The following is a 1,150,956-nucleotide window of genomic DNA, read 5'->3' as shown; positions in this document are numbered from 1 at the left end:
GGCTGGCCCATCAGTCACTGAGAGGCTGCCGAGTGGTTCTTAGCGGCGCGCAGGCGGCATCCATCCGGAGTGCAGACCCTCCGCCCCCGCCCCAGCTGGTGTCTGGAGAAGGCCGGAGTCTCCTCTCTGCCCACCACCCACGCCACCCCCACGGTTCTGGCCCTGGCCGGCGGGGGCGCAGAAAGGAAATCACTAAGGAGGATTGAGTGTCAATTCACCAACTAATCGGATCAGCGCGAGCGGCTGCCGCACACGCTGTTCCCTCCCCGGCTCCTCCGAGGGCCCATTACAGCAGCTAATCACCCGGGCGGCGGCGGCGGCGGCGGCGGCGGCGTTAACAACCGTCTGCCCACCAGGCTCCTTCCTGGGGCTTGGCGGAGGGGCTGACCCCTTGCAGCTCTCCTCTCGGAGGAGCAGGAGCGGGAAACTGGATCCCAGCAACAAGCCGGTGGCCGCCGTCCAGGGTAACGCCTGGCTCCTCGCGCTGCTGGCTGGCCTCCTGAGTGTTTGCCCGGCTCCTCTTGCCCCGCGGCCGCCGCCAAGGGCCGGCGAGGACGGCGCGGGGACAGCGCATCCCCTGAGCACCCGAGGCCACCGCTCCCTCCCCGCCGCCGGTGCTGCCCGCGCGGCCCGAGCTGGGGAGGCGGCGCTCCCTGCCAGCCAGAGCAAATTAGGTGCCCGGACGTTGAGGTCTGCTTGGCATTTCCTGTGTTGGCTTTGGCTGACGAGGCCAGGCCAGTGGGCAGCCCTCTTGACCCCAAGCCCAGTCCAAGAGGCACGTCCCAGACTCTGCAGCCCACAGACTTCTGCTCTGTGCCCCACAGGGAATCCTGTTCCGGAAAAAAAAGATCACCCCTCCCTGCCTGGGTTCCCACTGAGCTGCCTTCCCTTGCCTTGTAGGGTGCTCTGACAGCAGAGGCCTGGCCAGCCCCCAACCTGGCTCATCTCAATGCATGTTCCTCAGGCTCGGGCACAGAGCCCACAGAATTTGTGGATCTCCGAGGCTCCCAGGGCTTCCTGGATGTGGTGAGCCCCCTCTGCATCCAGGCTCCCAGGCCTGCCGGTCCACAGGGGGCTCTGATCTCCCCTGATCTCTTCTTCCCATCTGTCTGTGGAAGAATTTCCCCAGTCCAGGGCCTGGCCCCCAGGGAGTCATGAGCAAGGAGGTTGCTCCAGACATTGGCACCAGCTTGGGAACCCATGGGAGCTCCCGTCCTCAACCCCGGAAGGGCCGGCTTCACCTGTGGGCTTCGGCATTGCTGGCTCCTGTTCCTCTGTCCATGTTTTCTTTGGCTCGGATTTCTGGGACACCAGATTGTCCAAAACAAGACGACTTCGTGATACTTACTTTCCCAAAGAGCAGAGTCTGTAACACAATTAGGCTCTTTGTGTGCAGTGCAGTCTCCAGCCACCCACTCTCTGGTTGCCCTCGTCTCTGCCCCAGCCAGGTCCCCTTGGGGGCACGAAGCACTCCTCAATCCCAGTGGCCAGGGGTCTCTGGTTTAGGATTTAGCGAGGCTGAGCAGAGAGGGGAGCCAAACCCCTCCCCACAGACCATCCGTCACTGGTCTGCAGCTCTTTCCTTTCTCCTCCCCAGCCCTGGGATGCCAGCATAGCCCCTGTGAGGAAGGAGAAGCAAGAAATAGGAATAGCCTAGGGTTCGAGATGCCCGACTACAAATCCCAGCTCTACTACACACAGCTGTATGCCTCGAGCAAGGTGCCAAATGGCTGTGGAACTCAGTTGCCTTGCCACTAAAGTGGCCACAGTAGAGGAACCTAGCTTTACTGGAACCTTACTAGAGCCTTTGGGGCTAGCCTGCAGTAAGCCCCGGTAAAGCGACCATAAATGCAGCTATCTGTCCGCATGGGGTCGGCTGAGCAGTCACTCAGGAGTCTGCAGAGTTGTCCAGGCCCAGCCTAGACCACACCTAGGATAGAGACTCTGCCCCCCTACCCCACTAGTCACTTCTTTGCTCCCAGGCTGGTTCTGTGCTGCCATCTCCCTGAGGAGACTGAAGCCCAGGCTGGCTCTCTCCCGAGCCACTCTGCCCGTGGCCATCAAGAACTTGCCGCCTCAACGGCATAGGCCAGCCTGCCAGGGCAGAGCAGTCTCAGAAGGCATCTGAAGGTGGTTGGGTACCTAGAACCGCTGTTTGGAGGGCCTCACCTTTCCCCAGGAACACGGAGGCATAGCACACGCATCTTGGTTGCTCAGTGCCGGTACCAGAACGCTCAGAAATCTGAACGTGTGGTGAACGAAGGAAAAGGCTCTGGATTTCCTATATTGTTTGTGGGAGTAGCAACAGGCGTTTTTCTGACAAGTCTGGGGTGAGAGTTGTCAAGAAGACAGGGGAGTGTTGATCACCTTGATGAACAATTCCACGTCTGGGACTCTCCCTTGGGAACTAATCTGAAATGCCAGAACTCAGAGCTGCAGGAGGGTCTATAAAAATCTCTACAGAGGTGGTTTTTCTCAGCGTCATTTATTTTTATTTTTTATTCTTTTAGATTTTTTTTTAATGTTCACTTATTTTTGAGAGAGAGAGAGAGACAGAGACAGCATGAGCGGCAGAGAGAGAGACAGACACACAATCCAAAGCAGGCTCCACGCTCCCAGCTGTCAGCACAGACACTGACGCGGGGCTCGAACTCATGAACCACAAGATCATGACCTGAGCCGAAGGTGGACGCCTACAACCGACTGAGACACCCAGGAACCCCTCTCAGTGTCACTTATAATAGCAAACAAACAAAGAAGATACTTCAGTAGCCAATGGTTGGAGACTGGATAAATCTATTATGCTATACCTATGCACACAGGGAATTAAAGAGTAAGCACTAAAGATTAGGTTTAGGGAAAATTTTTAATGACGTGGCAACATCTGAGTAAAAAAAAAATCAGGATATCTAACTGCTGACAAAGTATAATCTTGGGGCGCCTGGGTGGCGCAGTCAGTTAAGCGTCCGACTTCAGCCAGGTCGCAATCTCGCGGTCCGGGAGTTCGAGCCCCGCGTCAAGCTCTGGGCTGATGGCTCAGAGCCTGGAGCCTGTTTCCGATTCTGTGTCTCCCTCTCTCTCTGCCCCTCCCCCGTTCATGCTCTGTCTCTCTCTGTCCCAAAAATAAATAAACGTTGAAAAAAAAAAAATTAAAAAAAAAGTATAATCTTAATTATGTGAAAAAATATGTTCTGAGTACATACACAAAATTTGATATATATATATATACACATATATAACATATAATTATATGTATAATATATAATAATTACTTATACATATATATAAATTATATATATATATAATATAAAAGGGCATATTATGCTGCCTTAAAAAGGGATGAATTCTGGCACCTGCTACAACATGGACAAGCCCTGAAGACATTATGTTAAGTGAAATATGCCAGACAGAAATGTACAAAGATTGTATGGTTCCACCTTACATGAGGCCCCTAGAAAAGAGTCAAACACCTAGAGACAGAAAGTAGAAGGGTGCTTGCCAGGGCCTGGGGAGGACGGACAGTGATTTTTTAATGTGCACGAAGTTTCAGTTTGGGGAGATAAAAAGTGCTGGAGATGGTGATGGTTGTATAAGAATGAGAATGTACTTAACACTGCTGAACTGTACACTTAAAAATGATAAAAATGATAAATGTTATGTACTTTTTATCACAATAAAAAAAAAGAGGTCATAGAGAAATACATCAAATGTTCTTAATGAGTATTTTTGAGTGAAGGGATTATGGGTGACCTTTGTTCTTTTTAGTTTCCAACATTTGCCCCTAGTAAATGAGATATTTTGTTTTGTTTGTTGTTTGTTTTAAGGAAGCTTGCTTCAGCATCTCCCAGATGTGCGGGGGTGGGGAGGGGGAGAGGTTCGGTCCAGCTGCAGCTGGACACAGGGGAGAAGCACAGCGTGCTGGGGGGAGGGCTGGCTCAGAGAAGGCTTGGGGTCCGCCCAAGTTCTCGCTCCCCTGCTGGCTGGCCTAATTCTCTGTCTCCCGCCCCCCCCCCCACCCCCCACCCCCACCCCTCCAGCCTTGCCTCAGGGCCTCTCCGCAGGCATGGCGCACTGACTAGCCTGAAGGGGCCATCCCAGCTCTAGTGGGAATTCGGGCTCGGGGCTTTCTCAGACGGTCAGTACCCTTGCCGCCTTCCCGCTGCCGCTCCGCCCCAGCCCAGCTGCAAAAACAACAGCCCATACCCCAAGCCCTGTTATTGCAGCCCAGAGTGGAGCCTCAGTGTGCAGCGGAAGGAGTGGGGATGGGGCCTGCCAGTCCCAAAGAGACCTTGGGGCAGGGGTGCTCTCGGGAGGTTGGAGGGTCCCCTCCTGATCCCTGGGGAAACCTGACTCCCAGGTGTGAGGAGAAGGGGCTTGGGGAGGCCTGAGGGCCTGGGGGCCTGAGAGCCAACTCTGCCAGTGGCCTCCCCGGCTCCTTGGGGACTGCGGGGTGGGGAGAGGTAGGGGGGAGGAAGTCAAGCCACTTGGGAACCCGCTGAACCAAGCCGAGCCAAGCCGTGGGCAGGAGGCGGCACCACCGTGGCTCCCAGGCAGGCCAGGGCCAAGGCTTTCCCACGGGGTGCAACTGGCCACTGGGCTCTACGGAGCCATCCACCCAGGCTAGGGACTGGGAGCCCTGGGAGTTTTCCATGCAGTCTTCCCTTCAGGGCAGAGGGACTGGTGGGCATATCCGGAACTTACCAGGGCTCTTCTAGGTATGGGCTGGGCACCCCAGCAAGGCTGGGGTACAGTTCTCAGAGGCCTGCTACTCAGCTTTCTCAGGACCCACTCCAGCCTCATCCATTGGCTCCTTACTCACATGACAGAGCAATGACACAGAGCTCATATCCCTAAGAACCTAAGGGGCCTCAGAGGCTGTTGGAAGCCCAGCGCCTTTTTGACCCCTAAAGGCCACTCCTGCCACTCTAATATGAGGGGTGTGGACGGTGTGGCATTAGGAGGCACTGGGAGGTCTCCAGAGACAGATAAACCCGGGCTAGAACCTCAGCTCTGTCCCACTAGCTGTATAACTGGACATGTTCCTTAACCTCTCCAAGCCTTGGCTTCCTCCACTGTAGTGGTGGAAGGTTTAGATGCAACATATATAGTTTCTGGCACAATGTAAATGCTTATTAAGGGGAAGACACTGTAATGCTCAATACACAAGCCCCCAAAAATGAAATTAGCTGAGACTGGAAAGAACTTTCTGATCTCAATGGTCAACTTAGTTCTTCTGACCCATGGCACTCTGCCCAACGTAGACGGCACACTTGAGGAGTCCCCTTTTCTTTTTCCACTCTGGTTAGGAACCAGTTAAGCAAACTACCCTCTGAAGTTAGACAATGACTGTCTGTTGTTAAGGATGTTGTGGGCCACAGGCATCAAACCAGGGATAGAAACTATTTCAGGCAAGGAGAGGATCCAGATGGAAGAGGGTGAGCCTCTGGCTTCTCAAAGCCACCAGCATCCTCTGTCTGTAGGTTAGTCACTGTGTGTCACTAATCACCAAGAAGCGGCAGGAAGCTGTCAGATTGAGGATCCAGGCTTCCTGACTGGGATGTAGCCTCATATAAGGTCTGTTGCTGTTCTGAAATGCTCTCAGGTAGTTACAATAACTCATTTACTCTTGAAAGAGAGGAGTTATAGAAATAAAAGCTGGTGTTATTTTTATTTGGATTATCTGGCCTTTAAAATACAACCAGATCTGTATTAAGTACATTAGAATCACCTTTTAGGGAGATTTTAAAAAATTCTCTCAAAATTTTTAGGTAATGGTAATCCAGACCTACTACTTTAAAGATCAGTAGTGGCAAAGTGTCTCTAAATCTTTAAGATCACTACCATTCATCAGATGTCATTGTTCTTATCATCTCCACTGACAGACACGATAACCCAGCTTGGGAGGGGCGGACCTGTGATCTGAACTGAGATTCATAGGACTTCCAAGCCCAAACGTGCATGCATTCATTCATTCATTCATTCATTCAGGGAGGGTGGGGGAAGAGCTGAGGGAGGGAGAAAGAGAGAATCTTAAGCAAATTCCACACCCAGCACAGAGCCCAACTTGGGGTTCGATCTCATGACTGTGAGATCATGACCTGAGCCAAAATCAAGAGTTGGATGCTCAACCGACTGAGCCACCAGGCGTCCCCAAGCCCAAGCTTCTAAATGGTTTAACATAACATGAAAGGACAACTAGCCAGTGGGCATTAGTCTCCACATTTTTTTTCCGGAATCACAGACTATTTGTTTTGTCTACCTATGTGCTCAGTACTATTCTCACTAATGACAGACCTATCGATTGTGGTATAACTGATCGCTTGATCAGAACCAGCTCACTTCACAGGGCTCTTTAGAGACCAAAGGGGAGAAGGAGTACGAAAATCTTTAAATTTTTAAAAATGTTTATTTATTTTGAGCGCGAGCAGGGGAGGGGGCAGAAAGTGAAGGAGACACAGAATCTGAAGCAGGCTTCAGGCTCTGGGCTGACAGCACAGAGCCAGACACGGGGCTCGAACCCACGAACCCTGAGATCATGACTTGATTTGAAGTCAGGCACTTAACCGACTGAGCCACCCAAGCACCCCAGGAATATGAAAATCTTAATAGGCAAAACCCTCCTTTTGGGGCGCCTGGGTGACTCAGTCAGTTAAGTGTCTGACTCTTGTCTTTGGCTCAGATCATTATCTCACTGTTTATGGGATGGAGCCCCACATCTGGCACCAAGCTCACAGGACAGAGCCTGCTTGGGATTCTCTCTCTCTCCGCCCCTTCCCCACTCGTGCTCTCTCTCTCTCTCAAAATAAATAAACTTTAAAAAATAAATAAAAGGCACAATCCTCTAAGTTTATAGGATGATGCTGTTTTATTATTGAGTTTCCCCTAGTACAGGGGCTATCTTCCAATATGCAGTCTGGTGTTTGGTATGAAAAGATGTTCAACAAATATTCGTCATATACTGTATATGTTGCCCCATGAAGACCAAGTGTTAATACACGGTCCTAATAACAATAGGGTACTATTTTTTTTTCTAATCACATGCCCTGGTACCATTATCTGTGTTTGTCATTAGAATTTTCCTCTAAATTCCTAGCAACTGACCAGTTCAAGTGGGAGGGAATCTCATGAACACAGCCGGATTCCACTAAAATATAAATCTACATTTAGACCCAGAATAGCTTCTAGTTTAGCGGCATCAATCAAATAATGTCTGAGAATTGGGTTGGGCTCCTTGGAGAACAAAAGAGAAGCTTAGTCAAGCCTCAGGCAACTCAAAAAGTTAAACCAAAGGGGGACTTGCTGAGAAGTCCAAGGATGGCTCTACCTTAAAGCATGGCTAGGCCTACAGGCCTCCATCGGTTCATTTCAAATCATCAGCTCTTTTGCCCTTTCTCTCTCACTCTAGGACTTGCCTCTGTTCACTTCTCTTGGAGCAGTTGCCTGACTTTCTCCTGCAGACAATCCTCCTCCATGAAACAGGAAAGTTGGACACCAACAGTCCTCAGCCAATCTCCTCATAGCGGATGATCTAAAGGATAGAAACCTGCTTTCCTCTGGGGTCCATATAGCAAATCCCAGGGAAGGACTCAAAGGCTTTGTGCAAATAGACGGCATGGAATTGGGGTGACTGCATAGACCTGGGTGGTATGCCTTCTCTGCGGCCAGGAGGCCCTGAGATTGACAGTTCCACCTGAATGACACGAGATGAGGGAGAGTTCCCAAAGGAAAGGGGGTGCAGGGCAGACAAAAACAACAGGTGCCCCTGACAATAGCACTTGTTCTCAGGTTGCGTAGAGACATGACTTATCCACCAGAACAATCAGAAAAGGATAAAAACAGTAGTGCATTCGCATGCCGAAGTGTTGAGTCAAAGCCCTTCAGGAAAAGGAAGTGATCTGATGGCCTAAAGGAGATTCTTTAGAACAGGAGAAAGACACAAATATTTTGGTCAGCCTCCCTCCCTACAGTTGAGAATTATCATCATAATCACCCTATTCTCCAAATTAAGCTCAGAAACTATGATTTGATAATTCTGCAGGCAATTAGCCAGAATATTTGAAATTGGGACACTCTGGGAAAATCTAGAAGATCTGCTGAACACAATCATATTCCTGGTTGAGAGAATGGGCCTGATGAAGGATTTATTTTTCTTACAAATAACTTTTTTTCTGATTACAAATGGGAGGTGTTTACTGTAGAAATTTTGGAAAATACAGAACACAAATGAACATGAAAACCACTCTTGTGTTTGTTAGGATTGGGTGTGACTACGAATGATGGAAACCTCAAGATAACAGTGGCTCAAATAAGACTGAAGTTTATTTTGCTTGCTGCTACATGAAGTTCAAAAGTCCAGGCTGGTATGATAGTTTTGCTCCACAGAGGCCTCAGGGTGCCCAGGCCCCTTCCAGCTCACTACTCTGCCATGCCTGCAGTGTGGCCTGAATCCTCATTATCTAGGCTGACAGAGCAGAAAAGTAGCCAGAAAGAGAACGGGATAAAGAGGCCAAGGGACACATGCCAGCTATCTCCCAGGCAAGGTTCTCAGAAGCAGTGACACAACGCTTCCACACCAGCCCCACGGTAATGACCAGGTTTTGGGGTGATGGTGGGGTTCAGAGCCAATGGCCAAGAAAGAATTCTTGGAGACGTCTTTGGTGCAAGGAGGTGTTCTTATTAAAGCGTGGGGACAGGACCTGTGGGCAGAAAGAGCTGCACTGGGGTTGTAAAGAGTGACTGGTTGTATACTATGGGGTTAGGAGAGGTAAAGTCAAGGGAAAGTTTCTTAAAGGGATTTTCATATGCTAAAGAAGACTCACAGATTACTGAAGGCCTAGCTATTGTCAAACTAAAGTTGTTTTTCCCTCCAGTAAAGTAGCAAAGCATTAATATGAAGACAGTAGGGAGTTCCGGAGATTAGGCTATTGATAAGATTGCTTTTTGTTTTTGTTTTTTTGTAATTTACTAAGATATTTGTAAACTGATGGAGACTCCTGTCCTGGATGACTATGACTTTTATCAGTTAACCATTGGTTTTCTTTCCCTTTCATGTCCGAGGAATATCACACGTATCCCACCTGGGGTGGGGGGTGGGGGGTGTTCTTAGCTTGTGCTTTGTCCTCAGCTTGCCTTATGCTCCCTCATCAGTAAGAATGCGGTCACATGGCCGCATCTACCTGCTGGGGAGACCAGGAGATGTAGTCTTTATTCTGGGTAGTTATTTGCAGAGCCAAAACTCTGCTACTATAGATTGGTGGTTTGTGAGGCAATTAGGGGTCTCTAATAAACCTGTAGTCATACTATCCAGAGAAAGCCACAGTTAATATCTTGGTATATGTCACACATATATCCACACACACACCCATACCTGTATGTATGTATACACATATATGTATATATACAAATATATGATGTACATATGTGTGTATATACAGGTGTGCGTATGTGTGTGTATGTATGTATATATATATATATGAATAACATACAAATATTTAAAAAAATGTTAACAGTTATTAATTTTGAGAGACAGAGAGACAGAGACAGAGCACTAGCGGGGGAGGGGCAGAGAGAGACACACACACACACAAAGAATCTGAAGCAAGCTCCAGGCTCTGAGCTGTCAGCACAGAGCCCCATGTGGGGCTCAAACTCGTGAACCATGAGATCATGACCTGAGCTGGTCAGCCACCCAGGCGCCCCTAACATGTAAATATTTTTAAGTGAAATTGAGAGCCTACCAAATACACTACTTTTGCATCTTGCTTTTTTTGAAAAATTATATTTTAGCACTGAGTCATTTAATAATTAGAGCAATGTAACATAATCCTTTATAATTTTCTTTTAAAGATTTTATTTTTAAACAATCTCTACACCCAATGTAGGGCTAGAACTCACAACCCCAAGATGAAGAGTCGTGTGCTCCACTGAGTCAGCCAGGTGCCCTTATAATTTTTTTTTCTTTTTTTCAAATTTATTTTTATTTATTTATTTTAAAATAGGCTCCATGTCCAATGTGGGCCTTGAACTCACGACCCTGAGATCAAGAGTCACATGCTGTACCAAATGAGTCAGCCAGGCACCACTTTTAGTTATTTTTTGATAATTTTTTATTATAATTTTTCTTTTTTTTAAGTTTATTTATTTTGACAGAAAGAGAGAGGAGCATGAGCAGGGGAGGGGCAGAGACAGAGGAAGAGAGAGAGAGAGAGAGAGAGAGAGAGAGAGAGAGAGCCAGTCCCAAGCAGGTCCTGTACTGTCAGCGCGGAGCCCCATGTGGAGCTCCAACCCACAAACTGTGAAATCATGACCTGAACTGAAATCAAGAGTTGGATGCTCAACTGTGCCACCCAGGTGCCCCATTATTATAATTTTCTTTAAAAAATTCTTTTTTAATGTTTATTTTTGAGAGAGACAGAGACAGAATGTGAGCAGGGGTGGGGCAGAGAGAGAGAGAGACAGAGGGAGACACAGAATCCGAAGCAGGCTCCAGGCTCTGAGCTGTCAGCACAGAGTCAGATGCGGGGCTCAAACCCACGAATGGGGAGATCATGAACCTGAGCTGAAATCAGACATTCAACCGACTGAGCCACCCAGGAACCCCATTATAATCTTTATTTTTTTATTTTTTAACATTTATTCATTTTTGAAAGGCAGAGAGAGACAGAGCACGAACGGGGGAAGGGGCAGAGAGAGAGGGAGACACAGAATCCAAAGCAGGCTCCAGGCTCCGAGCTGTCAGCACAGAGCCCGACGCGGGGCTCGAACTCACGGACCGCGAGATCATGACCTGAGCCGAAGTCGGCCGCTTAACCGACTGAGCCACCCAGGCGCCCCTATAATCTTCTTTTAAACAGATATTTTTATTTTATAAATCCTGGTGTATAAAGTTTTTGTTAAACTATTTATTTGAAGATAATTGGCGATTTCATAGGAGACTGAAAGGAATGTACACCAAAGTCCCATGCACCCTTCCCCCTGCCCTCTCTGATGATAACAACTCACACAACTATGGTACTGGATCAAAACCAAAATATTGACATTGATATAATCCATAGTTTTAGATTTCACCAGTTACACACGCACTCGTGTGTGTGTGTGTGTGTGTGTGTGTAGCTCTATGAAATGTTATCATGTGTAGCCTTGCATAATCGTCCCCACAAGATGAAGAGACTCAACTGTACTATCCTTTGTGTCACTCCTTCATAGCTACCCCCATCCCATGCCCCCACCCAACTCTAACCCCTGGCAATTACTAATCCATTCTTCATCTCTCTATATATGTTATTCCACGAGTGCTACATAAACGGAATTATGCTTTATGTATACTTTTGAGATTGGCTTTTTTTACTCAGCATAAGTTCCTTGAGTTTCATTTAAGTTGTTGGAGATATCAATAGTTTATTCCTTTTTATTGCCAAACCATATCCCATGCTATGGATTTGCCCCAGTTTGTTTAAACACTAACTAATGGAAGGACATTTAGGAAGTTTCTAGTTTTTGGCTATTATGAATAAAGCTACTATGAACATTCATGCTATTTAGATACAAGTGCTCATTTCTCTGGGATGAATGACCAAGAGTGCAATTGCTGGGTTGTATTATAAATCCATTTTTAGTTTTGAAAGGAATTGCCAAACTATCTTCCAGAGTGACTGTAGGAACCCTACTTTTTAAACTTAACAATATGCTGTCAATAATTCTTATCATTAAGTATTTCTTATGTCATTAAATATTCTTCTAAAACATGTATGGCAATACATAATTTCCAAACCAATTTTTAAATTTTGAATATTTAGGAATATTTCTGATTTTATGTTATAAATAATAAAGTAAAAAGTGTTATTGTGGATAAATCTTTGGGCCTATTTCTGATTACCTCCCTACGACAAATTTCTAGACTTAAACATACCAATTTAAAAAGCATGAATGAACATTTTAAAGTCTTTTGCTATGTTTTTTTTTCCCAAATTGTCCTACTGAAAGCTGTTTCAATTTAAAATCCCACAGAAATAGGGGCGCCTGGGTGGCTCAGTCGGTTAAGCGTCCGACTTTGGCTCAGGTCACGATCTCGCGGTCCGTGAGTTCGAGCCCCGCGTCGGGCTCTGTGCTGACAGCACGGAGCCTGGAGCCTGTTTCAGATTCTGTGTCTCCCTCTCTCTCTCTGACCCCCTCTCATTCATGCTCTGTCTCTCTCTGTCTCAAAAATAAATAAACGTTAAAAAAAAAAAGAATAAATAAAATAAAATAAAATCCCACAGAAATATGTGAGAATTGGGCAAAGTTTTTAAAACTACTAATATTGCAACACAAATTACAAATGATTGGAATCTTTAATATATATACACACCTTACAAATTAACCAGAAAAAGATTAAATACCCAATCTCAAGATGCTTTGGGCTGTAAGTGACAGAAAACTCCATTCAAAATTTTATAGAGAAATGTCCCATTTCATATAATAAGAAGTCTAAAGTTAGGGCAACTTCTGGATTTGTCGATTTCACACAACAACTTTAATAAAAGGCACCATAGTACACAGACTAACAGGATAAGCACTGAAGCTATACTGTTGGATTAACATCTCAACTCTTCCACTTACTGGGTGTGTGACACTAAGCAAGTTACTTATCCTAGTTATGCCTCAGATTCCTGTTTTGAAAATGGTTATATTAGTAGTATTTATCTCATAGGACTGCTGAAAGGATGACAAGAGTTTATATATGTAAAATATCCATTAAGTGTTGATATTTTCAAGACCTTAGGTTCTTCCTGTTCTTCTGTTCTGACATCTTGGCATGTTAACTTAATCCTCATTCTTGAGACTTCATGGTCATTTAAGATAGCTGCAGTAATTCTAGGCATCATATTTCAGACAATCAGAGACTAAAGAGACTAAGGAGTCTTCTCCGTTACTTAAAAACAAAGAAACCTTTCCAGGGAGTCCCAAACAGATCTCCCTCATATTCTGCTGGCTAGAAAATGGGTTACCCAGCACCAACCTATAGAAAGAAAGAAAGAAAGAAAGAAAGAAAGAAAGAAAGAAAGAAAGAAAGAAAGGAAGGAAGGAAGGAAGGAAGGAAGGAAGGAAGGAAGGAAGGAAGGAAGGAAGGAAGAAAGAGAAAGAAAGAAAAAGAATGGAATTGCCATGATTGGCTTAGGCCAATCAGGATTTACTCATAAGCTAAAACCACTTTCCCCGTGGGTAGAAACCAAAGAAAATCAGGCCTTTTAACAAAGAAGAAGAAAGAAATGGATGTCAGGTAGACAACCAGAATGTCTGTCATGTATCATATTAGAAAAATGGGCAAATCATATGCATTGAAACATGAAAAAAATGTTCATCTATATTAATGAGCAAAGAAATGCAAACTAAAAGGAGTTATGTATTTTCTCTATCCACTTGACAATGATGAAAAAGAATGATAATCATCTACAACAGTAAAAATTCAATGTACCTAGGAATAATCTTACATAAGATGTGAAAGTCATATATGGAGAAAATTATAAAATTTTACTAAACAACATTAAAGAAGACCTAAATAAATGAAGATATATACCATATCCATAGATAGGAAGACTCAGTATCTTAAAGATGCCAATTCTCCTCAAATTAATTTAGAGATTCAAAGTAATTCCATGCAAAATCTTTAGAGGTTGCTTTTTTTTTTTTTTGAGGAATAGACAAATTGTTTCTAAAATATATATGAAAGAACAAAGACCTAAAACTAGTTAAGAACCTTTTAAAGAAAGAAATATTGCAAGGGAATTTTTCTTACCAGAGAGCAAGACTTTTTTTTTTTTTTACAATTTTTTTTTAATGTTTATTTATTTTTGAGACAGAGAGAGACAGAGCATGAACAGGGGAGGGGCAGAGAGAGAGGGAGACACAGAATCTGAAATGGGCTCCAGGCTCTGAGCTGTCAGCACAGAGCCCGACGCGGGGCTCGAACTCACAGACCGTGAGATCATGACCTGAGCCGAAGTCGGACGCTTAACTGACTGAGCCACCCAGGCACCCCAGGACTTTTTGTAAAATAAGACAAAAATGTGATATTAGGTCAGGGATATGCAAATTTAGCAATGGAACAAAATACAAAGCCCTCAAACAGACTCACACATTATAGATACTTGATATATTAGAGTGGTAGCATTGAAAATCAAGGGAAAAAGAATGGAAAAAGAAAATAAAATTGGTTTCCCACCTTACTCCTTACATAGAAAACTTATGTGTAAATCCTTTTTTTAAATATTTATTTATTTTGAGAGAGAGGCAGAGAGAGAGGGAGAGAGACAGAATCCCAAGCAGGGTCTGTGCTGTCAGTGAAGAGCCTGACGAGGGGCTCTATCTCATGAACTTTGAGATCACGACCTGAGCCAAAATCAAAAGTCAGACCCTCATCTGTCTAAGCCACCTAGGCACTCCCAAAACTTACATGTAAATCTAAAATTTTAACTTATGTAGAAGAAAAAAAGTAACAGATCATCTTCAAGCCTTTAAATCAGGGAAGGGTTTTTGTTTTGTTTTGTTTTTTTGAGAGAGAGAGCAAGCAAGTAGGGGAGGGGGGGGAGCAGGGAATCCCAAGCAGGCTCTGCACTGTCAGCACAGAGCCCAACACGGGGCTTGATCTCACAAACCATGAGATCATGACCTGAGCCAAAATCAAGAGTTGAATGCTTAAGCGACTGAGCCACCCAGGCACCCCAGGGAAGGAGTTTTAAAATAAAATATGAGAAGCATTAACTACCGAAGACAAGGTTGATGCATTTGACCATATTTAAAATTGAGAACTCTGTTGAAAGACATCACAAAGTGAGTGAAACAACAAGCCATGAACTGAGAGAAGATATTTATAAAACAAATAACTGAAAAAGATTAGTATTCAAAATATATAAGAAACTCCTACAAGTCCATTTTAAAAAGATTTTTAAGAAAGTAGGCAAGAGGGGCGCCTGGGTGGCTCAGTCGGTTAAGCATCCGACTTCGGCTCAGGTCACAATCTCACGGTCCGTGAGTTTGAGCCCCGCGTCGGGCTCTGGGCTGATGGCTCAGAGCCTGGAGCCTGCTTCCGATTCTGTGTCTCCTTCTCTCTCTTCCCCTCCCCCATTCATGCTCTGTCTCTCTCTGTCTCAAAAATAAATAAAAACGTTAAAAAAAAATTAAAAAAAAAGAAAAAAAAGAAAGTAGGCAAGAGACACAAACAGGTATTTCACGAAGGGGAAAGAAAAATACACGGCCAAGAAACATATGAAAAAATGAACAACCTCATTGGTAATCAGGAAAACAAATTAAGATCATAATGATGCATCCTTTTATATCCACCTGATTCTCCCCAAATAAAATAACTGGTAGTACCAAGTGTTGCTAATAAGGTAGATCAGTTGGAACTCTTTAAGTCCTACTGGAGAGAGCATTCATTGATTTTTTTTTTTATTAAAAAAAAATTTTTTTTAATGTTTATTTATTTCTGAGACAGCGAGAGACAGACAGAGCATGAGTTGGGGAGGGGCAGACAGAGAGGGAGACACAGAATCTGAAACAGGCTCCAGGCTCTGAGCTGTCAGCACTGAGCCCGAGGCGGGGCTCGAACTCACAAACCATGAGGTCATGACCTGAGCCGAAGTGGGTCGCTCAACCGACTGAGCCACCCAGGCGCCCTGAAGATTTTGTCTTTTAAGCTTTTATTTTTTGGTAATCTCTACACCCAACGTGGGGCTCGAATGTACAACCCCAAGATCAAGAGTTGCATGCTCTACCAACTGAGCCACCCAGGCGTCCTGAGCATTCATTGATTTAACCACTTTGGAAGACTAGCGCTATTTGTAAAGTTGAATATTCACACAGTCTATGCTCTAGCTGTTCCACTTGCAGGCCAAAACATACACAAGAATATTTATAGTTTATAGTCTCTCACTCCCCTAAAAAAGACTGGAAACATCCCAAATATCTGTTGAAAGAAAATGAATACATAGATTATGGCATGGTCACATGATGGGATACTAGGCAGCGTTGCTAATGAAAGAACTGCAGATACACGTAACTACATCCATTTTAGGAATGTCCTATCAAGTGAAAAGAGCAAGTTGTAGAAAATTACATTATAATGTCATCTGCAAAAAAAGTTAAAATCAGGTTGAGCTAAACAATATGTTGTTTAGGGATTATAAATATACATTTTTTTAAGAAAACAAAGCAATACCAGTCAAAATTCAGTGGTTATCCTTGGGTATGGGAGAAGACAGAGTACACACATTGTCGAGATGGTATAGGCAGTGTTTGAGGATTTTTAAAAAATATATGTCAACATACTTTTTAAAATTGTGGTTAAAATACAGGAAACATAAAATTTACCTAAGTCCTTTAAGTGTGCATCTCAGTGGCATTAATGTACATCCATCCTCCACCATCCATCTCTAGAACTGTTTTCCTGTTGTAAAACCAAAATTCTGTACCCATTAAATAATAACTTATGCCCCCATCCCACCCCTGAAAACCACCATTCTACTTATATTTAAGAATTTTAGTTTTGGGGGCGCCTGGGTAGCTCAGTCGGTTAAGTGTCTGACTTCAGCTCAGGTCATGATCTCACACTCCATGAGTTTGAGCCCCGCGTCCGGCTCTGTGCTGACAGCTCGGAGCCTGGAGCCTGCTTTGGATTCTGTGTCTCCCCCTCTCTTTGCCCCTCCCCTGCTCATGCTCTGTCTCTCTCTGTCTCAGAAATAAATAAAAACATTTAAAAAAACTAAAAAAAAAAAGAATTTTAGTTTTTAATTTGGGAGATGAGTTCATGCATGTTCATTTTGTCATGCTTCATAATTGCATATATATATATATATTTAGACATGCTTTATCATGTCTGTGTTGTAGCATGGTAGTTTCATATATACATACATATACACACACACATATATATATAACACGCAACATATATTCTTTTGTATGTATACAATAGTACATGCCTTATTTTTTAATGGCTTGATGCCTGGAAAAATAAAGAACGACAATATCCAAAATTGGCCACATCATGATAAATGATATCATGGTAAGTGATAACAAGCATGTAAATTGGTACAATTTTTAGGACAGTTTAAACTTAACACAAATAGGGGTGCCTGGGTGGCTCAGTCAGTTAAGCGTCCGACTTTGGCTCAGGTCATGATCTTGCGGTCCATGAGTTCAAGCCCCATGTCAGGCTCTGTGCTGACAGCTCAGAGCCTGGAGCCCGTTTCAGATTCTGTGTCTCCCTCTCTCTCTGCCCCTCCCCTGTTCATGCTCTGTCTCTCTGTGTCTCAAAAATAAATAAACATTAAAAAAAATTTTTTTTAACTTAACACAAATAAAATTGACAAATATATTATGGCTTTTGGGAGTTATGGTGTTTCAATTTTGGTTTCTAATTATTCATTGCTAGTATATAGAAACAAGATTCATTTTTGCGTGTTGACCTTACATCCTTGCTAAATTCACTTATTGACTCTTGGGTTTTTTTGGTCATTGTTGATTATTTGGATTTTCTGTGTGGACAATGATGTCTTCTGTGAATAGGAGCAGTTTTCTCTCTTTCTAGTCTGTATGTTATTAAACTTTCTCTTACCTTATTGCACTGCCTAGAACTTTGACTATAATATTAAATAGGAGTTGTGAGAGTGGACATCCTTGCCTTGTTTCTGATCTTAGAAAGAAAGCAGTCTTTCACCTTAAAGTATGATGTTAAGTGCAGGCTCTTGTGGATATTCTTTAGCAAGTTGAAGAAGTTCCCTTCTATTCCTAGTTCTCTGAGAGTTTTTTTTTTTTTAAATTCAATGGCTGTTGAATTTTGTCAAATGCTTCTTGCATCAATAGATCTGATCATGTGGTTTCACTTTTTATATTGTTAATATGGTTGTTAAATAATGATTAATTTTCAAACATTAAAAGAGCTTTGCATCCCGGGTTTAAATTCTATTTGGTAATTATTAATCTTTTTATTCATTGCTGGATTTGATTTGTTAATATTTTGTTACAGATTTTGCATCTGTGTTTGTGAGGGATACTGGTCTGTAGTTTTCTTGTACTCTCTTTGTCTGATTTTGGTATTGATGTATCTTTTTGGATGGCAATATGTCAAATGTAACAAATGTCTTAAGAAAATGAGTTTGCCCAGAGATCCTAAGAACTTATCTTAAGGAAACAGAGATTCTCATGACACACAGACTTTAGATTCAGATAGTTGGTAGATTTGAACACGAATGAGTCCCCTTACCAACTGCTTGAATTTTGTGGCCGTTTTCTATCCTGTAAAATGCGGATAAGAGGACCTACCTCACAGAGTGCAGTAGATAATTCACACACAGTGCCCAACACATAGTAAACTTGAAGTCCAATAATAGCTCTTGGTATTATGTTTTACTCTCTAGCCTATCTGGAAGGACATCATCTTTGCTCCCATATAAAGCTCCCACTTTGAACCTCCTTACTGGTGAGTATTCGTCTCTTCATCCCTGATCCCTGCCTCACAATAAGTGTGTGAGGCGATGGGAATGCAAAGGTAAAAAAGGTATGGTCCCTGCTCTCAGGGAGCTGAATCTATTAGACACAGGTGCAAACGAACCAGTTTTATGCAGTGTAACAGCATTATAATAGAGCGTCTGCCGTAGGTGTAGCGGGTCCCGGACGCGCACTCTCAGCGCGAGTCAGAACAGCTGGTGGTCACTGGAGCTTAGGGATCAAGAGGGAGGGCGGGTGGCAACTTTCACAGCACAGCCTCGGGTCGTTGGGGGGAGTGGGAGCGCCGAGACCAGCTGTTTCCATAGCAACAGAACTAGCCACCCTCGCGGGGCCTCCCAGCTCACCTCTGTCCAACTTCGTAGGAGCTGCGAACGGCCACTTCCGTTCCTCCAGCCTCGGAGGCTCGCGGACGCTCCGCCGTAAATGAGCAACTCGAGTTCCTAGTCTCTGATTGGTTCAGGCAGATGGAAGGGGTGGGCTGTGGCACGGAGGGGCGTGGCCTGCGGACCGTGAAGCCCGAGTTTTCCTCGCGGAGCGGAAGCCGACTTCACCCGCCCCGGAAGTGCAACGACCGAGGTTGTACAGGTGCGGATTTCGCCGGCGAGGCGGCTCTTTTCGAGATGCCGGGAGCCGCAGCCAATGGCTCGGAGTTGTACGAGAGCATCGAGAGTTTCGTGGAGGCCCTGAAGCGGGGCGGCGGGCGGCGCAGCTCCGAGGACATGGCTCGGGAGACCCTGGGGCTGCTGCGCCGGATCATTACGGACCACCGCTGGAGCAATGCAGGTGAGGCAGGTCTATTCTGTCGCGTCCCTCGTCACTATCCGTTCCCGATCCCCAGGTGGAAAGTCGCCCAGGTCTCATCGTGCTCGTGCCCTCTCACGCTCTGTTCCTCGGACTGCAGGGGAGCTGATGGAACTGATTCGCCGAGAGGGCCAGAGGATGACAGCCGCGCAGCCCTCAGAGACCACGGTGGGCAACATGGTGCGGAGAGTGCTCAGGATCATCCGGGAGGAGTATGGCAGGTCAGGACGTGGGCCTTTTTGCACGAGCTCCGCCCTTTGCTTGGAGCCTTTAGTGGTGAGCAGGCCCTGTTGCTTCAAAGAGTACACCTCAGCCCACCTCCCTCTTTGCGTCTTGTTGCCTCCGTAGACTCCATGGACGCAGCGATGAGAGCGATCAGCAGGAGTCCTTGCACAAACTCTTGACATCCGAAGGCCTGAGCGAGGATTTCAGCTTCCATTACGCCCAACTCCAGTCCAACATCATCGAGGCAATTAGTGAGCTGCTTGTGGAACTGGGTAAGAGTCCTGATCCCGGGTGTCAGGACAGGTTACAGGCAGATGAAGGAAGAGAAGACCCTGAAAGTTGTTCATCAGCAGAGATGGGAGATCGCCAGTTATGCTGTTCTCAGCTTTGTCCTCCATCCTGACTAAGAGGAAGGTTTGGAGCAGGAGTAAGATAACCCTCGCTACATTTCTTTACAGACCAGCCCTTTATAGATTGCTGCAGAAGCTGTTAGGACAGAGCTTTATTTTCGTTTTAAAGATGAACTCCCTAAAACCACAGGTGGTAGACTTCACTAAACTTCTTGAATTTTTATGCACACACGCGCCACCTCCATTCCCCTTGTCTTTGTGACCTGAGAGATCTGCAGATATTCATTACAATCAGAATTCCCCAAGGAAGGAAGAAGCTGGGTCTGTGTATCTGGAGCTGCTGCTTCCAAATTCCTCCCCTTTTTTCTTCTGTGGCCTCCTCAGGTGGAGGTGTTGTGGCCACCTTTTGGAGGAGGAGTCCCTTTAGGGGGAAAACTGTTTACCCCACGCTCAGCATTTTATGATTTCCCCAATTGGACCTTTTTTTTTTTTTTTTTGCCTGAATTCAGTGTCTTCAAAATCAATTGTAAGGAGCTGGTGTTGTGGCCGGGCAGGGTTGGGGGGTTAAGTGGGTGAGTTGGGGGTTCTACTGGGAAAGAGGGTAGACTGAGAACTTAGGAGGTAGAAGATCCCAGAGGAATGGGGCTTTGAAGAAGAAGTGACCTTCATATTAAGTCCATTTACCCTGTGTTACCAGGGTCCACTAGGTGGGCACCTGTCTCTTTCATGTTGTAGCACGGTGGTTTCATATTTTCCTTGCAAAACTGACTGTTCTTGCAGAAGGGACAACAGAGAACATTGCAGCCCAGGCTCTGGAGCACATCCACTCCAATGAGGTGATCATGACCATTGGCTTCTCCCGAACAGTAGAAGCCTTCCTCAAAGAGGCGGCCCGAAAGAGGAAATTCCATGTCATTGTGGCAGAATGTGCTCCTTTCTGTCAGGTAGGGGGGGGGCTTCTGGAGTTGCTAAGAAAAATGAAAACTGAGGAGGGAATCAAGAAGTGATAGATGGGCTCCGTGCTATCTTTGAATTGATAAGCAAGACGTTGAGAAGATAAAGTAAAATAAAACATTAAGGGAATTTTCAAGTTGTTCATCCTGTCAACACTCTTCAACATTGGTTTGGGAGGCTTAGGTGAAATGCTGGGTTCAAGAAAAGAAATATATTGGTTCTTTTGGGAATCAAAATAGGGTAAATTACCTTGGGGATGACTGATGCTTGGCCTGACCGCACTCCATCCCTACGTGAATAATAGGTCTTTCAGAAGGAACTAGGTAAGGATGCAGGATGTTGTAAAGGAACGAGCCAGGACCTATCCTGTCAGCTCTGCCCAATTATACACGCGAGCAGTATTTCCAGTTTTGTGGCTGCTCTAATGCTCCTGTGGAGAATTCAACATTTATTAGCTTCTCCTGGGCTTCCCTGCAATGTACCAGAGAATACCGACCACGGGAAGAAAAAGGAGTTATCTGGAGGCAGTTGTGTGTCGGCTGTGCTCAGTATAACAGAATTCTCCAGATCCAGTTCCGTTGGAGATGCCTCCCACTCTCTCTCACTCTCTCTCATAATGTCAGCCTTTCTGTCCTATTGCAGGGTCACGAAATGGCAGTCAATTTGTCCAAAGCAGGTATTGAGACAACTGTCATGACTGATGCCGCCATTTTTGCTGTTATGTCAAGAGTCAACAAGGTGGGTATATTTGGACTTATATTAAATTCATGAAGACTGTACTTCTAAAATACTGATTTTTCCCCCCTCCCTCCTATAATATCTATGAGGAAAGAAAGTTTCTAACACCTTTTGAAAGTACATATTTGGGCCTTTTTAATATATTAACTGAATTTCTTTTTCTTCTATCTGTATCATTGTTCCTCACTTAGAGTAGCTTCTTTTTGTTGTGTTTGTTTGTTTTAAAGATTTTATTTATTTTAATTTTTTTTAATGTTTTTATTTATTTTTGAGACAGAGACAGAGCATGAGCAGGGGTGGGGCAGAGAGAGAGAGGGAGACATAGAATCTAAAGCAGGCTCCAGGCTCTGAGCTGTCAGCACAGAGCCCGACGCAGGGCTTGAACTCATGGACTGTGAGATTATGACCTGAACTGAAGTCGGACGCTCAACCGACTGAGCCACCCAGGCGTCCCAAAAGATTTTATTTTTTAAAGCAGTCTCTACACCCAGTTTGGGGCTCGAACTCACAACCCCAAGATCAAGAGTCATGATCTACATGCTCTACAACTGAGCCAGCCGGACACCTCAGAGTAGTTTCTTTTTGGTGAAAGCATTGAAGAGAATGAAATAGGGCTAAGCTAAGCGTGGCAGCTGCTAGGGATTGGGTAGAGGGTCCCTGCTTTCTGAGCAGAGAGCTTGGCAGTGGTGGATGATGAATAGAAAGGCTTCTGGCTTCTCAGGAGCTGTGACATAGAGATCCTAGAAGACAGGGCTAAGAGCAGGAGGTGGTACAGCTTCCGGTCACAGACTATATTCATTCTTTGGGAAGCCACTTTTGAGCTAGAACTCATGGTCCTTAGTCTAGAATCCCTTTTCCTTTATGGCTGTGTGACCCTCACGATGTCAAGAGGGAGGCCTGGGCATTCAGCCTATTGTGCCCAATGGCCCATTTAAGGTTGTATCTCTAGGATGACTCACATTTTGCTTCCTGTTCCAAAGGTGATCATTGGCACAAAGACCATCCTGGCCAATGGTGCCCTGAGAGCCGTGACAGGAACTCACACTCTAGCACTGGCAGCAAAACACCATTCCACCCCGCTCATCGTTTGTGCTCCCATGTTCAAGCTTTCCCCACAGGTACGTCTGTCTGTCTGTAGCCAACAGAAAGAAGGAAGCCAAAGTGTAGGCTTGATCTCCAGGCCTTCAACCTGCTCACTCTGGGGCTTCTCTTTATCTGTGTTTACTAAATGGATTAGACCCAGTAGAGGCTGGAAAAAGCCACAAAAGTCTTGAACCAGGAAAAAAATTGATAGTTTTTTTTTTTTAATTCTTTTTTTAATGTTCATTTATTTTGAGAGAGAGAGCACGTGTGCGAGCAGGGGAGGGGCAGAGAGAGAGGGAGAGAGAATCCCAGGCTGAAAGTGCAGAGCCAGATGTGGGGCTCAAACTCACCAACTGTGAGATCGTGACCTGAGCTGAAATCAAGAATCGGACACTCAACCGACTGAGTCCCCCAGGCGCCCCTCAAAAATTGATAGTATAACTTGTCAGCTTTGAAAAGTCAAAATTGTAAGGTCAGGGTAGTACATAGTTGGGGAAGGCCCTTTGTTTCCACTGCCACCATTCCCCATCACCCTGACTATTTCTGAAAATGCCAAACAAGTTGAAACTAGGAACATAGAATCGGTTTTATTTGTCATAGTTGGAGGGACGTTCCTCTGTAGCTTGAATACAAACAGTATTACAAAATGAAGAGTTATTTCATTAGCAATAGAAGCTATTTGTAGGTCTCTTTTTTAAATTGAGGTGAATTTCACATAACATACAATTAGCCAGTTTTAAATGTACAGTTCAGGGACACTTACTACATTCACAACATTGTGCAACTACCACTCTCTGGTTTCAGACCTTCATCATCCCGGCAAAACACTCTGTACCCGTTACATAATCACTCCCTGTTGCCTCCTCTCCCCATCTCCTAGGAATCACTAATCTGTTTTCTGTCTCTGTGGCTTTGCCTGTTTTGGATATTTCATATAAAAGAAATCATACAATGTGTGCCTTTTGTTTTTGACATCTTTCACTTCGCATGATGTTTTCAAGGTTCCTAGCTATAGCACAGCTCTTTGTTTCCTTCTGTGGCTGAATGATACTCTCTTGCATGGATATACCACAGTTTATTTATCCATTCACCCCTTGGGTAGTTGGGTTGTTCAGCCTTTGGTTTTAGTGAATAATGGTCCTGGAAGCATTTGTGTGCAAGCTTCTTTGTGGACATAAGATTTTTATTTCCCTTGGGTATGTACCTAGAGGTGGAATTTGCTAGGTCTGTCTCACTCTTTTTTTTTTTTTTTCCTTATCTAGTTCCCCAATGAAGAAGATTCATTTCACAAGTTTGTGGCCCCTGAAGAAGTTCTGCCTTTCACAGAAGGTACAGAAGGGTGTGTGTGTGTGTGTGTGTGTGTGTGTGTGTGTGTGTGTGTGTGTACGTGCACATGTGTGTTTGGGTCCTTTTGCTTTTGTTTTGGTAGTCAGTCAGGGGTGAATGCTGCCAGGTTGTGTTTTTTATCATACTTCTTGTGGAGACTTCTCTTTAGTGTCTTAGAGTGCATGGGGACCTGATCATTTTGTTCTGGGACTAATATATTCAACGGAGTATTGGGGTCATGGTGGGTTGGATCACCCAGCATTGACTTAGTTTGGCTTTGCACGTTGCTTGACAGAGGCAACAACCGAATGGGAAAACAGACTTGTTTTTCAGTTGCTGTAGGGAGTCATTTTGGTGACGTGAATGGCAAAGGAAGTAGGCTCCAAAATGTTCCTACTATAAAACTTGCCTGTAATCTTTGTGCATTGGGGTCCTTTTCTGTGACTTCTGAATGTAGCAGCTGTGGTCAGTGAGCCTGCCACCTTATCAACATCACATGGCCTTAAACACCATCTGAGAGCAAAGCAAGTGCTTGGGCTACAGTTCTTCTTAGAAGTTGAATAACTTCATTTATTCACACATTTGTTCTTTCAAGAATTATTTTATGTATGTATCCACTATGTATCCAGCACTACGCTAGCAACTAGGGATGTAAAAATGAACAACAAATAGGTCCTGCTCCCACAGAGCTTACGTTCTGTTGCAGAAGATAGACAAGGAAATGTCAGGTCATGAGATGTTTTGGGAAGAGAACAAAGAAGGATGATGTGATTGGAAGATGGTTGGAGACTATGTTAGTTTGGGGAGGGTCTTAATGAGGGGACATTTCAGCTGAGTCCAGAATGAATAGACCCCACCGTGTGAAGATCAAGGAAAGAGTCTTCCAGGCATTGGTGCAAAGGGCCTGAGTTAGGTCCCTGCTTAGCCAGTTGGAACCAGATGGCCATTATAGCTGGAGAGGAACGAGCACGAGGGAGAGTGGGGTGAATTATAATTAGTGTAGTGCAGCAGGGAGGGGCTAGATCTTGAGGGCTGCTATCCCAAGCTGGAATACTGTTCTAAGGGCTATGCAAAGGCATTGGAGTGTTTTAAGCAGGGAGTGGTATGGTCTGAAGTCCTCTCTTCTGGTTTGCACTCTGCTGCAGCTTCCCGAGGGGTAGCGAGTATGCCTGCATTATTGAGCCTAGAATCTATATGCTACCTGGTTATTAGAGCAGGATCCTCAGTTTTATCTTTAGCATGTGTGATTGATTGCCTTTCAGGGGACATTCTGGAGAAGGTCAGCGTTCACTGCCCCGTGTTTGACTACGTCCCCCCAGAGCTCATTACCCTCTTTATCTCCAACATTGGTGGGAATGCGCCTTCCTACATCTACCGCTTGATGAGTGAACTCTACCATCCTGATGATCATGTCCTATGACCACCATTCATTCTAAGCAGAAGCTGCTTAGCCAGATACGGAATGGAGAGGGACTTCAGTGCGACTGCTGAAAATCAAGTCCTTGTAATGGGGAGTGAACTGGAGCCAACCTAAAAAACTTAATACTGTTTCCTGCCTTTTTAGGCATCCCATAACAAGGACACACATTCAGGTCTGTCTCTTGCCTTTCTGATCTTAACAGCAGCAGCGGGCCTTCACCTATTAATTTTGTAGCCTCTTGGGGCGCCTGGCTGGCCGTCGGTAGAGCGTGCGACTCTTGCTGCTGGGGTTATGAGCTCTGTTCCCACGCTGGGCACAGAGTTTACTGTAAAAATTTGTTCTTTGGAACCTCTTAGAGACCTGGGGAGTCTGTTTTAGGAACTTAAACTTTCTGGTTCAGTGGGGCGTTAAACATAACACTGAAGACCTTGATGGGATATAGGTTTTTGCCCAGAAATGGCTACCACACCTTTTCCTGGGCTGTGCCAATAAAAGCTGCTTGAAGATTCCTGAGTTGGTTTATTTATTGTTCTGCTCTGAACTGCCTGAAACAGCAGCAGCAGCAGAGCCCTTTTTGTGCTTTGATAGAGGGCTGTAATTAGAGGGAACCGGCTAAGACAGAAATGCAAATGAAAGTATTTACAGTTTCCTTACTAATTCACTGGCAGTGGTCCCAAACAACTTGTTAGTAATCTAAGAGAGTGGCTCCAAAACCTCTCCGAATCATCGGGGAGCTTAAGAAAATGTACCATCTTGGGTTCTATCCCGGGCCTACTACATCTGATCTCCGGGATGGCACCTGGGAATCCGCTTAAAGCTTCCCAGAAAAGGACCCTCTCGTGTACTGTTAATAGGATTGTACGCTGGTACCTTTCGAGAGCAATTTTGAACGTGCATTTCTCAAATTATTTGTACAAGCACACGGAGATATAGAGAAGAATACCTATCACTGTAGCAGCTGTAATGTCACAGCCTAAGTGTCCAGCAATAGCATTTTGTATTCTGTTAATTAAAAACAAGGAAGGTTTTTAAACATGACATACTGTGGAACATTATGTATACACTGCAGTAGAAGTTTCAAAAGAGTGGCTTAAGGGCAGTGTTTGGGTTAAGGACATTTTGGCTGGCTCACCCTGTATTTAATTTGAATTAGTTACCAATAATTAAAAATGTGAAAATAGGGGCTCCTGGGTGGCTCAGTCGGTTAAGTGGCCAACTTAGGCTCAGGGCACGATCTTGCCGTTGGTGACTTCGAGCCCCACATCAGGCTCTGTGCTGACAGCTCAGAGCCTGGAACCTGCTTCAGATTTTGTGTTTCCCTCTCTCTCTGCCCCTCCCCTGCTCATACTCTGTCTCTCAACAATAAATAAATGTTAAAAAATTTTAAAAAAATAAATAAAAATGTGAAAATAGAATAATAAAAATGTGAAGATCACATACTAAAATTCAGAGTTCTTGCTTCTCTTGGAAACTCCGCAGCTTTGGCAATTTTGCGCCCATGTTCCCAAATGGCAGCAGTTGGCTACACTTGAGCAGCTTCTGACTCCATTAAATGGAAAACCTCCTTTTCTGCAGTTCCTCCCCGTCCGTGTAACTCATGTTATCTGCCTGACCCCTAGAGGCATTTGATCCGTGAGCCTTGTGTTAAAAGAATGGGACAGATTCGGAAGGAAGTCCATTTAATGTTGTTAATTAAAGACAAGCTGGGGAAAAGTCAAGCTGCTGAGCAGTATGCATATGACCTTTTACTTCATTAAAACAAAACAATATGTACATGCAATAGGATAAAAGTCTGGAAGAATACTACCAAATAGTGGCAAGCTGGAGGATATCTTCTAATTTTTAGTAGGTTCATATATTATTTCCATTTTTTATGTGTCCTACTTTAGTACTTACCTTTTCAGAAAGTCTCCCCAGGTAATCCAGATGATCCGCCATGTTTGGGAACCACTGGCCCAGAGCAGAGGTCCCGGGCAGACTTGAGCATACCGCGGAACCCCCCGAGATGCTGGTCCCAGGCCAGCTTCCTGTTTCCTGCGGCACTGTCTGTGGGGTGGAGGGAGGGAGCACCAGGAGTCTTCATGTTTAACAAGCACCCTAAGGGATCTGAACAGGTGATTTGATAACCACACTTTGGTAAACACTGGCCAGAGGTAGGTTATGAGGGGAAGGCCTCTGCATCAACTTGAGATAGATCTTTGCCTTAGGGCTCTTGTCTTCCCTGAAAGAGGGAGAAAACAAGATTGAAGAGGTTTAGTCTGAAAGACCGGCCTAAAAGCTCTGACTCAGAAGAGGCTGACTCACTCAGGCCTCAGTCTGTCAATTCTTTTCCTTAAAGCATCTAAGGTCCCGCGCTTTCTCAGTGAAGTGGCTTATAGCTACCAATTACGAGCAATTGTCTCCTCTGAAGGCACCAATTCTAACAGCAATCCACTTGGGTACATACAACTGTGTGGTCTGGAGTAAAAGGAGTGAGTCAAGGAACTTAAATCTGTTTCTGGTCTAAAAATGCTTTATGATACTTGTCCTTTGTGCGTCCTAGTCTCTGGCTCTAAAATTAGCACCCACATTCTTCCCAGGCATAAGTGAGATGGATGAAGGTTCCAAGGGTAGTTTTGGTCAATTTTTAAAGTGCCTGGGACAGAAGAACTGCACCAATGCATGCTCTTCGGGCTCTTTAGGACCTCAATTAAGCAAGTCCCACAAAGCTATTTATATGCCTCATTTTTCTATTTCTCTCTCTCCTCTCTTCGACTGGAGGAGGAGTAAATATTGGAAAGGGGAGAACCTTATCTGAACAGGGAGAGACAAGCCCCATGTCAACTTCCTACCTCTCGGCCTTTGTCTGCCTTTGCCAGCAGGACCCGGAAGCTAAGGACAAAAACTTGTAGCTGTAGCTTGAAAAGAATTAATAGAAAGAGGATTCCATGGATGTGAAAGTCCTCCTGAATATGCCAAATAAACCAAGTTAGATAACTTACTCAATACGGTTTGTAAAGACACTTTTCCCACGGTTTATATCTTCCAATTTAGGCGGAGGGCAGGAGAGGCACAATTCTTGGAACTCAAATCAGGAACAGAAATTCCTAATTTAGCCTCAGAAGTCTCTGAAAAACACTCCACCAAGGAAAACTTAAGTGTAAAGTGATACCTCAAAGAAATAAATGCGGGTATGGGTAGGATCATACGTTTCACAGATGTGCTTCACAACCATTTCTCAAGGCAATCTGTTGGCTCAGTCTCTGGGTTAACGAAGGCTGCCAGTCCTGTGGCTCCATCATCGGGCTACGTGATTCTATAACATATGTAGAACTCAGGACATCAGAACTGTTTTTGCTATGTGGTACCAGATGGTGACGTAATTATCGTAAAGGCCCCATACTATCCACCTGTCCTCGCAAAAACTCCCTCTGCAGACATGCACCTAGTTGACACAAAGGACCTATTCTGAAATGTGGTTTGGAAGTGTTTTCTATCTGGCCTACTTTGCTTTGAATTATTCTTTCATTCACCCAACAGCTGTTCCAGGTTATTGTGCAATGGCTAAGCAATTATTATTAATAAAGAGCTTATAGTCTAAGCTTTCAGTCTTCTGCACAACACTCACACAATGGAGGGCAGCCTTTGAGCCTAACCACACTGGCAACAGTGATTGCTTGATGTTTATATTAAATACCAAGCTAAAGAGGAGACTTTCAGTAGTGTTTTTTCAGGCATGTTACATTTAGAATTAAGACCTGCCTAGAGAAGAAGGAAGCTGCTTAAAAGCTTGACAAGATTCCTAAAATTTGTAACTTCTATGCAAAACTCTGCAGTTTACTATAAAAGAGAGGTGATAAAATACCTTGAATAATAACGATACACTAATATAGCAGTAGCTAACTCCAACTCCAAACCATCTTTTTTTTTTTTTTTTTTGGCCAGGGTAGGGGTGGGTGGCAACCACCACTGCATATGCCTTACTTTTGTGGTAAATAAGAACAAGTTGTTTAGTCAGGCAAGTTGTGAGGGTGAAGTCAGGCCAAATTAGCTTCTTCAGATTGCTACCTGGGGCACGCTGGCTTACGGGCTCCAGTAAGCTCCATAGATTCAGGTATGTAAGATGCTTGGATCCTCCAGATTTTGATCAGGTTGCCTGAACTTTATGTTTCAACGCACAGGGTGCTCTCTGACAAATGGGCACGGGATGACAATGACCCAAGGGTCTGAAAGATCCTAAGCCATAGGATAGCCTCTTTTTTTCTTTATATGCCTGCAACTTCTGATACATTTAGAAGGGACACATACATGGAGTTACTGAGTGATGAATAAATGGAGAAAGAGAAGCAAGGGTTTGTTTGGTGAGATTATCTAGATTTTTGGTTTCCCAGACGTCCTTCTTTTCTGAGTCCACCTTGTTGCTATCTCAGTGCTGATAAGCAACTTCAGTTGAGAAAATGTGACAAGGCAGGACAGGTAACAGCAAACGCAGCAGTCAGTTCTCCTTGGTAGCCTGCTTTCGTAAAGGTTCTGATGGAACCGGGTGGCACTTCAGATGGAAAACAGGTAGAACGAGTCTGACTCTTTGTGCCAGAAACTGCTCTTCCCTTCATTTGGACTTGCTACCACTGGCTCCCACTTAAAGCTTCATCCAAGCACAGTTGTCCGCGCTCTCTAGGAGCTGACCACTGCATCTGTTCTCGCTTGGCATGGCTCCTCAGGCCCCTACACATCTCTAGAACTTGGTCTTGGGCCCCCTCCTGCTCTGCCCCTGTGTTGGCCGCCTTGTTTTTTTCCACTGTTAGGTTCAGATCCCATCTGTTCATTTGTGTCTGACCTTTTCTTTGCCTCACTCTGATGTCTGAGTGCTTGAACCTCTCCATTCTCAGCTGCTCATGGGGTTCCAGATCACCAGCTAGGTTCTGGACCTTTCCCTAGCCCTCTCCCGTCTCTTCCCTCCCTTCTAGCCTACACTCTAAGCTTTGCTTTAAGCTTTTCTGCGTCTAGCCCCTATTATCATCTATAGATTTTATTTCTGACAGAACTGTCATCTCCTCGTATCCCAGTAAAAACGACATAGCTATAACTCAGTGACCTCTAAACTAGAGGAAGTTACCACATTCCATCATCAGTTTCCTTGTCCTGACTAAAGCTAAGCTTCTTAAAGACATGCACCCTTATTTCAAATATAATTGTGATGAACGTTCCCCAAAAAGGCACTCTCTAGAATGGCTTCATCGCACATCGTATCTTTTTTTTTTTACTCTGAAGTTAGTGAAGTTAGTGAAGTCTCCACTAACCAGAATCTAATAAAGTTGAACCACTAAGTTTACAAACTGGTAAGTTCCTAATAAATTAAAAATATATGGCAAGCACAGGGTAACAATGGGAAGGAGTGTGCAACGTGAAGCCACCCAGATCTGGGTCTGAATTCTGGCTCTTTTAGCAAATGGGGTAACATCTCTGAGGCTTAGCAGTCTCACTGTTAAAGAGACATCGGCGGGGCGCCTGGGTGGCTGAGTCAGTTAAGCGTCTTGACTCTTGGTTTGGGCTCAGGTCATGATCTCACAGTTTGGTTCGTGAGTTCATGCCCCACTCTGCTGACTGGACACAGCCTGCTTGGGATTCTCTTTCTCCCTCTCTCTCTGTCCCTCCCCTACTGACGCTCTCGCTGGCTCTCTCTCTCAAATAAATAAGTAAAACTTAAAAAAAAAAGAGACATTAGCTTGCTAACAGAACTGTCGGAAGGCTAGTAATAATGTACACAAAACATTGGGTATATATAGTAGGCCCTTAGTAAATGGTAACATTCATTCTCGTGACTGGAGCCAGAAAACTTGTTTACCATTAGTCTGCCACTTAGTACCTGTGTGATCTTAGACAAATCACTTAATATATTTCAGCCTTTGTAAACTGGGGAGCATAACACCATCTTATCTGGTGGGTTGCCAAGAAAATTCAAGTAAGACATGCAAAAATCATGTTGTAAACCTTAAAGCACCACAAAGGTGTTAATGACTACTCTCATGTGTTAGAAAATTAAGTCTGTTTTTACTCTATGGCAAGTAAAGTTAAAAACAAACAGAATAAAACAAAATCCAAACAGGCAACAAATGTAATGTTAGATATTTTTGGCTAATAGGTTGGTTTTATGTTGATGCATGCAACTGAGTTTATAAATTATGAAAAAGGATAATTATCTCTTCCATTGCTTGAGTCAGGCTAGCCAGGAAGATTATTACATTATTTATGGAGAACTTTTTCTAATCTCTGCTATTCTCAAAAAAACGGTGGTCTGAGATTGTAGCAAAACATTTTGAAACTGCACCTCATCCTAATATAAGAAGTATCATAACACTTTTTTTAATCCCACAAATTGGTCTAACCTGAAAAATATTTTAAACTCCCAGGACAGCTGGCCTCTGTATAGCTCTGGAGAGTGGAGGCAGAGGTCCAGAGGCCACAACACCCCACTGGGTCTGGAGGCAGAGACCCTGACAGCCTTGCAAATCCCCTGAAAACACCCTCCTTTTGAAGGTCATGTCTCCCAGTCTATGAAACCGCTTATATGTATTAAGAAGAATAAAGGCCATTTTTAGACAGTGGTGCCTATTCTTCAGAGTTCCAATTATGTAATTCTACAAGGATCCCCTTGAAAACCAGTGAAGGCTTTTCCTGAACCTTCTCTGAGACACACACTAATGAATGCAATACTTCATTGCTCCTGTAAGATTCACTGCAGGGCTGCTGGCAAACAAAGTTTTCTTCCATGAGTACAAATGTGTTTCCTGTATTAAAAAATGAGAAAAATCATTCCATTGATACAAAGGCCAGTTTCAGCAGGCTGCAAAATACAAAAGTGGAAATTCTCACTGCAACGTCTTTCTCATTGTATGGGATCCCAGTTGCAACAAACATTACCAGCTGGGGTTTTTTGCTTTTCTTTTTGTCTTTCTATAAACCTTTAGTCTATTGAGTCTTATTAACCAGAAATCAAACATTCTAAAAAGGTAGAGGAAATACAGATTAAGGATGGCATAACAAGCATTTGCCACAAAGATCAGTCCTGGTCCCAAATGAAATTATGAGGCCATTAGATAGGCATACTGTAATAAAACTAAGATATAATTTGAAAGGGATCAAAAGAACTGCTGTCTCCTGAAAAACTGTAGAGAACAGGTCTGGTTAGGTTGAAAGAATAAATTCTGCATTTTGATATGAAACTTGCTCTCACATAAAGAGACACTTTTAAAGTACCAAAAAAAATCATAGTTTTACAAGTCCTAGTACTTTCACCATTTTCCCAGTTGGAGTATGAACAATATCAGATGCTGAATGAGATCTTGCAGGGGAAAGAAGACAACCAACCAGGACAGGAGTTTAATTGTCTCTATTCTATCCTTGTCCTTGTTTCTCTCCCTCTCTCTCTTTTTTTAATGTTTTATTTATTTTTGCAACACAGAGACAGAGTGTGAGCAGGGGAGGGGCAGAGAGAGGGGGAGACACAGAATCCGAAGCAGGCTCCAGGCTCTGAGCTGTCAGCACAGAGCCCAACTCGGGGCTCGAACTCACGAACTGAGAGTTCATGACCTGAGCCGAAGTTGGGACGCTTAACCGGCTGAGCCACCAGGTGCCCCTGTCCTTGTTTCTCTTTTATCAACAGTTTTTTAATCCCTAAAATAATCTAACTATAGGCCTGATGGAAGACTACAGGGGACATTTTTTATTGAGTGTAGAGAACTCTTTAAGTCTGAGATTTAGAATGTAAATTACAGCAGCAGCAGTGAGAGATCAAGAAGACGGGGGTGGGAGGGGACCAATGGAGCGGGGCTATGGGCTGTCTAGGAAGGCAGAATGGATCCCAGGGAGTTCAGCATAGGTAAATTACATCAATGCAAACTATGAGGCTGGAAAAAATTGCAAAGCCAAAACCAAGCAACCCCTCCTCCCACCTCCTGCCACCAAAACAAAACAAAATCAAACCCACAAATGAATCAATTAGTCATTAAATTTTATCTCTAAATAAGTTATAAAAAGTAGATATCATAGGGCAACCTCCTGAGTCCACAACTGCAGATGAATGAACTGTCTTTAGCTTGGAGGGATCATCTGCTCAAGACTGATTGATCACGTTGCTTGGAGACACTGGTGGCCTCAGACTCTGCTGGTACCTGCAGCCCATGCTATCTGCTCAGAGGCAGTTAGCATCCCTTTGGCTCCTTACAGATCAATAATTCTGTTCTCACGGTGGCTCACAAGGAGGCATGGATGCCCTCTGGCTTTGCCCTGTTTCACATCCTTCCGCTTTTCCAAAGAGATGCCAGGCCTGGGCCATTTTGCGAAGTTTAGCAAGATTGGGTTTAACCTGTGGGAAGAAAGAGAATAACTCCCATATGCAGCTTGAAAAGCCAAGTACCAAATAAAAATTTCCTAATTACGGCTATTCCAATCTGTTCGGATTTCTAATTTCTGGATTCAGAAAAGATTAGAGATTTCCTTAGGATAAGCGGGACTGCCAACTTTAAGTCTAGACTCCCATCTCTTCAGGAATGAGGGCAAAAGTTTGTTTTCATTGTCCTATGAAACAGTAAGATTTTAACGGAGTAAAGCCTATTGGATGCATCAGAAAACTCCATGCAAGGAAAGACTTTATAGCCCTTACAAGGAAAGGCAAGCAAAAGAAAAGATTTTGGAAAGCAGCAACACGGACATTCCTATTATGCTTTTGTGTTCTGTTTCATTTAAGATTATAACAAGAACAGAAAATGTCTTTAATTTAAACCACTCTGTGTCTTTATTGCATTATCCACATCATTGTTCCTGGACTGCTGAGTAATCAAGGCCAAACCATAATGTGAAAATCTCCTAAGCTTGGTTTCCTGCCGGATGATCCCCAAATCATAACTCTAGAGATCCTTAGAAATGGCTACCATTTCCAGCAAAAGCACCATCAAGAAACTGGCTGTTCAGGTTGTATTTGTTAGCAGTAAATTTGCTGTGTTTCTACCAACTTTCTGTAGCCCCAGAGAGACCTTCTACATCCTATCAAACCTAGAGCTAATAGGCAACAGATGTCCAGGATACATCAGTCTGTACATGTGTTAAGCTTAAAAAATACAAAGGCATCACGTGTGTAATCTGACAGTGCAGCCTGAGCTCCATGGTGAATTTGAGCTAGAAGATGAAGTGGTGAGATTTTATATAAATAAACTTTCAACGCATACTTTTCAAAACTCGGGTATTTTGGAAAGGATTAAGACAGGTTACATTTGGCTGATAGGAGTGGGAGAAGAAAGAGAAGATAAACCTTGCTCCTCTTCTCCTGTTAGTCATTACTGTACCTGCTTTTCCTGCTCCAAGTGGTCTATGTCAGCCAGCGGCAGCATAGAAGGTCTCCCGTGAGCACACTGGAATGGCAGCTGGCACCACGACAGGGCTTCAATAAGGCGATAGCTCTCCTCCGAGCTCAGGCCATCATTAAACTTGATGGCCCCTACACGAAAGACAGAAACAAGGTTATGGTGTGTATAGTAGGAAAACAGTGCTGACCCTGGGCCAGCGCCAGATATCTGGGAAAAGTAAAATGTGTCTTAGGCTTCTTTCATGTGACCAATACTGCTTGAAATGGGCACTTATCGACACGTGGATGAAACTAAGGGTTCATGATGCACCTGTGTCTCAGCTCTTCCTTATGGAGTCATGGTCTTTCTAATCCCTAGGGGAGGCATTCCTTCACTTGTTGGGATTCTGCTTTCAGAGTTTTTCTCAAAGAGACAAGGGCAACATTTTGCTTACTTCTTACAGATTGTAAAATCAAGATCATCTTTTAGCCAGTCTATCACAAAGATCTCTACTTATTGTTTTTCCCACAATGTCCATTTTATTTGCTTTTTTCTATTTCCATAATAATCTTCCTGCTTTTATGCAGACATTGATACATTAATTCACTCGGTCAACAAATATTTGTAAGTATGTACTTTGTGCAGCAGGAGCTATGTCAGGCAGTGAATGAGACAGATGGTCTCTGCCTTTAGGGGGCTTATGATCCAGTGGGTCCAACAGGCGAGACAAACATGAAACAAATAATTATACAATAATTATAAGTTTTTCTTGTAGGCTTCTATTCTTTCTTACCAGCCTAATTTCTTGGTATCCTTTGCTGCTCCTCATATAACTAATTTCTTTCTGCCTTTCGATCTGTGCATAGGCTATTTCTACCCCTTGTGGCAAACCTTCTCTTCCATCCTATGAATCCATGTCCCTCAGTTTGTTCAAGGCTTGACTTACAATGCATCGCCTCTATCAGTTACCGCTCCACTCATCCGTGTCAGTCTGAATTATGGTCAAATGTATGTGTTGGTGTTTTGCTTTGTAAAAGCAATTTTTTAGTGTTCACTCTTAGTGTATTCAGTTTCTTGATCTAAACTGTACCCTCCATGGGGCACCTGGGTGGCTCAGTCAGTCAAGCGTCTGACTCTTGATTTTGGATCAGGTCATGATCTCACGGTTTGTGAGACTGAGCCCCATGTCGGGCTCCACACTGACAGCTCGTGCTCTCTCTCTCTCTCAAAATAAATAAACTTTAAAAAATAAATAATAAACTGTACCCTCCAAGAAGTGAGTAGTAAATGTGCCTTCTATCTCTTTCATAACTTCTGTACTCCTGCCGGGGCTTAGCATACAGAAGCACTCATTATCTGGTGTGCTGAGTCTTACCGTGGCAAGCTTGGGATGCCAACACCTTCTGGACAGTCAGTGGCAAAGTCCCTTGGATGCCTCCTGTGGTCTGGAGTAGCTAATGCATAAACACATTCTTCATTAAGAAAATGAAGGGAAAAGGAAATGCGACAATAGAGCCTTTTGTGAGTGGTGCCTCTGTGTGAAACCCCAAAATAAGAGGCTTACCTCCACTTGTTCTCGAATAAATTCCTACAAAGCAGAAAGGAAAACAGGCATTAATCCATTGTTGTAACTCTTCTTTTATAGTTTAAAAATACACTTCCTGGGGCGCCTGGGTGGCTCAGTCAGTTGAGTGTCTGACTCTTGATTTTGGCTCAGGTCATGATCTTGTGGTAGTGGGATTGAGCCCTGTGTCCGGTTCAGTGCTGACAGCATGGAGCCTGCTTGGGATTCTCTCTCTCCCCCTCTCTCTCAGCCCCTCTTCCTCCTTCTCTCTCTCTCTCTTTCTCTCAAAATAAATAAAGGAATATTAAAAAAAAAAATACACCTCATAAAGGAGAGAGTTCCAGCAATATAGCACTTAGGTGCAAATAATTTATTTGTTGTGAGGCACTCTGAATATGAAATACCAAGACAATTTAATAGAACTCCTACTGAAGAGAGAATATATTTAGCTACTGAAGCTTCCTCCAGAGACAGCTCATAACTCATGAAGTTATGTAACTGCTGAGAGCAGCTTTGATGATTCCAGAGTCTAACTCTCAGGGAGGCTTTTCACTAAGAGGCTGCGTGTATTTATGATGTTAGCCAGAGCAAGTGTAATGCTACACACAAACGGAATAAATACACAACGATCATCAACACAATGGAGCACTGAGTGGGACATTCGCTCAGATATATAGTAAACATAAGTAGTCACTTTAGTTCCCACAGCATTTTTTTTTTTTTTTTGACAATTCCATTCGGGGTCGAAAAGCTTATTTTGGGGGGCATTTTGTTGAGTTTCTCCTCACTAGTATATTTCTGTCCCTCAAGTAGCCTTTTCAATAGTTATCCCTGCAGATGTTAATATTTACAAAAGGACTTCGGAGAAATTTAAAGCAGACACTATTTTTCATGCTACCAATTTGTTTAACCTCTGGAGCTAAAAAAAACTGTTTTGCGATACAGCACATTTAATAATTTCTTTATAAGAAAACCCAAGATTTTTTTACTCCTAGAATTGGCTATGTATAAATCACCTTCCTAAGATTACAAAATGGTAGATCTTCTTGTTAAACCAGACTCAGAAAATTCTCCCCTTTCCTCAAAGACACCCTAGTCCACCATGCTTACAAATGAGCACAGTTACCAAGCACTGGGTGGTAGATACCATATATTTTTTAAAAGCTGCATACGTTCCCAAACAAACCTACACAGAAAGATGTTTCATAATACCTGACCCATTAAAAAGCTTAGTGTGGACAGAGATCAAACCTAACCTCTTTGCCATTCTCTGTTGTGCTTGGTCATCTGGGACTTGTGACACATCATTTTTTAAGCCTGGTGAAGGGGAGAAAGATCGTATCTCTGTTCATGTCACATTTCAATTGTTCAATTAATACCAGACAACTTAATATTAAAAAGGCACACTCATCAGGCTAAAGGACAGAACTTTATAGAAAATATTTGTGATCTTTCAACTGTCAGGATCCAAGCAGCTACTCCTTTTCAAGAGACCAAAACTGTTCCAGCTTCTTCCAGAATTTACAAATCTCTCCTGAGCAGTGTGACTTAACATAGTCAAGATTTTCTGAAGCCATAAGCTGTATTTCAATGTGAAGTAAAATCCTTACCAGCAGTCTTTGAAGTCTCTTTGGGAAAAGTTGTTATTATAATTTTCTGGTTAAATACTTAGGGATTGAATTACAATAAAAGATTCTAACAGATTTTATCTTTTGGATTTAAGACAGTTTGGAGGAGGAGCTCTGGAGAAAAAAGGCTGTGTTGGGAAAAAGAGCACTGCTGAAAGCAAAGCAAAGGCTGTCTGATCAGAGAGCAATTCTGGAAGGGCCAAACTCATGATGGTCCAAGCACTGGCACTATTAACTGCCTTTCCCTCTCAAATGTCTTCTCACCCTTAGCCTACAGACATGCTTAAGTCTCTCCCATCTGAAAACACACCAAAATCTTTCTTCTACCCCGTGTCCTGCCCCACACTGCAGACCACCTTTAGCTCTCACCCTCTCTCTCTTCTTCTGAAAACTCTTGAAAGAGCAGGCCACTTAGCTCTACCTCTTCTCCCTCCACTCCCTCCCTGACCCATAGCAACCCGCGTTGGGCGCCCCCGCCCCCACCCCTAGGAGCAGACGCCACCATGAAACACCGTCCTCATGATAGCCAAATCCAACTTTTCAGGCTTGATGGCTATTGCTGACCATTCCCTTCTTGCTTAAAACTTTCATTGGTTTTAGTAATATTACTTTTTCCTGATTTTCTTCCTCTCTCTGACTAAATATTTTCAATCATCCTTTACAGTTTCTTCTTTTCAGCAGCAGCTTTCCAGACCGCTGCCAAAATATATGCACCCTGAATGCTGGTGTGCCACCAACTCCACCCTTTGCTCTCCTCTCTTTTTATTCTTCATATTCTTCCTCGGCAGTCACACTTCCTCTAGGCTCTTCTCCAGCTTCTGATGTTATAAAAATATATATACTATTAACTACTCAAACATACATACAGCCCAGGTTTCTCTCCCAAGCACAGATGTGTAAGCCTGCCTATCCACTAGACATCCCCATGTGATGGCACATTCAATGCATCTAAACCCAGGCTCATAATCTAACTCCCCAGGCAGGTATACCCCTCCTCCTCTACTTCCTTTTTCTGTTGATGGCATTACCATCCTTCCAGTCATCCACGCTAGAACCTTCAGAATCCTATCTTATCTTTTCTCCTTTAATCCCTTTTATACTTTCTATTATTGTTCACCAAGTCCTCTTAGTTCTACTTTCCAACTTATGTTTCAAGTATGTCTCTCCTTTCAATTCCCAATGCTGTTGACTTAGGTCCTCATCCTTTCCTATTTGAACCAGTGCAATCAATAGCTTCTCAACTGTGCTCCCTGCCTCAAACATTTCCCATATCTATGTAGCATACAATTTATCTACTAAATCTATCTTCTAATTTTTATTTTTAGATATGACTAAAGTAACTCAGACTTCTGGGAAAATTGTAGACTTACTTCATGTGGATTTACCTGTGCTCCAAACAGAAAGAGTTAGAGATGAATAAGGAGTAGAAACCACAATGAATTAAATAGGACACCATGAAAAAAGAACAGACAGATATGAGAAAAAACCTAACCGATATTCTGGATGTAAAACATGTAGTCATGGAAATAAAAAGCTCAGTGGATCAGGTAAACATCTGGTTAAATAGTAGGTGAAGAGAGAATTCAACTCACTGGAAGATAATGTATCACAAAGGGGTAAAACAATGGGAAATACAACAGAGAAGTTAAAAAGGTAGGTCCAGTAGACATCTGACAGGATTTCTAGGAAACGAGAGAGGATGGCAGAAGAGCAGTGCTTGAAGTGACAATAACTGTACATTTTCCAAGTGGAAGAAGCATGATGAATGTGAAGAAGGAAATGAAAACAAAGATACATCATAGGGAAACTGCAGAACACCAAAGACAGAGAAAATCTTAAAAGCCACCAGAGAGAAAATCAGATTACCTACAAAGTAATGATAACTACATTGACAATGGACTTCAATGGCATAGAGAACGTCAAAGTTCTCAAAACACTGAGGGATGACTGACAATGTGGAAATTCCCTGCTTAGCTCGACAATCATGCAATTGTGAAGGCAAAATAAAGACATTTTCAAAGATGGTTTATCATTTACGGACTCTTAATAAAAGAACATTTAAAAGCTTTCAGCAAAAAGAAAGCTGAACACAGAATGAATAATCGGATGAAAGGAGCAACACTGAACAAAGACACTGGTAAATATTTTCATTAATCTAAATAAACATTGACTCTATAAAATTAATGACTACCAGGGAGATTAAAACAGGTCGAGTTGGAGTGCCTGAGTGGCTCAGTCCAACTTAGGTTCAGGTCATGATCTTGTGGTCCGTGAGTTCGAGCCCCGCGTTAGGCTCTGTGCTGAAGCTCAGAGCCTAGAGCCTGGAGCCTGCTTTGGATTCTGTGTCTCCCTCTCTCTCTGCCCCTCCCCTGCCCACACTCTGTCTCTCTCTCTCTTAAAAATAAACATTAATGGGGCGCCTGGGTGGCGCAGTCGGTTAAGCATCCGACTTCAGCCAGGTCACGATCTCGCGGTCCGTGAGTTCGAGCCCCGCGTCGGGCTCTGGGCTGATGGCTCAGAGCCTGGAGCCTGTTTCCGATTCTGTGTCTCCCTCTCTCTCTGCCTCTCGCCCGTTCATGCTCTGTCTCTCTCTGTCCCAAAAATAAATAAACGTTGGAAAAAAAAAATAAAATAAACATTAAAACAAAAAATTTAAAAAAAAAAAGGTCAAGTTAAAATACTGAGCAACAACATGGAAGATGGGAGGGGAATGCTGGAAGATAAAGGGTTGTAAGGCTTTTGTACAGTTTAGGAAGAGAATAGAGAAGCAAATTACCTTAAACTTTGTTAAGGCTAAAATTCAAGGCTAATCTGAAGTAATACAAATGGAATATGTAACAACTTAAAGAAAATTTTTTTTAACATTTATTCATTTTTGAGAGACAGAGACAGAGCACGAGTGGGGAAGGGGCAGTGAGAGAGAGAGACACAGAATCCAAAGCAGGCTCCAGGCTCTGAGCTGTCAGCACAGAGCCCGATGTGGGGCTCGAACTCACAAAGCCATGAGATCATGACCTAAGCCAAAGTTGGATGCTTAACCGACTGAGCCATCCAGGTGACCATGGAATATGTAACTTCTACACTAGCAGAGGAAAACAAGGAGAAATAAAGAAAACTCTAATAGAAAAACAGAAAGGAGCAAAGAAAAGGCAACAAAGACAAAATAAACTGTTTATTGTTAAAAAAAAAAAAAGCAAAACACATAAGTAAAGAAGTTCTAGTTCTCTTCAACACCTCCAATGTCGTATCCCAAAAGCAGTTTTCCAGACATTTACCAAAACACAAATGTAGAGGGTGAAATGAAAACTACTCAGCAGAATATGCTAAATTCCTTTATGATTTTGTATTGATGACCTATCTAGCCTCATCTAGCTCACCACTACGTATATATCTTAATTCGAGCCATATATACTGGTAGTTCCCTAAACACAGGATCTGCTCCAAGTCTCTGATACCTGTTGTTCTGTCTAGAACGCCCTTCTTCTCTCTTCTGCACTCAGCAGGCTCCTACTGTTCTACCAGATTTTTCCTAAGGCAAAAATTAGCTTTTCTGTGACAGTTTCCTTGAACTCCACCCCCCTGGGCATAGTAATCATTTTGTATTTCCATAGCACTTTGAACATCCCTCTAACTGGCCAAATTTCATTGTATTTGTAATTATTTAGATGTCCTTCTTCACCTTGGGCTAATTCATCTTTTAATTTCTAGCACCTGGTACACAGCAGGTATTGATACTTGCTGGATGAAAGATGAACACAGAATTTCTAAAGAAAACAGGAGGTTACCCCCAGTTAGCAATTTCCTCAACATCTGAAGCAGTCTTACCTCCACAATACTCTTGGTCACAGGAGATCTTCCTCTTCGAAGTTCATTGGCTTCTCTTTGTACAAAACAGAGTGGTACTTTTCCTACAAGGACCAGAGAATCACTATTGTCTGGAAATATAATTTCAAGGCCCAGATCTTCCAGATTTTTGTGGTAGCACCTAAAGAGAGAGCCTCAATTACAAAACTATTACTTCATTCGCATTTCAGCACCAGTCCCAAGCACTGGAGGCTTTCTCACAAGATGCCACAAATTTTAAAAATTGTACTGCTTTTCTCATACATTTGTTTAGGATTTTATTATCAAATTTCCTGTTTGAATTACAGTAACTTGCATTTTTTTTCTCTTTTCCATTAAGAGAATCAATTTGTTTCTAAGTCTTGTTCCTAAGTTTTTATTCTTCACCGAGGAACTGCTAACTTCTCGCTGCTGGCACTTCAAGGAGTTTGGCACAAATAGAAGGGCTGAGAATGTTTTGAATCAGCATTAAAGCAGGGAGGTAATTTACAGCCCTAGGAACTGAGAAGTCCTGATTAACTGGATGTAAATAAATGGCTCTGCCTCTACTACACATCATGCCCCAGGGAAAAAGATTTATTGGCAGTAGCATATTCCCAAACCTGACATGAATTCAGAGACAATTCTTTATTTCCAATAATTTGTGCCACCCAAAAGTGGGAAAACGTCCTATCTTATGACTCACCATATGATTTGCCCCTTCCTTGCGGCCCAGTGTTTTACTTTCTTCCCAGTATGATTATGGTAATGAAAACTAAGAATCTAGAATGCACCGAGGCAAAGCAGAATGGAAGCAATTACTGCAGTAACTTTGCTTTCAGAAACAGCACAGCATAAACACGGACTTTTCCAAGAAATGGTAAGAGGATTCTAAGCCAACTGCTGGAAAAAATTATCAAGGAAACTCTATCCTATACTCAACAGCTGTGATATAGTGGAAAGAACAGCATTTGAAGTCAGAAGACCCGCATCTGAAAGCCTGCTACACCATTCAAGAGTTGTTATGACCTTGAACAAGTCATGTAACCTCTCTTGGCCTCAGGGTCTCATCTGAAAAAAGGAACAACAGGTATGCCTGTACTGCACAGAATTACTGTGAGAGTTTATACTATAGATATCACGTCCTCATGGTAGTACTAACCGTAAGAGTCTGCTTTGTTCTTCTGTCACTGTTATCTCTAGTGGAGGGCTTACAATGGAAGACAGTAATTTTTTCCGACCAGAGCCTTGTGGCTGTTGCTTCTCATAGGAATCTATTGGAAAAGAAACGAATGGGTTCAGAGTAGGAAACGAAGTCTTCTAGACTTCAAAAAGAGCATGAGAAGGCACAGCCATGTTAACTATTATTGTGCTCAGCAGTGTGTTCAAACCGGTTTAGGCTTTGAGTTTCCATTATTATAGTCAAACGAGTAAGTATCCAGACCATTTATTCATTTCAGCAGTATTTCCAAAGTAAGATGTATAAGACTTCAGTCTTACATTCAAATGAATAATGCAATGTTCCTGTAGATAGTCAATAAATGTGATTTTAATAATGGGGTGAATAATGTTGATTACTTAAGAAATAAAATTGGTTTACTATACAATCCTGTGGTTCAAGAAAGTTTCCCATTCCTTCAGAAAGGTTTCCCAGTCTCTGAAGAGAATTTGTCAGTACTGTTCTCAAATGAATGGTCTCAAGCCTATAGCCAGTTTTTCTAACACTGCTTTTACCATATCTTTCTCAACAATTAGGTCTTCATTTCATACGGAAAAGTGAACATGGAAGTAATGTCATTGCCATTCTAGCCCATGAACTATCTCCTTAGGTCCTCACCTACCTCTTTGACATAGTTTTCCATTATTTGACCATAGGGGTAAAGATTTTCCTGGGATTTTACCACTTGGAGAACACTGCCTCATGATAAGAAAAGAGCATAGCAAAGATTAAAAAGCACATATTGGCTTTGGAAGGCAGCTCTGCTCACCACTATACCACCAACGCTGCACGGCAAAAAACACATATTGGCTTTGGAAAAGCATATAACAAATTAGTGATACTGGTTGTCTCTGGGGAGAGAAACTAGGTGGGATGGGGAACAAGGGTAAAAAGGAGACTTGATCATATTCCATTTTGTACCTTTCAGACTTGAACTCATACCACCTATTCCAAAACAAATTTTAAAGTACAAACAATATATTGGGCCTTCTGAGCTGGTGGTGGTCTCTGCCTGACGAACTGTGAAGAAGGTATACCAAGATCATATGGGCACACAGAGGGGCGTATCTTTGTGATGGATGTCACGATAAAGTAGCCTAATCCTTAGGTACCCAGCCCTTAGGGTTGATGACAAATGTATGGCAAATATGTCTTTGACCATGTAAGACCACCAAATTCGAATCTGTAAAGTGAATCACTATATTCTTTCAGTTAAACAAGAAGCCAAACCAGAAGGCTTCAGATTACTTTTTTTAAACATACAATTCATCTTTCCTCACGACAGCCACAGTTAGAAAAACTCTTTCAGTATACTAATTGTGCAGGGCAGTTTCACATATTTTCTAGTTCCAAACAGATCCTTACCAACAATCAGCTGCTCTAAACGGACACGCTCATGGGCGGCATGCTGATCCACTAAGACTAGCAGGTTTCCACCTAGAACACGAGCAAGGATTACTGGAGTATCAAATTCTCAGATCAAGATTAAAATAATCATGTTGTGTGGAGGGAAAAAAAGGTTAATTCAAACTAGCTAATGACATAAGCATAAGAAAGACATACATACTTAGTATGTATCTTTCATTTCTTAAAAAATTGAAATTATGGGGAAAACTATAAATTTATCCCTAATGAGAAACTTTTGAATACATTGGTATTTCATTTACAAAACAAGGTTAAAGCCCTATATTCCTAATGTTTAAATACTGATTTTGCTTTATTAATTCAGGTTGATACAATGAAGGCCCTTAAACACATTATCAAAATCTGCTGACTTTGATTTGCAAGCTACTCTGGAGCCCACAGAGAATGTAATTCTAGTACACTTTTTATTTCCAGAGAGTACACTTTTAATAAATGACAGATGTGATTCACTTTAAGAAACATTATAACCAAACATATAAATTCAATTTGTTGATTTACATTATATAATAATTATGTATTTTAAATTTAAGTGTAATTAGAATTTTTTTTAAAGACAGGCTGCTTCTGGCCAATTTAAACTTTTCTCACAAACCATTTACATATTAAAAAGGTGCGGGCCAGATGCAGTCCATTTAAAAAAAATTTTTCTTTTTTTAATATGTATTTATTTTTGAGAGAGAGAAACAAAGTGCAAGTGGGGTAGGAGCAGAGAGAGAGAGGGAGACACAGAATCAGAAACAGAGTCCAGGCTCCCAACTGTCAGCACAGAGCCCAATGCAGGGCTCAACTCGGGAATGGAGAGATCATGGCCTCAGCCGAGGTCGGGTGCTTAATCAACTGAGCCACCCAGGTACCCCAGATCTAGTCTACTTTAGATCAGAGGTCAGCAAATTTTTCTGTGAAGGGCCAGATAGTAAATATTTTAGGCTTTTTAGGACATATAGTTTGTCACAACTACTCACTATTCCTTTTGAACCAAAGCAGCCATAGACAGTATGTGAACATTGTAGCTGTGTTCCAACAAAACTTTATTTATGGATACTGAAATATTAATTTCATATAATTTTAATGTGTCAAGAAATAATATTCTTCTTTTGCTTTTTCAATCATTTAGAACTGTAAAAACCATTCTCACCTCCCTGGGTGCACAAAAGCAGGTGATGGTTGGATTTGACCCACAGCCACAGCTTGCCTTGTTTTAGACCCAGGTTTCTCAAACTTTGATGGGCATACAGATCGCCTGTGGATCTTAGTAAAGTGCAGATTCTGATTCAGTAGGTTACAGATGACACACGAGATTCTGCAATTTTAACAAACTCCCAACTGATGCTATTTACAGACCACGCATTTGAGTAGAAAGGCTTTGGACTCTCAAGTACAAGAAAGAAGGCAGAATGTCCTGACCCAAAAAACCAAACCTACAGGGAAATCCCTTTCTCGTTGACAGGAGGACTGATTCTCAATTACATTAGTACATCTTTTTATCTTGTCATTTTATTAATCTGGTCCAAAGGTTGAGGTCTATTGCTATCAGTTGTTTTGAAATAAAAGCTCTCCTCCTGAATTTGATCAAAATAGATAATACCTGTTTTTTCCATTTCTACTAAAGGATATAATGTTTTTATGACACCATCAAATTCATGGCATGAGAGCTTAAGACTTCAGGAAAAAAAAGGAACTAATTTTTCTGACAGTATGTTCAACCACAGGAATAGGCCCCAAAATACTGAATTTTAAATTCCTTTGAGGATAGGAGGAGTTGCAGCTGGTTGTGATGAATACTGAACATCCTGTATTGGGCAAAACAATGGAATAAATAATAAATTGTGAGGGAGTAACCTCAAACTTGAAATTGGAGTCAGTGTGAATTACCAAGAGTCAGGAACCCTAAGAAATCAATCCTGTACGTGATGGTGGCAGAATGATTCATAGTCTATATAGGGCTCACAACATTTTCTATTCCTTGAATGAAGCAGAATATATGAAAGTAATTTAATCACATCAGAAGCTGTATTTTTGATATTCTAACACAATAGAAGTTTCATAAGGGCAAGGGATTCTTTTTTCCCTTTATTTATTTTCATTTATTTCTTTATTTTAGAGAGACAGTATGAGCAGGGGAGAGGGGCAGAAGACAGAGAGACAAAGAGAGAGACAGAGACAGAGAGAGAGAGGGAGAATCTTAAGCAGGTGCCATGCTCAGTGTGGAGCCCAATGCAGGGCTCAAGCCCACAACCCTGGAATCATGACCTAAGCTGAAATCAAGAGTTGGACGTTCAACCGACTGAGCCACCCAGGTGTCAAGGGCAAGGAATTTTATCTGTTGTACTCCCAGCATGTATAATGGTACCAGGCACATAATAGGTACTCAAATATTTACAGAATAAATGAACGAATCCTTTTCTTTGGGGTATCATAACTGAACAATTGTATTTTATCATAGGTGGAAACATGCAATACAAAATGCCAATATATGGCATTAATGTCACCTTAATTTAAAAACAGTAATAGGGGCTCCTGGGGGGCTCAGTTCTCTAAGTGTCCGGCTGATCTCAGCTCAGGCTTTGATTTCAGGGTCATGAGTTCAAGCCCTGTGTTGGGCGCTGTGCTCAGTGTGAAGCCTACTTAAAAAAAAAAAAAAGTTTTAAAACAATAATATATTTGTCAATTACAAAATTATGTGCACATATTAAAATAAGTCGATTATAGGAACAGGTTGCTTTTAGTACTAATGAGTGACAATAAAAGCACTTACATTTTTATTTAAAAAATGTATTTATCTAAGAGTACTCTTTGGTGGCATCTGACTAAAGTTGACTATTGAACAACATGGGTGTGAATGGCACAGGTCCACTTATGTGTACATTTTTTTCGATAAATACAGTACAGTACTGGGATGCTTGGGTGACTCTGTTGGTTAAGAGTCCAACTTCACCTCAGGTCATGATCTCACAGTTCGTGAGTTCGAGCCCCGCATCGGGCTCTGTGCTGACAGCTCGGAGCTTGGCGCTTGCTTCAGATTCTGTGTCTCCCTCTCTCTCTGCCCCTCCCCACTCATGCTCTGCCTCTGTCTCAAAAATAAATAAAACATTAAAAAAGACCAGTACAGTACTGTAATGTATTTTCTCTTCTTTAGATTTTCTTAGTAACCCCATCCTAGGTGCCATTAGTAGAGATTTTGGTATTAAACAACAAAGAATTCTAGGTCATCAAAACCTTAGAAAAAAAATCTATTCATTTTTCCAAAACAAACTACTAGAATTTGACTTTCACTGAATCCATATTTATGACAATTCTGACCTATTATGACATTTACTAAATAAATCTACAATGTAAGCAAGGTAAAAGGGAATATTTTGAAATACAAAGAGAATAAGCTGCTTTCAAACTTTAGAAGCATTCGCCTGCAGGTCTACTGGTCTGGGCCCAAACCCTCCACTGGTGCTCAGGGCTCTCAGCCACCTGCACTATCACGCATGCCTCATAAATGTGCTCAAGAGTCTTCCGATTGGAAAAAAACAAAAACAAGTCTTCTTTCACCCTCACCCTCCTTCAGTCCTTCTCTTCCATGTCACAGATTTCTAAGGCTCTCCTTGTGATCTCTGTCACCTGGTCCGGGAACATCATCCACTCAGTTACAGAGGTCAGAAAATCAGGAGTCATCTTTGATCTCCCTTCCCATCGCCAATGCATCACTAAACCCTGCTGACTTTCTCTCCTACATATCCTCCCAATGCACTCGCTAGGCTTCACCAACTATCATTTTTAGATACTGAAATATCCTTCCTACCAATCTTTTTGCAGGTACTGGGACTCCACCCCACCCCCAATCCATTCTCCACACTGCAACCAGAGCAATATTTTCAAAGTACAAATGGAATGTGACATGTGCCACTGTAAAAACAATAAAAAAAGAAAACAGAAAGCTTCCCGTTGTTTCCAATTGGTGTCGGGACAAATACAAAGCTTGTAACTGGCACTTAAGATCTGGCTTTGACCTACTTCTCTGGCCTCATCTCTGCACTCTCACTCCAGCTGTACTTGTCCTGCTTCCTCTCACTCAAGGAGAGGAAACACAAATTGTGTATGTCATTCCCTCAGCCCAGAATACTCCTCCCTCCCTTCTTTACTTAGTTAAATGCTCATACTCATCCTCACTTTACCAAAAAAAACCTTTCCAGACCTCCCTAATTCAAATCTCTCTGTACAGTTTCTTACAGCATCTTGTTTCTCCCGTAATGTTAGCTAGAATTAAAACTTTAACGTTCATGTCCTTATCTGTTTCTCTTACATGTGAATTTTTTGCCACCATTATGGGCTAGGGCCTAGTACAGTCTCTGGCATGCAACAGACAGTCAAGCAATGCTTGTTGGATGAGTTAATGTTATTATTTACAAACTATTATTACTTTATTAAAGTAGGTCACCGAGATATTGTATGTAATTCTTGATAAACTTAGCAGGGTTCATTATATGAACTTTCTATTATTACAAAGGGAATACGTGAAACATCAAAAAGTCAAACAATATAACATATTTTAAAGAATAAAAGATGAAATTTCCCCTTTGCCCACTCTCATTGTCACTCCAAAGGCAACTACTATTAATAGTTTGAAATGTATCTTACATACATATGTCTCTGTATATGTACACAAAACTAATGCACATTAAAACTGTTGTTTCAATGCCTGGGTAGCTCAGTCCTTAGGCATCTGACTTTGGCTCAGGTCATAACTTCACGGTTCCTGAGTTCTAGTCTCACATCAGGTGAGTTCATGCCCTACTTCGGGTGAGCTCTGCTTTGGGTGAGCACAAGCCCCACTTTGGGTGAGCACGAGCCCCGCTTATTCGGGTGAGCTTGAGCCCTGCTTCAGGTGAGCATGAGCCCCACTCTGGGTGAGCCCAGCTTTTCTCTTTCTCTCTCTGCCCCTCATGGGATAGTCTCTCTCTCTCTCCGCCCCCTCTCCGTCTGTCCATCACTCACTTGTGACCCCCCCTCAAAAACAAAAAACAAAACAAAAAAACAATGTTCTTTCATATAAATTTAGATTGGTTTTCCCAATTGGCTTTAATCTGTCCAAATCATTGCAACTATATTATATATTAAAAATATCTTAAGAAGTGCTTGCGTGTTTCAGTCGGTTAAGCGTCCCACTCTTGATTTCGGCTCAGGTCATGATCTCATGGTTGTGAGTTCCAGCCCCACACTGGGCTCTGTGCTGTTAGCTTGGGATTCTCTCCCTCTCTCTGCCCCTCCCCTGCTTACACTTGCACACACACATGCTCTCTCTCAAAATAAATAAATAAACACTAAAAAAAAAACCTTAAAAGGAGGCTATTAGGAGACCAGCTGGTTATTAATCAAGGCTAAACTCCATTCTTACCTGCCTCACCATTCTCTTCAGTCTTGGTGCTCATTAAACAGGCAATAAACTTGTTATCCACTTGCTGTAGAACCTGCCATATATTCAAATAAGTGGTACAACACTAAATAAAAGTTAACAAAGCCTCATCTGTATACAAAGAGATAAAACTGCACTTAATTAAGAGTCATTTGCATTATAATCTTCATATCTAAGACTATGGTAAGGGAGTCATTAGGAAGGATTAAAAAAATAAGCAGAGCTATCAGAAGGCATAAAAGGAAGGAGACTACAGGCTAAGGATTCTAAAAAGGACACGCAAGCAACAAAACTCTACAGAGCACACCTGAGATTCTCCCGACAGGACTCTTATTCATAGGCAACTATGACCAGAGGCGCCTGAGTGGCTTGGGGTGCCCGAGTGGCTTGGTCGGTTAAGTATCGGACTTCGGCTCAGGTCATGATCTCATGACTCGTGAGTTCGAGCCCTGCGAGGGGCTCTGTGCTGTCAGCTCAGAACCTGGGGCCTGCTTCAGATTCTGTGTTTCCCTCTCTCTCTGCTCTTCCCCTACTCATGACCAGAGACTGCTAACAAATGGGGCTAAAATAAATTTTGCATTTTGCAAAAGTAAGGAAAACCGTTTCAGAGGAGCTAATCCCTTAAAGTAGTAAGTTAATAGCCACCAGGGGCTTTAACCCTTGGGGACTCCTCTCTGTCCAGGTACAGAAAAGGTTCTCATTGCACTTCCCTGCCTCGGTCCCTATTGTTTAACTAAAACTGTTGTTTCAGCGCCTAAGCAGCTCAGTCATTAAGCATCTGACTTCAGCTCAGGTCATGATCTCACGGTTCGTGACTTCGAGTCCCACATCAGGTGAGCTCATGCCCCACTCTGGGTGATCAAGAGCTTGCTTTGCTCTGGTACCAGGTCAGTGCCATGTGAGGGGTTTACCTAGATCTATCTAACCTCCTAATTTGTTTCCATACTGAAAATAAGGAGATGAAGACAGCCTGAGTGGTGTAGGGAGAGGGCAAACTAGCAAAGCAGATGAGACAAGGGGTCCCTTTTGTTAAGACTGCTCCTCAATCTGGAGTCTCCTAGGCCATGTCATTTGTCGCCTCACACAATAGAGGGTCATTTACAAAGGGGCACTGTTGTACATTTAAGGACAATGTCTGTACAGGATTTAGTTGATTTATAAATTATTGTCAAAATATAAAGTCAATATATAATCCTTGAAACTGAGCCTCAATCCTTAATTCATCCCTCCAACCTGCTCACACTACTGAAGACATTTTTTCCTTTGTCTTCAGGGACAAAAGGACCCTGCTTTTTCTTCTGATAATAAAAGTTCTAGTAAGATTTAAAAAAACACACGTGCCTTGACCAAGGTGGTCTAGATCATTAAATAAATCCAATTTCACAAGAGTTAGTCCAGCTTAGGTCTTATATATATTTTTATGAGATTTCAAAGTCAATCTCTTACCTGCATTGAATGAATCATTTCTTTGGTGAAACGATAAGGATATAAGACATTGTGAATTTTAACCGCGAGGCTTTTGGCCTGGCCACTGCTTACATCAACAGCAACCTAGAAAGCAGCACAAACATCATTTAAATTTTTAATTCTTTATATCTGCAGAACTGTTTTACCAAAGATCCCAAACTGCTTTATCATTTTCATAGAACCTATTAGAAGTGGGTTGAATTCAGGGACCTTAGAGAAATTCAAAAAGCTCTGTGAATTATTAGTCTTAAATAATAATTTTGGGGTATAAACAAAATTACTAACAAAAACCAATGTTGTTTCAGAATAACGATTCGTTTATGTTCCATGATCAAGTCCTTAAACACATCTTAACTGAAAAATCAGTAATCAAGTGCTCATTTATTCTACACCTTTATCACAACACACAAAGTACCTTCTGTGATATAACCCACTGAGAACACATACACTCACGTCCAATGATGAATTGTTCCTCCAGTAGAAGACTCACTATTTTATCTGATGATGTAACAGTGCTTTTTGTTTTGTTTTGTTTTAATTATCACCACCCTAAATACCCTGCCAAAGCTGCAAGATAGGGTTTCTAAGAGTGGTAAACACATTCAACTCATCACTCACTGACTACACATGTTTAATCCAGAATGTCTGAGCTCCCAAATTCTATGGATTCTGATTTCTCCTCTCTATAATAAATAGTATTTCCAAATAAATTATTTGGAAACATGCCCACTTTCCGCTTGTAATTAAAAATTAATACAGCCATTCATGCTCATATCCAGCTTAAATGAAGTACAAATTTTAAAATAACAAGCAAAGAAAATTTGCTACAGACCCACCTCTGGATAACGGGCAAATACTGGATTTTCCCACTCTGAGAACAAAGACTGAAGTGATTCTTTACCAACAGTATCATCCACAGCATCTAAGGCAAAAGGAAACAGATCAAGTTGGCATCGAGAGCCGCAGAAAAAAAGGTGAGTGGCACTCCCGTTTGCTGTGGTGCAGCGGCAAGATCAAAGATCAGACATATTGTCCCAATATTCTACAAAAGTTTAGTGTTTGCTGGATCTCTAAATTGTTCTGATCTGTTACTTTTTAAGTTAGAGTTGATGACTGTATCTTTTGGCATTATAGCTTTTTCTCCAAACTATTTTCAAGAGATATTTCAGAATACAAATCCAGAAGAAGCTGGTTCAAATTAGTAGTCTCACTTCCTTTAGATAAAAATATACCTTACCTATTTTTAGAAACAAAGAATCTGTAGCTTTTTTGAAAATAAGGATTTTGCTTACATAAAACTACTACAATACAGAGTGCAACTCCAATCTTTAAAAATAAGAGATATTCTCTCAATCACAAGACACCACAGACTGTGCATAATCACCCAGTATTGACTTCAAGTCTGGAAAAGTAATTTCTGATCTAAATGCATGCACTGAATTACTTAGTTCTGCTGTTAAATAGGACCGTGGGGAATTACTGGTTCCAGGAAGGCACAGCTGGCCCTGATCAAGCTTAATAACACAACCCTGCTTTTTAAAAAAATTTTTTTTAGTTAGGTGGTACAGTATGTACTAGATGTCCCGGCAACCTCTGTTTTTGCCCCTACCTCTGTTATTCTGTCTCATCACAGTCCTCTCTTCCCGAGCTCTAGGAAGGAAGGGAAGAACAAGGTCGCTTCTAAAAGGATGACACTTGTACTGAGATCCTAAATGTAAAAAAGAAAACCTAGACATTTGAACTCAAAATATAAATTATTAAAAAATCAAGTTACATTAAAATCTTTCTGCACAAATGGAGTTGAGACCTGAGGCAGACTACTAAGCACGAGATTGAGAGTCAGAGTTCTTTAATGAGATATGCTGCTAATTTAGGAACCTACATTAATGCTTAGTCCCGTTATCCATATATACCAGACAGAATGAGCACTAAAACAGATCACTGATTCTCAACGGGCACAATTTTGTATGAGAGACATTTGGCAACATGTGGTTGTCACAACCTGGGTAAGGGGTGCTACTGGTATCTAGCAGAGATAGAGGCTAGGGACTGCCAAATATTCTACATGTATAGGACGAACCCTACGACAAAGAGTTATGAGTCCAAAATGTCAAGTGTCACGGTTGATACAGCTGGTATTTGACATATACTGGTACTTAATTGTTAGCCTTCACTACTTGGTGCAACTTTCACGAGTCCCCAGGTTTATGTCTCTTATACTCAAAATGTGTTGCTATTATAACATTTATCTGATATTACGTTTACATAGCTGTCTTCCCTAATTGATTGTGAACTCCTGAAAGCCAAGCCAGTGAATCTGCAACCTAGCAGTGTGAACAATAAATGAATGAATACATGAACAGATAAATGAATGAGAAGTTCTCAATTTAAACTTCAAAGTCCAGGAGTGCCTGGGTGGCTCAGTCAGTAAGGCATCAGACTTTTGGTTTCAGCTCAGGTTGTGATCTCACGGTTTGTGAGTTCAAGCCCCACATCGGGCTTGGTGCTGATAGCATGGAGCCTGCCTGGGATTCTCTCCTCTTCTCTCTCTCTATCCCTCTCTGCTCTCTCTCTCTCTCTCTCAAATTAAAAAAAACATACATTTAAAAAATAAACTCCAAAGTCCAGTAATATCTGGCCTAAATTCTGCCGTCCTCTCTGAAGGATGATTGAGTTTTAGAAACAGTGCCTGCATTTGACAGTTTTTGAATAGGGGCCAAAACATGATGGAACTATTATTTCAAAACAATAAATCCATTGGACAAGAACTGGAGAGATGAATTCAGAATGATAAAATGAAAGGGTAAGGTGAAATTAGGTTGTGTTACTGGTAATAGAAAGGACAGAATTAGAGGCATTTTAATTTTTTTAAATTAATGTTTCTTCCTTCAAAAAAAATTTTTTTAATGTTTTTATATATTATTTTTGAGAGGCAGAGAGAGACAGAGCACGAGCCGGGGAGGGGCAGAGATAGAAACACTGGATCGGAAGCAGGCTCCAGGCTCTGAGCTGTCAGCACAGAGCCCCACCGGGGGCTCGAACTCAAGAACAGTGAGGTCATGACCTGAGCCCAGGTGAGATGCTTAACCGACTGAGCCACCCAGGCGCCCCAGAATTAAAGGCATTTTGAAGAAAAAAACTGCCAAGGCTTAGAGACTTACACCACTCCTTAAAATTACCTGTGTAGATATTCTCTTGTGTACGATTTAATTTGCCTCTTAACAATTCATCCTAAGTAACGTTTTTCTGTATGGTTCAGCGGTGTCCCAACGTCCTACCACATGTTAGCCCTTTACAGAAGGTGTGACATGCAATGTGAATGGGGGAGCCATCTTTCCATGAAACTCGTTTCTATACCCAACATACTTTTTTATTTTCATTTTTCTTATGGAATTGAGTTAACAGGACACTTCAGAGACTTGTTACAAGACTTGCTAATGCAGAAAGTTAAATAGGTTGAAGTGTTTTAAACATCTAGATCGGCTCAACGGAAGCAGATGTTCATGTTGTGTGCGGCAGCTGACGTTCCCACTTTGGTTCAGCAGCAACCATCTCAGGTTAATGTAATCGCGGCCTTTTTTGTCTCCATTTAAAAGCAGTTGCATTTCAGGAAGATGAGGTGCCAGTGCTTTAGGTTTACTTCCGATAAGCAGTCAGTATAAAACAGGACATAAAACTACGTCAACTGAAAATCACGTATGTCTTTAAGAGCCACCTGAGAGTCTCAGGAGCAGTGCTGAAAGACAGTTCTCCTACTTAAAACTTTGAAAGTTACTACAGTGATTATTTTTTCATGAGGAAAAACTGGAAACCACTGAAAAATAAAGGCCTTATTTAACCTTAGATAAATCAGAGCCTCCTACTAGAGATATTCATGCTAAGGAGCATTACAAGTCAATTTGCAATTACATTCATACAGTTTACATTCTTTTGCAACATTCAAGACTTTTAATATGGATGCACATTTAATGTTTATCCTCCTGATGCGAAACCAAGATTATAGCCAGATGGAAATCAGTTTTACCATCTCCCAACATCTGGCTCTCAACACACTGCCAAAACAATGTCACTTTTAATGTTGACTGAGACATGAGAACTCAAGAGTCCCAATCTAGGCTCTGATGTAGCCTTGTGGTATGATTTCAAAGCCACATTACTGTCTTCCTGAATACCGGCTACTTATAGCATAAACAGATCAAATGGATTAGCATATGTATTATAATAAACCATGTCTGAAAAGTATAGTTGGGAAAATACACACTTAACCTACATTCCAAAAAATTTATGGTCAAGTCCTTTTTTCTAAAAACACAAACAGTTCAAAAATATAGTACTGTACTGAGCCACAGATTTCTGGGGAAACCCAGGATGATTACAGGATCATTCTGGCTTTTCACCTGAGAGCTGCAGAGAGCAACTTCCAGAAAAATATCACACTGGCATTGCAGGTATCTTTAAAGACAAATTTCTAGGAGAGTTTTATGTTTGGGAGAGAGAAGAAAGGAGGCTAGGGAAGCACTGTGGATCTTCTCAACTATTAATAGTGCCATTTTCATGAAAAATGGTCTCACCCTCCTACACATCCACACATCCATATACAAACACTTCCATTCTATTATGTCTTTCATTGTATTTCTAGATGTAAATAGTATTGGACCTAGAGAATCTTTATATACCATAAAACACATGTTTTATAATTAAACTTGAAAATGATCTATCAGCTGAGATAATCTCTTTGGACAATGATTATCTTACTCTTTGGCCATTATTACCACCTTCAAAAGCATTCCATGCCAGTGAGCACTATACATATATATATATATATATATATATATACAGTATACTATACTATACTATAGTATAGTATATAGCACTCACCATTCTCAAGTATGACATCCACAGCTACAGTTGTCAGGTCTTTAGTACAAGCAGTCTGAACATCCTCAGTAGGAGCAATGAATGTACTCAGTCCAGTTATTTTGTTGATGTAAACCATTCTTCCCAGGGCTACATCAAAATGCTGCTGCCAATCCAAAGAACATGTGTTTGACTCTTCATTTTCAGAACAAGTTCTTGCTATAGATTCTTCACTCTGAAAACGAGTTCCTTTTCTGTCAGCTGTGCCATCTTCTATGTGACTCATTAACATTTTACTGGGAGAGTCAGGACTTCCTGTCTGTGGGTCTGAAGCTATAAGAACATCCGTATCTTCACTGATGACTTTAGAATGACTACGGGGTAATACCAAAGGAGTTTCTGGTATCACGGAGTTCCCTGTTGTGTTGTTGTTAGAGTATGTTTTACTATCTTTATTGAAGGGATTATCCTGTGTGACAGAGTCCAACACTGGAATGATGCCACTGTCTGTTTTTTTATACTCATTTTTAAACAACTTGCAAGAATCCAGGATTAACCCACTGCACAAGTCATGGTCTTTCCTACTAGAATCTGATTGTGGAAGTTCATTAAAATGACTCATCATTTCCAATGCTTGAGTCTCTCTTTCGGAACCTTTCATTCTGGATAATTTAGAGGCTAAAGATTTAGGAGACTGCTTGGCATCCAAAGGTTTTCTGTTAAAATCAGATAATTCCTTTAGAGTTACAGGACTTTCTCTTAAGCAAGGAGTCTGTTGTTCCAAACAATCTTCTTCACTAGAGAATGGAAACTTCTTTGAGTAAAAGATGTGACTTACTGGCAGACAATTATTATTTGAATCATTATGTTTCATAGCAGTGATTTTACAAATGCCTGAGTTGTCTAAGTGATTCTTCTCTTTCCATGCAATGTCAGGTTCAACTTGAGGACCGAGATTGGTAGAGATTTCAGAATTATTATTTTCTTCCACCTCTGTATTCAGAGGACTTTTAACCTTCCCATATTGCCTCTTAAACTTCTCTAAAGATCCCAGTTGTGACCTTAAGCTTAGTTTCTTACAGGCTATGGGTTTGGAGAAACCAATCAATTTATCTATTTTCTTACTACCATTTGAAACATATCTACACCAAGGGGAAGAAGAGGATGTGTCAAGTAATAAGCAATCCATGTGTGATTCTTTAGTACCTTCCTGAGAAACAGCAATGTTTTCACAAGTTGCTATAGGTTTGTTCTCTAGCCCATAACTTGTATTTGTTCTGCGCAATTTCTTGTCAGACAGTTGAGCAAAGTCTTTACTTAAAGTGCTGGTTGGATCTTCGATGTTTGGAGTCTCAACTGAATGGCATGCTCTGTTTACAAATGTTTCTCTGGCACTCACGGGACCAGGTTGAATACAGTTTTTAAGTAAATGTTCTCTTTCAGTTGATTTAGTTTGCTCATTTTGTACCACATGAGTTATAAAGCCAGTGGAGCATAATTTAACTTGTCCATAACTAAAAATGTTTACTCTTCCACAATTACTAGGTTGTTTTTCTTTCTCTTCCTCTCTCTGAGCACCACGTACTCTCAATAACGTTGTCTCAAAAGGCAGAGGTTGGGATCCCATTTTGGTAGCGTCTTTAAATCTCTCTAATTGATTCTGAACTCCATTATTTTTCAGGATACTGGCAGCCATGCCATTAACAATAGCACTTGCTTTCTGTATTTCTAGATCTTCTCTATTCTTCTCAAAGCAGTATGATGTCTGAAAAGGGTTTACAAACATTTCTGAACTGGTTCCACATGGACTTTCTGAAGAGTTACATTCTAAGCAAAGTTTTTTATGTTTCCTATTTTCTCCCCATTCTGATGCTTCAGCTGTCTGTTGTTGTAAGATCCTTGATTCTGAGCAAGAGCTATCTTTGTTTTGTAAAGATGACTCTGTCACTTTACCATGGCCTGGGCCATCTGATTCACAAATGTACAAGAATGAATCATTTGTGTTTTTTCTGGTAGCTTCTGAATCTCTAGAATTCTGTGTGTTTCTTCTGTTTTCTACAGTAGCTTTTCTTTTCACAGCTTTTGATTGAAAATTAAACATTTCATAGGAATCCAAAATACTATTACATGCTTCTTGGAAACTGACCTGGTCACCCTTCTCATCAGAAGACACATGCTTCTGAAGAGTAGCACTAAATAAACTAAAATCGTTATCTTCACTAAATTCTTTAATGTCCTCACCTGATAATTCCACAAATAGTTTTTCTTTCTTTAAAAACATTTTCACTCCTTCCTGAATGCAAACCAAAATAGTATCCCAGTTCTGAAATTCAATCAGCGTTTTTGCTGGCTCCAGGCACACATCATATTCACAGAACTGACACTGCACATTGATTACATATATCCCATGGAGTTCTGGGTTAGACCGATGCCGAGGACTTGAATTCATTTGTCTAGTGGCAGAACCATTCTTTGGCTTGCATATAATACTTTCTTTCCTCAATAAAAAGTCAATGAATTTATGCAACTTTGTCCTTAAAACCAGTCTTTTGTTCACAAACAAAAATTGCATATTCTTATTGTAATGTGCTTCAGAGCTGATATAGCCGCTGAGCTCAAACTCCTTGTATTTAAATTTTATTTCTCTTAATTTTTGGGACTTACCCAGTCCATAAATTTGACAAAATCGGGAACATATGTCTTTGGTTTTAGGAAGCTGAAGAACCATGGAACCAGAAACATCATTCCTCAAAGAGAAAGAAATGGAAGGGTGCATGAGCGAAAGAGCTTCTATCCTCTGCCTGACCTTCTCAAACTCCAGTCTAGGATCCATGCATTTCCTCCTTACAGGTAACTGGTAAAATAGGTTATATACTGTTACTGTTGTCCCGGCACTTGGTCTAGTCAGGTCAGCTTCACAAGCTTTCAGGGCTTTTCCATTCTGAAACAGTTTCACAAAAGTTTTCATTGTCTTGTTTTTCTTGGATGAAATTTCCACAGCACTGGCCATGTCAGCTATACTTGCCAAGGCCTCCCCTCGGAAACCATAAAACCTGGGATTCTCCAAGTCCTGTAGCGAGTTGCATTTACTAGTGAAATAACGATTTCCCACCTTGTCTATATCATCCCTCCCCATCCCAAATCCATTGTCTATCACTTGAACTTGGAAAGTCTCCATATTCACCCTGACAGCCACACATTTTGCTTCAGCATCAATGCTATTGAGGGCAAGTTCCTCAACACACTGGCCTAAGGAGCATATAGCCAAACCAGAACGCAATCTGGCTTGTACTTCAACTGACAAGCACTTGATCATGGCAGGTAGAAAGCTGGTTAAGAAGGCCAGGCACTGGCTTCCTTCTCTGACCGGAAATAATTGCCTAAGGAGGAAAACACACACACACAATCAAACCCTCAGAGCTACGGAGCATTATCCATTGCTCTCAAGCATAATGGAGAAATGCCATTTGAGGTAAATTAAATCTCTTATTAAACCACACTGTAAAAAACAAAACAAATTATAGCTTTGATCTCTACACAGATCACACAGCTCATGTTTAGTGCAATGGATTTAATATCCAAAGCAGCATTCGCAATTTCATAATTTTCACTGCTCCTTTCTAAATCCCACATGCCCTAAAGTGAAATCATAATCACGCTTGAAGTTGACCCATAAGACAGTGTTCACAATTCTAATCACTTCACCAAAAACAGATGTCTAAATTAAATTCAGCTAGAAATTCATGAAAAAAAATGTCCAAGCTAGTTTCATAATATTTATACATTACACAATAACCATGACTTTTAGTAAAAACTTGTAATGAATGGTTAAGACAGAAGAAATTTAAAAAATCAAATCTTTGTATCAAGAAGAGATGGGGGTCAAGAGATTATTATTCTTGGTTAAATGTTGTCTCTGGGGAAAAAGACCGGGAATGCAAAACGATAAGGCAGGAATTTTCATTATGAACTTTTCTGTATCATTTAATTTTTAGATCTTGTCCACATATTACTTTCACAAAAGTTTTCAGAAGGTCCCTGTATTACCACTCTTTGGGTATTTACAGATGGCGGCTACAAACTACCTTCACAATAATAGTGATGGTCAGGGGCTATCTGAACTTGATTTTACGTTTTCCCTTCAGGTAAAAAATATGAAGATTATAGTGCCATTAAAGGTCTCCCTTCATAGGGGAGAGAGCAGCATGGGCTGGACCTCTCGAAGGTGGTAGGGCTAGTTCTTCAAGCCCGGACATCACAGTTATAATCGCAGATCTGATGTTTTTTTATATAAGGAACTTTGCAGCCGGCAGCAAATGAGAGGTATTCTGAGACTACTCAACTTCACGATTTCCTTTTACAACCCAGTCTTTTCAGGGCCACAGTCAAAGGGGATGATTCGTCCCGGGTCTCGAGCTGCGAGAGCTCCGGGTCGGGGGCGGGGGGACAGGACAGCCGCCGCTGGCCCCCCAGGCTCAGGCTCCACCCCGTCCCCTCCCCCAACTCGCAGGCCGAACCCCTGCCTCCCGACGCAAGAGGCCTCCCGGAGCCCCTGCACAGCCGGATCCGAGAAACGCTCGCGGCGGTCGCCACGGCCTTTCCGCTATTAGAAGGGCTCCCGGAATCATCCTTTCGACGCGTGCTTTTTCCCCCAAGTCACCTCGAACCGCGCTTCACCAACTCCCAGTTACCCACCGCCTCGGACGCCGGGCACGCGCACGTTCGCTCGCGAGGCTCGCGCACGCGCCACGAGCATGCGCTTCTGGGAACGCGCTTGCGCTTCTGGGAACGCGCTTTCGTCGGTGACACCCAAATGCGCGTGCGTACCGGCTGTTGTCTGACTGGGAGACTAGGCGGGGTCTCTTCACACTGGTACCCCTAGTTCTCAATCCTTATCCCCCTTTCGCATGGTGTGAAAAGCCGTTTCAAGCAGTTTTCTCTGTTTCTGTCGTTTTCCTTCCCCCCTTTCCTCCTTTGCACCTACTACCATTTAATTCAATTATATTTTATTTGTGTTTATGTCTTCTCTCACTATAATGCAAACTATTTGAAGGCAGGGATTTTATCTATTCTGTTTACTGCTGTATCCCGCTGGCCAAAAACAGTGCCTGGACGGTGAGGCACTCGATGGGTGAATAAATCCACACCCTTCCATCTTACAGAATTACAGCATTTCAGAGCTGGAAAACACTGAGAAACTAGCTCCACCCTCTTAATGTACGGATGAGGACCCCGAGACTCCTTTCATTGACTTTTTCGTTGTGTTCCTAATGCCACTGCAGCTTATTTTCAAACTGAATAAGAACGTTAAGAACCCTGTGGGAATAGATGTTTGGGGAATTATTTTTTTTAATGGTGATTTAGTTTTGAGAGAGAGCGAGCCAGCACAAGCGGGGCAGGGGCAGAGAGAGGGGGACAGAAGATCCAAAGCAGGCTATGGGCCAACAGCAGCAAGCCCGATGGCAGGCTCGAACCTGTGAACTGCAAGATCATGACCTTGAGCCTAAGTCTGACACTCAACCTACTGAGCCACCCAGGGATCCCGATATTTGGGGAATGACTAACCAATCCTCAGTTTTTGCTGTCTCGTTTTCAGAGCAATCTAGTATTTCCAAAAATTGTAAATTTATGACAAACATGTTAAACTCAGTAGGCATTTGCGATCCACCTGTTAAATGACTGACCGAGACTAATCGACACATGTGAAGGGCTGGATGATGAGGCAAAATCCTGAGTATTGCTTGTAGGGCTGCCATAACAAAATGCCACACACATCGAGGGGCTTAAACAATAGAAGTTTATTTTGTCTCAGTTCTGGAGGCCAGAAGGCTGAGATCAAGGTGTTGACAGGTTGATTTCTTCTGAGACCTCTCTTCTTGGCTTGTAGGTGGCAGTCTTCTCCCTCTGTCGTCACATGTTCTTTCCTCAGTGCACGTACATGTCTGTGTCCAATTTCCTTTTTTTTTTAAGGACACTGGGGCATATTGGATTGGGGCTTACTCTAATGTCCTCATTTAACCTTGAGTACCTCTTGAAAGACTCTATCTCCAGATAGTCACAGTTTGAGGTTAGGACTTAAACATATGAATTTGGGATAGGGTGACATAATTTATCCCATAACATTGCTTTATATGAAATCCTTGCCCAGAGGAGAGGAATGACAGCAGGAACTCCAGAAAAGTAAAAGTAATTAGTCCAAAATGCCATTTAAACAGCTAACCTTAATAGGTGTACAATTTCCTGAAGAAAACTTCATGAAAACAATTTTTTATTTATTTTTTTTTTTTAAATTTATTTTTTTTTTCAACGTTTATTTATTTTTGGGACAGAGAGAGACAGAGCATGAACGGGGGAGGAGCAGAGAGAGAGGGAGACACAGAATCGGAAACAGGCTCCAGGCTCTGAGCCATCAGCCCAGAGCCCGATGCGGGGCTCGAACTCACGGACCGCGAGATCGTGACCTGGCTGAAGTCGGACGCTTAACCGACTGCGCCACCCAGGCGCCCCGAAAACAATTTTTTAAAATGATTCAAATAATTTCTTTTTCTTTCAGCTCTCTTTAAATTACCTCAAAATTCTCTTCCCATAGATGTTTGCTGAGTAAATACCTCTTATTTTGCCCAAAATGAAGTTCACCAAAGAAAGTACCCTACACAGAAGGTTCTAATGTGTTTTTATTTATTAGAATTATGAATAGTTAGTTGTCATCCTTCTATCATACATATACAGTGATATTCAAATATCTGATACTAACATAACTTACTGACAAATTCTAATACTGAACACAGAATAGTTCTATATTACTAATAAAAACAAAACCAGTGAGTTTATCTTAGAAAATTTAAATTCGGGCCATTATTTCACAATCTGGAAATCTGAGTAATCCAACTTTATGATGACTTTCTCATTCCTGAAGTTTGCTCTATCGATATGCGATTTGGGACTTCCTCTTGTCTCAAGCCATTCCTGCATATGACGCACTTCAGAGATGGGACCTTGCAATTGTCCTTGCACTGTGCCCTGGTCAGTGTTCTGGACCCAGCCAACCAATCCCAGCTTTTTACCCTCAGCCTAAGGGAAAGAAAAATATGAGAGAGAGAAAAATCCAGTGAGATTGAAAACAGTGCGACTACAATCTGTTGCCAGAATCTTGGCCTAGAATCAAGCCACTGAAACTAATTTGATATTGTCCAGAACAGTCAAAACAGAACTACAGCAAGGAGAATCTCATTGACCTTAACATGAAGAGTTGGCCACTTGACGCCATTTCCTTCTTCTACCCTATAAAACCCAGGCACTAGAAATTTTCATTATGTAATCAGTTTGGTCAAGTACTAAAGACTTAAGTACTAAAGCAAATCAGATGCTTTCAAAATGATTCCCTAAGGCTGATTGTTGTTAGGATACTGGGCTGTATCTTGCTCATTTTCCTTTCTCCTAATCAAGAATCTGGTGGGTATATTAAACAGAAAAAGCATGAAGTTATCTGATCCTTCTCTTTGTCTTTAGCCAGGACCACACCTAAACAAATCCAGATGAACGAGTGTCCATTATATCTTTAAAAATCGGGGCGCCTGGGTGGCTCGGTCGGTTAAGCGTCCGACTTCGGCTCAGGTCACGATCTCACGGTCCGTGAGTTCGAGCCCCATGTCAGGCTCTGTGCTGACAGCTCAGAGCCCGGAGCCTGTTTCAGATTCTGTGTCTCCCTCTCTCTCTGCCCCTCCCCTGTTCATGCTCTGTCTCTCTCTGTCTCAAAAATAAATAAACGTTAAAAAAATTTTTTGTTTAAATCATTATTTCCTGGGCAACTCATTCCTGTGTTCTCACTACAGAAAAACTGTCTAACCCAAAGTCTTTACGTTACATCCAAAGCCCACTCTCTCTCCTCCTCCTAGGGCAGGAAAAATCATATAGTGATTAGCCTCTGAACATCAAAGTTTCATGAGACTATATAACTATTAGGTTTTTATTTGATTTTCTTTTCTTTCTGTCTAAATAATCACAGCACCTTTAAATTGAATAAGTTTATGAATACCATCTAATCATCGTAGTTGCTTTTCTCTTAGCCTTTCCAACGTTCTTTCCTTTAAGTCATTAAACTGTGGAATGACTGAAAAACTGGGAAAGGTAGCAATGTTTACAGGTAATTTTTTTTTTTTGGTAAAATTTGCAAGCAGAGATATTATAAAATTTATTGTTAAAGTAACCTATGTAGGGGCGCCTGGGTGGCGCAGTCGGTTAAGCGTCCGACTTCAGCCAGGTCACGATCTCGCGGTCCGGGAGTTCGAGCCCCGCGTCGGGCTCTGGGCTGATGGCTCGGAGCCTGGAGCCTGTTTCCGATTCTGTGTCTCCCTCTCTCTCTGCCCCTCGCCCGTTCATGCTCTGTCTCTCTCTGTCCCAAAAATAAATAAACGTTGAAAAAAAAAATTAAAAAAATAAATAAATAAATAAAGTAACCTATGTAAATGGAAGGAATTGGGTTACAAAAGAAAATGGGAGTTAACATGACTGCGTGCCCAAATGCCAGAGTAGTGACCTAATAAATATGGGAAATTGCTGCAGTAGGCCAAAGAAAATGTAAATTGCTGCAGTAGGCCAAAGAAAATGTTATGCACGGCCAAACCATGTTTGATGAGAAACTAAAGTATCTATCATATCAGTTATGTTCAAAGCAAAGACATGTTTGTATAATGAACAGAGAGGCTGCCGTCAAATAAGTAACCAATTTAAGGGATACAGAGAAAATTAAGGAATGAAGAAAAATAGAAGATACCTACAGCACGCATTAAGTGCCAAAATGGTGGCATTAAAAAAAAAAAAAAAAAAAAGAACAAAAACACAGAGAATGGATTTCAAGGAAGGACTACATCCAATTGACTTTGTATAACAATTGCACTCTTCTGCTTCAAATTAACCTAGGAGGGTCCGATATCCTTACATCTTAGAAGTTACCTTATATGGTAACTAGATATAATAATGATTATATTAAGTTTTGAGCAGGAGTTTATAAAGTCACAATAATCTTTAAATTGCAGTGTGATTTATCTGAACTCCTGAGAGCAGAAAAAAACACTCCCAAGTTTGATTGGTGTTGAGAATGGGAATTTCCTATAGGAGTTTCCTGTAGGTTTTATTTGTGCATTTGATTCTGTTCTTATTTTCTTTTTCTTTTTTCAATTTTTTTTTTTGACGTTTATTTATTTTTGAGACAGAGAGAGACAGAGCATGAACAGGGGAGGGGCAGAGAGAGAGGGAGACACAGAATCGGAAGCAGGCTCCAGGCTCTGAGCTGTCAGCACAGAGCCTGACGCGGGGCTCGAACTCACGGACCGTGAGATCACGACCTGAGCCGAAGTCGGACGCTTAACCGACCAAGCCACCCAGGCGCCCCTATTTTTATTTTTTCAAAAATGTATTTATTTGTTTTGAGAGAGGCACAGACAGCACAAGTGGGGGAGGGGCAGAGAGGGAGGAAGAGAGAGAGAATCCCAAGCAGGCTGTCAGTGCAGAGCCCAACACAGGGCTTGAACCCACAAAAGCCTGAGATCATGACCTGAGCCAAAACCAAGAGTTGGATGCTTAACCAACTGAGCCACCCATGTGCCCCTGTTCTTACTTTTATTTTTAAAGTCTATTTATTTATTTTGAGAGAGAAAACAGGGGAGAGTCAGAGAGAGAGAGGGAGGGGCACCTGGGTGGCTCAGTTGGTTGAGCATCTGACTCTTGATTTCCACTCAAGTTATGATCTCACTGTTTGTGGGATCAAGCCCTGTGTTGGGCTCTGCACTGACAGCTCAGAGCCTGCCTGGGATTTTCTCTTTCTCTCTCCCTGGCTTTTGTGTGTGCTCTTTCTCTCTCTCTCTCAAAATGAATACACTATAAATACATACATACATACATACATACATACTTAAAAACCTTTTTTAAAAAAGAAAAAGAGATGGGGCGCCTGGGTGGCTCAGTCGGTTAAGCGGCTGACTTCAGCTCAGGTCATGATCTCACGGTCCGTGAGTTTGAGCCCCACATCGGGCTCTGTGCTGACAGCTCAGAGCCTGGAGCCTGTTTCAGATTCTGTGTCTCCCTCTCTCTGACCCTCCCCCGTTCATGCTCTGTCTCTCTGTGTCTCAAAAAAATAAAATAAACGTTTTAAAAAAATAAATAAATAAAAATAAAAAAGAGAGAGAGAGGGAGAGAATCCCAAGCAGGCTCTGCTTACCACACAGCCCAACATAGGGCTTGATCTCACAGAAGTAAGATCACAACCTGAGCTGCTATCAAGAGTTGGACGCTTAACCGACTGAGCCACCTAGGTTCCCCTATTCTGTTCTTATTTTTAAATGATAGTATATTTTTAAGTGATAGCATAATGTTGCTGAATCATGTTCAGTTTTGAATATCTATCGAAATAAATGAACAGTGTTTGTTCCTAAGAAAATTACAGGAAGCTAATTCTTCCTCATAACCATATTCTGAAAACATTATTTTAAGGAATATAATCACCAACTCCAGTCTCCATCTAAAAAGAAAGTCCTTGCAGGGGCACCTGGGTGGCTCGGTCAGTTGAGCGTCCGACTTTGGCTCAGGTCATGATCTAGCGGTTTGTGGGTTTGAGCCCTGCGCCAGGCTCTGCTGACAGCTCGGAGCCTGGAGCCTGCTTCCGATTCTGTGTCTCCCTCTCTCTCTGCCCCTCCCCTGCTCATGCTCTGTCTCTCAAAAATAAATAAATGTAAATAAATAAATAAACAGAAAGTCCTTTCAGATCAATAACCTAGACTTCCATCTTAGGAAACTAGAAAACGAAGATCAAGCCAAAATTCAAAACAAGCAGAAAGATAAAAATAATAAAGATTAGAGTAGGGGCTAATAAAACAGAGAATGGAAAAAAAGAGGAAAATCACTGAAACAAAAAGTTGGTTCTTTAGAAAGATCAAAAATTGCCAAACCTTTAGCTAGACTGATAAAGAAAAAGAGAGAGAAGGCTCAAATTACTAAAATCAGTAATTAAAGAGGGGACATCACCATCAAGCTTACAAAAATAAAAAGGACTATAAGGGAATACCATAAACAATTGGGTAGCAACAAATTACATGACTTAGATGAAAAGGGAAGATTCTTAGAAAGACTCAAACTACTGAAACTGGCCCAAGAAGAAATAGACAATGTGAATAGACCTGTACTAAATAAAGAGACTGACTTAGTAATTTAAAACTTCCCACAAAGAAAAGCCCAGGACTAAACGGCTTCAGAGGTGAATTATATCAAATGTTTAAAGAAGACTCTTTCACCAACCCTTCACAAATTCTTCCACAAAACAAAAGAAAACTCTTCCCAAATCATTCTATTAAGCCAGTATTACCCTCACATCAAAACTGGGCAAAGACATCACAAGAAAAAAAAAAAAAAACAAACCCCAAAACTCTAAGCTAATATTAGTTGTGAATATGGATGCAAAACTCAACAAAACATGAACAAACCAAATACAGCAACATATAAAAAGGATGGCACACCAAAGAAAAATTGGGGTTTATCCTAGCAATGCAAGGTTGGTTCAACATAGAAAAATCAATACACTATAGCTTAAAAAATCATATTAATTATAAGCATGATATTAATAAAACAATGTAACATACCATATTAGCAAATAAAACAGAAACCGGATGAAACCAGATGATCATGTCATAGATGAAGGAAAAGCATTTGACAAAATTGAACACTCAAACTCGGAATAGAAGGGAACATCCTCAACCTAATAAAAAGGTATCTGTGAAAAACCCACAGCTAACATCATAACTAATAGTGGAAGGTTGAACACTTTCTCCTGTGATCAGGAACAAGACAAGTGGCCCTTGCCACATCTACTTAATATTATACTGGAGGTTCTAGCCAGGGCAGGGAAGAAGAAATAAAAGGCATTCAAAGTGGAAAGGAAGATGTAAAACTACCTTTACTCACAGATGACATATCTCATATACAGAAAAATCTTAGGGGATAAACTCACACACACAAATTAGAACTAGTAAACAAGTTCACAAGATTGCAGGATATAAGATGAATATGCAAAAATCAATTGTATTTCTATACACTGTCAACGAACAATGAAAAATGAAACTAAGGGAACAGTTCCATTTATAATAGCATTTAATATAATACATTTTTTTATTAAAAAAATTTTTTTTTAACGTTTATTTATTTTTGAGACAGAGAGAGACAGAGCATGAACGGGAAAGGGTCAGAGAGAGGGAGACACAGAATCCGAAACAGGCTCCAGGCTCTGAGCTGTCAGCACAGAGCCCGACGCGGGGCTTGAACTCACGGACTGTGAGATCATGACCTGAGCCGAAGTCGGCCGCTTAACCGACTGAGCCACCCAGGCGCCCCGAATGTAATACATTTCTTAGGACTAAATTTAACAAAAGAAGTACCAGATTTACTTATGGACAACTGTAAAATATTGTTGAAAGAAATTAAAGAAGATGTAAATAAATGGAAAGACATCCCATGCTCAAAAATGGAAGACAATATTGTTAAAATGACAATACTTCCTAAATTGATCTACAGATTTTTAGAAATTTTTTTAAATGCTTATTTATTTTTGAGAGAACGAGAGATAGAGTGCAAGCAGGGTAGGGGCACAGAGAGAGGGAAACACAGAATCTGAAGCAGGTTCTGAGTTGTCAGCACAGAGCCCAATGCAGGGCTTGAACCCACGAACTGAGAGATCATGACCTGAGCCGAAGTCAGACACTTAATCAACTGAGCCACCCAGGGCGCCCCATGATCTACAGATTTTAAGCAGTCTCTATTAAAATCCCAGCTGCCTTCTTGTAGAAATTGACAAATTAATGGTAAGATTCACATGGAAACATAAAGGACCCAGAATAGACAAAAATAATCTTGAAAAGGAAGAACAAATCTGAAGGACTCACACATCCCAATTTCAAAATTTACTTCAAAGCTACAATAATCAAGACGGCATGGCACTGACATAAGGGGTGAGGGGACAGTAGAGAAAGATGGGCTATAATACTGCCGGGTCCTTTCCCTCAACAACTTTAATCTTTGACGCTATCACCTCAATTTACTAAGACACAGGAATTTACACTGCATACTTGGTACCAAAGCTAATTGGAACATAGCTCTTGCTTTAACTTTTCAGCAGTTCTCTTTTTCAACAAGCACTTCATGTATGAGTATGAAACAGGGGGAACTGATTTGCAAGTGATTGGAAAAAGAGGTATGACATATACCATTCATATTTCGAAGATGCAGGATTGAATTTTCTGTCCCACAGTACCAGGACTGTGACACTTCTTGTTCTTCAGTCTTAACTCATTATCTTTGGGGTTGGCAATACAGTGGGAAGGCCTGATATCCTCTTACAGAGACAGAAAGCAAACTGAGATTGCAGCGGTGTGTGCAAGTTGAGGGGAGGTGAGTGACATTAAGGCAGAGGTAGAGTCTGGCTGTCAATGGTTTGTTCATGTCCACAATTACTCTCTATTACTCTAGTAGGAATACTAGACTCCATGTTCAATGTTACCATTACTTACCCTGGGATACGTAAGGTATTTTTATTAGAAAAGCTTTAGCTTGAAAAGGTAACTCTTCTTTCAAAGCCATAATGAGTAGGAAGGAATCAAGTGGGGGAATGGGGTAGATGGAAGAAATAAAAGAGGTCTGAAGAAAATGCAGCAGCTTCAGAGGAAACAATTACATAAATTGCATAATTTATCAATAGTTCATCTAAATGCCATCTGACCAATGTTAGCTTTCCTACAAGAATTGTGATCTCGTTTGATGAGGCCACAACAGGGAGAACTGGGAAAGCCCTCGATTCCCCTGGGGAAGAGAGACGCTCATTAAAAAAAATTTTTTTTTTCCAACGTTTATTTATTTTATTTTTGGGACAGAGAGAGACAGAGCATGAACGGGGGAGGGGCAGAGAGAGAGGGAGACACAGAATCGGAAACAGGCTCCAGGCTCTGAGCCATCAGCCCAGAGCCCGACGCGGGGCTCGAACTCCCGGACCGCGAGATCGTGACCTGGCTGAAGTCGGCCGCTTAACCGACTGCGCCACCCAGGCGCCCCGAGAGACGCTCATTAATAAGTGTTTAGGTACTCTGGTACCATTGTCATGAAAGACCGATAGTAACAGCAGATGATTCTGCCATTTACATTGTATTTCACTCACTACAAAGCATTTTCATACCCATTGCTCTACAAAATACCATGCGGCTACCAGACAGCCAGCATCTCCCAAAACACATTTGTTAGGAACACTGTCTCTTGTTCCCATACACATAGCCTAGCTATGTCCCCAAAGCTTGTAGGCCACATACCTGAGTGTATTTGCGGAAAAACACCCCTTGGACCTTCCCAAAAATCTCATAATCCACTGATATCAGGGTGTCCCCTTCTGCCATGTTCATGCTCATACCTGTCAGGGACCAGAAAAGCAGAAAAGTAAAGAGCTCGGTATCTTATTCCAGGACCCCAAATCCTGAAGAAGAAAGGGCCATACCCACACGTCTCCATCTGTAACCCCTGCGACCTCTCCCTGACATAATGATCCTCGAACTTCAGAGCACAGAAGCGAATACGTGCAAGCGCGGATATTGTAAGTGACAGGAAATCACCCAGGCCAAAGAGCTACGGGTCACAAATGCCCACAGAGGCCCCTGTTGGGGCAATTACCTGCTTATCCAACTACCTTCCTAAACCCATCTCTCACCTGGCTCCCTCTCCATCCCTTCCTCTTCCCACGGACCTGGTCCCCTCGGCCACCAGAATCACCTCCTACCAACATTTTAGGGGTAATCAAACTATGAGCACGCCACGGGGCCCTGTCCCAGGCTCACCCTTCACGTCCTCTTGTCAGGCGCAAGGGACTACACCGGCGACCCGCACCCCAACGGTTCCCACAGTCCTGTAACCTCGGCGCCCGGAAGCCTAGAGAACGGCTCCTCCTTCGCTGTCTCCCATGCCCATCACCTCGTATGACCAATCAGAAACGGCGCCCTCGGTCCAGGTCCCGCCCAGAAGGCGGGATTTCCATCGGGCTAGTCTGGGAGCGCCGGTAAACCTTGGGTCCGGGATCTGTCCAGAGTCTTAGCTCTCATTCTACAGACACAGGCCTCCCCCAACCTCGGTGTCTAAGCGCACCCCTTTTCTCATTTTTCTCGTGGGGAGAAAGACACACGTGAAGAAGCACTTGAGATAAATTTACTCACTCAGTGAATATTTACTGAAAGCGTTCTGTGTCCCAGGCACATTTCTAGGTGGTTGACCTACATTAGCGGACAAAAAGGATCACTGGTCGGGAGGAACTTAAATTTTGGAAGTGGGAGATAGATGATAGACATTAAATACCATAAACAAATAAATTGAATAGGACACATTGGCAATCCTGCATTGATTAAGTCTAACAGCATCATTTTTTTTTTTTTTTTTTTCCAGCAGCATTTGCTCACTTTGTGTCTCTGAGTTATCCTTTGGTAATTCTCACGATACATCAAACTTTTTAATCATTATCATATTTGTTATGGTGATCTATGATCAGTGATTATGATTCACTGAAAGCTCAGATAATGGTTAGCATTTTTTAGCAAAGTATTTTTCAAATTAAGGTATGGGCACTTTTTAAAGACATAATGCAATTGCATACTTAATAGACTACAATATAATACACTGGGAAAGCAATGCATATAAAAGTTATATTTCTATTTGATTCACTTTATCGCAACCTTCACTTTATTGCAGTGATCTGGAACAGAGCCCATGATGTCTCTGAGGTATTCCTGGTAACTTTCTGCCCTTTTTCTTTCAGTTCTCTTCAAATTTTGGGCCATGCCCAAGTCTGGAATTGGTAGCAAGGGAGATAAGTGAATAGAGAGGTCCCAACAGCAGTTATTTTTCCTTCTGTGCTTCTGGAAGCTGCCCATGAAATTCTAGCTTACTATGAAAACTCCAAATAATGCTTATCTAAGTCAACCAATCACAAACACAAGCAAAATAACCCACGGCCCTGGAATCACAATTGAATCAATCAATCTAAGCCAAATGACCACAATGCATGAATTTCTTTCCAGAAAAGGGAATTGTCAAGGGGGTCGTGGCTGACGATTGTTAAAAGTACAGTCATCTTGCAGGCATTTGAATACAGCTATCCTTATGATTAAGAATGTATGTGAAGGAAAACTGTGGTGTTTATTGTTCCTCTTTGGACTGCTTGTATACATTACATCCTTTCATAATATAAGACTCCATATGTGATTATTCCAGGAAGGCAGACTTGGCGAGGTGAGGTGGATTTGCAACAGAAGTCATAAAGATTAACCATTTTGCTTGTTCCCCCACTGAAAAGTGAGGATCCAGATCCTGAGGAATCATATAACCTTAGTGGGGGTGAAGGTGGGGTGGGAAGCAGGATTGAATGTTATACTTGGAAATATTTGAAAATAATGCTAAACAGAGTGCCTGACTGATGTTATTTCTTTCTCTAAAATTCATTTTTAATGTTTTTTTTTTGAGAGAGAGAGAGAGAGAGAGAGAGAGAGAGAGAACAAGCAGGAGAGGGGCAGAGAGAGAGAGGGAGACACAAAATCTGAAGCAGGCTCCAGGCTCTGAGCAGTCAGCACAGAGCCCAATGTGAGGCTCGAACTCATAAACTGCGAGATCATGACCTGAGCTGAAGTTGGACGCTTAACTGATGGAGCCACCCAGGCACCCCTGAAAAATTCATTAAAAAAAAAAAAGACAAAAAAATCCCAAAGCAAAACAAAACAAAAAACTAGTTTCTCTATAGAATTTAAAACAAACAAACAAACAAACAAAAAAAAAACCACAACTATTGTCTACTACATATGGGACATACGTAGAATATACAAAGAAATATACAAAGATGAATGATATATAATTTTGTCCTCAAAGAATTTATTTAGGGGGTGCCTGAGTGGCTCAGTTGGTTGAATGTCTGACATCAGTTCAGGTCATGATCTCACATCTGTGAGTTTGGGCCCCGCATTGGGCTTGCTGCTGTCAGCACAGAGCCCACTTCAGATCTTCTATTCCCCTCTCTCTCTGTCCCTCCCCCTCTCGCACTCTCACTCTCAAAAATAATAAATAAAACACTTAAAAAAATTTTAAAGGGTTTATTTAGTATAAGGGATGACTATGCATGCAAATAAAGTGTACAACATGCTCATCAATTCCACGACCATCCACTGAGAGCTCATCATGAGTCAGCCCTGTCCTGCCACAAGGACAGAAGATATCTGAAAGGGCAAAGGAGCAAAAAGATTCATTTTGACTGGGAAGATTGGGAAAGTGTTCTTGGAGGAAGCAGCACATCATCCAAGGTTACACAACCACGACCAGTAAGTGATAGAGCTGGGATTTACTTCCAGAAGTCTGAGTACAGAGCCCACTCCCAGAAATGTTACGCTCTCCCACCTTCCAGCGCATGGAACTTGAGGCAAGTTAGTACTGCTGAGATAAGAAAGTGGGGGGGGGGGGGGGCGGGGAGTGCAAGTAGTCAGGTGTGGCTGGACCAGGGGTTCTCAACCCTGGCTGAACAATAGAACATTGGGGGAAGCTTCTCAAAATACCAATACCCAGGTCTCACCCCAGAAATCGCTTTCCAGGGAGTCCTAAAGCTCAGCCAGGGGTGCTACCCACTGGGCTAGACTCTGGAGAGGCAGGGCTGGAAAGGTAGACTGGACCTCATCTGGCAGATCCAAAAACCACGTTAAATTATGTGTTCCAACTTGAAGGGGAAAGATAAAGAAGGTATAAGTAAAGATATAGGTAAAGAAGAAGCCACTAGGTAGGAGAATGATGGGGGTCGGAGGTAGTAGGATAACTGCTCTGGCAGCAGCATAAAAAATGAGCTTTGGGAACAGATGTTGCAAGCAAGAATAGCAGTTAGGAGAGTGATGCTGTCTGAATGGAAACTGAGGAAGAACTCACCAAGGGCAGTAGAAATATAAAGGAACAGTCACAGGGGCGCCAGGACGGCTCATTTGGTTTAGCAACCGACTCTAGGTTTCGGCTCAGGTCGCGATCTCATGGTTGGTGAGTTTGAGCCCTGCATTGGGTTCTGCGATGTTTGAGCCTGTTTGGCATTCTTTTGCTCCCCCTCTTTCTCTGCTGTGCACACACACACATACTCTCAAAATAAATAAATAAATGTAAAAAAAAAAAAAAAACAAGAAAGAAACAGTCATGTATGAGACATTGCAGAATAAATTCAACAGAACCTGCTGACTAGTGAAACAGAAGGGGTGACCAAAGGGAAGGAGTGGAAGACGACACGTTATCAGCATGAAGGAGAACCCCGGACAAGAAGTAGATGGGGAAACGGGGAGATGATCATGAGTTTGTTTTCTGTCATACCGAGTTTGAGGTTCCTGAGGAACGCTCATGTGAAGGTGATACACGGGCTGTTGGAAATTTGAGTCTGTAACTAAGGAGAGAGTGTTAAGGTGGATATCATTTAAACATAGGTGAGACCAGAAATGTCAGCATTTGGTTGAAATCATTAAGGAAGAGAATGTCTGGAACTGCATACATATGAGAAACCAGAGGGCTTTGGAGAACACCAAATTTGGGAGGCAGGTGAGGAAAAGACATAAATGTCAGAGACCTGGAAGAAGATGGAGGAAGCACATGAAAGAAGAAACCAAGAAGACATCAGAGCAAGTGAGAAGAGAGTTCCAAGGGAGGGAAAAATCAATGATGGCAGATGAATAGGCTGAAGAAATAGCTTTTGTCTTTGGCTATCGGGAAGTCATTGGCAGCCTGGCAGTTAAAGAAAATGGTAATGGTGGAAGCCAGACCACAACGGACTGGACAATGAGGGCAGATGAGAGAGTGGGGACCGCAAATGTACAGCTATCTATTAAGAAGTCTTGCGGAGAAGAGGAGAAATGAAGGGGAACCTAAGATGAGAAGCAGCAGGTCACGGGAAGTGAGGTTTGTTTTGCAGGGGAAAGTTAAACATATGTTAAAACCAAAGAGAAGGAGTGTGGGGGTAGATACAACTTGAGGTAAACAAGATGGAGGGATACAGTGATGGAGGCAATTCCTGGAGGGTACCGGAAGGGACTAATTCAACAGAACTCATGCGAAGAGAAAGATTCTTTCCCCTCAGAAACAAGAGGAAAGGAATGCAAGATGGAGGGGGGCACCCTGGGAAATTCTGGCAGAGTGGAGGGGAGCTGTAGGAGTTGATGACAGGCAGGCCAGATGCTGAGATAATTGGGACCGTCGGAGTAGCGGGAAACGTCTGAAACTGCATATATAGAGAAAGCAGTAGAATCAGCTAGAAAAGAAAAGAAGGAATCAGAAAGGACTGCCCTGGAGGGCCCACCAAGGAATTTCTCTGAAACATATAAAGCTGTAATATGACATGTTGAAGCATTAACACCGACTACTGCTGTCCATTTTATTTCCCATGTGCATTAATCTTTTGAGTAGTTACAGGAAAAAAGTAAACTGCCTGTTTCAAACAGCTTACACAAATGAACTGAAGCCTGAAGACAAATAAACGCTCTTCTAATGTTAACAAGTTATAGAATACCATTTAGTGTTGAAACCAAGTTATACAGATTATTTTCGATCTGGTAGTTCACTTTATTATCATTACACTTGGCTGAGTCACTGTTGGGCCCCACAAAGAGACGGCCAGAGTTACCACGTGAGAGTAAAACATTATATCAAAATAATTAGCTTGGCTACAAAAACTACCTCGGAGAGATACTGAGTAGCAAAACCTAGCCAAGTTGCTAAAATTTGACCGCAAGTTCCACACTAGTGGGGAAGAAAAGTACAGATGGACAGCCATACCTGGGGCCCGTACAAAGCAGCCGAGCGTGCTAAGAAAGGCTATCAGCAGGCCCACTCCCGCTAAGTGGGCGGACACCGGAATCCTGCGGCAGAACGACTCCAAGGCACATCTAGGGGCTCTGTCTTTTGCCAGAGAAGGGCACACCCCAGGGTCTGGGAGCATCGTTCTCAGAAAAATACAAGTTCTTTGATGGAGCCCCAGAAGAGCCTCTCCCGCCCCCTCTCCCGTTCCCCAAGGGCAGGGCGGGACAGAGCTGCAGAGTTGGCGGGACACCGGGTCAAGTGACACTCAAACTGACCACACCCCCCCTCCCCCCGCGGGCCGCTCCCGACCGCATGCGGACTGCGCCTGCGCGCGCCGGCCGGGCTGCGTTCGCGGCTAGAGAAGGGGCGGGGCGCGCACGCGCTCCCGTCTCCAGGCAACGGGAATAACAGAGGCCACCTGAGAGCGCCTGCGCGGCGGTCGGTTGAGGTGGGGGTCTGGTCTGGAAAACTAAGTCCTGGTGCTTCCCCTGAGCAGGAACGGTCGCCAGTGACTCAGGTACGCGGAAGGGGGGGACAGACATGGGGTCAGCGCCTCGACCCCCCCAAGGGCTCCATGGACAGAAGAGCGAGGGCTTGTTCCCACAGCGGAATCCCCAGTGGGGGCGCCCCGGCTGACCTCGTAGCACAGAGCGTGACTTCGGCATTCCGGATCTAAAAGCTGCAGCGGCCAGGTCAGGTGGCCCCCAGCTCTCAGGTTACAGACCTTCCACCGTCCGCACCGCCGGGACTTCTTGGGTGAGAGTTTGGCAGCCAGGCACCTGCTGCAGGCCCTGAGCGGCCTCTGTGTTTGGAGTCAAGCACGGTGCCAGCAAGAGCCAAGCCCTGAGAGCTCTCTTGTGCCAGTCACTTACCTCTGGGCCTTAGTTTACTCACCTGTGAAATGATAGGGCTGGATTCGGAGTCCTAAGGTCCCTAAATGCCAGTCATGTAACTGAGCGAAACGTTCAGTTTATGGGTGAAGAACCGAGCCAGCAAGGGGAAGCTGCTTGTGCTGTGTCACAGGCCTAAACCTTGACTTTCAATTCGATAGCTCTTGCCATTAAATCTTTCCACCCATCCATACTGCGTATGGCAGGAGCATCACTGTGTATGGCAGAGGCTGGTACTGGAATAAAGCTAGGTGGCAGGAACACCCGTGTCACGTTCGTTTTTCTATTCTCAGGACCTAGTTAAGTACCCACAGGAAATAATAAGCATTCACCAAATGCTTATTGGAGGAAAGCTCTGGCATACCCAACACCACTGTTCCTAAGAAGTTCAAGAGAATATGTAGGTAGGACAAATGTGGAAACAGTTTACTTTAGCAGCTGGGGTGAACCTCAGACAAACTCCTTACAGATATCTGGTTTAAATCTCCCCTAGGCTTCAGTCCAGTCCCTGAATGGCTGGTCTCCAGTTGGCGCCACATCTGCCTGTGGGCGTTATGCTCCCATATAATAAAGCAGAAGCTCCAGGGCTCCTCTCAGCTAAGCAAGAGCCCTGTGAAAAAGGTGACTCTTCTCAGCGGTCCTCAATGGGGCACCCAAGGAACAATTTCCAGCAGAAGCTTTTGAGCAACAAAGAGCTGATGCCGGAGAATCTCTACACTCCCTCCAAATGGAACATGTACAGCAAAGCTTGGAGCTACTCCTATCCCCAGTGTGTTGGAATCAGCCAGCAGGATTCCAGAAGCAGTCCCCAGGGCCAAGCAAAGGGTTTGTTTTACTCATCAGATCCTCAGTCCTGGTATCCCAAAGCAGATAACCAGGAATTCATCCCCTTTACAAAGAAGCGAGTTGGGGTGGACCGGGCATACCCACTGAAACCTGTGTTCCACAGGAAGTCTCATAGTACGAGTGAGGCTGCCATTGATGGGGACCAGAATGTCTCTCCAAGAGCCCCTGAACCAAGAGGGTTTCCATACAGCAGCGTTGGTTCAAGGAACTGGGAGAATTCATCTGGGGTTTGTGCTGTTGCTGCCACACAGGAGGAGAGGGCCGTGGTGGCATATCCCAACAGGACTGAACGGGTGCAGATCCAAAGACTAGAAGCTGCAGGGGAGAGCTTACGGGAGGAAATCCGAAGAAAAGAGACCCTCCTAAGGGAAAAGCTGAAGAAGACAGAGGAGGAACTCAGAAGGATCCAGAAAGAAAAGGAACAGGCTAAGGAAAATGAAAAAAGAGAGCTACAGAGAATGACATTCCCCAGGAGGAGAGTTAAAGGTAATAGCAACACCACATACAAATCTACCTTCTCCCCAGAACTGGGGGCTGAGGAGGTCTTCAGCAGACACAGGGGAGAGGATGAAACTAGAGGATGGCCTCAAGAAAATTCTAGTCCACTCCAGTTCTCTGATTATGGAATACAGAAGCTCAAAAGGGAAAGACTGGTGGCAAGCAATAACAAAATCCGAGACTTAGTCTCAGGGCCACCAAAAGAGTTCTCTCAGTCTTCAGGAGTGCCAGGCCGTGCTTCACGGGGATCCACCAGCAATTCTAGTCTGTCTAGGGCACCAGACTCCTCAGTTTCCAGCTGTTCTACCGAGGAGCCAGAACTTGGCGAATGTAGCCATTGTGGACGCAAGTTCCTGTTGCTCAGACTGGAGAGACACTCCAACGCCTGCAGTAGGATGCAGAGTTCCAAGAGGAAAGTGTTTGACTCCTCCAAGGCCCGGGCCAAGGGCACAGAACTAGAGCAGTACTTGAACTGGAAGGGATCAGCCTCAGTCCAGGTAACAAGGGCAGGGCCTTATGGATTTGACTTTGAGTGGGGATCATTGTAAAGGGACTGTTATATCAGTTTTCTTTAGAAAAAGTTCATGTGTCATATAGGGAGAGAGTGAGAATGAACATTTATTGATTACAACTGCATGCCAGGCACTGTAATGGTAGCTTTTCATAAGACCCCCACCACAACCCTTTGGGGATTTCACTGTCTCTTATTTTATCAATTCAAAAATCAAGTCTCAGAGAATTTTACTTACTTGAGATCACAAAAGGCTTTAAATGGCTGAGTCAGCCTATAAATCTGGGTTGGAATGACTTCAAAATCTAGACTTAAAAAATATTATGTCCTATTGATTATAAAAGTAATAAATGTTTACTACAGAAAATGTAAAAGATGGGAAAAATATAAAGAAAAACCATGCAGCTGTTCAACCCGCCCCCCCCCCCCCCCCCCGCCCCGAGAGAATTCCTTGCTCTTTGCAATGTATGTTCTGCCACCTCCCAAGATTAGGATTTGTTACTAACTCCTATAACCATATCTACTTTTTCAAGATTAGCTCAATTTTGATATACCTTCTTAGTAAGTATATAAAACACAATTAAGTTTGCACTTTTGGTTAACATTCCAACTGCAGAAAAACTAGGTTGTAAAAAAACCATGAGACGCTTCCGTGGTAAGGTTAGGGGTACCTCACAGGCACATCTGGACAGTCAGATCTGGAGAAGATTGTCTGTCTCATGGATCAGTCCACTACGCCGCCAAGGTTATGCCCCTTGGTTTTTCAATGAGTGTTTGCCAAAGTGTGGCCTGCTGGCAAATGCTTTTTATTTTAGTAGTTTTAGTGTGCGTTAGAAAAATATAACATCATATGAAGCCCGTGGTGTCTAGGAATCATGAACTTAAAAGAAAAATATGAAGTAATCTATAGTAAGGGGAATAAAATGAAAGTGGTAGGCAAATGATCAAAGTTTGGGAAAGCCTAGACCACATGACCTCAAAGCTCCATCCAACTCTACTTTTCTAAAAAAAATATGAGAGCATATTCTGTTTTCATTTCTTTTCAACACTCCCTTTGCTGCACTAGCACGTCTTGTCCGTAAGCACTTTACAGCTTCCATGCATATTGCTGGGGCCTTTGACAACTCAAACTTATGTGGTGGCTGTTAGGAGAAGTCATTTGTAGTTATTTCTTTCAGTACTATTTGGAAGATCACCACAAGAAAGTCCCTTCTGGGTTCAGAGATAATCTGCCTGAGGTCCAGTTTCCAAAATTTTGCTCTTGCAGATAATGATATGATCACCAGTTTTCCTGGTCTTTCCTGTTTTCTTTCTGGTCAACCCAATAACCCACTGGGGTCTTCTCTGTCCCACTATAGCGGTTATTTCTGGCCAGCACCTAAAAGAATCTTGTGTTTTTTAAATTCCTAAATACATCAGGAGTGAAGCAAAAGAATTGAGTTTCTGAGATCAGACCCCCTAGCTTTGTGGAAACTCATTTGGGGCAGTATGTTGCACTGAGGACACCAAAGCAGAAAGGGTCTAGATTGAGATGCGCTCCGCTCCTTGGAATGTCCTAAGTCTTATTCGAAAGCTTTATGCCTTTGGAAGCTGAGTGGTTTGTATCTCCCTCTTACTCGTCTGGTGTACTCATGAGAGTAGGTGATTTTCCTTGAGTCCTTTAATGTTCCCATAACTTCTAGTCTCCAGTCTGGAGACTCTCCAGTCTCTCCACTGGACCTTAAGCATTTGAGCACAAGGCCAACATCTTTGTGCTTTGTGATTGATGAGTGTTAACTGAATAAAATTTCAATATGATGAATTCAGTGTAACTATCATATAGTTGAGGAACTTCTCCCTAATTCAATTCTCTTTAAAGTTCCTGGATTCCATCTCTAACACTCAGATTCTCTTGTCTTCTTGTCTGTTTCATTCAGTAAGACTCTCTCCTGAAGGATCCTTTTCCTTTGATAATATCTCTTCCTGTTATTCATCATTAATGATGTCAGATCACCAAGCGGCTACTTGCCTTCTTTCTTCTGAAGAATTAATTTTACACTAATCTAAATCATACTTGAATACATTTTAAAAATCATGTACTGAGTGATGTATAAGGTAGATAAGCAGGATCCTGCTTCACCCCTCCATCCTAACCTGGCCCCCAGCAGCAGCCTCCAGTTCTGAAAGATGACTTCTTCGATATGTATTTCCATATTTCTCAATATGCTTATTTTCTTGATTAACCCATTTTACACATCATCTGTTGACTTCCTCTTATGAGTGCTGTGGGTAAAGCTTTTTCTCACATCTCCTCTCTTTTTACTTTTCTCTTTCCCTTCTCCTTCCATTGTAGTGGAATCACAATTTTGCATTAAACCAGTAATCAGCTTTTCCATTATAATAACCACATAAATGTTGTTCACTCAACAGTGAACAAATTCTGCCTCTGCCCACATGAACCTGGAATTAGTAGTTGACTCATGTTTTCATTTGCTTGGTTTCTTGCATACCGGTCTCTAGTTTTTTCCCCTAAATGATCCATCTGATGTCAGACACCTGTTAATGTTTTTGTAAATATTCAAACACCTCTTATAATCCATCAACTTGATTTTTTTTTTTTTTTTTAATTTTGGAAACCTCCCTCCCACCACTCTTTTTCCTCCTGTACCAGTCTGGACTGGTTATTTTCTAGATCTGGTGCAGACCTATTGTTTTAGGATTTCTATTTGTTCCTCTTATGTGTTGGGTCCCATTTCCAGCTTCTTATGTCTTCCTTCTCTTGCCTTACTTTTTGCGTTGCTGAAGCTTTCAAGAAATGTGCTTGGGAGGCATGTTTTTTTGTCTCGGAATGAATGAAAATATCTATATAATAGCATTATATTTGATGGATGACTTGGCCAGGTATAGAATTCTAGGTAGAAAATGAATTTCTATTTGAACTTCTAAGGCATTTTTTTCCACTAGCTTTTAGCCTCCAATGTTACTTTTGAGAAATCTGATGCTGTTTTGCTTCCACTGCCCAATATGAAACCTCTTTTGGTGTTTCTCTTTTTCCAAAAGCTTACAGGATTCTCTATTCTGAAATTCTGAAATTTTACAATGATTGTGTTGGATACTTGGTAGGCCATTTCAATTTCATGAGCAGTCACCTTAATTCTAGGAATGTTTATTATTTCTTTAATAATTTCCTCCTTGTGCTTTTTCTGTTCTTTTTGAAACTCCTATTGGTCAGGTGTTGGATTTCTTGGATTGGCTTTTTAATTTTGTAATCTTACCTACTTTCTATCTTGATCTTTTTTCTCATTTGGAGTAATTTTCATGACAGTATTTTACATTTCTGTTTTTATTTTTAGCTATCACAGTTTTTAATTTTTTAAAATTTACATCCAAATTAGTTAGCATATAGTGAAACAATGATTTCTGGAGTAGATTCCTTAATGCCCCTTACCCATTTAGCTCCCCCCCCCCACAACCCCTCCAGTAACCCTCAGTTTATTCTCCATATTTATGAGTCTCTTCTGTTTTGTCTCCCTCCCTGTTTTTAGATTATTTTTGTTTCCCTTCCCTTATGTTCATCTGTTTTGTCTCTTAAAGTCCTCATATGAGTGAAGTCATATGATTTTTGTCTTTATCTGACTAATTTCACTTAGCATAATACCCTCCAGTTCCATCCACGTAGTTGCAAATGGCAAGATTTCATTCTTTTTGATTGCCAAGTGATACTCCATTGTATATATATATATCACATCTTCTTTATCCATTCATCCATCGATGGACATTTGGGCTCTTTCCATACTTTGACTATTGTTCATAGTGCCGCTATAAACATGGGGGTGCATGTGTCCCTTCGAAACAGCACACCTGTATCCCCTGGATAAATGCCTAGCAGTGCAATTGCTGGGTCGTAGGGTAGTTCTGTTTTTAGTTTTTTGAGGAACCTCCATACTGTTTTCCAGAGTGGCTGCACCAGCTTGCATTCCCATATCATAGTTTTAATTTATAATAGTTCCTTCTGGTTCTCTGGTTGTAAGTTTTCTTTTACCTGCTTTGTTGCTGTTTCCTGAGGGAGGAGGAACGAGTTCATGTACTTGTTTTTGTTTCTCTCCTGTTAGAGCTTTACTCAAATATCTGGTGATCCTAGGCTGTCCATTCATATTTAAGTGAGGCTTGTTCATATTAGGGTTATCAAATAGTGAACCTTTGCATTGGGGTCACTCAGGGTCAGCATCTAATGGCTTTTCTCTCAACTGCTTGGTGCATCCAGAGAACTCTTGTCTCCTACAAGGGTGCCAATGTGTTTGATATCCTGGGAGCAGAGTGGGGGAAACAGACCGACAGTTCCATAATTTGTCGTGTATACTTGCACTTAATCCCAATTCTCAGTCTCAATATTAACCCTGTTCGCTACTGTGCCTGGACTTCCTGAGTCCGAAACCTGTCTGGTTCAGTTTCTCCAGAGAATAAAGCCCTGTTCTCCTGTGAGGGTGCTGGAAGTGATGGAAACTTGGTTGTGCAAGATGGCAGAGGGGCCCCGGGACCCAGTTTATTCTTGCCATGCACATTCTTGTGAGCACCGAGCCTCCCAGTACTCTCCTCCTTGGCAGGCCCTTAGCTTAAGTGCCTCCCCTCTGGCAAGTCAGCTCTGCTGCCCTTTCCTGTTCTCTTTGACCTTATGGGTGGACACCCTTTACATTTCCTTGCTGTCTTTCTGATGACGACTCAGGAGACGAGGTAAACTCCAAGTTGAATGATCAGCCTTCCTCCTACTTACAGGCTGAACCTCCTCGGAAGAGCAACTGGAGACAGAAGCATGAGTCTTTCATCTGTACCCTCCGTCAGGCTCGAGAAGTCCAGCAGGTAATTGCCAAAGGTGGAAACCCCTCAGACTTGCCTCCTATCCTGCCTGCAGAAAATCCAGATTATATTCAGTGTCCTCACTGTAGTCGCCACTTTGCCCCCAAGGTGGCTGAGCGGCACATTCCCAAGTGTAAGACCATCAAGAACCGGCCTCCACCTCCAAGGAAGCATCCCAGTTGAGCGGACAACAGTGAAAGCCTCCTTGATAATTCAGAAGGCTCTGCTTCTCTTCAGCAGTAAATGGGAGTAGAATAATTTGATGGAAAACAGAACTAAAAGTTTTATACCTCCCCCATCTGCCTGCAGAGCTTCAATCAGTGAGGAGAGACCCTTTGCTAAGCAGCAGGAGGCAAAAGGAAGCCTCAGCTTCCCACTAAATTACCAGCTCAGGCTGGAGTGCCTTGTTATTGCCCTAAGAACGGATGGCTGAAGACACTCGAGAGGCGAGCGGGCTACATTAAAGCTCTGTTCTTGCAAGCCCGACTCGTGATGTGTGCTGGTTAAGTGCCTGCATTTGCTCTGCCTTCTTGCCGCTGCCTCTGCATGTATGTCTGTGGTTCCAGTTAACTCTTCTCTTGCAGGAAGTTGGTTCATTACATTGAGTTGGGTCAGAGGATCATGATCACCCAGGTGGTATCTTATGAAAGATAATACGATTTTGCCGTTAAGGCAAATGGAAATTTATCCTTGACCTCCCTGATGCATGGTCCTGCCAAAAGCTAATACAAGTCGGTAAGGTTAGGGTGCCAGTATATCCTAAATCCTCCTGTGGTTACTGTGTACTAAAGGGAAACTCATCTTTATGTGCTTTACAGGGTAAAGGGTGGGGGGGAGCACCCTGTATGTCTCAGTAGTTGTTCTTTTCTAATGGATTTCATGTCAAAAAAAAAAAAAAATGAAGAAACTTCAGTTTCAGCCACTGCTAGCATTCTGCTTTGAAATCAGTTTGCTTGTATGGCTTTTTAAAATGAGAACAAAATCTGGGGCGCCTGGGTGGCGCAGTCGGTTAAGCGTCCGACTTCAGCCAGGTCATGATCTCGCGGTCTGAGTTCGAGCCCCGCGTCAGGCTCTGGGCGGATGGCTCAGAGCCTGGAGCCTGCTTCCGATTCTGTGTCTCTCTCTCTCTCTGCCCCTCCCCCATTCATGCTCTGTCTCTCTCTGTCCCAAAAATAAATAAACGTTGAAAAAAAAAATTTAAAAATAAAATGAGAACAAAATCTACCATCAAAGCAAGCTGAGACATTCCCGTGGCACACGTCCCTCTCCATTACACCACAGTAAACATCTATCTTAGCAAGTAAACAGATGAAAAAGATACCAGATCTTTTTAATTTTCCCTGTGCAGAATTGTGCATAGTGCAAGTAACCTTCATAATTAGACCTTCAATAAATGGGGTTTGGAGATTAAAATTAAATAATAAAAAGAGGAAGTCCTAGATTGGTCAAATGGGAGAAGTGATAAGGTAATGCCTGTCAGGGGTAGTATCAGTTCAGATAGGATGAAGATTGCACGACAGATCTGAAATAACTGATCTGATTATGGTCCTGAGACCATCACTCAAATTGTTAGTTTCAAATATTAGAGGGGTGCCTCAGTGGCACAGTCAGTTGAGCATCCCACTTTGGCTCAGGTCACGATCTCACGGTTTGCGGGTTCAAGACCCACATCGGGCTCTGTGCTGACAGCTCAGAGCCTGGAGCCTGCTTCGGATCCTCTGTCCGCCTCTCCCTCTGCCCCTTCTCCGCTCGTACTTTCTCAAAAATAAATAAACTTAAAAGAAAAGAAAAAGAATGGGGTGCCTGGGTGGCTCAGTCGGTTAAGCGTCCGACTTCAGCTCGGGTCATGATCTCACGGTCCGTGAGTTTGAGCCTCGCATCGGGCTCTGTGCTGACAGCTCAGAGCCTGGAGCCTGCTTTGGATTCTCTGTCTCCCTCTCTCTCTGCCCCTCCCCCCCCACCTCACTCTCTCTCTCTGTCTCTCAAAAATAAATAAACATTAAAAAAAATACTGGAAAAAAAACACCCAACCTGACCTGGGCCAATGTGACTAGGCAGACAATAAAGCCATATTTTACTAAACAATAAATGGCCACTCACTCTTGTTCCATTTCCTCTGCAGCTTCTGCTGATTGGGCTAACAGATCAGATCAATATGAAATATGAACTTAAAATTTTAGCTGTGAAGCTGAAAAAAATTTATATACTTAAAAAACAGTACATATTAAATTGCTTTATGTTCTTCCTAATTGTTGCAAAGAGGGATCACATAATGGAGCTTTAGGTTGGCCACTCGAAGAACCCTCACACACAGTGGATATTTAAACCGATATATACATTCATTCCCAGGCAGGCCTAGTGAGTTACAAATTGTAAGTTTCACACTTGATGGTAAAAGCAATAGATGGCAAGAATGAGCTGTGGCCAAGGCCACAAAGTGGTAGCTTATGGACTGCTTTGTCCTACAGATGTGTTTTATTTGGCTGGTACGGAACTAAAACTGGATTGACATTTAAAAATTGGGATATGGAGGGGCACCTGGGTGACTCAGTCGGTTCTGTGTCCAACTACGACTTAGGTCATGATCTCATGGTTTGTGGGTTCAAGCCCCATGTCGGGCTCTGTGCTGACAACTCAGAGCCTACAGCCAGCTTCAGATTCTGTCTCCCTCTCTCTGCTCCTCCCCTGCTCGTGCTGTCTCTCTCTCTCTCAAAAATAAATGTTAAAAAAAAAAATTAAAAATAAATAAAAATAAAAATTGGGATATGGAGAATCTCTTGAAAAGCTGGAAGTTCTGGAAACACCAGGCCAGCAACCCTGCATAGCACCACTGAATGTCCTTCAGACAGGCTGGCCACTCAGATAACCACAGCCCCTCCTGGCCTGCTTCACTTATTTGCCTTATCTGCCTGGCTCAACAGGCACTTGGGTTTGGGATCCCTGAATGATGTTATTAAGTTCGCAGATCAGGGTCCTCCGGGGGAACAAATGTATGTGTGAGAAGTGCTGTCTTTAGACACAGGAAGCAGTTATTCATTCTTACATTGCTAGAGAAATAAAATAGTCGATACCTTAGTGTTCCCTCCACTCTCAACATGTTTAGGCCTTGCTTATATTAGGAATATCTATTAGTCTTTTAAATTTAGCTTGATCTATCTTTGGGAAGAGGTCAGAACCCTTTTTCTATCTAAGTCCATTCCTGGATAGCAGAGAATAATAGTGGATAAATAAATGCTGCTTGTTAATGTCCATGTGTTATACTACTTTATCTAAGAAACTTCAGTACATGCAAATGTTACAAATTTTAAAGTTCGAAAGGTTAATAAACAATGGGGAGAAAATCTCATGGTGAAACTCACTTCATACAAAAGTATACGCAGACGTGCTGAGAGAGTATTTCCTAACAGCAGCGTATTTAATGCAGCCTCGTACCTTGTGGCCAACATTTGCTTTTGGTCATTAACTTCTCGTTCTTCCCAACTACAAAGGAGGTAGTGCAGATGTGATAAAGTGTTTTTCTCTCTAATGTTCCTGATTCTGTGAGGTTCAGTGATCAGCATGTTTATTTCCATAGTTAATCATTGAAGTAATAAATGATTTTTGGCTTTGTGGCAGGAAGGAACATGTTTTGTAGTCCTGACTACAGCCCAGCCTGCCTTGACACTAATGAATAATACTACTTTGGAGGCCCAGGGATACTCATCTGAAAGAATTTATTTATAATACATCCTCGCTCCAGAGCTGTTCTTTCTCTTATGAATGTTTCCAAATATATGGCAAATCAAATGAAATTTGAGTTTAAGGCTGCTTTTGCTTTAAACTTTAATGACATGCTCAGCCAAGAGAAGTGATAACTTGGCTATGCCAGGGAGACCAAATACAGTTCACCCTCTTTGACGGAAAACAGCTTTATAAACATAGACACACATTATCACTTGAAAAAGTCCACTGTGACTGAGGGGTAAGTATAAGAAATGATCCTTCCTCTTTCAGTGGCTCATTTTTTCCCTTCCTTCTGCATTTTAAGCACTTGAGAAGTTTGGGGAAAAAAGTTGTAGCAGCAGAAACGATTCTATAAGAAAAAGAAACTGGAAAAAAGCAAAAGATTATTTGTGCAAATGTCCCTTGTGTTGTTTCTATTACAAGGTCATTTATTTATTTATATAAAGACTCATGGAATCAAAGATTCATGAAGGCCTAGAATCTGGGTGTTTCATCCCCAGTGACTAAGGTCCGTGCGCAGGCATAGCACTGATTGAGAGTTTAAATGTTTATTTAAAACAGAAATGCCAAACCACTCCACCCTCAACCTTTCAAACATCTGGCTAACAATAAGCTAGTTCTTCAGCAACAATGTCAGAGCAGCGGAGTAACTCAGGTTATATTGTAACTCAAAAGCAATACTACTAGAAAACTGAAAACACCTAGCGCTGCAGAAAGAACGGCAGGACAAACTCGAAGAGAATTAGCTATAAAAAAACCATTCAAAGGCATTTCTGCTGCCTAACCTTTCACTTTTTATCTAATGCATGGCTGCCACCTTTGAACTGGTTTCTACTTGCATAGCTATTTGGTGGGAAAAATCATACGGCTGTCCCAGGCACAATTTGGGAAAGTGCAAATTGTCTCTAAGGCACAGAACTCAGATTCTCAGCCAGATTACCAGCAAACTAGACTTCCCAAGGGAACATGCTAGAGAAAATGACCAGTGTTCCCCTGCTAGAGAATGGCTCCCCTCTGGAACAAGAGCAGGGCTCTCCCCCTCCCTCTGATGCTTACTTTCATCCCTGTCTCAGCAATGTGCCCCTGTTCCTCCGTTCCACAGCAGAAGCAATACTCAGGATTAACACCCAAACTGAGCCTGCCTCTCAGGCCTGCTGAGACGGTGAGTCTGAGGGATACAGGAACGTGAAAGGCCAGTCAGCCCTTAAAAAAATCAAAGGTGCATTTACATGATGAACCAAAACCCATTGTTAGGGTTTACAGCAAACCCCCAAGTCCCCAGAACTTGTAACTTTAATCTGGGGTTGGCCCCTTCCCTTATTTTAAGAAAAGGCTTCAGTGATTACGTTAGTACCATTGTACTAGGCTTCCCAGAATTGAGAAAACAATGGGAACATCAAACCAAAGAAGATCCCATTGAACAGAGTTGCCCATCCCCAGCCATGGGGTCTTCCCCAAGCATGAGCCTTTACGCCACCAGTTTTAGGGAAATAGCAAAATTTCCATTGCACAGGTCCTTCCAAAATATTATAGAGATATCAAACATTCATTTTTGGGGTTTGGGGAAAATGAAACACAAATTAATTTAGCTGTTTCTAGGAAGGCAGGATGTGAGACTCATCAAGGCAGCCCCTATGACCCCAAACGCTAACGGAACATTGCATAAGGCTAGGTGGAAACCCAAAGCTCATATCCTTAAGTAAAACCATCAAAAGCTTTGAGGACACTTTCTCTCTTTGGGAAAGCTGGTTCGTTCCTGTCCATAAGGACATAATGACTATGGGATTAGAACGGAGCTCTCAGCCAAATTCCTTTCACTTGGCGGCTTCTGCCTGTTTTGTTAGGCTTCAGGGACTACCAGGTTTTGGTGCTGGCTTTGGGCCACTCAAGTAGGAAAGATGATACAGATTCACTGATATGGCTTCATAAAACACCAAAAGGGGAAAATACTGACTAGACATACAGAAAGGGAGTGGTTGGGGCTGCTGAAGTCAAGGTTAGAACCCTAAGAGCCACGAAGGCAGAGGCACTCTAGACCTTCTTAAAGATACCAAGTAGAGGCAGCTACAGGAGGCCCTCTCTCCCTCATGGTTTTCTCTTAAGGCTGTTCTATTGCCCCACTGACTCAATTCTCGATGAAGCACCTCACTTTTTAGAGGCATCTTCCAAAGTTAGGAAATCCTACCTGCATCGGTCACAGACTGAAACTCCAGCTGTGTGATGAGGAGGGACCTAGCCTTCTTTCTTGACTCCTCACTGAAGAAATTTCAATCGACCCTCAGAGGAAAAGCAATCTAAGCCCGCTTTTCCTCCTAAAGCATTTAGCTGCGCAAAGTAACTGAACTTTCTGAAAACAAGCCTAGATTGACTCCACCAGACATATTTTCCCAGACTCAGGGCTCCTGAGAGGGTTTTACCACTTCGCCGCTCTCCAGACGACCCTGGATGGGCCCCACCTGGTTCCAGCCCACTCAAGTTTTACACTTTTCCCTCCTCCACCCAGAGGTGCAATGCCTGGTGTTGAATTCCCAAGGCAGCTTCCAAGTAATGGTGAAATGATAAATGGGATATAAGCTGCTACCAGCAAAATTAAGGTGAGCATTGTGTCTCCTCTTCAAAGGTGGGATCACCAGATGAGGTACAGAGCTGCTGTTGCTATGGCAGTCACTGAGGACAAAGCCAGGGCCATGGGGCCCTTCCATTCTCCAAACAAAACCACTCCTAGATCCTATCTAAGAGGCAATGCCACTCTCCAAGTGTACACGGAAAGTGCTTTGGAGCCTCCGCCTTGCACTCCTTGTCTGCAAGTGAACAAAGCCAGGAAAGCGCTCTCTGCATTCAGTAAGTGTGCTGTGAAGTTCTTTGGATCCCAGTTTCCTGGAGGCCATACGGGCTCAGGAGACTAGAGGCTGGGTCGACAGGAGTCTGTTCCCAGGAGGCACCAGGAATCTGAATCTAAGTCAGGCTTTGGATCCATTTCCATCTCTTCCTTTGCTGTCTGAGTTCCTTTGGAATGCATCCCCTCCTGTCCAAACAAAACACAATTCCACATTAACAATACTGCCACCAGTCACCGCAGTCCAGGACTAGGTTTTCAATGTTGACTTCTAAGGATCTGTGGCCACAGTTTTGTGAGAAGCTCGTAATACTACCCTTAGATAATACCTTAATAATGCTACCTTAAATAAAGCCAACACCTTTACACTTGCTGCAGGCAGGGTGACCAACTGTTTGCCCAGGACTGTAGGATTTTCTGGAATGCAGAACTCTAAGTTTTAAAACTGAGACAACCATGAGGTGCCTGGGTAGCTCAGTCGGTTAAAAGTCTGACTTCAGCTCAGGTCATGATCTTGTGGTTTGTGGGTTTGAGCCCCATACCCGGCTTGCTGCTGTCAGCATGGAGCCCGCTTTGGATCCTCTGTCTCCCTGTCTCTGCCCCTCCACCACGCATGCATGCACGTGTATGCCCTCTCTCTTTCAAAAATAAATAAACATTAACAATAAATAAAAGTGAGACAGCCCTAAGCCAAACAATCCTCCTGCCTGCCACGGCTGCCAATCACCCCATGCTTGCCTCGAGTATATTACTTCCCAAAGTCCTTTCATAGACAAGATTTCATTTAATCCTCAAAACAACCATAACAAAGTACATGGTATTATTTGCCCTTTTTAGGTGAGAAACCAAGACTCACAGAAACAAATTTGTCCAGACACACAAAACTGACAAATGGCAAAGCCAAGGGTTGAACCCTATTTCCCAGTCCTGGTTCACTCTCAATAGAACTAATGGCTAAAAGAGCTATGGCTCTTGATAAACAATGCAAACAGCATTGAAATTATTTTTATCAAAAATGTTTAATATGAACCTAATTAAGTCGTAAGTCTAACTTCTAGTTTATAGAAATGACAGGGTGACAAAAGAACAAGTTAAATAATGTTCTAAGAAGAAAAGACAAATCCAGAATGTAGCACATTTTGTTAAAGAGCCGACCCTGTTTCTTCAACAAATTGATGCCATGAAAATTTAAAAAAGAAAAGTTCATATACTGAAAAAAAAAAAAATCATATATTGAAAAAAAAAGGAAACCAATTTGACAATAAACTTCATATATTGAAAAAAAAAGTGATGGTAGTAGAAAGACGTATTCTAGATTAAAAAAAATAAGAGATATAACAATGTGATAATGTAATGTAGGGCCCTTGACTGGATTCTGGACTCATAAAAAAAAAAAAAGTTATAGAGAACATTTTTGTGGGAAAACTGGGAAAATTCGACTATCAATTGGGTACTGGATGAAAATTGAGAATATCAGTGTTGAGTGTGATAGTAGTTTGGTGGTTAGCTGGGAGAATGAATGTGTTTATTTTTGGATTTGTGTAAGAAAGTATTTAGAGGGGCTATGTTATGACTTTTATAATCTATTTGAAAATGGTTTAGCAAAATAAAAAATATATACACACACATATACCCACATATATTTTAAATACACACAGATATATACCCCCACATATTTTAAATGCACACACACACACACACACACACTTTTGAAACATGTTAACAATTGTTCAATCTAGATGGTGGATTATGAGTATTCGCTGAACTATATGTTTATAAAGTTTTTCATAGTAACAAGTAAAAGAGGGGTGCCTGGGTGGCTCCGTCAATTAAACACCCAACTCTTGATTTCAGCTCATGATCTCATGGTTCGTGGGACTGAGCCCCAAGTCGGGCTTTGTGCTGTCAGCACGGAGCCTTCTTGGGATTCTGTCCTCTCTCTCTGTCCCTCTCCCACTCACACGCGCACTCTCTCAAAATAAATAAGCATTAAAAAAAATAATAAAAGAAAAATATACAATAACAAAAACCAAAGTGATGAAAATGATCTAACCGAGGTGCCTGAACAAGGCCCATGGCTGCTGAAATTAATTACATAAGTTACATCATCAAAAGATAAGTCTCTGCAAAGCAAAAGGTCTATTTCAATTCTTGGGTGTTTTGTTTCTGTGACTCTTCAAAACAGAGTTAGAAATTGAATTATTCCTTTAATGCTCTCACCTGCTGTCCTCCTTCTAATTTCTTGTTCAGCTTCTGTAGTTGGGTAAAAATCTGGAGGTTTTCTTGCTGTAGCTTCTGTTGTTCAGCCAGACACTTTAACACCAGCCCGTGCAATCTCTCAACCTCTCCCTGCAGAGTGCTGCAGGCACAGGTAGGAGTTAATGGCGTTCCCTTCCCAGCACAGGTCTCTGCAGGACTCAGCCGAGGTGGCTAAGGAGAGAAGAAACAGGTCACAGGGGCTTCTGTGTGCTTATCCCAACTCCCCAATCCAACCTTCCTCGAAATACTATCGGACCTTACTTTAAAAGTAATAAGATAAACCACACACACACACACAAAGTAAATGCAAGAGAAACAGAAAGCTGCTGGGATTACAATAGCACCTGGCTCTAACATAACAGCAAGAGAACTCTCAGTGCCTCAGTCTCCATTATGCTAAGGTAAAAAGAACAATCACCTGTTTTGGAGAACTTGGCAATTAAATTTAAAGTGCATGGCTATCATCCCATTTAAAATGCTGAAGTGGGGGATATGGTTTGGAACAAGTCTTTCTGATCACAGTGAGAACACTGTGACCCAACAGGTCAATATTCATGAAATGTAGTGGATCACACTTTAGAAGAGATTTAAAAGGTGTTCAGTAAATAGGACTGCCAAAATAATTCAAGAAAGTTAATTGATAGAGGAATTTAAATGTTCACCTTAAAGTTTCAAAGGTTTTATTACACCTTTTCTAGTCTGGATTTCTCTCCTTTCTTCCACTGTACTTCGTTTATAGGAAGGGTCAGCAAATGATAGCCAAATCCGGCCTATTGCCTGTTTTTGTAAATGAAGTCTTATTGGAACACAGTCATGCTCATTCATTATGTATCATCTACAGCTGCTTTTATGCTACAGCGTTGACTAGTTGCAAAAGGGACTGCATGGTCCATAAGCCTAAAATAGTGACTACGTGGCCCTTTATAGAAAAAGCTTGGTGACCCCTGGTTTACATTTGAGGTACTTACCACAATTTGATTTCTACCAAGGTTAGGCACACGTGTGTGGCTCCCTCACGAGACTACAAGCATTATTTCTTACTCATATTTAGAGCCCCCAACCTACACTAGCAGTGTCAAGAAAAAGTGGATTTGAATTTTGGAACTTTAATTTTGGTACTTCTGAGGCAAAGAGAAAAGAAAGTCCTCTGGTGTGGAGAACTGTTAGTGCATCAGGAATGTGAAAGGATCAATGCTTCTCCAAGGCAACTCAGGTAAGCCTAGGGCAGACGCTTTAAGCACTGCCGAGTAGACAGTATAATGAGTTGATTCAGGGCAGTGGGAGACTGAGGAAGCTGGAGGAGACAGGCCAGGAGAAGTGGAGAGAGCTCTCTGGTTACCTAGTTGTGACTCAAAGGCAAAAAGTTCAGTTACCCAGGCTCCTACTGGGGGCTTGTGTTCCGAAGGAGCTTCAGAGGCCACTTTGAGTCCTTGCAGCTCTTCATAGGGCAGGGTGTCTTTCTCAGACTCTGAAAAAGCTGTACTTAGGGGAGATGGGCTGTCAGGCATGGGGATGAATTCTGCATTTTCCAGCTCCTATGTATAAGACAAAGAATCTCATCAGTTCTGTTTGAGCCATCTATTTTCTTTCTCCCAAATTCCCATCTTGCTATAGCTTTCACTCTGCTGTGACATCAGCACCCCCTAGTGGGGCATGACAGTTGTGAGTACAACTCAGCTCACCGGGCCTGTCAATAGGACATCCCTTCCTCAGAGGAGTAACAGTGATTTGAATTCAAACTCAAATTCAAGAACATGGTTTGGAGTGTGTGGCATATCTCCTTGACACACTTATTCTACACAGTCTGTTCGAGCTGGGAAGCTTGAAGGTGATAGCAGTGAGGCCAATGCCCAGGCTGAAACGTTAGGTACAACAGTGTACTGCCTCTTGCATTCATACTCCTAACTGGCTATCAAGTTTCGTCATCTTACGCGGGAAACTAAATCTCCAGATTTTTTTTTTACTTAAAAATATAAATTTCACAAACTACAATGTAGTTTGACAAAATACAGAAAATGACAAAATCCAGATGGGCAAAAAGACCAGCAATTCCATCACTCATAAATAAGCACTGTTAAAATGAGCAATACTGTGTTCAGTCTTTATAGCAGATACTCTTCTACGCATTACATATTTTCTAAGAGAACGGGATACTGCTGCACAGGTATTCCATCTTTTTCTGCCCAGCCACATGTTGTAGCCAACTTTCCATCTAAATATACTCCAACATTTTTACTATCCGCACTTCAACATTCATAACCTCTCTATTGTAAAACATTCCAACTGCCCCAATAGTCCACTTCTACAAACCACAGTACAAAATCTCTAAGCTTAATCTGCACACATGCATTACAAAGACTACTTCAAGGAAGATTTTATTAATTTAAATTCATTTAATACCGGTATGAGAACATTTTGTATCTCTTCTTGTCAGGAAGAAAAAAGAATTAGAGGTTTGGTAGTTTCGTTCCAGGTGGAAGTCAGAAACCTCGATGCCTACTGCAAAACGCTTGAACAGGGCATGGGACACGGAGAGATTCTGACGGCTCCTTTCTAGTTCCTGTAAAGGGTCTGCTATTTTATCGAAGATACCTCTGCCAAAGGAATTACCTTTCGAAGCCAGCCAGGGCAGGAGCTGCTGGCCCCACTAATGATCCCCATGGCCTCCGTGGGACTGACTAAACCTTCCATTCCTCGGTCTGCTTCCATTGTTCCTCGGAAGCCTCCGCTTGGATCAGGAGTTTCAGATTCCCGCTGACTGTCCTCCTCTTCTCCCCCACCGCCGCCGCCTCCTGGGCTAGCACTCTGAACCACTGACAGATACACAGCACAGAAAGAGAGAGCCTTGCTAGGCAGCAAGAAAGATTTACGATCTCACAGCCCCCCTGACCCCTGGAGAGCTTCCTAGAGTCGCATGAAGTAGTAGCAACAGTGTCAAGATATTTGGGACTAAATTTGTAGTTTTTATACAAGATATTGAATATCAGCGTCTTTATAATGATAATTGACTTCTACATCCCAAACTTACTCATTTCTATGTCCATAGCAGATTATCAATGTTCTAAAGCACTACTGAACAGCCGCCCCAACCACAGCTCATTGAATCTACCACCCGTGCTTTAATAGATACATCCAGGCTCTAGCATTCTCCACCAAGGCTTGTCAAGGTTTCGTATAAATACAAAGCACTTTCACATTTGAGCCAAACAACTCTTAAAATGGCCAAATAAACTCACCACTAACTTCCTTTCTGGAGAAGTCTTCAACCATTAAATTCATTAAGTTCTTTTGATAACGATTTGTAAGAATTTTTAAAATATTATGGCTGGTTTTTTCATATCATGCAGCACATTCCAAGTTATCTTAATGAAGACTAGCTGACGTGTGGTCAAAAAATGGAATGAAATTTTAATATGGGCCAAAAAGATGTATTTGCTAAAGCTAAAAAAGTAAGTGCATGGTATATTCCAAAGTTAAACGTAAAGGACTGTTCATGATCACCAGCTATAGTGGCTTGCAGACTGTGTCACACTGTGATCCTACCGAAGCAGCAGACCTGGAGATGCCAACAAAAGCTCCGAAGCTTGTTTTAAATGGCTTTTGAAAATAACGTTACATTTGAAATCTACAAAAGACTATTTTTTTTTTTTTCCAACGTTTTATTTATTTTTGGGACAGAGAGAGACACAGCATGAACGGGGAGGGGCAGAGAGAGAGGGAGACACAGAATCAGAAACAGGCTCCAGGCTCTGAGCCATCAGCCCAGAGCCCGACGCGGGGCTCGAACTCACGGACCGCGAGATCGTGACCTGGCTGAAGTCGGACGCTTAACCGACTGCGCCACCCAGGCGCCCCTACAAAAGACTATTTTAACACACGTGTAAGTTTTGACGCCTAACAAAACAAAAACGTGAATCTACCACTTGAAGAACTAGAACTGTACTTTCCAATACGGTAGTCACTAGCCATATATGGCTATTTAAATTTAAATAAAAAGTTCAGTTCCTCAGTCACGGTAGCCACTTTTCAAGTGCTGGACAGCAAACATATAGAACATTTCCACTGTTGCAGAACGATTTATGGGACAGTGCTGAACTAAAACATTACCTGTATCATATCTGTCTTGTGAATTCCTTCTCTTTCTCTGGCCTCCTACCTACATGTAACTACTGATTAATTCTGTATTTGTCATTTCTTTATATAGTTTTTAAAGTTTATTTTGAGAGCGAGCGAGCGCCCGTACGTGTGAACAAGGGAGGGGCAGAGACAGAGAGAGAGAATCCTAAATAGACTCTGCATGGTCAGCACAGAGCCCAACGTGGGGCTCGATCCTACAAGTCATGACCCCTGAAGTCATGATCCCCTTCATGATCCCTGAAGTCATGACCTGAGCCAAAATCAGGAGTCGGACACTCCACTGGAAACACCTCATAGAGTGTATGTGTGGTTTCCTTTATTCACAGAGCTATGTGTTAGATCTGTGGGAAAGAACTACAAGACATTTATCTGCTAAAACACTGAAAGACCCTAACGGTCAAATTTTTTAAATCTTATGTATTGGAATATCCCAAGAATCTGTACAGTTCTAGGCTGTGCTAGTTTAGGGGTGAATGGGATTTGAACTCATTCACGTTTAGAGGGTGTTTGAAATTGAGAACCAGGTAGACCCATCTATTCTGACCTTAAACATGACCCAAAGTAAAAAAACTGGATCCCAAAGATTACAGGTGGGGAATTCTTGAAGCATATCCATATTCAAGTGGAGATTAAAGAAGCCCAACGGAAAGAACTCTGTACTAACGGTGCCAACTGTGGACTGAACAAAAGCTCTTTCTAAAAGGGCTATTTTGAAGATTGTGATTCTGACCCAGAGGGAACCACAGTGACTGGGAGAGGAAGGAATCACAGGTTAAAATTCTTAAATAAAAATTTTTGACTTAAAAAAAAAAAAGAGTCTAGATACTGAACCGACTGAGCCATCCAGGCACTTCTATCATTTCTTCTTAAAAAAAAAAAAAAATCAATCACATACTTATATATCCTTAAGCAATATATAAATCTGGCTTGTTTTTCAACTTGATAAAAAGGCACATAGTCTGCTGCAACTTCCTTTTTACATTTCACATTATAGACCTATCTGTAGATGTTCATTTCTACTTTCGTACAGTATTCCACTGGATGGTTAGAACCCATCCAACCAAAAAGTATTTATTGAACATTCACCATTTGCTGGGCACTCTTCTAGGTGATGTGGATAAAACTAATGAATAAAAAACCCCCAAAATCCCTGCCCTTATAGAGTTTACATTTTCCAGCTAATTGATATGTGCTTTTAATCTTATTTTTTCCATTAAATACTGTTCCAGCAAAACAACGCTGTAAGAGAACAGCTGTGATTAGCAAAAAGATATTTTATCATTTGTGACAGATATTAATATGCACAAATAAATGCTGAGCAATAGATTACTAAAAGAAACTAATAAAAGGTATGGTGTGTGTGTGTGTGTGTGTGTGTGTAAACTAGAGTTCAACAAGTCTAGATCAGACTTTCAACTTTCTTTTTCTTGGATTAATTTGCTTTTATTCTGGGTCTTTATCTGTGTTGATTCTACAAACTATCAGAATCCAAGTTCCGAGACATCAAAGAGTACAGGTACTTTAGAGCAAGTGGAAAACCAAAAAGGAACACAGATTTAATTTCCTGGCATAGTCCTAAATAACAGAGAACCATGCAAAAAGCAGCCAGAGGAAAGCTATCAGAGAGCTTTGGGCTGATTCTCCTAACTGCTTTGAAAGTTTAGCCAACTTTTAATTCTGAGGGCCTGTTTGGAAGAACTATTTCTATAGACGGGAATAACCCTGGGAATACGGTGGAAGCAAAGAGTAGATAGAACCATAGCCCCTAGCATGGTAAGGAAAGAAACAATACATAAGCCACATTACAATGTTGGGCAAGCCACTTAATTACTTCCATATGCTTGGTTGGCAAAGATGTACTCTCCCTCTGACCACAATGTAATAAAAGTCATAACTTATTGTGAAATACACCCAAAATATGATCCTCCCTCTTGATCATCGTATTCCTCATTTCCCAAAGATATTTCCTATTTCCTTTTTTTGGAGACTGCATGGAATCTAACCCAAAGACCCATAGCTCAGAAAAACCACTGGTACCTGAGACACTGCTACTTACCAGTTCCAATGGATAAGCCACTGCTATTGGAACGGATGGTCTTAGAATTCAATACTTTCTCTGAGGAAAAATATTCAGTAGGTAAGCATCAGAAACAGCTATAGGCAAGAAAAGTGAGAAGACTAGACTAGGGAAATAATATTCGAGATAACAGCTATCTCTCACTCCAGATAACTTTATAAATACTTACTGTTCTAGATATTAAAGCACCACTAGCTACCCTAACTGTATCCACTATGTAAAGTAGCAATTCTTCTTAACTGCTCTTTGGAATTACCTGAGAAGCTTTAAACAGTAGCAACCTAGGACCCACCCCAGAGATTCTGATTCAATTGGTCAGGACAATGGGATTTCCCAAAGCTCCTTGGGGGATTCTAATGTGCAGCCAAGGTTGTGAACCACTGATCTAATAGAATGGACTTGGAAACCCTCATACAGGCTTTTATAATTTAGTTCCTAACAGAGTAATCCTTATGCAGAAAACAATTGATTTAATTTCCTTTTAAAGGTATACTGAATGTTTTTCTCAAAAGCATGAACACAGGCAACAAATTAATCAGTGGACAACTAGAGATAACGATTCTATGGCAGAGGAAGAGCCCAAAGTTATCATGTTAAAAAAGTCAGAAGGTTGGAAATGACAAATGTCAGGAAATAACAGCGTTCTGTCCCCATCACAAGGCATGGCGTCACTGTTATAAGACTTAAAGGAACAGCCTCTTTTCTTAGAAACACTTCTGTTTCTAAGAATGTGACCATCAGTACCTTCAGTGTGGGTCTACCCTCTGTCAAATCCATCCCAACCCACACATATGAGACACTTACCAACAATGAGAATGGTGTGCCAGCCACGGCAAGATAGGTCTGGGACGTGATGCAGAGATCCAAAAATAGGCCGAGGCCATGAGGTGCAGATGTCAGAGCCATGTGGTCTCTCTGTGGGGGTCATTGCCAGGCGACCATTACCACCATTGCCCCAGGCAAAAATGTGATTATCTAGGGAAAAAAATTAAACAGCAGATAGTTTAACAGAAAAGTGACTTCCCTACTCTTTGGGTTCCCCATCTTTATGCCCGAGAGTTAGAAAGATTTCCCACTATGAACAAAACAAGGGAAAGCTGTTTATTCCCCTAAACAATTCCTGATGCCAACCTGGAAAAAATGACGTGTCTATGTATTGCCTGCCATCCATCTATCCACCCATCCATCCATCCACCCATCCATCCACTCATTCAACAACCTTTTTTGGTCATTCAACTGTTTATTGGGCATTGATTTCATGACATGCACTGCTGGAGGTGTGGGAATACAGCAGTGAATAAAACAAACTCGACTACCCTTGTGGAACTGACATTCTAGTCAGAGGAGACTGAACAGTCAATAAGTATCAAATACTTCTGGTAGTCATAAGTGTTATGAAAGAAGATACATGGCAAAGAAAAGTGGAAATAAAGACTAATAATGGGGTAGCATTATTTCAGATAGGGTAGTCAGAGAAGTACTTGTCCATACTTCAGCAGAGACCTGATTGAAGTGAGAGAGGGCTATGTGGATATGTAGGGGAAGAGCTTCCCTGGCAGAGAAAACAGCAAGTGCAAAGGTCCTATGTGAATAACGGGAGCATCACGAACAAAGAGTAAGAAGGCCCCTGCAGCTAGAGCAAAATAAGCGGGGGGGACAGTGGTCAGTAAAGAGGTCAGGAGGTAGCTGGAGTCCTGGTCATATAGGGCCATGCAGGCCACTATAATGGCTTTAGTTTTTACTGATTGAGATAGGAATCCATTAGAAGTTCTGAGTGTACTAATAGGTATTTAAAGGATTCATCAGGCTACTATGAGAAGAATCAATTGCAAGGGACCAAGGGTGAGCAGGGAGACCAGTTGTAGTAATGAAGATGGTGGGAAGTGGTTGGATATATTGTGAAGATAATCGATAGGACTTGCTGATGAATGGGATGTGGGGAATAGGATGAAGCTGCCATTTCGTGAGACAGGAAGGCTATAGGAGGAACAGATCTGGGCAGAAAATCGAAAGTTTGATTTTGACTATAATACGTTTATCTGAGATGCATGTAGCTTCTTATCCAAATCAGAGCATTTTTTAATGAAAAGGGGGTACTATTAATGATTAAACCTGGACAATAGGGATGAATGAGGACTGACCTGGGAAAACTGGGCTCTAAAGCCACCATATCTTTAGACATCTAAGTCCAGGGGCTGATGAATAACCGAGCCTGGAGTTCAAGGGTGGTGACGATATAAAACTGTCAGTGGATACAGGGAACTTAAGGTAATAAGCTCGCTTAGGGAGTGAAGGGGGACAGAGGAGAGATAGAAGGATTGAGCAGTTCCGGGCATTCTAGGACTTAGAGGGGTCAGATACTGCCATCAATGGCACCTGATCTATCAGCCTGTACGAGTCTGTTTTTTATGTGTCTCCCCTACCCTACTTAGACTGTGAGCTCCTTAAGGATAGGGGCTTTCTGAGACTCACTTTTATATTGCCAAAGCCTAAAGAGGACCTGGAACATAGTAGGCACTCAATTTATGTTGGCTGTGTGAATGAGGCAATAGAGAACAGTCCGGAAAAGTAGAGGAATACTGGGAGGTAATACGCCCAACCATGGAATCCAATTCTACACTCCTCATTCTGAAGTTTACCTTGTGAAGTACACAGATCTACTGAGGAGACATTACTTCCCTGAGGCCCTGTCAGGAAGTGCTGGTAGACTTGCAACACTAAATTTAATCCTCAGCGACATCCTCACTCTTTCTAGGTAACATTTCCATTTATCTAGCCTGACCTGACCTAACCAGTTTGCTCCCTAATATCCCTCATTTGGGGACAAGCAGGGAACATTACCGTGCCCCTCTGAAAGCTGCTTCACTTAAATATGGCAACACATCACTTATCTGACACCGTCCTTGGATCCCTCATGTGTACACAACAGGCACAGACCAAAAGAAAACAAAGGCATCTTAGATCATGAGCAACAAAAAAAGCTGAAATGAGTCAAAAGACAAGATGATAAAATGTGATTTGTTGTTCCCCCAGTCACAAGAAAGAGTGGCTACAATTAGTCCAGAAGGTGATACAGGAAAAAGAGAGAGAGAACAAAGAAAGAATGTGGAAGAGGGAGGGGATAAGGACTAGCAGAACTGGCAGTAAAGAAGAGAAGTGGGTGAGTTGCCCGGGTGGCTCAGTTGGTTAAGCGTCCAACTCTTGATTTCGGTTCAGGTCATAGTTCGTGAGTTTGAGCCCTGAATTGGGCTCTGCAATGAGCGTGGATCCTGCTTAAGATTCTCCCTCTCTCGGGGCGCCTGGGTGGCTCAATTGGTTAAGTGTCCAACTTCGGCTCAGGTCATGATCTCACGGTTTGTGGGTTCGAGCCCCGCATCAGGCTCTGTGCTGACAGCTCAGAGCCTGGAGCCTGCTTCGGATTCTGTGTCTCCCTCTCTCTCTGCCCCTCCCCCACTCACGCTGTATCTCCCTCTGTCTCAAAAATAAACAAACATTAAAAAAAAAATTAAAAAAAAAAAAGATTCTCTCTCTCTCTCTCCCCTTTCCTCCCTTCCTCCCCCACCTCTCCCCAGCTCACACATACACTTGCTTTCTCTCTCTCTAAAATTCAAAAAAAGGTTGGGGTGCTTCGGAGGCTCAGCTGGTTAAGCATCCAACTCTTGACTTCGGCTCAGGTCATAATCTCACAGTTTGTGAGTTTGAGCCCCGCATCAGGCTCTGTGCTGACAGTGTGGAGACTGCTTGGGATTCTCTCTCTCTCCATCTCTCTCTCCCCTCTCATATCTCTCTCTCAAAATCAAAAAGTAAACTTAAAAAAAACAAAGAGAGAAAAGTAGTAAAAGAGGCAAGAAAATGCCACAGAGAGAGCAATGTGAAGAAAGAGAGAAGAAAGTTCAATTAGACCAATTCCAATTCCAATTCCAATGGAAGCTGAGAGACACATAGTATTCAGCCCTTCAATCCTTACCAGTCCCTGAGGACATCACTGCAGTGTGGCTGACAGCAGCCAAGGAGCAAGATTAGATTATGTCGTTCTCCTCTCCAGCCACTTCACCCAACATTTATTGAAACCAACGTAGTCCTGGGCCAGGTATACATAGAAGTGTTTAGGGGTGCCTGGGTGACGCAGTCAGTTAAGAGTCTGACTTCAGCTCAGGTCGTGATCTCACGGTTTGTGAGTTTGAGCCCCACATCAGGCTCTGTGCTGACAGCTCAGAGCCTGGAGCCTGCTTCGGATTCTGTGTCTCCCTCTTTCTCTCCCCCACCCCTGCTCATGCTCTCTCTCTGGCTCTCAAAAACAAATAAAAAATGTTAAATTAAAAAAAATTTACACAGAAGTATTTAATAATTTTTGGGGTGCCTGGGTGGCTGGCTTAGTCAGTTAAATGTCCAACTCTTGATTTTGGTTCAGGTCATGATCTCACAGTTTGTGGGTTCGAGCCTGCTGTGGGCCCCACAATGTAGTGCAGAGCCTCCTTGGGATTCTCTCCTCTCTCTGCCTCTCCCCTGTTCGCATGCCCTCACTCTCGAAATAAATAAATAAACTTAAAAAAAAAAAAAGATTTAGTAATTCTTAAAACATTTAACCAAAAAAGTAAAAAAAAGCAGGGACTTAGAATATTAACTTGGCCATTATTTAGATAACTATTTTTTTTAAACAATCACTATGTTGAACACACAAAAAATTAATGAAGCTCTATGAGCGTAACAATTAGATACCAACTGAACGTATGATCCAGCTATATAACCAGTCTACCTCTTTCCCAGCCAAACCTTAAAATATAGCCATCCATCCAGAAAGCTTGAAATGACGTGTCCAGACTCACTCACCATCGGTGGCAGCAATGGTAAACTCATCACCGCAGGAGACCCTGACCACTTGCTTCCCACCTAGGGGTCCTCCCAGCAGGTTGATTCCTAGACGCTTCTTGTAATTCCCAACGCCCAGCTGTCCACACTTATTGCAGCCAAAGGTCAGCAGCCGGCCTCGTTCTAAAAGAGAAAAACAACCAGGCACACATGGGGCATGGAGTACAAGGGAAAACACGGCCAGAGCAGAGTTCCACGGACTAGCTTCTGGTTGTTGAGAGTATACGAATATAAAGCTTGCCACACAACCTTGCATCTATGGCAGCTAGGGTATCTAAAACTAATTAGACTCTGAAAGTTACTCAATATCGTATTTTCTAATATTGTATTTTAAATGTGAAAAGGGGTACTACCTTAGTAAATGGACAGATGGTACTAATTTAAAGGCAGTCATTTTCTGGAATTATTGGCATGGCACTGTCATTAAGAGATGTACTGACTGCGCATTTATAATGATTATTAAAACAAATTTACTTGAATTCCTGATTTGTTAATGAGATAATACTGGATGCCAGGGGGAAAACAGGAGAATGTATATGTTGTTAAGAAGGGCTACTACTAGGGCTGCCTGGCTGGCTCAGTCAGTAGAGCATTCGACTCTTGGTCTCAGGGTTGTGGGTTTGAGCCCTGTGTTGGGTGCGGAGATGACTTAAAAATGAAATCTTTTTTTTTTTTTTTTTTTTGGTGCCGAAACCTGGGACCATTAAAAATGAAATCTTAAAAAAAAAAAAAAAAAAAAAAAAAAAGGAAGAAGCACTAACACTTGACAGAATAAAAGAGCATGAGCTACTGAGGCCTGTGTAAAAAGTTGTAAACCAACTCACCATCAATAGCAGCTGTGTGAGTCTTGCCTGGGGCAATTGTACGGATCTTATAAAAGGACAGCTGTTTGGCCAAGGTAAAGGAGGTTGTGTAGGGAACTTCGTGGTAAGCCTGAAACAAGATAAAACACAAAGCAAATACTCGTTAGGTAAAAAAAGAAGGGGTAGCAGGCTGAGAATGTTGTCATGGTGACCAAAAGGCCTTTCAAGCAAATTTGTTACTAAGTAGAAGATGCCAGGTAGCTTTTCATCTCCAACAGAATACAAAACGGAATAAGCTCAATATGTCATCAGAGAATTTAATCAGTATATGAGGCAGGGCTTCCCGACAACAAAAATTTTAGATTCCTAATCTAAGAGTATGTAAAACATTAACTCTCCGTCCCAGAAAGTATCTACATGAGGATACAACCAGGGACACTTATGTTGGGTATAAACACTGTATATCTAACAAAAGCAGGGCAAAGAATTAAAATCTTGAAGACTCTCCAGCCCAGAATGCAACCAGTTTACTGTGATCTAATTGCATCTACAAGGCAGTGTTCTCAATGTGTTAAAACCCACGTTCCCTTTAGATTAGTATTAAAAAATTCCTCTCATGTAAGCTTAAAATTTCACAACAAACCCAATGTTATAATAAAACTGAAATCAAGTAATGGTAATTTTGAATATGCCTTTTCAAACTATGCAGACACCCTTCCCAGATTTGTCCCAAATTTGTACTCTCCCATTTGAGAATCAATACTGCAGAGATTACTTAAAAATTCTTATCTCTTTCACTGAGTCAGGAAACTTTCTTCTCTTGATTCTTTAGAACATGACAAAAACTCATTATATTAACACAAAGAGGAGACTTAATGTGAATTTCACAACATCCTTGAAGGAAGTGAACAGTAATTATATTTACTAAGCCTGTACAAGAGCAGTGATTTGGGAACAATAAATCTAAAAAACTCTCCAGGGAGATCATGCATGAAAATGTGTTTCTTTTCATGTCAATTATCTTGTACCTATTTTAGTGATAGGTAGAACCTGAGTTCCGTCACTTGATTCTTTGTAATCAATTTATTTGTTGAGGCATAATAAACTATAAAATATTGTACAGCTTGAAAAATTTTTCTGTATGGGGCGCCTGGGTGGCTCAGTCGGTTAAGCGTCTGACTTCGGCTCAGGTCATGATCTCACGGTCCGTGAGTTCAAGCCCCATGTCGGGCTCTGTGCTGACAGCTCAGAGCCTGGAGCCCGTTTCAGATTCTGTGTCTCCCTCTCTCTCTGACCCTCCCCTGTTCATGCTTGGTCTCTGTCTCAAAAATAAATAAACGTTAGAAAAAAAAATTAAAAAAAGAAAAAATTTTTTGTATGCATATAAATGTAAAACCACCACCCAGATCAAAATATAGACCATTTCCATGATCCTAGGATCCCTTCTCTTTATACCCATACCCCCCACCCAGAAGTTACCACTACTTTGTCTTCTGGTATCTATAAATTAATTTTGCCTGTTCTTAAGCTCCATATAATTGGAATCATATAGTACGGACTCTTTCATGGCTGGCTTCTTTTGTTGAACATAATAATGTCTGTGAAATCTTTTTTCTTATGTACAATTTCATGGTCACTAACCAAAAGCATTCCCAAAGAAATTCCAGCCTAAGAGAAGTTCTGACAGTGTGGTGAGGACACCAAAGAGGGTACTTACTTCATGGTTTATGATTCCAGACATGCACTGATTCAGACCCAGCTTATTGAATTCATTGAGTCCACAGGCCAGCACTTTACCTGACTGGGTCAGCAGAAAAGTCCCATCACAGCCACACTGAACTGCGACAATAATCAAGGCCTTGGGAACATCCACCTGCAAGAAAAAAAAAAATCAGAAAAAAAAAAAAAAATCCCCCAAATGTAACTTGTACTAGGAAAAAACCCTCAAATTTTGTGATGTCCTGCATCTGGCAGAACTGACCACAGTAAAGACTGCTCTATCATCTTCAGATTTTCCCAGCAGCTTATTGTTTTAACAAGGAGCTCAAGTTTTATAATTAAGTAAAAGGCAGCTGTTCCAGGTTGGCTCAGCAGTCCTGTTGAAGTTTGTTTTAGCAATAGGTCTTATTTAGAAAGACTTCTCAGAAAATGTTGGGAAAGGAGAAGCTTCGATCCATTGCTGATTTTTGTTCTCTGAGATGGAAGGCCCCATGACAGTTACAGAAGAAACTCAGTAGCCTTGTAGGGTCCTAGTCTGGTCACATTATAAATGAGGTGACAGAGTACTGAGGAGGCAGCCAGGACTTCCAACTGCTCACATCCCTCTATAACTAAATAAACAGAGCTGGAGAATGGTAGGGGGATAGAATGGATGTCTGTGAAACCTGAAAACTCAAACTTCAGTGCTTCTACTGTGGCTTTTTGAAGAGAAACAACCATGAAATCCACTGAGAATGGTCCCACAAGTGATAGAAGTTAATTTTTAAGATGTTAATGAGCATTGTTAACAGTGAATGGTACAGTCGATTCCTGTCAACCTTCCAGTGGGCAGGCAAGCCTGTGACCCAGGGTGGGTGTGAGAGAGGACCATGTTCTTCCTGCAGCTGCTTTTAGCTCCTGGGCCAGCTCCTGCAGGGCTAGCTCCTACAGTGCAGACAGTAATTAGATATTATGTTTCGTACAACATGACCCCTCAATACAAACACATATTTCATCTGGTGTCCAAATGTGGAAATGGGGAGGGGGGGATGGCTGTGTTGGGTTAAGAAACAATATACTGCTTTCCAGTATCTTCCCAAGGAATTTTCTGGGTTCACTGTACTTGCTGATTTTAGCTGCCATTCCTGAGTAAGATGTGACTCCACAGTGTCCAAAGTGGCCATATCCTCTTTCTCAGCTTTTTATGATTTAGTCAGATGACAAGATCACATAGTGCTAACTCAGGAATTCTGGGTTGTCAGTCTCCCAGAGAGAAAATATTTCAGAAATAAACACCTTGACATGAGGATTCGGAGAAAGAGGAGTCTGTATTATTACTGGAGTCTGTGTGTCCTCTACACAGGCTCTAGGAAGAAGCTGCTTCTGAGTTTACCTTTTGTGGTGTATAATAATCCTCTTCTGAATCCAAACCCAGTCGTCCTGAGACATACATAAGAAAGAAAACAATGAAAATGAGGGTCTTCTTCCCAATGAAAATATTCTACGGCATTCTCTTCCACCAAATCAACACTTCTCAAGTATAGGCTACATGTGTTTAGATGCATACAAGCTTGAAGTCAAGTTGGCTCCTGGGAATAAGTGGACAGAGACAAATCTATACCTACCATATTCACCACAGCCCCAAGAATAGACTTCTTTGTTTCGTGTCAAAACCACCACATGATTATCTCCACAGGAGACCTGCTCCACTGGATTGTTCAGGAAGAAGTTCAGCTGCATGGGTTCTAGTACTTCGGGCCCAGCAACCTTGTCCACCCCCATGCAGCCATAATAATCAGATCCAAAGGCATAGAGCTGACCCTCATCTGCAAAAGAAAGAAAGGCATAACACATCAAAGGAATGACTCTGTCCAGCCGGAAAGCTGGGCAGGGCTGGCATGAGAACTATCCCAGCCACTGATCTTATATGAAATGACTGCATCAGAGAAATCTGAAGGATAGACTGTGCAAGTCTAGAGTTATTTTTATTTAGGAGTCATGTGTACTGTTATAATAATTTTTAAAAATTGGTAGTATTATGCTGAAATTTTATTAGGGCCATCTCTATTTTCTAGAGAAAAGGAAAAGTAAGCAATGGCAAGACAAAAACTAAACTTTAGCTCTTGATTCCTGATTTAGTGTTATTTACACCTGACCAGGTGGTAACGTTATTTTTCCTCCAACTGGGACGTACAACATATTTCTCCTGATCCCATGAGATTTGTTATCTGTGTGCCTCTATGTGCTATTTGCCATAGAAAATTGGGCATGTTATTATTAATGTGTGTATCCGCTCACTGCCTTTGGTTCATGAATATGGTCTTTTGCTGTAAAATCCCAGCTGAAACTGCACAGCATTAAGTACAATACTTCACTTTAAATGCACTTTGGATGCTTTCTGTTGATGGCTTACCTGTCACACAGACAGTGAAATCATCACCACAGGACACCTGACGGATAGCTCTGCCTTGCAACTTTTCCACATGCTTTGGCTGTCGGTAGGAGGCTTTGTCTCCGTGGCCCAGCTGACCATGGAGTTTAGTACCCCCTTGCATGTTCTGTGAAATAAAGAGGTCTTGTAAAGTTTTAGCTTTTCATGCGAAAAGCTAATCTTCAAAAAAACTTCCTATCAAGAAGACCAGGAGCGGGGCACCTGGGTGGCTCAGTTGGTTAAGGGTCTGACTCTTGATTTCAGCTCAGGTCATGATTTCATGGTTTGTGGGATTGAGCCTCACATAAGGTTCTATGCTGACAGCATGGAGCCTGCTTGGGATTCTCTCTCCCTCTCTTTCTGCCCCTCCCCTGCACGTGTGCTCTCTCTCTCTCTCAAAATAAACAAACATTAAAAAAAATAATAAAGAAAAGAAAACCATAGGAAAAAATCAGCTGGAAATTTAGAAACGAAAAAAAAAATGGGTAAGGGGATTAAACCTTTTAATGATAGGTAGTATAAAACCCCTGCCAACAGGTAAAGATTTAAAAGTATCCAGATTGCTATCCATCAAGACTTAAAAGAACACATTCCCAATTCTTTCTCCTTCAAGTCTAAGGTGAACTTTATATTTAATTATGAGTGCTGGTAAAAAAAAAAAAAAAAAAAAATCCGTACATAGTTTAATTAATTTGATTGTTTTCTATAGGAGTATACTCTCTTGGAAATCCTTACTAGGAGTTTTACAAATTTTGGTCACAGTTTCCCTGAAGTATGGAACAATTATAAAGAATCTGGCTATATCAAAGAGGCTGCTATACAGCACTAAGAATAGTCCCAAATGACTTTTCAACAGTTTTATAGGGGCTGTGGCAGCCCCCTAGGGGCTAGTTCCTTAAGGGACAGGGCTTTAGGAAGTAACAGTTAACATGCATGCATGCATTCATTCATTCATTGATTCTTTTAATCAATCAATCATATCAATCAATCAATAATTGTCTACTCTGTCACGCACTGGGGACAAAGCCTGGCCTTGTGGAGAAGCTATCTGAGACTGCTGGAAAAAATGAGCTCTCAGGAAGAAAAGGAAGAGTGAGAAGAATTGACGACCAGAGACAAAGTTAGGTAAAGGAAAAGCACTCTGAAACACATGAGAAGGCACGCTATGGCCAAAAAGACAGGAGAAAAGCCAAGAGAAGATGTTCTCATGGAAGTCAAGGGAAGACACAGCTTCAAGGAGGGAGAGATCAACTATGTCAAATGCTGCTGGAATGTCAAGCAAAGTAAGGACTACAAAGTATATGTATTATTTCCACAATTTATAGGTCATTTTGTTAAGAGTAGTTTCAATCAAGTGGCAGGGACGGAAGCTGCATTGTAGGCGAATGAGGACTGAGTGGCAGATAAAGGAACAGATAGCAAATACACGCAATTTGTTCCAGAAGGTGAGAGATAAAGTGAAATCTAGAGGAGAGCAAAGAAAAATTCTGAAGATATACCTAGCCATCTTCGATCACTGACACAGGTCTTAGAATTTTCCTGATGTGGGAACACTGCTTCATTTGTTTATAAAACTGTTTCACAGATACTAGTTGCTCTGAAATTCATGGTAACAGAACAGAGTAATTAAGGGACTTCCTGAAATCACCCAGCTGTAAATAAGAGTCCAGTCTCCTGAGTCTAAACCTAGGGCTCTTTTAATTCTTTCTTCCCTTCTTTCTTCCTCTCTTTCATTCATTCATTCATTTAAAAAACACTTACAAATGACCTAATATGTACCAGGCATTGGGGACACATCAGTGAACTAGACAGACAAAATCCTTGCTCTCGTTAGAGCCTACATTCCATCACTCCACACTGTCATTCCTGTGCACATGTTCAACTAACAAAATACTTAGACATCCTCAGCCCAGTAAATAATTAGGCTTACATCACTATTCTAAAGTACTTAGCTTTCACTTACCACCCAGGTGTACAGTTCCTTCTCCACTGTGACCACAGCAAAGTGGGTATTCCCTGCACACACCTGCCGGGCACTACAGCCACTCTTGATGACATCCAGTTTCTGGGGAGTGGATTTTCCACCACCCCAAACATAGACTTCACTGGTTCGTGACGTTACCACAGCAATGGGTGCTTCAGTCACAGTGCTTGACCTGTCAACAACCCCCAGAACAAAGGCACATTTAACATAAAAACTGTATCAAAGGAAAATGCTTCCAGTCCGTTCCCAGAGAAGAACCGCCAATTATGGTATGAGAAAGTATGTTCTTTCTCGACAACTTATTTCAACCCTCTATCATAGCAGGCTCTGCAATTTCTGCCTCCGGGCTTCATCACAGCTCAGCCAGATCAGATTCCAGTCTGGTCCATAACACCTACACTTCTCAACTTTTCAACATTCATCATGGTAATCATGACCGCTACAGCACGAGGGTGAAATCACAGCTTTCTTTTTCTCAGAAATAACTATCTGACATTTACGCAGATGTTGGCTTCTGAAAGGATGCCAAAGGCTACTTACTGGGATCAAGCAAGGCATAGACCAAAAGAAAGAAAGACCCCCTGATGGTAATTTAAGATATATCACTTTTCACGAGTCTCTTAGGCATTACCTTGGTCTTTTTGTAGGTGCATTAAGCAGTATGACTTTTTCCTCCATCTCTCTACCAAAAAAAAAAGCAAAGATACGTGAGTGAAAGAATTGGTTCCTACGCTGCACCAATGTCTCTGAAATACACTTCACAGGTTTAGTCCTCTAATAAACCATATGTCTCCAGCAACACGACAATACTTTGGGGAAAGTACCTTGATATGATTGGAACAGTTATACAGGCCTGGCTTTGGACCATTCATTAAATAGGAAGGGGCCAGCAGTTTGGGGACATTTGTTTTCTATCACCAAAAAACATTCCAAACTGGAACAGAGAACCTCGAGAACCTCTGATGCACATTTTAAATACCTGACATCTCCATCTAGTCTGCCCACTGACTTCCCAAACTCACCATCTCTAAACCTCAGTTCATTTTTCTTCTCCCACACAGCTTTTCTTTCTGACTCTCCTATTTCTGTAACTGGCACTCCCCATTCTCTCAGCAGACTACACTTACAACGTTGGTCATCCTGGACTCAGGTGTCTCCCTTTCTTCAATATTTGAGTCCTACAGATTCTACCTATGCAATGCCCTTTATAGTCACTTCTGCTCTCCAGGCTTGCCACATTAGCTCTGGGCAGCTTTGCTTCCTGGAATGTAGTAGCACCTCCTAACAGGTAAGACTTAACACAGTACCAACTGACTTTATTCAGTCCTATACTGATTCAACACCAAGACTAGTTTGCTAAGTAAGTCTTCCTTAGGCATGCCCCTCATCACATGAACTACCCTCTCATAAACATCCATTACTTCTACACTACTGCTTAAATTAAGCACAGATCCCTTTGTCTAGCATTCAAGATTCTTGACCTACCTTTTCAGCCTTTCTTCCTGCTACTTCCTCCCCATATTCTGGTCCAGGGTTCTCATTTTGCCTAAAACACTTATAGATGAATTCCTGGGGTGGTGTTTAGGCATCAGTATTTTTGGAAAGCTCTGGAGAGGTTGCTATTGAGAGTCCCAGGTCTAGAACCACTAACCTACTCAGGTAGAACTTAGTATTTCCTGAATATTTTCCGCAGTTCGCTATGTCTCTGCTTTATCTGGAAAGCTCTTATATTTTTTCATCAAAGTACAAAGTTCTAATGAAGTACTATGTACACATCTACAATTATCTCTATAAAAATTGCAATTAAAAATTATCAGTGGAAATATCTGAAAAGAAATTAAAATAGTGATTATATTGTTGGGAAGTAAGCCAGATAAAAAATTTAAATACGCCTAACCGGCCGCAAAGGATGATATTGCTGGACGATGTATGGGACATAAGTGGAAGGTCGGAGTGCTGTATCTGGAGTATTACACATTCTAGGCACTGAAACACTGGCTAGAGTTCAAGTGGAGAAGAACCAGAAAAGATTAATTAAACGATACCACAAAATAAAGGTACTGACCAAATAGCAAAGATTATGGAATTAAGTATATGCTTAGTGTATCTAAGAGCAAGGCTTGAAAAAGAGCACAGCAAAGGTCTGAATATTGGGAAGATACAGAAACAGAACTGGTAGGGGAGGAGGAAGGACAGTAAGACAAAAATAGTATAACAGGATGAAATATAGACTAGAACATTTAAGAATAATAATGGGGTGCCTGACTGGCTCAGAGGAGCATGTGACTCTTACTCTAGGGGTCGTGAGTTCAAGCCCCTTGTTGGGTGTAGAGATAGGAAGGAAGGAAGGAAGGAAGGAAGGAAGGAAGGAAGGAAGGAAGGAAGGAAGGAAGGAAGGAAGGAAGAAAGAATAATAAAGAACATGTCTTTTTTTAAGTTAGTAACTGTTTGAAGCCTCTTATAAGACGTGAGGGATAAAAGATCTCCTTCCTACCTCTAGAGACCAATGCCACAGAATAAATCTCAGGAAGTAACCTGTCAACAATGAATCAAGTCTGATTTCAGGACATGAGCAAATGTATCTGAAGAATACTCCTCTAACTGAAATCTACCATCTGAACACATGTACTGAAAAACAAAGGCCCACTCTAAATCCACACTACTGTCTGATCATTACTGAGCATCTTGTGCCAAGCCCCGGGCTGAGCACTTTAGATACATTACTTCCTTTAATCCCTACCCTACCTGGCTTTATAGAGGAGGAAATGAAAGAAGAGAGGTGTTAAAGAACTTGACAAAGATAACAGAACTCAGATACAAATCTAAGGATGTCTGAATCCAGAGCTCTCCTCTCTTAATTACTACACTCTAATGCCTCAACTCTAGATTAAAACTCACAGATGGGGGGAGTGCAAGGTTCTAGGGTCTCATCATATAAATTCAGAACAAAATAGCACAAACTAAGGAGGTGAAAGTCAGGAGCTCCTCTCAAGCAACAAAAGAAGCGACGTTAGTAGAAAACAGCACCAGAGTGGCCAAGTCAGGAAACACTGCCCTCTCTTGTGGTCCTTTGATCAGGCCTTCAACAATCAACCATCTATATAGAAAGACAACAGAGTGACTTCTCTGTACTTTACCTCCTGCGTTTCCTGAGAAGGGGACGATCCAGAAGTTCATCTGCTGTGGGTCTCCGCTCAGGATCCTAAAAAGTACAAACTGGGTTAGTTTTAATTTAAAGGAAAAGGGAAAAATGGGATCTAAAGAGGCATTTTACTTCCTCTTAGAAGGCTGTATGCTAAAATTACTCAAAGACCACAGTGTATTATCCTTTTGTATATTATCTTTATGTTTCAAAAAACATAATGCCTTTTTTTTTTAATTTTTTTAATGTCTATTTATTTTTGAGAGAGAGAGAGAGAGAGAGAGAGAGACATGGAATCGGAAGCAGGCTCCAGGCTCTGAGCCATCAGCACAGAGACTGATGCAAGGCTCAAACCCACGAACCGCAAGATCATGACCTGAGCTGAAGTTGGACGCTCAACTGACTGAGCCACCCAGGCGCCCCAAAAAACATAATTTCTTATGTCATATTACATGTTTCACGCATATCATCTCATTATCATCAACACTTGTACATGAGAATGCACCTTCCTTACTTGTTCAGTTAGGGCAGTGACTCTCAAATTACAATATATATAGCACTTAAGAATCTCCCAGAGTGGGGCCCCTGGGTGGCTCAGTCAGTTAAGCATCTGACATTGGCTCAGGTCATGATCGCATGGTTCCTGAGTTTGAGCTCTGCATCAGGCTGTGCTGACAGCTCACCTGGACTCTGCTTCAGATTCCGTGTCTCCCTCTCTCTCTGCCCCTCCCCCACTTTTGCTCTGTCTCTCTCTCTCTCTCAAAAATACATAAACATTAAAAAAAAAAAAACCAATCTCCCAGAGTGCTTGTTATAAAGATTTCTGGGATTTACCTACAGAGATTTGGATCCACTTGGTGTGCGTTGGGTCTCAGGAATCTTCATTTTTTTTTTTTTTTCAACGTTTATTTTTATTTTTGGGACAGAGAGAGACACAGCATGAACGGGGGAGGGGCAGAGAGAGAGGGAAACACAGAATCGGAAACAGGCTCCAGGCTCCGAGCCATCAGCCCAGAGCCTGACGCGGGGCTCGAACTCACGGACCGCGAGATCGTGACCTGGCTGAAGTCGGACGCTTAACCGACTGCGCCACCCAGGCGCCCCTTCATTTTTTTTACTTGTAAAACATCCCCATCCCCTAGTGATTCCAACACCTATGGTCCATGAACCATATTTTGAATAATAGCAACCTAGACGACACTGCAAGGCAACTGTGAAATGGCAGAACTATATTTATTCTGCACATTAGGAACTCTAAATTATCTCTGACTATAATTTTGTAAAATTGATTTACAAAAATTAATCTTGATCATAAAAAATGGAGCACAATGTAGATGGTAAAATCATTCCACAAATTAATTACAAAGTAAGAATTAAGAATCTGCTGCCTGAAGGACATAACTATCATGAATTGCCAATGCCTATTCTTCTAGGTACAGCCACAAATACATCCTACCCTGGGGAAGTGGATGTGGCTTTATACAGGTTCATCTATGCCATACTCCAAACACTACGGTGGGAAGGGAAAACACCAAACTGAAATCAGCATGTAAGTCACACTTACCTGGTCAAGGCATGCATGGACCATTTGAATCAGTTCCAAAGAGTACTGGCTAGAATCAACTTCCATGGCCCGGATTCCTTGTACAATCTTCACACACAAATTGAGTGGATTCTATGGGAAGATGATTATTCTTGGTTATATAAAGATTATAATCCACCAACAGGGGCTCTGAGATATCTGTGACTATTATTTAAAGAAATGGAAATATGATTTCTTTTATAAACTATTAATGTGCATCAGCAAGAAACGGTTAGGGATACACTGTTGCAATCAAGAAGAATGAAGCCAAATGGCCAACATGGAGATATGACTGTGTGGCCAGTGGCATAATACTCAGAGTATATTATAATCTGACCCTTCAGCTGAATCACAAGAAAAAGGAAAACAAGATTAGCCACGCTTCTTAGCTTTAAGCACCTCCTTTTACCAAGTAATCTGCTTCCTAATTCATATATCCTAATAATGGTTATGCAAGGGATACTCTGCCTCAACAGACAACGAGGTAAATAGTAAGATGATAATGATAATATAATAATACCATCAACACCTTAATCAAGAGACCACTCTGTACTAGGTAGGCATGTTACATGTATTATTCTTTTTAACCTGTGCAAACCTCCCTTAAGGAGGTTATTATGATTACCAATTCAGAGATGTAAAGTATCTTGCCCAAGACTCCACAGACAGTAAAAAATGGAGACATAACTCTAACCAAAGTCCATCTGACTCCAAAACTCATTTTCCTTCCACTATATTACTTAGGAGAATTAAATGACAGACCAGAATAAACTTCAGGATTTAGAAAAATAAATAGGTCTCGTGAAAGGCCAATGAATCTGCATTATCTTATATTTGCATTTTTCATATACATTATCGTAGCATCTCTATGAGGATATATATTTTTCCTTGTTATAGATAATGAAACAGAGGATCAAAAAGATGAAACGATTTGCTTAAGTTCTCACACGTGGCTTGCAGAAGATCTGAATCCATTTTTGCTACTCAGATTGGTCCACAGATAGCAGCATCAGCATTGTGCGGGAGTTTGTTAGAAATGCAGAATATCGGGGGAGGGGAGGGAGGCACCTGGGTGGCTCAGTGAGTTGAGCATCGGACTCCGCCTCAGGTCATGATCCCATGGTTTGTGGGTTCAAGCCCTATGTCGGACTCCGTGCTGACAACTCAGAGCCTGGAGCCCACTTCGGATTCTGTATCTCCCTCTCTCTCTGCCCCTCCCCCACGCGCGCGCACGCTCTCTCTCAAAATTAAATAAAACACTAAAAAAAAAAAAAAAAAAAAATTAAAAAAGAAAAAAAGAAATGCATACTATTGGGACCTACCCAGACCTACTAAAAAAAGAGTCTGCATTTTAACAAGGTGCCCAGGTGATTTCCTATGTGTATGAAAGTTGGAGAAGCACTACTTTACATTGGGCTTTAGTTAGGAAGAAAAGAAAAAAAAGACTTAAAGGAATTTGTTGTCAGGAAAGAGGACAACAGCCTTGCTAGGGATGTAGTGTGTAACTTTTTATAAAAAATATCAAAACACTTTAATGAGTATTATATAATTTGCTTTAGCTTTAAAAAAAAAAAAAAAAGTAGCTGAAGCATAAGAAATGAAATGGTTTATCCAGACTACAGTGTCACATAGTGGATCCTAGAGCCAATTTCAAAATTATAAGTCAATAAATTTAAGTACAATGCTTAAAGCACTTGAGTAGGATTATTTCAGTGGGGACTGAATATAAATCTGGCACATAGCAATTTAATAATACACTACTAAACCCTTGCATACTTTTTTTTTTTGTCTACAGCTGATTTCTGTTGAAGAAATCAGAAACTGAGGGATAAATGAATTTGATTCTCTCAACCGAGTTATACCATTTGGAAGGACAAGGTGGGGATAATACAACTTACTGTGGCATCAAATGTTCTCTTTAGTGTAAGCAGTTCAAAAATGACACAGCCTACTGCCCAGATATCAGACTTGAAATTGTATTTTACTCCTTGGCAGAGCTCTGGAGACATGTAATATGGCGTTCCCACAAGCTGAACAACAAAGAAAACAAAGAGTAACTTCATTTTTGAGAGAACTATATTAATATTTCAACAACTAAAGTAAATTTCCCACAAACTAGTGATAACACCTATGAAACGTTCACGAGTATATCCCAAAATGTTTTTTATGAGATGATGCCACTATGGAGAGAAATTTTCTTTCACATCAAATTTCTTGGACCAATGATAAAGGGCAAAGACACTGTGGTATTTGGGAGGTACAACGGTGATTCCTCGATCACAGAGGCTTTAGGCCCACTGAAGACTTCATACAGATAAAGGCACAGTAAAAGCTCACCAATGGAAAAAAATAAAAAGAACTGGCGGTGGGGAGAAGATAACTGAATAAAGGGTCAAAGTCGTAACTAAAATGCATAGTAGTGAAACTCTGTAAATGACTCAATTTGACATCTGCAATACCAACACAGCTAGTGAATTTCTTTCAAATTTAAAAAAGATCTTCTGCCTTGAAGAATGGGTTTGGAGGGGTATCTGGGTGACTCAGTCGGTTGAGCGTCTGACTCTTGATTTTGGCTTGGGTCATGATCCCAGGGTAGTGGGATTGAGCCCTGCCTCAGGCTGTGTTGAGCATAGAGCCTGCTTAAGATATTCTCTCTCTCTCTCCGCCTCTGTCCCTCTATCCTGTTCTCTCTCTAAAAAAGAATGGGTTTGGAAATAAAAATATCCTGAATGGCGGTTGTGCCAATGTACCCCAGAAGTTCTAATAAAACTGATAGCCATGTTTATTTTTCTTAATATGAAATTTATTGTCAAATTGGTTTCCATACAACATCCAGTGCTCATCCCAACAGGTGCCCCCCTCAATGCCCATCAGCTCCTTTCCCCTCCCTCCCACCCCCCATCAACCCTCAGTTTATTCTCAGATTTTAAGAGTCTCTTATGGTTTGCCTCCCTCCCTCCCTAACTTTTCCCCCCTTTCCCTCCCCCATAGTCTTCTGTGAAGTTCCTCAGGATCCATAGAAGAGTGAAAACATATGGAATCTGTCTTTCTGTATGACTTATTTCACTTAGCATAACACTTTCCTGTTCCATCCACGTTGCTACAAAAGGCCATATTTCATTCTTTCTCATTGCCAAGTAGTATTCCATTGTGTATATAAACCACAATTTCTTTATCCATTCATCAGTTGATGGACATTTAGGCTCTTTCCATAGTTTGGCTATTGTTGAAAGTGCTGCTATAAACATGGGGTACAAGTGCCCCTATGCATCAGCAATCCTGTATCCCTTGGGTAAATTCCTAGTAGTGCTATTGCTGGGTCATAGGGTAGATCTATTTAGAATTTTTTGAGGAAGCTCCACACTGTTTTCCAGAGTGTGATAGCCATGTTTAATCAGCAAAGCCAGTAATTTTTAGATGACTTATACGGCATTTATAAATTTTCCTAACATTCTTTCTTTAAACTTGTTAAAAAAAAAGTCAAGTTTTGGTTTTACCAGAATACTGTTGATGAGAAAAACTCATATAAGGACACAATTGCTTCCTATGAAGCAGAGACTCCCAACCTTGGCTATCAGCATCCTTGGATGGCTCTAAATTGCTTATAGGCATATCTTAACATTATCAAAAAAAACATCAACAGGACAAAATTCATTTAATTAACTCACATTTTCAAGTTCAAGGACAGGGCAGTATGAAACCAGAAGAGTAATAACTGGGTCTTATAATTCCTAAAAAAATGAAATCACTGTCCTTAAAAATCAACGTATGTCTACTCTTTACCAATGGTCTTTCTTTAAAAAATTTTTTTTAATGTTTATTTTTGAGACAGAATGTGAGCGGGGGTAGGGCAGAGAGAGAGGGAGATACAGAATCTGAAGCAGGCTCCAGGCTCTGAGCTGTCAGCACTGAGCTCAGCTCTGAGCCGTCTGAGCCGAAGTCGGATGCTTAACTGACTGAGCCGCCCAGGTGCCCTACCAATGGTCTTTCTAAGTAAGGATCAGGGAAGAAGGGAGCCCTGCAGTTCAGACTATGTATGATATTAAGATCAGACTGTTCTCTGGGCATCAGCCTTTATTTGTAATATCAGGCTTCTGCACCAGAAAAATTCAGAGGAAACACAAAAAGAGATGTCTAACATCCTAAGCTCAAATATTAAATAAGAGATAAGCTGAAATCCACTAAAGATCCTAGGCTGGAAAAAATGATAGAGCATTTTCCTGTTTTCAGAAAAGTCTCCTGGTCAGTGTTAGAAAGGGCTATGAGGTCAGAGCTGTGATGTGGACAATGACTCTTGAAAGAACATCTCAGCATGTAAATGCCTGTTAGCAAGCCCAGGAAAAAACACTCCTGAAGACTTGCTTTATAAATATGCAGAACTTGCAAGAATACTGAGAAAAGTGTGTGAGATTTAGAGTGTACACTATCTCATGGTACTGGAAAGGAAAAGAAAAGAAAAATTATGACAAGGGCAACACATACTTACCGTCTCAGCCATGGAATACTCAGAATTAAGTTTCTTTGCTAGGCCATAATCTCCAAGTTTTATCAGGTTTGCCTTGGTCAGAAAAATATTTAATGTCTTTATATCTCTGGAAAAAAAAGATACCATATATTTATTATTTACCATATATTACCATATATTTTGCTTCATCCCCAACTCTGCCCAGAATTAGTACAGAATAAAATGTGTGGTTACCCCTGCTCAGACTGTTACAGGATCCAAAACAGTGGTCCCCACTTTCACACATATTTTAACATTGAAAAGGGAATTTGAGGGGCTAGAGGCAGAGAATTAACTTCATTCTCCGGGGCTTCATAGCACAGGCATGTCTCCCACACCATGGAGGACGTTAGGAAAATGGAGGGCTGGATGGAAAATATAGTGCCCCAGGTAATCCTGTAATTCCTATAAAGTGCACTGCCTCTTCAACTACCATTTATGCCTTGAACTGGTTGGTGTTAAAGTTTCAAATCTGTTAAGGCAAGGGAAGAGGCTGTGCATCTCAGCAGCGACATGATTCGGCTGTAGAGATCACCTAAATAAAGTCACTGGCTATTTTTCTAAAGATGAATTGATCCTATGCAACACAAATAAACTGCCTGGTTCACATTCTGGCTTCCTTAAAAAGGGAAAAAAACAGAAAAATGTTCTTTTTTTTTTTTTTTTTTTTTTTAAGTTTATTTATTTTGAGACAGAGAAAGAGAGAACACACACATGTGCAAACAGGGGAGGGGCAGAGAGAGAGGGAAAGAATCCTAAGCGGGTTCTGTGCCTCCAGGGCAGAGCCCGACACAGGGCATGATCTCACAAATCGTGAGATTATGACCCAAGCCAAAATCAAGAGTCAGTGCATGGCGCCTAGATGGCCCAGTTGGTTAAGTGTCTGACTCTTGGCTCAGGTTCAAGCCCCACACTGGGGGGCTCTGTGCTGACAGTGTAGAGCCTACTTGGGATTCTCCCTCTCCTGTATCTCTGCCTCTTCCCCACTTGTGCATGTACTCTCTCTCAAAATAAATAAACTTAAAAAAAAAAAAAAACTTAAAAAAAAAAAAGTCAGCGCTTAATTGACTAAGCCACCCAGGCACCCCACAACAATACTCTGTGACTTTTGCAAAGAAAATGCAAGTGTAGCCATTCAATAACTATTGAGAAACACATATTAACTGAATGAACAAACCAACAAAAAGAGAAATACAGTACTGGGGAATCAACATTCATCTCTAGCAATGATCAATGACTTACTTCAGAAGGGTATAATGTGGAAATGTTCTTCTAATAGTTCTTTCCTATAGCTAGAAATGAATAGAAAGATGTTTTCCCTCCTCAAATCTGGTAAAACTGTGTAATTATACAAAACAAACAAACAAAATATTTTTGGGGGCGAGGAGGGGCAGAGAGAGAGGGCGACAGAGGATCCAAGGTGGGCTCTGCACTGACAGCAGTGAGCCCAATGCGGGGCTCAAACTCACGAACTGTGAGATTATGATGAGCTACCCAGGCACCCCAACAGCTTTTTATTTAAATTAAGACTCGATTATAAAATTAAAAACACTTGCCAATTATTATTGCTCACCGGGAACATTTACTGGGAATTCCAACCAATCTAATACCACTCCTCTCAGTGGCTTCTAGACTTTACTGATGAATTAATGAATTGAACTCTAAAGTATCTGTTAAAGAAGTGACTGAGTAGTACTTAGCTATTGAAGAGATTCTTCCTAGATCATAAACATAGTTTAACTGCAGGAAGTGAAGGTAACACGCCTCATTACTCACTCTTTCCTTCCTAAATTATATTAACGGAAAAGCCTTGACAGCTTAATCAAGAAAATAATAGTGCTGACGGGAGGCACATCCAAGGTGGGGCTCAGATTGGTGGGGAGGACTTCATCCCGTATTCTTTTACTCATACCTATGAAGGATTCCAGCTTTATGGATACAGCTCACTGCTGAAACAATCTGAAATAGGTACCACACCACCATCTGCAGAAAAAAAATGAATTATATTTGGACTGGAAATAAGAAAAATTCCATAAAGACACACACTAAAACAAAACAAAGGAAGCTACAACCAGAGGTTATGATTCAACATGACCTTACATCTCTTGCTTGGAGGTTGAGTAGACAAAGAAAAGTGGTAGGGGTAAAAATAAAAAACAGGTAATCATAAGACAGTTCCAATGTCATTATAAAATATAATACGGTGAAGCAGAGTTGTGGAAAGAAATCCAAGAAGAATGCAAAGGTATAGAAAACTGGGCATACCAGTATGCAGTAATAGAACCAGGAAAGAAAGCCCATAGAGAATCATGATGTGGAGGTAAACCGTTTAGGAAGCAGCTATAGACAGCTTCCTTGTTAGAGGTTTCCTTTCTCATGAATATCAACCAGGGCCTGGAGGGAGTCTGAACAAAAGGAAAAAAACGCTCTTCATTGTTGGAAGAGGAAATACAGAACTAGAATACAAGAATCACAGCATTACAATTCTAGCTTCCTTCCACAGAAATATGAATTACCTCTTCCTCAAACAACTTGTCCTTCTGGCGAAGGATTTTGTCATACAGGTTCCCTCCTGCAATTAAAGGAGAGGCAGGTTTGAATTGCTTAATAAAGATCAAAGCTTGACTTCTATATCTACCAGGGTTTTAACAGGTGACCCAAAGAAATGAAGGATTCTACTTCCTTTCCAAAGGAAACCCCTTCTTCTCTCTTGGCTCTTTACAAAACTCTTCCATCCCTCAAGTACTGTATCTAAAGTAATTTTAAAAGGTTCCCCTAAAAAATGAGGCTCAATACAAAAATGGGAAGTATGACATTTTTAGAAAAGAATAAAGGCCATTCCTATATTATCCCAATTAGCAAAATACCTTGAATGTCTTCATATCAGAAGACTTTCTTTTTTAGAACTCCTTTTAAAGGAATCTGCAATATTTTTGTAACAACTCTCTGAAGTGTGACTACTAGAACACTGGGTACCTGTGATGCAATGTTTTGTACATACAGGTGTATCTCATCGACAACTTCCTTTTCTATTGCGTACTGAAAAGTTTTCCCATAATTTACGGTACACCTTAGATTGTTTCCAGTCCTTACTCCCTTTGCTAACTCCTTCCTGTGGAATAAGTCTGAATTGGCTTCTCCCTTTCCTTTATCAAGTAACAGACTGCAAATGATCAGGGTTCATTTTACTTCCTACCTGCAACTATAACTTAGGCCTTAGCCCGGGCTCTGTTTCACAACTTCTTTTCCCCTGCAATTTAGTAACTTGTCACTTCAACAAATCTACCACCGTTCTAGTCCCTCCTAACCACAAAGGAAGTTACTACTTGTGGCTTCTGCTACTTTAGAAATATCTAATACAATCTTCTACATTTAGGGTTGATCAGAACCAGGAACAACCGTGGTGCACAAGAGTCAAGACAAAAAGTTAGAATTCTAGGAGCTTTCTCTTTGAGATTTAAGTGAAGAATATGCTGGGACTTCTTTAGCATAGCTAAAGCTTTTTTAGGGTAGCTTAAGAAAGGGCTTTGAGGGTTCTTCTATGTAATAAGGATAAGAGCTAGGACAGCATGTATTAAAGATTTGCTGCACACCAAGTACTATGCTAGGGGCTTTACATATTCGTTTAATACAACACCCTAGGAGACAGGTACTGTTTATTAATAAACTCATATTAAGGTGAGGAAGCTGAGGCACAGAGAAGTTTCTTGTGCAAAGTTACAAAGTTAAGAAGCAGTGGAGCTTGGGAAATGGGTTTAGAGTCTATTTTCTTAGCAAATGAGCTATACATACTGCTATCTTATAAGCAAAATGGTCCAAAGTAATCAAAGACCAGATATATTAAAGCCATCCTTTACTACCTGTCATTTTCATTCACCTATGATCTTTGAATCATTCTTCAAAAGGACAGTTTTGGTTGAGTCAGTATTAATAAATGTCCCTTATAAGATTTCATTAAATATACCAAGGAGTGCCAAGCTACACTATGTTTCTAGTGCCTAATTAGATGTCTAACATTAATGCCTAACTAATGTTAATTCATTAGAAAAAACCTTGAAGAGTGAATGTAAAATTCAACTGAATTAATAATTTGAAAATGGAACTATAAGCATAATAGAGAATTTGAGCATGCAGTATGCAGTATTCCTTCCCTTATTTTGTAAATCACTTCAAAATTCTCCAGGGTCTGAACTTATTTCTCTTAAACTCTCGAAATCCATTTAAAGTTGTTTTTTTGTTTTTGTTTTTGTTTTTCAAAGTAGGCTTCACGCCCAGTGCCAGAGCCCAATGTGAAGCTTAAACTCACAACCCCGAGATCAAGACCTGAGCTGAGATCAAGAGTCAGATGCTCAACTGACCGAATCACCCAGGCAGCCCTCCATGTGAAGTTTTTCACCAATGCATATACCTTATTCTCCTCTCCCCCTCAAGGTAGGTACAAGCACAATAATGTCTTGCCAGAGGAGGTCCCACTGAAGTCTACCTTACCATTACAATATTCCAGCTCAATCAGCAGAGTCGTATTGTCCATGAAATGATTGTAGTAGGCAATAATGTTGTCATGCTGCAGCAGCGCCAGAATAACAATCTCATTCAAGGCATCACGACGTTCCTTCTCTGACAGTCGGGTTAAATCAACTTCCTTCCACACAACCAACGAGTCATCCTACAACACAGTAATAGAGGTATCGTGCTTTCCTCTTGGCTGGCAGAGAATGAATCCACACCTGGATCTCTAAGCCTAGAAATAAAACTTCCTAGATGGGCACAGACGGACTCCTTTTATTTTTTCCTTTAGACAAAACAGGAACAGAATTTTAAGATTCTTCATAAAATTAAGCTTTACAATTTACTGCAGGACTAGGGAAAGCAGAGCACTAAGATGCTATTACATTGTGGCCACATTTAAATTTGCATGATGTCAGTTCCAGATAAAAAATAGGAGATATAGATCTCAAAGATCCTACTGAAGGGCATCATGACAAACTGCTAGTCATAAGCATTGAAGTAGGGCTAGAATACTGGAGAAATGGAGAACTGGAGAGACTGGTTATCTATAGCTGACCAGAGTTTCTTATAAAATGGAAACATTACACTTATCTCTAATTTTATAAATTTAGATTTCTCTAGTGATTTCTGTTTATGTTTTCTGGATAGGAATAAGTCATGCCTAAGGGTTCAGAGTTCACTTTCCTCACCTGCCCTATTTTGCAACTCTGTATCTCCTATAACTTTTATGTATCACATGTTTCCCTCTATCTGTGACAACTCACCTTCAGCTCCCAATACCCACTTCCTTTTATAACACCCACATTCTTTCCGGATACTGCTTCTTAGCCCAGAAGCATCCACACCTACATCACTCTCCCTATCCTTTAGAATGATTCGGCTAAGCCTTTTAAACTTTTGGGGGGGAGATATCCTGATAAACCTTCTACTGTGCATGTATTCAGTGCGACCGTTCCCTTTAGAACTCAGACACTAAAATGATATTTGTCCGTCCTTTTTCATTTATATACACATACAACTTAAATACTATTTGTTTACTAACAGGGCTAACTGAAATATAAGCTTCCCATCAAAATATAAGCTTCTTGGGGGAAACGGCTGCTTCTAATCAAACCTTTGTACATTCAGACCTAATAAACATTTGGCCAAATGGCTAATGTTGTGCCATTTTTTGAGAAGTGTAATCAAATTTAAATAAACCAACCTCAGTAATCAAGTTCAACATGATGGAAAGGCATGGATAAGGAGATGTGAAACGCTGTTCTAGCCCAAGATTTACTTCTAATTTAAGTGTCAAGTCCTTTAAATATACCGTCTTAGTTTCTTTAACTTAGTTTAACTTTAACACAAATAGTAATGCTCATCTCCTCTTTCTCATATTTTGAGTACAAATAAGAAAAGCAGAATACTAACAGTAACCCTAACATCATACATTAATGCGGCATTAGGATAAAAAAGAACACTTGAAAATTTTCTCTTGCAACCACCCCTCTCCTCCATCTTTTAGCCTTAAAACTATGCTAGCTTGGAACACACCCCAGAACTGCAGATGGCGTACTGATGGATGAATCATCATCATCATCATCATCATCATCATCATCATCATCACCTATAGTCTTCAAGTTTAAGACTTTAGTGATCAAATACAATTGATGGTTAGTTTTTGGAAGCAGAGTCACCACTACAGGGTTTTTAATATCACTATACATTTTGAACTTGGTGGTCAGTGATCTAGGAATGTCTTCAAAAGATGTGTATATATGCAATAGGGGAGGGGGGGTGGGTTATGTTCACATTAGGTTCTCAAAGGTCTCTTTGCCTCTCGCCACCCGAGAGGCTTAGAATATACCAAAAAGGTATTTCCCATGCATAAACACTGTGGGATAAACATTGATGAAGACAGCGATGACCCTCTCAGTGACGTTCTAGAAAAATCTCCAATTAAATGTTCATACCTGAACTTAACGGCAAAGACAGCCGGGTTGCCACTGATTGTGGGAATTCTGAAGCTACGCCCCTCCTCTCCACCCCGACCCTGGAGAGCTATACTGCATGAGGAAGTAAGTTTTGACAACACTTCACATTCGTATGCCATTTTTAATTTACAGTTTGCAAAAAGTACCTTCGTTCGATTCTCAAAGTAAGCGTAAAAAAATAAAGATTATTTTTGAAGGTAGTTATCATTAACCCCAATTTACAGATGGGTAAGCTAAGGCTCAGAGAAAGTTCAATGACTTGCTCCCTTCCCCGGGTTCGACAGAAACGCCCAGTTAGCATAAACAGCGATCTGACGGATTCCCGGTGCCGGTGAGCCGGAGACTGGAGAAGACCCCGAGACACACACCCCGCCTGCGGCTGCGCAAACCTAAGCGAGCACAAGGCGCAAGCCGCAGGCAAAGCCGGGAACCGGTCGGGGCTGGGAAGCGGGGCGGCGAAGGAGGGGCTGGGACGGCCGGAGCCAGGGGCCGCTACCTCGGTGCGGCGGTACAGCGTGGCCTCCCCGAAGGCGCCGCGGCCCAGGACGCGGATGGGGATGTAGTGCAGCTCCTCCTGCTCCGCCGCGCCGCCGCCGGCTCGCGGCCCCGGACCAGCACTGGGCCCCGGGCCCGAGTCCCCGCCACCCCCGGACTCGCTCCCGAAGTCCGAGTTGATGGAATCGCAGTGTCGCTCGTACTCGCCCAGCACCGACATGGCGGCGGCCGCGGAACCGGCCTGCGTGTCCCCGGCGGCGCTGACCACGCTGAGCCTCTCTCGCTTCAGACGCCGGCGCGCGGCTCCGTCAGCCCCGCAACCCCGCGAGGCTCCATGGTGGCTCCTTCCCCCCCCCCCCCCCCGACCCGGAAACAGTTCCTGGTGCTTCCGGCCCGGCGGGCTTTCCTCCGCCTGCGCTGGCCCACTTGCTTAGCCCGGCGGCCTCGGCTTCCCTCCGTCCTTCCCGGGCGGCCGGGCTTGGCGGGCGCTGGTGGGGACGCCGTGGGACCGAAGGGCTCCAGACACGGCAGGGGATCACCGACGGGTCTGTAGACCACTTCCCCGATCCCTGACCAGGTCCCCAGACAGCTTCGAGGTCCGGAGGTCGCCCAGTCACCTCTTGGCGCCAGGCCTATCTCAAGGGCAAGTGATTCCACGTTGGACAGTGCTCTTTGTTTAGGGAGATATTAAAGATACTATAGTAAGCGGAAATATTTACTGCCTGTCATCTCAGTAGGTGGGCCCAGTTATTTCTCCCAGAACCCCCACTAGGTTCTCCCTGTTCTGTACTACTCCAAAAATATTTTAAATCAACTCTCCTGACACTCTTTTTCCAGATTTAACATTCTCCTTGCATCTGTCTTTCCAAATCTCTGACCGTCTGATCTCATGCAGCATTCTTCGAGCACTGAGGTGTCAATGTATTTGAGGGTGGGAAATCTACAATAAGATGCTCCTTACCCTTAAGTCACTAGGAGAATTGGAATACAGTTAAAAAAAAAAAAAAAAAAATAGGTCCCAACAGTTATTGACCTTGGGCAACTTTACGTTACCAAAGTTTTTTAAAATCTGTAAAGCTTGTAGGAATATGACCTACCTCACAGAGATAACAGTTAACTTTTTATTGTGTTATGTTCCTGACACTACGCTAAAGGTTTTCTTATGTCATCCCACTTAATCCTTATATTATTCTTATTCTAAATAAAGAACTGAGATACAGAGGTTAAGTAACCTGCTCATTGTTACACAGCTAGTAAGGGGAGCCCAGAGTCAAACCCAGCACTCTGGATCCACATCTTTCAGAGAGCACAATGTTTTGGGTGTTGTGGGTGGAGGCCAGGGTGTGTGTGGGGTAGAAGCAAGAAAAGACCGGGCCTCAACTGTTGAGTTTGGCTTTCCTGTGGGCAATGAAAAATTATGTGAGATTTTTTTAAGCAGGGGAGTATATGATTAGTGACCGTATGTCCTAATTTGCTGGGGAAGTCCCAATTTATGCCTCCTCCCCTCCCCCCCCCCCCCCCAGCATAACAAATAGAGCTTTATTTTGCTCAGGTGCCCAGTTTGGACAATAAACTATAATACGGTCACCTTACATAAGACCAAAGATGTATCTTACAAATAACTCCAATGACAATGTGGAGGACAAAGACTGGAAGGCAGGGAGACTAGATAGGAGGTAATTTAATAGTCTAAGAAAAGAAAAGGCACTGAAGTATTTATCAGTGTGAGTGGAGAGGGTTCCAGATTTGAGAAATCCATTTGAGGAACATTTAGAACTTTGTGATCAATCGAAATGTGGTTGATGGGGTAAATTTGAGTGGAAGAGATTCACTTCCTGATTTTTAATGAGGATGAAGAAAATTGGTAAAATGGGATAGAGGAGTTGTGAAGGATGAGTTCACATTCCTCTGACCTCTCTACAGTTCATCAATGTCCCTTTCATTTATGTATGTATGTATGTATGTATGTATGTATGTATGTATGTATGTGTTTAAGAGAGAGAGCGTGGTTGAGCATATGAGTGGCGGAGGGGCAGAGAGAGAGAGAAAATCCCAAGCCAGCTCGGCACTGTCAGTGCAGAACCCAGTGCGGAGCTCAAATCTACAAAAGTGAGATCATGACCTGAACCAAAGTTAAGAGCTGGGACGCTTAACCAACTGACCCATCCAGGCGCCTACACTGTGTATGATGTCCTACACTCTGCATAACATTCCACATTGGGTCTGAGTAAGAGAGTACAAAGAGACTCCTGTCTCCCTTGATCTGGATCCAATACTTCTTTTTCACATGCTAGTCTTCATAATGATGGTCTGCTTATGTCATACTTGTACTTTAAGCCTCTTTTTCACATCCAAAGCAATCCAGAGTAACACAGCTCTCCCAGTAGATCACATCACTTCTTTGTAAAATACTGATGCTTGTTAGGTTTACTTTATTGTCTATCTCCATTCATTAGAACCTTAGCTCCACAAGAGTCTGGATTTTGTACTCTTGTTTACAGCTGTATATCAACACCCAGAAAAGTGCTTGATATTCTAGGGTTAAAATTTATTTGATAAATGAGTATCAGGTCGTTATTATCTCCTATGTATAGAACATTTTTTTTAACCTAAACGCAGGCCTGGTAACTCCTGTCATGTTTTATTTTGATGGCTTCATTCCAGGATGCCAGATTATAGATATTTTTAAAAATTTCAGTTAATTCATTCAACAAACACGGAGTACCAATTTATGCCAGGTGCTGAGTTACAACAGAAAACAAAATAAACATGGTTCCTACTCTTATGGAGCTTACAGTCCATATAAACAAACAACCAAGCAATTACAACTGTGTAAATGCTGTGGTTAAGTACAAGCTTCCAGAAAGGAATCCAGGAGGGGCATCTTTCCAAGAAAACTTGCTGGGTTAGTGAAGGCTTCCCGGAGGAATATCCAAAATTCAGTGATAGGTGAACAAAGTAGGGAGATTATTCTGGATAGACGCCATTCCATTTACCTTCTATTCATCACAAGGCACTTGGAGGATTACGTATTGCTTCTTATTTGAGTTTACTCCAGAGCTTGGCTCAGCACATTAAACAAAATATGTGTTCAATGTGTTTTTTTTTTAGTGTTTTTATTTTTATTTTTTGGTTAAAGGAATGAAAAAAACAATTACTTAAAAAGCGAATAGGTTTCACCAAAGCTTAAAAATTTATTTTTCTGGGGGCCCCTGGGTGACTTAGTTGGTTAAGCGTCTTGACTCTTGGTTTTGGCTCAGGTCATGATCTCACAGTTTGTGGGTTTGAGAGAGAGAGAGAACCTGTGTTGGGCTTTGCCCCCACAGTGCGGGGCCTGCTCGGGATTCTGTCTCCCTCTCTCTGCCCCTTCCTTGCTTGTGCCCTCTTTCTCAATAAACAAAAGAAATTTATTTTTCTGGCATCTTCGCCATGAGGAATGACAGTTTTCTATAGCTTGGTTAACCTGATAGTGTAATTTGTTCTAGTTATAATGCATAGATTAAGCTTAACAAATGTCTTGTTAGAGAATACAGAACAGAAATACTCATGCTCAGTTGTTCATTACACTGGATATAAATGAAACTAAACATCTTGCCTTTGAATATTCTAAAGTCCAGAAACACTGAACATTGTAAACGTGTAACTGATTTTAAAGTGCCTTTGGTAAAAATGGACATTTCCAGGTTTTATTTTAACAATAGAATGCTATATAGCAGATGTTCCTAGTTGTTAATGGCAGACTCCTGGGGCCACAGAATCACTGTAAAAATTAAAGAATCTACCAAAGTGCCAAGCAAACTCTATACCTTCACTTTCCAGTTTGGTAGACTCTAGCTACATGCAGCTATTGAACACCTGAATTGTGGTTAGTCTGAATGGAGATGTGCTATAGCTGTAAAGTGCACACTGGGTTTCAAAGACTTTATATGGGGGGGATAGAAGTAAAATACTCAATCTTTTTTCTATTGACTACATGTTGAAATGCTATTTTGGATATATTAAATATACTAAAACTAATTTCGCCTGTTTCTTATTGTGGCACTGGAAAATTTAAAACTACACACAGGGTTTATGTTATGTGGGAGACCACTACAACAGACTGAATAGTCTGCACAACACATACTAACTAGCATTTAACAAGTATGTGATACTGTTGAGACTATTAAGTTCATTTAAAAGTTTTGAATTCAGGGGCAACTGGGTAGCTCAGTTGGTTGAGTGCCTGGCTCTTGGTTTTGGCTCAGGTCATGATCTCATGGCTCACGGGTTTGAGCCCCAAATTGGGCTTGTGCTGGCAGTGTGGAGCCTGCTAGGAATTCTCTCTCTCTCTCTCTCTCTCTCTCTCCCCCCTTTGCTCCCGCCCCCCACCCCCAGCTTGCACTCTGTCTCTCAAATTTTAAAAAGTTTCAAATTCATTTATGTTTATGTTCTCCAAAAGTAAATCATCAGTGAAGAATAAGACATTTTTGATATGAAAATAGTTACACTCAAAATTGGGAATCACTACTTTATAGACTACAGATTCACTGACAAATTTATTACCTGTTTTTGGGTGGAATAGAGGCAGAGGGAAACTAAGATGCCAGCTAGTGAATGTGCAAAGCACTTTACGCTGACTTCTTGGAAAGAAGCTTTATGCAAAATGTTCAAATGTAAGTAAAAAGGAGAAAATGGCCTTTACCTCATGGGTTGGGTTTTGCACAGATGTGATGGGCAAAAATGCAAGTCCTAAAAGGTTATAAATTGGAAGGGGTATTTTCAGAATAGAGGGCAAAAGAGAAGACACTCTGTAGGAATAATTCCACTAACAGTTTCCAAAAGAGAGAAGGTACAGAAAATGCTTGACTTAGAGAACCCTATTTTGCCTGTCTGAAGATGTGTATTATCGTTATGTTTATAAATTTTTTTTTAATGTTTATTTTTTTTTGAGACAGAGAGGGACAGAGCATGAGCGGAGGAGGGGCAGAGAGAGAGAGAGAGGGAAACACAGACTCCAAAGCAGGCTCCAGGCTCTGCGCTGTCAGCACAGAGCCCAATGCGGGGCTCGAACTCATGAGCTGTGAGATCATGACCTGAGCCGAAGTCAGACACCCAACCAACTGGGCTGCCCAGGTGCCCCTATTATTGTTATGTTTATATACACATTATATATAGCTTACATATTTATATATAAAATATAATAAAATTTTATTAGCTCAAATAAACTTTTTCCATCTGCAGTAAATTACATGCAATTTTCTTCTCTAATTCATCACACATAATTTCCCATACTTTAAAACTGAAGAATATGGAAGAATTATTGTCAATTCAAAGAGATACTGAACAGAAAAATACACCTAAAATGGTTTCTGCTAGCGTTTATTTGAGAAAATGTACACAAAAATCCCCAATCCAAACTTACAAGTAAATCTGTAGAAATCCCACACACCTTTTTCCATTAAACAAACAGAAAAATGGCTTACGACAGGGGTTTATGACAATGGTATAACAATGCTTAAACTGTATTGTTCCTATGTATATTATATAGACTGTGTTAAATGGGCTCAAAATGGAGGAAAGCAGATAACATCCCCATTTTTAAAGCGGATTTGTTCTTGCACTAGGCTTTTATAAAATTAAGTAATTTTTACTTTTTCAATCAAATCAAAGCGTAATTATCAATGAACTTTAAACTGAAAGCACAATGTCCAAGTTGGTGTTTTTGGCATGAGTAAAAGGGAAGGACATGGAAAAAAAATCCGTTTCACAAAGTCACATTCGGGAACAAAAAGATCAGCAAAATAAAATATTCTCCTCGTCTATCTTTTTGTCATTTTATCAGAGCAAAAGGATAATCAACTGAAGAACTTTCACTGCTTCTGAAAAAGGGGGAAGGCACCAGTCAGAAATACGAGAGTTTATTAGGCTAATGGTATAGAACAGAACTTGACCTTTACATGTCTAAGAATGGATTTGACCCACAAATTCGGTTATTCTCTTCCCTACTTGGATGTATCCTTTGTTGTCTAGTATATGTAATAACACATGTAGACTTTCTCAACATCTGCTCTCCTTATGGCGAAGATTTGGCTGCCAGGTTCTCAGAAGCTGTACCTATCAATTCCTACCAGCAGATGGCAATGTCGCACAAATTAATGAAAGAACCGCTCAGCCACACCAGAGGAATTCATACAGGGAGCCAAGAGAGGGCGGGGAAGGGCTTTGGGTTCACAGTAGCTGGAACATTAATAGAACAGCCTGAGATTTCAACAACATAATTCACTTCCTCTTCTACTTTTCTACTTTATCCTGGTCACCACGGCAGTGTTCTCTGTTAATTCTAGCACTGCTTCTTAACTGCAAGTGCTATGCCCTAAGTCCTGTAATTCTTAACCACTGTGATTAGACAAGCCCTATAACAGTAGGGGTTGAAAAAGAAATTATAGAAAGGACAAACTCCCCAAGGCACCTGGGTAGCTCAGTTGGTTGAGTGACCAGCTTCGGCTCAGGTCATGATCTCACAGCTCGTGAGTTCGAGCCCCACATCAGGCTCTGTGCTGACAAGCTCGGAGCCTGGAGCCTGCTTCGGATTCTGTGTCTCCCTCTCTCTGCCCCTAACCCACTCGCGTTCTGTCTCTGTCTCTCTCAAAAATAAATAAACATTAAAAAAAAAAAAATTAAAAAAAAAAAAAAAAAAGACAAATTCCCACCCACTTTCTAGGGTGGAGTGGAGACATTTTCAAGTGGTAGTATTTTTCGTAACTGTTTACAAACACAGTCATTTGTATCCATGCCTTCACTTACTTATATTAGTATTGGCCTTTAGGCACCTTATATTCCAACAGTGATTCTTGGCTTTGCTTTCACAACATGCATTTTCAAGTATTTACTCTATTCATAATCCTCCCGGGGGGGGGGGGGTGTGTGTGTGTGTGTGTGTGTGTGTGTGTGTGTGTGTGTGTGTGTGTGTGTGTGTGTGTGTGTGTGTGTTTGTACCTCGTATGTCTTAATTTGTTAGATAGAACACATAAGGACAGGAATTAAGTCAGTGACTGGGCATGTAAGAAGAGTTGGTAAATTTTACTTGTATTTTCCTTGGTAGAAGTTAAAAATTCAAGCAACCACGCTCCGTCAGTAGAGCATGCGACTCTTGATCTCGGGGTTGTAAGTTCAAGACCCACCCATGTTGGGTGTAGAGATTACTTGAAAAAAAAACAAAAATCTAAAAAAAAATTCAAGCAACCACATATCTGACAGGATTTGTATCTAGGATGTATAAGGAACTCTCAAAACTTAATGTAGAAAGAACAATCTAATTAGAAAATGGGCAAAAAGGATATGAATAGGTATTTCATTGAGGAAAATAGATGGCAAATAAGCACATGAAAAGATGTTCGACATCATTTGCCGTTAGGAAAATGCAAATCAAAACCATAATGAGGTATTACTACACGCACCTATTAGAATGACTACAATAAAAATAACGGTAATAGCAAATACTGGTGAAGATTTGGAGAAAATGGATTGGTCACACATTGCTGGTGGGAAGGTAAAATGGCAGTCACTCTGGAAAAAGAGTAGGATGGTTTCTTACAAAAATAAACACGTGCTTTCCATATTGCCCTCTTGGGCACTTATCCCAGAGAAATGAGTATGTTCACATGAAATCCCGTACATGAAAGTTCACAGCAGCTTTATTAGAAATGGCCAAAACCTGACAACAACCCCAGTGTCCTTCGGTGGGGGGATGGTTAAACAAACTGTGGTACATCCATACCGTGGAATACTACTGAGCAATAAAAAGGAGCAAGCTACTGGTAACATGCAACAACTTGGATGGATTTCAAGGAAATTATGCTGAGTCCAAAAAGCCAATCTCAGAAGGCTACATGCTATATGACTGCATTTATAAAATGTTCTTGAAATGACAAAATCAGAGATAGAGAACAGATCAGTGGTTGCCAGAAGGTGGGGCTCTGGGGTAAGGAAGGGAGGTGGCCATGGTTATAAAAGGGTAGTAGTACAAAGGATACGAGAGTTGGACTGTTCTGCATCTTGCAGTGGTGATCACACAAATCTCTACCTGACAAAACTGCACAGAACTAAACACACGTAAATACACGAAAAAGGTTCAGGCAGTTAAGCACAAATATTTTAATTCTCTAAAACGATGTCTTCTTTAAGAGTTATCTACAGTTCAAAGCTCCTCTCTATGAGGTGTCCCATTGATCACCCTTTTAAGAGACATAAAATTATTGAAAGGGTATCACCAGAAGCTACCTACACATTTCAGCTAAGGGTCAAGAGAAAGTTAAGTGTGTTTTCACACAGAAATCCAAAGAGGAGGATCAATGAAACAAGTTCAACATGGTCATACATACCTTGGTGAAGGAACTAGAGTGGAAGCTCAAGCTGGTGAGCAAGTAGGAAAAGGAAAGAAAACATGGTTCAAACATAGCACATGAGGAAACCCAGTACAAATGCTGGCTTTGGCATTAGCTAGGTAACCCCTATTTTTTGTCATAGGTGACTCTAATAATAGTCCTATTGTTGCAAAACCAGTCCAAATCCTACGAAGTTAAAAAGAAGTCCCTCATTGACTTATTGGGTGTAGGTGGTAACCCATGTCCTCCCACACCAAAAGAGATCAGTTCTGGCAAGAAAGCTCCAATGTGCCTTGATGGTGCTGTCAGCAGGATGCCTTAGGCGAGGCACGTCCCAGGGATGTTCAGCTGGCTGAGATACAGGTGGGAGGACACTGGGCTTTATTACTCAATCAACTTCTTGGCCTTGAAAAAGCGACGCAGGTAGAAGACCTGCCAGGTGGCTAGTCCAATGAGGCAGAACATTGAAAAGATGCTGAAGTACAGGACCCGAGTATTTGTTGACTCTAAAAAAACAGAAATGTTACAAGTGTAAATGAAGTGAGGTTCAGCAGACTAAACAGTGGCCAGGGGGAAAAGGCAATTAATTAACTCCACTCAGTCCCTAGGCCAGGCAGTAGGATTCTGGATTGTTTTTCTTAAAATTTCACTGTTCTATATAGAAATGTTAAAAATCACAAAGATTAGCACTATCGGTTTGATACACAATAGGCTGAGAATACGGTTAACTGCGTATCACAGAAGAAATTTCTTTCCCCTTGAAAATCGAACCGAGCTCGTTTACCTTAAGAAGCAACAGCTCTGAAGTAAGTGATCATCCCATCAGCCCAGCCCTACCCCCATTTGGCAAAACTGAGAAAAGAGGTCTGGCGCCTTTATGAACAAACAAGAGCTGCCTCTCCCTCACCATTGGTATCTCGCATCTCCTCCTCTCGCTTCTTCATGTAGGCAAAGTCATTAACGATGGATTCTGAGAGGTCTTCTAGGCGTCGGAGCTCCACCTCTAAAGGTTTGAGTTTCTCAACCTTGGCAATCTGGAAAAGAAAGGAATTATGAACCCACTCCTTGAAAAATCCACTCTAGTCTAGAACACAAGGCAACAGGAGTTTTTTAAAAAGTTTCACCAAGGAGCGCCTGGGTGACTCGGCTGGTTGAGCGTCTGACTTCGGCTCAGGTCAGGATGTCATGGTCTGTGAGTTCGAGCCCCACGTAGGGTTCCATGCTGTCAGTGCAGAGCCCACTTCAGATCCTCTGTTCCCCCTCTCTGCCCCTCCCCTGCTCACTCTCTCTCAAAAATAAGCGAACATTAATAAAATGGATTCTGAATTTCCTTTAAACAAATAAACAAACAAAAAGTTTCACCAAACTGGGGGTGCCTGGCTGGCTCACTCAGTCAGTGGAGCATGTGACTCTCGATCTTGAGGTTGTGGGTTTGGACCCCACATTGGGTGTAGAGATTTTAAAAATAAAATCTTCAAAAACAAAAACTTAAAATCCCTTCTGTTATCACTGTAACATATTTCACTTTTTAAAGTTTGTTTACTTTTGAGAGAGAGACAGAGAGAAGAGAGCACCTGCACAAGTGGGGGAGGGGTACAAGACGGAAGAGAGAATCCCAGGCAGGCTCTGTACCATCAGTGCAGAACCCGATGCAGGGCACAAACCCACAAACTGTGAGATCATGACCTGAGCCAAAACCAAAAGTCAGATGCTTAACTGACTAAGCCACCCAGGTGCCCCTAACATATTTTAAAATCTTTTGCCCTTCCCCACGAACTGTTTATGTGTTTCCATTTCAGACTTTTCTTTATACTTTAATTTTGATTAAAACCTCCTTAGAAGTTCTATCATATGGTAGGCTATCAAGTAAAATATATCATTTTCCTGAGATTCCTGATTTTAATAAAGCATTTTACTTTACCCTTCCACTCATGTCCAAGAAACAGTATTATCAGCATAATAAGTGGGAGAGTCATGATATTAGACGTGATTTAATTTAAAAGACAACCATCCAAATTCCCAATAGGGAATGCACAGGAATGAGAGTATGTGTAACTATAACATTAAGATAATAACTCAAACTACAAAATTAGAGAATTCTGGTTTGCTCATTTAAATCCCAAAAGAGCTTTAAGGTTTATATCAGAGCTCCAGAGCCCAGATGACTCCTGGGTCTGCTACAAAAAAAATTACACTGCATCTTTGGTTTTTAGAATTACACAGCCAGTTATCAAAAGAAATCTCCAAGGACTTCCTTGTATGCTAAGAAATGAAGGATGTGAGAAATGAATTGTTTTCCTTTCTCAACCTAGACCACTGTGAAACCTCCAAGAGCATCTAGTAACTAAAGGCAGATACGATAAAAGAAAGGATTTCATTATTTGTTTTTTCCTATCAACCTTAGATTATGAATTGCTTTAAAATGGGGATACATCACCAGAGCTTTCCAGATCTTAAAACTCACATACCAGGCTGTACTTAAAATTTTCCTACGTAGAGAATTCTTCAAAATTTCTTTTCCTTGGGGCACCTGAGTGGCTCAGTCGGTTGGTTAAGTGTCTGATTCTCGATTTAAAATTTTTTTTAATGTTTATTTATTTTTGACAGACAGAGAGAGAGAGAGAGACAGCATGAGCAGGGGAGGGGCAGAGAGAGAGGGAGACACGGAATCCAAAGCAGGCTCCAGGCTCCGAGCTGTCAGCACAGAGCCCGACGCGGGGCTCGAACTTGCAGACCGTGAGATCATGACCTGAGCCAAAGTCGGATGCTCAACCGACAGAGCCACCCAGGTGCCCCTGATTCTCAATTTAGGCTCAGGTCGTGATCTCACAGTCTGTGAGCCCCATGTCGAGCTCTGTGCTGACGGTGCAGCACCTGCTTGGGATTACCGCTCTTCACCCGCCTCTCTCTTACCCTTCCCCGCTTGCGTGTGTGCTCTCTCTACACAAACTTTAAATAAATAAATATTCTTTTCCTATATCTGCTTCTTTACTCTCTATCTACATATGTTCTCTCTACAACTCCCTACTTTTTCTTCTCTTTTGTCCAATTCACCTTCTTTGTTCTTTTCCTGTTAACGTTAACAGCAATTAACATAGGATGAACAGGAAGAGTTTAAGGGTGTTCTTATGTTCTCTGCTCATCTAGGTTCCTCACTGAATATTTTTAAAAATAAAACTAGAAGAGGGGAGGGTGGGTGATGGGTACTGAAGAGGGCATCTTTTGGGATGAGCACTGGGTGTTGTATGGAAACCAGTCTGACAATAAATTTCATATATGAAATAAATAAAAATTAAAAAATAAAACTAGAAACTGCTGTTAAGATAGGGATATAAAAATTAGATTTATATTTAAAGTACATAAAATGCAATGAATTTGTAATGATGCACCTGGATCATTTCTTTCACTGGATTTATGTTTTCTTACATTTGTAAAATGTTGGTTAGTGTGACTGACAGCTACAAAACAGAATAACGCTAACTGACTACAACATTTAACTAAAGGTCAGTTAATGTATTCAGCAAACTCTCCTAGCTGAATGCCCAAATGCCAAGTTTAGCCATTAATCTAGAATATGTATCAGTTGACTGATCTCATATAGAGCCACAGAGCAAAGGAACTGAACTCCCCAGGAAAAAGATACCAGTACAAGAGACATATCATAAGCTGAACTTCAGTCTGTTTACCTCCTGGTCTATACTTTCGCCTCCAAAGCTTCCTGAATGAGACAGAATAAAAGCAATGGCATGAAACTTCTTTACCGATAAATGATATAAGGCTCTCTAAATGGAAACGTGCAAAAAGGAACTGGAAGTGAAACTATGGCTGTGCCTCTGCCAGCTGAAAGTATTATTTTAAAAAATTATTTGGAAGACAACTTCTAACCCTCCCTACCTTTTTTATTAAATGACAATAGGCCAAAAGCCTAAAACCTGAAAGACTATGATGGAATTAAAATACATTTGGTACTGAGGATGGCCTTTGTGCACTGTAGACCAAAAATCCTGCTCCCGATTCATTTCTGGTGTTCTGTTTACTTTTCAGTTGTATAAGCAATACATAAACATGTTCTCCTGCTAAAAATTTCAACCATTCAGAAGCAAAGGGAACAAAAACAAAAAGCCCACCTTCACAGCTAGCTCCCCAATTCCCACATCCACACATTCCTTCTCAGAGGTAACCATGGTTGTGGACTTGGTGTATATCTATCTAGACCTTGTTAGAAGATAACACACTATTTATGCTTTTGCATGCATATAAGTGTACACACAAACATGTAATTAAAAACATACTTATAAATGGGATCATACTGTATACGTTGCTCTATGGCTTGCTTTTTCTCATTTAGTAAGATCTTTCCAAAAACTTCAGCGCTTATATATCAGACAAAGGGCTAGTATCCAAAATCTATAAAGAGCTCACCAAACTCCACACCCAAAAAACAAATAATCCAGTGAAGAAAGGGGCAGAAACCATGAATAGACACTTCTCTAAAGAAGACGTCCAGATGGCCAACAGGCACATGAAAAGATGCTCAACATCACTCCTCATCAGGGAAATACAAATCAAAACCACACTCCGGTATCACCTCACGCCAGTCAGAGTGGCCAAAATGAACAAATCAGGAGACCATAGATGCTGGAGAGGATGTGGAGAAACGGGAACCCTCTTGCACTGTTGGTGGGAATGCAAACTGGTGCAGCCGCTCTGGAAAACAGTGTGGAGGTTCCTCAAAAAATTAAAAATAGACCTACCCTATGACCCAGCAATAGCACTGCTAGGAATTTACCCAAGGGATACAGGAGTGCTGATGCAGAGGGGCACTTGTACCCCAATGTTTATAGCAGCACTCTCAACAATAGCCAAATTGTGGAAAAAGCCTAAATGTCCATCAACTGATGAATGGATAAAGTAATTGTGGTTTATATACACAATGGAGTACTACATGGCAATGAGAAAGAACGAAATATGGCCCTTTGTAGCAACGTGGATGGAACTGGAGAGTGTGATGCTAAGTGAAATAAGCCATACAGAGAAAGACAGATATCGTATGTTTTCACTCTTATGTGGATCCTGAGAAACTTAACAGAAACCCATGGGGGAGGGGAAGGAAAAAAAAAAAAAAAAAGAGGTTAGAGTGGGAGAGAGCCAAAGCATAAGAGACTCTTAAAAACTGAGAACAAACTGAGGGTTGATGGGGGGTGGGAGGGCGGGGAGGGTGGGTGATGGGTATTGAAGAGGGCATCTTTTGGGATGAGCACTGGGTGTTGTATGGAAACCAATTTGACAATAAATTTCATACATTAAAATAAATAAATGAATAAATAAGTCCAAAAACAAAAACAACAAAAAACTTCAGCGCTTACAGATTCACCTCATTCTTCCTAACTGCTGCACAGTATTCCATACTGCATACAGGCCACTGTTTACTTACTCCTTCAATTCCCCAACTCCTCTTCTAGTATAGGTCCTACTCCAGACTCTTTAGCTCTATTCATAACCAAAAAGCCCAACTCCCATTTTCCAAGTTGATATTTCCTCAATGAAATCCCTACTCAACCCTGTCCTTACTTTGGTAAATTAGTTTTGACCTTCTATGAGTAGGATGAAGGTCTCTTTTCCTAAAACACATCCCTGCCTAATAAATACCTTTATTCTTTTTTTTTTTAATACCTTTATTCTTGATACCAATTCTTGATACTTTTAAATCTAGGAAACTTAAAGAATTGCCAAGATATTAAAACAATGTTGAAAACTAATTTGCTATTCCAACCATCTAACACATCATGGATACTCAATGGTAAATAACAATATGAATGGATATATATTTACATTTAATCTAAACTTAGAGATTAAAAAAATGTAAAAAGCTGTTAAAAAAAAAAAAACAACACAGAACATTTTAAGACCCTAACAACAATGCTTACTATGTGCAAGGTACCAAGATAAATGATGATCTCTGTTCCTAAGAAGCTCACGGTCTGGTAGAGAGGCTCATATAAAAAGCTATAACCATAATATAAGGCATTATGTATTAACTTTTACAACAAAAGTACACATTAAAAGTGTAAAGAGGAAAAAAAAAGGGTGTGCCTGGGTTCAGGTCATGATCTCATGGTTTGTGAGATCGAGACCCACGTCAGGCTCTGCACTGACAGTGCAGAGCCTGCTTGGGATTCTCTCTCCCTCTGTCCCTGTCTCTTTCCCAGTCACACTCTCTCAAAATAAAAATAAATCTAAAAAACTTAAAAAAAAAGTGGAAAGGAAAGAAAGTAGCACATGATTAATCATAGTTGGAAGGATAAAGGAAAGGTTAACAGGAAACAAGTGAACCGAGTCTCATGAATTCTGCAGGATTCTGAAAGAGATGAGCTAGAAAGGCATTCAAGGTTACAGGGAAGTTGCACACCAAAACTTGGAGGGAGGAAACTGCAAGCCATGTTTAGGAGACCATGAGTTGTCTAGTCACAGGTAGTCTGATGTGTATGTGTGTGTGCACTCACACATCAACACACATACGTGCCTGGGGGAGGGTGGTGGCTAACAGCAAACATAAAGTTCAAAAGTCAGGCTGGAGTTAAACTGAGGAAGAGGATGAAGAAGGCTGTATAATGAATCAGACCTACTGGTATATATCTAGAATGTGTACATATTTTATACCTTGTAATCTTGCTTAATCCTCCTAACCCTGTATGAGATAACCCTGTATTAGAGATACTATTATATCTAAATTCTTCAGATGAGGAAATTAAGGTTCAGAGTGTTAAATAACTCACCCAAGTTCTCAGAGCTTGGTGGAGCTGAGATTGGAATCCAAGTGTGAGTTTATATTTTTACTCTGTAGGTACTAAAAATCTGATGAAGGAAACTAGCAGACTACACTAAGTTTTTTCTGGATCAAAGGTGAAGTGATCAAGCTATATTAGGCCTCAAGGCTCTGGGTAAGTTGTCCAGTTTATCAGCCAAACTTCCTTGGTTTCATACTGATATTATTCTCATTTTTAGAGACTAAGAGAGTAAAATTTTTAAGCAAATTATCACCATTCTCAGGAAGACCTTCTTTGCTTGCCTAGGATGAAGTATTCAATGAGTATTATCATGACTTTTCTCATAGTTGGCACAAAAAGCTAATAAGAAAACCTCTATCAGGGGCGCCTGGGTGGCGCAGTCGGTTAAGCGTCCGACTTCAGCCAGGTCACGATCTCGCGGTCCGTGAGTTCGAGCCCCGCGTCGGGCTCTGGGCTGATGGCTCAGAGCCTGGAGCCTGTTTCCGATTCTGTGTCTCCCTCTCTCTCTGCCCCTTGCCCGTTCATGCTCTGTCTCTCTCTGTCCCAAAAATAAATAAACGTTGAAAAAAAAAATTAAAAAAAAAAGAAAACCTCTATCAAAATCCCCAGACTGTTGTTCTGCTCTTTTAAACGTCTGATTTGGGGAGCCTGGGGGGCTCAGTCGGTTAAGCGTCCGACTTCAGCCCAGGTCATGATCTCAAGGTTCATGAGTTCAAGCCCCACATCAGGCTCTGTGCTGACAGCTCGGAGCCTGGAGCCTGCTTCAGATTGTCTCCCTCTCTCCCTGCCCCTCCCTAGCTCATGCTCTCTCTCTCTGTCAAAAATAAATAAACTTAAATAAAATAAAAGTCTGATTTAAGGTTCAAAGTGTTTACAAGAATGTGAAATTATAGCAGCACCTGGGTGGCTCAGTCAGTTACGCGTCTGACTTTGGTTCAGGTCATGATGTCAGAGTTCTTGAGTTTGAGCTCTGCATCGAGTTCTGTGCTGACAGCTCTGAGCCTGGAGCCTGCTTCGGATTGTCTCCCCATCCCTGTCTGCCCCTCCCCCGCTCGTGCTGTGTGTGCGTGTGTGTGTGTGTGTGTGTGTGGGGGGGGGGGGGTGTCTCTCTCTCAAAAATAAATATTAAATTTTTTTTAAAAAGAAGAATGTGAAATTATACATGTTTCATGATGGCAGGTCACTATCCTAGTCTACTTCTCTCTTCCTAGGCTGAAAGGATGATGTGTATTTTGTCAACAGCTAGATAAAGGCAAAGCCTATTTGACAATATTGTGTACCATACATTCTCCACTAGAGGGAAGCATTCCCCTTGCAGGCTGCATTTAGCCATTAAATAATCAAAGAGCCACCACAGACAGACGGACCTCATTTTACAAATCAAGAAACTGAAGATTCCATGGTTACTCAGTCTTTTAGATGGAAAACCAAGTCTAACAGAACCATGGTCTCTTGATTCCCTACCCAAGATCACCGAAGCATTTATTCAGCATCAAAATTGCAAAGTTCTGGGGCCCTGAGTGGCTCAGTCGGTCGGGGCTCTGTGCTGACAGCTTGGAGCCTGGGACCTGCTTCAGATTCTGTGTCTCCCTCTCTCTCTGCACCTCCCCCACTCACACTCTTTCTCCCTCTCAAAAATAAACATTAAAAAATTAGAAAAAAAAAAAAAAAAAGACGCAAAGCTCTGCTGTAAACTGCAAGCAAAACCGTATTTTTGACTTCCAAAAGCACATTCATTCAGTGTATCCAAATCGTTTTAAGCCCTAACCACGAAGCTTCCTTTTAACCATTTCTGTCCACACCAATTCCTTCTTTCCTAAAATCCTATAGCACTTAGACTGTGCCACATAATTAACTCAATCATACACTGTCATATTCATAGTTTTGATTTTTATCCTTCTAAAAACTTTTTTAAAGGTTTTATTTATTTTTGAGGAAGACAGAGACAGCGGTGAGCAGGGAAAGGGGAGAGAGAAAGTGTGAGAGAAATAGAGAATCCCAAGCAGGCTCCATGCTGCCAGCACAGAGCCCAATGTGGGCCTCGAACCCACAAAACTGTGAGACATGACCTGAGCTGAAACCAAGAGTCAGATACTTAATAAGACGGCAGCACCACCCAGGCACCTCTCTTTCCTTTGGCCCTTGAACTCAAGGAAATGAATACAATGTATACTTTGCATAGCACGTCCATTCCACGCCTTCTTCAGAGAAGCCAACTTTCTCATAGCAGAAAATAAGTGCGGTTGGTCCCCTGAAGCAAGGGCTTCCTCTAAGGAACATTCTACATCTACTTCCACCCTCTGCCCAGGAGAAGGTCCTCCCTACCACACTTTCACTCTCCTCTGTAGTGGTAGGTAATGCTTGGAAAACTACAAGTTATAAAGCCTTTCCCTGCATACATACACTTTCCAAAACGGCTGAAATTATCCTTCTTAGGCCATGTCCAAATCTTCCCCTCCTCTAATGAGGATTTGAATCTAGAGTTGCGAGTTACATGTAATTGCCCCAAGAAAAGGTGTTAACTCTGAGAAACTGCTTCTTAAAACAGACATGTGAAACAAACCCGCCTCCAGAGAATCCCTGGATTGTTTTCCTGGTGGAGCACAGAGAGTCAAGAGAAGCTTGGTGTGGTAAGCCAAATTCAGTCAAACTGCAGTTACCTCCACAACCCCCCAAATTTTAGAAGCAGAGCAGTAACAGTGGAGACCATCTAATCGAGCACAATTAAGATAAAGAAGGCCGACCTATAACCAAGGACAAGTCTACTTGTGTAGGGAGGTATGTGAATCACAGGCCTCTTCACAGAAGCTCAAAAGGTCAACAATGTGCCAAAATAAGGCCAGATAATACTGCCAATCTTAGGGCTAAGCGAAATTTAGCATGATCCTATTTACTCTGTCATATTCAATTTCCAGAAAGGGCAGGAGAAGGGAGCCAAAATCTGCTGAACTGACCAACTATGTGTCACGTTCCTTACCCATGTTATTTCATTTAACTTATGTCAGAAAGGGATTTTGGATCCAGTATGCAGAACCAGAGTTCCTCCTTCCCGAGGGCATTCAGAAAAGTAGAACTTCTGAAAAGTCTTCAGCTGTTGCTCCAACAAGGGCAATTGTGTTTCTGGTGTACATGTTGATAGCAAATGACATACTAATAGAACCCACATGCAAAACAGGATTTTAGTTGTACTGAAAATGCTGACATCCACATCAAGATAGGACATACACACGCCTGCCTGGCTCAATCATTCGCGCAGGCGACTCTTAACCTCCGGGTCATGAGTTCAAGCCCCATGTTGCATCTGGGGCCCCATTTAAAAAAAAAAAGAAAGAAAGAAGGGACATACACAGCCCCAGAGTTAGAGGATATGTCACATAGCTCCTTCTTTGTGAGACAGTGATTGCCGTCATTTCCACAACTGCAGGATTAGACAATTAAGTCCTCATAAACAGCTGCTCTAGTTCACAGACCACAAACTCAAAAAAAAAAAAAAAAAAAATTGGCTCGGGGCGCCTGGGTGGCTCAGTCAGTTGAACATCAGACTTTGGCTCAGGTCAGAATCTCATACAGTTCATGAGTTCGAGCCCCTTTATTCAGGCTCTCTGCTGTCAGCACAGAGCCCCTTTGCGATCCATTGTCTCCCCGCCCTGCCACCTCCCCCACCCATCGTCCCCTGCTCATGCTCTCTCTCAAAAATAAACACTAAAAAAAAAAAACCAAAACAAAAAAACGGCTCGATTCACATACTGACTCTAAAAAGATGCCCCCTTCATGGGCAAAAGACACTGTGGTGAGAGGTCCTTAAAATTCAACAGAGGGAATCAAAAGTGCTTTATTTTTGAGGAGACAGCATTCCGAACTCTTTAAAGAATTCAAAGTTCAAGACTCTATGCTTCTTTACAATAGGACAACCATTCTAGCTTCCAAATAGCATCACCTTACATTTCTATTATTGACACAGCAATTCCACATACGCTAATTAAGTAAATCCTCTGTACCAATTTAGTAGGTATTGTGGTATTCTGCCCAGCTATCGAACCACTGACTACTATTGAACTTTACAAAACCACGAGGGACTTCAGAGTCATGAAGCCCACAGCTGCGAGGGAAAGATGTTCTGCATGTGAAAAAAAATTAAAGAAATGTGCCACTTCCCCAAAGCTAAACACTTATGCCAACAGGCCCAAATCCTCTGGAGGTAAAAGCTCTCCATTACCTCAAGGGCCTGAAATTAAATGCCTCAAAACCTCTACATATGCTCAATGCTCTCTGGTAATTAACCAGAGAACAAGTGCTTCTATTATTCATGTTCTTGTCACAGGCATTTGCCGAGAGACAAGTAACAGCTATTTCTAAGCAAGATTCAAGGGAACCTAGCCATTGACTGAGAAGGGCTAGTCTTTGGCCTGTGTCATAACCACTTCTCCTCCTCTCAGTTTGGTTTGCTTTTTTTGGTGGTGGGGGGGTGTGGTGGGGAGGTGGTAAGATCGCCGAAGAAAGTAGTAATAAGAGTTACTTGGTTAAGAAACAGAATTTAGAGCTGTGTTGTAACCGTGTGCGTAATGAAATGCTTAGGACATGCCAGGCTTCCATAGCAGGAAGCAGGCAAAGGAAGTGCTGTGGTTTCCTTTCGGGTAGGGATTCCCCTCTTGGGTTAAGCAAAAGGTCAGGAAAGATAAAGGCCCTTCCCCAATGTCAACAAAGTCCAAGGATGGTTGAAATTCCAGGAGGAATAGGAGTTCCAAAATGTCCTGTTACAGTGATATCCACATCATTTTATATATATGTAAACTCACAAATAATAGTCTCTGTTTTAGAGGGGGAAATGATGTCTAACGTCTCCAAATGCCCTATTATTTAATGTATACCACTTAATGACAGCCATCATATTAGGAGGAAAAGTTACAACAGGTCAAATTGTACACAGTAGGAACTTAAAGGAACCTGGCTGAGAGAACGGTCTGAAGTTGAGGATAGTGAGGCAGTAATCAAAAACTGAAAATCACTTTACCTGTTCTTCCACCTCATAATAACTGCAACAGCATTTTTCTCTTTTATACCTTATAACACCATTTTAACATACAGTATCATATTTAAACATAATTAAGATTCTTCTGAACCCTCAAAGTTTAAAAGGATTTTTTCAACTTACTCTTCAGTTCACCAAACAAAGAGGCTCTCTTGCTTTATTTCTTTTAACTAAACTAGGTTAGGGGTGCCTGGGTGGCTCAAGTCGGTTGAGCGTCCGACTTTGGCTCAGGTCATGATCTCACAGTCTGTGAGTTTGAGCCCCGCGTTGGGCTCTGTGCTGACAACTTGGAGCCTGGAGCCTGCTTGGGATTGTGTGTCTCCCTCCCTCACTGCCCCTCCCCCGCTCAAGCTCCATCTCTTAAAAACGAATAAATGTTTAAAAAAAACAACAACATTATGGGGCGCCTGGGTGGCTCAGTCAGTTGAGCGAGTTGAGCGTCCGACTTCAGCTCAGGTCATGATCTCGTAGTCTGTGAGTTCGAGCCCCGAGTCAGGGTCTGTGCTGACAGCTCAGAGCCTGAAGCCTGTTTCAGATTCTGTGTCTCCTTCTCTCTCTGACCACCCCCCATTCATGCTCTGTCTCTGTCTCAAAAATAAATAAACGTTAAAAAAACAAACAAACAACAACAACTTGAAACTAGTTTAGACATGGTAACAAGCAAATTAATGTCTCTACTGGGAACGGTCTTCCATTCACCACTGCATCACTGCTCCCGTTTATCACCTACACATAACTCAGCCTGGTTTTGTTCGATTGGACTCTGAACTAGGAAAAAGAGGAAAAACCTGCTGCAGCTGTTGTACTACTCCTTCCTGTTGCAGAGCCAGCCAGTCACTTCCAACCTGATTCCATTCCAGGATATTTTGCTTCCAGGTCCTAGCCAAAGGCAGAGCAACTTCTCTAGTTCCATCAGTCCTAGAATATTCTCTTAAATACACTTTTCTTTGTTAATATTGAGTCTACAGTCTTTAAAACCAATTTATTTCCTGTACCCCACCTCTTCTTCATGCCCTCAGTAAAAAGACTCTGATTTGGGGGCGCCTGGGTGGCACAGTCGGTTAAGCGTCCGACTTCAGCTCAGGTCACGATCTTGCGGTCCGTGAGTTCGAGCCCCGCATCAGGCTCTGGGCTGATGGCTCGGAGCCTGGAGCCTGCTTCCGATTCTGTGTCTCCTTCTCTCTCTGCCCCTCCCCCCTTCATGCTCTGTCTCTCTCTGTCTCAAAAATAAATAAACGTTAAAGAAAAATTAAAAAAAAAAAAAAAGACTCTGATTTGGGTAAAAATACTCTTAACTTTCTATAAAAGCCAATCCTCCACTCTTATATAGTCCTTGAGATTTTTAAAAGGTGCTCTTCACTTAAAGAACCATTCTGTGCCATCACAATAGATGAAAAAGCTCAGTTCCCTTACCTTTATTCTATGCACACCCCCACCTCCATACCACCCAAATAAATGCCAGTTTTTATTCCCTATAATACTACCTGTCAGCAAAAATATTTATTCGTTATCAAGCTCTCCAGTCTATTGCAGTTTTTCCTACCATCGTGCTCCTTTTCATAAAAGACTGAAATTGTGTTATTAACTATAAGCTACTTTTGATTATGGTGTTTCTCAAAGTCAGCACAGTTGTTCATGTCTAAACAGCACTGAATCCATGTCCTAGATATATATATATATATATATATATATATATATATATATATATACACACACACATATATATATACACACACACACACACACACACACACACACACACACACACATACACATACATAGAGCTGTCCATCTGGAGTAAAATCCTCAGGAATTAAAAACACATTGCTTTTCTTAATCTTGAACATATAAATGAAGTCTGTAATTTTAATAATTACAAATACAGGGGCGCCTGGGTGGTTCAATTGGTTAAGCATCCTGCTCACGTCGGGCCCTGTGCTGACGGCATGGAGTCAGCTTGGGATTCTCTCTCTCCCCCTCCTCTGCTCGCTCTCTCCCAAAATAAAAAATAAATGACAGGGGCACGGTTGGTTAGGTATCTAGCTCTTGGTTTTGGCTCAGGTCATGATCTCACAGGTTTGTGAGTCTGAGCTCCGTGTCAGGGTCTGTACTAACAGCGTGGAGCCCGCTTGGGTCTCGGTCTCTCTCTCCCCGTCTCTCTTGCCCCTCCCCAGCTCTTGCTCTCTCTCTCAAAATAAATAAACTTAAAAAAAAATTACAGATATACATCTGGGTTTCTGTCTCAAGAGTGCTAATGGCATACGCTTGAGTGTTTTATCACGTCAACATTTCTATGGGTAGCTGGTTCAGTCATTTGGCTGATGGCACAGCCAGAATTACTGTTCAAGGCTATTAATACAACTTCTCGCATCAGTAAGACTGTAGCTGGTTGTCACATGATTGATGAGAAAACAAAAGCCTTCTGGGCAAAGCACAGCCGGTCGGCCTGACGAGGTCACAGAAACCTCACAGCCGGCACGCTACTGCCTCCTCTGGCTGTTCCAGCAGGACGTACCTCTTCGTAATTTTTCGCCTCCACTCCGTGCTTCATGTCTAGAATCACGAGCTGATCAGGTATCCGCCCTGTTCCTGAGAGAGAAATCAAAAGCTTCATTGTGTAGAATATTTAAAATTCCGGGAAGTCACCCACCCCCCTCCCTCTCTCTAACCCCTACCCTCTCAATAGAGGGAAACAGCCGCGACTCCTCCCCCTACTCAGCTGCAGAAAATTCCTGGCTGTGGCTAAAATCACAAGCATTCCAGACAAAGCCTCGATCTGTGCGGGGTGGCGGAAAGCAGAGAGAATATGCTGCTGGCAAACATCTCTGAGCAGGCAGGACATAAGCCACTGCAGCTGGCACTACAGAGGAACAGGAGAGCAGAAGGGATGACATACGGACTCTACCAGATTAGGAAATAAAACTCAAGTCAAAAAGTATAAAATTGAGTAGCCAATAGGTAGCGGGCACCAACTCAGACTGAAAAGGTACACTTCCACATCTGAAAAGGCCTGTCAATTTTTGGAAAAAAAAAAAAAAAGATTAATGGGTATACGCTAAGCTTGAATTTACTTAATATAAACATGAGTACTGAAAACAATACAGGATCTAGCTAATATTCCACATTAATTTGAACATTTTGGTCAATGGAAGGCCACTTCAGTAAGCTAATAAAATGTTATATAGGACGCACAAAACACTTAAAAGAGAAGAGCCCAAGAAAAATACTTGTAAATAAGAGTACAATTCTCAGGGATGCTTCTTAGAGAACTGTCTGTTTGGCATAGCAGGGCCAACAGAACTATGCTCGTATTAGAAAAAGTAAACTGATTCAGCTTGATCAAAAAGGAATTTAAACTTAAATCATCAGGTAGGAGAGAGGAAAAGACTCAGAGTCGCAGGCAACTGCTCGGCCCCAATCCCCTGGAATTCATCAATTCACCAAATTATTTATAAAATAAGAAGCTGCCTGCATGAAATTAGGAGTTTAGGGAAACAATGCCACTTAAGCATTGGGGTTCTTGAGACTATAAGCCAGAGAGAATGGTACTGTACCCTCTGCTGCCTGAACACTGGAGGTTTCTGTAACTACTCAGTAAGAACTCACTAGGTGCTAGGACTGTACTGAATTACAATCTCTGCCTTCAAATAATTCCACGGGAATCTAAGACATGTATATGCATAACAACTACAGTGAAAATGCAAAGCAATATAAAACTTTAAGAAAAAAAAAAAAAAAACAGTTCAGGGGCACCTGGGTGGCTTAGTCAGTTAAGCATCTGACTCCTGACTTCAGCTCAGGTCACGATCTCACAGTTTGTGAGATCGAGCCCTGTGTCAGCTCTGCACTGACAGCACAGAGCCTGCTTGGGATTCTCTCTCTCCCTCTCTCTGCACCCCCCCCCCCATGCACACACTCTCTCAATAATAAATACATTAAAAAGCCAAAAAAAACCCAAAAAACCCAGTTCAGATAATCTCAGCCATGAAATAAAGGTTAGAGAAGGGAAGGCAATAGTTGTGGACAGACTTCACTAAAGAGAAAGCACCTGAAGGCAAGGACAGAGTACTCTAGGCAGAGGGCAAAGTACGGGCAAAGGTTCAGATACTGAAATGAGTATGGCAGGTTTAAAAGACAGTAAAGAAGTTCTTTTGGACAGATTAGAAAGATCACTTGAAAGCCACAGAAATAAGACTACACAGGTAGGACTAATAAGAAACTAAGACAAGTCACAGATGCCTTTTGAGCATTAAACCAGTAAGTCTCCAAAACAAAACAAAACAAAAACAGTGGCACCCAGAGAGGTATAGATCTTTCCCCAAATCCCATGTATAATCCTGATCATAACATTGGCCCATAAGAGATGCAGTGCAGATTTTTGATTCTCCTTCCTCATTTAAAAAGTTATGTAACTGAATCAGCTCACAACCCCACCTGGTCCAATGATCAAGATACTCTCTTCCTAATAGACTCTTTCCACCACCTCTCTGTTGCCACAGCACAGCATTAAGCATTATTCAAACACAAGTGAAACCACAAAACCACAGACCTCTGGCTGTTCTCAGTCCAGACCATATAGTCTCTTGTAGAGACCAGCCAACTTATCCCCGTAGCTGACATCGTGGCCCTAAAGGGTCCCCTTTGTAAAAACAAAACAAAATAAAACAAAACAAACGAAGAACAAGAACAAAACCTTCTCTGCATTTCTCTGTCAAATGGACAATCCTTTTTTTTAAACTTACTTTTTTTTTTTAATGTTTATTTATTTCGAGCAAGAGTGCAAGAGAGAGCATGAGTGGAGGAGGGGCGGGGGGGGGGGGGGGGGAGAGAGGATCCCAAGCAGGCTCCAAGCTGTCAGCACAGAACCCGAGGCAGGGCTCGATCCCACAAACCGTGAGATCATGACCTGAGCGGAAACCAAGAGTTGGTTGCCTAACCGACTGAGCCACCCAGGTGCCCCCAAATGAACAATCTTTTAAAAGGGGCTCCAGGGGCGCCTGGGTGGCGCAGTCGGTTAAGCGTCCGACTTCAGCCAGGTCACGATCTCGCGGTCCGGGAGTTCGAGCCCCGCGTCGGGCTCTGGGCTGATGGCTCAGAGCCTGGAGCCTGTTTCCGATTCTGTGTCTCCCTCTCTCTCTGCCCCTCCCCCATTCATGCTCTGTCTCTCTCTGTCCCAAAAAATAAATAAATGTTGAAAAAAAAAATTAAAAAAAGGGGCTCCAAAGACTACAAGTTATCACACTGCCATATCAAAACAAATGAAACTGGAAATTGAGTGGGGACTATACTGTATATATGTATACATTTATGCATATAGATACATAATTTTTATGAAAAAAATGTTTTAATGCTTATTTTTTGAGAGAGGGACAGAGTACAAGTGGGGGAGGGGCAGAGAGAGAGCGAGACAGAGCATCTGAATAGGTTCCAGGCTCTGAGCTGCCAGCACAGAGCATGATGCAGGGCTTGAACTCACAAACCGAACTGTGAGATCATGACCTAAGCTGAAGTTGGGCACTTAACCTACTGAGCCACCCAGGTGCCTCATACATATATATCTTAAAAACTAGTTCCTGGGCATCTATATGCACAGCATCAGCACATAAAACACTCAGAATAAAAGATAAGTTCTACCTTCAAAGAGTTGAAAATTGGAAATGTAAGACAGACATACAGGAGACATTTAAATAACACAAAGCTGTGTGATGTATATATTCATACATATTCAAAAATGCCTAAATGATCTCATCAGTGAGTGATACACTATTTAGAGGAAGCCACATTAACCTCCTTGCTGTTTCTGAGGTATGCTAAGCATCTCAAGGCATTTGGCTCTTTCTCCAAAGTCCTCATTACTACCTGATTTATATTTACTTGTTTACTGTCTATTTGCGTCAATGAAAATGTAAACTCCTTGAGAACAGAAATGGTTTTATTCACTGCTGTATCCCCAACATTTGAAACAGCGCTTGGCATGTAAGGGCACTTAATAAATGATGTGTTATATGAATCAACCGACTGAGAAACTGAGCAGGCTAGAATGGTTGAGGGAGGTAAGCTAAGGTAAACTCATGCTTTTATTGGAAGAGAGCATTCCAGCAAATGAATGTATGTGATGTGTTTAGAGGGTAGAGCAAACTAGACCTGCTGGGACTGATGAGCAGCGGAAGGCAAGGCTAGGGCAAGAATATAAAGACCGTTGAATGCCAGGATGCCTAAAATCTCTTCTAGCTCAAAAATTCTATGATTCTGGGTTTCACTCTATAGCATAGGAACATTACTACCACTACAGAGCAGGAACAGCTTTTGAAAAAGGACTGACATGATGAAATATGTGTTTTAGGAGACAAATCTGGTAGCAGTATTTGGATATATTAAGAGCAGGGATATCTGAAGCCTAATGACACAATCCAGGATTTAAAAGATTAGAGTTCAGATTGTGTGGTGACAGATACAGAAGATATTTTGAAAGAAGTATAAGCAGAACTCAATGATAGGCTGACAAAGGAAAAAATGATTTCCAAATGTGAGCCCAAGTAACTGGAAGGGTAGCGGGAACAGTGGTAAGCGAGAGGAATTCATTTGGAAGAGAGGCTCATGAATACAGCCTCTAGACGTTTTAGACATCTTGGTTTTGAGATAAGAGTGGCAAAACTATGTGGAAATGTCTAGAATACTGTTGAGACATCCTGGAACTGGCACAGCTGGGAGCAGACAGAAGGATATCAGTCATGAAATCACCACTAAAATCCTTTATTTTTTAATTTTTAATCTATTATTCCATTTACTTCAGGCAAACTCCCTTAGCTTTTAGGGTAAACTGACCAACTTTAGATCAAGGGAATCAATTCTTGGTTAATTGTCAAAAGCAGGTGGTTGATCTGCCACTCCCGAGAATCTACTGCCACTCTTGGCAAAGGAGCTTGCTCTTCTAGGATCATTTGTTCTGAATATTCTACAAATGTAAAACTGCCAGGAGTCCTTTTGTTACTATACAGAGAAAGCCTGAGAATAAAATTAAATGGAGGCAAGGAAAGGAAGCACTAAGAGAGAGGTGGAATTCCAATGATACTGTTAAAACCCCAAGAACCAGCTGTGCCTGAGGTGAGCACCACACTGCAGACTTCCCAGTTCAGAGAGTCAAGGCAGCTTGAGTTTTGTTTTTATGTCCTGTCACCCCAAAGGGTCCCAATTAATGTAACAAATACAAATGCATACAGCTTTTAGAATCTAGAGTCCTTGAAGCTAACAAATGCAGAGTGAAAAGGAATCTGCCTTGTATTTTAACCCATTACGGAGCACAGAAGCCATCACGTAATTAGTCTAAAAGGTACTAAGGATAGGATCTTAGCCTTGAGATGCACAGAAGAATCCATAGCAAGATAGAACTAGGGAAATGCTCTTGAGACCAAAAATATTTCTAACTTTGCTATATATTGTCAGACAGACCTTATTTCTAATCCCTTAGAAAATGTGTCACTAGCATATAAATGTACTGTTTTCTAGCATCTCTACGAAATTCAACTCTATCATTCAAACCAAATGTCACATCATTCAAGAAATGCCTACTCCATGACATGAAGAACTCGGCTGATTAGCCAACTTTCACTTATATGTGTGAAAGACACATATAAGCAAATGTAGTTTCCATTTCCTCTTCCTGCTGGCCCAGGAGAGAAAGTTCATGCTCTAATTTGAGAGAAGACACTTAACTCAGGGAAAAACACTCTGATTACTTACCCTTGCTCTCAAAACACACTTCAAACATGTCATAATCTTCAGTGGTAAAGGCAAATTTCCCCTTGGTTGCATCTTCCTTGGAGTACAGAATATGACCAGCAGAATCTGTGATCTAAAAGAAAAAGTAAGTAAGAAGAGGAAGAAAATAACACTGGGGAAGAGAACTTACAGAAACCGGAGAAATGGAAAGAAACACTGTCTATAAAAGACAGTTGATGGGCGCCTGGGTGGCTCAGTCAGTTGAGCGTCCGACTTCAGCTCAGGTCATGATCTCACAGCTCGTGAGTTCGAGCCCCACGTCGGGCTCTGTGCTGACAGCTCAGAGCCTGGAGCCTGCTTCGGATTCTGTGCCTCCCTCTCCCTCTGCCCCAACCCACTCGCATTCTGTCTCTGCTCTCTCAAAAATAAATAAACATTAAAAAAAAAAAAAAAAAAAGACAGTTGCTATTTCCCATTATGATGACTATATTCACTCCATTCCTAAAGACAAGAACTGGATTAGAAGATGAAACCCAGGGGCGCCTAGGTAGCTCAGTGAGCTAAGTGTCCACCTCTTGCTTTTGGCTCAGGTCATGATCTCAACGGTTCATGATATTGAGCCCACATTGGGCTCCTCTCTGTCTACCCCCTACCCCCACTTGCACATTCTCTCTCAAAATAAATAAACTTAAAAAAAAAAAGTCTTACCAAACCTAAAAGCTGATACAGTTGATATAGATTGGGTTTATCAGCAAAAGTTCACCTTATAAAATGTATGCCAGTATCATTATCTAGAAAGAGATATGTCACAAAAACAAAGCAGACAATTACCAAAAGAATACACGACAAAAGACATATAAGAACACATCTCTTCTGTAAAACAAACTCTGATGGAGAGGCGGTAGGAGCAGAGAATGGAAATGGGACACTGATGCAAAAAGAGAAGGAAAAAGGCACACATAGAGAAGAAAACATTAAAAAAAAATTAAAATGAGGGCTGAATAAAAGGTTTTAGGGCACATCTTCTCAATTCCCTAAGAATTAACAGTAGTAATATTAATCAAGTATCTTCTGCCATGAATGATGTTGATCATTAATTTGTCAATGCTTAGATCTGCACTGGTCATTCGGGATACAGGGATGGGATGTGTAAGACAGTTCTTATCTTCAAAGGGCTTAAAAGTCTAAATGAGGAGACGAATAAGAAATGAGACTTCACTATAACGTGAAAACTGCACTACTAGAGGTAAGTACATGTGCCAAAGGATATGGAGGTTCAGGGAATATACTGTAGAGAAGGTGACATGTGAGCTAAGTCCCATAGGATAAGCTGCAATTAAGGGGAAAATGGGGAGGGGGGTGCCTGGGTGGTTCAGTCGGTTAAGCATCCGACTTGGGCTCAGGTCATGATCTCGCAGTTTGTGAGTTCGATCCCTGCGTTAGGCTCTGTGCTGACAGCTCAGAGCCTGGAGCCTGCTTCAGATTCTACATCTCCCTCTCTCTATGCCCCTCCTCTGCTCATGCTATCTTTCTCTCAAAAATAAACAAACATGAAAAAAATTTTCGTTAAAAAGGGAAAAATAGGGGTGTAAGAACATTCAGGGTAGAAGAAATAGCAAATATGAAGACTGAAAAAAAAATATATATATAGTACCATCATAATACTAATAACTAGTATTTACTAAGCACTTATTAAATGTTGAGTACTATGCTAAGTGCTTTATATGCATTTTAAATTTAATCTTTATTATAACACTATAGATAAGAACTATTATTTCTCTCATGTTCAATAGCAGGAAACCAAGGCACAGAGAGGTTAAGTGGCTGGAGAGGTACTGGCCAGATCATGTAGAAATGCAACACCAGGGGCACCGGGGTGGCTCAGGCAGTTAAACGTCGGATTCTTGGTTTTGGCTCAGGTCATGATCTCATGGTTGGTAAGTTTGAGCCATGCAGAGCCCGCCTGGGATTCTCTCTCCCCCTCTCTCTGCCCCTCCCCAACTTGCCCAGATGCACTCTCTCTCTCAAAATAATTATAAACTTAAAAAAAAAAAAAAAAAAGAAATGCAACAGCATGCTAAGGAGTTTAAACTTCATTTGTACAAAGTGGAAAGGCAATGAAGAATTTGAAACAGGAGAGTGATGATTCAGTTTGCAATTTAGAAAGATGAACCTGGTAATACCATGAAGACAGACTCAAGAGGGACAGTGCTAGAGATAAGAAGATGGGTTAGGACACTATTCCAGCACTCCAGGCTAGGAATGATGGGGAGAAGGGGATGGATCTGAGGGATTTTAAGGAGGAAGAGGTCATAGGACAAGACCAAAAGTCAAAGCCTCCCAGGGTCAACTGAGCAACCTAAGTGAATCGCACGGGCCAGCGTCAGTCCACAAGGTGGTAGACAATTTGGCAAGATGAGAAGATACACCGGTCTCAAGGGAGAAACCAATGACTGCCATGTCATGCTGGGTTTTCAGATCATTCAATTTTTCAAAAGAAGCTAGACATTTTAACTTTTAGTTGAAATCTCCTAAGTTTTAGATCCTTACAGCCAATCCCAACATATGAAAAACTATGTCAAGGCCAAACAAAAGAGGTCTAGGGAACCAAGTTCTTCTGGGCCAACAATTTCTGACCTCTGCATTGGACAAGAAAAAAGGTGGCTAAAATCACATGAAAGCATTGCTGGGCAGCATGGAGGTCTCAGCTGAGATCATGGGCCATGGATTTCTAAGTGGCAACACTTAGCAACCAGGATGTAGGAACAAAGAAAAGTAGTAAGTGATCTAGGCTTGAGGTTCTGCAACTGTTTTTGGAAGGATACAGGGATTAAGGAATTATGCTATAAACTTCATACATAATATTTATTAAATCTTCACAACAATCCCAGAGAGGCCCGTCTTATTATCCCCATTTTAATGACAAGGAAACCTAGTAGCCTGTTTATCACAGAGTTAATAAATTCTGTATGTGCATTTGAAGTAGTGGAAAATCCATGTTCTTCCTCCATTCCATGTTGCTTCCCCAAAAAAGGAACATGTGAAAGAATGGAATGCACAGATGATAAGAAAGACTAAGAAACAGAATGTGATAGATTCTCTGGGTCCGTGCAAATCAGAATGCGTAAGAGTCCTCTCAAGTGAGCACTGCACTGTTCAGTCTGCATTCTTCATCTTGGAGGGACTAACAGGCAGCCACAAGGTAGAGGTCCTGAAGCAGCAATAACTATATAATCTGCAAGGAGAAGGGAATACTTAGCCCTGAAGATTCCTAAAGGCCTCCTGTTCACGTGATACTTTTTCTCAATCAGCTAAAAGAAAAGGCTTAAGAAAAGACTACTTTAGAACCTTGAATACACACGTATTATAGGGCAAAAATTGGTCTGGGAACAATTCAACTCCCAAAGTAATGTGTAGTCACCAATGTGACAGCAATGTGTTATTCTCCCTTTCTTCAGGATCTGTCACCCATTAGGCACTCGTATGTCCCTGCTCCCTAGCTCCCAAAGGCACAACGACAATACTTTTAAGAGCAAGGAGGAAGTTCAGAAAGAATGACTGCGGGAATAACAGATTTTCACATTCCAAGCTGATGAAAAAACTCTAACTTAGTTTGGCTCCTATGAATAAAGTTGCAGAAAATGTGGAACTTTTCTAAGGCTTACTTGGATAAAAACAAGCTTCCAGATTTGCTTACACTAGTTTAATTCCTTTTTCTCTTTAAAGATTTTATTTTACAGGGCACCGGAGTGGCTCAGTCGGTTGAGCATCTGACTTCAGCTCAGGTCATGATCTCATGGTTTGTGAGTTCGAGCCCCGCATCAGGCTCCGTGCTGACAGCTGGGAGCCTGGAGCCTGCTTTGGATTCCTGTGCCTCCTTCTCTCTCTGCTCCTCCCTGCTCGTGCTCTCTCTCTCAAAAACAAATAAACATTAAAAAAAAAATTTTTTTTAAGATTTTATTTTTATGTAATCTCCACACCCAACATGGGGCTCGAAATTACAACCCCGGGATCAAGAGTCGTACATTCTACCGACTGAGCCAGGCAAGCACCCCTAATTTAATTCTTAAGGCAGTAGGAAAGGATTACAGGCTACTAGAAATGTTTAATGTAAATGAAACCAGTAGAGGACAGCAAGGAATAAGCATCAAGAACGCAGCACTGGGGCGCCTGGGTGGCTCAGTCAGTTAAGAATCTGACTTTGGCTCAGGTCATGATCTCGTGGTTCGGGAGTTCAAGGCCATGTCAGGCTTGGTACTGACAGCCCAGAGCCTGGAACCTGCTTAAGATTCTGTGTCTCCCTCTCTCTCTGCCCCTCCCTTGCTCACACTCTGTCTCTCTCAAAAAATAAATAAACATTAAAAAAAAAAAATGCAGGACTGAACAGTCACCACAGATGCCATCATCTCCACAGTCAGGCAAGGAAAGAGGCCAGGTCTTTCCTAGGAAAAACCTAGGAAAAACACTGACCTAGGAAAAACAACCCAATTTAATTGTGCTTGGCTTATGATCTCTTTTATCTCTTAAGATATTAAGAAGGTTTGGGGCGCCTGGGTGGCTCAGTCGGTTGAGTGTCCGACTTCAGCTCAGGTCACGATCTCACGGTTCGTGAGTTCGAGCCCCGCGTCGGGCTCTGGGCTGATGGCTCAGAGCCTGGAGCCTGCTTCCGATTCTGTGTCTCCCTCTCTCTCTGCTCCTCTCCCGTTCATGCTCTGTCTCTGTCTCAAAAATAAATAAACTTAAAAAAAAAAAGATATTAAGAAGGATTTTCAAAAAAATTTACTAATTTAAGGACAGGAGCTTGAGCTAGGTGATAAAACGAGTGTAGATTAAGTCACTAGCAAAATCCTTCATCGGGTATTTTGCAAAATGAATTAAGAAGCCTGCCATGTTCTTCTGAAAGACTTTGGTATAATCCATACCTCCAGTTGGTACTCAGAAGGGGTAAACATGGCTTAAGTAGTCCCTTGCTACAATGTGCACTGTACTACAATTATGGTAGAATCACTTGCTTTCATGGTTCTTTCCATGACATCTGAAAATATATTAAAGATTCATCTTCGTGCAAAGACTCAAATGCTTTACAAGAGGCTGAAGGCAAAGGAACCACCACTGCCTACCCCTTTTATCAGTATGAAATGTAATCCCGAAAGTGTGTGATAATGATCACAATTCCCTAAGGGCCTTCACATTCCTATATTCCCTATGACCTTCAGTTGGCACAACTGTAGAAAGGCTGTTTATTCAGATATTTGGAAATCCAAGCAAGCAACATGAGAACTTACCCTCCATGTTAAGCTCTTAAGGACTACTGGGCATTCTGAGATCCTAGAATTTTTCTGAAAATCAGGAGGTTTCCCATGTAGTTCATAACTCTGCAGCTATTTAGGAGCCACACCATCAATATTAGTTAAAAAAAAAAAAAAAAGCAAGCATATGCACTAACCCCAAAATAATTACATAAATCAGTAGGTAGCTAAGAAACAGAAAACTGAGCCAAGCTCAGTGACTAGCCAGAGCTGGCAAAGCCTAAAATCCTGAAATGATGGTTTTAAATTTCCTCAAATTAAAATGTTCTAATTACAGATCACCTTAAAAAGTCATCTGGTGTCTCAAGAATTGAGAGATTCTACTTTTTTTCCTTAAATTCTACTAAAGTACCTTGGTAATACAATAAATAACAGCCACTTTTACCTCCTGTAACAGCAAGCCCTTAAAAGTTTACTTCCTTTATAATATTTATTGTAAGATTCTTAATTAAACAAAGGTCATATCAAACCATAAAATTCACCCATATGACCTCAAGGAATGGGAAGTAATACAGCTGTGTTCTAGATTACACCTTCTGAAGAAAAGCAAACCAAAGTTCACAACTTAGTAAGTAAGGAAAAAGCGTTAATTCTATATGCGGGGTAGCTGATGTCAAGAATATGTAAATGCTCACACTGAAACTGTCAAAATAAGTGAAAATCCAGGTCACCAGGAAAATAAACTCCTTAAGAATTGGATTTTCTTGCACCTTCCCAGGCAGTAGCCGGAAAACAGGTTCTTGAGCAGGTCCTGCTCCTGGAGCCTGCTCCCATTTCTTCTATGAAACGTTCAAGATAATATGCTGCCTACTTGAAAAGGATCTTTAAGAAGCTTAGGCCCACACCTTTTGGGATGAGCACTGGGTGTTGTATGGAAACCAATTTGACAATAAATTTCATATATTGAAAAAATAAACATAAAAAAATAAAAAAATTTTAAAAATTTAAAAAAGAAGCTTAGGCCCATACTCTAGGCAAATAAAGCAATTAGGAATAAAAGAAATTAGAAGTCACCTGCAGGAAGAAACAAATAGGCACTATCAAGAACCTGAATCCAGCAAATGATATGTACACAATAAATTTGGCTCTAAGTTTTCTGGAAGCCAAGATTAAAAGACTATATAAGAGAACCAAGTTAGGTTACACATCATTTGTTTTCTGATGATAGATAATTTTCCTGGAACCAGACATGAAGAACAATTTATCAGGAAGGTCCTTGCAAAAGGACAGGGACCAATATCACTCTCCAATTTCAACCATAAACTTGCTAAAGATACAAATACAGTTCGAATAAGTACTTTTAGTGCTCCTCTATAGTGATGTGCCTGACCTAATGCAAAGGTGGGACCTGAAGGACCTAGACGACAGCTTCTGTGCCAGGGTTCTCTGCCCAGCCCACCCCCCTCTTACTGCTCACAGAATTCCCAGACTTACTCTAAAAGTTGCAAGAAGACTGGAACTACTTTTGGCCACTTGCTGAAACCACAATAGTGTTAAAAAAAAAAAAAAAAAAAAAAAAAAAAGCCAGGAAGAGAGGTCTTAAAAATAATACTACCTACCCAGATCTTGGTTTCTAATACCATTCATTCTCCAATAAAAGGAAGCAGGGATTCTCGTAGAAATGGCTGATCCCGGACGGGGGCAGAAAGTTATACAAGATGAGTCTGTAGCACTTTGTAGTGCCAGAAAGTAAGAAAGTCTCAAAAACAGAACAAAACAAAACAGAAAATAAGAAGGAGGGTATGTTAAAGGGCCACGGGAGCCAAATGAAAGAGCTCCCAACAGCCCAAACTGAAACAATGTGAGCAACAAAATAAAGTAGTATTGGACTGTAACCCAAAGTATAAATATTCATGAATCCATACTGATATAAAGCATTCAACAGAGACAAATCTCCCAGGCAGAAGACTCAATTTATGTAGAAAACAGCACCCTCAAGAAGACTGAGCAGACCTCCCCACTCCTTAAGCGTGGGCTGTGTATAGTGACTTCCTTCCAAACAGCACACCAAGGAACAGGAGAGAAAAAGTAACTTTATAGTAGAGAAACCTGACAATAACACTACCTTAGCCAGATGACCAAGATCAACAGCAACAGTGGTAAATCATGCAGATAGCATGCTCCCTTAATATGATGTAATGAAAATGGTCCTTTACCTCTGTGGGCTTCCTCCCCAAAACCCATACTCCCAGCTTTATCATAAAGAAAACATGATCAGACAAATCCCAAGGGAGGGGGGGGGGGCATCCTGCAAAATACCTGACCAACATTCCTTTAAACTCACAAGATCTTCAAAAACAAAGTCTGAGAAAGTGTCATGATCTAAAGGAGCCCAAAGAGATATGACTAAATGTAAAAGATCTTAGATGGGATCCTGGAACCAAAAAAAGGACATTAGGTGAAAACTAAAGAAATCTGAATGAAGTATGGATGTTAGTCAATAATAACATTTTAATGCTCTAAAACTGTTCTAAAATTAAAAGTTTGTGAAGCACCTGGCTGCCTCAGTCAGAAGAGCATGTGACTCTTGATCGCAGGGTGGTGAGTTCAAGCCCCATGTGGTGTAGAGATTACTTAAATAAATTAATTAAATTAAGTTTGTTTAAGGGGCGTCTTGGTGGCTCAGTTGGTTAAGGGTCTAAGTAGGGTCCGACTCTTGATTTCGGCTCAGGTCATGATCTCACAGATGTAAGTCCGGGCCCTGCTGTGGGTTCTGGGCGGACAGTTCAGAGCCTGCTTGGGATTCTTTCTTTCTTTCTTTCTTTCTCTCTCTCTCTCTCTCTCTCTCTCTCTCTCTCTCTCTCTCTCCCCTCCTCCACTTGCACTCTCTCTCTCAAAATAAATAAGTAATTTTTTTTAAAGTTTGTTTTAAAAAATACTATCCAGAAAGATGAAATCAAATGCATATATACACATGTGTCTGCAGATTCTCAAGAAATTTATAGGCTACTCAGAGCCAAGCAAGCATCAAGCATTTTCACAAACTTTAATGAGGGACATACAAATAGTTATTTTGGACAAAGTCCATATCTACTCCTGTAAAATAACATATGATCCACAGGGAAGGTGGCAAATCTGTCTTTGTATTGACACAGGTTACACATTGCTTTCATTTGCTGAATCAGCTCCATACCCACCAATCCCAAGAAAATGTTTAAAAAACAAAACAAAGCAAAACAAAACAGGGGCACCTGGGTCTGTTGAGCATCTGACTCTTGATTTCGGCTCAGGTCATGATCCCAGGTCGTGGGATCGAGCTGGGTGGGCATCAGGCTCCACGCTTAGCATAGAGCCTGCTTGGGATTCTCCTTCTCTCTCCTTCTGCCCCTCTCCCCTGCTCGTGTACACAATCTCTCTCTCTCAAATTAAACAAACAAACAAACAAACAAACAAAAAAACCCATGCGTCTTTTCCAGGAAGGCTACCATAGCAGCAGAGGTCAATCAGCTTGCAGCTTTGCTGTAGATGGTGAAAATCTGACGATGTAATTTCCTTCAATTAGGCTCCTACTTGGACTCTGTCTTCTTCAGGTTGACAATCAGTCTGTGGTAGAACACTTGACTATACAATGTGTGCATATTATTTTAAAGGTAACTATCATTATAGCTTCTGAATGACTAACTCAGGAATTTAGAAACATCAGGACCCTTGTACAAGTTCTATACACTGATAAGAATGAACTAAAACAGAAACACGTATCCTTTTCTCCCTTTGAAAGACAGTATAGGATAACAGACTGAATGTTCTAGAGTCAGACCTCAGGTCTGTGATCAAATCACAATTGTGCCACTTACTAGCTGTAAAGTTTTGGGTATATTCCTTACTCTCTCTGTTCTTCATATGTAAAATAAGGACAGTAGCACATACTCTGTGAGATTATTGTGAGGATTAAATTTATTTATTTATTTATTTTTAAAGGTTTTTTTTTTTTTTAATTTTTTTAAACGTTTATTTATTTTTTGAGACAGAGAGAGACAGAGCATGAACAGGGGAGGGCCAGAGAGAGAGGGAGACACAGAATCCGAAGCAGGCTCCAGGCTCTGAGCTGTCAGGACAGAGCCTGACGCGGGGCTCGAACCCACAGACCGCGAGATCATGACCTGAGCCGAAGTTGGATGCTTAACCGACTGAGCCACCCAGGCGCCCCTGTGAGGATTAAATTTAATACAGGTATAAAAAATAATAAATAAATAAATTGGTTAATTAATTCATTCAACACATGTAGAGTGCCTAGAAGAGCGTCTGGCATGTGGCAAGCACTCAAGTGTTACTATTACTGTCCTTTTCTCATGATGGTAACTATTGGTTAGTTGTAACGCAGAACTCCATAAACATTTAGGTCACTAACCATACTTTCGACCTAATAGTGTTACTAGATGGCAAACTATATTATAAAGTACACTATCCTGACTAAACTCAGGGACAATTATGGCCCAAATAGTTACCGCGTGGAAAGAGAAAAAGACAAAAGGCAAAATTCTCAAGGAAGCAGCAGCAAGATTTGGAACCTGAAGACAAAATGTCTGACGAAGCAAGGATTCAATGAAACCTTTTAGCTGCTAACAAGTTACAGTAAGAAATACAAGATGACACCAGCATTTCTGGCATGTGGTTGTTTTTTTTTTTTTTTTTTTACCTGCCAAGTAATAACCTACAAGCAGGACCCAACAACCTTAGGTGCAGGGGGAGGGGAGGGGAAGAGAGGACTGTGTGTGCATGATCTGCGGTTGCAGGCCTGCCTCTACCCTTCTTTTGGTAAAAGTTCACAAGTGAATCTTGAGCCATGGGATCTACTACCCTAAGACATAAAAAAGCAGAAAGAACACCAAGTCACTGAAGATGCTGTAGTTTTAGACTGGAAAAACAGTACAGTAGTCTCCCCTCATCCTTGATTTCCCTTTCTGTGGCTCCCTTACCTGTAGCCCGCTGTAGTACGGAAGCAGATGACCCTCCTTCAGATGCACGTTCAGGTCAAGAGTAGCCTGGTGCTACTTCACAATGCCTGTCATTCACCTCACTTCATCTCATCACATAGACACTTCATCATCTCCCATCACCACAGGAAAGGTGAGCTACTACAAGTCACCAATGTTTTCAAACTTGAAGAACACAGGTAACGGATGGCCTAGAAGCTATATATCTAATGGGCATAAAATGAATTTACCCTGATCTTTCAAGCAAGAGCAAGTACCAACCAAGTCTACTGACTGCATCCCTGAAATCCAAGGATCACATGTAGATTCTACCCAGAACAAAGTCAAACTTAGAAAGGCCTCAAGCAGCATTAAACAACACTAGCTTCTTTCAAACTTCCAACACAATTCAACAATGATGCAGTGCGGCATAGTATTGCTTGAGGCAACTTGTAGAAGTGTTGAAAACTAGAAATGAGAAATTTCCAGGGGTGCTTGGGTGGCTCAGTTGGTTAAGCATCTTGATTTCGGCTCAGGTCATTACCTCTTGGTTTGTGGGTTGCGATCTGCACTGTCAGTGTCGAGCCTGCTTGGGATTCTCTCTTCCTCACTCTCTGCACAACCACCCTCAACCCGCCCCCCCGCCCCCCGCCACTTGTGCTATCTGTCTCTCTCAAAAGAAAAAAATAAATAAATAAACTTAAATTAAAAAAAAAAAGAGAGAGAGATGGGAAATTTCCAGGCACTGTATATGATAATGGATAGATGCTCTCTTCCTGCTTCTATCAGCATTTGCTACATTAACTCAACATAGTCATGCGTGACTGGGTGGGGGTGGGGGTAGAGGGATGGGGGGTGGGGGTGATGGGAGGGAGGAGAAGTTGGGGGAAGAAAGTAAGAAAGAGGGAGGAAGGGAGGGGAATGAGAACGAAAGAGCAGTTGCTGCCCTAACAATACTACTGCGGGGGTGAAGCCAGATCAAATGTTTTTTTTCATACTGTTCCAAAGTTATTTACGGTAAAAACCTCCAGCGTGACCCTTTCAGGCACAAACAAAGCCTTGTTCTTTCTTAACAACTAGTCCCTTGATTTCCCACACATTACGTTGAACAATGAGGTTGGGGGCACAGGATAAAGCAGATGACATCAACCTCCCTCAAGTTGGAGGCTTGTTTGGGAGCCCAAATTCTGGTCCGTGGCCAGCTAGCTGATTTCACAGAAGGCTCTACTTGTCCAGGCTGCCAGACTGAGTATGCATATGGGGGCAATGGCTCAGGATCAACCACCAGTCAGCAATTCACACAAGAAACAGCATAGAAGACACTGTACCCGCTAGATTACCTTTATAAATCTTTTCCATTTTCCTAGAAACTAGGCACAGTCTCCAGAAATCATCATAAAGACATGGCATAGCAATTTCGATTTTATTTTTATTTATTTATTTTTATTAGAGAGAGAGAGAAAGAGCACAAGTGGGGGGGTGGGGGCGGGAGGAGGATATCCCAAGCAGGCTCCATGCTCAGTGCTGAGCCGGACATGGGGCTTGATACAACTCTGGAATCATGACCTGAGCTGAAATCAAGTGGGAAGCTCAACAGACTGAGCCACCCAGGCGCCTCACCAATTTCAACATCTAAGCAGCACCTTCTCTAGGTCAGTTCAAAACAGAGAAGGCTGTAGACAACTTTTCACCGAATAAGAGAAATTTAAATGAAGTAACATGATGTTTACCTTTTAGAGAGAAGGAAACACAGGTCAGAAATCAGAATATACTACAAAAAGAAACTAGCTTTTAATACTATTAAATGTTAATGTACCAATTGGCCTTCTGTACCAAACCACCTATTTATTCAATTGTTTCTAACCCACTGGATGATAATCACATCACATGTAAACCTAAAAGAGACAGATTTTTCTTAACAGAAAAAGATCAGTTCTCAGTATAGATTCCAGTAATAATAAACGGAAATAACTGTTCCAAATAAAGTAATCTCAAAACTATATCATATATATACACACACAGACACACACACACACCCAATCTTTTCATACAGCTTCAGTAGGGGGTGGAAACAGTTAAAAGCCATGGTTTCCCAGCTGCCAAGATACTTCTTGATCATTTTCAGGCTTAAATTATGATAGGCCTATGACTCAAGGCTGAACTCAAATGATCAGTTTGGCTTTCTCATCTATAAGCTAGTTGGGAAAGATTGGCACCACAACTGGGTATAACATCAAATAAAAAATAATTACATTTAGCAAAATGAACTATTAATTAGCATTAGCACTCTTGAAAAAATGACAATGAAAAAAAAGTTAGACCAATTAGATTATTTGGAAGAGGCTGAAAAAGTATAAATCATTTCAATTATTACCATTAGGCTTTTCTTTCCTTTTGGGTGATGATTATGACAACTCTTCACAACTGCTTTTTGCACTCTGTAAACTATTTGTAATGTACAAATCACCCTTAGGCAACAACTCATCTCATCACCTAAAACTAATTCATCCTCCAATTTGCACTATTAATAAGCATTCTAAATGATAAATGGTATTGGAGCTTATTAAACTATTATGATATCATCTAGTCTTAATGAAAATGTGGTTTTCAATTCAAAATCAACAGAGTTGAGATTCTGAGTTCCTACAACAGGCTTCTTATTATGGGCCTGAAGCAATGAAAAAATTTCTATATTCACTATAAATGATGAGTCAATACATCCTGCTTCAATTTTGTATAGCAAAGTCTTTAAATCTGATACTGTTCGGCCTGAGTTAGCCTCATTTTGTGGAAAAAAAAAAAAAACAAAAAAAAACAGGGAAAGGTGGTATGGGATAAATTCACTGGAAATCTCAGCACAAAACACATCTTAATATAGGCCTGAAGCAGAAATCTTTAGAGTCCCGCCCATCATTTCAATCCATTTCCATTCAGAGAGGCCTTCCCTGACCACTCAGATGCTCTACCCCTCTGTTACTCCCTACCCCCTAGTGTTTGATTTTTCTTTATAGTACTTGTCACTAGCTGCAACTGTGTGTGTTTTTTTAACCTGTTTTTGTTTCCAACTAGAACTCAAGGGTTTCATCTGCTCTCCATCCCCATTTCCCCAGCTAGGTCTGGCATATATTAAATATTAAAATATTCATTGCATGAATAGGAGAATCACAAACAAAATCCTCAGAATTCTTCTCATTATAACATTCTTTATCAGGTCACTGCAATGACATACGACAGGGGAGTCAGATTGGCAATTTTCATTCAGAAGAGAGGAAACAAAAGAGTAATAATATATATGACCTGAATAATCCGCTGAATAAAGAACCACCTCAATTAGTCCTTCCAACACTTCTATGAGATCTATCATCGCCCTGTTACGTATCAGGGACTCAAGGAGAAGGGTTAAGTAATTCCCTCGAGACCATACACCATTTAAGTGGTGGAGTTGCTGAGATTTGAACTCAAATCTGTCTAACTCCACATCCAGGGTCTTTCCACTCAACTCTTATTTAATAAGGCTAATATACTTGACTCAGTTGTAGAATAATGAGTATACAGTACATTGAACTTAAGACACAGGGATGAATAAGACACGAAAGACTTCACAAAGTAAGCACCATGCTACATCAAAAGTGCCATGTCAAACAGGTTATAAAGAAGGCACACAGAAGGGGTGTGCAGCCAAACACTGGTCCGGATTAAGAGAACACTGCATTCAAGGAACTGCACGAGGTTCAGTACGGTTGGAGTCAGGAGTGGGAGGAAAGACATGAAGAGGAAGGAAGAGGAGAAAAAAAATCAGAGATACGGCTAGGACACTGCCAATTCATTTGTCCATTAATTTCTGATGTTGAAGTCCTACTATGTACTATGTGCCAGGCACTGTATTAGACAGGCATTTCAATGGTGAATGAAATACAATCTCTGCTCAAGGAGTTTAGAGTCTATGTAAGAAAACACAAAACTGTGTATATAAACACAGAACTACAACATACAGTGATACGTGAAAACATTGATATATTCGCTGGACATTAAGGTACTCCCTGCCAGGAAGAAAGTGCATTAGGCCAATCGAGGCACTATATTCACAAAGACCCTTATGAGAGAGACTGCCTTATTCAGAGCAACAACGAAATGCCAAGTCCGGTTAGCTAAATTTTACACTACAGAAAGCCTCCAGCTCCCCTCTTAACCTCAGCCCAAACCATGGCTGCTTGAACCAAGGATGGACAAAACACCCAAGAGAAGACAGTCAGTAGGCTGTGAGAAACCTGAAATGTGGCCTGGCGTATAAAAAAGAGCTGAACCAATCAGATTCTCTCACTCAAGAGGTATACTTCAGAAGCAGAAATGATCCACAGAGAATCCTTGGGCAGAGTGTGGGGCACAAGTGGTCAAAATTTAAAAGAAAGTGAATAGATGCTATGAAAAAAGGTTGCAAACCGTGATAAGGGACTGGATCAAGCCAACAAAAGTGTTCTGTGGCCTGAACAGTATATTACATTTTTTAAAATGACACCCAGCTTGTGGTCTCTAAAATACCATTCCCCACAAAAATGGACAGAACTCCTTGGAGGAACCGCCACTTCCAGGTCAGTGGTTGCGCAGACGAAAGATGAGCCTAGGATACCTTGTTCCGCAAAACAGGGAAGCTATCAAACCCTAATGGGGTTGTGTTAAAATAAAAGGCTACAGGAACCAGAGGGACATGTGAGCCTAAAGAAAGAATGCAAGTGATAAAAACAATGACTCTAAAAATGGAAATAACAAAAAATGATTTCAGTATAATACTTCATTAAAATAACACCTTCTTCAGACTACATTCGAATGACAAAGGCAACTCTCTCTTACTCTGAAAATTGTCAATTAGAAGGAATGAATTCTGCATTTATCCTGCCTTTTCTACATGAATTAAAAATTTTAGGGTAACTAAATGATTTTGAAAGTTGATGAATTCTTTAAGAATAATTCCAGCTAAGGGACACCTGGGTGGCTCAGTCAGTGAAGCGTCTGACTTCAGCTCAGGTCATGATCTCGTGGGTTCATGGGTTCAAGCCCCGCATCAGACTCCATGCTGAGAGCTCAGAGCCTGGAGCCTGCTTTGGATTCTGTGTCTTCCTCTCTCTGCCCCTCCCCTGTTCGCACTCTGTCTCTCTCTTTTAAAAATAAATAAACATTAAAAATTAAAAAAAGAATTCCAGCTAGCAAATATGGAAGGAATAACAAAATTAGAAAATCATCATTACACAACCTTAATGAAACAAGAAATTCGCACAACAGTCAGCAATAGACTCAGAAGTAAAAGAATGATGAGAAGCTTTACAATGGAGACTTTGGGCTGCTACCACCTTAGGTAGGTAGAATAATGCCCACCTCTCCAAAGATGTCTACACCCTAATCCTCAGAACCCATGAATGTTATAGTACATGGCAAAAGGGGGTTTGCAAGTGTGATTAAATTAGGGTCTGTGATAAAGAGATTATCACAAGGGTCCTTATAAGGGAAAGAGAGAAGCAGGAAAATCAGAAGGAGATGATGGATGGAAGCAGAGGAGGGAGGGGGAGAGAGACGGTGGGAAAGAGGGAGAAAAAGCAAGATTTAGAGATACTTATTACAGGCTCTGAGGATGGGGGAAGGGTCACCAACTAAAGAATGCAGGCAGTCTCTAGATGCTGGAAAAGACAAGGAAATGGATTCTCTCACCTAGAGCCTTCAGAAACAACACAGCTTTGTGGACACCTTGATTTTATGACTTCTAACCTCCGAATTGTCAGATAAATAAATGTGTCTCGTTTTAAGCTACTGAGTTTGTGGTGATTTGCTACAGCAGCAGTAGGACGCTAACACAAAGGTGAACCCACTGATCAATCTTAGCACTGAGAGGCACAGAAAGTACTGTGTGCTTTGCTGCGATGCCGCATGAGGCATACAGCACCCACGAAGTACTCTTCACCAAAAAGATAAACCTGAAACTAACTGCAGCAAATCTTAGAGCTGATTCCTTTTACAAGAAACACAGGGAGCAGAAAGAACTGTTTGGATGATACCTCAAGGAAGTAAACAGACAAAGCCGCAGTATAGGACATTTTACGGACAACTGACTGACAATACAACTGCCAAGACTCGATTAAAGAAGACTTGAGAGATCTAAGAAATTAATTTAAAAACATATTTCTGAGACAAGTGGAGAAACCTGAATATGAACTGGGTACTACTGGATAGCATTATTAATTTTGTGAGGAGTGAGTATAGCCACATAACACCGTGACTACGTGCTTAAAGGAATTCATGCTGAAGTGTGCAAGACTGAAATACCATGATATCTAGGATTTACTTTAAAACAATTCGGCATATGGGCACTAGGGCGGGTCAGTCGGTTAAGCATCCGACTTTGGTTAAGCATCCAACTTGCGGCTCAGGTCGAGATCTCTTGGTTCGTGAGTTTGAGTCCCGCGTCGGGCTCTCTGCCATCAGCGCAGGGCCTGCTTCAGATCCTCTGTTCCCCGCCCTCTTTCAGCCCCTCCCCCACTCGTGCTTGCTTTCTCTCTCTCAAAAATAAACATTAAAAAAAATTCAGCATAAAATGAGAAGGAGAGGCAGTTTCGATGAAACAAGTGTGGCAAGACCCTGGTAAGTATTGAGTCTGGGTACTGTATTCATGGCGGACTGACCATACTCTTCTCTATAAAACTGCAAACAAACCATAACCAAACCAATTTGAATCAGTTGATGACATTTAAAAATCAGGAGATTTCACATCAAAACCTGGATTTCTGACTTCATGTGAAAATTAGATGTGGCAACAAGGCCTACATCAAGAGATCGGTACTGGCTACCCCAAATTAACAGTTCCCAGCGTCTCCCAGGTATCATCACTGCCACTGTTTATAATCATATCTGTCCCAATTCATTCATTTATGTTGCCTACCTGGCATTTATTTGGGTTTAGGATCCCAGGAGTAATCCAATTAAGCTGGTTAGAAGCAAGAGAACGAAGCACACGTGGGGAGACCAACTGAGTGATGGCAAAATGTTAGTGTTGTTGAGGTGTCTCCAGCAGTCTTGGAGGCGATATAATTCACATGAGGCCATAAAGCTAAACTATGCTTCCTGTATTTATTAACGGCTTACTAGAAGGCAGGCCAAATGCTTGAGATTCTGGAAAATATGAACATGAAAATAATTCCTGCCCTCAGAATACTAACAATCTAATAAGAAAGACAAGGTATAAAGACAAATAGCTACAATATCAGATGAAAATAAGTTCAGGGTACTGTTCAGGGTGGCTCGTACCTAAAATGCAAAATGGGGACCAAATACATAAAGCTCCAGAAAGAGATCATAAAGAGCGCTACAGAGCAAGCTGGAAAATTTAAACTTTATCAGATGAGCAACAGTGAGCCACTGAAGGGTTTCAAAATATAAATATAAATCAGAGGGGACAACACTGGAGATGAGAGTAACATCTCCTTTATTGCTCAAATTCTCTTATTCTATGCACTACATCCTTCGAGGAGTCAGCAGCATGACTCTCAAAACACTGTATCTAAACCTCTAAAATTATATGATCACAGCTTTCTTGGTCAGACAGAAGTTTGGTATCTGAAGAGAATAATAAAAGAAAAGGTCACTGAGCAAACCCCTAAAAATAGTTTATATCTCCCAAATAAAATATAAATAATTACCACTACTGGGTTCCAATACCTTAAACATAAATTATGGTCTTACTATACCCGAAGCTCTATCAAAAAGTAAAAAGGTTTCTTCCTATTTAGTCTAAGACCCATTTTTCTTAACAAACTGTGCACTTATCCCGAATGAATAAAACAATCAAAGCTTTATGGGTATCATATTATATTAACTTTTCAAAGACAGCGCTGGTCATCCTAATGGCACAAGAGGGCCAAACTGGCATTACAGTAGTAGTTTGTCACCATCAACGAATACTGTTGAAATCTTGCATAAAAATTGACCAAATCCAAACTCTGGGGTACCGTTAAAAAAATACTACAGAGTGACCATTTTGTGACCAACGATCGACTTTAACCAATCACAGGTATGACAAATAAAAAGCAAGGCGAGTGTAAGACTGCAGTCCTTTTCTTTCACCTTACTGAACTCCCAAACCAAGAATTCCAGCTCGGACATCAATTTATTCTACATCGCTCTAAGCCTCAGTCTGCTCACGTGTAAGATGAAACCAACGGTAACGAACTAAATAGTATCATATGTAACGTGGCACAGGACCTGACACACAGCTAATGCTCAACAAATAACGGGTTTTATTATTCACGGTAAGCTTCAGCCCTTCCATGATTTTCCTGCAGGTTTCAGGGGGTCTGATGATGCCAAGCCCGACACATACTCAACACGCAGAGGCCTCTTCGGAGAAACAAGTTCCAGTTCAAGATAACTAGGACCGGAACACTTACAGGACCCCGACCACAACCAAAGTCGAGGCCGCCCCAGCTCAGCGGTCACCACATCCAGCAAGGCCTCGCGGCCCTTGTAAGGGTTCCCTGCAATTGGCGCCCCGCCCCGCCCCGCCAACTCCGACCAGCCGGATGAGGGGGCGGTCTCGACCGCGCACCCATCGCGCTTCAGGGAGGCCAGGCCGCCCTCCAGGCCCCAGGCCGCCCCCCCACCCCATCCTCGGTCGACGCCTACGGTCTTCCCTCCCCGCGCCGCCCACTGCCGCACCTTGAGGTGGGTACGCAGGCCGCCAGCGCCCCCAGACTGGTCGGTGATCTCGTACGCGCCCGTCACCAGCAGGTCCTTGTGGATCTCCTCGCGGAGGCACTTGCGGGAGTTAACGGGGAGATGAAAGGAGATGGCGAGCACCGAGCTGGGGCCCAGCAGGAATAAAACCAGCACCGCCAACGGGGAAGGGCCACGCTGAGCTGGTGGGCCAGACAAACCAGACATGGTGCCGGAGACGGTTCACCTCCTTGGGCCTCTACCGCGCCGGAACCGGGAGGTCCCACGTGACTCACCTCTGACCGAATGCCGTGAGCGCCATTTTGGAGACTGGCAAATAAACGAGGACTATATGATAAATCTCTTGAAAGGGAAAACATGATATGATACCACGTAATATCAACAAATTAAAATGGTTAAATTCGGTTTTCTAGAAGTTTCCCTCAAAAGTTTTATTTTTGTTAACCTTAGTAACCGCTCACTCAGCCGTAACAAGTGTGGGCAGCCCTGGAAGTAATTCTTTTTTAACTTCCGGAAGTAGTGCCCGCGAGTTTTTAAGGTCGGTGATACCATAGCAACCAAGCACCAATAGGAAACGGCCACAAAGGCCCTTGGTTAGTCCCGCCCATCGGCCTCCAAGGCCCGCCGGGCGGGGCGCAGGCAGTTGGGCCTTCCCAGCACCTTGCTGCCTTGGTGACAACTGACACGTTGAGCACTAGAGAAGAAAACTTCGAGAGGCTGAGCGGAAAGATTCTAATTTAGCTATTAGGCGAGCGGAGCCAGTATCTCAGATTAGGTGTATGGGTTACCTGATGAATGTGAGCTGGGCGTAGGCACAGATCGTGCACCTGAGCACAGTAACTGCTGGAGTAACTGCTTTCTGAATGTGTATCTTATTTAGTAAACCTCAGGCACCTACTATGTTAGGTAACATTCAACGAAATTTGGATTTTGTATTTTCTTTTTAAAATTTTATTTTGGGGCGCCTGGGTGGCGCAGTCGGTTAAGCGTCCGACTTCAGCCAGGTCACGATCTCGCGGTCCGTGAGTTCGAGCCCCGCGTCAGGCTCTGGGCTGATGGCTCAGAACCTGGAGCCTGTTTCCGATTCTGTGTCTCCCTCTCTCTCTGCCCCTCCCCCGTTCATGCTCTGTCTCTCTCTGTCCCAAAAATAAATAAACGTTGAAAAAAATTAAAAAAATAAATAAATAAAATAAAATTTTATTTTTAAGTAATCTCTGCACCCAGGGTGGGGGCTGGAACCCACAACCCTGAGATCAAGAGTTGAATGCTCCACCGGACTGAAGCAGTCTGGTGCCCGTGTATTTTCCATTTAAATTGAATAAAACACACTGTTTTAGTTCAGTCTGAAAAATGGAGCCGATGCCATTTACCAGATAAGCGTTGTCAAGTAATTACGTGTTTTTAATGCATAAACACTTTAGGGATCAAATAGGCTACTCTGTAGTAAGTAAATGTACATGGTAATCGCTCATATGTTCTTTTATCAAATATTTATTGAGTACCTACTATGTGATGATGGTACACTATACCGTGCATGAATACTGACATGTTTTGATTTAACCACTATTGCTATCAAATAGTCAGGAATGAAGAAAATATGAAGATGAAAAAGGAATACACAAGAGCCTAAATTTAGAATCATCTACTTTGATTGCTTTTCATTGATCAGCTACAGAAATACCCAGAAGTTGGACTATCTGCTTTTAGCAATTTAAATGATTGTTCTGTATTTATAACTCCTTTCAGTCCATCTAGTTCTTTTCCTGGAACTGAAGTCCCACAAACAAAACAAGAACAAACATAAAGGAGCTGTAAAACATTTTAAAATTTGACAAATGCCATATAATAATTATTTTATGAGGTGTCCATTTAGGAACATTTAGTTTGATTATTTTATCCCCGATCTAGGATAAGATTGCTAGTCTACTCAGCACATCCTCATAATTTGCATTGGCCTTTTCCCTGCCCATGCAGGGAATCAGTATCAAGGAGTTATTCAATTCATTGTTTATTCTCAGCCCTTATGCTCTGCTGACCATCAGCCAAAGATTTGCAACCCATAAAATCCTGTGTGTGTGTGTGTGTGTGTGTGTGTGTGTGTGTGTGTGTGCGCGCGCGCATGCGTGTGTGTATGCATGTATTTTAATTTCTATCTATGCATGTATTTTAATTTCTATCTTACATTTATATAATAGCTTATTTTAAAAAATATTTTCATGTAATTATCTCACTTGACATTTTCAAACACCATATGACATAGGCTGGGCAAGTCTATTCATTTTACAGATGAGGAAACTGAGGTTCTGAGAGGCCAAAGATCTTTCACACTCCAGATCCCATTGTTTAAAAATTTTTTTTTCAACGTTTATTTATTTTTGAGACAGAGAGAGACAGAGCATGAACGGGGGAGGGGCAGAGAGAGAGGGAGACACAGAAGCGGAAACAGGCTCCAGGCTCTGAGCCATCAGCCCAGAGCCCGACGCGGGGCTCGAACTCACGGACCACGAGATCGTGACCTGGCTGAAGTCGGACGCTTAACCGACTGCGCCACCCAGGCGCCCCATAGATCCCATTGTTTAAAAGTGACAAAGTCAGTCTGAGGGCCTGAGCCTTCTTCAGGAAGGTACCATTATTTATTATTTTACAGATGAAGAAACTGAGACCTAGGGAAATTGAGTTACTTTCCCAAGTCACAGCCCACGTGTACTTTCTTGTCCTATGTTCTCACTTATCCTGCCTCCAATTATTTCTTGTCTCCCTTCCCTCCTTCACATTTTTCTTCCTAGCACTCGCCACTATTTTATATACACTGTACATATTTATCTTGTTTATTAGTCTGTCTCCCTAACTAGGGTATCTGTTTTGTGAGGGGCCGAGATTTTTGTCTATTTTTTTCATTGCTTTATCTCCTGAATCTAAAATAGGGCCTGATGCAGCACCTGGGTGGCTCAGTCGTTTGAGCGTCTGACTTGAGATTTTGGCTCGGGTCATGATCTCACAGTTGGTCATGGGAATGTGCCCTGAGCTGCACTTGGGGCTTGCATACATAAACTAAAAATAAGTAGATAGATAGATAGATAGATAGATAGATAGATAGATAGATAGATAAAATAAAATAGGGCCTGGCACTTAGAAGGCACAATAAATAATGGTTCAGTAAATGCAATATTGATCCCTTAGCTCCTAGCAAAAGACCTAACAGCAAATTCCTTCAATTATTCCTTAGCTGTTTTCACACAAATGTATTTAATCCATGATGTATCTAAAGTGTAGATACAATTTCAGTTTTGCCAATAAAATGCAGGGGAAAAAAATTTTCCCCTCTATGCTATGGAACTAGAGGGCAGAGTAGATACTCCTAGGGAACCCAAACTTTTAAACTCTACATCTGCATTAAAGAAGGTACCATTTTTCATTTGTTGCAGGGAAAAGGCCTCATGAATTGGAGAGCAAACAGGAAGAGTGCCACAACCAGAAAAAATGTTTCTTCCTAGCCTAACAGTCTCTGCTATCCTATCATCCTGAAACTTCCCCAGCTGGACCCAGGTTCCCAAGATTCCTGAAGCCCCTGGGGCCTCTGGAGCTGAATAGATGTCACCAGGACATACTCTTTACCCAGACTATCCCTAAGCCACAGGTTTTTCAACCTTTTGTTTATAGAGAGGGAGCATGTTTAAAACACACCTCACCCCAGACAATGATTCAGAACTCTTACTAAGAATCTGCATTTGTGATAAACTTGCTGGGTGTTTCTGTGGTTAGAAGTCCTTGGACAGTCCTTTCTGTGGTTAGAAGGGCTTTAGCCATCTGCCTTCTCGATGCCTCCTTTAACCAGCTGAATCCTCCAGTGTGGCTTGAGGCTCCCCACTCCCATGCAGAAGCAGTCAAGAATTCCTAACTCTGGTGTCTCTGCCCATTCATGTGTACAGGCCCACTCATAGAGTGTATTTAAGCAGCTAAAACAAGGTGGGTTCTGTGAAGATGCAAAAGACCCTTTTGGAAAGCCATTTGGCAATATTTGTCATGTGTCTTTGACCCAGAGAATGATTCCAAGGACTTCTATGGGTTCTCTAAGTTCTAAAGTCTCCCAAGACCTGTTCCTGGAACCTTTGTGCTGCATTTGGGGGATGATCTCATTCACTCCCATGACTTTAAATGCATCCATAGTCTGATAACTCCCCAATTCCCAAATGTGGATTTCCAGCCCTGACCTCTCAGCTCCAGAGTCTATATCAGGCTCCTTACTTGACATCTCCAAATTGGATGACTAATAGGCAACTCATACTTAACTCTTAATTTCCCCTCTCCCCCCACTCCCAAATGTGCTTCTTCCCCATCTCAGTAAATGGCACCACCTTCTACTTCTTCACTGAGGCCATCCTTGTTTCCTCTTTCTCTTACCCCCTCCCCACACAGACCCAGTTCATCAGCATGTCCTACCCATTCTGTGTCCTAAATACATGCCAGTCAGTTTCTACTTCTCTCTAAGCCAGGGGTTTGCAAACTACTGCCCAGCTAGACAGTCCAAATCCAGCATGCAAACTCCTGTTCTTGTATCGCCCAAGACTAATGGTTTTTACATTTTTAGAGGGTTGTCTAAAAAGGAGGAGGAGAAGCAGGAGAGAGAGGAGAAGAATGTATTATGACAGAGATTATATAGCACACAAAACCTAAAATGTTTACTGTGTGATCCTTTACGGAAAGAGTTTGCTTCTCTCACCTAGGTAAGAAAACATCCTCCCTATTGTCATTTCTTCTTCCATTCTTGTCCCACTCCTTAATACACCTTTAATGATTGAAAAAAAAAAGTAAATAAGATCAATCAGAACAAAGCCCATATACCTTATCACAACCCAAAAGGCTACTGTGGTCTGGCTCTTGCCTACCTCTCTAGTCTCATTTCACCCAGTGTCCAATCCCTCCTACCACGCACCCATTCACTCTCCTATCTATAGTCACATGGCCTTCCAGACAGTTTGAACTCCTACCTGCATCAGGGCCTTTGCACTTACTGTCTACCTGGAGTGCTGTCTCCCAGACTTGTCCCATGGACTCTGGACTCTTCAGGCTGCTCTTCATCATTCAAGTCCCAACTCCAATGTCTCCTTCTAGAAAGCCAACCCTGCATAAGTAACCCTGTCCCCAGGTTATTTTCTATCACGTGGTCTAGTTTTATTATCTATATAGTACTCATTAATAATCACAAGTATCTTGATATTTCTTTTCTAGTTAATTTCACACAGCCCTACTTGCATTTTACTTCTAAGAAAGCCAGGCAGGTCTTTGTTTTTTGTGCCTGATACATCCCTAGGCCAGGTACAATATCCTGTACATACTGGGTGCTCAACAAATAGTTGCTGAATGAATGAATGAAAGGATACAACATAAAATAAAGCACTTAGCACATCAACGTAGAGCAGTTGCTCAATAAACACTAGTTCCTTTATGTAGTATTTTAATTGCCATTTTTCATATGGAGAAGCTGAGGTCCAAAGATGTTAAGTGACTTGTCTCAAGCCACACAATGAGTTAGTCTTAGAGTTGAGAAGACCAGTTTTCAGGCATAGTTGTCACTACATTTGATTAAACAGGGCACTTATCATTTAGTTCCCACTCCACTGAGAAGTTTTAGATTCTTTTTCTGTCCTCATTTATATGAATAATACAACTTTTGAGGGGCTTAAGTGAATTTAAGTCTTCCAGAATATCCATGAAGATGTCAATAGTTGATGTGAAACTGGTAGCATCTACTAGCTCACTAGCTCAAGCTCACTTGCTTGAAAAAAACAAGATGTATCTTCCTCTCCAGATTCCCATGATGCTAAATTTTTATCTTCCTAGGTAGGAAACAAGAACTCCTCACCAACTCTCTATGAAAATTAATGCCCTTCTTCAGTGTTGTCTATAGAACATGTCAAGCAAGATAAACTATCAGGACCCTGCCTTTTATGTTACAGCCTGTACATCCTGATTACCAGGATCAAAGTTCTAGTAATATGTGTGAGCTGAGAGCACTAAGAAGTCTGGATTTAACCCAGAAAATTACTGGGAAGAATTTTAGAGACGATGCAAGTAAAGGATATAAAATGTGTCTAGAAAGAACAAGTTTCAGGAAACTTAAGAGCCAACACATGAACCATCACCACTACCCACATGCCTTGAGAGTAACCAAAGTTGAGAAGTCCAACCTTGGGAGTTGAAGATGGGAGGCATTCCCTCTAGCCCATAAGCACTGTTTGTTTACGGAGGACACCAGTCCTAGAGCCCAGTGCAGAGAGATGAGTTCTGGAGGCTTGGAAGGAAGAATCTCAGGGCATGAATGAGATGAAAAGAAATCCACTGGACCAATTGGAATGGAAGAACCAAGGGACAGAGAAGAATAGTTGTGAAGATGGGACTCTAGGAGAGAAGGAAGTAGGGTCAAGGAGGTAAGATGGGGAATGCAGGGTCTCCTGTTTGCCTTATGTCTAGAATCCTATAGACATAGGGATTAAGGATTAAGAAAGAAGGGGGAAATGGGGAAGATTACTCAGTGAAGTAGCCCCAGAGTTGAGACCCTCCAAAGGAGGATTAACAGAGAGCCAAATGCACCTACCCCCCAAAATTAGCTACACTCTGCATCTGGACACAGCCATGACTGAAGCCTGTCCACAGGCAGATCCTCAAAGAGCTTGGGATTACTTCAAAAGTACTCTGAGGCCTTAAAGCTGGGTGACCTAGAGCATAGGACTACACTGTTTTCAGCCTTCACTCTTGATTCTGAGAAAATTTTGGGTTTTCTCTCCAATGTATTTTCTTTGATAGCCCACTAATGAATCAACATCTGGCATCCACCATCACCAGCTGTCTCTGAAATCCACCATAACACGTTCTCCTTCAACAAAAGCTCCATCTTGTGGGACATATGGATCCATACAGATGGGACAAGAGCACCAGTGGCAGGAGCCTTGATAATGCCCATATGACTTGACCTTTATTACTTAACTGGAATCGCCTCTGCACCCTGGAATCACCTGAGCAGCTTTTTAAAAACTGCCGATGCCTAGGACCCAACTAGGACACACCCCAGACCACTGAAAACAGAGTATCTGGGTATAATCCCTAGGAATAGCATATTTCAGTAGTTCCCTAACTTGACTGCCCACTGGAATCATCTGGGGGATATTTAAAACATGCTGATGCCAGACTCCCCTCCACAGACATTCTGATGTAAATGGTATGGGTGCAGTTGGGCATTGGGATTTTTAAAAACATCCTTGGGATCCAATATACCTTCAGGGTTGAAAGCTAATGCTCCACCCTAACCCTTCCTGACCCCATTCAACACCTAACCTTCCAATGCCTTTCAATTAGTGTGCTCTCTATAAATACTTCTTGATTTCTCCTGCTGAAGCTCTGCTGCCCTTTCTCCTAGAACATGACACAAAATTAGTCCTTTGGTAACTAGAGTACCTGGAACACCAGCTTTGGGACAAGGTTCATTCCTTGGCTGGCCACGTGCTACCAGCTCAAGCATTACAGAGAGGGAAGAATGAGAAGCAAGGGCTTCAGATGAGGAGGATGAGGAGGAAGCTCTCTGCAGGCACATGGGGGAATCTTTTTCTTCTCCCTTGCACAAAATCTTTGTGGCACGTGGACAAGGAAGTATTAATAACCTTTCTAAAGAGGTACTTCTCCAAGATTTGGTGTTTCACAGACCACAGCCAGTGCTCTCAGTTCTACAGATGGCCAACTTCCTCATTTCAGATAGCAGTTTCCAAAGATAGCTCAACTTGCATCCCTAAAGCAGAAGACCCAGCTATGGGGAAGGGAACCATCAGAATCTCTAAGCCAGAGGTCAAACACCAGCACCCACATGTCGGTCAGAGGCAAGAAGACCGACCACCAAGGAAAATCGTTGCAGATAATTGACTCTTTCAGAGTGAAATGAAAGCAACAACATGATACCATTATAATAGCCAGGGCTTCATGGCAAGCCCACACTGAGAACCATGGACTGAACGTCCCTTGGGAGATGTATGCTCTGGATAGGGGTCCTGGCTCTGCCCTGCCACCACTCACTGGGTGACCTTGGGCTGGAAATTATGCTTTCTAGGTGTGACTTCCTCCTTTGTAAATTGTGAAGCCAGAGACTGAGCCTTTCTTTTTTTTTTTTTTTTTTTTGACTTCTCACAAGTCTTCATCCAAGGAGAAATGGAGAAGTCACAAGTCTACAAAGGTGATGCCACCATGTTACTAACAGCTGTGCTCCATCACCCTCTTTTAGGGCCTGGTGTCCTGGCTGGGGATCCAGCAAGCACAGCCGAATTGTCTGTAGGATGGGAGCTCCACAGCTCAGTGTCTAATCACAAAGATTTCCCCAGGGTGAATGGTGTGAGTAGGATGAAAGTGTGTGTTAGTTTCTTAGAGCTGCCATAACAAATCACCATGAACTGGATGGTTAAAACAATAGAAATGTATTATATCACAGTCTGGAATCCAGAAGTCTGAAATCAAGGTATCAGTAGGGATGTTCTCCATCTGAAGACCCTAGAGGAGAATCTTTCCTCACCTTTTCCGGTTTCTGGTGACTCCATGCATTCCTGTGCTTGTGGTTGCATAACTTCCATCTCTGTGTCTGTCTTCACGGGGACTTCTCTTTGTGTCTCTCCTTTGTCTCTTATAAGGACACTTGTCATTGGATTTAGGATCTACTCAGATAATCCAGCATGATCTCACGTCAGGATCCTTAATTATATCTGCAAAAACCCTTTTTCCAAATAAGGTCACATTCACAGGTTCCAGGGCTTAGGACTACAGTATATCTTTTGAAGGACACAATTTAACCCAATGTAGCCTCCAAATGGAGAAGGGTGGAAGGGTGTACAAAATCCTACCCATCCTTAAAGCTCAGGTCATCATTTTGCAATCTATATAAATATTGAATCATTATGCTGTGCATCTGAAATTAATATATGTCAATTATACTTCAATTAAAAAAAAATGCCTACATCAAATCCCACCTTATCCGGGCAACTTTGCCTCTTCATGCTACTCAGATATCGTCCCCACTGGGCCATCTAGTTATTCCTGTACTGTTCCTGTGTTCTCTTCCTACCTCTAGCCCTCCAGGCTGCATCAGAATCACCTAAGGAGCTGATTAAAAAATATACATTTCTGACCTCCCTGCCCCAGCCCCTATATTTTATTGTCTCTGCTGCCAGAGGCAGGCTTTCTGGGCACGGGGCCCTGGATTGTGCGTTTTAGATCATTTCCCAGGGGAACCTTATGCCCCAGAGTTTTGAGAAGCCTCATGCTACGCTGTGAACTCTATGACCCATTCTCTCGGCCGCATCTCTAGATGTCTTACATTTACTTAAGCTGATGTGAGGCGGGAGGTGCGCATGTGGGCCTGGCGTCAGAATGCCTGAGTTCTGTCGTCCACCATATGACTCCAGGCTGATTACCAAACCCTCTATATTTCTGCTTCCTGTGTAAATGAGGATAAGTGTAGTGCCTTCTCATAGGGCTGGGGGGGTGGGGGTGGGGGAAGGAGGATCAAATGAAATAAAACATCTGAAACATAGAAAGGAGTCTGGCACATACTCGGCACTCAGGAAATTTAAGTTGTCATGACACAGAACAGGTTGGCAGTGGCTTATTTTTTCACAATATTCCTAGATCCCTCCTTCCCAGGAACAAACCCTAATCTTTCCACCATCGGCAATTACTGCTCATATTTGTTGAGCCTTTCTCCTTTCCAGGCACCATGTTAAGCTCAGTGCACACACTTTATCTCATTTCACCTGCACAATGATGATATAAGGCAGCTGGTATTATTCTCTCCCATTTTATGGCTCAGGAAACTGAGGGTCAGACATGCTAAGAAATTTCCCCAAAGTCCCACATTCAGTAAATGGTGAGGTGGGGATGTGAAGTATCAGCTTGGGTCCCCGGTCCCACTGCTTCCCTGAATTTGCACCCCACCCCACCCCCACAAGGCATTCCCTGTATCCTCATCAGGCCCAGTTACCTCTCCGAACCAGCTTCCTAAACCCCTCCTGCCGTTTCCCCACACCAAATCCCATCTTTTCTGATCCCTCCAAGCCATGCTTCCATGCTTTGCCTTCTTGGTATGGGACTCTTCAAGAAAATGTCCTCTTCTCAGAGGTATTGAATCTAGTCCTCTTTCTCCTCCAACTTCCCGGAAGCTCCTTTAAATCCCACATCTGCCCCCAAGTTCTCCCAAACCTGATGTCCTCCCTCACCTCTCGCGCAGCCACTGACTGGTTTCTCCTACAACCTCCAGGTGGTCCTTGTATCCACTGAGAGCCTGCCTTCCCCTTCCTTCCTTATTTCTGTAGCTTCTTCAGGTGGGGGAAACCTGTAGGCCTGGATGCCAGGGAAGTCAACAACCAGTCAACCCCCCAAATCTTCCTCCCATCCTCCCCTAAATCCCGGGTCTCTCAGCCACCCCTAATTCTTCCCTCAGCCCCTGTAAGGGAGGAGCCTTTCACCCTGCCCCATTCTGCTGCCCACCCTCCCACTTCTTGTCCCTGGTCCAGGGCATGGGGCCACCATGGCACACAGACCTTATCACTGCACAAACACTTCCTCTTTCCCCAATACTGGTTCTCACACAATAGGTAATCAGGGTAAACTTCCTCTGACAATTTGCTGAGCAAACACTCACTACGCCTCTGCCCTGTGCTGAGCCCTGTGGGGAATCCAAACTTGGTCTCCACCCTGAGGAGCCTTGAATCTGGTTGAGCTAAAGCCTAGGAATGAGTATCAGATGCTCTGATGCTTTGTGGCCCAGCACCCCTGGGTTCTAATCCCATTTCTGCTCTATACCAGCTGCATATATCTTGGAACAAGTTACTTCTTACACTTTCTGATCTGGAACGTCCTTAGCTCTGAAACGAGAATAACGCTGCCTGGGTGTGCTGTGAGAGCGAGCTAAGCTAAGATAAGATCCGTAAAGGGCCTGGCAGAGCACCAGAGATAAGACATTAGCTCCAGAGTTCCTGGGGGAGGCGGGGTGGGGAGAGGTCTGCCAGGAGCCCCGGGGTTCCTTCAGGTGGAAGAGGAATGTGGTTTTAGGAGTGGCTTCCTCCAGGGACTGAATTTTGCCTTGAAAGCAAATGCTTGAAGAATGGCTTCTTTCTCTAGGCTCAGCTCTTGTGAGGTCTAAGAGTAGATGTGGGGCCACCTTTAAGGTAGAAATTGAGTGGTCCCTGCATATGACAGGGTCAGCCAATCACTTAGTCAACAAGAACCTTTAGCGACTCCATTGTGTAAAGGAACACAGATGATGTATAAAACGTAACCCTGGGGTGCCTGGGTGGCTCAGGTGGTTACGCGTCCTACTCTTGGTTTCGGCTCAGGTCATAATCTTACAGTTCGTGGGTTCGAGCCCTGCATTGGGCTCTGTGCTGGCGGCTCAGAGTCTGTTTGGGATTCTCTCTCTCCCTCTCTCTCTGCCCCTCTCCCACTTGCACTGTCTCTGTCTCTCTCAAAATAAAATAAATAAACTTAAAAAAAAAAAGTAACCCTGTGGTTAAACAAGGGGCATGGGGGGGTGGGTGGTGGTTAGTCAAAATATGTCCATCTGCAACAACAAGAGAACATGATAGGATTAAGTTGATTTCCTATGTAAGTGCTAACTCTGGGGTCAAGTCCTAAAATGAGAGACCACTGTAGGCCTTGAGTAGTTGGGAAATGTCTCACTGTTAAGTATGTAAAGTCACAGCAAGCCAGGCAAAGCAACCAGCAAGGTGTCAAGGCACAAAAGCAGCTCCTTCTCTCTGCCCCTCCGTCAAAACATGTTGGCAAAATGGACAACCTTTTACCCTCCATATTTTGTTCTTTCTTGCTACTGAAGGGTTGTTTTGTGCTCGGGACCGAGTTTGCAGGAAACATGGAGGAGGGAGAGGACAGAGGGGGGCGAGGGGCTGGGTGCTGGTAGGGGGCACAGAATGCTGGGCAAGGGGGAGTAGCAGGATGTGACAAGCCGGTTCCTAGGTTCAAATGGGGTGACCTGGGGAAAGGGGTGATGCTGATTACCCCTCCACTGAAGGAAGATTCTAGAGAAGGATAACCAAGAGGGAGCACAGTGCGGTGGCAGACGGAGCCCCAGCATTGGTGCAAGGCTGACTCAGTTTTCATCGGGCCCTCAGCACTGGCCAGCTGTGTGACCCTGGCCAAGCTACTCTACCTCTTTGAATCTCAGCTACCGAGTCCCTAAAAGAATGACCACATCTGTTTCATGGAGCTTTTGTGAGAACTGTAAATTATAGAGCACAGGGCCTGCCAGAATGTAGGTGATGGAGTTCCCTCCCCCTCCCCCCGCCCCAAGCTTCTAAGAATGCTCCAGAAATACAAGACTGATTATACTTAGTGTCTGGCTCCCTCCCCCCGCCCCCCTGCCAACCTGTGGTTAATTTTGAATTAAACTACTTATGGGAAAGCCCTTCCGGTGCTCAAATTCTGTGGTGATGCATGTGGACTGGGTTGGGGAGGACAGTCATCAGTTCACCTTCTGGGGACTTGGTCAGACAGAGGCTCTGACAGTCCACACAGTGCTCCTGGATGCAAGGGCCTGTTAGACGGGGCCCCGAAGGGGTTTGGGGGCATGCCCAGAAGCCTGACAACCCCTTTCCTATCCAGAGTTCCCGAAGCATCAGGTTCTTTCCTTCCCTTTGCTTTGGGTGATGGTGGGTGTGGCAGTGGGGGTGGAGGGTGGGGTAACTTTCGTAGGAGGAAGAGTTGCTGGCTGGTCCCATGAGAGTGGGTGTGCAGGGAAGCTCCACTGAAAAAGAGCATTGTAGTAATGGGATGTGTGACACTGGAAAGCGGTCTCGGGCCCTGGAGAGTTCACCCAGACACCGTGATTCTTAACTCTGGATGCCTACAAAATACCCCGGGGGAGTTTTGTAAAGAAAATCCCAAGAGCCGGCCCCCATCTATGAGATTCTGATTCTCTTGGCCCATGGGAGCGGCTGTGTGGATCCTTGGAATTTTAACTGTGCCCTCAGGTGACTGTGAAGTGAGGGTGGGGGATGAGGACCGGTGCTCCCCAGGCTGGTGACCACCCCCAACCCCTGGGAATTCTCACGCCTTCGGCTGGAGCTGTTCTGTGCTCCTTTCTAATTCTGGGAGTCCACATGCCTGGGGTGCACTTGCTTCTATCCTCGCCCCTTGCAATCCACTCTGGGACGCAGCAGCCAGAGAGATGCTTTTTAAACCTAAGTCAGATCCCATTCCTTCCCCACTTCAGCATCGTCAGTGTGTCACATTTAAATCCCAACACCTCACCCTGGCCAACAGGGCCCTGCCATTTCCCCTCACTCTCGTCCTTCCTGGCCCTAGACCCTTTCTGTTTCCAAAAGCACCAAGCTGCGCCCCTCCCCCGCCCCGCCCCCGCCCCTGGGGCTTTGCACAGGCCAAGCTTGTGCTTGGGTCTGGGGTGCTCTGCCCCGGGCTGGCTTGTGGCCGGCTCCTCCCCATCCTCTGTGCCTCAAAGCCCCTCTTTCCAGAGAAGCCTCTCCTGCTTGGTCCCTGCGGCCCTCCTTCTCCACACCCCTGCCTTCCTATCCCAACACAGGGAATACTCTCCAGCTAGAGAGTAAGATCTATGAGAAATGGGAACTTGTCTAACTGGTTTACCACGTGCCTGGCACCAATGGGTTCCCGATAACTATTTGTTGAACAAATGAGTGAATATGTACACAGAATATGTTTACACATTAAAATCATGTGTTTTTGGGGCGCCTGGGTGGCGCAGTCGGTTAAGCGTCCGACTTCAGCCAGGTCACGATCTCACGGTCCGTGAGTTCGAGCCCCGCGTCAGGCTCTGGGCTGATGGCTCGGAGCCTGGAGCCTGTTTCCGCTTCTGTGTCTCCCTCTCTCTCTGCCCCTCCCCCGTTCATGCTCTGTCTCTGTCTGTCCCATAAATAAATAAAAAAAAAATAAAAAGAAAACGTTGAATAAAATCATGTGTTTTTATGCACATGTTACCTGTATATAATGTGATCTGAGGTCCGGAGTGGAAATGAACGGAAGGTATCAGGGAAGAAGTTATCAAAGGAGAAGGGAAAGAAACATTTATTGAGCACTGACTTGGTGCCAGGCACTGTTCTAGGGCTTTTCATTCCTTTGATCCTCATAACAAAATTCCAAGGATCCACAGTCATCCTGGACCAACAGCAGAATCTTGGAGACGGGGGCCAGCATTATTGTCCCCATTGCACAGATAAAGAAACCGAGACCTAGAGAAGGAAAACTACTCCAAGTTAAACTATGAACAAGTGTCAGAGCAGTTTATTAAACCCAAGTTTATTGGACTCCAAGGCGGTCTTGTTCATTGCACCAATCTTGAAGGAGAAATTACCTTAATCATTACCTCTCTTTACTATCAGGGAATAAAAAAGCCTTTGGTGACTGTGGACCCAGATAGCAATGGCTAATCGGTGACTGGAGCTAATTTAGCAGAAGGAGCAAAATAGGTAAAGAAAGGAAAGAGAACTTATTAATAGTCTTGCCACTAGAGCAATTTAAAATCGACCTTGTTTCTTAATTGTATTTGTGATCAGCGAAGCATTTGCACTCCTTCCCTTTTGTTAAAAAAAAAAAATTATAGTTTGCTTGACTTAAGTTCTCGGAACTTACTACTTATGAGTAAGATTTCCTGGGTCATCAGAATGTCCTGAGGGTACTAATAACCTTTCTGAACCTCAAAATGCATAACCCAGAGGGTTTTATGTAAACCCAAAGACATTTGGCCTCATTAATGATTGGTGAGCTAGTTCATTTGGATCCTCTATCTTAAACTTCCAAAGCTAATTTCTAGCCAAAGGAGTGGAATATATCTTTAGAATGTGCTTTAAAAATATCCCCAGGGGGCACCTGGGTGGCTCAGTCGGTTGAGTGTCTGACTCTTGGTTTAGGCTCAGGTCATGATCTCACGGTTTCATGGGTTCAAGCTCTGCACCCGGTTCTGCACTGGCAGCGTGGAGCCTGCTTGGGATTCTCTGTCTTCCTCTCTCTCTGCCCCTCCCCCATTCAGGCTTTCTCTGTCTCTCTCAAAATAAATAAATGAACTTAAAAAAAAAAAAAAATATATATATATATATATATATATATATATATATATATATACCCCCAGAACTTGGTTTATACCCAGATCTTCTAAAATCTTAATCTCTGGGAAACTTTTCTGCCCTGAGCCACAAAATGCCTTTTGTTATTTTTAAATGTCAGAGCTGGTTCTCTCAATGAAATCTGATCAAAATACGTCAAGCCATCTACCACGGTACAGAGATGACTGAGACGCCCTCCTTGTCCATAAAATGCAAACAGTGGAATACCTAGCTCGCAGGGATTGTCACACAGAGGTTTAAGTTTAGTTAGAGAAGGACCATCAAGTGAGATGTAAACACAATGGGGAGAATCCTGTAGCATGGGATGAGAAGTTTGCATGCTTCATTCTGGAGACTATGAAGAGCTGTATTAATTAGGGCTCTTCTGTTTCAACAGGCAGGAACCAATTCTGAGTTAACCGGACAGAAAATGGGGGCAATCCGGGGCGCCTGGGTGGCTCAGTCGGTTAAGCGTGCGACTTCAGCTCAGGTCACGATCTCGCGGTCCGTGAGTTCGAGCCCCGCGTCGGGCTCTGGGCTGATGGCTCGGAGCCTGGAGCCTGCTTCCGATTCTGTGTCTCCCTCTCTCTCTGCCCCTGCCCCGTTCATGCTCTGTCTCTCTCTGTCTCAAAAATAAATAAAACATTAAAAAAAAAAATTAAGAAAATGGGGGCAATCCGTTAGAAGGATATCGGGGAGTTTAGAGAATTGAAGGAAGAACTGATCAGGCAGGAGGAGATCTCCAGAGTATGAACTCATGACTCAATTTCAAACCTCCCCTTCCTGAATCCCCACTGAAAATTCAGACCTCCAGGAGAGTCTGATTGGCATCGCTTGGGTCTTGTGCCCACCTCAGAGGATCTAGGATTGATTGTCCTCCAGAATTTTGCAGAGCAGGGAGAGGGAGATCGTTCCCAAAGGAAGAGATGCCAGCCAGACCACCACTGGATGCTCTAGTAGCCGCTGGATGCTTCTAAGCAGAAATGATGTGACCCAGCAACGTGGGCACGTTTATTAACCCCTATGTTTGAAAACGAGGAAAACCGCAGTTTTGAGAGATAACATGACTTTTCTCAAGAGGGAGATCTCTTTTTGAACACCAAATCCTGTTTCTCTCTCCCATGCGATTTTCCTATTCTCTAGAAGCATTGGTTCGGCTGTCACAAAGTGTTTAAAGAAAGACAGAGGTAGGAGAGGAGTTAGCAAGCTGTTAGAGCCACACAACGTGGACGGAGTGAACCAGGCTGGGCCAGTGGGAACAGGAAGGAAGCAACTAGACTTGAGACACAAGGGCTCAAAGAGTAGTTTGCAAAATAGACTGAGCATTAGAACCATCGGGCACCTTGTTAAAAACACCAATCCCGAGAGTCCATTTCTGGCGTGAACCAGAACGCGCCCTGGGTGGCGACGGAGAGTAAAACACACACCCACCCTGTGGTGGTAATCGTTTTGCAATATATAAGTATATCAAATCAACATATCGTACACCTTAAGCTTACACAATGTTATATGTCAATTATATCTCATAAAGCTGGAAGACATTTAAAAAACACACACCCATCCCCGAGATAGGTGATGATTCTGCAGGCAGCTGGACACCGGTCTGTAGACAGGCATTTGGAAATCACTGACCTATTAGACCTTTTTTTTCTAAATGTCCTCTGGTCCAGTTTCTTGTCTTATCTCCCTGCTGTTGCAGTTAAGAATTATCAAGGTATAGCTTTGGAGTCGTTGCAATTTGTACTCATTACGTTTAGAGTCACATATCTGCAGTATCTCTTCTGAGGTCTGAGGGATGAGAATAAGGACAAAGAGGTAGGGTGGCTCCTGGCTGTCCCCTTATTTTGTCAGTGCGTCTGGGGCTTGTGGCTTTTGACAGGCACCCTTGGGAGATGACTTTGCCAGCTTTCCCTTTGAGGAGAGCAATCCTGGGCTCTTGCCCTCCCTTTCGCTGTAGTAGGTCTCCATAACAAACACACCCAAGTCTGGTATTTCTGAACTTGTGGCTCTGTGCTGAATACATGCTGTTCCTAGATCGAGGCTCATTTTTCAGTTTCTCCTCCCCACCGTACCCTTTGGTCCTGCTGATGGGCTGATTCAGCCTTGATGTGTGATAACCTCCCTGCAGGCTCTGGGAGTTCTCTCTGTGACACTGTGGCGCAGTTTAGACTTCCAGTAATATCTGGAGGCAAAAGGAAAGGTGGTGTTTGGGAGTGGGGCCGGGTATAGGTTGAAGAACAGGATTTTTGATCTCAAGTTGCTCCCCGTCGCTATTTTTACAGTGAGGGGACTCATCAGAACGAGTCACTAGGCTAGAGTTTCCCAAATCTCAGTCATCTGAACACTATCCTCACGGTTTTTGCCAACTCTGTGTGCCATCTTTCTGTTATTAATATTTTTTGTAAGATCAATTGATATGTTCTGCTGGAGTATTTGCTACCACTCTAGCCTCGCCATAAGCAACGCTGTTTATGAATAATTTTTTACAGACAATTTAGGTTATGTCATTCACGAAATCAGGCCTGATATGCTACCTGTAAATTTTCTTCTAATACACATTAAAATAAGTACACATCTGTTAAAATTGCGTAAATGTTCACCCGTGTACTATTCAAAATCCTCCCGTAGAGGGAGGCATATGTATCATTAGGAATATATGTATCACACTGTGGGGATGTTATCCTGGAAAAGCTCATGTGTTATGAGGCATGTGGCTCCATACTCCTCAATTCATCACAGTTTGGATGTCGACTTTGGCTCAGGTCATGATCTCGCGGTTCCTGGGTTCAGGCCCCACATCGGGCTCTGTGCTGACAGCTCAGAGCCTGGAACCTGCTTTGGATTCTGTGTCTCCCTCTCTCTCTGCTCCTCCCCCACTCACGCTCTGTCTCTCTCTCTCTCTCTCTCAAAACATTTTTTTAAAAAAGAATATTTTTTGAGAAGGGTGCCTGTGTGGCTCAGCTGTTAAGCATCTGACTTCGGCACAGGTCATGATCTCATGGTTCATGAGGTCAAGTCCCACATCGGATGAGCTCAAGTCCTGCTTTGGGTAAGCACAAGCCCTGCTTTGGGTGAGCCCCGCTTCTCTCTCTCTCTCTCTCTCTCTCTCTCTCTCTCCTCTCTTTCTCTCTCTACTCTTTGTTCACTTGTGCCCTCTCTCAACACAAAAAAAGAATATTTTGAGAGTCTATTTAGTGAAAAACGATGCTTTTATATCCTCTTGCTGCAGAAGTTAAGTTTTAGAGCAGGAAACAGAAGCCACTCAAGGTATTTTAAACAAGCAATATATTAATAATTTTATAATTATGAGAAGGATTGGAGGACTGAGCACCCTCTTGGAATGAATACAAGAACACCGCAGAACTGGCCTGCCAGGGGAGCTGCAACTCCTCCAGAACCAGGAGGCTACTAATAAGACAGCTTGGTTTAAGAATTCACCACCATGGCTGTAATCCAGGGATCACTTACCACCTGTTCCTCGTCTGTCACAAGTTCCACGTGGCACTTGTGGCTCTGGAAATTGAACACTGGAATGCTGCTGTAGATGTCCAAATGGCCTTGACATTTCTTGTCAGCAGAACATAGCCAAAGCATCAGGAAGGTGACCCCAGACTCTCTTCTGCCTTTTAAATCTCTCATGAGTACCTCTAATTAATGGAACTTAATTTATATCATTCAGAACCCTAGCACAAAGGAGTATGAGAAACATAGTTGATAGCTCTCTAGCTTTTTTTAAGTTTATTTATTTATTTATTTTGAGAGAGAGAGAGAAAAGTGAGTGGGGGAGGGGCAGAGATAGAGGGAGGGAGAGAGAGAACCCCAAGCAGGCTCCACACTGTCAGTCAGTGCAGAGTCTGACGCAGGGCCCCAACTCACAAACCGCAAGATCATGGACTTGAGCCGAAGTCAGACTCTTAACCGAATGAGCCACCAATGCGTGCCTATATATAGCTCTCTAACTTTTAAGAAGACCCAGTGAAAAAGCGGGACTGGATACTGAGAGCCAGCTGATCGTATCCAATACATTGCCTGTCAGTGGCAGTTCTGTGAACTAAGGAATCACTAAGCCAAGGGAAAACACAAGGTCAGTGCAAGTTCTTATATCATCAAAGAGTTGCTCTATTGTGAATTGGAAGTGTGTGTGTGTGTGTGTGTGTGTGTATGTGTGTGTGTGTAAAGGCAGGTGTGTGTAATCTGAAGGTAGACTCGCAAACATACCAGCTAAGTCAATAGAAGTGACCTTGAGCACAAATTGACACGCCACACCCAAAACCTCAATGGCTCCTCACTGCCTGTAGAAGTGAAGTCTAGTAATATCCTTGTGTTCTCTGCCTTTTGCAAGTTGGCCTTAACACCCAGAAGGTTCTGTGACTGCCCTTCACTCTAGGCAGAAAGGTCTAGAAATGGACAAGTTTCAGTCCTTCTCTCTGGTCTTTCCTGTCAACAGGGCCCCACCTGAAAGGCTGTTTCCTCTTCTCCACTTACTAGACCTTAATCTTCTTTCAAGGTCCAATTCTGTACTCCTTCCTCACTTCCTAAAACAGGCTTTGCTCTCTCACTCCCTGCTCCATTAGTACAAACTGCTTGCCTCATTTGGGACCCGGTTTCCCCTCTCCGAAGAGAGAGACCACCCTTGCTGGTCTTCTTGTGACCTGTGACCTGCTTGAGAGGTGCTCCAACCCTGTGTCCCTATTACACCTGCACTCCCATCCACAGCACAGGAAACTGGAAGAAGGAAACAACCTTCATTCACCCTCGCTCCCACAGGAAGACAGAGACTTGGGAGGAGAGCGGTCTTGACTTAAGGACTGAGTCCAGTAGATCCTTATATGTAATGACACCAAAAACTTTAGCCAAATCATGAGCTGTGCGAAGAAAGTCTGGAGCTGGGGAAAATGGAACTTCTGTGCATATGATAAAGGAGGAACAGGTTGGCTTCTGAGAGGTAGGAAGAAGTAAACCAGCGTGAGAAGGGAAGTTGGAGAGAAGAGAGGGCGAGGGGACCAAGAATCATGGAGGACCCTGAAGGAAAGAGGTGTTTAGTGCTACCAGGGGGACTCTGGGGTGCGTGTCTCAAACCTCAGGAAGGCCTGCTGCTTCCACCATAACACAATGAGTGGTTTTTTGTGCATAGGCCAGAATGGGATGGAACTCCAGGTCTGGACTGTTGTGGAACATCACAGGGCCCCTTTATGGGGATGGTGAGAAGATTCACAGACTGATCTAACACAGGGGAAAGAAGAGTTTGGCCCCAGAAGTAGCCAAGACCACCAGAATCCTACAGGAAGTCAGATAGATCATGAGTGGGCATGAGACCTTCTTTGACTTCATGCAATCACCACAGTGCCCAGGCACGCCTCCTGGGGGGGTCATCAGAATGCAGACTCCATTTCTGCCCTTGCTACAAGTCTCCTTTGGAACTTTAGCTGCTGACCCAGCCCTGCCAGTTAGGATTCCAAACCTTCATTTAGATTCCGAGCTCTTGTAGTAGACAGAATTTCTGAAATGGTCCCCCAGTCCACATCCATAGATGTCCCAATCCCCCGAACCTCTGAATAGGATGAGAGATCATTCCTGTGGTTGTGGTATATTGTATGGCACAGTTGACCTTAAATTAAGACAGGGAGATCATCCAGGTGGGCCTGATCGAATCTCATGGCCCCTTAGTAGAGGAGAGCTCTCTGTGGCTGGTAGAGAAGAGGAAGTTGGAGATTCAGAGCACAAGGAGGGTGTGATGCAGTGTTGCTGGTTTTGAAGACGTTAGGGGCCACTTGAGAAGGAGTGTGTGTGCCATCTAGAACAGAGGGCAGACCCTGGCTGGCAGCCAGCAAGGTACATACATACATACTCTACAGCCATAAGGGACTGGGTTTTGCCAACACCTGGATGAGTTTAGAAGTGGGTTCTTCCCGGGGGGCCTCCACGTAAAAGCTCAGCTGGTTGATACCTTGACTTGTGGGAACCCAAGCAGAGAGCCCACCTGTGCCTGCTGGACTTCTGAGCTACAGAACTGTCACCTAATACACGGGTGTCATTTGAAGTTACTAAGTTTTTGGTGATTTGTTATGCAACAAGAGAAAACTAATATATGTACCTCCCATCTCCCACATGGTGTTCACCTTAGCATCATCTCCTGGCTCTATGGGACTCACGCTTTTATCATAGGATGCTTTAGCTGGGACCCCTTCCCTTAACCCCTCAATATTGGTCACACTCTACTGATCCTACCTGAGCACGGGTCCGGCCTCCCTTGGACTGTTCCATCTGGAGGATCCTTGAGCTGTACCCACAAGGCCTCTGATGCATCATGCACCTCTTACCTCCGGTTGTTGGGTAAATACAATATCTAACTGACCCGACCTGGAGTCCCATATCTAATGGGATTGGGACATTTATTACCCATATCCTCAACACCTAGCATGGTGCCTAGCATATAGTTTGCATTCAACAATACGTGTTGATGATGTTGATGAATACAGAGAGAAGGAAATCTCTGGATCGTCACCATCAAACATTCCCAGTGTTGGCACAGGAGGCTGTAGGCATGTTACACTATATGCAATTCTCAGGAGACACCATGGTCTCCTTTGCCTCGGAGTCCTCTACCCCTACCTGTTTTTCCTTCACCCTCACCGCCTGTACTTCCTCCCTCTTTCAAGTGGCTAAATCTTCTTATTCTCCAGGTCTCAGCTCAAATACAATATTCTCTGAAAATACTCTGGTCCCCCAGTTCAAGATTAGGCCCTCTCTTGTTCTCTAGCAGTACCCTATCATCGCGTATGCCTTTGTAACTATAATTGCCATTTTGCTTGACTGGAATCCCTACCAGACTCTATGCTCTATGGTGGCGAGATGAGCTTGCTTTTCTGAGACTCTAGCACCTTACATAGGGTAGGCTCGCAATGGCCATGCTTCTTCATCGCCTGGGGATCTGTTAAAGTACAGATTCTGATCCCTATACCCAGGTGGGGCCTAGAACCTGCATTTCTTCTGCTGCTGGTCCATGAAACACACTTTAAGTAGCAAGGTAATAGGATAGGCACTCCCACCATTACCCCATTCTGGCAAAAAGTTTGCATTTAATAGAGGCCGGACAGGGTTTAGGGTGCAAGTAATGGCCACAGGTCAAAATTTCCCCTGTCATTGCTAAGCCAGCTGACTCACAGAGAGACGTGAAACCAATAACCTTGGCCTTATTAGCAACTGAGCTAACGGCCACCAACCAATAACATTTGGCTAATTTGCATTTCAAAATTGTTTCCTTCCCCTGCTCTCATTCTAGAGCAGGTGCTAATGAACCATGAAATGTCTAAAGCATTGGCAGCAAGGAGGAAAAGAAGCAGAATTGACCCATGCCTGAAGAATAATAATCCTTAAAAATCAAGAGCCACAAAATGCAATGTGGTATCTGGACTGGATCCTGGGACAGAAAAAGGGCATTAGGAGAAAAGCTGCAAAATCACAATAAAGTAGGGAATTTAGTTAATAGTAGCATACCGATGTTTGTTTCTTAGTTTTGACAAATGTGCTATTAAGAGAAACTGGGTGAAGGGTATATGGGAACTTTGTGTATTATCTTTGCAACTTTTCTGTAAATCTAAAATTATTCCAAAATTTAAAGTTTATGAAAAGAATCAAGAGCTAGACTATACAGGATTTCTTTACTCTGTGTACTAATAGTATTGTAAAGTTCTGAAACTGTGGAACAATTGTTGTTGACTTAACAATAAAAAATGGGAAATCTGCACCTGAGTGGCTCAGTTGATTAAGCGTCAGAGTCTTGATTTCGACTCAGGTCACGAGCTCATGGGTTGTGAGACTGAGCCCTACGTCAGGCTCTGCACTAAGTACAGAGCCTGCTTGGGATTCTCTCTCCCCTCTTCTCTCTGCCCTTCCCCTGTTCGTTCTCTTTCCCTCTCTCTCAAGATAAATAAATAAACATTGAAGGGAAATGGGTGTTCATGGGGGAAAAAACCTCCAAGCAAAACTAAGTAGCAATTAGGGAAGGAGACAGAGGGTGGTTGGTCCCAACAGCATACCAGGTAAGGTAGCATACCGCGAAACCTACATCCCAGAAGTGCTTTCACACATCATGAATTTCAAGATATTCTGACTGCTATTTCCTCCTGATTCATACCTTCATTTCTTTAGTATCTCAGGAATTTCTTCACTCTTGAGCAGCTCTTGATTCAGGGTGGCTTTTGTCTATTTGTTTGTGTAACAGTGTTATCTTACAGACTTGGTCACCGTATCACATTTTTGCCTTAACTGTGTTTCCTTACGTGCAGAGACTCTAAGGCTGGTGAGGCCAGGGAACTGGAACGTATCCACCATTGCATGTGCAGCACCTGACTCCAAGCTGGGCACATGGCAGTTGCTTAGTAACTATTTGTTGGAGGGATGAATAAAAGAGGTGCTTCCGCATCTGAAGTAAATTTCTGCCTGAAAAGCATGGGTTTTCCAATGACATTTCATTTTATAAATATATCCCTTTGGTAGAACTTGATGGTTCTTCCTAGGTCTTCAGGTCTTGGAAAAAAAAAAAAAAACAACTTGTCAACAGGCCCTTGCCAACTCTGGTGAATTCACAGGAAGTCATGAAGATACTATCACGTCTTACGGGAACCATGTCTTCTACTTAAGCAGTGCATAACGAGTTGGCTGGTCTCAGGAGGCTGCTTCCCAGGACCTACACTGAGGCTCAGACTCTGGGCTGACCACAGAGGTATAATCCGAGGCTGTGCAGTCAAAGGTTTGTACATTTATTGCTTTCTCTGTTCTGCAGTCCCGGCTTCCTTAAGGAAGCTGCTTCTCTTTCACTCCAATGAAATATCATTGGAAAATGAGGGGAGGAGAGCTCATGGTGGGAAATGGTGGGAGAGGAGCTCATGGCTCATCCACCTCCCTAGTAGACCTGTGACTGCTGCCAGGCCAGCCGGCCAGGCTTCTCTCTGGTTTTTAAAGCTTGGAGCTGGAGAGAAGGGGAGTTGCCTTTTAGAACACGGGACTGGGAGGATGTGATGCAGAGTCAGCGGTCTGCCAGCTTCTCTGCCATGTGGAGAAAATCTGCAGGAGAAGAGAAAGGGGGGTTTGGTCAAGATTGGGAAATGGAGACAGAAAGAGAGACCTAACATCCCTATTTGTGTCTGGATCCAATCGTACCTCAGGCAACTTCAACCCGCTGAACTTCCCAGGCATGAGAGCCCCAGATATTCTTCTTTCTTAGCTGATTTGGGTTTCTGATTTGGAGAGTTCCATGATGCTGGAAAAAAGCGTGCAACTCCCTTCCCACGTCTAATGGGACTAGTACCCGCTCAGCCAGGGAAGTGGCTATCTGGGCCTCTGCTTGGCCTGGGTGCTGGGCAGAGATAGCCAGCCCTCCCTCCCCCCCAACACAGCTCAGGCTCTCCCTTTCATAGCAAGACTGTCACTGGGGGACGGCACCCCACCCACAGACTACAGGTCCTATCCTCTCTTCCATCTGTGTGGTAACGTGACTAGCTCTCACCAATGGAATGTGAGTGGTGGTGACACGTGCTGCTTCCAGGCTGGAAGGCATTTAAGAAACAGTGGTCCCTTGGGGCACCTGGGTGGCTCAGTCCGTTAAGCATCTGTCTTCGGCTCAGGTCATGAGCTCACTGTTTGCGAGTTCAAGCCCCGCATCGGGCTCTCCGCTGTCAGCACGGAGCCTGCTTCCGATCCTCTGTCCCCCTCTCTCTCGCCCCGCCCCCCCGCTCCTGTTCACTCTGTCTCTCTCTCTCCCTCTCTCTCAAAATTAAATAAATATAAAAAGATTAAGAAACAGTGGTTCCTTCATCGCTCTCTCCTTCCTCGCTACCTCCGAGCTGGATAAGGAGGATTCCGAGGCCCTCAAGGATGGGCCAGGAAAACTCCCATTTGACTGTTATATGAGTAAGAAGTAAACTTTTATTAGGTTAAGCCACCGAAATGTTAGGATTTGCTTAAGGGGAGGAGGCCGAGAGACGGAAGAAGGAGAACTGTACTCTAGTCAAGTCCAAGGGACGATTTCAAGGATGGAAACAGGAGCCAAAGCTGAGCAACCAGGGAGGACTGGAGGGCGACAGTAAGTGAGGAATAAAAGCAGAGACAGATGCGAGGGAACAGCAAGCCAAGTGGGGGTGCCTGTGGATGGGCTGGAGGGCTGCCAGCAGCGTGGAACGTGGGTGGGTCTTCTGGGTTGAGAGGGGCAGGGGCGGGGTGGGCAGGAAGCACAGGTAACATGGGGAATAGTGCCAGGTGTTGAGCCAGGGGGATGAGTCGAACCCACAAACAGGAAATCAGTCGATGACAGCAGAACATCCAAGGCTTGGGGACGAGTTGGGATGTAGAACAGGAAACACGTCAAGGCGAGTGGTTCAGAACTAACGACCGAGGTATTTTGGAAGCCTCATTCTCTGCGGAGTCCTAGGATGGAACTGGCAGGTAAACTGAAGGAAGGTGGCAGGCCAGGAGGGGATGAGGCCAAGGCAAGGGCACATGCCTAGCCCAAGGGGGCAGCTGCCACTCAGCTCCTGCGGACTATTGCCATGTGGACATGTAGCCCCGATGTCTTCAGATCTTATCATTTTTTCAAGAAAAGCAGGAAATCCTGATTTGTGTGTGTGTGTGTGTGTGTGTGTGTGTGTGAAGTCTCTTGATTTTTAAATGCTGGCAACTAATAGAAAATTTTTAAAAACACCCTGTGGGCCAAACAAAACACATTCACAGGCTGAATTGGCCCACAGGCTGCCAGCTTTCGGCCTCTGGCTGAAAGGAAATGGGTAGAACCAGAAGCATATAGAAAAACAAAAACAAAAAACATAACAATCATTCAGAGTGTCCCCGGATTTCCAAGCACCACAGGAAACAGAAGAGCTTTGCGACAATCACCCACAAAACACAATACATCTGGTCTTCAGAAAAGCTACGGGCTTCTGGAAGTTGCCAGAGATATACCTCGTAGTCCCCCAAATCTGTTGCAGTTCCCTAAAACTTGAATCCATAGGTCTGATGGAATGGGCTCATTTTCTTTCATCTTTCTCTCGGGTGCGTCAGTTTTTAGGGTTACTTTCTTTTCTGAAAGGCCATCAACTTTATTTTGACAGCTGAGTTTCCAGTAAAAGCAATCACTTGAGTGAAGGCAATTTAGAGAAACAGAACTTGAGCCAAGTAAGAGCTTGGCTAACTAAATTTTATGATAGGAAATGCTTCCAGGCCAAAAACCTCAAGAAGTGTTCAAAGGTTTTCAAAGACTGCATCCAGCTAGTTTAGTTTATTAACCTTGGCCTGTGTCTGAGCCAGGGTCGTGCTCGGAGGATGTGGCAAATGCAGAATCTGATTTTTTTTTTTTTTTTTAATGCGGTGTCTTAGAGGGTATGTATTAACATGACTGGCTGCCGAACTCTTTATTGGTGCCCCAACTTAAACTGTAGTTCAAGGCTTTGCACACCCCCACTGTCCTGTTTGTCCAGGACTGACTAGCTTCCTGAGATGTGGACCCTTCAGTACTAAGACTGGGACAGGCTTGGGCAGACCAGAACACCCTCCATCCATAGGGTCCTTTCCTCAGGGTTCATGCTATAAAGCGTTGACAGTTTCTCACACCTGAAACTAACAGACTATTGTATGTCAATTATACTTAAATAAAAAAAAAAAGTTTTGCCACTTTTTGATTGTCTCTTAAAAAACAAAAACAAAAACCTCTCCCATCTCAACTGCAACGGCCATGTGCTCTCCTGGTTCTCTTCCTATTTCTCTGTTCCTACTCATCTCCTTTTGGCTGCGATCTCTTCCTCCTCCTACCTCTCAACTATGAATCGCACCTCAGGGTCCAGTCCTCGGGCTTCTGTTCTATTTTCTGCCCATCTCAGTGGACTCATCTTAACGTGGACGCTTTCCACATTTAGATCTTGAGCTCACACTCTCACCCGAGATCCAACCCTCCAGCTCCAACGGCTTCACCAACATTTTCCCCTGGGATGTCCTTGATCATCTCAAGCCCTGAGTCATCATTATCTTCCAGCCCCATCCAGCTCCCACTTACTCACCAAGTGTCGTCTTCCATTCGAGGCAACACCACCTTTTCAAGCCTTTAGTCTCAAAATGCTAGAGACGCTAACTCCAAATTAGCACCTGCGCGCTACGCGTGTCCTCAGCAACCACCATACTGCTGGGCACATTGGAAGGGCTCAGTAGATGCTCCGTGAATCAAATCGGATCTTGGGGAATGAGTCCGAGGAGGAAACCTGTAATAGCATGCTATCAGAGGCTCGCAATATCCAAGTCATTACCCAGAATTTGTAGGGAGAAGCAAAGTGAAGGTCTGACCGACCTTCTGCCGACACAGCTAATTTAAATCTTTACCGATGCAACTTCAACCGTAGTGTCATGCACACGCTATGAAGACGCACACAGTTGTGTCTTTCCACAATGTCAGCTTTATTCAGTCATAAAGCAAGGATAAAGGAATTACAAAGGAGGTTTGGAGGAGTGCCTGGGTGGTCAATGGGTCGAGCAATCGACTTTGGTTCAGGTCACAATCTCGCGGTTCATGAGTTCGAGCCCCATGTCGGGCTTTGCGCTGACAGTGTGAAGCCTGCTTGGGATTCTCCGTCCGCCTCTGTCACTCCCCCTCTCTCACTCATGCTCTCTCTCTTTCAAAAATAAATAAACATTGGGGCGCCTGGGTGGCTCAGTCGGTTAAGCGTCCGACTTCAGCTCAGGTCACGATCTCGCGGTCCGTGAGTTCGAGCCCCGCGTCAGGCTCTGGGCTGATGGCTCAGAGCCTGGAGCCTGCTTCCCATTCTGTGTCCCCCTCTCTCTCTGCCCCTCCCCTGTTCATGCTGTGTCTCTCTCTGTCTCAAAAATAAATAAATGTAAAAAAAAAAAAACAAAAATAAATAAACATTAAAAAAAAAAAAAAAGCAGTTTTGGGATCCCAAACTCAATGACATTTCGCCGGGTGATTAACTTGGCTTCTTCCAGGCACACACGGCAGAACACAAGACGAGCCACACAACAAACAAGATAGAACAAGGGGTGGGAAGTTAACAAACCAAGTGTGAGGTCAATCTGTGTGTGGGTGCGGTTGAGATAAAGCATCAGTCCGGTCAGGGTCAGCTCTCAGCACTTACGGCTTATTATGTGCAGGCAGTGAAGGATCTCAGTTCTGTTCCAAGGTCAACTGGGCAGGGCCTTCAGTGGCAGCTGCCTTTTTGAAGTGATCAAAGAGGGGTCATGTCTGAAGAGTCTGACCGTTTGCTGCAAAAATCTTCCCCTTTTTAAAAGGGATTTAATTGATCTTGGGTCCCTGCAGACCTCCTCTGCTTCTGCTCAACAGTTCCAAGTGAGTTGTCAGCTGACTTTGGTCTCGGTGACAATCTGGTAGCTGCAGTACCCTTACCTGCTGTGTCATTGCGCGAAACGGGCCTCTGCTTGACGTGAGTGACTCCATCTTGCTCTCTACACAGAAACATTTGACCACCTATGAGTTAAATAAATTCAAGGGTTATTAAATTTCTAGCTCACTTTTTATGGTGTTGATTTTTTTTTTTTCAGGCAGAGTCAAAGATATTTCCAGGGTTCCAGACAATTATAAGGATTAAGATGAAAAATACGGATTTTACTCTACTGGTTTATTTGCTGGGTTCCTGACAAAAGGAACTTTTAATTACCAAATGCTCAGAATCAGAGCAAAGCTAGTGGCTATAAACCAAGTCTTTCCTCTTCCGTCCTCTACCCTTTCCTAGGTTCTTAGAAGACAATCACTTTATTTTGTATTCTTTTTCAATGTTTATTTATTTTTGAGAGAGAGAGAGAGAGAGAGAGACAGAGTGTGAGCAGGGGAGGGGCAGAGAGGGAGGGAGACACGGAATCCGAAGAAGGCTCCAGGCTCTCAGCACAGAGCCCAATGTGGGGCTCAAACCTACGAGGTGTGAGCTCAGGGCCTGAACCAAAGTCAGAAGCTTAACCGACTGAGCCACCCAGGCTCCCCGAGGACAGTTGCTTTAAAAATACTCCCGAAATAGGGGCACCTGGGTGGCTCAGTCGGTTAAGCTTCCGACTTCAGGTCATGATCTCACAGTTCGTGGGTTTGAGCCTCACCTGGGGCCCTGTGCTGGCAGCTCAGAGCCCAGGCCCTGCTTCGGATTCTGTGTCTCCCTCTCTGCTCCTCCCCTGCTCTCTCTCTCAAAAGAAATAAACATTAAAAAAAATACTTTTGAAATAGATCTATAGCATGTTTTGATGGGGACCAGCAGCTTGGAAATAATGCTGCTTAGGGAAATCCTCCCCCAACAGGTCTTCCTTTTCAGATAACCCCAAGTCTGGGGATTCCTCAGAACCCCTTTTATTTGCATTTGTAAAGTACAAACATAACTTAGACCCAAGTTAGTCAACCTTCGGCACTATTGACATTTGGGGCTGGATGATTCTTTGACAAGGAAGGTGCTTTCCTGGGCATTCTGGGGTGCGTAGCAGCATCCTAGCTTCTACCCACTGGATGCCAGCCTCACACACACACACCCTCCACTTATCACAGCCAAAAATGTCACCAGGGGTTGCCAAATGTCTCCTGAGGGACAACTTGCCCATAGTTAATTCTTTTACTCAGAAACAATAGTGGAACCTGTTTACCTATACTCCTGAAATGTCTCTTTGTTATTTGAATCTCTCTGGCCAAGACCCAGACAGTTGCATTCCCAGGGTTGGGAGAAGAGAATTATCTCCAGGCAGGGCCCAAGGCTGCATCTGACAGGCCCATCCATCAAGGAGGCTCTAATTGGACCCATTACCTTATCTGAGAGCAAATTCTCCTCTGAAAGATCACCCTGCACCACAGTGCCTCTGGGGTAATTTGCTCTGGGGGATGGGACGGAGCTGGGTGCTGGAGAGGGAAGGTCAGCTGGGCTCTAAGACGCCCTCGAATGGGTGGCCTGAGTCAGCGGAGCTGCTCTGGGCCTCGGGGATTTCCAGGGGGAACTGGGTGGACAGAATTCCCCCTGGATGATGGTCTAGACAGGGCTCACCCTTCCCTCTGCTCATCAGGGGTTTCTGCTTCCCCTTTAGGAAGAGGAAACACCCTGGCTGTTTATTTTGGGGCTGCAGATCTGTTGTGAATAAGCCCCAGGACGGGCAGCGGGACAAGTCTTCTGCGTGTGGGGCCCTTGCCAGAGGGCTCCAGGGGGGCCAGTAGATGAATTATGAACAGGAAGATAATGCCTGGGATCAAATCCAGTAAATAAGAAAATGTAACTTAAAAGCAGTTTAGAGTTCTTGCTAACTTTCCAAATCTTAAAAAAGCAATTGTTAGAAAATACATAATCCCATAGCCAACGATGGCCATTTATTGAAATACCTTCCATGTGCAAAACAGCTGGGCTCATATACATACTATTACATAATTTTTCCACTTAAAATATGTCTCCTAAACACGGTTTCATTTTAACAATTATATATGCTCTATCACTTTTTAAAAAGCAATCTCTATGCCCAATGTAGGGCTCGAACTTACGACCCCTGAGATCGAGTCGTGTGCTCTATCGCTGTTAAGGACTAAAAAATTTTTCTTTTTTTTTTCCTTTCAGCTTATTTATTTATTTATTTTGAGAGAGAGACAGAGGGCACCAGCAGAGAGGCAGAGAAAGAGAGAGAGAGAGAGAGAGAGAGAGAGAAGCTCAAGCAGGCACCATGCTTAGGACAGAGCCCGACGCAGGGCTCGAACCCTTGCCATCTCAAGAACCATGAGCTAAAGCTAAAACCAAGAGTTGATGCTTAACCAACTGAGCCACCCAGGCGCCCCTAAAACCTTTTTCTGTGGTACAAATATGCCATAATTATTTCAACTAAAATCTATACCCAAATATTTTAGTTGTTCACATTTTTGCCATTATAAAGGATGCCTGGGAGTCGCCTGGGTGGCTTGGTGGGTTAAGCATCTGACTTCGGCTCAGGTCATGATCTCACAGTTTGGGTCATGAGTTCAAGTCCCGGGTTGGGTTCTGTGCTGACAGCTCAGAGCCTGCAGCCTGCTTCGGATTCTGTGTCTCCCTCTCTCTCTCTGCCCCTCCCCGACTTGCACTCTGTGTCTCTCTCAAAACAATGAATAAACATTGTAAGAAATTAAAAAAAAAAAAAAAAAGGATGCCTGCCACAAACATATTTGTGCAGAAATTCTTTCTTATGCTTTTCCCAATTATGTTCTCTAAAACTTTTCATTCATTTTCTTTCTTCCTTTTTCCACCTCTCTTCTCTCTTGCCTGCGCCCTCCTCCACCCAAATGAATGTCGACACCTAGTACATATATTTGTACGCCTTTCTCTGTGCCCAAGCAACTACGTGCAGCCTATGTACGCACAGGGGGCTGATTTGTTTGGTCACCTGTTTGAGAGTAACGGAGTGCTGCCCCAGATTCTGAGTGATTTGGTTTTCTCTCTTGATGAGAAACCCTCTACCTCTGGCAGTTCCTTTCTTTCTTTCTTTCTTTCTTTCTTTCTTTCTTTCTTTCTTTCTTTCTTTCTTTCGTTTTTTTAAGTTTTTATTTATTTTTGAGACAGAGAGAGACAGAGCATGAACGGGGGAGGGGCAGAGAGAGAGGGAGACGCAGAATCGGAAGCAGGCTCCAGGCTCTGAGCCATCTGCCCAGAGCCTGACGCGGGGCTCGAACCCACGGACCGCGAGATCGTGACCTGAGCTAAAGTCGGACGCTTAACCGACTGAGCCACCCAGGCGCCCCTAGCAGGTTTTTTCCTAATAAGTTATTTATTTCAATTATGTATATATATTTATATTAATTAATTAATTAACTAAAATAAATGAATGAATAAATAAATTAATTAAATAAACCTGTACTTGTTCTGTGGCAGCCAAGAAACATAGCAGACTTTATTTGCTGTTTTCCAAACACCCCGAATACTTTCCTGCTTCTGTGCCTTTGCTTATGCCATTCACCTTGCCTGGAATGCCCTTCCACCCACCTCACTTATCCAAGCTCTACTTACCGCTTAAGGCCCATTTCCAATCCTGCTTCTTGCCTGTAACTACCTCTGAAGCCTCCAGCTGGAAGTCAGCTGGTCCTCAGGACATTTTTATTCTCTGCATTCCTCTCATTCATTTCCTTGCAGTATTCGGCTTTAAGCTTTTAAAATCTGAATTTGAAAAGCTCCTGGGGACAGGGACCGCACCTTATGTGTCTTGTGTTACCACAGGGTTCAGCACCATCACCCATAATGTACTCAAATAGCCAATAGCCATCGAACCCGAGAACGAATGAAATGAATGAATGTGTGAGCGCACGCCCGCTACTCTGTCACCTGAATGCTCCCTACGGAGACAGTTTCAGAAACAGATTCGAATTCGGGAAGATTCGGAACACTTTGAGAGACAGATATTTTAGAGGTTCTTTATAATATTTTGTCCTCGTTGGAAAGCATTGCCTTGTGGAAAATACAAAAAGGCACGAAGAGTAAAATAAAGATCACTCATCCTTCAGTCACGTGGAGAAAATTCACCATTAACATTTTAGTGTATATCTTTTTAGTGTTTCTACGCATATATGAACTTATAAGATATGATATATACATGTATATGTGCATGTATACATGTATGCACACCACACACATAACTTTAAAAATTGGGGGGGTTGGTGTCCGGGTGGCTCAGTCATTTAGGTGTCCAACTTCGGCTCAGGTCATGATCTCACAGCCCGTGGGTTCGAGCCCCGCGTCGGGTTCTGTGCTGACAGCTCAGAGCCTGGAGCTTGTTTTGGATTCTGTGTCTCCCTCTCTGTCTCCGCCCCCTCCCCCACTTGTGCTCTGTCTCTCTCTCAAAAATAAATAAAATTTTTTTAAAAATTGGGGGAGGGGGATAATGGGAGGAGCAACTCTTGGATGCCCTGGCCTCTGCTCCTGGGCTCTTGGTTAAGGGCAACAAATTCCTGGGGCTCTTTGTGCTCAAGGAGTCATTTAGGTGGGGGAGGAACACTTTGCTAAGAGCTGAGGGTCCCTGGGTTCCTGCATCCTTGTGTCCCACGTGGGACAGAGAAATAGTGTCTCCCTCGTTTATCACTCCCTCGCGTTCTTGCCCCTCCACGGGGAAGCCCAGTTACCTCAGGAGTTCTGGGTCTCACTCATCCTAGAAAACCTTAGCCCTCAGGCAACAATTTCCCTGCCGTCCCAGCCTCTTCCTTTTGGACCCGCCAAAAGTACAAGAATTACCCAACAAGTGAGTGGGTGAATGGGTTCTCCCTGGGAATTTTGACACTCCCAGAGGACAGAGGGAAGTCCACCCACTCCCCAGAATGGATCCTCAGACAGACTGTGGCTGACGGGCTGAAGGGTGTTTTTGGGGTGGGGCAGTGGATAAGAACTCACCTTCCTTGTGTGTTGACTCAGTGCGGGACACCGCTAGCCCTTTACACACCTTCTCATTTAACTTTCTTTTTTTTTTTTTAATTTTTTTTTTTCAACGTTTATTTATTTTTGGGACAGAGAGAGACAGAGCATGAACGGGGGAGGGGCAGAGAGAGAGGGAGACACAGAAGCGGAAACAGGCTCCAGGCTCTGAGCCATCAGCCCAGAGCCCGACGCGGGGCTCGAACTCACGGACCGCGAGATCGTGACCTGGCTGAAGTCGGACGCTTAACCGACTGCGCCACCCAGGCGCCCCGTCTGAGATGTGCTTTAAAATAATCTAGAGAAAAAAGAAGGGAGAGTATATAAAACAAGGCTGATCAAATGTCGATGACTGTAGAGGTAGCATGATGGGGAAAGGGGGCTTTATTCTGCTCTTCGCTTGATTTTTGTGTATCTTGGGAAATGTCCAAAATAAAAAGTTTCTTAAAAAAAAAAAATCTCCCGGGGCGCCTACGTGGCTCAGTTGGTTAAGCATCCGACTTCGGCTCAGGTCATGATCTCACAATTTGTGGGTTCGAGACCGGCGTTGGGCTCTGTGCTGACAGCTCAGAGCTTGGCTCTTGCTTCAGATTCTCCCTCTCTCTCTCTGCCTCTTCCCTGCCCATGCTCTGTCTCTCTCTTTCTTTCTCTCAAAAATAAACATTAAAAGAAAAAAAAAAGATTATCACCAGGATGGGGAGAGGTATGCCAACTGGTAATCAAGATACACCCATAACTGCTTTGCTGCAGGCTAGTGAGGAACGCTATAAATGAGGGGGACTGTTAATGAATCAGCATTTATCACACTGATTGAGCATCTAGTGTGTGTCAGGGACTGTGCGAAGTGCCACGGGTATAATGGCACACACAGGGCCTGCTTTCGTGCAATGTACGATCTAGCCTATAGACACAGGGACGGTAGCTGAGGAAGAAGGACAAACACAGGGTGCTGAGAGAGTGTGTAAGAAAGAGCACTCAATTGGTCTGGAGTTCAGGAAAGAGAGGGAGGTGAAGGGCAGACAGGGACGGCTACCCAGGCAGAGGGAACAGCTTGCACAATGGCTCAGTGGCTCAGTTCCTGCATCCCAGGACCCAGAGAAGACTAGCATTCCAGGGCAGACAGAGCAAGGAGGAAAGTGGAAAGAGAGAAAGCTAGACCAGTGAGCAGGACCCAGACCCCACAATGACATGACGGTCTTATTATACATTTGGGACTCCATCCCCCACCGCTGAAGGAGTGCGGAGGGAGGTTTCTGGAAGTGGGTGACCAATGAACTAGGCTTTGGAGTTGGGGAGCATCGCAACCGGGTAGGAAGGGTAGCCCCCCAAGGCGTTCCTAGTGAAGGGAGCATGGTGAACTCTGATCCAGAGGGAGAAGAGTTCAAGGTATTGAGGAAATAGTGGGTGGCCTGGCATGGGAGGGGCACATGGTATTGTGCAGAGGTGTAGCAGGCAATAAGTCTAGATAGGAAGGTCAGAGACAAGCACCAGACAGCAGGCTAAGGAGTTTGGACTTTATTCCTCAGACAATGGGGAGCCACCGAAGATCTTTTTGATCCTTGGACAGATACGATCAGAGCTGCCCTAAGCAAGGATGGATATGATGGGGAAAGCAGGCAGGACATTATTATATATGTGAGAGGCGAAGGGGGTCTGATTTTAACGCTCAACAATGTATTAAGCACATACTATGTGCCAGGCATTGCATTGAAAGCTGAGGATGCAAAGAGGACAAAGGGACTGCCCCTGTCCTGCCCTACAGAGCTCTTAGATGGCCAACATGACAATGAGAACCCAGTGTGATATGACTGACATGACCAGGATGTTATGAAAATTCTTAAGAAAGGGGGCCGCTGGGGGCGCCTGGGTGGCTCAGTCGGTTAAGCCTCCGACTTCGGCTCAGGTCACGAACTCACGGTTCGTGAGTTCGAGCCCTGCGTTGGGCTCTCTGCTGACAGCTCAGGGCCTGGAGCCTGTTTCTGATTCTGTGTCTCCCTCCCCTCAGTTCCTCCCCTGCTCACACTCTGTCTCTCTCTCAAAATAAATAAAGATTAAAAAAAAATTAAAAAAAAAAAAAAAAGAAGAAAGGGGGCCGCTGGACCTCCCTGAAGCAGGGGACGTGGTCAGGAAAGGCTCTCAAAGAGATACAAAGCCTCCTTGAGCCTCTCTTGAGGGATGAATTACCAGAAAAGATTGGAGAGTAGCATTCCATGTCAGGTGGTCACAGCACAGGTAGAAAAGTCTGGAAGTCTGAGAGCAGAATGACTGTAGACTTGACCAGAAGATGGGGAAGGCAGTGCTGTGTCCCGAGGGGAGGCCAGGGAGATAAGTGGGAGACACAGGGAGGGTTTGCATGTCAAACCCATTTGTTTCTCAACATTAATAGCATTAATAGCATTAACAGTAATAGCGTAAGTTATCCCAACCTCTCCCCTTTGTTCTGTCAGCCCTGGGGGTGGTGGTGGTCGTTCCCGTGATACTTCAGATTTTTCTGTGTTTTCAGTGTCCTCCTTGATAACTTTAGACTTCATCAACAATTGATCTGAAAAATTAATCTGAAATCTTAACTGAGCTCTGTTAGAATCGTCCCTGTGGGGACAGCTGGGTGGCTCAGTTAAATGTCTGACTCTTGATTTCAGATCAGGTCAGTTTCGAGTCCTGCGTCGGGCTCCGAGCTGCCAGCGCGGAGCTTGCTTGGGATTCCCTGTCTCCCTCTGGCTCTGCCTCTCTTTCTGTGTGTGTCTGTGTGTGTGTGTGTGTGTGTGTGTGTGTGTGAAAAATAAATAAACATTAAAAAAAAATAGCTGGTGTGATTTCAGTTCCCTGGCAGGGCCCTGACTGACAAAGAGAGCTTGAGGGATTTCAAGAGGAGATCTGCATTTTAGAAAGGTCTCTCTAAGAACGATTATAGAGAATGAAGCGGGGAGGCAGAGCCTGTTCAGGCAGTGGTTGGAGTATTGGAGGGGAAGCGGGGAGACCAAGGACAACAGCCTGCAGGATGGAGGTGGAAAGGAGAGGATCCAGTCAAGAGTGAGTAGGGACATTGAATTGACAGAGGTTGGGGACTGTAATTGGAGGTTTGCTTAGGCTTCTGGCTTTGCATGGAGTGCCATTTACTGGGGCGCAAAATCTAGGAGAATTAGGTGAGTGTTGAGGGGATTGAGCCTGAAGGGCGGTGGAACCACGGGTGGAGATGTTCCAGAGGCAGCCGCACGTCCAAATCTGTGGTCAGAAAAAGAGTGGGAATGGGACGGATGGATTAGGCGATCAAGTACGAATTGTTGGGGGTGATGGCCCTGGGCACGAGCCCCCTGGGAGCATATGGAGGACGAGGAGAAGATGGCCGGGGGTGGAGCCCCGGGAACTGCAACACTTAGGAGTGCCCGGGGAAGAGGAAGCCACGGAGAATCCTGAAGAGAATCATGGAAAGCACGAAAATGGCAGAGGGAGGACCAGGCAGGGCATTTAGAAAGAGGATGGTGTCTGGGCACCTTGTGCTTACCGAGGGGGTGTGCATTACACGCACAAGCATACATGTACATTTTTAAAGTCATTCCTTCCCCTAAGTTTGGAATATCAAGCAGAAACTTGTTCACCTCAGCCCCGGTGTCACCATGAGACCTGGCCCAACCCTTCATCATTGTCCAACTGCGTCAGGAGAAGCCACCTGGCAGGAAGGAGCCAGGTGGAGCAGAGAGCAGCCGGGTCTTGAAGTCAATAGCTGGTGATAAGGCCAGATGTGTAGCCATAGCAAATAATAAAGAACCGACGCCATCCCAGGTAGCAAGAAGTGGTCAACTGTCTTCAGCCAGGAGCAAGGAAGGGGTGGAGGGGTGTCCCAGACACCTGGGAGGGGAAGTGGGAGGGCGAGCACATTTATGGAGTGGGCCAGGCCTCCTGCTAGGCTCTTTGCATGTTATCTCAATTAACCTTCCCCTTTCAAAGATAAGGAAGCTGAGGCTCAGAGAGGTTGTATAATGTGCCCAAGGTCATATAATAAAGGGGTGACTTAAGATTTGAACCCAGGGGCGCCTGTGTGGCTCAGTCGGTTAAGCGACCGACTTCGGCTCGGGTCATGATCTCACGGCTCGTGGGTTCGAGCCCCGCGTCGGGCTCTGTGCTGACAGCTCAGAGCCTGGAGCCTGCTTCCGATTCTGTGTCTCCCTCTCTCCGCACCTCCCCTGCTCATGCTCTGTCTCTCTCTGTCTCTCCAAAAATAAATAAATGCTAATAAAAAAAAATTGAACCCAGGTCAAAGCCTGTGCTCTCTCAGATGAGCCCTTAGTCTCCAACCAGATCTATTTTCTTGGTAACCTGAAGGGCCACGTTCTTTAATTTTTGGGCACTGAGACAAAGCTTCTTGTTGAAGCTTGAGCTGAGTGATGGCTCAGCGCCCAATCAGCGGCCTGAGTTAGATGTTCTCCATGAGTGGCTTCTGATGAAACCAGCCTTCCTGTTTCATCATGCTGCGTATTGTCTCGCTCCTGGGTTTCTTGCCAAATGCCTTCCCTGCCACTCCCGGATGGGGGTGAGGTGATGGGGGAACAGGCTGTAATGAGGTGTCTGTCAAGACCTGCTTACCTTCCAGAGACCCTAAGATCTGAGGAACAGCCAGCAACTCTGGAGGCAGGTCAATTGCCACCCCATGTCTGAGACCCTGAAAGACCCCCTTGGAGCCTAATTACGGGCCAAATGATGATAATAGCTAAAGGGCACTGGATGGCTTTCTGTAAACCGGGCTTTGGGCTGTGCATCTTACATGCATTGTTTCTGTTTCATGTAATCCTTAAAACAATCCCGTGAGCTAAGTGATTATTATGCCCCCTTTGCACGCAAGGGAACCACTCAGAGTAAGGTTGTCTATACCCAGTAAACATCAGGAATGTCTGAAGCAAAGGCATAGAGAGAGGCCTGCCTTGCCACCCTCACTCTCTCTCCTGCCGTTGCCCCAGGGTCCTCAGTTTGGATTCCCTGATCCGTGAGAAACGCCTCCTTCTTTTTTTCTAAGGCCAAAGGAAATTCTGGCCAGGGTTGCAAAATGGTGGCAAAGGAAACGTGTGCATTGGGGGTATCCAGAGTCCCAGTCAGGAGCTTTCATTCCACGGATCTTTTTACATAGAGAGAAATATGAAACTGTGTCCCCTGTTACAGGTATTTCGTATGCCTGTACGAAGGGGCGGGGTATGCCTGTACGTCTGTGTCCGTGTATGTGTTCACATGCGTACATGAGGGCAGGGTAGGAATTAGGCAAATCAACCTCAAAGACCTGTCGCCTGCCTCTATGGCCATACGTGGCTTCCGCGACTGCATTTTCTAAACCAAAGTCAGGACACATGGACCGGCTCGTATAAGTGTCTTTGCAACAATGAAACGGATACCATTCACAGGAGATACAGAGGCTGTTGGCCAACAGTTCAGCAGAGGTGCTCTGGTGTGCTTTGGGGGATGTCCTAGAGGCCCCTGGGAGAGACAAAATTTGGCTAAGAGTTGAGACCGGAGTATTTAAGTGTAAGCTGGCCAGCTGCTCACAGCCCACTAAGGATTAGCATTATGATATGTGATTTTAAAGATGCGGTTACGGGGGATCTGATATTCCCAGAACATCCAAGAGAAACATGATAGCCTAACGCTAGTAGGAAGATCTGAAACAATAGCTTGTTTTAGGGGCTATTATGAGATGCATCACATTAATAATTGAATCTTTATATACTCACAAAATGTCATGGAGAATTGAGCCAGGCTTACACAGGAGGTCAAAAAGATTGCCTCTGCTTAAAATATCCGGTGAGTGGAGATCAAAGTGATTGGCTTTGCATGACGCGAATTTAACAAGCATGTATTGTTTCCTACCACTGCTCCCTACCAGCCTCCAGATCCCGGGTGTCAGGCCCAAAGAGGACTGAGACGCGGTCTGCAGAGGTGACAGGGGTGACAGTTGTGCAGGGCTAATTATGATGCCATGTGACGAGGGTGGCTTATAACAGTGGCAAGAGTGGAGTCCAGGGGTGCCTGGGTGGCTTGGTCGGTTAAGTTGGCTGAGCCGACTTCGGCTCAGGTCATGAGCTCGTGGTATGCGAGTTCAAGCCCCGCGTTGGGCTCTGTGCTGACGGCTGAGAGCCTGGAGCCTGCTTCGGATTCTGTGTCTCCCTCTCTCTCTCTCTCGGCTCCTCCTCCACTCATGCGTGCTCTCTCTCTCTCTCTCTCCCTCAAAAATAAATAAACATTAAAAAAAAAAACAAAACAAGAGTGGAGCCCAGAGGGTGATTAATTCATTCTCAGGAGGGGTCTGGTACTAGCTTTCTCCTCATTTGTCACATAACACATTACCACAAACTTAGTGGCTTAAACAGCAAACATATATTACCTCACAGTTTCTGTGTGTTAAGAGTCCAAGCACTGCTTAGCTGGATCCTCTCATCAGACTGTAGTCAAGGTGTCTCTTGGGCTGCCTGCCTTTCTGGAGCTTGGGTCCTCTTCCAAGCTCACGTGGTTGTGGGAAGAATCTCGTTCCTTGTGCCTGTATGATTAAAGCCCCTCTTTTCTTTCTAGCTGTCGGTGGGGATACCCTCAGCAACCACAGGCTGCTTCAAGCCCTTGTCACGTGACCCGTTCCATAGGCCCTCTCGCAATATGGCAGCTTACTTCTTCAAGGCCAGCAGGAGAATCTCTCTGATTTCAGGGAGGGTCCCAACCCCTCTTTTGAAGAGCTCACCTGATTAGGTCAGACCCACCCAAGATAACCCCCCCTTTGATTACCCTCAAATCAACTGACTGGGGACCTTACTTACATCTGCAAAATCCCTTCTGCCAAAATCAAGGGGGTGATATCACATCATATTCACAGACCCTACCCAAACCACACTCAAGGGTATCCAAGGCATGTACACCAGAGGGCAGGAAACTTGGGGGCTATCTTAGAATTCTGCATACCAAGAGTGGGGGAGGGGGAAGGAAGAGGAAAGTGCCAGGGCACACAACCTTTATGCTGAGTACTGAAGAATGAATTTAAGTGCTTCTAGCACTCCAGGGCTCCAAGGGAGGGAGGCTGTTGGGGAGGGAAGAGAGAAGAGTGGCAAGAACATTACGGAGACAGAAGACCATACATAAAGTTACAAGGGCATGAAGAAATCTGCTTGGTGGCAATCGAATTGTCTAGTGGGGCCATAGACTGCAGGGGCGTGGGGGCCAACATGGAGAAAAAATAGACTATTAAGTCATGAACACCATGCTCTTTCAATGGGTTCTTGGCCTCAATTCCTGAAACCAGACAAGGTGGGCTAGAGACAAAAAAATGTCAGAAAAACAAGTCCTTTCCCTGGAGGTCTCTCTCCAGGGATCCCTGACCTCACCCATCACTGCCTCATAGTCCTGTTGTTCTAACAAGATGCATATCCACACTCTTCCTGAACCCTTATGCCCAGGCTTCTAAGGGGGGATCAGAGTCTTGCTTACTGAGTCAGCTTCTGGATGCTCCTTTGTGTGTGTGTGCGTGTGGAGAAGACAACCAGTGAGCATATTGGAGAGAACTAGAGGAAGCCAGAGATGCTAGGCAGCCTACACAAAAATGAAGAGCTAACTGAGAAGAAGTTGAAAGAGGGAGAGAAAAATCCATGAGGGCTGGGTGTCTGGAAGTTTTAGGGGACTCAGAGCAGCTACAAGGTCTAGAGAGAAGAGTGGGAAGGTTCAGAAGTATGGCTAGGTTTGGGGCTCCTGGGTGGCTCAGTTAAGCGGCTGGCTTCAGCTCAGGTCATGATCTCAAGGCTTGTGAGTTTGAGCCCCGCATCGGGCTCGGAGCCTGGAGCCTGGAGCCTGCTTCTGACTCTGTGTCTCCGGCTCTCTCTGCCCCTCCCCCACTCATGCTCGCTTTCTCCCTCTCTCTCTCTCAAAAATAAACATTAGAAAAAACTTAAAAAAAAAAATCAAGAGGGGCGCCTGGGTGGCTCAGTCGGTTAAGCGTGCGACTTCAGCCTGGGTCACGATCTCGCGGTCTGTGAGTTCGAGCCCCGCGTCGGGCTCTGAGCTGATGGCTCAGAGCCTGGAGCCTGCTTCCGATTCTGTGTCTCCCTCGCTCTCTGCCCCTCCCCCATTCATGCTCTATCTCTCTCTGTCTCAAAAATAAAAATAAAACGTTAAAAAAATAAAAAAATAAATAAAAAAAATAAAGAAACGCGGCTAGGTTTACCGATCAGATCTTTTTTTTCTCTTCTCAATATTTAAATAAAAATGGGAATTCATTTTTAAAACCAGTTGTTTTTTTACGTTTATCGATTTACTTTGAGAGAGAGAAAAAGTGGGGGGGGGGGGGGGGGGGCGGGGCAGAGAACAAGAATCCCAAGCAGGCAGCACTGTCCGCGCAGAGCCTGATGCGGGGCTCGAACCCACGAAACCGTGAGATCATGACCTGAGCCCAAGTTGGCCACTTAACCAACTGAGCCACCCAGGGTCCCCTAAAGCTGGTTTTAAAGCAGTTTAGATTATTTCTCCCGCGTACAAGTGGTTTTGTTTTGGGAGATGATACTGTGCACATCCTGGGCCACCTGAGAGCTCCAGGATATATTCAGGTTACCTTAAAAGGAAAAGAATCTGATACATCTCTGATACCTCAGTGTGAAGTGGTTTAATATGTTACCTCTCTCCGAAGTATTTACTTAAAAGACAGCTCAAAGGTCAGAAACACCCCTACTCCCCAGGAGTGGATGTGCATATGCTTAGCAGAATTTCAGAGGTAATAGGGTAAGATGATGACTTTCTTCAAAAAAAAAAAAAAAAAAAAAAAAAGAAAGAGGGGCGCCTGGGTGGCGCAGTCGGTTAAGCGTCTGACTTCAACCAGGTCACGATCTCACGGTCTGGGAGTTCGAGCCCCGCGTCAGGCTCTGGGCTGATGGCTCAGAGCCTGGAGCCTGTTTCCGATTCTGTGTCTCTCTCTCTCTCTCTCTGCCCCTCCCCCGTTCATGCTCTGTCTCTCTCTGTCCCAAAAATAAACGTTGAAAAAAAAAAAAAAGACAACCCTGTTTGATTCTGTATTATTCTTCCGTACTATTCTTGTAATTTCTCCGGTCTCTGGTTCCGAGGGTCGTCTGCATTTCCTCCTTTGGAATTTATATGTGGTCCTCAGCGATCAAAATGACAAACCTATAAGTATACATTCTGGGGGGGGAGGGGGACGACAAAATCTTTCGCCCTGCCTTTCCTCAAGCAGAAAGAGAAACCAAATCAGCCAGCTGCCTCCGCTGGCCAGCGTTTCTGCCCGTCACACCTGTGAGCAGGGATTATGGCTTCCACATGAGGCCAAGGCCTTGAGGAGGCCTTCAGAATAGTCAGCCAAATTCATCCAGCCTCGTCCCCTTGTCTTGACTTCTTGGCCCAACTTTTGACCTCCGTATTTGGTTGAACTTCAATAGACACCGTGGGGTTTCGTTTTTGTTGTTGTTTGTTTGTTTTGCAGAATGGGGTGCTAAAGGGCGGGGGAGGGTGGCTATCCTTGACCTCAGCCAACCTTGACCCCACGTAGGCCAGAGAGAGGTGGTGTGGAAGGAAGTGGAGAGGAACTGCGAAGGACAAGAGGGTGTGGAAACTGACTCCCCCCCCAACCCCCGCCCCCCCCCCCCCCCACCAGAGGCCTGGAACATCCTTCTCAAAGCCCTATACAGCCAAGCTCCTCGCACCAGCTCCTGGCCATTCCTCTGAAATGTTCTCAGAGCAGGGCTCCACGTGGCGCGCACGTACGGCCCGAGTACACACACCACACACACGCGCGCGCACACACGCACACACCCCCCTCTGTCTGGTGACAGATGGGGCCTGAAGGATCTGGCAGTGTGCGTGGCCGATGGCAGAGAGTCGAGCTGGCTTCTCACTGTCTCCCTGGAGTCCCACTGCAGACGCAGGTGCGCGTCAGTGCCCGCTCTAATTTTGTCCCCGGTTGATGGAGGAGACTAACCGAGCAGCAGGGAGGCTGCTATTTTGGGTCTCTCCCTGGCTCTGGGTTATATAAAGCCTATTGCTGTGACCTGCATTGCTTTGTGGCTGTGCCTCACTCTTGCTCCTTCTGTCACAATATGTCATCAGTTCAGACATTCACACACACACCCCCGGGGCTCTTGGGGAATGAGGAGGGAGGTGTGTGCTGGCAGAGTGTGTGCGTGTGTATGTGTGTGTGTGTATGTGTGTGCACTCTCCTGCCAGCTCACTGCGGGGAGGAGGCCTGCAGATACAACCGGGAGCTGGGGGACTGTGTACGAGGAGGTTTGTTTCTGAAGGAAATGGAAAGCTCTTTCTGATGGAGGAACGTGAGTGCGTGCGCTTTGGGCTTTAGGACGGAGCACGTTTGTGAGATGATGTTATGGGCCCGCGGTTGGCATGGTGATAAGACGAACTTCTATTTCAGTAACTCTTTTTCATTTGGAAGGAGCCCAAGAGTTTCATAAATTATACACAAACAGCTCTGCCTCTGAATGGCAGGAATTAGCGGTGGCAGCAGGACGCACAAATGTGAAAGCGTGCATTTGCGGATGGGTTGATGGCAGGATATGGTATTTCCCACATCTTTGGGGGCAGATTTTACCTGGAAAAATGTCCGTATAGATCCAAAAACCCTTCTTGTGCTAGTATTGCGGCCACTGTGTAAAGACAGGTGCTTGCAAATGTTAGCGACGTGTGACATCTAATTTATCCTTGTACTTCCCAGTATTGAACCTTAATAAATATTTTTAGGGCCATCTGGGTGGCTCTGTCGGTTAAGTGTCTGGCTCTCGATTTTGGCTTAAGTCATGATCTCTCGGCTGTGGGATGGAGCCCCGTGTTGGGCTCCTCACTGACAGTGTGGAGCCTGCTTGAGATTTTCTCTCTCTCTCTCTCTCTCTCTCTCTGCCCCACCCCCTCTCAGAATGGATAAGTAAACTTAAAAAACATTTTTAGATATGTCAATTTTGATAAGGAATAGACAACAAAATCGTAAAATAATATAGGTTATTAGTCTATGAATTTGAAAGAGCCAAGTTTCCCAAGATATAAATTATTCACCCAGGATAAGCCTAACAGAGCTCGATGACCTTATCACACAGGTGTTTATCCCGTCCCCCGATACAAGCCAGGGAAAGGAGATGTTCTGTTCTTGGTGAGCTACGTGTTTCCCATATATAATCTCCAGGGTATATTCTGGCTGACATGATGGAGCTCGTAAGGCATTACCCAAGGGCGTGAAGATTTATTTGGCAGCTCGGCTCTTGGAGCCTGACAGAATGTGAGACCATGGTTCTCATTTGGGCTTTCCCGTCACTGGCAGTTACCATAGCAGGTGGGGCTAGTAACTTGACCATGGCACTGTTTCTCAGCTGCTTTTGAAAGGTGTTGAAGACCCTTCTCTTGCACTGGCCAAAGCACTTCTAAGGGGTTTTGAGGAGAAGCAGCTCAGGAACTTTTCACGTAGACCAGCCTGCTACATGGGACCTGCACCTTAGAGCTTTCCAGTGAAGGGAGTGGCTTAGGAAGCAGGAAAGGGAACCGGACCAGAATCGGAGTGGGGCTGGTGGAGGCCTGATGGGGAAATGAAGCTAAGAAAGGGGAAGGTGTAAATTAATCACTGTGTGTCAATAATTGACTTAAGCCCCTCCTCTCTGCTCCCGGCTGGGGGCAGAAACTCACTCCTCTGGCTCCTTGATGGTGTCCTCACTGCTCCCCATCCTCTCCTACCTGCCCCAACCCCCCACGGTCAAAGTGGCCTTTCTAAAACCCAAATCTGCTCACCTCACTGTGTAAATCTCTTCAAAGGCTCTTCGTTTTTCTCTCCAGAGAAACCACATACGCTTTCCATGAGCTGGGGCCTGCGTATCTCTCTGGCTTAGGTCAGATAACAACCCTTTCAACCCTCCCTGAAGGGGGTCTCCTCTCACCCCCTTCATCCCACCCCCTGACACCTTAAACCTTCTTCGGCTGCTTGCAATCCCCTACATGTGCTAAACTCTCTTGTCTTCCGTGGGTTTGCATGGACTGTTCCATCTACCTGGAATGCATTTCCAGTCCTTTTCTCCGCCCCCTGAGCTTCTTTCAGGCCTCAAATCAAGCATCACCTTCTCCAGGAAGTTGTGTTAACCCCTCCATGCCTGGATCAGACACCAGGCTCTCCTCTGGCATCTTTGCTTCCCTCGGCCAGAGTGCTTAAGTGCCTTGCAGTCTGTCCTGCCCGGACCATGGGCTTCTAGAAGACGAGGACTGGACAGCTCCTGACCCGGCCCACTGCTCAGCCTGCAACAAGTGTCTGCTGAATGAATGACTGAATCCGAGCAGAAGCCACATTTCCGAACTACGAGTTCCCCAAACGTCATGAGGCGTAGGGATAGGGACAGGGTTGGTAGGACATGTCAACGATGTTGAAGAGGAGAGGGAAATCTGGGAAATCTGGCCCCAAGGAAATCTGGTCCTGGGAAATCCGACCACGGACGGCACCAGTGGGCCTGTAGGCGTCTGGCTCTGAAGCCGAAGGCAGAGGGCCCGTCTGGCCTCAGTGCTGCGTCTTGCAAATAGGCCTGTGGCTCGGGGTGGAGCAGTTCGCGTGCTGTCTGCGCTAGCATTTCTCAGCACCCTCCCCACAGTCTGCTCCTGTCTGCCTTTGCTGCGCTCCGCCCCACCGCCCCACCGCGCATCTGTGGTGGGAGAGGGGCGCAACTTGCATTTGGACCTCAGTGTCCTGCCTCCACCCACGCGCGCCCTGTGGTCACACCACGAACCGCCGAGGCAGCGGTGATTCTGGCACGACCCTCAGGATCTACAGCTCCAGCCCACCGGGCCAGCTGCTTCTTCTACCAGGCCGCGCTCTGGAGAATCTGGCCTCGGGCACAGGACAGAAGCCAGCATGCTGAGCGCCTCACACTTGGCCGAATTAGGCCAGGCCAGCTCGGGTCAGGGCATTTCGCTCAGCAGTTCTGCTGGTAGCGGGCACTTAGATATTTCTGAAGAAACGGAGACAGCAGTAGAAGAGGCCTCATACTATAAATCAGATTTCAAATGCTGTGAGGGCGGCTCTTTCATTAAATCCCTGAAACACCTTTCATACAGGAAATACTGTTCATCGCCGCTTAATTCATCCGTCTTAATACTCACATTTTCATTTATTGGGCTTTATTAGAGCCTACTTGTTCTGTGCTCTCAAGGCATCATCGCTGCCCCAAATATTTTCATTTAATTCCGTGTTGGAAGCTACCTACTGATCTTCCAAAGACGACTCTGTGTGTGTGTGCGTATGTGTGTGTGTGTGTGTGTGTGCGTGCACATGCGTTGTCCTGAGTCCTTTGTCCCTGTTCTCAGAATTGTCCCGTGATATTAGAATGATAATGCTATTAACCCAGGAATAAACTGGCTGTGGGGGAGGTGACAACATAACTGGCATTTTCTGGGAAAGCAGAATTTTAAACAGTGCCTTTTTTAGGCCCCTCAATCCTGACAGACACTCACCCTGCTGTGACAGAGAGGGGCGGCAGAGAGCCTGCCTGAATGGGAGCCTGGGGGAACAGAAAGGAAAGGCCATCTGTTGGCAGTTCCACAATTTTAGGACAGCTGCAGGGGTTAAAGGCGCTCCCTCTAAATGAGATGACACTGGGCCACGGAGGGGAAGGGGGAGAAGATTTTGCAGTTGATGATGAGGAGGAGAGGGGACTCAGTTTACACCGTGGGTGGGTAGTAAGGAGATTATCTGTAGTAGGTACTATTACCATCACTGGGAAAGGCATGTGTTTTCCCTGCCAAGAAACCGATAATGAATTAGAACACCTTCCAGGGATCAGAACAAGTTACAACACGATATTCTGTGCTCAGTATATAAGATATTTCAAAATCAGCAGTGCATTCAGGTTTATGGGGCATGATGAGTGAGAAATTGTAGAAGATCTCATACTTGGAATTTATTTTGGTTTCTTTTTAAAAGTCACATGAGGGGTGCCTGGCTGGCTTAGTTGGGAGTGCATGAGACTCTGGATCTCAGGGTTGTGAGTTCGAGCTACGTTGGATGTAGAGGTTACTTAAACATTTTTAAACAACTGAAAAAAATATGAAAAGTCACATAACGGGAGTGGGGCGCCTGGCTGGCTCAGTCCATAGAGCATACGATTCTCAATCTCAGGGTTGTAAGTTTGAGCCCCATGTTGGGTGTAGAGATTACTTAAAAATAAAATCTTTTTAAAAAATGTTTGTTTATTCTTGAGAGAGAGGTGAGGGAGATAGCATGAGTGGGAAAGATGCAGAAAGAGAGGGAGACACAGAATCTGAAGCAGGCTCCAGGCTCTGTGCTGTCAGCAAAGAGCCCGACGCGGGGCTTGAACTCATGACCCGTGAGATCATGACCTGAGCTGCAGTCGGCCGCTTAACCGACTGAGCCACCCGGGAGCCCCCATGATGGGTATCCTTACTACCCAAATTTTACAGATGGGGAAATGAGGCCACAGAGAGATTAGGTACGTGCCCAAGACCACACTGCTAGTAAATGGAAGAGACAAGATTTAGACCTAGGCAGCCTGACTCCGGCTCCCAGACTTGTAACCACTCTTCTGTACCAGCGTGTGCCCTCTTCAAACTGTCTGATGATGGCATACGAGGTGTGCGTTTTACCTCAATGCATAAGAATGAAACTATGTGGAAATCCTGTACGAATGTCAGCATGACCTCATCATTAATAAATGCTTATGGATCCGGGTCAGTCATGTTTCTCAGGGCGTAGCAGCAACTCCACAGAAGACTCAGAGTCAGTCTTATTTCTTGATGCCCTGACCCAGAGTATTCAGCAAGTGATCCCTTTATTTACTCAATATATGATTATTGAGCACTTATTCTATACCAGGCACACCGACTAGGCTCTGGAAATAAAACTGAGACTAAGGCATAGTCCTTCACCCTCAAGGAGCATGTAACGCCTGGACGTCTCTCAGTCAGTGGCCAACAGGTTAAAAGCACGACAGTATCCTAAAGGCTAACGGTCACCTGTTGTCTATTCGCTACCCCCTCAGATGTGGGGGTAATTCCTGTTTGCCGGAGACCTTGGGGGCAACCCAACACCTCAATGGGCCGACACCTCTAAAAGTCACCCACGTCCAGAAGTGTTTTCCCAGCAGTTCTGAGGGCTTGAAGTTCTTATCAGGGGAGTGACATGGAGTGACGGTCGTAAAGACAGACAATTGTGAAAAGAATGTGTAGCCCGAACCTACGGTGGTTTGAATACAAAGAATACATACATGGAAAGGTTTAGGGGCTAGTTTCTAGCGAGCCACTCATGGAACCGGAAAGTCTGAGGGGCGATCCTCTGTCAGGCAAGGCTTCATCTAGGAGCTCTAGGACCCAGCTCTCGAGGGAGAGGGTCAACTCCACAGAGAACACGGGGATTGAGAGCGGGAAGGGGTGATCCCTGGGGTGGCGGGTAGAAGCAAGAATGAGTGTTGGGTGGCAAAACAAGAGGTCTATGCCATCAACTAAGGAAACTGTGCAGTTCAGAGGAAGATCTGATGGGGCCATAGCTCCTCAACTCACTTGCTCCTCCAGAATTTCCTAGTAGGTATCCCTCCCATCCACACTTACCCTTGTGTAAAGCGAAGAAATGGCAAACTTGCCCAGGCTAGGGCAGATTATGAACAACTGTCTATATTGGGAGTAGCAGGGACTAGTGATCAGGAGGCCTGTGCAGGGAGGAGCAGGTGAGAAGGAAAGGCTTGCATATACTGGAGAAGTTCAGGTGTCAGAAACCTACACCTGTCTCCGTGGCAGTGGCAGCTTTGTGACTGTCTTTTAGACACTGGACAGAAGCCTGGAATTTCAAACGCCCCCCAGGGCAGGCAGGGCAGGGAAGGCAGATCAGTGCAGTGGCTGATTCACCAAATCAGAAACGAGTGCCCTAGACCTAAAGGGGGCGGCTGTCACCCCCTATCACCGTCTTCCTCCTAGGGAGGCTGTAAATCCAGACTGTGGGCTGGAACAGAAAAATATGTCTGTGGGTCAGAATCTAGTCTGTGGACCCGTCAGGTTGTGACGTCTGCTAGGAGCCATATTGTCACAGAGCCAGTGAAAGTCCCTTCTCCACTTGTGCAATTTCAAATCTGTGTGCTAATCTATGCGCAAATCAACAAATACCCAGTGACAACCCGTGCCCAAGTTCAGCCCTTTGATCTACACTATCTAACTAAAATCTGAAAAACACCGTGTGGGCCTCGAAAGGAGAGGGAACATCACTGTGAGAACTGTACTTTCATTTCCTGGCGGGGGTGTGGTTAAATTCACAACTTTCGGTGTGACACTAACCGTCGGAGGGTTTTACATTCGATTTCCTGTTTCCTTTTCTCAATAAAGAAAGGAAAAGCACCCCCCTCCCCCGTCGCAGTAAAGGTACGCCGAGTTCCATAGGAAGACACCATGGGGGTTCCGATTTGGCCACAAGCAAAAACAAAACGTAACCCCCGAGACCTGGTAAATAGCAATATGCCAGAAGACTGTGGATCGTGTGGTTGCTTGGGATTGTTTTGATCATCGCCTGCAGCAACTTTCCACGGCACCCTTGGTAGACTAGTGACCCAAGTCCTTTACCTTTGAGTGGCTGGAGCCATTTCCCGTGGAAGGTTTAGAAAACAGTAATGGTGGTAATGTGATCACAGGAGCTGTAGTGTGCCAAGGGCTGTGAGTGAGTGGGCATGCCTCACATGGCTCTGATCTCACATAAACGCTCCAAGAATGTCCCCCATATTTTCCAGAAGGAAACGGAGATTTGGAGGATCTTCGATAATTTGCCCAAGTCACGCCACAGGTGAGGGAGCTGGAGTTTCATTCCTTGTTTTATTCTCGAATATTTATTCGTCACCTATGTATTGGCCAGGCACTCCGAAAAGATTGATAGATGAAAGCAGCTGGGCTCCAAATGACTCTCGCTTGCCGAAAATGATCTCTGTGCAGAGGCACCATTTGGAATATTTATCTTGAGTTTTCTTTCATTTTGTTCAGACACCTAGTGAGTGTCTACTGTGTCCACAGATCTTAGGCTGGGTGCTGGGGGGACTGCAGTGATCCTGACTTTTGGAGGCTTGTAATTTAGTTGGGAGACAGAGCCTGTGCAATACGACACTTGAAGAATCACACAGGATCATGTGTGTTTCAGAGCCAGAAGTTCAGAGGGTGGAGTTCAGAAAAAAGTTCAGAGGGTGGAGAGACTTCCTTGGGCTGGAATGGGTGGGACAGCAGAACATTAAAGAAGGTCTTTGAGGGATGAAAAATTGCCGAATGGCCAGGACACCCTCCGTAGGTGTGCAGAAGAAAAGGGCAACGCACAGCACAAGCCATGGTGTAGATGGGGAAAGGATATGGTGATGCCGTATAATTTGGTGGGTAAGCATGCAATCTGGGCAGTCACATCCTATGGTCTCAGGTGTGAATCCAGGCTTGCACCTTTCTACTTGTATGATCCTGAATTGATTATTTAACTTGTATGAAGCCTCAGTTTCCTAACCTGGGAAGGGGGCATCATGAGTGAAATGAGGCAGATAAAGCAGGCTCTGGCACATGGGAGGCCCCTGTTGTAAACTGGGTCTCTTTGTGGGGCGGGGGGGACCTTGGGGCTGTTCCATCTGAATAGTGGAGACAGATATGTGGCCAACCTGAAACCATAACGTAAGAGCCCCAAAGGGGACTGGAAACTCTACAGCCATGAACTAAAAGCAGCAGGCATCAGCCCCAGAATCGGATAAAGCCACCAAACCACAAATGTGCTGCTCAGGTCTTTAAAGTTCTACGCCAGGGCAAGACCTGCTGTAACTTTGTGTGATGGAGTCAAACCACACCTTTTTTTTTTTTTTTTTTTTTTCATTTTCTCATCAGACTTCACAGGAAATACACTCCTTTGTTCAGATGTGAGCTAAGGTACCCCCTCACCCTGACTCTCCTTTGTGGCATTAACTCACCCACTGGGTCGCTCACTTTCTATCCTAGGCCCGTGTCATCATCAGCTTATATTTAGCAGGCACGTGGGTTTGTACTGCTCTTAGGTTAGAAGTCAAACAGAAGTTAAATCCATTAAGACATGGTTTGTCATCGGACTGAGATGATAGTCTAAGAAGAGGAGGTGAGAGTCTCCGGGGGGACTCAGCCAAGGAGGGGGGGTGTTTTTATTAAAGGGCTATTTGTTTTGCCCTTTAATTTACGATTGAATTAAATTAATTAAATCGTTAGCATTTTAGCTCACAAATAGGATTTAGCGATCCTCTACATTGCTGTTGCTCATTAATTATTTTAGCTTTCATGACTTTCGACCTAACTCCTGTGCCCCACAGAGAGGATCTATACCGAGGTGTTGACAGTGATTTCTCAGCAGCTGTTACAAATTAATAGCTTTGGCCGCCTTCCCAAGTGGACCCATTAAAATCGTCAAGAAAATTGGCTTTAAGGAATTACCCAAAGATCCCTGACCTAATCTAATGGGATTTCTTCCCCATTCTAGGAGCACCCACTCCTGAATCTCTTCAGGAAGGACTATATAAGGATTGACAGTCAGAGGATATGAGAGGAGGAATGCAAACAGTAACCCAGTTGGAGATAGCTTACAGCCAGTTGTCAACAAGATTTTCTCATATCCAGAGAAAAAAGGACGCAAAGAGGGAAGAAACTACTGCAACAATAACAATGCCTAACATGTATTGTGCATTTACCATACCCATCCCATGCATTATCTTTTTGACCTCTTAACAGCGCTGTTAAGGAAGGGACTATTGTCATCCCCGTTTTCAGACAAGGAAACTGAGGTACAGGAAGCTAAGACAATTTGGAAGATAAATACTTTGCAAGTAAGTGGCAGAGCTAGGATTAAAACCCAAGGAGTCTGGCTCCAGGGCCGGTGTTATTAAATAATACCAAGGTGTGTTTACGTGTTATTGGGAGGAGGTGGAGGGAAATGAGGTGCTATAAAAGGGCCAGGAATAGAAAGGTGCCTGGAGGGTTTTGGCTTTGGCCTTGTATGATGCCATCCTAGTCACAGCACAGATCCCAAGCCCAGATGGACAAGTCTCACTTCCAGTCATAGCACAGAACCCAAGCCCTGTCTGCGCAAATACCCAGAAATATGACACTCACAGTTTTGTACTTAGGTAGTCTCTGCCTCCATCCTGCTCTATGCTTGGAGGGTCAGCAAGGTTCCAGCCCAGTTTTAGGCTTTTATATGGGATCTAGTTAGCCTGAGGGAATTATTGGAACCACCTCTGGCCCATGTTGCTCTACAGTGGCCAGTCAGAATCTGGGGGCCAACATCAGATCACACTTCTGGAGGACCCAAGGATCCCCAGTAAACTGGATTTGGGGGACTTGAACCCCCCCAGTCCAATATGGAAATGTCTCAAGACTTCTTCCTGTCCCCATGTCCCCACTGATTCAGAGGACGGGTCCTCACTTTGCTTTAGATAGTTAAGAGAGCACACTCTTGGAAGTCAGCCATTCCTGGGTATGAATCTCAGTTATCGCCCGTCGAGACTTGGAGAAGCTAACTTCTCTGAGCCTCCATTTTTCATCCAGCAAGTGGAGATAATAACAGAACCTACTTCATAGAGTTGTTTTAAGGATTAAATAAATGAATCCATATCAGCCACATAAAGCACGCTAAGAGCTCAATAACTGTGGGCAACGGTAATTATCTACACCTCGTCTCCATTGAAGAAATAATTGTTAAGTGTCTCAAGTCCACAGTGCACATTATCACATCCGGTAGGGAGCGGCCTTGGAGAACAAAGCCTGTGGCCTTGCCAGGCCCTGCAGCCATGTGGTCGGGCCTCTCTGGTAGAGGAAATGGTTTCATCACCTGGCTGTCTAGGTCAGGGCCACTTTCTTCAGGGAAGGGCTCTGTGGCCTTGCCTGCTGGACGTGACTCAGCCCCCTCACCTGGCTCTGCCACCCCTCAGTGTGCAAAGGAGCGGAGAGAGGCACACGCCTGCCTACCTAGTTGAACGCTCTTTCCTGACGGAACCTGAGTGTAGTTGTGCAAGGTTTTGCTCTTGTGCCCGGGGCAGGTAAGGATCCCGTGGAAGCCAGTGCACTTCTGAAGGCGCACTTCCTTTTACTGACCTGGCTGGATGACCATGACTGTCACCTTCACCTAGGAAATGCCTGTCTTTCCTCGAGTAAAGGATGAAGGGCGAGGGTAGTTTCTAGGCTTGATAGAAAGGCCCTTTCGGGGCGCCTGGGTGGCGCAGTCGGTTAAGCGTCCGACTTCAGCCAGGTCACGATCTCGCGGTCCGGGAGTTCGAGCCCCGCATCAGGCTCTGGGCTGATGGCTCGGAGCCTGGAGCCTGTTTCCGATTCTGTGTCTCCCTCTCTGTCTGCCCCTCCCCCGTTCATGCTCTGTCTCTCTCTGTCCCAAAAATAAATAAACGTTGAAAAAAAAAAAAATTAAAAAAAAAAAAAAAAAAAAAAAGAAAGGCCCTTTCAAGTTGACTCGGGAGCCTCCTAAGTGTCAAGCTGACAGGGATAGGGACTGGGGGCTGCGTCTGTGTCTGCTCTCCATGACATCTCTAACCCCTGACACAGTGTGGGCCCTCTGGGAACGTCTCTACCACATAGCGGTTAAGCACATGGGTTCCAGAGCCGGACTACCTGCTGTGGAATCAAGGCACTGTTGCCTATTAGCCGGTGACCTCTGGCAATTTCCTTCTCCTCTCTGTGCCTCTGTGCCTCGTCTGTAAAAGAAGATGATGATAACAGTACTCACCTACTCACCTCTTTAGGTTGTTTTGAAGCCTAAACGAGTTTTCATAAAAACGCTGAGAACAACGCCTGGCGCCTTGTAGCCTAAGTGTTAGCTGCTATTTCCCACGTGCTAGAGATTTCAGTACTAGATAAAGGCTCAGGTAAATAAGTGGGCAAATCCAGAGTTCTAGACTAAGTATTTGACCTTGAAGTCTGGTCTCCTTGAATGTTATCACCTTGTCTGAGAAGAGTCCTTAGTTTGGATGGTTTAGGAGAGTCTAGATTTCAAAGTAGAACCCAATTGTCAGGCTTTGGATTTTTGTTTTAGACCCAGGAGTTATGGTGCCCATGGGTACTAGGTATCCAGGGTAATCCAGCCCAAATGGACATAATCAACCATCCCCTGGTCCTGGATCCCAGGATGATGGGAGTCTGGTAAGCCTGCCCTTTGACCTGAATCTGAATGACGTTAGTAATACAGGAATAGGTAAAATGCCAGCCACACCTGGCTGGCCCATAAAGAGGAAATACTTCCCACACCTTGCTTTTGCACACTGAGGGCCCCAAGGTAAAGGCATCCCCAGTGCAAGCCGCTTGCTTTAATACCTGGGTGTGTCTGCAGGAACCACCCAGTACAAACCGGAGTGAACCTGCTGCCCTTTCCCCTCTGAGCTGCCAAGTCAAACAGAACACAGGGAACACAAATAGAATCATCACAATAAACCGGTTGTTGGAGTCAGACACAGGAGAACCCACTCCCTGGCACCGCCACCCCCTCCACGGGTCCAGACAGGATGAGGTGCTAGGAGGGCTGAGGAAGGTGCGGCCTGTGGGCATTCCTGCCCAGCAAGCAACCCTTTGGCTCCTCTGGACTCAATTGCCACCCACGTGGATCTCTGCAGGAGCTGCTTGCCAAGGCTGGGAGGGAGGAGGGTCTCCCCTTCCTCCGGGGCCCTGGATTGACGGGAAATGCCCTTCCCACCCACTCAACTTGACTAATGCTGCCGCTTGTCAAGGAAGGGAACTCTTCAGACACATTAAAATCCTAAAGGCATCTAAGGTTTGGAGGAATTCGTGCTGGACGTGCCTCTCTGCAGGGTCAGACGTGGGGGAGGAGAGAGGGGAAGGAGGAGGGGCCAGGCCCAAGTGACAGCTTCAGAAGAATCTGGCAGAACTCTCCAGGTAGTGCCCTCCCTAGCCTGGGGCAGGTCAGAGTCTCCCAGAACTCGCCCGAACTTTTCTGCTGCCTGTGCTCTGGGGCATGTCTCTCTTTGTCTCTTGGATCTCAGGCCAATGAGGAAATATAGGTTAATCCCAGGAGGCAGGGATGGGATCCAAGTTCTTGCTTTGTGGTGTCAGCACCTTTTCATGAAGTTCTAGCAGATCTCACAAAAGATCTTCAGTCTCCCCTCGGCCTTTTCTTTTTCGTAGGTTGGGGAAAAAGGGCTAGAGTCTCCCCGGAGAGAAGTAAACTTGCCATGTGATCCCAGTAGAGGTTTTCTGTGTATTCCACTTCGTCCCAGGATGCAGGAAGAGCAAAAGCTCTGAAAACTGACCCCTGGATTGGAAGCCTGGCTCTGTACTCCATCCTCGGGCAAGTTACTTAATTGCTGGAGCCTTGGTTTCTTCAGGTGTCAAAATGGGTATAAAAAGCTCTAGTTCACAGGGAGGTAGCGAGGATAAAATGAGATACCATAGATGAGGACACTCTAGACGCTCCTGGTACATCAAAGGCCTAGATAAATCTTGCCTTTTTCCCATCTCTCACCCTCTCTGTCAGCGGCTTGCTGGGACCTTGATTGGCCAGAAGAATTAGAAGAAAGACCTAGAGGGAGAGAGACAGAGAAAGAGAGAGAGAGAGGATCTCGCAGTAAACAAGACGGTCTCATTCTAACTTAACTCTGAGTTTCCAGTAGGGACATTAGCAACCACTTTTTTTCTAGGTGGTAAGATCGGTCATTTATGTGCCTCGGGGTAAATCATAGCAATGCTTTCCTTTCCCATCTGAAACAAAACACAAGCCACTTCATTACCAGGCCCAAACTGATTCAATCTAATCTACCCTCAAGACAGGACTTCCCATTTACTTGAACTTGAGGTTTCCCTCTTTTCCATTTGCCTTATGCTTTAGGTGCAGTACTAGGGGTGGGGAAAGGGCAACTGAAACTCCCAGGGGCTTTAGCTTGACTATCAGTTGTCAGAAAAAAGTTGAAATTATCATGACTCCCCTGAAAATGTCAGAACTAGTAGGTCGCTCCCTAGCCCATGGTCCCGTAATAAGCAAAATCTGCCTAATGCTTGATACGTGGCACGAATCTCAACTACGGTCTGGGGACTTTTTTTTTGAAGTGCCGATGATGACTTTATTCTGCTCACTGTGCCCTTCTTCCTGCGTTTGGCCTACATTTACAAAAGGCTGCCATCCTCTGCTTAGTAAGGACTAGACAGGAAAAACATTATGGTGGAGACGGGTGGATGGGACAAGGGTTTGGGGAGTGCTGATCAACTGGGTAGACACTTGGGGAGTGGCAACAGAGTGGGAAGGGAATTAAGGGAGAACTGTTTAGAGAAGGGTGTCAGGGAAGTGAGTAATAGGTAGGTCAGAGGATGGAGAAAAGGAATATTGAAAGAGAACGGATATGCTCTGTGGGCAGGTGGTAAAATATCTGAATGGGAGCCCAGGCAGGGCTAGCAAGGAGTAATAGGGAGGGAACTCGGAGGTGCTGATTTGTCAGAGGAAAATGGGACTGGGTATGCTCTGGTGGAGGATTGGAGGGATCCCAGATCAAGCCCAGATGCCATTCATTTTAATGAAATCCTTCTTTATGCTCCTGCCATTGGAAACACACAACATGTGCTCATCCCAATGACCTATTATTTTTTTTAAAGCCCTGCACTTTATGTTTGTGACTTTGCTATGTGCCTTACTGTTTTAGTATATTTTTTAGTAATCTCTGTACTCAATGTGGGGCTCAAACTCACGACCCCGAGATCAAGAGTTGCATGGTCTTCCGAATGAGCCAGCCATTGGAGGCACCCAATGGCTTATCTTTTTTAATGTTTGTTTGTTAAGAGAGAGAGAGCAGGGGAGGGGCAGGGAGCGGGAGAATCCCAAGCAGGCTCTTGCTCAGATCAGAGCAGAGCCGGACACAGGACTCCCATCTCATGACCTGATCATGACCTCAGCCGAAATCGAATTGGGCGCTTAACCTACTGAGCCACCCAGGCGCCCCTGCCATGGCTTATTTTTAATTCAAGAACATAATAGCCCCTCTGCTTTCCCTCAAAAAATGAGACACAATGTAAATGCAGCTAGGCTGGATAAAATTCAAAGTCTCAGACCCTTCAGCTGTGCCTTATCATTCCAGTGTTATGGAGCAGTTGCCTTCATACAGTCATCTTAACCCCTCACTCCTGATACTGAATCTCCTTTTGTTTACAGTTGTTCTGCACTTCCTATAACTTTCGAGAGACTCGTGTGAGGAGAAAGGAGGCTGGCACCCTGAGATTTGTCACACTCCGCTAGCTTGTATACCCAACACAAAACTAAGCAGTACAGAAATCAAAGCTTCACTTCCTATTGGCCTGGGTTCTTCAGGCCTTCCCACTTTTCAGTATCCAGTCCTCCTGGATTTCTAAATTTTCCCTCCCTTTGGGAGGATTGTTCCTTGAACGGGGTTATTAGATCGCCTCCCTCAAGTCTTCAATAAAGCGCCAAGGCACGATAATGTGCTGCTTTTAAAGTACAAACGACATCCTCTGTGCCTCCCTCTCTCTCTCTGCTCCTCCCCCGTTCATGCTCTGTCTCTGTCTCAAAAATAAATAAACGTTAAAAAAAAAAAAATTAAAGTACAAACGACATCCAAACTTCTGATTCCCTTGATTCTGGAGTCGACTGCAAGCAGTGGGAAAGTTTTCTATGCTGGGTTTTGCTCCTGTCCCCTGGGTCAGGCATTTTGGCCAGTGGTTGTTCTGTGGGCTGGAGGAGACTGCGGTCTGGGAGGTCACCCTGACAATTACCGCCAACTGAGCGTGGAGGGAGTGGTCTAGGTTTGGCCCTCAGTCTGGAGTCACAGGCAGCACAGAGATCTTGGCTCAGGACCCGGGGCTGAGGCGTGCTGGGACAGCCTTGGGGGTGTCCTGGCTTTCCAGGGGCTGGGGAACCCTCTCTGGCCCGGGGGCGGGAGACGCTGTTCCAGAATCGGTTCTGGCTCCACTGCAGTCTCAGCACTTTCTAATTCCAGCGCCAAACAACAACAGCCGCCCAGCTGCAGCCATGGCAACAGGCCCCGCCCACCAGACCTCGTTCCGAGCCTGCAGCACGTGACCGCAACGCCTGCGTCGCTCCCTCCGCCCCTGGCGCGGCGGGAGGGCGGGGAAGTGCGGGGATGACGTTTACTCAGTCGTCTCCATGGATATAATGCATAGACGTCAACGTCGCCCAGTGTTTAGTGTGTAACGTTCCTCCGTCTCCATGGGAACGTCAGGCGGCCAAACACCAGGCCCCAGCAACAGGCTTCTGATTGGCCGAGTCTTCCAAAGGCGGAGCTTCGTCGCCCGCGCCAGCTCTACCGTGTTGCTGTTTTGGTTGTTTGTCTCCCATTTGTTTATTTCTCAAACAGATCCTGGAGGCTGAGGTCTGGATCCGTCGCCAAGGATGAGATCCAGGAGAAAACGTGCTCAACGTGCAGCTTGCATTTACCGATTATACAGCCTCAAGATGACATAGGCCCTTTGTGACCAAGTCCATTGTGAGAGTCACGGCCCTCAGGCCTGGCGGCTGTCACGGCCCAATATTTGGAGTTACATCCCCGACCCTCCCCCACTTCACAGCCCAAAAATGCTATTCCCCTCTCAGCCTCATCCCGGAGACTGTGTTGCCTTCACAGTTACACTTGTTCACCCTCCCAGAGCAGTCAGGGCCTTCCGTACCTAATGCCAGGATTCAGTGCTACCCCCTGCAGGATTTGGCTACGGTTTCCCGTCTGGTCCTAATTCTGTTGAATGACATCATTTATCCGTATTCCTACCCAGAGATGCCCAGATTGCTTGTACCTTGAGCAAATACCAAAGGATCCCAAAGGATAGGGGTTGGTACTCGTATTCATGGACTCATCGAATCTCACGCTTTTCTCTTTGCCTATTTTAATTCGAAACGAGGAGGGGGGCACTTGACTTCTCCAAAAGAAATAGAAATAAATTGAGGACAGAGATGGGGGTGGATGGAGTGGGGGAGAATTCTGATCTGAAAATCTCAGATTTCTTCATATATGAAAGTAATACACTGATGGAGTTAAACGTTCGGAGGCACAAATAATGTCTCCAGAAACAGTTTTAACCTTACCCTGAGCTCCCACCAGTGAAGCCAAGTTAATATCTGGCAAGAGATAGGGATCTAGCCTCAGGGGTTTCAGTCAAGTTGTGCTTAAAAGAATGCCTTAAAATCTTTAGTTATGGTGTCAAATATAATAAATCTTCACCAGCTCATGCACATACAAGTCTGAAATGTTGCATAAAAGGTTTAGATGACCCGATAATATGTTTTCAAAACCCAGAAAGGGAGAGAGAGACACTGATGCAAGCCTCAAGTTAAAAATAAGAAAGTAAAATTACTTTCACAGATTGGAATTGATAAGAAGGGCATCTTGTTCTCTCTGCTCTAATCAGCCCACCACCTCCTGTCCCCTTTATCTGCTCTGGGGAATATCCTTGCTAAGTGTCCTCCCTGGCACTCCTTGGCCAGCTTCTAGCCTACAATTTCCTTTGGAGATGTGAATGAAATTGGAAGCCTGCTCAGTACAAATAGGACCAAAGGGCACAGCTACTTATTGTAATGAACTTCATTCTGATTAAGTCACAGAGACTGCAAGTGCTTACTATTTACCCAGTAAATATATTAAATTGCCAGGCAAGTCTCCCTCCTGTCCTGATGCTGCCAAGGCATATCTGAAAGTCTGATATAAGATCATTTTTAGACCATCAAACATCCCTTTTGAATTCTATCATCTGTCTTTACATTTCTAGGAATACAGAGCATCTTGGTCTCCGAGAGCCTATCTATCTGGGTTGCAAAGAAAGAGTAATAATGAGACAATATTTACACTGTACCTTGAAGACGGACCTGAAAAGCTAGGAGGGGTGACTGAGGGCATTTCTCCGTGTGGACAAGGAAGAGGGGAGTATGATGGAAAATGACAGAATTTCTAAGTACCTAGATTTGACTCTAGCACATGAGCTGGATTTTATGATTCTGTTGAAAAGCACCAGTTACAACCTCAAAGCTTCCATGTCCTTCTCCATCCCCCAGACTTAGTTCTGGAACTTTCTTTCTTCCTTTCTTTTATTTATTTATTTATTTATTTATTTATGAAGGAGAGAGAGAGAGAGAGCATGAGTGGGGGAGGAGCAGAGAGAGAGGGAGACACAGAATCCGAAGCAGGCTCCAGGCTCTGAGCCATTAGCACAGAGCCCGATGTGGGGCTCGAACCCACAAACTGTGATATCATGACCCGAGCCGAAGTCTGACGCTTAACCGACTGAGCCACCCAGGCACCCCTTGACTTAGTTCTTTCTTTTCGTTCTTTTGACCATGACCCAAACATGGTTGTGGGCCATAGCATGTGGCAGGGGAGTTTTTAATCCTGGAAATACCAAATAGATGATAGTTTCGATGGTACTCAAAGCAACAGTTGGTTTCCTATGTGTCTACATGCACACACACATGCACAGACCCTCCTGCCCCCGGGGTTTGTCTGAGCTGCTCCGCTTAGCTGACCAAATTCAACCTAAAGACCGCGATGTCCTGCTCTGCTGCTGAGTTCCTCAAACAGCAAGAGGACTAAATTCCTCCAGCATATTTCCTCGCCTGTAACATGGGATCTGGAGAACTTACTGACCCTACATGTTTGCTCAGCCCTAAGAGAATTATAATGATGGAGCGGTTATTAGTTGGTACTGTGGGAATACCAAATGGCATATAAATGCTTGATTATCATTAATGGGCATTATTTCCCCCCAACACCTTCCCATCTTGGTGTTGAGTGGAGCCTGCACCTGCCAGGTTTCCACAGCAGACAGGCTTGTCTCAGGCCCGGAGGAGCAGCGACCCACCTGGCCTTCCAAGACCCAAGTGCACATCATACCTCTTGCACATCCCAGCTGTGACTGAAATTGAGCTCTTCAACTCACACTCCTCCTGTCTTCAGTTGTAGAAGTGAAGATATTGTGGGGCACCTAGGTGGCTCAGTTGGTTGAGCGTCCGACTCTTGATATCAGCTCTGGTCATGATCTCATGGTCATGGGATTGAGCCCCACGTCAGGCTCTGTGCTGAGCGTGGAAGCTGCTTGGGATTTTCTCTCTCCCTCTCTCTCTGCCCCACTCTTGTTCATGCTCTCCCACTCTCTCTCTCTCTAAATAAATAAATGAACATTAAAAAAATTATAAAACGAAACAAAGATGCTGCTACCTTCCCTGCTTACCTCTCAGCCCTGTTATGAGGGTCACACTAGGGAACGTTCAAGAAAGGGCTTTGAAAACCATAAAGCAGAAGGCATTCAAGCTTAAAAATGTTTTACTAGACAAGGTGACCTATAAGTGGAACAGTGTCAAGGTGGGCTTGGGTGTCATTCATAGGCAGGCTGGATGAATGCCTACCTGTGCGATCTGATACATCCCATGTCAGGGCATGCTCCCTCACTCTCCCTAAAATTCCATTATCAGTGGAATATGCCTTTGGAGTCAGCATCTACCACTCTCTTCAAGTCTTAGGTTGAAAATACAAATTCTTTGATGAGTGAGCAGTAAACTCCTAAAGTTTAACATAAATTAGGTTATCAGACATGTTCCACCCTGACAGGTGAGACAGCACCACATGAGAACACTGGGCTCTTAGGTGGGTCTGAAAAACAGGATCCTGGGAGCCTAGGGAACATTATTCATTTTAATCAAAGTTGCCCCTCCAAGTCGTGCCATTTGGTGACAGAGGATACTTGGAGCCCACCCAGCAGATCTGGAGCGCTACTCATACATGAAAAGGAGAGACTCTTCTCCCTGTCCTTACCCAAAGCCTCTGAGGCCACTACAGCAATCCAGGGGTTCCCACACTGCTGGATTTTAGGGGCTGGCAAAGTTTTTAAAAAGTTGGTGAACTGGCGTGGGGGGTGGGTGGGGGCGCCAGTCAGTCGAGCGTCCAACTTGGGCTCAGGTCATGATCTCACAGTCTGTGAGTTTGAGCCCCGTGTGGGGCTCTGCGCTGACAGCTCAGAGCCTGGAGCCTGCTTCAGATTCTGTGTGTGTGTGTCTCTCTCTCTGCCCTTCCCCTGATTGTGCTCTCTCTCTCTCTCTCAAAAATAAATTAAAAAAAAATTTTTTTTTTTTTAAAGTTGGTGAACTTGGATGTCTGGGTGGCTCAGACATCCAGGTGTTGAGTTGAGTGTCTGACTCCTGATTTCGTCTCAGGTCATGGTCCCAGGGTCATGGGATCGAGCTCTGCATTGGGCTCTGATCTGAGTGTGGAGCCTGCTTGAGATTCTCTCTCTCCCTCTGCCCCTCTTCCCCATTCACTCGCTCTCTCTCTCTCTTTCTCTCTCTAAAAGAAAAAAAAAGTTGGTGAACGGACATAGGTTGTCAGCTCTCAATTTTACCAAACAATCACCATTTGTTATCACCATCATTTTATAAATAAGAGGACATTTTAACATTAACAAAAGTCAGAAAGACATAATCTAAGACTTAGGGACAGCTCTTCTAAATTAAATGCATATAGCTCTGTGAAAACTCCTTGCTTTGTCATTTTTTTCCCTATCTTCCTCTGACAGTTCTATTCCTTCTTTAATCTCCATGGCGTATCGTTGACAGTGGTAGAGAGCAGACAGAAGCATCAAGGAGAAGTAAAAATCGAATTCAAGGGTGGATTCATTTTCCTAATCAAACGGACCACTTCTTAAGCCACGTGCCTTTGGATCACCAGTTTCTGTGGCAAAGGGGTGTGACACAATCTCACCAGGATGGGTAAGAGTGCAATACAATGGTGGGAATATAATACTTTGCGTAGTTCCTTTGGAATTACACCCAGTCTGGGTGGGTCAGTTTGTTTCCAGTTGGACTGATCCTTGCTTGGACCAGGCCCCACCCACCCAAACACTTCCAGGTTTACATGAGGAGGTGGGATTTTGACTGCTCTATGCCTGTTCAACAAGATCAGATGGGGCTGAGTGGTGAAGATCGGCATGTTCCCAGGAGGAGGGAACAAGCCTGCCTTCCAACTGGTGTCCCAGGCAGGTGCAGGAGACACTGGCAGAGCCAGTTTAACCAGCATCTCGGGCAAGGTTTGGCCATACTTTTTTCCTGCTTGCAGTTTCCTCTAGCAGAAGTGGAAACGCTCTTCTTGGCAGGTTAGCTCAGTTAGTTAGAAGTGGCAACACTCTACGTGTTCTGCAGCTGTATATGAACCGAATGCAACCAGCATTATAGCACTGTATATATTGCTGATAGAGATATCACTATATATATTATTATATATTATATATGCTTTCCTTCCAAAACCCAGTGTAAACAGAAGCTGAGGCTATCATTTAATTCTAAGCAATTTAAGAATAATTAAAGCCCATGAAACTTTCTCTCTCATCAGTAACTCCCTGCTAGATACCTAGGGAAATAAATTCACTTATTCAGGTCACCAGGGCACTACCTACCTACTATACTGGGGAGAAAACAGCACAATTATCTATTGTGGAGTAGTGAATTATAAGGTCATTATTTAAAGAGATGTATTGAAACTGCTCAGCCAAAATGGCATAATAATGTATCATGGCACTTTGGTGAATATTAAATAACGTAACGATATCTGTAAAACATTCAGCACAATCCCTGAGCGGCACTCAATAAATATTAGCTACTGTTATTTCCATTTACTCGAGAAGTATTTTTTGAGCAGCCGATACATGGCCAGAAACCGTATTATGGGCTTGCGACTCCATCATGGGTGAAATAAGCAGGATTTCTCTCCTTCCGGAGTGGAGAGACAGACACCAAACAAACTCAATCAACAATTAAGGCCTACTCATACGAGGCCTTCTGTGGGCGTTTGGGGGTTCATCAGATCCCAAAGATCCCAACCCTTGTAGAACGGATCTCTTAGATACCAGCCCCATTGTTTTCTAAATAAGTATTCATTATTAGAAACAGTGTTAAGTGCTATACATGCAAAGCCTGGGGTGAGCGAAAGACTTCTAGAGGGTTCCTAATTCAAGCTGGGTGCTCAGGATACAACATTCCAAGTTTGAAACCTGGATAAGAGTAGGTTTAGCTGAGGAGGAGAGCGGGAGATGGGGGCAGAGAACACAGGTTTAACACTAGTAACTCACATTTAATTCGTGCTTTCCGTGGTACAATGCCTTTTCACAAACGTCCTGCAGCAGAGGTTTGCCACCGGAGTGAATTTAGTCCCCAGCTCCAGGATGCATGGCAGCAGCTGCCTACTTTGCTCCTTTCCAGGAGATCACCAACGTTTGACAGTTGCTGCCTCAGTTTTCCTTGCTCTCCATTGCCTGGAATAGTTAGTATCAGCTACAACAAGGATGACTGCTGAGGCCGGAACGCAGCTTCTTTTACTTGTGGTAATGAAAGCCACCCTCGTGCCCCCAGGAATGTGTTAGCAAACATTCGCTGCTGGGTTTAAATAATCAAGTATGGGCTGAATACTAATCAGTCTCTGAGGGCTGAGCTGTCTTCTTTCCCCAAAACATGCATAATCCTTTAGCTCACTGTGCCCTTTGCCTCCTGAATTTTCTCACCTTCAGGTTTCAACGCTCCTCTTATTCCTACTAGCAAGTTCCACAGCCTGGCTCATATTCCAGCTATGAAATAGTTCACATAGTTCTGGGTAGACATAATATTTACGGGAACTGAAGATGGGTGGATTCTGATAATGGCTTGTGGAATAGCCTTCGGTGCAGTCAAAATAACAAAGAATTTAAGAAACTAATGCGTTGAGACTTTTAGTCTCCCATAAACTTCCCAAATGTTCTTACTTAAACCCTGTGTAAGTATCAGCAGAATCCAGGGGAGTGTTGCCCTGCGTGAGAAGGAGTGGTTTGTTCAGCGTTCTGCTGTTTTACAGCACAAATTCTGAGCCGAATTCTGTTTATTGTCAATAGCTCTCTAACAAAGGGCAAAATGGAATGTGCCTGTTTTCAAATTCCTGTGAAAAAGGGTCCTGGAAGACCTCAGATCCTGGTCTAGGGCAATTTGCGTCACTGTTTTTCGGGGCTTTGAATGAAGACTCTAAGCTGTTGAGAGAGATCTTACCAAACATCGTTAGCGTAGAGCCACTTATCAGAAGGATCTATATAGGTTGTTACTGCATAAAAACGAAATAGAACTGTCCATGCCTGGTTTGAAGTACAGTGATGGCTAGGGAGGAAAGTAAACCGGGAAGAGCTGGGACATTTCTAAATTTGGTACCATTGATCCAAAATTTGGTGTTTATCATCCGGGGGAGGGAGAGATGGTTCGGGGGCAACTCAGACACTAGAGCTTGTGGTGCGCATTTTAAGGACAGAGGGTTGCTGGGTTCAGAGGTGAGGAAAAATCAACGGTTATGTTTCCCAGTACTTAACTTTACATTGGGAAGCATTTCCTCTGCCCAGAATGCTCTGCTTCTTGTCTTCCCGTGGCTGGTTCCTTCCTGTCATTTATTTCTCATCACAAAAGTCACCTCCTTCCACCGAATCCAAACACTCACAACATATCTCTCCATTTTAATTACCTGCTCCCTTTTACCTGATATTTTGGTTTGTTTTCTTGTTTATTACTGGACTACGAGCTTTGCTTTAATAGGAAGCTTGTCCGTTTACTATGGATTCCAGCGACTAGCACATAGTAGATACTCAATAAAGATACTGAATGAAGAAGAAGGGATAGGATAATTGTCCCTGTACAATTTGAGTCATGAAAAAATTAACTTTGTAGAGGTCTTACCTAGTATCTGCAGGTGATTTTCTGGTTCTTATGCAAGATAATAATAATTTGAGGTAAATGAAGCCCCTTTCATCCCTGGCAGGGATTCTGAAACCAATGGAAAAGTAGAAGGTAGGATAGAGATTTCTGATAAGACCGCAACTAAATTGGGGCACTTACATGTCTCAAACTCTTGATTTTAGCTCAGGTCATGATCTCACAGTTTGGTTTGTGGGACCAAGCACTGTGATGGGCTCTGTGCTGACAGCACGGATCCTGGTTGGGATTCTCTCTGTTCCTCTCCCGCTCGTGCTCTCTCTCTCTCTCAAAAATGAATAAACAAACACTAAAAACAGAACACCACAACTACATTAATCTCGAACACCGTGGGGCTGCTTTATCTAAACATACAATCTAGAATCACCTCATTTGAAACTCTTCGGTATTCTCCATTGCTAGGGGTTTTGTGTACTTCTCTGGTCATCTTACCACATGGGCCAGAAACGGGTAAGACGTGTTGAAATATTCACTGTGGCTCGGAGCTGCTGTTTGGTAAGCCTGCTGGTCTGACAGGCCAATGAGTGGAGTGCTACTTGAAAACACCAGGTTTTCTCCATTTCCCCAGCCTATTTCACAACGTCTTGCTTCACTCTTTTCCAAGTTCCAAGCTCAGACAGACACCAGCTGGATGAACACTAGACTTGGATGGCAAAGTCATAGTAGCAAATGAACCCCCGAAGTCCCACCTCCTGTGAACTGTCCCATTCACGACAAACAGAGGCCAGGGGAAAATGAAGATTCTTCACCCGCAGACACCCTCTGGGAAGGTTACCCACAGTTGATTCCAAACCACCTGATCAATGTGGAAGAAGGAATAGAATGGTTCAGCCAAACTGTGCAAATGAAGAATCCTGTCGGCTGATCCCATCCACGGAGCTAAGCAATCTGAATGGGGCAGGAGTGCGTGGTCCTCTGTTGTAACCTTGAAGTTCAGCTCCAGCCCAGATAGGGCTGATGTAGGCCCTGCAGCCAGGCCTCAGGTGATCGTGTGGTCTGCGATACTCCAGTCCTGTCCAGTGCAAGTCTTACAATCAACAAATACTGACCGAGCCCTAGCCACATGCCCAGTCATGGCTAGATTGCCCAAGAAGCCAAGTAAGAACATGCTGGGGCCAGGGCAGGGCCAGGGATGGGGGTAAGGGCCATTCAAGAAAGAACTGGGAAAACTGTAGCCATCATTCTGTTTATTGAGTACCTTGCTGTTGTGCAAGGCACTGTTTCTGGCACTGGGGAACCCGCAATTTTTCCCTCCCGCATGAACTTACATCCTGGCCTTATTTCAGCATACTTGTGAGTTTTAGCTTTTGAAATAAAATTTTATTTTGCAATTTAATGTTGTTTTTATTTTGAACCTCTTGGGAGAGTACCATCGTCATTTTAGTATCGGGGCCATAAAAATTTTATTACGGCCTCTTCCCCGTGCTGTTAAACATACAAACAAAAAGTTAGGTTTTTAAACCTTATGCCCAAATATTTTCTAAAAAAGTCACTTGTAGTATTAACTTGAATTTGTGAAAAAGAAAGGATTTGTGGGAGGGGGGCGTGCCGCACGTGGGTGACTCCGTCAATTAAGCATCCAACTCTTGGTTTCGGCTCAGGTGATGATCTCATGGGTCTTGAGTTTGAGCCCCACACCGGGCTCTTGGGATTCTGTCTCCCTCCCTCTGCCCCTCCCCAACCCACTTTCTATCTCTCTCTCTCTCTCTCTCTCTCTCTCATAAATAAATAAATAAACATTCAAAAAGAAAGAAAGAAAGAAAGAAAGAAAGAAAGAAAGAAAGAAAGAAAGAAAGAAAGAAAGAAAGGAGAACCTATCCCAGACAGATTGTCTCATTGTGCTGATCACTGTTTCTGAAGGGGGTGGTTGTGGATTTAAAACCACAGGTAGTGGAAGCATTTAGACAGCAAATATGATGGGTGTATGCAGTTCTAAGAATGGGTGTACCCATGGGCTTTGGAAGCATTTATATTATTATGCTTGATAAAGTAGGTGCTGCTCAGGATTTTGGTTCCCCTCACCTCCGGAGAGTACAGGTAAGAAGTCACCCATCGAGCCCCTTTATCCAAAGAGAGAATCCACGCTGCCTTCTCTGAGCTTTCTGTTTAATGTTCATTCTTTCCTCACACATTTATTGAATGCTTTCTAGTGTCACGAAGCTAGGCACCAAGGGTAGTTTCCTACCGAATGAGACAGATAAGCCCCCTGCTTTTGTGGAAATCATGGCCTAGTAGAGGAAGACAATGAAAAACGACGTAAATAAAACCAATAGGGTACCATGGTGCTAAGTCCTAGACAGAAAATGACAGCAGGTAATGTAACAGAAAGTGACTGAGGGATGCCACATTGGGCGGGGGACGGGACAGGCTTCGTGGAGAATTTGATATCTGAGCAGGCATTGATCATGCGGAAGAGTCAACATGTTAAGATGTGGGGGGAAGAGCGAGCAATGGATAGAAAGTCTCAGCTACAGACCCAGCTTGGCAGGTTTGAGGAACAGGAAGAAGGCCAGCATGGCTGGAGTGGAGGAGATGAGAGAAAGTGTTTCAAGATGAGGTCGGAGGGTTAGGCAGGGGCTGGGTCCTACACTTGGTAGACCTCAGTAAGGAATGTAAATTTTTTTTCTACAGTGTGATTCTGTAAATTGGCCACTAAACAGGTTTGAAGGGATTGATGGTTTAGGGTTTAGTGTTATGATGTAATTCAGAGCCCCACTAAGTGGGAGAGTAGACTTTCAGCGTGCGATCTGTCCCTGTCTTCATTGATTACCTCTCAATCTCTGGCGGGCCAGAGTCTGAAGGTGGAATTCTTCAGTAAAGTCATTTTGGGGATGTTAGCCAGTGATCTCTAACTCACTGACACTCCATGTGAAATAACAGCAGAGAAAATCAGACCTCAGCTGGGAGTTTTCTGGTAGGACACAAGCAGATACTGAGCTAAGACAAAAAGTGTTGGTATCTGAGGATGCAACTCGAATCTATAGATCAGAAGGCAGCATAACTCTGAATGCCTACATACTGGCCAGGATTTTCCTGGTTTAATGTTTACTTGTTTTTGAGAGAGTGAGAGAGAGCGTGCGAGTGAGCGAGTGAGCGAGCACGTGCGTGCCTGAGTGGGGGAAGGGCAGAGAGAGAGGGAGACACAGAATCGGAAGCAGGCTCCAGGCTCCGAGCACCAGCAGAGAGCTCCACACGGGGCTCGAACTCACCCACAGAGAGATCATGACCTGAGCTGAATGAAGTCAGACGCCTAAATCCACTGAGCCGCCCACGCGCCCCTTCCTGGTTTAGATTGGGTTTTTTTTTTTTTTGTCGTCACAATTATTACCGTCTCTTTTAAGGATCTTTCTTGCTGAGCAAGGCTGTAGATAAAATGGTATCAACTATGCTTGAGATGTCTTAACACCTTGGAGCGCGTCACGTGCTAGCCCATTCTGGCCATGCCTGGCCCTACCTGTGCTGACTCTGGGATTTTCCCCGTTGGATGGGAGTCCTGCAGCTGCAGTGTTTAGTCAGGGTGTGTTGTTTTCCTATAGGTTTAGTGACCTAGATGGGCTTCTTCTGAAAGTCCAGCAGCTAAGTCCACCAGAGCTGCAGAAGTTCAGCTCAGGACAGCTGAGGAGCCAATGACCTGGAGAAGACTTGCTGGTCTGCCCGCGGTGAGCTCTGCTTTCTACAGGAAGTGTCAGCACGACTGACAATGAGGGTCCAATGATGCAGGCTGTGGTGAGACAGGCTGCAAGCTTGGGCTGAAATGTCTCCTTCTCAGGCACTATAACTATTCCCCAATGTCCTCAGCTCCAGAGGGAGCGTATCCCAGGGACCACACTGAGCTTTGTTTAAATGCTCGCATTAGCAGAAGGACGGGGATCCCATTGAATCATCATCTCCTGTCAAAAAGCCAAGGGTTGTTCCGAAGGAATGCAGCTTTTCCCAAAGAGGCTAAATCCCTAGTACTGATTAGTCCTCATGGCCACGGCGGGGATGGGGGGGGGAGGGGGGAGGGCAGTGTGTTTATACGTGAGTGTGTGCAGCGATGGTGGTGGTAATCCCGTGCCTCCGCTGTTTTAAAATAGGAGCAGTCTTTTTGCTCACTGTCTGAGCCATAGGGTGAGTAACCTTGACCCCTAAAGCCCTCCACTGGGTGTCATGTGTGTGTGAGTCCTGCCCCTCCTTGGGTCCAGACATTTAGAATGAATAAATTAGAGGGTGGTGGTAACATGGTCATTGTCATTGCAGACAATGTGGCATTTATGTATGGGCACTGGCTGTCTTTATCATGGGGCTCAATAACAAGGGCAAGTTTGATCTTTCATCATGAACCACTGGGGTGTTCTTTAGGCCTAGAGCCTGCAACAGCTGAAAATAGCCCTAGCATCTTGTTATTTTCTCTTTCCCAATTTTTGCCTATTCATACCCAAGAATAAAAGACACAGCCTGTTCAGCCTTTCCAAAGATTTAAAGAACCTTATCTATTGATTTCTAAGTACCCATAAAGGACAATATTTGCCTTGCTTGCATGAGGGTATTCATTCATTCATTCATCCATCCATTCAGGAGATATTCATCGAACACCTGCTACAGGCGAGGCACTGGGCTAGGTACTAAGTGAATATCAGTACATGAAAAAGACAAGGGCCAAAGCATGGGGATGTTGAATAAATCTAAGAAGCGACTTCCCCAAGTCCCTGAAGGGGTTGATTTTGCTATACACATCTTCCTGACTTCTGGTCCCGTGCTCTGACCACAACCCTTCACCGCTAGACCACACTTCCCCAAATAAATAACTACTTCTGCATGCTGGGGACGGATTGTGTGCGGCAGCATTTACGTAGGCAGTGCAGACAGCAGCCTTTCACTTAATGTTGCAATAACACCGGGCTAAACAATGTGCACTGGCTTCCAGAGTTGCTGAACAAATGCTTGATGTGGGTCAGGTCTCTTAATTCAAATGCCAGAGAAGTACAAAATAGGAAAAGTCTCTATCTGATAAGGAGCAACTGTTGAGGAAAGATATATTTGTTGTCAGTTTGGGTTAAAATCAGACACGGGATTCTACCCTCCTCTTCACTTCTGGATCCCCACATAGGAGGAACTCCGCACATAGATAATCACAAACTGCGTAAGTTTTGGTTTTATATGCTTAGACTTGTCCTGAACACAGAACCCCTGCCCTGCTAGAAGGCAGCACTATGTTCACAGAGGCACACACACATCTGTCTCAAAGTCACCCTGACCTTGGCTAATGGCAAAGATAATTTCGTGCATCAGTTCTGATTTCCCTCTATTTTAAGGCTACATCATGTGAGCTCCACATTGAAAATGTGATTTTGTAGTCCTGAAGCGGATACCATGAGCAGATTCAGATGTGAGAGTACGTTAGGGTGATCAGAGATTCAGATGCTCTGGCATTTCAATCTTTATCATGTCACTTCCCAGAGGACAGTGGGTCCAGGTCCCATCTCTGTACCGTAGTCACTTCCTCTGATACTGGTCTCTGAGCCCTCCTCTATGTTCTTACCTCTGTCAAAGCGTTTGCTGCTGCTTTGTAATTCTCTCCTGATTTGCTGATCTTCTCCCCAAAGCTGGAAGGTCTCTGAAGGTAGGGACAGGTCCATTCTGTTCTGTACAGTAAGTGCCAGCCCCCAGAACTCATAGGAGTGCATGGCCATAGGAGGCTGTCAGTAGTTCCTGGATGAATAAATAAAAGAATTATGAATTCATGGTTCTGTCCTTTTCAGAGGATGGGTTTAAATCTCCAACTCTCAGGTCGTAATGGTGCTGGGAAGGAAAGAGTTAAGCTATCTGGAGGGGCTAGGTTCATTCAGAGACCCCTTTCCTTTTATTGGCAAAGACAGGATAAAGTGATATATGAGATAAATCCTGGGATATAAAATCTTGACACATCCTTTAGGTGCTGAGTTGAGCTAATTCAAACTCTGAAGGGGAAATAAATGAAGTCATTCTAGGTTTTCTCTTAAGCGGCCCTGAGATCCAGTTATGAAGGGAAGGCAAGACCAGACCCAGGAATTTAAAGCTTGACCTCCTTTGTCCAAGCTAATAAGAGAAATGGATTGGCCTTCATGACTTTTTTTTTTTTGTAAATAATCAAGAACAGTGAAGTAGCCTGACAGATGATAGAATTAGGAGAACTGAAGGCCGGATAATTGTTTTACGATTCAAGGCAGCTCGGAGAAGTCTGTGTTTATGTATTATGTCTTTCCTTCTCGCTCTCCTTTTTTAAGTGCGGAGGTTGGGGGGCGCCGAAATTCCCACCAACATAAACCAGTGCCATACAATGATGAAATTCTGTTTTCACCTCTGCCTGTGACAGGGAATGCAAAAAATAGCAAGTGGCCCAGTTCCACGAATCCCCGCCTCCCTGCCCTCCCAGCTCCCGCCGGGTTCTCATCTCTAAGAATGGAGGTTAGCGCACCGCGGCGCGCGAGCCGCCCGCAGTCCCAGGACCCGGAGGATGATGTCAGGCGGCGGGAGTGGCCGCAGCCGGGCCGGGGAGGCCGAGGCCCCGGGGGAGCGAGTAGGGAGGGCGGCCTGGCCCGGCCGACGGCGCGCCCGGCCGCGCGGCGTCGCCTGGAGACAGCCCTGGCGGCGCAGTGTTGCTGTAAACAGCCGCTTCCCTGTTACTATCTATAGCAGGATCGCCTGGCTCCGGGGTGCGGCGGCTGGAGGCAGGTCGGCGGTCCGGCTCCCCGCGCTCCCCGAGGGATCCGCCCGCTGCCCTGATCCCGCCTCGCCCCTTTCCGCGAGCCCCTGGCCCGAAGAGTGGGGGAAGGGACACAGAGGCTCTGCTGGGATCTGCGGCTTCGCGTCCCGGAGGTGGCCGGCGCGCTGGGACCCAACCAGGGGCAATGTGACCCCAGCTGTCCTTTGCAGCGGAGCAGGAGGCTGGGGGCGTCAGGGGGCGCAACGCACTCCCGAGCATCTAGGCGCCCCAACCCCGTTTTCCAGGCCACGGGGCCGCGTCTTAGGTCCCAGTGGCCGAGGTCCCCGGCCTGGGCGCTGCTGGCCACGGTCCTTCCAGCGTGCCCGATGCTCCCCCCTCCAAGTCCTCGCTGGAAAATCACCCGCTTGTGGGCTCCCAGTAAGCACAGCTTCCTGGGGGAACCGAACCACATCTGACTCCCCAGCTTGGACTTGCGCTCCCCCAAGAGCTCTCTCCACCCGGTACTCCCAACTGACCACCTTGCCCACATAACATCCCCCCACCCCCACCCCATTCCTCGGGCCCCAGCTCAGAAGGAGGCAAACGAACCCATCAGACATCCTTGCGTGGAGGTTCTGCACAATGTTTACTGGCTAGTGTCTCAGAGATTTGACAGTAACACTAACATCCTTAAGTATGGCCGAGAAAAAAAAATGTTTTTTTTTCCTTAAAAACAAACAAAAAATTAAAATCAAAATGCCCAGCATCGTAGGTAAAGTAGGTTATCGTAGTCCCTTATTTTGGATCTCCGGACTTTCTGCTTCCAAATGCAGTAACAGTCCTAGTATTGCTCGAGAGTGGGGGCTTAAGGGTCTGCTTCCACAGTTTGCACTGAATTAGGGCTAGAATTTGGAATGTCGTGGTGCTCGGGGGGGGGGGGGGGGTGGCGCATTCCTTCGGGGGCCGAGGCTTAAGCCCTCGGGTTCTGTACCTGTTTCTCCTTTACCTTAGCCCCAGCACGTTTCCGGGGTTCCGTATACTGGTAAAAAGTCGCTTCCACCCCATCCCCCAACTCCGCTCCGGGAACAAGGGTCCGCATTGAACCAGGTGCGAATGTTCGCTCGCGTTCCTCGCCTTTCCCGCCTCCCCTCCCCCGACCGCGGCCCCCGCCTCCCCCCGCGCTGCACCCTTGGTGTTGGCTGCAGCCCGCGAGCAGTTCCCGTCAATCCATCCCCCCTCCCCTTACACAGGATGTCCATATTAGGACATCTGCGTCAGCAGGTTTCCACGGCCGTTCCCTGCGGTCGTGGGGGGAGCTATCCCCGGAGTCCCTCATCTTAGGGGGTCCGTGAGACCCCTAAGTCCTAGATTGCTAAGCATTGAGGAGATAAGGAAACGCATCAAGACGGGAGACGGGAGGCTGCGAGGGCGGCGGAGGCGGCAAGGAGGCAGCAGAGGTGTCCAAGTCCGCTCGCCACCCCCCCAGCGCCGCGATGGTCGCGCCCATGACGTGTGGCTGCTCATTCATAGAATGCTGTTATAAAAGCAGTGGCTGCGGCGCCTCGTACTCCAACCGCATCTGCAGCGAGCAGCCCAGAAGTCGAGACAGAGCCGGCGGCGGCGGCGGCGCAGCGAACGAGCAGTGACCGCGCTCCTACCCAGCTCTGCCCCACAGCTCCTACCTGCCTCTGCCCCTCAGCCCCTCGCCCGGGCCTAGACTCACCGCGACCATGATGTTCTCTGGCTTCAACGCCGACTACGAGGCGTCCTCCTCCCGCTGCAGCAGCGCCTCCCCGGCCGGGGACAATCTCTCCTACTACCACTCACCGGCCGACTCCTTCTCCAGCATGGGCTCTCCTGTCAATGCGCAGGTGAGGCTGGCTTCGCGCCGCCGCGGCGCCCGGGGCTCGGGGTCACCGGGGAGGAGACACGGGGGGCGGGACGCTCGGGGAGACGAGTCGGGGACCCCTTGGGCCGGGGAGGAAGGCTGCCCCGGCCGGAGCAGCCCTATCTCGGAGAGCCCCGGACTTGTTCCGAGTGCACGCACGCTTGTCATAGTAAGAATCGGTCCTCCTCTCCCGCGGCAGGCTCATCCTGAGTTGCCCTGGGACCGCGCTCTCTGACTGGTCTCTGACATGAGCTGGGGCAAACAGGTCCCAAGCAAAGATTCGCGAACTCGATCCTGGCTCCTCCGGGAGGCGGCAAAAAGCGGCGATTCCCCCTCCCCTAGCTGCCTGGAGCAGGGAGGAGGGGCGGGGGAGGAGGGCGAAGCAGGCGGGTGTGTAAGGCAGTTTCATTGATAAAAAGCGAGTTCATTCAGGAGACTCCGGAGCGGCGCCTGCGTCAGCGCAGACGTCAGGGATATTTATAACAAACCCCCTTTCAAGCGGGTGATGCCGAAGGGATAACGGGGACGCAGCAGCAGGGTGGAGGAGAAGGGCACTGCGTTGCGGATTTCTTGGGAGGAAACGGGGAGACCTTCCATCCAAGATGAGGGGCATATAAAAAGACGAGAGCAGTCCAGGGCACGCTTCTCCCTCCCTCTCCCTGCTGCATGCGGCACTGGAAACTCGGCTGTCGCCACCGGTGTCCGGAACCTGCTCACTCACGTCAGCTCTCCCCTCCTGTCTTCGTTCTAGGACTTCTGCACGGATCTGGCCGTCTCCAGCGCCAACTTTATCCCAACGGTGACTGCCATCTCCACCAGCCCGGACCTGCAGTGGCTGGTGCAGCCCACCCTGGTCTCCTCCGTGGCTCCTTCTCAGACCAGAGCCCCCCACCCCTATGGAGTCCCCGCCCCCTCCGCCGGGGCTTACTCCAGGGCTGGAGTCGTGAAGACCGTGACCGCAGGAGGCCGAGCTCAGAGCATTGGCAGGAGGGGCAAAGTGGAACAGGTGAGGAGTTCTTCTGCGCCTTCTCTCAGCAGGGGGCATGGGTTGGCGTGGGTGGAGACCCGGAGCACAGTAGATAGGGCGAAGCCACCGATGCAATTCACCGCGCATCCTGAACGGGGACCCCTGGCTCCAAGCCATCTCCACCCCAAGCCAGACTCTGGTAGCCCTGCCCCAAGAAGTGCTGCAATAGTTTCTTCCCTAATAGGTTCCTACCTCCTGCTTTTGAACCGGGCTCTTTGTCCTGATTTTAAATGCCAGTCACACCTAGCCCACAACGGAGGTTGGAAATGGCTTCCCAGCCGAGGTGCCAGGAAGCTGAGAAGCGCCCAGGGCCAGTTTCCCTGGGGAGGCCGAACAGAGCTGATGGCAGACCTTGTCACTGACTGTTGGCCTTTCTGAAAATTATTTTTTTAGTTGTCCCCAGAAGAAGAAGAGAAAAGGAGAATCCGAAGGGAAAGGAATAAGATGGCTGCAGCCAAGTGCCGGAACCGGAGGCGGGAGCTCACGGATACGCTGCAAGCGGTGGGTAGATCCTGGGGGGGCGGGTCACTCCTTTTTCAAACTTTGGGAGCAAGCTGGTGACTGGGTATAGGGGAGCTTGAGTAAGCCTGTGTCTTATGCTTTGCTTTATCCCTCTGTGTGCAGGAGACAGACCAACTAGAAGATGAGAAGTCTGCTTTGCAGACTGAGATTGCCAACCTGCTGAAGGAGAAGGAAAAACTAGAGTTCATCCTGGCAGCTCACCGACCCGCCTGCAAGATCCCCGATGACCTGGGCTTCCCGGAAGAAATGTCTGTGGCTTCCCTAGATCTGAGCGGGGGTCTGCCGGAAGCTGCCACCCCCGAGTCGGAGGAGGCTTTCACCCTGCCCCTCCTCAATGATCCTGAGCCCAAGCCCTCCGTGGAGCCGGTCAAGAGCATCAGCAGCATGGAGCTGAAGGCCGAGCCCTTTGATGACTTCCTGTTCCCAGCATCGTCCAGGCCCAGCGGCTCCGAGACCGCCCGCTCTGTGCCAGACATGGACCTGTCTGGTTCCTTCTATGCAGCAGACTGGGAGCCCCTGCATGGTGGCTCCCTGGGGATGGGGCCCATGGCCACAGAGCTGGAGCCTCTGTGCACCCCAGTGGTCACCTGTACTCCTAGCTGCACTACTTACACGTCTTCCTTCGTCTTCACCTACCCTGAGGCTGACTCCTTCCCCAGCTGTGGGGCTGCTCACCGCAAGGGCAGCAGCAGCAACGAACCCTCCTCTGACTCGCTCAGCTCACCCACGCTGCTGGCCCTGTGAGCAGGCGGGGAGGGGAGGCAGCAGGCGCCCACGAGCGCCGCTGCCCGAGTCGGTGCATTACAGAGAGGAGAAACACGTCTTCCCTCGAGGGTTCCCGTAGACCTAGGGAGGACCTTATCTGTGCGTGAAACACACCAGGCTGTGGGCCTCAAGGACTTGAAAGCATCCACGTGTGGACTCAAGTCCTTACCTCTTCCGGAGATGTAGCAAAACGCATGGAGTGTGTATTGTTCCCAGTGACACATCTGAGAGCTGGTAGTTAGTAGCATGTTGAGCCAGGCCTGGGTCTGTGTCTCTTATCTCTTTCTCTTTAGTCTTCTCATAGCATTAACTAATCTATTGGGTTCATTATTGGATTTAACCTGGTGCTGGATATTTTCGAATTGTATCTAGTGCAGCTGATTTTAACAATAAGTACTGTGTTCCGGCAATAGTGTGTTCTGATTAGCAATGACCAATATTAAACTAAGAAAAGATATGACTTTATTTTCTGGTAGATAGAAATAAATAGCTATATCCATGTACTGTAGTTTTTTCTTCAACATCAATGTTCATCGTAACGTTACTGATCATGCATTGTTGAGGTGGTCTGAATGTTCTGACATTAACAGTTTTCCATGAAAACGTTTTATTGTGTTTTTAATTTATTTATTAAGATGGATTCTCAGATATTTATATTTTTATTTTATTTTTTTCTACCTTGAGGTCTTTTGACATGTGGAAAGTGAATTTGAATGAAAAATTTAAGCATTGTTTGCTTATTGTTCAAAGACATTGTCAATAAAAGCATTTAAGTTGAATGCGACCAAACTTGTGCTCTTTATTCTGGAAGTTTTGTTTAAGATCCTGAAAGGTATCAGAGACCAGTTTGTCAAGAAGGGTAGCTCCTGGAGGGGGACACGCCCCTTCGTTTGATCCCTTATTGAAAAGGAAAGGGAAACTCTAAAGCTGATGTTGGGAATATTTCACAAATATGGGTTCATCTGGGGAGGCTAACATTCCCTAGCAGATTCTGGGGTAGCAACCGACTGTACTATATAGCTTTTGAGGGAACGCGTCTTCCTGCCTCTTTCTCTGTTTTGGAAGTCCAAGGGGGAAATATTTAAATCTAATTGTGCCAATATTAAACCGAAAGGTCTTGATCTTAAAGGAATCCTTTTAAGCAAACAGAATTGAGCTTTGCACAAACCACTTTAACTTTTTATTCCCTCAAAATTACGTGAGGGGTTACTCTCACCTTCAAGGTGAGCAAATTGAAGAAAGTTTAGAATGCATGCCTTTCTCAGTGTTCCACCAGTGAGATCGAATCTTAACTTCCTCATACCTTATCCTATCCCTAAGGCTGAGCTGCCTCTTAATATTTGGTCTAAAAAAAAGAAACAAAACTCAGGCCTTAACTCGAGCATACATTTAGTTGGGCTATTTTTATTCTCACAAGGAAAGGAGGGCTACTGTCCTATCCCTCGGTAATAAATGCATTGTAATTGCTGACATTTCTTTAACATCATAAGCCTGCCATTCTGTTTACACTGGGGGAAGAGAAAACTGGCCCTGAGAATTTGCAAGAGATCTTGAACAGTTCAAATAATGGTTGATCAGTCGGTAAATAAAAAGTTACATAACAGCTCATTAAGGAGAAGTCAACATGACTCTGAATAAGCTTTAACTTAGAATCTTTAAGAAGAACATGACCTTTGTCTGGGACACCTCTAGTAATGGGGCCCTGACACGCACATGCACAAACCACAAAGAAAAGAGCCGGGGCCCTTCCCCACCCTGTTCTCAGATACCAGGCCGGTACCATGTGTGGAAGCCAGAGGCCATGCTTCCCCACACCTGCTCTGTGGAAGGGGAGCTTCGGTGCCAGCCTCCCCATGCTTTGGTGATAATGAAAATCACTGGGTGGTTATGGGGTGTCACACTCAGTCACGTTGAAAGTTTTAATTGAAAATGACAGTTCCATTGAGGTTGATGTTCTCACCTACAGTCTCCCTGTGCCTACAGAATAATTGACATTCGAAACCCACTTGCTTTAGGCTCTTGAGAACACGGATAGATCGCATACGACTGCATATTACTTTTGCCTGTCTTGCAGTGATGAAAGAGGCTTTAGACTCCCTATTTGCTGTTCAGAGGGTAAATTTTCTGTAGCCTTTAAATGCAGCCTAGACTAATTACAAAATTACTGTAATTAACACCCAGATCTGAAATAACAAGGTGAGATACCCTGTAAAGAAGCTAGCCACCCCCCTCCCCTGCTTTCGCATACAGGAATAACAACCCACAGAAGGAGATTTCCCAGGTGGAGAAGGGTGGCTGGACCTCAGCTTTGGACACTGAACTGCTCCCCCAGGACCTGGCTAATGACCCCTGTCAGTCCCACGCTGACTATAGAGAAAGAACATTGCTTTCCCTTTGACAGCCTTATCCTATGCCCAGACACAGACCATTCTTCTATTTCACCATGACCCAGCGAAGAACAGGTTGCTTCATCGACAAGACCGCATTACAGGTCCAGGGAGAGGTACTTGCACACAAGGAATCCCTTACCAGGCTTCTCGGAGGACAGAGTATCCTCCATAGGGTTGACATCTCACCCAGCTCCCTGCAGACTATTCTCATGGGATCAAGAGAAGAAAGGAATTCCCTCTCTTTCAGCCAAAGGGCTCTTTCCAAATCTTCCTTTCCTGACTCAGGATTCAACAATTCCCATGGATGATGGATACTAGGAATGTCGACTTCTTTTTGGGAAAGACTGATCTCTACCCACAAGATACGACCTCACACTGGTCTCAACAAAACAACTATCCCACAATATACAAAAGATACACATATGATAGAAGGGGATGGGAATGAGGATGGGAGGGTCATTTTCTTATGGGGGAACATGTCTGGTTTGGCTCATCAATGGATCCCCAGACCTGTCTCAGTGTCTGGGGTTTAGTACAGGGATAATAAATATCGGCCTGGTGGCTGAATGCAGACATTCTGCACTATTTCCATGAGCAGAAGTACATTCCACACATATTCTCTAAATTCTCCTATTCCAGACCCTTTTACGATATTAAGCAATGGGGATTTCACATCTTTTATGTCTGGCTTCAAACACATACCCCACTTCTATCCTTGGCTCCTCTGACCTCTGCCCAATTCAATTTCAAAGTGAGCACCCTGCCATTGGGTTTCCAGCTCCAAATTAATTTTAGATAAAAAAAGAATAGAAGAAAAAATATTTATCTCTACATAATGGTGGATTATAGATTCTGTACTGTCTTTGCACATCCCTGCATCTTGCTCAATTACTAAAATTAAAAGGTAGCATTTAGCCATTTGTTCTAAGAACAATAATTTCGTATCAACAGCAACTTTCTAGGTGTGAATGAAAGCAAATCAATTATGCCATCTTTAGTTAAAGGACAGAAGCGAGACTGAGGCAAAGTAAAAATTCTCGGATGATTACTCTTAGGAGAGCACCTGAAGTTTCAGTGTTTTTCAAACAAAAAAAAATCTAAAACAAAACAAAAAATCAACCTTTAAACTGTGTCTGAGGCTTCCTCGAAGCACAGAATAGTCAAATAATCAAAAAACAAATGAGAATTGAGGATCATTTGAATGCTGAACATCAGATCGCTTTAAGGTGTGCTGTTTTGCTATTCACATGAAGGAGCTGTCAGTCCCATGCTGACTATAGGGGAAGAACATTTCTCCTCCACATCCCCATCTTGTCCTTTTCCCCTACAACCCCTGCTCACCAGCCTTCCTTCCATTCCAGACACACAGCAGGCTTGATCGTGCTGCAGGGCCTTTGCACTTGCTGTCTCTCTGTCTGGGCCTCTTTCCCCAGGTTGGCTCCTTCCTGTCATTCAGGATTCAGCTCAAAGGATACCTCCTTCAAGAGCCCTTCCCATATCATTCTATCTGAAGTGATTTATGCACACATTTCCTCTCCATGACTCTGTCTTATCATCCTGCTTTGTTTCTCCATAGCACATGTCACCGTCCGCAACATCTAATTTATGTTTTCTTTTCCTTTTTAATGAGTTTCGGCCCTTCTTCACCACTGCATTGTAAGTTCCATGTGAGCAGGGATCTCTTCTGTCTTGATCACTTCTGTTTCCCCAGTATCTATTAGGCACTCGAATGCTTGTTAAATGAATGAAGATGGATGAATAAGTGAAGGCAGGTGAAATTTACAAAATTAATCTAAAGGGAGATAAGTAGAATTTAAAAGTGAAGATAAAGCTGTGTACCTCACGGACTTCTTCCTGGATAGAAAAGCATTTCTTTTGTTTAAAAAAATTCCTGTCAAGGGTTCTACAGTATTAAGGTAGGGCACTAGCTAGAGTAGGAAAGAATTTTAAGAGGTCCCCAAAATACAAGCATACTGCACGTCAGTGACACTTCGAGACAAATTTACAAATTGAGAAATGTTTCAACATCAAATGAAGAATGGACGTATGGTAAATATAGGCATAACCAACTTCAACGCTTTTATTTATTTTTGAGAGACAGAGAGAGACAGAGCACAAGTGAGGAAGGGGCAGAGACAGAGGGAGACACAGAATCCGAAGCAGGCTCCAGGCTCTGATCTGTCAGTACAGAGCCTGATGTGAGGCTCGAACTCACGAACCTAGAGATCATGACCTGAGCCAAAGTCGGACGCTCAACCCACTGAGCCACCCAGGCACCCTGGTATAACCATCTTCAAAGAAACAAACAAAATTATGGTTTTCACCCTTATTCTTACGAAATTTTATTTTATTTTTCAAAGTTTATTTATTTATTTATTTTGAGAGAGAGAGAGAGAAAGAGAGTAGGAGAGAGGCAGAGAGAGAGAGAAAGAGAGAGAGAGAGGGAGAGAGAGAGAATCCCAAGCAGGCTCTGCACTACCAGCACAGAGCCCAAGGTGGGGCTCAAACCCAGGAGCTGTGAGATAATGACCTGAACTGATACCAAGAGTCAGAAGCTTAACCATCTGAGCCACCCAGGCGCCCCCACATGAAATTTTAGACTATCACACAAATCCATTTGGAGTGCCTACAAACTGGTATGCTAAATTATAAAACCTACAATTTAGTTTGCATTAAAATAGAAGACTGGGCACCTGGGTAGCTCAGTTAGTTGAACTTCTGACTTCGGTTCAGGTCATGAGCTGGGGGTTCGTGGGTTCAAGCCCCACGTTGGGCTTACTGCTGTCAGTGCGGAGCCCGCTTTGGGTCCTCTGTCCCCCTCTCTCTGCCCCTCCCCTGCTTGCTCTCTCTCTCCCTCAAAAATAAAGAAAAACATTAAATAAAAAAAAAAAGAATAGAAGAATAAGGGTTAGCTGTTATTACTATCATTACTGATATCAATCTTATCATCATAATCATCATTTATCATATCATCATAATCATCAAGAATATGCCCAGACCTGAGGAAAAGCAGTTGGTAATAGAGTGTATTGAATCCTGATGAATGAGTTCAAAATCCCTGAAGGACACTGGCTGGATAGATGGCTACTTTCTTTGCACACAGGAGAAAGCGACAGAAGCATAAACTGGGTTTAGTTCAAAGCAATTCATTTCAATGACTCCACACACTCATTCACTAAGTTGCCTTTCCTTTGCCCAAGGGCAGAAAGGGTTCTTGGCCACTGTCCCAAGGAGGCTGCCTGGCTTGATGGCCATCGGTTCTTCTTGACTAATAAGCCCTTTTTACTTTCGGCTCACACTGAGAAGGCAGCGCTTTGCCTGATCCAATCAGTTGATTAGAATAAGAATCCGGAGGGGTTTGATCGATGGTTACATTAGGAGCAGGGCCTCAGAAGGAGGTCTTGTCAAAGGATGAGGAGCAGAAGGCCGCCATGTTTACTTTGGGGGAACAGTGTGCAGTCAGATCTACGGAAGCAATGATTGATTTGCAGGCTTTTTGATCAACTACGAGACTCTCATCACAGCTGTAATTACCAAAACAATATAAGTGAATTTGGATTTGAGGAATTGGATCCAATATAGCAGAGTGGTTCAGAGAACGACTCAGGTTTGAATCCTGGCTCCTTGACCTTGGGCCAGTTACTTCACCTTTCTGCACCTTAGTTTAAGTAAAAGGGGGATAATTGTACCTTACCTCTTGGGGTTGTTGCAAGTCTTAAAAAAAGTTAGTATGGGGGTGCCTGGGTGGCGCAGTCGGTTAAGCGTCCGACTTCAGCCAGGTCACGATCTCGCGGTCCGTGGGTTCGAGCCCCGCGTCAGGCTCTGGGCTGATGGCTCAGAGCCTGGAGCCTGTTTCCGATTCTGTGTCTCCCTCTCTCTCTGCCCCTCCCCCGTTCATGCTCTGTCTCTCTCTGTCCCAAAAATAAATAAACGTTGAAAAAAAATTAAAAAAAAAAAAAAAAAAGTTAGTATGTATTGGGTGCCTGTTACAGTATAGAAGTGTTTGCTATTATTTATTATCTCTATAATTAAGGGAGACGGGGGTCAGGGGAGAAAATATTTACCCTCTTGGGCAAGCATGGGCTTCATTTAATTCAATAAAAAGTTTCTGGATGTCTATGATTTATCAGGTGTTGGTTTCAGATATGAGAAAGGCATAGGCCTGTACTCAAAGAGTTCATGGTCTAGTAAGGGAGAAAGACACGTAAACATGTGCATCAATATACACCGTAACGGTGAAAACATCAGATGCAACAGTTGTGCAGAAGAGGGAGTGATGAACTCTATCTGGGGGCATCTCCGAGCCAGTGATTTCTGAGCTGGGCTTTGAAGATGGATGGAGTTTGCCAGATGAGCGAGTGGCCGGTGGAGGGATTTCAGGAAGCAGAGGGATATCCCCGTAAAGGCACACACTCCTGAAACAACACACTTGCTTTTGCTGGACTATAAAATATGGGGGGGGGGGGGGGGGGAAAGAAGGAAAGGAGGGGGATGTGATTATAGAGCATCCCCGAAGTGCATTTGATTTTGTTTACATTAATATTGCAGCATCAAAGTGGAGGGGGCTGGAGATAGGTCAGGAAGAGGTAACTGTGGCCAGATCATGAAGAGCCTGGTATTTACTTGCTTCAGTTGTGTGTAGGCTGGACCGGGGCAGTGGTGGTGGGAATGCAGAGGGAACAAGAGGTAATTAGGGGGTAGGACTGTTGGGACCTGGTGACTGAGTGGATGTGGGAGGTGAGGGAGGGAGAGGAATCCCAGTCACTCCCAGGTTCACCGGGCTCAACATACATGGAGGCTGTGTGACTGTGACCTGAGGAAGAAGAGTAGGTTTGGGGAATAAGAAAGTAGGTTCCATGTTGGACATGTGGAGTTTGCCAAGCCTGTGGGACACCCGGGGGCGGGGGCGGGGGAGGGTGATGTAGGCAGTTCCCTTATACAATAGATGTTCTATGATGTGAGCTTATGGAGCTCATCTGGAGGCACGTGGTTGGGATTGGACCTGGAGCCCTAGGATATAATAGTGATAATGGCTAACATTTCACATGTGCTTGTTATATGCCAGGCTGTGCTATGCACTTCACAGGCAATGCTAAATCAGGGACTGTATTCGCTTCGCTAAGCATTTTACCTCTAGTAACTGGCCCATACTGGGCATACAATATTTTGTTGAATGGATGCTCTCGTTAAGTCCGCACCACAGCCCGATGATGCAGATATTAGGATCTTCATCTTACAGATGAGGAAAATGCGCTAAAAAAATATCACATTGCCCAAGGTCACACACTTATGAAGTAGCAGATCAGAGATTTGAAATGAGCTCTTTGTGACTATGAAGTCTGACGTGCTGAACTGTTTTGCTAGAATGTTAAAATCTGCTCCTAAGTAGGTACTTATGGGGCTCCTGGGTGGCTCAGTCGGTTAAGCGTCTGACTCTTGATTTAGGCTCAGGTCATGATCTCACAGTTTGTGTGCTCGAGCCCCACATTGGGCTCCTGTGCTGGCTGTGCGGAACCTGTGTGGGATTCTCTCTCTCCCTCTCCCTCTGCCCCTCTCCTGCTTGTGCTCTCTCTCTCTACCTCAAGATAAGTAAACTTAAAATAATATGTACTTATGTGACTTAGGGTGAGCCTCTAGCCCCTCTGAGATTACCCCATCAGGAGTGGATTTCAAAAATCTCGGAGCTCCCTTTCCAGCTTCAAAACTCTGACGACATCAGGTGACCACGGTGGAAATGCACTGCAGGGGCCCATACCCCACCATTTAGGATGGAAGGCCTGAGAAGTGTATGTAGTGCTAGGTGCTACACCACAACGGCGAGGTGGGAGCTGTGTGGGCGGGCAAAGCGGGCGGATTAGGGTTCTGCGTCTGCACAACAAATTATCGCAAATTTAGCAGCCAGAAGCCACACGTATTTCTTCGTTTCTGTGGACTGCATGGGTAAGCTCCGTCCTCTGTCCATGGTCTCATAAAGCTGCAGTCAAGCTGTCAGCTGAGCTGAGTTTTCAGCCGGATGGTTGAAGGGAGAAGAGTCTGCTTCTGAACTCATTCTGGTTGTTGCAGACTTTATTTCCTCATGATTTTGTAACTAAGGCCTGACCTTCTGCTGGCTGTTTTGAGCTGGCCTCTGGCCATCCTCAGATCACAGAGGCTGCGTTCTCAACATGGTTGCCCACTTCGGCAAGCCTGCCGGGAGAACCTACTAGTGTGTTCTGGTAAAATGGATGTATATATCTCCTTTATATAGAAATAGATACAGGTGAATATATAAATATTGCAGATTATTTATCACAGGAGTAACATCCCATTGCCTTTGCCATATTCTATTGCTTAGAGGCAAGTCTTGGGTTCCACCTGCACCCAAGGGGAGGGAATTACACAAAGGCATGGACACCAGGAGGTAGGAATTACTGGGGGGGTCAACCAAGGGCCTCTCATCCACAAGAGGTCACATTACGTGCTGAGAATGTAAAACTAATAAAACCAACTAAAGTTGGTCTGCTTTTTTATTAATGCCACGAACTGTCAACTTTAGGTGTGACAAAGTATTTCCTGAAAAGAACGTCTCTTGTTGCTTCGAGTTGTAAACAGTTGCTGGGATTACTGTCAACTTTTCATAATGCGTATGTAAGCTTCATTTTTAAAATCACTGATCCTTTAATGCATTGTATGCCACATGGAAGGAAACTCTCAGTTATACTAATAGTTGGTCCCCAACACGTGGACTTAGCTATATGCCTCCATCTCAAGAGTACGTTTGTAATGGTTCAGAGTCAAACTGTTTTGGGTGCAATGCACATCTCCAACCTATGGTAGTACACAGCACTGTGTTTAAATAGATTTGAAATAAACACGGACAACAGTGAATGAGAAATCGAACTTGAGTGACTTCAGTTCTGTTCTTATTTATGACCGTGTGGAGTTTTTGCGTTTAAAATCTAATACTGTGAGGCGGTGCAAACAGAGGTGTGATATTTTTATTTGGTAAATATACATTTCAGTTAATACAGGCAATACTTCACTAAATTTTAATATTAGCTTTAAAGTGGAAAATTCCTTTACAATTATTCATTTTAAAACCGAAAAACGATCAAGAAAACAAAACATTACAACAATATTGTGATTTAGTAGTTGCCTAATACTTGGTAAGCTACTGTTTTGCTGCTTAGGAATAAAAATAGCTAGCACTGATTTGGCTCACCACGGGCCAGATTCTTCCAAACACACACTCCCACATACTAGTATCTACATTAACTCGTTAATACAACCTTAGCAGGTAAGTCTTGCTATTAATCTTACAGATAAAATAATCTGGGGCACCGAATGACTGCGGTTTCCTCGAGATCATCCGAGTGGAGTGGCAGAGCTGGTACCCGAGCCGGGGAATGTGGCTCCGATCCCTGAATTCTTAGCTGCTAGTAAGAAAAGACAAAACGAAACCAATATCCCCAACAACCTTGCAGGCCAATAGAAGCCCTTCAAAAAGGACAGGAAGCCTTCTTCTGGTCCAGAAGGGCTTCTTTCTATTCTAGACCCACCCCTGCTGGATCCTGGGCTGCGGGATAGCTGGCTTCCCGAGGGGGTGCTCTCTCGGCGTCCCCTCCTCTGCCCGCGTCTGCGAGGCCCACGTTTGTCCCGGCCCGTCCCAGCTTCCGGTCCTTTGCTTTTGGCCAGGTCGCAGGGTCAAGCCGTGCCAGGAGCTCGCGAGTCCTCTATTTACTGTTTGGTTTCCATGGTGACACGTAGGCGCCGTCAGCGCCTCCCGTCACAGGCCCCGCAGCGCGGCCCCCACCCGGCGCCGTGACGTCTGTCCGCCGCTTCCGTTCTGCCCATATTTGGCGCAGCCCGCGAGCCGCCCGTCGGGAGGAGGCTGGGAACCGGACTCCCGCCTCGCCCCGCCCCCTGTTCCCGGCCACGCCCCCGCAGGGTGCTGGCAGCGGCTCTGTGTCACGCGCCCCCCCTCCCGCCCCTTCCCGCAGACCCGAGGTGAGGCAAGGGGCGGAGGCGTTAGGGACCCCTAGAGAGGGCGTGGGTGATCGGATGAGCTCTGAGGTCTGTAAACATTACTTGACTCTTTGAGGCTGCATACAAAATTTGGGGCTGTCTCATCTGTCCCGGGTGGGTGAGCTCGGATCACGATTTTCTCACTCTGTGCCGGAAATCATGGAAACAGCCATCCCTCGCCTAACTCTATTTTATATTTTATAGGGTCGAACTTAAAATTCTCGCCCATGGCGCAGTGGAAAGCTTTGTAGCCAGAGGTTCTGGGTCAGTGTTGCCCCTTGGGGGATAAGTGACCTTGGGAAGGTCGCTTCTCTTTACTCGGCGTGGTAAAATGAACTGTGGGGGTGAGTGGGGGGGGGGGTGATCGTAATATTTGCAGCAGTATCAATCAGGCTTGTGAGGGAATACCGTCCCTCACCTTGGAACTACTCCCTATCCCCATGACATAATTGGAATGTCAGTGAAGCCCGCTGAGGACCCCTGCAATTTTGATCCCAATGGTAACTGGATTTGTGTGGCTCTTTGCGCCTTGCTCGTATGAGGCGCTTAATTAAAATAGTTACCTGATTATTGAATGAATCCTAGGCAAATTACCTTCGGATTTCACCTTCATAAATCCGGATCCCTGCAATTCCTCTTCCAGGCGGAAGGAAGAATATTGCGATGATTAATAATCGCGCAGCAGGGCTGCTGATGTAAAGCGATTTGCAGATGTAAAGGGCAATAAGCATTCCTGGGAGGAATCCAGTGAGATTCCAGAAGTCTCCGAGGGAGCCGTGGGTGTATATCGCCGGGCCCTGCGGGCGGGGGTGGGGCGGGCAGTGCCGCAGAGGCCACTGCTGGGGACTGGACTGCTTGGCAAGGGGCTAACTCTTCAAGCTGCTAAGTCGCGCCCCCCACCCCCCACCAGTCCCCCGGGTTTTCTGACCAGAGGACTGTGTGTTTTCCAGAATTTCAGAGCAGGAAAGCACATCCCACATTCTCCCTGCCCCCCCCCCCCCCCCCCCCCCCCCCCCCCCCGCCATTCAGCCCTTCTATTTCACACATGCGGAAACTCGGGCTCTCGAGAAGTTGGTTCGTCCACCCAAACTTGCACAGCTAGTTAGAGACAGATAAAGGCTAGGATTTCTGGCTTCCATCTCACCTCTAACCGCCTGTGTGCTCTTGTGGCTTCAGGACCCTGTTGCCCGGCTCAGATGAGGGGGTGTGCAGTAAAGCTAAGTACTGACCTCAGGCCTCCTAACGGATAACAGTGGCTGGCACACCTGCTGCTTCACGCAGCCACAGCCTGACACCAGGGCCTGTGGTGGTGGCCGGGACGTGTGTACTTCCCAAGCCACAAGCGTTCCTCCTTACAGTGGTTGGAATGGCTTCTCTTGTCCAGAGAACGTGACTTGGCTGTCCTGAAACCAGGCTTAGACTAGCCGTTAGTTATTTTTTTAATAGTGACCCAAGCCTTGCATTAAACTTTTCTCAGCTAAGACGACAGCAGAAGGCATGTAGCCTGAACCCATGGGAACCCCTTTCAGCCCTTGGAAGGTCTTTTCGTGGTACATAAAGGTTAGATTCTGTAGGGGAATGCCTCTTCAATGTCTCTCTCTCTCTCTCCCCTTTCAATCTCGACCAATTCCTCCTACATTCTACATTCTATTTCTTCCCTCACTTCCAGACTGTGTATGAAGGCAGCTCAGACTAAGAAGATTGGTGCCCACCGCTGGCCTCAGTCATCCTGCTGATTTGAGAAGTCTGGAATCCTTCACCTCTGATTGTACTCGGAGCTATAGCGGCAGAAGCGGCAGCTCTGCCCCCTGGTGGACATATGAGGCACAGCGCCCTTCTCCGATTCCAGAAGCCCTGTCACGGTAGAGGCTAGAGGAGGTATTTGCTCTTTGTTCACTCTGATAGAAATAGAAAAATTTGGCAGGAACAAAAAAATAACCCCAGCCTTTTCTCTTTCTAGTTTATTTCTGAGGATCTGGTGCATTCTTTCTCTTGCCTGGACTGTATTTTTCTTCTTGCTATCCAAACCCTGCCCCTATTTTTTCAATCCCTATTTCAAGTTCCACCTGCTTTCATCGCAACTTCTCTGACTTTCGTCTCCTAGGTATCTTCTGAATGCGGGTGTATACAGACCCAGCGCACTGAGTGCACACTTATATATGATGTCATTAGCGTTGTTTTCTTGAGGGTGGGAGCCATGCTTTGTGTGTCTTTGTGTTCTTAGACTCCGTATTGCCCCGTACAGGGCTGGGGACAGAAACTGCTCCCAATAAGCCCTTGTTGACTAAATGATAAATTAATTGATTAATCTCTGCATTCAAAACAAAACAAAACAAAACCAAAAACCCAAAACAACGCTAAGCCTTTGCTTCGACAAACCTTCTAGAACTGTTAGTTCTTTGGAGGAATCTAGATAGTGACCTAATCAAATAAAGCCTTGCACAATAAGTAGTTCACCAAGCAATTTCACAAGAGAACACCATCACCACCCAGAGAGGGATGAGAAAGTTTGAAGTGGACTCTCAGAGAGAGGAGAGTGGTGATGTGGAAAGGCCAAAGGACGAAGAATTAGGAGGGAAGGGCCTCTGCTCCTGGTTTCACAGAGGCAGCACAGGGGCTCTAGGGCCAGGTTTATACCCAGTCTCTACCATCTGCTGTGCAGCCTTAGGCATACTCCCCTCTCCGTGTGTCAGTTTCCCATCTGTAAAAATAAGTACCCATCTCCTAGCAATACGATGAGGATAAACTGAGTTGATATTTCCAAAGGTCCTGGCACATAAGTGCTAGTTAACAGTTTGTAAATGAATTTTCCATCTTAAATGTCTTGTAAATGGGATGGGGAATATTATATGATCTCTCGGTTCCCCTCTGCATTAGCCTTCCAGGACAGCGCATGAGCTTTGGGGTCAGGCAGGTCTGGGTTGACTCTTGTCTCTGTTAGCAGTTGTGTGACATTGGGCAGATCACTCGACTCTCTTGGAGCCTCAGTTTTCTCATCTGCGAAAATGAGAATAATTGTGTCTACCTCAAAAGACTGCTGCGTGCATTGTATGCTTGCAAGATGCCTATCATAGAAGGAGCTTAGTAAAGAGAAGCTATGGTTATTATTAGAAATTCTTTTAGACGTTTGTTTATTTTTGAGAGAGAGAGAAACAGTGTGCGAGCAGGGGAGGGGCAGAGAGAGGGGGAGACACAGAATCCAAAGCAGGCTCCGGACTCTGAGCTGTCAGCCCAGAGCCCAACGCGGGGCTCGAACTCACGAATCGAGAGATCATGACCTGAGCCAAAGTTGGACGCTTAACCGACTGAGCCACCCAGGCACCCCTATAGTTATTATTGATGAGAGGAGCCATATATATATACATATATACATATGTATATATATATGTATGTGTGTGTATATGTGTGTGTGTGTGTGTGTGTGTGTGTGTGTGTGTGTATGAATAGGGTCTCCAAAATCTCTGAAGTTTCAAGGAAGAGCATATGGAACAGCAGTAGTGACACCAGCTCAATCGTGGAGCTTGGGGTGGGAGGGGAGGCCCTGGGCCTGGGCCATGATTGGCTATCGCAGCCTCTGAAGAATCCAGGAATGGTTTGACTTGCACATCAGCTCTAGGAACACTTTGTGCCCGAGGGCTGCGCCGAGGGTGTGGACCCAGTGGGGCTAGGTGCCAGCAGCTGTAGGGCCATCCTGCTCCCCTTCCCAGGAGGGGGGACTTTAATAAGAGAGGGTGTGGGCAGGGTGGGCCTTAGAAACCTATTGTTGTGGAGTGTGTATGTGTGGGAATGGCCCAGAGACATCCTGCCCTGCGACCTGGGCTCCCCGGCCTGGTGTGGCTTCCCTCGTGGCAGAACCTGTCCGCACAGCTCCTCAGAGCTGTCATTCCCAAACCTGTCCAAAGACACTGGGATTGATCGCCAGCAGTTCTCCAAGGGGGGGGGGGGGGGGGAAGGAGGGCTGTGATAGTCTTAAAGCCAGATTAACCTTACTTCCCTTCAGCTGCATGTGTGGAAAAGTACTAAATGGAATATGCAAATGCTGTTTGTATTCCTTTGAGTTCTCTTCCAAGGGGAAGGATGGTTGCAAAATCCAGTAATGATAGGGTGTTGCAATTGCAAACACGCTGGGAATCACTCTTATGGTCCTCACACTTGATGGCTCTTGTCGCCTGTGACCCACAAGGAATTGTGTGATCCCCAACAGCAGGGTCCGCACTGAGTGAGTTGCTATTCTGGAATCCCAGATGCAGTCTGAGACCTGGACAAATCCACCTTAGGGGCTGTTTGGTATCTCGGAGGAATCTGTAAGCCCCATTCCAAACTCACGCTGGAAACAGGGTGGGCCCCAGGGACTGGCGTCTAGAGCAGAACGGTTTTTTTTGTTTTTGTTTTTGTTTTACTGTCTGCAAAAAACCGGGACTTATGAAGAGTCACGAAGGTGCTGGTATTGGGTGTCTGTGGGGAGGAGGGAATGTGTTTCTCTCCTTTTGCTTGTTTGTTCTCTCTGATTTTTTGTTTTTGTTTTTGTGAGAAGAAAACATGTTTTTTTAAATGTTCCCAGCAGAGCAATATGTTTGTTTTTAAATAGATAATAAATGGGAAGGCTCAAACGCCTCCTGAGTTTTTTCATTTTTATGTTATTGCTTTTCCTCTCTTTCGAAAAGAAATAGATGCTTGTGGCGAAACCTTTAAAAATTCAGGCAATCAAAATAAGGAAAATAAAAAATCACCTGTAGTCTCATCACAGAGATAACAACCGTCATTACTTTTGATCGTACTTTTCCTATACACTCTACTTTTATACCTTGTAGTTTCTATGCTGTGGTTTTTATGAAAATAGGATCACGCTGTAATAATGTTTTGTAATCTGCTTTTTCTACACCATAGATCATGAACATATTTTTCTATGTGATCAAATTAAATAGCTGGTTACATAGGATTCTGGTTATAAACGTCCAGCAATTTAAATAATTCTGCATTGTTGAAATATAACCTTTGGGCTATTTCTTTTTTATTTTTTTTAATGTTTATTTATTTTCGACGGGGAGAGAGAGAGACAGAGCATGAGTGGGGGAGGGGCAGAGAGAGAGAGGGAGACACAGAATCCGAAGCAGGCTCCAGGCTCCGAGCTGTCAGCACAGCACCCTAGGAGGGGCTCGAACCCACGGACCCAGAGATCATGACCTGAGCCGAAGTCGGACACTTAACCGACAGAGCCCCCCAGGACGCCCCACCTTTGGGCGATTTCTACATTTTTTTGCTGTTCTAGACAAGGCTACAAATATCTTTGCAGCTGATTATTTGTACACCTTCAAGATGATTTCTTTTGGGGTGGGCCAAGAGTGTGCTCCTTCTGGAGGCTTTCGAAATGCAGCTGTGCTGTCAGTACAGGGTCACACGGTTTCTAGCTGTGTAATTGTAAAAATTACTTACCCTTCAGAACTGCTCTTTTTTTTTTAATTTTTTTTTTAACGTTTTTATTTATTTTTGAGACAGAGAGAGACAGAGCATGAATGGGGGAGGGGCAGAGAGAGAGGGAGACACAGAATCGGAAGCAGGCTCCAGGCTCTGAGCCGGCAGCCCAGAGCCCGAAGCGGGGCTTGAACTCGCGGACCGCGAGATCATGACCTGAGCTGAAGTCGGACGCTTAACCGACTGAGCCACCCAGGCGCCCCCTTTCAGAACTGCTTTAATGTCCTCAACTGCAAAGCTGGAATGATAGCAGCTATCTAGTGAAGGCGGGTTGTAAGGATCGGATGAAAAAGTGTATAAAATGGTGGCTGGCATGGCACATGATGATCCCTCCATACACGGAGCCTTCAGTGAACTTGTAGCTTCTGATTCAGGGATTGTCTTTCCTTCAGGGGAAGGAGTTGTCCTGAAATTGGGGTCTGGCTGCCCGGGCAAGTTGGGGGAGAACTCAATCAGGTTTAAATGGTAAATGGTGGAGACGCTGGAGCGGGAAGGGTAGAAGCAGACAGGTAACAGAGAGATGGCTGGTGGTGGGGAGGGTGAGGAGAGGTTAGCAGAGGAGAGAGTGAGCCGTCGCGGAGAATGGGACTCAGTGGGCAGGGATGAGTTGTTCGCACGGATGTTTGCAGCAGGGACCCTCCAAAACAGGGCCGTGGGCCAGTCGCTTTGCAGTGTGTGTGTGTGTGTGTGTGTGTGTGTGTGTGTGTGTGTGTGCGCGCGTGCGCGTGTGTGTGTGTGTGTGTGTGTGTGTGTGTGTGGAGCCTGTGTCCTCTGCTTCTGGCCCCATCAGGCTGCTTTCTGCCTCCCTCCCTGTTGCCTCACTCCATGCCAGTTCCTTCTTTCAGTTCCTTGAATGCTCCACGTTCCTCCCTGTTGCGTGACCTCTGTACATTCTCTTCCTCCTGCCAGGAGCTTCTACTCTTTCCCTGGCTTAGGCATCATCAGCTCTCAAGCTTATAGTTCACTTTCTCAGAGAGGCCTTCCCTGACCATTTGGTATAAACCGGCTCCCCTCCCTCCTGTGACTGTCTCATGGCCCTCTGCACCCACGTGGCAGCCACATCAAGGTTTGTAGTCGTGTGTGTGACGATTCATCCTTGGGGTCCCCGCTAGGCTGAGAGCCCCCCAAGGGTAGGAACAGGGTCTGTTTTTTGCTCACTATTGTATCTCGATGCCCAGGACATGGTAGGCACTCAGTAAGTACTTATTGAAATGGAAGAAGATGAAGCGAGTTGCTTTGTGACCTATAGAATGCTTTTACATCCCTCCTGTGGCTTCAGTCCCATCTTGATTGATGCTGGCTGATTGGCTGAAAGAATAGGAGATTTGGGGGCTGCAAGGGATGCCTTGGCCAGTTCCTCTCCCATCCTTCTTTCTGTTGAGGAAGTGGGCTTCCCTTTCTCAGGCTAGAAGCTTTAAATCAGCGCTTCTTAAACCTTAATGTTTGTATATATAATTTTTATAATTTTTTCGAATGTTTATTTTTGAGAGAGCGAGAGAGAGAGAAGGACAGAGCGCGAGTGGGGAGGGGCAGAGAGAGAGGGAGACACAGAATCCGAAGCACGTTTCAGGCTCTGAGCCAGCAGCACAGAACCCCATACGGGGCTCAAACTCACCAACCATAAGATCATGACCTGAGCTGAAGTCAGATGCTTGACCGACTGAGCCACCCAGGCGCCCCTACCCGGGGATCTTCTTAACATGTGAATTTTGATCGCAGGTGTCTAGGATCCTCCCTAGGGTCAGGTCCAAGATACTGAATCTCTAACAATCTCCCATGTCAGGCCCCAATTGTTGAACAGCAAGGCTTTCTATTCCCCTTGCTGGCTGTGATACCCACGCTGAAGATTGAATCGCTGCGCCCTCTGTCGGCTACCGGAGGGCATGGCAATCCTTGACCAAGTAGATAAAGCGCGCATACATGGATTTTATAAGGCACACCAAATTCTTGGGGGACAAGATCTTCTGCTGAAAGTGGATGGACTCACAGATTCTGAAAGCGTTAGGAAATTTACTCTTAAGAATGCACTCTGTACAGGATCCTGCCATGCTGAGGCAAAAGGAATTCTCTGAATTGAAGAATGTTAGGGCTGGAGAGACCCTTACACTCAGCTAGTGAGCGATTTTCTTCTTTTGCCACTGTTTGCTTTTCCCACTTTTTCTTTTTCTTTTTTTTTTTTTTTTAAATAGCAGAGGACTTTCTTCAGAATCAGGGCTGCATAATGACTTTGATGGGCCCTAGACTCTTTGGCCTTTGTGGGCTCCTTCCTCTATAAAAATTAATTGAAAATTATATTTTATGACTGCATTGGTATGAAGACAAATAGGTTAACATATATAACGTAGTGTCATTTTTTGATATAAAAGTTAATTTTTTTCTCCTGAGTTTTAAGGGAAATAAAATCATGTCTATGGATTTGTGAAAATATTGTGGGCCTTAGGCACCATGCCTTCTGTATCAGCCCTGTTCTCCACACAGCACCCAGTTTATATATCTCTCTACACGCGCCCAAGGCTGTAGAAGATGCCTCGAGGGTCATAATGCTTTTTAAGCAGGTGACCAGATTGGACACGTTAAAGGACTTAGACATATAAGCTGAGTGTTTACTATGTGCCAAGTGCTCAAAACATATGTAAGTTTCAGAACAGCCTGGTTGCGTAGGAGAAGGTGACGAAATTTTCCTCACGTCACAGTCTAGTAGGTGGCAGATCTGAACTCCGGGTCTGTCTGATCCCTCCAAAGGCTGTGCTTTCGATGGGACAAGGTATATACATCGAGATGTCTGCCTGGGTGTCTGTTCCTAAATGTATGTTAAAGTAGCGGGGGCACTAAGGGGCAAGATGTCAGGGAGGGCTGGAGGGTCTTTGGGAAGATGGAGACTTGAGGCTGGCTTTGGGGAAACCATAGCAGAGATGAAGTGTCAGGAAAAGGCACCTGAGGCCACAGCGGTGTAGAGGTGGGGTCCCCTGGTTCGGGGACCATGAAGAGATTTCCCAAGCAGGAGGGAACTCAAGACGTAGAGGGTGATGAGGCAGAGTGTGGCTACCGAGCCTGCGGAAATTGGGCTCAATCTAACGTTCGGTGGGAGGTTTGCACCCTTGCAGGGTGCATCCTTGCACCCTAAAATCTAGTCCTAAATCATCAACAGTGTAGCAAAGCTTTATCTGCCGTCCTCGACTCAGTTTCTTATCCAACAAGTAGGCGTTCTGAAGTTTGCCCTACACTCTTCAGAGATGTCAGGAAGTTCAAAAGACTGTCAGCTCCGTAAGGGTGGGGAGCCTGTGTCTGATCAGGCTGTATTCCCAGGGCCTGGGCACTCAGCACACCTTTGAGGAAGGAGTGGACATCATATTCTACAAATCCCTTTAAAAGCAGCGAGTAGGAAGTAGCTGCTTCAGGAGAAAGGGTTCCAGGCCAGAAGAGGGCGCTGTTCAGCAAACAAGTTTTAGTGTAAGGAAACCCCAGGCTCTTTCTGCGGGGTTGGGGGATTGAGCATTTGCATCTCTGGGCTTTGCTTTACACTCTGGGACTTAGGTGATCAAATCATTCTAAATTCTTATGTTAACTCTTGTTTTCTAACTAGGAAAAGTGGCCAAAATGTAGTTTATTTTCTCTATTTCACATTCTCTTAATGCTTTAGGCACTTAATACAGATGTAATTATTTGGGGGGAGAACAGAGCTTAAAACAGCAACCAGTTTATTGTATCTCATGATTTTGTGAGTTAGGAATTAAGACAGGCATTGGCCAGGACATTCTTCTGCTCAATATGGCAAAGACTGATGTCCTCTGTGGTATTCAACTGGGAGATGGGCTGGTCTGGAGTGTCTAAGATGGCTTCACTCACATGACACAGATGTAATTTTACATTTTGTGTGGTTATTTGACTAATGTCTGTCTCCCCCACTAGTCCAGAAGCTACTACCAAGGGGCTGGAGCTGTGTCTGTCTATCATTTTATCGCTAGTGGCTGGCACAGTGCCTGGCCAATTGAGACTTAGTAAATATTTGTTAAATATTTGTTGGATCGATGATGTAATTTTTATAAAGAGTGTCAGGATCCTCAGAAAACAGGCATTGGTGGGAGTTAATGATGACGATAATAGCTCAGTAAGGGGGCGCCTGGGTGGCTCAGTCGGTTAAGCGTCCGACTTCAGCTCAGGTCGTGACCTCACGGTCCGTGAGTTCGAGCCCTGCGTCGGGCTCTGTGCTGACAGCTCGGAGCCTGGAGCCTGTTTCAGATTCCGTGTCTTCCTCTCTCTCTCTGACCCTCCCCCGTTCATGCTCTGTCTCTCCCTGTCTCAAAAATTAATAAATAAAAATGTTAAAAAAAAAAAAATAGCTCAGTAAGTACCAAGACTAAGCCAAGCTAAGTAGCTCTATAGCCTGGCGGGTTGGCATAATTTACTCCCATTTTACAGATGAGGAGCTGAGGTTGCCCTGACACAGCTGCAAAGGGCGACACACGATAAGCACCTTTTATGTCGCAAACCAGAGAATCTGGGAGTAAACTCAGGAGCCCCGGAGGCCAAGCAAGTTATTAAACTGAGTTATTTGGGAGATAAAAACCTGATGAAATGACAAAAAGCTACAGGTGTGTTTTCAAATTAGTCACCAACAATGTTCCAGATTCCTGCTTCTGTAGTTATCCAAATAATAAAAGCAAAGTCACCCCCAAGTGATGATTTGAAAATCCACTTGGATGTCTATTGCCATATTCACTTAAACTGTTCCTCAAAAATCCACCTAAGTGTTTCTTCTTCCTGGTTTTATTTATTTTTGATGTTAATCCACAGCTGGACGGTTCCATCAACATGGTGTATTGCTTCTTTAGTTTTATCAAACAACAGGCTGGCTTTTATTTTATTTATTTATTTTTTTATTAAAAAAATTTTTTTTTAACGTTTTTATTTATTTTTGGGACAGAGAGAGACAGAGCATGAACGGGGGAGGGGCAGAGAGAGAGGGAGACACAGAATCGGAAACAGGCTCCAGGCTCTGAGCCGTCAGCCCAGAGCCTGATGCGGGGCTCGAACTCACGGACCGCGAGATCGTGACCTGGCTGAAGTCGGACGCTTAACCGACTGCGCCACCCAGGCGCCCTAGGCTGGCTTTTAGTCATGAGTGTGGCATCTCAGAGCCAACAGTGGGCTGGCGAGAGTGTCCTTGATTGAAGTCATCAGAGGGATCAGAGCATTAATGGATTATCTGATGCCTCGGCTTCCTATGGGCTCTGTCCTGCCTGAAAGGCTCTTCTAGATCTTGTTACTGTGATGGGGAAATACCCCAGGGTGCCAGGAAATCCCTGCCCAGGCAGGGAGCTGACTTCCCGGTTAGTATCCCAGGGATGCTAAGCCCAGCCCCTGCAGCCAATCAGCAGCGGAGCTGCCTCAAACTGACAAGCAAAACGGAGCCCAACAAAAGCAGCTGGAACTTGAACAAACATATTTGGGTGAGGCTGGGAGGGGAGTCAGGCCTGGCGTCATCCAGGCTCTGGGCCAGGCTGTTGTCATGGTGATAGCCAGCCAGTTTACCAGCCGGCAGCTGAGCCAGTTTTCTGAGGGGGAAGCCTAAGGAGGGGGGCTGGGGTGCCCAAGGGGGCTGCGCTTCTCCAAGTAATGGAAACCCACAGAGAAGGCACGGCCACTTCCAGAGAGTAGTGCCTTGTCACAGGAGCTGGTGGGCGGCCTGGGGAACAGTGGGCTCAGAGAGGCTGGCCAGCCCGGGAGGGAGGGAAGTGGCCACTGAGCGAGCAAAGAGGCCTCTGGAAAGGCTGAAAGGCTGGAAGGCTTTCAGGGCAGAGAGGATTTGCAGCTGTGTTAGCTTTCTTGGCAAAACATGAATTGAAGTAGATCACAGAGTTCTTTAAAACAAGAAAACAAAACAAAACAAAACAACAACAACAACACACAGAGGCCAGTGGATGAGAGGGAGTCTTTGGGAATCTCAGAAGTAGAACATGAAAATGTCTACTCCCTCTCCAGGAGCCCTTTTTCTTTTTCTCTTCTTTTCTTTTCTTTTCTTTTCTTTTCTTTTTTCTTTTCTTTTCTTTCTTTCCTTTTCTCTTCTCTTCTTTTCTTTTCTTTTCCTTTCTTTTTTTTCTTTTCCTTTTCTTCTTTTTTTCTTCTTTTCTTTTCTTTTCTCTTCTCTTCTTTTCTTTTCCTTTCTTTTCTTTTCTTTTCTTTTCCTTTTCTTCTCTTTTTCTTTTCTTTTCTTCTCTTTTCTCTTCTCTCTTTTCTTTTTCCTTCCCTTCCCTTCCCTTCTCTTCCCTTCCCCCCCTTCTCTCCCCTCCTTTCCCCTCCCTTCCCTTCCCCTCCCTCCTCCCTTCTCTCCTCCTCTCTCTCCCCTCTTCTCCCCTCTTTTCTTTTTGCTGATGTCCACAAGTCAAGTAATTTCTTGGAGGCCCAAGAGGAACAAACAGCATTCAGCATAAAACAAAATGTTAGAAAACATGTGCTTTGTAGGGCAGGGCCTACCAGGTGTTTGTGTCCACGAGGGTAGGTTACTTCCAGGTGAGGAATAGACACCCTCCTGCCCTCAGAGCATTGCAAATGTGGCTGATGTGTCACACTTGGGTCATTAGGTGGCAGAAAGAGAGGCTTGTCTCACTCAGTGTTCTGGCCCATGAATGTCTGGATATTAATAGTCTGACACTTGACACACACAAAAAATAGACACTCTGGCTGACGTGCAATATTAGCAAAACAAATACAGTGGGGGAAGGAATCCCAGTGCGTCCTCCAGAGATCTTGCCGCAAAAGTGTCTCCCGCACCAGAGGACAGACACTGTATGAATCCTTTTGCACGCGGTTCCCAGAGCAGTCACGCTTATAGAGACACAAAGTAGAAAGGTGGTTTCAGGGGCTGGAGAAGAGGAGGAGGGTGTTGGTGTTTAATGGGTATGGAGTTTCAGTTTGGGAAAATGAAAAGAGCTCTGGAGATGGACGGTGGCGATGGCTGCACAGCCATGGGAACGTGCTTAATGCTGCTGGACTGTGCATCTGAAAATGATTAAAACGGTGAACTCTGTGTTACGCATATTTTACCGCAGGTTTTTTTTTTATTTTTAATTTTTTTTTTAACATTTATTTATTTTTGAGACAGACAGAGACAGAGCATGAATGGGGGAGGGGCAGAGAGAGAGGGAGACACAGAATCGGAAGCAGGCTCCAGGCTCCGAGCCGTCAGCCCAGAGCCCGACGCGGGGCTCAAACTCGCGGACCGCGAGTTCGTGACCTGATCTGAAGTCGGACGCTTAACCGCCTGAGCCACCCAGGCGCCCCTATTTTACCGCAGTTTTAAGAAAAGTGTCAATTAAAGACTGTCTTCTTGTTGTAGCGGGAGACGGTGGCATTTGAAGGCTGACTCACCTCTCTGAGCCTCAGGGTGTCCTCATAAAGAGGACTTATGTCTTCCTGTAGCCCTTAAGGAAGAATGGATGTGAAAGCACTTGGTGAACTGAAATGCACCACAAGAACGTGAAATACGGTTAAGATATTATTTCAAAACTCATTGTTAAGGCACCCAAGTGTCGGGGGGAAAAGTTGAAGCTGAAATGGGGGAACTTTGGAGGAAACTAAGGAAAGGATTATATTTGGCCATCAGAGGAACTGGAAAATGCCCCAATGCCTTAGGAGAGCAGGAGAGAATTTGGGGCTCCTTCTCAGGGGCCAGAAGGTAGGACCGACTTGGGCTCTCCCAGCGATTTAAAAAATACTTCTCCCTTTTGCTTCGCCTAAATTGAGAAACAAGTTAAGCCCACCCATCGAGAGGAAATGAAAGGCAACAATGTCAAAACATCACCTCTCGAATTTCATGAAGGGAAATGGTACCGTTACGACACGATGCTGGGTCAAAGTTTATGAGACCTGGAACCCAAATGTGCTGGGAGGACTCAAGTCACCGTGGGTCTCCTTTACTGTTATGTTCATGAAAAGCAGCTTAGAGTAATTAAGTCCAAGCAACGTTTTTTTCCGCTTAAAGAAAACGTCATTCACCTGTTAGGTTAGCATAGATCAGCATGTGTGAAGCATGTGTGAAGCACTAAATGAAATGAGGTACACACCTTACCTTTTCATTTCTTATAGCAACCGTGCAAGGTAAATCTTTTTCGTGGATAACATGAGAGTCACGGGCAGCAGTTTGTTCTTTCTGGTTGTTTCCGCCTCCATAAAATGAGAACCGCATCACAGCCAGAGCCGTTTAGCATCTTGTTCCTGGTCACTCAGTTGGTAAGTGGTAATGTCAGGATTTGAACTCATGCCTGACTCCAGAGCACCACACTACGCTGGAGAAGACCCTGTGGCCGAGAAGCTTGTGAGACAAAACTGGAGTATTTTGCTCCGGGAGCAATTAGAACGAGCAATTGGTAAATTGCTTTGTCGTGGCATTCCATGATGTCACGTTGGCCCACCAGGGGGAAGAGCAGCGAGTCTCACGGGCGTGTGTCAGCAGGGATTTGGCTGCAAGGTTGCATGAAACCGCCATGCACGGAGTATGAAAAACGCCTGGCTGTGTTATGTATGCACGCATGTACGTCCTGTGTCTTGTGTGTTTTGTTCTCCTTGTTGTATGTTACAGGTGTTATGGATGCGTTGTGCGTGTTATGTGTGCATTCCGTGTATGTGAGTGGGTTGTGTAAGTGACGGAGGCTTGCCTGGTGACTGATGTCTTCAACATTGCAGCCCAGACGCTCCAACAGCCCACACTTACTCGGTGCCCACAGCGAGCTGGCCACTCGTCCTAGTGCTTCCCACGTGGCAACTCCTTCATTTTCGCAAGAGTCCCGGGCAGTAGCTACCTAGAGTAGCCTCACTTTATGAATGAGAAAGTGGAGGCACAGAAGGATCAATCAACTTGCTCTAGACGACCCAGATAGTAAGAAGTGGGTCTGGGATTGGAAACCGGGGAGGCTGGCCTCAAATTCTCTGGTCTTTTTTTTTTTTTTTTTCTTCTTCTTCTTTTTTAATGTTTATTTTTGAGAGAGACAGAGACCAAGTGTGAGCGGGGCAGGGGCAGAGAGAAAGGGAGACAGAATCCGGAGTAGGCTCCAGGCTCTGAGCAAGCTGTCAGCACAGAGCCTGATGCGGGGCTCGAACTCACAAACCGTGAGATCGTGACCTGAGCCGAAGTTGGACGCTTGACCAACTGAGCCACCCAGGCGCCCCCTTTTTTTTTTTTCCTTTTCTTAATCGGTGCTCCCAGATCACCATGTGAAAGATGATAGAATTGTCCTCGTCCTTCTGTGGGTGAAGAGCCTGTGAACCATGTGACAATCAGCACCTTCCAATTAAACATTAGCCACGGTGAGACAGGTGGCCATTGCTGGCCTTACAGTGCACGTGTGATTTCTTTTGTAAAACATTTTATTTTTAAGTAATCTCCGCACTTAACGTGAGGCTCGAACTCACAACCCCGAGATCAAGAGTCTCATGCTCTACCAACTGAGCCAGCCAGGCTCAATTTAATGATGTGTGATTTCTATCAATTTAATGATGATTAAGAGTTGAAAAGGATTGTTGTCGAAATCTTACATTTCACACTTGTGAAATCTGTACAGACAAAATAGTTTCATTGATTTTTTTCCCTCTAAAACTGGGGACCACTTAGAGAGGCCCCATATCTATGGAGCAGATGTTCTCTGGCTCATAAGGACAGACTGATTTACTTGAGGTAGGATGACATTTCCTCTCGTGTCTTTCTCCAGTTGGTCTTCCTGAGGCCTGGCACTTTGGAGTGGAAGATAAAACGAAAAAGTCTCTGGCGATGCCACTGAAGGTGGAGGAGGAGACTGAGCCCGTTACCGTAGCAACACAGGCCAATGGTTCTCCGTCCGTCTGTCCGTCCCTCCATCCATCCACAAATGAGTTTTGTCGATGACAAAAACTCAGACGTGAACGAAAGAAAGTAGTTGCTTTCGCGGAGCATCTGTTCCAGTGCAGAAAAGGCATCAAACAACTAAATAAACATAGACACAATAGAAGTCCAGACAGAGATAAGGGCTTGGAGGAAAATAAAGCAGGGAAAGCGGGGAGAGAGTAAGGCATATTTTGCCTAGTGTGGCCACAGGGGCTTATCTGAGGCTCTGCAGAGTGGTTAATCTAATTGCATTAGACTCAAAGCTCCCAAGTCTAGACCCCACTCTCAGTGGACTTCTTTCTTCTCGTTCCCCTTCTCCCACAGGATCTGAGGGTAGCCAATGACCCCAAACCCTCAGCTGCAGAGTGGAGGTAGGTGAGGGTCATTTAGGCAGGGGATGAGGAGAAGGTGAAGCTAGACCCCGGGGAAGGGAGCAGAGGGTTCAAGGGCTTGGACGCTCATGGGATGAAGGGTCAGTGGTTGTTCATTGATTACCTACTCGATATCCATTCCTCTTCTCCCCACTTCCTACCAGCACTCATATTTGCTTTCTGGGTTTGGGTGGGATGTCAAGGGGGGTCCTGAATGTCCTAACAATCAGCACAATCTCAGTCCTGTTACCTCAGTGATCGGTTCGTATTGTGAAGTGTGGAGTGTGACACTTTGGGTCTTCTTTTATTCTTTTTCATTAAAAATTTTTTTCTTATTACATTTATTTATTTATTTTTGATAGAGGGAGACAGAGCACAAGTGGGGGAGGGGCAGAGAGAGAAGGAGACCCAGAACCCGAAGCAGGCTCCAGGCTCCGAGCTGTCAGCACCGAGCCCGACGTGGGGCTCGAACTCACAAACCGCGAGGTCATGACCTGAGCCGAAGTTGGACGCTCAACCGACTGAGTTGAGAAGACTTGGGTCTTCTGATGGTTATAATGGTGAAGTTCTCTCTCCTCCTGGTAAAGGCACAGATACAAGTAGCCCTGGGTCCATCTTGGGACCTCGATGGAAGCCATCCCGAGGGCAAAGCCAACCCATGGAAGAGGGCAGAGCACAGACAAGTGGAGCCAGACTCCCAGTTCTTGAAACACGCAGCGCTGGAGTTTTCCCCTTGTGAACCAATTCATTCATTCACAACGTTTTGAGCGCTTGTTATGTGTTAGACGCCGTTCTCCAAATTTGGGAAACATTCAACGCCTGATGTATGATGAGTTGCTATAAAGGCCTGAACCCCTTGCCTCAACTCAGGACAACTCTGGAAGGTCACGCGAGCCCTGGAACGCTCCGTGGGATTGATGGAGGCCTCTGCTGGGTTTCCATCTCGGCTCCGCTTCTCCCTCTGCCCAATCCTGCCCAATCCTTTCTTTCCTCCCTTTCTGTGCGCGTCGATCCAGGCAGCACACGGTGCACGCTGGTCTCAGAGTTTCTTCTCAGGAACCCAACCGATGACTCTGTGAATGTGAGCTGTTATCATCATCGTCGTCGTCCTCCCCATCCAGAAGCCTCCTGAGTGATAGAGCAAAGAAGAGAAAGTGTGTAAAGGGGAGAGGTTTTCCTACTAACTGGGCAAGGGTGGCCCCGTGGGGCAGCTCAGAATGGCTAGAACGAAGACCCCACACCTTTTGCGGAGCTGAAGGTTTGTTCAGTGGAGCGGGGGCGGGGGGTCCTTCTCAAATCCTCGTCTCCAGTCACTTCTGTGTGGATTGGAATTGGTGGCTTGAGCCTCAAGTAGAGCTCTGTGTATGAGCTTGACCGGTCAACAGTAAGATTTTTCTTTCTTAATGGACTGTCCCACCCTCTCCCCTCCAATATTAACAGTGTAGTGCAGGGTTACACTTTTACCTTGTTATTCAATTTCCTGCCACGGCTATTCTGGGAATTTGGCAAGCACTTTTCACATATAAAAGCTCAGCTTTTAGTGCTGTGATGGGTGGACCAGTTGGAAACGGACGGAGGCTCCTGGTTTTATAGTCGCACGGGGGCAGGAGTTTGCTTTCTTGAATCCGGAGAGATATCGGGACACTGGTTATTCGCAGGCTGAATCTGGCCAATGAAAACCAGGGTTTAGCACTTACCCTGTTCATAGCTTTGCTGGAGGGGGCAGCTTGTTTCTGTCCTCTGGCTTTTAACTTTTTTTAAATTTTTATTTAGAAAAAATTTTTTTAAATGTTTATTTTTGAGAGAGACAGAGCATGAGTGGGGGAGGGGCAGAGAGAGAGAGAGAGAGAGAGAGAGAGAGAGAGGGACAGAATCCAAAATAGGCTCCAGGCTCTGAGCTGTCAGAGCCTGACGCAGGGCTCGAACTCATGAACTGTAAGATCATGACCTGAGCTGAAGTCGGATGCTCAACTGACTGAGCCATCCAGGTGCCCCTGTCCTCTGGCTTTTTAAGCACAGTGATCATGACGCAGGAAAGCAAACTGGCTGAGCTGTCTCTAAAATGCTGATGGATTCAGTTGAACCCCACGACATCATTCAAGCACTGGGCAAGCACTGTGTGCATGTGTGTGTGGGGGGGTGGGGGGGCAGGTCCCTACCATCTGTAGGGGAGACAGACTATGTTCCCAAACAACACGTCACCCAGCACAATGGACTTAGAGCCAGTCAGACCAGTGCTCAAAACCTGAGCTGAGTCCTAGTTCCGTTACTAAAGGATGTGGTTTTATATTTGGGGTGACACAAAGCTCTTTAGACCGATGGGTAGGAGATGGTAATTCTGGAAAAGGGAACTGTCTTGTGTTTGCCGTGTTATTTATGAATATTCAGTTTTGCTATAGAAAATGAGAGACATTAAGTATAGAAGCAAGCAGCTTAGGAGATTTTTTAGACACAGAAAGAATAAATAGAACGTATATGGGTGGAATATAGATCAAATGAGAATGTTGCTTACAGACAAGGAATGAGAATACCAAGTAAATCTTAAGGATTTATGAGGCACAGATCATGTCTTCTCCAGGTTGAAGCAATGTCACTCCTGTGTTGGTCACTCACTGGTGACACTTCAGGAAACAGAGAAAACCCACAGCTGCTCAGCAGATGCACTCGGGCGCTGCAGTGTGAACAGGTATACTTGTCCTTGGTCTATCCCCAGTAGAGGCCGTTTGTGTGCTTACTTCGGGCACTGCCTCCAGCTATCGCCCTTGGCCTGCCCTTGGGTCTGACCCCCGTAGCCACACCAGCAGGAGAGAAGGCTGTTGTGGCAGAGAGGACAAGATACATGAATGCTTGTAACCCGGGACTCAGGCAGGGTGATCCTTCCGCCTAAATGTGATCACCTGTCCTGTCTCTTTACCTTCCTCCTGTCCACTGTGTGTTTTAAATTGATTAATAAATGGTGTGATTCAGGGTGCCTGGGTGGCTCGGCTGGTTGAGCCTCTGACTCTGGAATTCCACTCAGGTCACGATCTCGGGGTCGTGGGATCGAGCCCCGTGTCGGACTCCACACCGAACGTGGAGCCTGCTTAAGATTCTCTCACTGCCCCTCCCCCTGCCCTCTCTCTCTGTCCAAAAAAAGTAAAAATAAAATAAATAAATGGCTTAATTTGGGCTGTGAGCCTTTCTGTTCCGTGACCTCTGGTATAGGTTGCCTGGGCATATAGTTCGAAGCCACTGTTGCCTCAAGGTAACTTCTCAAGTGACAGGGGAGTCGTAGCTCAGGCTTCCTGGAAGCAAAGCCCAAGACATAAATTCTCATGCAGGTGATTTATGAGGGCGTTCTGTCTGGAGAAAAAGTCTGTGAAGAAGTGAGAAAAACGGGATGGGAGGAGGGAAGAGACCACACAAAGATGGGGTTCAACTGAAGTATAACCTCGGCCTGGTCCCACGGACAGCTGTGCAGCGTGGAGGCAAGAGGGCGGCCTCCTGTACCTCGTGGCAGGGAATGGCCACACCGGCCTAGGAAAGGGGGTCTGGGTGGGGCACCGGCAGCATCTGCTACAGGTGAGGGGTCTGAACTCCCCTCCCAGGTGGGTTACCGTGGCAAGGGAGGGAAGAGAGAACTTACTAGGCTGGGAACATAGTGGGGGGAAGGACTGAAAGGCATGGTGCGGTATGATGTGGAGGGGTCTGAAAGTCAGAGCAAGAAGTTAACACCCGATTCCATGGGTGGGAAGCCATAGGGAGCCATGGTGTGTTCTTGAGCGTAAGTGTCATTTGGAGCAATGTTTAGGAAGAGAGCCATATGACAGTGGCATGTGTTGGGAGGAAGCTGCTGGCCAGGAGGGCAGCTGGGCCTGGTACTTTAAGCTACTTTAAGCTACTACAGGTAGCTTAAAGCATCTCTCTGCAGCCTTTGGGCAGCTCTCTACCCTCAGAAGCTACTTTACCAGGGTCTAGTTTTGCAGCCCTCTTCCTGGTCTCAGTCTTACATGATTCTCTGAAGAATCGGCCTCGTCCTGAAGGAAAAGGGGCTGGTACCACATCCCCGAGGGTTCAGCCTCCCTGGGCCGGGCTATGGAGGGGGTGCATCCCTGATAGCTCTCCCTCGGAGAAGAACACCTCATAAAAAGCTCAGCACAGATCTGGGCCTCTGCCGCAGAGGGCTGATTAATGCTGGAGTTGTACACACTGCGCTGGCTCCAAGTGACGTTACCTGATCTCTAAGTAATACAGAGCTTTTAAGCCTCTGGCTTTTGTCCGAGGCACTGTGGCCACCTGATCTGCGGCAGTCTGAAGATTCTTGGCCTCAGGCCAAGCCAGCCTCCAAGCAACGATCCTTTCTCGGGGCAGAGGTTTTGACTGTCTATCAAAACTTTAAAGGTCGTGGTTCCTAAACTCCAACACGCAAAAACACTACCCGGAGTGCCTTCTGAAAGCACAGATGGCTGGGCCTGACCTGCAGAGGGTGGGGGGGGGGGTCAGGAATCTGCATTTGGAACAAGTACCTTCGTGACACTTTTGACAAGTGTCAAAACTGGGGAGAGGGAAGATCGAGCATTGATTTACTCAGGAAACACAGCAGCCCTGGGAAGGAGGTAATCTTATTTTCATTATTCTCCAGTTATAGATGGATAAACTTAGGCTCAAAGGATTTAACTAAACTTCCCCAACTCTCAGAACGAGTAAATGATAAAGCTAGGATTCTAATCCACTTATGTACAGCTTGTGCTGCTGTCTGAGATCTGGAGAGAGAATAGGGGATCTAGCTGACCGCATACAGAGGCAGGCTCATCTGACACCCCCCCCCCCCCCCGCCCCGGGATAAACCCTCCGCAGCCAGGCCAATGGTATCAGCTAGGAACAGGCTAGGTTATGCCGTAGTAACAAATGAGCCGTTGAGTTCATTTCTTGCTCACACTACATGGCCATTCAGACCAGCAGGGGGCTCCATTCGTTATAGTGACTCAGGGATCCAGGCTCTGGTAGAAGCTCCATGTTGACGTGTGTTTCCGCGATTGCAGGGGTAGAGAAAGAGGGCCCTGGCTCTTGAACGATGCATTTCTGTCTGGAAATGAATGGTGCCACGTCGGCTCAAATGTCATTGGCCAAGTAAGTCCCATAGCCACGCCTGACTTCATCGGGGTGTAGAAACGTAGACGAGAATCTAGTCCATTGCACCAAAATCCACTCATAAGAGCCTGAATGTGCCTTCTTTTCTCATGTCTTTGCCTGTGCCGTTCCGTCTGTTCCATGCGTCCTACCCGGGCTTCTCAGCCAGGCTAATGCACCTCCGTGTTTAATTCTGGACTCCCCTGCCACCAGCTCTGGGCAGCCTTTCCCAATCTGCCCCAGTCTCCAGGCCACCCTGAGGGCCCCGGGCTGATCTCTGTGAGGACGCATGTCGCGGTGCATGGCAACTGTCAGTTTGTCTGTCCCCCCTGCCCACTGGACCATGGGCTCCCGGGAGACGGGAGCAAGTAGTGGTCACAGGCCTTGTGGCTCTAGCCCCCGGGAGGCAGGAGACGAGCAGGTGCTCGGGGGCAAATAGAGCGACGAAGAGCTGGATTTTGGAGCTTACAGGAGCGGCCCCTCTTCTTTTCCCACAGGAACAGGGTATGTATGGACTTTAGAAAATGGGGAAGAGGAAGGCAAGAATTCTGACTTCAGGATGAGCCAACTGCAGATAGAAGAAACCCCCCCTGAGAAGGGGGCTTTTTCCAAGGCTTCATTGCCCCATCATGGAAAGACTCACCTCAAACCCGGGTTAGTCACTGCCCGGAGCTGCTGTGTCACCGTGGGGTGAGTTTCAAGAGACCAAGAAGAGGACATTCTGCAGCTGGGGGGAAAATCCTTGCTGTCCCCGCTCTGGGGGCCCTGGGACCCGTTAGAGATGATTGTTAGCAAAGGGGCAGGTGTTTGTGGTCCCTTCAGAGGAGCTTTGCCTGAGTCCTGTCACTCCCCCGTCTTTGGGGTCTGGGGAAGGAGATCAAGGCCTCCCCAGCACGGGCATTAGCCTGACGCTGGTGGGGGCCCCCGCAAGGTCTGGGTCACTTGTTGGGTGTCCACGCCGGGAGTGACTGCGGAAGGGAGGCCAAGAGGCCGGGAATAAAACACCTGTAGTGTTGAGCTGCACAATCAGGATCCATCACCGTCAGCTTGAGTTCTGGGGGCTCTATCTTCCCCAACCCCCATTCCCACCTCACACCTTGGGCTCTGGGGGATGAACCATTTTCAGTGCTTGGGATACCCCGAGCTCTCTCACTTCTGGGCTTGTGTGGGCATGAACCCTGACACAAGTTTCAGTCTCTTCACTGCATTTTTCACAAGAACTTAAACTCTTCAAGTGTTTTTCCTCTTTGTGGTGTGGCTTTTCCTGAAGTTTGAGTTTCTAGGGCTGGGTCCCCTTGTGCCATGCCCAGCACTCAACTCAGCTCACTCTTCCTTGCCCTTTGCCTCCCTCTCCACCTGGATCCCCTGGGAGCTCCCAGCTCCTCCCTCCGTCACACACAGTCCTCCCCCTTCCTTTATTTATTTTTTAAAGTTTATTTATTTACTTTGAGAGAATTTGGTTTTTTTTAGTTTTTATTTGTTTTTGAGACAGAGAGAGACATAGCATGAGCAGGGGAGGAGCAGAGAGAAAGGGAGACACAGAATCCGAAGCAGGCTCCAGGCTCCGAGCTATCAGCACAGAGCCCGATGCAGGGCTCGAACTCACGGAGTGTGAGATCATGACCTGAGCCGAAGTCGGACGCCCAACCGACTGAGCCACCCAGGAGCCCCAGTATTTATTTACTTTGAGAAAGACACAGCACAGAGTGACTGGAGCTCATGAACTACCGTGAGATCACAACCTGAGCAGAAATCAAGAGTTGGATGCTTAATGAGCTGAGCCACCCAGGCGCCCCCTCCCCTTTCCTTTAAAGCCTCAGGGCGGGGCGCCTGGGTGGCGCAGTCGGTTGAGCGTCCGACTTCAGCCAGGTCACGATCTCGCGGTCCGTGAGTTCGAGCCCCGCGTCAGGCTCTGGGCTGATGGCTCAGAGCCTGGAGCCTGTTTCCGATTCTGTGTCTCCCTCTCTCTCTGCCCCTCGCTCGTTCATGCTCTGTCTCTCTCTGTCCCAAAAATAAATAAATGTTGAAAAAAAAAATTAAAAAAAAAAAATAAAGCCTCAGGGCTGCAGCATGCCTTGGATTTGGAGGGCTTTTACCCCAGTTCAAGGCCAAATCAATTCCTTGTAAAGAGAATAACTCTCTCTCAATAATACTCTCCCTGCTCAGCTGCTGAGACGACATCTTCCCCTTCTAGGCCTTTCCTTAGCCTGAACACAGGGGCCCACTGGGCCTTGTTAGGCGCCCCCCCCCCCCCCCCCCTTTGGTCTCAGCTGGCCTGACTGCCTACAGTTTGCGCTTTGAAAGAACGGACTGTTCCTTCCATTTTCAGGAATCTTGCGAGCTGGGTTGTTAAACACGGACATTATTAAGAATTCACATATGGTAACACATACTAAACATTCACCATTTCCTAATTGCTTTAGCACCTTTTGCTTTTGCCGATGCTCTTGAAGTTATGTCTCATGCATCTCCATGGTGAAAATACCATATACTTGGTAGGCGACTGGGCACCTCTTCCCGAATCTTCGTTTAGTATATTACACCGGGTCTTAGTCTGTCTGGGCAGCTATAATAAGATCCATCAGACTGGGTCGTTTATAAATAACGGAAATATATTTCTCACAGTTCTGGAGACTGGAAGTCCAAGATCAAGGCACCAACCTGGTTGTCTTCTGGTGAGGGCCCCCTTCCTGGTTTAGAGTCAGTGCCTTCTTACTCCTACGTCCTCACAGGGTAGAGGGGGCAAGGGATCCCTCAGGAGCCTCTGGGTAAAGGCACTAATCCTATTCCTGAGGTTTCCACCTTCATGACCTAACCACCTCCCAAAGCCCCCCCCCCCCCGCCCTAATACAGTCAATTTGGGGCTTAGGATTTCAACATATGAATTTTGGGGGGGACACGAATATTCAGACCAGAGCACACTGACAGCTTGAAATCAGCCTTTGTGTGTATATTTACACCATGAAAAACAGCAAATACTCTAAATGGGGGATTGTTGATTGTCCAAACGTAAGGACGTGATGGAGAAAATGCAGATTAAACTTGAAAGGGTGTTTGTAGCCATTGCACTGCGAGTTGCACAAAAAAATCGAGGAGATATTCATTTGGTACTTATTTATTTTTAAATGTTTATTTATTTTTGAGAGAGAGAGAGACAGCGAGTGAGAACACAAGCAGGGGAGGGGCAGAGAGAGGGAGGCACAGAATCCAGAGCAGGCTCCAGGCTCTGAGCTGTCGGCACAGAGCCCGACGCGGGGCTCCTACTCACGAACCGTGAGATGGTGACCCAAGCCGAGGTCAGACGCTCAACCGACTGAGCCACCCAGGCACCCCAGCATTTGGTAATTTAAAAACTACCATCCAGTTCGGCAAAGAAGTTGTTCCCGTCACTGACAAATAAGTGAAATCCCAACATACCTTTTTATCTCAGTTCTTTCTTATTAGCATAAACAAGAATATCAGCAAATACTCTGTTGGAACCACACCTGTTCCTCAGTTCCAACGATAGATTGGCTCCAGACCCCAGTGTTAGCAAAAATCAACAAAAGCATTCTGCGAAAACCCATTTTGGTTGTATGAAGCTTATAATAAAGAGTACGGTATGTTTTGTTATTATTGGCATATTGTGTGCTGTGCATCCTTTATAGCAGTACAATTCATAAACCCACGCATAGTTTTCCAGAGAGCCAGTCATCAAACATTTGCCAGCACACCCGGCCCAGTGTCTCCTGTTCCGCCCCCATCGCCGAACTTACCTGCTGTGCTCGCGTGGCCCGTTTGCTCGTCTGTATCCCCTCGGGCCTGGGGCTCTGTGGTGGGGATGGTCGTCTCCTTCACGTGTGGCTACTCAAGTCCTAGTCAGGACTCAGTGTTCAGCACGTCACTTAATACATTCCTGTTGCACGAATACGCGACCACAAAAGCATTTCTGGGACCTAATGGAAGGTAATGGTTCTTGTCCCCGTGTCAGCCTGTGAAGTGGGGGTGCGCATTTCACCATGGAGTCTCGCGTGTCCGATCCTACGGTGGGCAGCCAGCACATGCTTTCCCTTCTCGCTGCCTCTCGATCCGGATCCAGAGAGTGGCCCTGTGCTGAGTGGGTTCCCTGAAGCGTCCCTCCTGCAGCCAAATGGCACCGAGGCCAATGGGGATGTGAGGAGAATTCCGGATGCCAGGAATATACAGGTGGATCGGAGCAGGATACAGTGGTCACGGGGTCAAGCTGCAAGCTTTGAGGGCTGAGGGCAGATCTCATTCCTGTCTCATCCCTAGGACCTGTCCTGACGAGAGCCAACGTGGTCCTACATGATGGAGCGCGCTCCTCCCTCTGTTTACCTCCTCCGACCTCGTCTCCTCGTATTCTCCTTTCTGCCCCAGACATACTGACTCAGGGCTCCCTCCTGCATCACATGTCCCCACGCCTCAGGGCTTCGGCACCTACTGTTCCTGGCCTGCTCTTCCCCAGAAACCCACATGGCTTTCGATGAAGTCGGGTCTCTGTCCGTATCTCACCCGATCAAGAAGGCCTTCATGACCAGTGTGGCCTTCATTGTGCTGTGTCTGCCTTAGCTTGCTTAGCTTTTCTTCCTGGGCCTTCCCCCCCCCCCGCCCCGGGGGAGCACGCCCTTGGTTATTTTTGGCCTCCCCTCTCTCAGCTGTAAACTCTATGCCGCAGGATTCTTTCTGTTCTGTTCCTGACTTTATCCCCAGGATCTCGCCCGGTATAAGTTGATGTATCGTCATCCCTGAAGCAATGTCTGCTGACCGGCTCTGCCTACAACAATAAAGGGGCTGTGGGCAGAGAGACCTAGACACCAAATCCAGCTCCCTGCTCTCCTGGCGAATTTGGTCCTAGCCCATCTTCTGGCACCGGTAATCTGAAAACCCGGATATTTTTCTTATTTCTCCGGGGTTACCGGCCCAATGGGAAGTGTCCCCTCTTCTCCAGGGGCGCCTGAAACCCCCTGGTCACAGCGCGCGCGAATGGCACGACTGGGCAGGCTGGGCAACCCAGGCGACCCCCGAGGCCGAGGGTGCAAGTTGGCCGGCCACACCCGGCCTGCAGGAGCGTTCTGGCTGGCACTCAGATGCTTTCATCTAACTAAGATGAAATGAATCCAGCATTCAGAAACCGAGACATTTCACAAAATAGCCAGAAGACGCGGCCGGCCCTGGTGGGTCCCGCATTCAGGCACGGCACAGCTGCCCCCCCCCACCCGCCCCCCACCCGGAGCTGAAAAGCTGGCCCTGTTTTCGCTAACCCTCCCCCTCACCCCCCCACCCCAACCCCCACCATCTGCCACAGCCCTCACCGCTCTTGCAACATTTGCTCCGGTGCCGCCTGAAACAGTGCGTGCGTGCTTCGCTTCACACTAGCTGTGGCACTTGAGCGAGGCTCTGAACTTCCCAACACTCCGCCTGCGAGATCGAGTTCCCAGTTACCCTCCCCCTCCCAACCCCAGTCCATGGGAGATTCCTTGGGGAGCAGAAGCACTCCGGGCTGCAGGACCCCTTCCCTCCCCACCCCGCGCTGCTCTGCCACGTCCTTTTCTCTTAGCTCCCCTTCTCAGAGGCTACCCTTTGGGTCCGTGGAAGCTGCTATCTCGCCGGTCCAGGTGGGTCCTCCCTCAGCAGCTAGACCTGCCTTCCCAGGCGGGGAGAGCTGCAGACGGCCACTCGCTGCTGCTGCTGCTGCTGCTGCTGCACCTGCATCGGTGTGAGAGGTGGCCACCCACCCGAGAAGGATGCACGCGTCAGGGTGAAGGGGTGACAGGATGTAGGAGGGCGCCGGGTCCGGCAGGGCTTGGCCTCAGAACAACTGAAGAGGAGATTTCAGCCACCAGATGCGCGGTTGCCACGGGAGAGCCTTCCTCTTCCCATCCTAAGTGTCTCGTTCTAGAACCAGGGGTCACGGCCAACTGCTGGCGAAGGCAGCTGGGTTTGCTCAGCTTTGTGGGGAAAAGATACTTCTTCCCTCCTGGGGCTTTTAAGCTAGTACACCTTTTAAAATGTTTCAAACTTTCATGGCTTCTTTGACATACGGTGTTCCTCTCACTCCAAAATGAAATGCACTTCCAATGGATTTCCCAAGATTTTCTTTATTTTGATTACAAAAGCAATCCTTTCATGGTTTTTATAGAAAAACTGGGGAAATGTATACAGATGCAGAAGGAAATGAAAACCTCCTATAATTACTGTTACTCTTTTGGTTTATGTCACTCTAGACTGCTCGCCCGTATACTTCCAATCATATACATATATATGTATGTATGTATCTTCCATATATGATGTCAGAATCTTATTTTAAACACTGTTTATAACACACAGCATAAGGCTTGGGAAACAGTAGACAATAAATATCGCCACTGCTAATAAGTATCATTTATCGAGTGCTGGCAATATGCCAGGCATGATGTTAGGCGTTGTATCTTTTTTTTTTTTCTAATCTCTTAAAATCTTTATTTATTTTTGAGAGACAGACAGCGTGTGAGCAAGGGAGGAGCAGAGAGAGAAGGAGACACAGAATAGGAAGCAGGCTCTGGGCTCCGAGCTGTCAGCACAGAGCCCGACGCGGGGCTCGAACTCACAAACCGTGAGATCCTAACCTGAGCCGAAGTCGGACGCTTAACTGACTGAGGCACCCAGGCGCCCCTGATGTTAGGCGTTTTATATGCTATCTCACCTAGTCCGCATAACAGCCTTAGGGTGCGGAAGCCATCTTACCCATGTTTTACAGGGCTTGAGGCCCAGAGAGATTAGGTTACTCATCAAAAATTACAAAGGTTGTCAACGAGATGGACAAATACCCCTTTGTGCGTTTTTGTATCAACAAAGGGCACCTTTGCAGCTTTAAGTTTTTCAAAAATTGAAGAAGAGCCTTACTGTCCACTCAGGTGCAAACCGTCACTGAGAATGATGGAAGCTCAGGTTCTGGCTTCGGGGGGGCAGGAAATCTGGCTCTGCAACTGACCAGTTGCATGATCTGGAGCAAGTCACTTAGCCTCCCTGACCCTCAGTTTCCTCATCCACAAAATGGGATTCGTGGAGAGAAGGGTTGGCACTGTGCCCGGGGATATGGCGGTGTTTGAAACGATCAACCAAAGTTGGTGGCGGTCAGAAAACGTCAAGGAACCACAACAGTGCGTGATACAAAGCGTGCTCTCCAAAGGCTCAGCCGTCATATTTCATGGTGATACTTGCCAGTGTGGACCTGGTGGGAAACGACCTTAGTCATTAGTGAGTCCCCGTGAGGCTGTGCTTCCTTCCCGGGGCGGATTACTGAGCTGCAAAAAGACTGCTTATCAATTCGTATTTGAAAGACAGCTCATCATCCACAGTATCTGAATGTGCCCAACTCCTAAAATGGTACCTTTGTGTTTCTAGAATCTTTGTGGCTCAAATAAAAATCAGGGGTGGGGGTGGGGTGGAGAATGGATATGCACAAGTTATCTGAATTAGCTTGAATGGCATGGCAATTAGGGGTCTCCCGGTTCTCCCCCTTCCCTGGGGCACATTAACTTCTGTGAGCCTCAGTTTTTCTGAGTGTCAGGCGGGAGTGGTAATACCTCCCTCCTCGGGATAGCGTGACGGTGAAAAAAAAAAAACGGTATGTGTGAAGGTGTCAGCTCAGGATCTCAGTCATAATAAACAATACCCTTTATGAGGCCATATATGTGTGGTGGTCAGGAACACAGGCTTTGAGGTTAGAGTTGGAACCCTGGGCCCGCCATTCACCAGCTCTGTCACCTTGGGCAAGTTATTTAGCCTCTCGGAGCCTACTCATGAGGTTTGTAACGACCAAGCGCTAATATATGTGCTACTTGGCCCCGAGCGGGCATCCGACATCAGATACTACAACGAGGCCCTCCTTGCTTTCTCCTGGTCACATTACTCTTTTGCCTTTTTGATTCTCGCAAAGCCTGAACCGCGTAATGTGGCACTTGATGACATGTTGCCTCTGCGTCCCCTGGTTTTTTTCCTCACATGCTTCGCTCTGTATTTTTTCCACGGGGCTCAGCCCCTTGAGGGCACCATCGGGGACATAGACTTCTTTAGTATTCCTTCCAAGGACTCATGTATGTGCATGCCTGATAAATCTTCGCTGCCTTGAATTGCATCTGACGGATGGCTCTTTCCCTGTTGGTTTCTCAAGGTTTCACCCAGATTGAGCCGAAACCCTTGGGAAAAATTGCAGCAGCCTGTCCGGGTCCCCAGAGACCCGAGCATTTGGCTCTGCTGCAAATCACAAATGGAGAAGCTGAAGGGCCTCAGTGCCCCCGCAGGCATCTGACAGCTAAGGAGAGGGGCCCCTCGGCCCCCCTTCGTCGGCCCTCCCAGCCACCTGACTCAACAGCAGCGCCCCGTGGCTTTTGCGGGACAGCTGTGGCCTTAAATGGCACCAGAGCATCAGATGCTTCCCTTATTTACATAGCTTCTGTTTTACAGCCTTCAGCCAGTCTTTCTACGGTCCTGGAAGGTAATAGGGAGGAAAAGTTAAACATGAAGGAAGTGAGGGAGGGGCAGAGTCAGGATCTGGCTTTCGATTTTTCGACATGCGTGTTTAGTTTCCCCAGCAGAGTATGTCACTAAAACGGGGAGCTTTCACCCTCCTAGTGCCTCGGTTATTTCTAATAGTTCACTACGAGAAGAGGGCCTAAAGACTCATTTAAGTAAAAGAGTTGACCTTTGGTGTAGGGCAGCCTTGAGGAGTGGATGTGCTAATTTGTCTGTCTAAAGTTCCCTGGGGGGGGCGCCTGAGTGCACTCAACTTCGGCTCAGGTCACGATCTGGTGGTTTCGTGAGTTCGAGCCCCGAGTCAGGCTCTCTGCTCTCTGTTGCACCTGCAGATCCTCTGTCCCTCTCTCTCTGCCCCTCCCCCACCTGCTCTCTCTCTCTCTGTCTCTCTCAAAAATAAACATTAAAAAAAAAAGTTTCCTGGGAGCATAGTTTCATGATTCAATGCTGTTTATGAGCATTGGGCTGCTTTTTATTCATTTTTTATTTATTTTTACGAAGTGTTTGTTTATTTTTGAGAGAGAGCGTGTGCACGTGCAGGGGAGGGGCAGAGCGAGAGGGAGACAGAGGATCCTAAGCAGGCTCCCAGATATCAGCGCTGTCGGTGTAGAGCCCGACGTGGGGGCTCAAACTCATGAACCATGAGACCATGACCTGAGCTGAAGTCAAGAGTCGGATGCTTAATTGACCGAGCCACTCAGGAGCAGCCACGGGCTGCTTTCTAGAACCCAATTCTTTTGCTTGTTTGATTTTAGGGGCTGTAAAATCATTCATTCATTCATTCATTCGACAAATATTTTTTGAGCTATGTGCTAGGTCCCATGAATACAAAGTTTACTACTGGGTGAATATGGGTTAAATGTCCTACATGCGAGCCCTGCATCAGGTGCTGGGGAGATGGCTGTGGCCAAGACAGGCATGGGCCCTAGCTTCACAGGCCAGTGGGGAAGACGAGGCAACTAACATACGGCGCCAAGTGCCATTTCATAGGGTGGTAAAGAAGTTCTCAGTAAGAGTCCCGTACCTAGACTTGGAGGTTCAAGGAGGAAGTGACGATTAAGCTAAGCCTGATAGAAAAACGGAAGTTGGCCAGGTGTGGAGGTGAAGGGGAGGAGAGGTACAGGGTGAAGTTTAGATGTGTGGGTTCAGTGACTGATGGAGAGTGGCCCCGTCCACCTGCTAGGGATAACAGGAGGAGTAAGTTTTGGGGCAAGAGAACATGTTCAGTTTGGGATTCACTGAATTTTGGGGGCCTAGTACCTCCAAGGGGAGAAGTTCAGGGGGCATCTGGACCTGCATCTATGGCTCTGGTGCTTAAGAGAATCTGGCTCATGAAAATAATTTGGGAGTCATGAGTATACAGATGGTATTTGAAGTCATGATGATGGAACGTCGAATAAAGAATGATCTCTGTTCTTGGAGCGCTTGGGCGCCTCAGTCGGGTAAGTGTCCAACTCTTGATTTTGGCTCAGGTCATGATCTCACAGCTCATGGGATTGACCTCATGTTGGGCCCTTTGGTGATAGCTTGGAGCCTGCTTGGGATTCTCTCTCTCCCTCTCTCTTCCCCCCTCCCCTGCTCACATACTCTCTCTCTCTCTCTCTCTCTCTCTCTCTCTCTCTCAAAATGAATAAATAAGCATAAAAAAAAAATCTCTGCTCTTGAGTACCTAAAAGTCTAAAAGTCTAAGCTAGGCATATAAGCGAATATTGGAATTCAAGGTAAATGGTATAACACAGAGGCATGTACAAGGTTCAGTAGGGGCTCAAAGCCTGGGAACATCATAGAAAGCTTGACAGAAGAGGGGCCAAGGCTAAGTAAGTGGTAGATGGGTCAGGAATGGGTGGTTCAGATGGAAAGAACAGCATGTGCAAAGCCATGGAGATATAAAAGCAGCACTGCCCAGCCAAGGAAGTCCTTGGGGCATTTTCTGGAGCATTTCAGTGTGCTCATCTGAGAGAGAAGGCAGCAGATCCATGAAGCCTTTGAGGAAACACCTGTTGCCAACATGCAGGCAGTGCGTGCTAAGGGCAGGAGGCAGATTTACACAGTTGAAGTGTCCATGATAAGATGACATCTTTTCAAATGTTTAAGATTTTTTTTTTTTATCATGGAAGTTTTCAAATATATCAAAAAAGTAGAGAAAATAATGCTGCGAACCCACATGTATTCATCACCTTGCTTCAAGAATTATTAGCATTCTGCCTTTCTTTATTTACTCATTTCTCTCTCTTTTGATTGCCAGAGCACTATTTTTTTTTTTTTTTAACTTTCTATGAAGGAGAAAGTAGACAATGGGGTATATAACGAACCCTCATGGACCCATCAGTGAATCTCAGGAAACTTCAGCTGGAGGTTATTCCCTCCTATCCGTGCCCTCACCAGCTTGCTCCCCTCCCATCGAACATTTCATCTGCAAATACTTCAACAAAATGAACATTAATTCATAAGGTGACATTTAAAATTTTTTTTTAATGTTTTTATTCATTTTTGAGAGAGAGAGTGAGAGTGAGCGAGTAGGGGAGGGGCAGAGAAAGAGGGGGGCACAGAATCTGAAGCAGGCTCCAGGCTCCAGGCTCTGAGCTGTCAGCACAGAGCCCAGTGAGGGGCTCAAGTCCACGAACTGTGAGATCATGACCTGAGATCATGACCTGAGCCGAAGTCAGATGCTTAATCAACTGAGCCACCAGGTGCCCCATCAGGTGACATTTGAAAACATTGGGGGGGGGGTGTTTGATAAAGCCAGAAAATCCTATGACCATTCAGAGGTGTACTTCAGATAGCAGTTCTGGATGTTCAGGTTGGGATAGGCCAGATTCCTTTACTTTCTAAAAGTTTATTTGTTTATTTTGAGAGAGAGAGAGAGAGGCTGAAAGAGGGAGAGAAAATCCCAAGCAGGCTCTGCGACCTGGATTCCGACTCACAAACCGTGAGATCATGACGTCACTGATCTCAAATCAAGTCTGATGCTTAACCCACCGAGCCACCCAGGCACCCCTAGACCAGATTCCTTAAAAAAGACCACATGGGTTGGGGTGCCTGGGTGGCTCAGTTGGTTAAGCGTCGGACTTCGGCTCAGGTCGTGATCTCACGGTTCATGGGCTCGAGCCCTGCATCGGGCTCTGTGCTGACGGCTCGGAGCCTGGAGCCTGCTTCAGATTCTGTGTCTCCCTCTCTCTCTGCCCCTCCCCTGCTCATGCTCTGTCTCTCTCTGTCTCAAAAATAAATAAAAACATAAAAAAAAAAAAAAAAAGACCACATGGGCCAAACCAAGTGGAGAAGGAGCTAGAGTGAAGGCCGGGAGAAGCTCTGGGGGGACCAAGGGAGCCCTCTCAGCTCTCCTGGGCGTTTCTGGCAGGCAGCAGGCAGCCAGCCAAAGGAGAGCAAGCCAGAAGAAGGGATAGGGCAGGGAACGGAGACCGAAGGAGGTGGGAGCAGAGGGACTGATATTGAGAAAGAAAAAGAGGAAAGGGAGGGCAAAAATGATCGCAGGTTTCCAGGAGAGGGGCGCCCCCAAACCTGCCTGGCCCCCTGCTCATTGAGTTACTGTTGGTGGAGCGAGGGCAGGGGCAGGTATGCAGGCGGCCGTATTTACAAGGAAAGAGGGCGGTACCAAACACAGAGGGGCAGGGCTCCGGCAGTGAGGGTAGGGCAAGCTCCTTCCCGACTTTGGCAGAGTCGGGCAGGTGCGGGGGGGGGGGGGGGGGGGGGGGCGGGGCGCGTCTGCAGGATGGCATCCGCCAAAGCAGGGGAGAAGGAAGGCCGCAGAAACGCAGGGGTTGGTCCCCGCGTGGGAGGGGTACTGCGGGGCACCAGTCTCCCCAGTCTTGGATCTGCGCGGGGCTCCGGCCTGTGCCCAGGGTCGGGTGGGAACCGCGCTCCTGCGCCCTGTAGCGGGCGGGCGGGCGGAGAGCGGCCTCCCCGGTTTTGCCTACCCGCACTCCTGCTGGGCGGCGGGGGCAGCTCGGGGATGACCTGGGGAAGCAGCGGGTCCTGGGGTTCGGTAAATCGGTGAATGGCGGGGAGAGTGGCGGAGCCTCCGGGGTGGGGGCAGGGCCTGGCCCGGGGCGCAGGGCGCAGGGCGCAGGGCGCAGGGCGCAGGGCGCAGGGCGAGGCTGCCGAGGGTGCGGTCCTGCCCGACTTCCTCCCAGCTGGGAGCGCTGCGAGTGAAATCCCCGGTGGGAAGGCGAACGTCGAGGCCCGAGAATGTGTTTCTCGAGGTCTTTGGCGGGAAGGGTGATCGCGATCGGGGCTGGCCAGCCGGTACCCCGACTGCTCTGACCCGCTCCAAGCACCGCCCCCCCCCCCCACCCAAAACCAGCACCCGCAATTCCTGATGAAGTCCTGGGCCCTCCCCATGCTTCCCGAGGGGGCTTTCTAGATCCATCTGCACCCATCCTCCAATCCAGGGGGAAAGCGCCAAGGGCCCCGACCTGCGACTCTGTTCCTCTCCCAGACATCACAGTTGTTTAATGGCCAATCAGCCTGTTGCCGCTGTCCCGAGCGCACATTTGCAGGGCGCTTCCTTCCGGGACGTCGCAGGATAGATTGCAAGAGGGCCTGTGGTCCAGTGAGGACCCTGATGCAGGGAAATCTCTTTCTGCCCTTTCGTACTAGACAAGGCACGGGTTGGAGGTGAGCCGCATTGGTTAGAATCAGCAGGACAGGTGGCCACATGAAGCCAGGGGCGGTCCAGGGCCGTGGGGTCCCATCAGCTAGCTGATGTTGGTGAGCACACAGCAAAAGGGATGTATAGACTGAATAGACCGGATCTGAGGACTTGTCTTCATCAGCGAATAGGAATAATGAACACATTGAATTCTTCTCACGTGACGAGTGGACACTGTTCTTAGCATTGTTCTAATGCTTCTCATGCGTGTTCTAAACATGCATAATCTAATTTCATGACATTATTCCTGATTTTATAGATGAAGAATCTGAGCCACTAAGAGATGACATCACTTGGCCAAGGTCACACAACTTCTGGGGCCAATGTTCTGTTTTGCCTTTGTGAAGAAGAGGGAACACGCATTGCACTTTTCTGCAGGAAAAACAAGCTGATGTCAGGGATTCTTTTAGAAAAGCAACTTTCGGGCCCATTGCTGAGATCACCACCCATTCAGCAAATGTCCCAAACGCTGAATGCACTTCTGTGTCTCAGCCCCGTGGCATTACTGGTGTTCATCACGACCGCCTTCGACTACCCAGGAAAGGTTAATTTATATTTTGTAAGCTCTGCTTGATGAGGCAGGGGGAGCGAGTAACGAGCTTTAAAAAGATCTCTAGGGGCGCCTGGGTGGCGCAGTCGGTTAAGCGTCCGACTTCAGCCAGGTCAAGATCTCGCGGTCCGGGAGTTCGAGCCCCGCGTCGGGCTCTGGGCTGATGGCTCAGAGCCTGGAGCCTGTTTCTGATTCTGTGTCTCCCTCTCTCTCTGCCCCTCCCCCGTTCATGCTCTGTCTCTCTCTGTCCCAAAAATAAAATAAACGTTAAAAAAAAAAAATTAAAAAGATCTCTATCAGAACCAAATTACGGAAGTTAAGCAGTTAAATGAATTAACCCCTCCACCCGAAAAGCTCGGCTAACCCGGTGACACTTTCTGGAGGACCCTCAGCTTCAGACGTTGTCCCTTCTGGACGGACTCTGCTCACGGGCCACCGGTGTTGCCCCTTCATCTGCACGTCAGGAATGAGCAACGTCTCACCGTTCTCTCCCTGGCAAGTACTCCCAGGAGATGGCGGGGATCACGCGGTCAAGTTCTCTTTCTTCCCCTGGCCTCGGTCTGAAATTCCCCAAACGTTTGGGGCCCTGCAATGCTGGGCAGCAGGCAGTTTCCCCAGCAGTTGCCCTGGCATCTTGCCCCCTTCGCACAAAGCAATCACTGTTGCAGAAAATGAGGGTCCTGTGACCGTTTGGCACCAACCCCCGCCTGGCATTCGCGTGGGAGAAGGAAATGTCTGTCTCTCTGACAATAGATTCTGATCACAACCCGGGCCCCTTTCAGAGAAACAGCTTCCCATAGAATGACTGCCTAGAGGTAAGAACGGAAGGAGGGAACACAAGTGGTTTCTTGCAGGAAGCTTGTTAATGTCACTGAGAAATCACTCGGTCTAGGAAGGCCTTAGACAGCTTTCCAGAGCCCACCCTCGTTGGCAGTAGCTTACAGCCAGGCCTCTCTCCCTTTACCTGGGTCCTCTCCCTGAATTGGTTCCAAACGGTGGCGTATCTGGTCCCTGGCCACTGTCACATCTGTGGCACCCTGCAGTTAGTGGTCTAGAATTCCAGCCTTACCTCTAAATGCAGGTGTAATGACCCTTTCTTACAGATAACATTTCCCTGGGTTACTTAACTAAGAAATTAACGAGGGTGTAACACCGTGAACTAAACTACAGACTTTATTTGGATTCCCCCCTGTTTTTCCACTAATGTCCCTTTTCTGTTTCAGGATACCATACCGCACCATGTCTCCTGTGATCCGTGAAGCTTTCTCTGTTGTTCCTTATTTTCCACGACCTTGGCATTTTTAGGTATTTTATTGAGTGTTCCCCGATTTAGGCTTCTCTGAAGTTTTCTCATGATTAGACCCGAGTTATGGATTTTCTGGAGGTATACCACAGAGGCAAAGTGCCCTTGCTTTCCACCCTATATCAGGAAGTATGTGATATCAACATGACTAATCAATGGTGAGGTTAACCTTGATCACGTGGGTGGATGGCTCTGCCAGTTTTCTCCACTGTAAAGTTACTGTTTTCCCCTTTCTAGATGCTACGGATTGGAAGTGAATCACTAAGTCCAGCTTATACTCAGAGGGAGGGAACTGAAACCCCACTCCCTGGAGGGGGGAGAATCTACATCTATAATTTGGAATTCCTCTATAAAGATTTGTCTCTTCCCGGTAATTTACTTATTTATTAAATTATTTGTTTATATCAGGATGGATTCAGGGACATCGATTTTATCATTTGAGTTATAATCCAGTACCTTTTCAAATTGTTGCTCAAATTGTTCTAGCTCTGGTCATTAGGATCTCTTTCGGGTTGGTTCCTGTGTCTTTTTGACATGCTTCCATTTGGTTTCCCATTACCTTACCTTCTGACCCTATACAACGCTTCAGGCTTTTTTCCCCTGCGTTAAAATCAGTTCTTTCTCTCCAGGGAGACCTGATTCCTTTATTGGGAAGATGGTATTTGGAAACCAAGTTCTGAGGGCTGGGTATGTTCTTTGCTACTGGATCATTGCTTTAAGAAGCATATGAATGTAGAGTAGCCGATGTATAGGCACATATCGACATTTCTACACCTGTCTCTCTATATATGTAAATAAAAACGAGTTCCCACCGATACCTCCAACTTGAATCCAGCACCACTGGGTTTGTCCTGGCCTCCTGCCTTTCCTCACTGTCCCTTCTTACTCTGACAATGCCAAATGGGCTCCCATTGTCTACAACTCCTACACTTATTTGTTCCCCTTACTATACACGTAGTTTCAGAATCACTAATCCATATCCCTGCGAAAACAATTTCCAATGAGAATACGGTGTTTTTCGTATAGTTCTTTTTGTCTTTCGCCTTACAGGTCTCTGTCAAAATGCTGTTTTCCAAAACAAAAAGCTGACCTAGGTCAGCTTTTTTTCCCCCTTGTTGATGGGTGCATCTTAATATTTTCAAAGCATTTCCGTATGAGGCTTCACCTTTGATCATGTCTTTATCGCTGTGCAAAGGAAGAAGAAACCATGTCGTGTGAGGAGGAATTGATTGCTTCGTGATCAGTTGGATCCATGATTAGTTACACCTTGGGACTTTGGGCTTTGCTAGACCCCGCTACCTTTCGTGAGGCTGCTGTTTGCTTGGTGGGTCTGGGCTGCAGAGACAGCTGTGACATACGATGTCTGGTCAAAGAAGGTGAAATATGGCTGAGCAGCTTGTCTCTTCCTTGGGCGGGCAGAATTGTCAGATGTCAGGGGAAGGAGGCTTAGCGATCTTGTGACTCAACCTATTTTCCTTATAGATGCGGAAACTGAGGCCTAGAGAGACAATGTGACTTGTCCAAGATGAGCTAGCTGGTTGGAGCCAGAAAGGGGGACAGGATCCAGGACTCTGCATTCCCATGTCTGTGCTCCTCGCTACTCCGTGTGGGCTGCAGGGCCAGAGGTCACAGGTCTGCAGAAAAAAAGCCCCTTTGAAATTGTTCAGACAGGCAGGAGAGAATTCACCACCTTTTCCTGAATAGAGAGGTAGATCCAGGACCACCTCTTCGTACCCTGTGCATTCTGAAATGGGGGAGAGAGTAGATTAAGAAATGATTGATGGGTCTGCAAAGTTGGTCCCTGCATGTCACCGGGCAGTGACTTCACTCAAAAGTGGCAACTTGAGGGATCGTGTGAATCCCAGAGCTACCATTTTTTTAATCAGCGTCATGTTCTCTCTTAACTGTCATCCCCACTAGTACCTAAAAGACTGAGGAGGGGCGCCTGGGTGGCGCAGTCGGTTAAGCGTCCGACTTCAGCCAGGTCACGATCTCGCGGTCCGTGAGTTCGAGCCCCGCGTCGGGCTCTGGGCTGATGGCTCAGAGCCTGGAGCCTGTTTCCGATTCTGTGTCTCCCTCTCTCTCTGCCCCTCCCCCGTTCATGCTCTGTCTCTCTCTCTGTCCCAAAAATAAATAAACGTTGAAAAAAAAAAAAATTAAAAAAAAAAAAAAAAAAAAAAAAAGACTGAGGAGGGTCGTGTCTGTCTTGCCCAGGTCATGGGATTATTTTAAGGCTCCCCACATAACTATAACAAATGAATCAAACCCGTTTTTCCTTTTTCTTTACTAACTGCTGGTTTTCTTTAAAAAAAAAAAAAAAGTCTATTTTTGGGGAGACCGAGAGTGCAAGTGTATAAGGCGTGCACGTGAGCAGGGGAGAGGCAGACAGAAAGAGAGAGAGAATGCGAAGCAGGCTCTGAGCTGATAGCACAGAGCCTGACGTCGGGCTCAAACTCACAAATCATGAGATCGTAACCTGAGATCGTGACCTGAACCCAAACCAAGAGTTGGACACTTATCCGACTGAGCCACCCAGGCCCCGCTAAGTGCCGATTTTCTGATCTCCAGCATAGTACAATGGAACACAGTAGGAATTCAATAAATATTTATTGGGTGAATGAATTAAGGATCATATGAGATGTTTCAGGTAGAAGTACTGTTTCATCTCTGAAGCACTGTGCAGACATAAGGGATTGTTAACGGTGTTAGCATTTAAGCTTGTTAACATTTAAGGTGTTAACTCTAAGCTTGGGCAAGTTGCTTAATCTCTGGACTTCAGTGGCCCACTTTGCCATATAAGATGCTCTAGGCTCATCGTGTCTTTTGAATTAAACTAGATGATCTCTAAGGTCCCTTTCAGATCTGTAATTCTGTAATTTTGGTGTTCACTGTCATTATAAAGAGTACCGTGAGAATTTCCAGACAGATTTAGGATATAAACGTATCATAAACCATCATGGGCTAGAATAAGGATGACAAGTTGATTTCTTTTTCTGTGTGAATTCTAGTTGATTGGTTGTGGCTGCTTGGAATGCGGTGCTGAGAAGGCCTCTAGGTATAGAGTTATAATGATTGATTAGTGATGTCTGTCATGGGCACAGGACGCAAAGCATTAGCAATCATACCAAATATCTACCGTCTCCAACCTAGATGCTCAAAATGGCAGCTGCCCTGGAATTTCTGAGAGCAATGTTATTCTTGATTTTGCATGATAATGTAGAGACCCCTTGGGTGAGGCCAGAGTTTCCTGGAGGTAAACCAAGAGCTCTATAGACTTGTAGTAAATCACTTCTTCCTTTTACTGCTTCTATTTTTTATTTGTCAGGCCCGTGAAGCAAATTAACCTGATTGATTAATTGATTGTTGAGAAGTGAAATCTAGATTCAGAATCTTTCTACCAACCGGAGACTCATAGATGTATGGACCTCTGTTCTCGAGGAAATTGAGAACGTAGACTAACATAAAAATGCTACACGTAAACACGACCCCATTCCTCCAATAAATACGTGTCGAGCACCTACAGTGTTCAGACAAATGCATGAAACTGAAAACATAGCTAGTCTTTCCAGAAGTACAGCCTTTCCCCCTTTTAGTTTCCAAAAGAGTGGTGGCCAAACCACTGACTGGTCATTAGGTGTGGGCCCGTGAACTTTCTGAATATAACCCGTGTTTCCCTCATTCTACCCTAGCGATAAGGAAATGATAAGTTTTGGGTCTAACTCCCAGGATTCCTGAAGAAAATATACCCATAGGGCTTTTTGAGTCTCTCATTGCACACAGGGGACACTAACCAGTCCAGAAGAGACCTTCCCAGCCCTCAGGTGCCAGCCTGCTGCTCCATATGCTTTTGAAACCCAAGGATGTTGTGAGCATGAGGACATTCCCATCCTTTCCTGGACCTAGAAGTGTGGAGAGGCCTCTGCATCTTGGTTTGGGGGTCATGTGTATTGATTCCCACCTGTCGTCACTTCATGGCCCTCCAGAAATGTGTCTCAGCTGAGGAGTGATGTGGCAAGTCTGTCTCCTCTTCTCCCTCCAGGGTGGTCTGCCTTTGCCATAGCAACATTGGCTTCTGGTTACCCTCCCTCAGGACTGGTCTTTCTCCACTGTCCAGGCAGTTCCTGAAAAGGCTGCACTAACTGAGTGAGCGATTACTTCAGGACTTGAAATAGCTTTTTTTCCTGTCCCAGATATGACACAGTCACTTCCCCAATAGAGCCATCACTCCAAGAGGAACAGGACGTCCTTGTAACGAAGCCAAGGGGGGTCACATGATCAGACAGCCAGGGGCCTCCCGAGACCTTGTTTCCCCTTAAGCTGTTGGCCAGGACTTGTCTACAAAAGCCTATCTATGACAGACCCTGGCAAGCCATCCCGGACCTGCCCTCTTTTAGGGTTTCACTCCAGAACAGTTTCTCCAGGGAATAAATGTTAATGAATGAATAACTAGGAGGGCGATGGTGAGCATTTCTGTGGAGCATCTTTGGTGGCCACATGCATGCACATGCTTCTGCAGTAGAAGAATCGAGGAATCCCCATGGCCTGTTACCCTCGTCCCCGGCAGCACCCCTCAAAGAAGCCATAAAGTTTACACAGGCAGCCTATCTTGCCGATTGGGGAATTCTTGACCTCGTCTGGAGCCAGCTGGAGTAGAGAGTGCGAAGCGGGGGGAGGAAAGGTTTTCCTTAGAATTCAGGGTCAGGGAGGAGAGAAAGGGCATTTATGAAGGATGAAGCCCAGCCCAACCCAGCCCCAGACTCCCAGACCTCGCAGACATGGTCAAGTTTTATTGGGAAGTTACCAGGCACTCCAGGGGGAAAATATGATTTAGGCAGCCATGCAGGAGCAGGGGTGAGAGAGCTGAGAAAGGTCTTCAAGAGGCCCAAAGAAGGGGAAAATTAGCTGAGTCAGAAGCCAGCAAGAGGAAACCGAACCAGAGGAACTTGGCGAGTAGAGCCAGAGGCAGCCTCACACTGGGAAAGGGAGGTGGGGTTCCCCCTCCACTTTTTTTTTTTAACTCTTGACTTTCTGATGGCATAAAAACTGTAGGAGACACACAGTGGTCTTACGTTCATTTAGCTAAACCTTCCAGTCAACTAACAGTCATCTTTTGGGTGAGTGGGAGAATCCCCACTCACACTAGGAAAAGCCTCCGGAATGCCAGGAACCTGGGCAGATTTTCCAGGGCCATCTGGTTTCGCTGCTCACCCCCTTTCTCTTCTTTCCAAGAGTGAAATAGCAGATAAATCCAAATGCTCCAGGGATTCTGACCTCTGGAAGAACTGAAGCCGGCCATCGGCCAGACGAGGCCGCATCACTTTGATACGTGCGTGGGATGTGGGGAAAGCCATCGAGGTTGCATCAGCTGGCGTGCACAGTTGCAGGCAACGGAGATCACCGTAGCTGCTCTGGGCAGGGAGGGATGTAGCTGAGGACACTGGGAAGCTCGCAGAATTGTTAGAAGGGCGGGAGGAGCGGGCTCTAGGCTGAACCTCTATGAACACCTCCCAGAGCCACACTGCAGGATTGGGTTGGTAGGAAGCTGCTGCTCTCGGCACCTCCAGCCTGGCAAACCTGTTGGGCCCACAAAATATTTGCTTGCATCCCTCCTGTTCCAAATCGAAGTCCCATGTGTGTGCATCGAAATGGCAAAATGTAAGCCACGTGTCTGTACCCAGCAGCAAGGGAGGCTAAGAAATGCCTACGCACGCGCGCACACACACACATGCACACTCACAGGCAAGCACACGCACAATCAATGTGAATATCCTTAAAACATGGAGAGATTATAACAAAGCCTTTCAAAGAGCGAGGAATGGGAGGGATCGGCTGCAAGGGGTCTGCGAGCTGTGGCCTGGGACACTCAGGAAAAGGCAGCGTGAGAAAAGTGCCCCACAGTGTGGGAGAAGTGGGCCTCCCTCCGTAGAATTATACTCAGTTGGTCTTTGGCAAAATGGAGAAGTAAGAAATGCTTGTGTTCTAGATTCTTCACATAGCCAACTGTCCTCACCATCCATTTATTTTTAAGATACTTCCAAAAAGGGATTTGAATCACCAGGGTGTTGCTTTGCACCCTACAATACTAGTCCATGTCGGGCATTATGAAAGACATAAACAGTTAAACACATGGCTGCTGGTCTTGATGGGGGAGCCAGGAAAAATAGACTCACTTCAACCTTATGGAAATAGCCATGTTATGAAAAGCACCAAACGGATGGTGCAGACAATGGCAATGAAGTTGCTCAGAGGAGAGCTGCGGTTTGGGCAGTCAGGATGGCTTTTTGGAGAGTGCACGACCCTAACTTGGCCTTGAAAACCGGGTAGGATTTAGACAGACAGTCCTGGTGGTGGGGATGAGGTGAACATTGTTCAGAGTGGGTACAAAGTATGTAGGTCAACACGATCCGTGGGAGGAATGGTCAGTTATAAGCCTAGAAGCAGTGCAGGGGTGAGTAGAAGAATTGCGGGAGATATAGCAATAGAAACTTGAACTGGGACCCTGCTTTGGAGAATCTCGATTGCCCCATGTATTAGTCAGGACTACTTTTCATTTCCAGTGGTAGAAATCCAATTCAAATTGACTTAAGGTAAAGGGAATTTGTTGTTTCATCCAGTTAAAAAGCCCAAGGCATGAGTTTGAGACGTGGCTGGATGTTGTCAGGCCTCAGCTCTGGGTTCATTCGTGTTGGTTTCACTTTCCAGCAGGCCTTCTTCATGTGGTGGCTCCTGGCAACTCCAGGCTTACATCATCTTGGTTCAGCAATCTCTTGCCCAACATTTCTAGCAGAATTCTCAGAATTCTCAGGACTGAGTCTTGTGGATTGGCTCTCCTGGGTCATGAGCAACCACTCCCTACCCCCATCAGAACCATAACTAATACCAGGGGAATACAGGGTCTCTCACTGACCAGTGACCACATGGGAAGGATGGTCACTGTCACAGATGCTGTTGGTGCCTCATCCTTATTCCTTTGGCCCTTCCCGTTTCAGTAGATGTTGGTTCAATTTCCAGCTGACATCTGCTTCTCTTTGCCTGAGGGCTTTCTGTGACCACCAGGGTCCACCTTCACACGTTCAAGACTGGCCAGAAGTGCCAGGGAATTAACACCTCTTAGGAGCAGCCCTCAACCAATGAGTGATGGAGTTGGTGTTACACACTCCAGCCCTCTTGTCTCTTGGGTGGGAAAGCCCCGAGGTTCACGTTTTCCGAGGTTCAGAATTCCCCAGTGGGATTAAGTTCCCTTGCCTCCCTCACTTTTTCCTGCTTGCTTGCTGGTGTTTCCTGAGATGGCCTCCTAAGTAAACCACCCACCCTCGAATCTTCTCACCCAGAGTCTGCTCTTGCAGAAACCCAAGCTGAGAGATTCCCCAATGGAAGAACAGAGTGCCGTTGCCAGAGTAAAGGGGAGTGGATACCGGGTAAGCAGAGACAATGGCGTCAACTTCCCTTGGTCAAAAGATTGGGCCTTTTTTGTTTCCTTCTTATAATTTGACTACTTCCTCTTAGGGATGGGAAGTGACTTCCTTCAGGGAAAGGGCATAGCTTGCTCACCGAGGTGGTCCCAGAATCCGGTGCACAGGAGATGCTAAAACAATATTTATTGCACTGAATTGAATTTTATAGGCGGTGAAGAACAGTGAAAGAGTTTCCTGAACCCATGGTTGGCAAAACATGCTTCGTTTTTCCATTAAGATTAAATACCATGGAGGCAGTGTGCATTATACATTGGAGAGAGGGATTCCAAGAAGATATGTTCAGCACCAACCATAGCAGTTGGGGCCGGAGGTGGTAAGGTGAGAGCCTTTACTTTTAGGCTACAGCCGTGTGCTCACCGACCCCACATTCTCTCCTCCTGGCCACACATCTAGGCTATATTCCCATTCTGTCTTGCAATGAGGTGGGGGCCTGAGTGAGCTCTGACCAATGGAATGTGGGACCCTAGGCTTGGCCCCTAAAAGATCTCCTGTGACGAATCCCACTCACTTTTGTCTCTCACTTGCTAGCGGGATGCTGAGAATGCAGTGGAGGACTCCAAGGCCACAGGAGGTGACAGAGCCACTGGGGTGAAGGGGGCTTGGGTCCCTGGGTTGTTGTGTGGGACAGAGTTCCTCACCCTTAGTTTCTCACTGGTCTGGAGCAAGAGTGAGAAATAAGCCGATACCGCGTGAAGTCACTGAGATGTTGGATTGCTACAGAGTGGCCATTGGCTACCCTATTGCAAAACACCTCATCTGAAAACAAAACAAAACAGAAAACAAAACACCTCATTTGAATCTGGGGAGGGAGAGAGAGGAAACCAGCATCACCAGTAAGGGGAGAGTCCTGGCTGTGATTGTCCTCCCATAAGCTGGCAGCAGACAGACATGCCCACAGATGTAGAGGGCTGGAAGAGAGAGAGCTGATCGTCAGGGAGGTTTTGGACCCCTTCTCGGCATGAAGGCTGTGAGGTGACGGGGATATATATCCAAATGGAAGTTCAATGGGAAGTTGAAAAGAGGCGTGAGATTTGGTTAGAACCTGTCCTCACAGAAGTGGTCACTGAGGCAGGAGAGGACTGATTTACTTGAGGAAGAGCCTGTGAAGGGAGAATAGAAGGGGGTCCAGCACAGAATCTTTGTGGTTTTCCAGAATCAGCAGATGACAGGAGGAACAGTGTGGCCAGAACGGTAGGAGCTGCCTAGAGAGACACTCAAGGCCAAGGGTGGAGGAAGATACCAGAGGGATTATACTTCATATACTGAAGAGAGCCAGAAAGCACCTTACTTCTCCATGGACTAAGACGAGCTGAGAGGAAAGTCACAGTGTGAGGGTGAAGCAGGGAGGGGCTGAGAAGAGAAACCAACCATCTCTGAAACCTGGAATCCCTTGGAGTGATTCGCACCAGGAGACAGGGAATGGGGAGTTGCTTTTTCATACAGGTGTCTGGGGTAGGAGAGAGAGAAGGACAAAAGATGGGTAGCGTGAGGTTCCTGTGAGCAGAAAGGGGCCAGGACTCGGCTAACTTTGGGTATAACTGCTAACGTGACCTCATCTTGTACCCAGAATCTGGTCAGGTCTTGGGGGGCTACATGAGTTATATGCTACGGTTCCTCCAGTCAAATGAGTGTGTAACACAAAGCAAAGCTGTTGCACGGTGCCCTGACCGTGTGGGTTTGGGCACATCTGAAATGAATAAGCCTCAGTTTCTTCATCCATCAAATGGGCCTTAAATAATTCCTACCCCAAAGGACCATTGGTGCCATTACATTCCGTAACACCCAGTCATGTATGTGAACCACGTGATGCAGAGGAAGAGAGTCAGTAAATGGTAGCTTAGACTCATCTCACGGCCTGACTTTAGGGGGGTTGGAAATAATAGTATCATTAACTGACGTTTTGCGTCTAACTTTGCTGTGTGCAAAAGGCTTTCACACATATTGTAGCAAATGATCCTTTGGCTCGGGGAGTGTATTCCTTATTTAAAATTACACAGTAGTAGAGTGGTGCCTGGGTGGCTCAGTTGGCTAAGCATCTGACTCTTGTTTTCAGCTCAGGTCACGATCTCACGGCTTGTGAGTTCGAGTCCTAGGTCGGGCTCTGCGATGACAGTATGGAGTCTACTTGGGATTCTCTCCCTGTCCCTCTCTCTCTCCCCTCCTCTGCTCTCTCCCTCCCTCTCTCTCTCTCTCAAAATAAATAAATATGCTTTAAAAAAATAAGATTCAGTAGTTGAGACACACTGATTTTAAGGAAGACGAAACCTACATTGGCTTTAATTCACATCTTCTGAGGTTCGATTCAGCAGGAAAGCAGCAGAAAGAACACATGTTCTCCCACAGGCCAAGGTCTAGGCCTGCACTCACTAGTTCTTGTGCGGCCATGATCAGTCCTTGGAGCAATCCTTGTGATGAAGAGAATGGAATGTGCTGGTTGGTTGAGACCCAGGTCACGTGTCCCACCGTGGAGCCTGGAGGAGTTTCCATCTGAAGTGTTGGGACTGGGAGTGTGGGAGCAGGTTCTCCAGGGGGGAAATCAGGGAGCTATTCTCGAAAATAGCATGAATAGAAGCTAGATGGCAAAACCAGCTGGTGTTCTTGAGGGTCCGTGCCTTTCCAGGAGGGTAAGGGTCTCCGTCTGGTTCTCCAATATGTTTTCCTATTCCTCTAGTACAGGGATGTAGGGCTAGTGGGTCTTCGGATCTCAGCTTCTTGGGTAGGAGCTGGAAAATCTCACAGCTAAAGCCACCTTGGCACCGGAGAGGTTAAAAGCTCCAGGGTCTGGTATACAGTGAGATGAAGGATGGGGCCTGGAGTCGGTAGCAAACATTTTTTTTTAAGTTTATTTATTTATTTTGAGAGAGAGAGAGAGAGAAAGGGAGCACATGCACGAGTGGAGAAGAGGCAGAGAGAGAATCCCAAGCAGGCTTTACGCTGTCAGCGTGGAGCCCAATGTGGGGCTCGAACTCACGACCCCGTGAGATCATAACCTGAGCTGAAGTCAGACGCTTAACCAACTGAGCCACCCAGACGCCCCTGTAGCAAATATTTTGAGGCCGTTATATGCTCCAGGCTCTGTGCCAAGGGCTTTCCTGGATTATCACGTTTCATTATCCTCATGGACACCTCATAGGCACCGGTGCTAATCTCCCCACTGCAGAAGAGAAAACAGGCTCACAGAGATTAAGTAATCTCCCCATTCAAGGACACATGTCAGCAAGTGCCAGATTGAGAACTTGATCTGAATGGTTTCGTTTTTAGACTTCCAAGGACTGATCATCCTGGGGAAACTGAGGCAGCACCTGGGCAATACGGCTGTTGGGGGAGGAGCCTCCTCCCCTCCCTACACATAGGGGATTGCTGTGTTGGTTTAAGGCATCTGGAGACCACCTTTAATAGGAAGCGTTTCAGGACAACCAAGGACTCCTTTGCAGCTGGTGAGGGAAGGGCTTCTGGAAAGTTCATCCGAACTCTACCAAACCCTCTTTCTGTAGAGGAACGGATAACGATCACCCACCTCCTCCTCCCCTCCCCGTCACCTCCCACCTTGCGTTAAGGCACAGCCACTTGTCCTAGAGGGTGTCCTACTCTAGTCTCAGCCCTCTTAACGCTGGGTGCGCTGGTAGTTACCTAGACGGAAGCCTCTCAGCCCCTCTCCCTACTTTATATTTCCCATGGCATGTGACGTATATCGTTTTTGTAGTATCTGCTTCTCTTAGTGAAATGGAACCTCCAGAAGAACAGGGTTTTCCTTGGCCAGAGTTGCATCCCTAGTGCCTAGAACAGTACTTGGCACACGGTAACTGCTAATAAATATTTATTGAATGCATGCCTGTTTCCCAAGAGCTGTGCTGAGTTCTGCCCGTGTATTATCTCATTGAATCCTCAAAGGTCTATGGTTTGCCCACACTGGGCCCTGGAACCCATTTCAGGAGATAGTGAAGTAGATATGTCTCCCCTACACCCTTTCCCGGCAGCCTCCTAGCAGCACTTAGGTGTAAGTAGCCCTAAGGCCGGACCAACCAGCCTTCACAGGCTGTGAGATTCACAAGGCTGGGGGTTCAGCGTGCTTGCTTGCCGTGACCGTGACCGGCACCAGCTGATCCCAGCACCTTCACACCTCTCTCGGTGTGTGAGTCTCTAAGGGTACAGGACAATCACAGCTCCCAGAACCTTCTTTCCAGAAAGTAGCAACGAGCCAAAGAGGAGAGAACCATCCATGGATGAGCTGGGGGGACTTCTGTCCCTGCCCCCTGTTGACCCTGGGGAGGATGTACTCAGGACAGTGGGGTTGGGCGACAGCTTGGAGTGGATAAAGGGAAGTTTTTTTGGGCTTCTCCTCGTCTCCTCCACTCTTGCGGCTGCCCTCCACTGCCTCGGGTTCAGGGAGAATGAGGGCTCAGGCCTGGCCAGAAGTTGCGCCAAGGACAACCGGAGTGAACTGCCCAGCCCTCAGCTGGTGAGGGGCTCCTTTCCTAGGCTGGGCCTTTTCAGAATATGGGAAATTGTCACACCCCAAGAGCTGATAGCTTACATACTATATAATGTATTTAGAGCTCCTGGGGGCCAACAGCAGCCTAAGGTGGCTCGTAAGATTTCTGGGGTGAATGTTTATGGTTCTGGGAGGGCAACACTGACCTGCCATAAAAAGTACTCCTTTTTCCACTTCCTTCTCAACCATGACTGTGGTAGTGTCCTTTGCTCTGGCCCGATGCTCCCCATTCACTGTTCATTTAAAATAGGCTTCCTCTCAGGCAGATGCTACTTGCTTTCTGGTTAATTAACAAACGTACAACAGACACTTATTGAAGACTTCTTGCAGGCGATGCTATGCCCACGACAGTGGGTAAGACAGACCAAACCCTGGCCCTCTTGGGGTTTATAGTCCAGGGCAGAGTAGTTTATTTGGCCTCAGATGTAGGCCTAGTTCTGTGTTTGTTTTTTTTTTTAATTTTTCTAATGTTTATTTATTTTTGAGACAGAGACAGACAGAGCATGAGCAGGGGAGGGGCAGAGAGAGAGGGAGACACAGAACATGAAGCAGGCTCCAGGCTCTGAGCTGTCAGCACAGAGCCCGATGCGGGGCTCGAACCCACGAACCGTGGGATCATGACCTGAGCCAAAGTCGGACGCTTAACCGACTGAGCCACCCCGGCGCCCCTAGTTCTGTGTTCTTAGTCCTGGTGTGGCCTGGTATGCGGCAGAAACACATCCATGGCTTATTAGAATTGTGGAAACGTAACTCAGTTCATCCAGAGGACCCACAACCCCCCATCCACGCCACCTCACACAGCTCCCCTCTCTTCCTATTTAATCCTGGAGGCCGCCTTTTGGTTCCACGAACACCAGTACCTACAAGGGTTTTTTTCTGACTGCTCTGTGGCCAACACCACAGCCAGCAAACCTTCTTAGGGGCCGCCCAGCGCTAGCTGCTCCAGGAGGTGGAAGCTGTCAGGCCTCCAGGAGGACAGCGCTGGCAGGTGAGAAAAGAGAGAATCATCAGTCTCAGTAAATGCCTTCAGCTCGCCCTGCAGTGGGGATCATCACGCCGTGGATTTGCTGTGTGGTTTGGACAAGCTTCCTGAGTTTTCTTCTGCCTTTTGTTATGACACCATCAGCCGATCCTCCAGAGTTTCAGGGTAGCGGCATCACTCTGTTTATCCTCAGCAGCAGGAAACTCTGCGGGTTTGTGGACACAGAAGGCCACCGACGGTCTGGAGCAGGAGGAGTGAGGTGAGAGGGTGCAGGCCTTTGCCTAAGTGGCAGCTGGATTCCCTTCTTGTCTAAGAGACTGGTCCGAGGTGCCCAGCCTTGGACTGAGCTGTCACGACGACAGCTCACAATGGCTCGGGGCCGGCCGAGAGGCCACTCCTGGGCGTTCAGCATGGGGAACTCTTTGACATGAATCTGGCCTCCCCCTGCCCTTTCCCAGAGCAGCAGACTGAGGGTTTCCAAGAGGGTTTCCAACCACCTTAGCCTTGGGTCACACAGCGGGTGGAAGAGCCGGTCTGGAATTGGGGATGCCTGTCCTTTAGTTCCCTGCTTTTCTGCTCCCTTTTGATACTTGACCCATCAATAGTAATTCAATGCCGTGCAGATAAAGGCCTGTATTTTCATGATCAAAAGTACAAGCAATATATATATATATATATTTTTTTTTTTTTTTAATTTTATTTTTTGGTAAGAGGTTTAAATATTCCCAGGAGCCTGGAAAAAAAAAAAAAAAAAGAATACAACTTTCCCCCATGCCTGTGTCACTTCCCTGGAGGGACGTTACAGCCCCTGTACAAATGTCAATATCACAGAACCTGAATCTGTTTTACTTTAACACCTGATCCAACTCCCACATCTCGGAAATCTTTGGCGGTGGGGGGTGGTGTGTGTGCATCCGTGTGGTTGTGTGTGGGCACGTGCATGCACCCTATAAAGAAATTTTTGCGGTAATAGTTTTTGTCGCATCAGATATCTCAAGTGAATTTCTGGAAGAACTCGTTTCTTCTAGAAGTGACCATCTTCTGGAAGAATCATTTACGGAAGAATCTTCCTTAGATGCTCGGGAATAAGTCATTGCCAGTGGTGGTGAGTGTTCCCAAGTCTTGCTTTTTTGCATGTACAGGCGATACTGGATAGAAAGCACCCAAATGTCTATACCAGAAGTTCAATTATAAAGTGGTTATGGGAACTGGGAATATATTTTCTCATTAAAAACAACATTATATATGGCTATGTGGTTTCGTTAATCCTTGAAACTTGTTTAACTTCATATGTAGTTGAAATGCTGCCCGTTTGGAATTAATGTAGGTATGAAACACTACTTTTTCACCATCAGTGCTTAAATAGAAAAACTATAAAACCAAGTAAGAATTCCTTTTTAATTATCATGAATGTTGGTGGTAGGGGTGAGTGGTTTTATTAGACGTGGAGATAGATGAAGACTTTGTGAGGATTCTGGATGGGACCTTTACATATGGGCTTTGGGAGTGATGGTCCTGATTTTTTAATATGGTTAACTTGGCTTTTATTTTTATTTTATTTATTTATTTTTTCAACGTTTATTTATTTTTGGGACAGAGAGAGACAGAGCATGAACGGGGGAGGGGCAGAGAGAGAGGGAGACACAGAATCGGAAACAGGCTCCAGGCTCCGAGCCATCAGCCCAGAGCCCGACGCGGGGCTCGAACCCCCGGACCGCGAGATCGTGACCTGGCCGAAGTCGGACGCTCAACCGACTGCGCCACCCAGGCGCCCCTAACTTGGCTTTTAGACTTTCTCTTCCTTCTCCAAGATATTGTTAGCCCCACTGTTTAAGTTGATCAGGCTGTTTAGGGCATTTTCCCTCTTGAGAGACTAGAGAGGAGATAGAAGAAAGTGGGCAAATGAACTGCCCGTGTATGTGAGCGGGGACACCCTACAGTGCATGGGTCCCCTGGCACTGATTTTTGGGGGGGAAGGGGAGGAGGAGAGAGCTAATGCACAACCCACTCACATGGCTCGAGCCCAAGGTCAGTGGCAGCCCAGGGCCTGAACTCTCCCAGTGTCTAATGGGAATGAGTCACCCCAAATCAGTGCGTCAGCACCATTCTGGCAGCTAAATCCCATGCAGTCCTGCTAGCCAGTAGGAGTGATCCTCTTTCCCCGATGTCTTTCTGAAACCTGAACCCAGCCAGAAGCCCGGAACAACTTGATAGACACGAAGTCCAGAGCCCTTTGGGACATCTGGTCACCACCATACATTTGGGGAGTGGGAGCAGGACAGGGGAGGGGGTAGATAGAGGGATTGGAGAGCATCCAAAAAAGAAGATATAGGGTCCGGGGCAAGAGAGGGGGACTTGGGAGACTTTGAGTGGGGCATGAGTCTCACTTGTCTAAAGGCAGTACTGTGTGAGAAGCTATCCTGAGATGCGCTCAAATAGCCCTTGAATGGCAAAGGTAGAAAAGGGGAGATATTGACACTTCAAGTCTTCCCAGTAAGAGAAGAAAGGGGATGGTGGGATGAGGTGAAGTCACTTCCCTGCACTGTCCACCAGCGACATTGACCCTACGCCTGGCTTGGTTCACGTGAAAGCAGATAGAACGGTGTTTGCCCGGCCTCATGAGTGCTGGTGGGGGAGAAAGCGACCATAAATTCATCGTGCTCACGGTGCTGGCGAATGCTTGGGTTAGAGAAATGAGGTTTGATGAGGATGGCCTGAAGGTCATAAAGTTCGTCGATTCTTTTAGTTCTTAAAATCTATCCAAGAATCACACTAGCTGTGGCTCTGAACCACGTGCTTTCGGTCTCCAGCGGAAATGCTTTTAAAAAATTCAGATTTCTTAAGAAGCTGTCTGCCTACATTGAGGGATGTTTTAAGAGACAAAATTATGGAGCTCTTTGTCCCATTATGGAGCTCCTTATAAGGAATACAACATTCTGTATAAGCAGCTGTGGAAGAAATTTCTCCTAGGTCTTTGTTCTAGGAATGGTTGTTTTTCTCCTGAATACCTGGATTTCATTTTGTGGATGCTAGAGATCATATAACTGACCATGTCTCCTTTTTTATTGCTTATATTAAAATTTCAAGCAATCTTGAGCAAGTGTACAGAACTCACGACCTACAGAGCTAAAAGCTTGCTGTGAGTATCTCCATCTTTTTTTTCTTGTTTCCTTCTTTTCTTTAATTTCCCTACATACCTATTGTTTTGCCTTCATTGTCTTGCATGTATCTTGCGTGTATTCATCTTGAACTATTTTGGGAACAAGATGGTTAAATAAATACAAAGGTGGTGAAGGGGCATTAGCTCACGCGAGTCCATTTGCTGACTGTGGTCGGGTGGCTTGAACAACAGGCTATTCATAAGCACAGGAAATTTGCAAGACTGATGTTAGAAACTCTGGAAGTACCTGCACTATTTATAGTTGCATTTTTAAACAAATTCTTGAATCTGCGCGGTGAATATGTGCCATTCTAACTGGAAAGGTAATTATTAAATTCCTTAGTAGTCATTTGGCCATAGCATGGAAGTACCTCTACACTCAGGGGAGCAAGAGACTGGTGATTTCTTTCATCGAAGCAGTACTCTTTTCTTTTTCAGGTTAATTCCATTCAAAGATCAAAGTCCAAATAGTTAATCAAAACCACGGATTTTGCAAATCCTCAGCCAGTCTTGGACTAGATGTGCAACCACCAAGTAGTGAGGAGAGCAAAGTGAAATGGGACCAGGCCCTTAAAAAATATGTAGTGTGTTGAACATTTTTTTTTTCTTAGTTAGCACTCAACACTGAACCTTGTTACTCTTCAAATTATCTTCCTTCTCCACTGGGAAGAGAAACAAGCTGAAGCTAAACATGGTTTGAATGGGGCAAAGAAGGGTATTTATTTTCTAAATGTAGATGACCCTTGAACAACATAGGTTGGAACTCTACGCGTTCACGTATATGCGTGGGTTTTTTTTTTCCAGATAAATACAGGGCACTACTACAAATGTATTTTCTCTTCCTTATGATTCTCTTAATAATGTTTTCTCTAGCTTGCTTTATTGTAAAGATACAGTATGTAATACGTATAACATACAAAATAATGTGGTATTTGACTGTTCACGTTATCAGTAAGGCGTCCGGTCAACAGTAGGCTATTCGTAGGTAAGTTTTGGGGAATTCAAGGTTATATGCTGATTTTCAACTGTGTGGGGGGTGGTCACCCCTAACACCCACATTGTTCAATGGGTCTCTCTCAGTCTAAATATCCCTTCTGTTTCTCCTTGTGTTGTCTGGTCACAGGAGGGAATGGTAATGAGCCTACCTGTTCACAGATGGTTCAAGTACCGGGTACAGCTCAGTATCCTAGAGGTGAGCAGAACAGCCGTGTCATTTATGGAAGTGATTCAGTCTTCGTGGGCTTGCTTCCCCTCCAGGACCAACTGGAGGCCAAATTGGAAAGAAAGAAAAGATCGGGCCTCATTAGTGTGGCCCCTTTTCCATTGGGACTGATTCTGACTCTTACCTGCTTTGAATTGAAGGTGTCAAGGAGATTTTCTGGTACAAATATTAACAGCGCAAAAAAATTGGTCCAGAGTATGGAGGGGAGTTTGAAAAGGAGAGAATCAAGTCCCCTGTGTCCTTAAAGAAAAGACTTTGAAAAAAAAAAAAATCACAACTTGTAAATTTCAAAAGGCCATCTTCTTTCCCATTTTTTTTTCTTTATGAGATAAGGATATAATAAATACTCATTTGTATACATTTGCCTTAAGAAAAGACCCTCTGAAATGGATAGTGGTGGGATTCCAGAAGATTGTTTTTCTCCTGTTTAGATCTAAGATCCAGTTTCCCCACAACAGATGTGAATGACAATATAGTTGGGTGCCCAGTGGCGGCAGGTGACCACCTGCCTACTGACTAGAGTCAGTATGTAAAGAAGAAAGTCATGCCCAGTAAAATTATTTTGGAAGATAGCTCCCCTATTAAGGTAGGGTATACACGGCTTTGTGCATCACACACTAATGGCTTTGCATTCAGGGGCCAAGATGCATGAAAAGATGCACATATTTACAATCAGAATCCACTTCAGGGGTCGAGTGAGAACCGAAGCCAGTCACTGAGGAAATATCTGTCATCTTGTTCCTCACCTTGTGGAGCCTATACTCACCGAGCGGAATGGGGCCTGAGGAAACATCTGCACTCTTCACTCTCTCGCTCTCTCTCTCTCTTTCTCTTCCCACAATGTGGTGTGAGGGCTTATCTTAAACCCGGGGTTGTAAGGCAATCCATTATATTTACCCAGATTGCATCCTGTAGATCAACAAAATCAGCATTATATTTTAAGGTAGACTTATTTAATAAATTAAATGTCATGTATTAAATTCTAATATGAATTTATTGCCACCGCGCCTAGGATTGAGAAAGCCGGAAGGTATGGGGTGATAGGAATGGGGTGGGTCCGATTACAAAGGCAGGGATTTTTAGGAGGGTGCTGAAGGTTCCTGCCCTCATTTGCTGGGGAGCCCAGCCTAGAAGCTCTGGGATGCTGCAGCAACAGTCTTCTGTGAGGACAACTCTTCAACGTGGGTCACTTTCCTAACTGGGGTCCTGCTCTTATTGGGTTGGGGCGGAGGGCAGGAGGAGAGATAGGTTGGAGGTATGGAACTGAATCCTTTCTAGGTACCCCTCTGGTTCACTCCCTCATCCCCAAATAGAAACAGGTGTCCACAAGACTGGTATGTCACCGAGAGATGTCTGGGGGCCCGGGCAGAGGGAACATTCACCGAACACCCAACACATGGTTATGAAGCATCTGTGAGATGTGGGGCGTGTGGCGTAAGGATCCAGTCTTCTTGGGGGCAGCCCACACACCTTCCGTCTTCCCTGTTCTGGAAGCAGGAACAAGGTGACAGAGAAGACACAGACATGGCTGCTCGGTGCCCTCTCAGCCAGTGACTTTGTCCAGCCTTGCTGATCGTGTGGAGCAGGTCAGTGGAGTTAAGATGTGGGTTCTGGAGTCAGGCAGACCTGGGTTCAAATCTCATTTGTGGCACTCGTAGAGCGCACGATGTTGGACAAGTCATTGGGCCTTTCTGAGCTTCAAGCAAGTTATTGAAATAGTCTGTAAATGGGAATGATACTTATTGAATACTTGCTATGTGTGAGGCACCACGGTGCTCTGCCCAGGAACCTCACAGACTGTGGGAAAGATACCGATGTTTGTTAAGTACAAACCATGGCAGGTGCTCCAAAGGGGAAAAGAAGAAAAAGAAGAATCCTAGGAGACTGTGTAGCCGAGGCCCTAATTTGGGTCATTCTGGGGAGAGGGCTTTAAGGGATGGCTCTCTTAAAAACTGCCATTTGAGTTGAGCTATAGGATGAGAAGACTGCTAGCCAGAATAGTGAGAGAGAGAATGTTCCAGCAGGGAGCAAAGCGTTTGTTCGCACCTCCAGCTGAGGAGACCGCTCGCTCTCCCCCCAGAGCAGAGGGTACCCTTCCTAGCTGAAAGGAAACTTGCCGAGCCTTTGGGGGGAAAAAATCCCATCACTGCCCAGAGTCCCCAGAGAGACGACTCTGTGGCTCTAACCCTCTGGGCCCCACCCCACAGGATGTACGGGGCTGGTGGTCCTCAGATGGGAGCCCCCAACCTTCCCAGCGACTTTCACCTCCCTGAGAGCCTGTCTCCAGCGAGGCTGGGCTCCCAAGCTGGGCGCCCGCCAGTCAGTCTGGCCAGGGAAGGAACTATTTTGGGAATTTTTATGGTGGAACAATATTTTTTTGGTAAACAAATGGAAAGCTGTTAAGCGGGGACGCTCACCCCCTAGCTCCTGGTTCACCTTTCTCCACGTGGAGGTGTCACAGAGGCAGCACTGTCCAGTGCTGGAGAGTCCGGTGGGGAGAGGGCCCCAGGGTCACCCACCTTCAGCATACACCCCATCGCTTCTCTGAGGATAAATATCTGTGGAAACTGGGAGGCTGCCCGCTCCCCATGCCCTGCCTTGGGCACCCTGGAAAAAAAAATAAAGCCTTTGGTGCAGTCAGGGGTAGTAGGGGCCATGTCCAGCCTGATTAACCCCTTCGGGCTCGAGGGCAGCCTGGACTCGGAATGTTAGCTCTCTCAGGGACCTCAGAGAACATCTGCCACCCCTTTCCATCCCCCCCTATAGGGAGGGCACCAAGGCACAGAGAGGGCAGGCCGCTTTCCAAGGTCACAGAGCTCACCAACTGCAAATGAAGTTGGAATCCGGGCACCAGACTCCTAGTTCTATTCTCTTCGGGAACAATAAGCCAGACCGGTGGTCAAGAAGAGGAAAGAAAGCGAAGAAAGCGTGGGCTCCGAGTCTGGGGTTTTGCAGACCACCTACAAACTACACACTCAGAGTCATTCCTGAATACCAAGTTCCTCGGCCCTGACCCCACCCTCGACCTCACCAGCAGAGGACTCTCCTTGATCCTGGCCCTGTCCTGACCTGGCGGGACTTCTCCCTGGCCGGGCACTCGCCTCTGGTCGGCTGCTGTGGTGGCTGGGACTTTGTGACCCAGGACCCCTCTCCTTGGTGCTGGGACCACCCCTGCCTAAGCATCATGTATCTCTTGTTCTAGCCTCAGCTGTCTGGGCCTCTTCCCAGACGGAGCTATCGTCATGTGTTTATGTTTGAGCTGAGAAAGTTAATAAGGTCCCAGCTGAAAACAGGATGAATGTATTACCTCTCCTACTGGCAGAGCTAGGAGGCCACCGTATTATTATGGTAATAATAGGTACCTCTTAACTGAGCCTCTGTGGGACCCTCATGGACAAGTTTTCATACAGCAGCCAGTAGGGGTTATTTGTCCCACTCTGCAGATGAGGATACTGAGGGCCAGAGAAGCCCAAGATCACATGCCTGATGAGTAAGTCAAGAAGGAGAATTCATGCCAGCTCTGTCTGGCTCTAATCTCACAGCTCTCCCCACCAGGCCACCCCAAGGTATGAGACAAAGGGAACCTGTCCGGGACAGTGGGGGAAACACGTAGCAGAAGGGACTTTGGTACAAGCTCTAATAGACCAAATGTTGGGACTTGAAGGACAAATAGAACACACTACCTAACTTTGGAGTCTTGCATTGTTCAGGAACCTTCCATTTTTAAGTGATAGAAACCCAACTCAATGCAGCTTGAGTAAAAGAGAGTTTATCTTTAAAAAAACATTTTTTGAAAATGTTTATTCAGTTTTGAAAGACAGAGAGAGACAAAGCACCAGCAGGGGTGGGGCAAAAGAAAGAGGGGGACACAGAATCCGAGGCAGGCTCCAGGCTCCGAGCTGTCGGCACAGAGCCTGACGTGGGCCTCGAACTCACACACCACAAGAGCGTGACCTGAGCGGAAGTGGGACGCTTAACCGACTGAGTCACCCAGGCGCCCCAAGGAGAGTTTATCTTTATTTGGCTGCCTTGGAAGTCCGGGGATAGAGCTGGCTTTAGGAAGAGCTTGATCTGGGATAGTGTTTCTCTTTCTCCTCCTCTTGATACCACATGATGGGGTGTGTGGCTGCCGGAGCCACAGAATTATACTCTCTCAGCAGAAGGGGACAATTTTCTTTCGTATCTTTAGTGAGAAAAGCCCAGAAGGACTCCAACGAGCGGGCTTAGGTCATGTGCCCGTCTCTGAGCCAAACACTGTGGATGGAGGCCTGCGAGTCCGGAAACGTGTGCCACATAGAACGCACTGCCCACGGGGGAAAGGAGCTGGGGGGTCTGAGGAAGGGGAGAAAAAGTACGGAAAGATAGAAACAACAGCTCTCCTTAGGCTTGGGGACTGGGAGAACGTTGGCACCACGGACGATCAGAGGGAAAAGTAGGAGGAAGTGTTAGACAGGAATAACAATCTTAACTCTAACAGTAATGAGATTTATGGCTTTACAGCTTACGCAGCCCTTTCACATATCTTGTTAGTCCTCATCTAACCCTGAAAGGCAGGCAGAACAGGTGTTGTCCTTGACGTCATTTTACAGATGAGGGACAAGTGTGGAGAGGAGAAACGATACGCTCATGGCGGGCTGGGGCAGGTCCGGGACTCGGGTGGTGGACTCGTACTCACTTTCTCTGAATCCCAGTTCAGGAGAGAAGATACACTGGTGGCCTGAAGGCAGACACTACACTCAGGGTGACAGAAACGCCCGAGCAGGTCACTTTGGGGTCACTCACCTTAGTGTGGTCCCCTGCTAGGCGTTATGTGCCGTGTGGGCAGCGACCTTACCCGTCTAGTTGACTGCTCTACCTTAGTGACAAGCCCTGTGCTTAGCACGCAAGGAGCACCAAATACAAAGCGATCCAGTAATTTCCTGTTGAGGGGCTGAGTCAGTGGACGGAGGCTGGGAACCAGAGTCGAGCCCTGGGAGGGCATATGGTGAGAGAAAAGGGGTGGAAATCCAACGTGCGGTGTGGTTGCCCCCAGCTCATGACAATCTTTGCCAACTGTCCCAGGAGCCTCGCATCTGCCGGGCAGGCCTAGCTGGCCACATGGGATCGACAGACTCTGAAAATCCCATTGGTGTAACGGGACGGGGTTGGCACCAGGTGAGTCATGCCTTCTGGGGCCTGTCTTGGCTGTGCCTGGTTGCACTTCTCTTTAGTTAAGTTCAGGTTAAGTCAGTCAAGCTCCACTCATTGAACACCAACTCTATGCCAGGGTTTGTGCATACATTGGGCACCAGCTGTGTATGGTGATAAGTAAGACGCAAGTCTCCCTTTCTAAGGGTCACTCGTTCATTTAACCCTCATTATTTCCCAGGTACTGTGGTAAGCATGGAGTGTATACAATTTGGCGAAACTGTTACTCTAGGTAGGATGACACATTTATGCCCAACTGATCGTAATACCTGCAATGTACAAGTGATTTGATCTGTATATAAAGAGTGCTTTGGGGTTACAGAGATAAAAGGGACTAATTTTTGTTCGGGGAAATTCAGGGAGCTCTTGATAAAGAGGTACGTGAGCTAGACTAGCGGAACAAAGGAAAGAGGCAGGTGTGTGCCTGGCAGGCTCAGAGGATATGTGGCGAGCTGTCTGGATGGGGGGAGTTGGTGCACGGGGGCAGACGATGGGAAACGGAGGGCGCTTTCCTCTTCAAGAGTTTTTGAGTGGCTCAGTTAAACTGCTGGCCTAACTAATCAGAGCTGGGGTGAGGGGGGGCCCTCCGGGCTCACCATCTGCCCAGAATAATTCTCCCCAACCTCGAAAGTGCTCAGAAAACACAAAGTTTGTCTTGGCTGTAACGGGCCAGACCTAAGGAAGTGATCTGGGTCAAAAAGCTTTTACACAATTGTAAGTAATGGAACGCACTGAACCCAGTGGAACCTCATGAAAATGCCACGGCGCGTTGAGTGTTTATGTTTCGTGCTCATGATGTTTGAATGTTTAAATCCAGACGAAAAGCATAAGCACCGAGATGAAACAACTGGTAGGGTCTGGGCCACTCTTTCAAGACGAAGGGTACTTGATGGTGACAGCGGTGTTGACAGGGCACGCGGACTCCGAAGTACACGGAGGGCGCCGCTCACATGGCCCCGGGGTCCCACTGCGCGACCCACCCGTCAGCACCATCTGCCTTTTCTCACGGAAGCGAGCACGGGGCTCGCTCAGCACGCACCTGGCTGACTTAGGGTATGTGAAGGACCGAGTGATTTGGGAGAGGCAGGCAAAGGGCAGAGTTCAGGGCTTTGGAGGGGAAATTGAATGAACAAGGGAAAAAGGAAGGACGTCCAGGAAAGCAATAAAGACAGCGTGTTTGAAAAACTAGAAACAGATTCCTTAAATACCTCACAGTAGGAGAAAAGTAAAACAAATTACGGCCCAGTCCACCCATTCCGTTCATCGAAAAGATACGTGTACTCATCTTCTACCGTGTGCCAGGGTCCTGTGTGACTTACTAGGTTCTGGGACAAAATCCCTGACCTCAGATCGAGCGGCTATTCAGAATGATAGTCCCGAGGGCGCCTGGGTGGCTCGGTCGGTTAAACGTCTGATTCTTGGTTTCAGCTCAGGTCACGATCTCATGGCTTCGTGGGTTCGAGCCCCGTGTTGGGGTCTGCGCTGGGGCACAGAGCCTGCTTGGGATCCTCTCTCTCACCGTCTCTCTCTGCCCCTCCCCCACTCATGCTCTCTCTCTCTCTCTCTCTCTCTCTCTCTTTCTTTCTCTCAAAATGAATAAATAAATTAAAAAAAAATAAGAAAAGGGGCGCCTGGGTGGCGCAGTCGGTTAAGCGTCCGACTTCAGCTCAGGTCATGATCTCGCGGTCCGAGTTCAAGCCCCACGTCGGGGTCTGTGCTGATGGCTCAGAGCCTGGAGCCTGCTTCCGATTCTGTGTCTCCCTCTCTCTCTGCCCCTCCCCCGTTCATGCTCTGTCTCTCTCTGTCCCCAAAAGAGATAAACGTTAAAAAAAAAAAAAATAAGAAAAAATAAAATGATAGGTCTGGAGCCCAGGCAACAATACAGAAAATGCGTATGATATTTATTTCGCAGAAGACGCAAGGGTCAAAATTTACATACAGTGTGATGACAACCAGGTTAAAAGAAACCAGACGCAGAGAAGGAAGTGAGAGGAAATACAGCGAACAGGCAATGACTGTTAGGGTGGTGGAGTTAGACCAACTTGTCTTTATTCTCCTAACTTTCTGTGCTATACTTGTATTCCATTCATAAATAATTTTTTTTTTTTTAATAAGAAGGGCCATCACCTGGCACACTGACCCTCCTACACGAATCACCGGTTCAGCTAGAATTCGAGGAGTACTTCACTCTGGACAAGCCCATCCTCCTGCGCCAACCTGGCTGCTGGCATTCTCCGGGTGCCGGACTCTGCTGCTTGGATTTTGAATCGAAGATGTTAAAGCTCGGGAGGGGCCCGGATATGCCAAAGGGCACCCCTGTTCTCAGCGATCGCAAACCCAGCGGCTCGCCAGTGGAAACGGAGAGGCTCCCGATCCGGCACAATGCAAGGGCTGGTATTTCCCCTGACTCTGGGACCGGGCGCTTGTCCATTTGGGGCACGAGATGAAGGAGCTGGCCAGCTTCCCGCCCTGGGAATGGATGGACCAGGCATCGCATGCCAAGCCGGGGCCAGGCGCTCACACCTGCGCCTGCCTCCCCTGGAGAAAATGAAGGTTCTGTCTGTCCCCTCTGAATAGGCCTGCTTGGGGCATGACTCTGGGATGTGGCTTTGGAATCAGAGAGACAAGAATTTTTTTAAAACTTTACACATATTTAATCGAAGGACTCCATGCACATGGTTAGAAAAAATAAAAGGGTAGAGAAGGGCCTATAGTTAAAAACAGATTTCCATTCCATTCCTTGAATGCGGTCTTGCCTCTCAGAGGCTATGGCTTTTAACTGCTTTGGTTTTGGGTTCGGCCAGTATACCTTCCTTTCTCTAGGTCATACGCCAATTCTGTGTTCTGGTGGACCCTGTGGGGACATTATGTGCTGTCTCCCTGCTCTGATAAAGCAGGACTTAGCTCGTATGTACACTTGGGGGGACATGGAAAAGCACCGTCCAGACCTCCTTTCAAAAACGGACTTGCTGCCCAGCTGTGGGGAGTGTGGTCAGCAGATGGCCACCAGCTGCCAGCTCATGCAGGGCCAGCCTCAGAGGTACCGAGAGCCACCTGGCCCCGGGTCACACCCTTTCTGGGGCAGCCTGCCTCCAGCGACCGAGCACAGTGAGGGAGCAAGGCCATTCACCCCAAATGGGGGCTCTCACAGCGAATACTCTCACTCCAGTGCTCGGGCCGGGTCGGTCTGCATCACAGTTGACTTCTCCCTCTGTCCATTTTTTTTTCTTTCCCCTTCTTTTTCTTTCCCCTTCTTTTCACGGGCGTCCATCCTCATAAACATCATGCACCCCAAACCAGCCTGATGTCCACTTCCAGGGAAGCCACCCTGCAACAATCACCCGAGTCCCTCTTGGAGTTTTTCAGAGCATATCGATTTGTACTGTGTCAACTTAACTGAATAAGAACTACATCCCCCCACATTCCGTCCCCGAGGTGGCTCCAAGTCAGGGTTAGCTAGGAGGGACGTTTGTGCAAAAACTGGAAGGCAGAAACGAAGCAGTAGCCATTTCTGCTCACGGAGGGTTGGCGTTGGGCCAGATGCGGCCCCGGCTTGCATGCCGTCACCGCCACCCGGCTCACCTCGTTGGCGCGCTGCCCGGGGCTCTTCCAGTGCCTTCTCATTCTCCCCCTTCTGCCCTTCTGTGTCCTGGGCCAGGTGCACACGCAGCGCCATGAGGGGGGCACCTGCTTATCCAGAAGCTCACCCACACCGTGGAGATGGGAGGCACAGAGACAGATGTGGATTTCTGGTTGCCCTTGTGGGTTCCAGGGGGTTCTTCCTCTTCCTCACCTCTATCTCTTCCTCTCCATTGCCAGTGCTACTGACCTCCGGCCCAACACCGGGCACAGAGGCGGTGGGCTCACATATACCACTGAAGCAGCTCCTATAACAGCGTAAGGTCTAGTCACCCTAACAACTCCTTTTTCCTTGAATTCTAATGGATACGGTCGCCATTTCTAGCTCCTCTCCTGATGACTCTGTTTCATCAGCTCTTGGTTGTACTTGACTCCTTACCCCATAAAGCAGGACATCAGCATCACCACCCTGTCCTCCTCCCCTCCCGCCCTCTAAGCTAATTTCTTGCTTTTGTTTTTTAAGTTTACTTATTTTGTGCGAGAGAGAGTCGGGGAAGGGCAGAGAGAGAGAGAGAGAGAACCCCAAGCAGTCTCCACACTGTCAGTACAGAGCCTGATGCAGGGCTCGAACTCACGAACAGCAAGATCGTGCCCTGAGCTGAAACCAAGAGGATGCTTAACCAGCTGAGCCACCCAGGCACCCCTCAGCTAATTTTGACTGAGCTATAATCGACATACACCACTATATTAGTTTCAGGAGTACAAGGTAGTGATCTGATATTTCTACACATTATGAAATGATCACCACAATAGGTCTGGTTACCATCTGTCATTACACAAAGTTATTACGACGTTATTAACTATATTCCCTATGCTGTACTTTTTGTTTCTGCGACGTATTTATTTTATAACTGGAAGTCTGTTCTTCCTAATTCTCTTCACCCATATCGCCCATCCCCTCACCCCTCTCCCCTCTGGCAACCACCAGTTTGTGTGCTGTATCCGTGAGTCTGCTTTTGTTTTGTTTTGTTCGCTCATTTGTTTGTTTTTTAGATTTCATATAAAGTGAAATCATATGGTATTTGTCTTTCTCCGTCTGCCTTATTTCACTTAGCCTAATATCCTCTCGGTCCACCCGTGTTGTCACAAATGGCAAGATTTTATTCCTTTTTATGGCTAATATGCCATTGTGTACCTATCTGCCTCACCTTCTTTATCCATTCATCTACTGATGGACACTTAGGTTGCTAAGTGCTTCTATCAGCTGTTCTCTAGTTTCTACATTGTCAAGCGTAGTCATGTTATGTCCTGTCCAAAAATCATAGTGAAACTTTCCCTTCTTTGTTCGTGGTCCATTTTAAAAAGTGAAGACCTGTGCATGGCAACCAGAGTAATGCATTTGTGTGCGTAAATGTCATAGGGCCTGGTGATGGTCTATGATTGTATTTCTTCTTTCTCCGTGTGTCCAAGGGGAGACAACTGTGTCACTCAAAGGACAGTGTTCTTAGCCCCAAGATCAAATAGATATTCTTGTTTTATGTGCCATCGTCTGCTCAAAGTCATCTTCCCTCTTTTGTTGTTTCATTTTTGGATCGTGACTTTTTTATTTTTTGGTTTGCTTTTCCCAGAGTGTTTTGTTTGTTTGTTTGTTTTTTGTTTTTTCTTTCTTACTTTCTTGTTTCTGCTAGGTCTTTGCCCTCACGTCCCAAATATTATCTAGCTTTTTACTCATTTTATTTGTTTCTTGGGATCCATTATAATCTTCTAAAAGATTTTCTCTTTGAAACCCATTGATATTTTATTGGAGACCAATTTCTTCCGAGGCTTGCTAAACAGCTATCATTCTGGGATTTTTTTTTTCCATCGGACCCTTTGGTTAATTCCACCATTTCTTGTATTTTCACATTGCCCTTTTGTTCTTTTATGTTCATTCTGGTTTCGTTGGAGTACATTTTCACTTCCCTTATCCACAAGGCATGCACAAGAAGGAAATATCAAGTAATTGCATGAGGATTTAGCTGTGTGACTTGGGCAAGTCCCTAACCATTTTGTACTGCAATTTCCTTAACTACAAGATGGGGATTATGTCACCTACATCATGGAATCACCGTGAGGATTATATATGATAACACTGGTCGCGTGCCCTATCTTTGGTGCTGAGCAATTTTTGGTTTATTTTCCTAATTAAGTTACTTTTTTTTTTTTTTTTTTTTTTTTTGCTAAGAGATCTTAAAGGGCTCCCATTGCCTGTGGAAGAAAGTTCAAACTCTTTAGCATGTCCCAAGGCCCTCCATAATTGGATCCCAATTGACCTTTTCAAATTTATTTCCTATTATTCTCTTCCTGTACCTTATGCCCTGCCAAGCTCTACTCCAGCACACCTGTGTCTTGCAGCCATCAGGCCTTGACCCCGCCTGGAAAGGCTTTCTAGGCATAGTGTCTGTGTGCACAAACCCATTTCCCTTCTCAAGGGCTCCCTCTGCCATACATCCTGCCCTGATCTCAGCTCTGCACAATCCCACTCTCTCCTCTGGCTTTTACCCCTTTCCACTGGCTATTAGAGTTGTTGTGGCCACAGACTTGGCCGGCTGCCTACGGACGGACCAAACTCTTTCAATTTCTCTCTGCAGCTGGGGCAGCCACAGTGTTGAATAATCCTCTTTTTGCCGGCTGGGCAGAATCCAGGATGCCTCTAGGCGATGTTTCCAGAGAGCCAAAAACTAACTACTGCTTCCTTCCTCTCTCCTGCCAGTGTAGCTTCCCCCCCAACCCCCGCCCCAAACAGCCCCTCCCCACCCCCACCCCATGGAAGGGCAAATGTTACCTTTAGGGCAGCCACCTATTGGGTGAGGTCTGATGGCCGTGGGAAAGTGTTCTGTCATCAAATGTCTCTTCCGCTGGGATTTAGAGGGACAGAATGCACATACCTCTGGGAGGGGTATCACATTAAGTTTAATTTGGTAACGTTAGCACTCATTCACTCCCTCCCTCACTCAAATGTATTAGATGACTCTGGTGTGCCAGGCATTGTGGAGGGCTTGGCGACGCAGGGGGAAGAGACATGATCCCTGCCCACAGGGAAATCACGACTAGCTTAGTTTGATTTAAAAATGTTTTAAGGTTTATTTATTTTTGACAGTGGGGGGCAGAGAGAGATGGAGACACAGAATCCAAAGCAGGCTCCAGGCACTGAACTGTCAGCACAGAGCCTGATGCGGGGGGCTCGACTTCAGGGACCGGGAGATAATGACCTGAGCCGAAGCTGGATGCTCAACCGACTGAGCCGGCCAGGAGCCCAAGCCCAGTATGATTTAAGATCACTTTCCAACAATGAGCTCTACCTGATAGCAGGATACCGGAGTATCTGAAGGCGAGTAGAGGGTTGGGTACGTGGGCTGGAATGGTGTAAGAGGAGAGTGTGAAGGTCCCGAGGGGCCTGAGGGGAAGAGGATCCGCAGAGTAGGGGGGTGCCTGAGACAGATTTTCTCTATCTCACAGTTTAGCCCTCAGGTATGATGGAGGCTGATTGGTCACCAGGTGAGGCAGGAGGTTGAGAGAGGGTGGAAGAGAAGATGATGCAGCCTCTGAGGACAGGGTTCTACCCATCCCACTCATGCACCATTCTCTCTCCTGACCTGGGCGAGACCCTGGGCAGCTGTTGTAACAGTACCTTCGAGGGAATCACAGAGAAAGGAAAATCCCTCCACTCACCCGGCTGTGTTCCCGGCCATTTCTGTTCATATTCAGGATAAGCATGGGAGGCATGGGATGGATGGCCCAAGCTGGTGTTCATCCCAGGTCCTACCGTTCAGAGCCAGGCCAGACCCGGATTGATGCAGGGGGCTGGAGGTGCAGAAGCTTGGAGTTGTGTGTTTCTGAGCAGACACTGAAGCCTATTAAAGTTGAGTTCTGTCTGGTGGTCACATCCTGGACTGGCTGCCCCACGGCAGACAAAGCTCCTTTTGTAGCCAGTGGGACCAAGGGAAGGGGGAAGCTGAGTTCTTAATGTGACCAACCAACTTCCAGCTTGTATCAATAAATTTCTCCCTGAACCTTTCCAAAACAAAGCTTTGCTAATGTGGAGCTCTGGGGCTGTGGCAGCTGGTGGAGTCCTGGCAGAATCCACAGGCCCACGTTCTCCTTGCCCTTGGCCAGAGCCGGCTTGGCGAAAACTAGGGCTCAGGCGATGGGGAAACTGGTGTGCATGTTGGTTAAATAACTGCCCACAGGTCATAGAGCCGGTAAAGCTATGGCAGAGATGATTTAAACTCAGATCTGTGAAAGTCTTCTGGTTGGGCTTTGGTGCCATCTGCCATTTGGATCTGGGATCCAAAGATCCCAGAGGAAGGCTGTCCAGGGAGCCTACCTGTAATGAAAGACTGCAGGTTCTTGTAGCTGGAAAGGTCCTCAGAGATAGCCAGTCCAACCCTTTTATTTCAGAGGGGAACCGGGGATTGGGGATCTCTGTTATCTACAGAGATAGTGACTGGGATGGGGCTAGACTGCAGGTCTCCCCACTCATATCAAAAGATCTTTTTGCTTACACGACACATGACTTTTCTTTGGGAAATGTGTACACTTCACGACAAGGACAAAAGGCACTTAACTCTAAAGAACCAACAGATGGGGGCGCGTGAGTGGCTCGGTCGGTTAAGCATCTGACTTTTTTTTGGTTGTCAATGTTTATTTTTGAAAGAGGGAGAGAGACAGAGGGCGAGCAGGGGAGGGGCAGAGAGAGAGAGAGGAAGACAAAGAATCTGAAGCAGGCTCCAGGCTCTGAGCTGTCAGCACCGAGGCCAACCGGGGGCTTGAACTCACGAGCCCCGAGATCACGACCTGAGCTGAAGTCGGGCGCTCAACCGACCGAGCCACCCAGGTGCCCCATAAGCATCTGACTCTTGATTTTGGCTCAGGTCATGATCTCACGGTTCGTGGGTTGGAGCTTCACATCAGGCTCTGCACCGACAGTGTGGAGTCTGCTTGGCATTCTGTCTCCCTCTGTCTCTCTGCCTCTCTCCTGCTCACTCTTTCTCTCTCTGTCTCAAAAATAAATAAATAAACTTAAAAAAAAAAAAAAAAAAAGAAAAGGACCAACAGAAGATGGTGGCCGCTAAAACAAAGTGACCTGCAGGCCTGGGGTGTCCTGCTTCTCCCCACATCGTTCTACAAAACCACGATCTGGAGACTCAAGGAAACGGGGTAGAATTCCGGCTGGAGTCAGAAAGTCCCGGGAACGAGGGGAGCCAATGTTGCAAAGCCCAGTTCAAGGGCAGGAGAATACCAGTGTCCCAACTCAGACAGGCAGGAAAAAAAAAGGGCAAATACCTCTTTTCTCCACTTTTTGTTCTGTTCAAGCCCCCACTGGATTCAATGACGGCCACCCGCACCGGAGAGAGCAATCTGTTTTACTGAGCGGGCCGATTTAAATGCTAATCTCATGCAGAAACACTCTCACAGGCACTTCCAGAAATAATGTTTAACCAGCTCTCTGGGCATCCCATGGCCCAGTCAAGTTGACACGTACGATTAACCATGACAATGTCGTTGCCCTGCAAGTGTCGTAAGTCTGCTTTCTCCCCCGATGGATCACAAATTTGAAGAGGAATCAGCTGCAGCTTCTCATCCCCACGATGCCTTCCTTCCACACAGTCCTAGGCCTTCCCAGCGATGCAGGGGCCGCCCGGCTGGGAGCAACACCACGGAGCTCGTTCAGGAGACAGAGCTGCAAACACCCAGCGGAAAGTTAAGCCTCGCCTGTGGTTCTGTGGCTGTGACAGCCAAGAGTAGCTTTCGGGGGACTACGCTGATAAGCCCTTTCAAGGTCTTTCTGTACGTCGCATGGGGCAATGTAGCCAAATCGTTTAGGAGATAGTCAACGGAGCCAGATAAAGATCTGGGTTCAAATCTCAGCTCTGCCATGGTTTACCGGCTCTGTGACCCGGGGACAGATACTTAACCAATTTGTCTGCCAGTATTCCCTAAAGTGGGGGTGACGTTAGGGTTGGCCGGGAGGGGTAAATGAACCAGTCCACGTGAAGTGCCTAGCATATAGTAAAGGCTCTATCCGTGGCAGCTCTTATTATTATTGGAGGAGTAAGTCAAAACAATCAACACTTGTTGAGCGTTTGAGTGAGGTTTGTGGAAGATACAAGAGTCGATAAGAATAAGACACGGGCCCCGTTCTTGCCATGCTTTCAGTCTACGAGAAGAGAGAAGGCACTGATGTCAAAAGGGAGGAACGCCATGCAAATGAGACCAATAAAGAAACCTGCGTTTTGAGAAAGGGAATTGGATCCCAGAAGGGGAAGAGCAGAATCAGGCCAGAACCTGACAACTCTGAGCTCTCAGAGGTGGGAAAATCACCTTGAGTAATTTGGGGCAGTTGGAAGGGAAAGTTTTTTCCAGGTTAGAGGCCTAGGGTGTGTGTGTGGGTGTGTGTGTGTGTGTGTGTGTGTGTGTACTCACTCACAAAAAGCCTTTTTTTTTTTTTTTAAACAGAGAAAGGAACTTTCCCTACACCTCCCTATAACCTCATTCCGCTAGGCGGCTTCGTGAATTCATTAGCACATTAGCTATGGTAACTCTGCTTTAGCAATCCCAGCTCCCAGAGGACGTGAGGGAATTCTGAGAGGCCAGCTTTGCCTGTTAGAGGCAGAAGGACCTGAGCAGATTTCCAGGTCAGAGTAGGAGCCGGGCGCCTATTCCCAAAGTAGGGGACTGAGGCCCAACCTCCTGACACCAGGACGAGTTTGGCCCAGGGGTCATTAACATAGAACATGATTCACGCATACATTTCTAAATTAGAGTTTCTTAAACAATAACTAAGGAAAAGAAAGGAAGCCTTCAACCTGATTTAGAAGCTCTTCACTCAGTTATTTTCAGCCTGTGTAATAAGACCTCAATTATTTGGAACCCCAGAGGGATGAGTTGTTCAGAAGGGTTAAAACTTGGGTGCCCAAACTTAAATTTAAATCATTTTGGAGGGTTTAAAAAACGTACGCGTGCTTCTTCGCTTTGTTTAAGGGAGTATTTAGAACATGACTTAGGGTACCTACCATTGGGCCCTGTTGTCCTTATGATCTTGTATACTGGCTGACTGGAACCCATGCCAAGCAGGCCGGGACTATTATGAATTTTGAATTTAATCCAAAAAAAACCCCACCATGCAATAGAATCCTAGATGCAGCTGTGGCACGTAAAAAGCTTGGGTTCTGTCATTCCTGTCCCTACAACAAGAAAAGGCTGTACAAACTGAAAATCCGTGACTTTTCTTGAACTGGCCAAACTGAAAATCCATGACTTTTCTCCAACTGGCCAGAGAATTGGGGTTGCGGAGCAAATCAGCGCCCTGCAATCTGGAGAGCCAGGCGAATACAGGAAAACACGGCTGGCACCTGCTAACCTGAAGCAGCTACTAGAGTGATAAACTGGTGGGAACATTTAGCCACGTACCGCAGCCTGGATCCCAGAGTCACGTCTTTTAAATTTTCTGATCACCTCCTGTTTTCTCATCTCGTTCCTTCCAGGCCTAGCCATGCTCCGGGCCAAGCTTAACATCTGTTCTCATTGCAGATAAGGGAGTTCAGCAAATGGGGTGATGGGATGCCCTGAGCAGAAGACAGACCGACAGATGACAAAGCCAGCGCAAAGTTAACGTCTGGACCTTGGTGAGGGAGTATGGGCTCAGTTTCTGATCACCTCTCAGCTTTACGTGGTTCAATAGTTTGATATTATCGGTTCAGACAAAGGTGACTAATGCCGGGGAAGCACCATCCCACAGAAACATGGCTGAGCCATACGTGTAATTTAAAATTGTCTAGAGGTAACATTTTAAAAAGTAAAAAGGGTGGATTAACCCAGTATATTTAAAATGTTACCATTTCAGGGGCGCCTGGGTGGCTCAGTCGGTGAAGCGACCGACTTCGGCTCGGGTCATGATCTCGCGGTCTGTGAGTTCGAGCCCCGCGTCGGGCTCCGTGCTGACAGCTCGGAGCCTGGAGCCTGCTTCGGATTCTGTGTCTCTCCCTCTCTCGGGCCCTCCCCTGCTCGTGCTCTGTGTCTCTGTCTCTCAATAATAAATAAACATTAAAAAAAATTTTTTTTTAAATAAAAAAAATGTTACCATTTCAACAAGCACTCGGTATAAAAGTGTTAATGAGATACTTCACATTGTTTTTTTCCGGTATGAGGTCAAAACGCAGTGTGGACTTCTCACTTTGTACTAGCCACATTGCAAGGGCTCGGTAGCCACCTGTACAGGACAGGACAGCTCCAGGGGATGGTATGAGGCTAGAATTCGGGGTGACTGCTAATGTCGAAAGTGACTTAAAACAACACAGGAATGCATCTCTCTTGTATAAATGCTTATGTAGGCGTTAAGGGTAGTCTTCAACCCAGGCTTCTTTCTTGCTGCTTTTATCTCACATCTTGTTGTCCCACCATGCCGGGCTTTGTTTCCAAATTCCTCAACAGGCCAAGATGACTGTTTCAGCTGCAGCCAGGGCATCCACATTCCAGCCAGCAGGAAGGGAAAAAGGAAGGAGAAGAAAACCCTTTATTAATGATACTCTAAGGAGTTTCACATATATTACTTTTCACCTACATGCCTTTGGCCAGAATTTAGTCGGATGGCCCTACTAGCTGCAAGGGATCCTGAGAAGCATAGGCTGTGGTTTAAGTAACCACGTGACCAGCTAAAATTTGAGGATTCTGTGACCAAAGAAGAGACAGAGGGCGTATATCGAGAATCAACTGGTTGTTTTGGTCTCAGATCAATTCACACTAAGGAAATGCAGATTCGGATGGGAAACCGGAAAGCCAATTTATTAAGAGCTAACGAGACTGTAATTGCCAGCCAGATGGGAGTGCCTGGGTCTGCTGACTGTTGCAAACTCTTCCCAGTAGGATAATCTAAGTGGTTGGAAGATTAATGGATCAGGCTCTCATGGCTCTTTCCATTTAAGAACATTCCCGCCAGCCCTGGGGGAGCCCTCTCTCTTGGATGACACTGGAGACCCTTGGACAAACTCCTTCAACGGTCCTTTACCTGAGCTTCTCGGAGGTTCTATCATCTCCTCGTGGTTGCTGTGCATAGTACAACTCTGCTGACGTTCGTTACAATTTAGGCACTGAGAGGGCGAGAGTTTGAAGGCACACCAGTCCCTCGTTGTAGACTTTGGAAATGCTACTGTCCCATCAGCAACACTCAGTCAACAAGCATTTATCGAGCACCTATTGGGTGCCAAGTATTGCATTATGCTGAGAGTGAATAAGAACCTGGATTCTGTCCATAGGGTGATCAGGGTATCTAAAGGTGATGGTGGGCAGGGCTAAAAAACGAGTAGGTGTTCACTGAGCAAGAGGAATGAAAAGGCATCCTGAGTGGAAGGTACAGCATGTGCAGAGGTTTATAGACATTGGAGAACACGACATGTTTGGGAGTAGGACATAGCTGGGTGGGGTTTGAGGGGATTCGAAGGGTGCTGCAGTGGACACTGTGGTGGCCCCCTCAACCTCCATTTCCTCTTGGTAAGTACCCCATTTGCCTTTGGGCATCCACCCTCCCTACACTTCCCACATACTTCTGAGGAAGTTGATTCCATCCTAGCCCTAGAAGTGAGACGAATAGTCCCAGGATAGACTCAGCCACAAAAATCCCTTCTTGCCTAAGGATGAGCCCAATTCTAACCCAAGAGATTGGAGAAGGCTTTGCTGGCAGCTTCAGGGAAAGAAGCTCTCTCTCTCTCTCTCTCTCCTTCTACATGACGTGGAGTGCAGGTGTGAGGCCAGGAACTGTTGCAGCCGTTTTGTCACCGTGAGAGAAGCCTGCCGAAGGATGAAGACAACACCGTGGAGGGCAGAGGGAACATCCAGAAGGAAGCTGGGGTTTTGATGGCATTGTTGAGCCATTGAACTAAACTTACCAAACTCTACTCCTAGGGCTTGGGCTGGTTTAGGCACAGTGTGAGAGACCTTGAGGCTTAGCCTTTATTCTAGGGGCAGGGGGAAAGCATAGAAGATTTTCTTTCTTTCTTTCTTTCTTTCTTTCTTTCTTTCTTTCTTTCTTTCCTTCTTTCTTTTGACATCACGTGCTTATTAAAGACTCACATGGGGGGCGCCTGGGTGGCGCAGTCGGTTGGGCGTCCGACTTCAGCCAGGTCACGATCTCGCGGTCCGTGAGTTCGAGCCCCGCGTCGGGCTCTGGGCTGATGGCTCAGAGCCTGGAGCCTGTTTCCGATTCTGTGTCTCCCTCTCTCTCTGCCCCTCCCCCGTTCATGCTCTGTCTCTCTCTGTCCCAGAAATAAATAAACGTTGAAAAAAAAATTTTTTTTAAATAAAAAAAACTCACATGGGGAGATATTACTATTGTAAGTAATCTTAAATGGTTCCTGCAAACTTTATCTCATATAATTATTTATAAGGGGGAAGAAAACAGGTGTGGGTTTTTTTGGCGGCTTTTTTTGGGCTTCCTTTACGCCTCTCTTTGGTCATTCCTTTCAGGTGCTCATCTCCTGCTGCTTTGTAGCTTCTATTTTCCATTCTTCCACCTGTCAACCGCAGAGACCTGCATATTTCTATGACCATAATTGCATTTCGGTTTCCGGCCCCCTTGCGGCCTCATTTGCTGCCTCTCTTCCCGTAGAAGGCTTTCAAGCAGGGCGTGAGCTGATGAGCCCGCTGTTGTAGGACGTGGTCTTGGGATGCCGAGTGCAGACCCTAGACCAAGGCCAGAAGTGAGGACCTGAGCCAAGACAGGAGAAGAGGGGCAAGTGTGAGGGCCGCTCAGGTGACAGAAGCTGGGCTGACTGGATAAGAGGCCGCGAGGGCAGGCAGACTCGGCCTCTTCACCTGACTGTGGGAATGGAGACACTCCCTCCTTCTGCCTCCATCGACGTACCCCCGTGAAATCGCTTCCACCGCCAGACCCTTCGGTCTCCTCCCTTGTAGGGTTCATGCCTCCGATTCCGGTTCCCTGCGGGCACGCCTGCCCTCTCCCCGTCACGCCTCGCCGCCTCCCCATCTCCAGGATGGGGCACAGGCTTGGCACTTGGTCAGTGCCGAACTGGATCGAGTTGATAGCACACCAGTTCTTGCTGAGTTGGGTGTTTGCTGCGCCGTCCCCCTGCCCCCAGGGCTGAGTCATCTCTTTCATAAGTAGCCTCCAAAGGCTGCAGCCATGATACCCGGCTTCCTTGTTGTTGGCAGGTGCTGGCGGCCCGAGGGCCAGAACGCCGGGGAGGCAGCCACTAGGCACAAGAGTGAGCCAAGGAATCAGGCCTCGTATACATTTACGAGAGGAGTGCGTGTGCTCCCCGGGAGATCAGAAACAACACCCCCTTTCCAGGAAGCAGAAGCCAGGCCTCCTTCCTTTCTCTTTTCTCACCTGTCGAGTCTTGCAGCCAGAAGTACATTCGTTGGCCTGCCGCGCTTCTAAAATAAATCAAGTTCAGGGCCACACTCTCCCAATCCAGCCCGGGTTTCCGTGCCCTGGGAGTGTTAACCCCTTACCGCCCTGCCAGGCCGGTATGCTGGGGTTCCGCTTCCCGGGATCGGAACACGTTAGCTCCTTTCTGAAGAGGGATTTCATTTTTCCTGATGTCTGCGCCCCACCGTGCCTCCCTCGGCTAATAATTCATCCCATAGAGTGTTGACTGTATTTGGGGGTGGTCCTAGGCTGTACGGCCTTTGAGGGAACAAGATTAATTTTTTTTACCAACTTTGCAGGGCACCATCCCTCCCTTTTACATCGACCTCCGCTGGGCTCCTGGGATGTCCCTCATTCCTCCAACCCCCAAGTTTTCCTCATCGCCTCTCCAAGATTCCAAGCTCTTGCCCTGGTGTGTATCCTTATGGAAATTCCTGGTCCCGCTAGCCCACACTTCCTAGCGGGGCTCTGAAATTCGGCTCTCATCTGCCCCACTGTTATGTTGTTTTCCCTGTCGCTATGGCAGGGATTAAGACTCGAGCCAGGGAAGGAGGGTGGAGGGAAGAAAGCGAGCAGGGAAAAGCAGGAGGATGATGGGAGAGAGCCTGATTGGAGGGTGTCAGAGCAGGAGGAAGCAGAGAGAAACAGTCTGAGCGTGTCAAGGGCGGAAGAGGGATTCCTGTTTTGTTCTAATTTGGTTGTGGTGTCTTAGTTTGGGTTTGTCTCCGGAGGTGAGGAGACATACATTTAGTGCCGAATCGTGTCCCCAGTGCAGAGTCACAGCTAAAGAAATCCTCTCCCATGGTCTGTAATCCAGAGGCAATCTCCAGTCCCCAGATCAAACAGGGAAAACTCTCAAAATAACTTTTCGTTATTCTGAATTCACTTTATGGAGAGGCTTGCTGGGCCAGCGCGACTGCATGACTTAGTACAACCCCGAGAGGCAGGGAAGAGAGCCCTGACCTTTGGAGATCCCTGCCTGGCCCCTCTGCATCCCTGGAGTGAGACATCCTCAGGACCAGGGGAGAGGCCCAACCAGACCAAGGCCCAGGCTCACACCCACCCTGGTCTAAACCTCGCTCCTCTGGTCCTCGGGACCCTAGAATCTCTGCCCACAAGGCCCACGCCTGCTTCCAGGGCCCCTGTGGGCCTGTCACCACGATCTGTCCTCCCGAGGGTGGCTTGTGCGGCCAGTAGCCCAGAGGTGGCCGCTTGGGGCACTTGGACAGAGGGCGGAGGTGCGGGCTGGTGTTAGGAACATGCAGGGGGACAGGCCCCTCACCGAGGGTAGGAACAAAAGGGAGACTGGCCCCGATCTGGGACTGCCTGTCCCCGCGCTGCCACATTCTGGCGTGAGCAGTCTGACAATTCTAAATTCGCTCTTGGCCTTCCAGAAGTTGACAAGGGTACATTTGTGAGGGTAGGGTAGGAGGATAAGACATCTTTTATTACACAATTTGCTAGCCTGACTAATAGCTTTTAAATATTTAGATGTACAGTATGTGGGTCTTTATTTGAATTCTTGCCTTGGTCCCACAGACCTGTGAGGAAATAAAAGATTTGCCTGGCACGGATGCCTCTATTTCCAGCTGTGCCTCCAAATGTCTTTCCCTCCACGTCCCAGTCTTCCTCTGGCAAATGACTTCGTTCAAAGGCTGCAATGTGATATGACTCACGTAGCTTCCCATAGTTACAGCAAGGGTAGCGGTAACGGACTGCCGGCCATTTTGTGTTCTCCGTTTATTCCTTTTGGTTGTCTAGCTTCCGAACCCCCTTTCTGTGCTTGGGAAATATCCCCATACTGTGTGGGCACGTGCATGCATGTGCATGTGCATGTGCCTGTGTGTGTATACACACACACACACACACACACTTTTATGAGACTTGGTAGGGAACAGAGCTCACATCCCAGGACAGAGGACGAAAATGCTAAGAATTTGCTATGGCAGATGCTACCAGGCATCTCCTGTGATATCCATTCTCTTCTTTAGTAAGAGAACCCCCAATTTTCACCTGGGGACAATGGCTACCTGGATCAGAGACCACATTTCTCAGACTCTTTTCGGCTACATGTGGCCCAACGATCAAGTGTCAACCATTGAGATGTAAGCCATGCATGTGATTTCCAGGAAGTGGTTGTAAAGGGAGGGGGGGGGGTCATTCTTTCTCTTTCCTGGTAGCTGGAATGTGGACTTGATGGCCGGCGCTCAAGCAGCCACATTTGTCCGTAAGGAAGCATACAAAGGCAGTCAAAGGAGCTTCAACAGTAACCTTGCACTTTTTGCCTTCAAACTATTTACACAGAATGAACTAAATTTCTATTTGGATCAAGCCACAACTATTTCGAGTTTTCTATTATGTAGTGTGGAACCCACGGGTAAATAATGTATTTGTCTTCTCAGCCCATCTTGCAGCTAGGGCACAGCATATACCAGGCTGTACCCAGGAAAGGCTCTCTGGTCAAGGCAGCCTCAGCAGGCAGCTAGAGTTCCTACAGTGAGGCCCTGTGCTTGGTGAGGGCAGGCAGGTCCTCACTAGGCCAGCCCTGCCTTATGACTGTGGGTACTGTTCTTGGCTGCACGGTTTCAGGCCGGCTCTTCCAAGAAATTATCCAATACTCTGTTAATAAATTCCCTCTCTGTTCACCTCTGTCAGCGTTGGTCAGTAACCCACAGTCTTAGCCCTGTCAAAATACTGTTTAGCAGTAAGAGTTCACCAAGAATGTTGGTTTTTGCCATCAAAGGAGTCCATCGATGCGTCTGTAATGTGTTAACTCAGACTCAACGAGAAGCATGAATTTCATTTAAAAGTCAGATTTTTCCAGCACACTTGCTTCTAAAGATGCCTCTGGTGGGGGCAGAATTAGGTTCTTTTGAATATTTGGTGCCTCTTGTCACAAGGATATGTGCCATCTGCGAGTTGAAGCCATGAGCATACCAGCAGCCAAAATTAAATATGAATTTAATTACATTTAATATAAAATTAAATTAGAAGCATATTCAAAGAGCAGTAGCGTTTCACTTTTCCAGAGGAGATTTATACGGCAACCTCAATTATTTGGGACACTTTCAGGAAACAGAAAAGGAGCACAAATAAACAAAAACCAAGAGCTGATGAGGAAACAAACCTTCAAAACGAAACAAAAAAGATCGTTCACAGCCAAAATAAATGTCACTGAATTCGTCCCTCGCAGTTTATGTTATTTACGCAGAAGCAAGCCAGTCAGACCCGCCTTCAGAGTCAGTATTAGTCTCTGTGTAGACACAATTCCCGTGAAAATTTGGGTGAAGAACTTTCCATTCTGGGGCATATTTGAAAAAGCACCTTAGAAGGAGAGGGCGAGGCGGGGGTGCCTGAGCGGCTCCGTCGGTTAAGCATCTGACTCTTGATTTCAGCGCAGGTCATGGTCTCATGGTTCGTGAGTTCGAGCCCTGCATCGGGCTCTGTGCTGACAGCATGGAGCCTGCTTGGGATTTCTCTTCCCTCTGTCTGCCCCCCCCCCCGCCCCGCTTGTGCTATCTCAAAATAAACAAATTTAAAAAAATAAAATAAAAGAAGGGGAGGGGGAGGATGCCCGGAGGTTGACCTTCTGATGAGACATAAGTTTCTTGGTATTCTGTTATGGCAGCCCAAACGGACCAAGACAGTGCTATTCGTGAAAACCCTGAGCACCATGGAAAGTTAGGAAAAATGTAAAAAGCGGGCCAGTATCTGCTGGTGGGAGAATGACCACGTAGGGAACTGGTGTGGCAGCACCAGGTGAAGCCCAGCACGAACAGAATCCTTGACCCCGCAGTTCCTCTCCTACTACAGAGAGGCAGTCCTGACTTACGGTAGTTCAACTTACGGTAGTTCGATGTATGATGGTTTGAAAGCCACATACACTCCGTGGAAATCGTACTTCGAATTTTGAATTGTGATCTCTTCCTGGGCTAGCATCTGTGGCACGATACTCTCTCCTGATACTGGGCAGCGGCTCTCAGTGAGTTGCGCAATCCCAAGGAAAAACAATTGATAACACTTGCAGCCGTTCTGTGTTTCCACTTTGGGTACAGTAGTCAATACATTACTTGAGATAGTCAACACTTTGTTATAAAACAGGCTTTGTGTTAGATAATTCTGCCCAACTAGAAGCTAATGGGAGTGTTCTGAGCACACTTGAGACGAGGCTAAGCTATGATGCTTGGTAGGTTAGGAGGGTTCAGTGCATTTTCCATTTATCATATGTTCGTCTTTATGATGGGCTTATCTGCACACAACCTCTTTGGAAGTTGAGGAAGATCTGTATAGAAAGAACCTTTGTACATGGTCATGGAAGACACAGAGCCAGAAAACTCATGGCAGCACTGTTTGAAATAGTATTCAAAATCCCTCAGCCATCCATCAGGCAGTAGAATGAATCAATGCACTGATATGGTCTGCAATGGAATATTGTACAGCAGAGAAAACGAACAAACTATAGCCACTCACGGCAACATGCACAATACTAAAAAACACAATATTAGATGTTCAACAGAAGGAATGACTCACAACAAAATACATAAGTAGGGTTCAAGTTATAGGAAGCTGAAGAACAGACAAAGCCAATTATATTGTTTGGGGTTACATTCATATGTGGTAAGAAAATAAAGGAAAGCAAGGACAGGGTTAAGGTATAAATTGCTGTCTTGCTTACCTCTGATGTGCTTACCTCCTGAGTTACTACAGTAATATTATTTTTCTTATCTGGGTGGTGGGTCTATTGGTAACTATCTGATTTATATCCTTTAAACTGTATACGCATGTTTTCTTTGTATGTATATGATATATTTCACCAGCAGTTTTTTAAAAGAAGGAAGAAAAGATAGCAAGAGTTAGGTTTTGTCCACTTTACTCGGCTTGAGAAGGCAAGGTAGCATTTAATTACAGTAGAAACAGTTCCATCAATGACAGTTAAGAGAAAAAGAGCTTGGGCACCTGGAGGGCTAAGTTTCAATGATCTGGAAAGTTCATTTATACACGATAGCTGCTCAGCTTCTGCTCTACACAATGGGGATAAGAGGTGGTGACCCGGAGTCCCCTTTCATTTCAAGGGAATTTCTGAGTTTTGCATTGGCTAAAAAGAAAAGAGAGAGGAAGCTTAGCAGGGGGCTCCTTGGGGTGGCACAGAGGACTTTCAAATTTTTTTTTAACGTTTTTAAATTTTATTTTTGAGACAGAGAGAGACAGAGCATGAATGGGGGAGGGTCAGAGAGAGGGAGACACAGAATCTGAAACAGGCTCCAGGCTCCGAGCTGTCGGCACAGAGCCCGACGCGGGGCTCGAACTCACGGACCGCGAGATCACGACCTGAGCCGAAGTCGGATGCTTAACCGACCGAGCCACCCAGGCGCCCCGAGGACTTTCAAACAATCAGTCCCAGGTCTGCGTTTTGGCCTCCTTCCTTCTGGCTGCCTCCCCATGGGCATCACGTGGGAGCCTGTTATAAATGCAAAATCTTGGGGCCCACCCCAAAGCTACTGAATCAGAATCTACTTCCAATGCACACTGAAGTGTGGAGACCACCACTTAAGCCTAAACCGTGACCAGGGACCAGATACTCAGCTCTTTATAACTTCAGGAAAACCCACCCTTGGAACAGGCCCAAGGCGGACCCTCTGAGCACTGAACTCCATGCTGCAGCAAACAGTGCATAGAAAAAATGAAATGTACTCATCCATTCAATTAATATTAGGGTGAATCCTGTGAAGCTGCCATTCTACAGGTCAAAAATGGTTGAATATTGTCCGTTTGATATGGTCTAGCTCCGAATGTTTATTAAGCTCCTACTATGCGCCAGGCACAACGCTAGCATTAGGGAAAGAGCAGTGGGCAAAACCAGCCTCGGCGGCTGCCTCCATAGACCTCACAGTCTACCAGGAGAGACAGCCATTCATTTTTCTCAAAAACCACACAAACGATGTAAAGTCACAACTGTGGTGACTGCTACAAGGCGGAGGTCCCCGGTGCATGGATGGCTCATGAGTTGACGTGTTTCAGAGTGATGGTGGTGGTGGGGTCTGTGGCCAGAACTACAACCTCAAGGGCGAGGAGGGCGTGGGAGAGGGGAGTTCCAGGTGGAGGGCACAGCAGGTGCTAGGACCTCCGGTCAGTGATTCTAGGGAAGGCAGAGCCCCCGCCCTGAATGCAAGACCCGGCTGGCCTGGTGTAGATCAATCCTTTCCCAAAAAACTACACCAGATGAGTAGCCGAGTTTGTCCTCACAGCTCCCCAGGCTTTGTTTGAAGAGGCTGAGGGGCTTTCTCTCCCGGTCAGAAGGGACTGGCGGACCATAGCTTCATGGTCCTGTAGTCAACTCGACTCACTTCGCATCTGTGAGCCTTACTTTTGATGTGTCTTGGTTGAATAAACTTTGGTGGCCTTGGGAAACTTCTTTCGGCTTGCTCCCTGAATGCCCTCGGTGATCTCTCTTGCTGCTGGGACTTTGCACATGCGGATACTTCTGCCTGGATGGAACGCTGCATGGACAGCCTTCCCGCCTCTCTCCTCTCCAAATACCTGGCTTACTCCTAAGCATTGGGAGCACCTGTGCAGGGAGTCCTCTTTACCCCTCCCCACAGATCTGGTGCTCCCACCACTCCCTGCACGTAGTGTTGCCAAACGCTCATCACCCCTTAGCAGCAAATCTGATTTTGCTCACCTCCAGCACCCAGCTCGGGGCACGGTAGATATTCAATAGTCACTTGTTGAATAAGTGCACGAAACATTGTATGTAACCAGATGGCCAGTTGTGGCCGACACTGTGGGTTGGCTTACTCAACTGCCATTTCTTCACTTCTTTCTTTCTTTCTTCCTTGTCTGCCTCCACCGTGAAGGCTGGCTTGCTTTCCCGGCCTCCCAAGTACATAGACGTGACCATACGGCATAGTCATACCCGTGAGGCGTCTGCTGGGGTTTTCTGGGAAAATTTCCCCTTTCTCATAAAAAGAACTCAACAGCTGGTGCTGCCCCCTTCTCTGTTGTTCCTGCCTGGAATTGAGCTGTGATGCTTGGAGCTACAGTAGCCATGTTTTAACCACGAGAGAAAGGCCGACAGAATCAAAGAGACAACAGTCCGGACGTTGTCGAGCCACAGAACCCAAACCAGTGGCTATTTATCTCTGGACTTCTTCTTTAAGGAAAATGAGTGCCTATTTAGTCCTTTGTTAGATAGATTTTTTTTTGTTATTTGCCGTTGGTAGCAGGCCTGATATGTCTCTGTGGCTGTCGGCAAGGGGATAGGGAGGAGAGAATGGCAGAGCGAGTCTATTCTTTGGCTTGTCAAAGAAGGAAATTAGCATTTCCGGATCATCTTTACGTCCCAGGTTATTATACTAGTTCCTCCATGTGCATGACATTTAACCTCACAATCCATTCTGTCATTGCAGAGAGGAGGCAACAAAGGCTCAAGGTCTGTGTGAATCGCCCGGTCACCCAACTGGCGTGGGAGAGCTGGTGGGGTGGGCACTGGTCCCTCTGCTCCAAACCACTGCTGTCCCGAAGAGAAGAGTCAGCCGCGTGCTGCTGAGGTCGGGGCACCGGGGATTTGTCTCCAATCCAGATGTCCCCCGGATTGACTAGGGTCCTTCTAGCTCAGCATCCTTTGGGTCCAGCAGCTACACTAGCTTCATAAAAAGTCAACCTGTCGTAGTTAGAGCAGCAGGTGACCGCTCTGTGGGACAGAGGGCCACCCATCGCTAACATTAAAACCGGCCGCCGCAGAGAAGAACAGGTGCTTTGTCCACAGCTCACGCATTTTGCTCAGCGGTGCTTGTATCTCAGGGGTTCCCCAGGCTAAGCAGTGACCGGGCAGGGGGCCCTCACTGGCTTCCCTCTCTGGGGCCCTTGGGGCATCTTCTCTCTCTCTTCACTGCCCTGAGTGCCTTGTGCCATCGTGTTTTCTCAGTCTCCCCTACTGAGAGGAAAAACTAAATTTATCAACTCAAACTGCATCAGAGCGTTGGTTCATTTGTTCCCTCTTTCCAGTCCCTCTTCCACCGTGTTCTAACCCTGGTAGCTGGATGTATTGCTAGTGGTAAACACCCAGCCCAAACCCACGCTGTCAGAAGCAACCCTATCTTTGGCTGGGGCGGGGGGTGGGGGGGGCAACAGTCTTCTTGGTCCTGCTTGGAGGACTTGAGACATTGTGCCAGGCTCTGTGCTAACAGTAATATGACTTACGCATTATGAGTCCGGTTTACAGATGTGAAAACTGAGGCTCCTACCCAGGGTCCATACGGGGAGAACTTAGACCCAACCCTGTTGGGACTTGCAACCTGAACTTTAGTCTTTTTGGTAAGGGTGATTCACATCCCGTTCTGCAACCATCTCCCTCTTACTTTCTACTCCCCACCGCCTCTCCCAGGGAGCCCAAAGAGTCCCCATTAAAAGACCTGCCCCTTGAGGCCGAAAGCATTTCCATTTTCAAGCGTCTCTGTTAAAAGGCAAAAGGCACCAGGGAAGGATAATCCCCTAAACCTTGATGATACTGGAGTAGGGAGAGTTCAATGGACCAGTCCTGCGAGAGGTCACCGAGGGCGACCAGGGGGCAGGGAGGAGAGGGGCAGAATAAAGAGCGTTTGATTGGCCCAGGACCCCTGTCCCCTGGGGCTCTGATGAGCCCAAGGTTAGCTCTCTACCTGATTCCCAGGGACCTTGGGGCTGGTCATTTCCAGCAAGCTACTTGGGGCAGGTCATTATTCTGAGAGCACTCTCATCCCTGCCAAGTATAGTCTAATAAGGCTTCCAGGAGTCCTGTGCTCCGAGCGATTCGTGGACATGACCATGGGACCCAACTTCTGCGGCTCAGAGAGCCAGGTCCTTCCGAGGTGGGTCTGAGAATGCGGTGTGTGCACATATGTGTGGGGCGGGGGAGGGGGTTCAAGTCTACCAGCCGACCTAGCCCTCCAGGTTGTCATGGCAACCTCTCCCTGAGCCAATCTCACAAGGATCTGGGTGTCTCTGAAGGCAAGCTGATAACTTCCTGGCTGACGGCGTTGATTTAGCCTGAGACCCTCTAGATGAAGGGACCAGAACATTTTTGGCTTTAACACCTTGGGCTTCCAGAACGCAACCTTAAGAATCAATATTTTTGTTTCTGGCTTGGCACCGAAGTCTCTTTGCTGAATGGCAGGCATAAAAGCGCCCGCTCAACATTCTGAGTCAAGGCCTGAAGGCAGGCGACAAATGTCCCCTGATAGGAGGAGGAATGTTCCTTGGACTCCCTTGGCTGGCTCCCTTCCCCGCTGCTTTGGTGCTGGATGCGTGTTGACCACTCTCTTTCTCTGCGTATTTTCCAGGAAATAGGACGCAGGTTATCCTCCCAAGGACGATGCAATAGTTGATCCACACGCCAGGCATTGTGAGAAGCACTTGACATGCCTCATTTACCCTTATCACAGCCACGTGAGAACTCATGCTGCAGGGGAGGGCAGCAATGTTCTGGGTTTGGGGAGGGTAAGTGGCTTGCCTGGGGTCACGGAGCCAGGCCGCGGGGGGACCTGGAATCGAGCCCAGGTTGTGTGACTGTGGATCCCATCCTGGAAGTGTTAGCACACCGCCTCTCAGTCTGAGTCCTGTGAGCAGACATGGCAGGGGAGGGAGCGGATACATATAGGGAGATGGATAAACGTAGCCAGAGGAAATATAAACACGACCCAGGAAGAGGGGCCCTCCGTTTTGCTGCCATCTTGCACGGCATGCCCCGCAGAGAAAATGTGTAAGAGGCACCCTTCCCAGGATTTAATTATCTGGAATAAATATCAACTTGCCTCCTAAAAAGTCCAAATTTGGTTTAAAATAGCAACGCAGCGATTTCCAGTCTTTTTAGATTTGTAATGCTCTGTTGCCTTCGCTTGTGTCTTTGTTTCTTTGTTTCTTTCTTCCTTTTGATTTTGTAAATGTCCCTTTTGTAAAAGGACATTGATCTGTGATATGAAACTCACTTAAAAATCTTCAGTGAAACCCCTCAAGGTAACTGGCGATACCTAAAGCTGCTGTAACCCCAAATAGGTGGAGACGATTCGCAGGCACGTACATCTTGTAAACATGCGTTGAGTTGCACACTTAGGCTCCGTGCATGTTTATGCCTCTCTGTTACACTTCGACGAAAAATTTATTTAACGTGTGGAAAAATACAAGAAAAGAGGACAGAAAAAATAAAATACAGAAAAATAAAAGGTTCTTCTCCGAACAGTGTGCAAACTAGCACGAGGGGATGGGCATCTATGGATCTCAGCTTTTTTGGTGGAGCTGACGCTGGAACTCTGGGCCTCTCATAAGGTGCTCGGGGCTCCTACAAGGGTTTCCTTACAGGCACACGCTTGTGAAGAGTGTCTCATGGCTGCCTGCCGGGGTCCCGTGTCCCTGCCTTATAGCTCTCAGGGGCTCAAAACATATAGTTTGCCCAGGGTTGAGTGTAGAGACCTCAGTGCATGTGTGCACAGGCACACGCATGTGCAAGACAGAGCGGGTGGCTAGCCATTCTGACAGCAGCTAGATGGTTTTTATTTGCACCACAGCTCCAGCATATACTAGCTGTGTGACCCTCAGTGAGTCCCTTAACCTTTCTGATCCATAGTGTCGTCATTTGCAGAGTGAAGACGGTAATAGGGCCCACATCATAGGATTGCAGAAAGAAGGATTAAATAGGATAATTCACATAACGGGCCTAGCTCAGGATCCGGGAGACCGTCAACGCAGATAGAATAATGTATGGAAAACAACATATGTAAGAATAACGTACGGAATCAGAATACCCGGGGATGGGGCTCGGGCATCCAGTTGTTAACAAGCTCTGCAGGTGAGGCTGATACGCGGCCAAGGTTAGGATGACCCTCTGGCCCGGCCTCTGCCCCCACCGCTGCCTGTGGATGATCTAGAATGTTAATTCTCTTCTCTCCCTCTCTGGCCAATGCCAAAGGAAAGCCATTCCTTCCTTCCTCCCACAAACATTCACTGAATGTGTGCCAGGCACCATGTGGAGAACAGACAGCCGGTCAGGTGTGACCGCTGCCCTTGGGGGGCTAAATGCTCACAAAGGAAACTTCCTAGTGGCGCGCTCCTGGGCTCTGGCTCCGTTTTGTCCCAACTGAGCTTCTCTGAGTCGTCACTTTTACACCGTAAAATGAGGAGGATGGACTGGATGATTTCAGGATGGATCCATAAATGCGTCCCTCACATCGTCGTGGTGTAAAACTCAACAAAAAAGAAGGCTGTCAACTCAATTGAAAAATAAGTGGGGCGCCTGGGTGGCTCAGTCGGTTAAGCGTCCGACTTCGGCTCAGGTCATGATCTCGCGGTTCGTGGGTTCGAGCCCCGCATCGGGCTCTGGGGCTGCCGGCTCAGCGCCCGGAGCCTGCTTCGGATTCTGTGTCTCGCTCTCTCTGCCCCTCCCTTGCTCCCACTCTGTCTCTGTCTCAAAAATGAATAAAACATTAAAAAAAAATTAAAAAAAAATAAGCAAAAGACCTGAACAGACAACTCACCAAAGAAGACACATAGATGATAACTAAGCATATGGAAAGATGCCCCACATCACACATGAGTGCAAATTGCAGATTAAAACAACAATGAGATACCACGTTACACCTGTCAGAATGGCCCAGATCCAAAACACCGATGACACCGAACGCTGGCCAGGAGGTGGAGCAGTGGGAACTCTCATTCACGGCCGATGGGGATGTAAAGATGGTAACGCCACTTTGGAAGACAGTTTGGCTGGTTCTTTCCCTTTTTTAAATTTTTAAATTTTTATTTTTTCAACGTTTTTTATTTATTTTTAGGACAGAGAGAGACAGAGCATGAACGGGGGAGGGGCAGAGAGAGAGGGAGACACAGAATCGGAAACAGGCTCCAGGCTCCGAGCCATCAGCCCAGAGCCTGACGCGGGGCTCGAACTCACGGACCGCGAGATCGTGACCTGGCTGAAGTCGGACGCTTAACCGACTGCGCCACCCAGGCGCCCCTTTCCCTTTTTTAAATTGACATCCAAGTTAGTTCGCACAGAGCGCAGTAATGATTTCAGAAATAGAATCCAGGGATTCATCCCCTACCTATAACCCCCAGTGCCGGTTCCAACAAGTGTCCTCCTTGATGCCCCGTGCCCATTTAGCCCATCCCCCCACCCCTACCCCCTCCAGCAACCCGCAGTTTGCTCTCTGTATTTAAGAGTCTCTTCTGTTTTGTCCCCCTCCCTGTTTTTATGTTACTTTTGCGTATGTTCCTCTGTTTTGTCTCTTCAAGTCCTCATATGAGTGAAGTCATATGATACTTGTCTTTCTCGGACTAATTTCACTTAGCATAATACCCTCTAGTTCCATCCACGTAGTTGTAAATGGCAAGATTTCATCCTTTTTGATTGCCGAGTAATACTCCATTGTATATATATACGCCGCATTTTCTTTATCCGTTCATCCATCGACAGACATTTAGGCCCTTTCCATACTTTGGCTGTCGTCGATAGTGCTGCTGTAAACACTGGGGTGCATGTGTAGTTTGGCTGTTTCTTACAAAGGTAAACAAAATCTTACCATACAATCCAACAATTGCAGTCCTCTGCATTTGCCCAAATGAGTTGGAAACTTTTGTCTACACAAAAGCCTGCACGGGAATGTTTATGGGTCAGTGCCTCTGACCCCCGAATTGTTCAAGGGTCAACTGTAAGTGGGAAACCTCTGTACCTTCTGCTCAATTTTGCTGTGAACCTAAACCCATTCTAAAACATAAAGTCTGTAAGAAGTCAGAAACAAAACCAAATCGAATGCCAAATAGTGTATGGTTAAGATCACAGGTTTCAGAGCTCGATTATTGGAGTTTGAGTCCTGGCTCTGCCTAACTAGCTGTGGCCAACAGCAAGTTAGCCAAACATTCTGTGCCTCAGTTTCCTCATCTGTAAAATGGGGGTAATAGTGGGGCCTGCTTCATGGGTTTTTACGAGGATGACCTGAATTAATAAATCGAAAGCATTTAGCATGATGCTTGACATGGGGTAAGTTCTCAATCACTATTAGCTACTGTTAGAAAAGTGAACCAATCAATTGGTTAAAGAGCTGATTCCAATCAATTGGTTGACGCTCACTGCCTTTTGACTGTAGCAATCCCTTGCACTTAGGATAAACAATCAGATGCCTGGTGGGATGACTTCTCTCTGCTGTATATTGGGGTGGAAGATCTATTTCAGAGCCAGAACTTTCAAGCCCACACACGTTCTGAGGCCCAGAGAAAATGCCTCTTGATGGGACCATGCCACTGAATCCATCAGAAAAAGCAGTGATACATCTATGTCTCATTTGCCTAAGTGACCTGGCAGATCCCCCAGTCCCCATTCTTTCCTTCACCAGCCAGGCATTGTCGTTTCTGGTGTCACTCTGGGGAAGAAAGCTTCTGCTGGATTAAACTAAGATTGATGTTCAAGCTTCGGGTGATCTTACCCTTTTGCCTGTAGCACCCAGCCTTGAGCGCCATGGGCTGTGAGAAATGAGTTCCTCAACCAAAGATGAACTTGGACATTTTGTGGCATACTTAAAATGCATTCAATACTTATTGGACATTCTCCCAAATAGTTCTAATGGCATTATTGTGTTTTGAATTTATGCATATACACATCAATACGAGTAGTTTCCATTTCGATTTACGATTGTTTTTAAAAAAAGGACATATTCTTTTTAGGCCCTAACAGTCTTAAATGATATGAATTGCTTACAGATCTAGAATGACCCAGGTATTAATATAATTAAGAACAGTCATTATAGTTGACCTTGGCCAAAAAGGGTCACTTGGTCATGGCCTGTAGAGACCATGGAGTGGGGGTGCCTGGGTGGCTCAGTCGGTTGAGCGTCCGACTTCGGCTCAGGTCATGATCTCACAGTTCGTGAGTTCGAGCCCTGCGTCGGGCTCTGTGCTGACAGCTCAGAGCCTGGAACCTACTTTGGATTCTGTGTCTCCCTCTCTCTCTGCCCCTCCCCCACTCATGCTCTGTCTCTCTTTCTTAAAAATAAACGTTAAAAAAAAAAAGACCAAGGAGTGAGCTCCCCCAATAGGCAACTACACTCTCCCCTCACTAGAAGATTTATTCGTGTCACCCCACTTTCACTAACAATGATACCCATGATACAGGACATTCTACAGTGTTGGATGTTAAAGTCTACCAAGCGCTTACATGAACATTAAACTACCTTATTTGAACTTCACAGCAGCCTTGTTAGGGGAATCTGAGGCTCTCAGAGGCTGAGTCCCACTTAAGGTTTTTCACTTGGTAAGAGGCTTAATTTGAGGCCCAGCTCTTCGGCTTCAAAGCCATATCCAGTCCTCTAAGTTTTAACATTTTCTCCTTTGATGGATGTGAACAGGTGGCTGGAGTAGGAATCACCAGTTCCACCTCTAACAACCCACTTCCCTCATCCCCGGTGCGGGGCAGAGCCCCAATTTATTTTGTTGAGGTAATGAAGCCTTCTCCGAAGGACTAAGCCAATTGTGATCATCCCAGCACCCTGGCCGGAGATTGGTCTAGAGGTAGGCATGTGACTCAGTTTGGCCAATGGGATGTGAGGGGAGGTCTAAGAAACTGACTTGAGTAAACCTTACAAATTGAGTAGGGAAGAAACTATCTTCTTTCTCTGATGGGCAGAGCTCTATATTTCCACTGGACTCATTTTCTTTTGAGTCCTACTTTACTTGCTCATGGTCTCTTTTTAAAGAGCGCCTGACTAACGTCTTTTGGGTCTGGGTCTGTGGGCCTTGGCTCCTCTCTGGATGGCACCAAGGCCGGGGCTGTCCTTTGATAGCCCTCAGCAGCAGTTGCACACAGGCCAGAGGCCGGGAGCCTCTCCACCCTGGGGGAGAAGGTGCAGGTCCGGGCTGGCTGTGCCTGAGTGGCTGGCCCGAGGGGAGCATTGTGGTCACCGCTGCTCTCAGAGGAGGCCGGGAGCCCAGCCCCCCGACCAAGCAGGCACATTACCCTGATGCTTCAGCAACAGCGGGGAAAGGGGTGACAGGTAACGATGCCCTTTTTAAGCGAGCTTTCTCTGTGAGACCATGATTACTAAGCATCGTGGCTTGGAAAAACCCTTTCTTCTTTGAGAGGCCCCATCCCAAATAAGAAACTTCCAATAATCAGAAATTAAGTTTTTCCCCGTGGACACCTACCATAAGCAGACCACGGGTTGGGTGCCCCATTCGTGGCCTCCTTTAGCTCTTCCTCATGGTGACCCTACGCAGTAGAAATTCCTACCTCCACTTTACCTAAGAGTTTAATGAATCTCAGAAAACAGAGTAAATCTTGGGGCCTGGATTCAAATCTAGTCCCTGTTGCCCATGTCACATGATGTTTCTGGGTCTCAATTTCTTTAGATGGAAAATAAGGGGCTTAATAATATGGACTCTCTAAGGTCAGCTTTCCTTTCTTTCTTTCTTTCTTTCTTTCTTTCTTTCTTTCTTTCTTTCTTCTTTCTTTCTTTCTTTCTATGTTTATTCATTTTTGAGGGGAGGAAGGGCCGAGAGAGAGGGAGACACAGAATCCGAAGCAGGCTCCAGGCTCTGAGCTGTCGGCACAGAGCCAACCACAGGGCTCGAACCCACAAACTATGAGATCATGACCTGAGCCGCCCAGGTGCCCCAGGTCAACTTTACTTCAAACTCCATGATTCTACAAATATTGTCCTCTGCCATAAAAAATGGAATGGAAGCATAGAAATTATCTTTGTCTAGGGCCATGTAAGAAGCTAGTAGGGTACGTGAGCCTTCCTCCAAACCAGATCTCTGGGTTTCCTTCTCCTGGCTCCCGCAATGAATGGTTGGAGTGGCTCCTGGTATTAGGGAATCGAGGTGAACGTATTGCACATCCAGTTGGCGTTAGCGCCCTTGTCTATTTAACTTCTGGGCAGTCTTCATTGCTGCCAATATCTTTTCTCTTTAAAAAAGTTCCAGCCTCTCCTCCCAGGCAAGCAGCAGCCTGAGACTCTGATCCAGGCTGGGTTCCAGGAGTCAAGACTGGATACCTTGTCAGGGGAGATCCAAACTCTAGCATTCAAGTGCTCTCTTCCGGAGTCCTTCCTTGTTTTAAGCACTGTTCCAAGAGCTTTCCCGGCAGTAACTCTTTGTATATTTATATATTTAAGCCTTTATAATACCTTTATGAACTAGTCATTATTACATCCACCCTATTTTATTTATTTTATTTTATTTTTTATGTTTTATTTATTCTTGAGAGAGAGACAGAGCATGAGCGAAGAAGGGGCAGAGAGAGAGAGGGACACAGAATCCGAAGCAGGCTCCAGGCTCTGAGCTGTCAGCACAGAGCCCGACACGGGGCTCGAACCCACAAGCAGCGAGATCATGACCGGAGCCAAAGTCAGACACTCAAACGACTGAGCCACCCAGGCGCCCCACATCCACCCTATTTTAATGATGATGAAATTGAACACAGAGAGGTTAAGTAACTTGCCCAAGGCTCCACAGCTAGTATGCTTCAAAGACAGGATGCAAACAGGGAGAATCCGGTTCTGGAGTCCACACTCTTTACCACTATGCTTTATTGCCTCGCATGATGCATTCAACTTTTTTTTTTTTAAGTTTATTTTACTTATTTTGAGACAGAGAGAGAGAGAGAGAGAGAGAGAATGAGAGTGCACAGGAGGGGCAGAGAGAGTGGGAAAGAGAAAGAATCCCAAGCAGGCTCCAAGTTGTCAGCACAGAGCCTGACGTGGGGCTTGAACTCAGGAACCGTGAGACCATGACCTGAGCCAAAATCAAGAGTAGAACGCTTAACCAACTAAGGCACCCAGGCACCCCGCATGATGCATTAACCTTCAAAGACAAGGTAAGTAGCTGAAAACCACACCTATGGCCATGGATGACAAACTGAGACAGTAAGACAGTGAACGCGTCTGAGAGAGTTGGGGCTGGGCAGTGGAGTCTGAGGACATCCCCTGGAGTACTGAATCTTTGGCCTACGGGAAGAAGTAACAAGTCTCCAGGAAGGCTTTTTAAAGGACACTTGCCCCTGTGCCAGTGAGTGGGGCAGGCTGGGGCCACCAACCTGATTGGGATGAATTGCTGACAAGTTGAGGAAAGTTGATTCTGATGTTTCTCTGTCTGTCTCATAACGCCCCTTAATTCCCCCTTGCATACTTGCAATCATTTAGTTAATTATCTAATTATTCATTCACCAAAGAATTGGGCCAGTCTTGTGCATAATTGTATTGCTACGGCCCTGGAGGTATCGATAACCCAGTATTTGTTGAATGAATGAATGAACGAATGAATGAATGGGTGAGTGAAAGTCGGGCCGTGTGGTCTGAAGTGTACTTTCAGCCAGAGCTCTTGGGGAAGGCTCTTGGAGGGGAGGGCACGAAACCAGCAAGCTGGCATTTTGAGGAAGTATTTGAAAGGAAAGGCAGGCTTTAAAAAAGAGGAAGGAGAAGATTAGGGAGGTGTATTTAAGAGATAGAGAAACACTGGTGGAGGCGAGGGGAGGGAAATGTGGGCATAAAACCTGAAAGGGAGCCTGTGAGCCTGGTCAGGGCTACCAAAGAAGCCCTTGTCCAGAGGCTTCCCTCTGCGGGGACACAGCTTGGCCTCCCTCAGAGCCTTGTCCTGAGGCCAGCCCAGAGATTTCTCCCGGTGCAGAAGTAAGTTCTCATTGGAAATGTTTTATCCTGGATGGCCCAAGGCCGGCAGATTCCCCCCTAGGTTCTCGGTGTGGGAAACTTTTTTGGTCCCTGGTGAGTTTCTGTGATTCTGGCCTGGGGACTCCCCCAGCTCAGTACCTGGGCTGGGGGCTTGCTGCTCTCTGGAAAGCACTTTTGGGCTAACTCAGGGCCCTGTGCTTCGAAAGCAGGCATCAAAACGTGGCCCGGATTACCTGGAGCTGGAAGAGCTTTCCTAGAAGTGAAAAATCCCACCCCTCCCCCACTCGCTGGGCCCACACAACAGCCCAGTCATTGGGCCCCCTTGGCTCCTTCCCACACCTCTCTCCACCACACCACCAAATTGTTGAGTGTAAGAGGAAACACCACCTCCCACAGAAAACCTAGGGGACTTTTTTTTTTTTTTTTGCCTTTAATAAACATTTGCTAAAATAACTTTTTCTCGGTGGTTGTTTTAAAACACGTAGCATAAAAAGCGTCCTGAGAATTATTCCCACCATAACTTTTGTTCAGCTACATCTGTGTCTTCGATGTGGGCCTCAGTTTCCTCACCCATAAATTATGGCTCCTCTGTCACTTTACTATTCTACTAGTGTGGGATGCACCAGGAGAGACTGGTCATTGAATTCTGCTCGGCAGGCACCTGTTCAATGACTTTTCTTTAAGGGCCAAGAGCCCTGACAACTTTTGACATTATTGGAGATACAAAAGAAATGATTTCCCAGCCCCTGCCCATCACTGAATGGAGTGCCAACCCATAAGCTCGGTATATGGTAGGTGCTACTGAAGTTTTAAAAATGTAAGGGGCATCTGGGTGACTCAGTCAGTTGAGAGTCCGACTTTGGCTCGGGTCATGATCTCACTGTTCGTGAGTTCAAGCCCCGTTTCGAGCCCCACATCGAGCCCCACATCGGGTTCTGTGCTGACGGTGCAGAGCCTGCTTGAAATTCTCTCTCTCCCTCTCTCTCTCTGCCCCTCCCCTGTTCATGTTCTCTCTCTCTCTCTCTCTCAAAAATAAATAAACATTTAAAAATGTTAGGTGTTGTCGCTAGCTGTAAGGTGACTTTGAGCCCATTGGAATGATAATACATGTATGAAATAGAGAGAATAACTTAAAATAGCATATGATTAACGTTAGATGGGCAGCGAAGTGCTACTTAAGTTTCAAAGGCAGGGCTTGGGTTGGCTAAAATGTGATGGTGATGGTGATAATGGTGATGATGATGAATACAGGCACATTTATTAAACTCTTAGCGTGTGGCCGGTATTGATATGGTGTTTTATAAGTATCACATTAAAAAAATTTTTTTTAATGTTTGTTTACTTTTGAGACAGAGAGTGAAGAGGGGAGGGGCAGAGAGAGAGAGAGGGAGACACAGAATCCGAAACAGGCTCCAGGATCTGAGCTGTCAGCACAGAGCCCGACGCCGCAGGGCTCGAACTCACACACCGCAAGATCATGACCTGAGCCAAAGTCGGCCGCTTAACCGACTGAGCCACCCAGGCGCCCCTGTAAGTATCACATTTAATCTCACACCAACCCTCTGATGTAGGCACCATTATGATCCCCACTTAACAGAGGAGGGAACTGAGGTCCAAATATTTTACTGAGGGTCTGACCAATCCATAGTAACACCTTCTGGGAGCAAAGGGGGCAGGGATTAAGAAGGAAGGAAAGAATGGAGAAGGGTCTTCAATCCTTCTCAAAGCAGTATTATGTGGGTGCTACGTGGAAACATCTTTGTAGCATGTTTACATTTTCAGGTTAAACTCCCTCTTCTATTTTTTTTTTTAATTTATTTATTTATTTTGAGAGAGATAGAGAGGCAGAGAGAGAATCCCAAGCAGTCTCCTCACTGTCCGTGCAGAGCCCGACGCGGGGCTCAAACCCACAAACCGTAAGATCATGATTTGAGCTGAAATCAAGAGTCAGATGCTTAGCCACCGAGTCACTGAGGTGCCCCGAAACTCCCCCTTTTATCTTATTTAAAGAAAATTTTTTTAACGTTTATTTATTATTGAGAGACAGAGAGAGACACAGAGCATGAGCAGGGAAGGGGCCGAGAGATGGAGAGACACAGAATCCGAAGCAGGCTCCAGGCTCCGAGCTGTCAGCACAGAGTCCAACGTGGGGCTCGAACTCACAAACTGCGAGATCATCACCTGAGCCGAAGCTGAATGCTTAACCGACTGAGCCACCCAGGCACCCTGAAACTCCCCCTTTTAAAAATGGCTTGAAGCTTCTTGAATATACATCTCTAAGGTTATAACGTACCTTTCAGATCTGAACAAATGCAACAGACTCATCTCAGATCTGATTTTTCTTTAAAAAAAAGAATTTTTAAAAAATTCTTTTAAAAATTTGACCATACTGACAACACATTTTGGCTTCCCTGGCAGTGGGAAGCCCACCCCTGTTGTTAATGGAGAGGGAATTTGAGGAACCTTGAGGTTTTGTGACTCTATGTCTGTGCCTTCCTTTCTTCTATCTTCCGCAGCACTGTTTGCTAACTTTTTTGCTTCCTCTTATTTCTCTAGTGTGTTCATTATTAGCATCTCCTAAGATGGAGTCATCGGCCAGCTTGTGTTTACTCATTCATTGACTCAAAATTTGTTAATCACCCGCTATTTGAAATTTAATATTTATAACAGTCATCTTTGATCTAAAGAAGTTTGGTGATTCCACCTACAGTCGTGGTGTTAATTTCAGGGAGCACCTAGGTATGAATGACTTTCACGTGACATCCCCCAGTTTGATCTTCCTGGGCCTCTAGCCTGTCATCCCTCTAGGCAGGGATGATACCTTCTTTTTGCTTTGCCTCCTCAAACAGAATGGCAAATGGTGTGTGGCTCATAGCAAACATTCAAACAAGGTTGTCTGACTAAATTATTTAAATGACTAACGGAATCCTGAGCTGTCAGAAGGCAGCTCAGTGCAGTTCTGTATTTAGTCTCAGACAGTTGAGTGGCATTTGATGGATGAGGCAGGAATAGTAAGCAGATAAAATTCTACAGTGTCAGTTCAGCTGTCCTTTACAAGCTTGACTTTGGCCTATTTTATTCACGTATTTTTCAGTTTTTTGTTTTTTGTTTTTTTTTTTTTTTTTTTTTAGTGGCAAGTGTCAGAAAATCCAACTTAAACTATCTTAGCAGGCAAGAGAAAGGAGATGTATTGATTCCATCACTGTGCGGTCCAAAGACTAATTCAGCATGTTCTCATGGCATGTTAGGTTCAGGGACTCAAATGCTGATCTCATAGCTGTTTCTCTCTTTATATGTATTGGCTGTCTTTTCTTCTGTGTTGATTCTATTCTCAGTCAGGTTCTTCTCCCATGACAGGAAAAATGGCCACCAATAGCCACAAACTACCTTCTCACACTGGTGTTTTAAAGGAAGGGAGTGCCCCTTTTCCTTAACGTTTGATATCAAATCTCAGGGAAGACTCTGATTGGCCCTGTTTGGATCATGTGCCCATCTCTGAACCAATCACCATAGCTTTGAAAATGGACTACTCTAATTGGCCAGCTCTGGTCACATACCCACACTTGGTGGGAGGGATGATAGGGCACCAGGATTGAGACCTTTCAAAGGGCCACAGGGAGAAGGACAGTAGTGGGTCTCATAAAATAGGAATGCTGAAGAGAACAGCATACATCCACTACACTTTTCTCCCTAATTCTACCTGGCCCAGCATTTTAACCAGAGAACTTACTATCTCTTCATCTTCCAAAGACTTATTGTGTTAGATTCAAGAGAAAGTTTCCCCGGAGATGGCTGCATTTCTGTGGGTGCCAATTTATTATTAAACCTTTAGACATACCTTTTGTTTTGTAAAATTCTCATTGGTAGTTATTGGAAGGAAAGCCTTCTCATTCTCAACTCAAGTTTTCTTCTCAAGTATTTCAGCCTTAAAAAAAAAAAAAAAAAAAAAAAGGCAGGGGCACCTGGTTTAGTTGATTAAGCCTCCAGCTCTTGACTTTGGCTCAGGTCATGATCTCACGGGTTCATGATTTTGAGCCCCACATCAGGCTCTGCGCTGACAGCATGGAGCCTGCTTGGGATTCTCTCTCTCTCCCTCTCTCTCTTCCCCTTCCCTGCTCATGTGCTCTCTCTCTCTCTCTCTCTCTCTCTCAAAATGAGTAAACAAATTAAAAAAAATTTTAAATACCTGAAAAAATATATATCACATTAAAAATGTCATATATATGATAATATATATTTTAATAATATATAGAAAATGTATATTTTCTATTTTATCATATGTCATATATTTTAATATATCATATGTATCTTTTAAAACTTTATTTTTTATTGTCTTAAATTTATTTATTTATTTTGAGAGAGACAGAGACAGTGCGAGTAGGGGAGGGGCAGAGAGACAGGAAGACAGAGAATCCTAAGCAGGCCCCATACTGTCAACACAGAGCCTGATGCGGGGCTCGAACTCACAAAACCGTAGGATCACAACCTGAGCTGAAATCAAGTCGCTTGACCAGGCTGAGCCACCCAGGTGCCCTTCTTTTAAAACTTGAAACCAAATCACTCCCCCAAATCACTACCATGTAATTTCTTCTCCAACCCTAGGAAGGAGAGTAAGAAGCTCATTCTTCCTGGTCTCTCCTGGTAGGTGTTTGATTAGACAAGGCAAGAGCAGTAGGAAAGAACCATCATAAATCGGTCTCTGTAATTTTCAGAATATACGAATTGTTTGATTTTATAATACCATCCTGCCCTTCACCTAAGAATTTTTGGTGGCATTTCTTTAAGATTAGCAAATTAAAAAAAAAAAAAAAAACTTTTTGAAAAAATTGTGACAATTCCATGGATCACCAGGGACAAAGGAAGATTAATATTGAAATTGGCCTTGTCTATATCAGGAACTGCAAAATCAAATGCCCCTAGGAGCCCAGCAGGTCTTGTAAATGATCTGGCAGGCTGATTGGAGACTATGTCAAAGGAGGGTGTTTAAGTCCCATCTCAAAGGGGCAGCTTCCAGTGGGCTGCAACCCACTGTTGCCATTAAGGAGTGCACGTTGTGGCAGATGACAGATATTCACCAATTCATGGTTCCCTTCTCCATGGTACCTGGGAGGACTGAGCTTCCTTACCTCTTTGAAATTAAAAATGGTCATGTGACTTGCTTTGACCAATGTAAGCTAAAGTGACCTATTTCACTCCAGGAGGAAAGGTTTAACCGCTGGTACATGGCTGGCCCTCTCTACCTCTCTCTCTCTTTCCCTGCCACTGTGGCCATGGATACACTTGTTGATATGGTGGTGTAATACTGAGCCATTACCTATGGGACTTCTGCCCTGGACAGTCACCTTGATCCACAGGTGTCTTGGGTGGGTAAAAAAGAAGCCTTTCTTGTGTGAAGCCACTGAGTTTTGGGGGATGTTTGTTACTGCCGCCTAACCTATTTCATCTTTACTATTAAATGATACGTCACTGGGGCACCTGGGTGGCTCAGTCGGTTAAGCCTCCGACTTCGGCTCAGGTCACGATCTCGTGGTTCATGAGTTCGAGCCCCGTGTCGGGCTCTGTGCTGACAGCTCAGAGCCTGGATCCTGCTTCGGACTCTGGGTCTCCTTCTCTCTCTGCCCCTCCCCCACTTGTGCTCTGTCTCTGTCTATCAACAATAAGAAAATGTAAAAATAAATAAATGATGCCTAATTTTTTTTCAAGAGAAGTTAAAAATCTAGATTTTTGTGTGAAATCTTTGATAGGTTTAAAAAAAAAAAGAATGTATGGTTGAGGCAGCAAAACCAAATTCAGCCTGCCAGGTACTAGTTTGCAATTTTTGGCATGCACAGTTTGAATGGAACAATTAGCGGATGATTTTTCTGTGGAGCAGCGATCCTGTCGGAACTCCTACAGCGCTTACGGCCCTTGTCACATACTGGTCCTTTGTTACTCTCAGTCTTGCTGTTTGTTAGTGTTGAAGACCTTTCTCCTAACTAGGTAGGAGGTGGGGACAAATGAGGAATCACGTCTTAAACTCACTAGTATAAGGAGGCTAGTTGATCGGTTGATTATTCAGAACTATCACATCCTTCTTTAATATTGGAGAAACCGATCTGGGGAAATTCATGATTTTACCTTGCCAATTCACTTTTTCATGTTGGCAAAGAGCTTGGGAGTCATCGATGTCCATTAAGCTTTCAAATGTGGTTAGCTAAATAAGTCAGAGATGCAAAACTCAGGGTGTTAATCAGGATTTTTCTAGTTGCAACTACAGATCTTCGTTGACTTACAGTGGGCTTGCATCCCGAGAACGCCATCATAATTTGACAATTATCAAAAGTTGAAAATGCATTTGACACCCCTAACTCACTGAACAGCATGGCTTAGCCTAGCCTAGCTTAAACGTGTTCAGATCACCTACAGTTGGGCAAAGTTATCTAACACAAAGCCTACTTAATAATGAAGTATCGGATAGCTCAGGTAATCTGTTGAACCCTGTACTGAGAGTGAAAACCAGAATGGTCATGTGGGTACGACAATGGTTGTCGGTGTACTGGCTGCTTACCCTCGTGATTGCGTGGCTGACTTGGAGCTGTTGTCACCTGTCACTGCCCAGCATCACGAAAGGGTACCGCATGCATATCCCTAGCCCCAGAAAAGATCAAAATTCAAACTGCGGATTCTACTGAATACATATATTTGCGCCATTGTAACGCTGAAAAATCCTAAGTTGAACCACTGAAAGTTAAGGACCGTCGTAACAGGAAATGTAAATTCAAACTGCTTTAGGTAGGATGTAATTCACGGATTGTTACAGCTAAAAACTCCAGAGGGAGGGATGGCATCAGGCATGGCTGGGAATGCCGTCTGAGCTTGATAGGTCTCTCCCTCTCTTGCTTGGCTATACTCTACTCTTCTTTGCATTAGCTTCACTCTCAGTAGACCCCCCCCCCCCCGGCAGTTTCAAGTCAAGCTTCTGGCAACTTTTCTTCCCAGAAGGTCCTCAAAATTCCTAGCCTCATCAGACTCACTTAAGATATGTGGCAATCTCAGTCAGCCTGTGTGCCAGGGCTGGGTGTATCAATCAGGCCTTTCTTAGTTGCAAGGGATAGGAAAGCTAAATTCAAACTAAAAATTCTGAGGCTGGGTCTCTTGTCTGTCCCTAAGAGCCAATGGCAGGGCAGGGAGAAGCAGGCCAACGTCTCCATAAATGAGCCAGTCTGTGGCCTCTGCCTCTAGCTCCTTCCAGAGGCAATGACTATGTAGACAGACCGGGGAGGGGGCAATGTGCTGGAAGGGAGGGCTTGAAGCTGTGCTTACATGGCATTCTATATACAGTTGAAAAAATCCAGATAATAATGGAGAGAACCTAATGGATATTAACGGGAGTTGGAGAGGGGCGAAAGACCCCCCTCAGTGCCACCCCTGTAGTATATTTAATTTGTGGGGGGAAGCAAAAGCCCAGCAGGACTGCCGGTGGCCTAGCCATGTCCAAAGCAGGCCCTGGAGAGGACTTGCTCTTACCACACACACTAATTATTAGTCCCCACTCATAGATCAGTTTAGGATTTTCCAAGTCCCAGGCGAAGACGCGTAAAGTAACATTGCCCCTGTTCAATGTTTTCTTCCATATAAACGTCCAGACCTCAGTCTCATGGGGGAAACATCATAAGGCAGTTTCATAGTACCCAGCTTTGATCTTTATGCCCTAGTAAAGGTGTAGTTGGCCTTACTGGGGCTCAGAGTCATGTTCTTCCACAAGACTATCAGATTACTACTTGTTTTCCGTTGTGTGTTCTTTTAGGACCTTACTTTGTTTTTACTTGTTAACTTCAACGTTTTGAGGGAGGGAGCCGATGGTGGAGGTGAAAACTGAAAACGGTCAGTCAATGTCCTGGGCGCTTGATCCGTCTTTCCCTCTCACCCAGAAAGATTTTGCTGCACTGGGAAGTAAGGAGAATAAAATCTTGACTGTACTCCTACTGAAGAGACTCGCTCATTGGGTTTTGCTCCTCTGCTCCCATCTGTCTCGAGTCTTGTTGTTTCTTTCACTCTGAGCATCTCCGCTCCAAGAAGGCATGAACTTTTTCTTTCACTTCCTTTCTTCTCTGGGTGATGGCCTGACATCACTCTGGGAAGGAGGCTGAAGGTTACTGAATATAAACACTGTCACTCCTATCTGGCTTAGGCAGAAAGGTAGGCTGGGCACCCAGGGGGTCTGGAGGTAGGAGATGCCAACCATGGTGCCAAGGCCTCAGGAGCCACACGTGCGCACGAGGGCTCTGTGTCTCTGTGCCTTTACATACTGGAGGGCACCGTGGAGGACGCATTTCCTCTGGAGTCGCCATTAACCATCTACCGCTCTAGGAGGATGAAAGGTGGGAGTGAGTTGGTAGTGGAAGTCGTTATGGGGGAGAGGCCATCTGGGGTCGGCAGAGGGCTGGGTCTGCTCACGGGAGTGGCCCTGAGCCGAAAGAAGCCCGCTGGAGTGGGCCGGAAAGCCCAGGGGTCAGCCGGTGCAGCCCCAGAGAAAGCGGTGGGCTCTCAGCCCCAGAGGAGGGCAGCCTCCCGCAGCGAGCCACGGGGGGGGGGGGGGGGGGGGGCGAAGGGCGCCTGCGGTGGTGGCCCGGTGGGCTAGTAGGTGGGGACGATCCTCTGCCCATCCTTCACCGCAAAATAAAAGTGGCTCGCGAGATCCTTCCCTCACGCCCCCAGTCGTGCAGTGTCCAAGGATGAAAACGTGCTGAAACCCCCCGTGGGTCTGGGGAAAAGCGCTGAGGACCGAGGAAGATGGTTCCACGCAGGCTGCGGGTGCCTCCAGGAGCTTGGGGGCCGGTCCCGCCGCGGCGCCTTCTCGCTTCCCTCTCCCGAGCGGCGGCGTGGGTCGCGGGGTGGAAGCGGCTGTGCACGGGGATGCTCTTACATAACCGCCCGCCGCGTCCTGCTTCCCCGCGGGGTGGGCGCCGGGGGACGCGCGGGAGCCCGGGCCGCCGCTGCCCCCGCGGGGAGAGGAGCGCGAGGAGCGGCGGGAGGAGGGCGCCCGGGGCGGCGGGGGAGGTGAAGGTCAGTGGGTGTGAGGCGCCGGATCCACACCCCCTCCTCCCTGTCCCCTCCTTCCCTTCCTCTCCGTCCCCCTCTGACGTCTGGAGCTGGCAGCTCGGCGGGTTCCGCATTCCCGACCCCTCCCCGCCGCCCAGGGGCCGCTATATAGCCGGGGCTGATGCAACCCGTCCCGCCGCCCGCCACAGCCTGCGGGAGGGACGCTCGGCGGCCGCGACGGGGGGCGCTGGCGGCGGCGGACGCTGCAGCGGCGGCGGGGCTGGCGCCGCGGCGGCTCCCGGGCCGGGACGGGCCTGGGCACCGGGCGGAGCTCGGCGGCCGGGCGGCAGCGGCGCTGCGTGGGCACGGCGCCTGCAGCCGGGCCCCGGCCCCGGGGGCGCCGCCTCCGCCCGCGGCTAGTGCACGGTGGGTGCGAGGGCGCGCGCCGGGGGCGCCGGGCCGGGCGGGGCGGGGCGGGAGGGGCGCGCCGGCCGCGGGCACCTGGGACGGCCGCCCCCACGCGCGGGCCGGGGCGGGGAGGCTCCAGCGGCCCCGGGCCCGCCAGCGGTCCCGGCGGGGGGCGCTGCAGCACGGGCCCCTCCCGCCCGGCGCCGGGGAGCCGGCGGCCGCCTTGTTGGTTCCCGCCCTGGGACGGGAGGCTCCGTCCGCTCCCGGGGCAGCCTGGGCGCTGCCTCCGCCTCCCTCCCGCGCGCTCCTTCCCGGTGCGTTTGCCGGGAGGTGCTCCCCTCGGGCGGCGGGGAACGCGGGTGAGTGGGGAGAGAAGTGCCCGGGGGAGACGGGAGGTGGGGGTGCAGATGGAGGCCGAAAGGCCAGGGAGGTGCAGGGTGCTGGTGGTGGAGGGATGACAGGGACCTGCTGGCAAGTCGTGCCGGCCCCCACCCCGCTCCCTGGGGGGAAGCGCGGCTCTCTGAGGGCCTGGACAGGGGCTGGGGCTCTCGATCCAATGAAGAGGGTTCTCTCGGGGCCACTGCTCCCGGGTTCTGGGTGGGGAGCGAGCCTGGGGGCGGCCCGGGGCCCCTTTGGGCTGCCCCTGGCTCCCAAGCCAGGTTACATAAGGAGGCAAGTCTGCTAGGTAACCTGCCCCTCCTCTCCTGCCCAGCCCAGAAGACTCTCTTCTGCCCCGCCCCTCAAAGGAGGTTGAGGGATTGGGCCACAGGGCCTGGATCCCCGGACCCCGGGGTGGAGAGACCCGGGCTTAGTGGGAGGGGCTGGGAAGGTGGGAGTCCTTGGCTTTTCTGCAGGGATGGATGGGCCATCCTAGCGATTGGAGATAGAGGTTGGTGGAAGAGGAACTCAACTGACCCCTTGGGTCAGCTCCCGTTACAAAGTTGCCTGATCCTTGCTCAGTGTAAGGCTCTCCCGACTGGCGTCCGGGGCCTGGTTCTATGACCTGAGCACATGTGCTCAGGGCAGATGTGCTCAGGTCTCTCCAAAAAGGGCTTGCAGACCGTGTGGGTGTGTGTACTCAGGTCTAAATCTTGGTGGTCTGTCCTCAGGGTCTTAGGTTGAGGAGCATCCGACCTGGAGCGTTAAAGCATGATTGGATGCCTGCTTGTCCTTTAAGCCCTTGCTCTGAACTGTGTTCCCAAATCATCTCCCTCCCTGCCCCCCCACCTCCCTCCCCTGAGGGTTTTTTAAAACACCTCCCATTGCTTTCATCTTTCCAGCAAATCTGGCTGCAGCTTGGATGGATGCCTTATCTTCCTTTGCAGGTTTCTAGGGGAGAGTTTAACCAGGTATCAGGTGTGAGTGAGCATGGCTCTGGCTTTATATAAACCTGAGGACCGGGGAAGAGAAGCAAGATCTATTCTCGTGCCTCTGGCTGGTGAAGGTTTTGCCTTGTTTAAAACAGGGGCGACAGATTTCTGAAAGACTCTTCTGTTCCTCTTCTTCTTTGGCCTTGGTTCAGAGCTACCAGCAGCTCCAGAATCTTCCTGAAGAGCTGGGTGCTGTGAGATTTGAAGGGCTGTTGGAAGGCACGGGCGTTGGGGCCTCTGACTTTCCTCCTAGGTTGGTGGCAGCCACCTCCAAGGAGAAGTGTTGATAGGTGCCAACAGGGTCCCCTAAGGCAGGATTTGGACAAGGATCTCTCTACTCACTCAATGCCTCGCAGCCCAGGGTCTGTTGTCTGCCCCACCTGTTTGCAAGACCTGTGGGCAGCTTTTCCAACCTGCAGAATCCTTGCCAGGGTTCGAAGGGCTGGGCTCTCTGGGGCTCGTTTGTTTGTCGTGGGGCTGCTGGTGTTGCAGTGGGCTGCCTCTCTCCCCCGTGTCTCCGTTTCCAGCTCGGCCCTGGAAGAGAGGGGCCGGTGCCATTCCAGGTTGGCCTGCTCAGTATTCATTCTGCCCCAGCTCAACTTGAGCAGCCAGGGCCAGGGCTGAGGGCAAGCTACATTCTTTTCTGCTTTTCTGCTGCAGGATGCAGTTTGCTTTTTTCCATGTGAATGAATTATGTTTGAAACCGAAATGAGAGGAAGAGAAAAATAGAGTGAGTGTGCACGGGTATGTGTGTGTGCATACCTATATAGGCAGGGGGAGAGCAGCAGGCACATTATTTTTCCATTTTCCTTTAATTAAGGCTCTGTGGAGGTGTGTTTGAAAACAGAGGGTCTCCTATGCCTTTGAGGAGGGTGAGAACACTGTTTTGGCTGCGTCCCGGGCCATATGCAGCGTATGGTGGCCAATGAAACTGGGCCTGGCTCGTTCTGTTGCTTGTCTTGGCAGTCGGTTCCGTGGCTTGTGTTACCAGCTCTGGAACTTACGGGCTGCCAAGCTCTGTGTGCCTGTGTGTGTGTGTGTGTGTGTGTGCGCGTGCGCGTGTGTGCACTCTTGTGTGTGTGTGTGTGTGTGTGTGTGTGTGTGGTTTGGCCTCTCGAAGCTCCGCAGAGACAAATGCCTTAGCGACCCAAGGTTGGAATTTTCAGTCTGTGTTTCTTTACACTCATTTGCCGGCTGTGGGAGGCCCAGTGAGAGCCCCCCATTCTGGGTTTTTGTTGTTGTTGGTTTTTTTTGTTTTTGTCTGTTTTCTTGCTGCAGCCCATAGGATTCCATTTGTGGAGCTCCATTTCCAAAACTTTAGTTGGCCAGTGGCATTTTTTTTAAGGGCCAAGAATTTGTCACCCGTCACGTGCGTGTCTGTGTTATGTATCATACTATGAACTACCGACACCAATGAACGCGCATGGGGTGAGGCGGGAAGAGAGGATAGAAGGCTTGTCCAGTGGTGGTACCTTCCCAGCTCTTTGCTGTTTGGGATAAGGATCTTGGCAGAAATGCCTTACCGTGTATTTATTGAGCACCTACATTAGGCAGGGGAGAAAGCTGTGTTTACAGGCGGGGCCTCGTTGGAAGCATTTCTCTGGTCTCCAGGGAAGAACCTTTCCTGCGGGGAGAGGTTCCGGTTTCCTCTATGGGCCCGGGTGGCCTTGCGAGGATCGCTCATGCTAGTGTGTGCCATGCCGCTGGCTTCCTCTGATCGCTGCCTCCCCTCATTCCCTTCTTGTGAGGATCTAAGGTCTGTCCCTTTCTAAGCAGCGTAGGGATACCATAGATTGAAGGACACAGAAGATGCTGGCCCTCTGCTTCTGGGGGGAACACACTGGTGGTGCCTTGCCAGCCATCTAGGCAGCTGTGTTCTGGCCTCCGGAGGAAACTTTAGGAGAAGCCAAGGCAGAGAGACATGTATTCTGCCTCATCTCTACCCCTCTGTACCCAGCATTGATCTGCCCTCCTCTGTTTCTCTGTTGCAGTAACGGCCTGGATGCAGGATGGTCTTGCCCCTTGGAGTTTACAGCTGGAAAGTGGGACAGCAGAGAATCCTCTGGGGAAGAATCTTTTTCACAGCCCTAGGAAAGGGAGATCAGTGCTAGGTGGGAAATGTGCGGAAGGGATGTCGACGGGTCACCCAACACTAGGGTTCCTCCAGGAAGGAAGGCCTTCATGGCTACGCTGACTTCACGCTCACTAGGTGCAGGCGTTGTTCCAGGTACTTTCCAAGTATTAACTAATTTAATCCTCTCCTCCGCCTTACAGGCGAAATAGCGTTATTTGTTATTCCCACTTTACAGCTGAGGAAAGCGAGATGTGGGTTAGGGAACTCTCCCAGGGTCACACAGCTAGTAAGGGGCAGACCTGGGATTCGCTCTCACATGTGCTCCCAAGTTCCTCTTCCGAACGTGCCTCGCTCTCCTGACTGCAGAGCTGAGACAGTTGTGCGGCCGCCCCATTCTTAGTCTTAGAGATTTCTCCATCCTTTCGTTCCTTGCCTTCTGGATCGGCTTATCTTTTGGAAGCTGAGTTACCCACCTCGTTTCAGATTCCAGGAGACAGATCATTCCAGATGATTCCTTAGCTCCCAGCACAGGTCCGGTATTTAACTCTCCGAGATTCACGATAGTTAGTACTACGTTTTGTGACCACTGGCCTGGAACCTTTCCGTCTGCAACCCCCCTCCCCTTCCTGGCCGTGGACTTCTGTCCTCCACACTTTCCTCCTGGGAATCTTCCCAGGCTCTGGCTCCCAAGACCTCTCACCCCCTCTTGCTGATTCTCAGGTGCTGGCTACCTGCTCTTGACTTCTAACCCCACTGGGGTTCCTGGGGCCTGACCCCTGAGCTCCCTTGCTCCTTGGCCTGCCCCCACTCATCTCCACTTTCTCTCGGTGCTGAGCCTTGCAGCCTCGGGTCCTCTGCATTCATTGTGCGCCCATCCCGGGCTCCCGATGCCAGCCCAGGCCAGCTGTTTGCCTGGAGGGGGGCTGCCCTTCTCAAAGAGGCCCAGGGACTTTAGAGCCTCCCTTAAACTTTTATTTCTGTGGACAGAGAGTCCACGGTGCAGATCCTAACTTTCTCTTAACTTACCCCCTACCGCCTTTCATCTGTCTTTGCCATTCTGGACGAAGATGAGGATGATTGGACACTTTTTAACAAGAATAGCCCATTATGAGCATGACCCTTCAAAGCAAGACTATTATTTACTTGTAGATGTTTCCATTAAATCAATGATATCTTACACATTTACATATAGGAAACAAGAGAAGAAGACAAGAGAGGAAAACTTAGGTTACCTCTGCTTTTCGTTCTTTTGGCTGAAATGACCCTCCATGTTAGCATCTTCCAACAGGGCCCATTTTCTGGAATTGAAGTGTGTTGTGGCTTTTCTTGGGCTTGTACAAGGCAGCGCCCCACCCTGTGCTCCTACAAGACCCTGAGTAAGTCAGAACAGGGGGGTACAGCCGTCAGATCTTTGCTTTAGGTTCTTGCCTCTTGGACCCATCGGGTCCCTATTTCTTCCAAGCCCGCTTTTAAGGGAGCTGCCTCACACCTCCCCAGATCTTAGGCTCCGTAGCAGCTTAGGGTCTACTGTGACTTCCTGGACACGTTCTGTCTTATTCATGCCTCCCTTGCCAGTCTCATCCCCGATCTGTGCATTACCCAGCTTTTCTTTATTGGCTAGTTTCCAAGCTGTTCCTCGTCAATGTCCCAAATTGCCAAAATCATTTGGGATTCTAGGCCCTGTCTTTTGAGGTCAAGCCCCATTTTCCCGTTTTGGTCTTCTGCAGACATGTAGAGCCTGCTCTTTATTTATGCATCCCAGTTACTAACAGAGACTTGAAGGGTGTTTATCTTCCTTTCCGACCTCCGGGGCCCTGAAGGGAAAAAAACTCTGGGTTCTTCCCCCAAAGCTTTGAGTGCATAGTTCTCCTTTTCCTCCTAAATTGTTTCCGTATGGAACAAGAGGTTTGGGAGATGATTTCACCTCTTGTCATCTTTCCTATGTCTTCCTTGAAGTGGGTAAATTCCTCCTGGCTGTTGCTGGTTCCTTGCCACTGCCCCCCCCCCCCCATTTTTATAGATCCCTAAATCACATCGAATTGTTTTATTTTTCAAATCGCCAAAGCTACCTTTCAACCTTGGATCGTCAGCCGGCTCTTTCCAGTTAGTGAAGACTCGATTCTGGAAGGGAGCCCCTCCTGCTCCTGTGACCCCCCCCCCCACCCCCACCCCCAGAGCCCTGTAGGATGATTTCGTGCTGGTGAATGTCAGCTGTTGTGATTGTCTCCTAGGAATGGCATGTGTTAAGGACTTTGTGGTTTGTATCTGAGCATTTAGGGGCACCCTTGTTGGGGGGGGGGAGGAGAGAGAGGGGGGATGTTTGCTTCTGCAGAGGAAAGCCTGGTGTCTGAGCCTCAGAGTGAGGCTTGTCACTGGGATGGGTTCACAGGGGAGCAGGAATGGCAAGAATTTATGGGGCTGCTGCTCCCAGGGGTTGGTTGCCCCTCCGAGGGGGTTCCACAGTAGCAAAGAATCCATTATATTTTGGGATCATTTGTTAGTGTCTCATTTATACCATCTGTATGAAAATAAACAGAAGCTGCAAGCAGAGACTATCATTCCCGGAATAGAGTGGGGTCTGGCTTGCGTCTCTTCTCGAGATGGCTTAGGCAGGGAAACATACAGAAGCCTCTGGAGTATTTTTCTTGGGGTCTACTGTGGGAACAAATAATCTGGAGGTGGATAACAAACATCTCAACTCCCAGAGACAGATCCTTACCCCAATCACGGAAGTTTGCCCCGCCGTGAATTTTTTTTTTAATCATTTGTTCATTCATTCATTTTCATTTATTTATTAATTCAGTAAGTATTTGTTGATTAGCCTTTCTGTAATCAAGCATCCTTTAGGAGCCACTGACTCCTTGTGGCATCAGTTCAGGTCTGGCAGAGGGGATTTTGTAAGGCCTGCTCCTCTCCTGAAAAGGAGATGTGAGTTTCTTTTGTCAGGCTGGCTCCAGTGGCCTGAAATCACTCCCCTCTGCCTGTGAGGTGTCCACATGGCTGGGCCCAGGCATCATTTTTGCTGCATAGGAATGAGTCCTTACGTTGGCCCCTTTTGTATTTTCCCTGGAGGAGGCCCCGGGAGACATGCAAGCTGATCCACTCCACCCCAGAGCTGCCTCCTGGGGTAGGAAGCTGCCACCTTCTCTGCATTGCAGACCTGCCTCTGGGGGCGGGGGCGAGGGTGACTTCAGTCCGGCTCAGGTTTAGGGAAGGTCACAGTACACTGACACACCACAAGCAAGATGTCTGAGGGGCCATGTCCATGTCTGGGATCTCACCCAGGAGGGTGTTCAGGGAGCTTCCTAAACCTGGATCTGCACTGAAAAAGGCAGAATAGAGGGTCTTCTGCTCAAGAGAGCAATCCTCCACTAGGGGCTAGTGTCTCAAAACCCACCATTAAAATGTCATTCCTGGGGCGCCTGGGTGGCGCAGTCGGTTAAGCGTCCGACTTCAGCCAGGTCACGATCTCGCGGTCCCTGAGTTCGAGCCCCGCGTCAGGCTCTGGGCGGATGGCTCGGAGCCTGGAGCCTGTTTCCGATTCTGTGTCTCCCTCTCTCTCTGCCCCTCCCCCGTTCATGCTCTGTCTCTCTCTGTCCCAAAAATAAATAAACGTTGAAAAAAAAAATTAAAAAAAAAAATAAATAAAATGTCATTCCTTCTGCATTAATCTCTCTTGAATGCCAGGAGGGGAAACAGAAAGGACGGGGTGAGAAAGCTTTGGTTCTAAAACCCAGGGACCAGGAGTCCAGCCCTGGCTTTTCCCCTGTGTGACCTTGGGCAAGTTGTTTAACTTCTCTGAGCCTTAATTTCCTCATCTGCAAAATGAGGATGTGGTTTAGATAAGCACAGGGCCTCTTCCAGCTCTAAGACTATAACTTGATGCGAATGAGTCTCAGATCCTTTTCTGAGACGGCCTGGGGGACCCTAGGTGCTAAGGAGGGCAGAAAGGTGTGGGATGGGAAGGCAGGGCTGAGGGCCCCCCGGTGTGGGAGGGTGTGGGAGGCAGAGCGGGTGGAACACAGATGTAGGGCCTGGGGCACCAAATGTGAACTTGGGTGCTAGGCAGGGAACTCTGTACAATCGGCCTTATAGGCAGATGTGGCTGGTGTGCCGAGGGCAAAATGGTAGGTCCCCTGTCCGCTTTAAAGACAGTGATGTCCAGTGAAAGCCTTTGTGGTTAGAGGGTACAAATCCCTCACATGCTTTTCCCCTTCAGAGTGCAGAACCTATTGAGAAAGAGACACGGGGTTGGATAGGGAACCAAATTTCACCTTGAAAGCAAAACAGAGTTGGAGAATGTGGGGTGCACTTGTGGCCAGAAGGGGCTCCCTGGTGACCCCCTCTCCCACAGTTTAGACCCGGCAACCTGAACGGGAACAAGGGATCGTGGGTTATCCCCGAGGGCCACTCTTGCGGGAGGCAGAGAGCCCAAGGCAGCGTGGCCACGTGAGAATTGTGGCCAACAGAGAAGTGCGTGCAGTGGATGTCACATCTCCCCTGTCTCGAGAAATACCTCCTTCTTCATGGGAAGAGACTGATGGAGATGGAAAGATAGGTCAAAGCTCCCCCAGGATTTCCAGGACAGTCAAGGTTTTGATTTTACAGCCCTATGCAGAGGTTGGGAAGGGGGAGAGGTTCTTCCTGGAGTCTAGGAGCAGATTTATGATTTATAAGGCTGTGCACATTTGATCTGCATATTCTCAGTGCCTCCTGGCTCCTAGGTGGTCAACAATTGGATGGGTGGATGGATGGATGGATGGATGGATGGATGGATACGAGCCCTATGGGGGACCAGATGGGTCTGACTTTTTTGGCAGACATACTTTCTTCACTGCCATCCACACCCTGAAGTGACCGTTTCTTACTCGCAACCTTCTCCCAGCAGAGAGAAGGAAGAAATAAGAATTCCCTTGGTATTGACCTAAGTTATGTCTTTCTTTCATGCCTGAATCTTTCTTCCTGGCAGAGCCACAATATGTGTTTGCTTTGAGAATGAAGAGACCAGGGAGGACTTTTCTGGTCCCGGGTGCCACTGGGAAAGCACACGCTAATGAATTTCATCTCTTTGCCTCAGTATCTTCCTCATAGATGCCACATGCACACACTCACACACACACTTACCTTTAGCTCTGATTTGCTTCATTTCATATTCAGGGTGTCTTAACAAGAATGCAGAATGGGATGTGTGATTTGAGGGGAGGCACCGTGCCAGACCAAAAATAGCTCCCTCTCAAACAGGTGCGAAGGTGCTTGAAATCTCACCGTTATAATCCATTTTCCTTGGAGGCAGCATGCTGCGGTTTAAATCCCAGCTACCCCAGTTTTAACTGTGTACGGTCTTGAGCAAGTTATCTTTCTCAGCCTTGGCTTCTGCCTCTGCGTAGTGGGTCTGACTGTGTCTCATGGGATTACCGCAGTGCCGAGCACATAGCACATACTGAATCAGTGTGACCTATGTCTGGGTTAAGCATTGCCTTCAGTGCCAAAAATAATGTTGCTGGGAGTTAACTGATCAGCGTTTCCCTCTGTGACAGAATGAACTTAAGGGCAGGAGGAATGACTGGGTGGGGAAGGGGTTTAGAGGAACATTAGTGAAAGAAAGGAAGAGGGCCTGGCAAGGGATGGGGGCTTAAGCCCCTCATGGGACCTCTCACCTGGCTGACAGCACGTGTCCTGATCTTCTCGAACCCACTCCAGGCTGGGCTGCCGCTCCTCCTGCTATGATGCCTGGGCAGATTCCAGACCCTTCCGTGACTGCGGGCTCTCTGCCGGGGCTCGGCCCCCTGACCGGACTCCCCAGCTCGGCCCTGACAGCGGAGGAGCTGAAGTACGCCGACATCCGCAACATTGGGGCCATGATCGCCCCTTTGCACTTTCTGGAGGTGAAACTGGGCAAGAGGCCCCAACCCGTGAAAAGTGAGGTGAGCGAGCCTTGTAATCCCCCAGGCAGAATCCAAGGGTAGGGTGCCTGGGCCAGAGCCCCAGGTCTAGCCCCAACATTCGCTGAGTGACCGAAGCATTGCTGTTCGGTGTGGGCTCTGAGGACCAGTATGTCCTATGTCCCCCTGCAGCTTGTTAGAGATGCAGCATCTCAGGCCCCACTCCAGAACTGCTACATCAGAATCTGTGTTTAAAACAAGCTTCCTGCCCCCGCCCCGGAGGATTCACGGACATGTTAAAATTTGGGAAGCTCTGGGCCAGGGCAGGATGCCGAACCTGCGTCTGTTTGTTGCAGGGGCAAAGGAAGGGCGATTGATAATAACAATAATAAATAATAATATATTGGCAATCTCTCTGGGATGTTGGGAGGGTCAGGGGAGATCGTGGAAACATGCACATGCTTTGAAAATGACACACGAGAATGCCAATCGTGGATTAGCTTTAAAAATTATTGTTGTCGGTCACATCATCGTCTCTACTCCTCTTGGCCCTAGGCTGGAGTTGAACATAGGCACTTGGGGAAGGGTGGTATGGCGGCCCTTCCCAAAGCAGCTGCCAGAGATGGGCATGGCCTCGGTCACTCAGCATCATGCGCCTTAAATGGTGTTTGCAGAGGACCCGCGTGTGAAGCACTCCCTCCCCAGGTCCCTTGAGGCTGCAGCTCCCATGAGCCTTTCCTTGCAGAAGAGCAGCATTTCCCTGGGGACTGGTGAGAAGCAGAAGTCCCCAGCGTGGGTGAGCATCAGTGCTGTGCATGCCCCCAGCCACTTCCCCAGGGCTGGCAGTTTGTCCAAAGACCTGCCCCAGTGAGGTCCCCAGCCTGTGCCATTTCTGCAGAGAAATTGGACAGAATGGCTGCCAACCTGGAAGCGAGAAAGAGCGGGTGGCGGGAGGTGGAGAGGGGGTAGGGGCAGGGTGGGGTGAGCACAGAAGCTGCTAAGCATAGGTGCTCATTCGTAAGCAGAGGGGCGCCTGGATGTGATTCCATCCTGTAGCCTGGAGCTGAGGGCTGGCCTTTCCGGAGAGGGGGATTCTTGAGTGGGGAAAGGTGTCTGGGTACTGCCTTCGGTTTCTTATACAGCTACTGCTCTGCTCCCCCGCCATCCCCACGAGTACCATAAAAATTGCAAAGAGGGGCTGCTGGGGGCTTGGTCAGCGGGGGCAAACTGGCCATTTGCGGGCTGTATCTGGCTCTCGGAGGTGTTTTATTTGGCCCGTGCAGTGTTTTAAAAGAAACTTGAACCAACATTTCACTTGAAAATTTGGATTTTAATCTTTGATTAAAAAATTGGGAGATCTGGTCACACTGTACCCCGTTCTGGCATGGCAACAGCTACCTGGAATGGAAAGCCCTGCCTCACCCCTCCCCTCCCCTCCCCTCTCCTCCCCTCCGTTTGCCACAGACCCCCACACCTCCCTATTGTTCTTGATTTTGTTTACACTGTTGGTTTTGCTTTTGTTACCACCAGCTGCCTTCATTTACCTTAACTGCTTGCCCCCCCCCCCCCCCCGTAGACATTTGCACCGGAGACACCTGCATTTGGTGCATTGTAGGTGCCCATTAAACACTGTTAAGTACCAGATGAAAGTTGACGGTAATTATATTCTTCTGAGTCGATTTTGTAAATCAGCAGTGCTGTTAATAGCACTTCCTGGCTTATTTAGGTTCTGTTTTCTTTATGGGGGGCCCTTGTCTTTGGTCTTTTGCTATTCACTTTCCCAGTCTCATAACTTGAAAGCATCCGTTTCTGGGTCGTTCCACAGTATAAGTGCCATTTAAAACCAGCAGCTGAGCCGTTTCACTGGGGCGCTGAGGCCGGGGGACCAATGAAGAGCCAGGTGGCTTGGTTCAGGGGCTGGCCCAGCGGGGATTTGCCCCAAGGCCGAGTTACCGCCCCTTCCCTTTCTGCAAAGGGCGCTGGAGGAACTTTTCCTTTTCCTTTGGAAAAGGGCTTTATTTGGGTTGGGTATTTTTACATTTCACAGCCTCCCCCAGATTGGTGGCATATGCCCCGTACCTGACAGTGACGTGCGGTCTTCACAGGCATCACAGGCATCCACAAACGCGCACCACCCCGGCCGTGAAAATAACAAGCCGTTTTTAGGGCATATTTGCATGTCCCCTCCCCCGCTGTCAGACTGCAGCATCGTGGGGGCGAAGAGGCAGATGGAACAGAGCAGACTGAGCTGGCGCGGAGCGAGGTCAGCCCTGCACTGGGAACTGACCTCCAAACGCTTCCTAGGTCAGACCGAAGGTTGGGGGAGGGCCATTCTTAGAGCAACTAGAGAACAAAGCAGGTGGGGAAGAGAAAGTCGCAGCTGGAGAACCTTTGGTCCCGCAGATTTATTTGCATATGGCAAACTGTCTTTGGTGGATTCTCACATTGGCATTTTAGACTGGTAGAAGTTTCTTGGCTAATAATAAGATACTAGCTCACCATTATTAAGCATTTAAGATGCACCAGGCCCTGTGCTAAGTGCTGAACATACACGATCTTGTTTATTCCTCCTTACCCCATCCCGACCACCGGGTTAAAGAAGAGGAATTTGAGGTGCGGGAGGTGGGGGTGGGGGGAGGTCAAGTCATTCAGGGTCACATGGTTACGTGGTAGTGACACTGCTGCTGACAGGGCACCGTCCCGGTTGCACTGAGACGTGCACCAGGCACAGTTCTGGGCGCTTTTTGCGAAGTATCTCATCAAACCTGCACAAGAACCCTTTGAAGTAATTACTGTTATTTTTGCGGTTTATGCCTGAAATATGGATGAGGTTGGCGAGACTCAGTGAGGTCCAAGGTCATGCATGCAGCTGGGAAATTAGCCCCAGCAGTCTGACGTTAGAGCCGGAGCTGTGTTGCCCCCGACCAGCTCTCTTCCTTACACACTTCTAATCAGCACACTTTCGGGCTGGGGAGGCCGGATGAACCTGGCCCCGGAACACTCGATCATTTTGATGACATGGCCCCATTATTGCTGAGCCCCGCACTTCTGCAGCCGCCTCGTCTCCCAGCCCCCGGTGGGGGAGAGGGCTGGCCTAGCTGCTCTGTGCAGGTGGTTCTGTCCGAGCTGGCTCTCAGGCAATCCACCTTGCAGAGGCCGCGTTCTCTGGGCCATAGCCAAACACACGACGCAGTTTGGTAAAAGAAAATTGGAGGAATTAAGTTAAAGGACAGGTTTTGTAAATGATAAAGTGCTTTGTGCCGAGGTTGTTGTTATTATGTGGTTGACACTTAAAAGTTAAACTGTTTCGGTGCCAAGGGCTTGGCTGCAGTCCATTTGTTGAGCAGATATTTGCTAAGCAACTACTATGTGCCAGGCACTAGGAACTGAACCATAAACAAAGCCCCTTCTCTTGGAGCTGTATAGCATAGTGGGGGGCATCCGGAAATGCACATAAGCAAAGTCATATATAATACAAAAGGTCAGGTAGTGGTGAGTATTGTGAAGAGAAACTCAGCGGAGCAAGCAGATGGAGAGTGGCCAGAGGGCTCATTCTGATGTCTGGCTGGGGGATCTGGGGATGTTGCCTTCTGGGTTATGGGATGTTTAGAACCGATGCTTCTTCCTCGCCTTTCCTTTCCTATGTTCCTTTTCAAGACAGTGTGCTCTCTAGCTTTCTCCAGAGTTTTCCTTCTTTTACTTTCCGTTCTGTAGCCCCTCCCAGCCAAACTCTTCAACCCACCAGACCCTACTGGCCTGAAGATCTTGGCCCGTCCCAGGGCATCTCTGAGTGCGCTGCTGTGGCCACACCCTGCCTCTGCACCTGGAATGCATTTTTAGTAGGGAAGGCAGGGAGGCCAGAAACCCCACCCTTGTGCACACGCACGTGCACACACACACACACACACACACACACCAAGCACTCACTTAACCACCTGCTAGATGGGATCCCTTACCCTCTTTGCCTTTGTAGGGCTCTAGAGAGGACTCAAGTTCAAGGGAGGTTGGATTGGATAACCTTTTAGGAAAGAGTCTGCAAAGTGTCATTCCATGGGCAGGAGTCAGCCTACAGATGAATCTCGTTTGGCCCCTAACAGTGCGGTTTTCTTTCTGGCTTTTTTTTTTTTTTTTTTTGAATTGAATGAGTTGCTATATTTAAAAGCCAGGAAATGTGGACTTTCTGGCTCCTTTAAAAAAACCAGAATATCTGGCCACTCTAGGCCCACACCCTTATATGCACCGAGAAGCTGGAGCTGAGTAGCAAGTGCTCACTGTATTTGCACATAGCCTTTAGCTTGCTGCAGTCCCCACCACTCCCTGTCGCCTCACACACAGCCTGCTTTTGCGTGCGTGTCCTGTGTTTAGGTCCCAAAGACAGATGACATCTTATGTTTCCTTTTATTTCCACCAGACTGTGCAGTATGCCTTGCACAGATTGTATGGTTTTTTTAAATTTTTTTAATGTTTATTCACTATTTTTGAGAGAGAGAGAGAGAGAGAGAGAGAGAGCAAGTGGGGGAGGGGCACAGAGAGAGGGAGACACAGAATCCAAAGCAGGCTCCAGGCTCTGAGCTGTCAGCACAGAGCCCGACGCGGGGCTCCAACTCCCAAACCGTGAGATCATGACCTGAGCCGAAGTCAGACGTTTAACCGACGGAGCCACCCAGGTGCCCCCAGACTGTATGTTTGATACATGCTTGTTGGTTTAAACACTAATCAGCTATGCCGACTTTGCAAGTCACTTAAACTTTCTGTCCCTTGATTTCTGCATCTCCTAATTCTTATCTCTGAGTGTCGTCCATTTGTTTTTCTATTTCTGAACTCAAGCAACTTCAGGCAGAAAAGAAAAAAATACAATGAACATCAAACCAACTATTCCACAAACTTGGTTAATCATCAAAACCGCATGGAAAACTTTTTATAAATACAGATTTCTAGACCCCACCCCTGGGGCCCATGCACTCAGAAACTATGAGGGCGGAGTCCAGGGAATCTGTATATTTTGTAGGCTCAGAGATTCCTGGGCTGCATTTGGGAACCTGATTTTCACTGTTTAATACCTCTCCTCAAGCTCTGCCAATCCTTTTCAGGGAGCATTCCGAGGGCTTCACCTGGAGGAATCAGTGTGCATATCCCGTCACGGACTGCCTTTCTAGCACAGATTCCATGCTGACTGGGTCTGTGTCCTTGTCATCTTCAGAGCAGAAGAGGCTTAGGCATTTGTGACTTTCACACTGGTCATTTTCCAGCTTCTCCGGGGGCCCTAAAGAACATTTAGGGTTTTTCACCTTTGATGAACTGTGTTAAAAAATTTTTTTTTTTTACATTTATTTATTGTTGAGAGACAGAGTGAGACAAAGTGAGAGCAGGGGAGGGGCAGAGAAAGAGAGAGACACAGGATCGAAGCAGTCTCCAGGCTCTCTAAGCTGTCAGCACCTCGCCCGACATGGGGCTCGAACCCACAGACCTTGAGATCATGACCTGAGCTGAAGTCGGACGCTCAACTGACTGAGCCACCCAGGAGTCCCTTCCTTTGATGAACTGTGAGTTAGAGTCCGTGGACTGTAGGGTGGTCGTGGAAGGTGTGCTCATTCTCAGCCACGGGTGGTCGCCCCAGAGTTTGTTCACCAAAATGTTCGCCCATGTTTAGCCTGAGCATACAAAGTTGCCCCAAATCATCTGATGTGCTGGGTAAATGTTGGCGTAAGCATGCTTGTGTTTTTAGTGATTTAAAACATAAAGGCAGCCCACTGACATTTTTTAGCAAGCTTTGCATAATTGGTTTTTAATTTGTGACTCTTTGAAATAGCATTGGCCTTCTTCCCCCTGACTCAGACACTTTTTCTGTCTCATACTTGTTTGGCAGAGAGATCCAATCTGTCCCTTCTTGGAACAGAATCTCCCAGCTCATCTTTGAAAGACTGAGTTTCCACTTTAGTTCCGTCACTTTCTTAGCGCATTTTCAAAAGCTGTTAGCTTTTTTAAATTTCCTTTAATAGTTTAATTTGAGGGAGAGTGAGTGATCACTAAAGGCAGCTCTAGGTGTATTTAACCTTGGCCCCCGTGTTACTGAGTCTTACTTGATGTGGTACCCCTAAGCCTTCACAAGCCTTGTGACACTCTTATTTAACATCAGAGGCCGGTCACATCCACTCGTTCGAGGACAGGGCCCCTTAGAGACATGGTGGTGGGGACATGGCTGGATCTGTGTGTTCTTGGAAATCAGACGCCTCTACAAAGTTCAGGGAGTCCTGTGCTGCCTTCTTAGATTGTCTTAAGATGGGGATAATATTCGTACCTCTTAGGGCTGATGGGATGGTTAAATGAACTAATGCAGGCAAAAGGTCTTGCATAATGCCTGGCACTCAATGAGATAAAAACAAATGTGAGACATGAATGTGGTTCACTTTTCCAACGTGACAGTTATTGAAGTTAGTTTTTACAGTTGATTCCAACACCGCTCCTTGGGCTTTCATTCCCTTGAGGGTATTTTGCCCGTGGAGGCGGTGAGTGGCCTGAATGTCTAGAGACCCCAGGTGTCAGGGGTGCAGGGCATCAACCTAGCTTCCTAACCAGAGGGGGTATGTCTGGGGCCTGGGAAGAGCTCTGGACTGGGGTTCAAGCTTCTGGGTTCAAAATCTGGGTTCTTCTTCGCTCACTCCCACCATGACCGTGGACAAGTAAGTCAGCTATCTTTCTGAGCGTCAGTTTCCTCATCTATCAAAGGAGGAAACTGACACTCATCGAGTTGCATCATGAAGATTAAGTGAGGCACTGTGTAAAAAGATGACCTTGACTCCAGCATGATATGATGGTAAATTGCCTTTTCTAGGGGCTGAGTTTGTGTGTTGTGAATCACACTGCAAATTCTGACAGCATTGGCCTTTCCAGTGTGTTGTGCCTTTGATCCGGGTTTCAGGGAAGCCAGCAGACCTGTTTCTGGTTGTGCGTGCAGCCAAATTTTAGTTACCATTGCCCTTCAACCCTCTGTTTTCCCCTAAGCTGCTTTGTGTGACCCCTTATCTTGTTTCCTGTGGTGTTAAGGTCATTGCTAGATTCCTGTGAACCATCAGTTTTTTAGCAGCCATACAAAGTGGCCTCTTCTGTCAATGCTGGCCATCTCCCTTTGGTGTCCCCAGGTCCCCGGCATGGACTCAGAGTTGGGAAACCGGGTCATCTCACTGGTGAGCTCCACTGGCTGAGCCACTCTGGCACCAGCCAAGCCTCTCTCCTTTCTGTGCCCCAAGGCAGAAGACAACTTGACCTGATGTCGGAGCTCTGAGACGTGGGGCTTACAGGCAGATTCTGGCCGGCTGTAGAGGTGCTAGGAGTCAAGTTGCGGGCCTCGTCTGGGTTTAGCAACCCCTTGAGGCTGGGGCCCGTTGTGCTTTGCTCCATGGCTGTGGCTGCAGGGTTCCCCTTTGCTAAGCACAGTGCCTGTGCATGTTCTGGGTGGGAAGCTCCTGCAGAGTTTACTTCCATGGCCTCCTTCCTGTCCCTCCCCCAGCCAATAAAAAACCTGGGCTCTTTGGAAGCATGTGGCAAAGCAGGAGTGCTGCATTGGAACACTTTGGCTCTGAAGGGTTTACTAGACATCTAAGCTTCTGTTTCCTCCCTTGTGAAAATGAGGGAAACAGACCCCCTGTCTCACACCATATACAAAAATTAACTCAAAATGGATCCAAAACTTGATATAAGAGCTAATATTATAAAACTCTTAGAAGAAAGCAGCTGATAATCTTCATGAGCAATGATTTCTTAGATAGGACACTAAAACCACAAGCCACAAAATAAAAAGTAGATAAATTTGACATCATCAAAATTAAAAACTTCTGTGCTTCAAAGGACACAAAGTCAAAATACAGCCCACAGAATGACAGCAAATTTTTGCACATTATAGATCTGATAAGGGACTCATAGAATATATAAAGAGCTATTACAAGTCAATAATAAAAATGGGCAATGCACATTTCTCCAGAGAAGATCTATGAATGGCTAAAAAGCATATGGAAAGATGCTCAACATCAGTAGCCATCAAAGAAACGCAAATCAAAACCACTGAGATACCCACTAGGATGACTGTTATAGAAAAGAAAAATAATAAGTATTGGTGACAATGTGGAGAAGTTGTAATCCTCATACACTCCTGGTGGAAATCTGAAATGGTGCAACCAGTTTAGAAAACAGTCCTCCAAAGGCTAATTCCACTCCCAGACATATACCCAATAGAAAGGAGCACATGTCCATGCAAAAACTTGTACACGAATGCTCACAGCAGTATTATTCATAATATCTCAAAAGTGGATACAACCCAAATGTCTATCGATTGATGAATGGGTAAATGAAATATGATATATGTATACAGTGGAATATTATTTGGCCATAAAAAGGAATGAAATGCTGATACTTGACTACAACATGGATGAACCTTGAAAACATGTTTCATGAAAGAAGCCATTTACAAAGGAGGACATACTGCAGGATTCCATTGATATGAAATATCTAGAAAAGGCAAATTCATAGAGACGGAAAGGAGAACCACTTCCCTGGTGACTGGGGCTAGGGCAGATGGGAGAGGTGGAGGGGTCCACTAAGGGGCGTGGGCTTTCTTTTGGAGGTAGTGAAAATGCTCTAAAATTTATTGTGGTGATAGTCGCACAACTTTGTGAATATACTAAAAGCCACTGAGTTGTGTACTTTAAGAGGGCGAATTGTCTAGTATGTGTGAATTTTATCTCAATAAAGCTGTTTTTAAAACGGGGAAGAATAATATCTACATCACATAAGTGTGGAGAGGATTCAAAGGCATAATCATGTAAATCACCCGGCATGTATCAGGGCTCCAGAATTAGTAGCTATAGTGATTAAAACCCCCTTTTAAGCCAGCGGTAATGAAAAAGTCAGGATCTGGTTAGGGACATTTTCTCCTCTTTCCTTTTTATTGCTAGTGGCCATCCAGAAGCAATGAGGGCAATCTGGCAGGATTTTGTATGGAACTCAGGAGGAAATATGGAGTAATCCTGGCTACTCATTAGAGTCCTCTGGAGAGTGTTTAAAAAAATATTGATGTGGAGCCCAGAGATTCTGATTCAGCTGGTCTGGGTGGGGCCAGCAGGTGTTTCTAGCTTTCAGCCATTGGTTGAAGCCTTTGGTACCGTCTAAACTGGCCCAGGTCTTTGAAGGACTGAGGACATCTGGGTTCAGGATAGAAGACTCATGCGAGCAATGCACTTTATAGTTTGCAAACTGTGTTTGTAGACATTATCTCTTGATCTGTTTAATAACCATACAGGTAGGTGTTATGAATGCTACTAGTTGTGAGACAACTGAGGCTCAGAGAGGCTAAGTCATGTTTCAAGTATAATTTTATTCTGTGTTTTTTTTTTAAAGCAAGATCCACACACATGCTCCTACCTATGAGTTATCAAATCTAACACCTTGGGGAGCACTTCCAGGGTGATGCCTATGGCCAGGTCAATCTATTTTGGGTAGACTTCAGAACAAAGCCTTTTCTGCTACTTTTCTTTAACTGATAGACATCCTGAGAGTGCAGGGCAAGCTGATAAAATGTTATAGACATATGTACATATTCACACACACACACACACACACACACACACACACACCATTTGTAACTACTGTGTATGAGGAAAACACGAGATGGGAATAATTTGGATCCTGAGGCTGTCAGAAACTGTTCTCTATAACCTCTGAGTTAAAGGTTTAAACCAATCACAGCACGCCTATGGCTCTAATAAGGCTGTGATACCATGGGAGCCCCTTAATAACGTACCACCTTTATCTGTTTAGTATATTGTGGTATCATTTGAACAATAGACTCCTGCTGCTGAAACAGATCTGAAATCCACTGGTTTACTTTGGTGTATACCAAAGCGGGGTCTGCAGAGCAGTGGCAGCAGCATGTGGGAGCACCTTAGAAGTGCAAGGTCTTGGGTGTCACCCTGAGACTACTGAAGCGGATGCTCTAGAGGGCGGAGTCCAGAAATCTGGGATGTAACAAGCCCTCCAGGGTATTCCGATGCTCTCTGCAAGTCTGGATGATCTGCAAAGTCCCTTCCAGCCCTGACTGGCAATGATTCTCTCTGAGAATACCTATGAGGGGTCTAAAAGCACGTTTTTTCCCAAACCTATCTCAAACTTTCTGGAGGGAGCTGCATGCCATGAGCTATTAAGTAATGTGTGTGGTACTTGACTCTGTGTAAGGCAAGGTTGCAATCTGAGTCAGCAAACATTTCCAAACCAGTTATTTCCAGGTATTGAGATCCTCCCGGCTGCCAGCATTCACACCCTAAGGGACTTCCCAATTAATTAAGCTGCGGAGCTTGTCAATAGGCCGGTTCCTTTACAGTTTTTGAAGGGAGAATCAGATAAGCTATTCATCACCGTAGCTGGCTGGAGTTCTCAGCCGCCCTGGTCTGAGAATTTGGGTGGGGGGGAGCTCTCCACCTCCACCCCACCCCCACCCACACCTCCACCTGCCTGGGAGTTGCGAAGCCTTCCCTTCCCCATCTCTCAAATTTTATTGCTTCCATTTCATTACATAAATCACTCATGGTGAAACCCTTCCGTCCTCCAGGCCAGGTATCCCTGGCTGTGAATTCATCTGGCCGTGTCACCTGGGTGGGATTTTTATTAGTGGGAGTTCAGTACCCACGAAATAGAGGTCGCCGTTCTGCTCAGCGATTTGTCTGTTATCTGTGCCTTATGCCTGAAAGAAATTGGCTGAAATCTGTGTTTTAGCTGCACACCCGGCATACAGATTAAACTGAACTGCACTGGTGGAGAATAATTAAGCCAAAGACCTTGTTTTTCACCTTCATGATGAAAGACAAATGACTTTCAAGGCTTTAATAGGATGATGGCACTTGAAATGTTCTTCTACTTTGGCCAACTCGGGACTTTTAGAACAGCCCTGTTCATGAATATTCTTTGCAACAACTGCATTTTCATTTAGTTGTAGATAGTCATTTTGCAGGATCTCTTGTCTTTTGGTGTTTTGTTTTGTTTTGATTTTTTTTTCTTTTGCCCCGGTGTAATCAAGGCATATTACACTGCTATTGTTAAAGAATTATTAACTCTTTTTGAGAAAATTGATTTCCCTTCCCAGATATCTTCTGCTTCTTACCAGTCTTTTAGAGGTGGGGAGAGCCTTGTGGGGGCCACTATTCCTCTCCCTTTCTCATCTTTTGAATCAAATGTCAACTGGGCAAGAAAATTGACTGATTGCCTAGTGGGAAACTAAACCTCACCAAACCATAAATATGAAACAGGCCTGAAATAGACATATTTCAACAAAAGCCATCATTCTTCAAATAGCTCTTCTCCAGCAAAAGGATTTCCCGGCAATCATCAGCCCTTTTCTCTTCAACGTTAGACTTTCCGTCCTGGCCAAGGTGCTTTTTCCTACGTCTCCTGGCCTCGCTTTCGCAGTAACAGTGTTCACTCCTTCCTTAGCAGGACCATACAGAAATGGGTGTCACCCTGCCCAGCCGGCTTTTTCAGGCTTTGTTCCAAACACAATGCTGTCTTTTCTTAGCAGTGGAAACGGCTGTTCTCCACTGCTTTCTGAGAGAATGGCCCTTCCCTATTCTGCTCATATAAACCAGCCCTATGCCTCAGCAGCCTATTGTTTTATGGGTTCTCTTAACGCAGGAAAAGGTTCTTACTGAGGACAGGGGGGCTGGGAGGGCCAAGGTCACAGGAATGCTTTGTCTTGCTGAGATGTGTGGAGACAGAGAAGTTGGTTCAGATAGATTCCCGCCCTCCCCACCCCCCCTCCACCCGCCCTCCCCACCGCCCCCCACCCACCCCGGGAGGTTCTGATGCCCGGCAATGGCAACTGCATCAAGCTTTCAGTTCATAAAGAACATGTCCCCTGCTTCTAGAAGGTGTTCCAGGAAGCAGTGGTATTCGGATTGGTCCTGCCACCATCTGACCAGGGACCAAGGCCGACTTACTCCTCTTCTCTGAACTTGAGCTTCCTGGCCTGTGGATGCCGCAAGGTGCTGGGATCTCTACGTCTTCTCAGTTCCGGAACCTCAGGATGGGGCTTGGCTTACCGCCCTACCACTCCCCACCATTTCCTGTAGATGCTGAGTGCACTGAGCAATTGCCCACCCACCTGTGCCCCCAGTCACCAGAGCTGAGTGAATCATCTTGGCAGGTGAAGCCATTGCCTCTGGCAGCTGTTGTTCAGAGCCTTCACCCGGTGGTTGGCTGGGCTGGTGTGATGCTTTGAGTGAGCATGGCTCCCACTATGTGGGTTTGTTCATAGGGGAATGTGTTTGATCATACCCTGGCCTTGGGGGGCATCTGGAGTGAAGTCAAAAGAGCACCAGGCTGGGAGTCAGGAGTCTTGCCCAGGTCACCAGCTCTGTGGATCAGGCCTCCCTTTAGCACACATTTATTGAGCACTCCGGGTGGCTGCAAACTCGGCAAAGGTACAGAACACACACAAAATCACCAAGTCACAGGGGTGCCCGGGTGGCTCAGTTGGTTAAGTGTCCGACTTTAGCTCAGGTCATGATCTCATGGTTCGTGAGTTTGAGCCTGCATCAGGCTCTGGGCTGACAGCATGGAACCTGAAGCCTGCTTTGGATTCTGTCTCCCTCTCTCTCTGCCCTTATGGTCTGTCTCTCTCTCTCTCTCAAAAATAAATAAACATTAAAAACAATTAAAAAAATCAACAAGACACAGATTTCTGCTCTCATGGAACTCCCAGTTTAGTGGAGGGGGCAGAAACTGAGGACAGAATACAGCAATACAGCACAGTGGGGGCCAGGATAAGCTCAGAGTTCTATGGGAGCCCAGAGCAAAGGGACACCTCCCCAGCCTGGAAGCGATGAGAACCACGGAGGCCTTCCTGTAGGTGGTGATGCTTGAGCTGAATGCAGAGGGGGAGAGCAAGCCAAGGAAACAGCAGGGGCAAAGGCATGTGGCCAGGTAAGTGTGGGATATGAGAGGCTCAGGGTTGCAGGAACATGGAGTGTAGGGTTGGATGGACGGGAGCAAAGACCACAACACATGGGGCCAAGTCACAGGCACCCTCGCTTGACACATGAAGGAGCTTGAGCTCCTTCTGAGGGTAATGAGGAGTAAGTAACTGGATCAGATTTGTGTTTTAGAAAGATCCCTTCGATGGCTGAGATAGAGGATGGTCATGTAGGGTCAGGAGGTAGAAAGAAGCCTGGAATGGGGATGGCGAGTGGGGAGCAGATATGAGGAGGATTTAGGATGTAGAATTGGATGGCCTGAAGAGTCAAAATAAGAGATAAAGAGAAGGACAGGTTGGGGGAGGGCTGCGTGTCTAAGTCCAGTGAACGGGTGGTGCCAGCCTGGGGTGGAGACTAGACAGGAAGTAGCCAGTTGAGGATAAAGACTTTGAAGGGCTGAGGGACATCCAGACTGAACATCCAGCTGGCAGCTGGATGTTTTGTCCTGATCATAAAGAACTGTTTGGCTTTCATATATAAATGGTAGTTGAAACCACATAGGTAGATGAAAATGATAAACCATAGGCAGTACCCATGGAGCGAGAAAAGCAGCAGGTCAAGGATAGGACCCCAGGAGACATTGGCCTGAAAGGGACAGGAAGAGGGTCCTGGGCAAGAGACAGAAAAGGAGAGGTCAGAGAAGTAGGAGGGGGACAGATGAGGTTAGTGCTGTTCATCCAGAGCATAGAAAATTCCAGAAAGAGGAAGTCAGGTGGAGCCCAAAGGCCCAGGGAGGCTGACTCAGCAGTGACCCAGGCCCTGCCCTCAAGTGTGAGCCTTGGAGCAATCCACTTCCTTCCCAGGACTCAGTTTCCTCATGTGTAAAATCCAGGAGTTGGCCTAGGGGCTTCTCCTTTCTGGCTCTAAGAGTCTGTGAAGTGACTATTTCTGAAACTCCTTAAAAGGGAAAAGATGTCCTTCCCACAACCCCCTCCCTCTCCCCTCAATCAAGCCAACATTGCTCTTGAAGTTTAGGTGAAAAGAAACCCATGGATGTCAGAGCTAGACAGAACTTGGGGGAGAGTTTAGTCCAGCCCACTGTTGGAAGGCAGCATGATGTAATGGAGTCGAACCCCTGTCTGTTCTTGGCCTGGCAACTTCTGGCAGACACAGCACCTTGTTTCCTCAACTGTAAAATGAAGCCCACCTTGCAAGGGCGTTTGAAGTTTAGTGAGAAGTAGGAGCTATTGTGTTTATCAAAGATGAGCCACAAGACGGGAGAGATGAATTGATTGGCCCACGGTCACAGAATAGGGCATCTAGGTGACTAGAACTAGGTGTCTGATGACCAACCCTGCCAGGGTCTGTCGCTTGCTGGGGTCATCAATCAGCCACCCGTGGGCTGGTGCAGCCCACAGATGTGTGGCCCACGAAGTGTCCTTTCCAAGATGGAATTTGTTGCCAACATTAAAAATTGGGAGATTTTGCTTAAAACCCCGTATGTTCAGCTAGGCTTGAAAACTTGGAAGATTTGGCAATACTGAGTCTGTGCTGCTCAAGTGAGGCTGGCTGGGGGGTCCTTTCTGCAGGCCACAGCCCCATCCAGCCCCCTTCCCTTGCTAACGTTACTTGCTTGGCCCCGGGAAGTGACTTGAGTTTGCACCTCGAGCCTTAGACTGACCATTTGGCTTGAATTTTGTCTTACAGCTCTGCCCGTTGCTCACTGAAACTGCCCCAGTATTTCACAGCTGAGGTCCAGGCCATGGTTGTTTAGAGAGGGGGGGCTTGCTGGAGAAGACAGGGCTAGAGGGGGAACGGCTGCCAACAGCTCAGCCCTAGGGAGATGCTGATGGGGACGCCTGGCCCCTGCAGGGTGCATGGGCGCAGGAGGGGTGTTGGACAGAGGCCCCTGGGGTTTCCTCCTTCTTCCCCTTGGGGTTGTAGGCCTGGCCCGGCTGGCTTGTGGACGTCTCGCCCCTGGACTGCCCTACTTTGCTGATGCGTGGCTGGACAGGGGAGTGGTGTGGAACCGCAGCCCCAGGGCTCAGTGCAGCCGTGTTTATGTGGGGGAATGTCTGGTATGTTTGGTATTTGGGTGTTTACTTCCCAGGGTGCTCATGGGTCCCTGGTGTTGAAATGTGGCTCCTCCGTGCAGTGTGGCTCCTGGGGGGGGGGAAGGGGGGGGGGACCCTGGTGGGCCTGGCCAGGGCTAAATTTTGAGGCTGCCAGGCTGCTGTTGCTCCGGGCCTGCTCATTGACAACTCGTGTGCCTTGAGGCACCCCCAGCCTGCCCTCCGGCCCAGGTCTCCTGTGCCAGATTCTGCCCTTGGGGGAGGCTGGGTGTGCCCCAAGCTTGCTTTCTGCCTCACCTGGGAAGGCGGGCCCAGGATCTGGCACTTACAGCACGCTTCCTATGTCCCAGGCTCGAGATTGGCACTTAGTCCTGTTACAGCCTTGTGTGGCAGGGCTCGGTGCCTTCCCCACGCAGGTGGGGAACAGAGGCTCAGAGAGGCCAAGTGACTTGCCCAGGAGCACACAGTCAGTGCTCCTCTCAGACCACATAGGCCTCTTAGACCCCTAAGTGCGTGCTGACGACCCTGATGCCACGTGTCTCAGCTGAGCCTGGTTCTCTGCGTCCCTGCTGCGGTCCTTAGTGCAAGATGAAGCCTTTCAGACCTTCTCTGCTCTGGTGAGTGCTGGGGGTTTGTTCTGGGTCCCCTCCCCCAACCTCTGCTTGTCACCAGCTTTATTGCTCTTGCCTTTATATTGCTTTGTCCATGTAAGAGTGTCCGTAGTTTCAGTGCCTCAGGTTAGCAAGTATCATTAGTCTTTCTCATCTTATCTCTTTGTGGGTCCCACAAGATATCTTGTTGGAAATGCTTGTGAAATATCAGAATTCAAAATCAAATCTGGGAGGAGGTTGCCACCATGTGAAAGCCACATGGCCTGCAGGAGAGGTGTGGAGGAGGCCCCTCCCGTAAACCAGTCAGCTTTGTTTTTTAAGCGTTTATTTTTGAGAGAGAGAGAGAGAGAGAGTACATACACATGATCAGGGGAGGGGCAGAGAGAGAGGGAGAGAGAGAATCCCAAGCAGGCTCCGCACTGTCAGTGCAGAGCCCGATGCGGGGCTCGATCCCACAAACCGTGAGATCGTGACCTGAGCCAAAACCAAGAGTCGGATGCTTAACCGACAGAGCCACCCAGGCGCCCCCTCCCCCGCCCCCGTAAACCAGTCAGCTTTAATGTTACACATTCAGTGTTACTTGGGCAATAAATTGTTTTTATTTTAAAAGACCCGAATAGGGAAAAACAACACGGTCATTGTCGTCAGAGTCAGAAGCTTCTGTTGCTACTTACAATCCCATCACTAGGCCAGTGCTGAAAGGACAGGGGGCGTATTACCATATGTGTGTGGGGCACACATAGGCCAGCAGCCCTTCAAAGAGCAGGAGGCTCTTGGGCCCTGGGGCCAAAAGGCCCGGATTTCAAGCTGCCACTGACCTTCTGCGCAGCCTTGATATCTTTAGTTTTGTCATGTGTAAAAGTGGGGAGGGTAATAGGACTGTCCTCGGCTCACTGAAGCCATTTAACCTGCTGAGACCCCTAGTCCAGAGGACTGGATACGTACCAAGACCAACCACCTCTGTTTGCTCAAGCTCTTTGTGAGACACGGGCATCTTTCAGTTGCAAGAGGCAGAAAGCTCAAACTCCCTCCAGGCCAGAGGAGGAATTTTTCAGGATAGACTCAGGGGTATGCATCACGGACTCAAGGCGCAGGAATCCTAGGCCCCTCCAGTGGTGGAATCAGGAGGATTGAGACAGTTTCTTCCTCGGTGTGTGCTTTCAGTCTGTTCACTTGGCCTGTCTTAACCACTGACCTCTGTTCATGCCTCTGTGTGTTTCTCTTTCTAATGGCACCGCCTCTATGTCTCTCTCCACCCATCTTTGTCTCTCTCTGCTCTCTCTTTCCTCTCTGTCTCCACCTTCACCTTCTCAGCCTGGAGCTCCCTCTGTTTTTCAGGGCCTGGACCAGGGTGAGGTGAGCCAGACGCCCAGCGCACAGCATTTAAGGAGGCAGTCGGTCTTGGGTGCCGACCCTGCCCCTGTGTGAGCTCTGGAGTGAGTGTCTCCTTAGGTTCGTGTCCTGGGCACCTCACTGGCGGCACCCTGGCCCAGGCCCTGCTTTTCTCTCTGTCTGCCATTCCTTCTTTTTTTTTTTTTTAAATTTTTTTTTTTTTTTTCAACGTTTATTTATTTTTGGGACAGAGAGAGACAGAGCATGAACGGTGGAGGGGCAGAGAGAGAGGGAGACACAGAATCAGAAACAGGCTCCAGGCTCTGAGCCATCAGCCCAGAGCCCGACGCGGGGCTCGAACTCACGGACCGCGAGATCGTGACCTGGCTGAAGTCGGACGTTTAACCGACGGCGCCACCCAGGCGCCCCGTGCCATTCCTTCTTTTTGTCTCTCTGACTCCCCTCCGTAGCCGAGGGTTTGTTTCCTTCCTGCCACACCATCTTTGGTTTCTTCTGCCCATCTGCAAGCATCGCAGCCTGATTGCTCTGCTTCTCTGGACACGTGGCTGAAGCCGCTGGTCCCTCAGTCCAGCGGTCCAAGTTCAGTGAATACAGCCCCTCCTGGTCAGCAGTTCGCACCTGTTCCAGTCAGCTGTGGCCGGGGGCTCACAAGCAGGGCCTTGGGAACGGGCCATCTGAGGAGGGACTGCTCGACCGGAGGCCCCCCTTGGCCACGAGTCCCCTAGCCTGTCCCTCCAATGTGAAGTGTGGCACAGGGCTCCCCCTCACTCCTCACCCCGGTGCACAGCCAGCTTTGCCCCAGGGCTTCCTGGGAACTGGGGGAAAACAGAGCCAGAGCTATGTTTGAGAGCAGGCCTTCATCTCATGGGTCTTTAAATGTATTGGGCGTCAAGCAGCCTCCTCCTCAAACATTCTTGTTCTTCCAACTGCGTCTGCAGCAACAAATCATCATGCCCCATTTTGGGGTTCCGGTTTTAGACGTCCCCGCTGTGTGTGGCGACAACACTCTGCCGTCTCACCCCCTCATGGCCAAATGTTTTAGAGACTCGGGAACGTCAAGGAGCGGGGGCAGCAGCCTTGGGACTGTGGTGAGAGAAGGAACTGGAGGAGGCTAGTGGTGGTGGGAGGCGGGGGGGCCGGGGGGGCCCCAGGCAGGGGACACAGAACGCCCAGGCCTGGGCCACAGTTGGCCCGTGGGGATGAGAGGGCTGAGGGGCACTGCCCAGCCCCCCTCTTCTTTCTGGCGGGACTCCAGCAGCTGGTTTCCAGAACTCCTCAGGCGGCTCTTACGTGGCGGAGGGAGGATTTGGGGAACATGTAGCACAGTGTCAGTGGGGAAGGTGTGGTAATGGGGCTTTGGGGCCATTTCTTGCCTTATTGGGAGATGTCAGCTGAGGTGGAGCGTGGGGGCAGGAGAGGCCTGGGGATGGGCGTGGAAGCCGCTGGTGGCTGTGGAACTTTAGGGGGTGTTTAGGCTTCAGTGCACAGCCTGGAGTGTGTCTGTGCCTGTTCGAGATTCGTGCGGACCTGCCACAGCCACCGGGGGGCCTGCCCCCGGCCGCGACTCTGTCTTTGGTCATTGTGCTTCTGGGGAAGACAGGATGCAACCCCCACGCTTTGCTGGGCTCCTGCAGACGGACAGAAGAGACCATCCCTGGCAGCAAAGGCCCCTTATTGGCACTGGGGAAAAGCTTATGCAGAGGCAAACATAGGCAATAGCTTGCTTTTATAATCACAGAATCCAAGCCTGTGCCACCTTTCCCTGGAATCGTTTATTTCACTCATTCATGTGGCTGACATTTGCTGAGCCCCCTATTAAGTGCTATCCAGGTGTTGGCGATGCTCGGGTCCCCCGTCCTTCAGCAGGGAACACAGATACCTGCATACACAGAGAACTATGATGGGATACGATAGAGACCCTGAAAGCAGGGGACTCAAAGTCCTGTAGCAGCACAGGAAAAGCAGCCGATTCTGTCTGGGGAGTCAAAAGTGCCTTCCTGGAGGAGGTGACATTTGCTCTCGAAGGTTGAATAAGAGTCTCCCAAGGAGGAGAGGAAGGTTATCTCAGGAGGGCCCAGCTGGCTCGGAGAAGGGGGAGCTATGTGGGGAGAAGGCGATGGCTGGAGGGGACGGATAAGGCTGGACAGGGGGGCTGGAAAGCCCCCAGCGCGGCCATCGGCCTGGCCCAGTTGAGCCTCTTCGCATCCGCAGCCGGATGGCGCAGCTTCCGTTTGCCTGCGGCTCTGTGCAGGGCTGGGGCGGGGAGCTGGGTCTTGGAGGACAGAGGTGGCGTCTCCCAGGAAACGGCTGCTCTGCCAGAAGCCGGGGTTGCTCCGGGCCCCGTGAGCCCGGCAGTGCCCAGGTTGCACACATCACCTTGGCAGTTTGTGGGCAAACCCTCCTGGCCGAGGGGAGATTGCACTGCCGGCCACTTCCTCCAGTTCCTTCCCTCTGCCTGTCGTCACGGTTACCTCGGCCCTGGTGGGGGTGAGGTTGAGGTTGGGTGGAATCAATTTTGTCCAGGTTTCTATTTTCCCAGATACGGGTCAGCCAGAGGTGCTGTCACTTCTGGTTCTATTTCAAGGGAGGCCAAGGGGCCGGGAGGTGCTTGGGTGTGGCCGTGTTGACAAGCTGCCTCTCCAGCCAGCCTCCCCGGAGGGGTGGGGCGGGTCAGGGAGAAACTCAGAGGTGGTGGAGAAGGAGAAGGTTGTGTTACCAGGACCTGTGCCGATGGCCGTGGGTGCTGGTCTCCGGCCAGGCCCTCGGTCCTAAGCTCCTAGAGCATGCTGGGAGTGCACAGAGAGGGTGTTTATTTTCCTGGCCTGGAGCCCTCTCAGCTGAGACCTCGTTCCAGGCCTCAGGCTGCCAGATTCACCCCCACTGGCTCAAGAAGTGAGAGAGTTGGCAAGGCCAGGGCAATCCAGTGACTTCTCTAGTGGCCTCTGACTCCAGGCTGTCCCCCGCCTCAGCTGGTCCTGTGTGTCCTCCGGATTCTCCTGGTAGCTAACAGACAGCAAGAGGCACCACCGCAAAGTGATCCTGCTGGGGTCAGGGCTGGTGGGCAGTGAGTTTCTCCCTTCCCACTTAATGGGCCCTATTTTATGCATGGTGAATTTTCTAATGTATCCTGGGGGAGAAGCAAGCAAACCCGGAGACTCGGGAGGCCCCTCTGCTTGTGTCCGTGCAGGGCACTTGGGGGAGCCCTGGCACCCTGGGATACAGGGGGGGTATCGTGGGGGACAACCTGAAGAAGCAGTGAAAAGGACCAAACCCGGGTGAGGAGAGATAGGGGGGCGGGGGGGCGGTGCTGTTTACTAGCACCAGGAGGTAGATCAGAGCGTCTGGAAGGACCAAGAGGCAGGGCGAAGGTACCCCCGGGGAGGCGGAAGTGTGTGGGGGTAGAATGTGAAATCTATGTCCATGCCCAAGGCATTTTTTAAAGGAGTGCCTGGGAACCACTGGCCTGGAAAATAGTGCCCAGAAGGCTTGGGCTGGGCAAGAGAACAGGGCCGTCACCACCCGCTGGGTGTCACCTCCGTGTGAATAGACTTGCCGGGCTTGGTGCCTCCTGAACTCTGGCAGAACCCAGGCGGCCCGGCCCTCCTGGGACACCGACCCCTCCCAGGTTTGCCCACCTGCTCTAAGAGGATCCGTGGGCTGGCTGGGAAGCGTTTCCGACCCACCAGCAGGGAAGCCAGTGGGCTGGCAGACAGGGATGGCTCCCTCACTGCGGGGGACATTGTCCATCTGCCGTCTGTGTCAGGAGGGAAGCGGTGCTCCAGGCCCGCCTGGATGTCTAATCCGCGGCTCTGTGCCCTCACAGCTAGATGAAGAAGAGGAGCGAAGGAAAAGGCGCCGGGAGAAGAACAAAGTGGCGGCAGCCCGATGCCGGAACAAGAAGAAGGAGCGGACGGAGTTCCTGCAGCGGGTGAGCAGGGCAGCTGGCCAGGGCGGGGCACCTGTCTCGTCCTTCGGAGCGGGCTTGTGCACTCGTGGGCCAGGAGACGTGTGTCGTCACCAAAGCCCGCGGAATCAGTGTGCGCCTGCTGGCCGTCTGCCCAAGCAGCCGCAACCCCCTGTCTGGCCTGCCTTCCATCCAGTGCCCTTTCCCTGAACCGAGATAACCAAGGGCAGCGGGGAGCAGGTCCGGCCCACCCAGATCCCTGACTGCCAGAGAAGGTGGGAGGAGCCGGCTCCCCTCTACCAGGTCAGACGCTGGTGCTTATTGGCCCAGTTGGCCCAGGACTGTGAAGCGGTCCCCGCTTCAAAGGCCTGGTGGCTGCCAAAGTTGTCTAGGGTGGATGCTAACGACGTAGGTGACGGCGCCATGCCCCACGTGTGAGCGGTGGACAGAGGCTCTTCCAGCCCTGCATCCCATCTGGCTGGCCTCAGCCCCACTGAACACGACCCCCGAGCTGCTGCCTCCAGGGACCAGAGGTCAGCTCTGCACCCAAAGGCCAGCAGAGCCTACCCCCCACCCCCACCCCCACCCTCAGAGCACGTCCCCGACCTTCCATTTGGAAGGTGCCAAGCAGGGTGTTTGTTCTTTCTCCCCTGAGTCGCATCTCTTAGGCCTTTGCTGCTTCTCAAAAATGGTTGCTGGCAGTGAAGGGACATGATCAGAAAGCTAATCAGTCCAGGCTGGTAGTCTCCAGCCTCCGCATTCCGGATCACTTGTTCATTACTAAATAATAACTGTAACTGTATATAACAATAATAATACCGGGGGGCCCCATTCTGTTCTATAGCATGCAACAGTTAACGGCGTTGCTAACATTTGTAAAGTTGGGCAGGGTGTGGAGTGCTGTATGTTATCTCTGTGTCGGCACGGTAACTGTATGAGGTAAGGTACCCTCATTATTTTCTTTCTACAGATGGGGAAACTAAGGCATGGTGAGGTTAAGTTACTTGCCCAGGTCCCTCAGCAACTAAGTGGTGGAGCTGAGATTCCAACCCGAGGCTAACTTCAAAGCATTTGTTCTTAACACTGCTCTATGCTAGCTCGAGTTCATTTGTTCATTCCTTTGTTCATTCTTTCACCCGTTGATTTGTTGACAAGCATTTTCATGCAGGTACTAAATGCCCAGCACTGTGCTAGGAGCACTGGGGGACACACAGGAAGGAGCAGACACGGTCTCTCTGGTGGGAGCTGAAGACTAGCTAACTCGGCCCTGGTTTTCTCTGATGCTGGGGTATATACGGGTCTCTTCTCATGCTTGCAGCAAGCAGAGAGAAAATCTGGGGTCACAGGTGTAGACAGCGTGGGGCTGTGTGTCCACCTGGGGGCTCTGATCATCTAAGGCAGGGGGATGGCCATTCCAGGTGGGAGTCAGACTCCTAGAGCTGAGAGCCTCCTCGGAAGAGATGGTAGACCGACGCTGGGCTGTAAGTTTTCAAGAAGTTTCTAAGACACGGGTCTCACACGGGCATTTAAGATGGATGGCGAGTCCCACACCTCATTTCCAGCCCAGAGTGCCTGCAGAGCTGGGTGAGGCATGGCAGGGAACAGACAAGTTCCCTGCCTCCAAGGGATTGTCAGCCAGTTAGCAGGCAAGATATATGCCCAGCGAACACACACCGCGGCAGTGAAAGTGCCAAATGAATGGTGCTAGCTGCTCGTCACATTCCAGAAGCATTTGCTGAGCACCAACTATATGCAGGATTGCCACATGCCTCATTTAATCTTATAACATTTCAGGGAGATAAACATCGGCTGGCCCCATTTTATTTATTTTTTATTTTTTTAAACATTTCTTTATTTTTGAGAGACAGAGAGAGACAGAGCATGAGCATGGGAAGGGCAGAGAGAGAGGGAAACCCAGAATCCAAAGCAGGCTCCAGGCCCCGAGCTGTCAGCACAGAGCCCGACGAGGGGCTCGAACTCACGAACCGTGAGATCATGACCTGAGCCGAAGTCGGATGCTTAACCGACTGAGCCACCCGGGTGCCCCGTCTACCCCCGTTTTAGAGACTGACCTATAGCTCGGAAGAGGTCAAGTTATTTGTCCAAGGTCACACTGCCAACAAGTAGTAGAGCTGGGATTTATTCATTCCTTTGACCATCCATCCGTCCGTCCATCCATCTGTCCATCCATCCATCCATCCATCCATCCATCCATCCATCCCATAAGTGTTTAGTGAGTACCCGCTGCACAGCAGGCAGGAGGACAGCAGATAGAAAACGGGGAATGGTAATGCACCCTGTGCCTTACGTTGGGCAAGCCTGGTGTGAGAGCACACTGAGAGGCCCTATCCTAGTCTAGGCTGAGGGAAGACTGCTCATTGAGACAGAGGAGTAGGAGCTAACCAGATGGACAGGGTGGAGGGGTTAGCAGGAACAGGGCAAGCAAAGGCCAGAGGCAAGAGGTGTTTCAGGATGTGATTAAGGAATTGAAAAGAATGTCAGTGTGGCTGGAGTTTAGAGTACACGGGGGAGAATGGACAGGCAGGCAGACCCCAGGTCCTAGCCATGTAAACTGATCCTGATTGGGGCAGCGGGAAGACCAGTTACATGGCTGTCATGCTGTCCCTGTTGGCCTCGGGGTCTGGGAGGGGGGTTTAGGCGCTCAGTCTGGGCTCAAGCCCAGTCTCCCTCTCCGCCCGTGCTCCTCTCTTCCCCTCTGGCCTTGGTAACAGAGGTTTAGGACATGGATGCAGATGGCCGTGTTGATAGCCAGTGCCCACAGACGTGAAGGGCTCCCTTATAATTTATTTTTGAACAGGTGAAATATTTATAAGGCTCAGAGGTACGAAAGGATATGTGTGCGCACACACACACACGTATATGTGATGTAAAAAGTCACTCTCCCATCCTTGACCCCTGGACATCTAGATGCACCCTGGGAGACTCTTAGAGCATCTCCGAGTTCACCTGCCTGGACCAGCCGAGTTCCTGAGGCAGCCGGGGCTACCTCAGCAGCTCCTCTCTCTGCAGTCAGGAGCAGCGTCCCTATGCTTCTCCCTTCTGTAACGCCGGCCTCTGTACCTGCCGCACCTGCCGTGCCTGACGCGGGTTCATTCTCTGGGCTTTGGTAGCAGGAAGCCCATCTCACACTCCCATGGCACTCTGCACTCTTCATGGCCATTCCCTCCTTGATGGTCACAAGGAGATGGTGACCCTGGAGGGGAGGTGAAGCAGCCCCACTCCCCTGACGAGGATTCTGAGACTCAGAGGGATGAACGTTTGCTCAAGATTCTGCAGCAGCTGAGGCAGGACTAGAACCCAGGGCTTCCTCTACCGCCCAGCACGCTGTTCAGGTTGCCCAGGCTCAGGGACATGGGGAATCTGGTTCACAGTGACATAGCTAAAGTGGCAGAGGTAGGATTTTAGTTCAGACAGGCCTTTTGGGCTCAGAAGAGGCCACCAGCCTTCTTCCCAATACTTACAAAAAACATTGGGAAATAGAACTCTATTTTAAGTGTATTAGGGTAACTTTTTTTTTTTTAATTGTTGAGAGAGAGAGAGAGAACTCAAGTGAGCACAGCGGGGGGAGGGGCAGAGAGAGAAGGAGACACAGAATCTGAAGCAGGCTCCAGGCTCCCAGTTGTCAGCAGAGCCTGACGCGGGGCTCGAACTCACAAACCACAAGATCATGACTTGAGCCGAGGTCGGACACTTAACCGACTGAGCCACCCAGGCGCCCCTAGGGTAACTTTTTTAAAGATAAAATCAGAGAATCTTTTTTTTTTTTATGTTTTTATTTTATTTTTGAAAGAGAGAGACAGAGTGTGAGTGGGGGACCCGTAGAGAGAGAGGGAGACAGAACCTGAAGTAGGCTCCAGGCTTTGAGCTGTCAGCGCAAAGCCTGACGTGGGGCTTGAACTCACAGACTGCGAGATCATGACCTGAGCCAAAGGGATGCCCAACCGACTGAGCCCCCCAGGCACCCCTAAAATCAGAGAATCTTAATGCTTAAAGTCCTCTAGGCCAATCATATTCTCTGGGAGGAGACTGAGGCCCTGAGAAAGGAATTGACTTGGCCAAGGTCACACAGCCAGGATGAAATACCAGGACACCCAGCCCCTCACCCGGTATTTTTTCTCCTGCCTTTGGTGAGCCTAGTGGAAGAGACAGAATGTTCACTCGCTTGCAATCTATTGTGAAACAACAAATGGTTTCATTTTCTCTAGGGCAAGAAATATCTACCAGAAGGCAAAACTATAAACAAAAATGCAAGCAGAGTTATTTACTTCATAATTAACATGTGAAGATCCTAGCCCACATTTCTCAATTAATTAGCAAAGCAGATCAGGTAATTGCTGTTATAAAACCACAGGCAACTTCTATAATCATGGTTCTTCTGAAGTCAACTTCTACTTACACGATAAATAAACATGTAGCACCACCCAATAAAACAGAAGGAAATAAAACTAAAAAGCAGTCACTTACCTTCTGACAGCCAGCCGGTCCGAGTGCAGGATATTCCATGATATACTTCAACATTTTAATAACTTTTTAAAATGTCTATCATTTTGGGGGGGGGGGGGGCGGCGGCACGAGCAGGGGAGGGGCAGAGAGAGAGGGAGAGAAAGAATCCCAGGCAGGCTCCGCCCTGTCAGAGCAGAGCCCAACGCGGGGCTTGAACTCCTGACCTGTGAGACCGTGACCTGAGCTGAAATCGAGTCAGGTGCTTAACTGACTGAGCCACCCATTCCTATGATGAATGAGTGTGAATCCACACACCTCCTTGGGTCCAAACCACCATAGCTGCTTTTTAATGTTTTCCCCCAGATCGCTTCTTTCCTTTTTTGGGGGCCGTTCTCCTTCAGTGTCTGGTCCCGAGGACTGCCCATCTTAGCAGTTCTGAGCTCCCCAGGCGCTCGTGCTGTTACCCCCGAGACAGACCAAGTGGCAGTTCAGTCGGGCCAGCCAGTATGAGGAGGACGGCGGCCTGGGGTGCCTCCCCGCAGGAGGCTGCCCAGCCTGGCCCCGCCGGCGGAGGGGCAAGCCCACAGACCCAAGCCGGTGTCACCAGGCTCCTTTGTCACGTGCGTGATTGCAACCGCAGCTTGTTCTTGGCCTGGTACGGGTTGTCCAACCGCGGCCCTGTTGACATTTTGTCTAGAGAGTTCTTGTTGCGGGGCCGCCCTGGGCATTGCAAGAGGTTTAGAAGCATACCTAGCCTCTACCCACTGGACACCGTAGCACCCACCCTCCCTGGGAGGGGGACAACCAAAATTGTCTCTGAACGTTGTCAAATGTCTCCTGGCAGGCGAAATCGCTCTGAGTCGAGAGAGCCACTGGGTCCGAAACTTTGCTGGCCCTTGAGTAAACCCCAACTCTCGACTGGGTTGTAAGTTCTCAGACACAGTCCGGCGAAGCCTTCCTGTCTTACCGCTTTGACCCCTAAGCCCTGAATTGGTCTGCTCGTCGCCTATCCATCTACACTCTGAACCCACAACCCCGCCCCCCCCCCCCCCCCCACCGCCCTCCCCAAGAGCGAATCACCAGCATTCGTTCCTTCTTTTCCCTGGAGTCTCTCCAACTGAGCTGGAAGTTCATTGGGAATCTCACTTGAGGTCTATTGGAAACTTTCTTTTGGATCCAGAAGGGTGACAGTTGATCGCCTCCCAGTGGGCAAAGCTTCTAGATAACAGGGGATAACGAAGAGGCTGTTTCAATGATTATGGACTGACAGGAAGTACTCGTTTGGGGAGGAATGACATGAGCACACTGGGGTTAGTGATCCCGCAGGCCAGCATAGCCCCAATGTACATTTACACATCACACATCAAAGCACTTTGCCGCTGCACTGCCAGCCGCGGGCCCCCCCTCCCACCCCCTGTGGACCCTGCATGCACCTGCTCTAGTTCCACTGGGTCCCTATTCCTCTCCCACCCTTTGTTTCCTGGGCAAGAGCCCAGAGGCAGGAGAGTGTTGGCATATTTGAGCGACTACAAGGGAGTCGCCGTGGCTGGAGTGGATTGAGTGAGAGGAGGGAGGTGGGACATGAGCCAGGCTGGCCCCAGAATATAACCTGGGTCCTTCCCGCTTTGACACAGGCCAGTGTCACAGGGGTGACGGCCACTGCTGCAGAAAGCCAGGGACCCTGGGGGCTCAATAGCAGGTCCTGTGCCTCTTCCAGTGGGAAGCTGGCAGGCAGAAAACAGGCAAATGCCAGCTGGGAGTGCCTTGTACCTCCCCAGAGGCAGTGCCGGTCCCCAAGGAGAGCTTACAGCCCTGTCCCTGTTTTTGTGCACAGGAATCTGAGCGGCTGGAACTCATGAATGCGGAGCTGAAGACCCAGATCGAGGAGCTGAAGCAGGAGCGACAGCAGCTCATTCTGATGCTGAACCGGCATCGCCCCACCTGCATCGTCCGGACGGACAGCGTCAAGACCCCCGAATCAGAAGGGAACCCGCTGTTGGAGCAGCTAGAGAAGAAGTGACCATGGGCTGGGAGAAGGAAGAGGAGGAAGAGGAGGAGGAGGAGGAGGATTTGGGAAGAGGGGGGAGGACGAGGGGTCCCAGAGGGCCCTTCCTTGCTGCATGACAAACTTTACAATGAGGCTCAGCACAGCCAGCGCTGGCCGGGCTTTTTTGTGAAACTCACATCAGCCACACAAGGGGAAGAACGGGCTGACGAAACCTAGAAGGACCAAGCGCTGAGACCAAAGTAGACCCACGGTGGGGCTGTCCTGCCTGGGGCCCAGCTGGAAGGAGGCAGGACAGAGGCCCCCGGCCAGAGAGACACCCAACCAAATGGCCTCTCCACCAGGGCACCCGCCGAGGGACCTCGGAGCAGCCAGGAAAAGCCATGAGTTGCAGACAAACATGCGGCTGGGGGTGGAACTGAGTGGGACCACAGCCTGCCTGCCCCCAGCCCTGCCCCCCCTGACCCTGATGCCAGGCTGGAGCGGGCGCCACGTGGGGCCCAGCCGTACCTGCCCCCGTGGGTCCAGCGCGGCCTTGCCCGGGAGCGGCAGCCGGGGCGCGCCCTCAACGGCCCCGCTGGAGTCTGCTGTGGGCACGAGGCGCGGGCGCCCTTCCAAAGCACATACTCACTGAATGTTTACAGACTGGCTGTCCTGGCAGGGCTTTTCAACTGCACATGTTTTTTTATACTTTCTTTTTTTTTTTTTTTTTTTTAATATTTTTTACAAAAAAAAAAAAAGATTTTATACAAGCAATATATATATGGATTTCTATAATCACTCGATGTGATATAGTATAAATATGCTATGGTTTGTTTGTTACGAACAGATATCCAGCAGTTATGGCCGTCGTGTGTAACTCCTAAGTACTGTAGTAGTCTCTGGGTGTCGGGGTGGCAGGGGCGGGCATGGGGTGCGTTTCCATCCTGGTAAATCCTTCACAGTACTCAGTCCTGTATCGCTCAGTAAACGTTACTCTTACTTACTCAGCCGCCTCTTGTGGTGTCTGCCCAGGGAAGGGGGTGCGAGGCCCGCTCGGCGGGCCTCCCGCTGTGCGGTGTCCGAGGATGTCTCGCGCATCGGCTGGCGGCTCTTGGTTTTCACGACAGCCCTCCCAGGTGAGTGTTTATATGCCCATTTTACAGATGAGGAAGTTCAGGCTCGGAGGGGTTCAAGAAGTCCACGGTACTCCCTTCGTTCACTCACTCACTCCCCAAGTGGATTGAGTGCCCGTCCTGCGTGCGCCAGGCGCTCTACCAGGCGCCGAGTGGTCACCAGGCATAAAACAAATCTAGGTAGGCCCTGTGCTCGTGGAGCTAACAGTCATGTGTTAAATCCTTGCAGCCCCCATTCGTTGACCTCCTATGTGACAAGCACGTATAGTTTCATTCACTCTTGACAGCGTGAAGTAGGCGTCTTTGCCCCCATTGTATAAACGACTTAACTGAGGCTCAGAGAGGGTAAGTGGCTTGTCCAAGATTACCCAGCTAGGGAGGGGCAGAGCTGGCGTTTAAACTTGGCCTCCAAGAGCCATGACTCTCCACCCGTCGCCAGCTTGCTGTGTGATTGTTGATTATCGGCTGGGGTTGGATGTCTCATCTGATTAGAAGAGGGAGCCTGTGGGGCCATGAGTAACATTTAGTTCCAGGGGGGCCTGGCTAGAGTTCCAGGCTGTGCTGTGATCCCGGAGCAGACCAGTGATCCCGGCAGATGCGGGCTTGACCCAGCAGAGAGGGTGTGGCTAACTCGACTTGCCCTCACCTGCACGGCTGAGCACTGAACCCACGCAGCAGGAACAGCTCAGTGTGATACACCATAACTGCCATTTATGTGGAACACAGCATGTCCCAGGTCCTTTGGTGCACGCCGTCTCACTTGGTATTACAGCTCTATGAGGTGGGTGGGGCAGGTGTTCTTAGCTCCACCGCAGAGCCGTGCAAGCCGAGGCTTCTGAAGATTCAAGTTCACCTAGCAAAACAGAGGCGCAACTAGGAACTGAACGCTGTTCTGCCTTCTAATCTTGTGTCCTCTGTCCCATCACTGGGGCTAAATCACTAGTTGTCGATGATGAGACTTCGGGTCAAGGAAAGCAGTGACCTTGGGTTGCTTCCCAAACCGTGGACGAGGACTGCTGAAACGGACAGAAATGAGAACAGGTCACGGACATGACTTTGGCCCCTTACCTACCCATCTCAGGTCCCCTCCACCCGACACGCTTGGTGTGGACCCCCTGAGCTCTGCCCCAGAAGCAGGGATGGTCGGCTCATAGGCAGCCATGGCAGCACACGGTAAACCCTCGGGCCATAATCCTTTGATATTTTTCAAGCCAAGAGAAAACAGAGACGTGGGCTTCCAAGGGCCCCTTAAATGACCCCACAGCCTCCCTGCAGGACAACCACATGCCGCTGGCCACGGTGCCTTTGGTCCCGTGCTTGGGTGCCGCGAGCCTGTACCTCCAGAAGAGTCCTCCTTAGCTTCTGCGGATGGGCTGTCTCCCAGAATCAGTGACTTGTGCTGTGCTGAGCCTGCCCTTGGAGTTTCTTCTTCGGGACCACTGCTACCTCCTGTGGGCAGCAAGAAGTCACCATCACAGCCTTCCTCATGACAGCCAACGTTTGCATGTTTTCTTTGTGCCTGGCACTTCAGACGTGTGGCTGCGGCCAGTCCATATGACCTTGCCAGGAGGTAGGTGCCACCATCCCCATGGTATAGACAAGAAAACTGAGGCACCAAGAAGATGTAACTTGCCCAAGGCCACAGTCCAGTAGGGTGTCAGGGCCAAGATGTTGGCTGGGCCTCCCCCTGAGGGGAAATGCTCCGTGTTTGTGGTGTCGCTTTAGTCGCCAGAATTCGTGCAGGGGCTGGACGAGACGGCACACAATGAGTATCCCTAAGCCCCAGACACCCAGCTCCAAGTGTACATACAGAAGACATACTCAGAAGGCAAATAGGTTCAAGATTCAATCTTCTACTGCCTAGCCAGGAGCCGGTGTGCGTTCTGGCCTTGTATTCAGTTCCCATAGGGGCGAATGCTGGAATCCGAGGTTCCTACGTTCATTAGGCTTCTGCATGGCCACAGTCATCTATGTTGGGTTCAGCATCCCCTCCCTGGGGCTCCCTATGCCTTTCTGCCAGGGGGTCACAAGGAAGGCCTGCGCCACCTCTGCCCCAGGGTGGCTATGAGCATCCGCTGTGCAACCTACCAGAAGAACAAGACCCATTTGCAATCAGATGGGCAGAAACTAGTACGCGTTGGTCAGGACACAAAGGGAACTTGCATTTGCCACTAGTGGGAAATCAGTGTGACTCCTGTGTAAAGCAATTTGGCAATTACCGGTGATTCTAAGGCTGAACACATGCTTGGACCCAGCAGTTTCCCTCCTAAGTATACACCTTGGAGGGACTCTTGCACAGGGGCCCGAAGAAATGGACCAGAATGTTCACTGCATCTCTGTTGGTAATAAAGAGAAACTGGAAACAACCTAAATACTTATGACCAGAAAAGCAGATGAACAGAAATGTATGTTTAGGAAATCAAATATTATTCAGCAGCTTCAAAGAATGAACCAGGGCTACAGGTACTGCTGTGGATAAATCTCAGGAACGCGGTGCTGAGCTGGAGGAGAGGAGGGCAAGTTGCAGAAGGATATATGCAGTGTACCATTTATAGAATCTTTCTTGATATGTGAGCTGATATTTTAGTGTTTACGGGTATGCACAGAATTGGATAATAGAGGTATCAAAGCCTGCACAGGACTGCTATCAAAATCAAATATCAAAATCAGTAATGGGGAAAGCTCCTGGGGATGGGGGGGGGGGGGGAAGGGGGTCGAAGGCAGCATCTGCAAGGCTAAGAAGGACATTGGGTTTCAACTGTATGTGTAACATTTCGTTTCCTTTTAAAAATCCGAATCCAGTGTGGAAGAACGATGTTGCAATTTGCCAGAGGTGGGTGATACTCCTCACGCTCTTCTGTATGTTTGTTATATTTCATAATAAAAAAAGAACAAGCCACAGCACAAATAAGTTTTCTTTTTTCATTCTTTCCTTAGCAAACTCAGGAAATAGGAACAAAATCTGAAATTGCAATGGAGTTACAGCATATGCTCTTTGAATTGGTGCAAATTTAATTAAATGCCTGGAGGGAGAGAAAGAGACAATTCAAAGGGTGTGATTTGTTTAGCTGGCCCTTGTGATCAGTAGGCCCAAGCCCTGGGGTGAGGGCGCCTAAGGGTGAGGGCACCTTGGGGAATGTTGATCGGCTCTTTTCAGTGGGTCCTGGCCCCTTCTCTCCACAAAATGAGCAATTACAGGCATTTTCAAGGTTAATATGGACTCCATATTTTCTCCTTAAATGCTGACTTCACAAGCCAACCCCTAAGTCAAATGCAATCCACTGCACCTTTAACTAAGACTAGAAGCAAAGCAAAGGGGGAGCATTTGAAAGACACGAATGCAATTTTCCCAGGCATATTCATTTCCTGTTGTTACCGTAACAAATTACCATAGTTTTAGTGGCTTAAAGCAATACAAATTTGGATATCTTGAAGTTCTAGAGATCAGAAGTCCGAAATGGGTCTCGCTGGGTTAAATAGAGGTGTCGGCAGGCTCTGATAGGGGAAAATCTATTTTCTAGCCCTAAGTTATGAAGGCTGCCCACATTCCTTGGCTTGTGGCTCCTTCCATCTTTAAAGCCAGCAGTGGCTGCTTGAGTCTTTCTCACATCACCTCACTCTGACACCAACTCTTCTGCCTCCTCCCTTTCATTTTTTAAGGACCCTTGTGATTATATTGGGCCCACCGGGCTAAGGATAATCTTATTTTAAGGTCAGCCGATTAGCAACTTAAGTTCCATATGCAAGCTCAATTTCCCCTTGCCGTGTGACATAAAATATTCACAGGTTCCATCTTTGGGAGGCCATTACTCCACCTACTTCAAGAGGAGTTTAAGAGTTGGAGGTTCTTGCGGCTTCCTCACTCCCTAGCCAGGTAAGCTGTTTTCCACGGAAGCATCGCGAGGACAGAGTCTCCGCTCGGGGCATTCTCTGTGGTCGGCATAGAGCAGATGGTCAACATGCACAACACACACGCATACACACACACACAAAGTCACAGATATACTCACAGATATGTGATGCAACATAGACACAGACGAACACAACTACACACACAGCACACAGATACACACGAAGATACACAGACAACACACACGTATGCGTATAAGGTGGGACTAAGCCTGAAGTAATGAGATCGATTCCGGCCCTACTCCTTTATGCTACATTTCTGTAATTTTGGCAAGAGCTTCTTCTCTGAACTGGCAAGTCATCTTTCTTGGGAGCAGCTAAATCATGGTTAATGACAATGTTAATTAAGCTGGGCATACTGTTTTGGCTTAAAAGTTTAAATATGTAAGACACTGAGTTTCTTTCTTTCTTTCTTTCTTTCTTTCTTTCTTTCTTTCTTTCTTTCTTTCTTTCTTTCTTTCTTTCTTTCTTTCTTCTTTTAAGTAGGCTCTATGCCAATGTGGGCTTGAACTCATGACCCTGAGAGGAAGAGTCACGTGCTCCACCAACTATGCCAGCCAGGTGTCCCTCTTGATTGGTTTCTGTACTGTTCTGAGGGTAATTCCTGAAGAAATGAATAGTAATGCTTTGGACCACTTGCAGGGAAGCTAACATTTAAGTATCAGCCTCTGCTGCTCTGAAGGACGGTACTCACCCAGGTGGATGGTACTGGGCACCTGTTTTGGGCCCCATTTAAAATCCTCAAACTCCAAGGTGCCCGACTGGCTCAGTTGGTTACATGTCCAATTTCAGCTCAGGTCATGATCTCGCGGTTTATGAGTTCGAGCCCCGTGTCGGGCTTGCTGCTATCAGCGCAGAGCCGGCTTCGGATCCTCTGTCTCCCTCCCTCTCTGCCCCTTCCCTGCTCTCTCTCTCTCTCTCAAGAGTAAAGAAACATTAAAAAAAAATTTTTTTAAAAAGTAAATGTTTAAAAATAAATAAATAAAATCCTCAGACTCCAGTTCTATCGCATGACCAGGACTGAACAGGTGTGAACAACCTCACACAGGTACAAACCGACGCTTCCCCCTCTCCCCGACAGTCACATCCTATATCTTCCCACTTCCTGTCCTGGGAGACATCCCTGGTGATCCCCTCGGCACTCACATATGCAACGTGGAAACTTAGGGGAGTCGATGCCTGTAGGGTCTCCATTGACTAGTTGGGAGGAGGGGACAATGGATAGATGCTTTCTCCTCTCATCCTTCAGGTGGAGAGTTCTAGGATGTTTCCTGAGGCTCCTCAAAAGGTCTTGCAGGATGAAGCAAGACCTGTAGAAGTGACCTGCAGACGGGTGCCTGGGTGACTCAGTTGGCTAAGTGTCCTGCTGTTGATTTCGGCTCAGGTCATGATCTTATGGTTCCTGAGGTCAAGCCCCGCCCGAGTCGGGCTCTGCGTTCACAGTGCAGAGCCTTCTTGGGATTCTCTCTCTGCCCCTCCCACGCTCTCTCTCTGTCTCAAAATAAATAAATAAACTTAAGAAAATAAAATAAAGTCAGGGGCGCCCGGGTGGCTCAGTCGGTTAAGCGTCCGACTTTGGCTTAGGTCATGATCTCGTGGTTCACAAGTGTGAGCCCCGCGTCGGGCTCTGTGCTGACAGCTCGGAGCCTGGAGCCTGCTTCGGATCCTATGTCTCCCTCTCTCTCTCTGCCTTTCCCCCACTCTCACACCCTGTCTGTCTGTCTGTCTCTCTCTCTCTCTCAAAAATAAAGAAGCATTAAATTAAAAATAAATAAATAAATAAATAAATAAATAATAAAAAACAAAGTCAGTGTCCTAAAGGGGAGAAGGATCTGGAATGGGCGCATTTGGGTACACGAGACCCTTGAAGCCCCCTCCTAGAGTGGAGCAGCCTCCCTGTGCTTGGAGACCCTGTGAGGTTGCACCCGAAGCAGGGACCCTATAGCACGATGTTTGGCGTCAGGATCCCCCTCTGCCACAGTCGATACCACCAGGCAGAGAGACAGGATCCCGTATCAGGACAGTCTGAGTAGGAGAACTACAGTCACTACTCCGCAAAGAAATTACTTACTTATTTGCGGAAGGAACTACGGGACCTGGCTGATAATGGATTCACAGGCACCAGCGGAGGCGTATGGGAATGATTGCGCCCTGAGGGTGGTGGACCAACCCTGGGTGTAGGTCTGGAAAGGGGAGCATTGTCCGGGGGAGCACTTGCTTGTGACTCCGGGCTCAAAGCCATGACACCGACACCCGGAGTTTTCCTTAGGACACTGCCGGTCATGCTCCTTGAAGCTTCCTCACGGCCTGAACCCGCAGTAAGCAAGGTAGAGATGCTGAAGTGGCCTTGGCAGAGAGTTAAGGAAGGGCTCAGAAGGTCCGGGGAGGAGGCCATGTTCAAATGGGTTTGTTAGGTGAGGCTGGAGGCCCCATCACCTGACCATGCTCCTCAGGAGGGCCAGAGGAATGGTCACCTGAGCCACGAGGCCACTAACATCCTGGAGAAGCTCTGAATGGGTCAGGGTTGACGGGACGAGATCCTGCCATAGAACCGGGGCTCCCTAGTATCCGTGGGGATTATGGAGTTCCAGAATGGTAGAAGCCAGAAGGCTAGTAACTGGCATCATGGACGGCAAGGCCCCTCATCCACTTTCTAGATCTCAGTCAGTTCACAGAGCTGGAATCCACTGACTGAAGGGCAGGTGTGTTTCCTTGTAGAGAAACCTGCATCACCATAACCCATACTCAGTGAAACATTCGGGAACCCTCCTAAAGGGTAACGAGTCAGTAGGGAAAAGGGAATTCTCACGTCTTTCGAGGCCCGTTGCATCCAATTTCCCCATTAGAACTCCGGGTATGCGGTGACAGTGATGCTGGAGCGTCTGCAATGCTAGATGCTCCTCTGGCTAGAGATGGGCCCAGTCAGGCCAGGAGATCGAAGGTATTCTGGCCAGGGTCTGCCTGTCAGTGGGTTCAGTGGGCCCACAGACCTTCCCTGTAGCTCTTTACCCAGCGTCTGATGGATAAGAGCATTTTGATAGGAAAAGCTGAGTGAAAGTGCCTGAAACTGTCCCACCCCCCTCCAAGTTAGTGAATCAGAAATGACACTATGTCCTAGGAGCCACTGCAGGAATCGCGCCATCTTTGAAGACGTAAAGGGCGAAAGGTGGTGGCCGAGGCCCCTAGCCTATTCCTGTGGGATTTACTCATTTCTCTGGTCCCTGTGAAGACCAGACAGATTGTGTGGGACAGTGGGGGGCTACTGCAAACTTAACTGATACTCTGTGCCACGTTTGATGTGTTAGCGTTGTTAGAGTAGATGACACAGCCCCCTGACGTTTGGTAAGCAGTTATTAACTGGTAGATGCATTCTTCTGAATTCCCATCACTAAGGAGAATGAAAAGCAGCTCGCTTTTACCAAGAGGGAGGCAGAGAGAGCATTCGCTGTCTGGCCAGGGGGCGTATCAACTCTCCAGCTCCCCATCAGAAGATGATCTTCAAGAGCTTTGATCTTTCTGCCTCCCCATAGAACCCAACTGCTCGCATGATGCTGATGGCATGAGGCTCATAAGACCTGCAGGGCAGGAAGCGGCCGAGCTCTGGATGCCCTAGGGAGGCGCATGAGCACCAGAAAAACACCATGAGGGTTCAGGTGCCTGCCGCATGGGTGGAGTTTGTAGGGGTCCTGTGCTCTGGGGCATTCCAAAGCAGCCCCTTCCAGACAAAGGACAGGTAATTGCACCTTGCACCCCACCACTGAGAAAGAGGCCCCGGGCCTAGGGAACCTCTTTGGATCTTGGAGGAAACCTCTATATCTCACTTAGGAATATTTGCTCCAACGCATTTCTCAGTGACTCGGAAAGCTGCCAGTCTCAAGTGGGTACAGACTCGGCACAAACTGGTCTGCCTCTAGAACCGTGTCAACATATGCTCTGCCACCATATCACCCGGTGGAACTAGAGGTTTCCACCGTGCGTAAGGTGTTGGCTGTTTTGTGGTTGTTGTTTTTCATGTTTATTTGTTTTTGAGAGAGAGACAGACAGAGCGCCAGCTGGGGAGGGGCAGAGAGAGAGAGGGAGACACAGAATCTGAAGCAGGCTCCAGGCTCCGAGCCGTCAGCCCGATGTGGGGCTCGAACCCGTGAACCGTGAGATCATGACCTGAGCTGAAGTCGGACGCTCAGCCACCCAGGAGCCCGGGTGCTGGTTATTTTGAATGCACAGCCCATGTGCATTTAATAAATTAAAATATAATTTTAGGTGTTATCTCCCACGGTCCCTGTGAAATGTAACCCAGTGAGGATCACCTTGCCTTGCCTTCTAGCAGACCTGGAACCCTTCTGTTCCCTCTCTGGTAAGAGATGGCCCTGTGTCCTTCTAAGTCTCCATCTGTTAATTAAGAGGTCCAGTCTAAGATAAAACCAAAACCCCGAAGTTTTGATGTTCACATCTTCTCCCGTCGCCAGCACAGGCCTGCTACAGGCTGACCGCCTGAAGCCAGAGGGAGAACTGGGTGTCTCTTCTCTCTTCCTCTACCCTGAGCTGACTGGCCAGTCTCTGGCCCCTCCTGGGGATGGAACAGGAGGGTAGGAGCAGTGCTGAAGGGGGTAGGAATGGCCTAATGCCCTTGGACCATTAGAGTTCTAAGCTGGCTTTGGGCATGCCAGTCCTAGCAAATTTTAAAGCTGATTCTTACGTTAGTTCTTTTCTGGGTCCTTCTGAGGTGTCTGTCTCCAGGGGCCTCTCCCCCGCATGACCATCCACCTGGACAGATGTTTCTGTAGGAAGCACTCTCCTCAGGCCCAGAAGACTGTCTTACCTCTAGCTTCTTTCTGGTACATCCCAGCGTTTTCTAGATGGCCTTACCTGGCAGACCCAGGCAAGCTACACCAGCCCACACCGGTCTTGGGAAGCTCCCGGTCATGCCCTGCCCCAGAGACGCTCAGGGCATATAGACCTGGGCTAACACGGCTCCTTCTTCATGGGGTCCCATGGCGGCTTCCCCTCACTTGGTTCTAGGGAACGGGGCAGCGTCCCTTCCTTCCTGCCTGGCAGAGGGCGAGGAACTTCACACCCCAACACCTCTAGCCAAAGAAATGGTGCCATAAATGCTCTCCCCAGCTCTCCACATCTGGAACCCTTTTCATGCCCTCCAGCTGGAGAAGGGTTCAGTCATCACGGAACCCACTCTTGAAAACTTCTAAAGCCTGCACTTGCTGATGGGGCTTCACATCTCTTGTGCTTTGGTGTTTCAGTCAAAACTTTAATTTTAATATCCTGGTACAGTTTTTTGTTTGTTTGTTTTTTTAGTTAAAGCTCAGGTAATGATTATAAAGGCTCACAGACTCATGTGACTTGGCTGTAGAACAGACATTGCTGGGATGCCTGGGTAGCTCAGTTGGTTGAGTGTCCGACTCCTGATTTCAGCTCAGGTCATGATCCCAGGGTCGTGGGATCGAGTCCTGCGTCAGGCTCCACGCTGAGTGTGGAACCTGCTTAAGATTCTCTCTCCTTCTCCCTCTGCCCCCTTGCTCTCCATGCTCTCTCTCTCAAAAAAAAGATAAAAATAAATAAATAAATAGACACCTCTCCACCCTTGTAGCAGATGGCATGGCTCACCAACGGACGAAAGGGGAGATGCTAACGTTTATTGAGTATCTACCACGTGCTCTCATGGGTGTTACAGCTTTAAGTCCCGTTTTATTGATGAGGAGACTGAGGCAGTTAGCACCACGGGGTTCAATCCGCGTAACATTTACTGAGCCAGGCTGGAAGACAAATTATAGACCTCACACAAAAGCCCGGCATGTAAAGAGGCCCAGTTCCTTGGGGAGACAGAATAACAGGTCGAGAGAGTCCATCTCAGTCTGGATGACCCTCGAGCTGCGCCCTTTCCTCCTGAGGGAAAATAAAACCCCATTTTGGCTGGGCATACAAAGGTTCAATGGCCGTCTTATCATTTTCCTCCCCCAAAGTAGCTCTCAGGTCAGTATTTTGATCTCTGACAGCTACCCTGACCCTCAAGCTGAGGGTCCATGAGCACTTTCTTCTCAGCCATCTTTTTTTTAAATTTTTTTAAATGTTTTATTCTTTTTTAAATTTTTTAATGTTTACTTATTTTTGAGAGAGAGAGAGAGAGAGAGAGACAGAGCACCAGCAGCACAGGGGCAGAGAGAGAGGGAGACACAGAATCCGAAGCAGGCTCCAGGCTCCGAGCTGTCAGTACAGAGCCTGACTCAGAGATCAAACTCATGAACCCTGAGATCATGACCTGAGTGGAAGTCTGACGCTTAACTGACTGAGCCACCCAGGCAGCCCTCTTCTCAGCCATCTTGTCATTGCCTGTCTTAGGTGGCCAACGGGCTGCCCTGGCGGTGGTGGCTGTGTCCTCGGAGGCTTTTCTAATTGGTGCCCATTAAGTGCACTCAATTCCAGCTTCCGTGGTTCTTCCCGTGAGAAGAAACCCCGACGAACCCTGACAAATACAGCAGATTCAAGCTCCCTGCAGGCCCTACATCCTTCCCTTCCAGCCTTATTACTGTGGTATTTATAGCCCAAATATGAAGGGTATTATTATTCTCCTTCCTCTGCCTTTCTTTGCTTGAAATAAAGACTCAGTCCACCCTTCCATTAAGCCGGATTTGCATAACACCGCCTGGGAAGAAGCCTCCTCAGGGCCCAGGGACCAGAGCTTCTGAACTCCGCCTTTATACAGGGTTTCTGAAAAAGCTCTGCTCCTCTTTGAAGGCACAGGAGAGACTTCCCTCAAACGCATTCCCTTCAAGTAGCTGAACCTTTGCATTTCTAAAGCAGCTCCTGGCCCGTGCTCTAGAGACTTCCCTTCCCTCATTAGAAAGGGAAGGGGGGGACGGGGGAAGTCCAAGGTCACCGCTGTGGGTCTCATGAAATAAGGTCTCGTAAAACGTTCACTTTCTGGGGGCACAGATCTGCGGCGCCGGTCAGGTACCCCACTCTGCATCAGGTAGATGGGGGTCCCGCAGCCCCCTGCGGTTGGCCGCCATCACTGACTGGGCTCCCCACCGAGGAGCAGATGGCCCACGCGGGTCCCCTGGAGTCCACAGTTTCTACCCCTGCTCCATACTGGACTGCTGTCCTTTCACTAGGCCTTACAAAAATGGGGTTTTCTTTCATCATAAACTATAAACAATTCATGGGATTTAATAATTGAGTTACATTGGTACGAAAACTGTTTACAAGTACGGCAAGACCTTGGATTATGAGTCACTTGTTCTGTGAGTGCTCCGCAAGACGAGGAAACATTTCTAACAAATTTCAACTTGAGAAACGAGTGATGCCTTGCGATAGGAGTAGTACAAGATGCCGAATGTCACATGATCACAACTGAGCCAATGGTTCTTCTCTCTCTCTCTCTCTCTCTCTCTCTGAGAGATTGTGGGTGATGGCCTCCCATGCTCGGATGCTCGGTCTCAGGCCATGGTGTCTGGCAGAAATCAGTGACTTTTCAGAACGTTGGAACTGGCACTAGTGTATTTTTGGTCACTTCAAAGCACCCAGGGACAGTCCTTTGCTTTTCCATACAAGAGTGAGCTTAGGGGGGCGCCTGGGTGGCGCAGTCGGTTGAGCGTCCGACTTCGGCTCAGGTCACCATCTCGCGGTCCGTGAGTTCGAGCCCCGCATCGGGCTCTGGGCTGATGGCTTGGAGCCTGGAGCCTGTTTCCGATTCTGTGTCTCCCTCTCTCTCTGCCCCTCCCCCGTTCATGCTCTGTCTCTCTCTGTCCCAAAAATAAATAAACATTGAAAAAAAAAAATTAAAAAAAAAAAAAAAAAAGAGTGAGCTTAGGAAGGCCCTGCTTCATTCTAGGTCAAGTTGCTTGCAGATCTAGACCCTTTGCTGCCTTACTGCCAGTTACATCGAATACAGTATACAAGAGTTTATTTATACTGTACTGTAATCACTATCCGTGTGAGCGTAAAAATGGTCCCATGCAGGGGCACCTGGGTGGCTCAGTTGGCTAAGCGTCCGACTTCGGCTCAGGTCATGATCGCGCGGTCCAAGAGTTCAAGCCCCGCATCGAGTTCAAGCCCCGCGTCGGGTTCTGTGCGGACAGCTCAGAGCCTGGAGCCTGTTTCAGATTCTGTGTCTCCCTCTCTCTCTCTGCCTCTCCCCCGCTCACGCCCTGTCTCTCTGTCTCTGAGAAATGAATAAACCTTAAAAAAAAATTTTTTTTAAATGGTCCCATGAAGAAGATTCTGTTGAGCCAATAGATAGCAGTGATTCTGTTAGGGATAGTGAAAGTCGTCCTACACAAAAACCCTCCTCTTTCGTCTCCCTCACACCAGCCACTTACCTTACTTCAAAGGTAAGTGCAGGTTAATGTATATTTTGTATTTTCTTGATTATTTTGTATTATATCACAGTATTATAATCATTTTTATGTGAATGTTTTGGGGTTTTGGAATGAATCATCTGAGTTTCCATTATTTCCTATGGGGAAATTTGTTTTGATATACAAGTGCTTTGGATTACAAGCATGCTTCCGGAACGAATTATGCTCGCACACCAAGCATTACTGTATAATACATAGGTGTGGATTTCACTTTGTGGCCAATTCCTCCTCTCCAGGAATTAGTACTAGAACTCCTAGAACTCCAGGGGCCAAAGTCATTCCCGTTCACCTTCATCTTCTTTACTTAAACATTTACTTGGAAAACACACAAAAAAGTGTTTAAAGAATCTATAATTGAAGAGAACAAAAAGACAAGCCACAAACTGGGAGAAAATATTTGCAAAACACATATCTGAAAAAGGACTTGTATCCAAAATGTACAAAGAACGCTCAAAACTCAAGTATAACACACACACACACAAAAACTATTTAAAAAATGGACAAGGGGCACCTGGGTGGCTCAGTCGGTTGAGCGTCCGACTTCGGCTCAGGTCATGATCTCCCTGCTTGTGAGTTCAAGCCCCACGTCGGGCTCTGTGCTGACAGCTCGGAGCCTGGAGCCTGTTTCGGATTCTGTGTCCCTTTCTTGCTCTGCCTCTCCCCTGCTCATGCCCTCTCTCTCTCTCTCTCTCTCTCTCTCTCTCTCAAGGATAAATAAAACATTAAAAAAAATTTTTTTAATGGACAAAAAATTTGAACTGACACCTCTTCCAAGAAGATATACAGATAGCAAACAACCATAGAAGATGCCAACATCGTATGTCACTAGGGAATCCCAGTTTAAAACACTGAGATACCACTACACGTCTATTAGATGCCGAAATCCAAAATACTGATCCCACCAAATCCTGACGGGGATATGGAGCAAGAACTGTCATTCACTGCTGGTGGGAGTGCAGACCGGTGAGTCTCTGGAAGAGAGTTTGATGGTTTCTTACAAAGCTGAACATACCCCACAACCCAGCAACTGCACTCCTTAATATCTACCCAAATGAGTTGAAAACTGATGTCCACCCCAAGGTTTATAGCGGCTTTCTTCACGACTGCCAAAAATGGAAAGTAACCAAGATGTCCTTCGACGGGTAAGTGGATAAGCAAATTGTGGTCCATCCGGCTGATGGGATATTATTTCACAACACAAAGCAATGAGCTGTGAAGCCATGAAAAGACCTGGAGGAACTTTGAATGCATGTCACTGAGTGAAAGAAGCCAGTGTGCAAGGGCTGCATCGCATATTGTTTCGGTCATATGCCATTCTGGAAAAGGCAAAAGTATAGGAAAAGTAAAAAATTAGTCGTTGCCTGGGTGGGGGGAGGGGAGGGGGGAGGGAGGGATGAAGAGGTGGGGGCACAGAGGGTTATTAGGGTAGGGAACTATCCTCATTATGCTGAAATGGTGGAAAATGGTGCATAGATAACATTGCACATTTGTCAAAACCCATAGCTCTGTATAACACAGGGCGAACTCTCATGTAAGTGACAGACTTTAATTAATAATAAGGTTGGTTTATCAATCGTAACAGATGCACTAAACTAATGCGAGCGATTAATAATGGTGGAAACTGTTGGGGAGGAGGTATGGCGTGGGGGGAAGAGGGAATATAGTCTGTACCTTCTGCTCAACTTTTCTGCATACTTGAAAGTTTTTTTTTAAAGGTCTATTCATTTTAAAAAAATGTATAATTCTACCTTTAAAGAAAATCACATAACGTAAGAAGTAGACATTACGGCTCATTTCATTCCCCCACTCTACACATCCCCAATAAGGAACCATTGTTTAATAAATTAATGTATTATTTTAGAGAGAGAGAGAGAGAGAGAGAGAGAGGGACAGTGTGAGCAGGGGAGAGGAGCAGAGGGAGAGAGAGAGAGAATTTCAAGCAGGCTCCATATTCAGCATGGAGCCTGACGCAGGGCTCGATCCCATGACCCTGGGATCATGACCTAAGCTGAAACCAAGAGTCAGACACTCACCCAACGGAGCCACCCAGGTGCCCAGCCATTGTTTATTATCTGGTGCGCATGCTTCCTGATTTCCCCCCCTCAATTTCTATGTGTTTTGGTATGTAGCTAGCTACAGCATCACACATTAAAAAAATAAAAATGAAGTCACGTTTTACATCCTATATTAGTTTGCAACTTGCTTATTTCACTTTACGTTACGGGCCTCTCTCCAGGCCGTAGATCTAGCCCTTTCTTGGAAACCGTGGCTGTTTACCATCACGTCCTATGGGCACTACCAGTGACCCTCGGGTAGAGTTTGATTGCAAAGAAGATTCACAAGAACCCAACTGACGATGCTTGCAAATCAGCAGTTTATTGCAGGAAAATCCTTGCAAGCAGTAAAGCAAAACCGCAGGGGTCCCCGGACAGGCCAGGTATGCGCGTCAATTGCCCTCCCCTGTAAGAGCCACACGGATGCTCCTTCTCTTTTGGGTCACAGATGTGTCACAGAACACCTTAGAACTAGGAAGCCCCACCTGGCGTTTCCACATGGGCTTCTCATTCTCTGCCAGCCGTACGGACATATTTCTTTCTGTGTTACCAGCCCCAGCTGCAGAGACCTCCAGGGGTCTCTCCGACACCAGGTAGTGATCATTAATTTCACCGTCATCAGTAAATGATGCCGAAAAAAGTAAAAATAAAAACAAGCACAGCTGACAAGCTGATAAAAACCATCCCGAAACTCCTCGGGCCCATGGTAGTAAAATTACACTATTGGGGCGCCTGGGTGGCGCAGTCGGTTAAGCGGCCGACTTCAGCCAGGTCACGATCTCGCGGTCCGTGAGTTCGAGCCCCGCGTCGGGCTCTGGGCTGATGGCTCAGAGCCTGGAGCCTGCTTCCGATTCTGTGTCTCCCTCTCTCTCTGCCCCTCCCCCGTTCATGCTCTGTCTCTCTCTGTCCCAAAAATAAATAAACGTTGAAAAAAAAAAATTAAAAAAAAAAAAAAATTACACTATTGATCAGCGCCCGTAATGCCTTGACCAGGGGTCTGCACTACCTATGAACATCTTTTCTTTCGGTAAATCAGCTCGTGCCAAATCCAGGCCTGCTAGAATGAGCCCGCACAACGCACCATGGTACGTACTCTCTTCAGCCATTCCCCTACTGATGGGTATTTAAGTCCCCCGCCCCACTACCGCTGTCCCTCACCTGCTATTATAAACCTGGCCACAGTGAACAACCTCATATATACGTGCCTTTGTGTATTCGTGTATTTATTTCCATAGCATACGTTCTCTCAAAGGAGGATGTGGACAAATCACTTCCCTTTGCTCTTGATCTGTCTCTCCTGCCTTCTTTTTTATGTATTTTAGGAGGATGGGGACGTGCTCCGTGGTAACGCTGTGCTCAGACACTCACATTCCTACTAGGGTTTCGCTGTACTCACTGCAGACCTCCTCAAGTGTCTTTCTCTTCATTTCTCTGCACCTGCTCTGGTACCCGACTGTCCTCTGGGTTTCTGTGCCTTGGGTCTCTTACCGTCTCTCTCCAAGCCACAAAGGATGCGATTACTACTCTCTGGGATCAGGGCTCTCTGCACAGTGAAAGGGATCATTTCTCCAAGGTGATTCTATTTTTTTGAAAGAAGACCGTTATCTCGTTGAACATACACCTACAGGCAAAGCCTAAGGAAACGAAACAAATCTCCTCCATTAGGTGCTACTTAGGTGCTCAAACAGATTATGTCCACATCTCAAAGGCTAAATTTAGGAAGAGTTCAATTTTCCTCTTTCGTATTTTTTTTTAATGTTTATTTATTTGTTTTGGGAGAGAGAGAACGCTAGTGGGACGGGGCAGAGAGAGAGAGAGGGAGAGAGAGAGAGAGAGAGAGAGAGAATCCCAAGCAGGCTCCACACCGTCAGCGCAGAGCCTGCTGCAGGGCTCAAACCCACAAGCTGTGAGATCATGACCTGAGCTGAAGTCGGACGCTTAACCGACTGAGCCACCAGGGCGTCCCTGGTTCTCCTCTTTTAAAACCCTAGTGGCCGCAGAGTCTGGAGCGCTCCTCTGTGTCCTCACTTAGGGATCCAGGTCCCTTCTTTTTTTGTGGCCCTCTCCTCCTCTGGGACTTTAGAGTCCTTCCCATTCAGCCAGCAGATGGGGAAAGAGAGAGAGGGGAGCTCCGCACAGGGGTTTTGATGCCACAAGTGATGTGTAGCAGATTATGGTGGTTTTGAGAGATATCCACAGATTCTTTGGTATCAATATGTAGAGCCTTGGGGCACCAGGGTGGCTCAGTTGGTTGAGCATCCCCCTTCGGCTCAGGATCATGATCTCACAGTTCTTGGGTTCAAGCCCCACATCAGGCTCTGTCCTGACAGCTCAGAGCCTGGAGCCTGCTTCAGACGCTGTGTCTTCCTCTCTCTGCCCACTCCCCCCCCCCCCAAAAAAAAGTAGAGCCTAATTCTCTTCCTTTTGAGCGTGGGCTGGACTTGGTTACTCACTTCTGACAAATAGAATGTAGAAGTGATGGGCAGATGCACCATTCGGTTGTAAAAAGTCTACACAGCTTCTGTCTAGGTGCTGTCTCTCTCTCTGTGTGTCTCTCTGTCTCTCTGATCCTTCAGTCTGAGGGAAGCCATGTCTTCAGCAGGCCTGTGAAAGAGCCCAAGTGGTGACCAACCAGAGCACCCTGCCAGCAGTCACTGGAGAATCTCCAGGTCAGTCAGATCTTCAGGGACCGTAGCCCCAGCAATAGACTGACTGCAACCTTGTAAGAGAGAGACCCTGAGCCGGAACCGTCTAGGGAAGCCCCTCCTGGGTTCCTGACTCTCAGAAGCTGTGTGAGATAATAATTGTTCGTGGTTTTAAACTGTTAACGTTTGGGATCATTTGTTACACGGCAATAGATACTTAATACACCTTTCCACCTGCATTTCATTGGCCAGAATTCGGTCCCGTGGTCACACTAATCATGGAGAGGCTGGGAAATAGAGTCGAGTTATGGCAGCAGAAGGAAAGGGAAAAGGGTGTGCTGAGCAGCTAACTTGTGTCTGCTACACCATGGAACTTCTGGGATTCTCCTCGCACGTGGCAGCAACAAAGATCAAGTCTGTAAATTCCTGAGACACAATAAGAGCCAAAGGTCTCACTTTGGACAACCTGTTGCCTGTTTCATGTGCACGACGACAGCCATGGATATCTAGAAGGAAGTAAGGAATGCTAACCCCAAATTTACATTTTATTTCACATGTTTCAATTATAGTAACAATAGTTGTAATTATTTTATTGATTATTTTTCTTAAAGCTTTTACCAAAATGTTTACAAAACATGCATTATATATGATATCAATATTGCAGGGGGAAATTCGCATTCATACGCAACGAAAAAAAGACCAGGAAGAAATATATCGAAATATTTTTTTAATGTTTATTTATTTTGAGAGAAAGAGAGAGAGAGTGTGAGCGCAAGAGGGTCAGAGGCGGGGGGGGGGGGGGGGGGGGCGGAGAGAGAGAATCCCAAGCAGGCTCCACGTTGTCCGCACAGAGCCCAACATGGGGCTCGATCTCACAAACTGTGAGATCGTGACCTGAGCCAAAACCAAGAGTCAGACGCTTGGCCAACTGAGCCACCCAGATGCCCCAAATAGGTCGAAATATGAAACAAGATTATTCCTGTGTTGTGAGGTGATCAGTGCCTTTCACTTATTTTGTGTGCCTATGAATTAGAATTTTCCAATTTTTCTGAGATGAAGACATGTTTTTTATTTTGTCATCAGAAAAGATAAATATTATAAAAATAAAAGTAATCATTATGAGGATAATACAAACATTGTTATAAAAACCCGATTCCTCTGTATGCGTGAGAGCTGCACAGAGCAAGCAGGCAGGGAGTTGAGAAGCGTCTGTTCCATTCGGCAAGAGGCTGGACAAAGCTTGAACTCTGGGGAGCCCGCTCTGGGCTTGTTATTTTCCCTACTTTAGAGAGAACGGAGCTGACTTGACCGGACTTCCCAGGGTGACTGAGCCTTTGATAAGTTGTGGGGGAGAATCACTGTTGTGCTTGATGTGGTCAGATTATCCACCTTAACTTTCCCCCCTTCACGAATGGGAAATGTTTGTCTGCTGGGAAGGCTTCTCCCTAATGACCCTCGCCTCCTCAATTTCACAGCCACCTACTCAGACATAAATCTTCATTTCGGTTTATCAGAACCACAGTGAAGGGCGTCTTCCTCGGGGCCTGGTGTACAAATCCTGACACCTCCCCCCACAACATACGCACACACTTCCTACTGTGTGATTTGGGGCCACTCACTTAACCGCTTTGCCTTAGTTTCTTCATCTGTGAAATGGGGCTAACACCCTTCACACCCTTCATAACTGATGTCGCACACTGAAAGCATTTAGAACAACGGAGGGCACACAGTTAAAACATCGTAGAGGTTATGTGTGGGAACCTCGAAGTTAGACACAATTCCTGCCCTTGTGGAACGGACAGCTTAGTGGGAAAAGACAGGCATTGAATACCTAATTAGAGATGTAGTGAGTGATTAAAAACAGGGAGGGGAGGGTGGAATTCGATGACCTAGGAGGTAGGATTTATCAGATAGCCCTTTCTTCAGATGGAGAAGTCAGGCTCAGGGAAATGAAGTACCTTTCTCTAGGCCAAGATCTTAGCCGAGTGGTGCGGCCGAAACTCACACCGGATCTGCCTCACTTCCAGCCCCTGTGCTCAGGGCCGCGTGGAGACTCAGCAGGGCCCGAAGCATTTTGCCTTTGTGGTTCCTTCTCCCGTTACAAATATAGATTCAAAATTTAGGGGCGCCTGGGTGGCTCAGTCAGTTAAGCATCCAACTTCAGCTCAGGTCATGATCTCATGGTTCATGAGTTTGAGCCCCAAGTCGGGCTCTGTGCTGACAGCTCGGAGCCTGGAGCCTGCTTCTGATTCTGTGTGTCCCTCTCTCTCTGTTCCTCTCCTGCTTGCGCTCAGTCTCTCTCTCTCTCTCTGAAAAATAAATAAAGATTAAAAAAATTTTTTTAATTATATTTTTACAAGTGTATTGATATAAAGACAACTATAACCCAGGCTGGGTTATGTTCAGTTTGTCCTTCAGATCTTCAAAGAAATTAAAATATTTTCATGGCCTCCAAAAAGTATCATGAACCCCAGGCACTGTCCATGTGCTTATCATAGGATGTGGAATATGATAGAATTCTGGTCCCCTAAGGAATCCAGTGGAAGAGATATAAAGGGAAACAATTATTATTAGCAACAGTAATTCGAGCTTAGCTGTAGGAAATGCTTGTTTATCTCGTTTAAGTCTCTTAATGAACTAAGGATTAGTAAATAAGATTATTTTCACTTCCAGGCAAGGCCACTGAGACCCAGAATGTTGACATCGCTTGCCCACCGTGATGAACTGGCTGGGGACGGGGGCAGGATTCAGTCTGCAACCCACATGTCGTGCGTGCTGTCTCCCAACTGTAGCACAGAAGCCAGATGGACCATCCACTGCGGCAGAGGCGTGAGCAAAATGCTCCAGCTCAGTGGTCAACGTGGACCGAGCAGGTGAGTGTCCGGGTGCACTGAGGTCGGGGGAGATTTGGCCTCTGACCACTGTCTCCCTACTCAGCACCGGGATGTCCCCACCTTCCGGGACGAAGGCCATCTTTCCTTTCTTCCTACTGGTCTATCTTCTGCACCCCACCCCAGCGTGGCTGTTCTTAGGCGCGCCAGAAAGAGGTTAAGAAACACCTTTGAGGGGCACCTGGGTGGCTCAGTGGTTAAGCGTCCGACTTGGGCTCAGGTCATGATCTCCCGGTTTGTGGGTTCAAGCCTCGCGTCGGGCTCTGTTCGGACAGCTCGGAGCCTGGAGCCGGCTTCTCATTCTGTGTCTCCCTCTCTCTCTCTGCCCCTCCCCTGCTCACGCTCTGTCTCTGTCTCTCAAAAATAAATGCTAAAAAGAAAAAAAAAAAAAAAAAAAGAAACACCCTTTGAGCTGCGAGTGTGACCACAGTGGAGCTGAGAGTGCTGCTCACTGGGAGTACTGCTTGGGCATGACCAGGATGAAGAGGCATGTGGGAAACCCTCCAGGCTGCACCTGAGAGCCCTTCACAGTCAGCGAGATACAAGAGAACGATGCCAGTGACGTACATTTCCAGTTGACAAAGACTTCACTCAAATTCATTTTGTTGCTTTTTACCATCACCCTTGTGAGATAGGTTACAACGGATCGTATGTCATAGCATTGCATGATTTAACCCTTACTTAATCCTGGTGCGGCATTCGAGTCTCCCTCCTTGAAGCCAGGCCTCCGGGTCCCCTCGGGCTCTGCCGGCTCGTCCTACACGCCGGCCAGGCTGAACGGTGGCGCTTCCTCCGCCACGGGCCCAACGCTACCACCTTGACCGTGCCCTAGAATAACCAGGGCCTGTGACTTGCTCAAGGACACACAAGTAGGAAGTGATGAAGCCGATTCAAAACTAGATTTGTCTCACTCCAGAGCACATGCCAAGAGAATTCCCTCAGGGGATCAGTGGTGTCCCATCTAGCGCTGTGAATTATGAAAGTGTGGCTTATAAATCCAGCTGGTGCAGTTTCCGCCCCCCCCCGCCCCCCCCCCCCCCCCCGCCCGCTTCACCTGGGGAACACCTGTGTCTTCCTTAAGACTCAATTCAAGCACCACTGCACTTTCAGTGGGTTTCTCAGGTGTGAAGCCGGTTTAACAATGATCAAGGGGGTTGCAGAGCAAGGAGGCGATGATTTTCTTCGGAGAGAGTGACCACACCCGAAGACAAAGAAAATGGTGTAGAGGCTTTGCATGCGGGGGGAACAGACATGTCCCTGGCTCCTGCCCGGACTCCCACCACCACGGTGTCTCCGTCTGGGGCAAGCGATGAAGCGCGGCGTGGAAGCAGGAAGCGATAGCTCCTTAAACCTTACTCCTTCACACCTTCAGTGTGACTCATTTTGATGAAATTCAACGAACTCTGAGCACCTGCTCCCTGAACGGAGGCTTTTTTAGCTAGAAAACTCCACAACTCCCTTCCCCCAAGATTTCAGGGCTGTGAAAGACCTAGCAGACGGGCTGGTGGACCTCAGAGGATACTGCTCCTGCCCAGCCAGCCCTCACTGAGCCCATCCCCTGACCCCTGTGTAGGTGCGGGGGAACTGGCCTTGGAGCGAGTGAGAGACGCTGGGCGAAAGAATGCCATACATATATGGCCACGCATATTTTTGCTGCTGTTGTTGAATTTTTTTAAAAGGGCCGCCAGTATGTATATACTGACTGCTATCAATTTCATGAAGTCAAAAAATAAGTAAATCTGGGCGCCTGAGTGACTCAGTCGGTTAAGCATCCGACTTTGGCTGAGGTCATGATCTCAGGGTCCCTGAGTTCGAGCCCCACGTCGGGCACTGTGCCTGGAGCCTGCTTCGGATTCTGTCTCCCTGTCTCTCTGCCTCTCCCCCACTCATGCCTCTGTGTGTGTGTGTGTGTGTGTGTGTGTGCATGCATTCTCAAAAATAAAATTAAAAACAATTTTTAAAAATTTTTAAAATGTCAATCTATAGGTTGTTCTGCATCTACACCTACATCGATTTCTACATCTATCCAGAAGGATAGTCATTAAAATGTTAAGTCACAGCAGTTTTCTCTGGGTGGTGGCATTATAGTGGTTTGCTTGTCTATGTTTGTGTATTTTCTGATTTTTCTACAATTACCTTGCGTTAGTTAGCTGATCTGAAGAGCAAGTTCAAAGCCGGTTCTACTTTAAATGGCGAGGATCCCGAGTCTAGGAAATGCTCCTTGAGTGATGAGGGCGCCCTTTTCTCATTTCGCCTGTTCACCTCTCATCTTTCTATCACTGGAAGAGCCTCACGCGGGCCTCTGCCTTCTCTGACCAATGTCTTTGCTGCCCTCTGGTGGTCATCTGGGACCTCAGCAAGTCCAACAACCCACCCCACTTCTTGGGGGGCAGTTAACTTCTACTTTAGGTTTGCCCGCTCTGAAGTTCCATCTCTTAGAACTGTTCCTTCCCGGGGCGCCTGGGTGGCTCAGTCGGTTAGGCATCCAACTTCGCCTCGGGTCACGATCTCACGGCTGGTGAGTTCGAGCCCCGCGTCGGGCTCTGTGCTGACAGCCTGGAGCCTGCTTCAGATTCGGTGTCTCCTTCTCTCTCTGCCCCTCCCCCACTTGTGCTCTGTCTCTATCAAAAATAGATAAATGTAAACAAAAAAAATTGAAAGAAAAAAAGAACCGTTCCTTTGCTCCCCCCGCCCCCCCCAAGATGGAATATCCTTTTAAAGTCAATAAAGTTTGCTCCAGTTTACGTTAAGGCTCTCATGGAAATGTCATTTTGGTAAAAACCAAAGCCCCTCAGCCTTAATTTCACAGCCGGGGGGCCCTGCGTTTCATCATCACTGGACAGGCTCTGGAGTGCGCTCACCTGCTACTTTCCCACAGTTGACCGAAGCAGTCTTTGGTTTTGGTCAACGTCGTTACTACCAAAGCCACCAGCCTGCCTGCAAAAGGAAGGTGCTTCTCACGGACCGAGAATGCTGCTCTGCTCTCTACCAGAATCACAAGTACCGTGTCTAGGGCCCCCAGCCCGGGACGCTTTGAGACTGTGTGGCTTTAAGCAAATCGTGTTACCTCTCTGTTCTCAACCGTAGCATGGGAATTGTACCCATGTCTGCCTGGATCTACCAGGCCCTGTCACTTGTCAGCTGTTAACCTTGAACACATCCCTTAACATCTCTGTGCTTCAGTTTCCTCCTTTGTAAGATTGGGGGCAAAGTACTGCCTCGTTCGTAGGGCTGTAAGGATGGAATTCATTAATGCATACGAATGATTAGGTCATTTCCTGGAACATAATTAGTTCTCAATAAGTGTTTATTATTATTGTTACTGCTACCAGCTACCAAAGCATATTATTAGTTAAATGTCATTCTAAGAATGCATATAGCTAGGAGTAAGGGATTTATTATCTGTGAAGCCTTCCATGTATTAGGAACCATTCTAGGTACTGTTTAGTAGTCACTGCAACCCTTCGAGAAAGGTGTTGTTATCTTCATTTCACAATTGAGGACATTGATATTCAGAGAGGTTAAGTGATTCACCAAGACCACACAGCTAGGAAATACAGAACATGAGTTCAATCCCATCAGTTTGGCTCTGGCCTCTGTTCTTTCCTGTCTATTTGGTTGACTGCTGTCTCCGAACAGTAGGTTGGTTTTGCGAATATTTTTCTCTAGGCTACTCTATCTCTCCCTCCTACTTGATTATACATTAGGGGACCACCAGTTGCTGTAACACAAACCCCAAACTCCATGGCTTTCCACAATAGAACTTTCTCTTTCTCATGTGTGTGGTCACTCATGAGGGCTTTCCCATTGGGTGGGAGGGCCTTCCACATGGTGATTTAGAGACCCAGGTTCCTTCCATCTAGTGGTTCTGTTCTCACCTGGGGCTTTGGAGTCCTCTGCATTAAGCTGGTGAGGGAGCAAAGAACATGAACCAGGCTTGAAAGTGGTGTTTATCAACTCTGTCCATAGTTCATTACCATAAGCTCAGTCACAAGGGAGGCTGGGAAATGTAGTCTTGCTCTATGTGTGAAGGCGGGGGAAATATGCCTTGCCAGCCGGTCTCTGCCACACCTGACTTAAGTATTAAACATTCTTGTGGCCTTGGTTTAAATTTTGATTCCCCTGGTAGGAAATCTTGACCCCTCGGGTCTGGATTGGGTGCCCCTCCTCCATACGTCCTCTCGTGTGGCATTCATTTCACAGAATTATTAACTCCTCTGTTCTTCCCGTTATTCTGTGGGCTGCATTCGGCCAGTGTCCATCACAGCTGAATTCCCAATTTTTACACGGAGCCTAGCACACGGCAGGTGCTCAATGGTTGTTGAATGGACGATGCATGGGGGCAAGTGGCGGAGGGGGCAGAGGATGTGGGTGGGAGTGGTCACCACCGAGTTTCAGAACCATGGACGGGAACAGGGCTGGAAAGCCCTCTGAGGTTGAGGTTGGGGTGTCTGTTCGTCAAGAGTGGAACCGAGACACTGAGTGTGGTCACAGGTTGTCTGTGTCTCTGCACCTGCCCCGGAGGAGAACCCCACACAGACGTCTCCTCCCTGTCGGTTCCAGTACGTGTACCCTACAGGGGCTGGTTTTGAACCTAGGAAACAAACCACCACCATCACGATAAAATGATGCATCGCATTCATTTGTTTACTGTTTCTATCCTATCCACTTCTCCAGAGGCTTTGCGGTAGCTTACAAAATGAACACAGTAAGAGAAAGAAACTTAAGTAACAGAGAGAAACCAAGTCAAGGGGATATCAGATCATTGACAATAACTCTGGAAATAACAAGATGAGTGTTTCTTCCTTACAAGCCAAGTCTTTATTTTAGGACGCTATTTGGCATTTTTTATATTGATCTTTTTTGTCTTTTCCCCGTCACTGTCCCTCAGTGGCTGGCCTACAGTGGAGATTGGGAATTGAGGAGGGGACTGTGATTAACTCATGGCCCCTCTTCTTGGGGTTCCCAGACCCTTCTTCAGCTCCAACCCCTCGGACTCATTCCTTATCCTCTTCTGTGCTGTAAATCCCCTCCCACAGCCTGGCCTTAAGAAGAAGGTAGCATCCATGAACAAAAGCCACAGTCCCAATACACCTGCCCTTATATGAAAAACCCAATTTAACAAGACAGAGGGGGATGGCCCAGCATGGTGATGGGGCAAGAATCCCTGCCTGGTGCCTCTGGCTGGTGGCCTTGACCCATTACTTTATGGTTCTGAGCCTCCATTAGCTCATCTATGAAATGGGTTCATTGAACCCAGATACCCTGGGTGGCCCTGAGAGTTCGATGATACAAAATACCCTCAGAGGGGCAATGTGTTACACCAGCTACCTGAACAAGGGCAAGTGCATTGGGCTTCTGGGGGTGGGGGGCCTTGAGCCTGGGGGAGGGTGGAAAGGGAGGATGTACTTTGGGATCACTTGGCTCAGGAATCTTCTTGAAGAGAAGGCCCTCGTATGTCTCACGACGCCCCACGGGAAGCTGACTTTGTGGGGAGGAGGACCACAGTTTCCCTGCTGCCAGAATGCAAGTGGATAATAGAGACCTTGCAGGTTGCTTCTGGAATCAGGGGCCTGGGAGGCTTGTCTCTGGGCCCAGGCTTCTGGAGACCAGAGGCAGCTGGGAGCCTGGCTGAAGCAACCCCTGGCCAGTGAATCCGAGGCAGGGGGGAGAGTCTGTAGGCCGAAGAGCACCAGGACCTCCGCAAGATTTGTATTCCAGAAACTTCTCTGGCCCACACAGGCCAATTCTGTGCTGATTCATAAAAGGGAAGGGAAAAACCCCCCTAGGTTCCAGGCTCCAAGGGAACAAATTTGCAGTAAGTTTGAAAAAGAACCAAAGCCAATCTGAGCTGGAGAAGGGGTTTCCCCCAAACTGTCCCTGTACAGACTCAGCAATCGACAAAGCTGCTGAGAAAGTGCGGGTAGGTGGCCTGGAGGGAAGGGGTGATGGGCAGCCGGGGCCTTCATCACCAGGCTGATGGTCCACAGCCCCTTCCCACAGGCTTCCCCGAGGCTGCGCCTACGACGGTCGCTCAACTTCTCCACCCCATAGGACGGCACGCCCCTGCACGAAGACAACAAACATTTCTGTTTGCCAAGGAGGAAAAAAAATCCCCGTGACCTTACCATCCCATCAAACCAACTGCTTTCATTTTTCTGGGCTGCCTCCATCCCGTCTTCATCGCTGAATCACAGTTCTGCTGCACTCACGGTATCAACTTTCTTTTTCTTCCTTGACAATTGTGTGATGTCAAGCAAGTTCCGGTCTCCTCATCTGGGCGGCAGGATTGTGTCAGCGCCCGCCTGGCGGGGTGGCTGGAGCCTGCGATGAGGTCATGACTGTAAAGAGCCTGGGACGCAGTAGGCGCTCAGCAAATGGTAGCTGCGATTATTATTTCCAGAAGCATCTCTTTGGTTTGCATTATACGTACTTCTGCCCAATTAGCAGTTTTCAACTCTTTGTATGTGTTAACATGAGAAGAAAACTGGAACTGCTTACTCGAAGTCCGGTCACAGCGAACTATCTTATGTGATCAGCTCTTAAAGACTGGCATTAGCAGGTGCACGCGTGCCCCACCCTTCTGCGCCTAGCGGACACAGGGCACCCACATGTTCATTTCCACCTGGGAAGATTTTGCTGGGCATGAGGGGGGCCTCGTTGCAGCGGAGGCCTCTTCTGGCCTGAATGGACAGTGGCAGGACACGCTGAGGTGGCCTTTCTTCAAATGCGGGTTCCGCCACCTTCTCTCCCCGTTGCCACGATCATCTAAGAAGGAAAACTTAAAGCTCCTGGGACCCTCAGGGCGGCTGCCCGCTCGCTCTGTGCTCTTGGAGAAGCGAACCAGGATTTCACGCTGCAGAGAAGGGGCGGCGTTGGGAAAGTGCTGCTGGGTGCATCTCTGCAGGGGCGAGAGGCTGAGCTGGAACAGGGGCTGCTGGGGGCTCTTTCGGATTTAAAGTGGGCCTGCCGCGGAGCCAGAGTCTCCCAGGATTGATGTGTGTTGCAGGTGTTTGCACTGCGTTTCCTGTCTACCTAAGGTCCGTGGGAGAGCAGGCATGTCCAGGAGGCTAATGGGAAAAAGAAAACAATATATCGATATAGACTTTAAGACTCAAGACGGGGCACCTGGGTGGCTCAGTCGGTTAAGCGTCCGACTTCAGCTCAGGTCACGATCTCGCGGTCCATGAGTTCGAGCCCCGCGTCGGGCTCTGGGCTGATGGCTCAGAGCCTGGAGCCTGCTTCGGATTCTGTGTCTCCCTCTCTGTCTGCCCCTCCCCCGTTCATGCTCTGTCTCTCTCTGTCTCAAAAATAAATAAGCGTTAAAAAAAAAAAGGACTCAAGACGGTCCACACCGACAAGGCCCGGCCCCTCTCTTGGGCTCAGTTCCCCCATTAGTGCCACGCAGCCTGCAAAACTGACCAGTCGTGGAGTTCTGTCATTCTTGGCTCTGGGGAGGGAACCGGGAGGTCCCTGGACGTTTGCTCTTGGGACGCGTCACATGACATAACTGCTCTTTGCCCCCTCAAAGTCTCCATCGGAGGCCCTCAGGGGGGTGGGCAGTTTGGTCCAGGGCTCCATCCGTTCGGGCCAGTGGGTGGATGCTGTGTGCCAGGACTGTGCCGGGCACTCTCGTGGGTGCCGTGATGACCGTGACAGGGCCCTGCCCTTGGGGCCACCCAGTCAATTCCAGACAAAGGAGGCAGGATGTTGCCGGTGGTTCTGTTACCGGTGGCAATAGCTGCCGTTCCCCTGAGTGCACCGAGTGCAAAATCTCACGGAACCCTCCAAACGGCTGCAGGGTGTCTACACTGGCAATATCCTTACTTTCCAGGTGGGCAGGACAAAGGTGCTGAAGCGTGAACTAATTTGCCCAAAGTCACAGAGTTCACGGGTGGCACAGCTGTGATTCCATTCCGTCTGTCTGAATCTACATCCTCCCCCACACCTTGTTTTTTTTGGGGGGGTTATAGTAAAACGTTCTTGATTTCATTGAACACGATTTCAAATTAAGTCTGTGCATAGATGGACAGAAGAGATAGCTCAAGGGTATCAGGTAGTACCCCTTTGAGTAGACTTTCAAGGCTCCTCCGGTTTGCTGACGTGTGACATTTCACACCTTGAGATTTTATCTAGGGACCCAGAAAGCAGCGGCATCATCAGTATTCAAGGGCCCAGGTGCGTGAGGTTGCCTTGGTACCGTATTAGAGTCACTGCTCCATCCAGACGGGTTAGCGATTGCTTTATCTCTTTGTCTCCGACTTCGGTGTCGTTTTCTTCTTCGTTCCCACCTCCCTTCTCCCCATCTCCTATTTCTTCTCCTCCTGTCCCTTCCCCTTCTTCTTCACTTCCCACTTCCCCTCTTCCTCCTTTATTTTTTAGAGTTTATTTCTTTTGAGAGAGGAAGAGAAAGAGAGAGAGAAAGAGAAAGAGAGAGAGAGGGAGGGAGAGGGAGAGAATCCCAAGCAGGCCCCGTGCCGCCAGCTCAGAGCCCGATGGGGGGGCTCGAGCTCACGAACCGCGAGATCACGACCTGAGCTGAAATCAAGAGTCGAACGCTTAACCGACCGAGCCACCCCGGCGCCCCTCTTTCTCTTCAAGATATTTGAAAATACTTAGGACCTCTGTTCTCCTCTTTCTTCGCACATGAAAGTAATGGAAGTTGGAAGATTTCCAGTCCCACGATGGTCCAAACAGACCCGTGTTATCATTATTGGGATTTATTTAACATTAGAATTCCAAGCTTGGCAACCGTCCTGGTACCAGCAATAGAGGCTGCCGCCTCAAATTTTCCAGAACTGTAGAGCCTTGTGCCATAATGCCAGTCAGGGTCCAGATGTAGCTGGGAAAACACGGATGTTACTTGCTTCATCCAGAGCTGATACACTCCCAGGTATGGGAAGGACCAAAGGCCTTCTTTTGCAAAGCCTGTGATGCCATAGGAAACAGCCGGTCAGTCCATTCTAGATCATTCTGCAATGAGAAGAGACCTCCGAGCATGGACAAGTTGCAGCCTCAAAGCTCACGCTCTCAACCAATGTACATACTGCATTTTGCAGCGTGAAACAATTCACAACAAGGCGGTGGGGAAAAGAACTGTGTTGCACAAACTTTATATTCTACAGAAATTCCAAGGAGTTGGAGACGAAAGCTTTCACAGACTCAAAGTTTTAAGGCTCCACCAACGTTTCCCTGCAGTAGATCAAGCTTCCGCAGCCCGTAGATGCAGCTGACGGATGGCACCCTCAAGGTCACACAGCTAGCTGGTGGCAGAGGCAGAACCGGGTCCCCGGTGACTGATTCTAAGTTCTTGGCTCCCTCTGCTACACCACATTGCCAAAGCAGGTGTGGTGAGGGAAGGCCTCCCTGAGGAAGAGGAAGGTGACCGGGGCCTGAAGGGACAGAAGGGGTGTGAGTGGTCTTGAAAGAGGGGCCAGGCTTCCTGATGCCAGTTTAGGCTCCTTTTGTGGCTTTCCTAACTGAATCGTTGACTCCCCCATGGTAGGCATGCATTTGTCCCTTCCACTTTCTGCCCCATTTCAGAGCTCCTGGTGTGGGTCCTGCACAAAGGACGGTTGGAGAAGTGGATGAGATTCGGTTCTTCACATCCTCTCTGAGATCTGACCCCTTTGCTTTAAGATATTTGTTGACGAACTTGGTAGCCAACAGAAACTCAGCCGGTATTTCCTTTCTGCTTCCTTCCTTACTTCCTACGGTTGATACTCTGGAGACCGTGTGCTCCGCTCCCTGAGAACTCTCTCTCCGAACACACAGTCTCCGAGAACTGTCCGGCCCCTGGCAGCCATGTTTATAAGACCAATCCCTGACCCGCCATGAGTGGCTGAGGGGTACAGGGGTGGGTTCCTGACTCAAACTGGACCCATGAAAGCCTCTCTCTCAGTTTGGAACTGTGACTTGAGGGGCTCCTCAGTCTCCTCTGATGCTTTACGCCGACGTGGTGTTTGTTCAGGAACACGGAGCCGTCTATCTGCAGGCACGAAGGAGGCCGGTGCAGGGAAGGAGGGAGATGAAACGCGCTGAGGGAGGGTGGCAAAGAGAAGCCCTGAGACCCCAAGAGAAACCCTGAGAAGCCAACTGCTTCGTGCCTGGGGGCGGGGGCGGGGGGGGGGGCGCCCTGCCCAGAGGAGGCCTTCACCTCTCTCTTGGAGGCCCCTCCTCCAGTCACACGGGGACAGTCTGTTGCCTGGAACCCTTACCGTAGTCTGATGTTATCAAGTTTCTGCAGAAGGAGCCCACTCAGCCAGGTCTCTGACAGAGCCATTAGGGGAAGTCCTTGGTTATGCTTTGTGCTGGAGGAACCACAGTCCGGAAACGGGGCATGTTGTCGAAGGGGAACTTTCTGGCTCTTTCTTGAAGGAGACCCTAGGCCTGCTGGTCACAATTCGACCCAGACTCCAGAAGGAATGGGACTTCAGAGAAGATGTTAATCTCTTTGTTGTCGTGGTGGTGAAGATTTTTAGTCAGCCGTCTTCACGATAGCTGCATGAATGGGAGAGGAGAAGCCCCAGTGGCCACTCTGCTAGGTACTGCAGAACAGAGGTGAGATAAGACCTTCCTGCCTCGCAGGGAGGGAGGGAGACACACACGGGGACACAATTGCACAGCCACGAGATGTAGACGTCACGAGAAAGCAGCGCACCAACAAGGGAGGTCCCCAAAGAATATCCCCCCTGGTGGGTCAGAGAAGGTTTCCTAGCCCGGGTGACAACGGAGCGGAGGCCCCGCGGGGTGAGCAGGGGTCGGCCAGGCCGGAGAGGGAAAGGGACAATCCAGAGGAAGCGGCAAGAATAGAAGAGCAGTGTCGAGAAACACGATGGTGGCTTCTGAGAAGTACAAGCGGCTGAAGCAGGTCGAGCGTGAAGTCTCCAGGTTTGGGCCCGAGAGCTTGCCAGAAAGAAGGGTGAGGTGCAGAGCGGCACTCTCCAAACCGTTCTGTGCGTGCCGCCTGTCACATTTTTTTGGAGCGCGCAAGAAATGCGTGTGTGCGTTCATAACGCAGGCGCACAACGTCCGCGTCGACAAAGCAGTATGTGTATAGTTATTTTAAAACAGACACTGGCTCTTACACTAATGTGTTAAATAGGATGTTAGCTTCATTTTCTTATTGTTTTTTGTTTTGGATAAAAACGCACAGGAAACATCTCCAGTGTTCTCCCCACCCCACAGCGCAGGTGGAGAACTGCCCTGCAGACGTGACCAGGATCGCCTGCAGAGTCTGGGGCACCATTTCCTCCTCAGCATCGGCTCAACGTGTAGCTGCGGCTTGAGCTGTCATAGCCACAGCTGACAGTCCCTGTGCTGGGTGATTCAGACCGGGAAACCTCAGGAGCAACAGGCTCTGTTGTCTCAGCTCAGACTTCTAGAGAGCCCCTGGCCTGGTGATTCCCAGTCTGAATTTCTGGATGTGCATATACCTCTGTGATGGTGCTTTCTTCTTTTTCCTTTTCTAGAAAGTTAACTGAAACTTGGACCTCATGGCTTGAGGGTGGTCAACAGAAAAGTGTAGAATTCACCAAGTCTGTGGTCTTTCTTTGCCTCTGGCCCAAGACAAAGGACCCGAGCTTCCTTCTGTCCTTGGGGCTGAGCTCCTCCCTGATGAAATGTGTAGCAAGAGCTTGTAGAGGGCATCTCCCTGAGTTTTGAATAGCAGTCCAATGACACCAATACAACTGACATGGGTGGAATGACCACCATGTACCTCATGCTAAGTTCTTTATAGCCATTGAAATCCACCAGCAAACCCATTGGGGGAGGGGGGCGGTGCTGCTCCTAGGATCCCTACTCCATGGACAGGAAATGAGCCTGTCACTTAGGAGTCCGGTCAGTACAGACCCCAGATACTCAGGATTCCCAACCCCAGACCCCGGCTGCCCACCCGACAGGAGGAAGCTCCAAGGGCCGGGTTTTGGATCCCCAGCCTCTGTCGCCATGCCTTTGTAAGCTGCTGTTCTCTTGGGTTCTGCTCACCAAGCCAGGACTGGAACAAGCCAAATGAAAAGAGAGTGGCCTGATGGCATTTACTCAGGACTGTAGGGCACAAAATGGTTACATAAATGAATATTTTAAATGGTAAAAAAAAAAAATTAAAAATTACAGCCTTGTTGAGGTATCGTTGATATACAAAAAATGCATGCAATTAACGTATACATTTTGATGAGTTTGGATATGTGCATACACCCATGATATCATCGTCACAATCAAGATAATAAACATATCTAGCACCTCCAAAGAACTCCTTGTGTCCTTTTGCTCTATGTGTGTGTGTGCGCTAAGAACAGTCAACATGAAAAATACCCTCTCAGCAAGTGTTTTTTTTTTTTTTTTTTCATAAAGATTTTATTTTTAAGTAATCTCTACACCCAATGTGAGGCTTGAACCCACAACCCTGGATCAAGAGTCACATGCTCCACTGACTGAGCCAGTCAAGCGCCCCCTCAACAGGTTTTTAAGTGCACAGCACCGTATTGTTAATTATAGGCACTGTGTGGTACAGCATATCTCTAGAACTTATTCATCCTGTACAACGGTTAACTTTATACCCGCTAAACAGCTAACTTCCCTTTCCCCTCTTCCCACACCCTGACAATCGCCATCTCATTTTCTGCTTAAATAAAAAGTTAAGTGTAAGAGATCCATTTTTAAATGACGCCGTAGGGCACCTTAGAAGCCTGGTCACTGTCTGCTTCCCTGGCAGGGCCTTCCAATGAGGTGGGAGAAGCCATGGGATCGGTTCACCTGTTGGATGGGGGTAAAGGAGAAAGTTTTTCCATGGGATTACTAGAGTTTTATTGTTGTTGCTATTGTTGTTACCTACTATGAAAATGGCTCATGTACGTGGTGCTAAAATTTCAAAGCAGTTATAAAAAAGATAAAGAAAAGGTCAAAGTTTTCTGCGTCTCCAGGCCTGTACCTCTAGACCTACTCTCTAGAAGTAAACGTTTAAAATCCCTTCTGGTGTTTGTGCTTGTGGTGGTTATACCCAGAATTCTACAAGGCATTTGTCCCTCTCTTTTTCAACTTATCTCCTTTAGATGTTATTTAAAGACCCCCTCCCACTCTGAAAATTGAGGAATTAAACTCAGCTATATTTCACCTCATTTTCTCCCCTCCCAATTGCTACTTATATTTTTATTTTTAGCCTATTGATAATCATTATCGCTTTAGGTAACAATTTAATTAAATCTGCATTTCTTGGTCTGTCCTTTTTCACAGTATCTCTTGCGCATGGTATGTAAGTCATTTGCAAGTCATTTCAGTGGGATTTTCCGGTCAGGCACATGTTCTCAATCCATCTTAAGTCAGGGGTCTGATGTAGTTTTAAAGGTAATCTTTAGATAATAATAAAATTGGAAAACCCACTCATACATCTGTTTTCTCAGCCCCTCACCCTAACCCTGCCATGTATCTCCATGACCCAAGGAAGCTACACTGACCAGTAGAAAGAGAGAGGAATAAGAATCCTATATCCTCTTAGATATACTTTGAGAATCTTATATCCTCTTAGATATACTTTGAGGGTGATAGTGGGCACACAGGGGCTGTTATGTACTCTATTCCACCTACTTCCAGAGAAGTAACACAAATCAAATGCCTCCTGAATTAATTCCACCTTTAATTCAGATTTGGTTTCTAAGATACTCGTGAGAGATTTCTCATTATGTGAATTCCTCTCTGTTTAGAGGAAGGACTCACAGGGAAGACGAGTCCTTCCTACCCTGAGTGGCACTTAGTAAGAAGCTACATGGGCCTGGCCATTAATCTTGTCACCTAGGTTCCTGAGGATGATTACCTCCACCGTGGGGGAGACTAGATTACAGGAAAGTTGGAAGATCACAGGGAACATGTATGTCTGAACACGGAGACTCCGTGAGTGAGGACAAATCACACTCTGTTCGCTGAGGAACCAGAGTGATGAGAGAGTTTTATGTGACATGCATTGGGAAACTTGGCAGATGGATACCTGAGGCTCACGAAGACGAGGGTGGCCAATCTTGGGTGACTTCATCTATTTTGTTGAGCTACACAAACCACCCATCTGCCCATATATTACCATTGTCCCCACAATAGTAACAGTCTTAGAAATGCGTGGAGATGTTCTAAAATCTCAGTCTCTTGTAGGTATGTAATAGTTGAAAGTCACTTTTATTATCATTATAGGATACATGTTTGCTTGAGAAAATTGTGAGGTGGTCATTGTTAGCGTTGTTAACAGATAGTGTATGGTCTCCCGATTCGATACGTATATATATATTTTCTTACGAACAATAGGAACATGCTAAACATAATGTTTTGAAGCCAGCTTTTGATTTTATTTATTTTTTTATTTTTTATTTTTTTTATTTTATTTATTTTTGGGACAGAGAGAGACAGAGCATGAACGGGGGAGGGGCAGAGAGAGAGGGAGACACAGAATCAGAAACAGGCTCCAGGCTCCGAGCCATCAGCCCAGAGCCTGACGCAGGGCTCGAACTCACGGACCGCGAGATCGTGACCTGAGCTGAAGTCGGACGCTTAACCGACTGCGCCACCCAGGCGCCCCTCCAGCTTTTGATTTTAAATGTTGCAAACATCTTTGTGTGTCACTAATTTTTTCATTAAACACTCTTTTGTAACATTATTTGTCATGGGGGCATAGTGTTCTGTTAGACCATTGTCTCTCTGGACCGTACCCTTTCATGTGCTAAATTGGATTTGCGCTCAGCAGCTACAACATGCCCATTTCCAACTTTTTTTTTTCCAGTCTTCCACAAATACATCAGAGCCTCTGGTCTCCAATGTCCTCTCCTTCCATGATCAGTTTTGCTATGAATCAACTACTTACTGCATTTTGCTGTCATTTCAATGGGGATCGAGGAAGAAGGGGATATTTGGTGGTTCTCCCAGCCAGAAAGCAGTTCAATCTCAGCGGCCTTGCCTCTTTGTATAGCCTTTTTGTTCAATTATTTAATATTCTATTGAGTGTTGCTATGAGGGTTAATTTTCTGTATCAACTTGATTAGGCCATGAGGGGGTCCAAATATTTGGTCAAACGTTATTCTTACTGTTTTTGTGAGGGTGTTTCTGGATGAGTTTAACATTTACATTGATGGACTTAATAAAGTGAATTGCCCTCCTGTCGAGAGTTTAGCTAAATTACTTCATGGTGTTGCTGCTTTGGCATTCATTTTGTTTGGCCAAGCAGGCTGTAGGGGCTTAAAGCCAACACTAGCCTCTCACGCGAGCACATGCCCTAGATAACAGTCCACAGGGTCACAAGCAAACATAAGTTCCTGATGTGATTCCCCCAACAGTGTTTGTCATCAACAGCTCTCCCTCCACCTCCCAGGGTCTTCCCTTTGTGTACTCCTTAGATAAGACCCCCGTGCGTCTTGCCCAAACCCTGCTCTTCTTGGTTTAAATGGACCAATCTGGCTTCCTTCAGGGAACCCTAAAACACTTTACCTACAGACTCTAATAAAGGCATATGCCACAGGCCCTATCACTCTGTCTGCTTACACCCTGTCTTGACCCCCCAATGTGATCCCTTGAGGTGTACTGTGTATTTCCTCCAGGACTTGTGAGTAATAAACTTTTCTATTTCAGTTTCTCTTGTGGCCATTTGTTGGACCAGGGCTCACCATTCCACACCCCGAGCTGCAGTTAACAAATGTTAATTTTACAAAGTCCTGACACAGCAGTAATGTGGTGGGCTTCATCCAATCAGTTGAAGGCCAGAATAAAACAAAAGGGCCAGAATAAAACCAAAAGGACACTCTCTCAGATATGAGGAGATTCCTTTTATCCACAAGCTAGGACATTGTTTTTTCCTGCCTTCAGACTCAAATTGAACTATGAATCCTTCCTGGGTCTCAAGCTTACTGCCTTTGGACTGGAGTTACACTGTTGGCTCTCCCATTTCTCTGGCCTTCCAACTTGGATTGGATCTATACATGAGCTCTCCTGGGTCTCTAACTTGCTGACTATCGATCTTGGAACTTGTTGAGTCAATTCCTTATAAAAAATGTATCCCTCTTTCTCCCACTCTCTTTCTCTAAACACACACACACACACACACACACCTCCTATTGGTTCTATTTCTCTGGAGAACCCCCACTATTACATACTACATACCTATAAGAGACATTGGCTTTTTTCTTAAAAAACAAAAGTTTTTCTTAAAACACTATTAAAAAATAAAGGAGAATTTAATACATTCCCAGATAAACAAAAATTGAGAAAATTTATTACTAGCAGACTTACCCCACAAGAAATATTAAAGGGAGTCAATCATTCAGGTTGAAATGAAAGAATGCCAAAAAAAAAAAAAAAAAAAAAGAAAGAATGCCAGACAACAACCTGAATCCATATGAAGAAATAAAGAGAACTGGCAATGATAACTCTAGAGGTAAAAAGACAATATAAATGTGTATTTTGTTTATAACACTTTCGTCTCTAATCTTATTTAAAAAAACAGCTGCATAAAGCAATAATTGTAAATCTGTGTTGATAGGCATATAATGTATAAAGTAGTAATTTGTATGACAATATTAGCACAAAGTAGGGAGGAATGGAGTTTATAGGAAAATTTTTATTTGTATATTATTGCAGTTAAGTTTGTAGTAACCCAGGGGCACCTGAGTGGCTCAGTTGGTTGAACATCTGACTCTTGGTTTGCTCAGGTCATGATCTCATGGTTTTTTGGGTTTGAGCCCCACATCAGGCTCTGTGCTGGCTATGCAGAGCCTGCTTGGGATTCTCTCTCTCCCTCTCTCTCTCTCTGCCCCTCCCCTGCTCACACTGTCTCTGTCTCTCTCAAAAAAAAAATAAATAAAACTTAAAAAAAAAAGTTTGTATTAACCCAAACTAGGTTGCTATAAAATGTTAACTGTAATCTTTAGGGCAGCCACTAAGAAAATAACTCAAAAGGCGTTATACAAAGAAAATAAGGAAATTAAAATCGTATACTAGGAAATATCTATTTAACACAAGAGCAGGAAGTAATGAAGAAATAGAGACACACACACAAAAAAGACATCAGGCATGTAGAAAACAAGTAGCAAAATGGCAGACATAAATCCTACCTTATTGGAAATTACATTAAATTTGAATGTGTTAAACATTCCAGTCAAAAGGTAGTGATTGGCAACATGGATTTTAAAAATATAGAATCAACCACATACTTCTCTAAGAAACACACTAGATTCAAAGACAAAAATAAGGTGAATACAATAGGATCAGAAAACATATACTATGAAAATAGTAGCTAAAAGAAAGATGGATGGCTACAGTAATATCAGACAAAATAGACTTGAGGAAAACTATCACTACTGTGGCTAAGGACATTTTATGATAACAAAAGAGTCAATCCATCAAGAAGACATCATTATAAACATTTATGCATTAACAACAAAGCCTTAAAATACAGGAAGCAAAAACTGACAAAATTGAAGGGAGAAATAGTTCAAAAATAATAGCTGAAGACTCCAGTACTATACTTTCATTAATAGATAGAACAATGAGACATAAGATTAAGGAAAAAAATAGAAAACTTGAACACCCTAAACTAACTAAACCAGACATCACTAGAACATTCCACCCAACAAAATTTTGCAGAATACACATTCTTAGGTGCATGATGGAACATTTTCCAGAATAGACCATTTTTTGAGCCATAAAGAAAGTCTCAGTAAAGTTGTAAAGATAGAAATCATATAAAGTGCGTTCTCCAACCACAATGAAATGAAATTAGAAATTAGTAACAGAAAAAATAATTTTGGAAATTCACAAATATGTGGATACTAAATAACATACTCCTTAATTATCAACGTATCAAAGAAGAAATCACAAGGGAAATTAGAAAATACTTTCAGGTGAATGAAAACAAAAACATAACAACCCAAAACTTATAAGATGCAGCTAAAGCATACCTAGAGGGAAATTTATAGCTGTACATGCCTATATTAGAAAAGAAGAAAGATCTCAAATCAATAGCCTAAACCTCCATCTTAAGAAACTAGAAAAAGAAGAGCAAACTTACCTGAAGGAGGCAGAAGGAAAGGAATAAAAATGATTAGAGCAGACCTAAATGAAATAGAGAATAGAAAAAAAAAAAATAGAAAAAGTCAATGAAACTGAAAGTTGGTCCTTTGAAAAGATCAACATAGTTGAAAACCCTTTAGCTAGTCTGAGAAAAAGAGAAAGAGAGAGAGAAAGAAGACTCAAATTACTAAAATCAGAAATGAGAGAGGGACGTACTTTTGCTCTTATAGAAATAAAAAGGATTAGGATTATAAAAGAATACTATGAACAATTGTATGCAAACAAATTGGATAACCTAGATAAAATGGAAAAATTCCTAGAAGTACAAACTTCTGAGACTTAGTCAAGAAGAAAGTGAAAATCTAAATAGACTGAAAACAAATAAAGAGACTGAATTACTAGTCAAGAACTTGTCACAAAGGAAAGCCTAGGACCAAATGGTTTCACTGGTGAATTCTACCAAATGTTTAAAGAATAATTAACACCACCAATCTTTCTCAAATTCTTGCAAAAAATTAGAAGAGAGGATACTTCTCAACTCATTCTATGAGGTTAATACTACCCTGATACCTAAGCTAGAGAAATAAATCATAGGAAAAGAAAACTAAAGACCACTATCCATATGAATACAGATGCAAAAATCCTCAACAAAATGCTAGCAAATTGGGTCCAACAGCATATAAAAAGGATTGTACACCATGAGTAGTGGGAATTTATCTCAGGAATGCAAAATTGGTTCGACGTATAAAAATTAATCAGTGTAATACACCACATTAATAGCATAAAGAATGAGGGTGCCTGGGTGGCTCAGTCCGTTAAGCATCTGACGTCAGCTCAGGTCATGGTCTCCCAGTTTGTGGGTGTGAGCCCAACATCGGGCTCTGTGCTGACAGCTCAGAGCCTGGAGCCTGCTTCGGATTCTGTGTTTCCCTCTCTATCTGCCCTTCCCCCACTTGCCCTCTGTCTCTTTCTCAAAAATAATAAGTAAACATTAATTTTTTTTAATATTAGGATAAAGAACAAAACCCACGTGATCATCTCAATAGGTGGAGAAAAACATCTGATAAACCTAGAAGCTTTTCATGATAACCTCAACAAACCTGAAGTAAAAGAACTTCCCCAACATAATAAAGAATGTCGATGAAAAGCCCACAGCTAACATTATGCTTAATAGTGAAAGCCTGACCAGAAGTTTTCCCACTAAGATCAAGAACCAAAAAAAAAAAAGGATATCCACTCTCAGAACTTCTATTCAACATTGTCCTGGAATTTTTAACCAGAGAAGTTAGGCAAGAATAGGAAATAAAAACATCCAGATTAGAAAGAAAAAAAGTAAAAGTCTCTCTACAGATGACATGATCTTATATAGAGAAAATCCTAAGGAATAAGGAAAACACACACAATTGTTAGAGCTAATACAGAAGTTCAACAAGATTGCAGAACATAAGATCAATATACGAAAATAAATTCTATTGCCAGATACTAGCAATGAGTGGTCCAAAAATAAAATGGAGAAAACAATTCTATTTATAGAAGCATAAAAAAAATAAAATACTTTTTTTTAATGCTTATTTATTTTTGAGAGGGAGAGAGGAGACAGAGGATGGGTGGGAGAGGGGCAGAGAGAGAGGAAAACACAGATTCGGAGGCAGGCTCCAGGCTCTAAGCTGTCAGCACAGAGCCCGACACAGGGCTCAAACCCACAAACTGTGAGATCATGACCTGAGCCAAAGTTGGGTGCTCAGCTGACTGAGCCACCCAGGCACCCCAAGAATAAAATACTTTCATTTAATTAAATTTAATCAAAAAAGTATAAACCTTATACATTAAAAACTATAAAATATCACTGAAAGAAATCAAAGAAGACCCAGAAAAGTGAAAAGACATCCCATGTTCATGGATTGGAAGATTTAATATTGTTAAGAGGGCAATGCCTTCCAAATTGATCTGCAGATTTGATGCAATCCATATCATTTTCCAGCTGCATTTTTTACAGAAATTGACAAGCTTGTATTAAAATTTATATGGTATTACCAGAGTTCTAGAAGAGCCTAAAAAATCTTGAAAAAAAGGGTGCCTTGGTGGCTCAGTCATTAAACATCTGACTTCAGCTCAGGTCATGATCTCACGGTTCGTGACTGTGAGTCCCACATTGGGTGAGCTTGAGCCCCACTTCGGGTGAGCACGAGCCCCACATCTCTTGAGCATGACCCTCGCTTTGGGTAAAAACACAAGCCCCACTTTGGGTGAGCTCTCCTCTCTCTCTCTCTCTCTCTCTCTCTCTCTGTCTCTCTCTCTCCTTTTGCCCCACCTAGGATTCTCTCTCTCTGTCCCTCTCTCACTTATGCCTCCTTTCTCTCTCAAAAAAAAAAAAATCTTGAAAAAAATAATAAAATTGGAGACTCATACTTCTCAGTTTCAAAACTTAATACAAGACAGGGTGGTACTGGCATAAAGATAGACACATAAATCAACAGAAGAAATTTTAGAGTCCAGAAACAAACCCACGTTTACAGTTAATTGATTTTTTAGCAAATGTGCCAAAACCATTCAATGAAGTAAGAGAAGTCTTTTCAAAAAATAGCCTTAGAGTAATTGGATATTCACATGCAAAAGAATGTTTGGATCTCTATCACATAACATACAAAAATTAACTCAAGATGGATCAAAAACCTAAATATAAGATTTAAAACTACAAAACTCTTAGAAGAAAATGTAGAAGCAAATCTTTGTGACTTTGGTTTTGGCAATTATTTCTTAGATACAACACCAAAGGCGAAAGCAACCAAGGGAAAAAATACATAACTTAGACTTCATTATAATTAAAAGTGTTTGTGTTTAAAAGAACAATATAAAGAAAGTGAAAGAGATTTCAACAAACATGTAAGTCATCAAGCTCAGGTTTAACTAATTTCAGCAAGAGCACAGCAGCAGTTATAATTAAACTTGGAAGAAGAGTCCAATTCAACTCCCTACAGATTTGTGATTAAAACCACTCATTCCAAATTATTCCAAAATCTTGCCCCAGCTATGATAAAATGATTATACCATGCTCAACAATCCCAAAAACCTCACTAAAAAGCCAGTCTAGATTACAGTACATCAATCAGGTAAAATACCCTATACCTCAGATTTGTAACAGAATATAGCATAATTAAAAAAAAAAAAAAGTGAAAGGCAACCCATAGAAAATATTTATAAATAATATATATAATAAAGATCTAGTATCTGGGTCACCTGGGTGGCTCAGTTGGTTAAGTGTCCAACTTTGGCTCAGATCATGATCTCGAGGTTCATGAGTTCAAGCCCCGCATCAGGCTCTGTGCTGACAGCTCAGAGCCTGGAGCATCTTCAGATTCTGTGACTCCCTCTCGCTGTGCCCCTCCCCCACTCAAGCTCTGTCTCTGTCAAAAATAAATAAACATTTAAAAATTTTTTTAAAAAAAGATCTAGTATTTGGAATATACAAACTCACAACTCAACAATAAAAAAGTCAATTTTTACAAGAGCAAAGGACTAGGATAGACATTTCTCCCAAGAAGATGTATAAATGGCCGAACATATAAAGAGATGCTCCACATCATTAGTCATAAAAAAATGCAAGTCAAAACCACAATGAGATGCCACTTCACACCCAGTAGGACAACTGTAATCAAAAAGATGGATAACAAACATTAATGAAGATGTGGAGAAGTAGATATCTTCATAGAAGGCTGGGGAAGGGGAGCCTGGGTGGCTCAGTCGGTTAAGCGGCCGACTTCAGCTCAGGTCACGACTCACGGTCCGTGAGTTCGAGCCCCGCGTCGGGCTCTGTGCTGACCGCTCAGAGCCTGGAGCCTGTTTCAGATTCTGTGTCTCCCTCTCTCTCTGACCCTCCTCCGTTCATGCTCTGTCTCTCTCTGTCTCAAAAATAAATAAACATTAAAAAATTAAAAAAAAAAAAAAAGAAGAAGGCTGGGGAATGTAAAATGAGGCAGCTGCTAAGGAAACCCATCTGGTAGTTTCTCAAAAGTTAACCATAGAGTGACATGGGACCCAGCAATGCCATTCCCAGTTGTATGCCCAAGAGAATTGAAAATATTTGTCCAGGCCAAAACGTGTGCACAAATGTTTGGAGCGGCATTATGCATAATGGCCAAAATGTAGAAACAGCCCGTATGTCCATCAACTGGTAAATGGACAAACAAAATGTAGTATGTCTATACAATCAAATATTGCTGTGTTATCAAAAGGAAAGAAGTTCTGACATGTGCTACGACATAGAAAACGTTATGTCAAGTGAAAGGAGCCAGTCACAAAAGGCCACATATTGCGCAATTCCATTGATTTGAAATGTTCAGGGGCTGGGAGGAGAAGAGAATAGAGAGTACAGAGTTTCTTTTGGGGGCAATAAAAATGTTCTGAAATTAGACAGTGGTGGTAGTTGCACAGCTCTCTGAATGACTAAAACGCACTCTATTGTGCATTTTAAGAACGTAAATTTCAGGGGCGCCTGGGTGGCGCAGTCGGTTAAGCGTCCGACTTCAGCCAGGTCACGATCTCCCGGTCCGTGAGTTCGAGCCCCGCGTCGGGCTCTGGGCTGATGGCTCAGATCCTGGAGCCTGTTTCCGATTCTGTGTCTCCCTCTCTCTCTGCCCTTCCCCCGTTCATGCTCTGTCTCTCTCTGTCCCAAAAATAAATAAAAACGTTGAAAAAAAATTAAAAAAAAAAAAGAACGTAAATTTCTTGGTATGTGAATTATATGTCAATTAAAAAATATGCTAAGAAGTATGAGCAAGTAGAGGGTTGCATCCTGGGAATGCACACTTGGTTTAACATTCAAGAATCAATCGATGTCATTCATCTATTATGGAGTAAAGGGGGACTGGAATAAAGGGGGCAACCATGAAATTGTATCCATAAATTTAGAAAAGGTATTTGACAAAATTGAAAACACATTCAAGATGAAGGCTATCGGCAATCTAGAAATAGAAGGGAATTTCCTCAACCTGATAAACCAGAACCTATAAAAATAAACCTATAAAAAGCTTACAGTAGAATTAACAATAGAAGACTGAATGCTTGTCCCTTAAGATCAGAAACAAGGCAAGGATGTTTACTCTCAATGCCTTTATTCCACATTGCACTGTACAAAAAGAGAAATGCAATAAAGCAGGGGAAAAAAGTCAAAGGTGTTGGAAGGGAAAAGAGTAAAACCATCTTCATTCCCAGACAATGTAATCATCTGAGAAAATACTGAGGAATCTACGTAAAAGCTACTGGAACGAATAAATGACTACAGGAAGGGTACAGGTATTTTCTTCTAGGTATCCATCCAAGAGAAATGAAAGCATATGGCCCCCCAAATTTTTATACATGAGAACGCATGGCCATTTTATAATAATCAAAATCTGAAGGCCGCTCAAATGTCCAACGATAGGTGAGTAGAAAACAGGTTGCCCTTTGCTGGACCGGCGGGGAGAGGAAGCCAATGGAAATAAAAGGCAAGCGATACTAACCTGGCCTGGAGATGTCCAGCTGAGGAACAGAGGACACTTGATTGGGAGGTAGAGACCAGGGTTGTCCAGTGGGAGAGGGGTGGGTCTGACAGGGGTGTGAGGCCTGGGAAGCAGGAGCAGAGAAAGCCCTCAGAAGAAAAAGGGAAATCTGGTGCAATAACCATGAGGAGGGTGGCGTTGGGGAAAAGTGTCGAGAGGATTTTCAGAAAGTCGGTATGGGATGTGATTCCCTCTTCTCAAGGTGTCTTTTGGATGAGACACGGTACTGGGATAGCCCAGGTTTATCTGGGCGAACTGAAAAGAATGGCGGTAATGGCTGAAGGCACTGTATGCTTACGAGGCACAGGTGCTGAGCACTTCAAATACGTCCAATACCATGAGGTGGACACCGTTATCCCCGCTGCAGAGAAGAGGAAATTGGGGCACAAAGTTTTAAGGGCTCTGCCCAAGATCACGTTACTAAGTGGCAGAGCCAGAACATTCGATTTCATATTCAACCCTAAAGCTAATAAGCCATTTCCCTTTTTCTCACCTCCTTCCCTGACCACAGCTCTCTCCACATCCTCTCAGGGGTTGGGTGGGTGAGGGAGACGTGCCCGGAAGTGATTTGGTTCAGGCCTCACATTCCCAGTGAGGTCATATATCCAGTCAGAGACTCTCGGCCAGGCGTGAGAGAAGGGAGGATTCCTTCCCACCCCCAGCGAGCCGCGAATTAGTAACTGCATAAATCCCATAACCACCTGGTTCTAACCCAAGTACATTGCTTTTTAAATATACCGTAATTTTTGTTACCTCATTTTGACAGATCTTTGCTTTTCATCTGGTGGAAAACTAAAAAATGGATTAGGCTCTCTCAACCTTTGAGAGCGATTGCTCCCTCCCGTCTGAAGGAAGCAGGGAAGAGGGGAATGTGCCAGAAGCAACCAGAGGCTGTGCTGTCAGCACGGCCGCGCGCACAGGCTAAAGTAAATCGAAAACCTGGGGGACTCACAGTTGCACGGAGCAAAGCGCCAGGAGGTTTCCTGAGCTTTGAGGGGATTTGTGAAGAAGCTACGAGGTCCAGATTGACCAGGAGAACCATTGCTTTTGGGTGTTTGGTCTTCACATTGGTGGTTTTCATCTGGGGCAAAGTCCTCCCCAGAGGACATCTGGCCAGGTCTGGAAACATTTGTGATTTTCACAAGTGTGGGGGGTTTACTGGCATCTACTGGGTAGAGACCAGTGATGCTCTCAAGTACCCCACAATACACAGGACAGCCCCCACAACAAAGGATCATCTGCCCGAAGTGCCGAAGTTGAGAAACCCTGCTTCAACCCTTAGGGGTCACTGGGAGCAGGGGGGCCACACCCTCCTGAAGCTTCTAGGAGTTCTTATCTGGGCTTGAAGCTGGAGAGGTTTGGACTGCAGGCCATGCCCCCGGGGAATTTCCCTGCCTTCACCTGGCCACCCCCTCTGGGCCCTTTGTTGGAGACCTCTGCCCTCAGGTAAATGTTTTCCCTACATGTTTGGGAAACTTCAAGAAAAATCCCCTTTTGCCCTCTTGTGAGCAGTAAAGATGTATTGCACAGTGCCAAAAAAAAAAAAAAAAAAAAAAACAAAACAAAATTAAGACAGCTAGGGGATTTTTATTATTTAAGTCAAATAAATAAAAGTGGCAGTCAACCCTTCAGATTTCAAAGGTGACACATCCACCAATTGGCCCTCACAATGGCATCAGATGGAACTGGGGGCGGAAAGAGTGGGTTTAGTATTAATGAATTCATGGTCTAGACCGGTGATAACCTGGGAGCCGTGACCTGGGCGGGGGGCAGCCTGAGGGGTGGGCAGCGGCTGACTGACGGTAAAGGCCGCCCACTCCTCCCCCTTGGGGAGCCTGGGGACCTTTGCTTGCACTCTCAGGAGATTCTTTTCTTTTCTTTCTTCTCCTAGGGTCTAGTCTTTACTAACTAGAGAATGTAAGACTGAACACCCTCGCAGAGCGAACTGCCTCTCAGTGGAAAAGGCACAGGGACAAAATGCAGCCAGGGCCCCACGGCCAAGTACACTGAGAGGCCGCCAGGACAGGGGAGGGCTGCTAACACTTCCTGACCCGGAGTCTCCCTCAGGCCCCCCCCATGTCTTGCACTGCACGCTTTTGTGGACCGGACTCTGGGAGGTGGCTTAGACAGGTTAAGTACCAGCTCAAGGCAGATGATGAGAACAGATTTGGAACCGGTTAACTTCAGGGCGCTGGAATCCGGGTTGGTGTCTGCGTGTTCCCGGGGAAGCTGAGAGAGTGAACAGAGAGGAGGGAGCCAGCGGCGTCTCCTCCTCCTGGGTCTGGAAGCCTACCCGGATTCCTGGAGAAATGCGCTCCCAGATTTCCCCGACTCAAAAAGCTGCCTGAGAACGACGTTGGGGAGCTTTTTAAAAATACCCGTGCTCAGACCAGTTAGATCAGAATATCTGAGGGTAGGTCCCAAGCGAGTGTTTCCTTCCTTCTTTTTGGCCTTGGGAGATTTTGCACCCCCTTCCAGGGAGGGAAGCCTGATTTCTGAAATGACTCTCCTGATGGAAAAGTACCTAGTTCCACAGGCAGCCCCCCACCCCGCAGGGGGAGGCACACCGCAGACACTCAGGAGGTTTCTGCACTGCCTGGGTCCTCCGTTTCAACCCATTTCCTTCGTGATTTGGTCACAGCATGCCCGCTCTGGTAAAACACGGGCCGATTAGGTCTCAAAGTCTTGGAAATGAGCTGAGTCAGCAGGTATTGGACTGAAGTTGAATTGACCCTTGAATAACTTTGGGGTTAGGGGTGCTGTCTTCCTGCCCAGTCAAAAATCCACATGTAACTTCTGACTCCCCCGAAACTTAACCACTAATAGCATGCTGTTGACCAGAAGCCTTAGAGATAAACCGTCTATTAACACCCATTTTGATATGCTACTTATATCATATGCTGTATTCTTGCAATAAAGTAAGCTAGAGAAAAGAAAGTGTTAGTTAAAAGATCACGAGAAAGGGGCGCCTGGGTGGTTCAGTCAGTTAGGCGTTTGATTTCAGCTCAGGTCATGATCTCGTGGGCTGGTGAGTTCGAGCCCCACGTCGGGCTCTGTGCTGACAGCTCAGACAGAGCCTGAAGCCTGCTTCCTAGTCTGTGTCTCCCTCTCTCTCTGCCCCTCCCCCGCTCATATTCTGTCTCTCTCTCTCAAAAATAAATACACATTTTTAAAAACTTTTTAAATAATAAAAAAATAAAAGATCATAAGGAAGAGAAAATACATTTACGGTGCTATACTGTACCCCAAAAATCTGTATATAGGTGGACTCATGCCGTTCAAACCTGTGTTGTTCTAAGGGGAACTGGCACTGGGGAGCGCAGAGGGACAGGAGAACCCAACCGGAGGGGAGGCTTGTGGCACTCCGCACCACCTCTTTTCAGTTACCTTAAGAAGACCATTTGCCTACAACGCAACCGGCTCCTCTGAAACAAGGCTGGTCCAATAGGCACTGGTATTGTGACAGCAGTTGTTGAAACACTGACATAGAGCGGCGCCTGGGTGGCTCAGTCGGTTCAGCGTCCGACTTCGGCTCAGGTCATGATCTCACGGTCCGTGAGTTCGAGCCCCGCGTCGGGCTCTGTGCTGACAGCTCAGAGCCTGGAGCCTGTTTCAGATTCTGTGTCTTCTGACCCTTCCCCGTTCATGCTCTGTCTCTCTCTGTCTCAAAAATAAACATTAAAAAAAAAATTTAAAAAAAAAAAAACCTTAAAAAAAAAAAAAACACTGACATAGAGATTGGCAAATAGCCGCTGCCCTAAATTCTTAGAGTTCTCCCTCCCCCCACTTCCCCTTTCCCCTCCTCCTTCAGGACCACCCTCTTTCCCACCTCCCGTGATCCAGCCCCTCAAAGGTTATATTTGCTGCTGGGATCTGTTCTGACCAGCGGATGCCCACGCTGTCCAGGTTGTCACTTATGTTATCCTTGGTTAGAAATCATTTGAACATACTCCTGAAAGCAGCCTGCTCCGAAGCTCTCCGCGCGTCATGTTTAGTTAGACCAACACAAGTTTGTTTAACTTCACAAAGACTCATATTGGGGCAGCGTCCTAAGAACTTTACTGATTTGAATTTATTCCGTTCCTTGTAACAACCCTATGAGATCGGTAATGTTATATTCTCCCATTTTATAGATATGGAAATCGAGGCCCAGACAAGTTAAGTAACTTGACCTCAAGGTCACCAGCTGCTAAGTGGAGAAGCTTGTAGGCCAGCCTGGCCCCAGTCTGCTGCTCTCAACCCCGAGAAAAGACAGTCATGAGCTAATGAGGTGGGTTTTTTTTCCTTTGCCAAACTTAGATTCACAAAGTAGATTCCAGCATTTCCTCCTCTCTTCCATTCCCTTCCACCAACTTTGGTTGGAAGGGGAGAGGGGGAGGGGGAGGGGCCTTCCTAAAGTCATAAAGTGAATTGGAGGCAGGGCTAGGAGCCAAACACCCCCTTGACTCCCACCTGGTCTCACAGCAGGCTGCTTGCATCCAGCTAAATGTCCCCTCAAGTATCAGTTCCGGAAGTGTGGTGGTTTTCAGAAAGGTCTGCAAGTTCTGGAATATTCCTCCTTTCAACAGATGGAGGCTCTTTTGCCTCCTCGTGTGTGGGCTGGACTTAGGGTCTCACCTCCACCAAATATAACAAAGCAGAAGCTTTGGGAGACAGGGTCATAAAAGGCACTGCCACGCCCTCCTCCTCCTCTCTCTCCCCTTCTCTCTCTCTCTCTCTCTCTCTCTTTCGGATTGATCGTGCTAGGGAAGTCAGCTGCCATGTGTGACCTTGAAAAAGTTACTTAACTTCTCTGTGCCTCAGGATTTCACATCCATAAAATGGGAGGAAATATTGTGAGAATTAAATGAGTCCATTTGTGTGTCTGGGCACATAGTAAGTGAATATAGCAAGGGTGGCAGAGCACAGTTGTCCGAACTGTTCACTGTTAAAGAGCCCCAGCGCTGCAAGTCAAATAGGGGCTCACCAGTCCATGTCCTTTGGCCTGAGATTGCCTACCAAGAGGTGGCACTGTTTTCTAAATTGTACCACGCATGAGCCACCAACTGTCCTGATATGTGTTAGCTGTCAACATAAGGGATTTAACTGTCTCGCAAATGCTACCTTAGCATCGTCCGGAGGCTTTGGGCTGATATTAACTGAGAGGACACTGGCTGTGGTACAGCTGTTACTTGGTGGCTTTGTGGAGTTGTCCAGAATAATCTCAGGGGGGGTGCCTATATCCCAAGCCTTGCCATGATCTTTCAGATACTGTGTAATAAAACATAAAAATTAAATGTAAAAATATTAACAATATAAAAAGCTTAAAATCATGCATGCAACACTGTATTGCTTCAGGTGTATGTATAGATATGGTTCAAGTATAGAGAAATGTATGGGAATATTAAGACCATATTCTGAAAAATGGTTAGCTGGGTGGAGAGGGAAGGAGGTTAGGAAGGGATATACAGGGGACTTCAGCTCTATTCAGAACTTATTTCTTTTTTTTTTTTTTTAAATTTTTTTTTTTTTCAACGTTTATTTATTTTTGGGACAGAGAGAGACAGAGCATGAACGGGGGAGGGGCAGAGAGAGAGGGAGACACAGAATCGGAAACAGGCTCCAGGCTCTGAGCCATCAGCCCAGAGCCCGACGCAGGGCTCGAACTCACGGACCGTGAGATCGTGACCTGGCTGAAGTCGGACGCTTAACCGACTGCGCCACCCAGGCGCCCCTCAGAACTTATTTCTTAAGCTTAATGGTGGATACACAAGTGTCTATTCTTTGATCTCAAATATGTAAAAATAATTTATAAATCAATACTATTGAAGAGACTGCCTTTCTACATAAGAACTAATTTTCTATTTTTTCCTTGTATATAGTCTCCGTTAAATATTAACTCAGTATATTGGAGCGCCTGGGTGGCTCAGTTCGTTGAGTGTCCGACTTCTGCTCAGGTCATGATCTCGAGGTCAGGGAGTTCGAGCCCCGCGTCGGGCTCTGTGCTGACCGCTTGGAGCCCAGAGCCTGCTTGGGATTCTGTCCCCCTCTCTCTCTGCCCCTCCCCTGCTCACACTCTGTTCCCTCCGTCTCTTAAACATGAATAAACGTTAAAAAAAATTTTTTTTTAATAAATATTAACTCTGGGGCGCCTGGGTGGCGCAGTCGGTTAAGCGTCCGACTTCAGCCAGGTCACGATCTCGCGGTCCGTGAGTTCGAGCCCCGCGTCGGGCTCTGGGCTGACGGCTCAGAGCCTGGAGCCTGTTTCCGATTCTGTGTCTCCCTCTCTCTCTGCCCCTCCCCCGTTCATGCTCTGTCTCTCTCTGTCCCAAAAATAAATAAACGTTGAAAAAAAAAATTAAAAAAAAAAAATAAATAAATAGTAACTCAGTGTATTGATTTGGAACCACAGAGTCAAGCAATCATTCATTCAGCAAGTATTTACTATTGAACGATAGAATGTTCAAAGAGCAAAGAACTTCATCTGAACATTGTGTGGTTCACTACTCCCCCTTCTTTCTACGAGGGCAGGGCCTCTGTGTTATTCCTATTTATGATCCTGCTACATACTAGGTATTTATAAACGATTTTTATCCTTATAGAGCTTTCTGTACACAAGGGTGAGAAAAGATCTAGGACAATGAGGGTCGTGATAAGTGCCCCAAGTACGAGCAAAGTTCTAAGGGGATTTGTTCATACATTACTTGACGACTATTGATCAGGCACCTACTATCACCGGGCGTGTGATTATAAACAAGAGAGACACAGTCACCGGTTTTTACATGGCTCCCTTCCTATCACCCTCATCACTGCTTCACTGGTCTATGTACGCCACCGACACCTTTTACTTGGATTGTTGCAATAATAACAATGATAAATAATAATAATAGTAATGATAATCCAATACCGGGATCCTGACTGGTCTCCCTCCTTCCGCTTTGCTCCCCGACGGTAAACTCTCAACTGCATCCAGAAAGATCTCGTTCGGTGTGTTAGAGGAGGAACAAAGATCTCCACCCATGTTAGGGCTCATCACGCCTCTGCTTTGAAACCTCCAATGGTTCCTCACCTGTGGGAGATTGCAGAAATGGCCACAATTCTTTAAATCCCTCTCGTTGAGAGGTGAAGTCTGTTTCTCAACCCGCTGAGTTGGGCCGGCCTTGTGACTTTCTTTGTCCAGTAGAATGTGGCGGAAGGAAGGCTGTGCCCAGGACTCAGGAGGTTTGAACGCCTCTGCGCTTACTCTTGGAATCCTGCAACAGCTCGATGAACAAGCCTGCTGGGGCCATGAGAGATCATGTGGAGCAGAGCCGGCCCAGGCAAGGCCATCGGATTAGCAGCCAGCCCACCAGCTATCTGAGGACACCGAAAGAGCCCAGCTAAGATCAGCCTCGCCTAGCCTCTACCAGAAGAGCCTTCCAGAGGACCCAGAGACTCATGAGCTAAATAGATGGTTGTTGTCTTAAGCCATTGGATTTTTCTGTGGCTTGCTGGGTAGCAAAAGCAAACCGACTCACCATCTGGTTCAGAGAAAAAGTCAAAGTATTAACTGTATCTCCGGTACTTAGAACATTGCCTGGTACATGGTAGGTGCTCAATAAACATTTGTTGAATTAACTTCATAAATGGAGCTAACACTCTAATGAGGGAAACAGGGAAACAAAAAACCTAAGTAAACTAGTAAAACGATGACAAAATTTTCTAAGTGCTGCCGAGGACACAAATAGTGGCTACGGGAGAGAATCACAGAGTGGAGGTGGGAAGGTGGTGTTCCTGAGACTCCCCATTTGTTTCCGGATAAAAGCCCCAATCTTCATAGTGGCCTCCAAGGCCCTACATGACCTCGCCCCGATACCCGCTGACATCATCTTCTGCCACTCACTGCTTCTTTGCTACTCCTCTAACACACCAAACACTCACACCTCGGGTCCTTGCTGGAATGTTCCCTCCCTTCCTTCCCTTCCTTCAAGTCACTGGTCAGATGCCCCCCCCCCTTTCAGTAAGACCTTTCTTACCACCCTGTAGAAACAGCAACCCACTGACCCCCAGAATTCCCTACCCCCCACCTGCTTTATTTTTCTCCACAGCACCTGTCACCTTCTGATGTGTTGTATATTAGCTTCTTCGTTTACCGCCTGCCTCCTCCACTCAGATGTAACTTCCAGGAGGGAGGGAATTTTGTTTTGCTCAGTTTAGCCTGAGGACAATATTGTCTTAGGACAGAAATCCAGCCGGTGGATGCAAAATCCTTGGGGGGGGGGGGCATTCTTCCTGTTAATCCTGAGGAGGCAAGGCAAGCATTTGGCCTCCAGCCGTGCCGGGAAGAAAGCAAGGGCTTTTAAAAAAAGCCACAATGCCCAGGTGAATGTCAGATTGCTCACCGAGAACTCTGCAAACGTGCTCCCAGCAAGGCTAAGAACACTACAAGTAACACCTGTCTTCACAGCGTATATTTTTACAGGCCAGGGGCATTCTAATCCCTGCTATCATTTGCTTCTGGAAACAGCCCCCCAGAGAGGTGGGCAGGACGGGTTTTACCGCTCTCCGTTTACAGATGGAGATGATGGGGGGCACAGAGTTCAGGGGAGCTACCCCCAGGGCCACAGGCACCCTGCTAACGCCAGAACGCAACTCCAAGTGCGGTGCTCATTTTGCGATTTCTTACTGTTCCTCCATTCTGGGCTTTGACCCGGTGACCTCCTTGGATCCTTAAGAGTCAAAGCCCGTCCCGAGCTTGAGTCTTTCAGACTCTGAACACGAGAGGCATCTCTTCCCTTCAGTCAACCGGCTGCTAAGGTGACGCCTAGACATTTGGGACATCAACTCTAGAGCCGGCGCCGGTGGCTTCCAGAGCTCGCCGGGCCTCTTCTGTTGGGCAGTCAGGGAAGGACCAGGCTGCATGGGGGGTGAGGGAGGCCTGTCACAGGACGGATGGGTCGCCGCTTTCGGGTAAAAACCAGAGAGAAATCCCAGTCTCGTTGCTTTATTTTGGTTGAAAAATCAAGTCGGCTGACAATGGAAACTCTTTCCCTCTCCTTTCTGCCCTGTTGACAGGAGACGGACTTGCTAATTCTGGCTGGGGTTTTTCCCTGCCTGGGCTGTTTTTCTCTTTTATCTCCATCAACTGAGGAGAGCTGTTCTGCCTTTCAAACAGTCAGAAGGCATCTGGGGTTTTGTGTATTTTTTTTTTTCTGGTCTTCCTTTCATATAATTCTGTGGGTCTTTTCCCAGATATGTATTTTCTCTCAAATTAACTTCTACCTTGTTTAAGTTTCCGCCCATGTGACTTCCAGTGTGAGTTACCAGAAACCACAAGAGAGAGAGAGCGCGCGCGCACGAGCCCCAAAGCGAGCGACATGTCCCTGTGGGGAGCAGTGCCTCTGCACCCCAGAGCGAGGAGGACGCGCGGGGGTCAGAGGTGGCTGCAGGGCGGGCAGAGGAGGGACCTGTGCAGGGGGGTGGGCTGGCGGCCCGGGAGCAGCCAGGAAGGGAGGCCAGCTGGTGACAAGAGAGCCCGCGGGCGCGTCGGGGGCTGGGTGGAGAGCCCGGAAGACTGCAGCCATGCCTCACAGCTCGGACAGCAGCGACTCCAGCTTCAGCCGCTCTCCTCCCCCGGGCAAGCAGGTAGGGTCCCCCTTTCCCTGCAACCCACCTTCTGCGTCTCCGTCTCCGTCTCCGAGGGGGCGGGCAGCGGGAGGGCCAGGCCTGCTTGGGCTGCCCAGGGAGCCCCGGGGCGCGAGGAAGTGGCTGGTGGCAGGAACGCCCCGTCAGACTTACGACGGTGGTTGCAATTCAGCCGCCTGTCGGCGCGGACCCTCGTCCCGCACCCATTTCACCAGGGCCCCTTCTCCTCTCGGTTCCAGACGGGGCCCACCGCCCCCCGCCTCAGCCGGGTCCTCACCCCGCGAAGCTTTCTAGGAAGCCAGGAGGGGCATGTGCATCAGAGAACCCCGGTCTCTCCAAGGAGAGAGGGTCCACCTGTCTGCAAGGCGGGAGAAACCCGAGGGGCACAGCATCACAGAGGCCGCATGCACCCCGGGCCCCGGCGCGTGGGGTCGCGGGGGGGAGGGGGGAGGGTGGGGCAGCCAGCAGGGCAAGAGAGAGAGAGGGAGAGAGAGAGAGGCGACGGGGAAAAGCGAAGAAGAAAAAAGAGCAAGTTAGACGGAGGGGGAAGCAGACGCAAGAGGACCTACAGGGGCCCTGCCCCTGCCGCCGGCACGGCCAGCGGAGAGCGATGCTGGGGCGCTGTCGCGATGCCTCGAAGCCTCTTTCTTTCCCCTGTGGCCGCTGGGCAGGAGGAAAGGGTCAATCGGGAGGCAGTACTGGAACCTGACGGACGCACTCACTTCTAGCTCAGCTCGGCTCAGTTCCGGGGAAAGCAGAGCGATCGAGGTAGAGTCTGGGGGCGTTTTGGAATCTAGATGGTGACTTCCGAGTCAAAAGTTTTCAGCTTGAGGGGTGCCAACAGGAGGGGCCCCTTGCCAGCCCCGAAGCTTATTTTATTCTATTTTATTTTATTTTATTTTATTTTATTTTATTTTATTTTATTTTATTTTATTTTATTTTATTTTAAATGTTTTAAAAGTTTAACTTATTTTGAGGGAGAGTGACCATGAGCTGGGGAGGGGCAGAGAGAGGGGGAGAGAGAGAATCGGAAGCTGGCTGGGCACAGCCTCAGCGCGGAACCTGACGCGGGTCTCAATCCCACGAACTGAGGATCACCACCCGAGCCAAAACCGAGAGTCTGCCGTGTAACCAGCTGAGCCCCCCAGGCACCCTGACCCCAAACCTTTGGAGACTTCTCTTCACCACCTTCCTTGACATCCCTCCCTATAGAAAGACTTCTGCATTCTCACCCAATACATCAAGAGATTAAAATGTCTTCCCCAACTCTGTGGTTTAAAAACCACATTCTTTGCTTAGCATAGACATCCAAGAGGGCTTTCAAGATGCTGCAGCCGAAATAAAAGTATATAAACATATAAGACAGCATCTGTCATGAATACCGCACAGAAGAGCACCAGGTGGGGAGACGTCATAGCAGAGACCTCTAGAGGGCAAACAATCCAGTCTTCTGCTCCAGATGGTATCAGGGTGGCTCGGGCTGCCTGGAAGTCTGTACTCTTCTTAGGAAGGAAATTACTCATGGCTTCCATGGTAATCTGGGTTCCCAGCCCCTTAGAGAAAAGCACTTCCTTCCCATCTGACCCGATGCCCTCCTACTGCAATGGCCTGGAAGTGTTGGGCATGCTGGTGAGACATGCTTGGAGAGCACAGGGTCTTGCCCCAGGAACAGTGCTCCTCTGTCCCGTGTGGACCTGAGAGGGAACAGGGTAGGAGTGGTGGAAGAGTTTTACTCAGGCTCCTACACCTATCCTGCAGTGTTTGGGGGACAGCTGGAGCTAACCTCTCTGCCCACGTAGAGGACATGTCCATCTGTGGGACATACTTAGAGGACACCCGATGTCCTCTTGTCCTCCTAAGCACCCATCAGCAACCTGCCACAGCCAGGTAATCTCCACAGTTAAAGCTGTTCTTAGTCTCTAGTTTGTATTAGGCATTGTGCTGAGAGCCATGGGGAATGTCAGGGTCACTGAGCATAATGAAGGGAATGCAGGGGGAAAGAGAGACTGATCTGGGATGGGACCTGAGCCCAGCGATGTGGCAGAAGACACATGGGTACAAACCAGTGAGGGGTGGGGAGTGGCTTGGAAAGGCATCAGACTTAGCAGCAGAAGATGTAAGTCCTGGCTTACTGTGAACTCTCGGGCAAGCCCTTTGAGCCTCAGTTTCCTCACATATAAGATAGAAACGATAATATCAACTCCACAGATTTGAGGAATTAAGCAAGAGCACCTCTGGGGTGCCTGGGGGGCTCAGGTCATGATCTCACGGTTTGTGGGTTCGAACCCTGCATTGGGCTCTGGGCTGACAGCTCAGAGCCTGGAGCCTGCTTTGGATCCTGTGTCTCTCTCTCTGCCTTTCCCCCACTCTCCTTCCCTCCTTCTCTCTCTCTCTCTCAAAAATAAATAAACATTAAAAAAAACCTTTTTAAAAAAAGCAAGAGAACCTCTGAAAAAGCATTTTCACAGAAGTCGTCACATTGCTGGTGTCAACAAAGTTTTGAAAAAAAAAAAAAAAAAAGCAAGAAAATTCTAGGCCGAAAGAATAAGGGTGGAGCAGCCCTAGAGGGCTGGAGAGGTGATAAAACACACTTCATCGCCTTAACCAATTTTTTCCAAATACAGCCCTATCTAGGCCCCAGGGTCTTTTTCTTCTTCCTGTAGCTTTTGGCCAGCATACCTATATAGATGTAAGAGAGCGTGACAGAGTGTGGGGAAGGTTCTCTTTTGGGCCCAGCCTTTAGGGAAGGAGGGAGTGAATGGGCAAATGAAAAGATGCACACGGGTGGACGGACAGATACCGAACGGCAGGAGAACCTGTTTTAACTCAGAAGGGAGGAGGGGCGCCTGGGTGGCGCAGTCGGTTAAGCGTCCGACTTCAGCCAGGTCATGATCTCGCGGTCCGTGAGTTCGAGCTCTCTCTGTCCCAAAAATAAATAAAAACGTTGAAAAAAAAAATTTAAAAAAAAAAAAAAAAGAAGGGAGGAGCACACTCACCCCATTCCCATCTTGTCTGCTTCCCAGGACTCATCTGATGATGTGAGAAAAGTTCAGAGAAGGGAGAAAAATCGCATTGCTGCCCAGAAGAGCCGACAGAGGCAGACACAGAAGGCTGACACCTTGCACTTGGTGAGTGTTCAGGACTTCCTTCATTCTCTTGAGCCTTGGGCTTTGCTCCCCACCACTCATGGGTGCTTGGACCACACCTTTGAGCCTGTCTGCGTGGGGATGTGTATGTGGGGAGGGGCGGGGGAGAGTGGCGGGGTAGGGCTGTGGGGTGCGGTGTGGAGGAGAGGCTCTCCTATGGTTGTATTGAGAAAAATTTGTAGCAGAACATGAGCCATGGGGCTGATAGAGAAGTGAGCCCTTCTTCCTGACCCCCCAAGAGGGCATGAAGTGTAAATGAGTTGATCACCTGAGGCCCAGAGGAGGGCTGGGTGGAACCAGAACGGCCTGCTCGGAGATGGAGGAGGCAGAGAGAGAGCTTGTGCCTCTGCAGAAGGAAGGCAGGACTGTCTTTGGGAGGAATTTACACAGTGTGAAGCACTTTGGGGGAACCCAGGAGCCCAGCGTTAGGATCACATATGGTCCCATCCCCTAGGAGGCCAGTTGACAGCCACCCCGGTCCTCGCATCCGGGGCTAGGCCTCCATAGGGGGCCGCACCTTATTACTTCGCCTTCCTGAACATCATTAAGTTTTATTTCGAAATATCTTTCATGACATCCCAAGGGATCTGTGAAAGAGGCAGTTTCAAGTACACTTATCTGGGACGGTCACTGTCCTGATTGAGTTGCCTCTAGTCTGGAACTTTCTAGAGAAGGTCCTGACCCCTGGCTTGAGCAAGAGCCTCGGGTGGTGCTGAGCTGCAATTCTACTGGCGGAGCAGGGCTCTGATCAACGTTTCTGAATTCTGGCCGTGTGCCAGAGCACTGTTTCCTCCTTGTCACCCATACCTGACCGCCTTCCCTCTCTTCATTCTGCCCCTTCCTTGGTCCCTTAGGCTGCCAGCTCTTTCTTCACTGGCTCCTTCCTCTTCCATCCCTTCATCCCTTCCTCTAGCAGCTCAGCCTTCCTCTCCTTCCTCCTGAACCATTCCCGAACCTCGAGCATCCTCGTAATGTCTTTCAATGGTAAAAAGGGCAATTGGCACAAAGGGCAAGAAGTATGCTTTGTGCTTATTTGAAAGATTACCGTGGCAATCAACCAGTTGGAATAGTTGTTTTAATGCTCTCAAGAAAGAGTAAGGTGTAGTTTTAGGGGGGGAAAACAGATGCTTCTTTTAGCTTGGTAGGGAAGCCGAGAATAGTCTGCACCAACATCTCTGAACGGGTGCTTGTGTTTTATAAGAAATGTATTCAGCATATCTTCTGTTGCATCCCAACATAGTTTTAAGGTCATAAATATTTGTCGAATCGAAAAAAAAAATAAATGAATGAACACCAAATTCTTTCTTCTCTTCGATAATGCTGATCAGCTGTCTAAATGTTAAGTTGTTGGGGACCCCGGTACTTCTATATTCTCTGTGATTTCATTATGGCTTAGGCTCTTACCACACTCCAATTTATTTAAGCTTGAAAATCTATGATCATGCACTTGTCTCTATCAGATTCCGATTCTAATTCAATATTCTTTAGAGCAAGCAAGCAAACAAACAAATAAAAATTAAACAGGATAGAGGCACCTGGGTGGCTCAGTCGATTGAGTGTCCGACTTCGGCTCAGGTTGTGATCTCATAGTTGGCGAGTTCGAGCCCTGCATTGGGCTCTGTGCTGACAGCTCAGAGCCTTGAGCCTGCTTCGGATTCTGTGTCTCCCTCTTCCTCTGTCCTTCTCACGCTCCGTCTCTCTCTCTTAAAAAAATAAACATCAGGGGCGCCTGGGTGGCTCAGTCGGTTGAGCGTCCGACTTCGGCTCAGGTCACGATCTCGCAGTCCGTGAGTTCGAGCCCCGCGTCGGGCTCTGGGTTGATGGCTCAGAGCCTGGAGCCTGCTTCCGATTCTGTGTCTCCCTCTCTCTCTGCCCCTCCCCCGTTCATGCTCTGTTTCTCTCTGTCTCAAAAATAAATAAAAACGTTAAAAAAAATTAAAAAATAAATAAATACAAATAAACATCAAAAAAATGGGAAAGGATAAAGCCTTGCTTTTTGTGTAAGTAGACAATGTCCTGAGACTGTAAAACTGCTATAAGCTTTATAAGTTTGCAAAAGTAAAACAAAACAAAAAAAAAAAAAAAGAAAAAGAAAACAAGTGTGAATTAAGTATATCTCCGTGACTGTGCGGTCAGAAGCACAGGGTTTGAATCCCAGCTCTGCCACCTGCTATCTGTGTGATTGACCTTAGAAATGTTGGTAACCTCCCTTAGACTCAATTTTCCTATCTATAGAATGGGAAATGACAGTAGCTACCTCATAGAGATAGTGCATCTAAAAAGCTGAACACACTGCTTGGCATATAATACTCAAAAATTTTAAGTATAATAAGAGTAATATTAATAATAGTTATTATAGAAGCAAGCTAAATTATCACAAGATTATATATACATTGCAGAATCTCAGGGCTGAGAGATTTCTTAAGGGCTGGCAAGTTCAGACACACTTTTGATGCTTAAGATTCCTCTACATGCGCCCCCCTCCCCCCCACCACACACACACACACACACACACACACACACACACACACCCCGCTGAAATGGTCCCCAACGTACGCCTGCTCACTTCTGTCGGAGAACGCCTTCCCTCCCAACCTGAACAGAAGAGTCCTCCCTATCTTGAGCTGCACCACTGTGTCCCTGTAAATTCAACCGAGTGGTCTTCATTCAAGCCCAGAGACACATCAGTGAGGGGGACATATATTTTCTTTGCTATGGCAAAGTTTTCAATGGGCGCAGCTGTCTGTCTGTCTGTCTGTCTCTCTCTCTCTCTCTCTCTGTAATACAAGATTCAGAACCAGAAGATTTGGCCCATCTGATTATACTGGCCATGGCTAGAGTGAGAGAATCTCTGGGTTTGGGATGCATGGAGACCCCAAGTCATGCAGTCACCACATCCACACCCACACCTCCAACCGCAGTCTCTAGAATGTTCCTTCCTAGCCTCCCCACATCTGGGGACAAACTCCTCCTCGTTCCTTTCCTTTGAGTACCACAGTGGTCAGGGTCACTGTTTGCCCAGTGAGTGGGTCACATAGGTTTGCGTAGCTAGCCTGGGGGTTACAGCCAGTGCAGCTTTGTTTCTTGACTTCAGGTAAAATTCAAGCAGAGGGTTTGGCTGTGGTCTGAAATGTTCATTTCCTCTTAGAAGTAATCACCTATCTTCTCTCTCCATTATCCTCTTAATTATGTTTGTGATTCAGGTAGAAAAACCTTCTGGCTTACCACCAGCGTCCCTAAGGTCAAGGGCTTGGTTTACTCTTGAGTTCATGCTTGGCTCCACATGTTGAAGTTCTGGAACCATTCTCTGGCCTTCAGACATAGCCGTAGATCCACCTACCAATATTGTAAAGACCAGCGACTGAGAGTACCGTATCAAATAAGGGCCGTGCTTGCATTACTGTGCTAGCCTCCTATGCTGGGGTAGTGTCATTTTCTCGGTTTCAGCTTTGCCACTATTATCTCTCTTAAAATACCAAAAGCGTTACTTCATTTCTGCAGTGAGAGTGTGGGTTACTTATTATTTAGCGTTTTCAGTATCTATCCTATAAGGGGCTTATACCAAAATGCTGTATACGGATTGCTTTTAAAATAGAGTAGGGAAGGAGCCTCTTTCCACAACGGTTTAATCTTTTTTTTTTTTTTAATTTTTTTTTCAACGTTTTTATTTATTTTTGGGACAGAGAGAGACAGAGCATGAACGGGGGAGGGGCAGAGAGAGAGGGCGACACAGAATCAGAAGCAGGCTCCAGGCTCTGAGCCGTCAGCCCAGAGCCCAACGCGGGGCTCGAACTCACGGACCGCGAGATCGTGACCTGGCTGAAGTCGGACGCCTAACCGACTGCGCCACCGAGGCGCCCCTCCACAACGGTTTAATCTTTTGCCAGTTTTCTACCATCCCTGGCATTGAGTACCCCTCATGTAAACTGGATCAGGTGCTTCTTTTCATAATTGTGATATCAACAAACAAAGTCGACATTCCATTTTAATTCTCTTCTGTTGGATGTTTCACACAAGCCCTTACCACACTTTTTTCCTTTCCTCCTGCAGACAACCATGGAATCTGTGAGGCATAGTAGATGCATTGGTGAAAAATGACAAAGGCACATCTTGACCAGTTCATTTCCTTTTAAATGTTTTTTTAATTAATTTTTTTAAGTTTTTATTTATTTATTTATTTAAAAAAAATTTTTTTTAACATTTTTATTTATTTTTGAGACAGGGAGAGACAGAGCATGAAGGGGGGAGGGGCAGAGAGAGAAGGAGACACAGAATCGGAAGCAGGCTCCAGGCCATCAGCCCAGAGCCCGACGCGGGGCTCGAACTCACGGACCGTGGGATCGTGACCTGAGCCGAAGTCGGACGCTTAACCGACTGCACCACCCAGGCACCCCTAAGTTTTTATTTACATTCTAGTTCATTTAGGGGCACCTGGGTGGCGCAGTCGGTTGAGCGTCCGACTTCGGCTCAGGTCATGATCTCGCAGTTTGTGAGTTCGAGCCCCGTGTGGGGCTCTGTGCTGACAGCTCAGAGCCTGGAGCCTGCTTCGGATTCTGTATCTCCCTCTCTCTCTCTCTGCCCTTCCCCGCTCATGCTCTGTCTCTCTCCGTCTCTCAAAAATGAATAAAACATTAAAAAAAAATTTTAAATTCTGGTTCATTTACATACTGGACCAGTTCATCTCCAAAAGACATCAGTAGCTATTAAGTGGATCCTGTAAGTGGATCAATTTTCAGCTGAAAACTATTAAAAGTGATAAGAAAACCCAGTCAGCTTTCGAAGTTAACACAAAAAAGTAAAAACTTTCCTATATGTAAACCACAACCAATTAGAAAATTTAATGGGAGGAAAGATTCCATTTATAATACCAACAATGAGGGCACCTGGGTGGCTCAGTTGGTTATGTGTCCAACTCTTGGTTTCAGCTCAGGTCCTGATCTCACAATCTGTAAGACTGAGCCCCGGGTCGGGCTCTGTGCTGTCAGCACAGAGCCTGCTTGGGATTCTTTCTCCCTCTCTCTCTGCCCCTCCCCTGCTCACACTCTCTCTCTCTCAAAATAGATAAATGTTAAAAAAATAAACATGAAAAAACATTAATATATATATATTTAAAAAAATACATACTTTTCCATATACATATATATAATACCAATAATGGCAAATGGAAGGAAAGAATATATTTAACAAAAAATATGCAGGGCTCAATTTTTTACTTTAGAATTATTCTAAGTGATTAAAAAACAAAACATTCCAATAAGTGGAAAGATATGCCTTATGTAAAGATAGCAATTTTCCTGAAATAAATCTATCAATTTAACTTAATGTGATCCCAATAAAAACCCAATAGGACTTTCTGGCAGTTAGAAGAGACTTAGATTAGCTATTCTAAGTTCTTGGTGAAAAACAACCATGTGACAGCTTTTAGGAAAATTTTAGAGGAGGGTAATTAAAGAAGATTAGCTGAATTATAAATATAGAAATCAAAACAATGTGGAAAAGGCAGAACATTGGGCAGAACAGAATATAGAAAGAGACCCCAAAACAAACTGAAATTTAAGACCCAAATACATATGTCAGTTCCTAAAAACTAGGCACCAAAGCAAATGCAAAATGATGATGATAGCTTTTCAAACCAGTGAAAGAAAGCTGCATTATTCAATAAATAGACTTGGGACAACTGGCTAGCCATTTTGGGAGGAAGAAAGCTAGAGTCTTCATTTCTCATACAACATGCACACAGATTAAATGTAAAAAAACAGGAGCGCCTGGGTGGCACAGTCGGTTAAGTGTCCGACTTCAGCCAGGTCACGATCTCGCGGTCCGTGAGTTCGAGCCCCGCGTCAGGCTCTGGGCTGATGGCTCGGAGCCTGGAGCCTGTTTCCGATTCTGTGTCTCCCTCTCTCTCTGCCCCTCCCCCGTTCATGCTCTGTCTCTCTCTGTCACAAAAATAAATAAACGTTGAAAAAAAAAATAAAAAAAAAATGTAAAAAAACAAAAAAACAACAAACCACTAAAGAAATTTGGGGGAAAAAAAAGAACATTGAAAAATTATTTTGGAATGAAGACTTTTCCAGAGAAAGTACAAAACCCTGAAACCGTAAAGGCAAAAACTGATATACGTTACCCTTATACATAAAAAATAAAAATTTCTATACAGCTCAAAATATTCTATGCAAAATCAAAGGCAAATCACAGATTGGGGAAAATATCTGTAATACACATGACCAAAAAAGGGCATATTTACTTCACACGAGAGCTCATATGAATAAGAAAATGATTAACAACCCAAAAGAAAAATGAGCGATGATTATAAATGGGCAATTTACAGAAAGAGAGAAAGAGATAGCAAATAAATATGGAAAAGATTCTAGACCTCACTTAGAGAAATGACAATTAAAGCAACCGGAAGTTTCCCTGCCAGACTGGCAAAGACAAAAAATGTTGCTAATATGTGACGTTGCCAAGGCAATGGAGAAGCAGGCACCACCACATACTACTTAGTAGGAATATGTCAGTACAACTCCATTAGAAGTCCATCCAGGGGCACCTGGGTGGCTCAGTCGGTTGGGCGTCCGACTTCGGCTGGGGTCACGATCTCATGGTTTGTGGGTTCGAGCCCCGCATCGGGTTCTGTGCCGGCAGCTCAGAGCCTGGAGCCTGCTTCCTATTCTGTGTCCCTCTCTCTCTGCCCCTAACCCACTTGTGCTCTCTATCAAAAATAAATAAATGTGGGGCGCCTGGGTGGCGCAGTCGGTTAAGCGTCCGACTTCAGCCAGGTCACGATCTCGCGGTCCGTGAGTTCGAGCCCCGCGTCAGGCTCTGGGCTGATGGCTCAGAGCCTGGAGCCTGTTTCCGATTCTGTGTCTCCCTCTCTCTCTGCCCCTCCCCCGTTCATGCTCTGTCTCTCTCTGTCCCAAAAATAAATAAACATTGAAAAAAAAATTTAAAAAAATAAATAAATAAATAAATAAATAAATAAATGTAAAAATAAAATAAAATTTTAAGAAAAAGCCCATCCAAATTACAAGTGCACATACCTGTCGCTCATTTTACTCAGGTGTAAAACATCAGCAATTTTACATCTGGGAGTCTGTTTACAGACATGCGCACAGATTACACAATTATGTGCACGTGAAGACACTCATTGCTGCGTTGTTGGTTATAGTGAAGACTGGAAACAAGCTAAATATTCATGGGTGAGGAAGTAATGAAATAAACTATAGTTGTCCATTCAATGGGATACTATGAAGTTGTCAAAATGTTACATCGAATGTGTTAATCTGGAAAGATTATCAAGCTTCTATACGCTTACGTGAAAAAGGGGGTGAATAGGGTACCTAGTTTGCTCCCATGTATGTTTTTATTATTTTTTTTTTAATTTTTTTTTTCCAACGTTTATTTATTTTTGGGACAGAGAGAAACAGAGCATGAACGGGGGAGGGGCAGAGAGAGAGGGAGACACAGAATCGGAAACAGGCTCCAGGCTCCGAGCCATCAGCCCAGAGCCTGACGCGGGGCTCGAACTCACAGACCGCGAGATCGTGACCTGGCTGAAGTCGGACGCTTAACCGACTGCGCCCCCCAGGCGCCCCCCATGTATGTTTTTAATAAAAAGAAAAACATACATGTGCATATGTGTATGAACTTAAAATTTTTCACATGGGTTTTCCCTCAAAGTTAATATTTATTTCTGAAAAATAGGATGAAAGGTCTAAAGCAAAAGAGAGATACTTTGCATTTTCCCTTTTTTTTATACAGCTTGGCTGTTTTTATCATGTGCTTTTATGTTTATAATGTACATATTTACATTCTCGACATCAGTCATTACTACATATGCATTAGGATGATTTCTTTTTTAAAAAAATTTTTTTAATGTTTTTATTTATTTTTGAGACAGAGACAGAGCATGAGCAGGGGAGGGGCAGAGAGAGGGGGATACACAGAATCCGAAGCAGACTCCAGGCTCTGAGCTGTCAGCACAGAGCCCCACACGGGGCTCGAACTCACAGACTGTGAGATCATGACCTGAGCCGAAGTCGGCCGCTCAACCGACTGAGCCACCCAGGCGCCCCAGGATGATTTCTTTTTTAATTTTGATTTCAAACACTGAATAGTCTTCCTCTGTGACATTTTATCTCTTGAGCATCTGACATAAATATCTCAGTCCTTTGGGAGAACCGACTATAAGTTGGGATTTGTCATGAGTAACCCTAACTTCTACAGTACTAGACAAACCACTATAAGGAATGGCAGATCAGTGTCACTTGTGTGGCCATCCTGGTTGATTGTAGTGGCTTGAAGGATTTTGAGTCAGTGTCCTGGGTCAGTGGAAAAGAAAAGTTGAGATCAGTTGAGAAGCTTTGTTCATGAAAAGGCTAAAAGTAGAAGAGATGCTGGGGAGACAGTAATATTAGCCCAGAGCTATGCCTTTGACAAGTCAGATCTGGCCTCCAGAATGGAACTGGAAGCAAGGTGGAGGAACAGGGCCAAATCTGAAAGCTGGAACTGTGAGTACTCCCTTAGCTGGGGGTGGGAAAGGTGCTTTCCTGGGGCTGGCTCCTAAAGGAGTCTTATACTAGTCTAAAAAAATAAAAAGGGTTCCAGGTTCCAGGAGATATCTTTAATGCCATATATAACAAAGGTCCTGAGTGTAAATTATGCATGAAGTGAAGCTTTGAACTGATGCTGTGAGAATTAAGTTATTTACATTCGGAGGAAGATTGAGTAATGGAGGAAAAACAGTTGAGCAAAGATGTCAACCCCCTGGGCCTCCTTAGAATGACACTATTGTTCTTGGTCGTCTGGGGAGGACTGGAAGAGAAAGCTGCTTGTGGTTCTTTTTCACTCCTGGAGTTCTCTGTTTTCTCTCTGGAAGACGGTGCCATAAGGCTTATTTGCATAGAGAAGGCATAGGTCAAAAACAAAAACAAAACACAGAAGGAATGTCTGGCTAGTTCTGCCCTTAAAAATTTCAGCGAAAATCAGTGAGCCATTTGTGGAAAATAGTCACTTCTCTTGGTCCTCTGTTGCTATGAATTTCCTTTTATTGAAAACATTAATTAAATACATGACTGTGTACCAGGCGCTGGGTGTTAATGGCTCTACCTGTAGTATCTCATTTAATCTGCACAAAAGCCTTATTTCATAATTCTTAGGTTAAGTAATTCGTTCAAGATCATACAGCTTGTAACGAGGTCTGCCTGACTTTAGAGCCCATCTCCCTAGCCATGATGCTATACTGCCTGTTTCCTTCGGACTCTCATGAAGTTATATTCACCTTCTCTGATATCCTCCTTGAGTCTCTTCCTAATTTTACTTTTTTGTTCTTTAAGCAACAACCTCCAAAATTCACACTTTTTCCCCCTCCATGATTAGGCCTAGTCAAGAAAGTAAAGTCCCGATGCAATATATCAACATGTCCATTGAAACCCTTTTTAAAGAAGGCTGTGCAGCAATAAATATTAACATCTCACATAAGAATACTCCGGCACAGCAATTCCACTTACAAATGTTTGAAGAAAAAAATGCACAAAGATGCTTAGTTCATCATGACCAGTCAACAGTTTATCAATACTATAAAATTGGACAGATGCCCAACAATAGGGGATTAAGCATATTATGACACATGCAGACTAGAATTTTATGCTACCACTAAAAATGACTGTATGTCTGTATCACAGAAAGATACATATGACATAGCAATGAGGGGAGAACAGCAAGTTACAAACAGTATGCAGAATACAATCCTGTTAATGTAAAATCTGTGGGTTTGGGGCATGTTTGCATACATACCGATATCTGGGAAGATGTTCTCCAAAATGCTAATAGCAGTTATTCCTGAGTCATGAGTTTTGAGTAGCTTATCTTACCCTAGTATTTTTCTGTATTTTTTTTTATTGTGATGAATGTGTACCATGTTAAAAAGCAGAACAACAATGTAGACTATTTTCATTTGGGAAAGAAAAGCACGTCAAGGCAATCTACCACCCCTGAATGCCTGTACCACTGATGATGGGTCCGTGTGGTTAAGTTTGGGAGGCATATTTGGAAGGAGGCCAGCTCCATACCGGTCTTGATGTTTATGAAGAATTTCTGTTCAAATGAGATTACAGGTCCCAGGTCCCAAATTGATGGTGCCCATTCAAGCAGATGTCTCCATGAAGCTGTCCTCAGCGAGCAGCACCCAAACTTCTCTCTCTTGAAAAGCATGGGAGCATCTCACCAAAAAGTCCTTTCCCAAACTGCTTGGGGATTTTCTTAGTTTCCTCCATAGTACTCAGTCTGGCACCCTGCTTCCTAGGGGGCATAGAGTGGTTCCACAGGACAAAGTCCCCTTCAGATTGTGGGATATCATTACGTAGAGAGCATCATTATGTGTCCATGTGGTAGCGTGGTTGGGGGAGGGGGGGAGGGGGGTATAACAATAATTATGGTCATATTCCCTTGTATGTAGAATCACAGAATTAAAAGATAACTCAGAGATGCTGCAAACCAACCTGCCGTGTAACCAATGGGGACACTGAGGTCTTTCTCAAGGACGCCCAAAAACCTAAACCTCTTGCCTGCCCACCATTTGCTTTTGATTTGTACCACTTTGTTGAATAGGACTTTATTATTCAGAGGGTGTTGCTCCTACACGTCCTTTTGCAAAGGGTAAGCCAAGAAGTAAACCATTAACCAGAAGGCTTGAATGACCTAGCCAATCTTGGGCAATATAGCCCAAGCATATACAGCAAGTGATGAGAAAGAGAGTCCCAGGTGGAGAGGTGCTGAAGTTTAAACGTTCCTTTATGTTAAAAAGGTCTTAAAGTTGCAATACAAAATGAAAAGGACAGTAATACATTGGGGAAAATACTTGCATCAAAAGAAATAAATGCAGATGTCATATTTATACCATAGAAAGAGCGTCCTTTTTAAGAAAAACATCCAGACTCCAATAGGTAAGTGGGCAGAAGCTATGAACAGAAAACTTACGTAACATTTTTCCTACCAAAATGAAAATAACCCAATTTTCTATTCTGATTGTGAAAATGATACACACTAAGGGCTTCTCAGCCTCGGCACCACTAACATTTTGAGTTGCATAATTCTTTGTTGGGGGAGGGGGATCCCGTGCACTGTAAAATGTAAAATCTAACCCCTACATTCCAGTAGCAGCACCTCACCCCTGAGCTGTGATGAGTAAAAATATTTCCAGACCTTGTCCAGTGTTCCCTGGGAGGCAAAATTGTCCCTGGTTGAGAATGCTGTTCTAGGCAACAGACCCATAGAAAATTCTTCCTCCTTCGTTGTCAATAACTTGTCACATTACGACGAAATTAAGAAACCCTCAAAAGGCTAATTGGCCAAATAAATTATTTAAAAGTATAATGCCTAAATGCCAATGGGATTAGAGTGAAATTGACACATGTATTCACTGCTGGTAACATTGTATTTTTTTTTTTTTTTTTTAGCGTTTATTTATTTTTGAGACAGAGAGAGACAAAGCATGAACGGGGGAGGGTCAGAGAGAGGGAGACACAGAATCTGAAACAGGCTCCAGGCTCTGAGCTGTTAGCACAGAGCCCAACGCGGGGCTTGAACTCACGGACCATGAGATCATGACCTGGGCCGAAGTCGGCCGCCTAACCGACTGAGCCACCCAGGCGCCCCAACATTGTATATTTTACATAACCCTTTTACTGCAATACGGCCCTGAACTGGAAGACTGATTGTGCCCTTTGCTCTGCTAATCTCACTCCTACAAATTTATCCTAGGACATAACCGAACAAAACCCAGAATGCACCAAGATGTTCACTGTGGTATTACTTACAATAGCAACATTTTGAGAGCAGCCTAAATGTCCAACATTAAAAAACCATTTGGGGTGAAGTGCGGATCTTCCATTTGATGACAGAGCCAATAAAAATGATAATTATGGTGATTATGGAGAGGTGACAAAGTCAAGACAAAGCCAAATACAAATTGTATTCTGTACAACGATTGAGATTTCATACAAATGAGTGTTTGTGTTTCTTAAAAAGGGCAAGAGGGCAACATGTGCAAATGGAAACACTTGTGTTAAGAGTACTAGAATCATGGGTGGGTATGATTTTTTAAAAATATTTTAAAGGTAGTTATACTGCATATTTTTTTATTTAAAAACATACGAAAATGGGCAAATAGAGATCTGAGTGAACTCCGGAGGACAGTGAGGACAAGGACAAAGATGATATCACTGAGCTAGAATGTGGGGGTCAAGTTTTAGTAAATCTTACCACTTATCCTCCAAACGGGAACACTTTTGGAAGCAAAAACAGCACTAGTAAGAATTACACCAGGACAACAGGTATGTGCCGGAACTGTCCCAGCACACGACTCATCGCTCTTGGTTTCAGGAAACCAAGGAAGGTGACCTGAGCTCTTATCAAAATTCAAAAGGAAGATAAAGTTCAGGGCCACGCAGAGTGGGCTGGATTCCTGGGGCCAAAATGTAATTTCCTGCAACGGAGGATCCTCTAACCAAAGTATTTTCTGGGTCCTCGGCTGGTATGAGAACACGCCTTCCTGCTAAAGGGGTAGAGTGATCCAGAAAATTATAAAAGCAAAGGCCATATTCCCAGGACTAGATCCAATGTTAGCAGAAATGATTCATGCGCCCAACAAGTATGTATTAGCCCCCTAGGTGCCAGGTACGGCTTGGCTTGTTCTAGGCGTTGAGAGCACAGCAGGGACAAGACAGAGTCCCTGATTTCATGGACCTTGCATTCAACTGGAAGTCACACTAGAAAACAGGCAAGTAGGGGCGCCTGGGTGGCTCAGTCGGTTGAGCATCTGACTTCGGCTCAGCTCATGATCTCATCGTGAGTTTGAGCCCCACGTCGGGCTCTGTGCTGACACTCAGAGCCTGGAGCCTGCTTCGGATTCTGTGTCTCCCTTTCTCTCTGCCCCTCTCCCACTCGTGCTCTCTTTCGCTCAAAAATAAATAAACGTTAAAAATTTTTTTTAAAAAAGAAACAAAACAGGCAAATAAATGACAAACAGGCTCAACACATAAAGTGAAGAGTACTTCGGTGAAAATCAAATAGTGCGATGTTGAATGTAACTGATGGACAGACGGGGTGGGGACAGTGAGCAAAGGAAGGTCTGGTCTGTCTGAAGCCCTGGCAGATTGTGATCGTAGAAGGAGACTGGGAGGACCTGAGGAAAGGGTGTGCTCAGCAGAGCCTTGAGGCCAAACTGTGTGTTGGAAAAGGGCCAAGAGTCGGAAAATATGCCTTGTGGGCCCAGGCCTCTGAGATCAGGAGAAGGAACTCAGGAAGGAGCCTGTGGCAGGGAGCAGGAGCCTGCTGGGGGTGGGGTAGGGGTAGGGGCGGGGAGTAGGGTGGGGAGAGTCAACAAAACTAATTCAGATCTGCCTGGGGAATAAGTCTGAACCTAACTTGAGATCTACAAAATGGGAAGCAACAGCCCCTCCCTGGGTTGTTCGATAGTTAAATGACAGAGTAAATATAAAAGCAGAACAATAGTGCATTTGTCCTGTTTTGTTTTGCATTGAGAAGGTTATATTTGTTCATTTGTTTAACGCAGAGCACTTGGCATTTTCCTACAAATCAATCAGATGGAGATATCAGATGTATTATTATATATGAAGTCATATATGACTTCATATATAATAATACTTTCCAGTTTATAAAAACTTAAGAGCACGGGCCTGGCTTTTCAAGTCTCCTTCGTGTGGAACGGATGGGGAAAGCCAGGTTCCAGCTAAGGAAATTATATGCAGAGTTCCTAAAATGGTGCTCCTTCTGCTACTCCCACGCATAGGTTCAGTTTGCGGAACAAAAGTGTTGCTGAGTAGGGATTTGACCTGGGCCTTTTTAAAAAAGTGAATCTCTTCCACTCATTTGCAACTATCCTTGTTATAAAATAGAAGCTATAAAAGCTAGTAAATGCTTAAACACTCCCTTGGAAATGTCACGGACATCATAAATTTGCTTAGTAGACTCTTCATAAGCAGGGTTTGGTAAATTATTAAAGAGTTCAAGCTGGCAGACAAGCAACATGATTTTATTGAACACTTACTATGTGCCACGCACTGTCCTAATCAATGATGGCAAAGCAGTGAAGGCCGTGATAGACCCTCATGGAGCTCCACAATTTAAAGGGTACTTGGTTTGATCAAGTTATCATTAATGAGATTCGAATAGATGTCCTACCTCTGGCTCTTCTGTCATAAAAATGAACTGTTCTGGGCTACTTGAAATTGTTTTCACCAAACATAATAGCAATCGGGATAGTAAGGCCTTTGCCTTAAATAGGCATTTACTTTCAGAAAATACTTTTGACTTAGAAACATCCTCCCATCTCTCTAAAGTTATGTGTATTATGCTATTTTTACTATATATTATAAAATAAAAATATTTAATAAAAATCTAAATATATAAAATACATTTTAATAAAATTAAACACTGCCCATATTTATATTCTTACATTTTTAAAAAGAGGAATCAGCTACGAACATGATTCCCAAGCTAATTGCCCATTAAGCTCACCTGGGAAACAATTTTTTAAGCTTATTTGAGAGAGACAAAGAGAGTGCAAGTTGGGGGGGAGGGATAGAGAGAGAGGGAGAGAGAATCTCAGGCAGGTTTCACGTGGTCAGTGCTCAGAGTCCAATGCGGGGCTCGAACCCAAAAAACTGGGAGATCATGACCTGAGCTGAAATCAAGAGTCGGATGCTTAACCGACAGAGCCACCCAGGTGCCCCTGGGGAGCATTTTTAAAAGTCTTGATGCTTGAGACCCATTCCAGGACAATCAAATTGGAACCTCTCACAGGAATGAGATCCAGGAATTAAGATTTTCTGAAGCTCTTCAGGTGACGTCAGTATGTAGCCAGGGTTGACACTTGGGGAGCAGTGACATTTGAAGCCCGTCAGGTGCATGAGGTAGAATGTGTGGAGTGAGTTTAGTACAGTTGTAGGGGTTTTATACCCAGACACTGTCCCAGAGGCCTGGCAGGTTTAAAAAACAAAACAAAACTTAATTCAAACCTTTGTGTTCATGGCAATTATCAGTTGTATTTTGGAATTGGGCTTGCTAGTGATAAACTTTCTAACTTGAGATATCAGCCAGGATTGCATTTAGCTACGAGTAATAGAAGGAGTCCTCTCACAAGGAATTCGAATTGGACAGACCAGGGCTAAGGCAGGAATGTCATCAAAGACCCGAGCTACTTCTGTCTCTGTGCAGGTATGCTCAGTATGTGGCTTTCATCTTCAAGGTTGCAAGGTAGCTGCTGGACCTCCAGGCATCAATCTGTGTTGAGGGAGGGTGGCTTTTGTCCTGGTGAGGCTTTGCTTTTTCAGTTAAAAGGGAAGCCCCACCCCCAGGTACTTCTGCTTACACCTTATTGGTCAGAATCTGTCACATGGTCATGCCTAGCTGCAAGGGAAGCGGAGTATTTTGGTGAATTTGTTTTCTAGCCTCTCTAGAGGAAAGCAAGGGGGAGGAGTTTAGGATGGCAAGAAAGTAAAAATTTCTCCAGAATCAGACTTGTACATTATTCAGTGCAAAGGCCTGTGGTTTAGTGTTTCCTCTTCTCTCTTCATCGGGTGAGGACCAGAAGTTGGGGCTAATTCCCCCAGATTGGTTGGAGGGGTAGGCATACGTCCTACCATGGCTTCGGAAATGTCCTACCTGTCAGTTCGCAGATTTCTCCAGCAATGGCGGGCTCCACTCTGTATCTGCATTTTGTGGACGGGGATTGGTAACTGCAGGAGGCTGAACATAGCTGGGTGCGAGGGATAAGCTTCACACACTACTCTCCTGCTTAAGTGTAGGTGGGGGCTGAAAGGTCACCCAATCGATAAACGAATACATGTTCTCTTGAGGAGGAACACACGGGACTATTTTCACTCTTCTGGAAATTGTGATTAGAAAATTCAAAGAGAAGTAAACCAGAGCTGGCAGGAAGGAGGACCAAGCCCCGCTCAGAATGCCTGGAGAGTCCCTGCCAGAGCCTTGGGCCAGAGCCTGTCCTTGGCCTTGGTCCTCACTGGCTTCCCTGTGGGTAAGGGAACTGCCTGGGGATTCCCCATCATTCGAGAGCTCTTTGAGTGACCCTCTTTCGGCCCCTCCAGTAGGGAATTTCCCAGAATGTTCCCACACCCCCATGAAGCCTCTTCATTAACCACCCCCGAGCTGCTTGTAGTTCATGACAGGGTTGGCATCAGGCAGCCTCACAGGTGAGGGTGAATTGTGAACCTTATCGCCCGGACTTGCAAGAAATGGGAAAAGAGGGAAGATGAAATGGCAAAGCCAACAGGGCTGAGGCCTCACAGGATAATTACCAAACGTCATACGATGTAAACAGATGTCAAAGGCAAGAGAAAATGGTGGGCACAGACTCTGAAGCCAGACTGCCTCCTTCTAGTCCTGCTGCTGCAACTTACGAGCCAGGTGACCTTGAGCGAATTACTTAACTTCTCTGTACCTTAGGTCGTCCTCTTCTGTAAAATGTGTCTGATAACATTATCTACCCAATAGGGTTGTGGCAAAGATTAAATATGATAATAACTAAAATACTTCGAAAAGTGATTGATACGTGGCAGCATTCAATAAAAATTATTACGTCAAGCTAGATTATTCTTTTACAAAATCGATTTCCACTCATTTTTCTCATATAAATTGAGTCTACATCCCTCTGCTCCCAACAGCCTTCTCCCTGACACTCACGTGCACCCCTTCCCAACGAGTGGGGGTTGGAGGTTAATACGCTCAGTTCGGACTCTGAGATATTCCAGAGGTGAAGAGGGCTTGGAGAGCTTCTAAACTCATGGTTCCTTCTCATGGTTGGCAGTGTTCACGGCACATTAGGGGATCCCCTGGGAGCCTTTAACAACCCAAATGCCCAGGCTGTACCCGAGACTGCTTAAACCAGAATCAGGCACTGGTATTGGTAAGGTTCCCCAGGGATCCCACTGATCTCAATGTGTGGCCAAGGTTGAGAACCACTGTTGAGGTCCAGTCTTCCCGTTCTAACAGGAACTGGGGCTCAGAGAGTGAAAAGAGAGTCATGGGGCTCACCCAGCCAGGACCCCGGTCCCCAGTTACTGCGGATGGAGCCCACTGTTGTTGTATGTTCTGGACCTCACTGTGCATGTGGAAGAAGGTCTGGCCTTGAGTGAGCCCTCTAAAAGCGTAGCTGGATGGATGATTCCCTCCCAACTCTGCGCAGGAGGCAGATCAGCTCTGTGACTGGAAAGTATGACTAACTCAGGCTTCCAGTGCGGTGTCTAAAGATCACCCAAATCAAGACCTTGTTTTCTCTTGGGAGACTGTAGGGCAGTTGAAGACTTCTTAGTGATCTCCAAAGACCTTTGGTCACGTAAGTTACCAGTCTCTTGGGGGAAGCACTGGGTATGCTAGAAGAATGGGGCTGAGGGCGGGGAAGCCTCCAGCCGATCCCTGCTCTGCATAACCCTGTATGGTTATGGGGCTTTGGGTCAATCGCTAAAGTGTCTGAACCTCTGAGAAAATAAGTGTCTTGAGGCAAATTCCAAAGCCTTTCCTCGTAGCGGCTGCTGCCACCAGCCTGTAATCATTTGGAGGGGGTGTTTGGGGTAGGTTTGTCCCAGGGTCTCAGTTGGCCTCATCTGAGAAGTGGGAATAATAGTAGCCAGCTGGCCTCAGCGTGTCCATCTCAGGGTTCCTGTGAGGAGCCTGAGGGCCCCAAGTGAATTCCAAAAAGTGGAAAGCAGCTTCCAGGGAAGCCCAGACTCACTGTGAGCCAGCTCACTGCTCCCTGGCTGCAGCAGAAGACATGCGTGTGAGAGGCTGACATTTCCTTCCCAAACATTCTGCTCCCGTCCCCCCTCACTGAGTCCTAGATTGCTAGCGACCACTGGGAAGTTAAGGGAAGTCGGGGGATGTGATCCTTGCTCCTCCGAGTTAACGGCCTTTGCCAGCTGTCCCCGTGTGAGTCCCTTCCGGGGCATGACTGCCCCAGGGAGGGTCAGAGTGGACCAAACGTTGGCAGGTGGGGACATGCTGGGAGGAGGCCCCAGATCAGCCACTTCCTTCTACAAGGGAAGTCAAACTCTTCCTCTTGCCAGTGTCTGGCTGGCAGTGAGGCTGCTGGGCTGGCAGGGCTGGTTTCTCTGGGGCCCTAGCAGGAAGCAGTCTTGCTTCCCGAGGTAAAGATGAGTTTCTTGTCACAGGGGGTTGTTTTCTGGCTAGAGGCAGCGGCAGTCGTGACGCCCCATCCTAGAGCTCTGGGATCTGCAAGGCAGGGGGGGCGGGGGGCGGGGAGAGAAAACTAGAGAGAGCTCAGCAGAGCTTGCTCGGGGAGGAAGAACCTGCTGTCACTTCCCGAAAGCTGGGCCTGCCTCTAGGCGGGGAGAAGGTCAGAGCGCGGTTGGTCCCTGTGGCCCGCCCACCCTTCCCCTCCCTTCTGTCTCGGGGTTTGCCCAGGCTCTTCAGAGCACAGAATTTACAGTAAACGTTGTCACCAGTGGAAACTCTCAGAGGGGGCGAGGAAAAGGGCTAGAGGAAGGGGCCAGGACTCCCGGCCCCCAGTTCCCGTCTTACCAACCACCCCCCACCCAGTCTCATGTGTTGCTTTCTCTTACCTTTCGGTAAAGAGGGGATGCCCTGCCTCTGGGATGTGCCTGGAAACAGCCAACTGGCGAGATTAGCGAGAGCCAGCCGTACCTTGCCGAAGAAGCCAGTGCCTCTGACCCCACCATCGTGGGTCTGAGTATCCCACCCACCCCCACCCCATGTTAGAGATAGGGGTTTCCTTTGTACCGACCTAGCCACATTTTCTAGCTCAACGCCACATACAGGAAATGCCAGGCTGGGTCCGAGCCTGAGTGCATCTGTCCTTCACAGACAGATGGGAGCTGGCTTGATGGGTAAGGCCGGTCGTACACCCCTCCGCCACTTAAAAAAGAAACCCTGGGCTCATGGATGAAGGCCGTTAGCAGCAAACCTGGATATCTCATTGCTGCTTATGCTCCTGATGGGTTATGTAAGGTGCCTTTTACGTGGTAGGTTATCTTATATCTGCCCACTGCCCACGGTAGTTTTGAGTCAACTTCTAGGCCAGCAATTAATGTCATCAGCCAGCCAATCAACGGACATTTGAGTTCATAGTCTGTGTTCAGGCACCTAACATTTAGGCACTACATTAGTGCTTGACTAACTAAAACAAATCTAAGGTTGCATTTAACTCACGTTTGCAAACTTGCCCGATCATGGGAATGACCTGGAGCACTCGATAAAATTCAGCGAATTCCCAGGGCGTCTGGGTGGCTCAGCTGGTGAAGCGTCCACCTTCGGCTCCGGGCCCGATCTTGACGTTTGCGAGTTCTGAGCCCCGCGTCGGGCTCTGTGTTGACAGCTCAGAGCCTGGAGCCTGCTTGGGATTCTGTGTCTCCCTCTCTTCTTGTGCTCTGTCTCTCTCTCTCTCTCTCTCTCAAAAAAAAAAAAAAAAAAAGTAAATAAACATTTTTATAAAAATTCCGTGAATTCCCAGAATTCACCCCACATCCCAAACCCATTCAGTTCAAATCTCTAGATTGCACGAAGAGCCTGGAACTGTGTGACAAGCCCTTAAACTAATTCTACTGCTACGGCAAACTTGGGAAATGCTGACCTGTATCAAACAGAACTAGAAAAACTCTCTGCCGTTTCTTCAGGTTCTAACCTGCCATCCAGCTTCCCCTCACCTACCCTTGCCCCTCTCAACCCACGTACACACTCACGGAGACCCATGTACACACGCACACACACCAAGGAGCGTGCCCACACGCATTCCTGTGCGCGCCTCTGTTGGGTGGGACCATGTGGAACCGCCATCTTTATAGGTCAAAACAGACAAATTCCAGCAGTTTCATAGGCTCGACCGGGCACCTATGCATACACAGGGGCGCAGAGATGCACCCGCACTCTCATATGACACACGCAAACACATGTGCACGCGTGCACCCACGCATGCAGAAAAATTCACCTACGCCCGTCCCCACGGCTGTGCCGGTGAGAACCCAGTCTGGGCTCCTCCGGTCCCCCCTCCCCCGATCCTGTGCTTTCCTTGACGCTAGTCTCAGATGCTGACCTGTCTCCCCACAGGAGAGTGAAGACCTGGAGAAACAGAACGCAGCTCTGCGCAAGGAGATCAAGCAGCTCACGGAAGAGATGAAGTATTTCACGTCGGTGCTAAGCAGCCATGAGCCCCTGTGCTCGGTGCTGGCGGCCAGCACGCCCTCGCCCCCCGACGTGGTATACAGCGCCCATGCCTTCCACCAGCCTCACGTCAGCTCGCCTCGCTTCCAGCCCTGAGCTCTGAGAGGCGGTGGGGGGCGGACGGAGCCCCCAGCCGCCCTGGCCGGCCTCGGGAGGGGCACACAGACTGTGGCCAGGCCGCCCTCGCCCCTCAGGGCCCTCTCTCCCTCCGGAGACCCAGAGGCAGAGGCCCGGACAAGGATCGAGCGCAGGACTGTACCGGCCGAGAGGGTGTGAGGTCACCCAGCGGCGTGGCCGCCTGTCAGCATGTGCCGGGCCCCCGTGCGGACGGGAGGCCCAATCCAGAGTCAAATCCGACACGACGCCCAAGTCCCATGGCACAGAGGGAGGAGGGCAGGGTAGGGTTATTTTTCTAAATAAATTTCTTAAAAGCAACGGGTCTGGCAAGAGGTTCTCTTCTTTCACGTAGTCCCTTGAAAGCCTAGGTTCTGCGGGGGTGGGGGCCTTCTTTTGCTCTTGGTCTCAGCTCTGGGGACTCTGCTAATCTCTTCTTTTCCATGGTTTGGTTGGCCTACTTGGGAAGCTGGGTGTTTTTTTATTTTTTATTTTCTTAATGTTTATGTTGGAGACAGACTGTGAGTGGGGAGAGGGGCAGAGGGAGAGGGAGACACAGACCCCGAAGCAGGCCCCAGGCTGTCAGCACAGAGCCCGACGCGGGGCTCGAACCCATGAACCGTGAGATCGTGACCCGGGCCAAGGTCGGGCACTCAACCCATGGAGCCACCCAGGAGCCCTGAGCTGGGTTTTTTCAAAGCATCTTCAATCCTCCCTGTAGGCATCTTCTTGGTTCCCCAACCCCCCCCCCCCCCCCCCCCCCCCCCCGCCCAGTCACCTCACCATGACCTTCCCACCTTCCATTCCTCACTGCCTCACGCTTCCTGGATTGTCAACAGGCCACTTTCCAGACAGGGAGAAGGACCAGTGCAAGATGCCATTCAGAGGAATGGTCGTTCAGGTTGATACCCTCACCTTTACAACTATACTTTCTCTGCTCCTCCCAGAAAGCCAGCCTTGGATGATGCTGCATGCCAGGCTCCATGCAAGGTGTTCTAGGAACACAAGGGCAACACGGGGAAAGTGCTGCCTCGTGCTCTCAAGGGGCAGCATGTGGCTTAGGTCCTTGGGGAATTTCCTGCCAATGGACCTACACGTCCTGTTAAAGACCCCACCTCCCTTGAGAAGCTGCGATAAAGCACACATGGCTTTGCCTGTCTCCATTGGGCTCCACAGGCCGCCATTTTGAGCACAGTTTGAGGGCAGTAAGTGCCTCACTGACACAGGGTTGTCTTCAGGTCTTCAAATTCTCTAGTTTGGGCAGAGCCTGAAACCAGTATGTTCTGGGTCCCCTGCTCTCATAGGTCCCCAGGTCGAGTGCCCACTGGCCTACACGCCGCAGCCTTATCCAACGGTGGGGACTGCCCCCACACGCAGCCTCTGTTGAGTCAGCTGGGGGCAATAGTGACAGGGATCGCCACAGGACGTGTCTGGTTCAGCCTCTTCCGCAGCCACCTCAAACTCACCACTTGGTCCTTCAGAGGGACTACCACTGCCCGTGGTCTCCTTGTTGGCACCCATCTTGGGATGGTGAGTCCCTTGAACCCACCATCTTGGGATGGTGACCCCAAGGAAAAGAGAGGAGCAGCGCCTCCTAACCCGCCGGCCCACAGATCTGGCTGGTTTGATGCAAGGCCTCAGTGCTGGGCCTCCCCCGCCCCGTCTCTCCTGCCCCACTGGGATCATGCTGGTGTTGGGTTACTGTGACTGCTGAACTCTGCAGAGGTCTGGAAACACAGCATCCTGGCACGTGGTCACCTGACCTCCTTGTGGCCTGTCTACAGGGTGGGGGGGGGGTCTAACCCAAGGGCCTCTGAAGCCACATTGCCACTATCGGGCCCCTCAACCCTGAAGCTGTTGCCCGCCGATGCCCAGAGTGTGGGAACTGCACTCAGAGCCTGCTGGAGACAGAAGACCTTCCCCAGCTAGTAGCAGAGTCTGACATTTTCACCTTTGGTCGCCTAACAAAACTTGGTAAGTGGGGCTTCCTCTTCCCGGACTCCGCGTGGACTAAGGATTATGTGATGAGGGGCTGCGGCAACGAGGATCCCTCTCATCAGTTTCCTCTCGGCCCCGGGCAGGGCGAAGAAGCCAATGGTGACGGCAGACATTACGTGCATCGTATAGAATTCATTTTTCTTTCACGTTCTTAGGAAGCAGAACTTTAGGCCCTGCTTTCTTTATGGCCGGCTCCACCAAGTCCCGGCCTCTCATGGGAGGTTGGGGCAGGCTTCCTTCCAATCAGAGATTTTCCTCCCCACTCCTCCCTAGCATTGTGATTTCCCCCCAGAAACCCCCACAGAAAGCCCATGACCTGTGCCGAACATCTACTGAGTGACATTCAGGGCCCCGACTAGAAATGCAGAGCTCACGTGCACGGTTCCCATCTCTTGATGAGACCTGCTCTTCCTCTTTCATTCTGTACTTTCTAATGACCCCAGGCAGTTGCGCTTCTCCTTTCTGATCAGTCTGGTCAAGGAAGCATCAGGCTGAGCCTGGGGGAGTTATGAAGTGCTGACTTCATCTCACAGGACCACTGGAGGAGAGGCTATGAATAAATTTGAACTTGCAGAGCTCTCTGACCATGGATCCCACCCCCCAGCTCTGTCCCAGCCTCCTACCCAACAGGGACCGCTCCCTCCGGCTGGTGGGCCACAGACCCACACTTGGCTCAGGCAGGCAATGCAGATACATGAAGCTCAGCCCATGTAGGGCAGCTGGGAGTAGTGGGGAGTGTGGCAAACTGAGGAGGGAGTGCCTGTCTGCCTAGAGCAGGCAGCTGCCCTTTGGTTCTATCCCACACTGCCCTGTGGGAGTTCAGGCCCAGTGTTGCCACATCTTGCAACGTGTCAAGAAAAGCCCAAATCAGGGGCGCCTGGGTGGCGCAGTCGGTTAAGCGTCCGACTTCAGCCAGGTCACGATCTCGCGGTCCGTGAGTTCGAGCCCCGCGTCAGGCTCTGGGCTGATGGCTCGGAGCCTGGAGCCTGTTTCCGATTCTGTGTCTCCCTCTCTCTCTGCCCCTCCCCCGTTCATGCTCTGTCTCTCTCTGTCCCAAAAATAAATAAACGTTGAAAAAAAAAAAATTTAAAAAAAAAAAAAAAAAAAAAAAAGAAAAGCCCAAATCAGAATTTATACATGAAATCTTCCAATTTTATTTTATATATTTTTTGCTTATTTATTTTTGAGAGAAAGAGAGCATGAGCAGGGGAAGAGCAGAGAGATGGGGGGAGAATCCAAAGCAGGCTCCAGGCTCTGAGCTGTCAGCACAGAGCCCGACACGGGGATCGAACTCGCAGACTGTGAGATCATGACCTGAGCCGAAGTGGGATGCTCAACCGACGGAGCCACTCAGGCGCCCCGAAACCTCTCAGTTTTCAAAACGCCCTGCAGCCCAAGTAAAATATGTTTGTGGAACAGGCTGGCCCCTACTATTTGCAGGGCCTGGGGCCAAAGTACAAACAGAGGCCACATAGCGTATGTCTAGGTATTTACACATTATAAATCAGGCTTACAAAATATATGAAATATGGTAAGCAAAATATGTTCTCTTCTCCTGCAAACATACCTGCATACCAGCCTGGAAGACGAGGTTTGAATTTCGAATTCTTGGGTGCTTCAGAATTTTGTATTAGCACCAGGTGGCCCACGAACAAACGGCCCCAAGACAGCAGCCTGTCCTCTTCCTGTCCCTCCCCTGGCTCCCCCTCAGCGGCCCCACACTCATGTTGGTGTGCCTACCAGCCTACAAGACTGGGTTCCACCCGCACCCCTCTCGCGCAGACAGCCCTCCCTTGGCCATCCCTAGGGTCCAAAGGTGCATATGCCAGTGGTGTGGTCTATCCCGAAGAAGAAGTATCCGGGAAGAGGGCTGCAACTCCTGGAAGCCAGCTCAGGGCCACTCAGGTGGGGGATTCTGGTGTCCTGGTATACGGAGCATGGTTTACTACACTTGATCTTAGCCAAAAGGCTGAGAAGCGATCGGAGCATGGTTTACAAGGGGACAGAAGGCCTTGGGTGGGCATGACCCGTTGGGTCTAAGAACTCTTTGCCCCGTGAGAAAGAGTCTAGCTGGAGGCCCAGTGCCCGTTCCTGGCGGTTCGGAATAGGGACCTCTTCTGCCCGGGTCTGAGGTGGCACTGGAGAGGTTTGCCACCTCTCTTGGCCAACGATGTCTCCCTGGAAAGCCCGGGCTAAAGGAAGGCTCCGTGCAGCAAGAAATGGACGCGTGACCGCATCATTGTTATCTGTGACTTTGACGCGAGGCTTTCTGGGGAATGCTGATTTCCCCGCCCGCCACCCTCTGTGTTCGTCTCTTACTAGCAGTGTTATTCCCTGAGTTAAAGTCAACGCAAGTTACAGGAAAGCCAGATTTTTAGTCTTCAGGTTGAGAAGTGTGGGTGGGGAGAGAAAGGGAGGCAAAGTCAACTCAAAGGTCATGGGGTTGCCATCTGCTGGACCCAAACTTACCAGCAGTTTATTAATACCTCCAACCAAAGTACCAGTGCGGCTGCAGCTTTTACAGTAAAGGAGGTGAGCCAGCTGCGTGCCCCCCTCCTTTCCAGGACAGACATGCTGTCCCTCTCTGCCCCCTGCCCCACCCCAGCCACCTTCCCCCTCACAGGTTTCAGTGCCCCCAAGTGCCTACTGGGCAGGAATTCCAAGGGAGGAGGAAAAGGGCTAGTGAGCTCAGACCCACACTAAGGTGGTGGATTAAATACTCTTTTACCCCTGTTAGAGAGGACTGACATTTTAAGAGGCACCTAAAAGAGTAATGCCTGACCCAAAGGAGGGAGTGCCTAATGGAGTGCATTTTAGGCTTTGGAGCAAGTGTGTAGGGCAGATAATTGAATGGAATTGTGGCCATGTGGATGACCCCGTACTGCACTGGCCTCGTGTGGGTCCCAGGGAAACAGGAAGTGAGGATAAGAACTAAGACACCCCTCCTAAAAAGCTTGTTTCCCAACTGCTCCCACGTATCACGGAGCCAATCTATTTCGAGGAAAATAGACTAAAAACTTGATCTTGGTTTGAAGACTCTACCAGCAGGCAGAGATAAGAAGCTCCCTTTTGGAGGACTTTTCTAGGGCAATTTTCACAGCTGAATTCCATGGCTGCCTGGGAGGTGTGTCCGGCTCCTTCTGGAAGATTACTGGGGAGAGACTGCTGAGCTTGTCTCTCTACATAGAAAGGAAGATTAGGAGCAGTAGCAAGGCCTGAAAATCGACCTCTCAAAGCCATTCCCCCTTCCCTTTTTCCTCACTCCAGAATTCTCATTTTGTCCAGGATGGTGACGTCCCCAGCTAGAAAGATTGCATTTCCCAGACTCCCTGGCAGCTAGGCATGGCCATGTGACCCAGACCAGTGAGATAGAAGCAGAAGTTGCTGGTTGGGCTTAAGGGAAAGCTCTATAAAAGGTGGGCCTATCTCAGGGCGCCCGGGTGGCTCAGTGGGGCGAGCGTCTGATTCTGTCTCATGCGGGAGCCAAGGAATTTAACAACCAAACAAGGAATTTAAACCGTTCCCCCCCCCCATCAGTGGTTCTTGACTGGGGGTGATTTTTGTCCCTCGGGGGCCATTTGGCAATGTCTGGAGACATGTTTGGCTGTTACAGTTTGGGAGACAGGTGATGAACAGAGGCCAGGGGTGCTGCTAAAGTTGCTACGCGCACAGGACAAACTCCACGACGAACAACTGTCCAGCCCCAGGGTCAGCAGCACGGAGGCTGAGAAACCCAGCAGGTAGCCCCAGTTGCTTCCAGACCACTAGACTTTAGCCTGCTCGCCTGTCCTGGCACCCTTATCACCCCCTCCCCTCTTGGGAACAAACCCCATGAAGTGGCCAGGCTGAAAAGTTCATGTTGGGGGCTGTATCTGGCACTTTCCTTTCGCTACTTTGCTCTTCCTCTGTGCTATTTTTCTCTGCCTAGAATCGCTCTGTCATGTTTTCACGGGTTCTTGAGATGGGGCCCAGGAATCTTCTTGATTTTTAGTAAGATTCGCCGGTGGTTCTGATCTCAGTGGCATGAACGAATGGCTTGATTAAGCCACAGTTGTTTTTTGAAATTCTACCCACTTTCTAAAATGCATCTCAGGGGCGCCTGGGTGGCTCAGTCGGTTAAGCATCCAACTTTGGCTCAGGTCATGATCTCACTGTTCATGGGTTCAAGCCCCGTGTCGGGCTCTGTGCTGATGGCTCAGAGCCTGGAGCCTGTTTCAGATTCTGGGTCTCCCTCTCTCTCTGCTCCTCCCTCACTTGAGCTCTGTCTCTCAAAAATGAATAAACGTTAAAAAAACGTTTTCTTTTTTTTTTTATTTTTTTTTCAACGTTTATTTATTTTTTGGGGGACAGAGAGAGACAGAGCATGAACGGGGGAGGGGCAGAGAGAGAGGGAGACACAGAATCGGAAACAGGCTCCAGGCTCTGAGCCATCAGCCCAGAGCCCGACACGGGGCTTGAACTCACAGACCGCGAGATCGTGACCTGGCTGAAGTCGGACGCTTAACCGACTGCGCCACCCAGGCGCCCCCAAAAAAAACGTTTTTTAATAATAAATAAAATAAAATCCATCTTAATTGCCATAGTGCCTGGAATGCAGGGTGACTTTAGGTGACACTTGGTTAAGACAGATTTTCTTCCATCAGTACGTATTTATCCTAACAAATCTGGTGGTTTTCCATTTATCATAATGATATATGTTCCTTTACAGATAAATTTACTTTCGTGAAAAAGTGAATTGGCTGAAAGAAACATGTGCTGAGGTGCCTGGGTGGCTCAGTCGGTGAAGCGGCTGACTTCGGCTCAGGTCATGATCTCACAGTTTGTGGGTTCGAGCCCCACGTCGGGCTCTGTGCTGACAGCTTAGAGCCTGGAGCCTGCTTCGGATTCTGTGTCTCCCTCTCTCTCTGCCCTTCCCCCGCTCACACTTTGTCTCTCTCTCAAAAGTAAACATTAAAAAAATTTTAAAAAAGAAACATGCTAAAAGCTGCTTCATTTAGGAAACATTACTTTTGTTAATGGACACAGTATGTAAATATTTGCTTGGTTTTCTACCTTGTTGCTTTTTAATGTGCATAGAAGACAAGGAAGGAGGGGTGTAAAAAAGATATGAATAAAACCTCCATGCCGGCCAAAATGAGGATCAGTCTTCTTTTGTTTAAAAATACATATATTTAGATTTTTAAAGCCTAGCAAATACAGGGTATAAATACTACAGTTTGGAAGCCCAGGAGCATCCCTGAAATTTCCCCCTTTTGTTTTCTCTAGAGAACATCTAGTTCTGAAAAGTGAAAAGCATCATATCTCATTTCCCTATCTTGCGGCATTTTAAGAAACTGACACTAAACTTTCCAAACCATCTTGCAATGTGCAGAGACAAAGGTCCCCATTCCTGGAGATCAGTTCTTCATTGCTGTGACATCCGAGCAGCAAAGTCAGGTTGAAAGTCACATCAGTACCGGTCGGCCTCCCTGCACCGCCCCCCCCCAACCCGCCCCAATGCCCCCCCCCCCCCCACCTCGCCCGCCATTAGCACATCTTCGCCAAGCTTATCAATGGCCTGCTGGCACGCAGCATGCACGATTTGGGTTTAAGAGTTACTTAAGGTGACTACTGAAGTGAACACCTAAACCCTGGCTGGGACCCCAGAAATCTTACGCCCTCTGCCCCTCAGCTCACCTTATGCAACTCTCATTACCTCCGTGCTGGCTTCTGTCCCTTCCCTTCATTCTCTGCACTCCCTCACCCTTGAGAATCTTGTTCATGCATTCAGTCTCAACTGACCTGCTCTTTATCCTGTACTCCCCCCATCCCCATCTAGTTAACTCCCACCTCTTCTTCAAATATCAGTGTAGGGAAGTTTTGTCCGATTCCCAGACTAGATCAGATCCCCACTATCACATGGTTTCAGAACACTACGTACCCTTCTTTCACAGCCATTAACACACTGAAATTCCACCTTTAACTGTGTGGTTATTTGGTTAATAGAAGAAATATGGTACACGAACCTCTGAGGGAGCCATAGGTAACTTTAACCTGAAACACACAAGCCTTGAGAATATAAGAGAAACTTTATTCATTCCTTCTTTCCTTCCTTCCTTTATCAAACTGACAAATATTAAGAATCTGCTGTGCTGGGCACCAGGGATATAGAAATAATCAAGACAGAAGCAATCTCTACCTTTGCTCATGGATTAGTGAATGGCCTATTTACTGTCATTTGACTGGCCACCATTAATCACCATTGCTGGTTTTGTCCATGATACGGGTGGATGTCTTGTCTTTATCACTGTCTCTCAATGGTCTTGGGAGAAACCAACATGGTTGTCATAGTTGAAGCTCCAGTTGGAGAGGCTGCTTAGGAATGTGTCTGTTTCCTCTCTGGGTCAGAGGATTGGTTCATGGAGAGAGAGAGAGAGAGAGAGAGAGAGAGAGAGAGAGAGAGAGAACAGACAGGCAGGCCAACTTCTATTGTACATTATCAGGGAAGCAGGACTTTGAGGAATAGGACAGAGGTTGAGAGGGTAGAGAGAGGCAAATCTCTTTTTCCAGAACCCTGCTCAGGACTCCACCTTGCTTTTACTTTGATTCTGATCCTTGCCTCTGTCTGATTGGTGACATCTAGACACAAGACTAAAACCTAGATGACCGTGTGACTCAAGAAACACAGCTCGCTACCCTAGCCTCCTCTGGCCCCACCTGGAGTCCTGCCCCAATCTCTACCACCTCCATGGGAAGGAGTCCCTTCCCTTGATTCCTGCTTTTAAAAGATCTGATTGATGCTTACTGTCTGTATGTTGGGCAAAGTTTTATCTTGTTACTCATATTCCATTGTCAGAATAAGAAGTGTCTCGGATTATACATTCCTAGAAGGCGGGCACTGTGTTCCATTCATTCCTTCGTCCATTCATCCGTCTTTCTTTCATGCAGTCAACAAATAGTTACTGAATTCCTGCTGTGTGGCTGGTTCTGTGCTACTGTGCATGGGGCTGAGAATTCAAACGTGAGCAAAACCTCTGTAATCCCTGCACTCATAGAACCTTATGGGTTGATCTGGTAGCCTCCAAGGAGGTTATATATAGTGCTAGGATGACGGTCTACTTCTGTCTGGGTCTAACCCCTGGAGGCCAGAGACAGGTGTTTCTAAACTGTCACTTGGAACTGGCATGCAGGTGATTAGAGGGATCTTTTTTTTTTTTTTGCCACTCAGAATCTATGTCTCCTTCTCTTGGTAAAGCACTCTGATTTCTGTTTCAGTGAGTAGAGCTATCAGACAGGTGCTTTGTCTTATCTGGCCAAGGTGCAATCATGTGACCCAGGCTGGGCCAAACAGCTTCATTCCGGGGAATTTGACACTTTTTTAAAATGGAATTTATAAAAGTTTTTATTTACTCACATTTCTTTTTTTTTTTATTATTAATTTTTTAACATTTATTTTTGAGAGAGAAAGACAGACAGAGCACGAGCAGGGGAGGGGCAGGGACAGGGAGGGAGACACAGAATCTGAAGCAGGCTCCAGGCCCCGAGCTGTCAGCATAGAGCCGGATGGTGGGGCTCAAACTCGGGAATGGTGAGATCGTGACCTGAGCTCAAGTCAGACGCTTAACCGCCTGAGCCACCCAGGCACCCCTGTTTACTCACATTTCTAGTTTAATGATGGGATTAGTACAGGTCAAAAGTCATTACAATTACAATAAAATTATATAGTAAAAAGTCATTATCTTTAAGCCAGTACCAAAAATAATGCAAACCCAAATAATTGAAGTGTTATCACACATTGTTACTAGACGAAACGCAATCCATTTTGCTGTTATCAGGTTGGGAATTTGACTCTTGAACGCAGCAAACGGAAGACCCAAAAGCTTATGGGAGCCCTCCCCTCCAACTAGGAAGCCCTGGCCAGAGAATTCCTCTGGTGGAAAACTGTCCTAGTTCCTGCCTTATTCTGAGCCTTGTTCTCCAGCCGTTTCTTTGGATTCTGGGAGCCACACAATATTCTCCCAGCAGGTTCGCTTCCTGCTTAAGCCATCCTGGCCAGAGTAAGCTTCTCTATTAAGAAACCCAAAACTCAGGGATGATGAATCATACCAGGGTTTCCCAGGAAGTGGGGGGCACTGGATCCTAATCTCAGGGGACAGCAGGAGTAGACTGTTTTCCAAGAGGGTTCTGGGATGCCCTGTGCTCCATCAGAAGCTGGACATTCAGCCAGGATTGCACCAGCCTCTGGCATGCCTGACCTGGATGTGACCCATTGCTGCTTCTGGCAAGCTCCCCAGGCTGTAACTTGAAAACCATCACAGGGAGTCATAGCTTAGCCTCCAGACGGCACTCTCCACCCGCACTGGTCCTTTGTGTATGGAGCCCAGTCAACCTGCTCAGGGGTGGTATTCAAACTGGCAGGCCGGGTCCTGGCCACTCAGAATGGGTGCTGGAGCTGGCACTGAAGCGGGGTCAGGGCATGCCCGCACTGCAGCACAGAGGGGCACTAGGGCAGAGGCCACTGAGCAGCCGGAACGTAAATATTTTAATATCTTAAAGATCATTTTAGTTACATTTGGGTGCATGCCAGCTGGGTATCAGTTCAGCACCTTCGGGACTGTAAGTACCTCCGAGGGCGGACTCTCTCCTACATTTGTAACTCTGTTCTCCTCAACCTTTGCCCCCCACTTGTCCCTGCCTGGCCAAGGGCTTCACACAGAGCAGCGGTGACTTCTCACTTTAAACAAGTAAAAATCCCCTCCGTCCCCCGCCCTGACGTAAAAATCCCAAGGTAGAAGAAAGAAAATGAACAGGAAGAGAAGAGGTGGAGAAGGGAAGGAAGGGGAAAAGTCAGGTCTGTTCTAGAAAAATCACTCTGTGGACCCTCGCCCTACCTTCCCCCTCCCCACCCTGAAGTGTTTATCTGCGTGCTCACTTTATTTATTTTTTTAATTTTTTTTTAACGTTTATTTTTGAGACAGAGAGAGACAGAGCATGAACGGGGGAGGGGCAGAGAGAGAGGGAGACACAGAATCGGAAACAGGCTCCAGGCTCTGAGCCATCAGCCCAGAGCCCGACGCAGGGCTCGAACTCACGGACGTGAGATCGTGACCTGAGCTGAAGTCGGACACTTAACCGACTGAGCCACCCAGGCGCCCCTCTGCGTGCTCACTTTAAAGAAGCATCAGGGGCACCCTTAAAAGAGGAAAAAAGGTGCAAAATAAGGGTGATGCACGAAAGAGTAAGAGGACCATCCTCTTTAATCTCTTGGGAGCAAGGGTGATATTAGCTGCCATTTACCAAACATTTGCCTCATTTTCTGTTCACTCTATTGTTTCAGGAACGATTGTTATCCCCACTTAACAGATAAAGAAACAGACTCAACGTAGGTTAAACGGGGGCACCTGGCTGGCTCAGTGGGTGGAGCATGCCCCTCTTAACCTCAGGGTTGTGGGTTCAAGCCCTGCACTGGGTGTGGAGATTACTTAAAACTAAAATTGTTTTTTGTATTTAATTTTTGTAATGTTTACCTATGTTTGAGAGGGAGAGACAGAGCACAAGCAGGGGAGAGGCAGAGAGAGAGAGGGAGACACAGCATCCAAAGCAGGCTCCAGGCTGTCAGCACGGAGCCAGACATGGGGCTCGAACTCACGAACCAAACTGGGAGATCATGACCCGAGCCAAAGTCGGGCACTTAACCGACTGAGTCACCCAGGCGCCCCAGAAACCAAAATCTTGAAAAGAAAAAAAAGGTTAAACGGTGTGTTCAAGGTCGCACAGCCAAGTGTGGAGATGGGGTTCAAACCGGCCTTTGTTGCCTCCAAAGCTGGAGCTGTATACCAAGCTGGAGTGCGCGTAGGGGAGTTTCTGAAGTCCCAAGTTACTGCCAGAAATGTGGGGACAGCAGCCCTAAGTTGGTGCTGCCACCTAGTGGCTAGGCAGAGAGCTGTGGAGACAAACCGCCTCTTTCCTTTCCGGTCCTGGCTCTGTCCCAACTTCCCAGTTAAGAGAGACGCAGGCAGTTTGAGTTCTACCTCCGGCAGCCAGGCATTCATTATGTGTTTGGACAATATCCCAGAGCATAGGTGTGAAGAAACATTTGTTGAATTAGTGAATGACCAGGGGTGCAAATCTACAGGTCTGGGGATCTACCTGGTCTCCATAGATAAGCCTCTGAAGACACTGCCGTACAGATCAGGGTTGACGACATCCTGGTCCACAGCCAGGACTTCTGTTTCAGTGTGGGTCCTGCACGATCCCTTTCACTGAGCACCTCCTAGGTCCTTCGCACCATGTGAAGCAGTTTGACTCGCGTGATTTAATTTCATCCGAGACCCAAAGGGATCAAGGCAGCACGCCCAAGTTCGTAAGACTCGAACCCAGATCCTCAGCATCCAAGTGCACAGTGCTTCCTGCTCCACCATACTGCCTTGCCACCAATTCAACTCAGCCCAAGAAACCTTGTTTTTGTCAGCCTAGTCATCCAGATGTGATGACTCAAGAGTCGATGTGGGGCAGATTGTCATGGGGAGAAGGGCCTGTGTCAGCACAGCGGCTTTCCTGACCTTTAAGGCAGCGAGGAGTTACCTCAATCTGAAACGTGTGGCTGGGGAGTGATTTTAGTCTCAGCCATATTCAGGGGCCCAGGGCAGGCTGCCCCAAAGTGCACACTGATTACTTTGAATCGAAGCTATCTCAGACACAGCCGGTACAAGGACACTCAGACCCTCCTCTGTCCCCCTGAAAGCAGGAAATAAATCTCCCATGTGAGAAATACCCTCCCTGTACTAAGAAGTACAAAGATATCCTTATCACCGGAGATAGGTACTTTAAAGGCCAGAAAGCTGCAGAAATAAACCTTGTTACTTTTTTACTAATCTGCTACCTCAGCCCAAATTTTGCTTAGAATTTAATCAAAGCTCCCAAACACCCGTTTTCCTTAGTCTGTAAATTCTTCGCAAATGTATTGTCTCTTTGTCTAAAATGTATTAAAGACTGCCTGCCTTGGTCACATCTTTGGGTCTCAATTTCATTATTGGGTCTCTGCGCGCGCATAAGAAAACTTTGTTCTTTCTTCCTGTTAATCTTTCTCGTGTAAATTGAATTCTTAGTCCAGCTGGAAGACCTTGAAGGGTAGAGGAAGAATCCTCCCTCCCCTGCACAGAATAGAACACACTAGGCAGGCAGATAAGCAGAAGCAACCCCCACTCCCTGTGCTCGGCGGCTCTTTGCTGGGTTTTCTTCCCAATGTAAGGTCTCCGGCAACATGGAAACCAGAAGCCACATTTTTCCTTTTAGGGCCAGTTCTTGGAACCTCACTGAAAATGGAGAGAGAATAGAGGGTCGCCTTCTGGAAGGCAGGATGTTCTCACCAAACAGGTGCTTCACTTTGCTCAAAGTTAATCCAGAAACTTCTCTGTTTAGTCCTCAAAGGTTGTCTCCAAGGTGCATCATTTGTGTCAGGAAATCCACTTGAGCTGATGTGCTACATAAACCGGTTGCCCAGTGACGAAATAAACATAACAGAACACGATGTATCTAGTGAGGGCAGATACTAAGCTAGCGACATCCAACGAAATAGATTGTTTTTACCTGAGCTTAGATTACCCATCTAAACCGGTGATCAGACTGCTTTGAGGATCTGATTAAAACCACGGACCGCACCCCTTCCTTTACGAAATACATACATACTCACCAAATTTGGATGATATGATTTCAGGGATTCATGGACTCTTGAAATGCATTCGTAGACCCCCAAGGTAAAAACCTTTCATCAGTCAACACAGCAAGTACCCAAAACTCAAGAAATGCATCGCCCCGTAGAGAGTGTGGTCCATAGCACGCCGCGCTAAATTGGAAGTCAGAAGTTCTCGTCGGTTGTCATAATTTAGTGAGCCAGGAGAGTTTCGTGTTTGCCAGAAGTAAACCCACTTGGCACGAAGCCGAATGTTTGACTCAAAGGCCATTCAGATTGGACAACTCTGATACAACGTGTCATCAGTGGTAAAAGGAGGGGCATGAGGACGGGATAAGGTCCAGGGATGAAATGAGGATGTACGTTAGGAACATTACCCGGTGAGTTTTCAATAGTTGGAACCTTAACGGTTTTCGACAATAATGCATAAAAATGTCCCTTTGACAAAATGCTCTTCTGCTAAAACAACCATGCACAGTGCCTTCCAAGGGCAGTGAGTGAAAGATCAGAACATTTGTGAGACAACTGGCGGTCCACGGAACAAAGTCACAAGGGCGTAAGAACCCTAAACTTTGTTCCTGTGGCTTAAGGTATCTATTCCAACCAAAGTGCAAATGCTCTTGGTAAGAGTAATACTTTGTCTTATCAGTAGACAGAATTTTTGCCTGCTCTTTCTCTGAAGGTCTTCTTTTGATTCATAGAAGGGTGGAAGGGGCATAAGAATGCTAGAGACTGGGAGAAGGGATGTGGAAGAGGACTTGGAGGCTGGGAGCTGGAGGTACCGAAACCAAATTGATCGTGTCCTGATTTCCATCAAGATTGATCTGGTTTCGGTTGAGACTCCATTGATTGAGTTGATTGAATCCTTTGCCTCAAGAACAAATCTGGCCATCAGAATATTAGTCCTGGTTTCTGTTCCCACTTCAGTAAGTTTCCTGAGTCGAGATTCTATGTTGTTATCAACCCATCCTTATCCTTCATAATAGGAGCTACCGCTGTGACCCCCAGGTGTGTGTGTGTGTGTGTGTGTGTGTGTGTGTGTGTGTGTGTGTATCTGCATGTGTGGGCCTGTCTACGAGGCTGGGTCTGTCTGCAAGCCCAGGACAGAGTTCCCATGCTTTCCACCCTAGGTTTTTGTGAGTCCTTTGACTTCTAAGTTGACACAAACCCTGTCCCTATTTGCATCTCCCCCTTAAGAATCAACTCTCCTCCCTGCCCGTCTCTGGTACCTGCTCTCCTGACCACCCACTTGTTGATTCCTTCATTCATTCAACAAACGTATATTGAGCACTCGTGTCAGGCAGACAGCTAGAGACTGAGGATGGAGAGATGAATAAAGCAGACCCATCCCTGCCCGCACAGAGCCTACATTCTGGTGGGGGAAATAGACACCGAAGAATTGATTGTACTAATTAATGAATGACAGTGCTGATACGTGCTCAGCGCCATAGGCACAGAGGACTAGGAAAGCGTAGCCTGAGGACCTGACCTATTCCCTGGAGGGAGGGGGGTCTGGGAAGCCAGCCCGAGAAAGCGATATTTCAACTGAAGACTGGACGGTGAACAACGTCAAGTAGACGAAGAAGGGGAGGTGTGCTGTAGGTAGCAGGAACAGTTCGTGCCCAGCGTGTTCTGAGATGATACTGAGAGGCCGTGTCTCGGCTTGAGGTGTCCAAGCACTGGAGAGATGGCCCTATCAATTCCTAACTTCCCTGCCTCCGGAAGTACAGGTGCTGAGTTACGTTTCCACAGAGGGATCCCCCATCTTTCACAGTTGGGGACAACATGGCCTGACCAGCCCACCTGTCAGCACATTCATGCTTCTCACCCTGGGGTAGACATTTCTGTTCCTCTTCTTTATCCCCCACGGAAGCCACTCTTTTTTTTTTTTTTTCAAGTTTTTATCTAAATTCTCGTTAGTTAACACATACGGTAAAGTTGGTTTCAGGTACAGAATTCAGTGATTCATCACTTACATATAATACCCAGTGCTCATCCCAACAAGTGCCCTCCTTAATGCCCGTCACCCACTTTCCCCTCTCCCCCACCCCCCATCAACCCTCAGTTTGTTCTCTGTTATTTAAGAGTCTCTTATGGTTTGCCGCCCTCCCTCTCCATAACTATTTTCCCCCTCCCCTTCCCTCATGGTCTTCTGTTAAGTTTCTCAAGTTCCACATACTAGTGAAATTATAGGCTATCCGTCTTTCTCTGACTGACTTATTTTGCTTGGCATAATACCCTCCAGTTCCATCCACGTTGCTGCAAATGGCGGAATTTCATTCTTTCTCATTGCCAAGTAGTATTCCATTGTAGGTATAAACCACATCTTCTTTATCCATTCGTCAGTTGATGGACATTTAGGCACTTTCCATAATTTGGCTATTGTTGAAAGCTCTGCTATAAACATCGGGGTACATGTGCCCCTTTGGATCAGCACTCCTGTATCCTTTGGATAAATTCCTAGTAGTGCTATTGCTAGGTCGTAGGGTAGTTCTATTTTTAATCTTTTGAGGAACCTCCACACTGTTTTCCAGAGCAGCTGCACCACTTTGCATCCCCACCAACAGTACAAGAGGGTTCTCCTTTCTCCACATCCTCGCCAGCATCTGTTGTTTCCTATGTTGTGAATTTTAGCCATTCTGACAGGTGGGAGGTGGGATCGCATCATGACTTTCATTTGTATTTCCCTAATGGTGACTGATGCTGAGCATCTGTTCATATGTCTGTTAACCATCTATGCGTGTTTTTTACAAAAATGTCTATGTCCTCAGCCCATTTCTTAACTGGATTATTTATTTTGGGGGTGTTGAGTTTGATAAGTTCTTTATAGATTTTGGATGCTAACCCTTTATCAGATAGGCCATTTGCAAATATCTTCTCCCATTCCGTAGGCTGCTTTTAGTTTTGTTGATTGTTTCCTTCACTGTGCAGAAGCTCTTTATCTTCATGAGGTCCCAATAGTTCATTTTTGCTTTTGTTTCCCTTGCCTCCAGAGACGTGTTGAGTAAGAAGTTGCTGTGGCCAAGGTCAAAGAGGTTGCTACCTGTGTTCTCCTCTAGGATTTTGATGGTTTCCTGTCTCACATTTAGGCCTTTCATCCATTTTGAATTTATTTTTTTGTATGGTGTAAGGAAGTGGTCCAGTTTCATTCTTCTGACATGTTGTGTCTAGTTTTCCCGACACTATTTGTTGAAGAGAATGTCTTGTTTCTATTGGATATTCTTTCCTGCTTTGTCAAAGATCAGTTGACCATATAGTTGTGGGTTTTCTATTCTATTCCATTGACCCACATGTCTGTTTTTGTGCCAGTACCATACTGCCTTAATGATTACAGCTTTATAATATAGCTTAAAGTCTGGTATTGTGATGCTTCCAACTTTGCATTTTTTTTTCAGCATTGCTTTGGCTATTTGGGGTCTTTTGTGGTTCCACATAAATTTTAGGATTTGGGGTCTTTTGTGGTTCCATACAAATTTTAGGATTATTGGGGCGCCTGGATGGCTCAGTCGGTTGAGCGTCCGACTTCAGCTCAGGTCACGATCTCGCGGTCCGTGAGTTCGAGCCCCGCGTCGGGCTCTGGGCTGACGGCTCAGAGCCTGGAGCCTGCTTCCGATTCTGTGTCTCCCTCTCTCTCTGCCCCTCCCCCGTTCATGCTCTGTCTCTCTCTGTCTCAAAAAATAAATAAAAGTTAAAAAAAAATTTTTAGGATTATTTGTTCTATCTCTGTGAAATCTGCTGGTGGTATTTTGATAGGGTTGAATTAAATGCATAGATTGCTTTTGGGTAGTATAGACATTTTAACAATATTTGTTCTTCCTATCCAAGAGCATGGAATGTTCTTCTAGGTCTTTGTGTTCTATAATTTTCAGAGAACAGATCTTTTACCACTTTGGTTAGGTTTATTCCTAGGTATCTTACTGTTTTGGGTGCAGTTGTCAACGGGATCGATTCCTTGATTTCTCTTTCTGCTGCTTCATTGCTGGTGTATAGAAATGCAACTGATTTCTGCACGTGGAGTTTATATCCTGTGACTTTGCTGTTCACGTATTAGTTCTAGCAAGTTTTCCCCACCGAAGTCTCCTGACTGTTCCCCTGCTTCTGCCCTCACTCCCGTGTCAGCTCCCCGTATGGCAGTCAGGGTGATCCTTTCACAGTGAAGTCAACTACATCACTCCTCTGCTCCTAACCTTCTTGGAGCTCGGGGCACCTTGGTGGCTCAGTCGATCAAGCGTTCAACTTCAGCTCAGGTCATGATCTTGCGGTTTGTGGGTTTGACCCGCATGTTGGGCTCTCTTCTGTCAGCACAGAGCCTGTTTGGATCCTCTGTCCCTCTCTCTCTCTCTCTCTTTCTGCCACTCTCCCACTTGTTTTCTTTCTGTCTAAAATAAATAAATAAACTAAAAAAAAAAAGTCTTCTTGGAGCTTCTTACCTCAACCAAAGCTCAAGCCCTCTCCAGAGCCCATCAGACCCCATCGGATCTGGCCCTCATCTACCTACCTGACCTCTTCTCCCCATACTCTCCCAACTGCAACTGCTGTACCTTGAATATACCAAGCATGTTCCTGCCTCAGAGACTTTGCACTTGCCTGGGGCACCCTTGGCTCTACATGTCCATGTGGCCCGTTTCCTCACTTACGCTCAAATGTCACCTTAGTGAGGCCTTCCCTGAGCACCACCTCACTATCTTGCTATCTCTCACGATACCGTTAGCTATTTATCCATTGGCTATCTTCTCCTTGGGATTGTAAACTTTCAAAGGTTCAGGAAATTTGAGCGAGTTCACCATTGTATTTCCTGTGCTTAGAGCAGTGCTGGGCATGTAATCAGGGCTCAACAATGTTTGTTGAATAAATAAATGAGCGAATGGCTACCCTCACCCCCACAGCACCTTTCATCCCTGCTTTGTCCTAACCTCTTACTAACTTTGGCAAAGAGAAAAAAGGGAATACTCAGTGTCAAGACCCCGTAGATTCCTTCTGATGTCCCAAACTCTCAACACACTGGCCAGAAACATTCTTTTGATAGCCATGGAGATGGGAGGGATATATGAGCTCCCAAAATGAGTGAGTGTCTGGGATTCAGAGGGTGACAAACTCCTTAAAGGTACCTGGGTCCAGGCACAGAGGGGAGACTAAGTCCTGGCTTATGAGCCACAGAGGCTGTGGAGGATGGAAACAGGTTGTGTCAGTAGTTTTGTATTGTGGTTACCTGATTCACAGACAGAGCGAGCCCGTATCAACAGATAAAATTAGGTGACACACGACCGTTGTCATTGCGTGAGTCTGGTAGCTGTTTTTCATCTGAGTTTATTATACCCGTTCTTCTAACTCACTATTTCCCAAACGTGAGTTACCCACATGCAACCACCGCCATTTCTGCTGCATCCACGAATCACCTGCACTGCCAATGACCTCGTTTTCTACATCAACTCACTCTTATTACTTGAATACATATATTTAAAAAAAAAAAAAAAAGCTAGCAGATCAGGGAGACCAAAAGGAAAGATGTGAGCAGCCAGACAGATCCGGCCCCAAAGGGAGGACTGCTCACAGAGACGGAGGACAGGTGAAGGCAGGAGGGGGCTGGGTGTGTGAGTCAGGTCCCAAGGGGTGGGCAGAGGAAAGAAGAAAGTAGGAGGAGGGGAGGCTGCAGGTCCCTGGGAGTCTCGTGGAGATTGACTCTGAGGTGCCATCGGTGGGGGACATGGGGGAGCAGAGCCTTGAGACTAAGGGCAGGAGGGCAGGACAAGGGAGCATAGGTTGAGACAAAAGCAGGGTGTGGTTTAGAGAAGGGGTTGCTGAGGCGTTGGGCACAATGAAGATCGACCTGAAAGAGTTAAGGGGAGGGGGGCTGGGGGTGCAGAGGAGAAAGCCGAGATGGAGGGGGTGTGAGGTGGGATCCCAGGGACCTGAGCCAAATGGACTTGAAGAGAGGGGCCCGGTTGTGTGCCCCCACCTCCCAGATAAATCAGGCTGTCATCCAGGGATGGGATAGTGACTGTGTCATCTCTGCTGGGCAGAGGCCCTTGTGTTGCTCACCTGCCATCTGGAATCGTCTCACATTCACTGGAACAGGGACCCCTACTCTAAAGGAGCAGCCCCCAGGACTCTGTGGGTCAGAAGGTCAGAAATGTGCTCTCCTGCTGGGCGGACAAAAGAGTTCTTGGGAGCACGGGGGACTAAGGAGAATGTCAAAGAGCAAGAAATAAGATGGGGAAGACCAGAAAGATAAGTTGTCAGAGATCTGTCATAGCAAGAAATAATCCTGCGGAGACACAAAGCAGTGGCGGATTTGGATTCCAGAATCTTCTGCAGAAGCACACAAATTATTGTGCATGAGAAATTAAATGGGCACAGACAGCCCTTGAATGTGACTGTGCTCCCGGGTCATTGCTCTGGCAAACACGACAGGGTCCTTATTAAGAAAATGAAGATCCTTCCCAGGACCAAGACCGTAGGGAGCTAGGTACCTCACTTCTAAAGTCATGTGATTCTCAGCACATATGAGTTAATGGCCATGGAAGGCACTGACCTTTTTTTTTTTTAATTCCAGTATAATTAACATATAGTGTTATATTAGTTTCAGGTGTACAATATAGTAATTCAACAACTCTGTACATTAGTCAGTGCTCATCACAACAAGTGTAATCTTAGTCCCCTTCACCTATTTCACCCAATCCCTTGCCACCCCCCTGGTAACCACCAGTTCGTTCTCTATAGTTAAGAGTCTGGTTTTTCGTTTGTGTCTTCTTTTTTTTAACGTCCATTTGTTCTATTTCCTAAATTCCACATATGAGTGAAATCATATGCTATGCCTTTCTTTGACTGACTGACTTCACTAATACCCTCTAGATCCATCCACGTCGTTGCAAACGGCAAGACTCCATTCTTTTTTTATGGCTGAGTAATAGTCCATTGCATATATATATACATCTTCATCCATTCATCTATCAATGGACACTTGGGTTGCTTGCATAATTCGGCTACTGTAAATAATGCTGCAGCAACCATAGAGGTGCATATATCTTTTTGAGTTAGTGTTTTCATAGTCTTCAGGTGAATACCCAGTAGTGGAGTTGCCGGATCAGCTGATAATTTTATTTTTGAGTTTTTGAGGAGCTTCCACAGGGGCTGCACCAGTTCACATTCCTGCCAACAGTGCACAGAGATTCCCTTTTCTCCACATCCCTGCCAACAACTGTTGTTTCTTGCGTTTTTGACTTTAGCCATTCTGACAGGTGTGAGGTGATATCTCATTGTGGTTTTCATGAGCATTTCCCTGGTGATGAGTGACGTTGAGCATCTTTTCATGTGTCTGTTAGCCATCTGTATGTCTTCTTTGGAAAAGCGTCTGTTCGTGTCTTCTGCCCATTTTTTAAACGGATTATTTGTGTTTTGGGGGTTGGGTTGTATAGTGCTTTGTATATTTTGCATACTAACCTTTTATCAGATACGTCTTTTGTGAATATTTTCTCTGATTCAGTGAGTTGTCTGGCACTGATCATTTTATCTGCTTGGTTAATAGCCATTCTCTTTCTGGAAACTGCCCCTCCTCCATTCCAATATAGCCCCCTTGGGAGCTGCCCCTATGGTCATGGCTGGTGGGTCTAGGAATAGGCATAGGTGGTTAGGTCAGGTGGGTGGAGCCTTCATGAATGAGATCAGTGCCCTTATGAAAAGATTCCAGAGAGTTCCTCACCCCTTCCACCATATGAAGTCCCAGCAAGAAGATGCTGTCTATGAACCAGGGAGGGGGCCTCCCAGATACCACATCTGCCAATACCCAGACTGTGGGCTCTCCCAGCCTCTTGGACGGTAAGAAATACATTTCTGTCATTTACAAGGTACTTTCATTATTGCAGCCCAAACAGACTGAGACACAGGCAGAACTAAGAAGGAAGGAGCCCTGAGCACAGTGGTTCTGGCCGATCCCAAGACTTCGGCCACACTCTGCCCTTTCTACCACTTGACTGGTCAACTCCTACACAGGTGAAGTCTGTGAACATGCCCAGTGTTCTTGAAAACACCTTCTTTTTGAGCCTCAGCTCGTTCAAATTGGGCACCAATGTAGCAATCAATGAAACAATGAAAAGAAAAGGTTATTGAAAAATTTGGGGAACAGTGGGTACTCTTGGTTGCCCCATTAGAGACAGCAGGAAGCACTTTCAAGACTCCTCGGAGTTGGGGCGCCTGGGTGGCTCAGTCGGTTAAGCATCCAACTTCAGCTCAAGTCACGATCTCACGGTCCGTGAGTTCGAACCCCACGTCGGGCTCTGGGCTGATGGCTCAGAGCCTGGAGCCTGCTTCCGGTTCTGTGTCTCCCTCTCTCTCTGCCCCTCCCCCGTTCATGCTCTGTCTCTCTCTGTCTCAAAAATAAAGAAACGTTAAAAAAAAAAAAAAAAAAAAAAAGACTACTCGGAGTGCCGGGGAGCTGATGGCATCACCAGCAGGGACTTCACACAGCGGTTACTTTGGAAAACTTAAAGGGAAACCATAAATACTTGGGTTTCGCTTTGGGCTTGTTTCTTTCTAGCTATTCTATTTGTTCACAGAATTAAGGGGAATCTGAGCCAAGGGTCCTGCCCTGAAGCCCTGAGGGGCGCGATGCTGAAGAGTGAAAGATGACTGCCCATAAAAGTTGATGATTGGATTTTCGTGGGCATTTATGCTTGGAATTGAAAGCAGCTTCTCTGGCCTTTTTGCGGTGGCTGAGGTCGGAAGGGGCGGGGGGCCCAACAAAGGCAGAAGGACAGAGAACTGAAGGCAGGGGGTGCTGATACTATTTCTCTTCTCTCTCTGCAAGGTTTACTTGGCTACAAGGAAGTTATTACCCTCCCTCCGGAGGGCGTTATCCTGATTCCTCCCTTGCTCCTCCCCTCTCCCCCACCCCCCAGCCAGTCCTGGCCACCACTCCCTGTCGCCTACAGCTCCTCCCCATCCTCCCACTGCTGCCACTCTCAGTTTCCAAAATCTCTTCTTGCCTGGGTGACCACAATGCCTCCCGAGAGGTCCCTCTGTCCCCATGCTCACCCCCCACCCCAGCTGGGTTTTCCCAGAGCAGCCAGCACTCTCCAAGTGACAAATCTGACAATGTCCCTTCATCTGCTTAAGACCTCTCAATGGCTCCCCTTTGCTCTTAGGACGAAGTAAAAAATCCCTTCATGATGCCCGCACCAAATAGCTGCTGCCTCTGTCTCCGGCTGCCCTCACCCTCACTCTGCCTAGCCACACTGATGTTCAACTCCTTCCTGCCTCAGGGCCTTTGCACACACTATTCGCTCTGCCTGGAATGCCCTTCCCCTCTCTTTCACCTAGTTAGTTTTCCCTCTTTCTTAAGAGCTGGCTTGAGACCTAGCTCATCTGTCGTCCTTTACAAATTCTTACAAACAACCGTAGGAGCACTTGTAACCATTTTTCTTGTGTGTGTGTGTGTGTGTGTGTGTGTGTGTGTGTGTGAGTTTTGATGGGTGGTTGTCCTCCCAACTAATCATAAGCGCCATGAGGGCAGGAAAGGGCTATGTCTGTTTTGCTCACCAGAGGATCCCCAACACCGGTCACAGGTCCTGGCTGAGTCTTACCTGTCCCTCTCTGAGGGACATCTCTCTGAGACGCCCTCCCTAGCTTCCTGCTTTGTTAATCCATGGGCCAGCATGGACCTTCACCGTGCATTTACTTTACCACCCGATAATGACCTGCTTATTAATCTCTCTCACTATCACGGAGGGTAAGACCACCGTCTTCGTTGTGTTTGGTTTCCCTGACGCCCAGCACAGTGTTTGGCCTGCCGTAGACCAATGTGGGAACGAAGGAATGACTCTACTAAGAGAGCTGCCTGGGTCTGGGTGTCGTTCCCCATAAACCAAGGGGCTTAACCAGACGATTCTGTCTATGCTTTCTCTAACACTATGGTTTCAATATCACATAACCCTGCTCAGTCAGTGCCCCTCTGGTTTGTTACCCCATGGACCTTTAACTGTTGCCCTTGGCAATCAACACATCTCACTTCTTCCGCACTTCCTGTATTTCATTATGCAAACAAAGCCTCACACCTCTGAGCTTTCTATAGATTATGCAAAAAGAACACCCCATTTTAATACCTCCTTCCTCTTTGACTCATGTTTAGTTAGGGCTCTCTCGTGTTTATGGAGGAACTCCGCTTTCTAATTATTAAGAAGCATTTAACGTTTATAAAAAGGTATGAAGTATGAAGAATAACACAATGAACACCGGGAGCACATCAGAACACGTACAGCCGAGGAAATACAATGTGACCCATGTACACAGCCCTTTTTCAAAAAAAATTTTAATGTTCATTTATTCTTGAGAGACAGAGACGGAGCACGAGTCGGCAGGGGGCAGGGCAGAGAGGGAGGGAGACACAGAATCGGAAGCAGGTTCCAGGCTCCGAGCTGTCAGCACAGAGCCCGACACGGGGCTCGAACTCACGAACTGCGAGATCATGACCTGAGCCGAAGTCGGCCGCTTCACCGACTGAGCCACCCAGGGACCCCCACAGGCCTTTTCTTTGAGAGAATGACTACTATCATTTGAGGCCTCTCCAGATACAGCCATATATTCCCAGGGAGCTGAAAAATTCATTTCAAACCATATGTCCGGACAGAGCCTGGTCTCTACACAGCCAGGCAGGAGGCTTTCATTCTATACTCTCTCCTAAGGAGTGGGGTCTCCCCGTTCTCTTAGACCTTAGTAGGCCCTGAACACATTCCCTTCAAGGACAGACTCAGAGACTCTCTGAACTGAGAAGTGAGAGGACCCTCGAGGGGAAGGAACCCAGAACCCTATGCCACAGGATCGCCCTCCTGGCTGTCCCGCCCTATGGACTCTGTGAGAGGTGGTGGTGGGACCCCCAATCCCATGGGGGGGACACCTCAGGGGGAAAAAAAAAGACAAACAAAATAAACAACGGAGACATGAGCATTCCGGACAAGCTGGACATATTTTCATTCGTGTTTTTGGGCCACCTGGAGGTGGAACTCGTCTGGGAGTTTTCCCTTCTGTGGGCCAGACATCAGGCTAGAGATGGGGGGTTGGCTACGAATAGGCCGTGGTAACTTGGGAAACTCAAGGCAAGCGGTGGATGGCTTAAAGAGCCAAGCAAACACATATGACAGAGTGTGGCGGGAGCTGCCACAACGGTGTGCGTGCAGGGTGTGAAGGAAGCCTCTGAGTCATACTGAGGGCGCTGGGGATTGCGACCTGGAGGAGGCGGCACTTGCCCTGCATGGTGACGGCTGGCGTGTGCGAGGCGTGATGCGTTCATAACGCTTCGTTCCACCTGCCCGGCGCCCCAGGCAGAGTGGTCGTGGTCAGGGATGTGGCCGGAGCGGTCTCACAAAGGCCTCATGTGCTAAGCGGAGGAGTGGGACCCTTCTGCAACGTAGGGGTGGCTGCTGGAGGGCTCAAGGCAGGGGAGAGGCCCAAAGAGCATTGGAACTCTGTGAGGCAGCACGGTGGTGAACTGAGAGTGTCAGCCCAATAGGGAAGGGGTCACAGGATCAAGGTAAAGAGCCACAAGAGGCTGAACTAAGGTGGCGCCAAAGAGAAAGGAGGGAAAGGAAGGTGGTAAGGAGACGGGCAGCCAGGGGACACTGAGTGTGAGGGAAAAGGGTGTTCTGGGTAATTCTCAAGGTACTTCTCTGGTTGACCGGGAGCTGCCAGTGCCATTCACCGACAGACAGAATTCCAGAGGAGAAGCAGACCTTGGTGCGGTCTTTGGATGATGGGACAGAAGTTGAATCGTAAGCAGGAGTCATAAGTAGATAAGATCCGCCACAGAATCCACAAGCGTAAAAGTCACCAGGAGCTGTAGGGTTTTCAGGGAAGGGTCAAGCAAGATTAGGGTGCGGGCAATGAGGCCCCTGACCATACACTCCATTGTCTGAGCTGACACCCTGGCCCAACTTGGGAGGACGCAACTCAGCTAAGGAGGCATCCCTGAGGTTCCCGGGTTAGAGTCTTGGCTGTCCAGTTTAGCACCAACATTATAAAATCCGTGGTGGAACTGACCACGCCCACGTCACTGTGGGCCTCAGTGAAGAACTTCGATCTCCATTCAGTTTGATGCAATTTTTAAAGTTTAGGGTTTATTTTTTAAGCCAGAATTATACAAAGTTTAACAAATCAAATAGTCACGTATCAAAAATATCAGTTGCATGGGGCGCGTGGGTGGCTCAGTCGGTGGAGCGTCCGACTTCGGCTCGGGTCATGATCTCACGGCTCATGAGTTTGAGCCCCGCCTCGGGCTCTGTGCTGACAGCTCAGAGCCTGGAGCCTGCCTCGGATTCTGTGTCTCCCTCTCTCTCTGCCCCTCCCCTGATAGCGCTCTGACTCTCTCTCTCTGTCTCTCTGTCTCTCTCTCTCAAAATAAACAAAAATTTAAAAAGATTGTAAAAAAATCAGTTGCTTAACCTCCTTTCCCACTGCCCTGATGCAACTACTTTTAACTTTTGTTAAAGGGGTTTTTTGGCATTTATCTCCATAGCTCTAAATAAAATGGCATGTTGATACTTTCTGATCTTGTCCACGTTAGGCATTATGCACGGACTTTCCAATATGGCAGTCAGAGATTTAGCTCTGTTTACCTCCACCCTCCTCTCTTGTGTTCATGAGAACAGACACGTGCTCACTTCCCATTCCCCCAATCTCCCAATATAGTTATGTCATACTTGCTTGTATCAACTTCCGGTCTTTACATTGTTAAGACTGTGTTCATGCTATTCATAACTGGGTCACCTAAGGTAACCATGATTTCCGCCCCCCCCTTCTCTCCATAGCTTTTTATATTTCACCGGAATTAATAATTGCCCCCACCATTTATCTAGTTATATTTGTGGTACTTATCACTAGTCCCATCTCTAGTCCCCCCCAATCACCCCCGATTGTGTAAACCCCTGCTCAATAGTTTCAAACACGATCCTATCAGTGTCATCTCCTTGAATAAATATTCCCTGGAGTTTTTTGACAAGCTTCAGTCTGCACAGGTGCTTTCTATGCCTGGCATGTGACGGTCCACCTGGGGTTTTCTTTTATCATGATCTTGGTGATTCCTGTTGTCTGCCTCTTGTGTTAGAGTCCCCATTTCTTTCTTTCTTTCTTTCTTTCTTTCTTTCTTTCTTTCTTTCTTTCCTTCTTTCTTTCTTTTAATGTTTATTTATTTTTGAAGGAGAGAGAGCATGAGCAGAGAAGGGGCAGAAATAGAGTGAGACCCAGAATCCAAAGCAGGCTCCAGGCTCTGAGCTGTCAGCACAGAGCCCGACGTGGGGCTGGAACTCACGAGCCGTGAGATGATGACCTGAGCCGAAGTCAGATGCTCGACTGACTGAGCCACCCAGGCGCCCAAAGAGTCCCCATTTCTTTTTTCTGACATCTTACTCTCCAGGCTCCCTCCCTTCTTTTGGTGGAGCACATCCTTTAGCAGCTTCCTGAGAGAGAGGACACGGCACTACCTTTTAGAGGGAAAACTCTGCACGTCTGAGAAATGTCCAGTTCTCTTATCATACTTGTTTTGGTAGTTTTGGAAACAGAATTCTAGGCAGGAAACAATTTTCCTTCAGAAGGCATTATTCCACTGACTTCTGGTTTCCAGGCTTGATAACTCTGAGGAAATTCTATACCTGCTTTTTTGGAAAACAGTGTATAAAACCTGTTTGTTTTTTTTAAATCTCCGAAAACGTCTTGGAGCTCTCTTTGTCCTACTTTTCTGAGATTTCATAGTAATGTGTAATTCAGCTCTATTCTACCAACAAGTATTGAGAGCATGTGCTGTGTAAATTCTCCAACTAAAGGCTCACAAAGATATACACACGTTCTTAAGGAGCTGGGAATGAATGGGAGTGTGGGAGATAAGGTAAAACAGGATATTGATGAGGATGCATTATTGCACGTATAATATTTATAAAAGCAACATTTTCACAAATTCCAAGTGTAGGTATTTTTCTCTTTTTCACATTCATTTTGAGAGAGGGAGAGAGAGAGAGAGAGAGAGAGAGAACGAGCATGAGCGGGGGTGGGACAGAGAGAGAGGGAGAGATCCCAGGCAAGATCTGTGCTGTCAGCCCAGACAGAGCCCCACTCCACACTCGATTTCACAAACCACGAAATCATGACCTGAGCCAAAATCAAGAGTAGGACGCTCAACCGACTGAGCCACCCAGGCATCCCAAGTGTCGGTATTTTTTTAAGAGGGACGAATCCAGAGTCTCAATCTGATTCATTTCACTAGAATTTCAGCCTTCCTACACTCAACAAACCATGCCTGGCGCATCCACAGCCCCTGCTGAACCTGTGGGACATTTGACTTCAAGGACCGCTTTTATTGCCAGGAGTAGTTGTCAGCCTCTAGGGGGCAGACTTTGCTACTATTCTGCAGAGGGCCGGGAGAGCTAGAGAGTTCAAGGCCAGAGATTTCCTCAAGCTGGGAGAGGACCAGGAACCAGGCCTTCCTTTCAGGAAGCGATCTCTAAAATGTTATTTCTTCTTCCCCTTCAAAGTGTACCTATAGATAGAACATACCTATCCATCAATAGATATAACAGTCAGCTGCTCAGTAAATGGTTTTTTTATTTTTTTCAATGAATGAGCACAGAATATTTCTATGTACTATCTACCCAACATTTACATAGCTGTCCATCCCTGGTGGGAATCAGCCGAGAGAGAGAGAGAGAGAGAGAGAGAGAGAGAGAGAGAGAGAGAGTCCCAAGGAGGCTCCACACTGTCAGTGCAGAGCCCGATGCAGGGCTCAAACCCACAAACCGTGAGATCATGACCTGAGCGGAGACCAAGAGTCGGATGCTTAACCGACTGAGCCACCCAGGCGCCCTGAGGCAGGTATTTTTAATCCTCATTTTATAGACCAGAAACTGAAGGATAGAGAGGTTAGTAGACTGAATCCAGACCTCACATTAGATGCAACTAACTCATGCTACCACAAAAGGCAACCCCTTCAATCGCTTGAATGACAGGTTAGACCGTTTAGGATTTGTCACCAAACTGAAGCATTTGTTACCCCAGAGGAGCAAAAGGGCTAGGCTGTGTGGAGGGGAACTTGCAGAACAGTATTGTTGCTAGTTTTGATGCTAAGTAGCTGTGGAGTTCTGAGTTACACACTCCAACTCTCTGGGCCTCAGTTTCCCTATCTGTAAGATGAAGTTAAGAATACATTGTAAAACGGGGGTGTCTGGGTGGCTCAGCGTCCGACTTCGTCTCAGGGCATGATCTCGCAGTTCGTGGGTTCGAGCCCCGCATCGGGCTTTGTGCTGACAGCTCAGTGCCTGGAGCCTGCTTCGGATTCTGTGTCTCGCTCTCTCTGCCCCTCCCCAGCTCATACTCTGTCCCTCTCTCAAAAATAAATAAACATTAAACAAAGAAAAAAAAAGAACACATTGTAAAGGGGCATCTGGCTGACTCAGTCAGTAGAGCATCAGACTCTTAACCTTGGGGTTGTGAGTTTAAGCCCCACATTGGGTGTAGAGATTGCTTAAAAAAAATTAATAAATAAATTTCCTTACAAAAGAAAAGAATACATTGTAAAGAGTCTGGAGAGAAGTCCATGATGATCTAGGAATAAGAATCAGTGAGAGGTACTGGAAGGCATTCCAAGAGAATGGATGTTCTGTGCTCTTTGCAGAATGATGGAAAACTGCTGGAATTTTGAGAATGGGGAATGTTAAGTTCGTGCAGAAATTCTTCATGGGCATGAGTTCTCTCTTCAAACATTCCATTATAATTCAAGACCCATACTTCCTGCCAAAAAGTGGGTTCCTCCAAGCAGTGTTCCTCCTCCTGAGAACCAGTGACTCTGGCCCCACCAGGGTTGCTCAAACTTGGCTACCTGCTGAGATCCCCCGGGGAGCTTTAAACGTGCAGATGCCAGCCAGAAGCCAGGGGTCTGCTCCTAAAGAAACTGATTTGGGGTGTGGCCAAGGCAAGGGAATGTTAAGGGTTCCCCATGCGATTCTAACGTGCAACCCAAGCTGAGAACCACTGCCCAGAGCTTTGAATTCATTTTTTGGTCTGAAATTTTTAAAAGAAAACAAAAGGAAAGCAGTAGCACTCAGCGGCTCGCAAACTCTAATGTGCAAACAAACAAATCATCTGGAGAGCTCCTAAAATGTAGCCTCAAGAGTCGCCTGGCTGGCTCCGTGATAGAGCATGTGACTCCTGATCTCAGCGTGGTGAGTTTGAGCTTCATGTTGGGCGTGGAGCCTACATTTAAAAAAATAAGTAAAATTAAATTATTTGGGGCACCCGGCTGGCTCAGTTGTTGGGGCATGTGACTGTTGATCTTGGGGTTGTGAGTTTGAGCCCCACGTTGGGTGTAGAGAATACTTAAAAAATAAACTCTTTAGGGGGCCCCTGGGTGGCTCAGTGGGTTAAGCATCTGACTTTGGCTCAGGTCATGATCTCATGGCTGATGAGTGTGAGCCCCACGTGGGGCTCTGTGTTGACAGCTCAGAGCCTGGAACCTGCTTCGGATTCTGTGTCCTTCTCTCGCTCTGCCCCCCTCCCCCCAACTCATGCTCTGTCTCTCTCTCTCAAGAATAAATAAACATTAAAAAAATAATTTAAAAAATCTTTTTAAAAATCCTGAAAATAAATGACTGTGGGTTAAGCCTCTGACTCTTGATTTCAGCTCAGGTCATGATCTCACAGTTCGAGAGTTTGAGCCCTGTATCCGGCTCTCTGCTGACAGCTAGGAACCTGCTTGGGATTTTCTGTCTCTGTCTCTGTCTCTCTGCCCCTCCCACCCTCTCTCTTTGTCACTCTCTCAAAAAAAAATAATAAATAAACATTTAAAAAATACTATAAAGGGGCGCCTGGGTGGCTCAGTCGGTTAAGGGTCCGACTTCGACTCAGGTCACGATCTCGCGGTCCGTGAGTTCGAGCCCCGCGTTGGGCTCTGGGCTGATGGCTCGGAGCCTGGAGCCTGCTTCCAATTCTGTGTCTCCCTCTCTCTCTGCCCCTCCCCCGTTCATGCTCTGTCTCTCTCTGTCTCTCTCTCTCTCTCAAAAATAAAAAAAATAAAAAAAATAAAAAATACTATAAAATAAAAAATAAAATAAAATATAGCTTTAATTTAGGAGGTCACGTGTGGGGCTGGGCTTCTGCCCTTGTAACAAGTTCCCGGGTGATACCCACACTGTGTCCCCAGTGGGTAGGCTGCAGCTTGAATGAAATCAGACTGGCATGAGAACTATGTCCCTTCAAGCCAGCGGGTCATAGTAAGAGGTTACTTCACTTTTTAAGCCTCAGTTTTCTGATCTTTTTTTTTTTTTTAATGTTTATTTATTTAGTTTTTGAGAGGCAAAGAGAGAACGAGTGCAAGCGGAGAAGGACAGAGAGAGAGGGAGACACAGAATCCCAAGCAGGCTCCAGGCTCTGAACTGTCAGCACGGGGCCGACGTGGGGCTCGAACCCATGAATGGTGAGATCATGACCCCAGCTGAAGTCAGATGCTTATCTGACTGGGCCACCCAGGCACCCCCTCAGTTTTCTGATCTTAAATGCAGGCGAGCAGTAGTAACTACATCATAGAATTCCTGTGATGCTTTAATGACATAATGTACTAAATATGTTTAACACGATACAACAAATGCTAGCCTTTGAATAGTTAGGATAGCCAACACTCATGGAATGCTTAGGATCTGCCAGGAATTTTCGAAATACTTTCACGTCTTACATCGTTCAAGCCTCAAAACAACACTGTGAGGTGGGTACTATCATTTCATCCTCCCTGTTTTACGGATGAAGAAACTGAGGCACAGAGAGGTGGTGCATCTTAATTTACATTACACACCTAGGAGCAGCTAGGCTGGTGTTTGAACCCAGGGAGAATCTGGGCTCTTATCCCTCTCGGGGCTAAAATGGACACTGCGAGAAGGCATTTCTGCCCTGCAGGTCTGACTTTCTGGAGGCGATGACTCGAGGCATTACCCTCTATCACGGGCTGGGATCAACAGGTGGCAGCCCAGGGCTACCTAAAGACCACGTCCAGAGCCAGCGCTATGCCCCACAACACCGCAGCTCTAAAGAATCTCCAAACTCCCGTCTACTCTCCACCCTCAGGTGCTCGCCTAGGGGGCTGCCCAGGGACACCTCCCCCCCCCCCCCCCCCAAGGAAAGAAGAGCCCTACCTCACAGGTTCAAATCTGAGTTCCGCAATAAAGGACCAGGTCCTCAGGGAAAAGCAGCCAGCAAAACGAGTTTCCTGCAATTCCCGTTTACCCCAGGAGCGCAACCAGACTGGGAAATCTACAAATCTCTTTACACCGGAAAGTTCAGCAAGGATCTGGGAGCTCAGCCAAGTGGGAAAAAGTCCGGAATCGCTCTTCGATTCCCCAGAACACTTTGGAGGCGCCGGGCATCGGTGCCCGCGCGCAGGGAATGGGGACAGGCGCGGAGGAGACGCTGTCTGTGGGGTCACCTCCGCAGAATCGGTGTTTGTTTTCCTGCGGGCTCCCCTGGGAGGCGCAAATGCATTTGAGGGGCAGTGCGGGGGGGGGGGGGGGGTTGGTTAACCCGGCGGTTTCCATGGCACCCGGGGCGTGGGGGAGGAATGCACCCCGCAAGCTGTGTCGAAACAACTGCGCAGCCGGACCAGCCCGGCTGGAGAAGGCTGGAGGGAGTGGGGGGGGCAGGAGGGTGGGGGGAAGCCGGGCTGGACGGGGGTGGGGCGGTCACGTGCGCCCGAGGGGGCGGGGCCCCAAGCCGGCCCGGGAGCGGAACCGAGTTCTACCTAGAGGCTCCGTGCAAGGCGCGAACTTTTCCCCTGAGATTTGAGGGGCTGACCTTGGCCTGAACCCCTCGGGAGGACTCAAGGCACCCGTAGCCAGGACCGGGCTGAGGTGTCCGCGGCCAGCCTGGGACAGCGGTCGGGGGCTGAAGACACCCAGGAAAAGTGGGAGCAGAAGCCTGGGGGTGAGTGCAGGGGAGCTCTGCTGGCAGCTTGTACGAAGGCTCTGGTCTCCGTTTATTCCGGGGTGGGCCAGGGCAAGTGCCCCGACAGCTCGAAGGCGGCAGCCGAGGCCACTGTCCCTTAAGAGTGCTGGAGTCCTCAGCACCTGTCTAGGGCTTCAGCAGGGGCTGTGGTCATGGTGAATGAAGATCCCAACCAACAGGAGCAAAATGGCACGCCCGCGCAGGACCCCGCACTCCGGGTGGACCACAGCGCCTCGGGGCACCAGAGCGTGTCCACGCACCCGAGCGTGTCGATGCACCCGAGCGTGTCGGCCCACCCCAGTGTCTCCATCCACCCCGCCGTGTCGGCCCGCCCGAGCAGTTCGGCCCACCCCAGTATGCTGGCCCAGTCCGGTGGCTTGGCCCGCCCCAGTAGCTCGTGCCCGGAGGACCTTAGTGTGATCAAGGTGAGCAAGCGCCGTTGGGTGGTGGTCCTGCTATTTAGCTGCTACTCCATGTGCAACGCCTTCCAGTGGATCCAGTACGGCTCCATCAATAACATCTTCATGCACTTCTACGGGGTCAGCGCCTTTGCCATTGACTGGCTGTCCATGTGCTACATGCTGACCTACATCCCTCTGCTGCTGCCCGTGGCCTGGCTGCTGGAGAAATTCGGCCTGCGCACCATCGCCCTCACCGGGTCCGCTCTCAACTGCCTGGGGGCCTGGGTGAAGTTGGGTAGCCTGAAGCCGCATCTCTTCCCGGTCACCGTGCTGGGCCAGATCATCTGCTCTGTGGCCCAGGTCTTCATCTTGGGCATGCCCTCCCGCATTGCTTCAGTCTGGTTCGGGGCCAATGAGGTGTCAACGGCCTGTTCCATAGCTGTCTTCGGCAATCAGGTGGGTTGAGTTGTTGGCCCGCGTTCAGAGGAACGGGGTTCGTATCATTGTGTGAGGCTCAGTGCGTTAAGAGTGTACCTGACTGCACCTAAGCCTGCGGGACACTGTCATTTTCTGACTTCAGCAGTGTTTGTGACTCTGGGTGACTTCGTGGCTGGGTGTGACCGACGGTGGGAGTGAGTGATTGTGACTGGATGGCTGCGTGAGAGAAGTGCAGGGAAACAGAAAAGGAGGGGACCTTTGCCTTCACCAACAATGTCTCCTCCCCCAGCCGAAAGCATGCTTCTGGAACGTACGCCTTCCTGACCCTGCCAGTCCACCAGCTTAGACCTGTGATTTCAGGAAAGCTATTCTTTCTCAGGGAGCAGTCCATGGGTGTGTCAGATTATTCTGGTATCACCAGAACTGGCAGATGTTTTTAGCCTGACGAACCAACTTTCCTAGAGTGCAGTATCTCCTGTAGCACGCAGGCTCTCCCAGAATGCTGCCCTGACGGTTGTTTGGCACTGTTCTTACCTTCGTTTATACACAGCTGAAGCCAGAACAGTGGGAACAATGCTTTGGGCCAAACTCCTTCCCTGGGGGTTAAAGCCAAACCCAGCAGGGTGGAGTAGAAATCTTTCTCTGAATTTCTAAGGCCTAGAAAACCTTTTGGGAAAGGTGTGGAGAGCTCATACCTCAATCCCTTCTCTCACCTTCTTTGTAGAAGGAGGAGCTCAGATTCTTTGCGTCTCAGTTGAGGTTATGATCCCAAAAGTTGGGATCCTGCTTTATCTGGACCTTTGCCTCTAGGTCTCACTTCTTTGCAGGCGGACGCAGTCGTGGCTGTGACCAGTAACCCCTAGTTCTTATAGGATTTTTCCCTTACAGGAGGGTAAAGCTGGGGGATGAAGGGCATGACCTTTGAAGCCTCCCAAGGGTGAAATCTCCCTATTTTTTTTTTTAACGTTTCTTTATTTTTGAGACAGAGAGAGACAGAGCATGAACGGGGGAGGGTCAGAGAGAGAGGGAAACACAGAATCTGAAACAGGCTCCAGGCTCTGAGCGGTCAGCACAGAGCCCGACGCGGGGCTCGAACTCACGGACCGTGAGATCGTGACCTGAGCCGAAGTCGGCCGCTCAACCGACTGAGCCACCCAGGCGCCCCTGAAATCTCCCTATTAGCAACAGAACACGATTCAGACAAGGTCACTGCAATCTCAAACCCATTGTTTGGGGAGGGCAGGATTGCTAACTGGGAGAAGGAAGACCTCAGGTCGCCTGGCGAGATCGGAGAATCCAGAATTTTTTTGTAAACCATAAAGCATAAACGAACAGGTTTTCAGGTGCCTTCTTACACACCTGTGAGGGAACTTAATACTAGATATATCTTTAAAATTTAATGAAACTGTTTATTCATTCCCCACACGCACTCCCACCGAGGTCAGGAAATGCGAAGAATTTTGCATTCAAAAACACTCTGACAGCATATATTTGTATCACGGAGGCATGTGTTTCATTTGATCTTTTGGGTTTCACCCTAAAAAAAATTATGAAAAACAGAATTGTTTATGCTTCCTCACGTAGAGATGACCATGTCTGGTTCTTGGCGTGTGTTTTTACCTTTCTTTTTGAGGAAAGCAGGCTGAATGGAGGAGAAATATTATTAGAGCAACTTGAGCTTTGCTGCGTAGGAAAAAAGGCTCCACAAATTTGTCTAAACAGATTAAAAAATTTTTTTAGTGTTTTTATTTATTTTTGAAGGAGAGAGGGAGACAGAGCATGAGTCGGGGAGGAGCAGAGAGAGAGGGAGACACAGAATCCAAAGCAGGCTCCAGGCTCTGAGCTGTCAGCACAGAGCCCGATGTGGGGCTCAAACTCACGAACTGTGAGATTATGACCTGAGCCAAAGTCGGACGCTTAATTGGCTGAGCCACCCAGGCGCTCCTGTCTAAACAGATTTTAAATGCTATTCCACAGAAGAATTCTTTGTGGCTTGCAAACCTCACACCGATCAGCAAACACCCGTGCCCTGGTAACTCTGACTTCTAGCACCTCTGACATGCTGCACACGTGCACCAGCTCTGTTTGCATCACATTTGTTCATTCATTCATTCATTCATTCAGCATTCATCTGGTACCTGCCTTGTGCCTGACACTGTGCTAGGGCTGTAAAGATAATCCCTGCCTTTGAAAAGTTCCTGTACCAGATTTTAAAATTGCGCCAGGCACTAAGATTCCCATAAACAAATGAACAAACAAACAAACACCTGGACAGACCTATGCATAAAGGACTTATTTTCATTCTCCATGGGTTGTTTTTTTTTTTTAATTTTTTTTTTTAACGTTTATTTATTTTTGAGACAGAGAGAGACAGAGCATGAACGGGGGAGGGGCAGAGAGAGAGGGAGGCACAGAATCGGAAGCAAGCTCCAGGCTCTGAGCCATCAGCCCAGAGCCCGATGCGGGGCTCGAACTCACGGACCGTGAGATCGTGACCTGAGCCGAAGTTGGACGCTCAACCGACTGAGCCACCCAGGCGCCCCTCCATGGGGTTTTTAATATCTTCTTTACCTAAATGCTTAGGAACAATTGAAGGGGAAGGAAAGGCGCTTTCTCATCTATTATTTAATTTTTCAATTCTGCGAGGTAGGTGGAATCATCCCCGTTGTTACAGGTGAGGAAATTGAGACCCAGAAAGATGGAGCAAGCTTATCGAGGTCCCACAGCTCCTAAGTGGTAGAAGGGAGATTTGAACGCAACTCCACCTCCAAAAGCCTGTGTCAGTAGGCCACTACCAACTTGTCATGTGGATAAAGCATATATTTAAAAAAATTTTTTTTAATGTTTATTTTTGAAAGAGAGAGAGAGAGAATGAGAGAGCGAGTGCGTGCAAGTCGGGGAGGGGCAGAGAGAGAGGGAGACACAGAATCTGAAGCAGGCTCCAGGCTCGGAGCTGTCAGCACAGAGCTTGACGCAGGACTCAAACTCACCAACCGAGAGATCATGGCCTGAGCCAAAGTCGGACACTTAACGGACTGAGCCACCCAGGCGCCCCTAAAGCGTATATTTTTTTAAAGGGGGCCGGGCAGGATTCTGAGGTTCAAATCTTGCCCCTTGTGTCTGGTTGTTGGTGGTGATAAAGTATCCAGCAGTTTTCTCCAGGATCAGAGCCTCGAACCTGTTTTCGGTTTTGGAGTGCTTGGCATTAGCATCGCCTTCCCGCCCACCCTATTCTGCCCCTTTGAGCCTAGCGGGAGGCACAAGAAGGTGGGCCTCCGGTCTTTAGGGGAGAAGAAACCAGTGAAGCCTCAGCTGGGGTGAGAGAGGGAAGGAGTCTTAGAACTGCAACCGAGCCTCTTCCCTTTGGCTCTGGCCACTGGCACGGGGGTAACAGCCTGGCATGTAGCAACACTTGTTCCATTGCTTCCAGGGAAATGATCCACGTGGGGTTTTGAGTCATGTGGACAACGTTATAGCGGAAGGGTTGGGCGAGAGCCCTGTCCTGGAGTCTGGTGCTAGCTTGGTGGCATTGGAAGAGAAAGAGATGTGGAGGCCGGAAGAGACCAAGTGAGCTCCAGCCCCGATGAGCCTACAGCACTAAGATGGGAAGGGCCTTCCTCAAGGGCCCTTGGACAGCTGAGAGCACAGTGTCACCCAGAAGCGGAGTAGGAGAGAATGTTTGCTTTTTGAGTTAGGGTGCAGTAGTCTCCCCTTATCTGTGGTTTCACTTTCCGTGGTTTCAGTCACCTGTGGTCCGCCTGGAAACGGATGGGCCTCCTTCTGACTTATAGAAGGTCACCCGTCACCCAATACTGTGTCACAGTGCCACATCATCCACCTCACTCTGTCTCATCACTAGGCGTTTTACCAACTCACATCATCGTAAGAAGGGCGAGTACAGTACAAGAAGGTATTTTGAGAGAGAGAGAGGCGTCACTCACATAACTTTTATTGCAGCATATTGTTAGAGTGGCTCAATTTTATTACTAGCTGTTGCTAATCTCGTCCTGTGCCTCATTTACAAATTAAACTTTATCATAGGTAGATAATGTGTAGAAAACAACGTGGTGTGTATAGGGTTCAGGACCGGCTGTAGTTTCCGGCATCCAGTGGGGGTGGCTTGGGATGTTTCCCCTGTGGGTCAGGGTGGACTCCTGTATGCTAGCCTTCCAGAATCAGTTGTGCGGCAGCCGTGGCTGGTTGGGCTGTCGGACGTAGCCCTGGCCAATAGAAATATAGTGCGAGCCACGTGTACAACTAAATTTTCTACTAGCTACATTAAAAAATCGGTGAAATGTAAATTTTTTAAAAAGTAGAAAGAGCAAAGGCACCTGGGTGGCTCATTCAGTCTAGTGCCAGACTTTGGCTCAGGTCTTGATCTCACAGGTCGTGGGTTTCAGCCCCGCGGGCTCTCTGCTGTCAGTGCGGAGCCTTCTTCGGATCCTCCGTCTCCCTCTCTTTCTGCCCCTCCCCAGCCCACTCACCCTCTCTCTCTCTCTCTCTCTCTGTCAAAAAAAAAAGAAAGAAAGAAAAAGTGGAAAGAGCAGGTGACACTAGTTTTAGTACTCTATTTTCTTTAACCCGATATATCCAAAATATTCTTTCAACATATAATCAATATGATAAAATCACTAATAAGTTGTTTTACATTCCTTTTTCATACCCTTTGAAAATAGGCATGTATTTCACCCTTATAGCCCAGTCACATTTCCCAGGAATGATGAGATGTGTTCCATAGACAGGTTGAACTTGCAGATCTGGAACAATGATGCTATTTAGGGGGTGAGAGGGGGCAGTTTTCCTTGACCCTTTTAGGGTCTCAAAATTAAACCGATGAAGACAGATTATCAGGAGAACATCATCCGTGTTTGTTTCAAAAAATTTTTTTTAATGTTTATTTTTTTTGAGAGAGAGAGAAAGACAGAGTCAGAGTGTGAGCAGGGGAGGGGCAGAGAGAGAGAGAGGGAGACACCGAACCTGAAGCAGGCTCCAGGCTCTGAGCTGTCAGCACAGAGCCCGACGCGGGGCTCGAACTCACGAACCGTGAGATCATGACCTGAGCTGAAAGCAAGAGTCAGATGCTCAACTGACTGAGCCAGCCAGGCGCCTCCATCCGAATGTATGATAAGTATTCCATGACATGGGAGCCTCCCTGAGGAAAGGAAGAAACAGTGCTGTGTACATTTATGCGAGGTTTGGTGAAAAGTGCACCATGGCGGAGGGAAATGCCAGGTCAGAAGTATGAAGTTAGTGTGGTGAACTGGGGGAGCTGAGCACGGCCTGCTTGTCAGGGTTCTCCTTGGCATCCCTTTGTCTTCAGAGGTAAGGGTGCTCCTTTGCCTGGTATGGGAGTGGTAACTCTCACAGGAGGTTTTCAAGGCCTCTTCCAGGGAAGAAGGGCGAGGAGGAGGAGGTCACAGTGACCTTCCTGCTTCTGTTTCCTCCAACTCCTTCAGCCCAAAACATTCCAGGTGCCAGAATTTAGAGGACTCTGTCCTGAACCACATCATGTTTCAATATTTCAATATTGGAAATCAGATTCTAGCAGATAAAGATGGGCTCTAGGAAACTGAGGCCAGCCTTGAGGAAGTGGTATTTGCGGGACTGGCTAAAGGTGTGGTAATACTCCGAGAGGCCGGGTGTCTGACACCGGGTCCTGGTCCATCTGACTCAGGGTCATGAGGTGGGTGGTCAACCTACTCCTGTTGCAAAATCATGGTCATTGAGGTGTGTTAAAGTCTAGGCTTATCACTCGGGATTTTCTTTTTCTTCTTTTTTAATTTTTTTAAAAAAAGTTCATTCATTTGGAGAGAGAGAGAGAGAGAGAGAGAGAGAGAGAGAGCACCAGCAGGGTAGGGTCAGTGGGGGAGAGAGAGAATCCCAAGCAGGCTCTGCCCTGATGCGGAGCTCGAACTCAAGGACCGTGAGATCATGACCTGAGCCGAAATCGAGAGTTGGACACTTAGCCGACTGAGCCACCCAGGCGCCCCCACTCTGGATTTTCTAACGTCAGAGGCGTTTCACGGTCTGAGTGAAGCTGGGGGAGGTGAAGGCAAACTCTTGTTCTCCGCTAGCATTTGCTCTTGTTACTTAAAGCACATGGAGAGCCTGCCCTCACGGCTGACCACTTCTGGGCCTCCCCTCATGCACCGGAAGACAAGAATAGACCAGGGCCGGGAAGACAGAGACAAGTGGTGACTGACTTGGGTGCGTCAGTGATGACTGATGGGGTGGGGCCGGTGCCAACCCTCAAATGCTCCTGGGGGCCAGCCAGGTCTTAGAAATGTGATAGAGTCGAGATGAAATTAGGGTGTGGTGGGGTCACAGCAAACGTGAGAGTCCCCTCCCCGTCTACAGAGAGCAGCTGCTTCCCTCCCGCCAACTGTTGACAGACAAAGCGGGACCCAGCGTTACCCGATCTCACTTGGGGGTGGTGGTTGTTGAAGGAGAAACAAGATATCCAGATTTTTCGGTGAAGTCTGTTTTGTTGGTTTATTTGTTTTTATTCTGGTAAAAGAGACATCATGTGTAGCATTTTAACTCTTCACGAGGATACAATTCGGTGGCCTTAAACGCTTTCACGGTGTTATGTAAGCGTTACCGGGCTCTATACCCAAAACCTTTTCATCTCCCTCAACAACTCTGCACCCATCAAGTAGCTCCTCCAGTTCCCCTCCCTCCAGCCCAGAGTGACCTCTCTTCTGCTCCCTGTCTCTATGCATTTGCCTCTGCTAGGGACCTCATATAAGTGGAATCAGACAATATTTATCTTTCTGTGTCTGGCTTATGAAATCTATTTTTTTTTTTTTAAATGCTGATAACTAATGCGTAAGTGTGTGTTTAATTATATTCTATCTTTTGAAACTGTGGATCAGAGAAAACTTACAGTTTGGCGCCTGGGTGGCTCGGTCGGTTAAGCATCTGACTTCGGCTCAGGTCACGATCTCATGGTGTGTGAGTTTGAGCCCTCACGTCGGGCTCTGTGCTGACAGTTCAGAGCCTGGAGCCTGCTTCGGATTCTGTGTCTCTCTCTCTGCCCCTCTCTCCAGCGCGCGCGCGCGCGCGCGCGCTCTGTCTCAAAAAGAAATAAACGTTAAAAAACAAAAAACAACAAAACCACCAAACTTCCAGTTGGAGACTTCTAGGGAAGTGGATTCTAGTTTTCCTGTCAGTCGGAAAGTACGCACCAAACATACGGGCTGGCAGAAATGAACTTGGGGTCTAGCAGCTCTGGGGAGGAAACCAGACCAGTGCTCCAAGCCAAAAATGGTGATCGCACCTCACCCAAGGGGCTGGATAAAAATCCAGAGGCCTGGGCCCCTACGAGGACTTCCTTAACTGGACTCTCTAGGGGCGGGGCCCGGGCTCCTGTCTTTTCACCTGGCTTCCCACGTGACACTATCGATCAGTTTTTGAAATCGCCAGGAGAGAGGAACAGCAGGCCATGGGAAGGCAGCCTCTTGCTCGCAGCTACGTTCTTGTCAGGGCAGACAGATTATGTGCTTGCTGTATGCAGTCTGGTGTGCAGGTGGGAGCAGCTGGGAGCTCAGCTGCCCATCCTTCAGATTGAGGGAAGAGACTGGGGCTGGGGGGTGGGGCTCGTAATTCGGATTCATTTAAGGTTTTGAACATATACTCCAACCCGGGGCGGGGGTGGGGGGGGTGGGGGGTGGGGGTGGGTGTTGAGGGCAGGCTCTGGTGGAATGTGAGGTGGAACCTGGCTGATGCACCCTATTCCTTTTGTTTCCTTGACCTTCGGTTCAGGGCACTGGAGAAGGTTCAGGTTGGCCTGGTCTGACTTGTATCTTGTCTTTGTTGCCTTGGTGGCATTGTCGCAGGAGCCTGGCAAGTCCATGGAATCAAGTCTAAGTCTTCGGGTTAGCACGCTAGGACCCCTACTCCTCCCCATTTCTGTCCAGCTTGTCTCTTGTTCCCTCCCAGTCTGGTCTGTCTGCTGTGACCAGTGTGGCTCCTTGATTCTTTCCTTGGAGATACACTCACTGCTTGGGGAATAAGCCTTATGCCTCGAAGAGTGACATCAACGAGATGGTGGGTCAGGAAGCTTCAGACCCTAGCTCCCCCACAGAAATGTTAAATAAACTAGAAACCAGCTAAAATAATTTCTTTATGGGAATTCTGGAGGTTCGTCAAGGATAGCAATCAGGCAAACACCCGACCAAGATAAAGCCACATTCAAACTGGTAGGACATTTCAAGGCCTCTTTGCATACATTTTCCCTCCCTCTCCCCCCTTCCCCATGCTGTGCTCCCAAGGACTAGTTCCTTTCTGCAAACTGAATTTGCAACACTGTAACCTAATTGTATTTTTGTGCACTAACAATGAACAATCCAAAAAGCAAATTAAGAAGACAATTCCACTTACAGGAGCATCAAAAACAGAACACCTAGGAATAAATTTGCCCAAGACTGCTGGAAGACTTAATATTGTTAAGATGGAAATACTACCAAAAACAAATCTCCAGAGTCCATGAGTTCCACATTAGAATCCCGATGATGTTATCTGCAGAAATAGAAAAATGGCTTCTAAAATTCATGTGGAAATTTAAGGGACACTGAATAGCTAAAATAATCTTGGAAGAGGACAACAAAATTGGAGGTGTCACATTTCTTGATTTTAAAACTGATAACAAAGCTGTACTAATCATGACAGTACAGTATTGGCAGAAGACATACATATAGACTGATGGAATAGAGAGCCCAGAAATAAACCCTCACATATGTGGTCAAATGATTTCAACAAGGATGCGAAGGCCAATGGAAACGATTTACTTAAAAAAAAAAAAAAAAGACTATTTTTTTTTTTTTTAACGTTTATTTATTTTTGAGACAGAGAGAGACAGAGCATGAATGGGGGAGGGTCAGAGAGAGAGAGAGAGAGGGAGACACAGAATCTGAAACAGGCTCCAGGCTCCGAGCTGTCAGCACAGAGCCCGACGCAGGGCTTGAACTCACGGACCGCGAGATCATGACCTGAGCCGAAGTAGGCCGCTTAACTGACTGAGCCACCCAGGCGCCCCAAGACTATTTTTTTAAATGTTTATTTATTTTTGAGAGAGAGAGACAGAGAGACAGAGAGACAGAGAGACAGAGTGTGGGCAGGGGAGGGGCAGAGAAAGGGAGACAGAGAATCTGAAGCAGGCTCCAGGCTCCAAGCTGTCAGCACAGAGCCCGACACGGGGCTCGAACCCTCAAACCATTGAGATCATGACCTGAGCCGAAGTCCAAACCTTAATCAACTGAGCTGGGCACCCAGGCGCCCCCCCCCCCCCCCAAAATACTATTTTTTAGAGCACTTTTAGGTTTTCAGCAAAATTAAGTAGAAGGTACGGAGATTTCCCATATACTCCCTACCCTCCACCTCCACCATGCATAGCCTCCCCCATTCTCAACATCCCCCACCAGAGCCGTATATTTGTTAGAATTGTTGAGCCTACATTGACACATCATAATCACCAGTCTTTTCAATAAACAGTGTTGAGAAAACTATAAGCCACCGTGGCACATTTGTTACAATTGATGAACTTACACTGACACATCATTATCACTAGCCTTTTCAACAAATGGTGCTGTAAGACCGTTAGAAGAAAGCGTTGGGAAAAAGCTTACTGATGTTGGATTTGGTGATGATGGCAATGATTTCTTGGTAGTCATACTAAAAGCATGGGCAACAAAAGAAAAAAAATAGATTCAGTGGACGACATCGAAATAAAACACTTCTTTGCACCAGAGGACACTATCAATAGAGTGAAAAAGTAACACATGCAAAGGGAGAAAATATTTTCAAATCATGTATCTGATAAGGGGTTGATACCCAGAATATATAAAGAACTCCTACAGTTGAACAATAAAAGAAACAATCTCACTTAAAAATGAGCAAAGATGGGGCGCCTGGGTGGCGCAGTCGGTTAAGCGTCCGACTTCAGCCAGGTCACGATCTCACGGTCCGTGAGTTCGAGCCCCGCGTCGGGCTCTGGGCTGATGGCTCAGAGCCTGGAGCCTGTTTCCGATTCTGTGTCTCCCTCTCTCTCTGCCCCTCCCCCGTTCATGCTCTGTCTCTCTCTGTCCCAAAAATAAATAAACGTTGAAAAAAAAAAAAAAAAAATGAGCAAAGGGGGGCAACTGGGTGGCTTGGTCGGTTAAGCGTCCGACTTCGGCTCAGGTCATGATCTCACGGTCCGTGAGTTCGAGCCCCGCGTCGGACTCTGTGCTGACAGCTCAGAGCCTGGAGCCTGTTTCAGATTCTGTGTCTCCCTCTCTCTCTGCTCCTCCCCTGTTCATGCTCTGTCTCTCTCTGTCTCAAAAATAAATAAACGTTAAAAAAAAAATTAAAAAAAAATGAGCAAAGGACTTGAATAAATATTTCGCCAAAAAAAAAGACATACAAATAGTCAATAAGCACATAAAAAGATGCCCATCATCAGGGAAAGGCGAATCAACAGCACAACGAGATACCATCTCACACTCAGTAGGATGGCTATGAAAAAAGAAAAAAGAAGGAAACAAGTGTAGGCCAGGGTGTGGAGAAATTGGAGCCCTCGTGCATTGCTGATGGGATGTAAAATGGTGTAGTCATATGGAAGACACAATGGCAGTTCCTTAAAAAATTAAAAATAGAATTACCATGTGATCTAGCAATTCTACTTTTGGGTGTTTACCCACAAGAATGGAAAGCAGAAGTTAAACAGTTATCTGTATGCCCCTGTTTATAGCAACATCAGTCACAATAGCCAAAAAGTGAAAGCAACCGAAGTGTCCATCTACACATGTGTTATGTGATATACACATAAAATGAAATATTATTCAGCCTTGAAAGGGGAGGAAATTCTGACACATGTCACACCTGGATGAACCTGGAAAATGTGACATGAAATAAGGTAGTCCACCAAAGGAGAGATACTATACGATTCCGCTTATATGAGGTATTGATGTGCCTCTTTTTTTCTGATGCCAGCCAGTTCTCCAATTTTCTAGCACCAGCTGGGTGTCCTACAATTCAATTTAATTCTGACACCAACTACTTGGAGTTAATGTTGACCAACTCCACCAGCAAAGGCCTCAGTTCCACAAGACTGCCTCCACTGGAGATGCTATTGGAAAGTCCTGGTGGTGGCAGCCATATTTTTGACTGACCCGTTAGAAACTGAGGGTTCCCATGACCCCTACTCAAGTTCTATAATTTGCTAGAATGGCTCACAGAACCCAGGTAAACACTTTACTTACTGGTAAAGTAGGTAACTTACTTTATTTGTTTATTATAAAGGACCCAACTCAGGAACAGCCGGATGGAAAAGATGTGGGGGCCTCTCTAGGCATGCCACCCTCCCAGTACTGGTGTGACGTGTTCACTGACCAGGAAGCTCCCAGAATTTCCTCGTTCATGTGTTTTTATAGAGCTCAAATTCCAGCTCCCTTCCCCGCTGCAGAGGTCGGGTGGGGGGAGGATGGGGCTGAAAGTTCCCAAACTCTAATCCCACATTTTTCTGGAGATTATCTCATCCTAAAGCCATCCAAAGGCCTTACTCTAAGGCACCTCGATAGCAGAAATTCAGGTGTGATGGGAAGGAGTTCCTTACGAGGAACAAAAGATACTCCCTTCACTCAGGAAATTCCAAGGGCTTTTAGAGCTTTGTGGCAGGAGCCAGGGACAAAGATTAAATCTATTTTGATTCTACCACCAGTACAGGGAGTGCTCAATTTCATAGAAAGCAGGATGGTGGTTGCCAGGGGCTAGGGGAGGAGGGAATGGAGAGTCAGTGTTTGATGGGCACAGACTTTCAGTTTGGGAAGATGAAAAATGTTCTGGAGGTGATGGTTGTACAGCCATATGAATGTACTTAATGTCACTGAACCATACAGTTAAAAAAAAATGGTTAAAATGGGGGGGGGCGCCTTGGTGGCTCCCTTGGTTAAACGTCTGACCCCTGATTTTGGCTCAGGTCATGATCTCACGGTTCGTGAGTTTGAGCCCCATGTTAGGCTCTGCGCTGAGAGTACAGGGCCTGCTTGGGATTCTCTCTCACCTCTCTCTGCCCCTCCCCTGCTCGTGCTCTCTTTCTCAAAATAAAAATAATAACAGTGATTAAAATGGGGCCTCTGGGTGGCGCAGTCAAGCACCCAACTCTTGATCTCGGCTCAGGTCTTGATCTCAGGGTCATGAGTTCAAGACCCGGGTTGGGTTCCATGCCAGGCATGAAGACTACTGAAAGAAAGAAAGAAAGGAAGGAAGGAAGGAAGGAAGGAAGGAAGGAAGGAAGAAAGAAAGAAAGGAGAGAAGAAAGGAAGGATGGAGGGAGGGAAGTGGTTAAAATGGTAAATTTTATGCTATGTGCGTTTTACCAGAAAAAAAAAATCCACTGCTTGTGAGGTGTTTCCTTCTGGCTGGGTACCTGCTCACCTCCTACCATCAACTCATCAGTCTCTGTGCTTGGAGGAGTACATTCTGGGCCTTCTGTGTGCTTGCTAAGATCACTGGGATTCTGGCCTTTGTTTTCTGGAGGTTTGTGTTTCCTCCTCTTCCTTATCTCGTCTCCTGTCCTTTTCCCTTCTTTCTCCTCCTCCTCTTTTGGCTACATGGGAAACTTGTCAGAGGACTGGAAACTTGGCTAACACACCTCTCCTGCGTCTCAGAGTAGTGCTCCAGGCCTAACAGGTGCCTACAAATGGATGGACAAATTAATACGCAGGGATTAAGGTGACTCCTCAGTTGAGAGCTCAGGTCATTGGCGGAAGGGACTGTCATACCTGGATTTGTCTTTCTGATGTGATTCAATCTTACTCCTTCAATGGAAAGAGCTATGACGTCCTTACTATGTCCCTTGAACTGTGCCAGACCCAGTGTGGTTGAGATCACCATCTTTAGCTCTGCTGTATACCCTTGGACAAATCCCTTAAGTTTTCTACGTTTTGACTTCTGTTATAAGCTGGAGATAATATTGGCTACTGCAGAAGGTAAAGGAAGGGATTAAATGAGGCAAATGGAGGGCTCTTAGCTAGCAGAATTTTTCAGATAAGAAGTGCTAAATGAAGAAGAGATAAACCATTTTTAAGAGCTGATTCTTTTTTTTTCTTGTGGTTTACTTATTTATTTTGTGGGGTGGGATGGGCAGAGAGTGAGAGAGAGAGCGAGAGGGAGAGCGAGAGAGAGAGAGAGAGAGAGAGAGAGAGAGAGAGAGAATCCCAAGCAGGCTCCACGCTGTCAGCATGGAGCCTAACATAGGGCTCAAACTCATGAATGGTGAGATCATGACCCGAGCCAAAATCCAGAGTTGGATGCTTAACCGACTGAGCCCCCCGGACGCCCCTAGGAGCTGATTCTTAATGAGTGGGGTGACCAGGAGTTGGGTGACTAGGGAGGGTGGGCCATTCCAGGAAGTTTCCAGGCAGTATTGTGATGGAGACTTGTCCCACTTGAGAGCTGCTCAAACTAAAACTGTATATAGGTGTTGGGAGGTGGTGTTATTTTCCCAGCATGTGGTGATGACACCTGTGGTCTGTGATGAACACTTTGGAGTCTCTGGGGTGACCCGGATAGGGGCCAACCCCTACCCGCACAATCAGTCCTCAGTCTCACAAACTTAAGGTTCTACTGAAAGAAGTCGGATGTTCAGGCTTCTCAGGTAGACGCAGCTGTTTTCTACTGCCTGGTTCTTGATCTTTTTCCAGCCGTGCTGTTAACAGGATGTCCTCTCCTTGACTTCAGCTCCCCCCAACCCCCAACATCAAACAGCCCCATGTGGATTTCAGGATAAGGGTTGGAACCCCCTCAGGGAGGAGAAAGAACCATATGGTTAATGTGAAAGCTGGTGTTTCCTCTTCTCTCTTTGTTCCCTGTCTCTTGACTTCTCTGCAGCTCAGTCCCTGACCTTAACCCAGTGAAGCACTCCCTTTTCTCGATTCTGCGGGACTAAAAGCCTTTTTCTTTAACTGAGTCATTCAGAGGTGGGAGGGCTTCCTGCAGGGCTCCGGTGGTCCATCTCGATTCTTCTGCTCTCTGACCCCATTCCAGGCATCTTTCCTTTTTTTGTGCTGTGCGAAAACATTAGCTCAGCTTCTCAGCCCCACACGGTTCAAGATGAGGCCTTGCTCGGGCCTGCGGGCAGATAATAGTGCCATCTGTGTGTGCGGCAGGGGAGACGGGAGGCAGGCCTGGGCTTTGTTTGCTTACCATCTTCTTGGAATTAGACAGTGTGTCTCAGAACCTCATAATGGAGCAGTGTTTGCTTTGGCTCTTGTCTGCTCCTTCTCTACGGAGGAGGTAAACACAAGTTCCTTTCATTTCCTGGAGACCGATTTTGATTAGACGGCTCTGCTGGCTCCAGAGGGAGGGGCATGAAGGTGAAGCACAGTTGGGGGTTTTTTTCCTCCCCCCCCCTCCCCTGGAAATTCCTGCTTTCTGCCTAAAATGACTGTTGGCATGGCTTGGGCTGCTTTGATGGCTCTGGAGGCAGCTGTCCGTCCATGAGGCCGTTTGTTGTGTCCATCTACTCAGAAATGTGGAAATGAGCAGCCGTGAGCCATCGTGTTAAGTCAGGGCCTATTCCAATGGGCTGTTTGTTTGGGGTGGTGACTGCCCCTTAAGCAATCTGTGCCTCCTCAGACCTTTGCCCTGGGCTTCCAGTTCAGTGCTGGACACGTTGGTGGAACCACTCGATGAGTTCATTCAGAGGAACATTTCTCCTCTACCAAGGAGCTTGGCAGGAATACAGATATCTCTCTCTCTTGCCAGTCCTGCCTAGGACACCTAAGGAAGACAGCAGCTGAGCACGGTCTCTTGACTTCTTTCCTTGAGGGCAGCGGAGATCCACCATGAAGTGTGTGGGCCGTGAACCTTAGCACCAGAACCACCCGGGGTGTTTGTTGAAAATGCAGATTCCTGGGCACCAGGGCAGACCCAAGGAATTAGCCTCTCTGGGTGGGGCTCAGGAATCTGTGTTCTTGATTCTCTGTCGGGGATTCTGCTGCCCACTCAAGTGTGAGAGCTCGTGGTGTGGAAGCCATGGAACCCGGACCCCAGAGCCCTGCTGGACGCTGTGTTTGGGGTCTCCAGCAGGGCACCTGCCCTCTGTGGGCATCAGCGTGGTTATCTATGGCAAGAAAACCTGCCTCACAGGGTTGCTACCAGAGTTATGTGAGGGAGGGTGTATGTGAAAACCCTTGGAATCAAACAAACAGGCCCTCCATACATGTGACTGAGCCCACACCTATCCTCTCTCTCCCTATCACACTTGGCCTCTGCAGCACTGTCTGAGGCATCTTTAGATGACAGCCACTTTCCTCATCTCTGCTGCCGTCCCTGAAGTTTTTGCCCGCAGGCCCGCCTCCCCGGTGTCATACGTGGGGAACTTCAGCAGCCCCCCCTGGGTCCACTCTCTCAGCCGGTGAGCTGGTTGGGGCCAGCGTCACCCCCCTCCTGCATAGAGGTCAGCCCCCACAAGACCTAGCTCAGAGCACACGGGCCAGAAGAGGCCATGCCTGGTGCACAGCAGCAACTGAAGATACCTAGATGGGAAGATGGAAGTCTGGGGCTCTGATTTTACACTTTAGCTGTGGGGCGTTATCTTCACTTTGTTGAAGGAAGATTCCAGAGGGCTTTCTGGGCTTATCGTCTATTAACACGTCAGCCGTGGCCTCAGGAGGGTGGGGGTGGGGGTGAGTGAAGAATGCAGCTTGACTTAACCCTCTTACTAATCTTTTCCACCTTTTATGTGTGACTAGGCCCCCTGAGAAAATCCCCTCCACTTGTATCCTCAGTTCCTGAACCTTTGAAGCAGGTCCTCAGAAAGAACAGCGGGTGGTTAAAGCCTCTCTCTTCCGGGCTGGCTGAGGGGGGTGTGAGGCTGGCTGAGGGGGGGCGTGACGGGTGAAGATCAGGGCTCTCTGGCTTCTGGAGAGACTGCCTGTCCTCCAGCCGTTCACCACCCTGCTTCCCGAGTGTCGCAGGAGTGTCACTGGCCCTGTCACCAAGAGACAATCTCAGCCTCTGGTCTGCTGGGTGGCCTTCAGGCAGGCACGTCGGTAACTTTCGCTCTATTTGTGGAGTAAGACCGTCCTCCTTGCTAGTGTTTGGTTTCGCAGGCTGTTGTGGGGGGAGATGAAGTTGTATTCCCAGAGCCCAGATCGTCGGCTGGTCTGTTTAGAGGGACTTAAGGAGACATTGATATTCTCTCTTCCCAGTGGACTGCCTTCTGATTCACTGTCCAGAAGGAACTTTGCTAAGAGGTACAGAGTAAGCATGTTAGCTGTTTTATGATGTCCCAAACTCGTGCCTCAGTCATAAAACAAACTCACTGCAGATGATCCCATCAGGCCCTGGGTCATCTGGAGTCTCAGACCGCGTCTTCCTGGGACGTGTAGCTGTTTGGTGCCTTGTAGAGGCTCAGCGAGGTTCTATGGGAAGAGAGCAGGGCTGGGGATGGGGGCATCAGACATCCCAATGTTTACCTCACTGCTCTGTGACTTCGGCCAGTTGCTTAAATCCAGGAAACGGAGAACACAACATGCCCACCATAGGGCTTCACCTGCACTTTGGGTTTCCTACCGTTGACCTCGCTGGGTTGCCTCGCTGCTTAGATTATGTGCTGGATGTGGAGGTGCCTTGAACACTGAAACATTGTGCACACATTGGCTTTTAACTGCCTCTAAGAAAAAAAGACTCTGGACTTGCCCCATGACCCTCTAGGAATAAAATGGCTTTCCTGGGCACAAATCAGGTGCTCTCTCTTTTGTGAGGTGCCATGTTGTTGGACTGTACGTGGCTTGAAGACCACAGCCTCCATTTGTACCCAGAGCTTGGCATTCTTGCCTTTAGAGCCAGCTCTTCATTTCAGAATAAGCTCTGGTCATTCTGGCTGTAGGAGCTTCTCCAGAACTTCCCCCTTTCTGGAGCATTTCTACTAACTTGAACCTCTTGAGCTGAGACATTCTGCGGCTCCAGGAGTCATGCAGAGCATCCTGATTCCTTTTGATTCCAAGAAGGGGCTTTTGTCGAGGGTTGGCCCAAAGCAGCTTTTCAGTCTGCATGTACCTAGCATGGCTCCTTTCTTCAGTGCAGGTGAATAGCAGGGGAGGTGATGTGATTTTGGAGTGATGGCGGGGTGGGGGTGGGGGGGGGTGTCCAGAGCTGATGGCCAAGAAAGAATTCTTGAGCTGTCTTAGGGGCAGAAAAAGGTGATTTTACTCAAGCACGGGGACAGGCTCAGTGGGCAGAAAGAGTTGCACCGAGGTTGTGAAGAGTGACTGATTATATGAGATTTTCTATCCTGTGGAGAGGAGGGTGATGTCAGGACTCGGAGAAATCGAGTCTATAGGTTTCTGGAGGTTGCCTTTTTTTCTTGTAAATCATTAAGATAGTTGCCAGCTGATGGAGACTCACTTCCGGCATGATTCTGATCTTTATCGGTTAACCACTTGTTTTTCCCTTTCCTTTGTTCTGGGGCAGCCAGGAATGCCTGAGGAATGTCAGTCTCCCACCTGGGGGGAGGGGATTGTTAGCTCGTGCTTTGTCCTCCGCTTGCCTTTGGCTCCCTCATCCCTGGCACCGCACAGAGCCCCTTTGGTTCACGCCATCAGGAGACAGGGCCCAGAGTGAGAAGCTTTCTTCTGAGAGCCCGGTGGTCTTGGCCTTACTACATTTCCTCCCAGGCTCCTTACAGTTAGCTCGTGGCAGCGATCAGTGCTAACAGAGACTGTTGGGGCTTGGGCAGTTCTTGCAAAGATGTCGAAGATGTCGCCTTTTCTGTCTCCAAAGTTCCTCCGTCCCCTGAGGGTAGAGGGTACCCCGTTGTCTGTCCCAGGAGTGGCTAGCCCTGTATTTTCCTGCTGCTCCACAAAAATCCATGGCCTTTCCTACAGTGTCCCCACCCTGGGCCAGATCTCTGTCCCTTGCGAGTAACCCACACACACGCTCCCGGCCATCCTGTTTTTGTCTTTTTGAATTCTGCTTGTTCTGGATTGCACCCACACGGGTCCCCAGTTGACAGCAGGTGTTGTGACCCATGAGAGCCAGTGGATGAAGGCGCGCATCCTCTTGGCATGTCTTGGGTTAGTGGCCACACGCTCTGTTTATAGGGGCTCAGCTCTCTTACCTACACAGCCGACTCTTGGGAGCTATGGGGTTTTTGAGACAGTGCAGCACAACCTTTATTGTTTTTATTGAACGCATGTTTATTGAGCATCTACTTTGCTCTAGGTGCCATTCTGAGTGCTGAGGATGAAGGAGAGATTTAAGGGAGGAGGGATGGAGTTCTAAGGGAGTAACTGATGGAGTGAGTAATAGTGGAAATGTCAGGCCAAGTGGGAGGGAGGTGACTTCAGAGCAGGATATTGGGAGATGTTTTTGTGTAAGTAGGTCCCTGAGTAACTCCCTAAATTACAGGGCCGGATCTGATGATGCTGCTCTCTTGGGGTGGTGTTCCATATGGGTGGCTAATAGTTTTCCTGCTGCAAGGCTTAGATTTCTTTCTCTTTCTAGATTTCTCCTTGGCATCACGAGGCAGGGTTAGTTCACTTAGGAAGTTGACTGCATGGACCCAGCCTGTCTGTTTCTGGAGGCACACCCTGAGGAAAGGAGCTGGATCTTTCCATGGCAACTCACAAAACAATAACTTTTCTAGGGCCTGCCTGTGAGTAATCACCTGGGTCTGAGTTTCACCCCTGAAAATCAGAAGGGGAGGGCTGTCACTAAGAAAGTCCAATCTGATTTAGGAGAAAATCCGGGAGGGTTAGAAACCTTTATTGTCACAGGAACTACTTTTAGGGGTGACAGCGTGTGACATAGCCTGTGCTTTGGGCTGTTTTACCATCTGCACACAGGACAGTAGGATATGTCCGTCGGCTGCTGTGTGGGGACGTCTGGGACAGAGTTGGTGCGACATGACCGAGCTTTTGAATAGAGCTTTGCACGTTGTCTACTTCACATGTGAAACACTGGGAGAAAGCGAGGTCTGTGCTCTGCCACTTCGGGTGACCTGGTGGTTTGCGAGATGCCCCCTCGCTTTTCCTCTTTTGCAGCTGAGTCATGGGGAAGCTCTGTAAGCCTGTGGTCTTTGGCCATCAGTGCTGTCAACAAAGGGACCTTTGAGTGGTGAGGACAGTAGCGACCCGGGCTCTTAGTAAAAAGGGAAGCAGAGGAGGCTTCACGTCTGCCCTCACATAGAACTCAACTGACCCTTTACAGATCTCATCAGGAGGACAATTTCAAGAGGAACCCCACCCCTGAAAAGGAGGAGTGTGTGTACCCAGAGGCTTGTGGGTAGATGACTGAAAGCAGGCACAGATAGGAGGCTCAGCTAAAAAACAGAAATAAAGCCTTTTGTCAGCATCTCCCTTCCCCGGCTTTTTTTAAGAAAAAAAAAAAAAATCTATCTATCTATCTATCTATCTATCTATATATAGATAGATATATATATATATCTATTTCCCCGTAGAACTCAGACCCTTCCCCTAAACGTAGCATCTTCTCTGTTTACAGCCTAGGGTGCTTCTGCTCTTCAGCTACTTTGCACCCGCCCCCAAAGATGAGGAGGAAACCCAGCACCAAGGCTGTAGGTCAAGATCAAGGTATATTAGATAGCTTATAAGCCTGGTGATAGGAGCTCTTTGTCTCCTCCCTTACTTTTTAATCTTTTTTTAAATGTTTATTTATTTTTGAGAGAGACAGAGACAGAGACAGAGTGGGAGCGAGCAGGGAAGGGGCAGAGAGAGAGAGGGAGACACAGAATCTGAAGCAGGCTCCAGGATCTGAGCTGTCAGCACAGGGCCCAGCGCGGGGCTCGAACTCACAAACCATGAGAACATAATCTGAACTAACCATGTGCCCCCTCCCTTACTTTTTAGTACTACCAGTTGGTGCTCAATAAATACCAGGTATAGATTTTTTTTTTTAAATGTTTATTTTTGAGAGAGACGGTGAGCGGGGGAGGGACAGAGGGAGGGGGGGACAGAGGATCTGAAGTGGGCTCTGAGCTGACACCAGAGAGTCGGATGCCAGGCTCAAACTCATGAACCGTGAGATCATGACCTGAGCCGAAGTCGGATGCTCCACCGACTGAACCACCCAGGTGCCCCCTGAGTGTAGGTTTGAGGGTGGGAAGTTGATTGGCCCATGTTCCAGTGGCCTCCATATCTAATCTTGAGAGCCCTAAATCTGAGGTCTTCTCCGTCTCGTTCCACCTCACGTCTGCGTTCTTTTGGTGGTAAACTCTCAGAACACAGCTAATTGCTACTGTGCCCAACCCGGTTGCCATCGAGGAGACTGTAAATACTTGAGTTAGGTCTGAGCTACATAATTCTAAGAGTTATCTCTTTGTTTAGAAGATATTTGCCAAGAGTCATCGCTGCCCTTGGCCTTGTGCTGGGTGCAGTGTGGGGAGGAGTCACACGAGGCGATATTAAACGGTGACCCTGTCCTCCAGGTGCTGACAACCTAGCTGGGGAGACAACAACCACCGCTTGCGGAAAAAACAAAACAGCAACAACAAAACTCAAACAAAACTCAGCACTACATGAGAATAAGAAATCCCATGGGGTGTAACTAAGGAGTAAACCAAGTAGACTATGGCTGGAGATACCTCTTCCCCTCCAACAGCTAGACCTAGGAGGTGCTTGGATTACGGAATGGAACATTTAAGACTGGAGGAATTACCAGGTGTTTGAGGGCCGTCTCTTCCGTGAAATTCACCCTGCTTATTGGATTTGGAGTCAGCTAGTCACGTGTTTGACTCTTAGTCCTGCTGTTAGAAGCTGAGTGACCTTGGGCAAATCAGAGATGTTTTCTCATCTATAAAAACCAAACTAGGGGCGTCTGGGTGGCTCAGTCGGTTAAGCGGCCGACTTTGGCTCAGGTCATGATCTCGCAGTCCATGGGTTCAAGCCCCGCATCCGGCTCTGTGCTGACAGCTCAGAGCCTGGAGCCTGTTTCAGATTCTGTGTCTCCCTCTCTCTGACCCTCCTCCGTTCATGCTCTCTCTCTGTCTCAAAAATAAATAAACGTTAAAAAAATTAAAAAAAAAAAACCCAAACTAGACACGATGATGCCAACTTTACGGGGTTTTCATAGGGATTAAATGCGCTAACGTGTGAGAAATCATTTGGCACAGTGCCTAGCACATAGGAGGCGATCGTTTTGCATTAGTTCTTTTCCTTTTAGTTTGGCTAATAGCCAGCACCTCATCATTTAACCTAACGGTTAGGAGTACAGACCAGTACAGATGGCCTGAGCTTGAAGTCTAGCCTTATCACGTATCGTTATGTGACCTTGGGTAAGCTGCTTCAAATGCCATTTCCTCAATTTTAAAATAGGGATTAAAAGGGGCGCCTGGGTGGCTCAGTTGGTGGAGCGTCCGACTTCGGCTCAGGTCATGATCTCAAGGTCTGTGAGTTCGAGCCCTGCGTCGGGCTCTGTGCTGACGGCTCGGAGCTTGGAGCCTGCTTCGGATTCTGTGCCTCTCTCTCTCTCTGCCCCTCCCCCCGCTCATGTGCGCTCACCCACTCTCTCTGTCAAAAATAAATAAACATTAAAAAAATTTAAAAAAAATAGGGATTAAAAGATTGTGTATGTGTATTGTGTGTGTGTGTGTGTGTGTGTGTGTGCGGCTTAGTAGTTCTTAGAATGGTGACTTTGGCATGGTGAGCTCCACGTATCAGCTGTTATACTGTTGTTGTCTTTAAGAATCAATTGCAAGCTATCCTAATTTCAGTAGCTGGCGCTTCCTGCATTTCCCTAACCTCTTTTCCCCCAAAGGGCTGAAGAAGTCCAAGAGTGGCCGGGTAGTAGAAGTCCCCAGGATAGTCCTAGATTTGAGGACAAACCCTGTGAATGGGGAGGGAGTCCTAAGTCTTTTTTTTTTTTTTTTTTTTTTTGAGAGAAGAGAGAGGCGCAAGTGAGCAAGGGGCTGGGAGAAAGAGAGAGGGAGGGAGAGAGAGAGAGAGAGAGAGAACCACAATGGGCAGAGAGGGGAGAGAGAGAAAGAGAGGGAAGTGGTGCTCACCTGAAGCAGGGCTGGAGCCCACCCAATGCGCGGCTCGAACTCACGAACCGTGAGATCATGACCTGAGCTGAAGTCTGATGCTTAACTCAGGCACCCTGGGAGTCTTTTTTTTTTTTTTAAGGTTATTTATTTATTTTGAGAGAGAGAGAGAGAGAGAGAGCAAGAGCCAGCAAGTGGGGGAAGGGCAGAGAGAAAGAGCGAGAGCGAGAGCGAGCGAGAGAGAATTCCAAGCAGGCTCCACACTGACAGCGCTGAGCTCCTCTTGAGTTGATGAGGTGTGATGACTGTCCCCTGTGACCCTGCTTCCTAACTTCTTGGAGATCTCAGCTTAGCCTTTTAAATCCATAAACCCCCTTGTGAGTTATGGCCTCCCAAATCAATGGGATTGTTTTTGCTCCTGATAAAGGTCTGCTACCTCCTTAATCCCGAGTTGGCCTTTTCAAAAGAAGCCAAGGGCTTGGATTTGGGGATTTCCAAACACAGTCATATGAGTGGGCTTTGCATGCACATTATTGCTTACCGTGGCATTTCGTAGGAGCTGCCTGGAGCTCCTAGGTGGCTGGGGGCTCACTTCCACAATTAAACTGTTTTCTCAGCTTCAGTGTTTCAGTGCCCCGGCACCCACCCCATTCTCCGTGCTTCTTTCTGGAAGCATCCACAGACTCAGTGCCTGGATGTCCCTCTGAGCCTCCTCTACCGGTCCGAAGGTGCCTTTCCTGCAGAGTGCCTTCACTCTGGCCTACTCCCTTGCATTTGGGACCCCGGAGCCTCTGTTTGCATCATTTTAACCAGACGTAGGGGTAAACGTGTCTAAGTGCCGTACGAGAGTGTGCAAATGTATATGCTTCAACAGCACCATTTTTGGGGTGTTTAAATGCCCACACTGGTACCCGCTGGGGATGGGCAATGAGTGTTGAAGTCACTTCCGAGTGTTGCACATAATTCCCTACATGTACGTGGTCCTGGGAGACAAAGCATCAGTGGTGGCGTCCCTAATGGTGGCCATGCCTGTGACACTGATGTCAAGCCATGCAGCCTCAGAAGTTAGACACCAAACTTTCCCTGCGGACTTTGTCTGGATTTACAGTTCCGGCCACATCTTTCCCTAGGTCTGGGCTCACAGCTAATCTGGAAGGGGAGTGATGTGTTCCTGACAGACCAGCCAGCTGAACCCCATTCATTCAACACCCATTTATTGAGCAAGCTCCTGTTCGGTTTACCAGGCACCAGACTCGTGTCAGAAAAATGGCAGAACACCAAAGGATTAGAGGAGTTTAGGGCAGGGAGATCTCCCCTCGCTAGGAAAATCAAGGGAAACCCAGGGAAGGAGCTGACGTTGAGATGGGCTCTGAAAGATTAAAAGAGGGAGCCCTTTCCAAGCAAGGAAGCTGCTTGCGTAAAGATAGAAAGTAGACCATGGAGAGACTGGAATCGTGACTCATCTGATCTGGCCGGAGTACCAGGGATACAGCGGGAAGTAGGCAGAGATGGGACTAGAAAGGTAGCTGAAACTAGGTGAAGAAAACCCAGAACAGCCAGCTGAGGGGTTTGGACCTCCTTCCTCCCTCTGAGAGGGCTGACTCCTTGTGGTCCCCGAGCAGGGACCTCGTGGCCAGTGCAGCGCTGAAGAATGCACACCTGAGTACATGGCACATGGCAATGGAAGGGAGCTCGCAGTTGCCCATTCATAGTGGGCTCCAAGGAGGGCCTGGGAGGGTTGAGGACAGAGTGGGTGTGGGAGGGCAAGGTCAAGGGTGACTGAGAGAACTGAGAAAGAGCAGTGAGGAGGAAGGAGCTGGGGATGGAAGATGAGAACCGGGGAGGTGGTTTGTCTGGCTGCCCTAAACAGACCATGCCTCCTAGGCCTGGTAGCTTCTCATGTCCGCCATTGCTGTGAGAGGGTGCAGGGGGAGGGCTGGGCCTACGGCACCCCCTACCTATCTGCTGCACAGTCTGTTCGAAGGAGCTCAGAATAACCCCGAGAGCTAGATAGTATAACTAGATAATGGTATCTTCTTTTTGTGGACTAGGAAACAGGAACAAGAAGGTAAATCCACTTCTCACGTTCAGACATCTAATAACTGGTAGAGGTGGGATTCGAACTCAGGTCTTTCTGACCCCAGAGCCTGAGCCCTTAACCACTGTGTTAGAGTGATGATGTCTCCCAGGGCTGTTGAGGCAGAAAGGAAGAAGGGTGAGGGGTTTGTTTTTGTTTTATTTTGTTTTCAATGTTTATTTATTTATTTTGAGAGAGTATGCGAGGGGGAGGGGGGAGAGAGAGAGACGGAGAGAGGAATCTTAAGCAGGCTTTGCACTGACAGTGCGGGGCTCGATCTCACGAACGCTGAGATCATGACCTGAGCTGAAATCAAGAGTCAGACACTTAACCTACTGGCCACCCAGGTGCCCCTCATTTTTAAATGTACACAACAGAGGTGTGAATTTCTTGAGGAGCAAGGTGAGCCCCCATGAGGTCATCAGGAGACCATGTTTGAAGTAAGACTTCAAGCCCAGGGGCTCTGTGGCAGGGAAAGCTGCCCACCCAGTTTGGGGACATTTTTTACCCTTGGCACCAGGGAGCCAGCTCCTGGGAGCCCTGAAATCCCAGAGACATGCCCAGCCCTGACCTGGTGACTGTGCCCAGGGGAAATGAGACAATGGCCCAGGAATGGCCCAGGCCTGGCACCGAGAGCGGGTCCATCTTTGTCTGAATGGCGGGTGTGCTCCAGGGAGGAATGGGCAGAGAAGGAGGTTGGGCAAGTGAGAACCTGTTTGTTGAGATGGTTGCCTCCTACCGAGAAGGACAGCATCCACCTTGTCAATGGCCTGGGTCAGGAGGGTGAGGTGCCTGGGACCCTAGCACAGGGCTCAGATGGGGACCAGTGGTCTGTCTCTATTCCGTTAGGACCAAAGACCTCACCATAGTGTTGACACAGAGCTTCCTGCCTTTTGTGGAAGCCCCAGGGTTCTCCTTTAATGGTCTGGTCATATTCATGACCACACAGCATTTGGGAGGGCAAGCTTTGTGCCACAGTACTGACTCAGTGGTGACTTGGGGCTTTGTTGAATGCCCCATTGTGGTTGGTGATGGGGACAGTGGTTCCGTGGATCTCAGAGGCAACATAGCACGTGTTGTATTGTGCAGTGGATTAAGTGTGGAAATCTTACCCTCTTCGATGCCGCCTGGCGGATTTCTGGGTTTATTTATGCTCTGCCAAATGCGTAATAAGCAAGAATGACAAGTAGCACATTACACGGAGTATGGCCTTTTGCTGTTACCCAGACCCCTCAGGCTGCACAGATGTGTTTTTGACTGTGACCTTTGCTCTGGAAGTACTCATGCCAGTGACACTGCAGTGGTGTTTAGATATCACCCTTGGGTTTGCAGAAAGGGCAGAAGTAAATAGAAAATGAACACTGAGCATCCCAGCCTGCCTTCTCATCCTTTGATTCATTGCATTTTTGTTAAACACCTTCTTTGGGGTGAAGTGAACCATACTGATTAGACTCACAGGCTCTGGATACAGAACTACTGTGTATTTACACTCAGGCTCTGCCACCTAGAGCTGTGTGACTTTGGGCATGTCGCTTCACTTTTCTGTGCCTCAGTTTCATCGTCCATAAAATTGGGTTAATGTCACACACCCCTCTTTCTGGGGTTATTTTGAGGATTGAGGTACTCTGTGAAAAGCTCCGTATTTTACTGATTAGTTTGCTAGGTTCTAGAGATAAATGTGAGCCCTGCCCTTGTGGAACTTATAGTCTTATTGGGGAGACAGATGTTCATTGAATAATCATACAAATATAAAACTACCTGTGTGGGACCTGACCTTGGATGAGACATCAGAGAAAGCTTCCCTGAACAAGTGCGGCTTGAGCTCAGGCCTGACGGATGTCTGCATTTACCCGGTAAAATGGAGCGGGAGGGCATTCTAGTCTGGCCAGAGGAGCTGGTGTAAAATCCTTGGGCATGTCCAAAATGCTTTGGACATCTGAAAGACAGAAAGGAGGCCGGTGTGATAGAGTCCCAGGGAGCAAATAGCAGACCAGGACCAAATGACCCTGTGTGCAGAACTTTGCCTGTGGGTGAGTTTAGGTTTTTACCTAATTTAAAAACAAGGGGAAGTTACTGCAGGGCTTTAAGCAGAGGAAGGACATAATCCAATCACTTTTTGCAAATAACACTGGCTGCAGAGTGGGGGGGGGGGAACATCCGGGAGCCTATCCCCATGGAAGCCATTGGGAGACCCACGCCCAAACTGTCACCCAAGCTTCCTTGATGGGTGATTAAGGATTGCCTACATATGCAAATTACAAGTATTCAGGACAAACCCCAGACCTGAAGGATCACAATGGGGTTGGGCTGGAGACCTTTTCAGGTGACATTGGGAAATGTTGCTATAGGTTCTGTAGAAATGAAGAGAACCTAACTCCACTTTTATCGTATTGTATTTATTTTTCGAACCCTGCTTTAAAAGCAATTTTTAAAGAGTAAGCTCTTGAAGAGCTAAGACTGAGACCGGTTTGACTGCCCATTGTGTATTTTGCCCATGACTTAATATTTTGTTGAGGATGATAAAACTAGGACATAAACCAAGTCAAACTGGTTAACGATGACTTTTCATCATTTACATTCATGGCCTGGGTCTGTGTTTTGTGAGTGCAGGAGAGGTGCCTGGGTAGCACCCTCCCATCTCTTTGATTTAATCTCGTATTGACTTGGGCTGCAGGTCTCTGAGTTTTACCCTTGAGGTGTCCTTGAAAATTCATGACAGAATTTGAATGGGTGAAAATACAGACTTCCATGTTGACTAGTATACCAACATGTCATGGGAGATGGAAGGTGAGGTCAGGTTCTAGAGTCAGAACTGGTTTAGGAGGCCAGCTCTTCCACTGGCTGCCTGTGTGACCCTAGGCAGGCCGTGGACCATCATTGTTTCTCATTGTTGTCTTCTTTGTAAAGTTTCTTGGGTTAAATAAAAAGGATAAGTTCTGTTAGATACCCAGTGCACCGTAGATGCTCAAGAAATGGACAGCCATCCTCCCTCCTCTCCCCTGTACATATTTATTTCCTTACCACTCTGAGTCCAATGTGGTTTGTAGAAAGAACATGGACCCTAGTGGGCAGACCTGTGTGATACTGACAGCTTTGTGTAGATGAGAGTTTTCCAGCATCTGTCCATTCATCCGTCCATCTGTCCAACTAGCCACCATGACTGAGCACCTACCAGGGGATAGACTTGAGAAGTGGGAGCCGAGTAGAGCTGTACCCTCTCACTGAACCCAACTCTCAAGAAGCAGGAATAAATATGTCTTGAAAAAACAAAAGAGGCAGCAGTTGACAATCCAGTCCCTATGTTTTTGCTTTCCACAATGCCCATGAAAGTATGTCCAAAGCCAGTTTCCTCCTGGAGAAAGGGTACCGAGGCAGTGTTGCTATCTGGCTGGGTCACCACAGGCCCCTACAGCTGGTTGCTGTGTCCTACTGGGTGGAGAAGGTGTCCATGCTGGATTTGGGGGTAGAATAACACTCACTCAGGCCTAGTGTATAGACTGAGAATGGAGTCCAGTCTCTGAGGGATCAGGTGTGTAGTGTGGAGCCAACTGGGAGAACTTACTTCTCAAGGCAGAAGATTACTGAGGCTTGGTTAGCTTGTATCAGGGTCCTTTTGGGAAAGAAAGAATCACAGAGCCTTGAATGATATCTCATATCTTCCCTCATTCTTGCAAGAGGGACCTTCCGGGGTTCTGTTCCATGTCTAAGTCTCCAACGCTGAAGTGTGTAGGAGGCCAGCTATGACCTGCAGGGGCCCTGTTTCTGAGCTGTGGCAGTTATATTTGTCCCTTTGTCTAGGGCTGGCTTTTACCCCTTAAAGTCTTGGAGATAAGCACTTAAGAAGCTAGATTCAACTCTGGCAAATCATTGTGACCAAGGATCAGATGAGGCTCCAAGGATATCAAATATCTCCTCTTCTGGGAAATTCTGCTCATGTGGCCCTTTCTCAAGGCTCTTAGCCCTGGAGGGCCGTGCCAGGCCCAGTGGAGGAGGCCCTGGCCTGAGAGGCCAGGAGATGTGTTTTCTCATCCCAACTCTGCTAGAAGTCCTGTGGCCCTGAATGAATCACTTACCTTCCAGAACTTAACCTCACTCAGCCGCCACTTGGCCCTTTAATAATCAGGTTGTACTAGAGGATGACAAAGGAACTTTCAAACAATACTATTGCATCATTTCAATCCACAAATATCACCATTTGTATTATCTTTTGTGTCTCTGCTTTAAACTCCCTGCCCGACTAGATTATAAAGCTCTTTGAAGGTGTGAACCCTGTCACATACCTTGGTACCTTGGTACCTTGGTAAAATATCTAGCAGAGTACTTTTTCACATAGTGGATGCTTTAAAGATCTGTTTGATTTCTTGATTATATATTGGCATACTTGGAAGACCCCTACTCTGAGCCTATTGATGATGACTTTTGCAACAATGCTGGAACTGAGAACCACCATCCCAAGCGGTTGTAACTGACAGGCTGGAAAACCAATCAAGGTGGTCAGCAGATCAGAAGCCGGTGAATGGTGTTATAGTGTGGCCTGAAAGCATCTTGCTTTCTACCTGCAGTTCCTTTCAAGTACACTAACGGACAAGTGGGACCTTAAGACAAAAGATTTCCTCATCTTCCTTCTTTCTTTGAATTTGAGGCTTGCCTGAGTTCTCAGGCTATTTTCCAATTTCTGCCTTGGTGTTATGTGTGTCAGAAGGGCTTTCCGGAGTTGTGCCACCCGTATTCACTACTCAATCAGGGCATTTCTGACCTTCGAAACACCCAAGTCGTGTTATCTGTCAGGTCACTGGAGTTTGAACTCTAAGACAGGTATGAGATATGTTAATTTGTTGGTGTGTGTGTATATGTGTGTTTATAGCCAGTTTTCATGTCCCTGTGTCCTGTGTGTATATTTTTACGCAGTGGCATGTGACTTCACACTACAAATGCTTTCTAAATTATAAGTTTTATTTACCCAATGAACTTAAGCTTTCACATTTGTGAATGTGGTAACAACTTTAGGCTGTCATCTCCTACAGATTGCAAGTTCTTGGGGTTGTAGGATGTAGAATTTTTCCCTCAACCTGTCTCTCAGCTCTAGGTTGACAGATCAGTGAAATGAAAATTCAGTGAAAAAAAAAATCAGCATTGTTTTTGGTCTACTATAAAGATGGAAGTATTGGAACGATTGTTCATTAGTCGGTAGCTAGAGAAGAGCCAGCCTGTATTGAGAACCCCAACTATGATTTTTTTTTTTTTCAGTAGGTATTGCTAATTAGGATGGTCAGGGGCATGTTGTCAATCAACAAAGAGAGTTGAGTTGTCAATCAAAAGAAAGATCTCTCTGGTATTTTGAGAGGGGGAAACAATCCCTGTTTGGGTTTTAAGAAGGACTGGAAGTTAGGGTTTATGTTTCTTATCAGGAGTCTCCTTAAATCTGTGCTGTCACCTCTTGGCTGTTGGAAACTGTGATTGATTGTCTCTGTCTTCTATAGCTTGGAATTGCAATTGGGTTCTTGGTCCCTCCTGTTTTGGTACCCAACATCGAAGACCAGGACAAGCTTGCCTACCACATCAGCATCATGTTTTACATAATAGGAGGCGTGGCCACTCTGCTTTTCATCCTTGTCATCATCGGTAAGGTCGTTAGTACACTGATGGGGGGACAGGAGGCAGGGAGGTTCTGCTGACTTGGGTGGGGGCCTTGTGAACATGGCCCTAGAATGCCATGGACATTTATAGAAACTGGAGGTCAGGCTTCTAATGGTCTTCAGATATCTTAGCCAATACAGTGCTAGCTGGTCCCGTGTACTTTATTAGCTGCTCAGTAAAGGTGTAACTGTAATTAACCGGTTCCCCAATAAAACCTCACCAGAATTAACGGGCAGGCTGCTGACCCTCTTGATGAAGCCCCAGTGAGTCCTTATGATATATATCACAGACACTGTGCTAAGCATGCCTGATCTCCTTGAATCTTCAACAGCCCTATGAGTGAAGGTACCCTTATCAGTCCCATTGAACAAAGAGGAAAAGGAGACTTAAGGCGAGGTAAGTAAAAAATTCAAGATTAGATAGCTAGTAAGTGGCAGAGATTGGATTCAAGCCTAACCTTGTCTATGTCTAACTCTATACTTTAAATTTCTGAAACAAAACAAAATAAAACAGAATTGATTTGCAAACACTAAGAGTCTCGTAGATTCACGTGAGAATGCCTGGGGACCATGTTTTTTGAGGCTTTAAAAAAACTTTTATAAGAGGACTACATGCTCATTAGGGAACTATCTAGACAATACAAAAAAAGCATAAAGAAAAGAATAACCAGGGTGCCTGGCTGGCTCAATTGGTAGAACATGAGACTCTTGATCTCGGGGTTTAACTCATGACTCCTAGATCAAGAGTCATATGTTCTGGGCGGCTGGGCGGCCCAGTTGGTTAAGTGTCTAACTTCTGCTCAGGTCATGGTCTCATGGTTTGTGAGTTTGAGCCCTGCATCGAGCTCGCTGCTGTCAGTGCAGAGCCACATCACATCCTCTGTCCTCCACTCTGTCTGCCCCATCCCCCACCCTCGTGTGCTCTTTCTCTCTCTCAAAACTAAATAAACGTTTTTTAAAAATTAAAAAAAAAAAAAAAGTCCTCTGTTCTACTGACTGAGCCAGCTAAGCACCCCCTTCAGGGTCATGAGTTCAAGCCCCACGTGGTAGGTCGACTTACTTAAAAAATAATAGTAAAATAGGGGCGCCTGGGTGACTCAGTTGGCTAAGTGTCTGACTTCAGCTCAGGTCGTGATCTCATGGTTTGTGGGTTCGAGCCCCACGTCAGGCTCTGTGCTGACAGCTCAGAGCTTGGAGCCTGCTTCGGATTCTGTGTTTCCCTCTCTCTCTGCCCCTCCCCCATGAGCTCTCGTGCACTCTCTCTCTCAAAAATAAAATAAACATTAAAACATTTGTTTTAAATGAATAAAATAATTAAAATTAAAAAAAACTAACTATTAACTTAACCCGTACTAGTTAATCACAACTACCAACCTCAGATAACTATTACTAGTTTTATGTGCATGTGCATTTAATCATGGCGGTATTGGTTAATACGTTTTATAATCTCTTTTATCATCTGAGTGATATTACATGTGCTGTGATGAATTCAGAAAGAGCATAGCAGAGGCTTTCATTGTCAGTTAGTCATTAGTCTTTAAAGGTTAATCGGCTAACATTCCATCTCACGGGATGAAGGTTTCACTCTTCCCTGCCATTGTCACCGTCAGAGTGAACACAGTTTTATAATCCTGTGGCTCATTCACACGTTCTCTTTGAGGCATTCTCTCCCTGGGGTCCAAGATGAGAAAGTCTGATGTCTGATGGCCTTTCAAAGCTGGTGGGGTATCTTGGGCAGACGACTTGCTGTTTCTGGGAGGGTGAGAAGCTATAGGGCTGTGGGTGAAAGCCACAGAACAGAAAGAACAGTCCGGTCTGGGCCCCTCTTACTCAACCAGACTTTGAGTTTCAAACTGCAATGTGCCCAACTTCGGATGCTTGTGTTTGTAGCAGATGAGGGCCTGGGGCTTTGCCTTTGAAGTCCTTGGAGGCAGGACATTTCTACGTTCTCACATTTTTACTATCAAGCCAGATAGTGGCCCATTGAGTCAGGAATTGAAAAATCTGATCTGGATTCTGGTTCGTGGCTGCTAGCTCCTTGAACAAACACTTGCTGTTGCGGAGAAGGAATAACTTCTTGCCTTGCTTTCTTTCCCCTGCTGCAAGGGGAGGTGAACAGGCAAGACAATGGATGAATGGTTTCTAATGGCAGGAAGTTATCTGGGACTATTTCTGGAGAAGGAAGAAGCAGGGCTCTGAAGTTAGGGCTGGAAAGTTTCCTGGGCGGGGTGAAGATCTCTTTGATCTTCAAGGGAGTAAGCCTCAGTTCCAGAGCTTCCTCTAACTGGAGTTAGGGGCATTCTCATGGCATGTGGGGGAGGCTACATGCAGCTTGCCTGGGTGCAACTGGGGCCAATTTAGCCAAACAGCTGGTTAAACTTATCTGCCCCCAGAGAACTGAACGGCAATCAGGGCCGTCAAATCGATTGTACCAGCTGTGCTGAAAATCGAACATAAAATGAATGACTTCCCCACTGTCGCTCCCCAGTCCTTCCTGTCACGGTGACCACTCCTGCAGGGGTATGTGTATTAATCCTCTTGCCTCTTCATGAGGCACGTATCAGACTCAGACTCCGACAAACTGGGAATGGACTCGAGGTTTTTTCAGTACAAGAAGGTCTTTTCACTTATTCAGGAAGTATTTATTGGCTGCTGTGTGCCAGGCTCTGGGCTAAGCACGGGCAACACAGTCCGGTCCCCCCCAGGAGGGGCTGCGGTGCTAAGCTATTCACTGGGCTCACTAATCCCAAAGTCTCAGCTCTCACTTCCTTTCTACCCGTGTACTACTAGTCTGTTACTTTCAGCGCTCTGCTGTGTGTTATTTGCTGCTTATTTTGGGACTCCTTGATCCTCGAACACTGCCTGGGAGGCCCAGCGAGTGCACCATCCAGAGGCCATTAAGAAAAAGAAAAAGTCATCAAAGGACCATTCACTCAGCCACAGGCAGTGAGAAACAGCTTCAAGAGAGTAGGGGCTGAAGGATTTAATGGAAGATTTAATATTGCCTTTTTGCGTTTTAGCTGATTCTCAGATGAGGGAGCCAGCTCCTGTCCATGTGTTGTCTCTGCAGGGGTGGGGCTACAAGGATTTGCAGTGATCTCTCTGTTTCTTTCCTTTCAGTATTCAAGGAGAAGCCTAAACATCCCCCCAGCAGGGCCCAATCCCTGAGCTACGCCTTGGCGTCCCCTGATGCTTCGTACTTAAGTTCCATTGTCCGGCTCTTCAGAAACCTCAACTTTGTGCTGCTTGTCATTACCTACGGTAAGGTGCACATGTGTCCAGGAACGTCCTTAAACTGAGAATGTATGGCCAGAGGCCCGATGTGTCTGTGTGTCTTACTCTTTCCAAATCCCAAATGTGTGTGTAAAGTCATTGCTTTGGCTCAACCAAGGGAGTCAGCTGTGCCTCAGGGCCTTTGCCTGTTCTGTAAAGTTCTTCTAGAAAACCATTCCTTCCCACATCAGGTTGTCTGGCAAAAATGCCTGCTGATTCTCCAAGTCTCACCTGAGTATCACTGCTATAAAGCAGTATTAGGTGACCTTTACCTCTTTTATTGTGCTGTTCCTGGTACATCTTAACACTCAACATTAAAAAAAACAAAACAAAACACTTCCAGGGGGCCTGGATGGCTCTGTCAGTTGGGAGTCTGACTCTTGATTTGGCTCAGGTCATGATCCCAGGATCATGGGATCAAGCACTGCATTGGGCTCTGTGCTGAGTATGAAGCCTGCTTAAGATATTCTCTCTATCTCTCTCTCTCTCCCTCCCCCCCTCCCCCTTTGCCTCTCCCCCACTTCTGTCTCTCTGTCTCTCAAATAATAAAAAAATATTAAAAAGAACATTTCCAGGTCTGTCTTCCCACTAGACTGTGAACACCCTAGGAGTGGAGATTTATGGCTTTTCATCTTTATAGTTCTTTAGCAGTGGCCATCCTGGTGGGGATACTCTAACAATTGTTGAGTGAGTGAATGAATGAATGAATGAAGAATGAATCAGTGCATACATGAATGTTGCCACAGGAACTACTCCTCAACCAACCCTCCTTCATCTTGTAACACTGACTCCTTTTTTACCTGAATGCGAGACAATGTCCCTGTTTCATTTTACTTTCTTGGCTTTTGGTAAGATACATTTGCACATTTATGCTGGTGTATTGGCTTTCCTTTTTTTTTTTTTTCCTTCAAGTTTATTTATTTATTTTGAGAGACTGAGAGGCAGAAAGAGAGGGAGAGAGAGAGAATCCCAAGCAGGCTCCGTTCTGTCGGCCCAGAGCCTGACGCAGGGTTCAATCTCACAAATGGCGAGATCATGACCTGAGCCAAAATCAAGAGTCAGATGCTTAACCGACTGAGCCACCCAGGTGCCCCAGCTTGCCTTTCCAACATGGTGTTTTCTGTGGCTCCTTTCCAACCTTTACTAAGAATGGAGGACCAGACAGGGGCAAGGGCGGAGCTTCGTGGCATTCCATTAAAGAGGGTCTTTACAGACCCATTCAGCTATACGGCTGTCCAGCCTCCATTTGGCCATTTAATCTAGTAGTTCGTTTGATTAAAATCAAGAGTCAACAAGTGTGTAACATGCTTAGTAACCATAAGAAAAAAAGAAATGAGATTGGTTTGACATAACTTATGTTCGGTGAAATCCCAGTTGGCGATAACCTTACATTTTCTGATGGGTCGCAAACCTTGAATTTTAAAGCAACAACAGCATTTACTATGTGCCAAGACCTTTCATGTATGATTTTATTGGACTCCCGTCACATCCCCATTTAACAGATGAGAAAGCTGAAACTCAAGACAGATTAGGTAAGTAGCTCAAGAACGCACAGCTTCGGATTGTCAGAGTCAGGATGCAAAGACAGGTTTATCTAACTGCAAAGTCTACATGCTTAATGCCTATACCCATTTCTAGAATTGTGTCAGAGTTTCCTGTTAGGCTTATCATGCACTTTATCTAAATTAAAGTGTTAATCTGCTGAGATACTAGGTAAGAGGTAGTATCATCCCCAGTAGAGGCACACACCTGTTTTTCAGTCATTCACAAAAAAATAAGCGACCTCTCACCTAGAAAAGTGCTAGATGGGTCTTCAAGGTCTCAGGTCTCCATTTCTCATTCTCTCCGGCTTTTCAGTTCTGAATACGTCTCTGCATTCAACCACAATATAAAGACAAAATTTCCAATATTTAAGATGCCCAACTAAAGAAGTTATATGAGTTGCCCATCACTGGAAAGTATTCAAGTGTAGATGGGACCAGTCACTTAGTGGGGATATTGTAGAGAGTATCAGGCTGTATAGATGGACAATAAAACCAGATGACCTTTGGGATCCCTTTCTTACTGAGGATTCCATGGTTCCAAGAACTTTCGCTTTCCCTTGAGTTAAACATCTCAAGTGTGTTGACCTTTGATGACCATAAACCTTATTGCATCTGATAACAGGGTTTTTGGGGCCTCCCTTGGGATTCTGAGGCAGATGAGTGCTTCATAAATATTTCCTATGGAAGAGAATGATGATGGTGGTGATAACTGGGCAATGATCTCATTCTAGAGTCAGGGGAGCAAAGCAACTCCTCCTCTTTCCCTCTTGCATGGCTGTTTGCTTATATGGTCTTTAATTTGGCAGAGTGGTTTTAAACTTCTGGACACTCATCTATTGGGTTAAATGATCACACAGGAAATAGATAGGGAGGCACTTCTGGAATGGTGGAGTGAGGACCTTGGATAATCTGTTCTATCATAAAGCAAAGAGTACAACCGGCAAACATTGTCAAAATCAAATTTTCAGAACTCTGAAACAAAGGCTTGCAACAGCCCAAGGGACATTTATTTAAGAAAAAATGGCTGAATAATGGTAAGAACAGTGAGCTTTGTGTTTTAAGTTGCCCTATTCCAATCCGCCTCTCCCAGTCTCTGTGGTAGCCTTGACAACCAGCAGCCTCGCAGCCGTGGTAGTTGTGAGAACTTAGAACCAGCAGCCTCACAACCACCGGATGGGGCAAAAACAATTTTGGAGCTCTCCCAAAAGCCCCATCCCTAGGTGATTATTTGATATCTGACAGTTCCTTAGAAGAACCCCATTCAGAGGACTTGCCTTTATTTAACCTGACTCAGAGCTTGCTCTGTGGGAAAAACGCTATTTCCAGGGCATTTGTTGAAAACAATCCCTGTTTAACATCATAGCTGCCTAAGGGAATAATACCAGTTGGGGATAAACAGGAGGCTGGCCAAAAATCTTGCAAGGAAAATCTAGAGACTGAGACGTCCAGAGGGGCTTTGGAAACCTCTGACATATTGTTAGGAATCTAGAAGTCCACATGCACCTGCCCAGGGAAGATCTGAGAAAGCCCTAAACTCTCACCTCTGGCCCACCTTGAGGCTCTACGCGAGGAGGAAGTGAAGGCTAAGGCAGAGTTGTCACGTGCCTGCTGGAGCCTGGAAGGAGAGGCCCAGCCCCCACACAGAGGATGTCCTGGGCAAAGGTGGAGACTAATTAGTTTAAGGCATTTAAAGAAATCTCTGTCTAAACATTAGCTCACCACTAAATTGATGGAGCAGAAACTTCAGTGGCTGCACATGACAAAGAATACAAACTTTACAAAATTAGTCCAGGAAAATCACTAAACAAACAGCAGCAACAGATCCTGGCGAGGGAGGAGAATCTCATTTCCAGAGTTGATATGGTATTTAAAAAGTCCAGCTTCACCTAAAGATTGTGAGACATACGAGTATGGCCCATACACAAAGAGGAAAAGGAAAAAAACAGTTAAAAGAAACTGTTCCTGAGGAAGCCCAGATGTTGAACATAATAAAGATTGTAAATCAACAATATAAATACACTCAAAGAACTAAAGGAAACCATGCCTAAAGAATGAAAGAAAAGTAGAGAATAGTGTCTTACTAAGTAAAAATATAAATAAAGACAGGGGCAAAAAGGAACCACATAGAAATTCTGGAATTGAGAATTCACTAACTAAAATGAAATATTCACTGGAGAGCTCAAAATCAGATTTGAGCTGGCAGCAGAAAAAAAAAAATCAGTGAACTTGAAGATAGATCAAATGAAATTATCCTGTTTGAGGAACAGAAGGAAGGAAGAATAAGGAAGAATGAGCAGAGACCCTGAGACCTGTGGGAAACCATCAAGCAAACCAACATATGCATATTGGGAGTCCCAGGAGGCTAGGAGAGAAAGGGTGGGCGTAAATTGTCATTGAAATTGAGATCATGCTAGCCCAAAAACCCCAATTCATTTCTGAGTCTTTGGGAGCATTTGATTCCATGGTGTATCCATAGAATTTATTAACTTTTTGAATCAAAGGCCTAGGGTTATTCCAGTGAGAGGGAGTGAAACTAATCTGGATGTTTGCATATATGCCCATTTCATTATAGTCAGAAAACCGCAAGCCTTTTTTCCATGTAGATAATTGGACTTGGCAGCAAGGCTCTTGGCCAACAAGGAAATGATTCTTAGGCTTAATCACAGATTTGGAAAAAATTTTATTGAACTATTATTGTGTGTCAAGGCACCATGTTAAGTGCTTTACATGGATTATCACATTTTATCTTCAAAACAAACCCATGACATAGGTTCTTAAGTCCATTGCATTTTTATACATGAGGAAACTGAGGCTCTATTTAGTTCTTTGCCCACAAATGGACAGCTAGCAAGCAACAGAGCTTGGGGTTTTGTGGGTTTTTTTTTAATGTTTATTTGAGAGAGAGAGAGAGAGAGAGAGAGAGCGCATGAGCAGGGGAGGGTCAGAGAGAGAGGGGGACAGAGAATCTGCAGTAGGCTGTGTTGACAGCAGGAAGCCCAATTTAGGACTCAAACTCATGAAGCGTGAGATCAGGACCTGAGCCAAAGTTGGATGCTCAACCGACTGAGCCACGAGGCGCCCTGCAACAGAGCTGGGATTTAAATTTCTGTCTGTCTGACACCAAAGCCCATTTTTGTAACCACCATGCCATTTTGCCTCCCCATGCAGAAAGGAGCATCTTAGAAACAGAGCCAGAGTTCTTTTAGTCCCACTTGCCTGAGTGGTCTTTGGGTCTAACTAGGGGAGTATGTCCTTCCTCAGATTCAGTTCTCCAGACCAGTTGCCAGGGGGTTGTCTTCTTCTAAGTTGCAGATCTAGAGTTCTGGGGTTTTTGAAGCAGGACCAACTTACATTGACCAGCCATCTTTGGGATTTGGAAGTGACGGGGTGTTGGCCTTAGTGTATCTGTCTGAGGTTTATAGGTCATGTAAAGGCAGTGTTGGGCACTGAAGCCACCCAAGAATCTCTGTTCTCTTCCAAATTAAATCAGTGCTCCAAATTATGAACAAAACAAAACAAAACCCTCTATAAATTCAACTAGATGCTTTGAAGCCCTCCAGAATTCCCCCCACCCTTCTTGCAGTTTCAGGTTGGGCTTTGAAGAAGAAGATGGTTCATACTTTTTATACTGTACATTTGATATTCTGTTCTCTGAATTATATGCACTTAAGAGCATGCAGCTAGAATTGAGCAGATGATAGCATTTCATGGGCACATTTGCTGGACGTGGGTGGACACATCTTAGAGTAAGAGCCTCAGGTGCTGGAATGGTGAGTTTAGAGTTGGCACATAAGGAATGAGGAGTCTGAGTTTTGATGTCAGCTCTGCCAATTACTGAGAGTACCTCCTTCACCCATCCTGTGCCCATCCTTTGTCTCTCTAGTTATCCTCCTCTTGGAAAATAGGAATCAAATTTGCTTCCCATAGGAGTGGAAATGAAAGCTTTTAAAGCAATTGCAAATAGACGCTGCATGAATCCATACTGCTGTTGTGTTGGTAAATTTGTTGATGTCCTACATACTTTCATTGGTCTGAACTGGATTTCACCAAGTAGGGAGTAGCTCCTGTGTAGATGGCGGGATGTCCAGTATTGTCTTCATAGTGGCTTTCCAAGTGCCTCTCCAAGCTGCTGAGTCAGCTGCCCAGAGCAGACCCAGTGAAGGCTTTGGAGGAATTCCAGGGGCTTTTTCCTGTAGGCCTCTGGTCAGACCCTTAGAGGGAGGTTTGAGAGATAAAATAAAGGCTATCCGGCTAAATTTGAATTTCAGATAAACAGCATATTCTTTTCAGCATAAACATAAACAGGTCTCATTCAGTATTTGGGACATATTTATGCTAAAAAAATTGCTATCTGAAATTCAAATGTATTTGGATGTATTGTGTTTTTTTATTTTTTTTAAATTTTTTTTTTCAACGTTTTTTATTTATTTTTGGGACAGAGAAAGACAGAGCATGAACGGGGGAGGGGCAGAGAGAGAGGGAGACACAGAATCGGAAACAGGCTCCAGGCTCCGAGCCATCAGCCCAGAGCCTGACGCGGGGCTCGAACTCACGGACTGCGAGATCGTGACCTGGCTGAAGTCAGACGCTTAACCGACTGCGCCACCCAGGCGCCCCTTGTGTTTTTTTAAATGTTAATTTGTTTTGAGAGAGAAAGAGTGCAAGCAGGGGAGGGGCAGAGAGAGGGAATCCCAAGCTGGCTCCAGTGCAGAGCCCGACTGTGGGCTTGATCCCAGGGAACCACAAGATATGACCTGAGCTGAAATCAAGAGGCAGACAGATGCTCAACGATTGAACCACCCAGGCACCCTTGTTTTTGTTTTTTCTAAATCTGGCAGCCCAACTTAGAGGGGAGGGGAGCAGAGATGGGGTCATGTTTGATCTTGCTGAAATATCACAGGAATAAGAGACCGTGTCCTCCTCTAGTAAAGGGGAGAAATCCCTTCTCCAAGGTTGGCAATGCGGAAGACGCAGGGCTGGAACCAGATTCTCCACAGATCTGCCAAAGTCTGGGGTCAGGGTGGGTCTTCAGATGTGTATCAACAGAGGGTGTGGTGGGAGTGAAGAAAAGAACCTTTCTTTGGCTACCTTCTCCTAGGGTCCCCAGGCCTTGCTTTCACATGGCCTCCTCTGCTGTCTTATCATCATCAATGACGTAACAACTGCCATGCTGAAAAAAGTTGTTGAAAAGGCTCCTCTTCTAGAGAATGTCCTCAAAGGGACTACTTTTCCATGTTATCTCCCAGCCTTGCCTTCAGCGATGCTTCTGAATAATCTTTCAGTGTTGGGCACCCAAACTCAGAGCTTCAAAGACACCTTCCCTTGGGGCTCTCAAGGGCTTTACCACTGTCCCCACCTCCATAGGTGCTTTATGGCCCCCACTAAGATCCTGCTTAAGAGTGGGAATAATAGCCTTCTCATGATTCCCTGGAGCTTTGGTGAGGTCAGGCTGGCCCTTTAAAATGAGGGTTTACTACAAGTTAAGGAAGGACAGAAGGGGAATGAACACACAGTATCCAGAACCTAGAGATAGCATCTGGGATCAGTGTTTCCCAAGCTTGCCTGATGATAGAATCCCCTGGGGTGTTTGTTTGAGTGTGTGCCTAGATTTCCTTGCCTTTCTTCTGGACATTCAGACTCCCGAAAGTCTGGGTGAGGGCCTGGGAATTTGCTCTTAGAAAGCGCTCCAGGTGATTCTCGTTTGCAGCAGGGTTGAGGACCTCTAAAGTAGGTGTCTTATGGGTCATTCTCATGGTCACGAAGCCCCTTCCCATCCCAGCTGCCACCATGTTAACCCTAGCACCTGGGAGCATGGGCCTGGTCTTTGATCTTCTGTATTCCCAAGGCCATTTATTCCTGAACTCTAGTGAGTCTAAGAAATGCCCAGGTTTGTTTGTTTGTTTGTTTGTTTTTGTTGTTGTTGTTGTTATTTTAAAATTGCAGATTCCTAGCTCCATTCCAGGAGGATCAGATTTAGTAGGTTCAGGGTGGAGTCTAGGAATGTGCATTTTTAAACTCTAAAGCCTTCTAATGCCAGTGGTCTCTGGACCACAGTTTGAAAAACAGTTTGACAAAGAAGAGAAAGTGATGACACATCCTTTCCTCCTTCCTAAATCCCACCTCCTCAGTGACAGGGACTTCTCCCAGGTGACTGATACCAGCCATGACCAGGCCTTTCAGGGAAGAGAGTGTGGTCCTGATCTGACAGACTTACCTTGCTGTGGATAATCAGACCTGAATATCACTCAGGAACCTTTATTCGTACAAAGGAAATTCACACCGAGGGCAGAGCATGCGTTTCATTCCTGCCCTTCAATGTGGACGTCGAACCCCTTGCTTTGAACAGTGGAGTGAACTTGTGCTGTTTAACTGTGTCTGGCAACCTCTGACAATATGGGGAGGGACACCTAGATTAAAGATTGATTCAGAAACTGTGCAAAAACTCCTAATTCCTCTAGCGTTGGACTGTAGAAACGGTTGGAAAGAATGGCAGCAGCCTTCCAGGGTGAACTCCTGCTCCTCTCCCCTTGACCCCTTCCTAGCTTTAGCCCTGATTCAGTCTCCAGCCTGGGGGGGAGTGGGGGATGGCTATTGGTAGATCCCACTAGTCTGGCTGAGCCACTGGGTCTGAAACTTGAGCATTATCAGAATTACCTGGGGGGTTTGTTCAAATACAGATTTCCCAGCACCACTCACAGAGTTTCTACAGCAGTGGGTCTGGGGTGGGGTCAGGAATTTGCATTTCTAACAAGCTTCCAGGTGGTGCTGATAGACCACGGACTACACTCTGGGACAGATTCCTCTAAACCATTGAGCCCCAGAGAGAGAAACCCCTCAGCTTTAATAGCGTGGGTCAGCCTACTTGGGACTGTATGTCTCTGCCTTTCTCAGGGTCACAAAAGTGATGGTGTTTGGGGTTGGAGGTTGGCTCCCAGTCCTCTTGGATCATTTCCCTCTGTTTCCTATGGATTCTACTGGCCTTGTTCATCCCAGTTGGACCCCATACTGAGAGCAGATGACCACTGAAGCTGAGCATGGCTAGGAGTGTCCCCTTGCCCGTTACTGTATTAGACTGGGACCAGGGGCTGAGAGAAGTGTGACGGGCAGGAAGGGGGCATTTTCATCCTTCTCCCTGCCCACACCCCACCCCACCCTTCTTTCCAGGAATGTGTCTCCTTGATTCAGGAATGGAATCTCCGAGTGGCTGGATGTGTGTGGCATAAAGGTTAGGCAGGTATGCTTGGGTTTAGAAGTTGCTATGAGCCCCAAAGTTCTCGTAATCAAGCATCTTGGCAGTTGTAGTGACATTTGGTGACACTTCTGGATTCTCTAGCTCACTGTGGCTCTGTACCGCTCAGGAGGTGGCACTGAGCCGAACCTCGCAGTGTTCCTCAGGTGACTTGCAGGGACCCGCTGGGACATGAAGTTGTCAGTAACCAGAGCTGGGGAAATCTTTGACAACCAGTTTTGTGAGGATGGAAAGTAGAATGATTAAGACTGGTGACCCTGGAGCCACAGAGTCTGGTTCACATCCAGACTCCTCCTCCTCTCCTCTTACTACCTGTGTGAATGTGGGAATGGCAGACAAACTCCCTTTCTCATTTTGCATGCGAATTTGACCTTCACTTAACTTTGTGTCTCCTTCCTCTGGGAACCTGATAAAGAGAGTCCGTCAACTACATTTAGGCAACATCGCGTATGATAAAAATGACCTCCTGTGATAAAAATGACCATCTGGTACTCCCGAAACCATTATTACACTATATATTAACTTGGATTTAAATAAACATTTAAAAAATGACTATCTGGAGGTAGTCATATTTGATCGGAGGCCTTCTTTGTGCCACTCTGAGCATGGTGACTCTTGCCACTGGCCTGTCATCTGTGGGGCCCTAGAAGATATGCTTACGGACGGCTCCATGGTCTGGTGTTCTATAGACTGGTTCCATTGAAGAGGAACCTCCTGAGGTTGCCCCCTCCCCATGAGCTGTGTCCTGTTACTTCCACTCTTCTAAGTGTATCTTATGTTAAGTGTGAGAGTCTTGTGAGCCTCAGAAGTAGTTACAATTAAAAAGATTCCTGGTGGGTATTATAAAGTGATTTCCGTATTTGTTTTGAAACTCTGCGTGCATTTTTCTCATCTATAAAATGGGGATGAGAACGTTACCTACCTTGGCATGAGGATTGTAAGGTATTGAGAACGGTGTGCTCCTGCCATTCTCCTCCTCACTGTCTCCTCACCATCCTTCTCCTCCTCCCATCACCATCCTCACCGTCCTCCTCACCGTCATCGTCACCGTCGTCATCACCGCCATTGTTGTTATTATGAAGGGAGGGCAGGAGGCCCTTTCTCCTTTGGGTCAGTTCCAGTCGCTTCTTAGCTACTAACTCATTGTATAGATTTGGACAAACGGCCTCATGCTTCAAGGACACGGATTCTTACATTATATTCCAGGTGCTTCATTTATTTGTTGGGTGAATCGATGAATTAGGAGAGTCAGCTAAGTGCTCTGTAGGGTCCTTTCTGGTTTCAAACATAAGATTTTGTGTGACGTTGAATCCAAGAGGAAAGTTGAAGGAGGAATGGGGAAAGAGAAAGCACCTGCGGAAAGAGTGGCGTCAGGGATCAAAGGTCTGGAGCAATCTGGAGACGGGACAGGTCATCAAGAGAGACGAAGATGCCCGGTGGTTCTGATGATCCCACAGGTCAATAGGTCAGTGCTTAAGAGGAATGTATTCTGCTCTGGCTTGGGAGTAATGCTTTCTAGAGCCTGTGTCTCCAGGCCAGGGTTAAAAGGATCCGAGGGCAGTGGCGTGTGGCTAAGAAATGGTCTAAATGGTTACTTTTGGTTGCTTTGGAGTATTTCTTTGACAGAACCTGCAGAGTAGCCTTATACTTTCTGAGGATACCAGTCACAAAGGCAACAGGGATAAGAATTTCTGACCTCCTTAACTGCTGGAGGGAGAAGTTAGCCCCGGCCCCGGCGGAAGGCTGTCCCTAATGTTGTTTCTCCCTCCCTCTTTCAGGTCTGAATGCTGGTGCTTTTTATGCCTTGTCAACTCTGCTGAATCGCATGGTGATCTTGCACTACCCGGTAAGGGAGTTCCCTCAGTCTGCTGGATCTGTAGAGAGTGAGATTTCTGTCCGGCTCGGCAGGAGCTGGGGCGGTGGTTAACCCGAGTTTCCCCCAGTCCCAGGCAGCATGGTACGGTGGTATGCTTATGGGATTTGGAGAGAGACAGCCCTGGGTCTCATCCCTAGCTGTGGTGGCACTAAATTGTGTGACAAGCTGGTTAGCCTCTCTGAGCTCTCGTTCTCCTCTCTACAAAAGAAACATAATTGCTTATTGAAAGAGTATTTGCAGGATTAGAAAGTAAATAATACCGCGCGCGCATGCGCGCGTGTGTGTGTGTGTGTTCATATATACATTCATATCTGTTATATGTATGTAAAGCACATGGCATGGTGCCTGGCAATATAGTAGGTAAACATACATCCATATAGATCGCATATGAAATATTTAATTTGTAAAATTGGGAGTTGCTCATCTGAAATCATTTCCTAAAATGTTGCCAGAACCAGCAAGGGCTGGATCCTGGGAATGGGATACTGAGTGTCCTAGAGTCCAGCCCTCTTTTGAAAGGACAAAGGCCTCGCACTTGCAGACGTGGGAGGCCGCTGTGGCTAAGGTGTTCCTGTTTTGGGGTCTGACAGGTCTGAATTCAGATCCTAGCTCTGCACTTAATAAATGTCTCATGACCTTGGACTAAGTAGGTGAATCTCACTGTGCCTTGGTTTTTTTCATCTGTAAAGTGGGGAATATTGATTCCTAACCTTATGGTGGGAATTTTCAGAAGTAAATGAGATTATATAACTGCTATCTTCCTATTCCTTTTGGCACTGAGAGCTCAAAAAAACTAAGTATGGAATATTTGAATATGTATGTATTTTAGTGTCCCCATCTGTGAAATGGGACTAATGATAAATAAGATAAAAGGATTGCTGTAAGGATTAAATGGTTAAAAATCTGCTGCAAAGTAGGTGTAAGGACAGTTTGGTTCACCTCAGCATCCAGGACCATGCACACACATGCAGGGTTATATTCGGTTGGAAGGAGCTACTATTCTGGGATTCTCTCCCCACCGGCAGCTTCTTAAAGGCCATCTCACCCTGCTGAGAGAGTTGCTTGCCCTTGCCCCTTCACCTCATGGTGACTGTGCTCTGTCTGATGTCTCATCCCATTGCTGGGTGATTGTTGGAGCTGTGGTTTTCCCAGGGGGAAGAAGTGAATGCTGGAAGAATCGGCCTGACCATCGTCATTGCAGGAATGCTTGGGGCTGTGATCTCAGGCATCTGGCTGGATAGGTCCAAAACCTACAAGTAAGTGACCTCCTCTTGGACTGAGAATTGGGGGCCCGTGTTTCGAAATGACATATTCATCAGCCACATGGCTCCAAAGGTTTGGGTGCAGCAACCGGGGGGGCTCAGTGGTCAAGTGGTTCACATTTATCTTCTCTGAGCCTCAGTTTCCTCATTTACAAAATGAGGGAAACAGTCCCCATTCCATGGGGATCTTGGCAAGGTTAGAGATGGACATGAGGCCTCCCACGGTACTTTTCCCTATCCCTCCATGTGGTTTGCAAAAGGGGCAGATGAGGGAGAAATGAAAAGGAACGTGAAAAGATGCCAGCAGCTAGAAAGTTTATGGAAGCCCCAAAGAGCGATGACGAGGAGGTGGTGCCACTGCCTGTTCCCTTGGCTCCCTGGCGGATCCCAGGGGGTAAAGCAGGGCATCTGAGCTTCCTCTGATTTACACTGTATCGTCTTGAGATTGCTTATACCTCCTTGGTAAATTCTGTGATGTGCTTTCGGCCTGAATGCCCAGTGTGTTTCCAGGAGCCCAGAACAGTGTTTCTAAGATTTTAGTGTATGCCAGGCTAATCCAGGACACTTATTAAAAATAGATTCCTGGGCCCCGCCCTCGTGGATGCTAATTCAGTAGGGGAATCTGCATTTGTAAAAAGCAACCCACCCTGGTGCCTCAATGCCACAGCCGGGCTTGGAGAAAAGGCTGTGGAGAACAGGAGACCCAACGTCCTTCCCTTCTTGGTGCTTCTGTCCAGTGCTCTGCACCCACTGGGTGCTGGTCGGCTGCTTAGCGGCCAGGGTTGTCTCGCACTGGGGCAGGGCGGCTGCTGTGTTGAGGCCTCCAAAGTCCCCAGTGCCTGGAGGCGACAGATGGTGGCAGACCTGTTCTCTGCCACACAAACCCGCTTCTGTGAGGCTCTGGTCAGACCAGGTCTCACTCTGGCTGCCCTACACAAAGGCCAGTTGAGGCCATCCCTGGGGATGTGGCCGCCTGGCTGGACACGACGTGGAGCCTGGCTTGGCTTAATGACTGCTGGTGGAGCTTGGCCGCCACCTCGTCTCTGCCATCTGTCAATTGCTTGCTTCGACCAGACATGAGAGCAGTGAGGTCTGGCCCTCCCGCGAACCTGCGAACAGCAGTGTCCCTTTATCCAGGGCTTGCTCTGTGGCAGGAGAGGGGAGGGAGTGGAGCGTCAGCTGGGCTGGAATGTGGGCAGCCAGATGATTGAGAAGAACTAGAAAATACAGTGGAAGGGCTGGGGGAACACTTCAGGGCGCAGACGCCACCACCCTTGCCTAGGGTCGCTGATGTCTGACTCCTGCAGTCAGTGGGACACATTCTCCCCCTGCGCTCTGACCCGGGCAGAGAAGGGATGAGAGCTCTGTGACCTGCTCCTTTTGGTGCCAGTTCTCTTCTCCCTGAGGCGCCCGGATTTGTCCCATTTGGTTTGGAGGCTGGAAATTGGGTGGTCAGATCCCTTTATTTCAGGCTGGGACTACATACAGGTTTTCTAAAGGGGTCAGTGCTTTAAAACGAAGCTATGGTTAAGCAAATATGGCAGAAGAGGAGCTAAACTGGTATCCATGAAGTTGCCTTGTGCGGGGTGGGGAGTGGGGGGGACTAGATGAGGGTGCAGGGTGGAGGACGAGGCAGCTCCTCTGTCCTCAGCGGCTGCTTTTTTTTTTTTTTTTTTAACGTTTATTTAGTTTTGAGACCGAGAGAGACAGAGCATGAATGGGGGAGGGGCAGAGAGAGAGGGAGACACAGAATTGGAAGCAGGCTCCAGGCTCTGAGCCATCAGCCCAGAGCTCAATGCGGGGCTCAAACTCACGGACCGTGAGATGGTGACATGAGCTGAAGTCGGACGCTCAACCGACTGAGCCACCCAGGCGCCCTGCTTTTTTTTTTTTTTTTTAATGTTTATTTATTTCTGAGAGACGGAGACAGAGTGTGAGTGGGGGAGGGGCAGAGAGAAAGGGAGACAGAATCTGGAGCAGCCTCCAGGCTCTGAGCAAGCTGTCAGCACAGAGCCTGATGTGGGGCTTGAACCCACAAATTGCGAGATCACGACCTGAGCCAAAGTCGGACGCTTAACCAACTGAGCCACCCAGGCGCCCCCTCGGTGGGTGCTTTGAAGCCCCAAGTAGGAGGGGTGTCCTTTGCACCCTCTGGCCTTGAGGTTTTCCCAAGAGGTAGCCCTGTGGTGTATTCGAGTGTATTTGCGTAATAGTTTCTTTCAGTAGAGAGGGCATAGGTTTCAAATCCAAGTGCTGGGTCCAAATGCCAGCTCTGCATTTACTCAGGGGGTGACTTCGAATAAGTAACTTAACTGGTCGGAGCGTCAGTGTCCTTATTTGTAAAATTAGGGATAGTCCTACATTTCCTGCAGGGCTTCTGTAAGGCTTGAGTGAAATAATAAATGCAGGTGAAGTGCTGAGCAGAATTCCTGGCACCCAATAAATGCAGCATTAGTTTGGTATGACTGTAGCATACATCTGCTGGCATCCCCACCGTGTTTCTGGCTTCAGGGGAGACGAGTGAAGGCTGTAAGCTTTCATTGTCTTGAGTCCTCATTTTCGTGGCAGGAGGCAGAGGGATGTGCAGAAGCAGGACAGGGAGAGGAACGCGGGGCCAGCTGCAGGAGTCAGGGCTGCTAGAGTCATGAGTGGGCATCATGGGAGAAAAAGTGTGGGAGGGACACAAGCAGGGTGAGCCCTAAAGAAGCAGCGGCAGGTTGCCAATGGTCCTTCTGGGGGGACTGACAAAGGGAAATGGGGAGTGGGCAGAGCTTTCTCACTCTGACTTTGGAGACAAGCACTTAGTTCAGACAAGCGAGTGGCAACAGGAAGAACTTCGAGATGACAGACAGACTCTAAACGGCAGATCGCTGCCCAGCATTGTGATGGGGTCTTGGGGCAAAGCGGATAAGCAGAGTTGGGTAGCTTCTGGGGATAGTGCTGCACGCCACTGCTGCCTGACCACTGCTGATGTTTGTTCCGTAGTTTTGGTGAAGGATGAGGAAAGGAAAGGGTTGTGTCCTTCTTGCTTGTGGGGCAGCTTGATCTTGTTGAGCGGGTTCTGCAGGCGGAGAACACACATGCAGCAAGGTGGTTTCATACTCTTCTGGTCTTACCCTTTGTAGCAGTGGCCATGGTGTAATTAAGTGACTATTTGTGTGATCACCGGTTCAGTGCCCATCAACCTCATGGACAGAAAGTTCTGTGAGAGCAGATGTCCCAGCACACAGCAGAGGGCTTGACACACAGCAGGTCCCCAGTTGCTACTTATACAATGAGTAAATGAATGAATGAATGATCCTGTTAAGGTCAGAAGCGTATGACTCCATTTCTTTGCCTCTGCTTGTAGGGAGACAACCCTGGTGGTCTACATCATGACTGTGGTTGGCATGGTGGTGTACACATTGACCTTGAACCTGGGACACCTGTGGGTTGTGTTCATCACTGCTGGCACAATGGGGTAAGTTTCACCTCTAAACTGTTTAACTGGGAAGCAGCATCCCATGGCTCCTAGAGGTGCCGACATCCTGGAAGCAATACTGATCTCTTTGCTGATTTCTCATTGACCTCTGGAGATGTGGAAATCTTGCCCAGAGGCCTTGTTAATGTGTAGTACTGCAAAAGGCTGTCTAATAGGGCTTCCATGCTATTGGGATGGAGTTTGTCCTTCACAGACCTCACAGAGGCTAGGAAATGTTCGGAGTCTCTTTTAGCTCTGCCTGGGACAATGTGGAGTCATAGAAAGTACACAGGGCTAGGGATCAGAAAGCCGGGGCCTTGTCTCCATTCTGCCGCTGACTGATGACAGGTACATCACTGAACTGCTCTGAGCCTCAGTTTCTGCATCTTTAAAAGAGGATGAGAGTGGCCTGTCTTGTAGAGTTGTTGCAAGGAGCGAGAGAGAAATAGATGTGAAAGCAGCATGAAGTGTGGTGCAGGTGTAAGAAATTAGAATTGGAATTTTCCGGACCTGTTATATGAGGAAGCCTAGGAAACAGCACACCTTCCACAGGGATCTCTGCTTAGCCTCACATCCCAGATATTTTCCTGTGTGTGTGTGTGTGTGTGTGTGTGTGTGTGTGTGTGAGAGAGAGAGAGAGAGAGAGAGAGAGAGAGAGAGAGAGAGAGAGATTGTGACAGAGACAGACACCCAGTCTTTCTCAGCAGGCAACTCTCCAGAGGGATAAAGGAGGATTCTGAGCTCCTCCTTCTAGGTCTCAAGAGCCATGGAGATGCTGTTCAGTGTCCAGGGACTTCCCACTCCCAGCACAGGGCTTATGGACCTTTGACACAGAATTTCTCAGCTGAGGGCTGAACACTGCAGGCATCCCCATCCCTTCTGTAAACATTGACCTTGTCTTTAACTGATGGCTGGAACTAGAGGAAGCAGGGGACTCCAGGAGCCTCAGGAGCATGAAGCCTACATATGAACTTCTTCCTGACCTACAGGGGTATCTCTTTCCTTGGTATGACCATCTGGGGGATGGCCTGATTATTCAAAGGCCTGAAAAGTCTTGATGGCAAGAAATGAAACAGGAAAAGGAGTTCTAAGGGAGGTGGGCTTCTTATCCTCCTTGTCCTTGAAGTTCTCCATCACCTTGTTTCTGTGATCGGCCTTCAGCTTCTTCATGACCGGCTACCTCCCCCTGGGATTTGAGTTTGCTGTGGAACTGACATACCCAGAATCAGAAGGCATGTCGTCTGGCCTCCTTAACGTGTCTGCCCAGGTAGGGCTCTTATTTGGTGGCGGCCCCAAAGCAGTGGCTCTTTGTTCCTTACCTGACTTGGCTGTCACAGGCATTGCATCATGGCGGCTCAGTTCTTCTGTGGGCTAGTTGGCTGGGCCCTTGTTTCCAGTCTTCTTGGTGCCTTTCCAGGTATTCGGGATCATCTTCACCATCTCCCAGGGTCAAATTATTGACAACTATGGAACCATGCCCGGGAACATCTTTCTGTGTGTGTTCCTCACCCTTGGAGCAGTCCTCACTGGTGAGTTGGGGCCTCAGAACAGGATGATGCTCAGGCTGCTCATGGGCTTAGGCTGTTGGCAATTTGAGACCTCAGTGTTTTGACTGATCATACAGATTGGGGGATACACATGCAGAGGGGCAGAAGGGAAGGCTTGTTAGGAAATATGTTTGAGAGGCCTGTTTTTAGTGGAATGAGCCTGGGTTTTGGTACCAAAAGACCCTTGTTTGCATCCCAGACTATGACACTGACCTCCATAGCTGTTTGACCGTGGGCAAGTGGACGAACTTCTGGAAGGCTCACTTTCCTAATCTATAAAATGGGGGTTGTTGTGAAGATTAGAGCAATGTGTGCAAACTCCCTGGCAAATATTAGTGATCTATAAATGAAGGCCAATTTCATCATTGGCTTCTGCCTGTCAGGGACATCAGTGATCCCCAGGCTTTATCAAGTTGGCAGGTGGAACCCCCATTTCCCTGGAATATCTGAAGTAGGTGACCCTTAGGAAAATGAGGGCTCCCTTTCTTGGGTGAACTTGACCATTGGTCTCCTTAATAACTCTTGTGTCTCTGTTGTTGTTCTTTTTCAATCCCTTGACCTCAGCATTCATTAGGGCAGATCTCCGGAGGCAGAAAGCAAACAGAGAAACTCCTGAGAATGTGAGTATGTGGGAGCTTGCTTTGCTGAGAGCTGGGTCCCAAGCTTTGTTTGAGGATGTGGCAGCATGGGTGGGCCCAGGGGGCTCCCAGAGTGGGCTGGTTCTCTGGATGCTGTGAGATCAGCTCAGTTCGCATAAACATGGTGCCCAAGAGTTTCCTTGGTGGGTGTTTCAGCACGGTTTTTGTGCTGTTCTTTCCCGGACTCTTCTGCTTCCTTCCCTTCTCCTGGCCTCCCTGCTGTGGTCCCCAGAGCACGTCACTGTTGTCACAGTCTGCTGAGCAGCGCCCACTCCTTGGATCCTGAGACAAGTCCTGAGACCCTGGCTCCACTGCTTTCAGCCTTGGGGTCAGTGGCTGGAGAGGAAAGGTGGGAGCCTACCTCGACCACAGTGGTGGTGGACTCAAATCAGTGGCTCTTCTGGCAGGTTACAGCCCCTTAGGCAGTGCCATGGGGATGAAGGGACCTGCACCAGTGGACTTGCAGTAAGGCTCTAACAGGAGAAGTCAGGAAGCAAGAGCTGATGGTGATATAGGGGGAGGAGTGAGTATGATCTAGAACAGAAGAGGGTTTCCCAACTGCTTTAATCAGCTGGGAACTATTTTAACCAAAATGTTAGGTATCAGATCTGAGCCAGGATGAAAGCGATTTCAAATCTGAGGAGTAAAAGTGGGATATTACTTAAAAAACAAATAAACACCCAAAACCTATTACAGAAGTAATACATGTTCTTAGTAGAAAAACTAAAAAATACAGAAACGTATACAAAATTTAAAAATCATCCTGTATTATCACCTAGAGATGAAATGCTGGTTGTTTTACAATTACTTAAATGTTTATATCTACATAGAATATGTATGTGTATATATTTTATATTTATATATGGATATGTGAATATTTTTAAAAGAAAAATGGAATCTTCTATTGCTTTTTTTTACTTGTTGTGAACACTTTATCAGGTCATTATTCTTTCACAATACACTTTTTTTTTGTCTTCAAGTTTCTTTTTCTTTAATGTTTATTTTTGAAAGAGAGTGCGTGCCCAAGCAGGGAAGGGGCAGAGAGAGAGGGAGACAGAGAATCCCAAGCAGGGCCCATGTTGTCAGCGCAGAGCCCGACACAGGGCTCAGACTCGCTAACTGTGAGGTCATGACCTGAACCAAAACCAAGAGTCAGACGCTCGATCGACTGAGCCAGCCAGGCGCCCCTATAACATGCTTTAAATGACTGCACAGTGTTTAAATGAGCGCACATGGGTAAACCATGATTTAACAGTTTTCCTGTCTGTAGACATTAAGGTTGTTTCCAATCGTTGTTATAAACAATATCGTGAGTAACGTCCCGGAGGCTGAATCTTTGCGCGTGTTCTTAAGCACAGTGTTTCCTTGAGAAATGGATCCATGGTCACGCACATTTTAAAGACCTTGATACGTGTTGCCAAACTGGTGTCTAGAAAGGTACTATCAAGACTGTCAATTTGTATTGCTATAGCAGTGTATGAGTACCAATGTTGAGGATATATCGTTTTGGAAAACTTTGCCAATTTTTCAAAGCAAAAAATGGTATCTGAAAGAGGTATAGTTAGCGTTGTAAGGATATGTGCTGGCAGATAGATGATAACCTTTAGTGCTCTATTATTTGTCTTCTGATATCACGCTGTAGAGTTGGCAGGCTGCAGCAGGGAGCAGTAAATTCAGCGGGGAGGCAGGGAAAGACTTGGAGCAGAAATGCCATTCTCCAGACTGGCGTGAGGGCTGTGGCATTGCCACGGCAGAGATGGGCTTTCACCTCTGCCCATGTAAAGGAAACGATGGTGTGGAACATTTTGGTGAATATATAGTGAGCCTGGGTAATAAAAAAGGAGAGCCGGTAACAAAACAGGAGAGATTTCTTGGGAGAAGGTTTTAATTTGGAATGTGACATATTGTGTCAAGTGATAAGAGATTTTGTTTCCTCTGTAATCTGTGTTTATGTTGGCAGACATGGGCAAACATGAGGAAAGAAAAGGTCACCTGTTAATCCTAGCACCCGGAGATAACCTAGTAACATTATAGTCCGTTGTTAAAGTTGTTTTCTTTGGGTTTGCTTGTGCATATTGGTTTCCCAAACTGATTGTTTACTTTATGTTAGCTTGTCAACTTTCCCCCAGTTACATCCTACAACTCTCTATTTCCCTTTCCTCTTGTTTAATACTTAGGTTGTTCCACTATTTCATTATTCTTGCAGCGGCATCTTGGTGCACATAGACCAGGTTTGTTAATCAAGGTTGGAGTTGTTGGCTTACTCACCTTCTGGATGGGGTATTGGAAATAGCACTGAGTAGGAAGAGGAGACAAATCTGGGGATCGTGCTTAACCGTCTGTGTCCCTGGATAACTCACCATGCATCTTTGGACCTCACTTGCACCTGAGGAGGCTTATTGGTATGGGAAGGTCAGAGTCATGGTGGGTTGACACCCAGGGAAGCCAGGGCTGTTACAGAGCATCCCTCCACTGGAGCCCAACACTAAAACCCAACGGCAGTCAGTGTAAGTGAGACCTGAGACCTGGCCACCGCCACATGAATTCATCATCAGAGCCAGGTAAAAAGACAGGGCGCCCGGCAGATGTGGCCAGAGCTGCTCTTTCTAATCTATGAGATGTACAGTTTTGGAAAAAAGAGACAGAACTGGCTTGGGGCTAATGACTAACCTCGATGATGAAAATCTTGGTTTGGGTTTCCATTTTTCTTCCAGTTGGTAGTTCTCAGCCAACAGACGGTGGCTGTACTTCTGTCCCCACTAAGCTGGGTTTCTGGTTGTGATTTCAAAGTGCCAGCTTTGGAGAGGGCAGGCATGTGTGGGCACACACGTGTGTGTCCGCGAGAGGAGAGAGGCTGCCTGGTTGACTTAAGCAGGCTGCTGGTTGCCTGAACGAAGGCTACTCATGGCGGAGGTTGACCTGGGGCCCAAAAATTAGCAAGTGAGAATGGGGACGTTGGGTTTCTACAGCTGTTGACGGTACGTTAGCCTCAAGACAGTCCCTGGGGGAGAAGCACCATTTGTCCAGTTGGCACTGGACTCTAGCTGGGCCTGTAGATGTTCCTCTGGCTCTTGAATGGTGGTGGGGCAGGGCTGGGCCTGTGCCAAGGTCTTCTCCCTAACTGGATGCACACTCGAGGTAAGAAGCAAGGCACCGCATGGACTTAGGGACCCCACAGGTGACTTCCAGGCCATACTTAGTTCCAACCCCACCTCACATCCTTTCCCCGAGAAAGTCAAAGCCGCACTGACCCCAAGTCTTCTTCTCTAGGTATAAAGGGTATAGAGATATTTCTAGTCAGTGAGTTTATATGCATCCTGCCTTTATACAGATTCTCTTCGATGCATCCATCCCCTGCACATTATCCTAATACTCCTCGTCCTGGGGGCTGCCTCCAAAGGAAGGTAGTCAGAAATTCCGTGGGAGTTGCAGACGCTGCACTTTGGATAGCTCCTTGGTGGCCGGTCCAGATGAGTTTTAGGCTGTCAGAATGGGGAGTGAGAGGGAGCCTGGAATGGCACTTGGACCAGGATGGTTTGTGGTCGCTGTGGCATCAGAGACAGATGGCTTTCTTGGCTTTTTTCTTTGAGGATGCTGTGATGGTGCGTGTTTAAAGGGCACGCTGGCAAGGACTGGTTGCTTTTCTTCCCTTTGTTTACTCTTGGGGCCGCCGAGGGGCCTCTGGCTCTTGGTTTTCCCACTTTGCCACTGATTATGGTCACTAACAGGCAGTCGTTCCGGCCCAGGTGGAGTCTTGCCCCTCTTCACCCACAGGGTTGCCTGCTTGTTTTGCCTTGCAGAAACTCCAGGAGGAGGGGGAGGAGGAGGAGGAGAGCAATGCCAACAAAGTACCCACCATTGTGTCTGAGGAGCACTTCTGAGAGAAGAAGGTGGTGGCGACTCAGGGAACACCGACAGCACCGCCCCCCGCCACCCCCCCCCCCCCCCCCTTCGGTCAGCATTCACTGCCAGCACACAGGTCTTCACCGGAGCAGCTTTTGGAGGGAACCAGCTGGAATATCTGTGGCTTGGATGGCGGTGCCTCTGCCTCCTGGAACCCATTCAAGAGCTTGCATGGTCTGGTTGGGGACGATGGCACCTTTCACCAAATGCACACCCCATTCCCGCCCCCTCCCCCTCGTGGGTTATGGGAGCTGGTGTTGAGAGAGGCTGGTGGAGAACGGTGCTGCCCTGTCTTCCCCCTTCCCCTCCATCCTGCAAAGAGGGAGCCTGCGAAATTATCGTGGAAAGGAAGCTTATTCAGGATACTAACTTCTTCTAGTGTCTTAAGACCCTTAGAAGCCCAGTCCTAAGGAGAGGCAGCTGCTCCGGATGAGGGGAATTTGGGGGTCACCGGCCCAGCTGCTGATGTTCTGTGGGAAAAAGCACCATAAGAAAAAAACTGCATCAGAACGAAGCCGTCAGGACTCCGCCTCGTTTCTCCTGGCCTGAGGTTCGGGTCTGCTTCCAAACCCTTTCCTAAGAGCTGATCAAACCAAACATCAATAAACTTGACAGAAATTTTGCTGTGGCCATGAAGGAGAAACCCATTTGGGAGAGTGAGCTGCCTAGGTGTGTGAGGGCACCTGTGAAGGCAGTTGGGGACCGTGGTAGCTTGATTTGGGACTAAGTTCTTTTCTACAGAGTCTCTGCCCAGGGACTTCCGTGTGGGTCACAGTCACCTCTGATGCCTTCATGTGGACACTACCTTGAGAAACTCCATCAGCCTCCTCACTTGCTTTCTCTGAAGGGAGGGAAATCCCAGCCAACTTCCTGTAACCTTTACTGAGAGCTAACCTTGATTCATCCCACGCTGAGAAATCCACAGCTGCTTCTGCGAGATGAGAGGAAAGGGGCAGAAGGAAAGCTGGCCCTTGAAATGGGAAGTGAGTCTGCTTGAATTAAGTGCACCTGCCTCCGGAGGGGACAGTATTCTTACACCCACCCCCTCTTCCTGCCCTCTTCCAGCAGTAATCTTTTTTTAAATCAGATATTGTGAATTTAAAGGGAGTCCCTTTAAACCAACCCAAGGTGACTTCCTCTCCTGCCTAGCCTGCTGTCTGGCTCTACTCATGGCCTTGGGTGGTGTCCCCTGAAAATAAGACATTTCAGTAATTTCTCCTGCGTGGTGAACAGCTGTGATCATGACCATGGTGCTGTTTCGCTGTGGCCACTGCCCCAGCCTTGGCAAACGGGAGCAGCCTGGGTCGGTTGGCAGCAGTGCTGGGGTGCCCGGGCCACTGCCTGAGGGGAGCCAGGTAGGTGTGTGTGTGTGTGTGTGTGTGTGTGTGTGTGTGTGTGTGTGTGTACGTTCTGGGTAATAGAAGAAGTTCACACTTCTGGTGGGGGGAGTGATTGGGGGTGGAAGCGAAGTGGAGAGAAAGCGTGTCTTACTTTTGATAAGGAGAAAGGTGCTTACTCTTCAGCTTCTTCAAACTCTTTAACAGAATGTTTACCAGATCCATTCGTTCCTTTATTTTAAGAACATAATTTGTATTTTCTGTTTGTAATGCCAGATGTTTTAAGGCAATAAAAGATTCTCCGAGTGGTCCGCCTTGTCATCAGGTGGGGGCGGAGGTGCCTTTTGGCACAAGAATGAGAGTCTTGCCCATTTCCGGTGCGGGAGGGGCTGGGGCTAGAGGAGCAGCTCCTGTGGCCTTCTGCGGAGGTGGGTCCTCTGTTTACGCAGATGTTACCATCCCAGTGGGTTACTTTTTAAAGACAAGGCAGTAAAAGTGAACGTTGGCCTACGTGGTGCCTGGCAACCCGGCGCCCAGCACGTGACCCTGACCGCCTTCTGTGCTGTGTATATTTGCAGACGGTCCACTCGGGGTAACGGCTGATCCAGAGCCCACTGTGGTTTCTGGCTCTGCCGCAAAGCGTGGCCGGAGTATTTGTTCTAGGATGTACCATCCTGCCCTGGTCAGAGTCCACGCTTTCGGCACCTGCTGTGGTGCTGCCACTTTTCTTCTGATCTGTCCGGCCAACTGCCACTTCTCCCTTCCCAGGTGCGTTCACCCCGTACCGTGATCTGGACATGCTGCTATTGGCTTTCTGTGCATCTCTTTCCTGGAAATTGCACTGTGTCCGTGGCATTCTGGGACCATTATCTGTTAGCAGTTCTGAGCTGGAGAGACATTACGGATTCTACTCTAAATCATCTCGGAAGGGAGCCAAGACGGGCGGTTAAAGAAATAGAATATTCATAATATCTTCCAACTACTCTAAATCGTCTCTTTGGATCCTCTGGGATCTTGTCTTTGCTCATCTGGAATCACATTTCTATGACGCATGCTCAGAGGATCCGCATCCAACTCATGCATGTTTTCAATTCACTTTCTTAGGTGGGCTCCATGTGGATCTACACTTACATGCAAACTCTGCAAAATCATTGCTTTTACTACCTCCTTAACAGTAGTTGGCGAGGGAGGGATAGTCTGTATCCCTGAACTATTTTTCTAGACGTAGTGTTGGCATGTGAGGCCTGGTATTGCTGCAACCGCTTTTGGCACCATAAAGGAAGCCAGCCTGAGGATGAAACCAACACAGGAGGGCAGAGCGGAGTCAGATCAAACCATTCCTGAAGCCTATAATCCACTGAACTTTTCAATTTTGTGAGCCAATGTTATCTTTATTGTTTAAGCTAGTTTAAGACAGTTTTGTTCTTTTCACCTAAAAAGCCTTAACTGATAGAGAATTCCCAGTGCATTTAAGTATTAAGCTTAAAGTATTTAACTTTAAGCTTCCTATCCTGCCTTTGCAAGTCCCCTGCATCCCTGACCGCTCACCTTTCTCTTCCCAACTTCTCTACTTGGTTTTTACTCCTTCAACAAGATGGTTCCTACCTTCCAGATGCTGTTCCCTCTGCCCTAAATGTCTGCCTCCTATATGAAGACATCTAATGCCTGGGCATTCAAGGCTCAGCTCAAATCCCATCCCTTCAGGGAGTCCTTTCCTGATAATCTGAACTGTGCACCCCCTACCTTCTTGATCATAAAACTTTGTATTCTAAATTTTTTTTTTTGACGTTTATTTTATTTTTGAGAGAGACAGAGACAAGAGTGTGAGCTGGGGAGGGGCAGAGAGAGAGAGGAAAACACAGAATTGGAAGCAGGCTCCAGGCTCTGAGCTGTCAGCACAGAGCCCGATGTAGGGCTCGAACCCACAAACTGTGAGATCATGACCTGAGCTGAACTCGGCCGCTTAACCGACTGAGCCACCCAGCGCCCTAAAACCTTGTATTCTAGAGTTCTTAGCGTCTGAAGTTGTTTTCGTGTGTTGCTTTATTGATTGTCCATTACCTTGACTTCACTGCAAGGGCCACAGGAACAGGGACATTGCCTGGGACATCATTTCTCTTTCTCAAGTGTCTGGCCTGGAGTTAAATGTTCAATAAATACTTTGTTGATGTAATGAATGGGTTCTTGAGTCTACACACTGCGTGTGGGCCCCGCCAGTGAGGAGCCCCCCAGAATTCTGTTTGGAGGGCACTACCTGCTCCAGCCCATTATCATTGGGGTTTCAAGCTCTCCTTTCCATGGTTAGGCAGCTGTTCCTTCCATGCTATTTTCTGACTCTGCTTTCTCAAGAAACTGTTTCTTCCTTAGAAAGAAAACAAGAAAGGGTCCTCCTGACCGTTCAGTTGTGAACACAGAATCTTGAAGGTGGGGAAGGAGAGGCAGACTGGACTTCAGGAGAAATGAACAAGTGACCAGATGCACCAGCGGCAGCCAGGTGTGCCTGGGTCCTTGAGCTGTCCTACTCATTATGGTGTATTTGATCCACAAAATGCTGCGATTCTCCTCTGCTACAGCTCAGAGGAGGGCAGGAGCGCTCCTGGCTTAGGGAAGGTCAAAGTACAAGGACTGATCCAAGCACAGGGTTTTTCTATTTACTACAAAATTCGTTACACAAATACAGCTGACCAGAAGGTCTAAAAACAGCCCAGACTCTTCCAACCCCGATCCACTTGTAGACACAAGGATATGAGCCATGCTCACTCACAGGGGAGCCCTTCTTAGAAGAACTGCCCGTTTCTCGGATGGTTCAGAGTCTCGGGTCCAGCAGCAGAGAGGAGCCCGACCTGGGAGGGCAACCCCGAAGCAGCCCTTGGAGGCTGCTGCTCTGGGCAAGGCAGCAGCTGTAAGTTTCACAGTTCACGTGTTCCCACCACGCAAGTCAGATGAAGGGATGAAAATAAAAGGGAAAAAGCAGAAGGCTGGAAAAGGGTCCTGGAAGAGGCTGCTGGTGAAGGAAGGGCACACAGTGGGTTTCGAAGGTGCTGGCAATTTCTTGGTCTGGGGGAAGGTATGGGGTATCCACCTTAAAATGATTCTTTAGGGGCGCCTGGGTGGCGCAGTCGGTTAAGCGTCCGACTTCAGCCAGGTCACGATCTCGCGGTCCGGGAGTTCGAGCCCCGCGTCAGGCTCTGGGCTGATGGCTCGAGCCTGGAGCCTGTTTCCGATTCTGTGTCTCCCTCTCTCTCTGCCCCTCCCCCGTTCATGCTCTGTCTCTCTCTGTCCCAAAAATAAATAAATGTTGAAAAAAAAAAAATTAAAAAAAAAAAAAGATTCTTTAAATTGTTCGTACACATCATATGAAAGTTATACGGTATCGTAAACATTATTAAAGAAAAACCCCAAACGTAAAAGGCTAGCAGGGGGTCAGAGGGCTCAGGATGGTGCAGAAAAGAAGAACTAAAAGAGGAGGGAGGATAAAGGTAGGGGACAGCAAAGGTGGAGGATGGAGTCTTGGAGCTGGTAACGTTGGCCTCAGTTTCTCTTCTTCTGTCTGGATACTGGTTCTACTTCTAGGTACCGAAGCCCAACTAGCATACCCAGGATCGAGAAACCTTCAACACAGAGAAAAGGTTCGTGGCTGACACAGGCACGGCACTTTCTTACACCCTTGTGTGTCTGCCCTCTGCCCCAGCCCGAGGGTGCAGTTCCTGCGGGAGGTCTGGGGTGCTCGGATGCTTACTTGCCACCATCAGGGGTGCCAGGACGCCAATCGTGGGAGCTGCGGTCCCAAAGACAAACAGCTCGGAGAGGAAGTGGCCCAGGGCGAGGAGGAAGGTCCAGAGTGTGATGTGGTACAGCCTACAAGGGAGCAGACAGACATGAGAACAGAGGCGATGCTTGTGGGGCGCAGAGGAAGAGTAGAGGTCTGGCTCCGCACACACAGAAGCCAACCCAGGGAGGCAATTATGGCTAAAGGGAGAGGAGACTTGGGCCAGAGAAAGACCTATCTGCTCGGCCACATCGATTTACCCTCTACTAGGGCAAAACGGAACGTTTCCACTGCTAGACTGAGAGTGCGGCTCAGGCATCCAGAGTGGGTCTCTGAGTCGTGGCAAGGTGGTGAAGCCAGCTACAGCAAAGCGAGTCTGGGTTATGGCAATCCTAGCAGTATAGACAGTTTCAGATCAATCACGCTTACATATTCTACTCACTTGGCTCTGTAGTCCACGCCCACCTGGCAGGTATATACGAGGGATGCCACAGAGTGAAGGGCCTGAATGGGGCATGAGCAGCAAGGACCTCTGTGGGGCTTTTAGACGCTCTTGCAACGTGGGCTGGTTATTTAGTATCTTAGCCTAGGAAAATGGTGGAGGACACAGTGATAATCTCATGGGAAGAGAACTCTTTCCTCCGTTTTGACCAACAGGTGGAAAAGAGGTTATAGGACGACTGACCACATGGATTGGAGATATCTTTTTTTAACTATGAAAATTTAAAAATTACGAAATACCTTAAACATACAAAACATTGTTGATAAGAGAATATTCTAATTAACCTGTATGCAACCAATACCCTGCTCCAGCAAATCTGGATGTTTTGACATTTTTGCTTCAGATACTTTTACTAAGAAACAAAATATTACAGGTAATCAGTTAAAGCATTCTGTGTATCCTGGACCCTGGGACCCTGGGACCCTGGATCCCACCTGGACCCCCTTCCCAAGCCCCCCTCCCTCCCTCCCCAGAAGGAACTGATATGTTAAATTTGATTTTTATCATTCCTGTGTATGTTTTTATACAGTCAGTAAATACGTATGTTTGGGTGCTGAATTTGAATTTCTGGTTAGGAAGGCAATAGAATCCCAGTGTAGATCAGAAGAACACAGACCAGCGTCCCAGGCTAAAAAAGGCTAGAAACAGAAGTCGGCATTTGTGGCTATCCTGTGTTGGAAGATGGGGAAAGGAATGGGTGATGATAAGGTAAGTCTCATTCCAAAAGCACAGCAAATGAAAGATACACCTCTTACACCTATTGGCAATTCTTTATCACGTAAAGGTCTTTAAAGGAATTAGTCAGTTCTTACTCCCTCCCAGTCACCTTGAGAGGTACAACAGATATACTAGTTTCATCTTATACATAAAGAGACCAAGATGCCGAGAAAGTGAACAACTGGTCCTTGAACAAAATGGGTTTGAGCGGCAAGGGTCCACTTTTATGTGATATGTGGATCTTTAAATATTTATTTCGAGAGAGACAGAGAGAGAAAGCAGGGGAAGGGCAGAGACAGGGAGACAGAATCCCAAGCAGGCTCTGCCCTGTTAGCCCAGGGCCCAGTAGGGGGCTCATCTCACGAACTGTGAGATCTTGACCTGAGCTGAAATCAAGAGTTGGATGCTTAACTGACCGAGTGACCCATGCGCCCCTACATGTGGATTTTTAAAGATAAATACAGTACAGTACTGTATTTTTTCTTCCTTATGATTTTCTTAAGAACCTTTTCTCTGGCTTATTTTATTGTAAGAATACAATATATAACACAGATAATGTACAAAATATGTATTAATCGACTTTCTTATCAGTAAGGCTTCTGGTCAGTAGTAGGCCATTAGTAGTTAAGTTCTGGGGGGTGTCAAAAGTTATATGTGGATTTTCAACTATAGGGAGCCACTGTTCCTAATCCCCATGTTGTTCAAGGGTCAACCGTATAATGAACTTGCAGCTACAAAAATAGTTACCAGGAGAACTGAGACAAGAGCCCATTTTCTTGTTTTCATTCTTGGGCCCCAGGCTGTTTCCACTAAACCACACTGCTTCCAAAAATACATGTCAATCTAGAACAAGTCAAACTATAGTTTCAAGTTCCAAAAAATAAAAATAAAAAAAAATTTAAAAAGTTGGGAGAGATCTCAGGGTTAATAGCATTGCTTCAAATCCCACTTGAGTTGGCCTTCCTCAGTTCAAATTAATTGGGTCTCTAATATGTAGATCTGCAAAATCAGGAATGAAAACCATTATCTCCCAGGGCTGCTAGGAGACTTAATCAAGGTCATGTGGATAAAAGCTCCTGGCATAATCAGAGGTGTTTGGTAAATATCATCACCTCCTCTTTTCCCAAATGCTGAGAGCTTGGATATGACAGAAAACCATTTTAGTGTGAGGTTGGTATTTTGGTGGCCTTAGCCACTGACTGGAGCAAACTTTCCACTTTGGTTGTGGTGAGGACGGTTGGAAAGGAAGCTCGAGCCCCCTCCAGTGGTCAGCACCGGTTACAGCATTATGTAGACAGGAGGCTATGACCCTCTGCAAATGGTCCGCGGCAGTGTGACGACCCTAGAGGCAGAAATGTTAGGAGTCCTGGGTTCTCTTTCACCCTCACATATGGACTCTGCATAGGCGCACAGCAGTTTACTTGTGGGTTCCTTTTCACATGGATTGTGATTTTTGGTCATTCCTACTTCTTGAGGAATGTGAGAATAAGGTATATGTGGGTGGCTGCTCTAAAAAGAGCACACTACTCTACTTCTGGAGCAGAGAAAGGCTGATTCTTTAGTAAAGGAGTGGAGGGATGTGCTGCAGGCCACTGGGTCAATGGTAATAGCCAGTTGCTACCGACTTCCAAAGAATTTTCAAACTTCAAAGACCTGTTAGGCCTATTATGTTTTTTTGGCTTGGAAAGAATAGAACCCATTAACGTTTTATTATCCATGTTCTAGGCTAATGTATGAACATTAGCAGGTCTCCAAGGGGAGGGGCACACTGGATATGCCTGGCACCTGATTTCCAACAAGGGAGGCTTAAGCTCTTTCTTCCCTTACATACGTCTTGTTGTGGATGTCGATGGCACAGAGGCAGCGAATCACTGATGAGAGTAGGGTCCAGATGCCAAAGGTCCGAGCTTGGAGGCCATTCACTGTATAGTAGGAAAAAGCAAGAGTGTTGAGAGGGTGGGGGGTGAGGTTCCCTCCAAACTCCTCTCACCTCACTGGTGGTTCATGGGAGGCAGGCTGCTAAGCCTGAACTCTCTTTGGCTGGGCAGAGGGGAGGCTCTGGTGCTACACATGGGAACTAGAAGGAATGGAAGGAATTCCAGAATGAGAACGGCTTAGCTCCTCTTCACATGTCTACAGTTGGGTGGGGGAATTTCAAGAGGAGAAACCCAACGAAGGGCCCACTTAGGCAATAACTCCTGAATGCAGAAGTTTATGCCTCTGCCCTGGAAGCCACTCAGGTGCTGGTGAAGTCCAGCAAGCGTGGGTCAGCGCATGTTTGGGGGATACAAGATGTCAATACAAGATGTCTAGGCGGTGTAAGCTTTCAAGGCTGAGGCAGGAGAGGACTCAGAAATCCTGTGCACTTTGTACTGGAACAAAACACTGCTTGTTTGGTGTTTGCTGTGGCCACCCTGCTCTTGGTGGCTTTGTTCTGATACCGCTGTACTAAGTATCTTGTCTTGAAAGTATTGATCGTAGTCTTCCATAGCAGCGGTTCTTGACCCTGGGTGTTTATTAGAGTCAACTACAGAAGCTTTATCCATTTCCCAAGACCTGGGAACCAGACCAATTAAATCATATTCTCTGAAGGTAGGCCCTGGGCATGAAGTATTTTCTAAAAATCTCTCTCTGGGTTGACTGCAATGTACAGCCATTTATCTAAGGCATCCTGTGGCCAGGAATGCCACAACAGTGAAAGTTTTCCTTTGCTGGTCTACTGAGCAAGAGAAATTGTAAGGGACAAGACTGATACCTGAAAGGTCTATTAATGTTTATCTGGGCTTTAAGGATTTTCCATCCTTTGGAAAACCAGACAGTGATGCCAATTTCATAACCCTGAAGGCCTTTATGTGGTAGTAAGGTGGGAAAAAATTCCAAATGCCAAATATCTAGTGGGCGGCCCTGGAAAGCTGTGATTTTTATAAACCAGTTTGATAGCCTTTCTGATGAAAAGATTGAGGAAATATCTCTAGTTAGTGAGATACAAAAGTGGAGTATCTCACCAGCCCTAACCACACTAGGCACCAAGTGACATTCTACGGGATGCTCCAGAATACTGTGGTTATCAGCAGAGTACCATGACAGCCCCCAGATTAGGAGGTGGGGAAGACAGTCTCTACTTCTGGGCTGGAGATAAGACACCCACCTACCCACCCACAGTTCTTTTGCACAGCTATATGCCCTTGAGTGAATCACATGACCCCTAGATTTTTCTCTCTCAACTTTAAATTTTTTTTTTTTCTACAAATTTCTGTTGCTTAATGTTTATTTATTTTTGAGACAGAGAGAGACAGAGCATGAACGGGGGAGGGTCAGAGAGAGAGGCAGACACAGAATCCGAAACAGGCTCCAGGCTCTGAGCTGTCAGCACAGAGCCCGACGCGGGGCCCGAACCCATGGACCGCGAGATCATGACCCGAGCCGAAGTCGGCCGCTCAACCGACTGAACCACTCAGGCGCCCCTCAACTTTAAATTTAAAGGATCAGACCAAGGGTGCCTGGGTGACTCAGTTGGTTAAGTGTCTGACTCTTGATTTTGGCTCAGGTCATGATCTCACGGTCCCACGTCGGGCTCTGTGCTGAGTGTGGAGCTGCTTAAGATTCTTTCCCTCCCTCTCCCTCTGCCCCACTTGTACGTGCTCTCTCTCTCTCTCAAAAAAAAAAAAAAAAAAAAAAAGGACCAGACCAGGTAATTTCTGCAATCCTGTGCATCTACAGTCATCAGAAGGCAGTGTTTGAGGGTGAAAATTGAACTGTCCCACCCACTCTTCCAGGTTGTTTACTCCTATTGTACTTGAGTTTTGTTCAAAATGAGCCTTAGCCTACTTAGATTCACTTTATGTGGAGATGTTGCAGACAAAATGAGCTAGGTCAGGGCCCAAATCTGGGTTAGCTATAAATGTGACACAGAATTGTCAGCTGCGTGAAATGATCCTGCAGCTCAAACACCACTACCCCACACATCGGTGCAAGGAAGCGCAAGCTGAAATGTGAAAATGGTCTCAGCAGAGAGGCTCAGGAAGCTGGGACAGGCCACCAGAGGCCTTCTAAGCTTCACTTTGGGAGACCAGCTCAGAGGAATGTCGGGTATCATCTCAGGGGCTCTTCACGGTTTGGGAAGACTTTGGTTTTATAACTTGCCATTTGCAACACAGAATATAAACCATTTGGGGCACAACCTAGTTTCTGAAGAGGGCTGAGATAATATGAAAAGCTTCTTTATAGCTTTCTAGTGGGGAATCCCAGAGTCACCAAATAATCCCATTTCCTCGCTTGCCCTTGTAATACTTTTTGTATTGCCTGTAAAACGTATAGGGCAGTATAAAATGAATGAAAAGGTATTCAGACAAGCTTGGGGGGAAGAGGGCCAAGTGCTATCCACAAAGTCTATTGTTCCACTGGCCGCCAAAGGTTAGGTTAGCCGGCATCAGAATCACCTGGAAAGCTAGGAAAAACTACACCCTTGGGTCCCATTCAGGGGTGGGGCGAAAGTTTCAGGAAATAAGTTTGGAGAAGAAAACGGGCAGCTGTGCCGTTTGTTCGTTTTTAAATTTCCTAGGTGGTTCTCATGGACGGCCTGGCCTAGGAACCACAATTTAGGCAGCTCCCGCAAAGGAGGCAATTCTCTGACTTCTTACCGAGGTCTGGCTTGCCGGTGTAGAGCTTTTCATAGAGAAAGGTGTGGTCTCGGAAGCTCTGCAGCGTGTTTCCCATGGCTATGATGGACACCATCACCAGCCAGCTTCGTAACACGTTCAAGAAACGGCTCATGACTTCCGGCCAACCTGAGAGGGCTCTTTGCCTTGGAAACAAAGGCAAAAAACGGGAGACAATTAGTCTACTTCAACCATGAGCTCTCTGACTTGTGTAGTTAACCTGTATCCCACTCATGAAGGCTGTACTAAGTTTATCTGGGCAATCACTTTGTGAATTGCTTTCTAAGTCTCTGAGGCTCATCTACCCTCAGTTATCTTGACATATTATTGTTACTTCACCCCAAACCAAAGGGTGCTAACATTTACCTAGAGTGAAAAAGGCTAAATAATGCCCGGGGCTGGAAATGGTAAACCTAGCCAAAAAAAAAAAAAAAAAAAAAGAAAAAAAAGGGGGGGGGGAGAAAAAGGGAACGGATGAAAAGGAGGTGTACAAATTTTACTATAAATTAATAGAATGGTCTCTTTTTTCTTTAAAGTTTATTTATTTAGAGAGGGAGGGAGAGAGAGAGAGAATCTCATGAACTTGGGGCTTGGTCTCACACACTGTGAGATCATGACCTGAGTGGAAATCAAGAGTCGGATGCTTAGCCAACTGAGCCACCCATATGCCCAGTGATAAAATGGACTTCGGAGTAAGACTTATAGAAACTGGTCTCAATATTTAGTTACACTAATAGTGGTGAATCAACAGTATACTTTGCAATAAGTGACACAGTACTTATTTTTGTCTAAGCAACTTTTCCACAATGTTAGCCTTTTCTCTTGGTTGGAATCAGTCTTCTGCTATCTTTACTCCTAGCCTAGTTTTTTTATGTCATTCTTTTTAAGGCAAGTGGCTCAAAGGTGACTGTAAATCTACCAATGGTTACCTGCCGGGCTATTGATGACAGATCCTTCCAAGCCTTATATATTAGCGTGGAACCTGTGGAGTACGTGCAATATTTACACTCTCAGATTTTTTCCTACTCTGGTTCTCAGGTACATCAGGCTCCATAAGCTAAATGATGTAAAAGTTAAAAATAAATAAACTGCCGTGACTCAAGAACTAGCAGGAAAATTACACAGAGAACGAAACAGCAATGTTGGTGTTGGGTTGTAAGAGAAAGAGTAACAGCTAACAGTTATTGGGCACTTGGATAGGCCATGCACTTGGCCAAACACCTAACGTACATTATCTCATTTAATCAATCCTTAAACAAGGTGGGTAGGCACTATTCCTATTTCCATTTTACAGATGAGGGCTGGCACAGAGACATTAAGGGATTTGCTTGGTTCCACAGCTAATATATGGCAGAGTGGAGATACAAACCATGATCTGTTGGACTCACTGCAATACTGCCTCCCTGAGAATAGTTTGATGAAGTTTTTTTTTTTTAATGAAATTTCCATTTTTAAGGGAGACAAACACACTATATCCACTTCTGTCTCAAAGTTGTATACAAAGTACTTACATGGTATACTTTTTGTTTAAAAAAAAATGAACCCTTGAGGAGCAATGATTTCAATCTACTTGGTTTAAATAAAACTCCCGTTAAGAATTTAGTAATAGAGGGGCGCCTGGGTGGCACAGTCGGTTAAGCGGCCGACTTCAGCCAGGTCACGATCTCGCGGTCCGTGAGTTCGAGCCCCGCGTCAGGCTCTGGGCTGATGGCTCGGAGCCTGGAGCCTGTTTCCGATTCTGTGTCTCCCTCTCTCTCTGCCCCTCCCCCGTTCATGCTCTGTCTCTCTCTGTCCCAAAAATAAATAAATAAACGTTGAAAAAAAAAAATTAAAAAAAAAAAAAAGAATTTAGTAATAGAACTACTTCTCATCTTCACTGTGGTTTTGTTTTGTTTTGTTTTTGGCTGCTTTTTTGCTTTCCCCACGGTTTATCTTTTGTCAAGTTAACTTCTTGGGCCTGAAGTGGTGATAAATTATCAGGCTTTTTTTTGTCACTCTGGCAGAAGTTTCAGTGTCTTAAGCTACACAGCTGAAATAGATATTAAAGTCAGCAATGGCCTGACAGTGTGAAGCACTGAAAAGAAAAGAAAAGAAAAGAAAAGAAAAGAAAAGAAAAGAAAAGAAAAGAAAAGAAAAGAAAAAAGAAAAGCTCTAGAGGACGAAGCACGAATCCCTCAGGGAATGGTAGATCACAACAGTGGACCTAGTTGAAGTCCAGAGAGAAGAGAGCTTTACTGGAGATCACAGGCGTCACAGCATGGGCCAAGATTCCCTCATCTTTCAAGATATCACCCTCCCCCCCTGCCCCCCCCCCCCCCCCGCCTCCTTATTTTCTCACCATTCCTCAGTAGGAGACTCGCGATTTCACCTCCCAGGGTCAGAAAAGCCTGATGGAAGGCCCCATCTTTGAGAGAACTTATGCCCATCTCACGGAAGCTCTTAGAAGTCCCCACGATAGCTGATGAGTGCAGAACCTAAGCACTCTTCCGAACTGCTCCACCAATCGCTCTCCCCCAAATTCCCTAAAGCTTTAGGGCCTCCTAAAGTATCCAGCATCTATTCTCAAATTTTCTCCTGGCCCGGCCCGGCAAAGGTGTGGTGTTAAAACTAGTCAGGAGAGAGAGAGAGAGAGGTTCCTATCCTGCCCCAATCATTCAGCACCTGTGTGACCCTGGGTGAGAAATCTGCAAAATGGAGCTTAAAAAATACCTATCGCAAAGGTTATTGTGAGAATTACATGAGAAAGTGAAGGGTCCTTGCCCTGGGCTAGGCTCATAGTGCCTGCTCATTCCTTCATTGGTTTCCCGAACCTACCATGCCTTCCTCCTCTTCATAGTCCTAGATCCTCCTTCTCAAGGTCTCTCGAACCCCCTGTCCCCCAGAAGGTTGCCTCCCAGGGATCTTCCTTCCACCCCACCTCCATTTTTCCTGACTCTCCGGATCCTCTCAATCAGATGGCGCAAAAATGCCTCCCTCTCTTTTCTCCCCATGTTGCGCCTACCTGGTGACCGGACCCCCAGCTGAGCAGCGGCGGCAGCAGGAAGAGCAGCAGCAGCAAAGATCCAAAACAGCTCCAGCGAGGAGTCCACCTGAGCCATTTGTCCTCGCCCCCGCCCACAGCCCGGCTCCAGGATTGGGTCGTTTCCGTCAGTCCTCGCTCTGATTGGCTGCTCCGGCTTTGCTCGAGCAGGAGATGGGGCGTGAACCCCTTTACTGCCAATCAGCGGGTGCCGCTTCTCAAGGCACCTCCCCCCCCACCCCCGCCCCTCTGTACCGCTGCTCACGCAGTGAGCCCTCTTCTTGAGCGTGGCGGAAGAACTTCGCGGCTGAGTCAACCCCTTAGGAGTGGAGGGGAAAAGAGCGGAAAAAACAACTCAAGACTTCTGTTGAGGGCAAAGCTCTGCGCCCACGCTGCGCCGCGGTGACGAAATTCCTTCGCGCCCGAAGTCGAGCGTTTTCAGCGCGGGGTGGCGGGCGCCTGCGCAGTGGCTCCCAGCGGGCGGTTGCTTGTTGGTTGTTGTAGTAACGGGGGAAGCAGCCGTCGGCGGCGGCCGTGAGCCCGGCTGGGGAAGGAGGAGAGGGTGGTAGGCGCAGAGCGCGGTCCCCGCCCGCTGGCTCCGAGCCATGGGAAGATGAGACAGGTAAACGCCTGCGCCGGCGCGCTTCCCTACCGGAGGGAGGTGAGCTCCCGGGTCTGGGCGGGCGCCAGCTGCTGCACTTCCCTCTTGAAGTCTGGGAGCAGCTGTTGGCTTCCGGGCGCGCTGGGCTGAATCGCTGCGGCGGAGTCGCCCCTGTCCTTTCCGTGGGGAGCATCTGAGGACCTACCTGGGATTGGGGTGAGCCGGGGGTGGGGCTGAGGGGCTGATCCATTTAGGGCGAGGACGCTTCTTGAGCGAGTTGTCCTTAATCTTCTTCCGATCTCCGTGTCTCTCTCCACTCTGCTGGCAGCCTGCGACAGGTTTGGCATCCGTTCCTCGCTTGGAGGTCTTGTTTGTTTCGTTTTAATTTAAAGGACTTCCCAACATTTTGGGAAAGATCGAGAAATCCCGTTGGGAATCCCCTGAGAACGCCTTTGAAGTTATTAGATCGTGCCCATTCCGCTGAAGATCTGTAGGGATCATTATCGGGATCCACGGGTTTTTGTCCTGTTTACGATCTTATATGTGTATATGAATGCATAGAAAAATAAGATTTGCAAAGATCGACATCAGATGATTATCTCTGAGTGATAGGGTTATGGTCATTTAAACATTTTCATTTTCTATATCTGTAATTTCCATTTCAGCCCTAAACACCCAACAAACGTACTTTTTACTATGAAAACATATTTTAAGTTAGAAATATCCTAATTTTAATGCCTTTGCGAGATTCAGATCATAGTTTGTGATTTTTAGTAAGGGAGAATAATTTTTGAGTGTTTGAAAGGACAGTGTTTTTTTTTTTTTTTTTCCAGCTATTTATGACCTTGATTCAGGAGAATATATTAATCTTTTAGTTTAGTGGTTGAGTTTATTTTAGTGGAAACATGAGGGCATTTTACCTGTGTGCTTGTCATAGAGTCTAAAGAAATAATTTCAAGGATCGTAAATCTTGAGTTTTTATTTTTAACCCAGATCAGGTTTTTCTAAGCAAGGAGTCTATGTTTTAGGCAATCGACCACCTATCTCAGACTTTTCTAAGAGCTAAGTCTTATTAGATTTAGTATGTAAAAGAAAAATGAGAAGCTCAAACTTAATAAGAGCTTTTTATTTTATTATTATTTTTTAATAGCAGCTCTCTAAATGCACAGAGGACAGACAGTATGTTTGGAAAAAAATTTTGATTTTTGTGGCATTAGTGGGGCACTGTGAGAGAAGGTAAGCTTCCAGAGGTTGGGCACCATTTAGGTAAATATTCGTTTTTTTAGACTTGGAAGATTAATAGCAATAACCAACAAACAGACAACCCTGTTGTGTTTCGAATCATTTGGCTTTCTTGCAGGAATCAGTGCCACCTAAATTGTTTGATCCAGTGAATCTGCAAGGAAAGGTCTCTGAGGCCCCCCGTCTGCTGACTGCATGACAAACCCTAAAGGAAATGCCAGTCGTGATGGCCCGGGACCTGGAGGAGACAGCATCATCCTCAGAGGATGAGGAGGTGGTAAGCCAAGAGTAAGTAAGAGCAAGCTTGCTTTTGACCCTTTGCCTTTAGGGTGGAAAAGAATTCTCTTTTACTTATACCTTCTTTTACCTAGTCCTTCTTTCGGTATAGCCTGACTCTGGTTTTAGTTTCTGACCACGATTTTTTTTTCTTTTTTTTTTTTTTTTTTTTTTTTTATAACTTATTGTCAAATTGGCTAACATACAGGAGACAGTGTGCTCTTGGTTTTGGGTGTAGATTCTCATGGTTCATTGCTTACATACAACACCCGGTGCTCATCCCAACAAGTGCCCTCCTCCATGCCCATCACCCATTTTCCCCTCTCTCCCCCCCACCCCCCCATCAACCCTCAGTTTGTCCTTTGTATTTAAGAGTCTCTTGTTCTAACCATAATCTAATTCAAGATTTTATTAGTTGGTTACCCTTAGCTATCTGAAATGAGATAAGGCTTTGTTTCTGGGCTCAGGAGTGAACATTGGCTCTAGATGTTGCTCTTTGTATACTCTTGATTGGAGCTTGTAACATAGGAGATTTTGACATTTGTAGACATTAAAGCAAAGCAGGCCTCCAAACTCTGTGAGATAGGTTATATTATTTTCTCAAAAGCTTTTACAACCATAGAATGATAGTATATAGAGAGGTCAAGTAACTTACCAGAGTAACTGTGGGGCAGTACATTAGAATTCTGTAACCTGTGCTGTGTCCATTGAACCACACTGCTTTCCTGAGTTCTTTTGGGTAAGAGTCAAGTTTTTTGACTGCTGGATTCTCATAATAATAATAATGAACGACGGTGATAAGTGCAGCTTATCATTTAGCATAGATGACGGTAAGGGCTTTAACTGATGTATCTCATTTAATCTGAACACGTTATTATTCCCACTTGATGAAGCTCAGCCATGCAAATATCAAAGAACTTTTTCAGGGATTCAGGGGGAGTAAGTGATGGATTGAGATTCAGACCCAGTTTTCCAGGATTTTGAGGCACTTTGCTGTTTTGCCTCCTTTAACATTATTATTTGGCACAGAGGACAAAGAGAGAGTGCGACTCGAAGTTAAGATTCGTTTTTAAAGATTCTCTGTGAGTCTCCTTGGGTACTTGTATGCTATGTAACCTGGAAAGTGGGGATAATATCTCCCAGGCTATTTTGTAGAGGTATGATTAGAATCAAATAGAATGATATGTAGGAAACTACTTTATAAATGATAAAGTGCCATACAAATGTTAAGGCATTATTCGTACTGGCTTTAATATTGAATTTAAAGTGGATTTCTTACTATAAAGTAGAAGGTTACATTATTTAATATGACTACAAAAAATTACTGAAGCATTCATAAAGCTTTGGAGAGAGGCTTCTCATCACTGTTAGGTCATAGAAAAAATAGAGATTTAACATTATATTTGGGTCAGTCTTATTCAGGATAATTAAATGGATAATTCCCTCTAGTCACTTTAGCTTCTTGTGACTTTTTGCTTTCTGTGTGCTGTTGCTTACCTGTTTCACAAAATTTAACTTTTGCTGCAAGCATCAGTCTTTCTGATTTCAAGATCATATAAAAAAAATTTTGTTTTTACATTTATTTATTTTTGAGAGACAGAATGAGACAGAGTGCGAGTGGGGGAGGGGCAGAGAGGGAGACACAGAATCTGAAACAGGCTCCAGGCTCTGCGCTCTTAGCACAGAGCTGGATACGGGGCTCGAACCCACAAACCGTGAGATCATGACCTGAGCCGAAGTCGGATGCTCAACCGACTGAGCCACCCAGGCACCCCTCAAGATCATTCTTTTACTTCATGACTATTTCTTTTATTAGTGGGCTTAAGGGTTGGACCTGATGAGTATTAGATTGAACTCTATGAAATTGCTGTTTTGATAGGTCAAAAACAGTAAAATATTGACAGTTTCAGATGGTTCAACCTAATATTATAGTAGGTACTCAGTAAATACTTGTTGACTGAGTGACTGAATGAAGGAATAAATGGAGACTTTATGCTTTAGATCACCTTGGATCAGGGGTTCTTAACGTTTTTCTATGCCATGTATCCCTTATCAGAATAATATTTTTAGGTGCTTAAAATATATATCATTAAAAATAGTACCAATTACATTGAAGGCAGTTCTTAAGATTAAAAAACCCAAACTTGTGACACAGTGTAGTGATAAGTGCTTTTTCACTGATGCATTAAATAACAAGATTATTCATCTGAAACGTGGGTAAGTTAAATTCCATTTTCCAAAGACCGCAGCGTGAAGACTGTTTTTGCTCAGTTTGCACGAGCTCATCACTCTGTCGGGTAGTCTTTGTTAGCATTTATAAGTGGGGAATATTGGGAAGCATCTTGGTTGTCTGGACCACCACTGTGATGTGTCACCATCTGGCAGCTGACTGATTGCTTTGTGGGACCTACCAAATTGTTGTCCAGCTTCATGTCGGATGAGGAAGACTGACCACAGGTGATCTCGTGGCAAGGTTAATAACTACTCTAAGTGATAAATGTAAATGATATTTTTAGGTATCTGCAACCCCTGTGTGATACGGTAGAAAAAGTCTCTAATTTCAGACAGACTCAAAGGCACAGATGACACTCGTACCACTGGGCTAGGTTGCCCACCTTCATAGTTGAGAAAGGTTAAGTTTCTAGTAGAAGGTAGTGAAAATACAGGTGTCATTCCCCATCCCAATCCAATTTCATGGATTTTTTTGCTCTTCTTCCTTTCAAACCCCTGTTGACTTTTGACTGTTAATGTTCCAGCAGCTCATGTCTTATCTATCAGACGTTTTATACTTTAGGAATCTTAAGCCAGTCTTGTTCACACTTGGAGTGATACGCTTTCATTTTTAAAGTTTTGGAAGTTATAAGGCCATAAATCATCTAAGGGCGTTGATTTAATCCAAAGATGTATCTCCATGGTCATATCGTCGATCTGCTCAGATCCCAAGGCCGTGTTAAAGAGTTCATGCCTGGCAGTCCTGGACTTCAGGGCTAGAAACTGTCCAGGCAGTCCTTATTTTGCATGGCATTATTTCAAATAGTGAATTTAAAGGGGCTCTTTTTCTGTATTTGCTAGATTTATCTGGAGATGTGAAAGGATTAGATACAAGGTTTCTTAAGGCACTAAATAAATAATTTTAATTCCTATCATAAAAGCCAGCTTTATGTCAGTTCGTCGACATAACACATGGGGAAAAAAAGATCATCGACAGATGATTCTACAGTGAGTACTATAGGAATTCCGAGAAAGAAGGCGTCACTGTGGGCTGGAGGAGGTGGGAAAGGCTTTATGGAGATGGTGAGATGAACTGGGCCTTAAGGGTAGGGCTAAATGAACAGAAATGACGAAGGCATTTCCAGCAGGGGCACTGGTATGAATAAGGCATAGAAGCTTTGAATTATGTAGGCCAGATCCCAGGAGTAAATAATATATATGCCTCATGAAATTGTTTTTTAAGAACCAAGACGTTGTTAAGCTTTCAGTAAAGTGAACCTTCAAACCTTCTGCTTCGGTAGTCATCCAAGTCTTGTGTGTTCGTTCATGTCTCTAAGAGCGTATTTTCTTAATGTAGACCTTTTTCTGGTGTGAATGAAAATTTAAAGTCCCGATTTTCAGTTTCCTGACCGTTTTGAATCTTTTGCCTTTAGCACCACCTGGCGGGAGCATGCTTTTAAAGACGACATAGCGTCTGCCTTAAGTGTGTTTTAGTTGACCTGCTGAATTCATTACGTGTCTGCCACCTCTTTTATCTTTTCATAGGTTGTAAGTGGAAGGATTTTTCCATCAGGGATTTGGTTTTCCACAAATAGCATAGTTAGGGCGTTGGCTGTTCTTAGCCTTGTATGTGTTTCTTGAGTTCCTGACTCTTGTCACGCGTTTTAACTTGGAGCAGTGATCCATTGTTTATAAGCGGGAAGGCAGAGTGGTGCCAGTTTGTAGCTAGTGCTAGATTCACGAGGAACTTTGCATCATTTACAGACTTTCTGTCCAAGACTTTGCTGTTTAGGCTGCCTAGTTTTTCTCTATCCTCTGACTTAGAAATATAGTAGAAAAATTACAGTTGGAAGAGATCCTAGGAATCATCTGGCCCCGTGCCCACCTTTTACAGGTGTTTAAGATTAAAAAGCAAGCAAACCACAAAAAAATCCTTCTTGCTAAAAAGTGCCCCTGATAAATACCTTTTCTTACAAATGGGCACTGGCCCCCAAGTTAAAAAGTAGGAGCAGTAAGCATCCACATTCCATTTCTAGAAAACAGGAAATGAACTAGGTACGGTGTTCTTTGCTTTTTTGCTAAAACACTTTGGCAGCTCATCCAAAGTCTCAAGTCTGCCTGGCAGCCTGTGCATTCAAAATGGGCATCTTTTTAAACATGGGTTGGGAGGGTCTGACTTGGCTCTGAGATTTGTAGTGTGACCTTTCTTAAAGAGGTGTGGTCATGTAAGTTTTTGAGAGCGGCCCAAATTTTGGCTAAATGGATCTTATTCTGTTTAAGGAATTGATTAGTTTAGGTTCCCAAACTGTTAGGTTTAAGTTGTTCCATATACGAAACATCACTGAAGTGTGATTAGGGAGATGGAAACAGGGAAAGAGCCCAGGCAGACACTTGGGTTCAGGTACGTCTTCCCTTACTTAACCAGCTGTGTGGCCTTCAGCAAATCACTTAACCTCTCTGAGACACCCTTTTTTCCCCCCCAGTTCCTAGTGTGGGTAAGAGGATTAAGTGAGATAGCATATGAAAGCTCTTATTCCTGGCACATAGTAGGGACTCGGTCATTTCTTTCCCTCCTAACTCCTTGCACAAAGGAGGTTGAAGATTTTCCTAATCTTTGAGTAAATGTACATCTGTCTGAGATTGATTAAACAGAGATTTCCTGAGGATAGAGGAAGAGAGTAAAGTCAGAGATCCTTTTCTGGAGAGAAATATTACTCCATTTTGTATAGGCTTGCTTTAAAATACGTGATTTTAATTGGAGCGCTTGTATTAATTTTGGGTTCCTGGCTCAGAATCTTAGGATGCGTCATCAAATTGGCTTAAAAAGGGACTGTAGAGTATAAAAGGGTATATAAGTTATTGTGAATGCTGTATATTAGGATTCTTTATACATGCTGGGGATTAAAACATAAATTGTCTTAAATAATAAAGGGAATTTATTTATTTATTTATTTATTTTTTTAACATTTATTTATTTTTGGGACAGAGAGAGACAGAGCATGAACAGGGGATGGGCAGAGAGAGAGGGAGACACAGAATCGGAAACAGGCTCCAGGCTCTGAGCCATCAGCCCAGAGCCTGACGCGGGGCTCGAACTCCCGGACCGCGAGATCGTGACCTGGCTGAAGTCGGACGCTTAACCGACTGCGCCACCCAGGCGCCCCAAGGGAATTTATTTTTTTATTAAAAAAATTTTTTTTCCCGCTATCCCCCATAAAGAGAATTTATTAACCCATATTCGGGAAAGACTTGATTCTGCAGCTGCACGTTTGCTTCTCAGGATTTCGTGTCTCTCATTCTTTGAATGAGGTTTTCACTGACTTCCTCCTTTACTGACAGCTCCAGGCTCTTCCCTCAAGGATACAAAATGACAGTTGTACTTGGAGACCTCATTCTCTTACACCGTCAAGGGGAAGAAGCCATCTCTCCTGCAGCTGCTCTAGAAGAGAAAGGAAGAAGCTTTCTTCTAGAGGGTCTCACAACATATCTTCTGACACTCACTGGCTCCAGTGGGTTTATGTGCTCATCCCCGATCCAGTAACTAGAACTGAGGGGTGAAGGCCCTGAATGGCTGAGGCCAATCAAAGCCCGTCCCTGGAGCAGGGAGGGAGTTAATCGTAAATAGAGCACATGGCTAAGAATGGGAGATGAATGGTTTCCCATAGGGCATTTGGGGTTCTTGTTCCAGGCAGAGGGAAAGTTGCTAAGCAGCAAACCACGGCGATCTGCGTCAGTGGTTAATTCAGACTTTGAGCTGTCAGTTAATGAAAACCTTTTGTTACGGCTGTAGGGATCATCCGTGTATCATGTGGACCGGAGGCTGCAGGAGAATTCCAGTTTTGGTATTCCATGCTGAGGCTATTCTGACAAAGGACAACAATATTCGAGTCATTGGCGGTAGGTATGACGTCCCCCCACAGAGGGCAGGGCTGGGCATGGCCCCTGTACCCTTGTCTTGCAGAAGTTGATATCACATGTAAGTAGGAAAAGGGCCTTGGTCACAAGAAAAATGTAGCTTTTTTTTTTTTTTTTTTTTATGCCCGAAAGGATTATGTGTAATTTCTTAAATTTTCTGCATTTTAAGTTGCTTTTCTTCTTTGAATTTTGTCTTCAGAATTATGCGTATGTGCGTTATTGTTATTCTTTGTGGTAAAATATACAAAACGAAATGTACCCTTCTGACCATTTCAGAGTGTACAATTCAGTGGCGTTTAGTACAGTCACACTATTGTACAACCCTCACCACGATCTAGTTCCAGAACATTTTTCATCATCCTAAAGTAAACCCTGTATCCATTAAGCAGTCACTCCCTATTACCCCTTACCCCAGCAGCTAGTAACTGCTCATCTGCTTTCTGTCTCTAGCGATTTGCCTGTTCTGGACATTTTGTACAAATCCACTCAGACAGAATGTAGTCTTCTGTGTCTGGCTTTTTTCACTTAGCATAGTGTTTTTAAGGTTCATCCATGTTGAGCATGTATCCGTACTTCATTCCTTTTCATGAAATGCCATATTTTGTTTATCCATTCATCAGTTGATGGATCAGTTGGTGGTTGTTTCCACCTTTTGGCTATTGTGAACAGTGCTGCTCTGAAGATTCATCTATGAGTTTTTGTTTGGACACCTGTTTTCTTTTTTTTTTTTTTTTAATTTTTTTTTTTTTTTCAACGTTGATTTATTTTTGGGACAGAGAGAGACAGAGCATGAATGGGGGAGGGGCAGAGAGAGAGGGAGACACAGAATCGGAAACAGGCTTCAGGCTCCGAGCCATCAGCCCAGAGCCCGACGCGGGGCTCGAACTCACGGACCGCGAGATCGCGACCTGGCTGAAGTCGGACGCTCAACCGACTGCGCCACCCAGGCGCCCCTGGACACCTGTTTTCAATTCTTCTGGGTCTATAGCTAGGAATGGAATTGCTAGATCTTATGGTAATTCTATGTTTCACTTCTTAAAGAACTGCCAGAGGAGATTCCATAGTGTCTACACAATTCTGCATCAGCGATGTAGGAGGGTTCCATTTTCTCCACATCCTCACTGACAATTGTTATTTTCTGTTTTTTAGATGATAGCTGTATTAGTGGGGGTGAAGTGGTATCTTACTGAGGTTTTGATTTTTATATCCCTAATGACTAATGACATTGAGCATCTTTTCATGTGCTTCTTGGCCATTTGTATATCTTCTTTAGAGAAACGTCTATTCAAAGCCTTTGCCTATTTTTGATTTGGGTTGCTCGACTTTTTGTTGTTGAGTTATGAGTTCTTAAACATTCTAGATACTAGACCCTTATCAGATACACAATTCCCAAATTCTTCTGCTAGATGGATTCGCTAGTGAATTCTATCAAACATTTAAAGAATCAACACCACCAATCCTTCTCAAACTCTTCCAAGGAAGAGGAAGGAGCTCATTATATGAGGCCAGCATTACTCTGATACCAAATCCAGAATAAGACATCACAAGAAAACAAAACTACAGTCAAAATCCCTTATGAATACACATGCAAATATCCTCAACAGAATACCAGCAAAGCAAATCAAACAGCATATTAAAAGGACTATACCGTCACCAAGTGGGATTTCTCTCAGGAATACAAGGATGGTTCAACATACAAAAGTCAATCAATGTAACATACCACACTAATTTCACTTCTTCTTTCCAACCTGGATGCCTTTTCTTTCTTTCTTTCTTTCTTTCTTTCTTTCTTTCTTTCTTTCTTTCTTTCTTTCTTTCAAGTTTATTCATTTATTTTGAGAGAGAGAGAGAGAGACAGGAAGACAGAGAGCGGGTGAGGGAGGGGAAGAGAGAGAGGGGGAGAGAGAATCCCAAGCAGGCTCTGCACTGTCAGCGTGAAGCCTGACATGGGACTCGAACCTACTAACCGTAAGATCATGACCTGAGCCAAAAGCAAGAGTCCGAGGCTTAACTGACTGAGCTACCCAGGTGCCCCATTTTTATTTATTTATTTTGAGAGAAAGAGGGAGAGAGAGAATCCATCTAGTCTGGGCTTTTCTTTATTGGGAGGGTTATTCCTGATTCAGCCTCTACTTGTTATGTATGTATTCATATTTTGCATTTTGTATTGAGTCAGTTTTGGTAGTTCATGTGTTTTCAGTTTTTGTCCATTTAGTTTATCTTATTTGTTGGCATACGAATATTCATAGTATTTATTTATTTATTTATTTATTTATTTATTTATTTATTTATTTATTTCATAGTATTCTATAATCCTTTTTATTTCTGTAAGGTCAATAGTAATGTCCCCATTTCATTTCTGCTTTTAGTAATTAGAATCTCTTTTTTCAAGCTAGCTAGAGGTTTGTCAATTTTGATCATTTTAAGGAGCCAACTTTTAATTTTGCTTACTTTCTCTATTGTTTTTCTATTCTCCACTCTTCTTTGATTTTCAGTAGTGCTCTGACTCCTGGGTTAGCCTGTAGCTTGTCTTCAGAGGTTACAGTACCATGGGTCAGAACTGTTGTGTGTTATAGTGGAAAGAGTCTGTACATGGGTTTGTAGTTACCGGTTCAAATCCCAGCTTTGGTATTTACTAGCTGTGAGTCTGGGGCAAATCACTTAAACTCTCTTGACCTGTTTTATTATTAGTGAAGTGGAGATCATAGCTACCTTGCAGGCATTGTAAGAATTGATGAGATCATTTAATATTTGGCACATAGTAGGCACTCAAAACTTGTGCTACTTAATTTCACTTGTTGAACAGGATCTGTTCTAGTTTGAAATGACTTTAAGGTCTGTCCTTGCTCCATAATAAGCTAGGAGTTCAGAGGACAGTGAACACCTGCTTCTGGGATTTGAATCCTCCTCCCTCCCCAAGGGTCTTGTTCTAATCCCTTCAGCAAGTTGCTAGGTTACCACTTAAAGGGATATGGTTCATTCATGTTCTCTGAATTTGGAAGAACTAAAGATTTGCTAACATTTGCAAAGAAACTCCCTGTCATCATGATTGGAGTTAAAACATCAAAGGTGGGTACAAACAACAGAAGTAAGTAATCTCCCCCAAACATACTTCTTTTGGTCTGCTTGTCACATACATGCATCTCTGTATGCCATGGCAATAGGCAGACCTTTCCTTTTTTAGAGTATCCAGGGTTTACTGGGAATTAGTGTCCATCAGTGTTGTCATTCCATTATTCAACCAGTCCTTGCATTTTTAGAACGTATATGTCTTGTTTCCCCCTTTCCACATACTTGTGATTAAAGAAAAGGCCACTGAACTTTTTTCTCAAACTTTGTTTTCGAATTTTCTGTATCTTCCCAATTCTTTGAGGTATCGTGATTTTTTGCATAGTCCTTTATGAAAAGAACAATTTGAATGAGTTTTCTGGTTGCTGCCTCAGATTTCTGAATTGTTAAATTCTCTGGGTCTTTTTTTTTTTTTCTTTCTTTCTTAAATAGCTGACATAGATCTGCTCAGATCATAATCCTGTGTTTAAATCCCCTTGAGAAGTTTCTGGGGGATTAGTTATCTTCTGTTGATCTTAGAGTGTTAGATGCCAGTCTTATTTTTTTCTTTTATCTGGTAAATGTTTCATTGTATTTATTGTTAATACTTTTTGTACAATATTGCTGTATTCCAGAAATATATTTTTTCCTTACTATATCCATTTTTTTTCAAAATTGTATATACTTTGAACATGTAAATGGATTGCATTCTAGAGACAATAGAGATATTTGCAGTTTAAGGTAATCCATTCCTAGAAGGAAGCATCATTTTTTTTTTTTAATTTAACTAATTAATTTATTTTATTTTATTTTTGAGAGAGAGCATGATGGGGGGAGGAGCAGAGAGATAGGAAGACACAGAATCCCAAGCAGGCTTCAGGCTCCAAGCTGTCAGCATAGAGCCCAACACGAGGCTCGAGCTCACAAATCGCAAGATCGTGACCTGAGCCGAAGTCAGACGCTTAATTGACTGAGCCGCCCAGGCGCCCCAGCATCGTTTTATCATTTGTCTCTGAATTTGTCAGGTTCCTCAGTTTGCAAAATGTCAGTTTGCATTTGTGTAGACTAGCACTGTCCAATAGAAATATGATGCAAGCTAGATATGTAAGTTTTCCAGTGGCCTTATTAAAAAAAAAATAGAAATAGGTGAAATTAGTTTTAATAATATATTTTATTTTGGGGCATCTGGGTGGCTCAGTTGGCTAAGTGTCCGACTCTTGATTTTTGCTCAGGTCGTGATCTCATGGTTCATGAGATCAAGCCCCACGTTGGGCTCTGCACTGACAGCATGGAACCTGCTTAGGATTCTTTCTCCCTCCCTCTCTGCCCCTCCTCTGCTCATGTGCAAGTGTGCTCTCTCTCCAAATAAACTTTAAAATATATATATTTTATTTAATACAAATTGTCATTTTCACATTTACTCAATATAGAAAAATCATTAAGGTATTTGGCATGTATGGGACACCTCGGTGACTCAGTCAGTTAAGCATCTGACTTTGGCTCAGGTCATGATCTCGCAGTCTGTGAGTTTGAGCCCCGTGTCGGGCTCTGTGCTGACAGTTTGGAGCTTGGAGCCTGGTTTGGATTCTGTGTCTCCCTCGCTTTTTGCCCCTCCCCAGCTTGTCCTTTGTCTCTCTCTCTCAAAAATAAATAAACATTAAAAAAAAAAAAAAAAAGATATGTGACACATAGTATGTATTTTACACTTAGAGTGCATCTCAGTGTGGTGCAAAATATATGTCATCACAAATATTTAGTCTGTGGTTAGATTTTCCACACATTATAGTTGAAAAAGTAAATTCATATGTTCAAGTTCCAAACACGTTTTCCAGTAATTGAATCAGATATCAGTTTTCAAATTTAAATTAATAAAGTTAAATAACGTTGAAAATTCAGTTTCAAAAGGTCACACTAGTTATATTTCACGTGCCCAGTAGTCATACGTGGCTAGCGGCTACCATGTTCAACAGTACACGTGTAGACCTCATTTTGTGACAGTAAGGCAAAGCTACACTGTGTTGCCATTGAAAGGATTGCTCTTAAATTCTAAAAGTAAAGAAAGTCAGTTTTATCTTCCTTCTAGTTTCCCAGGCTATTTTTGACCAAACTTCTTAGGGCATGTCCTCACTCCCTGGGTGCTTCTGTACTGACAGTTAGATTATTGGTTCCTTGTTTTAGTTTGCTGCGCTGCTGTCCGTCAGTCCTGGAATTTGCCAGGAGGCCTAGCACTTTAGGTTGCCCCCGGTACACACGTGAGTGGTTGGAGAAGAGGAAAATTCCACGGTCTTTTGGTGCATGCTTAGAGGCTCAGATATCAGATGTTAGGCAGTTCGCTAGTAGGACCGTATCACGCCCTGCTGCTTTTTATGTGAAAGGAAATATGGATAAGGGAGTTGTTTCTTGGACAGTTGGGGGCTAGCTCAGTTTATAGTTGCAAGCCTCCGTTTGACTTTTGCCGTGGGAGCAGAGCCCTGGGTTGCCAGGTTTTTCAAACGAAGCCCAGAAATCTAGATTTTTATATGAATTCTTTCAGTTTTAAAAGGTTAGTGACTAATTCAGTTTTATGTTTAAAACACCACAAAGAATGAACGAAGCATGTCTGCAGGCTGGATGGGTTTGGCCCTTGGGTCACCAAAATATAACCTCTGGTCTAAAATACACTGGTAATCAGCATCATTGGACACAGAACATGAATGTGAGTTAAAATCCCCGGCAGTCACACTTGCACCTTATCTTTCTTGCACTCCCCTTTTGGAGCATGTGCAAAGTATTGGAGTTGGCTTATAGTTAGCTGGTATAGATTAGAGGAAGTTGGTCACTGACTACTACTTACATACTGTGAGTGGTCACTGAGTGTAGTGATAATGGAATTTTTCTTCCGTGTTAGGAAAAGTAGGAGAAAGAGTACAAATAGCATTTTAATTAAAAAAAAATTTTTTTTTTGATGTTTGTTTATTTTTGAGAGAGACAGAGACAGAATGCGAGTGGGTTGGGGCAGAGAGAGAGAGGGAGGCACAGAATCTGAAGCAGGCTCCAGGCTCCGAGCTGTCAGCACAGAGCCCGACGCGGGGCTCGAACTCACGAGCTGTGAGATCATGACTTGAGCCGAAGCCGGATGCTCAACCGAATGAGCCACCCAGGCGCCCCGCATTTTTATTTTTAAATTTGCTGCATAAAATGCATAATTTATTATGTAATACTATGTGTTAATAGCTACTTTGCTACATATTTACTTTTTTACTCTATGAAAATTTTTACTTGGTAAAAATTTATGCTGCTGTGTAGCAACAAGTGTTATAAAGCTTTATGTGTGTTAACTGAACTACCCCGTGAGGTAAGTACCTTTATTACCGACCCCATTTTACAAGTGGGGAAACTGACCATGGAGAAATCATTTGTTCATGATTGCAGGCAGGAAGTGGTAAAGCCAGGATTTGAACCCTTGGCAGTTACACTGCAGAGACAGACTCTTTCTCTTATTGCTCCTCCTCCTTCCGCAGTCCCCAGGTGGTCATTCTCCGTTTTTCCGCACACCTTCCTCACTGCCCTCCCCATGGCCTGGCACCGTGAGGCCCCCAGTGCCGAACCGGTGCGGCATCAGGTGCGCTTCCGGTCTCTGGCGTTGATGATCCTTTGGCTTTTGCACGCGCAGAAATGGAGATGTTGGGGATCACAGTTATAATGAAGAGACCAGATTTTCTTTCACTTTCTAAACATTCAACCTAGAAAAATTAAAAACCTCTCAACCAGCTGTAAGAACAGTACATTGAATGCATGTATAGTGTTTCCCCGTGCTCACCAACTATTAACATTTTGTCTCTCTGTACCATTTGAGAATTAGTTCAAGTACTTTATGCCATAATATCTTGTTTAGCAATGTATCCCTAAGGGCAGGGCGTCCTCGGTATAACCACAGTACTGAGGTGACATTCAGGAAATCTGTCACTGGTAAAGTACTTTTATTTAATATACAGTGCTAATGCACATTTCCCTAGTTGTTCCGATTTAGACCTTTATTTATTTTTAATTTTTTTTTTTAATGTTTATTTATTTTTGAGACAGAGAGAGACAGAGCATGAACGGGGGAGGGTCAGAGAGAGAGGGAGACACAGAATCTGAAACAGGCTCCAGGCTCTGAGCTGTCAGCACAGAGCCCGACGCGGGGCTCGAACTCACGGACCGTGAGATCATGACCTGAGCCGAAGTCAGACACTTAACCGACTGAGCCACCCAGGCGCCCCAATTTAGACCTTTATACTACTTTTTTTTCTAAAGTCTAGGATGAAGTCAAAGATTGTATTTACTTTTCATATTTTTCCTTTAACCTCCCAGGCTTTTTTTTTTTTTTTTTTTTTTTTGGTCTTTCATGGCATTGACAGTTTTAGAGATTCCAGACTAGTTGCTTTGCAGATGTCCTTACGTTTGGGATTGTCTGATTGTTTCTCCATGTTTAGATTCAGGTTTAAAGTTTTGTAGGACTATCACATAGTGTATCTTCTTCAGTGTATTACGTTAGGAAGCATGTGGTATAATTGTATTGCCTTGTTGGTGGTGGCAAGTTTCATCATTTTTTAAAAAATATTTCTTGGGCGCCTGGGTGGCGCAGTCGGTTAGGCGTCCGACTTCAGCCAGGTCACGATCTCGCGGTCCATGAGTTCGAGCCCCGCGTCAGGCTCTGGGCTGATGGCTCGGAGCCTGGAGCCTGTTTCCGATTCTGTGTCTCCCTCTCTCTCTGCCCCTCCCCCGTTCATGCTCTGTCTCTCTCTGTCCCAAAAATAAATAAACGTTGAAAAAAAAAAAAATTAAAAAAAATATTTCTTTATCTTTGAGAGGGAGAGAGAGAGAGGGCGTGAGTGGGGGAGGGACAGAGAGAGAGGGAAACACAGAATCTGAAGCAGGCTCTAGGCTCTGAGCTGTCAGCACAGGACCCAATGTGGGGCTGGAACTCACGAACTGCGAGATCCTGCCCTGAGCCGAAGTCGGACACTTAACCTACTGAGCCACCCAGGTGCGCCTCATCATTTGGTTGAGAATAGTGTTCACCAGATTACTTCATCAGAAGTTTTGTTTTGTTGTTTTGTTTGCTTTGTTACAAGCATTCTCTGGAATGATATTTTGAGATGCATGAATATCCTGTTTCCCAAGTCTCTCACCCATTGGTTTCCATTGATTTTAGTCTGAACCTCTTCCTCTTACAGTTTTTGTGAAATACTGATATTCTGTTTCTTTCCTTTTACATTTATTAGCTGGATTTTCTGTAAAGAACTTTCCCTCCTCTGATAGGCAGAATAATGGCCCCGCCCAAAGATGTCCACCCCCTAATCCCAGAACCTATGAAAATATTACCTGACATAGCAACAGAAAATTGAACTTGTAGGTGGATTTAAGGTTGCTAATCAACTGACCTTCATCACAAGGGTCCTTTAAAGTGGAAGAAGGAGGCAGAAGAGGAGTCAGATTGACGCTGTGTGAGAAGGACCAGACCCTTCATTGCTGGCTTTGAGGATAGAGAAAGGGCACCAAAAGCCATGGAATGGGGGAGGCCTCTAGAAGCTGGAGAAGGAAAAGAAATGAGCCTATAGAAAGAGTCTGTAGAAAGGAATGCAGCCCCCCTCTTGCCTTGATGACATCTGTGTCAGACTTCTGACATAAGAAATATCAGACAACAAATTTGTGCTGGTAAAGCCATCAAGTGGGTGGTAGTTTATTACAGGAGCAGCAATGGAAAACCAGTATACCTTCTTACCAGTGTGGACTCATGGGTTCTTTTTTTTTTTTTTTTTTCTTAAATATAAGTGGATTATACTCTATCTCTGTCATAATTCATTTTTATTTTCAAATTGTCTTAAATTTGCCCATTGAGATCCTTGGGATCCATTGCGATCCATTGAGATCCTTGTGACATGTTCCCAGTCAGTTTTTTGAGCACTTTCCTCTCTTTGGACATAACAAGATATTCCAGGCCTATCTTGTGCTTTCCCTCGCCAACTTGGAATCAGAAGACAAACTCTTAAGCAGTGCACTGTACTGTTTCTTAAATTATCCTCTGCGCTGGAGTGAAGACATGACTCTGAAGTGTTTTTCTTATAACCGTATTGCAAAGACAACATAATAGTGATTGATCATTGGGAAAACCCTGTGACTGGGCTTTAGAAGTTTGCCACAAGAATGAGAAGTATGGAGTGTCTGGTCTTTTCATTCCCGTCTTCCTGCCTCTGCTCTGCATGGTGTTCTTGCCAGGGCTGGGCAAGTAGCAGCAGGGATTTATGGATATTTTCACATAAATTCATAAAAAGATAGGCTTATCTTTGACTGGAGAGGCTGAATTTGGTTCTAAGGTCTGTCTATAAGTTTCTGTATTACACTCATTCAGAAATTGTTCACTGTGCAGTCTTTTTCGAAAAATGATTCTATAGATGCGCTGCCTGGCTGGCTGAGTTGGTGGAGCGTGTGACTCTTCATTTCAGGGTCGTGAGTTTGAGCCCTACCTTGGGCATAGAGATTGCTTAAGAAAAAAATAATTTATGGGGCGCCTGGGTGGCGCAGTCGGTTAAGCGTCCGGCTTCAGCCAGGTCATGATCTCGCGGTCCGGGAGTTCGAGCCCCGCGTCAGGCTCTGGGCTGATGGCTCGGAGCCTGGAGCCTGTTTCCGATTCTGTGTCTCCCTCTCTCTCTGCCCCTCCCCCGTTCATGCTCTGTCTCTCTCTGTCCCAAAAATAAATAAACGTTGAAAAAAAAAAGAAAAAAATAATTTAGGAGAGGCATGTGGGTGGCTCAGTCAGTTAAGTGTCTGACTCTTGACTTTGGCTCAGGTCATGATCTCATGGTTTGTGACATTGAGCCCCACGTTGGGCTCTGCACTGACCGGTGTGGAGCCTGCTTGTGATTCGCTCTCTCTCCTTCTCTTTCGGCCCCTCCTCTCTCATGCTCGCTTGCTCGCTCTCTCTCTCTCAAAATAAATAAATAAAAACTTTAAAAAAGAAAAATAAAAAAAAATTTTTTTAATTGTGCTGTAGAATTCTTAGCTAATTTTTTCAAACACTTTGTGGTGGTGCGTAGAAAGAGGTGGCATTTAGTGGGCCGGAGTAAAATTTAGTCTTTGGAGATGTGTAGAAATCTCACATGATTACAGACTTTAGTCTTAGGGGCCAAAAGCACAGAATGCGTATGGGGCCTGGCGGGTAATGTGAATGAGTGAAGGGACCATGAGGGGACTGTGCTGAACTAGACCCTGTGAACCTGTCCTGAAGGGAGCACTCGCCCTTCCTCAGTGGACTCACCGTGGTAGAGAGAGCGAGCCCAGGGTTGCCAGGGTTTTCAAGAGAGCCCAGAATTCGAGATTTTTAAATGAATTCCTCCAATTTCAGAAGGTTAGTAATTCAGTTTGTTTTTCGTTCTTTTCTTTCTCTTTTTTTTTTTTTTTTTTGTGGTGGGGGGAGAGGGACAGAGAGTGATGAGAGAGAGATTGAGAGAGAGAGAGAGAGAGAGAGAGAGAGAGAGAGAGAGAGAATCTTAAGCAGGCTCTGCACTCATCATGGAGCATAGTATCTACTTGGCAGTTCACTGGGCCTTTGTGCCTCCTGCAGAAAGCCTGGCTCGGAGCCTCCTGAGGTGGGGTCCTCACGCTGATACCCCGAGAGAGGCAACCAGTCCCGTGGTGGGCTCTGTTCCATTGTTGCTTTATTCTTGGTTGCCTTCTGTGACGGTTCACGTAATGTGTCAAGGACTCCTGGCTCAGTCTCATGACCGTAAGATCACCACCTGAGCTGAAATTGAGAGTTGGACGCTTAACCGACTGAACCACCCAGGCGCCTCAATAATTCAATTTATTTTCATTTATTATTCTTATTTTTTTATTTAAGTGTTTGAAAGTCTTTTTTTTTTTTTTTTTAATGTTCATTTATTTTGAGAGAGAGGGAGCGAGAGTGTGCGCACATGGGTGGGGACTGGGCAGAGAGAGAGACAAAGAGAATCCCAACCAGGCTCTGCCCTGTCTGTGCAGAGCCTGATGTGGGGGCTCAATCTCATGAACCATGAGATTATGACCTGAGCGGAAATCAGGAGTCGGACGCTTAACTGACTAAGCTCCCCAGGCGCCCCAAGGTGCATCTGGCACCTGAACAGGGATATGAGCCCCGGACCCTCAGATTACAAGTCTGATGCTCTACCAACGGAGAGACCCAGGCTCAATTTGTTTTTAAAGCACAATGAGAAGTTAACAAACAATGTCTGCAGATTGGTTTTGGCCCTGGATTGCCAGTTTATAACCTCTGGTCTAAGATACACTGGTAATCAGCATTATTGCACACAGAGGACTGTCTAGAGCAGGGGTTCTTAACCTTTTTGTGCAGTGGACCAAATGTGCAATGGCAGTGTAGGGAAGCCTGTGGGTCTCTTCTCAGCATAATGGTTCTGAAGTGTATAGAAAATATATAGGAGTCTAAACATAATCAATTGTATTGAAATGTAATTATCAAAATATTGTATAAAAGGTAAATTTGTGACATATATGCATTTTTATTAGTTCATTAAATAACATGGTCTGCTAGGAGGTTTGTTAACTGCCATAATTTTTATATATTGTGAGAAATGACATTTTCAGATAACTGTAACAATTGTACAATAATATTAAAACACCTGGTACCTATAGGTGGCAAGGTCACGGGTATTGCTAACACTCCGTTTTGTGCCTACATTTGTAATTGAAGATAATGTTAAATTTCAACTAGTAGTGAGAACAAAGATGCCATTTTGTCTCCCATCTATTTTTAATAACCCGCAGCAAATGTCAGGTTAAGAACCCTTGGTCCACAATAATAGTAGCCTACTTAATAATAGCGTAAGGGTAGTAGTACAATGTTACCGAATACAGTTAAGAAGCCACAATCTCACAGTTTTATTTTTGTCTCTACAGTTAACTTTTTGGTTACTGAATTTGATTCTGTGTTTTTCTCTAGAACGTTATCATTTGTCTTACAAGATTGTGCGAACAGATAGTCGCCTGGTACGCAGCATTCTGACAGCCCATGGATTTCATGAAGTAAGCTCATTTTTACTACCTCACCTGATCTGCTCTAAAACTGAAAATCCTAGACATCCAACCTGACGACCAGTTAATAGGGCAGCTCTAGAGGGTACTTGGGAATCTATGCTTAGTGATGATGCAGAGCTTATGTTGAATTTCTGAGTGGATTTACCAGTTTCTCCTTGAAATGCATGGAAAACATTTTCATAAGATTCCTTCCCCCCCATCCCCCCCTTCCTCCCTTCCTCTCTGTCTTTTTTTTTAAACTAAAAACCCCAAATGTTTTTCTTGCTATGATTAGGCTTGGGGTAGAGACAGAGCTGCCCATAGGGAATGGTCTGATACTGAATTAAGATTCTTTGATTGCAAGCAACAGAAGTAGATTCTGCCTAATTTAAACCCAAAGAGGGCCCCCTGGGTGGCTCAGTCGGTTAAATGTCTGACTTCAGCTCAGGTCATGATCATCTGGTCTGTGGGATTGAGCCCATGTCGGGCTCTGCTGACAGCTCAGAGCCTGGAGCCTGCTTTGGATTCTGTGTCTCCCTCTCTCTCTGCCCCTCCCCTGCTCGTGCTCTGTCTCTGTCTCTCTCAAAAATAAATAAACGTTAAAAAAATAAATAAATAAAGAATTTGTGGGTAAGTTATACACAGGATGCGTAGCAGAATCAGAGGAAGAGGTGAAAAGAGACTAGAACAGCCCCAGGGGTCTGGGAATAGGAATCTTAGGGACTGTCTCTTCGGGGGACTGCCATAGAAGTGACTCAACTCCATTCATTGTCATTGTGCCTTTCTCCACTGAAGACTCCCCCTCTGGAGATAGTATGACTAGTCCAGCTTGGGCCATGGAAGTGCTCCTTGCAGGGGGTCAGGGGGTGACTGGCAGTCTTTTAAAACCAAATGGTATGTCATTCCCAAAGAAAATTAGGAAAATTGGGATATTGATATTAAAAGGGACAGGCAAAAATGCTGGGCTGATTTACACTGTAGATATTTTGAGAAGATTGATAATAGTCTGGTTCCTAGCTCCTTATCTTAGGTTGAGGTCTGAAGTAGACATTTTGTGAAAGTTCTGATACTAGTCTATATCCTGTCTTGGTGTTTTATCTCTGGGGCCTCACTGGTACCTCTCACATCATAGGCACAGGGTACATAATTGTTGAATGAACAGACAAGTGAATAGACAAAATCATTCTTATGAGTGAATGAATGATATCCTAAGTTGGTTTGCCATGACAAGGTTTTAGTCCTGATCAGTGCTTTATATCCAGCATCTGTAAGGACCTAAGGACACTGAAGACGAGAGTTGGGGGTTTGAGCCCTCTTCTCATGCTTTGATATGTAAGAATGTTAAGAGACATCACAGACTTCTATAGAAGGATTCATTTATTCCACTTTTTGTATCTGGGATTTGCCCACCTATCGCATCCTTTACAGCTTTTCATACTCAGCTTTTATTTTACTAGGTTTAAATACTAACTGGGCACTCACTCTGCTCTGTAGATGAAAAATTTCTACGGCCTTTCTTGCCATCTCCCTGGAGAGAGGCTATCTCTGATGTTTTTGTATCTTTTTATCTGCCCTCAGGTTCACCCAAGCAGCACTGACTATAACCTAATGTGGACAGGATCCCACCTGAAGCCCTTCTTACTTCGCACCCTTTCTGAAGCACAAAAGGTTAATCACTTTCCCAGGTAATGCTCTTGTAGCTATTTTGCTCCATTTAAAGGTACTTGACACTGGGCATGTGGCCAAGAGAGATAATTAATGTCCTTAAAAAAAGAAGTCTGTGATACGGGGCAGCAGTCTGCAAATCAAACCGAGGTGTTCATATCTGTAAGCATGTATTATACGAAGCCTCTCCAAGGACTGTGTAGACATGGATGGTTCTAAAGGAGACTGTTTCTGGATTGCATATCCCATAGGTTCTCTTTCCTAAGATTGAGCAGTTTGAGAGCCCCTTGTGTGTAAGTGTTCTCCCTCTCTCACCTCCTTTTTCAGTTACTATTCTTCCCGTTTGTAAAACAATGGCCCTCTTAGAATGTTAACATGGTGCATTGTCCTTGGGTGCAAACATTTCCAGGGTTCCAGACAAAACCCCCTCCCCCCTCCAAAAAATGGTGTTGAATTGAATTCTGGTAATGACAAATTATTTTTCCGTGATAGTGATTTCAATTTCTTTGCTTTTAATAGAATCCAAAGCATAAAACTTGACATAGTCAAGTTGTCAGCTGATAGGCCATTAATTTTAATTTGTAATGGTAGATCATCTTGTGATTTTTGACACAGAATTAGGAAGTTGAAAGAATTGAGTGTCACTGGTAGAGAAAACTCCTTCCAGTTGCATTTTTAATGGCAGCCTAGAGAGCCAATACTGCCTAGTGGCCAGGAGCATAGGCTCTTCTAACCAAGTGCCTGGGCCCGGATACCAGTTCTGCTGAGCGTCCTTGGTAACAAGACCTTTCTGAACATCATTTTCCTCATTGGTAAAAAGATGTTGCTAATGATCCACACTTCACAGGACTGTTGTGAGGATTTAATGTGTCCAGATCTAAACTATTTAGAACAGTGCTCGCTCGTTACATAGTAAACACTACAGAAGTGTTAGCTGTTATTTTTGTGACCAGAGTTTCCTAGTGTTTTCATCTGTGAAGAAGAAAATAGGAATAAAATTGATGCTGAAACCCTACCTTATTCTGGCAGTCATACTCAACCACGGAGAGACAGATAGATGACCTTGTAGACAAGAGGGAAACAAATCTCATCTCATGAAGAGAAGGAAATCCAGTACAACTTTTTTATTTGGACTGTGGTTGCATTTTATTTTATTTTATTTAGTTCTAGGACTTAAGTCCTAGTTACTTATGCTCACAAGTTTTTTTTTCATATGCTTTTCTCATTTTTATCTAGTGAAGTTTCTTTCTTAATTTTTCAATTCTCTTATATCTCGTCACGGTGTGTAAATACCTGGCCCAAGTCAAGTAATTTCCTCATAATCTTGCATAAATGTGGATTTTGAGTTCATAACAAGTTTCAGTTTTATGTCTCTGCTTCATTTGCAAAAGTAACTTAAGCCTTATTTTTCTTCCTTCATGTCTAGAAGATGTAGATTTGGTATTCTAAATGTGTGACTGGATGGTTGAAGTGAATCAGATACGGTCTATCTTAAGTAGGCATTTAAAGAGTCCTTGAAATAGCCTACACTGGAGTCTGCGTTCCAGTTCATGTTACTAGTATATTATTTATTTTAATGGTTTTTGAAGTACTCCTGTAGGTGTATAGGAATTCTGTCTCAGTTTAGAATTAAACAGTCAGCGTTAATAAATTTGAACCTGTATTTTCTGGAGTATTCCTTGAATGTGGTGTTCTTGTATGTTCGAGCACACTGATAACACATCATCTAAATGCGATAACACATCATCTAAATGCACCATGCTTCGTGGCTTCTGCTGCTCTGTCTCGCATGGTTTCAATCCAGAGACCTGAACTCAAGCGTAAGAGGCATTCAGGCACTTAAAATGTTTCCAGGGCACCTGCGTGGCTCAGTTGGTTAAGCGTCTGACTTCGGCTCAGGTCATGATCTCTCAGTCTGTGAGTTCGAGCCCCACGTCGGGCTCTGTGCTGACAGCTCAGAGCCTGGATCCTGCTTCAGATTCTGTGTCTCCCTCTCTCTCTGCCCCTCCCCCCACTCATTCTCTCGCGGTCTCTCGCTCTCTGTCAAAAATAAACATTAAAAAAAATTTTTTTTAATGTTTCCAATATTATTGTGAACTTTCTTAATATAATTTTTAACTTTTAATTTTAAATAATTTTAGACTTCTAGAAAAGTTGCAAAGATAATGTAGTTACTCTGTATCCTTTACTCAGTTTTTCTAACATTAATATCCATTATAACAGTGGCAAAATTATCAAAATGGAGACATTAACCTTGGTATACTGTACATTTTAATAAAAATTCATAATATTTATGGTGTTTTGATATATTGTGTACTACAGTAGTTGCCGTGATAATCAGTTTATAGCCTAATGATCATATGAAATTTGAAAATAATGCATATTAACTCATATGCATATTTTGTTATAGAGAAGGTATGATGATATACGAGTTGCAAGCATGAAGTATGTTCTATGAGGCTAAACCCTTCTTTGGGGGAAGCGTCACAGAAGAAGTAAAAACAAGAGTGATTGAGGGATCATGCCTGGGTTGGGAGTGTGAAGGACGCTTCTGGGGTGCTGGGAATGTTCTATATTTAGTCTCAGTGGTGCTCACACAGGTGACCAAAATTCATCACGCTCTGCATTTGTGATTTGTATGCTTCTCTGTATATAAATTACCTTCAGTAAAAAGTATATTTTAAAAAGCGAAAAATATACTGACAGAAAAAGAGCTTTTTCTTTGATACTATTTTTAAAATGTATAGGAGCCTTTGAATCCTGATGTTATTTTGATTCCCTTGAGTATACTTAAAAGGGTAGCGTTAGAATTTTGTTTTAAAATAAGATTTATCATTTGTTGGCCCATTTGGGATGATGGGCTGAGCGACCTTGGTAACCAGATTTTTTTTGATGAAAAATCTTAGATGCCGACTAAAGGATATATAGTTTCCTAAAATTTGTATGGGGGGTATCAAGCAAAAGGATATTGGAGACCTCTAGGATTGGGCATCTGTAGGAGAATGCATTCTTTTTCTTACCCTCTCGTCAGTGTTTCTAACTGATGATAAACGTCACTGGGGAGACTATTTAAAAATATGCACTCACAGGTCCCATTGTGAATTCGTGGAATCACCATACCCAGGGAAGATGTATATTTAAAAAGTACCTTCTAGGTGCTTAATCTTTCTAGGTAAGTATATACTTAGAAACCATATATTTAGAAAAGAGTCAGGATAGGGCGCCTGGGTGGCTCAGTTGGTTAAGCGTCTGACTCTTGATTTCTGCTCAGGTCATGATCTCACAGTTTTGTGAGTTTGAGCCCCACAAAGGCTCAGTGCTGACAGCATGGAGCCTGGTTCAGATTCTCCCTCTTTCTCTGCCTCTCCCTTGCTCACACTCTGTCTCTCTCAAAATAAATTAACTTAAAAAAAAGAAAAGGCAGCGAGGTGATTTATATCTGGAAAGTTTGGAAATTACTGTTCTAGGCTAAATCAGTATTATAATGTGGACCATCTGTACCCAAATCACCTGGGACACTTGTAGAAAATGCAGAATCCTAGACTTTATCCCAGAATTTTGAGATGTGGGACTTACAAACAATAATTTTAAAGAAACTTTGTGGATGATTCTTATCTAAAATTTAAGGACCTCTGCTTTACATTTATGAAGAGGATGATGGGTAAGAAAGAAGTGTTTGTGATACCTGGACTTGGCAAAGTCCCCTTTGATTTTAAGAAATTATATTGAAAAATTTGAACTGAGAAACATTAAGTTTTAGTGGTTATAGTAAAGATTCTTGGATGGTTTTTAAACGGTGGAGCAAACCATGAGTGGAAGCCAGTAGTGGAACTCGTGAGTCCAGTTGAGGCTACCTGAAGTGCTCTGGAATATACTTCCTGATAGGTGGCAATTATTGCCTGAAGTTTGTGGTGACCATTTCCTTGCTTTTCTTTAAAATTTTATCTCTTGCACATTCATCTTTTAATGATGTAAACTAAGTTGTCAGTGGGATTCTTAACCTAGTGATCTGGTACTTTACTACAATAGGATCATTGTAGTCTGACATTAAGGTCTATCTTGGTCACTGTGTAGGAGAAACCTATCCGACCCGCAGGTACTTGCTTTACTAATGGTGATGCAAGTTCCGTGTAGTTATAGAAGAGGCTGGACAGTTACTGCTGTGGCATTAGGCCTATAAATGTGGGAAAGGTAGCCACATCTTCTGTTTTCCTCAACGGTCCTATTTTCAAGTCATGAAAGTCCTTTTTTCAGGCCATGTTTCTCAGAAGGTCACACCCTCTAGGTATCTTTGTGTAAAAATTCCCAGAATGCTTTGGGTTTGGTACTTGTTAGGTTACTAGTGTTTTTTCATTATTTGGGTAATCTAGATTTTTTTTTGTACTATTAAAGAATTAGGATTCAATTAACATAAAACACCTAAAATGTTTCATAATGATTTTTAGCAGTGAATAGTCACAGGCGGCTGATGAAGCTTTATGAAGCTAGAATTTATTTGATGCATTTGGCTTCTGGACCCTGAAAATTTGAATATATTTATCAAAAGTCGAACTTAGAACACAGTCTTTTTTTGTTTATTTATATTTAAAGTATGTTAGAATAAATTTAATACTCATAAATCCCATCAAAACCATTTGGCAAAAAGAATCAGATTTAAATGTAAAAGCTAAAACCGTAAAACTTCTAGAATAAAACACAGGAGAAAATCTTCGTGCTCTTGGATTCGGTAAAGATTTCTTAGCTCTAACAGTAAATGCACAATCCATAAGAGAAAAATGTTGATAAAGTGGGCTTCCTGAAAATTTAAAATGTCTGCTCTTTGAGAGACACTGTTAAGAAAATGAAAAGGTAAGCCACAAACTGGGAGAAAATATTTGCAAAACATATATCTATACAGAATTCGTATCTAAGAATGTATAATAAACTCTGAAAACTCAATAATAAACAGGCTGTTTTTTTTTTTTTAAATGGGCTAAAAATATTTGGACAGATACTCACCAAGGAAGATAGACATGAAAAGATGTTCCTCATCAATAGTCACTAATGGAATGTGAGTTAAAACCACACAAGGTGGGGCACCTGGGTGGCTCAGTCGGTTAAGCATCCGACTCTTGATTTCAGTTCAGGTAATAATCTCACGGTTTGTGGGTTCAAGCTTCACATTGGGCTCTGCTCTGACAGTATGGAGCCTGCCTAGAATTCTCTCTCTCTCTTCCTCTCTCTCTGCCCCTCCCCGCTTATACTCGCTGTCTCTCAGAAATAAACAAACTTAAAAAAACCACACACACACGAGGTACTACTAACTGCCTATTGGAATGGCTAAAAACAAAGAAAAAACACCAGACAACACCAAGTGCTTGTCAGAATACAGCGCAACTGCAACACTGAAACTTTGCCGGTGGGAAAGGCAAAACAGTACAGCCACTTTGGAGAACAGTCTGGCAGTTTCTTATAAAGTTAAATACATACACACGTGTTGGTTTTAATACGTGTCCGCAAATTCCTTGACCTTGCCTTCAAATGGTTGAGCTAATTTTTCTGTTCTTGGGTGTGAGCTGGACTTTGTAACTTCTTGTTTTTATTTTTAAGTTGATTTATTTTCAAGGCGGCGGGGAGGGGCAGAGAGAGAGAGAGAATCCCAAGCAGGCTCTGCACTGTTAGTGCGGACCCCGATGCAGGGCTTGAACTTACGGACCGTGAGATCATGACCAGAGCTGGAACCAAGAGTCAGATGCTTACTTAACTGACTGAGCCACGCAGGCGCCCCTGGACTTTGTAACTTCTAATGAGCACTTTGTGGCAGAAGTGACATGGTGTCACTTCTGAGACTAGGTCATTAAAGTCATTGCAGCTTTGTTCTTGTCCCTTTCCCTCTCACATCACCTGATGTAGGAGGAACCAGCTGTCATGTCACAAAGACCCTCTATTAGCCTTACAGAAAAGTTCACATGGGGAGGAACCGAGGCTTCCTGCCAACAACCAGTTCCATGTGAGAGAGCTGTTTGTAAAGTGGGTCCTTCAGCCCTAGTCACGCCTGATGGCTGTAGCTCTGGTCAACATCGTGATTGACATCTCATGAGGGAGCCCCGGACAGAACTGCCCAGTCCTGCTCCCCTCACACTCCTGACCCACAGAAATTTTTCTTACGGTTTTCGGCTGTAAGGTATTGGAGATAATTTTATTATGCAGCAATAGACAGCTAATAGAACTTACCAAACACTCTTATTAAACCCGGCCATCTCATTCCTAGAGAGATGAAAACTTACGTCCACGCAAAAGCTTACATTCTTACAAAAGTCCGTACTTAAATGCTTGTAGGGACTTTATCCGTATCTTCAAAAACTGGAAATGGCTCTCATGTCCTTCAGCTAGTGAATGGATAAAGAAACTGTGGTACATCCAAGCGGTAGATTACTACCGAGTCATAAAAAGGAATGAAATTCTGATGCATGCAGCCACAAGGATACGTCTCAGTTGTTGCCAAAAGCGAAAGAAGCCAGTCTCAGAAGGACGCATACTATATCATTCCATGTCCTTGGCTTTCCGAAAAAGGGCAAAATTATAGGGACAGAAAACAGATGAATGCTTGCCAGGGCCTGGAGGTGATTGGAAGGCTCTTGGGGTCACTACAGAGGTACTTGGGGTGACTTTTTGGGATGTTGGAATTGTTTGTGGTGGTGGTTACATAATTGCATTTGTTTGTTCAAACTCTTAGAATTATACACTTCTTGGGGTACCTGGGTGGTTCAGTCAGTAAGCGTTTGACTTTAGCTCAGGTCATGATCTCGTGGTTCATGAGTTCGAGCCCCGCATTGGGCTCTGTGCTGACAGCTCAGAGCCCGGGGCCTGCTTCAGATTCTGTGTCTCCCTCTCTCTGCTCCTCCCCCACTCACACTCTTGTCTCTCTCTCAAAAATAAACAAACAAAAAATAAAAGAAAATTATACACTTCTTAAAAAGGGCAGATTTTACTGTATGCAAATTATACCTTGATGAATAAATCTGACCAGAGAAATCCATTTTATGAAAATGATTAATAAATCTTTGGAGGTGACAAAGTGATTTGAGATGTAATACTGTCCTCAATGACTGCTTCTGAACTGTGAACTATAAACTCTTTAGTATGTGATAACACGGGAAAACCTTTGAGTCACAGATGACTGAAATGGAAAAACTTTTACGATTTTTAGGTCATATGAACTAACCCGGAAGGACCGACTGTACAAAAACATCATTCGAATGCAGCATACGCATGGATTCAAGGCTTTTCACATCCTCCCTCAGACCTTTCTTCTGCCAGCTGAGTATGCGGAATTCTGTAGTAAGTGCCTGGCTGGGAAGGCCCCGATCCTTGGCCCCTGAACTTGGGGCAGACTTACCCCAAGGGCTAGCTACCTCGAGTCAGTAACTAATGAGGGCTTTTCACATCCTTAAAAAGTTGTGTTTCTTTACTAAAACAGTTAGGGAAATAATCTTAAGACTTTTTTTATTCTGATTATGTACCTGTATGCGTATTTTTAGTAAGCTTGTCACTGTCATTTCTGGAAGGACACATTGGTGCCCTGCACACATGCCCCTGTCAGGTACAAAAAGTCTCTTTATTGGCAAGACTTCGTGCCTATGTGAGAAAGTATATGCTTCTGGATTTGAACTATATATGCTTCCTTTTGAGTGTCTGTTTTCCTCTTGCCATTTAGGGGAATATTCCCGTCACCTTAACGTCTGGACTTGTGTGACTTAATGTCCTTTGAGGTTCAACGATCACGCATTTTTTAGTGTGAGGGTTTAGAGGTACCAGTTAGTCACAGTCTTGCTGGAGTTCAGGAGAATTGAAGAATACATGTGTTAGCCAAATGGGGAACCAAATGTCAGCTGTGTGGTTGGTAAAGCTAGATGGGGACCTGTGGCCTGCAGCCCATTCCCAGTGGGCTCCTTACTACTTTTGCCTCGAAGTGAACGGTCTTCCCAGGTCCCAGCAGGTGAAATGGGCTGTTTCAGGCTTTCCTCCCTGGGGACAGAGCCCGAGTCAGTAGGCTTGGTGCACAGAAGAGGTGCGAGTACAGAGAAGGTGTGAGGCAGGTCTTTTGTGAGAGTCTGCACAGTAGTTGTAATATGAGCCAGTACGAAACGAGTGTTTCCTTTCTGTAAAGCCCTCTTCCAAGTGGCATTTCTACTGTGAGGTAGGCACCGCTGTTATGCCAGGTTTACAGATGAAGAGATGAAGGCAGGCACGGAGAGGTCAGGAGCTTTCTGAAAGTCATGCAGGTTGTAAACGGTGCCGTCAGGTTCACACTTCGTGGTTTGGTTTTAGAGGCCGCACTCTTCACCACCGGGCCTTGTTGCATAAAGACACTGGGCAGTGTGCCCACAGTGTCCACTTCCCGGTAACACCTGTGAGAGAGGATCAAGGAGGACACGAGGGGAGGACAGACACATAGATATCTTTCTTCTCGGTAAGTCCAAGAGAGAGACTATTCCTGTCTTATGGGTAGAGGAAGCATGGAGAGAAGAAGAGAAAGTTCTCTCTAGACTTCCTGACCCTTGATTTTCTTAACCTGTAAGACTTAACAGTCTGGTTTGCCCAGTGCGGGGTTCATCCTCTGGGACTTCCGTCATCAGGATCTCCTGCTTCCACCCTGGTGAGGCCGTTTCTCTGATAGCACCTATTCCAGCGGGGACACTTGACGGTTCAGTGTTTGCCCACAGAAGGCTCTGGAATGGGTCAGAAGAGCTCTGTTGGACTCAAAGCTGAAAACTTACAGCTTAGAATTTTTATTATGTGACTTTAGCCACATAACTTAAACTGCTCTGTGCCTTAGCTTCCTCCTCTGTAAAGTGGGCTTATTACTAGTACTGACCTTATAGTGTTGTTGGGATGTTTAAATAGGTTAATACATGGAAAGCACTTGGAATGGCATCTGATAGGTGTTGAATAAGTGTTCAATGTTATTCCCTTTTTCAAGTGACGTTGAGATGTATTGTTACATAATAAAAGATCATGCGATAAGCCAACACGATAGCATAAAAAATACTTCAACTAACATGTTAGCAACATGGCCCAGGTGTGAAAACTGCTCCCGTTAAAGTGTACAATAATTCCCTATTAAAGTCTACAGGAATCTGAAATGAAAATTCCCTTTGTCCTCTCTCTGCTATTTCTTATCCTGTTGTTTCCCTTTGGAGGCAGGTTCAGGGGTGGGGATGCTCATTCAGATGACTGGATAGAGTTAGGATTCCTCCATCAGTTCAAGGGTGACCTGTCTTTCAGTAGGATTGCTTCTTTAGCGTATTATTCAAACTCGTGTGTGCTCTACTTTTTAACAAAAATGAATTCAAAAGGTCAATAGAACACACAGAATTAATACAGCCGTAACTCAGAGCCACCATGTTTAGCCCCAGGACAGTTACTGTAGGCAAATGGCGTTCTTCAGTCCCCCAAACAAATCACCTAATGATGTCATCACCAAAGACCACAGCAGGGACCCACCATGTTTGTGGAAAAGGGGGGAGAAGGAAGACATGATTGTCAAGAGGAGTCGTCTTGATTTCAGTCTTGCCAGGATGCCATTCATTCTTTGCCAGTTGTCCAGAGTCCATGACCTCTAAGCTAAAATTCATTTGGGGGAGATCCAACATCGTTGGGTTAGTTGCGTTGCTAAGGCTACATATTAGGGGAGAAACACACCCACTTGTACCACTTCTTTCAGAAAGACATTCCTCTTCTCCATAAAGGCTATTTTAAGTTCTTCTCTTCCTTTGGTGTCCACCTGCCATATGATAGCCCAGAAATTCCATTTTCTCCATGGCTTATGTTCCTGCCCTCCATTGCCCCCTCGAGTGTGAGCAATAGGAGATTTTTGAGAAGGAAAGGAACGCAGGGTAACCTTTAGAAAAATAATTGTGTGAAACGAATTGGAGGGAGCAAGGGGAGGAACACAGTGGTCACTTGGAAGGTTATTGCAGCAATCCAGAGCAGAAGTGCAGTTGAACCGAACCAGGTAGCTGGAATGGAAAAGAGGGAGTGGAAAGAGCGATAGAATAAACAGAGTGTACCAGCTGGCTCTAAGTAGTGAGGCCAGGGTCAAAGATGGCTCTAGAGGTGTGAATCTGGGAAGTTAAGAAGCTTAGAAGCACATTTTTTAAATGTTTTTTGCTTTTTTTAAACATTTACTCATTTTTGAGAGTGAGAGAGACAGAGTGTGAGCAGGGGAGGGGCAAAGAGAGAGGGAGACACAGAACCTGAAGCAGGCTCCAGGCTCCGAGCCGTCAGCACAGAGCCATACGCGGGGCTCAAACTCACAGATAATGAGATCATGACCTGAGCTGAAGTCAGCCGCTTAACTGACTGAGCCACCCAGGCGTCCTGCTAAGAAGCATGTTTTTAACCAGGGAGTGTAACCAAAACTGTAAAAGAAGAGCTATTAAAAGGGATGAGGAGTGTGAAATTTGGGAGCAAGTGTGGATTTGAGATGCCTAGAGGCTTCCATGCGGTGATGTGCAGGCAGTTGTAAAGGCAGAGTTGAGTTCTGGCAATAGATTCTGGAAATCGCATGTATGGAGGTAGATGTGATCATAAGGGAGAGAAAAAGAGAAGAAGCACCCAGAGAGGAGAGAGAGCTTGAAGATAGGAGCTAAGGAATGGGGTCCCAGAGGAGACAGGAGAGGGTTAAATCAAGAACAGACACGTGGAAAGATGCTCAGCATCACTCATCATCAGGAAAATGCAAATCAAAACCACAAGGAAATGTCGCCTCACACCTGTCAGAATGGCTAGTGTTAAAAAGACAAGAAATAGCAAGTATTGGCAAGGATGTGGAGAAAAGGGAGCTCGTGTGCATGGTTGGTGGGAATGTAAGTTGGTGCAGCTGCTTTGAAAATTGGCGTGGCGGTTCCTGAAAAAATTCAAATAGAAATATCATATGACCCGGCAATTCTACTTCTCAGCATTTACAGGAGAAAATGAGAGCACTAATTCAAAAAGATATATGCACTTCTGTGTTTATTGCTTCATTATTTACAATAGCCAAAATATGGAGGCAACCTAAGTGTCCATCCACAGATGACAGATAAAGATATGATACATGTGCACAATGGAATATTACTCAGGCAAAGAAAGAATGAAATCTTGCCATTCATGACAACATGGATGGACCTAGAGGGTATTGTATTACATGAAATAAATTAGACAGAGAAAGACAAACACCATATGATTTCACTTATATGTGGGATCTTAAACAAAAAAACAGAAAAAGACTCATCAGTGTGGAGAACAAACTGGTGGCTGCCAGAGGGGAGGTGGGTGGGAAGGGTGGGCGAAACGGGTGTAGGGGATTCACAGGTGCACAGGCTTCCAGTTTTAAAGTAAATAAGTCACAGGGATGAAAAGTACACTGTAGGAATATGGTCAATAATATTGCAATAACCGTGTGTGGTGACAGAGGGTAACTACCCCCATTGTGTTACTTCATTACGTATATAAATGTTGAATCACTATATTGTGTATATAAAAAGGTAAAGGGCACCTTTTAATCACTTGTAAATTATTGTCCTCCTGCGCCGCTTGCACATGGTTTGATTTAAGATGATTTTTTTTTTCTTACAAGCTAAGAGAGATCACTTAAGGAAATTAGTCATTTCAGGTGACGTAGTGTTTGACTCATATTGGCACTCTGCAGTGTGAGCTTCTGGACTTGGGTTAATGGAGGCGAGAATCTCAAGATTCTTGAAGGCTGTTTTGTGACAGTGATAAACCAACATCACATAGTTGCCTTATTTTGCTTTCACTCTCTCATTCAAGAAAGAGGGGAAATGGTGGAAGAAATATGTAATTTTGCCGCCTCCTCCTCCTCCTCCTTTTCCCTCCCCACCCCTGCTCTGTTTTTGTGTGCATTTTTGAAGCTAGTTTAGAAATACAGGTTATTTTAGCTGTGCTGCCCTTCACTTACAAACCTGGAGAATGCTTCGGGTATCTAGTTAACCATTGTTGAAATTTAAGATGACAAACTCTTGTCCTTTCTTTCTCTTTGTTTCTCTCTCTCCCTTTTAATCTCCCAATATTTTGAGCAGATTCATACTCAAAGGACCGGGGACCTTGGATAGTAAAACCAGTGGCCTCTTCTAGGGGGCGGGGCGTCTACCTGATCAACAATGTAAGTATGCAGCAGGTGGCACCCTCTGCTGCTGCTGCTTTTTTTATTTTTATATTTATTTATTTATTTATGTTTGTTTGTTTGTTTGTTTGTTTATTTTTGAGACAGAAAGAGAGCATGAACGGGGGAGGGTCAGAGAGAGAGGGAGACACAGAACCCGAAGCAGGCTCCAGGCTCTGAGCTGTCAGCACAGAGCCCGACGCGGGGCTCGAACTCACGGACCGTGAGATCATGACCTGAGCCGAAGTCGGAGGCTCCACCGACTGAGCCACCCAGGCCCCCCCCCTTTTTTTTTTTTTTTTTTTAAAGTAAGGTCCATACCCAAACATGGGGCTTGAACTCACAACTACCAGATCGAGAGTCACATGCTCCACCGACTGATCCAGGCATGTGCCCTGGCACCCTCTCTTCTTATTGGCTTTTCCCTGCTTCACCCTCCTCCTGATACGATTTTTTTTTTCATTGAGAGCAGGTGTTCCTTTCTGAAATCTGCATTCAGAAGTGTGAGGTGAGGTTGGGTGTGAGTTGGCTACTATTCACCTTACTGTCAGTAACCTCTTCCTGTGCCAACAGTTACCTTATGGCTAAAAAGTCACTTGATCACATGTTGAGGAAGAGCAGCCTTTGGGGTCAGCAGAAAAGAGGTTCCTTTTCTACTTTTAGCATATTGTCATATTAATTCCTCAGCACTAAGCATTCATTGGTAGGACACACATTTGGTTTCTCTTGTGAACAGAACTGTGGGTTCCTGCCCTCAAGGTCATCGAGGAAATTAACCTTGGTGTGGTATGGAATTCTTGACGCTATTTCTGTATCTCCCTCTCTCCTCCTCCTTCTGCCTTATCCTCTTCTGTTTGTCAAAAGTCATCAGTATCTTGATTCTTTGCCAAATCCTCATTCAAAGTTGTTTGTTAAGTCGAGTACATATACAGAGTAAATAAAATGTCAACCCCAGCCTCACTTCCTAGACTTTTTTTTTTTTAAAGTTTATTTATTTTTGAGAGAGAGAGAGAGAGACATAGCATGAGAGCGGGAAGAGGCAGAGAGAGAGGGAGACACACAATCTAAAGCAGGCTCCAGGCTCTGAGCTGTCAGCATAGAGCCCGACGCAGGGCTTGAACTCGCTGTGAGATCATGACGTGAGCCGAAGTCTGATGCTCAATCGACTGAGCCACCCAGGCGCCCCTCACTTCCTAGACTTCTAACGGTAGTTTTTAACCTAATATAGTTGATTTATGTTTCTTTTCTTTACAATGTGTTTAATTCCCATTTTGATATGTCTCTGCTACTAGAACTCTTTTTTGAGGCATTCTTCATCTTTCTTTTTTGTCAACTTGTCTCTGATTTTAAATTCTTGATTCTCCCCCATTTTGATCTTTCTGGATCACCAGTTTGAGCTTTATGTATTTTAATGTTCATTTTATCTACTGTATTTATGTATTGGCTATCATAGTTTGTAGAAACTTTCATTTTCTGATTTGCCTTTTTGTTTTCTTTAATAACAGCCTGTAGTTGCTTAATGGATTAATGGATACAGTTTGCCAGTTGGCCTTAGTAAGAGTATCAGTTGAAAGTTTTTTAAAAGTTCTCTTCTGTTTTGTGTATTTTCTTGGGATTGCCTTTTCCCCCCCCATGCTGTTGGGCTTTCTCAGTTTGTGACCTTAGATGTTGAGTTGTATTTGTGAACAAAAGACTAGACCGATTGAAATTGACAGCTGACCTAGGTTTCCCGTACTGTCCTGTAGGAGTAATTCCCTAGTAGTTTCTCCCTGGACAGGAGGCTAACTCAGTTTTGTGCAAGGGCAAACTGTGTTGACTCACAGGCTGGGAGTGGATGGGAGTGAGGAGTGTGTTTCTTTCTGTCCACCCCTGCCAAAATAGAGCAGGCCTTATTCTGAATACAGAGGAAGATTTTGGTGATTTCCCCTCTGGTCAGCACTACCTTTCCTGTCTTTCCCTCTGTGTCTGTTGTAGGGATAGAGTGGCCTCAAATTCCACTCCTCTGTCAGATCTCTCTACCGACACAAGACGTCCTCCCCAGAGTATCATCGTTAGGTTCTATTCTGAGGGCCAAGCTTTGGGTGTTGGAGGAGGGCCACTCACTTAATTAAGAATTAATTACCTGGTTCTTGTTCCTCGGCCCACTCCTGGGCCATGTTTGTTCACTGCCAGCTTGGAATTTCTCAGAGGCTCCTTGAGATCACCCTCACCTCTGTTATTTTCCTTCTTCTGCTCTGTTTTCTCAACCTGATCCCATCTGCTTTCTATCTTTCAGGGTTTCCTTAAACTTTTGGTCTCTTATTGGCTCCTTTAAATGTTTTCTAGCTTTGTTATTATTTCATTCTTTTAAAAACCTCTTCACTGTCCTTCCAGTGGGACTCTGGAAGGGAAGAAAGGGAGTGTGTGTGTGGGGGGCAGGGGGGAGGTCAAGTACTCTGTTTTAAATTCCCCAATTCTCTTTTTACATGGTCCGAGCTATTTCCTACACGCGCAGAAACTAACTTTCTGAGAGGTCTTTCACATTGAAAAGTCCTTAAATTCAGTCTGGACTGAAAACTGAGCAATAATAGCAATAATAGCAGATCTTACGTGCTACAGAAAAACAGGATCTGGTTCTGGTACAGCAGCTACTCCGGCCTGAGCCCCAGGCTACAAGTGCTGTTACCTGGCCCCGGGTCACTCTGGAGGCCCTTTTCCCTGGAGTGTCTTGTGACAGAAGGCCCTGGTCACATGCTTTGGATCTCTCTTTTCTCGTTTCTGTTCTGACCTTGGCGCGAAGGCTCCTGTCGGACAGCTTTTCCTTCAGCTCCGCGCCAGGGGCTCCAGTGTTGTTTGAATCTCATAGACGGCACTGGTTTGGGTTTGGGTTTTAGCTGCCAAATGGAATTGCTATTGAAAGTCAACTGTGGTACAAGTTTGCTTTTTATTTTCTTAGACATGAGTCAAAAAGAATAGGATCTATTTCCAGCTCATCTGGGGCTTTTTTTCTTTTGGAATGCTCTTTTGCCCTAGTGATTTGTTATTTTGAAACCAACATCATAAAGGATAGAAAAGTTAAACTTTCCTCAGTGGGGCTGAGAACCCCGTGCCCTGACTCTTCCCTGGATGGAGTCTCCTAAGGAGGGTGACAAGTCTTTAGAGAATGCATTTGGCAGGCTCTCGTTCTCCCTCCCACCTCTCCCTGGGCTGAATCCCTAGAGACCCCCTGCGTAGATCAAAGTACTTGGCAGGACCCTTTGCCTCCCTCCTCCTCCTCAGTGAGGCTTTGGAATGAGTCTGATTCTTTGAGGCATTTGGTGGAGGTGCCAGACAGAAGCCTGGGAAGATGCCAGCAGGCACGGGTTGGGGGGGGGGGGACTGGCAACACGTGGACATAATGGGAAAATATTCCCATTTCACTCCCCAAACTGGAATTTTATCACCTTTTACGCAGGCCTACAAACCATGTAGTTAATACTCTTCTCTCTCTGCTTATGCACAAGGCCTCACCATCCCCTCTTTTCCATACCTGGATCTTTTCCCATGGAATATGTGACCCATTAGCCAACTGGATGAAGTAACTCTTTCCAAGGCTGCTGCCTGCTTTCCTTTCAGATTTGAGGGGGAGGGGGCCGGAGTGCTCAGGCAGAGAGGGTCTGTGAGCTGAACTGAAGCGAGCGGGTGCGGGACTTGGGGGGTGGGTGGAGTTAGGTGTGAAGGCCAAATAAAAATACCTTTCCCTGTCTTCCCCACTGGAGAGGGGCTCTCACTAAAAATTCCCAATAATAGTCATAACCTTTTGGAAAATATCTGCAAACAGCAACTTTTACCATTACAAGAACGGGATAAAGGATAGAAAAAGCGTTACTTTTATGAAATACTGAAGAGAGAAGTGTGAGCTCCTGCAGACGGAAGTTATCTTGGCCAGTCAGCTACCTTCCTCTCTTATGATGTGCTCTATTAACTCTAGAAATACAGCCCAGAGGAGCAGAGCTCTGTTTGCTCCATCTCCCTCCGTGACTAAGTGCCGTATTTTCCCAGTTTAGTATATTCAAGTCGAGGAGGGAAAGCGCTGGCATTTTCTGATTAAGGTGTGACTTTGATAATGGAAGTCAGATCATTCTTCTTTGTCATTCTTGCCTCACACATTATCTCATATTAATGTTTTCTTTGAGATTTTGAAGTAGCAGGGGAGTATTTGGTTTACTCTATTTACTCTGTGAATATAATTCTGTATAGCTCTCTTGTTTCTATTTGTTTATATGTTGTTATCTTAAGTGCTCTCTTATTTTTTTCTTCATTGTTCAAGAAATATTTAGGGAGTCCTTGCTGTGTGCCAGGTGCTGCTGCTCCTTAAAACCTTTTGAGGAGTAGGGATTATCTCTTAATGCTAACACTGATACTAAGCTAACGTATCTTCGTTATAACTCGGTGCACGGCTCTGAGCGGAAGGGCGTGTGGAGTGCTATGATGATGATGCAGGCTGTTGGGTTGTGGAACTTCGTAGAACCCTAGAGGCGCTACGGAGTTTGCACTAAGAGTAATAACTGATATTTCTTGAGCATTTAATGTGTGCCTACCCCTGTACCTTCCAAATATAGACCCAGGTAGTCTTTAGAAGAACCCCATGAGGTAGTTACTGTTATTTCCTTGGTAAGTGGTAGAGTCAAGATTATAATTCAGGTCTAGCTGATTCCAGAGCATAACACTCTTAACCACTGTACCACTCTACCTTACAACAACTTAACAGATACCATGAGATTTAGTCTTAAAGTCCATTTAGAAAAATGGATGTATTTCCAACTTTCCCAACACTTTAGATCTTGCTTTAGCATACTTTGGAGCTTGGACTTGAACTCATTTGAAATGAGTCAGTTGGGGATGGATGAAAAGGAAACAGGCTTGAAAATATCAAAAGGCTTTCGTTAGTTGCTTCTTAGCAGCTCATGTAATGTATGTAACACTACACAAAAAAACTATACCCAGACCCTTCTCTTCTTCGTTGAGGTTACAGTTGAATTCCTGGTGCAGGTAGAGATGAGAGGTTCAGACCATTGAACAAATAGTAAAGTTACCTAAATAATGTGCGAGATTATGTTACGCATAACCCAGGGGACAAATGTGTATGACGAGGGAGGGAAGAGGGGAAATGGGCAAGGACAGTAGATGTGTTATGGAATGAAGATGATTACCAGTGTAGTCTCTGGTTCAGAGGAAAGTTGGGTGGTCGATATCTGTTGCAACCTGTAGGTGTTACTCAGTGGGAAGAGGTCTGCAACTTTATTTTAGGTTTGGAACACAGACTTGAAGCTTGCTCCTTTGTGCTATGATTCATCAGTTCTTACGCACTAACTCGACTCCAAATGGCGATAGCACTTGTGAGAAAGTGATCACGAAAAGTAAGGGAGTCTGGAAATGGTGTGGGTGCTCAAGTCCATGAGTATGAATCAGCAGTGATTGTTGCCATGTCCGTGTGATGCAGGGAGATGGGTTGTGAAAGTTGTGTTCTGAGTGTGGGACAGCAACAGTGGGAAATGAGAGGGGAGTCTCTTTCTCTTGACCCTGGGGTTGCTCCTCATGTTTGATATTACGGGCCACAAAGTTATCCTTATTTTATGTAGTATTTGGGGGTAGCAAATGCACTGCTATAAAGACAGTCTTTTGAAATTGGGGGACAGTATTATAGGTCAGGACTTTGGGAAAAGATGTGAATAGTACCTAAGAGTTAAGCCTCCGAGGCAGACTGCCTGAGTTCAAATGCTGCCCTGTCACTGTGTGACATCTGTAATATTTAGATGGTGATATACCTGCCTCGTAGGGTCGGGGGAGGATTAAGTGAAATAATACTTGGGAAAAACTAGAACAGCGCTAGACACACAGCAAATGTTCATTCAGTGCATTTGTTAAATTGTATTTTTTTCTGCAAATTTGAATCGTTACTTCTGTTGCCACTACCGTAGCTGTTATCATTAGAGTTATTACTATAGCCACTTCCCTGTTGGACTCCTTTTGTCCTGGATAGATTGTGGTGGCTTCCAGCTCGTTTTTCTGCCTTAATATAATCCCACACAGAGTTGTGCTATTCCCTATATTTTAACCTTACTATTTACTTAATCAAGAATCCATAATAATTTCCTGCTTCCCACCATGTTCAGACCAACTTAACCCTTGTTGGGGGTTCGAATCCCTTTGCCAGCGGGGTCTCCTAATATTCTAACCATACCTTTTCATTATTCCCCAGGTCTGTCTTTTAGCCCCAGGTCAGTGAATCTGTCTCCTGTCCTTTCTCCTGAGCTTTGTGCCTGCCATCTTTCCACGGCAGCTTCCTTTCCTTTCTACCATGTGCTCAATAGCTTTCAACACTCACTTCTGCACCTACTCTTCCAGGAAAGGCCTTCCCCGACTGATCATCCCACTAACTCGTCTGCACTTCTGTTTTGCAGTCTCATGTCTTGTGCTTGCAGATATGCTGCTTTGTGTTCTTTCAAATTATATATTTTGGGGCTCCTGGGTGGCTCAGTTGGTTGAGCGTCCGACCTTGGCCCAGGTCATGATCTTGTAGATTGTGAGTTTGAGTCCCACATCGGGCTCACTGCTGTTAGCGCAGAGCCTGCTTCTGATCCTGTTTCCCTCTCTCTGCCCTTCCCTTGTTTGCATTCTCTCACAAATAAACAAACATTAAAAAAAAAAAAAAAAAAACCTCTATATTTTGCTGTCCCTTTACCTAAATATTAAACTCTTCAGAAGTAGGGATTAGGCTCTGAGGGCAGAGATTGTGTTTTGTTCATCACTGTATCCTAAGTACCTTATACAGTGTCCAAATACTCATGATTATTTGTTGTAGAAACAACTCTTTTTTCATGGAAAAACTCTTTAAAAGGACTAGTTCAGTCTTGGTACGTCAGGCATAGGACGTACAACTGATGAGTCCATGAAACATCCATCCCATTTCCCAAATGCCAGGATCCATTGTGGAAAGATCTGTAAGTTTTCTAAGCAACTTAATGAAAGTCTTCACTTAAGAATAATGGTAGTATTTAGGGGCGCCTGGGTGGCTCCGTCGGTTAAGCGTCTGACTTCGGCTCAGGTCATGATCTCACAGTCTGAGAGTTCAAGCCCCGCATCGGGCTCTGTGCTGACGGCTCGGAGCCTGGAGCCTGCTTCAGATTCTGTGTCTCCCTCTCTCTCTCTGCCCCTCCCCCGTTCATGCTCTGTCTCGCTCTGTCTCAAAAATAAACATTTGAAAAAAAAAAAAAGAATAATGGTAGTATTTTAAAATTTCCATCATCCTTTACGCTTGGGAGAAAACACATTTTTATTTATTTTTTAAGTAGCTTTTATTGTCTTGGCATGTAACTATTTAATATCATGTATATAAATCTTTAAAGCTGTTATGGCTCTATTTATTATGTGACAAGTGCTGTGTAAATTTATTTTTCACCCCTACTGTAATTGGATATCCGTAGTGTTTCTAAGTGTTATGTGGCCAGTTGAATATAGAGGTAGCTTGTAGGAAAACTTGTCTTAGAGTTTTAGTTTGCCATTTTATCATTTCTAAAAGGTCAAGAACTCTGCTCCCTTATTGTAAATTAGGATTCCTTTGCATTTCTGTCCTTTTATTCTTTGTCTTTACTCCATAGCCAAACCAGATTTCCCTGGAAGAGAACATCCTGGTCTCCCGTTACATTAACAACCCCCTGCTCATAGATGGTGAGTTGAGATTAGGCTGTTGGCTGGACTGGGCTAGATCTTGCTAATTTTAAAACATATTTTCACAGTCTTCTCTAGTAAGCCTTTATGAAGCTAGTGTGAAGTTCTTGGCAGCTGTGGCCCCAGAGATGAGGCTGGTGCCTTCTGTACCTTGTGGGATTATTTTGACAATGAAATAGAAATGAATAGAAAAGCAAATGCTTTATAGCACATATATGTGCTATACGTACCACAGCACGTGTGGTACATCTATGTAAGCTCTCTTTCACATTTTATGTGTGTGTGTGTGTATATATATATATATATACACACACATATATATGTATACATATATACACACATATATATACACACACATATATGAAATATATAATTATTCTCAGAAGGCAAGGTGTGCTGCAGGCAGTGTGTGTTTTGTTGGGAGATTATTCTTTCTTTCATATTTCTTTGTTACATTGTCTTGTTCGTCTTACAACAGAAAACAAATGACCTGCATTTTTCCTGTGAACCCCAATTTTTTTTCTAGATTTCAAGTTTGATGTGCGCCTCTATGTGCTTGTGACTTCCTACGATCCCCTTGTCATCTATCTCTATGAAGAAGGGCTGGCTAGGTAAGAGACTTTTGGGGGAGGAGGGGTGTTTATCAGAGTGAATCCATTAAAGAGTGTGTTAAGATCAGGCTGTTTCTCTCTTTTGTGTTCAACTCAGAAAAATAGAGTGTACCCAGATGGATTTCAGATTACAGAAAATCAGTCGTGTTACTTTAAGCTGCACTTGTATATCCGCAGGTGGGAATAACCATCTGTGTGTAAACACACACCTTTGCCAGCCGGGCTGTAGGATCACATTGTACATTTTCATGCAGTGGCAATTGTTATGGTGACCCTGGGGCATTAAGCTAATTTGTCATTGTTCTTTACAACTCAACCAGAAAAAAAAAATCCCACATTTATTACCTGTTACATACCAAACATTCATTTCAATGCTCACAACAGCCTTACAGTTGATGCAGTTTTGCAGTTGGGACAAGGGAGCTTGGTCACTTTTTGGAGCGCTTCCAGCCAGATGGTGGTGGAGTGGGATTTGAACTCATGGATCTGACTCCAGAGCTCATGGCCTGAGCTGTTTCATGCCTCTTGTATTTTGGGGGCATTAGCTGCACCCCACCCCCCACCCCCACCCCCCCCACCCCCCCAGCAAGTAATATGCTTCACAGTGATTGTTTATATATTATTTTGTTTCTCTTGAGGTACTTTTTAGGTTTTAAGGTAATGTGACTTACTTACAAAATTGAGTTCAAGTTGTAATAATCTGAAAAATTTCCCCCACAGCCACAGAATTTTACAAGTAATAATATTTTCATAGGCCCTTTACATTGTTTAAAATAAATACATAACTTTGCTGTGCTTGTGTTCCTTTCCCCCACAAAACTAGCATTTGCACCGTATAATATATATTTACTAGCTCGCTTACCGTGAAGTTCCTTTTATGTGAGGGGCCTTATAGGGCACAGCAGTTCGGGGGGGGGGGTGCTTTGTACCCACGGTCAGCCATGACAAGCTAAAAAGCATGGCCTGTGTGTGTTTGTGTATTTTAGAAAATGCACTTGGAAGATGGGAAATCTCACGGTGTAAAAGCAGGCTACCTATTTAAGTTTAGTTACTTTGACACATGCTATTGTACTCTGGAAACTGTTATTTTAGAATACTTTTTTAATTACATCACGTACCTAAATTCTTTGGTGCATCCTATGACTAGAATCGGAGGGTGAGCTCGGTTAACCAGCTTGTAGCTGGCTGAGCCGTGCCTTCCTTTCACCTCTAGGTGGCAGTGACAGCATTCATAAACATTGTCCTCTTCTAAGTTGAGATGTCTGAGTTGGAGCCTGAGGAACACTGGAGGCTACTGAAGCTCCATGGTTCTGGACTCCTGTTCCTCGAATATTGAATATCGAGGAGGGGGACACTAACATTTCTCAGTTTTTAGGTAAAGGGCTGAACCACCATCTGAGTGCCAACTGACTCCTAGCTCTGATCAGATTTTCACAGGCAGGAAGTTTTCTGTGGTGTTTAGAGGCACGTGTGTTCTCCTACTTTGAAGCACAGGTTTAAAAGCTGAGTCCCCATCCTCTCTAGATTAAAAAGAAGGGAAGATATACCCTTACTTCTGCTCAGGTGAGCAAGGTGCTGAGGGTTTTCCATTTTGTAAGTTAAGATGATCTGAGCTGCCCTTGTGTAGCGTGAGCGTCTCCACTCCCTTCCCTCCCTCTGTTGTCACCCCATCGTGCCTCTTGTGCCCTTCTCAGGGGCTCATTACGTTCTGCCACAATTTGAACTTCTTGAGTAGGGAAAAGACCTCAAGGTATACCCACTGTTTCTCAAGGATATCATACCAGCATGTTTGGCATATTGCTCCCAAGACATTGCATTCACAGTATTTTTTTCTATTTATTTTTATTTTTGAGGAGAGAGAGAGAGAGAGAGAGACCTGGAACACGAGTGGGGGGAGGGGCAGACAGAGAGGGAGACAAAGAATCCAAAGCAGGCTCCAGGCTCTGAGGTGTCAGCACAGAGCCCGATGCGGTGCTCGAACCCATGGAACGCGAGATCATGACCTGAGCCAAAGTCAGATGCTCAACCGACTGAGCCACTCAGGTGCCCCGCATTCACCGTATTAATAGCCCTTTCTATTGGTAAAATTTGGCATAGCTTTAAGGCCTCAGTGGCTCAGATATGAAATGAGAGCAATACCAATGTTTATTATAGAATTTACTACCGATATGCCAGTGCTTTGGCTACTGGGTGTGTGTTGGAAGTCGGAATCCACTGAATCGAATAACTGTCTTCTCTTGCCTCCAGCAGGAACTGAGTGCATGTATGTGTGGGTGTGTGTGTACTGTCTTTTAATGGATGCTTTTTTTTCCCCCCAGAATAATTTAGAAGACAGCTTTTTAAAAACTTAGTCCGAATTGAAGCAAATAATAGGACTTTTGAGGACTTTGTCACAGTTAAGCTAAAAGCATTGGTGAATATAAAAGCTTGACCCAAGGACGGTGCAGTATGTCAGGCTCTTAGCAAGTCTTGCCAGGCTACGTTGCTCTGCACCATAACTTCCAGGTGCCCAAGTTCCTGTATCTTTTTTAAAAAAGTTTTTTAAATGTTTATTATTTTGAGAGAGAGAGAGAGAGAGAGAGAGAGAGACAGTGTGAGCAGGGGAGGGGCAGAGAGAGGGAGACACAGAGTCCGAAGCAGGCTCCAGGCTCTGAGCTGTCAGCCCAGAGCCCGACGCGGGGCTCGAACTCCCGGACCGGAGATCATGACCTGAGCCGAGGTTGGACGCTTAACCGTGAGCCACCCGGGCGCCCCTCAGGTTCCTGTGTCTTAACTCACTGTGTATCTTGGCTTTCATCTACTTTTTAATCCTCAGAATCCGCTCAACTGTGTCACCACATCCAGCAATAGTCTGTAGCTTCTCTGGATCTGCAGCCTCTAGTAATTTTGAGTCACGTGTGTTTTATGTAGATGTTACTGAAGATAAGCAGTTTGGGATGAGATCACTAGGCCATTCTACTTCGAGGCTCAACAAGGAAAACCGTAATTTTTCCTAAAGAGACAGCCCTGGCAGCAGATATAATTGGCTTCCTCGTTAGAAAAGAAGGGTCTTATCCCATAACACTTGTTTTGGGCCTCGAATTAATGCTTAGGCGACATAAAGATTAAATTCATTTCACAAGACTGTTTTGTGAAGTAAATATTTTGTGTTAATTCTTGACCTTTTTAAACTTAAGAAAAAACACCAGAAATAGTTTCTTTTTAGAGTCATAATTTCCAGGTGTCCTTGTTGATGTTTTATTAACACAGGAAAACTGTCATTATTTTCTTACACCTGGGCAAAATATTGAGATGTTTAGAAAAAAATTGTAGTTGGGCCCAGCATTTTGCCCCAAAAGGTCCACCCTACTTTTGAGTTTGACGAGTATGTTCTTGCTTTGCACCAGCAGGGGACACTCAGTTTCCAGAGAGGGGCTCCATTCTCTACCAAAATGGTGTAGATTCTCTTTCTTGTCAGAGGTGGAATCCAAAAAGACTTTGTCCTGGATTTTACAGTTTTCCGTGGATCCAGTATGTGGTCTAAACGATCTGACAAGGCCCTTTTTGAGCCGGAGCTAATAGCCAAATTTTCACTGAAACAGGAAAAATAAAAAGTTAAAAGAAATTAGAACAGAATGGACTTGAAAAGCAAATACGCTGTCAGAGACCCAAAGATAGGTAGCACTCGCCACGTGGGGAAGTGAAGGTGCCCAGCCAGGGACCGGAGACTCCCATCCTCACTGGAGGTGGGGGGAGAGGTCCCTGAGCAGGCCCCACTCAGGATCTGCCTTTTCTCTGCCTCAGTCGTGTTATTCAGTGGAAATTCAGAAAAGACCCCAAAAGCATTAGTAATGCCTTTGCCTTCCTCCCCACCCCCAGTTCCTTCTTCAGTAGCCTTCCTTGCTAATTAACACTGGCTCCGCAGGGATATTTACCTTTTCTCTGCTGGATTCCTGCGGTTTTGAAAGAATTCAGGTACTTGCTGGTTGCCAAGGAATTCAGATTACCTCACAGGCTGCACACTGTCCAGAATCTCTGCCACAGCAGCGAGGGGGGTTGGGGGGGTGTGTAGAGACAGCAACAAGGGGAAGAAAACCCTCTCCAGTGCTCATTGTCACCCTCCCTGGCAGGCCCTTGCTGTTTGTGAAGTTTGAGTCATTTCTGGCTCTGAAGACAGGGGATCAGGCTGGTAATCCCCTCCCAGACGGCTCTGTGGGGCGCTGCCCAGTCACTGCCCCACTTTGGCAGTCTCTCTCTCGGCTGCAGCTGGTTGACAGCAGATCAGAGAGCTCTCGGGCCTCTTGTTCTCTTCCATAAGATTTTTCTGGGTCAGGCCAGGATGAAACCCAGTGGCTCCTGGCAAGGCTGCCTGAGGTGCTGTCTCTTCGTCCTCCAGGCCTCTCTGGCTCGGAATGGCTACACCTGCTGAAAGATAACTCCTGTGCCACAGCCAGGATCTCCACAGGGCCGGCCTCCTCTTTCCTTTGTGCATTTGGACTGAATGTGTGTTAGATTATGTGACTATCAGAGGGGAGGGACCAAGTGTCCTACATCCAGATTAGCCATGACTCTGGCTATGGTGCAGTATCTTTGAAGAACAAAACAGTTTTTGTTTTTTAAAAAAATTTTTTTTTTTTTCAATGTTTATTTATTTTTGGGACAGAGAGAGACAGAGCATGAACGGGGGAGGGGCAGAGAGAGAGGGAGACACAGAATCAGAAACAGGTTCCAGGCTCCGAGCCATCAGCCCAGAGCCTGACGCGGGGCTCGAACTCACGGACCGCGAGATCGTGACCTGGCTGAAGTCGGACGCTTAACCGACTGCGCCACCCAGGCGCCCCCAAAACAGTTTTTGAATGGAGGAGGGGAGTTTAGAGGATTCCACAAATTCTGTGCTTTCCTTCCTGCTTTGCTTCCATACTGGTGAAGTTCCTGGGACAAGCAGCTCAGGTGCAGCTTCAGTTCATGTTATCCAGTACCTTCTATGTGTCTAACACGGGAACCCTGCCTTCACACAGACACTCGAGTTTTAGACAGGTTGTTACCATTGTCTCCATTCTCACTGAAAAGCATTAGAAGTGTGGCTTCTACTTAAGAATTCATTGTCAGAATAAAGTTAATCTATATATGTTTCAGTGTGGTTAAAAAAAAAAGCATATGCTTCTCTCTTCATCGGTAGGCTATGAAATAGTACCCAGAATTTCAGATTTGGCGAAGAAGTAGAGGCTCCCCATCCCCCCCTCTTTTTTTTTTTTTTCTGTCATTAGAGCTTTTTATAAATCTTGATTTCATTAAGAGGGAAGTTCAAGACTCAGTGCATCATGTAGATTTCAGTATGTGTTAGGAGCAGTATTTGCAAACTTGGTCCTGGGGTGGCTAGTAGGGAATTACCTCTTTAAGATTGTGGCTAATAAAGAATTTGTGTTGAAGCTTTCTGACCTCAACAGGCTGAAATTTGATATGTGAAGGTCTAAATCAGGAGGTCACAAACCTAAAGGCTCACAAGGACATTCACTGAAAAAGTTGCTCTGGTGGAAGCTGGAGATCACATGTGCCACTTAAGGGCATTTACTATTCAGTGCCTGCAACTCGTTGATATGTGGTGGTGCTGTGGTCTGAATGTTTGTATCCACCCCCCCAATTCATATGTTGAAATCTCCCCCCCCCCCCGCCCAAGGTGATGGTATTAGGAGGTTAGGTCCTTGGGAGGTGATTATGTCATGAAGGTGAAGCCCTCATGAATGTGATTAGTGCCCTTTTATAAAAGAAGGCACAGAGAGTTTCCTGGTTCCTTTCACCATGTGAGCACACAGCCGGAAGCTGCAGTCTGTCTGCCTGTATCTTGATCTTGGACTTCCCAGCCTCCAGAACGGTCAGAAATCTATTTCTGTTGCTTATAAGCTACCCAGTTTATGGCATTTTGTTATAGCAGCTCAAATAGACTCAGACAAGGTGGTATTCCAGATCTTTTGGTTTTTTAAGGTTGGCTGAAAATCTAGGTTTTTACTGAGAAACTTACTTCTGTTTTAATTTTAAAACCATTTCAGACTTCTAGAAAAGCTATAAAAATAGCCCAGAGTTACCTTTTGCCTTTCATGGAGAGACCCCATTCAGGTTTGGCCAGTTATCCTAATAATGTTCTTTATAACAAAAGGATCTGATCCAAGATCACATGTTATATTTAGTTGTCATGTCTCTTTAGTCTTCTTTAGTGTGGAACAGTTCCCATAGTCTTCCCATGACTTTTATAACCTTTGCATTTGTGAAGATTACAGGCCAGTCATATTTTAGAATGTCCCTCAGTTGAATTTACCAGATATTTTTTTCATGCTTAGACCCAGGTTCATTATTTTTGGCCAGAATAGCACAGAAGTGATGCTGTGTTGTCATTGCATTATATCTGATGGCCCACAATAACTATTTAGTGGTCTTTTTTTTTTAATTAAAAATTTTTTTTAAATGTTTATTTATTTTTGAGAGAGAGATAGAGAGACAGAGCACAAGCCAGGGGAGGGGCAGAGAAAGAGGGAGAAACAATCCGAAGCAGGCTCCAGGCTCTGAGCTGTCAGCACAGAGCCTGATGTGGGGCTCAAACTCATGGACCGTGAGATCATGGTCTGAGTCCGACGTTTCACCAACGGAGCCACCCAGGCACCCCTATTTAGTGGTGCTTGACCACTTGATTAAGGGGGTATCTGCCAGATTTCTCCACTATAAAGTTACTTTGTTTTTCCCTGTGTAATTAATAATTATGTATCTTAAGAGGAGATACTTTGAGACCATGTAGAGTCTCATTCCACATCTAGTTTTTACCCAGTGATTTTATTTTATTTTTTATTTTTTTATTTTTTAATTTATTTTTTAATTTACATTCAAGTTAGTTAGCATATAGTGCAACAGTGATTTCAGTAGATTCCTTAATGCCCCTTACCCAGTTAGCCGATCCCCCCTCTCACAACCCCTCCAGTAACCCTGTTTGTTCTCCATATTTATGAGTCTCTTCTGTTTTGTCCCCCTCCCTGTTTTTATATTATTTTTGTTTCCCTTCCTTTATGTTCATCTGTTTTGTCTCTTAAAGTCCTCATATGAGTGAAGTCATATGATTTTTGTCTTTCTCTAATTTCACTTAGCATAATACCCTCTAGTTCCATCCACGTAGTTGTAAATGGCAAGATTTCATTCTTTTTGATTGCCGAGTAATAACTCCATTATATATATATATATATATATATATATATACATACACATACACACACACACACACACACACACACATACCACATCTTCTTTATCCATTCATCCGTCGATGGACATTTGGGCTCTTTCCATACTTTGGCTATTGTCGATAATACTGCTGTGAACATTGGGGTGCATGTGTCCCTTCGAAACAGCATTCCTGTATCCCTTGAATAAATGCCTAGTAGTGCCGTTGGTGGTTGTAGGGTGGTTCTATTTTTAATTTTTTGAGGAACCTCCATACTGTTTTCCAGAGTGGCTGCACCAGTTTGTATTCCCACCAGCAGTGCAAAAGAGATCCTCTGTCTCCCCATCCTCGCCAACATCTGTTGTTGCCTGAGTTGTTAATGTTAGCCATTCTGACAGGTGTGAGGTGGTATCTCATTGTGGTTTTGATTTGTGTTTCCCTGATGATGAGTGATGTGGAGCATTTTTTCAAGTGTCAGTTGGCCATCTGGATGTCTTCTTTGAAGAAGTGTCTATTCATGTCTTTTGCCCATTTCTTCACTGGATTATTTGTTTTTTGGGTGTTGAGTTTGATAAGTTCTTAATAGATTTCGGATACTAACCTTTTATCTGATATGTTGTTTGCAAATATCTTCTCCCATTCCATCGGTTGCCTTTTAGTTTTGCTGATTGTTTCCTCCGCTGTGCAGAAGCTTTTTATTTTGATGAGGTCCCAGTAGTTCATTTTTGCTTTTGTTTCCCTTGTCTCCGGAGACGTGTTGAGTAAGAAGTTGCTGTGGCCAAGGTCAAAGAGGTTTTTGCCTGCTTTCTCCTTGAGGATTTCAATGGCTTCCTGTTTTACGTTTAGGTCTTTCATCCATTTTCAGTTTATTTTTGTGTATGGTGTCAGAAAGTGGTCCAGGTTCATTCTTCTCCATGTTGCTGTCCAGTTTTCCCAGCACCACTTGCTGAAGAGACTGTCTTTATTCCATTGGATATTCTTTCCTGCTTTGTCAAAGATTAGTTGGCCATACGTTTGTGGGTCCATTTCTGGATTCTATATTCTGTTCCATTGATCTGAGTGTCTATTTTTTACCCAGTGATTTTAATATCCATTGATGTTTCTTGCCTGAATTATTACTATGACAGTTGTTAAATGATGATTTTCTAATTCCATCATTCCTTTTTTCTTTTACTATTTGGCATTTTGCTCCAAGGCAGAGCTGTCTCTTCTTCCCATTTATTTATTCATTTATTTATACCAGTAAGGATTCCTATTTTACTTAATGGGTTATGATGCTTTGCTGTCAGGATTTATTTTAATGTCATAGTGTCTCAGATTTGGCCAACAGGAGCCCCTGTAAGCTGGCTTTTGTGTCCTGTCATTTCTTTGGTCACCAGATGTTTCAGGCTCATCTTGTTCTTTCTCTGTCCCCGCTCTGGAATCAACCATTTTCTCCAAGGGGCATTGATTGCTTTTAATGGAGAAGAGTATTTAGGAATCAAGATGTGAGAGCTAGATAAACTCATTGCTCTGGGGTGTCTCTGCTCCAGGTCCTTGAAATGGGCAGACCTCAGAAATCTATGTTTGTTATGTGTTCATGTACACATATACACACTGACATCCATATTTACTTTCGTAAAATGTTTCCATACATTGAAAAGCAAGAATTTATACTAATACCTCCCAATTCTTCAAAACTACAGGGTTCATTCTAGTTTTTCCCTTTCCTTGTTTTTAGTCTCTCTTCTCCAACAGTGAGAAATCTGACTCCCATTATCTCTAACATATTTATATACTCAGTTCCCTTTTGTGTAGCCAATCTCTCAACCACCTTGGCCACCGCCCCCCTCAGATGCCCTCCTTGTGTGGATTTTTACCCCTATGAGGCCGCCACGCTACACGGATAACCTCCTTGTACTGCCTGTGGGCTGCCTTCCTATCCTGTCCATCTTCCTTACGTAAGCGCTGGCTGCAGGAAGGAAGGTCTGATTTTTAAATGTTGGCCAAGTCATTCAAGTTTTTTTTTTTTTTAAGTTTGTGGGTTAATCAGAACTTGATTAGTAGGCCAGTGGGACCTTTGGTCTAGACGATACGAAGGAAATGTTGGAAGATGGTGACCAGAGATGGAAGTGGTCTGTTTAATAGGGACTTTGGTGAGAAGCGTGGTATCTTCCTGGCTTAGCAGGAAAGATGAGCACACACACCTACGTGGTCTTCCACGTTCTCCGTCAGGCTAAGGAAATAGTGTAGTTTTTGGCTCTTTTGATAACTTTCCATTGAGCTTAAGTTTTTTTGTTTTTCTCTAATTCTTGCTTCTTACACTCTTTAGAGACCCACTCTGTGACACTAATAATCTTGTCCTTGCTGGAGTTGAGAATATAAATTCCTCAGTGAGAAGGATGATTAGGAGGAAGAAAACTTACTTTTTAGAGATGCAGTTCTATTGAAAAAAAGGGCGTAAAAATGACAGATGTGTGGAATACCAGGTGACTCAACCGCCAGGCTTTTGCCAGGCTTTTCTTGTTGACCAGGTTAGATCAGATACTCTTACTGAGAAGAGATGAAAACCCTCTTTCTCTGAAGCAGAACCCTTTCCCTCCCTCTCAATCATTATTCTTCTAGGGGAGAGGATGGCAGGAGGTATATCACTGTGAGGTAATGTCTGGATGAGGCAGGCAGCCTCTGTGGGGCCGCGTGGGTCCTCTGTGCATTTCAGAAGGATTCAGAGAATGATGGTCTCCTGCTTGGTTGGAGAATGTCTACAGAAGCAAGATTGGGATACACAGGCAAGGTTTACTCATCATGGAGTGGCATGGTTAGAAGTTAGGTGGTAACTAGTGGAAGTTTCTGAAAAAAATCACAGGTCCTTCTCACACACAGATAGATGGTCATCAAGCCCTTGTCTCTTAGCCGTACATGCCTGGTCAACATTTTCTCTTTGTCCACATCCTTCTTCCCGTCTTCATGTTTGTTTATTTTAATTTTGGGTTTTTGGCGGGGGTTGTTTTTCACTTCTCTTTCTTTGGCTTTTGTATATTTCTAGTACAGGGAATTAGGAAGAGATAGTGGGTGGGTGAGAAGAAATAGAGAAGAGGAAAATTTTTAAATGCTGCCCTTTAATGTGGTAAAAATTCATGTTGACTTCATAGTCTGAGTAAGCATATGTAGATAATTTGTAAATCATATGAAAATAAACTTGTGGCCGTCCAGGATTTTTTTTCACACACTTGGATATGCCTCTTGGGAAAACCACTTTAGTGAGGGGTGATATGGTTATAGTGGTATGTAAACAGGGGTTGATATTTACCATAACCATTCGACTCGAGTGTCCTTTTGTTGATGTTGAACATCACTGGAAAGTTTTCTCTTTCCCTGGTTACTTCCTTCAGAGGCACGTATATTTTATACTTTGGTCTTCTTTTGACAGTAGTCCAGGATATCAAATTGCTGCTCTGTTTTTAGTGGGTTCCATGTTTAATCCCTCTGTCTTTTGCCTTCATTCCAAATTCAGGAATTAGTCTCCTACGCTATGCTCATAGTTATGTTGTCCTGCAGACCTAGGTTTTGTGTGCTGTTAATGTTGCCATTATTGTTTTCCTAAAATGAACTTTATAGGTCAGTTCTGTTATTTCTATAGACATGTATTTTAAATATACCATTCTGCTGTCATTTTATTCTTTTTGCTTAATAGTTTCCATAGAATGCTATGGTGCCAGCACCGTATAGGCACCCCATAGGTGTCTTGACCAGCAAATGCTCTGTCATCCACAGCGTCGTGTACACAATTTCCCAGGCATGGGTAACTCTGTTTTCGTTTTTCATCCTTCCTGTTTGTCTAAGGTTCTATCAGAGAAACAGCATCTTGTGGTTAAGAACATGTGTTGTGGAGTCAGTGTGATGGGGGGGGTGGGGGGTTGGAATTTATGTATTTATTAAAGTTGTTTTCTTTGAACTTAACATTACGTATGGAAATGCAACACATTATTACAACAGCCAGATTTACAAACAGCAATATTGTGGGTGAGAAAATAATTCAATTTAGGGAGAAATGATTGTTTCAACATTTAACCAGATGTATAAGAGACAACAACATTGTGACTAAGAGCATGCGTTTTGAATTGGACAGCCTTGATTTTGTTACTGGCCATGCTGTTTTTTAAGTTTTAATTTAAATTCCGGTTAATTAACGTACAGTGTAATATTAGTTCCAGGTGGACAATATAGTGATTCAACACTTCCATAATCACCTGGTGCTCATCACAAGTGCACTCCTTAATCTCTCTCTCTCTCTCTGTTTTTTCCCCTTACCTGTACAGAAGCCTTTTGTTTTGATGAAGTCCCACTAGTTTATTTTTGCTTTTGTTTCCCTGGCCTCAGGAGATGTATCTAGAAGTTGCTATGGCTGATGTCAAAGAAGTTACTGCCTGTGTTCTCTTCTAGGATTTTGATGGTTTCAGGTTTCACATTTAGGTCTTTCATCCATTTTGAATTTATTTTTTGTGTATGGTGTAAGAAGGTGGTCCTGTTTCATTCACCATGTTGCTGTCCAGTTTTCCCAAACACTGTTTGTTTAAGAGACTTATTGTTTCCATTGGATATTCTTTCCTGCTTTGTCAAAGATGAGTTGACCGTGCTATTTTGGGTTCATTTCTGGGTTTTGTATTCTGATCCATCGACCTATGTGTCTGCTTTTGTGCCAGTGTTATACTGTTTTTGATGATTACAGCTTTTTAATACAGCTTGAAGTCTGAAATTGTGATGCCTCCAGCTTTGCTTTTCTTTCTCAGGATTACTTTGGCTACTTGGGAGCTTTTGTGGCTCCATACAAATTTTAGAATTGTTTGTTCCAGCTTTGTGAAAACTGCTGGTGGTATATTTTGATAGGGATGGCATTAAATGTGTAGGTTGCTTTGGGTAGTATAGATATTTTAACACTATTTGTCTTCCAATCCATGAGCATGGGATGCTTTTCAATTCTTTCATCAGTGTTTTATCGTTTTCGGAATATAGGTCTTTCACCTCTTTGATTAGGTTTATTCCTAGGTATCTTATTGTTTTTGGTGTAATTGTAAATGGGATTGATTCCTTAATTTCTCTTTGCTGCTTCATTATTGGTACGTAGAATTCTTTGCAACAGATTTCTGTTTGTTGATTTTGTATCCTGAGACTTTACTGAATTCGTTGATCGGTTCTAGGAGTTTTGGGGTGAAGTCTTTTGGGTTTTCTATCTATAGTATCATGTCATTTGCAAATAGCAGAAGTTTGACTTCTTCCTTACTGATTTGGATGCCTTTTATTTCTTTGTGTTGTCTGATTGCTGAGGCTAGGACTTCCAGTACTAGGTTGAAGAAAAAGTGGTAAGAGCAGACTCTCTGTCTTACTCCTGACTATAGAGGAAAAGCTCTGTTTTTCCCCATTGAGGATGATTATTAGCTGTGGGTCTTTCATATACCGCCTTTATTATGTTGAGGTATGTTCCCTCTAAACCTACTTTGTTGAGGGTTTGTATCAAGAATAGATGTGGTACATCCATTTGGACAAGTGATTTTGGACAAGTTACTTAATCTTTCCAGGTTACATTTTAGTTTTTATGTCTACCCTAAAAATCAGATATAATATTACCCACTTCAGAGAATTGCTTTAAGGAATGAATTACATATTATATATGAAACACCATGGGAGTGGGCACTTATTAAGCACTCACTGTTAATGATGTCACCTTCCTTTTATTAGTATCACACTGATCCTGAGTTCAAGCCTGTATTTCCTTGAACCCCTGTTCCTGGCATTTAACTTGTGTCTTTTCTATCAGGTTTGCAACCGTGCGATATGATCAAGGAGCCAAGAACATTCGGAACCAGTTCATGCACCTGACAAACTACAGTGTGAATAAGAAGAGTGGAGACTATGTGAGGTACTGGCTGCATGTGAGCCGGGCGCCAGGAAATCAGTTTCACGTGCAGGTGCCGGAAATGTGGAATGTCAACTTGTTGCACTCCATTTATCTCCATGGAACTTACAGGAAGCTGTCATTTAACGTAGTTTTGAGGCATATCTGCTATTGCTTCTCCGTTGCTTGCCCAGTTACGGCGTCCCCTTTCTCTACCAAAATAGGCCTTCCCACATTTCGTCTTCACTGTCTTTCCTCACTTGACTTAGGGGTGGGAATTTAATAGGCATATGGAACTTTTTAGAAGACAAGAAATGAGGTCATTTCAGCACTTGGCAAAATGTATCAAAAGCTTAAAAAATATTGGTATCCTTTGACCCAGCATTTCCATTTCTAGGAACTTAACCTTAAGAAATAACAAGAGATGTGCGCACAAGATCAGAGAGAAGAATGTTCATGACTGTACATTGTCAGGTGGAAAAAGCAGGTTACCAGACACTACTTTCAGTTTAAGTTCTTTTTTGAATCTATAAGATAACTAAAGCTGTTTATTTTTGCTGAGGGAGAGAAAATGTAAACTAGGAGGATATATACCAAAATGTCAACAGCGCTTAACTATAGTGGATGAGATTATGGGTGGGTGACTTCTGTTTTCTTCTCTGCACTTTTATGTATTTCCTAAAATTTTCTAAAATAAATGCTTGTATGATCAGAGGGAAGAAGAGTTAGGAATAAATTAAATGAAGAAAGAAATGAGGCCATCTCAGAGAACGATTCAGTGGAAGGGAGTACCAGCACAGCTGTGTGGAAACATCCCTTCTGCTCTGTTTTCTTTCATCCTGATAATTTTGCCAGAAAGTGGAAAAATAAAAAAGAAACCCAAACAGTCACTTTCTACTCAGACTAAAAATAGGTGTCTAGAAAGTCCAAGGAAAGAAAGAAAAAGACTCTGGAAGTGATGGCATAGTTGCCAAGGCTGTGTAGATTTCACGGAGTGTCCTGTGACCAGTGTTTTGGAATTGAAGATACCCTATCGTTCACCCTGGAAGATGAGCAGACATGCACCCAACTGGTGGGTGGTGGGGTGGTGGTAGGGAATGAGGGGGCATCTGCAAAACACAGTTTTCCAGATTGCAAGACCTTTCCAGTAGTCATGACAGTGTACCCCATTTGGCAGTCTGCTGCTCTGGTGGTGGGGCACTTCGCTGATTTTATTGTCGCTCTCACGGATTCTGCCTTCAGCGATACCTCAGAGGGTATCCAGAAAAGCTGTGTGGAGAGCTACCACTAGAGAGGAGAGAGCCTGCTTCAGATGCTAAAGCAGTTCCATGCTAGGTTAGCTCATTAGAATGTTATACTACATTAGTTCACTAGCCAACCAAGACTCAGTTCTGGTCTCAAAATGGGATTAGAAGTTGTTTTGTGGGCTCATATGACTTTCACCTCAAAGACTAGGTTAGTATCCCAAACGTGTCATTCTGTTCATGTATTGTGGCCACTCTTAAATTGTTTACATCCTTTCACACATTGCTTCCACTCGTGATACATAATAATTGTTTGCTTAGGGAAGAATTTGCTGCCTTTTCCCCTGCCCCCCCCATAAGAGAAGCTATATGCATTTTCATTAAAAAATAAATCAGTGGTAGAAAGGGATATATGACAAAGGGACTAAGAATAGGTGCTGAGGGAGCACCGCGGGAGGGAGCACCTTTGCAGGAGGTCCGCAAAGGGAATGTTTTCCTGAAGATTAAAAGGACCAGTATTTGTAAAAAAAAAAAAAAAATCTGGTTTCTACAGCCAGGCCTATTTGCATGTGTGACTTTGGTCCATTCCTTTGTTTTAGTTGTGATGATCCAGAAGTGGAGGATTATGGGAACAAATGGAGCATGAGTGCCATGCTTAGGTATCTGAAACAAGAAGGTAGAGATACAACTGGTGAGTACCAGGCCTTTTTCCTTTGTGATCTCTTTTTTCTGTATAACCTCACTGTGCCTCTCAGCATGCATCATTCTCTCTAATTCTGGTAGTGTCTCTGAGACTTCTGACAGGGTCGTTGTTCTTTTTGTTGTTTTGTTTTTAAATTTTTTTTTTAATGTTCATTTATTTTTGACAGAGAGAGAGAGAGAGAGACGGAGCATGAGCGGGGAGGGGCAGAGAGAGAGGGAGACACAGAATCTGAAGCAGGCTCCAGGCTCTGAGCTGTCAGCACAGAGCCTGACTTGGGGCTCGAACTCACAGACCGTGAGATCATGACCTGAGCCGAAGTTGGACGCTCAACCGACTGAGCCATCCAGGCACCCCAGGGTCGTTGTTCTTGATGTTGATTTTTCCTGCCCTATAGAAGATGGAAAACAGGCTTTCTGTGACGCCCCCCCCCCCCCCCAATCCCTTTTCTTGTTTCTAGTTTGGAAGGCATAACTTTGTCCTTTAACCCTTAGTGAATTTATCCTTCTTGAATGTTGAGCTGCGGACTGAAGTACTGTCTTCATATTGGCCCTGAGTTCAAATTTTTCAAAGTTTTTTTAAAAAAATTTTTTTTTTTTAACATTTATTTATTTTTGGGACAGAGAGAGACAGAGCACGAACGGGGGAGGGGCAGAGAGAGAGGGAGACACAGAATTGGAAACAGGCTCCAGGCTCTGAGCCATCAGCCCAGAGCCCGACGCGGGGCTCGAACTCACGGACCGCGAGATCGTGACCTGGCTAAAGTCGGATGCTTAACCGACTGCGCCACCCAGGCGCCCCAAATTTTTCAAAGTTAATCTGCCTCACTCATGTTGAATTGGGGAATGAGCAGTGGCAAGTCTGAGTACAGGGCTTGGAATCAAAATGGACACTCCTGGCTGAGCCTTGAGCAGAATGGGAAACAGTGTGCAAGAAGGCTTAGCTCAGTCCACAAAGGAGAAGGGCGATGGAGAAGCCTGAGAAGGGGGAAGTAGGGCTTCTTTTCCATTCCATGTCTGTCTTTTGTCATAGGATGCCACTTCAGTACAACCCCTGCACCCACATTCTTGACTGTGTCACCTTATTCATAGATAATGCCGTCTCCTGGAGTACCTGTTTGCAAGACCGCCACCTGGAGACTTTTTGGAATGAGCACATGTGCTTTTACAATCACACCGTGTTCCAGAATCCAGTTTTTCTACTCTGTACATTATAGTGTCTCTTCCTTCTTCTTCTTCTTCTTCTTCTTTTTTTCTTTTTTGTAGCATTGATGGCCCATGTGGAAGACCTGATTATTAAGACTATAATCTCTGCTGAACTAGCTATTGCTACAGCCTGTAAAACCTTTGTTCCTCACCGCAGCAGTTGTTTTGGTAAGGAGACTCACGAAGCTTAATATGTTGTGTGAAAAGGGGCTTGGGAAGTTGGGAAGGGATCCTGGGGTAGAGAGGCTCTGTGATTCTACAGAAGTAAGAATGTGTGTGCGTGGCGGGTTTTTCTTTCTAAGCTGAGGTGGCATATGAGGGTCCTACTAAGAGGCCAGTGGTGAGCTTAGTTGGAGGTCCCCTGAGGACTCACAGGCTTTCTGTGCGGGAAGCAGGGATTGGAACTAAAGTGTGGGTCTCTCTGTCAGAGTGCAATCAGAAAAAGCCTGCAATGGACTGTACAGGAATCCAGCTCTAACAAATATATTCCAGAGCCCCTTGGCAGCCAGACTGGGAACCGTTCCAAGAAGCTCTGGCTGGTACCAGTGTGTGCTTTCTCCCAGTTTCCAATGACTCCTCCTTTTTGTTTTAGTCTTCTTTCTAGTGGGTTTCTGCCCACCCTCCCTTTTTTTCCCCTCCTCTTCCTCCCTCCCTCCCCTCTTCTCCCACCCTTAACTCCCTGATTGCACAGAGAAGGAGTAAGAAACAGTTCACAACTCCTGGATCAGGAAGCCTGTTGCCTACTGACCCACTGGCTATGACTGGCACCGAGGACACCTGCGCACTTTGCTTTCTGTGTGGATGTGCACTGTGTAGTGATTGCCAGTGTGTCTGTAAAGTCAACTAGGCTTTCAGCAGGTGTTAGGCTTTGTTAGTAAAACACACTAGGGTTGTTGCTGGGGGGATAATGAAAGTAATACAGTAGTAAGGATATCAGAGTCATGGCTCGCTCGGGAGTCAGGGTAGCAGGAAAGTGAAGAACACGGACTTTAGAGCCTGACGGACGGAATTAGTGTGAAAGCCATTTGCACCCCTTACTTGTTTTCTTATTTTCAGCAAGTTACGCCAGTCCTGTTTCCTCCATTATAAAATTGTACTAATGACGGTACCGATCTCCCAAGGATACCAGGAAGATCAAATGAGATGATGTATGCCAAGCACTTGGCCCAATGTCTGGTCCTCAGTTTGCACTCAATAGAAATTATTTCTTTGCTATTTTTATAACTAGAATGAGTAATTCTTGATCTCTTTCACGGATTATCATAACAGTCTGTACTTGAGAGGCAGTAAACAAAGGGAGGTGTTGAGACCAGGAACAGAAGACCGTAGACAAACCAAGACCTGAAATTATATAAGAAAAGGAGAGGTTGTGGTACATTTTCTAAGTATAGACGTGTTCATGTCCTCTAAAACCCTACATGGCTCTTTAGGGTTAACTAGTCAATAGACACTTGATAGGACTTCCAGGCTTCTAAGTACCAGACCACAGCTGAATTTTCTAGAATTCAATTTCTCCTCTTACACCTTATAATCCAGCTCTACCACTGAGCACTCCATGCCTTTGTGCCTTGGTATAAATTCTTCGGTCCTGTCTGCCTGGCACACTCCTGTTCATATTCTCAGACTAAGCTTGACGTTGCCCCTTCTAGGAACCCTTGCTTAACAAAATGCGCTGTTGTGCCTCCTCTCTCATGCTGTTCTGTTGTGTCCTTTTCCTCTCATATTGTGACGTTTTGTTTACACATGTGCTTCCCTGGTCGTCTCCGAGCTTAACTTCTCGATTGTCAGTAGTCTCTCTCTGTCTCCCCTTCCGCTCTCATCCTCTTGTGGCCAAACCACACCTTACACTGACTCCCTGGACCTGCCAGGTCCTTCCCTTCTCCTCTGCCCTTTGCACCTGCTTTATCCTGCATCTGGAATCTTTCCCTTGTGTTCCTTTACTTAATAGATCACCGCCATCTTTTCAAGATGAAGTCAAGTGTCATTTCTGTGGTGAAGTTTTTCCTAAGTGTTCCAGTCTGAGTTAGCCCCCTCCACCCGCAGCTTCCCATGCATAATCTGCAGTGGTACCTGATTGTCATCTGGCACCCATTTATGTGTCTGTCTCCCCTCCTGGACTGGAAGCTCCCTGTAGACAGCAGCACCGTCTCCCTAGTTTCTGCTCCTCTTGTGCATAGTGGTTTTTTGCTCTTAGGAGATGTTCAAGAAATGTTTATTGAACATTGGTACTTGCTTTAATTGCCTTTTGGTGGCCTGATAGTAAGCTTCTTAGTAGACCTGGTTTGGTAAGGGCCTAGAGCTCTTAGCGTTAATTATAAACTGCTTGAAGAAGGAGTGCATAGAACATATCTTCCAACTTCAAAAACCTCATTGGATTAAAAAACTAAGGTTTCTTTTCCACATCTACTTGGCTCTTATACGAAGCTTAATTTCTTCGTATAAAAATCTTTGCTCTTTTTGAACAAATTCTCTTTGAGAATTTCCGGAACTTAATGGCAGTAGAGATTCCAATATGAAATAAGCAGTGACTTTCCCTGACTCAGTGAAATACCCCCAAGTCCATTTCATCATCTGTGGGTCTCCTTTCCTCCTCTTTGCTTTTATTCCATTTTAATAAAGTGAGTGCATCTGGAGTTTTTTAAGTTGTTGACTGTCTTCTTGGCTTTTGTGGTTCTAATTCCACTTCCTGTCGGCCCTGGGATTTTGTGTGCTTCGTTAACCTCCCCCCCATCAGGTATGATTTTGTATGTGTGCGTATATTTGTGTGAGTCTCTCTGGCTCCCACTTACTCCTACTAACTTCCCTTGGGATTTGAGTTACAAGGAATAAAACTGTTTTGTTCGTTTTTTTTTCTTTCTTTCTTATTTGTTTTAGAGTAAACAGGAATTGAGAGCTTCCCAGAAGAATTTGGCTTACACAGAGCATTGGTGCTTTTAGAGGAAGCCAGTAGTCCAGTGGTGGGGTTCACCATATTCTTTTAGTTGTTTCGCCCTTACACATTATGAATGTTGGCCAGGAGCATTCCAGTACTATCTAAGTGTTTCTGTCTCATGAATTCTTTCCTGCTCCACCACCTGTGATGCCCAACTGTGCTTTTAGGTACTTCTAATATTCCCATTCATTTGTTTATTTATGCATTTAACTTATTTTCAGTCCCTGCTCTGTGCAAGGCATAGATTATAAGCAATTATTCCTCTCAAACCAGATTTTACATGGGATGATATATATACACACATGTATGTATACACACACACACACACACACACACACCTGCATTGTTTTATTGTCATTTCAATGTAGACTTAGTAACCTTCATAAACTACTTGAAACTTAGCCATGTAATGCCTTCTCATAGATTTGTACATCTGGAAAGGACCCCAGAGAACAATTAGTCCATATAAAGAAGTTGGGGCCTGAGAAACTAAGAGCCTTGCCCTTGGTTCCAGGGCTCACGAGTAGAAGAGCCCACATGAAAGACCTGGCCTGGAGGGCAGGGGCCCACAAGATGGTTGGCAGGCAGGTCACCTTGATCATTCCTTGTACTCTTGATTTACAGAGTTTTTGATGCCCCTCCCAATAAAATAGATTGCTGGCAATCTAATTTTTACTGCCCTCAAGATTGTAAAAATATGGTACCGTGTGAAATATATGCGTAAACAGCCACCCTTTAAACGTGCTTAGGAAATTGGCACTGTGACATAACTGGCAAGGAGAACGGCTTTTTTGACCAGTTGGAGAAAAACAGCCCAAAGCAACAGGATGTTAGCTGTCCTTTACAGATGCTGCTGCTGACGGCAGTTTTATCTATGTGTGTGAGGATGGCTGAAGTGACAGGCTAAGACCCCGGCCCTCTCCAGCCTGGGATCCTCTGGGCCAGCTGTCCGTGCCACTTGGAGAGCTGGCAAGGCTGGCTTTGTTTAGGTCAGAGACCGGTAGCATCTTTGCTCAGGACAGTCCATGCTCAGTACACCTCTTTGTTGAATGAGCGCTGGTTTGGCTTTTCACTGCTGTTGTGCTAGACCATTTTGCAGGGTAAGCCGACATTCTCAAAGGGTGGGTGTCCATAAATATTTGTTGAAGGAAGGAAAGTGGGCAGCATACGTTCCTCAGTTACGTAAACTACTTGACCACCACCACCAACATCGTAGTGAAAGTCAGCAAACAGTTCACTTTCTGGTTTAGCCCATGCTCCTGTTCAGGTGGGAAGAGAAGTTACCGTAGAAAGTAACTCGGGAGAAAGTACCTACCGGTTGTTAAGCACTTTTCCTTGGTTATTCCCTTTAGCCCTGTTAACAGAGTTTTGTTGGTATTTATTACCCATGTTTTATAGCAAGGAAAAAAGATCTGGAAAGGTCAAATAACTTATGCTAGGTTGTGCAGCTAACAAATGGCCAAGCCAGGTTTGGGATCCAGGTCTCTTTGGCCCTTTCTCCACTCACATAAAGACAAGTTCTGATGAGCCCAGCCACTTTTGGCATGCCCTATATCCTGGATTCTCCTTCTGCTCTCCTGTAACTAGATCTCAGGAAAAATGATATCATTCTTTCTAGCAGATCAGGCCTGCAAAAGGCACTCTTCGGCTCTAATCAGCAGTCCTGAATCCTAGATACTCCTTTCAAATCTACCTTTACATATGGTAGCCAGATACCATATTGATTTATTGGACTAGTTAACAAATTGGCTCTGGGCTTTTTCTTTTATTTAGTTCATTTTCCTGTGGGATCTTGATCTGTTTTTTTCCAAATTCTCCTTCTGGACCCCAGATAAAGACTTCCTCCTTAGGTTTGCAACTCAAATCCAAAGCCAAGGTAAAAAGAATTTCCTTTATACAATAGCATTTGACTGGCAGTGTGGACTGGCTAATGTCAGCACTTTCCACTGCCTCAGGATTACGGCTCCAGCTGGGACTTTATTTCTGGGGAGGGTTAGTGGATTGATTTCACAATTAGTGGTGTGCCATGTTTAGTCATCTGTTAGCCCTTGGATGCGTTATTATTTTCTCTATCAAATCTTTTTTCTTTCTCCCTTCCTAGACCACCTTTTATCACGTTTTTTTCTTAATATGTCTTAATATGTAAAAACCTTAATAGGAATGTCTCTTATTGTCCTTGTGGTTGGTAAGCTTTATTATGAATATTTCAAGTCTTGTGGCCAGGGTTATTTTGGGGGAGTAACTGCAAATTACTTGTCTTTTTGAAAAATTTCTACTCCTGAAGCCAAGACTACACTGTATGTTGACTAACTGAATTTAAATAAAAAAATAGGGGCGCCTGGGTGGCTCAGTGGGTTAACCATCCGACTTCGGCTCAGGTCATGATCTCACAGTCCGTGAGTTCGAGCCCCGCGTCGGGCTCTGTGCTGACAGCTCAGAGTCTGGAGCCTGCTTCAGATTCGGTGTCTCCCTCTCTCTCTGCCCCTCTCCTGCTCATGCTCCGTCTCTTTCTGTCTCAAAAATAAATGAAAACATTTTTAAAAATTAAAAAAAATAAAAAATTTAATTGTCAAATGCTTTTCACTTACTTTTTTTTTTTTCCTCTTTCTTCTTCTCTTTTCTTTATCTTTCTTTTAGTATTTCTTGATTGCTTCCTAGGTGCCTTTTATGGTGCAGGCTGCTTGTAGTATAACGATGGGTAAGACATGGCCCTGCCCTCAGGTGGTGGGGAGGAACAGGCAGGAGATCACAAAAGCGGTACGGGCAGTAGAGTGACTCAGGCGCTCTAGGAACACACAAGAGCTATCAGCAATGCCCAGGGGAAGCCAGGGGAAGCCATGTCTACCAGAAGGAATACAACATGCACAGCGTCGTGTCAAGGCAGAATATGGCAGTTTGTGACATAGAAGCTCAGTTTGACTGGATGCGGCCTGCATAGGCTGGGGCGGCAGGAGTTGAGGTCACGGAAGCAGATTGGAGCCCCGTTCTAGAGGACTGACGTGTAAATTCCTCCTGGAGACAGCAGGCAGCGACTGGAGTGTTTTGAGCGGGAGGGCGATAAGATTGTTATTACTCTCCTTAACTTTTATCGTGATTTGACCCAAAGCTTTGGATGACAGAGTAACAACAAAGGGAATGGTGTACACCATGGCTAGAAGTGACGAATTTAAAACCCTTTAAGTACCACCTGACGTCAAGTATCTGTTGTTGGGCCAGTTCACAGCCTATCTCTATCTGACCATTAGATTTATGTCTTAGAAATTCCGACGGGCATGTGGAGAATGGACTGCAGTGGGGAGAGACTAGCCCTAGGGAAACGAATGGGAAGTAAGAAGTCTGTGGTGATAATGTACACTTAACCACGTGATCCAGCAGTCCCACTTGTAGGTGTTTCCCCAAGACAAAGAATGCTATGTGTTCACACAGATACCTGGATATGAAGGTTTATAGCACCTTTGTTCATAGCCGCCAAAAATTGGAAGCGGCCCAAATGTCTGTGAACTGTTGAATGGATAAACAAGTTGTGGTATATCCATAACATAGAATCCTACACAGCAGTAAAAGGAATGAACTACACTGTTGATACGTAAAAACATAGATAAATCTCAAAAGCACACTTCTAAGTGAAAGAAGCCGCTCTCAAAGGTTCATCTGAATGATGTCCTTTATTTGACTTTCTGGAAAAGGCAGAGATCAGATCAGTGGTCGCTGGGGGGATGGGGAGTGAGAATTGGCTGGAAAGGGGGGCACTGGCGTGTCTGTGGTAGAATTGTTCCATATCTTAATTGTGGTGGTGGTTACATGACTACATACATTTGTCAAAACTCATCGAACTATAATTTAAAAGGGTGAATTTTGTTGTATGTAAGTGATACAATAGTTTTATTTTCACAAACTTGTTTTAAAACAAGAAACAGTCATAGGTGGATGAACCTCAAAAATGCTGATTGAAAGAAGCCAGACTCAAAAAAGTATATACTGTATGCTCCCATTTATATGCCATTCTAGAACGGACAATGAATCTATGGTGAAAGAAATAAGAATAGTGATTATCCAGGGGTACGATGAGGGGAAGCAGGGTGTTTACCAGGAAGGGGCATGAGGGATCTTTCTGGGATGATGGAAATGTTCTCTGTGGGTCGATATGAGTGTGGATTATGTGGATGTATCCAGTTATCAAGCCTCATCAAGTTGTACACTTAAGATCTGTCTCTTTCATTATATGTAAGTTACATCTCAAAAGAGAATGTAGAAGCCTGGATTAAAGAGAAATAGAGAAGAGGTCTGGTAGTGTGTAGGTTTGGGAGGTGGTGAAGAGAGTGTTTCTAGCTTTGGAGACTGGTGGATCAGGCCACCATTTTCCAAGGTGAAGAATAATGGGAAGCCAAACAGGTTTGGGGAAATATAACGAGTTATATTTTGTTGAGTGTTGAATGCTCCTGGGATATCCTAGTGAAGTTGTGTAGAAGGCAGTTGTGGAGTTATGGATTTGGTATTCAGGAGACACTTGACTAAAGATATAGATTTGAATGTCATCATCATAATGTTAATTGCAGCCATGAGAATACATGAGATCGAAGAGAAGTAGAATTGAGAAGGAAAGAGCCCTGAGGATGCCACCCTGAGCAAACCTGCCAGTGAATAGCTGGGCAGAAGAGAAGGAGTGAAAAGAGGAGGAGAATCAGAAGAGAGCAGTGTCCCGGAACCAAGGGAGAAGAAAGTTCCAATAAGTAAGGGGTGGTCAACAGTTTCAGATGTTTGGGCTTAGCAGTAAGGTGGTCTTTGTTGATCACAGTGAAAACAGTTACTGCTTTAGATAGCAGGAGCAAAAGCAAATTCTTATGGCTTGGAGAACGAACAGGCATTAAGAAGGTTAAGGCAGCTAAGTGTAGATTGCTTCTTCAGGAAGCTGCATTCAAGAAGTGGGGAGATAAGGACACGAATGTGAAGTGGTGATGGAGTCAAGCTGCTTCTTACTAGTCACGCATATAATTCTCAAGTTTGTTTGGATTTGGCTGGGGGCTGAAGGAAATACGTCTCATGAAAGGAAATTTTCCTAAGGAAACATTGTTGATCGAGGTGGTAGCACCAGTCCTTTGAAAATACTTGCTTTTCTGTTATGATGGGGACCACACAGAAGAACAAAGAACGTAGTTCTCAGAGTGGGCAAAGCCTAGCTTGCCCGCACCCTTTAGTGACAGGAACACTTGGTGTATCTCATCCTGGACACTGAGTTTTTGAAATTCTAGACCCTGCTGCTAAAACACACAGTATTAAAAGGGGAAGTTTAATATTCTCAGGACAGCATACTTCTTACCTTCTAAAATCTTTCATGTCCATAGAAAAGACCGATCATAAGTTAAAAGGGTGATTATGAGGACTTTTGTAGCCTGCCAAAGACCGAAATTATTTTTCTTAAGCTGAGTTGATTATTGGAAGAGGTCAACCTGATACAAATGCCCTCTTTTCCCTCCATTTATCACCCTCCCACTTCCAGCTCCTGAGGTGAGCTGGGCTTTGCACTGTGTCGTAATGCCACCACATACTCACCCACTTTGAAATGGGAGTAGATCCAAGCCTCGTGCGTGTGCAGGTGCCGTTAGATCCAAAACTGATTTTGCGATTGTTTAGCCCTGATGGGTTTCATTCACCTGGGTAAAAATTTAGCGTGCCCAGTAAATGGGTGTTGTCTCTCTTTGGGTTATTTCATTTTATTTTTTCTTACTTTCCAGAATGTTGGTTCTCAGCCTTTCTGCTGGGATTCTTGGAATTTGCCTCTTAATTCAGGAAATAGTTAAGTCAAAGTGCTGGCTGTTTAATGCAAGGTGTCTAAATAACGGGTCTCATTGATTCTCATTCGGATTTCAGTTTTCCTTCATTTGTGGTTCATTCTGCAAATCTGTGGTTCATTCTGCAGAGCTGGTCAACATGTGCTTCAGGCATTCGTACCCTGTTCCTCGTGCCATTATTATTAATAATATTAGCATTTTATGAAATAGTTGAATCCTGTGCTACTGCTTGTGTAATGTTAACATGGACTTGTGGATTTTGCAATTAAGTCTTCCTTTTTCAGTGCCTTATGTAGACTCTTTTTTTCAGATTGAAAGGGGAATATTCTGTGGGATGATTGAAGATTAGGTAAAATATTCAGAAGAATGGCAACTTTTCATGGCAACTCTTCCCGGGAGAAAAATTCAAATATGATGTCTACCTGAATCTGTACTGCATAAATAGGGATTCTGGATATAGGTTTATAGAGCACACAGGTATTGAGAGATGGTGATTAATAGAGAAGATCCGAGGGGTGAAACAATGCGAAAGAAATATCAGACAGAGAAATGAGTTCTCCAAGTTCCTCAGTGAATAAATGGTAGAGTCCTGAGAAGGATCCAGGTCTCCAGATTCCCCTTCTAGGATTCTTGGTCCCATAGCAGATTTTCTGTGTTCAAAAGACCATCTGTGGCACCGTCTTTTTTTAGAAATTTACACTTATTTTTCTATGTTATTGAGAGTATTGAGGAATGGGAGAATCCTTTTTGAAGTAAAGACGTTTGTTTCAAAATGAGTTTCTGGAAGATACCTGGATGTGTTCTGTAGATGTGAGCTGTGGCCCGTGACCTCTGACTGAACTGAAAGGAAGCTCATCTTTTCTCTTGGAAGGAAGATGTAGATTATTTGAGGGACACGGAGTAGGAAGTTCGAGAATGAGTGGATCTTCTGAAAGTCAGATATATTTCATATATGTATACCAAAGAGGACTGTGGAGAGGGTCTCATTAATAATAATAATAATAATAATAATAATAATAATAATAGTAGTAAAGGCTGCTAGCTGAGTTTCCATAGTTAGTGTCATATTATCCCTGCATCCTGGGAGAAAAGGTTCTTGCTTTGCTCTTTGCAACAGTTGAGGAGTTAGGGAAAGAATCAGTAAAGAACCAGAAACCATGGAAATTTGGTCTCTGGCTCCCTCCCTTTTTAATAATATTAGTGGTGCAGGGTGGCTCGTCACAGTCTTCTGTCTTTCTATGTTGAGCCAGTGTATTTTCTGTCTTCAAAGGGAAACTGAAACCATAGGAGAGGGGAAGAATAAATGTATTTTACACTCAGATTTCTTCTTAATCTAGGCTGCCAAAGCAAGATCTTGGTTTAGGAAAATGCATTGGAAGGGCCCTAGAGAGAGTCCTTCAGTAGATTTTTCTGTTTTCAGAATATGATAGGAGGACAATCCAGAACAAACCTAAAGTATCATTGATGTTCAATGCACTTGTTACATTCCTGCTCCCAACACTTTTTTTTTTTTTTTAACCCGTAAGCACAGCAGAATCATGCTTGCTAACTTTTAGAGGTCAGGTCACTTTCTGTGTAGAGCTCAGGAATGTCAATAGAGTGGATGATAAAAAGTGGAATTTTATAACATTGTCTCATCTCTAGAGCTTGATTAATTTCTCTGGAACTTGAAAGATGCTCTGCTCCTACTTCCACTCATTACTTATACTCACCAAATTTCTAGGCGTCTGGTGGGGGTTGATTGGATTCAGTCTTCTAGGATCTTTATTTAGTTGTGACATAGAAAATGATCTTGTGTATTGTGTTATGTTGTATTTCTAGAACTCTATGGCTTTGATGTGCTCATAGATTCTACTCTGAAGCCATGGTTGTTGGAAGTAAATCTCTCTCCTTCTTTGGCCTGGTAAGTAGTCTGTTCCATCAACTAGAAAAGGACAGACCTTCAACGAGTAACACTAAAATACTTTTTTTTTTTTTTGGTCATTTCTCTTGGCACAAGATTTTTTTTTTTAACCCTAGTTATTAGATAGAAATGACTAGAATTTCTAAATTTGAGGGATTTGTGACACATGGTTAAAGTCCAGATGGCAACATGAATCCCTATCTTACTATAGTCGATTTGTGATCTATGTTTACTGTCTTCTTGAGCTTCCAACGGATGCTTCTTGTGAACCTTTTTATTTCCAGTTCTCCCTCTCTCGCCCTCTCTCTCTTGTTTTAAAACTTTGTAGGTGTTCTGCTAAGGCTAAAGAAATGCATGAGGTATTATATTTCCTTTATTGCTACAGGTTTGCACAGACTCAAATCCGCATATACTATAAAGGTATAGAGCTGGGTCTAGGGTAATGGGTATGATATTTGGTCCTTTTATCATCTGTGTTCTGGTATTCATCTAAGATTAGACTCAAAAAAACTTCAAACAATCTTACAATTTTTGTAACCTACCTATTGTTTAAAAGAAGGAAAGAAACCTATTTTTTAAAACCAGAGAAGATTGTGCTTGTATCTGCAGCAGTAGCCAGAGTTTCTGTCAGCTGTACGCTTCTCTAAACAGCTAGAGAACCCTAGAGATTTATGCTGGAGACCACCCAGTGGCTGCATTTTTAAGGATGAAAGATGTTGGCAAAATGCCAAGTAATCAAATAAAGACAGATTGACTACTTCATGGGGTGGGAATTTGGCTTAACCCCAGTAGTAAGGTATAGAACTAGATGTTACAGATGATTCAGATGTTGGGCTCCTCTTATGTTAAATCACCTCTTTGCAGATTGCTCAGCAAGGTGCACCATACAATGTTAGAGATCCCCAGAATGATGCATTGGTCCAGCAGCCAAAGTAATCTGGTTCATGGAGGAACACCTCAACACCAAAGCCAGCGTGGCAGTCACTGCCACAGGGAGGCTTCCAGCTTTTAGTTCATATTGTTTCTGTTTCCATGTGGGTTCCTGCTGCATCATCTGGTGATATTTTGGTATAACTTGTATTTTTCTGCCCTCGTTTGCAAGCCTACAAGCTTAAAAAGATTGATTTAGAACAGAAAATGAAGGCTTAAAAAAAGTGCAAAGATTACCCCAGTTTCTTCTCTTGCTTGTGAATGTGATTTGACTATTGCAGCAGTAAAAAATAATTTGAATGATGGGCATACTTATAAAAGAACATATTAAAAGGCTAAATCTCTAAAATCCACAGTGATAATGAAGCAGTATTCTTGACTTGTTCACAATTTGATTTGCACAAGACCTGCTGGGATAAAAAGATTGCGTGTCAGGGAACCAGCTTTGCTGCTGGACCTGCCTTACAGGGGATGAGGTTAGCAGTGGGCTTTTATTTCTAATATTTTTGCCCAGACTTCTTTTTCTTTTTCCCTGGATTTGATGTGCTTTATTGTGTTGCTTCTCATCGACATTTGGAAACTGCTATATTGGGGCCCATGAGGAGGAGCTATTCTGTTCGTCTACAACATTGATTGCCCTTTCTTTCTCTGTTCTATCAGTGACGCACCTCTGGACCTAAAGATTAAAGCCAGTATGATTTCAGACATGTTCACTGTTGTAGGTGAGTAGTAGCGTTTTCTGAAGGCTCACATAAAAGTTAACCAGAGCATCCATTTTTGTCAAGCCTCCTAGGTGTTAATGACTGGCAGTTCCTAAGCCATGCTGAATGTTTTGTACTGAAAAATTATATTTTCAGGCAAGCGCTTCTATGTTCCTGCTCCCCCTGGCTCCGTCCTGTCCTGAGGCTGAACCACAACTAGGGCTGAGACCTAATTCCTGGGGAACAGGAATTATGGGCCAAGGAAGAGAATTAAGCAAAGGTCTGGAGAAAGTCTATTTTTCTCCGAGCCGAGGGGAGTGCAACTCACTGAAGAAGATTTGTTACAAAGGAGACTGGCTATATTTCCATTAGACGGCCTCTGCTGGTGTCAGCATGCTCCCTTCTGTAGTACTTAGAACTAAAGGCAGCCCGGGAAAGAAATCCCTTTTTGAGTAGATAAGTCAAAACTTTGAAATGGAGATGGGCTGTCAGGTGGGTATATTGTGGGTTTGTTGTTTTTGAAGTGCTCTAAAAAGGCCTGACAAAATATATCTGAAATGAACTAGTTACTTGGTGTACCAGCAAATGCAGTAAACCTTAGCTACTCTAGACTCCTTGGATGGGAATCTGCTTCTTTTTAGGAAGTGAAAGAAGCTCACACCTAATTTCTTAAGCCTATCATAGATAATCTAAGAAGCCTACTTTGGAAAGGTGCCAATAGACCACCTTTGGCAGTTCCAGAAGTAGATCTTGTAATAGGACAGGAATCCTCACTTGCTTCTGGATTCTCCCAGTAAAAACAACATTATTTTCCAGTCACCCTCTAGGAAGCTACTCTAAAATAATTTGTTTTTATAAGCAACTGTGTGTTTTTAAATGGTGGTTTGCACTTTTACTCTGAAGCACATCAGCAATCCACATCTATTTTTTCAATCAGATTCAGCTCCCCAACAAGGAAGGTTGATTTATCTGCATATTTTCCATTCTTGTCCTGTCCAGTTTCGGTGGTTTGGAGTTCAAGTGGATTGTGTGTATGAGAGAGCCATGCCTGTTTCTCCTGAGGATTTATGACAGTGCAACTGAGTTTGTATAGCTAAAGAAAAGGTGCAGTTAAACCTGCTAATTTCGTGGAAAATGGCGGGTTTTAATGTTTCCCATTCCCCATTCAGGATTTGTGTGCCAGGACCCTGCCCAGCGGGCATCAACCCGGCCAATTTATCCCACCTTTGAGTCTTCCAGGCGAAACCCTTTCCAGAAACCTCAGGTAAGCAAATTCAGCAGCAGGGAGCCCAGTCAAGGCCTATTGGAAAGTGGTAGCTGAAGTAAACGAGTGAGCCGAAGCACTATGGGGGTGAGCTCACTTAAGAGCAGGAAAATTTGGGAATCATTCCAGACAGGAGGCTGTTAGATTCAGCTGTGGCTAATAGCATATGCTTTTAAACCAACTTCTTCTCTGCTTTTTGTTCTTCTTTTCTTTCGCCTTCTTTTTTCAGTATCTCTCCTTTTTTCTTTTTCTTTTTAAGAATCCCCTGCTTTTTTCATCCAACTGATAGGCTCATAAACAAGGCGCAGAGAGGGAGCCTACAGCTTCCTAGTCATTATTCTGCTACATTCTTTTTGATCTTCAGGCTAGCTTTGTAAAGAAGATGCTCGATTGAAATAACGTCTTCTCTACAAGTGATTCTCTTCAAAAGGAGCCTCAGCGATCGTGAGGTGTTAATTGAGGTTAAATGAGATAAATGCCTACCATCCGCTGTGCCTGTCTGTCTGAAAACATCACTTGATCGGGCATCGCTCCAGGCTTTGTGTCCTCTGCATTTGTGTTTCAGTTAAGCCAATCAGCTCATCGTTCTGTCTGTCATCGAACCCATCGCTGCCTGTCTAGACCTGGCTAGTTTCCACTTCTGTTCTTTGCCTTTAACATTTCTTCTTATCTAAAAGGTCTACCTTCCTCCTCTCTTCCCATCTGGATTGATTACCTTGCCTGCCAAGAAGCTTAGAGATTGTTTCTTCTTATTAAACCCATCCCACTCAGTCAAGACCTCTGTTTTTTATTTCAGTATTATTTACTTGTTGTCTATTGCATGGTGTGGCATTCATCAGTTTGTTGCTTTTAAATTGTCCGGTGCTCCTCTGCTAGATTGTAAGCTCTTTGAAGGCAGAAATAGCTGCTTCTTCCCCCTCCCTTCCCCTCTCCTTTTCTCCCCCCGCCCTCCCCCATTTATTTCTCCTCCACTTCTCCCTTTTCTTCTCCCTTCTCCTCCCACTCCTCTTTCTCCTTTTTTTCTTTCATTTGCTGGTCTCATTTCAAGTAGTGCTGTTTGTGTTTGCCAAGCTCATCACTCCTACTAAACAGTCATACCTCTAACTTCATTAGAACAAGGTCTGCACACTCAAATGCCGATAGGGGCTGCAGGCAGACAGCGTACATGAATAAGAGGGCCAGGTGTACAATACAGCTGAGAGGGGCATGACAGCGGTAGACTGGAGTGTGTGCCCCAGGTGAAAAGGGGGCAGCTGTCTTACTGATGTGCTCTAGCTGATCGTTGCCATGCATGAGTGTGGGCTGCGTGTTGTCAGACCTTCCTACTGTCAAGAGGAATCAGAAATCTTATTTTAAAATATAGTCCAATTAAAGAAGAAACACTTGGGGCGCCTGGGTGGCGCAGTCGGTTAAGCGTCCGACTTCAGCCAGGTCACGATCTCGCGGTCCGTGAGTTCGAGCCCCGCGTCAGGCTCTGGGCTGATGGCTCAGGGCCTGGAGCCTGTTTCTGATTCTGTGTCTCCCTCTCTCTCTGCCCCTCCCCCGTTCATGCTCTGTCTCTCTCTGTCCCAAAAATAAATAAACGTTAAAAAAAAAAAATTAATTAAAAAAAAAAAAAAAAAAGAAGAAACACTTTGCGGACCAAACATAGCATGTCTTTGAGTTGGATTCAGTCTGTGGGCTGCCTGCCTGTGACCATCTGCTCTAGGATTATCCCTTGTTAGTATCAGAGTTGCGATGTGGGACAGGGCGTACTGAATTTCAAGGGGTAGTGTCAACTTGCATTAGAAGGGAAACCAGGCGGGGCGCCTGGGTGGCGCAGTCGGTTAAGCGTCCGACTTCAGCCAGGTCACGATCTCGTGGTCCGTGAGTTCGAGCCCCGCGTCAGGCTCTGGGCTGATGGCTCGGAGCCTGGAGCCGGTTTCCGATTCTGTGTCTCCCTCTCTCTCTGCCCCTCCCCCGTTCATGCTCTGTCTCTCTCTGTCCCAAAAATAAATAAACGTTGAAAAAAAAAAATTTAAAAAAAAAAAAAAAAGGGAAACCAGGCAACAAGGTTTTAAAATTTTGTTTTTAATGCTTATTTTTGAGAGAGAGACAGAGAGACAGAATGCGAGCAGGGAGGGGCAGACAGGGAGACACAGAATCCAAAGCAGGCCCCAGGCTCTGAGCTGTCAGCACAGAGCCCGACGCGGGGCTCGAACTCACGAACCGCAAGCTCGTGACCTGAGCCGAAGTTGGACGCTCAACCAAGCGAGCCACCCAGGTGCTCCAGGCAACAAGGTTTTAAATCACAGATGTCATTTAGTTTTTATTAAGAAAAAGTAGAAGATTGTTTTCTTTGGTGTTTAATAAGAAAAAGTAGAAGATAAACCGAGGTGTCCTTTGCAGACCGTCTCCTGGCGTATCAGTGGCAAGAGGCACAGAGTCTTGTGTAAAGGATTGCGAATGTTTCTGTGCGGCCTTGCAGAGTTTCTGCCGATTTTACTGTAGGCACAGTTGTATGTCAGTCTTGGATGAATTGACCCCTTTTCTTAGCTTGCCGCTCAGCCTCTATTGGCCACTTTTTGCAAATCGTAGAGAATCTATTCGCCTAACTGGTAGGTCATGCCATGACTTCATCCATAAGCAGCCTGCAGGACGCTTATTTAAAGGGGGAAGAGGGGCGCCTGGGTGGCGCAGTCGGTTAAGCGTCCGACTTCAGCCAGGTCACGATCTCGCGGTCTGTGAGTTCGAGCCCCGCGTCAGGCTCTGGGCTGATGGCTCGGAGCCTGGAGCCTGTTTCCGATTCTGTGTCTCCCTCTCTCTCTGCCCCTCCCCCGTTCATGCTCTGTCTCTTTCTGTCCCAAAAATAAATTAGAAATGTTAAAGGGGGAAGAAACCGTAGGTGCATTATAAGTACTCTGGAACCAGTTTATCAGGTGGAGTAGTTAACTTCAGGATGCGACCGTAGGATTGTGCTCTCGGTGCTGCGGAGATGAGACTGTAGTGGATACACCGGAGGAGAAAGTGGTGGGAAATACAATAAATGCTCTAGTCTAACAAGCACGAAGTGTAGAGCTCTTGCCTTTGGTTCCTGCTTAGAGATTGTTTTCTCATTTGTGAGATCATAGATGTAGGAATTGGAAAACCTAGGTACGTTAGGAGAAGATGAGGCTTTATTCCGTTTTTCTGTCTTTTATAGCGTCCAGTGTCTGCACAGTTTCAGTCCTCAAACGCCAAACAGGTAAGTTCTGGATCATTTGGAGACTTCATTCAGATTCTTATTTCCAGTCCCCAACCGGAAAGCCTTTTAGCTTTGTGCTTTCACAGTACATGTTTTGTGCACCTGCTTTTTGACCTTGAATAAGATAGAATTAAGTGCTAATGAACGTACAGAGGTCTTTCCAGATATAGGATACAAGAGTAGAGGCTGCAGGAATTTATGAATCCTCTTTTCCTGACAGTGATTGTGGTGTGATGGAGGCAGTCAGGTTTAAATGATGAAATGATGAACAGAATATTCCGGAAAGGAAATATTGTTCACAAACACTCTTTCTTTTCTTCAGATGTCTTATGAAATGTACTGTTGTTGGTAGCTTAATATTAGAATCATTTTCACATTGGGTATTGGGCTGCATTTGATTGTACCTATTTCTTTTATGTGGTGATTTGCAGTTTTATTAATCCTAGAAACTCTGCCATAATTAGTGTCTGAGATGCTGCCTTTAAAAATACAGACAAAATATTGTGTCTCCAACTCTTAATGAATAATAGTATTTGCTCTCTTACTGTCCTTGTTAGCGATATTTGAGATTAGCTGTCATTTTCTTCTGTGAAGATCTTTTTTTTCTTTTACACATCTTTTTGAAGTGATTGGGTAGCAGTGGGGGTGGCCGCTCCTGCTATTTGATGTTTTGAAATGAGCGCTGTCGATGTTTCTTACGTAAGCGTGCCACTTGGAACTAGTAGTCCTTCAGCAAAGATCTCCAGTGTATTTATTTTGGCTTTTGTCCTCTCTGATGCAGTTTCTGGACAGCTTGGGGGCTTAATCTGTAACTTGCATAAGCTACTGCTTTTGACAAAGCGCTTTCTTTCCATGGTTTATATGAATCCAAGAAGTGACAAAAAGACTTAACGGTTGTCTTGTCTAGTGTTTGGTAACTGGTTAATGTGGTTCCATAGTATGAGTTTTGTGTTCAGTTGGTAGGATTTAAAACTCGGTAGCGTTTAGTGTCTTGTGTTTAGCAGCCACCTGAGTGTGTTAGCCGCTCTCCATGGCAAACAAATAGAAAAACAACAACAAAAAGTCTCCAAAGCTGTTGACTTCAAAGAGTTTACATTCCAATACCTTTTAGGGATATCTAATCAATTTAAGGAGAACTTGAAAAATGCTTAATTCATAATCTTCTGCATTTGAGTCCAAAGAAGTGTCTTTGGTATGTTTATTCTAACCTTAATTTCCCTTCACCATTTTAATTCTCTTCTGTCTGGCTCGGTTGCTTGAACCCTTGTAGGTTGCGATAGCCTGTGTCTGAGCAAGCGAGCGAGGGAGGCCTCTTCCCTCAGGATTGTGTGTTTGAACACTGCTCGCCTGACACAAAGCCTCTCTAGCTTTACTCAGCCTATCTGATACATGTTGAAATCTTGGACTCTTCTCGTTCTTTGCAGTGTTCTATTTTGTCACTGTCTTTCTGTTAATGAAGGCTTCTCAGCTCCACAGTAGTTCTGACAGAGCCAAGGGAAAAACAAACACAAGTTCCCTGCTCTGGCCACGTACACTTTGTCAAGTTTTCTTTTTCTGTTGCTGTCAGATTGCGAAGTCACCGTTCTTTGCCTGTTGTCTGACTATTCCTTTTTAATCCATTGTCTCTTTCTACATTTCTTCCTTCCCTTGAATGCCTGTGGTTCAAATTTTCCATTCACCAGAAACTACATTTCACTGTTCCAAGGCAGATGGCATGGTTTTGTGGAAAAGACATGGACTGTAGAGTCGGATAGACTCCGGTTCATACCAACTAGCTGTTAGACCTTGGGCAAGTTCCCTTACATCTCTGAGGCTTACTGCCCACGTCTGTCAAATGAGGATCATAATACATACATGGAGGTATGGCGTGAAAGAAATGATAAAACATTGGGAAAATATTTGGGATAGTTCTGGACACATACTTTACCTTGGACACATAGACCCCCTTCACACTTTTGAGTCTATTGATTTTCCTTTTACCCATTTGATAGGTAGTATCTGGTGTAACTTTGATACTCTTTCTGTAGCCATTCTTTTCACATTTGCTGTCATCCACAAATGCAAATTACTTTATATTTATTTATTTATCCATCCTCGCAGACATCAGTGAAGATTCTAAGGAATGCTTAGTCAATACGGATTCTGAAAATCACTTCCTAATTTGATTCACTACTGTTTATCCTACATCACATCTTTTAACTCTTTGCAGTTTTTGTTGGTGTATTTTATTCATTATACCATGACACTAAGTCTAGATTACAAGTATAACTTCAAATAAAAATTTTATGAAATTTGTACAAATGCTTTTGTAAAACCCAAAGACATTTAAATATACTTGCTGTATTCCCCCATTTTTGTAATTTTGTCCAAAAAATAAACATTTTAAAGCATATTTTAAAATAAATAAAGCAGTTTCTGTACTTACTCTTCATGAGCCCATTAAACTCTAAATGTTTATGGATTTTTTTTCTTTTAATGTTTGTTCCATTATTTTACTAGGGATTCAAGTTAGACTTACCAGGTGGTAATCACCAGGAGCACACTTCTTACATTTTTGAAGATTGGTACCTCATTTGTTTTTTTCTAATCCTCTGGTACCTCCTCAGTTCTTCATGATTTTTCAAACATAATTGTAAGTGGTTTTGGTAAGTTTTTTGTTTTTTTGTTTTTTAAACCAGTTCCCTTAATAACAAGATGCATGTCTCTCAGACCTGCTGACTTATATTTATTCCAGATTTCCAGATGTTGCATATCTCTTTTTTTTTTTTTTTAATTTTTTTTTCTCAACGTTTATTTATTTTTGGGACAGAAAGAGACAGAGCATGAACGGGGGAGGGGCAGAGAGAGAGGGAGACACAGAATCGGAAACAGGCTCCAGGCTCTGAGCCATCAGCCCAGAGCCTGACGCGGGGCTCGAACTCACGGACCGCGAGATCGTGACCTGGCTGAAGTCGGACGCTTAACCGACTGCGCCACCCAGGCGCCCCGCATATCTCTTTTTGACTGTAACACAAGTCTACTTACTTTCTGTTTTTTTTCCCCTCCTCTCATTTCAAAGTATACTTCTGGTTATGAATTGCACTTAAACTTTCTCTATTAACCATTTTTTGTTTATTTCCCTCCCAGATTTATTCATATGTGGTCCTTTTTGTTCCTTTTATTTCATTTGGTAGCATTAATTCGTTTTGCTTTTTAAACTTGAGTTTACCTTTCCTAGGTGGCAAGACGTGTCACATGTAAATCAAGCTATTTCTAGTTCATTTGTTTCTAACACAGAATTGCAAAGTTTGTAAAACTGCTTTGGGACATTTTTATTCTTTGTATGTGTTCTCTGACAGACAGGTTTTATTTTTGCTCCTCAATTATGGTATCTTTTATGATACCTGGCCCTTTTCATGTTCTGTGTTTTGTTCAGCCCTTCTCATTGCTGGTACTTGCCTGCTTACTTTAGGTCGGGAATCCTTTTTATGATTCAACATCTGTTTTTTTACTACTTAGAGTGGAGACAGGTGGTTCCTTGTCTCCATGATTTCACATTCTCAGTTCTTCCCTCCCGATAAAGGTTAGACATGTAAAGTTCTTCTCTGGGTATATTTCTGATTCATAAGTTGTACTAATGATAATTTTACATGTTTGATGCATGTTGCATGGCAGAATTCTTACCTAGGCAGTGTTTTGGCAGTTTAACATCTGAATACCCAGTAGTTAAAATCCTGTGTCATCTAGACAGAGGCATTGGTTCTCTCTAAATTCAGAAGAGCTTTATTTCCTTCGTGTGTTCAGCCAATTCCCTGGAACATGTGGATTTATTCTACCACCCAGAGAATGTAGCTGCGCTGATATGTACAAGGTCAGAACCACAGAAGGGCTTGCTTGCATTTGGAGGGTTTTGCTCTTGTTTTTGGCAAGTCAGTCTGATTCCTTTTTTTTTTTCTTTTCTTCTTTTTTTTGCTTTGCTCTTAATCTCCAGGTATGTCTTCTTGGCATTCAGAAGCATTTCTGTCTTTCTTTTTTCTTCGTTACCCTTTCTTCTTCTTTTTCTCTGCTTTTTCTCTCACCTGTGTCTATAATTCAGGTCACCTTTCTTAATTGTTTGTTTCATTAACAAATACTGGTAGAATTCAGCCAGTGGCCTGGGATTTTAATGCTCTGTTGTACCTATGTAAACACATGTCTCTGTAGACCAGTACAACAGATATTATGCTGATAAAGAAAATTCTCTTTAATCTCAAATTTATTGAAAAGCTGAGATGGGAAAAATACTTCTGACTTTCTAGTCTCATATTTTCCAGCATCTTCCCCGAAGACACAGGAGACCTGGGGGATTTTAGAGAGGTATTTGAGATACTTAAACTTCAGTAGCTACAACTTTTCATATTTCTTTCCCTCTCAGACTTGTTAATAGTTTAGTTTGAAATAAATAGGTTAAAAGGAGTATCTAGCCACATTGTTGTCCTCTTGGAGTAGCGTTGGCCTTTTTATTTGTAGCCTGGTGATATTTGTGGCGATAAAAGAGTAATAGCCATCAGCTTATGGGAGTTCACAGCTAGAGCGTGCATCTGACAAACACCATTAAGCCCTTTCCGTTTTCAACCCTCCAAAGACCCCAGCCAGGAGCATCTCCTGAATTCCTCCACACCTCCCTCAGACAACCCACATACATGCACAAATAGATCGAGTTGGAACTGTGGATTCTGGGGAGCAAAGGAGTGTTTCTGAATGTGTGTGGGAGACAACTCTTTGAAAGTGACCGGGAGAGAAGATTGAGAATTTTGGAGCACCAATGCACTGTTTCCCAGAGCAGGTTTAGATTCGTAGAGGAAGGTTGCAACATCATTATAATCTCAGTCTCTGGAAGCAGTAATATTATTCCATTTTGGAATATTTCCTAATTTCCTAAATTTCCTGATTTCCTAAAAAAGAAAAAGAAGATCAAAAATAAAAATTAAAAATTTACAAAGACAATGATAAAAAAAAAAAACAGACAAGAAATGAGCAATAAAAACAAAACAAGGACAAAAAGCAAAAAATTTTTTAAAAATTGAGGGTGCTGATTAGATGTTATTCAGTAGTGATTTGATCCATGTTCTTAGAAAACCATGCATTTCTTTTCTTTTTAATGTTTATTTGTTGGAGCACCTGGGTAACTCAGTCAGTTGAGTGTCTGACTTCGGCTCAGGTCGTGGTCTAGCAGTTTGTGAGTCCAAGTCCCATATCAGGCTCGCTGCTGTCAGTGCAGAGCCCCCTTTGGATCCTCTGTCCCCCTCTCTGCCCCTCACCCACTTGCTTGCGCATGTGCATGTGCTCTCTCTCTCTCTGTGTCTCTCAATATTTATTTATTTTGGTAGAGAGAGAGAGAAGACACGTGTACACGTGTGTGCGTGGAAGGGGCAAAGAGAGAGAGAGAGAGAGAGGGAGAGAGAGAATCCCAAGCAGGCTCCGTGCTGTCAGAACAGAGCCTGATGTGGGGCTTAGTCTCATGAATGGTGAGATCATGACCTGAGCCAAAATCAAGAGTCAGGCGCTTAACCAACTGAGCCGCCTAGGTGCCCCTACAACCACGCATTTCTTAAAACTATTCTGACAGCTAATAACTATTTCTTAAAATATTTTTATTATTAATCTTCAGTACATATTTCAATGTATCACTTTTAAATAAATTATTCTAAAACGCTTAATCTTTTTTTTTTTGGCTATATCATTTTTTAAATGTTTATTTATGCTCGAGAGAAAGCGAGCACGAGCACATGAACTGGGGAGGGGCAAAGAGAAGGGGAGAGAGGATCCAAAGAAGGCTCCACGCTGACAGCGGAGAGTCTGATGTGGGGCTTGAAGTCATGAACCTCGAGATCATGCCCTGAGCTGATGTCGGATGCTTAACCGACTGAGCCACCCAGGTGCCCCTTGTTATGTCATCTAAATGAGTGCTTACTCCATACTCACTCTTACAATAATTTTAGAGAACTTAAGGTACTCTTAAATAGTCTGAGTGATAAGGCAACTTGACCTTGGATAAGGCACTTGACTGCCAGTGGCTTTCTGATCAGAGCCACATCATCACATGTGAAAAAGTATTTTTAGTGAACGATAAGTATTTTTAGCCAATGATAAAATGAGAAGAGTCCTTAAAGCATCCAGTTAATATTTTGGCTTTACATGCTAAGTAAGCATTCATACTTTTAAAATTTTTGAAAAGATTAACTTACTTATATGTTTACTTTCCTCAGTCTTTAAACTTTCCTGTTGACTCCCCTCTCATGCCAAGATACACTGTTTAATTTATTCCCAGAGATTGCAAGGGAATTAAAATTTTCCCCAGAATCCTCTGCAAAATTTAGTTCTAACCATGATTAATCTATGTGTCAGGACATTTATTTCTTTGTTCAACAAATACTTATTGATCTCCTACTCCATGCCTGTACTATTCTGGGTTCTGAAGATATCACTGGAAAAGCTGTTTAGGCAAAAGACCCTGCCTTCACATATTGTTTATATCTGCTGATTTCATGGTTATTCTTCATAAAGTTATGTCATTGTGGAGTTACCTATTAGAAAATCTATCTTTTATAACTCCCATGCTAGCTTTGAAGATTAGTATGTATTGGTCTTCCTTGTGTCAAAGGTAAAAGCATTCATCATATATATATTATATATATATATTATATATATACTATTCATATATATATATATACTATTCATAATAGTACAGGTGCGTACTATTAGTCCGCTTGGGTGGCCATAACCAAGTACCATGGACTTGGTGATTTCAACTACAGAAATTTATTTCTCACACTTCTGGAGGCTGAGAAGTCCAAGACCAAAGAGCCAGCAAAGCAGGTTTCACTCTGAGGCCTCTACTCTTAGCTTGTAGATGAATGCCGTGTCACTCTGTGCTCACGTGACCTCTTTTTAACATGCTTGGGCAGACAGAGTACGAGCTGTCTGATGCCTTTTCTTTTAAGGGCATTAATCTCATCGGGCCAGGGTTTCACCCTCCTGACCTCATGTAATCCAAATTACCTCCCAGAAGCCCTGTTGTTAAATACCATCACATCAGGGGTTAGGTCTTCAACAAATGAATTTGTAGGAGGACCCAAACCTTTAGTCTGTAGGAGTGAGTATTGTTGAGAAGGTCAAAAGTTAGTTACCAAAAGCCTTTCCATAGGTAGTCTACCCAAAGAGAAAACTAAGCCCTTCACAATAGGACTGCTTCTTTCTGGTCAGAGTCACTTCTAGGAATCTAGAATGATAATTTGTGTCCACGTTTCTTGAATTATTTCTTAATCTCCGAACTTGGCAGATGTACTTGTCTTATCAGTCACTTTTTCGGTTTCAATAATAGTGTGTTGACATGCTTCATACCATCCGACTTGCTTTGTTACCTTGATATTTTTCTGCTCACCTAACATCGAAATGACTTAAAACTTCCATTCTCAGATGACCTTTGTGATCATCCTTCAGAAGGCTGTGAGGAGCATGGCGCATTTGGCTTCCTCCTTGAAGTGCCCGAGGCAATCATCCTTGATCAAGGTCTCTTGAAGTCCAGCAGTCGCAGTGTGTCTTTTGGTCATAGTTCTTTTCTGTGTCACTGGTGACTGTCATCTCAGTATTTCCTCCCCCCACCCCCCACCCCAGTTCTAAAACATCCCACGGACCAACTTTCACCTGTGACATAATAAATTGTTCCTTGGTTTTCTGTCTTACATCTCACTTTTCCTAACTCTCCTTGTCCACTGCTGAAAAGAATAGTGTTATTTACCAAAATTAATGCACATTCAATCCTCCATGGTTATTTTCAGATGTTTTCCCATATCTTTAAAAATATTGGATGAACTTTAAGACCAAGAGTAGGAGTAAGTACTGGATTAGAAGATCATGTGGACATAGCTCCTGTTTTTCTGCTTGTTTCCCTCTCAACACATAGCATTTTCCTTCTATTCTGTTTTCTCTTCTTGCCTTTGAGTCTACTGGCTTTCATTTATTTCCCAGGGTTTCAGGCTAAGAGAGTAATTACAGAAAATGGGCTTTGGAGTTGAGCTTATCCATATTAGGAAAGACCGTGATGTTGAGGGACTGAATAGAGGGAAATGACAAAAGGTGAGGAAAACATTTTGTTTCTGTTTGTCCTTCTCCATAGCGTTCCCGTCCCCTCTCTGCCAGTGATGCGGAAATGAAAAACCTTGTGGGCTCAGCCCGAGAGAAGGTTCCGGGGAAGTTAGGTGGTTCTGTGCTCGGTCTGTCAATGGAGGAGGTAAAGATAACTCTATTTCAGGCCTTTGTGGGTTAACACAGGGTTCAATAAACATTAGTGATTCATATATTTATGACCAACTCATGTCTTACATTGGAAGGAGAAAGATTCAAGATGGGAGGAACTTATTCTCAGGAAACTTGTTCTCAGAAAATTCCATCTTATATGGAGTTAATTTCTCCCTGCATGCTTCTGTCATATTTGTGGGTCATAACCCTCTTTCTCTGCTCTGTAATCTTTTGGATTACGGTTTCCAAAATCAGTACTCATTTTATTTTCTCTTTATGTAGATCAAAGTTTTACGGAGAGTGAAGGAAGAAAATGATCGGAGAGGTGGATTTATTCGCATATTCCCTACATCAGAGACATGGGAAATATATGGGTGAGGTGACTACCTTTTTTTTTTTTTTTTTAAATTTGTGCCCCAGGTCCACAGCATTGGATTAATTGTGACACAGTGTTGTCATTGCTTTCCATGTGGGTCTTTCTTATTTTGCACATTTATTTATAGTAGTGTGACTATTATCCAACCTAAGCATTAACATTAATGTAATCTACCTGTGCATTATTCCTCTTTTTGAAAAAAAAAAATCCCCCACCTCCTTCCTAATAGTCCCCTAACCCAGGGTCACATACTTGTAAAAAAATTTTATAGTCATCATTACCTTGGTTTGAAAAAAAACTGTTTTATCATCTCTATTGTGCCTAAACAATATATTATTTTTAATCATCATTTAGATCTAGTTAACATACATCAAAATGGATTTATTTTAAGTGTATGGTTTGATGATAAGTTTTGACAAATATTAACACCAATTTAACCACCGCCATCACCACAATCAAGATGTAGAATGTTTCTGTAACCTTCAGAAGTCCCTTCATTCCCCTTTACAGTTATTTGCCCTCATTCATTATCCTGAGCCACAGATGTCTACCAATCTGCTTTATGTCATTATCATTTTTCTAGAATCTTCTATAAGTAGAATCATACAATATATATACTCCTGTGTCTGGAGTCTTTGTTTGGCATAACGTTTTTGAGAATTATCCATGTTGTGTGAAGTAGTAGTTCGTTCCTTATTGTTACGTACTAATTTGTTGTATGAATATACCACAATGTATTTATCCATTCACCTGTTGTAGAACATTGGCGTTGTGTCCAGTTTGGAACTGTTATGAAGAAAGCTGTTATGAACACTTATGTAGTATGTGAATACGTGATTTCATTTCTCTTAGGTTAATACCGAGGAGTAGAATAGGTGAGTCATATGATAGGGCGTAAGGTATAGTACCATTTTACCTTTTACCAGCAGTGTATGAGAGTTCCGGTTGCTGTTCATCTTTGTCAACACTTGGTATTGTCAGGGTTTTTAATTTTAGGTATTATAGTGGGTGTGTAGTATATCTCTGTGGTTTTAATTTGCTTTTCTCTGATGAATAGTGATCCTGAGCATTCATGTGCTATTGGCTATTTGTGTCTTTTTTTTGTTTTAAATTTAGGATTTTGTTGTTGTTGTTGTTACTGTGCTATAAAGGACTGTTGATACAAGTCCTTTCTCAACATATTTATATTGTGAATATATTCTCCAAGTGTGTGAGTAGCTTTTTCATTTCTTTAACAGTGGCTTTAAAGAACAGAAATTTTGGGGCACCTGGGTGGCTCAGTCGGTTAAGCGTCCGACTTCAGCTCAGGTCACAATCTCGCGGTCTGCGAGTTCGAGCCCCGCGTCAGGCTCTGGGCTGATGGCTCAGAGCCTGGAGCCTGCTTCCGATTCTGTGTCTCCCTCTCTCTCTGCCCCTCCCCCGTTCATGCTGTGTCTTTCTCTGTCTCAAAAATAAATAAACGTTAAAAAAAAAATTAAAAAAAAAACAAATTTTAAATTTCAATGAAGTCCATTGACAACATTTTCAGAAGATTTATAAATTTTGTGTTTCCTGTCTAAGAAATCTTTGCCAACCCCAGTTTCACAAAGCTTATTCTCTTATGCTTTCTTCTAGAAGCTTTACAATTTTAGCTTTTATATTTAGGTCTATGATATGTATTGATTTAATTTTTGTGTATGGTGTGAGGTAAGGGTTGGGGTTCATTTCTTTTCATATGATGTACATTTGTTCCAGCACCATTTGTTGAAATTGCCCCATTGAATTCCATTGGCATCTTTTCTAAAAATTAATTCAAATATATGTGGGGGTCTGTTTCTAGACTTTATTCAGTTTCACTGATTAATGTGTTTGTCTTGATTACTATAGCTTTATACTAAGTCTTAAAATTTGATAGTGTGTCTTCCAACTTTGTTGTTCTTTTTTAAGTATTTTGACTATTTTGTGTCGTCTGTATTTCTCAAGACATTTTAAAATTTCTTTGTCAATTTCTACACAGAAGCCTGCTGGCTTTTGATTTGGCATTGCATTGAGCATATAAATTTTGAGAGTGAACATTTTAACAATATTGAATTTTCTAATCCATGAACGTGATATATCTCTCCATTTATTTAGTTGTTCTCCTCCTCCTCCTCCCTCCCTCCCTCCTCCTCATCTCCCTCCCTCCCTCCTCCTCATCTCCCTCCCTCCCTCCTCCTCATCTCCCTCCCTCCCTCCTCCTCATCTCCCTCCCTCCCTCCTCCTCATCTCCCTCCCTCCCTCCTCCTTTTCCCCTCCCCATCTCCCACGCTCCTCCTCTCCTTCCCCTCTCCCACCCTCCTCCTTCTCCCCTCCCCCTCTGCCACCCTCCTCCTTCTCCCCTCCCCCTCTGCCACCCTCCTCCTTCTCCCCTCCCCCTCTCCCCCCTCCTCCTTCTCCCCTTCCCCTCTCCCTCCTTCTTCCTCCCTCCCTCCCCCTCTTCCTCCCTTCCTTCCTCCTCCTTTTCTTCTTCTTCTTTTTTTTTTTTTAATGTATATTTATTTTTGAGAGAGACAGAGCACAAATGGGAGAGTGGCAAGGAGAAAGGGAGACACTGAATCTGAAGCAGACTCCAGGGTCTGAGCTGTCAGCACAGAGCCTGACAAGGGGCTCAAACTCACGAACTGTGAGATCACAACCTGAGCCAAAGTCAGACACTTAACTGACTGAGCCACCCAGGAGCCCCTCTTCTTGTTTTTATTTTAATTCCAGTCAACATACAACATCATATTGGTTTCAGGTGTACAATATAGTGAGTCAACCATTCCATACATCACCTGGTTCCATATATCACTTGTGATGATCACAAGTACATATTTAGGTTTTCTTTTATTTTTCTTAGCAATATTTTCTAGTTTTCAATGTAAAGGCCTTGCACATATTTTTTAAAATTAATGACTTGGTGTTTCATGTTTTTGAATGGTATTGTAAACGTTATTTTTTAAACAACTTTATTGAGTTATAAATATATTGAAAGTGTACAGTTTGGTAAGTTTTAATATATGTATATATCTGTGAAACCTGCACGTAGGCAACCTAATGAACAAATACATAACCTCTAGCTAGAAGTTTCCTTGTGCCTCTTTGTAGTTCTTCTCTCTTGCTCCTCCCTTTCCTTCCCTGCCCATCTCTGTCCCCAGGGAGCTATGATCTGCTTTCTGTTACTAAAGATTAGTCTGCATTCCCTGGAATTTCATGTAATAGAATTCCACAGGTTGTTTTCTTATTTGTTGGGTCTTTTTTTTCTATTTGGAAGAATTATTTTTATATTCATACACGTTGTATCATCTATCATTGGTTTAATTCCTTTCTATTGTTGAGTAATATTATAGGCATATGCCAGAATTTGTTTATCCTTTCATCTGTTGGACATTTTGGTTTCCAGGTTTTGGTTATTACAAATATACGCATGCTTTCATTTCTTTTGGGTAAATTCTACTTATGAAATGACTGGATCATGTTGTAAGAAACTGCCATACAGTTTTCTAAAGTGGTTGCACCATTTTACAATCCCATAATAAGTGTATGAGAGTTCCAGTTCCTCCACATTGTCACCAACAATTGGTACGGTCAATTTAATTTATCTCCTTAGGAGGTGTGTAGTACTATCTCATTATGGTTTTATTTTCACTTCCTTAATGATTGCCCATTTTTAAATGAGGTTATTTTCTCATAGTTGAGCTGTGAGAGTTCTTTATGCATTCTGGATATAAGTCCTTTTTTCCTAGCACTTTAAAAATGGTTGTTCCATTGGGCACAAGGGTGGTTTAGTTGGTTAAGTGCCTGACTTCGTCTTAGGTCATGATCTCGCGGTTCGTGAGGTCGAGCCCCACATTGGTCTCTCTGTTGTTAGCCCAGAGCCCACTTTGGATCCTCTGTCTCCCTCTCTTTGCCCCTCCCCTGCTTGGTTGCCCTCTCTCTCACAAAAGTAAATAAACATTAAAAATATATTTTTTTAAAATGTTGCTCCATTATCTTTGGCTTGCATTTTTCTGATAAGAGGCATACAGTAATTATTATTTTTGTTTTTCTGTGCATAACGTGTCTTTTTTTCCCTCAGCCTGCATTTAAGATTATTTCTTTCTGGCTGATTTTTAGCAGTTTGATTGTGATATATGCCTTGTGTCATTTTCTTCATGTTTCTTCTACTTGGGATTTGTTGAACTTCTTGGTCTGTGGGGCTTATAGTTTTCATCATAAATGGAAAGCTTTTGGCCATTAAAAAAAATTTTTTTTTCTATTTCCTTCCTCTCCTTTCTCCTTTTGGAACTCTGGCTACATGTTAAAATTGGCTGATATTGTACTACAAGTCTGGCTCTGTTCATTTTTTTAGACTTTTTCTTTATTTTGGATGGTTTTCTATTTCTCTTTCTAAATTCATTCATCTTTTTGTCTGCGGTGTCACATCTTCTATTCATTCCATCCAGTGAAATGTTCATTTCAGATACTTTATTTTTCATCTTTAGAACTTTTTGTTTTTTTCCATTATTTTCATGATTTTTTTAGATCCTTGTGCATATATTATAATATGTATAGTAGCTATTTTTAAATTGTTATCCTGTTATCTCTATCATTTCTGAGTTTATTTCTACTGACTGATTTTCCTCTTATGGGTTACATTTTTCGTTTTTCTTCACATGCACAGTGATTTTTAAAAATTGGATGCTGGACATTATAAATGTATAGTTGAGTGGGTTGGTTTTATTGCCTTCTTTGAATGCTGTTGAAAGTTGTTTTTGGTTTTTTTTGGCGGGGGGGGGGGGGTCCAACAGTTAAGTTACTTGTAGACTAGCTTAATCTTTTTCAGGCTCATTTAAAAACATTTTTTTTTTTTTTTTTAAGTTTCAGTATAATTAACATATAGTGTTATGTTAGTTTCAGATGTGTGATGTAGTGATTCAACATTACTTAGATTATTTAAAAATTTTTTATGGTTTGTTTAGGATAGCTTTTGTTTAGGTCTAGGAAAGTTTTACTATTAAAGACTCTTTGGAGTTATTTGTTAAATGAGCCCATATTCAATGAGATTTATCCATTCTGGGAACCAATCAATTTATAGCCCTGGGTGAATTCTGCAAAGTATTCAGCTTATGCTTTCTTTTTAATGTTCTTTACCCTGCCCCTTCCTCTTTGCCCAGCCCTGTGGACTTTCACCCTATGTCTGAGCAGATTTGTATTTACCCAAAGACTCAAAAATCCCTTGTGATGATTATTCTCTGATTACAATAAGGTTGAGAATCTTTGTACTTATTTATAGGTAACACATTTCTTTTTCTTTGGTGAGTGGCTTTTGATCTAGTTGGGATATTAGTGGTTCTAAGTATAGAGCTAGAACTTAGAGGAATAAAAGAAGGTACCCATTTTGTGTTTGTTTTGTTTTGTCTTGAAAACCCAGCTGTTCATAGAGAAATCTTCCTTTCATCTTACAAAATATCCTATTGATGTAATTATACCTTACAGAGACCTAGGAATGCAACAGAAAGATATTGTTTGTGTTTTCTTTTGTTATGTTGTTGAAGAATTTAAATGTTCGCAGTTCCTAGAAAACATACCTTTTAACTAATGAAAGTGAAAATCTACATTCTTGAGTATTTTAAGAAGTAGGACCTTAATTTAAGTGCCTTTAGGAAAATTTGAAGGAATCAATTACAGGTAATGTTGGGGTCTCTTATGGAGTCCAGTAATGATACCTTTCTTTACTGGTTTGGTTCTGAACCAATGGAGAAATAAGACAAAGACAGGAGAGAGGAGGCCAAAATATCTCCTATTTTACTGATAAAGTCTAGGTTGGGAGACTTGATTGTATCTATCTGCAGGCAGGCACACTTTTTGTTGAATTTCCAGTTTGGACAGATGTACATGCCCATTTCTGGGCAAAGTTAGACTGGGCTGTGTGTGGGGAGCACCTGACCCCATCAGACCAGCAGAAGATATATACCTCCTAACGGGAGATTGTCCCCCAAGAGAAAAAAGGGAGCTGCTCGATGAAGCATTTCTGTTTGTTCTTTCTAAATTACCAGTCTGGTAAGTCACTCTACCTCTCCTGGGGCCTCTGAGAAAAGAAGCAGAGCAAGGCCAAGAATATTAAACTAATTGCGCTGCCTTCATTTAGATGTCACAAATATGCTTTTATATATATACCTATATATATGTGCCTATATATATATATGTATATATATATTGGGTATCAGCCAAGTGTCTAGCACTGTGTTTGGTGGTTTGGTGCTTTGGAGTATAAAACCAATATTAGATGGAACCCCTGCCCTTTGAGAGTTACCAGCGTGATTATGGAGAAATTATTTATGCATATAATAAAAATAGCTCATTTGTATAGTTCTTCATAATTATAAGGTACTTCATGGACATCATTGTTATCCCTATTTTAATGATACAGAAAGTAAGGCTTAGTAAAGTAATGTGACTCGTCCATGATCACACAGGGGGACCTGATTCAGGTATTCTGAATCTGGATCTTAACTTTTTTCCTGCTACCACATGCTGCTTTCGGAGAAGAAAAATTTTCCTCTGTGAGACAGTGTATGGCAGGTCCGTCGAGCATACAGTAAAGGGCAAGGTAGTTCAGACAAGGGTGCTTCTGTAGACTTGGAGCAGTTGTTATCAGGGAAGGCTTCGTGCAGCAGGGAAGACTTGAGCTGCTTCTTGAAGGGTAGGTTATGGTAAGTGGATGGAGTGTGAGGAGGTATCCAGACCAAGGCAAAAGGATCAATACGAGGGGTGGTGTGAGAGGATTGTGAGGGGCCTCGGTCTGGCTATATGGCATGATCACTGTTGAGAGGAACGTTCTGGACAGCGTGTGAAGGAATTGGTGGTATAGATTATCCAACTTTGGAAAGCTTGGAAGAGAGTGTATGCCTCTTGCAGTAGCCATCAAGGAGCCATTGAAAGCTCTTGAGAAATAACGTGGTTGAAACCATCTGTCTACATTTTCATGCCCTTTATGCATCTCCCATTCCTGGCTTCTTTTGACCTCTCTCTTAGGTATATACGAATTTTAGTCGTATTTTTTTTTTTTTTGGTTTTTTTTTTTAAGCATTCTTCTCTTACCATTAAAAAAAAATGATTTTAGAGAAAGAATGCACATGCGCTCATGAGCTGGGGCAGGAGGGTGGACACAGGGATGAAGACAGAATCTCAAGTGGGCTCCATCCCATGACCCCTGGGCTCATGACCTGGGCCCAAATCAAGAGCTGGGCACAACTGACTGAGCCACAGGCACCCCAGTGGTTTTGTTTTTACCTTACAGTTTTATTTTCTGATTTTAGTGTGTCACTTTTTATTAATCCAAGAAATCCTGCCATTTCTTTCTTTTTACCTTCTAAATTAACTCCGCCATTTATTCTTTTCATTTTATTTTATCTGCTGCAACTCTAATATTTTATAATTTTAATTTGAGCAACTTTCTCTTACTTTGTCATTTTAGGGAACAGTATATTACTTTAGAAACACTGTATAAGTACCCCATCACTTCTGTGCTTGATTCATGGCTTTATTTCCATATTCTGTCCCTTCAGCCAAACCTAAGAAATAGCCAGTTTCTTTCTTTGTCTTTCAGGTCCTACCTCGAACACAAGACTTCCATGAACTATATGCTGGCAACACGTCTCTTCCCGGACAGGTAGGGATTTGTTAATCTTGTAAATTTGCTAATCTGATACCATCACTAGATCATTTGATGATAAAATACACACAAAAGAAGAAAAGAGGCTTTATAAAAGTCTTTTGTAAAATCTCTGATAGAAAAGGCCTTGCAGAAAACACAACAGAAAACCTTGTTGTTCCAGAATTCATTAACTCTTAGTATTTTGTACTGTTTCCAGAAGCCACAAATTAAACTGTAACGATCTTTAAACAATCTTAACAGATGCCCTAGACTTTATTCTTCTTAGAGGAAGGCCTTTACTCAGTCCCTTTTTAACGTTAGACACAATTTTAACAAGGCATGATCATCTCTTTTTCTAGACTAGAAGAGATTAGAATGATCAGATTAGGAAAGGTAGAGAGGGGTGGTAATTCACAAAATAAACACACTAAGAGTTGTAAAAAATGACAACTGATAACCTCAATACAAGGGGAAATAGGGTGACATGATGGAAAGCAGACATTGGAATTCAAATAGCACAGCAATCAGGGACTACCTAGCTCCACATAACTTTTGTTGCCCGTAAGACATAATTGTATTACAGTAAAGTTCAGTAACTGACTCTCAAAATAAAGAACCTTAGTTATTTAGAGAAATGTATATTTTTTTCAAGGTTATGTGTGCTTTTGTGCAGGATTCGTAAAATAGATCCCCAGATTTTAGCCATTTCCTACAATTTCATGATCTGTTATCAGGAAGTATATGGGATTTGCCATTTCTCTCTGTAAATTTGTAGTTATTACCACTGATAAAGTAATCATACTGTATAGCTTCTAATGAAAGAGACCTTCAGATTTACTTAGAAGACAGAATCTCAGTTCTCTCTATATATAACCTGGTTTTTTCTCTCCTCCCCCACCACCCTGGAAACTTTTACAAGGCTCCTTTATCTTTAGAGTTCAGATATTTTACCAAGATATGTTCTGGTGTGTTACTTTTCATTATTTTGGTTTTGCAGTGGGTGGGTTGTTTCAGACTGAAGATTTAAGTTTTCCAACTGTCATCCTCTCTTTTCTCTCCTTGTGGAACTTCTTTTAGATGAATTTGAGATCTTTTGCTGTATGTTCCATGTTTTGTTTTTTGTTTGTTTTTTTACTTTTTCTCACTCTTTTTTATCTCATTGTTTTTTTTAGTTAAATTCTGGGAGGTTTCTTGAACTTTTTCTTCTAAAATTTTAAATTGATCTGCAGCCTTATCTATTTAATTATTCAGTACCAGCACAGGAGAAGGTTGTTCAGTTTACCGTTTTGATTTTGGCAAGTACAATTTTAATATCCAAGAACTATTTTTGATTTCTGAAGAGTTTTTAAAGTTCATGGATGTAATATTAAAATGCTTCGGGTACCAATTCCAGTGTGGCCGACAGGTTCCCGCATAGCACCAAGCAGTTGCCCCCTGTTGGCATCTGAGAACTCAATTCTGACACTGTCTACCTGGAGCTTAGCATCGGATTCCACAGTTGAAGGGTTCAGTCCTACAAGACTGTCATTCGCCACCTCCTCCGCCTTTGCCCTACTTTGGATGCCAGTCTCAAGGCCAGGCTGTCACCTTTGCTTCTGACTGAGCAGCTACATATCAGAGGTTCCAACGTCCCTCTCCTTGGACTTCAATTCAGACACCAGTTGCAAGTCCAGGTTGTCACCTGTACTTCTGACTGACTGGCTATAAACCAGAGGTTCCCATGACTCTCTTCTTCCTCGGGTTTGATTAATTTGCCAGAGTGGCCCACAAGACTCCAAGAAACATTTCACTTACTAGATCGTTGGTTTATTTTAAAAGAATATAACTCAGGAATAGCCAGATGGAAGAGAGGCACAGGGCAGGGTATGGGGAAAGGGAGCAGGACTTCCATGCCCTCTCCAGATCACGTGTTCACCAGCCTCACACCTCTCCTTTTGAGTTTCGAGGGAGGCATCATTACAAAGGCATGATTGATTAAATCATCGGTTGTTGGTGATTGAACTCCCTCTGCTGGCCCTCTCCCCTCCATGTTGGTCAGAGGCGTGGGGCTGAAAGTTCCAGTTCTTTGATCACATGGTTCGTTCTTCTGGTGACCAGCCCCCATCCTGACGGGGATCCAGGGCATTCCCAAAGTCACCTCACTGGCATAACCAAAGACCTTTACCATGCTCATCGCTTAAGAAGTTCCAGGGGATTTAGGAGCTCTGTGCTAGAAATGGGGATGAAGACCAAATGTATATTTCTTACTATAAATCACAAGATCACAAATATTTTTTCACATCTCTTTGACTATTTTGATTAGTTTGTTGAAAGTTCCTTTGTTTTTTGCATTATATTTAATTCTTCTAGATTAGTTCTGTTGGTTCATCTCATTCTTTCTGGTTTGTATTATTATATTTCCTCATATATTTGGTGATCTTTGATTGTCCAGTTGTTTTGATAAGTAGTGGACCTTTTGCTGAGGATGGGAAGTTTGCATGAGTTTCCTCACAGATTATATCTGTCTCAACTGATATAGACTCTATGCTTGAGGCTCAGTCTTTCCAACCTTTGTGTTCCCATGAGGGAGAAGGAAAGGGCAGTCTGGGAACCTCCGGCCAAATTAGGAAGCATTCTCCTAGGGGGAGTAGAACAATAAAAAGATTTGAGATGTATTAATATATGTGTTTCTTTATTAACAATCCGATAATAAGGCTACCAGTGGGTCTAATAACCGCCAGAATTTCCAAAGTGTGATACATGTTGGCAAGATTTTGAGATACCTGTAATATCTCTAATATGAAAAAAAGGATGTATTATTTTCTTTTGGTAACAAACTCATACTAACACTGTTGTAGACGGTTTCCAACATGTATATGAAGGAAATGCTAAATTTCAGTTGGAGGGAGGATTAATTTTTTCTCCATCTAAGTTGGTATACTCCCTGAATTCTTTCTTCGAGTCCCAGAAACAACTCCTGTTTACAAAGCATTCTAGAAATATGAATTTCAGGGTACCTGGGTGGCTCAGTCAGTTAAGCGTTCAACCTCAGCTCAGGTCATGATCTCACGTTTTGTGAGTTCAGGCTCTGCATCAGGCTCTCTGCTGTCAGCGCAGAACCTGCTTCGGAAAACTCTGTCCCCCGCCCCTCCCCCACTCGTGAGCGTGGTCTCTCTGTCTCTCAAAAATAAACATTAATAAGAAATAAAACAAAATAAAAACATAAATGCCCGTGTTTAGCAAAGAAAGACCTCATGATCTACTCTTGCCTACCCTTTTAGCCTCGTCTCTACTTTTCCATATCCAACCATGGCCAGTATCTCTGTATCAGCTTCCTCTTTCATGCCTCCTCCTTCTTACATACTCGCCACCCCTTGGCACAGCCTTCAGTTCGTCCCTGAATTCTTCTAGCTGTGTCCTTTATCCTCTTACCCAGACTAGGAGGAGGTTCTGTCGGCCCTGCCAGTCCCTCGGTGTGATTCAGGTTCCCTCCTTGTATTAGAATTGCTTGTTTACTTACTAGCCTGCCTACTTTACAAGTGAGCTTTTAAGAGTAGTACTTTGTTGTGTTCATCTTTGTCCATATCTAGAGCGTACCACATGGTAGGCACACACATATAAAAACATGAACCGAAAAAATGAAATTGCATTTGTTGCAAGCCCTAACATCTCCGGTAAGTCTCTTCTCTTCGATCTGAATTGATGTTTTTTTCTCTCAAAAATCCTGTTGTATTCGTGTCCGAATTACTTTCAAACTAATTCCCTCATCATTTCTTTTAGGTTAATTTTGTCTTCCTTTTTCTTGCCCTCTCCCACTCACCCCCCACCTACCTCCCTGCCTTGTGAAACAGTATCTTACCTACTGTCTTCTAGTATGAGGGTAATTTTAACCCTGGCTGCATATTAGTAACACCTGTGGATTTTGTAAATCATGTTTATGCCCTGGCCCCAGCCCCAGACTGAAGCATTGGTACTTCCTAAAAGCTGCTGAGGTGATTGTAATGCGAAACCATGATTGCATATTACCGAGACAAAGCATTATCGGATGAGAGAGTCATCTTGAGGCTTTCTGATGGTAAGATGACAATGTTAGGACATTGGCATGAATAGAAGACATGGGACGGGAAAGACAAAACATTTTGGTGAAGACTTACTTTTACTTGGTTTTCTCTAACTAGAAAATCTTGCCCTAGATTGCATGTGTCTCTTTTTTATAAACCAATCCCACAGGTTCTCATTTATATAAAATTTCCAAAATGATAAAATTTTTAAATGTAGAACAGATTAAAGGAAGCCAGGGGTTAGGTAGGTAAAAGCTGTGTGGTTATAAAAGGATGACACAGGGGATCCTTTTGGTCATGAAATTGTGCAGTATCTCGGTGGTGACGTATACGTGAATCTATGTAGTGATAAAATTGTACTGAGCTAAATATACACATTCACAAATGAATACAAATAAAAATGAAGAAATTAAGAAAGAGACAGAGTATGTGTTAAATGAAAGGAAATTGAATGTGGAAAGAATGTTTTAAAGGAAAAACAAAAGCTAATTTAAACATAAATGGCATTCACTTCTTGCGGTGAGAGGCCAAACTCTAGTTCAGAGACAATGGAGAGCAGCTCTTTTTTTAAAGGGATTTTTTTTTTTAATTGTGAAAAATATTTCTTCTGAGCATCCTTTTTAAACCCCATGAAAACTGAGATTGGTTTCCTTTACTAAATACAGTTCAGCGAAAGTATAAAGAGTGTGGGCGTCTGAGACCTAACTCCTGGGTTCAAATCTGAACCCACTAAGCTTCAACCTTGGGCGTGTCACAAAGCGATCATATCCTCCTCCTTTTTATAAACAGGGTTGATAATAACCTTCTTCACATGGTGGTGGTGAAGAAGAAGTGTGATTTGATTGGTGACTAAATACACAAATACAAGTAATTGTTACGATTCTTCCCTAGAAGTCATCTGTCCTTTCCCTGTGGTTTTTTAATTGATCTTCCCCCATGCTTATGGGACTCCTTTCTTTTCTCAATATATTTCTCTGCTTCTCCCCAAAGATGACATCCCTGGCATAATTCTGTATTATCTCAGGAGTGTGTGTGTGTGTGTGTGCATGTGAACTCAGGAGAGAATATCTGAACAGTCCTCTAACCCAGTTGTCCTTTCTACTTCTGTAGGGGAAACCCAAGAAGAAGCTTATTGACAGGAAGAACACGGTAACTGATTTTTAAAAGTTGAGAAATTCTTTCCATGTGCACCATGTGTGACCATGCACGGGCTAAGCATGATATTTTATATAGCCATTTTTGGTGGCTCAGCTTGAATAGTAACATAAAAAATGTTTCTGTTGAAACACTCTTCTGCGGCAACTTTTTACAAACTAAATTTGAGATTTACTTTTTTTTTTTTTATAACTACAGGTATATCATTTGAACTGATAATAATAGTGTTCTTGCTTGGCTGTGTGAGAGACACCAAAGTAAAAGGAGATTTCAAGACTCCTGTCATGATAGAGTCAAATAAGTGGTTATGTTTGGCCTTGATGTACTTGGAGCCTGTAACTCTATGCCGTATGGGACTGAGCAGAACTGCGTCCAGTTTGCCAGAAAGAACTGGCAAATGCTTTCAGAACTGAAAGCATTCAAAATACCTGTGGCTCTTCACTTTGGTGGAGAAGAGAAGGGTCTTAGAGGAAGGGCTGGGATGGCCTTGCCCAACCGAAGACCGCAACCACAACAAAAACTCTTAAACCTAAGCACTATACCCCCCTGGTTTGAGACCTTACATACATCCCCTTTGTGCTCTGCCTCTTGAGAAAACAAAATGTCAATAGAAACATAGAAAGAAACATCCTGTATCTAGTGAGGATAAACCCGGTTTCTTGTTGAAACCCCTTGAAGCCTAAATCTAATTTTTCTTTAAAGAAGGAAAACATATGCTTGCCATTTAATTAAGGGAAAACTAGGAGAGGTCGAATTTGTAACTTGCTTCCAAATGAAAGTCACAGTTAATTTATAAGTTTCCTCCCAGTTTCTCGTCAAAGAATATGCCTCCTAGAGTATATTGCTATCAATTTGGCGATTAGAAAAAATCAAACAAAAGAAAAAAATCTTAAACAATAAGTATTTAAAATTCAGTTGGTTCTGGCCTTCATTTTTGGCATTTATATTGCCATCAGGAGTTTTTTGGTGGTATAGAGGCATAAGCAAATGAAAGCTGGCATATAATAGACCATGTGCTGTTGTACGAAATACATCTTAATACATTTAAAAAGATTAAAATCATAAACAGTATGGTCTTTGAACACAGTGGAATTAGAAAGCAGTAACAATAGAAAATCTCCTAATATTTGGAAATCAACACCTCAAAATAATGCATGGGTCAAGAAAGAAATCATGAGGGAAATTGGAAAGTATTTCAAACTGAATGATAATAAAAATGTAACATTAAAATGTGTGGGATGCAGCTCATGTCATGTTTTGGGGGCAACTTATAGCTGCTTAAATGCTTGTATTAGAAAACAGAGGACTAAATCACTGATCTAACATTCCATTTTGTGAAACTAGATAAAGAAGAGTAACCCGTGTAAATTGAAGAACGGACATAATAAAGGGTGGAATCAATTAAATGAAAGACAAACAATAAAGAAAACCAGTAAAATCTAAAATTGTTCACTGGTAAGATAGAATTCATAAACTCTTACGTAGACTGATCTAGTAAGAAGAAAGAACAAGAATTACCAATATCAGATAGGAAAGAAGGAAGTAATTTATAGATCCTACAGAAGTCAAAAGGACATTAAGGGAGTATTATTAATAACCTTATTCCATTGCTTTGACAACCTAGAAGAAATGTCTGAATTCCTTGGGAGGGAATACTTGACAAAAATGACACAAGCTGAAATAGAAATTTTGAATAGTCCCATATCTATTCAGAATATTGAATTTGTAATCAAAAATCTTTCTGCAAAGAAAATCCCAAGCCCAGTAGTTTCGCTTGTGAATTCTATCAAGCATTTGAGGAAGAGCAGCACCAATCTTACATAAATTCTTTCAAAACTATAGGAAGAGACACGTCCCAGTTCATTTTATGACGCCAACATTAATTATGACACCAAAGCTTGACAAAGACATTTTTAAAAAGGTAGGGGAGGTGCCTGGGTGGCTTAGTTGGTTAAGTGTCTGACTTTGGATTTTGGCTCAGATCGTGATTTCATGGTTCTGCTGTCAGCAAAGAGTCTGCTTGGGATTCTCTCTCTGCCCCTCCCCTGTCTCGCGCATGTGCTCTCTCTCTCTCAAAGTAAATAAGTATACATTAAAAAAGAACATTACAGGCTAATATCTTCATGAACAGAGACACAAAATTTCTTCAAAGAATAGTAGCAAATTGAATCTACCAGTATAAAAAAAAGGGTAATACATATGACTAAGAGAGGTTTTTCCTAGTAATGCAATGTTGGTTTAACATTTGAAAATTCATCAGTATAATTCACCATATACAAAGGGAAAAAACCCGATGATCATTTTATTAGATCCAAAAAAAAAAAAGCATCTGATGAAATTCAACACATTTATGATAAAAACTCTTAGTAAATAAGGAATAGAAGGAATTTCTTCATTTGGTAAATGCCATCTATAAAAGATCTATTGCTATCATCATACCTAATGGTAAAATATTGAAGGCTTCCTTCCATGAATCATAAGATATCAAGATGTCCATTTTCACCATTTGTAGTCACTTTATACTAGAAGTCCCAAGCTGTACAATGAAGCAAGGGTTGGGGAAGAAAAGGCATACAGATTGGAAGTGAAGAAATCAAATGTCTTTCATCTTGGATGATCTGAGCTAGTTAATAGGAAATCTTTTTTTTTTTTTTTTTTTTCTTAACGTTTATTCATTTTTGAGAGAGTGCAAACAGGGGTGGGGCAGAGAGAGAGGGAGACACAGAATCCAAAGCAGGCTCCAGGCTCTGAGCTGTCAGCACAGAGCCTGACGCAGGGCTCAAACTCACAAACCATGAGATCATGACCTGAGCCAAAATTAGACGCTTAACTGACTGAGCCACCCAGGCACCCCAAGTTAATAGGAAATCTTAAAACATCTACAGAATAACTACAAGAACGTATCATTGCATTTAGCAAGGTCTTTGAACATAAGGTCAATATACTAAAATGTATTGTAGTTTTAAATACTAGTAGTAAATAATTTGAAAATGAAATTAAATTTTGCTTATGGTAGCATTTGAAAATACGAAATTCTCAAGGGTAAATTTTATAAAATATGTTTAATACCTATACAGTAAAAGCTAAATATTCAGTAAATATTACTGAAATAAATGAAAGAAGATCTAAATAAGTGGGGAGATATGTGATGTTCATGGATTAGAAGACTGAATATTGCAAAAAGTGTCTGTTCTGCCCAAATTGATCTAAAGATCTGATACATTATTCCAGTATATATACACGTATATGTATTGTATATATATATATAATATATATACATATATATGTGTGTGTGTGTATATATAATAATTCCAGTATATATATAGAGAGAGATTTTTTTTTTTTTTGTAGAAATCCACTGTATTTTTCTTCACCAAAGCAGAAATTGACTTTAAGTTTTTTTTTGTTTTTGTATGTGGAGATACAAAGGACTGAGAGTATTCAAAGTCATCTTGAAAAAGACTTAGGGTACCTTACTTAAAGAAATACTACAATGTTATAGTAATCAAAACTGTGGCAAGTTGAACAGAAAAGAGAGTCCAGAAACAGACCTATATTTATGTGGTCACTTGACTTGTATCAAAAGGCCCAAAGTAATCCAATGGGGAAAGGAAACTTTTTAACAAATAGGACTGGAACTGGATATTGTACTTTTAAAACTGAACCTCAGCCCCTGTCTCCCAGAAAAATTAGTGATGATTCAGAGACATAAACAGAAAAGCTCTTACGATAAAATTTCTTGAGGAAAATCTAGGACAGTGTCTTTGGGACTTTGGGCTTGGCAAAAGTTTTAAACATGACGCAGAAAGTGGTACCCAAAAAGAAAAAATGATAAGCTAGATTTCCTCAAAATTATCATCATCCCATACTGTTTGGAAAGTGACCAGGCAGGCCATAAACCGGGTGAAGATATTCATCAAACAAAGGTCTGGTGTCTAGAGAGTATGACAAACTCCTATAACTGAAAAATTAGAAGACAGCCCTCTTACAAATGGGTAAAATATTTGGACAGACACTTCAAAAAGAAGGTATGTGAGTGGCCAGTATGTTCATGAAAACGTGCTTAACACCATTAGTTATCAGAGAATTGCAAGTTAAACTACGAGATACCACTGAAATCCAGCAGAATGGCTCGCATTATGTCATTGTGTTGTACACTTTAAATACATTACAATTTTATTTGTCAGTGACAGCTCAGTAAAGCTGGGAACAACCTGAAAATGACGGACAGCATCAGATGGTGTGGAGCTAATGGAGCTCTGGTGCATTGTCGTTGGCAGCAGAAACTGGTACGAGTTCTTTAGGAGGGGTCTGGCAGTTTGCTAGCCTTGAAAGCTCCGTGCTGAGATCTCTGCCCAGAAGGAATGAAAAACGTAACCACAAAACGACTTGTACAAAAATGTCCATAGCAGCTTCATTCATAATATTCCCAAACTGGAAACAACCTAGGGGTCCGATAACCAGAGAGTAGGTGAACTGTGGATTATTCATAGAGTGGACTAATCCTGAGCCATACAAAGGCATAAGTATGGATACACATCACGTGGATGAATCTCAAAAACAGGCAGAATGAAAGGAAACTTATAAGAGTTCATACTGTGCAATTCCATTTTTAAGAAGTTCTAGAGTAGGCAAACCGAATATGTAACGAAACAACTTAGGAGAGTGGTCTCCTTTAGGATTGTGAGGGAGGGATTGACTGGGAAGCTTCGTGAGAACTTTCTGAGGGGGTGGTAATGTTAGAGCTCGGGTTACATGGTTCTAGGCATTTGTCAGAATCACAAATGGGCATTATAGTATTTGGGTATTTCACTGTATATGGTGTTTAGCTCACCAACAAACAAACTAAACAGAAACAATAAACCAAAACACCAAAAACAAATACCCATAAAACAAATACTGAACTCTAGCTACTAACGATGTGCATGTTAAAGCATTTAGGTACAAAGTGCACTGACATCTGTGTGTAACTTTGAAATGCTTTAAAAATTAAATGGATTGGTGGATGAATAGAAGAAGGGATGGTTGGATATATATGTGCTGAAACAAATATAGCAATATATTTATTTCAGAAACTAGGCAATGGGTACATGGCTGGCTGCTGTACAGTTCTTAAAACTTTTCTGTTTGTGTAAATATTTTCAGAATACAGGGGCGCCTGGGTGGCGCAGTCGGTTAAGCGTCCGACTTCAGCCAGGTCACGATCTCGCGGTCCGTGAGTTCGAGCCCCGTGTCAGGCTCTGGGCTGATGGCTCAGAACCTGGAGCCTGTTTCCGATTCTGTGTCTCCCTCTCTCTGCCCCTCCCCCGTTCATGCTCTGTCTCTCTCTGTCCCAAAAATAAATAAACGTTGAAAAAAAAAAATTAAAAAAAAAATATTTTCAGAATACAATGTTAGAAAAATAAAATGAGGTAGATGTAGCTAAAAGGTGTTATAATTTACTTACAGTGAATTCAGTTGTTTATTTAAAAATATTAATGGTATGTCAGCTATGTGCTGGGCAGTCTCAGGACCATTTCTGATCCAGTGACTGACACGCAAGCCTGGTCTTTACCCGTATAGAACTATTAATTCTGTTTATCAGATTCATAATTTCTCCATCGTTCCCTACCTCCATCCCATGTAATACTTAGAACTTATTGGTCTATTCAGGGTTTCTTAGAAGCTCATAGTTGTTATTTTCAAATGTTAGTTTTGTTTCATTTTCTTTAACTGGCTAAAAATCTATTTTCACAACTACATGCGTGTGTGGGGGGGTGCAGTGTTCAGTTTTTGGGACTATGGTAAGCTCGCTTTGAACTTGGAACTATTTTTAAAGTTTATTAATTTGCTTCCGGTGTCTGCCCCCATGTGTCAGGACCATCTCTATTCTTGGCTCAATTTCCTGCTCTAGCGAGAAAGATTCTAGAAGATTTACTGTCCAGTTTATCTACTCAGAAATCCCTAAAACACCTAAATAGACCAAAAGACACAGTCTTTCCATCATGCTTAGAGATTGAAAACTCTCAGAGAATTGAGGTCCCTTGACCTCAAAGGGAATACAATTTGAGTTCCAGGGAGTTCAAGAGAGAGAATTCAGAGCCAACCAGTTAGATCTTACATTCTGAGTATTCAGAGTTAGCTGCCTGGTTTAGACACTGACATGGGCACTTCTTTTCTGACCCATTGACCAAGATCCCTCTCTGTCTTTGCTGACCTAGTTAGCTTTGCCTGCCCAGTACTTTTCCCAGTCCTTGTTTGGATTGGGCCTGATACCAGTCACTTCCCTAACTTATGATTTATCGTACTTTAATGCCTAATGTAGCTGCTGCCATCCTCTGTCCACCCCATTTCCCGTTCATGACCTGATTGAACTTGGCTTTGTCCACCATCTGCTGCCTTCCCTTGTCTGTGCCTCTGACACTAACTCCTGACCTGTAATCACCAGCTGGAGAGTCCCTACCACCTCCCCCTATCTCCTCCTGTAACTAAGTAGACTCTTAGGGAGGAGAGTTCCTTTTGTTGGAATGTTTGAGACTTGGTGTGCCTCGGGGTCTTGGTAACTTTTGACTGAGACTTTCCGCCATAAGTCTTAGCTCTGGGCTACCATATTCACAGGCTATCAAACGTTCCTCCCCTTGTCTCAACTTCTGCTAAATTTGTGTTTATTAAATAGCGTATACATTGGAAGAATATTTGTATAAGTCTGAGTAAACTATAATGAGTAACAATAAAACAAACACCTCTAGCCACCACCCAGCTTAAGAATGAAAGCGTTGCCAGTATCTCCCAGTCATCCCTAGGTATAAGGTGTTGGGTGGCACTTTATGGTCTTTGCGGTAAACCGTCAGCCAGCCTGACTGAATACTTTAAAAACACTTAAACATTGTTTTCAGATATGTTTTTGTTCAGAATATTTACTAAATTCAGACAGGCCCTTAGGGAAGTTTTAATGTAGATTCCAATTCCAGTATTCCCATTTTTCTGTCAAACTTTTTAGAATTCAGTAGACATACTATGCCCAACCTGTTGTGGTTACAGAATTCTGTCAAGCTTAGCCTTGGAATAAAGGAGAGCTTTCTGAAGGCTGTAGCAACCATATTGTTTTTTTTCCATAGACTGGCTGCTGACGGAGCACCGGAATTGAAGGTGGAGAGTATGAACTCCAAGGCCAAACTGCACGCTGCCCTCTATGAGAGGAAGCTCCTGTCTTTGGAGGTGCGGAAACGTCGACGACGGAATGGCAGATTGAGGGCAATGAGGCCAAAATACCCAGGTACCTGCTGGTGAGCTTACGCCAAACTCCACTGTCCGGGTCCTGCCAGGCCCAGTTGATCAGCTTCTTACTTCATACTTAATGAATCAGAACCTTCCTCATGCATACATTTAATTTTTCTGCGTAGTCTTTTTCTCTGAAACTTAATTTCAAAAGGGTTGGAAGTTTCTAAATCTTCCAGTCTATAGTATTTGTGCTGGGGAATAACTGAAGCACATACGTTTTGGCCCATGTCTAAATACTTGAGATGTAGAGATAAATCAGTAGAAAGAAACACTTTAGCTGAAGTTTAATGGAACCCTGAGCATTGTTGTTCAGGTTTTTCATAATTAGGTATTAAAGCTGGTTCATCCCTTGACATTGCCAGATCATATAAATATTTTAAACATGAACAAAGAGGAATGTGTTTCTCTCCAAGATGCTCCCATGTCATAGGTCTGTTTGTCATGATTGATGGACTGACTTCCTTCCCCCCACCCGCCCGCCCGCTCTTTCCCTCCTTTGTTGAGCACCTGTATCAGGCATGTTGGTCACTAGGGTTTCATTGGTGAATAAAAAAGGTATAGTCCTTGTCCTCACAGACCTTCCAAGTTGGTGAAAGAGAAAGGTAATGAATAAACATAGGATAGAACGATGTTCCCCTGCTCCTTGTGCCCTTCTGAAAACCTCCAACACACTGTAGAGATAGATTACTCTACCCAACATGTTTGCCTGACGTTGAGAGAGAGCCGTTGGTATTATGGTGAGGAACGTGAACTCTAATGGAGGTCATTGTAGGCTTTTGAAATATGTAAGACTGTAGAGTGGCATGTGTGTGCTGTTGATGTTGTGCCTCTATTGTGGTCTGATTTAGAAATGGGATTTTATTAAAAAGATAAAAAGAAGGTATTGGGAGAGAGGAAAATTTAATCTTTTTTCAGCAACATTAGTGATTCTTCGCATTTAGTGATCACTCAACCAGCTGAAATGAATGTTAAAACCGAGACAGAGAGTGAAGAGGAGGAAGAAGTTGCATTAGACGACGAAGATGAAGAACAGGAGTCTTCCCAGGAGGAGTCTGCAGGGTCCCTCGGGGAAAGTCAAGCCAAATACACCCCCCCACTGACTGTTATGGTAGAAAATTCACCCAAAGAAAATGCCGCGAAAGTTTCTGAATGGAACAATAAAGGTGAACAGTGCTGCAAAATTGAGACTCAGGAGCCAGAGCCTAAATTTAACCTGATGCAGATTCTGCAAGATAACGGCAATCTTAGGTATGTACCTTTTGTAGTTGTAATAGTAAAACCAATGACTTGTATTGTGTACCAGGTCCTGGGCTGATGGCTCTACAGCCATTTTCCTTTTCTGACAGTGGTCCTGGGAAGTAATGACTCTGATTTTGTTATTATTGTTACTAAGGAAGAATGTCATTACTTTTGATGTTGTTTTGAATATTAATAATTGTCAAGAGGAGTTACTTGGCCAAGGTATAGCGCTGCAATCCATACCCAGGTCTCCCTGGCCCAACAAATATTTGTTGGGCTGGAGTGTCAGTCACTAAAAGCACAGAGTTCAAGCAGCTCACGGTTTTGGGTAGGGATCCTTAAAGAGCGGGGGCGCCAGTATGGACAAAGCGCTCTGTATCTTAAATACAGAAAACAGAGTGACTGATCTTGCCTGGGAGGCCTAGAGAGACATTAGGGAGGTGGCAATATTTGAATCAGGCTTTGGCGGATGAGTAGGATGCCACGAGGGCCGAGAGGTGACAGCTAAGTGTGGAAGTGCCAGGAGAGGAAATAAAGGCAGAGAGATATGATAGTCTAGTCATTCATTCAGCCCTTCAACAGAAGTTTATTGAGCACCTGCCCTGTGCGGGAATGTGCTAGGCTATGGTAGTGTTACAGTAGAAACCAAGACAGGCTCGTGGGGCTTACGGTCTTGGGGGGTGTACTGACGGTAAACAAAGAAACAAGGTAGTTTCAGGGAGTAAGTAGTGCAATGCAGAAAGAACAGGTTGTAGTGTTAGAGTGTAATTGGGCGGAGGGTTTCTTTAGATTGTCATGTTCAGGCATGAAGAGGTAACCTTTGAGGTGAGTCCTGAATGATGAGAAGGAGCCAAGTCATGGAATATCAGGGCGCAGAATGTCCCAGGCAGACAAGCAAGTCTGAAGGCCCTGAAATTGGAATGAGCTTGGCGAGTTTGAGAAACCTGGGTTAGCGTAGTGGAGTTACACAGAGAGAAGTGTGCAGTAAGAGATACGACTAAATAATTGGATGTCATTTGATCACAAAGGGGTTTAAGAGGAACTGGGACTGTATTTTCTAAACGGATAATTTTTAAGCAGATGAATGCTATGGTCAGACCTTGATTTAGAAAGTAAATTCCAGGTGCATTGTGGGGCAGTGATTGATAAGAGGAGAACTAATGGCAGAAAGGTGAGTTAGGGGCTGTCACAGTAGTCCAGAGCCAGAAAGATGAAGGCCTTGACCAGAGCCACGACTATAGGAATGGAGGGAATGGGATGGACCAGATGAAATTTGCAGGTTAAAATTGGCAGGGCTTGGTCTCTGTAGATGTAAGAACTCCAGAGAGGCTGGATTTTTCCAAATGTAACAACTTGGCGATGCCATCAGTCCACTTAAGGAGCATAGGAGTTGGTTTCAGGATAAAAATGATGTTTCAGTTGGGGCACGGTGAGGCGGAGGGAGGGCTCTGGGATGAAGTTGCTCAGCGGATAGGTGAAGATATCACTTTGAGGGTAAGAGTTGAACAGGATCGGGCAGTTGATAGTTAAGAACTTCAGAGTTAGTGAACTTGTCCAATTCATTTAGTCCAGCAAGCATAGACTGGAGAAAAGGAGGAGAATTGAGCCCTGGGGAAAACCGGTGTTTAATAGTAAAGAGATAGGAACTAGCAGCTAGAGAGGTAAGCATCAGCGTAGGGGGTGGGAGTGTGGTAGAACTCTCCAGAATGAGAGTTCCAAGCTGTAGCATGCTTCAGACGGCCCGAGAGAGCGTGAAGAGTGAGAAGAGACTCCTGCATTTCTGACATAGGGCCAGCCTCTGAGTTGTGAGAAATTACGAGTTGAGAAATAAGAAAGCAAGTGCAAGCTAACTTTTTCAGAGGATTTGGCAATGAAAAGAAGATGAGAACACATCAGAGAGAGTGAGGAGTGAGCTAAGAGAAAAGGATTTTTTTTTTTTTTCCCAACGATGGGGATTCTGAAGCTTATTTATAGACGAGGGGAAGGATTTGATGGTAAGAAGACCAGAGATACAGAAATGGATATTGATAGAGAAGGACCCCAAAGGAAGGCGAAAGAGGCCACTGGAGGGGTCTCTCTTCCTGTTAAGTCAGAAAGAAAGCACTATGGGCTGAGTGTAGTAGTTAGAAGTTAAAGAGGAAAGGAGTTTACGTATTTATGCACGATGGCCTTTATTTTCTAAGTTAGAGGGCAGTTCTTATATTGCATGGGTGGCGGGTGACGTCGGGGTTTGGGGAGGTATGCAGATGGAGTTACGGTTTGGAAGAGTCTGTTAGTTGAGAGCTCACTGAACTGTTGGGAGACCTGGACTCTCTCTTCACTTTTTAGTGATTCCCAGCTGGCTGTGTGATCATGGCGGCCAGTCAGAGAGCTTCTCCGTGCCTCAGTTTCCTTTTCTTTCAGGCCAAGGTATAAGGTTAGACAAATGTTTTTCGGACTGTGCTTTCTGAGGGGGAAAAAGGATTCCACTGAGTTGAAATAGAACATTTGAAAACCACTGGATTGTATTCCGAGGCCCTTTCCAGCAATAACATTCTACTTAGCTGTTGTAGAAATAAATGATTTCTTCATAAATCTTATGGATCTGACTTTCACTGAGTAAACTGTTGTAGTTGCCTGGTGTGTTAATGCAAATGAGTGGTTTTCAGACTCTGTTCCCTGTAGCTACCCATGATTCTGTGGGGCACCTCAGTGGCTACTGAGGGGTCTCAGGGAGGTCGTGGCAAGGATTCGAGACTCCAGGCCCCAGCCTTTAGTTGTGTATTTTTTATACTGAGGATCCATATAAGCTTTTATGGTTTTAAAACCAAGTTTCACTGGTATAAATCATTTCTAGCTTTCATTCTTTCATCTTTTTTGGTATGTTGAAAATGCCTAGCCAACCAGTGTGTCCAAGTATCTTGGGGGCAGTCTCAGAATTAACAACCCAGGGGTCCCTTCAATAAGGTTTATAGAAATGGAAACCTCCATACTTGTTCATTTGATTTGTGGCAATGACTTACAACAAAATAACGATTGAAATGTCAACTTCGAAGTGACATCTCCCTTATCCAACAGACCTTCACGTTTCAGCGTTAGAGGAATGATTAATAAAATGAGGTATTCTGCTACTTGGGAGATATGTGAAACATGCCATTTCTACCTCATTAGGTAGCAAGTGAATTTGTGGATGAAAATTAAGAATTTTTGTCATTTGTTTTGTCTTGCAAATAGTTTGTTGTGGAGGTAAATGGTTGAGGGGAAAGTGGTCTCCAGGTGAACAAGAATATAAGTGTCCTTGTTGAGAAACATTTGAAAATAGAAATTTGTTTTTTCAGAATCATACTGTGCTCCCATAAACCATCCCCATTAGTTAGAAACATGTAGCCTTACTTGTATTTTATGCTTCGAAGATCTTCTATATTAAACTCTCAAGAGCAAATCTGCTTCCAACCTGACTCCCCTCCTCTTCGGTCCGTCCAGCACATACGCAGAGGTTAGACCTAGACCCTGTTAGGATGTCCAGTTCACTCTGGTCAAGTCCTTCATCCTAACTTTGGAGGAACAGTGAATAGAAAGCATTCAGTGATTGCATGTGTGAGGATTGTAAACAAAGTTTGTGTTGGGCCCTAATCTTCGCTGATGTAATTCTGGCTGGAGTGTCAGAAGGCCGATCAGCTGAAGTAACCAAAATCTCTCCTGAAGGAAAACAGATCCGCTACAATTAGCAGCTGAAGTGAAAATCATCAGTGTGTCTCTGGCCTTTCTGTCTTCTAAACTGTAGCTTCAACAGATTTCCTTGTTTCCAGCCTAGTGCACCAAGCAGAAATCAGCTGAGTTCTCCAGTGATGTCGCTGAGGTGCTTTTTTTTACTACATGTAAAGATTTTGTTTTCCCACTGAACATCTGGGCTCGTCCCAGCCTGTCAGTTCATCTACGCCAAACTCTCTTGGACCTCACTCATTTGTTCTGGGCTCTTGCCATTCCTGTCTTGTAGTTGAGAAAAGCAGGACTTGAAGATTTGGTCTCAAAAGTTCCTTTGTAGGATTTATCGATTTCCTGCTTCGGAGGCTTTTGCACACCAGAAATATTAGTTGCCATAGCAAAAGCATACTTTTGCACCAACTGATAAGTATATACTTTGGGCCTCCAAGGCAGGAAAACCTTTCCACATGAATGCAAAGGTTCTTGTGAAGATTCAATACTTTGCCTGCCCATCTCCCCCAGGAAAGTTGTTAAAAAGTTCAGAGATAAGGTGTAAGAATAGGAAACCTGATTTCCTATTCCTGTTTGGTTTTTTCCCCTCTGTTAATAATGAGAAAATAAATAGGATTCTCCATCTTTGATTCTGTTAATAGGAAAAAAAAAACACCTCATGCACTGTGTAGAAGGAATCTTTAGTCAATGACTGCATGATGGGCTTCATTTTTTTTAGCCTTCCTAATAGGAGGATCCTCAGAGCCCGCTTTGAATGAGGCAGGTACACATTTGGTAGGCTTACCATTCTGTCTCGTAACGGTATGTTGTTTTGGATTTCTATAGCAAAGTGCAGGCCCGAAGAGCGTTCTCTGCCTATCTCCAGCATGTTCAGATTCGCCTGATGAAAGACAGTGGAGGTCAGACGTTCAGTGCCAGTTGGGCTGCCAAAGAGGATGAACAGATGGTGAGGCTCTTCTTGTTGGAACCTTTTTACTTGCCCTGTTTCTTTTCTTTCCTCTTCTTCTTCTTCTTCTTCTTCTTCTTCCATTTTTCCCCCCAAGGGTGAAGAGCATTATATTCTTCCGGTGAAAGAATTGTTCTTCACTATAGTTGATGGATTTCTCTTACTTTAATGTGAACTGGCTCCTTGACCTGGGGCCATGTTCATCACACTGTGTGTTGAGGGCATCAGTTTATTTCATTCTGGAAATGGAAACTGATTGCTCATTACATGTCAGGCCCTGTGCAAAGCCCCCCAAAAGAATAACAACCTAGAGCCCTTTCTCAAGCAACTTCACGTTGTCTGAACTCTTTGATGTAGGCACTGTCATCCCCATTTTGTAGATGCAGAAACAAAGGCCTGGAGCAGGGAGGTAATTTGCCTGTGGTCCCACAGCTTGTGTGTGGTGAGACTAGAACTTGAGCCCTGATGTTACAGTTGTACATTATTTGGTTTTCTATCGTTCCTGTGCATCACAAGGTATTTGTTTTGTGTCCTAAGGGGTCACGTTCACTCTGAAAACCAATGCTTTGTCATAGGCCCTCTAAGAATGTACCATCCTCCATGTTAACTTTATTTCTCTACTAGTTAAAATTTTATAAAATTCTGAGATGACTGGAAACAAACCGTGTCATAATTTTTGCTGTGTGTCAGTCATTTGAACATGCCTAGAATTTAATATTCTAGCAAGGTTTGGTTTTCTTTTTGAATTGGAAGGATCAGGAACGTCACGCTCTTTGGTAAGACCAACGCTTATAGAAGAAGCCGTAGCCCTTCTTTGCCTTTTAACCACAGGGATCTGTCACTGCAAAGAGAGCGACTTTTAAGGCTGAGAAGTCTGCATCCTTTGTCCATCTCGGTGGTGACCCTACCATAATGTTCAGTTCTCCACATGCAAGAGGCATGTGATATGCCAGGCTTATTATGAAAACGTGATGGACATCCCAGAAAACAACTTGTGAGAGTAAAGTAGCCAATACAACCCAGAGATAAAACCTTGTGCATTGTGAATAATCCTTCGACTGTCAGTGGAAAATGTTAGCTCTCCTCTTTCCAAGTGGAAAATTGAACCTGCCTTTTTGAGAGTCAGTTTGTCTGCTCCACTGTGAAAAAATAATATTTTAATATAACAGCTTAAACCACCCTATAGTAGAGATAGCAGAGTAGAACCGTATGATCCAACCCTCTGGTTATCCTTTATGCTGGAGGAAATGAGCACCAGAGGACAATGAATGGAAATCAAATGCAAGGGATAAAAAAATAGCTCAGAAGAGAGTAACCGCTGTAAGTGCTGGCTTGGAATTCACACAGGATTTCAATGGGGTTTGTTACAAGAATGCTTAGGATCATCACTGCAAAACCTAATACCAGTTCTGTGCGTTCCTGTGTGAAAGTATATCTAGAGAGCAAACCCTAACCCATTCCCTGATGATTGTGGCGGTGGGCTTGTTGATGAGGAAGGTAGGGGTAGAATTGCTCTATCTGCTCCAGGTGAGGGTTAGAGATTCGTTGTCACAGCTCACAGGAGGTGCATTAATAGAAAGTCCCCCAAATCTATCATCTTAAGGCAATTTTTTCATGTTGTGGGGGGTGGTGGAGAGGGAAGGAACAATTATCTTTAAGGCCCCTGGTCTCACAAAATGTCCCTTTGAAGCATTTGTGATAATGTGAATGATCTGATTGGTATCTGTTCACATTTCAAAATCCCTTGCCCCATGCCAAGTGAGATGTGCCCTTTGTCCCCTTCAATGACTTTCCACTGTGCACTACCCCCCAGCCAGCCCCCTTCGTCGTGGGGAAGGAAAAAAGAAGCCATCACCTCTCAAGCATAGAGTAGCTGTTCTTTCTTTTTCTTTATCACTAAACTTTTGAAATTAGTGGTTTCTGTTCTTCATTACCCATGCACTTCTTAGCCTCTTCCTTCTATTCCCTTTCCTCTACTGGAAGCATTGTCTTGAAATCATCTCACAATGGCCGGATCCTGGGCCTTGTCTTGGCCTTGGTCCTTTTCAGCTCCAGCCTCTTGGAAGCTTTTGACATGGGGCTTTTAACCCCCTTGACCTCCATGACACTATTTTCTCCTTGTTGTTTTGTTTTGTTTGTTTGTTTGTTTGTAAATGTCTGGTGTTTCTACCATGGGGTTTTTTGCTTTCGTTTCTGATTCTTCCTCCTCTTTCCTATGAATATTTCTGTTCTTTCTTTTCAGTCTCACCTTTGATGATTTCATCTGCTCCCATGGTTTTAATTTCCCCTGTCCGTGAAAGCTACTTTCCCTTAAGCTTAAGTTTTCTCTGATTGCCCTGTTAGACGTGGTATCTACACTTTGAATTATGATAGTACTATTTGCATGTGGGTTGTGATACTTTTGCGGTTACTTCTTTAATGGGTAGTTAATTTGTATACGTATTTATTTTGCCTTTCTGATTGCCAGCTTTTTGAGGGGAGAGAATAAGTTTCTTTTGCTTTGTCTTTCTGTATCCTTACTGTACCTAATGTTTTTGCTCTGGGTCTTTTTTGTTGAAATGTATAGTATACCTCTTTGCGTATCTCTCTTGGGCAAATCCTTCATACCTTATCTTCTGTTGCTTCCCACAATCCCTGCTTTCTTTCCCTCATGACTCTTAATAGGAGCTAGTGGTTCGCTTCCTTAAACGAGCATCAAGTAACCTCCAGCACTCGATGAGGATGGTATTACCCAGTCGACGATTGGCACTTCTGGAACGCAGAAGAATCTTGGCCCACCAACTGGGTGACTTTATTCTTGTGTACAACAAGGTAGGTGGTTCATCTGTTACTTGTGTGTGTTAGATTGCCACGCACTGTTAGCAAAGGCTAGAAGCCACTGTCCAGCTGGGTGGAGAGGTCCTTCTCTTTTCCATCATCGTCATCCCTTGTGTGTAACTGTTACAGGGAGCTAGACCTTGCTCCTTAACCCAGCTGATCTGAAAAGCTGCTCATTACTTCTGAAAGCCCAGTGGCCATCGTTAACGCTTATCAAAAGGCAAATTCCCAGGGCGCCTGGTTGGCTTAGTCGATTAAGTGCCCAGCTCCTGGTTTTGGCTCACTCATGGTCTCACGGTTCATGAGTTTGAGCCCTTCATCAGGCTCTGTGTTGACAGCGTGGTCAGACAGATTCTCCGTCTCCCTCTCTGCCCTCCCCTGTTTGCACGCGCGCTCTCTCTCTCTCTCTCTCTCTCTCCCTCTCCCTCAAAAATAAATAAATAAACATTTTTTTTAAAAAGGCAAATTCCCTTTGAGGGTTGGGTATCTGAGATGAATCACAGGCTATGTGAATTTGCATTGTCATTATGCCTGTAGATAGTGGTAAATAGACGGTTTGAGAGCAAGTGAACTGTGGATTTAATAGAATGACATAATCTTCTTTCCTGAGAGAGTTCTGCTTTGCTCTTGAGAACATTGTAGACAGTGATATCATTTTACAACCAAGACCAGGAAATATACTATTCAGTTAGAATATTTTACAAAGCATCTGATATCCAAGGGTCTTAGAATGCTTTGGAAATATCAGGATTTGGGAGAAAAATGTATGGTCATTTTGCAAAAGGGAAAACGGAGGCCTGGAAATTTAAGTGATGCTAGTATAGATGTGTGGAATGGTTAGTAGAATAGCAATATAAAAAAATCCTATGGCCGCAATTTACTCCAGATCTGTTGAGAATTTTGGTATGTCTTATATAAGTGAAGAATTTACTCAGTTTGGATGCTGGTATAGGAGTAGGTTCCAAGACGGATCTTTCCTTTCCCTGACTGTAACAAAATGCAGCATCTCTGTGGTCATACCGGTGAAGCTGCAAGTGCGAGCACAGATGTTACTAAGCTGCTTTGAAAAGTTCTTCCCTGAAGGGGCTTTGTGGGCAGAAAGCAAAAAGATGATAAGGATTTACATTTACTCTGCAACCTTTATTTGGAAATTCCAAAATGTTTTATGAAACAGTGGCAGAGAGTAATATGTCAAATTTATAGGTGGCAAAAGTACCTGGAGGGATTACGTCTTTACTGCAAAGACAAATTAACCCAATGGTAATGAAAGCAGATGATGAAGTGTGCATTTATCAGGAGCCATTTTATCTTACTGTTTTCCTTTGTGGGTTGGGGACTGGGTAGGAAACAGAACAGATGGCTGAAAAGAAATCAAAGAAGAAACTTGAGGAAGAGGAGGAAGATGGGGTGAATACAGAAAACTTTCAGGAGTTCATCAGACAAGCAAGGTAGAAGATACTCTTTTTTAAGAAAAACTATCTTCTTCTATCTTCCATACTGCCCCATTCAGTTCTCAATATTTCCTTGTTTCTAGTGTAGGAATGTGAGTAAAATCCCTCTCAGGATGAAAGAAAGCATTTCATAGGCTTGGCCTCTCCATATCTCAGCCAATCATGTTGTTGTCCTCATGGTTTCAGTTATCAAAACACTGCTGCTAGGTATCTGGGCTGTATTTCTAGACAGCCTTCAAAGTACACACCACTTGAAGTGCTGAGAGAGAGCCCTTTGGAAGGTTGAAGTCAGAGGCTTCCAGTGTTGACTGAATATGAATTTATCCCTGACCTACTGATGCCGTGGTGATGACCAAATTTTGCCTGTGTTGAGTGGGTTGAGGAATTGGCAGTTTCTCAACACCGTGAGGGTTACACCTAATTTATACAAAATAGAACCAGTCCTCCATGCGTAGATTTGGCTTTGAGGATTGAAAATCTCAGCATTCAGCTCTATCGTGATACAAATCAGTCAGGCCATTTTGTCCATTTACAATATGTTTCCAAAGGAAAAGGTGACAAAACATTTCATTTAAAATTTTGTGAGACTCCTACTGGGGGAACTTTTTCCAAAACAGAAAGTCATACAAAACCACTCAAATAAAGGATAAAACATCTGTGTGACCCTGTTCATCTTCAACCATCAAAGTCACTGTGGAGTGAAAAGCAGGAGAAAGTCCATTCTTTGTTGGTTTATAAAGCTAAATCAGGTGGTGGTTTATCAGTCACCAGCACAATCTGATCTGTGTTTAATACCTTGTACAGACCTAAGTATAGCCTCACTATCTTGTGCTTAAGCACACAGCAAACAAATCTATCATTTTGTAGGAGTTCAAAACTGTCATGTTATTTTGTTGACATTCTTGAGTCTTGAGTTACATGATTGATAATAAAGTTATAGAAACAAAGCAAGAAACGGTTTCTCACATCAGCATGATAAAAACAGGAAAGAACAAAAATGAGGTTATGTTCAGAAAACGGCTCTACATTTAAAGTTAAAAAATTAGGGGCGCCTGGGTGGCTCAGTCGGTTGAGTGTCCCGACTTCAGCTCGGGTCATGATCTCACGGCTCGTGAGTTTGAGCCCCGCATCAGGCTCTGTGCTGACAGGTCAGAGGCTGGAGCCTGCTTCGGATTCTGTGTCTCCCTCTCTCTCTGCCCCTCCCCCGCTCATGCTCTGTCTCTCTCTCTTAAAAAAAAATAAAAATAAAACATTCAAAAAAAAAATTTAAAAAAAAAAGTTAAAAGATTAATGTTTAGTTCCTCTTGGGGATCTTCAAGATCCCTACAATATAAAAAAAGAAAAGAAAAGCCACCTTTTTTGAAGAGAGACATGTATCCCCCTACCAGGCCTGTTTGCTGGAAATGAATTATATATACTAAAACTAGTGATACAGAGTTAGAGGTAAAATATGCTGGAACATATTTATTACTGTCATCGCACATTAAATGTCAATTGTTGGAAATATGTTCAATCATCAGTGCTTTATTACGTTTGGGGTGGTACATGGATACCTTTGTCAAGGTTGGTAAATCCAGATACCTGCAGGAGTCAGGCAAGGAAACATAAATTATGAAGTGGGCAAAGGGTAAGAGAGGCGATATCAAGCAGTTTGTGTTTTGATCAGCCTTAACCTGCCCCTTCCCCCGCCCCTTCCCCTCTCTGTGAAGGGCCAAAGAAAGCACGTGGACATACAGAGGCATTCGCCCCATTTGTAACCTCAGCGGGAGATCTGTCATAGTTACTGAGGTACTTGCCTTGTGGCCCTTCACCTTCTCTACTTTGAGACCTTGGGGTTTACTCTGAGATTCGTAGAAATGGGTTCCTAGGTTTCCTAGGTCATTACAATGTATTCTGAAGATGGGATATAGGTTCCTTGTGATAATGCTGGAATCGTTTGCCTATTTAAAGACCACTTATCTGGAACATAGCCAGGCTCCAGGAAAAAAAATACAAAGGGCCATTGAGAAGCTGCCACAGGTGTTCAAAATCCATGTCTAATATGTTTACTGGGAGAATCCCGTGGGCCCTCATCAAATTCCTTATACTTTCCATTTTGTGGATGTTCATAAAGGACAGGTAATTTCAATATTTGAAGTGACCTAGAACCATGTACTTCAGTTTCCTTCATGGACTGGATGGTTAGGGAGCTCTTCCATGGTTATGCTGGTAGGTCTTATTTCTGACATAGGTAATTAAAATGACAAGCGACTCCTGTAGTGAATACACTTCAGTTATCTGGAAGTGGGGTGGGCAAACCGTGAAGGACCAGATAATATTTCAGACTTTGTGGGATATATGTGGTCATTATAGCAGTCTTCTTTAAAAATATAAAAACCATTTTTAGTGAGGAACCGTACAAAAACAGGTTGCTCCTCGGGTTTGACCCCTCCTGTTGTTTGTAGTGTGTAGTTTGTTGACCTCTGTTAGAGAACATGGCTGCCAGTAGAACCTTCTGTGTTGTAGTTACTGAGTATGTGAAATGCAGCTGGTCTGAGAAGAATTTTTAAATGTACTTACTTTTAATTCATTTAAATTTAAATAGTCCTATATGCCTAGTGGCTACCATATTGGACGGCGTGTCTAGAAAATTCACTTTGGAATGAATAAAGCCTTATCATGCTTTAAATTTTTTAGATTGCTTTGTTTGTATTCCTATTTAACCATCTATTAATAGGGAGTTTTCTGCTCATACTTTTTATTTTCCCCTTCTCCAGCTGACTCCATTTCCATAATAAAATCTGGTGGAAAGATTTTCCAGAAGAGCTTCCTGTTCTGACCATACTTTCTCTCCTCATTTCAGTGAGGCTGAACTGGAGGAGGTGTTGACTTTTTATACCCAAAAAAACAAGTCTGCAAGTGTCTTCCTGGGGACTCACTCAAAAAGTTCTAAAAACAGCAACAGTTATTCTGATAGCAGGGCAAAGGGTGGTAAGTATGATGGTTAATTAATGAAAAATAAGAAGAACGAGTGAAAAAATGAGATCTGCAAAGGAGAGCCAAGAATAATGTGCTGCCTAAACACTGACAGACTCCAAGATGGTGAAATTTTGCAGTGGGGAATGGGGGGTGAGGAGGCATTACATTTTTGTCCTCAAAGCAGAAGAGGGACCTGGTCTGATTTTTTTTTTTTTTTCATGAAAATTAATAGCAGAGAGCTTTTCAAGAGAAACTTATAATTGCTAAGATTTAGTGAGTGCTCATATTACTATAATCTGTTGGATGTGATCTGACTTTTATTTTCAAAAAACCATATGAAGTGGGTGCTATTTTTCAACTTCTTGACAAATGAGAAAACAGAAGCTGAAAGAGACTGAGTAACTTGCTTAAAGGTACCTTTTACGGTGCAGTGGGACAAGAATTTGAACTTTCGTCTGCCCGGCTGAAAGCTTGTGCTCTTAATCTGTGCTCTTCTGTCTTTCCTAATGGTTATTTCCCACTCTTGTTACACTTTTTGCTTCCTCTAGCTCATCAGCAATGGCATTTGAGATAGAAGGATTTTTTGTCGTGTGCGACTGTTCTGTACCTGATGGGATGTCTAATAACCTTAATCCCACATCCTAAATGCTATTAGCTTTCTTCAGTCACTGTGATAACCCAGAAAGTTCCCATCCATTTCTAAAAGAGCTCACTGCTAGGGAATTCCATGATTGGGGATTTTGGAATTCATGTGGACCGAACTATCTAGCTCGTGTCATGTGATAAAGAAAAAAAAAATAGCAATGATGTTCTGTTATAAATAAAGCTCTGCACCTTAAAGTAAGATCCATTTAAAATCTAGGTGGAAATGTAAGACGAAGGAAATCTACACCAATTCCTGTCAGTGCTAAGCACTAGATTAAAAGACAGAGACTCGTTCCCTGCTGTTAAGACGACCACAGTCTACGGTGGAAATAACCGGGATAATCGGTCATTTCTAATGTAGAGTGAGTGTTCCCAAAGAAACAGTGTTAATGTTTTAACAACTATTTTGGTTCAGAGGCTAGTCTGCAAAAGCCTATTTATATTGAGCTCACTGTATAATGGAACGATATTTCTAGAAGTCCCCAGCCCAGCCCTCTTCTTTGAGCTTTTCTAGCTTATCTAAGTTCTAAAGCTAGTTTATTCATCTGTTCTTCATTCCTTCTACACATTTTTCCCGACCACCTGCTGTGTGTCAGACATTGTGATAGTTGCTAGGTGTCTGTCCAGTGATCAGACTGCCATGGTACGTTGACTACATAAGGTTTATTGTCTAGTGGATGGAGTTGGGTGAGTACATGTAGGAAGAAGGCTGGTGGAAGCTTTGAAAAGCTCCTCCTAGAACAATGTTGAGAAAGGGAGTCTGAAGAGGCCGAGGAGTCCCTGTAATGAGTTGGGGTAGAGAAAAGTGTGTTAACCTGGGGAGCTGAGGGCCTACACTGGCATTCAGTAGTAACTTCTCCCCTGACAGTAGTGGGGAAGCCCTAACAGCATGTTCTCTACGGTGTCTATTTGTACAAATGGGCCCCTGGAAATTCTGGGGTTCATGTGTTAAGGACTGTCTCTACATAAGAAGATCTGTCCCTATCAAGAATAACGAGAGAGGCAGTAGGAAGGCCTCCATCAAGGAAACAACATGATGACATCTGATAGTATCCAGACTGATTACAAACATGAACAAACACACGTGTGACAGTGTTACCGCTGCTGGTGGTGATAGGCAGCAAATAATTCATATGTCCTTATTCTTTCATTCTGAAAGATGATCTGCAAAATGGCCTCTCAAGCTTTTATATGAATTAGCCCTTGAGAAAGATTTTGGAATATTTCCCCAAGTACATGGTTAGCCCCAGCTGTCCTGTTTCAAAATTCTGTGGTAGAAAAAAAAAAGGTTTATTAGAGTGGAGATTTATTTAATAGAGTGATTTTGTCATTGAACATACTGATCACCCTATGTCAAGTGAGCTCACTCAGCTTGCTCAAGTAAAACCAAGGAGTTTTCTTTAAGATACAGAGCTATTGTAGTTTCCAGGTATCATGCCCACAGATACGGGGGCTGTTCTTTCTGTCTCTTGGTAGTTGCCTTGCTCCGTATGTATGATGACTTCTTTGCTCCAGTGCGTACCGCCAGCCAGCTTGGTTTTTTAGTTTCCCTAGTTTGAATTCCTGGCAGAGGCATCTGACTGCTCATACCTTCCCCACCCGCTCCGCCTCCCCCCCCCCCCCCCCCCCCGGAAGGCATGTCCTAGCTTGTTAGCATCCATGGATGGCTGCCCTGGGTTTAAGTATCTTTCCCTGGTTTGGTTAGCTGGAGCTTGGGGTTGGGGATGGTTGGGAATCTTTTGGTTGGTTGCCCCCTCAGCAGGACTATGGATGTGGCCGGCTTTGGGAAAGTGTGGCGACATGTGCAGTTTTCCCTGGGATTGATTATTTAGTTGTGTTATATTTCAGAAACACAGTTATATAGAAAGCATTTGATCAGGATTTATTTTCTGTTTCAGATCACCATGAGACAATGGAAGAAGTGAAAATAAAGCAACCCAAACAGCAGCAGGCAACAGAAATTCACTCTGATAAATTATCTCGTGAGTGACTTCAAACCTACATAGATTTGCCGCTCTCTGATCAATCCCTAAAAGAGGAGAAAAAGAGTCGTGAGATAGCTAATGAGGCTAAAGCATGAGGCATTACCCCACAGAAGTTCTTTTGTGCGTTCTTTGTCTTATTAGAATGTCCTCGTATTTATTGATAACCTGTTTTCCTTCTGAAGAACTTTTCATTTTCTTAATGTTTAGAAATTCGGAGCACTCCCCCCCCCGCTCCCCCCCCTCCCCCGCCCCTGAAGGGTGAAAGGCAGAGGGAGAGGAGTTAGCTGTCACTACCAGAAACTTTGTCCTAATGCCTTAGCATGTGCAAAATGCCTGCTCTGGTTGATGGAGGCGGTCTCGACTCCAGCTTTTCGAAAGGACTAAAAATAAACTGTTTCTGTTGCCAGGTTGTCTCGGTAGGCAAAATTCACTAAGTTCATGATGAACACTCATTAAAGTCTCTATCTTTCATGATTTCTGTTTTACACTAAGATTATTTTGATGTTTAAAAATGCTTACTTCATGTTGTATAGAGGTTATGTCAGTTTTTCCTAAAATGATCTGTTTTGTTTTGTTTTTGTTTTAATAGGACTTACCACTTCAGCAGAACAAGAGGCTAAATTAGTCTATACCAATTCTTCCTCTGCTTCTTTCTCTGGTCCTGCTGCTACTCTTCTGCAGAAAATTCCCAATACCCACTTGTCATCTATTGTTACAACCTCTGACCTCTCACCGGGGCCTGGCCATCATTCTTCTTTATGTCAGATTCCTCCAGCTATCCCCAGCATGTCTCACCAGCCAACAATTGTACTGAGCACAGTCCCTGACAGTGCTTCTCCCTTCGTGCATCCTGGGACACAGAACGTACCAAGCCCGGCTGGCCTGCCCCGCTGTCGATCAGGCAGTTACACCATTGGCCCCTTTTCCTCTTTCCAAAGTGCTGCACACATCTATAGCCAGAAACTGTCTCGTCCCTCTTCAGCAAAGGCAGGTGAGTGAGAAAATGAAAGGCAGCGTGCAATGTTAGCTCCTCCCCAGCCCCAATAAGGAAAAACAACAAAAACAAAAACAACGCATTCTCTTCCCTTTGCCTTTCTTTTGAAAGGCAAAGGGACACACACATTGTTCTGATGAGACTAAGGAAGTCTTGCATTTGGTCCAGTAGTGTTCATTCAGTTACAAAATGAAACAGGGCTTCTTTGAGGTGCTGGGGATACAGAGATGAATAAGACTGTTCTATATAGCAGCAGCTTATAGTCTAGTCAGGAGATTTTCCATCCCAGATCATCCTAGACCTGCAAGCGTGCTATATGCATTCTTTCTGATTCGGATAGTTATTTTTCAGTGTATTAAAATTTTTTTTAACGTTTATTGATTATCGAGAGACAGAGAGAGACAGAGCATGAGCATGGGAGGGGCAGAGAGAGGGGGAGACAGAATTTGAAGCAGGCTCCAGGCTCTGAGCTGTCAGCACAGAGCCCGACGCGGGGCTCAAACTCATGAACTGCCAGATCATGACCTAAGTCAAAGTTGGATGCTTAACCAACTGAGCCACCCAGGCACCCCTTTTCAGTGTATTTAAAGTCAAGTGTGGGGGCGCCTGGGTGGCACAGTCAGTTAAGCGTCCAACTTCAGCCAGGTCACGATCTCGCGGTCCGTGAGTTCGAGCCCCGCGTCAGGCTCTGGGCGGATGGCTCAGAGCCTGGAGCCTGTTTCCGATTCTGTGTCTCCCTCTCTCTCTGCCCCTCCCCCGTTCATGCTCTGTCTCTCTCTGTCCCAAAAATAAATAAACGTTGAAAAAAAAAAAAAAAAAAGTCAAGTGTGACCAGAATAAAATAACCAAAGAATTCTTAAAATAAGGTATCTAACTCTAAATGAAGTAGGTGGACTCATATTACCAGTCAAGTTTTCCCCCCATTTTTAATAATAGTTTCATTGAGATATAATTCATATACTATAAAATTCACCACTTGAAAGTGTGCAACTCAGTGGTTTTTAGTATATTTACATAGTTGTGCAACCAACACCACTGTCTTGTTTTAGAACATTTTCATTATCCCCAAAGAGATCCCCTACCTATTTGCAGTCTCTGCCCGTTTCCTCCTCCCCCCAGCCCTGGCAACCACTGAACTACTTTCTGTCTCTATGGATTTGCCTATTCTGGGCATTTTATAGAAGTGGAATCGTACAGTTAGTGGTGTTTTGTGAATGGCTTATTTCACTTATAATGTTTTCAGGGTTCATTCACATTGTAGCATGTATCAATACTTCGTTGCTTTGTAGAAAGGTAGGCTGAAGAGTATTCCATCGGGCGGATATACCTTACCTTGTTCATTTATTTATCAGTTGATGGACGTCTGGGTTGTTTTCCCTTATGGGCTATTATGAATATTGCTGCTGTGAACGTTTGTGTACAAGTTTTTGTGTGAACCCATGTTTTCATTTCTCTTGGGTGTATAGTGGAATCACTGGGTCATACAGTGACTTTATGCTTCCTTTTATTGAGCAACTACCAAACTTTTCAAAGTGACCACTATCTTGCTGCCAACAGTGCAGGAAAGTTCCAATTTCTCCCCTCCTTGCTATCACTAAAACTATTGTCTGTCTTTTTTGACCCACTATTCTAGTTGGTTTGAAGTAAGTAGTGTCTCATATTTGTGATTATCATTTGCATTTCCCTAATGACTAATGACGTGATGATGAACATCTTTTCATGGGCCTATGGGCCATCAGTATTCTTTGGATAACTATTCAAATTCTTTGCCCATTTTTAAATTGGGGCATTTGTTTTTTATTGTTATGTTCTTTATGTATTCTGGATACAAGTCCTTTGTCAGATACATGGTTTTGAAACATTTTCTCCCATTCTGTTGGTCATCCTTTCATTGTTTTGAAGCACAAAAGTTTTTAATTTTGATGAAGTCTAATACACCTATTTTTCTTTTGTGCTTATGTTTTGGTATCATATCTGAAAAACTATTGCCTAAACTAAGGTCACAAAGTTTTATATGTATGTTTTTTTTTCTAAGAATTTTATAGTTTAGACTCTTTCATTTAGGTCTTTTTTCATTTAGGTCTTCTTTAATTTTTGTGTATGATGCAGCATAAGGGTCTAACTGTATTCTTTTGCATATGTATATTTAGTTGTCCCAGCACCGTTTGTTGAAACAGAGTGTTATTTCCCTTTGAATTGCCTTGACATCCTTGTCAAAAGTCATTTAATCGTAAATGTAAGGGTTTCTTTCTGGTGTCTCAGTTCTATTACACTGCTCTATATGTCTGTCTTATGCCAGTACCAGATTGCCTTGTTTATGTAGCATTGTAGTCAGTTTTGAAATCAACAAGAGTGATTCTTCCAACTTTGTTGCTTTCTTCCATATTGTTTAGACTATTCTGGATCCCTTGCATTTTCATACGAACTTTAGGATCAGCTTGTCAATTTCTGCAAAAATAAGCAGATGGGATTTGGATAGGATTGTGTTGAATCTGTAGATTAGTTTGGGAAATACCTTACTACTGGTCAAGTTTTTAAACACTTTAGTAATATCCATGTTAATATGAGTTACAGCTAAGCTATGTTTTGCAAGTAGTCAATTTATATTTCTTAATTAGTATCTGATTTCAAATGAAATGGATATTGTAATATGCAGCTTGAATCAGAGATCAAATGTCTACTAAGTCATAATTATGAATACGTGCATGTATGTGTGTCTGTGCTAATTCTGAGTGGTTATTTTTGTGATTTAATCTTCTAAGATCAATAATAATAGTAATAATAATGTCTGGTTTGAACTGTTTTCTCCCATTTGAGAGAAATTCAGCAAAATTAGTGTCTCCAATACTCTGTATTATCAAAACTTAAAACAAAACAAAACAAAACAAAAAAAACCTTCCTTTTTTACACTTTTCCCAGAGAGGGATAGGGAACAGAAGGAGCTAGTCAGTTCAAAAATATTTTTCAATTTCTGTTGTGATTTATACTTTGACTCATGGATTGTTTATAAGTATATTGTTTAATTTTCAGATAGTTGGCATTCTCTACTTCTTGTAATTGGCTTTTAGCTTATTTCCACAGTGGTCAGAGAACATTCTGAATGGCTTAAAGTAGTAGTAGACAACAATATAGTAAATGACAATAACAGCCTGGAAGTGATTCGAGTTAAATTTTTCTGTGGTTATTGAATAGTTTGGGAATGAGATTAAGATATTATTTAACTTTAGTCTTTTTAAAGATAAATATACAGTATGAAATTTCAAAGGTCACCACTAAAAGAGTAAAACTATGGAAATTCTAAACCTATGGGAAGAAGAAAAATGGATTGAGCAAGCAGCTTAGAAAAAGCAAGAGAAATGAAACTTAAAAGATGGTAAACCAAGTCCCAATATGTCAAGAATCAAATAAATATAAATTTGATTGGGTTGGACTTGTTAGAAGAGTGTCATATTGAACTTCCTAAAAATCCAACTCTATTCTGTTTACCAGAAAGATACACTTAAAGATAAGAAGAACAAGGAGTGGTTGAAAGTAAAAGGATGAAGAACAAAATGCCATGTAAATACCAACCAGAAGAAACGTGGTGTAGCTATATTATATATGCTAAAATAGACTTTAAGATAAAAAGTTTCTTGGGGCACCCGGGTGTCTCAGTCGGTTAAGCATCTGACTCTTGGTTTCGGCTCAGATCATGATCTCATGGTTTGTGAGTTTGAGCCCCATGACGGGCTCTGCACTGACAGCACGGAGCCTGCTTGGGAATCTCCCTCTCCCCTCTTTCTGCCTCTCTCCCGAAAGAAACATTTTATTTTCTATTATTTTATTTTTTAAATGTTTATTTTTGAGAGAGAGAAAGAGAGACAGAGCACCAGCAGGGGAGGGGCAGAGAGAGAGGGAGACACAGAATCGGAAGCAGGCTCCAGGCTCCGAGCTGTCAGCACAGAGACTAACGTGGGGCTCGAGCTCACAAAATGCGAGTCATGACCTGCGCTGAAGTTAGTCGCTTAACCGACTGCGCCACCAAGGCGCCCTTCAAAATAAACATTTTAAAAAAAGATATACAGGGGCGCCTGGGTGGCACAGTCGGTTAAGCGTCCGACTTCAGCCAGGTCACGATCTCGCGGTCCGGGAGTTCGAGCCCCGCGTCGGGCTCTGGGCTGATGGCTCAGAGCCTGGAGCCTGTTTCCGATTCTGTGTCTCCCTCTCTCTCTGCCCCTCCCCCGTTCATGCTCTGTCTCTCTCTGTCCCAAAAATGAATAAACGTTGAAAAAAAAAATAAAAAAAATAAAAAAAAAAAGATATACAATTTTCTTATAGATACAGAGAGTAGTTACATAAGACAGAAGGCAAAGGTTTATTTAGTTCAGCTGAAAGGCAAAACAGTTCTAAATGCCCTTAATAAAATAACATCTAAATATATTAAAAAGATTGATACATGAGGAATCTACAAATCCCCTTGTCTCAGTGGGAGATTTCCGTGCTTCTATCAGTTACTAATAGACTAAACAGATTTTTTTAAATCAGCATTTGATTTTGAAAAGCATTTAAACAAGTTGATAAACTTTGTCAATTGATCATACATAGGACTGTGTACCCAATAATTAGAGAAAACACCTTCTAAAGAACATATAATATATTCATAAAGCCAGTCATGTCCTACATTATAAAATAAGACAAAATTCACAGAATTGGTATCACAGAGCCACATTCTCTGTCTACATTGCAGTTAAATTGAATGGTGATAACAAAAAGATACAATATATAACAAATCCTTAAATTTAAGAGTCAAACACCAGGTATTGCATGGAAGTGTTGAATCAATATATTGTATACCTGAACTGGAGTTTAGTTAACTGGAGTTAACATAAAAACTTAAAAAAAAAAATTAAAAGTGTCGAAGAAGAAATCATAGTGGAGGTAAATGTCAAAGTATTAGAACTGAATGGTAATCAGAAAATTGTGTGTCCATATTTGTGGAGGGCAACGAAAGGCAGTGTTTAGAGGGAAATTTACTGCCTTAAAACTTATGTTTGGGGGCACCTGGGTGGCGCAGTCGGTTAAGCGTCCGACTTCAGCCAGGTCACGATCTCGCGGTCCGTGAGTTCGAGCCCCGCGTCGGGCTCTGGGCTGATGGCTCGGAGCCTGGAGCCTGTTTCCGATTCTGTGTCTCCCTCTCTCTCTGCCCCTTCCCCGTTCATGCTCTGTCTCTCTCTGTCCCAAAAATAAATAAAAACGTTGAAGAAAAAAAAAAATTAAAAAAAACAAAAAAAACTTATATTTGAAAAGAAGAAAGGCTGAAAATTAATGTGCTAAATATTTAATTTTAGACATTATAAAGAGAACATCATAAATCTAAATAAAAAATAATAAAGATAAGGGCAAAAATCACAGAATTCAGAAATAAAGCACAGTAGAGAATATCGAAGCCAAAAGTTCTTTGAAACCTTAAGAAGATGGACAGACTTCTGGTGAGATTGATAAAGAAAAGACAGAAGACATGGGTAAATAATATAAGGAATGGAAAAACGACAGAATGTACATATATTGCATTGGTGACAAAAAGAATACTGTTTTATTCCAATAAAATTGAAAACATACAAAATGGACAAACACAAAGATGTAACTTATGTAAAATTGACTAAAAGATGAAGAAAGCCTCAACAGCCCTGTAAGTATCAAGATAATTGAAACAATAGTTAAAAAAATTCTCACAAAGAAAATTTGAGGCCCAGGTAATTTCTTTTTTTTTTTTTTTTTCAACGTTTATTTTTTTGGGATAGAGAGAGACAGAGCATGAACGGGGGAGGGGCAGAGAGAGAGGGAGACACAGAATCGGAAACAGGCTCCAGGCTCTGAGCCATCAGCCCAGAGCCCGACGCGGGGCTCGAACTCCCGGACCGCGAGATCGTGACCTGGCTGAAGTCGGACGCTTAACCGACTGCGCCACCCAGGCGCCCCGAGGCCCAGGTAATTTCATAAGTAAGTTCTAATAATCTTTCAAGGGGCAGATAATTCCAGTCTTCAGCTCTTCTCGAGAATGAGAAAAGAAACAGTCATCCTCAGTTCATTCTGTATGCCTAGTTTAACCTTAATAACAAAAACCAGTTGGGGATGGGGGGGTGGAAATTGTAGACAAGCTTCATTTATGAACATACATGCAAAAATTCTAATCAAAATGTAAGCTAGCCAAATCCAGCAACATATGAAAGAGACAGGACACCATAAACAAGCTTAGCTAAGGAACAACAGGAAAATCTAAGAACTGCAGTAGAAAATCTATAAATGACATTTGCATCAACAAATTAAAGGAGGAGAACCATATTCATCTTAGTAGATGCAGAAAAAGAATTTGATAAAATTCTCCACTCATTTGTGATAAAACTCTCAGCATACTAGGAAGAGAAGAAAACTCTCTTGAGCTGAAAAAGGCTATCTGCCAAAACTCTACAAGAGGTATCAGTGTAGGGGTGCATGGGTGGTTCAGTCGGTTGAGCATCTGACTCTTAGTTTCAGCTAGGATCATGATCCCAGGGTCGTGGGATCAAGCCCCACATCGGGCTTTGTGCTGAGCATGGAGCCTGCTTGGGATTCTCTTTCTCCCTCTGCTCTGCTCATGTGAGTGCTCGTAAAAAAAAAAAAAAAAAAAGTATCAGCGTAAATGGGGAAATGTTGAAAGAATTCTTTTTAATGTTAAGAGCCATAAAAGAATGCCCACCAACGTTGCTTCTATTTAATGGTTTACCAGAACCAGCATAGTAAGATAAGGAAAAGAAATTAAAAGCATAAGGATCAAAAAGGAGGAAATAAAGTTTATTCGCAAACTAGTCTATGTCTACATAGGAAGTGGAAAATAATCAACAGATACATTTTAGAAATAATTATTTTAGCAGTATGATGGCTATAAGATCAATATTAAAAATCAATAGCTTGGGGCGCCTGGGTGGCGCAGTCGGTTAAGCGTCCGACTTCAACCAGGTCACGATCTCGCGGTCCGTGAGTTCGAGCCCCGCGTCGGGCTCTGGGCTGATGGCTCAGAGCCTGGAGCCTGTTTCCGATTCTGTGTCTCCCTCTCTCTCTGCCCCTCGCCCGTTCATGCTCTGTCTTTCTCTGTCCCAAAAATAAATAAACGTTGAAAAAAAAAAATCAATAGCTTTATCTATATATTAGCAACAAAGAGCTAGAAAGCATGTTTTTGAGGGGTGCCTGGGTGGCTCAGTCAGTTGAGACTCTGACTCTTGATTTCAGCCCAGGTCATGATCCCAGGGTTGTAGGATCGACCTCTGCGTTGGGGTTTTGCATTGAGTGTGGAGCCTGCTTAAGATTCTCATTCATTCTCTCCCTCTCTCTCTCCCTCTCCCTCTCCCTCTCTCCCCATCTCTCCCTCTCTCCCTTTCCCTTCTCCCACTCTCTAAAGGAAAATTTTTTAAAAAAGCAAGTCTTTTTTGTATTGTGGTTAAATGTATATATAATTTGCCATTTTAACTATTTTTTAATATTTTTTAAATGTTTATTTATTTTTGAGACCGAGAGAGAGAGAGAGAGAGAGTACGAGCAGGGGAGGGGCAGAGAGAGAGGGAGACACAGCATCCAAAGCAGGCTCCAAACTCTGAGCTGTCAGCACAGAGCCCAACATGGGGCTTGAACTCATGAACCATGAGATCATGACCTGAGCCAAAGACCAGACACTTAACTGACTGAGCCACCCAGGGGCCCTCCCTTTTGACTATTTTTAAGTATATGGTTCAGTGGCATTAAATATATTCACATTGTTGTGTAATTGTCACCACCAAGACAACAATACATTTAGGAATACATTTCGGAAAGAAAGGAAATTTCGTAAGGCTTTTTGTGAGACATTAGAGAAAACCTAAATAAAATAGATTAAATAGACTATGTGCATGGATGGAAAGAGTCAGTGTCATAAATATTTCCATTCTCATCAGATTGGTTCCTAGATTCAATACATTTCCAACCCAAACCTCAACAGGTGTGTTGGTATACTTGACAAGCCCATTCTCAATGGCAAGAATAGAGAGAACCTATGAAGGAAGAAAAATAAGGTGGAGGAACACCTTATTATGACTTATATAAAGGTCTGATAATTAAAACAGTGTAGTATTGGCAAAGGTATAGGCAGATGGACTAACGGAACAGAGTAGGAAGTTAGAGACAGTCACACAGATAGATGGAACTTTGATACATGACCAAGATGGCATTGTACATAGGGGAAAGGGAGGGGTTTCTCAATATGTGGTGCTGGGATAATTGGTTAATAATACAGGAAAAAAATGAAATTAGGTCACTGAGTCATACTATGTGTAAAATCAATTTCAGATGCAAAACTTAAAACTTCTAGGACAAAATAAAGGAGACCATCTTTAAGATCGTATGATACGAAACAAGTGAAAACATAAACAAAACTCCCATAAATTAATAAGAAATAGAGAACCCAAATGGAAAAATGATCAGTGGGATCAGAAAAGAGGTAACACATGCTTGGCATCATTATCAATCAGTGAATGTAAGTGGAGACTACAGTGAGAGATTTTTCACCCCCTTGGAAGTGGGAAGAATCAAGATATTTCATAATACTAAGTGTCGGAGGGGATGTGGATCAATAGGAACTCTCATATTTTGTTTGTGGGAATGTAAAAAATGCCACTTTGGCATGATCACATAAGCTTGGAAATATACATACTCTGTGATTCAACAATCCCATTCTTAGGCATATGCATAAAAGAGGTTCTTCCACATGTGCACCAGGAAATGTTTTCAAGAGTGATCATCGCTGCACTGATAATAGCAAATAGCAAATAATAGCAATAAGCTTGAAATAACCAAAATACCCATTGATGGGAAATAGAAAAAGAAGTTGTGGTGTGTTTGCAAAATGGATTGCCAAGCAGCAGATAAGTTAAGGAATGTTAGCTATACCTCACGAAGATGAATCTTGAAAGTATGGTATTGCATGACAAGAGCAAATCCTAGGAAACTACGATAGTAAGATACCACTTGCGTAGAGCACAAAACCAAGCAAAATTATCTAGTATTTTATTTAAGTATGCATACACAAACCCCACAAATACATAATTAGAGATACTTCTAAAAAGGAAGGGAATGAATGGTAAGGGGAGGGAGGTAAGGGATGTCTCAAGGGAGCCCAGGCTTGTTGCACATTAATTGGTAATGTGGTTTTGAGTTGGATAGTAAGTTCACAGCATTCATTATAGTATTCTTTATAACAACACATCTGTTATAAATAATATTTTCTATATCTCACAATAAAGTCAACATGGAAAAGTTACAGATTTTGTAAAGCAGATTGTGTATACCAAGTGATCCCAGTTATATAAGGACAGAAAGGAAACACATGATAGTGTTTCTTCTTTCCTGGGTTTAAAATTTTTTCCGGTGAGATGTGTGGCTTCCATCATAGAGAAAATAAGAACCTTGATTTTATGTTAAATAATTTCTTTTTACCAGAATTTCAGTGCCCCCAGATAATAGAACTCTGGGATATTACAGTTGGAAAAAGAGCATTTAAATCTGAAAGGAAAATGAGTCACTTGAAATTCTAAGAGTACTGCTGTTTTTATATCTAAATACACTGTTTTGCTTTTTTCTGTTTTCCCTTTTGAGCTTGGTAAGAAGGACTGTGGCTAATTTGGCAGTAGCTGTTACAGACAACCGACCAGAAGAGTCACATAACAAGAAATAATGAGTTTTAAAACTACATTTTTTATTCATTATGATTAGTAAATTCTAGGAGTGGTTGTTCCCCACTGCCCGTGATGAAATCTTGTGTGTGTGAAGCTTTCATAATAAACAAAAACATAGTTAATAAATGCTTGTAACAACTTGGCGGTAAGAAGAGTTTCTTGCGCATGGTAAGGATTTAGTTTTATTCGTGTGAGCATTCAAAGATGGTTTATTGCTCTTTAAGTTGTCAAGATCCTTGGGATTCAGTCAAGTATCTGTTGGCTGACATTTATTTGTCATCACCCTAAGTTTTTCAGGGCTTTTGTCCGAAGTGGATAAAAACTTTTCTCTCTCTCTCTCTTTTTTTTTTTTTTTAGCAGGGTCATGCCATCCAAACAAGCTGCATTTGGGAGTGGCTAAAACACAAAAAGAGGGAGAAGATGATTCTCCATCCAGCAAACGGTACAACCCAAGTATGGTTACGGCCGAGCTCCAGCGGCTGGCTGAGAAGCAGGCGGCCAGGCAGTATTCCCCATCCACCCACATCAGTCTCCTCACCCAGCAGGTACGGACAGTTGGGGGACCGAAGAGCTCTTTGGTTCCGAGGATTGTATCAACAACAGGGCGCTCTGTCCTTCCCTGTCTTTGCTCGTCTCCCATATGCTGATGCCTGTTGAAGGAGGATGCGTTGGTGTGAGCTGAAGAGTGAAAGTGTTCTCTTCATCTGTAAAGAAAATAAGCTTCTGTTACAGGTATTCCACAGTTAAGTCTGCTGCTAGCTCTGATGTCCTCATTTCATGGATAAACAGACTTGAACGTTCAGCTGTCAAATACACATTTAAAGGATCTTTAAAAATAACTTCTTTCTTTGGTACGATTTTCCAGTGAGTTCTAGTCTTGTAAATCTTTTTACCAGAATGCCGTAACATTACCTTTTACTTTTTTTTCTTTCTTTTTTTTTTTTTTTTCCAACTGTACCACCTTTCATCTCATGATCTCAGGACGTGTCCTGGGCACTGGTTAATAAAGTATTCCAGCACACCTTTAGTCAACACATATCATTCGCCCCATTTTACAGATGGGGGAGACTGAGGCTGGAAGAAGTGATATAATCAAGATCATTCAGAAAGCTGAATAGATGGAAGTAGATACCAGAATTGTGACCTTAAGCTATATGTATGATAATAAGCTTATAACACAATAAAGTTAGATGAAACTTTCACAGGAACTTTGGGATTGTTTTTGCCCTCCCCGCTGATTATTCCCATGGTATTTAACCAGAAGTGGAAGCCATATCTTCTCCCTTTCCTTAATGCAAAACGGTATCAAAGTCCTCCAAAGACATTATTATGATTTAACTCCACGGTAATATTTTGCTATCTCTCTGTTGCATCCGAGTCTTAATTAGTGGCAACTCTGTGATGATAATCAAGTCTAGAACAAAGTGAAGCTGAAAATTACTTCCACCACATGTTAAAAGTAGGCAACACACTGCTCCCTGGTGGCGCCCTGTTTCTCTGTATAAAATTGAGAACCAAAATTAAAGGTCAGGTTTAGCTTTACTTCAGCCTCATCCCAGTGTGTGAGGCTGTACTGAATTTTCTTTTAAAAATCCCTACTAGTTTGAAGGGATCAGATGAGGAGGCCTGATTTGAAATAGGAACACAGGATCCTACAAGGGCAGTGCGGAGACTTGACAGGCTGGCGAGTTAGATTTTAGTGTTGGAGCACTGGGAAGAGGGACTAGAATGTCATGACCATGGTCGAATGGGAAGGAACTTTGAAACGTGAAGTGGCTATGAGGAAGGGAGAGGGCCAATGATCCGCTACACGTTTTTTCACCGGGTCATTGACAAGAGTGTATGTTTCTACTTTATAAATGAGCAGCTAGAAGCACCAAGGCATTAGGGAATTTTCTTTGCAGTCACTAAGAAACATAGCCAATATTAGTGTTTACATATTTTCAACTTCTGTCATTTGGTAAGCTACGAAGCTTGCAAAATGGCAAGATTCTGATCCTGTGGACTCCAGGGTGATTGTATCCTAATTTGAAAATCATTTCCTTCAGTCCATTTTTCTTATCTAAGGAGAACTTCAGTGCCAGTGAATTCAAAGTCCATCAGACTCCTATTCGTAGGAATCTGAACCTGCCATTAGATGTCAGTCTTAACTTTTAAAGTCTGGTAAGAAGGTAGTTGGTGCTTGGTACAGTACTGAGGGAGGGGCCGTAGTTTGTAATAAGCAGGGTAGGGTGGGAGAAAGTGAACTACACTAGCCATCTGAAGATCTGTCTTCTGCCACTGACTAGCTGTGTGACCTCGGACAGTTGACTCAGCTTCTCTCAACCTCAGGGTCTTTATTTGTTGGGGAAAATGCAACAGGGTCCTGAGGATAGTATGCAAAAACTTCTTTGTAAAGTCTAAATGCCATGTATTTGGGAAATACTGGTATTTCAGCCATAAAAGGCTTCAAGTAATAAATTACTTTAAAAAAATTTTTTTTAATGTTTATTTTTGAAAGAGAGAGAGACAGACAGACATACAGAGCATGAGCCGGGGAGGGGCAGAAAGAGAGACAGAGACATAGAATCTGAAGCAGGCTTTAGGCTCTGAGCTGTCAGCCCAGAGCCCGACGTGGGGCTTGAACTCACAAGCTGTGAGATCATGACCTAAGTAGAAGTCGCATGCTTAACCGACTGAGCCACCCAGGCGCCCCAAGAATAAATGATTTTTAATTTGATTTCAAAAAGTTAAGTTTTTGGATAAAATGTACTATTACCAAAATGAACTTTGTTATTGAAAAGCTCAATTATGTTATCTGGCTCCTTCCCCTCAGAGAAAGCAATTCCTTAATTTGGAATTTGGAAAATTCTTTTATTCTTCTTCTAGTAAATAATAACTTATTAGAGTGGCTTCGTATGGGCTCTGGCTCTTGTGTTTACTGGGGGGCGGGGGGGGGGGTGCAGACCCAAAGTGGGGGCAGCTCTGCCCTTCTCTCTCAACTTGGACCATGAAACCTTCAACGCTGTTTCAGCAGAAGCAGCTTTGTGTTCGGTAATCACTGTAAGTGCTTTTTACCTGTGATTGTTTCCAGTTCCTATTTTGTGTTTGTGGTTTTTTTTTTCTTTTTTTCTTTTTTCTTTCTTTTTTTATCCAGTAGGATTGATACTTTCTTAATGTTTTCTGATTGTTTTGTTTTGTCTTTACTAATTTTCTTCCTTCTGCTTTTTCTAGCTTTATTTCCTCCCAATTTCTTGAGTTGGGTACTTATTTTCATTCCCTCTTGTTTGTCACTATATTGAAAGCTATGAATTTTCCTCCCAAGTGTCACTTTCATTATTTCCCATAAGCTGATGTATCTTTACCTTGCTCTTTTGGGTAAGGTATTAAGAGACCTACTACTAAATAAGGAACACCGATGTTAAATTATTTGTGTTTTGGAAGATGAGTATAAAAAATTGAAATCCTTGGGTCCATTTTTGAAAAATCATTTTATTTTGTCTATAATTTCAACTACCTAGTCCATTAAAGCTTTTAGTGGCATTTTTCATAAAACTTTTAATTCAAATGTGGTTTTTTAAATTTATTCATTCAAAAACATTTTATTAAGCTGTTAGGAATGTTCCGGACTTTGGTACTAAGCCACGGAGATGATATAAGACATAGTCCTTGGCATGAAATAACTCACAATCTGGTAGGGGTGACAGCCACATAAACACATGAGAGTTCTAGCATGGAAAATGCACAACAGAGATATTTCTAGGGAATAAACAGTACGACCGGAAGAGGTGACACCTAACCCAGCCTGTGTATGGGAGTGAGAAGGCCAGAGCAGCCTTCTTGGAAGAGATTGTGTTGAAACTGAATCTTAAAGGTGGACATGTGGGTGGAAGAAGAAGGGTAAGGACAGGTTTCAGAACACAAGCTAGCGTGCATGCATGTATATATGCACGCATGCATGCATGTATGTATGTTTGTATATATATGCATGCATGCATGTATATATGTATGTATGTATGTATAACAACAGGCTGGTTAGTGGTATTGGACGATAGGGAATCAGCAGAGAGCAGCTAGGATGGAAGCTGGAAGAGAAGACAAGGGCTGATTTAAAGGAGAGCTTTCTCTGTGAAGGAACTTCTCTATATCTCACAGGTACGGGCCATAGAGACGCAGTCGGCTTTGCCTTTCAGCTGGACCACTCGGGTAGCTGGAGGAGGGCAGATCGGAGGGCGGGGCAGCATCACCCCTTTTCCTTCCTGCTCACTGGTGACCACGCCGAGGCAAAGTGACCTAGCCAAAAGTACAGAAGCAGAGTACTCCGACAACCCCAGAATTTGATCATAAAACTCTGCAGCACCAAGAATTTACATCAGAGGCTAAGTTCTTATGGATTTGCATGGCTAGAAACAGAACCTTGTTTATTAGCTCATAACAACTTTCACTACCTCTGTTATGATTTAACTTTATTTATAGCCAGGAACACCTAGGAACCTCAGACTTTTCCTTGCCCCACGAAGTGGCCACAGTAGCCACTTCAGAATGCTTGCCAGCATGTGTATGCTTTCAATATTCTGGAAAGAGATAACGTGTCCTTAGCGTATGGTTATTCAGCAAGTACCTTACGCATCTGAGCAGAGAGCAGGTCAAATTTAGTTCTTTCCCTTGACACCTGACAGGCTGATTATCTTTGGGGGATGGGATTCTTTAGAAGCCAGAGTGTACATCCCTGAAAGCAGGGTTTTCTAGGAGCATCTTTCACCTGCTGGGTGGGGGGAGCGCTGCGGTAGCTGACAGGGCGCTGGAGGAGATCCTGAGTCTCCCTTTCTCCACCTCACTCAGTGCTGGGAGACGTGTGCGTTAGCCCTGCAGCACTCTGCGCCCACGTTGCCCTTTGTGGTTACGGCTGTTCGTGAGCAGAAGAATGTGGCGAAGGAGCCCGGCTCTGTGGTGAGGAGTGGGAGGCTGCGACTCAGAGGGAGCACTGGCCCTCTCTGTGCGGGCGAGTGTGAGATTTCAGGACCAGCTATCATTAGGAGCAACTCCAGCTCCTCCAGCCTGGGAGTTTAATCAAAGGAATAAGAGCAGACCACCCAGGCGAGGGCTCCGGGGCGAACGAATGTGCTGTGTCAGTCTCTGTTCCCCAGCCAGCCGGTGCCCGGGATGTGGCCAGGCCTCCTGGAAATGTGCTGACAGATACATAGGAGGGAGGAGACACTTTCTGCCTCTCACATTTTTCATGAAGATGGAGAGTGGAAAAGAAAACCATTCTGTTTCTTTCATTTTTTGCTCCTGACCCTGATACTTTTCTAGAGCAGTTCTGGAGAAGGGTGTATGCCGAGGTGTGGAATGTTTGGTTTCCACTGGCTACTCGTTCCTCTCAGTCACTCATGTGTCAAGGAATTCTCTATCATTTCTTCTGCTTCAGCAGCTGCCACAGTAGACCTTGAGTGAATCTTAATTTCAAAATTTCCAATTTGAAGGTGAAATTGACAGAGAGAGAGAGCTAAATTTCTGAAATGATGACGAATGTTCTCCAGAACCGAGGCGGGTGGCACCCAGTTTATCACAAGGTTGGGCGCTGGGCACTGGGCACTGGGCACTCTCCCCCTGCCTCCTTAGCGTGCCTGGACACGTTTGAACTGCTGTACATTTGGGTTCTGATTGGGTGGTTGTTTTCCAAGTCTAGCTCCTTTTGTTCTGTATTCTTTCTGGGTAGAAAAAGTTGCACTTTTTTGTATCGTGTACATTACTCTTTCCCATTTCTAGAAACAGAAAAGGATAAATAGAAAAAGCAGGAGTTCTTGAGTCAGTGAGACCTTGGACGAGTTACTTAACATCCCTGTGCCTTGATTTCTTTTTCTGTAAAATGGGGTAATTTTAGTACTGAGACTAATTCTCCTCCTCGATCCCTATGCCTCCCAGCTCTAGGACCTAGTTGCAACTGACTGTTTAATTCCCTAGCTCCTCTGTGTCTCTCAAGGCTTTCAGCCCCAGTTTTCCTTAGTTCCTTAGCCTACTCTGTGGTCTCTTGTTCTAGTAACCTTTCTTTCACCCTGCCACCCCCAACCCCCACAAGCTCTTGTCTTCCCTGTACTGCCATCTTGTTTTAAAATAACATGCCCTTGGGGCACCTGGGTGGCTCAGTAGGTTAAGTATCCGACTTTGGCTCAGGTCATGATCTCGCAGTCTGTGAGTTTGAGCCCTATGTCGGGCTCTCTACTGACAGCTCAGAGCCTCAAGCCTGCTTTGGATTCTGTGTCTCCTTCTCTCTGATCCTCCCCAGCTCTCTCTCTCTCTCTCTCTCTCTCTCTCTCTCTCTCTCTCTCTTTCTCAAAAATAAATAAACATTAAAAAAATTTTTTTTAGTAACATGCCCTTGCTGCCCAGGTCCCCGACCCCTTCCCCTCCACACTTACTCTTACAGTCTGACCTTATCTCTTACATTTTGTCCAGCTCTCTCTCAGAGATTGCTAATGACCTTGGATTGCCAATCTTGGTCACCTATTTTTAATCCTTCTTCTCCCTCAGCATGTAGCACTATTATTGACCACCTCCTACCTGAAAACTTTTCTTAGCTTCTCCAGCCCTTTAGTTCTTCCTCTAAGAGCTCATCCTCCTCTTTCCCCTGATTCCATTTGCACCATGTGTTTTTTTTTTAAATATAATTTATTGACAAATTCGTTTCCATACGACACCTACCAGCACCCAAAATACTCAACGTATTGTAAACATATTTTGAAAATATTCAAAGAAGTATTCAGTATTCAAAAACCTATTTGTTCTTTCCCTTTTTTCTCTCTGTATTGGTGACACTGCATTTCTTGGCATTTAGGTATGGAGCCTTTGATTTATCACTGTCTCTGTTTGCATCTTCATTCTCTGTACATCCAGGCAATTGCCAATTCTTGCTGATTCTGACTCCATAATGTCTCATATATGTCTTCTCTGTTTCACTTTCACATCTGCTGTCCTGCTTAAGACCTTAATTATCTCAACTGGACAGCTGCAGTTACCTCCCAAAGGGTCTCCTGCCCACCCTGGTCTTGGCTGTAAAGGAATCTTCTGGAATCACAGGTCTGATGATAATACTCCTTTGCCCAAGAATCTCGAGGGGGCTTTCTGTTATCTACAGTGTGGAGCCCAAGCTATTAAATGTTATTCAAAGCCTTTATTTAGAATCTGGCTCCGGGCTACTTCCCCGGCCTGTCCTCGCCCATCACACATGTTCTTGTGCAAGTCACTCAGAATTTGTTAGTCTCCACGCCATAGGTTTTGCTATCTTCTCACGGGAAATGTTCCCCTGTTACCACGTCTAACCTTATGCATTTGTCCAGGCTCCACATAGCTGCTGTTGGTTCTCAAGCCTTTCCTGGTATAATATGAAAGCAGCCCCTGTACTCAGAGGGCAGGGAGAGACTAAAGAAGGAGGCAGACCACTCGAGGTTGGTAGGTGGCAATTTTAATAATAGCAGAGGGAACTTACATAGGAGGCTTGTTTTGGGCAGCAAGACGAATGGCTCCCCGCACCTGCCCACCAGATCTTAAAAGCTTACAAAGAGTCGCTAACTGGGCTCAGCTATATATACCATGCAGGTGTTTTCAACACAACATCATCATCTCAAGGCCATGTCCCTGGAGCAGGCTCTAGGAGCGCTAACAGCAAGTGGAGCCCACATTCCAAGGACAGGGGAGGAGGGGCTGAGAAGCTTCTGAGTTCCCGGGGCCAGCTCACAGGTCAGTTGGCGGCCACGTCTTTCTCATGACGTTTCCAAACAGGTGCCCCTTCACTCATATACATGCCACTTCACTCATCACACTGTGCATGTCCAGATAGCTGTCTCCTTCAACAGATGGTGGGCCCTTTGGGGGCAGTGTCCTTTGCTGCCTCAGAACCTGACTCATGGGTAGTACTCAGTAAATGTGCTCATGCTATTGGACTGGAAGTGTCTTGGTTAAGGATGGGGACTGTGTCCATGTTTTCACCAATTTTTTTTTCAGCTTGGTATATGGTGTGCACTCAATACGTTTTTGAATAAAGAAATGAATGCAGAACCCACTGCTGCCCCAGCCAGAAGTCCTCTTTCCATTCTCCATGCTCCTTAAGCCCCTTCCTTATTAGTCTCTCTGTAGAGTAAGCCCATCATAGTGATTTGTCATCTCTTATTTCTTATTGAGTTATAATCTATGTGATGGCAGTTCTTTCTAATCCATCAGCTAATACAGCACCTTCACACTAGCTAGGTACTTATCACATCCCTGCTAAGTTGAAAAGAATTTCTCTTCTGTATTTTGTTGGTTTCTATATTGTTTTATTTTTAAATACTTATTTTTTAAATGTTTATTATTTTGAGAGAGTGCACACAGGTGAGCGGAAGAGGGGCAGAGAGAGAGAGAATCCCAAGCAGGCTCTGTGCTGACAGTGTATGCTAGGTCTCATGAACCTCGAGATAGCGACCTGAGCCAAAATCGAGGGTCGGACGCTTACCCGAATGAGCCACCCAAGCGTCCCAGTTTTTTTATATTCTTTTTGAAACTCTTGCTCTTCCATGTTTCATTTTTATTGGGAGTACCACACTGCCCTTCAGAATAAAGCAGCTGGCATTAACTGAATGTCTGTTTTGCACCAGGCACTGTGCTAAGAACTTTATAAGCATTATTTCTTTAACCCTACGATGTGGATACTTATTTTTTACAGATGAAACAAACAGAAGCTGGAAGGAAAGATGATTGTGCTAAGGTCACACAAGTGGCAGATGGCTGAATCAGGACCCAAACCCAAGTCTGTATGATGCCATGTTCTTTCCTTTAGTGTTTTCCTACCTCCTCCTGTTTGATTCAGGACTCTAACCTTGCATCAGCTGAACACTGCTGCAGTTATAGCAAAGCCAATGATTGAGCCTACAAGAGAGAAACAAATTGAACTTCTGAGTTCATGATGAGAAGTGCTTCTACACTCCAAAGCAGGTTGAGAAATGTGCGGGTCTGTCTAGATGATCAGTTACTTGTTGAGCGAACACTTCATCAGATTATTTTATGGTGAAATCATAAATTTGCCTAATCTTTTGAGCAGGCAAAATTCGGCCTTCTTAATTTGCAATGATGCAAAAAGATGTATTTATCACTGGTGGTGGCAGCCCCCATCGACTCATAAAAACCAAATGTATAAACTGGAAACACTACAAAGTGATTTGGTGGTTTTGTAAGGTTTCCCAGGAATGTCTCAAATCTTAATCTGGAACTCTTTCCAGATTTTGGAGCACTGAATGTCGATATGTGTATGTGTATTGTGTAAATGACAGTGTTCAACAGAGAGGGGGGTGCATGACAAGAGAACTTAGTGCCGATGTACTGGGGCTGCAGAGATTCCCAGCTTTTCCTAGCCCCGTTTAGATTTCGATTCATGTTCTGACTCGTGTCTCCTGGTGATCAGAGTGTAAATTCCTTGAGGCTCATTTTATTGGGATCCAGGAGTTGACACAGGAGTTGAAGCTGTCTTAAAACACGTTGGTTGTTGTGGCTGATGATTTTATAAATTCTCAGGAAGTGGCCTTAAAAGAATGGTTAGAAAGGTAACTGTTTAAGGATGATTTTGTTTCATGTTCTTGATTGAATGTATGCTCTAAAATTTCTCTAGTGATGAGAATGATGTAATAAGTGTAGATCTGGCACTTTTGGTTTTCCTTTTCTCCTGAGTGAAGTGGATTCTGGTCCACTGGTGTTTCCTATTCAAGGCCTGCCTTTTGTTCTAGCTACATACACTAGAACAAGTCAGGAAGGACTTGCCACTTCATTGTCCTGTTCCAAATCATTCGGAGCCCCATGGTCAGGAGAATGAAAGTTTTGGTAGCATGCTCAATTGATTTAGTCATATTCTGATGAGCCTTTGCATGTGAATAACATAGAAAAAGCATTGTTCTCAAGATGATATTGGTGTAGTTCTGAGGACATTATGAATGCAGATTTAGACAAATTAATCTTCGTAACATTCTGAGTGATTCTTAACCCTTTTTGAGTCAGAGATCCCTTTGAGAATTGAATGAAGGCTATCTTGTTCTGAAAAAAAAAATGTGTACTCAGACTTAGAAATTTGCATTAATTTCAAAGGCTTCACAGATACTTTCCAGTGAGGCTCCCTCTTGGTACAACCAGGGACCCACGGTCTCCACGTTAACCTCTGAAACCTCTAAGGTAGCATATAGCCAGTAATACTGATAATTTGGCCAAAAGTGACCACTCCAAATCTATGATCATCTTTGCTTCACACATCCTTTATATTATTTCAGTGATATCCCCCGACTAGGGTATAATCTTGATGGAAGCAAGGAGTTTTGTTTTGTTTTCACTGTTCACTCCATGCTGAGAAGAATTCCACCGAGTAGCTGATGAATATTTGTTGGATTAATGATATGATCTTCTGAAGCCCCATCTCTAGACTTCGCCTGAGCTATGCCAAGATTGTAAGCTGCATTGGGAGTGCTAGGCCACCAGTTGGCTCACGTGGTAGCTATTATTTGGTCTTTCACGTTGAATTCCCAACCTCCATTTTGATAAAAAAGATACATGACATTTGCAAACAGTCTAGTGAACCTGAGGTTCAAGATCTGTTTCACACAAGATAAAAGAAAGGGAAAACCCAAAGTGCCAGATCCATACTTACTACATGATTTTCATCACTGGAGAAACATTAGAGAATGTATGCAGCCCGATCTCAAATGGAGTGTCAGCCTTTTGCAGTTTCACTGCCAAGAAGAAACATAACAGCAGAGACGTTGTGCAGACAAGGAGCAAAATCTGTACGCAAAGCTCTTATTTCCCACACTTGAGAACCTTGCCCAAGGCTTCCAGACCAGGCAGAACGCATCTCTAAAATTATGCAGGGCACTAGCAAGAGCAACACTTGCCTCTCTCTAATCACTGATTATTTTATTTCCCATTATTCCAAAGCAGTCCATCCCTTGTGGTATTTGCAAAAAGAGGTAATTTGGAACCTTTAATTTCCTTGCTAGTCTTCCAGTGACAGTAATCACTTTTCCACTCACTGGTGATTCTAGCTTCTAGCTAGAGGCTGTGTGTGTGTGTGTGTGTGTGTGTGTGTGTGTGTGTGTGCACACACACGTGCTTGTGAGTAGATGAGACCCACTTCATTTAGTATATAAATGCTTTTGTGCCTGCTGGGCTAAGCTCGGAGGATACAACAGTGAATGAGATATAGTAATTTGTGGGCCAAGATAGGCAAATAAGCCTACAATTATAATACAGTACAAATCATGGCATGAAGTTCTTTCAGCCCTACCACTAGGCTCTTGAAGCAGTTTAGTGACAAGGATCCTTTGCAGCTAAGGGAGATTGTTTATGAAAAATAAAGTTGACATTGGGAAGTAAAGTGCAAGGTGGTAGCAACTAGATTCCAGGATCCTGCTGTGCTAAAGTGGTTTGAAGGACCTTCTTAGAGCCAGTGATGAAACACCATATAAACTGATCTTTCGGTTCGCATGTTGGGGGTAATCCCTGCCTCCTGGCATAGCCCTCTCTAGATTTGCTGGTTGTGTTTTTCTAAGCAGCAATGATAAACCTTGGAACTGTGTTAAGAAAGGTAAAAGCCGGGGCGCCTGGGTGGCTCAGTCGGTTGAGCATCCGACTTCGGCTCAGGTCACAATCTCGCGGTCCGTGAGTTCAAGCCCCGCGTCGGGCTCTGGGCTGATGGCTCAGAGCCTGGAGCCTACTTCCGATTCTGCGTCTCCCTCTCTCTCTGCCCCTCCCCCGTTCATGCTCTGTCTCTCTCTGTCTCAAAAATAAATAAATGTTAAAAAAAAATTAAAAAAAAAAAAGGTAAAAGCCATGTGAAAATCCACCAGCCCCAGTTAGCAGAAGGCTACATTTGTAGATAAATCATATCTATAGAGAGCATCTGTAGAAATGGAGAATGTGGTCTGCTATGCATGGAGATTGTCTTGTCCTTCAGGAACTGATGGCATATGCATACACAGAGGCAGATACCAGTTGATGATTGATGGGCTCGAGAGCTCACGCTGGATGCCGGCATCTTAGGTTTTTTTCATTAACCTGTGTTGTCTTTCCAAATATCTACTAAAACTTCACCATTCTTAAATATCAGTCTGTTTGATTTTGTTGTTCCATGGTGGAGCTGGAAATTACTACCCATGTGGTCATTAAACACTGATTTAGGGCAAACTGTGGCTGAAATCTAGGATTCCATAGTCACCACCTTGAGGTTCAGAAGAAGATGCCCAGAGAGTATTCTTCAGGCCAGAGCCACCTCTTATTACTAATTTTGGTTCCAGACTCCTGACTGGAATTCCTAGCTTTGATGACTTGGGCTAGATAGTGTATGATCCAATGACTTCTTTTGCCCACCAGGCGTCAGGCCTAGACCCAAGCCATCTAGTCAGACCTTTCCCCCCAGGCCCACACCCTAATCTTGATCATCAAACCATTCTACTGTTGAAGAGAGGCATGGCAAGATAATCTAAGGACAGGCATACTTGCACTAAGGCCCACTCTTTGACCATCCCTTCTTAAAATGCCAGGCAGCACCATCTTGCTTTGCCAGCTGCGTGGGAAGATGTATCGAAAAGAGGGCTGATCCAAGAAGAAACCACGAACAATGAACACATGAATTTAAGAGTGTTTATCGGCAGATTACAAAGCAGGTCTCTAGCTCCGTGGTCCAGCGCTCCTGAGCCTAGGAAGGAAGTGAGTAGAGACCAGCAATGGCGTGTCCTGCATCCCGACCTCAGTACCTCTTGCCTGACTACCGTGGCTCTCGACGAATCTTAGTTTTCCTTAATAGCTCCTTTCTCCCCAGCCCATGAAACAGCACTAGATTTGTCTACCCACACCACGATTCTGACATAGCACTACTCTGTCAGAACCCTTCAGCAAGCTTACTGTTACCTCTTAGATTAAGAGCCAAATGTTTAGTCTGGCATTCAATGACCTCCCCAAGCCATTTTTTTCTTTCTGTTCCTATCTTTTATTGCTCTGAGATTTAGCCAAATTAGACTGCTTCCTATTTCTCAGACATTCTTCCTGCCTATCTGTTTCTGCATTTTGACTTAACGCTTTTTCCCTCTAGGAACCACCACCATCCCACCACCCCCACAGCAATCCTACTGCCTATCCTTTTAGGCCCAGCTCAGATGTCTTTGAATTTCCTTAGCATTTTTATTGTGGCAGTTATCACATCCTAGAGGCCTTGAATATTGTTCTCTGTTTCTATGTGTCTTGTCTCGCTAGATTACGAGTTCCTTCATGGGTAACGTTTTAATGGGCCACATTTTAATCTGTGTATACCCCTAAGATTTGAGCCAAGACCTTGCTTATATGAAGCGGGTTTGGACTTCTTTTGAGCATTCAGGTGTGCAGCATTTCTAGAGCATGGCAACTACAGCAACAGTGATCTAGTTAGGCCTGGCCCTGGATCCTCTTTGGATACCAAAAGGTTATGTATCTGGGTGGGTGGTGGGTATATTCTGGGAAGCCATCAGGGCAATGCCATCATATTTTCATTACAACACTGGCAGCAAACAGCAGTAACAAGCAGTAACACTTGGGCGGGCCAGCAGCCGGAAATTGGCCTCCCTCTCTGTGTTTCACCTACCCCCTTTACAATCCATCACCTGTATTTATTCCCGCTGTAATTTAAACACCTGTCTAGATGGAATGCGCACAATGTGTCCCTACCCCACACATTCAGATATTTGCTCACCTGCCTGATTCGGAAGGCTGGCTCTAAAATAAACAGCGTTTTGGTATTACAAGAAAAAATGCACCGAGGTCACCGTGGCAATGGACATGAAGAAGGGAATGGGAGTGGAACCTCTGGATGAGCAGCCCCAGGAGAGTGGAGCAGAGGAGGGGGAGGAGCAAGGGGTGAAGCATCTGCCTAAGGCCCAGGCAGCGGTGGGTGGGATCCTGTGACTAGATCTCCCCGCAGGCAATCATTCACTTAGCTGACCAGCTAGAGAAAGGCTGGGGCGGAGGAATATTTACCAAGTTTAATTTTTAGGCTTAAATGTCTTGGCTATTTATTTTTTTCCCTTTTAATGATTTTTAAGAGAGAAGGAGAGAGACAGAGTGGGGAAGGGGCAGAGAGAGCCTGAGACAGAGTCCAAAGCAGGCTCCAGGCCCTGGGCTGTCAGCGCGAAGCCCGATGCGGAGCTCGAACTCACAAACTGCAAGATCGTGATCTGAGCCGAAGTCGGACGCTTAACCAACTGAGCAACCCAGGGACCCCAATGTCTTGGTTATTTTTAATGGCCGCTGTTTCTCATGGCAGCAAAACAAGTAGACTTGGAATTTTCTGACCCTTGTTTTAAACCATTTATTCACATTTGCATCCTTGTCATACTGAATGGTTACTTAGTTAACGTTTGAGCATCCAAACAACACTGAGAAATAGTAAAATCTTAAAGTTCTGATAGAATTATTTTCTCTACTCCTTCCCCTTGGGTGTTTTGTATCATGCTCTTCACCCCGTCCAGGCATTTCTGCTGGTTTTTGGAAAATTCCCGGAGCTTTCTGGAGGAGAACCTTTCTATGGCCCCCGTTTCCTTTTTCACCATCTCCTGTAAGAAGTGCTTCCCTGACATTACCAGGCACGTGAATTACCTGTGTGTGGCTCTTGTCAGATGCAGATTTCCTGCACTGGGGCTGAGGCTGGCTGAGAGTCGGCCTCCTTATCAAGCTCCCAGGGATTGCAGATGCTGCTGGTCACAGATGGACCTGTAAGTTCCAGGCTCTGGTACAAGGCAGTGAGAGTAACACAGTGCTTAGAAACTACAAGCATCAGGCAGACCAGGAGTTGAAACTAGGGGCTGAAATGTAACAATTATTTGTTCTTGAGCAAGTTATTTCAACTCTCAACCTCAGTTTTCCCATCTATAAGTGAAGGCAGTAATCCTACCTAACAGAGTTGTCTTGAAGACTAAATAAGTTTATATATAAATACACACACACACACACACAGGACAATGCCTGGCAAAAATTAAGTGGTCATTAAATTTAGCTATCGTTAGCTAAACATGACTTTATTGTTACTATTACTGTTGTGAACCTGAAAGTTTTTGTATTTGCATAAAAATTAAGGTAGACAGTTTTAGAAGTCCACAGACTTACAAGGTTTTTACGTACGTGTGCTATCTTTTGCACATAAAGATGTTGATATCCATTGTCAGCAAGGCATGTTATTTGTGTCATAGTTTCAGTAATTAAAATGGGTTTTAGACTGTCCCATCTATCTTCCAGACACTATGTGACCAATGGGATGAATTCATGAGTTGGCCAGCCTAGACTTAGTAGCACAGACTCTGATTATTGGCCCAGGAAAGCCACCTGGCCCAATGGCTACAACCTCTACCTTAATAGCCTAATACTCCTCACAAAAATCATGAGCCGTCTCTTTTGTTACTAGTACTGTATGTCTTTATGTGCTATTAAGCCTGTCCTTCTTGAAAATGCTTCAGCGTGGAATGTTCATCATTACTGAAAATCAGATATATGTATGAAATTGTCCACTTTCTCTTCATCTGATGAAGCTTTGTTTACCTGGAGAAACAGAGATGGACAGATGTAGCCTGGTGGCAGCCATATTTATCATCCTTCTTCCTGTTAGGGTGGAACCTCCACGTGTGAACCCTGATTGACTTGTAGAGTTTATTAAGGCCCGGCCCAACGCAGGGAGATTTGCCCTGCCCTTAGATATTCCCTAGTCAAGACAAGGTGCCATTGGGGCCACAATTGATGCTTGGGTCCATTTTAGTTCGGCATCTCCTTCTGCCCATCCTGGAAAAAACTGGGAAACTGAAAGGAAGAACCAGAAGCTTTTTTAAGTCACATAGTCTAGGAATGATTAGCTCGGACCGACTCTAGCAAGACGTAAGTTTGTACACATAAGATTCAGCTAGATCTGGTTGAGGCTTCCGAGCTATGCTATCTGATTAGGTAGCCACAAGGTAGGTGCATGTGGCTTCTAAAATTTAAGTTATATAAAGTTTAAATTCCAGTTCCTTAGTCATACCAGACACATTGCAAATGCATAATAGCCACATATGGCTTGTGGCCACTGTATTGGGCAGTGTAGATTATAGAACATTGACATCATCCCAATACGTTCTGTTGCATAGGGCTATTCTAGAACAGGGGTTGTTTGTCACTTCTGACTGATTTGTATTGGCTGTCTGGAGGACTGTGTAAAGAAGTTTCTGGGGCCATATCTAAGTGAGCCCCAAGTTGTTTGATTATTTACTGGCAACGTATGTTCCAGGAAGACAGAGCCGGGTCGGGTAGGGATAGTTGTGACATAGGTCCTGGGTGTCTTCTAGACAAAACCTTAGAAGTAAGAATAGAATATTTAAAATAGAGGGTCAGTTATTATTTAAAGAGACAGGTTACATTTTTAGCAGGAGTCCTTTGTAAAGAAAGATGAGGGGCACCTGGCTGGCTCCGTCGGTTAAGCCTCTGACTGCGGCTCGGGTCACGATCTTCTGGTTTGTGAGTTCAAGCCCCTCATCGGGCTCTGTACTGACAGCTCAAAGCCTGGAGCCTGCTTCAGACTCTGTGTCTCCCTCTCTCTCTGCCCCTCCCCCTGCTCACACTCTGTTTCTCTCGCTCGCTCAAAAATAAATAAACATTAAAAACTAAAAATGAGAAGCTTTAGAAGTTTTATTATTCTTTATATAATCTCTCATTTAAGTAGTGGTCCCTCTGCTACTTCAAAATAATGATGATATTTTGTTTTTGTGTAGAAGCAAATCACAATAGCTACCATTTTTTGGTTTATGCATGAAATGAGGAATCAATGTTACATGAAAAAACAAAACCCACAAAGAACCACCAAGAATCTAAAATTCGTTTCATGTTCATGCCTCCTTTTACTATACCTGCTAAGAAACCAAACCTATTGATGGGGATGTTGGGTTCTCCCCCCACCCCCCCCCACTTCTTTAATATCCTCTGGTGAAGGGTAACATGGGGAATAATATTTAAGGCAAAGTGTATTCAGTGCCTGTATAATCACTGTTGTCAGAATTTGAGATAGTTAATTATATTTTCAAAAATCTCTAAGAATTAAGGATAACGAGGACTGTTTCCTACTAGTTTTAAAACTAGAAAATGGATTTTAAAACAAGAGTACCAGTTCTGCAACTGTTACGTGACCTTGAGCAAATTAGTTACGGTAAACTCTGAGCCTTAGTGTCTCCATCTCTGAAAGGGAGCGTAACAGTGTCTGCTTCCGTGAGTGATGGGTAAGGAGTAAGTGAGATCTAAAACCTCACTTCCAGGTGCCTGACATTACTATTCAAATGTTAAACCACGTTTGGGGAAAGTATACCACATGCACTTGGAGGAGAACATTTTCTGTCTAACCGTGGCCCTGCACTCAGCAGGTATGTGACTTTTGTCTGATTGCTTACCGTCAGAATTATCAAATTGATTTTAGTTTCCTCTTTTATAAAATGGGGGTAACAATAGAACCTACTTCAGAGGGCTTGCTCAGGGTGAGCTAATGCATATCAAGACAATGCAAGGACATCTAATACATGGCACATGGTGAGCATTCAATAACTTAGGTATTAGGATGAAAATGACGGTGTTTAAATTAGGGGTAGCCTTGCCAAAAGAGAGAAGATTGAAGAAATCTGATATTTCTTCTCTTTCCCGTCCACTAATCTCCAAACTATACAGTTTATACTAAACATGGTAAAGTGTGTACATTTTGTTTATTTTATTGCTGTTCCACTATAAATTATTAATAAGCCTCTTGCATTAGGGTTTTGGCATGCTGCCTGAGGCAGCAATAGGAGAAGCTGCTAGTTATCATAAAGACCTTTCTCACTCTATAGCGTTTTTACAAGCTGCGAGCTCATGTCTAATTTGAAAGGCCTGATGTTTAAGGCCAGGGAGCAGGGCAGGAAGGAAGAGGGCTCAGTGTGGGGCAGGGGTGAGTTCGGTCCTTTTATTTTATTTATTGTCTGAGAACCTGACCTATGTTGCCTCTGGGGTGTAGGAAGAAGGCATGGCTCCTCGAAGGCTCTAGGGGCCAGAAAATACTACCATAACCTGCCCCAGTATATTCCCTCCCTACCCTTTCGTCTGCGTGTGTCTTCTCAAGGGGGTCAGAAATGATGAGCCAAGGTTGGCTTCTGAAGCTTCTTCTAAAGACAGGTCCACACTGAAGGGTGCAGCCTGAGTGTCCCGTACCCCAGCCTCCACAGACACTCCTGACCTATGGAAAATGCTTTCTTCCCAAGAAAACTATTTGAGTCCTTTGGTGTGAAGGCCTAGTCCTGGGCTGTTTCGCGTACTGAGTTCTTTAACTAGGGATGAAGTACTATACGGTTGCTAGAAATGATTTCTGTTTCTTTCAGAATTTTCAGAGTTAAAAAAAAAAAAAAAAAAGACAACGCTCCAGAATTCTTCTGTTTGTAAATGTCAAAATTGCTAGGCTGTTAGGACATTTTTGAGGAGGATGCTTTTCCTGGAATTTCCATCTCCTGTGCCTCACGCTCAGCACCCGGCATTCAGCTTTGTGCCCTCCCGCCTTTCATCATCCCCTCCCTGTGCAACTGATTTTGAAACACTTTTCAAACCATCCTTTCTTTTCGGATTTCATCCTCATCACACAGGTTTTAAGCTCACCACTTCGTGTCTGTATTTCTCATAATAATTTACATTTTCTCTTTTGGATGATAAAAGTACTCCATGCCCTTTAGGAGTTTGTATCTCTGTGTGTGTGTGCGTGTGTGCGTGTGTGCGTGTGTGTGTGTGTGTGTGTTTAAGGAAATTTGGATCTGCTTTTTGTACAGTTTCATAGTGTGATTTTTTTTCTTTAACCTGAGATATTAACATGTTCCTACATCGTTATGAATTTTTCAAAAAACTGTAACAAATGCATAGCGTTCCCTTATATAGACAGAGCAAAATTTACCAAACAACACCGTTAGTCATTCTGATCTTTTCCTTTTTCAATATTGAACTCAATGCCTGTTTTCAAAATCTGTTCACAATATAGTGTAGTGAGTAAGAAGATGGGCTTTGGAGCTCCAAAGACCGGGGTCCAGATCCTGGTCTGACCAATTGTTCATAGGCCTCAGTTTGATTCTTTGTAAACGGGGATTATAAAGGCACTTACCGACAGAATTATGACAGTGGAAATGAGATGCGTGTAATGTACTCATTTACGCAGAGCTTTGCACATTCTCAGTTCTGCTAAATAGTGACTGCTATCACGATAGTCACCCTCATTAATCATGTGCAATTAGTTTTTAGCACAGTTGCTAGAAGTTAGATGATAGCATCAAAGTGTACAAATACTCTGATACCTGTAATAATCGATTGCCAAATTGTAGAAAGATTCTACCAATTTGTAGTCACATAAATAGTAGAGGTACATATCTAATATAATGTTTTTTGTTGTTAGGCATCGATGTATGTACGAAAATGGCCTCTTACATTTACATTCCTTTGATTTTCCAGTGGAAATGACTAGTTTTAAATGTTTAGTTGGTTAATTACATTCCTTTTTTGTAAATTGTTTATTGGGGTCGGTGCCCATTTTTCTTTTGCCTGTGCATCTTTTGTCTAAATGAGTGAGTTCTTTGTATGTGACAGTAATTATTATTGTGCGTAACTAAAATTTATTGTGCATTTAGAACTTGTAGATGAGAGAACAAGGGTCAGAAAGGCTGAATATCTTGCCTCGTGTCTTAGACCCTTGTCTGGCACAGAGTAAATACCAGTAACCTCTTGCTGTTGTGGTTATTGATCTTTGTATTTCACAGCGCCTGGCACAGTACAGTACTTTGCACACGATACGAGCAGAATACTTAGTTGGTAACTTACATTGACGCCAGCCACCCTCGCTTCTCTGAACTCTTTGATGGGCACAGAAGCCAGCCTCTAATGGGTGCCTTTGTCACAGCCCCTGTTTTGGCTCAGATGAATCAGCATCTCCTGGACTTTACTTGATTTCCTCCATATGTTCTTAATGATACTTTTCTAAAATGCCATGAAATCATGTTATTTCCCTCACTTCACTTCTAGGTAACAAACCTGAATTTGGCAAGCGGCGCCATAAGCAGAAGCAGCGCTTCAACGCCCCCCACCCTTCGGCCCGTGATCAGTCCTAATGGCCCGACATGGTCCATACAGTCAGACCTTCAGGCTCCTGAGAGCCACCCCACCCCTCCTGGAAGCAGGTATGTGAAGGGTCCTGGGGCTAGTGCTTGAGTCACCGAGACAGCCTGGGTCCTAAGAGAGCCGTTCCTACCTTGAACTCCCTGCACAGACTCCCGTGGTCTGTGCCTTTCCCCACGTGTCCCAGTAGTCTGGCACTTGAATTGAGGGCCTCGTTTTATTTGTAAGACAGTTTGTGGACAAATCAAAGGCAAAGGAAGTTTCTGATACAGTTCAGTGAGCTCACTTGGGGGTGAAAGAGGAAGAATTTAAACTATGTTTAATCCTTGCCTGTCGTCAACATTTTCGTGTTTTGACCTCTGACATTTTCTCCCTGTCTCCTCAGACTTGTGCTACATTGCATTTCAGTAACTTTGGATTCTCTTTTTTTTTTTTTTTTTTTTGAGGGACATATTTGTTTTTTTATGTTTTCATCTAGGTTATGTAATTAAACTCAAACAGCCTCCCTGGACAATGTTCATTTGGGAAGTGGGAAGGAAATGTCCTTTATGTAGTTGAGCAAAGTGGCAGAGGATAAAATCCAAATAGATTCTGGCCATAGAGTAAGCAACTTCTGAATTAAAAGAAGAACCACTGTATTGAATTCTAGTCTCAATCCATATTTTTTTTTTTTTTAATTTTTTTTTTCAACGTTTATTCATTTTTGGGACAGAGAGAGACAGAGCATGAACGGGGGAGGGGCAGAGAGAGAGGGAGACACAGAACTGGAAGCAGGCTCCAGGCTCTGGGCTGATGGCACCCATCAGCCCAGAGCCTGACGCGGGGCTCGAACTCACGGACCGCGAGATCGTGACCTGAGCTGAAGTCGGACGCTCAACCGACTGAGCCAACCCAGGCACCCCTCTCAATCCATATTTTAAGTCCCCTATTAAAAAACAAAAATTTAAGAAATGGATTCCTAGTACATCTTGCCTTCGTGACTATTAAATATGGGTTTAATTGCATCTGTCCCTGAGTGAAATGAGCTAGAGAGGAATGTGATCGTTCCGATCAAGTATTCTGTTCCCTCCAAATAAAGATATTGTCCCCTCCAAATAAGGAAGCTCTGGCCCGGGTGCCCCACTGAGTCCCCACCCCTGCCCCAGCACTTCCGGCCTCTGAGAGTGGGAGAGTGACCCAAGACTTGGGCATAAAGGAAATTGCTATTTGTCAAAGTATCTGTTGGTGTTAGAATCATTACTGAAGGAACTCATTTGGGAAGCAGAGACTCTGCCCGGGAAACAACATAAACATAAGCACATTACGTCACGCTCGAATCCAGTGTCGTTCGTACTAGTAATCATTGCAGTCAAGGGTGAAAAGAATCATCCTAACTGAGAATCATAAAGAGTCGAAGACCAGGAGACAGGCCTGTTTGAGAGAGGACATCCTCCCACAAAGTTCTCTTCACAGAAAGAAGTCTGTCGTTTGGTGATTTACAGTCCACAGAATAACCACATTCCTAAAACATAGGTCGTAAAAGAGAAATTCCGTTTATACCATAGAGCTCTATTTTCCATATAAAATATTTCCAAATATTCCATTTTCATTTTATAATCAGAGCCTTGTTTCTGTGGAAAACATTTTCCCTGCAATCTGGGGTATATTTTCTATCTATATGACAAGACTGTAACCATTTTCTGTACTATAAACAAAATGTCAAAACTACATATTTTGGAGAAGTAGACTTGTAGATGGAACGAGGAAAACTTTTTTTTTAATAAAAGTTGTGGCTGGGTTTCGAGCCTTCTTTTCGTAGCACCTGTTTGTCAGAGCTGAGACACAGAAAGATGTGGGAATCCGTCCAGCACTCTGCGTGGTCTTTTTCTAGCCAGACCCTGCTTGTGAGCTACAGGAAAATAGCACATTATACCACCGACTGAGCCACTGGCCTCAGAAAGCAGCTCCCGCAGAGTCCCCTGGCCTTTTCCTTTTTGGGTTAGTTGTACCCAAAGCCGCCCTCTTGTCACCTGCTCTTCAAGCTTAAGGACCAGTTTTCAAGGTCCCATTTCAGTGTGGGGTGGCCCTGGGGAACCCTCCTCTGCCCTCAGGTAACCTCTGGTGGCCAGAACAGCCCGGAGGTTCGGCTTGGGGATTCCAGTTCCGTGTGGAGCTCCCAGAGGTGCCCACCCTAACGCAGTGCTGAGTTCCCCAAGCTCCTTCCAGACCTGGCGGTGTCGCAGGCCCCAGCCAGACACTGCCAGCAGGCATTCCACGCGGTAACCGGCCCCGGTCTCCATTTTCACCCGGTTCAGTCACCGTTTCGTGGCTCTTGGGTCCCTTGTCCCTCTCTTAGTAGTAAGGGTGACTGAGTTCCATGAATATGGGATCAGTAGCTTAGAGATGTGAGTTTTATTACTGGTTTTGACACTAAGGGACCCTAACCTACTTATTTAATCTTTTTCTTGGGCTGTTTTGAGAGCTTTTAGAATGTCCTTACAGCACTTTGCCCTCCCTGGAAGTGGATGCTAAGTAAATAAGAGGTACGCCTGCTGGTTCATCTACGAAGCAGCAGCAGATTCCAGCGCTGAGAAACTCTGACAATTCACTAAGCCAGGCGCTGTCCCGTAAACAGTAACAAGATGTAAAGAGAATCCATCGTTGGCTGTGCTCCTCATGTGCATATTGGAGGACTCAGTGACTTGGTAGCCACAGGAATGAAAACTGGTGACTCACGAGAACTCTGCAAATAGTGTTATTTTTCATTTCCCTGTGGTGTTGCTATTGTTCTCGATTTTATGGATCACACAAGTTTTCACCAGACAACCTTGTTCTTCCCCCGCTGTTTTGAAACCACCCCAAACGTAGCCTCAGGGCTGTCGTCTCCCATTGGGTCAGTGTGAGCTCAGCCCAGCTCCTCAAATCCCTTGGTTCCTCTGGTCTGTCTGGAGTCCCTGCTCAAGCTTTGTTGTGGGAGAGGAAGGCAGAGAGCCCACGACTTGCCCAGACAGTCTGAGGCCTGGCCATGTAGCTTGCAGTTCCCTAGACACTCTGGAGCTGGACTTGGCCAGCCATTCCTCTGTTGTTACTTTTCAGAGGTAATAAGTGAGATTAATTGCAGGCCATTCTCCAGAAGAGAAAGTAGTCGGGGCCAAGATCAGTCACATGTTTAGAAGCCTGAGTGAGGTGTACCTCCAAGCAAGGCCGATTTAGAATTAGACAATAGGGCCTCCAGGGTGCAGGTACCAAGTGTTCATGACCTCTTTTTTCTTAAAGGGATCGGTTTCGGTCTCTAGATGCTGATAGCTGGGTAGTTAAGCTTTTCTTTAGCCAATGAGATGGGTGGGATTTTTCGGCTGCCTTTTAACTACACGTTTTCTGGGCACATGGGGACATGGTTAGGGGCCTGAGGTGATAAAGCAGAGGCATCTCAGCACTGCCAGCCTTGCCTGGTGTCGGATCATGTCAGGGAGGGGCATTTTCTAGGTGACGAGCACTCAGCGGGTTCACAGTGCATCTTTCTTTGTGAGACCTGGAAGGGTTACTGTAAAGTCTTGGCTGCTGCTTGGAATGATTTGGGAAGGACAGGGCCTCAGACGGCTTGGCAGGAACCTGAGGCCCTGTTTTTTTCCAGTCCAACCCTTCCTTGTGGATCGAGCTGTCAGGGAATCCCACGAATGTCTGGCTTCTGCCCCTTTGTATGTTTTTCCAGCATTTGTCATTGAATTATTTTTATCCATCTCTGGCTTTTTCACACATGCAACCTGGGGATTTGTCTGTTCCTCGATATTAAAGGTGGGGGAGTTGGAAAGCACAGCCATGGGTTTGTTCCTCCTTTTTGTGACAGGGCAAGACATCGTGGGCCTGGGGCGCTCGCCCTGATGGCCCCCGCTCTCGAGAATAGCTGCATGTCAGAACTTTAAGTTCTGTATGGGGAAATGGGGTACAATGAAGCACCAAATCTGGGAAATCTGGGCTAGATGTCATGTCACTCTGTCCCTTCACCCTCTTACTCTCCAAAAATATAAAGAGTCCGATGCCCTACTTCACATAATTTTTAGGAACAAGTTTTTCAGAGATTTTGATTCTAGTTTAAGCTAATACTTTTCTCCCTTCAGGTTGTTTCTTATAAATGTTGCTGTAGAGTCAGGTCTCTGACTTCCCATCGTTTCGTGCTTAATCAGTCCTCAGAAATATCGAGTTTGGTATTTAAAAAAAAAAAATACATCTTATTCATTTTCCATGTGCCAGGCATTAGGTCAGGTGCCGGGGAGTCATGATAAATAAAACAGAAGAGTGCCTGATCTCACGGAGCTTACTGTCCATGATGTATCTTTCATGTTCTCAGCATCATCCCGGGCGCTGGGTACGGTCTAAAAGATTTGGAAAACGTGGTTTTTGATCACAAAGAAGTCACCATCTGGCAGAGAAGGGGAAAAAATTGCAGAGTCGTGTCAAATGGCACATAACAAAGATTTAAATTTTCTGGCCCAGGCAATTAGAAGAAAAGATATCAAGAAGAGTGTGGAAGGATTTAATCTGGTCGCTGCCACGTGGGTGAACCTTGAGGCCATTACGTTACGTGAAATAAGCCCGTCCCAAAAGGGCAAGTACTGTATCATTCGATCCACATGAAGTGTCTAAAGGAGTCATAGAAACAGGAAGTGGGAAGGTGGTTGCCAGGGGCTGCGGGAAGAGGAGAGGGGTATTAGTATTTAGTAGCTACAGCTTTTCAGTGTTGCAAGATGCAAAGGTTCTAGAGATCGGTTGCACAACAGTGTGAATATACTTAATATTATTGAACTATACACACAGAAATCGTTAGGTGGTAAATTCAAAGTTAGGTGTTTTTTACTGTACTACAAAGGAGTATCGTAAGGATTTAAAAGAGAACCCCGTAGTTGCGCACGCATTTTACTTAGTGATTAAAATGGCAACGTTTTGCTCCTATCCTCTGCCTGTCTGTACGGAGACTTATTCTGAGCCTAGTCCTTTAAATGCTTCTATTTCTTTAAGAGCATGTTAACTTTATAGGAAAGGGGGCCGTTGACCTGTCTGAGGAAGGTGGCATGATGTGATAGAAGAGAAGGGACTGTTGAGTTGGAAAGACCTGGGTGTGCCTTACTAGGTATGCGACCTTGGGCAAGTTACTTTGCTTCTCTGGGCCACAGTTTCCCCCTCTGCATAGATATGCAAATGATGGCTACCACATTAAGTTGTTCTAAGATTTAATTGAGTTATGTACATGAAAGCCAGTTTAGCGCCTGATTTTAGTGGTAGGTTGTTGATAATATTTAGTTTTCTTCCCAGAAAAAAATGAAAGTTAAAACTGGGCTTGATGGGGTCTGATATTGCTACCCACTTGCTTTTGTATCTAGTATGGGAGAAACTGGCCATCACCCATGTATGGTGTGCTCCCGGGGCTGGATTACAGAGATGTGGCCTTTCCCACTGAGGAAGGGAAGGCATCAGAGTGCAGCCAACTGGAGACTCTTCCTTTTCCTCTGACCTCTTTGTTGAAGGGTGACTTCTGCCTACTCAACAGGCCCTTCCTCTCTGCTATCTTCTTCTGAATGTTGAAGTTTCCACTGCAGCTCGATGTTCCAGCCAGTAAACACTCATATTTTCCATCTATCCTGGGGGTCGAGCTTTGGGAGAGCTTTTCTCTGGAGGAGTTTGGAGCTTATAATTTTGTACTTTATACTGTTATATAAACAACACTCTCTAGCCAAAGAGCACAATCACAAAAAGAAACCACTTTTAGGGGGGCCTAAAAAAAAAAAAAAAGAAGAAGAAGAAAGAAACTCTTTTATGCTCAGAGTTCTGTAGAAGTGATATTTCACTTCTTATTCTCCTTCCTTCTTTCCCACAAAATAAAGTTAACCTGGCCTTCCTCCTGCGGAATCTTAGCTCTTACCAGTCTCTTCCCCTTGAGGAACATGTTTCTTCAGCACATGAAGGATAAAGGCCTGTGCTTCTATCTAAAATTCCCCTGCTGCTTTTCTCACTCAGCCAGACACAGAACCTCTCCAGGGTTATGCTCTGTGTCGGTTCAAGCTCTGTGACAGATTCTACAGTTCCTCATTCACCGGGAGAGCCGAGTGTCATAGGTGTTTGTGCCAAGGCCAGAATGATTGGGCCTCTGCCTGTTGAAGGAATGCTGGTAAACCTAGGAAATGTGTGAGAGATAGCTGGCTGGACATCATAGCAAGGCCTGGGCAAAGTACGTTTGGGAATGTTTGGGCCTAGTACCAGGAGTGAAAGAAGTAGGTCTTTTCTTATCTGCAAGCCAAAATGCAGGTTGCTGTGTGGTGTGTGTGTGCCAGTGCAGCGTTTCTTTAGTCGGCCTCCTCCCCTCCCCTCCAAAGTATCAAAGAGAAACCACCTCACATTTCCTTAGGATTAACACACAGGCACGTATGCTAACCGCCAGCCACACAGAGTCGCCGTCGGAGGCAAGACTGTATCTTACGTGACTGTTCGCTTTATAATTTTAGATCTATCCACAGTTGGTGATTATGGTGGTTTTAACAGGCCTGAATGACGAAAATTCGCATATGAAGCTGGATGAGGCTCCTTTTCTCAAATTAAGAAATTCGATCAGTGACTCAATTCATAATTCAGTTTAATTCTCACCTGGTTTTTCTATCATCTTCCATCTGGCCAAGTTCACTCTGTTTACCAGCCTTGAAAGAGCTTGGAAAGAATGGCAGTAGTAAAAAAAAAAAAAAAAAAAACACACTGTATCTTTCTTTCTGGCTCCTGTAGGGAGACCTTGATGATCCAGTTGTAAAGCAGTACTTAGTGTTGACTCAGCGAATTTTTAGAAGGAAGACGAGCCGGCTTCCCTGAGCCTTTAGCTGAAGATCCCGTCCTATCTCCTCCTCCACTCTTCTTTCTGTTAAGACTGTCAGCATGTTACCAACCTAGTACAACTAAGAAGTCGTTGCTTTTCTTTAGTTCCTAGGATTTAAGAGGAAAAAGGAAAAACTCCCTGTATCTATAATTTAATAAAAGAAAACAATAGACTGATAGCGTCCGAAAAGGAGTAAAGAGCCTCCCTTCCCTCGCAATTGCTTTGAGAAGGAAGGTTCTGGTGTGGGTTCTGGTTTTGGCATAGGTTCTTGATGACTCTTAGTTCCTTTTGTAGAAAAGAGAGAAATGTAAACTTAGACTCACTGAGAACATGGTAGTCCTACACCACTTTGTTTAATGCTTACATTAGATACATGGTAGGGAAAACAGGTATACCTAATCGTAACACTGAGGTTTACATGATTTATTTTTATTGTGAAGTTAGTATCCGTAAGTTAAAATTTTGATTACAAAGCGAGAAAATGCTCCTAAAGAAAGATACCTAAGAGAAGCTAAAAGGGCATTTATTTGTTTTATATGTTTGTTTATGAGAGATAGAGACGGCACGAGTGGGGGAGGGATAGAGAGAGAGGGAGACACAGAATCCAAAGGAGGCTCCAGGCTCCGAGCTGTCAACACAGAGCCCGACGTGGGGCTTGAACTCACAAACCGTGAGATCATGATGTGAGCCGAAGTCGGACGCTTCACCGACTGAGCCACCCAGGCATGCCTAAATGTGGAGTCAAGTATTCTTTGGTGGATGCAAGGAAAGCCAGAGGAGGGAGAGAGGCAGTATATGTGCGCCTAGGAATTCAAAATGTCGCATCATATGCGAGGCCCCTGGGGTTCATAATAAGCAACAGTAGAACTCTTGTCTTAACTGCACCATTCTTCTGCTTCAGAGGCCATAAAGGGGTGTTTTTGCCTTTCATGAATTATCAGGCTAAGTAAGACTTGTATTAGTTTGGCTTCAAAGCCAATAATCAATACCACGTTTGGCCTGGTTTTTAAAAACAAGTTTTACTATCTTTCTGTGATGAAAATGAAATATGGCTGCATCTCAGTAATGTGACTACAATCTAGGAGGATTTAGATGAGAAAAGCAGGCTTTCTGGCATAGCAGGTAAGGAAACCATAAAGGGGTTAATAAATGGGATGTACTTAAAGTCTAGAGGAAATCAATTCTTGTTTTTCTGAAACTTTGCACCAAGGAAAATTGAGTAGATGAAAGAATCGGCCTATATATCATTAGTGTTCTCAAATATCATGCTTAGCTACGTGAACCCAACACATTTGAAATACCAGCCCCCGAAAGAAAAGTTTTGTTACTTTCTTCACCAAATTATTAGTGTATTGAAATATATGAATAAGAGAAAAGGTGGAACTGGCCATTAAGTGGTGTTCTAGGAAGTGGCTTCATCTGGTAGTTGTTAAAACAATGTCATCCCAGAAAAGTTAACACGCATTTACTGACAATTTCCTAAATGCAAGACACTGAGCTGAGCTCGGAAGGAGGTATTGGACAGGGTCTCTGTTCTCAAGGAGGAAAATGAATAGTCCTATTAATGCAAGTACGTGAAATAATTTGTACTTGATTGTTGAAGAAGAGGATTATCCTGTAGGTGGTACGAGTTCAGAGGAGAAATTGATCACTGATAGAGAAGCTGGCAAAAGGTCCACGGAAAGGAAAGACACATGAGCTGGATCTGGAAGGGCAGGTGGGGCGTCGATGGGCAGAGGCTAATACTAACAAATTAAGAGATAATTGCACATTTACTTTGTACTCAACACTATTCAAGGATCAAAGGAATGTGATTCACACTCCTACTAAGTTGGAGGTGACAGTTCAGCAGGGTGGTCTAAAGAATACTACGTAAATGTTTGTTTACTTTATGCACCTAAAATGCAAAGCGAGTGATTAAAAGAGGGCATATAGGTTCGTAGGAGCCACAATTCAGAACAGGTACCAAAGACAGGCGGAAAGAGAAGGCTCTGCAGAGGAAGGGTTTAGGGTAGGGAGTAAATTCGGTCCTAGACTGTGTGTAGGCTACGGGCAGGTGAAGGACAGGAGAGGCGGGGGAAGACAGGTAATGGCCAAAGGGTTGTAAGCATTTTAAAGGGACGGAACGGGAAGTAGTCGGGCTGAAGCAGAGTATTTCTGTTCAAAATACCAGGCATTGGTCAAAACACTTAGTGAGTTTCAGGTGATAGAAACTGAAATCAGGCTGGCTGTAGCTGTACAGATTTTTCAGTTCGTAGAGATAAAAAGTCTAAGTTGGTGTTGGAAGCTTTGGAAATATCATTGATCATACTTTCTGCTGCCTTCCAGTTCACAGGTAAATCAGAAGTTACAGGAAAAAATCAGAGAGCGAGAGCAAAACACTGGCTTTATTACTGATAAGGATAAATCGGAGAAGGTAGCCTGTGAATGTGGCACAATTTGGCTTCTACCTCTCAAGTCTAAGTCTTTCTGACTCGTTTTATTTATATTGTTAACCTTTTACTTAAAGATTTTCTTGTTGATATTTTCTCTGATCATTAAAATTTTTAAGGAAGAAGTCAAAAGACCTAATGCACCATAGTCTTAAAAAACGAAAAGAAAAACAAACAAAAACTTGGCCCGATTTCCGAAACACACACCTGCCTCTGGTCCCAAACTACATTTCTAGTTTTATTTCTCCTCACAGTTCAGTTCCAGCCAAACTCAATGGATCAGAAATAAGCCTGGTATATTTGCCCTAGGACTTCCTTGCATATACCGCCCGATAGCCTTGACCCTATTAGTTTACTCTCTACTCACTGTCACTCCTTCACGGAAGTGTAAGTTGTCTTGTTCACTGTTGTGTCCCAGTGCCTTGGTAAGCAGTAGGCACATGGAAATAGGAACACATGTTAAATGACTATTTAAGGACTTTACGTGTAAAGGAGTGAGTGGATGGACATCCTGCCCCTCACCTGCATCTGCACACGTCCACACCCTGTTGTCCTACAGAGCTCAGCTCAGGCCAGCCTTTCTGCAGTCCTCCCTGTTCCTGGCGCAGATGCCGTTAGCATTTCTCTTCCTTCTCTTCCCTCCTCACCCACTGGACTCATGTTCCTAAGAGCTATACCTCAAAGGAAGCTCAGGCTAAGTGCACAATTTTAAATCCCTAGAGAATGGACATTTGGGGCCCTTCCTGTCCTAGTGAACTGAACACTAGGAAAAAAAGACCCTAGATCCTCCATTGAGCCTAAAGCTCACAACACCCCTGCCCCCCGCCCTTCCCAAGTCATCGGGTCTTTACTGCTTCTCCTTTGGACGCTATTCAGTTCTTTCATGTTATCCAAAATCACAAGTGCCCTACAAGCAAGAGGCCTTCCTTAATCTGGGGGGTAGAGGCAGGCATGGAAGAGGAAGCGGCAGACAACTTTTTCCCCGTATCCTTCTCCCCACCCCACCTAAACTATAGGAAGGAGCCTTACGAGCCAATCCTGAAGATGGTTGGAGTGGAAGGTCATCTACCATCTTGGACAGCCCAGGATGGGCTTAGCTATCTCTTTACTCCAGCCTTCTCACCTTGATTGCCTGATGAGTTCTAGAGTTTGCTAAATGTGTGTTTTTATGGTGTTCAGCTTTTTGGTGTTCTTTATAGTAGTTCTGTCTCCTCACTGCCCTTCATTTGATAGACTTACTGGCATCCCCTACCTGAGTGGTTGATATGGCAGAGGCATAATGTCAAGCCACCATGTCCCTGTTCCCTGTTCAAATATCATTTCCTTACCTCTGTTATGACACTTCCCATTCCTCCTTATAGTCTGGTTCTTTGTATATTTGTCTCACCTGTCGTACTAGATTGTGAGCTTTTTGAGGGCAGACATCAAGTCTTACACGTTTTTACGTCTGTACAGTCCCCTGCACAAAGTCCTCAGTAAATGTTTGGTGAACAAGCAGCTATATCAGTGCTGTCCCCTGTGGGTGCCACGAGCCAGGTGTGGCTACTTAAATTAATTAAAATTAAATAAAGTGAAAACACCAGCTCCTCGGTCATATTAGCTCTATTTCTCATGCTCAAAAGCCATGTATGGCTCGTGGCTACCTTATTAAATAGCACAGGACGAGACGGTTGACCCGGAAGATGTGAGGAGGACCCAAACTTGGTCAGTGGATTAAAAAAATAAAAAGGAATGAGTTTTCCAAGAAAGGCATAGTCTTGATTTTCCTCCTAGGCCCTTCTGTAGATGTCAAGCCTCTTTTGTTTAGAGCTAGAGATTTACCACAGATGCTGTTCTTGAACTAATTTGTGGTGCTGGGAGGGGCATATTCTAATGCCTTGGGAATCTCTAAAGCCCAGAGCTTCTGTATTACTAGTGTCTAACCAATCAGAGCTGGGCTGACGGAGAGGAAGGGGCTTTTTAAGCCGATCCCAGCGTTAGCGTTTTATTTTCTGCCCGTGGCTAAATACTGGGGAGAGGTCTTGCTTGCCCACGCTGACCCAGCCCCCCGGCCCCCACCTGCTTGGCTGGCAGTTCTGACTTGGCTTATAGAGCTGCTATGGCCCTGGGGAACGGAGCCAAACATGCGGAAGTGGTTACGTGTACTAGCTCCCAGGGAAGCTGTGGCTAGCAGGGGGAGTGGGTGGGGTCCTGCCTGATGGCTTTTCAAAGAAGCCAGATCTTTGAAGTTTTGTTTTAGCAGCTGCCAGGTATGCTATTTCAGCACTTTGCAGGCTCTCTCACCCTGTTCCCATATCGCATTTTTTCTTTCCTATATGTGCATTGCATACACAATGGGAGCTTGAATGTTGGGAGGGTAAATACAAAACTGTGCAGTAAGTTGTTAAACACAGCCCTCTTGCCTTTTCTTTTTACGTGACTCTGCTGTGAGATAGCTACTTGAATGCTCCCTTTTCCCTTCTCAGCTCCGACCCTCTCTGACCACCTGCCAAAGGGGAGACACACAGAGCCCTCTTCTATTTTGGGAAAGTAGTTAAGTTTTGAAAAACTGGAGGTCCCACATTCCTCTGATGGAATGGGTTATCATTTTGGGAATAGAGCATCTCCCTTTTCCAAAAGCACAGATGACGGCCCCCAGCGAGCAACCCTGACTCTTGGTCTTGGAGTACATTTCTTGAGCGCACCCCTTGTTCGCCACTGGACCTTCAGCACTTAGCACAGCGTCAACAGCACATGGTTATTAAACATGATTGCCCTGCGACTGCTGTGCCGGGTGGAGGGACGAGACAGGCAGGGTGCCCTCCGAAGCCCACACTCAGAGCTCTCCCCGATTCCTCGCTTCCTTGCTTAATAATCCCCTCCTCCCATCCAGTCTGCGGTCCCCTCCAGCCTGTTCCAGCTGCCCCCAAACTTGCTCCTTCCTCTGGACTCTGACTCCTCCCTCTTCTGGAGTATAGTATCTGCTCCTCTGCGTAATTATTTATTTATTTTTATGCCTTTGTTCTTTATCTCCTGATGTGTAAGTCTTTAAAAGACAAAGGCTAGATTTTCTTCCTACACCGAGAACCTGGGACCAGGAACATGGACCTGGAACTTCCTGACGTGGGCTAAATCGTTTGACAAAAAGCCTCACTTTGCCGTGTGGGAAATGAAGATGCCTGGGTTGTCTTGACGGTCTGATGAACTCATATATGCGAATGTGCTTTGTAAACTATAAAGTACTGCACATGAGTAGGTCTCTTCAGTATTAATAACACTTATCACTGTAGAATAGCGATGTTTATCCTGCTGATGATACACAGTCTGACCTCCCCCAGAGCTGAGGTAGATCACCAGCTCCATCCTGCATTACTCAGCTTGGCACGGGTTTAAAGCACAAAATGGGCTATTCCGGGCCCTCTCTGTCATCGCCTCTCTTTCAGTCTGCAGGTTCTTCTTTTTCAGACCTGTGGGGTCATTATTTTTCTTCCTAGTCTCTTCCTGCTTCTCCCCTCAGGCCCTGGCTGAGTTTTCTCTTTCGGCCCATCTGTTCTTAGCGAAGCAAGGTTCACCCATGTCCTTTCCCATTTGAGGTTGGATTGGCCATCCCAGAGGACCTCCCGCAGCTCTGCGCACAGCAGCGCTGGCCCCTCGTCATCTTCCCTCCGCCCAGCCCCGTGCCTTCAGCAGCAGCCCGCTCGGGACCCTTCCCATTTTCCCGTCCCTGCCCTCGCTTCTCTGCCAGGCTGTCCCTTCAGTCCCGCCTTCCATGACATCCCTTCGCGCATTTGCTGCCTTCTTCGGGGCTCAGACTTTTCATCTGGGACGACTACTCCCCTCTTCAAGACTCTGAAGTTTGGTGTATCACCTGTCACCCGGTCCCCACCACCTTTAGTAGATGGACAGGCACTGCCATTCTTTACGGCTATCACATGGCTTGAGAAGGTCCAAATTCCTTTCTATTACATTCTTGAAGGTGTCACATTTAAATGTGATGGCCTGGTATTTGAGAGCGTGCATTTTAGAGGCAGACCAATTTGGATCCCTCCTTGTTTTAGCCACTTACTAGCTATGTCACTCAGGGCAAGCTCTTTGAAGCTAATGTTATTATAGCTAAATGAAGGCAAAATGCCTACCTTGTAGGGATATGCCGAGGAGCAAATGAAAATTAAACGACCTAAGAAAAGCACTTTCACACAGTGCCTGCCATAGAGTAAGTGCTCAGTAAATGGGAATTACTATAAACGTTTCCAGGCCACTTGTCCATACCCTGTCTTGTGAGTATTAAAAACTGGAGTTAGGGGGTGCCTGGGTAGCTCAATCCTTTGAGCATCTGAGTTCGACTCGGGTCATGATCTCTCGGTTCGTGGGTTCGGGCCCCCTGGTGGGCTCTGTGCTGACAGCTTGGATTCTGTGTCTCCCTCTCTCTCCCCTTCCCCGGCTTGTGCTCTGACTCACTCTCTCTCTCTCTTTCTCTCTCTCTCCCAAAAATAAATAAACATCAAGAAAAAAATGGAAGTTAGCTGGTTTTGTAAATTCTTACCCCTGCCTGGTGGTAAAGTGAGGACTCGAACCCAGGGCTTCAGGTTCTCTTCCTATGAATTTTTCATTCAATCCTTCTAACTCCTCCAAAGGCTCGTTCTAGTTTCGTTTCTTTGGGCGGAACATAAGACTACCCCAGAGAGAGGAATGTTCGTTTCCTCATGCATATGTTCATTCAGCAAACATTGCATGACTGTGATGTTGCCAGGCTCTGGGTGGACAAAGACCAGAATGATGAATGCAGTGCCGCCAAGGTTGGTCCCAGCGGGTAAGAAACAGTCACTGTGAAGAAAAGTCACAGCACGCTGCTCCTGAAAGTATTATTACACTATACATTAACTACCTTGGGTTCGAACACATTTAAAAAATAAATAAAATAACAGCGAAAAAAAAAAAAAAGAACAGTCACAGTCCAAAAAAAAACATACCAATAAAAGGCATCTTGGAGCCTTGAGGAATAAGCTGTATCAGAAGAAAACCAGAGTAGTAGGCTTTGCAGGGGATAGATTATTATTTTTTTACCAGGTGAAAACGGCAGAGACTTGCGTGAAGGCAGAGAAGTGTGGGAGAGCATGGTTGTGAGAGCGTGGCGTGCAAGTAGGGGATGGTTTGGGTTGAGGAGGGAAAGTTAAGTGCTCCATTCTGAGGAGAGTTTATCCTGGTATCCGCCCAGTTCATTAATGTCGCCTGAAGGAGTCAGGGGCAGGTGTGTGTGTTTTAATATTGCTCCGTCTTTTTTTTTTTTTTTTAATGTTTTTATTTATTTTTGAGACAGAGAGAGACAGAGCATGAGCAGGGGAGAGGCAGAGAGAGAGGGAGACACAGAATCCGAAGCAGGCTCCGGGCTCTGAGCTGTCAGCACAGAGCCCAATGCGCGGCTCGAACTCACGGACTGTGAGATCGTGACCTGAGCTGAAGTCAGACGCTTAACCGATGAGCCACCCAGGCACCCCTGCTCCGTCTTTTTACCTCATGTTTCTACTGTCTCTTCCCCGTTCATATCTGGCAAACTCTTCCAGTCATTCTGGATGAGGCCCAGCGCTAACCGTTACCCTGTGCACCTTCTGCGCTCATCTCGCAGAGGTGGCCTTCTTACCCGTGGCCTCCACCTTGTGTTGTAGTTCAATTTCACGTCTTCTGCCACCTCCTTTAAAGCGAAGACCTGAACATCTGTGTACTCCTGTCCCTCACCGCGATGTCTGACATGCAGTAGCCACTAACATAACTGAAGGAACGTGAATGCCGTAACTCAACAAGTTTCCATCTGTAGGATCTGAGCTTTAGCGTCCGCCAGTAAGGAACCCCGGCACTGAGCTGCTCAAAACCCTACTGTGGCACGAAGACCTTTTTGTGTTCGCAGCGCACTCCCACCTACTAGAACCGTGCGCCGCACACTCGAAGGGATTAGACGACTGAAAACAGTACTCAGCTCAGTGACTTCCACCCAGTGGAATCCATATTAAAGCAGAGCAGTGTCTCACAGTGTTCGCTAAGCTGTCTACAGTTATTCTCCTCACCTGGCCTTTTTTCAAGGACTGTGTGGCTATTTGAGTAGCACTGTTTACTTACAGCCCTGACTAACCTCGGCTACACTCACAAGGAAAAGTTTCTTCATATTCTAATAAACACACAATCTATATTTGGTACCAGCTTCATGTCACATTTTCTCTCTTACGTTTTGCAAATATACCCTGGTCTGTACTCTGCCACAGGGATCCAAACAGCTCAGCGGTCTTCTGACAGACAGAGCTGTAACACGGTATTCACATGTGTAGTTAAATATATGTTACATACTGACCAAACTTCCACATTTGTGAAGTTGCCTCAGCACGGAAGAGTGGAGAATCTCTCTTAAGGCTTTAGTGAAGAGAGGCATTGTAATTCAACAGCAGACCATCATAATGATGTACCCCGATGCGTGCCATGGTAGGATGGCAGGCCACTCCAGTAGGATAGTACCTTCAAGCTAAGTTTTCTTTTCCTTTTAAAATGTGTTACCCAAGTAACTACATAACAAACTATCTCCCAGTTTAGCAGCTTAAAACAGCAAACATTATTATCTCAGTTTCTGTGGGTCAGGAATTACGGAGCAGTTTAACTGCTCGGTTCTGGCTCAGGCTCTTTCATGAGGGTGTAGTTAAGATGGCCACCGAGTGGGCTGCAGTCATCTGAAGGCTTGCCTGGGGCTGGAGGATCCACTTCCATGATGGCTCACTCTCACATGGATGATGAGATCATGCTGGCTATTGGCAGGAGGCCTCACTTCCTCACCACATGGACTTCTCCACAGGGCTGCCTGCATGTCCTCATGACATGGCAGCTGGCTTCCTCCTCATGACATGGCAGCTGGCTTCCCCCAGAGCGAATGACTCAAGAGAAAGACTGAAGCCAATGTCTTTTATGACCCAGCCTCAGAAGGCTTTTATGACCCAGCCTCAGAAGTCCTACACCATCGTTTAAAAAAATTGTTTTAATTGTGGCAAAATACACATAACATAAAATTTACCATTTCTAACTGTTTTTAAGTGCACAGCTCGGTAGCATTAAGTACATGACATTATTGTGCAACCACCGCCACCATCCACTTCCAGAACTCTTTCATCTTGCAAAACTGAAACTCTGTAGCCATTAAACACTAACTTCCCCTTCTCCCCCCCGCCCCCCCAGCTGCTGGCAGTCACTAGTCCACTTTTTGTCTCTATGAATTGGGACTATGCTAGGTACCCCATATAAGTGGAATCATACACTATTTGTCCTTTTGTGATGGACTTAATTTGTGCAGGGTAATATCCTCTAGGTCCATGCATAGTGTGACATCTGTCAGAATTTTCCTCTTTATGGCTGATAATATTCTGTGGTATGTATATGCTACATTTTGTTTATCCATTTATTTGTCAGTGGATACTTGGAATGCTTCCCCATTTTGGCTGTTGTAAATAATGCTGCTCTTAACGTGGGCATACAAATACTTGTTCGTGTCCCTGCTTTCATTTCGAGTATATATCCGGTGTGGAATTTCCGGATCACGTGATAATTCTGTTTTTTCCAGGCTAAATGGATCCACTTTATTTTTCTTGTATGAACATACTACGTGGTGACCATGGATGGGGTCTGGCCCCTCCACATGGAGACTCTGGTGTAGCTCTTTACTGGATGCTTGATGCTCAGTGATAACTTTATAGGCTTGGTTAACACAGTCTCTTCCTAGAGGTTGGGTGACATAGCTGGAGGTCTTGGAGACGGCATCAAAGGTAGCCTTGACAATGATGCCCAGAGGGGCAGTGCTTCCCCTGGACAAGGTATAGCAGTCATTGATAGCAGCCATCAGCAGCAGCTTTTTGGGCAGAGTAGCTGAGATAATGCCAGTGCCTCTCAGGCTAGGGAATGAGGCATACTGGCACGGAGCTTCTGCAGCTGGTCAGCTTGCAAGGGGTGGTGTGGGGCCTCTGATTGAGTCTTGTCCCTGGGTACCCTCGCTGCACAGCGACAGTGGTGAGCTTGGCCAAAGTGATGGTGCCTCGAATGGCAGCGGCTGCCTTCTGAGAGCATTTACCCAGATTGACATGGCTCATGTGGCCCCCGATGGCAACAATGCCTTGAACCTGGTTCACTGGCCAGCCGGGATCTGTTTTTGCACAGGCATAATCCTTAAGCTCACCCTTAATGGTCATCTCTAGGAAAAAGTCCATGACCCCTTAGGCTCCTTGATGGGCAGGGGGAAGAGATAGATTTCCTCCAGGGACTCAGCAATCATGTCCTTGACCAGGTGGCCCAGCTTGGTGACAGGGAACCACACTTGTCCTTGGCCTTGCCTCAGTGAGCTCTGTGGCTCAAGACACCTGCAGCTCCAGAAGCTGTTGCCCAGACCTCTGGAAGTCGCTGCTTCCAGGCTTCCTACAGCACACACACGCATCCTCTGCCATTTGGTGTTTTCTTGGAGGAGAAGGGCAATTCTATTTTTAATGTTTCGAAGAACCATCATCCTGTTTTACACAGCCGCTGCAGCATTTTACATTCCCACCAGCAGTGCATAAAGGTTACGGTTTCTCCACATCTTCACCCACACTTGGCATTTTCTTTCTTTCTTTCTTTCTTTCTTTCTTTCTTTCTTTCTTTCTTTCTTTCTTTCTTTCTTTTTTTTTTTTTTGATAGTAGCCATCCTAATGGTTTGGAGGTGGTATCACTGTGGTTTTGATTTGCATTTCCCTAGTGATTAGTGATGCTGAGCATCCTTTCATATGCCTGTTGGCCATTTATTTGTATATCTTCTTCCGAGAAATGCCTATTCAAGATTTTAATAGAGTAGTTTGGTTTTTTGTTTTTCTGAATTTGAGGAGTTCTCTATGTATTTTCTGTATTAGTCCTTGATCAGATATGATTTGCAAATATTTTTTCCCATTTCGTAGGTTGAACTTTTTATTCTGTTGATGGTGTCCTTTGAGATGCAGAAGTTTATCATTTTGATGAAGTACAATATTTCCATTTTTTTCATTGCCTGTGCCTTTGGTGTCCAGGAGGGCGTTGTCAAATCCAATGTCATGAAGCTTTTGCTCTTTGTTTTCTTCTAAGAGTCATATCATTTTAGCTCTTAACATTCAGGTCCTTCAAGCACACTATGTTTGCTGCATCCATGGCGCTGGGATAGGAACAGCAGGGACTGGGGGACGCTGGAGGCCATCTGGAGGGTTGACACCCACAATAATTCAGGTATCTTGTTTTTAAAGTTAAGCAATTCTTGGGGCGCCTGGGTGGCACAGTCTGTTAAGCGTCCGACTTCAGCCAGGTCACGATCTCGCGGTCCGTGAGTTCGAGCCCCGCGTCGGGCTCTGGGCTGATGGCTCGGAGCCTGGAGCCTGTTTCCGATTCTGTGTCTCCCTCTCTCTCTGCCCCTCCCCCGTTCATGCTCTGTCTCTCTCTGTCCCAAAAATAAATAAAAAACGTTGAAAAAAAATTAAAAAAAAAAATAATAAAATAAAGTTAAGCAATTCTAGGGGCACCTGGGTGGCTCAGTCTGTTAAGCCTCCAGCTCTTGATCTCAGCTCAGGTTTTGACCTCAGGGTTGTGAGTTCAAACCCCGCGTTGGGGTCCACACTGGGCATGGAGCCTACTTAAAAAAAAGTTAAGTGATTCTGTAAGATTTAGAGTGACAATGGGAATCGTTTGTTCTTTCTTTCCCCACTGCTACAATCTTACTCTCCACACCTCAGAGATGCTTGCTTTCAATTATTTCTTTTAAGCACTTTCTTCTGTTATTTACCTTCATATTTCTAAGTCTGCCATTTCTGGCTTTGCATTTTATGTATTATTTATTAACTTCCTATCAGGAGATGGAAGTTTAGCATTCTCATACTACCCCCGCCCCCCGCCCCCGCCCCGGCATAACCCCCACCACACGCACACACACTTCCCTTCTTCCCATCCTTGCCCTATACGATAATATCATGTGTTGTTCAATCAGTGTTCACTGTTTTCATTATCGTAACTATTCCTTCAGAAACTTCTGGGCCTCTTAGGGTCCTCATTTCTTCTCTCCTATTTATCCATTTCTCTGTTGTCTGAATTTCTGAGGGATTCTCTTAACGATGTCTTCTACTATCTGTTTACCTACATCCAACTCGGTACATGTTGTGAAATGAAGAAATGTTCTGAGTTTCAAATTTCTTCCAGTTCAAGACAATTCACACATTGCCGCAAACCCATGGTGGGAGATGAGGGGAATATATGTGTGGATACACACACGCACGCATTGTAATTAATATAATATAAAATATACAATACATATAACTATGTGTTTTCCGATTTTCTACAGACTTAAATATTTCTGCACTTAATTAGTTGGACAAAATAATACATACATGTAGCCACACCATGCAACAATCACACAAATATATACAGATTGTGGGGAGACAGCCCTCTCCTCAGAGATAGTCACAGTTAAAAAATTGATTTGTGTATTTTGTGCTTTTCTGAGGCTTTTTTTTCCTTCCTAATGTCTCCATGGTTGTTGTTTTGTTTTTGTTTTTTTTTTTGGTCTATTTATATAAACCTACTTAAATATTTTCAGCTACTATGCAGTTTTCCAAAGTTTGAATATGCGCTCTAATTTATTATACCACTCTCCTAGTAAAGAGTAAGTTGTATCCAATTTAGGTATCTGCGGTGAGCACCTTGTACATATATCTGTGTGAGCTTGTGCAAGTATTTCTATAGGGTATGTTCCAAGTGGAATTTGTTGGGTCAAATGCTATGTATACTTGGAATTTTTTATAGTCACTGTCGAATTGGCCTCTCGAAAGGCTTTACCAGTATAGCCTCCAGTCTGGAGTTCAGAAGCATGCCCTTTCTCCACACTTTTGCCAGCATTTCACCATTGATCTTCTGAACTGTCACATCTTTTTCATAAACTCCCTCCCATTTTTGCTGACCCTGAGATTAGAATAGAATCTATCTTTGGAAATATCAGGGACGCTTTGTTTTAGGGGACGACCACAACTGAGATCGGGCCCGGATGGGGAAGGTAAAGGGTTCTCAGTGGTCTCTTTCTTTTCATAATGTCAACTCAGACCAGAAAGAATCTCTGTGAGTCAGCTTCTTTCCGCCACACTGCTTAGGTGCTTTTCTCTCCTGCTTTTGTTTTTCACTGATTTCATCCAAGGAACCTGACCCTTCCCCCTCCTGAAGTAATGAATAACCAGAAAAGTCACAGAGCCCAGCACTGAGTGAAGGAAGCTTAAGGAAAATATTAAAAAGGAAGAAAAGCGTTTGATGTACTTTTAATATAAAATGTGGAAAAAGCAGAGGAAGGGTGGGGGTTGGGGAAGGGAGGGGGAGAAAGATTATTCACGGTAATGGGAACCAAATGTTGGCTGGGCCCGGCGGCTTTTCAAAGTGATAATAACGAAGAGCCAGCAGCACAGGGCACGCCTTAACCCTTCCCTACCTGCACAGCTCCTTCCAGGCAGCTTTTCGGGGGGCGGGGTCCACTTGGAAGAGGTCCTGGTACGTGGAGAATTTCTGTTCCCGTCCTGCCACCGTGACGAAAGAAGGAAGGTGGCCGCGAGTGGTAGAACAGTGAGTGGCCACCTGCCTGTGAAACCCCTCCCTCTGTGTCGGAATCTCTCTCTCTGTGCAGGGCTTTCATAATCTCGGGCAAGGAGCAGCCTGCTTGACCAAGAGCTCACCGGTCGTGAGCAACGAGATCATCTCCCTTTGCTGTGTAAAAGGGGACTTAGCCAGAGCCGAGGTCCCAAGGAACAGACAGGCGCGCTCTCTCCATCAGTAATAACCCCACTGCATGAAGGCCCCCCGCCGTGGAGGCTCAAGTCCTCTTGGGTGCCAAGTACGTGCACTTGTCTGAAGGCTCGGGCCTCTGTTTCTCTGGGAAGTCTTCTCATGCCTCTGCGGGATTGACACGTAAAGACTGTTCAGAGCTGAAGGGCACTCCCTGACTTATGACTTCCAGGTGGTCAGGGACAGGCCTGTCAGCCTAGCCGTTTATCTGTGGAGGGAGAAGGGAAAGGGCGAAGGGACGGAGATCCTGCTTCAGGTGGCTCTTCACTTCCATCTGGGTTCAAACTTTGTTTAGGCACTTTTAAAAGTCCATCTCGTAGGGGCGCCTGGATGGCTCAGTCGGTTAAGCGTCTGACTTCGTCTCAGGTCACGATCTCACGGTTTGTGGGTTCGAGCCCCGCGTCAGGCTCTGTCCTGACAGCTCAGAGCCTGGAGCCTGCTTCAGATTCTGTGTCTCCCTCTTTCTCTGCCCCTCCCTCGCTTGCTCGCTCACTCTCTCTCTCTCAAAAATAAATAAAATTTTTAAAAGTCCAAAAAAAAAAAAAAAAGTCCATCTTGTATAAGAAAGAAGGAAGCCTTGTTTTTTTATGTCAAATATTTACCATTTTAGAGAGGCAGCCCCCAAATGTAGGGCAGTGGTAGCGATAGGGCAAGCAGCAGACGAGTGCTCAGACCCGGTGGTCAGCTGGGCGGGCTGCTGGAGCTCCCCAAGCCTCAGTTGCCTCATCCGTAACATGAGGCGGGAGAGTGTCCGCCTGCTCGGAATGTTCAAGGTTTAAGTGAGTTAAAGCAAGGAGAGCAGGTAGCACACTGCCTGGCACCTACCTCTCCCTGTCTTCGTCATTCTCGTATCGCTTACAGCTAAAATTGAAGTATCCGTTTTGTTTCAAATGTTTTTAAAAGACATCTTGGGGGGATTTTATAGTTCTACATTTCACATTTAAGTCTGTGATCTATTTTGAGTCCATCTTTGTATGAAGTGTGAGGTTTATTTTTTTTAATTTAATTTTATTTTTTAATGTTTATTTATTTTTTGAGAGACAGAGAGAGAGTGCGAGTGGGGGAGGGGCGGAGAGAGAGGGAGACACAGAATCCGAAGCAGGCTCCAGGCTCCGAGCTGTCAGCACAGAGCCCGACGCGGGGCTCGAACTCACAAACCGTGAGATCATGACCTGAGCCGAAACCAAATGCTTAACCGACTGAGCCACCCAGGCGCCCCCGTTGTGGCTCATTTTTTTGCCTGTTGACATGCCATCGCTGCAGCACCATTTGTTAGCAAGCAGATGGCTTTAAAATGGTGATCCTTCCTCCCTCCATCGGGTTGGTTTTTCTAGCTTTGTCAAAAATCAGTTGAGCATATTTGTGTGGGTCTTGGATGATTTGATTTGATTTTACTTTACTTTAACTATTTTATTTTCAGTAGTGAGTCTTTAATTTTTTTTTTTTCTTTTTAAGTAGGCTCTATACCCATCATGGGGCTTGAACTCACAACCCTGAGATCAAGAGTCACATGCTTCACTGACTGAACCAGCCAATGACCCTGAGTCTTGGATGATTTTAAGTATTCCTAAAACAAAGGCCGATAGCAATAACTGTTTATTAGAAAATCTTCAGCAAATGCTACGTTAGGTTCTAATTTTCTGTTCTTCAACATACCTTTGATATCCTACCGATTTAGGTTCAAAGCAGCTCTTTTCACTTCCTCCGTATGTGCGGGTTGACCTGTTACTCAGTGTAAGCCTTGGTGTCCTCGTCTTAATACAGAATAGTGACCTGTCGCAGTGGGTTGCTGTCAGGACTAAGCACGGTGAGGCGTAGAAGGGGCTCAGCTTGAAATCAGGCGCGTAGAGAGTCCTCGCTCTAATGGTAGTAGCGGTGATGAGAGTCGCCTGCCTGGCCATCCATCCTAAGCCACGCTTACTCACGCTCCTTGCCTTCCCCAAAGCTTAGCTGTCTTTAGCCTTCCCATCATAGTGTCTTCACGCGTGCATGAGTGATCCCAATGAAAGCTGCTGTGCTGTGCTTTCCTTAGATGACACTTTTGACCAGTCGCATTTCTATTTCTGAACACAGTATACGCGAGATTGCCATCTTACCAGCTTTAATGACAGTATCTCTCTACCCGTCACCACCCCCACCGTTTAGCCACACTGGATTTCCTGTTCTTCCCTGCTCGTTTATGTGCTATTCCTTCTACCTGGAATGTCCCTTCCTGTTGTCAAATTGCTGGTCGTCTTCTGAGATCATTTCTACTTTGAAGCCTTTCTCGATTTCCCCCATAGGAAGTTGCTCTCTTCCTCTTGTTTTCTAAAGCTAGTGTCCTATTTCCAGCACGGTGGCACCCAGAGTTTGGGGAGTCACAGGAGTTGTTCTTTCTTAATTTGAAAAAATACACACATTTTCTTTATGATACATGAATACATAAGATACATCCCTGTGTGTTCCTGTTAACATTAAATGATAAAAGCAAGATAATATAATCACAGTGTGCTGGAATAATATGAATGATATGTACCAGAGTACCATGATTGCAGAATAGGATTATGGGTGGCATTTTGGTCTGCTTAGTTACACTTTTCAGTTCTTGGACATTTTCATAGTCAGCATGTATTAATTTTTAAATTGACTTTTATGTTCTTCAATGTGCCTTACAGTTTATTATTAATTCAGAAATGCTCTTATTTGAAACAATAAGATTCTTTTTTTTTTTTTAAGTTTATTTATTTATTTTGAGAGAGAGCGAGCAAGAGCGGGGGAGGGGCAGACAAAGAGGGAGACAGAATCCCAAGCAGGCTCCACACTGTCAGCACGGAGCCTGATGTGAGCTCGAACTCACGAACCACGAGATCATGACCTGAGCCGAAATCCAGAGTCGGATGCTTAACCGACGGAGCCACCCAGGCGCCCTCAAACAATAAGATTCTTCTTGTGCTTTTGAACTTAAATCTGTAGGATTCCAAAGTTATATTGAAGTACAGAAAATTAGAACCTAACATAGCATTGCTAAAGATTTTCTAATAAACAATTATTGCTATAGGCCTTTGTTTTAGGAATACTTAATATTTGTTAAAGAGGGGAACGAAAGAAAGGGAGGAAAAAAAGAGCTAACATTTATTGAGTGCCCAGTTCATGCCAGATCCTGTACTTCTGTATTCCTGAAAACATGAGCATTTTTACCCTCAAGTACAGATGATGAATAGCTGTGGAAATGTTACCATTTGAGGGGCACCTGGGTGGCTCAAGTCAGTTAAGCATCAACTTCAGCTTGGGTCATGATCTCACAGTTTGCGGGTTCGAGCCCCGCGTCGGGCTCTGTGCTGACAGCTCAGAGCCTGGAGCCTGCTTTGAATGCTGTGTCTCCTCTCTCTCTACACCCTCCCCTACTTCTCTCTCAAAAATAAACATTAAAAAAAAAAAAGAAATGTCACCATTTAAGTCTAGCTCTTTCTTTTTTCTTTTTCTTTTTTATTGTTAAATATAGTACCTCTTTAAAAAAAATGCAGTACCTCTTAATCTCTTCCACCTATTTTGGCTATCCCCCCACCACCTCCCCTCTGGCAACTGCTAGTTCTCTGTGTTTACAAATCTGCTTTTGGTTTTTGTTTTGTTTTTAGATTCCACTTGGGAGTGAAATCATATAGTATCTGGCTTTCTCTGACTTATTTCGCTTAGCATAATACCCTCTAGATGTATCCATGTTGTCACATATGACAAAATCCCATTCTTTTTTTATGGCTGAGTAATATTCTGCGTGTGTGTGTGTGTGTGTGTGTGTGTGTGTGTGTGTGTGTGTGTGTGAACACCACATCTTCTTTATCCATTCTTCGGTTGATGGACACGTGGGTTGCTTCTGTATCGTGGCTGTTGTAAATAATGCTGCAGTAAACATAGGAGTGCATATATCTTTTGGACTTAGTGTTTTCATTTTCTGTGGGTAAATGCCCAGCACTGGAATTATTGGATCCTATGGTATTTCTATTTGTAACTTTTTGAGGAACCTCCATACCGTTTTCCACAGTGGCTGCTCCAATTTACGTTCCTACCAACAGTGCACGAGTGTTCCTTTTTTCCCACGTCCTCACCAACATTTGTCGTTTCTTGTCTTTTTGATACTAGCCATTCTGACTGGTGTGAGGTGGTATCTCATTGTGTTTTTGATTTGCATTTTCCAGATGATAAGTGACGATGAGCATCTTTTCACGTATCTTTGGCCATTTGTACATCGTCTTTGGGAAAATGTCTATTCAGGTCCTCTGCCCATTTTAAATTCAGATTATTTGTGGGGTTTTTTGATACTGAGTTGTGTAAATTTTTTATATATGCTAGATATTAGCCTTTTATTGGACATAGCTGCAGATACCTTCTTCTATTTAGTAGGTTACCTTGTCGTTCTGTTGATAGTTTCCTTCGCCGTGCAGAAGCTTTTTATTTTGGTGTAGTCTCGATAGTTTATTTTTTCTTTTGTTTCCCTTTCCTGGGAGGCATATCTAGAAAAATGTTGCCAAGGCCAATGTCCAAAGAGATTACTGCTGTGTTTTCGTTTAGGAGTTTTATGGTTTCAGGTTTCACATTTAGGTCTTTAATCTGTTTTGAGTTTATTTTTGTATATGGTGTGAGAAAGCAGTTCAGTGTCATTCTTTTGCATGTGGCTGTCCAGTTTTCCCAACACCATTTATTGAAGAGACTATCTGTCCCCCGTTGTACATTCTTGCCTCCTTTGTTCAAAGATTAATGGGCCATATAAGCATGGGTTTATTTCTGGGCTCTCTATCTTGTTCCCTTGATCTATGTATCTGTTTTGTGCCAGTACCAGATTTTTTTATTACTATAGCTTTGTAGTGTATTTTGAAATCTGGGATTGTGATACCTCCAGCTTTGTTCTTTCTTGATTGCTGTAGCGATTTGGGATCATGTGTGGTTCCGTTTGAATTTGAGGACTGTTTGTTCTAGTTCTGTGAAAAATGCCATATTTGGTAGGGATTACATTGAATCTGTAGATTGCTTTGAGTAGGATGGACATTTCAACGGTGTTGGTGTCCAGCTCTTTCCGGTATGAAAGTTTCTGCTGTTTTTACTACTTTAATTTTCCTCCTTTTAGAGGAAAATCAGTACTGGCATTTTCACATTGGCATCCTCGACTAGTCTAAGACCTAGTTATTAATGATGATAATGTGCAAAAGAGAGGCCAAAATATTTCTGAAAATAAACTATCATTTGTGGAATATAAGAAACAACCTGTGAACAGAAGTGGAGAACAATTCTGTTAGAAGCTGAAACAGTTTGGCATTATAAATATCTTTACCATCATCTGTGACTTTGTACAATTTTTCACTTTCACTGGACACTAATATCATGCTTTGTGTGTGGGCAGAAAAACATCACTAGCCTGAAGAGCTGACTATAAGTATATGGCTTATATTTAGAATTTGGATTAAATTTCTGTTTGCTTTGTCTGCTGCCTTTCTGGCTATAACTTAATTTCTTTCACAGATTCGAACAAGCAGTTCAGGCAGATTGGGATGACTACTTTAGTCTTCTTGGTTTCTTACAGTGGCCTCATCATACAAGTGCTGGTCAACAAGTCTTATAAATATGATTTATCATTTTAGCCATGGTTTAACAAACATATTATTCAATAGCAATGATATGGTATTTTAGAAGAGAACCATGATATCCTGGAAAGGATGTAAACAAAAAGAAATAATGAAAGATGTCCCTTTTAGCTTCCAGGCCATTTATGGACCTAGTGGGTATGGAACCAGGCCATAGACAGACACAAAGAGAAAGCCCACATTTCTTCATCAGCAAGTGTCATGTCTGAATTTAGAGCTCTAGAAGTAAAGAGTTTTTGTTTGACTCAATCCCTAGAATACAAATTTCATATTCCTATTTTTATCATATTCAAAGCAAAACTGATGAGTTTCTCTATACAAAGAGGACCCATTTTACCGTATAAGAATATGGATTGCCTGTTGATCACTGAGAAATCAGGTTATGTCTCCTTGACCCTCAAAAATAAGATCATATATAAGAACTAATAGTAGCCAATAGTAACATGCAGGGCTTATGGTATGCCACACACTAAATGCTTTAGGTACCTTAACACACACTAAAAGCTTCTACTATGTGCTAGCAACTGTTCTCAAAACTCTACATGTGTTAACTTATTTAGTGCTTGCAGCTACTTTTTAAGAGAAGTACTGTTATCATTCCCATTGTACAGATGAAAAAACTAACCACAGAGAAATGAAGCAGTTTGCCCAAGATAGGCATTGGTGAATGGCAGCCAGGGTTCAAACCCAAGCAAGTGGTCACAGAATCCAAGCTCTTAACCACTCTCCGAGTGATTCTCAATGGTGTGTGTCCGAATCACCTGAAGGGCTTGTTAAAACAGATTGCTGGGCCCAAATCCAGAGCTTCTGGTTCCAGTAGGTCTGGGGGTAAGGCTCAATTATTTTCATTTTTAACAAGTTTCTAGTTGATGCCGCGCGATTGGTTCAGGGGACCACACGTTGAGAATCACTGCGCTGGCACTGGTAATGAATTGGTATTCAGTGCAAGCAGCTGAGGACCAGAATAATGAGTTTTCAGGGGTATCCTGTCAGAGGCAGGTGCCTGCAGCTTGCACTAGCTGTGACCTTGGACTAAGCACCTCTAGTAAATCTCGGGGACAGCACATTTCAGTAGACTTGTCTTGACATAACGGAAGCATGTGCCGTGGTTACCATGTTATGGACTTGATGAATAAGAGGCCAGTTTCTAGTGTGGTGAAGGATTGTTTCTATAGATTCTATGTTGAAGGTAGCTTGGGAATGGGCTCCTAGAAGCAATACACACACGCGCACGCACACACACATACACACACACACACACACACACACACCCCTGCAGTAAGAAAAAAAGACCTGACCATGAGTACACATTTTATTTCCTTTCCTTTGGTCCTATACCTTTAAAAAAAAACCAAAAAACAAAACAAAACAAAAAAAAACTCCTTTCTTGTGATTTCCCCAGTATTTTCCCTATTTTATGAAAACAACTATAAAGAAAAGAAAAAAGGGCTGGTGGAGAAGGTAAAAAGTTTAAGAAAAGAAAAAGGTAGAGTTTTTGGGTTTTTTTTCCTTTTTTTTTAGTTGTCCCCCATTTCCCTTGGCCACTTGAAGAAAGGGGGCAGAGACAGGTTGCTGAAGCCCAGGCTGTCGGCTTGCCGCTTTCAAGTTCCCTGCTGTTTTGCTTCCTGGGGAAAAGAGGAGGAACGAAAGGAGCCTAACAGATGCGATGAGGCAGGAATTCTAAATTTGTGACACTTTGCAAACTGTTTGTGTGCACTGAGTTTGAACCCAGCTACAATTCAGTGTAGAAGTTCTTGGAAACTGGCATGTCAGCTGCCCTAGACAATCTGCACATTAACTTTCACTTTGAAAACTTTTCCTGGCTTGTCTTTGCAGGGTGTGAAAGCTGGGTGACGGTGGGCCAGTTTTACCGAGGCCAGCTGTGCTCGTGTGTACCTGCCTTGTTGTCACAAAGGCATCAGACTTTTCCCTTCATCTGATGAAAATCCCGCTGAGCTGGACTCAAGTCTTCATTGTTGAATGAACTGGTGTCAGGGAGTTCTCTTTTGGCTTTCTTAAAGGTCACTCTTTGCTCACTTCTTTTTTAGTTCACAGCTACATTTTTCAGGCTTCATGTGGTATGCCGGTTATGCCAAAGTAAAGAGCTGGATCAAAGACATTTCTTGTTAATAAGGCTAAGGATCAATCTGTCTTTTCAGATCCAGACTGCTAATAGATAAAGGACAAGGGAGTCTCCGTCTATATAGCTTGCTGACTGCCAGAATCCTAAGTTGCCTTCTAGAACAGTGCTGTGAACTTAACCTTTGAATGGTTAGGTTTTATATCCAGCTTTGTGTTCCATAAAGCTTGCCCCCAGCTTCTCTGCCAGATGTACTGAGAAATCCTAACTTTGTCCTTATTTCCTCCTCCTGGGGATCATTCCATCAATCATGGAGTGGTACAAGTGTGGAGACGGCAAAAGTCTGGTTCACATTCTGTATCCATTGTCAAGTCCAGCTGGCTGGGGCCTCACTGTACTTTTAAAGGACAGGCATCTCAACGCTTAGCTTTTTGACACGATACCTCAGTGTGTTCCTCCCAAATTTATATCGTTGTCATACCGTATTTAATAAACTCAAAGTAAAAGTAGTCAAAGTATCTCCCTTAGACATCTTCCAGCTATCACTACTGCTTCCTTTTCCTTTTCTAGATCTCTGCCTATTGAATGAATAATCAGAAACCTCCCTTCTTAATTGCTTGCAGTTCTGTATTTCAAGTTATATATCTTATTTGGACCCTGCTCTCACATTTTTTTTTTTAAATGTTTGTTTATTTTTGAGAGAGAGAGAGAGAGAGAGAGAGAGCAGGGGGGAGGCAGAGAGAGAAGGAGACACAGAATCTGAAGCAGGCTCCAGACTCTGAGCTGTCAGCACAGAGCCCAACGCGGGGCTCGAACCCATGAGCTGTGAGATCATGAACAGAGCCAAAGTTGGATGCTTAACCAACTGAGCCACCCGGCCCCCCACCACCCCGCCCCGGCTCTCACATTTTAATCTCTTTTCATTCTTGCCTTTTTTTGGTGGGGGGAGCTTCTGTTGATTTTTAGCATGTTGTCCTACTTTTACTCTTGGCTTTTCTATTAAAAGAAGGGTAGTAAACAATAGGTGACTGATTTATTTTCAGGGTACCAGTTGATATACAGTCTCTTCCTTATTTAGGGTCTTAGTTTTCAGGGTGCACCTTCCCCTATCCAAATCCTGTTCTCTTCAAGGTAAATGAAATTCACAAGAATCATGGTATTGAATCAATCGTATTCTCTCTACCTAATAATTGAACTACTATCTCCAAAGAAGGAGCAGTTCTTATGATTACTAATTCATGATTTATGGTTTTAGCCCTTGTGATTCAGTGTGTGATTTAATGTGCAAAGAGGCTTATACACTGGGAAAGGAAGGGAAGAGATAGAAATAAATTGGATACTGAATATGTAAACTAGTAACTTGGGATGTCAGTTTCAGGCCCAAGTTGAACAGGTTAGCAAAGCAAGGACTTGGCAAGCCCTTAGAGAAGGCAAGGGGAATTACTTAAGCCCAGCATTGATTCGTGAGAGGAAAAAAATAAAAGCCATGCTACACTAGCCTCATTTCCCTTCACGGTAGAATTTCTTTCGTAAGAGAAGATCAGGGGACTAGGAAAGAATTATCATAACTGGGTTTCAACACAGCCTAATGAAATCTTGTGAGCACCAAAGGGAAATGCGAACAAGAGAATGCTGTCATTAGGAATATCTGGTTACTAAATAGGCCACTCTACTCAAACAATACGTCAATGTAAGTTTGAGAATTAAGTGTCTGGGGCTATGTCATTGGCCCCTTAATTCACCATTTTTATCAATGAGTCCATTCATCCATTCATATTCGTTTAGGTGCCTACTGTATACCAGGCACCTACATAGCTGGAAGACGTACCGATCCCATTTCCAGATGACACAAAGTAGGATGCGATACTGAATATCTGGGATGACAGTCAGTATTAACGATGATCTGGTCAGGCCAGAGTGATGCGTCTGGCCCATGGAATTTAGAACTTCGTAAGGAAAAACATAAAGCTCTTCACGTGGCTTCGGAAATTCAAGTGCGAAGAAGGCTTAAGGGTTCAGGTTGGCCTTAAGTATAATAGAAGTTAACAGTGTAGTGAGAACTGCCAAAACCCAGTGCTGCCATGTGAGAAAATTTTCACAACACACTCTGCCAGATGAAAAAAGCCGACTACAAAGCAGATAGTGCAGAATCACTCTGTGGGAGGGAAATACACACAGAGGAAGAATATACATCAAAATGTTGACAAAGTGTTCCTAGTAGCCATCTTTGTTAGTTGGATCTCAGATGACCCTGTCTTTTTGCATTTGTCATGTTTATGGCATTGAGAATATTTTTGTTCCTTAAAAAAATTACTTGTGTTTCATTTTGAAAAGATGTAAGGAGATGTGGGCTCTGCTGGCAGCTGAGGCTTTGGCCAACAGGATTGGGGGTGCGGGGGGAAGACTGTGATTCTCCCTCATTCGTCACGCTCGCATCCACTGCCTGAACAGCTGCCCCTCCCTGCTAATCAGCATGATTAGTAAACCCCCACTTCCACACAGGGGCCAGCGCCTTGCACAAGGTTACAGCACTCTCTGTCTGGGTTGGCTTGGAGCAGCGGGCCCCCGTCATGAGCCCCCGCCGGCTCTGGTGGGGAGGACTGGCAGGTGGCCTGGGCTCCCCTGCTCACACATGCTGAGCCACTCCTGAGCCCTTTATCAGGTCCACTAGGTTGGCACCCCCGTCATCACCCAGTTAACCCACACGGGCACGGTACTTGGAAGGAGATTGTAAGTACTGCTTTACTTCTCTTCGATCGGACTGGCTCACACCTGTTCCTTAGTGCCCTTATTGTTCATTTTCCCCAAGGTTTGGATTCACCTTCTGTGGGACAAATGTTACTATAATAGGAACTCCCATCTATTATGTGTGCCAAACATCGTGCTAAATGCTTCCCGTGAATGATCCCATTTAATTCTTGGGCCAGCCCTCTGACAGATGGGGTTGATTTTTATTCCCATTTCACAGCTGAGGAAAGCAAGGCACAGAGAGCCTAAGTGACTGGTAGAGCCAGGATTTGAACCCAGCTGTCTTGTTCTAGAGCGCAGGCCTGGTCGCTAAGCTATGCTGCTTCCTGTTCTCGGGGTCATCCAGTTCAGAACCCGGGGTGTGGATCCAGGGGCATGGGGCCTCTGCTCTCCCTCCAGAATTCTCTCACTAACCCAACTCTTGGATTGGTTTTGATTCCTTTCCAGCGTCTGAAACCTTTCATTTCTTTTTGCCTTCTTTCTTGGATTATTTCTTTAATCCTCTCCCAAGGGCCTTTCATCCTCTCAAATAAACAAAATATTTAAAGGTTTTTAAGCCCTTTCACCCTGTTCTCAAGCAGGAAGATCAGCTTGCATCTATAATTTTATATAGTTCTGCGCTCTTGACCTAGCATATAGGTCATCAAAAGTTGACCAGTTTTCCACATAATTTCTGAGCTTTTCTATGTCTCTACTACCACCCGGTTGTGCTTCAGGATTTTGTGCAGGATTACCATTTCCGTAGGACTCCACAGATTCAAAACAGAAAGGTCAAAGTGTTCTATCTAGTCTTATCTCAAGGAGCAAACTCAAAAGGGAAAAATAAATTTTAGTCTTTAGCACCTGTGTTTTCAGAGGTCCTTTTAAAATAATATTCCAACACAAAGACTCTCTCAGAATCAAGGCACCTGTCACCATGAGCATAAAATCTCTTGGCAGGTCGAACTCCTTGCACTTAAATAGTTTTAGGCACGAATTCCATTTGGCTAGCTGTCACTGTTCCGGGTCCACCACAGCAAAGCCTTAAGACTTGTTAGTGTTGCTTATTACACTTGTATCTAAATGCAATTCGACTTTTATCCTTTCACTAATGAAAGAAGTCCTCAGTCATTCACTGGATACCTTTAGTAAGCACACTTTTTTCTCGGAGCCCACACCATGCAATTTAATGCTAAACTTAACCGTCCCTGACCCCTTGACTCCCTTCTAAGCACATATTACTTTTAATCTCATAATAGATCTTTCAGGCTCAGTTTTTCCGAGCCAGCATTTCTTTTCTGCCTTTTGTCCAGACTGTTCATTTACCATTATTATTGCCTCTCTGCTTACATTCCCCTTACTTCCCCAGACCTTCTGCCAGCCTGTTTGATCCTTCAGGGGCTCATGTGATTTTCCTCCTCACTCACATTACCATGTCGCTAGCTCCCTGGACTCTGCCCCCCCACCCCGCACTGTTCCTCCTCGGTTTTGGACACCTGTGGGGATGCCACCTCTTCCACAGTCCTCCATTCCTGCCTTTTTTTCCACCCCCGCCCGCCCCCATCTTCCCTGTGGACTCACCTTAACAAATGTACTTCCTCCAGATCTGGAGCTCTTTGAGAGCAGAAGCTCATCTTTTTCTTCTTACTAATGCCTACGAACAGTGTCCTATAAATGGGTTGGATTTATTTCGTAGGTTATTTATTTATGTGAGTCGAATGCTGTGGAAATAAGAGAACTACTTAGATATGTACCTTTATATGGGGTCCCAGCATTGCAAAATGCAGGATGAAAAGAGTAATTTTGCTGCAAAAATCAGGGAAGTCAGCTAGAGATGTAACATATACACAGAATAGGAAATACTAGTTTTTTTTTTAATTTTTTTAAATCTTTGCTTATTTTTGAGAGAGAGGGACAGAGCGTGAGCAGGGGAGGAACAGAGAGAGAAGGAGACACAGAATCTGAAGCAGGGTCCAGGCTCTGAGCTGTCAGCACAGAGCCCGACGCAGGGCTCGAACCCACGAACTGCGAGATCGTGACCTAAGTCTAAGTCAGATGCTTAACTGACCGAGCCACCCAGGAGCCCCTAATAATTAGTTTCTTTATGAAAGATAAAAGAAATTGTCTTTTTTCCAGCTGAGGTAAAAATTTACATAATGTGCACGGATCCCAAGTGTTCAGCTTGATGAGTTTTGGCCATTTTATATATATCCACGTAACCCCCACTCAACACAAGATGGGGAACATCTCTGTCACACTCAAAATCCCCTTGTGTCTCTTCCCAGTCAGTACTCCTCCTCCCTCACTAATCACACTATTGACTTCTCTTACGATACAGTTGTTTGCCTCTTCTTTTTTTCACGGTTTTTTATTGCAGTAAAATACACATGACATAGAATTTACAAACCATTTTTAACTGTACAGTAGAGTGGTATTAAATCCATTCTCATTCTTGTCCAACCATCACCACCATCTAGCGCCATGACTCTACATCTTGTAGAACTGAAAACCGGACCACACAGTAACTCCCCATTCTCCCCTTCCCCCAGTCCCTGGCAACCACCTGTTACACTTTTCTGTCTCTATGATTTTGACCACTCTTAAGTACCTCATATAAGCGGAATCATACAGTATCTGTCCTTTTGTGACTGGTGTCTTATACTTAGCATAATGCCCTCAAGGTCCATTCACGTTGTAGCACGTGCAGAATTCCCTTCCTTTTTTTTTTTTTTTTTTTAAATTTTTTTTAACGTTTTATTTATTTTTGAGACAGAGAGAGACAGAGCATGAACAGGGCAGGGGCAGAGAGAGAGGGAGACACAGAACCGGAAGCAGGCTCCAGGCTCTGGGCCATCAGCCCAGAGCCCGACGCGGGGCTCGAACTCACGGACCGCGAGATCGTGACCTGAGCTGAAGTCGGACGCTTAACCGACTGAGCCACCCAGGCGCCCCTCCCTTCCTTTTTAAGGCTGAATAACATTTCACTGAATGGTGTACCACATTTTGTTTATCCATTCATCCTTGATGGACACGTGGGTTTCTCCCACATTTTAGCTATTGTGCTTCTGAGCATGGGTGTATAAATACAGTTTTGCCTAGTGTTGGACTTCTTATAAGTGGAATCCTACAATATTCTTTTGTATCTGGCTTCTTTCAGCAAAGTGTTTTAGAGGTTCATCTATATTGTTGCTTATATCAGTGGTTCAGTGTTTTGTACTGTTGAGTGTAGTGTTCTATATGAATATTCCCACAATTTGTTTATCCATTTTCTTGCTGATGGGCATTAAGATTGGTCTCAGTTTTTTACTATTATGAATACAAACTCAATGAGAATTATTATATAACTCTTTTTTTCCATAACCATATGTTTGGGGGGGTATCTACTTAGGAATAGAACTGTTAAGTCATACAAATATTTTTTAATTTATAAGAAACTGACAAATGGTTTTCTGAAACTATTGTATCATTTTACACTCCCATCAGCAACGTGTGAGAATTCTAGTAACGCACATGTTCACCAGCATTTGGTATTGTTGTGTTTGATTTTAGTCATTTTATTTTATTTTGTTTTGTGGTTTTTTTTTTTTCTTGATGTTTATTTTTGAGGGAGAGAGAGAGCATGAGCTGGAGAGAGGCAGAGGGAGAGGAAGAGAGAGAACCTGAAGCAGGCTCCATGCTATCAGCGCAAAACCCAATGTGGGGCTCAAACCTGCTAGCTGTGAGATTTGACCTGAGCCGAAGTCCGACACTCAACCAACTAAGCCACCCAGGCGCCCCTGATTTTAGTCATTTTAATAGACATAAAGTGCTATTTTCATTTTCCTGATGACTACTGATACTGAGAACCTTTTATGTGCTTTTTAATGTTTTATTGGCCATTCATATGTATATTTTTATAAAGTATCTATTAAAATGTTTTATACATTTTAAAATTAGGTTGTCATTTTACTGTTGAAGTCAACAGTTAATGATAGGACTTCTTTATATGTTATCAATTAAGAATCTTTCTTACATATACGTATTGTAAATATTTTTCTTCAGGGCATGGCGTGCCTGTTCATTTTCTTAGTGATGGCTTTTGATGAACAGAAATAAAAAAGCCTAATTTATCAAAATTTTTAAAAGATTTTATTTTCAGTAATCTCTACACCCAACATGGGACACAAACTTACAACCCCCCACATCAAGAGTCACATGCTCCACCGGTTAAGCCAGCCAGGTGCCCCTCAGATGTTTCACTTATGATTAGAGCTCTTTGTGTCCTAAGAAATCTTTACCTATGATGTGATGCCTGGGTACCTCAGTTGGTTAAGGGTCTGACTTCTGCTCAGGTCATGATCTTGCGGTTCATAGGTTTGAGCCCCACATTGGGCTCTGTGCTGAGAGCTCAGAGCCTGGAGCCTGCTTCAGTTTCTGTGTCTCCCTCCCCCTATGCCCCTCCCCCACCTGCTGTCTGTCTCTGTCTGTCTGTCTCTCTCTCAAAAAATGAAAAGACATCAAAAATTTTTTCAAAAAAGAAATCTTTGCCTATGACAAGTTTACAAAAACATCATATTTTCTTCTAGAGGCTTTTAAGTTTAGGGGGTCTGTAATCCAACTCAAATTTATGTTTATCTGTAGAATGAAGTAAAGGTTGATGTTCATTTTTTTTTTCATATGGATATCCAGTTGTTTTAGCAGTATTTGCTAAAAAAAAATTATTTTCCCCATTGAATTCACTTTGGCACCTTAGTCAAAAATTAGTTGACCATATATTTATGGGTCTATTTCTGAACTCTTTATTCTGTTTCACTGACCTATTATTTATTTACTATTATGCCTATGCTTCACTTTCTTGATTGTGATTTTTATATAGTGGCCTTGAAATCAGATAATGTAAGTCTCCCTTTTCAAAATTGTTTTGACTATTCTAGATTCTTTGACTTCTCTATATAAATTTTAACATCAACTGGTCAGTTTCTTCAATAACAGCAAAGCCTGCTGGGATTCTTATTGTGATAGCATTGGATCTATAGATCAGTTGGGGGTGGTTTCCAGTTCCGGTTGTGGCTGAGTTTTTATCCAATCAGCCCACTGGATGAAACACAAAGTACAACAACCGGAAGGCAGTGGAGGGTAAACAGAAGCCAGTATTTGGAAGAAAGGAATGGAAATTTGGAGGAAGGGAACTGCAAGAGGTGAGCTTTCTCTTTGTTTTTCAGTTATTACCTTTTGACCTAAGGGCAGGCCACGGTTTGCAATTAGAACTTACATGGCAATCCAAATTAACTGGCTTAACAAACTGGAGGCTGAGGTTTAGAACAGCCACCTTCTGGAAGAGTGAGAGGAAAACCCTGGAAATGAGGCAACCATCTACTCCAAACTATACAGTTAAAGCTAAAAGAACTGAACATAGAGCCATGGCCCATGGAAGGGAAGAAAGAATTTCAGGTGGAGTTTAGCCAAATTAGCTGCCTGTTTAAAACACACACACACACGCGCGCACGCACACGCACGCGCGTGGTCTTTGGAGCAATATAATACAATCCAGTATCTATAACATTTCACAGTGTCCAGGATACAATGTGAAATTCTTCAACATATGAAAAAACAGGAAAACATGACCCATTCTTAGAATGAAAGATAATCAACAGAGACCAGTCTTAAGAAGGCTCAGATGATGGAATTAATACGCAAGGATTTTAAAGTGGCTATTATAACTATGAACCAAGATGTATAGGAAAATATGCTTCAATGAATCAAAGATAGGAAATCTCAAGCCAGATTTCCAGATAGAAACTGTGGAACTAAGAAAGCAACATTTGAAATGTAGAATAAACATCTTAACAATATTGAGTCTTCCAATAGAAGTTAACTATCTGACTCTTGATTTTGGCTCATGTCATGATCTCACAGTTTGTGAGATCAAGCCCCATATCAGACTCTGCACTGACAGCACAGAGCCTGCTTGGGATTCTCTCTCTTCTCTCTCTCTGCCCCTCCCCTGCTTGCTCTCTATTTCAAAATAAATATATAAACTTAAAAAAAAAAAGAATTGTTAAAAATATAATTGCATTTTGTTTATGGACCTTGATTCCTGTGCTACCAATATTTTTATAAAATTCATAAGGTTTTCTGTGTAAACAATCACATCTGTGAATACTGGCAGTTTTTTTTTTTCCTTATGACATTGGCTATGTCTTCCATTACTAATTTTTTTATAAAAGTTTTTTTTTAATGTTTATTTTTGAGAGAGAGAGAGAGAGAGCGCACGCAAGTAGGGGAGGGATAGAGAGAGGGAGACACAGAATCCGAAACAGACTCCAGGCTCTGAGCTGTTAGTACAGAGCCTGATATGGGGCTCAAACTCACGAACTGTGAGATCATGACCTGAGCTGAAGTTGGACACTTAACCGACTGAGTAACCCACGCACCCCTTCCATTACTAATTTTTAATTGAAGTAGTGAGAAAAAACATCCTTCCTTTATTCCTGTTCTTAAAGGAAAAGAGTTCAGTGTTTCACCAATAAGTATGATGTTAACCATAGATTTTTTTATAGAGATACTTTATTAGGTTAGGAACTTTCTTTTGTTCCTAGTTTACTGAGAGTTTCTGTCATGAATGGGTGTTGCATTTTGTCCAATGCGGTATTTTATCTAATAATATTCTAATATGATTTTTCTTCTTTATTCTTTTAATGCAGTGAATACATGATTGATTTTTACATCTTAAACCATTCCCATGGTAAATATCACTTGGTCATGATGCGATCTTACTTTTTATAGGAGATAGTTTTTTTTCTTTTAATTTAGAGAGCATGAGTAGGGGAGAGGGCCAGAAGGAGAGAGAGAGAGAATCTCAAGCAGGCTCCACACAGAGCTAGATCCCACGACCCTTGGATTATGACCTGAGCTGAAATCAAGATTTGGTCAGTCAACCGACTGAGCTACCCAGGTGCCCCGGGGGTAGTTTTTTTATATAAAGGAGATAGATATAGGTTGATTGATTTTATTTGCTAATATTTCATCAGAGTCTTTTTGTGTATATTCTTGAGGCATATTGGCCTGTAATTTTCTTGTAACGTCTTTGTCATGTTTTTTGTGTCAGAGATATGTTAACATCATAAAATGAGTTGGGAAATTTTCCCTTCTCTCTTTTGTTCTGAAAGATTTTGTGAAAGATTGGAATTATTTCTTTAAATGTTTGATAGACTTCACTAAAACCATCTGAGCTTAAAGTTTTTTTTGTAAGAAGGTTTTTGATTATAAGTTAAATTTCTTTATATACCTATTTATGTAAAGAGAGCAATTTAGACTTTCTCTCATTGTGTCACTTTTAATAAGTTGTATTTCCAAGGATTTATTCACTGAATTTTTGGCATAGAGTTGTTCATAATATTACTTTCTGTCTTTGTTGTCTATAGACTCTATGATCTTCTTCATTAATTTTTTATGTCCTTTTATTCTTTAAGATCAGCTTGCTTGGAATTCATCAACTTTTAAAATCTTCCAAATAGCCACCTTTGATTTTGTTGATGTGCTCTGTTTGCCTATTTTCTTTCTTTTTTTTTTTTTTTTTTTCCAACGTTTATTTATTTTTGGGACAGACAGAGACAGAGCATGAACGGGGGAGGGGCAGAGAGAGAGGGAGACACAGAATCGGAAACAGGCTCCAGGCTCTGAGCCATCAGCCCAGAGCCCGACGCGGGGCTCGAACTCACGGACCGCGAGATCGTGACCTGGCTGAAGTCGGACGCTTAACCGACTGCGCCACCCAGGCGCCCCTGTTTGCCTATTTTCTATTTCACTGTGCTAAAAGATAAACTGAAGTGTATTAAAATTTTGAAGAGCTCATTGGAGCAAACATTGATTTTTAACTGGGCAGTGACAAACTGAAAATGGTTAGGGGCAATCTATCAGGGGGAACTAAGGGAAAGGCTTTCTTTTTTTTTTTAATGTTTATTTATTTCTGAGAGACAGAAAGAGACAGAGAGTGAGCAGGATAGGGGCAGAGAGAGAGAGAGAGAGAGAGAGGGAGACAGAATCCGAAGCAGGCTTCAGGCTCTGAGCTATCAGCACAGAGCCCGATGTGGGGCTTGAACCCACGAACCATGGGATCATGACCTGAGCTGAAGTTGGACACTTACCTGACTGAGCCAGCCAGTCACGCACCGCCCCCCCCGCCCTTTTTTTCTTTTTTTTAATAGAGCAGACTCCTAAATAAAGCAAGGAAATTATTTGATTACTTGATTGACTATAGCTGAAGCAGTTGCCTTATTTGGGAAAGCCTACTGGGCTTTTTGTGATTGGTTGTTCTTAATTTCATTTTCTCAGACTTGAGTGCACTGATGCTGGCTTAAGTTTTGGTTTGCTTATAAAGGCTGCCAAGGCATTAGAGCCACCTCAGTCGAATGGCCTCCTTGTTGACTTCTGCTTTTATTATTCTATTTTTTATTCTACTTACTGTGTGTTTACCTTGCTCTTATTTTTCTAGCTTCTTAAGGTGAAAGCTTAGGTTGTTAATTTTTACTCATTTCTTTTCTAATAAAGACATTAAATATTATAAGTTTCTAATTAAGTACTCTTTTAGGTTTTGTTCAGTTGTGTTTTCATTGCCACTCAGTTGAATACATTTTTAAATTTTTCCTGTGATTTCTTCCTTGACTCATAGATTATGTAGAAGTGTGTTGTTAAATTTCCAAATATTTTGGAATTTTCTAGATATCTTATTACTGATTTATAATTTAATATTCTAATCAGTGTACATTCTGGATTTTAGTCCTTTGATTTTTTTTAAAGGTAATTACCATTTATTTTTTGAGGTTCCTTTGATTTTTATTGAGACTTATTTTATGGCCCAGCATTTGGACTATCTTCATGAATGTTCCGTGTTCACTTGAAAAGAATGTGTATTCTGAAGTTACTGGATATAGTTTCACATAATTGTCAAATTGACTGAGTGGGTGGAGAGTGTTGTTTAAATGTTTAAGTCTATACTGGCAGCGTTTTTGTTTGGTTTTGGTTTTTTTCCCAGCACTTTAAAATACCTGTTCATTGTTTTCGGGCCTTTGTTTTCTAATGATAAGTCAGCTAACCATTAGCATTGTTGTTCGCTTGTGGGTAATATTTCTACCAGCGCCAACCAGCACCCCACCACCCTGGCTGCTTTGAAGTTTTTGTTCCTTATTTTTAGTTTTCAGCAATTGGACTATCATGTGCCTGGGTGTAGATTTCTTTGTACTTAACCCTGCTTAGGATTTGCTGAGCTACTTAGGTCTGTAGGTTAATGTCTTCCATCAGCATTGGAAATTCTCAGCCTTTATCCCTTTATAGATTTCTTCTGCCTCATTCTCTCTCCTCTGCCTTCTGGGATTCCAATTTTATATATGTTACATACTCTCCTCTATTGCACTCAGTCTGTTGTTAAGCATTTGGAATGAATTCTTCCTTTCAGATTGTATATTTTTTCACTTCTAGAATTCTTGTATGGTTTTTTTTTTTTTTTTAAGTAAACTTCATCTCTCTATTGAAATTCCCCCATTTGTTCATACATGTTGCCCCCCTTTTATACTTGACCCTCATACATGTTTCTCATGGTTATTTTGAAGTCCACCTCTGGTAAGTCCAACATCTGTGCCATCTTGTCAGTGCCCTTCTATTGACTGTTTTCTCTCCTGGGTCACATTTTCTTGCTTCTGCGTGTCTTTTACAAGTATTAGTTGTATGCTAGGCATTTTCTGTAAAACCAGAGTCTTAAGTAAATGTTATTTACCCTCCCCCCTCTCCCAAAAAGACATGCTTATCCTTTTCTCCGGTTGCTAGTGTGTGGGAGAGGGGTGGGAGGCGAAGGGGGTGAGCCAATCTAATTGATAATTACGCTGGGTCTGGACTTTGTCACAGCCTTTGTTAGATTCCAGTTCATCTCTGGCTTCAGATGTTTGGAGAGCCGGATGGGAGCACCAGTTAAGATTCTAGAGATCCTTTTATGCTTTACAGTCATGTGGCCAGCTTTCTGAACTGTGAGAGGTGTCTGCTTTTCATCCTGTATGTCAGCTTTTTGGGTAACTGAAGAGTCCTTTTCCGGTCGTGCTCTCTTCTCACCTGTCCCCAGGCTGTATTGCAACAGGTCTGTGGTTCACCAAGTGCAGTTCATGGATCTGGGGGTCCAGGGGGGGATCCTCAAGACCCTTTGAGGAAGCCAGTAGGATCAAAAGGTTTTTCACAGTAATGCTAAGACATTTTTTTGCCTTTTTCACCACGTTGACATTTACACATGTTGCAAAAACAGTGGTGTTTTTGTAAAACTCTTCATGCCTTAGCAGAAATTAAGGCTGTGGCACCAAAGTATAGTAGCGACCATTGTAATCTTTACCACCAAAGTATTTGTAGTTACAAGAGTAATGCCAGTGCTACTTAAGAAAATCCTTGTTAAGCAGTAATAATTATTAAATCTCAGCTCTGGATTACATATCTTTTTAATGTTCTGCCTGATGAAATAGGATGCACACGTAAAGTTCTCCAGGGCCCTGTGTGATAGTCGTCTCAAGGAAGGGCGCTTGTGTGACTGAGTCACAGTCCAAGGTAGCCGCTTCATATTCCGGCCAGCACTGCTTTGTACTGCTCGTGGGAGCCCCACCCTTCCCTGTAGGATCTTCAGCATTTACCACACACGTACTGTGTGCTATGACTACTTTGTTTGGGACTGAGAATTTACAAAGAGAATGTAACCTCTGCTGTCTTTAACATCTACACATTCTATAAAGTGCCATGGAAGTAGATGGATATTCTTTCTTGTGAAGAAACAGTAAGATTCTCCCCAGAAAGCACTTCCTTCATGGCTCTACAGTGTTTCTCATTAGAAGCATTGGTGGCATTCTGAGCAGACATATTCTTCCTAGTACACGACTCTTCCCTGCGTTTTTAGACGTTTAGCACCCTTGACACTGCCCCCCCCCACCTATTGAATGTCAGCAATCCCCCACCCCCATTATTATGGCCTTTGAAAGCACACCCACACACTTCCCAACCCTCAAGAAGGACAGGGGCATCCTTGCCTGTACATGGTAGCTCAAGTTTTGCTGCAATTGGGTGAAGGAGCCCGGGGAAGTGGGCTGTGGGGGTCACACTCTCTGTATGACTGTCACATTTCTGTGCCCCATTCTTCCCCTACAGTCTTGTGACATCACATGATTCTCAGAAAATCTTGACGCTGAAAGCCTATCTTCATGGAGAGTGTAATTGCCTGGTGAGGAGATCTGCTTTGCTAAAAACCAGTGCGTTTGATAGATCACCTCCAAGTTCCTTAGAACCAACATCCATTCTTTGGAACAGCTATTAAAGCAAAGGGGAAAGTCTAGCCCTTCAATGTATATTGGCTGGAGGTTGGGGGGGGGGGGCGTTCTGCAGGAGGACAGTTATGGGGAAACATTTAGCCCTGATATGCCACAGTGCAACATAGAAAGTGAGATGAAGTTCTAAGTAAATTGGCTAATAAGAGAGGGTGATGTTGAGAAAAAATTTGCCATATTGTTGCCTATTAGCTACATATGTAGTAAAGGGAAATACAGCATAGTTGACTCTGAATCTTTGAATTTGAGTCCAATGTTAGACATTCTGAGCTTTTCCACAGCTAACTTTCTTGGCTGTACAGATAACATGAAACTCTTAGAAGTTATTTTCAGGGACTCTTTGCACTATTATATTTTAGTATTGAGCAAAGAATAATATAAAAACTAGAGAGAACAAATGAATCTCAAAATTTTGATGGGAGTAGAAAATGTATTACTAGTAGACTACAATGAATTGAGGTTCAGGAAAATGGGATGGAATTTTGGATGGAAACAGAAACTATTAGATGCCACATGAAGGAATATGCAGGTAACGGAATCTCAGGGAAGGCCCAGAAGAGAGTGCGCCTGGCCTCCTCCGAGTCAGCCATTGTACAACCTGCGTCCTACAAACCCCACACACTTGTGCTTTAGTTAGAAGATACAGCAGCCTGAGTACCACCCACTGGCGCTCCAAGCAAGCGAGCTTCACCCGGCATCACCACATCGCCCTCCACGGCTCAGCGCTCCGGTCCCTACCCAGTGGTGCACTGTAAAAATTCCTGCCTCTTGGCTAAAAGTTTCTCCTTGCTTGAGAAAGTTTCTTTTGTGATTTGGAGAGTGGATTTATGGTACTGAGGAGATTAAAAGCAGCTTCTGCTGTGAAAGTTTATGACGTTGCAGTCTGTTCACAGTTTGCAGTTGGATGAGCAAACCTCCTCTCATCCTCAGTCTTACTCTTACGTGATCTCCTCTTGCCCGCTGTCCTACCCCTAACACTCACAGTCCCTGGTGGTCTCCATGGAAGAGGGCCCTGTTACAGACTCTGATTTCTGATGCACAACAAGCAGGCGTTAAAGTAAATGCCTCCTAGGAATATTTGTTGTTAAAGAAGCTTTCAGAAAATAAAACCAACCTAGCCTGCCAGTGAGATGATTTCTGACTTAATAGTTATAACGTAGTTACAAAAATCCTTTAATACCTAATTCCCGAGTCTAGATTGCTGCCCGTGGCCAGAAACTTCTAGAACCAGCAAGCCAGGGTGGAAGGAGAATCACAGTTGGTGTATTTTTTGACTTTTGGTGCAGTTACCATAAACCGTAGTTTCCTTCTAAATTTGAATATCTGCCCTAATTGATACAGAAATCTGAAGGTTAGTCCAGTCAGGCAGTTCCTGCTGTTTCATCTGTATCTTCCCGTGTTCCTTTGTTCACTGGATCAACCCACCCTTGCCCCCACCCTTCTCTTCCTTTCTACCTGGAGGCCTTTCTCCACCCACCACTCCTTCCACTCAGAGCCCGTGCACCTCCCCACATGTTTTCTTCACTAAGCTTTCCTCTCCCCTCACTAATGAGAAAGGAGATGACACGTGCCTCTGGCCCCTCCTTTCCTCACCCCTGAACTCCTGTTTGACTCCCATTCAGCATTGCACTTTGTGAACAATGTGAACGTTCTATCTGCGTATTTAGGTACGACTCCTTTCTCGTCAGTCATTGGCCGCCACACTTCTCCATACCTCTGGAAGCCCCTTGGGAAAGACTGCGTCGTTTGAACTATGTAGAGTAGCACACACACCGAGGGGTCACTGAAGATCAGATGTCATACTCGGAAAAATTCATAAATAAGCCCTGAGCATTTGGGTACTTTTCTCCAAGAAGATTAGCCAAAAGCGTGTGATTGTGCAACTGAACTGTGGGAGCCAAACTGTGGGAGGAGATGAGCAAGGGATGTGACATATCAGAGGTGAGATTATGTGAGTAGAAAACCTTTCATCCGTGGGCTTCGGGATACATTATGCAGACTTTCCCTTAACTAGGTACTTGGAAATCTCTTTGAGAGAGGCAGAGACTCCAAAGCAGCCCCCTGAAATGATGAAGCTGTGAGGGAGAACACAGACAAGAGAGGAGCCTGGGCTTCTGGATTCAGCAGACATTCCGCTCTGTCCCCTCCCCCAGGGTTCCGTTGGGGTCATTAGGAATCAGGTTATAAATAACTAGGTGGCCCATAGGTCAGGCCTCAGGAAGGTCGGCATAACCTTACCCCAGTGTTGCTGTGACTCTGCCATCAAAATGACCATTAATGCCAAAGGAAATTTGCAGAGGAAATAACAGCGTGATGATTTAAGTCACTATGAATATTTTCTCTTCAGTTAGGCACGGTTTCCTTTCCTAAAGCCCCGTTAATCAGGTTTGGGGTAAGGTTGTTCACAATGAGATTCTTCATGTTTCTTCTGTGTGCAATTTTCTGGTCACTATACTTCAAAAAGGAAAAAACAAACAAACAAAAAAAAAACGCAGGGTAATTAAAGAAGGTCCAGAGAAGAACCAGAAGTGAGTGAAAAGGGCTGCCAGATAAAAGACTGTTCTAAAAACCTTTTTAAAGGGGACCTTTTTTAAAAATGTGGGGCAATATATATATCCTAAAATGTACCATTTCTGTGCTACGATTCAGTGGCATCTTGTACATTCACAATTTGTGCAACCATCACCACCATCTGGCTCCAGAACTTTCTCATCATCCCAAGCTGTAACTCAGTACCCATTAAACAGTAACTCCCGATTCTCCCATCTCCCCAGCCCCAGCAACCACTGTTCTACTTTGTCTCTATGAATTTGACTCTTCTAGGGACCTCGTATAAGTGAAATCCTGCAATATTGGTCCTTTTGTGACAGACTTATTTCACTTAGCATAACGTCCCCAGGGTTCATCCATGTTGTCTCTTGTGTCAGAATCTCCTTCCTTTTTAAGGCTGACTAATATTTCATTGGACGTATAGACCACATTTGTTTATCCATTCATCTGTTGATGTTTTCACCGTTTGGCTACTGGAAATAATGCTGCTGGGAACTTCGATGTACAAGTAGGCCCTGTTTTCAATTGGGGGGGGGGTGGTTATGCCTAGGGGTGGAATCACTGAATCACATGGTAATTCTGTGTTTGGCTTTTTGAGGAACTGCCAGAATGTTTTCCACAGGAGCTACAACATTTCACATTCCCACCAGCAATGCACGAGAGTTCCAGTGTTTCCTCATGCTGGCCAGCGCTTGGTTTTTTTCCATGTATTTGGTTTCATTTTTAATAATCACCATCCTAATTAGCATGAAATGGTATAAATGGGGACTTTTCTACCTGGAAGAAACAGACCGAGAGGGCAAGCGGAGGCCTGTAGTTATGAAGACTTCAACTGGGATATATACAGACATGGTCACCAGAATCTAAAATGTGGGGATCTGGGCAAGGAAGAAGGTCAGAGTTCTTAACAGACAGCATAGCATGGGTACTGAACAGTTCCAAAGGCCACCAGCCCTTCTCCTTCCTCATGTGTCTGACAGGCCAAACATCTGCTTGGCTGGGGACCCTACTGAGGTAAATTTAGAATAAGGAAAAACCTGTCTTCTCAGACCAGTTATCTTATCTCATGATGCACACGTAAGCTCACTAATAGGTGGTTAAGAAAAACCATGACTTCTGTATAATTAACCCCTGTTCTTTTAAAGTTGATGTTTTAGAAGATGATTGTGCCTCTGTTCCTACCTTAGATTCAACCAGCCGTCCTGAATTTGAAGCTTCCTGGGCTCCTTTTTGGAAGACCTTGTGGCCGTCACAGGGGACTGAAATTACTATTTTAATTACTTAACCTTCAACAGATACTGTAGACTGACCATGTGCCCCGGCCTCAGGATAAGTGCTACAAAGAGAGTGGAGAACAGAGCGGGCCCTGTCTTTGTCTTCATGGAGCTGTGGTTTAGTGGGCGAGTCAGATGATTTCTCACACAAACAGATTTGTAAATTCCAAGCTATGTTAGCTCTGTAAAGGAAAAATACCTGTGATATTTCTCTCTTTTCCTTTAGGCTGTTCACACAACCACTCTAAGAGCTCTGCTTTCTTTTCTCTTCAGGAGCCTTCAAACAGGTGGCTTTGCCTGGGAGGGAGAGGTAGAGAACAACGCATATAGCAAGGCTACAGGGGTTGTCCCTCAGCACAAGTATCACCCCACAGCGGGCAGTTACCAACTCCATTTTGCCCTGCAGCAACTTGAACAACAAAAACTTCAGTCCCGGCAGCTTCTGGACCAGAGTCGAGCCCGGCATCAGGTAATTCAGATAAGGCTTTTCCATATGCCAGTATCTTTCTTCTACGGGGGTGGAAGAAGGTCAATGGAAAAGGTAGGAATAGTTTCCCAAAAGTTTACCTACACCAGTATGGCTCGCATGGCTCTTGGAGAACCTACTCTGAGGGAAGAAACGTGCTGAAGCCTTGATGTTGGCTCTGGCAGGAGGTGACACTGAACCAGGTGTGACATTTTCTTCCACTTGAATATTTCTCTACAAAAATCTCTGTTGTAGCATTGCCCCTTTCTGTTGCCTGATGGTCGTTCAGTAAGCTCCCAGCGGGTCTAATTTCCACATACCTAAAAGGTAGCATTTGAAGCAACTTTTTTCCTAAATGTACTATTTCTTTGGTACACCCTTGGTATACATAAGCACACATTAATCCTTCATAACTTACCAAGATTTTCAAGGTGTAAATAATATTTCCAGTTCTTTTCACAGGAAGTAGTCGTAAGTTAAGCTGTTGGTCTTCTGGCTCGACGGTACACAAAACAACGTACCCGCAAAAATGCAACGGTATACACAAAAATCCTCGCTGTCTTGGCCCTTGTGTTCTAGTGAAATACCATTTTCCTTCTACCCGTAGAATGACAGACACTCCTGAGTATATGTGCGAGGGAGCTGTGTAAGTGAATTGTAAGTGAATTGTGCTGGTGTGTCAGTATGGCCCAAATTACAGGGAAAGACCATCTGGAGTTAAGTTTCTCTTGATCATTTCAGGGCCATCTTTAGAATCCGTTACTGTGTTCTACATGTTGTGTTGGGCTATCTCAGCACTGATTCCATGAGCTTCTCTTTTATTTGGCTATGTGAAGAAATATATCGGTTTGATCTCTTGTTATTTGCTCTTATAAAAATGTAGTACATAGTGTGCGTTAGTTTGTGCAAAATTAATATTCACTTAAAGACAAAAGCACCATTTCCCAAAGTCTTTCCCCCCCTCTAAATAAAACAATCATGATGATGCTCTCTATCTTAATCTTTTTTTTAATTTTGTTTTTTAGTTTTTAAAATTTACATCCAAATTAGTTAGCATGTAGTGCAACAAAGATTTCAGGAATAGATTCCTTAGTGCCCCTTCCCCATTTAGCCCATTCCTCCTCCCACAACCCCTCCCGTAACCCTCAGTTTGTTCTCCATATTTATGAGTCTCTTCTGTTTTGTCCCCCTCCCTGTTTTTATCTTATTTTTGTTTCCCTTCCCTTATGCTCATCTGTTTTGTCTCTTAAAGTCCTCATATGAGTGAAGCCATATGATTTTTGTCTTTCTTTGACTGACTAATTTCACTTAGCATAATACCCTCCAGTTCCATCCATGTAGGAGCAAATGGCAAGATTTCATTCTTTTTGATTGCCGAGTAGTACTCCATTGTATATATGTATACTACATTTGTCTTTATCCATTCGTCCATCAATGGACATTTGGGCTCTTTCCATACTTTGGCCATTGTTGATAGTGCTGCTGTAAACATGGGAGTGCATGTGTCCCTTCGAAACAGCACACCTGTATCCATTGGATAAATGCCTACTAGTGCCATTGCTGGGTCGTAGGGTAGTTCTAGTTTTAGTTTTTTGAGGAACCTCCATACTGTTTTCCAGAGTGGCTGCACCAGCTTGCATTCCCACCAACAATGCAAAAGAGATCCTCTTTCTCCGCATCCTCGCCAACATCTGTTGTTGCCTGAGTTGTTAATCTTAGCCATTCTGACAGGTGTGATGTGGTATCTCATTGTGGTTTTGATTTGCATTTCCCTGATGATGAGTGATGTGGAGCGTTTTTTTCATGTGTCGGGTGGCCATCTGGATGTCTTCTTTGGAGAAGTGTCTATTCATGTCTTTTGCCCGTTTTCTTCACTGGATTATTTGTTTTTTGGGTGTTGAGTTTGATAAGTTCTTTATAGATTTTGGATACTAACCCTTTATCTTATCTGTCATTTGCAAATATCTTCTCCCATTCTGTCAGTTGCCTTTTAGTTTTGCTGATTGTTTCCTTCGCTATGCAGAAGCTTTTTATTTTGATGAGGTCCCAGTAGTTCATTTTTGCTTTTGTTTCCCTTGTCTCTGGAGACGTGTTGAGTAAGAAGTTACTGTGGCCAAGATCAAAGAGGTTTTTGCCTGCTTTCTCCTTGAGGATTTCGATGGCTTCCTGTCTTACATTTAGGTCTTTCATCCGTTTTGAGTTTATTTTTGTGTATGGTGTCAGAAAGTGGTCCAGATTCATTCTTCTGCATGTTGCTGTCCAGTTTTCCCAGCACCACTTGCTGAAGAGACTGTGTTTATTCTATTGGATGTTCTTTCCTGCTTTGTCAAAGATTAGTTGGCCATACGTTTGTGAGTCCATTTCTGGATTCTCTATTCTGTTTCATTGATCTGAGTGTCTGTTCTTGTGCCAGTACCATACTGTCTTGATGATGACAGATTTGTAGTATAGCTTGAAGTCTGGGATTGTGATGCCTCCTGCTTTGGTTTTCTTTTTCAGATTGTTTTGGCCATTTGGGGTCTTTTCTGGTTCCATACAAATTTTAGGATTATTTTTTCTAGCTCTGTGAGGAATGCTGGTGTTACTTTGATAGGGATGGCATTGAATATGTAGATTGCTTTGGGTAGTATCAACATTTTGACAATATTTGTTCTTCCTATCCAGGATCATGGAATCTTTTTCCATTTTTTTGTGTCTTCTTCAATTTCTTTCATAAGCTTTCTATAGTTTTCATGTATAGATTTTTCACCTCTTTGGTTAGATTTATTCCTAGGTATTTTATGGTTTTTTTGTGCAACTGTAAATGGGATCGATTCCTTGATTTCTCTTTCTGTCGCTTCATTGTTAGCGTATAGAAATGCAACCGATTTCTGTGTGTTGATTTTATATCCTGCAATTTTGCTGAATTCATAAATCAATTCTGGCAGTTTTTTGGTGGAATCTTTTGGCTTTTCCATATAGAGTATCATGTCATCTGCAAAGAGTGAAAATTTGACCTCCTCCTGGCCGATTTGGATGCCCTTTATTTCTTTGTGTTGTCTGATTGCAGAGGCTAAGACTTCCAATACTATGTTGAATAACAGTGGTGAGAGTGGACATCCCTGTCTTGTTCCTGACTTTAGGGGGAAAGCTCTTAGTTTTTCCCCATTCAGGATGATATTAGCGTTGGGTCGTTCATATATGGCTTTTATGATCTCGAGGTACGCTCCTTCTATCCCTACTTTCCTGAGGGTTTTTATCAAGAAAGGATGCTATATTTTGTCAAATGCTTTCTCTGCATCTGTTGAGAGGATCATATGGTTCTTGTCCTTTCTTTTATTGATGTGATGAATCACGTTAATTGTTTTGCAGATATTGAACCAGCCCTGCATCCCAGGTATAAATCCCACTTGGTCGTGGTGATAATTTTTTTAATGTATTGTTGGATCTGGTTGGCTAATATCTTGTTGAGGATTTTTGCATCCATGTTCATCAGTGAAATTGGTCTCTAGTTCTCCTTTTTAGTGTGGTCTCTGTTTGGTTTTGGAATCAAGGTAGTTCTGGCTTCATAGCAAGAGTTTGGAAGTTTTCCTTCCATTTCTATTTTTTGGAACAGTTTCAAGAGAATAGGTGTTAACTCTTCCTTAAATGTTTGGTAGAATTCCCCTGGAAAGCCATCTGGTCCTGGACTCGTTTTTTGGCAGATTTTTGATTACTAATTTGATTTCCTTACTGGTTATGGGTCTCTTCAAATTTTCTATTTCTTCCTATTTCAGTTTTGGTAGTGTATATGTTTCTAGGAATTTGTCATTTCTCCCAGATTACCCATTTTATTGGCATATAATTGCTCATAATATTCTCTTATTGTGTTGATTTCTATTGTGTTGGTTGTGATCTCTCCTGTTTCATCCTTGATTTTATTTATTTGGGTCCTTTCTTTTTTCTTCTTGATCAAACTGGCTAATGATTTATCAATTTTGTTAATTCTTTCAAAGAACCAGCTTCTGGTTTCATTGATCTGTTCTACTGTTTTTTTTGGTTTTGATAGGATTAATTTCTGCTCTAATCTTTATTATTTCCTGTCTTCTGCTGGTTTGGGGTTTTTGCTGTTCTTCTTCTATCTTCTTAAGGTGTAAGGTTAGGGAGTGTTTCTGAGATCTTTCTTCCTTCTTTAGGAAGGCCTGGATTGCTATATACTTTCCTCTTATGACCGCCTTTGCTGCGTCCCAGAGGTTTTGGGTAGTGGTGTTATCATTTTCATTGACTTCCATATACTTTTTAATTTCCTCTTTAACTGCGTGGTTAGCCCATTCATTCTTTTTTTTTTTTTCCTGGAGTTTAAACTTTATTAAATGAGTATAGAGGACACTCAATATTATGTTAGTTTCAGATGTACAACATAGTGATTCAGTAAGTTTCTACATTATGCTGTGCTGATCACAAATGAATCTACCATCTATCACTGTATAATGCATCATGATTTCATTCACTGTATTCCTTAACTGTACCTTTTATTCCTGTGACTTACTCATTCCATAACCGGAAGCCTGTATCTCTCACACCCCTTCACCTATTTTGCCCTGACGCCCCATCCTCCTTCTCTCTGGCGATCATCAGTTTGTTCCATGTTTATAGGTCTGATTCTGCTTTCTGTTTATTCATTTGTTTTTCTTAGATTCCACATATGAATGAAGTCATATGCTATTTCTCTTTCTATGACTTATTTCACTTAGCATAATATCTTCCAGGTCCATCAATGTTGTCACAAATGGCATGATCTCATCCTTTTTTATGGCTGCATAATATGCCACTGTATATATGTACATGTGTGTGTACCACAGCTTCCTTATCCATTCATCTATTGATGGACACTTTTAGGTTGCTTCCATATCATTATTCTTGTAAATAATGCTGCAATAAATATAAGGATACATATATCTTTTCGACTTAGTGTTTAGTTTTCTTTGAATTATTGGATCATATGGTATTTCTACGTTGAATTTTTTGAGGGACTTCCATACCGTTTTCCATAGTGGCCACACCAGTTTGCATTCCCAAGCCCATTCATTCTTCCGTAGGATGTTCTTCAGTCTCCCAAGTATTTGTTACCTTTCCAATTTTTTTCTTGTGGTTGATTTCAAGTTTCCTAGTGTTGTGAGCTATCTTAATCTTTTTAACTATCATCCAGGTCCAGACATTTTATTATTTTGATTTCATTCATCACTTGCTCATCTTTTTCTATGCCCGTGTACTCTATTATATTAACTCAATGTAATTGAGAAATTGTAACTCTAAGCACTTGGGAAGTAGTTCTGTAGGTCTGTTTTTCTAGAGGAAAACCCAGCCTTCTTACCTGGAAAGCGTGGAATGTAGCATCTCATTTTGATCACCGTGTTGCCCTCCGTCATGTAGAAATTCCCTCCTTTAGAAAGTCTTTGGGATAGACAGTTTGCATTTTCACAACTGTAGATAGAAATGTGTATCTTAGATTTTTTTTTTAAATCTGTGTACATTTCTTAAAACTCTTAAACATCTGAACTCCCCATCATTCAGATACTTGAGAATGCCAGCTTAATCAGATGCTGGAGAGGGGAGGCATCGAAAATAGCTTCATTTCTCTTATGGGAGTATAATCAATGAGCTAACAAATATAGACACTCGGTTCCTTTTGATGCTTCCATGCCTTGACATGGTGATAATGTTTAAAAAGGGAAAGGAGGGGGGGATTGTAGGGCATTGAAGTTTGAAGGGATGAGAGACAGTTTTTACTGATTTTCACTTTTAGAAACTGCTTCATTTAATAGCCCTTCTCATTCTTTTGATTAGCTTCCAACAACTCACATTCCTTTGAAAATTCAGAGTACTGCTATTTTTGTGTGGATTTTTTTTTTCCAGTGAGGATTACACTGGTTTAGTTTCACTGAACTATGAAGTATATGGAAAAACATGTTTTTTAGAATCTGTCAGAATATCTGTCTTAGGGAGGAGTCAGAACTCCCAAGAAGGGAGTTATCTTGTGTCTCCTGGAGAGGGAACAGAAAATCATTCATCATAATTTTATATATGTTTATAACATCATTTATTTCTTCCCCCTGTTCTTCTAATCCATAGTTGATTTAGGGAAAAATGAGTCAGGATGAAGTTCTGGGACTGTGGGGAGATCTCAAGAAACTAAGTTCTTAGCTTAAAGAGTTTATAACTAAGAAGATAGCAAATAAGATATTAAATGTTCTCACATGAAGGATATTTAGTAATTTAGAGTACGTCATTTCAGAGGACATGAAGAACACTCCACAGAAGAAGCAAAGCCCTTCTAGATTTTAAGCCTCTTCTTGTAGTCCAGCTTATGGCTGTGTGAGACTTGACCATTACAATTATCACCGCATTGTTGATGGAAACATGGTTTGCATTCTCAGTATGTGCTGTGTTTCTAACCTTGGGTTAACCTATTAGATGGTTTCTTTGACGAACTCCTTATGCTTTGAATTCATTTTTCTAAAGTGTATGTAGCCACCGACATAACTAACAATTTGATTAATTGCCTATTTGAGAGTAGTGGGTAGAATTGAAATCTAATTTGCTTAGCACATTCACAAAAGATACCTGTCTATGGAACAGGCCGTTTAAGGAGGCTTTACATTGTATTGCACTCTGTCGTACTGAATTGCATTGATTATGTGCGTGGTCTGTGCCTTTCATAGTGATTCTCTAAAAACATTTTGGTTAAGATCATGCAACCTTTCTTGCATTACATGCAGAGGAAGTTCTCCATCCTCTTCTGCACTTAGGTGGCCAGCTTATTGAAGGTATTGATTTCAAGAAGGCAAACTCTGATTCAGGGTATGTTTGGAAATGACATCTCTAACATTCATGCCGAGTAAGCTTTGATCTTCATCTCTGTCTATCACCGCACTCATGAACTGAGAAATTGTCATGCACTGAATCCACCTCAACAAAAACCTGGTCCTGTAACCTGGACGTGGAAGAGGAAGTCACCTGGAGCCACTGGCAGGGTTTCCAGGGACTGAGGTGCAAGGAAGTAGGTGTGATCCGGTCCATTTGATAGAGACCGTGATAAACAAAGTAAGACAAAATGGAAAACATGCACTTTTACACACTGATGAGTAAAACCAGCAGTTGTAAAAAAGAAACCATTCTGGGGCGCCCGGGTGGCTCAGGCAGTTAAGCGTCTGATTCTTGATTTCAGCTCAGGTCATGATCTCATGGTTTTGTGAGTTTGAGCCCCATATCGGGCTCTGCACTGACAGCACGGAACCTGCTTGAGATCCTCCCTCTCTCTCTTCCCCTCCCCTGCTCACACTTTCTCTGCCTTTGTCAAAAATAATAAAGAAAAAAGTTAAGACAAATGAAAATTTAAACAGAAAAAAGAAACCGTTCTAAGTCGGAGCAGGGGTCAGCAAACTTTTTCTGTAAATGGCCAGATAGTAAATACTTCAGGCTCTGTAGGCCAGCATCTGCATGGCCACTCCTCGACTTTGCCAGGGTAGAATGAAAACAGCCATAGACAACATTTAAGTGAATGAGTGTGGCTGTTTTCCAGTGAAACTTTATTTATAAAAACGAGGGGCAGGCAGGATTTGTCTTATAAGCCGTAGTTTGTAGACCCCCAGTTTTGAGCAGTGGGACCACCTGGAGGGCCTGTTTTTAGAACACTGATCGCTAACCCCACCCCGTTTCTGAGTCAGTAAATTTGGAAATGGGGCTCGGTTATTTCCATTTCTAACAGGTCCCCCTGGTGATGCCTGGGGGGACCACGCATTGAGAGCCATTGAGCTACAGGGAAAGAGATGGGAAATGTCTCCTTCCCAGTTATTTGTTTTCTGTCCTTTGGCAGGGAGATGGAATATGTTAAGACTTGGTGTTGCCCTTATAAAATTTCAGGCAATTATTGTTTTATAGGAACTTTGTTTCCATCTTTTTCGCTCCATCTGCCAGTCTCCTCATAAATACGTTTTCCAAACTTGAAAGCCTTCTTGCGCATTTTTCTTATCAGGGTACATTCTGCTCAGCAGTCTCTGCTCCTAGGATTCACATTTTATGGGGGACGAGAGATAAGTAATGGGACAGATTCCTCCCTCTTTGTTTTTCCTCATAATAGCCAGTACTCAGTCAGCACTTCCTGCGGCCCAAGCACTATTCCAGGTGCTTTATGTATATTGATTCATTTAACGTGCACTTCAGGGTGGTTGGAGAAGTGACGGAATCCTGGGAGTCTCAGGATGGCCACATGAGTCTGTTACGTGCTGATCTGGGCCCCACTGTGTCTTCTCTCTAGTCTGCCCTCGTTGCTTCCCACCTCCTCCTCATTCTGGCTTCCTGCCTCTGAAGAAGGATAAAAAACTTTTCTTTCAGCTGAGTCGGGGGACTTTCTGGGGCAGCAGCGACTGCTGGTGACATCAGCATGAGTAGCCCTCGGTGCTGGGGGCTGTGAGGAGGGCCGCACCGGCTGTGAGGCCCAACTGGCCTGATTCTAATTGCCGACATTGAGCTGATGTTATTCTTGGCCCAGGACAGAGCGATTACTCAGTAGTTTCTGTTAAAGTGATCCTTTGTTAAACTTCTGCTCCCAGCCCCCTTCTCCTTCCCTCCCACTCTCTTCTCTGCCTCATCCAGACTGAAAAAAGCCCAAAAAGCAGAAAACTTAAGGACATTTTGATGGCCAAGGCAGAACTGCTGAAACTTCTTTGAGCGACAGAGGGACGAAAGGGGGGATTTTAAATACATCTGGATTTTTCGCTGGTTCCGTTCTTGTTCCAAAGCCCTTCCATTTTTAGTAGACTTGATTTTGCACATAGTGAGGTGACTCAAGGTACGAGAAAATGGTGCGTCCTGAATTCCTTCCCCTCCATCTGTCCTTGACTTCCCCTTTCCACCAGACTCTGTCTTGCCAGACTCACCTAGATGCAGTAGGGGCCGGCGGAAGCTACTGTTCCTGTAACAAGTTGTGGGGGGAAGGGGTGGGCAGCTCTGGGGGCATACCGAGGGGTCTTTCAGTATGCTAGTAACACCTTGGGTGCCGTTGTGTCATGAGCCCTTTGCTGACGGTATTTGTGTGCATGCATCACCTCACAGGTGTGGAAAGGATTCCCATAGAAGCCCAGCCAAGTCTTGTTGCACTGCTCCTAAAAGTCCATGGCATGTGTCTAGAAAAATTCTGCTCTCCCCTACAGGAATGAATAGTGTTTCTCCATTACCTTCAGCTGGTGTGTGTTTGTTTTGTGGGGGAGGGGAAAGAAAGAGAAATTCAGCAGGCACCCGGGCTTTTCCAGGAAGCCAGCAATAACACCCTCGCTCCTCAGCATGGCACGAAGAGAGCAGGCAAACAGGCTGACTGTGCAGGGGGAGTCTTTCCACGTCCTTCTAACAGTATCCAGGAGGAGGGGTGGACTAGGGGTATTTAGGGGGAAGAATGTGTGCACGTGTGCTTAGGTTTCTGGAGCATGTTGGCCTGTATGGCATAATCTACTGTTTTGTTTTTTTGGGGGTTTTGGTTCCATTTTGTTTATCCTTCTGACTTTTATCAGGAACTCATACAACACTTAGTTTCTAGATGATGATGATGATGTAGATGATGATGATGATTGATTGATTGGTTTTCCTAGAACCCTTTGATTTAGTAGATTTTGCCAAGCCAAACTCTTTTCTTTTTGCCTAATAAAAATACGTTGAAAATATGTGAAATGATACATGTAAAACTACATTTAACTGTTTTGGAAATAGATCCTCTGAACGGACTTTAGAGTCAGATAATCTTCAGTTTAAATCTTGGTTCTGTCCTTTGGGGTGTCTGGGTGGCTCAGACAAGTCAGTTAAGCTTCCGAGTCTTGATTTCAGCTCAGATCATGATCTCACAGTTCATGGGATTGAGCCCTACACCAGGCTCAGTGCTGACAGCGTGGAGCCAGCTTGGGATTCTCTCTCTCCCTCTCTCTCCCTCTGCCCCTCCCCTGTACTCGCTTTCTCTTTCTCTGTCTCTCAAAATAAATAACTTAACATAATCTTGGTTCTGTCTAGCCTATGACTGGGACAGGTTATTCAAACTTCTTTGGACCTCGGTTTGTTTATCTCTAATATGGAGATGATAATATATAGACGTGGGTTATCATGAGGATTGTATTTCTCAGGATGTTATCATGTGCCAAGCACTGAACCAGGAGTTATATTTGTATTATTGCATTGAATCCTCACAGTTGCCCTCTTATTAGTCCTATTTTAACAGACAAAACAGAGCATCACTTATGTGACTTTCTCAGGGTCACGTAAATAATAAATGGAAGGACTGGGCTTTAACCCAGGTATGCAGGCAGGTGTAGCATCCAGCCTCTGGACCGACATGCTATATGGCACCACCCTCACAATATATTAAAGCATTCATATATTTTGTATATATTGATCTATGTGTATTATTACATGAACTGTAAGTAGCAGTGTACTTAGAACAAGTGTACTTATTGGCACCTATAAAACCGTGCTTGAAAAGTTATCTTCAGCTATTGGAACTAGTCTGCTACTGTTCACATACACTGTCATAAGAGAGGAAGGTCTGCTTTGTAAACATATTTAAACTCGGGTCTAGACATTATCTCAGTTATCTCAGATTCTTAAATGTCTTAAGAAGGTGTTCCTGGGCGGAAAACTCTTGGAAATGCCCATAATTTACCTTCTTTGTGTTTTTATTAGTTAGTAATAGGGTTAGGGACTACTGAGTTGTGCAGTATCCTGAAATATGTTCTAGAAGTTTGAAGATATGGAGCACTTGTGTGGGCTGTTATTAATAACATGGGAATTACCTCTCCAGTTATCACTTTGTCCTTTCCACCCTGTTATTGTCGCTGGTCATAGTATTTTAATTTTATTTCTATGCTGGTGTTTTTGAGAAGACTGCTGGGACACATGACAGGTGTCTACAAATGTGACTACCATAGATGATACTTTTGCATGATTAATATTACGCTTCCTTTTTCAACTCCATATAAATCTGATTCTTAGTGCGTTATTATAATATAGACATCAGTTCATTAAGCTGATTCATCACTACTGGTAATAGAAGTCCCCTGATTCCCACCGGGTAGTTTTCTAAGCTGTTGCTAGAGTAGTAACCCTCTGCGATCTTGGAGGGAGGGAGGTGAGGGGCAGGGAAGTGGACGCAGAGTGAGTGCCTCCTGTGTGCTCAATGTAGCATTATCTCTATCCTACTGAGGAGGGAATTCAAAGAGTTTAAGCATGTTAGACAAGGTTGCATAGCTAGCTAATTGCAGAGATAATATTCAAACCAGGTCAGAAGACTTCCAAAGCTCTTTTCCACTCTACCTCTCTCCCTCTTGAGAGAAGTGACCCTTCGTTTTCTTCCTGTTTTACACATGTATCATGAGTCAGATAAGACATTCCAAATTTATTGTTGTTGCTGCTACTATAGACCCAAACACACACAATCTGAAAGAAAGGATAAACATAACGAATCGAAGTACAGAACTGTGCTTGGTTGTGAGAATGTTAAAAGGCAACTGTGCACCTACCAGCTGCTTGGAATCGGCCTTGTTTGTTGTATGACCTTAAATGTGTTTTTACTCCAGTTGCCCGGTGACCAGTTTCATTCCCCGCCCTTACTCTGTCACCTATGCTTTGTTTGTGTTTGTCTGTGGGCATATGAGGGACTCACAGCAGTAACTGTGTGAGCTGATGAAAAACCTCATTCCTAAAGATACGGAACCCCACCCATCTGAAAAGGATGCCGCCGCAGGAAGAAGCGTGGATGACAGCAAGTCCTGGGCAAGATGCACAGTAGGTCAACCATGTGAGATTCTGAGCCAAATAAAACAAACCGTACGTTGGAAGGCGGAGACAAATTAGATATTTATGAATTCTGAATTTAAAGTTGTAAGGGAACTTAGAGATTGCCTTGTCTGATTATTTCATTTCACTCATCAGGTGTCAGACACAGACATATTATCAGGAGAACAAGAGCCCTGATATAGAAGAATTCCCTAAAATTGCTAGCCAATAAAAGATAAGGGACAATTGAAAATGATGCTATGAATTATCCTTTTGTAACCAATTGAACTCTTGATCTGGGGTCATTGCTGATCATTTGAGATTATCTTTACTTATATACATACATACATACATACATACATATATACAAACTTATGTTAACTCTTAAAATAAGTAAGAAAAATTTGCTTGTAGGCATTTTTTTTTTCAAGCTTTCTTTCTTAGAGTAAAGCTAGTGAAATCTGGGTTTTTCAAATGCATCTGATGAAAATTGGACACATTGCTAAGTTTGCTTTAGATTTGCTCTGGAAGGGAAATATGATTTCAGCGGATTTGCTTTAAAGGGGAGTCAGCATAGCATAAATAAGGAACGCAGCGTTGTATAATGAGCTCTGAAATCATCCTCTTTCATGGGCATGGACCCCCAGCTGACTACTTAGTAGCTGTGCCATCATGGACAAATTATGGAACCTTTTGTGCCTTGGTTTCTTCCTCTGTATATGGAGATGATGATGGGAGCCGCCTCAATGGTTTGGGAGGATTAAATGCGATAATTGCATGTAAAGTGTTTAGGACGATGTTGACCCATGGTAAAAGCTCAGTAAAAATCCATAACTTGTTTTTCATTATGGTAAAAACACATAGCACAAATTTACCCTCTTAACAATTTTAAGTGTATACTACAGTATTGTTGACGCTGTATGAACATTGTTGTATATAACAGATCAATAACACTTTTTCATCTTGGGTGATTGAAACTCTGTATTCATTGAACAACCTCCTGTGTTCCCCTCCCCCTGACTCCTGGCAACCACTATTCTACTTTGTGTTTCTATGAGTGTTATTACTTAGATACCTCATATAAGTGGGATCATATAGTACTCCTCTTTTTCGTGACTGGCTTATTTCACTTAGCAGAATGTTCTGAAGGTTCATCCATGTTGTAGTATATTACAGGATTTCTTTCTTTTTTGAAGACTGAATGACATTCTGCGATATGTATATACATTATCTTTATCCATTCATCTATTGAGGGGCATTTAGAATGCTTCCACATCTTAACTGTTGTGAATAATGCCTCAGTGAGCATAGGTGTGCAGATATCTCTTCTATTATGTATTACTTTTAACCTTAAATATACATAGCCTTATAATTTCAACCTGGGGGCTTTAGTTACCCCCTGCCCCCATGCTGGAAGCAGAATTGGTTAAAATGATCTTAAGTTGTTTTAGAAGTTCAAGGCTCAGAAAATATTAATTGGCTACATGATTTTTTTTAACTTAAATTTATTTATTTGGACAATTGAAAATAAATGCATATGAATTGTTCACAATTGCTAGAGAGAGATGTGAGAAGAATACAGAAAGGATGATTAATACCATGATAAGATGATAAAAAGAATGATACGGGGGAGAGGGGGGGGTGCCTCGGTGGCTCAGTCCATTGAGCATCTGACTTCAGTTTAGGCCATGATCTCATGGGTTGTAGGTTGGAGCCTGCTTTGAATTCTGTGTCTCCCTCTCTCTCGGTGCCTCCCCAGTTTGTGCTCTGTCTCTCAAAAATAAATAAATGTTTTTAAAATTTTTTTTAAAAGAATGAGGGGCGCTTGGATGGCTCAGCCGGCTGAGTATCTGACTTCAGCTCAGGTCATGATCTCATGGCTCATGGGTTCGAGCCCCGCATCAGGCTCTGTGCTGACAGCTCAGAGCCTGGAGCCTGCTTCAGATTCTGTCTCTCCCTGTCTCTGCCCCTTCCCCACTCACACTCTTTCTCTTTCTATCTCTCAAAAATAAATAAACATTAAAAAATTTTTTGTAATTTTTAAAACAGAATGATATCTGTGTAGATTTTTAGCATATTTGTCTGAAGGCATAAATATCTTCTAAAAAGAAAGAAAAAGAACAGCATTAGCATCAAATTATGAGCCACTTTTTCATGGAACACATGCTGTTTCTTCCCAGTAATCAAGGAAAGATAAGGAAATTATCATCCTCTCAAACAGACTGATGGAAATGTAATTGGCACAGTCTTACCAGGTAGTTTGAAAATATACATAAAAAAGATTTAAAGCAGAAACAGCAGCCTTCTGAGCTAGCTATTCTACTTCAAGGAAATTATTTTAAGGAAATGATCCAGCACATGCAAAAAGATATAAATAACATGATGTTTGTCAGAGCACCGTTCTTAAATAGCAGAACAGACTGGTGACAACCTGCGTATGTGTATGTGTGTGTGTAGTTTCAAAATAGAAGTGTAACATTTTGGGGGGCCTACTTTCCCCCCACTTAGATATCTCTTATGAACACAAATATAGGTTTGTATTACGCTGTGTCAGTTTATAGTATTCTACTGTTGGGTGGTTAAGTAATTATGATGAACTATCATAGAAAATATGCAGCCATTTAAAACAGTGATTGGAATCTACCCTCATAGATATGAAGATATGCTCAAGTTAGATATTTGAATGAAAAAAAAGGTCTCCAAAACATCAGGTATCATATAATCCTATTTTTGCAAGCCCACAGAAATGTGTGTGTGTGTGTGTGTGTGTGTGTGTGTGTGTGTGTGTGTGTGTAAAATAACTTCATATATACACAGAAAAAAAGTATAAATGTTACCAGAGGTTATCTCTGAGAGTGGAATTTGAAATGACTTTTAAAATGTTTTCCTTTTGTAATGAACATGTATTAAGGAAATTAACACGGGGGTAGCTGGGTAGCTTAGTCAGTTGAATGTCCAACTTTGGCGCAGGTCACAATCTCACGGTTCCTGAGTTCGAGCCCCACGTCGGGCTCTTTGCTGTCAGTGCAGAGCCCACTCAGATCCTCTGTCCCCACCCCCCCCCCCCCGCACCCCACTGTCCCGTGCCTTCCCTGCTTGCACGCCATGTCTCTCAAAAATAAATAAAAAACATTTAAGAAAAAATAAATTAATATGTTTCAAAAACAAAAAGACAAAAACCCTTGGGCTGCCAACCTTCTGTGAGTGTGTGTGACCAGTGTTCAAATATTGCTGGGCATTGAAGGAGAAAAAAATAGAAAGCAAAGCAGAATCCACAGCCATGAGTCTAAATTTGCCATCAGACTATCAGCCTCTACCAATGTAGGACTAATGGGTTCTGTTGTTAGAGTGGAAGTGGGGGGCTGCTAGTGAGAGAAGGTTATCTGTGTGATGTCTTAGGGCTATTTAATTTATTTAATTTCACTGGGTTTTCTAGTCATGGACCGTATCCCTGGCCTTAACCAGCTGCCTCATGGTCAGACTTCTTCGTCGTAACACACACCTCACCCAAGATCTGTTCACTTGTCTTGATTCTCTTGAAACACCAACTCAGAGACTACTGCTAGAATCTTTGGTTTTATTGGATGACAGAGTCCCGGGAGTATATCTAAGTGTCTGTTAAGGACCAGCATGGTTTCCCACATGTGCAAGCACAGTTGACTTAGAAATTGCCTGAAACACAATGGTTTTTGTTGGTTGGTGAATAAATTGTTCTGTCCAGGTAAGCAGCTGTAGACACATCCTTGAGAGTAGATCATTTGAATTAGTAAGAGCCTTCTGTCTTAATTGCTAAAGGAGACAGAGCCTCTTTATTGATTTAAGAAACAAGGAAATTCCAGAGGCTGTCCAGTACCTTTGGCCACTCAAAGCTCGATCTCAGGTACGAAGCTCGATCTCGGGTATTTGTGTCGCCAGCCTCTCTCCGTGTGAACAGTAGCATCTTCTGGTTTCTGCCCCATCCCTGTGAGGGTTACATACAGCACTGCCTCCTGCCTTCTCAGCAGTACCAGATGTTGTACTCTGTTCCTCTTGCTCGGCCCCCGGTCATGTCCCAGCCGACAAACACTGTGAGTGGAAGACAGCCAAGAACTCCATACAATGTGAGACAAAGGCCTTTTGGAAGCTTGCTTTTGCTAAAATAGAAACAGCTACCCTCACCCTCACCTTGGCCCCCAGCTTTTTACAACATCACATGATTGCACAAATGACACAGTGTGTTCTTTGCCTTGAACAGCTCTTGACTGGTTGTGGTCAGGTGAGTGATCAGCATCTTACATGCTCAGGAAGATACACCATCCCAGTACTTGACCCGCCAGAGAACAACATTCTAGAAGCAGTTTTGTGTACTATGTAATGGGAACTTAATCCAAGTTAGGATGGAACTCGGTGGGGAGACTAATGCATAAAAATGTTTGCTTTTATGGAACCAACGTAAAAGGGGTACAAAAAGACACTAACCCATTGAGGTTAAGGTTAACATTTCCCAACTTTATCTCCCTTAATTAAAAGAAAAGTGAATGTAGAGAGTTATTTCACTACAAAGAGCTATCTAGCTCCACTCCATCACCAATAAGCCCAAAGTAAAGACAAAAAGAAGTGTTTTACTGGATGGAATTTAAAAAAAAAAAAAAAAAAAAAACCTCCCAGAATTTAATCTCTGAACAGTATTATCTTTCTAGTAAGAGAGCCCAGATCTTGCTTCCCCATAACCTTCCAAGTTGCAGTCTGTGTTCTGTCTATCAGAAATTCCTCCTTCCCACCCACGAGTACCCTTCTGTTGTGGGAGAAGGAGGGCCTTTCCAATCTTTGGCCTGGGGCCAAGCCAACCCTCAAACTGTGGTTTTCTCTGAGTCTCCTTACTGAAGCATGGCTGTTTCCCACACCCAATAAAGAAGCAAAAGTCTTGTATATGTTGACCAGGTCTTGAGTGGAGGCCAGTGCTTACACAGCTCTCACATTCCCAAGACATTGACTGATGACGGTGTAGCCCATTCCCTGGGCTGTTAACCCGCAAGTGCAGAGTGCTAACATTGTATATCCAGACTCACATTTCTTAGAATTTATATGGAGAGAACTTTATTCTTCTATCCATTTATGAATGAATATCAGGACAAAACAATTCACATCATCTATTGTTGATGGAGTTGTAGGACTGGAGCCAATACATGGTACGAGAGGCTGATTTCTGCCAATAGTCTAATGAATTCATTTATATATCTGCTTTTTAACATTGCCTGAGTATTTTCGTGGGTTTCTTTATCAAATTTGATTGCTTTAATCTCATTACACTTAGCCTTGGCTTTGGTGAAATACCTGGGAACTTGTCTACATTACTGACTCTTGGGAAGTTTGGACAGTACAGAATTGTGATTTCATTGTCCATTTGGTATATTAGAGTGTGATGACTAAATAGCTGAGAACCTAGAAGCTGCTTTACTGTATTTGGGAAGAGTGTCTGCTTTTTTGAGATGCGGTACACTTGCATTATATTAAGGCTTAAACAAGCTGGACTTATTGGTAGATTGAGGATTATATCTCAGTTCAGGCGTCCATTTCGCTGCATTTAGCAGACCCTCCCTTCTGCCCTATGCCACCATAGCTTAACAAATTAGAATTTTTCTTTTCCCCCATATAATCAGAAATCTAGAGTTAGGCCCTCCTGAACTCTATGGTACTGTCATGAGCCCATGCTTCTCTTGTCTTTATCCTTTACAATCCTTAGCAAGTGACTTCCACCCAAGGCCTGTCCACCTGATGCTAGCTGGATATCCATGTTCCGGATGGGAGGAAGAACAGTAAAGGGCAAAAATTGTGTCCTAACCCAGTTTGCCCCCTTTAAAGAGCTTTCCCGGAAGGTGCACATGGTTATTCCTAAGTACAGGAGAGATTGGGAAATATAGTTTTTTTAAGTGGACACACATCATTACCCAAACAAAAATTGGGGCAGTATTATTAGGAAGAAAGAAAGAAGTATTAGTATCCAGGCAAGTGACAGTCCCCTAAGCAATAAATCCTCTTAATTTCTTCTGTTTTGTTATTTGAGGTAAAAACTGATCTTATCACTAAGGAACGTTGGTGTCTAAGGTCCTGCCACAAAATTTGCATCTAGGAAGATGAATTTATTTTTGTTTGGGATCTACAGAAAGTCTTGCTTACATTTTGTGGCTAAGTATAAGTTGATCACAGATAACACACTAGGCACTATTCAAAGTCCAGACAATGGTCCTATTACAAGATTACGTCTCTGTAGAAACACAGACTTGACTATTTTTTTGCATAGGAATTTGGTTGTTACTAAAAAAAATAAAAATGAGTAGTAGTTACGAGTTTTCTTACTTTCATTCATGGGGTAGATATTTATTAAGCGCCTGTTATGCACAAGGCATTCTACTAGGCACTGTGCATGAAACAAAAATTAATCAGATGTCATTCAGCCATCTGCAGTGTGCAATGTCCAGAAGGAGAGAAAAGTACACATATCAGTGGCTGTAACACAAGGTAGAATGAGCTAAATGTGATAAGACACACACAAATAAATTGTTACAAGCATTCAGAAGAGGAAAAGATTATTCCTGCCAGAGAAAATTGAGTAAATATGATCTGGGGAACCTAAACATATGTTTTCATTTTAAGCGTTTGCTTTCACAGCTAGTGAGCATCATCGTAAGACTAGAAAAGTATGTTGAAAAATGCCCAACCAGCTGCCATTCACAGACCCTACAGAGGCAGACCTGCATGCCATCTCATCCTTCGGATCCTCAGCAAACGGAGGTGGGAGGCTGGGAAGGAATGGAGCATTTGCCGAAGGTCTACAATGCACCTGGTATTTGGTCTACTTCAGGAATCCTTGATTGAATGCCTGGGTGATATTGACATATGGGGGGGTCTTCATTTAACCCCCAATAATCCAGCAAAGTAATTGTAATTGCCTGTGAGGAAGCTGAAGGTCAGAGAAGTTCACTAACTTGAAAAGGTCACCGTTGATAAGTGCCAGAGCCTACATTTGAGCCCAGGCACGTTTGGCTGCAAAGCCATGCTGTTCTTCACTTACCTGAGTCTCTGCCTTTCACTGATGACCAACTCTGGATTTGTAGGCATAATAAGTGTTGAACAGTGAACTCCTTCAGCCCCGTCTAATGCTGAGTCCTGTACCCACCTGGTTAAAACTAGGACGCCATTTGGATACTTTGACTAGTACCCAGAGTTAACTTTGTTACCTGCTTAAGTCTTAGGAGAACTTGACTTTTTTTTTTTTTTTTTACCCTTGAATGATTAATTGTTGTAATAAATAACTACATATGGATGGTACAAAATTCAAAAGGTTATAAATGGTATGTAGTGAACAATTAGTTTCCCTCTTTCCTGGACCCCTAGCTAACCGGTTCTTCTCCATGGAGGTTCCTAGTTTTTTGTGTACCCTTTCAGAATTGTTCTGTGCACATATCAACCTTCTGTGTATGTGTGTGTGTTTCTGTGTGTTTTGTGTGTCTGTGTGTAGGGTTGTGTGTATTCTTTTTCCTTTTTTACACAAATAGGAGCTTACTACACTCCCACCGTTCGGATCTTGCTCTTTTCATTCATTTTTTGTTTGTATTTAGAAGTCCCAGCAAGACTTTTTAACAAAAGAAAAAAACCTCAGTGATCTTGAAAATATGGTTAAGTTGTCACCACAGCAACATGTATTGAATGGATGTTTTCTTTCTGATGGCAGTTCCTTTACAACACGAAAAATCGCGCTCAATAAGGAATATTTTCATTTCCAAGAGCCCTTTGCTAACAGTGGCTTTTCTTTCTCAGCTCCTCATCCAGTGAATTTGTTTATGGATGGCTGCTACAGAGCTCTTCAGCCCTGCTTGGATTTCTAGTCTCCTCCCCATTCTGAAAGGGACAACTTTCACTCTTCAATCTAAGCTCGTGTGTAGGGATATAGTAGTGAAAATAAACTGACAGTAACCCTCTCCTGCCTCCTTCCTTCCTTTTAGTTGAGTCTCTCCCACAGATATTGAGACCCTCAGATATGGAAATGGTGTTTGAAAGGAATAGATTTGTTTTTGAGTCTGTCTTGCTGTACCCCATGGTTACTTGTCCTCGGAAGGCTTGCTGGAGCAGAATCAGGGCTCCTGGGCCCTCTTGGACCATCTGAAGACCTTCCCACATGTATACACCCCCCAATGCCTCCCTCCTGGCTTGGCCCGTGGGCTTGGGTCTTCCTTTGTTCCCCTTCTTCCGGTCAGAGTTGGAGGTGAGGGAAGAGCTCTTCGGGTTCCCCTTTGCATGGTTTGCAGAGATGAAGAACATCTCAGTCCGAATGGTCCATTTGAAAATGCTGTAACCCTCTACTTCTGAAATTGCTTTGTTCTTTGTTAAGCCTGTCAAACACATTTACTCTGCACAAGAGTCTCTGATCCCTCTCAGACCTGCCTAGCCCAGGACCTTTGGACATATTTCCCTGAAATGGGACATTCCAAGGCATGAGTGTAGAAGGATTGGTTAACATTTTGCTAAAGCTACCCAATTTATATTTTTTATATCTTAAAGCATGAAAGTCATAAAAGACAAAAATAATATTAATAAAGTCTATCTCTAAGGTGAATGCTTCCTAAGAGCATCTGATCTTACCCTTTTGGCCTGGCCAGAAGGAAATGACATTTCTCCATGTCTCTTTAAATGCAGTGTCTTCAGATGGAAATCAATTGCCAGAAATCTTTTTAATAAAAAAACCTTCTGTATTTTGCCAATTGTATATTTTCTCTTAATATTATTTCACATTTAAAGCTTTTGTAACGCATGCGTATTGAAAGCAGTGTTAATAGTATGGAATGATCAATAGCAAAATTTGTGGCCTCCCCCAAAGAAAACACCAATTGCTAATGAGGTAAATAAGTTATAAGAATTTTTTAAGCATCGACTTGAGAAAGTATACCTTTACATCCTAACTACAGACATATGTTGGTGTTTGTGACATTTAGATGGTGATTTTTAGGTCTTTATTGATTTGTAGGCTTACCCTCTAAGCAAATACACCTTTGTATTGATCTTATATTCATACAGTAACTAGCATTCAGGTAGTGATTTTACTTCGAAAGCATTTTAAAATGTAAAGTCTTATGTTAATCTTTAAGTCAATGAGGTGTTAAAGAATTCTGCAAAGAGTCCTCAAGGCCACACATGGTCTGGCTGTTCTGTTCCAGCCTCCTCTTTCCACCTCTCTGCTCAACGTGCCCTTGCCACACTGGCTTCTACCCACTCCTCATATGTGCACACCTTCTAGAAGAGTTCTGAGCTCTCTGAGTGGGCTGGAATTGAGTCAAGCTTCAAGCCACTTTTGTTCCTGTGCTTTATTTCCAGTACTTGACCCCCAGTAGGAGACATTCATCAAATATCTGTTGAACTTAACAGTGAAGGAAACGAAGACAGAGAGACCAGACGCTTTTCTAATTTCCACAGATGGATAATACATAGTACCCATATGCCCTGATTCCCAGCACAGTGTACTTTCAACAAGACCGTCTCAACTCTCTCCTTCCAGACCTCTCCGTTCTCTGAATCTGGACCTACACTGGCAGTATTAGAGAAATTTTTCCTAAAAAATTACTTCAACAATTTCCCTTTTCCTTTTGTCCCACTTCAGGATTACAACCCAGTTACTCATTTATAGCAAATGGCTTATGAAGGACATCTCCAACGACCTTTCTTTTTCTCTTCCTTGTAGGCCATCTTTGGCAGCCAGACACTACCTAACTCCAATTTGTGGACAATAAATAATGGTGCAGCTTGCAGAATTTCAAGTGCCACAGCTAGTGGCCAGAAGCCAGCCGTTCTACCGCAAAAAGTGGTGCCAGCTCCAAGTTCTTCCTCCTCGCTGGTCCCCAAGCCCCCAGCCAATCACAAACAAGTCCTCAGGAAGATGACATCCCAGAAGGCCTCCAAGTAAGTTTTCCTTAATCTCCTGTTCAGTTTCTTCTGAGTCGTATCCATTCTGTGCTAAGAGTACTCTTCGTTTATGAGGCCTTCAAAATCGTTGGTACTGTACAGAAGACAAGAACACCTGATGGGGACTGAAAGTTAACTCTGGTTCTCAGCCTGGGCTGAGAGTCACCTGGGGAACTAGTGGACCATGCTGAAGTTTGGGCTGTGTACCCTGTGGGAGGGGCAGGTGCTGCTCTTAGGTTCTCCGGGGATTGTGATGAGCGCTGATGGCGGGGTTCAAGGTCACTGCCAGTGACTAAGTCTTCCAGCCTCTGGCAGGAGCTACCATCAGACAGTGCACTGGGTAACAGTGCTGAACCGTGGGTTTGGAGAAAGGAAATGCAAACTTCTTCCTGATGTGTTTTTTTCCTGGTCTTTCTAAAGAGTCAGATTTTTTCAATTTCATCTAAAATTCTGTATGCCTTCCCCCTCTCTTCCCCGCCCCCCCCCCCCCCATTCACCTGTATTCCTTGTTCACTCTTAGGGATTTGAATGGGAAGACACTGGATTGGGATTTCATTGAGGGGGTTAGGAAGGGGCAATTTGTGGTTGAAGGCCAAGAGCACAGTGAGAAGGAAGCTGTATGGCTCTTCAGCCTGGAAAAAGTAGAAGTGAGCCCTCAAGGGTGTAGCTCTGGAGCCAGACTGCCTGTATTCACACCCTCACGCACTAACTGTTTACTAACTGAAGACCTTTGGTCGGTTGCAAGTTACTTAATCAGTTAGCCTCAGTCTCTTCATTTGTGAAGCGGAGATAATAAAGAGGATCTGCTTCACAGAATGTTGATAAATACTAGCAGAGTTAATACATGTAATACTTTGCATGTAGAACATCTAGAACAAGACGTAGCACACAGAGGAACTCAGTGAGCCTTAATTACCATCATAAACATTCTAGAATCATGCTCTCTTCCTTGGGTTCAGGAAGCCCTCAGGTAGGAGAATCAGTGAGCCGGATGTGCATGTTGAATTTGCCAGTATGCGCCTTGTTTGTGGATCCTCTGAGTATTGCCAGTATCCTGAGCTGGCCCGTGGTGGCCCATTGGGGCCGGCTTGTCTGCTGGTAGGGAGGGGGCCTTGTCAGCAGGCAGCAGGACCATTTGCCGCCCTGAACTCAGTGCTGGCAGGAGAACTCTTCAGCCTTTTGAGATGAAATTGCGGCTCTATGGACAAACTTTGCTGCATTTTTGTGGTTTCTTCTCTCTGACAGGCAGGAGTGTGGGAAAACCGGAAACAGCTCAGCACCAAAAATGCACAGAAGGGGGGAAAAAAGCAAGATTTCTTCAGAATTTAAGAAATATAATCCAAGTATCAAAAGGCATGCTGTAAGGCGTTGTTCCAGGAAATAGTTTCCAATTTGCCTTTAAAATTCTAGCACAAGTCTCTGAAGCTAAGTAAGTTAGTACTAATGGAGACCTTGACGTTCCTTCACTTACGTGTATAATGTAGTGTCGTGGGGAGCCCCACTGTCTTTAATAGTCTTCTGACTTTTAGGAAAAGGAATGGCATTGTTCTTATTTGACCTGACCCAATGAAAAGTTCCCTCTAAGAAGTATTCAGATAAAGGTTTTTTTTTTCTTTAACTAACCTTTTTATTTTATAATAATTTTAGATTTACAGAAAAATTGTAAAGACAGAACACATAAAGATAGAAACACCCCATTTTCCCCATTGTTAACATCATTTATTGCCATGGTGCATTTGAAGAAGGTACTATCCTGAGAAACTGTCATTGATACGTTATTAAGAACTAAACTCCATACTTTATTTGGATTGATGAAGTTATTATTATTTTTTTAACATTTATTCATTTTTGAGAGTCAGAGAGATACCTAGCGCGAGCAGTAGAGGAGCAGAGCGAGAGAGAAGGGGGCACAGAATCCGAAGCAGGCTCCAGGCTCTGAGCTGTCAGCACAGAGCCCGACGTGAGGCTCAACCCATGAACTGTGAGATCATGACCTGAGCCAAAGTCGGACACTTAACCGACTGAGCCACCCAGGTGCCCCTTGATGAAGTTATATTTATATTTAATCTGGAGAAACCTTTCACAGATCCTGGAGTATCAGTCGATATATTCTTATGTTCTAAAGTAATTCATGTTCCTAGCCAGCCTAGCAAGTTACTTAACATTTATGTGACCTCGTTTCCTATTTAAAATGGGAGTAGTAATAATACTTGCCTCATGGGGTTATCAAGAGGAACAAATGAATTAATGTCAAGCACAAATATCATGCCTGGTACATAATGTATGCTAAATAAGTGTTAGGTGTTATACTGTTATCATTTAGGTTAATACTGGGATGTCATTTCAGGAAATTTTCATATAACTTTTTACTTTCGTCTTGCAAGATATGTTGCTTCATTTGCTAGGAGCTCATTTTGGCCTTTATTCTGGCTCCGTTCAGATTAATCAGGAACCATCAGTTATGAGTGGTGATACTGAGTCACACTCGGGAATGCCATAGTTGCCCCAAGAGACACAACTAATGAGAAGTTGTAATGAGCTTTTGACTGCGCCAAGCCCTGTGTTTTGGGGTTGAACTTCAGACTTCTCCTAGCACAGAAGTTGGCATTGGACAAATATAGAAGCAATTTCCAAGAGCATCAAAGTTTCCACATCCTAGAGGGTTGAGTTTAGAGAACAATAGAACATAAAAGATGGAATGTCGTTTGGAGTTGGTGCAAAGGGAGTTGAGAATCAGAACAGTGGGGTCCTATTTCTTTATGATAATATTCAAGTCACTTTCCCTCTAAAGGTTTCAGTTTCCCATCTGTAAAACAAAACCACTGTCCCCACTGAATAATTAACCAAAATAACTGGTTTTCTGTCTATTCCATTGAAAGCTTTTTATGAGCACATTTCTTTTTTAATCTTGTTGCTTTACAGCCATTTCCTCATCCCCTCTTGGCCCACAAGTTCTTTGTTATAGTCCTCAAATTCATATATTTATATTTCCTTTAGCTACATCTCATTTGTCAATTCTGTGGAGAGGAAGACTTAGATTTTTTTTTTTACCCTTTCCATAGTGCCAATAGCCTTTCTTGATTTTCCTCTCTAGTGTTTGCAACACTTCATAATTTAGTACCCACTTCAGATCCTCCTTTTAAAACTATTTGTGGTATTTCTTCCAAACAGTCAGCTGAACTAAGAGGAATGACAGCCTAGGAACAACTACGTGCATAGGAACTGTGTCTTCCTTGTAAATGACCTTTTCCTCAGAGCCAGACTCATACTCTCCAGGAACATGGAGAAAGAAACCTAAGGAGGTTAAAATCTGCCAGGGTCATGGGCAAAACTCACAGACTAGAGATAACTTCGGAAGGGCAGAGTCAAAGCTGTTGTACCTGGGGCTTCTCTGAAGAAAAAAAACTACGAAAGAAACACCAGGCTTAACTAAAGTGCTTTTCTTTCAATAGCTGAGATTACCTTTCCTTGCCTAGGTTTTAGGATATTCTACAGCAGGGTGACCTCAGTGGCAATTGAAGGTAACTGCTTGTTCTGTGTCAGCACCCAGGACAGTGGTGTTTGTTAATGGCTACTGGGCATTAGGAAGGGAGGAGAGAGGCCAGGAGCCCAGCAGTGTGGACAGACCAGTACCAGTTCATGTGACCTGAGCATGTGTGATATTAGCAATATGATGAAAGATGCTCAGAGATTAACATCAGACACATATAAAAATAAGGGTCAGGTTTAAAAAATATGCTATATCTTTTTTTTTATTATTGAATATTTACTTTAAATATTTATTGTAGTCATTGGTTTTTTTTTGTTTCTGTTTTTGTTTTTTGTAATTTACTTCCAAGTTAGTTAACATATAGTGCAATAATGATTTCAGGAGTAAATCCAGCGATTCATCCCCTACATATAACACCTAGTGCACATCCCAGTAAGTGTCCTTCCTAATGCCCCTTGCCCATTTAGCCCATCCCCCCACCCACAACTCCTCCAGCGACCCTCAGTTTGTCCTCTGTACTTAAGAGTCTCTTATGTTTTTCTCCCTCCCTATTTTTATATGATTTTTGCTTCCCTTCCTTTATGCTCATCTGTTTTGTATCTTAAATTCCACATATGAATGAAGTCTTATGATATTTGTCTTTCTCTGACTAACTTATTTCACTTAGTGTAATACACTCTAGTTCCATCCATGTTGTTGCAAATGGCAAGATTTCATTCTTTTTGATTGCCGAGCAATATTCCATTGTATGTATGTATGTATGTATATATACATATGGATAAAGTATGTATGTATGTATGTATGTATGTATGTATGTATATACATATGTATATATACAATGGATAAAGAATATGTATACATATATATATATGTATACATATTCTTTATCCATTCGTCTGTCGATGGACATTGGACTCTTTCCATACTTTGGCTATCATTGATAGCATTGGTGTAAATATTGGGATGCATGTGCCCCTTCAAAACACCACACCTACATCCTTTGGATAAATACCTAGCAGTGCAATTGCTGGGTCATAGGGTAGTTCTATCTTCAATTTTGGGGGGAACCTCCATACTGTTTTCTAGACTGGCTGCTCCAGTTTGCATTCCCACCAGCAGTGCAAAAGGGTTCCTCTTTGTCCGCATCCTCGCCAACATCTGTTGTTGCCTGAGTTGTTAATTTTAGCCATTCTGACAGGTGTGAGATGGTATATCATTGTGGTTTTGATTTGTATTTCCCTGATGATGGGTGATGTTGAGCATGTTTTCATGTATCTGTTAGCCATCTGGATGTCTTCTTTAGAAAAGTGTCTATTCATGTCTTTTGCCCATTTCTTCACTGGATTATTTGCTGTATCTTTTTAACATATGAGTCATTAACATGAGGCAAAGTGATGAGCAGTTATAATGGTCCAAAAATAGGTTCTTGATGTGAGGATACAAGATGTCGTGTCTTCTATCAGCCTTTTAGCCTTTTTACTTATGCATAGTTTCAAGAAATATGATTGAATCTGTGGCGTTCCCATCCTTAAATACAGGATTTTCTAAATTATGCATTTCCAAAATATATAATGATAGGCTTTTAGTGCTGAAAGGTATAAGATTGCAGGCATAGTGCAAGGCTATGAGTGTAGCAAGGCACACAGCTAGTCAGTGGCAGAGCTAAAGCCGAATCTGTGTCACTTACTGTGCGCCAACCACAGACTCTTCCCAGTAGACCACCGATTTGAAAGACCCCCACCAACCCATTCACATCCATTCTGTACAGCAAATGACAGGTTAATCGTCCTAAAAAATTGCCTTTGGGAGAATGCAAAGTAAGCACTTAGGAGCTCACTCCCCTCCCTTTCCACACCAATTTTACCACTTAAGTGACCACTGAAATACTCAAAAGGAGGAAGAATTATTACCACTCTCATACTAAAGTGTGGAGAGAATTTGTGCTAAATGTAGCATGAAAAGGATTGAATTGAAGAACACTACTAAAGGCTTTTATATACTCTCTTCCTTATGAGAGTGAAGTCTAGGAAATGGGTGAGAGGCTTGGAACCCACTCATAACACCCTTCACTCTAAGGGGCAGGGCCTGGAAGTGGGAGAAGGGAGGGCTAGTCAAGGAGCCTGCCACTTAGACTCTTTCCTCCATAAGCCCTCAGCATGTGGACCTCAATAGTGGCATTAGGAGATCTTAGGGTTTGCTTTTGGCATGGATGATGACATCAGTCAAAGAACTGGGTCCTTGTAACCACACCTACCCAGAAGTTGCCACTGGTGTGTGTGTGGTCCAGTGGGGAGGAGAAGTACATGAGAGTCATGGAATGATGGGCCTTCCCTTGGTGATTCATACTTGGGTAATTTAAACTAGAATCTTACTTCTCATCCCTGCCACTGGGATATTAAAATGTTATTGAAATGGGACTCTAACTGCTGGATATTTCCCTCCTCTCACTTTTCTTTATTATCTGCATAGGAAAATCCCTTTTTAAAAGATTTGGGTAGGATCTTATGGATTTTGTAGAATCTGTATCAGTTCTTCCATGATCATGAGCCTTTAACGGCAAAGTTAGACTTTCCTCTCGGAGGGTGAGCAAATATTTAAAAATCTTGGGGCCTATAGCTTAAAAGAAAGCTCCATGGAGAAGATTTAGGGGAGCTGTCAACCCCTGAAATCCATTAAAGCAAGCAAGAAAACAACATTTTAGAAAATCCCTAATGTGTATTCTTGACAAAAGTTAAGCATAGAGTGCATTGATGTGTAGAGCTTCAAAAAGCTATCTCATGTAGACAGCAAGCAGTCTGTGGTCAGGGAGGATATGAGAAATACCTAAGTGAAAAATTGGGTTAACCACAGTGAATTGGGCACTGTAGAAAACTTAATTAGTAAAATAGAGGACAGATTTCAAAAATTCTTTCAAAATTCTGAGGAAAAGTGTACAAAGGTAAAAATATTGAGATAAAAGGTAGATTCTACCTAAAATAACAAATTCCAGAAAGAGAAGTAATAGTCATTATTATAGGCAAAATAGACCCAACATAAGGGCATGAGGGTTTTGAACAACATAATTGTGAGATTAAATTAATAGGTACACAGTTTTGTGCCCTGCAGAGCTCCCATGGAATATTCTTCAAAACTAGAACAGGGGTACCTAGGTGGCTCAGTTGGTTGGGTGTGTGGCTTCTGCTCACCTCATGATCTTGCGGTTCCTAAATTCGAGCCCCACATTGGGCTCTGTGCTGACAGCTCAGAGCCTGGAGCCTGCTTCGGATTCTGTCACCCCCTGCCCCCATCTGCCCTTCCCCGGCTCGCACTCTGTCTCTCCCTTTCAAAAATAAGTAAACATTAAACAATATATTTAAAAAACTGGAACATTTCAACTGAATCCTCAAAGAATAGAAGCATACAGACCTCATTCTCAGACTACTTTGCAATAAAATGAGATATTAGAATAAAAGTCTATACAAAATGCCCAAATAATTTTGGACTTTTTATTTTTTATTTTTTTAATGTTTATTTATTTTGAGAGAGAGAGAGAGAGAATGAGAGAGAGAGAATATGAATCCCAAGTAGGCTCCATGCTCAGCTCAGAGTCTGGTATGGTGCTCAAACACACAAACCTTGATGTCATGACCTGAGCCGAGATCAAGAGTTGGACGCTTAACTGACTGAGCCACCTAGGCATCCCTAAAGCTGAAATATTTTTTAAAATAATGAAAAGAAGCATATATATCAAAACTTAAAGTTGAAATGTAACCAAAGATGTACTCAAAGGTAAATTCGTAATCTTAGTTATTTTCATTGTTATAATGTAGGAAGATTGAAAAGAAATTAACGAAGACACAAATGGCAGATTGGCTTCAACTGATATACTAGCTTTGGCTGATTACCGAGAGTGTTTTGTTGACAAGAGTTATGAGCACTTCTCTGAGCCTGGCAAGAAAGAGTGCTCTGATAGATTAGTAATGTCTGCCGCAGGTAGGGAGGATGAGTGGTTAATGTGCACACCACATATTTGTCATACCTGAACTAAGCTTCCATCTTTTGAAGTTAGAAAAGGGTCAATAAAACAAAGCTAATAAAAAAAAAAAATCAAAGGAAATCAAGAAGAAAACCAATATAAAGTCAAAAGCAGCAAAAAAGTTATATTCAAAACCTTATTTAGTTTGGGGTATGGGGACAGAGAAGGATAAAATAAACATAGCTCTGCCAGACAAAGAAGAGAATTAAAAATAAGAAAAATGTTTTAAAAGTAGATATAGGGGAGACTGAAAATTATGAGAACGCTGCATAATTATGTGCTACTAAATTTTAAAACTGAATGAAAGGTAATATTTTCAAAAATATGAACTATCGAGATTGGTTCTTGACTAAAAAGAACACCCAAGTAGAACAGGGTAGCAATCTTAAACTATCCAAATTGGTTCTTAAAGAAATGGGGTACATGAGTAGGCCTAGGAAACAATTTTAAAATATCATCTCTAAAATAGTTCTTTGAACCTTTTTTCCAAAATCTTTGGAGGCTTCCAGGTGCCTACACGGTAAAGTTGAGAGTCCTTAGTCTGACAGGAAAGCCTTCTGCAAAATGTCCTCTATCCTGTCTGCAGCCTTTTCTATACAGTCTTACAGTGTGCTCCACACACATGCTTCCATATAGTGTTCCTACATGCCCATGTTATCCCCTCTTCCTCATGCCCTTTGCCCTCTTGAAGCTAAGTCCTGTGTTTTATTCAAGATCAGGTTTTAATTTATCACCTTGATGCAGCTTTGCCAAGAGCTTCAGCTAACTCTACCATCTACTTCCTTGTCTAATTTTCCTTTTTATATGTGTTCTTCTCATAAGCCTCTAGGGACAGATATCTTGTCTGTACCCTTTTATCACATATGTACTGAATGTCCATTATGCCGGGCATTGCTCTAAGTATTGGTAATAACACCAGTGGACAGGACAGACACAAGCCCGGTTTCCATGAAGTTTATCTTTAAGAGCGGAGAGAGAAATGTATTCCCTGGCCCCTGATCTAGCTTATATTCATGACAAGGTCACAGGAGATGGTGGTAGAGGAGACAGTGGTAAAGACAGAGATGTGCTAGAGACGGTGGTTGGGGTGGTGGTGGTGACGTGGTTTGCATATCAAGGTGTATGTGTCAGGGATGACCAAATAGCAATTATCCCATCATTACTTATTTATACTGCATAGAGTAGAGTAGAGCAGTAAAGCCCAATTGCTAACAGCCCAGGATTTCATATTAGATTTGAATCCAAGCGCCTTCATTTAATTGACTGTTATTTGGAGCTATCTCTAAGCCTCTGTTTCATTATCTGTACAATATTACCTACGTTGAGGAATTGTTCTTAGGATTAAATGAGATCAGGTGTTTTCCTGACATATATCAAGTGTCCATTGCATGTGTGCTGGTACAGTTATAATTTCTGCTGCCACCACTGTGCCCTATTAAAAGAAATTGCATTCTTGTTGTTAGTAAGCTGATACTCGTAAGTATGATTTGGCTCTATCTGGCAAGGCTATGGAAATTCAAATACATTCTGAGATCCTGAATGCTAATAATGCTAATGACTATTGAAGGCAAGGGCTTAGCTTCAAATAAAACAAAAGATTAGATTTGGACACACTGACTCCCAGTCAAGTTGTCTTCATAAGTTCACACTTAATACTCTCCTTCTGCTTCAAATACACTGCAGTGATAAAAAACACCAAAAGGACCTAGCTGACCTTCAGAACGAGGGAAGCCTCTCCTTGGCTCCCAAATGTGCAGAAATAACTGAGGATCAGTGAATGAGGCTGAAACAGTAAGCTTTCTGAATTCTGCTTTGGGAGCAGGCAGTGACAGCCCAGAGTTCAGCCCCTGTAGCATGTTGGGGCCTAAAAGTTCCCTCCCTACCCAAGAGGAAAGACGAAGAAGCCAGGCTCATTAATTGGCAATAAAACAGTAATTTTTCAGCTGGGGACGATGTGGCCCCAGAAGACATCTGGGAATGCCTGGAGTAATTACCATAGCTGGGCAGGGGCGAGGGGTTTCAATTGGCATCTAATGAATCGAGTGTAGGGATGCTGGTAAACGTCCTGAAAAGCACCTGGTAGTTCTCCACAACAAAGAATTATCCAGTCCAAAATGTCAGTAGCACCAAGATACTATTGGAATGCAGTGGGCTCTCCTAATGGGAGACTGATGAAACTGACATGGACCCATTGCCTGAGGCCACATCTTTATATGAGGCTGTGGGCCTACAGAGTCAGGAGGATAATGACACACCCTTGCACCTGCTCATGTTTCAAAACTCACCTGGATTTCTAAATATGACTGAGGCAAGAGCACTGAAATACCACTGGAAAGTCTTGTTCTGGACTAGGGTGATGGGCCCTAGGTGGAAGCAGTTATAAAAACTTCTGCCAGGGAGGGGTGAGCAAATACAGAGACAAGGGAAGAAATGATTCCTATTCAGAATGAGCCTACAAACTAAAGTTGCAAAACACATGAGTAAATCTGAATCTAAGAAGGATTGCCAACAAAGCTGACAACTGGAACATGAATTCCTTAGAAATGAAATTAACATTTTTGAACAGCCAGACATGTTAGGTCCGGTATCTGGTAGGCTTATCTTGTAACATGTGATTCTGATCAGAGTATCAGAAAGAAAACCTGAGGAAGAGGTGGACAGGTTACGCTTTAAGAAATAATAACTGAGGGGCGCCTGGGTGGCGCAGTCGGTTAAGCGTCCGGCTTCAGCCAGGTCACGATCTCGCGGTCCGTGAGTTCGAGCCCCGTGTCGGGCTCTGGGCTGATGGCTCAGAGCCTGGAGCCTGTTTCCGATTCTGTGTCTCCCTCTCTCTCTGCCCCTCCCCCGTTCATGCTCTGTCTCTCTCTGTCCCAAAAATAAATAAACGTTGAAAAAAAAAATTAAAAAAAAAAAAAAAAGAAATAATAACTGAGACTTCTCTGGAATTGAAGAAATAAATGAGTCCTCGGCTAAAATATTCATCCCATGTACCAAAATAAATGCACATCTAGACATATCATAGTGAAACTGCAGAACACTGAGCATAAAGGGAAGAGTTACATGCTACTTGAGAGAAAATTCACAAAGGAACACAGAATCCCACATTCTTTTTTTTAGAAATAGTAGGTGGCAGAAAACAAGAGCTAACAGCTTCAGAATGTTGTGGTGAAGTAACTTTCAGTCTAGAATTTTATACACAGCTAAACTGTCATTCAAGAGAAAAGCCAAAATAAAAATAATTTGAGATATTCAAAGTCTAAGAGTATACCACATGACCTTCACTGGAAGAACTAGCAAAGACTGGATAAGATAAAAGTGAACACAGAAGTGTTGGATAACATGAAGCAGTGAGGGGCCAGACTTTTATTAAGTGATAATAAATGCTAATGACTGTAAACATAATTGTTGGTCTTTTAAAAATATAAAACATGTTTGGGACAACAAAGACAAGACTGAAGGCCAAGAGGATTCAGTGGATGGCAAAAATATAGCAGGTCTATGTCAAGTTCTAAGGGCAAGACAGAAATATTAAGGGGAAAAAAGTGGAAAAAATAACTAAATTTTACGCTTAGAAAAAAAATAGCTAAATAATTGATATATACTCTGTAGCTTTCAAATCAACAGAAGGAAAGAGAAGAGAATGTAGAAACTTTTGAGTCCAGTGGAAGGCAGGAAAAGAAAAAAAAAGGCAAAGGAAAAGGATGGTAAGTGGAAAATAAAAACTAAGATAGTAGAAATATATCCAATTATATGAGTAATCACACTAAATGTTAACAGGATTATACTCTTCTATTAAAAGATAGATTATGAAATTGCATTTTTTTAAATAGGCTTCACATCCACTGTGGAGCCCAAAGTAGAACTTGAACTCACGACCATGAGGTCAAGACCTGAGCTGAGATCGAGTTGGACACTTAACCAACTGAGACACCCAGGCACCCAGAAATTGTACTTTTTAACATGTTCGGTTGTAGCCTGCTTAAAAGAGAGATACCTACAGTAAAAGTTCACAGTGCGAAGCATTAGAAGAAGGTAAACCATGCAATACTAATTAGGGGCATGAGTATAGCAACAGAGAAAATAGAATTAAGCAAAAAGCATTCACTGGGATGAAGAAAAGCACTGGTACGCAGTTAGCATAATAAATTCAAAATCTGTAAATCAAATGCTGATAACAGTATAAAGAAATGTTGGAAAGTTATTAATCATAGTGGGTGATTTATTTAAATCTGCTTCTATCAATAACTGATAGGTGCCTCATACAAATTTCTGAGGATTTGGACTATTTGAAATATAGAATAACAATTTGCTTTGGTAAGTGGCTTTTCATGTTTTCTGACCACCACTTATAATATTAAAAAAAATACATTTTATATGCAACCTAGTAAAAATATCTAAATTATGTATATGAAATAAAAGTTTCACAAAATATTATTTCCTATTATTTGAAAAATGCCGATTGGGTCCCCTAAATTTTGCAACCCCCTTACGAGCCACAGGTCATAGTCTGAAAAACATTAATAGCTCTGCATAGACTCCTGCATCCGGTAGGGAGAATATACATTCTCTTCGAGGATATGTTTACAAAAATTCAACACATACTGTCACAAATGAAGGCTCCACACATTTCAAAAAATCTGTATCCGTTTTCACTCTTCAACAGTAAAAAACATTTTAATTAGGAAAAACCAAATGGTAATGTTTAAAAAAGACTCGTGTGTTTGGAAATTTAAAAAAATTCGGTACGTAATACCCAGCTGTTAGGTTATCATAATGAAAATCATAAAACACTTAGAAGTGGATGGCTGTGGAAAATGCTACGTACCACATTTGTGGGATAGCCAAAACTGCTCTCAAAAGTAAACCTGGAACTTTGAATTTATTAAAAAGACAAGAACGATTGAAAATAAGTGAGCTAATCATTTAACTTGAAAAACTATAAAAAGAACAAGAGCAAATTAATCAAAATCAAAATAAAATAATAAAAATACAGAAATCACCTAGAACAGCCCAGCACGTGGGAGAACACGAGAGAACAGTGCCTCGAGCAGTGTTTGGCACATGGTAGATACTCATTAAATACTGGGTGAAGGAATGAATGAAACTGACAACAAATGGTAGACGGGGTCACATCTGGAAAGACTAATACGGTAAATTTAAAAAAGAGGAAAGACCCACATAGATAATACTAGGAATGAAAAGGAATAAAACAACAAATATAATGGATCGTGGGTTAGACAATGTGTAGTATATTTATAAAATGGAGCCTTATGCACCACTACTGCACAAAAGTTGACTTCACAAAGTGCTTCTTGAGTTGGTCTTGTTTTCAGACCCAAATTAATAATGTTCTAATTGTTGTTTGCCAAGGATTAGTATATTAGCTTCTGTTTGTGAGATGCATACATAATCCCTGGACTGATGGATTAAAGGAGGAAGCACACATACACCTGCGTGCATGTAGGTTGTAAGGAACATTGTGAGATGTTTCATCTGTGAGTAAACATTTGCTAAGAAGACTCAAGAGTACATGTCCCTTTTGGAATTCAGTTCTATAACCTAACTTGTGCCTTGAGATTTCTTCTCTCCTTTGGGAGTTAAAAGAAGTTTGGTTGTCACCAAAGTTTTATAAAAATGAGCAAGTGCGGGGTTTCTTTTCAGGACCTTCACAGATGCCACCATGCCTGTCTGCCACAGCCCTGGCAAGGTCAGCATTTCGAGCTCTCCTCTTCCTGTGAAATCTTGAGCACTTTTCTTTTGTGGCTCCTTCCTTCTATAGAAAGGTCATCCCCGATGTGGTGGCATGAATCCAAGGTAAACTTTCACTTAAACCATTGGAACAGAAACCTAGTACCTCTGTGTTAGAGATGTGGAAAGCCTTGAAAAGAACTCGAAGAGAAACAATATAGCACCAAACCACAGTCAATCTTGTGAAGTAATGAACAAAACAGATCTTAAAGAAAGGATATCACTTTCAGAAAAGTTTCCACTGATCAAAATAATGGGAAAAAAAGAACAGAGGAAACCACAAATAAAGGAAATAAAGATCCACGAAAAAGCACGTCCGAAGCCTTACCAGCAAAATGGATAGTAGGGATTTTGCTTATTATTACCCTCCTTGACTGGCGATGATATGTCATATAGGCTGGCTGTATGGTGTGCTCTTGACGCCAGTGGCATTCCTAGCCAGCTGTTTGATCGGCATTTATTTCCCAAGTAGAGACCGGTACTAGGAGACATCTTTCAATAATAAACGTAGGCACTATTTCGGCTTGTAGGGATACTATTTACTTGTAATGCATTCCCGAACAATGTCTTTGAGAGGCCCAGGAAGGCTGTTCTTCCTTACTCAGGGTAGAAATAATGCCCATGTCAGGCCTTTTCTTGGACTTCAGGAAAAGGCAAGAGATCAAAGGAGTAAGTGGGAGTGGAGCAAGTGACTTGAATCCCGGGTTAGAAAGTAAACATTTAATACGTAAGGAAACTCTTCAGGTACTAGCCATGAACACATCCCAAGGAAAGAATCTGCCTTCGTTGAAAAAAGCATGTCATTATTAATGGAATTCTTCTAATTAGAATTCTTGGTTGTGACTAGCGTGCTCCTGTTCATGGCTACATCATATCTTGTTTCAGTTTTGACGTGGCTCTGGTAATCGGGAAGCCTGCCCTTCGGCAGCTTTTGATAATAACACGGTTCGTTGTGTGGAGAAGAGTCTGAACTAAGCCCATCACCACAGTTGAGGTTGTAGGAAGCCTCAAACTCCCAACCCTGGGCTATATCTCCCGTTCTTCTGTCTTCTGGAACCTATACCACTTCCAAGAAGAGCAGTTATGGAACACTACGGGACTGCATGGTCACATCTAGCACTCTCCTTGGTTTAAACTCTAACTTTTGTATGTTGTAAAATTAACGGCACCTGTCTTGTCCCATCTTTTCGGTATTCCTCACTGCAAAACTCAATACTTTTATAAGGCACTTTCCTGAGTTCATCTTTTGGTCTTCATATTCCATATGTTCCATGATCGGAAAACAGCAGGTAACAGAGCTGCACCAAACACACATTTAGCTTTGCACATTCAGCTCTTCAGAGAGAAAGAGACTGTATGGTTTCAGTGGCGGCCGACTCCGTGTGATGTTCTTCTTGGGGAGAGCTGGGAGGCGCATCGTTTCTCCTGTCAGTCTCATTTCCCATGAGCCTCTTGTGTAGGACGGACATCCTCTGTGCCGTGTGTAATTCTCATGCTGAAAGACATGTGTTCTATGACAAGCCAGCTGCTTCATTTGGTGCACAGTTGAAGAAACGGTGGTTCATTCTGATGCTGAAAAATGTGTATATTAGATTTATCGAGAGGTAGTTTGTCGATCTCAAATGAGACCTCTCTTCTAAGAGAGTTTAAGAGTAGTTGTGACCATGAGATTTCTGCCTCATAGGCCGCCAGTTAACTACCTTTTGACTTTAATAGCAAGTTGCTGTTAACTTCCAGGTTCTGAGTATGTTGTGGACATTCTCCTATTTAGCACCCACATTCCATAGTCAGAGTCACTGCGTCACCCGACTTAATATTTCTGTACGTGGATAAGCTTATAGTGAATGCAAAGATGGTTAGCAATCCTAAGTAAAAATACCAATTCCAATAAAAGTTAATGTTTGTTTAGCCATTGATATAATACTAGATACCGTGCTAAGATGGGCCTTACAGTCGCCATCTTCCTTAATCCTCAACAACCCTACGAGGTAGGTCGTGGTAACTTGATGTTAAAGGACAGTAACTGACTCAGACAAGCAGCTGACTACATAAGGAGTTCCTAAAACACAGGCACTCCCAGGAAAGCTGCAAAGAATTATCGCAGAAGCAGATCAACAAGCGCCCTAAGTAAGCTGTGGTTCAAAAGTTCTCACTTAGGAGTGGGTTGACCAGAGGCTGGAATGTATTTTCCCAGGGAAATGATGCTTGCACGACAAAAGCGTATTTACCCACGATGTGCCTGAAGTAGTAATAACATAGACCCAAACCACTTTGTGTACCAGTGTTTTCATGGAAAAGTCCACTCTGAATTTCCTCTTGAATGGCTGTTGGACACATTTCTCCACCGCGGGGGGAAATGGGGCGCCTGTGCTAGAAACAGTAGGCTCATTAGAAGTGTTCGAAGTTTGAGTCAGCGGTGGCTCCCAAGGCCTGTGATGGGAGTTGATGGAGAAGGCAGGGTGGAAGAGTGACAGGGGATGGACAGAGGGAGAGGAACAGGAGACAGCCCATGAAGGTGAAGGGTGGGATCAGAATTCCAGAGAAGGGGGGAAAAGAGGAAAAGAATTTCAGGGAGGAGAAGAGAGGAGAAGGAGTTTAAGGATCCAGACTCACTAGTTCTTTTTTTTTTTTTTTTTTAATTTTTTTTTCAACGTTTTTATTTATTTATGGGACAGACAGAGACAGAGCATGAACGGGGGAGGGGCAGAGAGAGAGGGAGACACAGAATCAGAAACAGGCTCCGAGCCATCAGCCCAGAGCCTGACGTGGGGCTCGAACTCACGGACCGCGAGATCGTGACCTGGCTGAAGTCGGACGCTTAACCGACTGCGCCACCCAGGCGCCCCAGACTCACTAGTTCTAAACACCCAAGGGACTCTGTTCTCCCTCGGGTAGCTCCTTGTTTGCTGCTTTTGTTTCTTCTACTGACTCTGGTATTTCGCCTGCCTGGTTCCCTTTTGCTGTTCTGCGCGATACTGAGACCGGCTTCGTGGCTTTTCTTGACGCGGCTGCCCCTAACCCAGGCAAATGGCCCTAAGGGTTTTTAACCTCTGTAGAGGAAAGAGCCCATCCTAGGTTCTGGAACTTTTCCTTTTTCGCTTGGACCTGGAAGAGCCAATATTAGCTAGAGATGCTTTGGGTAGTTCTTTGGGTCTATAAAGGGCTGAAATAAAATGGATAAGCATTCCCCATGTAGCTATTCAAGGTTGAAGCTTGTGGGACAAGGGAGAATTCCCTCTGTTCCTTTCTCTCCTGTTTGTCTCTACCATTCCCTTGTCCTCCAATGAAAGTGGAAAGGAGTGGGTGGGGCCGCGATCACAGCTTGCTGGAGGGGAAGGGGTCCAAGAGAGTGTGATCCTTGCATCACTGCTGGGGTGTGCTCTCCATCAGTGAGGGGGAATGGGGGGGGACCCCCTGGGCACCTAAGCATCTGCCAGAGCCTCCAAGTGCTCTTCGCATCACCTTCCCCTTTGCCCACTAGTCAACGTTTTCCTCACTTCTCTGCTGATACAAGTCACTTGGACACCTGGGAGCTATAAAAAGCCTAGGTTCTCACACTTTATCCCGGACCCACTGAGTCAGAATCTCTAAGGGAAGGGCCTGGAGAGCTGTGTGATTAACAAGTGACCCCAGGTGGTTCCTGTCAAGGACATTTGACAAACACTGCTTGACCATCCCTCCATCTTGCTGGTCTTTAAAACTCCTCGGACATTCTAAACCCCTTTCTGCCTCAGGATCATTGTACGTATATTCTATTTCTTCTCCACGAAAAGCTCTTTCCTGATCCCTACTCTTGGCCAATAGCTACTTCTCCTAACTTCATGACTTTGCTGAAATACGACAGTTTCAGAAAGACCATCCTTGACCACCGGTGTCACATCTCAATGAGGTTCCCTTGTTTCATTCTCTTTTTTAAAACACTTCGTGCTGTTTCTCCTTAGCATTTATCACATAGTTTGTCCCTTATGTCTTTGCCTAATGTCTGCCTCCTCACTAGTACCAAGCATGGAATACTTTTTGCATGGATGAATAAATGGACAAACAGTGTCAGGAGAAGGGTTCTAAAGGTTGGATTGATTGCTGCTCAAGAAATAAAGAACCGAGCGTATGAAACTTTTAGTCTTACAAAGTAAAATTTTAACACGTCAACTAAAATCAAGGTAGATGGGTCCAACAAGTAATTTGTATTTGTGGGGCAATGGATCAGATTATTTTTTTAAATATTTATTAGATACCTGATCTGTGCAAAGTGCAATATTAACAGCTATGGCTACAACAGTGAACGAGCTGATATAATCTCTGCCTTTACGGAGCTTACTTTTTAGCAAGGATGACAGATATTAAGCAACCAGTTACACAATCCCGTAATTACAATTTTGGTAAATGCAATGAAAGAATTACAGATCTGTAAGAGCCTGTAGTGAGGAGATCCAGCATGGTCTGTAGGGCATCAAGCTAGTCATAGAATTTCTAAGACATGTGGCTGGGGAACCTGTGCCCAAAGCATCCAATTTACTCTGTCCTGTCTCTTGTCAAAGTTGGCATGGGGGTGGGGGGGGGGTGCCTCTATATAACAGTTCCTCAACTTCAGCGCTATTTTTTTTTTAAGTTTATTTATTTTGAGAGAAAGAGAGAGAGAATCCCAAGCAGGCTCCACACTGTCTGCGTGGAGCCCGATGTGGGGCTTGAACTCATGAACCATGAGATCATGAGACCTGAGCCGAAATCAAGAGTTGGACGCTTAACCGACACAACCACCCGGGTGCCCCTCAAATTCAGCACTATTGACATCTTGGGCTACAAAATCCTTTGGGGGCACCTCCCAGTGCACTTTAGGAGATATTTAGCACCATCCCTGGCCTCTACCCACCAGGTGCCGATAGACCTCGCTGTTGTGACAACAATGTGTCAACATTGCCAAACGTCCCTTGTGGAAGGGTGGGGGTGGGGACAAAGTCTGTCCCTCCTTTCTACCTCAGATGAGAACCGCTGGTCTACATGAACCTTGGTGGTTTTTTTTGTGTTTTTTTTTTAATGCCTTTACTTATAATTTATCCAAGTCAATACTGGAAACTTCATTTATTCATTCAGTAAAGAAATATTTGTTGAACGCTTATTAGGTGCCAGGCACTGGAGACACAGCAGTAGTCCAAGCCTGTGCTTTCTTGCAATTACCTTCCAGTGGAGAGAGATGTACAACAAACTTCAATATATGTAATATTTCAGAAGACGGGGTAGTTGGTCACAGGAGTCCTTTCTGCTAAGATGACATTTGTACAAAGTCTTGAAAGAAGCAAGGGAATGAGCCATGTGACAGAGAACACCGAGAGCGAGAGGCAAAGCCATTGGAGGGCCTGCATTTGATCTAACCTTTCTATCTGCTGATCTAACCAAGCTGCTTGTGTTTCAGAGGGTCCACAGAAGGGCAGCTGAATGGACTCCAGAGCAGCCTTAACTCTGCAGCCTTTGTGCCCATCACCAGCTCCACAGGTTAGTGGACACACCAGCTCTTCCGCGGCTGGGACGACAGGGAGGGTGCTGGGCTGGGCATATTCTGTCTTCTGCCTCCGAAGAAACCTGCAGTTCAAAGAACGAGGAAGCATCCAGGCTTTTGAAGCATTGGCAAATGGGCACTTTAGGATGGAATGGTTTTCCAGAACTAGTTCAGGGTAGATGACATTCCTTGGTCTGGGAGAATGCTATCAGATTTGCAGTATTTAGGCTGGTATTTGACCGGTGTTTCACTGTTCATATCGTATTCCCACCGGTAGTGTCTCTCCCTAACTCTTCAGGACAATGGAGCTCTGGTCTTCGATCATAGTCCCTGTCATGCTAATGTAATGGCCTATTGATCCATTGCCAGGTGCTTACTGAGGTCTTTTTAAAACCTCTCGTGTAGGTATCCACATCTAAGTCAGGCAACATTGGTCCAGGCATAGTTTTCTGTGAGTACTAACTCGTAAGAATATACTGATAAGTAATCAGAAAACTAAAAGAAAATCACTTGGATTCAGTTCAACAAATACTTCTTATTGAATACCTACTGTGGAGAGAATGAGATGTCAGCTGAGGGACATAAAGGGTGGACCAGGCCATCCCTCCTGTCAGGGAACTTACAGACTTAGGAAAAGAGGAGAGTCAGCAGGGAGCGGGGCTGCAGGGTGGGTAAGTGTCAGGTCCTGGGGATGCAGAGAAGAACCATAGACGGTTGGCGGAACACCCGCTGTGCCCGGCACAGTTCTGAATGCCTCACATGTGACAACTCATTTGTCTACAAAACAGGCATATAATAGGAACTGTGTTCCCTGTTTTACAGCTGAAGAAATAAAGGCACAGATTATGAAACACATCTAACATCTCACAGCTAGTAAATGGTGGGGCAGTATTTGAACCCGAGCGACCTGGCCCAGGCTCTTAAGGGATTAGAGAGGGCTTTCTGGAGGCAGAAACATCTAGGTGGAGGGTTGAACGTTGACATGTCTGCCGGACGGGGGGGGGGGGCGGGGGGGGCTGTGCGGGACTAAAGGAGTGCCAGGAAGAGGGAGCAATACTGCACAGTCGGGGGCGGGGTGAAAATGCCCCGTGTTCTGGGAGCCCTCGTGTGTCACTGTGGCAGGGGACTAGGGCACGAGCAGGGAGCAGCAAGAGAGAGGTCACGGAGGTAGCAGGGCCGGTTTGCGAGCCGTGTAGGGAACTTGGTCCTGAGTGCAATAAGGAGCCGTCAGGGAGTCTAGAGCCAAGGGATGAGGGGTGTGCGTGCGACATAATACACCTTAACATGATGCCAGATCTCTAAGAAGCCTGGTTAGACTGTATCACAGGGAGAATTACGCACACCTCCGGCTTACCGTGGGGTTCAAGGAAGCCATATATAGAGAAAAGCTCTATAACCACACCCACATCAGGTTGTAAGAGTATAAAGACTTTGTTCTCTGCTTAATATTTTAGAACCCGAATTCAAGAAATAGTTGATGGGTATCTACTTGCCCCTCCCCTCCCCCAAAAAGAATCACTAGGATATGGTAGTTATTTTTAAGGAATGAACATTTCCCCCTGGAAGTGGCGCAGCCTGGGAAGTGGGCGGCCGGGAGAACTCTGCACTGTATGCACAGCTGAATATATCTGTCCACAAACTTCTGCAGCCAGAGAGGTTTGCAAAGCATAGGAGATCCAGGAAACCTGCCTACTGGTATTTGCAGGTCTAATGAACGCATTAAGTACAAAACTGAACGCTCTGCATAGACTCTGGCCAGGGAGGTTGGAAATTTGCGGGGCCAGGTGGGTCATACTCTCAGCATCTCGCTTATGAATTAATATTTATTGACTGCTGAAGTTATGTGTTAGAGATTTTGTAACCATTGTAATGAACGCAGCGTCAGCCTAAAACCGCAGAACAAAGAGAAAAGTTGTATATTAGTTATATAAAGGTTGTATACTGTATATTGTATAATAGAATCCCCGGATTCCAGTATCTCCCTTTTCCCTCTGCTTCTACCTTAAGACGAGTGCATTATTTTTTTTCGCCTTGTTTAGGTAGCCAGCTGTTCACTGCTTTTATCTCCATTGACTCTGGACCTCTCAAGTGCCTTGAATTCGTTTCTAGTCTGTGATTTTCCTGGTGTTCCCGATCCTCAGTTAAAGAAACACTGATGAACTTGGTACACGAGTCTCAGGCATTTTCCACACTTCCCAATAAACATTTTGCCTTAGCGGTATAATAGTAACTAACCCTGTTAGAGTTATTTATACAGCTCGTAAGTAACTACCTGGCACTTGAGTGTTTCAGCTACAAATCATGCGTTTTTCTGTATGACACATAGATTTAAAGGTGTTAGTCTAGGGGTTCAGAAGGCTGTCCTATAAAAAGGTTAGGTAGCTATTAGAGACATTTTTCTTTAAACCCAGAAGAAGGGAGAGTAGCCCCTGTAATAAGTCAGTTATATGGCTCTCAGAGATAGGAAGTTTGTGCCTCTACAGGAATCGCTACGCTGACTTTGAAAGGTAGTTAGCCCCTGTCTGGTCCAGTTAACTCAGTTGGTTAAACATGGTATTATTGAGTCCACGAATATAGCAAAAGTCTGTTTCCTGGCCCCTTGACTCTTCTGCAAGTCTAGCCAACCAGGTCTTAAAGCTGTGTGACTTTGTTCCTTGGGCGCCTGACTGAGATACTGGTTCATCCCAGGGCTCTGCTGAAAAACAACTCAGAATCCTTCCCCACTGATGGTGACCTAGTGACAGTCTTTTAAGTGTGGATGTTAAATGAGGTAGTGGACATGAAAGCTGCTAGCAAAAGGTCTGGAATGCTCCATGAATGTGACTTTTTCCTTGACTTCCCTACCTCAGGCTATATATTCTGAGTTTGCTATGGGAGGCAAGACGTAGAGTCAGCAAATTTGGAAATTTGAGAAGGAAGCTAGAGCGAGGGCCTTTGGCTCAAAGCCAAAGCCATTGTTGGCCTTCGTTCTTTATAACCATGGCGTTCTGGAGTTTAGAAGTGGTGATGGGGAACTAAAATAGCAGAGAGTACCAGATTAGATAACTGGCATTTCTCTCATGCGGACTTCATAGCGTAAACTACCATTCTTGCAGGGTCTGAGGCCATACCAGCTGCCCTCATCCCTGGCCCTAGCTTCTGCCTACGCCTCTTCTGTCCTGGAGCCCGGGCTCTATCTGCCCCCCACCCCAGTTTGTTTGTTTTGTTTTGTTTTGTTTTGTTTAAAAAGCTCTTACTGGTCTGGAGTTGGTGGAAAGATTCTTTGAACACCAGTGCTGGATTTCATTTACAAGAAGTGAGCAACAGTGTCCTTGTTAAATATTTGCTATTTGGGGCCTTGATAAAACATACATTTTAGCTTTATCCTCCTTGTTTGCATGGGGCTGGGGCAGCAGCCCATCAGTGTGCCTCTGCCCGCCCACCTCCCTGCCTCCCTGTAATACAAGACAAAGGAACTTACTTTAATAGAAAGTAAACCCAGCGGACCTTAAACTCTGAGGATCTAGAAGTCACTTTAACTTTCAAGCGAAATGATTTGCTGGGCAATTCTCAGCGGAATGACCTCTTTTTATTATCAGATTCTTATTCTTTTCACCAAGCGTTATCTAGTTGTTATAGATCCTGGATGGATCTGGAATATAAGAAGTTAATAGTGAAAATGAATAAAGCTCTTAAGATGCTTGCCCTAGTGTCTCACATCCTTTGTTACTCCCAAAACGTTCTTCTCTTCCCAGAGCCAGAGGGATAAGAATTTGGGTTTACGTACTCTTATGGTGTTAGAAAGCAAAGGGCACAGGTTTGGTGTTTGGCCAGGAATGGAGCATCAGCATCTGGGCAAACAATGATCCCCTAAAGCCTTGTTTTGTTTTGTTTTGTTTTGTTTTGTTTTGTTTTGTTTTCTTGAAATACACATAGGTGTTTTCTCCTTTCTTTATGTTCAATGTATTTCTCAGCCTTCTCTTTCCTTCTTTGGTTCCTTCTGTCGCCCGCCACCTAATGCTAGATACTAGGCGCTTTTCTGGGCCTGGTGTCCCTGGCTAGTCTTCTGTCTGGTTTTTGTCCTATCCTAAAACCTAGTTTTAGATTTGACCTCTTGTCCTTTCACCAAGATCAAATAAAGTGTTAAGTAGGGATTTTTTTTTTTTTTTTTACATTTTTCAGGACCTTTGGAAGCTCCCCAGGTTATTTTCGCCAGATCCAAACCCTTGCCCACACAATCTGGAGCCCTTGCTACAGTTATAGGACAGAGAAAATCAAAGTCGGTGAAGTCAGGGCCAATTTAAGGTAACAGTAAGAATAAGAGCATATTTTTTTATTATAACTTGCTGACTTTATGCCACAGCAAGAGGCTTACTAGCTATGAAGAGAAGCGATAGTTTCTCAAAATGACAAGGAAATTGGCATTTTGTAAAACCAGAGCTCAGGAGTCTCCAAACTGTGGGTCAAAGTTAAGCTACTCCTAGCTTGCTTCTGTAATAGCCTGCCAGTAGGTGGCGCTGTGGCAGTAAGAAATTTCCTCACTATTCTGGAGGGTTTTGTTTAAAACCATGGGGACATTGAGGCCAGTCAAAGAAAGAAACTAAAGCTATAATTGAGTTATCACAGGTAAAGTGTAACAGAATACATTGGAGAGAATGATATTTGAAGTTCAAATCGCAATAGCCTCTAAAGAGAATGTTCTCAGTGATATTTATTATTTTAAAGAAGGCTTTTAGACTAGAGTTGTGTAGTTTGTGAACTGGACTTTCAAATAATGGGAGGCAGGAAGGAAGAAAATTAAAAAATAATTTTTGGGGGGTGAGGTTGAGTGAGTAATTATGCTGTGTGTCTGAGTTAAGATCAGCATGTGCTATAACTGGCCACAAAACAAACCGTAAATCCCAGCCTACCACCCATCCGTAGAAATCTGACATTGAAGGGACGGCCTGACTTGATCTTGTGAGGCTGTACCCACACTTCACCAGCGCTGCCCCACAGTATTTTGTTCCCAGCTGTGGCCTTCAAAACTTTCCAGAAAATTCTCTGAAACCACAAGGTTTTGATGATTCCTTTCCTCTTTGCTCTACCCTACACACTGAAGCATTAATGGCACACCTGCTATGAGCTTAATACCCTTCTTACCTCTGGGGGAATACTTACAAGCTTATTTGAGAAGCATTATTCATCAAAATACCCCAGGAGAGCAAAGGAGGGAGGAAAATTATTTACCCACCACAGGATTCATTTACATTGGATCAGAGAGCTTCAAATATCTTTCCCCAGCCCATCTAAACTCTTTCCAAAAAGGAATGAGAAGAGAGAAGGGAACACCAAATCCATGGCTTGGTCATCTACCAAAATGTACCAGAAAAACTGAAAACAACTCGAGTTCTATTGGTAATACTTGGCCAATGGGCCTTTAATTCTGATATCCAATGATGAACAACTAATGAAATATAGAAAACTAAAGCGAGAAGGTCAATATTTCCTTGAGGAGACTGGCAGCCAGGAGAATGAATGCGACATCAAGCTCCAAACTAAACCGATGGCCTGCCAAGAAGCACTAATGTCCCATCGGCTTCCAGGACTGTGAGACTTGGACCCTGCCGCCGTTGTAATATCACTTTCCTTGAACCTATTTCATTAGTATCCCTTACAGTCCACCCAGAACATTACATGGCAAAGTAGGATCATCAGGAGAGAAGCCTTGGGAAAGAGCCCATCTCTCAACACTTAAATCTCTTGCAAACACAGCCCTGCTGAGCCTGAGCGGCACATAAGCTAGGGAGGGTGATGCTGTACTTTGTAGTTAGCTGAGGCGGTAAGACCTCATGCCAAGCGTGCATGGCCTCGGCACAGAGTGGGTCAGGGGGCCTCAGAAGACCAGGCTGCCATGGTGCAGCACGACCAGCTGGGAGGCTCCGGAGGCAGGCCCACCAGCCTGGCAGGTGGTAGGTGTCAGATGGCCATGGGCTGCCTCTCCCTGAATAGGAGAAATACGTAGTTCACAAAGTGAGGAGGCAGAACCCCAGCGTCCGTGTCCCATCACCCGGATGCTTGTTTTCTCCTTGCTGTGAGTGCAGTAGAGGCACGATCACTGCTCAGGCCAGAGGTCCCTTAAACCACAGTCACAGACGAATGTTATCACGAGCTGTAATGATCCTAGAGCCTCTTCATATATGGGGTTCGGGAGACAGGCAGGTTAGATGCGAGGATTGAAGTATGTTTGCATAGCATGTTATCTAAGACAGAAAACATCAGTTGTCCTGATCAAAGAACGAAGGAGCTGCACTAAAGCATGCTGGGGACTCAGACTTTCTAAGACCCCCACTATGCTGCCCCAGGCAAGGGTCGTATTTAAATAGATACATTATTTTGCGTCTTCTTAGATTCTGTATTGTCCGTTTGGCATCCCTTCGTCACAGAGCCAGTTAACTATGTTTTCTGTATTCTCGATGCTTTGACATTTGGGGCCTCACCGAGCCAGAGAGAAACTGCCCCTCCCAGGGCTAGCTAATTCCTAGAGATCATAACAACTTGCCCACGAGTATGCCTTTCAAATGGAAGCGAACCAGTCCCAAGTTTATATCCCCAACCGCCTCCTTATCTAACTCTCACATGGAACACCCACATTTCCCTTGCCCCAGATTGCTCCAGGGCCAGGTACAACTAGAGAGAGCACTGCTGGAGCCCGTAGCCCACCAGAATCCTTAACACGAGCCAGCCTTAAGCTGTTTACCCTGCTCTGCCTTGCCTTTCCCAGGGAAATCCCAAGTAAGGTCATGGCCTCGGCTTTCTCCTCACTCCTGTCTTCTGTCTCCTGACCACACTGGTGTTTTCCTCTGTGACCCCATGTGGCACGCAGTGACCTTCTCTCTGGGACGCCGAGTATAATCAGCTTGCCCCTGCCAAGCCTTGTTCTCATCTCCTCCAGAGCCACACTGACTTAACCATACCATACCCAACTTATACACCCTTAGAACAAACATCAACAGAGTGAATGTCTTTACTGTGCAGTGCGAGGAGCCAGGAAAAAAAAATCTCCATCAATTAGGTTTATACCACTAAGTTCTAAGCAACTGGTCACAGCACTCACTTCATTATAGGCTGTGTTGTATAAGTGGTGTTTTAACGGTGTGTGTGGTGCTAGCCTTAATCTAGCTGCAGCCACACATGAAGGATGTGGATCCCTCTCCATGGCAAAGTCGCCTGGCTGTCAGCCATTGAAATTTCATGCTTTCCTGTCCCGAGGCCTCTTCTTTTCATTTAGTAACTGTTTCTACATTCAGAAACAAAACCCAAGCATAGCAGAACAACCTGGTTGGAAGTGGGGGAGGAAACAAGCTGGCTTTCAGTTTGGGGGGGATGGAGGGGAACACTTCCATGGTCCTCTAAGGGGGTTCATTTGCCTTAAAGAAAACCAGGGAACTCTATTCCTGAAATGGATTAAGAAGTGGACCACTAAGAAAGATAAGATCTGAAAATTGATACTGTCTCTTGCTGAGCTGGCAAACTGCCAAGAGAGGAGTGATGATTCTTCAATTGTTAACAATTACTACTTTGTTAGAAAGAGACAAGGAAAGCGCAGCGGCCCCTTTCTCAAATTACATTTATGTTACAGAAGCGCGCACACCTCCTGGAAAAAATGCTTGGCACCCTGGATTGTGAGGCTTGTACCTACCACTGCCTCTTGCTGCAGATTCGTATTGTCCTGTGTAATATCTGTTCACTTTGGGTGGGAAAAGATCCTGTTTATTCTTGTATTCCTGAACTGGGCAGGTAACCAGCATAGCATTGCCTTACTTTGTAAGTTTTTCTACTTATCGCTACAAGTTATCAATCTATACTCTGTGGTTATCCATCCCATGAACCCACACATCTTGCTGCTAATTTCAATGAAATGCTTGTTATAGGCACATACCTTTGCTTTACCATCCTTCTATCCCCAGGTCATAATTGCTCCTAAAAGTTCTAAAGAAAGAAATGGCATGCTAAGCCATGCCTGTCTTTGGAAACAGCAAGCTTTGTGCATGGAAATATTTACAACGCTGCTCGCCTGATCTGTAGAGTGTACCGGGCCCCAAAGTGTGTGGGTGGGTAAGTGTAGGACGCGGAGAACGGTGACTTGATGTGCATTGCCCCGTTGGCATGATCTGTGCGGATATTTATGCTTTATTCCTTGAAATTATAAAGAGAAAGACTCGGATTCTCTTGTCCTCCGAATGAAGAGCTTCGCTGGTAAAAGTGGAACAATAGTGTCTCCTACTTCTTTGTATTCTCCTCTTTGGAACACACAAGTATTTCCAGACAGGACTCTAACATAGGTATCAGGAGCCCTCTTCCCTTAAAACCTAAATCCCGGCTAAGCGGTTACCTGATACCAGAGAGGAACTGCTTGAACATGCGTAATGTCCCCTTAGCTACATCAAGAAAACAAAGCATGTTTCCTCAGTACAAACTAAGGATGTAACTTGGGAAGCCAACCTGGCTGTAAGATGGCGAGATGAAGTAAAGAGGTCGGCTGCTTAGAAGTTTCTATTTTACTGTTATTTATGTGTTTGTGGTTATCAGGAAGAAGAATCACTGTGTTTTATATTCAACTGGACTGAAAAGTGACTGAGGGTTTTTTCCGCCTTCCATTCACTTCTCATTAAGACATGTTTGCTCATGAGACAAACTCAAATGAAGATGTTTTAGAATTTGACAAGAGTTTAGCTTTTTTGTTTTGTTTTTTTAATGAGTGAATTGTTTGTAGTTGATCAGACATTGGAACATGGAATCTTGACATCGCCGCTCGTTTTTAGAAATATGACCCTTGCAGGCCTTCGGTGTTTAGTCATCTTTTCTACTGTTCTCCAATGTAAATTGCCGTTGCGTGTATGTACATATCCTTATCCTCCTCTGTTTACGCAGAGAATTTGAGTCATCTGCAATAGCCTTTTGATTATCAAAGAGAAGCACCCTCAGTTTACCTCTTTAAGGAAAGTTACTATACATAAGCATAAGGAACAAACAGTCTCAGGGGCTGGACCTCATAAAAACTTGCAACCTTGGGGCGTTTGAGTGGTTCAGTCAGTTAAGCATCCACCTTCGGCTCAGGTCATGATCTTATGGTCCCTGAGTTTGAGCCCCACTGAAAGCTCAGATCCTGGAGCCTGCTTCGGATTCTGTGTCTCCCTCTCTCTCTACCCCTCCCCTGCTTGCACTCTGTCTCTCCCTGTCTCTCAAAAATAAATAAACACTGGGGGTGCCTGGGTGGCTCAGTCGGCTGAGTATCCCACTTCAGCTTGGGTCATGATCTCGCAGTTCGTGGGTTCGAGCCCCGCGTCCGGCTCTGTGCTGACGGCTCAGAGCCTGGAGACTGCTTCAGATTCTGTGTCTCCTTCTCTCTGCCCCTTCCCTGCTCATGCTCTGTCTCTCTCTGTCTCTCAAAAATGATAAACGTTAAAAAAATTTTTTTTTAATAAATAAATAAACGTTAAACAAAATAAAAAAAAAAAAAAACCTGCCACCTTATTTGGGAGAATTAGCAGTTGTAGTGGCTAAACAGCAAATCTGTTAGTCCATCCCTGATACTAGGTCGTCTGCTGTCCCCTCGGTGGCTGGCCTCCACTGTTTTCCAGGTTAGCAACTCTGCCGTATTCGAGATTCCACCTCCCTCCGTGTGGTTGTTTCTCTCTCCACTTGTTACATCCACCTTTCAAAGGACAGAATTAGAATACTCTGCATTCCTTCATTCATTCCGAGACGTGCCCCTGGTGTGCAGAACTGAAGGTGGCAAATGCCCCCTTGCGGACAAATGCCAGCCCTCTGCTAGGATCGCATGACTGCGTGATACAAAGCGGCCAGCTTCGGCACTTCTGACCCCTGTCTTGAGGTGGCATTGTAGCTAGCAGGTACAACATACTTTCCATCCCTACCATAGAGTCTTAAAATAGAAAGCCACATGCAGTAAAATAACAAAACATAAAAGGAGGATCCAGTCCAAAAGTCAAGATATTTCCAATTTTTCAAATACAAGACGAAATAAAATTACTGTGATCAAGGTTAAATTTGGTTCTGAGTCTCTTAACCATCGAGACAAAAAGGGAAACCAGAAAAATCAGGGTATATAGTTCTCATTTTCAAAAAGGAAGCTATGCTCTGGAGGAAAATGAAGCTTTTTCCTGGCTCTTATTCTCCAAGAAGTAGTTCATATGCTTTAGAGAGAGGACACCGAAAGAAGTAAGAGTGCCCTCCCAACACAGCAGTGTGCTTCAAGGGGCTACTTCTTGGCGTGAGCTATAGGAGGTCAACACACATCAGCGCAAGTCAACGAAAACCGTTTTGTGAGGGACAAGACTATTACAGTCCAAGTCTCTTTCTGGTCCGACAAAACCCAAGGGTAAGGCAGTGATTCTGTAGACGATTGGATGGATCGCATGTGGCTTAGACAATCCTAAGTGTAACTCCTCTCGGTTGATTGCTTGTAAGGGCTCGTCTTGCTCTTGGGCAGGGACCCAGACGCCTCATCTACACGTGAAGATGCGTGGATATGCTTTGGAAAGCAGGTGGCAGAGGAACCATCTCGTCAAAACTGCAGAGCTAAGCGGTTTTCTCACCCATCATATGGCACGTTCACTCTCTGTTCCTTTATTCACATCTAGTTTCCTCTGCCCAAGCACCATATGCCTCCTCTTGCCTGCTTCCCCCCAATGTGGCTAATTGCTATTTGTCCTTTCTCCTTTCCATCCCTCCCCCACTCCCACCCCCAGTATGAGCTAGATGGTATTTGACTGCACTGAGCACTGACTTGTATCTACTGTGACATTTATGACACTCTAGTATCTTTCTGGATGACCTGACGGTTCCCCCACTAGGGCCGTAATTCTCTAGAGGGCAAGGAGGAGTTCCAATTTGATTCTGAAATTCTGGGACCTACCGCAGTGCCCAGCCCATAGAAGGGACTTACAAAATTCTGATTGAATAGATGAATGAGTGAATTTTCATATTTCTGCAAACACCTGTCCACATATACAAATCCTTCTTATCCTCTAAGTTTCCAGTTAAGGTTTGTCCAATAATGTGTATTCATATAATTAGATTCATCTTGCCATTTTTAAAATCCCTACAGCACTTACAATTTATAAGACAAAGTTTGGCACTCCACTGTATTTTTGTCATCTTTTATCCTACTTACTTCTTGGGTAAATTGTCCCCAATAAGACTGTAACTTCCGTGAGGGCGGGATTACGTTCTGTATGTTTCTGGAATCCCTAGCAACATCCAAAATGCCTCATTACCTTGTAATACCAGCCCTAAAGAAAAGAATACATAAAACACATAAAATTTTTCTGAAAAATAACCTATGTCCCCCCTGTTCTTCTGGTTTCAAGAAAATGCTTAACCTCAAGTTAAAATGCATTAACCTTAAATTTCATAACTAATGCATTGTTATTTTTTACTATTTTTTTAAAGTTTATTTTTATTTATTTTGAGAGAGAGATAGAGAGCAAGTGGGGGAGGGGCAGAGAGAGAGGGAAACAGAGTCGTAAGCAGGCTCTGTGCTGTCAGTGCAGAGTCCGATATGGGGCTCGAACCCGTGAACCACAAGATCCGGACACTCAGCTGACTGAGCCACCCAGGCGCTCCTGTAATGCATTTTTTTTTTTTTTTATTAAGCAATCTGAAAAATCAGAAGAACCTTCCTTATAATTTACCTACTGCAGTATTTCTAGCCTGTTTCTTGCAATATTGTAAAACTACTTCCTCTAAAACAGAGAAGGAGCCACCGCTGCCCTTCAGGTTACAACCTCTTACACACATTCGTGACCTTACTATAAACGTACCTTGTAATTACGATGCAGAATTCAAATGTTAGACCACATCCAAGGATCTTATTCTCAGGGAGCAAAGGTTCCCGTAAAATGAGATTTAGTTTATTTGAAAAGCATCCTCCTTCAGCGTTTTTCCCTCTATATCAACTCATTGGAAGTCTTTGACCTCATAACACCGATCAGGTTTCGCTTTTGAGCACTAAACTGTCTTTTTTATTCCTTTCTGAATTCTCCATGCAATTTTTTAGGCTTCTCTTAAATTAGGTAATACCTGAACTGGACAACACAGAGATCTTAGAGATCTGTCTAGTATTGTGTGTAGTGTAAGATGTATCATTGCGGTTCTGGAGTCATGTAATACATTACTTATATTGTACAGTGTTCTCAAAAACAAAACAAGTTCTCTCAATCCTTGTCTCCTACTTTCCCTCCTTACTCTTGCTTCGAGTTCAGTGCCATAGTATGGTGTTTTCTAAAAACTGTAAAAATAGAAAGACGATACAATTCAGAAATTCCACTTCTGGATGTATACCCCAAAAGAACTGAAAGCAGGGCCGTGACTGGATATTTGTACACTCAGGTTCATAGCAGCATTATTCACAATAGCCTGAAGGTGGAAGCATCCCAAGTGTCCCATCAGTGGATGAATGGATAAACAAAATGTGGTGTGTGCCAACAATGGAATATTACTCAGCGTTTAAAAAGGAAGGAAGTCCTGACACATGTGACATCATGGATGAACCTGGAAGATTTATGCTAACTACAAGAAGCCAATCACAGGAAGACTAATGTTGTATAATTTCCACTTATTGAGGTAGCTAGAGCAATCAGATTCAGAGACAGAAAGCAGAATGGTAGTTACTGGATGCTGGCCAGAGGGGAGAATGGGGAGTTTTTTTTAATGGGCACAGAGCTTCAGGTTTTTTGTTTTTTTTTTTTTCAACGTTTATTTATTTTTGGGACAGAGAGAGACAGAGCATGAACGGGGGAGGGGCAGAGAGAGAGGGAGACACAGAATCGGAAACAGGCTCCAGGCTCTGAGCCATCAGCCCAGAGCCTGACGCGGGGCTCGAACTCACGGACCGCGAGATCGTGACCTGGCTGAAGTCGGCCGCTTAACCGACTGCGCCACCCAGGCGCCCCGAGCTTCAGGTTTTTAAGATGAAAAAAGTTCTGCAGGTAGATGGCAGGGATGATTGCACAACGTGAATGTGCTTAATGCCACTGGATTATTCACTTAAAAATGGTCACGTGGGTAATTTTTCCCCTATCCTCTGGCAACTGTGAATCTGTTCTCTGTATCTCTGAGCTTGGCTTTTTGGTTTCCTTTTAGATTTCACATGTGAGATCATATGGTATATGCCTTTCCCTGTCTGACTTATTTTACTTAGCATGATGCCCTCAAGGTCTGTCCATGTTGAGCCCAATGACAAGATCTCATTCTTTTTATGACTGAATAATATTCTAGTGTGTATATGTACCACATTTTCTTTATTCATTCATCCATCCACGGACACTTAGGTTGTTTCTACATTTTGGCTGTTGTAAATCATGCAATGAACATAGGGTGAACATGCAACGAGTTAGTGTTTTTGTTTTCTTTGGATAGATACCTAGAAGTGGAATTGCTGGATCGTATGAGAGTTGTATTTTTAATATTTTGAGGAACCTCTCTAGTTTTACATAGTGGCTATACCAATTTACATTCCCGCCAACAGTGCAACACTTGTTACTTCTTGTCTTTTTGATTATAGCCATTCTTAACAGGTGTGAAGTGATACCACCTTGTGGTTTTGATTTGCATGTCCCTGGTGATTGGGGACGTTGAGCACCTTTACATATACCTGTTAGCATTTGTATGTCTTCTTTGGAGGAACACCTATTCCATTCTTTTGCTATTTTTAATTGGATTGTTTGTTTTTACCACTGAGTTGTATGAGTTCTTTATATATTTTGGATATTAGCCCTCTATCAGATACAAGATTTGCAAATATTTTTGTCCCATTTGGGAGGTTGCCTTTTCATTTTGTTTTTTTCTTTACTGTAGAGAAGCTTTTTGGTTGGATGTAGTCCCACTTGTTTATTTTTGCTTTTGTCGGCTTTGCTTTTGGTGTCAAATCCAAAAAATCATCACCAAGACCCACATCAAAGAGCTTACCACCTATGTTTTCTTCTAGGAGTTTTATGGTTTTAGGTCTTACGTTCAAGTCTTTAATCTACTTTTTGAGTTAATTTTTGTGTATGGTGTGAGATAGGGGTCCAGTTTCATTCTTTTTTTTTTTTTTTTTTTAATTTTTTTTTTTTTCCAACGTTTATTTATTTTTGGGACAGAGAGAGACAGAGCATGAACGGGGGAGGGGCAGAGAGAGAGGGAGACACAGAATCGGAAACAGGCTCCAGGCTCCTAGCCATCAGCCCAGAGCCCGACGCGGGGCTCGAACTCACGGACCGCGAGATCGTGACCTGGCTGAAATCAGACGCTTAACCGACTGCGCCACCCAGGCGCCCCCAGTTTCATTCTTTTATATGTCACTGTCCAGTTTTCCTAACATCATTTATTGGAGACTGTCCTTTCCCCATTGTATATTCTTGGCTCCTTTGTCCTACACTAACTGACCACTTATGCATGGGTTTATTTCTGGGTTCTCTATCCTGTTGATCTATGTGTCTGTTTTTATGCCAGTGCCATATGCCATACTGTTTTGAATACTATAGTTTTGTAATATAGCTTGAAATCAGAAAGCATAATGCCTCCAGCTTTGTTCTTTTTTGTCAAGATTGCTTTGATTCTTTGTGGTCTTTAGAATTGTTTGTTCTATTTCTGTGAAAAATGCCATTGGAATTTTGATAGGCATAGCATTGAATCTGCAGATTGCTTTGGGTGGTATGGACATTTTAACAAAAGCGGTTCTTCCAATCCATGAGCATGCAGTATTTTTCCATTTATTTATGTCTTCTTCAATTTCTTTCATCAGTGTCTCATAGGTATTCAGTGTAGTCTTTAACCTCCTTGATTAAATTATTCCTAGGTATTTTATTCTCTTTGATATAATCGTAAATGCAATTATTTTCTTTTTTTTTTTTAATTTGTTTTAATGTTTATTTTATTTTTGAGAGAGAGAGAGAGCACAAGAAGGGGAGGGGCAGAGAGAGAATGGTACAGAGGATCTGAAGCAGGCTCCGTGCTGACAGCAGAGGAGCCCGATGCAGGCTCAAACTCACGAACCTCAAGATCATGACCTGAGACAAAGTCAGGCGCTTAACCGATTGAGCCACCCAGGTGCCCCAAAATGCAATGATTTTCTTAATTTCTCTTTCTGATAGTTTGTTGTTAGTGTAAAGAAAAGTAACAGGTTTTTGTATATTGATTTTGTATTGTGAAACTTCATGGAATTCATTTATTGTAACAGTTTTTTTGGGTGGAGTCTTTAGGACTTTTTCTATATGAATGTCAGGTCATCTACTAATAGAGACCATTTTACTTCTTTTCTGATTTGGGTGCCTTTTCTTTCTTTTTCTTGTGTATTGCTGTCACTAGGACTTCTAGTACTGTGTTGAATAAAAGTGGGGAGAGTTGGCATCCTTGTCCTGATCTTAGAGGACAAGCTGTCAGCTTTTTACTGCTGAGTGTGATGTTGGCTGTGGACTTGTCCTACATAGCCTGTATTGTGTTGAGGTGCGTTCCCTCTGTACCCACTTTGTTGAGAGTTTTTATCATAAATGTGTTTTGAAATTGTCAAATCTTTTATGCATCAATTGAAATGATCATATGTTTATCCTTCATTTTGTTGATGTGGGGTGTCACATTGATTTGTGGGTGTTGCAGCACCATTGCGTGGGTGGAATGAATCCCACCTGATCAGGTGGATGGTCCTTTTGCTGTGCTGCTGAGTTGAGTTTGCTACTATTTTGTTGAGAATTTTTACACTTACATTCATCAGAGATATTATTGGCCTGCAGTTTTCTTTTCTTGGGGTATCCTCGTCTGGTTTTGGTATCAGGGTGATGTTGGCCTTGTACAGTGACTTTGGAAGTGTTCCCTCCTCTTCTACATTTTGGAAGAGTTTGAGAAAGATTGGTGTTAATTCTTTAAATGTTTGGTAGAATTCACCAGTGAAGCGGCCTGGTTTTGGACTTCTGTGTGTTGGAACGTTTTTGATTACTGATTCAATCCCATTTACGTTACGTGTACTTGACCACAATTTTAAGAAAGACTATAGATTATGTAATGCACCCAGTACAGTGTTTGGCACATGGTAGGTACTCAGTAAATGATAGTTCTTACTATTTGTCACAATTCAAAGCACATGGTGTCACTAGTTCCCATTATGATCCTTGAGGACATTTGTTAAATAATGTCAAAAGTTAGGTCCCCTAGAAAGCAAATGCTAAAACGGAGATTAGTGTACAGGAAGTTTATTCGGGAGTACTCCCGAGACTGATTCCTATAGAAGGGAAAGGAATGAAGGGAAGCGGGATTGGACAGTGGGACAAGTTGGGCTGTGACTCAGTGACAAGGAAGGCCTCAGTTGGTGCCACAGAGAGTATAAAGCCAGCCTTTCAGGGTTGTGAATTGTGGTGAGGTAGCTAGGATATAGCTTTTATGCATACTTTATGTTGACTCATCATTAGATATGGGCTGCCTGGGAAGAGGACATTCCCTTGAGAACTAAAACGCATGTTTCTGTGGCTCCTAGTCCATTTGGGCTTATCTCCAGTCCTCTGTATTAATGAGTAAAATTTCCATGTAGTCATTCGTATTGCTGAGGAAACAATCAGGAAATTTTCAGCTGGCTACGGTTGTGCTTTTCAGACCCTCAGTGTTGGAGCCCTAGTTATTTTCCTGTCCAGGCCAGCATGGACTGATGCTTTTGTAAAATACACTAAAAATAAATTACTAGAGAAACTAAATAAGAAAAGAGGACATCTAACACACAAGCTCAAATTCATTATTATTAGATTCACCAGGCATAAAATTGCTGACCATTTTCTATAACAGGTTTTAACTGCCTACATTCAAATTCTAAATTTGTCTCATTGTAGACTAATAACAAAGAGTTCTCAGACTGTTACCAAATTACCAATCCGGGACTCCACTCTAAATAGTCCTGGGTTACAGGACTCTTACAAAACATTGCTGATGTCCTTCCCAGCTGACACTGGCCATATATATATTGGGTTAAGTGAATGTCGTGCTTCAGCCTCGAGACCTGATCTTTGCTGTTGTCGGGGAAGCCATCGTCCTCCTCAAATCTGGCCCGAATCCAGGAATACCGTGAGCATCACAGGTTCCAGATATAAATAGTCCTGAGGCCATTCCTTACTCCTGTTTTCATCTGCTTCCTCCTAGAGTCAATTACATAAATGAGAATAGAGATGGAGTTTTTTATAAGGATCTAATGGATGAAAGGGACAAAGACCGTTTTCTTGTTTTGTTGGTCATCAGGCAGCTCTTATTCCTGGCACTAGGAAGACTGACTCATCTCTCAGCGTCATCCTCTCAGGACATTTAGTGTCAGGATAGGGAGATAAGAGAACAGGGAAAGGAGGTGTGCCAAGCAGAATATAACCTTCAGGAAAGAAGTACTAGTAAAAACAAGGGGGTCATGGTATAGTCAAAGAGTCTATCAAGCTTTATCGTCTAATTCAGGGAGTGTGACCTAAGAGCTGTGGCCCATGGTTGTAGCTTTAGTTGATCTGTGAATCCCCTGAAATTGTTTATAGAATCAAGTGTGCTGCATCTGTGCCTTTTTTTGGAGAGGATGCTCAGAGTGACCCCAAAACTCATATTGACTTGACTCTCTAGTTTGTGCTTTTTTTTGGGGGGGGGGGTTGTTTATTTATTTTGAGAGAGAGAGAGAGAGAGAAAGAGAATCCCAAGCAGGCTCTGTACTGCCCGTGCAGAGCCCGACATGGGACTCAAACTCACAAACCATGAGATCATGACCTGAGCCAAAATCAAGAGTCAGAGGCTTAACTGACTGAGTCACCTACACGCCCCTTAACTCTCTAGTTTGAAACATGGATTCTGTCTCCCTATTTGCAAGGAGTCAAGCTCGAGTCACCAAACAGTCTCATTTGGACCTACTGTACCAGCTTCTCAAAGCATCAGCCCTTGCCATCCTGGTCTTCGTCTCCATTCTCCACATCGCTGTGAACCGAGCTTTCCTAAATGCATACACACGACTTAAAACCCTTTAGAAAATCTTACCTTTACTCTGAAGATCAAGATAAAACTAGATAAAAGGCCTTACATGACCTGCCTACCTTTCACCCTGACCTCACACCACCTTCCCTCTGTGCTTTCTCCACACTAAGCAGCCTGGCCTCTGAGCTTCCCCCATCCTGGGGTCCACTGAGCTTCTGCAGATGCTGTTCCACCTCTGATGCTCCCCTCCTGCCCTCAGGTGCATTTGCTTTCTCTGGCCTCTCTGACAGGATGTGTCCTCGTGTTCCAGAGACCTTTGCAGCGCTCCTTTGTGGTGTTTGTTACAGGTCCTTGCAGGCTTCCAGCAGTGTCTGTCTGCCTCACTAGACCGCATCGGTGTTAACTCTCCTTCGTAACCCGGGGTGCAGCATAAAACCTGGTGTAGAGCAGGCCTGCCGCAAGTATTCATGGTTGAGTGAGTTAGTAGTTCTCTTCCTCACTTAGGGAAAATTAAGGTACAGAGACTAGGAAACAGCTTCAGTTCACGTAACTGACAGCCGGAGAAGCTGGGTTTAAACCTAAATGTGACTTCAAAGCCCTTGCCCTTCACTACTGTAACAACAGCAACAATGGTCCTTTTATCGAGCACTTGTTACATGCCGGGGGCTATGCTAAGCACTGTGGATCCGTCACATTTCATCTTCTTGAACCCTGCAAAAGAAGGTAGCTTTGTTATCTAGTTTGCATGTGAGCAGACGAAGGCTGAGAGAAGTTAGGTACTTTGTCCAAGCCACGCAGTCAGTGGTGGAGCTGAATCCAAAGCCAGGCCGCTCTATTGCCAGAACACGCTGCACTGCCTCATCGTGTCCAAATACTAGGTCCCTCGAGATGATTCCGTTTTCCCAGGTTCCTCTCCTAACGGAGCTAGGTGGCTGGTGGCCCCGCCCTCCGGCCTGAACCTCTCTCAAGTGTCCGGTGGTTATCTGCAGCCACCCAGCAGGGGGATCCCTGGTAGTGTGGGGGCTTATGCGGGGCAGGTGGGCTTGCCTTTCATCCAGCCTTTTAACAACATTCCCTGTTTGGATAGAGCCAGACGTGGGAAGGGGGAGGATAAGGACCAAGGTGGCTCCTGAGCCTCCACTCCCGCCGATGGGGAGGAGTGGGGAAGGTGGTCATCTTTTCGCACCTCGTGAAGCCCCACCGGGGGGGCGGCAGTTCTCGATGGGCAGAAGGAGCTTCAGGGGGGTCGGAGCAAGAAGCCTGGGACCTGGGCAGCAGAGGGCAGAGTGAGGGGGGCGGGGGGGGGGAGGGAAAGGGGGAGGGCAGGGGAACATTCCCTGCAGGTAACAGGAACTCAGAACTTCAGTGGCTTACATCAGTAAAAGATTTATTTTTCTTACCTGTCAAGAAGTTCAGGGACAGGAAGTCCACAGCTAGCACAGCTCTTCAGAGCCAGGCCCCTCTCTCTTCTGCTCGACCAACCCTAAAGCACTGACGTTTGTTTTTTTGGTCACAAGGTGGTTCTGTCCCCACTGGCGTTATGTCCACGTTCCAGGCAAGCAGCAGGGTTGGGAGGAAGGGCAAAAGACAGATGCCAGCTAAAACCACCCACTTTAAGAAAAGCTTCCTCGGAAGCCCTGCAGTTCCAACTGACGCATCGTTGGCCGGCCCTGGACCCCATGGCCACTTCTCCTAGCAACAGACAAGTCTGGAGAGGTGGTCTCTTGGCTGGGCACACTGACCCGCCACACAGGGTGAGCTGCTCTTATCGAAGGAGAAGGGGAGAAGGGGTGTTGAGAAACATCCATCGGTTTCTTTCACAACACATTTTCTTTCCATAGTCTCCTCCCCTGTGGGATGGAGCCCACCACCTTTCTGCGGCCCCTCTACACCAGCTTCTTGACCCTGCCAAGAAGAACGCCATTCCTTAACCCTAGAACGCCCCAGAGCTGGCTTCTTAGTACATGGGAGTTGAGCGTACCTGATACCTGGAGGTTTCAAGAACACAAGAGAGCCCCATATTCCTGGACAAGAGGTCATCCCGCAAGTGAGGAAAATGGAAAAAGTGAGCCATGGAGAGAAAAATGATTGTTCTGTAGCAGAATTATTATGTATACTCAAATTACGCAGGTTAACTGTATTGTAAGTTTAACTTCATTACAATACTAAATTCTTTTCACGTACGTTGCCTTCCTAAGCTCACAGTACGGCTGCTTCAAAAACTGAGGGAGGTTGGAGAGCCTGGGCGGCTCAGTTGGTTGAGCATCCAACTCTTGATTTCAGCTCGGGTCACGATCCCAGAGTCGTGGGCCCCAGGTCAGGCTCTGCGCTGACAGCGCAGCACCTGAAAAGCTGTGTCATTAGGCATTAGGGGAAGTCAAATGAGAACCACAGTGAGATGCCACACTCCACACCCACTAAATGGCTGCAATCAGAAGACAGCTGACAAGTGTAGGTGAGGGAACAGAGAGATTGGAACCCTCGTGCTTTGCTGACAGAATGTAAGAGGGTGCAACTGCTTTGGAAAAAGAGCCTGGCAATGTCTCAAACAGTTAAACATAGAGTTACCCTATGACCCAGCAAGTGACTCCTAAATGTATGTGTAGGAGAAATGAAAACACTGTCGACGTGAAAACTGTAGCCGGGACGCCTGGCTGGCTCAATGAGTAAAGCGTGCAACTCTGGATCTCAGGGTCATGAGTTCAAATCCCACTTGGAGCGCAGAGCCTACTTAAAAAAAAATTAAAAAATAAAAAAACCAAAAAACTGCACACGAACATTCGTAGGAGCATTCCCCAACAGCCGAGATGCGGAAACAACCTAAATGTCTATCGGGTAATGAATGGATAAACAAAATGAGATGTATCCATACAATGAATACTATTCAGCCATCAAAAAGAACAAAGTACTGATACAGGCTACAGCATGGTTAAACCTTGAAAATGTAGAGCCAGTCACAGAAGACCACATACTGAATGGTTCTATTTATGTGACGGGCCCAGAATAGGCAAACCCATAGAGACAGAAAGTAGATCAGTGGTTGCCTGGGGCTCGGTGGGCAGAGGGGGCTGGGGGGTGGCTGCCGATAGGCATAGGGTTTCTTTTGGGGGTAATGAAAATGTTCTAAAATTAGATTGTGGTGATGGTTTCACTAAAGACCACTGAGCTGTTTACTTTAAGCTGGTGAATGTTACTCGTATGTGAAATAGATCTCAGATCTTAAAAAAGTTAATAGTCAATACCTAAAAAGTAAAGAACAAAACAAAAAGCCTTTGGTGTAAGCAGCCAGATCGTATTTACTTCTTAGATAGCCAGATTTTTAAGAAGTACTTATATATTGCCTCCAGTTCACTAATTAGACAAATAATTGCCCCCTTTGTGCTGGGTGTGACATATGCCCGTGCCCAGCTTTGCCCCGGGGTTTTTTTACGGTCCCAAGTAAGGTGGTGTGCCTGGGTGACAACAGCTGTCCCTGGGCCTGGCCTCTCTTGCCTTTTTTCCCCGTTTGGAAAGGTGTCAGGCTCCAGAGTATTTCTGTTGCTTTAGTCAGCACAGAGCAAGGAGGACCTTAACTATAGCTGCAGAGCCTTAAGCTTCACCTCGTGCTCCAAATCCAAAACAGAGCAGCTGGGAATGGGGCTCGCCATGCCACCAATTGCTTCTCTCCCATTGTTAATCCCCCTGATTCTGCCGTCCACAGGCCCTCCTCCCCTCACACTGTCACGTTGCCCGCTTGTGATACGACTGAACAAGTGGTTTGGCTTTGAAAGGTGATTCTTAAGAGACACCTCAAGTGACCCAGTCCCTGGCATGCCAGGACGCTCTTGATGTTCATTGCCATGGGGCACCACAGCTCTCCGGCTAAGTACACTTGCCAGTCAAGCCTGCCCTGAAAAGAAGTTACCCGCTACTGACTCCCCCTGAGATCCTGGCGTAGCTGGCTGGGTCCTCGGGGAGAGCGACATTTCATTGCTAGGTGCAGACAGCGAGAAACCTCCGGTGCTTTTTGGTTCTTACAGAAGAGCTCACGGTCTGGTGTTTGGGTTAGTGAATCACTTGAAAGTATGGCACAGCTGGCTTCGTGATAATTATGTATATTGTACGCTCTTTTTGCTTTGCTCCCTCATTGCATGGTCAAGATGTTACAGCTTATTTAAAATTTCATTCGTCCCTTTCCCAAACCGTGGATATTATGCCCCTTCAAAAGCGAGTCACTTTTCAGTCTGTATGTGCTTTTTTCATAGAGCCCTAGAAATCAACTCATTCTAACTTCTCCCTCTTCCCAAACTGAAGAATTCATCGGTGTACTAAAGTGTTCGTTCCGTTTACAAAAGGTTACTTCCTAATGGCATGTGGACAGAGAAATCCAACTGAAATTGGGGGCGGGTAACAGCACGTGGTAGCATGTGAGTTACTGTCACGCGTGCCTCTCTGGTCACCATTCCTCGTGTTCTTGGTGCTTGCAGAGGGTAAGGAAAGCCTGTTTTTCCTCCTGGGCTCTCCCCCCTCTTGCTGTGGGAAGGGGACTAACAGGAAATAGAATCTGCCCCGGTCATGGGATTTTTGAAAGAAACAAAGCACGATCTGATGAGGAGCAGGTTAATCCTGCTATTTCATTTCCCTTTCGGAGAGGGTGGGGGCAGGATTGTGATATGAAGTATTTGGTTTCACATCTGTTCCAGGAATTATCCTCGGCATAAGTCCATTTTTCTTTTAAGCATCCTAAAGCATCCCAGGGAGTTCCTCCTCCCGTGTGCCCTTCCCACCCCCACAGTCAATTCCATGGCCACAGAGCAGCTGACAGACTCCCAGAGAGATCATCTTGTCACTGTTGCAGCAGGAACCTCTCAGTCCCGAGGTCTGAATTTCCGTGGGTCAGTACTGTATCAGTTTTGTGTCTGTTCTCCACGAAGGGCTCAGGTGGAATGAAAAGGAAGTTAGCGGTATCATGGAAAGAGGCCCGATTTAAACAGCAGAGGAACTGAGTCTCCTCTCAGCTTTGCTGCTGTTCGTATGAACTTGGGTAAGTCACCAACCTCCCTGGGGTTAAGGCCCTCATCTGTAAAAGCACAGCAGTGTTCTCCAGAGTGCGCCCTGCAAAACACAAGCCTTCGTCATCAAAGAAACTTGAGAAATGCCACTTATGCTATGCCACTTCTTTAAGGAGCTGTAATGCAGATTTGTACATTAAAGCCTCTGAGGCGTCCCTCAATAGACAAACTTGTTTTTCACCCAGCATTTCTCAAACTTCTCTGACACGAACTCTTCTTCCCGTAATGCTGAGTAACATCTTGATGCTCTGAGAAATGAAGTAGAAATCTATAATCTGTCACATTCATGTTTACCAACCTCAGTTGAAAATAACTTTTCAACTTTCCTAAATCTCATTCATAGGGAAACGAAAAACAAATTTCGTATGTGTGGTAAGCTGACTTCTAGTTTTAAAAATTGAGCTTAAGAGCCAAAGCAGTTATTCAGACCACCCCAGGCTTGTGACTAAAGTTTTGAAAAAGTTTTGTGGAACTTCTGTTTTCCACTTCCACTTGTCCGATGGTTAGCATTTGCTTATGGCCATTGGGGGTGAGGTAGGAATTTCCTACAAATGATTAATTATGCTCAGCACACGATTAGGTTCTCATAAGGAATAACTAAATAAACCACAAGCTCCCTAACCTTAATTCAGAGAATAAGCAGATATGCAAAGAAAAATACAATTCCACATGTTAAAGTGAGGCGCAAAGAATGATTACAGGGGCGCCTGGGTGGCTCGGTCGGTTAGGCGTCTGACTTCAGCTCAGGTCATGATCTCACGGTCCGTGAGTTTGAGCCCCGCGTCGGGCTCTGTGCTGACAGCTCAGAGCCCGGAGCCTGTTTCAGATTCTGTGTCTCCCTCTCTCTGCCCCTCCCCTGTTCATGCTCTGTCTCTCTCTGTCTCAAAAATAAATAAACGTTAAAAAAAATTTAAAAAAAAAAAGAATGATTACAAATTTATATTTTGAGAAATGTTATATATATTATTAGATGTCTACTGAGAAGATGCAGAGGCAACGTGGAATTCAAGGCAGTAATGCAAGTAAAACATGAAACAGTAAATTCAAGAAACAACCGGATCGGAGGTCAAATGGGAGATACGTGAGAGAAAAAAAATGTGAAAATAGGATCAGGCAAAGAAATACTTTTAGGACCTTGACAAAGTAGCAGTTCCTGGTGGAAATATTAAGGCTGAAATTAAATTCTGACCAAGATCAATTTTAGCCAGACAATCCTAATGTCAGTAAAAAGTATGGCTAATAACTCATCTTGTAAGGAATAGGACGCTTGGGTGGCTTACTTAGTCAGCTAAGCATCTGACTCTTGATTTCTGCTCAGGTCATGACCTCGCGGTTCGTGAGATCCAGCCCTGTGTGGGGTGCTGTGCTGACAGTGTGAAGCCTGCTTGGGATGCTCTCTGTCCCTCTCTCTGCTCCTGCCCCACTCGCACAACACGCACTCTCTCTCCCTCAAAATAAATAAACATTTTTTTAAATACATCTTAAAAGGAATAAGTAAGGATGGTTTACTTAATCACTTGGTTTAGAGTGATTTAATCCACATATTTAAAATTTTTTCATAGTTATCTATGTATTTGGCGGGGGGAGGGACAGAGAGGAGAGACAGAATCCCAAGCAGTCTCCGCACCATCAGTGCAGAGCCTGATGCAGGGCTCGGACTCAAGAACTGGGAGATCGTGACCTGAGCCAAGATCAAGAGTTGGACACTTAAGGGGCACCTGGGTACCTCCGTTGGTTGAGCGTCCAACTTTGGCTCAGGTCATGATCTCGCAGTTTGTGAGTTCGAGCCCCACATCAAGCTCACTACTGTCAGCCTGTCAGCACAGAGCCCTCTTCAGACCCTCTCTCCCCGTCTCTCCCCACTTGAGCTCTCTCTCTCGAAAAAAAAAAGAGTTGGATGCTTAACCAACTGAGCCACCCAGGCACCCCATCCACGTATTTAAAGTGTCGGTCTTTAATAGAAGTGAGTGTTTGGTAATGTTGGCTCTTTCCTTTCTCACCTCTATGGCAACCCCTTCGTAATCTCATAAAGCTCTTCATCCTTTGCTTCCTTGTGAATTTTCATTCTCTGGAATCCTGTCTTTGGTACCGTCCCACAGTTTCAGCTGACCTCTGTATTTGACCTGTACTAATTCCAGACCTGTACCTTCAGCCAGGGCTGTCACATGTGGCTTCCCAGATTGGTTGTGCACCACACAATTCTGGGGGTGCTATAGACACCAAACACGTATGCAGCAGCCCTTCCCCAGCCCAGACTCCTCTCTGGATCTGTAGGTTTCAGCCAGCTTTAGACATCTCTCTCGAATACCTTCCAGTCATCTCAAACCCAGCACATCCCAAACTCAACTCTTCATCCTCTCAGACACACACCCCCCCACCCCCCGCCCTGCGGCCCCTCCCTATTCACCTTCATCACAGGTGAAGCCAGAAATCTAAGAATCTTTCTAGCTGGTCTCCTCACCTCACATGGCTAACTGGTTCTCAATCATTATATTTTTCCCGTTAGACCTCTCAGATCTTATGTCCGGTCTCACTCATTGCCACTGCCTTAATTCAGACATGTGGCACTTTTGTTTGAATGGCTACGGTGTTTTCCTTGTGGACCTCTTCACCATCAGTCCCATCCTGTGCTTACGCTCCACGCTGCTCTTTACGTGATCTGTAAAAACAGTTATGATGCTTCCCCACTAAAAAGTCTCCGCAAGACCCCTTCGAAGTGCAGTGGGTCACCAAAGCCCTGCATCATCTTCTGTCTTCTCTGCACGTATTTTCCACCACTCCCCCAACAAGAACCTTTACGTTCCGGTCTTTCTAAACTTCTTGCCACGTTGTCTCCAACGCCCATGCCGTTGTACACACTGTTTCTTCGTGGAACTCTCATCTCTTCTTGGCTAACTCTGGCCCAGGTTTCCGCCTCCAGATCTTGTCATCACTTCCAGAATCCTTCACTGACCCCAGTGCCCACTTTCACTTCTTACCATCAACTCCTGTAGCACCCCTTGCCTTCCTCTGTCATAGAATTCGCTAAAATATATTATTTTATTTTACTTGCTGGCCTCTACCACTAGATTATAAGCTCCTGGGGGGATCAGGAATTATGTTATTCACCTCTCTGGCACCAGTGTTCTTCACAGTGTGGGGCATGAGGTGGGTATTCAGTAAGTGAATGTGGAGCAGAAGGTCAGTTTCTGTTGCTATTGTAAGATTTAACCTTCACTAAGTCAGTCTCTGCCTAGTGTTAGGATCAAGTATGCATTGTTTATATGCTGTAAATTATGCGGTTTTTAATAGCTATTTCTATACTTCTTTCTGTCCATTGGACTTCTCAGAGGAAACAGTTACTCCATGCCATTTTTGCTGTGAACTTTTCCCTGGTGTTCAAGGGCTATGTGCCTTCCTTCACTCAGGAACTTATGTTGGGGGTGGGGGGAGCACCTGGGTGGCTCAGTCGGTTAAGCGTCTGACTTCCACTCAGGTCATGATCTCACGGTGAGTGGGTTCCAGCCCCGCGTCGGGCTCCTTGCTGACAGTTCAGAGTCTGGAGCCTGCTTTGGATTCTGTGTTTCCCTCTTTCTCTGCCCCTTCCCTGCTCATACTGTCTCTCTCTCTCTCTCTCTCTCTCTCTCTCTCTCTCTCTCAAAAATAAATAAACATTAAAAGCTTATTTAAAAAAAAAAGAAGAAGAAACTTCTCTGGGGGTGAAAACAGGCATATAATTGAGTACCTATCTTTAATGAGTGAAAGATGTTAAATCCACGGCTTACTGACTGTTAAAAAAATAAGGCGATTTAACTACACATCTTCTAGAATTGACTCAGTAGCAAACTCAGGTGTATGTTACTTTATGAATTGACCATTTTCAGAATGTAGTTGTTTATTTATACCTACTTTTCACTGATCCCAACACAGCCCCCCTAGAAAGTAAAAATGTAAAATGAAGCATCTTTTAACTGAACCTTTTAAGTGTGTTTGTTTAGAGTAGCATCTTGAATGCCAGGACAAAAGACAGTGGACAGATACTCAGTAGGTTTCTATTTATTGGTAAACTCATGTTAACGTTATTGTTTCTAAAATTCCCTAACAGGGTTAGATTTTTCCTCGGTGCTTCATAACTGTGGAAACGTGTAAAAATCACCTTTTGCCAAAAATGCGCAATTCAAAATCCCTTCCCGGGCCCGCTGAATTCATTGACTCGTGGTGGAGAGTAGAAGTAGGCATTTTTAGACAGTGATTTTTGGTGCCCTCACCGCCCATGATACTACTTCCGCTTAGAAACCAGTGTCCCCCTTGAGTAGTGAGCTGCAGCGGTCCAGATAGACAGTGCAGTGCTGACTGACTGAACAGAGCAGTGTTGAATGATGAGAAACTGAGACTGGCTGTTGCTTTCTACACCCATCATAATTCATAGTCACCCTCAAAACGGTGACGGAAAGCGATAACCGATGGCCTCGTCACCATGAGTAAATATCGTATGACCCACCACCTGAGAGGAGAGCTCTGGTCACGTTAAGCAGCGACTAATTAAAATATAGTGCGTTTTGAAATGTGTTGAGATGTTTCTTTTTTTAAGTAGGCAACTTTCCTTAGCCGAGTCATAGACCCATAGCAGGTGTATGTTTAATATTAAAATTCGCTTTGTGTCCTCCTGCTACCGGGATCTACCATCTGGAAATAAAAGAAGCGATTTGGGAGATGGCCAAATACAACATTTATTTTAATGCAATAAACCTATTACCAAATTGTAGGAGAAGAAAATTTCACTTCTAAAAAATAAAATCTATACTACAATTACATTTTTATTTGTACAGTCCACAGAAAAAAAGGTCAGACTTACAGTCTAAGATATTTTCCTTTCAATTGAATACACAAATAAAATAAAAAGGTATTTGTACAGGTTAACTTATGAAAACCTAATACGAAATCTTCCGTGAACTTTACAACCTGCATAATCCAGAGCTGTTATAACCTTTACAAGCCCCAGTGTTGTTGAGACAGTAAACTGCAGTGTTCTATATATTTTTAATTAATTAATTTTTAATTTACATCCAAGTTAGTTAGCATATAGTGCAACAATGATTTTAGTAGATTCCAGTGATTCATCCCCTATGTATAACACCCAGTGCTCATCCCAGCAAGTGTCTTCCTTAATGCCCCTTCCTCATTTATCCTATTCCCCCCCACAACCCCTCCAGCAACCCTCTGTTCTCTATATTTAAGAGTCTCTTATGTTTTGTCCCCCTCCCTGTTTTTGTACTAATTTTGCTTCCCTTCCCTTACGTTCATCTGTTGTGTATCTTAAAGTCCTCATATGAGTGAAGTCATATGATATTTGTCTTTCTCTAATTTCACTTAGCATAGTACCCTCTAGTTCCATCCACATAGCTGCAAATGGCAAGATTTCATTCTTTTTGATTGCCGACGAGTACTTCATTGTGTGTGTGTGCACATCTTCTTTATCCATTCATCCATCGATGGACATTTGGGCTCTTTCCATACTTTGGCCATTGTCGATAGAGCTACTGTAAACATTGGGGTGCATGTGTCCCTTTGAAACAGCACATCTGTATCCCTTGGATAAATACCTTGTAGTGCACTTGCTGGGTCATAGGGCAGCTCTATTTTTAATTTTTTGAGGAACCTCCATACTGTTTTCCAGAGTGGCTGTACCAGTTTGCATTCCCACCAGTAGCAATGCAAAAGAGATCCTCTGTCTCCCCATCCTCGCCAACATCTGTTGTTGCCCGAGTTGTTAATTTTAGCCATTCTGACTGGTATTTCCCTGTATTTCTCTGATGATGAATGATGTTGCACATTTTTTTTATGTGTCTGTTAACCATCTGGACATCTTCTTTGGAGAAGTGTCTATTCATGTTTTTTGCCCATTTCTTCACTGCATGCTTTGGTTTTTGGGTTCTGTTTATATTTTAAGTGTGGCCGTACGAACTCACCCCAAAATGAGGGAGTGGACAAGATGCTATCAAAGACTCCTCTGGTTTGAGAAAAGGAAAAAAAAAACAAAAACAAGACAAAACACTTCTATATGTTATAGGAGGTAGAGAAATGCTAGAGAGAGAGGTGGGGTTTTTAATCAGGTAGCTGGTTGTGGCCAGGGTAGCTTAGCCTAGCACCATCACATAGGGCTGTTGAGCAAATAAAATTTACTTTCTTCTTCAGCACCAGTCTGTTGAAATTTTTTAATCATTTGTGAATTTTCAGAGTCCTGAAATCACTACTAGAATGTGAGAGCTTAATCCCATCTCCTGATCTCACAGGGCTGTGGGCCAGACCTTTCCAATTCTAAAAGGCAGTGAGGTCTCCTTCCTTCTGATTTACTTTCACAGGCTCCTGGGACATTAATTTTTAAAGGCCTTAGCCAACAGACTAGAGAAATCATTCAAGTTAAATTTTTATTAGAAAAAAAAAATACTCCACAAATATCCTTTCCTATAAAAATATAAACTTGAATATCTTTGGCTGGGGAGGACGAGCAGAGGGGATGGAGCAGAAAACTTGAAAGGTTTGTGTAATGTGGACATGCAGCCCTATGATTAAATTGGTTTCCTAGTGGTTCTGTTGAATCATTAGTATCGGTACTATTTGCAAAGGCATCAATACTCATTAGAGACCATTGGCCAAGGAGCTTATAGGACCGTTGGGAGATGAGTTTCTATTGACAACAGATCTATTGGTTTGTTTGTTTGTTTGTTTGTTTGTTTGTTTGTTTGTTTTCACCCATAACTTTAAGGAAGAAAGATGCAAATAGCAAATACGTAAAGTGACATAATACAGTAGAAAAAATCATGGACTCAGGTTCTTTTACCATACCTGTCGCCGAGGAGCTGTGATCTGAAACAGTTGGTTAACTTCTCCAGGTTCAGCTTCATCATCTGTAAAATGGAAATAACATTCATTTAGAAATAGTCTTTGAATGCCTGCTGTAAGTCAGGTGGTTTGCTTGGCACCTGACTTTGAATAATAGCTGCTGTGCCTTCGTCATGGGATCACCGTGAAAACTAGATAAGATACTACATGTGGAAACGTTGATGTTTTTTACTATCAAGTGGCACCCAGAGCAGTCTTGATCTCCAGTTATCAAAGACTTATTTTGGTAAAAAAAAAAAAAAAAAAAAAAAAAAAGTACACTGGTTTCATTTGCAGCAAGGTTTGAAGAAAAATTTGGCCTTAACCCCACTTAACTGAAAGTTCAAGTGGCCACAATATTCTTTGCCCAAGTATTCCAGTTAATTCGGGTTTTTCTTTGTTGCTATGTGAGGTCATTGGTGGTGAAGTAGTTACCTATTGCCACATAACTCACTTTGCCCCCAAACTCATGGCTTAAAACCGAAAACATTTGTTACATTACACTTTCTGTGGCTCAAGCATCCTAGCTTAGCTGCATACCTCTGGTTGAAGGTCTGTTGATGAGGTTGTAGGCAAGCTGTCAAGTGGGAGCTGGGAGCTCATCTGAAGGCTCATCTGGGAAATCCACTTCCAGTTCACTCACGTGGCTGTTGGCAGGCCTCCTTCCACTGGGGCCTCTTCACAGGCCTGCTGTTATGGGCTGAAATGTGACCCCCCACATTCATATGTTGAAGTCTTAACCCCCGTTACCTCAGAATGTGACTATATTTGGGCACAGGGCCTTTAAAGTGATGACTAAGTGTAAAGGAGGCTCTTAGAGTGGCCCTACTCCAACCTGACTGGTGTCCTTAAAGGAAGAGGAAAGTTGGGACACAATCGGACATGCCAGGGATGCACTTACACAGAGGAAGACTCTGAGGGCACATGGAAAAGAGGGCCATCCGTAAACCAAGGAGAAAGGCCTCAGGAGCCACCAAACCTGCTGACACCTTGACCTTAGACATCTAGCCTCCTGAACCATGAGAAGGTGAATTTCTGTTGTTGAAGTCACCCAGGCTGTGGCATTTTGTTGTGACAGCCCTAGCAAACTGCTACAGCTGCCTTACAACATGGCAGCTGCCTTCTCCGGGCGAGCAATACGCGAGAAAGTGAGAAAGCACCCACGCAGAAGCCACAGTCTCTTTATAACTTCATCTTGGAGGTGAGATCCCATAACTTTAGCTGTGTTCTTTTTGTTGGAAGTGAGTCGGTAAGTCCAGTCAGTCCATACTCGAGAGATCACAAAGGGCCCGGATCCCAGGAAGTGGAAGTCACAGGAAGCCATCGTAAAGGCTGCTTACCACACTAGTTTAGGTTTGTTTTTAATAAACCAAAAATTAAAAGTTAAGAGAAAGACAAAAACCGGCGTATTTTACATGATAGATTCAACGTCATCAAATACCTGAGCGCCCTGGCTGGTATAATCTATAGGCCATACTACCATTCTGCGAAGCTAAGATTGTTCTGATCTGGAAAATGGAAAATGTTGACATTTAGAAAAAAAGGTTTTCTAGTGGTGAAAAAAGGATCATGTGATGGCCAAGACTGAGGAGAAATGGCACAGCGAATCCTTACCTCGGTGTCTAATATACACAGGGATGCATACCAAGAAGGGATGAGAGGGAAAGAGGGGGGGAGATAATCATGAGTTATAAAAAAAACATGGTCAAACCATAACATAATCTTATGTAGGAAAAGTGAGAAAAAACAGCTTCAGTAAAACAAACTACAGCAAGTAAAACTGAACAGAATCTTCTTGACTGATAGAACATAGGTCATAAAGAGTTGAAAAACTGCTCTAATCTTTCTTGTATTGTTCATAGACAAAGAGGGGATTAAGGGATAGCAGGTTAGAGGTGGGCATTCAGTGAGCTGTAATACCCAGCGAGGTGGTACATTTTAGAAAATCTCGTAAGGAGCAAAAAATGATTAGTGGGCTCTACGGATTGGTCCGGAAGGTAAGTATAAAGGAACAGACCTCTTCAGGAGTATTTCCAGAACCAATAGGAAGAACTCTACAAGAGGAGGATGGGTGATAGTTGAACCCAGCTTTTAGTTCAGAGGATCCAAAGGACATCTGCTCTGTGGTGATAGCGAGCCGACATCTGAGTCCTCAGTAAGTATGCTGAGATTCCAGTAGCTTTAGCCTCTAAAATTAGTAGCATTGTCAGCTTGATTGTCTCCTGTTTTTCTAACGATCAGAGTCTATGTGGCAAAGCTGTCCTTACTCCCAAGCATGGTCAGATTTCTTTTCACCAGCAGCCCTCTTTTTGGCCTCTTAAATGATGCTAATATGAGGTTAAACTCCCCCTTTAACTTTCAGAACATTCAAAGAGCTATCACTTGTAATAGTACCTCCAAATACTAACCTTCAACAATTTGGCTCCTGCTTCATCGGAACTCCCCCTTGGGTGGCCCTTTGTTTTAAGAGAGGAAGAAGCTGTTTCCTGTTATCTCCTGGTTGCACGATAACAAGATGACAGACTGATTCTAGGTCTCTTTCACTTTTCCTTACACAAAGCTGTGGAACCAGAGGGGGACAGTACAGGGATCTCACAAGGTGATCCTCGTTAAAAAGATGCCTTCAGATTTGAATAATTCTATGGATTACCTTAAGAGTTGCCCTGAGGTAGATGTTTATGCTGGTATGGAACAGTTTCCGAGATATATTGTTAAATAAAAGATACCCAGAAAAGCCCACTGGAGGTTACGTTCCCATTTGTGTAAAAAGGGCAGCAGGAAAGTACATTTGTATGTGCGTGGACTCTGCTCAGAGAAGGGCACACACACCAGTAGTGAGTCTGGAGTAGAAGAGACTTTTAACTCCGTATCTCTTGTTATCATTTGATTTTTTTTTTAATTTGTGCATGGATTAATTTTTTTTATGTTTATTTTTGAGACTGAGCATGAGCGTGGGGAGCAGCAGAGGGGCAGTGAGGAGGGAGAGAGAGAATCCCAAGCAGCCTGAAGCGGAGCTCCCTTTCACGAACCCTGAGTCGTGACCTAAGCTGAAATCAAGAGTCAGGCACTTAACCAGCTGAGCCACCCAGGTACCCCTACGTTTCTTGTTTTTGTTTCTGTTTTTGTTTTTGTTTTGTAGTGAGGAAGCTATTTTAAAAATTCCTTTAGGAGTGCCTGGGTGGCTCAGTCGGTTGAGCGTCTGACTTGGGCTCAGGTAATGATCTCGTGGCTCATGAGTTCGAGCCCCATGTCGGGCTCTGTGCTGACAGCTCAGAGCCTGGAGCCTGCTTCGGATTCTGACAGGTGTGACGTAATAGCTCATAGTTTTGATTTCCATGTCCCTCATGATAAGTGAGGTTGAGCATCTTTTCATGTGTCTGTTGGCCATCTGTATGTCTTCTTTGGAGAAATGTCTGTTCATGTCTTATGCCCATTTTTAATTAGATTATTTAGGTTTTTTCATCTTGAGTTGTATAAATTCTTTATATATTTTGGATATTAACTCTATCAGATATATCATATGCAGACATCCTCTTCCTTCTCAGTAGGTTGTCTTTTTGTTTTGTTTCCTTTGCTGTGCAGAGGCTTTTTATTTTTGTGTAGTCCCAATAGTTTATTTTTGCCTTTGTTTCCCTTGCCTGAGGAGACACATCTAGAAAAATATTGCTACAGCCGATGTCAGAGAAATTACTGTCTTTGCTCCCTTCTAGGATTTTAATGGTTTCAGGTCTACATTTAGGTCTTTAATCCATTTTGAGTTTATTTTTGTATGTGGTGTAAAAAGTGGCCCAGTTTCATTCTTTTGCATGTGGCTGTCCAGTTTTCCCAGCACCATTGGTTGGAGAGATTAGCTTTTTTCCCCCATGGCATATTCTTGCCCGCTTTGTCATAAGTTCATTGATTCACCATATAATCCTGGGTTTATTTCTGGGCCCTCTATTCTCTTCTATTGATCTATGTGTCTGTTTTGTGCCGGTACCACACTGTTTGAGTGCTTCAGCTTTGTAGTAAATCTTGAAATCTGGGATTGTGATGCTTCCAGTTTTGTTCTTCTTTTTCAGGACTGCCTTGGCTGTCGGGGTCTTCTGTGGTTCCCTACAAATTTTAAGATTATTTCTCCTAGTTCTGCAAAAATGCTCTTGGTATTTTAATAGTGATTGTCTCAAGTATGTAGATTGCTTTGGGTAGTACAGACATTTTAACAATATTTGCTCTTCCAGCCCACGGGCATGGAATGTCTTTCCATTTCTTTGTGTCGTCTTCAGTGTCTTTCATCGGCGTATTACAGTTTTCAGAGTACAGGTCTTTCACCTCTTTGGTTAGATTTATCCCTACGTATCTTCTTGTTCTGGGTGCAGTTACAAATGGGATGGTTTGCTTAATTTCTCATTCTGCTGCTTCATCATTAGTGTACAGAAAATGCATGGATTACTGTGAATGTAGCACAACTGGTTTTAAAGAGCAAGGCACTGAAGAGATGAAATTTAAGTTACCACAAAGAGCCTTTGAACTCCTGCGGTGTTCTCTCACGTGGTCGTCCGCATTGTCCGGTCCTCTCTTCCTGTTGTTGCAGTTTGAAGACTCATGAGAGCAAGAACTGCTCTCCATTGAGCACCTGCTCTGCCCCGAGGGCTGGGGTTTTTACGTGGAGTTTCCTCCCTTAATCATCCCAGCAATTGCATGAGGAATGTTTCTTCTTGCCTCCTTTTTTAGCTGAGACTTTGTATATTCCTTCCATGGGTGCTGTTGAGAAGATCAAGAAGATCAGTTCCAAGATCGGTTTCCTGCCACAATGCCTATCTAACACCTTGCTTCACCAAAGACTGGAGTGACCCTTCTGAGGGACACGTTAGTCAGTTCTGCCCTTGAGTTTTTCTCTTCTGTGTGTGTTTCTTTCCTCGGGGCTTGTTCTTTCATTCACACCCATAGAACTTCAGCTTCCACCTGCACTCTGACGATTTTGACACGTGAGCCCCAGTCAGTGGCCCCCAGAAGCCACCACAGTAACAAATCCCGGCTCAGCCACCTAAGAGAAGGGGTGCGTCTGCTGACTTCTGTAGAGAACTAGGACGGCTCCAGGACCTCCGGTGTGGTCAGGTCTTTCCTTTTCTCCATCCCTCTCTGCCTCATCTTTCTCCATCTCCTTACACGTCTCTTCACAACTTCATTAACCTCCCTCTTTCCTTCTTTCTGTGGTTTCTTCTATGTGGCAGATCAGCTACATCCCCATATGGAGGGGAGTAGTTTCATCAGCTCCAGCCTCATTCTTTCCAGCTCAATGACCGCAGAGTAAAGAGAGTGTTTCTACGTTAGTACGTAGAGGTCCCCAGAAAGGGCTGTGATTGGCTTGGCTTGGATGACAGGACCACCTCTTATGGCAGTTGCGGTGGCCCCGGGGGTGGGGCCCTAGGCCAGGTCCGGATCGCCTGCCAACTTTTGTGCTCAAGAGGGTGTGAGGCTCTCTTAATTCTAGAGAACAAACTGATGGTTACCAGAAACGAGGTGGGTGAAATAGGTAAAGAGGATTTAGGAGTGTACTTGTCGTGATGCGCGCTGGATAACGCATGAAATTGTTGAATGACGATACTGTACGCCTGTAACTAATAGAACACTATATGCTAACTATACTGGAATTTAAAAAAAAAAAAAAAAGAGGGTATTGCACTGGCATTTATAGTCTGGCGGTAATCACCTGACTGGACTAGAACAGGTGGGGAGCAGTTTTCCAAAGGAGGTGAGAGGAGCCAAAACCACAGCAGATGGGAAGGGATATTAGGTAGATAAAAATCGTAGATTTCCCCTACTTTCAACCCTTAGCTTCTTTGCAGCTGTGCAAACCAGGGGTAAGTAAGAAAATGTGTGCAGTAAATACTTCATATGATGCCTGCAGCAGAATAAGCGATAGAGCAATATCTACTGTTATTGACTCTCTCTCTCTTAATTGTGGCAAACTACATTTAACACAGAATTTACCACTGTAACCATTTTTAAGTGTTACAGTTCAGTGGATTAAGTACATATGCATTTTTGTGCAGCCATCACCACCGTCCATCTCTAGAACTCCTTTCCAACACGGAACTTTATTTTGCAAAACTAAGACTCTACTCATTAAACAATAACTCCCCATTCTCCTCTCTCCCATCTCCTGGCAGCCCCTGTTCTCTTTTCTGTCCCGATGAATTTGACTATTCTAGATACCACATGGAAGTGGAATCGCACAGTATTTGTCTTTTTGTGACTGGCTTATCTCACTCAGCATAATGTCTTCGAGGTTCAGCCGTGTTGTGGCACATCTGAATTTCCTTCCCGTAAGGCCGAATAATACTCTGTTGTACGTATGTATCACGTTTTATTAATCCCTCTGACAATGGATACTGGATTTGCTTCTCCCTTCTGCTGTTAGGAATATTGCTGCTGTGAACGTGGGTGTACAAATATCTCTTCAAGTCTGCTTTCAGTTCTTCTGGGTGTATATCCAGAGGTAGAAGTGCTGAATTGTATAGTAATTCCATTTTTAATTTTGTGGAGAACTGCCATATTCTTTTCCATAGTAGCTGTACCATTTTCATTCCTTGCAACAGTACCCAAGAGTTCCATTTCTCCACATCCTCACTAATACTTCTTCTTTTCTTTTTGCTTTGCTTCTCTCTCTCTCTCTCTCTCTCTCTCTCTCTCTCTCTTTCTCTCTCTCTCTCTCTCTCTCTCTCTCTTTCTTTTTCATAGCAGCCATGCTAATGGGGAAGTGGATGCGAGTTCTTTAAATTCAACCTTGCTGGGGCTCCTGGGTAGTTCAGTCAGTTGAGCAGCTGGCTCTAAGAAAAAAAGAAAATCTTGGTAACTGGGCTATTAGGAGTGCAGTTGATAGAATTAGAGTACCTAGTTTTGTGGGTGAGTAGGACAAATAACACTGTTAGTATTTTAAAAGCCAAATTTGGGGGCATCTGGATGGCTCACGCAGTTGAGTGTCCGACTATTGATTTGGCTAAGGGCACGATCTCACAGTTTGTGGGATCGAGCATCTCATTGGGCTTTGCACTGACGGCAGGGAGTCTGCTTGGGATCCTCTCTGCCTCTCCTCTGCTTGTGCTCTTTCTCTCAAAATAAATTTAAAAACTTTAAAAAAATGTTTTTTAAGTCAAATTTGACATGATGGCTGCACATTAAACTGAGAAAAGTCATCTCAAAAGCTAGGGAGAAATGTGAGCCAGATGTAGAGTTTACCTATTAAAGCTGTGAGTGGATAAATTATCTGAGGGAAAGAATGTCGGGGAGCAAGGGGTTGGAAGCAAAGCCAAAGAAGAAAGAAGAGCCAGTGGAACCATCCAAGGAGGCAGCCTTAAGAGGCACCTGGATATTTCAGACTCTCAGAGACCCACAGAAGGGAGAGTCAAGGGGGCGGGAATGATTGATGAGCTCAGATGATATTTTTAAATTGCCCGTGATTAAGATTTTGTTAAATTGAACCATTTTTGTGTGACTATGCCCTGTAGAGTCCTTTATAATTTTCAGAATGTTTGCATATAGTTTAACTTATGTGACCCTTAGCCAAAGCACACAAATTATTATCATTAGTATTATTCCCACATTACAAGAAAGAAACAAACTCAGGAAGACTGGCATTTTCCTAAAGTCATTGCTCGATACTTCTCATTTCCCCAAGATGATCTATTTTGGGGAAGCTGAAGGCAGATGATGCCAGGTCAGAGTGGGCACCAGAGTAGGTTCCCCTCAGACCAGTGCCCAGGCAGCTTGTCATCCTGAGTACAGGTGCTGTCACTCAGTACCTCCTGGAGACCATGTCTACTCGCCCCTCTCAGTTTCCTGTTAAATACTAATGAGTTTGATTCTCTAGACTCCAGAGCAGTGGTTTGTGAACTGTGGGTCATGACCAAAGAGTTGGTCATCAGATCAATTAGTGGGTCCCAACCAGGCGTCCCAGAGCCAGTGGTGCATGTCTTCCCAACACTGCTTTCACCAACTTCATGTTGGTTACTTGAACTTGGCTGTGGTGGAAATCAGCCAACACCACAAAGCTGGGGCCTCTGTTTTACCACAGAGAACCAGTTGGTAAACATTTACTAGCATACCCCTGATCATAACCATCATGTCTTTCTCTTCCCTCCACCCCTCCTGCAACGGAACAGGATAGAATAGAAAGAAAAATACCAGGGTCCTCTATGATAAAAGTAAGAATTGTTTTGTGAGACTTCTGTTCAGGTCAGAAAGATATTTATGTGTATATTCATATATCATGTATTTTTTTACTAAAAATAAGTTTGAAAGTCAGTTGTCTAGAGTCCCTTCCTTTATCTTCCTCAAGTAATTCAAAGTCCTCTGTTCTGTTGATCTTTAGGCAGAGAACCAGTGTCCGGCATCTTTTTTGAATTAATGCTGTGTCTACTCTAGGCGGAATGAGATGGAATTTGTATCAGGCTAGAAATTATTATTCTAGAATAGACAAAATGCCTCTGTATTATCAATTCTTTTGAACTCAAAGCTATATAAAAATCTATCTTAGACCCCACCAAAGACTTTCTACAGTGAGCATGTATTTGTCCTATGCTCAGAAAACAGTAATCATTATTTTTAAATCCCAAAGATTAGAAGGCCAATAAATAGAAAAAAAAATCAGATTTAAGCAAATATCCTTGTGTTACTCTACCATTCTTCATTATTAGAACTTTCTATGAAGAAATTAAATCTTTTTAAGAAAGTAAATGCACTTTTTGTGAAATATATCACTTTCCTTTTAATGATTTAGTGATTTGTTTTATAAATCCAGATTATATACATATATTTTTATATACACAAAATATATATATATTTTTGATATACACAAATATATATATATTGATATACACATACATTTACATTGTATATAAACATCTTATATATAAATTTATATGTGCGTGCGCGCGCACACACACACACACACACACACACACACACACACACATCCCAGATATGCTTAAATGGATTATGCTTCAAAACTAGATAGATGTCGGGCGCCTGAGTGGCTCAGTTGGTTTGTTAAGTGTCTGATTTCGGCTCAGGTCATGATCTCGTGGTTCGGGAGTTCGAGCCCGCATTGGGCTTGCTGCTTTCTGTGCGGAGCTTGCCTTTGGATCCTCTGTCTCCCTCCCTCTCTGCCCCAGCTCCCCTCGCGCATACTTTCTTTCTTAAACATTAAAAACACAAAACAAAAAAAACTAGATGTACATAGATCATGGAATTAAATCTCAAGAACTTTGATTTAGATCAGCCTTGCAATTTTGAAATTTTCATAAAAGGGAAGTTATTAAGTATTCTTATGCAAAAAAAAAAAAAGGCTGCAAACGTGTGAAATAGTATGTCCTTGACTATCTAAATGGAGTTACAAAAAGAAACATTTTTCACTGAGTCACATTTGAAAGTCATTCTATCTTTCTTTCTATTCCACGATGTCACCTTACCATGCCCATTGTACTGCTTTTTTTGTAATAAGAAAATGAACCAGAATAAGGGGAACATGGTTTAAAGGTTCATAGGAGTTAACTATACTTTCAGAAATAAGTTATGGAACATTTTGGGGGGAAGAATTCAGCTTATTGTATATATGACTTCAGTTCTCCAGTTACTTGCAAGTAGAAAGTAAATGTCCCCCAGATGGACACTTGACCCAGGGTGCATTTAACATCCAAGAGTGAAACTGAGTGCCCTGTTGCTCACTAGAAATGAAGAAGGTCCTGGGAGGGCATGAGCTCTCGGTGCTCCTGTGGTCAGCCAATTCGCTCCCCTGTCCCCTGTGGCTGCACTCCAGAGCTGCTCGGGGCTGCCTTTTCTCTGAACAAAGCCCGTGCAGCTGTGCCCGGCGCCTCCGTGTCACCAGGCAGGGTTTCACGAACTGGATCTGATGCTCTTGTGCCTGTGTTGTTCATTCCTACACGCTGGAGCCGTGCCCAGGAAGGTGAGGGGACAGCAGGTTGGCCCTCGCTCCCCAGCTGTCCCTTTCTCCTCATGTCACTCAGGATATAAATAAATGGATTCATTCACTCTCTCATCAAGCCAGAATGTTGCCAGAAGGTACTATCAGGGCCACTCTGATCAGTTGGAAAGGGCCTTAGGGGCAGATCTAAGAGGCACAATTTACAAAAGCCTTTGCATTTAGGTAATTTAAAAAAAAAAAAGCTTTTAATTTTACTTCTCCTGTTCACTTGAGACCTTGGAGGGAGAAAAATAGCTCCAGTTATATGTTCATGTTGTTTGAGGTCTGGGCCTCCTTTAGTGCTGTGGAAGTCATGGTGCATTCTTTGTTTTTTCTCAACTAGGAAAGCCTTGAGTCCGATGATCTCATTGAAAATTTACTTCCCTTTCCTTAAGACAGCTGACGGGTAGGAGGAGCACTGATCTGGAGCGTGGATTGCTGCTTATCACACGAGGCTGTGGTATTTCAGAGGCCAAGTTCGTATTGTTAGTTGGAAGTCTTTTGCTGCCCATAGGGAGCACTGCTATCGATCATTTCCCACATCCGTCGATCCAGTATTTCCCAAGCAGCCTCCATGTAAATATGTACATGGCAAAATGCTGGGCGCTCAGGTCCTGTGAAGATTTGCAAGACGTGGTCTCTGCACTTCAAAGAGTGCATCGCAGGAAACGAACCACACATGCGAGACACAGACCCCCACCCCCACCCCACCCCTGCCCTCAAAAGTGGTGTAAGAAGCAATGATTTGGTGGTCTAGGAAAGTCTGTCCACCATTCCTCTCAGGGAACTTACTCCTCAAAGTGAGCATGAGCATGATCGGTGCCCACAGCAGTTCTCCGTGCCTAGGTGCTTCTCGTGCACTTCACCTTAGCAGGTGTGGATCACGGTGCTGAAAATAATTTTATTTGCTATTACAGAAGCTCCAGCCAGTTACTTAATATGATGCTAATGGGAGAACAGTAGCTGGAGGACAGATTGGGTTCGTTGGACTCAGTTGCCAAACCAGCACAATGTATTTTACAGGTGCTTCAAGATTTTTAAGGGTAGTTCTGCTAATATTTTATGTCTATGTTGCTTGTTGACTTTATTTTTTTTTTTTTTAATTTTTTTTTTTTTTTTTCAACGTTTATTTATTTTTGGGACAGAGAGAGACAGAGCATGAATGGGGGAGGGGCAGAGAGAGACGGAGACACAGAATCGGAAACAGGCTCCAGGCTCTGAGCCATCAGGCCAGAGCCTGACGCGGGGCTCGAACTCCCGGACCGCGAGATCGTGACCTGGCTGAAGTCAGACGCTTAACCGACTGCGCCACCCAGGAGCCCCATGTTGCTTGTTGACTTTAAAACTAACCTAATAATATTGCTGTAACTTCATTTATTTGATAAATGCCAAGTGAGTGTATAAATAGTGTGATCCACAGCCATTTCACATACACATACACAAAACAAAAAATTTCCAGGTCAGGATATCAAAGCCAAAAAGAAGACGGGCAGCTTCAGTGACTGGTTTTTCAGAATTCTACCATAAAAGAGCATGGCTGTGATTGTGGCCACAAAGGACGTGAGGGGGTGGGGGGGGAGGGCAGTAACATGGTTGTCCTAGGTATTGTCCCTGCCCTTATCAGCCCAGAACCGAGTCAGCAGGCAGGAGTGGAGATCCCAGCAGCTCTGGACTAGAATCATGGCAGGTGTCAGGGAAAACAGGTGGAGAGTCTAATTGGAGACCCTTTACCTAAAGATGGAAGCCCAAAGGGCTGTATTCTCCATGTAAAGTTCAACCAGAAATAAACCCTCCCTTCCCACTTTACCTTTACCATCTCAGGCACTGGAAGAAAACTGCCTGTCTTGGACCTTGGTGCTGAGTGAGATGGAGTAGGGGACTCTTCCGTGAACATTTATAACCACAAACTGGCCCTCGTGTAAGCTTGGGCGGGAGTTGGCATTCCCTAGGTTCCCTGAAAAACTTGAAACTGAGAATTTAATCCAAGGTGGTCCTAAGCTAATAGTGGCCCCAGGCACCTAATATAATGCATAGTTTTTCTGGAGGGATCTTCCTTCATTCAAATCTCAAATAAATTCTTTTTTTTTTTAATGTTTATTTTTGAGAGAGACAGAGGGTGATTGGGGGAGGGGCAGAGAGAGAGGGAGACACAGAATCCGAAACAGGCTCCAGGTTCCGAGCTGTCAGCGCAGAGCCCAATGTAAGTCTCAAACTCATAAGCTGTGAGATCACGACCTGAGCCGAAGTCAGACGCTCAACCAACTGAGCCACCCAAGCGCCCCTCAAATAAATTCCGAAGAACTGTGGTCACAGTTAAAAATCACAAAACAAATAAGGAAACATGGCACCATAAGCAAAAGTCAGCAAAAACAACAGATGACACTATCAGACCTACAAAGACAAAGATACTGAAATTATCAGACATACAATAAAAAATAAATTTTCTCATGTGTTGAGAGAAATGAAAGGAAGGAGTAGAAAGTATGAGTAAAATCAAAAGATTAAAATTATAACTAAACAGATTTGAAAAAGAACTATGTAGACTTTCAGAATTACAAAGATCTAAGTAACTAAAGTTTTGAAATCAATGGCTGGGCTTAACTGCAGGTTAGACCCAGCTGAAAAGATATTTAGTGAACTCAAAGCTATATTTATTTAAAGACATTATGTGAACTGCAGGACAGAATGATGAAAAATCACATGAGAAGGCCTGATAGATATCCAGATAATTGGAGTTCTAGAAAGAAAAAGAATGGGACCGGGACAATAGTTGAAGGGATAATGGCTAAAAATATACCAAAACTGGAGCCAAAATATCACAGGTGGGAGAGCATTAGACCGGTCCAATCCCAGGTTTCGGCAAAGAGGAGGTGTCCTCTTAGAGCCTGTAATAATTAAAAATATTCCAAAACTAATGAAAAGATACACCAGTTGCAGTGAATCACAACAAATCCACATCTCGACACACCATACTGAAACTTTGGAATACTAAAGACAACGAAAAGATGTTCAAAGCACCTGGAGACCAAAGAAGGCTTTCCAGAGGAATGCCAGTTTGACTGACCGCATACTTCTCAACAGCAAGAGTGGAAGCCGAACTACAGTGTTACGTGGCCACTGATGAGAGAAAATAATTAGCCAGTCAGAAAAATATTGTAAGTGAAAATATCTTTCAAAGACGTGGATGAAATGAAGACATTTTTCAACATTTAAAACCCAGAAGAATTCACAAAAGGAAAGCAAAGATTCTAAAGAATGGATATTTCGTGAGCAAAGGAAAATTAAAGAAGAGAGAGAAATAGACAAACCAAGAAATAGACTCCACTATGGAGAATAAACTGATGGTTACCAGAGAGGAGGTGGACGGAGGGATGGGTGACGTAGGTGATGGGGCTTAAATAATACACTTATCATGATGAAAAAAAGTAATCAAAGAAAAGTGAGAGCAAAGGGTATGGCCAAAAACTTGCTCAAAAAATCCAAAAGCATTAAAATGTCACAGACTGTGGTTAAGCAACCAAGAAAAGTGTCAAAGAAATACCAAATCCAATCCTTTAGTAAAGAAATTAGTTGAACTCTGTGTGGATGGAGAATAATGTCCATTACAATCATGTATTTAAACTTGAATTGTGAGATGTTGGCTACTTGGGAGCTCCTGTAGAGGTACTGAGTATAGAAAGGACCCTGTGTATCCACCAGAGCGCTGCATGGGGACCAGAATCAGTTGCTTAAAGGCTAAAATAATCTTAGACTATCTGAGGTAGTAATTCTGTTTTTTTAAGTGTACAAGGTAAAGATTTGAGTATCTGGTAAACTAAATAAATACTAATTTTATATAAATTCAGAATAATCTATGTTTATTGTGAAATGTCTGTTGTTTAGAGAAGCTAACATTTTAATCTTGAAACTTCCTTTTGAAATGTCATTGATATTAAATTTGTGATGTTAAGTTAGAAAAGATAAAAACTGACTAAATGTATACACTATCGAATGCATAAAATAATTTTATTTACTTTACATTTAAAAACAAATAAAATAAAGAATGGATATTTCAAACAGAGGAAGGTAATACCACATTTCGTGGTACATGAAAATACACATTTCGAAGGTCTGAAATGCAAAGAGGAACTACAAGCAAAGAATGTTTACAAATATGGGCAGATATCATAATAAAATCATAATGTTCTTGGGAGGCTAAGAAGGAGGGGATGAAAATATTCAACACCAGTCTTGTTAATCAAGGCAGCGGTATGATGAGAGGTAAAGTAGTCTAACTTGGTCTTGTACAGTGAAAAGCTAAAGATAATGATTAATTTCGGCTTTACATAATCAGTATATACAAATGCAAAAATAGAGTAACAACTAAAAGAACAGAGATTATAAAACTTCAAGGAGGAAAAGAAAACAAAGAAGAGTAGGGACAAATAGGAAGCACGACTTAAGACAGTAGAAATAACAAAGTATTTGTAACTACAAAAGTGTGAGTGCACTGATGTCCCAGTGAAAGTAGAAGATTGATTCATTCAACAGTATTTATTGAGTATCTACTATATGCTAAACACTACTAGGCACATAGCACAGAGCGGTGAACAAAACAGCCCCAAATCCTTAATTGGAGAGAGAGAGAGAGACAACAAACCAAATAAGTAACCCAGATAGTACATTAGACAGTGGTGAGGGTTCTGGAGTGAAAAAAAACAAAACAAAACAAAACATGAAAGATAGAGAATGGGGAAAGTGACTATTCTAAATCGATCAGTCAGGAAGAGTAGCATTTGAATAAAGCCCTGAAGGAGGTGAGGGAATGAGCCGGTGGATATGTAGGGAAGGGAATTCCAGGCTGAGGGAACAGCATGAGCACGTGCCTTGAAGAGGGATCACGGCTGCTGTGTTTGGGAAGTACAGGCAGGCCAGTGGGCCACAGCGTAGGGTGCGAGGAGAGTGGGTGTAGATGAGACTGGAGAGACGAAGAGGGCCGGACCACAAAGGACCCAGCAGGCCAACGAAAGGACTTGCACCTTCCTTCTGAGTGAAGTGGGAGTTGGGGTTCTGGGCAGAGTCATGCATGAGCTGATTTTGGATTTAACAGCATCTCTGTGGCTACTGCACCAGGCAGGGGCAAGGTAGTAGCAGTAGAGGGGTGCAGGAAATGGTCAACCAGAGATGGATATATTGTTGGCCTAGATTTTCAAAACTCCACTTTTAGGCTGCTTGAAAGAGACCTATCTAAAACATAAGTATATAAAAAAGAATCAAAGAAAAAGTTTGGCAAAAGATATGCCAGGGGATATAGCTATATTTATCAGAAAAATTGATTTTAAGACAAAAAAAAAAAACATATCAAGACATAAAGACGCTCACTACATTATGGCTAAAAGTTCTAAAGATTCACCAGAAAGTATTTAACCTTTTTTTGTTGATTTAGTTTCACTAGCTTATCTACTGATTTTTTTAATTAAATAAAATGCATATTTGTAAAGACTATATTGGACAAAAAAATTAACAGAACCACAAAGAGAAATAGACAAACCCACATTCATATTGGAATGATTTAATATAACTCAATAATTGGTAGATCAAGCAGTCTGAAAATCAGTTATATTTTAGGAAATTTGAACCACACAGTTGAGAGGCTTGACCTAGCAGATATGGCTTTGAATCACATTTCGAAGGCCATCTTTCCTGGTCACAACGCAGTAACAAAAAGATAACTGGAAAATCCTCACATGTCAGATTAAATTAAGAATTAACTCACCAAAAAAAAAAAAAAAAAAATCATAATATAATTAGAAAATACCGTTCACCAAAACCCTGAGGAATGTAGCTAAGCAATATTCAAGGAAAACTTATATTTATAGTAGGGAGAGGGTAGAGGCTCGAAGTTAATGTGCTAAGAATCTGGCCTAAGAATTTCACAACAAAATAAGTCCAAAGAAAGTAAAAAGTAAAGACAAATACATAATAATAAAGGTAAAGGAAGAAAATAATGAAATAGAAAATGAGCACCATTGAGAGGAATGAATGGAGACATTATTATATATGCCTCAGAGATTAAACAGATGGACAACATTATGAATAACTTCGTACTGATACCTTTTTAAAACTTTGGTGAGATGGATACACATGTAATATTTAACTTAGAAGAATTTGCTCAAAAAGAATTACGAAGCCCTAATATTCTTTAATTATTAGGAAATTTAACCAAGAACAAAAATGATTCCACAAATACAACAGCAGGTTTTTATGGTTTTACTGGACATCCAAGGATCAGATATACCAACCTTCTACAAACTATTCCAGAATAGAGGAAAACAGGGAACACTTCTCAGCTCTTACTATCTTAATAGCAAAACCTAACCAGGACAGCCCTCCCACAAAAATTCTAAAATCACAACATCTTCTTAATTGTGGATATAAATGTGAAAAAATTACGAATAAAACATTAGCAAACTGAGTCCAGCAATGTAAAAAAAAAAAATCATGATCAAGTTAGGTTTATTCCAGAGATTCAAGGATTATTTAACGTTTAAAAATTGACTAATGTAGTTACTACAGTAACAGATTAAAGGGAAAAGAATCATATGCTCCTCTCAATGGATACAGAATAAGCAGTTGATAAAATTCAGCGTATTCATTCATCACTTCAAAAAAAAAATTCCCAGGTCACTAAGAATAGAAGGGAGCCTAATTATGAAGTATCTCTACAAATAGACAGCAATAGCCATCATACTATTCATTGGAAAACTTTTAAAGATTCCCTTTAAGATGAGAAGCAAGACAAGGGAAGCCCATCCCTTCTCCTGAGTGTTGTACTGGAAGTCCTAGTCAGTAAAGTAAACTAAGGAAAGGAAATGACACGGGAATCAGAAAGGAAGATGCAAATCTGTCCATATTCTCAGATAATATATTTGTCTCATCAGATACCCAAAAAGAGTATTCAAATAAATTATTACCTTTATAAGAGAATTTAACGATCTTTCTGTACATCAGCAATAGAGTGTGTGATTATAGGAAAAGATACCCTCTGTATCAAAAGTATAATCACGAAGACGTATAATGTACCTAAGGAAAAATCTTAACAAAAAATATGACACCTATTATTTTAAAAATTATAAAAACATAGTGAAAATCACTTTAAAAACCAAAATAATGGAGAGATGTACATGTTCCAAGATTAAAAGTCAGTTTGGTAAAGATGTCGGTTCATCCCAAAATTGATCGATAGATTTAAGAGGGCATTAGTTAGTTGTTGTTTTTTTTAATTTGACAAGCTGATTTTAAAGTTTACATGGAAGGGAAAAGGGCCAAGAATAACCCTCGTACTACTAAAGAATGAGAGTGAGGGGCATCTGGGTGGCTCATTCAGTTGAGCATCTGACTCTTGAAACATATCTCACAGTTTGCGGTATCGGGCCCCACGTCGGACTCTGCATTGACCTCATGGAGTCTGCTTGGAATTCTCTCTCTCCCTCTCTCTCTGCCCCTCCCCCAGCTGGTGCACGCATTTCTCTCTACATACATACATACATACATACATACATACATACATACATACACGTTAAAAAAAAAAAAGAATGAGAGTGAGAGATAGAGGCCATGTGTCACTTGTCTTACTAGACACCAAGAATTATTACCAAACTAAAGTAATTAAGAGAGCGTGGGGTAGGGGCACCTGGCTGGCTCAGTCGGTGGAACGTGTGACTCTTGATCTAGGGGCCGAGAGTTCAAGACCCACGTTGGCAGAGATTACATTAAAAAAAATTTTTTTAATAAAAAAAGGGAGCATGGTGTTGGCACAGAATAGAGAAAACCTAAAACTGGTCTCCTATGTGAAAACAGTTTATAACAGAGAGGTGTTGCCATTAAAGAAGGTAAGGATGGACTTTTCCATCAATAATAACTAGAATAGTTATTGTGTGGGGAAAATGAAATTAGATCTGTGCTTCACACTCTAGATAATTTTAGGTTGGATTAAAGACTTAAAAATGACAGGCAAAAAAAAAAAAAAAGTGTCCCATCTTATATAAAGCATCATAGGAGGATACCATTATGACCATGGGGTAAGGAAAAGATTTCTTACATTAGCCCCAAAAAGTGCAGACTGTGAAGATGCAGATTGATAAATTTGACTTTGTTCAAATTGAGAACTTCTAAGACACCATAAAGATATTGTAGGTTTTTTGTTTTATTTTGTATTTCTTTTTTTTTAAGCCCTTAATATCATTAGAGATACATTGTGAAGTTTTTATAGGTGACATGATGTGTTACCTTGGGTTTGCTTTGAAGTACTCCAGGGGGAGGAAACTGGGGGAGGGAGAGAGAAAAAGAATGGTAGAATGTTGGTAATTATCAAAGTGAGATGCTGGGAACATGGAACATGGAGGTGTCTTACACTATGCTATTTTGTGTGTATATCTAACATTTTTTTATTTAACAAAAAAATTTTTTTAAACAAACCATCCATCTTGGGATGCCTGGGTGGCTCAGTCGGTTAAGCGTTCGACTTCGGCTCAGGTCATGATCTCACATCTCATGAGTTCAAGGCCCGCATCGAGCTCTGCTGACAGTGCAGAGCCTGCTTGGGATTCTTTCTCTCCTTCTCTCTCTGCCCCTCCCCCACTCACTCTCTCGCTTTCTCTCAAAATAAATAAACAAACTTAAAAAAGAAAAAGGAATAGAGTACTGCTACATGCTACAACATGATGATCCTTGAAAATATCACGCTAAGTGAAAGGAGCCAGACACAAAAGACCACATATTGTGTGATTCCACTCATATGAAATGTCACGAATCGGCAGATCTGTAGAGACTGGAAAGATTAGTGGTTGCCTGGGGCTGGAGGATGAGATGTGTGAGAGTGATGGCTAAGAGGCATGGGGTTTCGCCTTCTTTCAATGAAAATGTTCTGGAAGTGATTGTGGTGGGAGATGGACAACTCTGAATATACTAAAGCCACCGGATTATACACATTAAATGGGTGAATTGTGTGGTATGTGGCTTATAGCTCATTGAAGCTGTTTTTTTTTTTAATCAATAAACAGTAAACTCAGTAAGAAAATAAGCAAAAGCCATGTCCAGACATTTCACAGAAGAAAAAACATGTATGCGCCATAGATACTTGAAAAGAGGCTCAACTTCATTCCTTTTTTTTTTTTTTTAAGCTTATTTATTTTGAGAGAAAGAGAACGCGCATCGGGGAGGGTCTCCATCTCACAAGTCTGGAGAGATCTTGACCTGAGCAGAAACCAACAGAGGCTTAACCTGACTGAGCCACCCAGGCGTCCCTCAACCTCATTCCTAATTGGGGAAAATGCTAATTGGAACCACAGTAGGACACTTGACTGGCAAATATTTTAAACTCAGGCAACACCCCTCCTCCACCGGTAGGTGAGGCAGAGAAGCAGGGGAAGCCCATCCAGTGCTGTGGGGGTAGGGGGTGAACTGGCGCAACCGCTCTGGAATGTAATACGGCTTCGTTTTTTAGAGAGTTGAAGAGGCAAGTGTCGATGACCCAGCGGTTACGCTCCTAAGTATATAACTGAAGAAATTCTCCCAGCTGTGTGCTGAGATCACATGTAATAATAGTTATAGCAGCACTGGGAAATTGAAAACCACATAAAACGAAACGACATATATTTAGGGATATGAGTATATGTGGTGAATAAACCTGTTTTTAAAAAACAAACAGGGGAAGGATAAACACAAAATTGAGGAGAGTGGAAATGGGCAGGCAATGGGAGGGCCTCACAGGGGACTCGGGGTAATGGTAATGTCTTTGTCTTAAACCAGGTGACGGGATGTAGGTGCGTATATGGGGGATAAGGACAGGGGTACAAGGCAGAGTGTATTCTGACAACCTGCTGTTCGGCAGAGTTTTAGACACGCTCAGAGGTGTGCATAGAGCAGTGTTTCCATGCAGTTCGATACTGAATGCTAATTGTGCTGGCCCTACACTTCTAGCAAGGATTCACATATTTTAGCATCTTCTGTTTAAGAAGCAAAAGGGATAAAATGTTCTTACGGGGTGGGGGGGGGGTGGGGGAGAAGGGGGAAGAAACTAAGCAGCACACAAAAAAAGCAGCAGCAGAACCGGAGTGCGTTAGAAAGGTTTCCAACAAAAGTGGTTAAAATGACAGGTCTTCAAGTTCAAGGTGAACTTCATTTATTTGGCCACAACTTCCTTAGTCTTCCGTAATGCTGACTAAACCAGACGTTATTGTAAGGAAGTGAAACCCCATGTCCTCATTTAGGTCACTTAGCGGTTGGTTCTTTGTTTCAGATCCTGCTCACACTAAAAGATGAGCCACAACCGCACTGAGGAAGAACCTATTTGCTGTCCCGCTACTGCCATGGGTGTGTCGGAGGCGCTGCAAGGGGTCCATGGTATTTTTTTTTTTTTTTTTTTTTTTTTTTTTTTTTGCTGCCTCAGTCCCCAGAGCCTTCAAGCGGCGGTGGCAGTAGATTGTTGCCATTCAGCCACTACAGACTTTTACTGAGACAACAGGAAAACACATCGGCTGGGTTTTGATTGAACTTGGCAGTGGGGACGTTCCACTGATACGTTATGTACCCCATCAGAGCACACATGTATCTTTCACCCCTTTTACCTCCTCCCCCAACCTGCTTAGGTCTTCTCTGTCCCTCTCCTGCTACCACACAGAGACGATATAAAAGAGGCTCTTTGGCTATTTGCATTTTGCTTCCTCTTCTTTTCCAGATTGCAGTATTAAGCTTTACTTCCTACAAGCCTAAAACCCCAACAACAGTATCTACCAAAGTTGTTCTTCCCTTTTCTGAGGGTTTGGGGGAAGGGGGAAGCATACATCACAAGTTTCCCAGAGAGCGGAGAAAAGTCGGTGTGCTGCTGACCACATGAGCCATGGTAAGGGCACCCTTTGGAATTACTGATTTCTAAAATTAATAAAGTAATTCTATTTTTATTTTCTTTTTTTCCATTTACTAATTTCCCCCAACAATCGGTACTCACACACGAGCCTGAAATGGGGCCAACTTGGTGTTTTATGTCCTTGCTGGGCAAGTTTTGAAACTCTGTTTTAGAAATGCGAACTCGGAAAGAGAGGTTTTATTCTTCCATTTGGTTTCAGCAGATGGCGGGCCCAGGCCGCTCCCCGCGGGCAGCTCCTGTACCTGGGAAGCTCGTATGTGCAAATGTGTCCGTTGTCAGCCCGCAGCAGACAGGTCCTCTAGTGGCCAGTGGATCTGCACCCGTAAACAGTTCGTCAGAAGGAGGCCGCACAGCCCCTGATGGCTTTCCACTTGACCTCTGCTCCCTTGCCCCCTCACTTTTCCCCGGCCCTCTCTCTGGCTTCTGTGGAAGAAGAGGTTGAAAGGTGGGCTACAGAGCCCACCGAAGGACTGACTTAGCTGCCCTGGGGAGTACTGGGCGAGGATCCAGAGTCTGGGGTTTCTACAACAGGGTGCTGTAGACTCAGCATGGAAACCCCAAAGGAAGAATGACACCCAACAAGGAAGAGAGAAAAGGGACTTTATTGACTTCTTAGCGAACGAAAACAGGTTTGAGCACATTGAAGCGTCTTGTTTGCGTGTGAGGGATGAAGACCGTCACTTTGCGGGAGAAGAGAGAACGTATTCATGGGATTTCTGGTTAGTAGCTTGAGGTCCATCTTAACCGTTTGCTAATTTGGTTGTGAATTGGTTAACAGGAGACAAATCGGAGTTCCTTCATGATTCCCTAAGTGATGTGTAGAACCAGGAAATGAGACGTTTGGGGAGACTCAGCATATGGATCTTGTGGGAGAGGATAAGAGGGTATGAGCCCAGTTTAAAAACCAAAAAACAAAAAACCTTTGAGACCTACTAGACCGCTTGGAATTGCCCTAGGTAACCGTCAGAATTGAGTCCTCAACCTGATTTCTTACTGCACTCACCACTTGCTTATCCGGTGTGAGGCCGGACTCCAGATCTCTCCTTCACTTAACCAAGTACTTTTCACGTCATCTCTCCTGTACTGGACTTCTCGTGGCAAGTCCAAGTCTTGGTAATAAACAAAACAGATCATACGATCCGCCCCGCCCCCAACCTCCAACAACCGTGTCATTTCCCCGTGTCCCTACCTCCCTTCCCCCAAAACAAGTGTGTGTTTTTTTTTTTAAGACAGACAGACAATGGTTCAAGTTTCTGTGGTGCCTATAAGTGGCATGTGGAACGCAGAGACTGGACTTCAGACCCCCGTCCATATTTGTATCTGCTGGTAAAGATAAGAATAGAGCTCTAATATAAAAAGAACATTTGGAACCACAGTGTGTTCTGTTTTCTTTGGGATACTTCAAGAAACTTATCTCATTGCCTCGGTTCATTAGGATGAGCCACAGGCCAACATTTTAGTGGTGTCCTATGAGGTTGGATAAGAAGGAAGGTTTATTCCAGGGTCACAAAGAGTACTCTTTTCTTCCTTAAGCCTTGAGTAAGGACCCATGATGTCAGGTATAAGCTGCTCAAAATGGAGCTTTTAGGCAGCCTGGACCTTCCCCCGGGCCTAAAGACACCTCCGGAGCTGCAGCCTGAAGTTGCACATTTTTAGTAAACCCTTGGGTGCTTCTCCTGCCCACTGAAACTTGAGAACAGCTGCCACGAGTGAGTAGACTCTGAAGCTTGGGATAGCAATGGCCCATGGCCACAGGGCTGGCCCCTCTCTAGGCCCACTAGCTTCCCTGGGTAGGATGGACCACAATCCCAGGAGCCGTGAATTTGGGGCAGGGACACAGCCCCCAAAGTACAACGGGATCAAGACCGCAGGGGACAAAGCCTTAGAGAAGCTCTTAGGATTGGTTGAGCATGGACAAAGCGAGAAAGAAAGACTTAGTGACCAAAGTCAGGAGTTCAATCCGGGAGAACTCCAGAAGGAGCAAGATACATCAACATACACACACACATACCACACAGACCCTTCGACCTGAAAATTTTAGCTTCAGATAGACTTTTTCACCAATGGCACGGTGATTTCAGTAGAGGAACATGTTTTTGGGGCGCTGCTAGGTGGTTCCTCACTCATTGCAGATGGTTGCTTCAGGTGGACGTCAACGCCACAGTGGAATTCTGCATTGCTCTGGGATCTGGGACCTCGAAACAGAACTGTGGGATTGTTCTTTCCCCGCCCTCTCCCATCCCTAAATCATTGACAAGAGGCCCTCTGTCTGTAAAGGGTTTCCTGGCGAGCTTAACCTGATAACAGAATTAGCCTCGTCTTCTTAGGCCATTTGCCAGACAGTTTCTCTCATTCCCCACTGATGTGGCGGGTGAGATCAGATTTTCAAAAATGATGATGTTCTTCATGGATAGTGAATGTACAAACCAACACACTTCCACGTACAAGGGCTCACCCCGAGTGATTTTGGCCCACAGTTACACTTTCTGCCCGTCTGAGCCACTGCCACTGCCTCTGTGTGTGTCTGAGAGCAAACTACTTCACGAGAAGGAAAGGAAGGAACACCAATAACAGTTGAGTCTTCTCCCTCCGATGGCAGAGGCAGTGCAGTTTACCGGTGTCCAGGGGACTCCCACTAAGCAGTGTGCTCGAGATTCCCGTTCCCTCTAGTTAGTGGATATGAACAGGGAATTAAGAAAAGAGTGATTAAGGATATTCATCCAGTCAGACTTCCACCTTAGAAAAGGCTTTTTACTGTTCTAGAAACAATCTTCCAGAAGATGGAAATGATCCAAGATTCCCCAAAAATATTTATTTATACAAAGATTTTGAGAGTAATATTTGTATTTGTCTTTATACCTCAGTCTATGTGTCTGGGGCCAAGTCGCGTGGCGCATTTGCTGCTTCCCCGCATGCCTCACCCGTTCTAGCACCTGCTTCCAGGAACACCAGATGAACACAGGGTCTTGGGGGATAGAGGGGAACCCATAATGCCCCAAGACTGCACAGACCATAATCCAGATACGTGCACCCTGACCTGGACGGTGTCTAGCCAGATGTCCAAGGGGAAATACGGTCGAGGAAGAAGGCGAGAGGAGGGGCCCAGAGGGCGGGCAGGAGAGCATTCATCCCACCCTCCGCTTCTGAGTTCGGCGTGTCCATACGGCCCAATCCAGTTGATGGCCCGGGAACGACATTACCTGGATTTTCTCCCTGTAATGACCCTCGGTGCTGACTGATGTTGAGAGGACCATTTGCAAAAAGCAGATTCATCCTTAATCCCAGGGAGTATGAGCTACAAATCTGGGACACTGTCTAGGTAACCTGCCTGAAGGAAAATGCTTGCCTTGTCTAAAGTGATCCAGGTTCCCTAGAGCAGATGTGGGGCAGCGATGAGCCAATCTGACCTCAGAAGCGTCTTCCAGCCTGGCCCTGTCCCGGCCGTTCTCTGCCCTTCCTCCTCCCTAGGGTTTCCCAGATCCATTGCCACACCATGTGTCAGGTGCCGACTCGCCATCCCTCTTCCTCCGTCCCCACCACGTCTGTCTAGGTCACAGAAAATCTGTGTATTCTGAAGAGTTGGGCCTTCCCCTAACCAAACCCACACTTTCTTTACCACAGTGATTCTCAGAGCCAGCAAGAAGGAGAAATGTCCCAAAAGGGAACATCCGTCTCAGCCATTTGCCTGGAGCTGAAGGTTGCGGGCTCCAGGCCCCTAGGTGAGGAGTGTTGCTTTTGTGTGTCCCGAGGAGCAGGCAGTCAGGCAGTGGCGGTTCTCTTTCCTCTCTCTCTGTCGCAGGCGGGCTCTCAGCTACACTTACAGGACTTGACCACCATGTTAGAGAGCTGTTCCACCTTGGGGGTCCTCCCGACATAGTACAGGATGGTCAGGGGCTCCAAGTCCTGGGGCACACAGCAAGGTGAGGCAGAGGCTTCGGGATTCAGGGTGTTGTACAGTCCCAGCACCTGGGGAGGACACATCATTTAGAGGTTGGCAAGCCAGGCCCCGGGCCGAGAGCCCTCCGCAGGTTCTGGGGGCCGCTCCAGAGACGGGGCGAGTGGTAGACTGGCCAGCCAGGCTATTTCGGTTTGGGGGAACATCTGTACCGGTTTGAGCATTATCAGGTTAAGCTTGTAACAATTATCGGGCGACTTTAACGGGATAATGAGATTTTCTCTGCTGTTAAGAAACGCTCCTGTATCGGTGTTCCTAGCTGCGACTGGCCACTTTGGTGAGAAGTGATCTCACTAAACGCTGCTTTGGGCCATGCAGTAAGCGCCAGAGCGTGGGGCCCCAGACCGGACGCAGTAATCATGAGCTATCGGGAAACACGTTCCACAAATTACTGCCCTAGCTTTGATTCCCCTTGAGGGAAAGAAAGGCCAGCAGCTAGTTTCTCCCTTTCTCTTCCCATTGTTGCATATTAGCTTCTTCTGTGTGCTTTGCATTATCTTTCAAAGTAACTTTTCTGCATCCAAGAGGCTGGAATTATCAGAGTGTTTGAACGGATGGTAGAAGCCTCTTTTCCCCAACACTCCCTGCTAGCTGTGTGCAGACATCTTTGACATACGGGGTGGGGTGTGACCGTGAATCTCCAGAATGGTACAAGAGCTTTAGAACAAATTTTAAAGTCTGGTGGAAACCATGGAAGAAATTTTAAAGGGCACAATGTGACGAAGTAGAGTCGGGCCAGGGTGCCAAGATCAGAACCTTCACAAAGGGATTTTACTCGCCCTGGATCATCATTCGCTCATTCCACATTCAGTCCTTCACGCATTCAGTTGAACCAGTGGCCGGGCGGCTCCGCCCCAGCGCCCCGCCTGGCATGAGCCCCGCCCCGTACCGTGCTGTGGGTTGTGTCCGCACTGCGGAGGTAGGGGCAGGGGCCTGAGCAGAAGTTGGCATAGTAGCCCTTAGGTTCGTGGACCCATTTCCAGCCCAGATCTTGTCGGAAGTCAATGTAGAGAGGGCGCACACAGCAGTTCTCCTCCAAATTGCTACAACGAAAAACATTTAGAGACAATCAACCTAAAGGAAACCACCCATGTAAAAGAACTTCACCAACGGCCCTCATATTTGTGCCTGGAGTCCTTCCAGGTCATCCTAAGAGGTGGTCCTAATCGATGGAATCCCAGGTTCAAGTGCATTGAGCAGTATATACCATAAAGGCATTTTCTTGGTCCCAAGGACACAACAGGCAGATACAGATGATGCATGAGGAAGAGAAAAAAGGCAAAAGTGGACCTGCCCCCTTTTTCATGATGGATCAAAGCAGAGCCTTAAATTGCTTCACATAGAACCAAGCACTGAATGCTCTTAGCCAGCTGAGTTTTCTTGAGGTTGGTTTCATTGTTCCCTTCCTAATGTGCACCCGACCGGACGTGAACTCTAAGCTCATGCCGCTCACGTACAACCTGAGACTGCTCAGACCAAACCCAGGGGCCATCAAATAAAAATGAAGGGTATCCTTCCATTAGACTCATGATTCACCCCAAGTGCGATTATCAGGCCATCTCAATTCTGTTCCCTGCAGAAATCCATTTGGCAGTAACTCTTGCCAAGTGGGCATCTAGCCTGTTCTTCAATGTCTGCTGAGACTTAAAACTTACCACTTCCAAAATCTGGCTTCTTGTGGGTTCCGAGGGTGAACCATGGCAGACACTCTTGGTTATCTATTCAGTAGCCATCCCTACCTCCCTTCTCCCTTGCCACCTCCCATCACAAGAGTCGAGAGCACCATTTTCCTGGCCTCTCTTGTAGGTAGGGGTGGTCATGTGACCCCGCAATGACCAATCAGACATAAGGAGAAGTATGCAGAGGGTAAGGGCAAATGCTGGCAAAAACATTTTGATTCTTTATAAAAGTCACGGATGATGGGAGAGGAGAGCTTCTGGCTCTGCCTCTTCCCCCTTCTTTCTTGTCTTGAGCCTGGACAAGATACCTGGAGCTTTAGCACTCACTGCAACCATAAATGAAAAGCAAACCAACATAGTAATCGTGGTGGCCTGCAGAGAGAGAGAGCCCGTATTCCTGATGGCATAATTAGGCAGCCAGCCCAGCCCTGAGCCTGCTGCTGTGGGCCTATTGTGAACAAGAAATCCTTTGGGGTTTAGGCCACTGTTACTTGCAGCCAAGAGCATCCATTCCTAACTGATTAAGAGCCACACAGAACAAATCTACACGCCAGCCTTCAGACAGTCGGCGCAACGTCACTGCTTCTGTTACACCTTCGAGCTCAACAGCCTGAGTTCACTCAGTTGTTCCTCGTAAGACGTGGTCGTAGATCTGAAAAATTTCCTAATTCATTCTCCCCCAGCTCCATTCAGGCATCCCCCTCTCCAGCCAAACTGACCCATGCGTGCTCCTTCCTTCCTCCGCCCAGATCCCTACAGGTCCAAGCCTCACTCACCCACGGAGGCTCAAATTCCACACCCTTCCGAAGCCTTTCCTGCATCCACAACTTCTTGCTCCGAGTTCTTCAGGCACTCGATCTTTCAGACCTTCTCACGGATGCGGGCATTTTCTACCTTTCAGTAATTGCTGTGTGTGCTTTATCATCCCCTCCCTTATGAATGAAGAGCTAAACTAGATCAGAGAAGAGGCTCTTTCTTTTCCTCTCTTCCCAGTGGCTACGTAGTCCTTCTGAGTGAGTTCATTAATTTCTCCAGCTCAAATTCCCCCGGAAAGGGGAGGCTGCCCTACTCCCCTCACCCAGGAGCATCCTTAAGCAGCTTGTAGGGAACGGAGCACTTCTTGCGTGGGAAGTTCTCCACTCATCTCCCCCATGCACAAACACCCCCTATAAGTCCTTTAAAACACGAAAACTGTGGGGAGGCTCCGGCCAGGTATCTCCGATCCAAGCTGTCTGAACAACACTCTCCTCATTTCCTTCACCTGGGCCCTCACAGAGCTGGGCTGTGGAGAAACAGTAGGGCTCCCAGAAAAACAAGAACACCTCTGTAAGAGGGTTTGTGAATCGCATCCAGGACCCCCGGGTTAGCACCGCTTAAGCCTAGGGACTGAGCCACAGCAGGTGCACCGTAAACGTCTCAGGAGTTCCGGGTCGTGAGAGGGCCCCAGCTCACCGGAAGCAGTAGTTGGTGTCCAGGGCCCGCTTCTTCCTCTGCCCGCCCTGGCCCGGGTTGTCCAGCCGGTGCGGGGGAATCATCATGAGGATGAGGTGAGGGTTGTGGTGGTCCTTCTGCTTCTTGAGGCGCCCGAGATCCCCACGGCCATGATCATCCTCACTGTCCACACCTGCAGAAGGGAAACAGGATGACAGTCTCCTGTCTAAGGAAGGCAGAGTGTGGAGGCTGTGTCCTCACCCCATCCCATCTCCACCCCGGAGGAGGGGCAGTGCCATCTCTGCGGAAGGTGTTGGGAGAAGCACGGCTTCATGCTAACATCCAGCTGCAGGAAGGGGAGGACCGGGTGGAGGGGCTGGTCGCACAGGAACTCTCAAGACACCCGTGGTCGGATCCCCTGACGACTCCTGTGTGTAAATCTTTCAGAATGCAGACAGCCCTTCCAAGAGGCTTCCTGGTATCTCAGGGACCCATGAAGCTTCCATAGAGAATCCCAGACACATTGCTTTGTGCTGTCGGTGTAGATTCTGAGACTTAGAATCTTGGGGTGTGAGTTTCCTCTTATCATCTGAATCGGTCAAGACAGCACAGAAGTCCTACCCATAAGGTAAGGTGTCTCCATTGAAGGTAGCTTTAACGGGAGCCAGAGGAATGAGACTGAATCATCGTTAAACTTGCACGTGCACTAGTCGTTTCACAGAGTTCTCACTATCACGCTCAGGTGAGATAATGAAGTATATGACACACAGATTAGCAAATAAACTCTCAGGCTGGGGGGACCTGCTATTTCATCTAAAAAGGAGAAGACTGAGGACTGAATTAGTCTCAACTAAAAGGAGATCCATTTTGTGACAGGCAGCTGCCAGCTGTTCATCTCCACCAAGGACAGGAACACGAGGAGCTTAATTTACACAGTGACGGAAGGGACCCTGGACCCCACAAAGGGGCACTAGGACCATAAGAAGAATGGGAGGCCTGGATCTAAAATTCCCTTTTCTCCACATTGAGAAACCACCTCACACCGGTCAGAGTGGCTAAAATTAATGGCTCAGGAAACAACAGATGCTGGCGAGGATGTGGAGAAGCGGGAACCCTCTTGCACTGTTGGTGGGAATGCAAACTGGTTGCAGCCGCTCTGGAAAACAGTGTGGAGGTTCCTCAAAAAATTAAAAATGGAACTACCCTAAGACCCAGCAATAGCACTACTAGGAATTTATCCCAAGGACACAGGAGTGCTGATCCATAGGGACACATGGACCCCAGTGTTTATAGCAGCACTTTCCACAATAGCCAAAGTTATGGAAGGACCCAAATGTCCATCACGTGATGAATGGATAAAGAAGATGTGGTATATCTGTACAATGGAATACTACTTGGCAACGAGAAAGAATGAAATCCTGCCATTTGCAACAACGTGGACGGAACTGGAGGGTATTGTGCTAAGTGAAGTAAGTCAGTCAGAGAAAGACAGAGATCGAATCTTTTCACTCATATGTGGAACTTCAGAAACTTAACAGAAGACCATAGGGGAAGGGAAGGGGAGAAAGTAGTTTCAAACAGGGAGGGAGGAAAACCACAAGAGACTCTTAAATACAGAGAACAAATTGAAGGTGGATAGGGGGATGGGGGAGAGGGGAAAATGGGTGATGGGCTTTGAGGAGGGTGCTTGTTGGGATGGGCACTGAGTTGTTGTATGTAAGCGATGAATCATGGGAATCTACTCCCGAAGCCAAGAGCACTTTATGCACTGTACGTTAGCTAACTTAACAATAAATTATAAAAAAAAATTTTTTTTAGTAAAAAATAAAATTCCCTTTGCTGCGGCACATGGGCGGCTCAGTTGGTTAAAAGTCCAACTCTTGTTTCAGAAGCTCAGGTCATGATCTCCCGGTCATGAGATCCAACCCTGCATCAGACTCCATGCAGAGCACGGAGCCTGCTTGGGATTCTCTCTGTCCCCTCTCTCTCTGTCCGCCCCCCCCTCTATCTCAAAATAAACTGTAAAAAATAAAAAATAATAAAAGTAGGCTCTGAAATAGAGCCCATGAAGGGTAAAAGCCCAGGGCTGGGAGCCAAGAGAGGCCTGCACCTTTTCCCAGACAAGACTCTGATCTCAGGCTCTGGCTTGGTTGGTTTGACCTTGAGGAACCACCTGGCTTCAGGCAAGCCTCAATTATCCAAAATGGGACTATGAAAGGAAAAGAGAACTTCGCTGACATCCAGAGATTGTCCACAGATTGCACGCCTTAGAAACATCTTGGAAGACCACAGAAGACTCTTAACTATTTCTCTATCTCAATACAAACACCCTGAGCCCCAAAGCGATCATTCACACCCAGATGACTCCTGGGTGGGAATCAGGGTGCCTCTGTAACATCTGGAAAGTTCAGTAGTCAGATCACCACAGTTCATTTCTTTTAGGGAAGGGAAAGACAACAGCGATTTGTTGAGTGTTTGCGGTCCTGAGTTTTACATTTGTTATCTCGTTTAATTTGTGTGATAACCCTATGAAAGAAACATTCTCAGCTCCATTTTACTGGCTGAACTCAGAGAGGCAGACCCGTTGGCGTCCATGACTATACCCCTCTTCCCAATGTAATACTGTCTTCCAGATGTTAACATCTTCTATCTATAAACTGAAAGTCACGCCCGTTGTCTTTGGGGCAAAGCAGAATTACTCAAGTACAAAACAGTTGGCCATCTCTGTGAGGGAGCTTGGTTGCTTCTCTTGGGGCCTGGTAGGCGTCTCCTGTTCTATCCCATCTCATCAACTGCCCCCACCCCCACTATACACATCCATTTTGTTACCTTTGAATTTGATTTCCATCACCTCATGAATGTTTTCCAAGATGTCTCCATTGGGCTGAAAGGTGTGACACGGACAGTGAATGCTGATTTCCAGACCTAAGTTGGACTCTGCAAAATAAGACACAGAGTCAGTGAGAAAATTCTTTATGTGATGCGGAAGTGTGCCCATCACCGTGCCTGTGGGCCAGGGCTCTGCTCCCATAGGCAGTCACGGGAGCTGAGTAATCCCGAGGGTCACCGAGGACAGAAAGTGCTGCGAAAGCTACAGTGGACCTCCACACATGTGTTGCCACACTGCACGTGTTTCTGTTATGTCATGAACAACCAAATAAAGGCATAAAGGGAAATTAATGGGAAGGAGAATTTTCAAGGTCATCTATTTTCAAAGGATGGTAGTGGGAAAAACTGTCACCCACCTCCTTGGGGGGAAAAGAATGAGGACATAAGAGGAAGAAAAACAGCCATCACACCCCCTAGGTGTTTGTTGGAAGAGGGGATATTCGAGCCAACCTACTGAGGAAAGATAAAGTAAGAGGCAGGGGGACTAGGAGAGGCCAGGGAAAGAGGCTCGCTGAAGAACTTTAGAGCAGAGAGGCAGTGATTCAAAAGGCCACAAAGTCCACCAGATGGGAGGAAGATGGGACAGTCTGGGCCATAGGATTAAGTCAGGAAGCAACGCTAGAGGCAAGGTCACCTGCACACAAGCAGCGGTATCAGTCTAGGTAGAAGACGCCAGCCTTTCTACCACGGCCATGATTGTGGGTGTAAATGGACTGGCAGATTCCAGAGGAGATAAGATGAAAATCACAGTTACCCTTGGCCATATTTTCTTGAAGGGATAAGGACATAATTGGGTCAAAGTTACTTGGAAGTTTCTTCTCTGGGAATCCTTGTTCACTTAACAGCGAAGCTGGAGATGTGGATGGCTCGCTGAGGGAAAACGAACAGCTCAGGAAGACAATTGTGAAATCAGAGCACAGGCCACAGAAGATGGCCAATGGCCAAGGCCAACGGCCCAGATGATATGAGCTCAGAGAGAACCAGCAGGAGGAAATCTGGAGGTGCCAGGGTTTGTGGACTGAAACTCGGTGTAAGACTACCAGCTGTAGCCCTTACTCCTATTAGTTGTGGGATCGAGGTGTTTATTAGTTGTGGGATCGAGGTGTTTTGGTTACTAAAATTGGGGAATCAAGGAAATTAGTAAAAGGGGTTGGGTAAAGTGGGGGGGGGGGGGAGGAAGAATAAAAAGAGTTCAAAACATTTGAAATGGATCCAGGAATTCTGTGCAGGGAAACCAGGAAGGATCGGTGTCGTATCAGTTCTGCAGGGTAAGACTCAACTAGGGAAGTTCTGTTAACCCGGAGGCAGCAGCAAGCTGTGGTGTAGGAAAGGTCATGAGGAATGGACCCTTCTGCATTCAGGGTCAGCATCTCAGCAAGCTGATTGATTTACTGCATCCCGAGCTGTAGGGAGGCAGCAGTTCTGTGTGAGCATCCAGCCTGGGGACCAACCTGTGGTCTTCCCGATATCTGGTGTCACCAGGGAAAACCCCAGAGCCTAAACCAGCTCAGCACCCTTCTCATGCACAGAATGGCCCAAGTTCAGAGGTTCTGGTCACTGTTAGGCAGGCTTGGATCCCTTTTTCCACAAATTCCAGAACCCAGTCTCATCTGTCCTGCTCCAAGCCAGGGCAGCCTCTAGGACATACTGACTCTTGCTGAGCTTGAAGACTTGTATACCAGAAGGTTAGCTCTGGTGGGGAGGGATGGGACTAATATAACAAGGAAGCTGAGGCCCAGCCAGAGAACAGGGAGTGAACAGAGACGGAGCCGTAGCTGTGTTTTCTTCCTGGTTTAAGGCCATTGAGGGAAGGAGCCAGGGAGGTTGAAATGGGCTACAGAGTGTATTTCCTAGTACTCAGAAGGGGCCAAGGCCAAGAGAGACCTGGAGTGGATGAGTTCTGTGATTCTGTGAATTAGAAAGTCAAGGTGCAGACAGATGTGCTGGGGATAGTTAGGTCTTAGTGTCAGAGATGGTGGCCTGGCTTGGCCAACAGGCTCTGTCTGTGTAGAAAACTCACCGTGATGATAACAATTACCAACATTTGTTGGGCATTCTATGTCAAACGCTGCTTTAAGACTTTACATGCGTTAATTCATTCAATGTTTAAAATAATCCTACAGGGGTGCCTGGGTGGCTCAGTCGGTTGAGCGTCCGACTTCGGCTCAGGTCACGATCTCGCGGTCCGTGAGTTCGAGCCCCGCGTCAGGCTCTGGGCTGATGGCTCAGAGCCTGGAGCCTGCTTCCGATTCTGTGTCTCCCTCTCCTCTGCCCCTCCCCCATTCATGCTCTGTCTCTCTCTGTCTTAAAAATAAATAAATGCTGGGGCGCCTGGGTGGCGCAGTCGGTTAAGCGGCCGACTTCAGCCAGGTCACGATCTCGCGGTCCGTGAGTTCGAGCCCCGCGTCAGGCTCTGGGCTGATGGCTCGGAGCCTGGAGCCTGTTTCCGATTCTGTGTCTCCCTCTCTCTCTGCCCCTCCCCCGTTCATGCTCTGTCTCTCTCTGTCCCAAAAATAATAAACGTTAAAAAAAAATAATAATAAATAAATAAATAAATAAATGCTAAAAAAAAAAAATAATTAAAAAAAAAAAAGAACTTCAAAATAATCCTACAAAGTAGAGACAACTACTACCCCCCATTACATAGATGAGGACCCTGAGGCTTAGGGAAATTAAGTGGCTTGCCTAAGATGCCCAGGCAGTAAGCAGTAGAGCCAAGATGCCATCACCTGATGCTGGAACCATCCTAATTGTTTGAGACAAGGAGGGATAAAAAGTGGGGCAATAGAGACTACCAAAGGAAGATGCCTGTGCTCTTCCAGCATCCGCGCCCCCCCCCGCCCCCATCCTTTTTTTTTTTTTTAATTTTTTTTCAACGTTTATTTATTTTTGGGACAGAGAGAGACAGAGCATGAACGAGGGAGGGGCAGAGAGAGAGGGAGACACAGAATCGGAAACAGGCTCCAGGCTCTGAGCCATCAGCCCAGAGCCCGACGCGGGGCTCGAACTCACGGACCGCGAGATCGTGACCTGGCTGAAGTCGGACGCTTAACCGACTGCGCCACCCAGGCGCCCCCCCCCCCCGCCCCCATCCTAAGCTATGAGGCTGGCTGTGCTCCCCGACAGGGCCGCTGGGGGATGCCTGACTCTGCACCTGGAGAAACTGCAGACCTTGTAGAGCAATAAATCGCCCAAGGGTCTGAGGACCCAAGGCCCCTAACTCTGGATAGGGCTCCAGCCGGCTCCGGGACCTAGAAGGCAGCCTGGGAACCTAGCGCACGGTAGGCTCTCGGATGTTTGCTGAATGAATACAAGACCCTATACGTGACTCGGCTTCCTCATCAGTCCACACCACCAGTTGTTCCATTTGGAGTCCATCTGCTGCCTCGTTTGGGGCCACGAACTCTGAAAAGACTCCTGAGCTCTGCATAAGTAAAGGTCTGTGTGTGATTCCCCTGTACGAGGGGCGGGAAGCATCTGCCTAAGTGGGAACTGAAGGTTCCAATGAAGGACTAACCTCAGAATTGGCAGCAGTGGGGATGGTGGGTGGGGGACCCACAGGTTTTATTACGAAATTATCTTTTTGATGTCTCAAGGAGGATGGAAATCATTCTCCGCGCAAACTTCTCATTGAGCTCTGCAGCTGGGAAAATAAGAACTCCTTCAAGTGCCCAGGGCTTCAAAGAAATCCAGGTGGAGCTGATCAAAATCAGACAAGGAAGCTAAGAGATTAATTTCCCCGGCCTCTCCTTTCTGCAGCCATGTCAGGCTCTAGGTGGAGTGCCGTCTGAGTCAGAATTCCCAACTGTGCTGCCCACGGCAGATCCCTGTCCCGTGGGTGCTCCTAGGCTTCTGGCTTTGTGCTCAGTAGGGGAGATAGGATGGAGCTCCCAGGCACCCCTGGGGGTGAGGCAGGACCTCCAGCCCGCGATCAGCCAGCTCAGCCATCAGGTGATGCCCCTTCGATGAGGACCTATAAATTCAGACGCCTACAGAGCCCAGGCAGGTGACATAAGTGAGCGGAGCTAGCCAGCGTATCATGCTTAATGGGCACTGCCGGCCTCACTCTGGGGGGTAACGGTGGGGACCGGGAGGGCCTACAGGGGTGTGAAGAATGTGTGTCCCACCTCAAGAGGTGGCCACTACTCCTCTCCCATGGATCGTTACCAGGAAATCTTCCCACTTTTCTAGAAAATCCAGAAGTCCAGATTTTATGTGAAATCTCCTGACTTTAAAACAAAACAAAACAAAACAAAACTGCGGGCCATTATTTAATTTACAACATTACGTAGGCCGAGCCTTAGTGCGTTAACCCCTGGTTTCCCAAAACATCAAGGACAGGGAAGGACCCACCAGCTCCAGGGACTCTGGACATCAGGATGTGGATGGACTGTGCCTCTGTGGCAGTGATGATGGAAGAAAACTCTTGGCAAGAGGGGGAGAAGGAACAGACGAGCCCGCCGTAGGCACCTGCTCCCCACTGACCATCATCCAGACAGTAGCACCAGGTAAAGAAGGGGAGAAACAGCACAGCGTGATGTTACAAGGCACCACGACTGCCAGTCAGGACACTCTGGTTCTGATCCAGGCTGGATAACCCTGGTCAAGTCACTTAACCTCTCTGGGCCCCAGTGTCCTCGTCTGACCTAATAAAAGCTTACTCTTGTGTAACAGGTTGAAAGCCATGAGGTTCTCTCAAATACATTGTATCCTTAACACAGCCCCGTGAGGCATGCAGGCAAGGGACCAGTACCTGATTTTCCAGGTGAGGGAACACAGCAAGTGGGTGAGAAATTTGGGATGGGTGAAGTTTGATACGGCGATGGGACAGCTCTCCTTGGATGACTACCACGCTTTTCGAGCTTAGTTGGCCCCAGCAGAACCTGCCCCCGTATCTGCTCTTCTCCCCGCCTTCCCCGTGTCAGTAAGTGTTAGCCACCCGGGGGGTTCCGTCCACAATCAGAGAAGGCGTTCTCCTGTCTTCACACCCCATGCCTCACCAGCCCGCCCAAAATATACGACAAATCTGTATCCTCTCCACGCCCACGGCCACCACCCTAGCCAAAGCCCCTTTTGCCCTCATCCGGGCTGCTGCAGGGGCCCCTACATGGTCGTTTTGTTTATTATTTTTGAGAGAGAGCATGCGCGGAGGGGAGGGGCAGAGAGAGGGAGACAGAGGATCCGAAGCAGGCTCTGCGCTGAGAGCAGCGAGCCCGATGCGGGGCTCAAACTCACGAACCGTGAGATCACGACCTGAGCCGAAGTCAGCCGCTTAACTGACCGAGCCACCCAGGCACCCCCCAAACTGGTTTTCCTACTCCTTCCTTTGACTTCATGGCAACCAGAGGGACCTTTTAAAGATGGAAAAGGTATAAAATCACCTCAGTCCACATCCCAGCCCTGCTTGGAATACTCCAGGGCTTCTCACCACACGTGGAATGAGTCCTAAAACCTGACCATGGCCTCACAGGTCCCAAATTAAATGGCTCCGGCGACCTCTGGCCCCCCAGCTCACTCCGTTCCAGCCACATTGGTCCGTGTGCTGCCAGAACAAACCAAGCCTGCTCCTGCTCGGGGGCCTGAGCCTCACTACCTCCTTCGCCCAGCATATCCCTATTGAAACCTTTTCATCACTCAGGCCTCGGTGCACACACTCCTGGTCACAGAGACCCTCCCTGAGCATCTCATGTCAGACTGCGCCCTGTCATCACCACAGTGCCCTCTATGTTTCATGCTACTCATCACTGAGATTCTTATTCATCGATATGTTGCCTTGTGTAGTGTGTGTCTCTCCCACCAGGAAAGAAGCCCGATGGGATAGGGACCTCACCGGCCTTGTTCCCGGCTGCATCCGCGGTAAGCCACACTTAATTTTCTTCGTAAGTATCGGTTGCGTGAACAGATGAAGAACACAGCGAATCGATGGCAGAGCTAGCGTTTGAACCCAGATCTGCGACTCTTCTGGTTTTGTCCTCTTCCTTCTGTTTCGGAAATGACCAAGGGACCTGAGGGATCCTTCCCAAATGCTCAGGCTAAGAGTCAACCTACCTCTTCGCAAGAGCCATTCCCGCACGGTGTCAGTGACATCGAAAGACAGCCATTCGGCAGTGCCCCGTGTGGGCAGATTTTTGCCACCGATATAGCGCTGTTTGGCGATGTGCTCATCGGGCCGGAGTATCTGGAGGGCGGAGAAAGGAGTAAACGGCCCAGGCCGGGACAAGGATGGCAGCACATGTCACAATGCAGAGGGGCACGTGAGGGGAGCAACAGGAAACTGAAAATTCCTGAACGCTCCTTCAAACGCTTAGCTAATGCTTAATCCTCTCAGCGACAGACGCACGTACAGAAAGCAAGACTCCAAGAAGGTAGGATTCACACCCAGGCCTTCTGAACGGTGCACAGAGCAGAGGCCTGCAGGGGCAGGGGAGCCGGCTTTCCCCATCTGTCCCTGTCCGTGTGGCTTCTGTTCTGGGAGGGGCTCACCTGGAAGAGCTCGATCCTCTGCTCACTGCGCTTAGAGCTGGGGTTGGGCACCCGCAAGACCCGGAATTCCGCTCGGAACAGGTTGGTTCCATTTTTCTCCACTGAGGACACGTTGAAGCGGAAGACCTTGGAGGTGATCCCTTTGGGGCAGACGGCCAGCTCATCTAGGAGATCAAGCAAGCAGGAGAGGTGCCGTAAGTGTGTGAGTGAGACCCCGCAGGAGCAGTGTGCGGCCCACAGACACCCGCCAGGCGGCCAGGGTCCCACCCATGACCTCCCTAGAGGCGTGAGGCCCCAGGCCTGAAGGCGGAGATGGGAGGAAGATCTTGGTGAAGGCCCCAGTCAGGAGCAAGGAGCCCCGGGAGTCCCGGGACCGGCACTAATGACTGGCCAGTCAAAGGCAATCGCCACTCCTCCCACGGCCTCGACATCCCAACTGTGGCAGGCTCTCCAGCCTGCTTTGCTACTCTTTTAGACAACACACGTCCTCAAAAGATCTCAGCAAACCCCCTGGCGGTTTAACCATCTCACAGCTACCTGCCCCATGCATGTGTTCGTTCCTTTGGGCGTTCATTCTTGTATTACTCGTGCACTGAGCACATACTATGTGCCAAGCGCAGCGCTGACACTGGGAAGCAAAACTGAACAGACGTGCCCCTGCCTTCAAGGAGAGTCATGTCGGGGGGTGCAGAGGGAGGATCTTAATACAAGGGCCCACATAACGGGATGAGCGGAAAAGTGTTGAGGGCCTTTGGAGAAGCCCAGGAGTTGGGAGGGACCAGAGTAGGGAGACAGCAGGGAGCACCTGATGGAAGAGGTACCATGTGATCTGGGTCCTGCAGGAGGAAAGGGTTTGAGGATGGAGAGGAAGGGATTTTCCATGGAAGGACTGCTGGAAACGAAGCAGGGACAGGAGGAGATGCGAGTAAGGGGAAGCAGCCAGGGGAGGGCCCGCGAGACAAGGTCAGCACAGCAGGCTGGGGAGGCTGAAGTATCAGCCCGAGAGGCTGGATTTTATCGCGTTAGCAGTAGGGAGCCATGGAAGGTGTTAGAAGAGCAGTGCAGTGACTTAATTAACACTGTGTTTTAGACCCAATGAGGCAGCATCGGTATGGCAAAGAGCCCACATCTCAAGTCTGACAGACCCACAGATGTTTCTTCAGAGCTGGGCCATCCCCACTGACTCCTTTCTAAGGATTTCTGACTTTGACAGCACGTGCTCTGCCAGCCTCTGTCACCGTGCTGGCCTCTCCGTCCCTGTCCAGAGGACACGAGGCAGCAGATGCTCTTTCCCCACACCTCGGAGCCAGATGAAGAGAAGAGAAAGATCCTGTCTCTTCTCCTGCACGCTTTACAACCTCAAGGTCGGAGCAGCATTAACACCCAGAGAAAAACTTTCTACCCAAACGGTAATAATAGCCAGAACTTGAAATTCAAGCTCATAGACCCAGATTCCACACATAATGGACATGGCTGGAATGAGCTCATAATCACCCCGAGGGGTGGTGTAGGAAGTCACGGACAAGGCGGGAAGGATCAGAGGCTTGGAAACAAGCAAATGCGCTACTGATCTTGAGGAAAGGATGAGCGAGTGTTTCTGGAAATTGCCATCTGGTGGGCCTGACACTGGTTCTTAGAAAATTAATGGAACAGATGTTAGGAAAACAAATGTGTGAATTCCGGCTAATGAAGCCCTGCTTAATAACTGGCTTCGAAAGAACAAATATTGCCAACTATTCCCTAAATTATTGCAGATAGAACCAGAAAGAGGCACCAGCGTGAGCAGTTTAATTTTTAAGTTTGCCCGTTTGAAACCCTCTGGACCTGGGTAGGTTCCTCAGACTGGCCACCCTCTCAAGTACTCGCACGCTTGGTTCCTGAAGGAGCTGTCATCAATGTGGCTTCAGTTATAATAGCACCTCCAGCAGCTGCTGAAAGGGGGCATAAAGCGTATGTCCACACGACGTGCACACTGCTGTGGAAAAGAAGATGGAACAGAAGATGGCGCATGCCAGTGAGGAGAGTCAGAGGGGGGTCAAGACAGCAGGAAGCCAGGACACGCGGGCAGCGATGAGCTAAGAGGGTCTTTAGCACACCCCTGTAACCATCCCTCCTTTGCTTCTTCCAGCCCATCAATCAGATATCTGTTCCCTACGACAGACTCCTCTTGGTGGGAACTTCAAGGAGATTTCGAGAAGGAGGTGGAAGGGTCATTTTTTATCACTGGGATCTACAGGTTTCTAGCAGAGGTAGAACGGACGCTAGGGCGGGGAGGGGCGGGGGGGGGGGGTTCCTTGGTTGACACAAGGAAATTGACCCTATCAGTAAAGCTCAGACAGAATCGTTGGTGATTACAAAAGAACTGCCTAGGAGAGAAAAGAAAACGTAAATATAATCTTGGCAATTAAACCCACTGAAGAATGATGCTGTTTTAAGTAATCTGTGGAATGAGACTGTAAATCAACTGTGATAACACCACCTTACATTGCACAGAGCTCTTATTAACTCATCTGACCCTCGAACAATCCTCCAGGAGGACGAGAAGTCAAATTGACCATGTTACAAATGAGAGCGGCGCCTGGGTGGCTCAGTCGGTTGAGCGCCTGACTTCGGTTCAGGTCATGATCTCATGTTCGTGAGTTCGAGCCCCACATCGGGCTCACTGCTGTCGGAGCAGAGCCCACTTTGGATCCTCCTGTCTCCCTCTCTCTCTCTCTCTCTCAAATAAAATTTTTATTTTTTTTATAATTTTTTTTTCAACGTTTATTTATTTTGGGGACAGAGAGAGACAGAGCATGAACGGGGGAGGGGCAGAGAGAGAGGGAGACACAGAATCTGAAACAGGCTCCAGGCTCTGAGCCATCAGCCCAGAGCCTGACGCGGGGCTCGAACTCACGGACCGCGAGATCGTGACCTGGCTGAAGTCGGACGCCCAACCGACTGCGCCACCCAGGCGCCCCAAAATTTTTAAAATTGCAAATGAGAAAATTGAGTGTCAGGAAATTTAGTGGGTAACACAGGTGGTATTTGAACCCAGGTCTTTGCACCATACCTCTTTTATTGAAGTGGGGAATCTGGAAGTTGGGGGGCCCAGAGAGATCTAGTGGAGGCACAGTTTCACCAACAAAATGAAGGCTTCCCTGAAGTGGGCCCAGAGTGCCAACTTAGGCCTAAGCAACAGCCAAGCCCTGCTCAGTTCTGTGGGTAAGCCGTGCTTCTGCAGGATGCTGGTATTATTGGGAGCTGGACTAGAGGATCCACCTTTCAAATTACATTATGACCAACTTTTCCCACTGCGTGAGAAATACATATATTGGTGGAGGCCCTTCCCCCCCCCCCTTTTTTCCTACGAGGAGAGAAAAATAAGCAAAGAATATTCATGTAGAGTTTTCACACAAAAACGTGGAAACAGCTGACCGTGTTTCGACCATGCCTTTTAAAATGTTTTCAGACACCGGGCTCCTAGATGTGCCTTTGCTTGTATACATCATTTCTGCATGTAAAACCCTGCAGGTTCCAATGACAGCATGCATATTTCAGTGTGGCCAAGCTTCTTCTGGCTACACGTTAGGATCACCTTGAAAATACATGATGCCTGGCCCCACTCGCCAGAGATGCTGACATGCTGACTACCTTGGAGTGGGTGGGTCCGGAGTTGTTTTCCTTTTCTTTTCTTTTCTTTTCTTTTCTTTTCTTTTCTTTTCTTTTCTTTTCTTTTCTTTTCTTTTCTTTTCTTTTTTCTTTTCTTTTCTTTTCTTTTCTCTTCTCTCTCTTTCTTTTCTTTTTTTCTTTCTTTTCTTTCTTTCTTTCTTTCTTTCTTTCTTTCTTTCTTTCTTTCTTTCTTAAAGATCTCCAGATGATTCTGATGTGTAGCCAGAGTTGAGGGCCACAGTTTATAGTGCTCTGCAAAGGGTACCATGGCTTCCAGATGTTCTAGAAGTATGAGAAACCACACTCCAATGATTTCACCATTAAACGGGTTAACCTTTAAACGTATTAGACATGCAGTTGGACCAATGCATCATTTGAAAAATTTTTGAATCAGAAGCCCATCAACATGTTAAGCCCATGTTACAAGTTGGGATATTTCACACAAAGATCCAGATTTTCTGCTCTTCTGGGTTAACGGCAAGGTCGAGGCAAGCTGGACCCACATTCCTAAATGCAGAAATCAGCAGGGACTGAGCAGCGGGTACCCTCTTTTAACAGGGCGTGGGCGCTTCCAGCTCCCCCCGCCCCATCAGCCTCTTGCAAACCCTATTCTCTCCTCGACCCCGAGGCCAAGTGTCCTGTGTGCTCCGTTATGGTGTTGGCTTTTCTTCCAGATCCTTCGTATTAGCTGGGCACTTGTGTTTTCAGCTCCTTAAGGAGAGGTTTTGCCCTGCAGTTCACTGAGTCTTAAGCCTCAGTGAGCTTAAGGATCAATGGGGTGCTTTTCGGAAATACAGATTCCCCAGGACCCCACGCCCAGATTCTGATTCTGTAAGGGTGGGCTTGGGCCTGGGAATCCACAGTTTTTACATTTACCTAGCCCTTCTAGGAGAAACACTGACCCAGCGTGCAGAGGGCACTGGCCCTTAACACAAATGAGTTCTTGTGATACAAAATATCTTTTAATTTTCAGAATGAAAAAATCCAAATCCAAAAGTAGCATCCAGGAAAGAAAGGCTAAAATATCAAGTTTTCTCTTTGCTCAGGAACTCCGGGTTTGCCGGCTGTCTTAGAGCCACTGCTGGATGAAAACAAGGGTCTCCCGCCAGACACAGATAATTACGAGCCAGAAGTTAAAACAACACCTATGCTGGTGATATCTTGATAACAAGGATGACAAAGGAATGGAAAAGCCTGTGTCTTTCCCCACCACGTGGGGCAGACACAGCCTCCACAGAGCCAACTCCTGGTGAATTATAAAAGGATTTCCAGAGTCTTGCCTTCACTGCTGAGGCTGTTGAATCATCCCAGATGTATGCATAAAATTGCTTCAGCTGCGAGAGAGCTTAGAGATGATCTCTGACTTTACAGATGAGAAAACTGAGGCTCAGAGAGGTGACCTGACTAATGCCATCTGGTGTGGTTGCTCAACCAGCTTGAGGCTCTTCGTTAGATAAAGAACGCCCTTCCGCTGAATCTGGGAGAACGTCTGTGACGATATCAATCTCCTGGCCATAACGACAGGCGGAGCTAAGAAACAACACACCCAGTGGTCCCTGTGCGGTCTGCCACCAGGGTTACAAAGAGCTCCTACCCGCTCCTGCTTGGTCCGATAGGTGATTTGCTCATGTTGTAAATCAAAGTGCTATTGGAGCCTTGAGGTTAAAGGTGGGGCTTAAAACGTTTATTTTACACACTTGGGTTAGTGCCTAACAGCATGCATTCTGCAGGCAGAACAACGTCTAGGTTAGAGCCCCTGCTCTTTGAGGCACATTACTTAACTGATGCACGTTTCTGTGTCCTCATCTGTAAGGCAGAGAATCGGGGTTCCTCTCTGACAGGGCAGAGCCAGAAGATGGGCCCTCTCCTCTGTGCTCACCGTGGTTCCCTTTCTCCTGCACACCGGAAACGATTCCTTGCCATGCTTTGCTCTCCAGGCTCCCCTATGTCCTTAGGCCAGCTCCTGCTGTCACTTCCCTCTAAGTGCCCCTCCACTGGGTACAGGAGCAGGCTGGGAATGATGAAACGCGGAAGCGAATGCGATCTCATCACTTCCCCCCAGAAGCTCTGGCACCCAGACCCTGCTAGGGTCCCGCCACGGACCCAGTGCCACTCTAGGACACAGCCCTCGTGAGCTCAGGACGGGCTTCCCTCACCCCAAGCCTCTGAGGATGGCCTTCTGCTTCTTCTCAGCATCTGCACCGCTGCCTCCTTTATAATTAGTGTGCCTTCTGCGTCTGCCTCTCTGGGGCTGGCTCGGCACCTGACCAGCTGCAGGGCGGGCCCAAGCCGCGTCTGCTCAGCCTCTGTGTCACCTCCAACAGCTGCAGAGAGTCTGGGCCTGCTTCCTGTTTGCACCTGCAAGCCTCCACGGCATCACCCGTGTCCCACTGTGCCCTGGCCCCTCCACAATATCCCAAATAGTATCTTGCTCCCTGTGCCGGGCTTGCTCCCAGCCTGACCAGGCTCTGTGGCCCGAGGGTCGCCCCTACCTGCTAGGGTTCTGCTGCTGCAGGCCGAGCTGCCCAGCGTCCGTGGGCCCTTGCCCTCGCTCTCCCCAAGACTGCTCGCTACCTGTGTCCTGAGTCTCTGTACAAAATCCACATCCACTGGCACCCATATGCCCTCGCATGCATCTGGCCCATTCATTCTCGGCTCTGGATTCCAGGCTGGATGCGCCCTTGTGACTCAGAATCCCTCCTCCCTGGGACTCCACCTCCTGACCCGGATCGTAAGGTCCGAGCCCTTCTCTCTCACCCTGGGCTCCCTTCAGACCTCTCCTGCAGGCCTCAGTTTTCCACCCTCGTGGCCACTATCTCCGGACTTGGTGGTTGCCCGGGGGGTTGGGGGTTCAGCCATCCAGGAGCTGGCGCCTCTGGGAACCGTGGGCCCCTGGCAGAGGCTGAGCCAGACCCACGGGAGGACCCTGGGCAGGATGCACTAGCCCTGCCTCTTACTCCGGCTTCCGCCCCGCACGGTAGCCACATCCTAAGGCAAGGCGCTCCAGGCGGCCACAGGAAACGGGAGTGGGAACCCCTCGCCAGTAACCACAGGCTCCTGGACCTGGCATGGGCCGGCTCCCAGTAGGGCCTTTTGCACCTTCAGCTGGAGCTGCTCCACCCACCAGCCACCTACTCCTCTTCCTCCTCTGCAGCCAGGTTCCTTTCAACTTCCCAAGTTCCCCCACTGACCCCCCTCACCCTGCCTGCTCCCTCCCACTCCCACTCCCCACTGCCAGGTGGGCCTGGAAGAGGTAGTCCGGGCGGTGAGGACACCTGCTGGTAGGAAAAGCAAACAGAGCTGCTCCCAGGGTCCCTGGCCCAGCGCGGCTCACATTCCTCCTCCTCGGGCTGTCAGTTTCTCAACATCTGCCAAATCTCTCTCTCTTGTATTGAGGTTTTTTAAAGGTCCGTTCAGTAAACACACATGACTTCCACACGTGTACAAACACACACACGCAGACGTCTCACCCAGAAGCCTCCCAGCCTCTCAGCACAGACGGGAGCCTCCTGGGAGGACACACTCCCAGACATATGTCCCCTCTGCACCCACGGCCACACCTCCCACCCACTCTTCCCGTGACACGCAGACACAAAAGGGCGGCCAGCAATCATGTACACGTCCAGAGCCACAACCCTGCTCTCCCCGTGTCCACAGGCCTGGAAGACGCCCATTTTGAGCACATGAATCTGTCTACTGTACAAAGCCAGACTACACATCACCCTGAAGCACTTGTACGTGTGGACGTAGGTGCGTGCCTTTCAACCATGCTCACAGCTCACGTGGGTCATGTGTGTGGCATAGACCGAAGGGCCTAGACAGCAAGAAGCTGGATCTTGCCTGGGCTTCAAAAAGCTTGACAGACATTAATCTAGGGCAAGTGTACCCTTCTTCCCAAGGACTGGAAAAACTAAACCAAAGACGCGTCACAATGAGTGGCGAAAACAAGGGAGAAGACCGAGGTCTCCAGACTCAGGGAGCTATAACGGCTTTCAAGAGACCCGGCCCTGTCCCTCTATGGCATCCGTATGCTCGCAGTCGCCTATCCCATCACATGGGCCAGAGCACAGATGTGAACAGGACGGCACGGTGTAATTCCAAAGTAAAATCAGTCGAGGATGTGATGTGAGTTCAGCAAGCCACTCAACTCCAGGGCGCCTGGCCTCCCAGAAGCCCCCGGCTCTTCCCACAATGGCCCGGTCTCCCTCCCCAGCCACCCACCCGGCCCCAACTGTGCATCACGCCTCCTGAGCCTTGGTGTGGGTGATCCCGGGGCACCCTGCTGTGAGGTCCCCGCTAGGCCCCCCCCCCAGGAACTCCCCACTCCTGCTCAGACCCTCTAGAGCAGACACCCCAGCGAGAATGTGGACTTACTGTGCTCCGCCAGCCCCTGGATCATGTCGAATTTATGGATTTCTTTGGCATAGTACTCCGACTCGGTGTTTTCCTGAGTGCAGCTGTCCTCCCTCTCCCCCTGCATCTCCTCCAGCAGCTCCCGGGTGCTGTTGTAAAGGGCCAGGACCTGGTAGGGGACGTGGGTCATCACCGATGGCTCGGGGGGACTGGTGAGCCTGAGCTTGCTCAAGATCTGTCCCCTAATGGCTTCCACCCTCTTCTTCTTGATGTGGCCAAAGTCCAAGGTGGTGCAAGTGGACAGAGAGAGGCTGACCGTGGCAAAGTTCAGCAGGGCCAGGACCACCAGAGCCCTGTGCAAGTGCATCTTCATGCGCAAGCTGGGGGGAGAGGCCAGGGGGGCTGCGAGGCCTGGCGAGGAGGAGACCCCAGCAGTCGTGCAGAAGGAGGGAGGAAAACCAGGCGGCCTCCCTAGATCCCGAAGACTGAGGCTTGGCAAGAAGGTGCATGAACTCACTGCACTGCGAGAGCTTCAGGACTTCCAGGAAGCGCTGGCAACCCTGAGCGCGAAGAAGCCGACTGTGTGCCTTGTAGCTCTGGGTTTCTTCTCCATGTGTCTAAACAGGTTCTGCTGGGCTCTGACTCCCAGCAGGCCAGGTGGAGGGCAAGCAGAGGGCTGGGAGGGGTGGCGAGGCAGCTGGGAGTGGGAAGGGAGCTGGAGTTTTTCCTTAGGTAAAAATAAATAGAGCGGATATCTGATATTGCCAAATGCCGCTTGGCGATGGGGAGAAAGTGGGTATTTTAAAGAAGGAGCAGAAGGACCGTGGCTGGGTCCCAAAATCAAAATCCTTGCCTTGCCCTGAAGGAGGGTAAGAAAAGAGAATGGAAAAGAAAAGGAAAAAAAAATTGTTTAAAAAAAAAAAAAGTCAGATCACCAGTGAGTAGGTGGGGAGAGGCAGGGCTGGGCCGTGCTGGCCCAGCTCAAGGTGGGGGCAGCCCGACACACTTGTCTCTCGGGCACACCATTCATGCTTTCTCTTTTGTTTACACTTCCTCGGGGGCTTTCTAAATGACTTTGTTCACGCTGCCTCTCCTCTTCATTGGCTGGGAAGTGGGGGTATGTGCAATTGGAAGGCAGGGAGAACAGGCCCCAGGAACAATAATCCACTTGGACGCCCAGGGTCACCAGCACCTCGGCTTGTCTTCTCCCTCGGCCATTGCTTCTGTTCCCTGCTTCTCTTTAAAAAATAAAAAGGCAAAGAAAGAGAAAATAGAAGCCAGTTCACTGCACGCCTGCTCCGGAAAGCTGTTATTCCTTCTTTCTCAGGCTGCTTCCCCTATCTCTCCCCTCGCTTGCTCATTCCCTTGGCCTTGGCTTTCTGCTTCCCTCCCTTCCTCTCCCTGCTGCTTCTCCCTCTCCTTCTCCCTCTCTCTCTCTCCCTCTCCCTCGCTCCCTCTCGCTCCTCTCCCTCTCCCTCTCTCACACACACATGCACACACACTGCTTTCTCTATTTCTCGCTGCTGAAATTTTATACCTCCCTCCCATGACGTCTCTGGCCCGGGTGGGGGAGGGAGGGACCAGCGCACGCAGCCTCTTTTGCAGCACGATTTTAATGTTTTAAACAGGCACAGGAAAAGCCGAGCCCATTTGAAAAATACTTTGCGAGTCCTCTCGCTCGACGTGGTAACTGAACTTTTTTTCCCCTCTTGGAGTCACTCCTGCTACACGTTGACTGTTTTTCTGGAAAGTTACTCCGACGAATCCCTTCCCTCCTTCTCCCCCAGCTCCTTTGCCCTCTCGCCAGCTGTCAGTCCGTCCTCTCGCCTCGGGGCCCGTCTCTCGCTCCGGCCCGGGCCCCCCGGCCCCCGGGCCGCCCCCGCGCCCGGCGGGACAAGGGGCAGGGGCAGGGACTGGGGCAGGGGCGCGCGCGGGGCCCGCTCTGGGGCGGCCGTGCCCACCCTCGGGGGTGGGGGGAGACGCCCGGCCGGGGAGCGGGGTTGGAGGTGGGCTCAGCTCCGTGGCGATCCTGGCCCCGATTCTTCACTGACAAGCCTGGAGTCGGGCGGCGGGCTGAAGCTTGGAGATGCTCCAGGGCCATTGAAAATGGTGGCGTTTTCCGGCAGATCGAGGGTGCCCTCTGGCGAGGCGAGGCCGCCAGTGAAGGAGCGCGGCGGGCCGGGGCCCGGACGGCGAGCAGGGCTGGGGCGGGGGGGGGGGGGGGGGGGGGGAACTGGAGGGGGGTGGCTGGAGAAAAGGGGCCGCGGGGGAGGGCGAGGGCCGCGGGACCGGAACCTGCGGGGACGGCCTCCCTCTCGGCCCGACGTGCGCACAAGTGCACCTCTCTCTTCCCCGGGCCCCGTTCGGCAGCCGCTCTCGCAGAAATGTCCTCCAGATGTTCGCAGCCTCCCTCCCCGCCGAGGGTTCCGCAGGGAGCCGCGCCAGCGAGCGCAAAGTCAGCAGTTGGCCCCAGCCCATTTCCCAGATGGGTGAGGGGAAGTTTTCCCTCCGCTCGCTCTCGTTCCTCTTCTCCAACTAAGCTTCTGGGTCTTTTCCCACGAGAAGCTCAGAGAAGGCAAGGCGCGTTGCTTCCCAGTAACACAGCCTCCCGATCACTCCTGGGAATCAGTGCTGCTTCCAGCCACCCCACCCCACCTCACCCAGCCTTCCTGGACCCTTCCTGTGAGGTCAGTTCCCTGCTCCTGGCTCCTAGGCCGCTGGGATGTTCACAGAATTCCAGTCTACTGTTGAGGAAACTGAGGCAGTCTACTGTTGAGGAAACTGGACAGGCTACTGTTGAGGAAACTGAGGCACAGAGCAATTTTTTTTTTTTTAAAGGCCACACGCTTATGGGTGGCGGAGGTGATAGTTAACTCAGCCCCTCTAGTTTGGGTAGGCATTGTTGTCATTTGAGTAACAAGAGGAAATCTAGATGTAGAAAGCTTAAAAGTAATTTACCTACAGTATATAGCCAGTAGGTGCCAACCCTGAGATCTGGAGGCAGGAAGTCTCTTGCCAGAGTCTATGCACGTCCCATGCAATACTGCCTCTGAAATTCAGCCATCATTCGAGAAATATTTATGACATTCACTGTGTGCCGGGCCCTGTTCTAGGCTCTGTGGACGCAGCAGTGAACAAAACAAACTAATAAACAAAGCCCTTGCCCTTAATGGAACTTACACAGGGGGTGGGTAGGTGCATGGGAAAGGCCATAAACCAAGTAATTTATGTATTACGATAAAAGAGAAGTGCCATGGCAGAAAATAAAGCAGGGAGGTAGAATATGGAGTGCCTGGGTTGGGACTGCTGAAACATGAAATAGGGTGACAGCAACACAGCTTGTTGCTGTGTTACTGAGGCCTTTAAGCAAACACTTGCAAGATGGGAGGAAAATTAAAATTACATCCTTCTGGACTCCACCTCTACCAAATCACCCTCCGGGGGTGGGGCCCTGGCACATGTGTTTTTAATAAACCTCACAGGTGGGGCGCCTGGGTGGCTCAGTAGGTGGAGCATCCGACTCTTGGTTTCGGCTAAGGTCATGATCTCATGGGTTCATGGGTTCGAGACCCGCGTCCTGCTCTGCTGACAGCTCGGGACCTGCTTGGGATTTACTCGCTCTCCCTCTCTCTCTGCCCCTCCTCTGCTCTCTCTCTCTCTCTCTCAAAATAAATAAACTAAAAAAAAAAAAAAAAAAAAAAGAGTAGTATAATAAACCTCACAGGTGATTCAGGTGTTCAGCAAGGTCTGGAAGCCACCATTCTAGAGCTTCTTTCTGCCCAGAGCGAGCACCAGGCACCTTTTGCTTTCAGCAAGGCAAGGAAGAAGTGAGAGTAAAGGTTTGAAAACTGGCTTTAAGGTGGTGGCAGTGTAGCTATGAGCTCACACAAAGCAGGGAAGTAGGTTATGGATTTTGGAAAAATCCAAAGAGTAAGCCCTTCTTCCTCATCTAGTACCAAGGAAGAAGAAAACAAAGGATTCATCGGAGCCTATATTTCATCTGTCTCAGATTTTGGCAATGGATGTTTCTTCAGGTTAAAATCTAACAGGGTATTTTCATTGAGAATCAGATCTTAGGGTAATCTCTAAGAGCAATTACAAGGGAGGAGACAGGTCCAGAGGGCTCTGCCTGGCCACACAGGTAGTTATCAGCAGAGCCAGGATAAGACCTCAAATCTTCTGACATGCAAGCAGTGCTGTTGCTGTCACAAGGCATGTGAACACACGGCCCTACCCAGTAAACATGTGTGGATGACCGGTTGAATTGAGTAATTTATTGGGTATTGAAGAAATGCTTGCAATCCACTTTTAGGGGGTGCCACTTCCACTCTCAAGTCCTCACGTTTTAGCAGTGGTCATCTTGACCTTATGCCCAGCATGATATCGGGGCTCTTGCTCACTTTCAGGACCATGAGACCATCTCTCTGGGGGTTCCAGCTGATCAGGACCAGGGACCTGGCCAGTGGTGTTGACTTGGGGATCTTACATGAAGAATCAATGAAGACTCAACTTGCTTGCCCCATTAGGCTGGGAATTGGAGGGATATCTTCCTCGGTTAGCCTAGGAGAATGGCTGGTACCCAGTAATATGTGCAGAAGAAAAGTACTCTTGTAAGATCTGGTATCACAAAGGCACCTGGTGGGGGCACCTGGGTGGCTCAGTTGGTTAAGCCTCCGACTCTTGGACTCTTGATATCTCATGGTTTGTGAGTTTGACCCCACATCGTTGGGCTTTGTGCTGACAGCATGTGGCCTGCTTGGGATTCTGTCTCTCCCTCTCTCTGCCCCTCCCACATGTGCACTCTTTGTCGCTGTCTCAAAATAAGTAAATAAACTTAAAAAAAAAAAAAAAAGGAACTGGCTCTGCTGCTTAGCACTCAGATGATTTCCCTCAAGCCACATCTTTGCACCTTAGTATCTATCCTCAATTGTTGAATGCAGATATCACTGGTGCTCACTTTGTGGGGCTTTTGGAGAGATTACTTATGCTTTTGAATGTTATTACTACTAAGGTATTTGACATCTTCGTTCAGCCTCTTCGTAAAGTTCTTGAAGGCAGAGATTATATATATTGCATTTTCTATTAGAAACTGTTTGCACCTGACACCCCCCCCCCCACTCCCCCACCTGTAAGCCTGTTTTCTTTACTGTCCAATGGAAACAATACTACTCATCTTGTTTTTCCACATACGGTTATTATGCCCTTCATGTGAGCTAATAACTGTGAAGGTTGTTTGTACATTGCAAGGGCTATATAGGAAGCTAAATAGGAAGGATCAATTTAATTACTACTATTAACTAATGCTTTGCACGTAATATTTAAATTAAAAAATATTTTAATGTTTCTTTTTGAGACAGAGCACAAGTGGGGGAGGGGCAGAGGGAGAGGGAGACACAAAATCCAAAGCAGGCTCCAGGCTGTCAGCACAGAGCCCGATGCAGACCTCGAACTCACAAACCGTGAGAGAAAGGGCCTGAGCCAAAGTCGGACGCTCAACCGACTAGGCCACCCGGACAACCCTGCACTAAATAATATTTAAACAGATCTACAAGTGTAGACAGTTCCTAAAGACTAACATTTTTTCACTGTCCCACAGGAGCAGCCTTAGCGGGATTTAATATCTGGAGGTTTCTTCCAGAACTGTCAAGCGAGGAAGTTTTGGGAAGTTTTGGTTTAAATTCAAAGGGGGCACACGGAATCCAGGAATGATGCCACGGATCCTTTAAATATTGAGATGAAGGGGCGGAGCCATCGTCAGGGACGCGACTGGGCCGCTTGGTTTCCAGGAAGTGACGTCAGGCGGCCGCGGAGATGGAGGACGTGCTGGACTTAGGCGAGGAGCGACGCCGCGGCTCGGCCACCTCCGTGAGGATTGACTTGGGGATTTGGGGCTAGGATTTGGCGGGTGGGGAGGAGCGACCTAGCCGGCTCGGCGTCCCTGTGGCGCCTCGGCCTGGCCTGTCCCCAGCGGCCGGGCCCAGAGCCGCGCCGGGGTGAGGCCGAGGAAGAGGCGGCCTCAGCTGCCCCGCCCCCGGCCTGGGGTGTGCTTTCTTTAAAATTCTCCAAAAGCAGAAAACAGATCCTGCGCCTGCAGGCCTCCGGAACCGGTGGGAAATTTCCCAGCCAGTCTGCGCTTTCTGGAGCCCTGAGTGCTAACTCCCCTAGAAAGGACATATCTGAAGGGTGATTGGGGCGGGGTGGGGGGGGAGATCCTGGTCAGGGTCGCATTTGCACCTACCCTAGGGCTTTTTCCGTGGGACTTCACCTGCCAGAAGTTCATGTAAAAACCACAGTGTTTTAACGCATGAAAAGAAGGCAGGCAGGCTGGAGTGGCCTTTTCTTGACCGGAGTTCCCACGAGGAGGTGGGAGTTACTTCAGTTTTATGATTTAGGAAATCAAGACTCGGATTTCTAACACGGAGGAATGGCTAGGAGCTGGGGGTCCAGAGGTCAAATGGAGTATGAAGCTGCTTACTGGGTTAAAAAAAAAAAAAAAAAAAGGTTAACGTTGTGTGTCAATTATAAAATTATTTTTTAACTAAAACAAGTGAACCCTCCCGAACCTCGGTTTCCTTATCTCTAGAATGGAGACGTTGATATCTACTTCAAAGTGCTGCAGTGAAGATGAAATGGAAAAACGCATGGGGAGCATTTAATCCAGTGCCTGACATGAGATCTCTGTTCCTTCTAGAGGAAAGTCTAGCTGCATTTCTTTGGGTAGGAAAGATCTCTGGTAGTTAAAAGAGAAACTTGTGATCGTTAATCCAGGAATTTCATATTTTCCTATTAAATAGAAATGATGTCAGGTGCTTTGTTTTCAGGGTTTGGAGCATTTTTGAGAAATATATTCAAGTTACTCAAATCCCATCCTCCACCACGTCTTCATACATCATGTCCTTGCTTACCTTCCCAGAATTCTTGTCCTCATAGTGGCTCAAAGATGTTTGGGTCAGCAGCGCTCCCCATCTCTCCTTACAGGGGCCCAAGATGGGTCGCCGAGCTCAGCAGGAGTCAGCTCAAGTGGACAATCATCTCAGTAACAAGAACTCCTCTTCGATTCTGACTGGAGAGGTGGGTGTTACAAAAAAATGCTAAGAGTTAGTAATTGCTTTTTTTTTTGCAAGTTTATTTATTTTGAGAGAGAGAGAGAGAGAATGAGAGAGAGAGAGAGAGAGAAAGAGAGAATCCCAAGCGGGCTCCGTGCTAATAGCACGAACCGTGAGATCATGACCTGAGCCGGAATCAAGAGTCGGTCGCTTAACGGATTGAGCCACCAGGTGCCCCAGAGTTAGTTATTACTCAATCAGCAAGGATTTGATATTCCATATGGCTTCTCGTTAACACCAGCCCTTCCTCCTGTCTTGATTTGGGGATTCCCTTCCTTGGCATTTGTCCTATTTGCAAGAAATGACAGAAGAACGTTTTTCTTTGATGCCAGAGTAGTTTCTGCATTGCTTTATATTCTCAGTGGAGAATGTTCTTCAGCTTGCTGAGGCAGGGGTAACTGGGAAGTCTGAAAATCCCGGAGAAATCCAGGTTTTTATTTCTACCGAATAAATGCCAGTGAGGCATGCTGATGACGTAAGGTTGGATTACACAACTGGACGTTTGCTCTCAGCGGTGACCTGCAGTTTCTACAGTTTTCAGGCAGGAAGGGGATTAGTACTGGCCTTACTTTCCTGGAAACTTCTCCGAGTGCCCTGGAATTGTGGGAATTTATCCAGCTGCTCTGTGGAGGGTGGGTAATCCTGATGAGCAACACTTTTAATGCCAGGGCGCTATTTTTGGAAGTTTACGCAGAGCCCCTTTGCACTTTTCCTCTGTTCATTTGAGCAAACTTTGCCCTTTTCAAGAGTCAGTTTCAGGGTAATCCCTCCGTCAGTTCTTCCTAACTCCTCCAGGCCATCTTAGGGCTCCTTCTTCTTGGTGCCCGTGGTACCTATTATAGAACGTGTATATGTTCTCACGTCGTGTGTTCATTTTCTTTTTATGGATCTGTTTGCCCCACGAGACAGTTCCCAAGCAGCAGGAAACCTGGCTTCTCAGTTACCCAGCTCGTTGGCCCTAGCAGGTATAATAGATGAAGGGATCTACGCGGCAAAGCCGTTATAATGGGCTCGGCAGGTGCATGAGCAAAGCATGCTGGGGACAAGACACAGACACACATACTTACATATCACATATGTTGGGAAGTTCTTCACCCTTCTAGGAAGCAAGTTCTCCAGCATTTCTGTACATGGCCCTTTCAGTTTATCTTTCCCTTTCTCACTTACTATAGAAATGTGGGTACCAATAATTATTACTTGAAGGTAACAGTCATGCCGGCACAGAAAAGTGGTAGCCAACCCTTGGCCTCATTGCCTGGAGCAGTACAGAGAGGGTGGGAAGGGGTTGTGGGAACTGGGGGCGGGGGGGGAGGAGGCTGTGTGTGGCACATGTCCCCTGTAAAGAGGTAACCACTGCCTAGCGAAAGCTAGTGATACTGGCGAATACCCGGTATTGCCGGATCCTCTGATTTTCCAAGAGATGCTCGCTGTCTAAAATGTGGTGAGAAAGCAACACATTTTTACAGCTTAGTAACCAATTATGACAACTCATCATATGGACCAGATTGGGCCTGAGGGTTGTCAGTTTGTGACTTTGGCCACAGCACCTACATTACGGCGCTTCTTATGTTGTATTCTAATTGTTTACCTGCCTGGCTCCCTCACAAGATGTGAGCTTTTGGAAGTCAGGTTGTGCTTTACCATTGTACCCCTTTGTTGATCACAGTGCCCAGCGTGGAACAGGCATGCAGTTGACAGTGCAAAGACTCGGGGTGAAGTACACCGTGTGCGATGGGGCCCTTAGAAGCTGAGAAGGAGTGTTGCAGGGTGGGGGTTGCAGGGTGGGGGTTGCAGGGTGGGGGTTGGGGTGGCACACTGGAAGCACAGCTCAGGGGAGCGGTGGTAGAATCTAGGAAGACGGTGACAGAACACATACACCCAACACTGGGTATGGAACTGTGGTCCATAGTGCGACTCGAACTGCAGTCGTGGATGTCTTTAAAGAGAACTGTGCAAGCACGTGACTAGGTTAATGGAAGTCTCCTCTTGGCCTCTGGCCGCTTTAGACTGTGGGTCTAGAAGGATGCATCTCAACAGCAAATCATTTATTCCTTTGTGCAACAAATATTTATTGAAGTTTACTGTGTGCCAGGTACCATTTTAGAGGGTTGGCGTATCTCAGTGATCAAAAGGGACAGAATCTCCTGCCATCATGGAACTTCTATTCCCGTGATCACTGGCAGCCAGAAGGACTAATCACACGTCTGCTTAACTACTTAACTGTGAAGGGGATTCTAGCCGCCCATCATGGTTAGGTGGTGGGCCAGGAAGGATGTCCTGGAATGACCTGACGGTCTTGAAGCTCTGTGTCACCCCCACACCAAATCAGCTTCTAGGCTGGGGTAGGTAGGCGTCGTTCACCCGCCCATCGCCTTCCCCTTGGCTCCCAGGTGAGAGTCAGTCCTGTGAGTACCTAACTTCAAAGTTGCAGACTGGGATGAACTTTTCAGGGTTTCAGCCTCTCTGGAATACCTACTGATTTCCCCAGGGATACCTACCTCTGGGCCTTAGCATTTTTCTGGGAGAACATGATGAAAAGTCATTCTGTTCTTCACCCAACCGGTGCCTGGCTGTGACATGCACATCAGAAATGCAGCATTCCTGGTCTCCCTGGGCTGACTGAGGTTTAAGGCCATGTGGGCAGCCTCCCTCAGGGCCAGATGCTCACTGTGCTGTGTGGGACATTTTGGCTGTTTCTTTCTAAAATTAGATCCCGAGACTTGTGTGTGTGCCCATTTACATTCCGATTCAGAGTGTATGACTTGATATATTTTTCTTTGCCCTCTCGCTGACTATATTCTAGGATGGAGCTATCCATGAAAACGTACTTAATGGTACCTGGGGGCGGTCAGACAGCTGCAGTTCCTGTAGAGTTAAGTAGGAATGATGATTTCGAAGCAGGGTGGTGGAGTTGGACGCTCTGGTGGAGGAAGAAGAGGCGCATCCTGCTAGAGTAGAGAGAACACACGGCTTGGACAGACCAGAGCCTGAGAGCCGGCTCTGCTAATGGCCTGGATCTCGAACAAGTCCACTCCTCTCTCTAATCTCCCATTTCATTATCTGGCAGGTGGTGGCAACAATACCACCAGGTTGCTGCGGGGATTACGAGAGGGATGCATTCGACAGTGCTTTGGTAAACTGAACAGCACTACGCACACGTGTGTTCGCTCGGTAAACTAGCAAATAGACGGGCACTGGCCAGTGCTTTGCCATTTCTATTAAAGGACAGCGACGTAGGAGGATGTGAGCCTGGGTCTCTTGTCAAACTGACTTGGAGGTCCCTTCGAGGGCTCTGACTGATTTATCCACAGGTAAACCAGTAGTGATCGAAAGCAGTGTTTGTGCTTCCTGGGTGTGCGGGCATGCCTTAGGAAGAGTGGGGAAGAGCGCCGGCCTCAGGGTCATACGGGCCTGGGTTGAAATCCTGGCTCAGCCACCCATGAAGCCTAGGACTCCGGGCAAGTTATTTAACCTCTTTCAGCCTCAGTTCCCTCATCAATAAGGCAGGGATAATCATTTCACATCCTCCACAGGGCGGCTGAAAAGAAGACATGAGATAATAGATGTAAGCCCTTCACACAATCTGGCACATGGCTCGCAATTTGTTACTAATCATTATTATCTCTCTAGAACTTGGATGTTCTTTTTATTTTGCCTTAACCCCCTCTATTAAGATTAAAACCTGGGAACCTTTGGGTTGAATGTGGCATACAGTCATGTCTTGTTTGATCCGCACAGAGTTTAAAATGTTTGCATTTGGTTGTTTAGGAGTTGGGAAACTTCACGTGAAAATCCAGATTCTGGGCTTCTCTTTAAAATCAGAAGTTCTGGCACAGTGGGAGTGCTGGGCTGGCGTCCCCCCATGGCGACAGCTGGCCGTTGCTGGCTGGCACCGATACCGGTGCTTGCTTACATGTGGCCTCCCTTGTCCCGTTTGCCACTCCTTCCTTTCATACACCGGCTCAGATTTACTCACGTTTCGTCTGCCGTGTGCTACTTCCATTGAAGTTTAAAACTCCTTGGGGCGCCTGGGTGGCGCAGTCGGTTAAGCGTCCGACTTCAGCCAGGTCACGATCTCGCGGTCCGTGAGTTCGAGCCCCGCGTCAGGCTCTGGGCTGATGGCTCGGAGCCTGGAGCCTGTTTCCGATTCTGTGTCTCCCTCTCTCTCTGCCCCTTCCCCATTCATGCTCTGTCTCTCTCTGTCCCAAAAATAAATAAACGTTGAAAAAAAAAAATTTAAAAAAAAAATAAATAAATAAAACTCCTGGTCTTTCAGGACGGATTGATTTTCAGGTACCCTTGTGTATCTCTCAGTATTGAATTCGGCTACATGGATCAGAAACTTGACCCCGGTTTTTGAATCAAGCAGGCATGAGTCTTCTCATAGCAGGAAGTCCAGTGGAGGGCAGAACAGGGCAGGTGCAGTCACCGGGCAATATCCTGCATTACCCCGGCGCCTCCTGGCTTCTGACTCTGCCACCTGCGGCTCGAGGCTTGTTCTCACTGTTATGGTTGTGAGCTGGCTGGTGGTTCCCCGGGCATCAGATCTGCATTCTAGGTAGGAGGAGGGGCCATAGTAGAAGAGTTCAAGGTGCATGCCAGCTAAGTTTGTTCCTTCTTATGAGGAAAACAGTAGCCACAGACCTCACCAAGTAGACTTCTAGTTACGTTTCATTGGTCAGAACTGGCTCTCAAAAACCACCGTAAATTTCAAGGGACTTTTCAACCAGGCATGTTGCCACAGCCATAACACTGGGGTTTGGCGTTAGGGAGAAGAGGAGAAGGGCTGTTGAGTGGGCCATTGGCAACCAATGTGTCATCATTTTTTCAAAAAACAATTCATACAGAGGTTTTATTCAGAGATTTGGGTATGACAGGAAAGAATTATTTTTAGTAACAACAACAACAAATCCACATTCCTCTCCAGATTTCTAATTTAAAGTTGTGTAGAGTTCGGTGGAAGATTAGATGCCCTGAAATCCCAGGACACCTGCCTGAGTTGCCTTTGTCAGCTCTTCTGGGTCTTTTCCTTCTGCCCATTTTCTCTGTAACCATTTGGGCCTTTCTGCCTCTAGGATCCCGGTGGCGCAGTCTAGGTTGTTAAATGCTTCCTCCCTCTCTGAGAGGAGAGGGAATGTCTCTTTATTTGCTTAGTCATTCTGGAAATTTCAGATAATTTCAAAGAACTTCAACTGTCTAGTTGTACTGAGTCACCTGAAAGATGAGCTCTTGGTGAAGTTTTACTGGCTCGGAGTTGGTTAGAGTTCTACTTCCTGCTTTAGACGAAATTAGGTAACGAACATAATGTGCTTAGCCCAGTACCTGACACACGGGAATCTCTCAAAAAACAGTAAGCACCAAGAAAGTTTATGACTGCACTCTTCTCTTTTTGGGGGTTATGGGGCCACCTGTCACAGATCAGGTGTGGATCGTAGATGCCTAGTTCAGCTGGCAGTTTGCTATTGGTTTGGTATTTGGTATGGGTGCTGAACAATTACGGTTGCTGAGAATTGTACTGGAAGATGATTCCATGGTGAGGGTCTTCCTGCCTGCAGTGTCTAACTTCCTCCTGTCAGGGCAGCTCTGAGAATTGAACTGGATTTCTCTGTTTGACCTTTCACCTTCTGTTGATTCAAATGATTCTGCTCTTACACAGCTCCTTCAAGAAAAGACCAGGGCGCTCTCTACCATGATGTTACATTACCGGACGATGCTGTTGGCGGAAAGTAATCTCGGGCGGAAAGTAATGCCCAGGGCTGGCCTGTCTTTTGGATGAACCCTTCTCACTTGGGTCTAGACCTCTTTGCGGCTTGACTTTTGGCTTGCAGATTGTCCTTTTAATAATAAGTTTGGTTTGCATTGGAACAGCTGCTACCTCTCTGTTAATTGCACACAATGTCCTACGTAAGCCTCACGGGAGCTCTTGAACTGGGTGCTCCCCTGACCTCATCTTACTTTGAAGACACTGAGACTTTGAGAGGTTGGGTGACTGGTCCAGAGTCATTCAGCTCATCGAGCTAGTCTCGTCTCTGTGACTCCAGCCAGGTGCTTCTCCACCACCTGACCTCTTCTACCTGCCGGACAGGTCGGCGCACAGAGCTCCCAGCAGAGAGTGGCTTTTGGGTTACTCCCAGGGAATCCTTCTGGAGCGGGGGTTGGTTCTCGCTTGACGACCCTTATTCATCCACTTGTCTGGAGAAATGTTTGAGTCACAGCTGTTCCCTTTCTCTCCACCCCCCATCCCTTCAGTGTTCCTCCTAGGACGCAGAACTGAAAGTTAGCCAGATTCTCTTGCAGGAATCTGAGCAATGCCGTTGGGCTCATGTTCCCAAATTAGGCCAATTTCCTCATCCCTCGGCCGCTTCACTCCACTGGAGCTCCCTCAGCGCTCTGCATTACGTCTCTCGTCCTCCGCCTGTTCCCTGACGGCTCTGCCAGCCGGGCAGTTATTTTCAGCCCAGGAGGGTTATCTCCTGACCCTTTTTGGTGACATTTTTCTTCTTTCTCACAAAAATAACTTTCCTGATTGGTCACATTTTTCAGCCTTTTTCGTAGGCACGCTCCAATGGGCCGGGTTGAACGATGCTCCTGATAACGTCGTCGAAGAGGGATGCGGGGAATTTGACGGGGAACCGTTCGCAAGGAATGCGTTTTCCACACTTCATGTTTGTGTCATGCTTCGCATGCTTCGGTTTTGAACTCTCCCTCAGGGTGGGCGATGCCCGTCGCTCGCCATCCCTGGGGCCACCACTGTGTGGGAGGGAATGTCAACTGAGGGTAGAGGCCGCCATTAGAAATAGCATCTTGAGATTCTCCTCCAGCGCTGGCTCAGGCTCTTTCATTGTCCCCGCACGACACACTTTAATAACTCGTGACTCATTTTGCTATCTGGAAAGCCAGAGGGAACCGCTCTCGCTGACTTCCTGCGGGTCTCGGGGTGAAAGATAGTGCTTGAATGCCACTCGAAGGTTCTCTCAGACACCTGTGGGCAGGGCTAAATTCGAAATAAGTGTAAAGAGTTTAGCCCAGGGCCCTGCTAAGTTAGCTGTCGTTCTCGTGATCTGCACAACCTGACAAGTGGACAGGATTATCATTTCGTCTTTAATCCCCGCTCTGCCAATTACGAGGTGGATATCCTGGGCAAGTTCCTTACTGCCCTAAGCCTGGCTTCTCATCTCAATAGATCATATGGAGATAACAGTAGTAGTTCTCTGTTAGCAGTTGTTGGAGGATTAAATACGAGCACATACAAAGCTCTTGGCCTAGTGCCTGGCACACGCCAGCCATTATTGTCATCCACGTTAGACGAGCATTAGGAGGTATTGTCCATATATCTTCAATTGCATTTCTGTTTAAGATACGGAGATATTTATATTTCACAGAACTAACTGGCCCTTAGGACCAGAAACATGTGGATGAGGAAGGAGCCTTTTGATGAGAATTCTTGGTGCCACTTGAGAGCTATTTTATTGGTCTCCTTTAGTGGCCTTTCTGCCTGTGCCACAGACCAGTTATCCGCTAGTCTCTTTCCATCTCCTTCTCAAAACCCAACCCTGTGTCTAGAGGTTGGCGGTCTTTCCAAAGAATCATCTTTAATTGCTGACGTGTATCATTCTGTCATTCTGGAGAAATGTGGGTAGAAAGTGCGGAGGGCAAGAGTGACCTTGGTGACCCCCAGTGACCTTGGAGTAGAAGGTAATTCCAATGCATTTATTCATTCATTCACTTGTGAAACTAGACTGAGGATTTTCTACGTGCCAGGCATTGTGCTTAGAGCTGGCAACTGAGTGAGAAACCGGACATGCTCCCTGTCCTCTCAGAACTTTGATCCGGGGGCTGCAGAGAATTAAGTGCCAGGCAGAGGTGAACACAGCAAAATACAGGAATACCTACATTGCGCCCCTTTGAGCCCTGAGGACATCCAGAACGGTTGTCTAGGGAAAAATCACATCTGAGCTGAGACTTGGAAGAGTGAGTAGATGTTAGCCCAGGGAAGGGGCAGAGGAGAAAATACTCCCAAGCAGAGGGATGAGCATGTGCCAGTTCTGGAGGTGAGGGAGAGAGCGTGGCCTGCTGGCTTTGTTAGTGCGGCCATTGACCCTACCAGCAAGGGAGTAATGGTTGGGAGGGACTTTTGCCAGCAAAGAGATGGTTTTCAGATCGTCCCAACCCGCCCCGTCGTCTTTTTTTAACAAAGAACCATATGAGGCCAGTGTTTCTTATACGACGCTGAAGTAACTGGTAATATTGTGAAGGGGAGACTGACCTTTCCATGTTTTTCTAGCCTTTCACTGATGCATCTTCCGTGCAGCCATTACACTTCACTGCAGGCGTTTGTGTTGGCCGGTCAGGAAAATCTCAGAGATGTGCTCAAGTGCAGTACCCCTGCCTTGTAACTCTCCGGTCTCATCCTTTATGAGGGGGCGCCTCGTAGTCCAGCGGTTTACAGTGTTCACCCTTCATTTATGTCCTGAAAGTTCTTAGCTTTCTCTGAGGATTCCTCTGAGCATAGATCCTAGTGACCCTGGAGAGAAATCTGTCCATAATGGACGTAACACTGAATTAGTCGCCATCTGCTAGGATTTAGAAAATGTCCTTTAATTTCACAAAATAAGAGACTAAGTATTCAGAACTCTGCTATGACAAGAATATGCTAGATGCTTAATAAAAATATGTGTACAGGAATCGGTGACACAAGCCAAGTTGGTGTCCGTGATGCATGACTGTTGCATAGCCTCAGGGAAGACAACCCTCAGCTCAGCATCCCTAATTTGCATTAAAGAACCTACATGTAATTTAACAACCCAGGTCATATCTGCTTACGACCCAATTCAAAAGACTTCAGATTCTGTTGTAACATTAGAATTTGATGTGACTCCTGTTTGAAATAAGTAGAATACTGGCATGTGCTCGGAAATCTTTTTTTTTTGTATGTGAAAATTTTCACGATCATGATACTTTTGTTGTGATGAGAATTGACTCATATTCAGGCAAGGTTCCCGGAGCAAAGACTTAGCAAAATCTATGACCATCAGTGCCATTCTGTTAGGGAAAAAAAATTATCAAGAATTGGCGAAATGGCTTAAGCCACTGTTAACTTACCTGAACTGTGGCAGCCACCTTATCCCTGGACTCATCTTTTGTACTTCTGCCCTCCTGCAGTTCAGCTAGAGTGGGCTTATACAGAGGTGCCTCGTTCACCTCATACTCGGGACCCTTTACTAGACACCCCTTGCACTTAGGCTAAAAGAAACCCTAAATCCTTACCTTGAACCTGTGTGATTTGGTGCCTGCCTGCATCCGCAGATTCATTTCACGCCTGCCACCTGCTTGTTGTCCCATGGAACGAGCTTCACTTTGCCTAGAAGTCCCCTACTTATTATAGTTTCCTAGAATACTACAGAATGGACTGGACTGGAGTGGGTCCCTAGAATATTCATGCCTCCTCTTTGCTGGGCTGACTCCGACTTCTCTTTTCCACTGTGTTCAATGTGAATATCACTCCTTTTTAAATTTTTTTTTAACATTTATTCATTTTTGAGAGGCAGAGAGAGAGCATAAGTAGAGGAAGGGCAGAGACAGAGGGAGACACATAATCTAAAGCAGGCTCCAGGCTCTGAGTTGTCAGCATAGAGCCCTACCCGGGGCTTGAACCCATGGACTGTGAGAATCATGACCTGAGCCGAAGTCAGATGCTCAACCGACTGAGCCACCCAGGTGCCCCTATCATTCCTTTTTAAATGAGAATATTACCCTTTTATTTAAATTACCTCCCTTTATTATATTGTCTTTAGCTTTTTTTTTTTTTTAACTTTTTCTATCATCTTATCCACAGTTTGTAACTGTGTCATTATTTAGGTCCTTGTCCCTCACTAATTGCAAGCTCCAGAAGTAGTGCCTGAGCCTGTCACTTTGTAGGTCCTCAGTAAGTCACTTGTCCAGTGAAGCTGAAGTGGGTGTGGGAGGGATGATGCATTCACTTTAGGGGCAGGTTAGCTTGAGATGCCTCTGACACCCCTAGCTGGACACATCCAGGAAGCTTTGATGTGTGGTACACCTGCTTGGGACGGGGCCCTGAGGTGGAACTGGAGATTTGGAAGTCATTAGTATTGAGGTGGTAAATGGAAGCCCAGCTCTGTAAGGGAGAGTCTGTGTAATAAGAGAAGAGGCCCTTGGACAGAACCTGGGGAACATCCATGTGGAAGGAACACACAGCCAAAGAATGTCTCGCAAAAGGAAATTGAGGACGGGCCAGTGAAGGGAGGGGAAACACAGGCATGTGGCATCCAGAAGCCAAGGCAAGAGAGTGTCAAGAAGGAGGGAGGGATCGAGAGTGCTTGATGCCACTAGGAGGGCGGGAGCAGGGTCTGTTGGATTTAGCGGTACGGAGGTGTCTGAGGTTTCACATTAAAATGCACGACTGTTTTTAGAAGGCACATCAGCAGACCACCTCCAGTTGTCTTGCTTATGGTGGCGTATGTACCTTACTGTGGGGAACAGCAGACTAAAGCCTGGCTAAGGGGGTGAAGAAGAGAGGTCAGCGCTCATCAGCATTTTTTTTTTTTTAAACTTTTATGTTAGAGAGAGAGAGCACACCTGAGTAGGAGAGAGGAAGAGAGAGAGAACATCTTAAGCAGGCTTCTCACTCAGCATGGACCCTGATGTGGGGCTCGGTCTTATGACTGTGAGATTATGACCTGAGCCGAAACCAAGAGTCAGATGCTTAACCCACTGCCACCCAGGTGCTGCCCCAACCCATAGACATTTTGAAGGAAAGATAGATAAGATGTGGTAGCAGACTGGCTGTTGGAGGTAGGAAGAAGGACAGTCTGGAGTTTATCCCACGTGTAGCTAACATGACTGAATAAATACTGATATTTTTGAGACTGATGGTTTTTTTCAATTCAATTCATTTTATTTACAATTTTTAGGAATTTAGAAGAGACTCATTTCTCTTTTTTTTTTTTTTTTTCCAACGTTTATTTATTTTTGGGACAGAGAGAGACAGAGCATGAACGGGGGAGGGGCAGAGAGAGAGGGAGACACAGAATCGGAAACAGGCTCCAGGCTCTGAGCCATCAGCCCAGAGCCCGACGCGGGGCTCGAACTCATGGACCGCGAGATCGTGACCTGGCTGAAGACGGACGCTTAACCGACTGCGCCACCCAGGCGCCCCTCATTTCTCTTTTTTTTAATGTTTCTTTATTTTGAGAAAGAGAGAGGAGGGCGGACGGGCGCAGAGAGAGGGAGACAGAATCTCAAGCAGGCTCTGCAGCTATCAGCGTAGAGCCCAACATGGGGCTCGAACGCACGGACGGTGAGATCATGACCTGAGCTGAAACCGAGAGTCAGCCGCTTAACCGACTGAGCCGCCCAGGCGCCCCTGAGACCGAGGATTTCAAAGCCTCAGCTGGAGAGAGCAAGAAGAGATCATTATTTCAGTTTGGGGCGTGTTGAATTTGAGTTACCCTCAGGATTTTCAAAGAGGTATGTCAGGTAAACAGTTGAAAGTTTTGGTCTGGAGCTTAAGAGGGAAAGTTGAAAACTAGTGATAACAGATGTAGGAATCATCATTATATATTCTGGGGTTTCTAAGAGGAACATATAAGAAAAACTTCTGATTCCTTTGGGTAGCTTACAGACCATTCATGATCTCCAGGTGCCAGTGTGTGAGTTTTAAGCAGAGAAGAGCTATGATCAAATTTGCGTTTTAGAAGGAGCGCTTTGGCAGTCAGTGGTCAGGGATACTTCCAGGTTTTGTGGGCCCCAAGCTTACACAGTTTGGAGGCCTTCTTTAGGAAAAATAATTCAAAGTTATGTGTTCAAAATGAGCTATGAAAGTGAATACCTATTTATAATGAGGAAAGAAATCATAGCTCATAGTTACAAGAGCCCTGGGTATTCAGATGCCTTTCTTCAGAGAGCTTGTTAGGCAGTGTACCAGCAATGCTTACGTCGAAAATGCCTCCTGATTGAGACCTAGCATCCCTTTCCTGTGTAGAACTCTCCGTAATTCCCAGGGGCCCATCCAGGTAAGGAGTACAGGTTGAAGGAAAGTAAGGCCGATGCAGGGAGACCAGGTAGGATCCAGCCAAAAGAAGGCAGAACACGAGCCTGGTAGGCCTTACTTTGCATGATTGTGCAGGTTCCCAACAGCCCTGAGCAGGTGGGTATTGACAGAGTGGAGGTATATGGGTGCCTTGATCCAGTTTTGGGGTAGTTCTCGGGGAAATGTGCTAAAGAGGCAAGGGAGGGAGGCATAGCGTGATGGACCTTGGGAGTGAGCTGGGTTGATGGAGAAGAAGTGAAACCAAGGAAGAAGTTCTTAGATAAGGAAGGAGGGAGGGGATTAGATATTTCAGGGATGGAGCAGTTCCAGGTTATGACATGTTGGAAAAAGTAGCAAGGTCATTGGTATTTAAAGAGTCAGGGACCTCTTAGCTAAGCATTAGATGAACTGTTGATGTGAGAATGGACTTTGCTCAGAATGGTGGGGCAGGTTGGGGAGCAGTCATGCCCTAGCGTCTCATCAGTCTGTGCTCATGCATTGTTAGTGACAGACATGAAGAAGGAAGGAGAGGCGATGTAGCTGAACAGTACAAGTTTCAAGAGAAGTGTTCCATGATAATTTAGAAGAATAATCGTCTCAAGGAACTTTGGGGAAGTGAACCTCACTTGGGACCCTGTTTTGTGCAGTTTTAAACAATGAACAGGCTCTACTTGAAAGAACTGCCAGAGAAATGGTGTCCACGGAGGAACGCCAGGATTCAGAAGAGGTGAAGAGATGGAGAGGGTGTGCCGTGAACAGAGAATATATCTAGTCGGTTAGGAACCAGGAGACTGATCAGAAAGCCTCATTGAAGTCATTAGCCAGGCTAGATTTCTTCTCATTATGTAGCATGGCGATAATTACTGAGAAGGAGCAGAATGATAGTAAAATATTCTTTTCAGAATGATATTTTACAGGAAAAGGGTACTGACTGGTGTTGAATGTCACTGGTGATAGACGGAAACATTTCTGGTCACGTGCCTTTACCCCATGTAACAGAATTATGTCAGTTACTAGCTGATTGCTTTTTATATTCCATTCTAATCCCTCCATTGGCTTTTCAGGTATAGTTTTTTTTGCTAATTTTTTTTTAACATTTATTTATTTTTGAGAGACAGAGAAAGGCAGAGCATGAGCAGGGGAGGGGGAGAGAGAGAGATACAGAATCTGAAACAGGCTCCAGGCTCTGAGCTGTTTGTTAGCCCAGAGCCTGACGCGGGGCTTGAACTCATGAACTGCAAGACCATGACCTGAGCTGAAGTCGGACGCTCAACCGACTGAGCCACCCAGGGGCCCCTCAGGTATAGTTTTTTTATACTTTTTTTTTTTTTTTGGTCCCAGGGATTAGAATATGCATCTTTAACTCCTCCCTGGCTATGTGGAGTTACTATAATACCCCTTCACGTAACCTGTGAGAGCCTTGCAGCGGCGTGAGTGCATCTGACCCCCTCTCTCCTTTGTGCTGGTGACGTCACATACTTTAAAACAACCTACTTCAGAAACTCCACGGCACCATTTGTCATTTCACTTTAAATAGTTGTCATTTGGAGAAATCAAGAGAAAAAGAGACTCTTGTATTTCACCCACATGTTTACCATTTCTGTTCTTCCTTTCTCCCTGTAGGTCCAGGTTTCCATCGGGCATCATTTCTCTTTACCATGAAGAACTTTCCTTAGCATGTCTCATAGTACGGATTTGCAGAGAACTGCTCCCTACTTGCTTGCTTGATCTGAAGATAGTTTTATTTTACCCTCATTTGTGAAGGATATGTTCTACCCACCTAGAGTTCTGGGCTGAGCATTTTTTTCTTTTCAGCGCTCTAAAGATCCTCTTTCCTTTGCCCTCTGGCCTTCATTGTTTCTGAGGATGGGTTTTATATATAAATATTTTCTCCTCTCTTTGCTGCTTTAAAGATTTCCTTTTTATCTTCTTTGGTTTTCAGCAGTGTGACTATGACTGGCTAGCTGTGATTTTCTTTGTATTCGCCGAGGTTCTGAGATCAGTAAGTCAGTATTTATAGCCGAATTTGGGAAACTTTAGGCCATTATTTCTTCAATTATCTTTGCCCCATTTTCTCTCTCCTTATCCCTCGGACTCCAATTGCAATATGTGTTAAACTGTTTCATATTGTCCCATTAGTTTGTCATGTTTTTTGGTCTTAAAACTTTGGTAATTTTTTCCTATCTTTTATCTTTTTTTTCCCCTTCAAACTGGATATTTTCTGTTTTCACTGATTTCTTCTGCTGTCTTCCAGCTAAACTTTTCACTGCAGCTACTGAACTTTTAAGTTCTAAATTTCCATTTGTTTCTCTTTCTTTCGTTTTTACGTCGCTTCTGTTAGATTCCCCGTTTGTGCATTTATTATGACCATCTTTTCTTTTAAAGTCCTTGAACATATTTATAGTAGCTGCTTTAAAACCCTTATCTGTTAATTCCGTTATTTGGGTCATCTTGGGGTCAGTTTTTGTTGTTTTTTTTCTTTTGCCTTTGGGTCACATTTTCATGTTTCTTCACATGTCCAGTCATCTTTATTTATACACAGGACCTTGTGGACAGTACATTGTGGAAACTCTGGATTATGTCACTCTCCTCTGAAAAGTGTTGTTTCTGTTTTAGTAGGCAGTTTCATTCTTTGCAGAGCACCTTGAATTTGTCAAGACTTGGTTTGAGGCTCTGTTAGGTCAGGTCTATTTTGGTTTTCCCTTTAGTCGTAGAGCGAATCCCATAGTCCTGGGACATGAACTTCACTCCTAATGTGTGATTCACTTGGGATTTTACTGGCACACTCAAGGAATGTACCAAGTACCTCTAAGTTGCTGGAACTCAAACCAATGTCTTTCCCCTGCAGGGAGCAGCAGCTGAAATCTCATCTCCACTCAGTGGTTTGGGGGTGTTTCTTTGTTGTGGTTTATGTTTTTGTTTTTTTCTTTTTATCTCTTCAGCAGTTGCTTTTCACTGGGTTTCATGATGCAGCTCAGGTAAGCCTAAAGGATTTTAGGGGAGTTCAAATGCAGATCTGGGGCTCCTTTCTTCCCAGGATTTCTCCCTTTCTTTTTTTTTTTTTAATTTTTTAAAATGTTTATTTATTTTTGACAGAGAGAGAAAGACAGAGCATGAGTGGGGGAGGGGCAGAGAGAGAGGGAGACAAAGACTCTGAAGCAGGCTTCAGGCTCTGAGCTCTCAGCACAGAACCCGACGTGGGGCTCGAACCCACGAACCATGAGATCATAACCTGAGCCGAAGTCGGATGCTCAACCAACTGAGCCATCCAGGCGCCCCAGAATTTCTCCCTTTCTATGTTTAGTGACTCTGGCAGCCCCCAAATTTGTCCTCAAGCCAATACAACTGCAGCTTTCTGCTTCAGTTCTGTGCTGCTCAGTTGCTGCCCAGACTGGAGAGTGCACTCAAGGGGAAAATCCATTTTAACATGGATTTTTGGCCAGTACAGTTTTTCTTTTTTCTTTCAAGGGTCAAGTCCCTTCCAGTTTCTGCCTGCTTTTGTTTGCCCTCCGGTGCCTTCGAATAGTTGTTTTACGTATTTCATCCAGAGTTGATAGTTGTTATCTGTGTGGAGGTCAGCCGAATACAAACTACTCGCCCATTACTGAATCCAGAACCTGCCAGTTGCTTTTGGATTGGTTCAGAGTCACTGTGGTTTTTTTCAAGTGATAACTGTTGCCAAGAAAAGAATGAGAGTGGTTGTTTCAGAGGCAGAGTGTGTCGATTTTCTCTCAGGGTAACTGACGGGTCGTACAGGTACGTTAGCTATTCAGGCAGGAAGCGTTCTGACATCAGTGGTGCCCTCGGAAGTAATGATCAGAAACACGGGCACGAAAGAGACCCAGAGACCTGTGATGCAGACACTAGGATATCAGTACCCATTCAGGCACACGCTGTGCTGAGCACTCTGAAAAGTTAATCTAGAAAGGCCTCTAGAGTCGGAGAAGTTGGCAGTGGACGATTTGAAGGGTGGGAGGTCTTCCCGTACAACTTCAAACTGAGTAGCAGAATTTCTAGATTAAGGGACTGCACCTAGGTCATGCCTTTCGTGTCAGAGCATCGTCACCTGGGAGGAGTAGAGTGGCTGGCCTTCTGCTGTTCTTGTTCGAGGAAGGGTGGGATGAGAGCCTGGGATGAGAAAAGACAGAGAACGTAGCGTGTTTTAACCCTGGTCTAGGAGGAAGTTTTTACCAACACGAGAAAACCAAGAACAGTGTAGTAAGTTTTTCGTAAGCGGTTCAAATTAAAGGAACATTCTTGGGGTGCCTGGGTGGCTCAGTGGGTTACGCATCCGACTTGGGCCCAGGTCATGATCTCACAGCATGTGAGTTCAAGCACTGCATCGGGCTCTGTGCTGACAGCTCAGGCTCTGGAGCCCGGAGCCTGCCTTGAGTTCTGGGTCTCCCTCTCTCTCTGCCCCTCCCCTGCTCACCCTCTGTCTCTGTGTCTCTTTCAAAAATAAACATTTTTAAAAATTAAAAACAAAAGAAAGGAACATTCTTTATCCTGATTTGTGTCCTTCCTAATCTGGGGAGATTGAAAAGGTCCCTTCTTTAGTGAAATGATCATGAGAGGAAATGGTGTGTGTGTGTGTGTGTATTTGATCATGAGAGGAAATGGTGTGTGTGTGTTTATTTTGGGAGTGAGAGAGAAGGCAAGCAGGGAAGGGACAGAGAGAAGGAGAGAGAGAATCCCAAGCAGGCCCCATGCTGACCATGCAGAGCCCAACATGGGGCTCACACCCACAAACTGTGAGATCATGACCTGAGCCTAAATCAAGAGTCCAAGGCTTACCCACTGAGCCACCCAGGTACCCCAGAAATGGTGTTTTTTTTTTAAAAAAGAGCCCTAACAAAATTAAAAATTGTGAACTCTGAACTGCCAACCACTTCCTACTCCCCACAAATCAGTTTTTTGAAAATTAACAGTCCATGAAATTTAGAAGCTTGGGAAACACAGTTGTAGAATTTTTTTAGATTTTGGGATTACTGAGTTCCTTGAAACATTGGGGGGCAAAGTGGAGTGGGTGCGAGCCCGCCAGCCATGACGTTGTGGTGTGCTAGCGCCTTCTCCCCTTGCTTCCACAAGTGAGTCAGGACAAAGTCGGGCTGCAGCGGGAGACCTGTGGTGTGTGGCATCTCACCGCAGCGAAGAGAGGAGTGGAGCCCGCCATCGCGCTCTCTGGGTCACGTGATGGGGGCCGCCAGCCCATGGTTGAGTACTTCAGACTCCCTCCATTTCTTTTCCGTCATCACCCTTGAGGAGTCTTGTGAGAGATCAGGCTTCTTAAAGCGTCAAGGTCACAGCTCACTCCTCTGCTCTCAGCTTCCTCCAACTTATCCCGCTCTGGATTTGGTTGAGGGAGCAAGTCTAGACCATGCTTATACAAACTCACAGGTGCCAGGAAGGGCTAGCCTCTCGGAGTTCTGGGAATTTACACCCTCAGTGTTGTACACGTTTCTGGCTCCACATGTGCCGGGTGGATTTTTAGCAAACTGAAAGGAGTTAAGAGAATGACAGAAATGTATCGGTTTTAATTTATGATGAAAGTTGGAAGGAATGTTTATTTTAGCTGAGCTGCAAAAAGTATGGGGGAACAGGGCATTTCTTTGTAAATGTCTGGGAGGTATAGACCTAAGGAGAGGGGAGAGCTGATTTAGCAGGACCCAGAGGGGTAGAGCTGAGATTCAGAGGATGCCATCCAGGGTGGAAAAATCCAGGACAAATTTTAAGAATGACTTTTGAGGCCGAAATCTGTTCTCTTTGGATCAGCTACTTCAGCAAACTGCCGGCAGCCTCATCCCATGAGTCATTTGAAGTGGGCAGTTTGATGGCCGCACATTGAGATACGGGATATGGGTCTTTTATTATGGGGTACGTGGGAATATTTGGGGAAGTGTGACCCCGCCAGAGTAACTGGCAGACACTGTGGTCATCCTGAGCATCACGGTTAGTTGTCAGTGAGCAGCGGAACTGTGGTTTCCTCTTCTTGGTTAAGGCAACTTTACAGGATTTCTGTATCTTCGGGGCAGCAGGAATAGGTAAGAGTTGGCTCCCTGGAACGACACTTGGGCGAGGCAGCCCCATATACAGGTCCCTGCAGTGTTCGCCTGTTGGAAACTTCCTATTGTTGCAGCCCCAGGCATTCCAGATCTTGCCGCCAGGGTGTGTAGTTTAGTACTATCATGATTTCTGGTAAATAGTATGGCCGCCACCGTCACCACCGTTTACTGTGTGCTCTGTGCCAGAGATGGTCTCCAGTGTTCACAGTGGATCTGCAAGAGACTTGGGACCACTGTTGTTCTTCCCACGAGGAAAAGGAGCTTAGCGAAGACACCACCAGCCCAAGGCTACACAGCTGGAAGGTGGCGGTTCTAGGATTTGAACCCAGGACTCTCTCTCCTCTCCTCCAGTCTGTCCCTCCATCCCTCCTTTAAAATCATGGCTTTTCCCCTTTCCTTCTTTATGGCAGATGCCCTTCTCCCCGCATTTAGTCACCCCTTCTTCAAACTGCTGTTCTGTCGGTATGAAGAGCACATCTTGTGACATGAGGCAAAGACAGCCACTTTCCAAGGCCCGAGACTTATATTGAATTCCTCTTAATACACTTTGGCACAATGCTCACTAACGGTATATTGTTGGCATCACTTTTTGACCCTGACTTGACCCTTAACCCATCCGTTGGCTGACTGCACTACAGAGGTTAAGGGTTAGGCTGAGTTCCTTTTTGGTCCTCCCATCTTATTGAACACACCTGTATCTTGAGCAGATGTATTTACTCTGTGCCTAGAAAGTGAAGGAAGGAAATGGTCCTTTGGTTTGGTCTTCCCAAATCTTCCCCTTGTCATTCTAGTCTCTCTTGTTATTGGGCAATTTTTTTTTCTTTTTCTTTTTCTGTTTTTTTTTTTTTTTTTTTTTTTAGCCTAGATAGGTTCTTTTTGTAGTTTCTCTGTCATTTCAAACCTGTTCCAGCTGGCATGCATCTAGTGTCCAGGAACTCACCTATCACCTGGTTCAGTGCAAAGCTTTGGTGTCAGAGACTTGGACTTGAATCCTTGCTCTGTGACTTAGAACAGGATGATTTTAGGGGAGTTAGCCTCTAAGTTTCAGTTTCCTTGTTGGTAAACTTGGCAGGTGGTATTGTCCTTCACTGGGGCACGAGGATTCTGCATAGCGATTCTGCTAAAGCTTTGGCGTATAGCAAATCCTCAAGGGATGATGGCTAATACTATTATCATTCGTTAGGAATTAGCGAGGATATTCTTTGTCATTGTGTAGATTGGCTTATTCACCATGGATGAAGTCTTTTTTGCTTATTCTCATTTTTCTCTGTACCTTTTCTTCTCTCTCTCTCTGTCTCCATCTCCTTCATACCGGCTCAAACCGATGATGAGTGTCACATATCATCGTTTACATCTCCTTGCCCAGATACCCTCTCCCAGAATTGAAAATACTATAATTCATAGACTCTTAGAATCACAAAATTGTGAGCCAAAGGGAATCCCCTCTGGCTTGAGTGAAAATCCAGAATCATGGAGCCAGTCAGTGGTAGAATCAGGACGACAGCCTGGATTACCTGGTGTCCAGTCTAATGTTCTTTCCGCCATGTTTTTTCCTTACCCACCTTTCACATACCCATATGTACACACAACTACAATAGAATCCACGGTCAATTGAAGTGGGTGAGGGTGTGAGGAGGCACCTTGTATAAAAGGCTCTCTCCTGTCACTTGTAATTGTGGCGGGGATGCCAAGACTGGAGGTTTTGGGTGAAGAGTTGTTTTCTAGTCCTCAGGGCATCAGTGTCAGGAATTCCTAGCCGCCAGGTGGAAAGTGACTGTCACATCCAGCCCAGTTCTTCACTGAGCAGATAGATCCATGAACAAGCCCCATATTGGTGCCCCTCCTCTTCATCAACCCTGCCTTTGGCCTCCTGTGTTAACGTGAACTTTATGCGTCTGGTTTCTTTCATTTCTTAACTTCACATTAAAATCAGAAACATCCAGAAAAGTAGACACAATAAACACAGTAGTCCAATGAATAGCATATGCCCACCACCTAGCTTCAACTGTTATCAACATCAACGATAATTTGTCTTTCCTTAAATGATAATTTGTAAAATATCTGTTAATTCTATGCATAAGTGTTTTATATTTATACATTTTGCTCAATTATCTCAAAGCAGACCTCGTGACATGTCACTTTAATACTTCAGCGTGTACCTCTAGAAAAATGGGGATGTTTTCCTAGAAATCTACAATTCCACACCTCACAGTATTAGCAGTTCCCTGACATCATCCATACTTGGTCCATATCCATTGCCCCCCGTTATCATCCAAATGCATTTTATGGCTATTTTTTCAAAGCAGGATCCAATCCAGAACCAAACCATTACATTCCTCTTAAGTCTCTCTGAATTTAGAATAGTCTACCTTTTTAATGGTGTTGACTTTTGGGGCCAGTTGTCCTATAGAGATCCCCCCACACCCGATTTGTCTGAGCCTTCCTTTCTGCTCTCACTCTTACTCTTGCAACAAGCTGGAAACATCTTGGAGGGCTCGATGGACATTGGCAACAGGAGTTTTTCCTGGGTGATGGTGTGTGCTTCAGGTGAAGCACCTTACCTCCCACTGGTAGTGCTGCTAAGTCTGACCACTGAGTTAGGGTCAGGATAGTATCTCTGTTGTGAAGGAACATTTTCTCCCTTGTGCCTGCATGTGATATATGGGGTGATTCCTTGGCACCGTGAGAATGTCTGGTTCCCCATCAGTCAGTCTTTCACCTAAGAGCTTTAACATCTAGTGACCATCAAGTTTTATTCTTACACTTAAAGCAGATTTTGCATTTTGTTACGTCCATTTCCGTCTTGAAAGAGCTATGCTTACTCACAGGGGTCGATTTACAAGTTTGGATGGTCCATTACCTTCATGACCTTAAATCCGTGAGGGAGAAACTGAGGTCTGTGGTGAATTAGTTGTCACACCCAGGGCCGAGGCTGGAGGAAGAAGGGGACAGAGATGGAACTGGACACAGGTTTAAGGAGCACACACCAGCCCCTGTGTTGAATTCACATCTTTATCAGTGTTAGTCTTCTCTCTCATCAAGCATATAAGAACACCTGTCTTGGATCTTCTGTCCGATTCTTAGAGAAAGGTGGGGAAATTTGCTCTCAGCCCATAATCTCGTTGAACACCAGAGCTGTGTTGCCCCTAGAAGCTGGGAGATGGGTGGGTGTGAAGTTTGCGAGGGATCTTGCTTAACCAAATGTCTCTTCTGTTGGGAATCCATGTGTGTGTTTGGACTGCATTTTTGAAACAGGTTGCAGTTTGGATTTGGGAGTGACTCATATTGTGGGGTTTCTCTGGGACTTTTGAGAGTGTGTGAGAAGTTTCTAAACTCAAAAGGCTCCTTTTTTGGCACTGCAGCATCTTTTCTATTTCGGCATCTTAAGAATCTGGGGGAACCATATAAAGATCAGAAACAAGTCTGGCCCTAAAGGCTCCCTGTGACATAGTAATTCCAGTTAGTTGAATCTTGGCCCATTCGGATGAGACCATATAAAGAGGCCGCTTCCTGAATTTCCCGCTCTCTGTCTCTCACAGGCTCCTTTTTGTAGAAAGCTGGTATTTCAGGACCGCAACCGCCAGTCATGTGCTTTCAACTCTTCACTCTCAGTCTTTCCTGCCCCCTGTTTATTTTTGGAGAGAGCACATTTTTGCTTCTCTCCAGGAGCTATGCGGGGTCCTGCCCCCTCCGTCCATCAGGCGGCAGCCCCAGCAGGCTGTGCTCATTTCCCACACTCGGAGACGTGACTCCAGCTTTCAAGAGAGAACACGAGGGATGCGCCGCCTAAGGGCTCCCGTCGCCCGATCCTATTTCTGGCCCTCGTGCTGTTGCATGTTTTAAGACTCTCCTTCTTAAAGCACATTTGGATAATGTTACCTGGCAGTAAATCTGCCCAAATTGGAAATGGTTTTCCCAGCAGATGTTTTGAGGCTGTGCTTCTGAATTTCAGAGGCAGAACAATGAAAAGAAGAAACCAGGACCTTTTGAATTCTAGAATCAGGTCTTCTTTTTCGCTTTTAAGATCACTTGAGTTTTCCCCTCTTTTCCCGTCCAGGGTTTTGTTTGTTTGTTTGTTTGTTTGTTTTGTTTGTTTTCCCTTCTCCTAACACAGGGGTAGCAAACAGACTTCTTCCAAAGTCTTGATTCAAACAGATTGGTGATGTCTTCCTGAGTGCTTGATTAGGGAGGATTCTGGACTTGGTGGGCTCCATGGAAAAAAAAGAAACAAAGGCCCCAGCTGACTGTCTTAGCCTGTAAGTTTCTAGTTTAGAGGATGGAGCAAGAGCTAATTCCTTTTCCTTTAAATACCCAGGCCATTATACAGAGAACTCAGACCCATAATATTTGAGAGCAGATAAATCACATGTTCATGTCCTCTTGTCCTGCCCAGACCTGATGGGCAGGAGAGGGAAGGACCCCTGGCCCCAGTCGAAAGGTTTGTAACCAAAGGGTTACAACTTCTCACCACACCAGGCAGGGACTGGAGCTCTGGAAGTCAAGCTTGGGAGCACGTGCATGTCTCTAAAGCACCCCTCCCCCCCCCCCCCCCCCCCCCGCCCCCCAGCATTTCATCTGTCACCCAGGGAAACTGGAAGCTGCGTTCCGGCAGCTGGTCCTAAAAGGACAACAGGAAGGGTGTGGCCTGTAAGTGTGTTTCCTATGAGATCACTCTGTGAGAAAGCTGCGACACTCTTTTTGAAACAGGGCCTATCAGGTATCTAGGTGTCTTCATAGCTCGTAGGAAGCGAAGCCAGACCCTCACGGGCTGGACTATCCATTCAAAGGACCCGCCAGACCTTTTAAATTATATTGCTAAAAGCCAGTGAGCCACTTACATTTCAGACAGATCGCTTGCACTTAATGTCAAACCGCTGCCTCATGAACAAGTTGCAACAGCTTCCACTTAACAGCCTGCATTGGAAAGTAACAGGTGCCAAGCTGCTCAGACCCCCCAGAGAGTTCTCCCAGGGACTCCTACCAATATGACGATCAATGAATAGCGTTTGCTGCAGCCCAGGTGTTATTTATGTGCTTTCCTGGAATCCCTGTCCCTTGCATCTGGTTGCTTCAGGAACGCTTTTCCTTTTCATCTCCATGTATATTTCAAATCCAGGGCAAGCTCCACTTTCCCCATGAAGCTTCCTCGCCGTCTCCTTGTCCACAGCACTTCCTGGCTTGCACAGTTCTGTTGAATCTTCAGTCGTGTACTGCCAGCTTATGCACTCTTGTCACAGTTCTGTCTTAACGATGTGCCAGGGGAAAGTGGTTCCAGTAAAACCACCGGAGGTGGCAAGAAAACTGCAGAATTCAGTGGAACTATCCCGTGGCTGAAGGGATCCCTCCTCAGCTTCGCCTTTGGACCATGGATGCAGCCTGTCCCTGGAATAACCCTTTCCCTCCACCCCTGATGCCTGCTTCCCACCTCCAGTGTGGCCTCTTCAGTTTCAGAGTAAGCCAGATGTCCCATCACGTAGATTTCATACACACCTGATAACACTCTGAATTTGGCCTCTTCTCTACCTCACTGAACAGGGGTAACATTTGAGGACAAAGGTGCCATCTGTTTTTTGTTGTTGTTTTTTAATCTTACCCAGTGCACATAGGACAGTGCCCAGCTCCCCACAGAGGGAATGAAGTTGGATTCTGGGGGAACTGCCTTTGTAACTTAATAGGGGTTAATTAAGTCTGTTTCATCTAGACAGGATATTTGTGTGTGGCCATAAGACTTACAGTAGGGAGTATTACAAAAAAGTTTTCTTACCCTGGGACCCAGGGTATGAGACCGAAACTAAGGATTTTCCATGAGGAGGGAGACAGCTCCTGCTTCGTGCCAAGCCCCAGCTTGTGGGGAGCGGGTTCTGCCTGCCCTTCTGGTCTCCCCTCTTCCTCTGCACTCTCTCCCAAGGTCGAGGTCAGTGAAGCTCCCGGTGGGGAGTGGGGAGGACAGTCGCAGCCTCTGCCCCACCCTGCGCATCTCAGGGGAAGGTAGCTTACACAGTTTTTACAGCCTTAAGTCAAGTCTTGAAGTCTTTAGTCACTTGTGAAAAAAAACCCTTTGATTTTGGAACTAGGTTTTCAGTCTGTTGGATGCGGAGGTATGACTCTTACGTGGTGATCTTTTTGTTTTGATGCTGCGGTCCTAATGTAGCAGCTGGTACACTTTCCTAACGGGAGGAGCGTGAGAGAAAATGCGTCTTTGTGCTACCGCTGGCCAGCTGGAAAGGGCTCGCATCAGCCCCCCGACAGCCATGGCTTCCTGGGATTTGTGGCTAAAGGAGATAAAGCAGGTCGTTTTGGTTTTCAGAGTCTTAGGGAACTTTATTAACCACACAATGTCCCTTAGTAGTCAAAGTGATGGCTCAGGCCGGGCTCAGTTTTTTTCTCTTTTTTTTTTCCTAATGGTGGTATATTTTACCTGCAGTCTAACCTTTCACATACTGACATTAGTAACGCCGCCGGTGATGATCACAGGGGAAGACAGAGTGCTGGCGTGGCGGGCACTGCTCTAAGCGCTGACCGTGCAGCCCCTGATTTAGTCTGGCCGTTTAGCAGTTACTCAAAGGAGCGCATTTTGACGGAAGAATAGGCTGCTGGTGCCCCTTTTCCGAGCCGTCTGATCTCCCAGAGCCCCTTCCCAGTTCAGTCTCTGCTCCCTCTGTCACCGTTGTCACCCCACAGTGGAAAACTGCCGGGACCAGGAGACAAGTGGCGAACCCTGCCAGTGCGACCCAAGTTCGCTCCCTTCTCGCCCACTCTCAGCATCTCACGGCACTGGGAGAGTGCCAGGGGGACTCAGGCACCCCGACCTTGTGGCGCCCTGGATCTGACTTGGTTCATTCTGTGCTTCCCAACATCCAGAGCGAAGAGAAGAGAGCAGAGGATGCCAGCTCTGAGGCCGTAGCTCCGGGGTCACTTGCACACATGACAGCGTGGGCCGGGCAGGTGTTCTCGCTGAGTGAAGTGGGGCTAGGGGTAAGATACGGGCACTCCTTCGGTGCGCATCCGGAACTTGTAAGATAAGCTCACACTTCCAGCCGAGAGATACGCTCAGGCCCGTCTTTCTCAAAACACCTGACCTGGCTTTCATTTTCCATTAGACGTAGGAACAGAGAGAGGATTCTGCACTGCAAGAGGAACAACAGCACAAGAGCAGTAGTAACAGAGGGCAGCTGCACTTTAGCAGGAAGGAGACAGAGAGGGCAGGTGGGGACTGTGGCCAACTGGAATGCGCCGGTCTTGTCCACAGGGGCAATTATGATCTCAGCCCCAGAGTTACTGGATCTTAGAGTTTTTCAGGAGAAGCCGGATTTTGTGTGCAGATCTTCCAGTTTTTTAAATATTAATTTAAATTTACAAACCAAAACAAAAAAACCCACTGTCTGGCAAAACACAACATGTGGCTGTGGGTCTGTCACCTCCAAATTCAGGAATGTTCATTCTCACAAGATGGTCCTATCCTTGGGTAAGGAAGTAGGGAATGTTACCTGCAGAAGTACAGGGAAGACGGCCTGTAGGCCAGACTCGTTTAAAACATCCTCAAGGGGGCCCCCTGTGATTCAGTCTGGTTCTCTTTAACATTTCAAGTGTCCCCAGCACAGTGCCTTACACACAGTAGAAGCTCAGCCAGACAGGGTTGTTGGTTTCTGCTTATATGCAAGTTTGGTTTGTGGTAGTTTGGGGCTATTCCGCTTCCAGGTAGCTGGTCCTTCGACAGCTCCTGCTGTCGAAACAACTTAACCTCTGAGCTTCAGTTCTGGATTCCTGGGACAGAGGAATCGATTGGTCCCCTGGTTCATCCAGTGTCTGAGGGAAGTAGGGTTGTGGAGTAGAGGCTTCCCCTTCTGGCCCAGGGGTGGGTGGGTGTGGGTAGCAGGGACACCAGACAAGGATGTGTGGACTGGGGAGCAGCAGTGGGCATCTCCTTGCTACATCTTCTTTGGATTGGGATTTCCCCCCTGAGAGAGACAGACAGTAGCTTGTTTTCCACTTCTGCATTTTTGTCATTTCTAACAGAGTCCCCCAGATAGCTCCATTACCTGCCTCTAGCTTAGAAAAGTCAAGTTTGTTTTCTCTAACGTGGCACCTAGCATGTCCTGGGAGCTGAGTTGGATAGAGGCATTTTAGGGCTTGGTTTCTTCTCAGTCATTTCCGGAAGGTTCTGGCTCACCCTGGTATCTAGATGGAGCATGTCCTTGGCAGGCTAGGGTGCTACTAGAAAAGCCAGAAAGAAAGTATATCTTGGTGCAAAATAAAACATCAAAAGTATAAAGGTATTTTGGCACATTGAGAGATGTTTTCTTAAAAAGTTACAAGTTAGGGGGAGCCTAGGTGGCTCAGTCAGTTGACCATCTGATTTCAGCTCAAGCCCCATGTCGGGCTCTGTGCTGACAGCTCAGAGCCTATAGCCTGCTTCAGATTCTGTCTCCCTCTCTCTGCCCCTCTCCTGATCGTGCTCTGCCCCTCTCTCTCAAAAATAAACAAACATTAAAAAGAAATTTTTTTAAGTTACAAGCTAGGCTTTAAGTGATAAATTTAAAGGATGTTGCAATGACACATTTTAGTCTAAGGTTCTGCAAAACCACATCCTTCCTGCTAAATTTGACTGCTGCTTGTTTTTATAAAGTTTTATTGGAACACAGTGACACCTGTTTGCTTACTTATTGTCTGTGGCTGTTTATTGCCCTACAGTGTCAGAATCAAAGAGCTGCAACAGAGACTGTGTGGCCCGCAGAATGAGAAATATTGAAAAAGTTGGCCAACCTATGTTTTTAGTCATTCATCAAAGTATCTCCTTAGACTGAGAGCAACAGTTATAAGTATATGCAGTTCTTAGAAAAAGGAAGTTGATATTTCAAAAAACAATCCTAGGAGAATGCTGGGCAATTGAAAATAGGAAATGTTCTCATTGCTGTTTTATCCACCTTGACTGACTCAGTGGATTGCTTGATGTTCCCTTGGTATTTCCAGTTGAGATGTGCTGGACCAGAATGCCCACACTTGGGTTCCTGAATGTATCCTTTGCAGGTGAATCCTTCTTCCCCAAATAAGCTGAGTAGATTTTTATCCTGCCAGTTTAGTTTATGTTTTTTAAGCAAACCTCTGTTTTACATCTTTTTTTATTACCTTTCAATTTATAAAAGATAAAGTGATTGTAAAGAAAAAAAAACAGAAAATGGACAACAACACAAAGAAGGAAATTAAAAATTGTCCATAATTCTGTCACTGGGGTCCTCTCTCACTCGTGTATTATATAGCTCATTAGACACTTGATATTATGTATTAATAGTTTTTTCACCAAATTGGAAGCATATATGTACTGTTCTGCAACATGTTTGTTTGTTTGTTTTTAATTTTTTTAAGGTTTATTTCTTTTTGAGAGAGAGACAGAGTTCTAGCAGGGGAGGCGCAGAGAGAGAGAGAAGGGGGCACAGAATCCGAAGCAGGTTCCAGGCTCTGAGCTGTCAGCACAGAGCCTGACGCAAGGCTCGAACCCACCAACCGTGAGATCATGACCTGAGCCAAAAGCGGACACTTAACCGACTGAGCCACCCAGGCGCCCCTGCAACATGTTTTTTAAAAGCTAATATATATTGGGGCACCTGGGTGGTGCAGTCGGTTAAGCGGCCGACTTCAGCCAGGTCACGATCTCGCGGTCCGTGAGTTCGAGCCCCGCGTCAGGCTCTGGGCCGATGGCTCAGGGCCTGGAGCCTGTTTCCGATTCTGTGTCTCCCTCTCTCTCTGCCCCTCCCCCGTTCATGCTCTGTCTCTCTCTGTCCCAAAAATAAATAAACGTTGAAAAAAAAAATAAAAAATAAAAAAAAATAAAAGTTAATATATACTGAATATTCTCATATCATTAAGTATCCTTTTTTACCACGTTCTTCATTATTACATAGTATCTTCGTGTGTATATTCCATGATTTACTTCATTTCTTATTGCTGTCTATTTTGGTTTTGAATTTTTTACGATTCAGAAATGACACTAGGTCTCTCTCTCTCTCTCTCTCTCTCTCTCTCTCATTCTTTCTTTGGGATAAATTCCTTGGATTAGAATCACTGGCTTAAAAAGTATGAAGTACTTCTAAGGCTTTCACTAAGCTTTGCCAAATTGCCCTATAGATCTTGCTTTTTAACATACCCACAGACGGGCATGAAAGCACCCAGATTTTGAAAGTAAATCAGAAAGGCTACCGTATTTTTATTTGAAAGATTTCGATAGGCAGAACATTGGTTTAGGTGGCCTTAACCTCATCCACTGCATGCTTGAATGTCAATGGTGAGTGATAACCTGTTACTTTGGCTTCTCCTTCCCTTTTAGGCTCCCCCTCCCAAGCCGCCGCGCAGGCAAGGAGGCTGGGCAGATGATTCCACGAAGGCTTCAAAGTAAGTGCGGCAGCTCATGAGGGTGGAGGTGGGCATTTTGCTCTTGTAGGTTTTTTCTTTCAGTTTTTATAACAACTTGATTGAGGTGTAATTCCAATTCCATGTAATTCACCCATTTAAAATGGACAATTCAGTCCTTCCTGGTGCCTTTAACAGAGTTGTGCTACCAGCACCTCAGTCAATTTTAGAACATTTTCATCACCTGCCCCTTTAAAGAAACCTGGTACCCATTAGAGTTATTCCCCATGCCCTCCGCCCCCCAACATCCCCAACCCTAGGCAGCCACCATTCTGCTTTCTATCTCTGTGACTTGCCTGTTCTGGACATTTTGCATAAATGGAATCGTACCTCATGTGGTCCTCTGTGACTGACTTTTCACTTGGCTTGACGTTTTCAAAGGTCATCCATATGTGGCATTCTGTGTTCTTTTTGTTTTATTTCATTTGTTTTGTTTCGTTTTAAATGTTTATTTATTTTTGAGAGAGTGAGAGAGCGGGGGAGGGACAGAGAAAGAGGGAGACAGAATCTGAAGCAGGCTCCAGGCTCTGAGCTGGTAGCACACAGCCTGACGCGGGGCTCGAACTCACGAGCCGCAAGATCATGACCCGAGCCGAAGTTGGACGCTCAACCGACTGAGCCGCCCAGGCGCCCCTCTGTGTTCTTTTCTTAAAAAATGGAGGGGGGCGCCTGGGTGGCTCAGTCGGTTGAGCATCTGAGTTCAGCTCAGGTCACGATCTCGCAGTTCGTGAGTTGCTAGCTGCTATCAGCACAGAGCTGGCCTCAGATCCTCCGTCTCCCTCTCTCACTGTCCTTCCCCCGCTCACGCTCTCAAAAATAGATAAAACATTTAAAAAAATTTTTTTAAAACGGAGGTATAATCGACACACATTATATTGGTTTCAGGTAAACAACATAATGATTCGCTATTTGTATCTATTGCTACATGATCACCACGATGTACAAGTTAACATTCGTCACCATACATAGTTACAAAAATTTTTTTTTCTCGTGCTGAAAACTTTTAAGATCCACTCTCTTGGGAACTTTCAAATATACAATACAGTATATATATTTTAATGTTTATTTATTTTTGAGAGAGAGACACACACACACCATGTGAGCAGGGGAGGGGCAGAGAGAGAGGGAGACACAGAATCCGAAGCGGGCTCCAGGCTCCAAGCCGTCAGCACAGAGCCCCACGCGGGGCTTGAACCCACAGACCGTGAGATCATGACCTGAGCCGAAGTTGGACGTTTAACTACCCAGGCGCCCCCTGCAATACAGTGTTATTAACTGTAGTCACCACGCTTACATTCCATCTTCATGACTTAAGTCATTATATAACTGGAAGTTTGTACCTTTTGACCCTCATTCTGTGTTCTTAAAGTAACTTTCTAAACAGAATGGAATGGCTGGTTAGTAATTGCAGGATTACAAACCACTTTGGTCTCTAATTCCTTGCACTAAGTCTTTGATGGGAAGTAAACCAGAAAAAAAATATTTACTACACCAGCAGGATGGCCAGCTTTCAAGTTTAACTATTTGAGATATACTTGGAAAAGGAATTTCTTTTTCTTGAAACACAGACATTACTCTTTTTTTTTTTTTAAGGTTATTTATTTTTGAGAGGGAGAGAGAGAGAACGCAGGAGGGGCAGAGAGAGAGGGAGACAGAGAATCCCAAGCAGGCTCTGTGCCATCAGCACAGAGCCCAATGTGGGGCTGGATGTCACAAACTGTAAGATCGTGACCAGAACCAAAATCAAGAGCCAATTGCTTAACTGACTGAGCACCCCAGGCCCCCCAGACGTTACTCTTGTCGAGAAATTTCCTTCAGCACTTATTGCCTTCAAAGTATATATTTTTCTAATTCTTTTCCTCCCTTCATTTACACACACACACACACACACACACACACACACACACACACACACACACGTTTCCCCCTCTGGATCATTTGAAAACAAGTTGCAGACATCATGACATTTCACCTCTAAATACTTCAGCATGCATCTCTCAAGATTAAGGACATTCTCCAGATAATCACAGTATGATTATCATATCCAAGTAATTTCATAATGAATTAACAGTTAGTATATAGTTTATATTTAAATTTACCCAGTTGTCCCCAAATGTCTTTTATAGCTCCAGGATCCAGTCAGAGTTCACACATTGTGTTGAGTCGTTCTACCTCTTTATCTAAAATCATTTTTATTTAAATCTATCCGGATAAGTGCAGTTAAAGATAAATTTATCTTCTCTAAAATCTCTCTCTTGATCTGAAATAATTCCAATTCCTCCCCCGCTCTCCCAGACTTTTTTGAGGAGTCCAGGCCAGTTGTCTTACAGAATGTCATACATTCTGGTTTTCTCTGATTGGTTCCTCATGGTTAGGTTCAAATTGTAGGTTTCGGGCAAGAACAGGTGATTTTGTATACTTCTTATCATATCAAAGTGGCGTAGAAACACGTACTCAGAGACGCCTCACTCCCATCCTTCTTCCCTCCTCCTCATTCCCATCCACCCCATCCAGTAACCTCTGTATTAGTTTCTGGTCTGTCCTTCCTATCTTGTCTTTTTCTTCCTTTTGCAGAATTAAACACACACACATGCAATTTTAATTTATTCTTCTTTGTTTCTATACATTAGGATTCAGCAAACTTTGACCCACAGGCTAGCTGCCAGTTTTCATAGATCATGTCTTACCAGAACACAGCCACACCCTTTCATTTTAAAAATTCAGATCTCTGATCTGTTTGGAATTAATTCTAGCCTACGATATAAAGCATGGATTCAGGTTTAATCTTTTTTGAAGTGGCTATTGCCCCCCCCCCCCGCCATTTATTTAAAAATGCATCTTTCTCCAGGGAATTTAGAAACATCTTTATCATATTCTCCATCATTGTACCTGAGTCTCCTTTTGGACCTGTTACTCTGCTCCAGTGGACTTTCTGTCTGTTCGTATGCCAGTAAATGCCACGCTCTTTGCCTTACGGAACACAGCACTACTTTTCAGTGCTAAGCGAGAACAAGAAGGTAACACTGCAGTATTAGTGAGAGTCTTAGAGAGTAGCCCCATTTTTCTAAGCTATTAGGGGATTTTAGTGCTTGTAATAGCTGGAATTTATTTTGAAGTATGGAGATGAGACAAATCCTGTATCTGCTCCTTAGAGAACAAAAGAGAATCTCAAAAATGGATCTATGAAACGAATGTATCAATGTACGTATTAAAGATTTTTCCAGATCAGATCAGCTTGCTCTTGGAAAAAGATGCTTTTCCATTTCGTATATTACTTCTCAAAGTATTGTCTTGCGTGGCTCCTTGGTCTGTGGCCTAGTCCTGAAGCTGCTGGGGGGCCCAGGCCTCCTCCTCGAACCTCCTCTCTTCGGTGTCAACCCTCACTCTTGCACGATCTCAACCCAGTCTCGGGAGTTTTACTATCGCCTTCACAGTGACGACTTCAAAATATATATCCCTCCAGGCCTTTCCCTGAACATCCAGTTATCCACGTGATGTTTCTCCTTGAGGACACGACTCAGTCATAGCACGTCTGAATCAGTCGTCTTAATTGCCGCCCCTTCCATCCCATCCCCTAACCTGTACCTCCCAGAGTTTCCCTCACATCTCCGTAAATGGTGACTCTTCTCTTCCCCGTTTCCCAGGCCATAAACTTTGGAATCCTCTTGGACCCTTCTCTTGGTCTCAACTCATGTTCAGTCTGTCAGCAAACTGGCTCAGGTCTACAGATGAAATACATCTGCTGTGTGTCCTGCCAGTGCTTGGCTACAGTCACCGTCACTTTTAGCATTGACTCAAGTGAGAACGTCCTGACTGGTCTCCTCCCTTCATCCTTGCCTCCCTCCGTCTTATCTCTACGGAGGCAGAGTGACTTTTTTAAAACATAAGTGAGATCATTTCACGTCTGTTGAGAACTCTCCAGTGGTATTCCCCATAGTCAGAGTACATCACAAAGCTTTTACCGTGGCTTACAAGGCTCTACCTGACCTCACTTTATATAAAGTAGCACCCTGGTCACTCTGTGTTCCCATCTCTTGCTTTATGTGTCAGCATGTGACATATATGCATACATGTACGTGTGTGTGTTTGTGTACACGTGCATATGTTACCTTTTTCTCTCTACTGTGATGTAAACTTCTTGAGAGGAGACACACACTGATTTACCTATGCCCAGTACCTCGAATAGTGCCGGTCCATGATAAGTGCTCAGTGACTGTTTATTGAACATATGAGTGATCGCATCAGTGTTTTTGCTATCAGATCGAGCCACTCTGCTATCAGTGTGGAAAGTGGAGGTCTGAAAGGTTGGAACCGCTTTGGGGAAGGTACTAGTCTGTATGAAGGATGATAAGAGCTGAACTAGGGCACTGGTGTGAGCACGGAGAGGAGAGGAGCTTTGGAGACGTTTCGGAGATAGAGTTCACGGACGTGCCATTGGTTGGAGGTAGGGCAAAGGAGGGAGGAGGGGAGGGTCACCACAAGGCGCCTCGCTTCGATGGCTGGTTGGGTAGTGGTGCCGTCAGATAGGGAATGCAGGAGAAACCTGATTTGTAGGCTGGTGGTGGTCCACATAGATAATTTCCACAGTTTGGGAGTCTGGAAGGGAGGTCAAAAGAGAGGTGCAACTTGGATCATCTACGCAAGTAGAAGTCAAGGATGGAGCCTTGGATTTGGCTGTTTGGAGGTTACTAGGGACCTTTGAAAAAGCGGTACTGTGATTTGCACTGGGGCAGAGGCCAGATGATGGGCTGAAAAGGAATTGAAGCGGGAAATTGGTGAACTGGTCTCCTTCCCTGAGAAAGAAAGGAGATAATGGGACGGTATTTGGAAAAAGTAGTTTGTGTTGAGAATGATGTGTGTTATACGTGGGGAAAGAGTGACTGCAGGTGAAATAGGGATTTGACCAAGCAGATCCTTGGAAGGATAGGACCTTCCAAGAGAGATTAATTAACCTTGGACAGAAGGAGGCGAGGATGTTTTTCCTCCAAGATAGGGAGCTTGGAAAAGTTGGGTAAGTGACCAAGAAGAATTCAGGGAGTAGGGAATTGGGGGAAGTTCATTTTGGATTGGCCTCTTGGTTTTCTTCTTTTTTCAAAGTAGAAAGGCACACTGTTGAGTTCACTGGAGCAAAGGAGAGCTGGTCTCGGGAGGCAGGCGGAGTAGATGTGAGGCAGGAAGAGGATGGGCACTGACTAAGGGTGAGAGAGGCCGTTCTTGGGCTACATTGAGAAGCTGCCTGTTCGGGTCCGAAAACAGGGGCTCCTGCTCCTGCAGGGCACCCCAGGGAGTACAGAGTGCCCCCTGCCCTGCAAGAGCTTCTGTTCAAATTGCAGGGTCAGGCATTTTCATTCACAAAAATGGTGAAAGGATCACATCGCAAGTGAGAAACAGACTGGCTAACACTGGTGATGTGACCTCAGAGAAGAGAGTAATCACAGTGGTCAGGGTCCCTTGCAGAGGAGATGGGGGTCTCACTGGGTGGATTCTCACGCACAAAGAGGATCGGGAGGAGAGCACTGTAGTTCAAGGACATGTAGGCAGAACTGTTGGGGGGGGGGCAGTAACCTTACTGTCAGTCTGCTTAGAGTAGAAAATTCACACTGGAAATACTCGACTTAAGTTCTTCTGAAAGGATAATAATAATGGCATGGACTCAGTTCAGGCTGCTAGAACAGAATGCCCTTGACCGGGTGGCTTAAACAGCACACGTTTATTTCTCACGTTTATTTCTAGTTCTGGAGGCTAGAAGTCTGAGATCAAGTTGTCAGCATGGTCTGGTCCTCACTGAGGGCCCTGTTTCTGGATATATCCTTACGTGGCCTTCCTCGGTGTGTACACACAGAGAGAGGCAGGTCTTGTGTTTCTCCTCATTTTATAAGAGTACCAATCCCTTCCTGGGGGCTCTACCCTCATGACTTCATCTGACTCTGATTAGCTCCCAAAAGCCCCACCTTCAAACACTGTCACAATAGAGATTAGGGTTTCAACATGTGAATTTGTGGGGGGGACACAAACATTCAGTCCATAGCTGCCCCTTATATGTGCATTACACCGACTCTCTTGGGTAGGTTCCATTCTCTAAGGTAGATATCCCTCTACAAGGGAAGGAGGAGGAAAGTGAGGCTGACAGAGGTCTACAGCTCTGTTGTTGCCAGTGGGAAGTAGAAGACCTGTTTCCAGACACGATCCGGGAGCTCATAGTCAAGGGATACGAATTTCTGGGATTATTTTATTTGCGTCACCACCGCCCAAGGTAGAGAGCAGACCGTGCGTCAGCCACCACACTGGCTAGAGATGTTGGTGCCGGAACTCATGTGCTCACTCCTGAGCCACAGGAAAGGGCTGTATTCAGGAATTCCATGGGACCTGGGATCACTACCTTTCCCTTCTCCCGGCACCACAGTCACAGCCGTGCCGAAGATTCCATCTTGGAGCCAGGCTGTCCTGGGCTCTGAAGTTGCCTGAGGTGGGGCCCTCGTGGCCTGTGGGTCGCTGACTTGGCCATGGAGAACAGAGCTGAACAAGAGGCAACCGGACTTGGTAAAGAGAGGAAGGAAAGGTAGAGTGATTAAGTTTTGTCTCAAAGTGTCTGTTTTTGGGTTTGTCCCTGCATTGATCTGCAAGGGAATGAGGCAAGTAATGGCCCCTCAGGGACTTTCAGGACTTTGCTCTCAATGTCAGCCGTCATTTTCAATCACCCTCTCCCTCCCAGCCATTAATTTTGGCCCAGGATCATGGGGACTTGTCCATCTATCACTCCTAATTGACACTAAATGATCTGTCAGTTTATTGATGAACGGCAGGAGTGGAATTGTCACAATATATTTTACTTTCTAACAACTCCTCCTGACAATTTTACCTTGTCCATCTCACTCTCCTCACATAAATCTCCATTGGCCGCTCATTCCTTCTCCTGGGCTGTTCTGGTGCCAGCCCTTCCACACCATCTGCACGCGTCAAGGACATCAAGATGGCGGGAGAACAGCCAAGTGCTGGTCCTGAGGTTGCCCCCTTCCCTCCTCCTTCCCTCCCTCTCTCTCTCTCTCTCTTTCCCCCACTCTCTCTCTCTCTCTCTCTCTCTCTCTCTCTCTTTTTAATGGCATAGATGTTCCAAGAATACTAAAGGGCTTCTGTCCTCTCTCTCTCTGTGTCATTGCCATACCGGAGTCTCTCTACCTTCGTGTTAGCAGGGAATAGTTCATTCTTATTAGGCTACAAAAGTGTGAAAGGCAAAAACTCAGAGCTGCCGGGCACCTAGGTCTATAAGCACAGTTGCAAACACGTTTTGTCCTCTCACACCAGCATCGTAATAGGCTTTCTAGTCCCACAGAAGTCAGTTTCTTAGCCTGGAGGGTAGGTTAGCTGGAATTTCACCACTGGTGTGCCCTGGGCTGCAGTGGGAGCACAGGTGTGCCCAGATGCTTGTGCTCTGCCTCTGGGCCAGACCCAGAGTTGCCAGGGCCCCGAGGCTGGTCGCGTGTAACCATGAGCGGTCTTGTCTATCACCTCAGGTTTCCACTAAAATGACAGTTTTAAGTGTTTTTTTTTTTTTTTTAATGTTTATTTATTTTTGAGAGGGAGGGAGGGGCGGGGGACAGAGGATCCAAAGCAGGCTCTGTGCTGACAGCAGCGAGCCTGATGCAGGGCCAGAACCCACAAACCATGAGATCATGACCTGAGCCAAAGTCAGATGCTTAACGGACTGAGCCACCCAGGCACCCCGAGTTTTAAGTATTTTAAGTTTTGAGAAAGATGAAGGAAATATGTGTATGTGTGTGTGTGTGTGTGTGTGTGTGTGTGTGTGTGTGTATCCACGTACACACACACACACACATATATATATAGTACTGGGTTTTATGTCGATATATGATGTAGTTATTTAGTCTTAAGAAGGTACACATATGGGGCGCCTAGGTGGCGCAGTCGGTTAAGCGTCCGACTTCAGCCAGGTCACGATCTCGCGGTCCGTGAGTTCGAGCCCCGCGTCGGGCTCTGGGCTGATGGCTCAGAGCCTGGAGCCTGTTTCCGATTCTGTGTCTCCCTCTCTCTCTGCCCCTCCCCGTTCATGCTCTGTCTCTCTCTGTCCCAAAAATAAATAAACGTTGAAAAAAAAATTTAAAAAAAAAAAAAAAAAGGTACACATATGGGTGTGAAAAATCTTTTATCGTCTACGAGGTCAAGGATGACTAGAGAAGCTTGACAACATAGAAAGAATGTCATTGTTTCCCCTCCCTCCTTCCTCTCCTGCTGCAGGTAATTTTTATTAACTGATAAGGACTGTTTTTGTTTATTAACTGCCATCCCATTATCATGGTTTTCGAAATTAAAAATGATTCCTTAATGCATCTCATATACTCAGATATTTCCATTGTCTCAAAGATATTGTTTTACGGTTGGATTGTAAGAAGGCAAATCAAGGTCTACACCTTATATCTAGTTACCAGATGTCTTTAGTCTTCCTTGCATTCTGCAAAATGCCCCCCCACCTCCCTTTTATCCCCCATGCCATTGATTTTTTTTTTGGGGGGGGGGGAGACTTGTCTCATAGAATGTCCCACCTTCAGGATTTGGCTCATTGCTTCCTGCTCATGGTGTTTAGCTTGCTCCTCTGTCCTTCATGTTCCTTGTGAAGCTGATAGTTAGATCTAGATTAACTGCAGGTTAGATCCAGGCTCACTGCTTTGGCAGGAATACTTGGCAAGTGGTGCTGTGCCCACACTGCGACATCACATCCGAAGGCACGGGCAGGCATGAGAGGAGCAGGTGTGCGGGCGGTCCATGTGACACGAGGCTGCAATTGATCAGCGGGGTCAGGGGCGTGCCCCGCATTTCACATTGCCCACCAGACTCCCACCTAGAGGCCACGGTGTCCATTGGGGATCGTTGCCTAGAGCCATGATTTCAATCGAAGGATGGCAAGTGGTGATTCTCCAGTTTCCCCTTAACAAAACTTCTTGTATAAAGAACTTTCTCTTGCCGATTATCTGGCTGCCTGAAATACAGTTTATAATCCTGCCTCCTTGCTCCCTCCAATCTTTATTTCAAAAAGTTTCAAACCTGTAGGAAAGTTGGAAGGGTAGTACATCAAACACTTTGCCGGGTAATGTTTTACCCCCCATGGCTCTTTCTCATTCTCTGTTTATTTTGAGTTTTTCTCTTTTATTGAACTGTGAGAGAGCTGCAGCTGCCTCTGCCTTTGCATTAGTAGTAACTACTAAACAGTTACTTTACAAGAGACTTTTGCCTATATTTTTTGCTTCTGAGTCTGTAGTGCCTGGCACATTTAGGTGCTCAGTACACAGTTGATCGGTGAGTGAGTTTTAGACAGTAATTAAAGAGAGACCAAGTATCCCTCGGTCCACCGAAGTAAAAGATCTCAATCCTTGACCTTCAGATTTTCATCAGTAAACATAATATTGTCTATTTAGTTTTTCAAGAAAAACAAAACGGATTAGAAGTACGGAGAATTTATTTTCCACCTGCGGTCCTCAGTCACAGCAAACCCAGAATCGGTATGGCTGGACCAGGGGTCCTGGGCACCGTGGGTGAACAGTTACTTGGTTCTCAGTGAGGTCAGCCATTAGAGAAGAATGTCTACGATTGGGTGAAGTCGGATGAGGCCGTCGCATATGAGGTGGTAAGAAGGGAAAGTCCTCAGTAGCGAATTGTGCACCCATTTCCAGCGGCTGTATCCAGGGCTCAGGTGCCTTGTCCCTGGAGATGCCCACAAGTGCCCCCTGCATAGTTGTCACACCTTTCTATCATGTGCCTTCTCCTGCATGTACACATCTCCTCTGTAGGGCCTGCAAGATACAGCAGATTCAGAAAAGGTAGCCTCGGGGCTCAGCAACAACAGATGGCTTAAATGTACACCGCACATTTGCTTGTTCTGTGTAGGCTCCCCAAAGAGTCATTGCTGGCTTTGCTCTCCACTTACATTCAGAGCCTGGACAGAGAGCTGATAAAGGAAGGTCTGCATACATTTCCATTGTAACTGAACTTGGAGAATTCACAGTTGTTGTTGTTTGTTCGTTTTAATGTTTTTAGCATTTTTTTCATTTTTTGAAAGACAGAGCATGAGCAGGGGAGGGGCAGAGAGAGAGAGGGAGACACAGAATCCGAAGCAGGCTCCAGGCTCCGAGCTGTCAGCACAGAGCCCAACGCGGGGCTCGAACCCACAAACCGCGAGATCATGACCCGAGCCGAAGTTGGCTGCTTAACCGACCGAGCCACCCGGGCGCCCCTGTTTTGTTTTTTTTTTTTTTTAATTAGAATTTAATTGCATTGTTTGTTGCTAGAAATCCAGTATGTTCAGTAGGATCTGAAGAGGAAAGAACACATGGACCGTGTTCGTTGAAATAACTCACCAAAAAGAAGTCTCCTCCCTGAAGTAGTGGAAAGTGTGGACTATGCCGAGCTCACTCTATCCTTAGGCCTTTCCTGTCTTCACACACTTGTCCCGTTTTGGTAGATTGCATTTGCCTTGGTGGCCGGTAGGTGGGAAGGAGCAAGACTAATGGGCAGATATGACAGGACTTAGCAGAGCTGCTCTTTCCCACTCGGCCCTGCAGCACACAGCAGTGAGGTCCTTACTAACGTCCCCCTTCACACAGATTCCTGCGTCTGAGTTCCTTGTATAACCCCGTGTCATCTTTTGAGACATTAGAACTCCTAGTGAGTCTTAATTATATTTATTTTAAATACATTAGAAACATGCCTAGCACAGAAGGGTAAGGAAGAATGGTAGGAAGCTACATCTCTCTTTCCCTGCCCACCCCCCCCCCCCCCGCCGCCAGGCACTCAGTTTCCCTTCCTGGAGGCAGCCACTGACTGTTCCCCAGTATCCTTCCAAAGATACTCTGTGCATTTACAAAACATATAGATTAATATATCCTCTTATCCCCTCACATAAATGGTAACCTATCTCCTCTGCGTTTTTCTCTTATCATATGACAGTATTTCTTGGTGACCTTAAGAATCTCAATACAGAATAGAACCGCCTCACTTTTAAGGGCTACATAGTACTCCAAAGTTCCCTATCTCAGTAAAAGCAATCATAAGCCGCCAATAGGGTGATATTTTCCCAGGTGGAAAGCAGACTTCCGACGTTGATTCATGTACTAGCCATCACATGACCCTTTGGAAAGTCTCATAAAGCCTGGAGGTAAGGTTCGTATAGACCCCGTGGGCTAAGGAAGAGATACGAAGCATGGATCAGCCTTTTCCTCTTTGAGGTTCGGGGGGGGGGGCGCATTTTCGTGCACTTCCACTCAGCCTGATCCAGTGATGTTCCATTCAGAGCAAGCAGAGATGTTCTGAGTGATAGTCGCTACAGGTTAGAGCCCTGGATGGCTCGTCTGGTGTCGCAAAACCAATTTACTTATGCAAATGACTAAATATGAAATAATTGGAATCTTGCAATTCTGTCAAGTGCCTCCCAATTGAAGGTGATGGCAGTCTGTTCCCGTAAGCCCCACGTGGAGTAGCATTTGGCCACCTCACTCCCCACTGTGAAAAGTGGAGCAGTCTCCCTGACACGTGGCCCTAATCCGTCCTCTCCCTGGAGCAGAAGTGAGTACCTGGCACCCAGGGAGGAGGGGAGGAGCACGTGCGGTGACTTGAGGTAAACCTGTTGCCTACGTTGTGCACCAGGGGAGAGACCGCATCCAATGGCTGTTTCCAAGGGCTTGGGTCAACAGAACTGCTTCCCAGTTGCCTGTGCGACGGCCTGTAGGGAGGCCTGTGTGGCGGCCTGTAGGGAGGCTTGTGTGGTGTGGTGGCCTGTAGGGGGCCCTCCCAAAAGACTACAAAGTCCAGGCCCTGATCCCCACCTCCCCTGAAGCTGCTCTCAGCTTCCTTTCAAGCCCTCAGCTTTTCTTAACAAGTCCAGCTACTGTTGAATTTTATTTTCGTAACTGAAAACCAGGAGTGGTTCTAGAGTGGGTTCTTCACATGTCCTGTGAGTGAAGGCTTTGACTTGTGGCTCTTTGTCATTTCTCATTTTGCAGAAGTACAAATTCTCCTGTGACTAGAGCTGCTCATTTCGTAGAGCTGGGGTAGGATTGTAAAGCAGAAGGGTCTCTGAAGGTCACGAAAGAAATGATAGGCCCACAGGAGTATCCCTTAGATAACAACAGCCCAAACGCCCACAGCGTCCTGTGGCGTATTCCTTTGTCTCTCTGGATCATCACCTAGTGCAGAGGTTTGAAGCTAGAAGGTTAGGGCCAGTTTCATCCCATCTCCCGTCAAATTCTAGTGCCTCTTCTTTTTTTTAATTTATTTGTTGAGAGAACACAAGCCAGGGAGGGGCGGAGAGAGAAGGGGACAGAGGATCCGAAGCAGGCTCCGTGGTGTCTGTGCAAAGCCCAACGTGGGGCTCGAACTCAGGAACTGGGAGATCATGACCTGAGCTGAAGTTGGACGCTCAACCGACTGAGCTACCCAGGTGCCCCAAATTCTCGCATCTCTAGCAGTGTTGGTGCAGGGTCTGTGTGAACCCCTCCATTGCTTGGGAACTCAATGGAAGCATCTGTTTTTACAAAGACTTTTTAAATCGTGCGAGCAAACCAAAAGCACTTTAATGACGTAAAAACTCAAACAAGACAGATAAAGCTAAATTTGCCTGAAGCCGCTATCTTGTCCAAGCCTAGTCATCTCTCTGGAAGTAGCTACTGGTAACAGTTCCTTGGTTATTTTTTACCAATAATAGATATTCAATATATAATAGTATACAATAGATATGCTTGTGTGTGTGTGTGTGTGTGTGTGTGTGTGTGTATTTTTTTTTTTTTTTTTGGCATAAATAGGATCATGCTAAGGGTGTTCTGCTCCTAAATTTTTTTCATTTTTCACCTAACAGCACATCTGGAAATCTTTTAGTCCAGGTAGATTTTCTTAATTTTTCTAACTGCTACATTACTATCCTGTGGTATGGATGCACTATTCCTCTGTTGGTGGGCATTTAGGTTGTTTCTAATTTATATGCCATTATCAACCCCCTGATTTCTATTTATTTATTTATTTATTTTTAACATTTATTTATTTTTGAGAGACAGAGACAGAGCACGAGGGGGGTGGGGCAGAGAGAGAGGGAGACCCAGAATCCGAAGCAGGCTCCAGGCTCTGACCTGTCAGCACAGAGCCCAGCTCGAGGCTTGAACTCACAAGCCGTGAGATCATGACCTGAACTGAAGTTGGACGCTCAACCGACTGAGCCACCCAGGCGCTCCAACCCCCTGATTTCTTGTCAACAACTTGTCTTTAGGAAATTTGTAGCCTCACCCTCTGATCCAGATTCTGCCTTCCTGGGCCCCACTGCAGAACCCGTGTATGGGTAGCCCACATATCTTGTCCACCCTCCTTGTTGAATGGATGAGACACACACACTATTTATTGTGGCTTTTGTCCTGGGCACTGTCCTAAGCATAGTTGTTTTGCTTTATCTTCAAAACAACCTCAGGAGCTGGTACTATTATTATCCTAGCTTACAGATGAGGAAATAGAAGTTCAGAAAAGTTAAATAACTTGCTCAAAGTCACATGGCTCGTAAGAAACCAGCCAGGACTTGAACCCAGGTGAGTCTGACTGCAGGGCCATGCTCTTGTTCTCTGTGTCTCGCTTCCTTCCATTTTTATGCCCTTGGCTCCTGATATCGTGCCTTTGCACGTGGTAGACCCCCAGCAGACGTTCCCCGAGGGCTGTTTGGACGTAGCTCCAGCATGTTCAGCCCGTGGGAAGAATGGCAGGGAGTGAATGCTTGCCCTTAACCTCCTCTGGCCTACTGTGTGCAGAGTGGAGCTCTAGCCAGCCGCCTGGCCCTGGGAAGGTGAGTACGGAGGATGCAGCCTGCACTTAGGGGCACGAGCCAAGGCCGTGCCAGTCCTGCCATTAAAAGGCCTAATTAGGCTGGTCATTAAGTTCAATTAGGCATTGGAAATGATCATTCCTTCTAACCCTGCGGTGCCCTCCAAGAACTGGATCCATTCCCAGGCAGCCAGCTCGAGAGCCGGCTCTAGTTACCGGTGCGCCCAGCAGCCCCGCCGCTGGTGTCGGGCCTGTGACTCCCCTTCGAGGCTGAGGGCAGAGTAATCTAGGAGGCCTTCAGCTCAGAGCAGGGTGCTCCAAGTACATGTCAAATACGGTCAGGTGTCTGCCTTGGTGGCCATTTCCTGAGCTCATTCTGGTCACCCTCCTTTCTTAGGGCCACCCTTTTGCCATGCACCTGTTAGGAGTCGGGACCTCTGGCTGTGTCCTGGTCCCCTTCTGCCACTCACTCGCCATGTCAGCCTAAGGCCAGTCGTGTGGACTCTTGGGGCGGAGGCTCCCCTGAGGGGTCTGAACTACATGATCCCAGAATTCCCTTTTCAGCACTGGAGTTTGATTCTAGGAAATCCCAAATAGATAAGCCTTGGCACGTACGAGATTTCTCCTCACTGAGCCCTGAACCGAGAGCAAGGAGGAGAGGGCCAGTGTAAGCCTGTCCCACTAGCTCAGCACGCCGGGGCCCTGTCTCTTCAGCATTAAAACAGAGTGGTCTCCCGGACCCTCCAGAACTCAGAAAGTATGTTTAAACTTCTGAAATCTGCTTTCTAGATGGCTACTTGAAACCTTTTAGTTTGGGAATCGTTGCCTTGAAATGAAACCGCTAACAAGCACGGAGGCGGGGGCAGGCCTTCCAGGCACAGGGGCCGGGTGTATGCGGACTGAATGTCCACAGTCGGTCTGGAGTGAACAGAACTGGCTGGCGACAGCCCAGGGTTTGCCTAGAGAAGGAGATGGCAGCAGACGGTGAGGTAGAAAATGGGCTGGAGCACAGGACCTTGAGCCCCAGCACACGGGAGAACAGGGAGCCGCTGAAGTGCTGACAGGAATGTGACCAGTGGCGCGAGGGACACATCACACCTCTTCTGAATGCCTTGTTGATGTGGTATGAGCTTGGGGTATTTGCAGGGGTAAAAAGACACCCATTTCTCCCTGTGCGGAGTCATCTTGTTAAAGGTTGTCTTAGCTCCATTCTCGATGGCAGAATGTTGTCTTTTTAGACCAGACAAAGCTGTAGAGAGAGTCTACTCACCTTTTCTCCCCAAATTTGATGGCTTTTTTCCCCAGCAGACTTTGGGGACATTGCTCCTTCCTATTCTGAGAGTGCATTACTCTTGTATCTGACTCAAATGCTTGCTTTCTCTTAAGAGAACTTAACTAAATCTGATTGTGTGAGGTTGGTTCTTCCACAGGATCTGTGTTCCTTCTCAATTAGGATGACTTCCCATTTGCCACTGGATGTGCTGTGTTTGTTGAGGCTGCATTTTTATCTGCAAGCCACAGGGAACCCCACTAGCAGAGGCTTAAACAGAAAGCAGTTTGTCTCAGAAAACAAGAGGTCCAGGCTTCACAGTCCTGGGCTGGTGTGGCAGTTCGGTGGTAACGACATGGACGGAACCCTTTCCATCGTCCTGCCCACCATCCTTCACACGTGGGCCTTCGTCATTGTGTTCATGCCTCATGGTTGTATGATGGCTGCTGTATCTCCAGCCCTCACGTCTGTTTTCCAGGTAGGAAGAAGAGAGAATGACATGGAGGTGAGGGTGAAGGCTGGTGAAGGGTGAAGGAGGTGAGGGCTCTTTCTTAGCGGGAATTTGTCTTTTGGAGGAAAGGAAATAGGATCTGCTTTCCAGGGATGGCCGCATCTTTCTCATTGGTCAGAAATGTGGTGTATGCCCGCCCCTCAGTGTGGAGTAGGCTGGGGAATTGAATGTCTTCAGTTGGGCTCATTGCTGCCCCAAACAAAATTGGGGTTTGAATCCAGAGGAAAGGACTTGTTTTCTGTGGTCAACCCCATCAAATGGAGCTACAGAAGTCACTGGGTGAGACTGTCCTACCGTAAGGAATGTATTGTGCGATATGAATTTTTTTAATGTTTATTTATTTTTGAGAGAGAGAGAGAGAGACAGAGCATGAGCATGAGCAGGGTAGGGGCAGAGAGAAAGGGAGACACCGAATCTGAAGGAGGCTCCAGACTCTGAACTGTCAGCACAAAGCCCAGTGTGGGGCTTGAACTCATTAACCACAAGATCATGATCTGAGCCGAAGTCAGCCACTTAACCAACTGAGCCACCCAGGAGCCCCAAGAACGTATTGTGTGATATGGAGGGTCAAGTGTGCTAAGGAGCGTAGAAACAATTTCACCTAATTCTAGAAGCTCCCCAGCAGTGGAGAATCCCTTCAAAAGGACTTGAAAGCCAGCAAAAGTTGCATTTTAGACAGGGATAATGAAGGAAGGGAACCAAGAGGCAGAGAAAGTAAAGCAAGGGACAGGAAACATGAGAAGGGTGCCTGCTGAAAAGCCTGGAGGCTGACACTGGAGGTGAAGTTAATGTCGTCGTAGCGGGCAGTGTCCAGCTGGCGGACAGGCCTGGGAGCCAGGCAAAATGTTTCCCGTGTGGAGGTGGGAGGTACCAGGCCAGGCAGTGAGGGAGGGCCGCTGGGTGTGTCCGCTGAGGGCCCCAGGCAAGTCAGCAAGGGGTAGCAGGTGCAGGGGGAACAAGGGATCTAGAAGCAAAAAGCCTGAAGCAACTCAGCTGGGCAGCCAGCCAGCACCCACCTCGGGGCTGGGGTTCAGCGGTAGGACCAAGGAGGAGAAGGACAACATGTCGAGCATGGGCAGCATATAGGGAGTAGAGACTGGGGTCAGAATAATAACATAGTAATAATAACAGTAGTCACGATAGTAATGGGGGCAGCAGCCACTGTTCAGAGGACTTCCCGTGTGCCATGTACTACACTAAATGCTTGGCATGGATTATAAGCTCATTTGATTCTTAAGAACAACCCTGTGAAGCAGAATGTGGTGTTACCAATTTTGTGGTTTTTTAGTGGCTGGCGTAAGGGCACACACCTAGTGAATGGTAAAACTCTGCTTTGAACCCCCGGACTCCAGAGCCCTGCGCAGCCACTGGTTTTAAGCCAGTGTTCAAATCAGGGCCCCAGATCAGAGCTCCGCACCCACACGTAGGCTGGCTGGCTGGGTCCCAGGTGGTTGAGCCCAGGGCTGCGAGTCCCCTGGGACCCGGAGAACAAAGGGCTACTTTCTGAGAAGCCCGATTTGGAGGTTTGGAGAGTTCAATACGAGATACCTCTTTCCAGCTGCTTGGAGGGAAAGGAAGTAGAAAGGAGTCAGTGAGCAGGAAGAAACCAACGGGAATGTTAAGAGGGGGTTAACTGTTCAGAAGAGGGGGGTAAAGGGAAAGTAAAACTGCCCTGTGTGATTGGGAGGGTAGTGGCTGCTTTGACAACCCCTAAGGGAAGACTGCAGTGGGAAATGTACTAAGTTCTGAAGTAGGAGGGGAGCTTGTGTTTATTGTCCCAGAAAATGATTGACTAAAAGAAAGAGATTTTCCCTTCTTTCATCCCTCCCTTCCTCCCTCCCTCCCTCCCTTTCTCCCTTCCTTCCTACCTTCCTTCCTTGTTTATTTTTTTCTTGCCATGTTGACATTGGGATCTGCACACCAGCACATCCCAGTAATTGAAATTTGGGGACCCGATAAGCCAGTTCCAGGGAAGGTGGTCAGACTAGGGAATGAATGGTGTAAATGGGGAACAGGGAGGGTGGGGCCAGGACGGGGAGAGGCAGGGTCGGTGTCATTCACAGAGCCAGGGAGGGACCTGAGAAGTCATGGCCCCTTCACGTTACAGATGGAGACAGTGAGGCCTGGGGTTGGTGAAGCGACTCAGGTGTAAAATCTCAGAGTTAGAGAAGCCCTTACATGTCACCTTGGCCTGCTGCCCAAGGTCATACAGCTAATTAGTGTAATAGGAGGTGCCTCTCATTCTACAGCCATGCCCGTCCACAAAGCTCCCGTGCATGCATTTATCAAGTTCACGGAAAGGCCATGCACTATAGTATTTGTGCAATAGCTCTGTTAGCATGAAATTGCCTTTGCCGCAATCCTCTGGGACCCTTACAAAAATGCAGTGTTGATTGTATGAAACAATCTGGTTGAACAGAAAAACTTTCAGAGAAAAAAGTTATGGACCCCAAGCCAGCCAGTCCCCTGAGGGGCACTCGCAGCTCTGCAGCTTGAGCAGGGAAACGCCAGGAGGAGGTGACTAGGGACGCCAGGCACTGGTTAAAATTCCCCTGACATCAATGAAGTGATCTCCTTGTCCTCCCTGTCATGGATTCAGTCTCTCAAAAATGAAGTGCATGTGTGAACGTCATACCTAGCCCTTCCCTTTTCTTTTCAGTTCTTTGTGGAGAAACAACCAAGAACAGTCTTGGTGCAGAAGCAGCAGCTTGGGCATCCGTGGGTATGAATATATGCACGGAGTACAACCCCGTCACACGATCTAGGTTTTTTCCTGGTCTGTTGTGTGTGCCAGGGATTTTGCTTTTTGACCCATTCTTCTCTCACCACAGCTGGTCACCAGTGGCTATACTGGGCTCTCCTGGTTTCGTTGGAGAGGCCATGTTTAGAAGCGCCAGGGTGTTCTTGGCTCACCTATAGCAGGAGGGCACCGGGGTGGGTGCTGAGCCTTCCAGGAAGCCGCCCCACACGGTGGCCCTGCACTGCCTCGATGGCCTGGCATACCGATGGCCAGCTGGAAGAGGGTCCCCTGTAATGGCATGTGTCACCTTCTCTTGGAGCACCTCATCACTTGGCTGAGTCTGAATGTATTCATGGGGCTTTGGGGACCACAGGATATAACAGAGGGGCAGAGAAAACAGTGGGGAAGTGGCTGGAAGGGAATGTTTAAAGGTCGCTCCATTACAGAGCGGAAAATTCTCTCCAGGAGAAGCAAAAGACGCAGCCCATTCAGTGATTTAAAATGGGCTGAAATCCAGATTTCCAGAAACACCGGTAAAATTTTGCCCCCGACTTGTGGACCCATGATTGCCTCTTGTTTCAGCCCCCGCGCCCTGTGCTGTTTTGCTCTCTGCCCTCCCAGTCCCACCTCCCAGGCACTGCGTGCGGCTGCGCCGTCACTCTTTGCCACTAGCCTCCGGTCCCTCCGGTCAGGTCAGTGAAAGTCCCTGTTTGCAGCTCTTATATCGTTAGCACCTTTCTAACCCTGCTAATCTGTCCACCTAACAGAGAAAGAATGCACTGTAGGTCAGACTTTTGGCAGACGGCGATACCCAGCTACGATAAAATAAACTGCGATGTTAAAAAACTCTTGTTTTTCGCGGTTAGCCTTCTGTCTGCCTGGTAATGGTAGCTTTCCATTGAGGATGGAAAGCTTTCTCAAAAATAAGTTTACGAAAGTAAAAGTAAGGAGCCAACTTAAAATATGAAGCAGGCACAGAAAGCGCACGGCTGTCGCACAACCCATGAAGGTGGCATTTGGAAATGACAGCCTGTTGGGAAGCCTGTGCAGCCGCACTTCTCTGCGACCCACTGCCGTAGCCGGAGGGCGAACACAGCCTCACGCCCTTAACCCCTTCGCGTGCCCCCGTGCCACGCAGGGTGTGAGGTGAGCCGCACTTCATTGCCACCTCCTCTCTCTTTAAATTCTGGGCTTGGATAACTTGGAGGGACAAAAGGAACCCGGCAAAAATGCATATGTCCGGGCCCATGATTCCCTCCTGATGCCTGACCGGTGCCCGTGCACATGTTTTTATAGCATCGGTACCAACACGTCTGCATGTCGGCCACCCCAGATCCCCCGCTGTCTCCCGAACACACCTGGCCCTTTCCTCCCTCCTCCCTCCTCCCTCCTCCCTCTATTCGAATTGTGGCCTCCGGCAGGAGGAGCCTGCCTGGGGCTTTTCCACCTGCCGCAAGCCTGCTCATCTTTCAGCGGGCAGGCCCTCTGGAAAGTCTCCCCTGACTCTTGGAACTGGCGTGGCTAGTTCCATCTCTGGTGCCACCGTGACGTTTTGCTTCCGTCTACCTCACTTGTCCCGGTAAACTGGGGCCAGCAGTTGATGAGGAGTGGGAACTTTGGTTTCTGGCGCCAGCTCTGTGTCCGGCTAGTCCCAGGGCTGGAACTTCGGTTGCTCTAATAACTAACTCCTTGTCTCCGTTTCCTCCCGTAGGAGGTGCACGGGGAGGGCAGAGGTAGTTTTTCAGGCCCTGCCGCATATGTCTTCTGGAGGTATTACTGTTATTTCTAGAATGTTCTTTTCTCCAGCCAGATTGTCAAATCCTGAGCAAAAGATCCCCAAATCTCAACACGTAGTCATGCCAAAAGTTACCTAGTAAGGTGTCCCAATAAAATAATGTTCGTTTGAGACACCAAAGATATGGAGTTCTCAATTCTTCCATTCTTTAGCATATTGATATCAGGCATTTACATACATTTTGTATGTTCCCACAATTATTTTTCGCTATTACAACTTTCAACCTTTTTCCCTCCTGATAAATGCTCCTTTAGAATTTGAATCAGAACAAAGATGTTATTTTGAATCTGACCAGCAGGGGGCAAACTTCACCCAGGAATTGCCTTGTAATTCACTATGCGTTCAATTTGATAAGGCTTGGTAGTCCATGGACATCCGTTTTCATCTTTCTACTGAACACCTTGTGGACGATACCAGCAGAAGCTAAATATGATATAGTATGACCTAAAACCCCAGAGTGCCAACATTTGAGTGCTGAGGAATTCTTGCTTGTCTTTAAAACAAGGGCGAAATACAATACCTACAAATATATGCCGGACTCCAGACACACGAATGGCAAGAACTAGGAACCGAGGGGAAAAACAGTGGGGGCTTTAACTTTCAGGAGTGATTTTGATGAGGAAAAACCTTGTGGCGAAGCAAAATTGCATGACAGATCTCTGACTTCTAGTAAGTGTTATAGGTGCAGGGACATCTTAGAGCAGAGGAACCCCAGCTGCCCAGTCGACAGCCTGATACTGAACAGACACGGTGGCCGTGATTATAGTGACATTGTCTCCTGTGCCCAGATTTGGGTTTTCCCTGTGAAGGCTGTTTTTGTGGGTCACGGGGTTCATAAAATAGAGCCTCAGTTTTTGATGTGCTAGTGATGTGCATGATCTGGGACAAATTACTTCCCTTTTCTCATGCCTTGGTGGGATTGACCTCAGTGAAGTTTGGAGGCACTTGTGAGATTTCTTCTGGACAGTGAAAAATTATGAAAGTAGAGGGGCGCCCGGGAGGCTCAGTCGGTCGAGTGCCTGACTTTGGCTCGGGTCGTGATCTCGCGGTTTGCGAGTTTGAGCCCCTCATCGGGCTCACTGCTCTCAGCACCGAGCCCACCTCAGATCTTCTGTCCCCCTCTTTCTCTGTCCCTCCCCGACTCGTGCTCTCTCTCTTTCAGAAATAAATTTTTAAAAATTTAAAAATTATGAAAACAGAAAACCTCACAAGAAAATGGTATTTTGGCTGCTTTTCCTCCGGAAGAGTGATACTTTTTGAAAATGTAAGGTAGCTTTGGCTCCATTTCAGCTGGTGTCTCATTCTTGCTCTTTCCCTTGCCAAGCGTTTATGAATTTAGCCCCTGGCTGCGGACTTTCTTCTTTTCGTCACGGGAACCCTGTGGGCTACACACCGTGGCTTTAACTTTTTTCTCCCAGGCAACAAGTTGCACTAGTGAACCATTTGTCCGAAGCCTTCACATCCGGATCAGAGGCCGCGGCCCTCGGGGACTAGGCTCGCAGAGGGCCTTTCCCTGGGACAGTCGGGCCTCCAGATTCCTGGCACTTTGGTCTATTTTAAGCCTGTACTGTCTTGCAGCAGGAAGGTGAGTCTAGGGTCCAATGTGTGCTGTGGTTATTAAGAGACTTCAAGGACACTTCCCCCCATTTATCCCAGTTATGTCCCCTGCTAAAATAGGTTAACGGTGTCTAATTAACCACTGAACATTGTCATGCTGCATAAAGATAGCATCCGGGCTGTTCTCTGAGCCGTGGTACTTTATCTCCATTTAGATCTCTGCAGTATTCCATTAAACTCGAGAGAAACATTTTAACTGAGATGATGTCTACATTAGGGCTGCCTTTCACCCTTCAGCACGTAACCTGTGTAAGCAGCAGCTGAGGCCTTCTCGCTGCCGCAGCGGGGAGGACAGAGGAGACGGACTGCAGGCAGGAGGCTTTTTACGTGGCAGCGTTTCCTCACCACGGAGCCCCAGAAGGAAACTAAGGCCCCAGGGTTCAGTAGCGGTCCCGCGTGGCCGCGGTCACAGGATGGGCAGTGCCATCCAGCCGGTCCTCGGCTGCCCGAGTCATGCCCATCGAATGTCAGTGTGGTCTGTGAATGCCGAGAGAAAAGAACCGTATTTGAGCAAAAGAACTCAGGAAAGGAGCGTGTGTGGAGGGAAAGGTGACTTAGCTGCGTGGGGTCTCCTTTTTTGGCACGTGCAGGCTGTCCAGTTGTAAAGAAAACATACACGATAAGTCTCACAGAAGAGTTAAGGCGGCGTTAACTACCAGATCGTCAGGCCAAAATGCGGTCCTGCTGTGGTTGCAAGTGTGTGGTGGGAAATAGTCGCTGGATTTGAAGCACAGTCTATGGGACAAGTGTTCCCCATCGTGTAGAACTACCTGCGTGTCCCCATTGTCGTGTAGAACTACCCGCGTGTTTCTATCGTGGAGGGGCTCAGAACTGGACTTTGGTGCCAGACGCCCCAGAGCTTGTATCCCGGCCCGACAGCTTTCTAGCTGGGTGGCCTTAGGCGAGCTGCTTTACTTCTCTGAACTTGTCTCATTTGTAAAATGGAGCACATCAAAAGAGATAATGTGATAGTTCAATAATGTTGTATCATACTACATAGAATATATAGTATTATAGGATAGTAATATATGTAAGGATAATATAATAGCATTGCGCAGCACCCAACAAGCTCAGGAAATGTTAACTGTTGATATCATCAGTCTGGCCAGCCTTCCTGTGACAGGCTCGCAGGAGCGCGGCCTGGGAATGGGCCTCCCCCTGAGGGGTGAAGGTCTCTGTGTGGAGCCGAGGAGAGGAAACCTGGTGTGAGTCCGAGGGAAGCAGGGCAGTAACCAGGAGGGATTGGCTGAGGGTCGGGCTGAAGACGAGGCTTTAAATGGAGGTAGGGATACCGACCAGGTATGTCTGTGTCACTCGCGGGAGAGCAGGAAGCCAGAGTGCCCTTACTCCTGTCGCCCTGTCTTCACAAGGTGGGAGGTGAAGGAGAACATTCCTGTCATTGTCCAGAGCGAAAGCTTCATTCTGCAAAATGGCCAAAGCAATCAGCCAGTGATGGAGTAGCTCTTCAAAAGAAACCTGGCATTTAATTAACTTTTCAAAGCGCTGGTTCAGCAACCTCTGTGTTCTACATTTTGAATATTGAACAAGCATCTCTAATCGGATCTGAACCGCTTCTGGGCCTGCCGAGACGAAGAGTGCCTGCTCAGGTTTCACGGGCACCGTGGAATCTTGTCTGAATTTCGGGAGAGCCAGCTCAGGATCCCTCAGGAGCAGAGGCTTCAGCTATGAAGGCTTTTCCTGCCTCCCCTCAGCCTTCAGGTCAAGGCAGAGTTCATTGACACTGGTGTTAGAAGACAGCGGGCAACTCAACAGCATAAGGCGACAGGGTTTCCGTTTTGCTGCTTAGTACCTGTCGTTCAGCACACTGGCTGAAGTGAGCTTCAGGGCACTGATTCTCATACGTGTGACCGGGTCCCGTCTCTGGAAATTACTTCCTCGGGGGGCCTGGGGTGAGGCCCAGCACATAGACACTGGGGAAAACAACAAAAAAACTCAGTGATTCTCTTGTGCGCCGCTGGTTGAGAGCTGTCGTGGTAAAGGATTCTTTCTAGTTCTCTGTATCCGCCTTTGCCTCCCGTAAGTGTGGCAAGTCAGGAACGGACGGTCTGCATGGTGAACGCACACAGGTGTCCGGGGGCCCGAGGGGCGTCTGAAAGCCAGCGGGTACCCGCTTTTGAAAAGGCCCGGGCCAGAGTGTTTGGAATCTAGGGTGCAAGTCAGGAGATGGGGTTTCTTGCGTCAGCCTCGCGACTGACTCGCCCCGTGACTTGGACGGAGCGCACGCCTCTGTCACATAACGTCTCTGAAACCCGCTCGAGCTCATCCCCAGAGCCGGGCTGAGCTGGCGTTAGTGTTGGCAAAGCGCGGTGAAGAACACCGAGGGAGACTCCTCCTGTGGAAGGTGGTCGGGCTCCCAGCCCCGCCCCCCCCCCCCCCCGGCGCCCCCCTCAGGAGCCACTTCTGGGACAGAAGGCACATGGGCCGGGGGTGCAGCAAGAGACCAGATGCCCAGGGCACAGCCGACTACAGCCCTGTGGACGGTCTACGCTGAGGCTCGGCCCGGTCACGCTGTTTCCTCAGAAGTACGTCTGTAAGGAGGAGATGCCCCGGAACCCTCCGTCCTCTACCTCAGCCTCCACCTCCCCGCAGTCTGTGGGAGCCCAGATCCTTCTCTAGTTACCCCACCCTATGGCGCTGTGATAAACCACGGTGTTTGGGTTTTGTTGGTTTTTTTTCTCTTTAACCTGTCACCAACAATTTAAAAATACACTTTACTTCATGACTGAGTTTGTCTGTTTATAAACCTGGGCGGGGGGGGAATGTTTATGTAATACATTCCCTTACTATTTGCAGGATACTCTCTTTTCTGTTCTACTCTATGCTGTTAAAAAAGAAAAAGGAAAAGACCAGAAAGGCTGGCGATGATCCACTGAATTGATTTTATGACTCACGGTGGGTCATGACCTCTAGTTGGAAGATCACTGTGCTCGAGTCTGTGTCCTTGTGCCGGACTCTGTCAATGTGTGACTGGAGGTGCCTTTGGGGACCAGGCAGGTAAAGTAGATCTGCGAAGTGGGTGGGGTCGTATATCAAAACAGCACCTTAAATTCTGTTACTGAGGTGCACGTATGGATTAGTTGCGTGTTCACATTTCCATAAAGACACGTATGCTGTCACTTCTAAGACGTTCTTCCCACTTAGTCTTCCTTTTGCTTTCTGGCTTTTGGTAGCTGTGAAGCTCCGGGAAATGCTTCTCTTGCTTCTTAATTCCTACTCTAAGAGAGCCAGCAGTGCAGACTGAATGACAAAGACACTCCTCCTGACCACCCGCCCCAACCCTGTGCTGGGAAGGGCTGGGGGTTCAGGCTCGTCACAGCCACACTTCACTTGAGTTTTCCGTAAGGGAATGCAGGCCCGGCCTCGCAGGCTTTGTCTCTGAAGAACTCAGAAATCTGGATTTTTGTACAAAATCTCCCAGTGTGGGCAACAAATTCATGTTGAAACCAACACAAAAATGAACACCAGTGTGGTCCAGACAAACTGACACGCTCCTAGGTAAGGCCAGAAAGCGCTCAGCTTTATCAAACGCAAGGCACTCCCTGGTCCGTTCTCCAGGGCCTTGCCCAAGTTCCCACTGGCCTTTCCATCTATCCCGAGCAGAAGGCTTGCCCAGAATCTGCTATTTCAGGCAGAGAGAGTGAGAGAGAGAGAGGGAAAAAAACAAAACGAGAGAGAACGAGAGAACATGCCACCCGAGGGCATCCCCACTCTCTGTTCTTGAGGGCTCCATTCTTATTTTTATTATTTTTTTAAAGGTTTATTTATTTTTGAAAGACGGAGAGAGAGAGAGTGCTAGGCATGCGGAGCAGAGAGAGAGAGAGACACAGAATCCGAACCAGGCTCCAGGCGCTGAGCTGTCAGCACTGAGCCCCATGCGGGGCTCGAACCCAGGGGCCGTGAGATCATGACCTGAGCCAAAGTCGGACGCTTAACCGACTGAGCCACCCAGGCGCCCCAAGGGCTCCATTTTGATCTTGTTCCTCCTCATGGGGTGAAATGAAATTTTGAAGGAGTCCTTGGGCCACCCTGGCATAAGAGAGAGTAGGATGTGAACTCAGCAGCAGTTATGCTGAATGTGAAACTCCTCCCCGTTTGGATGTGGAGTGGATAAATGGCAGCTAATCAGCCTTCCCCTGAAGATTAGTGGTGCCATTATTGCTTCCTTCAGACAAAATCACTGCTACTTTGGCCATGGCACGTTGCTTAGGAAGGGACGATATAATCACAACTCTTCGGGGTAATCAGAGATGCTATGTCTCTGATGTACAAAATGCAGGTGCTGGCCGGCCCGCCTGGCCTCTTTAATCACATTGTTCTTCTCTGACCCTGTATTCAGCCAAGCCCTTCTGCTGTTGGTGACGTATTCCTGAGGCATTTGGATGGTGGGTTGTAAAGTTCAATTTCACCAGGACAATGAGAGGCAGTGGTTCTGGGGAACGTACATGAGCTGAGAGTAGAGCCTTCTGTCCTCCCACACAAACAGGTGGCTTTGGTGGCTGCTAGGTGCTCTATGTTTAGGATTTTCTTGACTCAGATGAGTATTGAAGACAAATATCCTCCAGCAACAACATTGGTGGTGATGCCTTGGGCACCCGTCTGCAGTTTACCTGTGGTGCCTCCCTTCCACCTTTTCTGTCCCCCGTGCCCTCGTGGCCCTCCCTGCTTGCTTAGTCTCTTTACTTTCTCTTTAAGAGTCAAAAACTACAGCCTGAGAGATCCCCTTAGAGTTGTTCCATCCAGTTCTTACCCATTCTCTTCTTGCCAGCAGCAGCCAAAACTCTCCCCCCCTCCCCCTCTTCCTTCCTTAACAGTGCAGTTGATGTGGTCCGAATTTCATGGAAACTAACCTATTTAAATTTGGGCTTCATTTCTAATTACACTCAGAATGGGGGTGGGGGTTGTTTGGATTTTAAGGGAATTGTGGGTTGGTTCCCATGTAGCTCCACTGGCAAGGCTAGTGGGCCCAGCACTGTTGAAGGCCTTCTCATGCATCCTGGCTCTTGGCCATTATGACATTGCCACCACCCTGTGCCCATGTTCATCATGGTGGTTGATTTCTGACTTGCAAGAATTCATTAAAACACACCACACACACACACACACACACAAAACCTTTGTTACTGTGGAAATTTTCGGACATACAGAAAAGTAATCAACATGTACCCAATACCCAGCTTTAATAATTGTCAACATTTTGTCAGTCTCATTTAGAAGACTTTAGATCAGTGTTTCTCACAGTGTCAGTAGTGATCAACTTACATCAGGATTATCTGGGGATTTGTTTAAAATGCATATCCTCGAGCTCCCCTTTTCCCAGAGCAACTGATCCAGAAAGTTCTCTCTGCCAGGTCCAGTGATCTGCATGTCTAATAAGCTTCCTAGATAGTTCTTTAAAAAAAAAAAAAAAAAAAAGTTTATTTCTTTATTTGGAGAGAGAGTGTGCACGCAAGGGAGGGGCAGAGAGAGAGAGAGAGAGAGAGAGAATCCCAAGCAGGCTCCGAACTGTCAGCACAGAGTCCGACGCGGGGCTCAATCCCATGAACTGTGAAATCATGACCTGAGCCAAAAATCAAGAGTCAGATGCTTGGGGCGCCTGGGTGGCGCAGTCGGTTAAGCGTCCGACTTCAGCCAGGTCACGATCTCGCGGTCCGTGAGTTCGAGCCCCGCGTCGGGCTCTGGGCTGATGGCTCAGAGCCTGGAGCCTGTTTCCGATTCTGTGTCTCCCTCTCTCTCTGCCCCTCCCCTGTTCATGCTCTGTCTCTCTCTGTCCCAAAAATAAATAAATGTTGAAAAAAAAAAATTAAAAAAAAAAAAAAAAAGAGTCAGATGCTTAACTGACTGAACCACCCAGGCGTCCCTTGAGATGGTTCTTATGCACGTTGAAGTTTGAGAACCACAGCCTTAGATAAATTTCTGTATAATTAGGCTTCCTGTTTTCATGGAATGTCTTAAGGGCACTACTTGCCCAACATCACTCACAGGGTCTTCTGATTCTTCAGGTGGAGGCTACAGAAAGGCCCAGAGCCTGCAGCTCGATCTATATGGCTGGTTCATCCATTTTTGCTCCTGGGAAGCTCCACATGCTAACAACTAAAGCTCCAACTAAGACTCAAGGCCTCAATCCTAAGAAAGTGTTCTATAAATTGGTCTGTTAATTGTTGAAAGGAGGGCACCGTATCGTCTCTATCCTTTTGCGTTTTGAACTTCCTAGTCTGCCCTTAAACTCAACGATTTCAGTTGGAGTTATACTGAAATAAGCCTAGGCATTACAGGGGCGCCCGCGTGGCTCAGTTGAGCGTCTGCCTCTTGATTTCGGCTCGGTCAGTCTTGTGGTTTGTGGGTTCGAACCCCATGTCGGACTCTGCGCTGACAGTGCGGAGCCTGCTTAGGATTCTCTCTCTTTCCCTCTCTCTCTGCCCCTCCCCTGTGCTTGCTCGTGCGCTCTCTCTCTTTCAAAAATGAATACAAATAAAATAAAGTAAAATAGAGAAACATGACAGCGTCTATAATTCTCTCATGCGGGTTATAGGCCTTGGTCTAGAAAGAGAAATACAGATAAATAAAGCACTTGGAATATGCTAATTTGCCCTCACTTTTGAAACCCCCTCTCCTCCATACCCCACCAAGACATGAGTCTAGTGGGTTCTCACAAACCCTGCTTTTCTGTTTTTCAGGTCAGGAAGGAGGGCTTCTGAAGAAATAGAAGAGTATGTTCCCAGCATATTCTTATGGCATCCTTTGGGGACCTTTGCTAGCCGTGCAGGCTTCGCGGGCATCACCCGTTCAGCCTTTGTGGGACTTAACATTAGAAAATGGAACACATCTGACCGCAGTCTGCCCCTCTAGTTATGCACGTTGAATCAAGAGTTCAGTTAATGCTGCTTCCTCAGCCGGAGGTCTGGACCCTGGCACTGACGTCCCCGTCCCTCTCCCACCCTGTGGTTTTTAGAATCGGACGTCCAGGTATCAGAGTGCTGACCCATGGGTTCTGCTTATTGGTACAGATGGGAAGAAGCAGCACCGGCTTTCTAAACCCAGCCTTCTCCTAAGACTTCCATCAAAGAGAAAGAAGGTTTCTAGGCAAAGATAGAGTGTAAAGGCAGAGCCACTGGACGCCAGTGACCCCGGGGGTGAGAGGAGCATCCGGGTCATAGTCTGTGGAACGGTCCCCCGCACAGCTTGTGCCACCGTATATGGCAGACCCGGTTGCCTAATTAGGTCTGACCAAGCTGATGGAGGAAAGTGGGTCCAGAGACAGTTTCATCTGGGAGAAAGGATACACACAGTGACAATTTGGGCGGTTTCTTTCTGTGTTTGAAGTTGATTTTCTTCTTTCCTTTCCTTCTTTTTGGGGGCAGTCACCGCCTCAGACAGCAGAGCTTGGATGGATCAGATGACGGAGGAGGTAAGATACCTTTGGAGGAAATCAAAAAAGCTTCCAGAGAGGCTCCACGGCCCCCAGAGCATTTCCTGGGTTGCAGCGAAGGCACTGTTTGCCGCAGCCTTACCGGGCTGCAGTGGCCGCATCCTGTCATGTCTCCGTGCCTCGGGGGAGTGCTGCTTCCTCTGCCTGGAGCACCTCGCCTCCGGGGTTATCCTCCAGCCCTACTTGTCCTTCACAACTCTGCGGAAGCATCACCTGCTCTCACGTGTCCCCCCGTCCCCACGCCACTGCCTCTCTAACTCAGAAGTTTCTCCCCTGTGCTCCCACAGCGTGCTGGGCAAACGTAAGTTATAATAGTTAATGTTTATCGGGTGTTTATTCTGCCGGGCGCTATTCTACCAGTTTATATGCGTTAAAGCGTTTAGTCATCACAACGACCCCGTGAGATGGTGCTATTCTCCCCATTTTACAGATGAGGAAACTAACATACAGAGACGTTAAGTAAGTCTTCTTTCCAGTTCATTTTAAACTCTGTGGTCCAGTGAGGATAGTTTCCACTGCTACATAGCTACTCTTTTCTTCTATGGTGTCTAATCTGCCATTAAGGCCGTTCGGTGAATATATTCTTTCAGATAATTGTATTTTTCACCTCTAGAAGCTCCATTCAGTTTTGTGTCTTCCATAATTTGATTATGTTTTGCTTCATCCTTGACGGTAGCCTTTATAGTAGCTGTTTTAAAGTCCTTTTCTGCTAATTCTATCATCTCTGTGTTTCCTGTGTTTCTTTTTACTGACTGATTTTTCTTCTGGTTACAAGACATTTTTCTGCTTCTTCGCGTGATTGGTAGTTTTTTATTGGATGCTGGTCATTGTGAATGCTGCTATGTTGAGTGTCTGGACCTTGTTTCTGTTTTAGTAGGCAATTATATCTGTTTTAGGAGACAGTTAACGAATTTGTTAGTCAACTTGGTCATTTTGTTTTTAAGCTTTATTAGGGCAAGTCTAGAGCTAACTTTATTGTTTTCAAACTTTAAAAAGTTTATTAGAGACGGTGTTAGCAAAATGTCAGTTCTTAACAACTGTAGACGCAGTATAATCCTAATCAGACTCCCAGCAAGTTTCTGGATATTGACAAACTAATTCTAAGGTTTACATGGAGAAGAAAAAGAACCAGAATATTCCCTCCCTCTCCCCCCTCCCCCCTCTCTCTCTCTCCCTCTTTTTTCCCGTAGAGCTAACTTTAAAACATTAAGATCCCCAGGCATCCCTGCCTGGTGGTTCACAGGACTCTCCACTCTGCCTGGGTGGAGCTGAGCATCTTCCAGTTCTCTGTAAGCTTCGGGGATTGTTCTTTCTTGGTAGTAATTCGTTGTCCATCCATGCGGAACCTGACCCTATACACACACAGCTTAGAGTGCAATCAGTCTAGATTTCTGCGGCCCTTCTGCTACATAGGTCCTCTCTCTCATCCTCTGCTTCTCCGGTTCCAGCCACCTTCGCCTACCTAAATTTTGACCTCTGTCTCCTCAACTCCACGAGATCTCCATGATCCACTTGGCGTTCCCCCTCCCTGGGCCAGAGTCCAGGAGGTATACACCCAGGCAGGAAGCCAGGGCGGATGGTAAGGTCTCACTCATTTCCCTTCTCTCAGGGATCACTGTCCTGCACTTCCTACTGTCTGCAGTCTGCACACAGTTGTATCTGTGTTATTTCCAGGTTCCTAATTGTCCCCTGCAGGAAGGTATGCCCGGTGCTGGTTACTCTGTCATGGCTGCAGGTGGAGCCCCAAAGCTTTCAGTAACTAACCTTTGCATGTGACCACAAAGTGAAATGGAGCATTAAATCTAGAAAGCTTAGATTACCTGTGTTTCGGCTGCCTCACAGGATTGGGGACATGTGAGATGCGTGAACTGTACTGGGATAATGGTCGAAATATAGATTCCCAGGCCACCAGCAATCAGAAGCTGGAGTTGGGGCCCAGAGATCTGTATTAATGTAAATACACTCCCTGGACGAATATTTTGCACACCGAAGTGTGTCAGGCCTGCTGTAATGCCTCAAAAGTCAGGATTGAGGACAGGAAGTATGAAAAGGTACTTCTGCCTTATTTCCTGCCAAAGGGGTTTTAAGGTAAAAAGGTAGTCATAGGAGGTCAGGAATTCAGCTTCTGCTCTGAGATTTAGAGAGCTCCTGAGCACGGCTTCATCGTTCTTAAGTATTTGACTCTTCTTTTTCTATTATCTCTTATCGACAGGGTCATTTCTTTTTCACCAGATCTTCTTCCTTAGCTCTACTCACTAAACTCCTTGTCGCTGGCAAACTCGTCCACCCACTAATGATTCCCAGTTAAATGAGCCCCTGTTAAATGAGGGATCCTGCGTTTCTGTTCCACAAGTCTCTTTCCCAACACGTGTACCTGGGTTGTCTCGTGTCAGTGCCAGATGTGGTGGCTCCATGATTGGTGGCTGCTGGCCACACTTTTGATCTGCCTGTCCTCACAGATTGTCTCTCCGGACGTTGATTGCACAGGATAGCAGGGTGATCATCCAGGACGATGGGCCAAAGAACTCAGGGAGGCAGGGGCCCCCCGGACATTGACAAGGCTGTTAGGTGGTTAAGCAGCAGTGAGTGTGGACATTACGATGCTGCTAACTCTGAGGTGCTCATTAAACTCATGGTCTACAGAAGGTTTACTCAACTGGTATCTTTTCCCGGCCTCCTCCTACCCTAAACCTTAAACCTCTTTCTAACTCCCTTCAAAGGACTTCTGAAATCCTTCTTTCTCCATTTTTTTCGATGTGTGAAAATGCTACATTTCAAGGAATAACTGTTAAACATTACAGCTCTCATTACCTCTGCATGCTGAAGTTATTACACATCATAAACGTGTGTTATTAGAAGGTTGTGCTGGCTGCCGTTGTGACGTCGTCACATTGGAAGTAAAGGACTTCAGCTTTGAGCACCTCTTCAGGCCATCTCGTCCCAGCCTGTCATTTCACATGTGACAGCACCGAAGCTTAGAGATCATCATACAAAATAGGGTTCTGAGAGGGACTCTGGTCTCCCGACTCACAAAAGAACGCTCGCTCTCATAGCGCTTATCCACCAGTATCACTGCCATCACCACTCATCACCAAACTCCTTTAATTCTCAAGACAAATCTATGAGAAAGTTTTTAAAAATCACCTTCATTGAGGTCTAATGTACATACAAGAAACTGAATCCACTTAAAATGCACCAGCTGAGTTGTGACAGGTGTATACGCCCCATGAAACCGCTTCCGTAATCAAGTATGGAACATTTCTGTTGGCCCTCCAGAATTTCTCATGCCCCTTTCCAGTCCATCCTTCCTCTGCCCCTGTCTCCAGGCGACTACTGATTCGTTTTTTGTTGCTCTGGGGCGGTTTGCATTTTCTGGAGTTTTATGTAACTTGAATCATAAGTACATATGCTGTTGTGTCTGGCTTTTTTCACTCATTGCAACGATTTTGAGTTTATCCAGGTTGTTGTATATATCGTTAGCCTGTTACGTTTATCGATGAGTACTATTCCGGTGTATGGACATACCACATTTTGGTTATCTGTTCGCCTGGCAGTGGACATTTTGGATTGCTCGCGATCTCCATATTAAAAATGAGCTGACTAAGGCAGAGAGAAACATCCTTGCCAAAGGTCACACAACTAGTAAGTGATGACACTTGGAAGGCGGCTGTGCTCACCTCTATACCACCAACACTACACAGCCCAGCACCAGGATTTGAATACAGATCTTGACCCCAGAGTCCTTGCTCCTGGCCTCTGGGCTGTCACAGATGGTGTGACCCTCAGCTATGTTGGTGTCTCCTTCCACAGGTGGGTTGTATTCATGTCAGCTCCCACGTTTGTAATGTAGAGTGCCTAGCGTGACTGATAGGATACTTAATACAATTCCATTAAGGAAGGAGAGAAGAAAGAAATTTATTTTCAGAGAATACTCCTAGTATTTCTTTTTCCCTTTCATAAACTTGAAGTGTGAAATTAGTGATTTGGCCTTTATTTTGGCTCTGGAGGTTTAACACGTAAAACCCCCTTCCTTGTCACAGTGTACTTGATTTTACCTTCTAGGAGGGATGCCTCTTCCCCGGCATAAATCTGTTTTCCGTGCAGTTATGCCTGAGTCCTTTAATGGAAAATCAGTTCATATGTTACACTTCACACTCGACTTCGTCTATTTGACTGTATGTGAATGTTTAGAATCCATTATGCAGTAGGAATCATATGTTACCTGTAACTAGTTTTTAGAATTATCTTTGCTCAGAGAATTACTTGGTTGGCTAGTGAAGGCTGCTCCTTTGAACTTAGAATAGCCAGTGGGTGGGGACACTCCATGAATGATTGCCCTGAACCATCCATGGATGCTCATTCAGCAATGCCATTAAGCAGATCTTTGGGTGCCTTATGAGGGAACCTACTGGTGCCCATAATGAAATCACACCCAGGTTCTTCAAGGTCATTGGTGCGAGGAGCTTTGTCACCTGGGAAGAGGCTGCTAGTTTCCTTGTACTTGGTAGGGGTGACAATTGGCCAGCAATCTCAAAGGAGACTGAGTCTTAGGGAGTAGATACGAGGATCCAAGGTCTAGGATCCAAGCAGGCGGTCTCGTTCCACTACCAGTCTTAGAGGTTAGATTTTATTGAAGAAAGGCAGCAGGTGTTCGTACAATGCCTCCTGTGGCCAGGACTGCCCTGATGCCAGAGATAGTGGCGAGTAAGGCAGCCCTTGCCCTCTGAGAGATTCTGATGTAGTGAGAAATGCCCCCTCCGTTCCCTCCCTGTCTTGTCTAGGAAATTTCCAGGAGCCATGTTTCTGGGATCTGTGTCTCAGCATTCAGCCTCCCAAGCTCTGGGTACGTGTTCTTCTTCCCTGGAGAAGATGCCCAGGGAGAGAAGAGAAATGCTTCTTCCATCGATGTGTCAGACTTCCAAGGAAGAGAGCAGGAAAATAGAAGAAGAAAGGGGCTTTTAGGATAAGATTTGTTTTTAGAATGAGAAACGGGAGTGAGTGACGTTTGGAGGTGGTTTAGAGTCTGCTGGTTAGCTAGAATGTCCTGCACGGGACTGTTTGCAAGGCCGTGGTGGACCACAAGCTTGCATACCCTGAGGGGCCAGACAGATACATGAAACAGCACACATGTGAGACAGTAAAGGATGGGGGGGCCTGTGGTAAACCTAGAGAGGAGATGGCATAGCCTGAAAGTTCAAATTCGTATTTCAGAAAATGACAAAGAATTTTTGAAATCACTTCATAAACAGAACAAAATGCACCTGCAAGTTGGATTAGGCCTTTGGCAAGTGATCTGCAAACGTGTCGTCAGACTTTGTAGGGCTGTGCTCTACGGGAACGCAGAACTTCGTTGGGAAGACGAAACAGAAGAGATGAGAAGCGTTATGGAACTAAGACAGCAGCAGTATACTGGACGGCAGAGGCAGCCAGTGGTGGTTGCTGTGTTCATGATTTCCATTAGGGCCACAGTTCAGGCGACAAAGAAATCCCTGTGGGCTGAGGATGCTTGAGGAGGAAGGAAGAATGAGCAGTAGGTCCTGAAGGCCAGGCAGGGTTTGAAGGAGGAGAAGAATGCAAAGGGCCTTCCTGGTGAGGCCTGGCAAGACGAGCTGGTTCTGCAGAGCAAAGGCCTGATTCTGGTCCGTTCTCAGCTACAGATTTTCAGTGTCCCATATAAACTGCCTTTAATGAAGTTCGGAGATTGCCATTCATCTAATTTGCTGATTCCAAGTGGAATCACTCACAAGAGTTGACACAATGTTTCAGGGAAGTTGGGAGTCATGAGTATGAGAATAGCTGAGAATGATGGACAGCCAGAGCCCCCAAATGACCCCAGGGTCCCCAAATTGTAGGATGGCCACACTTATCTTTCTTATTTAGATGGCCATCCTTTAGTGGCACAATTATCCATCCCGATCCTTGGAATCAAGTTTCTGGTTTACACTAAGGCGTTCGGACTTCTTCTGTCACAGAAGGTTGTGTGGTGTTAGAAGAAAGAACATCAGATCTGGAATAGGATCGAACCCAGGCTCTACAAGTGACTTTGGGTGAGTCATTCATTCAACCACCATTTGTCGAGTACCTACTCTGCGGTACTCAGGGCTGGGTTCCGGGGCTGTGGTGGTGAAGAAAACGCGCGGTCCTTGGCCTCTTACTGTTTGTAGCTTGGTCAGGGAAACGGGAACTATGCAAATGTGGTCACACAACTAGATAAGTAAGGACAAGTGATGATTGAGCCCACTAAAGGCAGAGCTCAGAGCGCCATGAGAGAGAATAGTGCAAAAACCTGACTTGGATTGGGTGCTGAGGGAAGGCCACCCTGAAGCAGTGGTTTTTACACTTCAACCAGAAGGAAGAGGGTGCGAGCAGGGGGCTGGGGGGACCCTGGTAGAGGAGACTGCAGGTGCAAAGTCTTGTCACCTCTCCCAACTCCAGAAGGGTTTCCAGCTCCAAAACACAGCTCTCAGAAAGTGAACTCTGGACAGAGTGCGAAGCTTTGAAGACGAACTTTGAGAAGCACAGAAATGGGGAAGAGCATTTTCTTGTCCTTAGAAAAGATGGATAATATTCAGGGTGAAACAACTTCTGAAAGTACAATTAGATACAGACTCACATTTCAAATAGTTTGTCTCAGAGTTAAGGTCGAGTTAGGAAGGAACCTGAGAACCCCCAAAGATGTCTTTCACAAGTAGAAAGTCTCTAAAAACAGGAGCTTTAAAAGAAGGGACTAGCTCTTTCTCACATGTAACCACTGCAACTTGGCGTGATCCAGGACCGTGGGCAGAATTCTCACTGCCTCTTCCCACCATCTCATCCCCACTGGAGAGGGCTGTGCTCTTTGCAACTCGGATTCAGTTTTGACAGAATCGAATACCTCCAAACCTTGGGAATAATAAATCCTTATGGCCGACCAAAAAGTGTTTAATTCCTAAAGGACCAGCAGGGTTGAGCCACTTCTAGCCAGGGGCAATTGGGGACTTAATTCTGTAAGTGTAGCAATCTGGATGATCTGAGAGCTCTGAGTTTAAGGGTAATTGCTCAATTTTCTGGCCATGTCAACAGGGAAAATAGGTAAAAGTGGCTGAACACAGCCAAGCAATGAGGCTGGATGAGATGTGAGATGCTGGACTGTCAGTGGAATTAGAAAAATGCCATCTGTAGAGGGCTGGCGCGCCCTCACCCCTGTCTTCCCCTCTCCCCATTCATCGCCTACCCTGGGCTTCCCATCTCTCTTTTGGGCTGCTTCTCACTCCTTGCTTAATCTTCCCCCCCTACTCTGTGTCCCTTCTGCAAACAGCAGAGCTGCTACGAGCCTGCACAGCTTCAATGTGGAGAAAGAGAAAGTGGAAAGAATTAAGTACAGATAAATTAGAACCCTGACATCTCAATTCCTTTCTCTTGCTTAGTAAGAACGTTCCATTAGGGCAGCATTCAGCGTACGGGACTTCTTAGTTGGTTCCCAAACCTACTTCCTTTGCCTCCCTAATCTTTTTAAACTATTACAGTCAGCACTAATTTTTTGATTAAATAACGTTCCTTAAAATCTATTTGTTTTTTCTAAGTTCAGAGTCAGTAGAAGTGGACGCTAAGGTTTTCCTGAACTCACGCCTGCCCACCCTTCCCTGACACACACCCAAGCAGGGACTCCTTTAGCCGAACATTTGCATCACAGGGGTGGGGCCTGTGGGGGGGGGGTGGGGAGCGGCGGGGGGGTACTCGCTGGTGCAAGGGTTGGCTGTCATGTCTGTTGTGTCTCCGCTTTGGTCTCTGTATATGAGGTAACGTATTTGGAAAAGGAGCCATTCTTTTTTTTTTTTTTTTTTTTTTTTTTAAGTTTATTTATTTTGAGAGAGAGAGAGCGCACACAAGCAAGTGGGGGAGAGGCAGAAAGAGATGGAGAGGGGGAGAATCCCAAGCAGGCTCCTCACAGAGCCCAGTGCAGGGCTCAACCTCACAAACGACGACATCATGACATGAACCAGATTAAGAGTTGGACGCTTTACCAACTGAGCCACCCAAGAGCCTCTTCTTTAAATTTTTTTTTATTTTTGAGAGAGAGAGAGAGAGAGAGAGAGAGAGAGGGCCTTAATCAGGCTCCATGCTCAACACAGAGCCCAGTACAGGGCTCGATCCCACAACCTCAGGGTCATGACCTGAACCAAAATCAAGAATGGAATGCTCAACCGATGGAGTCCCCCCAGCACCCCAAGAGAAAAGTCATTCTCGTGGGAAACGGTATTGGTAATTCGTGTTTGTGCTCACTGCGAGCCAGGCCCTGTGCTTTTACCTGCAGTGGCCCTCACGGCGGCTCTCGGAGGAGACACTGATTATCACCCCTGTACAGAGGAGGAAATGGAAGCCTTGGCACGTGAAGCCGCTCACAGAAGTCACATGGCTGTTTCGCAGCGATGTGCTGGTTACTGTTCGACCACTGGCTGTCCAGGGGAGCAAAGTCCTCACGGGGTTAGTGTTTGCCGATTTCTGTGGTGTCAATATCCCCACCGTGACTGGTCTCGGGCTCCCAGAAGGACATCACTGACCACAGAGCTGGGAAGACATGGGCAGGAGCACACCAGTAGACCCTGGTTCTACCCTACAGGTGGAGAAGAGAGAAATTATCACAGGAGCATGGATAAAGTGAAATGTAAAATTTAGGAAGTGCTGAGTTTTGACTATTGATTGCCTTTGTTTTTAATATAATTTATCTGGTTATGAGGGTGTATAACTTAGTCCTTAATGATGTTTACGTGTAACAGCTTTTGCAGGCAGTATTCCTGATAATTTAGCCGTTGGCTCTTACAGGCCAGTATGAGCTGCTCCGGCACAGCCCCGCTAGCTCGTAGGCAGTGGAGCTGGATTGCAGACGTGGTCTTCGGGACTCCCGAGCACTCTGCTGTCACAGCCGTCCTCGTCCTTGTTGAAGCATCGGGTTGGTGTCTCAATCCTGCTTATTGAGGAAGCTAGTCTCCACTCATTTTTCTAGCCCCCTGTTGCAGATCCCTTCCCACCCCGGTTCTCAGACTAGCCTGCCGGCCTGTGTCCTCGGCTCTGCCGACCCTCCCACGCTCAGGTTTCGCCTACAGGAGTGGCCCGGCTGACAGGCATAAGCAGAAGAGACCAGGCTCGTACAGCTCCGTGACATGAAACAGAATCTTTAGGTTTGACTGTTCCTCTCTTGTTATGCTTCGTTTTTTATCAACTCCATGGAAATCGCTTTTAGATGATGATTTCTTGTGCCCGTGCTGAGTCTTCCAGAGAGGAGAACCTGCTTTGGAGGTTTCCCTGGGCTTCGGCGGGTGGCAGCAGGTGTATCGGGTGTTTGGGACGTTTGTGAGAACCAAGGCCCCACAGGGCTCCTCCTGGGGCTGAAGGGCCATGTTTGTTGTTTTCACACCAACCTGCCCCTTTGAGGTATAGCAGAGAAGACAGACTGACGCCTCAGAGACATGGACACTTGAAAGACTGCATGGGACGTGGGGAAGCCCCAGCCAAGGGTGCTGAATCATGGTGTGGGCTGAGGGCATAATGGGGCTGCAGGTGGAATCTGTGCAGGTTAATTGCATTATGGAAAACGAATTTTATTACAGTGATTCTAAACAAAAGATTTGCTGTGCTCTACCTGTAGGCCACAACTATGGCTGGAACTTTTGAAAAGACTCCTCTGTAACCAAATGTGACAGAAAGAGTTGGTTGGGCAATATATATACATATATGTACATATACATATACATATATATGTATATATATCATGAGATATATTCCTTTTTTCATTTTCTAACATTTACTTATTTTGTTTCTTTTTTTAACATTTATTTATTTTTGAGAGACAGAGAGAGACAGAGCATGAGTGGGGGAGGGACAGAGAGAAAGGGAGACACAGAATCCGAAGCAGGCTCCAGACTCTAAGCTGTCAGCACAGAGCCCGACATGGGGCTCAAACTCACGAACGGTGAAATCATGACCTGAGCCGAAGTTGGATGCGTCACCAACTGAGCCACCCAGGTGCCCCCATGAGATACATCGTAATGGACACCCCAGAATAAGATTGTCTTAGAGATAGAATAGTCCTTCTTCGTTGATAAGGAAACCTAGGACCAGAGTTGATAAGTAATTGCCTGAGTTCAGCAAATTGGGGGCAGATCTGGGACCCATGTTTCCTGATTTCTAATCTGGCGCACCCTGCAGTACAACTCTGTGGACCAGAAATCTGGGAATTCAGTTCTTCCTTGATAGGCAGTTGAAGTCACGTTCTTGGCAGCAAAAGAAAAAGGGGGCATTAGTAGATACAGACTCTAGAGGCCACAGGGTTAACTTCTCTATTCTCCAATGTGGGTATGGCCAGTGCTGGTGCCCAGAGTGAGTGACACACCAGAGGGGGTCACATGGAACTTGCCAGAAATTTCTTCAATGCAGCCAGAGAAGTTGCTTTTACTTACTTACTTACTTACTTATTTATTTGCAGGAGGTGATTCAAGGTCCCATGATCCTACCCTAAGCAAAGTATGCACTACCATAGAGTAGGCGTCTACAAATTGACTCCACAAACATGGGAGAGACTGGTTTGGCTATATTCTCCTGGCATCCCCAAAAGGCAGGGGCGTCTGTGAGAACCGAGTTGAGCTTTCAGCAGATCTTAGTTCTGCTTTGTCAGCTCGGTTACGTCCTACCTTACCCCGCATCCAGCTGCAGAGCAGAGCCCAGTGTCTTGACCGGACCTCTTGCTCTGTTGGCAGAGCTGGGACTGGGTGCTTTACGCCACGCGTGGTGCCCTAAAATCTCTAGGTCTCACCAGACTTTCCAGACTTACAGTCACGGATGTCTTTACCTGAAACGTGGCTGACAGTGACTTTTCTGGGTTCCATTTCCTCTGTTCCTGTGCACAGCCTGCTTCCATGTGCCCATCTGAAGAGGCAGAATAGGAGAATGGAAACGAAAGCCTGGTGCCATGCGTGCGCACGTGCTTTAAATGAGGCGCATTGTATTAACCTTCCTCCAGGAACACACACGGAGAGAAAGCTCCGTCAGCACTCTGTCATGCTATAGTCAGTTTAGGGGAATGTGATTAATAATAAATCATCCAACGTTAACCACTGACAAAAGTAAAAGAGAGCTAAATCTCCCTGAAATCATTATAGAGATCAAGGTATTTATTCTGTAGCTCCTTGGATTCTGTCCCAGTTGAATACAGGAGACAGGATCGGGATAGGACAAAACTAATCGCATTTAGTTTTGTGAGACCGTGGGAGAAGTGTCGGCAAGCAGTGTTCCAGCTTTCGGGGAGGGGCATGGGGACTTCACACAATTGTGAGGGGAGCGGACAAATAAGGAATCAAAGGGCCCGAATGCAGCAGACAGGCCGTGTTGCTGAGAACTACTGCCGGAGGGAGCTTGTAGACAGCTCAGATTTTTATTTGACTAGAAAGAAATAGAGGCTCAGTTTTCTGGGAGGTCTGTCTCAAAAGATGGGACTGTATACATAGGCATCATGTTCCCTGCGTGTACAAAGACAGGTAGAGTCGTGGAGTTGTTCCAGATCGTCTTTGTGACCCAAACACAGCAAGTTGTGCCCTGGGATAGCTGTAGACTGTTCTCCCAGAGAGATGGCCAGGGTGCAGACCTGACAGCCAGGTGTCGCTTAGGGGAGATGGGAAGGGACAGGCATGTTTATGCTCGGAGGTTGGACTTAGCTCCCCTCTTAGCCCTCAGGTGGAGAAGTCTTTTCTTTCTGACATATCACACACGGAAATGTGTTTCTAAAGAAGGATTAGGTAGGGGCTCCTGGGTGGCTCAGTCGGTTGGGCGTCCAACTTCGGCTCGGGTCATGATCTCGCGGTCCGTGAGTTCGAGCCCCGCGTCGGGCTCTGTGCTGACGGCTCAGAGCCTGGAGCCTGTTTCAGATTCTGTGTCTCCCTCTTTCTCTCACCCTCCCCTGTTCATGCTCTCTGTCTCAAAAATAAATAAACGTTAGGGGCGCCTGGGTGGCGCAGTCGGTTAAGCGTCCGACTTCAGCCAGGTCACGATCTCGCGGTCCGTGAGTTCGAGCCCCGCGTCGGGCTCTGAGCTGATGGCTCAGAGCCTGGAGCCTGTTTCCGATTCTGTGTCTCCCTCTCTCTGCCCCTCCCCCGTTCATGCTCTGTCTCTCTCTGTCCCAAAAATAAATAAACATTGAAAAAAAAATTTTTTTTTAAAAAAATAAATAAATAAATAAACGTTAAAAAAAAATTTTTTTTTTTAAATAAAAAGAAGGATTAGATATAGTAGAAATCTAGGGGAAAGGTAACGGGGGCCTGACTCTCTTACCCCAGTAAGAGATGAACCTGATATGGCCAAATGGTAGATCTTACTCTGTAGCTTTATGTTCTGCCAGTTTTCTCAAAGTTCACAGATGTTGGTGTGTGTGTGCGCGCGTGTGTGTGTGTGTGTGTGTGTGTGTGTGTGTGTGTGTGTGTGTCTATTCGTCTATATATACACACACAGGAGGACACACACTGGGAATGTGATTCCTGAGTCCATAAGTGTGGTTGACGGACTAGGTTTACCTAAAAGACCCTTTAAGAGAAAGCTCTTGAAAGATGATTACAGAATTGAGACACCATCATTTAAAAGTGCCCGAGGCAAACGCCTTTGAAAATTGCAGCAGCGGAGGGACAGAGAAAGAACCACGCAGCCCTTGATTGTTGCGCTGTTCCCTCAGGACCCGTTCTCCCCCTCCCCCTCTGTTTCTCATCTGATAAGAGAGAGAGCAGCACTAAGACTCCTCATCTATCTTATGAAAATCCGATTCGGAATGGCTGTGATCAAAACCAGCTGGCTGTCACCAGCAGTGGCCTCGCGCGGAGGGAACCGCTCAGAAGCGTTCCGTATGTGGGAGTGTCACGGGTGGCACCGATCAAAGTGGCATTTTTTTAATAAATATATATAAGGAAAAACAGAAAACCTAAGGATTTAGAATAAAAGCAGTGTAGTTTGTCTTGTTTTTTTCAATGTAACACGAAGAGGATGAAATAGAATCAGATATGCCTGGTTTCTAACGTCCCTACTTCCACGGGCGGCTCTGAGAAGGCGCTCTGTGTCACGTTAACACTGTATCACTCATCTTGGGCCTTACTGAAGAGAGTGGAAAGTTCCTCAGTTTCCATTCCTTCCAGCCACTTTTTCCTCGTCGCTTTTAAAGTCCTTTACCCCTCCTTGTCCTTAGCACATCTCTACAGATCAAAGCTGGAAGCGCCAGCGACCTCCGAAAGCTCACAGAGTGGCAGGGAGCGTTCCTGTTCATCGTCCTCCATTTCCTTCAACTGTCAGTGACCGGTGGGTGTGATGTTCCCTGGGGGCCACCTCAGCAGGTGGCAGCGGGGTCCTCCCCGTGTCGGGCTCCTGGGCTGAATGGTATCTTTCTCCATAGAGAACTCTTGTGCTCACGAGCACTACCTTTGAATTGCTCGGAAGGCTCGATCTTGTAAGCACACCGTGGACTTGGGTGGGGGGATGCGGCCAATCTCATTCTGGGGTGTTGCGTTCATGGCTCCTTGCGAAATGTGCAACCATCCCGCTGTGGGTACCGGAACACAGCTCCAGAGGTCCGGCCCTCACGCACCACGACGTACCACGAGCCGCGTTGCCACTCTTAGCGAAGCGCCCCCTCTGCCCGCGATCCGGCCAGCACCACGGCGTGCTGGGGCTCGGTTTGTCTCGGAAACTAAAGTCAGTCCCAGCCTTCGTCGTCAAACTGTAGTCCGCCAGGAGAGCCACCACAGCTTGGGGGGCCGTGAGGAACAATCGGCTATTTTGATCTTCGTGAGGTCTGTGATCTCCTTGCCCGGCGACATGAAGAGAGATGCAGTTTGGCAGGAACGTGGAGGCATTTCAGGACCTCAGCACCTCAGGACCTCAGGCTCCGTCACACGCTTCCCCGGGGACCTGCTCGTGCACAGCGCCAGAGTAGACATTGGCCCTGCCGTGTATTTCTCGGCGTTTTAGGTGCGGGTCTCCAGCGAACGTCCCAGTCTCCCGACTCTTTTCTGCCGTGTCCATTGCCTCTCTCCTCCCCTGCCAGTAACGAGTCCGGGCCGGGCCAGCTTCGATCAGGTGAAGTCACAGGGGACAGGTCTTCATCAAGCGGACCTGTGGGGACCCGCAGACCTGTTTTTGTCCCTCGAACCCTGAGTTGGGGAGTGCGGGGGACCGACGGTTGCAGGGCCCAGGCTCGCTCAGGAGCTCCTCTGAGACCGTCTCTTTCTCTTGTTCCTTCTGGTGTTTGAAGCCTGTTGCCTACTGCTTTCCCCTTTTCTTCTCCCTTTTAAAAAATTCCCCATTTTTTCACTTAGAAAAAAATTATTTATACGATTGAGATCCACTAATTAAAGCCATTTTCTGGTATTTGGTTACTGGAGCGTTTGATGTCTCTCTGACAAGACCATGAAATGCACAGAGTGTCCACAGGGACAGAATTTGCTGAACACGGCTCTTTGTAAATGAGGGGACACAGTGTCGCAGCAGCTCATGAATATGGAACGCCCATGATGCCACCTCAGTGGACTTGGGAACACAGATGAATCCTGTCATGTGCTAAATGAGACCAATTTCTTTCACTTAACTTCATCTTCAATCAGACCTTCTTCCATTGCCTGTTTAAAATTCCCCATACGTGATGCAGAAGGTAACAGCATTCAGTAAAACAAAGTTTTGCAGCTGCAGAGAAAAATTATAATGATCTCTGGCTTCAAGTTGCCGTCTCCCGAAAACATGGACATTGTTTCACTTAAGAGCTCTGCTGAGCTCTTTTGACTTTGGGCACAGAATTAGGGGCTGTGTGGACCACTGTCTCTGCGGTGTCCTTAAGCAGTATGTCCAGATCCCCCTCGTGTGGATTAGATATTGAGGTTGGCTATGGACGGTGGACATGAGCCATGAAGAGCCTTTGGGTGCTCTGTGGTGGCCAGTGCGCCGAGTGGGAGAGCAGCTCGGGGAAGAGATTGCATGTAACCAAGCAGGGCCTTTGCCAGAGGGAGCTCAGTTAGTGGATGGAGCGAGAGGGACGGATGTCATCAGAAGGCACCCGGCGGAACCTGGCAAGGTAGGCCAACCACTTATATCATTCACTAAGAGGTCAAGATGAGAAGGTGCTAGAGTGTAGAAGAGACTTTAATGGAGCTCTCCAGAAACGCCTGTGGATGCGACCAGGAAATCCCATTCAGAAATCTCCAAACAAGAAAATCGGCAAAAACCTCAAGGGACACAGAGAAGAGGGGCTCCCGGGTGGGACCCAGGGTCTGGATTAGGGGGCCCCCTTTGTTCTCTTCTTCCTGCAGGACTTAGCTTTATATCCCAGGTAAAGAGTCGGAGTCATGCTCAGGGTGTATGCTGCGTGCTGAGTCCAGTCTTCGAAAATCACTTTCTGTTCTAGTTGTACCAAAACAGGCCAACGACACCGGGGTTTGAACGCGGGCCATCTCGCACACAATGCATCGCAGAGATCTGGAGCCAGCTTTATTGGACGAGGCAGGCTGGCTTCTTACTGTCAGGCCACAGGGGCTGAAAAGGAGCCCTCTGGGACTTCACTGGGTAGTTAGCTTTTTAGTGTGTGCGTGTGATGATATTACCCATAACGAATGTATTTCGGGGCAAATGGCAGCTTCTCACATCTTTGAAACCAGTTGCAATCGATCCTGCTGATGTTCCCACATGTTTCTATTATTTATTTAAGCACCCCTCATTTCTGTGGTTTCATCCGGTAGTTGGTTTGTTGGGTAGATCTGTTGGCAGACGGGTGTTCTGGATCGTAATGAGTTGCCCATTTGGCAGTCTGTCTCTTTGAAGTAACTTCTTACGATTGGTGCTATGCACTGACAGACCTTTACTGGGGGCTTCCAGAAGGTGGAGTGATACAGGGGAGCACTCCAGAAGTCCAAACAGAAAGAAACACGGGTTAGTGAAGAGCAGTGTGACCCAGCCTCGGGATGGGAGCCCTGTGGTCCATACTGCCAAAATATGAGTGAGTCTTCCTCTGTAACTTTGTGCCCACTCATCCGTTGTTTCCTGTGCAGACACAGGCCCTTCCCAGGCAGGCCTTGCAGCTGTCAAGTGAGGCAGAACCTTTGCTAGGATGTTATCAAATCCAGGAAGTATCCAAGGATTGTGTCCGTGTCGTGTATAGACAACTATGGACTCGGTAGCACTTACAGCATAATTGGAACGAAACAGATCAACGCGGCTCGTCCCTGTGTGTGACTTTCAGATGGGAGGAGAATCTATTGATTCGGTTCTGTTCGGTTGTCCCTTGGTTTGCTAGTCCTTGGGAATGCAGAAGTGACTGGGAACTGCTCTCTGCCCTCTGCTAGCGGGGCATCTAGGGGGCAGACCCAGGGCAAATTTCCTGTACTCTGCCCACACAGTGGCCGCTACCTGTTGGATTCCAAGGTGAGTCACAAAGGAAGGGATTTTACATTTTCCTGATTCTGCTTGTATTACTATTTTTTTTTTAAGGTGTGGTCCCTCCTTTTGCCACTTTGCCATGCTTCATCAATCTTGGTTTTCCTGTCATGTGCCCTAGAAGGTCTTGTGTATAGCAGACACCCAGTCCATGTTTCCTGGCTGGTCGACGCAGGTCCTTCCTCACCTGCCACCAGGCACCCTCTCTCCTCCCCCCGCCCCCCCCCCCCCCCGCCCCATCACTCTCCCCTGGCCCCTGGGCCGCCGACATTGGCCTTTTTCCAGTTTCTTCAGTGCTGGGAGATGCTTCTCACCTCACAGCGCCTTTGCACCTGCCGTCCCTGCCTGCTTTAATCCTGTCTGTCCTTCGGCTTTGAGCTGCGTCGTCCCTCATTTAGAGACCTTCCCCAACTCCCCACCCCACCTTCCAAAGTTCTAAATGAGATCTCTGAACCAGATTAAATGCATTATGGAGCACCCATTCAATAGAATCCTAGGTGGCCATTTAAAAGAATAAGATTTACAGTACATTTATTGATAAGGGGAGAGAAAGCAAGTTGCAGAACCATGCATGTGTAAAGTGATCCTGTTCACAAACATTTTTTAAAGGACATGTGTGCTGCGGTAGGTACACATTCTTTTCAGTAAATACAAGAAATTGTTAATAGCACCTCTAGGGAGACAGACTGGGGCTCACATAAGAATAAGAAGTTTTTCATTTTAACCTTTTCTGGAGCATTTGAATTGTTACCACATATGATATTTTACATTCGAAAAATAAGACAATTAGTTGTTTCGGCCCTGGTACTTTCCGGCGCTCCACGAAGACAAGGACTGTCTTCTATTTGCTGTTGTTACTGGCACCGCGTGGCATTGCACCTTTCAGATGCTCAGTGTTCCTTGGACGAATGAACGAATAAACAAGCAAATGCGGTTTCCCCACGTGCGGCTAACCAGGTGACACGTGGGGAGACAAGCAGGTTGAACAGGCAGGAGAGATGGCCAACAGAAGAGGTGGGGAGCAAGGGCAAAGAGCAAAGAGAACCCGTTCAGTTGAAGGAGTCGGAGCTGGGAAAGAGAAGCACGTGATGGTGGCCTGTGTCCGGGTGGCGGTCCGTGTGAGGTCATAGCCCTCCTGCCTTGCTCCCCTTTTCTGAGACTGTTTGAGGTGCTCAGTCACCTCCATGGGGCCAGTTCAGTAAGACACGGGCCGCAGGGAGGAGTCCCCAGGGCTCCGGTGTCACTGCGCTCTTTCCATTCTGTTCCATTTGGCCTTGCTGAGGCAGTGGTGAGTTGGGGCATATGGCGAGGGAGAGACTTAGCTTATTTGTGGTGATGGGAATCAGGAGAAATACCAGAACAGAGGTTGTTGAATCTTTAGAGTAAAAGCCGTCCAGACTCCGCTCTACGAGTGCCTTTGAAGGCACTGTTCATTTGCAAAGAGAGCACGAGTGGGCGAGGATGAGCTCATGGGTTGCAGTCGGACGGAGCCGGAAACCTGGCGCTGTCCGTTATTGATGATCTCAGCTCACACCAGCTGCTTAATCTTGCTGAGCCTCACTGTTCTCGCCTGCAAAATGGGCAAGAGTAAATGAGATGCTGAAGGTAGAGCATATAGTTTCTCTGCAGGCTCAACACTTTATCTGTTAAGCGAATAAGAATAGCTCTAGAATCTTTATTATGCACGGAGCAGAGTTTGGCATTTTGTATGGTGAGTATTTTGTAAAGATGATGGCATTTAATGCTTGTAACAACCATATGCGGGAGGTGAAATTCCCCCTTCTACAGATGATACCACTGAGGCACGGAGAGGATAGTCACACAGCTGGTAGGTGGGGAAGCCAGGATTGGAAGCCACCCATCCTGCCTCCGGAGCCTGCGTCTTAACCACGGGATGGACGTCCTGCCCATATACTTAACCCACTCACTGTTTCTGTTCATGTTCTTCTTGCTTTTAGCAGCGCAGAAGAACAGGAGAATAAAGTCAATAGAACCATTACGTTTTTTCAAAATAGCAGTAGCTTTTCAGCAGCGCTAGAGCAGACCCCCTGTATTCCTCTTACCGTCTCTGTTAAAAATCACGCGCTTTCTATTTCATTTTATTAGAAATTTGTCTTCTATTTGAGCACCGTTGACATACAGTGTTACATTAGTAACGTTCCGAGAGTCACGCTTGGGGTCCTGAACCAGACTGGGTCACCGGTCCAGACTTGCAGGCCAAGCGGCCATAACTGAGCATTCCCGGTATATACTTTTGTGAAGAAGCGGATTTCGCAAGTCCGTTTTCTGAAATCTTCTAGGGGAAGACGAGGTGGGAAGGAGCAAGGCCGAACAAGTTACATACACATGAAAGCTTGTCTGTGATAGTAAATCAGGAACTGTAAAACTGTGAAGTCCTTTGAAGTTTGCCCCAAACCGGCTCCACGGCCACCTGTTCCACGGGGGCCGGGAGTTGGACGGCCCGACTCTGCTGCGCTGGCTCAAGCTGTCACCGCACCGGAATGGTCCAGCTTGCCTCAGCCTGGCTGTCATCGCTGGCTCTGTCCCACTCAGGCGGTTCACCGGGTTCTGTTGGGCACCGGGCTTCCAATTAGAGAGAAATCCCACTGTGTGGCCGGCCTCACCAGTGCCACTCTGAGAGGCCCCTTTGCCAAGGCCCGGGCTGACCTCTGATCTGTCACAGATGGGCCAGCCCCACACTCCTTTGTGCGCATTTGGAGGAGGGGGGCGGGGACGAGGAGGGAAGCCCGTGAGGAGTCGGAGTGGACATTGGGCAGAAGTGCAGTTCCTCAGAGCCGGGAGGAGCGGGGCGGAGTTGACAGGACCCAAATGCTAACGCTGTGGAGGGAGAGGGGACTCGGGGAAGACCCCGTCCTGAGCCCTAAGCCCAGCGTGGGGCCTTCTCTTGCCACCTTCTGAATATTCATCTCAGGCTGGGCTCCACACCGAGGCGAGCCGGGGGCAGCTAACTGGCTCGCTCCAACACTGTCACAGTGCTGATGGCGCGTGGCACAGCCAGCTTCCTCCCTGCCCCGCCGCTCGGCCCGGGCTCAGGGACGGTGCTGTCAGCGGCTCTCACCGTGGACGGCATTAATCACGCAGAGCGAGAGTGAACAAGAAGGCAAAATTCCTATTAGCATAAGAGGTAGAATCTTAGAGGACTCCGCGTCTAATTCTTCAGCAGGACGGAGAGGCAGAATCTAAGCCCTCCACAGCTGCTTTCTGAACAGAGGTCTTGCCGAACATGGGTCGTTATTTTGGGGGTGGTGTGTGAGTGTTCTTTATTTCCCCTCTCAGCCATTCCTTTTCTTAAGCCCTTTTGATTCTTTTAATCACTGCCTTTAACTCTCGGTCTTATTTTCTGTGTCTCCGTCTCTCCCTTGCCTACCTCCTCCCTCTCTTTCCAGGTACGGCATCTGTAGCTCTGCAGTCGGAGGCCGTAATAAAGACACCAGGCTCGGAGTTGACATTTATATACTCAGGCTTAGCTGGACCAGAGCAGTTGCAAAGTCTGAATAATGAATAGTCTGAAAGTGGCAGAAGGGTCTTCCCAGCTGTTCTTGGAATGACTCTGCATGTCTTTTAAAAATTAAATTGGGGGGGCGCCTGGGTGGCTCAGTCGGTTGAGTGTCCGACTTCGGCTCAGGTCATGATCTCGCAGTTCGTGAGTTCGAGCCCCGCGTCGGGCTCTGTGCTGACAGCTCGGAGCCTGCTTCAAATTCTGTGTCTCCCTCTCCCTCTGCCCCTTCCCCACTCATACTCTGCCTTTCTCTGTCCCTCAAAAATGAATAAATGTTAAAAAAAAATTTAAAAAAACATATTTAAAAATTAAATTGGGGGCGCCTGGGTGGCTCGGTGGGTAAGCGTCTGACTTCGGCTCAGGTCGTGATCTCACAGATCGTGGGTTCGAGCCCCGCGTCGGGCTCTGCGCTGACAGCTCGGAGCCTGGAGCCTGCTTCGGATTCTGTGTCGCCCTCTCTCTCTGCCCTCTCCCAACTCATGCTCTGTCTCTCTCAACAATAAATAAACATTAAAAAAATTTTTTTTAATGAAATAAAATTGAATTTAGTCCATGGAAGCAAAAACAAAGAGTTTCTTCACTATTCAGTCTTCACTGGGCTTTTTCCTCTTGATGTTTGTGGTTGGATTGGGAATTCTAGGATGGTATCTCTCCACTTGGCCTTTTTTTCTGCCCCCTCTCTTTTTCTACTCCGACCGGTTGAAACAAAGAAAACCCCTCAACCAGTCAGTGATGCTCATTTGGAAAAGGAAATACTTCTTTAGGGCGTTAGGTTGTCCCCGTGACAAGAGGGGCTGTTTTGGGGAAGTCGCCACTTGCTTCTCTGCTTCTCTCGGCCTCTCTGCTCGCGTGACTCTGTTGGACTAATGAACGAGATGTCCTCCTGTGTCTGGACGTCTGTCTCACATGTACAGTTTGAAGAAGGGAAATCTCCATGACCCGGCAAGAGACGTGTCCTCTTTAGAATCGGCATTCTTTATTATATCAGACCTGGCAAGACTGAGCCCAGGGACACCGCTGGGGAACCGCTTCATCTCATTAGGTGTGAAATGTCCTTCAGAGTCAGGCTCAGGGCCATGACGGCCGTGATGATTGCAGGGATTACGACGAGCTAATGCACGGGTGGACCTCGGTCATGAGGTGGCTCATTCTCGGGCTCCTCCAATGTAAACTTCCCCAAGTACAGTAGGGGACTCTCTTCCCATTTCTTTACATTTCTCATTGGGAGGGCCACTCCAAGAGCTCCTAACTTGGAGCGTACAACAGGATCACCAAAGAAATCTTAGGAAAAAGTACAGAATCCTGAGCCCCGCCCAGGAAGTTCTAATCCAGCAGGTGGCTGGGGTAACGCCTGGGATTCGGAAACGGTTGCAGCCCACCTTTGGTTTCAGGCACACCTCTAGTTCAGTACCGCAGCCCTAGATGGGGACCCCGGAGGCCAGAGACTGTGTCTGAGTATCCGTCCTACCCCCCGCTGGCACGTTGAAGGTGGTAAATACATGGAGAAGCGGGCGAGATCCCTCCCTATTCACAGTTCTTTCTCCTCCTCTCGTTGCAGATATTCCTGTTATTCCGGATCTGGAAGAAGTACAGGAAGAAGACTTCGCTTTGCAGGTGGCAGCCCCCCCCAGGTACGTTACATTAGGTGTGGAGTTGGCGGGAGGCGGAGAGCATGTGAATGAACACATGCCCAATACCGCGTACAGCGGGGCTGCCCCCCCCCCCCCCCCGCCCCGAGTGGAGACGGGAAGTTGCTGGTGATGGGTTCCTGCCTGGGTTCCCGTGTTACTAGGCATATTCTTCCCACTTTGGTCCTTCCTCGCTGCCCGGGAGGCTCTGGGGATGGTGGCCCGGCAGCCCGCCTGGAACCCGTCCTGCCTGGGATTCCTCCTCACCTTCTCTCTTTCCTGCAGCATCCAGGTCAACCGGGTGATGACCTACCGTGACCTGGACAATGACCTCATGAAGTACTCAGCCTTTCAGACCTTGGTGAGTGCGGCAGCTTTTGCGCAGAGGGGCGGGCTCCGGGCCTCATCTCCTCCGTGGGTCTCTGGGGCCTCCTGGCGACAGTCCCCTTGCCGGAGCATTCCCCTCGGGTATTACGGCATCCCTGGGCCCGACCTGTCCCAGTGTGTCCCGGGGCCAGTCTCCCACCTGCTTCCATGGAGGCCCCCCGGCATCAGGAGGTACCGCGGCCCTATAGATCCGGCACTGTCACGCCCTGCCCTCTTGGTGTTGACCTTCCTGCAAAGAATGTCCAACCTGTAGGATGCTGTGGCATTCCCTCATTCCTCAGTGGCTACGAGGTCCACTCACAGTTATCCTCTTTTTAAGGCATTTCTGCAGGTCTCGGTTTGTGAAGTTCCACCACACACAACCTGACCCTCCTCACTTTGCAAGACATAGGTGTCCGGAGCGCCCCCCCCAACCCCCCCCCCCCCCCCCGCCCCGGGGAAACACAAGCCGGTTTGTTTGCTTGCTCGTTTGTTTGCGTCCTTGCATCCACAGGATGGAGAGATTGACCTGAAGCTCCTCACCAAAGTCCTGGCGCCAGAGCACGAAGTCCGAGAGGTCAGTAGCAGCAGAAGCTCCTTCCTGTGGGCTGCGTCATCCCTACGACCAGCCGGCTCCCCAGCGTGAGCTCTGCCTCCCCGAGGCCGAAGGGTGGGGGAGGTCGGCTGTGACCGCGGGGAAAGGCCCATCTTACCCAGCGCTGCCTCTCCGGGCAGGATGACGTCAGCTGGGACTGGGACCGTCTGTACACCGAGGTGTCCTCAGAGCTCCTCACCGAATGGGACCTGCTGCAGGCGGAGAAGGAGGACCCCGTGGGACAGCCCACGCACACCTGAGCCCTCGGCGGTCAGCAGACTGCTGTCCCCGCACAGAGTAATTTCTGCTTCGGACTTGAAAAAACGCGATAAGCCTACAGCTGAAGAAGCTTGCCGGTAGCTTAGCATTTTTGTATGGAATATTTTGTAATAAAAATGCTTATTTTCAGTAGACCATGTTGGATCATTCAAGTGTAATAAATTGCTTTATGCTGTGGCCATCTCTTCCTTTTCTTTCCAGCAGCCTCTTGGAAAGATTCGTCAAGAGTGGAGGAGGGCAGCTTTTAAACAGTCTGACGGGTTTGCTCCCCGCTGTTGAAGAGCATGAGGGAAAGCTAGACTCAGGGGGAGAGGAATGGCACCCCTTCTAGAAAGTGTTCGGTTCACAGAGGCCACAGCATTTCCCGGGAGCACCTGTCTACTTGGAAGCACCTGGAAGCAGGGGTATGGGAGGCTGCAAGCCGCTACCCGCCGGGGTCCGGGGAGGGCCTGGCAGGACGCCTTTCTTACTGCGGATGTTCAGTTATGTTAGTGAAATTTTACTGTCTCCTTCATGCTGTCGGGCAGCTTGGCTGAGGAGACGGCAAAAAGGGGGCACGCTAAGGCGAACCATTCCTCACAGCGGGACTTGGGAGCTATTCTCACAGCACCCCCCCTTTCTCCTTTCTTCTTGCAGCCCAAGCCCAGGGCTCCCCAGGCACGCCCTTCCTTTCCGCCACGGGCTCCCAGAGCCTCGATGCTAGCTCTCATTAGAAGCGGCCGGCTTGCCCGCTCCGAGCATCCCACAGAATGCTCTCTCTCGGGGAGACTGGGACCCCCTCTGACCTTTCAGATACTAGCCGCTCGTCTCCACTGCCCCCCAAAGCATCATCGCTGCCTGTTTGCAAACCATGCCGACATCTGGAGCAGAGCCCAGCCCTCTTTCTAAACAGAGACATCTTTTGTTTTTGTTTTTCTCTCTTTCTCCCCCAAGACCTCTCATCTGAGGACAGGGACGTCTCCCTGCCCGCCTCCCCTAGATGCCACCTTGGATCAGGCCCATGCAGGCTGGCAGCCGCTGACTAAGCCCCGCTCCTCGGCCACAGCCACGGGGAGCTCGAGTGCTGCTCTCATCCAGCCTGGAAAGCCCTTCATTAAAATTCAGTAAAACAAAGAGGCTCAACACTTCAAAAACCCACTGGGGGGTTATTTTTGTATGACTACTAGTGCCCTTCCCCAGTGAGCCACGAGGGCTCCAGAGCCAGCAAAGAGACTGTGTGGCTGTTAATTATAAACTCAGGGATTTAGTGGCTTTGGGGCCCCTTTTCCTTCTCTTCCAGAGTCACACATTTAGCCCGGCCAGCCCCTCTTTGGAATAATTCCCATGGTCACTGAGAACTTTGTGTCCAAGCTTGTTTTTCTTGAGCACCATTCTGAAACCCAGAGGAGAAAGGTCTTTCTAGTACCTTAATTACTAGCAAATTCAGCCACCTCGGGACTCTGATAACCTTGGAGGTCTGTGGCCAGCCTGAGCAAGTGGCTAGGGGTCGACATCCTTCCTCCCTTTACTTTACGATTGCAGGGGCAGCAAGGTCTAACGCGTCATGAGCCCTCACCAGGTGCCAGGCACGGGGTTCAGCACGTACGAATCATCTAGCTTAATCCTGACAACCGCCCAGCGAAGCACAGAATGTTTGTTATCCCATTTTACAGATAAGGAAACCGAGGCTCAGAGAGGTAAAGAGATTGATTGCCCAAGATAATCCAGCTACTTGGTGGCGGTGCTGGAACTCAAAACCAAGTTCTCTGACACCTCTGTACTTTTAACACTTGTGTTAAAAGGAATCTTCTGCCGCCTCCAGCTTGGGAACGTCCTCGAATTTCCAGCAGGCCGAATTCGCAGCGTGCTGGCCAAGCCCCGCCCCCCACGCCAGGCATCCCTTCTTTCGGTGGAGTGAGCACAGGGCAGAGGGCTTCTGTCCGGCCTGGGGGGGGCGAAGCCTCTCAACACGGCTGAGCTGCAGCGTCCCGGCCCCAGGAAGGTACAGATGACCTGGGCGGGGAACAGCTCTAAGTCATATGAGCTGAGCCCGGCTGAGAGTCATGTTCAGGCCACATGTGGCCAAGTCTCCTGTCACCTGTCGGCTTCGTCCTTTACACAGCATTTCAGGGGTCCTGGGGAACGACCTAGTTCTTACCCGACTTCTGAGATATCTTCCTTATGTCCCAACCAGCAGTGTCGCCCAGCCCAGCCTCCCTAGAAGAGGGCTCGAAAGGTGTGACAGAACGGATAAGCGTCTACAGGTACCCACGGTGTGGTTTTCTGCAGGCGCGTCGGGGAGGCGCGGAACGGGTCCTAGGGACGCTGCCTCCTTCATGGGGCACCTCAGCGGGCTCCCGTCACCCCCCGAGCAGCTGAGAAGCGCCAGCTGGTCTCTGACAAAATCTCCCGTGGCATCTTTGGCATTGGGTGGTAGCTGCAGAGATGCTATTCGCGGGCCGGGCCCTGGTGGGGGAGTTTGTTCCTTTGTGAGCTCTGGATTGCTGTTTAGCCAAGCTCTGTCGTAGGTGCTGCAGCCAGAGAACTAGGTAAGCCACACTCCCTTCCCTCTGCTGGGGGGCGGGGGGGATGGACAAATAAATCAAACACATGGCCTGTCAGATGGTGATAGATGCAGAAAATTAAAGCTGGGATCAGGAGTTACGATTTTTTTTTTTTAATTTTTTAATGTTTACTTTTGAGAAAGAGAGAGGGAGACAGAGTGCGAGCAGAGGAGGGAGAGAGAGAGGGAGACACAGAATCCAAAGCAGGCTCCAGGCTCTGAGCTCTCAGCACAGAGCCTGATGTGGGGCTCGAGCTCACGAGCCGCGAGATCATGACCGGCGCTGAAGTCGGGTCGGATGCTCAACCGACTGAGCCACCCAGGTGCCCCAGGAGTTATACATTTTAAATGGAGTAGTTAGGGGAAGCCTCACTGAGAAGGTGACATTTGAGCAAAGACCTGAAGAAGGCGAAGGGATGACAAGACTGGTAAGTGGATGACAAGACTGCACGGTGTTCTGAGCAGAGAGGACAGTATGTGCAGACCAGACGCTGGCAGGTCAGCGTGCATGGGGTGGGGGGGGGGGCAAGGGGAGAGCAGATGTTCTGTCTGGCTGCACCCAGAGCCTGGGCGTATCGCAGAGAGGGCATCAGGGGGCGTGGGGTCCACTCCCTCCAGTGCCACGAGCATTTCCAGGTCTCCTCGGCCTCGCCGGGCAGCCTTTGGGAAACTCAAGCCGCTGTGTGGCCTGTTGGTGCCTCTGCCTGGAAAAAGCAGGACAGTTCTTGCTACGTTGAGAGAGAGGGAAACCATGAGCTCTGTCTGCCACGGAATGAGGCCGAGGAGGCCTGGGAATGCTCGTGTCACTGGAGGGAGTGGACCCCACGGCACGGACCCCTGCGTGGAACACGCCCTGGAAACTTGCAGCGCCGATGAAAAGTCCAAGCAAGAAATCTACGTGGGCAGGCCTGTCGCTGAACCTGAGGTCATCTCTGTCCCTGATTGTTGGCTCACATTTGCTGAACCCCAACGCACTCCAGACAGGCTTTAGGAACCATGTGCTGCAGACAGAAACTGATGCTGGTGCCTGCTCGGTGTTGCCTGACCGAAATGTGTGGCTTCCGTAAACCAGGGCCTTTCTTGCTTAGTGGTTAGGGCGGCTCCTCACAGCGTTGGCCCTGCAGACCTGAATGAAAGGTAGTGTTTGCTACAGTGAGCTGAGGAAGGTGAGCATCCTGGCTTGGCTTGTCCAAGCAGTGCTGTGCTTCTCTCCTAGGGCCAAAGAGCCATTGGGGGTGTGAATAGCTGGGGAGGGGCGGGGGCGGGGTGGGAGAAGGGATAGGGCACAGGAGCAAAGGACACAGATTCCAGAATCAGCCTGGGTTCCCGTCCCAGCTCTCCCACTGGTGGCTGTGGGTCCTTGAGTGAGGTGCTTTCCTATTCTGATCCTGTTTTCTCATCTGTAAAATGGGCGTGATGCTAGCACTATCCTCCTAGGATTGTGATTGCCCAGTTAAAGCTGACTGCTCTTCGAGTTTAGAACTGGACGGGCTCAAAGAGCGAACATAGGTAGGGGCGCTTGGGAGCATAGTTGACCATCTGACTCTTGATCTCGGTTCAGGTCATGATCTCACGGTTCATGGGTTCAAGCCCCACATCAGGCTCTGAGCTAATGGCGTGGACCCTGCTTGGGATTCCGTCTCTCCTCCTCTCTGCCCCTCCCTGGCTTGTGCTGTCTCTCTCTCTCTCTCCCCCAAAATAGACAAATTTTTTTTTAAAAAAAAGAGAAAAATTAACATAGGTTAAGTCGCATTGGATGTTTTATTGCAACGACAGTGCATTTTGCTAGGGGATATCACCTTCATTTCCTCTCCTGCTACCAGAATGGTTTGCCACCAGGGTCTTTTGTTTTTGTAGCAACTTTATTAAGGTACAATATGCACGCCTTAAAAGTCACCCACTGAAAGCACACAACCCATTGATTTTAGTAAATTTACAAAGTGGTGCTGCCATCACCATCATCCTGACGTTCATCACCCTACAACGTTCCCTCCTGTCTGTTTACGGTACGTCCCTGCTCCCGCTCCCAGCCCTAAGGCAACCACTCGTCTGCTTTCTGACCCTGTCAATTTGTCCTTTCTGGAAATTGCATTTAAATGGATATGATGCGGGGCTGCTTTCACTTCACAGGTTTTCACGGTCCATCCACGTCATAGCACGTGTCAGTGGTTTGTTCTTTTGACTGTTGAACAGTGTCCCATTGTAGGGGTTCACGCCACACTGTGCTTATCCATTCAGCAGTTGATGGGCTTTTGTCCTGTTTCCAGTTTGGGGCTATGATCAATGATGTCCCTGTGGACATCCAAGTACGTGTCTTTGTGTGGACCCCTGGTTTCATTTCTCTTAGGCAGATTCCTAGGAGCAAAATTACTGGGTCTATGCTGTGTTTAACTTTTTTTTTTTTTCTGTTTCTTTACATACTTTATGTAAAATCTCAAAAAATGTGAAAGGGCAAACAAAATAGTTTCAGAATTATTTACGTTTAACTTTTTAAGAAACTGCCAAACTGGATTTCAGGGCATCAGTTTTGTTTTGTTTGTTTGTTTTTCAGTGCTTTAGGGTATCAGGATTAATAAAGTACTCAATTTTTTTCTTGTAATTTTTCCTTAAGTTTTAAAAAAATTTTTTTTTAGTGTTTTTTTATTTTTGAGTGAGAGAGACAGAGTGTGAGCAAGGGAGGGGCAGAGAGAGAGAGGGAGATACAGAATTCAAAGCAGGCTCCAGGCTCTGAACTGTCAGCACAGAGCCTGACATGGGGCTCGAATTCACAAACCATGGGTTCATGACCTGAGCCAAAGTGGGACACTTAGCCGGCTGAGTCACCCAGGTGCCCCTTAAGTTTTTCAAAGGTGGTAGTTCAGTTTATAGGAGGTGCAATCTCCTTCCTTCCTTCCTTCCTTCCTTCCTTCCTTCCTTCCTTCCTTCCTTCCTTCCTTCCTTCCTGTCATTGAACTTATCTCGGTTTTGAGAGTGAAGAGCTCATCTGTCTGTTTCCCCCACCAGCCTGTAAGCTTCTTCAGGATAAGAAGGGGTGTTGTTTGAGTTTCTATAGAGCCCCTCGCGCATTCCAAGAGTTCCACGTCAAATATGACGTGGTCCCGACCCCAAGGGGCTCACAAACTAGTAGAGAAATAGATAGGTCTCATCTGTGTTTTCAAAGCACTGGCTCTGAAAACCACAGAGGCTCTCCAGAAGAGGGAAGAACCCCAAGCCATCCATTGCAAAGTGCAGATGAAAATGGGGACAGAGGGAGCTTTGTATTTCCACCGAGAAGTACAGAGGTGGGGTTGGTTTGCTTAGAGCAGGGTCCGCAAACCGCAGCCCACGGGCCAAATCCAGCTGCCGCTGTTCCTATAAAAGTTTTCCTGGAGCACAGCCATGCTCTTTCGTTTACATATTGTCCATGGCTGCCTCTGTGCCACGATCGCAGAACTTAGTTGCGACAGAGACCATGTGGCCCACAGAGCCTGAAATATTTACTGTCTGGCTCTTTACAGAAAAAGCCTGCCAACCCCTCCTTAGAGGACAGAATGAACACGACAAATAACAACACCCACATGCTCCCAAAGTTCAGCTGCGTGGTGCTATGCAGGAAATCAATTGTAGTAACAGTGATTTGAGTTAGACGTAAGGGAAGACTGGACGGGTGGCAAGATTCTGGCTCCTGAAAGAGAGAGACAAACCTCCCTTCAGAAAAGGGGAAGACAGCACTCATCAGTTCCAGCACAGCTGAGACATAAGCCATCTGGAGACAAAAAGCTGGAAAGAGCGACTCTGGGCTTCTTCTCGGTCCTCTGATGCTCTTTGAGATGCGGGCAAGGAGGGGCTTCTCCAGGAGTCGAATACCTTTGGCAGTGGGCTCAGAGTACTGAAGAGAAAGCCTGGTGGAGGGGACTTAGGAGCAAGCGAGGGCAGAAAAGTCGGACTTTTCTTCTGGCGAGGTGGGAATCAGAAAGCAGGGGTGGTGGAACCAGACGGAGGAAGCGGCCGTCCCTCTCGCGGCTGTGACGCAGTGAATTAATTCCCGGCATATGTTCCCGGCATCTGTCGTGGTGGCCTGGACCGGAGGGGTCAGCGAGAGAGGGGACCATGCCAGGGCTGAGCATTAGCCCAGAATTCCCAGGCTGCTGGGGCTCTTGGCTCCCGCAGAACGGTGGCTGGCCAGCACGCCCAGGAACATCTGCTACAGCTGCAGCAGGCAGCACTGCCCTGGGGAGGAGGGGGTCCCCTCCGCAAGAAAGCACCTGGCTGTGAAGGGGCTGAGAAAAGACCAGTGAGAGTCCTGCAAAACCGTCTCTTCCAGATCTCGGCTGCGGTGGATTCCACCTGCCAGCCGGCTGGAGGTCTGATGTAAGGGAGCACCCCTGGTGAAGCAGGGCCAGGGGGAGCCACAGCCCTGGGTGGACACAAGGCAGAGATCTTGGGACGCCCTCCTAAGTACCAGTCGCGGAATCCCCCTGGATGCTCTTGGGGCTGCTGCCTGCAAAGTGTCCCTCGGGAGTCCGTGATCACCCGAGAGGAAGCAGGGCAGAGGACACGGGGGCTAAGAATGCAGATGATGCCGCGTTCGCATTTCTGCTCTCCCATGCTGTACCTGCACATTCCCACACCTCTCTGTGTGATGGTTTCCTCGTCTGTAGAGTGAGGTAGAAAGTGACTACAGCCTCATCGGCTCTGGGCTGAGCAAACGACCTGCTACACGTCAGGTGTCTGGCAAGAAGTGAGCACTCAATGAAGGTTAGTTCTGATCACACCTAGGGACAGTCAGTGGTGACTTGTTGTCCCTGACAGGAAGTCACTGAGAGGACCTACGTGGGCATCTCCCCCAAAGCCATGAACTGGAGGCCTCTCGGCTGACCTTGAGCCATAGGACATTTGATTTGGCCTACACACTTCTTAAATTGTTTAGTTAATTATCAGCATTAAAAATGGAAAGGTTTCGGGCACCTGGGTGGCTCAGCCGGTTAAGCGTCTGACTTCGGCTCAGGTCGTGATCTCACGGTTTGTGTGTTCGAGCCCGCTTCGGGCTCTGTGCTGACAGCTCAGAGCCTGGAGCCTGTTTCGGATTCTGTGTCTCCCTCTCTGTCTGCCCCTCCCCGTTTACACTCTGACTCTCTCTCTCAAAAATAAATAAACATAACAAAAAAAAAGGAAGGAAGGAAGGAAGGAAGGAAGGAAGGAAGGAAGGAAGGAAGGAAGGAAGGAAGGAAGGAAGAAGGAAGGTTGGTTTCACATTATACCCAGATTTCCGGCTTCTCTGAGGAAATTAGGGGATCTGGAGCCACGGCTCCTATGGTGGTGATTGGCTTGAGCAAAGAGACGACAGCTCCTCTAGGTTGGGGCCTTTCAGCATGGCCCCCCACTGACATTTCGAACCGGCCGCTACAGGCATTGACTGTGAGACCCCTGCCCGACCCTCCCCCTCACCAATGAGAATTCTGTTCCTCAAGAGCCCTTGCACAAGGTCATGTTCTAAGACTGGAACCTGAGTCCTGACTCGCAGGCCGTGTCCTTTGTCGGTAACCAGGACCCTCTGGCTGACGTGTGACCTAAAATCATGTAAGTTCCGGAGAAGACCCAGTTTGCCTGTCATGAGCTTATTCCCCTCTGAGCAGGAATCCTGACCCTGTGTCCAGCATGGCTCTGACTCGAGTTTGAGCAGAGTCCTGGGATATTTCCTGGGCCAGAACCTGGTTAGCCATTTGCCCTCTCCTGAACCAGTTCAACTGTGCCCTGGAGCTAATGGCGTCTGCTCTGGAAGAGGGTCCAGCTCAGCAGTCAAGAAAGGGAGAAGGTGTGTGCCTTCTTTCTGTAGCAGCCACCAGCGCCTCAAGCACCCCGCTGAGGCGTTAGGAGGACGTGGGCAGCTGAGGGCGCAGATTGCATGTCTGGCTTTCGGGCTTTTGGGCAGGAGGGCGCCCACATCAGTCAGCCAGGAGGGTCTCCGTGCGGTGCTCGGGAGGAGGGACAGCCCCGAGGGCGCACCCTTCACCTCACCCTTCAAGAGAGGACGTGGCGGACAGCCTCCAGCGATGCAGCCTTCAGGGTCTGCCCCAGTGTCTAGGCAGCACCCAGCCAGTTACTAAAGCCTGTGGCGGCAAAGCCATTCCTGGCCGGCAGAACACTCCTCTCGGGCCATCCTTCCTCCAGAACTCTCCCTGGGGCTGGCTAGGACTTTCTCAGAGCTGCACCATGGTCTGTGACTCTCACTACCTGGCCCTCCTTCCTTCCGCCTCTCATCCCACTGGTGACACACCTTCACCACCCCCTGTAGGTTTTCTTATTCCTCCTGCTCCTCCTCCCCCACCCCGTATCTCTCACAGGCATTAATGACCTGGCGCCTGCTTCCTTGAGGATCCAAACAGTGGGCCTGGGGTGGTCCCGCTAGACGGGGCGGGCAGACTCCTGGGCAGGGCGGACAGGTGGCAGCTCCTAAGGAGTATGGCTTCTCCTCCAAAGCCACATGCCTCATGGGCCCCAGTGGGTCAGCTGGAGTGTGGGATCCCGCAGAGGGATAGAAGGTTGGCCAGAGGTAGAGTCCTCTGTCACTCGTGTAAGTGCCAACTTGGAAACTAATCCACCTGGGTAAGCCTGGCAGGCACTTGGCCAAAAGAATTTGGTTTCCTTGCAGCAGGGAAAGGAAACAGCTCCCCCCCCCCTTTTTGGTTTGCTGAGGGCGGGCAGGAAGGGCCTCTGTTGGTGGCTTTAGAGGCAGAGAAGAGGGATGTCATGGCATACCGGGCCTTCTAGGAGACGAGGCTGTGCCCTCTAGAGAACTACATGTCGCCCGTTGGGATCTGGCGGCATCCCCGCTGAAGGTGGGAAAAGAGATGGAGTTTGGGCAACTGTACCCCAGACCTCGGCAGCGCGGGGCCGGGTGGCCAAGCCCCCTCTGCCGTACGGCGGTATGGGTGACGCGTTCTCTGCTGGCAGAGGGGAGGCTGCTGCGGGCTTGTGAAGGGCCAGGCTGTCGCTCTGGAAGCCGAGTGGGTGGCGCAGGGCCGGCCAAGGTGTTCTTGAAGTTTCAAGGACAAAGACAATGAAGCAGAGACCTGACGGAAAAGATGCCTCACAGGGCATAGACGACAGCGATAATACTTAGTAGGGAAGGCTAAGTAAAGAGAAAAAAAAATAGGTTAGCTCTTTGAATAGGGAACAGACTAAAACAAACTCAAAACCAAAACCTGGGTGGGGCAGGGCGGGTGGGGTTTGGTGGCAGAGGACAGGAGGGAACTTCTGGGGCTGCTGGAAACGTTCCGTAGCTTGACTGTGGTGGTGGTTACATGTCTGTTTATGTTTGTAAAACTCATCAACTATCCACTCTGAAAAGGGTGATTTTTATTGTATATAAGTTATACCTCAGTAAGCGTGACTTTAGAAAAGACTCTCCCTGTCACTCCACACCATCTTAGGAACACGAGTTGGCAGAGTTTCTGTTTGTCCCACCGCATCTGACGGGTTTTTGCAGCGACCCCTGGGCTGTGGTCGTCCCTGAGAACCAGGCCAGGAAGGAGAGACCACCTTGGCCCCTGAGCCTCCCGACCAGGGGACTGTTCAGAGTCCAGAGCGAGCTTTTACGTCCTATCTGCACTTTGATTTTCCATGAAAGGAAAACCCAGTAAATTTGACTACTGGGGACAGCAGATGGTCCAATTTGAAGGAAAACACAGGCATCCGGGAATCAGTTTTGACAGTCTAACAGAAGCGTGGGTTTGCTGAGCCCAGACTAAGGAAGGACGCAGAGAATCTTGAAAACCCAAGATGGTTTAAAGGAGATCTGACCCCAGGGAGAGCAGGCCGTGCCCTCTTCTGCATTCAGTAGTTCTTTTGACCTGGGAGATGAGCAGGGATAGAAAAACTTTGATGCCAGGTCTTTAAAAAAAAAAAAAAGTGTTTTTTCCTTTAAAAGTTTACCAACACGATTTTAGAATATTATCTTCACTTCTACAATGAAGATACGTTCACGAAATTAAAAACTATATAGCTAAATATAGCGAATATTCCCTTTCACTCTGCCCTGCCCCGTCCATTCCGTAGACCTCCCCCCAGGTGACAAAGGGGTATTCTGCGAAACGTCTCGGTGCGTTTATCTCCACGTGGATGTACAGAGATCTAGACCCTGGTTTTATTTATGTAACTGGGACCATTCTGCAAGTGTGGCCTACGTTTTCCTTTTTCTACTTAAGAATACCTATTGCAGAACTTTCCTCTCTCTTCCTCATTCCTTTTGTTTTGTTGGTTTTTTTTTTTTATTTTATTTAAATCCAAGCTAGTTAATATCCAGTGTAGTAACGGTTTCAGGAGTAGAATTTAGTGATTCATCACTTACAGACAACACCCAGTGCTCATCCCAACAAGTGCCCTCCTCAATGCCCGTCGCCCATCCAGCCCATCCCCCCCCCACCCAACACCCCTCCAGCAACCCTCAGTTTGTTCTCTGTCTTTAAGAGTCTCTTATGGTTTGCCTCCCTCTCTGTTTTTATCTTATTTTTTCTTCCCTTCCCCTATGCCCATCTGTTTTGTTCCTTAATTTCCACATGTGAGTGAAACCATATGATATTTATCTTTCTCTGACTGACTTATTTTGCTTAGCATAATACACACTTTTGAGAGAGACCGAGAGAGCCCGCAGGGGAGGGGCAAAGGGAGAAGGAGAGACAGAATCCCAAGCAGGCTTCACGCCGTCAGCTCAGAGCCTGACACAGGGCTCGATCTCCAGAACCGTGAGATCATGACCTGAGCCCAAATCAAGAGTCCGATGCCTCACCGACTGAGCCACCCAGGCGCCCCTCATTTGTTTTGAAAACACTGGTGAGTGCTCTGTGGCCAGACATGGTATCAGGTGCCTGTCACCGTGACAGTTCGTACCTGGTTTCAATAAGAGCTAAGTCCCTGCATTGTCCATGTCACCCGTGTGCCCTTGTTCCTGTCACCCTGCCTCCAGTAATAGTAATATCTAACGGTTAGGATGCCCTTACCAGATCTCAGGCAGTGTACCAGATGCTTTCCGTACATCATCTCCCTCAATCTTCTCAACTCCCAGGAGGTGGGTACTAAATCCTGCCCACTTCAGTAGTAAGACAAACTGAGGCTTGAACCCAGGCCTTTCTCATTCTGTGCTCATGAGGCACCCAAGGAGGGGAGTAGTGTCCATTCCTATGTTGTGCATCATCAGCGTTCTGTCGCTGCCTCCTCCCGACCGGGGGCACAGCAAGGTTCTGTCCCCCAACGGGGGGCTCTCTCAGTAACCCTTGATTAATGTGCCACAGCGGTGCCAGGAGACTCTGCCCACTGGCCGCACGATGGGAGCACCCGCTATAGGGAGCTCTGCCTTGGAGACAAGGACCTCAGGTTGTCTTTCTGGCCTCCATTAAGTGGGCTGTTTAAAGTGTTTTCCTGGAGTCTAGAAGCAAAGTGAGAACATCTGCAAGGCAGGATTTCTCAGAGGCGGTCACCTGGCATGGAGCACCTCCATCAGAAGCATCTACAAAGCTTATCAGATATGTAGCTTCCTGAGCCCCCAACCCATCGGATTAGAGTCTGGGCAGGGAAGACCTGAGAATATGCATTTTAAACAAGCCCTTCCCCAAACCCTGACTCTGTTCAAGAACGTTGCACACTGCTGGCTCACGGGCTGTAGCCTGTACTCACCGCTCTGACCGAAACACTTCTGTTGCCCTTTTTGTGTTAGTATAGTGATTGATCTCGAAAAATCCAGGGTGCCATAGGAAAACCACACGGACCTCTGCTTTTTGGGAACGACCCGGCAGTGCCGAGGCCACTGACAGTTGAAGCGCTAACTAGAGAAGTACGGCAGGGCGTGGGCCGCCCTGTCCGCCCCAGTCCCTGCCTCCTCCCTCCGGCTTCCGTGGACGTTTTGCTTGTGACCACTGGTCAAAGGAGAGGGCGACGCTCGTGTGTGTCAGCGCCAGGTGGCCAGGGCTTGACAAGTAAGGCCAACTCTGGTGTGCGCTTCCTCCCTGCACGCAGGCCCGCCTCTGCCCTGCTTCGTAGAGCTTGTGCGGACGGCGTCCGTTCGCTCCCCTACCCCCCTACCCTCCATCCGTTGGCAGCTGCTGCCAGATGCGTTTTGGGAACGATCCAAACATGAGACATGCCCCCTCTTTCCGGGTTGGCACGAGATCCGTGTTTCTCAAAGCGCGGTGCACAGACCACCTGCGGCAGATCCCCCAGGGAGGCTCACAAAACACAGATGCCTGGCTTCCACCTGCACCTGGGCAGTCAGGATCCCTAGACTTGGGGAAGCAGAATTGCCAGGTGTGGGCCCAGGAATCTGCATTTTAAGCGCAGTGCCACAGGGGGTTTTGATGCACTTTAGGGCATTGAGACCTGTACGCATCTGGAGGAAAGAGGGTGCACGTAAGTTTAATTGGGCCTCGGGTCAGATCAGCCTCCTGGGTCTTTGGCCTCCCGGCGAGAAGCAAGTCCCTTCCCCAGCCCTGAGCCTCCACGGCACACTCAGCTCCCGGGGCCTCACCCCACCCCCAGGGCAGCAGGCACCCAGGCCGCCTTCTATCAGATTCAATCTCCTGTCACTTTCAGGACCAGTTCATTATTCCTTTATTATTCCCATTCTCCTGCTTATCATTATTAATAATCACTCTCACTGGCCAGGGTGCTGACAGCTCCCCCTTGTCCATTCTTTCTGTCTGTTTTAATCCTGCCTGCTTATCTGGCATTAACCTGATCTTTTCCCCCCGTTTAATTAAGCAGTCCTGGTCAGCCCACTACTGGCCACGTGGAGATGGGAATGATGGGTTCTCCTGATAGGGCGGAGGAGTGACAGGCTCTGTGGCCTGGACCTTCTATTTCCCAGAGGGGCCTGAGGGCAGGGGTGTGAGTCCCGGGAAGGGCCACATTGGGTCTGAGGGCTGGGAAGGCAGGGACGGTCGATGACTAGTATGTACCCCTGAGAAACCATGCTTCACAAACCTTGGGGAGTCTGGCCCTCGCTGGGAGGGCCTGTTGGAATGCAGATTACTGGGCCCCACCGCAGGGATTCTGATTCAGTAGGTGACCACGAATCTGAATTGCTAATAAGCTCCAGGGGTCACTCTCTCTCGTGAGCAGCCCTGCGTGAGTGGGCCAGCGTCAGATTCGCGCTGGACACCGGCCGGGCCCGAGTGTTCCTTGGTGGGAATGGACTAAGGAGGAAGAGACTTGGGCAGGGGGTAACTATTACAGATGTGAGGTGTGAGGGACTGAGCCTAGGGGGTGCTGCGACTACAAGGGGGTTCCGGTAGAGGCAGTGGAAGAGAAAAAGTAAAGGCACTTTGGTTTTGAGCAACCGGCAGTGTGCTTGGCAGATATAAGTACAGAGGCAGCATGTGGGGGTAGGACAGGGATGTGCTGAGGTCAGGACGAGCTGTATAACTTTCAGGGACTACAGAAAAATGAAAATTCTGGGACCCTTCTTCAAAAACTAGTGAGAATTTCAAGGCAGGACAGCAGAGCATTAGACTAAGCCCGGGGCCTTTCCAAAGTGCAGGGCTCTGTCCAGTTGCACAGGCCACATGACAGGAAGTCAGCCCTGGCTGACATCCCATGTGATTCTTTTGCCCTTGATAGCCAGACAGAACAGGCCATCACCTTGGTGGCCAGTCGGTTGCTCTGCGGGCCCTTCGGTGATTGGCGTGTCCGCCTCTAGATGCCACGGAGACAGAAGGGGAAGTCATGGGGCCCAAGACTCACAATTCAGAGTCCTGTAGTAAGAGCCCCAGTAAGAAAACACGGGTAAGATCCTAAAAGAAGATGCTGGTAAGTGAAGAGTACCATGGTACTCTTTTATGGGAAGTCACCCACCTTCAGGAGAATCTGACGTTTTCTGTGCGCGGACCTTTCGTGTTTTAAGTTACCACTTATTATGTATGTATTCTGTTCCACACAAAGAGAGAGAGAATCTTGAGCAGTCTCCATGCTCAGTGTGGAGCCCAACGTGGGGCTTGATCTAATGAACCGTGAGATCATGACCTGAGCTGAAATCAAGAGGTGGATGCCTAACTGACTGAGCTACCCGGGCGCCCCCACACAAAGCGCTTTAATATCTTTATTTCGTCCTGGCAACAACCCTGTGTATGAACTATGTGTTATTATCCCCCTTTAACAGATGAGGAGACTGAGGCGGGGAGACGCACAGAAAGCTGCCTCATGAGGGAGCGAGCCAGCCCATTAGGCTTGTACGTGTGTGTCTGGAGTGGGAGATCCTCAGTGCACATGACCAGGGAGTTGGGGGGCTGATGTGGATGGGGGCGCGGGAGGTGTTACAGGGAAATGCAGATACCCAAGCCAGCCAAAGATGGAAGGATTTAGAGCAATTAAAATGTTTTGCCTGGGAGCTGTTTGGAGCCTTTTTTTTTTTTTTTGAAGTGAGAGTTTCCTGACTTCAAGGTGTTAACAGGCTTTCTAAATGGTTTTGTTTTTTAATTGCAGCAAATGACTGTGGAGCCATTAGATTTTGCCTCTCTGCGTTGTTTCTGAGCCCGTGAGGTCCTCCTCCTTCTATTTATTCTATTTAATTCAGTCAGGTAGCTCCAGGGCAATGGAGATCAATACTCCTCTTTGATAGAAAAGAGTCAGGTTTGAAACCCAGAGATAAAACTGACACATTTTGTATAAATTTAATTAAAAATGCACCTTTAGTGGCTTGTTGCAGGCACAAAGCCGAGTGTCTATCTCTCTATCTCCCTGTCTTTCCCCCTCTCTTCCTCTCTCTCCCTCTGCCTCTCTCTCTCTGTCTCCTTTCTTGTTCCTAACTAGGAGATCTCTACATCTGCCTCGCCACAGTCTTGGTTCATGATTTTGGACTTGAAACTTCCGTGCTGAGGGACGCCGAGGGAAGGGTCTGAAATTCTAAGCAGATGAGCCCGGCCTCCTTTTGTCCAGAGCCGGCTGGGGACAGGGCTTCTGAGGGGAGAGGACTGGGGAGCAGAAGCCTCCGAATCGGTTTGCTTTTCTGTTTCAAACCCTTTCTCTTCGAGCGCCGCCGTCTGTAGGCTCAGAGGCTCCTCTGGCCGGACATTTTTGACCCGCCTGCCGGTACACCTGCTCACACTTCCTGGGGCCCTAGTGGGGTCCCGGATGGAGGTGCGGGGTGCGGGGGGGGGGGGGAGGCACAGAGCCTGGAGCCCCTCTCTAGTGACCCCAGGGCTGCTGCACACATTCGTCTTGTGTTTTACAGCCCCCCCTTCACCTCCTTCCCCGCCGGCTCTCCCCCTTTCACTCGCCTCAATCCCATTTGGCTTTCCTCATTTTTCACTTGAGTGCGTTTCCTATCCCCGACTCTGCTCTGGCCTCACTCTGCTCAACACCAATAAAACACACTCAACACAGGTAGAACAAGGTGCCCGGGCCCGGCGTGACAAATGACTCACCAGCCCTCGCTAAGCGCGGCTGTAAATTGCCCCTCCCGTCGCGAGCCGGGGCCTGTTCTCCTGCGGCCCCTCAGTGGGCACCACAAGGTTGCAACGGCAAGGCCTCAGACCCGGAGTCTGGTCAGCCCCCGAGGCCTTCCCTGGGATCCCGGGCAGACGGCAGGGTGGCAGAGGAGGGACCGCTGAAACGTCTACACCTGCAGCTTTGGCTGGAGCAGCTCAGGCTTCTGAATTTACTGGCCGTGAACTCCAGCAGCTGGCATTTACTATGCCCTTGCCATGTGCCAGGCACCGTGCTTGGGTTTACGTTACATTTTCTTTGACCCTCACAGCAGTTGAGTGAGGTGCAGTTCGAATGGCTGCCCCCGTTTTCACAGATGAAGACCCCGAAGGAGGCCCTGCAAGGTCACAGAACTTGTCCAAGGTCATCTGGCTAGTAAACATCAAGGCAGCATTAGGGCAGACCTCCCAGACTCGAAAATCTGGGCTTTTCATCACCACATCCTGTGTGTGTGGCAGCCCGCGAGGCACTTTGGGAAGCAAGCTCTGGTCTGCATTCTCCAGTGTTCATGATTTCATGCTCTGGGGGCCCGGGCTTACTGGAGAAAGATCACAGAGGAGATGACAACTGATTTCCTTCCCTACCTGGTGAGACTCCTCCCTCTGGGGCTCCTGCACCTGTGTACATGGGGGACGTTTGTGGCTCCTTCCCAGGAAGAGCGACCAGAAGCTGGGAAGCCCATTATGTCCATCCTAGGACAGCGAGGGCGCCACCACCATGGAGAAGCAGAGGGGGACGTGGTACCATGGGGCGAGGGCAAGGAGGGCTTCTCTAGCACATTCTGGGGCTCGTGCGTCAGGGCGTGTAGAACCCAGGGCTTGTGCACCTGTGACCTGTGGGTATGAGTCAGGCAACGTGGTGGGGCAGCATGTTCTAGCCGGCCTTCTCTGGAGCCTCGGGGGGCCTTTAATAGCTGCAAATGAATGTTCAGACTGGAGAGGCAGACGTCCCAAGTTTGAGCCACTAGACCTTCCTCTCTCTGCCTACCTCCTCTCTGGCAATTACAAACACCGGCCGCTTTGTGTCTAAAATGGCTGAGATAATTGAAACGGAATTTGGAATCAGGGCCCTGCAGGCAGCACTTGTTGAAAGAAGAAATAAAGATCGTTTGGGTCACGTCTTTTGTAATTTGCGTTTAATAATCGTACCGGGAGGTGTGCACAGAGGGAAAGGCGGCATGTGAGCCAGCTCCCAGCCTGCCAGCCACCCTCCCTGGGTCTGCTGGGGAGGGGTGGGCAGTGGCAGGAAGGTGCTGGGGAGAGGCACGCGAGTTGGAAAAAGTTGGCTCCGTGGGGCGGTGGCAGGGGGCAGGGCGCAGCTTGGGACGGGCCTGAGTAGGCGAAATGGCACGTTGGGTGTCCTCGCCTCTGTCCTGGGCACGTCCTCCACACACGGCCATGCCCCTGCCCCCATGTGTGGGGAGAGTGACGGAGTGGAGTGAGACAGCAGGAGCCCCCAAGACCCATGCAATGATTCCATGCAGGCTGCAGTGGGGCTCTTACTGGATCAAATGATCGGGACGCTGCCACTATTCAGTATTGCCAGCCACACATGGAGCTGGGGCAGAAGGTGGCCCCAGTTGGAGGGCAGATATAACATCCAGACTATGGGTCTATGGGTTTTCAAAGGCGTCCTCCAGGAGCCCTGCAACCCACGCTTCCCTGGAATCACAGCTGCTCATGTTTGGGTCCTCAAAGAGCATACCTTTCTACGCTGATACAACCCCCTCTCCCACCAATGACACGTACTACTCATACATAGAGTCACCCGCTCCCCACAACTTTGAAAACCAGTCCCCCCCTTCCCCTGTGATGCTGCCCTTTCCTGTCTGCAGGAACCTGTATACTCAGGATCTCAAGGGCTCCCCGTCCCCCGTGTCCACCATCATCGTGGAGTGGGGAGGCTGTGAGGAACTCAGACTTGAGGGGGAGAGACAGTGGTAGGAGCTGAACTGTGTTCCCCGCCCCCCCCCCCCACCAAATTCTTATGTTAGAGTCCTAACCCCAGTATCTCGGAATGAGACTGTGTTTGGAAATAGGCCTTTGGAGGTGATTAAGGTAAAATGAGGTCGAATGTGTGGACCCTAATCCAATAGGACTGGGAGCCTTAGAAGAAGAGGAAGGGACACCAGGGATGCTTGTGCACAGAGGAGAGACCACACGAGGGCACGCTGTCTCAGTGTGCATCCATGTACAAGCCAAGGAGAGAGGCCTCGGGAGAAACTAACCCTGCCCATACCTTCATCTTAGACTTCCGGCCTCCACAACTGTGAGAAAGCACCTTTTCCATTGTTTAGGCCACCCACTCTCGGGTATTTGGATACGACAGCCCTAGTAAACTAACACAGATGGTCAGCTGCAGGGGGGCACTGGCTTGTGATGCTCTTTGTGCTGCGTCCTCTCCACCCCCCCTTGCCCAGACATGCATAATGTATGCTTTGCCCTTGATTCTTTCTTGGAGGCCCTGTGCTGTCCGCTACCCGGTCCTGGGCTTGCGATGCTTACAAGTCTGTGATGCCCAACTTCAGTGTCTTCCCTCCGTTGTTAAGACCCTTCCCCTTTTGCCATTGGTCGTGTTGGTGACACAAGGGGACTCTCAATCCTTGCAGAAGCCAGAGGCCCTAGAGATCTGTCATCTGGAACCACCCAGGCAATCACAGTCATGAACAAATTGCTGTAGAAAAGGAGGGATGAATGGAGAGCTTTTCAAATTCTGAGTGTCTGGTGGGAGCACTGTGATTCCTCCCCCTACCCAAGACCCCTGGCACCCCCTCTCAGGGCGAGGCCAGCTTGCCCTGGGGCAGGGGTCCCAGGACAGCTGGTGGAGCACACTGAGATCCTGAGCTCTCTGTGGTGCGTGGCTTGGGCTGCCAGAGGGTCAGGCTCTGGGTAACAGGGGTGACCCAAGGCCAGGGGACACAGGAAGGAGGCAGGAGCAAAGGATGGAAAGGGACCAACAGCGTCCTGGGCTTTTCACCATAGAATGGCTTTGTGGGGAAGAATGCCGGATCGGCCAACGTTCATGAGGACCACTCCTGCTTCTAAGAGCTGGTTATATGCTCTTGACCCATCTCACCCCTGCTTGCTGGCGGTAGATGGCAGAATCTCCCTTGTGCCAAGGAGGGAATGGGGTTCAGAGAGGTTATGTAGCTGCTCATGATTGCACAGCTAAAAAGGGCAGAGGACTCCATAATTCAAACCCAGAACTTCCAGCCTCCCAATCCAGCCTGTTCCTTCCAGAGCAGGGGTTGGCAAACTACAGCCCGTAGGCCAAGTCTAGCCTACGACCCATCTTCACTGAGCTCAGAGCTAAGAAATGGTTTTATATTTTTAAATGGTCGGGGGGAAGCAAATCCAAAGACAAATAGTGTTTCGTGGCGAGCGAAAGCTATATGCAATTCAAATTTCAGCGTCTATAAATATAGTTTTACTGGAACACAGCCACACCCGTCTGTTCACGTGTTGTCCGTGGCTGCTTTCCGGCCACACCGGCAGAGTTAAGTAGTCATGACAGAGACGGTATGGTCCTCAAAGCCTCAAACATTTACTTCCTAGGCCTTTACAGAAAACGTGTGCCAACTCCTGCTTTAGAGCCACGTGACGTGGAAGGTGGGAGAGATCTTAGAAACCACCTAGTTGAAAAACCTTGATGTCCTCTTACTCTATCCTTCCATTTTCCAAATAACCGGAGCAAGACCCATTGCATCTGAAGAGCCACAGTACCAGGCTGCCCTTGGACCCCCCGATCCCCCTGCTGTCAGGAAGCCGGGGGCTGGTAGCAGGACTCTCGGCCCCACATTGTCTGCTCCTTTGTGGCCGAGGTGTTTACGGGGCTCCTTTGGCACCTTGCAGGCTCAGGACCTTGCAGCCTGCAGGAAGCATCAAACCCCGGAGCCCAGAGGTGACCATCGCCTGACCAACAGGGTAGGGCACAGGTGATGAAACTTGGGGTGCACGTTGGGGCAGCAGCATGCTGGTTTACGCAGGCCCAAGTCCTGGCTCTGTGACTGGTGACGTCGGGCGAGTCACTTCAACCTTCTGTGCCTTAGATTCCTCATTTGGAAAACGGCGGAAGTGATAGAATTTACCCTGTGGGTAAATGGCCCGTAGTGCGTATTGTGTGTGATGGTGAGGAGCCCTGGCCGAGCCAGCTCGTTATTCTAGCCCTAGTAGGCAGAAGCAGAGACTTCTGCCGGGCCTCCCCCTGTAGGGGCTTCCCTCCCCAGGGCCCTCAAAGGACCGTCAACCGCAAAAAGAAGCAGGCCACGGGTCCGTAGCTTGAGATTTTCTGCCCGTTTCCCTTGGAGTCTGTGTCTGGGGACTGGGCGGGGAGGACCAGAGGATCAAGGCCACAGGCCGAGTGTGCTGTGTGTCAGGGGGTCGGGGGGCAATTGAAAAACCTGGGTAAGAATGCGGCGAAGGTGGGTGAATTGACAATATGCCTGAATCCCGTAAATATAACACGGAAACAAAAAAGCAGCTTGCGAAAGGAATCTTGAGGCCCCACATTTTTACCATGGAGTCCCGAAGACGGGTTGGTAGGGATCAATGCGTCCTGGGGGACGATGTGCTCTTGTGGTGTGCGGGCAGATGCCTGACACCCTGCGCCCTTCGTCCATGCCCGCTGGTCCCCTCGCCCACACACACACACCCCCGGCCCCTCTCCTGCCCTCTTTGTCCATGCCTAGCAGCCCTTCCCCATCTGCTGGCTGCGTCTCTCCTGGCTCAGCCATGTGTCCTCTCTAGGCTGTGGAGCGGCAGAGGCTCCGGCCCCCCTCCCCGGTGAGGCAGAGGGACTTCGGAACATGTGTTTCTGGGAGGCAGACACCAGCTGGTTGGGGAGACATTTGCATATTCAACTGAGCCCCCCAGAGCCAAGCCAGGACTGCGAGGCGGAGGCTGTGGCAGGACAGAGGGAGAGGGAAGGCTCTGGTCAGCTAGGGGTCAGGTGGAACAGATTTCAGAGTGCAGAGACAGATGGTTAAAGCCGAAAAAGAAGGAGGGGAGCAAATCCCCACTCCGACATGAGGGAAGCCATTCGAGAGCCCTGAAATCATCTTCTGTCTTCACAGGGCTATGTGGTTTTCAAAGCGTTTTTGTATCTTTCATCGGATGCCTCATCGTAGTCCCGCAAAGTAGGCATTAACATCATCCCCATTTTACAGATGACGAAACTGAGGCTCAGGAAAGTTAAACCCCCTTGTCCACAATCACAGGACTAGTGTGCAGGGCGGGGGAGGGGGGCACTCTGGACTCCTAGTTTAGTGCTCATTTCCCTACACCTCAGAGCCAACCAGATTTGCTGCCTCTATTTGCCCGTCTGACATCTTTCTCCCACCCCACTCCAGGGGGGGTTCTGAGCCCTCCATTCCACTGAGACTGCTTCTCTCTAGGTCACCAGTGACCCCCCCCCCCCCCAGCCCCCTTCATGTCAAACCATGGTCACTTCTCTGTGTGCATCTTACTTGGCCTTCTTCCTCAGACAGCCTCCTCCTTGGTTGCCATGACAATGTAGGGTCTGGTTTCCCTCCACCTTCTTGGCTGCTCCTTCTCTTTTTGCAGCCTCCGCTCTGCCTCTTAATGTGGGAGCTCTTAGGGCTTAGCCCCGAGCCCTCTTCTCTCTCTCTTCTCTCTCTCTATGAGCCTCCTCGTCTAGTCCTGGCACTTCAAATATCATCTGTGCTCAAGGGCCCCAAGTCTGTGTCCACAGTATCGCCCTTGCCTTGGGCTGCTTTGCACAGCACAGACTCCGGAGTCAGACCGGCCAGATTTGGATCTCAGCTTTGCCATTTATTAGTTAGATGATTTGGGGCAGCCTTTCTCTGTCTCCTTGCCATCTGTGAAATGGGGATGCTAAAGCCCTTCCTCTAGGTGGCCGTGAGAATTGAATGAAACATAAAGGCTTAGAACATTGCCTGGCACGTGAGCCTCAATAAATGGAAGATACTGTTACTTGGTAACTGTTCTTCCTCATGTCAGGCATCTTTTCACCCCAGGGCCTTTGCACTAGCCCATCCCTCTATCCAGAATGTTCATCTCTGGATGTTCCTAGGGCTGACTTTTAAAAATTCGGATCCCCTGATCCACCAGGAGAATCCCTCTAGTCAGTCACTGCCACGTCACCCCATTTAAATTTCCTGCAGAACACATGTTTTCTTTATTGTTTTTCTATTGTTTGACTCCCTCAGTGGAACACAGTTGTCACAAGAACGGGGATTTTTGTCTGTTCTGTTCACTGTATCCCCCAGGTCCCAGAAAGGACACATCGAGGGTGTTAGATACAAATTCATTGCATGCACAAAGTGAACGGTGGCTTCAGCTTCCGGCCTGGGAAGGGCCTGGCGTGCGCCTCATACATGGACATTCTTGTGATGGGCAGCTGGGGAGGAAGGTGCTTCCAACTGAGAAATCACTAGAAGGCGTTTACTTGTGTGTCCAAGCCCCAGAAATGTTGGAGGTATCATAAATTCTGGGGCGCCTGGGTGGCTTAGTCAGTTAAGGGTCCAAATCTTGATTTCGGCTCAGGTCACGATCTCATGGCTTGTAAGTTCGAGCCCTGTGTTAGTTAGGCTCTGCTCTGACAGTGCAGAGCCAGCTTGGGATTCTCTCTCCCTGTCTCTCTGCCCCTCCCCCCCATTTGCTCTGTTTTGCTCTCTCTCTCAAATAAATAAACATTAAAACAACAACAATAATAATGAATTGTCCCCCACCCCTTCCCAAAACGTGATCACAGCAACCACACTCCCCCTGTCTTGACCCAGCCTGTCTCTCCGCTGGGGCTCGACAGATGATTCTAGCATGTGGAAGTCAGACAGGAGGGCAGGAGTACAGAGGGCAGTGCCTGGGTCGCCTCCAGGTTCAGATGCACCCCTCAGGCTACCACACCCCAGGAATGGGGTACCACACGAGCTCCTTCATCTGGGCCCCATTGCACTTCACCTCAGCTTTTAGTCTTATCTTTTCTCTTGCCTGCCTCTCTTGCCTTCAGGGCGAAGAACAATAAAAGAACACTAGGAGGCCTGCCTTTGGGTCAGTGCAGCTGGCCCTTTAAGATGCAGGGCGAGTCTCCTCACCAACGAGCCAGTACCGTGCTGGGGTTTTTTTGTGTTCAGTCAGGAGCCAGCTCCCTTTGTGGACAAGGCATTCCAGACCTTTGCAGAAAGCACGAGTTGCAAATCCCTGATCCCAGTGACTGAGTCACTGGAGCACACAGGCTGGTGAGATGTGGGCCCTGGCTTTTGATCCGGAAGCTCTGGTCATGGGCAACAAAAGGGTCTGGTCTTCCTGCCCCCACCCGCCATGGGAGGGAAATGGCTTCAGGCAACAGTAATACAGGAGGAAAGTATACCAAGACTGGGAGCCCCAGAGATCCAGGTGGGTGGCAGTGAGGAAAGGCAGGCTGGATCAGGGAACAGTTCATTCCAGTCCTTGGAACCACGTACGCCGAAGCACGCAGAGGCAGGACAGCAAGATTCTCCTGGGGATGAACCAACGTGTGCATAAAATGGTCACTGATGTGCTGCAGCCCCATTCACTCCATCATCACAAGGTGGCTGTGGTGGCTCCAGTTCTGGGTCCTCAAATCCACTGGGAAGAGACTCTTTTCAGATTCCAGAAACAGACTCATGGGGTACCACTGCCTCTCACTGGGCCATGTGCCTCTTCAAGAACCCATTGTTTGGGTCCAGGATGGGAAGCTGGGGTTGGCTGGGAGCTAGATTACCTGTGGCCGGCTGGTATTGGGGCCCTCCGTGCACAGGGCCTAAGAGTAAGGGAGGGCTGGTTCCCCAGAAGGGAATTGGGGTACAGATACCAAAGTAAGAAGGAATTGAAATTCCCTTTAAAAAAAAAACAAAACAACGGTCCACTAATCAAAGATTGGCTTCTTTTCCACTCCGAAAATATGGTCATCTCACATAAGGGCAGCTCAAGAATTTATTACCCAAAGGGAGGTAAGCCAGAAACTCTGACACCCCCAAATTCTCCATAAATATGTACTGAATTGAACGTAGGCTCTCGTGTCCAGTTGGTGAATGGCTGGGAGATTGGGTGGGGAAGACAAAGCAACAGTGTTCTGTCTCTTTTGCTTTTCCCCACCCTCTCTTTTCATTAAGCAACTATATATTAACTAGTTAAGAGTAGGCTTTTTTCGTTGAAAGCTCGGGAGGGCTGAATCACAGAAACAAGAAACCATACTCTTTCAGCTCTTTGTAAAGTGATTGATTCCAACGTTCCCCCCAATTTTGTAGGAACATGCAGCACAAGTTGTACAGTTGTCTTATGTTTATGGGCTTTCCCCCAACTAAGTTGTTTTTTTTTTTTTTTTTATCATAATGAGTCCATTTCACGTATAGTTTTCCAAAGTGTTTGACGAGTGACTTGGATCAGAGACAAGTTGACACATCAGGACGAGGGAGTATCTAGACAAGGTCCTGTATGAGGAGTGTTCTTAGGAACTGGGGCTATTTGTCCTGCAGAAGAGTTTTTAATAGGTGTTTTCAATAGCCTTTCATAAGAAAGGCTCCATGGAATTTATCATGTGTGACTTTCAGAAGAAAGTTTGAATCAGTGGTTCCAAGTTGAGTGGAGGCAGGTGACAGCTTAGTATAAAGAGGGGTTTTCTGTGAATGTGGATGCCCCCGGTTGGAGTGGAGGGTGCTGATGGCGGTGGCAGTGGGTCTCCATCACCGGAGGTGTCCCCCCTGAAGCTGGATGCTGTAGAGAACACTCCAACATCACGGGTAGGTGTGCAGGACATTGGAGGGGTGTTTAACTGTCACGTTTTTTAGTTGTGCAGATGGAAATGGACACAAGGGCCAAATCTAGGGGAGCATAGAAATGCTTGTACCCACTCCCTCCGACCCTGAGCTGGGGATTCTGTAAGCTCCTGTGCAAGAACACTAGGGGGAGGCCTGGTGGGGCAGGGAAGGCGCATATGTGGGCAACTCCTGCACACGCGGACCTTACACACGACCCTACACACACGTGGACCCTGCACACGCACAGCCCCTGCTCACACACAGATCCTGCACACGCGTGGACCCTGCACACGCACAGCCCCTGCTCACACACAGACCCTGCACAAGCGTGGACCCTGCACACGCACAGCTCCTGCTCACAGACAGATCCTGCACACGCATGGACCCTGCACACGCACAGCCCCTGCTCACAGACCCTGCACACCCGTGGACCCTGCACACGCACAGCCCCTGCTCACACACAGACCCTGCACACGCGTGGACCCTGCACACGCACAGCCCCTGCTCACACACAGACCCTGCACACCCGTGGACCCTGCACACACACAGCCCCTGCTCACACACAGATCCTGCACACGCGTGGACCCTGCACACGCACAGCCCCTGCTCACACACAGCCCCTGCACACCCGTGGACCCTGCACACGCACAGCCCCTGCTCACACACAGACCCTGCACACCCGTGGACCCTGCACACGCACAGCCCCTGCTCACACACAGGCCCTGCACACCCGTGGACCCTGCACACACACAGCCCCTGCTCACACACAGGCCCTGCACACCCGTGGACCCTGCACACGCACAGCCCCTGTTCACACACAGCCCCTGCACACCCGTGGACCCTGCACACGCACAGCCCCTGCTCACACACAGACCCTGCACACGCATAGACCCTGCACACGCACAGCCCCTGCTCACACACAGATCCTGCACACGCACAGACCCTGCACACATGGGCTCCTTGCTTACTCACACGGAGCTGGCCCTACCTCCTGTACCATGCAGTCACAAACAAGACCCCTGAAGACTGGCCATACCCTAGGAGCTCACCGGTCTCCTAAGAAGTGCTGGTCCCCTGGCGAGGTCCAGGCAGAGGAAGCATGAGGCACCGTGGAAAGGTGTGGACTTTGGATTTGACCCATCTTGACTTGAACCTCAACTCCAGCCCTTTCCAACCCTGTCTGGTACCTTATTTCTAAAATGGAGGGACCAAGACCTACCTTGAGTCTTGAGGTAAGACACGGGGAGTTGTTGGAAAGCCTAGAAGGGGAAGCTGAACCTGGGAGAGTTTCAGCTACCCAGGCCACCCAGCCAGTCAGAGGCACAGCCGGGACTCCCATCCGGGCTCCTGAAGCCAGCCGAGCGCCGGCCAGGACACGTCACAAAACAGGCTGTGCTCAGGGGCCATAGGTCGTTTTGCAGCTCAAGTCCAGTGCAGCCGTGCCCCTCCTCGCCTCTGCTGTCCCCACTCCGTGTTTCTGAAACAGGGGCCCACTGACAGCCAGCTGGGCAGCCGAGCTCTCGGCAGGGCTCCATCACTAGAGGTCACTCTTCCTCTGTGTGTGTAGTCTGGAGGGCAGAAATGTGCTGACTGAGTACAGGATTCCAGGTGTCTCCTCCGGTGAGGGTACGTTCAGGCCTACTCTGCCGGAAGTGAGAGCACCCCCCCCTTCCCAACATCTTTGGGCCTGAGAGGGCATGAGGAGAGTTCCCCCCAATAAGCCAGGTCAATCAAGTGCCTGAGCTTGCCTGGGTGCAGGTGGCGGGGGGGGGGGGGGGGGGGGGGGGGGCGGGGGTAGCTCATGTTGTCCCAGGGGGCCCTGGCCGGCCCAGCTTTCTGTTTAATACTTTCTGGTTCCTTCTGAGCCAGTTGCAGTGGGGAACGGGTCTGAGGGGATGAATTGCAAGGCAGGAAGCCTGGACTTCACCTCCTAGTTCCTAAGCTTACTCACTGTGACCTCTGTTGGAGCTCTCTCTTCTCAAGGGGTAACCCCACTTTTAGCACTGTCTCTTCTCTGCCTACACTGGCTGCCCCCTGTGCCTGCCAAGCCCTCTCCTGCCACAGGGCCTTTGCACTTCCCTCAGTCTGAAGGTACTGCCCCAGATCTTCACCTACACTTTAGTCTGAGCTCAGGCATCACCTCCTCAGAGAGGTATTCTCTGTCTTCCTAATCTGAATTAGCTGCCTCCTAGCTTCAGCTGGCTACTTTTTATCTCATCATCCTGATGATCTCCTTCATGGCACTTACCACAACTGTCATTACCTCCTTGGTTCACTTGGTTATTGCCTACTCCTCACATCCCTCTGTTGACTAAAGCCCTGTGCGTACACAGACTGTGTCTTGTTCTTTCCTATGCTGCCAGCTCCTAGAATGGTGCCTGGCACACAGTAGACACTCAATAAATATTTGTTGGATGAATGAACTAGAAAGTCTTAGAAAGTGGACTGTTATTATTGTCCCGTTTTATGGTTAAGGAAGTTAGAATAAGAGATTTTCCAAGATCGCGCAGGTAGGAAACCCCTGAGCGAGGAACTCCTCCCCAGGTCTTTGAACTTGAAATCTGTCTCCCTGTCGCCTCCTAACCCATATCAGTCTCTGTGCAGTTTCACAATCTGAGCCCAGACACCGTGCGAGTTCCCTGGCGGAGGAACGCTGGCCCAACCCCACCCCTCTCCGCCCCAGCCTTCCTACCCGGGGTGGGAGTAGGGTGCCAGTCAGAACAGAAGAGGGAAAATGAGGCCTCGGGTTGAAGAGCACGGAATGGCTGGATGGATTTGGGGACCCCTGAACCCCAATTTTCCAGGAGAAAATGAAAAGCATATAGGAAGGATGCAAACCTCCTTTAAGGTGAAGAGTGTAACCGCAGGTCGGTGTTTGTGTGGGTGGTGAGCGCCCCAGTGCGAGCCTTAGGCAGCCCCACCCCCTCCCAGAGTGTGAGGATGGGCCTGGGGTCCTCTGCGAACACACACCGTGTCCTGGGGCCCCGAGAACACTCGAGGCCTTACACAGTGTGGATTGTGTAACCAGATTGTCCTCTTTTCACCTGCCCCCTCTAGCCTGGGTTATATAGCTAGGCAGTAAAAATTAGAGTCAAACCTAGACTATTTTTCGTCCACTAATTTTCCAAAGGTTGGACGAGTCTCCTCTCCCCCGGCCCCGCCTTCCCCCCACTCACCTGTCCTAACATCCCACAGCAACCCCACTTAGTCCCAAACACACCTCTCATTGCTTCACCTGTTCCCCCACTACCCTTGAAATTGAATCCTGGCATTGTGTTTAGTCTGCCAGGCTTATGGGGGTGGGCTGGAGTGTGATGGAGAGGCGGCTGGGAGTCAGGGGCTGACGGAGTCTCTCTTCCCAGCAGATGGAAGAGAAAGAAAGCAGTTATCTCTGCGGCTGCCATAGCATAGGCGTTGAGGATGTGCAGACCAGATGTAAGACTTCCAAAAAGCTCAGGGATCCAGTTTACTGGGGGAGGCCAAACCCAAACCAATAAGCACAAAGTTCACGGAGCCAACCTGTCCTGGCCCTGACTTAGCCAGAGCCTGATGGAAGGGTGCTGGAAGGGTCCTGGAAGCCAGAATACCTGGGCTCTAAGCTCAGTCCTTCCCTGTAACTAACTATGAGGCTTTGGGCTACTCACTTAGCTGCTCTGAAAGTTGAGTGAATACAGTAATGATATGATATATGGTAGGATATGATGTGATATATGATATGATATGATATATGATATATGATTGACATAAAAGTGGATGTAATAGAAATAGTTTACATTTATAAACAATTCTGCTATAGCAAGCATCAATAATGTGGTAATGCGTGTGAATAAACTTAGATTATAAAGTTTCGTGGAAGGGCCAGGTGGGCGCAAGCCTTTGCCTTGTATTTTCTGTGTTTTTCTGCCACGTCTATAGCAGCAGTGGGTCAGGTTTCACCAGGCAAGGAGGGGACTTTTGGTCTCGGTGCTATGGCAGGCATTCCAGCTGTTTGCCCATGTCTCACGCTTCTCCTTCCTGGCATGTGGAGGGTTATCTTTCCCCACCACCACCCCCCCCCCCCAGTCCCCGAGAAGTTAAGTGGGCCTATGGTTAGTTCTGGCCAGTGGGTTGTGGACAGAAGTGCTATATGTTGCTTTGAGGCTGGAACATCTCTTTGCTGATGGGAGGCCCTGCGGCCGTGCTCCTTACTGGTATTGTGATCATCGGACTCTGGTTGAGATGGGATTCTGTCAGCCTGGGTCTCTGAGGAATGTCAGTGAACAGGGTCTCCCTGCCAGCTTGCCGTGGGCATGCAGCTTGAGCGAGAAATGAGTCGCTGTTACTTTAAGCCCCTGGCTTTGGGAGCTATTTGTTACAACAATACAACCTGGCCTAACCTAACTGATATGTCACTGCTCCATCAGTAGATCGTGTGGGGGGAACAGCTGTCTCAGAATCACATGGAGGAGCCCTGTTAAAAATGCAGATTCTCAGGCTCCACCCCAGATGCCCTGAGTCAGAATGCCCAGGGGTTCTAACCACAGGGAGTGCATCTGCAGAGGAGCAGATATAGATCCCAGGCCTTAGGAGTAGTGGGGGAGGCCTCTGCCCTTCTGCCCCCTCTGCCCCCCATCCACTTCCTGTGGCTCCAAAGCAGGTCGGCTCACGGTGTAGGCTGGATTCTCCAGATGTCGCTGGGGCTCTGGGCCTGAGGGGTCCCTGCCTTCGGCTTATGGTCACAGTGCTCTACCCCTCTCTCCTGCTCCTCTTCAGCCGCCCGGCAGCTCAGCAAATCCCCTGGGCCAGGCCCGGGGAAGGGCGCAGACAGTAGTCTGGGAACGAGGGCTAGAAACCCTGCGTGATGGATTGAAGGAGACGAGACCATTCCCGGCTGTGGGCTGATGTGCAGCGCCAGTGACAGGCGGCGATGTTTGTGCTCTGAACCCGCAATCTCAGCTAATGGGAAAGATTGAGGGATTCGGAATGAGATGCGTCACGGCCGGCAGCCCCACAGGCGGAGATGCTGCAGGCGGACAGCAGCATCGTTTGGTGGCTTCCTGAAGCGGGAACTGGGAGACGCGTTACTGGGCCGGCCCCGGGGCAGGTGGGGGAATGTCTCTGGCTCACCAGGAGCTGGGCTGCCCCTCTGGCCTCCTGTGATGTCAGGAGGTCCAAGCTGAGCAGCTGTGGGAGCGGGAAGGCAAGAGGGCCTCCCTGTCGCACGATGAATGTGTCCTCCCGGCACGTCCCATGGGGGGGCTGCCCGACACAGGCACACCATGACGGTGTCCAAGGATGGTGACCGCCCCCCCCCCACCCAGGCTAGGGTGACGGAGGGCAAGGCTGAGGGCCAGAGCAGCCCTTGAGTAACTTCTTCCCGGCCTCTACCGGGGCCAGTCTGGTAAAAAAATAAGAATCAAAAGCTCAGGAATAGAGATTTCGCTCAGAAACCTCCCATCACTTCTTTCTTGGATTTGAAGCTATACTGCCCTGGGCTCAAATTCCAGCACTGCCCTTTCCTACCCATGATCTTGGACGATGGGCTCCACCTCTCTGGGCCTCAGTTTTCTCATCTGTAAAATCCAAAGGGAAAAAAAAACTCACTCCCCGGGAATGTTGTGCTAAGGACTATAAAGCAGTGCCTGAATCATCAGGGGATCTTGTTAAAATACAGATTCCTACTCAGCAGATCTGGGTGCGGCCTGAGAGCCCTCATTTCTTTTTTTTTTTTTTTTTTTTTTTAACGTTTATTTATTTTTGAGACAGAGAGAGACAGAGCATGAAGGGGGGAGGGGCAGAGAGAGAAGGAGACACAGAATCGGAAGCAGGCTCCAGGCTCTGAGCCATCAGCCCAGAGCCTGATGCGGGGCTCGAACTCACGGACCGCAAGATCGTGACCTGAGCTGAAGTCGGACGCTTAACCGACTGCGCCACCCAGGCGCCCCGAGAGCCCTCATTTCTAATAAGCTCCCAGGTGACGCCAGTGGATCACAATTTTAATAACTAGGATGCAGGAGACCAGAGCGGGTGCCTGGCTCAAACGACAACTTTGGTTGTTATACTGTCAATGCACAACAGGTGGCGCTGTCATTTTCCCCACCACAGCCCATACCTTCCTTCTCCACTTCCTGTTCTATTCCAGATATCCTTTAAAGCCACCTGGATACAAATATCGGAGAGGCCCAAAGTGGGTTTCATTGCAAGCCTCACCTCTAGAAATTTCCCTGGGCCTTGGGCCCACCATGGTTGGCCCAGTGGCCAACTGTTCGTTAGGCATATTTAGAGGTGGCTGTTTTCCCCCTGATCCAGAGTTGATGGGCCCAGTCACGGGGGCCCTCGACTGGGCAAGCTGGGATGGCAATGGATGTTGCTAAGCAACAACAACTTCTTCATACCAGCCATCACAGTTGCCCAAAGGAATGACAAAGGCCATTCCTGTCCCTATCCCAGACCCCAAAAGAAGATACTTACTCTCCTCTTTTTTCATGGGAGGGAAACTTAGGGGGTCTGAGGCAAGATCCTCCACCAGCAGTGGAAGCAGCATGGCTCACTGGTTAAAAGCTTGGGACCATCTTGTATGATCACCCAGAGCTTCAGTTTCCTCATCTGTAAAATGGGGCTAACGTTACCACCACATCCCTCTGTTGTAAGCATGAAATGAAATAGTGGATGTGTCGTGCAGCAATGCCCGTCATTTTATGATCGTGACTGTCCCCATAATTCTGGGCCCTGCCTCCTCATGACCTTTCCCCCAAAGCCGGCCTGGAAGCACCTGGGCTGTGATGAGGACTGTGGTTTTGAACTGGCCCTGCTTTAGCTCTGAGGGGAAGTGGTTCCTGCGTTTTGGAGCCAAGTTAAGCAGAGACATGAAACCAGAGGAGCCAGAGGGGGACACCAGCTATTTGCCACTGTGGCTCAGGTGAAGCGGACAAGCCAGACAGGACAAGCCGCTGCTGAGAAACTTCGGGGAGAGGAGAGGAGGGGAGGAGGAAGGGGGAAGGGGGAGGGGAGTAAGGTTGGAGAGGCAGATGCAATGCCACCCTGGCCCAAGGCTGACCTGTCCATTTTCTGGGGGAGCCTAGGGAGGGGTGGGGTGAGGCTGCAGGCTGTGTGGTGGCTGCAGGAGGGCTGGAGGGAGATGTTCACACCAACAGCCCTCTCTGGGGGCACTTCCTGCAGGCCTCCTGTCCCAAACCCTTCGTTCCATTTGCACTTGTGCTTAAATACATACCTGGAACGTTTAAAAAAAATTTTTTTAAGGTTTATTATTATTTTTTAACTTTTTTAATGTTTGTTTATTTTTGGGGGAGAGAGAGAGAGAGAGAGAGAGAGAGAGAGAGACAGAGCACAGGTTGGGGAGGGGCAGAGAAAGGAGGAGACACAGAATCCAAAGCAGGCTCCAGGCTCCCAGCTGTCAGCTCAGAGCCCTGTGCTGGGCTGGAACCCACAAACCGTGAGATCATGACCTGAGCCAAAGTCAGACGCTTAACCGACTGAGCCATCCAGGTGCCCCAAGGTTTATTTATTTTTGAGAGAGAGAGAGAGAGCGCGAGCGAGCGCACGCTTGTGGGGGAGGGGCAGAAAGAGAGGAAGACACAATCTTAAGTAGACTCCAGGCTCTGAGCTGTCAGTATAGAGCCCAACGAGGGGCTCAAACCCATGAACTGTGAAATCGTTACCTGAGCCAAAGTCAGACATTCAATCGACTGAACCATCCAGGCACCCCAAACATCTTAATCATTTTTTCTTTCTTTTTTTATTGAGGTATAACTGATATACAACATCATATTATTTTCAGGTGTACAACGTAATGAGTCAATATTTGTATAGTTTACAAAATGATCACCACATGAAGTCTGGTTGACATCCGTCACCATACATAGTTACAGAATTGTCTTCTTGTGATGAGAAGTTTGAAGATTTACTCTCTTAGCAACTTTCACGTATGCAGTAGAATATTATTAACTATAGTCACCGTGCTGTACATTACCTCTCTGTGACTTATTTATTTTATAACTAGAAGTTTATCCTTTTGACTCCCTTCACTCATTTTGTCCATCCCCCAACCCCCTGACATCTTGCCTCTGGCAACCACTGGTCTGTTCTGTGTATGTAGGGGCTTGTTTTTGTTTTAGATTTCACATATTAGTGAGATTACATATAAGTGAGATCTGTGGTATTTGTTCTTCTCTGATTTATTTCACTTAGTATCATGCCCTCAAAGTCCATTCACGTTGTCACAAGTGGCAAGATTGCATTCTTTTTTATGGCAAAATAATATTATTTATATCTATTTATGTATTATTAATAATATTGATATATTAATATTAACTTATATTTTAATATATTTTTATATTTTATATACATATAAATGTGTATAATGTGATATATACATATAAATATATATGTAGATATATATATATATATATATCACATTTTCTTTATCCATTCATCCATTGATGGAAATTTAGGTTGTTTGAGTGCCCAGTCTTTCGCCCCTCAGTTAAACTTATTTCTAGGTATTTTAATGGTTTTGATGCAGCTATAAACAGATTGTTTTCTTAATTTCTCTTTCCGATAGTTCATTATTAATGTATAGATTAGTGTATAGATTTTTTTTAAGTTTACTTATTTATTTTGAGAGAATGAGAGAGCATGAGCAGGGGAGGGGCAGAGAGAGAGAGAGAGAGAGAATCCCAAGCTGGCTCTGCACTGTCAGCACAGAGCCCAACGATGGGCTCCATCTCACAAACTGTGAGCTGGTGATGACCTGAGCAGAAATCAAGAGTTGGACGCATAACTGACTGAGCCATTCAGGCGCCCTACAACAGATGTTTATATATTGATTTTACACCCTGCAGCTTCACTGAGTTCTAACAATTTTTTGATGGAGTCTTGAGGGTTTTCCATTAGTTCTAACAATTTTTTGATAGAGTCTTGAGGGTTTTCCATATACAATATCATGTCATCTACAGACAGTGGCAGTTTTATTTCTTCCTTTCCAATTTGGATGTCTTTTATTTATTTTTCTTGTCTAATTGCCTTGACTAGGACTTGCAGTACTGTGTTGAATAAAAGTGGGGGGAGTAGGCATTCTTGTCTTGTTCCTGATATAAGAGGACAAGCTGTCAGCTTTTCACCGTTGAGTATGATATTAACTGTGGGCTTGTCCCATATGGCCTTTATTATGTTGAGGTGCATTTCCTCTGTGTCCGACTTGGTTGAGAGTTTTTATCATAAATATGTTGAATTTTGTCAAATGCTTTTTCTGCATCTATTGAGACGAGCAAATGGTTTTTATTCTTCCTTTTGTTGATGTGGTGGGCCACATTGGCTGATATGAGGATCTTGAGCCATCCTTACATTTATGGTGTAGGATCCTTTTAATGTATTGTTGAATTTGATTTGCTAGTATTTTGTTGATGATTTATACATATATGTTCACTGGGGATATTGGCCTGTAATTCTCTTTTCTTTCTTTTCTTTTCAGGGTAATCTGCCTTCATAACATGAGTTGGGAAGTGTTTTCTCTTCTTCTAATTACTAGAAGAGTTTGAGAAGGATTGGTATTAATTCTTCTTTAGATTTTTGGTAAAATTCACCAGTAAAATTCATCTGGTCTGGACTTTTGTTTGTTGGGAGGTTTTTGATTACTGATTCAATCTCCTTACTAGTAATCAGTCTGTTCACATTTTATATTTGTTCATAATTCATTCATGAACAATGGTAGGTTACATGTTTCTAAGAATTTATCCATTTCTTGTAGGTTGTCCCATTTATTGGCATATAATTTTTCATAGTAGTCTCTTATAATCCCTTGTATTTCTGTGTTATCAGTTGTAGTGTCTCCTCATTCGTTTCTGTTTTTTTTTTAAGTTTATTTATTTTTGAGAGAGAGCGAGCACGAGAAGGGGAGGGGCAGAGAGAGGGAGAGAGAGAGGATCCCGAACAGGCTCTGTGCTGTCAGTGTAGAGCTTGATGTGGGGCTCGAACTCACGAACCGTGAGATCATCACCTGTCAATTTTGTTTAGGTTTCAAAGAACCAGTTCTTGGTTTCATTGATCTTTTCTATTATCTTTTTAGTGTCTATTTTATTTATGTCTGCTCTGATCTTTGTTATTTCCTCCCTTCTACAACTTTGGACTTTGTTCTTCTTTTTCTAGTTCATTGGAGTGTAAAGTTAGGTTGTTCATTTGAAATTTCTCTTGTTTCTTGATGTCAGCATTTATTGCTATGAACTTCCCTCTTAGAACTGCTTTTGCTGCATCTCATAGGTTTTGATATGTTGTATTTACATTTTTATTTGTCTTAAGGTATTTTTTTTCTCTTTTGATTTCTTCATTGACCCATTGGTGTTTCAATGCATGTTCAATGCATGTTGTTTATCCACATATTTACAAATTTTCTAATTTTCTTCTAGTAATTGATTTATAGTTTCATACCATTATGGTTGGAAAGGATGCCTGATACGATGTCAATCTTTTTAATTTGCTAAGACTTGTTTTGTCCCTAATATATCACCTCTCCTAGAGAATGTTACACGTGCACTTGAGAAGACAATGTATTCTATTGCTTTTGGATGGAATGTTCTGTATATATCTGTCAAGTCCATCTGGTCTAATGTATCATTTAAATCTGATGATTCCTAATTGATTTTCTGTCTGGATGATATATCCATTGATGTAAGTGGGGTTATTAAAGTCCCCCTATTATTGTGTTGCTGTCTATTTCTCCCTTTAGGTCTGTTAATATTTGCTTTATATATTTAGGTACTCCTAATTATTATTATATTTACATTGGTATTATGTTATAAATATTTTATATTAGGTGTTCCTAATATAAAATATGTAACCATTTTAACCATTTTTGAGTATACAATGTAGTAGTGTTGAGTACATTCACATTGTTGTACAACCAATCTCCAGAACTCTTTTTATCTCCCCAAACTGAAACTCTGTAAAGTTGACTACTGTAGGTATGTCATATGAGTGGAATCATGCAGTATTTGTCTTTTTGTGACTGGTTTATTTCACTTAGTATAATATCCTCAAGCTTTATAACCATGTTGTATATTTTCTGGTTTTATTTTTATTTAAAAAAATTTTTTAACATTTATTTATTTATGAGAGAGAGAGAAAGAGCATGTGCACATGCACAATAGTTGTAGCCAGAATTTTCCTATTAATCCGCATCCCAAGCAGGCTCCACGCTGTCAGTGCAGAGCCTGACGTGGGGCTCCATCCCACAAACTGTGAGAACACAACCTGAGCTGAAATCAAAAGTCAGAAGCTTAACCTGACTGAGTCACCCAGACATCCCTATTTTCTGCTTTTAAATCCAGTTTTACTAGTTGTTCTTGGAAGCCTGGTTGGCCAGATACAAGCTAGTCATCGAGAGCTGGAAGCGGAAGAGCAGCCCAATGGCTGTGTGAGGCATGGGGCCACTTCCCCCACTGCCATCCATCACTTCTAGGAGGTTAGTGTGAAAGCATCCCTCCCACTCAGCACCTCATTTGTAAGGAACGGCTTCTAAGAGCACAAGGCTGGTGAACTCAGCTGGTGCAGAGTGGGCTCATGAAGTCAAGTTCATGTATTTGTTTTCTCCAAGGACGGTATTGTGCGCTGATAGGGAATGTCGGCTCTGAGGTCAGGCGGCCTGGGTGTGAATCCTGGTACTGTTACTCACTCTCTATGTGTTCCCGTATGAAGTGGAGACGATGATAAGACTAATGTGGAGATTCGGTTATATGGCCCCTCTACGGTGCCTAGCGAAGCCTGACACAGAGGAAGTGCTCAGCAAAGACTCGAAATGACTGTTTTTAGCATTTCATTAGTTAAAACCTCATCCATATGACTTCTGCTGTTGCCCAACTTGGACCAAGATAAGCAAGACATGGTCATTCTCAGGCTAGACCAGTACTTTTTAATTGTTTTGTATTTGTGAACAGTAGAACCCTTTGGGCAAGTTCATTTATGTAACCTCAGTCTTGGGATGGAAAGGGAGAATTGTTCCCACTGGGAGGGTAGGAAGTCCAGCCCTCTCTGCACCACAGGCATGTGGTGTAACACGTGTGTGTACACACACATACATGCACATATACTTTCTCTCTCAGCCTCCCCACCTCTCTGAGATGGATAAAGCCCTAGGCATGAAGCCCTGCCCTGTAGGAAGACCCTTAGGAGGGGTCTCTGAGTCCCTTTGAGCAAGGAGATACTGGGCTTTGTGAGAAGCGGGCAAGGGCCCCTGCCTGATGGGGTGTGGACAGGCTGGGCTGGCTGGGCCGCCAGGGGCTGAATCAGGGTCACAAGGGAGGGAGCTGTGGAGCCCCCACCCTCCATCTCTCCTCTCTCGTGTCCTCACAAAAACACACTTTTCCCTCCCTCTCAAGAAGAAAGATAACTTAAGAAGCAAAGTCTCTGGGAGTAGATCTGAGGACACCTGCCTGAGCTCACAGTGTGTTTCTTTCTAGCATCGTGACTGAGCCAGGCAGAGAAAGGGGTGTGTCAGATGTGAGTGAGTGTGTGTGCGCACGTGTGAACTTTTGTGTGTGTCCACTTACGCGTGTGTGTGTTTGGGTGTGTGCATATATCTACCTGAGTATCTGTGTTCATGTGTGTGTCTGCTTGTGTGCATGAATTCTCAGAAAAGTCCTCATGCTTCGTCATGTTCCCTGCAAAAACTTTTGGTTAATTCACAAATTCGCTCATTCATTTCTTCAACAAACTAAGTAGCAAATCTTAAAATGATGGATTAGGGGCGCCTGGGTGGCGCAGTCGGTTAAGCGTCCGACTTCAGCCAGGTCACGATCTCGCGGTCCGGGAGTTCGAGCCCCGCATCAGGCTCTGGGCTGATGGCTCAGAGCCTGGAGCCTGTTTCCCATTCTGTGTCTCCCTCTCTCTCTGCCCCTCCCCCGTTCATGCTCTGTCTCTCTCTGTCCCAAAAATAAATAAACGTTGAAAAAAAAAATAAAATAAATAAATGATGGATTATAATTGTGCTAAATGCCACTATGCCACAAGAGCATACTTCTATGATTCTGTAATTTCATAAGGAATGTATAGGGACCCGAGTCTCCCTGATCTCAAACACTGTCGAGAAGGTGAGCCCTTGGTTTCTGGCACCCCTTGCAGCTGTGTGTGTGCTTCCTGAGCTTTATTGATGTGTATAACCCTACTTTTCCCCCATACGTGTGGCACTGGGCTGTCACTAAGAGCATGGCAGTTCCTTTTGCTGCATTTTTGCCACATCAGACAGCTGTGGATCCCATCAGAGGGTTCCCATGTCAACTCTAGATGTGTGTGCATGTCCCTGGGTAGGTGCTGTATATACTCCCCTGGATGTGGGAAGGGGTCTTTGGGATATGAGGTCTGGAGGGATACTGAGATCCTTCTGTGAGGACATCACCACGTGTGTGAATGTATCTCTGAGCGTGGTCTGGGCCTGGACCCCTTCCAGCCTGCCCCCAAAAGCCCCCACTGCGTTGTCCTGCCAGTAATTACAGCAGATAAACTGCTCCAGTTGAGGGCTGCTATCCCAGGCTGGCTGCCAGCCGTGCGGCCCCAGGCTGCGCCGTGGGAGTCCATTCATTTTAATAAGAGGTACACCCTGTGTTATTAAGAAGAGTGTTTATTACTGTCGCCACGCACTGACAGCAGCTTCCATCATCGTTAAAGAGCAGATGGGGGGAGGGGCGGGGGGCCGTGCACTGCAGCTCTTCAGAGGCACTGGGCCAGCTGGTGAGGCTAGAGAGGGAGGGTCTCTCTCTCTCTCCGTCTATCACCCCAGGACTATGTGGCAACCCCTTTCCAAGCAGGGATGGAGCCATTCAGCTGAGCCTGACCCTGCTTGAGGTGGGGGTTGGAGCTGGCAAAAGGGTGATAGAGGGTGCTCTTAGCATCTCAGCATCCACATGCTGCCCCAGAGACAGAAGGGGACCCCAGTTTGGGGCTTGTCCTAGGGGTAGGCAGCGTGACCTGCTGGCCCCACTCACCCGACTCCCAGTTTCACCTGGAATGCCCTCCCCAGGGCGTTGCTCGAAATACTCGTGGGAATCCTGCAGTTTCAGCTCAGTCTACGGCAGCCTGTCCTCCCAGGTCCCTTGCCACTGGTCAGTCTCGCCCCACCACCCGCTAAAGATGTCTTCTGTCTCTTTCCACTGAAGAAAGTTCCACGTAAAAGAGCCTCTTCGGTCTGTTCACAGCTCAATCCCAGCACAGAGAGCAGGGCCTCGCACTGAACATTGAACAGATACGTATTCAGTCACTGGATCAATGAAGACTTACCCAGCTCCTTACCCTTCCTATCGTCTTCCAGGACGCTTGGGTGTAGACAAGCATCAGGCGCAATAATGACAAGTGTGGTGGGGTAGAAGAAAGAGCAGAGGTTCCCAAACTTTCCCCGTTCCTGGTGCTTTTAACATCTCAGGAATTTTTTTCATGATGCCCTTTGCTTGAAAGAAACACCTGAAAGTTCTATTTATCAAGTGGCTGGATCTAAACACCTTACCTAGTCCTGTCTTCACAACTAGTGAGCCATTCGAAAACACAAGACACGTAAATTGAAATGAAAAAGACTTTATTTGGTTGTCGCACACCAGTTACATACCAGTGGGATGTGTGTGCCTGTTGGGCACATCTTCTCAGATTTTGCAATCACATTGGACACTGCCATCCCATTTCTGGTTCCATGTTATTTTCATCACAGCAACCAATGAAAGCCCAGCTTCTCAGAGATATGATGCCATTGCCAAGAATGTAGTGTGATCTAACATGGAAGCTGTGAACTACCTCAAGTTAGCAGCCCACGTGGTGTCTGACGGATGTTGAGCATCACCGCGTTTGCCTGGAAAGTTTAAAATGTCCTGTGGGGCCCCTGGGCACGTGCTTCAGCGTTCAGGAGCATCCTGGCACACGGTTTGGAACCTGTAGTGGTAGAAGACCCGGTTCAAGTCCCAGCTTGTTTGTCTGCTTATTTACATAATTGTTTATTCAACACTCTCATAATACTGGTTATGCCAGCCCCTGTTCCAAAGCCTTACAAGTATTAACCCATTCCATCATCTTAACAACCTTATAAGATAGGTGCTCTTGTGTGATAGTTGTGTCATCTTGTGTGACATCTCATGTGTCAACTTGGTGAGGCGATGGTGCCCAGTTGTTTGGGCAAGCACCAGCCTAGATGTTGCTGTGAGGGTATGTTTTAGATGTGATTGACATTTAAACCAGTAGACTTTGAACAAAGCATATAGCCCTCCCTAACGTGGGTGGTTCTCATCCAATAAGACGAGGGCCTTTAAGACTGACGTTTCCCAAAGAAGAAATTCGCAAGACTAGGACACAGGAATCCTACCTGAGTTTTCAGCCTGCTGCCCTGAAGAACTGGGACTCAAGTCTACAATATCCACTCTTATCTGAATTTCCAGGCTGCTGGCCTGCCCTATAGATTTCAGACTTGCCAGACCCCACGATTGTATAAGCCAATTTCCTAAACTCAATTTTTTAATCTTTCTTTCAATAGAGAGGCAGATAGATAGATAGATAGATAGATAGATAAAGATAGGGATCTATTATATCAGTGTCTATATCCATATCTATCTGTATATATATCTGTATCATTTGGAGAACTCTTGACTAAAACTCATTTACAGATGAAGACGCTGTTCAGCTACTAACTGGCTATGTGGCCTTGGGCAAGTCTTTTTCCTTTTGGGCATCTGTTTTATCATAGCCAAATGGGGGAGTTAATTAAACAAGATGAATTCAAGGTTACTACTACCAGTGCTAACATCTGGGCTGTGAGGTTTAGATAACTAGGACTAGGATTGGTTTGTTGGCCACCCAGCAACCATTCCTAATCCACTTATCCCTTGCCACCAGTGGCTATACAGTATTGATAATCTTGTTCCTAGCCTCGTTTGTAGCTAGGGGTAGCCATGTGAGCTTCTGGCTAATGATGTACAAAGAGGAGGTATACCGGGAACTTCTAGAAAGTATATTTTGCTTCCCCACAGGAAAAGTTAGAGAAGAGAATTCATTGAAGCTGATCTTTCCCCTTTCTTTGTTCCTCAAAGAAGGCCACAATGTCTGGAACTGCAGTAGCAATCTTGTGACTATGAGGCACAAACAGCCAAAGACAGCAGAACAGAAACAGAAGGAGCCTGGGTCCTTGATATATGGTTAAGCTGCTAGAGCAGCCCTAAGACCTGCTGCCTCTGGACTTCTTGGTATGCGGGCTATACAAATCCTGACTGCCAAGTCATGGTGGCTGAGTGCTCTGTTACTTGCAGGTCACAGAATTTTTAACTGATACAGGTGCTTCCCTTTATTGCTAGAGGCCATGGCTTAGCTTGGTAAGTGATCAAGAGAAGGGTTCTGACTTTGGGGACTGTTGTTTGGGGCCTCAAAGAAACTGACTTTCTCTCTCTCTCTCTTTTTAATGTTTATTTATTTACTTGAGAGAGAGAGAGAAAGAGCACAAGTAGGGAAGGGGCAGAGAGAGAGGGAGACACAGAATCTGAAGCAGGCTCCAGGCTCTCAGCACAGAGCCCGATGCAGGGCTCGAACCCACGAACCATGAGATCATGGCCTGAGCCAAAGTTGGACACTCAACCGACTGAGCCATCCAAGCGCCCCTGAATTTACTCTTCTTGATTGAATACAACTTTGATTGAATATAAAGAGACACTAATACCATGTTGTTTCAAATTTCCAATGGGTGATGCCACCCATTCTTTATTAGTAAGATTGATACTCCCCAGACAGTGTTAGAACAGGGGGCGTATCAAATAGATGGATTTGGAGCTCATAGAAAGGTATGTGGGTCACAAGGGGCCAGCATCGCTCATACCAGCCAAACCTCACTTTCCCTGTTTTCTAAGATGGATGAGAGGAAAGCCAGAGATATCACATTCTTATATTGCAAGGTGTTCAAAAATACCTATCACAGGAGACTCAGGGCCTGATAAAGAAATGTGGGTTGAAGAATGGCACAATGTTTTTGATCGATCAAGTCCCAGCTGTTTGTTTATCACACACTTTTCTATTATTTACCATGCGCCAGGCCCTGTTCTAAGAGCTTTACAAATACCAACTCATTTAATCATCACGACAATCTTAGGAGATCGGTGCTATTGTTATGCTCTCATTGGATTGATGTCAGCCTAGATGGAGCATCTAGTGGCAGGCCACAGGGCTCTGCTCTTAATCCTGTCTTGAAGCCTTTTTTATTTAAAAAAAATTTTTTTTTAATGTGGCTAATTGAACTTGTATATTTTTTTCTTTTTAAATTTTAATTTAAATTCTAGTTAGTTAACATGCAGTGACAGTGCAATATTGGTTTCAGGAGCAGAATTCAGTGATTCATCACTTACGTACAACACCCAGGTGTTAGCTCATCATAACAAGTGGGCTCCTTAATCTCTGTCACCCATCTAGCCCATCCCCCACACACCTCCCTCTGTCAACCCTCAATTTGTTCTCTATCTTTAAGAGTCTCTTATGGTTTGTTTCCCTCTCTCTTTTTTCCCCTCTTCCCATATATTCATCTGTTTTGTTTCTTAAAATGCACATGTGAGTGAAATCATATGGTATTTGTCTTTCCCTGATTGACTCATTTAGCATAATATTCTTTTTTTAGTGTTTATTTATTTATTTTGAGAGCATGAGTGGGGGAGGGACAGATAGAGAGAGGGAGAGAGAGAATCCCAAGCAGGCTCTGGGCTGTCAGTGCAGAGCCCGACATGGAGCTCGATCTCACAAAGTGAGATCATGACCTGAGCTGAAATCAAGAGTCGGACGCTAAACCTACTGAGCCATCCAGGTGCCCCTACTTAGCATATTCTGTAGCTCCAATCACGTCCTTGCAAATGGCAAGACTTCATTTCTTTTTGATGGCTGAGTAATATTCGTGTGTGTGTGTGTGTGTGTGTGTGTGTGTGTGTGTGTGTGTGTGTATACCACATCTCTTTTATCTATTCATCAGTTGATGGACATTTGGGCTTTCCATAATTTGGCTATTGTTGCTAATGCTGCTATAAACATCAGGGTGCACCCTTTGAATCTGTAGTATTGTATCCTTTGGGTAAATACCTAGTAGTGCAGTTGCTGAATCATAGGGTAGTTCTATTTTTATCTTTTTGAGGAAGCTCCATATGTTTTCCAGAGTGGCTGCACCAGTTTGCATTCCCACCAACAATGCAAAAGGGTCCCCCTTTCTCTGCATCCTTGCCAACACCTATTGTTTCTTATGTTGTTAACTTTAGCCATTCTGACAGGTGTGAGGTGGGATCTCATCATGGTTTTGATTTGTATTTCCCTGATGATAGAGACGTTGAGCATCTTTTCATGTGTCTGTTAGCCATCTGGATGTCTTCCTTGGAAAAATGTCTTTTTATGTCTTCTGCCCATTTCTTAACTGGATTATTTGTTTTTTGGGTGTTGAGTTTGATAAGTTCTTTATAGATTTGGATACTAACCCTTTATCAGATATGTCACTTGCAAATACCTTCCCCCATTCTGTTGGCTGCCTTTTGGTTTTGTTGATTATTTCCTTCACTGTGCAGAAGCTTTTTATCTTGATGAAATCCCAATAGTTCATTTTTGCTTCTGTTTCCCTTGCCTCCAGCAATACGTCTAGTAAGAAGTCGCTGCGGCCAAGGTGAAATAAGTTGCTACCTGTGTTCTCTAGTATTTTGATGGTTTCCTGTCACACTTAGGTCTTTAATCCATTTAAAAATTTTTTTTAAATGTTTATTTATTTTTGAGAGACAGAGGGAGACAAAGCATGAGCGGGGGAGGGGCACAGATAGAGAGGGAGACACAGAATCCGAAGCGGGCTCCAGGCTCTGAGCTGTCGGCACAGAGCCCGACGCAGGGCTCAAACTCATGAGCCATGAGATCATGACATGAGCTGAAGTCGTATGCTTAACCAACCGAGCCAGCCAGGCGCCCAAATCCATTTTTTTTAATGTTTATTTATTTTGAGAGAGACAGAGAGACAGAGAGAGACAGAGCATGAGTAGGGGAAGGGCAGAAAGAGAGGGAGACAGAATCTGAAGGAGGCTCCAGGCTCCAAGCTGTTGGCACAGAGCCCAACATGGGGCTTGAACTCACAAACTGTGAGATCATGACCTGAGCTGAAGTCGGATGCCCAACTGACTGAGCCACCCAGGGGCCTCGGTCTTTCATCCATTTTGAATTTATTTTTGTGTATGGTGTAACAAAGTGGTCCCAGTGTATTCTTCTGCATGTTGCTATGCAGTTTTCCCAACACTGTTGGACAGACTGTCTTTTTTCCATTGGATACTCTTTGCTGCTTTGTCAAAGATGACTTGGCCATATAGTTGTGGGTCCATTTCTAGGTTTTCTATTCTATTCCATTGATCTATATGTCTGTTTTTGTGCCAGTCCCGTACTTCCTTAATGACTACAGCTTTGTAATATAGCTTGAAGCATCGTGATGCTTCCAACTTTGCTTTTCTTTTCAGGATTGCTTTGGCTACTAGGTGACTTTTGTGGTTCCATACAAATTTTAGGATTGTTCTAGCTCTGTGAAAAATGCCAGTGGTGTTTTGAGAGGAATTGCATTAAATGTTTAGATTGCTTTGGGTAGTATAGACATTTTTACAGTGTTTGTTCTCCCAATCCATGAGCATGGGATGTTTTTCCATTTGGGGGTGTGTGTGTGTCCTCTTCAGTTTCTTTAATAAGTGTTCTATAGTTTTCAGCATACAGATTTTAACCTATTTGGTGTAATTGTAAATGGGATCAATTCCTTGATTTCTTTTTCTGCTGCTTTGTTATTGGTATATAGAAATGGAACTGATTTATATACCTTGATTTTATATCCTGGGACTTTGCTGAATTCATGTACTAGTTTTAGCAAATTTTGGTGGAATCCTTTGGGCTTTCTACATAGAGTATTATGTCTGAAAATAGTGAAAATTTGACTTCTTCCCTGCCGATTTTGATTTAAGCCTTTTTTTTTTAAGTTTATGTATTTATTTTTGAGAGTATGTGAGCGAGGGAGGGGCAGAGAGAAAGGGAGAGAGAGAATCCCAAGCAGGCTCTGTGCTGTCATTGAGGAGTCCAACATGGGGCTCAATCTCATGAACTGTGTGATCATGACCTGAACTGAAATCAAGAGTCGGATGCTTAACTGACTGAGCCACTCACGCACCCCTTGTTAAGGCTTTCTTAAGATCAAAGACTTGATAGGAAACACATGCCCATAGTTTAGGACTGCAGAAGTGATCATCTGTTAGATGATTCCAACGGGCTTCAGTAATGGGGCTGAAACTATCAAGCTAAGATTGAATAGGATTACATATGAAACCATGCACCTCTGTTTAAAAAAAAAAAAAAAAAAAACTCTAAGGTATTAACACACAGGGGGAGGTTAGTGGCCAAATGGCAGTACCTGTGATGGAAGACCTTGGGGTGATAGTTGCCTGCAAGCTTGGGGAGCCAGAAATGCAGTGTGGTCACATACTAGCAAATGGGTTGCTTCATGTGTGATGAAAGTGGGGGGTGTTCAGAGTGGATATACCTGGGCCTCATTTCTCACAGTTGATAGCATGCATGGGAAATTGGGTTCTGCTCTCTGAACTATACCCCACAGAGAAATAGCAAAACACCAGAAAGCGGAGAGAGTTATTGGGATGGGATGGGCCTCAAAACCATGACGACTACAGCAGGCAGTGATTGTTTTGGTCCAACCACCATTCTCCCGTGTTCTAGAAAGAGCTCCATGATTATCCTTAGGGTGCCCACCCCACCTCACTATACACGTCAGGTAGCTGGAACCAACCCCTAGTGGTGGGTATATGACTCAGGGGTGGACATGTGATCCAAGTCCCGTCAAAGAGATCCCCATCCGTGGCCCTTTCTAGACTTGCTGGGAAAGAGGAGCTCTTTTTCTGCCACATTTGCTGAGCTGGTGGGACTTAGGCTGGGTCTGCCAAGGGCCACCACATTGGGAGTGCCTGCCTAAGAATAGTGTCAGTGAGGAGGGAGACAGGCGATAAATGGGAACAGGTTCCTGAAAATGTTGTTTGAATCCTTGGGTTCCATAGTACCTAGCACTGTATTTTTCCAGTTTTATGAACCAATAAATTCCCTTTGGGGTCAGGATTTTGTCCCTTGTGATTCTGACTGACATAGCACCTGAGCCTGTTTGGCCTGATGAAGGGTCTTCAAATTCTTAAAGTCGATGAGACTTTTCCAAGTGGATCCTGAGAGAAGCAGAAGGGCCAATGGTGTAGTAAGAGGACCTCATGGATTTGGGCTCCAGGAAGATGAGAATTTTCTAAGGACAAGTGCTGCCCAAGGATGGGACAAACCATCCTTGTGATGCGGTAAGCTCCTTGGCCCCAGAAGTGCCAGCAGGCTGTGTAGGAACACCTATGTTGGGGTTATCATGAAGGCTCTTTGTGCATAAGGTAGAGAACTGGATCAAATAGTCCTTGAACTCTGAAATAGATGATTCAACTATAAATGTATAGTTGGGTGTGGTAGAGGCAACAGCTTAGTAGAATTATGGTCTGGTGGAAAGAGACGTGGAATCAGAACCTTCGGGTTCTCATCTCTCTTTTGTTGACCAGCTGTATGGCCCAAAGCAAGCCAGTTAACCTCTCTGATTCATATTATCCATCTGCCCACGTGGGGATGATGCTATCTGCTGTCCCCGGGAGGTATTGTGAGGCTCAGGGGCAGTAAAAGCTACAAAGGGTTTGAGGAAATCAATGCAACATCCAGATAGATGTAAGAGGCTGGCAGTGGGTGGTGAAGTGGAGAAGGGCTGAAAGCAGGGGGGAGGATCTGAGTGGGACCACCCAGGAACCGTGCCTGGGCAGCAGAGGCATCCTCAGGGGTCCTGCTCCCTTTGGGGAAGAGGCAGGTGATGTAAATGACTGGGACTGGGATGGGGTGAGACGGCAGGTGTCTGTGAGTGTGTCCTGGAGGGGGCCTGCCATATCTAAAGAAATGCAAGTTCTAATTTGATAAAAACAACTGCAGAAAACATAACAGATTCCTGTGTGGCCATATTTGGCTTATGGGGCCCAGTTTGCAGGCCCACAGCCAAATGAATAGGTAAAGAAGGACTTGGAAGCTAGCAGGTGTCTTATGAATGAATGTATTTCAGACGTATCAACTCACACCAACTCGAGGGTCCATCTGTGGAAGGGGGACATGCCTGCCCAACTCGAGGTTTTAGGCCATCAGATTTCTGTTCCTTCTCAGATACCTTAGTGGGGGAAGGTCCCCTCATACTAATCAGTGAAGCTTAGAGAGGCCCTGATAAGTCCTGCACATGACTCATTAAGTCATTCCCTCAATGCCTCCTGTCCAGGTGACTGGGGGCGCCACTGCAGGCTTTCTCTAGAAACTGGGGAGATCTGCAGGCCTGATGATGCTCCTGCCCTGTCTACTGCCTGGATGAAGCTCCTGATGGAGCTCCTCAAGGAACCCCATCCAGGCCAGGCCAGGCCAGCGGTTGCTTGCTTTGAGACTGGTTCTCCTTCCTGCCTTCCCCTTGTGAGGCAGTAAACCAGCCAAGGAGCCAGCATCTGTGGCATCCTGCTGCCCTCGCCCGTCCCGCTCTCCCCAGGGACATCAGGGTGGATGTGACATTGGGACTCACGTGGAGCCTGCTGGCTTTGGCAAGGTTGATTGGGACCCACATGTCAGCCTGGGCCACTGCCTCATCACCGTAACTCTGTGCCAAATAACAAGACCACGGGAATCTGCTAGCGCAGTCCTGGGGAGCGCACTCCATTACTCTCTTTTATTCACTAGGGAGATTTATGTGGCCTATCTCCCTTCCCTTTGTCCACCTGCGAGGCCCTATAAGTCATGTCCCCAGGCTGACAGGTCACAGGGCCTGTGCCGCTGCTCTGTCAGAGTGAGTGATGCCGGGGGGTGATTGAAGGAAAGGAAGGGTGAGAGGTCAGCAGCAAACGGCATGATGGGAGTTGGGGATGTAATTATCACTCTCATGACATACTGCTGGCTGGCTCTCCCCCTTCTTATAATAGATATACACACTTGGGTGCAGCTCAGAGCGGGGGAGGGTGTCGATGCTAAGAGGTGCCGGAGGGACCTGCTGGAGTGGGCTGTGTGCAGTGGGCCTCACAGGTGAGCTTCCAGCATGAAGGCAGAAGTACACCTGAGGCCCCCTGGATGCCAGCCCCTTCCCGGCAGTGCGACAGTTCCCCAAGCCCCAGGCACAAGGCCTGGGACAGAGGAAGCATTGTTAACCTGCGTTATTGTTATTCACTATGCCAGAAAGTATGGAAGAAAGGTACAGATAGAGCCAGCTGAGGAAGTAACTGAAAACTCCCCAAAATGTCTGGGGCTGAAGGTTCACTAATTTTCTGGACAGCTTAGCACTTCCCACTGGCATATAGTCAGTCAGGGGCACCAAGCCACGTGGGTGACTCGGGAGATGTCAAGTCCCCACTTGCTCAAAAACCTCTCCCTCCCCCACTTGCCTTAATGCCTGGACATTTTACCAAAAGAGCTATCCCAGAAGACCGCTCTGGGGGTGGGAGGGACAGGTCCAAGACTGGCTGGGACTTAGCACACCGAATGACAGCTAGCACAGATCAGTATTGTCCGTTGGTCCTGAGGGTAAGTGCTAATGGGATTTAGGAAAGGTCAGAAAGGGTTATTCTGGAAGGTGGGCTGGGGAGTCCAGGCCTTGCCCAAAGTCTGTGTACTGGGGTGAGGCTGTAGAAGGCTTCAGAGAGAATCCTCAGCTGCACAGCCATGTCACCTAGGGTCGGCGACTCCTTAAATGCAGGAGAGTCCCAGCTTCCAGCTGGCGTCTTGCTGAGTCGGGTATCAGGGCTCTCTGAATTCACAGTCTCCTGGTTTCCCTCCCACGTGGAATCTGGACTGGCCTGTGACTTGTGGCAAAAGTGAGGCTGTGCCAGTTCTAGGCCTGGGCCTGAAGATGCCCTCTGACTTCCACTTTTGTTCTCTTGGGCTTTCTGAGCCACCTTGTAAAGTTTAGGTCATCTGTTAGAAGAGTTATGTGCAAGAAGAGAAAGAGAGAAAGAGAAGAAAGGAAGGGGAGGGGAGGGGAGAGAAAGGGGAAGGGGAAGGGCCTAAAGGAAGAAAGACCAGGAGGAGAGGGAAGTCCCAGTGTTCCAGCCATCCCAGCCGAGGGGCCAGGCATGAAAGGGAGGTCTCTTTGGATCCTCTAGCCCAAACTGCAGCCGTAGGCCAAGCCCAGCTGAACCATATGCAGCAGAGATGTGCTGTCCCGGCTGAGCGCTGCCCAGCCAGCCCCAACATCATAAGCAATAAAGTGATTGTTGTTTTAAGCCATGTCACTTTGGGATGGTTTGTTATGCAATAATAGATGATTCTCTTATCTGTGGTGCCCAAAGCCACCCTTCCTCTGCTCCTTGCTTCCCGCTAGTCCCCCCCCCCCCCGCAAAAGCCCAAGAAAAGACTCCTTATGGGAGCAGGTACACTTGTACCAGCTAGAATTCCTACCCAGAGGTGTACCAAGGGTGGAGTCGGGGAATGGTCCATCCCGAATGCAGGCACTTGGAACTTAGGCCAGTGAAAGTTTTTCAGGGAGGAGTATTTTATCACTGGCATGGTTTGGAATTGCTAGGGCATGTTAGTGATAACAAGCAGACTGCCTTTCAGTTGTTCTCATGATTGTTTTTACATTCTTTAAGACAATGCACCCCTTACTGCTGGCATCTAGAGCACACTGTGCTCATTGCCCAACCCGCGAAATGCCGCTGATCCTAGGTCTTCCTGGTGACAATGTGAGCTTCAAGAAGAGAGAACTGGGAGGAGGTTGACTCTGAGAATGGCCCAAAGAAGGAAGCACAGTAAAGTTTTCTTGGGCCTCCATCATATGCAGGGTTTTCATAGCCACCCCAAGAAGTGAAATCTGGCTCACCCCTCTCCCTTTAACAACATTGACATATAGGTAAGTGGTGCTGGACAACCTGGGTTGAATCCCAGCTCTGCCCATAACAGCAGAGCTTTTGACCTTGGACAAATTTCTCAACCTCTCTGGCCTCGTTTTTCTTTCTTTTTCCATAAGATGGGATTAACAATAGGATTTATTTCATTAAAACTGAAGGGGACTGAAATAAGTCGATATGTATAAAAAATGTAGACTCTGGCATATCATATTTTTAATTAGGAACCAGTAATAAAACATTACAGGCAGGCGCTTGAAGAACAAATATTAACTCATTTAATTCTTCCAACAACGCTATATAGTAGGTGCTACTATTATCCCCATTTAATAGATGGGATATTCAGGACTCAGAAAGGCTAAGGGACTCACTGGGAGTCACACAGCTAGCAAGCGCTAGGGCCAGGATTCAAACCCAGATACGTCGGCCTCCCAGGCAGGTACTTCGTAACATCAACACAGGGCTGTGCTCAGTAAGTGTCGGCTGCGTGATTTTACCCAGTGTCCCCTGAATAAACTCCAGTGTTTCCTCTACCTCTATCTCCCCTTTTCCTCCGTAGAAATTCTGCTAGGGTCCCTTTTCACCACATGAAAGGAAAAGCAGAACAGTTAAAGCAGGTACGATTTCCAACCATGAAGCGGGCAAACATTAAAAAGTGTGGTGACATCAAGTATCATCAAGAGCGTGAGGAAGTGGGTACTTTCTTACATTGCTGGCGGAAGTGTTCGCGGTAAATCTTCTTCGAAAGGATTGTTTGGAAGGGATCATTAAAGTTAGAACTGTGTGTTCCTTATGATCCAACAATGCCACTTCTTGGTGCCCATTTTAGAGAGGCATATGCACAAGGTGACATGGGCACAGTGTCCTCTAGAGCTGCATTGTTGACAGTGATAAGCCAGGAACAGACTAGGTGTCCGTCAACAGGGGATGTCTGCACAAAGTCCAGAGTCACATCCTGCCCGGTCCACTGTGGAGCACCAGGCAGTAATGAAAACGACATGGTAGCCCTGCAGGCCTTCACACGAACGGCTCACTAAGATAGTGTCTGTTTATTCATCCATCCAACCGGCAAACATTTATTGCGACCTACCATGTGCCAGGCACTCTTCTAGGTCCTGGCGACACAGCTATGAGCAGGACAGACACAAATGCCTGACTTTGTGGGGCTGCCGACCACTGCTGAGTGAGGAAAGCTTAGCTGCAGAGCGACACATGGAAAGCCACTGATGTGGAAATGAAACCACGCCACAGAGCAGTGACGATACTTCTTGTCTAAGGGTATTCACGTTATGTGTGTAAGTACAGAGAGAAGGGACTGAAAGGTGACACAGCAAAGTGCTAACAGTGATAATCCCTGGGAGATGAGGAGCAGACCAAGACTTAAGGTTGGTTAAACATTATCATTTTTTATGATAATAACTGATTTTTGTGTTACTTTTACAATGTAATTTTAATATTGAAATGGGAAAATATTGATCCAGGAGTGGGCTTTCTATGGCATGGTCCTTGAAATTAAGACTAATGTCTTAGTCTACTCAGGTTACCATAACACAGTACCATAGACCAGGTGATTTAAACAGCAGACCTTTATATCTCACAGATCTGGAGACTGTGAAGTCTAAGATCAGGGTGCCAACCAGTTGGGTTCCCAGTGAAAGCCCTCTTCCTGGAATTGTAGAGAGCTACCTTCTCGCTGTGTCCTCACACAGGCCAGAGAGAGTGAAAGAGAGCTCTGGTTTCTCTTTCTCTTCTTATAAGGACACTGATCCCATCATGGGGTCCCACCCTCATGACCTCATCTAAACCCAATTACCATCCAAAGGTCCCATCTCCAAATACCATCACATTGGGGATTAGGACTTCAACATATGAATTTTGAGGGGACATGAACATTCAGTCAAATCCCAGCCATTTACTGTGTGGCTTTGGCAAATTATTATTCTCTCTCCGATTCTGTTTACCTAGCTGTGGAAATGGGGCTTACACCCCTCACTCCCCTACATTGTGATGAGTTTTGAAAGGCCCATATAAGAAATGCCTGACCTATAAATGTGGGTCCCCTTTTCCTGAACCCTGCTTCCCTACTGGACTACACCAGACCTCCTCATCTCCCTGCCAGTGTCCCTCACCTCATACACAAGACTTCCTGCCCTTGAGCCTCTGTATTAAGGTTTGTGAGTGGGGGACACACAATGTGTGCGCCAACATCCTCCAGCCAAAGTCAACAGGAATGCACTTGTACTTGAACAAATTTGGGCTTACTGACTTGTTGCAAGGAGGCAAATAAAGTCATGGGGAACTGTGGGTTGTCTGTGGGTTATAAGAGAGTGTTAGAAATGACTTCTTGTAGGATTTGGACTCATGGTAGGTGATTGGGTGATTAGGGGAGGTTTCAAGGAAGTGGGGCTCTGCTGTGGGCAGAATCCTGTCAGGGAGTTAGAGTAATTCTGTGATTGGGTATCTTAATGAATCTTATCTAGAAGAAAACAGGAACAGATCTAGGTTAAAGCTGTGATTGATAAAGAAGCAGCAGTCATCCAGTTAGCCTGCATAGGGGAGTAGTGGGTCATTTTATGCTTTGGATAATGTTCTTGTTTTTGTCTATGTTGAAACAGGATCTTGAAGTGGTTTTATTTTCATCTTGATTCATCATGGTCACAGGGTGTCTTTGTCTGATGGTGTTCTGTGAAACTGTTTACAGTAATCAGGAAAGCACCACGGTCTACCTGTGAGTGCCAGGCCAGCTCTCTGATGTCAGAAGCAGCTTTAATCCTTCTCATGTGTGAACAACTTGGAGGTCAATCAAAGTATTTTGAGGCTTGGGTTAGAGGAAGAGGATGACATTATTAGCCAAGTTTCCCCTCCCTTCCCTATCCTTCCACCTTTGCCCAGGAGAACTCCAAGGGCTTCCCTGCCCCAAGCCGTACCCAGAGCACCAGAGTACCCAAAGGTCAGGAATCTGCATTCTCAGCAGCTGCAAAGGCAGGTAGGCCTGAAACCAGAATACAAGTGGGGGGGGGGGGCGAGGGAGGAGAGATGGGGATATTTTCTGTTGAGAAGGTAGGAACTCTATTCCCAGCTCAATGCGTTACTCAGGGAAGGTGGAGGAAGTGGAGGAGGTCCCGTGATCAGAGAATCAGTGGATGTTCATGCTGCAGAGACTATTTGGGGTATCAAGAGGAACACGGACTATTTTTACTTGCAGAACTTTTTCTTCAAATCAAAACCTGTACAGGAATCCAGTATGTAATGTAGACCTCATTGGAGGCACTGGAGCTGAATCAGAGAAATGGGGTGTTCAGAGGCCTGCCCACTCCCCCTCCCAGAGCACCCTTCTCAGTGGTCCCTGAATCATTGCTGGGGGTCTCTTAGAACTCTCAGGGTTGCGGGGTTAAAATCCCTCATCTCACTCCACATTTTACTTTCTAGAAGCCTAGAAAGGAGTGGTTACTTATCAAAGGAACTCCCCCCTCACTGACCTTCTAGATTCCTCTGGGTCCTCCGTGGCCTGAGGGACTTTGTTCAAATCATATCCAGGTCTTCTTCCAACAAGATTTTTACTCTCAAGAACTTCTTTTTTGGGAGATGTTGGTCAAAGGGTACAAAGTTGCAGTTACATGAGATGAATAAGTCTAGCAATCTAAGGTATAGGCGTGATAACTGTACCTAATGATGCTATATTGAACACTGGATGTTTGCTAAGAGAAGAGATATCAGATATACTCATAACACAAAAAATGGTAACTGTGTGAGGAGATGACATGTTAATTAGCTTGACTGTAGTAGTCACCTCATTGTGTATGTGAATACCAGATCATGTTGGACACCTTAAGCAGATATACTTTTTATTTTAAAATGTATAATTAGAAGCATTTTTAAAACTCTCCCCTTGATGGTGAGGGGGCATGATAGGGTGCTGGAAACATTCTAGATCTTGATTCGAATACATTATACATTCGAATATAATATATTTGAATATATTATACAGTCTACGGAGGGGCATTGGATCTGACTCAAAGGTGGCTCCCACCTGGCCATAAGAGGTGATTGTGCAAATCTCTTCCCAGCTTTGCATTCAGTGACATCACGGTAGTGACTTGAAATTGGCCGTGATGGGATTTACACCACAGTAATGGGCAGTTACAGTCAGGGCTTTTTTCTCCTGGGGAGCCTGTTAAACATTTACCAGCATACGAGGAGTTATATACATATATAAATATTCATTGAGCTGTATGCCAAAAATCTGTGCTTTTTACTACATGTGTGTTATACCTCAGTAAAATGATCTGGAGTCTCCAGTCCCCTGGTTCCATGACTGCAACCTAAAATTATCTCACTGACTGTCTTCTTCCTGTAAGTTCTGTGAGGGAAAGGACCTCATCTGCTTTGTTCATCATCTAATGATTAGTGGTTGCATGAAAAACAGGATTTCCCTGATGCTAATGCAGGTTGGGCCATCCCAAGGGTGTGCCTATCCATGACCTGCCTAGGTTTATGTATGCTGCTGAGGGCTGGGACACACATAGTGGTGCTCACCACGGGCACCCAGGCAGTCAAGAACTGTAAGGTTGGCATGGTTCCTTGTCCCCACTACTCTGCCGTATTTGTAATATTTGCTGTGTTTGCCTTTTCCAGTACTCTTCCATCCCCTATAGATAGAATTAACTACTGTTTCCTCTCTGGCTCTTTGCTGGTCTCCATACAGAGCACTTACTTTGTTTGCTTTGTTGAGTTGGGGATCATGTCCATTTCAACTGCAAGGCTAGAGGCTGTTTCAGAAGGACCATATCTTCCTGGTCTCTGCTTGGATAAGACTGCAGGGCTTACGCCAACCAGGCTCTTAGCAGAAGCCTGCTGAATGAATGAAACGGGCTTCAGGAGAAGAAAGACAGATTAGGTTTGCAGGAAGAATAACCTGCCCCACCGACAAGGTCACATAATTGCCAAAACAAGGGCGACTCTTCAGAACTCGGAAAAGGCCGGAATGGTTTGGGATGTGGTCCTGCTTGGTGGTGGGGGCTGACCAAGTAGCCTTTGACATCTCTACTTCTGCAACCTCACTATTCAAAGCGGAGATGGCTGTGAATATGAGCACAAATTCAGAAGCCACTGCCATGCTGGTTGCCCCAGGCTGTGTGCTTCCTGGGATCTGACACAGAGACACTTTCCTCCTCACATACAACCTTTTAGACTCTTCTGGATCCTCCATCCTAGGGCGTTTAGCTCACATCCAAAACAGATCTCCTTTAAACAAAGGCTTTTTTTTTCCCCTCAAATGTCTCCTTGACTAAAGGATGGACACGAGGGAGGCAGTTGGAGTGTTAGAAATGGTCTATGACTTGATCTGGGTGATGGCCATAGCAGTGGCTGTGTCTATAAAAGGTAACCATGCCCTACACATAATTGTGCATTTTCTGTAAGTAATGCCTCAATGAAAAAGTAAAAGAAAGAAAACTAAAATCTTCCCCCTGTTGAGGAAGGGGCTAGTCTGGTGGTCATGCCTCCGTCATCTGCAGGGCATCCTGAGTCAGAGGCCAGCAAGGACCTAGGGCCTCCAGAGGCTGGGCTAACCAGGAGAGAGAGAAGAGAGAGAGGTGGTAAAAAGAAAAGCCCTGCAGGCTTCCCTGGAAGGACAAGGGCACAAGGGCCGTTTGGGGTCCAGCCAGAGGAAGTCACTGGGCATGGAGGAAACCCTTGGGAATGCAGAGGGCAGAAAGGAGCCAGGAAGGAATGTCATAGGCTGTGCTTGCTGGGCGGTGGCCGGACCCAGCGCGCTGACTGCAACGTCTCGTCTGAGGATGGCCAAGGCGGGCTGGGGATGAGGGGAGGGGGAAGACAGCGTGACTGCGTCTGATCTACAGTGACGAGTACCAATGTTAACTGTCACCTCTCATCTCCAAACTAAATCACACCTGGAATTGGAGGCGCCGAGGAGCTGATAGAGTCAGCCTCGCAGAGGCTACAAGTCAATCAGTGCGGAGATGCGCGCGGAGACACCGGCTCCAGGAGGCCGGGCGCCTTCATTCATTCTGGGATTTACACTTGTCAGGCTGCCGCCTGGGGGTGGACAGGAGGAGGGGTGGGCAGGCTGGTTTCACTCCAGCTCCACTTAAAACTGGATGACTGGCGGCTTCTCCCCAGGGGCACTGCAAGCTAGACCCACTTGCTTTCGCTGCCCCTCCACTTCTTTATCCTGTGAGTCATTCTCCAGGGTCAGGGGACTTCAGGCTCATTGGGACAGATGCGTGGCCTCAGAGCTGGGAGTACTGGCTGCCCAAGCAACCCTTGCCATGCTGGGAGCACGTGAAGGGAAAAGGGATCCTATCCTGGGCACTGAGGCACGTGTTTGAAAGGGAGCTGGGCGGCCCTGTGGGGAAAGAAGGATAGATTTAAGCTGACTACTTTGCAGCAATTCTGTCTGTGGTCAAATGAAATGGAAAAGATCTTTGTTTTTCCTTTTATTCATTCCTTTACTCATTCAGCCAGTGGTATTCAGTGAGGCTCTATGTGAAGGGCTAAGAGTCCAATCGTATGGAGCCCCCTTAGCCTTCAAGAAAGGAGAACTTAAAAGTGTTAAGAACTTCTCAGGCTGACATTTCTGACCTAGAATTAGTGTCTGAATCTGTAGCCCTCACCCCTTCATAATCCTCAGCACAGTCATTTATAAAGTGCTTTTTCACATATAAACATAACTATGCTAAGTGCTGTGCCAAGGAAAATGGCTGGAGATATAAATTCCAGATGGAGAGAAAAATATTGAGTTTCCTTTGCTGTTTAAACATCTATTTTATTTTTGTTACTATGAAAATAATATAATTTTGTTACAGAAAATTTGGAGCAATAGGGAGAGAGAAAATCACCTAAAGATAAAGCTGGCATTTTGATATGCTTCCTTCTTGTCTTTTTTCTTGTAGCTCTTTAGCTTTTTTTTTTTTTTTTTCTTTCTCAACAGCCCATCACCCAGGTCATGTCCTATGTCACTGAATATGGAGTTAGGGTGGAAGCTTCATTTTCTCCTGACCCCCAATCAGAGTGGCCCCTGAGGACAAGGCTTCACTCTGCCTGATGCCCGGGCACAGAAATGGTGATACAGGCATTCGGCAGGCTGATCTCTTAATCCAGATTGGTGTAGTCATTTGAAACTGAAAGCAGCTCCTTTTTATGTCGCCTGCTTCTCAGCATTAACTTCTCTTTGATGTAATTTTTGCTTCCGATGCTCTCTCCCTTCATGGGTTAGATTAGTGTGAAATTGGCCTGGCTTCTCCAGAGACTGCAGTGTTAAGCTTCAAATACTTGGTCCTTATTGGAAATCCTTAACCCACATCAGGGGAGAAAAGTGGCAGCATTACTTGGGAATGGGGGGGGGGGGGGAGTGGGGGGGTGGGGAATGAGGAGAATTGGGTGTAGGGCAGTAGGGACAGAAGTGCTTATTGGCAATAGGAGGATAGGGAAGTTGAGACTCCTGTCCACTTACTGACTGCTAAAGATGTCCTCACCTTGATGTGGGGCGGGGGAGGGGGTAAGAATGGATCTTAGGGAACTTGAAAACGTGGTAATAGGGGAAGAAACTTGTTTTAGTTGGCTGGAGCTCTGGCTGGAGCTGTCCAAAGGTCTTGGTTCTGAAAGGAAGAAGGAAAGATGACAGTGTTTGGGAAAGTAACAGAGCGATGTTACACAACCCTGTCTCGATCCCTGGGGTTATACCTGCTCCTGTGAGTGTTCCATCTGGTTCAGGTGTGACCTTGAAGTACATACAAGATGTAGTTACCAACATTGTGTGAGAACTGGCATAAATAGGTCCTTTCACCAGTTCTGTCCTTCCCTCTTACCTACCTCCCGTCTGGCAGAGAATGACAATTTGTAATTGAGCCAGACTGCTGGAGGGAGTACTCAACTGCAAGGGAGACTCAACTGAGCACCTGACCTAGGGGAGGGTTTTCCCCTAGTTTTAAGGCAGAACTTGGGACAGGGAGTGCTCCTGTAGTGATTTCGAACATTCCAGAGGGAAAAGATGCTCCAAGTTTGGGAAAGCACCTCAACTTATTCCCCGCTGACAACCTCAGCTCTTCTGCCATTAAATTCAGATTGCTGCCTGAGTATATCACTGCAGGACAGAAGCTGCCAGAAGTGATTCTGATGGCCAAACTGGCCCATGCTGTCCATAAAGGAAGTAACCACCAAACTTTCATCAGAGTCTGAGGGAACTTCAGAATGTCCGCTCAAAGACAGTTTAGTTCCAGATACTTCAAGTTGGTTATCAGCCAACAAACATACACTTTCCCCCTGTAATTGCCATTCAACTTTCTCTGCCAGACTAGACTTGACCTTTACACATACCCCCGCCTCTGTCTCAGTTTCTCTTCTTCCCTGCAATGCTTCATTCCCCAGCCTTGGCCCAATATCCCTGTGACCTTTCTTTCCTTGGCCGGTTTTCTCTTCCTTCCCTTCACTCCTAGTGGGTCCTTCCACCCACCTTCCCACTCAGCAAGATCCTTCATTTTGCCCCCTTCTTCTCCCAGCTTGGCCCGCTTGTCCCCATCGAGCGCCCCTGCCCCCACCAGGTCTCTGCACAGAGGAAGGGCCTTGGCCCACTTTGGTTTATTTAGCCTTGTGCCTCCTTGTGCATGGGCCCTCCTCTCCCCTTCTTGAGTCCGCAAATCACTCCTTCCAGTGTCAGCCGGCAAATTGGTTTATCCTCCCCCCAACCCGGCTTTCATTACCTTGCCGAAATGAAGCGATATCTCCTCGGCGGAGGCTTCCCGTCCGTGCCGCCGCTGGCATAATAAATGAAGACAAAGTGCCGGCGGCATAGACCATCTCTCCCACCGCACCACCAGCCGCTGCCAGCTTCATTATTCGCTTAAGTTGCCGGAGAGAATTACTTAACCCTGACCCGTGTATTAGGGGCCTGTATTAATGCCGCGACAGGCGCCTCTTACGGCAGAGAACAATTTATTAGTGCCGAAACAGGCTGCTTTTCTCTGTCATTTTTCCAATCTGAGCTTTGAACACACATCATTAAACTTGTCTGACTCTCTCCCCTTCTCCATCATTCCTTTTTCATTTTTTTAAACAGAAAGCACCGTACAGAATGGAGATTGTTCTGAAAATCTCCAAGTGCCTCTCTCTCTTCTCCTTTTTCTTTTCTTCTTGCCCTCTTTCCAGTTCTTTCTTTGGCCTTTTTTTTTTTTTTTTTTTTTTGCTTTTGGTGTCTTTGCTGGTGGCTCTTCTACTTTTAGGGTCAGGATAATGGGGGGAGGGGAACATCTGGCTGCAGGAAGAGAATCCCTTTGGGTATGGGGGTTGGGAGGGGCAGAACAAGAGGGGCTCCCTGGGAGTCCCCTGAGCCCGGTGTGGTGTCGGTTGTCTCTCCCTCAGATTCCTTTTCCAGAGGCAGCCTTGGCCTCTCTGCCTCTCATTGTGCCTCCAGCTGGGAGCATCTCATTTGAAAACAAAAACAAGCATTGGGATCAATTCTGGGAGCTAAAGGATCTGGCTGTGAGGAAGGACTGGGCAGGGTTGCTGTTTGTCACGGGGACTTTCTCATGTCCGCGTGTGGGGAAGAAATTTGGGAGGGGACCCCAGAATTAAAAAAAACCCTGAGCCCTGGTGTGGTGTGTGGCCACAGTGGGGGAAGTTGGCCATCGGGCTGTGCTGCCATAGGGCCACATACACAGCTCCCCTGACCAAGGCAGACAGTGTCAGTTTCTGAGTGCTGTCATCTCTCTCTCCCCCTGTAGCTTTGTCTCAGCACCTGAGCTCAACTTATAGCTCCTATGCCCCCCCTGGCTCCCGGTTCTGGCTCTTCTGGCATTGCCCATGCCCTTGTCTCTAACACCACTGCTGCTCAGAGCCACAGGGAGCCGCTCTCTGAGGTAGCACTTGCCACTTCTCCCTGGTGACTATCTCCTGCCCTCTGTATTGGGAACGCATGTGACCACTGTCTCAGTTTGTGTTCCTCTGAAAGCAGAGCTTGAGCAGACTTGGGTACAGACAGCGTGAGATGACACCAGGAAACAGGCGCGAGGGGTGGAGAAAGTGAGGCCAATGAGAAGGAAAAACCACTAAAAGAGCGTGTTTGTTATCCAGAGGCCTGTTATAGAAGTGGGGCTTGACTGCAGCAGGCCTTCCGAGCTGGGTACAGATCACCTCCCTGAATCACCTTTCTGGAAGACCTGGAGCATTTGTCCACAGGCTGTCCTCCTGTGCTCGTGGACTAACGGCTGCCCCTGGGAGTACACACTCTCCCATACTCCTCCACTGCATTTGTGCGTTGCACGAGGGGTACTGCTGAGCACCCAGGCGGACAACCGGAGAGAAATGTAGTGCTTCTCGAGGTGGGTTCGGTTGGGATGGGTTCACATCCCATGGCTGAACGGCACACCCACGGCTGAATGGCATCTACCCCTGCCATCATCTCACATGCCCGCCTCCTCTCACCGGCTCTCCCTCTCAATCCCCGACCCCCAGGGCTTCCAGTACCTGTCAGTTCTGCAGCCCCACCTGTCCAGGGGCTGCAGAGACAAATGACAGCACAGCCCAGGCAGGGGCATAAACAGGTGAGGCAGGATATGGTCAACAAATAGGAACTGTGGGGACTGGCAAATCTGAGAGTAGAGATGATCTTGTAAAGACAATGACATAATTTTAAAAACATGTGCTACTAGACAGACCCATCTGGGGGCTAAGAAATTTGACTGCAGACGTACTGGTTTTAGCGTCAGGGTGGATGGAACGAATCTTTGGAGAAGATGTGACTTTCATGAAGTTTTCACTCACTTTTTTGCACTCTTCCCAACTCTAGCCGATGGCTTTGGGACCGTACTGGGGAAAGGGGCTGAGGGGGACAGAAAAACAGGAAAAGCCATGGAAAAGGCCAGAGGCTTCCCCCCAACCCCCCACAGCCCAGTCCTCCCCAAATTCCCCTGGCCTCCAGATCCTCACCATCCTCCCTCCCGCTTAGCTCAATAGCTCTTGAAAGTTCTCTAATCACCTCTCTGCTTCCTGCATTAATGAGCCTCTCATCTCACTGATGGCAATCAGAATATTTGCTTATGAAAGGGACACGGTTAATAACACGATTGCTCCCCTCCGCCTTCTTCCTTCCTCTTCTCCCCCCTCCCCTTCCCTCGCCCTCCACACAATTCTCTCAATTAACGATAGGCAGAAATTAATTTTTCCCTTCGATCGAAACAATTGCAAGGAAGCGGATTGCCAGCGTCGCTCCAGATAGGGACCGCTCCCAGCAGAGTGGAGAGAAAGGAGTGGAGATAGAGGAGATACGCACGGCCCTATCTGCAGGCACAGGACAGAGTAATACAAATGTTATCCTTAGAAATGTACTTAAAGAGGATATGTTTATAATTCGGAGGGGATTTTCAGGGGCTCTCCTGCCCTCCCTCCTTCTCCAGGGCACTCCACTCGGCTCACTTCTGTATAGCAGAACCCAGAGTTTGTTGGAGATTTTGCTCTCGCTGCCTCAGTGTGTGGAGTGGGGCCTGGGGTGAGAAGGGAGATAAGGTTGGGGGAGGAGGGGTCACGGCCATTGTCCAAGGGCCCAGGGCTGAGACCACTACTGAGATTGCTCGCTTTGGCTACAAAGCCAAACATCAGGTGTCAGATCTGACTGTTGTGTGGGCCTTCGAGGTGAGACCCTGGTTTATTTGCCACCTTTAAGGTCCTTCTGTGCCTGCCTGGACTTTTGGGTTGGCTCTCCTTCCCAGCCCATTCCTCCATCCAGGTAGGGAAGCAGGAGCCGTCGTGGAAGCCAAGATCATACCCTAGCAAAGTGGATATGAGAAAGAACACAGATTCTGGAGGCAGACAGCTCGGGTTTGAATGGGGCTCTCACAGCTCTGTGACTCCAGGGAAGTTACTTCACTTCTCTGTGTCTTGCTTTCCTCACCTGCGAAATGGTGAGCACGCCTACCTCATAGGGTTGTTGTAAGGGTGAAATGAGTGAATATTAATTACTAAGTACTTAGAATGGCACTTGGTAGGTAGCCAGTGGTATTCACACATCTGGTAAAGCGGTTAAAAAAAAAAAAAAGAAAAAAAAGCTTATAGGCCCCTGTAGGCAGGAATTTGTTGGCCCATTCATTCAACAAACACTTGCTGTCCTACGGAGGACATACATATTTTAAAGATTTGGCGGTCTATACACCTGAGTTGTAATATGGGCAACCGGAACATGGGCAGAATTCACCAGAAGAATGGTGCGCGAAGTGCTGTGGGATTTCAGGAGGAGGAAGGCAGGACAGGACAATCGGGGGTTGGCTTAACCCAGGAGGTGAGAGCTGAGCAGGGCTTCCAAGAGTAAGTTGGATTTCTTTCCATAGGTTGGGAAAGGTCGCTGCTGGGCAGAGGGGGTGGAAGAGTGAGAGCCTCTGGCTGTAAGGACAAAAGGCCGGGCTCAGAAGTTGGGGGAACAGGGGGGTGGAGGGATTCGAGTGTGCACCCCCACCCCCCACCCCCGCCCCGTCATCACCTTCTCCGCGTTCACCCGCCCCCCCACCCCCCAACTCCTTCCCAACCCTCCCCTTTCTCTCAACATCCAAGAAAGATTAACTTCTCTCGGTGCTAGAGAGAAAGTTATCATTAGCGGAGAATTAAAAGAGTGATTAATGGTGCCCCCCTTCCCCGCCCCCCGTAGGCCTTATCTGGTGGCGGTGCGCTGGACAATGCGGCGGGCGGGGAGGAGGGGAGACGGAGAGGGAGCGATGGAAAACAATAAATATTAAGTGCAAGAAAAAAGGGAGCGCCAGCGCCGATCCCACTTGTTAGATTGAAGGCGCCTCTCCAGAGGGGGGAAGGCTCCAAATTGCTAATTAGCGCCTCTGAAAAGGCCTGGCTCTGATATGCGCGCCGCTGAAAGGCCGCCGTTAATGAAGCCGCGGCGAGCCCGCTTCCCTTTGACTGGCCGTCATCCCTCCTGCGAGCCCCGGGCCGCCGGAACAATGCGGCGGGGAGCGCCGGCTCCCCCAGGCCTCGGCGGGACGGCCCGGGCAGCGCGCGCGGGGAGCGGCGCGGCGCCGGCGAAATGTGGAGGGGGAGATAAGGCCGAGCGCAGGGAAGAGGCTCACTCCCAGGGGCCCAGGGAAATTTGCAGTTATTATGAAGGCGATGAGACAGATTAAAAGCCCTTGTGTTCGCCGCTTTGCCCCTTTATTTAGTGGCTTCATCTAGGAGATGAAAGAAGTTGGAAATGACTTTCTCTGCTCTGCGCTGCGAGAAGCTTCATGGCACATTTCTTGACTTTATTCCTTCTTTTGTTTCTCCCTTCCTTGCCTTTAACCCCTGACAGACTTCTCTGTGGCCACAGGCACTGGAAGCCCGGAAGTAGTGACTGGCAGGGGCCTCCCCCATCGACACTAGCAGCCAGACCTTGGAGGCTTCCGGCTGATCTCGGGGGTATTGGCTAAACTAGGAAGGACTGAGCTTTGAGGGTCCCTGGAAGGCCTCACCAGGAGGCTGGATGACCCATGATCCAGATGAGTCACAGGTTCCTCGAATGCCCTGGACCTATTCCCAGAGGGCAGCACAACATTATGCACAGGGACTCCACAGCCAAATCCCCTGCATTCAAACCCAGACTCCACACATTAGCTGAGAACTTGGGCAAGCTACGTAACTTCTCTGTGCCTTAGTTTCCTATCTGTAAAATGGGGACAATGATCATATATCCGTTCCTACTTCATAGCGTAGGATAGACTGATCGCATAACTGTCCCTGGGGTTTCACGCCTCCCTGTTCCTCATCCTTTGCGAGGGCCTTTCCATACTGACTCTGGGCCTGGCCGTATCACTAGCTTTGGCCAGCTTGATTCAAGCAAAGGCATGAAAAGGCACCGTGTGTTTCCATCTTAGAATGCACACCTCTCTTAGAACATCATCACAGTCGTAAGAACACACCATGGCTTGCCTCTGGTGGTGCGAGCATGGCTGTGACAGCCTGCTGAAAGCGTGTGGGACACACGTTGAGGAGAACCAAGTTGTCCCAGTCAAGGATATACTAAAACTGCAGCCCTCAGGTGACTGCAGATAGATGAGCAAACCCGGCCAAGATCTGCCAATCCTAGCCCAGATGGACAAGACGTTCTAGAACGCTTATGGACTTGTGAGAAATAAGAAGCAGATGTGGTTTTAAGCAACTAAATGTGGGAGTGGCTTTGTTAGGCAGCGTTTTTGTGAAAGAGATAGACACCAATAGACAAATTGGTGTTTAGAAGTTCGATGCTGCCAAAGCCAAAATAAAAACAAAACCCAACCCTGAGATGCATAGCTATGGCTTTGGGATTGGAAAGCAAGTGGAGTCTGGAAGAGATGATTAAAAAACCACTAGAGCAGCTTGGACAAAAGATGACCTGTGTCACTTATGGTGAAACAGTCAAAACTGTTGTGTGAGGTAATTTGGAAAATAGAAAAAAGTGCTTAGTGGACTTATGGGTTTGAGTAAGGAGATTTCCGGGTGGAATGTTGAAAGGATCAGCTGGCCCTTACTGAGTAAATACGGTAAGGGACTATGAGAAAGAGGCAAACTAAAAAAAAACCAGGAAACAACTAATTTGTCAACATACTGTACAGGGAATAAAAGGTCCCAGAACTTGCTGAAATGAAAAATAAGACTGTTTCTCATCTCCGGTCTCAAGATTCTCAGGGTATCATATGGAACCACAAAAGACCATGAATATTCAAAGTACTCTCGAGGAAGAAGAACAAAGTTTGAGGCATCACACTATTTGATTTCAAAATATGCGACAAGGCAACGGTAATCAAAACAGCATGATAATAGCATTAAAAAAAGACATATAGATCAAAGAAAAAGAATAAAGGCTCAGAAATAAATCCACACACTCATGTGATCTTCAACAAAGGTGCCAAGAACACACATTGGCAAAAGGAGAGTCTTTTCAACAATTGGTGCTCAAAATGAATTAAAAACTTAAAAGTAAGACCTCTAACCATAAGACTACTAGAAAAAAAAAAAAGCCAGGAGTGAGGCCTCTTGACTCTGGGCAATAATATTTTGGCTATCACCCCAAACGTCACAAATAGCAAAATAGCCAAAAAAACAAAACCAAAAAACCACAAAAGCAAAAATAGACTCATGGGAATCACATCAAACCAAAAACCTTCTGTAAAATGAAGGAAACAATCAACAGAACAAAGAGACAATCTATAAAATGGGAGGAAATATTTGCAAACCGTACATCTGATAAGGATTTAATATATAACATATGTAAGGAACTCAACTCGGTAATAAATAAATAAATAAATAAATAAACAACCTGATTAAAAAGTGAGCAGAGAACCTGTATAGACATTTCTCAAAAGAAGAAATACAAAGGTTAAGCAGATATGTTTTATACTCAACATCACAAATCATTAGAAAAATGCAAATTGAAAGCATAATGAGATATCACCTCACATCTTGTTAGGATGTCTGCTAGAAAAAGATGAGGGATGATAAATGTGGGTGAAGATGTGGAGAAAAGAGAACCCTTGTACACTATTGGTGAGAAAGTAAACTGGCAGAGCCATCACAGAAAACAGTAGAGAATTTCGGGAAAGAGTGAGACTAGGACTTCCATATGATCCTGCAATCCCACTTTTGGGTAAATATCCAAAAGAAATGAAATCAGGATCTTGTAAAAAGACTTATCTGCATATCCCTGTTTATTGCAGTATTATTCACAGTAGCCAAGACAGGAAACAACAGATGAATGAGTAAGAAGGTGTTATACACACCACACATACACACACACACACACACACACACACACACACACACATACACTGGAATATTTTCAGCCATTAGAAAGAAGGAAATCCTATCATTTATGGCAACATAGATGAACTTGGGAGCCATTATGCTAAGTGAAATAAGCCAGATAGAGAAAGACAAATTATGTATGATCTCACTTGTATGTGGGAAAAAAAAAAAAAACTTGAAGTCAGGGTACCTGGGTGGCTCAATCAGTTAAGTGACCAACCCTTGATTTTGGCTCAGGTCATGATCTCACAGTTTGTGGGATTGAGCCCCACATTGGGCTCTGTGCTGACAGTGTAGAGCCTGCTTTGGATTCTCTCTCACCCTCTCTCTCTGCCCCCCCCCCCGATTTGGAAAATAAATAAATTTAAAAAAAATGTTGAACTCATAGAATCGATGATTAACATGGTGGTTACTAGGGACTTTTGAGGGGCAGCAAGGACTGGGGAAATGCTGGTGGTCAAAGGGTACACAGTTGGAGTTACATAGGATGAATAAGTCTATAGATCTAATATAGAAGCATAATGACTATAATTAGTAATACTGTATGGAACACTAGAAATATGCTACAGAGATTTTATTTTATTTTTTTTTTTAATTTTTTTTTTCCAACGTTTATTTATTTTTGGGACAGAGAGAGACAGAGCATGAACGGGGGAGGGGCAGAGAGAGAGGGAGACACAGAATCGGAAACAGGCTCCAGGCTCTGAGCCATCAGCCTAGAGCCCGACGCGGGGCTCGAACTCCCGGACCGCGAGATCGTGACCTGGCTGAAGTCGGACGCTTAACCGACTGCGCCACCCAGGCACCCCATATGCTACAGAGATTTTAGATGTACTTGTCACACAAAAAAATTGGTAACAATGCAAGGAAATGATATGTTAATTAGCTTGACAGCAGTAATCATTTCACTATGAATATGTACATTCAACTCATTGTGTTGTACATCTTAAATATATGCAATTTTACTTTAAAAACATATAAATAAGAAAAGAAACATTCTGGTGCAAAAAATAAAAACTATTCTCAGTGTAATACAAGGCCTAGGACATCTGCTTCTTGCAGTAATGGGGGGAATAGGGGCAGTATTTACTCTCCCATCCTAAATAATTTAAGGAATACAAAAATTTCCCATATTCAACAAGGTAAAATTAGTCATGTCTGGAAAACAATAAAAAATTACTAGGCACAAAGAAGCAGGAAAATATAACCATAATATAAAGAAAAAATCACTTAATAAAAATAAACCCAGAATTACTATATTCTATATTTCATGTGTTTAACAAAATAGAGAGAAACATGAATACATTAAAGAGAGACATGGAAGATTTTTTTTTAAGGCCCAAATCTAACTTAACTTGTATAGAAACACAGTGTCTGAGATTAAAAAAAAAAAAAAAAAAAAAAAAAAATATATATATATATATATATATATATGGTAGAATTAACACCATGTTAGATACTGTGGAAGAAAACATTATGACTTTGAAGACATAGCAATATAAACCATTCAAAATAAAACAGGAAAAAAAAGCAGAAGAAGGAAACAAAGAAAAAACAAAAGAACAACTTAAAGCAACCTGAAGTATGTGTAATTGTAGTCCCAGAAGTAGAAAGGAAGTGAGAGGAGAAAAATCTTTGAAGAAATAATGGCCTCAAAGTTTCCAAATTCAATGAAAATTATAAACCCACAGATCCAAGAAGCTCAATGAATCCTAAGGACAGGAAACATGATGAAAATGACACTAATCAAATGGCTTAAAACTAGTGATAAAGAGAAAGTCTTAGCAGCAACAGAATAAAGACATATCATGTATAGAGGGGAAAATGATAAGAGTGACAACAGACTTGATCTCAGAAATGATGTGAGCCAGAAAACAGTGAAGCAACATCATTAAGGTAATGAAAGAAAAACACTGTCAACCTAGGATTCTGTACTCAGCAAACATCTTTCAAAACAATGAAGATGGGGTGCCTGGGTGGCTCCATAGGTTAAGTGATCAACTCTTTTTTTTATTATGTTTCTTTTCATTGTTGTTTATTTATTTTGGGGGGGGAGGGGCAGAGAGAGAGCCGACACAGGGCTGGAACTCACGAACCAAGAAGTCATGACCTGAGCCAAAATTGGATGCTTAACTGACTGAGCCACACAAGTGCCCCAAGTGACTGACTCTTGATCTCAGCTCAGGTCATGGTCTCATGGTTTGTGAGATCCAGGCCCATGTCAGCACAGAGGCTGCCTGGGATTCTCTCTCTTCCTCTGTCCCTGCCCCTCCCCCACTCAGGCACACACACTTGTGCTCTCTCTCTTTAAATAAATAAACATTTTCAAAATAAAGACAATGTAAAGGCTTTCTCAAGCAAATCTGAAGAATCATCACTAACATACCAGAATTACAAGAAACGTTAACGAAAATACTTCAGGTAGGAGGAAAATTATACCACATAGAAAGCTGGATCTCTCTAAAAGAATGATACACACCAAAAGTGATATTTGTAAAATTATCACTTTTTTAATTTTCAAAATCTCCTTAAACGATAATTGTTGAAGGCAAACAAATGACAATGTATTGTGGGGCTTCTACCATGTGTAGCAGTGAAATATATGACAACAATAGCACAAAGGCTGGGAGAGAGGAGATGGAAGGATACCGTTATAAGGTTTTTACACCAGGCATAAAGTGTTAAAATATTACTTGAAGACAGATTAAGATAAATTAAAGATGTATACTAAAAACCCTAAAGCAACAACTAAAAATATAAAACACAACTATAACTAATAAGCTAACAGTGGAGATAAAACAAAATAACAAAATACACTCAATCCAAAAGAAGGAAGAAAAAAAAGGGGGAAAAGGAACAAAGAATAGATGGGACAGATAGAAAATAAAAAGCATGATGGTATGTTTAAACCTGTTATTGGCAGAGTCGAAGTCCCTGCAAATTCATGTGTTGATGACCTAACTTCCAACACCTCCAAATGTGACTGTATTTGGTGAAAGCGTCTTTAAAGAGACTTACCTAAGAGATTACCTAAAGGGTAATTAAGTTAAAAATGGGTTATTATTAGTGTGGGCCCTAATCCAATTTGACTGGTGTCCTTGTAAAAAGAAGAATTTGGAATTTGATACATAAATAGAGAAGGAAGACAATGTGAAGGCACAGAGAGAAGATGGCCATCTATAAGCCAAGGATAGAGGGCTCAGAAGAAACCAAACCCACCAACACCTTGATCTTAGATTTCAAGTTTCCAGAACTGTGTGAAAATAAATTTCTGTTGTTTAAGCCACCAAGACCGTGGTACTTTGTTATGACAGCCCTAGCAAACTAATACATTAACTATATGAATAATCATATTAAATGAAAATGTTCTAAACCACACAAACCCAGCTAGACCAGAACCAACTTGTCCTTTTTAATTAATAAATCTCTGGATCAAGAAGAGCCACATTTAAGGAGTTGCACTTGATCATGATATAGATTACAACATCCTAGACTCCCAGCCTGATGCCATGGTTGGTGAGACTTTTTGGTGTCCCGGGATGGAGCGTGATACTCTGCATGTGGGAGAAACATGAATAATCATGATCAGAGGGAGGACTGTTGTAAGACAGTGCCATTAATGACCCCAGTTTTCTATGTGTCCTCCAAAAAGTTTGTTCAAGTCCTAACCTCCTGTATCTGTGAATGTCAACTTATTTGGAAATAGTCTTTGAAGATGTAATCAAGTTAAGGTGAAGTCATACTGGATTTGAGTGAGCCCTGATCCAATGGCTAGTGTCCTTACAAAAAGAGAAGAGGCCCTGAGACAGCCACACACAGAGGAGGACTACCAAGTGAATAGGGAGGCAGAGATCAGGGTGATGGATCTACGAGCCAGGAATGCCAAGAACCACCAGGAGCTAGGGTGACACAAGGAAGGATGCTTTTCTCCAGCCTCTGGAGGGAATGTGACCCTGTTAACGCTCTGATTTTGGACGTCTAGCCTCCAGAACTGTAGGAGACTAAATTTCTGCTGTTTAAAGCCATCTAGTTTTTGGTACTTTGTTCCAGTACCCCTAGGAAACGAATACACCACCTAATGGCCTTTACTCTGACTACTCCCTCTTCCTGGTACGTTTGTCCCTGACGTGGTTGGAGAGCACACTCCCTCCTTTCTTGAGGCATTTGTTCAGATGAGCCCTTATCAGAGAAACCTATCACAAATAGCAGCAAGTCTCCCACATCCAGCATTTCCTTTCTCCTCCTCCCACCTTTTTAGTCTGCACAGCCTTTCCACCACCTAATAGTTCATGTGTTTATCCATTTATTGTTTGTCTTCCTCCCCTGGGGGTGGTGTGGAAAGAATCCCGAAGGCAGGGACTTTTGTCGATTTTGTTTCCGGGTGCTTCTTCAGTATCCAGGACGTGGTAGGCGCCTCATTAAATATATCCTGACTGAATGAATGAATGAATGTCCATGAAAACGATACCTGCCAAATACATCCCACAAGGGGGGGAGAGCACCGTTTGGAGTGAGAAGTCTCGTTCCTATCACAGTCATTTCACACACCAGCCGTGTGACCCTGTTTCACCTCTCGGAGCTTCAGTGTGCTAATCTGTGGAAATCAAGACAAGAGCACCTACATTGGAGGTTTATTCTGAGGATTAATTGAATGATTCCATCGGTAAATAATGGAGACACAAACCTCTTCTTGGGAAATCCACATGTCTAACAATTAATATATATCGTGTGTGTGTGTGTGTGTGTGTGTGTGTTGCTATGTGCCATGCAGCGTGCTACACACTCACATTAAAACTTAGTGGTTAAGTACATGGCTCCTAGAGTCACTGTGCCTGGTTATATACTTACCAGCTGTACGGCCTTGGGCAAGCTACTTAACCTTACTGTGCCTTAGTTTCCTCATCTGTAAAATGGAGATAATAATAGTACTTATTTCCTAGGATTCCTTTGAGGAATTTTGGTTGATCCATGTTAATATTTAGATACTATCTGGTACCTACTGAGGGTTCAATAGATGTTAGCTACTGTTATTTTGTCATGCAACTTAATCTTCCATGCATTCTGGGACAGTTCCTGCCACATTGGTGCTCCGTAGATTCTAATTTCCCTTTCTGGCCCCTTCGCAAAGTCTATTTGAATTGCCCTTTTGTCACATTTCCCCATCACCCCCCTTCCCCACCAAGCTGTAGCTTCGACCGCCTTGAGCCAGCCTTCTGAGCATTCTAGCTTCTTGCTTCTCTTTCCTTCCGAAGGCTTCCACGTAAGAACAAGCTCAGCCAAGCGTAGGCGGTGAGTAATCTGTGCTTGGTTGCTTCAGCCCCTCGTTACCTGCACAGATGGTCGCGGCTCTATCATTTTCTAGCTGTGTGGGTATAGGTAAAGTCATTAGCCTCTGAAAACTTTAGTTTCCTCATCTATAAAATGGGGATAACATAATGCTGTGGTAGACAGGATAATGGCCCCCCGGAATCTGTGACTATGTTAGCCTACATGGCAAAAGAGACTTTGTAGTTATGATTAAACTTAAAGACCTTGAGATGGGATGATTGTCCTGGATTATCCACGTGGGTGCATTATGTTAAGCTTGTGGCAATTTGTGATAGCAGCGATAGGAAACTAATATACACGCCTATGATGCTTGGCCCATAGTAAGCCTTCAGTAAATGCTACCTCAACAAAAGCAACTGTAAGTAGTTGAGAAGGGTACGTGTGAGAGTGTGAAAGGCATGGCATAGGAGGAATTTGGCAGACCTCTACCAGCTGCCTCCTAATGCCCTGTGCCTACCTGCTCTGGACACAGAACAGCCTCTCCCAGTGTCCCCTCACCTGGTATGCTCCATAGGAGTTCTGTGTCTGTTGTCCCCACTCTCCCATCCCAGCCTCCAGAGAGGTTTCTTGTACGGCAAAGCAGAAGGAGTGCCGGGGCCAGAGAGGAGGGCCAGTTGCTGGGAGTCATTCATTTTTCTTTTTTTTTTTTTTTTTTAAATTTTTTTTTTCAACCTTTATTTATTTATTTTTGGGACAGAGAGAGACAGAGCATGAACGGGGGAGGGGCAGAGAGAGAGGGAGACACAGAATCAGAAACAGGCTCCAGGCTCTGAGCCATCAGCCCAGAGCCTGACGCGGGGCTCGAACTCACGGACCGCGAGATCGTGACCTGGCTGAAGTCGGACGCTTAACCGACTGCGCCACCCAGGCGCCCCTCATTTTTCAAGCAAATGCTGACACTTCCTGCTGTCTGTAGTGGACACTTTCTATTAGTAACATCTCTTGAGTGGCTGTTGGAAAACAATTCTGGAAAGATTCTGGAATGTCTTGGATTGGTTTAGGGACGATTAAAGCCAGGACAGGGGGAAATGGAAAAGCACTGTGGAGATGAGTGAACAAGGAATTCCTGCCTTCATCAAACTGTTCTAGGTGCCCAGGGTTGAGGAAGGCAAAAAGAGAGACAACGTATCTTTTCTTATGATATTACCTTCTAGTGCGAGGTGACAGAAAATAAGCAAGTATACATCAAATCAACAAGGTAATGTTGGATTATGATACAAGCCACAAGGGAATAAAGAGGATGAGATAGAAAATGGCTAGGGGAGTAGAATTCCTCCAGATGGTGTTAGGAAAGCTCTCTATATGAAGGTGATGTGTTACTTTATTTTTTAATTTTTTTAGGTGCCTCAGCGTAGTAGGTAGCACTTCAGTCTCATTTTTTTTAATGTTTATTTATTTTTGAGAGACACACAGAGAGAGAGAGAGAGAGAGAGAGAGAGAGCGAGCAGGGGAGGGAGCAGAGAGGGAGACACAGAATCCGAAGCAGGCTGCAGGCTCTGAGCTGTCAGCACAGAGCCTGATGTGGGGCTTGAACCCACGAACTGTGAGATCATGACCTGAGCTGAAGTCGGCCGCTTACCTGACCATGGTCCCCTGAAGGTGACATTTTAGCTAAGGCTTCAAAGATGAGGAGATCCTCCAGCCCATGCCCGCAAAGCCCTGAAGACAGGTATTCATGGTTGCAGAACAGCATTTGCCAAGGCCCAGGGGGGTGCAGGGGGACAGTGCTTGGTGGGCAGGTACTGTGAGCATGGGGAAAGGGCTCAAGATGAAGCTGAGACATAGGTAGGGGCCAGATCATAGGCTGTTCAGGCCACGGTGAAGACTGTCAGTTTATTATAACTGCATTATAATGAACCAGCAGCAGAGGTGCTTTTGTGATGTGTGCGTGCGTGCGCGTGTGCGTGCATGTGTGTGTGTGTGTGTGTTGTGGGAAGGGCAAACCTATCATTTTTCCTGTCTGTACATCCTTTTCAGCTGGTGATTTGCTCATTCAACCAACAGTTTTGCTCTAATAGTCGATTGAAGAAAATTGTTGACTAGACTCTCATTGTCTTCTCAGTAACTACTAATTTTTTGGAGCACTTAATTTGTGCTAGGTTCTATGCTAAATGGCTCGTAGTCATTGTTTCATTTAATCTCCACGGAAGAGATGTATACTTTCTATTATTGTCTCCAGTTCACAGAGGAGGAAGCAAGAGCTCAAAGAAGTGAAGCAGTTAGCTCTGGACACAGCTAGTCAGTTAATGGAGCTTCACCCTTGGCTTCCCTCCTGGCTCCACTGTTATCTGCTGGCAGTCTGCCCAAAACTCCACGTCATCAGGGACTTCAGTTACCAAGTGTGATGGCCTCTCCTTAGAGCTATTCCTCCCTGGGTCGCCTGCGCGGCTCAGTTAGTTGAACATCTGACTCTTGATTTGGGCTCAGGTCACGATCCCAGGGTTGTGGGATTGAGTCCCTCACTGGGTTCCACACTGAGCATGGCGTCTGCTTGAGATTCTCTCTCTCTTTCTCTCTGTCTCTCCCTCTGCCTGTCTCCCCCACTTGCGCAATCAAGAAGAAGAAGAAGGTGGAGGAGGAGGACGAGGAGGAGGAGGAGGAGGAGGAGGAATAGTAGTAGTATTCCTATTCCACCCAGTTTTTCCTTTTGGCTCTCTTTTTCTTAAATTTCTGGCTTCTGGGGCGCCTGGGTGGCGCAGTCGGTTAAGCGTCCGACTTCAGCCAGGTCACGATCTCGCGGTCCGTGAGTTCGAGCCCCGCGTCGGGCTCTGGGCTGATGGCTCAGAGCCTGGAGCCTGTTTCTGATTCTGTGTCTCCCTCTCTCTCTGCCCCTCCCCCGTTCATGCTCTGTCTCTCTCTGTCCCCAAAAAAATAAATAAACGTTAAAAAAAAAATTAAAAAAAAAATTTCTGGCTTCTATACACTGGTTCTCTTCAAATGTTCTCTGTTCCTTTTGAGCTGTCCCCCTTATCCCCATAGTCTTCTGTTGCCACAATCTTTCTTTGAGTGGTCCTGCTCACAACTACCATCATTACTTGAACGTGGAGCTTTGATTTAAATTTTCTCTTCCAGCATTTAGTAAGCAAATATTTGTTTTCCTGATTGGCAATAGTTCCTGAGCACCTACCATGTGCAAAGCATCGTGCCAGCAACTGGTGAGAATACAATGACTATGACAGGATCTCTGGGGCAATAGAATTGGCTTCCTTTGTTTTCACACACTCTATCTCCAGAGCTTAGTGTAGGGCCAGGTATGTCATAAGGTGCCAGTATATATTTTGTTGAATGAGTCATTTACTTGGGGAGGCAGATTTGCTCATAATTGGCTCTAATTCAAGGTTTAATGAAGAAAATGCCATCGTAAAGATACCAGCAAGTGCTGAGAGAGCCCAATAGAGTAGGCAAGCAAGGGGAAGCCTTCATGGAGGTGACATTGGCATTCAACCTTTCAATCACCCTAAATCTTAGGGGTGTTCAAGAAATAGCAAGTGATCTGGTGTGCTCAAGTATGCTCCAGGAGGTAGTAAAAGATGGATGAAGTGAAATTGTGTTTCAGGAATCTTACTCTGGTGCGAGTGTAGAGAATGACTTATTTGGGGAGAGCCCATCCAGAAGAGTGGTTGCCTACCCAGGCCCATGGCACAGAGTGAGCAAAAGAGGGAATGTGGATGCAGGAATACCATAAAAGTGGAATCTATGAGGCTTGGCATTTAACTAGGTGAAGGGGTATAAGGAAGAAGCAGGAACTAAAGACAGCTTTGAGGCATCTCAGATGGGTGACTGTATGATGGTGGTAATATTTCCCAAACAGGGAACCGTGGGGAAGGGGACGATTTGATAGAGACTACAGAAGAAACTAAGCTTTGTTTTGACATCTTAAATTGGAGATGCTGCTGGAGTAAATCAATGGAGATAGCTAGCAGAAAGATGCAAATAAAAACTGGATTTCACAGGGGAGCTTTCAGAGGTGATGGGGGCAACTGACATCATGGGAGATGCTATGATTCGGGGGCGAGAACTTTTTTTCATAGTTTTATTTACGAAAACATTTTTTATTTTAATATAGTTGACACACAATGTTATTTTAGGTTCAGGAGTACAACACAGTGATTCAACTTCTTTACGTGTCATGCTGTGCTCATCACAAGTGCAGCTATCATCTGTCACCATACAACACTACCACAATATTATTGTAGTCAACATTATTGACTATGTTCCCTTTGCTGTACCTTTTATTCCCATGACTTATTCATTCCATAACTGGAAGCCTGTATCTCCCACTTTCTTTCACCCATCTTTCCCCTCTTCCTAGGCAACCATCAGTTTGTCCTCTGTATTCATAGGTCTGATTCTGCTTTTTGATTGTTTATTCATTTGGGTTTTTTTTAGATTCTACATATGAGTGAAATCATATGGTATTTGTCTTTCTCAGTATGACTTCACTTAGCATAATATTCTCTATGTCTATCCATGTTGTTGTAAATGGCATGATCTCATCCTTTTAAAAAAAATTTTTTTAACGTTTATTCATTTTAGAGACAGAGAGAGACAGAGCATGAATGGGGGAAGGTCAGAGAGAGAGGGAGACACAGAATCTGAAACAGGCTCCAGGCTCTGAGCTGTCAGCACAGAGCCCGATGCGGGGCTCGAACTCATGGACCGCGAGATCATGACCTGAGCCGAAGTCGGTCACCCAACCGACTGAGCCACCCAGGCGCCCCTCATCCTTTTTTTTTTTTTTAATGTTTATTTAGAGAGAGAGAGAGAAGAAGAGCATGTGTGAGTGTGAGTGGGGGTGGAGCAGAGAGGGAGGAGATAGCGAATCCCAAGCAGGCTCCGCGTTGACAGCCTGCCTGGTGTGGGGCTCAATCTCATGAACTGTGAGATCATGACCTGAGCCAAAATCAAGTTAGATGCTTAACCTACTGAGCCACCCAGGGTACCCCATGATTTCATGCTTTTTTAAAGGCTGCATGATATTCCCTTTGTGTGTGTGTGTATGTGTGTGTGTGTGTGTGTGTGTCCTACATCTTTTTTAAAAATATATTTACTAATGGACACTTAGGTTGCTTGTGGGAAAGAATTTCACTTAAGCAGAAAGGAGGCTGATAGCTGTGGACAACTTTTGAACATTTCTTTCTCTCCTATGGGAGTTACAAATTCAGCATGTCCAAAATGGAATTAATCAATTTCTCACCAAATCTGTTTCTTTTCTTCTCTAGTACTGTGCAAATGGTACTGACCACTCTCTTAGTCATGGTGGCTCAAGACCTTGTCTCCTCCCTTAAATCTCCCTTAAATTCTGAAAGTCCATAAAAATAACAGATAGGAGATATAGTCATTTATAATGGAACTATTTTAGATGGTGTGTAGTGTATCATTCTGTTTATATTCCTAGGCAAGTACAGATTTAATTTCCTATATACATGAATACAGCCATACTCTACATTTTTTGAATACCTTTTTAAAAAAATGTTTATTTATTTATTTTGAGAGAGAGAGCTTTTGGAGTGGCGGGGCAGAGAGAGAGAGAGAGAGAGAGAGAAAGAAAGAATCCCAAGCAGGCTCTGCACTGCCAGCACAGAGCCCGATGTAGGGCTCGAACTCACAAACTGTGAGATAATGACCTGAGCTGAAGTCAAGAGTCAGATGCTTAACTGACTGAGCCACCCAGGCACCCCTAGAATAACCTTTTTATTGGAGTAAAACAGTCAAGCAGAAATGTACACAATCAGAAGCCGATGACTTTTCATTCATTAAATATTCTTCCACATCAATTTTATTTATTTTATTTTTAAATTTAATTTATTTATTTTTCTTTTAATTTAAATCCAAGTTAGTTAACACATATTTAATCATAAATTAAGGAATAGAATTTGGTGATTCATCACGAAATATAACACCCAGTGCTCATCCTCTACAAATGTCCTCCTTTATGAGCCTTACCCCTTTAGCCCTTCCCTCCACCCAACACCGCACCAGCAACCTCCAGTTCTCTATATTTGAGGTTCTCTTATATTTTGTCCCCCTCCCTGTTTTTATATTATTTTTGTTTCCCTTCCTTTATGTTCATCTGTCTTGTATCTTAAATTCCACATGAGTGAAGTCATATGATATTTGTCTTTCTCTGACTAATTTCACTTAGCATAATATAGTCTACTTCCATCCATGTTGTTGCAAATGGCAAGATTTCATTCTTTTTGATTGCCATGTAATATTCCTGTGTGTGTGTGGGGGGGATCTCCCATCTTCTTTATCCATTCATCAGTTGATGGACCTTTGGGCTTTTGGCTATTGTTGATAGTGCTGCTATACACATTGGGGTGCATGTGCCCCTTTCAAATAGCACACCTGTATCCTTTGGAGAACTACCTAGTAGTGCAATTGCTGGGTAGTAGGGTAGTTCTATTTTCAATTTTTTGAGGAACCTCCATACTGTTTTCTAGAGTGGCTGCACCAGTTTGCATTCCCACCAGCAGTGCAAAAGGGTTCCCCTTTCTCTGCATCCTCGCTAACATCTGTTGTTGTCTGAGTTGTTAATTTTAGCCATTCTGACTGGCGTGAGGTGGTATCTCATTGTGATTTTGATTTGTATTTCCCTGATGAGTGATGTTGAGCATTTTTTCATGTGTCTGTTAGCCACCTGGATGTCTTCTTTGGAAAAGTGTCTATTCATGTCTTTTGCCCATTTCTTCACTGGATTATTTGTTTTTTGGGTAGAGTTTGATAAGTTCTTTATAGATTTTGGATACTAACCCTTTATCTGATATGTCATTTGCAAACATCTTCTCCCATTCTGTTGGTTGCCTTTTAGTTTTGCTGATTGTTTCCTTCACCATGCAGAAGCTTTTAATCCTGATGAGGTCCCAGTAGTTGATTGTTGCTTTTGTTTCCCTTGCCACTGGAGACATGTCAAGTATGAAGTTGCGGTGGCTGAGATCAAAGAGGTTGTTTCCTTTTTTCTCCTCTAGGATTTGATGGCTTCCTGTCCTATGTTTAGGTCTTTCATCCATTTTGGGTTTATTTTTGTTTATGGTATAAGGAAGTGATCCAGGTTCATTCCTCTGCATGTCGCTGTCCAGTTTTTCCAAAACCATTTGCTGAAGAGACTGTCTTTTTTCCATTGGATATTCTTTCCTGCTTTGTCAAAGATTAGTTGGCCATACTAATTTGTGGGTATGGATCCATTTGTAGTTTGTGGGTCCATTTCTGGGTTCTCTATATCTGTTTTTATGCCAGTACTGTACTGTCTTGATGATTACAGCTTTGTAATACAGCTTGAAATCCAGAACTGTGATGTCTCCAGCGTTGGTTTTTTTTCAGGATTGCTTTGGCTTTTCGGGGTCTTTTCTGGTTCCATATAATTTTAGGACTGTTTGTTCTAGCTCTGTGAAAAATGCTGGTGGTAACTTGATAGGGACTGCATTAAATGTGTAGATTGCTTTGGGTAGTATAGACATTTTAACTGTTTGTTCTTCCAGCCCATGAGCATGGAATGTTTTTCCATTTTTTTCTTATTCAATTTCTTTCATAAGCTTTCTATAGTTTTCAGTGTACAGATTTTCACTTCATTGTTTTGGTTTATTCCTAGTATTTTATGGTTTTTGGTGCAATTGTAAATGGGATCGATTCCTTTATTTCTTTTTCTGCTGCTTCATTATTGTTGTATAGAAATGCAACTGATTCCTGCACATTTATTTTATATCCTGCGACTTTGCTGAATTCATGGATCAGTTCTAGCAGTTTTTGGTGGAGTCTTTTGGGTTTTCCACATAGAGTATCATGCCATCTGCAAAGAGTGAAAGTTTGACTTCCTCCTTGCCATTTTGGATGCCTTTTATTTCTTTGTATTGTCTGATTGCTGAGGCTATGTTGAATAACAGTGGTGAGAGAGGACATCCTTGTTGTGTTCCTGACCTTAGGGGGAAAGCTGCTATACTTTTTCCCCATTGGGGATAATATTAGTGGTGGGTCTTTCATATATGGCCTTTATGATCTTCAGTTACGACCTTTTTATCCCTACTTTCTTGAAAGTTTTTATCAAGAAAGGATGCTATATTTTGTCAAATGCTTTTTCAGCATCCATTGAGAGGATCAACTAGTTCTTATCCTTTCTTTTATTAATGTGATGTATCACACTGATTGATTTGCAGATATTGAACTGGCCCTGAATCCCAGAAATAAATCACACTTGATCATGGTGAATAATTCTTTCAATGTTCTGTTAGATCCGATTTGCTAGTATCTTGTTGAGAATTTTTGAATCCATGTTCATCAGGGAAATTGGTCTATAGTTCTTTTTAGTGGGGTCTTTGTCTGGTTTTGGAATCAAGGTAATGCTGGCCTCACAAAATGAGTTTGGAAGTTTTCCTTCCATTTCTATTTTTTTGGAACAGCTTCAAGAGAATAGGTGTTAACTCTTCTTTAAATGTTTGGTAGAATTCCCCTGAAAAGCCATCTGGCCCTGGACTCTTGTTTGTTGGGAGATTTTCTTCCACATCAATTTTAAAAGGCTTCAAAGGCAGTCTATCCCATAGATGTAACATAATTTAGATAACTAATCCCTGTCGTAGGACTTTTTTTCCTAGTCTTCTCATCCCTCTCTATACATTTAAAATATTTTTGCACCTATTTCCAATTTTTCTTCAGAATAAAATTCCTTAGAGACAGAATTTCTTGTTCAAAAGCCATGTACATTTTAAAAAAATTACCTTTTTATTTTAGATTAGTTTTAGGCTTACAGAAAAATTACAAAGGTATTACAGACTGTTACTATATACCCCATACTCAGTTTTCTCTATTATTAACATCTTACATTCATATAGAACATCTGTCACAATTAATGAACCAACATTGAGACATTATTAGCCAAAGTCCCTAGTTTATCCAGATTTCTTTAGTTTTTACCTAATGTCCTTTTTCTATTCCAGTCTTTCATTTAGTAGATCACATTACATTTAGTTGTCCCATCTCCTTAAGCTCTTCTTTGTGACAATTTCTAGACTTTCCTTGACTTTTTTGACCTTAACAATTTTGAGGAATTCTAGCCAGGCATTTTGTAGAATGCCCCTCAGTTGGGGTTTGTCTGTTTTTTCTCTTCATTAGACTGAGGTTATGGGGTTTGGAAGGAAAGTACCATAGAGATACTTTCCTCATATCTAGCCCACAAACGATCAGCATGATTTATACCCTGTTCATGTTAACCTTGATCACCTAAGTGAGGTAGTGCTTGCCTTGTTTCTCCACTATACTCATTTTCCCTCTTTCCATACTGTACTCTCTAGAAGGAAGTCAGTAGCACAGCCCACATTTAAGGGGGTGGGAGTTATACTTCAGGGTAGATTATCTCAATAAATTATTCAGACTTCTTCTGCACCAGAGATTTGTCTCCTCATCCTTGTTTTATTACTTTATTCATGTCAGTATTCACATCATTAGTTTACTTACATCAATATAGACTCATGGGTATCAATTTTATACTTAAAGTTATAATCCAATAGAACTTTACTGGTTTTGTTGCTGAAGGAATGCGTATTTGTAAGACTCTGAGTAATTCACCACAAAGCTATCGCGCTAACCTAATGGTGGTACCAACTCTCACAGTTAACAGTGAGGATCCATTTCCCTTTAATTTCACACACCCTTTTTAAAAGCAGGTCAGCAAACAAGGGCGAGGCCCAGGTCCCTCCCTGCCAATTCCCCGACGCCCCGAAGACAGACTAGGCCAGCCTGAGGAGGCGTGTTCTTCCCCTAACGGGGACCTTATCCCTCACCCAGCCCACCCTTAACCACCAACACTACAGGCCCGTAACCCCTTCTCCGGGACTCCCCAAGGCCCCTCCCACCGTGGGGCGGAAGTGGGCGCGGCCACGGACAGGAAGCGTCTAGCCGGGGCGGGCCCTCTCAAGCAGCAGCCCCACCCACTCCGCTCCACCACCGCCCCACCCCTCCGGCCCAGACCGGAAATGAGGTCAGAAAGGGAAACCCCGGCGGGGAGACTCGGCCCCAAAAGCGGCGGCCATTGGAGGTGGCTGCTGCAGCTGGTGAGGGGGAGGAGTGGGTTGAGAGGGTCGGGGGCCAGGGGGCCGGCGCCAACGGGAATACCGGCTCCCAGCGGAGTCTGAGGGGCCGTGTGCGCCACGGGGCTGCGAAGGTTGGCGGGAGGGGCGAGGGTGGTTGGGCCTTGTTTTTCAGGGCCCATCGCCCCCATCCCGGGGAATAAGGTTCGGGCGTCTCCGGGGCGACACTCACCTCTTCTTTCTTCTTTCTGGCGCTTTCGGGCAGGCGACAGCTTGAGGGCTTGCTGTCCCGAGCCGTGTTCGCCCTAGTCCTCGGAGGCGGGCCGGGGGCTTGGAGGGAGAGTCCTTCGAAACCAGCTTTTTCTCACATATGTGGCCATGTTGCGACCCCTGATCACGGAGGGAGCTTAGTCACCAGGACTTGAATTTTGGCAGTTTCTGCCCGAGCGAGAAGGGCTGAACCCCTGCCCCGGTGAGCCCAAATGAGAAGTTGCTTCCTGCCTCCTGCCTTCCTCCCCCCTCCTCCCCCCAGCTCCTCGCAACCCGGTCTTTCGCTCAGACCATACGCCTGCCTCTTTTTACTTCTATCCATTTCCCGTGCTTTTCTTTGCGTGACTTAACCTTTCCTCTCCTCGAGTGCTTGCTGGACAAGGGGGTTCTCTCGGAGTATGCACCCGAGAGTGAAGGTGTGGGAAGCTCAAGGTTCTTCTGTCACCTGCTGTTGGACTTGCAGTCTTTTAGGAAAGGATTCTGCACGAACGACTGCAAGTTGTTCTGTCACTTTGTTTCACGTTAATTTGTACAGTTCTGCCTGAGTTTTTAAAGCAGTAATTCTTTATTAAGGAAGTAGGTTTAGACGTGCTGTCCTCACTTCTGTTTTGGTCTTACAGGCAATTGCCTCCGAAACCCCAGTCATGGCGTTTTAAACTATTTCGTATTGCTTAAAGGGACGTGGGCATTTTATATTGTGTGGCTTTTGACACTGTTGAGACGTTTTGTTTGGTTGGTAGTTTTGGAACTAGGTGTCCCCGTTGCTCCCATCCATGTGGCAGATAAGCTAGACTACTGTTTTCTTCCCTTTGAAGTCGTTGGCATGGGGACAGCATGAAAATAGGTTTTAGAAAGTCCTTTGCAGAATGTAAACTGCATGAACGAAAATACCGTCTGAGAGTGGCGCCACACAGTTTTAAATTCTAATTACGGACTTGAAATACTTTGGGCTTAACAAGGGCTAGGGAAAAGTGCTAATTTAATATGTACTTAATAAGGTGTTGTACAAATTATATTAGACATTTCCCTTTAAAGGGGCATTCCAAAAATTGCTCCTACTGCTCTCATCCCTTGGAAGGTTTGCTTTTAAAAATTTTTTTTTTCAACGTTTATTTATTTTTGGGACAGAGAGAGACAGAGCATGAACGGGGGAGGGTCAGAGAGAGAGGGAGACACAGAATCGGAAACAGGCTCCAGGCTCTGAGCCATCAGCCCAGAGCCTGACGTGGGGCTCGAACTCCCGGACCGCGAGATCGTGACCTGGCTGAAGCCGGACGCTTAACCGACTGCGCCACACAGGCTCCCCAAGTTTGCTTTTAAAGAGACTCCTGAAGTATGAGGGTTTGACAATAGGAAAGTTTAGAAAGCAGTTGGCTAGAAATCATAGAGACTCCTCCCGTGCGTTTCATTTCAACCTGTTATATCCTGCTGTCGTGTGATGGGTACTAAAGCACATAAGTAGGGTGATCACTTAATTTTTTTTTTTTTTTTTTTTTTTAAATTTTTTTTTTCAACGTTTATTTATTTTTGGGACAGAGAGAGACAGAGCATGAACGGGTGAGGGGCAGAGAGAGAGGGAGACACAGAATCTGAAACAGGCTCCAGGCTCTGAGCGGTCAGCCCAGAGCCCGACGCGGGGCTCGAACTCACGGACCGCGAGATCGTGACCTGGCTGAAGTCGGACGCTTAACCGACTGCGCCACCCAGGCGCCCCGATCACTTAATTTTTTGAAGGATGGGAGAAGAGCTTAAAAGTTGCTAGTTGTTATATGTGTGTATGACCTACTCAACAAATGGCCTTCCCTTCTAGCTTCCAGGTGGTAGTTGGGACCATAATGGGGGCAGACTTACTCTGTTTTCTCCATTCAGGGTACAAATGTGGGTCACTACAGTTTCTTGGATCACTAAAAGTACAAGCAGACTTCCTTAAAGTGTGTCAGTGTGTTGTCTTCTCCCTTCCACAAGCATTCTTATTAGTGACCCCAGACCATAGCACAGTCGTTTATCTATGGTTTTGAAGTTGTGTGTTGTTCTGCTCCTGTCTGGTGAGACATTGTCTAATCTTTTTGGATTTTATTATTATATAATTTAGTGATGAGTTTAATTGGGAAAAAAGGGGAAAGATTTATTTCCCTGGGTTTGCTGGTTTTTGCTAATATCCTGGTTGTGATCCCGTGAGTGTTGACTTCAGGCACTTAAGGGCCAAACACCTATTTTTAGTGGCTGAAAGGAGCATGGATGGTAGGAACAGAGTCTTAAGTGTAGCCAGATGAAAGGTGAGTTTATTTTCTGTAGATAGGGTGGGCTGTGCACTGCCATGATCTGGTTTATAAAATTATTCTAAAACAACAGATCCTGTTAAGGATTTTTCTTTTTTCTTTTTCTGGACTTTCTTTTGGCAGATGTGGCCTCATGGATGAGCTGGTACATGACTTAGCCTCAGCCTTGGAGCAGACATCTGAGCAGAATAAGCTTGGTGAGCTGTGGGAGGAGATGGCCCTGAGCCCTCGGCAGCAGAGGCGGCAGCTTCGCAAAAGGAGAGGCCGGAAGCGCCGCTCGGACTTCACTCACCTGGCCGAGCATACCTGCTGCTACAGTGAGGCCTCTGAGTCAAGTCTCGATGAGGCCATTAAGGATTGTCGAGAAATGGCCCCTGTTGCCAATTTTAGTGACTCCGATGACACGATGGTAGCCAAACGGCACCCGGCTCTCAATGCCATTGTTAAGAGTAAGCAACACTCTTGGCACGAATCTGACTCCTTTACTGAAAATGCGCCCTGTCGACCGCTCCGGCGCCGGCGGAAAGTGAAGCGAGTGACATCGGAGGTGGCTGCCAGCCTTCAGCAGAAGCTCAAGGTGTCAGATTGGAGCTACGAGAGAGGCTGCAGGTTCAAGTCTGCTAAGAAGCAGCGTCTGTCCCGCTGGAAGGAGAATACTCCCTGGACCTCATCAGGTCATGGGTTGTGTGAATCAGCAGAAAATAGGACTTTCCTAAGCAAAACAGGAAGGAAAGAAAGGATGGAGTGTGAAGCAGATGAACAAAAACAGGGCTCTGATGAGAACATGTCAGAATGGTGAGATCTCTCTTACTAAGTCAAATCTTTGCCTGCTTATTTTTACCCCAGGTACAAATTTACAGTCGTGATGAGTTCAACTTTCAGAACTAGCCACTGCAATGTTGCCTTTGTAGCCTTCCTTTAACCAGTCAGCTAGAGTTTATTTCTAGTTTTTTAAAGTACATTCATGATTCTATTTCCCTAGGTCAAGAAAGCTTTATGTAATGAAACACATTGTTTCTAAAAATTGTTTAAAATGTGTATCTCACATGCATAACCAAGAATTTTGTTTTAAAAACCGTTTACTGCTGTTTATACCATGTAGTTCATACATTGATATTGTTAGAACCAGGGTCTCAGCAGAGGCTGGTGTGTGTGTTTGTGTATGTGAGAAAATGCTGGTACTGGGCATGTGGAGTTTGTGTACGTTTCTGGTAAGCTTCCTTTACCCGTTAAGAGTCTCGACTTCAGATACCGGGCTATAATTCTGTTCTCTGCTACTTACGGTTTGACTCTGTTGAGTTTATTTTTTATGGCTGACATCCACGTCGTCTGAAAGACATGGTGGGGCTTTGAAAATAACAGTATTGAATCCCATTAGTTTTCAACCAAATGTCATTGAGCCATAAAAATTTGTGTCTATTGGATGCATCTTTAAAATGTCAGTGTAGATTTTGGTGACTTTGTTTTTTCCATCTCATATAGTCCTGGGAACATTGATAAGCCCCACCTTGATACTTTAATATTAATGTTTCTCAAAGAGGGTGCTCTTGGTGTTTTTTTGTTTGTTTGCTTTTAGTGTTTATTTATTTTGAGAGAGAGAGAGAGAGAGTGAGAGTTGGGGAGGGGCAGAGAGAGAGGTTGAGGAGAGAGAGATTCCCAACCAGGCTCCACACTGTCAGCTCTGAGCCCATCTTGGGGCTCAGTCTCACGAACTGTGACATCATGACCTGAGCTGAAATCAAGAGTCAGGCTAATTTAGCCTACTGAGGCATCGAGGTGGCCCTCTTGGTGTTTTGAATGGGGGCAGTTCTTTGTGGTGAGGGACTGTCCCATGCTTCACAGGCTATTTGGCATCTCTACATTGTTCCCATCCCCTTCATTGTATCAAACCACATGCCTGTGTGGGTGCTGCCTAGTGGGTTGGTGGTCCCAGGGGAATGTTCAGGACTGCGCCGTATGGCAGGCACTGCTATTCGTACTTTATAGAAGAAGAGATGGAGGTTAATAGCGTTTAGATAATTTGCCCGTGGTCACCCAGTGGCAAAACTAGGAATCAATTCTGATTCCAGAGTTCATACTTAACCACCATGTTTTGCTGCCCTCCACTGCTCTTTCCGTCTCTTCTTACCTTTTACAACTGTAGAATATCTGGCCTTTCTTAGGACTTTGCTTCTGAAGTTTGTCTGAAAAACAAAGACACGAATCTTAGGAACTGTGTCGTGAGGCTGTGTCAGTAATCAGAAAGGCTGCGTAGGTCTTTATATAAGCCCATACCTTTTTCAGGGCGGTTTTTAGTCCAGCTTCAACAATTTTTCTCACTAACTTTATATTTGTGGGTTTGCACAACTGGTTAGGCTTATAATACGGCTTCTCTAATTTTCCTCTAATGTATATCCTAAGACCTATTTACCCAATATATATGTGTAATTTTGGGTTACAAAGGTTTTTTTTTTATCATGCTGTTTTTTTATTTTAAATATTTTTAATGTTTATTTTTGAGAGAGAGGGAGACACAGAGTGCAAGTCAGGGAGGGGCAGAGAGAGAGGGAGACACAGAATCCAAAGCAGGCTTCACGCTCTGAGCTGTCAGCTCAGAGCCTGACGTGGGGCTCAAACTCATGAAACCGTGAGATCATGACCTGAGCTGAATGAAGTCAGACACTTAACCAACTGAGGCATCCAGTTGCCCTTATCATGCTGTTTTTAATCAAACAAATGTTTAGTCAGTTTACAGCCGTACACAATATCAAAACCCTCAATTGAGGTGTTCAAGTTTGTGTCAATATCGAACATATATTCCAAATAATTTACTGTTGAAAATCACGATTTGTTTTTTAAATTTGAGAGACAGAGTGAGAGCGTGTGTGAGTGGAGGAGAGGAGCAGAGGGAAAGAGAATCTCAAGCAGGTTCCATGCCCAGCGTGGAGCCCGACACGGCTTGATCGCTGGGATCATGACCTGAGCCAAAATCGAAAGTTGATATCTTTACTGACTGAGCCACCCAGGTGCCTTGAGAATAGTGATTTTTAGAAATTGTTTTTTGCAGTGATAGCTTGTGTATATTTCTTCTCATGACATAATTGTTCACTCTTTCTGCTCTTAAGATAACAGTCTAAGTGTGGTTCCAGATGCAGTCTGTAATCTAGTAGCGAGGCACTTTTAGTTCCTTCCTACCTCAGACACAGCTATTGCACGTATAGTCAGGTTGTGATAATAAACATTCTAGTTACCTGAGAGCCTGGATAAGTTGAAATAGGCAGAAATTCGTATGAAATTCTTATTCTTTTCGAATTTTTTTTTTTTTTTATGTTTTTTTATTTTTGAGAGAGACAGAGACAGAATGCGAGTGGGTTAGGGGCAGAGAGAGAGGGAGACACAGAATCCGAAGCAGGCTCCAGGCTCCAGGCTCCAGGCTCCAAGCTCCAAGGTGTCAGCACAGAGCCCGACTCGGGGCTCGAACTCACGAGCTGTGAGACCATGACCTGAGCCGAAGTTGGATGCTCAACCGACTGAGCCACCCAGATGCCCCTATTCTTATTCTTTTCAAATTGAGAAGACCTTGTTACCCTGTTTGGGCTATCTGCCTGGTACATGACTTCAGAGTTCTTTTAACATTCTTCTTTTTTTTTTTTTTAATGTTTATTTTGAGAGAGAATATGAGTAGGGGAGAGGCAGGGTTAGAGGGAGAGAGAATCCCAAGCAGGCTCCTCGCTATCTGCACATAGCCCAAAGTGGGACTCGATCTCATGAACCATGAGGTCATAACCTGAGCCAAAATCAAGAGTCGGATGCTTAACGGACTGAGCCACCCAGGCGTCCCATCACTCTTGAGTTCTTTTAGTAACATGGATGCCCACGTTCTTGTAGCTATGAGGGAAATTAGGGTGGAATAGTAGCAGACTTAAAATGAGAACAATTCTTCTTTAGAATCTAATTATTTAGGGGTCTTAAATATGCCTTGACTTACATTGTTTCATCTGTAGTTACGAACAGAAGTGCCTTGTATTTTTTCCCCCTAAATCTACTCTGTGGAGAAAGAGGGGTGACTCACTTACTCTTTGACCACAAATTATGTTCAGCCTCTCACCAGTAAGATGGAACTAAAATCTTGCCATGATTATTAAGCATACCTTATGAATAGGACTAGCATTAGAGTATGTTTAAGTAGATAATAATTTATGATTTGGATATTATACTATTTTGGTGAATTGATTCTCTCAAAATTTCCCTACCTTTGTTCTACATTAACAAATATTTTTAAGAATCTCCTTGGTTGCTCTTTCATAAATCTGCTTGGACGTGCATCTTTGTTCTCATACAGATCAAGTGTAGAACCTTACATTTTATCAGTGATATTGAAGATTGTCAGTGTGTATGATCCAACTTGTAAAATTATTAGGATGAAGGTGATCATTAAACTTAACTTAGCCTCATCAGTGGATGGAATTCTTTTAAAAAATACGTGTCAGGTGTTTTAGGTTTGAAAATGTATGTCTCAGCCAGGGAGCTGTATTTCTAATTTCCTTAAATTCACTTTACTAATTAACCATGGAATAGTTTTAAGCTTAACCAATAATTCCTTTTCCTTTTATTTTTCTGTTCTTCCTTCAATTCTACGCCAACCAATCCCTCAAGAGTTTTGAGGAACTGGAAGTGGTTATGATACAATAGTTTTTTATACCTGCAAAAAGATCAGTTATTATTTTAGTAATTTTCCTGTGTATGTGTGTTCCATTCTAGAATGGAGAAATTCTTTTGTAAAATTCCTTTCTACTGTTTTTATTCATATTGTCTATATCGCAGGTATTAGGTGATTCATAGCCTAATTTTACTCTGTTCTTCACTAACTCATCCTTTGTTTGTTCCCCTTAAATATAGTTTAGCTTCTTTGGTTTTTCTAAGTGAATTGGTTTGGTGTTGGCCTGAAGTCTCAGTCAGGAGCTTTCCTACGGTGATGTATTAGAGGCCGATCTCACAGGAAAGAAAATATTCCCTTCTCTTGGAAGGCAAGTGACAGAGATAGAGTGCTAACCCTCCCCCCTCCTTTTCCAGCCCACGCTGACCTTCTGCGGCCCCTTGGTGCCTCTTGTTTTCTTATTTTTATAGAAAATCAATATCCCTTCTGACACAAACAATAGCTCAGAAGCAAGAATAAATGGGAGAAAGCTGAGATCTCTGTCCATCACCTCTCACTTTACCTCCCCAAACTCTTTAATTATGAGCATGCTTTGCTCCAGGTGTTTGTGACAGTGAAATTGCTAAATGAGGACCATTTTAACCAAAGATTGGGTGATCAGTAACACTCTATAGCAGTACCTTGTTGGATCAATAGTATTCATTATTTCATGGTTAAGGTAAGTAGCCTCCTTTGCAAGTGGAGGTCATTAATCAGGGAATACTGGAAAGAATGTATGTGGTAGGTTGAGGTTGCCCTGTTTCCTATTCCATAACTGGAGGTGCTGACCAAGAGTATATTTACCATTGTTGCAAATGGTACTATTGCATTTGAGAGTTCTGAGTAGCTAGCATAGCGTGCGTCCATAGATTTATGCAGAGTTTTGCTAGTATATCCTTGGGAACAACGGAGAAAGACACCTTGGGAGATGGATTTGATACTACTTTATTTGAAAATCTGTCTCTTGAAAGAAGTGTGTTAAGATTATTCTGTGTGACTCCAGAGGATGGAGGTAGGGCTCATAAAAATGGAAAGCACAGAGAGTTAAGACGTTGCCTCGTTGTCAGATACAATATTCCAAAAATTCGACCTCTATAAAAATGAAATGAATTGTTTCACCGGGTAATGAGTTCTAGGTGACTGAAGGGGTTCAAGCCTGGGCTTGGTGACCACTTACTGAGTTATTGTAGAGTTGGCGAGACTGTGCTGCATGACCTCTAAGGTCCCTTGTAACACTGAGACTCTGGAACTCTTTCCAGTCACAGCCTCCTTCCAGTGCATCATTGTAACTTCATAGTGTAGAAAACATTTGATAAGCAATATCAGCTGCCCATTAAAATGCTTAGGAAGAGAGAAAACATTGTAAACTCACATCGCCAGGAACCAGGACTTAGAGTTGGCCTCTCGCCAAGATAGCGACAAACCACAAGGCTGATAGATGTGCAGTTGGAAGCCCACATCGGCAGTGCTGAGCCTACGCTGAAGGTATGTAGTGAGACCCTTCATCCTCTCTCTATAGTCAGGCCTTTGTTCAGAATCGCAGGTCCATTTTAGTCAGAAAATCAGGCAGCCGCAGTGTGAGCCAGAGTGTTGTTCCGTCCTCTACAGTAGTCCCCTCTTGCCCAGTTTCTTTCTGTGGTTTTAGTTAACCCTCAGTCAGATGTGGTCTGGAAGCAGGTGATGCACCTTCTGACATTCCGTCAGGAGGAGGAGGAGTAGCCTAACAGTACATCACAGTGCCTGCATGGTTCACCTCACTTCATCTCCTTTCCTAGGCATTTTATCCTCTCACATGATCATCAGAAGAAGGGTGAGTAGAAGATATTTTGAGAGAAAGAGCCCACATTCACATAACTTTTATTATAGTATATTGTTATATTATTAGTTATTGCCTCTCTTTTACTGTGCCTAATTTATAAAATTAAACTTAATCATGGATACATATGTATAGGAAAAACACATGGTATATATACGGTTAGGTACTATCTACAGTTTCAGGCATCAGTGAGAGTCTTAGAACTTCTCTGCTGTGCGGAGAAGAGGGGATACTGTACTTCCCAATCTGTATCTTTGAGTTTCTGTTTGGAGGCTCTAACTCCCAGAATATACTTGGATAAGGAATTAGTGTTTTCTGTGTGTGTATTTGTGTTTGGAGTAGGAGGCAGTCACTGCAAATTCGGTCCTGGGAAATACATTTTCCAAGAATAAAGTTTACTGTTGGCATGAGGAGAGAAGAAAAAATCACTCTTAGTGGTGCATTCTAGAAATTGCAGTGTTTTATATATCTTTATATATTGTAGACTCTTGGAATGGGGTCAGAATAAGGCAGTGACAGAAGAAGATCCTGTCTTGGTCCCACATAACTATATGAGGTAAAAGCCTACCAGTGACACTGGGTGTTAGGCCAGGAGCTCTACACATTGTCTTAGCCAGTTGTAGATGTGGGAAGCATGTTATCTATATCCAAGAGAATAGAGAATGGGACCAGGGGTCATTTACACACCCTTTCTGTTGGCAAGTAACGAGATTCTAGGTAAACCAGTTTTCAGCAAGAGGCCTTTCAACAAGTTCTGTGGAATAAGGGAAAAGGAACATTATCCTGAAAGTTCAGAGGAAAAACACATATCCAAAAATGATTGCCAGTGGAAACCAGAACATTTTAGAAAGTCTTCTTTAGGATGCAAAAAAGACATAGTCACTTTGGAATAGGAACAGTTAACTCATAAGGAAAGAAAGATGGCTATTTGAAAACCCAGTAGTATGGGAGGAAAAATGTAAGGAAATTGATGTAATTGCAGTGTTAAAACAAGACAATTCATTCTGTGGAAAATTGAGTTGATTTGGAAAACTTTGGAAGCCCTCCCAAAATGCAATGAGAGGAGGTGATAATGAGAGAGAAGTTGATAGATCTGGAGAACAGAAGATAGAGGCCCTGTCTATGAGTATGTAAATATTTCAAAGGAAGAAACTGAAGCATTGGAATAGAATAATGATTTAAAAAATAGAACTGAAGAGAAAAGGCATTCTTGGGTTGAAAAATTATAAAGATTAAAAGGGAAAATGAATGAACAGACACATACTACCTAGACCTATCCTGGCAGAAGTTTGCATTCTGCCTTGGTGCAGGGGTGGAACAGGTATAAAGAACAATTTTTTGTTTTTTTTAATGTTTATTTTGGAGAGAGAGTGCGCATGAGCATGTGCAGGGGAGGGGCAGAGAGAGAGAGAGAGGGAGACAGAGGATCTGAATTGGGTTCTGTGCTGACAGGAGAGAGCCAGACGTGGGGCTTGAACTCATGAACTGTGAGATCATGACCTGAGCTGAAGTCGGACACTTAACCAACAGCCACCCAGGCTCCCTGGGTATAAAGAACAATTTTAAAAGGGATGAAAACAAGGCTGGCATTTATTCCTACAGTACTAAGTGTGAAGGGCTGCAGTTGCCTGTAGAATTTTGGAGTGGGGGGTAGGGGGGGGAAGATTGCTCTCCTACTCCCCCCCTGAATTTTATATATAGCCAGGATAGATTTCATATGGAAAAGCAGCAGAAAGGCATTCTTAGACATTCAGGTCTCAGAATATATGTTCTTTAAAAATTTACTCTGCAGAGACATTTCTTCTAACTGAAGATGAATCACTATTAGCTCTAAGAAAAGGTAAGTCGTAGAAGGATGGGTGGGCTTCTGTAAGGCACACCCTCCTAGCTCAGTAGCAGAGTCCTGGGGAAAATCATTAAATCTTTACCCAGTATACCTGATTGCAGGGGCTGCACTAATAAGCCTGTGAAACCAGTGAGGCTGTTTCTTTTGTGGTATCCTCCGAGTGAAACCAGAAAACAAACTCCTTCATTATACATTCTTACAACTTATTAAGTTATTGTGGGAATAATTTTGCAGTTGGTGTGAGATATTTCTCTGAAAAACCTCTCCCTTGGTCATAGTTACTTTTAGACTCTGAAATCTGACTCTATACGGTTATAGATATACCACCTTGACCCAGGAAAAAAATTGAGCAAAGATGTCTTTGGGCTCTGGGTCTAGGAGTGACTTTTCCTTTCTGTTTTTCTGGATTCTAAGACGATTTAAAATTTTTGTTAAGTGCATTATTTAATAAAAAGTTAAAATGAAAACCCCTTATCTTTTAACATGATGGTGGAGGCCATTCTCTCTCTCCTGTTTGTTTCTTTTAAAATTAGATGTAAAAGATCCATCTTATTCAAGGTACTTGGTTAATAATCCAGGTGTTAACTTACTGATACCGCTGTTTTAATTATAGGTAATAAACGAATTCCTTATTTTAGTTGAGACAGGTATAAACTACTCTTACTCAGTTCTAAATTTATAGTCCTTTGTGGTTAGGAATATGAAAGAACCAGCGAGCTGTCAGGTCAGAGGACAAAGTGTGTTTTTTCTCCCAATTATGAGAATTCAGAGATTTGTCTTATTCAAATTAGAAGCTTTTGTTAGGGCTAGAAAGTAGGGAATTATTTTCAAAAAAGAATTCACAAAAATACTGTATTATTTATTGTGTCAGAAAAAAAAAAAAAAAAACTGCCCTGAAACTTAGTAGCTTTAAGTAACATTTACAGTTTCTGAAGTCAAGAATCTGGGAGTAGCTTAGCTGGGTGGTTCTGGTTCCGAGTCTCATATTGTCACAGTCAAATTGTTGACTGGGGCTGTAGTTGTCTCAGGGCATAACTGTGACTGAAGGATCACTTCCAAGCTCACTCAGGGCTATTGGCAGATTTCAATTCCTTGTAGGCTGTTGGACTGTAAGTTCCTTTCCACAGGGGCCCCTCCACAGGGCTGTTCGTATTCTCAAGACATGGCACTTGACTTTCCCTAGGGGTAATGATTTGAGAGAGAGAAAGAGAGAGAGCATACCAGCCCTCACTGAGTGTCCAAGAGGGAAGCCACAGTCTTCTATAATCTAATCTCAGAAGTGACCTACCGTTACTTCTTCCTATGCCATTGGTCGTCACACAGACCAACCAGGCTGGGAAATACCAGGATGCTGGGATCATTGGGAGTCATCTGACAGTCTAGTTACCACAGATGGCTCTCCATCTTCTGGAATTTTTTCCTGACTTAGTGTGAAGCTAGATTCAGGAATGGTATTTTCAGAGTATCTGTCCCTAGAATTTGGGGGAATGTTTTTACTTTGATTTCAAAGGAAGGGCATTCAGGAACTCTAAGGACAAGCGAAGGTATAGATAACTGAGAGTATATTTTGTTGTAAGTATGTATACTGAAGGTGAATATTTATTTTTAAAATTCAAAATACGGCATTAAGATGGAGAGCTTTTTCCAAAGTGAGTCCCTAGTTTGTTTTCTTGGTGTTCAGCATGTTTGATGCATTTTTAGCTGATATAGTTAGAGTCAAAACATAGAGTTTCAGCTGTGTCTGAATGTTTTAACTAGCAAAAAGCAAAGGAACATTCTTTCCCAAGTTCAGTTAATCTGTTAGCATTTTCAGGAGAATGAAAATGAGAAGTGCTGAATTGAAAAGTAGCTCATGAAGAGAGAAACATGGAATTACTTGGTAAATGAATCTGTGCACCATCCATGTTTTGGCGGCCATTCAGCAAGCTCATGGACTTTGGAAATACACCGTACTGGCTCTGACGTTTATTTGCTGTGTAATGTTGGGCAACTTGCTTGGCCTCTCGAGGTTTCACTACTTCACTTGTAATATGAGGTTGACATAGTTACCTCGTAGAGTTTTGCAGTAGAAGAAATGTAATAATGAATGTAAAGCCCTTAGTACTTTGCCCGGCCTGTACTAGAACTCAGTAAATGATATTACTTGAATCAATAATGAATTCTGTATTAATAATTTCTATTAATGATTTGAACTATTATTATTAATAAACAACTATAAAATTATTGATTAAAATTATTAATATAGAATTGTTATCTAATACTTTTGTACTATCAATAATTTTCTTATTAATAATTCTTATTAATAATTTTCTGGAACTCCACTCAAGTACCAAACCCCTTCTTGAGACACTTCTGGTTTGGATATCTACTGAGAGCTATGTCTCCCTCTCTTGGATGAAGCCCCATATAGAGAACATATTAGATTTCATAAGCCACATTTATTTTTCCATTCAAAATGAGAACAGATTCAAGTCCCATAGAATGTTGTTTTTTCTTTACTGGAGTATAATTGAGAGTCCTATAGAATTTAGATTGCTATTTAATAAAAAGACTGTCAGGGAATTAACACTATCATCTGCTAAAATAATAATATTGGAGACATATGAGAATTAGCACCTTAGAGGTAGCTTCTGAATCTTTCATCCTTTGGTTCTGTATAAGATTCTAGAGTCTACAAAGTGGGTTCACATACCTCATATCATCACATCCTCAGAACAGCCTTGCAGGAAATAGTATTAGAGAAGTGAAGTGATACGGCATGAAGGCCATAGAAGGGGAAGCAGCAGCTGATCTGAAGGAGTTCATTCCATATGTAACATTTGCTGAATGCCTGCTGTGTGCCGGGTGCCGTGCTAGGCATTGGGGAGACTGAAATGAGCAAGATCTTACCCTCTTTCCCAGCCTGGATCTCTCTCTCCTCTCTCTGCCTGGGCTGGGCAGGGAGGAGTGATCTGTACAACTCTTGAGTAGTTTCAGTTCTACCAGTTGGCCTGAAGGTCCAGCTACCTTCTCGTGATTCCTGGGATCCAGAGGCCTCAGGCTCTTTGAGGCCCTGGCAAGAGAATGGCATTGTTGCTACTATGGGATGTTGACCTCTGTCCTTGAAGGCCGGCTTTATCCAGCAAAAGTGCACAGCCTCCTCTCTGAAGTGGTTTTCCTTAACAAGATGCCCTGTCGGCTTCATCCTGTACTTTATCACTATAGACGAGGGTTCTCCCCTTTGGCACTACTGGCATTTTTGAGTCCGATGATTCCCTGTTGTGAGGGTTGTCCTGTGCATTGTAGGATGCAACGCTCTACCCAGTAGATGCCAGTAGGACACCAACTCCCCCTCCCCTGCTCCAAGTCCTGACAAACAAAAATGTTTCCAGACATTGCCACATGACCCCGCGGGTGCAAGGTGGGAGTGGGGGTGAGGAGAAGGGGGTAAAATTTCTTTGAGTTGAGAGCTACTGCTGATGTTTCTAGGTGCTGATCTGGGATTTTCACTTGATTGATTTTGCTTTCACCAACAAGCGTAAGTTTCAGATTTAGAGAACGTAGTAAGGCCAAAACATTGATCTCTTCTATAGAATAAAAATACTGTAGTTTTTAAAACTTTGTAACTGAGAGTTTTTGCCAACTTGAAAAAATACCCTTTAATTGCTCCTCAAAAGGGCAAACGGTTCATTTTCAGAACTTGGAAGGAAGAGCAATTCAGATGAAAGCATTTTAAAGTTCATACCAAGGTTTACAATATTGAGCTCAGAGTGTTTGCCCTGGAATCAATGATTCAAGTGGATGAGGGGTATCAATAGTGTTTTATTAGGCTTGATTCCTGTGATAATCTCCTTCTCTGAGAGTGGATGCCAATCATCTGGTCTACCAAGAGTGTCTTGGATTACCAAGATGCCCAGCAGGGAAGGTTAGAGGGATAGATGTGTGATAAAACAGAAAAAGCAAAATGTTCATGGCAGTGTGTGATGTGCGGTAGGTGATGTGATGGAGTGTGAGTGGTAACTGGAACTTCTTTCAACCTTTTCATATGTTTCAAAGTGTTCATAATACAATGTTGGAGGAGGGAAGCCTCTGGAACTGCAGGTTAGTGGGACTTTCTTTACACTTCTGTTTTTTCAGCTCGATGTGGTTTGGTTTCTTTTCTAACATATAATAATAATTAGGTAATACAATTGGTGGTCTAAAACCCAGGCTTTAATTTTATTTGTGTCTTATTTAAAATGGTGGCTATGCTGCTGAATTCAGTGTGGGAACATTTTTTAGGGACAACCACTGTAGAGAAGTGTGATGTATTATTACTGTTTTTACTCACATAGAAATACTTTTGAGGTGTTTTCTGATTTCTAAGATGGGGAGATTTCCTCAGTGTTACATGGTTAAATTGTAGGCTTGCACACCCCCTTATTTGCAGAGTATTATTCATTGGAAAGCATTCTTCCTTTTCACATCCCTCTCCCGTGGTTTAGACTAGGTTTCTTATAAAATGTACACCTTTATATTGTTATTGAGACGTTTCTTTGTTAGTTTTAGGACTGGGTAGAGTGGTTTCTGGTGTATGGTAAATAGTCAGTGCTTACTAAGTGAATGAGTAGAAGTTTAGGAGAAATGGGGGAGGGGGCTTTTCCTCCTTTTGCTGTGAGAAACTAATTGCCCTAATTTTTTGAATTTTTTGAATGATGTATAAATTATTTGTAGGGTTAATACATTTTTAGAAATTTTAGAAATATTCTAGGAGGATTTTATTTTTAATGCAAACTATTTATAGGTGAGAACCATGTGAGAACAGGGAGTCCAGAACAGCTCCCAAAGCAAAGACAGGGGGCATTGCTGCCTATAGGAGTGGCTGCCATTTTAGGAAAAGATGAGATTTCACACCTGCTATCTTTGTGGGTTTTGTCTAGTTTTTCTGAAGATTAACAAAGGCTGAGTTTTTGTCTTCCTGACTAAACTTCAGAGGACCACAAGTAGAGTGGACACTAAAGGTAGGATCACACTTTTTTCTTACAAAAATCAGGAGCAGAGCTTTTTCTCCTTGCCTAGTAAAAAGGCTCATGGCAAAAAAGTTATAAACAAATTTGAAGGTTTTGAGATAGGAAAAACATGTAGGATTCTGTCACCTTTTAACTTTTTGACCTTGTGAACTACAAAGGTGCTAAAAGAAACTTATGTTTATTGAAAGGTAGCTTAGTTTTAATAGACCATTAAACATTCTGTTTAGTTAGCTAAATTAACATTTTCTAAAAGCGTTTATTTTTATTTATTTTGAGAGAGAGAGAGCAAGTAGGGGAGGGACAGAGAGAGAGAGGGAGACAGAATCCCAAGCAGGCTCCGCACCATCAGCACAGATGTGGGGCTCGAACTCACGAACTGTGAGATCCTGACCTGAGCCGAAATGAAGAGTCGGATGCTTAACCGATTGGGCCACCCAGGCACCCCATAAATTAACATTTTATAGTTGACTAAATCGCTATTAAATCTCACTAAGCTGATTTTTTTTCAAAGCAGATCTCAGAGCCAGAAGTGAATGAAGTCTTCAGAACTGGACAACTTTGTCTTATAATTTGGAAGGGGAAATATTTGCTTCTACTTTCTAGCTAGCACTACATTTTTGCATGCTGTATCATAGTGTTTATGTGCAGATATGCCACGAAGTTCCCACTTTTGTCTTTTTTCTCATCAAATCATGCTAACAGTTTCTTACGTATGATTAGATTTCCACAGTGCAAGTTCTTCTGAAGGAATAAATAGAATTAGCAGATGCTATCCAATGTACTAGTTACTTCCAGATACCAGTAGACTGGTGATACTTTTATGTCATAAGCATGCTGTAAGACACACTATTTTCTCTGTGAAGAAAATACTTCTCTCCCTTGATCATAGTCTTAAAATCCTGGTGATATTTCTGTAACATCATTGCCATTCCTCGAATTAACTATATACAGAAAGCTTATAGACATGTTTAATCCAGGCTCTTTCAGAAACCGTGAGTCCTCTTAAATGCTGTCGACAAAAATAGAAAAGGTACAGTGACACGAAGGCTTTAGGTTACCAGCACCTTTCTTGATCCAGCAGATTTCTTTGAGCTTACCCCCTTGGTTTAGAATACGAGGAGAGAACGGCATCCGTGCAAAAAAGGATCAAGGGAGCACTGTATTTTGTAGTACTTACAGGTGGCTGGAAATGAATGGGGAAAAGAATTGATAGATTTTGTAATAAAGCAAGCAGTTTAAATTTTATAATGGTAAATACTCAAGAGTAGAACTTGTACATGTAGAGTAGGGATCAGCAAACTTCCTCTGTAAAGAGCCAGATAGTAAATATTTTAGGGATTTGCTTGTGATATGTTCTTTGTTGCTACTACCACTCAGCTTTGAAGTTGTGGTGTGAAAGCAGCCATCGATGATATGTAAATGAATAACTGTGGCTCTGTTCCAATAAAACTTTACTTATGGACACTGAAATTTGAATTTCATATCATTCCCACGTGTCACAAAATTCTTCTTTTGATTTCTTTTTTTGCTGTAAAAACCATTCTTAGCTCACAGGCTAAAATAGGTGCAGGCTATCATGTGCTGACCCCTAAATCTCAGTTAGTGATACTGCAAACTAATAAAGTGTATATAACGTGCTGATGGGATAGCGTATCTGTTCTATAGCTTAATGTGCTTTTTTTAAGGCCTGCTTACTATGAAGAGGAGTTAAAATAATATCAAATTTGGTCTATCTTTGAGGCCAGATGAGGATAATAAACTGGTAATATGAGAGACTGTGTAGTAGAACTCAAGGGAGTTAGACCACTGATGTTCTTAGGAATTTACTAAAAATACAAAAGTAGCACCATTAAGTTCAGCAGGCACAGTTCCTCGAACTCAGAAGTAGGAAGGGTGCAGTGCTCAGGGAGGATGGCCTCTGGTTTTACCCGCAGAGCTCCTTGAAGATTCTAAATCCATCAGAATCCAGTAGTATAGTTTTGTGACACATTTCTTACGACAACACCCGAGAAAGTTCTCACTTATCAGTACAGAAGAAAAGAAAATGAAAGAATGTTTAAATAAATCGAGTTATGTTTTATTGGCTCTTGCTGCAGCAAATTTCTTGGATCTCTTCAGAGATAAACTTAAGCGAGGAAAGAGCACAGCTACTTAATTTAATCAGCAGTTTAAGGATTTCGTGTTGGCAAGATATTTGGACATGTTGCAAAAATACAAAATATTTTCACATTTTTGATCCAGAAATGTAGACTGGGATTTTGCCAAGCCTATTGCTTATGCAGTATGATAAGAATGTTTCTTCCTTGCTCTGGTTCCTTCCATCTTTTAGAGTAGGTGAAAAAAAATGGCGAGTTTGGAAGGAAACACTCCCAATCAAGGGAATAGCTAAAATTGTAAAGAATAGGGAAATTTTTCCTGAACCAGATCAAATTTAATGGAGATTAGGCCCAAGACATTGCAGCATCAGAAGAGGCAGAATCAATTGTTAGTAATAGCTCAGAAAATGAAGTAAATTGAACAGAAGTCTACAGAGCAAAAGTTGTATTTCATTGGCTTCAAATGGAGTTTGTTTATACCTTTTTATTTTTAACCTTCTGTTTTGAGAATGAATTTTGTTGTGTCCACTTCATATCGGGAAGACATTAAATTTAGAAAATGTAACTTTGGTCGTACTGACTTTTTTCCTGTTCATGGATTTTTGTTTGCCGCTTTGTAAATGGGAACAAAACTTGAGAGATGCTACATGTCTTAGAGTTGGACAGTTTCATTTGAAACCGAGAGTTAACAGTATTTAAAAAAAAAAAAATCATTGGTAAATTTGTGTTGTTTAATACATCCAACCAAGTTGAGATTAGTTTTGTGAGCCTTAATAAATAAGTTTTTTTTTAAAGTTTGTTTATTTTGAGAGAGTGAGTGGGGGAAGGGCAGAGAAAGAGAGAGGAGAGAGAGTCCCAGGCAGGCTCCGTACTGTCAGCACAAGGCCTGACGTGGGCTCTATCCCACGAACTGTGAGATCATGACCTGAGGCAAAATCAAGAGTTGGACATTTAACCGACCGAGCCACCCAGGTGCCCCACTAAATAACTCTCCAGTGCTAACCTAACAAAGTGACTTTTGGTATTTTTTAAGTATTTTGAAATAGAAGTATAAATTTTGGAAGTTTCCCTAGGTTTTGTTTTACAGGAAAATAAGCTTTCCTCTGTGGCTTAATTATGAAATTTAATTTCTGATTGGCTAATGAGCCGGAGTGAAATTAGGCAAACGGGATGTTCTGATTTGAAAACCTGAAGAATGGACGCTGCTTTGGTTTTGACGGGATCTGATGTGTTCTCTTGTGTTTGTCTCTTTTCAGTGAAACCAGCAGTGTGTGTAGCAGCAGTGACACAGGGCTCTTTACCAATGATGAAGGACGGCAAGGTAATCTTGATCCCAGCTTTGGGATGTTGGTTGAGTATTTCTGGGAAGATTTGAATGATTATAGGAATATGTCACTGAGAATATGGTGGTTGTCTGTGGCAGTGGTTCTGAAACTTTAAGGCATATAAGAGCCACCTGGTGAACTGTTAAAACTGCACATTCGGAGGTCCTACAAATCAAATAGATCTAGTTAGATTTGGCTTTTGGAATCTGAATTTTTCACAAGTACCTGCAGTGATTTTCATGCAGGTAGTTTAGACTTTGAGAATCATTGATTAGGGGGATAGCGGATTAGGGGGATAGTGTCAAGGATAGGACTTTTGGAAGTTGCTTTTAATTAGAACCAAAAAATATCCTTCTGTATTAGCTCCTTCATTGGATATTAAGACATTCTTATTTTTACATAGGAAGAGTTTATTTTTATAACCTTGTTTATAAATGATCATAGTGTTCTAGATGAATATATTCTAGAAAACATCTTCTTTCTAATGTTAAGACTTCTGAAATTCAGTATAGAACACTGTGGATAAGACTGGTATAATTTAATTACCAGTTCTTTATTTTTACAACTTAGTCATTTGAGACTTTGTTTTTATCGGGTACACTTGCTTAGAACCATACTAACTATGTTCCAATAAGAGTTTCATATAGCTCCTTTGGACTGTAATTCTCTTCATCTAAGTAAGGGATTTGTAGCTCTCTAAAGTCCCTTCTAGCTCTGGGATCCAGTGATTTTTCTTCAAGGGTTAAGTGATCAAAGGACAAAAACACAATGGCTACATGTCTAGGCTGATCCAGAAGAGATCCTGGGACCGTGAGACTCCAGATCCGAGTTCTGATTTTGGAAAGAGATTGCGGGAGGTTATCTCCCCCATACCTCAGAGTTGCGGGCATGGATGGGGTTGCTGAGCTTCTTATTGTAATGGAGGTTATTGTGAATACATTTCTGTCCCTTTCGGATTCTGAGGGAGCTAGGTGTCATTAGAGGCTCTGTGTATATACTCCCAGATTGGGTGCAACTAGGGTCTTGATTCTTTTGTCTTTGCTTGAATGAGCTAGTGTATACAAATTTTGCTCTTTTTCTTTGCTTTTATACTGTTCTATGAAGTATCATAATGTGTCTCTTAAAGATTATGATACATAATTATACAGAGGTGTAAAAAAGTGTGGACCTGTTATGACAGATTAAGTTTCAGGCCTTCAGAAAACCTTTTTACTAATAAGCATTCCTTGCTTTATCATGGAAGATTTTAGAATATTCTATAGCCCTAGCTTTCCTTTCTATCTCTGCTTCAACTTCATGCATTCTGGTGATATTTGGATACTTAGAGTTCTCAGCACAAAGCTATGTCATTTCCTGCTTCCATGTCTTTGTTTATGCTGGTGTCTCTGCCAGAAATCTCATCCCCACCTTTTTTGACCGGTTGGTCATCCACCTAGACAGTTTTCGTTTTGCCCCTCCAGGACATATTTATGGACTGTGTCAGTGGGTTGTTTTTTTTCCCTCAATTTCTTATTGGATTTGGCCAATAGGAGGCATTAGCAGAAGATTGGAGGGAGGAAGGTGAATGAGACTGAGTGTATTTGTTAAGTTTTTATTATGGTAATACTGTTTAACAGCCCCAGCATTTCAGGGGTTTACCTCATTTATTTCTTGCTATGGGGCTGCCTGTTGGCTCAGGCTCAGCTGATCTAACCTGGGCTCAGCTGGTCTCCAGGCTTTAAGTTAGGTTTGTATCTATCTACTCAGTGTATCCTGTCCTGGGACCTCTGCTGGAAGAGCAATGACTGTTCTTGGCAGGGACTTTTCCTGGTGGAAGACGTGAATGCTAAGTGACCAAACCAGAGCTTGGCGACCAAGCCATATTTAAAAAAGCTTTTGCTTGGATCACGTCTGCTAATGTTCTACTACCCCAAGTGAGTTATATGACAAGCCTTATGTCAGTGGGAGGAGGAAGTATGCTCTGCCTGAAGGGGAAGGCTCTGGAATTCTGTGGGTAAAGGCAGAAGGCATGGATGTGTGTTATCACAGGGAGGTAGCGAAGAGTTGGAGACAGTAATACAGTCTGCGACTTTGGATTGTAGCTTTCTCGGGCTCCCTTTCTGTTGGACTGCTGGTTGGCAGTGGTGGTGTTCCTCTGCCAAAGGCCACCACCCCTGCTGGCAGTCTTCTGTAACCTAAGCTTTCTCTCTGGTCTCTAGTAACCATTCTCTCTCCTTGCTGCTTCAGGTCTAGGAAAGGTAAAGACTTCAGGGTGCTTCACCATCCCTTATTGGTTCCTCTTAATACTATCTACTCCTTTGTAAATAGTCACCTTATTGAAGTCTCCATTACTACATTTAAGTGTGTGCACATTTCCTGGAGAGAATCTGGCTGGATGTCACAGTCCGTGCAGGCATCATCTCCTAGAACCAACCCTTGCACTTTGTTTCCCTGTACTTTTTTACCGCTTACCATAGGACATTATTCATAGATGTGTGCCTTTTCCATTGAAGCTTTCTCAAGGTACGAATTTTTTTTATTTGCAACTATAGTAGGTAACACATTGCCTGGCATATAGTAAGCTCTTAATAAATGGTTATTGTGAAACTCAGAAAAGGGGAAAATTCTCCTCTTTCTCCCTCAAACAGAATTATACATAGAACCTCAGATTATGAAACAGATAACCTGTTTTGTTAAAGCGTGATTCTAGAGGAGCAGGAATTCTGGAACCTGACCCATCAGCCTCTTCCTTATTCTCCGGCAGTACTCTTCTGGGGAGCTGCTGCATCATGCATCCACAGGAGCCCAGGGTAGGGGACTACTGGTCTAAATGATTTCACAAGGTTTTCTTTGGTTCAGTGAAGCCCTTTTTGTATTGTCAAAAATCTTGAGTGGATGCTTGAGTATCAAAAAAAAAATGCCATTATGGGATGCCATTTGTCATCATAAAATATTATCTTAGCTAAATATACTGTTTTAATAAATGGCTTAAGGAGTGTCTATGAATAAGAAAGGAATTAATATATTGACATGCAGAGAAACTAATCATTGTTAATTCTAATGCCTATCTTTAATCCATCTATGCACCTGGTTTAGTAAGATGCTTTTAGAGCAGTAGTTCTCAAAATGTCCTGAAGTCAGCGCAGCATCACTAGGGAACTTGTTAGAAATGCAAGTTTTTGATCCTGCTTGGACCAGAATCAGAAACTTTGGGGATAGGACCCAGCAGTCTGTGTTCTAACAACCGTTTTTGTTAGTTCTGATGTACGTTGAAGGTTGAGGGCCACTGTTCTGGAGAAACAGCCATTGATGGTATGTTTTTATAAGGGAACACTTACTTACTTTTATAAGGGAACACTTACTGTTTTTATAAGGGAACAGTAACTTCTTTATGAGCATTTTCATTTTCCCTTTTAGAGATCTCCACAATGAGTTAAGAGTTATCATTACCATGGATGTAAGTGGCCCGTGAATCTGATACTTCATGTGCTTAACATGGCCTGAGCAGTTTCCCTAGGATCTGACACACATTAGAGAATGAAGGCATTATGAATACTTTAGATGTTCTTGTCATGAATCCCTTCATCCTTGGTATTTTGAAAGGAGTATGGGATGGCAGACATGAAGTTATCAGTCTTACTACTCTTTGTGGGTGGGAACAAGGTCTCTTGCAAACTGAGATGCTGTCAGTGTAGCCAGTAGAAAGAGGTTTGAACCAAGAGTCTGGCTATATGGGTCTAGTCTTGACTTTGTCACTAATGACGAGTTTGGCTTTGGTTGAATGGTATAACTTCTTGACAGATCTTGGGAGGTTATATTGCTGGTCTCTGTGGTTAGTTTTTTCCTGGTTACTTGGATTGCTAGTGTCAAGATGATTTTCTGTTCCATTAATGTCAGGGTACCAAGGAATAAATGAGGTATGGGTATACATTTTTTGTTAACCTACTATGAGAAATGCAAATGTAATACCTCAGGAATAGCTAGTTTTGAATTAAGAAACATTTGTGGACTTTGAACTCCCAAGTTCATTTACACCACAGAATGGTACATAGGAGGCAATTTATTTTTGTGTTACAGGCTTTGGAGTTAGTCACGCTTTGGGTTCAGATCTTGGCTTCATCATTTACTAACTTGACTTTGCCTTCTCTCACTTTAGTTGCCTTATAAGTTGGAATTCGTGTAGGGTTTAGAAGAGATAACATGCTTGCAGATTTTTAGCATGGACCCTCATAGGGTGGTAAGGGTTTAGTAAATGGTAGCTTTATTAGTTTTTTACTATCAAAAGTAGTCCAGTGTAACACAGTATTTCATTTACGTGAAACTAGTTTGGTACTCTAGTTTCCATCATAATATGGATCAAGAAGAAGGTTCAAAACAGTTTTTTTGTACTTTGACATTATTTAAAAGGTATCATCAAATCTGTAGTTCTGAGAAATCATCCTTGCATTTGGTTTTCCATAGAGCATGTTACAATTCCAACTTATGATCTCTTTACTTTAGGGGATGATGAGCAAAGTGATTGGTTCTATGAGGGAGAATGTGTCCCAGGATTCACTGTCCCTAATCTTCTGCCCAAGTGGACTCCTGATCGTTGCTCTGAAGTAGAAAGAATGGATTCTGGACTGGATAAACTTTCCGATTCCACATTCCTTTTACCTTCTCGACCAGCTCAAAGAGGTAAGTTCTGAGGAGACCAAACTATACTTCACACTTTTATGGTTCTCTTTGGGGAGAATCATCCCATGGCAAGCATATTCATGCCTCTAAGCATGTATTAACTATCTGAGTTTTGGAGCTAGTCCAGGGATTTTTCTAGAAGATTCAAGGGTGAGTCTTAAAACTTGAGGTTCTCCATTCATACGTAAATCCAACCCGTGGAGACTCTTGGGATATCTATTAGCAGGGCATTCCTTCAGCTTGCTATTGCCATTTGTGCCAGATTTAGGAAGCCTAGCAGCGTGTCACTGCTGCTTACCTGCTGTGAAACCGATGAGCTATGGAGTGCTCAGTGGGAGCCTGAAGTATTGGATCTTGGAAGAGAACAGATTTCAGTAAGAACATTCACAGACAAGGTATAATGACATTTTTTAATTGGATGATTTAAAAATATTTCCTTAAATTATTTTATTATTGTGGGCTTTCACACAAATACATCCTTTCTCTTTGCTTTTCCTTTACTTCTGATGCAGCAAGGTAGAGTGGGAAGGGAGAAGGAACTGTGGTGATAATACTGTCTGGTACTGTCTTCCTAGCTCGGTTACTATGACAGAATCACTTCATTTCTTTGGGACTTCAGGGTCATTACTTAAAACACTGTGATATTGAACAGACTGTTTCAGAGGTTTCTTTTAGTTCTATAAATTTATGATTCTGAGATTCCCAGGAATCCGTTATCAGGTAATAGTTGAGCATCTGTTGGTGATCAGAATTATGCTCAGAGCTATAAACCCCTATAGCAATTTGTTAAGATGAATTTGGGTGATTGAAAGTCCTTCTCAAAATAGTGGGCTCTTGGTAAAGATTACTGCCAGGCTTAGGCACACATTTGCTACCTTAACAACTTCCATCAAACATTTCAGTGACAATTTCTGAAAGTTCTTTATGGACCACTTAAAATACACACAAAGAGGAATAGGGAGAACAACTTAAGATGGCCTGTAATTCCATACCCAGAGACAGTGTCAAGATAACATTTTGGTGTGGACTCTTCCAGTTGTGTTTTTTGGGTGTGGAACGCATGCAGTAATTAGAAAAATGAGATTTTACTATACAGGCTATTTTTACTGTTATTTTATGGCATAAAGTGTTTTTGAGATAATAACTGGCATTTAATTTATAATTAGAAATTATTGATAATGTCTTCTATTTGTGTAGTGTTTTTGGTTTATAAAGTACCTTCCGTGTGCTGTTTCATGGAGTCTTCAAATGAGCTCTGTGAGACAGGATTGAGCCAGTGATTATCCCTCCTTTACAGGTGAGGATGCCTAAGTCAGAGGTAAATGACACGCCTAAGATCATACCACAAACACATGGGAATAATAAATCCTTGGAGGATAGCCTAGTGATACAAGCTTTAGGGTCAGTCTAGTAAGATCCTGGGAGGAAGGCCTGTAGTGTGCTAGAAGCACATCATTGCTAATGAATCTTCTGCATTCCGTTTCTGAGGGCTTTCTTCTGTTTTTTAGGATATCATGCTCGCTTGAATCGTCTGCCTGGAGCTGCAGCTCGATGCCTCAGAAAGGGCCGAAGAAGGCTTGTTGGGAAGGTGACAGCTCTCACTGTCTACTGGGCTCACTGGGAGGATAGTATTCCCTACAGGATTTGTGTACCCTGTTGCTAGTCAGAGGTGCTGCGGTACTCCCTGGAGTAAATTAAGCCAACTGGAATCTTTTGCAAGTTCACGAGAGAGAACCTTATGTAGGATGTGAATGGATACACACATAAGAGATGAAGCTTAATTCATACAGAAATTTTGACAGAGCAAACACTGTCATGACAGTTTGTTTATCTGTAAATCTATAGGCCTGATCTTGTCTCTTCTCCTCGTTTGATTAATCTTATATTATTATATTATGGAAGTTAAAATAGTCTTGGCTTCTTTATAACTCCTCCTGAATTCGTGAATGCTTCTTCTGTCCTAACTTTGGTCTTTTATTCTAGAATTCATTAAAAAAAACCCAAAAAACCTGAAAGAAAACCTGTTCTCAATTTTTAAAAGCTCCTTGGCCACAAGGAAGGGATATCTACCTTTATTCAGTTCTGCCCTTGCCAGGGACTATACTGGGCACTGGGCACCGAGAAGGTATTGCCTTCTACCTGATACTACCTAGACAGAAGTGGCAGAATAGAGAATTGAACCCAGCCGTACTTCTGTTTTCTCTTTTAAAATTCAAATTTAAAAATTTTTTTAAATTCATTTTTTTCCTCTAGCTTTGAGATTGAAAGTAGGTTAAGACTGGGGCTCATACCCTGTTAGAGAAGATGGTGGTGGGCTAAGAGCGAGCAAGTGAGAGGCATTTCAGAGCATTACTGCATTCACTGCACATGCAATTAGAATGCCTACTATGTGTCAGGCTCTGTGCCAGGCCATGTATATAGTGATCACAGCCATAGCCTGGCTACCCTTAGGGAGCTACTTTTGTAGTGGAAATAGGGAGTTGTTTTCTGAGATTTTAGCTATGTAAAAGGAATGAAGCTATTTATTTCCAGATGAACTCAGATTTTTTATCTTTAAATTTAATTTCAGATCTCTCATTAGAAAGACATTTGATTATTGGAAGAATTATACCTTCTTCTTTTGGCTCATTTATTTTACAGAAAATAAAACGCTGCTTTTGCTATCCTGGGAGCTTATTCTTACTTAATGGGCCAGCTAACAGGGTAGGAGTACATGAGGTAGAGGGAGGCAGGAGGTTGGGAGTAGGGAACAGAGAGATGGTTTTACTTTTTATTAGTTAGTCTGGAAGGGTAATGTTCTCCTTACTGTCTGCCTTATTTTGTCTCATCTCCTGTAAAATAAGAGCCTTCCTCTTTTGTGGAAGTAAATCATTTCGTCTTGAAGGCTCCCTTTAGTTTGTCTGGAAGGAAACTCTAGGGCCTGTTGGACGTGCCTCCAAGAATTTCAGATGAATAGGATAATATTTACTTGTTTCATTCATCTTCATCACCTTAAAGGGATATTTGTCATTTCTAGCAGAGGTCACTGTTCTGCCCCCCCCCCCCCCACCTCTCTTCTCTTTTTCTAAATTATAATCATAAATAATGAGTTTCATTCACTGCTCCCTGCCAGCGAGCTGCTAATTACGCAAAGTACTGCTTGTAATTTACACAGTAATAAACTGTAAATTTAAACATTACGGCACTTTAAGTTAATAATTTTTCTGCAGTAACAAATAGCTCATTTTTCACCCATCTTTTCTGTTGGCCCCACTACTATGGCTGTGTCTGTGACCAGGAGGCACGTGCCTAAGGGAGGAAAAATGTGAAGAATACACTATGTGAAACCTTTTCATTTAGCTCCACTCCCACCCAGAATCTGACCTCAAATTAATTTTTCTGGAGTCAGTTCTGCTAAAATGCGTACCCTAATATTTTAGGCTAGTCCACACAAATGAACTAGCGATCCACATAAATGAAAAGCGATCATAATGTTTTCCCAGAAACAAATGTGTTTGAATAACAGGCTTCACATTCTTGACAGTCATGCCCATGACTTATGCGTTCTCATCTTCACACTTACTCATATGTGGGTACCTCTTATTTGTGTATCATTGGTACCCTTCCCCAGGTACTGTGGTGACATTCATTGTAAATATACTCAAGTTAAATGAAGGGTGAGTGCCTTCTGCCATTTTCCAATTTTTTGGAGATGATTAGTTTCTGAATTGCTTTTGGTGTTATGGGTAAGCTTTCATATTACAGTCTTGAGAAACCTAAATTTAAGAACCAATTTATACAAACTATTTTACTTTAAGAGATGATGCTTAACAGACAAAAGGCAGGGTAGCAATTTTTGTAAGTTCTAAAATTCCTTTAACATGTATGCATTAGTCACCAGATTGTAGGTGTTACCAGTGAGGCCTGGGTAGATTTCCCATTATGAAGGCTATTGGGGCTGTAATCATACTTGCCTAGAAGCTTGGTGTGCTAGCCTATTAAAAATTGGCTGCTGTTGGACTTTTTTTTTTTTAAGTGTTCTATTTCCATATACTTTAATAACTTGCTGTATTAAAACATATAGTAAACAAGGTTTATAATGACTTTTTTGGAACACTGGGAAAAATAAGGCTAGGATCACATGTAACACTTTTTAAGATAGATTCCCATAAAAAGAAATAAACTTGCTGTTAGATTTTAAGGTTGACATTTGACATGTGCCTTTGAGGTTGCTGGCACAGTTGTGGGAAAGTGTGAGCCTGATGACAGATCATACTTTATTTCTATGGTTAGATGACACTCTTGTCTTCCTTGCCTTTTCAGGAGACCAGCATAAGTACGTTGGGTACTGAGAGGATAGGCCACATTATTAGTGACCCTCGGCAGAAAGAGTAAGTGCTGCTTATATATTTACTTATTATCCCAGCCTGTTCCTTGGAGGAGGTAGAGGGAAGTTTTATGGAGGAACCTAGAAATTGGGCTTTAAAGCTGAACGAGAAGATCTTAAAGATTTGTGCTTTACCACGGTTAACATGGCTAACACCCCAAACCCATGAGAGTGATTTTTTTCCTTCCGAGACTAGTTTTTGTTTCTTTGCTGTTTGTATGTACACGTGCTGCATTATAAAAGTAGCCTCCAGTTAGGATGTTGTTTTTTTTAACTAATGAATGAATTAATTTACATTGAGGTAAAGTTGGTATATAGCGTTACATAAGTTTCAGGTGTATACCATCATAATTCAGTATTTGTATCTGCTACAAAGTGATCATCACCATAAATCTAGGTACCATTCATCAGCATAAAATAGAGCCCTTTCACCCACCCCTCAACCCCCTTCCCCTTGGTAACTACCAATCCATTCCCTATATCTATGAATTTGTTTTGTTTCGTTTTATTCATTCATTTTGTCTTTAGATTCCACATAAAAGTGATATCATACAGTGTTTGTCTTTCTCTGGTTTACTCATTTAACCTAATCCCTCATGGTTCATCCATGTTGTCACAAATGGCAAGATTTCCTTCCTTTTTATGGCTGAGTAGTACTCCATTATTATGTATGTGTGTATTTATGTATACACCACATGTTCTTTATCTGTTCATCCATTGATGAACACTTAGGTTGTTTCCATACCTTGGGCTTTGTAAATAATGCTGCAGTGAACATAGAGGTGTATACATCTTTTCAAGTTAGTGTTCTCATATTCTTTGGATAAATACCCAGAAGTGGAATAGCTGGATCATATGGTAGTTCTATTTTTAGTTTTTTGAGGAATCTCCATACTGTTTTCCACAGTGTCTGTGCCAGTTGACTTCCCACAAACAGTGTACAAGGATTCCCTTTTTTCTACATCCTTTCCAGCACTTGTTATTTGTTTTGTTGATAATAGCCATTCTGACAGGCGAGGTGATACCTCATTGTGGTCTTGATTTTCATTTCTTTGATAATGAGTGATATTGAGCATCTTTTCATGTGCCTATTGGCCTGTATGTCTTTGGAGAAATGTCTGTTCTCATCCTCTGCCCGTTTTTTTTTTTCTTCTTATTTATTTTTATTTTTTATTTAATTTTATTTATTTTGAGAAAAAGAGGGCATGCATGAGTGGGGGAGGGGCAGAGAGAGAGAGGGAGAGAGAGAAAGAGAGTATCCCAAGCAGGCTCCATGCTGTCAGTCCAGAGCCCAATGTGGAGCTTAATCCCGTGAACCGTGAGACCATGACCTGAGCCAAAACCAAGAGTTGGACACTCTCCTCTGCCCATTTTTTAATGGGATTGTTTGGGTTTTTTTTGTTGTTGAGTTATATGAGTTCTTTATATATTTTGGATATTCTTTATTGGATATATGGTTTTCAGTATCTTCTCCCATTCAGTAGGTTGTCTTTTGGTTTTATTGATGGTTTCCTTTGCTGCACAAAAGCTTTTTAGTTTGATGTCGCATTTGTTTATTTTTATTTTTGTTTTCCTTGCCTTTGGACTCAGATCCAAAAAATAAAAAAATAATAATCAGAAGAGACCCGTGTCAAGGGGCTTACCACCTATGTTTACTTCTAGGAATTTTATGCTTTCAAGTCCTACATTAAATTCTTAATCCATGTTAAATTAATTTTTGTGTATTGTGTAAGATAGCGGTCTAGTTTTCTTCCTTTGTATGTCGTGGCCAGTTTTCCCAACATCGTTTATTGAGGAGACTGTCTTTTCCCCACTGTATATTCTTGCCTCCTTTGTCATAAATGAATTGACCATCTATATGTGAGTTTATTTCAGGGCTGTTTATTCTGTTCCATTAGTCTATATGTCTGTTTTTATGCCCATACCATACTATTTTGGTCATTATAGCTTTGTAGTATAGTTTGAAATGAAGAAGTGTGATGCCTCCAGTTTCGTTCTTTTTTCTTAAGATTGCTGTGGGTATTCGGGGTCTTTTGTGGTTCCATACAAACTTTGGAATTATTTGTTCTAGTTCAATGAAGTATGCCATTGGAATTTGAATCTGTATGTTGCTTTAGGTAGTATGGACATTTTAAAATGTTAATCCTTCCAGTCCATGAGCACAGAGTATCTTTCCATTTAGTTGTCTTCAGTTTCTTTCCTCAGTGTCTTAGAGTTTTCAGTGTACAGGGCTTTCACCTCCTTGATTAAATTTAGTCCTGGGTATTTTATTCTTTCTGATGTAATTGTAAATGAGACTGTTTGCTCATTTCTCTTTCTGATAGTTCATTATTAGTGTAGAGAAACACAACAGATTTCTGCATATTGATTTTGTATGCTGCAGCTTCTTTGGATTCATTTATTAGTTCTAACAGTTTTTTGGTGGAGTCCTTAGGGTTTTCTGTGTATGGTGTCATGTCATCTGCAAACGGTGATAGTTTTACTTCTTTCTTTCCAGGATGTTATTTTTTTTTTAATCTATTTTTTAAATGTTTATTTATTTAGTTTTGAGAGGGGGAGAGAAGGAGAAAGCAGGGGAGGGGCAGAGAGAGAGGGAGACCGAGAATCCCAGACTCCGTACTATCAGCATAGAGCCTGATGAGGAGCTCAAACTCATGAACGGTGAGATCATGACTTGAGCCGAAGCCAAGAGTCAGACGCTCAACTAACTGAGCCACCCAAGCACCCCTCCAAGATGTTACATTTTAAGCTCATTTTTCTGTCTCTTAAAATTCTTTTGTTCAAAATGGGTGATTGCCTGTATACTCTCCTGTGCTTTTCCCATGTTTAGACTTCTATCTAGAGAAATAGAAATCTCTTTTGTCTTAACTGCTGTGGTAAGTGCAGCTGGAAAGCCTGTGTGCAGCTATAGGAAAATGATTCCTCCCTTTCTTATGACAACCTTGTCCCCTAACGTGATTGGCTGTTTGTCTCCTACACACTTGAAAGTCAGTGTCTAGTTATGATCCTACACTCATTAGCCTGGTCGAATTCGTAATTAACAAAATAGGCAAGATATGGGTATGGTTTGCGTTCTTGTTGAATTTGGGGATCCTCTTATCACCACACAGCTGAGATTATGGTGTCACACCATAATCTTGAGTTTGTTTTTAGAGGGTCCAGCATTTCACATTTCATTACAAGACTTTTTCCTTTGAAGAGTTATTTTTCACAAGAAGTTTGTGCACGTCTACCATGTCTTTTCTTTTCTACAGTTCCTTCTTTTCCCCAGTTCTTTCTGTGTCTTCACTTTGTTATGCCAGAGTCCTTTTTTCTTCTCCTCCTCTATAATTTCCAACCACTTCTTTTATTTTCTTTCCTGTTCTCTCCCTCTCTTTAGTTTCTGGTTACCGTCAGCTGGGAAAAGAGAACGAAACCAGGTAAGATTGCTTTTCTTTGTCATCTTTAGTTTATCATTTGATTTCCTTTTCTTTAGAAAGAATAAAGCATTGGCTTCTGATTTTCCTCACATTTCTGCTTGTGCGCATGAGGTAAGGTTCCCGTTCCCTGCGTTATTCTGATTTCTTATAGAGGACTGTTTTCTAAAATTTTCTGATATTCACTGATAAGAACTATAGCTAATTCCCCTTTTTAGGTTCAACTGTGCTTTTCAGTTTATTACTTATAATGTATATTTCATAGGAATCCTGTTTTTATTTTAGTTTTGAACTTTGCAGTAAGAAATCAGAATGAACCTCATTTGCGTATGGTTTAGTTCAGCACCAGCATCCTACGCTGAGAAGTACAATGGTGAAGCCTGAACATAGGAGACAGAAGAAGGTAGAGCTGCTGTGAGTGAAGTAGTGGGGTCAAGGCCTTAGAGCCGTGCCCTCGTAGTCACTTAGTCTTTTCCCCAGCTACCCCTGCGGAGGGCCCTTGGCAAATCTAGGCCTTTGTAAGGGTCATAATTTAAAAATTACTGCCAGTGACTATTGATGCGTTCCTTTCACGTTTGAAGCTTTTGATTTTTGGGGGGAAGAGAGGTTGCTTTATCTTGATTAGTTATAAAGTAGATAAAGACTGGTAGGTAAAAATCTCAGGCTTACTGTTGCTCAGTGTTTTTTGTTTTTTGTTTTGACCACTTAGGACTTATTAAATTGCTGTGCAGTTTAGACTTGAAACCTTCCTCTTGAGGACACTCTTTCAAAATGAACCAGAGCAGGGGTAGACCTAACTGGTGTGTATTCGTGAGATGCTTTTAGATGGTGTGTGGACATACAGTTATTTTAAGTTATCATTTGTAATTGGAAAAAATGTCATCATCATATCAAACTTGTTCCTTAGAAACATAGTAAGGGCAGGCTGAGTAAAAATAATTGGTATGAAGAAAATACTAAGTAAATAACAGTGCAGGTTGTGGGCAGAGAAAGAAGTCATTAAGGCGGTGAGAGACTGCAGCTTGGGAGATCCTGAGCCCGAGCACTGGTTGCAGGGGAGGATCTAAAGGCAGAAGAGGACCTGTGTTGATCACCCAGTCCAGATCTGTTATTTACAAAGAAGATTTAAGTGATTTGCCCAAAGTCCTGCTTCTTTCTAAGTTCTTTTGAAATTACCATTCAGAGTTCTTCTGGTCTTAAGATATATTTAGTTTTGAAATTTGGGGGTGAGGGGCATTATTTGTTCTAGGGAAAGTCCAAATAAAGCTAGAAAATGGAAAGTAAGGTACTTTTTTTATATATTATATCCAAGTTTGACCCTCACAACCACCTTTTGAGATGATTAGAAGTTTTACAGAAGAGAAACTGGAATTACCGGCTGAAAGCAATATTTCATTTATGCCCCCGGTAATCCTGTAAAATAGGTAAGACAGCAGTGCACCCCCTCGTACAAGTGAGGACAGTAAAACTCAAAAGAGATTATGTAATTTTTAATGTATGAAAACTCAGTGATAGACTGAAATTAAGTGTTAGGTATTCTAATTCTTAATCAAGTTCTGTTTCTACTACACTGCAGCTGGTATGTGCTAACCAGTTATTTACTGGAAACATTGGCCGGGATAAAGAAAGAAAAAGGTAGTTTCATGCTAGTTTTCTTGGGAACAAGGGCCAATAATCAATAGATAAGTTCCTGTTATGTCATATAGAAAGCGCTATCTTCTGCCATTTAAGTAATTACCAGGTATTAGAGGTTTTTGAAAAATTGTTATTTACCAAGGAGTAGCCTTTTTGGGGGTATGTGGGATCAGGTATGCTAGATTTGTGGTTAAAACTTTATTGAGTGGTGTCTGTTATATGGCAAGAGAGTCGAACCGTCAAAGGGGCAAAGTGATCAAACAGAAAGTCACCTTTTAGAATCAGATCTTTTTCATGTAAGCTTTGCTAAAATAATCTCATTTATCCCTGCAGTTTAATCCCCTCTCCCCTCTCTACTCCTTGGATGTTCTGGCTGATGCTTCTCACCGAAGATGTTCACCAGCGCACTGCTCTGCCAGGTAATAGTCTTCTAGCGACGATTTTCTTCCAGACAATACCATTTCCTTTTTTATAATACTTTTCATATTATAAACTATGTTTGTGTATAGTATCCAATTTGATCTTTACAAAAACCTTTAGAGGTCAGTAGATGTTTTACAGATGCAGAAACTGAGGCACAGTATTGAAGTACCTTTCCTGTGATCTCACGGCTAGTATACGATTTCTGTCTCAACTGTGACCTAAGTCTTCTGACTTGTATTTCATATTTCTTGTGCTAAAAGCCCCATCTTCAGAGAATGTTATTACCGGTCCTTGCCATGACCTGCAAAACTCTGCGTAATTTGACTTCTGCCTGCATATCCAGCTTCCTTTCATATACTCCTTTCTCCTCCCTGGGGGAGAGGTCCAGCTGTGCTAGAGAGCTCAGCTCCATTTTGTTCGTCACAAATAGCAACCCTTTTCTGCCTCTGAAGCCTCACACTTGTTCCCTTTGCCTAGACTGCCATGTTAAGCCTCTTCTCACGGTTGACTACTTCTCATCTCAACTCTGGGAGGACCTCTCAGACCATCCTATGTAAAGGGGCCACCTCCATCACTCTCCACTCATCGATTTCTTTCTGCTAAAGCTTTATCACGGTCTATAATGATTTGCTTGTTGGGTTCCACCCCCCCCCCAACTTTTTCTCCTGTCTCTTTCACTACGATATAAGCTTCAAAGTGTAGGGACCTTGTTTTATCTTGTTCCCTGATAATATCCTCAGCACCTAACACAGTGTCTGGCACTTACTAGACATTTGGTATGTTTGTCAGAATGAATCCTACGCCTCTCAGTATAAGTTCTCTTGAGTTAGGTGACATGGGAAATAAATATGGTTTTAATGGTAGCATCCCCTAGCAGGGTTATTGTGCACAAAAGAGGAGCTAATTGGCTGAACCGTAGAACTTTTATTATTTCTAGTGGCACAAAGAATTCCTTTCCAAGGTTCTGATGTGTTGTTGGTTTGTTTGTTTTTCTTTTTTCTTCCTGATTTGTTCTTATTTGGCTGTGTTCATAAGATTAGGGTACAGGCACAAGAAATTATACTTTCATGGATGCAATGAGAACTTCACTATGGGCTATACTAATAAACTCCGCACCATAACCTACCACCAACTACCAGACCTTCTATTGGAGAAGTGGCGTTTCAGTGGAAAAAGTCTTTTGAAAAGAGAGACCCTCACAAATGGTGTTACTAGAAATGTGGAAAATTGTGAGACGATTAGTAAACTACTTCCATAAGGCCCTCTCTTCAGTAGCACGCTGTTTGTCCGTCGTCCATTCCTTCAGCACTTGCTGACTGCCTCCTGGGCCCCAGGCCCTTTGTGTAGGCACCACCCTCAGGAGCTTACATTCTCTTGAGAAAGTCAGGTGTGGAGATTGATAGCTACAGCGTGGAACGCCAAATGTGTAAAAGATGTGTGCCAGAATGCGAGGAAGCACAGAAGAGAGGCTTCTAAGAGGCTGAGGGGGGGTTTCTTAGAGGTGGTGATCCTCAAGCTTGAAAGACCAAGATTTCAGTCCATAGAAAAGCAGTCCTTCAGCTTTTTGTCTTCATACCAATGGAGTCATGGCTGTGTCTACTCTTTGGGAAGACTCTGACTAGCACTGTATTGTGTCCGATGCAGAAAGCGGATTCTTTGCCGTCCTCCCTCTACGTCTGTTACCTAGACCCCGTGCCGTCCTGTGCTGAGATCAGTATCCATGCATTTATCAGTCAGGTCTCCTGTTGCCTCTGAAGCCTCATCCTGGCTGGAGTGGGTGTCAGTTTTTTGTCTCTTTGTGTATCTCATTATCCACATCGTTGTCTTGGTTCTCTTGCTGGTGGTGCTGGTGGCCAGACTTGAAAACATAAGGCAGTCTGGGCTGTGCTTCCGGTGTAGTCTGCTGTAGAGAAATATTGCTTATTGCTTTAGACCATTGCTGAAAACAAGGTGAGAGGGTCTGGACAATGCTAGCTTATCCTTGTCCTTCTAGGTGTCATTCCCAGGACACTGGAAGTAAAGTGAGTTGCATTGTTTGGGGCAGGGGAAGACATTTTTTAAACTTACATTCACTATCTGATCCTTAAAAAAATGGTTTTTTGTTTTAAATTGTACATAGAAGAATCCAGCAGCACATAATTTTGTTTATATGTGTTACATACGTAAAGAGTGTGCAGATCTTTTACTCGTGAGGGTGCCTAGTTCGTAAAGTTTGGCAACCATGGCTCTGTGGGAAATGGCTAGCACAAGTGACCTCTAAGCAATTTTTAGAAAATGTGGGTGATGAAATCCTGAGCCCTCAGGGCATCCTCTCACTCCCTTGAAGTTGGGGTGGGGAGGAGTTCCCTGCCCAGCAAGGGGTCAGTTGAGAAGGAGCCATCTAGCTCCAGTGTGGCTGAAGGATGAGATGGGATCCAGAACTGGATGGTCAGCTTTGTACAGCGTGGACACCATTTAATAAAGCCTGGAGTCTAGGAAGGAATGTTAAAAGAGTGTTGGTGGCAGGGAAGAGGCAGGTGAATGACTGTATTAAAAACTGTTTCGAATGGAAATTTTATCTTTTTCTTGTTCCATTTTATTTGTAGTAGGAAAAGATTTCTTTCAAAGCGTCTGGGCAGCCCTGGGAATTTCACACCCATCATTAGAACGATTTGTGTGTGTGTGTGTGTGTGGTGACTATGTTATCATTAATGGTATAATTTTATTTTGCGAAGAGAGAAGTGTTTCCTGTTTTATCACAGCTTTCCCCGAGGAGGGCTGGTGTATTAATTTGCTGTATTGCCTCCTGGCTGTTCCCAGGCTGTTTTTCCTCTTCATCATGGAATTTTTAATGGCCCTGGTGCCTCTTGGGAAGCATGTGAGGAAGAGTTCCTCAGGGAGTGCTTCCCTTTTTTCACATGCCTATAATTACTCTCCTTTAAGAGCACAAAGAGTTTGATAATCATGCCTGAACTGTGAAGGTTTCCTCTTGTCGGGTTACTGAGCTGAGGCTGCTTCCTGCCTGGACATTGCCTGTTCCTCTCTCCCACACACTCAACTGTGAGAGAGTGAGGACCCCTCAGTCACCCCCTCACTGCTGGCACTATTCAGCTCTGGTTCTCAGAGTGAGGCTTGGGGGCCACTGGGAGGCCATGACCTCAGGTACTCTCTTGTTTAGTATGTCATTGCTATAAACAAGGAAATCATGGGACTGTGATTTTAAGAGAACACTACTGATGTGTCATTTTAATACAGCCCAGATGGCAGGCAGGCACAGTTGTTGGGCAAGGGAGTCTTTGTGGTCTTTGTACCACCTAATAGATCTGTGGGTTATGAGGTTTTCAGAAATACCACCCTAGAAATAATTAAATTTGGTGGTTTTCAACCCTGACTGCACTTTTGAATCACCTGAGAAGCTTTAAAAAATATGTCCATGTTGAGCCCCACCCCAGAGATGCTGATTTAACAGATCTGGGGTGAGGTCCAGGCACTGGCATTATTTAAAGTTCCCAGGTGACCCTAATCCGTGGCCTGAGTTACAAATTATTGCCCTACCTGCAAATGGTTTTATGACTAGTGCTTTGTAATTTGCTTAACAGGAAATCCCATTTTGTAATTGTGATTTGGTGTTGCGTGCATGATTCCTTAGGGGAGGTAGGACGCTGGACTCGTCTTCCCTTGGAGAACTGCCGAGGTGAAGAACAGGGTGTCATGGCCTAGCATGGTGCCCAGCACGTTGTGACTCACCGTCGGGGGGACTTGCTGGGCAGGTGTTCGGCTTGTCGGCAGGGTGCACGGAAGAAATTTGTCAACCCACTGTCTTGGATTGGTTGTTTTGGTCACTAGTATTGGGATGTTGCATTAAAGTAGTGATACTTGTTATCGGTGGTAGGGATTGCTGCAGCTCCAACAGCAGATGGTGTGATTGGTGTTCTGGTGGAGGCAGCGGTATTGCTGTCAAGGACACGGTTCTAGAATGGTAATAAGGAGCGAGTGCTGGAGGCAGCTTTTCCCAAAATGAGAGATTTATTGATCAGGAAGGATAGCTTTTCTTCCATTATTGCTGTAGAAAACCATAACTAGAACTTATCAGTTGTTAGATCTGTCTGTGTGATGCTCAAGTCCTCCGTTGTAGTTTTTGAGTGTCTTGTGACAGTTCTCAGTTTTCTCCAACTGTCCTGACCTTTCCTCTGTTGGGGGTGGCGATTTGATGATGTATCACCGCTTCCATTTATCCTTCTTTTAAGTTTCTGATCTCATATTAGTGGGAGTCCTGGCAGTCCCAGGTAAGAATCTTAGCTTTACCTGGGCAAATGACTTAAACCCCCTCTCCCTCAATTTCCTCATCTTTAAAATGGAAATAATCAATTTTTATGGGGCTAGTGGGGATCAAAATGAAACAATATATTTGTTTAGCATACTGGTAGCTAATATTATTTTTGTTACATGGTTACTACTTCTCCCCTGTCTTTAGGATAATTGCAGTTTTATAAACTTTGAGTCTGCTTCCAGAGTCATTTGCTAATGAGATGTCGTACAGATCCTTGAGGTGCTTAAATGGCTTAAATGGACTATAAGAGGAGGCATTTGGACAGTGTTTGGGTAAAAAAGAGACCTTTCTGCCCATTAGAGAGTTGAAATATGATAGGCTCTGCTCATTGTAATTCATTTTATCTGTTTCACAAACGTTACGATCTGCATATCAGAGTTGTGTGCCCAGCTGGCTGTGCCACTTGACAAGGAGTTTCAAAGAGCAAGAAGAAGACTCAATTCACGCTGTTAATTTTGACCTTTGGAGCCACAGTAAACAGCCTCAGGTTTTACCTCAGGGCTTAGGGGAAAGAACCTTTTATTAGTCCTCTATCTGCTAGGGATGCTGTGACGCACAGCGGCCCTTGCCCATCTCTTTAGTGCCTGAGTTGTGGCCAGGTGTGAGGAAATGTTTCTGCTGTGATATTGTCCAGAAAGCTGCCCAGCCCTACTGGAACTTCCCGTCATAGAGTACACAACTCTTGAATCTTTTGTCCTTTACCAGATGGTCTTGTCGACAGCACCCTCAGCCGGCTGGCATCTTACTGCCTAAGTGGAGTGACGAAAAGCATTTTCCCTCTCTGGCCACTGTAACAGACCCAACTTTCCAGTCGATGCACAGCTTTTCTGCTCCTGTGGATGGCATGAAACCACTCCAGGATATGCCAATCTTGGCCCAGGCCGGGGAAGGAGAGTACACGGAATTTTCAGGTGCTAGTGAGCACTTAGTTACGGACTGTCAAGGGTTAGGTTTGAGTGAAAACACTAGTGGAAATGCTGGGATCTCATCCTGTTAGAGAAGCCTCTTCTGTGCCCTCTCATTGTGAAGTGGTTTTCTGTCCCTAACTGCTGCTCGTGTCAGGCCCGGAGCCTTTCCTGTGCGCAAATCTGAGAAGACGGTTCCTACTGGGTGCTTCGTCAATGTCAGTTAACCCCGAAGATGAAATCACATGTGAGGAAGGGGCTTCTTCATTTCTCTAGATTGGGTCCTCTTTTCCTTCCTTTTACCCTAGCACTTTGTTCTTGGATTACAGCTCAGTGTCTGGCATCTGTTCATTCTTTACGCATCGGCCTTCCTCACTGTGTCCTGAGTGCCCGGCGGACGGGCCCTCGGCTCAGTCATCTTGTGTGTACCCTCTCCACATTCAGCAGAGTGCTTTACACAGGGTAGGCCTCCATAAATTTTTGTTAAAAATAATTGAGGGGAATAGATTAGTAATTAAGGAGAATAATTGGAATATATGATATATATGACCTTTGGTCCTTAGAAATATCAATAATTTTTTTTTTCTTGATGTTACTTGTTTGTATGTGTTTAAGAAAAAAATACAGCAAATAAATACCTTTTCACGATAAATCTTATTTTTATTTCCCATATTTAAAAAGTGAACTTTTCAATGATTTTTAAATGAGTGATTTTTGAAGGTGAACTATTTCTTAAATTAACTTGCCATTGGCAGGTAGACTGTTTTCTCTCCTCAGAAGCGACTCTAAACATCTTTGTTCTAAATCTAAAGCAGCCACTTCAGTTATTTTTTGCCAACATTGGTTCTATTAAACATGCATGTATTTCTCAAAGTAATTTTTTTTCCCCTAAAAGTACATTCCTGCCCCAGGGACATAGTGATCTGCCCAGTTTCCTAAGTAACACTGCAGCTTGAACGGCTCACCTGATCTTTCAGTTACCTGCACTAAAAAGTAAAATAGAAATGTTGTGTTTATGTGTGGATATACAGAATGCTCTTTCAATTAATTGCTAATGTTCAGCATTCACCTTCACATTTATGAAATGAATTTAGTTGCTTTTCCTGAAGTAAGGATTTTTAAAGAGTGTGTTTCTTTTCATACTCACCACCCCCCCTCCCCCATCAGTTCTTTTTGGCAAATGCTGCTGAATGTGATGTTTTTAGGGGAAGTACTCTTGCTGTGGAAGCATCGCGCCCCAAGAATGTGGAGGCCCCGATCAGATGAAACAGAACGAGCATAGCTGGTCTTTTCTTTAGGTTAATTGCTCGTATACTGGGGGACAGCAGTTTTATTTAAATTACTATTCATTTCGTCATTCTGTTATTAAGTTAAATTTTTAGATCTCTTTTATTGACTAAGTTGACTTTGGGAATTTGGCATATATATATATATATATATATATTTTTTTTTTTTTTTTTTTAACTCAGTAATTTTCACAGCAGATAGAAGCTTATCAGAATTGCCTGAGGAGAAATTTCAGACTAAGCATATTACGGATTCTTCTCCCACCCCAGCATGGTGGGACATGCATATTTTGTATAAATCTTCTTATGTGGTTCTGATAACCATTGCCGATCCAATGGAGAAGAAGGTTTAAATTTTAACCTGGTAGAAATTTTAGCTTAACTGATACGTATTCTTTTTGCCCCCTGCATAATTGAAAGGTCCCTCCCCTACATACAGTACACGATTTGCAACAAAGAAACACCTGTGTAGTGCTCTTGACAGAGAGTTAAAAAAAATCTAGTTAAATCTTCCACCCTTTCTACCTACAGTGGAGGGGCTCTCTTTCCCTGTCCTTTGAGAGACCTCGATTGTATATGTTGTCTCTTTTCAGTTTCTATCTTGTGAGAGTAGACAGAGAAACTGAGTAACACAAAGAAGCAACACGTTGAAAAGAAAGGGGGCCAGAAAGGAATTAAATACTCTTAAATGAAAGTGAGTATGGGAGGAAGTCCATTTTTTTTCTCCCCTTTCCTTGATTCTTTAGGTCTACTGTTTCTGATAAGGAATTATTTGGGATGGTTCCAAAATTGGAACTGCCTCTTCAATAGGAAGCGGTGGCTGCTCATTGCACACCTCCATGCTTGGGTCCCCAAATATAACACAGGGGCCCTCCCGGCCCCCAATGCAGATTGCTCTCCACTCCTGAACAGGGCTGCCCTCGTGTTCGAAATGTGCTAGACAGCGTGGCAGTCTCTGTTTCCTGTTTCTCTTAAATCCTCTTGTGCCGAGCACCCAGCTTCCTCTTTGCTTTCCCCAGGCTCTGGGTTTCCAGGTTCCTGGGTCCTCTTCCCTTTTTGTCCTCCAAGGTTCCTCCCAGGCAGATGGAGCCCTCAAAGGGGAAAATAGATTTTCCCAAGCTGTAAACTCTGCCATTACTAGTGTTCAGTTAAAACCAAAGAGAAGGAGGGGCGCCTGGGTGGCGCAGTCGGTTAAGCGTCCGACTTCAGCCAGGTCACGATCTCGCGGTCCGTGAGTTCGAGCCCTGTGTCGGGCTCTGGGCTGATGGCTCAGAGCCTGGAGCCTGTTTCCGATTCTGTGTCTCCCTCTCTCTCTGCCCCTCCCCCCCCCGTTCATGCTCTGTCTCTCTCTGTCCCAAAAAAATAAAAAAAAAAAAAAAAAAAAAAAAAAAGTTGAAAAAAAACCAAAGAGAAGGAAAATGTCTTACTGTCCTTTATAATAATTTGACTGTCTCCCTTCTTCCTTTCCCAGACCTTTACCAGGAAGGGACATAAGGAGAGACATATATCCCTTCTGTACTCAGACCTAAGATGTGATGTTATTCAACTTCTGAAATAGCTCTCCAGCCTGGAAATTGTCTTTAAGAGAAATGTGTTAAGAGAGAGGGAGCATTAAACTGTGTTTTAGGCATGAACATGGCTTCTCTTTATCCCTGCCTCAGCTTCTCTGTTATCTAGTTCTGTAACTAGAAAAGCTGTGTGGCTGGAAATAGGGCCAGGCTACAAGGTCCTTTAGGGAAGAGACTGCCTCTTTTCACCACCTCAGTAAAAACAGTGAACAATAAAAGAAGCAAAAAAAAACCCTCCTGAATAGAAAGGAAATAGTCTGTGTAACGATACATACTTTTACAACAAAATAAGGTGATTGACTTCATCAACTTTATTACCTGGGTCCCTTAGAAAGCCTTAGGTTCTTTCCTAAGTTACCACAGAGGAATTTACAAAATTTGAAGGATTTAGAATGTTCAAGGTAATAATTAAGAATGGGAATGGGGTGATAGAAGTCGATCATTTACCACAGAGACAAGTAACAGGCTGGAGGCTTAGCAGTAAGGGGGCATTTAATGTAGGGCCAGTTGACCCTAAAGCCCTTACCATCACTGAGCAAGGAAAGAGTGGGGGTCAGAGAACCATGGCCCAGAGGGACAGGGCCTCGTAAGGATCACCTGAGCCTGTGAGGCCACAGCAGCCCCCTAAGGACACTGCAGGATGTAGTGCAGTATAATAATCTGTATGCGTAGTAATAGGTAAGTGATACTTATTTTTATTTTACTAAAATAAGCATTTAAAAAAGCACCATATTTCTGCTTAAAATGATTAAAAGTATAAATATTTTGGTATATCAGTGATTCCATCTTTTTATTCCCAAATGTGTCAGTTCTTGAAAATGTGAGATAAATGTCACTGACTCGGTCAATAAAGGAGTGATAATATGGGCCCTTACCCATCTTACTGACATATATCAAACATGCAAAGCTGTGAAAATGATGAACGGTGTATATATAAAAGGCAGTACTTATTTAGTTCAGCCCAAGTTGATACTCTGAGAATTAATATCTTTAAACCTTTTTGAGGGGTGCCTGGGTGGCTCAGTCAGTTAAAGCGTCCAACTCTTGATCTCTGCTCAGGTCATGATCTCTTGGTTCATGAGATCGAGCCTGCGTCAGGCTCTGCACTGACAGCGTGGAGCCTGCTTGGGATCTCCTCTCCCCCTCTCCCTGACTCGTGCTCACTCTCTTTCTCTCTCAAAATAAATAAACCTTAAAAAAAAAACCAAAAACCTTTTGAGTACTTACACTTTGCATTTTGCATCTGTCTCATAAAATTCGGCACTTTGTAAACACTGACCTTGAAGAAATAATGTTTTGTGGGTTTTGTTTTGTTTGCAAAGGTTTTTAAACTAAGCTTTTTAATGAAGGATAATGAAGTCACATTGAAATAACCTGTATCCGGATCCAGACATGGAACATTACCAAAAAGAACCCCAGAAACTCATGGTGCTTTGTCTAGTCACTATCCCTCCTCCCCTCCACTCCATAGCTCAGGGGTGACCACTGTCCTGACATCTAACAACGTAGCTTAGTTTGAAGAAAGGATGTTAACATCTAATCTAAAAAGTTTTGGAGAGTCTTTAATGAGCTTAAGGTAAAGAAGAAAACATGAATATATACTGTTACTCTTTCTTTATGTGACTCGTCTGTCTGAAGTACTTCAGGAGAAGCATGCTTAGATTAGAGCAAAGTGGAAAATTTGAGTCTGGATCTGCATGTACTCAAGTACCTCATCTGTGGAAAAGATGGAAGCCATATTCTGTACATTCCTGTATTTTGATAAAAGACAAAACTTTGTCGGGTCACTCTCTTTTCTGCCTGTGGCTTTGACTTCAAAGGGAATTCCCACCTTTCTCTGTAGATGGAAGGCCAGTCTTCCTTTGGTATTCTGCCATCTATGTTTCTTATTATTAATCAACATGCTGGTTTATTCCCAGGACTTTGTAAGGTATGGAAAATGAATTGTTCTCTCTGCTTTACACATTTGTATTCACATTTCACTTCGGGGGCTCTTTAACTCTTCATGGGATACTTAAAAGTTAGCTCTTTTTCCATTTAGAAGAGAGTGATCGATGAAAGGTGACTTAGATGGAATATTCCAAAATACGGGCTTTATACTATAAATCTCTGCCTGTTGTAATGTTCTTTGCATTCTGAAAATCTTATGATTTCAGTTAAAGTCTTATCTTTTTTTGTTTATAAATTGAATTGATTCTTAAGCTTTTGCATTTAGAGAAAAGAACGTATATACTTGCATGCTTTTTAAACTGTGGAAGTTGCCAGATTAGGGGCCCTCTGAATAGGAAAATTTGTCCATTCAACAGTTGTCTGGGTACTTTGTTAACTAGGTGCTCTTAGATTTGACAGAGGTTCTAGTCTTAAGACTGATAAGGTATATAAGCCAATTTGACAATAAATTATATTCATAAAAAAAAAAAAAAGACTGATAAAGCCATGAAGGGTGCCTGGGTGGCTCAGTCAGTTTAGCGTCTGACTCTTGATTTCTGCTCAGATCATGATCTCCTGGTTCGTGGGATCGAGCCCTACATCAGTCTCTGACAGCATGGGGCTTGCTTGGGATATTCATTCTCTCTCTCTCTCTCTCTCTGTCTGCCCTTCCCCAGCACATGTGCACACACTCTCAAAATAAATAAATAAACATTAAAAAAAAAAAAGACTATTAAGCCATGATACTTGATCCCCAGCTGGGACTACCAATTAAGAGTTCATCTGGTATAATTTTACTAGATTCCTTTTTATATGTTATATACTCTGGCTATTTTTTAAAAATTGTGGTAAAACATACATAACAGAATTTGCAGTTTGAACCACTTTTAAGTGTACAATTGACTGGTTTCTAGAACTTTTATTCATTAGTATCAGTTCTAGTCAACAGATATTTAATGGCCATCAGCTAAGTGCCTTGTGCTGAGGTTAGTAGATCAGTGGAAAATTATGAAAGGAGTATAAATATGGTCCCTGTTCTCAAGGAGATTAAGCCTCATTAGTGAAACAAGATATATGTATACCAGTTAAATAATGATTCATGGTCAGTAAGGCCTCGAATGTTCAAGGAAAGCTTTGTGTAAAGGTGAGAATCAACTTGGTCCTTCATCGGGTAGGGTCTGTCTAGTTTGAGAGGAAGGAGGAAGTGGGCAACTAACATCGCAGGCCAGCTGTTTCAGCGTTCAGTCCATTGTCTTTCATACAATCTTTTGCTTTTTTCCAGCCGTGAAGCACTCACTGTTTTGTTTTTAAGTTAAGCTGACTATTCTGATGAGGGAATATATTATTAGCAAGAAATTAATATTTAAAAAAATCACAGAAATCAAACTTACCTAACTTGTGATACAGACACTTAAAATCCAGAATTATAGTGATAGAAGGGTTAAAATCCCTATTAAAATTCTGTGCAAATATCTGTGTTCATGCAGCATTAAACTTTTCAGTATACTACCACTTGGGAGTAGGTATTTCATTAGTGAGTTTAGAACAATTGCAGTTATAGTTTTTATGAAAAATAATTGTACAAAAATCAGCATGCAATGAAACACATTTATTGAAATTAATCTTGAGTGTCTGCTATTCTGAAATTAGGTAAAAAGTTTAGAATGGGTATAGATTGTGCATAAAAAATGAGTTATGGTTAATCCTGAATAATCTTGTACTTGACAGTTGATGACAAAGGATGGTACCTGTCTTGTTAGTTTATGTCTGTAATGGGTCAGGGATTTTATCTGGGCCGAACATAATGTCTTACAATAAGAATAACAAAGTGAAAACAGTGTTTTTTTCTTTCTCACATCTGCAGACAGGCAAACATACACTTGGGACCCCCATGTTCACGTGACATCAAGAGGAAACGGAAACCTGTGGCCACAGCATCTCTGTCTAGCCCAAATGCAGGTAACTGTATGTCGTTATCATTTCTTGAGCACCGGTTGTGTGTCAGGTGCTAAATTATGTTTTATATACCTTTTCATCTAACCTTTATAATAAGGTAGGTCATTTTATTCCCATTTTGTATGGGAAAATGAGAACGTGAGAAAGTAATTTGCCCAAGGTCATGTACATGGTAAGAATTCAAACCCAGCTCTCTCTAACCTAGAAGTCTGTGCTTTTTCACTGTGTCCTGTGGCTTTCTTGAGTTTGAATCCCAGTATTCCACTGGATCAGCAATCTTTAGTCATCTGTGCTTTTGTTCTACCACAGACAAGGAAGTTAGGTCTGTGTTAATGAAAATCCAGATAGGATGGTGGTTTAGTCAGTAGTCAGGGAGCCACATGGATTTATTTACTTTCTTATTTGGTTCACAGTACAGTGCATTCTCACTGTTCTTATTTGTAGTAGAGTGCTAATACTTTACTATCCATGGAATTTCTATTTAAAAACTATTTTTAGGGGCACCTGGGTAGGTCAAGTCGGTTGAGCGTCCGGCTCTTGATTTCAGCTCAGGTCATGATCTCACGGTCGTGGAATTGAGCTCCGTGTCCAGCGCAGAGCCTGCTGGGATTCTCTGTCTCCTACCTCTCTCCCCCACTCGCATGCTCTCTCCCGCTCAAAAAAAACAGCTTTCAAGTTAAAACCTGTTCATTTTCGGGGCAAAACCAGTTGATTAGAAACTGAAATAGTGGTTCTCTTTGGTGAGCAATAGTGACCAGGAGAGGACATGAGGAAATCTTCTAGGAAAGGCTTTATGTCATCCGCTAGATAGGGTTACATGAATATATACATATGTAAAACTTCATTGAGCTGTACATTAATGATTTATGTACTTTATGTATGTTGTTCTTAAAAAGGGGGGAATGACTATTATTTATATCAGAGAGAATATCGGATGTTTGTAGGTATTTTTCTTTGGAGTTAAGAGAAAGTAGTTAAACATAGTTGGTAATCAGGAAATTTTTGTGTTATTTCAATACAGTTTAGGATGAATTGATCTGGGTAAAAAGATCATATCTATTTGTAGGATCTGTCAGAAATATCTGCAGTTATTTTCTTGATGATGGTGAATTCACCCTGAGGGAATTGAGTATATCATAGATTATTTCATTTTCTTCAGAAAATACTACATATTATATAGATCAGAGCAGTTGATAGCTGAGTAAAGAGTAAGCCTCAGAAAGATGGGGAACTCTGTCCTCCCCCCCCACCCCCTTAGTAAGTTTCAGTATACATTGAAATTGACTTTCAGCTTCTGTTTGGGGTGGCTACTGGACAATCTTATCACAGATCTGGTAATTATAGTAATTTTTTCCAGTGATTTCTACATGGCCATGCCCTGAGCTGATTACTTTCCATGCATTATTTCACTTAATCTTTGCAACAACTTATAATGTAGATGCTGTTTGTATTCCCAATTTACACATGAACAAATTGAGGCTTACAGAAGTTAAATCACTTCCCCGAGGTCACATGGGTGATAAATTGCAGTGCCAAGGTCAAACCGGTTTCCCTAGGACTCTTGAGCTGCCTTCTTACACACTTCAGGTGTTCTGTGTTATATAAGGTAGAATTGGTTCCAAACAGTGACTGTATCAAAACCCACCCAGATCCTCATTCACTCTATGGTATTGAAAACATTAAAACACAATCTCCCCTTTTTATCTTTTTTTTCCTCCTTAATATCTAGCTTCTATTTTTAGGTTTTAGTTGTTCATAAGACAAGAACTGTTGAGAAGAGTTTAAAATCCTTGTTCCATACTCAAATCAGGAAAGGTACTGGGAGGTATTGAATAAGACTTGGGGCATTAAACGTTTCTCCTACTGAGCTCAACCCCTCCTCTCACTTGTTGACTAAGGTCTGCTTCACTGAACATTTTTTTTTTTTTTTCTATCCACAACCCGAGTGCCCCATGGAGGTGAAGGACATAGCCCGAGCCCGCACCATCAGTCAGTAGAACAAATGGGCTTGCTCTGCCTAACATCGGGCCATCTCGGATTCCACCTCTTTTATAGAAATGAGTGATGAAGAGAGGTGCGTTCCGCTTTGCCGCTGTATTAATACACATCAGGGGCCAGCTCCTGGCACTAAATCACGCTACTGCATACATCTGTTATCGGACTCTTCACCAGTGTGATGAACAAGACTGCAGATAGAGGCTTCCTTGTGTCATTCTTTATAGGATTTTCCTAAAAGAATAAATAGCTCAGATCTCTGCCAACACTCTCCCCTGTCACTGTGATGAATTCAGCTTCTTTCTTAAACATGCAGCCACAAATCTTTTTCCTTTTCCCCTCCCCCACTGGTAGAAAGTTTTGAGTTGAGATTGACTGAATTTAAAGGTATTAATAAGGCTAGAGAGGTGAAGAGCGGAAGGGAGTAGCTTGTCTTGTCTTTTTATATTAATACTAAGAAAAGCCAGGGGAAAAGGCCTTTCCATTAGGTCGTTAAATAGATCTTGAAAGTGTAGCACCTTTATTTTCTTCTTTTTATGTCCACTTCCCTTCTCTTTATGACTTTATAACGTACACAGGTGTCTGGCACACAGAGCCACCTTTGGAGTTTAGCGAGAAACTGTGTAAACTGGCTTCTGTTTCGATAGCACCAGAACAGGGAAGACCCAGTAAGTCTGTCCCTCGTGCTCAAGTGAATTTGCTGGATATGCTCTTAAAGAATGTAACTGGAAAAGAAAAAATGGGTTATTTTCTCTGAGGTTCAAGATCTTAAGTAGTTATAAGAAAACGTAAGGAGCACAGCTGAAAACTAGGTTTCATTTCTATGAGATGATTTTCTTCATTAGAATGATAGAATGGAGGCTTTGGTGTACAAATCCTATTCCTTCAAAAATTAAACACCTGGCTTCGGGTAAAGGAGAGTTGGGGGGTGGTATGATGCTGTATTCAGAGCCCTGAATTCAGAGCCCTGTTTTAGCCATCCCCAAAGCCTCTTCTGACCTTCCTGTCTCTGGGACCAGATATGTGTCCTTAGAGCATCGGTTGGAAGGGTACTCAGCAGTTCCAAATACCAGGCCATTGATGCTAGAGACACATTTGCAAGGGCAGGAGTTTCTGTCTGGTTTGCTCATTTCTGTACTCCTGGCATCTAAAATAATACTCTGCCCGGAGAATGATCTCACTAGATAGTTTTCATGTGAATAAGTGAGTACAATCTTAAAGTTGAAACAGAGTTATTCTGAAAATTACTCTGACCCTGTGACTGGATTCAGTAGTTCCACTGTAAGTGGAACTGGGCCTTGTCCCAGGAGTCATAGGGCAGATTCTTATCGCCCCTTTTTGTTTTTGTTTTTTTTCCTACTGCCCCTTTTTAAAGTTTCAATGGTTTTTAAAGTTAAAAATGTTTTTTAGTAAATACTGAATGGCTATGAAAGAAGATTGGTAGAAGATCTGTAAGGTGTAAAGGAAAACAATATAGCAAATATCCATGTGCCTACCATCCACTTTAAGAAAAAGACCACCACCTTTAAAGTCTTCTTCTCACTGTCCTTGGAGCTCACCATTGTCCTGATGTGGTTTTTTGTTATATTAATAAGTGTTTTTTAAAAATCATTTGTCATTCTTTGGGGTTTGTTTTCAAATTGCTTTAACAGACATATGTTCTCTAAGCAATATATTGTCTAGTTAGCATGTTTTAGAGGCTTGTGTTAATGGAATGTCCTCTTTTATACGTTACAAGTTTCACCCAGTTGTATTTGAGATTCGCTCACGTTTTGTCCTGCCAAAATCCTTTTTTTTTCTGCCGTATGTAGGGTATTCCGTTGTATGAATACGGTGAGTATACTACAATTAAACATTCCTAATGGACATTTGGATTATATCCCATTTTATGCTATTGTGAAAAATACTGCATTGTTCTCTGGGAGAACATGTGCCAAAGTGTCCCTGGGCCACTTCACACTCCTTAGGATGGCTGTGTCAGGGAACAGGGAACAACAATGTTGGGAAAGATGTGAAGAAATTGGAACCTTGTGCATTAACGGAGGGTATGTAAAATAGTGTAGCCACTGTGGAGCCCTGTGGTGGTTCCTCAAAATTGTAAACGTAAAACTGCCATGTGATCCAGCAATTCTGCTTCTAAGTGTATACTCAAAAGAATTGAATGCATGGATTCAAACAGATAATTGGACACCCGTGTTCATAGCAACATTATGCACAGTAGTCAAAAAGTGGAAACAACCCAAATCGATAAATGTATAAATCGATAAACAACATGTGGTATATACACACAGTGGAATATTATTTAGCCTTGACAAGGAAGGAAATTCTGACATGCTACCGCATGAATGAAGACATACGCTAGGAACGCCGGGGCGGCTCAGTCGGGTAAGCATCCGACTTTGGCTCAGGTCATAACTTCACGGTTTGTGAGTTCGAGCCCCGCACCGAGCTCTGTGCTGACAGCTCAGAGCCTGGAGCCTGCTTCGGATTCTGTGTCTCCCTCTCTCTCTCTGCCCCTCCCCCACTCGCTTGCGCTCTCTCTCTCTCTCTCTCTCTCTCGAAAATGAACATTAAAAACAGACATAATGCTAAGTGAAATCAGTCAGACATAAAAAGATAAATACTATATGATTTCAGTTACATGAGGTACCTAGTATGGTCAAGTATGTAGAAACAGTAGAATCATGGTTGCCAAGGACTGGGGAAAGAGGAGAATAGGAGTTACTATGTAATAGGATAGTGTTTCCATTTGGGATAGTGAAGAAGCTCAGGAGTGGGATGGTGGTGATGGTTGTGCAGCATCGTGAACGTACCTGATGCCTCTGAACTGTACACTTGAAATTTGTTAACGTGGGAAATTTTATGTTACGTGTATTTTACCGTAATAAAAAATACAGAGCAAAAAACCAGTTTTCCTAGGATAAGAGGTGTTTTCCCACTGCGGCTGAATACCATATAGTAACGTTAGATTAAGTTTCGTGAAATTTATTTTCAGCTAAATATGAGTGAGTGAGCGTGTTTTGCGTGTGCGTGTGCATGTGTGTGTAAGAGAGACAGAGAGACAGATTGGGGTTGTGGTGTCAAACGTATTTCTTACTGCTATGGGTGAGGTTCCAAAATGTTTGAAATCTGTGTCGTAGAATAATAGCCTGCCGTGAGAAATTCATGTTTGAATATGTATGTGGGTGTGCATGTAAAGCTAAAATAAATTCTTGGGTTCACGTTGATATATATTATTCCTTTTCGTTAGAAAAAAATACCGGTCTTGGCCTACTAAATTGATTTGGTGACCCACAATTTGAAAATTACTGTTCTGGTTACATTCCTAGGAGATGAATTATTGAGTGACAAGGTAAAAACAAACATTTTCTAGATTTTGCTGTATTTTAGTGTCTATCCGTTCACTCTGAACAGAGTGGGTGTGATGGTGGTTTGTACCCCTCTGCTCGGGCATTTGGAAATGTGAGGACACTGTTTGGTCATCACAGTGACTGAGGAGTGCTTTTGGTATTCAGTGGATGAGGTCCAGAGTGGAAGTGCCCTAAAGTATACAGGGCAGCCCTGCACAAGCAACGATTGTCGTGTCCAGAATATCTTCGGTGTCCTTGTCGAAAAACACTGGGCCTGACGGTGTAGTTTTTCTACCATTTTTCTTTTTGTGTGCTGTTTATTGGTAACACTGTGTTATTGGAGGCGTGGGCTGTAACAAGCCTAGGGCTTGAAGTCCGGAATCAGGGTTTGAATCTTGCTACTTAACCAGCTCTGTTGTGTCCCTGAACAATGTATCTGCTTGTCTCTCTGCCTCAGTTTTTTGATCCAGAAAATGGAGATGACAATACCTACTTCCAAGGGTTTGCCTTAGGAAATAAGATTATGGTTGTAGAGTATTTACAAGCTCATAAGTGCTCAATAAATGATAATTACTACATTATGAATTTGTACTGCTGTATTTATTTGTTCAGTTAAACCCGTTTTCTCAGGTAGAGACATACTTACCTTACTTAAATCTTGCCTTTATTATTATTATTATTATTTTTTTTTGGAAAGGAAAAACAGAAACCTTATGTGGCCACTTGGGTTAATAGAGTATAAAATAAAAGGACTCAGAGAAATTTGCCTTGAAGTGTCTCTTATTCTAATTTGTCTCCCCTTGATCTTTTCTTCCTTATTTTTATTGTAACCACCTTCCCAGTTCACGTGGATGTAGTGGAGCCAACCACACCAGCATCGCAGGTCCAGAAATCTCCAAACCCTGAGTGGTTGGTCAGGACCTCTGCCGCAGAGAAAGCTACTGACTCCGCTGCAGCTACGTTTTTTAAAATGCCACCAGAAAAGAGCCCTGGATACAGCTAGAGGGCAGGAGCCCACCCACCGGGAGCCGCTGGGTGTCATGCAACGCATCCTAGACGTGGTGTCGCAGAGCCTTGCATATCGCAGTTGACATTCCCAGTCCTTTTACCGCCAGGATGACCCCTCTTCAGACAAAGCAGTGGACTCTTTCTCTTAGAAAATCATGTTGTGCAAATCTGGTTTAAAAAAAAAAAAAATTAGTAAAGTATTGCAGCAGCAGTTTAAAACAGAAAAAAAAAAGTCATCCTCTGCTATTTGTTACATTGCTGTCGTTGTCCCAACAGTTACCTGCAGCCCCGTTTACAGAGCTGTTGCTTTTTGCAGGTATGTCTCTTTCCTTGAAAAACTAGTAACTGCTTTTGCATACTTTTTGTGTAGAGCTTTTAATATCATTTGAGGAAGTCCCAAATTGGTAGCCAGTTCTAGACAGATTTAAACACTGAGTTAAGACCGGTGTGTGGAATTGCGTTTGCAGAGACAAGGTTTGCCTTTGAGCCTGGTCTTGATTCACTGATCGTGCCAATAAGCTAAATCCATCAAGTTCTCATTTTGGAGCCTCAGAGGAGACCCCAGCGGCCGGGACAGCGGGAACTTCTTCCAGTTTTCTAAATGGCCTAATGGGATCTCCAGCAGATGCATTTGTACTTGGCCTCGTCTCCAAAGTTGGTGTTCTCCTGCAAGAGGATGTCTGTATTCATGATGTAATGAAGAAAATGGTTTAGTTGTTCAACAAACTTAAAATAGTCAGTGGATTGTGTCTTAATACTTCATGTCACAGTGTAAGCCTTTATGTACTAAATGGGAATTTTATTGTTAGTTTATAGGTCAGTAACCTGCAGCAGAAATTCATACTCTGTTATAATAATGGCTTCTTGGGGCCGTACTTTGGGGAGAAAAATGTCTTTTTGACACGCCTTTATACTTGGCGTGTTTATGACGGCTCAGCTGCGTGTGGAGTTATGTATACAGCCATGCCTGGAGTTGGATGCCGCTTTGTCAGAATGAGGAATAAGTGACTGCCTGGAACCGCTGGGGAAAAGCCACCCTTTCTAAAAAAGTATTATCAAGAGTGTCTGTCATTCAGAGGACTGGTTGACAGAGCGTTCTTTTTTGTACGAATTGAGTACATTTACTCTGAAATGTACAGAAACTGTTTTCAAAGTGCCCACTGCTCTGGAACATTCCAGAGGAACTCCCAGCCCCGCGCCTGGATATTTTCTGTGCTTGAATAGGTGCTGAGTGTCAGGACAGAGCCTCCTTTTTGCGAAACGCAGTTGTCCCTTCTCCTCACACAGAATGTGAGGGTGGGCTGCTCTATCACGTTCCCTTTAAAAATGGTAGTCCTCTCCAGTGCCAAGTCCAGGGTTTCCTTGTTGATGGGTGGGTGTGAGTCTAGTTGGAAAGGGGGACTTGAAGGTAATTTACGTAGCCCTTTTCTGTAACGGAGAACGGAGAACATGTCAGCTGTAACAAGGGGTATGGTGGAGGGAGGGGCAGGCGGAGATTGTGAGGTGAGGGAGTGGCGTGAATGCCAACCCAGCATCTCTGGGAGCCACCCCTGGTTCTCATGCAGTAGTGAGTGTACTTCCCTTCCCTGGGGTCTGTAGCCGTGGCAGTATAAGAGATAAAGTGCCTGTTGAATATGAAATGGCACTACCAAGTTGTTTTAGTGACGGAGGTTGGCTTGATTGTCCTGTGTGCATTCAAACCTAGTCCCCGTCGTGTCCTGAGACAAATCTCTAATGTAATTAGTTGGATTTAAGGGAGAAATCCATGGACGTAATTTTACTTTCTTTGCACTAAGCTCTGGCTGTTGTAGAGACGGGTCCTGTCATCATAGCCTATTCAGACTTCCACAGTTCAGGGCTAGTCTTATGGCCTAGCAGTTCTCCTTTCTACCTGTGATTACAAATAATTTACATAGACAACTTTATTTACATTTTAAGCATCTGTGTGATGTAAGGGTAGGTGACTGCTGCCATTTTTCAGAGACCAGAAATAAAGTTTAGCACCTCGCCCAGAAATCACATAATCAAGCCAAAACTGAAATCCCAGATTTTTGGACTTCCTCTGCCCTGGGTTATAATCTTTTGTTTTTCATTGATAGACCTGAGTGACTCGGAGACCCATAATTTTGAAACAGTGTGTCATGAACGTTTATCATCTTTCTTGGGCATGCTTTTCTACATATTTTGAGTACATTCAACAGGGATTACCCCCAAATGCCATATCTACCTATAAGTGGGGAAGAAAATTAGTTGCCTAAAAAATAGCCATGAATACTTTGCAACACAGGGTTGTCAGCTGTGCTCCTCATTTTAGGCTGCTGCATGAGCATGCTTACAGAATTATTAACCAACTTACTTTGCTTCTTTTCTGTATGAGTCAATTCCAGAGGAGTAACCTTAGAATGGGGTGTTTTTTGAATCTTAAATTTTAAATTTCTTTTTTATATGGCCAAGTGTATGATGTCATGCACCGAGAAAAGTCTGTTACCTTTCAACAAAAGATGTAATTTTAAGATCAGGTTTTGTAGTCTGTTGAAAAAACTCTCATAGCATGACTTCCTTTGGGGATAATCATTGAGCTCACATGCATTTGATCTACTCAAAACTAGTAACTGAAGCTGAGTTGCACAGTTCTTGCTTATTTCAGGGTTCTGATTTATCCTAGCCGGCTATACAGCCTGCCTGTCTGAATCCTAACCTGTATTTTCCACGGTGGGCACAAGTCAAGACATTATCTACTTGCATGAGCATCGTTCATAAAAATTAGTTTTGCTTATGAATTTAAGGGAATTGGAGATTATTTTTCATTTTAAGGGAACAGGTTCATTTGCATCAACTCTTGTGTTACTTTTTGGTAAGAACTGTGCAGAATAGGGAATTAGCTGTTTCCGTGGTGCCAAATTTGGGAGGGGCAGGGTGTGGTCTCTATTGAGCGGTGTATGCTTAATAAATAGGGCACATTTAACCTTGAATTCTTTTGAAATCAAATGCAGTTGAAAATATCAGACGACATTGTTTTGCTGGGCTGTGACACAGGCTGCGAACAAGGCCATTTTGGCAGTAAAGTGACCAAAAGCTGAAATAAAACTTCCTAATCTGTGATGCTTGTGGCATCCTTTGCTAAGTCAAGCTCCACACCGAGGACAGGTAATTAAACTACTTAGGAATCCCACATAGACGGCTCTGATCTGTCCCTGTATTTTGGAATCAGAGACATGGTCTAGACCCACAGCATTGGTGGTTGTCGAGCTGCAGAGGAGCAGAGTCACCACAGAGGTCACTTACAGTGGAACAGGTTACGGTGTCAGGAGGAAGGAGCTAGGCTGGCAGTGTCATTGCTGGTGTGACGGCTACTCCACTTTGGCTCTAAGGCTCCTGGTGATGTTTGATTTCATTTCTGGTCTTCTATTTATATGACTTCATTCCTCTGGTCAGAGCCACATGCTTTTTGTTTCCTGAGGCGAAGACTATGTAAAAATCTTAGCATTACGAGCCACATTCAGTGTTCCCTAAGTCTGGTGAAATTCAGCCGAGCTGGCGTGAGAACAGACTGGCCTACTCTAGCAGCTGTGGATACAGTCTAGCTGGGGGCAGAGTTTACAGGGTGTGTCATGATTCATGTGGTGGCCGGAGGGATAGTAAAAGCAGTTTGCCCCTGATGTCAGCTGTTACCTTTGTTAATACTTGAGCTGTCTCACTTGTTGGTATTTGCCTGATGGTGGCGGCAGTCAGGATGGGCTCTTACCCCATCAAGCAACAGTACTGAGGGAGTTGTTGGGTTTTGCCAATGCACTAAACGCAAGGTGGCCCGGAGAGGCTTTCACCTACATTAAGATCCCAAAAGAGATGAATGTCAAATGCCCGAAAACAGCAATGTGGAATAGACACAAGGAAAATGAATGATGCTGCTGAAGCGTATGGATCTGTAAGGTTTTTAGCAAGCCCAGCAAAACAAACTTCTGGCCAAAAGAAATTTTCCCGCCACTGCACATAGGCGTGTTAAGCACTTGGGGAAATTGCCAAGTTTTCGGAACGTAAGCTTTTCAAGCACAGTATTGAAGAATGAGGCAGATCCTGAAGATGTTCACCGGGGAAAACAATCTTGGCAAAGTTCAGAAGTAAGAAGGCATGACGAAGAGAAGGAGACATGCTTAGAGCAGAGGTGCTGGGGCCTGTGGACGGACAGCAGCAGCACGTCCTTGCCCCAACCACACATACTGGACCAGAAATGGAGGGTGGGTTGGGCAGTCTTACAAGCCCTCCGGGGGACTCTGGTGCACGCTGACATTTGTGAACCACAGGCTTTGTATAGTTAAATGTTTTAAGATGTTGGTGTCCCTCTAAGCTGTAAGGTGCACTTACATTTCTCTCCAAAAGTATAGACGTGTTTTGTATATGATTCTTTGCAGAAATTGTTAATGTCTTTATTTCCCATACTTTTTCCCTGAAGCTCCTAAAAGATCTCCTGGAAATATTGGGAAAGGATGATGGGGAGAAAAATGTCATCAAGGCCATATTTAGATGGATGGAAACAACCTTTCACGTGGGTTAAAATATAACAGTGAATTTTCAGTCTGTGCGTGATAGTCATTTTTCACAACAGACAGCAAAACATTTGTGTAACGTACGGCCGCCTATGATTTCATGATACTTGTTCATTGCATCTTAATTTCCTGGGAAAGTGTTATGTCTTTTCCGGCACAATAATGACAAAGTCTTTAGAGTGTGGCTCACAAAAATGAAAATAATTGGCTGAAGAGACCATCCTGAGTACATAGTGTTGTGGAATAAATCCTTGTTGAGCTATTGGTGATCTTTTGCTAGAACTTAATCACACCCTATTGTCTTTGTGTTACATTTCAGTGATTCTGCAGAGGTTGGTGACCAGCAGCAACAGAATGTTGTATATTTTTGTGTTGTCTGACTCAAGGATTCGGCATTTCCGAATACGGTACTCGAGTCCTAAAGCTTTGAAATGAAATTGCGACCATTTCTTTCTTTGGGTTTTATTTGCACAAATAGGGCTAGGCTGTAATTTATTACTAAAGCCTTGCGAGCCCAAGATTTTCTCTGGGAATATGTGTGGCCAACGAGGACTTCTCTGGTATCATGTCCTCAGGTACTCACGTTGTCTTGTGCCCAGGTGTGACTTTATAAAGGTGATTAAGTGAGGGCACAGACAGGCCTGTGTCACCGAAAGAAAAGCTTAATGTTACAGTTCCCCTAGAAACAAGGCATGGCTTGCCCTGCAGGGCCACAGGAGGACAACCGGGTTTGGTCAAGAGGCAGAAGACGGGAGCAAGCAATAGGTTTAGGCCAGAGCCTCTGTTGGGGTTTCCACTATGAAGGCGGGGCAGGGCAGGGGGAACAGTTTGGAAATGGCTAGTTTGAATAATTCTGGGGCCTTTGGACCATAGTATAGACTCTGGTTGCCTGGTACCTGGCCCTGGGGTGATTGCTTCCTGGAGTGGAACAGGCCAGATGGAGGGGGTATGGCTCCACCGTACCTGCTTAGTTTGCACATCAAAAGCGTGCTGCTGGCTGATTCCTTTGCTGTCTTCCTGAGAATCAGCCAGCCCTGGGAGAGGCAGTGTTTCCCTAGCCAGAAAGGGTTTTTAATCTGTTAAAACATTGTAATATACAGAAAATTAAAAACAAACAAACAAACAGGATTAGCACACATGTTTAAGCTGTTGAGTTCTCCTTTCAATTTTTTCAGTCTTTTAAAACACCATGTGATTTTCCTCTTCGATCTTGAAAACCAGTTAAAAATACCTCTGACCAAAAATGTTGGTGTTACTAGATAGTATCAAGGTATGGGAATATAAAAAGAAGGTTTTCAAGATGTAAATTATGAGAAGTAATGTTTTCTTTCTCTGGAAGTGAGTTCTGACCCTTGCACATCCCTCATTCAAATGTTTTTAATTGAGAAAGAGGAAACATCAGAGAACTTACACATGGTCGCGGTGGCTTTGACTTAAATCAACCCCTTTCACTGTGTGTAGACCCTGCATCTTGCCCCTCCCAGTGGGCCGTGTATCCCTTCATGAACAGTTGTCATGATTGTGCGGACTCCTGCCACCCCAAAACCATGGTGACACTTAAAATTGCTCTCGATATTTATCCCACTCCTCTTGTCAGTAGCTATTGCAAACTGCGGCCATTTCAAATTCTGCTTACCCCCACCTTCTCTCAAGTTCAGCGGCCAATCTCCCCCATCCCCTAGCAGGTAACAGGCCATTAGACAGGAGTCCCCGGTCACACACCCCTTACGTACACCCTTCCTCACCTCCTTCTTGCAAGTGCCTGTCATACCTAAGACAGATTCCTTCTCCTCTGTGCCTTGGTTCCCTCTCCTTTGATCAGACGCCTTGCTCAGTCTAACTATAGCTTCTCACTCCTGGCACGTAGAGCTTTGCATTTGAACATGTTTTAAAGATTCCTTCTTCAAACAAAAATACCTTTCTCAGCCCTTTGAACCCCTTGGCTACCAAAAATACTGCCCTCACTCGCACTTCCTGTTCATTAATTCTCAGTCCACTGAAGCGGTAGTTTTTAACCCTGGCTGCACATTAAGACCACCTGGGGAGAGTTTTAAAAATCTTAATTCCCCCAACTGAACCACAGAAAAATCACATCAGAATGGGGAGGCGGGACAGGCTTCATTCTTTTTAAAGCAACGGTGCAGGTGGGGCTGAGAACCACCATACCAAAACCTGGCTGCTACACTCACCGCCATTAAAACTGTTTTTGCTGGGTTCACCAGTGATTTCCAGTTGTCAAAATTCAGTCCTTCGATTGATCATTATGATGTCATACTGTACAGTGACTTCCATTGTGGAATTGTCCCTGTTCTGACCCTGCTTTCTCCTGATTTTTCCCCTACTTCTTTGCTTTCTCAGTCTCCACAAGTGGGAGGATGGGTGGGTGGGTCAGTCCAACGCAGACCGGATGTTCCTGTCCTCCCTTCTGATATTTCAGTTAACACCCGTGGGCTCACGCGCCCCTTTGCCATACCACCTAATGCACTGACTTAAAGCACGGACATAGAGTGAAGCATTTCATTAATAATTGGTGTAGACTTACAGGAAAGTGTGCTCAAGGTCTCTGCTCCTTCCTTTGTTCCTCTTTGTCCCTACTCCAGGCCCACATAGGTAGGAAGGTTGCTAATCACATTTGTCAGGTTCTAAGATTCGTAAGACCCCTATTTACTCTTGGTGTTGCCATTCGTGAAAAGTCAGGCTTGAACTCTGGTCCCTCTTCTGCTTTCTCCTCTCCAGGGTCTTGGACCAGTAAGGAGGCCTGGGCCCACTTCTACATACACGGAGGCTACCCCCACGTAGTGCTTTCAGTTTTTTTACTTTCTGCTTCTGGTAAGAGTTTAGTTTGGGCATGAGACAGACTCATTTCCTCACCGATGTTTGACCTTCGGTACCACGTTGGATCTTGGGGTTTCAGGCCCTAGCCCTACTCCTAGTAAAGCGGAACTCGATTTTCTACTTTATTGCCATCACTGCATGCTGCCTCGGAAACTATATGTAGGGGTTCCACCCTCACCAGAAGGGATCCTGTGTGTTCCTGGCTTCTTTGAATCACTAGTTTCTGATTCGAAATCTGGGATGAGGGATCTGATTAGTACTCATGTGCCTATCCATCCTAGCTGCAGGAAGTGAGAATGAGTTATCTGGAATGTGTAGCTTCTGTGGGGGTTGGATGAATTCCTCAAACAGGAGGGTAGTTCAGATGCTGGACAGCTGATAAGAATAACAAAGGTCTACTCTGGCCATTGTCCTGTTTACTGATTCAAAAAACATGTATTCAGCACTCAGTAAGCCAGCCTTCCTCAGGGATCTTGTGGGGAAGATGGCTGCTACAAAACAGGATAGTCCCAGGGTCCTTAGATATACTCTGCTTGAAACCAGTCTGACCCTTTCCAGAGCCCCTAATGATATGATGATGATGATGGTAATAATGACTATTTACTGAGTGATTATTATATGCCATTTGTCAACAGCATCTCAATCTTTAACAACTCTAAGGTAGGTAAATTTATGTCAGTTTTAAAGCCATGAAATAATGCATGCAGTCATAGATTAACTTGCTCAAAGTCACATAGCTAATATTCAAGCCAGCATTCACACTCCGTCTTTTTGGTGCTAGACTTTCTGTTCCCAGCAACACTCTTTGCTGCCTCTTTTCACAATATAAATGAACTATTGGTGGCCATGTATATGTGAAATAAACTATGTGCCACTGGTCCCAGGGCTGGGTGTCTCGTGACACCCTTTTATTCCATTTACCTGTTGCTCCTGGTGAGCTGTTTATCAAAGCAACCGTGAATGGGCTCCTGTGCCTACATCATTGAAAGAAGATAGGCAATTTCTGTGGCATCTTAAAATGACCTATTCTTGTTTTTGGAAGCTACTAGAGCAAAAGTCAATAAAATCTTGCAAACCTATGGCAGGTGTTGTCCTTTGTATGCCAAAGCAAAATGGAACCCTAAGGCGTGAGGACATGTACTTTGAATTGTTAATGGTAGTGATGGACTGTTCTGAATGTTCTGCTAAACGCCTCGTAGACCTGCTAGCAATATAGCTGTCTCAACAGTTTGGGCCTTAATAAATGTCCCTTCACTCAGTAGATGTGAATAGAACACATTTTATGCCAAGCACTCTGCTTGCTGCTGAATATACAAAGAAGAAAGGCATTCCTGCTGTCATGATATTCATGGTCTTCTGAGGAAGAGACCAGGAGAGCAAATATTGTGATGTAGAATGATAAATTTTGAGGTAAGAATACCAGGGTATCTTGGCAGCAAGGAGGAAGGCACCCAAACTCAAACTGAGTAGAGGGAGGATTTGAAAAATGCTGGACCACGTCCTGAAGGATGAACAGGAAGTTCAGTGAAGACGAGAGAATGAGGCCATCCTGCCTAAAGAGCATGGTTTGTATAGGGCACTGCATGTCTTGTGGTATGGCTGACAGCATAAAGGAGCAGGGAGAGGTAGGCAGGAGGCCAGTGAAGGACCCTGTGTAAACCGGCTTGCTTGTTGATTTGGAGAGCTGTTACAGTATTCCTCTGCTGGGCAGTCATGGAAAGCCTACTGCAACTGGCCCATGGTGCAAACAAAGCCGGAACTGAGATGTGACCAGGTTTCCATCTCCTCGATCACCTCTCTGGAAAATATAACCAGATCCATCTATTTGTGGGAGCTACTGACGTGCCTAGGAGTAGAGGAAGCTGAATTGGAAATAACAGTTTGCACCATGGCTGACTGAATCCTTCATGTGTTCTATCCTGATGCCAGGCTGAAGTTACTCCTCTTAAGCCACCTTATCTTGGTAGAATTTAATGCACACTGCAGTCATCTTAATTCCTAGTACTGTTCTTCAATAGCAAAGTTGCTATTCTAAACTATGTGTTTGGAGATTTTTTTGTTTCTCAGTGGTGACCATAAATTTGTGTTGATCAACTCACACTCTATATTGGGAAACTCTGCGATCTTTGCAATTTCAAGGCTGCAGAAAGTATCCATAGGATAGAATGAATGCACCTGGCCCATATTAAGCATTGATTTTGGTCTCATTAATTCCATGCTATAAGTAAAGTTAGCTGAACCCTTTGAAATGGTGTAAAATGGAACCAATTAAGTGGTTTTGGCCAACAGTGGTGATGAATGGCCCTTTTTCTGGTGTTCCACAGTAGTGTGACTTAGAGCCTCCTCTCCACATTCTTTGGAGCTCTTGATTCAAACCCTTTTTTTAAACAAAAAATCTTTTAGTTTGAAATAAGTTTAGACCTAGAGGAAAGTTGCAAAAATAGTACAGAAAGTTGCCATATGCCCTTCTCCCAGCTTCTAGTGTTAACAACTTACATAGCCGTGATACAGTTATTGAAACCAGGAAATTAACGTTGACACAATCCAGTTAACTGAACTACCTGCTTAGTTGACTGTCATCAGTTCTCCCTGTTACGTCCTTTCTCTGGTTAAGAATTCAACCCAGGATCCATTTGTATTTGGGTCTGTTTCTGGGCTTTGGGTTCTATTCATTGGTCCCCTTATCTCCTTGTACACAGTAGCACACTGTTTTCAATAATAGACACTTTATAGTATATTTTAATATCTGGTAGAGCTAGTCCCTTGTCATAATTTTTCTTTTCCAGTGTTTTCCTGGCTATTCTTACATGTTTGTTTTTCCACGTAAACTTTAGTATCAACATGTCTAACTGAGATTGCATTACATTTATTAGCTCACTTAGAGAGAACTGACGTCTTTACAGTGTTGAGTTATCCAAATTACCCAAGAACAGGGGATGTATTTCTACTTGTTCAAGTCTATTTTTGTGCCTTTTCAGTACTGTTTTAAAGTTTTCCTTGGATAGGTAGTATGTATATCTTATCAAGTTTATCCCCTTGTATTCAATTCTTTCTTGCTACTAATGGGGTTTTCTCTGCTATGAGGTCTTCTACTTGGTTATTGTTCTTATATATGCCTTTTGATTTTTGTATATTAACTTTATATCCTACTGCCTTCCTGAATTCTTTTGATTTTGGGGTGACTTTTATCACTGATCCTCAAGGGTCAAAAAAAAAATCTTTCTAAATGTATTGAACAGTAGCAAGAAATGAATCTGTAGAAGTTGAGAGTGCTTTGAAAGCTTAACTTTGGGTGGCAAGTGAGATGAAAGCCACCTTTCACCCTGAAAGTATCTGTGGAGACCTGGTCCCTTGAGTCTCTGTCATGGTGACTGTGATAGGTGCCAGAGGTAAAGCAGGGCCTACTCAAAGCAGAGCGTTTAGCCTGAGATCTCCCACGAAACAGGAACCCTCAAAGTGCTACCCTCACAGTGTAAGCATCAACACTAAGTAAACCCACCAAGCAGAAATAACAGCAAGATAGCCTGCCTTTATTGATATTGGCCTTGGGTGGAGGAAAAGTTTGTTTGTTTGTTTGTACCTTAAAATGTTTAGCAAGTTGTCCCTTATAGAGTTTATGGCCTAAGTTCATCCTACTGGTGTGGTCCAAAATACTGCAAATGGTAATTTCATTTACAATAAACCTAGGTGAGTAGTGACCTCAGAGGACTAGCAAACACAGATTCTCTCAAAAGCAATAAAACTTCAATCAGGGTATCTAAGAACTACCACAGATAAAGTTAGAAAGAATATGAGTAGCTCACAGTTAAAAACCACAAACCAAAGGAGGAATCAAGGTCCCATGAGTGAGAGGCATCAGAAACAACATATAGGAGAGTCAGACTCACAGACACATTAGATATTGTACTTACTGCCACATGATATAAACTAAATGTTTTAAATATATTTCAAGAAATAAAAGAGAGACTTCAAAACACCAGGTAACAGAGGCACGTAATTTTGAAAGGAGGTGATGAGAGTTACAGTGTCCTACTGTCTTTCAGTTGTTCAGGAGGAGTTAGAGTCTTACCAATTTGGGGCCTTAGGTAGGTAGACATTTTAAAATATTTGGAGTAACCACTCAATAAATATAGAGAATATAGCACTTAAGTTAACATGGGAAGGATGATAAAAAAGAAGCTAGAAAGGTGAGAAAAACAAAAAGCATAAAATAAGATGGTAAAAGAATTCAAATATGTCAGTTATAAGTGTTAATGAACTAAACTCTGCAGTTGAAAGATAAAGCCTGTAATACTGGATTTAAATATCTACCTATATGCTATTTATGAGAGGTACTTGGAAAACTTAGTCACAGGAAGATTGAAAATAAGAGGATGAAAAAAATATAAGAGGAAGATATCAGAGAAAGTAATCTCTACGAAATTAGAAACTTCGGCTCCATTACTGATAAATGGTTCAATTTGCCAGACATACTGATTTTCAGCTAAGCTTGATAATAGAGCCTCAGTATATACATAAGCAAAAATTGGCAAAACTAAGTTTAAAATATCTTTTAGTAATTGATACAAGTGGACAGAAATTGTTACCTGCAAAATATACCAAAGCAAAATACAAGTGATAACAGGATAACATATTTGCAGTTTATTTCACACATTAAGGGCTAATATTCCTAATTTATGAACACCTTTTTAAGATAAATGTTTTGGGGTGCCTGGGTGGCTCAGTCAGTTAATTGTCCAACTTCAGCTCAGGTCATGATCTCATGGTTGAATTTGAGCCCCATGTCGGGCTCTGTGCTGACAGCTCAGAGCCTGAAGCCTACTTTAGATTCTGTGTGTGTCTCTCTCTCTGCCTCTCCCCTGCTCATGCTCTGGCTCTCTCTCTCAAAAATAAAATAAAATAAAATAAAAAACAATTAAAAATTAAAGTGGTTTGGGGCACCTGGGTGGCTCGGTCGGTGGAGCATGTAACTCTTGATCTCACGGTTGTGGGTTCAAGCCTCATGTTGGGTATGGAGATTACTTGAAATCTTCAAAAAAATAAAAATAGAGGAGATCCTATAGAAAAATAGGGAAGAGATATGAACAGTTTATAGGAAAAAAATGCAAATATCCCTTAAGCATGTGAAAAGACAACTTAATTATTTGATTTTCACAACAACCTAATGAGGTAGATATTCTTATCTTCCCCATTTTTCAGAGAAGGAAACCGAGTTAAAAAGGTAAAGCATTCTACCTGAACTCAAATACTAATCAGTTATGGTTCTAGGATTTGAACGCATTCAGGCTGGCTCCAGATCAGAGTAATTCACCATGACTAAGTGAGGCTTGTTTCAAGAACACAAGGGTCATTTAATATTAGGACTAGCTGGGTGTTTCCTTAATTTGATAAAATATATTTATCTCAATCCAAAGCCAGCATCATGCTTAATTGAGAATTAGAGAAACAATTTTTTAAATTAAAGTCAGAAACAAGACAAAGATGTCCACTAATCATCACCATTGTTTAAAACTGTTCTTCAGGACTTAGACAATTAGACAAGAGACAGAAATTAAAGGTAGAGAAATTAGGAAGAGAGGATAAAATTATAATTTGCAGATATGATTGGACTGTCAAGCTAGAAACTAAAAAGGAGTAACCAACTTAGAACAAACTTAGAAACGAAACAAGAATTTAATAAATTAGATGGGTACAAAAGTAATTTTTAGAATCAACAGCCTTTGTATACACAATGTCTGATTACATGCTACAAAGAAAGAAAAGACCCACTTTATAATAGCAGCAGAAAACAAAAGATATAAAATACTTAGGAATAAGCCCAAGAAGTAGAAAAGTTCAAAATGCTAATGAGGGACACAAAACAAGACTTGAACAAATGGGAAGAAATTCCATGTTCTCACACAAGAACAATGAGCCTTGTAATGACGTCATTCTCCTTAATCTATAAATTTGATGTGATATTCAATCAAAGTACCAGATTTTTAAAAAAATTTTTAATGTTTACTTTTGAGAGAGACAGAGTGCAAGTGGGAGAGGGGAAGAGAGAGAGGGAGACATAGAATCTGAAGCAGGCCCCAAGCTGTCAGCACAGAGCCCAACATGGAGCTCGAAGCCATGAACCGTGAGATCATGACCTGAGCCGAACGCTTAACTGGCTGAGCCACCCAGATGCCCCCTTTACCAATTAGATTTCTAAAAAAGATTTACACAAACTAATTCTGAAGTTCATGTGGAAAACCAAGCAAGGATATGCAAGAAAGAAAGGGATGGTGATAGAAGGAGATTAACTCTATAGATGTTTAAAATTTATAAATCTATAGCAATTAAAACAGTGTGATAATAATTTGTGAATAGCCAGATCAATAGAAGAGTTCAGAAACAGGTCTAAATACATACGGGAATTGAGTGTATGATAAAGGTGGCTTTTCAATCAGTTAGGAAAAGACTATTGAGAGGGAGATCACTGGGTAGTGTTCTGTAAAAAAATTAAGGTGGATCCACACTTTACTCCTTATATCAGGACAACTTGCGGGCAGTTCTAAGGCGTAAGTGTAAAAAATAAAACTCTGAATGTACTCGGAAGAAAAAAGAAAATTTTCTTATGACTTGAGAATGGGAAAGGACTTTCTGAGTCTGCCACAAAACCCAACATGAAGTCTACTCTTCATGACAGTAGCATCATAAGCAAATGCAAATGAGAACCTGGGTGAGATATGTGTAACTCCACCAAGATAAGGGCTAATTTATCTAATTTTATAAAAGGAACCCCTCAAATCAAAAAGAAATAGACCAGCAATCCAATATAAAAATGGTCAAAAGAAATTAACAGATACTTCATAGAAGAGAAAATACAAATGACTCTTAAGCATGTGAAAATATGTGAGTTAAAGCTCACTTGTAATAAAATAGATTTTTCACCTATCAAAAACAATGAAGTTTGATAATACACTATAATGGCAAGCATTGTAAGAAATTACAATGGACATTAGACAGTTATTTTGAACTAAATTACAAAAAAAATTATGACATCAAAACTTGAAGAACAAAGCTAAAGCTGTACTTAAAGGGAAGTGTGTTTCTTTAAATCTGCATATAATAAAAGGAAAGAAAGGCTAAAAAACAATCTGAAGAGTAGAGTAGGAAATTTAATACTGGAAGAGGCACTTTCACACATTGCATAAATTAGTACAAACTGTGGAGGCTGACAATATCTATCAGATGACAGGTACATTACATCTTTTAACCCAACAATCCTAGGAATTTTTCCTACAGATACATTTGTATTATGTGCAAAATGACTTCTGAGCATGGCTGATCATTAGAATTCACTAGAGGTGAGTTAGTTTCACTGCACACTCGGGGGAAGACACAGAAATGCTTGAATACAGAAGGTGAGGATCATTTGGGATCGTCTTAAAGAGGCTGCTTACCACATTGATACATATTTTTAAAAACCGAACTATATGTTGCTTTCAAGGGGCACACTTTTTAAGTGTAAAGACAAAGAAAGATTGAAAGTTAAAGAATGGAAAAAGATATACCAACCAAGAGCTAACCAGAAGGAGGCTGATGTAGCTATACAAATATCAAAGTAAGTCAAGAAGCATTACTAAACATACAGAGGGACAGTTCATAAATAAAAACATAAATCCACCAGGAAGGTATAATAATATAAAAATAACGTTATACTTACAAAAAATAAGTATAATATTTGGTGCATGTGTCGATGCACCTAATACTATAGTTTCAAAATATAGAGCAAAATTACAGGACTATAATAAGCTGATAGTAACAGTGAAAAAGTCATTAAGAATATGAAAGATTTCAACGTAAGTAATAACTTTAACTGATGCACATACCATACTACAATCAGTATTGTCAGGATATGTGTTTTTTCCAAGTGTCCATGGAGCATTTACCAAAATTTACCATCTGTTGGTCCTTAAAGCAAATCTCAACAAATTCCAAAGAGTGAAATCATCCAAAATAGATTCTCTGACCAAAGTGGGATTAAGGTAGAAATTAATAACAAAAAGATAATTAGGGACTCCTCAAATATTTGAAAATTAAGCAATATACTTCTAAATGACCAATAATTCAAAAGAAATTATAATGGACATTAGACAGTTATTTTGAATTAAGTTACAATAAAAATAATGACATCAAAACTTGAAGAACAAAGCTAAAGCTGTACTTAAAGGGAAGTTTGTTTCTTTAAATCTACATATAATAAAAGGAAAGAAAGGCTAAAAATCAATCTAAAAAGTAGAGTAGGAAATTGAATCTAATTCTAGAAGAGTAAAGAAAATAATAAAGGTAATAAATTAATGAAATAGAAAAAAGTATATAAGAAAGTCAACAAATCTAGAGCTGGGTTTTTTGAAAAGACTAATAAAATTGATAAATTGCTAGCAAGGAAAAAAAAAACACTGCTAGACTAAGAAAATGAGAAAAAAGGTACAAATTAACAATGCTATTAAGTAGATATTATGAAGAACTTTATACCAATAAATCTGAAAATCTACATGAAATGAAATTTCTATGAAATTACAGTTTATCAACTGAAAAGGAAACAAAGTCTGAATGTTTTATAGCTAAGAAATTGAATCTGTAACTAAAAATTTTCAGGTGTAGATTTCTTTACTAAATTTCTAAGCATTTTAAAGGAATTAAACTGATCTTACACAGACTCTTTCAAATCAGAGAAAGAAAAAAACAATTCCCAGCTCATTTTGAGACCACCATAATTTTAATACCAAAGGATGACAAGTACATTATAAGAAGTAAAAATTATGGACCAATATCTCTCATGAACATACGTACAAATATCCTAAACAGAATCTTAGTAAGTAGAGTCCAATGATATAATTCATTTCAGTAATATAATGTTGGCTTAATATTACAAAATCAAGCAGTATTTTCAAGTGGTCCTGGGACAATTGAATATCCACATGCAAGAAGGTAAAGTTGGATTTCTTCATACTCCATATGCAAAAATTAATTCAAAATGGATCAAAAACCTAAATGTAAGAGTTAAAATATAAAACTATTAGAAGGAAATACAAGTATAAATCTTCATGATCCTTCATTTGACAGTGATTTCTTACATATGACACCAAAATCACAAGGAACCAAATAAAAATGGATAAGCTGGACTTCATTAAAAATTTAAACTTTTGTGCTTCAAAAGACAATAACACAAAGAAAATACAACCTACAGAGTAGGAGAAAATATTTGTAGCTCCTATAACTGATAAGTGTCTAGTATCCAGAATAGATGAATTTTTCTTACAACTAAATAAAAAGGCCAACAGAACAACTAAAAAAATAGGCAAAAGGATTTGAATAAACATTTTTCCAAAGAAGAGACACAGGTAGCCGATAAGCACATAAAAAAATGTTTAACATCATTACTCATTACGGAAGTGCAAATCAAAATCACAATGAGATACTACCTCACACCCGCAAGGAAGACAATAATAATTAAAAAAAAAAATGCAGGGATGCTTGGCTGGCTGGGTTGGTGGAGCATGTGACTCTTGATCTCAGGATTGTAAATTTGAGTCCCACACTGGGTGTAGAGATTTCTTTTTTTAAAAATCCTTTAAAAAATACAGATAATAACAAGTGATGATAAGGATGTGGAGAAATTGGAACTTTCATAAATTGCTGGTGGGAATGTAAAATGGTGTAGCCACTTTGGAAAACAGTTTGACAGTTCCTCAAAAAGTTAAGTGCAGTTTACTATATGACCCAGAAATCTTACTCCCTGTATTCATAGCAGCATTATTCATAATAGCCAAGAAGTGGAAACAACTCAAATGTCCAACTAATGAATTGGTCAACAAAATGTGTTATATCCATATGACAGTATCATTCAACCGTGAAAAGGAATGAAGTACTGATTCATGCTACATGGATGAACCTTAAGGATATTATGCTAAGTGAAAGAAGTCTGACACTAAAGCATATTATATGATATGATTCCACTTATATGATTATATGATTCCACTTATAAGTGAAATGTCCAGAATAGGCAAAATTTATGTAGACAGAAAGTGGATTCGTGGCTTCCAGAGACTGGGGGAAGAGGGTAATGGGGAATGACTGCCAATGGGTATGGAGTTTCTTTCTGGGAATGATTAAAATGTTCTGGAATTAGATACTGGTGACAGTTGCACAGCTTTATGAATATACTGAAGACCACTGAATTGCACACTTTAAAAGGATGAACATTATGGTATATGAATTATATCTCAATTTAAAATCAGCGTATTTAACCAAATTAGCATCATAAAGGAGAAAAAGAATGAGATCACCTCAATAGAATGATGTAGAAAAAGCATTTAATAAAATCAAATAATTATTCATGATATATACTCAACACACTAGGACTAGAAGGAAATGTTCTTAAACTGGTAAAGATCATCTATAAAATATCATAGTTAGTAGCAACATGTTGAAAGCTTTCTCCCTGAGATTAGGAATACCTGCTGGGGCACCTCTCTGGCTAAATTGGTGGAGCATGCAACTCTTGATCTCAGGGTCATAGATTCGAGCCCCATGTTGGATACAGAGATTACTTAAAAATAATAAAATCTTAAAAAAAAAAAAGGAATACCTTCTAATAGTACTTATATTCAATATTGTGCTGGAGATCGTAACTGTTGTAATAAGGCAAGAAAAAAGGTTATAAAGACTGAAAAGGAAGAGATAAACTGTGTATTCACAGATGATATGATTGTTTATGTAGAAAATCCTAAAGAATCTGTGGCTTAGCAGGATTACTACAAATACAGTGGTGCCTGGGTGGCTCAGTCGGTTAAGCATCTATTTTGGCTCAGGTCATGATCTCACGGTTGTGAGATCAAGCCTACATGGGGCATGGAACTTGCTTGGGATTCTCTCTCTCCCTCTCTCTGCTTCTCTCTCTCTCTCAAATAAATAAATAAATGTAAAAAAAATACAAATATATCAAAGTCCCTGGATTCATGGTGTGTGTGTGTGTGTGTGTGTGTGTGTGTGTGTGTATCTCACTATATATGTACTATATTACTATATCCTGTAACTACTATGAACAGAATATGAGTAAACAATAAGTAGAAAGTGAAATTTTAAAACACCATTTACAATGACATTAAAGATATAAAATACCTGAGAATATATCCGATGAAAGATGTGCAAGGTCTTTACAGAGAAAATATTATTAAAAGAAAATTTAAAAGACCTACATAAATGGAGAGATTTGCTGTGTTCATGAATTGAAAATCTCAAATGTCGGTTCTTACCAAATTAGTCTATAGAAGGAATGCAGTCCCAGTAAAAACCACAGCAGTTTGGGTTTTGGGAGGAGGGTAGGGGTTGGAATTAAGTTAATTGTGAAATTTACATGAAAATAGTAAAGACGAGGGTGCCTGGCTGGCTCAGTCTGTAGAGCATGTGACTCTTGATATTGGGGTCATGAGTTCAAGTCCCACGTTGGCCATAGAGATTACTTAAAAAAGAAAAAAGAATATGTTAAAAACCCAAGAATAGAGCAGCTGTTCTTGAAGGAGCAAAGCTCCTTCAAAGACTTAACACAACTAGGTGTCAAGACTTCTTATAAAGCTATAGTACTATGTGGTATTATCAGTGCACATATTGACAAATACACCAATGGCACAAAATAGACTGGAAGCAGATCCACACGCATACAGTCACTTGGCTAAAAACAAAGGTGACTATATTGTGCAGTAAAGAATAGACGACCTTTTCTTTTTTTTTTATTTATTTTTTTTTTCAACGTTTATTTATTTTTGGGACAGAGAGAGACAGAGCATGAACGGGGGAGGGGCAGAGAGAGAGGGAGACACAGAATCGGAAACAGGCTCCAGGCTCCGAGCCATCAGCCCAGAGCCCAACGCGGGGCTCGAACTCACGGACCGCGAGATCGTGACCTGGCTGAAGTCGGACGCTTAACCGACTGCGCCACCCAGGCGCCCCAGACGACCTTTTCAATAAATAGTGCTTACTCAGTTGGATATTCATTTGTGGTATAAATATGGATCCCTATTTTCACTACTTAAAACCAATTCCATAAAGATTACATCATAAAGGTGAAAGGGTAAAAACGACAAAACTAACAGGAAAAAAAAAAAGAAAGAAAATATCGTATCTCCAGTGCCTTGAAGTGGGGTAAGATTTCTTAAAATATAAAAAATATTACCTAGAAAGTTAAAAATTGATGCATTGGATTACATTAAAGTCAAAAGACCCCACTGAGAGTAAAAAAGCCAGCCACAGGGTAGGAGATTATATCTGCAATACAAATATCTGACAAAGGACTTGCATCCAGAACCTTTTTTAAAAAAAAAATTATTTAGGGGCGCCTGGGTGGCGCAGTCGGTTAAGCGTCCGACTTCAGCCAGGTCGCGATCTCGCGGTCGGTGAGTTCGAGCCCCGCGTCGGGCTCTGGGCTGATGGCTCAGAGCCTGGAGCCTGTTTCCCATTCTGTGTCTCCCTCTCTCTCTGCCCCTCCCCCGTTCATGCTCTGTCTCTCTCTGTCCCAAAAATAAATAAACGTTGAAAAAAAAATTATTTAAATTCAAGGTAGTTAACATACAGTGTAGTATTGGTTTTAGGAGTAGAACCTGGTGATTCATCACTTACGTATGACACCTAGCACTCATCCCAACAAGTGCCCTCCTTAATACCCATCACACATCTAGTGCTTTCCCCCACTCCCCTCCCCTCTAGCAACCCTCAGTTTGTTCTCTGTATTTAAGAGTCTCTTATGGTTTGCCTCCCTCTCTGTTTTTATCTTATTTTTCCTTCCCTTCCCCTATGGTCATTTATTTTGTTTCTTAGATTCCACATATGAATGAAATCACATATTTGTCTTTCTCTGATTGACTTATTTCTCTTAGCATAATATACTCTGGTTCCATCCATGTTGTTACAAATGGCAAGATTTCATTCTTTTTGATCACGGATAATATTCCACTCATTGTATGTATATAGAATGTAGAATATATTATACACCACATCTTCTTTATCCGGTCATCAGTCAGTGGACATTTGGACTCTTTCCATACTTTGGCTATTGATGAGAGTGCTGCTATAAACACTGGGGTGCTTACGTTTCTTTAAATCAGCATTTTTGCATCCTGTGGATAAATAGTAGTGCAATTGCTGGGTCGTAGAGTAACTCTATTTTTAAAAAATTTTTGAGGAATGTCCATACTCTTTTCCAGAGTGGCTGCACCAGTTGCATTCCCACCAGCAGTGCAAAAGGGTTCCCCTTTCTCTGCATCCTCACCAACATCTGTTGTGTCCTGAGTTACTAATTTTAGCCATTCTGGCAGGTAGGAGGTGGTATCTCATTGTGGTTTTGATTTGTATTTCTCTGATGATGAGTGATGTTGAGCATCTTTTCATGTGTCTGTTAGCCATGTGGATGTCTTCTTTGGAGAAGTGTCTATTCATGTCTTCGGCCCATTTCTTCACTGGATTATTTGCTTTTTGGGTATTGAGTTTGATAAGTTCTTTATAGACTTTGGATACTGACCTTTTATCTGATGTGTCATCTGCAAATGTCTTCTCCCATATGGAGCGTTGCCTGTCAGTTTTGTTGGTTGTTTCCTTCACTGTGCAGAAGCTTTTTGTCTCGATGAGGTCCCAATAGCTCATTTTTGCTTTTGTTTCCCTTGCCTCTGGAGACATGTCTGGTAACAAGTTGCTGCAGCTGAGGTCAAAGAGGTTGTTGTCTGTTTTCTCCTGTAGGATTTTGATGGTTTCCTGTCTCACATTTAGGTCTTTCATCCATTTTGAATTTATTTTTGTGTATGGTGTAAGAAAGCAGTCCAGTTTCGTTCTTCTGCATGTCGCTGTCCAGTTTCCCAGCACCATTTGCTGAAGAGACTGTATTTTTTTTCCCATTGGATATCCTTTCCTGCTTTGTTGAAGATTAGTTGGCCATACATTTGTGGGTCTATTTCTGGGTTCTCTATTCTGTTCCATTGATCTGAGTGTCTGTTCTTCTGCCAGTACCATACTGTCTTGATGATTACAGCTTTGTAATGCAGCTTGAAGTCTGGAACTGTGATGCCTCCAGCTTTGGTTTTCTTTTTCAACATTACTTCGGCTATATTCAGAGTCTTTTGTGGTTCCATACAAATTTTAGGATTGTTTGTTCTAGCTCTGTGAAGAATGGTGGTGTAATTTTGATGGGGATTGCACTGATTACTTTGGGTTAATAAAGATTTTTTAACAATATCTGTTTTTCCAATCCATGAGCATGGACTATTTCTCCATTTGTTTGTGTCTTCTTCAATTTCTTTCATAAGCTTTCTATAATTTTTTTTTCAACGTTTATTTATTTTTGGGACAGAGAGAGACAGAGCATGAACGGGGGAGGGGCAGAGAGAGAGGGAGACACAGAATCGGAAACAGGCTCCAGGCTCTGAGCCATCAGCCCAGAGCCCGACGCGGGGCTCGAACTCCCGGACCGCGAGATCGTGACCTGGCTGAAGTCGGACGCTCAACCGACTGCGCCACCCAGGCGCCCCTATAATTTTTAGCATACAGATCTTTTACCTCTTTGGTTAGATTTATTTCTAGGTATATTATGGTTTTGGGTGCAGTTGTAAATGGGATTGATTCCTTGATTTCTCTTTCTACTGCTTCATTGCTGATGTATAGAAATGCAGCTGATTCTGTACATTGATTTTATATCCTGCAACTTTGCTGAATTCATGGATCAAGTTCTAGCAGGTTTTCGATGGGATCTTTTGTGTTTTTCAGGTAGCAGTTTTAAAAATAGATTCTGGGGCGCCTGGGTGGCGCAGTCGGTTAGGCGTCCGACTTCAGCCAGGTCACGATCTCGCGGTCCGTGAGTTTGAGCCCCGCGTCAGGCTCTGGGCTGATGGCTCAGAGCCTGGAGCCTGTTTCCGATTCTGTGTCTCCCTCTCTCTCTGCCCCTCCCCCGTTCATGCTCTGTCTCTCTCTGTCCCAAAAATAAATAAACGTTGAAAAAAAAAAATTTAAAAATAGATTCTGTGGTGTTTCATGTTGATTCACATATCACAAATTAACGTGATACACCACAGAATCTATTTTTAAAGCTGCTACAAATCAGTTAAAGCAAACAGATATTCCAACTGAATAATGGGCAAATGACTTGGATAAAGCATCACAAAAGATATCTCAATGGCCAATAAATGTATGGAAATGTACTAAATATCATGAGTCATTCATGAAATGCAAATTAAAACCCCAATGCTATACCATTACACACTGAACAGAATGGCTGAAATTAAAAAGATTGACAACATTGAGTGCTGGTAAGGATGTGGACCAGCAGGCACTCCCTGAAGCCTGGCAAACCGCCTTGGAAAGTTATTTAACAATATCCATTAAAGCTGAACAGATGCAAACCCAACCACCTAGCAATTTAACTTTTAGGTATATATTCAGTAGACATGTAAACATAAGTGCACCCAAATACATGCACATAGCAGCTGTATTCATAGCAACCCAAACTAAAAATACACAAACAGCCATCAACAGAATGAATTCATAAATTGTGACGTCTTCACACAATGGAATGCTATATAGAAATGAGGATTAACAAACCACATGCAGCAGCATGGATGAATCTCAGAAACATAATGTTGAGCAAATCAGCCAATGCGTGAGAACATATTGTATCATTCCATTTATATGAGGTTAAGAACAAGCAAAATAAAATTCTCTGCTAGAAATCGGGAGTGTGCTTGCCAGGAGGTGTGAGTGATAACTGAAGGAGACAGAGGGCCTCTGGAAGTTTTGGTAATGTTCTTGCCTTTGTTGAGTGGGTGTGTTCTCTTTGTGAAGACTCACTGAGATGTACATTTGTGACTGTGCACTTGTCTGGAAGTATATTGTGTTCTATAAAAACACAAAGTAAGCAAACAAAAATATATGTGAGGGGCGCCTGGGTGGCTCAGTCGGTTGAGCGACCGACTTTGGCTCGGGTCATGATCTCACGGTTTGTGAGTTTGAGCCCTGCGTCGGGCTCTGTGCTGACAGCTCAGTGCCTGGAGCCTGCTTCGGATTCTGTGTCTCCCTCTCTCTCTGCCCCTCCCCCACTCATGCTCTGTCTCTCTCTGTCTCAGAAATAAATAAACATTAAAAAAATTTTTTAGGGACGCCTGGGTGGCGCAGTCGGTTAAGCGTCCGACTTCAGCCAGGTCACGATCTCGCGGTCCGTGAGTTCGAGCCCCGCATCAGGCTCTGGGCTGATGGCTCAGAACCTGGAGCCTGTTTCCGATTCTGTGTCTCCCTCTCTCTCTGCCCCTCCCCTGTTCATGCTCTGTCTCTCTCTGTCCCAAAAATAAAAATAAACGTTGAGAAAAAAAAAAAAAAAAGAAAAAAAAAATTTAAAAAAAAAAAATTTTTTTTAAATGTATGTGAGCATAGATAGGTAAGTGTTTTTGAGTAGATGAGGGGGATGTATAGAACCCATCTCCCCATCAAGCTCAGGACCTGGGCAGGAAGTACTAGACAGAGGCCCTTGCTCCTGAGCTGTCTGAGGGGTCCTCCCTCCCCGCAGTTTGGAGATCCTCGAGACCTCCGGGCATTTCCTTTCAGAATCAGCCATGGAACCCTATGTATTTTGCCATTGTTTCAAAAGGAACTTCCACAGCCATGCTGGAGTCCTGCCCCTGAGTATTCTGACCAGCATCTGTTCTGATTAGGATAATGTCTCTTCCTACAGGATATCCCTGGTTTGGGACTAAACGACAGCCTGCAGATGTCTTCAGCACCCCTCTCCACAAACTCAAAGGTCCTGAGCACTTGTCCATATGGACTAGAGCAAACAGCCCAGGCTGCACAGAAGTGATGTCGACGGAGCCCCAGAGTCTAGGGGAAAAGGACTCAGGCACAAGTGACTGTGACCAGCTGAGGGGGGTAGAACCCAAGGCATGAAGCAGATCCCCTGTGGGGAGAAGAATCCAGGGTTGTGTAGAGGAACTGCCTGAAGACTATTCTAGGATGTTCATGTACCACCGTCTGGCTGGTAGCATTGTTTACAGGTCATTTCTGAAATAAGTAACAAAATTAATCATGTCCCTGCTAGGACACAAGCTTTTATTCCAAGGTATTAAAAAAGTAGCTCATGTTTGTAACACATACAATCCTATATATATAGCAATGCATACGAAAAGCATACTGCTGTAATTCTAGTTATCCACATGGTGTAGGTATGCAAAAGATGAGCTGCTCCATTCTTGCTACAAGCAGAAAGCAGACCCTCAGTCCTGCCCCTCCAGTCTGCACCACAGGGACCCAACACGGAGTCTGAGAGCTGGAAAGCCCACTGGAGATCAGCCGGTCCGGCCTCCCTCAGGCAGAGGGCTCAGCCCACAATTCTCAGCCCCAGGGAGTAAGGTAGGTGGAAAAAAAATCTATTCTCTTCTCCTGGGGTAACTCCTACGTGAAGGGGAAAAATAGCAATAGATAATCCTAGAGCTTTCCAGGGGCATCGCTCCTTTGTGGGTCTGTGGGGCTGCATGCAATACTGAGGAGGTTAAATGCTAATCAAATGCCCTTTCTGGAACCAAAAGGTGAATATAGCTCTAGGTACCAGGATATTACTGGTTTGCACCCCCACTTCAAAGACAATAAAGTAGTATTGCTTTAACTTCACCCTGAGACCCCAGAGGGAACCAGAATTCTCCTTTCTGTTAGATCCGAGATCCTCAAGCATTTTGTTTCAAATGTTGGGTTCCTTCTGGGGAGGGAGGAACATAAACACTTTTGGTGTTTGATTTGTGTGTGTGTGTGTGTGTGTGTGTGTGTGTGTGTGTACACAAAGAAAGGTTGCTTCTTGCCTCTCACCTCCCTGCAATACAAGTCTTTGCCTCTTTCTCTGAACTTGTAACTTTCAGCATTGTGCCAGGGGGCATGCAGTTTCTAGGTTGTCGGTTTTCCAAGGTCATCCTTTGAGATTAGCTGACTGCTGGATGCATCAGTAATAAGTCAGACAAGGGTTTCTTAGACTGACTTAGTAGGCTCTTCCCCTCTGATCTGAACCTGCTAAGGAGTCTCTGTGCATCCTGTAGCCTCTTAGTGACTGTAAATTTCTGAAAGAGAATGAAAGCAGAGTTTAATAATTCCTAGCGCCTGGTCCTTCTCTCCTCTCCCTCCCTGTCCTTTGGTGAGTGTGAAAGGGTGTGACAATGTCTGGGGGAGTTTGTGGAGAGAGAAACAGTGGCCTGTGGGTTGGCACTCAGAAAAAGAGGTTATCCTAGGATGAAATACAAACCATATCACATTGATTTTCCCTTTGGGGGGCCCGGATATCACATCCTTCCATTTCCCTCTAGTCCCTGCCCGCCATCGACAGGGAAGCATTAACAGGGAATAATCAATGGCGTTCTGTCCTGAAAATAAAAGGCTTGTCATGTCTCTCCATTTGGTGGAATGGATGTGGGACCAGGGGTCATGTGGCCAGCTTCCATCTGTCTCCTGACACAGGCACTGACTCAGACATGCTTTCCATCCAGAGGGCTGCAGCCCACAGCCAGGTGATTGCAAACTCTCCATGGGCATCAAGAAAAACAAGACTTCAGTGTCTTTGAACTCTTGTGTCAGGAGCTTGGCTAACTATCAACATGGCAGCTCAGGGGTGGCTATACTGAACTTTAATTTCTGGGTTACGTCATGGATTGATGTTCCCTAACATGATGGATGCTGTGCTTGCAGGCAAAAAGACTATGTATTTACTCTTTTGCAAAAGAATCCCAGAAATCCAGAATTAACAGGGACTTAAATCTGTGATCCAGTCCCGCTCCCCATCTTATGTGTCAACTTGTCACAATTTTCCCGATAAACTCAAAGGTTGTCTGAATGCTACTGCCTCCCAATATTGTTCATCCATAGTCGGAAATCTCAACTCTTAGAAAGCATTTTCTTGTGCTAACCAAGATCTGTTTTCTGGTGCTCATGGCCATTACCCCTTGTATCTTTTCCATATGTTCACACTTCTTTCACTTAGACCCGATTTCCACTTGGTTCCCAACTCCTGATTCTTTGCCATTCACAATCCTGTTAAGTCCCTTTAGATTTAACCCTTATATTTGGTTGTTCATCAAAGGCCTTGACTTGGAAGCATGCCAATGGCCTTGCTTTTCAAACTCCTTGGATAGCCTCACTGTCCCTGCCTAATCCCCGACCCTTCACCTCAGAAGTGGGAAATATCCACTTCTATTTTTTATACTTTTGCTCACTTAGCTGAAGACTCAGTTTGCTGGCTTCAGAAGACATCCTTTGGACTTGTTTTAAAATAACACTAATTTAGGGGTGCCTGGGTGGCGCAGTCGGTTAAGCGTCCAGCTTCAGCCAGGTCACGATCTCGCGGTCCGGGAGTTCGAGCCCCGCGTCGGGCTCTGGGCTGATGGCTCAGAGCCTGGAGCCTGTTTCCGATTCTGTGTCTCCCTCTCTCTCTGCCCCTCCCCCGTTCATGCTCTGTCTCTCTCTGTCCCAAAAATAAATAAACGTTGAAAAAAAAATTTTTTTTTAAATAACACTAATTTAAAATCTCTTTGCATTTTTGATGCCTGCTATAGCTAAAGCCATATTTTTCCATACTGTACGTACACGATTTGGTTTTATTTGGACCTACTTGAAGAAAAGTACAAAAACTGCTCTTACATCTAATCTCGTTAGATTAGTTTGTTGTTCCACTTTGCAAAGATCTTTTAAAATCAGATCCTGATGTTACACGCATACACCTTGATTCATAGATTTGGTGAATCTGCAGATTTGACAGGCATACCTTTTCTATGTTGGTCTCCATCACTGGCAAAAATGAGATGGTGAGATCTAGGGCAAAGTCCTTGAATAACCTTGAGAAACTTCTCATTAGATTAATATTCATGAGGCAATCGCATTGGGTATGGTAGTTACTGATCCCCTTAATTAAACTAGCATCTATTTAACTAATTAACTAATTAAACTAGCTGTGTTCTGAATGATGAAGATTATTTATTGAGACTTACTATGTGCCAGACAGTGTTCTGGTGCTTTATGTGCATCGTCTCAATTAATCTGCATAATAACGCAGTGGGGTAGGTACTAACGTTATTCCCATTTAACAGATGAGGCACGAAGAGGTTAATTAACTTGCCTGAGACAACAGAGCTATTAAGTGGCAGAGCCCAGATTTGAACCCACGTATTCTGAGTCAGAATCCATACTGTTAACCACTTTGGTATATTTCTATCTCATCCTCCACAGGGTAAAATTCCTTGTCAGGTGCCTGTGTATTCTGGCTCCTTCAAAAGCTGCATGCTTATGAAAGCCGACATGAGAACTGGATTAAGCCACTATGAGCAAGAGCGTCCAACCTTGGGGCCTCTTTCCAGCCTGCCTTCCACTGGCCCCGTTTGCCATTGTTAGCTCAGTGCATCCTCTGACTTGACTGTAATTGGATATGGGATAGGTGGATAGATAAGATCATTTTCCTTCCTAGATGGCACCCAACTGAGAGACCCAGTAACCAGAGAGATGGAGACCCAGATGTCAGCTTTCCAACTAACTGGAATGCAGGGCTTTAGAGTTGCCAAGTGGGTTGCATTTCCCTTCTTGAAGGAAGCCGCCTCGAGACAGGGACAGAGAGCCCACCCCATTAAGTTACTACACATCAGAAAGCAGTGACCCCTGTGAGCACGCAGCCTTCAAAAGAGAGCCCAGAAGGGACAGGTGGACATGCTCTTTTCCTTCTCAAAATGCACCAGAGAAGTTTTTCCTCCTCCCATCCCATTAATAATAAGAGTAAGCATCTTACCATTACTGAAGCATTTTCCTATTCATTCTGTCGTTCAGTCCTACCCCAACAGTTCTGTGGGAGGAGTGTTTTCTTCCTAAAGTCCCTCCACATGTTAACGTGGGCCCCAGAAAGATTACCCCTGGGACCCAAACATGGTTCATTCACCTTGTTTCCAGCAACAGGTCTGGTTTGGGGGGTGCAGTGGGGAGGGGTAAATCTCTCCTCCCCTTCCCAAGGGGTGGGCACGCTACTAAAGCTCAGCACCAGGACTTACCGTCCCAAACTTCCAATCTCGACTAGATTGATTATCAGGACAGCCTCCAACAACAAGAGACAGCACCGCACATCCACATTCCAGGAGTGCCCTGACAAGACAGTTGTTCTAGCCAGTTAAGTCTTGCCCCTCCTCAGCCTGCCTCTCCATGCTCCCGTCAGTTCTGTGAGTTCACCGATAGTTCCCCAGGAAATTCCACTGTTTCCCGTCAATACGTGAAAAGTCTATTGCACATACTAATATAACCATAAGAGAAATAAGATACAAATTTTGGTAGTTACCAGGCTCTGACCCAGCCTACCCCGACTCAGCTTCTAGCCCCATTAACACTATTTTCCAGGTTTCCTGACTGGCACCTCTTCCGACCTGCTTCTACGATCCTTTAAGGGATAGCTCAAACTTGTGCCCGATAGGAGGTGATTAGGAAATGCTTTGTTGAATTACAGATAGACCTTATCCAAGGATCTAATAATCACAGCAAAGATGGAAGTGATGTCAGTTTGTTGCATGTGTGTGTTTTGTGAATGAATCCATACAACAGCCCAGTGTTTGCCATTTTGTTTCCTGAGCGCTTGGAGGTTATTTAGAATTTGAGATTCTTGTTTGGGGGTCAGTGATAAGCCCCTGTATTTTCAAAATGGACCAGAAGTGGGACCTTGGGCAAGCCTATTTGAACCTCAGCGCGTTTGTCTGTAAGATGGTTGGAATAATTGTGTCTATCTTATAATTTCAAACCTCTATATGGGACTTGGCAATTTAGCATTTATTCTCTCATTTGATCGAACCATATTATTTATTGGCAAAGAACAAACAAGAATGTGTGTGAAAATGCCTAGTGAAATGTAACGCACTATATCTAGGCTACTAGTTTGTTATAAAAGCTCCAACCTTCATCTTCTAGAATCTTCTACTCACCTGGTTGCCTGCAAGATCCCTGACAATAATTTAGCAATCCCATTTGCAAGGGTTATCAGCATCCTGGAAAGTAATTCATTGAGGTAAGCGACTTTAATTCATTAGAGTAGCCAGAGAACAGGTGCACTTTTTATAATCTCTTCACTCGGGGATTTAATTCTCTCTTATCAACATTTGTGTTACCCGTTTCATGGTAGAAGATGTTATTTGACAGAAAAGATGGAAGCAAATTAAGGGTATAGAAGTTCTGCCTTCTTTCTGATAAAAATCACTGCCATTCATAAACTGTGGCTCGTGTCATCTTTGTTTTTCACCTGGCCCTAAACTTAACTTTAAAAAGCAGAAACCATTTTTGATGCTTTGGGCTCTTTTTGCAAATTTCGACTCATTGCTGGCCTCAGCCTCCTGGCACTCTTTAAACCACAGCCCATCTTGTTTATTCGTTTTTGTTCACATTCCACTCTGCCAAGATTTTGAAGAACAGAAGCCCGTAAGAATAGATTCATTATTTGGGGAAGTGTTTTGAGCACTCGTTCAGGTCAAGTCCCCTTTGCCTCACTCAAAGACTGAAGCCTTAGTGCTAACCTGGAAGTGATCCCAAGGGTTTACCAGGCCATATGAAGTGTTAGAGACTCACATGAACTGTTACCATGAACTTCTGTTTTATAGCACCGCCTGTCACTGTTCTCTGCACCTCCTGCTCCTTGCTCTCTAGGTCCTTGGTTCTGTTTCTTCTTTCCACCCTTTATATTTGTGCTTGTCAGAATGCCGATAGCTGCTTATATTTCCTTTTGTTTCATCTCCCTTTCCTTTCGGTGACATCTTTAGTCACATGGGTTTGAGCTTTTGAGAGTTGCCCAGTCATGAACTACCTTTCTTAAGCTACAGAATCATTGCTAATGTGGCTAAAATTTAGTAACTAAATACACACACATTTCTAATTATCAAAGTAAGTTGTGCATAGTGGCATCCTGTACACCATTTGAACAGTTTAGAGAAGTAGACATTTTTTTTTTTTAATCTTAGCACCCGAAAGAGCACTCCTTGGCATTTTTGTATAATTCATCTGGACATTATTCTACGTGCCTATAGTAATAATATGCATCAAACATTTTGCATTGGGCATGTTACATAGTCTTTGCCCTATTAATATATAAATTCTTTATAATGCTGTAATTACTGCCTGCATAATACTGTGTACGTGGAATATACAGTGCTGCTATTAATTGAACTATTATTCTGTTGTTCCCAAGAATTTTTTTTCTATTTTGTAAATAACCCATGCAAAATTAGAGGAGGCACAATCCACAAGACTTCCTTCATCTCTGGCACCCAACTGCGAAGTTAGGAGCAGTTTACAAGTTGTAAGTTTGGGAGTTCCCAAGACTGCCCTGAGTTTTGATAACTCACTAGGAGGACTCACAGACCTCACTGGTAGCTATTATATTCGTGGCTATAGTCTATTACAATTAAAAGACACGGATGAAAACAGCCATGGGAAGAGATTTCAGGAAAGTTCCAGACATGGATTTGTCCTCTTCCCATGGAGTCATAGACAGCATTACTTTTCCAGCAACCCTGTGTGACAACATGCATGGAATGAGTATTGCCAACCAGGGAAGCTCACCTAAGCCTTGATGTCCAGAGTTTTTATTGGAACTCCATGGTTGACAGCCTGTGTGGCTGATCTTTAGTATCCAGCCCCTCTAGAACTAGATTTGATGCCACATGGCCCATGTGTTAGACTGTCCGTTAGCCAAGGCCCCCACGTAAACAAAGACGCTCTTACCAGGCAAAACATTCTAAGGACCTAGGGATCACTTCCCAAAGCCGAGGGCAAAGGTCAGAGTGTTCTTTGGGAAAGGTGAATTCTCTACTATATTCCTGTAGTAAGTATCTTTGTGCATAAACTTTGTCCACTTTGAAAGCTATTTCTTTCAAGTTTATTTATTTTGAGAGAGAGATTGAATGAGCATGATTGGGGGAGGAGCAGAGACAGGGAGAGAGAATCCCAAGCAAGCTCCATGCTCAGTGTGAAGCTTGACACAGGGCTTGATCCCGGGACCGTGAGATCATGACCTGAGCCAATATCAAGAGTCAGATGCTTAACCAACTGAGCCACCCAGGTGCCCCAATGGCTATTTCTTTAGAGTACATTTCCAGAAATGGAATTATTGGATGAAAAGATATGAACATTTTTAAGACTCTTGATACATATTATCAAAATGCTTTCTGAAGAGTGTACCAATTTATACCCCACCCCTCCCCCATCCTTTCCCAACAATGCATCAGAATATCTGTTTTATCACACCTTTACTTGCAATGGGTAGCATCACCAAAAAAAAAAAAAAAAAATTCTGCCAATTTGATAGACACAAAGTGGTCTCACATGGTTTTCATCTGCATTTCTATGATTACTATTAAGAGTATATACCGATACGTTTATTTTTTAAAGCTTTTGTTATGCAGGATTTTGAGCACCCACAAAAGTTGACAGAATAGCTTCATGAGCTCCCATATGCCCATCATCCCAGCCCCATAACCACCAACCCCTGGAAATTCTGCTTCATCCATATCTCCACCTTCTCTCACACCCATAGGTTTTTCAAGAAAATCTCTTAGACATACATCATTTTAACTTTACTATTACAATAATTTCTTAATGTCATCAAATATCCAGTTGAGATTCACATTTCTAATTGTTTCTTAATTATCAGAGATTTTTTTTTTACATTAAAAAAATCAGAATCCAAATGAGGTCCAGAGATTGAAATTTGTAGATACATCTTTTAATCTGGCATATGATCTTTAATTTACAAATAGATCCCGCTCCTTCCTCCTTCCCCCATCCCTCACCACTTCCCTCTTAAGATACGACTTACTGTTCATTGCTGTAACCCTCCCGGGTGCCTATAACAGAGTCTGGCTCATAATAGATGTAGTGGGCAGGCTCTAAAATGTTCCCGTGACCCCTGCCTCCTCGTCTACCGTCTTTGTACAGTCCCCTTCTCTTGGTTGTGACTTCCTTCTAACCGATGGAATATGGCAAAGGCAATGAGACATCACATCCATGATTGCATTATCCAAGACTACGTTGCTAGCAGCCTCTCTCTCCCTCCTCCTCTCCCTCCGCCTCTCTCTTTTGCTGGCTTTGAAGAAGCAGAGTTCCATGAAGTGAGTGACCCTATTGGAGAAGTTCATGTGGCAAGGAACCGTGAGTGAGTGCTCTCTGATAGTTGAGGGTAGACTCCAGCAAGAAACTGAAACCCTCAGTCTGGCAGCTACAGGGAAAATCTGTGGGAGCTTGAAAGCAGATCTCTTCTCAGTTGACCCTCTGAGGAGACTGCAGCCCCAGCCAACACCCAGATTGCAGCCTGATGAGACCCTGAAACAGAGAACTCAGCCAAGCTGTGTGCAGACTTCTAACCGACAGAAACTACAGATTATAAACACACTGCTGAGTTTGTGGTAAGTAACGAAGTGGCATAATAACTGAATGCAGCAAGTGTGCGCTATTTCTAGGTCGAACTGATTAAGTGAATACATAAGAAGGTTAGTTAGGCACCGGTCAGAATACTCTGCTTTTAGGTGAGCAGGTCTTCCAGCCACTGACCACATGGTCAAATTCCACCACCACCCCACTGCCTCTTCAGATGGTTTGTGGCCCCCATCTTCATTGCTTGAGTTGATCAGTCCCTCCTTCTAGCCAGGCCAATTATGGTATACTCTAACATCGCCTCAGGCCATTCCTGAACCTTCCCTCGTCATCTCCTCTCAGACTGCTTACACTGACCTCAGGGTGAGTTCCCAGAGGGTAAACCTCCTCACGAGAGCCCTCCTAAAGGCTTGTATCTTCTCAGTGGACCTAATAGTTCCTTCTGTAATGTGGACGACATTGAGCAGATGGTCTTTGGGTATCCATCTGCACTTTATTTGCCCCACAACTGTTTCTCCCTTTGATAAAATTTCCCTTCTCCTCTAGACTCAGCTTCCCCAGTCTGACACTGGATGGTTGTAAATTGCTGCAAACAGCTTTAGAGTGGGACATAACCGTGCAGCCTTTTGCTGTCTCTGTGTGGTCACTATGCCGACAGGCCACCCTGGGAAACTTCCTTGTCCTTCCACCCAGCAGCGGCCATTCTCCTCTATCTCCACAGCCCAGGGCTCCATAAACTCTCTGTTCTCCTCATGTTATTCCAGCCTGTGTTTTTAAAAGCAATCATTGTCAGAATATTCCATTTAATATGTTTTCATTTTTTACCGTAAAAAGAGGAAGCAAGGGCTAGTGGTAAGATTGCAGCCGAATAATGAAAGAATTTCTCACAGCTGTTCAGGGATATATATTTTTCCTGCAGTGGAGCGAGACGGATTCCCATCACAGCCCAGAGACTTGTTCCATGAAATCCCTCATCGGTCATGTTCTGAGGGGAAGGGGAAGGTGGAGACGTGTCATTATGGATGTCACTGGGCTCAGAAGTGACTGGTCAAGGTTGACACTGTAGTCCTGACGGAGCTGTTGATGGGAATTTTCCCGGGAAACCCTGCTGGCTGGTGGGGTGGGCAGCTCCAAACAGCCCCTGCTATGTGGCTGATTCCCGATTCCTTTCCCATCAGCCTGCCTTGAAGCTGACATGAGGTCCTCCAAGGTAGCTACCTAAGAAAAATACCCCTTGATCTGTTCCAAACTAGATAGACAGCAGATCATAACAGTAAGCATTCTCTGAGTTTGGCAATGAGCCTGCACCAGATGCCCGTAATTGTCTCTCCTTTCCTGTCCCCAAACTGCTGGCCTGTCTCCCTGGGACCCTGAGCAGAGTGGAATCAGCGTGGTTTCTGTCTGTAGCCTGCGCATTGCACTTAAAGGGAGAGCTGCCTGGCTTCTGGGTGGCCTGCATCAGGTTTGCCAATCCAGTGTGGATGCTGCTTTAATCTTAAAATGAGAAAACTAAGGAAGACAGAAATAGGTCCATCTCGTAAGACAGAGAAGCCAGACCTCAGTATCCTCTCCCCACCCCCTTTCCTAACCTCAGGAAACAACTTGTACAAAGAGCTTTTCTGCCACGAACAGCTCTTCTTCCCCTCTCTTCCCGAAGCTGGCGGTGCCCACCCCGCCGCTGCTGCAGTGGATCAGGGAGGGAAGGCTGTGTTGTGCTGGACCGATGGCTGTGGCTCTGCCTCTCCCCTCAGGTTTTCAGTTTGCTTGGAGAAAGAAACTACGCGCCCCCACCCCGATCCTTTACATTTATTTTCCCATTGCCGGCCTCATTCCTAAAAGGATTTGAAATGTCTGACAAAAATATGAATGGTACAGCAAGGTAGAGAGTAAGAAAGAACACCAGGCAGAGGAAATAAAGGCAGGGAAAATAAGACATTCCGGTGAGGCTCTTATGCTGAAGGCCAATTGATGTCCATTTGCTAAGTTGGCTCCGAGTTTTCTGGAAGAAGGAGGCGTAGTCAACAACTCCCTTCACAGTGTGTACAAGGTAAAAAGCAAACCACAGATATCCCTCAACTTACAGTGGGGTTACGTCCCAATAAACCCATCCTAAATTCAAAATATGGTCAATTGAAAATGCATTTAATCCACTCGACCTCCTAAACATTGTAGTTTAGCCTAGCCTACCTTAAAGGTGATCTGAACAATTATAGTAGTCTACAGTTGGGCAAAATCATATAACACAAAGCGTATTTTATAATAAGGTGTTGAATAGGTCACGTGATTTATCAAGCACTGTGGTGCAAGTGAAAAACAGAATGATTGTGTGGTTATAGAATATTGTTAAGTACGTTGGTTGTAACGCCGATGCTCCTGTGGCTGACGGGGAGCCATGGCTTGCTGCCACTGTGTTGCTGGCCCAGGAAAAAATCAAAATTCAAAATTTGAAGTAGGGTTTCTATTGAACGTGCATCACTTTCTCACCATTGTCAAAAAATTGTAAGTTGAGCCATCATTAGTTGGGTACCGTCTATCTGTAGTTTGGGAGAAAGTTTTGAAGCACCAGACACATCTCTGCTGGATGTTTATTCTTTTAAATATCCGAACAACGCCAATTAATAATGCTGAGTTTTATGGGGCATAAACTTATTTAAAATGCTTAACTTTCTGAGGTCGCTGTGAAGAGCACTGGAGTTTGCATTCTGTGATGGTCTGTAGAAAGAATTGATATCTTATGGACTCAAGTTTAAAAATACACATTTTTCCCCCTCCTTGCCCTCTTCCTCTCCCTTCTCTGTCACCCTTCTTATTCTTGAAAGGACTCTAGACATTTTCTGCTTTCTGGAGCCAGGGAGCCCGGGCTCTGTAGCCGACTCAGGAGTTATCTGCATCATTGTGCTGTGTGTGTTCTGATCCCTCTGTGCGTGTTTCTGAGATTGTTTGTTTGTGCATGAACAAGAATAAATGTAAGTATCCAGCCCAGCTACTTTACCGTCAACCTTAAATCAAACAAAGAGTAATTTAATTAAACAAAGATGAGTTTATTTGGGAATAGGGGAATTGCAATTCAGGACAAGAAAACTATGGCGAACCATAGACATGTCCAAAGAGGCAAAAGGGAAGCTAGCTTTTCTTTAGGTTCTAGAAGGAGACTGGGAAGGGCTGTTTTGAACATAAGTTCGCTGGAGGAGAATGAGTTTGAGGTGGTGGTGGTTACTGTCAGCTGCAAGTGATGGGCAGGTGGCTGTTACTGAGGAATGCGGAAACTTCCTTGAGCGGTGTGTGCATGACCCCTCTCCCTTCATGGCCTCCCGACTCCATTTTAAATCAGGTTTTCTTTATTCGTTTTCGTACCAAGTTATTATTAAATTAAATGCAGTGAGTTGGGCCTAGGATTTTTCTAAGCGGTTATTTTCAAACTTGAGCATGCATGAGAATCTCCTAAAAGCCTTGTTAAAACAGCTGGACCCCACCTCCAGGGTTTCTGACTCAGCAGGTTCAGGGTGGGTCTGAGAATCTGTGTTTCTTACAGGTTTCTAGGTGGCGTGCTGCTGTTTGTCCAGGAAGCACATTTTGAAAATCACTGTTTTAAAGAAACTTCCTCTCTTCTCTCCTCCCCTCCCCTCCCCTCCCCTCCCCTCCCCTCCCCTCTCCCCTAAAGAGTCCTAGGTTGAGTAATCAGTGGTGGTCCATGTGGGAGTTCCCAGTCTGATTTTTCATCTCAAGCCAGGAAAATATAGCCTTTGTCTTTTGGGTAGTAATCTGAATAATCTGAACCCAAAGTAGAAATCTGGCTGGGCAAGGTTCACAGCAACTCATACTGGAGTCAGAACGAAGCAAAAGTTTAGACTGTGAGCATACATATTCTTTCTATTCTATTCTGTTCTGTTCCGTTCTGTTCCATTCTGTTCCATTCCATTCCATTTCATTCCATTCCATTCCATCCTATCCTATTCCATTCCATCCCATCCCATCCCATCCCATCCCATCCCATCCCATCCCATCCCATTCTGTATCACACTATAACATTCTATACTAAACTACTGTACCATACCATGCTGTACCATTCTATACTATACTAAACTATACTAGTTATACTATGTTATACCACACCATACCATCTATACTGTACTAAGCTGTGTAAACTATACTATACCGTATCATACCACACTATACTATTCTATGCTATACTAAACTATACTATAGTAAATTATACTATACTATACCATACCATATCATATCACTCTATTCTAAACTATACTGTACTACACTATACCACACTATTCTATACTGACTACTGACTATTGAGCTTTTCCACAGTTCTCATTTGGGCAAAGTACCACGTAGTGCCACTCAGATGCTTGAGAATATCCTGAAAATTTAGAGAGAGAACATTATTCGTGTGTGTCAAATATAAGTACTATATATCAAGACAGGTGGCAGACTAAAAAATCTATTTTGGTGGGTAAAGATTCAGGTTCCTTTCCCAGCACTGTCATCTGAAACTAAAATCACTTGCTAGTCAGAGTCCATTTTGGCCAGAGTCTGCCCACTGTCACCAACCAAATAGGGTTTCGGGAGGACAAAGAACAAGCAGGGATAAAATTTCTTAACCTCATAACACCTTGCATTCTTTGGACTACTTGGCCATCTTTGCTGATACATCTTCCAGGGTTCTGCTGCTTGTGCCAGTCAAGTCAAGAGCAAGGAATCAATACCTCCCTGTGCTGGTTCTACAATATGTCCACTAAATTCTCTGATACTCCTCCCTTCAGAAAGTGAAGCTTAATTTCCCATTCTTTGGCTGTAGGCTCTAGTTAGTGACTTTCTTATAATGAGCAGAATATGGCAGAAGTAATATTTTACCTGAAACTTGATCACTATTGAAGGTAGGTCATAAAAGCATTGCAGCGTCCTTCCTCCTTCCCCACCTCCTAGGATAGTTCAGTCCTGAGGGAACCAGCTGCCATGTTGTGAGGACCCTCCAGCAGCCCTGCAGAAAGGCCCACGTGGCAAGGAGCTCAAGCCTCCTGCCAACAGCCCGTGAGTGAGTCACCGTGGAAATGGACCCTTCAGCCCCAGTCAGACCTTCAAATGACTGCAATTCTGAAAAACGTTTTGACTGCAACCTCATGAGAGACCAGGAGACACCACTGCCCAGGTAAGCCATTCCCAGATTATTGACCCACAGAAACCGTGATATAATAAAAGTTTGTGAATATCTTCCCCCCTTTAGTCGATTGCCTTTCATTTTGTTGATGGTTTCTTTTGCTGTGCAAACGCTTTTTATTTTGGTGTAGTCCCATAGTTTATTTTTGCTTTTGTTTCCCTTGCCCAAAGAGACATACCTAGAAAAATGTTACTAAGGCCAATGTCTGAGAAATTACTGCCTATGTTTTCTTTTTCTTTTCTTTTTTAAAGTTTTTTTTAATGTATTTATTTTTGAGAGAGAGAAGTGCACGAGCAAGGGCACATGAGTGGGGAGGGGCAGAGAGAGAGAGAGGGAATTGGAAGCAGGCTCTGCACTGTCAGCATAGAGCCTGACATGGGACTTGAACGCGCAAACTCTACGATCATGACCTGGGCCAAAATCAGGAGTCGGACGCTTAACCAACTGAGTCACCCAGGTGCCCCTGCCTATGTTTTCTTCTAGGAGTTTTATGACTTCCTGTCTCAGTTTAGGCCTCTAATCCATTTTGAGTTCATTTTTGTGTGTGGTGTAAGAAAGCGGTCCAGTTTCATCTTTTTCACTGTTCAGTTTTCCCAACACTATTTATTGAAGATACTGCCTTTTCCCCATTGTGTATTCTTGCCTCTTTCGTCACAGATTAATTGGCCATATAAGCGTGGGTTTGTTTCTGAGCTGTCTGTTCTGTTCCATTGATCTGTGTGTCTATTTTTATGCCGGTACCACACTGTTTTGACCACAACAGCTTTGCAGTAGATCTTGAAATCGGGGCTTGTGATACTTCCAGTTTGTCCTTCTTTCTCAAGGTTGCTTTGGCTATTTGGAGTCTTGTGTGGTTCCGTACAGATTTTAGCATTATTTGTTCTCGTTCTGTGAAAAATGCTGTTGGTATTTTGATATTGGCATTTTGTATTGAATCTATAGATTGCTTTGGGTAGTATGGAAAAGTTTGTTATTTTAAGGCACTAAGATATGGGATAATTTGTTACACAATAACGTAAAGCTAATCCATTACAATAAGACAGACCTTTAAAACACCACTGCTGAAATTCTGATCCTGTCACATTCTTTCAAAGAAACTTTCAGTGACTCTTCACTACCTCACATTACATTCCCACTGCTCAGTTAGGCGAGCAAGACCCTCTCCATTATCTCCCACAACTTTCCTACACAGATTCAACTGAACTATTCGGTGTGCCCCAGATACCCCTCAGACTTTCATACCTTTGCCGAGTAGTCTGAAATTATTTCCCAGCTCTCATCTCCACCTTATGTATGTTAACTAACTTGAATTTTAATTAATTAATTAATTGATTTTTAGAAATCCTTGTTATCCTCCAGGTCCTATCCCTAAATCTGCCTTCTTCTTGAAACTATTTCTTAGTCTCTCAACCAGGTATTTCTCTCTTTGTCCAACCCCCCCTTGTATTTTGTGCCTCTGTCTGCTGCCTACCCAGCAGCCTTTCCTCTTG

The 1,150,956-nt window shown here is 45.1% G+C and overlaps 15 protein-coding genes, 9 long non-coding RNA genes, 2 other non-coding genes and 2 pseudogenes across 81 annotated transcripts; 15 read left to right on the top strand and 13 right to left on the bottom strand.

The window, feature by feature from the left end:
- The first annotated feature begins 19,019 nt into the window (after positions 1–19,019).
- On the top strand, positions 19,020–25,888 carry EIF2B2 (eukaryotic translation initiation factor 2B subunit beta). Its single transcript, XM_025919570.2, has 8 exons — positions 19,020–19,266; positions 19,385–19,505; positions 19,633–19,781; positions 20,640–20,803; positions 21,456–21,551; positions 22,532–22,669; positions 23,897–23,963; positions 25,223–25,888. Exons 1-8 carry the CDS (start codon positions 19,104–19,106, stop codon positions 25,378–25,380), a joined length of 1,056 nt encoding a protein of 351 aa, XP_025775355.1. The 5' UTR covers positions 19,020–19,103; the 3' UTR covers positions 25,381–25,888.
- Positions 25,889–33,353: 7,465 nt separating this feature from the next.
- On the bottom strand, positions 33,354–60,898 carry MLH3 (mutL homolog 3). Of its 5 annotated transcripts, none has more exons than XM_025918566.2 (13): positions 60,779–60,898; positions 56,105–59,463; positions 52,836–52,934; positions 52,063–52,148; positions 51,206–51,310; positions 49,742–49,814; positions 44,299–44,370; positions 42,877–42,988; positions 41,718–41,877; positions 36,265–36,288; positions 36,076–36,154; positions 34,701–34,852; positions 33,354–33,724 (listed from the first exon to the last, which is right to left on the bottom strand). In XM_025918566.2, exons 2-13 carry the CDS (start codon positions 59,397–59,399, stop codon positions 33,602–33,604), a joined length of 4,380 nt encoding a protein of 1,459 aa, XP_025774351.1. In that variant the 5' UTR covers positions 59,400–59,463; positions 60,779–60,898; the 3' UTR covers positions 33,354–33,601. The 5 variants fall into 5 exon arrangements, with proteins under 5 accessions (XP_025774351.1, XP_086565377.1, XP_025774353.2 ...); XM_086709251.1 differs by having other exon boundaries at positions 60,744–60,875; XM_025918568.2 differs by lacking the exon at positions 52,836–52,934 and having other exon boundaries at positions 60,744–60,851.
- On the top strand, positions 58,674–62,352 carry LOC147579831 (uncharacterized). The gene is made up of 2 exons (XR_015252187.1): positions 58,674–58,933; positions 60,594–62,352. It is a non-coding gene; the product is annotated as an uncharacterized LOC147579831 (long non-coding RNA).
- Positions 62,353–62,739: 387 nt separating this feature from the next.
- Positions 62,740–76,191, bottom strand: ACYP1 (acylphosphatase 1). Of its 2 annotated transcripts, none has more exons than XM_086709250.1 (3): positions 75,929–76,191; positions 70,423–70,520; positions 62,740–63,154 (listed from the first exon to the last, which is right to left on the bottom strand). In XM_086709250.1, exons 1-3 carry the CDS (start codon positions 76,089–76,091, stop codon positions 62,939–62,941), a joined length of 477 nt encoding a protein of 158 aa, XP_086565376.1. In that variant the 5' UTR covers positions 76,092–76,191; the 3' UTR covers positions 62,740–62,938. The 2 variants fall into 2 exon arrangements, with proteins under 2 accessions (XP_086565376.1, XP_025775241.1); XM_025919456.2 differs by lacking the exon at positions 75,929–76,191 and adding an exon at positions 70,942–71,068.
- A 141-nt stretch (positions 76,192–76,332) lies between these two features.
- ZC2HC1C (zinc finger C2HC-type containing 1C) lies at positions 76,333–125,241 on the top strand. 5 transcript variants are annotated; one of them, XM_086709248.1, is made up of 4 exons: positions 76,333–76,469; positions 77,336–78,683; positions 83,450–83,533; positions 123,835–125,241. In XM_086709248.1, exons 2-4 carry the CDS (start codon positions 77,355–77,357, stop codon positions 123,835–123,837), a joined length of 1,416 nt encoding a protein of 471 aa, XP_086565374.1. In that variant the 5' UTR covers positions 76,333–76,469; positions 77,336–77,354; the 3' UTR covers positions 123,838–125,241. The 5 variants fall into 5 exon arrangements, with proteins under 5 accessions (XP_086565374.1, XP_086565372.1, XP_025775689.1 ...); XM_086709246.1 differs by lacking the exon at positions 123,835–125,241 and adding an exon at positions 83,639–84,016; XM_086709245.1 differs by lacking the exon at positions 123,835–125,241 and adding an exon at positions 77,136–77,246 and having other exon boundaries at positions 76,344–76,469; positions 83,450–84,016.
- NEK9 (NIMA related kinase 9) lies at positions 87,227–126,925 on the bottom strand. The gene is made up of 22 exons (XM_025918889.2): positions 126,557–126,925; positions 124,064–124,241; positions 122,092–122,147; positions 121,488–121,558; positions 119,558–119,663; positions 116,970–117,101; positions 115,054–115,164; positions 113,485–113,549; positions 110,979–111,029; positions 110,327–110,519; positions 108,346–108,490; positions 107,558–107,758; positions 107,326–107,372; positions 105,952–106,107; positions 104,256–104,364; positions 103,393–103,554; positions 99,367–99,537; positions 98,542–98,601; positions 94,959–95,161; positions 93,722–93,883; positions 92,310–92,519; positions 87,227–90,278 (listed from the first exon to the last, which is right to left on the bottom strand). The coding sequence occupies exons 1-22, from the start codon at positions 126,773–126,775 to the stop codon at positions 90,156–90,158; spliced, it is 2,931 nt and encodes a 976-aa protein (XP_025774674.1). The 5' UTR covers positions 126,776–126,925; the 3' UTR covers positions 87,227–90,155.
- LOC112856717 (small nucleolar RNA SNORA18) lies at positions 96,735–96,852 on the top strand (annotated as a pseudogene).
- A 4,972-nt stretch (positions 126,926–131,897) lies between the features above and the next one.
- Positions 131,898–173,652, bottom strand: TMED10 (transmembrane p24 trafficking protein 10). Its single transcript, XM_086709249.1, has 5 exons — positions 173,374–173,652; positions 154,476–154,587; positions 149,251–149,324; positions 135,826–135,952; positions 131,898–135,424 (listed from the first exon to the last, which is right to left on the bottom strand). Exons 1-5 carry the CDS (start codon positions 173,596–173,598, stop codon positions 135,303–135,305), a joined length of 660 nt encoding a protein of 219 aa, XP_086565375.1. The 5' UTR covers positions 173,599–173,652; the 3' UTR covers positions 131,898–135,302.
- LOC147579830 (uncharacterized) lies at positions 137,525–142,479 on the bottom strand. Its single transcript, XR_015252184.1, has 2 exons — positions 142,298–142,479; positions 137,525–142,058 (listed from the first exon to the last, which is right to left on the bottom strand). It is a non-coding gene; the product is annotated as an uncharacterized LOC147579830 (long non-coding RNA).
- Positions 171,771–173,357, bottom strand: LOC147579829 (uncharacterized). The gene is made up of 2 exons (XR_015252185.1): positions 173,039–173,357; positions 171,771–171,831 (listed from the first exon to the last, which is right to left on the bottom strand). It is a non-coding gene; the product is annotated as an uncharacterized LOC147579829 (long non-coding RNA).
- On the top strand, positions 172,636–173,806 carry LOC147579828 (uncharacterized). The gene is made up of 2 exons (XR_015252186.1): positions 172,636–172,879; positions 173,001–173,806. It is a non-coding gene; the product is annotated as an uncharacterized LOC147579828 (long non-coding RNA).
- Positions 173,807–228,297: 54,491 nt separating this feature from the next.
- Positions 228,298–241,243, bottom strand: LOC147579827 (uncharacterized). The gene is made up of 2 exons (XR_015252183.1): positions 237,953–241,243; positions 228,298–237,026 (listed from the first exon to the last, which is right to left on the bottom strand). It is a non-coding gene; the product is annotated as an uncharacterized LOC147579827 (long non-coding RNA).
- A 6,581-nt stretch (positions 241,244–247,824) lies between these two features.
- FOS (Fos proto-oncogene, AP-1 transcription factor subunit) lies at positions 247,825–251,248 on the top strand. Its single transcript, XM_025918514.2, has 4 exons — positions 247,825–248,138; positions 248,907–249,161; positions 249,576–249,683; positions 249,807–251,248. The coding sequence occupies exons 1-4, from the start codon at positions 247,998–248,000 to the stop codon at positions 250,446–250,448; spliced, it is 1,146 nt and encodes a 381-aa protein (XP_025774299.1). The 5' UTR covers positions 247,825–247,997; the 3' UTR covers positions 250,449–251,248.
- Positions 251,249–260,774: 9,526 nt separating this feature from the next.
- Positions 260,775–278,690, top strand: LOC147579826 (uncharacterized). Of its 3 annotated transcripts, none has more exons than XR_015252180.1 (4): positions 260,775–260,911; positions 262,533–262,741; positions 274,421–275,638; positions 276,040–278,690. It is a non-coding gene; the product is annotated as an uncharacterized LOC147579826 (long non-coding RNA). The 3 variants fall into 3 exon arrangements; XR_015252182.1 differs by lacking the exon at positions 260,775–260,911 and adding an exon at positions 261,924–262,423; XR_015252181.1 differs by lacking the exon at positions 274,421–275,638.
- Positions 272,864–272,988, top strand: LOC112856723 (small nucleolar RNA SNORA17). The gene has a single exon (XR_003223268.1). It is a non-coding gene; the product is annotated as a small nucleolar RNA SNORA17 (small nucleolar RNA).
- On the bottom strand, positions 275,719–275,791 carry TRNAK-CUU (transfer RNA lysine (anticodon CUU)). The gene has a single exon. It is a non-coding gene; the product is annotated as a tRNA-Lys (tRNA).
- A 17,029-nt stretch (positions 278,691–295,719) lies between the features above and the next one.
- On the top strand, positions 295,720–297,081 carry LOC147579825 (uncharacterized). The gene is made up of 3 exons (XR_015251830.1): positions 295,720–296,219; positions 296,628–296,709; positions 296,945–297,081. It is a non-coding gene; the product is annotated as an uncharacterized LOC147579825 (long non-coding RNA).
- A 63,012-nt stretch (positions 297,082–360,093) lies between these two features.
- On the top strand, positions 360,094–398,976 carry JDP2 (Jun dimerization protein 2). Of its 4 annotated transcripts, none has more exons than XM_086709243.1 (4): positions 360,094–360,234; positions 370,448–370,671; positions 391,442–391,546; positions 397,821–398,976. In XM_086709243.1, the coding sequence occupies exons 1-4, from the start codon at positions 360,228–360,230 to the stop codon at positions 398,004–398,006; spliced, it is 522 nt and encodes a 173-aa protein (XP_086565369.1). In that variant the 5' UTR covers positions 360,094–360,227; the 3' UTR covers positions 398,007–398,976. The 4 variants fall into 4 exon arrangements, with proteins under 4 accessions (XP_086565369.1, XP_086565368.1, XP_086565367.1 ...); XM_086709242.1 differs by lacking the exon at positions 360,094–360,234 and adding an exon at positions 361,094–361,321; XM_086709241.1 differs by lacking the exon at positions 360,094–360,234 and adding an exon at positions 361,418–361,662.
- A 52,878-nt stretch (positions 398,977–451,854) lies between these two features.
- On the top strand, positions 451,855–475,963 carry BATF (basic leucine zipper ATF-like transcription factor). The gene is made up of 3 exons (XM_025919907.2): positions 451,855–452,153; positions 455,177–455,281; positions 475,415–475,963. The coding sequence occupies exons 1-3, from the start codon at positions 452,091–452,093 to the stop codon at positions 475,622–475,624; spliced, it is 378 nt and encodes a 125-aa protein (XP_025775692.1). The 5' UTR covers positions 451,855–452,090; the 3' UTR covers positions 475,625–475,963.
- A 32,059-nt stretch (positions 475,964–508,022) lies between these two features.
- FLVCR2 (FLVCR choline and putative heme transporter 2) lies at positions 508,023–567,067 on the top strand. 3 transcript variants are annotated; one of them, XR_015252166.1, is made up of 11 exons: positions 508,023–509,125; positions 538,650–538,791; positions 541,926–542,066; positions 552,650–552,717; positions 553,900–554,003; positions 557,359–557,469; positions 558,631–558,736; positions 558,887–558,998; positions 559,581–559,636; positions 559,887–560,003; positions 563,455–567,067. XR_015252166.1 is itself a non-coding variant. In XM_086709223.1 (11 exons), exons 1-10 carry the CDS (start codon positions 508,421–508,423, stop codon positions 559,938–559,940), a joined length of 1,599 nt encoding a protein of 532 aa, XP_086565349.1. In that variant the 5' UTR covers positions 508,023–508,420; the 3' UTR covers positions 559,941–559,982; positions 563,455–563,538. The 3 variants fall into 3 exon arrangements, 2 of the variants coding, with proteins under 2 accessions (XP_086565349.1, XP_025775151.2); XM_086709223.1 differs by having other exon boundaries at positions 559,887–559,982; positions 563,455–563,538; XM_025919366.2 differs by lacking the exon at positions 559,887–560,003 and having other exon boundaries at positions 508,024–509,125.
- On the bottom strand, positions 565,106–577,821 carry ERG28 (ergosterol biosynthesis 28 homolog). Of its 8 annotated transcripts, none has more exons than XM_086709228.1 (6): positions 577,542–577,821; positions 574,523–574,686; positions 571,710–571,804; positions 569,106–569,249; positions 568,634–568,752; positions 565,106–565,781 (listed from the first exon to the last, which is right to left on the bottom strand). In XM_086709228.1, the coding sequence occupies exons 2-6, from the start codon at positions 574,653–574,655 to the stop codon at positions 565,370–565,372; spliced, it is 903 nt and encodes a 300-aa protein (XP_086565354.1). In that variant the 5' UTR covers positions 574,656–574,686; positions 577,542–577,821; the 3' UTR covers positions 565,106–565,369. The 8 variants fall into 8 exon arrangements, with proteins under 8 accessions (XP_086565354.1, XP_086565355.1, XP_086565361.1 ...); XM_086709231.1 differs by lacking the exon at positions 565,106–565,781 and adding an exon at positions 566,046–566,182; XM_086709230.1 differs by lacking the exon at positions 565,106–565,781 and adding an exon at positions 567,524–568,505 and having other exon boundaries at positions 577,542–577,796.
- A 75-nt stretch (positions 577,822–577,896) lies between these two features.
- Positions 577,897–867,457, top strand: TTLL5 (tubulin tyrosine ligase like 5). Of its 20 annotated transcripts, none has more exons than XM_086709211.1 (36): positions 577,903–578,181; positions 579,521–579,690; positions 585,680–585,786; positions 597,809–597,891; positions 599,461–599,567; positions 606,737–606,867; positions 611,613–611,695; positions 619,315–619,384; positions 619,911–619,995; positions 632,973–633,074; positions 634,894–634,985; positions 636,260–636,367; positions 646,742–646,823; positions 648,414–648,475; positions 649,624–649,718; positions 652,900–652,941; positions 661,079–661,192; positions 661,483–661,574; positions 669,165–669,227; positions 674,363–674,401; positions 681,505–681,672; positions 682,583–682,915; positions 687,428–687,548; positions 690,213–690,359; positions 691,710–691,813; positions 694,659–694,786; positions 697,318–697,401; positions 697,994–698,395; positions 708,475–708,662; positions 728,164–728,318; positions 775,178–775,373; positions 793,791–793,913; positions 796,855–797,072; positions 815,739–815,818; positions 819,984–820,106; positions 865,921–866,581. In XM_086709211.1, the coding sequence occupies exons 2-35, from the start codon at positions 579,617–579,619 to the stop codon at positions 820,103–820,105; spliced, it is 4,200 nt and encodes a 1,399-aa protein (XP_086565337.1). In that variant the 5' UTR covers positions 577,903–578,181; positions 579,521–579,616; the 3' UTR covers position 820,106; positions 865,921–866,581. The 20 variants fall into 20 exon arrangements, 18 of the variants coding, with proteins under 18 accessions (XP_086565332.1, XP_086565331.1, XP_086565335.1 ...); XR_015252162.1 differs by lacking the exon at positions 819,984–820,106 and adding an exon at positions 866,747–867,457 and having other exon boundaries at positions 577,905–578,181; positions 865,921–866,024; XM_086709206.1 differs by lacking the exons at positions 819,984–820,106; positions 865,921–866,581 and adding an exon at positions 818,918–819,506 and having other exon boundaries at positions 577,897–578,181; positions 708,478–708,662.
- On the bottom strand, positions 622,557–624,449 carry LOC147579824 (uncharacterized). The gene is made up of 2 exons (XR_015252177.1): positions 623,910–624,449; positions 622,557–623,567 (listed from the first exon to the last, which is right to left on the bottom strand). It is a non-coding gene; the product is annotated as an uncharacterized LOC147579824 (long non-coding RNA).
- LOC147579822 (uncharacterized) lies at positions 708,117–749,128 on the bottom strand. Its single transcript, XR_015252178.1, has 2 exons — positions 748,985–749,128; positions 708,117–708,821 (listed from the first exon to the last, which is right to left on the bottom strand). It is a non-coding gene; the product is annotated as an uncharacterized LOC147579822 (long non-coding RNA).
- LOC147579823 (small ribosomal subunit protein uS5 pseudogene) lies at positions 744,500–746,182 on the bottom strand (annotated as a pseudogene).
- Positions 867,458–869,277: 1,820 nt separating the features above from the next.
- On the bottom strand, positions 869,278–892,461 carry TGFB3 (transforming growth factor beta 3). 2 transcript variants are annotated; one of them, XM_086709227.1, is made up of 8 exons: positions 891,506–892,457; positions 891,010–891,157; positions 882,985–883,148; positions 882,550–882,679; positions 876,442–876,549; positions 873,634–873,805; positions 871,392–871,545; positions 869,278–870,513 (listed from the first exon to the last, which is right to left on the bottom strand). In XM_086709227.1, exons 2-8 carry the CDS (start codon positions 891,113–891,115, stop codon positions 870,355–870,357), a joined length of 993 nt encoding a protein of 330 aa, XP_086565353.1. In that variant the 5' UTR covers positions 891,116–891,157; positions 891,506–892,457; the 3' UTR covers positions 869,278–870,354. The 2 variants fall into 2 exon arrangements, with proteins under 2 accessions (XP_086565353.1, XP_025774767.1); XM_025918982.2 differs by having other exon boundaries at positions 891,010–892,461.
- A 790-nt stretch (positions 892,462–893,251) lies between these two features.
- On the top strand, positions 893,252–978,785 carry IFT43 (intraflagellar transport 43). Of its 4 annotated transcripts, none has more exons than XM_086709236.1 (9): positions 893,358–893,675; positions 897,967–898,059; positions 926,527–926,591; positions 955,041–955,073; positions 955,725–955,771; positions 977,299–977,371; positions 977,654–977,729; positions 978,249–978,311; positions 978,470–978,785. In XM_086709236.1, exons 1-9 carry the CDS (start codon positions 893,373–893,375, stop codon positions 978,587–978,589), a joined length of 873 nt encoding a protein of 290 aa, XP_086565362.1. In that variant the 5' UTR covers positions 893,358–893,372; the 3' UTR covers positions 978,590–978,785. The 4 variants fall into 4 exon arrangements, with proteins under 4 accessions (XP_086565365.1, XP_086565362.1, XP_086565364.1 ...); XM_086709238.1 differs by lacking the exon at positions 893,358–893,675 and adding an exon at positions 896,734–896,853; XM_086709237.1 differs by lacking the exon at positions 893,358–893,675 and adding an exon at positions 897,572–897,705.
- Positions 978,786–1,059,326: 80,541 nt separating this feature from the next.
- Positions 1,059,327–1,149,579, top strand: GPATCH2L (G-patch domain containing 2 like). Of its 10 annotated transcripts, XR_015252171.1 has the most exons (12): positions 1,059,346–1,059,428; positions 1,059,670–1,059,876; positions 1,062,077–1,062,748; positions 1,078,631–1,078,695; positions 1,083,179–1,083,355; positions 1,084,864–1,084,943; positions 1,087,658–1,087,725; positions 1,091,197–1,091,251; positions 1,093,106–1,093,191; positions 1,105,057–1,105,151; positions 1,135,616–1,136,289; positions 1,149,235–1,149,563. XR_015252171.1 is itself a non-coding variant. In XM_086709225.1 (10 exons), exons 1-10 carry the CDS (start codon positions 1,062,087–1,062,089, stop codon positions 1,111,494–1,111,496), a joined length of 1,539 nt encoding a protein of 512 aa, XP_086565351.1. In that variant the 5' UTR covers positions 1,062,077–1,062,086; the 3' UTR covers positions 1,111,497–1,116,307. The 10 variants fall into 10 exon arrangements, 5 of the variants coding, with proteins under 5 accessions (XP_086565351.1, XP_025774617.2, XP_025774618.2 ...); XR_015252170.1 differs by lacking the exon at positions 1,059,670–1,059,876 and having other exon boundaries at positions 1,059,327–1,059,428; positions 1,149,235–1,149,561; XR_015252168.1 differs by lacking the exons at positions 1,059,346–1,059,428; positions 1,059,670–1,059,876; positions 1,091,197–1,091,251 and adding an exon at positions 1,091,101–1,091,140 and having other exon boundaries at positions 1,149,235–1,149,567.
- Positions 1,149,580–1,150,956: the final 1,377 nt, after the last annotated feature.

Source organism: Puma concolor, chromosome B3 (assembly GCF_028749965.1).
Source record: "Puma concolor isolate L17-30 chromosome B3, mPumCon1.1.hap2, whole genome shotgun sequence".
Classification (NCBI taxonomy): Eukaryota; Metazoa; Chordata; class Mammalia; order Carnivora; family Felidae; genus Puma; species Puma concolor.
Note: the sequence above shows the minus strand (reverse complement) of the source record. Positions and strands in the feature narration are given on the sequence as shown.

Excerpts from the sequence above, each read along its gene's own strand:
- EIF2B2 (XM_025919570.2), top strand. The coding sequence starts at position 19,104 with ATGCCGGGAGCCGCAGCCAATGGCTCGGAGTTGTACGAGAGCATCGAG. Across the intron at positions 19,267-19,384 it reads CCACCGCTGGAGCAATGCAG|GGGAGCTGATGGAACTGATT; the intron begins GTGAGGCAGGTC and ends CTCGGACTGCAG. Across the intron at positions 20,804-21,455 it reads AATGTGCTCCTTTCTGTCAG|GGTCACGAAATGGCAGTCAA; the intron begins GTAGGGGGGGGG and ends GTCCTATTGCAG.
- MLH3 (XM_025918566.2), bottom strand. The coding sequence starts at position 59,399 with ATGATCAAGTGCTTGTCAGTTGAAGTACAAGCCAGATTGCGTTCTGGT. Across the intron at positions 49,815-51,205 it reads AAATGATTCATTCAATGCAG|GTTCTACAGCAAGTGGATAA; the intron begins GTAAGAGATTGA and ends AATATATGGCAG. Across the intron at positions 36,289-41,717 it reads TGACCAAGAGTATTGTGGAG|GAATTTATTCGAGAACAAGT; the intron begins GTAAGACTGCTT and ends TCTGCTTTGTAG.
- ACYP1 (XM_086709250.1), bottom strand. The coding sequence starts at position 76,091 with ATGCTCCCAGACCCTGGGGTGTGCCCTTCTCTGGCAAAAGACAGAGCC. Across the intron at positions 70,521-75,928 it reads CTGCTTTGTACGGGCCCCAG|GTATGAGCATGAACATGGCA; the intron begins GTATGGCTGTCC and ends GGTCCCTGACAG. Across the intron at positions 63,155-70,422 it reads TTTTCCGCAAATACACTCAG|GCTGAGGGTAAAAAGCTGGG; the intron begins GTATGTGGCCTA and ends TCTTTCCCTTAG.
- ZC2HC1C (XM_025919904.2), top strand. The coding sequence starts at position 77,355 with ATGGCTGGTCTCCAGTTGGCGCCACATCTGCCTGTGGGCGTTATGCTC. Across the intron at positions 78,684-83,449 it reads AGGGATCAGCCTCAGTCCAG|GCTGAACCTCCTCGGAAGAG; the intron begins GTAACAAGGGCA and ends TCCTACTTACAG.
- NEK9 (XM_025918889.2), bottom strand. The coding sequence starts at position 126,775 with ATGTCGGTGCTGGGCGAGTACGAGCGACACTGCGATTCCATCAACTCG. Across the intron at positions 117,102-119,557 it reads AGTATTCCATGGCTGAGACG|CTTGTGGGAACGCCATATTA; the intron begins GTAAGTATGTGT and ends TTTGTTGTTCAG. Across the intron at positions 107,373-107,557 it reads TTGGGGCTGTGGTGAATATG|GACGACTGGGTTTGGATTCA; the intron begins GTAGGTATAGAT and ends TGTATGTCTCAG.
- TMED10 (XM_086709249.1), bottom strand. The coding sequence starts at position 173,598 with ATGTCTGGTTTGTCTGGCCCACCAGCTCAGCGTGGCCCTTCCCCGTTG. Across the intron at positions 154,588-173,373 it reads GCCTGCGTACCCACCTCAAG|ATCACAGATTCTGCTGGTCA; the intron begins GTGCGGCAGTGG and ends TTTTTCTTTTAG. Across the intron at positions 149,325-154,475 it reads AGTGTGTTTTGAGAGCAAGG|GAACAGGGCGGATACCTGAT; the intron begins GTAAGTAATCAG and ends TTTCTCTCTCAG.
- FOS (XM_025918514.2), top strand. The coding sequence starts at position 247,998 with ATGATGTTCTCTGGCTTCAACGCCGACTACGAGGCGTCCTCCTCCCGC. Across the intron at positions 249,162-249,575 it reads GGAGGGGCAAAGTGGAACAG|TTGTCCCCAGAAGAAGAAGA; the intron begins GTGAGGAGTTCT and ends TTATTTTTTTAG. Across the intron at positions 249,684-249,806 it reads TCACGGATACGCTGCAAGCG|GAGACAGACCAACTAGAAGA; the intron begins GTGGGTAGATCC and ends CTCTGTGTGCAG.
- JDP2 (XM_086709243.1), top strand. Across the intron at positions 370,672-391,441 it reads CCCAACCCGTGAAAAGTGAG|CTAGATGAAGAAGAGGAGCG; the intron begins GTGAGCGAGCCT and ends GTGCCCTCACAG. Across the intron at positions 391,547-397,820 it reads GGACGGAGTTCCTGCAGCGG|GAATCTGAGCGGCTGGAACT; the intron begins GTGAGCAGGGCA and ends TTTTGTGCACAG.
- BATF (XM_025919907.2), top strand. The coding sequence starts at position 452,091 with ATGCCTCACAGCTCGGACAGCAGCGACTCCAGCTTCAGCCGCTCTCCT. Across the intron at positions 452,154-455,176 it reads CTCCTCCCCCGGGCAAGCAG|GACTCATCTGATGATGTGAG; the intron begins GTAGGGTCCCCC and ends TCTGCTTCCCAG. Across the intron at positions 455,282-475,414 it reads AGGCTGACACCTTGCACTTG|GAGAGTGAAGACCTGGAGAA; the intron begins GTGAGTGTTCAG and ends GTCTCCCCACAG.
- FLVCR2 (XM_025919366.2), top strand. The coding sequence starts at position 508,421 with ATGGTGAATGAAGATCCCAACCAACAGGAGCAAAATGGCACGCCCGCG. Across the intron at positions 538,792-541,925 it reads TTTCATCCTTGTCATCATCG|TATTCAAGGAGAAGCCTAAA; the intron begins GTAAGGTCGTTA and ends CTTTCCTTTCAG. Across the intron at positions 558,737-558,886 it reads TCCTTAACGTGTCTGCCCAG|GTATTCGGGATCATCTTCAC; the intron begins GTAGGGCTCTTA and ends GTGCCTTTCCAG.
- ERG28 (XM_086709228.1), bottom strand. The coding sequence starts at position 574,655 with ATGAGCCGTTTCTTGAACGTGTTACGAAGCTGGCTGGTGATGGTGTCC. Across the intron at positions 571,805-574,522 it reads CACCGGCAAGCCAGACCTCG|TGAATGGCCTCCAAGCTCGG; the intron begins GTAAGAAGTCAG and ends CCTACTATACAG. Across the intron at positions 565,782-568,633 it reads GGCACCCCTGATGGTGGCAA|CTCAGAACTGCTAACAGATA; the intron begins GTAAGCATCCGA and ends ATGTCTCTCCAG.
- TTLL5 (XM_086709205.1), top strand. The coding sequence starts at position 579,617 with ATGCCAGTCGTGATGGCCCGGGACCTGGAGGAGACAGCATCATCCTCA. Across the intron at positions 646,824-648,413 it reads CTCTCTCCTTCTTTGGCCTG|TGACGCACCTCTGGACCTAA; the intron begins GTAAGTAGTCTG and ends CTGTTCTATCAG. Across the intron at positions 674,402-681,504 it reads TTATTGACAGGAAGAACACG|ACTGGCTGCTGACGGAGCAC; the intron begins GTAACTGATTTT and ends TTTTTTCCATAG.
- TGFB3 (XM_025918982.2), bottom strand. The coding sequence starts at position 891,361 with ATGAAGATGCACTTGCACAGGGCTCTGGTGGTCCTGGCCCTGCTGAAC. Across the intron at positions 882,680-882,984 it reads AGAGGATCGAGCTCTTCCAG|ATACTCCGGCCCGATGAGCA; the intron begins GTGAGCCCCTCC and ends TCCGCCCTCCAG. Across the intron at positions 870,514-871,391 it reads CGGACACAACCCACAGCACG|GTGCTGGGACTGTACAACAC; the intron begins GTACGGGGCGGG and ends TGTCCTCCCCAG.
- IFT43 (XM_086709236.1), top strand. The coding sequence starts at position 893,373 with ATGTCCTCCAGATGTTCGCAGCCTCCCTCCCCGCCGAGGGTTCCGCAG. Across the intron at positions 898,060-926,526 it reads CTTCGATTCTGACTGGAGAG|GCTCCCCCTCCCAAGCCGCC; the intron begins GTGGGTGTTACA and ends CTTCCCTTTTAG. Across the intron at positions 955,772-977,298 it reads TGGATCAGATGACGGAGGAG|ATATTCCTGTTATTCCGGAT; the intron begins GTAAGATACCTT and ends CTCTCGTTGCAG.
- GPATCH2L (XM_086709225.1), top strand. The coding sequence starts at position 1,062,087 with ATGGATGAGCTGGTACATGACTTAGCCTCAGCCTTGGAGCAGACATCT. Across the intron at positions 1,084,944-1,087,657 it reads GAAGAAGGCTTGTTGGGAAG|GAGACCAGCATAAGTACGTT; the intron begins GTGACAGCTCTC and ends TTGCCTTTTCAG. Across the intron at positions 1,087,726-1,091,196 it reads AGTGACCCTCGGCAGAAAGA|AAAGAATAAAGCATTGGCTT; the intron begins GTAAGTGCTGCT and ends CCTTTTCTTTAG.